The 1153433-nt window shown below is 46.1% G+C and overlaps 12 protein-coding genes, 2 long non-coding RNA genes, 8 other non-coding genes and 2 pseudogenes across 75 annotated transcripts in view; 13 read left to right on the plus strand and 11 right to left on the minus strand.

Annotated features, from left to right (window-relative positions):
- Window positions 1–43702: 43702 nt before the first annotated feature.
- On the plus strand, window positions 43703–441965 carry MEGF11 (multiple EGF like domains 11). 19 transcript variants are annotated; one of them, XM_074392772.1, is made up of 27 exons: window positions 43703–43848; window positions 172396–172695; window positions 181581–181686; window positions 186222–186323; window positions 190701–190801; window positions 233258–233350; window positions 350915–351161; window positions 352350–352470; window positions 361254–361390; window positions 367306–367518; window positions 375684–375858; window positions 403891–404011; window positions 404932–405095; window positions 406516–406618; window positions 412657–412803; window positions 413178–413312; window positions 417880–418008; window positions 418995–419123; window positions 419678–419806; window positions 420381–420509; window positions 422509–422745; window positions 424261–424379; window positions 426375–426441; window positions 427240–427341; window positions 430209–430265; window positions 437480–437686; window positions 438060–441965. In XM_074392772.1, exons 2-27 carry the CDS (start codon window positions 172509–172511, stop codon window positions 438218–438220), a joined length of 3618 nt encoding a protein of 1205 aa, XP_074248873.1. In that variant the 5' UTR covers window positions 43703–43848; window positions 172396–172508; the 3' UTR covers window positions 438221–441965. The 19 variants fall into 19 exon arrangements, 18 of the variants coding, with proteins under 18 accessions (XP_074248873.1, XP_039324574.1, XP_039324575.1 ...); XM_039468640.2 differs by lacking the exon at window positions 172396–172695; XM_039468641.2 differs by lacking the exons at window positions 172396–172695; window positions 438060–441965 and having other exon boundaries at window positions 430506–437558.
- A 4749-nt stretch (window positions 441966–446714) lies between these two features.
- On the minus strand, window positions 446715–468318 carry RAB11A (RAB11A, member RAS oncogene family). The gene is made up of 5 exons (XM_003940877.4): window positions 468142–468318; window positions 458777–458972; window positions 458371–458564; window positions 456792–456872; window positions 446715–448586 (listed from the first exon to the last, which is right to left on the minus strand). The coding sequence occupies exons 1-5, from the start codon at window positions 468179–468181 to the stop codon at window positions 448447–448449; spliced, it is 651 nt and encodes a 216-aa protein (XP_003940926.1). The 5' UTR covers window positions 468182–468318; the 3' UTR covers window positions 446715–448446.
- Window positions 468319–468632: 314 nt separating this feature from the next.
- Window positions 468633–468704, plus strand: TRNAQ-CUG (transfer RNA glutamine (anticodon CUG)). The gene has a single exon. It is a non-coding gene; the product is annotated as a tRNA-Gln (tRNA).
- Window positions 468705–469805: 1101 nt separating this feature from the next.
- On the minus strand, window positions 469806–543225 carry LOC120363894 (uncharacterized). Of its 5 annotated transcripts, none has more exons than XR_012516097.1 (4): window positions 542874–543225; window positions 512155–512235; window positions 485554–485647; window positions 469806–477392 (listed from the first exon to the last, which is right to left on the minus strand). It is a non-coding gene; the product is annotated as an uncharacterized LOC120363894 (long non-coding RNA). The 5 variants fall into 5 exon arrangements; XR_012516098.1 differs by lacking the exon at window positions 469806–477392 and adding an exon at window positions 478798–483011; XR_012516096.1 differs by lacking the exon at window positions 469806–477392 and adding an exon at window positions 520107–520204 and having other exon boundaries at window positions 478800–485647; window positions 542900–543225.
- Window positions 520304–521472, plus strand: LOC141583364 (heterogeneous nuclear ribonucleoprotein A1-like; annotated as a pseudogene).
- On the minus strand, window positions 525417–525557 carry LOC120364037 (U4 spliceosomal RNA). The gene has a single exon (XR_005579396.1). It is a non-coding gene; the product is annotated as a U4 spliceosomal RNA (small nuclear RNA).
- A 110-nt stretch (window positions 543226–543335) lies between the features above and the next one.
- Window positions 543336–681746, plus strand: DENND4A (DENN domain containing 4A). 8 transcript variants are annotated; one of them, XM_074392788.1, is made up of 34 exons: window positions 543425–543612; window positions 572824–572897; window positions 578502–578834; window positions 580486–580735; window positions 588221–588290; window positions 591337–591506; window positions 592318–592556; window positions 597006–597072; window positions 598236–598294; window positions 600862–601006; window positions 601272–601447; window positions 608444–608544; window positions 614111–614329; window positions 616772–616917; window positions 626609–626742; window positions 629942–630077; window positions 630424–630630; window positions 631036–631164; window positions 631728–631869; window positions 632257–632388; window positions 635526–635642; window positions 636380–636511; window positions 641093–642186; window positions 656324–656513; window positions 661233–661327; window positions 663247–663422; window positions 663509–663655; window positions 665596–665794; window positions 666029–666283; window positions 668264–668381; window positions 668546–668572; window positions 669048–669210; window positions 669376–669440; window positions 678910–681746. In XM_074392788.1, the coding sequence occupies exons 3-34, from the start codon at window positions 578524–578526 to the stop codon at window positions 679044–679046; spliced, it is 5748 nt and encodes a 1915-aa protein (XP_074248889.1). In that variant the 5' UTR covers window positions 543425–543612; window positions 572824–572897; window positions 578502–578523; the 3' UTR covers window positions 679047–681746. The 8 variants fall into 8 exon arrangements, with proteins under 8 accessions (XP_039325130.2, XP_039325131.2, XP_074248889.1 ...); XM_074392790.1 differs by having other exon boundaries at window positions 632260–632388; XM_074392789.1 differs by lacking the exon at window positions 572824–572897.
- On the plus strand, window positions 635942–636045 carry LOC120364190 (small nucleolar RNA U13). The gene has a single exon (XR_005579531.2). It is a non-coding gene; the product is annotated as a small nucleolar RNA U13 (small nucleolar RNA).
- A 2381-nt stretch (window positions 681747–684127) lies between the features above and the next one.
- SLC24A1 (solute carrier family 24 member 1) lies at window positions 684128–728842 on the minus strand. The gene is made up of 12 exons (XM_074392794.1): window positions 727920–728842; window positions 719086–719126; window positions 716457–718467; window positions 703294–703347; window positions 700734–700842; window positions 695694–695777; window positions 694514–694605; window positions 690007–690601; window positions 689702–689907; window positions 688883–688972; window positions 687839–688005; window positions 684128–686515 (listed from the first exon to the last, which is right to left on the minus strand). The coding sequence occupies exons 3-12, from the start codon at window positions 718338–718340 to the stop codon at window positions 686266–686268; spliced, it is 3531 nt and encodes a 1176-aa protein (XP_074248895.1). The 5' UTR covers window positions 718341–718467; window positions 719086–719126; window positions 727920–728842; the 3' UTR covers window positions 684128–686265.
- A 1023-nt stretch (window positions 728843–729865) lies between these two features.
- Window positions 729866–767773, plus strand: INTS14 (integrator complex subunit 14). Of its 10 annotated transcripts, none has more exons than XM_074392797.1 (13): window positions 729983–730602; window positions 731134–731391; window positions 733441–733724; window positions 735437–735544; window positions 742136–742291; window positions 743075–743193; window positions 743907–744049; window positions 746518–746610; window positions 749093–749237; window positions 750920–751053; window positions 761022–761140; window positions 763847–763912; window positions 766878–767773. In XM_074392797.1, the coding sequence occupies exons 3-13, from the start codon at window positions 733503–733505 to the stop codon at window positions 767127–767129; spliced, it is 1557 nt and encodes a 518-aa protein (XP_074248898.1). In that variant the 5' UTR covers window positions 729983–730602; window positions 731134–731391; window positions 733441–733502; the 3' UTR covers window positions 767130–767773. The 10 variants fall into 10 exon arrangements, with proteins under 10 accessions (XP_003940928.2, XP_003940929.2, XP_039325361.1 ...); XM_074392795.1 differs by having other exon boundaries at window positions 733458–733724; XM_039469423.2 differs by having other exon boundaries at window positions 731310–731391; window positions 733458–733724.
- Window positions 767774–768172: 399 nt separating this feature from the next.
- On the minus strand, window positions 768173–811070 carry HACD3 (3-hydroxyacyl-CoA dehydratase 3). Of its 2 annotated transcripts, XM_003940884.3 has the most exons (11): window positions 810788–811069; window positions 789343–789385; window positions 786947–787020; window positions 785098–785262; window positions 783588–783639; window positions 778504–778614; window positions 777343–777470; window positions 773460–773572; window positions 771682–771788; window positions 770970–771101; window positions 768173–770258 (listed from the first exon to the last, which is right to left on the minus strand). In XM_003940884.3, exons 1-11 carry the CDS (start codon window positions 810872–810874, stop codon window positions 770182–770184), a joined length of 1089 nt encoding a protein of 362 aa, XP_003940933.1. In that variant the 5' UTR covers window positions 810875–811069; the 3' UTR covers window positions 768173–770181. The 2 variants fall into 2 exon arrangements, with proteins under 2 accessions (XP_003940933.1, XP_010349925.1); XM_010351623.2 differs by lacking the exon at window positions 778504–778614 and having other exon boundaries at window positions 810788–811070.
- LOC120364198 (small nucleolar RNA U13) lies at window positions 772292–772392 on the plus strand. Its single transcript, XR_005579539.1, has one exon. It is a non-coding gene; the product is annotated as a small nucleolar RNA U13 (small nucleolar RNA).
- Window positions 811071–821089: 10019 nt separating the features above from the next.
- Window positions 821090–904330, plus strand: DPP8 (dipeptidyl peptidase 8). Of its 7 annotated transcripts, XM_039468969.2 has the most exons (21): window positions 821090–821299; window positions 823239–823374; window positions 825876–826145; window positions 833449–833561; window positions 839603–839776; window positions 842903–843071; window positions 852238–852348; window positions 854276–854404; window positions 858551–858612; window positions 860412–860512; window positions 861638–861815; window positions 862974–863133; window positions 869155–869234; window positions 875170–875322; window positions 875590–875725; window positions 878976–879121; window positions 889396–889542; window positions 891355–891507; window positions 894522–894664; window positions 895503–895614; window positions 899716–904330. In XM_039468969.2, the coding sequence occupies exons 2-21, from the start codon at window positions 823338–823340 to the stop codon at window positions 899836–899838; spliced, it is 2697 nt and encodes an 898-aa protein (XP_039324903.1). In that variant the 5' UTR covers window positions 821090–821299; window positions 823239–823337; the 3' UTR covers window positions 899839–904330. The 7 variants fall into 7 exon arrangements, 6 of the variants coding, with proteins under 6 accessions (XP_039324903.1, XP_039324905.1, XP_074248900.1 ...); XM_039468971.2 differs by lacking the exon at window positions 823239–823374; XM_074392799.1 differs by lacking the exons at window positions 821090–821299; window positions 891355–891507 and having other exon boundaries at window positions 821378–823374.
- LOC120363947 (large ribosomal subunit protein eL21-like) lies at window positions 847994–848502 on the minus strand. The gene has a single exon (XM_039468978.2). The coding sequence runs from the start codon at window positions 848497–848499 to the stop codon at window positions 848017–848019; it is 483 nt and encodes a 160-aa protein (XP_039324912.1). The 5' UTR covers window positions 848500–848502; the 3' UTR covers window positions 847994–848016.
- Window positions 904331–925121: 20791 nt separating the features above from the next.
- IGDCC4 (immunoglobulin superfamily DCC subclass member 4) lies at window positions 925122–974509 on the plus strand. Of its 2 annotated transcripts, none has more exons than XM_039469403.2 (18): window positions 925122–926785; window positions 939604–939954; window positions 940645–940786; window positions 950537–950673; window positions 952070–952210; window positions 957144–957299; window positions 957976–958389; window positions 958899–959063; window positions 959616–959753; window positions 961278–961427; window positions 965203–965386; window positions 966118–966248; window positions 966552–966722; window positions 966948–967085; window positions 969020–969125; window positions 969915–970143; window positions 970832–970993; window positions 971542–974509. In XM_039469403.2, the coding sequence occupies exons 1-18, from the start codon at window positions 926455–926457 to the stop codon at window positions 971938–971940; spliced, it is 3645 nt and encodes a 1214-aa protein (XP_039325337.2). In that variant the 5' UTR covers window positions 925122–926454; the 3' UTR covers window positions 971941–974509. The 2 variants fall into 2 exon arrangements, with proteins under 2 accessions (XP_039325337.2, XP_039325338.2); XM_039469404.2 differs by having other exon boundaries at window positions 966121–966248; window positions 971542–974508.
- Window positions 974510–977588: 3079 nt separating this feature from the next.
- Window positions 977589–1033924, plus strand: IGDCC3 (immunoglobulin superfamily DCC subclass member 3). 4 transcript variants are annotated; one of them, XM_039469436.2, is made up of 14 exons: window positions 977589–977944; window positions 980189–980494; window positions 1024800–1024944; window positions 1025324–1025454; window positions 1026016–1026153; window positions 1027470–1027628; window positions 1028729–1028894; window positions 1029175–1029422; window positions 1029603–1029767; window positions 1030366–1030557; window positions 1030709–1030813; window positions 1031251–1031389; window positions 1031502–1031709; window positions 1031985–1033924. In XM_039469436.2, the coding sequence occupies exons 1-14, from the start codon at window positions 977821–977823 to the stop codon at window positions 1032204–1032206; spliced, it is 2448 nt and encodes an 815-aa protein (XP_039325370.1). In that variant the 5' UTR covers window positions 977589–977820; the 3' UTR covers window positions 1032207–1033924. The 4 variants fall into 4 exon arrangements, with proteins under 4 accessions (XP_039325370.1, XP_074248903.1, XP_010349926.1 ...); XM_074392802.1 differs by lacking the exons at window positions 977589–977944; window positions 980189–980494 and adding exons at window positions 1001389–1003004; window positions 1024537–1024638; XM_010351624.3 differs by lacking the exons at window positions 977589–977944; window positions 980189–980494 and adding an exon at window positions 1001390–1003004.
- On the minus strand, window positions 1026473–1061046 carry LOC141583477 (uncharacterized). Its single transcript, XR_012516101.1, has 3 exons — window positions 1060899–1061046; window positions 1031241–1031369; window positions 1026473–1027329 (listed from the first exon to the last, which is right to left on the minus strand). It is a non-coding gene; the product is annotated as an uncharacterized LOC141583477 (long non-coding RNA).
- On the minus strand, window positions 1046792–1046907 carry LOC120364056 (U5 spliceosomal RNA). Its single transcript, XR_005579410.2, has one exon. It is a non-coding gene; the product is annotated as a U5 spliceosomal RNA (small nuclear RNA).
- Window positions 1057905–1058038, minus strand: LOC120364060 (U5 spliceosomal RNA; annotated as a pseudogene).
- Window positions 1058299–1058414, minus strand: LOC120364057 (U5 spliceosomal RNA). Its single transcript, XR_005579411.1, has one exon. It is a non-coding gene; the product is annotated as a U5 spliceosomal RNA (small nuclear RNA).
- PARP16 (poly(ADP-ribose) polymerase family member 16) lies at window positions 1060028–1090503 on the plus strand. 5 transcript variants are annotated; one of them, XM_074392803.1, is made up of 7 exons: window positions 1060028–1060755; window positions 1062705–1062800; window positions 1076278–1076415; window positions 1080254–1080460; window positions 1084866–1085037; window positions 1087588–1087729; window positions 1089095–1090503. In XM_074392803.1, the coding sequence occupies exons 1-7, from the start codon at window positions 1060582–1060584 to the stop codon at window positions 1089234–1089236; spliced, it is 1071 nt and encodes a 356-aa protein (XP_074248904.1). In that variant the 5' UTR covers window positions 1060028–1060581; the 3' UTR covers window positions 1089237–1090503. The 5 variants fall into 5 exon arrangements, with proteins under 5 accessions (XP_074248904.1, XP_074248906.1, XP_074248905.1 ...); XM_074392804.1 differs by having other exon boundaries at window positions 1060030–1060755; window positions 1089098–1090503; XM_074392805.1 differs by lacking the exon at window positions 1080254–1080460.
- Window positions 1061406–1061536, plus strand: LOC120364159 (small nucleolar RNA SNORA24). Its single transcript, XR_005579502.1, has one exon. It is a non-coding gene; the product is annotated as a small nucleolar RNA SNORA24 (small nucleolar RNA).
- A 34081-nt stretch (window positions 1090504–1124584) lies between the features above and the next one.
- Window positions 1124585–1124691, minus strand: LOC120364101 (U6 spliceosomal RNA). The gene has a single exon (XR_005579453.1). It is a non-coding gene; the product is annotated as a U6 spliceosomal RNA (small nuclear RNA).
- Window positions 1124692–1142263: 17572 nt separating this feature from the next.
- The window catches only part of CILP (cartilage intermediate layer protein), a 20928-nt gene continuing 9758 nt past the window's right edge, over window positions 1142264–1153433 (plus strand). Inside the window, exons 1-7 of the mRNA XM_003940888.4 lie at window positions 1142264–1142422; window positions 1144300–1144467; window positions 1147087–1147179; window positions 1147807–1148076; window positions 1149837–1150016; window positions 1151049–1151363; window positions 1152099–1152207. Of these exons, the coding sequence (XP_003940937.3) occupies window positions 1144407–1144467; window positions 1147087–1147179; window positions 1147807–1148076; window positions 1149837–1150016; window positions 1151049–1151363; window positions 1152099–1152207 (1028 nt within the window). The 5' untranslated portion in view covers window positions 1142264–1142422; window positions 1144300–1144406. The remainder of the gene's footprint in view (window positions 1142423–1144299; window positions 1144468–1147086; window positions 1147180–1147806; window positions 1148077–1149836; window positions 1150017–1151048; window positions 1151364–1152098; window positions 1152208–1153433) is intronic.

Genomic DNA, 1153433 nt, shown 5'->3' on the forward strand with positions numbered 1-1153433 from the left:
GTGCAGGAGGCTGGCCCTAATTCAGGGGATCAGTTCTAGAGACCAGAGGACAGGCATGTTGTCAGATTTGTCTGCTATGTAAATATGTTCCAGGCAGCTGCCCACAGTTCCCTCCAAAGCTCCTCCTTGTTCATTTTTCTTTTATTTCTGATGATACCAGGTTATGGAGGGGGGTGTTGATTAGATACTAATCTGCTCATAACATTGCTCTTTAGTACTTGGTAGCTTGAAACTTTCTTCAAATTGGGACAAATGATCTTCCAACGAAGAGTATGTCTGAGGTTCTATTGAAAGTTGGTTTTATTATTATTTTAAATAATTCAAGGTCTGTTAAGCACTTCCTTTGCTTGCATTTTGGCAATCATGTATAAACGATGTTTTAAAAAAAGCATGATTCCTTAGTTCTTGGAACTAATGAGCTAAAATGGACAAGAGTGCCTTTTTGTTGATTGGTTGGTTTCCCTCACAGGCCATCTGATGCCTCTTGGCTGAAAAAAAGGTGTCTATACCTGTAAGAATAAGCCAGTTTATGCTGCAGTAATATACAACTTTAAAAATGTCAGTGACTTGGCTGGGCACAGTGTCTCACGCCCGTAATCTCAGCACTTGGGAGGCGGAGGTGGAAAGATCACCTGAGATCGGGAGTTCGAGGCCAGCCTGACTAACACAGTGAAACCCTGTCTCTACTAAAAGTAGAAAAATTAGCTGGGCATAGTGGCACATGACTGTAATCCCAGCTACTCAGGAGGCTGAGGCAAGAGAATCACTTGAACTCGGGAGGCAGAGGTTGCAGTGAGCAGAGATTATGACATTGCACTCCAGCCTGAGTAACAAGAGCAAAACTCCGTTAAAAAAAAAAAAAGAAGAAAAGAAAAAAAGGCCAGGTGTGGTGGCTCATGCCTGTAATCTCGGCACTTTGGGAGGCCGAGGCTGGTGGATCACGAGGTCAGGAGTTTGAGATCAACCTGGTCAAGATGGTGAAACCCCATCTCTTAAAAAAAAAAAAAGAGCCGGGCGCGGTGGCTCAAGCCTGTAATCCCAGCACTTTGGGAGGCCGAGGCGGGTGGATCACGAGGTCGAGAGATCGAGACCATCCCAGTCAACATGGTGAAACCCCGTCTCTACTAAAAATACAAAAAATTAGCTGGGCATGGTGGCTCGTGCCTGTAATCCCAGCTACTCAGGAGGCTGAGGCAGGAGAATTGCCTGAACCCAGGAGGCGGAGGTTGTGGTGAGCCGAGATCGCGCCATTGCACTCCAGCCTGGGTAACAAGAGTGAAACTCCGTCTCAAAAAAAAAAGGAAAAAGAAAAAGAAAAAAAAAAAAATCTCAGTGACAAGATGTTGCCTAGGCACCAAGAGGCTCTGCTCTGTGCCCTTTTCCAGGACTCAGGCTGTTGGAGCAGGCCCTCTCTGGAACACAGACTGTGGTCATTGGCAAAGGAAAAAGGTTCCCCAGGGAGCCTCATCCCAGCAATTAAAAGCTCAGTCTGAAGTTAGGCATTTCACTTCCCACTTCCGCCTGTTGACCACAGAATAGGAGTGGGTGGGGCAGGAAGTGGTGCCGCCTCATGGCCTGAAGGCAGAGCAGTGAAGCCCTTTGGTGAGCAGCATCAGTGCCTGCCTGAGTGCCCCAGCGTAAATCCCTTATCCCTAAATGGTCAGTCTGCTCTGCCGGCACCTTAAGCTTTGTTGCTTGTGACTACTCCAGCTCAGCCTATGGTCTCATCTCTGCTTGGGCGTTCTACTGCTCACCTCTTTTCACATTTGACGGTCTTTCCCAACCTCTGTGGACTCATAGGCTAAGGATAGATACATCACCACATTATCTCTCATCTTTATTACAGTTCTTCAGTGTAAATATGTGATTTATTGTGGCAGAGACTGGTTCTGGCTGTCTGTTTGCCAAATCCATGCCCCCTTTTTCTCTGGGCACACAGATAAAACACATTTCCTAGCTTGCCTTGCAGATAAGTTCTAGCTGGCAGAATATAATGGCACCATTTCCAGGCCTGGCCCGTAAAAATCTCCCATGCATGCTCCTTTTCCTGTTCCACCAACTGGAGACCAATGCCCAAGGGATTTTGGAAGCCAGCATTAGAGATGGCAGACCCCTCACCAAGTTGGGTCCCTGAAGGACTGTTCACAGCTGAGCCCTGCTGCTGCCTTTGGCTCAGGAGCATCCACAGTGGACATTTTTTTGATAAAGTGTTCACTCTGTGGTCCAAGCTGGAGTGCAGTGGTGCAATCTCGTCTCACTGCAACCTCTGCCTCCTGGGTTCAGGCAATTATCTTGCCTCAGACTCCCTAGTTGCTGGGACTACAGGCATGTGCCACCATACCCAGCTTATTTTTCTGTTTTTGGTAGAGAGAGATTTTCATCATGTTCGCTAGGGTGGTCTGGAACTCCTGACCTCAGGTGATCCACCCGCCTCGGCCTCCCAAAGTGCTGGGATTACAGGCGTGAGCCACTGTGCCCAGCCCACAGTGGAGTCTGGTAAGGGAGAAATAAACTTTTGTTACATCAGCTATCATCACCCTAACTAATTACTCTCTTTATAGAGGAGATGAAGGAACTTGTCTGAGAATTGTAGAGCTATTTGTTCAAAAATTCCTCGCTAGATATTATATGTCCTAATGAAGCTGCTTAAGATTTCTTTTTTTTTTCTTTTTTGAGACAGAGTCTCACTCTGTCACCCAGGCTGGAGTGCAGTGGCGTGATCCCCGCTCACTTCAACCCTCGCCTCCCAGGTTCAAGCGATCCTCCTGCCTCAGCCTCTCAAGTAGCTGGGATTACAAGCTCCTGCCATCACACTCAGCTAGAAGCTGCTCAAGATTTCTAGAGCAGGTCTAAATCGCACAGTTCTCTAGGAGGTGGGAGAGCGTCAGTGGCCAGCCGTGTTCTGGTTTGGTCTGGGCTACAGTGCAACCCTGGGAAGGACGCCTAGGGGTTAGTTCTCCTTTCAGTTTTCCCTCTCCTTGTCAGTCCAAATGCACATGGACAGCCTGACATCTAGACAGAAGAATGCTGTGACAGCTTTCAATACTCTGTTGCCAACGGATATCTGGGATTGTGACTTGGTTTCTTTGGTGGGTGACTTCAGTTTTCAGGCTGAGCACCCGTGTGCTTACACTGCAGAGGAGTTTGTAGCATTGACATGCCTTCTTGCAGATGTGCTCTTGGAGTGCAGTCGTCAGCAACTACTGAATTGTGACCAAAATGTCTCATGGAAAAATTAGCCTGGGGGATGGGTGGGACATCTTTACAAAGGTCTAAGAGAACAGGGGGGTTAAATGTATAAAAGAAATTCCAGCAAGTGAACTCCAAGGGCCAGAGTGGATTACTGAAGCAAGCTTTGAAATATTCTGTATTTATGTATTTAAAATTACAGTAGTATAACATACATGTTGTAACACATTTAAACAGTACTGAAATATGCCAAATACAAATGTTGAAGTTCTGTTTCCATCCAAAGTCTGCTCCTCCCAAGTGGTTCACCATTGTTGATAGCATCCTGAGGTTAATAGAATCCAAAGTTTGCGATGTTTTGAAGAGTTTGTTCATCTATGCAGTATCAGCTAATTACCACTAAGGTTTCTCAGACTTTTACTAGGTGCCAGGCATAGCTCCAAACATTTACTGTGTTTTCTCATTTAATCCTCAAAACAATGTCTTGACTGTGTTACTGTTGCCATTACTTCTACTGAAGTAGAGAAAAACTGAAGTGATTCCACAGGCTACACACTCAATGTAAAGCAAAGCAAGGGTTTTTTGTTTTTTGGTTTTTTTTTTGAGACGGAGTTTCGCTCTTGTTACCCAGGCTGGAGTGCAATGGCGCGATCTCGGCTCACAGCAACCTCTGCCTCCTGGGTTCAGGCAATTCTCCTGCCTCAGCCTGCTGAGTAGCTGGGATTACAGGCACGCGCCACCATGCCCAGCTAATTCTTTGTATTTTTAGTAGCGACGGGGTTTTACCATGTTGACCAGGATGGTCTCGATCTCTTGACCTCATGATCCACCCGCCTCTGCCTCCCAAAGTGCTGGGATTACAGGCGTGAGCCACCGCACCCGGCCTTGTTTTTGTTTTTGTTTTTTAAGGTTTTAAGTTCTTTTGTAGAGACAGGGTCTTGCTATGTTGTCCAGGCTGATCACAAACTCCTGGCCTCAGGCATCCTCCTACCTCCTCCTCTCAAAGTGCTGAGATTACAGGAAACCCTGACTTTGAACCCAAGCAGTTTGGCTACAGAGTTCACACAGTAATGACTTAGCTGTATACCTTTTAGCTAGCAAACAAGGGGAGTTCTAGGATGGGGTACATTCTATGTGGTGGACCATGGATGAACCCAGTTAAAGGGTTACAGAACTGGACACAATGACATCCAAGTATTAACTCTACCACTTCCCTCATTTCCCTGAACATTAGTGATTACAACTGTAAAGGATGGCTGGTAGGTCTTATGTTGCTGAGTATTGATACTAATGAATCAATGATACTAAAGGGTCATATAAATACTGTACCTGAAATTACCCCGTATATCTACAAAGTCAGCTTACTTTCATTTGTACTTTATCTCAGTGAAAGAGTCATTGGAAGAAAATGGCTGTTGAGATTACTCTGCTACTTATATTAGGGATAATTTAATTTTCTACATGTTAAAGGCTGTTAATCCTTGATTTTCACTTTCCCCAGGCAATGCAATGATTCCCTTTTGGCTTTCTAAACACCCTGTGAATCCCCATAATCCACTTTGCAATGATTGCTCTAAAATGTTTTACTTAATTCTTTCTAATTTTTTAAAGATAAAATTGTTTTGCGCTTACCAATTGTGTATACCTCAGCAAAATCTTTACTGTACCGATAATTTTGTCCTTCTACCACTAAGGGGCGCTGCTTCATTGATTTTTTTTTTTTTTTTTTTTTTTTTTTTTGAGGGCCTTGGCTAAAGTCTCCTCTGTGTCTTGGAAACTTGGCATTAAAACGCATCCGATTAATTGAGTCAAACAAACAAACAAAACTTTAGAATTTTAACAATATCTTATTCAAGGAGCTGAAAGGCTCTGATGCTCTAAAATTAATTAGAAACTAAGCTTCAATGATTAATACAGAAAAGAAAAAGACAAGCCTTGTCTTGAAGCAGATTAGAAGAAAATTCAGTGATGTGAATAGTGATTTATATTTCCAAAATGGAAACACTACTATTATCATTTAAATTTTTGTATTAATGTTACTTGATGAAATTAAGTTTTCATCCATCTTACAGGATTTCTATTACCAGTCATGGAATATGATTATTTCATTGCATGAATGCATTACATAGTCTTTTGGCTTATTTTGCTATTTTGTCACTGTGTATGTTTGAACATGGGAAAGTGAATCCCATTTTACATATTATATTGATAAACTGAAATTCTAAAACCTTATAATTACAATAGGAAGATTATGAAAAATGATAGATAATAAGGAGTACTTAGTAATGAATCTAACCTTCTAGGTTTTAGATAAATCTGAAAGAGGTATTAAAATGTTCAATTTAACTTTTTTTGAGACAGAGTCTTGCTCTGTCACCCAGGCTGTAGTGCAGTGGTGTGATCTTGGTTCACTGCAAGCTCCACCTCCTGCATTCAAATAACTCTTTTTTTTTTTTAATTAATTTTTTTTTTTTTTTTCAATACGGAGTCTTGCTCTGTTGCCCAGGCTGGAGTGCAGTGGTGCATTCTCAGCTCACTGCAACATCCACCTTCTGTGTTCAATTGATTCTTTGCCTCAGCCTCCCGAGTAGCTGGGATTACAGGTGCATGCCACCATGCCTGGCTAATTTTTGTATTTTTAGTAGAGATGAGGTTTCACCATCTTGGCCAGGCTGGTCTTGAACTCCTGACCTCATGATCTGACCTTCTTGGCCTCCTCAAGTGCTACTACAGGCATGAGCCACTGTCCCTGGCCTCTCAAGTGACTCTCTGCCTCAGCCTCTCAAGTAGCTGGGACTATAGGCACGTGCTACCACACCTGGCTAATTTTTGTAATTTTAGTAGAAATGGGGTTTTGCCATATTGGCCAGGCTAGTCTTGAACTCCTGGCCTCAAGCAATTCACCAGCCTCTGCCTCCCAAAGTGTTGGGATTATAGGCATGAACCACTTCACCTGGCCCAATTTAAATTTTATTATTTAATAAATAAAGGAGAAGACATTCTATTATCTTATCTTTGGTTCTAAAGGAAGAAGAATGAGAGATAAAATTTAAAATTTCATTTGTACTTATCTTTCTTTCTTTTCTTTTTTTTTTTTTTTGAGACGGAGTTTAGCTCTTGTTACCCAGGCTGGAGTGCAATGGCGCGATCTCGGCTCTCCACAACCTCCGCCTCCTGGGTTCAGGCAATTCTCCTGCCTCAGCCTCCTGAGTAGCTGGGATTACAGGCACGCACCACCATGCCCAGCTAATTTTTTGTATTTTTAGTAGAGACGGGGTTTCACCATGTTGACTGGGATGGTCTCGATCTCTCGACCTCGTGATCCACCCGCCTCGGCCTCCCAAAGTGCTGGGATTACAGGCTTCAGCCACTGTACCCGGCTGTACTTATCTTTCTTTACATTTTAGGCCAGAGCAAATATACTATATCTGATTGTACTAGATTTCTGTTATTGCATGATTACCACAAATGTAGCAGCTTAAAACGTAATCATTTATTATATCACAGTTTCTTTTTTTTTTTTTTTTTTGAGACGGAGTTTTGCTCTTGTTACCCAGGCTGTAGTGCAATGGCGCGATCTCGGCTCACCGCAACCTCCGCCTCCTGGGTTCAGGCAATTCTCCTGCCTCAGCCTCCTGAGTAGCTGGGATTACAGGCACGCGCCACCATGACCAGCTAATTTTTTGTATTTTTAGTAGAGACGGGGTTTCACCACGTTGACCAGGATGGTCTCGATCTCTCGACCTCGTGATCCACCTGCCTCGGCCTCCCAAAGTGCTGGGATTACAGGCTTGAGCCACCGCGCCCGGCGCATCACAGTTTCTTTTCTTTTCTTTTTTTTTTTTCTTGAGACAGAGTCTGGCTCTGTTGCCCAGGCTAGAGTGCTCTGGCACCATCTCAGCTCACTGCAACCTCCTCTTCCTCAGCTCAAGCCGTCTCCCACCTTAGCCTCCCAAGTACCTGGGTCCAGAGGCACACACCAGCATGCCCAGCTAACGTTTGCTTGTTTTTTGGTAGAGATAGGGTTTTGTCATGTTGCCAGGCTGGTCTTGAACTCCTGGGATCAAGTGATCTGTCAGCCTCAGCCTTCTGAAGTGCTGAGATTATAGGCAGGAGCCACCATGCCTGGCCTATTGCACAGTTTCCGTAGATCAGAAGTCTGAGCGTGGCCGAGTTAGATTCTCTGCTCAGGGTTTCACAAGGCCAAAATCAAGGTGTTGATTAGGCTGCAATCATTTCTGGAGCTTGGGGTCTTCTTTCAAGTTCATGTGGTTGTTGGCAGAATTTAGTTCCTTGTGGTCCTAGGGCTGGGGCTGCAGTTCTCTCTCTTTTTTTTTTTTTTTTTGAGACAGAGTCTCGCCAGGTGCCAGGCTGGAGTGCAGTGGTGCAATCTTGGCTCACTGTAACCTCCGCCTCCTAGGTTCAAGCAATTCTCCTGCCTCAGCCTCCCAAGTAGCTGGGACTGCAGGTGCATGCCACCACACCCAGCTAATTTTTGTATTTTTAATAGAGACGGGGTTTCACCATGTTGGCCAGGATGGTCTCAATCTCTTGACCTCATGATCCGTCCGCCTCAGCCTCCCAAAGTGCTGGAATTACAGGTGTGAGCCACCGCGCCTGTCCAATTTTCTTGCTGGCTATTAGCCAGCAGTGCTGTAAGCTCCTGGAGGCAGCTGCAGTTCCTTGCCATGCCCTCTCACACTCCCAATGTCTTTCATCAGAGGAAGCCAGGCACTTTATGGCCTCACCTTATCGGATCAGGTCTACTGAGGATAATCTCCTACGTTAAGGGCAGCTGATTTGGGATTTTTTTTTTTTTAATCTATAAAATACCATCAATTTCATCTACAAAATCTCTTCAGAGTGGCACTTAGGATTAGCATTTAACTGAATAGGAAAAGTACACCAGGGCACAGGAAGCTTTGGAAGCCATCTCAGAATTCTGCCTGCCATGATTCATAATAATCATTTTAACTCAATAAATTATATTTAAAACAGTGGTATTTTTAAAGTTTTTGAGAGCACCATAAATAATGTTCTTAAAAAAGTCCCAGCATTTTGAGAGGCCGAGGTGGATGACTCACTTGAGCCCAGGAGTTCAAGACCAGCCTGGCCAACATGGCCAAATCTCATCTCTCTAAAAATACAAAAATTAGCTGGGTGTGGTGGCTTGCACCTATAATTCCAGCTACTCAGGAGGCTGAGACATGAGAGTCACTTGAATCCAGGAAGCAGAGATTGCAGTGAGCTGTGATCATGCCATTGCACTCCAGCCTGGATAACGGAGTAAGACTGTCTCAAAAAAGAAAAAAAAAAAAGAGAATAGGGGAACCAGGCTAGTAATCCAGAGGCTAGATAAAAGTAAATATGGCTAATGCTGCCTCAGTTAGTTCAAGCTGAGGGGCACAGAACTCTGCCAATATATATAGCCCACAGGCTGTTTATCTTCAGTAGCACTGATTTGCACTGGGCCCAGAATTCACTCAGGAATCCTTGTGTGGTGCCCAGCTGCTTTTGCTAACACAAGCTTAACTTGGGGAGAGGGCAGTGAACTGACTTTGATCCCCTTCCAGTCCTACAAACAAGACCCACTTGGAGAGGGCAGTGAGGCTGGGGGGTCTTGTGGGTGAGAATGCTCTTCTTTGTTCCACCCCTCGGTTCCTACCTGCGAGGAGTGAGGCTGTATTTTCCAGACTAGGATCCTTTCTTAAAGACTCGTCATACCAGGTGATGGCAAGCCTGGCATTTTGTGAAGATTCGAATTTTAAATAAAATGTCATCATCATCAGAGGCCTCCAATACTGTGCGTCTGGCTGCTGTGATCAGGCCTAGGAGAGTGGGAGCCGGTGGGTATTTGCTGCTCATCTTCTGCGTGGAATTGCAACTGGGTTTAAGAAACCTTCTCTGATTGCAGTGTTTGGGTGGGGGAAGCAGAGGGCTTTCCTTTTCACTTTTTTTTCCTATTAAATCTGACATTTTAAGAGATGTCATTAAAAAATATTCTTCCTCCCTGGAGAAAAAGGGCTTGGATCTTAGATATCTTTCACTGAGACCATAAGGCTCTTGTCGTGTTTACCATTTAAGGCTTCGGGGGCCTTATCTTTTCTGACTTGGAGAACGGAAGGCGTTTTGATCCCCTTCCAGTTCTACAAACAATATTCTTTAATCAGCTTGAGGCATCACTGTTGATCAGAGAACAGTACTTCCTCCTCTGTGCCGCTAACAGCACCTGCCAATCGAGCAAGAGAGAAGGGGTGTTCTTTGAGCACACAGAGCGTTGTTATTTCAAATATACATGAAACTGTAGAAAACAACCTGAAACCCATTGTTTTTTAATAGGCGCCAAGCATAGTGGCATTTACTAGACTTGGAAGCAATGCCATGAACCTGCGTATTCACCAAACACATTGATTTATGGCTAGTGTGATGTTTGTGATATTGAAAATGTGGTGTTTCATTTCCTTTGTCACTAAGTTCATCATCTTAATGAAAATGTAAAAAGCAAAAATGACTAAATAGGAAGTAAAATTGTACTGTTAGTAATATTGATGCTGGGTGCAGTGGCTTGCACCTGTAATCCCAGCACTCTGGGAGGCTGAGGTGGGTGCATTGCTTGAGCCCAGGAATTCCAGACCAGACTGGGCAACATGGTGAAACCCTGTCTCTACTAAAAAACCAGGAAAATTGGCCGGGTGTGGTGGCAGGCACCTGTAATCCCAGCTACTTGGGAGGCTGAGGCAGGAGAATCACTTGAACCTGGGAGACAGAATTTACATTGAGCTGAGACTGTGTCATTGCTCTCCAGCCTGGACAACAAGAGTGAAACTCCATCTCAAAAAAAAAGAAACCCACCGGTCGCGGGTGGCGCTTGCCTGTAGTCCCAGCTACTGGGAGGTTGAGGTGGGAGGGTCACTTGAGCCCAGGAGTTCCGGCTGTAGTGCGCTATGCCGATTGGGTGTCCACACTAAGTTCAGCATCAGCTGGAGCATGGGACTGCGAAGTTGCCAAAGGAGGGGTGAACTGGCCCAGGTCGGAAACAGAGCAGGTCAAAGCTCCCGTGCTGATCAGTAGTGGGTTCTCGCCTGTGAATAGCCACTGCACTCCAGCCTGAGCAACATAGCAAAACCCCGTCTCTTAAAATAAAAAAGAAAGAAAGAAACCCTGTCTCTACAAAATACAAAACAATTTGCTGGGCATGGTGGTGCATGCCTGCAGTCTTAGCTACTTGGGAGGTTGAGATGGGATAATTGTTGAGCCTGGGGTAGCCAAGGCTGCAGTGAGCCGTGACTACACCACTGTACTCCAGCCTGGGCGACAGAGTGAGGCCCTGTCTCGAAAACAAAACAAAAAACAAAGTAATATTGTTGATTAATACTGAGCAGTCTGTAATAAACCACACTTTTCTTTGTCAAGATACTTGTATTAAGCTTTCTTCAGTTTTATATCTATATATCTGTATCTATCTATCTATATATACATACGAAATCAGTTATATACTCCATTGTGATTGGTTGGGTTATAGTGCAGTAGCAAAAAGTCCTCAGTCTCTGTGGATTTGAACAACAAAGGTTTATTCCTCACTCACACAATATGTCTCTCTGCTCTGTCGAGCTCATCAGGAGACCTAGTCTGATGGTGAGCACCCTCTTAGTGCTTCTGCAATTGCTTGGCAGGGGAAAAAGAATGAGGCAACTGAGCATAAGCTTCCCATTGGAAATGACACAAGTCACCTGCTCACAGCACTAGCCAAAGCAAGTCACTTGGGCACACCCAATTCCAATGGCAGCAGGTGGAGAGCCAGAAATCCTTGTTTAACACACAGATATGTATTATAATGTGTGGATTGAAAAGGGGAGAAATAACTTCAACTGTAGCCAAGCAAGTCAACTTTGATTTATTATTGTAATGTTGTTATGTTCATTAAGTTTAGAATTAATGAAAACAATGACATAGGCTATGTTCATAGAATATACCGCAGTTAATGAGGAGGATAAGGCAGATCTTTCTGTTCAGACATGCAAATATCCCCAAGAAATACTGAATTTTAAAAAAGAGCAAGTAGCAAAATACTATGATCTCATTCATTTAAAAGCACCTAAAATATATATAAATCTGTGTGTGTGTGTGTGTGTGTGTGTGTGTGTGTGTTTGTGTGTGTGTGTAGTCCATAGTTTAGACCTTTTGGTCTAAAAACAGTTACTATTCATGGGGGAATACAGTGGGATTTGTGTAGCATGTAGGGGACTATCTCTCTTTTTACTTTGTGTAATCCTGTATTGTTTGAATTAATTACATTTCTGCATTCATCAAGTATTACTTGTTGTATTGGTTTCCTGGGCTGCCATAACAAATTACTACAACTTGGGAAAGCAGAAATTTAATTTTTTCACAATTTTGGGGGCTGGAAGTCCAAAATCTGGCAGGACTGTGAAGGCTCTGAAAGAGAACCTGCTCCTTGCCCCTCCCAGCTGCAGGGGCTGTCAGCACTCCTAGGCTTGCAGCCACATCACTCAAATCTCTACCTTCCTGGTAACATTGCTTCTTCCTCTTCTGTGTGTCTGTGTATCTCTCTTCTGTAAAGACACCCACCTGGAGAATCCGGTGGCTTTTTCATCTCAGCATCCTCAACTTTATTGTATCTGCAAAGGCCATTCTCCAAATAAAGTCACAGTCACAGATTCTAGAGATTAGGATGTGGACACAGGTGTTTAAAGCAGGGACATCATTTAACACACGACACTTGTATAATGTGAGAAACTTTTTAAAACGAGAGAGTGAAAAAATAAGTCATCAACAGTGATTACTTTTACAACTGGGTGTGGTGGCTCACACCTGTAGTCCTAGCACTTTGGGAGGCCCAGTTGGGTGGATTGCCTGAGCTCAGGAGTTTGAGACCCCTCTGGTTCACATGGTAAAATCCTGTCTCTACTAAAATACAACAAATTATCTGGGTGTAGTGTTGCACACCTGTAGTCTCAGTTATTTGGGAGGCTGAGGCAGGAGGATTACCTGAGCCCCGGAGGTGGAGGTTGTAGTGAGCTGAGATTGTACTCTACTCTAGCCTGGGTGACAGATTGAGACTCTGTCTATAAAAATGACAACAGCAGCAACAACAAAAACGAGCAATTACTTTTAGGAGGGAAAATTTTCCAAATGTTCTGTTAGGTAACGTATGTAACATTTATAATCAGAAGAAAACAGAGACAAAAGCAGTAGAGCAATGATAAATCCCTATTACCACCACAAAAACAGAACATAGGCGGGCCGTAATTTACACACACCCTGTGGACCCACGACCTTAACACGTGAGGAAGGAGTGGAGAGGTCACGTCCTCAAACTCAGTGAGGGGGCCTTGGGTTCTTGGAACCACAGAGACATTAGCCTTCTCTCACACATGGTAGTGCCTTACCTTGGGGATAGTGCCCAGGAAGAGCCAGAAGAGGGGAAAATGCTTTTCTGGTGTTGACTGGTAGAAATTAAAATGCATTTTCTCCACAGAAGCAACATTATTGAGCAGAGGTTGCAAGCCTGGGCCAATCTCAGCTTACCAATAGATCTTGTTTCATTTGCACTGTGCTGAAAATTTTTTCAAATTAGTTGCCAACTGTCTCATATAACAATTTGGTTTTTGGCTTCTCCCGACGTGCCGCATTGGGTCTGCATTCTCCCAGGGCAGCCATCTGATGCTGGAGCCTGGAGTGACTGGTGGCCCCTTTTAGGGGCAGCATGTGCAGGACAGTGTCTGCCATGCCCTGTGCTCCTGGTCTAACTCTCCTTGCTTATGTATTGTCCACCTGGCCACTTCAGGCATTCACATTTGCAAACCCCTCATGAATAGAATAAAAATCACGTTGTGGTATTATAATGCAGTACATTAAGGGTTAAATGGGTTCGTGCAGGTTGGCTGGAAAACCCAAGCACTCTTGCTTTCAGGGAGAAACACTTCTAAGTTCCAAGTAGCCAACCAACGAACTTGAAGCCTGTAACCTGTTCATCAATTGGTGACCTCTACAGTGATGTTTTATAGTCTGCCTAAACAAGTAATGGAAAATGCACATCCATGTATGCACTTGGATATCAGAAGTTCAATTCCACGGGCTATTTGGGAATGAAGTTTCAAAACTGTGCCATGGATAATGTTGTTGCCTCAGCCTAAGTCTGCGCACAGTGGCACGTGTGTGTACTTGTGGAGGGTAAGGATGCACTTTCGCAATGTGAGGGCAGCTGTCTTCCTAACCCCAGTTGTGGAGATTAATGAGTCATGAGCCAAAATTAACCTCCACCTTATTGGGTTAAAACCTGAGATCTTCATGAAATCTCTTTGCTGGCAGCTACTTTGACTCGTGGCAGGTATTCCTAGAAAAGCTCTTGAATTTTTCACTGGAGCTGAGCTGTAAAAGTCAGAGGAGGTGGGATGCTTACCCTGGGTCATGGGGAGTGTTGTCTCAATGGGGGCTAAAGCCTTTCAGAAGTCAGTGAAGAATGTTCATAAGGTCCCCTCCTCTTAAATTAATAAATACTTAGTGAGCACTTACTCTGTTCAGGGTGGTAGGATGGGGCACATAAAAAGTTAAACCCTGGATGGTGCTTGCAGGCCAAAAAAACTTCAACCTGATTGGGATGTGGATATGGAAAGAGGCAAAACGTTAAATAACAGCACAATGTTATGTAAAACAGATGAGCTGTCATAGGTAGTGAGAAGGATAGTAGAGACTCCAAGTGTATTGTGCATTCAGGGAAGAGAAATATTTCAGGCAGGGTGAGGCCAAGCAGTGGAGATGGTGAATAAACCGAGTCTAGGCAGAGCAGAAATTCTAACAGCAGCAGATATGTGGCAATGAGAAAATGCAAGGTGGCTCTGGCTGTGACAGAGGGTTAGGTTAGAAAGTTTAAGGCAGCAGGACTGGGGAGAGTCTTGAATGACAGGACTTGTCCTATAGACAATGGGGAATGCTGGAAAGTTTCTGAGCAGAGGAAGGGTATGATCCAAGCAGTGTATTAGAAGATCAATCTGGAATTGATGCCAGGGTGATCTGGAAGGATGAAGGAAACGAGAGAAGAAGGGGAAGCTTTTGCAGAGGAGAAATGACTTACACTTGAATAGGCCAGAAGGGCTTGAAAAGAAAGGATGGAGGGGAGAGAAGTCTTAAGGACTTGGTGGAAGACAGATTGCAGTAAGTGGCGGGGGAGCAGTGGCAGCAGCAGCAACAGCATATGGCACAGGGATGGCTCTAGGTTTGGAGCCAGAAACTAGGATGATGGTGGTGCCACTGGCTTAAGGAACCAAGTGTGGAGGGAGGTCCTCTGGGAGGGGGCAAGAAGAACAGACTGATTTGAGTCCTGCATAGAAGCCCTGATGGGGCCTCCAGATGGCAGTGATCCTGCTCAGGTCCTACTTTCAACCGCTGGCTGCGTGTTCATCTCTTTCCTCACGCCCTAAGGACTCAAAACCGTGCCTGATAAGATCTACTGAGGATGCTGAAACTCACTTGGTAGAGCTTCAAGCCCCCCATGCCTTTACAGGTGGTCAGTAGTCCCAGGTCCAACAGACCACCCACCAAGCATCCTTGCCCAGTTGAGTAAGTGTTCTGTACCTGGACATTCAAAAGGGAATGGGGAGCATAGAGGTTACTCTAGCCCAGGCATCCCCAAACTTTTTACACAGGAGGCCAGTTCACTGTCCCTCAGACCGTTGGAGGGCCGCCACATACTGTGCTCCTCTCACTGACCACCAATGAAAGAGGTGCCCCTTCCTCAAGTGCGGCGGGGGGGCCGGATAAATGGCCTCAGGGGGCCGCATGCGGCCCACGGGCCGTAGTTTGGGGATGCCTGCTCTAGCCTATATCTCCTCCTTTGGGCAGACCCACAGCTCTGGGATTCCGCCAGCTCTTCTGACTATGCCTCCTGTGTTCATCACTCCCCACTGTCAGGAAGTCCTTCCTTTTGCTCACTTTACATCACTCACATTGACATTTGACCTCCACCTGGAATTCCAATGTGCCCCCCTTTTGTGACTAGGACTAGGCCCCCTTGACATCTATGAGTTCATGTGTACATGGGTTAACTCCGATAAAGCCAGCATTATTATGCTTCTGTTGAATACTCATTAATTATTGCAGTGCCTTCACCAGTATGGAAGAAAGCAAAGAAATTTGTACCCTGACCATCTGGGATTGTTGCTAAACGCAAAGACAAAATCACCAAGTGAAGCCTGTGTTTAGGTACAATTGAGGTGGTATAGTTTAACAGGATTCCCAGTAAACCAGTCCTTATTGCCTTTTATTCTTCCTATTCCTTTGTCCTCTTCAGTTTCTCCCCATTGAGCATCAAGTCCCTTTTCTCTGCCCTTTGTGCTCTCTCCACTTCGATCCATGTCTTCCTTCTTTGCCCCACAACCTGTCTGTATTGATATTCATTCCAAAAGAATTACCCAGTCCATTCTGTGGTAGCAGGCCGAGACTGGCGACTGGTGCAGCTGCTGGAATATATAAACATGACTCTTTTTCAGGTAGCGTCTGGGATGCCAGTCTTAGCAGCCTCATTTAAAAAACTATTTATATACACAAAAGTCTATAATAGCATTTTTATTGTGTATGCCTGTGATTTGGGTGCATTTTTTCCCCCATGCCAGTTTCTTCTTATTGCTCAACACTGACTACAGCCTTAAATGATAATGAAAACAGAAGCACTCTTTCTAAAAGCGATGACTGCTTTCCCCGTCCTTTAGTATATATGTGCTTCCTGCCTGAAGGGGATGGTTTAGTGTTTAAACAGCCGTTCCCGACTGCCTCCGAAACCAAGTTCACATCCTTGCAGCATTGACTCAGTCTTTTGTTCTTTCTACAGAGAATAAATTGAATACCAGGCTATTTCGTGTGTGGGTGTCTTTCAGATAAGACCTTAAAACCCAAAACTCTCTGTGGCTACTGGAGATGCTGAACTTGTCCTGCTGTCCTTGCCCTGGGTTCTAAAACCTGGCCTGGCCCCACATATCACACACTCACTACACTCACTTCACATTTTTTTTTTCTTTTTTTTTTTTCTTTTTTTTTCTTGAGACGGAGTTTTTGCTCTTGTTACCCAGGCTGGAGTGCAATGGCGCGATCTCGGCTCACCACAACCTCCGCCTCCTGGGTTCAGGCAATTCTCCTGCCTCAGCCTCCCGAGTAGCTGGGATTACAGGCACGCGCCACCATGCCCAACTAATTTTTTTTGTATTTTTAGTAGAGACGGGGTTTCACCATGTTGACCAGGATGGTCTCGATCTCTTGACCTCGTGATCCACCCGCCTCGGCCTCCCAAAGTGCTGGGATTACAGGCTTGAGCCACCGCGCCCGGCCCTCACTTCACATTTTTTTATGTTTTGTTTTGAGACAGGGTCTCACTCTATTGCCCAGGCTGGAATGCAGTGGCGCCATCTTTGCCACTGCAGCCTCGACCTCCCAGGCTCAAAGGATACACCTCAGCCTGCAGAGTAGCTGGGACTACAGGTATGCACCACCATGCCCGGCTAAGTTTTGTATTATTTCTAGAGACAGGGTTTCACCATGTTACCTAGTCTGGTATCAAACTCCTGGGCTCAAGCAATCCACCTGCGTCAGCCTCCCAAAGTGCTGGGATTACAGGCGTGAGCCACTGTGCCCAGCCCACACACTCACTTTTGAAGAGAGATGTTTATTTGGGCTTTTATTCCCTTAGCTCCTGTGGTTTCTTTGCTTCTGTGATGTGACCTGGTACTTTTACCCGTTAGTTTTCCAGTGCATTAAAAAATCAAGCAAGCCGGGCGCGGTGGCTCAAGCCTGTAATCCCAGCACTTTGGGAGGCCGAGGCGGGTGGATCACGAGGTTAAGAGATCGAGACCATCCTGGTCAACATGGTGAAACCCTGTCTCTACTAAAAATACAAAAAACTAGCTGGGCATGGTGGTGCGTGCCTATAATCCCAGCTACTTAGGAGGCTGAGGCAGGAGAATTGCCTGAGCCCAGGAGGCGGAGGTTGCGGTGAGCCGAGATCGCGCCATTGCACTCCAGCCTGGGTAACAAGAGCGAAACTCCGTCTCAAAAAAGAAAAAAAAAAAAAGGCCGGGCGCGGTGGCTCAAGCCTGTAATCCCAGCACTTTGGGAGGCCGAGGCGGGTGGATCACGAGGTCGAGAGATCGAGACCATCCTGGTCAACATGGTGAAACCCCGTCTCTACTAAAAATACAAAACATTAGCTGGGCATGGTGGCACGTGCCTGTAATCCCAGCTACTCAGGAGGCTGAGGCAGGAGAATTGCTTGAACCCAGGAGGCGGAGGTTGCGGTGAGCCGAGATCGTGCCATTGCACTCCAGCCTGGGTAACAAGAGCGAAACTCCGTCTCAAAAAAAAAAAAAAAAAAAAAAAAAAAAAAAAAAAATCAAGCAACGAAACAATTTCCCTTAGAGTCAAAGTGCTACAAATATAAGCTTGTTATCTGTATTCCATTATGATGAATAACTCACTAGCCCTCATACCATGTGTATGATTGACTTGCAATTATGGGTTGTATTTTACAGCAGCTCTGAATGGTATTCTCCCCTTGGCTGTTCCGTACACCAAACCTGGAACCCCTGGGTCACATGAGAATGGGTGGATTTTATAGACTCCTGGATTTTATTTTCCCTTAGCCTAGATATTGCGTCTGTAATTAGTGATGCAATAATAAGACCTTTTTATTTGCCATTTTATGCCTTTTCAAAAATGTGTTTTATGTTTTTGTAAGTAACTTTCACGAAAATTTCTTTAGCATTGGCAGGACAGATATAACGGCCTGCCTGATTTTACAGCTAAGGGACAGTCAAGGCAAGGTTCGATGAATTGCCCAAGTTCCTTCAGCAAATCTGAGACAGACCTGGGACTGGAACTGGATTTCATGATTTCAAGGTGGAGGATTTTCTGTGGCCACTACATGTGCAACAAACTCAAGACAACTATTGTTATTTATAAGATTTCATCTGATCCTACGGTGACCTTACAGGATGGGGTACCAGGTAGCATCATCCTCATCTTTCAGATCAGGAAGTAGAAATCCAGTTACTAAGGTAATATGGGGGTAAACAAAAGAGGAAGGACTTGATTCCAAGGTTCCTTTAAGTTGGCTGCCCCTGGTGATGCTTTGCTTCCTGATGAATGACTGACACCACCACTCATTCAGTGGCTTTGGCCCAAAACCTAGACTCATCCTTAATTCCTTTTTTTTCCCTCTTACTTCATATCTGAGCCATCAGCAAATCTCACTGATTCTATCTTTAAAATACATTCCAAATCAACCATTTCTATCCTGCTCTAAGCCTTTGTTCTTTGTCACCTGGATGGCTGCAGTAGCCTCCTGTATGGCTCAACTGCAAAGATGGTCCTCAGTGAAGCAGTCCTCCTTTGAGGACTGCTTGTACAACAGTAACATCTCAGCTCACCTGCCACTCACTTTGGCCTGTAGAATGTGCAGGATGTGATGCTGTGCACTTCTGACCTAAGTATCAAGAAGGATTTTATATTTCTGAGACCTCTGAGCTACTTGTGTGAAGTGTAGGTACTAGTATCTCTGCAGGAGATACCAAGTGAAGAGACCACGTGAGGAGGAAGAGGCCCCAGACTGCATGGAGTGAGAGAGTCAGTGTTCCAGCTGAGCCTAACTTTTTACTGTCCCTACACTTTTTATTGTCCCCCAATGGAGCAGAAAAACCACCCAGCTGAGCCCTCCTGACCTGCAGAATAATAAGAAATAATAAAATGGTGGTTGTTTTAAGCCACTAAGTTTAGGGTTTTTTTTTTTTTTTTGAGGCAGAGTTTCGCTCTTGTTACCCAGGCTGGAGTGCAATGGCGTGATCTCGGCTCACTGCAACCTCTGCCTCCTGGGTTCAGGCAATTCTCCTGCCTTAGCCTCCTGAGTAGCTGGGATTACAGGCATGCACCGCCATGCCCAGCTAATTTTTTGTATTTTTAGTAGAGACGGGGTTTCACCATGTTGACCAGGATGGTCTCGATCTCTTGACCTCGTGATCCAGCCGCCTCGGCCTCCCAAAGTGCTGGGATTACAGGCTTGAGCCACCACGCCCGGCCTAGGGTTTGTTTTTTACATAGCAATAGATAACTAAAACATCTAAGGAGTCTCCCTAATTCCACATTTGTCACCATCTATTTTCCAGATTTGTAAAAATTGTGGTAAAATACTCATAAAATTCACCATCTTAACTTTTTTCTTCTCTCCCTCCCTCCCTCTCTCCCTCCCTTTCTTCCTTCCTTCCTTCCTCTTTCTTTTTTGTTTTTTGATGGAGTTTTACTCTTGTTGCCCAAGCTTGAGTGCAGTGGCGTGATCTCGGCTCACCGCAACCCCTGTCCCCCCAGGTTCAAGCAATTCTCCTGCCTCAGCCTCTTGAGTAGCTGAGACTACAGGCATACACCACCACGCCTGGCTAATTTTGTATTTTTAGTAGAGACGGGGTTTCTCCATGTTGGTCAGGCTGGGTCTCGAACTCCTGACCTCAGCTTATCCACCTGCCTTGGCCTCCCAAAATTGCTGGGATTACAGGTGTGAGCCACCATGCCCAGTGGCTTAATGGTCTTTTTTTGCTTTTCTTAGAGACAGGGTCTTACTATGTTGTCCAGGTTGGAGTGCAGTAGCTATCTACAAGTGCAGTTATAGCACATATATCCTCAGACTCCTGGGCTCAAGTGATTCTCCTTCCTCAGCCTCCCAAGTGGCTGGGACTAAAGGTGTGTACCACTGTGCCTGGCTTCACCTGAACCATTTTTTGGTTTTGGTTTTTTTTTTTTTTTTTTTTTTTTGAGACGGAGCTTCGCTCTTGTTAACCCAGGCTGGAGTGCAATGGCACGATCTCAGCTCACCGCAACCTCCGCCTCCTGGGTTCAGGCAATTCTCCTGCCTCAGCCTCCTGAGTAGCTGGGATTACAGGCACACGCCACCATGCCCAGCTAATTTTTTGTATTTTTAGTAGAGATGGGGTTTCACCATGTTGACCAGGCTGGTCTCGATCTCTTGACCTCGTGATCCACCCACCTCGGCCTCCCAAAGTGCTGGGATTACAGGCTTGAGCCACCGTGCCCGGCCTGGTTTTGGTTTTTATTTATTTATTTATTTCGAGACGGAGTCTTTCTCTGTGGTCCAGGCTGGAGTGCAGTGGTACAATATTGGGTCACTACAACCTTACCCTCCCAAGTAGCTGGATTACAGTCATGTGCCACCACACTTGGCTAATTTTGATATTTTTAGTAGTGACAGGGTTTTGCCATGTCTTCCAGGCTAGTTTCCTGACCTCAGGTGATCTACCCACCTCAGCCTCCCCAGGTGTTGGGATTACAGACATGAGCCACTGCGCCAGGCCCCCTTAACCATTTTTAAGTGGTTCAGTGTTGTTAAGTATATTCACATTATTGTGCAACCAATCTTCAGAATGCTTTTCATCTTGCAAATCTGAAACTCTGTATCCATTAAACAGTAACTCTCCATTTCCCCCTGTCTCCAGGTCAAGCAACCACCATTCTTTCTGTTTCTATGAATTTAACTCTTCTGAATTTCTCACATAAGTGGAATTATACAGTATTTGTCTTTTTGTGACTGGCTTATTTCATTTAGCATAGTGTCCTCAAGGTTCACCCATGCTATAGCGTATGTCAGAATGTTCTTCTTTTCTGTTTTTTGTTTTTGAGACAGAGTCTTGCCCTATCGTCCAGGCTAGAGTGCAGTGGCACGATATTGACTCACTGTAACCGCCGCCTCCCGGGTTCAAGTGATTCTCCTGCCTCAGCCTCCCAAGTACCTGGGACTACAGGTGCACACCACTACGCCCAGCTAATTTTTTGTGTTTTTAGTAGAGAAAGGGTTTTGCCATGTTGGCCAGGCGGGTCTTGAACTCTTGACCTCAAGTGCTCTGCCCACCTCTGCCTCACGAAGTGCTGGGATTATAGGCGCAAACCACCATGCCTGGCAATTTTCTTCCTTTCTAAGACTAAATGATATTCCATTGTATTGATAGGCCACATTTTGTTTATTCACGCATCTGTTGTTTGACACCTGGCTGGTTTCCACCTTTTGGCTGTTGTGAGTAATGCTGCTGACCACATGGGTATCCACATATCTCTTCGAGACTCAGCTTTGAATTTTTCTTGGGCATGTACCCAGAAGTAAAATTGCTGGATTATATTGTAATTCTATTTTCTTTCTTTCTTTTTTTTTTTTTTTTTTTTTGAGATGGAGTCTTGCTCTGTAGCCCAGGCTGGAGTGCAGCGGCGCCATCTCAGCTCACTGCAACCTCTGCCTCCGGGTCTCGGTTCAAGCAATTCTACCTCAGCCTCCCAAGTAGCTGGGAATTACAGGCACAAGCCACCATGCCCAGCTAATTTTTGTATTTTTTAGTAGAGACAGGGTTTTACCATGTTGGCCAGTCTGGTTTTAGAACTCCTGACCTCATGAATCCAAAGTTCTGAGATTACAGGCGTGAGCCACCACCTCCAGCCCTATTTTCCATTTTTTAAGAAACCACCATGTACAGAAGACTTTAAAACATACATTTTGTCACTCCCTTGCTCAAAACCCTCCACTGACTTCTCATTACTCTTAGAATGAGATCCCTACTATGGCCTGCAAGGCCTCCTGTAACCAGGCCCACAGCTACCTCATCAATTTCACTTCCTGCCATTCCTCCCCTCTCCCTCTGCTTTAGGTGTTTTTAGCATCTTGCTGTTTCTTGTCACTCCAAGCATGACCCTGCCTCAGGGATTTTGCATTTGTTATTCCCTTTGCCAAAAAATGCTTTTCTCTGGTTATTAACATGACTTATGCTCTCACTTCATTCAGGCCTCTGTTCAAATGTCCTCTCCTTCAGCAAGGCTGTCCCTAACACTTAATCTAAATAGCACCCCCTATCACCTCTATGTCCTTCTTTATTTTTAAATTTATTTAAATTTATTTGGAGACAGGGTTTTGCACTGTTGCCCTATGCTGGAGTGCAGTGGCACAATCATAGAGTATAGCCTCGACCTTCTGGCCTCGAGAAATCCTCCCACCTGAGCCTCCCAAGTAGTGCAACACCTGGCTGGTTTTTTTTTTTTTTTTTTTTTTTTAGGGATGGGTCTTCCTGTGTTATACAGGCTGGTCTCAAACTTCTGGGCTCAAAGGATCCTTCTACTTCAGTGTCCCAAAGTCCTGGGATAACAGGTGTGAGCCACTGCACCAGGCCCCTTTATTTTTAATTCATTCTCTTATCTCTATCTGATAAGTAGAGAATTTTATTAATCACTCACAATAGTACTAAGTATATGCCTGCTACTGTTCTAAACACTTTACGTGTATTGACATAACTATCTTAACAGCAGCTTTGTGGATTAGGTATTATTATTATTATCCCCATTTTACAGATGAGAAAAACAGAGACATGAAATAAATAAGTTAAATAAGTTCTCTAAAGTTCAACAGCTAGTAATTGACAAAGGTAGGGTTTGAACCGAGGCAGCTGGGATACAGAATCCACTGTATTATGCTCTTCTCATTATAAATGCATATTATGTGTAAGATATGCATATGTTATGTGTGCATTTGTTTATTGTCTGTCACCCACATTGGGTATAAGATCCACGAGGGCAAGAACTTTATTCTGTTTACTGCTCCCCAGGGCTTAGAACAATGTCTGACATATACTGTATCAGGTTTTCAGTAAACACTTGTTGAATGAATGAATGGGTTAGATTATTTGTATATTGCGGGGGGAGAGGCTCTTAGTTGTTTTTCCCCATGAATTTGCCTGTGTCTGAAAAGAGCAACTAGCTGAGTAAAGCCGTTACGTATACTAGATGCTCAATAATTATTCAGTGAATCATTTTTGAGCTCCTCAAGGATAGAGCACTATGTCTGTTTTCTTTCTATATTTCCCACAGCCCCTTGCCCTCTGCTGACTCTCAAACCTTTGTTGTTACTGTGGAAGAGAACAAAGGATATATTTGTTGAGAAAATTTAGCTTACTGTGTTGTGACAGTGAGTAGATGCACTTGTTTTTGCAGAAGTAGCTACAAGAAAACCAAATGTGCAAATTCCAGACCAAAAGCTGTGTGGAAGAGAAACCACTTTCAGAATCTTGAATATTTTATTTTTATCTTCTAAAATCTTGCACATCAAAAGCATCATTTTTCATGAGATTTAGTGTCAACTTGTGCAGTGTTTCAGAAAACACCTGTGAATTTCCTCATCATTCTTCTGCTCTTAAAGAACTTCCATAATGTAAAGCATGTTCACACCTCTCAAGCTTTTGGAAAAACTGAGACTTCAGAGGTCCACACAGTGCCTTGCACAGAGAAATCACTCCATAAGCTAATGCTGAATTATCTTCTTTTTATTATTATTAATTTAGAGTCTCGCTCTGTTGCGCAGGCTGGAGTACAGTGGGGTGATCTCAGCTCACTGCAGCCTCCCCCCTCCTGGGTTCAAGCAATTCATCTGACTCAGCCTCCAAAGTAGCTGGAACTATAGGCATGCACCACTATGCCCGACTAATGTTTGTATTTTTAGTGGAGATGGGGTTTCACCATGTTGGCCAGGCTGGTCTTGAACTCCTGACCTCAAACAATCTACCTACCTCGGCCTCCTAAAGTGCTAGGATTACAAGTGTGAGCCACGGTACATGGCTGATCTTAGTTTTTAAATCACAATTAACAGGTGAGGGCTGAATGAATGGTTTTGTTATGCCTTCTCTTTAGAAATAGCTGCCAGGAACTCGATCCCATGATTGGTTAGCTTTCTAATTCGGATCCAGCTGTGAATCAACATATTACTTTTTTTCTCTGATTTTATTTTATTGTGTTTTTTTTTTTTTTTTTTTTTTGAGACAGGGTCTTGCTGTGTTGCCCAGGCTGGAGTGCAGTGGAATGATCTTGGCTCACTGTAACCTCTGCTTCCCAGGTTCAAGCAATTCTCCTGCCTCAGACTCCCTATGGTGCCTGGCTAATTTTTTTAAAAGTAGATTTGCATTTTATTTTTCTCCAGAGAATAGTCTGTCTTCAGTCTTTAAGGACTGAGCCCCTCACATAGGTTTTGGTGGGGTCATGGGGCAGCACCCGCAGGTCTAAATCGGGGTGGGGGTGTTCAATCCTGCGGGCTTCGTGAGATCGATTCCTGACTACTTTGCTGTGAATTGCACAACTCACACAGTAATGTTTCACATACCGCTTGGGAAGCACATAGGCATTGAAGACGCTCGCTTCAGAAATGTCCCTGACTGCTGCAGCTTCCGTTATGTTTTGAATGACGAATTTCTTAACGGCCTTGTCCTTGGGCATGCACTGGGCACAGTTTGTGCAGTGAATAGGCTGCATGTGGCCGCGGCCCTTTTGGCATGACCGTTGTTGCTTCTTTTCTTTGTTATCTTAGAGGCATGAACTGGAGATGGCTAATTTTTGTATTTTTAGTAGAGATGAGGTTTCACCATGTTGGCCAGGCTGGTCTCAAACTCCTGGCTTCAAGTGATCCGACTGCCTCAGCCTCCAAAAGTGCTGGGTTTACAGGTGTGAGCCACTGCACCCCACCTCTAATTTTAAATAGTTAGGAGAGTCCTCCCAGCTACTTTTTCCACCAAATGTTGTCAAAATACAGGTCAAAAGAACACCAGTGTCTCTTGATGAGTGGCAGCAACACATTAAAAGCTACCCTGGTGGCCTTAAAGACTTAACGCAGCTTTTAAAAACTGCTAATTTGGCTGGGTGCGGTGGCTCACGCCTGTAATCCCAGCACTTTGGGAGGCCAAGGTGGCTGGATCACGAGGTCAAGAGATCGAGACCATCCTGGTCAACATGGTGAAACCCCGTCTCTACTAAAAATACAAAAAATTAGCTGGGCATGGTGGCGCGTGCCTGTAATCCCAGCTACTCAGGAGGCTGAGGCAGGAGAATTGCCTGAACCCAGGAGGCAGAGGTTGTGGTGAGCCAAGATCGCGCCATTGCACTTCAGCCTGGGTAACAAGAGCGAAACTCTGTCTCAAAAAAAAACCCAAAAAACTGCTAATTTATGCACTGGGCTTCTCCATATCACCCTGCACAGTGGTTCACATTAAACAGAAAAGTAGATGCAACCCACATATAATTGGCGATGGCTGGGCTGCGTTATGACCTTATTTTCACTGATAAAGACAAATCTCATAACTCACTGGTAGCAATGTCAGTCCTTTATCTTGCCTTGGACTCATGAGGATGCAAGTCACATCCACTGAGCCTGTTCCAAGTGTGACAAGGAAACTCGGGCAGCCAATCATCACAAAGGTGATTCATTCATTTGCATCGAGAAATCCTGTTGGTTAGAAAGCAATAAAAGTGTTTGAGCTTCTTTTTTTTTTTTTTTAACCCCCCCAACTCTATAAGTGGCTCACTCACTCTAGTTAAATATATGCCTTCACTCATCTCGCAGAGCTGCTGTAAAAAATAACATTTGGCAGTGGGAAGTGGGACTTTTGCTTGAGGAACTGATGTGTATATATAATATTTGTACATTTCTTAGATGGCCATGGACACTTGTCAATGCTTTTGTGTTCCAAAGACTTGTACAGATAAAATTTACTACGGTGTGGGTCTTGAGTTTTAAAGTATATGAGAGTATTCACAAAGTGTAAGGTTGCAGAATGAGGTGATAAGAAAAACAAGGGGACTAGAGCAGTGGAGTGGTGACATTAAGTGAAGCATTTATTTAGTTTGACTCACATGCCAGTCATCAGAAAGCGGGGTGCTGTCTTTCCCCAGGCGCCCTGCCTGCTCTCCATCTCAGAGTCCTGGTTGTCCCTGTCTGTTTCTGCTCTCTGCCTGGTTCTTTGAACCCTGATGTTGGCCGCAGAGGCCAGTTGAGAGCCATGCAACCCAGCCAGGGCCTTGGAACACTGAACAGATTCCAGGAGACCTGAAGTAGTAGCCCAAGGAAAATGGAGACATAGTGTTTGGGGGTGGAGGTGAAGGTGGGGCTGTGGAGTGTCCTTGAGTGCCTAAAGGCTGGTTCCTCTGCTGGGGCACAAATTGGTTGGGAGCCTAGATGTTTATTTTCTTTTTCTTTTCCTTTTTTAATTTTTGCGATGGAGTCTCGCTCTTGTTGCTCAGGCTAGAGTGCAATGGCTCACCGCAACCTCTGCCTCCCAGGTTCAAGCGATTCTCCTGCCTCAGCCTCCCAAGTAGCTGGGATTACAGGTGTGCATCACCACACCTGGCTAATTTTACATTTTTTTTTCTTTTCTTTTCTTTTTTTTTATTGAGACTGAGTTTCGCCCTTGTTACCCAGGCTGGAGTGCAACGGCGTGATCTCGGCTCACCGCAACCTCCGCCTCCTGGGTTCAGGCAATTCTCCTGCCTCAGCCTCCTGAGTAGCTGGGATTACAGGCACGAGCCACCATGCCCAGCTAATTTTTTGTATTTTTAGTAGAGACGGGGTTTCACCATGTTGACCAGGATGGTCTTGATCTCTCGACCTCGTGATCCACCTGCCTCGGCCTCCCAAAGTGCTGGGATTACAGGCTTGAGCCACCGCACCCGGCTAATTTTGCATTTTTAGACAGGGTTTCTCTATGTTAGTCAGGCTGGTCTCAAACTCCTGACCTCAGGTGATCCGCCCATTTTGGCCTCCCGAAGTGCTGGGATTGTAGGTAGATGTTTATTTTCAAAGCAGACGCTGTATCTTCCTTTACACTTTGTGCTGTGCTGAGTACAATGTTGGTACTGGATGAATGTTAATAATAGCAGCCATAACGATGATGACAATAGAAATGTAGTAATTTCACCCCCTGTATGCCAAGGAAGCTTCAGAGACTTAAGTGTTTCTTTTGATTGACATTAACGTGCCCAGGGGCAGGGTCCTTGTCCAGTAGACTCTGCCCCTCGGTATTTTTCCTGTTCTCCCAGTTGCTTGGAAAGGCTGTGGGAGGTAGGCAAGAGGTCCTAGAGGCCAGGACTTCCTGCATGTTCATCTTCAGAACAGTTACTCTGAGAACCCCACATGTCTTGTCTGTCAGTCAGACCCCTCTGTCCAATGAGACCTTTAAAGAAACAATAATGATACCTTCATTTTAATTATTCTCTCTCTTTTTTTGGATTTTTTTTTTTTTTTTGGTCTTACTTCAGGATTGCACCTTTTAAATAAGCTATACCAGAGTTTCTTCCTTCCCCTCTTGTGCATAATTAATGACAGTGGGAGGTATACTTTGGTCTTATTTTCTTATTTGATTATACTGATTTTGGTTTAAAACAGGACCCATTTACATACCGAAAAGATACATTTTCTGATTCAGTGAGGGTTTTTCCTTCTAATGTGTTGGAAGATGACATAGCTGTGAGATGGCCCGAGTCTGGGCACCAAACTAAGCTTGCCTTGCTCTGGATGAAGGATAAGGGGCCTCAGTGGGGACTCCAGCTGCTGCAGGAGAGAGCCCTATGTCTTCTAGAGGACTGGTGTTTTGCCATAAGTAGCAGCCATCATGGTGGGAAGTCAAAGTTGGGATGGCAGCTCCAGGAAATGTCCCAGGGGAATGCAGTGGTGGCTGTCTCTAAAGGTGAATGGTCTACTAGTTGCTCTTTCTTGGCCAGCATAGCACCTGGCCTGGCAGTTGTTATATTCCATTGCCCTTCCTCCTCCTCTTCCTTTTAGATTCTGGTCCAGCGTTGCCTTCCTGGGGTACTGCCACTTTCTTCTTCCTAGAGTCCATGTGATTCAATGGTAAAAAATATGAGCATTGGAGGCCAAGACCTTGGTTTGGGTCCCAGCTTGGCCACTTGCTGGTAATGCAGTCTTGGGCAAGTGGCTTACCCTTTGAACTCTGGGGCCCTCTTCTGTAAAAAAGGGACATGATGTCTCCTTGGCAGGGTGGTTGGGAAGGGTGTATATGGCAATGAATACTAAGTGCAAAATGCCTCCTGGCATGAGGCAGCTTCTCCATTAATGTTCGTTGACCCTTTCTGTTGTAGGATATATATGAGTGAGTACCTGGAAGGGTGGGCAGATATTTGAAGGCTGAATGATAAAGATAGTAATTCTTGACAACACACATACACGTGCGTTCGTGTGCACACACACACACACACACACACACACAACGTCTGTCCTATCCTCTGTGTCCCCACCCATCCTTCTCTCATGATCCTTTTCCACTGCCTCCAACTCCATAGGGTTTACCTTGATTTTTTGCAGCCTACATTGATCCTTCCCAATTCTTTGTACTCATTGCCTCCACCACACAACTGAACATTTCATTATGAGTCGTCATGGTTTGTATATGAAGATCTTTTCTCTCTAATAACGTAAGCTCCTTGGGAAGGGATTGAGCATGATTCCTTTCCTTGTGTCCTTTGCAGCATCCAGCACAGCACCGAGCATGCAGTAAATGTTTCATAATTGATTGTTAAGTGCAGTGCCATTACCAGGCCTACCTGACGGCAGAGAATGTATTTTATTTGTTTTTGTGTGTGTCTCCACAGCAGTTCACCCAGTGCTAAGCACGTAGGCACTCATAGGTCCTCAGTAAACATTTGTCAGATTAAAATTACCTTTTGCTCTTAGCCATTGACACGAAAAGTATACGAAAGACCTTGGTAGTAAAAGCTGAGTCTACAGAAGGTTCTGAAATGTCTGGGATTTGGGGAAGGCATATCTGCCTTTCTAGCAGTTTGTAAATTGTGTCACGGAAGGGCAGAAGGAGCATTGCAGAGGGAGCTTTTGGTCTGAACTGAACGCCTTATCCGATATTGCCTCCTAGACTCGGTCTGGAACCAGGCAGCCCTGTGGCTTCTGGTAGAAATCACGTCTCTTCTTGACTCAGAAGCCTTTTGGGAATTTTTCACCTGTCAGTGATTCTATTGACAGCTCTGTTTTTTTTTTTTCTTTTTTTTTTTTTCCTGATAGGTTTGATCTTGGCCCATAATCCTTGAATAGACAAAACTTCTAAGGAAACAGATTTCCATTGGACTGGAAGTCGATCATGCTGCCCCAAGAATATGAAATTAGGCTACAGGGGAGGTGGTTAATTTTCAATTATCCACAGGTTGGAGGCAGCAGGGGGCTGCTTATCATGAAGTCACCTTGAGAAGGGTGACTAGGAAACTCAGCTGGGTCCTCATCTCAGGGAAGCTTCTGCCCACTCCCCCAGCCTGCCCTGAGGCTCTTTGTCCTTCTGGATGTATGCACAGCTCTGGCTCCATGTCCTTTTGGGCCTCCAGCTGAGGGAAGCCCCGTGCCTGGGGGTCACCATGTTCTCTGACCTCGAGAACTCAGTTCTGTAGGTCTGTGTGCCTGTGTCCAGTTAACACAGTGAGTGCTACAGGAGCCATGAGATGCAGCCTTGTAGGCTGGGTTTAAGAAAAACAAAAGGCCGGGCACTGTGGCTCACTCCTGTAATCCTCACTTTTCGGGAGGCTGAGGTGGGAGCATTGCTTGAGGCCAGGAGTTTAAGGCCAGCCTGAGCAACAAAAAATAAAAAAAAATTAGGCTGGTATGATGACACACACCTGTAGTCCCAACTTCTTGCAAGGTTGAGGTCCGAGGATTGCTTGAGTCCAAGAGTTTGAGGTTTTGGTGAACCAAGAATGCCCCACTGCACTCCAGCCTGGGTGACAGAGCAAGACTCTGTCTCAAAACAAAACAAAACAAAATACCAGCAAAGGTATAACCCAAAGCTCCGACCCTGAGCTAGCTTCATGCAGTTCAGGGTCAACATACATGGGTGGTCAGGGGAAGTCCAGCTCTGCCATCGTTCCACATAGCCTGAGTTTTTTTATTTTTATTTTTTTGAGACAGGGTCTTGATTTGTCACCCAGGCTGGAGTGCAGTGGTATGATTACAACACACTGCAGTCTCCGCCTTCCAGGCTCAGGTGATCCTCCCACTTCAGCCTCCCAAGTGGGTGGGGCCACAGGCACTGCAGCATAATGCTGGGCTAATTTTCGTGTTTTTAGTAGAGACAGGGTTTCACCGTGTTGCCCAGGCTGGTCCTCAAGCGATTCTCCTGCATAGGCCTTGCAAAGAATTAGTATTACAGGTGTAAGCCACCCCACCAGGCCACACGGCCTGATTTCTTTCAGCCTCTGGTGGCACTGTCCTCACAGTGAAGAGCAAGGATCCCTCCCCGTCCAGCTCATGAGAATTCCAGGGCAGCGACGCAGCTGTCCGGGAGGGGGCTTTCTTCGTGTACGGTCTGCGGGCTTTCATTAATTCACAAAGCACTGTCTGTGAGGGAGCCAGGCAAGTGGCATTATTATTTCCATCAATCACCCAATACTGAAGAAACTGAGGCAGCTGAGGGTGAGGAAGCCTGCCGAGCTGGCTTATTCATTGGGAGGAGAAGGTGGAGGCTGGGAAGGCTCAGGCAGCCCAGGCCTGGCTCTCTCTGCCAGGGGCTCGGAGGTGAAGACCCAAGGAAGACAGTGTGGCTTGGCCTGCACCAGCCGCATTTTGAGGCACCCCACCGCCGCCGTTTTCTTTCTGGGTTCCCACATCAAATCCATTTTGATTCAGTTTGGGTGTTCTGGAGTAGTGGAAGGAAACGGGGTTTGAAAGAGGTCACCTCCATTACTCAGCATTATTAATGATGTTGTCAGCCATTAAAATCCCAAAAAACTAGGAAACTAATAAATTTTACATATTGAAAAATCACAGGTGGATCAGGCAAATGGATAAATTCTTAAAAGTATTTAATAGCTGTTAAGAGGACAGAATGATAAATTCAATATTGAAAACCAATATCAGATTCACAATTACAGGCCATTTATCATAACCAACTGCATGGACAGCATCTTATTGCAGGGAGCACCGTGTGATTCATACACAGAGACCCAGAACAAGTCCATATGAAACGAGAAATAAATCTGCTTTACGTATTGGAAACTTATTTCCACTTCCTATCTTTATTGCCAACAATAATGTTAGCTTTCAAGAACAAATTGTTACACATTAAACCTATGCATAATAAGCCCAATTGAGTCAAAAACTTCCCTAAAAAGAGCTTTAAATTATTCCAAATTGGGTTATTAGCTTAACTCTAATTCCTCTGAGAGAGCCCCAAAGTCAGTGAGTTCAGCACGGAACCAGACAGTTGGTTACCCAGATTGGGCCCCCAAGATCTGGATTTGTTCTTTCTCTTCCTTTCTTCCTCCTCCCCTGAAGAATTAACAGTCAGGCTAAGAACAAACATAACATTTAACACATGTGTTAATTTAACAAATTGCAAGAAAATTGCAATTTATATTTTCAATTTTAAAATGAATTTTTGCAACTTTTCAGTATAAAGAAAATAAAGTGAGATGAATTATTGTGCTTTCTTTGAATACATGAGTGACTATGAGTAAGTGAAATGATTTGAGTTTGGACCCTTAGGTGTCACTGACAGGGTGCCAGCTTTGTCAATATTTTATCTCCAGACATCTTAGGATCAAGGGACAGGGAGGTGATTTTGCTGTTTTGTTTCTCATCCTGCTGACAATTCCAGGCTGACCCAGCTGACACAGAATGGATTTTTTTTTAAACTGTATCTTTTCCTGATTTCAAGAATGAGGTGTTCAAGTGCAGAAATTTTGGAATGCATAGGGGAAAAAAAATCACCTGCAACTTTTCCCAGAGGCCACTGCCAGTTGCATTTTGAAATATTTCTTTTTCATTTTTTTTACTGTGCATTTTTTCTTTACAAATTGAGATTATATGATTCTATCCCATGCAATTATAATTTTAATGATTAAGTAATGCACCATTTTATAAGGGATCCTTTTCTAATGCTGGCTACTTAGGTTGCTTTCAACTTTTCCCGGTTATGCAATAATCATCTTTATACATGCATCTTTGGGTGAATTTCTGATTATTTCTGTAAGATTTGTTCTCAGAAATGTCATTACTGGGTTTAAGAGTGTAAACATTTTAAGGCTTTTGATATGTTCTTTTTTTATTTTCTTTTTTTTGAGACAGAATCTTGCTCTGTCACCCAGGCTGGAGTACAGTGGTGGGATCTCAGTTCACTGCAACCTCTGCCTCCTGGGTTCAAGTGACTGCCTCAGCCTTTTGAGCAGTTGGTATTATAGGAGCACACCACCACACCTGGCTAATTTTTGTATTTTTTAGTAGAGAAGGGGTTTCACCATATTGGCCAGGCTGGTCTCGAACTCCTGACCTCGTGATCTGCCCGTCTTGGTTGCCCACAGTGCTGGAATGACAGGCTTGAGCCATCACGCCTGGCCATCCCTTTGATATGTTCTAAGGCTAAAAAGAATGTTATGTAAACCTCTACTTTGTGAATCTGTTTATTGTTTGTACAAGCTGCAGCCACAGCCTAAAAGTTAAGATCGTGGACTTTGGAGTCAGACACGTTTGCATTTAAGTTCCAGGTCCGCTACAGACTAGCTGAGAAATTTAACTACTCTTAGCCTCCATTGCCTCATCTGTAAAATGGGATCATGACACTTACATCTCAGGGTTGTTGTGAAGATAAAATGCAACAATGCCTGTTGGATACTTAGCAAGGCACCTACCTGGTACAGGGTAGACATTTCATAAAAAATAGTGTATTAGTCTGGTTTCATGCTGTGGTTAAAGACATACCTGAGACTTGGCAATTTACAAAAAAAAAAAAAAAAAAAAAAAAAAAAAAGAGGTTTAATTGGACTTACAGATCCACATGGCTGGGAATGAGTCACAATTATGGCCAAAGTGGAGAAGGAGCAAGTCACGTCTTACATGGATGGTAGCAGGCAAAGAGAGAGAGTTTGTGCAAGGAAACTCTGCTTTATAAAGCGATTGGATCTCATAAGACTTATTCAATATCAGGAGAACAGCATCAGAAAGACCTGCCCCCCATGATTCAATTTCCTCCCACCCGGTCCCTCCCACAACATGTGAGAATTCAAGGTGTGATTTGGGCGGGGACACAGCCAAACCACATCAAATGGTATTGATGTTTATTCAGTTATGTGTATGTGACAGAGTATTAGAATGTATGTCTTTATATATAATAGATGCATAAAGGCATCATATAATTTTAAAAATTTTATGCTTTAGTAATATTCTCCATTATCTCCAGAGTAAAATTCTACCTTGTTATCATTCTATATCTTTCTCCATCAGAGCCCAGCTCACCTTTCCAACCTTTTCCTCTCTCTTTCCTGGCAGTTACATTTTGCTCTACCTGCCCATGGCATGTCTCCCTTGAGTGTGCCATGTGCCTCCTATCACTGTGCCACGTCACTACCCTCTCTCGTCTGTCATTTACCTTCTTTTCACTGTTTGCCAGATTCTACTCATCTATTTAGGCTTGGCTCAGGTGTCCCTACTTTTTTTTTTTTTTTTTTTTTTGAGACAGAGTTTTGCTCCTGTTGCCCAGGCTGTAGTGCAATGGCATGATCTTGGCTTACTGCAGCTTCCACCTCCTGGGTTCAAATGATTCTCCTGCCTCAGCCTTCTGAGTAGCTGGGATTACAGGTGCCATCACCATGTCTGGCTAATTTTTTTGTATTTTTAGTAGAGACAGTATTTCACTATGTTGGCCAGGCTGGTCTCGAACTTCTGACCTCAGGCAATCTACCTGCCTTGGCCTCCCAAAGTGTTGGGATTACAGGCATGACCACCACGCCTGGCCAAGGTGTCACCACTTTTATCAAACCTTCCCTAATACCTTTGCAGACAAAATGAATGTGTTGGTCCTCCATGCTCTCATAGCATCTTGTGTATACCTGGGTTGCAACATCTCTCAATCTCACTGGTTACAATGAGTCAGCTGTGTTTCAAGCTCCCCCACCAAACTTGGAGCTCTTTAAAGGTCAAGATCAGGCCGGGCGCAGTGGCTCAAGCCTGTAATCCCAGCACTTTGGGAGGCCAAGGCGGGTGGATCACGAGGTCAAGAGATCGAGACCACCCTGGTCAACATGGTGAAACCCCGTCTCTACTAAAAATACAAAAAATTAGCTGGGCATGGTGGCGTGTGCCTGTAATCCCAGCCACTCAGGAGGCTGAGGCAGGAGAATTGCTTGAACCCAGGAGGCGGAGGTTGCGGTGAGCCGAGATCGCGCCATTGCACTCCAGCCTGGGTAACAAGAGTGAAACTCCGTCTCAAAAAAAAAAAAAGGTCAAGATCATCTTATTAATCTTCGTTTTCTTTAGCGCCTACTACAATGCATGATACAATAAAAGGGGTCAATAAAAGTTTATTAAATGTAACATAGGTCGTGGGTATGATCAAAGAAATCAATACATGGCTTTTAAAGGCAAATTGAATTTCAACTGAATCGAAAGCTGATTGGACTTTAATTTTTTATTTATTATGAGATCTTAAATACAAAGGCATTTTGTGCAGTTGTGTTTTCTAAGCCTTGAAATACTTAATGCAATTTGTAAAGCGTTTCTAGGCAAATTGCTATGATTTTAAAGCTCAGGAAAGAGAGAGTATTGAGTTATTCGAACCCTGAATTTCCTGTCTAGGCTTAAATAATATTATAGCCAAAGCTGAAGTTTAAAACAGTCTTCATATTGACTCGACACAGCAATTAACTAGCCTGGTAAAATACCTGGGTTGTGTCTAATTGACAAGCACCCACTTTATCATTATTTTTGTGTATTTGGCTTAGCATTGGCTAAGAACAGTGCTTGGCACATCATAGGCACTCAATCAATATTTGCCAAATGACCACATGAATCAGCAGTCACATTTGGTGTGACCCAATCTGCATTTACTTGGGGTTGCCTAGTACAGCTTGACAAATCTTTATAGAGTGCTTTCTATGTTCCAGACACCTTGCCAAGGAGCTGAGAGTATGATGATGAATAGCATATGGTTCCTGTCTTCACGATGCTCAAAGTCTGGTATGGGGAACAGACACATAACAGATAAATGCAGTACGCTGTGGTTAGTGCAAAGAGAGGCCTTTGCACATGGTGCCAAGAAACCCAGAGGAAGGGTGTTTGGTTCAACCCAGGGGCTTCAGGGAGGATTATCTAGGAGAGAATATACCTGACTTAGTCTTGCTGGATGAGTAAGAGTTAGTGTGAAGAAAGAGGTCATTCCAAGCACAGAAGCATCACTAGCAAAGACAAAAATATGATATACCATTCATTAACTAATCCAGTAAATTTTCACTGATGGCCTATTATATCCAGGTGTTGTTCTAGATGCTGGATATATAATGGCAAAGAAAGCAAGGTCCCTTCCTCATGGAACTTGTGTTCTTGTGGGCACAGGGCCCACAAACCTCTTTCAGCATTGCTGGAGAACAAATGTGGAGAAGGGAGTGGTGGCAGAGGAAGCTAACGAAGAGGAGGATATTTTGCTTAATGTGTGAGAATTGATACCCTCCCTACTTCCACAAAGGATTTGAGGTGCTTATAAAAAGCTAAGAATTTGCCAAGTCAAGCTACCACTAGGCCAGAGTCCCAGACCCTCTCTCTCGAGGAGATTCTTCTGCTTCCCCGAAAGTCTGTTGGTTTCCACAAGGAACCTGCCAACAGTGCTGGAGAGAAAAGGTTGTTCCTGGACACTGCCTGCTCCTAGAAATCCACCTGGGTTGATTTAGTGGTTTGGATTGTGAGTCAAGGCAGCAAGCAGGGAGCCTGGCACATAGTAAGAACTTCATAAATGTTTGTTGAATGAAAACATGTGTTATTGAGCAACCAAGGGGGATGACTTTATCTGCAAAACAAAGGAGTAGCTAATCCCTTTGAGCTTTGACTTGAGTCTAAGAATGAATGGCATTATAAGCTTCCTGGAAAATAAGATGGCTCCTACTCCAATACCCTGCTCAACCCAAGTCAAAGGCTAAAGAGCCACAAGTATAATAAAACCCATATGTTTTTATTTCCAAGTCCATCCATCCATCCATCCACCCATCTATCATCCATCCATCCATCCATCCATCCACCCACCCACACACCCACTGTTAGACCAGGCAGTGTGCAAGACACTGGAGATACTGAAATGACTATGGTATTTACCATACAATGGTAACAGGTAGACCTGTAAACATATGATCAAACTACAGTGAGAAAAGTGCCAATCAGGGCAGGTAAACAGGTAGGGTAAAGGAACTAAGGAAGGCCTTAGTGATAAGCAGAGGTTTTTTTGTTTTGTTTTTTTTTGTTTTTGAGACGGAGTTTTGCTCCTGTTACCCAGGCTGGAGTGCAATGGGGCGATCTCGGCTCACCGCAACCTCCGCCTCCTGGGTTCAGGCAATTCTCCTGCCTCAGCCTCCTGAGTAGCTGGGATTACAGGCACGCGCCACCATGCCCAGGTAATTTTTTGTATTTTTAGTAGAGACGGGGTTTCACCATGTTGACCAGGATGGTCTCGATCTCTTGACCTCGTGATCCAGCCACCTCGGCCTCCCAAAGTGCTGGGATTACAGGCTTGAGCCACTGCGCCCGGCCGATAAGCAGAGTTTTAAAGGATAAGATGAGTTTGCCAAGTTTAAAAGAGAATGGGAAAGGCATTAAGGTTCTGAGAACAGCAGAAATAAGATGAGGAAGCACGGCCAGGTGCAGTGGCTCATACCTATAATCCCAGCACTTTGGGAGGCTGGGGTGGGTGGTGGGAGTTCAAGACCAGCCCAACCAATATGCAGAAACTCTAACCCTGGCTCTACTAAAAATCCAAAATTAGCCAGGTGTGAGTGCTGCATTCCTGTAATCCCAGCTACTCGGGAGGCTAAGCCAAGATTGCACCATTGCGCTCCAGCCTGGGCAACAAGAGTGAAACTCTGTCTCAAAAATAAAAAAAAAACATCAGGAAGCCCAGAACACTATGGGGGATTGAGAATGGGCAAATAAATTGGTGTGGTATCAGGTATAATTTAATTTAAAAGTTGACAGAGTATCGAAGGTGAGGAGACAAAAGAAAAATGTTTAGAGGTGCAAATTTTTCTAATTGTCTGTTGCAAATGAAATGAAAACAATGGCTGAGCTCAGTGACTTATGCCTTTAATCCTAGCACTTGGGAGGCTGAGGTGGGAGAACTGCTTGAGGCCAGGAGTTTGAGACCAGCCTGGGCAACAAAGTGAGACCCTGTCTGTACCAAAAAAAAAAACAAAAAATTAGCCAGGCTTGGTGGCCCATGCCTGTGATCTCAGCTACTCAGGAGGCTGAGGCAGGGACACCACTCGAGCCTAAGAGTTTGAGGCTGCACGGAGCCATGATCACACCTCTGCATTCCAGCCTGGGCAACAGAGTGAGACCCTGTATATATATACATATGAAATAGTATAGAAGAAGTATGATTACATTGATTTCAGTCAGAAGGCTACTCTCCACCTAATGGTGGTGTTATAATTATTTTTCTTGTGGTAGCATTTCTTTACATCTGCTTTGGACCCCAAATCAAAGCAAATCAGAATATGACGAGGGTATGTCCGTGATGACAGTTATTTGATGGAGAATGCATTAGCTCTCTTTTGTGAGTAAGCAGTTTATATCCTGCCAGGTAATATCCTGCTATGGCACAAGGACTATTTCCAGTGATTTAACTTTGACCCCTAACAAACCACATTTTATAATTACTTATTAGGCAGAGGACATCATTAATATATAACTGTACCTTATGTAAAATCCACACATGTGGAGAGTTAAATTTATTCATTCAGCTCTTGAATCTCAAATCTTCCAAGGACTTTCACGAATCTTCATGATGCCTCTGAAAATTGCGTTTTGCCTCCGATTCTTTTATTTCTGTTAAAAAAGTTTCAGAAATTCATGTTGCTGGTCCTCAGTCCACAAAGTAGAGTTTCTTCTTTTGAACAAATTGGTGTTGGACAAAGAACAACACAGAAATTGGTTCCAGATTATCTTGTGCCTGTGGGAGGATTGAGGGCTTAAGACAGCATGCATTTCACAGTGTCATATTTGGCCCCTTTTCCTAGTAAACATGGAGGAAGGCGACCAAGAGACCCCAATCCAGGTTTCCCTGGATGCAAGGAAATTCAGTATCTAAATGCCACATTTTCTGGTACTGCCTAGCAATGTTATAATAGTGGAGCCCCATAATAAATAATAGTGTAATAATGTCATCATGATAACCTATAATTTAAATAAATCCGTGAAAATGAAGAATGGAGAGATCTCCAGTACCAGCTTCTGAGAATGAGTCACAGACTCAATTCTCAATTCAAAGCAATTGGCACTTCTGATGTATATACACAAATAGATCTCCACCAATCTCATTAAATATTCAATCCATATTCAAAGTTATTAAATATTGAACATGATTTAATAAATACAACCAAGTTAATCAAGACTTCGATTGGTAGTTGTGGGTTCATAAAAAAGCTTGTGAAAAGAGTCATGCCACTTGAGTCTTATTTTGATGCTGTTTTTAAAAAAGTGCAGGAATTGTGTTATATTTGTGTGTGCAGGGGAACGTTTGGGTTGCTTTCGTGTGTGCGTAGGTGTGTTGGGTTGTCATCTCCCACTAATTTGTGTACTGGGCAGGATTGCGGTTATATTTGCAGATGTGTTTGGTGTAGATCAGTGTATGTTCTATCAGCAGATGTAATGCTGGTGAGTTACCTTAGACACTGGTTGTGCAATAGTTTCTTCTCTGTACCTCATTGATGGCTAGGACCACAGGGGTCCCACAGTTCTTTATAATTCTTCGGGGGTATTTTCTGAAGGTTACTTTCAGGGTTGCGTATGTGCATTTGGTCCCTGAGAGTGAATGTCTCCCTAGGTTGCCTTAGTCTCAGTCCCATAGTGCAAGACACTACAGCATTGAGAAAAGAGCTTTGAACAAGCTTGAGTCCAAATTCAGGTTCTGTCATTTCCTGGCTATGTGGCCTAGGGTAAATTACCTTCTTTGGCCCTCAGTCTTTCCTCTGTAAAAGGGAAATAAGAATGCCTACTATACAGAATTGTCATGAAGTTTAAATAATTTCATGTGTGTATCTTATTAATAAATTATAGTATTCTACTTACTCTTGTAACAAGGCAAGGCCCTAAGCTAGGCTTTGTATCAGATATGATGGTAAATAAGACATGGTATTGACCCCAAATATTTAGTGTGGTGGGGAGGGAGACATCCCTCCTTCAGGCACTCTGACATGTTATGTTCCACTTAAAGGTTTTTTTTTTTTTTTTGAGACGGAGTTTCGCACTTGTTACCCAGGCTGGAGTGCAATGGCGCGATCTCGGCTCACTGCAACCTCCGCCTCCTGGGCTCAGGCAATTCTCCTGCCTCAGCCTCCTGAGTAGCTGGGATTACAGGCATGTGCCACCATGCCCAGCTAATTTTTTTTGTATTTTTAGTAGAGACGGGGTTTCACCATGTTGACCAGGATGGTCTCGATCTCTTGACCTCATGATCCACCCGCCTCGGCCTCCCAAAGTGCTGGGATTACAGGCTTGAGCCACCGCGCCCGGCCCACTTAAAGGTTTAAAAGATCCCACAAATTCTGAAATCATTCAGTCACTCAACAAATTCCAGTCATCCCTGGGTCTGCTTTGTGGATATTCCTGCTTGGGGCTTTGAGTCAGAGTTCTGCAGGAAGATAGAGAGGGAAAGGCGATCTCTCATCAAGGAAAGGAGGGAGAGAGAAGGAAAACAAAGAGGATTCCCTGCCTGCACACTTAACTGAAGGGAAGACCACTGTGGCCTAAGCCTTGGACACTCTGTCTAGTGTTCTAGCCTTTGGATAATTTCTTTTTTTTTGTTTGTTTTTATTTTTATGTTTTTGGAGACTGAGTCTCACTCTGTTGCCCAGGCTGGAGTGCAGTGGTGTGATCTCGGGTCACTGCAACCTCTATCTCCCTGGTTCAAGCAATTCCCCCGCCTCAGCCTCCCGAGTAGCTGGGATTACAGGCATGCACCACCATGTACAGCTAAATTTTTTGTATTTTTGGTAGAGACAGGGTTTCACCGTGTTGGCCAGACTTGTCTTGAACTCCTGACTTCAGGCGATCTGCCCACCTTGGCTTCCCAAAGTGCTTGGATTACAGCATGAGCCACTCCGTCCGGCTGGGATAATTTATTTCTAAGAGAAGGACGTCCTCTTCCTTATTCACTGGAGATTTGGCCTCCTTACTCCTCACCCCTGTCCAGGCTGAAGTGTGCAGAGGGTGCAATTGCACGGGCTTATGGTCACATATGAACTCAGGCTTCAAATCCTTGGTTCTTCCAGGCCCCCTACTCTTTTTTTTTTTTTTCCCCTGTCTTCTGATCTTTGTGTGTAAGCTTTTTTTTTTTTTTTTTTTTTTTTTTTCTGGTAGGATCAACTAGGTATGTAAACTTTTTGATAGCAGGGCTATAGCATAGAACAGTGGATTTTTTTTTTTTTTTTTCAGGCGGAGTTTCACTCTTGTTACCCAGGCTGGAGTGCAATGGCGCGATCTCGGCTCACCGCAACCTCTGCCTCCTGGGTTCAGGCAATTCTCCTGCCTCAGCCTCCTGAGTAGCTGGGATTACAGGCACCCGCCACCACGCCCAGCTAATTTTTTGTATTTTTAGTAGAGACGGGGTTTCACCATGTTGACCAGGATGGTCTCCATCTCTTGACCTCGTGATCCACCCGCCTTGGCCTCCCAAAGTGCTGGGATTACAGGCGTGAGCCACCGCGCCCGGCCAGAACAGTGGATTTTTATCTCAAATATGCCCTTCAATGAGTAGCATGGTCTTAGATGGCATAGCTTCCCAAATGAACTTGTTGCAGCTGAGTTGAAGGTGGACATGGCAGTGGGCTGCTCGGAGTGGCACCTCCTGTAAGTAGGCACTCAGAGACTGACAAATGAATGATGTATCGTGGGCTCCACGTGACCCCGAGCCAACCTCAGAGATGTTTGCTAAACGTGTTTCTGGCTCTGTTGGGACATGTGTCCTTGGAGCCCTGCCATCTGGGTAGGGAAGGTGCAGCTTTATAGATCGATGTGGCTTTTTAGAGTGTGGCAGAAAACCAGGCAATCCCCAGCCCAGCGTGGAGGGAGCCAGCAATCCTCAGACGCACACTTCAAGCCTGGCAGGTGTGAGTGTGTAAGAGAAGGGGGAGGGAGTTGCTTCCTATTTATTGGTCATTGAGATGGAATGAGATGGTTATTCAGAAAGTCCTGTCTACCTTCCTAAACCTACCAGAATTGAAGTCCAAGACTTATAAGTGGATGGCTACCACAGAGAGGGAGAGTGGTGGCGCATGGGGGTAATTGCAACTCATAATGAAAATGGAAATGTGAAGATGAAGCAAAGATATGCAAAATCCTACCTTGTGCAGTATTTTTTTTTTTTTTTTTTTTTTTTTTTTTTTTTGAGGCGGAGTTTCGCTCTTGTTACCCAGGCTGGAGTGCAATGGCGTGACCTCGGCTCACCGCAACCTCCGCCTCCTGGGTTCAGGCAATTCTCCTACCTCAGCCTCCTGAGTAGCTGGGATTACAGGCACGCGCCACCACGCCCAGCTAATTTTTTGTATTTTTAGTAGAGACGGGGTTTCACCATGTTGACCAGGATGGTCTCGATCTCTCAACCTCGTGATCCACCCGCCTCGGCCTCCCAAAGTGCTGGGATTACAGGCTTGAGCCACCGTGCCTGGCCTCCTTGTGCAGTATTAATTGCTCACAGTAGTCAAGTGCTACTCTGTGCCAGGACCTGTGCTTCGGTGCATTATGTGGTTTCATTGGCACAGCTCACAGTATGGTCATCATTCCCATTTTACTGATAGGGAAACAGGTTAGTGACTGCCTGGTGTCACAGTAAGTGGTGGAGCAGGCATACACATTTGGCATCTATGATATCTACAAACTGTAGCACCTCAGAGCTGGAGAAAATCTTAGAGAACATCTAATTCAGCCTCTTTATAATCAGGTGGGGAAATGATGCCAGCCCTAAGATTTGCCCACAGTCAGGACTCAGGTGAGGCAGGGAGGCTCTGAAGGGGGAATTTAAAGTGGCACTCACCCTCTGTTGGGGACTCTGTGGGGCACTCCGCATGCCCCACCGAGTCCTAGCCTTCAGCAGATGTTTCTTCTGGTTTTGTGGTGTGAACCACAGAGGCCCAGGCCGGGCTTTATGGACTTGATTTGATATCCCAAAGTGAGGAACGAATAGAATATTGTGCGGAGTTTTGCCAGCACCCCAAAGTAGATTTTTACCCAGGGGCTGAGTGGAGGTACTACTTCTGATTGGTAGCACAGAAGGAGAGCAAACTCTGGCCCCAGAAATAAGGGGTGAAACTAGGAGAATCCTGGTCGTGTGGGGCCACAGGGTGGACTCCATGGGAACAGAGACTCCACGTCTCTCCTCCGGACGCCACTGGGCTGAAATGAGGAAGTGCCAGGAATAGCTTCTAGGGGAGGGACTTGCCCCATCAGACCCAGAAAGGCCTGGGAGGGTTAGGTGTGCAGACACACGGACAGACACACAGCTCCCAGTCTCAGGCATTAGGCCTGATTTATTTGCAAAAATTCCTCTCTCCACCTGTGTATGGCCACCTTTACAAGCCTGGGCCTTCCCGCTCCGGTTTTAGTTCAAGGACAAAAGAAGGCAACCCCCACGAACAAAGTACCATGCTATCATTCCTATCGCCTGTGATTGGGAGTCTGCTTTTCCTGGAGAGGGGTGGGAGGTAAGAGCCAGGTCTTTACCCCCGCCCGGCTCAGCCTCACTAGGAGTGTCCAGGAGCAGCCAGGTGGCCCCAGTTGCTGTCGCAGGGGGCAGGGGGAAGGCTTCCTCCCAGAGGCCCCAGGGACGTGAGCGCAGGAGCAAGCAAAGGGACGGGAACAAGCTGACCGGACTCTGGTGCCCTCGCACTCCCCGCATCAGTGCGGGAGCCCAGTCCCAGGCTGCAAGGAGCAGTGGGCGTCTCGACCTTGCCTGTAGTAGACCTTGGCAAGGCAAGTCTCTTGTCCTCTTCTCCTTGGGTCTCAGTTTACTCATCTCACCAGGCACGGCTCAGCCCGACTTGGGTCTTAACATTTTGAGGTCTTTGCTTTTCTTGCCATTTCCCTGGCCCAGACATTTCTCAAGCTCCTGTCTTGAGTCCCTATCTCCAGCCCTGCCCGTCCCTCTGAGTCCTCGGCCTGTTAGGAGCACCGCCTGGGGGTGCCCCTGGCTCCCTTTAACCCCCCGACCCCCACTCCCACGCCCGGGATCTCCCAACCATAGCACGAAGGAAAGGCGGAGTAGGGAAGAGAAGGGAGAGTAGACCCTCGAGAAGGTTAGAAGGAGGAGAAAATAGAAAATAGAGAAACAAGGGAGCAAGAGAAACGAGCAAAAGAACGAAAGTGGGGAGGAATGAGGTGAGATGCTGGAAAGGGTTGAATCGGAGGAAAAGGGGAATCCAAAGGCATGCTGAAGAGAGAGACTGAAGACAGGAAAAAGAACGAACGAGCGCGCGCAAAACAGCAGGGGCTGAAAGGACCAAAGAGAGAGAAAGAGGAAAAAAAAAGAGGGAGGGTGTGCGGGAGAGCGGAGGGAGGGAGCTGCGAGCCGGGAGGAGGGAGGCTGGGCGGGAAGGAGAGGGAGGGGCCGAGGGACTAAGCGAGTGGGGGCTGGCTCAGCAGCAGCCGCCGCGGCTCCAGCCGCCCGCCCGCTCGCTTGCTCAGTCGCTCAGTAGCTCCCGGTGCCCGCCGCCCGGCTGCTCGCAGCTCCAGCTCCTGCCCGGCGCTCTGGCCCGGCTCGGGCTCCTGGGTACAGGACCGCGCGACTGGCCGGCCGAGCCCCGGGCCGGCCGCGGGAGCAGGTAGGTGGCTGGGTGGGGACGGTGGGGACCGCGAGGATGCGGAGCCTCGGACTCCAAGGCGCACCAGGGGACATGGGAGTGGAGGTTCCGACCCCGGGGAGGGGACTTTGCAGCTCCGCGACTAACTTTTCACCAGCTCCGTGGATCCCCGGCCGCCCTGCTTGGGTCCCGGCTGCCGAAGCCAAGTTTGGCGCGGGAAGGAAGTGGATGCCGGGGCTTGCGGGAGCGCCAGGGGTTTCGAGCAGGACGTGGGGGCGCCTCGGTGTAGGCAGGCGCAGCCCTCCGGCCGCAGTCGGGATGCAGCGTCCGCGGCGCCTCCACGTGCGGGGGAAGACCAGAGAGCAGCCGCAAGGCGCGGGTGTTCCGGGGAGGGCGCCCACCCACCCCCTTGAGTCTGGGGACTCCGCTCTCAAGCTGCTCTGGGTACGCGGGCTGCGTGCACTGCACCGGCGCTTTCCCCGCTGGGGTCGGGACGCAGAGCCTGCGGGGACGCGGCAGGTTCCCCGCAGTGGCCAGCGGTGCTCCTCCTGGTCTCCAAGCCCCAGCAGGTGCCATGCACCCTTTTGCTTTTGGGAGAAGCGAAACAGAATATGTATCACCCTATTTCTTTTTCATCCCGTCCCCTTTACTCTATGCCGGGAAGTGCAGGACCCGGACGGCCATGTGGGTTGGCTTCCTGGACGGCCTTCCAGCCCTCGGCGGCGACCCTGGCTCCCAAAGTTAAAGGAGAAGCGAGTCACTCTCTGCGAGCGCCTGGAGCGTGGTCCCGAAGTTCCCAACTTCTCGCCCAGCCGTGGGCGGTAGTGTTGGAGGTGGGGAAATGGGTGGTGGTTGTGGCTCCTGGGACCTGCCGTGCGCAGCCGCCTTCCTCCTGGACTTGGTTTATTTTCCTAATTTGTTAGAAAAAAAATACTACTTAAAAATAGAATCGTTCCTCGCGGGCGTCAAGGCTCATTAGTGGGACGCAGCCATCACCTGTCCTGAGCCTGGGAGCGCCGAGCCTCGGCGTGGAGGTCCCCGGAGCCCCCGAACCCGGGCGGCTTCTCCTGGACCTGGACTCGCTGGCTCCATCCCGCGGCAGCCGCATCTCGGGATGCGTGCACCGCAGCCGGCGCTGCGAGGCCAGTGTGACTGTCTCCCGGGTGGTGATGCTCTCCGGAAAAATATTTCAAAGTGGGTCCTTTTCAGGATCGCCCACCCTCCATCCCTCCAAGAGCCGAGAGAACCGGGTCTTCAGCGGGTTGAAGGAGGCCTTTGGGATGGTTTGGGCTACCGGCCATCTCGGCTCGCTTGGGCAGGGGTCCTCGTGCCGGCTACCGGCGCTCCTCCGGCGCTCTGCCGGGGAAACAGGGGTTAAAGCCCGGGCTGCGGGGGTGGGGCGGCGCGCGGCGGCAGGCCGGGGCAATTGGAGCCTGTCCGGGGGCTCTGTCCCACAAGCTCCCGGAGTCGGAGGTGCAGGATTCGCCGACCTCTGCGGCTTCTCGGAGCCAGCGGAGACCCGGTCCAGCAGCTCTCTTTGTTGGGGTGCTGTCGGGAGATTCTCTTCAGAGGTTTAGGGGGTTTCGTGGGACCAAACTCGGGGCTTTGCGGAGAGGGTCTCTCTGCAGTCGCTCCCTGCAGATTGGGCGGGGTGCCCCGAGGGCATTGAACAGACGGTGAGCATCCTCTGCTCCTCTGGCGGATTTTCCTGGTACACACTATGCACCCGCTCTCTCCGTTGCTCACATTTTGTGTAAGCCGCTAGAAATTCCAGGTCTAGGACTGCAATTTTGCCGCTTCCTCCCACTCACAGATCAGCAAACTGAGGTCCTGAGAAGTGAAAAGCCCTGCTTAGAGCTGCTATACGGAGGAAGAGTAGGTAAACCAAGTCTCCTGACTTTTGAGTCAGGTCCTTTTCTAGTACTCCACGCGAACTTTACAGCTTTCTTCGCACAGGGCAGGTGCTCCCAGTCAGGCCACTGCACATCTTTGACAGGCTCCGGGCCTGGGTGTGTGTGAGGTTAGAGGCAAAGGATCCGTCTCTGGATTTTCAGGTTAGGTGCTGTGCTGGGAGCATCTCCCAGGATAAATCACTCTTGTGACAGTCTGTTGCATACCTGTTCTGTCCCTGCACCGGGCCCTGGGGGTAAATGGAGGCCACACAGAGGGCTCAGCCCCATCAGGTGCCATCTATAGGGAAAGAGGAGCCATTGATTTGTAGTCAAGGAAGTGAGTGCAAGTCGGCATTCTCAGGTGAAATCACTTCGGGAGGGGCTGGATTAGGGATGGTCCCTGGAGAAGGCAAGATTAGGAGCTGATCCTCAGTAGGTTTCCAGGTGGGGAAGGAGGGTTGTCAGGACACAGGGGGATGAGTCCCAAGAAGGAGGCGGGAAAGCTAGTTAAGTGGCTGGTCAAAGCACAGCACTGTAAGGGCCAATGAGCACTGGGCCTCTGAGTGAGAATCACTAGGGAAGCTACAAGAGCCAGTTGCTCAAAGAGTGCAAGCTTAGAACGCGGCCCCAGAAGTCTTCTCGGCCTAGACTTAGAGTGAGCAGTTGGCTGGCAAGTCAGTGCCCCAAGGCAGAGCCAAGGGTGTTGGAGTCAGATGGGCAATATTCTGGCTTTTGCTTCTTTTTTCCTTTCTCACGATTCCCAGGGGTTTCAATCATTCTCATTCTTTTGATCCGTCCCTTTTTTTCCCCCATTCCCTTTTTTTTTTTTTTTTGAGACAAGAGTCTCACTTTCTCACACAGGCTAGAATGCAGTGGCATGATCTTGGCTCACTGCAACCTCTGCCTTCTGGGTTCAAGTGATTTTCCAGCCTCAGCCTCCCAAGTAGCTGGGACTACAGGTGTGTGCCATCACACCCGGCTAATTTTTGTATTTTTAGTAGAAACGGGGTTTCACCATGTTGGCCAGGCTGGTCTCGAACTCCTGACCTCAAGCAGTCGTCCTGCTTCGGCCTCCCAAAGTGCTGGGATTACAGGCAGGAGCCACCTTTTGCCTCTTCTTTTGCCTCTTGCCCAGCCCTTTTGCCTCTTCCCAACCATAACTTTTAGCTACTTCAGTGTTCTGGGCTTATGAAAAGCAGGAACATGCAGTCAGCAAATAGTTCTTGAGCTCTTTCTTTGTGCTAGGCGCTGGTCTAGGCCCTTGGGATACAGTGATGAATCAGACAGGAAGTGTCCCATACCTTGTGATGCTGACATTCTTTTTTTTTTTTTTTTTTTTTTTTGAGACGGAGTTTCGCTCTTGTTACCCAGGCTGGAGTGCAATGGCGCGATCTCGGCTCACCGCAACCTCCGCCTCCTGGGTTCAGGCAATTCTCCTGCCTCAGCCTCTTGAGTAGCTGGGATTACAGGCACGCGCCACCATGCCCAGCTAATTTTTTGTATTTTTAGTAGAGACGGGGTTTCACCATGTTGACCAGGATGGTCTCGATCTCTTGACCTTGTGATCCACCCGCCTCAGCCTCCCAAAGTGCTGGGATTACAGACGTGAACCACTGCGCCTGGCAGTGATGCTGACATTCTAAGCTCTGTCCTCCATAGGCTTAAAGTCTAGTTATAGAACAGAGGCAAATATGTAAATGATGTCTGAAGAAGTCCTAAAATGGGACAATATAACAGAAATCTGAATCTCCCCTCTAGTGGCTCAAGGCTCCAAGGTGAAAGGTTTGAAGCTGTTGGCTGTGCAATTTACCCATGACCCCAGCTCCTGGTTGCCAGGAGTAACGCAGAGGCAGCTGCAGTGTGACCTTAGATGCAGCATCGAAGAACTGCTGCCAAGCAGGCTACAGTGGCAGGGAGCTGGTGAATGTTGGCAACTATGATCTTGCTAGGTATCCGTAGAGACTGGTGCCAGGTAACCATGTCCCTCTTAAATTTCAGCATCCTCAACTGGTGTGCTCTGGAGCTCCATTGTACAGATGGGTAAATGGAGGCCTGGATCTGCAGATTGGGAAGGCTGTGCAGTAAGAGGGGCCCAGCCCATATAGAATCCAGGTGTCCCTGATACCCGATTCAATTTAAAATGCTGATCATTTCTTCTTAGAAATGCATTTCTTCCTGGCACAGTAGTGATGCTCAGATTTCAGTGTGGAGGGCTTGTGAAAACACGTGTTACGAGGCCACACTCCCAACGTTCTGACTCAGTGGGTGTGGAATAGGTCCAGTAATTTGCATTTCTAAACAAGTTCCTAGGTGATGCTGATGCTCTAGTTCTGGAGACCACACTTTGAAAACCAATGTGGTAGAACGAGGGAAAGTGAATGATTTTATTTTTTGAGATTACAAAATTGGGGAGCCTGGAATGAAGGCTGTGATTTAGTTCTAGGAACTCATAGGACTTGCTATGTGCATCCCCTCCCCCTCACCCCCCAGGAGGCCATAGAATTAAAAGAATATTTTATCTTCATCAGCACACACACAGAGAGAATATATTGCAATGTAATTAGGGAATAAATAGGTGTCGTGTATTGGATGTAGACTCCATCCCTGGTGGCGCTGTGGGGGTTTATTATAGCACTGTTGTAATTGAAAAGGTGTCATCCACTCTGAGAGCCCCTCATGAAACTTTCATGGTCTGGGTGGTCATTGTCCAAAAAAAAATCTTTTCTTTATTTAAAAGACTGAAAATCAGAGAGATTGCTTCTCCTGCTAATGGGACCATCTATTTCATTTGACAGTAACTATGTAATGTATTCTTAAGGAAGCGGCAGGGGTTGGGGGGGGAGCAACTGAACAGTCAGTGTGAACAGAGAGGGGCTGAAGGAAGTCCACATCACAGGTTCACAGGTCTGTTTCTTGAGCATTTCAAAATGTTTTGAAACTCTGTCTGTCTGTCTTCCTGTCTTTCTGATATAAAACTGTATCTCAGCAGGAAGAGGAGAGTTTGCGTTTCCGCATAGCTGGTCGGGTAAATGTAACAGCACACTTTATCCCCAATGTGTTAATTAGACCCGAAAGAAAAGAATCATAAAAGAGTTGTTCTCCTAAACGCCGGCATTTTTCATCTGGATGCTATTTATTGATTATTTTATAGTTGAGAAGGAGCAAAAATCCATGTTTTTATAGCAAATAAAGCTGGCTGCAGTAATTATGCAGGCTCAACATGTCTGTTCTGGAGCAGGAAGTTGGAATTCAGCCTGGCTCTCAAACATTTGGGTGAGATCTAATTGAAAGACATTTCAAAGAACAAATATTTAGGAATGCTGAGTTTCGCCGATGGTCTCTCTGGGCCAAGTGTGAGTACCTTGCTTTCAGTTTGATCCTCAAAGGTGGGAGGAGACCATGGAGAAGGACCTTGTCAGTAACGTTGAGACCACAGTCAAAATGTGAGGCCGAAACTTAGAATCAGTGAGGCTTAGTAAAGGGAAGAAAGATGCCTTCAGGGAATATATCCCCTATATCTGGTGAGCATTGGGAAGATCAATTAATCAAATATAAATACTTATTGACTGTCTAACCTTGGGAAAGGCACAGTGAGAGCAGAAGCCAGGGCTTTTACTTGTTATATATCTTTTATAATGGTTAGCTCAGGTATCCATTGTGACAAAAGCCCTTGATTGGAGTGGGAATGAAGGCTGCAAGTGACAGAGAAGCTGAATTCAACTGGCTGAAACAATAAGGAATTTAGTATCTCCTATGACAAGAGGTCTGGGCCATGTCTTCCTTATAGTTGGTTCTTTCAGTGGTTCAACAGCATCATCAAAGATTTGGATGCTTTTCATCTTTCCTGTTCCCACGATCACAAGACGGTGGCAACAGTTCTAGGTGTTACAGCCTCACAATCATGAGCAGAGCCAGAAAAGGCAGGAGGGACTCTTACCCAGAACCCCTCAGGAGACTTTCCCTTTTGTCTTATTGGCCAGATCTGTGAATCATGTGTCATGCTTAAGCCAACCACAGGCAAGAGAAGGAAATCATTGTAATTGACCTAGAACAATCGTTTTTTTTTTTTTTTTTTTTTTTTTTTTTTTTTTTTTTAAAGGATCTCCCTCTGTTGCCCAGGCTGGAGTACAGTGCTGCTATCATAGCTCACTGTAGCCTGAAACTCTTGGGCTCAACGGGTTCTCCTGCTTCAGCCTCCTGAGTAGATGGGACCGCAGATGCACACCACAGCACCTGGCTTGACCTAGAACAATCTTGATTTGTGTGCTGGGCCTCAGAGAGGATCCAAATTAGGATTCTTTTGGAAGGGTGAAAGGAGCAACTAACTGCCATAGAGCTGAAGACATGGGTTTGAATGATCTTTCTACTCCTTTTAAGCCCTATTTTTCACCTCTTGTGCCTCAGTTTACTGAATGCAGGATGGGGATTTCTGGGAAGGTAAATCTGAATTGGCTCCATAATTATACTTGATTAGTACAAGAGAGTAGAAGATTATTTGTAGATTGATCTCTGAATCAAAGAATTTATACTCGTCTAATTGCAGGGAATATGTGAGGACTAGACCATCAAGACCATCAAATAGAGAACAGAACTAGAGAATAAATAATCATGATGTGCAGACCCACCACTATAGAAGGAGCATGACATCAATAGGAGCCCTCGTAGCTAGGGAGGGCTTCCCGGAGGAGGTGGTTCATGGTGCATGTTCTGAAACTTCAGCACTTAAGTATGAGTAGGTTATAAACTCCTTCTACCAAACTTGCTTCCTCTTGCTTTTTTTTTTTTTTCTCAGTGGTAAAATGGGACCATTCAATCTCTGTATCTCAAGCCACGTTTCAACTCCTAAAATATCATTATTTTTATTATTAGTTTTGAGCTAGAGTCTTACTCCTGTTGCCCAGGCTGGAGTGCAGTGTTGCAATCTTAGCTCACTGCAGCCTTGACCTTCTTGGGTCAAATGATCCTCCCACCTTAGCCTCCCAAGTGGTTGGCATTACAGGTGTTACCACCTCGCCCAGCTAATTTTTTGTATATATATGTATTTTTTTTTTTCGGTGGAGATGGGGTTTTGCCATATTGCCCAGGCTGGTCCTGAACTCCTGGGCTCAAGGAATCCACACACCTTAGCCTCCCACAGTGCTGAGATTATAGGTGTGAGCCACTGCCCTGAGCAGATATTATTATTAAAAGCAATATTTGGATGCCTGGCCGCCATCATGAAACCTATATGCCTAAACTGAAATCTAATGTTTTTTCACCTCTCGAGTCATCTCCCCTTCTGGATTCTTCACTTTTGTCACCTGCAACACCATCTTTCCCGATGCTTGGGCTCAAAACCTGAGCGTGTACCACCACCCCCATTCCACACACTCTGCTTGCAATACTCAAGCATCGACTTGCCTTTTTTTAAAAAATCATTTTTTTTTTGAGATGGAAGCTTGCTCTTGTCACTCAGGCTGGAGTGCAGTGGCGTGATCTCTGCATGAGATCTCTCATTGCAACTTCTGCCTCCCACGTTCAAGTGATTCTAGTGCCTCAGCCTTCTGAGTAGCTGAGATTACAGGCATGCACCACCACACCTGGCTAATTTTTGTATTTTTTATTAGAGACAGGGTCTCACCATGTTGGCCAGGCTGGTCTTGAACTCCTGGTCCCAAAGTGCTGGGATTACAGGCGTGAGCTACTGCGCCCAGTTGCCTTTTGTTTTTAGGATGTTTCCTGGATATGTTCTCTCCCTTCTGACGTGAGACATCCTCTTGCTCAGGCCCTCTCCATCTCATTCCAGGTGATGGCACTGCCTTCTACTCTGCCATCCTCAGAGCATAGTGCATGGGTGTATGTGGGGACATGTGTCTTTGGAAGTAGTCTGTGGGGGCTCTGTAAATAGGATAGTTTTTGCAAATTCTACTGCAGAGGTAGAGTCTCTGCAATGAGTCCAGAATCCATGGCTGCAAATCCCTTACGTGGCTCTGGGAGCCAGTTTCCAGCCCCCCATCTCTTTCCCTTCAAATCATACTGAAGCACTGTTTTTTGTTTGTTTGTTTTTGGAGACGGATCACACTCTTGCCCAGGCTGGTGTGCAGTAGTACGATCATAGCTCACTTCAGTCTTGAACTCCTGGGCTCAAGCTATCTTTCTGCCTTAGCCTCTAGGGCAGCTGAGACTATAGGCATATACCACCATGCCTGACGAATTTTTTTTTTCCTCTTTTTGTAGAGACCGGTCTCGTTATGTTACCCGGGCAGGTCTCAAACTCCTGGTTTCAGGTGATCCTTCCACCTTGCCCTCCCAAAGTGCTGGGATTACAGGAGTGAGCTGCTGTGCCTGGCCTAAAACATTGTTTTTATCAACTCATTATCTTACATTTTTTTCCCACAGTACTTACCGGATGAAGCCCAAATTCCTCAAATAGAGAGTTGAAAGTCTCAACAATCTGCCTGCATCCTGCCTCCCCTGTCCTTACCTGCTCCCTGCTAGGGCTCACCACTATGGCTGACTCAGCTTCAAGTCCTGTCTTTCCCTGTGTTTAATCCAAATCACCCTTTCCTTCCAGACTAGCGTTAGCCCTGCATCCTCAGGAGACCTCCCCTCACTACTGGAGCCCACAGTGATCTCGAAGCATCGATCTTTCCTTCCCCCAAACTTCTGTAGCAATTATTGCCCACACCACAAATTTGGTACTTAATGTACTGCTGGTATCATCGATACCATTTTGTTGGTATGTTTATTGTCTTCCCAACTGGATATAAGACCCCTGGGATCCAAAGTTGGGGGTGGGTTTATCTGTCTTTATATCCAGGGTCGTGTCCAGCAAGCACATAGGACTTCATTATTTATTGAATGAATAAATCATAGGAATAGATTATTTACCTGAGAAATCAGTTCATCTTCACCCTTTTTTCTTAACCTCAGTTGGAGGAAGGGACTAAATTTAATGAATTCCTGCTCAGTGCTGGGTCCTACTTTAGGTGATTTTTAGGAGAGATTTTACCTGAGCCTTGTAACCACCCTGTGAAGTTGGGATTCTTGGTGTCACCCTGCAGATGAGGAAAGCACAGCTCTGGTAGGTTGGGTGGCTTCCTAGACTTAGCCAGCATGAGAGAAGTGAGGGGCAGTGTCGCCTTCTTCCCTCTATGTTTTCTATTGCATACATCTTCCCGAGACCCATCTCTACAAAAAAAGAAAAAAAAAATTGCCAGGCGTGGTGGTATATGCCTGTAGTCTCAGCAATCCTGGAGGCTGAGGCGGGAAGATCACTTCTATTACGTCCATCTTCTGTTGCATACGTTCTCCTGACCTGTGGGTCCCTCTTCTCCCAGTCTTTTTTTCCTTGTGTTTCACTGTGTCCCAGTGTTTGGTGCATCTCCAGGACTTTGGGATAATTCAGGAACCTCTGGATTCGTTTTTTTTTTTGAGATGGAATTTCGCTCTTGTTACCCAGGCTGGAGTGCAATGGCACGATCTTGGCTCACTGCAACCTCCGCCTCCTGGGTTCAGGCAATTCTCCTGCCTCAGCCTCCTGAGTAGCTGGGATTATACGCACGCGCCACTATGCCCAGCTAATTTTTTATATTTTTAGTAGAGACGGGTTTCACCATGTTGACCAGGATGGTGTCGATCTCTTGACCTTGTGATCCACCCGCCCTGGCCTCGCCAAGTACTGGGATTACAGGCTTGAGCCACTGCGCCCGGCACACCTCTGGATTCTTGCAGTAGCCTCTGAGCTTTCTGGTGGAGCAGGTAAGATGTGTTACTTGGTTCAGAAAAGAAGGGTAGAGCCAGTGAAGAGAAGACTCACTAATGGGCCTCAGGTCCTCAGAAGAACTTGGATGACAGTGGGCAGGACATAGAGCCTTCTTTGAGGGTGTCTGGGAGGAGTAGGTGGTATTTACTCTGGGAGAGATGAAGTGTGAGACTAACAAGGACCCCTGTTGTTAGGATCTTGAGGTTTAGCAAGTAATTTTCAGGTGCATTTATTTTCTAGACTGTGTTTTTTTTTTTGAGACAGAGTCTCGCTCTGTCGCCAGGTTAGAGTGTAGTGGTGTAATCTCTGCTCACTGCAACCTCTGCCTCCCGGGTTCAAGCAATTCTACTTTCTCAGACTCCCAAGTAGCTGGGACTACAGGCGTGTGCCACCATGCCCAGCTATTTTTTGTATGTGAAGTAAAGACAGGGTTTCACCATGTTGGCCAGGATGGTCTTGATCTCTTGACCTCGTGATCCATCCGGCTTGGCCTCCCAAAGTGCTGGGATTACAGGTGTGAGCCACCGCGCCTGGCTAGACTGTGTTTTATGACTTTCTAGAACAGGTTATTTGTCCTCAGAATGGGATCTTAAGGAGTTCAAGTGGCTTGGCCCAAGTCACAGCCCGACTTGATGCCTGCCTCCTGATGGTTAGTAACCTTGAGTGACAACAGGCTTGGTTTTCTAGAGGCCGTGTGGGACCACGTAAGGCGGCCATGCTTCCTGAGGTAGGGGCTTCATGGTGTGACCTCGGAAGGACTGTTCTGGAATTGATTCTGCAGGTCAAGGTAGAGGTGACTTACCCCTGTGTACCTAGGGCCTATCTTTCCTCAGAGCAAAAATGATTTAAAACCCGCTCCTGGGCCGGGCACGGTGGCTCAAGCCTGTAATCCCAGCACTTTGGGAGGCCGAGGTGGGTGGATCACGAGGTTGAGAGTTCGAGACCATCCTGGTCGACATGGTGAAACCCCATCTCTACTAAAAATACAAAAAATCAGCTGGGCATGGTGGCGCGTGCCTGTAATCCCAGCTACTCAGGAGGCTGAGGCAGGAGAATTGCCTGAACCCAGGAGGCGGAGGTTGCGGTGAGCCGAGATCGCGCCATTGCACTCCAGCCTGGGTAACAAGAGCGAAACTCTGTCTCAAAAAAAAAAACAAAACCAAAAAACAACCCGCTCCTGTCCTTGGAACCTGTCCTTCCCCTGCCTGACCTGCCTGGTTTATCATCCAAGCTTAAAATAAATACAATAAATAAAAACACCCCAAAACTCGTTTTCCTCCTGCAGAGGATGAGCAGCAATCTACATATGCAAATAAATGGCATGCCAGTCCCTATGAATATTAATTTGGAAAGGGAGTCTGAGGCCCTAAAATACATTCAAAACCAACAATTTGGCGTCTCACAACTCTTCCAGCTCACTTCCAGTGATCATGGCCTTGTTGTATTTTAAGATTGCCCCTCCTTCCAGCTGGCCTCCCTTCTGCACCCCTGGATATTCAAGTTACCAAGTGGATGGAGTGTGTCTCAGGCTGCCAGGACGGAGATGGGTGAGTCCTCACTCCAGTGCTGGGGCTGACCTTGTCCTGCCTCCCTGGCTCAGGGCCCAGGCTTTTGCCCCTCTCTGATCCCAGCATTAGCAGGGAGTCCTCAACGCCAGGGGACAGTTCTGGGAAACACCATGGGCAACTGTCAGTCTGGGGCCCTTATACTGTCCGGGAGCATGCAGGGTGGGGCAGACAGCAGCCTCAGGAATCAGCTTCTCCTGCTCTCAGGGGCAAATGGGGAAACTGAGATCTGGAGGCTAGGCACCTTGCCCAGGGTGGCATTATTATTCATTCTTTGCTCTGAAAAGCACATTTCTTGTGTGTGTGTGTGTGTGTGTGTGTGTGTATGTAGAAGGGGGTGGGCAGGGTAGCACTTAGAATATGTATACTCTGGGGAAAGAGTCATTCTTCTATTATGTCTCTTCACCCAGAGACAAGCGGCAACTGAAAATTCAGCCTTGTGTCCCATTTCCATTGAAATAAATGATTTCCTTCCTCTCTGAGTAGATTTCTAAACTAGATTATACATAGGCCAGAATTAATGTGAGGTTGTCTTGCAGAGCACCCTCTGGCCAAAGGCATGATTGGGCAGGATAGAGAAGGGCTGAAGGACCCCCGAGGAAGCCAGGCGGGAGAGGACCTCGAGGTGGAAGAGGAAGGAGTTGACAGTAGCTTCTCTGTCCCACTTGTATGAGGAGGAGGGCAGCAGGGAGTGGTGCAGCATTGTGTCGTCATCGAGTTGGGTCTCTCACTTGCCTTTTCCTGCTGCTTAATGGGTAAGCATGAGCATATCAGCTCATCTTTGGGCCTCCTTTTCCTTGTCAGTAAATATAGGGATAATATTTAGATAATCAATCTTTTTTTTTTTTGAGACGGAGTTTTGCTCTTATTGCCCAGGCTGGAGTGCAATGGTGTGATCTTGGCTCACCACAACCTCCACCTCCTGGGTTCAAGCAATTTTCCTGCCTCAGCCTCCCAAGTAGCTGGGATTACAGGCATGTGCCACCAGGCCCAGCTAATTTTGTATTTTTAGTAGAGACAGAGTTTCTCCATGTTGATCAGGCTGGTCTCAAACTCCTGACCTCAGGTGATCTGCCTGCCTCAGCCTCCCAAAGTGCAGGGATTACATGTGTGAGCCACTGCACCTGGCCAATAATCAATCACTTCTTCTCTTTCCTCCCTCTCTCCTTCCCTCCCTCTTTCCTGCCTTTTAGACAGAGTCTCACTCTGTTGCTCAGGCTGGAGTGCAGTGGCACAGTTATGGCTCACTGCAACCTTGACCTCCCAGGCTCAAGCGATCCTTTGGCCTCAAGCTCCCAAGTAGCTGGAACCACAGGCGTGCACCAGCATGCCAGGCTAATGAAAAAAATTTTTTCTTTTTTAGAGATGGGGTCTCCCTGTGTTGCCCAGGCTGGTCTCGAATTCCTGGGCTCAGTGACCCTCCTGCCTTGGCCTCCCAAAGTGCTGAGATGGTAGGTGTAAGCCAGTATGTCTGGCCCACCCCCATGTGTTAATGCTGCTTTGTGAAGGCTAAATGAGGATTTAATGTCCTGCACCATGCCTGGCACAGACTAGGCATTCAGGATGTCTAAATTTCTTTTCTAGATAGCGTTATTTGACTGGCTGCAGTGGTCACTGTGGCTATGTGTGCATCTGTGTTGGCTGTGTTTGTGTTTCCGCTTGTGTCCGGGTTGGTGTGTTTCTGTGTGCTATCTGTGTATGTGCCTGCTGTTATCCTTGTGTGTATTTCTGTGTGGTAGTATAGATAGGGATGGCAGTGCGTGTGTGTATGTCTTTGTGCCTGGGTCTTTGTGTGTTGGGCCGAGTAGCGTGCTTTGTGCCTGTGAGCGGCTGTGTCTCTGTGTGTCAGTGTTTCCATGACTGCCTGAGTGCTCGTGTGTGTGTGTGTGTGTGTGTGTGTGTGTGTGTGTGTGTGTGTATTGCAGGGCCGGGATGCCCAGAGAACTGTGGGGGTTTGGAAAGCTTCACAGTGCACAGGAGCCCTGGACCTGGGTCCTCTCTAAGATCTCTATGGTATCCCCTCCCCCCCAAAAAAACCTCCTGCAGTTCCCAGAGCCCTTCCTAATTGCCCTCTGTCCGTTTTCCTCTGCCTCCCTCTGGAGGAACACAGGGCCTAAAAACGCTTCCACGGTGACAGGGTCCCTGGTCCATTTGCATTCGTGTTTGCATATCATTTGCATTGTCTATACAGACTGTGCTTTCAGTTCTGCGGTTTTCAAGGTAAAATGTAGTTACTCTTCTTGAAGGTCATTATATTAAGAATTTTTCTGCCTTTTATTCTTTCTGGTCCAGACCTCCCTCCCAGAACTGGGGGGCTAGGGCAGGATAGAAGCCCCAGAAGCCTCTGCTGCTCCGTCAGCCCCTCCTCCTGGTTCACCTCCCCTTCCTGGGCCTCCAGTGTCGGGGACACTCTGACAGTCTGCCAGGCAGAGCACCTAGTTCAGTGGGTAGAGACCCTGGGCCCTGGGAGGAGCAGCTGGGAGAGGAGACGATTTTCTTACTCACTGGTAGTTGGTTCGGCCCAGATCCCAAGAGGGCAGGTCACAGCCAGGGATAACACAGTCCAACTTGTGCCTTTTGCCTGTTTGCCAGGCCCCTATGACTTACCCCTGTTGGGGAAGGACCACCACGGATGTTTCAGCGTCTCTATACCCATCCCTAGCTGGGGAGGGGCCATGGGGCTGGGCTGGCCTTATGGGAAACAAAGGAGGCAAAGCTGTCTTTTCCTTTCAAACACATAATACATACTTAATAATATTTCTGACGCCACGGAAGACACCAATCCAAAAAGCTTCCCCAGGAGGTCTGTACCCAAAAAGTGTCTTCCTTATGGGTCATCACATGCAAGACATTACCTCTTTCAATGTGGATTTGAGTTCCCCCTCTGCCATGAACTAGCTACATAGTTTTTGACCAGCTACCTAACCTGTCTGAGTACCCTGCTTCTCATCTATAAAAGGGAGTGATAATAGTACTTCAGATTAATAAGGGCTGGGCTCAGTGGCTCACACCTGTAATCCCAGCACTTTGGGAGGTTGAGGCGGGTGGATCACAAGGTGAGGAGTTCAAGACCAGACCAGCCTTGCTAACAGAGTGAGACCCCATCTCTACTAAAAATACAAAAAATTAGCCGGGCACGGTGGCGGGTGCCTGTAATCTCAACTACTTGGGAAGGCTGAGGCAGCAGAGTCTCTTGAACCTGGGAGGCAGAGGCTCCAGTGAGTGGAGATCTCACCACTGTACTCCAGCCTGGCAACAGGGCGAGACTCCATCTCAAAAAAAAAAAAAAAAAAAAAAAAAAAAATTAATCATGCATAGGGTTGTGAAACTTGAATGAACAGGGCAGGTAAAAGGCTTAGCTCAGTGCCTGGAACGTAGAAAAGACGAAGACTTGGTGAAGGTCCGAATTACTAGTCCCCAAGGGCATATTAGAAAATAGAGGTTCCATGGTGTGGTCTTTATTGCTTCGTATAAATTGTTCACCAGAAGCACCTCAGACACGTGACAGGCGACAGGCGACAGGCCTGAGCCCCTTCGCCGCCTTTCTGTCAGGCCAGCTCTAGGGGAGCTTGGCTGCTTTTGCCTACCCACCAGGGGAAGCAGGTGCACCCTTGTCTGTGTCTCCAAAAATTCAGGTCCCCACTGTCACCTGGTTCCAGGGTTGGCACAATCTCATCTTCTCAAAGTCAAGTCATTCATCTTCTGTCGTGTGTCTTTCCTCTGAGCAAGGCCCTGCTGGACGCCCAGGCCCATCCACAGCTGGGCAGATTTTGGGTTCCCCAGAAAACAGAGCTTGAGGAAAGGCTTTGTGCTGGTGCTTTATTAGGGGGCTGGGGTGCAGCTCAGGGCAGGGAGAGGGGGAGGAGAAAGCAAAGTGAGTCAAAGGAGGAGGAAAAGCGAACGCCAGCCGCCACTTCGGGAGAAAACGGAGCTGGTTGCTGAGTCATGAGGGATGGCTCCTGTTAGGCCGAGTGGAGCCCCTGTGACTCAGAACAGTTTGTTGCAGGTACAAGGGCTGGAGTTTACCTGCTAGCTCTTTGGCATTTCATTGGTCCAGGTTTGCCCCATGGAGCATTAACTCCCTTGCACCTTCGGGTGCTATCACCCGACCCTGTTGGGAAGCCTCTGGAGAAGCCCAATCCCGTGCCCTGTGGCCCAGAAGTGGTGAGAGCATCCAGTGCTCCACATGGCCGGTGGGTAGACCCTGGCATGGGAGCTGCTGTGGCTTCTGAGGAGGGTGCAGTAGAGGCTGTGCCAGAGCCCGGCCCTCACCCTGGGGGAGGCTGGGACAGCCCGTGGTGTTAGATGAGACCGTGGGCAGTCGTGGCCTAGCTCTCCATCCAGAAGGTAGGTTTCGGTCTGGGAGGCAGATGGGGCCAAGCAGATCTGGGAAAGTGCCTATGTAGGGTCTGATTCAGCCATCGTTAATCAGTGAGTCAATTCACAACTGGGGCCAGGTGCTGGAGTCTCGGCCTTCCCCTGCAGGCAGTGGGGAGCCATCAGCCATTCTTGAGCAGCTGAGAGACTTCTCAGTGTTCAATAATGATAGGAGTTATTTGGAGAAGGTCCTTGCTCAGGTCTTCAGGTCTTTGTTCACAAAGAGTCAGATGGGAGCTATTGCCAGAGGACCTGGCATTCCTAACTCAGATCAGGGGAACAGAAAGGCTCCTAGCTCACCATTACCTATGGAGTTTTCATTCAGCAGTGAGGAGGCTGGGTCCCCCATGGCAGCCTTACAGGTCTTAATCAGAGAGGAGAGTGTCCTTCCTGAGTGAGGTGAGATCATTCTGAACACTGGGTCAGAGACCAGAGTGCCTGGGTTCGAATCCCAGCTCTGCCATTTAAAAGCAGGTGATCTCGGGCAACCTGACTCAACCTCTACTCATTCAATAGATGTTTAGTGAGCACCTGCTGTGTAGCAGACTCTGTTCTTGCTGTTGGGCATACAGCAGTGAACAACGCAAGACAGACACAAACCCCTGCCCTTGTGGAGCTGCCATTCTCATGGCGGAAGCCGGACTCTAAGCAGATAAGTTATAGATGGTTTATTTGAAGGTGACACGCGGTGTGGCCAAAAGGAGGAAAGGTGAAGAGGGAGTGATGGGTGGGGGTGGGGTTGCAGTTTTAAATGGAGTGTTAGGGAAGGTCTGCAATGAAAAGGTGGCCTTGAACTTATACCTGAAGAAGGGGAGGGTGTGAGACATGCTGATATCTAGGGGAGATGCCCTTGCCTCAGTTTCCTGACCTGTACAGTCAGGGTTATGATAGAACCTATCTCACGGGCTACTGTGAAGGTTAAATGAGTTAATCGTGCAGTGGCTTTAGACCTGGCCTGGCACACAGTGAAACACTATTGTCGCTGCTGCTCAGGTAGGGTTCCATCTCTACTGCCTCCAGGCAGTACTCCTGGGCTCCAGACTACAGGGATTTTGGTGGTCTTCATCTCCCCGAGAGTGTGTGTGTGGGTCTCCTCATTGAAAGGGGCGTACAACCTGCAGTTTGAGAAGCAACACATGCATTTTCTTTCTACATGAGCATCTGACTCCCGGAAGGAATCGCACAAAAGCCTTTAGCAAACTCCAGGTTTAGGAAGCAGCTTCCAGCCTTTCCCTGGGGCATCTGTGAACTGGGGTGGGCAGGTGTTTCTGGCCTACCTCAGCGCTGGGCTGGGGAGGGGGTTTCCCACCCAGAAAACTGGGCTCGCAGCAGTGGGGATGCGGGGCTGGCCCTACTCACGCCCTCCTGGCTGGGTGGTGGCCCAGCTCTCATCAGCAGGCGCTGAGAGTCCCTCCAGCAATTCAGATACTATTATTTACTATTGCAGAGATTTTTGTGGCTGTGATTTACCGCCACTGCGAAGCCCCAGGATCTGAATCCCAGTAGCCTCAGTATAGATACTGCATCGAATCAATCCTCTATTACCATGCGAATACATCCTATAGGATACTGATGTCTTTTCCTTTCAAATACTTAATACATAATTAATGACATTAAAATACATCTGATGCTGCAGAAGATACCAAACTCAAAAGCTTCTCATTCTAATTTATTCCTACCTAGATAAAAGATTGATTTATTGGCTCACTTATCATTCAGGAGGGGTCCTCTCCTGGGCACCCATAGGAAGGGGCGGTGGGGGCAGGAAGCGTCTGCTGTGTGGCAGACAGCCCTCCAGACAGCATTGGGCCCGGTGGGAGATGGCCACGGGCCAGTGTCTTCAAGGATTACTCATCCAGTTCTCCCAAACGACTCCAGGAAGCAGGTCCTCTTGTTATCCCACTCTACAGATGAGGAAACAGAGGCTGGAGAGTGGCCCCACTTGCCCAAGCTCACACCCTTTGGCTTCTCCGCAGGCCAGTGGACCTGGAAGGTGGGCTTGGCATTTCTTACCCCGTAAAATGGCAGCCGTAGTCACTGCTCTGCAGGAGGATTTGAGAATTGGAGGTAACAGCAGATGCTGGGCACCACCACGTGCTGCTAATGCCCTTACTTGGAGGTGAAACAGTGAGACCATCCATTTGAAGCGTATCGTTTCGGCAGCTAGGTGGTCTTTTATTGTGGGGAGTGAGTTGGGAGGAGACAAGCTGTGGGACCCCACTGTCATCAGGGACACACCTTCTCTGATAGATGGGGTGCCCTGAGAAGAAAACCCCGCTGCAGAGTCCACCTGGGAGTTCGTTCCTCCATGTTTTACCCAGGCCCTTCTGTGAATCTTGAGAGCACTGGACTTCGGAGCGAAGATAACGTCGTCCCTGGATGAGGCGCTGTGTCTGATGGAAATGGACACAGACAGTAGCTAGTGTGACAGGTGTCAGTCAGCACGCAGGCACCAGGATTCTGACAGCTGGGGGTGCCTGGATGGTGCTGCCAGTGGACCAGGGAAGGAGGTGGTGGGTGAGGGAGTGTCATGCCACCCATACTGGGCACATGGAGGGGCCTCAGAATGATTGAGGTGAATATCGAGATTGAGATGGTGGGGACAGGAGTCTCGTTCTTCCCGGGGTGTTCCAGCGAGCTGCCCATCTTGGCTCAGCTCCTCTGCCCCACTGTTCTTACGTGGAGGAAATGGACTCCGGACAGGCAGAGGAGCTGGGTGCTGAGCAGGGGCAGGAGGCAGGGACAGGAAGCTGCCATGAACAGCCAGTGCAGCTGGGGGGCGCGGAGGCTCACTGGGGACCCTTTGTGGGCCAGAGGACTGGGGTTCGAGCTGCTTTTCTTCCTTCCAGCACAGCCATTTCCACACCCCCATGGAACTCTCAGGACGTCCCCACATTCTTGCTTGTCTCATCCAGACTTTATCCATGGCATTGGTGGTATTGAATGGTATTGAGGGTGGACCCAGCCTGTGCCCCCAGACTGAAGAGCTGCTTCTTGCTCAGGGGTCCTCTGCCTTGGCTTGGGCCTCTTCTCCTTATTGCCTGTGATGCCGTTTTCTTCCCTGGTCCACATTCGCTGTGGCAGGCAGAGGATCTTTCTAAAGTGCAAACTGGACCATGTCCCTGCCTGTCGGAAACCCTTTAACGGTTTCCTGTTGCCCTCGGGATAAAGTCAAAACTCATTAGCACAGAGTCAAGGCCCAGCAGCCTTACCCCATCCTCTATAATCTACCTTGTACTTTATGCTTGGGTAGCACCAAGCCACTTCTGGTCCTCCTGCCTCCAGAACACACAGTGCTGTGTCACACCTCTGTGTCTTTACATATGTTGTTTTCCGACTGCAGCACCCTTCCTACCTTCCTTGTGTGGCTGACTCTTACTCATCCTCCACAATTCAACTCAGATAACATCTCTTCTAGGAAGCCTTCCCTGAACTCCCTTCCCTCTGGTGGGGTGAGGGACTTGTCTTTCTGTTTTCCTGACTCTCTGTACTTATTACAGTCTTATAACCTCAAAACTGTAGGGAGAGCCTCAGGAGGAGGGACTTGGTCAAACAGACCCAGTACCCAGTTCTGTCCCTGGCATGTAGTGGGGTTAAAGATTTGTTGTCACATTGAACTGCGATAGTCCTTGTCCTTGGTATGGAGACTTGATGTCTGCCTGTGGCTCTCCTTGACCTCTAGGAAAGAGGTGGGATTTGGCAGGCAATTTTGGGGTGGAGTGTAAGATGTAGGAGCCTGGGCAGTCTTGAGATGCTGCTAGGATCTTGTAGGAGGACCCAGGTTCTTCTGGAGTTTAGAGAACATCGCTGCTCTGAGTGCCTGGAGGGTTTGGGTGGGTATTGGGGTGTGGTGGTGTTGCTGAGGCTTGAGAAATGAGGATGATCTAAGAAGTTGAGACCCCTGGGTGGGTAGTCAGTTTCCATTCTCTCTCTTGGTCATGTCTCTGGATTTGTTACAGATTTTGACGTTTTGGGTTTTTTTTTTTCTTTTTCTTTTTGACAGAGTCTTACTTTGTTGCCCAAGCTGGAGTGCAGTGACGCCATCATGGCTCACTGCAGCCTCCACCTCCCAGGCTCAAGCAGCCCTCTCACCTCAGCCTCCCAAGTAGCTGGGAATAAAGGTGCATGCCACCACATCCAGCTAATTTTAAAATTTTTATAGAGATGAGTTCTCCCTCTGTTGCCCAGGGTGGTCTCGAACTTCTGGACTCAAGCAATTCTCCTCTCTCAGCCTCCCAAATTGCTGGAATTGCAGGCATAAGCCAGCTTGCCCTGCTGTCTTTTGACCTTTGAGTTGCTTTAATTAGCTTCCTAACTTTTGTCCCCAGCTTGATTCTCTGCACCTTCCCCACCCCACACCATATGTAGCACAAGGGATTTAAGAAAAGAAAATCTTCAAAAAATAGGAGACTCTGAAATGGGTTTTCAGGGAAAGGGTGGCGCCCCCTTTCCTGCTTTGTGCAAAGTAGGGGTGGAGGGTGTGGAAGCTTAGGAAAGAGCCCCTTGCTTCCCTTGGGATGAGGACAATGAAATGACATCACCAGATCCTGAGTCCCGAAGGTGGGAAGGGCAGAGAGGACCTGGTTCGGGGCCAGGGATTTTGCTCTGGGACTCCCCACTGGAGGCTCGGTGTCCTTCTGGGTAATTTTCATCTTTAATTTCTCTGCATTTTATGAACAGGGAGTAAATCAGGATCCTGCACCAACTGCTTCGTGTAAAGGATTAATAAACTGGAGATTTATGGGGCAGCAGCAGAGGAAGGCAGTGGAAATGGAGAATGAAATGAGACTTGGTTCCCAAGGGGCAGGGGCTGGCTACAGAATCTTCCCTCCATGGTAGGACGTCTGCATTCCATTGTAGGGACCTGGCTGGGATCCTTGTCCTTCAGGGATTGTATTCAGGGTTGGGTGGTGGGACTGGGCCTGGGCCCTGGCCTGTGTCTTCTATGTTAGGAGTAAACCAGGTGGGCCCAAGATCGAGGGGACGGAACCATGCCTGGGTCTGTCTAGGTTGATAGCCTGATACCCATTCTTCAGCGTAGCATTTAGATACATGCTCTGGGCTTGGACTCAAATGGTCTAGCCTTGAGTCTATAGCCAGAGGACTGAAGTTGACATTCTCTTTGGCTCTATCAGTTAAGCTGTAAGTAACAGAAAAGCATGACATCAGAAGCTTGAGTAATAAGAATCTAGCTCCTTTCCACCTCTCTGGCTGTTCCTCTCAGAGTGTTAGCACGTCCTTGCAATAGCGCCTCATGGTGGTGACATGGCTGCTGTAGTCCCAGTCATTACATTCAGAAATGACAATGTCTGGCAGTGCGGTAGCTCACGCCTGTAATCCCATCACTTTGGGAAGTTGAGGCGGGCGGATCACTTGAGGTCAGGAGTTCAAGACCAGCCTGGCCAACATGGCGAAACTCCATTTCTACTAAAAATATAAAAATTAGCCAGAGGCAGAGGCAGGAGAATCGCTTGAACCCAGGAGGCGGAGGTTGCAGTGAGCTGAGATTGCACCACTGCACTCCAGCCTGGGTGAGAGAGCAAAATCCATTTCACAAGAAAAAAAAAATAAAGAAAGAAATGACAATGTCCAGTGGAACAAAGGACTGCCTGTCTCTCTTAATGGACATCTCTTTTTAAGAGCAAGGAAACTCTCCCCAGAAGACCTTCTGCCGGCGTTCCTCATATCTTATTGGCCAGAATTGGGTCACATGCTCCTTCATAAACCAGTCACTAGCGTGATGAAACCAGTCACTAGCGTGGATCAGAGTAAGGAAGATTCACTGGGTCATGCTTCCCTGAGTCATGCCGGAGAGAGGTGGCACGTAGACAGAAGTGGGGCGCTCTGGGAATGGGGAAAGAGGCGTGGCTGCTGGACAGGCATTTGCTATAGTGACTTTGGGTAGTTTATTTTAGTGTGCTAAGCCTCAGTTTCCCCATCTGTAAAGTGAGAATAATAATAATAGTAATAATAACAGTACTTTCTGGCCAGGCGCTGCAGCTTATGCCTGTAATCCTAGCACTTTGGGAGGCTGAGGCAGGTGGATCACCTGAGGTCATGAGACCAGCCTGGCTAACATGGTGAAACCCCATCACTACTAAAAATACAAAAATTAGCAGCATGTGTTGGTGCATGCCTATAATCCCAGCTACTTGGGAGGCTGAGGCAGGAGGATCATTTGAACCTGGGAGGCAGAGGTTGCAGTGATCCGAGATCACGCTACCACACTCCAGCCTGGGTGACAAAGCTAGACTCTGTCTCAAACAAACAAAATAATAATAACAGTACTTTCTTTTTTTTTTTTTTTTTGAGATGGAGTTTCGCTCTTGTTACCCAGGCTGGAGTGCAATGGCGCGATCTCGGCTCACCGCAACCTCCGCCTCCTGGGTTCAGGCAATTCTCCTGCCTCAGCCTCCTGAGCAGCTGAGATTACAGGCATGCGCCACCATGCCCAGCTAATTTTTTGTATTTTTAGTAGAGACGGGGTTTCACCATGTTGACCAGGATGGTCTCGATCTCTCGACCTCGTGATCCACCCACCTCGGCCTCCCAAAGTGCTGGGATTACAGGCTTGAGCCACCGCGCCCGGCCAACAGTACTTTCTTATAGCGTTGTGAGAAAGAAATGTGACACGTATGCTATGTGCTTAGCAGAATAGCTGGCACATAGTATACACTATGCTAGGTGCTGGTTCTGTGAACATCCCAGTGATTTGAGCACAATGCTTAACCTGTTTGGGTAGCAGTGCTGTGTAAAATGGAGATGGTATTATGTCCTCTAGGGTCACACCTGCTTTTGTTAACACCAGGAAACTAAGGTGGTGGTGTTATTGTCATAACCCTATGGCATCCTCGTTGGTAACCTGGGCTTTCATATGGTCCTCCACTCACCTGGTGGTGTAACACTGGCGAGGCTAGTTAACCTCTCTGAGCCTGTTTCCTCTTCTGTAAAGTGGTGACACTTTTACTCACCTTGTACTGTTGTTGGGTGAGTTAAGTAAATAAGGCAGGTAAGTATGGCACTGGCTGGCACAGGGCTTGGCACACAGTAGGCCTGGATAAAACTCCTTGCCTTTCTGTTTCCCTCATGGGCACTCATTTCATTTGGTGCGTGACCCTAACCAGAGACTAGAGATATAAGGAGCAGGGTCTGTTCTCTTGGGGGTGGCATCATGAAGCAGAAAATGAAGGCCAGGGTTCAGTTCCCCAAGGTGCTGGAGCACCAGCTGGGAAACAAGACAGGAGCCTAGGATTTTAGAGGAAGCCAACAGCCCAGGGGCAAAGAGAAGGGCAGAGAATGCTGAGTGTCTCACAGCACAGCTGATTCTAGATCTAACTGTCTGCCTTGACCGGGGCTGGTCCAGCTGCAGGTAAAGGCCTCCCAGGGGCTGGTGGCCAGGACCGGGAGTGGGGAGTGGAGATAATGGGAAAGGGTTAATCTGTGGGTCTGGGAGTTTGCTGGGGTTGCCAGCGAAGTTCTCTACAGACTGTAGGTCTTGATGTGTTCAGGCTGGCTGCCTCAGGGCTATCTTTGACTATCTGAGACCTGCCTCTGGGGGATGTTCAGCTCGGCAGGCTCCTGGCCTAGGCTACCTGCTGAGGGCAGCTTGGTGGAGGGGTTCTGAGTCTGAACAGCGCCCGTGGACTTCTCTTGCCTGGGTTTAAACCTTAGCTCTACCACTCATCATCTTGATAATATGGGGAAATCTTTCAGCTTCTGTGTACCTCAGTTTGACCATCTGTAAAATGGGCTTGAAATAGAACCTAACTTGTGGGGCTCTGGGGATTGAGAGTGGGTGAACACAGCACAAGGCCTAGCACACAGAAGGGCTCGGTGAGGGTTAGCTGTTGTTGTTTGAGGATAATAAACACATGTATTCCCGGCTTCCAAAAAGCAAATTGTATTTTTCTCTTACTTGCTCTTCCGTGACCCAAGGCCTCACTGCAGAGGGGGAGAAGGGTGAAGAGGAAGATGGAAAAACTCATGCTTCATTAGTGATTAAGCATCACTATAGCTGCCCAAAGGGCCTGTGAAGCTGCCAGAGAAGCTGGTGTGAGCACAAAAGGGTCCAGGGGTGAGGATTAGCAAGGAAGGGAGGGGCGGGAGTTTGAATCAGCAGCTCAGTTCATGGCTCAGGAGAGGATTAGAGCATCTGTTCCTGTAGAGTGCTCAGGCGCAGCCTGTGTGGAAAAATAACTCCTCTCCTTCTCCAGAATGAAACTTTATGGGGCCCTGGTATAATTTGGGAGGCTGGATGGCGGGACCCAGGAAGGGTGTCACATGCCTTCGTAGTATCTTTGACAACTCCTGCTCTGATCCCACCACTATCTAGAGGCCGTATCACACCCTCTAATAGTCCCCTCTCCCCTGGTAGATTACGTGTCCTACTTCTGTCACCCACCGCGGGGCTCATCTGCGGCACATCCCTTCGTGCAGACTTCACTTGGCCAGGGTTCCGGTCTCTGGAAGGCCCTGCCCTGAGGGGTGGCAGGGGTTGGGGTACAGAGTAGGGCTCCTCTTTACCTGCAGGGCTGATGCAGCCTGCATTTCCCAGCCTGTGTTCTGAGGATCATTGGTTCTGCAGAATGTTCTATAGAGGCTCCAAAAAGCCCACGGGAAATGGACCGGATTGCTTTCTTTAGCCCAGCATTTCCTAAACTTATTTAACCATGGGATCTTACTCTCCGTCGGAGTCTTTTAACATCCTGAGGAAATGGTGCTGTGGGACCCGCTGGGTAAAGCTGCTGTAGGAAGGAGAGCACTTGGCCAGGAATGGGAACGCTGGGAACGCTGGGAACGCTGGGAACGCTGGGAACGCTGGGAACGCTGGGAACGCTGGTTCTGTGGGTCCACACAGACTGAGTAACTTGGACAGGGCAAGCCCCCTCTCTGGGTTTCAATTTCTTCAGCTTTAATAATGCCTCTTACAGCACTCACATACTAAAGTGGTTTGGTTTTTTTTCAAAATTATTTTGGGATGAAGTCCTGCTCTGTCACCAGGCTGGAGTGCAGTAGCACAATCTCGGCTCACTGCAACCTCCACCTCCTGGGTTCAAGCGATTCTTCTACCTCAGCCTCTTGAGTAGCTGGGATTACAGGTGCACGCCACCATGCCTGTATCTTTAGTTGAGACGGGGTTTCACCGTCTTGGCTAGACTGGTCTTGAACTCCTGACTTTGTGATCCACCCGCCTCTGTCTCCCAAAGTGCTGGGATTACAGGCATGAGTCACCATGCCCAGCCTAGAGTGGGTTTTAAAAAACTCTTTACAATGAAAAATTTTGGAGACCCCAGGTAGAGAGAAAAGTATAGTGCATTCCCACGTCTGCGTCACCTGCTTCAGCAATTATTTGCATTTTGCCTATCTTGTTTCATCTCCCCCTTTTATAAGAATGGTTTTGAAGACGATGTGAAATTAAGTCTATGAAAGTGCCTTGCAAACTTCAAAGTGCTATACAAATGTAAGACATCTATCATTATTATTATTAACTTTATTATTCTTATTCCTAAAGTTCAAAGTGCTGCACAGATGTAAGGCATCTGTCATCCTGATTAGGATGCTTATAATTTCTTATTACTGTCTCTAGTCACATCACCCAAAATGCCCAGTAATGTGGATATTATAGATCTCCATTTGTAAGAAGCTGGGCTGAGCCCTGAGGGGAAATACGTTTATAACCCAGCCCTGCTGCCAGAGGGCTTACAGTCTAGTGGAAGAGGTAAGACAGAAGGTCTGAAAAACAGCCTCACAGTTCCTGGTGGAGCGTGGGCAGCTGCCAGACAAGGGGGAGCAGGCAATTCTGGAGGAATTCAGGGAAGGAGAGAAGCAGAAGGCAGGGAGTATGTAGCTGGAGGCTTTCCTTCATTGGCGAGATTCCCCTCTGCCCGGCTAGTTTGAGAGCTTGCCTGGGCTCAGAGGCAGCTGGAGGGACGAGATGCCCTTTCCAGGACAGGACAAGGCTGCCTAAACCCTAATGATGCGGCTGTCTTGAGGAGGACAGATTCTGGGCTTTAGTGAATGACATGAACCTCCTTTACTTGTAGGAGGTAAAGTTGCTGCCAGCACCTCCCAACAAGACAGGAAGTTCTCACCCCTGCAACTTACAGACACAATTTGATGCAGCCTCAGGACAAACAGAGCCTGGGTTCAAACAAATAGATCCAGAATAACCGAAACCTTTCTGAGGCCAGTCCCGTTGTCCAATTGGGATCTCTCTTTTTAATCACCTAAATTCCAGTTTCCCATCTTGGCTAGCTCTGTGGCCTTGTCCTGGGGCCCTCCACCCAGCTGCTGCCCACTGCCCATCTCTCTCTATTGCCTGGGCTTTGCCAAGGGCCCTTGTTCCCTGTGGGACCCTTGCAATTCCTCTTCCTTCCCCAGAGCAGAGAGAGACTCAGAGATTCAGAGTGTGCAGCCTTGGAAGTGCCACCCAAACTGTCATCCTACTGAATTGTCTATGTAGGAGATGGAATTTCAGTCCCAGATTGTAACTTGTAGGGGAACAAACAGCTCTCTCTTGGCTACCGATAAGTTTGGCTTGAATTTTGCTTTGAAAACATGTGAGCCAAGAGAAGATTTTACATTAAAAAAATGTATTTGCAGTTTCCTGGAGAAGACCTGCAACTCCAGGCCCACATTTCTGCCTGACAGCAGTCAAGGGAGCTGAGTGGTGGCCTCCCTATTTGGCTGGGACATGTGCATGTCCAGGTCACCATGGCCCACTGGGAGCCTGGGGCTTGTGGACAGTCCTGGTCTGGCCCTAGTGGGCACTGGGGCTGGGGACCCTACCACAGAGAGCTTGGTTGTGCTCAGAGGCTGCAAGGCCATTTCCGCCCAAATTTGCTTCTGCTTAACTTTGTTGTTCCTGCTCACGATGGCTTTGTCGTCATTATTTGACTAAGAACATTTTTTCTTGAGTGATCGATCAGGATCCTGGCAGGTGACAAGTGGCAAACACAAGCTGGGCAATGTGATGAGGACTTAGTAAAGGGACTGTTTACAAAGGGGAGGGCAGAGTGCAGGAAAATCAACAAAGGGTAGCGCAGCACCCTGACGCTAGCACCTGTGGGGAGCAGTTACCACCCCCAGGTTTGCAGGGATTGGGGAGGGCGCTGTGTAGAGAGGGCTGTCTGTGATGGGAGTGAGGCCTTCTGGGCGGGATGGAGCCAAATCACAGTGACCCAGCCCAGTGTCCTCCAGCTCTGGAACGTATTGTAGGTTACCCCACTTGCCCAACCCAACTGGGAGCCAGAGATCAAGGGGGCCTCCTGTCATGAAGCCCATGCTTGTCAGCCTCCTGGGCCTGGAGCAGAGCAAAGTATGGAGGGAAACTCGAGAAACATGTGGAAACCATCCAGCACTGGCAATGGTGTGATAAGGGGACAAGTCTCGACCCCTCTGCTGGCTGTGGTAGGAGACGGCTCTGTCTGTGAGGGGGTGCTGGTCTGATAATGAGGAGTAGTCTTCTCTCTTGGGTAGGGGTTGTTATTTCCAGGACCCAGGAGCTCGCTCCTCCAGGCCTCTTGGCCTGGCTTTCTGTCCTTCCTGCTGGGTGTGGCTCCTCTGCAGTCTGTGTGTGTGTGTGTGTGTGTGTGTGTGTGTGAGAGAGAGAGAGAGAGAGAGAGAGAGAGTGCGAGTGCATGGGCACCCCCTCTCCCTGGCTACCTCTTTCTCTGGGGCTCCATAGCCTTCCACAAGTAGAAGCTTTCCTTCTAAAAGGAAACCTGGTGGAAGAGGAAGAGTAGGTCTGGCTGTCTGTGGAGGGCCGGCTCCGTGATTTCGGTGGTGGGGACAAGGCTTCCGTGAGCCCTCGGGCAGGGCTCTGTCTCTATTGACTCTCCTACTTCAATGCTCCCTCGCTGTGTATGGTGTTTTCTGAAGAGCCTTCCTGCTGTGATATGATTTACTCAGCTCTCCTGGTCTCCAAGGATCTTCCCCACCAGCCAGCCTTGGATGTTGAGATTCTCTGCAGCTTTCCAGCCTCGGAGAAGGTTAAAACTGAACGAACCTTTCCACCCCGGCATTTGGCAGAGAGCACCCCGAGGCCCAGGGAGAGAAAGTGACCTGCCCACGGTCACAGGGTGACTTAGGGCTAGGGCAGGAACAGGAGCCAGGACTAGCTCTTGAGCTTGGGAGTTCTGCAGCCCCCTGGCAAGTGTCATTAAGGTGGGGAGGCGGTGGAGTCTGATGGGAAGGCCAGAGCACCCAGAGGCTGCATGCCTGGGCCCAGCTAGTCTTAGAAGACAGTATCTGAAGCATAAAAGGATCTACTGCCTAAGTGGGCTGAGGTGGCCCTTTCCTGGGGACGATTGGCAGAATGGGGACAAAGAAATATAACAAGCTGGGCGCGGTGGCTCACACCCATAATCCCAGCACTTTGGCACGCCGAGGTGGGTGGATCACAAGGTCAAGAGATCGAGACCATCTTGGCCAACATGGAGAAACCCTGTCTCTACTAAAAATACAAAAATTAGCTGGGCGTGGTGGCGCGTGCCTGTAATCCCAGCTACTCAGGAGGCTGAGGCAGGAGAATCGCTTGTAGCTGGGAGGCGGAGGTTGCAGTGAGCTGAAATTGCTTCACTGCAGTCCAGCCTGGCAACAGAGTGAGACTCAGTCTCAAAACAAAAACAAAAACAAAAACAAAACAAAAACAAAGAAATATAAGATAACAGCCATTTCAGGGCACGTCCCAAACAGCAGAAGCCTGGCGTTTCCATGGCTTGAACGGGGGAAGAAAGAAGCTGTCCTTCTCTCTACTCCCTTCCTGCCCTCTCTGCAGGAGATGCTGAGAAGCTGGGAGAAGCTCAGCGTGGGGCCCCTTCCCAGCCGTCCCAGGAGGAGCGGGTAGGCGGGTGGATGGTGGGCACGGAGACGTGGAAGGAATTCCTAGCGTTAGAAGGAAGGCCCAAGTTCAGTTCTCCCACTGGGCCGTGTGATCTTAGATACAAATCACTGAAAGTGCTGGACTTCTGTTTTCATCTGTATGAAGTGGGGAAAATAATACTTCAGAAGATTGCTATAGGATTTATTACTATTAATATCCAATATTAATAATAATGCTGAGGATAAAAGCTATAATTTACTGGGGCTTTCTATGTGGCAGGCACTTGGCTTAGCAATTCCCATGTGTTATCCTGTTAAATCCTCACAGCAGCTCCAGGAGGAAACTGAGGCTCAGGAGAATCCTGCCAGTAGGCAGCACAGCAGGGACTTGGTGTGGTACTGGAGGAAGACGTTCTCCACGAACCGCAGAACCCCAGCGTATTTCCTATTGACCTAATAAAAGATATTCCCATGCTGTCAACATTACTACCTAGTCCTCCCCATGGGCTGTGGGGATCCTCGGAGACGTCTTCCAGAGTGAGGCTTTTCAGAGGCCTCTGCGGGCCTGCGTTTCCACGCTTCATGCCACCTTCCTGGGAATCCTGCCCGGGTTGTGATTTTCTGTAGGAGGAAACGGGCCTGGCACATGGGAAGACCGTCTTGTGACTTGACTGCTGGCCTCCTGCAACCTGTCCTCTCAGCAGGGCCTGGAGCCCAGGCAGGCTGGAGGGCTGCCTCTGGGTACGTGTGTGAGTGTGCATGTGCGATAGGATGGGTGTGAACACGTGTGCTTGTGTGCCCGTGTGAGGGTGTGAGTACACAGTAGCCACCCCTTATCCTCAGAGGACATGTTCCAAGCCCCTCAGTGGATGCCGTGGACTGCACCGAACCCAATATAGACGATGTTTTTTTCTACGCGTACATAACTATAATAAAGTTTAACTTGTAAATTAAGTATAGTAAAAGATTAACATTAACTGATAAAATAGACCAGTTATAACAATATGGCAGCATCACTACTGTTGTGCTTTGGGGCCATGATTAAGTAAAATAAGGGGTTGGGTGCAGTGGCTCATGCCTGTAATCCCAGCACTTTTGGAAGGCCGAGGTAGGCGGATCACTTGAGGTCATGGAGTTCGAGACCAGACCAGCCAATGTGGCGAAACCCCATCTCTACTAAAAATACAGAGATTAGCCAGGTGTGCTGGTGGGCACCTGTAATCCTAGCTACTTGGGAGGCTGAGGCAGGAGAATCGCTTGAACTCGGGAGGCGGAGGTTGCAGCGAGCTGAGATTGCGCCACTACACTCCAGCCTGGGTGACAGAGCGAGACTCCATCTCAAAAAAGAAAAAAAGGTTAAACGAGGGTTACTTGAACACAAGCACAAGCACTGAAATACCACCAAGAGTTGATTTGGTAGCCAAGATGGCCACTAACTGGCTAATGGGCAGAGGGCGTCCGCAGTGTGGATACACTGGATGAAGGCGCTATTCATGTCCCCGGCCGGAGGGAGTGAGAAGGCACAACATCCCATCACACCACTCAGAGCTGCATGCAAGTTAAAACTTACGAACTATTTATTTCCGGAATTTACCATTTAACATTTCTGGACTGTGGTTAACCACAGGTAACTGAAACTGCAGAAAGGAAAACAGTGGATAAGGGGGGCTGCTGTGTGTATGTGTGTTCGTGTGAGTGTGGTTGTGGACGTGACAGTGAGGGGGAGTGAATGTGTGCATGAGAGCGTGTTTGCATGTGCCTGTGTAGGTATGTAAGCTGTGTGCATGCTTCAGTGTGTGATCTTACGCAAGCGTGTGCTTGTAAACATATTCCTGCACGTGAGTATATATGTGTTCATGTAAGTGTGTGTGAGTGTGTGTGTGAGTGAGTGCATAGGGGTATGTGCTTGTGTCTATGATTGTATACGTATATAAGCTGTTTCATATGTGCGTGTATGTGTGCTCAAGTGTGCATGACCATATGTGAGCGTGTGCTTGTAAACTGAGTGCCGGTGTGTGAGTATGTCCACCAGATGTGACTAGATGGGTTAAGCCCCCTCGGTTCCTGCCTCCAAAGGGCATCATTAGGAAGCATTTTAATTTTCCAGATCTAGTTAAGGAGGCTGGTAAGCTACAGGGTGGCACCACCCACTGAGCGCTCATTTCTCCACTCCTCACTGGGGCTCATGAAAGCCACATTACCTACGGAGAACAGCATCCTCAGCCATTGCCTTTCTGGGCAGAGAGTTGGTTTTTATTGCCACTCAGGCGAAATGGAGTATGGATGGTGGGCAAGCGTGCTGAAGAGGCCTGTTTTTCGGGCAGGGCTGCTGCCTCTTCCCCATGATGGGAAATGGCTCCTGCAGGTTGAGCCTTGGCTCTGCTCCCTAATGGGCACTTGGTAGAGGTGCTGGGCCGTGACCAAGTGTGAATCCATGCCAGGCCACTCACCTTGGCTGGGAGAGCAGATGGCAGGGCCGGGCCCTTCTGGCTAGCTGCTCTGCTCAGCCCAGGCCTTGCTGCATACGGATTCCTGGTCTCAGGGTCTCGAGAATGGCCAGACCACACATACTGCGTTCTTTCCTGTGCCTGTATTCTCCAGCAAGACCCTGCCTCCCAGGAGGAGAGGGGCTGGTGTGCTTGGCTAAGGAGAGAGAAGGTGGGGGGAAGAACTGTGCAGTTCAAGGAGAAATGAGTGCTTGGGGCTGCTGATTGAGATGAATATGCATTTTGTAGGCCTTTCCCATCGCTAAACCAATTAATGAGATTCACTCCCCCATCTAGGGAAATATTACAGCTAATCCTTAGACAGCATTTATGCTATGACAGCTACTCTATATGTACTTTTTTTTTTTTTTTTGAGACAGTCTCACCCTGTTGCCCAGGCTGGAGTGCAGTGGCGCAATTTTGGCTCATTGCAACCTTCATCTCCCAGGTTCAAGTGATTCTCTTGCCTCAGCCTCCCAAGTAGCTGGGATTTCAGGCACATGCCATCATGCCTGGCTCGTTTTTGTTTTTGTTTTTGTTTTTTTATGTAGAAAAAAAAAAATATGGGGTTTTGCCATGTTGGCCAGGCTGGTCTTGAACTCCTGGCCTCAAGTGAATCTGCCCACCCCTGCCTCCCAAAGTGCTGGGATTACAGGCATGAGCCACCGTGCTTGGCCAGATACTTGGTATGCATTAATTCCTTTTATCCACACATCACTATGAGGTAGATAATGTTATTATCTTCTCACTTTACAGACGAGAAAACCAAGGCTCATAGAGGTGAAGAAACTTGTCCAAGGTCACAGAGCTGCTATTAGGCAGAGCTGGCATTGATGCTAAGTAGTGATTCTCCTGCCTCAGCCTCCCAGGTAGCTGGGATTACGGGCATGCGCCACCACGCCTGGATAATTTTTGTGTTTTTGGTAGAGATGGAATGGGGTTTTTTACCATGTTGGCCAGGTTGGTCTCAAACTCTTGGCCTCAAGTGATCTGCCCACCTTGCAGTTCACTATTTTAAAGTGTACAATTCAACAGTTTCTGGTATATGCACGGAGCTGTGCAACCATCACCACAATTTTGTGGTGTAATCACCACAATTACCCCAAAAAAGTAACCCCATATCCATTATCAGTCACTCCTCATTCTGCACCCACCCCCAGCCCCTGGCAAGCATTTATCTACTTTTGTCTCTATGGACTTACACGTTTTGGACATTTTATATAAATGGCGACCTCCCCAAAGTGTGCCTCTTGCCATTTGGAAAACTGGGATTCTTTTTTTTTTTTTTTGAGATGTAGTTTCGCTTTGCAATGGCACCATCTCGGCTCACCACAACCTCCGCCTCCTGGGTTCAGGCAATTCTCCTGCCTCAGCCTCCTGAGTAGTTGGGATTACAGGCACGCACCACCATGCCCAGCTAATTTTTTGTATTTTTAGTTAGAGACGGGGTTTCACCATGTTGACCAGGATGGTGTCTATCTCTTGACCTCGTGATCCACCCGCCTCAGCCTCCCAAAGTGCTGGGATTACAGGCGTGAGCCACTGTGCCCAGCCCAGAAAACTGGGATTCTTATACTTGCCCTGCTTCTAACCAGGGTCTTGTTGGGGCTCTAAGGAGGTATAACACATGTGTAAAAATTTCTTTGTAAGTGTTCTTTGCACTCATAAAGGAGTGACTCTTGCTTGCAAGACCTTTAGGAATGGTGCTCGAGAATGATGGCGGAAAGACGGGGGGAATGGTAAGTCGTACAATACAGTATGTGGTCGTGACTGATTTCTTTTGCTTAGCAGGTTTTCAAGGTTCATCCATGTTGTAGCATGAACTGAACTAGCTAGTACATCATTCCTTTTTATTGCCAAATAATATTTCACTTTGAGGATACAGCACGTTTTATTTATCCATTCATGGGTTGTTAGATATTTGGTTTGTTTCTGCTTCCTGGCTACTATGAATAATGCTGCTATGAATTGCAGGTACAAGTTTTTACATGGACACATATTTTTGTTTATGTTGGGTACATGCCTGGGAGTGGAATTGCTGGGTTATATGGTGACTCTATGTTTAACGTTCGAGAAACCGCACAACCATTTTTCAAAGTGGCAGCACCATTTTACATTCCCACCAGCCGTGTATGAGGGTTCCTGTTCCTCCCCATGTTCCTCAACATTTGTTATTACCCGACTTTTTGACTGTAGCTGTTCTAGTGGGTTTGAAGAGTTTATCTCAGAGTGGTTTTTATTTGCATTTCCCCAAAGATTAATGGTGTAGAGCATCTTTCTGTGTACATATTAGTCACTTATATACCTTCTTTGGAGAAGTGTCTATTCAGATCCTTTGCTCATTTTAAACTTGGGTTCTAAGAAGATGAATGAATGAGCCAGCCTACTACGTACTAGGCACTGGGGAAGCTAAGATGAATGAGACCCACTCCTTGCCCTTGGGGAGCTCATAGCTCCTTAATTGTGTGGGAGACAAACACAAGTGTGGAGGAGGCAAACTTGAGGAGTCAGAAATACAGTAAGTGCTTGAAAAGCAATAGGTGCAAAAGTCTGTGGGTGGCTGCTGGTGAGTAGATCTAACCAGGCATCAGGGAAGGAAGGCTTCCTGGAAGAGGGGCCATTTGAGCTGAGACTTCAAGGGAGATGAGAGAGAGTAGGTTTGGGGAAAGGCCTTTTGAGCAGAATTGGCCCTGGAGAAGGCCCAAGGAATAGTTGGGGAGCAGCTGGGAAATCAGGAGCAGGATGAAGGGCGAGGCAGGGCTTCTGCAGGTTGGTACTGGGTCCAAGGAGAGGGAGTCAGGAGATACACCTGCATGCTGAGGCTCACGGAGCTGGGGAAGCTCAGCTTGGGCTTCAATTTGCCGTCAAAACCCTGCTTGTCCTCGAGGCCTCCTAACAGAATTGCTGAAGCTGCTGCTGTGGTACCGGGTGGGTCCTTTTATGTTTTAGTAATTATCCTGTCACCCACCAAAAATAATTTCATCTTGGGAAGAAGGAAGGTTTGGTGGTACTGAAAACTGCTGCCACATAAGTGCAAGTGGCCTAATTGGGATTCATAAATCCACTTTTTAACAAGCACAATTAGGAATACTTAATGCCGGCCAGCTTGAGGAAATCAGGAAGGTGCTGTTAGCAGGGGCAGCTTTTATGTGGTTTTATTTAATGGGATTGAAGACTTGGTTTGATCCTGGCATCTCAATTAGTCACAAGGGGAGCAAGTCTCAAAAGTGGAATTTTACCCCAAAGTTTAATTCTCAGGGGGTTGTTAGGCAAAATTATAGTAGGAAGCGAGAGCTTGTGAGATTGTTCTTTAGGGAAATCGTTAAATCCTATAAAGTTTGGAAAAAAGATAAGGGAGTCCCCCACAAATGAGACAAAATATGGACAGAATTTGGAGTGACATATGCTCAAAGAAAGGTCTGTTCCCCCTCCCTCCCCACTTCTCTTGCTGCCATTTTTTTTTTTTTTTTTTTTTTTTTTTTTTTTTTTTTGAGACAGAGCTTCATTCTTATTGCCCAGGCTGGAGTGCAATGGTGAGATCTCGGCTCACTGCAATGTCCGCCTCCCGGGTTCAAGTGATTCTCTGCCTCAGCCTCCCGAGTAGCTGGGATTACAGGCACGCACTACCATGCCCAGCTAATTTTTTGTATTTTTAGTAGAGATGGGGTTTTACCATGTTGGTCAGGCTGGTTTTGAACTCCCAACCTTAGGTGATCTGCCCGCCTCAGTCTCCCAAAGTACTGGGATTACAGGTGTGAGCCACTGCGCCCGGCCCTCTCTGCCTTCTAAGTGCTCAGCTGTGCCAGGGCTGTGGGGAGGGTGGTATGGTCTGAGTCCTTAGGAGCCGGTGGTCTGACTGGAAAGGGTGAACGAGGTCCCTGATGGTTGCGGAATTACTTGAGTTCTGTAGATACCAAGGGCAATGGAGGGTAGAAGCAGCTGTCAGTGCAAGGAGGGACCCTTGCAGGCTAAAATAATCTGGAAAGCTTTCAAGGGAAAGAAAGAAGCAGGACTGAGCTGGGGCTGGAAGGATGGGCAGGATTCAGGGGAGGGAGGCAGACAGACATGCTGGAATGGCTGGGAGTGCGTGACCCAGGCAGCCCTCTCCGAAGGAGAATTGCAGAGAGGAAGACAGCAGTGTACTGAATGCAGTCGGGAGGCTTGGGGGCTGGTCCTGCTGGCTTCAGGCTTCAACCCCACCGTGGACTCAGGCCAGCACTTTCCCCTCTGTGGATCTTGGTGTCTGCTGGAGTGTTTTCTGAGGGCCCCTCCCCCTCCCCGCAGCCTGGACTCTGTGGGATATGGAACAGAATCTGGCTCTCTAGAGTTGGAGGAACTGTGGGAGGGACGGAGAGGGTGAGGTTGAGGGATGGCGGTGTTATTGGCCCGGGCAGGCAAAGGAGCTCCAGGGAATTCCATGTTTAGAGTGGAAATGTGACACAATATGAACGTGTTGCCTCCTTTGGCGAGGTAGAGTGAGGAACATCTGAAGATCCTCCTGTCTTTGGGGCCAGGGTACTCATGGGTGCAGACAATTCAGGAACACTCCACAAGGAAGGTAGGGTTTCCAGTTGCTCCTTGAGAATGAATGAATGAAAGCTTGATGGTCTTTGTGCTTGGTGTGAAGGAAGGTGCCCCGCCCTCCCTGGAGTCAGGGAAGCTTGGATCTTGGGATCCCCATTCTGCCCATGTTGGCTGGGTGTCCTTGGATGTGTTATGTGATCTTTCCAAACTAAGGCTTTTTTGTCTATAGAATGGAGATTTTTTTTTTTTTTTTTTTTTTTGAGACGGAGTTTCGCTCTTGTTACCCAGGCTGGAGTGCAATGGCGCAATCTTGGCTCACCGCAACCTCCGCCTCCTGGGTTCAGGCAATTCTCCTGCCTCAGCCTCCTGAGTAGCTGGGATTACAGGCACGCGCCACCATGCCCAGCTAATTTTTTGTATTTTTAGTAGAGACGGGGTTTCACCATGTTGACCAGGATGGTCTTGATCTCTCGACCTCGTGATCCACCCGCCTCGGCCTCCCAAAGTGCTGGGATTACAGGCTTGAGCCACCGCGCCCGGCCTAGAATGGAGATTTAATGATTGTTACATCACAATCTCGAAAGAATTAAATGAAGGAAAATAAAGTGCCTGGCCCACCGCAGCTGACTAATTGTGTTGATTTCCTTCTCTCCTTCTGTTCCTCACTCACCTCCCCCAAGTGTGCCTCTTGCCATTTGGAAAACTGGGATTCTTATACCTGCCCTGCTTCTTTTTTTTTTTTTTTTTTTTTTGAGACGGAGTTTCGCTCTCGTTACCCAGGCTGGAGTGCAATGGCACGATCTCGGCTCACCGCAACCTCCGCCTCCTGGGCTCAGGCAATTCTCCTGCCTCAGCCTCCTAAGTAGCTGGGATTACAGGCACGCACCACCATGCCCAGCTAACTTTTTGTATTTTTAGTAGAGACGGGGTTTCACCTTGTTGACCAGGATGGTCTCAATCTCTCGACCTCGTGATCCACCCGCCTCGGCCTCCCAAAGTGCTGGGATTACAGGCTTGAGCCACCGCGCCCGGCCCCTGCCCTGCTTCTAACCAGGGTCTTGTTGGGGCTCTAAGGAGGTATAACACATGCATAAAAATTTCTTTGTAAGTGTTCTTTGCACTCATAAAGGAGTGACTCTTGCTTGCAAGACCTTTTGGAATGGTGCTAGAGAACGATGGAGGAAAGACAGGAGGAATGGTAAGTGGGGTCTTAGAGCAGGGGAGAGTTATTAGCTGCACTCTATTAACTGAGGGCTGGATGGCCTTGCAGAGCCTGGTTGGGGACCCGTAGCAGGTGCTGTTTCCATGGACGTCTGAGCTTCAGGGGCAGCCCAGCCTTTATGTTGGACCAGAGGCAGAGACTAGGAAGGCCTGATTGCTGGAGGAACCTGGGTTCCCAGGAGAACCTTGTTTGACCTCAAAGAGTGGAACCAAATACGAGGCAGGTGAGTGAACAGAGAGGAGGCGTGGCATTGGTTGAGATAAATTTGGAAGCTAAGATTTACTTAGCACCATCCATGTTCTAGCCATTGCTTCAGGTGCCGTTGCATAGATGATCTCATAGGTAATATGTGCACCATGTGTCATTATGCCTGTGTGAGAATTTACATGCAAGGATGCCGAGGCTCAGAGAAGGGAAGTGATTTGCCCAAAGCTACAGAGTTAGTAGGTGATGAGGCTGAAATGCTAACTTGGGTCTGTCTGACTCCAGAGCTTGCTAGGAGCCACCTTTGAAAGGTAACACTTTTTTATTTACATTTATAAAACATGTTGAATCCTCCCTACACTTAATTTTTTTTTTTAATTTTGAAATAATTTTAGACTCACATAGAAGTTACAAAAATAGTAGGGAGATCTTGGGTACCCCTCACCCAGCTTTCGCCCTGATGATGACCAAAACCAGGAAATTGACATTAACACCATTTACTAAACCGCAGCCCTTACTTAGATTTCACCCGTTTTTACATCCACTCACTTTTGGGGGGAAGTGTACATTCCTATGAATTTTGTCATATACATTCATTTATGTAATCACTACCACAATCAGAACTACTGATTTAAAACTCCTAGAAACTCCTGTGGCCAGTCATGGTGGCTCACGCCTATAATCTCAGCAGTTTGGGGGGCCGAGGCGGGAGGATCACTTGAGCCCAAAAGTTTGAGACAAGCCTGGGCAACATAGTGAGACCCTGTCTCTTTAAAAATTAAAAATTAGCCAGGCATTGTGGCACATGCCTGTAGTCCCAGCTACTCAGGGGGCTGAGGTGTAAGGATGGCTTGAGCCTTGGAGGTCAAGGCTGCAGTCAGCCAAGATCACACTACTGCACTCCAGCCTGGGTGAGACTGTGAGACGCTGTCTCAAAACAAAGCAAAAAAAGCAACCAAAAAGCCTCCTTGCGCTACTCCTTAATAGTCATAACCTTCCTTTCCTCCTTCCCTGGCAGCCACAGATCTGTTCTCCATCATTCTAATTTTGACACTTTGAGAATGTCATATAAATGGGATCATTCAGTCTTCTTTTGAGATTGGGTTTTTTTTTTTCACTCAGTGTAATTCCTTAGATTGTTGTGCCATCAATTCATTAATTTTTATTGCTAAGTAGTATTTCATGGTGTATTCATTTTCTAGGGCTGCCATAACCAAGTACCACAAATGGGGGGTGGGTGGGGAGAGCTTAACACAACAGAAATTTGTTTTCCCACAGTTCTAGAGGTCGGAACTGTGAAATCAAGGTATTGGAGGCTCTAGGGAAAAATCCCTCCTTGCCTTTCGGCAGCTTCCCACAAGCCTTGGTGCATTGCTCCAGTCTCTGCCTCTGTTGGCACAGGGTCTTCACGTGGCCCTCAAGAACACCAGTCATTGGATTTAGGGCCCATCCTAATCCAGTATGACCTTATTTTAACTTCAATGATATCTGCAAAGACCTTATTTCCAAATAAAGTCACATTCTGAGGTTCCGGGTGAACATGAATTTTTGGGAAACACTATTTAACTGAATATACATGGTATGGATGTACTGCAGCTGGTTTAACCATTCACCATTGAAGGACATCTGGGCTGTTTCCAGGTTTGGGCTATTACAACTAAAGCTGCTATAAACATTCTCGTGTAGATTTTTATGTGAACATGAGATGATCTCTGGGATAAATGCTCAAGAGTGCAATTGCTGGGTTGTATGGTAGGCGCATGTTTTTTTGTTTTGTTTTTGTTCTGTTCTTTTCTTTTTGAGATGGAGTTTCGCTCTTTTCCCCAGGCTGGAGTGCAGTGGCGCCATCTCGGTTCACTGCAACCTCGGCCTCCCAGGTTCAAGCGATTCTCCTGCCTCAGCCTCTCGAGTAGCTGGGATTATAGGCATGCGTCGCTTGGCTAATTTTTTGCATTTTTAGTAGAGACGGGGGTTTCTCCATGTTGGTCAGGCTGGTTTCAGACTCCTGCCTCTGCCTCCCAGAGTGCTGCGATTACAGGTGCGAGCCACCGCACCCGGCCTGTTTTTGTTTTTTTCAAACATCAGTGCCGGGTGCCAAGCACATTTAATTTTTTAAGAAGCTGCCAAAATGTTTTCCAGAGTGCCTATACCATTTCACATTCCCATCAGTAACGTATGAGTGATCCCGTTTCTCCACAACCTTCCCAGCATTGGGTGTGGCGGCGTTTGTACTTTAGCTACGCGGATATGAGATTCTGCCTGAGATCTCACTGAGGCTTTCATTTGCGTTTCCCTAATGGCTGATGATGCGGAGCATTTTTTTTCATGCGCTTATTTGCCATCTGTATATCCTCTTTGGTGAAGTGTCAGTTCAAGTGTTTCACTCATTTTAAAAATTGACTTTTTGACTTCTTACTGTAGAGTTTAGAGAGAGCTTTTTTTTTTTTTTTTTTTTTTGAGACGGAGTTTCACTCTTGTTACCCAGGCTGGAGTGCAATGGCGCGATCTCGGCTCACCGCAACCTCCGCCTCCTGGGTTCAGGCAATTCTCCTACCTCAGCCTCCTGAGTAGCTGGGATTACAGGCATGCGCCACCATGCCCAGCTAATTTTTTTGTATTTTTAGTAGAGACGGGGTTTCACCATGTTGACCAGGATGGTCTCGATCTCTTGACCTGGTGATCCACCCGCCTCGGCCTCCCAAAGTGCTGGGACTACAGGCTTGAGCCACCGCGCCCGGCCGAGTTTAGAGAGATCTTTACCCAGCTGGATTTAAGTCCTTCGTTGGAGATGTGATGTGCGGATATTTTCTCCCACTCTGTAGAGTGTCTTTTCATTCTCTTAGCTGTGTCTTTTGCAGAGTACTTAATTGTCATGAGGTCTAATTTACTGATCCTTTCTTTTATGGATTGTGCGTTTGGTGTCATGTCTAAGAACTCTTTGCCCTAGGAGATATTCTCCTATGTTTTCTTCTAGAATGTTTTACATGTGACATTTAAGGCCATCCATTTTTTTTTTTTTTTTTTTTTTTTGAGACAGAGTCTCTTTCCGTTGCCAGGCGCCGGGCTGGAGTGCAGTGGCATGATCTCTGCTCACTGCAACCTCCACCTCCTGAGTTCAAGCAATTCTCCTGCCTCAGCCTCCCGAGTAGCTGTGACTACAAGTGCATGCCACCACACCCAGCTAATTTTGGTATTTTTAGTAGAGACAGGATTTGACCATGTTGGCCAGGATAGTCTCAATCTCTTGACCTCGTGATCCTCCCACCTCGGCCTCCCTAAGTGCTGGGATTACAGGCGTGAGCCACCGTGCCCGTCCCGTCCATTTTTATATAAATAAATATTACATCTCTCTCTACAGACACGTCTATGTCTCTATATATGTAGATAAGGTGCAGGCTAAGGTTCATTTGTTTTGCCTGTGGATATCTAGTTGTACTGATTCCATTTATTGAAAAGGCCATCTTTTCTCTCCCAACATTTGTTTTTTTGAGACAGATTTTTGCTCTGTCACCCAGGCTGGAGTGTAATGGCACAATCTCAGCTCACTGCAACCTCTGCCTCCCAGGTTCAAGTGATTCTCCAGTCTCCTGAGTAGCTGGAATTACAGGCAGGTGCTACCACATCCATCTAATTTTTGTATTTTTAGTAGAGACAGGGTTTCACCATGTTGGTCATGCTAGTTTGAACTCCTGACCTCATGATCCACCTGCCTCAGTCTCCCTTAGTGCTGGGCTTACAGGTGTGAGCCACCATGCCCGGCTGGTTCCAACATTTTAAATCTTCAGTGTGGTTGGGTAAACAGGCGCTTCAGGCTGATTTTACTGCTAAGGAATCTGACACCCAGGGAAGATGAGGGACTGGTTTGAGGTCACACTGCAAGCCATCAACAGATGGGGGCTCACATCCGGGTTTCCATGGTCCAAGTATGTTCTTATTTTAAAGATGAGAAGGCCGGGTGCCATGGCTCATGACTGTAATCCCAGCACTTTGGGAGGCCGAGGCGGGCGGATCATGTGGTCAGGAGATCAAGACTATCCTGGGCTAACAGTGAAACCCCGTCTCTACTAAAAAGACAAAAAATTAGCCAAGTGTGGTGGCACACACCTGTAGTCCCAGCTACTCGGGAGGCTGAGGCAGGAGAATCGCTTGAACTCAGAAGGCAGAGGTTGCAGTGAGCTGAGATAGCAACACTTACTCCAGCCTGGGCGACGGAGTGAGGCTCTGTCTCAAAAAAAAAAAAAAAAAAAGATGCGAAAACTGAAAACTGAGGCTGGTTAGTGGCAAAACAGGCCCTGGCTTCCCACTAGGGACCACCTTTTCTGTTTTCTTTTGTTTTTATCTGTTCCCAAGGGGCCACCTTTTATGAAGCAAGCAGACAGACAAGCAAACAACCAAAAACATTTTGGCAAACTTCACCTCGCTCAGTGCCTGCAGCTCCGAATGAGTCTCCTTGGAGCAGGGAGGGTTTGGTTGGCTGGGTGCCACAGGGGTCACACCTGGATCCGAGGAGCGGGTCCTCAATGGGAAAATCTGGTTCGGCGGCAGATTGCAGGGGTCTCTTCTTTGGCTTTTTGAGCATGATGATGCTTGCTGGGGAGCCCTGGCTGTGGGCCTGTGAGCCCTGCCTTGGCATGAGGGTGTGTTGGCAGCGTTCGGGGACCATCGCTGTGGCCCTGGGAGCAGGCTTTTAGCTTAATTGAACCGATTGTCTTAAAATGGCAACTCATCAGTTAGCTTTCATTTTGTTCCTGTCTCCAGTGTATCTCCGCCTAGGGATTAAACCACATCAATGTAAATGCTGGGTGATTTCCCCCCATTTTAAAATTTTGGGGACATATAGGTGATTGTTGACACCTATAGGTAACATGTAGATGTAGCAACCCAGCTGAAGCCAATAAAAGTATCCCTTGTCTTCTTTGAAAGAAAGAGGCTCCCAATAAATCTTGTAAAATAGCAGCACCCTCACCCTGTTCTGAGAAGGAGGCCGGGGAGCTGTGCCAAGAGCTGCCGAGAGATCACCCAGCAAGTTATTGGCTTCAGGGCACCGAATTTCCCACAAAATAACAGAGAAGCTGGGCGACTAGGGACAGGGACCTGACCCTTTTCCGTTACTCATCTGAGGCCCAAGTCTCTCTCTGGGGAGGGATGCTTGGAGACTCAGCTTTCTGGATGGTTCCTGGGAAAGTGTGGAGTCCAGAGGCCTGAGTTCTAGAGGCAGCTCTGCCAGGGACTGGCTGTGTGGACAGAGGCAAATCTCTTCCCTTCTCTGGGTCCCCTTGGGTCTGACATGAGAGATTAGAAGAGACAAGAGGTCTCATGTCACCTCAAATTCTGTGGTACCCATGACATCAGGGCCTGCCTCCTCCCTGGCCATGAAATCTCCCTTTCCTGGCTAGCAGTAATTCCCTGGCCAGGTGCTTCTGCCCTGGAAGATGTGAACGCACATTTGCATGTTAGCCGTGTCTACAAAGAAAGTCCCACACTTTAGTGGGGATACAGATGGTCTTTTTAACCTCAGATAACAAATTCTGTACCTGGGAGGCGTGGGGAGTCAGTTTTCATCACGAGCCTCAGCTGCATAGCTGTCCTTTAGTGAAGCAGATGCTGGTTAAACAGCACATCCAAAGGGCCCCATCTCCACACTCATCTTCCTGCTAAGCCTGGTCTGTGTGAGAGGGAGCTGGAGGCTGTCCCTGAGCAGGTGGACCCTCTCTCTTAGCCACTTTCCCTCTCTCGGCCTCAGGCTCCTTATCTGTGAAAGGACAGAGTTGGACCATCTGCTCTCGGGGGGCACCTTCTGTGGATAGCTCGTGATTGCCTGTCTTGTTCTAGACATGACTTAGGTTGGGTTCCCTGAGAAATAGACTCTGAGGTGGAGATTTCATGCAGCAAGATTTTTAGGGCGTGCCCTTGGTATCAACACCTGGAGGAAGTGAAGGAAACAAACGGGGCAGAAAGGGAAGCTGAGCCACAGTGCAGTCGCAGCAAAGGCCTCAGCTAGACCCAGGGGGTGCGCAGCAGATGGTCCTGCAGAATTGCTCTCCCTCGAGGCAAGAGCAAGGCCTTTGAAAGCACCTTCCTTTTAGCCAACTAATCAGGCATTGGAGGTGGCAGCCCTCAGGTGTGGGGTGTATCCTTGAGCCAAGCGGCTGTCTCTGGCTAAGGATAATTTTAGAGAGTGACTTGGGACTGAGTGCCTCTGTCCTGAAGGGGGACCCATCCTGTACCTGTACCCTTCAACACATCCCTCCTCCTCCTTTCTCTCTAAATACCCCAGCCTGAGATAGTACGTCTGTTTCTGGGTTAGAAAATCTAGCCCTGATTTCTGCACTTCTGACTGTCGGCTGTTTCCAGGCTGGACCGCGGTCTGAGCGGCACCAGGACTTGCCTCTCTGCTGCCTCCCTTTTTTGGTTTGCCTGGGACCCGTGCTATGCCAGAGAAGGAGAAGCTTGGGGTGAGTTGCTCGGCAGGAGCAACTGGAAGGCAGAAAGCATCTTATCTTCCACAGACATGGCTGAGTACCAGCTGTGTGCAGGGTACTGGGCACAGTACTACTATGAGAGGCCCAGGGCCCAGATTAGGAAGATCTCTGGGTACAGGGAAGTTGGGTGTGACCTGACTCTTCTGCAGTTCTGTGCCTCAGTGTCTCCTGCTTGGGGCAATGATAGGGTATACCTTAGAACTGCAGCCATTTCCCTGGGATATAGATCCTCCCACGTGATGGCTGTATTCCCCCAAGCTTGGACACTGTGTAATTTTAAGGGGTGTCTGGAATCTTTTCCCCAAAGACCCCTCCAGGCCAACGGCTGCCATTGAGCTACCACCTTTGCCTCAGCATCAATGGGAATTTCAATTTGAAGACTGTGGCTTTGGAGAGACTTTGTGACAGAAGCCATCAATCTCTGCATCTCAAATTTATCTTATTTTATTTTTCCAGCCTGAGCGCCTGCTCTGCTGTGAACTCTGTCTAATCACCTTGCAGGCAGTTGAAGGAGAGTGGGTGTCCCCTGGATCTGTGGGGCTTATGTGCATAATTCCCTTTAATTCATCTCAGATGGGTTGGAGAGCATTGGTTGAGAATGATTTTCAAAGTCTCTCGCTGAAATTCAAGATTTCTCCAGCCGGACCAGTAAACTAGAGGAGCAATTTGCCAAGAATTTCCAATGTGGAGCCATTCCTAGGTCCTCTCAGGGTGCAGCCCTCTCTCCCTCCTGCCGGTGCAGATGGAGGCTGTGGCCTGGTGTCTGGAGAGCATCTCCTCCCAATGTTCACTGAACTGTTTACCCCAAACCACTGGTCTTCCTGGCCCCCGACTCTGCTGACTCTCCTGTTCCAGTCTTGTCTCGAACCTGTACCGATGCCTCATTTTTGGGGTTGGGGAGGTCCAGGTCAGTTGTACACTCTGGTACAGACAGAAGCTTGATCCTCAGTGTGTGTCTTCACACTTTGTCTGTATGATAAATGCAATTTCTGCATCAAGACTATCAGTCATTTTCTGATGTGATCTATGCAGCTCTGCCTGAATTGAATCAGCTCCTGTATTATTGTGACAGTTTATTTGGCAAGAAAATGAAATAAGATGTGTAAATTAAAGTGGAGGTGTGCTCTGTGCAGTGTGGAGGTTCCCAGGGCTCAGGTGGTCCCTCTGGGGGCATTTCCATGCTCTGTGCTTTCTCCTCCTCTCTTCCCCACTCCTTGCTTTGGGCTCACAGCTCTAGTGCCCTCTAAGCTCAGGTCTACGAGACCAGCGCAAAGATACAAAGCCATAGCGGAGGGAAGGTAAAGATGCTGGGATACTGTCAGGAGCCCAGCAGATAAAAAGTGAAAACGTACTGAGACTAGAACTCAGGTTAAGCTTTGTGGTCTTAATGCAGAGGGCTGCCGAGAACATGTATGAGCGTGTGGGAGGAGGCGTTAGGCTCCAGATGACAGGTTCATGGCAAAGAGGACATCAGGACCCTTTTCCCTGTGAATTCCGTGTGCTTCTGCCTCCCTCCTGCTCCTCAGCCCTTGCCATGCAGGACCCTTGACGACCCAGGGTACCAATCCGTTTCTTTTTCCTTCTCCGCACCCCTCCCTTCCTCTGCTGTCCCCTCCTCTCCTCTTCCCTCGTCTTCTTTCCACACACACTCCTGTCTCCCCAGCTCTGAGGTGGGCCTTGGATTCGGTGTTACTGCAGCCTGTGCCCTGTGTGTGGCAAGAATGCCCACAGCATCCCGAGTTCCTTTGAGGAGAGACCGTTCTCGGGGTGAGATGGCAAATACACACACACGAGATGGTGCAGTGAGAAGGAGGGTGTGTGGGAGCTCCCAGGAGAGAGGAGGTGGCTCTGCCTAACAGTTCTTGGCAGTAATGGATCCTACCTGGCCGGCTCTACCTATAAGTAATCTCGATTAATCAAACCACCACTTCTCCCCTCCTGGAGACCTGCCCCTTTTTCTTCTGCTGTGTCATTCCAGCTGCTGCTGTACAGGCCTTGGCCAACACAGGAAAGCAACGGCTTGCCCCCTGCCCAAGACCTCCCAGAACACATTGCAAGAGTCATTTCCCCTGCAGCGGGAGGACCAGAACTGGGAGGGGTCAGGCTGGGAGCGAGAAGCCGCCTACAGCAAGGACAGGGATGGAGTTTGTCCTCAGAAGTGGCCGGCTCATTCTCAGTCTCCTTTGCTCCCCGGGCATATCTAACTGCTTCTGAGGTCTCAGGGAGAGGAGAAGGGTTGCAGCCATTTCCTCACCTTTATCGAAAGGGGTGTGTTTCTCTGGTTAGGGAGCCATCTTGGGGCCTCTGAAAGTTTGGTGGGGTAGTCACTTGGTATTGCTGCCCTGGGTGGAGGCGCTGGTCTGCTGAGCTCCTGGCAGGGTGGGGAGAGCTTGCTGAGCTGAATCCTCTGAAATGGCACAAACCTTGTAGCTACTGGCCCCATGTGGTTATTTAAATTAAAATTAATTAAAAAGAAATAAAAAAAATTCAAGGCTGGGTGTGGTGGCTTGCACCTGCAATCCCAGTGCTTTGGGGGGCCCAGGTGGGAGGATTGTTTGAAGCCAAGAGTTCAAGACCATCCTAGGCAACATGGTGAGATCCCCGTCTCTACCAAAAATAAAATAAAAATGCAGTTCCTGGATGGAAAAGGATTATCATGCGAACAGTAATCAGCATGAAGCAGGAGTGCCTATTTCGATATCCGATGAAAAGTTCTGTTGGAGATTGTCAACTCCACGAGGGCAGAAATTCTGTCTGTTGTTCACTGCTGTGCCCTTACCATCTGGAAGAATCCCTAGCACATAGTAGGTGCTCAGTATTTGGACACTTGAGGAGTGCCAGCCCTGGTGCTGCACCATCTTTCTGTGTGAACTTGGACACATTGCTTCCCCTCTCAGGGTCTCTTCATCCATAAATTGAAGGGTTGGTCTCATCCCTGGCATCCCTTTCAGCTTCAATGAGCTCTGATCTTAAGTATCTAGTTGGCCGATTTCATTTATTTTATTTACAAGGAGGGGTCGGAGAGAACAGGAGAGGATGAGGTGGCAGATTTGATTTTCGGTTTCAGTTCTCCGTTAGCTGGGTCTCCCCAGCATGGGGCTTTGCAGGCCTCACCTCCTGCGGCCTCTCCTTTCTGCCTGCCCCATGTCTACAATTACCTGATATCACCAAGCAGCTTCTTGGCCCTCCCTTGAAGATCTGCAGAACTAGAAGCCTGGGAGGGGTACAAGGGGCTCACCCCATTCACACAGCTTGGCTCTCCCTGCCTCCCCTGTCCACACCCCACGGCTCTTTCTCCCTTTGGATACCTTCTGTGGTCCATGGTGTAAAGTAAACTGCCGGAGCATTCAACCTGAGTCCCAACTGCGGGTGCTCCCATGTGGCTGGGAGGAGCCCCTGGCAGGAAGTCCTTGGCAGTGGGGCTCTGTGCTGGCTGCCACCTCAGGACATCTGCCAGCAAGCCTCTGGGGATAGGTCCTGACGTGGGGATGCCGTGTGTGCGGACCGAGGCCAGGCAAAGGGCTGGTGGTGGGGGTGGAAGGAAGCGCATTCTTATGTTACTGGGGGCTCTGTGCCAAGAGGAGGAAAATAAATGTAATTACCTTCACGACTGGACTCCTGGCAGACTGAGGGGCCAGCCCAGCCTGGCTCTAGGACTCTGCAGGGTGAGGGTTTGGTCACGCTAGGAGGAGAGGCCTCCTTTATCTTCTCTCTTTCCTAGAGGCCTAGGACGGGGCCAGGGAGGGGACCCTAGCTCCCCTTTTGCAGCCAGCAAACCCCCCCCCCCCACCTCCACACGCCACCCCAGGATGCACCTAGCCTGTGCTGATGGGGATGGGAGAATACAGTCCAGAGGGCAGAGAGATGGCAGGTGGGTGCTGAGTCCCACCTCTGTGTGCTGGGCCTTGGGTTTGGCCATGGTGTATAAGTGGCTGTGTGGGAGAGGGGCCCTCCATCCCTTTGGGTCTTTCTGATTGCCACTTGCTCCCTGACACCTGCCCTTTGTTGCCCTTCCTTTTGTTTTTTTTTGAGATGGAGTCTCACTCTGTCGCCCATACTGGAGTGCAGTGGCCTGAACTCTGCTCACCACAAGCTCTGCCTCCTGGGTTCAAGCGATTCTCCTGCCTCAGCCTCCCCAGAAGCTGGGACTACAAGTGTGCACCACCATGCCCGGCTAATTTTTGTATTTTTAGTAGAGACGGGGTTTTACTATGTTGACCAGGATGGTCTTGAACTGCTGACCTTGTGATCTGCCCGCCTCGGCCTCCCAAAGTGCTGGGATTATAGGTGTGAGTCACTGTGCCCAGCCTGTTGCCCTTCCTTGCCCTGCTCTGTGCCCTGGAGAGGCTCACTCTTGGGTGGGCTCCCTTGCTTTCTGCCTTTGGGTTGGGTTTGGCCAATGGGAGGCCCTGGGGGAGACTGGTGGGTGGGAGGAGAGGGAGGTTGGGGTGTCCCCCTGCCTGGGCTCTGGCAGTGGCTGTGTCCTCACAGTCCCCCTTGCTCTCAGCTCCGGTTCTCGCTGGGCTCCTGCGACCCTTCTGCTTCTCTCTTCTCTTTGCCCTTCAGGACTCGGCGTGGTGGTGTCTTCCCACCATTGCAGAGTCCTGAGTGTTTTCACATCACTTGTGGATTCCCACAGTCCCGCCCATGCCTTGGTAAACAGGCTCTTTCAGTCAACTCTGCTCAGCAATTCTCCTGCCTCAGCCTCCCAAGTAGCTGGGATTACAGGCACCCACCACCACACCTGGCTAATTTTTGTGTGGTTTTTTTTTTTTTTTTTTTTTTTTTTTGAGACAGAGTTTCGCTCTTGTTACCCAGGCTGGAGTGCAATGGCACGATCTCGGCTCACCGCAACCTCCGCCTCCTGAGTTCAAGCAATTCTCTTGCCTCAGCCTCCTGAGTAGCTGGGATTACAGGCACGTGCCACCATGCCCAGCTAATTTTTTTTGTATTTTTAGTAGAGACGGGGTTTCACCATGTTGACCAGGATGGTCTCGATCTCTCGACCTCGTGATCCACCCGCCTCGGCCTCCCAAAGTGCTGGGATTACAGGCTTGAGTCACCGCGCCCGGCCTTTTTGTGTTTTTGATAGAGACGAGGTTTCACCATATTGGCCAGGACTGGTCTTGAACTTCTGACCTCAGGTGATCAACTCGCCTCAGCCTCCCAAAGTGCTGGGATTGTAGGCGTGAGCTGCCACGTGGCTGGGACATGTTTTTAAATCCACCTTGCCAATCTCAACCTCTCCTGTCCCTCAGTTCTATTTTTTTAAAATATATCTTTTAATTGATGTATTTAGACCATTTACATTTGATGTAATTATTGGTATGTTTTCCATTTGCCATTTTATTTTTGTTTTGTGTTTTGTTATTTTGGTTTCTCTTTTTCCTATCTTCTTGGGGATTATTTAATATTTTAAAATTCCATTTTGGTTTATCTTTAGTTTTTGAGTATATCTTTGCATAGCCTTTTAAATGGTTGCCCTAGGTATTTCATTATATACTCAAAACTTTTCACAGTTTTCCTGGTGTTGTCATTTTTCAGTTGAATGAAATACAGAAACTTTCTCTCTCTTTATATCCCTTTAATCTTCCTCATGTGTAATATAATTTTCTTAAATATTTCCTCTACATAGATTTAATACAGCTTAATTTCAGTAGTATATACAAACTTTGTTCATATATAGTTCTAGTCTCTCCTTTTATTTATTTATTTTTTTTTTTGAGGCAGAGTCTAACTCTGTTGTCCAGGCTGGAGGGCAGTGGTATGATCTCAGCTCACTGCAACCTCTACTTCCTGGGTTCAAGTAATTCTTCTGCTTCAGCCTCCGCAGTAGCTGGGACTACAGGCATGAACTACCATGCCTGGCTAATTTTTGTATTTTTTAGTAGAGACGATGTTTCGCCATGTTGCCCAGGCTGGTCTCAAGCTCCTGACCTCAGGCGATCCCTCCTAGGCCTCCCAAAGTGCTGGGATTACAGGCATGAGCTACCACGCCTGGCCTCTCCTTCTTCTTTATGCCATTAATTGTCATACGAATTACATCGTACATTGTGTGCCCATCAACATGTATTTGTAATTATTGCTTTTGGAATTGTTTTTTAGATCATATAGGTGAAAAAAAGTTATAATTAAAATAGATTTATACAGTCTTTTATAATTACCTATGTAGTTACGTTTAGTGATGTTCTTTTTTATGTAGATTTAAGTTACTCATCTAGTGTTCTTTTACTTCAGCATGAAAGACTTCTTTTAGTATTTCTTGTAGGAAGATTTGCTAGTACAGGTATTGATCGACTTACGACCTATGCAACTTACGACCATTCGACTTTACGACCACAATCGCTAGCTACGACTGCTCCGCGTCTGGCAGTGCAAACGTTGCCCGGCTGGGCATAGGACAGTGCGGACCAGCTTCCGGCAGCACTACCATCTCCGCGTGCACCATTTCAACTGTACATATAGCTTACTCAACTTACGGCCAAATCGTGTTACGACCGGTCCGCGGTCCCGACCGTGGTCGTAAGTCGAGCACTGCCTGTAATGAGTTCTCTCAGTTTTTGTTTATCCAGAATGTCTTAGTTTATTTATTTTTGTATAATAGTGTTGCTGGGTGTAGAATTCTAGGTCGACTATCTTCTACTTTCAATATTTTGAGTACATACATTTTACTGCCTTCTGGCTTCCTTGGTTTTGATGAGAAAACAGCTGATAATCTCATTGGGTTTTATTGTATGGGATGAATTGCTTCTCTTTTGCTGCTTTCAAGAGTCTCAGTCTTTGTCTTTTAACAGTTTGATTATGATGTGTCTAGGTGTGGATCTCTTCGCGATTATCCTACTTGGAATTTGTTGAGCTTGTTGGATATGCAAATTAACGTTCTGCACTAAATTTGGGGAGTTTTCAGCTATATTTCTCTCTATATTTTTTCTGCCTTTACTCCCCTTTTGGGACTCCCATTATGTGTGTATTGACAGGCTTCATGGTATATTATGGATCTCTGAGGCTCTGTCATTTTTCTTCATTCTTTTTAATTTCTTTTCCATTCAGACTAGATAGTTTCATTTGAGCTATCCACAGGTTTACTGATTCTTTCTTCTGGCTGCTCAAATCTGCTGCTGAGCCCCACTAGTGAGTTTTTAAAATTTTAAAAAAAAATTTTGAGACAGAGCCTTGTTCTGTTGCCCAGGCTGGAGTGCAGTGGTGCGATCTTGGCTCACTGAGACCTCCATCTCCTGGGTTCAAGTGATACTCCTACCTCAGCCTCCCGAGTAGCTGGGACTACAGGTGTGCATCACCTTGCCTGGCTAGTTTTTTTTTTTTTTTTTTTTTTTGCATTTTTAGTAGAGACGGGGTTTCACTATGTTGTCCAGGTTTGTCTTGAGCTCCTGACCTTGTGATTCATCTGCCTTGACTTACCAAAGTGCTGGGATTACAGGCATGAACCACCGCTCCTGGCTTCTAGTAAGTTTTTTATTCTGGTTATTGTACATTTTGAACTCTGGAATTTCTGTTTAGTTCTTTTTAAAAAAATTCTGGCTGCTTTCGATTTTTTAAAATTTGGCTTTAGTTTTCAGAAGTGTAATTATCGTGTTTTAGAATGGATTTCCTTGAGTTTATCTTGTTTGCTTTTGAATCTGTGTGTGTCTCTTGCCAAATTGATGGGGTTTTCTGGCATTCTTTCTTTAAGTACTCTTTTAGCCCTGCTTTCTTTTTCTTCTTTACTGCTGCTTCTCTCCTTCTGATGACACAGATGTTATATCTTTGTTATAGTCCTATAAGCCCCTGAAGCTGCATTTTTTTTCAAGTCTGGTTTCTCTCTGTTATTCAGAATGGGTAATTTCTTTGCTTTGTTTTCCAGTTCACTGCTGCTTTTCTCTGCCCCCTCTATTCAGCTGCTGCGTCCATCCACTCAGCTTTTTATTTCAGTTATATTTTTCCATTCTAAAACAGCCCTGTTGTCCTTTATGCCTTCTCTTTTATTGATGAGGTTTTTTAAATTTTGTTTTGTTTTTTCATTTGTTTCAAGCATGTTTATAAGTACCCAAAGACACATTTTTATAATGGTTGCTTTGAAATCTTTGTCAGATAATTTTTAACATCTCTGTCATTTTGGAGTTGACATTTATTGATTGTTCTTTTTCATCCAGTTTGATAGTCTCCTGGCTTTTGGTGTGGTGAGTGATTTTGTATTGAAGCCTGGACATTTTCATGTTGTATTGTGAGACTCTGTATCTTAATTAAACCTCTGTGTCAGTTGACTTTGTCTGACAACTCTGGCAGGGGAAGGAGGTGGGGCTGCCTTGTTACTGGCGGGTAGATCTGGAAATCTAGATTCCCCACTTGTCCTCTGTTGACATCAAAGAGTGAGGGTCCCTACTGGTGCCAGCTGAGCAGGGGTAGGAGTTCCACCTCATCACATGGTCTCCACTGACACTGAAGGGGGCAGTTTGTTACCAGCTGGAGAAGGTAAAATCTCAGCTCCTTTCTCGGCCTTCTCTGATACCTCCAGTGAGTGTGCTGAAGTGCCTTATACAACCTTGAGAAGAAGAAGTCTGGGCTTCCCACTTGGCCTTTACTTGTGAGCCCACAGTTGATGTTTGGCTAGAGTTGAGTGGCTATTAACCCCTCAACTCCTACTCCTAAGACAGGATCTTGTTCTGTCTCCCAGGCTGGAGCGCAGTGGTGCAATTATAGCTCATTGTAACCTCAGACTCCTGGGCTCGTGTGACCCTCCCACTTCAGCCTTCCAAGCTAGCTTGGACTACAGGCACGTGCTACCATGTCTGGTTACATTTTAAAATTTTTTATAAACAGGGTCTTGCTGTATTGCCCAGGCTAATCTGAAACTCCTAGCCTCAGGTGATTCTCCTGCCTCAGCCTCCCAAAGTGCTGGAACTCCAGGCATAAGCCTCTGTGTCCATCTGAGTAGCTATTATCTAAAAGTTGTTTGTATTATTAAGCTGCCCCTTTCCTAGTCCTCTCGCAAGAGAGAGCAGGATTTTGTTGGTGCTTTTTGTGTATGTGCCTGTTGGCATTTTTGGGTTGCTAGTGTCTTCAGCTCCAAGTCTGGGATATATGAAGCCAAAAAAAAAAAAAAAAAAAAAAATCAAATAAAAACCAAAAAACAAACAACCATACACCACCGTGTTTTTCCTTGGGTTTTTTGTTGTTGTTGTTTGGTTGGTTTTTGTTTTTGTTTTTGAGATGGAGTCTTACTCTGTTGCCTAGGCTGGAGTGCAGTGGAACCATCTCGGCTCACTGTAACCTCAGCCTCCCCAGTTCAAGCAATTCTCCTACCTCAGCCTCCTGGGTAGCTGGGATTATAGGTGTGTGCCACCACACCTGGCTATTTTGTGTGTGTGTTTTTAGTAGAGATGGGGTTTCACCATGTTGGCCAGGCTGGTCTCGAACTCCTTACCTTGTGATCTGTCTGCCTTGGCCTCAACGTGCTGGGCTTACAGGCATGGGCCACTGCACCTCGTCTCCTTGGGTCTTAAGGTTCCTAGTTGCTTTGCCTTCTTCCCTTTATCTTTCACAGTGTTCTTACGTTTGTTTTACATGTAATGCCCAGGAGTTTTAGCTGTGCTTAGCAGGAGGAATAGGGAAAAGTATGCTTACTTTATCTTCTTGGAAGTGGAAATCCTTGCTTAAATTTTGAATCACATTGTCTCCTGCTAGACTGGTGGTCTTCCCAAATAGGGAAGATGCAGGAAAGTCCAAGAATGAATGTTGATGGAGGCCCCTGGGTGCTCTGTGCTTCTGCATGTGCAAGTTCACTGAGTTCTCATGACCTCGTGGGGATGGTTTATTACTCCCTCTTTACAGATACGAATAACCTGAGGCTGAGAGAGAGTAGGTTCAGGCAGGCAGGCAGGCAGGGCTGGACTGGCCTTGAACCCAGGCTTCCTGACTCCAGCACACATGCCTTTTCTACCACAGGTCACTCAGCAACTAAAATCTAGGTTTGCTATTAGTACCACGAGACCTGGAAACATTGTTTATAACTGCGGCTGCTTCTTTTTTTTTTGAGACAGGGTCTTGCTCCGTCATCCAGGCTGGAGTGCAGTGGCACAATCCTGGCCCACTGCAACCTCTGTCCCCACCCTGGGCTCAAGGAATCCTCCTACCTCAGCCTCCTGAGTAACTGGGACTACAGGTACCTGCCCCCACATGTGGCTAATTTTTGTGCTTTTTGTAGAGATGGGATTTTGCCATGTTGCCTAGGTTGGTTTCAAACTCTTGGGCTCAAGCAATCTGCCTGCCTCAGCCTCGCAAAGTGCTGGGATTACAGGTGTGAGCCACAGCACCTGACTGTTAACTTTTTGGCAGCACCTTTTCTGTTCCCCCTTAATAGAGATGGGATTTTACTATATTGCCCAGGCTGACCTCAAACTCCTGGGCTCAAGTGATCCTCCCACCTTGGCCTCTCAAAGTGCTGGGATTACAGGTGTGAACCACCATGCCTGGCCCACAAAAACATTTTAAAATAAATTATATCAAGATATTCACTCCTGTGTCAGCATACATCTCCCCAAATCCCCACATTTTCCTGTATAATCACAAGAATATTATTGCAACTGAAAAAGTTAATATTTTCTAATATCGAATCCATATTAACATTTTTTCTATTGTCCCCCAAATGTCTCTTTAGACATTCATTATTGCATTGGTTGCTTGGTCCCTTGGTCTGTTTAACCTGCGTTGGTTTCTGACCTTTGGAGAGTTTTGTTTTGGCTAATTTTGGTGGATAGGGTAGAAAGGAGCAGAGGTACTTGGGGTCAAAGCTGGGACTGCCTGACTCAGTTTCTCCCTGGGGCCCTCTGGTCAGAGTTCTCTATGGGATTCTATCTTTTTTTTTTTTGAAATGGAGTCTTGCTCTGTTGCCAGGCTGGAGTGCTGTGGTGCGATCTCAGGTCACGGCGACCTCCGCTTCCCGGGTTCAAGCAGTTCTCCTGCTTCAGCTTCCCAGGTAGCTGGGATTACAGGCACATGCCACCATGTCCAGCATATTTTTATTTTTTTATTTTTTTTTATTTTTAGTAGAGACAAGGTTTCACCATGTTGGCCAGGATGGTCTCAGTCTCCTGACCTCGTGATCCGCCCACCTCGGCCTCCCAAAGTGCAGGGATTACAGGTGTGAGCCACCACGCCCGGCCGGGATCCTGTCTTTCTCGTAAGCAGGCAAGCTGTGGCACAGGAGAGGGCCTGAGAAGTCATCCTCACATTCTCGGAGTTTAGATTTAGGACAATTTAGACCTTGCGTGCCAGCTCCTGCCCTGGCACCCCAGAGTCTGACAAGAAAACCCAAGTTGCCAGTTCCAAATGAAAGACCAAATATTGACCGTGCTGTTTCTTGAGAAGCCAGAGTGGTCGGTGCAAGTCAAAGTGACTTTTCCCTTCCACTGCAAAGGATTTATCATGCCTGTAAGTACCGCACGGTGGCCTGCTTGTGAGGTGGGCCCTCGGAATCAGTGGACCGATGCTGTCCGATCTCCACGAAGGTCTCAGCTCCTGCCCCACGGGGGGGGGGGTGGCTGAGTGTGCGGGCTCAGGCAGTTGGGATGGCAGAAGGTGCTTTGGGGGTTCTGGGGTGGGCACAGGGGCAAGGGCTGAGGTATGTGAGTACTGGGGCTGACATTTGTGAGTCCAGGCTCTGGAAGCCCCACTCTTCAGATGGTGAACTGAGGATGTGGTAGCTGTTCTGTGTGGGGCTTTCTGTAGCCAACAGAGGGTGTGGGCTGCAGGTGGAAGAATAGCACCTGTCTTATAGCTGGATGCCGCTGGCCAGTCCCTTCAGGCCCTGGAGGGTGAAAAGACCAGGTCAGCATGGCTGAAAGAAGTGGTGTCTTTCTCTAACATGGTTCAGATCTGCTTTCTGTATGCTGTCTCGGTGCCAAATGTGCCAGGCCATCCCCTCTCAGAGGTTACTTACCTGCCCGTGGGGGCCAGAGCTTCTGGAGAGGGGAGCAGAGTCCTGCCTGGCAGACCTGAAAGAAACTGACCAGTCAGGAAGGAAATCCAGCCACAGGCACGAAGGAAGTTTTCAGAAAGGGAAGGACTTCCTTGACGTTCTGTGTTGAGTGGGCCGTTGGGGATCAGGGTGTTGTTGCTCAGAGACACTGAGGGAAGTTGGGGGTGGGGGCAGAGGCAGGTATGCTGGGGCCAGGGCTGCCCCTGGGGGTGGTGGAGACTGCAGAGCAGACTGCCAGGCCAGCTGCAGTGGGCTCCTTCCCTCTGGAGGGGCTGGAGTGCTGCCCACTCCTCATTCTGCCTTAGTCACTGTTACGGAGGAGAACGGAGCCCAACCTTACTGTGGAGGGCCATCGTGCCCGCTCACCATGGATGTGATTGCGCTCCACTGCCACTAAATATTTCATTGTGAAAACACAGGGATCCAAATGGGCTGCCAAGCAGGCACTGGGCTTTGATGACTCTAATGGGTGGTGGCTGTGTGTGTGGTGTGTGTACGCATTTGGGGCTGTGTATGCACATATTTGTCTACATGCATAGTGGGTGTGCACATATAGGGTATTGGTGCATGCGTATGTGATGAGTATGTGTGTATCACTGTGTGTGCGTGTGTGTGTATGTACATTGGGGGTCTCAGCACTTACCATGGCCTCAGTCCCCATCTGCTATTCCTTCTTCCTGGAATTCTTCCCTGGGAGCCACCCCACCCCACCAGGATCAAGAGCTAGGTCTGGAGGCACGCTTTTTTGTTTTGTTTTGTTTTGTTTTTGAGATATAGTCTTGCTCTGTTGCCCAGGCTGGAGTGCAGTGGTGCAATCTTAGCTCACTGCAACTTCCACCTCCCAGGTCCAAGCAATTCTTCTGCCTCAGCCTCCCGAGTAGCTGAGATTACAGGCGTGCACCACCAAGCCCAGCTAATTTTTTTTTTTTTTTTTTTTTGTATTTTTAGTAGAAATGAGGCTTCACCATATTGTCCAGGCTGGTCTTGAACTCCTGACTTCATGATCCGCCTACCTCAGCCTTCCAGAGTGCTGCGATTACAGGCGTGAGCCACTGTGTCTGGCCTGGAGGCAGGTTTCTAACCGCAGGCCACACGTGAGGGTGTGGAGACATTAGATGGAAGAAGTGTTCCGCATCATTGCAGAGCCACAGTGCTTCTTTTGTTACGCTTTCCTTTCTAGCTGTGGTTTCGCAGCTCCTCCGTCACCCCCTCATTCTGTGAACCCCACCCTTGTCCAGCCCTGCTTGGCCTCAGCACCCCTGGGTGCCATGTGCCTCATCCTGCCCTTTTATCTCCCCGGTGTCTCCTACCCTGTGTCAATCCCTTCCTACCCCACAACCTTCTGAGAGCAACTGTGGGTGGGGGCTGCCTCTGTAACCTTGGAACAGCCTCTCCAGCCCCACATTCAGCGGGAGGAGGGAGTGGGAAAGGTAACAGTGGAGGAGGGGCTGTGCTCCTGAGGCTGAGGCCTGGAGGAAGAAGGGGGCGAGAAGGAGGGGGGAGCAGGGCTTGGGGTGGGATGATGGAGAAGTGTGGACCTCACTGGGGTCTGCAGAGTTGTGGGTACCTAATTACCCAAGTGGTGAGGGCCTCTGGTCGAGGCCTGTCGTCATACACCAGGGCTGGTCCTTTGGAGACCCTCTCCTTATGATCCTGAGTCACGTGGAGTTCATATGGTCTTGACTCAACCCCCCACCCCACCTTCTGGATGAGGTGTAGCTGCAGGGGCAGCCCAGCCATCTGGCCTTGGGCTTGTGTCTGAATACTTCTGTTTGGCAGTGGGGAGGGCTGAGAGGTACTTTGGATCTCATTGGCAGTGAGTGATCTCTAAGGATAGCCTGATCTCACCCAAGACTCCATGAAACATGCTGGGATTTTAGGGCTGGAAGGAGACTCAGAGGTGATTCACCAACCCCTACCTCAGCGTGGGCTTACTCTTACCCCACCCACTTCTGCACCCACCCCCAGAGTCAGGAATCACCCCACTTTGTGGTTTAACAGCCAGGCTGATAGGAAAGTTTTGCCTTAAGTCAAACTTCACTCCTTCATGTAGGAGTATAATCTCTTTTTACTCTTCCAGTGGAGATGGAGGTGTCTGCTGTTGTCACAGCCTTCGTGCTGGATAGGCTCTGTCATTCGTGTCACCTCCCTGGAACTAAGGCGTGGGGGGGGCGAAGGGTAACTGATGATGAGGTAAGACCCCTGAATTGCTAGGGAAAAATAACTACCTAGGAATAATATCATCATTTCTCTGGAAGAAACCCTACCTGATTATCCCCTAGAGATTTTTACAAGGAGTGAAAGAATGTAAGCATGCAGGAATCAATACATGCAATTCAGATTTCAAAACAGTCTTTGAGTTCACAGTACAAGCTCTCATAAGAAAACCACTGTTTGATTCCGTTTTATTTGTGTAAATGTAAAAATAAAACTTGTTCTTTTTTTTTTTTTTTAAGATGAAGTTTCGCTATGGTTGCCCTGGCTGGAGTGCAATGGCTCAATCTCAGCTCACCACAACCTCTGCCTCCTGGGTTCAGGCTATTCTCCTGCCTCAGGCTCCCAAGTAGCTGGGATTTCTGGCATGTGCCACCACACCCGGCTAATTTTTTGTATTTTTAGTAGAGACTGGGTTTCTCCACGTTGGTCAGGCTGTTCTCAAACTCCTCAGGTGATCTGCCCACCTCGGCCTCCCAAAGTGCTGGGATTACAGGCGTGAGCCACCGCACCCGGTCAAAACTTGTTCTTTGTAGGTAACTACAAAAACCCAGAAACATATAAAGTAGAAAACCAAAATCAGCTGTGATTCTGTAAAGCAGGGCCTAGGTCAGTGCCACACACAGAAGGAGCCTCACTGGAGGATTGTTGAACTGGTGAAGGAGGTGAAGAAAGCTCTGGCAACATTTTGGAATGTTTCTTTCCAGGCTTTTTTTCTGTGCATGTTAATGTATTCATAGTTGAGATTATACCGTATGTAGATTTGTGTATAGGTCTGCTTTTGCATTTCATCTTATAGCTTGAGAATTTCTTAATGTTATTAGAACATTGCAATTGGCTGCTGATAGATCAGCTTGGAGATATACCATACTTTTTTTTTTTTTTTTTTTTTGCTAGACCCCTACTGGTAGATATTTAGATTGTTTCTAGTTTAGACTGTATTTTATAATATTTCAAGGGACTTTTTTCACATTGTTAGTGTGTCCTTTTTGTTTTGTTTTTGTTTTTATTTTTATTTTTTTGAGACAAAGTCTCGCTCTGTTGCCCAGGCTGGAGTGCAGTGGTGCGATCTCGACTCACTGCAACCTCTGCCTCCCAGGTTCAAGCAATTCTCCTGCCTCAGTCTCCCAGGTAGCTGGGACTACAGTGCTCACCATCATGCCCAGCTAATTTTTTGTATTTTCAGTAGAGATGGGGTTTCACCATGTTAGCCAGGATGGTCTTGATTTCCTCACCTCGTGATCCGCCTGCCTTGGCCTCCCAAAGTGCTGAAATTACGGCGTGAGCCACCGTGCCTGGCCTTGTTTTTTCATTTTTAAGACGGGGTCTGATTCTGTTGCCCAGGCTGAAGTGCATCGGTGCAATCATAGCTCACTGCAGCCTCACCCTCTTGGGCCAAAACAATCCTCCTGCCTCAGCCTCCTGAGTAGCTGGGACCACAGGCATGCACCACTATGCCCAGTAAATTTTAAAATTTTTTTTTGGTAGTGTTGGTATATCTTAACTACACAACTACCCAGATAAGTAGAGATCTGGGGCTTAGGCCTTGACTCTGAGCCCAGGAACCAGTTCTGGCTGTGGGAGCCTCTGGACTGCCTTGGGGAGCAGGGTCCCGGCCCAACTGATGGCCAGTCAGTATACTGAGGCCTCTGAAACATCAAAGCAGGAGAGCAAGCCAGAGGTTGACAGCAAATAGCAGCAGAGTGGAGACTTGAGGGGCTTGGAGGCTAGAAAAACACCCAGGGCACTAGGACTGGGAGGGAGAAGATTTTCAGCAGCACCATCTACAATTTTTGGATTATCCATTGCTCTTTTTGACAGTACTTTTGAACTCCACTCCAATATATGTCAATGTATCCATGGAGTATGTATGTACTACTTATCAATGAATACTAAATATTTAATAAAATTATTTTTATCCATTTAGAGAAAATAATACACACAGGAGATTTGTTTTTTGCCCCTTGCAAGCCACAGATCCCTTTGCCCCTTCGGAGAACACCTGCTATCAAGGGTGGGGGCTGAACCAGGCTAGGTAGAGGCTGTGTGGCCCCAGTACAATTAGGAAGACCACCAGATGGAGAGAAAGGGGCTCTGGGTGAATTCAGAGTCACACCCAGTGGCTTACTCCAGAGATGATTATTTAACTTTTACATGTGATTTAAAAATCAGTATTCAGGCTGGGCGTGGTGGTGCACGCCTGTAATCCCAGCACTTTGGGAGGCCACGGCAGGCAGATGGCTTGAGCCCGGGAGTTTGAGAGCAGCCTGGGCCACAGAGTGAGGCACAGTCTCTAAAAACTAAAAAGAGGCCAGGCGTGATGGCTTATGCCAGTAATCCAGCACTCTGGGAGGTGAGGTGAGTGAATCATTTGAGGTCAGGAGTTTGAGACCAGCCTGGCCAGCATGATAAAACCCCATCCGTATTAAAAACACAAAAAAAAATTAGCCGGGTGTGGTGGTACATGCCCATAGTCCCAACTACTAGGGAGGCTGAGGCAGGAGAAACACCTGAACCCAGGAGATGGAGGTTACAGTGAGCTGAGATTGTGCCACTGTACTCCAGCCTGGGTGACAGAGTGAGACTCTGTCTCAAAAAAACAAACAAATAAACAAAAAGAAAGTGACTTGATGAATGAGCTTCAGGCTTGCTGATGATGTTGAGATCACATGGCGGTGACGTACCAAGGTGCGAACAAACCAGCTATGGGGGAAACTGAAGAGCTTTGTGCATGGTCAGAGAAATGGTAGATGAGGGTGAAGTGTCTGAGTATAAAGAAATAGATACACAGCAGTGGTTTCTGACCCAGGGTCACTTTAAGACATGTACGCAGAATTTCCAAAAGACTCTCCCTGCCACTATTGAATGTTTCTCTCTGTCAAGGGACCGGTTTTCTCTGCTTTTATTTTAGATTGTCAAGTTCACATGGTAGGTAGTCTTCACGCTGGTCAGAACTCTTGACTGATAGTTACGAATGACTTTGATTAAAGTTAGAGGAAGGATTTCAATTATTTATTTATGTGTTTATTTACTGAGATGGGGTCTTGTTGTATTGCCTGGGCTGGTCTTGAGCTCCTGGGCCCTAGTGATCCTCCCGCCTCAGCCTTCTAAGTAACTGGGATTACAGGCATGCACCACAATGCCTGGCTTTCAATTATTTCTTGATACATGCAACTTGTTCTGTGGACAAAATTTCTTGAAACCTGGAAGCCTTGTTAAGTGGGTGGCTCAGGAGAATTCGTTAAAGAGGTCCTTATTGGAAGAAATGTTGAGCTGCTGCTAGGATGTAAGCTACCCATCAGGGCACAGTGAAGGACAAAGAAATTTTGGAGGCTGTATAGATATAGTTGGAACTTCAAAACATCAGTTCCCTGATAACAGTAGCCCCAAAGTCAGGGAAAATTTGCATTTAATGAACTTGGAGCTGAGTGTGAATATACTGTCCTGCTGAGACATCACAAAGCCTTCGATTATCACATCAGACTCTCATGAAGCAGAGATCTTGCCCAGTATTAAGATTTACTAATAATTTCAAAGATATAGGTAATCAGGAAGTGCAAATGAAACAGACGGAGGTCTGGGACCACTACGTATCTCTGCAAGTCTTTTTTTCCTCACATCAGAACTTCCTCTGCCCAGATTTACATATGATGTATCTAAGTATATGGCTCCATTACTCACACAGAAGAGAGCTATTTTAGTTTTGAAAAATCTCAGCGTATACTCACAGAATTACATAGCTTATATGACAAAAGGGATCCATGCTCTGTAAAAGGGATCCATATTTATTTACCATAAGCAATCCTAGACACTCATATAAACGAGGTGCATCTGCGTAAAGCATTCCACATTTAAGGACGTACTGTTAGCAAACACCGTCGGTTTATTTTTAGAGTTCTGTCATCTGTCTTTAGCATGTTTACTAAGGGATTGTCATGTTTCTTTCCCAGGATCCCGCCACCTTCCCCCTTAATCATTTCCTTTTTAGGAAACCACTTTGAGCCCTGATACACCTACAGTTGCCACAGGCAGTAGTTTCTGGTCTTAGTCACCGTAATTCCTGGTTGAAAGTAGATGGAGTGAATGCCATGCTTTAGGGAAATCACGAAATAGCCATTGTTCCCACTCTAAACCTGTCTGCACCCAGATAGGTAGAGTGGCCTTTCTAACCAGGAATCTGCTACAGATCTCTTCCTACCCCTGCTTAAAACCTTTTGATAATTCCTGCCACACTTAGGATAATGTCCCAAATTCCTTCCCACCTCCCCCCCACCCCGCCCAAGATGAGTCTAGCTTTGTCACCCAGGCTGGAGTGCAATGGCGTGATCTTGGCTCACTGCAACCTCTACCTCCCAGGTTCAAGTGATTCTCCTGCCTCAGTCTCTCAGGGAGCTGGGACTGCAGGCACGTGCCACCATGCCCGGCTGATTTTTGTATTTTTAGTAGAGACAGGGTTTCTCCGTGTTGGCCAGGCTGGTCTCGAACTCTTAACCTCAGGTGATCCACTCACCTTGGCCTCCTGCAGTGCTGGGATTAGAGGTGTGAGCCACCACACCCGACTCCAAGTCTTTAACATGGACCTGCACATGTACCACCTGCCTGCCTTCCCAGTCTCATCTCCCAGCACTGGTTCTCCTCGCATTCCAGCCACACTGGACTTCTTCTGGTGCTCTGAGTGCTCCGTGTGCCCTCCGGCCTCAGGGCCTTTGCACACACCATTTCCTCAGCTTGGAAAGCTCTTCCCGCCACTGACCCCACTCTGGTGAACTCCTGTTCATCCTGCAGTGCACAGCTTACACAGACACGGCTTCAGCCTCACTCCACATCCTCTCCCCAGACGTCTTACTCCAGCCCCTGCTGTGGTAACCAGTTGTACTCACACAGGCTTTGACCAGCTTTGTATAGATGTCACCCGATAGGGCCCCACCGTGGCCCATTCCACATCCTCTTGCTTCCTGTCCCAGGGCTTTTCTGACACAGGCGAGAGACCTCTGAGGGAGCCCACAGACTAGTGTAGAAGTTCAGGGGTTAACACCAGCAGTGTGGCTGTCCAGAGCACTGATGGACAAATGCTTCCCCGTCTCATTTCTGGGATGACCTTCTGAAACCCTCCCTAGGAGCTCGAGTTGGATGGAGCCCAGTTGCCAACAGCGCTGGCCTCTAGCTGTGTTTGCTCTCCTTCTTTCTCTGTTTCTCTCCTCCTGAGCCTCTCTCTTGCCCTGTGGGATCACCTCCCAGATAAACAACCTGCACACCTGCCTTTGTGTTAGGTTTGCTTGTGGGGAACCCAGGCTAAGGCACAACCCAAATGTGACTTTCTTAGGGAGACCTTCAGTGACCGCCCCCTGCTGAGTCCGTGTTATCTGCTCTTACTGTTACACTTTCCTGAACTTTTATGTCGTAGAATATTGTTGTGGATGATGTTCCTCAAAAATTCAGATGTGGGCCGGGCGCGGTGGCTCAAGCCTATAATCCCAGCACTTTGGGAGGCCGAGGCTAGTGGATCACGAGGTCAAGAGATTGAGACCATCCTGGTCAACATGGTGAAACCCCGTCTCTACTAAACATACAAAAAATTAGCCGAGCACGGTGGTGCACGCCTGTAGTCCCAGCTACTCGGGAGGCTGAGGCAGGAGAATTGCTTGAACCCAGGAGGCGGAGGTTGCAGTGAGCCAAGATCGTGCCATTGCACTCCAGCCTGGGTAACAAGAGTGAAACTCCGTCTCAAAAAAAAAAAAAAAAAAAAAAAATTCAGATGTGGAAGTCCTAACCCCTGATTCCTCAGAATGTGACTATACTTGGAGATAGGCCTTTAAAAAGGTAAGCAGTGTAAAATTAGTTCAAATACATGGGCCCTACTCCAATCTGTCTGGGATTGTCATAAGAAGACTTTAAGAAGCAGATGTAGAGAGAAGATGGTGTCTACAAGCCAAGGACAGAGGCCTCAGAATGAAAGCAGTCCCACAGGCGCCCCGATCTTATACTTCTAACCTCCAGAACTGTGAGGAAATACATTTCTTTCTTTTTTGTTTCAAAAACAACGGGCGTGACTGGACCTTGTGCCACTTACCATCTGGCAAGCTAACCCAGGCTTAATAGGGTTGTCAAGAGGAGCAGGTGAGGACAAGTCCAAACACACAAGCATGGTTCAAAACTTGGCTTTGCCTGCCGGACGCGGTGGCACGTGCCTGTAGTCCCAGCTGCTTGGGAGGCTGAGGAGGGAGGATCGCTTGAGCCCAGGAGTTCTGGGCTGTAGTGCGCTATGCCGATCGGGTGTCCACACTAAGTTCAGCATCAATATGGTGACCTCCCAGGAGCAGGGGACCACCAGGTTGCCTAAGGAGGGGTGAACCAGCCCAGGGCAGAAACGGAGCAGGTCAGAACTCCCATGCTGATCAGTAGTGGGATCCCGCCTGTGAATAGCCACTGTACTCCAGCCTGGGCAATACATCGAGACCCCGTCCCTAAAAAAAACAAAAACAAAAAACTTGGCTTTGCATTATTTTATTTATTTTATAAACTACATTAATTTTTGTTTTAATCATTTTTAATTTCAGTAGTGTTTTTGGGGAACAAGTGGTACTTGGTTACATGAGGAAGTTATTTAGCAGTGATTTCTGAGATTTTGGTGCACCCGTCACCTGAGCAGTGTACACTATACCCAGTGTGTAATCTTTTATCCCTCACCCTCTCCCCTGAGTCCCAAAGTCCACTGAATTTTTCATTCTTTCTTTTTTTTTTTTTTTTTTTGAGGCAAAGTCTTGCTCTATCTCACCCAGGCTGGAGTGCAGTGGTGTGATCTTGGCTCACTGCAGCCTCCATCTCCCGGTTCAAGTGATTCTCCCATCTCAGCCTCCTGAGTAGCTGGGACTACAGATGTGTGCCACCACGCCCGACTAATTTTGTATTTTTAGTAGAGACAGGGTTTCACTATGTTGGCCAGGCTGGTCTCAAACTCCTGACCTCAGGTGATCCACCTGCCTCAGCCTCCCAAAGTGCTGAGATTACAGGCGTGAGCCACTGTGCCTGGCCCATTGTATCATCCTTACACCTCTGTGTCCTCATAGCTTAGCTCCCACTTATGAGTGAGAACATATGATATTGGGTTTTCTATTCTTGAGTTACTTCCCTTAGAATAATGGTCTCCAGCTCCATCCAGGTTGCTGCAAATGCCATTATTTCATTCCTTTTTATGGCTGAGTAGTATTCCACGGTATATATACCACATTTTCTTTATGCACTCATTGATGGATAGGCATTTGAGCTGGTTCCATACTTTTGCAATTGCAAATTTGTACTGCTGTAAACGTGTGTGCAAGTATTTTTTTTTTTTTTGTATAATGACTTCTTTTCCTCTGGATAGATACGTAGTAGTGGGCTCGGCAGCATGAGCAAACCAATATACAGCCTTCCCTTGGTGTATGTGGGACATATACTGTTCCAGACTCCTTCGTACACCAAATTCCACACATACTCAGGTTCTGCAGTTGAACCTGTGGAACCCATGTATACAAAGTTAGCCCTCCATGTCCTTGGTTTCCCATCCCACAAATGCTGTATTTTCGATCTATGTTTGATTGGGGGAAAAAAATCTCTGGGTAAGTGGACCCTTGAAGTTCATGAGTCAACTGTAAATGTACTATAGTTAGTATTTATATACTTCTATAATTATGCTATTATATTCCTCTCCTAGAGGACTGTCATCTCCATGAATTGGGGTCTGTACCTACTTTTCTTACCATTGTACCTTTCGTGCTTAGCCCAGTGTCTGGCACTTAGCAGGTGCTGAGCAGGTTTCTGTTGCATACATGAATGAATGAAGTGGAAAGCTTTTGAAAGGGTCCAGACAGTCACTGTGCAGCGGGATGAACACAGGTGAGGCTGCTTCAGTCTGGGCCCAGGCGTCTAGAGGGGGATGTGAGCCCAGCATGGAGATTCACAATGGGCTTAGGGTCAAGGAACAGGCCTTTTGCCGTAACTAGAAGGAGTCTTCATGAACTGTTAAAATAATATATTTAGCATGGGTTCTGCCTTTGTATACTGACAGTTTGTTAATACATGGTACTAATCTGAAAATAGAACTGGATTTAAGGACATATGGATCCAGGGATTGTCTGGTTCATTCCAGTGAATATTTCCAATTTAAGGAAGACTGGAGTGTTTGGGAATGTCCTTGGTAGTGCCTTCGTACTGACCCATGGGCAGTTCTCTGGCCGAAGGGAATTAGTGGGCTGTGGGGGAGGGATGTTTTGGATGGATTTATGCCCCTCCCTTTCCTTAAGGCCGGCACTGTTCCAAATGCTAATTTGGACTTTTTGTTGCAAATTTTACTTTCTCATATGTCACTGTCATTATCATCCCATTTTAAAGATGAAGCCGAGGCTTGGCAAGGTTAAGGGACTTACTTGCCTTATGTCATATACCTAGCAGGTTAAGAAGGAACTGTTTGAGTCTGAGTTTTCTGACTCGATATTTTCTTTCCATGGTGTCTTGGGGTGGGTTCCTGGGAAGCAGAGCTTCAGACTGGCATCTGTGAGCAGGTGTGGCACTGAGCGGGCTCTCGGGAGAAGGAGTATGAGCGAGGAGGTCTTGTCCAGCCTGATTGCAAGGCAGCTCCATGGTGGAAATCGCACCATGGTCTCTGTCTTGAAGGAAGGGAGCTGAGCTTTTGTGCCTGGTCCTTGTCAGTTGCTGGCCACACTGGGATGGGGTGGGGCGGGGATGGGCTCCAAAAGCCTCCACTAAAGGCAGCGTCCATCACCGGAGCATGGCTCCCGAGCAGACAGCAGCTGGGGAATGGGCGAATTAGATAGTAAAATGGTCTCCAGGAGATCTGGGAAGGAGGCACTTGTGATAAAGGGGTCAGGAAAAATGGTAGGCAGGGCACCAGCGAGGTCCTCGTGGGAGCACCGGGCTTTGGTTGATGTGAAATATGCAGAGTCCTTTGAGGCTCAAAGAGTGCCGCTCCGTGTGCTCCTCGCAGGCTCAGAACTGGGCTGGCACCTGCCACTCGCACGTCTCCCCACCCCTTGGACTTGCCAGGCATGTTTCTCAGCAGGGCTTCTGTGTGTGTGCATACCCGTGTGTGTGGAGTGAGCCTGCCCGCCTGGCAAAGGGGCACTGTTGTATTTTTCAGATGAACCCCACACTCGTCTACTCAAACAAATGCATGTTTCCCATGACCTGACGCGTCTAGTGGGACTCAAGGTCAAATGTGGGTTTGAGGACTAGAACAGGAGAGACACGGAAGGAGGTCAGGGCCTTGTCTCCCTCTGAAAAAGCCAACTTATGGTTTAGTGAGGGGTTTGCTCACTGGCCTCTTGGCCTCTTTTGTTCTCTATCTTCCTGCTTCTTTCTAAAACAATCAGAAAACACTCTCCTGTATTTCTGATTTAACTGACAGGTAGCAAGGATCCCCGGAGGGTACTGTCTTCTGGGATAGGGCCCTGGCTCAGACTGGGGACCCCTCTCGATGGTGACTCGGGGCTGAGGCTCCTCCATCAGGCTGGCAGCTCTCTCGGAGCAAGAACTGGGTCTTCCTGTCTGGCAGTGAGCTCCCCTCAGTAGGAGATGCATATCCTGCATCAGACTGGGAGCTGTCTGTGGTAGGGGTCAAGTGTTTCCCGTCAGACTAGTGGCTCTGGCAAGGAAAGGCTGAGTCTCTGCTGTCAGCTAAGGGAGAGACTAAAGGCAGAGAGTGTCTCTTCTTTCAGAATGGGAACTTCCTGGAACAAGGGCTATGTCTCTCTCACTGGACTGGCAGTGGAGGAGAGGCTATGTCTCCCCTGTCAGACTGGGAGTTCCCTGGGCCCAGGGGCTGCGTCTCTCCTATTGGACTGGCAGTTCCTTGGGCAGTAGGAGCTGTGTGTCCTCTGTCAGACTGGGAGCTCTCTGGGGACAGGGGCTGTGTCTCCCTCATTAGACTAGTGTCTCTGGCAAAACAAGGCTGTCTCCTCTGTGAAGTGGGGCCCAGGTGGTGGAGGTGGTGGTGAGTGATTGCCATTGTCCACTGTCCGTTCACCAGATATGAAAAGCGGGGTGCTCATTTCCTAAGCCAGCTCCTTTCCGAGTGAGGGAAGCTGTGGGCATGTCTTAACCTTTGGGTCTTTCTTTGGATCAGAAGGCCAAGGAGAAAAACAGAAGTTCTCAGTGTCCTTGGGTGGCCCAGGGCTAGGCACGGGCTGTGAAGGCCACCCAAAAGGTGCAGAGCCAGGTTCCGCGCTGCGGAAGTGCAAGGGGGATGTAGTTCTGCCCCTTCCTGCTCACAGGGGAGAGAGAGGAGGATCGTGGTCCCTCTGAGGAATGGAAATTGGCTTTCTGAAGATGGTCCCTGCCTGTGATGACGGGATCTGGGGATTGTCCACTGTGACAGCTAGAACTCTTCCTGTGAGCCTGGCAGGGTCGGGGAGGCCACATTCCAGCCTTTCCCCTGCCTTTCTCCTGGTTTAAACTTGTGTGTTCCAATCCTGTGGACTTAGGGCCCTGCTTCATACTTCACCAAAGCGCTTTCACACTTACCGTCCTCTGAGGTCAGTGGGTAGGAGGTGTTCTCCCATTTTGCAGTTGAAGAAACAGAGTCAGAGAGGCTCAGTAGCTTCTCCTGTGGTATACACAGCTGGGAAGTGACAGAGCCGGCATCAGAACACAGGTCTTTGTGAACCACAGCCCACACCCATTCCTCTCCATCGCACCACTGCCAGGTACCATTTTGCCAATGAATAGCTAGTACCAAATTATAGAACCGTTTGATGTTGGTGACATTTAAGGAGGCAAAATGGTATAGTGCAAAGGGCCCCACACCAGGAATCAGAAGATCCTACCTATTAGCTGATGATTTTAGGTGAATGAGATTCACAGAAATGCTGGCTCCTCATCTCCAATAATGTTTGTGGGATGGCTGAAAGGCCTGCCTGGTGTCGTGTATAGTGGTGGTTCAGAGGCAAATCCCAGCTCTGTTGCCTTCTAGTCCTGTGACCTTGGGCAAATTATGTAGCCTTTCTGAACCTGTTTTTCTCATCTGCAAATTGGGGTAATTATAAAACCTATGTCCTAGGTTTGTTATGAAGATTTTATTTTATTTCTTTTTGAGACGGAGTTTCGCTCTGTCGCCCAGGCTGGAGTGCAATGGCGCGATCTTGGCTCACTGCAACCTCCACCTCGCTGGTTCAAGTGATTCTTGTGCCTCAGCCTCCCAAGCTGGGATTACAGGTGTGCAACACCACACCTGGCCAATTTTTATTTTTAGTAGAGACCGGGTTTCACCATGTTGGCCAGGCTGGTCTCCAACTCCTGACAAGTGATCTGCCTGCCTTGGCCTCTCAAAGTACTGAGATTATAGGTGTGAGCCACCTCACCCGACCATGATGAAGATTTTAGCATAATGCCTTGTCCAGAGTAAGCCCTCGATATTTGTTGAACTACCATTTATGTAGTAGGTCTTTTTATTAAGATTGTAACCCAGGCCTCCACCGGGGTCCCCTTGAAATCTGGATAAGAAAGTGTTGTTCCCATGCCCTCCTCAAGGGGGCATCTGAACTGGGTCGATGGCTTGATCTGCGCTGCGGCCGTGAATACCGGGGACTCGCAGTGGTCACCCCTCATTGCTCCTGTGCCCCACCCCATCTTGCCTTCCTCTCCCCTCAGGAGGAAAGCGGATGAGAGCCCTGCCTTGGCACTGCCTCAGTGCTGCTCCTTCTGTGTTTGCCAGCCTTATCACCCCCCAGCCCCCACCCTCAGGGTCCAGGTCCCCCAGCCAGTATATCAAAGGCTTTCTTCCCCCAGAGACGTGCTGGTGCCAGCTGTTAAGATAATGGATTTTTCCACTCAACTATGTGCTGCAGAGCATCCCTTGAAACCCCTGTATAGAAGCTTAGAGTCAGGAGAGACCTTAAAAGTCAGCCGAATCCTTTGTGCTTTGGCCTTGAGAATGTGTCAATAATCAATTAAATGACCAGCCTGGAGAGCAGCTCTTCCTCCAGCGGGGGCTTAGACTTCACCATGGTCCCTGCGGCAGGATGGGACAGCAAAGCAGGGTTTTCGTTGTTTTATTTTATTGTTTTGGCTGGGGGAGGGATACAGTTAAAATAGTGAATCTACTCTGTTCCTTCTTCAGAGGCAGCCCTCCATCTTAAGTCTGGCCTGATGTGGGGGGAGAAACATGCTTTTCTTCCATCCCTGGAAGTCCAGCCGGGCTGTGTCCTCACCTGCAGCAGTTTCTCTCCAGGCTGCCGTGTTATAATAAAGTCTCCCCTGCGAACAACACTCCGTGAAGCCTGATGTTAGGTTGGAATACAATTGCAGCAGGAGGGACAATAAATAAGCCAATTAATTTTATCTCACCTGCTCGGAGTTGGGGTCTTTTTTGAATTGAAACAAGCAAATTTATGCAAATGTAATGCAAATTAGACCCTTCTGGGACTAATAAAAAGAAAATTGAAGCCCTGGGTAGTGCCCAGGGCCTGACACAGCATGGAGTGTATTGTGAATCTCAGTGTGCTGTCGGGTGGGTGGGGGGTGTGAATGGAGGCGCCAGGGAGGGCATGTGTATCCCGAGATTCACAGTGGGGTGAAGGCTGTCAGGTCACCTCTGGAGGTCTCAGATAGGCAAGGATCCCAGACAGGTGTGGCAATTTTGAGGAGTGCTATCTCTTGGTCACCCACAAACCCTCTTCCCCCACTCCTTTCCCTTTTTACCTACTAGGGACCTTGCTTGGTTTAGTCTCAAATGTGTCCGGGGAGGAGCTCTGGAAGGCCCGCTACCCCCTGCTCCTTTCTCTTTCCTTGGTCAGTTCTGCTCTTACCAATCCCTATAGACACTCTTCACCACACATCTTCCCTTGGACCCGGCTTCTAGAAACACTTATACCTGCAATCCCAGTGACTCAGAAGGCCGAAGTGGAAGGATCGCTTGAGGCCAGGGGTTTGAGACCAGCCTGGGCAACATAGTAAGACCCCCACCTCTACAAAATAAAAAAAGAGAAAAGCCCCATTTAGTGTCTACCCTAAATCCTTCCAGCTGCAGAATAATCCATGCCATTGTGTTATATCCTAATGGAGACGGATTAGCACAGAAGTCCTTAACTGTGGCTGCACACTGGAATCACCTGGAGAGCCTTAGACATGCTGAGATCCGGATTTGATTGCTCTGGGGGCCCATAGGAGCAGCAGGAGTTCTCGGAGTATCCTGAGGTTTCCAGTAGGCAGCCCATTTGAGAACTACTGGCTTAACAGGTCACTGGGCTTTATACAATTACTTTATTTTTATTTTAGCTTTTGGAGACAAGGTCTCACTCTACCACCCAGGCTGGAGTGCAGTGGCGCAATCATAGCTCACTGCAGCCTAGACTCCGGGGCTCAAGTGATCCTTCCGTTTCAGCCTCCTGAGAAGAATACAATTGCTTTCGAATAGGGATCTATCTATCTATCTATCTATCTATCTATCTATCTATCTATCTATCTATGTATCTATCTATCTATCTGAGATGAAGTCCTGCTCTGTCGCCCAGGCTGCAGTGCAATGGCACGATCTGGGCTCACTGCAACCTCCGCTTCCTGGGTTCAAGCAATTCTCCTGCCTCAGCCTCCCGAGTAGCTGAGATTACAGGCACATGCCACCAAGCCCAGCTAATTTTTTGTGTTTTTAGTAGAGACAGGGTTTTGCCACATCGGTCAGGGTGGTCTTGAACTCCTGACCTTGTGATTCACCCTCCTCAGCCTCCCAAAGTGTTGGGATTACAAGTGTGAGCCACCACACCCCGCCTCGAGTAGGGGGTTGATGTCCCTCATCTTTCCCCTGTTGCTCATTGGAACTCTCAAATAAGGTGCCCATTATTTGAGCACCTATTAAGTGCCAGGGGCTTTAGATATCTTGGCCCTGCAAGCCTCTAAACAGCCCTCCGGAAAGTACCATCTCCATCTTTTCCATGAGGAAACCGAGGCTCAGAGCGGTGAGGTTTCTTTCCCAAGGTCATGCAGCAGGGAAGCAGCAGAGGCAGGATGAGACTCCAGTGGCACCCTCTCCTGCACCTCCTCTCATTGTCCTTCCTGGGGATTAGCCCAGCAGAGCTGAGAGGGCTCCTGCAGGGCTAAGGGTCGCAGGGCTCTAGGCCTGGGTTTACTGCTTATCACCTGTGTGCCGTTGGGCCTAAACCCCAGCTTCCCCATGTGCACAGTGGGGATAGCAACGCAGGGCCCCTCCGGCAGTCAGGAGGATTAAAGAAAATGAGCAGGTGCTCTGTAAACCATGAAGTGCGATACCCACATTCATTATGTTTATGACACGTCCCCTTCCCACTGGCATCTGTCCCCCTCCCCTTAACCTCCACCCGACCCCAGCAGGCTGAGGGCTTCTGAAGCTTGGATTCCCTGGCCTCCCCTCCCTAGTGCCAGAGGATTCCGCTTAATCCTCCTCGCTCCACAGAACGCAAGTGACTGCCTCCCTGGGAGAATGGGGCAGTAATTAGGTTAAATAATTTAAAGTAACTTTTAATTTTTAAATAATCCTAATTTGCATTTGTGCAATTTACTTTTCTTTTCTCCCCATCCCTCCTCCCCCATGGCTTTCCTGGTATTATTTGTTCGTTTAAAGTTTTTTTCTTTTCCTTTTTCCTGGATAACCCATTTGCTTCAAATGACAACTAGCCGGCTCCACTCAGAATCATCACAGCTTGTAAGGCGAAGGTAGGAGGCAAAATCTGCTGACTGGGAAGCATCTGAAAGGCAGCTTTGTCCAGCCCGGCAACCCCCTTTAGGAAAGGAAGATAAGGAAAAAATTTGCGCGTCGGGTTAACTTCTGATCTTCTGCAACGGTGCCCACTCAGTGCTCGGTACCTGGTACTCGGTGGCGGCTAGGAAAAAGTCCAGAGGGTCTCTGTCCTCACTGGGTAGACAAAGGCCACTAGGTGGAGGGGAGGAGAGGGCCAGAGTCTGCGCACGGGGTTCAGGTACTGGCATCTACTGGTGCTCTCAGCTGCAGTGCCTCGGGCAAGGTGGACCCTCCCTCTGAGCCTTGGGCTCCCCATCTGCAGAGTGGTAAAACCAGAACCAAGCCAATGTGGGGTTTCCATGAGCACGTGTGTGGGAAGGCCTAGCGCGGTCTGACCTGAGGTTAAATGCCCTCCGCGGTGGGATCCCTGACCTGTGAGCAAAGGGAGTCAGGGCTTTGGGGCAGACAGAGAAAGGCTGTAGTCTGGCAAGGTTATTTTTTTTCTTTCTTTCTTTCTTCCTTTTCTTTTCAGGTCATAAGTGTTCATAAAATTTTATTTTTTTTAATAATTTTTATTTGGAAATTATTTCAGACTTACAGGAAAGTTACAGGAAAGACAAAAGCAGTACCGAGAATTTCTTTATATTCTTTACCCTCCTCTCTCTCTCTCTCTCTCTCATATATATCTCCCCAGTGGTTCTCAACAGGAAGCAATTTTGTCCCCCAGGAGACATTTGACAATCTCTGGAACAATTTTGTTGTTTCAGATGCCTGGGGTAAGGATGGGGCATGGGGGTGCTGCTGCCTTCCGTGCGTAGAGGCAGGGATGCTGCTCGATGCCTAACAGTGCACAGAACCGTCCTCCGGCTCCCCCCAGCACAGAATTATCCAGCCCAAAACGTCAGTAGTGCCGAGGTTGGAAATGTGTGTGCACACGTGAGTCTGAACAGCTTGTTAATTGCAGACAGGATGCCCCTTTACCCCTAAACGTTTCAATGTGTATTTCCTAAAAGCAAGGGCATTCTCTTACATAAGCACAGTTCAGTTATCAAAATCATGGAGTTCACGTTGATACAGGGAAGGCTTAGGTATGATGCCAGTGAGGGGATCCTCGGGAAGCACGTGGGACTCTTTTTTCAGGACGCTGGAATTGTACATGGAAACGGACTGAAGCTTAAGCTCTGGGCTGTTGAGATCAAGCCCCAGGACCCTGGCCAATCTCTTGTCATTTTTCTCTCTGTTCCATTTGCTCCTCCCCTTCGAGGGTTGTGGATGAGGGGAAATGAGTCCCAGGCGGGAGAGACGGTGCTTTGTATGTGAGTACACGAGACTGCTGTGATGCCACCCACTCCATCCAGAACCTTCCTGCTGGAACGAGAGGTCGGGGTGTAAAGGGCAGCCTCCATTCCAGTGGCCCCTAGTCTCGAAGCTCCAGCTGTGGCCAGTCTTGGGGATGTCAACAGGACTTCCGCCCTTAGAGGCAGCCCTGGGCTCAGCCACTGAGACTCAGAGAGCAGGTGGGTGCCAGCGGACAGAGCACCGGGGTTCCCTGTGTGTGGAAGGAGGTGACAGGTAGCTGGGAAGGCCTGCATTTTGTCTTTTCTCAGAGAGAGGGATGGGAACAAAGGAGCCGACATCGCTGAAGACAGACAGAAGACTGGAATCATGGCCAGATGTGTTCCTTGGCCAGACGCTTCCAGTTTCCCTCGAGAAATGCTTCCCTTTCCCCAGGAACATCCTTTGTAACCTCCATCTTGGAATTGTCCCAAGACAGTAGGTTTTAAGATTTGGAACCGGAGTGAAGAAACAAACATGAACTGCCTTCCCTGCACCACCGCTCTCATGTATTTCCTCTTAGCTCATCCTTCCTTGCATTTTGAGAGATAGATCGTAATGACCACATTTGTTAAGAGATGAAGCTGGGGTTCAGAGAGGTTACATAACGCACCTAAGGTCACACAGCTGGTAGGCAGCAGAGCGAAGACTGAATTGTAGGAAGGATTCCCTTCCAAGCCGGTGCTGCCTCTAGTAGAAGGCCTGGCTCAGCCGTCCACAGCTCTGTGACCCTGGGCAAGTTTACTGACCTGTCTGAGTCCTAGTTGCCTCTTTCGTAAATGAGGATCGTCGTGTCTGTCTTTGATGCCAAAAAGGACAGAGAGAAAGTGCCATAGAGACCGTCTCTCAGCTAGGTTTTGTTGTTAACACAAAGGGAATTTGCCTCTGCATTTGATTCACGGTCCGATGAGGAAGCGAGTGAGGCTCAGCAGGGGCGAGTGGCTTAGCTGGATCAGGGCCACTTGGTGATGGACACAGGGGGTGTGGCCGTAGCTAGACACTCGCCAGGTGCCTTTTCTTGAGGACGAGCTCCTAATATGTGTAGCTGGCCTCTTTCCTGTCCCACAGCCTCCTTTCTGGAAACTGTTTTGGGTGAGCTCTGAGCCCTGAGAATGATGCCAGCTCCTTCCTCACAGAGGCAAATTCCAATGGCTTGTGGCAGAGAAGGGATTCCTCTAAGGCAGGCGTCCCCAAACTTTTTACACAGGGGGCCAGTTCACTGTCCCTCAGACCGTTGGAGGGCCGCCACATACTGTGCTCCTCTCGCTGACCACCAATGAAAGAGGTGCCCCTTCCTGAGGTGCGGCGGGGGTGGGGGCCGGATAAATGGCCTCAGGGGGCCGCAGTTTGGGGACGCCTGCTCTAAGGCTTCAGGTCCCAGCCCCCGCCAGAGAGGGCCCAGAGGTTGCTGGCCCATCCCGGGGCAGAGCAGTCAGAAGCCACTGCTGGCTGCCCAGGGGTTGGCTGCTCTTCCTCTAAAAACTCTAGGCCCCTGGGCCACACTCCAGACCCCGGGGCAGGTCACCACGAGTCATTCTCTCTGCTTCCCGGAGGGTCTGTGCTGTTAAATTCCTCCCCTTCTCCAGTGACGTCTGACATGATAGAGAAGCCTGAGAATTATGGGGACTCGTCAGCCTGGCTCTGGGCTCACCCATTCCTTTCCACGCCTTCATCTGTCTAGGCGAAGCTGAACCCCATGAAGGAAGATCTGGGGGGCTGCCCGCACCCCTCCCCGGTAGCTGCTGCAGTGATCCTGATGCCCGAGTAGGATTCGGGCAGGGAAAGGGCGAGCATGTGCTGTGACACAGGGAAAGGCAGGGGTGGAGGCAGCCAGCAGCCCGGAGTTCCAGACCTTCCGAACTGTGTGCCTGGCTCTGTGCTTGACCTTTGAGCCCCTGCCTGGTCCTGCCTCTTTAATTCCTAGGACTGCCCAGGCCTCTGAGCCTCTGATGAGGACCAAGCCTGCTGCCAGGCTCTGCTTCTGGTGTTCTGTCTCCCTGGTGCCTGGCTGCTGGCTGGGCATCTGACCCACTGCCCCCGACCTTTGCCATCCTGGTGTCTCTGCTGCCTGACACCTCCCCTAACACCTCCCCACACTTTGGGGTGACCTCCTCCATCTCCTGAGTCTTTGACAGGGTCTGGGGAGCAAGTCCGAGGCTTGGTGGACTCACATCCTCAGGCCGGTGCGTGTGCCCCACCGGAGGGCATTTTTGTCTAACTCCAGATTGTCCTCTGACACTTCTCTTCCTACTCTTAAGGCACTGCCAGAGTTTGGGATACAAGCCCAGAAAGGAAGTGATTATATCAAAACACAGCAGTGTTGAAATTGTGGAAAGAAGAAAGGAAAAAAACCTACAAAAGCAAATGTGCTGTTTACTTTATGCAACGTGGCTTTGAGAGGAATGTTAAGGGTCGGGGTAGACGTGAGGGAGACGAGTTCCTGGTGGAACAGGGGCGGTGTGGGTCTTCTCTGCAGAACTTTGGGCCGCAGGGGCTGGCGGGGGCAGTGCAGGATCGGAGTAGGGTGCAGGGAGCAGGGGTGTAAGTGAGCTGCCATCCCCAAATCCTAGAGGTGTCACTGCTTAGGGATGACCAGTAGCCCCTTTGGAGGATTCGCTAAACATTCTTTCAACAAACGAGTATGTGCAGGGTACGTCCTGGGTGCCAGGCACTGTGGTGGGTGCAGAACAGATCCGGTGCCCTTCCTGGGAAGTACTGTGCAGTGCAAGAGACAGCAGGAATGAAACACTCACGTGGGGGGCTGCATGGGACAGATGCATGCAGATGGAGTGAGCGCTTGGAAGGAAAGGAACGTGGCTCTAGGAACATGGAAAGCAAGGGCGCCTGCCCTGGTTTGGGGTGAGCTGGGGAGCAGGTGGGGAGACTCCTGAGGGAAGGACAGCTGAGCTGGGATGGGAGATGTGTAGGAGTTCACCAGGGAAGAGCTAGGGGTTGGGGGTGGGAGTTATAGACAGAGATTCTGAGCAGATGGAAACATGGTGCTTTGGGAGAACTACTAGAAAGTCAGTGAGGCAGGGGTGGAGAGTGAGAAGAGAGGGGTGGGAGGAGGGGTTGAGGGGGAGTAGGTGGGAGGCACCCAGGGCAGGGTGTACCTTTTGGTCTTTATGCTAGTCTATCTTGAAGGATTTTAAGGCACGGGGTGGGCAGGTAGTGATGTGGGTGGCTTGCGGTTTGGGGGAAAAGGGGGAGGTGTGGGGTGGCAGCGTTGTGGTCAGGTCTGTCATTTAAAGAGATCACTCTGACTGCTTTGTGGAGAATGGATGGGGAGTGGAGGGTGAGGGTGAAATCGGGGCACGGATTCCTAGGGCAGCCTGGGCGAGATGGTGGGAGTTGTGGAAGAGGCAGGGGGATGGGTTCCAGCCCTGGAGACTCCGGGCTAGCTGAAAAGCGGCTCAGCTCAGCTTGAAGTGGAAACTGGCATCTTCAGTGTGGGATGCGTGGGGAGGAAGGCCACCTAGATTCTTTTTTTGTTTTCAGTTTTGTGGAGGTATAATTGATGCATATTAAACTGCACATATTTGAAGTGTTACAGTTTGACGAGTTTTGGCATAGGTGTACACCCAGGAAACCATCGTCATAATAAAGATAATGAATCTATCCATCACCCCCAAGAGTTTTATTTGTTAATTCATCTGTCCCCCAGCCTCATGTCCAGGCAACCACTGATCTGCCTTTCGTTTTTATGTATTAGTATGCATTTTCTAGAAGTTTATATAAACGGAAGCATAGTTTATGAATATGTACTTTTTTTTGCCTGTCTTCTTTCATGCAGCATAATTATTTTGAGATTCATCCGTATTGGACATGTAGAGCCTTATTTGGACTTTACTGCTCAATTTATATCTTGGTTGAGTCTCCTGAGCCCTTGCAGCGCAAGATGAGATCCATGGGGCTGCAGCACCTGGATTCACTGGGAGCTTGTTGGAAGTGCACACCCTCAGCCCCATCCCCACCCCCCAGCCTTCCTGACTCAGAATCTGCATTTTTACAGCATCCCCGAGCCCCCAGGTGTCTCAGAAGCCCTGTCCCAAGCTCTCGAGACCTCACATTCTTTCCCTGTCTATGGGCTTCAGGTGCAGGGAGGTGAGGCAGTTACATTTAGTTAATAACTCATTGTCATGGGAAGATTTTGCATGGCCTTTCTTTTGCTTCATGGCATCCCTTGTGTATCGTCTTCTTTTTCTTCTTTTTTTTTTGGCGGGGAGTGTCAGTGGGTTAATGGAATCTTGCTCTGTTGCCCAGGCTGGAGTGCAGTGGCCCAGTCTCAGCTCACTGTAACCTCCACCTCCTGGGTTTGAGTGATTCTCCTGCCTCAGCCTCCCGAATAGCTGGGACTACAGGCATGAGCCACCATGCCTGGCTAATTTTTGTATTTTTACTGGAGACAGGGTTTCACCATGTGGACCAGGTTGGTCTCCCAACTCCTCACCTCAGGTGATCCTTCCACCTCAGCCTCCCAAAGTGCTGGGATTACAGGCATGAGCCCCCATGCCCGACCACCTTATTTTCTCCTTCCCCTCTCCTCGCTCCCACACACACCCGCTCTGAAGTGTTTGGAGTATGTTCTGAAATATGCACGTAGTGTATCATTGTAAAATACGTGGTGTCATTTTGTGTGTGTGTTTTAAATTAACATACATTTTATTGCACTGCAAATCTTCCATTTCCGCCTTTCTCACTCAACGCAGGGTTATTGTGATCAGCCATATTGCTCTGCACACATCCAGTGTGCGGCTCTTTACTGGTGGTGCTTTCTCCAAAGTGCATTTCCCCGCCTGCCAATCCTCACGAGTGAGGGACATCTAAAGATGTCTCCAGCTTCTCTCCACCATAAATGGCTTCATCCCTGTGGGTGGAAGCTGAGTCTCTGTCTTTGTAAAAGGTGTCTTAGACTAAATGACCCACGTTGCCTGCAGCCCGAACTCCTATTGCTCATTTTGCAAGTGGAAAGACCATGGAGACGTGCAGACTTCCAAACTGTCAGGCAGAAGATCTGAATAGTTATGTTTTCCTTTGAGTTAAGTTTGTAGCTGACACCAGGGATGGCCTGAAATCCTTTGATAGTCAGAGTCCCTGAGACCTTCTCTTTTCCCTTGAGCTCCTGAAGTGCCTTAACTTCTGATTTTTTTTTTTTTTTTTTTTCTCCTTGTGAATAATACACCAGCTGCTCCGGGGAGCTGAGTGTTGCACCAGTTTGCAGGTCTGTTTAAAATCCCAATTCTGCAAACTCCTCAGAAGGAAGTGACAGTTCTTACTCCTGTGTAATCATTTATAGATCAGGTAATGATTTCCCTGTTGGCTTAATGACAGTTCTATTCTTGGAAGAGCTGGTCAGCTTGTCAAATACTGCTGATGTTCCCTCTGGTGTGGGCCCCGAGGATCAGACAGCCACACACCGTAGCTCTGTCTGCCATTCCTGCTTACCTGTGGCATCTACAACTGGCAGGACAAGTTACTTCCTTCAAAGGAATCTCAGGGCTTGTGAGAGGAGTGGGGGCAGGCCTGTGGAGGGGAATGAAGACTGGCAGGCTCTATTTGCTGTTGGTCCTGAGATCATCAAAAGGCAGGTCTAGGTTGGGTGCGGTGGCTCACACCTGAAATCCCAGCACTTTGGGAGGCCAAGATGGGTGGACCATGAAGTCAAGAGATCAAGACCATCCTGGCCAACACGGTAAAACCCCATCTCTATTAGTAATACAAAATTTAGCTGGGTGTGGTGGTGCATGCCTGTAATCCCAGCTACTTGGGAGGCTGAGGTACTTGGGAATCACTTGAACCCAGGAGACAGAAGTTGCAGTGAGCTGAGATTGAGCCACTCCAGCCTGGTGACAGAATGAGACTCCATCTCAAAAAAAAAAAAAAAAGCCAGGTCCACCTCCTTCCCAATTTCACCTCCTGGTTCCTTAGAAGGGGTTCCTGTAGGGGACGAGGCCGGAGAAATATGGGAGGAGTTCCACGGTGAGGGAGAGGGCTGCCTGATGACTTTTCAGTGGGATTCAGCAACTATTAATGGGACTCTACCAAATGCCAGGCTCTGTGCTGGTTTGGTGAGGCTTGGGCAGAAGGTCTGGCTGGTTGCCCAAGGGGACATTCCTCTTGAAGAACTTCAGTGGAACCTTCCTCATTCAGGAGCAAACAGATTAGCATTCATGGAACCCAAAGGGTGGGAGGTCAGTTCCTCCGGAGCACTGTGAAAAGAGCTTTGCTCTCAGTTACCGGGGCTGATAAGTGGCAGAGACACGGCGCCCCTCTCCCAGCATTGGCCCTAAATAAAAATTTAATTAAGAAAAATTAGTTTATGCCTGTGGTTCCCAAGGATGGTCTTCGGACTTGTGCTAGGCCGTAGCTCAGTTTCCACAGATGAGGTTAGGAAAGTGAGAATGGCATGATGAGTTCATGAAGCTAAACACATTCACCAATAAGGACTATTCTTTGTTCTAAGATTGGCATCCTACATTCCTGGCATTCAGAAAACGGGGAGGAGAGTAGAAGTTATGGTAGAAGAGAATAGAAAAAGGTGGCAAATTTCTGCCAGGCTAACCCATGTGTGAGAGTGTGTGCGTGTGCGCGCACGCATGCACTTGCGAATGTGCATAAATCTTCCTGTTCTGTGAACCTCTAAATTCTGAAAAACAAACAAACAAACAAAAACTGAGCCTGGGAGATTGAGGCTGCAGTGAGCCGTGATTGTGCCACTGCACTACAGCCCCTGGTCGACAGAGTGAGACCTGTCTCAACAACAGCAGCAACACAAATTCTGTGAACCTTCAAAGTCTGGTAACAACAGGCAACTCCAATCAGACATTGATTCCTAGCTTCTTCCCCAGATGAATAACACATTGTATCTAATTTGTGCCTAAGTAATGTTACTTTGTTTCTAATAATAACAGATTTTTGTTAAGATTTAAAAAATCTTCTCTTTGGAAACGGAGCAAATGCCTCAAATTAGGTTACTTTGGCAAACATTTACATTTTAATGAATACATTATGTTAAAAAAATCGCATAAGATGTAAATGAGCGCATCAGAGGAGCTGATGAGTGGTCAGCTGAGGGCGATTGAGATGCAAGAGGCTTTCTGTTGTGGGCACAGGGTCACAGCCAGGGTCGATTAGGAGGCCTGGACCAGGGGGCCCAGTTCCTCTGCTGTATTTAAATGGAGAGGCAGAGTGAGAATGTAATTAAATTGTGGCGGTAGAGCTAGACAACTTAACTAGAGCCCCCTCATGCTACATGCTCCAGAATTTAATTTTCCAAATAAACTCAGTGTGGCTTTGATGCCCAGGGAGGATCAATAGAATGGAAATTGCCTGCAGTTTCCCCTAAAGTGTTACAATGGATTACCGCTCTCACATTTCTCCTTCATGCTCCTTTTTCCTGCCAGAGAGAGCCTGGTATTCATTCTAGGCACATACTGTTTGAGGAAACAGCAGGAAAAAAAAAATAAATGAATAAAAAAGGAAACTACAGGCCACTCTCAGGAGAGGGATGAGACCGTGTCCTTCCGCCTCCTGAGGCGAGGGCTCCTGGGTCATTGTGAAGGAACATAGCATCCACATTCGACGCTCTGGGGCTGGCCCAGGATGGGGTTTGGGGAGGCGGTTGTGTGTGGCATTGAGGTGCCCTGAGAAGGGACATGGAGGGTCTTGGGTTTATTGGGTCACTTGCTCAAGAAGGCCACCCAGGAAGGTGACCAAACCTCGAGTCCTGGGGATGCAGCTGCCTGGAGTCTCACTGCTCTGGAGTCCTGTGAATGTTCTAGCTCCTTCACATTCTCTCAGAAGAGCGGGGTCAGGGCAGGGCCCTGGCTAGCAGTGGCTTGCTTGTTCCTCTGGGGCTCAGAGTGCAGAAGATGATTATCAGTCACGGGCTATTTGGAGTTGTGATTTGAATTTTTCAACTGTGGAGCTAACTTTCAGGGTCAGATCTCCGTCCTTTTTTGTTCCTGTGGGAGATACCAATGAGCTCATAGAGTTGGCAGGAAGAAGGACTCTTGGGAGCAAGGTTTCTGGACCGTACGTCCCCCAGCTAGTGAGGGCTTGGGAAACCCTTGGCTGGTTCTGATGGTGGGAATAGGCCAGGATCAGGAGAATAGGAGACAGCATCCGGCAGTCCTCTGTTAGGCACCATTTGTGTGTGAGAGGGTGTTAGGCACTGCGTGTTGGGGGGCAGGGGTAGGGGGTGCAGAGATGAGACAATCCTTGTCTTCAAGGAGTTCATAGGTAAGTATCCACATGGCTTTAATTCTGGGTGGGGTAATGTGGGTTTGGGAATCTGAGACTGGGTTGAGTACAGTCGCCTTATTTTGCTTTTGGGGAAACTGAGACAGGGAGGTAGGTTTTTCCTGGTTGCACTCTTTTATTTATTTATTTTTTTACTTTTATTTATTTTTTTTTTTTTAAAGATGGGATTTCTTCATGTTGGTCAGGCTGGTCTCAAACTCCCGACCTCAGGTGATCCACCCACCTCAGCCTCACAAAGTGCTGGGATTACAGGCATGAGCCACCGCGCCCAGCCCTGGTTGTTTTCTCTACATTCTTGCATGCTGTTTCTCTGTGTCCAAGCAGTCTCAGGGACAAGGTAGCACTTCAGGGTAAATGGAGATTCAGAGTGTCACAGGCGGGGAGCCTGTTTCTGAAGCTTTGCGAGTTGCTTTGGGCTCCTCTGCTCCCCTCCTCCCATGTGTGGGAGAGGTTCCAGAATCACCAACCTCTGGCCAGGCACAGTGGCTCATGCCTTTAAACCCAGCACTTTGAGGGGCCGAGGCAGGTGGATCTCCTGAGGTCGGGAGTTCAAGACCCACCTGGCCAACATGGTGAAACCCTGTCTCTACTAAAAATAAAACAACTAGCCAGGCATGGTAGTGCACGCCTGTAATCCCAACTACTCAGGAGGCCGAGAGGGGAGACTCGCTTGAACCTGGGAGGCAGAGGTTGCAGTGAGCTGAGATCATACCACTGCACTCCAGCCTGGGTGACAGAGGGAGACTCCATCTTAAAAACAGAAAACAAAACAAAATATAACAGAATCACCAACCTCCTAGAGCAGGCTGTGATGCTTCCTAGGGCTGACAGATTGACCGTGTTTTGAGATATCTGGAGAATGAAAGTTCTGGAAAATTAATTAGTGGCAGTAGACACTGGCTATCTGGAGGCTACAGGAACTTATGGGATTTTTGTTTCTTTTTTGTCATGGAATATGTTATCAGCATGTGTGTTGATTGATTTCCTGCTAAGTTCCTCTATTAAAAAAAAAAAAAACCCTCTCAGAGTTTGGAGTCTGAGAGTTTGGAACATTTTAATGAACGCTTTTCTCGAATCACTTGTTCTTCTTGATATTGGGTCAATCCCCCATCTCTCTCTTTTGCTTCTGACTTTCAGACAAGTAAGGGGTTAGTTCTTCTAAAGGGCTGGGACCCAGGACCGGGGTGAGGCAAGCTGTACACCTAGGGCTGCAACATTTAAGGAGGTGCTCACTCTCAGGGTCTGCAAATGCAGGGTCAGCACCTGAGAGTGAGGGCTTCCTTAAATGCTTTTGCCCAAGGCACCTGCTCGCCTTACCTAGGTCCTGGATTTGCTTTTCTGACTGCTGTGCATGCCACATTCAAGGCAAGAACCAAACAATATCTGGGGCGTTCAGGTGCTAAAGCCTCATGCACAGCAACAAAGAGAGCTGGCCCTAACCTAAACGGACCAGGGTGGACCCATTGCAAACAGGTATTAATAGGAAGAGCAAGTTTTCATTTAGAGGCCTCATGTCTTGTGTTAATAGGGATGGAGCTGGACAGCTGCCCAGCACTCCCTTCTCTGGACTGTTTGGTTGTGAGGCAGATCCTGTCCCCAGACCCTCTAAAAGGCAATGGGGAGCCAGGTGTGTTGGCTCATTCTTGTAATCACAGCAGTTTGAGGAGCTGAGGAGGGCACATTGCCTGAGCCCAGAAGTTCAAGACCAGCCAGGACAACATCATGAGACCCCTTCCTATACAAAAATTAAAAATTAGCAGAGCATGGTCAGCCTATAGTCCCAGCTATTTGGGAGACTGAGGTAGGATTGCTTGAGTGGAGTGGTGGTGGGGGGTAGAGGCTGCAGTGAGGTGTGATTGTGCTGCTGCGCTCCAGCCTGGGCAACAGAGTGAGACCCTGAATCAATCAATCAATCAATGAAAAAGAAGGTCCAGGCACAGCGGCTCATGCCTGTAATCCCAGCACTGTTGGAGGCCAAGGCAGGCAGATCGCCTAAGCTCAGGCATTCTAGACCAGCGTGGGCAACATGGTGAAACCCCATCTGTACTAAAAGTGCAAAAATTAGCTGAGCCTGGTGGTGCACATCTGTAGTCCCAGTTACAATGGGGGCTGAGGCAGGAAGGTTGCTTGAACCCAGGAGGTCAAGGGTGCAGTGAGCTGTGATTATGCCACTGCACCTCAACCTCAGTGACAAAGTGAGACCCTGTCTCAAAGAAAAAAAAATATAAACAGAGAAAAAGGCAATGGAATTGGGGACCGGAGCAGACAGGGTGCTGTGGTCCAAGTTGCTTTTTGGAGCTCACGATATTTACAGTGCTTTGGTAGAGGTAAAGTTAAAAAAAACAAAAAACAAAAAAACCACAGCTGTTACTAATTTAAAATGTGCCGTTCCCCTCACCCTACCCCCTGGAACCAGAGGAGAGGAATTATTGAATATGTGACATCGGAGGAGAAAGATTACTGTGCATATTAAGCAAGGAGAAGAGTGATTGCTGAATACGTGATGTAAAAGGAGAGAGTCACCACAAAATTAAACACAAAAAAATTCAGTGGAAAATAATTATTATCTATACATTATAGGTTTGACATATGATAAGTTTTCTACTTTTTAAAGCCTCTTGTAATTTCTGGATAACCCATTTAGCTGTCTGGTTCCCGCTACCCCTCCCCACCCCTGCCATGCATCTATGCTATCAGAGCAAAATTACTTTCTTGGCTTTTAACTCCTTGTGGGGGATTTTCCCAGCCATATATATGAATAATTTGGGGGAAGATGAGGACCCAAAAATAACCTCTGGGGTTTTCTGAGCTCCCTTTGGTCATGTCTGCAGAAATGTCTCAAATCCTGGAGCTCCTAAAGTGTTCTCTGGTTCATTCTCTTCTACTGCCCATCCAAGGTGTAGCATTCTTGAAAGGTGGGAGTTACCAGGGGTTAGATCACATGGTAAAGGAGGGAGTGGGCAGGCCTAGCCATGGCCTGTGAACTTTGTCATTGCTTGAAGCTTAAGATGTGTGGGAAACTTCTCTCAGATGCCAGACGATGGTTAGCTAGACTGCTCCTCTCAGGATCTGGTAGGTGGCCGAAGCATCCAAGGCCATCTCTCAGGTAGACAGAACACCTACCCTGTGCTCCTATGGCCTAGCTTCATCCTAAAACCATCTAGGACCCTCCCCAGAGCAGAGAGGACTGGAGTAAATGGGCTGACTCAGCAGCAGTAAGAAATTTGGGAATCAAGATGAAGCACTTTCCAAAAACAAAGGTTAGCTTCTAGACCAGAACTGTCCAAAGGGTTTTCTACAGTGATGGAAATGATTTCTGTCAACCCTGTCCATTGCAGTAGCCACTAGCCGGGTGTGTCCATTGAGTTCTTGAGACATGGCTGAGTCACTGGAGTGACTGAGGATCTGAGTTTTAAATTTTGTTAATTTTGATTAATGTAGGTATAAATAGCTACACGAGGCTACTGTATGAAAGAGGGTATGCCTGGCAGACATCTCCTCTACCCGCCTCGCACCCCAGCCTCCCCCACCTCCATATCTTGGCTATTGTGAACAGTGCTGCAGTAAACATGGGAGTGCAGGTATTTCTTCAACATACTAATTTCCTTTCCATTGGATAAATACCCAGCAGTGGGACTGGGGGATCATATGGTAGTTCTATTTTTGGTTTTTTGAGCAACCTTTATACTGTTCTCCATAATGGCTGTCATCATTCACATTCCCACCCACAGCTATGAGAGTTCCTTTTTCTCTGCATCCTCACCAGCATTTGTTATTTTTTGATAATAACCATTTTAACTGGGGTGAGATTCTATCTCATTGTGGCTTTGATTTGCATTTCCCCGGTGATTAGTGATGTTGGGCATTTTTATATATGCTTATTGGTCATTTGTGTATCTTCTTTAGAGAAATGTCTGTTCAGAAACTTTGCCCAGTTTTTAATGGGATTATGTGTGGTTTTCGTTCTTGTTGAGTGCCTTAGATATTGTGGCTATTAGTCCCTTGTCCCATGAATATTTTGCAAATATTTTCTTCAGTTCTATAGGTTGTGTCTTCACTCTGTTGATTCCACTGTTGTGCAGAACTTTTTAGTTTGATACATTCCCGTTCGTCTATTTTTGTTTTGTTGTCTGTGTTTTTGAAGTCTTACCCATAAAATCTTTGCCTAGACCAATATGCCAAAGTATTTCCCCTATGGTTTCTTCCAGTAGTTTTATAGTATTGGCTCTTACATGTAAGTCTTCAATAGATTTCGGGTTGATTTTTCTATGTGGTGAGAGATAGGGCTCTAGTTTCATTCTTCCGCAAATGGATATCCAGTTTTCCCAGTACCGTTTATTGAAGAGGATGTCCTTTCCTCAATGTATGTTCTTGGTCCCTTTGTTGAAAGTCAGTTGGCTGCAAATACATGGATTTATTTCTGGGTTCTCTGATCTGTTCCATTGGTTTATATGTCTGTTTTTATACCAATACCATGCTTTTTTGGTTACTGTAGCTTTATAGTCTATTTTGAAGTTAGGTAGTGTGGTGACCCCAGCTTTGTCTTTTTGCTCAGGATGGCTTTGGCTCTTCAGGGTCTTCTGTGGCTCCATATGCATTTTAGGATTGTTTTTCTATTTCTGTAAATACTGTCATTGGTATTTTGATAGAGATTGCACTGGCTCTCTAGAATGTTCCCACCATTCTTATTTAACATAGTACTAGAAATCCTAGCTGGAGCAATTAGGCAAAATAAAGGAATAAAGGGCATCCAAATTGGAAAAGGGGAAGTAAAATTGTCACTCTTTGTAGCCAATGTAATCTTATATATGGAAAAACCTAAAGACTCCACCAAAAATCTCTTAGACCTGACAAATTCAGTAACTTTGTGGAATACAAAATCAACACATGAAACTCAGTAGCATTTCTATCTACCAGTGAAAAACTAGCTGAAAAAGAAATCAAGAAAGCAATCTCATTTACAATAGCTACCAAAAAAAAAAATACTTAGGAGCAGATTTAATAATGAAATTAAAGTTGTCTACAATGAAATCTACAAAACACTGATGAAAGAAATTGAAGAGAACACACACACACACACACACACACACGCAAGACATCTCACTCTCATGGGTTGGAAGAATTAATTTTATTAAAATGACCATATTACCCAAAGGTATCTACAAATTCAGAAGGACTGGGGGCTTTGACTCCTTTTGGAAGGAACTGTGTCAGTTCTTCAGAGCAGCTCCTTCCAGCAGCTGAGATAGTCCCACAGGTAGGGCTGGGCTGGGCTTCCTTCCTATGGCTCTATTTCAGCAAGGGCATTATGGGGTTGGGATCATCCAGAATCCAGTACCAGGATTAAAGGCCACTGCTTCTCCTTCTCCCTGGAAAAATGCAGAGTCCTATCACTTATAGCACTAAAGCTCATCGGATCCAACCAACCCCACATTTTACAGGAGAGGCCAGGAGGCAAGAAGGGCTCAGTGGCAGGGTCGAGTGAGGATCCGGGTCTCCTGATCCCCAGCCCAGAGGTTTCCCCTACACCACACCTCAATTCACCAGGGTGAGTTTCTCTTGATTAAGTCTTGGGCACATGCTTAATTCCCCTCTTGGAAGGGGTGGGCTTAGGCCTATTCGCAGAGGTTTTTAATAGAATGGCCCCACCTCCATCTCTTGGCAACCCCTTTCTGATCTCTGGCCTCACCCTTCCATGTGGGGCGGCTTTATGGGTGATAGCCTATTCCATCTCAAGGTGACCATAGAAATAAGATTTGCTGATGACTTTTAGACCTGGGCCAGGTATATGTGGACCTGGCAGTTTTCTTGCATTCCCAATGGCTGTGAAATAATTGAGACCAAGCCAGAATGAAGTGTCAAGAGTAGACCACAAAGCCATGAGCAGACCACCCATCACAGGTGCCTTGAAGCACAGGGAGAGGATTCTGTCTAAGGAGAGAGAGGAAATAGGGAAGCATGTGTCTCAGGCTGTAGAGGAAGTTGGGGTCAGCCCCTCTGAGGACTGTTCTGGAGCAGAGGCACCCGACCATCCAAGAGAATATTGACTTGAGCTGCCAGTGGGCTGTTGGTTTGTGGCAAACTGTCCAAGGGTGGTCTCTGCAGGAAGCAGGTGGCAGGGCCTTTTCCCTGTAATGAATGGCTCCTGTGATGGGAGATGGTGGGTTGGGCCTGTCGTGCGTGAACAGCTTCGTTGTCCCTATGGACCTCACTGGTCTCTTTCCTGGGAAGGGAGGTGGTAATGGTGGAGGGGGCAGTTCACAGCTATGGGAGAAACTCCAGTAGAAGATCACTGACTCAACGATTGCCTTCTGTTGGCCAAGGCGAGTAGATTACCTGAGGTCAGGAGTTTGAGACCAGCCTAGCCAACATGGTAAAACCTCATCTCTACTAAAAATACAAAAAATGAGCAGGGCATGGTGGCACATATATGTAGTCCCAGCTACTCCGGAGGCTAAGGCAGGAGTCTCGCTTGAACCCGGGAGATGGAGGTAGCAGTAAGCCGAGATCACGCCACGGCACTCCAGCCTGGGCTGTAAGAGTGAGACTCTTATCTCAAATAATAATAACAATAATAAAAAAAAATCAACTTCTGTTATGAAGGACTTATTTTAAAAGGAGAGGCTTTGGGTGGAAACTTGGACCCCAAATCTATTGGCTTGGTTGGGGTTTGCTTGTGGTAGAGATGGTCTAGAGTTTGCCTGAGGGGACAAAGACAAAGACTGTAAGAAAAGGTGCTCCAGGCTGCAGAACCACGGAAAGGTGGATGCCCCAGAACCTGGAAGATGCTGCGGAGGGGCCACTGGAGGTGCGTTGACCCTGTTGTCTCTGAGCAGAGGCAGGTTCTTTGAGCCCTGACAGCACCTTGAACACGCCCCTCCCAGGGTAGCTCATATAAAAAGAGATGCGTGCTGCGGTCAGGAGAGACGGAAAAGGGATACAGAAAAGTCAGGCTGTGAAGTCTCATTAGACACAGAGTCAAAAGACCTGAGTTTGGGCGCCAGCCCTGCCGTGACTGCGTGGGAGCTGGGGAAAGCCCCCGTCCTCTCTCAGCCTCTTTCCTCATTGGTAAAATGAGAGGTATTGGTCAGTGTTGGAAATAGATGCTCGGTGCCGCCAAGAAAAATTAGCACTGAGACAAAGGGTCTTTCAGCAATGCAATTTGTACCTCCTAGACTGCAGGAAGGGTACCCTCGATAGCCATCGTGCCTGGTTCTCGTAGGGTTCCAGCAGGAGAGAGATGGCACGGTAAAGCTGGGTGATTTGATGGGAGTAGAATAAAGGGACTTTTACAAAGGCGTGGCAGTGTGGGGAAGCACAGGGTGGGGAAGTACGGGGTGGTGCAGCCCTAGAAGTGGGTGACAGTGGACTGCTGAGGTTTCAGACCTGAACGGTCGAGGGAAGGGCGTGTTAGGAGAGAGGGAGGATCACCTGATGGGAGCTGTGACCTTCAGGACACAGGCAGCCTGAGGCAGCCCTGCAGGGAAGGCCCAGTCCAGCAAACACCCAGCCTTACTCCCCTCCCTCCGATCTGCTGCTGCTCCCCATTGGCTGAATGCAAGTAGAAGCAGAGGGCAAGACTGCCCCTTGATGCTGTCCACACAGCTCTGCCTGCCAGGCCACGGAGCAGGCAGGGCCATGAATGGGAGCGGTGAATGGATAATACCCAGCCCACGAGGCAATGGACTAAGTGGCCTTCCAGCTCTTGGAGGGAGGCAGGCTGAGAGGAGGCAGTTTGTGATTCCTGCTGATGTCCTGGGTCTCCACTCTTGCAAGACAGTGCCTCCACTGCCTGCCCTGTTAAAGGTGGCGGTCATTCTCCCGCTGAGCAAACTTGCGACTCCAGCCTGGTCCCGGAGGAGGCGGAGGGCCATCTCCCTCACAGTGCCGTCCACCGCCACCATCCGTCACTTTGCCAGCCGCGTGAAGTAATGATAGATTAGTGCACATTAGGCCTCCCATCCTGCAGGCCTAAAAGCCGGGGCTTTACCAATCAGTGTGGGGCGAAGCGGTGTGAGGTGAGCCAGGCTCTGCACAGGGAGCTGGAGGCGCCGGGAATTAATAAGCACTTGGAGACGGCGGGGATATTGAACTCATTCCTTAAATCAATCCTTAACCAAGAAGGATGAGGGAATGAAATTTTGGACAATTAGTGGGTAATGACGACCTTGTGAAAAGAGCTATTGACGAAGGGGGAAGCTGGGAGAGGGTGGGTGATAGGGGTGGGGCGAGCGGGAGGAAGATGCATGCGGTGGTGAGTCTGAAGGGCTGGGCAGGAGGGAGCATTGTGTGGGGGTTCTCCCAGATCGGCTTTGGGGAGCAGTGGTATGGGGGGAGTCCCCGTGTGGTGTTAGAAAAAGAGACAAGGTTAGAAAGACACAGGGAAAAAGAGACAAGGTAGAGAGAGCGTCTGGAGACGTGCACAGGGTGACCCAGAGTGCAGGTGTCCCTCCTCCCCTACCTCTCCATTCCCTCTTCGGGGACCCTCACCCAAGTGCAATGCTCTTGGCAGTGGTTTGGGTCCCTACATCCAGGACTGTCCCCAGCCCCACGTGGGGTGAGGAGCCTGCAGTCCTCTCTGTCCTTGGAATCCGGAGTGCTTGCAGCAAGGGACCTTTTCAGCATTCACAGGAGCAGGACCAGCGTCCCAGAGGCGAGGGCCTTGCCCCCACCACTGGGAGCCCAGCTCTCCTCCCAGTCCCGGCTTCCCCGCTCCTCTGTGTTTTTCACCGCCCCTGTGGTTGAGGAGATACCTGCCCCAGCCTGCAGGTCCGGCAGAAACATCAGTGTCCTCCCTCCCCTGCCGGGACATGGCATCCTGTGCTGGTAGGTGGTCACCGTGACTGCAGCAAGAGCCACAGCGGCAGCAGTGGCCTTCACCACACAGGAGGCCTCTTCAGCAGCTTCTTCAAGCTGAGCTTGAGACAAGCCTCCAGGACCTGTGGCTTCCTGGGGTGCTTTTCAGAAAGAAACCTGAAAGGGAGGGATGGAGGCAGGGCGGGAAGAGGAAGGAGCTGGGTGAAGGCGTGGCCTCACGTCCATCAAGTCCAGCCTTGGCCGGTCCCACGGGGGAGGGTCTTGGAGCCTGAGCTGGACCTCCGTGTGGTGCCCTGGTGGGGAGCGGGCCAGCCTCTGCGTTGGGCAGTCACTGCCCGTGAGCTGTCAGGAACGGGAACTGACCACCTCCTGGACAGGGGCTGCAGTCAGCTGAGGGCTGTGCTTGCGGGGAGGGAAGGTGGGGATGGGGAGTGGGGGTCTTCAGCAGCCCACCTCACAGCAAATGGGGGAAGGGGCATTCTATAAGGGATGATGACAATAGTAAGAACCCCTTACATCCGTGTAGAACTTCACAAGCTACTGGTTGCTTTCAAAAAAAATTGTCTTACTCAACTCAACTTGGCAAGAAGGATTTGATCTCCCCCATTTCACAGACAGGACGCTGAAGCCCAGAGAGGTCAAATGGCATGTCCGGGTAGGCCAGGAGGCTAGGGCCTGAACCCATCACAGCCACTGAGTGGATTCAGCTGACTGTCCACCCTGTAAATTTCCCTGTTAGAGACTCTGCTGTCTTCATGGCAGAAAGAAATGGCCTCAAAGAGAGCATGCTATGAGCGTCTGACACACAGTTCCCCCACCCTACCCACCACCTGCTTAGCCAATCTCCTCTGAAAATGCAAAATGTCCAGAAGGGCTCGCCTCTCTGGAAACACCCCCGGCAGGCTCAGAGGTGTCAGGAAGGAGGCAGGCAGCACCCTGCCCTCCCAGGTGCTCTCCAGCTGCCCCATCTCTTTTAACACGCCCCCAGGTTCTGACTCAAGCCTTCTTCCCGCTGCTGTCATTATTGTGATGATAGGGAAGAGGCTACTCTGTCTTTAGTGCAAGCTTTTAGGTAGAAAGATGAACAAAAGGAGCCACACTGAATTTAAAATGACAAGTTAGGTTTCCTTCTGGATTTTTTTCGGGCAGACGGTCTCAGTAAATTACATCTGACAACCCAAAAGAAATTGTGCAGAAGGACACTTTATGCAGTTTCTGCGGGCTCGTGAAGCCCAGTTCCTGGGATGGCAGGGTGAAGGGGCCTTGGAGAAGGACCGGCCGGTTGTACAAACGGTGTGTGTGTGACCTACTGGGATGGTGTAGCTGCCATGGTGCTCCTGCTCCGCCTGTGGGTGGGAAGGAACCCGGCAGCCTTGGCCGTCTCACCCAAACCCCCGGGGTCCAGATGGAGCTGTCTTGGTCTGCGATGCCTTCTTCACAAGGATTAGCTGTAAAACAGAAAATGAAACAAAATGGGGTAGGGAAGCTTCAGATAAGGAACCAAGGACGTGGCATCTTTGAAAGTTTTCCCAAAGGAGATGTCAGCGCTCGCTGAGACGGCCAGAATTTACTTTAGCTATTACTATGGATGAATAATTATGGGCAAGCCAGCAAGTACTGCAGGTTCACGGCAGGTTAATTGGAATAATGGGTTTCATTCCAAACCATGAGAAATGATATTTCAGAGAGAGGGAGAGAAAGACAGAGAGGAGAGAGAGAGAGGGAGAAGCTGACTCTGTTCTCCCTCACTGAGTGTCAGGACCATCCTTTCCCTGTACATCCAGCTCCGCTGGTCCCGGCCAAGCCTCTCGAGTCTAGACATCTGGGCCTGGGTCTTTGTTAGGCAGAAGGTGGAGGAGAGGGGGCTGAGGGCTGAAGCCAGGGAGATCGGGTAGCTCATATGCATCATTTTCCCTCCTGAAATCAGGCTGGGCAGCCTAGCGTTTAATCCATCAGCGAATGTGTATTGAGCGCCTTCGACGGGCAGGACGCTGCGGTCTGTGCACCTCTGTGAGACCACATGGTGCTGAACAGAAGAGGCCTGGGGTGATGGAGCCAGCATTGACCAGATAGCGCAGTCTAACAGAAATACAATGCCAGCGGCACATGTGGGTACATGTGGAATTTCAAATCTTCTAGCAGCCTCTTTAAAAAAGTCAAAAGAAACAGGTGACTTTTATTTTATTTTATTATTTATTTATTTTTGAGATGAAGTCTTGCTCTGTTGCCTGGGCTGGAGTGCGGTGGCATGATCTCGCCTCACTGCAACCTCTACCTCCCAAGTTCTTGATTCTCCTGCCTCAGCCTCCTCAGTAGCTGGGATTATAGGTGTGTGGCACCTCGCCTGGCTGATTTTTGTATTTTTAGTAGAGATGGGGTTTCACCATGTTGGTTAGCCTGGTCTCGGACTCCTGACCTCATGATCCACCAGCCTCAGCCTCCCACAGTGCTGGGATTGCAGGTGTGAACCACCACGCCCAGCCTATTTTATTTTATTTTTGAGTCAGAGTCTCACTCTGTTGCCCAGACTGGAGTATAGTGGAGCAATCTCAGCTCACTGCAACCTCTGCTTCCTGGGTTCAAGTGATTCTCCTGCCTCAGCCTCCTGAATAGCTGATCCACAGGTGCATGCTACCATGCCTAGCTAATTTTGTATTTTTAGTAGAGATGGAATTTCACCATGTTGGCCAGGCTGGTCTCTAAATCCCAATCTTAGATGATCCACCCTCCTCACCCTCCCAAAGTGCTGAGATTACAGGTATGAGCCACTGTGCCGGGCCTCATTTTAATAATATATCTTCTTTAAGCCAGTATATCCAAAGTGGTAGTATATTATCACTTCAACATGTGGCCTACATATGAAATGAATGAGATATTTGAAACTAACAGCAATCTCAGTTTGGACTGGCTGCTTCCCTCCCCAGGTGTTCTCCATCTGCCCCATCTGCAAGTCACTGAGCTGTAACTTACATTTACATCAAGTGCTCAGTAACCACATGTGGCCAGTGGCCATCGTGCTGGATGGTACAGGAGCGGATCATCACTGATCTCACAACCAATCACAACTCCGGGTGTTCTGCAGAGGAGAGGGTCACACATCCAGCAGGCAGGCCTGATAGTTCAGGTGGGGCTTGAGGACGTCAGAGGAATAACCATTTGAGCCGAAGGAGAGGCATCGGTTACCAAGGCAAGGGAGTTAAGGGAAAAGCATTTCAGGCAGAGGGAGCTGCATGTGCAAAGGCCGTGTGGAGAGTTGAAGGCTGAGAAGGCCACAGTGGCTGGAATGCGGTGAGCGAGGGGAAGACCAGCTGGAGGTGAGTTTGCTCCATCAGGTAGGAGCTGGCAGGCCTGGAATGCACTGTGAGCATTTTGGTTTGATAGGTGGAAGAGAGCTATAAGCAAGGGTCGGTAGGATCAGATGTGATTTCTCTGAAACTCACTCTGTCTGCTGGGAGGAACCTGGCCTAGGGAAATGCAGGAGGCCAGTGTGAGGCTGCTGCAGCATGCTGCCTGCCTAGGGCAGGTTCAGGGGGAAAGGATGCATCTCCTGAGGCCAGGCGAGCAATGGCCTCATCAGAGCTGCTCCCCTTACCCTTGGCCTCACAAACAGGCTGAGAGGCACCAGCATGGGCAAAACCTACCCATGTTTTGAGCAGATCAGTGCAGTCTGACCTGCCTGGATGTTAGGGCTGTAGATGGAGATTTCAGCTCCAGTTCCCAGCTATGTCACCTTAGACAGATTTCACATTTCTTCTTTCTATCCATGGGTCTTCTTTCACTGGGTAAAAATGAAGCAGCAGATGGGCATGGGGACCAAGGATTTCTGAAACCTCAGGAGGGTAGGCTGGGGTACCCCTCTGGGTTGTCTTGGGGTACAACTTCTGCCCTGGCTGGCCCTGGGCTTGGGCAGTTTCTTTCCCCCCAGGGTGGGAGCCATGGTCCATCACCCTGGGGGTGCTTGTCTTTATCAAGGTGCCCAGCTCCATGGTGACTCTACCCTATGGGGCCCTGGGCATCAACTGTGACCACAGGGTCCGTGACCAAGCTGAACGTCTCCAGGAGAGGGAGGATAGGAGCAGGGAATGTAAAGTTCCTTTAACATCCTGAGGAGCAGTTTGGCCTGCTGTGTCAGGCCTGACCCTGCTAGAGGGCCTCACCCTCTAGCTGTAAGAGTCTAAACCTTCATTGACTTGTCCTTTTATTTAGAAGATATTTATTTATCCAAGTTTGCTGTAAGCCAGGTGGCATGCCAGGGCCTGGGAAGCCAAAGTGAGTGCAGACAGGGTCAGAGAGCATTTCAGAGATGATGACTTGAATGACAGGAGGAGCCAGCCAGAGGCAGATTTGGGAGGAGAGCTTTCCAGGCGGAAGGGAAGCACATCAGAGGCCGTGAGCTGGGAACGAGCTTGATGGAGGAACAGACAGGAGGCCCATCAGGCTGGAGCGAAGGAAACAGGGAGATGCAGCCAGGGAGGACACAACCCAGATCATGAAGGGCCTTTGGGCCTAGTGAGGAGTTTGGGTTTATTCCACTTGTGAATGGAAGACACTGGCGGTGTTCAGCAGTGGAGCAGTGTGATCTGATTTCGAGTTTTAAAGCTCTCCCTGGCTGCTGGGTAGAAGGTAGACTGGAAGAGAGGACGCAGGAGGCCATTCAAGGGCGGGGGGGACTCCTGGGGTGACAGATGCTGGTGCGTGCATTGGGGTCTGAGCAGTGACGGTATTCTGGACGCATGTTGGAGGCAAAGCCAGCAGGATTTGCTGATGGACTGGATGCAGGGATGTGGGAGAGTGAGGAATCAGTGTGACTCCAGCATCAGTACGAATGGTGGTGAGCTCCTCGCAGTGGCAAACCCTGGGCCGGGAGAGCAAGGGGGCACAGAGTTCCACTGTGTTCATGTTTAGTTTGAGAAGCCTCCCAGCCATCCCAGGGACGCTGTCAAGTAGGCGGCTGGTGATACAGATCTGGAGCTCGGGGCAAGGGCCCTGATGATAGAACTCTGGGCGACGTCAATGTACTCATCTCATTTAAAGCCCAGGGATGGATGAGATCACCCAGGGAATGGGAGCGATGTGTACAGGTGGAGGGGCTTTGTGACATCCTCCTCCTGCTCTGCAGAGCTCAACCACCCTGCCTGGCAGGGTTACCCAGCACCTAGAGCAGTTTTGCTGCAGGCACGGTCTATCCTGGTGCAGGAGTCCACCTCCATTCCTGAGCAGAGCCCAGCCTGGGCAAGGTGTCTGGCCTGGCAGGGTGGGGAGAGGGGAGGAGGGAGACCCTGCCTTTGGTCTTCACTTCCTTTCGTGTCATGGGGGCCTCCGAAAGGAGCTTGGAGCCGTTCTTCTGCCTTTTCCTTATAAGTCCCCCACCTACCTGGGAGGCAGGAGAAATCAGGGAGAGGAAAAAGATAGGAAATAGAGGAGAGAAGAAGAGACGGAGAGGGCAGAGGGAGGGGAAGCCCAAGAGGGGCTGCTCAGGGATCAGGAGGAGCCAGAAGGGAGCGGGTGAGAGCCGGGACAGGGCAGAGGTAATGAGAGAGGAAGGGGGAAAGAGAAGCATTGAGAGAGGTTTTTTTTTTGTTTGTTTTTGGTTTTGGTTTTTTGAGACAAGAGTCTCTCTCTGTCGTCCAGGCTGGAGTGCAATGGTGTGATCTCAGCTCACTGCAACCTCTGCCTCCTGGGTTCAAATGATTCTCCTGCCTCAGCTTCCTGAGTAGCTGGGATTACAGGGGCCCACCACCATGTCCAGTTAGTTTCTGTATTTTTACTAGGGATGGGGTTTCACCATGTTGGCCAGGCTGGTCTTGAACTCCTGACCTCATGATCTTCCTGCCTTGGTCTCCCAAACTGTTGGGATTACAGGCATGAACCACTATGCCCGGCCAAGAGTTTTTTTTTTTTTTTTTTTTTTTTAAAGATGTTCCTTTCTCTCTTCTGTGCTGCTGGTGCTGACTAGTTCCCTATGGCCCCTAATCTCCTGAATAAAATGGTCTGAAGTTTTTGACAAGGTCAGCCACCCTGTGGACACCTGCCGTATACCAGGGACTTCATGTGCACTCTTTCCACCCCATACCAACCCTGTGGGTCGGTGGCTTCACCTTCATTTCCCAGATGACAGACCAGATCCTTGGGGAGGTTTATAGTTTGCCCAGGGTCATGGGTTTTAGGGTAGTGGGAGCAGGATTCAAACCCGTGCCTGCCAGATGCCAAGTCCAGGCCCCTGTGCCACCGCACTTCACTTCTGGTTTCTCTCAGCAGCTAAGCCTGGATTCCTGAAAAATGGTGAACTTGTGAAAAATACAGTTTCTAACGTGGTGTGACGGGTAGGTCTTTGGGGTTGCCCTAGTTTGAGAGATGAGCCCAGCTTGCTCAGAGAGGGCAACCTCCTGTCCTGCTGTCTCCCAGCCAGTTGCAGACAGTCCGGCCACTGACGTTCGCCTGTGCTCAGTGGTACCTCCTGCCCCTGTGCCCACTCCCTGGTGGGGACAGCTGTTAGTAGCTGCAGTCACCTGCCTGGAACTGGCAAACAGATGGCCCTGGGTTTCTGGGACAGTTCCAGTTTCAAATGTTCTCTAGTTGTCAGACAAATGTACTGCTTTTTAGTTCAGAAATTATGGGGCACCTTATGCATGGCTATAAATCCTGTCAGCTCTTGTAGGTTCTGTCCCAGAAGGGAGTGTCTTTGGGAAAGGTAGCATGGTAATTTTTTTTTTTTTTTTTTTTTTTTTTTTTGAGACGGAGTTTCGCCCTTGTTACCCAGGCTGGAGTGCAATGGCGCGATCTCGGCTCACCGCAACCTCCGCCTCCTGGGCTCAGGCAATTCTCCTGCCTCAGCCTCCTGAGTAGCTGGGATTACAGGCACATGCCACCATGCCCAGCTAATTTTTTAGCATGGTAATTTTTAAAGGCTGGCTAAGAACTGGGATTGGGGTCTGAGTGGACCCTGGAGGCGCCATGTGTAGAAGAAGCTGTTCCTCTGTCCAAAACTCCACGAGGCCCCCAGGAGGCATGCCAGACCTGGTGAGAAAGGTCCAGTGGGACAGGATTATTGTCCCCATTTACAGGTGAGTAAAATAAGGCTCGGAGAAGTAATGCCCAGGGTCCATGGCAAATCAGGGATGAAGCTAGAACTTGACCCCAGGTCTCCTAACTCTTGGTTTAATATTCTCTCCACTGCCCTATTTCTTTTTTTTCGTTTGTTTGTTTTTTTTTTTTCTGACAGTCTTGCTCTGTCGCCCAGCCTGGAGTGCACTGGTACAATCTCGTCTCACTGCAACCTCTGCCTCTTGGGTTCAAGCAATTTTTCTGCCTCAGCCTCCTGAGTAGCTGGGTCGACAGGTACCTGCCACCACACCTGGCTAATTTTTTGTGTTTTTAGTAGAGACAGGGTTTCACCATGTTAGCCAGCATGGTCTCGATCTCCTGACCTCGTGATCCACCTGCCTCAGCCTCCCAAAGTGCTGGGATTACAGGTGTGAGCCACTGTGCCCGGCGAGTACCCTGTTCTCAAGAAGAAAGACCTGTGATGTAGATCCAGAAGGCCCCTCACCTGCAGCTCTCCAGGCTGTCTGCTGCACAACTCCATTCGCACAGTGATGATGTGAAAAGCCCCGAGCTGTGCAGTGTAACAATTCTGAGTCCAGGGCAGCCTGGCCCTTCTCTGTCCGTCCATTGAACTTCCGCCATCAGTCCTTCCTGCTACTAACAGAAGATGGAGGAAGGGCACACCCAGCCTCCAGAAATGGGTGTGATGGCTCCACCTCTGGTTTAGCTTTGTTCAGGTCCCACTGGACCCCACCCCACCCTGCCCCTGCAAATCCAGCCATCCTGCCCCCACGTTGACAACCTTTTCTCATCTGCCCACTCAACATCATTTGCTTAGGGACGGAACTGAAGGGAGGGAGGTTTGCGGGCTTGGGTGAGAGGTCAGTTCAGAGGAAGGCTACATTTAGGGGTGCTTCTTCCTCATTCTCTCTCGCCCTCCACCCACATCTCTGGAATTAAAACGATGTCACAAGCTCTTCTTGAATATGACGCATCTGCTCCTCCTGTGCCTGTGGGGAGGATTTATAGGTGAGGCCCAGTGGACTGATCTTCACTCCGCTCCGGTGGCCAGGCTGGCGCTGATTGATGCCCGGCACACTGCACAGCCAGGACGGATCCTTTTTATAGGCTCCGCCCGCCTTCCCATAACTCAGGAGGGAGGCTGTATATCCTCAGGGGTGGCAGAACAATCCTCTATTAGGACAGCCACCTGGAGTTTCTGGCAGGTTCCTCCAGCCAGCTCAACGTCTCATTGTCAAGGCAGCTGTGAGCTGAGGGGACATGCCCAGGATGGGGAGCCAGGACAGTTAGCCAGCTCAGAAGTTGCAGGCGGGAAAGGGCCTATGAAGGTCGCCTGGTGCGACAGATTTTCAGCCTGTGCCTTCCCTCTGCTGATGGAGAACTCGCTGTCTGCCCGCCCAGTCCATCACTGGAGAGCTCCTCCGCTTCAGTTCAAAAGTCCTTTCTTCTCCCAAACTGAGATCAGTCTTCCTAGTGTTTCCGTCTTATTTATTCTCCTTGGAGCAAAATAGAAGGAGCCTAAAGATAGAGTAATGGTGGCCGGGCGCGGTGGCTCAAGCCTGTAATCCCAGCACTTTGGGAGGCCGAGGCGGGTGGATCACAAGGTCAAGAGATCAAGACCATCCTGGTCAACATGGTGAAACCCCGTCTCTACTAAAAATACAAAAAATTAGCTGGGCATGGTGGCGCGTGCCTGTAATCCCAGCTACTCAGGAGGCTGAGGCAGGAGAATTGCCTGAACCCAGTAGGCGGAGGTTGCGGTGAGCCGAGATCGCGCCATTGCACTCCAGCCTGGGTAACAAGAGCGAAACTCCGTCTCAAATAAAAAAAAAAAAAAAAAAAAAAAAAAAAAAAAAAAAAAAAAAAAAAAAAGATAGAGTAATGGTTATGTGCAACTCCTCTGCTAGCTTCAGAACCCAGCTCATTTAATTCTCACAAATCAATTCCATAGAACAAAACATATTGTGGTGGCTGCATTTTTTTTTTTTTTTTTTTTTGAGACAGAGTCTTGCTCTGTTGCCAGGCGCCAGGCTGGAGTGCAGTGGCATGATCTTGGCTCACTGCAACCACTGCCTCCCGGGTTCAAGCAGTTCTCCTGCCTCAGCCTCCCGAGTAGTTGGGACCATAGGTGTGCACCACCACGCCCAGCTAATTTTTTTTTGTATTTTTTAGCAGAGATGGAGATCTCCTGACCTTGTGATCTGCCTGCCTCGACCTCCTAAAGTACTGGGATTACAGGCGTGAACCACTGCGCCCAGCCTATGGTGGCTGAATATTAAAGCAGGATGGAACGAGCCTGGAAGGGTGGACAGGAGCTCCAGATTTCTCCTCCGCCCTCTGCTCCCCAACATGAATATGGTGTAACTGCAGGCATTGGGGGTGGCAGGCCCCAGCATCTGGGCCTCCATATTCTCTTTGTTCTAGGCTTTGGTCGAATCTGGTGCTTTTCAGACTTCAGGGTATATAAGCAGTACCTTGCAGGGTTCAATATACCCATACATATGAATCTCCGGGGGTGATTTAGGAAATTTGCTAGAGCGATTTTGGTTCTATACAATATTTCCCTTTCAAGATGACTTTTGAACTTAACCTCCACCTGAGAAGTAATTCTATTGGGTTTCTTTTTTTATTGCTTCTCCTTTTCCTTGAAAAATATTTTCTTACTTTTCCTTTCCTGTTGGGTACAACTTATTAGCAGTAAAGTGCACAAGTCTTAAGTGTCCAGCTTGAGGAATCTTTACAGATTGATACCCCTGTGTGGCCCCCACCCAGACCAAGATATAGGACATTTTATCATGCCTTTCACATTAATATCCTCTTCCCTCCCAGAGGAAACTGTTGTTTCTGTTTCTATCACTGTAGGTTACTTTTGCCAGTTCTTGAACCTCCTACCAATGGAATCAAACAGTAAGCACTGTTTTGTCTCTAGCATCTTGTACTTGGCTAATGTTGTTTTTGTTGTGGGTAGTTTCTTATTTTACAGTGCTGCATAATGTTCCTAAAACAACTCAACACTACCCTATTTAAAGGCATTTAAATTGTGAGCCATTCTCTGTCTTTCTAAAAGTCAAAATAATGTTTATATTGTGGTAAAATATACGTAACATTTAACATTGGAGCCATTTCTTTTTTGAGACAGAGTCTTTCTCTGTCACCAGGCTGCAGTGCGATGGTGTGATCTCAGCTCACTGCAACCTCCGCCTCCTGGTTCAAGCGATTCTCCTGCATCAGCCTCCCGAGTAGCTGGGACTACAGGAGCATACCACCACGCCCAGCTAATTTTAATTTTTTTAGTAGAGACGGGGTTTCACCATGTTGGCCAGAAATGGTATTGCTCTCTTGACCTCGTGATCCGCCCGCCTTGGCCTCCCAAAGTGCTGGGATTATAGGCGTGAGCCAATACGCCTGGCCCATTGGAGCCATTTTTAAGCATACAGTTTGGTGGCAGTAAGCACATTTACGTTGTTTCATGACCATCACTGCCATCGGGCCATTCTCTTTTTAAAAGTTGCCTGGTTGTCCCCAGGTCCCTCTTCCGGGCTCAGCCCGATCCTTCTCAGGGTGGTTGTCCCTGATCCCGTCTTTGCTCCCTGGCACTTGTTTCTCGCATACGGTGGTACTTATCACACACGGTTCAGTGTTTTTGATGTCGCTGGCAGCAGGTGGGTCATAGGATCAATTCCGTGGGCCTCAACTCATCTCAGAAAAATAGAAAATGCGAGATTGTCTCCTAGTAGCAAAGATGAATAATGCGTTGTGGAGCATCTGTTTCAGTGCCACATGTATATGCACGCATGTAATGGTGTGTAGTGGGTCATGATACAAAGCATACTTTTCGTTGTGGATTGTTTTCAAAAACTTGAAGGCCAATGGTGGTGTAACTGCTGGCTTACTGCTCCATGAGGGCACTTCTGTTTTCCCAGAACCGTGATTGGCACATAGTAGGTGCTTACTGAGTGCCTAGAAGTATAAGAATGAGCGTGTGTCCCTCCAAGTGCCCATCCTCACTTAAGTCATGTTCATTAAGAAGTTGGTGGTGGGTGGGCACCGTGGCTTATGCCTGTAATCCCAGTGCTTTGGGAGGCCAAGGTGGGCAGATTGCCTGAGCGCAAGAGTTCGAGACCAACCTGGACCACAAACCCTGTCTCTACAAAAAATACAAAAAAAAAAAAAAAAAAAAAAAATTAGTCAGGCGTGGTGGTGCACGCCTGTAGTCCCAGTCACTTAGGCAGCTGAGGTGGGAGGAGCACTCAAACCTGGGAGGTTGAGGCTGCAGTAAGCTGAGATTGCACCACTGCACTCCAGCCTGGGTGACAGAGAGAGACCTGTGTCTCAAAAAAAAAAAAAAAAAAAAAAAAAAGTAGAGATGTGTGATCAGCTTCTCACATGAACACATCCTTCTGCTGGCGTCCTGCCGGAGCGCGCTCCTGAGCTTTCTTTCCCCGTGTGGCTGCCGTGTCTGCCCACACAGTGCTGTGCCGTTGATTTGTTGGATGGGAAGCGTAACCCCTTACATTTATTGCTGTTATGTTTCATCTCCTCCCGCTCGGTGCATCGCTCTGGCCTGTCAAGACCTTCAGAGATCCTCATCTGATCTCATCTGAATTCATGTATTCAAGGATCTGTGAGCCTGTACTTTAGGTGTTTGTCCCAGTCTTTGAGAAAAAGCTGAAGAACCTAGGGCTGAGGGCTAGGCCTGTGACCTCATGTCATGAGCCACAGGCCTGCCTCCAGGTGGCTTTGCTGTCCTCGTGGGCACACCGAGGCTGCTCTTCCTTGCACCTGGGCATGCCTCCCCTGATCCCTGCGTGGCTTCTCCCTCGCCGCCTTGGGCTCAGATTTCAGCTTCTCAGCAAGGTCCTCCAGGCCACTCTGTTTAAGCCACCATCCTACTTCTAGCTCTGGCCTTCCGGATTCCCTTCCTGCTTTATTTTTCATCATACACTTATCACCATATAACAGATACATCATTTACTTATGTATATTCTTAATCACCTCTTCCTCCCTAGTAGAATAGAGCAGGAGGGCAGGAATAGTGTGTGTGTGTGTATCCCCTTAGGGCCTAAAACAGTGCCTGGCATATAGTAGGCACTCAATAAATACTTGTTGAATGCGTGAATGAATGATGTTAGAAATTGTACTTCTGCCTTGCCCTCATGGATATGATATCAGTTAGCACAAAGTTCCGCTGCAGGTTAGGAAAAGTAAAACCCACCAACTAGAGTATTTTAAACCAATAGGGGTATTTATTTCTCACATGGCAAGATTTCTGGAGGTCAAGTGTCTGATGCTGGTGAAGTGGTTCCACAGCATCACTGAGAACTAGGCCTTTTATCTCCTTTGACTCTCCTGTCCTTTGCATGCTGGCTTGTTGCCTCGTGATCACAAGGTGGCTGCTGCACCTTCAGGTGTCACATCCATGCTCTAGGCAGAAAGTGGTGAGAGAGAGAGAGCTCACGCGCGTGCACGTGAGCGCTTTTCCTCAGAAGGCTTTGTCCTTTTGTTTGGGAAACAAAGCCCCTTCTAGCCGACTTCTCCTCCCAAACAGGAACATGTGCCCATCCTTACACCATGGCTACCCAAGGAAGATGAGCTCTCCAGTCTTAACAGCCTTTGGGGCTGGTGCTGGCTCCTGAGGTGAAACAGTCTCCGTCTATTACATGGACAAATTGGAGTTCCATTGGCAAAGAAAAATGTGGAGCGGGAATGACCACATCATAAGAGACATCATAGATCTTTCGGAAGATCTCTTATGCTGTTTCCTGCATTTTCCTAATCTAGGAGAATCACGGTTACTCCGACTCGCCTTGTCCACAAGGGAGCCCATGTGGGTCGTGGTGACCACTGCACCCTCTCCCAGGGCCTCACCGGCTTCCCTCAATAAACCCTTCGAGAATCCAGCCCAGATGTGAGATCCTGGCCATCCTTCCCACCAGGGCTGTCTACCAACTCCTCAGCATCCCCCTTCCCCAAAAGGTCCCCAGGAAGTACCACTGCACCAAGACCATGTCCCCAGGCCCCAGGTCTGTCCCCGTGGTCTGGAGTAAGTGCCATCGTGGCCCCTCTAGCACCAATGCTCATTCCTGAATCTTGCCCTTCCCATCAGCCCACATGCTGTGAGATCACTGAGTGTCCTTCTGTGGCTGGGGATGATAGTCTGGGCTGTGCAGAGGGTGTGTCTAGAGTGACCGCTATTGTAGGCCAGGTCAGGGTGCTGAAAAACCTGAAAGCATTTCTTCTTTAGTCTACAAAATGATGGATTGCAAGCATCTTAAAAAGGCCCAGACCCCAGGACTAGGAATGGGTCATTCATTTCTGGAGGTTCTTGGTCTTTCCCCGGACTCTGTGGCTCCTGGGTACAGATCTGATGTAGAGGATGGGAAGGAAAATATTTCAAGATGGGCACAGTGGGTGCTACCACAGCTGGACACTGGCCATCAAGTGGAGGACGAGACCCTGTGGGCATTGTGCGAGTCATTAATTCACCAGCCCTCAATGCCTCCATCCCTACCTCCTCAGAAGCTAATGCTGTCCTGAGCTCCCCGCCTATACAACATAGTTTCCCACTACCTGAGGATAGGAAGTGGTGAGCTCCACATCCCTAGTCATGTTTAAGCAGAGCTCTGCAGCTGCTGGGCTGGGGTATCGTAGGGCAGGTTCATGCATCAGGGGAGAAACGCTCCTTGCTGTGGAAGCTGCCCTGGGCCACTGGCCCCACAGCCTGAGTTCTACTCCATGGACTTCGAGCAAATCTCTTAAACTCTCTGAGCCTCGGTTTTCTCATCTAGAAAGTGGAGGCAGCAGCAACTGTGAGACGATTGAAATCAAATGAGATCATGGTTGTGAAAACATCTTGTCAACCTGACAGACTTAGACTCAGTATTACTCAAGCTAACTTCAGGCACGTGGAAGGTCTAGAGGAACATGAACTCTCAAAGCAAAAATCTGGACCTCATAGAGACCGAGGTGTAAACGGCAACTTAAAATGGTATCCCTTTAAGAGTAAGGACTCTTGAAAAGAGGTGCGATTTCAGCTTGTCTGGAGACGCAGAGTCCAGAAGCTACTGCATGGAGGACTTTGAGCTCTTACGTGGAGACTGGATGCTGGTCGTCTGGCTTGTTTTAAAATGTGGGTTCCTGTGGATGCTGTGGATACAGGCCTTGGAAGTGAGAGGTTTCAGGTACCCAAAGCTGAAGGAAATACTTGAGAGCCAATGATTTTTTTCTGCCTTTACCATGGCGGGGCTGCTGAGACCTGTGCTTCCCTAGCCTGGCTACTCATTAGGATTCTGGAGAAGCTTTCAAAAATCCTGCTTCCTGGGCCGCCCCGTGCTTGCAGATTCCTGTCAGTGGGTCTGAGTGGGGATCCAGGAACCCTGCATCCTCCATGCAACCCCAGATGATTTGATGTGCAGCGAGGTTTGGGACCCTCGGGGGTGCACAGGGCTGTCTGTGCCTAAAGCAAGCAGATGATTCCAGGACCTGGCGCCACCAGCACTGTTCCCAGCCCAACAGGCAGAGCGGACAGGCTCCAAGGAAGTTGTGCTGAGGCTGAGTTCACACGCTTCCATCTGATGGGAAGAGGGGGTTGTGATCTGGTGAAGCCTTCCTTTTCATTAGGAGAATTTTTAAATGGTTGACTCCTATTAAACCAAACTGCATTAGCTTTCCACACAAAGCTCCTGACCGTCCACTCTGCACATGGGAAGAGGAATTCCTGTGGGTGATGCCAACTGAGGACTTGCAGGGGTCCCCAGCAGTGCTTCTGCTTAGAGGGGTGAAAAGGATTTTAAATATTTAGTCCCTTTTCCAGCAATTTTTTTTTTAATCAAAAGTGAATCTGGGAATCTGCAGCCACACACATTTTCAGCCCATTTGCAAGTCTGAACGACAAATGGGAAGCGAACGTTTCATCTGACAAATGGAAAACGCTGTGTCTCACCCAGAGAACAAAACATTTCAAGGGGCAACAGCAGGAGGTGCATTCACGGATTAATTTAAAATAAAATCCTGTGCCTGTGTTCCTATTACCACCTCAGAAGTTGGCACCTATATACAACCTTACACCCCTCTTTCATTTAAAATTAAAAAAAAAAAAAATACTTCGTAGCAAAACTTTAACCTTCCCCTTAGAAATCGGCCCGAAAGGTCAGAGCTGTGCTCCTGTAGATTTCCTGGGCTCAGCTGGGAACTGATTAAAGCTGCTGGCCCTGGCTTGTCAGCTTTGTCATAGACAACTATATACGCTCTTTGTTATTCCCTTTGCTTCATATTATAAATATATTTATCTTCCTCTGTCAGGCATCTGCAGGACAGATGCTAGGGGGCTGGGAGTCTTGCTTAAATGCTTCTGACAATGTCCCCTCTTAATGACAGTAGTGCAGGAGACAGGGACAAAGATGGCAGGAGATTCTGGACCCAGGGCTGCTGTTGGGCTAAAGAGAATACCTGGCACAAAGCCTTGCACATAGTAGGTTCCCTTCTCTCCAGCCCCCGAGTTGATTCCTTTGTGATCAGCAGTGGTATTGTCGTGATCCAGGGTTGGGATCTTGTGGCTGCCATGACATGGGGCGTGTGGGATGATGGCACGTCAGGACCTTGCACTCCCTTGCTCACTTTGACTAATTAGAACAGAGCTGATTTTCTTATCAAAGGATTAATAACGTCCCACTAGCTGTGATCAGAACATGTGTGGGATGGCTCCCTCGGGAGTGAGGAGGGAGACTGGCTGTGTTTGCCTGTGGAGATGTTGCTAGATGTGGCCTAGGTACCGTCATCCATGTGGGGGTTGTCAATACCACGTACGTTCTGATCCAGGAGGTGTTAGCTGCGGGCACGTCTTTGTTCCTGTTTATTCTCCTCTAAAACCTGTGAGTAAGGTGTTGGTCCCATTTCCACAGCTGGAAAGGGTTTAGGAGGAGTGGGGGTCTGGTTGAGTCTGGGCTTCCCCCTAAAGCATGGTCAGTGAAGGACAGAGAGCTTTGGTGGGCAGCTGTTCATACTGGAAGCATCTGACTCATGGTTCCAAGGCCTGTAGGAGGGGACAGGTTGGGGTTTAGGGGGGTTCCGCCTGCCTCTGTGACCTGGGGTGGGTCATTTCCTCTTGCCGTGCTCTGTTCTCTCAGTACAGAGGGAATTGGACTGTGATGGTAAAGTCCTCTCAGCTTGGACACCGTCCAGAGGTGGTACAGATCTACCCAGAGATAGTGCAGCTGTGAGTTCACCGGACTAGGGAGGGCTTAAATTGCCTGCTTTCGTATCTAGCCCTGGTTAACGAAGGCAGAGGGAACTGGAAGGGGACATGGACAAGGCTCACAGCCATAGAGGAAAGAAGACCCCAAACAGAGGGGCTGGCAGGAGCCTTGACGCGGGGATCGGCATTTTCTCCCTCCTCTCGGGGGCTGGTCCCTGACACGGGTGGTGGATGAGCCCAAGGACCGCCACTGGATCCCCAGCTGTGGCTGCCTTTAAGAACAGGGCTGGGATGTAGGAGGTGGGGCTCCTGGAAGGGTCAAGTGGGACTGATGACCCACCAGGTGCTGGTGGCTTCAATTCTGCAATTTGGAGCTCTCTGTGGAGGCCATGCTGGTGAGAAGGGGAACTGATGTTTAATCATGAATGTTCCATGGAGTACAGTAGAGCCAACATGTGGAAAGGTGCTGGGAGCTATGAGAACCAGCCAGGGGTAAGGGAGATCCCAGCAGTGCAGGTGTCTGGGCTATGGCTGGAGGTTCTCTTCCAGGCTGCTGTGAGAGGACCCATGTGCTGGGCGGGAAGTTGGTTTAGGGGCCTTTGACCTCCCTGCCAACCTGGAAACTTTGGGACTCCAGGCCACATTGGCTGAGGGGATCAGTTATGTCCCCAAGTGCAGGTGTGGCCATCAAGACTCTGATGTATCCACACTTCCTTCCCTGAAGACTGACTCAGCAGCTTCCCCACAGGGTCCCAGGTGGGAAGCAGCAAGTCCCGGGCTGGTGGGTCGGTGAGTCTCTGCCACTTGAGGACCGTAACCCTCTCCCACCACATGCCTGGAAGAGCTGGGCTCGCTGTGAAAGTGAGCACAGACTCAGGGGCCAGGGTGGGAACAAGACCCACGAGAAGCAGTTGCAGTAATCCATGTGAGAGCCGAGGTGGCCGGGAGCGGGCTGCGAGCCGGGGAGGTGGGGGAAGAAGAACGCAGACTCGAGCTCTATCTTCAAAGTAGAGCTCACAGATTTTGCTGAGGGTTGGGATAAGGGAGGTGAGAGAAAGAAAAATCAAGGCTAAGTTTCTTGGCCCACATCACTGAAATTGGAGAGGCTGAAAGAGGGACAGGTGGCTGGGTGCGGTGGCTCAAGGCCAAGGTGGGCGGATCGTGAGGTCAGGAGATTGAGACCATCCCGGCTAACATGGTGAAACCGCATCTCTACTAATAATACAAAAAAATTAGCCGGGGATAGTGGATAGAGGCGTGTGCCTGTAATCCCTGCTACTCGAGAGGTTGAGGCAGGAGAATCACTTGAACCTGGGGGCAGATGTTGCAGTGAGCTGAGATCGCGCTATTGCACTCCAGCCTGGGCAACAGAGCGAGATTCTGTCTCCAAAAAAAAAAGGGGGGGACAGGGTTTTGGGGGGGATCAGGTTTGGGTCATGTTAAATCTGAGGTTTCTACTAGACGTCCACATGGAGAGATTGAGTAGGAAGCTGGAAAGCTGGGTCTGGAGCTCTGAATAAAGCCCAGCCTCAATGATAAGTTTGGGAGTGGTCCCGTATAATAGAAGCTATTTAGGGCCAGGAAACTGGAGGAAGTCAGCAAGGAAATACCCACCTGACCCTGACCCCTTCACCTCTGTTTGAGCCACTTCCTAAATTCGGAGCGTGTTTTTTTCCCAGGCACATAGAACCAGCGTCTTAGGGTCCACCCAGCCTCTTTCCTGCCCCACTCTCCCCACCCTCACTCAGCTGAGGGTTCTCTCTCCTGTCTTGCCTCTAAGCCCTTCCCCTGGAGTGGGGGTGGGGGGGATCACCTACCTCCCCACCCACTGGGATGACTGGACATCCACCACACAGGCGGTGACCTTGCAACACTGAGGCACAGAGCCAGGACAGCGAGGACTCACCAGGAAGTCAGGGGCCGGGGTCCCTTTCAGTCCCTGTTTCTAAGTCACATGGTGACCTTGAGCAGCCTCGGTTTCCACATTTGTCAGTTGAAGACTCGGCCAAGAGCATCTGAATATGATCCCTTCCAGCTCTGACATCCTGACTCTGTGATTCTAATTTGGCCCTCGGTTTCCCCTGAAGGGGATCTTGTCGGTTGTCAGAGAACTTGATGGTTCCTTGGGGAAAAACTTGCTAGAGAAGAAGCCAGGGGAGGAAGGTGCGTGTGTCAAGGCTGTGAAAATATTGAAACACTTGCATATTGGTTGGAACATAGCTGCTTCTCCACCACCTGGGCCCTTCCCTTCCCCACTGAGACCCCAGCAAGGGTCATCAGCTGGAAGGGTGACCTCCTGGATCAACAGGAGGGTGGCTTGTTGGTTCCTCTGCCCACCCAGTTGTTAAAGATTTTGACTGCCACCCCAGGTGTGCGTGCGTCTTTCTCTGGCAGGTCTCCAACAGACAGGCAGCGTTTTGGAAGTGCCTCTGTCTTATGCGTCCCTCCAGCACTTTGCCTTTCATTCCTGGAAAATAAATACAATCCCAGTAAATATAAGTTAATAGCTGCATCTTTATGATGGGGTGTTAGAGGCATCTAACGTTGGAATCACTGCTAAATCCCCGGGTTATTTATAACCCAGATGTTGACAGATGCTGGGTTGGGTATTTGAGCCCCTGGGTTTTTCCTTCCCTCTCTCCTCCGAAGAGCCCATGTGCTGATTAATTTCGCAGCCCCTCAGCTCTCGCGGGGCAAGTGCTATTTGCCGCAGATCCCGAAAGAGATGGCTGAGAGCTGGGCCGACTTCAGTGCAGCAGAGTGGAGAGTGGGCGAGCGAGTGAGGGATGATCGAGAGGGCGGGGGGAGGAAGGAGTGCAGCAACAGTTCAGGTGTTAAACTACTGATGTGGAAAATTGCTCTGACAGTTATGATGTTGTTGTTTCGGGTAGCAAGGGTTACACTATCATTTACTTCAGCCACGCCTGCTGGCACTGCTCGGCTGCCTGTCACGCAAAGCTGCTCATTGGCGGGTGTCAGGGAAGGGTTTTTTTTTTGCCTGTCTTTGGAGAAGCAGACCACTGAGGGGCTAGTGGCAGCCCAGCTGCAGGGGTGGCCATCCTCAGGGAGCTGTGCAGCAACCCCCTTTTCCCCACAGCTGTTGATACCTGTCACTGGGGCCTGGATTGGAACCCAGACCCAGCCAGTGGGAGGATGAGGGGAGCCGCATTTGGGGAGGGCCCACTGCTGGCCAGGTGCTTAATATGCACGAGCCCGTGTGACCCTGTCTGCTACCCTGTTGTGTGAGATGACCAAGTGTCTGAGAAGCAGCAGAGTGCCGAGGGAGCAGAGTCGGAAGACAGGCCCAGAGCTGGAGCCAGGATCCTGATGCTAAAGCCGCAGACCCTATCACTCGCCCTGCTCTGGGTGCCTCCTGCTGAGAAGTGGCTCTGTGCCTAGGCACACCTGGGTGTTAGGTATGAGGGCCAAAGGGAGCAGGAAGTGCTTTTTTGGATCACACCCTGAGTCAGAGCTGCTTTCTCTCTGGGCAATGGGTAAGCCAAGGAGAGATGACCTTGAGATGGGACCACCCCATCCACTAAAGAGCTTTGATTAATCACCTGTTTGGCTCCAAGTGAGCTGTTAGTGCTGTGGGGAGTGTGGGAGCCACAGAAAGCAGGACCCTTTTTTTTTTTTTTTTGAGACGGAGTTTCGCTCTTGTTACCCAGGCTGGAGTGCAATGGCGCGATCTCGGCTCACCACAACCTCCGCCTCCTGGGCTCAGGCAATTCTCCTGCCTCAGCCTCCTAAGTAGCTGGGATTACAGGCACGCGCCACCACACCCAGCTAGTTTTTTGTATTTTTAGTAGAGACGGGGTTTCACCATGTTGACCAGGATGGTCTCGATCTCTCTACCTCGTGATCCACCCACCTCGGCCTCCCAAAGTGCTGGGATTACAGGCTTGAGCCACCGCGCCCGGCGAAAGCAGGACCCTTTATGAGGAGTTTACACTCTGGGTGGGAAGCCAAAAGGACCAGGTGTGAACGGACTGTGTGTCCATTTGAGGCCCCCCGTTGGGGGACAGAAGGTAGGGGCTGGAGGTGTTTGAGCAGGGTCCTGGAGGAGAAGGGAAGGAGCAGAGGGCAGGGGAAAGGCCCTGGGGGTGGGGACCAGCATGGTGGTGTGCACAAGGCCAGGAGGACTGCGTGTGGCAGGCAGGGGCTTTGCTGGGGAGGGACGGCCTCCTCCAGCCTGAATACTCTCCCACACCCAGTCCTGGGGCCATGCCCTGGGCTCTGCGTTACCACTGCCAATTGGGCAGGCTGGCTCCAGGAAGTGTGCTGGCCACCCATTGCCATCTGGCATCCACAGGCCGCAGTGGGAGGACAGCGAGGGGAGGGTCTTATGGCAGAATGTGCCCCTCACTCTGCATTCTCCAGTCAGGGGAAGGGAGGTTTCAGACTTCTCCATGGAGACCTCATCCACAGGAATGGCCCAGAGAGAAGCATGGTCACACCCCCACTGGGCCAAGTGTTTAGAGGGACAAACCCTGTCCTGGCCACAGGGGACCCCTGGCAAGGCCCTTCAGGTGTCAGGGGTCAGATATCAAGGGTCATCCCATGCTTCTGGATAAGTGAGTTGCAGAATAATTCCTGTTTTCTTGGCCTAGAAGGTGATGTGAGAGGTGACTTACATGTCAAAGTCCTGAATCAGTGGGAGGAAGGGCGAGGAGGAGCGGGGAGTCTGGGATCCATGCCCAGTTCCTTCATGAGCTGCTCGCACTCCTTATCTTCAGTTCTGAAAACCAGGGACCCTCTTTCTTGCCCTTTCTACCCTCTGAGGGCACTAGGAATGCATTGAGGGAAAGGTGAGACTTGTATTCATAAGTGGGGATACAGAGACACTACCTGTCCAGCCCTGGTGATAGGCCTGTGTTTCCTGGAGAAGCTGGCCGTGCCCATGTGGGGCTGGAAGCTGGAGGAGCAGGTGGGCAAGGTGGTGCTGGAGCTGCTGGAACGGAAACCCAGGAAGTAGAAGAGACTGCCGAGGCTGGGGCCTTGGAACCCAGAGCTGGACAGGTGGGATGGGTGAGGGGCAGTGTGGCAGCATCTGCCTGCACACCCGCCCCCTGCCCCGTGGTGGGCCATTGTGCCACTCAATGCCCGTGATTGCTTTCAGGCTGGGAGCCAGGCACTGATGAAGAGCATCTGGGTAACAGCAGGGTACGGAGGCAGCCAGCCCTGCTCTCCTTCTTGTCCTACCCTCCCAGGGCCTGCGGTCTGTCCTGCTGTGAATGGAGCTGGGAGCTTGTTTCTGGCTCCCAGGAAGAAGGGGAAAATGGGCCTGGGGCTCCCGGAGCTGGGGATGACCCTCCCACAGCTACTGGCAACTCTTGTCTGCTGGAAACAGGAGTCAACCAGAGCTAAAGACCCGTTCTTCCTGGGAGAAGTCTTTGCTCTAGGAGGCAGGAAGGGAAGCTGAGGACCCCTTAGAAGATCAGGAGACGGGGATTTCTCCCATCATTTCAGAATCTAGGGATATAGCCCAGAAGGAGATGTAGGGGTTGTCTGGTATGGTGAGTTTCCTCAACAGATTAAGAAACCCAGGCCCAGAGAAGGGGAGGGATCTGTCCGTGACTGGTGGCAGAGTGGGACTTGCAGCCAGTGTCCCAACTCCACACTCAGCGTTCTCTCCCTCATCCCCACCTTCCCTTGGGTGCACAGCCTAAATTCCACCTCTGACCCTGAGGTGGCTCAGCCCCAAGCAGTGCGGGGAGCAGGCAGGGCAGGGATTGTCTGCGGGTGCTGAGGAGCTGGTGCGGGTCCTCGCTTTGCTCTGTCCTCCCTTCTGGCCTAGGGAGGAGCCTGAGGGGTAGGAGACCTTCCTGGGGACTTTGGTCAGGGCTTTGTGGCTTTCCAGCATGCAGCCTGTGTTTTGTTGGGGGTGGGGTGGGGAGGTGGGGGGCTGTCTCAGCTGATCAGGACACTCCTTTCCTGTAGGAGTGTCTCCAAGTAGGTCAAAGGTGGGAGGCAGGACACTCCTGAAATATTCTGAATGCATTTAGAGGAAAAACGGGACCGTCCGAGCGCCTGTTCCTTCACATTCTTTACTTACCCTTTGAATCTTTCTTACCTTCCATAGAAGAACTCAGCAGTGCGATCCTACCATGGTGGCAAGGGGATGGATGATTGTCTGAGACCTGAGTTTTCACCCTTAGTCACTGGCAAGGGGTGTGGCTTTGGAAAATTCCTTCCCCTCTCTCTCTCTCTCTTTTTAAAGACAGGACCTTGCTCTGTTACCCAGGCTGGAGTGCCATGGTGTGATCTTTCCTCTCTTTAGACCTCAGTTTCCCCATTTGAAAAAAGAGGTGGTTGGACTAGATAATGATTCAAAGACTGTTCTTGCCCTCATATGCTAAGATTCTAACAGATTCCCAGGTGAACCCATTCATTCATTCATTCATTCAGCTAATAAGTCATTCTAACATGCCTACTAGTGTAAGTCACCCTTTCCTTAAGGGATTGGCCTGCTTGCCCATGGACAAGGAGGGTGGGCTTACTGCAGTTAATGTCATCACAATTGTGGGAAAAAGGCCCTCTTGCAGGCTCTGTGACTCCTCAGAGAATATTAATTATTCTCCAAGGATATCTTCATTCTGAGTAGTTCCCTTTCTCTGGTAATTAATATTACACATCATTAACAGTCAGGGAACAATGTATGATCAAAGACAGCATAATTCGTAGCAAGATTCTGAGGAATAGCACAATATTTGTTAATTACGTTATTGATTCTTATGGTCTGGAATGCCCTAATTATTCCTGATCCCAACTGGACCCCACTGTGCCCGCCAGGCTGGCTTTGAACTACCATTCTCCCCTGGGTGGCCTGGCTCCCTGCTCCAGGGCTGGTGAGACCTCGGCTTTCAAAGGGATCAGAGAAGCGTTGTCTCCCCAGAGCCACATGAAAGGGGGAGCCGGCTGGGACGTGGGGGCTGCTTCTCCCAGGCTCCCGCCACATCTCCGACGGAGTCAAGGAGTGAGATGTAACATCTCGCTTTCATTAGTCAGATGCTGTTAATGGATGGCTTGAGGGATCCAGCAAGCACTGCTTCCAGGGAGCAGCAGGATGGGCGATCTTCTAGGCCCAAGGCCACTTGCTAATTTTGAAAAGCCCAGTGCTGGGTGATGCTCCGGTGAGGCCTGGTGGGGCCGGGAAGCCCTGGTATGGCCATCGTCAGGAGTGTCTCAGGCGAACCTCCCCACTGGGCTCCAAAGCTGCTAAGTGGATGGTGTATTTCTATCAGTGACATAATTACTAAGTGATGCTTGTTTCTTAATCGGCCGTATTTATGAATGGGCCAGGCTCCCTCCCTCGTGTTGTTGAATCCTGCAGTTAACCTTTGTAATTGCATGACAGTTGGCTTCTCACTCAGTACGTTTTGTCCGATCCCCTGTGCGTTGTATTCTGTGTGATGCTAATGGGATGGGGGAAGAGTGGGGGGGTCTGTCCAGCTCAGGAAGGTACCTGCTGGGGAGGTGGAGGGGGGTGTGAAAGTGGAAAGATAGGCTGAAGAGATCCAGGGACACCACCGCCAATAATCATTAGAAGCACCTCTTAGGCCGGGCGCGGTGGCTCACGCCTATAATCCCAGCACTTTGGGAGGCCGAGGAGGGTGGATCACAGGGTCAAGAGATCGAGACCATCCTGGTCAATATGTGAAACCCCGTGCCTACTAAAAAAAATACAAAAATTAGCTGGGCATGGTGGTGCATGCCCGTAGTCCTAGCTACTCGGGAGGCTGAGGCAGGAGAATTGTTTGAACCAGGAGGCAGAGGTTGCAGTGAGCTGAGATCACGCCATTGCACTCCAGCCTGGGTAACAAGAGTGAAACTCTGTCTCAAAAAAAAAAAAAAAAAAAAAAAAGAAGCACCTCTTCCCCAGGCTGCGCTGATTACATGCATTAATTCATTCAGTTCTCACAACAACCCCTTGAAGTGGGTTCTGTTAATATTCCCACTTTGTAGAGGGGAAACCAAGGGTTGGAGAGATCAAGTGATGGTCAAGGCCACAAGGGAGGGAGAATCAGAAACCACACCCATCTAGGCTGTCTGGAGTTATGACCCACCACGACACAGAGGACTTCCCTTCTGTGTAGCCTTGGAAACATTACTGGAGAGTTTATGATGCTGCCTGTAGAAGCTCCCGGCTAGTGGATCTCCAGGGTGCCTGGGCCTATGGCTGCGGTTGTGCAGGAAAGGAAGATGAGGGACTGGAAAGGATCGGTGAGTAGGAGCCAGGGACAAAGGGCGAGCAGGAGGCTGGAGGTGCTCCTGCCGGGCGCAGACCCTTGACTCCATCCCGTCCTGGATGTCTGCCCCGCCTCTTCTTATCTGGTCTTTTCAGTATCTCCCTTCAGCTCTGGAGACTGAGGACCCAAATGGTGAGGTGATGGGTTTCACCAAGGTCCTCCCACTACTCAGTGGCAGACCCGTGTCCAGGAATCAGCCATTTTGGTGGCCCTAGAAGAGGGAAGTGGTGGGAGAGATGGTTTCTGCCTTAAGCAGCCTCTGCTCCAACAGGAATGTCAGACCCCAGAACTCCAGTGGGGAGGGAAGGCGACCAGGGACCTGGCACCAGACCTACCCACTCCTGCTCCATCCCCAGCCCTGTGCTTGTCAACAGCTGGGCCAGGACAGATGGGGAGAGACTGCCCAGGCTGATAGAGAGGCGGGTCTGGGTGGGCAGGCGTGAGGTGGCCAAGGACACAGTGACCGAAGGGCATGTGCGGCCCAATTGCCACTCAGCCTCTGAGGTGGACGTGATGTTGGCTGGAGTGTTTGGACATTTGACCACAGAGGGACATGGCACCCCAGGCCCACTGTGGCAGCCTCCTGCGGTTCTTCCTGCCCCAGCCCTGCCTTGCCCTGTCTGATCCCTCTTTTCTCATCTCAGCCAGTGGGAGAGCGCTGACTTTTCTTTCTCCTAACTGCTTTTGATATTCTGGGGCTGGGAAAGGGCACTGGCCATTGGCCGGGGCAGGTAAGACCTGTTCAGGTCTCTACATAACTATCTCGCTTAAGTGGGATTGTATCAAACTCGTTTTTCAGTTCCGTCTTTTAAATGTTTTTTTGCTAGTTTGCCTCTCTCCTTTCTTTCCCCTACATCACGTCCTTACCCACTGCCAACATCCCGCCATGTATCCTTTGCATCGTGTAACTAACAACCGTCTACGGACAGGCACGCACACACACGTGCACACGTGTACACATCTATAGGCAACTGTTGGCTTCATAAAAACAGAAGTATACTAGATCACTTCGGCCTTTTCCCCCTCTCCAGTACCTCCTGGCAACCCCTCCAAGTCAGCCAATATTGCTCCCATGCATTCTTCTTAATGGCTGCCAAATCGTCCACAACGTGGATGTCCATCATTACAACATTATTCCCCTATTCATGAGTGTTCACTTTTTTTCCACTTAAAAATAGTTTTTAATCAGAAAAAGACCTTTGGAAAACAGCTCTGGCCAGATTGGTCCCCTGCTTAAAACCTTTGGATGGCTGCCCATTTATCCGAGAACAGTCCTGGCTCACAAGGTGTGTTGTGTTCTGGGGAGGAGCCCCCTCCAGCTCAGCAGGCACCACCTGCTTCCTCAAACTCTGCTCCGGCTAGAAAGAGCCACGGGTGCTGCCTCAGTGCACCCACTCTTTCTCACCTCCAGGCCTCGGCACCCACTCTGCCCGGAGCACTGTTGCCGTACCTGGCTAGCACGTCTGCCTCCTTCAGGTCTCAGCATGTGGGTCCCTTCCTCTGGCCAGCGTTCCCTCCCAGCAACCTTGGCAATGGCCGTGGAGTCTAAGTCTCCAAGGGGAGGAGCCCAAACCACAGGGGCTGTGGTTTCCTGGTAATGTTATTCTCCCTCCCGTTAGAATGTGACTTGACGTGTTACATGTGCAGGGCCTTGCCTGATGCCTGGTACTTAGTAGGTGCTTTTGTCTGGAGTGAATGACTGGATGAAGGGCATGGCTTTAGACTCTGGGAGGAGGTTGGCAAAGGTCCTGGGGCTGGGCCACCATGTAAGGTGCCACTTAAGGAGGGATCATGAGTCAGAATTTAGGAGCAGGGACCAGGGTGGGAGCCAGATGGATAAGCACTGGGCTCTGGGGGTGGGGGGGGGGGTGGGATGACAAAAGTTAGACTGAGGCTTTGGAGCATATGACATGCCTAAGGCTCACCGTTGGGTGTCAGGGGCAGCAGAAGAGACTCGGGACAATCCAGGGAGCTAGCAGCTACAGTCGGGCTACCATTTACTCCCAATCCTCCATGAGGAATGGTGTCCACATTATCCCTGCCTTGGAGAGAATGGCCTCCGGAGTGGGACTGAGTGTGCAAGTGGGGGCAGTATGGGAACCCGTTGGAAACAGTTAGAGAAAATAAAGGCAGAGGAGATGGGCAAAGAGCAGGCACAAGGGTGAGGCAATGAGATGCCCCCATGAGAAGGTGCCCACCTTCACAAACAAGGCAGACAATGCAGGACCCAGGCCAGGGACCCCGTCTTGTTCCTCTGCCCCCACTGCCTTCCGGCTACTCAGTGTGTGCCCTCCTAGACTGATGCCTGCCCACAGGCCACTGTCCACAGTGAGATCGGGACAGAATTGAGAGAGAGCCCCTAGATACTTCATGACAACTTGACACTGATCCAACGTCCAAACCTGTGCTCAGCAGGGTCCCCACATTGATCCAGGTAGAGACCCCTGTGGTAGGTGTTGGCGCGCGTGGGGAATCACATGTGGCAGAGCCCCAGGAAGGTGTTCACCAATCTGTGTCTTATTGGAAATGAAAAACACCCCTTTCCAGATGATGATGCCATCCCATCCAATTGGTGGCCTTTGGTTTGTCTCCATTCTCCTGGGAACTTCAGTTAGACATCTGTAAGAGTTAAAAGTTGTAGTTTGCTGACACTATTGTCTGAAAGAAATGTAGACTCTTCCTGTGAGGTCTCGAGAGAAAGAGTCCCTTGCAGCCGGAAGAGGGGAGGCAAACCACAGCATCTAGACCAGCCTTCCTGCTGGAGGTGAATGAGGATAATTCCCTGAACATGTATCATTTAGTATACATTTCAAAGCATTTTCACTTGTGTTATCTTTTTGATCTTTACAACCAGCCTAGAGGTAGATCAGAGCAGGAATTATCATCCTCACTTTGTAGAACCGGCAGTTAAGGATCAGAGAAGTTAAGTCAGTTTCCCAAAATCGCCCAGCAAATTAAAAACCAAACAAGGATATGACACAACACCCAGGGGCTTTTTTGTGTGGCTGTGAAGAGAGGTTTAAGGAAACTGAAGGAAGAGCAGTGTCAATAGTCGCTTCTGTTGACTGTGCGCCCAATGGTAATAGCAGCTACATTTGGTGAGTTTTTACAATGTTCCAGATACCATGTGTAATTACCTCATTTAATTTTCACAATGGATACAATTGCTGTCTCCATTTGCAAGTGAGGAAACGGAGCCCCTGCAAGAGTAAGTCATTTGTCTGGAGTTACTCAGCTAGTAATTAGCAGAGATGGTTTGTGGTTCAGAGCAGCTCTCATTCCAGAGCATGTTTCCTTAACCACGGCACCAGAGCCAGATGCCTCCCTGACGTGGTCCTGCCAGGGACCCAGCAAAGCACGTGTGCTCTTCCCCATCTCTGTTAGGAACCAAGGCTTGGTTACATCCCAGGGCCACGTGCCTGGTGAAGCCTCGCTGGCTTTTGAGCCTTGCCTTTCTGGCACATATTATAACCTCTCACAGACACAAGCTTCAGCCCAGCCCCCTACCCTTCTAGATGTGCAGGTGTGAGGCTGGGGATGGCACCCAGGCTCTAGTCTATGCACCTTCCCTCTCTCTCCCTGTACTAAGGACTCCAAAGCCAAATGCATCCAGTTCCGCACCTGGCTGCGGCTAATTACGAACGTCCGAGCTGCTGGCAGCTCCTCGTTATGTCACGTCTTGCAGAAGATTTATGGCCACTTCGAAAGTGGCTTTGAAATGAGACAAACCTCAATATTGAATTTTTTTTTTTTTTAACCTCCTTTTCCCTTTGGGTCTCAGGGCATATGATATCAGCTTCCTCCCCATTAGCATATTTCTAATGAGTGCTTATTAAGGTGAATTTCATTGCAGCTCACAGAGTTATCATTAGAAGAGGGAGCGGGAGGGAGGAGAGACACCGTCAGATGTGGGGCCCTCGGGGCTCTGAAACCCAGACCTGCTCTTGGCTCGGGCCTCTGCCACGTGAATTCTGCTCTTCTGTCCTTGCAGGGGGGTCCAGCTGCTTTTCACTGTGGGACTGGAGAGGAGGACCTGGGCAGGTATTCTACAGCGGGGCTGTCCATGGATTCTCACTTGGCCCCTGCTCTGCCGTCACTCTTCTTTGAGCCTCAGTCCCCTCATCTGTATAATGGGGCTTACAGTGGATGAGCTCTATGGGGAGAAACGGTGCCTACTTTGTTCACTGCTACGTCTGCAGTGCCTGGCATTTCAGAGGCGCTCAGCAGATAACGGCTGAGAAGATAGATGGGTAGAGAGACAGATGAACAGGTTTGCCTCTACAGATGGGATCTGCCATGGATGCTAGAGCACCTGCCTGCACAAGCACAGGTAAAGGTTTGTTCATCGGCAGTCTGTGGTTGCGCTCAGGTGGTGGTGGTTGGTGCCCAAGGCACTTGTACCAGCCCCGGAGTGGCTGGGGGAGCTACGAGCCTCCCTGCCCTGTGCCTGTTGCTGTATAGCTGCTAAGGGCAGGGATCAGTGAGCATTCCTGTTAAGTGATACTGCCTTCCCCTTTCACCTGGGCCTTGCTGGCCTTTTGGATGTGACAGGCAACTTCAATAATGACTTAGAGAACCCATATTTCTGCTACCCAGTGATACTTTGATGGGTCGGGAGACACTTGTGATTCCAGGGAAGAGCTAGGATATTGGCAGGAAGACGGTATCCATGCTGGGTACCTGTGCTGAGGGGTTGGAATGGAGAAAGAGACAAAGGAAGGGCAAGGCCATCCCCTTGGTGGGCTTTCCTCCTGATGCCCTTGCTCTCAGGGAGCTCCTGGTGGGTGGTTCTGTGCCTTGGCTGCTGGTTGGAATCACCTAGGGAGCTTTTTAAAAACACCGATGCCCAAGCCCCACCACACCTCGTTGACTTCTCCCACCTAGTTGGGTGGGAAAGAGGTCATAGCGTTGCGAGTTGAAAAATATTCCTCAGGCCATTCTAATGCGCAGCCTGGGTGGGCACACTGGCTTAGTGTCCGTATGTGCTGAGAGAGGGAGCCAGATGTTCTGTCTGTCCAGGAGACTCTCCCCGTTCCTATAGCCCCACCTGGAGCCTCTGCCCTGAGCTCTCTGATGGGGGAGCCTTGATTTCTGCCTTTGCAGCTCCTCCTGGATAGAGGAGGACCCAGAGGAAAGGCTTGCCCCCTCTGTCCCCTCCTGGTCCCCACTCTGCCACTAAAACTCCCTACCCGAGTCCCACCTTGGGGTCCTCATCTGTAACAGACTCTTCTGGAATCAAAGGACACGGTTGATGAGGGTGTGCTTTGTAAAAAGCTCACTAGAAGGTAAGGAATGGGCTGAGTGCAGTGGCTTATGCCTGTAATCCCAGCACTTTGGGAGGCCGAGGAGGGCGGATAACAAGATTAGAGGTTCGAGATCAGCCTGACTGACATGGTGAAACCCCATCTCTACTAAAAATAGAAAAATTAGCCGGATGTGGTGGTGTGCACCTGTAATCCCAGCTACTCAGGAGGCTGAGGCAGGAGAATCACTTAAATCCGGGAGGCGGAGGTTGCAGTGAGCTGAGATTGCGCCACTGCACTCCAGCCTGGGTGACAGAGTGAGACTCCATCTCCAAAAAAAAAAAAAAAAAAAAAGATAAGAAATTCTCTGCTGAAGTCCCCCGAGTCGTGGGGAGACAGGACTGGTGAAAACAGCTTTTGAGGGCCCAGGAAAGTAGGTAGAGAGAGCGAACAGGATCAAGCTGTGACTTCCCAGTAGAGGTCCCTGGGGAGAAGAAAGTCAACTTCCAGAAGCTTTCCTTCTGCATCCCACTCTGCCTCTGTCATTAGTTGCCTCCTCTGCGTACATCTTTGTAGGAGGAAAGTGAATACCTGCAAGAAAGCCTGAAGGAGGTGGCAGGGAGAGAGCCTGGCTAGCTACTGGGCAGCCAGCCTTCTCTCTGCACCCTGGAGGAGAAGCGCCCGTGGGCCAGGGGCGTGGTGAATGGGCTGAAGAGGCAGTAGACTGAGGCGCTGGTGGATTCTGGGGGCCTAATCCACCATGCTCCAGGGGGAATCTCCCCATCCCCTGTCCCCAGGCTGCCTCAGCCTGGCCTAGCGCCCCCAGAGGTGCTGCTCAGGGCCTCCCCTCCCTTTCTCAAGAGCATAGTGGAGTGGGCCAAGTGCTGTATTTGGCGTTAGCTCTGCTGTGATCAGCTGTGTGACCTTGGGCAAGTCTCTTCCCACCACCCCCATCTTAAGTTCTATTTTGCAAAAACAGGAACTTGTTCATTGATTCATTGATCCAATCACAGGTTAGCTATCAAATTGATATCCACACTGTGGCAGGTGCTGTGAGCACTAGGAGGCACCGCTCCCTGCTCATGTCCGCTTGCTCGGAATCACGTAGAACTTTCCAGAGCTGCAAGAGACCTGAGCCAGGATCCTGATTTGGCTCTCAAATTGCAGGACCGTCAGTCAACCACCTTTTATTTTTATTTTTTTGAGACGGAGTTTCGCTCTTGTTACCCAGGCTGGAGTGCAATGGCACGGTCTCGGCTCACCACAACCTCCGCCTCCTGGGTTCAGGCAATTCTCCTGCCTCGGCCTCCTGAGTAGCCGGGATTACAGGCACGCGCCACCATGCCCAGCTAGTATTTTTAGTAGAGACGGTGTTTCACCATGTTGACCAGGATGGTCTCGATCTCTTGACCTTGTGATCCACCCGCCTCGGCCTCCCAAAGTGCTGGGATTACAGGCGTGAGCCACCGCGCCCAGCAGTCAACCTCCTTTTATAAAGGGGGAAGCTAAGTCCCAGAGAAGCCGTTAAGGTTCTTCTGTTAGTCCCACGGCTGGTGGGGGCTGCTGGAAAACTCAGACTCAGGCCTTCAGGCCCATGTCCTCTTCTCAAGCGAGACCACCCGCTTGAGAAGTGATTCTAGATCTTCCTCATCAGAGAACAGCCCACAGAGGTGCAGCGACTCATTCAGGGTCACACCGCTGACTGTTGGCAGACTGGGGCAAGAGACCCAGTTCTGTGCTTTTCTGTTGCTGGCCTGTTTCTCCGGCCCTTGGCTGGGGGCTCAGCTCAGGCTGTCCTCGGGCCCAGACAGCCTCGTCAGCAGATACTGTCCCCTCGCAGGCCTCCCTGTAGCAGCTGCACCAGGCTGGCGGTTGTGCCGGCTCACTCACTCTTCCCACACTGACTCACCGAGACGTATATATGCACAGCCCTACCATTTGGCTTTAGCGATTGCTCCACAGTGGGTGAAATTGGCTTGAAATAAATGTCTCCTCTGCCTTCCTCCCTCGGGGTGATTTCATCCTCATCTCCACTTTGTGGAATGATCCAGAGTCTGGCGGGCGCCTGTTCTGTCTAGATACGTCCTTTCTGATGCAAAGATGTTGCCGCAGCTACTCGAGAGCTGTGCAGAGGTGGTGGCAGAATTCCACAACTTGCTGCCCCTTGCCGGTTCCCATCTCGGGGGCTCCATGAGCAAAGCCTAAAATTAAGGAGGTCTAGGAGTGCTCTTACTTTTTAAGCTGTTAGAGTATTTTCTGGCTGGAGCCCAGAATAGGATGGGGCATTGCTTATTCCTGGGGTACAGATCACTGTTCTGCCTTGCTGGGGAACTGGCCTGTTGTGTAATAAAATAAACTCCACATCCTCTGAGGTAAGGGAGGCGCACGGGGATCGAGTGCTTGATTCTTGATCCCCAAGCTCACCTTTCCTGTTCAGATGTCTTCCCAGTTATTGCTGCCCCACCCCGCCACTACTTGCCCTAAGGGTGGGGAGTGAGGAGTAGGGCTTATTCCCCTTGGAGCCCTATCTCTAGCTCCTCCCTCGATTCCTCAAAACGCAACTGAGGCACAATCGGCTCATTTAAAGATGATAGTTGGGCCAAGGGATGACATGAGGGATAGACACACAGGACATGGTGACCTAACATGGTTCAGGACGTCTGGCATCCTCGCCTGCAGCCCATCTCCTGAGGTCACAGCCAAGGGGACCTTAGAGGTCACCTCGTTCCTTCTCAGCCAGGTTCAGGAGAGAATCCTCCCCTCATGCCCTAAGGTGCCCACCGTGTGTAGCAGATTAACTTTTCTCTTGTGCATCTAGAATGGTACTGGTTATGAAGCATCCTTGGGAGAACTGAGAAAACAGTCCTGCAATCCCCTTCTGGGTGCTGTGGTTCAGGTGAGAAACCTGGCTCACGACAGAAGCCTCCTCTCAGCTAACAGAGAACAATGAAGCCCCAAAAAGGCGGCCTCCTACCCAAGGTCACACAGCCAGCCCACGCTTGTCTTCTGAGTTCCAAGCCAGTCCCTTTCTCACAGTAGCATGATGTCCTCCCCTCCTCTGCTCCAATCTTGTGTGCAAGCTCTGATCCAAAGAGATGAACCTATCGCTCTCTCTCTCTCTCTCTCTCTCTCTCTCACACACACACACACACACACACACACACACACACACACACACCTCTGAGTCTGCAGGACAGAGGCATCCTGGAAACATGTCATTAGACAAGGGGGTAGCCCTGAGTTTGTGTCTAGGCCATCCACATGAGCCTGCATTTCCTCACCTGCAAGTGGAGATCACAATGTCTACTTGACAGAGTTACTTACCATAGGGACTAAGACTGGCCGTGTGCCAAGGCCAGCACCTGGCACAGTGCAAGCTCTTGGGAACCATCCATTTTTTCTTTGCCCTGGTGCTCAGTAAGGTGCACAGTGGCTGCTGAGTGAATGGCACACTCAGTGTTCAACCGAGTCTACCTCTAGGTCCTAATCCAACAAGGGATATTCACAGAATATTCTTAGTAAGGGCTCTCAAGTCCCCGAACATGGCATTGGTACCCAATGCCCAGCTGAGCTCAGACTTCCAGTCCCATTTCCTGCCAGCTGTGCACACCCAGGTCCAAAGACGCCTGCTCTCCCAAGCCTGCCAGACTGGCCTCCCACCCGCCTCACTCTCCACCCCCATTCCTTTTTCTTTCTGCTCTTTCTCTCTTGGCACAGCCAAACATACCTGTGTCAGAGGCCTCCCGTGGCTTCGCAGGCATCTGGCCTGCCTCCCGTTCTTCCTACCCTATTGAGTCCCTGCATGTATTATGGCAAATTTAGAAATTTGTGGGCACACTACAGAATTAGAACACTGGGGAAGCATGGTTTGGACTTGGCACAAGCGTCCCGCCTTCTACATAGGGGCGATTCAACTTACCGAGGGTTAGTATCTCACAGGCCAGGCCTGCCTGGGTAGAGAGCAGAAAGCAACTGGGAGAAGCTGGAGTCAGGCTGGAAACCCGCCCCTGCCTCTGTTCTGCCTCCAGGAATAAGGAATGGGCGATTCACATTTCTGAAATTTGCTGCTGAGTTGGAAGGTATGCAGAAAAGATCTTTCTGTGGTTCCAGCACCTGTTACCAAAACGCTTTTGCAGTTGTGCCCTGTTCCTTCGCTGCCCGGCGAAATGGAATCTGATGAATCGGATCTAATCTCTCTGGATTTATCAGGACTTTGCATGACTTCAGGATCATTGTTTCTAAAGGCCTTGTCCTTGTTCAGGAATGTGGGTATGAAGGGAGAGAAATGAAGCCGAATATGTTATCAGAAGCTAGCCCTCGAAGCTGCTTTTCAGGAAAGGGAGAAAAAAAAACCCTCAGTGGCTTTGGTTGAAGTCTGCCGGCAACGATTGAGCTTGATCGGCACTGAGGAGCATGGCCGGCTGCTTTGGCCACCTTCCAGTTAACCGAAGGCTCCAGTTAATTGGGGTTTGGCTATGTTTTCTCTTGACATTGGTGCTCGGGGTGGCCTGTGCCCTGCTGGGCCTGACTCAGTGACGTGGCTCAAGTCCCCCTGACTTCCTCCTCATAACCTGTCTTATCTCCCTCAAGCCTAAATGCCTCGGTCGGCGTTCTTCCACGGAACCCTCAGAACCAGCTACGCTGACATGTTAAGCTTTTTAATCTAGCACACACAGTGCGTATATGCCCCCAGACAAAACAGAATTGATTTATAATTCTCTTAATGGAAGCACAGGCTTTAGTTGCTCCAGAAATAGATGGTTACCTTGGCCACCTTTTATAATTTTCTCTCTCCCATTTTTTTTTTTTTTTTTACCCCACTGTGGTCTAAAAATATGATGTTTCATTTCATCCTTCTCTCACAATCCACTAAATGCCAGGCATTTCTTTTTAGACTTTTAATTTATAGCATGTTTGTTCAGTTTCACTTCATTAATTAATGCTCTTCCCGGGCCCCCACGACAGAGTCTTTGTGTAATGCTCTCTTACGGTAAGCAGGTGCTTTTATCCTTAATGAACAATTTCCTGGAAAATACTGAAATAAACAATGAATAATCAGGCCAGGCACACAATGACTCTGGGACTTATGTGCCATTTTGCAAATTAAACCTGGGGAGATGACAGACAGATTTTGATAGGCCGCAGTACTGTTTCTTAGTGGGTCCTTCCTTTGGGAGGGTGTGTAGGGTGCTGAAGCTCTGGAAGGTGGGTGAGCTTCTTGCTCCTCCAGGAAATTAGAGTTCAGAGGAACTGTTTGATTGCAAATGCATGTGGCTGCGAAATGGTTGTCAGACACAGCCTAGGCCAGAAGTGCAGCCAAATTGGCCTCTGGTCCAGACTTGGAATCCTCACTAGCTTAGGCTGCAGGGTAGCAGGGCCTGGGCTGGGCCAAATTGCAAACTTACTGAAATGCGCCTTCCATTCCTTTCTTCCCTTCTGGCAGACTTGCCCTGCCCCAAGAAGGCAGTCCTAATCAGGCCCAGGACCCTAATGCAATCATTCACCCTGTGCACCTGGAGGTTTCTGAGTCCTAATTCCAGCTCTGTATCTGTATACAGTGTCTGTACTGCACCCACTATGCCCCATCAGAGAGAACAATGCCAAACCCAGCTGTGCTGATATTTTCCCCAGGGCTGTGCTGTTCACGGATCCTTCTCATAACCTGTGTCTCTTTGGCATCTCAACCGTGGGCGTCAGGTTTATTACTTATCCCACTTTGCAGATGAGGAAGCTGGGAGCCCTAGAGGTTAAATGAGCATCCTCAGGCCACACAGTTGGTAAGAGGCAGAGCTGGGATGAGGACCCAGAAACCCCCTGAGATCCCAGACGCCCTGTGCTTGCTGTTCCAGGGAGGGGCAGAGCCAGTGTGAGAGCAGAGGAGGGAGGTAAAGTGCTGGCCGTGACCCCACCGGGCTGCAAGCCAGAAGTTATCAGTGTCAAGGACAAAGGGCCTCAATAAATTGCTTTAAAAATCTGAATACCTGACTCATTTATTATTCTCAATAGAGCTGACAAAATCATGTATTATCCTTCTATTTTTCTGTGTCATGAGATCATTTTGGGTCTTTGAGATGGCATAATGTTTTTCATCACAGCATGAGTATACCATCACAGCGTGGACACATGCCACACCATCGTGATGGCAATCTCGCCCAGCCAGATGGTGTCAAGGGCTGCCTGGGAGGCTCCCCCAAGCAGCCTGTGTCCCTAGGGGAAGCAGGCTCGGGGCCCAAGCCCTCTGTGAACCCCTGCTCTTTGGGAAAATGTGCCCCAAGGAATAGTGGGGGAGAATCTGGGTCTAGAGGAGAGTAAGCTGTGGAGGAGTTGCCCATAGGGCTCTCCCTTTTTGGTTTTCAAAATGAAGGTGGCTTTATTGTGGTTAAAAAAACACCACCACCATGTTTAAGACAGGATTTTGCTCTCATGCAGGCTAGATCTCACCCAGTGGCACGACTATAGCTCACTGCAGCCTCCAACTCCGAGGCTTAAGAGATCCTCTTGCCTCAGCCTCTTGAGTAGCTGGGACTGAAGGCACACGCCACCATGCCTGGCTGGTTTTTGAAATCTTAAAATTGAGACCTGCTCATAATGAAAATGTATGGAGAAGAAAGTAAATTGGTTAGGCACAGTGGCTCACGCCTGTAATCCCAGCACTTTGGGAGGTTGAGGCTGGAGGCTTACTTGAGTCTAGGAGTTCCAGACCAGTCTGGGTAACAGTGAGACCTCATTCTACAAAAAAAAAAAAAGAAAAGAAAAAAAAATTAGCCAGGTGTGGTGCAGCATGCCTGTGGTCCCAGCTACTCAGAAGGCTGAGGTGGGAGGATCTCGTAAGTCCAGGGAGGTCAAAGCTACGGTGAGCTGTGACCATGCCGCCACATTCCAGCCTGGGTGACAGAGCAAGACCCTGTCTCAAAAAAAAAGAAAGTCACCTACAATATCATCATCCAGACATCTCTGTTAACATGTTTAAGATCCTCTGGACACCTTTCTGTCCTTGCTTACTCGCTGTCGGCACACACACACCGTATGCCCATGCACTTTATATAAATGTGATCATAATTTTCATGCTGTTTTGTAACCTGCATTTTTCACATAAGAAGACTTTAGGGTCATCTTCTCATGTCAGTGAACTTATACGTATGAATCTTAAAATATCTTTGCTTTTCTGACTGTAGTGTCATGATCATTGTAAGAAACACTAATGTGACAAAAATGTTTGACTTAGAAAGCACAGGTCTTGGCCGGGCACAGTGGCTCATGCCTGTAATCCCAGCACTTTGGGAAGCCGAGGTTGGGGGGGATCACTTGAGATGGGGAGCTTGAGACCAGCCTGACTGACATGGAGAAATTTTGTCTCTACTGAAAATACAAAATTAGCAGGGCTTAGTGGCGGGTGCCTGTAATCCCAGCTACCTGGGAGGCTGAGGCAGGAGAATTGCTTGAACCTGGGAGGTGGAGGTTGTGGTGAGCTGAGATTGCAACACTGCACTCCAGCCTGGGCAATAAGAGCGAAACTCCGTCTCAAAAAAAAAAAAAAGCACAAGTCTTCCATCCCCTCCTTGAAAGATGAGCAATATTATTAATGCCCTGGTGTGTGGGCTTCCATACTTTTCCATATCAACATTTTTAGTGATTGCATAATATTTAGTTATATAGACATGGTAGAATTTATTTAGCAAAGGCCCCATTCATGGGCATTTAGGTTGCTTCAGTGCTGCAGCAAACATCTCTTTTTTCCTTTTTTTTTTTTTTTTGAAACAGAATCTGGCTGAAATCCAGGCTGGAGTGCAGTGGGATGCTCAGGGGTCACTGCAGCCTCAACCTCCTGGGCTCAAGTAATCCTCCCACCTCAGCCTCCCTAGTAGCTGGGACTACATGCATAGACCACCATGTCTGGCTATTTTTTTTTTTTTTAATTGTTTGTAGAGATGGTATCTCACTATGTTGCCCAGGCTGGTCTTGAACTCCTGACCTCAAGTGATCTGCCTACCTCAGCCTCCCAAAGTGCTGGGATTACAGGCCTGAGCCACTGCACCCAGCTCAAATATCTCTTTATCAAAAGAGAATGCAACAAACATTCTTGAACCTGTCTTTGGTCCCGGCCAGTTTTTAAAAATGAAATTGCAGAAATGGAAGGCTAGGTTAAAGCTATACGTTAAAACATGTTTATCTCTACTGCCAACCTTCTTTTCAGAACATGTGTACAGCACTTCAAACTGAGATGATTGGGTCCTGACTTCGGAATCCCCTGGCCTGAGACTGTCGGGAAGGTGCTCTAAGGAAACCTGGAGAGGCTCCCCTCGTCCGATGCTGTGTCTGTGGGCTGACAGCCAGGCTCTTCTGTTTATCTCCACACTCAGGGGACCTGTTGACTGGGGAGAGGCAGCCCCTGAGTTGTGGTGGGAGAGAGCCTGTCCTGGTGTGAGCTCTTGGCTGGAATGGAGCACAGGACTAGAGGCCTGTCTTCAAAAGGTGCTGAGGATTGGACAGAGAGGTGGGCAACCACTGAGGGTCCCGACCATCACGACATTACTGATCTCCGAGTTACCCCACTGGGCTGCTGTGTGCAGGGCACCACCTGCATTATCTGTTTCATCCTCACAAGAAAATTGTTCTCGCATCCTTCCTATTTCTAAAAGAGGCAAAGGAGGCTCAGGGCAGTTAAATGAGTTTTCCAGGATCCAAGACTAGAATCCAATTCTGCTGCCTCCTCTGCGTTATCTCCTTGCAGCTGGGAGATGGAGCAAACCTGAAGAACAAGGGTTAAAAGGGAGAAAATAAGGAGGGGAAGGGCAGGGAAGGGAGGTATTTCGTAGGTGAGCTTACAGAGTTGGAAGGGCTCCAGAGATGACGTACTCCGGCTCCAGCCCTGCGCGCCAGCAGAATGAAGCTCAGAGAGGTTAAGCAGCCTTTTCTGGGCCATACAGCAAGGTAGTAACTTAGGAGGCAGAGGCGAACTGGTACTGACTTTGAACTCAGTAGGGAAGATCCAAGGGCAGGGGAAGCACGGCTCTCTGAGCCCTGACAGGATGGAGTTGGGAGGCTGGATGAGCTTGTGAAAGGTTCTCTGTCCCTTCAGAGGCAGCCCTGATCAAGAGTGGATCCAGAGGCATCTGGAATGGAGATGGGCCACACTCAATGCTCAGGGGACCTGCTGGGACATTAGCATCAATCCCTGCAAAGTCCTCTGATTTCCCATCACATGGGTCGAGCCGGAGGCTTCCTGCAGGGTGGGGGCTTCCCCCCACCCTCCAGCAAGCGCTCAGGGGCTTCGGGCCAGTCCCCGCCCGAGTCTTCTCTGTGTCACAGTGACTGGTGAGCATTCAATAAATGTTTGCTGAAGGGATGGTTGAAAGATGAGATCTGTCTTGATAATTATAGAGTTAAGACTGATCCAGGAGTCCTCTAAAACATACAGCCACACCTAGACTCTCCAGCAGAGGATTTTTCTGTCAATATCTTTTTTTTCTCCCAGTTCTTTAGAAACTCTAGAATTACAGAGTCTTTGAGGTGAAAGATGTGGATGGGAAGGAAACTGAGAGTTCACTGGGTACTGTCTGTGTGCCAGACCTTAGGCCAAGCGCGTTCCCGGCATTCTCATTTACTATCTTAACAGTCCAAGAAGTTGGTTTTCCCTAATGTGCAAGACGTGAAACGCTCAGCCCTGGAGCAGGTAAATGACTCTACTGGGTTATGCAGTGAGGAAGGCAAGGATTTGAACCCAGGTCAGGCAGACTCTACTATTCCCTTCACATGAAGACTGCAACCAAGTTACGTGTTCTTGAGCCAGCCACCTCCCTTTCAGGGAACAGCCTCCCCTTCTGGGGGATGAGGTGTTGAACCCGTAATGTTCCCAGGTTTGTCTCAGTGCCAGTTCTGACACCATGTGGCTTGCTGTCCAGCCCGTCATCCTCATAGTTCAGCTCCCGTTCACAGTTCAGCTTTCCAGGGATTCTCCAGGACTCCCTCCCTCAGCGCCCTCTTGCCTCTGAACTCCTGTGACTGCCCCTTGTCTAAGAAATGGTTTCTTGACCAGACGCGGTGGCTGACACCTGTAATCACAGCACTTTGGGAAGCTAAGGCCAGACCAGCCTGGCCAAGATGGTGAAACTCTGTCTCTATTAAAAATACAAAAAAATTAGCCGGGAATAGTGGGGGATGCCTGTAATTCCAGCTGCTTGGGAGGCTGAGGCAGAGGATTGCTTGAACCCTGGAGGTGGAGGTTGCAGTGAGCCAAGATCACGCTGTTGCACTCCAGCCTGGGCGATAGAGTGAGACTCTATCTCAAAAAAAAAAAAAAAAAAAAAGAAAAAGAAAAAAGAAAAAAAAAAAAGAAATGTTTTATTTAGGGTGGCAAAAATGGGAATAAGTACCCATGGAGCTGAATGGCCCTGGGAGGCTGACTTGTCTTCAGAAGTTTTATGGATGTCACCATGATATAATGCAAAGCATGAGGGACACCTACAGTTATGAGAACCCCACAGCCCTGGGAGGAGGTGGGAGAGGGTGGCTGAGAAGGCCAGGAGTGGGCAGATGGCCAGTGGGGAGGGGACAGGCAGGCGTCCGGGTTGGTCAGGCCAGCTGAATGTGTCCTGATTTGCAAAGAAATGGAAAGATGGAGATCATTGTTGTGTGAATTACGGAATGGCCTAAGAACATAGATAACTTTTCTCCCTTCATCTTCAGAGGGGCTGGAGGCTGGGGGTGGCTGCTTGGGAGTCCGGGTGGAGGGGAGGTGGTTTGGGAGCCCAGAATTCAGAGCCTGTGCCCGTTGGGGGAGGGAGGCCGGTGCTTTATGAGTTTGGTGGTTTCTACCGCTCTGCTCCAGGGAAGGCTGTGATTTCTCTCTGGGCCTGACTGATGTCAGGGCCACTTGCTCTCTGCCGTCTTGAGAGTGCAAGGGACGGGACAGTCATTTGACCCTGATTAATGATGGCTGCAAGCCTCGTGGTACCATTTTCAGGATTTGCAGCCCGAGGCTTCCCGGGCAAGGAGGAAGCAGAATTTATCAGGGTGGTGGAGCAGAGACGTGGAGGGGGACATTTAACTTGTCTCAGAAGGTGACTCCAATCCCCTCTGATTTATCCCAGGAGTAAGGCACCTGGCAGGGCCTCCACACTGGCGCTGAGAATTTTTGCTCTGCTCCTGCAGTCAGGGAATCACTCTTTTGGAGATTAAGAGCTGTGGATTTATTTTTCAAACTTTTTTTTTTAAGTACAGGAAGATTAGAAAGCATTCAACATAAACCGAACCCCTGGTGGGATTGCTGCAGGCCAGGAGGCTTCATCAAGGCAAAGGACGAAGCTTCTTAATTACGGGGGCTGATCCAGCGCCTCTTTTCATCTCCCGCTAATCAGGCCCTCGCAAGGCCAGTAACTGGAGAGGGCTGGGGACTGGGAGCCAGCTGAGAGCGCACTGCCAGAGGAAGGGGAAGGCCGCTAGACAGGGCGATAACCTTGGCGTTTGCCCCACTGTGTGCAAACTTGGCTTTTTGCTTTATTCAGAAAAAAAGAGAGAGGAGTGTGTGTGTATCTTCTATAAATAGAAGATAGGAAGTTCTGTCTCCACCCACATGCCGGGAGGAGTATGAGGCGTTTGCTTTATTGAAGCCAGTTTGGGGTTTGCTTCTGCCGCTTCCCAGACCTGAAAGCGCCTTTTCATGAGGCGTCTGGAACACCCAGTCCCCAACTGCAGCTCGAGCTATTGCCTGGGCTTCAATGCCTGCGTTGTGCTGGTGTGGGGAGAAGACGTGTGTCGGTGCTGACGGGGTGGTCCAGGCAGGAGTCTTTGAATTGCTCTCAGGATGTCCTGGGTGCCCGCTGTACAGTATCTGATGCCACCAGATTGGTGTCTCACACAACACGGAACGCCTCGAGCCATGGGAGCTGCCGTTGGGACGGGTCTTTTGTGTCCCCTCTCAGGCCAGACACAAGCAAAGTGGCTGATCCTGAGGCTCAGGATGGGTGAGAGGTTGGGGTGGAGGCTGGGTGTAGACTCAGTAATCAGTTGACAAAGATGCCTTGAGTCCCTGTATGTGGAGGCAATGATCTTGGGGCTGGGGACATAGCCATGAACACAACAGATGGAAACCCCTGCCCTCATGAAGTTTGCGTTCTAGTGGCATGGGACAAGGGGAAGGAGATGATCCTTAGGCCCTAGGGTCCAGAGGGAAGAGCCAAGGCCATACCTAAGTGGTAATATAGGAGGGGAGAAATTTCCAAAGTGGCAACACCTGTTCAGCAATACAGGCATGGCACACGGCACCTGTGTTGTCCCTCCCCCGAGCTCAAGACAGGCATTACTAATCAATCCTGGCATGCTTTCCCACTCAGCCCCGCTTTCTCAGCACAGCATTCTAAGCAGCCACTATAACAGATCCCCATTGTTGTGGGAGTGGGAACTTCCGTGGGCCCACAAAAGAGTGTCTGACTGCTGCCACTCCTGCCGCCAGTGCAAATATGTTGAGAAGAAAAGGATCACAGGAAGATGGACTGGATGCACCGAGAGCAGGTTGCAGGCACATGGGCCGGGTTCCAGGCCCAGCGTCCAAGATTTAGGCACAGCCAGGAGGACGAAGCCAGTGGTGGAAGTGAAGGAGGTGAGGCAGGATTTTTGCACAGATGGACCTTGAGGCTGTAACAGCTGATCCCAGGGCAGAGGCCATCTGTCTGTCTGCCCTCTGCCCCGGTTTATGCATCTTGGCTAATGTGAGCAACTAGTGTCTGACCAGGTGTGTGCTGCCAACGAGGAGAGAGCTCGGCCTCCACAGGTGCTGGTGCTGGTGATGGCGGGGTCCCAGCAGAGGCAGGGGCCTCTGGAGGATGCTGCCATCGTCAGATCTGCTCAGCCAGCAAAGCCAACCCAGGCCGAAGCAGAAGCCCTGGCCGGAAGGAGGGATCCTTTGCTATGATGCCAGTGTCCCTTAAGCTACCTGGTGGCAGTTCCCCTTAACACCAGGTGCCAGGCACAGGAGGCCCTTGGGTATGAGAATAAACAAGTGAATGCAGACTCTCAGAACACTGCTTGACATCCACCAGGCCTTTTATCAGGCTTAGCGTTGAAGAAGGGGAAGAGTTTCCTAAGCTGCTATCATCAGGAACGCCGCTCTCAGAGCTGTGTTACTAGAAAGGGTTCCATGGGAAATATTGGGTGAAACAAAGTTAAGTGGTCTCTTTATTTTGGGTCTTCTCAGAGTCTAAGCTGTGCAAAAATACTTAGACGCTGAATATTTAGGAGGGGGACATAGCGTGCAGCATTTCCTGAGCTTATTTACCCCTGGAGACCCTCGTCTGAGAGATTTCTATCCATGTCTCACGGGGCTAGTGTTCCGCAGAACCCAGCTGTAGAGCATGCCCTTCAGAGGTGCCCGCGCTGCCCACCACTGTGCTGCAGTGCAAACTCTCTGCTGTCTGGTCCCTCTAAAGTCTCTGCACATTACTGCCTCCACCCACTGCGTAGGCTGGACCTACCCCAGAAATGCCCTTTTTCTACTCTCTGCCTTCGCAAATGCCATCCAGCCCAAGTCCCACCCACTCCACAAAGGCTTTCACAGCTCCCCCAAAGGGACTTCATCACTTGCTGCTTCAAGCGTCCTGCACCGCAGCGGATGGCATCTTATTTCTTTGTGTTCTCCACAGCATGGCCCAGGCCCAGGCAGGTGGTGCTCCAAGAGAGCTCAGTTTGGGCCGTGGCCCGTGGATGGCCATGTGGGCTGACAACCCCCTGTCTGCAGGTGTGAGATGCACACTTCCTGGGCACGTTCTCTTCCCTTTATCCCCCCTGCCCGGCCCATCAGGGGCAAAACAGCCATGGTCCCCAAGAAGGAAAGGAAATTTCCACCTCTGCAACTTCGCTGCTCCTTAATATGTAGGGAGCTGGACCAGAGGGAAGGGAACCGGGGATCTATTTACATGGACTCTTCCCCTAAAGTGAAACCCGGGGCATTTTCTTATTTAACTATTAATGCCTTAAATCAGATGGTGCCCAATGTGTTAACCTCTGTCACTCCGAATGGAGTTGGCCTAATAACCACTGCAGCAGGATCGATTTTCCCTCAGTCAGCTCATAAGCATATGTCTTTGGGATCTGTCCTCAGAGAGATCCTGGGAAAGTCCCATTAAAGTTAATGGGGATGAGTTGCCCCCACGTGGTGATGGCGCCTTTCTTCACTATGCCTGAGTGAAGTGTGGGAAACAATCCTCCCTCCCTCCCTCTTCCTCCCTCCCTCTCTCCCCCCCCTCTTTTTCTTTTCTTTTTCCTTTCCTTTGCTTTGCTTTCTTTTCTTTCCAGCTGGGGTCTCACTCTCTTGCTCAGTCTGGAGTGCAGTGGTGCAGTCACGGCTCACCGCAGTCTTGAACTCCTGGGATCAAGTGATCCTTCCACCTTGGCCTCCCAAAGCAGTGAGATTACAGATGTGAGCCACTGAGCCCTGCCAGAAATACTTTTTCTAAAATCAGTTCCTGAAAGGGCAGCCTAGGACTCGACCTCACCTTTAGGGGGCCTCCAATCACATTGGAAAGATAAAATAAACATGCTGGAAAGATGTCAGTGCAAGATGCGAAGTGGTCTTGCTGGACTGCGTGGCCCTGGATATCAGTGACATGCATGTGGCATGCCTGGAACGCAGTAGGTGCCAAGGCCTGCATTGGGTGAGGGGGCTGGGGACCTGCCCTGCACCTTGAGTGGATGATATTTACATATGCACGGTTAAGGATGAAGGGCATTTGGGGGATGAGGAGCGGGGTGAGCGAGGCTGGGAGGGGACAATGAGCAGGAAAGAAGTCCAGCCTAACCCAGGGAAGGAGGGATGCAAGATAAGATTGCATATTTCAGATTGGGCCAGGTGTAGGGAAGAAAGCGGAGAGATTAGAGGAGTCCTGTCTTCCACTCTACAGGCTGGGCATCCTTCCTGCCCTGCCCATCGCCACAGAGGCAGACTTGGCCTCAGATAGGGATCTTTCTGTTCAGAGCTGGGGTGTGAATCCCGGGAAGCCCTCTGCTCTGCAAATTTGGCCATGCTCACTCTAAGGGAGTGAGGAGCGTGGAAGTCGGGTCTCAGACTATCAGTCTAAATTAGCCTAAATGCCAGCCAGATGGCTACTTTCTTGTGCTCCCCCAGTCCATCCATTTCCGCTTCCCGTTGCACATCAAAACCTCCAACACCCTCTCTGTGCCCTGGTTTCCATGTAAGTGGAAGTCAGGTAAACTGTCCTGTCTAGACCTGACTCAGAGAGAAAGAGGTTTTCATGAGGATTTTAAAATCTCACAGATTACAGCAACGATCCAAGTTACCTCTTTCTCCCATCACGGAGGTCAAAAGGGACCAGAGGAACAATCTTCTCCTGTCCAGGTGGACTCATCTTTTGATACTCTTGGTGCAGTAAGTTTGAAGATGCTGTCAGGAGGTTCACTCGGGAGAATGCTGGAGATTATAGGAGCTGCCCAAGTAATGAGTCCAGGCCACAGAGAGAACCCAGACAAGGCAAGACATTCTCTACAGCTGGCATCAACTCCATGCCTTCTAGAGCTCTGTGTTCCATTGTTTATTTCTTTATTTGATGCCCGATTAGCCCACACCCCACTTGGAAGAAGATGCTTTTTCCACTTTTGACTCTCCGCATAACTCAGTGCCATGTCTTGGGCAGGCTCTTTCTCTGCTCTAGGTTGAATCTCCCAGAGGAGAAGGGATTGAAGTCATGGCTGCGCTCCCCTGCATCGCTGGTGTTGCACAGACTCCAGTTTGTGTGGAGGCTTCTGAGGTGCCAACTGGGTCACTGGGGACGGGGGAGCGGACTGCGGGGAGTGGGTGGGGGAGCTCCGAGCGTCTGCGCTTTGCCTGCTCCTGGACTCCGCACATTGAGCAGAAACACCGGAATTGCTCCCCTTCTTCTGATTTTCATTTGAAATCTGGCTAAATCTGCATTTTAGTCGGCTGATTTCCAGATCTCAAACAGAAACACCTCATTAATCATTAATTTAGACCCCCCACGGTTGTACAGAATTTGTGACAATCTGTTTATCTTTGAAGGAGCTGCTGAGAAAGTTTAATAAGGAAATTATTGTGGAGGGGAGGAGAGTATTTAACCTTTCAGAAGAAAGGCACTCCATTTAGCTTCCCTGTGGGTACAAATGGGGGGGGGTGTGAAATACCTGCCGGCTTTTATCTGTTCTCCTAAGCAGGGAGATCTCTTCCTCATCTGCGAACTCAGGGCCAGTGGGATGGATCCCCAACCATTTCAAGCCTGTGACCCCTTTCCAATGTCAAAATATTTTCTGTAACACCCGCACCCCCAGTTATTAGAAGCTGCAATTTTTAGTGTTGCTGATTAAGAAGAAAAGCGACTCTGAATTCAGTAAAGCTTTTAAATAAATCACGATAGCATCTATGTACACATGAAAAATAGTTCTGTCTTTCTGAGTCACAGCATTCATTCAGTCTACAGATGATATTTGGGTGCATGTGAATTCCAGCTCCTCTGCGCCCCTCAAGGTCAGCGACCCACCAGGTTGCAAGCATTGGACTAGAAGTTCTCTGAGCAGGAGGACCACGGAGTCCTGGAGTGCCAGGACAGGAAGGAACCTCAGGAGGCATTTCAGCCACTCCCACCCGAAAGGTTGTCTGCCCTCTGTGCAGAACCCCTTGTCGGGGACCCCTAGTTTAGTGAAGCAAGGGAGTTGGCATCCCACGTAAACACATACCTGCCATAGGTTCTGACTTCAGGGGCCTGGATCAAAGCCTGCAAACTGATTCCTTAAGGTCCCTTACCAGGTGGTCTAAGACACATGATGACTACGTCACTCTGGGCAGAAGTAGCTGATATCCCATAGGAGACAGAAGAGGCAAGGTCCAATCTTGTGGGCCCAGAGCTCAGGGTTTTCTTGGCTCATTTGTCCCCAGGTCCACATAAGACATCTTTTTTCTCTTTCTTCTTGCCAGGAAGGAGTAGGGAAAGGAAGCAGATGGGCAAAGAATGTCAATGACGAGGGAAAAGGGAACAGGGAGGACATTCCCTTTAAAGCAGTTCAGATCTGGGGTCCTTGGGTCCAAGGATGGGCCTGGGGGCCTGAGCACACCCTGCAATTATAGCCAATTTTGCACCCGTGGGCATTTTTCTGGGGAGAGCATCTATACCTTTCACTGGATTCTCAGAGCAGTCCCTGAGCCAAAAACACATCCAGAGCCTCTGACCTGGAATCTGGACTTTTCCCTAACTCAGGCTTCCCACTCTCCTGTTACTCAGAACTGGTGAACTGTTAGGGTGTTAGTCAAAGCCTGCAACGTGAACTATCAGATGCTCGTTACCCACAAGATGGGAAACTAAGTAGACGCCAGGAACATGGTCTGATCACAGACATAGCCTCCTTTGTTCTCCCGTGCAGGGCCCAGGATGGCGCTCTCCCTGACGGGGCTCGTGGCCTTCTCCTTCCTGCAAGCCACCCTTGCCCTGAATCCTGAGGACCCCAACGTGTGCAGCCACTGGGAAAGGTAAGGCACGGGCCTCAGATGGCCAGGCACCCTCTAGGGGATTGCCCTGGGTATGGCACTAAGGGACACAGGCAGTCAGGAGATAGGGAGCTGGCCTCGAAGGGTCTGCAGCCTGGCTGGGGAGACAGCCCAGATGCTGAGAGACAGAACAGAGAGCAGTGTCGATTCTGGAAGGTCAGGGTGGAGGCAACTTACATTCACCGCAGCTACGGTGTGCCATCCTACCCCTCCCGGCACTGGCACTTCCCAGCCACTGCACAGATGAGAAAGTAGAGACCCAGAGGGGCTCACCCTGTCCACAGCCAGATGGGGTGCAGAAAGTGAGGGGGATACGGACCGTGGCCTCATGTGGCATGCTCTCTGAGGCTGTGATGCCTTTCCGGGTCTCCACTGGCAGCCACGTGGCAGCTTGGATGTATGGCCCCAGCAGCTTGCCCTGAGGAGGACAGGTGATGGGGTCCTACTATTTCTGGTCTGGTGGGGGTAGGGTATTGCCGGGGAAGGGAGGCCAAGGCTGCAGCAGAGGAGCACGCTGCATTCCAGCTGTGGCACTAAGTCCTGGGAGAACGGGCCAGGTCCCTGCAGACGGCCTGACTTTGAAGCACAAGGTTAAAGTATTGATTTTGGTGAGCAGAAAGACAGTGACCAGAGACCCAATCAGGAAAAACCGAATTAAACCCTGGAATTGATTGGCCATGCTGACCAGGATGACTCTGCCACTTAGATGTTAATAAATCAAATGAATAAAATTAAGATGAGGGCTCTAGGGGAGAAGGGAATGGTAGAGGAAGAAGGGCGGTGGGGTTTGGGGGGTGTCCATGCTTCATGCCCATGAGGGTGGACAGCCCAGCCCCGGGGCAGGGAAAGGCACCTCAGCCAGGCAGGATGTAGCTCTGGGGTAGTCTGGACACTTGTGGGTCAGGAGGGATTAGCTGGGGGACAGAGGGACAGTGTCTGCACTGGCGTGATCCCCGGGGACCAGACCCTGTATGTAGCGTCCCAACAAAGTTGAGGATGGAGCAAAAGGCAGTACTGTGGTGTGCCCCTTTTTGGTGAATTGAGAAGAAAATAAGATCCATGATGAGAAGACCTCAGTTCATTCATCTGGATTTTTCCACCTGCAAGCTGTGTGACTCTGGGGAAGTCTCCGAAAGGCTCTGAGCCTGCTTCCACCTCTGTAAAGTGGGGAGAATCATTACCCTTGCCTCACAGGCTCGACGGAGGATCAAGCGCAGCAGTCTCATGAAAGTGCTTTGAAGACCATGCTTGTCAGCTGCTGTCTTTTCTTGTTGACAACTCTGGCTTTTCAGAACTGGTTATTATGGACTTTAGTACATGGCAGACCCATGGGAGGTGCATATGAAAAAGTCTCCTGGGGCCTGTCTCCAGAGATGCTGCTGACTCAGTATTGCAGTTTTCATAAACTTTTGTTTCTTTTCTTTCTTTCTTTCTTTTTTTTTTTTTTTGAGGGAGAGTCTTGCTCTGTCACCCAGGCTGGAGTGCAATGGCACAATCTCAGCTCACTACAACCTCCACCTCCTTGGTTCAATGATTCTCCTGTCTCAGCCTTCCGAGTAGCTGGGATTACAGGCGCCTGCCACCACACCCAGCTAATTTTTGTATTTTTAGTAGAGTCAGGTTTCACTGTGTTGGTCAGGCTGGTCTCGGACCTTCTGATCCGCCTGCCCTGGCCTCCCAAAGTGCTGGAATTACAAGTGTGAGCCACTGTGCCCGGCATTTTTCATAAGCTTTCTACGTGATTCTGAGGTTACTCAGGCCGCTTGCCTGTTCTGGCTTTGGTGAATTTAAACCTTTATTTCCCAGTGGGTCAGAGAGGCATCCGGAAGAGCCCCACGTTATTCTGTGGGCTTGGACTGCAGCCTCAGGAGACCCCTTTCATCTGTCTGGTCCGGTTAAGACACAGCTGCTTCCTGCTACTGTCTGTGTGGCATCGCAGCCTCTAGAGTGCCTCCTTTCCAGCTGCCCACCTCTGCCTGCCCCGGTGGCTCTATCCGGAGCCCCTCTTCTCCAGGGAGCCTCCCCCACAGGCAGAGCCCCCTCTGCCTTCCCTCTTTCTCTGAGTCCCATTGGTACTCACTCATTTTCTATACCCGTCCAACATGGATACATTTGGAATGTGAAAATAGTCTGAAGTGAGCTGAACTGAGCTGGCATTCTAGGTTTCTTAGGCTATCAGCCAAGGTTACAGCCTGGAAGGGAAGACAAGGAGTGAAACCCTAAGGTCTGGGGACTCTCTGGGCCTCGCCGGCCCCAAGCAGGAAGTCTTGTGGGTGATGCCTGGTGTCACCAGGGTGCTTTCTGCTCCATCGTTTCAGCTGAGCTCCATTGTAAGTTGTATGTGGATGGAGCTAGTCTGTGTTGTTACAGAAACCCCCGCCCCTGGAGACCGCTTAGGGAGAATTTCCCAGCTGGCTTAGTGCTTCTGGCGGCTCCTCATTAATTATGCCCCTCCACCGTAAAACCCAGTGTAAAGACCTCTCCCGGCTGGTAAAGCCTGGCTCTCCAAAATTAATTTGGCCCCTCATTAGCATGTTGGCAAATGAGCAGTGTTAAACCACCGAGCCATGAAACCGGGGGCACACACTTCGGGTCAGAGAATTTGGAGCTGGTACAAGGCCTTGTTGTCAGACTCGTTCAGCCCAGGGCGTCTGCAGAGCCCGGCCCTTGCCCCGGGACTGCCCCTCTAGCATTCTGCTGGGCTTCTCTCTGGCCTCCCTGGTCCATGTCAGGACTGAAAAGGGAGGCTGGACCCCCAAGTGCTTAGCAAAGGTGGGGAGTCCATTCTGTGCACTGGTCTTGCTCCCTATCTCTCCCCAACCTTGGTCAGGGAGGAAAGATTCCTCAGCGCCTAGCACGGGAGGTGAACCATTGCCTGTCAGCATTTATTAAACACTTACTGTTTAAGCATGTTGCATGCATAGTTTGTTTTATTTTCCCACTGCCCTGAGAGAGAGAATATTACTGCCTTCCTTTAATCCTCACAATAACCACACAACCTGGTTAGATTTACAGGTGAGGAAACAGAGCCTTCTATGAGTCAAATAACAGGGCATGGCGCTGACAGGCAACAGGTTTCAAACTCGCCCTTCCCGCTGCCCCGTGTTTGGACTCCAGGCCCCATGCTCGCTTCCCATTCATCCTCTTGCTCTAAGTGAGGTATTCAGGAAATGTATTGGAGCAAAGAATCATATGATCCCAGAGTTGGAAGAGGACTTTGGGTGGCTGGGCTGAGTGTCAAGTTGCCTCAGTTTCCCCAAGCCTGGAGCTGAAACAGGGTTTGGGCTGTTTTTTCCTAGATGTGTGCCAGCTGGTAGGGGCACACCGAGAGCCCTCCTTAGATCCCCAGTGCTTCAGAGAAACAGAATTTCCCACTGCCCAGGCCTCTGAACATTACCGACTGCTTCTGGCCTCCTCCTTCTGGATTCCAGACCTTTGACCTTTCAGGCATCAGAGAGCCTGCTGCGGACCCACTTGGGGAGCTGGCCTGTCCAGACCCCTTGCAAGTTAACCAAGACAGTTTCCTCAGGCAAGGCAGACATACTTTTACAGCCTGGACCCGGCCATCTGGCCCAGGTCAGTGAGCCTTCTGGGGAAAACACTGAATAATACCAACCTACATAGAAATTAATTCCTTAGATCTCATGAGTCCTCACTTCAGCATCCTGGCTTGAATGTCATTTCATGCAACCCCTGCCAGGGGCCAGCAGGTAGAAAGGCTTATTTTGGTTAAGCTGAGATCTGTTTCCCTGTGGCTTCCACCTGCTGGTCCAGGTTTACAGCTAACAGGCAGGATGACAAGAAACCACTTCTGTCAGGGACATATCCTCAATGTACCCCCAGCTATACTAGAGGCAGAATAGGTTAGAACGTAACAGGGGAGCTTGTGGAAGCCACTTCTGCCCTCTGATGCTCCATTTCCTGATCTGTGAAGTGAGAACAATTCCACCTGCCTAAGATTTCACAGATTAAAATGGATTAAAAGGCTTGACATGGGGTGCTCAGTAAATGTTAGCAGTTATTGCTACGGCAGTGTGAGCTGGTAAGCCACTTCTCTCTGAGCCTTAGTTTCTTCCTCTGTACAATGGGGCCACTTACTTCATGGAGTTGCTGCAAAGACCAGTTTCCAAGCAGGTTCTTTGAAAATCATAAAGATAGGAAGAAACATATAAAGTATTTTTAAACTTGATGGCTCTGCCTTCCAGAGGCACACAGAACAAAACTACCCTCCCTGCTTTATTCGCTCTCTGTTAAATGAACAAATGAACTAAAATTTTAGAAAATGATCTGGGCCAAATGTCAGCAAGGGATGTTTCCTGGGGCCAACCTGGGGTCGGGGAGGCTAGAATGCGAGGGCATTCAGGACAGGAGGGGATAGTTGGGAGCAGGGAGGTTAGAACCTCCGGACGCTTGGCTGTGGAGCTTGGCCTCGGGGCTGTGGGCTCAGGTGCCCTGCGGAATATCAGCTCAGCTTCCCAAGTGCTAATCATAGCTCTCGTCTCCCGTCTGGTTCTCAGCTACGCTGTGACTGTCCAGGAATCGTATGCACACCCCTTCGATCAGATCTATTACACACGATGCACAGACATCCTCAACTGGTTCAAGTGCACCAGGCACCGGTGAGTACCTCTCTCAGATGACGGGGCTCTCAGGGCTTGCCTCTGTGCAAGTTAGAAAAAGGCCTCTGGAGCAGATGTGGTCATGCGCCTCCACTGAACACGCGAGATGCTTTGCCGATGGCTTCTTTCTGGCTGAAAGAGCTTGTGGGTAGGACAGGCCAGAAGTGCTGAAGTTAACGTTCTTGAGGGCATCCCTCTACAGGGATGGGGAGATGGGGAGTTGGTGGGTAACTACCCCAACTTCCTCATTCTTGGGGTGGTAGGAACATCTCTTAGTCATGGTCTACATGTATCCTGGAAGTCTCCAGGGATGGAACCCCAGTTGCCCATAGAAGTAATCTGCTCAGTAATATACCGTATATGGGCTGCCTTTACTTCTCTGTCTCACTTTTCCACCCACCTACCAATGCTTCCTAGGATTGCCTCCAAAATAAACTACTTATTCTTGAAGCCTCTCAGGGTTATATAAGCCTTTTCTCAGGGTCTGCCTTTAGGGGAAAACCAAACCTAAGACAGCCTCCTGAGCAAAGGTAGCCCCATATCAAGGCATCCAGCTTGAAGAACAGAATGCAGGCTAGAATCCAGCAACCTCTCAGCACCTTGGTCAGACTTCCCTTAGCAGTGGCTCACCATGGACAACTGCACATGGCAGTCCAACACCCTTGTCTGCAGCCCTCGTGCAGATCATGCCATGTTATCATGTCACTAAGGGAAAGGCAAGAGGAAGGAAGAAAGAACATGCTTTAAGGGGTGACCCTGGGAAAGACACTTTATTTTGGGATTCCCTAATAATCCTTATTCTACCTACCCTGCAGTGTCCAGGAAGTTCAGGAATGTGAAATTTACTTTGAAAAACGCAGGGGAAAGTGGAGGAAAGTGTGAGATATTAGCCACATGTGAAGTAACGGTATCTGAAGGGTAAGAGGCCAGCTGTTGAAAGGTGAATAATGGAATAAGGGAGAGACCCCATGGTGGGTCCTTTTCCTAGTTGCTGAATATCTGTTGACTCCATATTTTTTCCTTTGCTTTCTCCTATGAGCCCAGTTCCTCTTTGGGAATGATTCAGGGGTCATGCTGGGCAGCCACATGGATGAGAAAATTTGTTCGGTGCTGAGATGCCACAGTCCTGGTTTTCTTTGGGGTTTTACTGCTAACTGGCTGTGGGACCTTGAGAAGAGCTATACTTGCTACTTTAAAATCCTTGTCTGCTAATTACAACATCTGGGTTATCTCAGGGTTGGTCTTCATTGATTGCTTTTTCTTTTCTTTTTTTTTTTTTTTTTTTTGAGACAGCATCTTGCTCTGTTGCCCAGGCTGGAGTGCAGTGGCGTGATCTCGGCTCACTGCAACCTCTGACTCCGGGGTTCAAACAATTCTCCTACCTCAGCCTCCCAAGTAGCTGGGACTACAGACTCGTGCCACCACACCCAGCTGATTTTTTTTTTTTTGTATTTTTAGTGGAGGCGGGGTTTCACCATGTTGGTCAGGATGGTCTTGATCTCTTGACTTTGTGATCCATCTGCCTCAGCCTCCCAAAGTGCTAGGATTACAGGCGTAAGCCACCATGCCCAACCATTGGTTGCTTTTTCTCCTGTATGGGTAGTGTGTTTCTTTATATGCCCAGTAATTTTGGATTGTATTCTGAGCCTTATGAATGACATGTTGTAGAGACCGGATTCTGCTGTGTTCCTCCGGAGAATATTGATTTGTTGTTGTTTTGTTTGTCTTAGCGGCCTGGTTACCTGGCTAAACACAAATTCCAAACTCTGAAAGTTTAATATTTTGAGGCTTGACTAGGCTTCTTGGAATCTGCCCTCCATAAGCATAAATCAGTGGCCAGACACTTGGGCAGGGATTTTACAAAGATTGTGGGGTTCCCTCTTCATGGCTCTTGCCTTTCTAAAATTTCCTTTTTCACTTGCCGCCTGCTGGGTCCACCTTGGACTTGTCCTGTGGTTCTTCAAAGAAGCAAGGTTGTGTGTGGCTATCTGCATCTTAATTGCCCGGAGTACTGTTGCACTAACTTACCCAGCGCCATTCCCTTCTCTAAATGTCCACTTGCCTCCAATCTCTGCCTGCTTTTGTCCTCCCTCGAGGGCCTTCAGGTAGTTATTTTGTAAATTTCCCCTAGATTTTATAGTTGCTATTTGCAGAAAGGTGGTCCCACAGGAGCGACTCAGCCATTACTGCATCCCCTTCCTCTAGCATTTGGCTGTGGAATGGGGGTGGGACTAAATGCTCTCTCCCTCCCTCCACCGCTAATTTTGCCAGAGTTGGCTGCTTGTGGCCCTGGTCAAAGGCAGAGGCAGAGATAGTAGTGCTGTTCCTCCCAGAGTCCCGGCAAGCCGGGTATGAGAGCCAAGTTTGCTCTGAGGTGTGGCTCTTTTGGGTACTTGGAAGCTAGGCCTGCCATTCATCACCACTGGGGTGGTAGCTGCTTATTAAAACAGGCTGTAATCCTAGAACATGAATTATTTTGCTAAATTATTGAGTTGCCTTGCAGCTTTCCTGATGACCTAGAGTGTGTATGCTAACAGCTGCACCATCCGTCTGCTTTGGTATGGAATGGCATGTTCTAACTCAGCATCCTTCCCCTGAGAGCAGCCTGGCACCTGGCCTTGCTTCCCTCTCTTGCTTCCCAACCTGCACAGGAACAAACAGGGATGGGGGAGCCAGAAACGATGGGTGGCAACTCTCCCCTGAGGGGCTTCGATGATGCCTCGGCCACCCCCCACTGTGGGGCTTCCGGATAATCCCATTTGGTGGGGAGAACCGGCTGGATGACCTCTAAGTCGACTCTGAGTCATTCTTTACCTGAGAGGCTTATATAACCCCTGAAACTGCCGGGAGCTGCCTTCAGTGCTGGGGAAGTAGCTTTACTCTGAGGCTAGCTTTCCTTCCAGTACGGGTTTTTGACAAAGTTGAATGACCTTAGCTTACGACATTCCCAAATATCACCGGTTTCTCCAGAGTTCTGCACTGTCATTTGTCACGAAGTGAGGGCTTTAAGGCATGGGAGGGTTGTCCCAGCCTGTACTATAGGACTCTCTCCCCAAGCTGGGCTGGCCCTCCGTGGGACTCAGGCTGTAGGCATCTCTGATGACCAGACCCTGCTGCTGAGCTGCTGAGGAAGAGACAACAGGGCAAGCTCCCCTTGGGTGCTGATGGATAAGCGGAAGGAGGCCTGGCTTCAAGGCCCGGAGACTTGGGGTTGGGTCCAAGTGACAGTCCATGACCTTGGGCAGGTCTCGTCCTCTCTCTGATCTCTAGCGGCTGCTTCAAATCTCTCCCACTTTGATTCTCCATGTGAAGAAGGGGCTTTGCCTATGAATGCCCCATTTTGATTTCCTTCTAAGGACTCAGTATTTCTTGTTGCTTACTCCTTCACTGTGGCCATCTCTGAGGTCAGAAACTACACTGTGAAACCTGATAGAGGGCAGGTTTTGAAACTGGAGTGAGCTAGGCTTGAATCCTGGCTCTGCGGCTGTGCGGGTCATTAACTTCACTAACTTTAGTTTTCTTATCCATAAAACAAAGGGTGGAGAGTGGAAAGGAACATAAAATAAAATAAGAATAACAGCTCTAAAAGAGAAATAAATAAAATAAAGAGAGAGAGTCATGGTGCTGCCGCAGGGCACAGAGTGAGGCGTTGCTCATGGTCTCTCTGGCATGGGACCCAGTCCTAACACTTGTGTCAGCATAAGGTCTGGACGCCAAGCTCTGACTCCCAGTGCTCTGGCTCCACAGGCCTCAGCTCCTTCCTCTGCAGGGCGAGGGGTCAGTTCAGGGCATTCCCAGGGATGGCATGTGAGGCTCCTCTCCCAGAGGTGTTATTTTTGGTGAGGGGGAGGTTAATTTACTCTCCAGGACTGAGTTGGACTCGGAGGGTCCTTTTGCTGACTCTGCCTCAGTTCCCCAAGTGGGGGGGACCAATACTCAGGGTGCTGTGAGCAGCCTGGGTTGTTAGAGGGGTGGGAGGGGTGGGCACAGAAACCCTCAGGGCCTGACTCTTGTCCAGGTCACCCCGTGGGCTCCTCAAGCCCAGAATCTGGGTGTTTTCAGGAACTAAGGAGAAGTTCACGGTTGCCCTCCACAATGTCACTCCAGAAAGTATCTTCTGCAGTTGTTCTATTTAGAAGCAATCGGGGAAAAGTCAGCAGGTTTAGTAAGCGCCGTGTTAGTAATACATTCTGCATCACAACAGCCCGAATCCCACTATCGATTGATTTTTTATTGTGTTCCTTCGTATTTGAAGCCGCCATGCATTTTAAAGTAATTATTGAATGGCATCCCCGATATAGCTTAACACAAATATCATTCTAAAGGGGAGTGATTGATTTTCAATACTTTCAAGTGGCTTTCTCCCTTGTGCCTTAGGATCAGTTATAAGACGGCGTATCGGAGAGGCCTGCGAACCATGTACCGGCGGAGGTCCCAGTGCTGCCCGGGCTACTATGAGAACGGAGACTTCTGCATACGTACGTAGGGGCTGCTGCTGGCCTCCGCGTGGGGAAGGAAGGGGAGGGGACAGGACGGGGGGAGGTGAGGCTGATGTCCACGGCTCCCTAGGCAGCAGGCCTCAGCAAAGGGCTCCAGAAGTCCCTGCCTGCTGCCAGTGCTCAGAAGGAATAATGAGTTTGGTGCACATACAGTAGCAAGGGTTGGGTCGTCAGATCAACCTCCTTACAGGGTGGATGAAAGCCGGTCAGTTCAAGGCGTTGACGGGGCATAGGGGAGAAGTGGCTCCTTCTGGAGTGGGTGCTCTGAGGAGTGAGGGAGAAGCGCTGGGAGGCTGGCACGGTGTTAAGGTGTGCAGGTGCTCAACACGGCTTTGCTGGATGGAAGGAGAGATGGATGGGAACGTAGATGGACAGTTGGTTGGGTGGAAACGGGAAAGGGAGGAAGGAAGGCGGGGTTGTTGGATGTCAAGCCACAGTAAGAAAAGGATGGTAAATGTGAGATGGACTTTGAGGGACTGGTTCCAGGAGCTGGGAAGATTTCCGAAAAGGATTTGGAGGGCACTGGAGAAGAGGTGGGTGCATGAAAGACAAACATTGCCTCTTTTTCCGTTTGTCTAGAGCAGCTCAAAAACACAGGTATTAGCGTCCCCCAAGAAAGACAAGAGCTGAGTTGCTGGCAGCTGCAGGCTCTCTGGGAGGGGAGCAGTGTGGTGCATTGGAGGCGCCCTGGAGCAGGAGCCTGCAGATCTGGGCTTCCCAGCTATGGGGCTTCGGGCAAGTCACTTAACCTTTCTGGGAGAATGACTGCAGGGTCCCAGTCGAGTTCTAAGGGACTCTTTCTCCACTCACCTCTGACCCAGTGAAAGGGGGCCAGTGGACTTTCCAGCAGGCGGTGGAAGGTTTCCTCTGCAGCAGGGGAATGTCAGAGGAGCCGGGAGGCCCTGATTTAATGACTGCGAAGAGATTCCACCCCCAGAGCTTCTGTCTCTTCATTTGGAGAGTGATTTTCCTTGTTAGTATTCTCTCTGCCATTCGAGTGGGTAGAGAGAGTTCACACCAGAGGGAAAATTTGGGCAGAGTGGGTGTGTTGATGTTGGGACTATGATGACAATTTTCCCTACTGTTGTTACATCTCCCCCAGTGCTGGAGAAACTCAATTCTAATTGCATTACAAGAATGAATGAAAAATGTACCCTCCAATGGGTTCTGCAGTGATGGTTTTGTAGGAAAAATACAAAGCGGTTCACCTAAAAGGCCGTTTCTCAGGAGCGGGGCAGAGGACTGAGCTAGGGCAAGGCCTTGGTCCGCATCTCACCCAGGAGGGGTTAACCAAGGAGACCCAGGTGTAGATGCGAGATCAGGACTAAGGCTTTACAGCTGCTGCTCTGTCTGCATGGAGTAGAGAGCAATCAGGCCAGCGGCAGGACGTGGGACTCAAGCCTCAGGGACAGAGTAAGCAGCCTGCCCAAGCTCACGGCATAGTGATGGACTCAGGGAAATTATGAAGGGGGTTTGGACGTCAGCACAGAGCTCCAGGAATGGATGAGCGCATTTCCTTTCTAATTTCCATTGGTGAACGGTGGCAAAGCTCTTGGAAAATGACGAGCAGGGCAGAAGTGCTAAGTGGCCTGATTGCACGGGAGGCCAGGTCTTGCTGACTGGCAAGGGCAGTTTATACTTTCTGACCTGCTCCTTACATAACCACCGGGCACCACCTTCTGGGCAGATGACCGTGGGATGGTCCACCAGGAAACCAAGCTCAAAAAGCCACTTTCAGGATGGAAGGCTTCTCCTAGGAGGGCACAGGAGAGTTCTGGCAGGGAGATGGGATGTGTGGCACCCTGGGTGCTGGTAGTGACGACACAGAATCACAGGGGCCTGGGTTTGAACCTTCGCCACTGCCAGCTGCTTCTTCTTTATCTTCATCATCTTCCCAGCACCCACCATATGCCAAGACACCATTGTGATCATTTTACATACGCGATGCATCTACTGCTCCCAATAGCCCTAGGAGGTAAGTATCCTTATTTCTCTCATTTGACAGATAGGGAAACTGAGTCACAGCTTTTTTTTTTTTTTAATGTTACTGGCCCAAGATCACACACCTGGAAAGTGGCAGAACTTGGATTTGAATCCAGGCTGTCTGGCTCCAGAGTCTCTGCACTTGGATGGCTTGGGCAGGCCGCTTGTCTCTTCATGAACCCAGGCAAGGCTTCACCTCTCCGAACCTCAGTTTTCATTCATGTAAAATGGGAGTAGTAACACCTGTGCTCACCAGGCACAGAGTTGTTGAGTGTCAGTTTCCTCCTCCGTGGCACTGGTGCTCTATGTTGTTTCAGTCCTGGCTTTTATTTTAGTTGCTCAAAGAGGTCCATGGACCCTGTCCCTGGGAAAATGCATAGTACCTCTAGAAACATACCAACAACATAAAGTGCTTTGCGCACAAGGTCACTGGGTTCATGTATCCCGTGAAACCCTTACAGGCCCCTTACAGGATGCATGGTAAATAATTTCTGCCGCATGTTCACGTTACTGATGCAGCATGTACGTGTTACTTCCTACTACACAAGATGCCGGGGACCTAGGTACAGATGATGGATGGTTACTGCCCTCAAGGAGTTTGCAGCCTAATCAACAGAGGGGACTTCGGGTATACTACAGGGTATACTAGAAAGGTGTTGCAAGCCAGTATTTATTAAGCACCTACTATAGCCCACCCACATCACTGCGCTGTGAGATAGAAGAGTTAGAAATATTAATGGCCCCTGCCCTTGTGGAATGCACCTTCGTGATGGGAAGGCGGGACTAATACTCAGCAAGATCATTTCATGACAGCCCAGAGACTGGATGTGAAAAAGGCTAGACAGAGGCAGACGAGTGAGGTGGGAGAGAGTGCCGCCATCTGCTTCATGGGACTTTGAGCTCCATCTTGAGGGATGCAATGATGTCATCAGGGGTGGGTGGGAGAGGGAACCCCAACAGCAAAGGCATGGAGGTGGGCCATGAGGAGGCTGGCCAGACCCCAGAGGGCAGACCTGGGCTGTGGCGGGAGGTGTGGGTGGCTGGGTTAGGTGTATTGATTGCCTAGGGCAGCTGTTACACAGTGCCACAGGCTGGGCGGCTTGGCCAGCAGGGGCTTATCGTCTCACAGTTCTGGGGCTCAGAAGTCAGATCCAGGCGTCGGCAGGAATGCTTCCTTCTGGGGCTGAGGGAAGGGTCTGTCCCAGGCGGCCCTCCTTGCTTCTGGTGGTTTCTCGGCTGCAGCAGCAGGACTCTGATCTTCACATCAGGTGTCCTTCCCCTGTCTTCACATTCCCTTGTTATGAGCACACATGTCATAGTGGATAAGCACTCACGCTAATGACCTCATTTGAAATTGATTACCTTTTAAGACCCTATCTCCAAATAAGGGCATGCCTCAGGTGCCACGGCTTGAGACTTTACCATAGGAAATCTGGAGGGGCGGGCGTCAGCTGTTACCAGCATCCTCTTGTTCCCTCTTATATTGTGATGGGAGGAAAAGGAAGGGGCACCGACTGGCCCCATGTGGGCTTTGGACTTTGTCAGTTGCCCACGAGAGAATGGAGACCCCAGGGTGAGGGAGCTTGTGAGAGGGTGAAGAATGGCGCCAGGGCACTGGGGGCCAAGCGGGAGGCTCGTGAGCCTGGGAGCATTCAGGAGCTGGTGCCCTGCAGCCCTGTCCCCTCCCGCTTCTCCCTCCCCATCCCTCAGAGGCCTGAGAACCTCCGACTTCACCAGAACCTGCTGAGAACCCATCGAATACCAAGAGTTCTTTGAACCCTGCACAAGAATATCACCTGTGCCCGGGGCAGGAGCATGCCACCCTCCCTCCAGTCACCTTCTGGGAGCCTTGTTTCTTACAGGCTGACAGGGAGCAGGCCCAGGTGTCAAAGCCTTGCCTGACTCAGCCCCCAACTTGCTGCGCAGTCTTGGGCTGGTCCTTTGCCTCTCTGGACCAGCTGTGACATAGGACGGACCATCCCTGTGTGTGGAAGGAGGAAGAGATGAAACAGGGACCCAGAGTGTCCTAGAAAGCACAGAGCTCGATGTGGATGCAGGGCGGCCCTGTTTTTGTCCTCTCTGTACAATTTCCTCTGCCTTTGGACTGCCATTCTCATCTGGGAGCTCTCCTGAAACCATCCGTACCAGAGCTTCCCACCCACCCCAGCCCAACTCCTACCTCTTGCTGCTGCCATTATCTACAGCTACAGCCGAGTCCTGGCTCACTTTGGTCATCAGGTATGAGACATTTTCTAGAGATCACTGGGAAGAAATGCCTGCCTGCCTACCTGCCCTCCTCCCTCCCTCCAAGCTTGCCTTCCTTTCTCCTTCTTTCAGGACAGAGGCATTTTTGCCTCTGCAGATGGAGCTAGTTTTAGGTCTTGAAGAAGCAGACTGTTGCTTATGTGGTAGAGTTTGAGGCATTCTGGGAAGCTCTGTTCTTTGAAAATATTAGTCCCGTATCAAACCAGATGATGCAGGGCTGAGTTATGAGCACGCGGAGTTATACTGCAATAACAGACAACGTCCAAATCGTGGTGGTTTGAAACAGTGACGTTTACTTTCTTGTTCATATTACGTGTTCACTGTGGGTTAGCTAGGGCCTGCTCCTTGTCAGCCTTACCCCAGGACCTAGGCTGATGGAGCAGTGACTCTGGCATGTTGATGGTTGCTTTGGTAGACAGAAAAGGGCTCTAGCTAGTCTTGAAGGCAGAGGGCCGGAAACATTGAGTGAGCAGAATTAGTTTCTATCAAGTCCCATACAGATGGCGGAGGTGCTCACAAATCACAATGCATCCAGACGTCTTTGGTAAGCACTTAGTAAGAGACAGGTTTTGCATGCTCGGCTCCACGGGTTCTCACACGTGAGCTCCCAAATCAGAATCGCCTGGGGGACTTGTTATACCACAGACTGCTGGGCTCCAGTCCATGAGTCTCTGATTGAGAAGATTTGAGGTGGAACCTAAGAATTTGCATTTCTAACAAGTCCCCAGGTGATTCTGCTGGACTGGGAACTACACTCGAGAACCACTGGGATGGTTTCTTGACTGACTCGGTTTGTAACCAACTCGGTTACAAAGAGGCCCAGCAGGCTGCCCACAGGTGCATCTCCTAAGTACTTGGGGCATCTCCTGAGTACTTAGCAGGACAAAGGGAGAAATGCCTCACTGTATCGGGCAAGGAGTGGGGAGTCTCTCTGCCCAGTCCCCCTTCTCCTGCTTCCTCTTAATCGACATAGATTTCCCCCAAGGCGAAGGTGAAAGTTCCAGGTGGCATCTTCTGGCCCTCTCAAGTGGTGGCTTGGAATGCCAGAGGCCACCCTCTGCAGTGTGGTTTTCCTGAAATCCAGACGTGGAGGAATTCGCCAGAAACTCTAGGCACGTATGCAGCTGATGGGCCTGGCTGGCTTGGGGCTCATAGGTTGGCTCTAGGGAAGGGGACTGTGCTAACCCTAGGGGGTAGTCAGCACATGGTGGCCAAGGGAGCCAGCAGCTGAGGGTCTGGGAGATTGGCCTCATGGATGGCCTCTAGTTGAGGGGAGGGGATTTGGGGTAGGGGCTGGGCAGTGTAAGATTTAATTCCATGAATTTAGCTTATCAACTCTGTGCTGAATTAGGTACTCCCGTTTCATTATTGCTGTTGCTTTGCACAATTCGTGTTTCCATTTGAACTGAATTCCTCTGTTTCTTAGTTCCTTTGCTCATCATCTCTTCTTGCATCACCCTCCTAGGTTCAGTCGCTTTCTTCTGGAAAGATTCTGAGTTCTTTCAGGAAGGTCTACGAGTCCGGCGTTCCTGCGCTTTGTCTCATGCTTTGGTTTTGCCCTTGCTCTTGAACGATGGTTAAGCTGCCTGTGACATTCTAGGGTTTCAGTGATTTTCTTCCAGGAGTTTGAGAAGTGGCATTCCATTGTGTTCTGGACTTTGCCTTGCACTGCCCTGCAGTTTCACTAGGATATGTCTGGGTGTGGGGTTTTTTGTTTGTAGTGTACTGTTGACTTCTCGGAGGTATACGTCTTCTTCAAGCTAAGGATCCGTGTCCTTAATTCTGGAAAATTGTCAACCATACCTCTTCAAAAATTTCTTTTATTCTCTTAATTTCTCCTGCTGGAGCTCCGATATATTGGACCCTCTCATTCCATCCTCTGTCTCTAAGTTCTTATTTTCCGTCTCTTTATCTCTCCATGCTGCACCTTGGGCATTTTCCTTAGATGCGTTAATTAGATGCTATAGTTCTGCTAATTCACCTGTCTGCTGTGGTCTTAATTTCAGCTTCATGTTTCGTTTCTAGGAGTTCTATTGCTGCTTTTTCAGATAGGCGCGTGCTTTTTCTGTCGTATCCTATTCTTTCATTATGAATCCCATTCCTCCTTTTATTGCTTTAATTATTTTAAACATATTTCTTTTATATTCTCTTTCGGATAGTTTTATCTCAGGCTATTAGTTCTATTAGCTCAAGTTCCTAGAGTATCAGTTCTCCTGTCCGTGGTGCCTGCGGATTCTCATTATAGCAGATTGTTTCCTTGTAGAGGTTGTACTTTTTTTTTTTCTGCTATGAATTGAGCCCCCCTTTCCCTCCCTTAAGCCCCAGATTGTACAAGGACCCTACACATTAGTTTTGCATTTTCAGGTTTACCCTGGCTCAAGATCACTCTTTGGTAACCTGGTTTGGGATTTTGCGCTGTGTTTGGTAAAGGCTTAGGGTTTCTTTCCTCCCTTTCTTTCTTTCTTTCTTTGCTTCCCCTCCCTCCCTCCCTTCCTTCCCTCCTTCCCTCGGTTGCCCAGGCTGGAGTGCAATGGTGCAATCTTGGCTCATCGCAACTTCTGCCTCCCGGGTTCAAGCAATTCTCCTGCCTCAGCCTCCCAAGTAGCTGCAACTGGAGGTGCCTACCACCAAGCCCAGCTACTTTTTGTATTTTTAGTAGACACAGGGTTTCACTATGTTGGCCAGGCTGGTCTCGAACTCCTGACCTCATGATCTGCCCACCTTGGCCTCCCAAAGTGCTAGAATTATCAGCATGAACCACCACGACCAGATTTTTTCTTTTAATTGATGTGAATTTCACATACCATAAAATCATTTTAAAGTGCACAATTTAGTAGCGTTTAGTATATTCACGATGTACAAATATCACCTCTAATCACCCCTAAAGGAGACCCCATGCCCCTTCAGCAGTCACTGCCTGTCTCCCTCTCCTGGTTTTTTGGTTTATTGTGGGAGACTTTTTTTCTCCATCCGGAATACTTTGCTTTAGGTTGGTGGGCAGCATGTTCTAATCTCCCCTGCACGGAGCTGGCGCCTTCCAAGGCCAAGTCTGCCCTTGTGTGGGTGTTAAGTCCCTGGCTCCCAGCCTGCACTGGGGGTGGGGGTGGTGGCTGTAGCCACGTCTGATGTTCCCTGGGCAACCTTGGCTTCAGCACCTCACATTCTGCTCTCTTATAAACTCCCCCTTTCCCCTACACTTAGGAATTTACCTTGCTCCCCTTAGAGCTTAGCTATGCATTTTAAAACATTTTTATTATATTTGGGGGGCACTTTTGTAGCATGAGAGCTCCATTAGCACTTTCTGCATGTCATTGGAACTGACCCTGTTTTACAGAGAAGTGGGAGGGGGTTCATAACCAGCCTCTGTGATGTTTAATTCAGTGCCTTCTTGGACCGATTGCTAACTTTCAACCATAATAATGACAATGGTGTAATGTCTGGTGATTTAGCCGGCGCTTTCACATCCAGCATATCATCTGCTCAGTACAGACTGGAGAAGTGAGCATTATTATTACTGCCCTTTTACAGGGCAGAAAACTGAAGCTCAGAGAGGCTAAGTGACATGTCCACGTGGATAAGTGGCAGGCCCGGATTTCAGATAGGTGCGACTTCAAACCCTGTACTTTCCCCTCCTGTAGTGGGTTTTCTCTCAGTATGAGAAACCTGTGGGCAGAAGAGAGAGGTGGAGTCAGTCAAGAGGGCAGGTGAGGAGGCTTGGAGGGGGCGGGGAAGGGGGGACTGAGGCTATACTGATTGGAGCTCAAAGTTTGGCTAAGGTGGGTCTTGATAGGTGCCAGGATCAAGGTGGCAAGAGGGTGTAGGGGGTGGAGGAAAGGGTATACGTGTGAGCAGAGTGGTTAGGCCTGTCTGCAACTCAGCCTCTCCCTAGCTACTAGGTAAGAGAACGCCCTGCTGACCTCTAAGAGGCTCCCCAAGGAGTCTTGCCTGCTGCCATCACCAGAAGCAGTGCTGATGGCACTCCCTTGGGTCACCAGCACCTGGTGCTGAGCTTTGCTACCTAGAAGAACAACATCCATCCATCACCATTTATTATTAATTAGAGATCTATGCCTTGCAGGTACTACTAGGTCCTGGGGATGCAGAGATGAATAAGAAGCACATGGTCTAGTGAGAGAGATGCCATCACAGTAGGAAAAGCACAGTTTTAAATAGGGAGACGAGGAAGACATGGCTGCCCGGCCAGCCCCGACAGACCCCCACGGAGTGGTCAGGGTTAATGGAACCACCGTGGTCTGGTCCCCAGTCTGCGGGCTTAGAAGACTGATTTAGAATGCTCAGAGTAGCTGAGCTCCAGGTGATGATTCACACTGACCAAACTCATAAATACTGATGCTTAACCCTGATGCCAATTAATTCATTTGCAGTGAGAAACGAAACTACCACAGATTTGTCCTTGTCCACTTGTTAGTGCTTGTCAGGCCCTTAATAAATGACTGTTGAATGAGTGAATGCAGGGTCTGGGCACCCGCAATGCTTGGTGGTCTCTGGTTTCCCCTTTCTGTTAATGTCTTTTTTAGATTCCTCCTGTTCGACCCGGGAACTCCTCGTTTGGGGGCCACACGGTGGTTGGTCCAAGTACTCTTTACCCACCCACCATCCTGTCTCTCCCTTGCCCTGCCAGCCCTGGGCCCCTCTGCACCCTGGTCCTGCGGGTTGTGAAGCTGCTGTGCCTGTCCGTCTCTCCCACTCAGAAGTGAGTTCCTGAGGCAGGGGGATCGAGTCTCTCCGAGGCTTTCCCCAGGGCCAGGCACGGCGTCCAGCACTGAGTACTGACCCATCACTCAACTGAGTGAGTGAGTGAAATAGACTCATACCCCAAATACTGAGAGACCTCTTAGGGAGAAGCAACTAACTTCATCTAGAGATGGGAGGAAAGGGGGTCAAGGAAGACCCCTTCCGGGAGGTGAGTTTTGAGCTGAGTCTGAAAGATGAGTAGGAACTCACCGGGAGCACAAGAGACAGGCAATGGGTAAGACTGAGCTTCAGAGCTCAGCTGGCCTGGGCGTGAGGCCCACTCGCTTCCTCTGTTAGCTATGTGCCCTGAGGATGTTGTTTTGCTTCTCTGTACCTCGGCTTTCTCATCTGTAAAATAGCCTGTTGGATATCTACCTCTTTGGGCTGCTATGAGGATTCAGTGAGTTGCTACAAATAAAGCATTTAGTAGAGGGCGTGGCATGGGAGGAGCTTAGCAAAACTTAGCTGTTGTTCTTGGCTTACTTTTGTGAGGGAGGGCATTCTCCGGCAGAGGGGCAGCCTGAGCAAAGGCGAGAGGTGGGAGACAGACAGCAGGTGGGGTCAGGACACTGCCGGGACAATCTCATGAGGTCATCGAGGGGTTTACATAGCAAGTGATGGCGTGAGGTGGTGTCAGGGAGCAGTTGCTCTGGGGGCAGCAGTGTGGACCACCCGTGAAGGTGGAGAAAGACAGGTTATGGACAGCATGCGCGGAGGGGTGGGCCATGGGCAGCTGGGCTCAAGGACTTGGTCAAGGGGATGAAGACGTGGGGTCTGGCAGCTGGGTTTTGCTGGCCAGGCTCTAGATTTCCCTGGCAGGACTTTGCCCACCTGTAGCGAGTTCCAGCAGGGCCCCTCGTGCCGTCGCAGCCGTGGCAGCCGTGGGAGGATGGAGGCGCCGCTTCTTAATCACCAGCTGTGGCTGTAATTAAGCCTCTGCCATCCGCGCTGGGCAGCCTCTGAAGGGAAGCCTTTGGTTGTGTCAGAAGCAGTCGGGCATTTATGTAAGCTCTCTTTCTGGGTTTTCCTGGGCCAGCTGAAGCCCATGAAGTAGCCAGTCTCAGTGCCAGTTTCTTTGTGGGAACATGCCAATGGCCCCCTTTTCATCTTCTGAATTCATACCTTGGATGTCTGGTTCTTGCTGGGTGTTTGCTGCTGGATGCTGCAAGCCCTAGGAGGCCTGGCCCCAGCGGACTTTGTGACCCCCCTCCTCCCACTCCGTGCCTTCCACGCTGGCCTCCTGGCTCCTGCTGCACCCAGGAAGCCTTGGCAGTTCCCATTCCCTCTGCCCGGAATGCTCTTACCCCAGAGAGCCACGTGCCACCAGATGGCCCATCCCTCATTTCGCTCAAATACCGTGTTTCAGAGGCTTCCCTGAACGCTCCATCTGCAATGGCAGCCTCTTCCCTGACATTGTTCTCTACCCTCTTGGCCTTGGTTTTTTCTTTGCACTATCACTACCTGGCATAGAATACACATTTTTAAAATTTCTGTCTCCTCAACACAGATCACTGTAGAGTCTACAGTGGCCAGGCACATAGTAGGGGCACAGAAACCAGCCTTGGAAAATGGAGGCACCTCCAATCCATTCCACTTCCGCCTTGCCCCACTGCAGTGGTTTCTGACATTTTCTTCTTTCTCTCCGTCCAGGGCTGCCCACTTCAGCTCATTCCCCAGGGTCCTTCGCGTGATACTTGTTATTCTGTGTCTTGCTCCTCAAGGTTCCGGTACCTGACCGCCGAGCCTCTGTGCCTCACTTAGGTGCTTGGGTTCTCCGCGTTCTCTCATTCCCTGGGGCTTCACGGAGGCTGCAGTCGCTTCCTTGAACCCCCAGTCCTGCTCTGTCCGTTTCTGCCTAGCAGTCCTTGAAAACTCAGTGTGCAGCCTAACATTGTCCGGGAGCCCCACTCAACACCTCCCTCCCCCTCACTGCCCTGTCTCGATGGCAGTCCCTTTCACTCCAGATCCTGTGGTCAACGTGTTGATCATTTCTCTCACTGGGCCATGAGCTCCTGAGGGCCCAGAACGTGGGATCTCTTTGTATCCGTAGTGCCCAGCGCAGGAGCCTGCAGGCTGGTTGACTAGGAGGATGCATGGGCTGGCTTTTCCAGGGGACCCTCGAGGGACACTCAAAGGGGTAGTCTCTGGGCAGGATCCTGAGAGTCTGGAGTGGAGGGTGGCCTGCTTCAGACAGGGCCTTGGTCTGAGGACTGCTCAGAGCCCTCCCCCCTCCGCTACCCTCCCCTCTGAGACCTCAGATTTCCAAAGCCCCTGTCAGAGTTCTGGTATCTGTACTCATGTCACGTGTGGGTGAAGGGTCTGGGGACTCTGCTCTGGGGCTCTGTGGGGACTGAGCCTACTGTCTCAGAATCCGGGAGGCCACCTCTAGGTGAGAGCCGAGCTTCCAAGACTTAGGGCAGCAGTGACTAGAGGGATGTGGGAGGAAGGAGGCGGGTCCTCACGGAGCGCCTCCCGGTTTGCCTTGCACGTTCCTCCCTCCTGGCCGAGAATGGGCTTTTGGGGACAATGGGCAGGCCAGTCCCCAAATCTCCTCTCATGCTTGCTCTTCGGTGGGGGCTGCCGATGGCCTCAGTGAGGGTGAGATTGCCAGCTCAGAGCCTCCCGCTGCCTCCCAGTGGCCACTTCAATGTCTTTGGAGACCTATCTTTATTTATTTATTTATTTTTGAGACAGAGTTTCGCTCTTGTTGCCCAGGCTAGAGTGCAGTGGCACGATCTCGGCTCACTGCAATCTCTGTGTTCCAGGTTCAAGCAAGTCTCCTGCCTCAGACTTCCAAGTAGCTGGGATTACAGGTGCGGGCCACCATGCCCAGCTAATTATTATTATTATTTTTTTGTGTGTGTGTTTTTAGTAGAGATGGGGTTTCGCCATGTTGGCCAGGCTGGTGGAGACCTATTTTTCAAGAGCCTTGCTTAGCTGCCCATCAAGTAGGCAGTGTGGGGACTGGCTGGGGAGCTGCACACTCCTTACACCATGCTGACCCGACAGAGGCCAAACCCAGTGGAGAGCCTGAGAGGAGGGTCCCTTGTTGCAGGTACACATTCCACTGTCCCCTCCCTGTTTATACCTGGGGGGTAAGAATAGAAACATTGAACTCCAAGTTAGAATGGAGGATGTCCTGGAGGCCCCCTGTGTGGCTAGCTGTTAACCCTGTAGTTGCTGGATAGGAAGGTGGTGGACTTGGAAGAGTAAGCAACCATTTACCAATGGGAACAGGAACATTTTAATATTTTACCGTTCGGTATCTTTCACCCTAGTCTTAGTTGAACTGGAATCCCTTATTTGACCTTGCTGATGTGATGTGTCTGGACCGCTGACGAAGGGGCATATCTGCTCTGATGTCTGGCTGTGTGTTGTTGTGGTGCATATGGGATTGTGAGTGTGAATGTGCAGAGGCTGCTACCAACCCACATGAGGGAAGTCTCTGCAGGCACGTTATACTGGCTGATATCAAGGCTGAGAGCGTATACCCAGACTGCTGCCTGTGTGACTCTGGGCAAATTACTTAGCTTCTTTGTGCCTCAGTTTACTCACCTGTAAAAAAGGATAGCAATAGTACCTTACTTGTGGCATCACTGAGAAGATTAAGTGAAAGTATGTAAAGAGCTCAGAATGATGCCAGGCATGCGGAAGGTGCTATGGAAAGCATTGTTTTTATGTCTGCATACACACATGTATCTTAATGAGAGCTGGTGTTTTGCTGTGTGCAGAGCACTCCCCTTACGTGTACGTGCACATGTATGTTCTGCATGTATTGCTGAATGTGCATATTACGTGTCTGCCCCCAAACAGCCCCCCGTAACCTGTGTACCAAGTACACAACTTCACACTTAACATGTCCAAAGAGTCTGTGGCTTCCCTTCTCCCTGGATTCTCCTGAGAGTCACCTTCCCCATTGTCTTTTCTGACTCTCCTTTCTCCTTCCCCGTTTTAAGCAGCCCGTGGTGCTGAATTGTCACCAAGGGAGCCAGAATCGCTTATTTGCTCCTGGTGGGGTGGGGAAGGGGAGCCAAATGACACCATCAATCTCACCTCCACAATGGAGGCAGACCTGGAACCTTGCAAGGGCAGAAGCCTGGGAGGCTTCCTCCCTCCCCTGGCCAGAGAACTGCCCCTCTAACCCCTCTAGACCTTCTTCACCCTACACTGTCTGGAAAGAGGAAAACTCCCAAATCTGGAAGCCAGAGTGGCCACAACTTAAAGGCAGGCCCTAGCCCTTTGGGGTGGCCAGGTGCAGGGACTATAGCCTTGGCCTCTGTTTATCCAGAAGGTTCCAGCCACCGAATAAACTGCGGAGGCCTGATAGTAAATCAACAGCAAGTGTGATTTAGAAGACTGTTTGTTTGCTCAGCTAAGCTTTTGGCAAGGTAAATGCATAAGCTGCAGAAATTCTCTTTGAAACAGCCGCAGGGCTCAAACGTCCTTCAGTCCTCCATAAAGGATGCTCAAAATTATATGGACTAGATTAGTATCTCTATTACATAAAACCATTTCAGTGCCTGCTCAGGGCTTGGAGAATAAAGTCACTGGACAGGCCTTTCGTTGCCCAGCCCTGCCAGCACATGGTAATTGAAGATTTCCCTTTAAAAGTGTGTCAGGTACAAAGAGCTCCTAATTTACTAAGTGGAGGGGCCTTTGTTAGGGAGACGGATGCTTTGTTCTGCGTGTCGCTTTTAATCTTCTTGCCCAGTGGACTTACATAAAGCACTACAAGAGAATTAATGCTAGGGAGAGGACCATGGCAAGGCCGGGCCTTGCAGAAGGGAGGCCAGGCAGAGCTTCCTTCTCCCCCTTCTGCCTCTCTCTTCCTCTTCCTCTTGCTTTTTCCTTTCCTTTATTTGGGGCTCCTTCTATCTGGACCCGAGAATCAAGGAGCAGGTGCAAGTGCTGGGAGGAGCCCTGTGGCTTTGTAGGAGGGGCCGCCCTTGTTTTTCCTAATCAGAGCACATGCTTCTCCTTTGCTCCTCATTTTTTAATTGCATCTCTGCATGGAAACCCCACCCCGAGGCAAGATCCAGGTTTGGGGCTACATTTTCTGTGGGTTGCCAGATTTGAATCTATTGAGGTCTTCAGCCCCAAAGTCAAATGCCATCTGGTGCCTGATGGGACAGTTTTGGTTGGAGGGGCTTCTGCGGCACCCAGGCATTCAGCAGCATTTGTTACCTGAGATTCCGCCCCCATGCTGGCTTCTGGCTCTGAGGAGGAGCAGGAGGCCAGTGAACCCAGGTTGAAAGGACTCGCGTTTTGCCTCCAGCTGGGAGCCACCCCCTTCCAGCTTGAAACCCCCATGGTGCGGTTAGATGTGTACCCCGACCTGGCTTTCAGAGATGGAGTTCACCTGCCTGGTCATCATCTTGCTGTGTGAATGGATTCCACCTCCCTTGGGTCTTAGTTTCTTACATTACATGTAAGAAAACCTATCAGCTCTGAATTTCTATGAAATGAGTTCAAATTATGGGGACTGTAGAGGGTTTTCTCATTTTGAAGTCAATGGGCAAGGTTTATATGAGACCCAAGGCCGATGGAGAGGTTTAAAATGGAGAAATGCAATTCCCATCCTTAATTGGAAGAAGAACCAAAGAGAGGCAAAGTGATTAGAAAAGAATCATGAAACATCCTGGGAAATGCCATTTGGTTTGTTTCAAGATGGTGGATATATGTAGATTCATGTGCGTGAGAGGCTTCTCCAGGGCAGGGCCATTTCTTCCTAGACTGCATCCCCAAACAGGCTGTCACAGGCCTTCACAGTTTCTCCTGAAGACTTAACTAAAAAAAAAAAAAAAAAAAAAAAAAAGGACTTAACTGCTTGGCTGGGGTGGGCAGAGGGGAAAAGTGAGCTAACGGTGACCAGACTGTGAAACCTGTAGCTCAGCCCCATGTGGAGCACGTTCTAGACAGTGACCTTCCTCGAGGACACTTGCCTTCACAGAGGGAGGGAGGGAGGGAGGGAGAAAGGAGGGGCTCCCATTTTTGGTGTCAGGCCTTTACATATGTTACCTCATTTTTTTTCTCATTTTATTCTCACAGTGTCTTTCCAGTTTGTTGTTGTTGTTGATGATGTTGTTGTTTGAGATGGAGTTTTTGCTCTTGTTACCCAGGCTGGAGTCCAATGGCGTGATCTCGGCTCACCGCGACCTCCGCCTCCTGGGTTCAGGCAATTCTCCTGCCTCAGCCTCCTGAGTAGCTGGGATTACAGGCACGTGCCACCATGCCCAGCTAATTTTTTGTATTTTTAGTAGAGACGGGGTTTCACCATGTTGACCAGGATGGTCTCGATCTCTTGACCTCGTAATCCACCTACCTTGGCCTCCCAAAGTGCTGGGATTACAGGCTTGAGCCACCGCGCCCAGCCCCCCAGCCTTTTTAAAAAAAAAAAAAAAAAAAAAAAAAAGGCAGTTTTGCTCCTGTTGCCCAGGCTGGAGTACAATGATGTGATCTCGGCTCACTACAGCCTCCGCCTCCCAGGTTCAAGCGATTCTCCTGCCTCAGCCTCCCAAGTAGCCGGGATTACAGGCATGTGCCACCACGTCTGGCTAATTTTGTATTTTTTTTTTTTTTTAGTAGAGATGGGGTTTCTCCATGTTGGTCAAGCTGGTCTTGAACTCCCAACCTCAGGTGATCCGCCTGCCTCAGCTTCCCAAAGTGCTGGGATTACAGGCGTAAGCCACTGCACCCAGCCACGGTAATATATTTCTGTCTCTACATGTGACAGCGGAGACAGGAGTGAAATGATCTGCCCAAGGGCCCATAGCCAGGAAGCAGTGGAGCTGGGTTTCCATGGCACTGATGCAGAAAAAGCTGGGACTACCAGGACCTTAAGTTGAAAAGAATGGGCCCCTACGTGTGGCTGGAGGTCTATGCAGTGGAGCGTCCAGCTGTAGCTCGGGGAATCCTGGGTTGCAGCCATGCCTTGCACTTTAACCAGCTGAATGACTTCGATGTGTTCTCCTCTCTGAGTTTCTCTTTCCTCATCTACAAAATAGGAGTGGTAGCCCTATGCCACAAGAGAATATGATGGGGCTTTGTCCTCGCCAGCCCCCGACTGCTCCCACTTTGACCGGCTGGCAGTAGAAATAATAATATTCTTCTCTTCTTCTTCCTTCACTTTGTCTTCTACCATCGTCCTCTTATTCTTTCCCTCCTCCTCCTTCATTATCATCAACGTAGCTAACACTTATATAGCACAGACTATATGCTAGGCCTCATCACTAACTCATTTAGTCCTCACAAGCCTATGAAGTAGGTACTATTAACATTCGCAGTTCATAGATGAGAAAATGGAGGCACAGAGAGGTTGTGTAACTTGCCCAAGGTGACACAGGAATGAAGCACTAGAACCGGAAGTCAAACCCAGGTATCTGGCGTCATTTTTATGCTTATAATAACCATTCCGCTATGGCCAGTGGGCTGCAGACTTAGCTGCTCCACGGTGGTACTTGGAAGTTTCTGTGTCTGGCATCTCTGGAGGCGGAGGGTGGACAGGTTTTAGCTGATGGGATATGGCTGCGGCTGGTGGTCTGACCCCCGCCGTGTGGGGTCACCCATCCCCTATCCAGCCAGCTGTCCCGCTCAGTTCCTATTCTAGTTCTTATTTGCTGCTGGGATGGAACTTGGTCCGGGGAACCCTATTGTTTATTCCGTCTGTGCCTCAGTTTCCTCATTTGTGTAACGGGGATAATAGTGCTTTCCACTACTGGGAAGAGTAGGTGAATAAACTCATGTAAGATGCTTGGAAAGGTTATGGCACCCGGTAAGTGCTTTCTGAGTGTCAACACTTATTATCCAGTATGGCAGGATAATGCAGAGACAGCTAGACTGCTAGGCCAAGGGCAAACGGAATCGAATTTTCAGATCTGGGAAGGAACCCTGGGTGCATAAGCATAGGATTGGGGGTGAAGAGGACCCCTCCCTGACTACCTGGAGAAAATGTTGAGGCTGGGTGTGGTGGCTGAGGCCTGTAATTCTAGCATTCTGGAAGGCTGAGGTAGGAGAATTGCTTGAGGCCAGGAGTTTGAGGCCAGCTCAGGCAACTTGGGATCTGATATGAGCAAGACCCTATTTCTACCAAAAAAAAAAAAAAATTTAATTAGCTAATTGTGGTGGTACATACCTATATTTCCAGCTACTTGGGGGGCTGAGGCAGGAGGATTGCTGGAGCCCAGGAGTTGGAGGTTACAGTGAGCTGTGACGGTGCCATTGTTAAAGCCTGGGCAACAGAGTGAGACCCTGTCTCTAAAAAAAAGAAAGAAAATGTTTAAAACTGGTTAGAACAATAAATAAATATCACCGAGCTCATAGTCCGCATCACGGAAGTGCGGTGCAGGAGCTCAGCTTGGTAAATGGAGAAGCCTGCTCACGGCTCTGTTTGCTCTAGGACGTGCGCAGATCATGCCACTTCCACCTAGAGAACAAAGATAGAAATTTTAGGTCTGTATCATCAAAATGACACCTGGGCATCAGCCCATAGGTGTCCCAGAGAGAAACAATTATTCAGAACCGCAGAGAGGTGTCCAAGGGCCCAGCCTACCTGTGACAAGCAGGGTCTCTGGCAGCCAGTGCTCTTGATTTTCCGCTGAGGAGGTTAGTGTGGTCCTAAAGCCCAGGTTTTAGTGGTTAATAACTTTACAGCTCAAATGGTGAAATGTGCATGTAAGACTTATCTCTGTGTGTCTGGAACGAACCAAGCCTCTGTCAGAGGGTAAACAGCATAACCTCTCAGAGTCACTTCGAGCCCGGCATTCTGGGGCGTGTCTGAATGCAGTGAGGGCTAGCCCTGCCTTGAGCAGAGAAATGGCTAGCTGACTTTCTGGGCATCTTCCTGTGCTGAATCTGTGATGGCAGACGTTCCCCTGAGTAGGAAGCAAAGCCGGCATGCCTCACCCACGAGCTTCCTGTATTTACTTTAATGGAGTTTTAAAACACAGCTTCTGACATGTGTACAAACCATGCACGGTACAATGTGGACGCCTCGGCTGGAGGTCTTAATTACCTGCTAAGAACAAGAGACGGTTCTAAGATGTGTGCAGTTGCTCGTGGAAAGTGGTTTATTTCCCAGAGCAGAGCACAGAGCAAGGGGAGCCATATGGCCCAGCGGTGGAACAGCTGTCTCTCGAGAAGCAACAATTTGGGAACTTCCACCATCTGGGTGAATTACGAGACTTGCCATTTTCATGCATATGTTGCAGCAACTTACCAGCACAGCAGTCGAGTGGGTCGATGATAGATGCAATGTCCCCATGCTCTGAGCGCTGACCCACTGCATGGCTATCCACCCTGACTCGGCAGCCACCTCTTCAGCCTGTCTGCCCAGGCCAGGGCCTGTCTCTGAGGTCACCTGGGCAGATGCCCTGCCAGCTCCCGGGGGATCCCCACTGCCTCTGCCTGGCCCGTAGGCCTTCCACTTCCTCCGGAAAATACACATGTCATTCCTTTAGCTGCAGCCCCCGTTTGCCTCTGGCAGGGCTAAGAAAATCTAGTTGAAGAGTGCTTAGTGGTTTGGGGCTGTTATATTTTCTCTGCTCTATGATCCGTGTTAGGTTAAAGGGGCCAGAGCCGCTTTTCCTTCCCACAGAAGATAACTCAACCTGGACAGGCTTCCTTTGGGAGAATTAAAGGTGATGAGGGACTCCTGTTGGCTGGAACCGTTAATATCCTTTTCCCCAAATGGTCCTCTCCCTTCCCTGCCTCCCCAGCTGGCTGGAATGATGGGTGTATTCCAGTGTGTCTTCATCCCGGTGATAACGCTTGTCCTGTAGTTATTCGTGGGCTCCCAGAGCGAGCGCTGCATCGCCAGGGGTACAGGGAGCAGAGTCACGTGGTGGGGCTTGTGGTGTGCCAGGCCCCACAAAGCGTGCTCTTTCTCCATTCTATTTCTTCTTCTTTTTTTTTTTTTTTTTTTGAGACAGAGTCTTGCTCTGTCACCCAGGCTGGGGTGCAATGGCACCATTTTGGCTCACTGCAATCTCTGCCTCCCGGGTTCAAGTGATTCTGCTGCCTCAGCCTCCCCAGTAGCTGGGATTACAGGCACGTGTCTTCATGCCCAGCTAATTTATGTATTTTTAGTACAGACAGGGTTTCACCATATTGGGCAGGCTGATCTCGAACCCCAGACCTCAGGTGACTCATTAGCCTCAACCTCTCAAAGTGCTGGGATTACAAGTGTGAGCCACCACACACAGCCTTTCAGCCTCCATTCTTACAGAAGTACTTCACAGTGGGCCCTGTGTTTCCCATTTCCCAGAGGAGGAGGCAGAAGCATAGAGAGGTCATGTGAGTGGCCAGAGGTCACTGAGCTGGGAACCGGAAGAGAGAAGATTCAGGCTCAGGTCTGTCTGACTCCAAAGCCAAGTCTCTTTCCTAGAAACCGTGCCAGACCTGGAAGGAGGCAGATCTCTGAATGTGGTGTTAGCAGAGGGTATGCTTTTTAAATTGTTTATTTATTTATTTATTTATTTTTCTTGCAGAGGGTATGCTTTTTAAATTTTTTTTTTTTTCTTGCAGAGGGTGTGCTTTTGAGGAAAAAGGCATTGTATAAATTGCTGTCTCAGGACCTCTCAGTATCTCTCCCACTGACATGCCAGGGATTTTCCCATTAGGGAGATGCCACTGGGTGATTTTCTGATCTCCAGAAGGATACTGCTAAAATGTAGTTTTGTTTCCCAGGGAAGTGACATTTCTCTTCATGCTCCTTTGGATGGGTAGAGATTTACACAGTTGAAGGGTACTGGTGCCCTCCCACCTTTAAAACTTGATCTGGGCCGGGCGTGGTGGCTCATGCCTGTAATCCCAGCACTTTGGGAGGCCAAGGTGGGCAGATCACCTGAGGTCAGGAGTTCAAGACCAGCCTGGCCCACATGGTGAAACCCCCTCTCTACTAAAAAATACAAAATGTAGCTGGTGTGTGTGGTGGCAGGAGCCTGTATTCCCAGCTATTCCGGAGGCTGACACAGGAGAATCCCTTGAACCCAGGAGGTGGAGGTTGCAGTGAGCTGGGCAACAGAGACTATCTCAAAAACACAAAACAAAACTTGATCTGTCCGAAGCCAGCTCTGTCCCCCATCCTGATCACACCTTCTGTTACCAGGACATCCCAACTGGAGTCTCCACAATCCAGATATCACAGCCGCTCTGAGCAGGTTGGCCTTCGGTGGGTTGCCCAAGCCCAGCACCAGGGTGTCCCAGCAGGGAGGGGTGCAGCCTGTGGCTCCGGCCTTGCCCCTGGTTCCCTGGCTTGTGGGGATGGGGCGCAGCCTAAAGGCCACCATCTCCCTAGCCGGAAGAAACCGCTGTCTCTCCAGGAGCCCAGAGCGGACTCAGGGTGCCCCTGCTAGTCACCTGCTGGGCTCTGTGTAGCATTATGTTATTGTTACCTGTTCACCCCCGTGCCTCCTTGGTGGAGTTGTCCTGAAGGTCCCCAAGGCAGGATTTTTTTTTTTTTTTTTTTTTTTTTTTGAGACGGAGTTTCGCCCTTGTTACCCAGGCTGGAGTGCAATGGCGCGATCTCGGCTCACTGCAACCTCCGCCTCCTGGGGTCAGGCAGTTCTCCTGCCTCAACCTCCTGAGTAGCTGGGATTATAGGCACGTGCCACCATGCCCAGCTAATTTTTTGCACTTTTAGTAGAGACGGGGTTTCACCATGTTGACCAGGATGGTCTCGATCTCTCGACCTCGTGATCCACCCGCCTCGGCCTCCCAAAGTGCTGGGATTACAGGCTTGAGCCACCGCGCCCGGCCTCCAAGGCAGGATTTGAGTCTGAATGTCTCTATGTCCCTGTGGAGCTAACAAGAATTAACAGGGTTTATTAACCATTTCAGTGTCTACCAGGAAAGGGCTTTGAGGAAATCAAAGTAGCTCCCCCAAAAGTCAGGGAGCCTTTCTCATTAATCTCTGGCAGCAGAAAGGCTGATTCAGTCTTTGGATGTCACTTTCTTTTGGTTCCCGCTCCCTAGAAATGGCCCTGGGCACCAGCTAGCAGATCGAAGCCCATTGAGCCTTTTGTGCTGGTGTCCAGTGGCGATGGCCTCTGACCACGGAAGCCGAGCCGGCTGGAGATCAGAACCACTTTTCTGCCTGGCATTCCCTTGGCCACGCCTACTTTCTGCTGCTTCATGAATTTCACTTTTCTTTGGGTGGAGACCATTTGAGTCTTCTTATTGTACCTACTGAGAGGAGAGGCTGGGAAGCAGCTACCTCAGACCATCAGATCTTCAGAGGCAGCTGGGATTGGCACTCAATCCCCAGGCGGCCACCTCCCCCTTCTCCTTTGTCTCTGGGCCCAGCTGAGCCCCCTCTAGCTGCACTTTGTCCCCTCTGCACAAGGACCGCCATGTGCTAGGGAAGGTGGGGCCACCTGGCAGATGGCTCTCAGGGAGACAGCTGCCCCAGCACCACCAGGCTAGACTTGGGGGCGACTGGGTGAGATTGTGCCCCAGTGGAGGAGGAAAGGAAAGATGTATGAAGGGGACAGTGAGCATCAGGGTGGTTTTATGGGTGGAGGTTCAGTTTTCTGACCCCCAGCAAAGTCATGGGGAGAACAAAGGCTGGAAGTCAAATGGAACAGCTGAGGCTCAAAGCTGAGTCCTGAGACTTTCTGATCCCAAACCCCGGGGCTCATGTCCATGGGACTGGGCTGCAAATTGGGAGACGTGGGGGTGAATCCTAGTGCTTCTCTGCACCCAGATGAGAGAATCACACTTTCTCAGAGTTAGGTGGGACCCTGCAGCTCTCTGAACCTAGGCACAGCTCTTTGGATGCTAATTTCTACCCCAGCCTCTGGGCCGCCATTCCCGCTCTTGGTATGTAAACAGGTCTCACAGTGATGTGCCATGTGGAGGCCCTGCTGCTGTCATCGCCGCAGAGATGCTTGTCCAGGCTCAGTTTGATTACCTTGGTTTACAGGGAACTCACTATCTCTTATGGGAGCCCATGTGAGTCTGGACTGTTCTTAGTAAAAGAAAGCTGTTTATTTTGGTCCCAGAAATGATTTCCCTGTTTCACATAGCAGCTTCTCAGATGTTTAGAAACCTGTCTCCATTCTCCCTGCCCCCACCCCAACCTATATATTCTTTTCCAGGGCAGGCATCGTTTGTTGCTTTACCAGTGGGTTTTCAAGCACCTCTTATGTGCCAGGCTGTGGGCTAGGTGCTGACAAGACAGGTATTTATAAAACAGACATGACCCTTCACTCAGGGAGCTCACAGCTCAGCAAGTCACTATTCTCAGGCTCTCCCTCTTGAATGTCAAAGAGGCTGCAGGTCTGGCTTGATCAAGGCAGAAGGTGACAGCCCCACTTTGTTCTCCATGCTTCTGTTTATGTCTGTGTGAAGCTGGGCAAATCCCTTCCCTTCCCTGGGCATCATGCCAAGGATAACGGCACTTGCCTACCACCTAACAAAGTTAAGTGTGGCTCTAACAGGAGTCAGATTTTTACTTTGTTACATGAAGTACAAGGTATTATTTGCATTTAATCCCAAGGGGGCAGAGAGGCAGGGAAGTGTTTATTTTGGTGGTGTCCCTCTCACAGTAATTACTGCGTTCTTTCAGACAAGAGGGTTATCCATTGAACAAAGCCACGCAAATGACTAAACAACATCTTTTTTAAAAAAATCTGGGCAGTAAGTATTGAGTGCTTATTGTGCCCTGGGCTCAGTGTTGGGGCTGGGAGGTGGATGTTGGGAGTGAAGAAAAGAGATGAGGTGTCCGTCTCCATGATGCTGGCAGCCTGGTGAGAGAGGCTGTTAATAGCCACCCCCAAATAAATTGAGAAGGACATTTTCAATGGGTGGCATGGAGTGCTGAGAGCTAATGTACCAGGGAGACCTCCTTCAGATGGGAAGGTGGGATGGGGGTCAGGGAAGGGTTATGGAATCAGACCTGAAGGGTTCAGATGTAAAGCCTGGGGGTGGGAAGGGAGCTCCTGGGGTGGGGGGATGGCATGGATGAAAACCTTGAGATGGAAAGGAGTTTTGTGCTACTAAGCAACTAGATGATGCTTGTGGCCAGAGGGTAGAGGGCTGGAAGAGGAGGTGGTAGGGATGGAATGGAAGAAGTGGGTGCAGCCAGATCCCATGGGGTCTCCCACCAGAGTAAGAACCTGTGACCATGGCATCACCAGCTAGACCAGAGCCAAAGCAGGCAAGAGCCTGGAGCCAGGCGCTGAGGGATGTGCCGCCATCATTGTGGCTGCAGATAGCAACGTTAGGCCCTGGGACTGCAAGGCTGTGTCCTGGTGGCTGTTGCCCTTCGCGTTCACTCCCTTGGGGCTCACACCCTTGCCTCGTGGGAACAGGACTCATGCTTTGCGATGACGCTTCATCGACTCTGACTCCCTCTCTGGATGTGCCTTTTCCAGAGCTAAGATTGGGGCACATTTTGGTACCCACCGTGCCTTGCACGGTGCCTGGCCAAAGTGGGCTTTGCTGTACTGGCTTCTGGCTGTGACACTGCCTTTGTGTGACCCTGGGCAACTCACCTACATCCTCTGAGCTGCTTAGGGTTCTCATCTGTTCATGTCTGACAAATCATCCTGACTCTTCAACTGCAAGTGGGGAGGGGAGCAGAAAAGCGAGATCACGGGGAAAGAGGAGCCTTTGCGAAATGTGAAGTGCGGGGAAGGCGGAAGGCTGGTCTGGTGCCTGAGACCTCCCCTCTGGTTATCTTCCACCCTTTCTCCTCCCTTTGCCATGGCCAGAGTCACCTTTTCCCACGGTGCCTGTCAGCTACTTGTTCTCACACACGTGGGGAATTGTCTTATCCAGCAGTGAGTGAGTTGCCCTAGTAACTAGCTGGTTGCCTAGTTAAAAACGCTGGAGCTGGAATTTGAACACAGGAACCCCAGCTCTAGGGCCCACAGTCTAACCTCTCGGCTCTCCTACCACACTTTATATTCTCTGCAAAGCACTTGCATGCATACACATCATGCTGCCCGTGGCACAGGAAAGCCTCATCACCCTCATTTTCCAGATGAGAGAATGGGAGCTCTGAGAAGTGACATTCACTTGGGTCACAAAGTCACATCTTCCAACTCTGGGTTGGGTGATCTTGCCATCCCGGAGGCCCTAGCTCTGGCCCTGGAAGAAAGGGGGATGTCGGCATTGGGCTGTGTTTGCACGTGGGTGTGTAAAGAGCTGCGGGGAGCACACGGGCCGTGGCCCTGACTGCTGGCTTCCGAGGACTCGTCGGACTCCATGGCAACCCACACGTGCCACTCTGGGCCTGATAGTGTTTTGTTGCTTTGGTGAAATGTTTTGTGGAGTGTGTGGCATTCTTGCCCTCTGCAGGGGCTCTGGGCAGGGGTGGAAGAAGCAACATTAGTTAGGTGTTTAAAGGGTTGAATTCTTTGTCACGTTTCCTCTACTGTTCTGCCCCCAGGAAAAAATCAGCGTCCTGCCTTTTCAGGCTTTCTAGTTTTCAGACACGTGTGTTCCCAAGCACCAGACACGCCAGCAGCACTGTGGAGTCACTCACCTGGGGCAGGGTATGAAGCCCAGGCTCCCCGGTCCCCATCCCGGCATAGCTCTCTACGGCAGGGCCTGGCAGCAATTAAGGTTCTTAGTGACCAGTAAGGGTCCACTGGCCACTCTGCAACACCAGGCTGTGGGCTGCACCTGTGGACTGGGAGGGACAGCAGACAGGGGTCTCTGCCCTTCAGTGGCTGGTAGCCTAGGCCACTAGATGAGCCCCCAGCCTGCCAGGAGGCAATTAATCATGCCAGCTGCTCTAGGAGTCAGGCCCGGAGAACGCTACAGGTCATGAAAGAGGCTGTGCCAAGTGCCAGGGGCATCCCAGGAGCTCTGGGCTCTGGACCAGATCCAGCATGGATGACCTTGGTCAAGTCCTTCATGTCTTTGAACCTCACTGTTCCCATCTCTAAAGTGGAGGTAATAACAGACCTGTCTTGCCTACTTCTTAGGGGAGTTGGAAAAGCAAATGAAACGACAAACCTAAATGTGCCTTAGAAATGATGAAGCACTGGATGAATAGCAACTATTATATGCTCTGAAGACTCCCAGGCAGAAACCTGTTTGGTCTGTCATTCCTCCCTCCCTCCCTCCCTCCCTTCCTTCCTTCCTTCCTCTCCCTCTGTCCCTCCCTCCTTCCTTCCTTCCCTCCCTCCTTTTTCTTCTTCCTTTCTGCAAACACCTGCCAAATGTCTTCCTCATGTAACTGTGCTAGGTGACAGGTCAGCCTTGGGAGAAAGGGGCAGGGCCTAGTTAAAGAAGACCCGGTTCCCCGCTCTGAGGAATTTGAGACTAGTTAGGAGCCACATGTCACCAGAACTGTGATGCAGAGGAGGGTGGCAGCTGGGCCGCCAGCTGCAGTCCTGGGCAGGATGTGTTGAGGGCAGGGGCAGGGGCTGTGCCTGGAAGGAAGGTGGCTGGGAGCGGCGTGGAGATAGCCCGACATTCCGACAGGGAACGGGCTGCACCGTGAGTGGAGAGAGGAAAGGGGTTTGGGGACCCGGCGTGGTGTTGGCACCCTCCTCTCTGCTGGGCTGCAGTGGCCTCTCAAGGGTCTCATCAGCTTCCTTCCCTGCTTCGTTATGACTCTCGTCTCCCCTGGGGGGGCTCTCCCTGAGATGACAGGGCCAGCTGGCACAGCCAGCAGCCTCTGCCCTCCTCCTCCTCCCTCCCTTTTCCCCGACCCCCCAAAGGGCCAGAACGACTAGACTTGGATGAAGAACCATCAATGACATTGCAGAAAGGAAGGAGGGAAGAAGAGAGGAGAGGAGAAAAGGGGGAGGGAGGGAGGAAGGGCCAGCTTTGTGGCTTCTGTGCCTGGCCCTGCCCCAGGGAGAGGCTTAGAGCAGGGCTGTGAATTAAGAAGGAAGGGGAGAAAAGGAAGGTGAAGAGTCAGCACAGTGGAAGAGAAGTAAAAAAAAAAGTGGGAAAAGGAAGGGAGAAGGCATCTTGCAAGAGGAGGTTGATGAAAGTTGGATAAGGGAAAACCGGGGTCTTATTGGAAGAAATCGATTCTGCTCTGAGTGTGCTACAGGAGCAAACATCACCTGGGGGCGCTGGGCAATTATGCTTTACGGGGGCTCGAGGTGTTGTGCTGAGACCAGCAGCTGCTAGAACCTTGCTGCAGCTGCCACCGCCCCTGCTCTGCCGGCCTCAAGGGACCCGCTGTTGTGCTGCGCTGGGCTGGGCTGGGTGTGACAGAGACCAGGCCATTGCTGGGGAGGTGACGCCTCGGGCCCTAACTCAGCAGCAGAACTGACCTTCAGGCAGTGGCCAAGGTGTGGGCCCTTGACTGGCACAAACCTTCCTCAAAGCTCATCAGTCCCGACTCCGCTTCCCTCGGAGCTCTGCCTTAGTAAGTCACACTCACTTGAGATTGATAAGTTTATGGATGCTGCGCGTTTCTTCTACCAGAGGACCCTTTCTGTGTTAGCAGATGCCTTCAGGAAAATGGGCCTTTTTTTTTGGTAGTTTTAATGGTTATTTTCTGCACAGGTAACACATTCTCCTGGCTCAAACTTTAACAGTTATCAAAGGGTGCGCAGTATAAATTTTCTCCCAGACCCCCCTTCCTGGAGGAAATCAGTAGTACCAGTTTTGGGCATCTTTCTGGAGATACTTTATGCATATACAAGGAAATAGACACATGTATTCATCCCCTATGCTTTAACATTCCTACACAAATGTAGCATATTCTAAATTCTCTGTATTTTTTTTTTCACTTTAGCTCTAGGGTTGTGCACTTTTTCAGTATCTGAAGAGCTCTCTGATTCCTTTTTGTGACTGCATAGCATTCCACTGTGTGGCTGTACCATAGTTTACGAGTATGGAAAGTTAGGTTATTTCTAGGCTTTTGCTATTGCAAACAGCCCTGCAGTAAATGACCTTACACATTCGTCCAAGTTCAGATATATTGAGGGGGCGCTTTTCCCCAAAGACACAGAGTCAGACCCCTGGGTGAAATGCTCAGGAGAGAACAGAGTGCCTGCCCATCCTCACCTCAATGAATCCATAAAAGGATGGATTCCGTGGGACTGCAAGGGAAGTGAGGGGCCCCCAGGGGAAGCAAAGCTGTTTCTCTGTATAGCTGCAGGGCCGGATGAGGGAGAAAGCGTGGGAAGCGGGTGATGGGCAGGGGCATCCTGCAGGGTGAGCCAGGGTGGGACAGGATGGAATGTCTGCTTTCCTTACCCTAAGTCCCATGGGCCAAAAGGATGGCATGTCCTTTGCCCTGGGGACCCTAATTTGACCACCGGAGTTCAGAGGAGAGACCCGGTCAGGGTTCTGTTTCCACGACCTGGATCTGCTCGATGAGGTGCTTCATGTCACTGCACTGGAGGTCTCCTCCTCTGCTAGGAAGCCTTCCCTGCTCACCCAGCCCGTGGGCCAGCGTCCTTCTGTACCCAGCTGCCCTGCAGACTTGGGCTTGCTAGACAGGCTGCATGGGAGAGTTGGGGGAGTGTGGGCTTTGGGGCTGCCCAGCCTGGGGTTTGAATCCTGGCTTAGAAGCAGTGAGGTGGAAGCACCACTGATTTGGCACCAATACGTGGAAGTTCAAGGAGGCAGATTTCAGCTCAGTGAAGCGATAGAGCTTGTAGTAACCAGAGCTGCTCATAATTGAAAGGGGCTTCATTGATTTGCTCATTCTCACATTCAGCAAATGTTTATTAAGCCTCTGCTGTGTGCCACTGCCAAGCTGGGTGATTTTAAAAATAAAAAGTTATTTAGAAATAAGGTGCACGAATGAAATGTTCAAATAGAGCTATTGGACATGGAGGGACACTCTTTGGGCTTGACTCGGGCGGGGGGGGTAGTTAGGGATGGGGAGGATGGAAATGAGCTTCTCAAGCTCTGGTTAGGGGAAACTGGACATCCCCAGGTCACAGAATGTGAGCCTGCAAGGGCTCTGGGAGTCTGTCTCCTCCTGCTCGCTCCTGCACTGTTCTGGCCAAGAGAGTGATCCGTCCACCTGACAAGTTAACCACCGAGCTGGGACACGGACGGGTGGAGGCCTCTAGACTCTCAGGCCAGGGGTGTTAAAGAGGCTTTTCAAAGGAGTGGAAGTTCCTGAGAGGCAGGGAATTCGTAAACACAACTCAGCGAGAAGCAAATGAAACCGACATCGTGGAAAGGAGGTGGTTCTGATAAGGACCAATCCATAAAAGCGCAAACTCCCTGAGACTGCAAGGGACGTCAGGGGCCCGCAGGCTGGGCACAGGTCCTGGGAGGGAAAGCAGGGGCAGGATGGAGGGGTGACCAGGAGCGGCCTCTCACATCCGCCTTGTGTTACATTTATTAAAGTGCTAAATCGGTGGTGCTAAGTAGCTCCTGATTTAGCTTCTTACTAGAATAAGATTTATAACCAGCTGGACCACGGGCTGCTCACTGCTGGGGATGTGGCAGTGATAGCTTTCCTAAACCTTAGGATGGGCTTCATGGAGCGGGATGGGGCAGCAGCCTTGCTGCAGTCCCCAGGACAATAAGGCTAACTTTGAAGGAAGGACATCTCTCCACGGCTGAGCACTGTCCCCGCCACACCCCGCTCAGAAACCGTGAGTTCCTGTCACTCTAACTTCTATGAGATCCAAATAGAGAAAAATCCCCTGAAGGCTTGTCATGTGGGATCAAAATGAAATGTGTCTGGGGAGCCGGAAAGGGGAGACTTTGGCACTGATATGTGGAAGTTCAAGGAGGCGGATTTCAGCTCAGTGAAGCAAAGAGCTTGTAGTAATCAGAGCTGCTTATAATTGAAAGGGGCTTCATTGATTCGCTCATTCACACATTCAGCAAGTGTTTATTAAGCTTCCGCTGTGTGCCACTACTGAACTGGGTGCTGAGGAGATGGCAAGAGAAACAGCATCCCGTTTTCAGAGTTGAAGATAACCAAACAAAAGCAGTGACGTGGGACCCTACGATGGGGTAGGGCAGACCCTAGGGGAGCACATGTCAGAAACATCTAACCGATCGAGGGGAGCCAGGGACAGCTTCCTAAAGTAGGGAACATTTAAAGTGAGACCGGAGAGATGAGTTAGCCGGGTGAGGAGGTGGGAAGAGGGGTGGGTGGGGGATGGGGAGAACAGCACGTGTAAAGACCCTGGGGTTGGAGAGAGCCATTCTCACGTGAGGACTCCGATACAATGGGGTGAGGCTGGAACAGAGTGCCTGTGTTTGCTGCCAGCAGAAGCATCTGGGTAGAGGTTTGGCATGGGATGAGGGAGAGGGGCTGCCAGCACTGGAGTGGGTGTGGTGGAAGTGGCGACTGTTTTAATACTTAGCCCCTTCTGTCCCTAGACGCTTGGTTCTGAGTCTGCTGAAGTCCCTGAATTCAGCATGCTTGGGTCTCACAAATGTGCTCCCTTCTCCACAGCCCATGATGATAGGAAGCGTTGGGATTTCTGGGGTCCTTGCTGGGAACTCACTCTGCCAGGCACTTCACAGGTGTTATTTACCTCTCACAATCCTTTATCTGGATAATGCAATGAGTCCAACTTCACATACGGTGAACAGGTTCGTGATGTCAGGTAATTTTAACTGACTCAAGGCCACATAGCTAGCTTAGTAGAACGGGGACTCAAACCCAGGTCTGTCCAACCCAAAGCCCAGGTGCCTAACCACTTCTCTCTGCCTGGGGCCTCCCTGATGGAGGGCAGGCGGTGGGCACCATCCGTCCTCCTTTTCATCTTCCCAGCGCCGTCTCCTCGGGGACTCTGTCGTGTGTCTCCTTGAGGAGAGGCCAGCTCCTTTGGGGAACGCAAGTTGCAAGGCAGAAGCAAGGGGAAGGGTTTTTAAATCAGAGCATTAAAAAAAAAAAAAAAAGGCTTGACAAGCCTCATGTTTTGCTTTCCTCGTAGGTGGTAAGGATCAATTTCCTAAAGAAAAAAATCAATCACTTGGAATGTGTCTTTCTGGAGAAAGTCTGGCATCTATCAAATGGGGAAAAAAAAGACCCAGAAAAAGATTTTCCTGGGTGGTGTGTGGTGGGGCGGGGTGGGGTGGGGGGGTTGCTGACTCAGGCCGTATGCTCCAACATCATTAACAAGTGGAAAAGCTGTTGCTCCTTGCAGGGATATGGGATTGGTGGCTCGAACAGCTAAGCGGAGAAAATCCTTTACTCAGCAAGGAAGGCTGGGGTACCAGGAGCAGGCCACGGCCAGATCCAAGTCCGCGGCATCAATTCAGGGAATTGACTGCAAGGCGGGAGCTTCCATCAGGCCCAGTGGTTGGACGTGATCGCTTTATGTGGGATCCCAATAGGAACGTTCTGACAAGTTGACAATTTTAATTGAAAAACAATTATTAACTGTTAAGCCATGTTGAGGTGAGGCAGGCTGATATCTTGGGGTGATTAGTAGCATTACAAGAGAGGTCCTCAGGGGATTTTGTAATCTGACACTGGCATTTGATGACAGAGGGCCCCCAGGGCTTCATTACTGGGGAGGCCAGACTGTAGGCTTTGATGGAGAGTCACTGGAATTTTTCTTTTCTTTTTTTTAAATTGTACTTTAGGTTCTGGGGTACATGTGCAGCTCATACAGGGTTGTTGCATAGGTACTTAGATAACAAGGTGGTCTGCTGCCTCCATCCCCCTCATCCACATCCAGCATTTCTCCCTACGTTATCCCTTTCTACCCTGCCGCTGTCCCTCTAGCCCGCCCAACAACAGACCCCAGTGTGTGATGCTGCCCTCCCTGAGTCCACGTGTTCTCATTGTTCAACACCAGCCTATGAGTGAGAACATGAGGTGTTTGGTTTTCTGTTCTTGTGTCAGTTTGCTGAGAATGATGATTTCCAGCTTTATCCACATCCCTGCAAAGGATAGAAACTCATCGTTTTTTATGGCTGCACAGTATTCCATGGTGTGTATGTGCCACATTTTCCCTGTCCAGTCTATCATCGATGGGCATTTGGGTTGGTTCCAGGTCTTTGCTATTGTAGAGTGCCGTGATGAACATACGTGTGTATATGTCTTTGTAATAGAATGATTTATAATCCTTTGGCTATATACCCAGTAATGGGATTGCTGGGTAGAATGGAATTTCTATTTCTAGATCCTTGAGAAATCACCACACTGTCTTCCACAGTGGTTGCACTAATTTACACTCCCACCAACAGTATAAAAGTGTTCCTATTTCTCTACATCCTCTCCAGCATCTGTTGTCTCCAGATTTTTAAATGATTGCCATTCTAACTGGCATGAGATGGTATCTCAATGTGGTTTTGATTTGCATTTCTCTAATGACCAGTGATGATGAGCATTTTTTCATATGTTTGTTGGCCTCATATATGTCGTCTTTTGAGAAGTGTCTGGTCATAGAGTCACTGGAATTTTTCTAAAGAGCATTTTGCTGTCTAGGGATTTGGGACTCGGCATGGCCCTGGTCCCATAGCTTAATTATGTATTCACCTCCAACCTGATGGGCGTGGCCCACAGTAGTACAGTTAGGGCCCTGATGAGGGAGAGGGAGCCTCTGCAGATTCAGATGCTCGTTTGATCAGCATATATTAATATTTATTGAACACCCACCATGTGCTGGCGTCATGCTAGGTACTGGGACATAGTTCCTTCCTTGCCTTCATAGGGGTATGGAAGACAGACAAGTAGTAAAGAGAAGTCAGTGCTGTGGCCTATGGGGCAAACCAGATATGGTGGGAGCAGTGAGGGGCCCTTGTCCATCCTGGGGGGAGGGGGTGGGCAGTGCAATCAGGGGAAGCTTCCTGGAGGAAGTGGCATCCAAGTTTATGTGAAATGTAACACAAGTAAGTGGTGGGGAGCTGGAGATGCAGGTGGTGGATGGAGTTCCAGGCTCTGAAGGTCCAATGTGGGGAGGGCGGTAGCTCATTCACAACCTGAAGTTCCACTGCCCAAGATGAGAGGGCAGCAGGCAGGGAGTGCCAGGCTGGGGAAGTGAGCAGCGGCTGAAGGAAGTGAAGGAGTCATGCAGACATGTGTCACCTTCTCTGTGAAGCTCTTCCCGCATCTTCCCCTGTCCCCCAACATGTGAAAGAAGTGTCTACTCTCAGGGCCCCTCCTGCTCTCTGAACTGCCTGTGATTTCAGCACCAGTCATGTTTCAGTGCCCTTGCTCACCAGCTCACCTACCCACCTGCCTGCTCACCCGCTCACTCACTGGTTTATGTGCCTGCTCACCTACCTACCCACACACCCACCCACACGCTCGCTCATACGCTCGCCCATCCACTCGCCCACCCACCCACCCACTCACACACCCACCCAGCCACTCACTCATTCAGGTGCTGTCTCCCTTTCCTGCCATCAGGTTATTGGTGCCACGAAAAAAGAAACTGCCTGATTTGCTTATGGTATTCCCAGCACCTAGCACAGCATCTGGCACATAGTAGGTGCTTAATAAATGCTTTTTTCTTGAGTGAGTGCTCAGAGGAATGGATGACTTTGAAAAACAATAGTGAGGGTCCCATGTGCCAGGCATTGCTGTCAGCAGTTTACAGGTGTTAATGCTTTAGTCCTGCAATGGACTTAGGAGGTAAGGGACCATTGTCCATATGTCGAAGGTGAAAAGGACTGAAGGTGGTTAAATAACTTGCCTGAGTAACCCACTGCTTACAACTAGGACGCAGCTGAACCCAAACTTGAATCCAGACAGCCTGGCCCCCGTGTCTTCTCCGACCTTACATCCTGACCTCTGGGACCTGGAGTGCAGCCCTTGTCCCTCATCAGACAGCTCTGCATGGGGTGCCTGAGAGAATTCTCCCTGTGCCACTCCAGGCCCCTGCCTGTTAGGGGAAGGGTCAGGACTGGCAGGGGGTGGATTCACTGCCCAGAAGACCAGGAGGCAGGGCAAGGCCTGGCCCTCTGTGCACTTTGAACTCCTCTTTCTAACCCCTGCCCACAGAGCCCAGCCCACAGGAGGTGCCTGGGAAATGCAGTGGGGTGAATGCACACATGCTTGGGACTCACATGAGTGAGCAGAGGGTGTGCGGGGCCAGGGGGCCCCTGGGGTGCAAGCACACATTCCCCTCCAGAAGCACAACCACTGGGGCTCTGTGAGAGAAAGGGCCTGAAGATGGGACCGGGCCTTCTTTCTTTCCATGCTCCTCTTCTCCGAGGACCAGAAACGGAAAGGGCTGTGCCCAGGGCCGCCCTGGGTGGATGATCATTCCCCAGTGAGTTGACCCTGGACAGCGTCTCCTTCCCGGCTCCCAGCTCCAGCCCCTCTAGTTTGACCAGTGCTCCTCCCTCCCCACCCACTCCCTGCGTAACACAGGCCACACTGCCCTCCGAGCTGGAAGCGAGCCTCCACATGCTCAGGGGCCATGGTGCCCAGCTCCCCAGCCCAGTCCTCAGAAGAGGAATATTAATAACAGCAGCAGCAACATTTTAAAAAGAAAGCAACAGGTGTAACCTGTTGTTCTAGGTACTTTGCATCAGGTAACTCATACTCTGCAATAACCGAGTCAGCAGCCATTCTACAGAGGGGGAAACTGAGGACCAGAGAGGTGGCTCAAGGACATGCAGCTAATGGGTGGCAGAGCAGGGACCTTGACTTTTAATGCTATGCTGCCTTGGAATACAAATCAGCAAGGGCACTACCGAATTAAAGGGGAGTGGTGAGCCAGGCAGTGGCTCACATCTGTAATCCCAGCACTTTGGGAGGCTGAGGCGGGCAGATCACTTGAGGTCAGGAGTTTGAGACCAGCCTGACCAACATGGTGAAACCTCATCTCTACTAACAACATAAAAGTTAGCTGGGCGTGGTGGTGCACGCCTCTGTAATCCCAGCTACTTGGGAGGCTGAGGCAGGAGAATCACTTAAACCTGGGAGGCGGAGGTTGCAGTGAGTCAAGATTATACCAGAGTCAGACTCCATCTCAGCAAAAAAAAAAAAAAAAAAAAAAAAGGTAGTGAGGGAGTAGCTCTGGGCCAGCTCGGCAGTCTGGGTCGGGGTCAGGCCCTAGTCCCACAGCTCAGGAGAGTGTTTGACCTTTAATGTCCTTCCAGCTTATCAGCCTTGCTGGGGAAGTGCTGCTTGTTAAAAAAGAATTGCCTCTTCATATCTGGGAGACAGATGTGGCCACAGCAATTAGAAGCCAACTCTAGATGGACCGAGAGTAAGGACCAGCCATTTTGATTCTTCCTGGCCGTGGAGGGGACTGAGGGCTGGGAACGTACAGGAGTGAGTGGTACGCATCTGCTGAACTGTTTCCCCGAGCCCCGCTACAGACAGACACACTCTAATACGTGTACGTGGGCTGTGTGACCTTGGGCATGGCAGAATCACTCATGCTAAGCCTGCCACCTCAGAATTGGCACCTGGGTCCACTTGGCTGTAGGTCATTTTATTTCCAAGCGGAATCCAATGACAACCTGATCTGAGGCTCTTGCCAGGAATGCTAATGACGGACTGATCAATTTGCCTTGGAGCACTGAGGAGACTGGGTTTGGGGCGGCTCTGGAGGCGATAACCCAGGGGATTCTGGGAGGCGACCACCCTTTCCCTGCCCCACCTAGCTGTCTTTGGTCTTAGCTGAATGTCAGGCTAGTTGGCCAGGGGGAATATAAGTTGTCTTTATTTATCCTGACCTTTTCATGTACGTAATTTTTATAGTTCCATTAACTAGTAATACCATTTGCAAACTTCGAGACAAGATATATGACCACAGACACCTCAGGGACTTAGGGGTCATCTTGGGTGGAGGGCAGATAGAAGGGAGAATTGATTCAGAGGGCTTTCATGGGCTAGGGGTAGCAGATGGGGCCGCCTTTGGTCAGGGAAGGGCCAGTGTCGTCTGAACAGCTTGATTGCAGAGGAGACCCCAAGTCTGACGCACACACACCTTTGCTTGATGCCAAGATCGCTGTCCTGGGTCCTGGCCTGCTTATGTAAGCTCACCCGCTGCCCCAGGACTGATGCCCTGGCCTTCCATCTGCCCCTCCAAACATGTTTGTTCCCGGGCCAAGCTCTGTGTCTGCGTTTGTGGAACAAATTCCTCTCAGACTTAGCTTGAATCAGTCAGCCAAAAAAGTTGGCAGTTGCTCTCGTGGAACCCTTTACTCCCAGAGCTGGAGGGAGCATTTAGATCCTGTCATCCAACCCTTTCATTTCACAGACGGACAAACAGACCCCGAGGAGGGAGGGGCTCAGCTAAGTTCTCGCAGCAAGTCAGTGACAGAGCTGCTGCAGCTGCTGGAACTTACCCATCTCACCCTGCGAGAGCAGCCTTTTGGCATCACACGTGTGGGTGCAAACCTCGGCTTGGCTCCTGGACCAGTTAGGGTCCCATCCAAGAAACAGATGGCATGGTAAGGAGGATCAGTGAGGAGAGTTTAATAATAACATGATTTATAAAGGCAGGGGAGGGGTTAAGGGTTAAGGAAAACCAGTAAGAAATGGTGCAGCATTCAAGGCTAGCAGTAGAGGAGAGCCACAACCACCCCCGGACGGGAAGCAACCCCCGGAACCTTTAGCTGGAGGGGAGGATCACCACCGCTGCCACCCACGCCCCAGCCTCACCTCCTGCCCGCCTTCCCGCCGCCTGCTGCTATTTCCCAGGGACTGAACCCATCCAGAAGCCAGAGGGCGAGGAAGCCATCCATGTAGATCAGCTTCTCCGGGCACAGAGGAAGGCGGAGGAGATGGAGAACGGTGTGAGCAGGACAGACAGAGAATCTCTAGCATGTGCTTTGCCAGGGGCAGAAGTGAGTTCCGAAGCAGATTATATACAAGGCACAGATATCCAGTGTATCCGTTATTAGAATTTCATGAGAGGGAGTAATTAGGAAAAAAAATGTCTAAAAAGCCTTGAAAGGAAAAAAGGTGAAGACATTCTGATCTAGCACATTGAGTTGCTGGCTGCGTGAATTTGCACAAGTTACTTAGCCTTTCCTGTGGTTCAGTTTCCCAAGCATAAACGGAGCAGTGCTAACACCCACCTCCGGGACTCCGCGGGGGCTGTGTGTACTCAGTACCTGGCAAGTGCCAGGCCGAGAAAGGACTTCTCGTGTGGCCTTTCTTCCTCTTTGCACTCACCTCATGGTCCCTAGTGTCTACCAAATAAGACCATCGATTGCAACACAAATGTTTGCGAAGTCATCCAGATTCCCCAGGAGGAAAGAGGGGTGGAATGCAGTGCTCAGTCAGCTTGCACGGCCGCTGCACGGCTCTGCTTCCCAGCTTGACAGCCCTTGCTCCTTTGGGTAGCCCCGGAGTGCTGCTTTAGAAAGTAGGACTGGCATCATTTCATATTTTCTGAGCGCCTCTTTTTGGCCTTGTTTTGCCATCTGGTCATCCCAGGTAGTACGTACATGATGGAAGGAGGAAGGGGAGAAAGAAACCTTCTGTGTCCCGTAGTCCTGTCTCCCACCAGACCAGGAGCCCTCTAACCTCAGAATTACTTCATGGGGGCCGCCTCCCCCATGAAGCACCAGATAGTAAATATTTTAGACTTTGCAAAATGTCAGTGTTAGTGACAACCCACTCAACTCTGTCCTTGTAGTGCAGAAGCAGCCGTACACAGTCTGTAAGAGACTGGGCGTGGCTGCGTTCCAACAGAACTTCATTTACAAAAATAGGCAGCCAGCCGGATCCGCCACGATTGGCAGAGTACACCCGCCCTGCAGTGTGCGCACGTCAGTCCTCTGTCCCTGGCGTGATCATGGTGGGATGCTCCCTACCTGTACAACAGCCCTGTGAGATGCCGAACCCTTTCGAGTGTTTGAAAGCCTTGCCTTGGGTTAGGCTGATATCGGCTTCCTTGTCACTTGGTCCCTTGCGTTCCTTTTCTGTCTGGGATTGAATGGCTCCAGCATCTCTATCGGGCTTTCAGCCTGGTCAGCTGCCCATGAGCTGCCCCCATCTAGTACTTCCTTCTCCAGGCTGAATAGTTTCCTGTCCCCCACCCCATCTCACCCTCTGCCTCCTCATCCTCCTCCCTGGCTTGTCAGTATCACTGGGAGGAGTCAACCGACAGCCACATATGGAGTATCTGTATGCATGGCCCATGGGGAGATACAAGGATGTTTCAGACTCTGGGCTTACCCTCACAAAGCTCACAAGAAAGGCATGCTGCTTTTCCCCGAGCTCAGTCTCAGAACTTAGCCACAGAGAAAGTGTCAAATCTCTGGACCTGACTCTTGGCTCAGGCTATTTTCAGCCCTGCGGGACCAGAGTGGTCAGAGGTCTTGAGGATGGTGGTGTGGGGTTCTTTTGGTCCAGATCAATAATGGTCTGGACTAACACTGAAAGGAGAAATGGCAGGAGGTCACGTGTGCCCACCAAATGGGCAACCACCCTCCACTGAGTGCCATGGAGATCGAGAGAAAGAAGGGGTTGGTCATCGTTCCTGTGGATGGGGTAGAGGGGTTCTTGTGGAAAAATCTTTCACTCTCTATCATGTGCAAATAGGGTGGTAGAGGAACCTTACCCTTCCTGGCTTCGTGGTATGGCTGGATGACGGAGGCTGTGCCCGGCTTTGGTGGCCAGGGCTAGGGAGCTTTGACCCAGGGCTAGGGAGCTCGGTGGAAGTGTTTCAAGCTGCAGCTCTCTAAGGCAGGGTGTGCTGGAGTCACAGCATCCCTAAGTCAGAAGAGAAGCGTCAAGGGATGTCAGCCATGGAAGGCCCTTAAGGGTGATGTGCTCTAATGCCCTTGTTTTGTGGACAAGAGACCGAGGCCGAGAGTTGGCGGCTCTTCCAGTGCCATTTCCAAAGCAACAGAGGAAAGAAACCAGGAGTTCCTGTGATAGAAAGGGGCTGGGGCTTGGGGGCCAGGAAGGGGAACCAGAGCAATGGCAGCAATCCAGGTGTGTCCTGGAGTGTGTGGGCAGGAGGACAGATGGAGGGGATTCTTAGCTACATGGGACTTAAAACTTTATCTGGTTGAATCTTGATTTGTCAGTGAACTTGCAGGGCCCAGAGAGGACGGTGAGTTACTGACATCACCGAGAGAGATGCTTGTAGACACAAATCAGGGCCCCCTGACACCCAAGGCTGGATTTATTCTGCAGCCCCACACCACCATCCTCACAACCCCTGATCACCCTGGTCCCGCAGGGCCAGAAACAGCCTGAGCCAAGGGACAAGTCCACAGATTTGATGACTTCTCTGATTGAGCTCTGAGGCTGAGCTTGGGGAAAACGGGCATGCCTTTCTCACATGAGCTGTGTGGTATTCTTTGCTGGGGCGGACGAGTGTGGGGCTCACAAGCATTGAGTACCTACTGTGTACCAGAAACCATGAGGGTTTAAAAAGGATGAGTGGGAAGCAGTGTCTGTCCCCCAGGAGCTGGAGGTCCTCAAAGGAGAGGCAGTGCTGACATAGTTAGCTCCCTCAATGTGTGCTGGGATGGCCTTTGCCAGAGGCTGATGGAGTGTGTGTCAAGGCCCTAAGGCCTGGCACATAGCAGGTGCTCAGAAAATGGTAGTGCACAGGAAGCAGCAAAAATGGCAGCAGCTGGAAGCTGTGTTAGACATTGAGTCCACAATCCACAGCGTTTGTGTGTGTGTGTGTGTGTGTGTGTTTGTGTGTGTGTGTGTGTGTGTGTGAGAGAGAGAGAGAGAGAGAGAGAGAGAGAAGGGGGCAGAGGAGTGAGTGCAAGAGAGAAATGGCGATCGCATCACATGCTTATTGAGTACTTACTGTGTGCCTACGTGCCAGGCACTGGTGTAAGAACTTTACATGTTTTATTTCATTTTAATCTTTGCAGCAACCCGTAAAGTAGGCACTACTATTGTCCCCATTTTACAGAGTGAAAAGCTGAGGCATGAAAGGTTAATTGTTGATTATCCTGTAACTGTAATTGTAATTGGCAGATGTGGAATTTAAACTTAGGTCATCCCAACGTCTACCACCTTGTCCTCTCCTGCCAGGGCTGGAGATGGCACTGCCCTCCAGCAGCACTGCCCTAACCAGGGATCTGTCCGCAGGTCCCTGCAGACCACTCGTCATGTGTTCAGGACCTCAATGAAGGGCGGGAGGGAGTGGAGGATGAAGGAGGCTCGGGCCTCACAAGGAGCCTGTACTCGGGGCCCAGGAGACTCTGCTAACAACAGCAAGGTTCACATGGCATTTTCTATATGGCATTTCCAGTTGATCTGCTCTGGGCGCTTGATCAACTCATTCAGTCCTCACACAGCCTGTGAGGCCCATCCTGCCACTGTCTCCCAGCTGAACAGATGGGGCTGACACGGAGATGGGGGTAACTCATCCAAGGCGCATCTCTGGGCCAGAGCCGGCATTCTGGGTGCGGTCTACTCTCAACCCCTGTATGTCCTGCTGCTTGCCAAGAAGGCTTCTAGCACGCAGGGGGGTCAGAAGCAGGACTAAGGCAGGGTGGTGAGAGGGCAGTTCATATTTCTTGTTGGGGCCAGGAGTGGCTGGCCCCATCACACGGCTGGTGCTGTCAGAGCCCATCCAGTCCCCTTTCCATGACAGCAGGTAGATATGCAGCAGTGTGAAGAGGGACTTGACAAAACGCCCTGTAAGTTTCCAAGAAGGAGGCCAAGGTGGCAGCACCCTAACCCAGCCCCTCCCAGCCAGTCACTGCCGTGGGCTCTGTGATCTGAAAGAGCTTAGAGGACCCACATGCTCTAGGAGCAGCAGCGGAGTAACCCCAGGCCTCTGGAGAGAGGCTGGCAGCTGCTGGCATAGGAGTTGGCCACCCCAGCGCCAGGGATGGCCGCCTCCACCCTCCCTGGGAGACTCTCCCCGCAGCACCCCGGCCCCTCCGCACTGCATGTCCAAACATGCAGTGGCCCAATTGCCAAATGTGGCAGTCTGAGCCTCAGGTATTTGCTATCAATATTTCATGCTTCAAACGACACTGTCTAAACAACACCTATGAAATATTAATGGATTGAGGTTTTGACAAGCAAACAGTGCAGGCAAAATATCAGGATGATGAGGAAGGGAGGGAGATGCACCTGCATCCTGGGGTCAAGCTAAGGGATTGTGGGGAGACCGTCCTCCATGCATAGCATAGACGCTGACTGCGAAGCTGCTGCCTTAGCAGGGTCCTCACCAGGGTTCGGGGACCGGACACAGGGCTGAGCTGGGGGCTGTGTCTGCAGTGTGGGGGATGATGCTCCACAGACTGTCCTGCGGGTCTCTGGGGCTTCGGGAACAGACCAAGGGAAAAGGCAGTGCAGTGTGGAGCTTGCTTCGAGCACCAGAAAGGCCGTTCCCTCCCAGCTTGGAGAGGGCACAGGAGGTAGGCGGATGGGCTGGGTCTGTAGGGGTAGGGACGGGGGCGGGCAGGTCACTCAGTGGTCTGCCTTCTCAAATTGCCCGCCCTCCACCCTGTCCCTAACCTGCATGGCACTGAGCATGTTGAAGCAGCTCCTCTGTCCTCTGTCTCTGGTCACCACTGACCCTCTTGGGGGCCTGTCACAGCACCCCTCTGCTGTTCCCTCTGGAATTGCCCCACCGCCAGCCCCAGAGCCATGTGGGCAGGGGACGATGTCTAGCCTGAGCAAAATGTGAAGGCCCCGCAGCCTTGGGCTGTGTCCGTCTTCAGAGGCCTTCTGTCTCCAGGAGCCCCTCCAGCCCCAAGCTGCTTCCTCCCTGGCTGAGAGGCCACACACACCCATGGGGCTATGAACCTCATGCCTCAGCTTCTCCAGGTACAACACAAAGGGCCAGGGCATGATTGTCTCTGAGGTCTCTTCGAGCCCTGACGATCGGCAGGTTTGCAAGTCACTGCTTGATTTCACCACCCTTGGCAGAGATCCCAGGGATGGAGCTCCTGCTCTCTGCATTCAGCAAGCAGTTGGCGGAGTCATTGAGCTAATGTGACGAGCTGTAACACAGATGGGCCCAGCTGTAGAGCATGCGGAGATCTCAGCCTCGGGGTGGGGATGAGGGAGAGGGAGTAGCTGAGGCCAGGGCTGGGAGCTGGCTGGGCCAAGGGACTGGCATCCCATGGGGAGCCAGAGGATGGACATTGGGGTGTCCTGGGGGCATTGGCCCGTTTGAGCTTGTTTGGAAAGTCCAGTGGGAACAGGGGAAGCCTGGGCAGCAGGAGTGACGGTCTTGCTAGCTGCCACGTGAGCAGCACATTGTGGTTTTAAGGGGTGCTCGCCCCCCGAATCAAGGCCCAGTGGGTTCTCCAGCACTGGGATAGCCACTTCCAGCACTGGGGAAGTACTACAACCCTCCCTGAAGGCTCCTTGTACCAATCAGAAGGTCCCAGGTACTAGGGATCTCCAGACACACCACATCCCAGGCTTGCAATGGAAAGGCTGACTCCAGACCACTGACCAGTGGGGCATCTGAAATGGCTCTTCTGGGGTCTGTCTTACTGGGGGGCCTGGGCAAAGCTAAGGCAGCGGCTTCAGGGTTGGCTTCTGCGCTTAAGAAGGGCCAGAGGATCACACCCGCCATAAAATGAGCCTTGTTGTCTAACCCAACGTCTTCCCAGAGGGCATTTAGGCCAGGTAGTGGGTGTGAGGCCACCAAAGGGGGCCATCTGCTCCCCTAGTCCAGGCCAGTACTGGGCAGAGAGAAGTCTCTTGCTTTCAGGAAAAAAAAAAGAAAATATCTTCATCTAGATCTCGTCTAAGAAATTGACAGGATTGATGGGAGCTGCTGATTCCCTGAGCTTTCAGACTTGGTGAGGGTGGCACATGGGGGCTTTCTGTAATCTTTCGCTGATGGCTTAGATGGTGGGGCAGATCTTTCAGGAGCAAAAGATGACCTTGAGGAAACATGGATTCTGTCAAAGGAGGAGAAAAATAATTTCCCTTCCTCAAACTGCTGTCAATAAGCCTCGGCACGAGAGTGGTTGAGGGAAACTACCTGCCGCTGTAACCTCCCACCTCAGGAGGCTGCAGCATTCAACTGCGTGATAAGAAATTGCCAGCTACTTTCTAATTACAATTATCATCATCGTGGATGTCTTTCTTAATTACTTTTTTATAATTAGCTGTTGCTTTTCTTCCTCTGCATGGGTGTGCTTTGCAGATTTGCTGACATTTGAGAGCCCCAAAATAGGGACATTTGGGGAGGAGGGCAGAAAGGTGGGGGGAAAGTGAGAAGGGACCTTCTTTTCAGGCAGGCTGATATGTTTTGGGGCCTCTGCAGAAGGAAACTGGAGAAAGCACAAGATGCAAGGAACCGGTCATTTCCTGAGCAGATGGGGAAAGAGAGCAGGGGCGTGGATTTAGGAGCTGAGGTTTGTGGAGGTCTCTGCTGTTAAATGCTGGAGGAAATGTTCTCGAAAAGCCAGCGAAGTTACCGTTTCTCCAGCTTGGAGTTTCATTTTAGGAAATGAGGCTGGGATGAAATGTACTCTTATAGGATGCATTCTGGAGTTAATTAAATGACTCAGGTCAGGTGTAGCTTGATTTTCCCCCAAGCTGGTGATGCGTTCTGAGCGTCCCTGGGCACCAGGGATCTGTGACAAAATAGATTATACTCCTTGACCAGATGGTTGGTTTTCACTGTTTGTTCTGGTTCTTCCTCTCTCCCCGTGTCCCCTCAGCCCTGTGTACGGAGGAGTGTGTGCATGGCCGCTGCGTTTCCCCGGACACCTGCCACTGCGAGCCCGGCTGGGGAGGGCCCGACTGCTCCAGCGGTGAGTCTGGGGTTTGGGGGTCAGGAGGCCCCCTGGCTCTGACTTGGTAGGGGGGTGGGCTGTGGTGTGTGCCTGCTACATTTTTGTGTTGTGCTGGGGAGATTGGGATGGGCTGCCTGAGCCCGTGCGAACGTCAGGAGGGGGTACACCCGCAGTGAAAACATGGTGGCACTGGAGGGATGCTGATTTGTGGGGCTCTGGAGGGGGCATCGCGTGTTGTGTATATAGGGAATTGTTGGGTTGTCTGGACCACTCTGGCTTTTGATGGAACGTGTCTAGATACGGTCTTTGACAGTTGATGTGAAATTGACCCAGTGCCCAGGAGTACACACCCGGGAGGTCATCGTTGTCCAGCCCTGGTCCCCAGGTTCACTGGTCCAAGCACTTAGTTTTGTGAGCACCCACAGAAGCTCAGGGGAACTGATTTATGAGACTGGTGGGCCTTAGGATATCTCTGTGTCCCCAAAATTAGAACAGGACACTCGGGGGGCAGGGGCAGGTCCTTGTGTTCTTACATTTTTGTGGGTAGATGGTTCACCTTCTCCAGGGAAGCCTTCCTACTGAGCTTGGGGTGAGGTGATGTTCTCGGGGCCGGCCCAGTGACCCACAATGGCATGGTGCATCGTCTCTAGTGTGGAGTTGGCCACCGAGAGGGTGGGGCATACCTGGCCGCTATTCAGGGAATTCTCTGCCAAGAACCCAGATGAAGATGAATCCTCCTCCTCCTCTGGTTTATTGCCCCCAGATATTTTCAGGTGACCACCTATCCATTGGCACATTATGCGTTCAAGGGTTAGTTAGTATCATGCTCTTAATTGATTTTCAGAGAGGCCTTGACTGAGGTCAAAGCTCAAATTTCTTCCTGCTTTGAGTTGGAGTGGAGTCTTCTCATGGTGACCTGAGTAGATAACACAGCCAAGCGGCTCCACTAGGGATCTAAGCCCCGTTATTCACCCATCTTGGGGAGCCACCTCCATATTCCCCCTCGCATACCTGACTACCATGGTTATGAAAACTCAGGAGAGTGTTGGGTCCATGTTAGCCAGTGTGGTGCGTTGCCCTTTTCTGCTCTCTCTGCTGCCATGGAAACATGTAGTTATTTTTTCTTACCCCCAAAGGCTTTGACTGGAACCTCTCTGTCTATACCAGGTGTCCCCAAACTACGGCCGGTTGCGGCCCCCGAGGCCATTTTTCCGGCCCCCCGCCGCACTTCAGGAAGGGGCGTCTCTTTCATTGGTGGTCAGTGAGAGGAGCACAGTATGTGGTGGCCATCCAACGGTCTGAGGGACAGTGAACTGGCCCCCTGTGTAAAAAGTTTGGGGACGCCTGGTCTATACAGTGCATGAGAACATTCTGGCCAAAGCCAGTATGTGGTTTCGTTTTGAGCCTGGGTGATTATCTTGGCTCAGGAAGTCCGTGATCTGTCTGAGGTACCCGGGAAACCTCCCAGCGTATTGGGATGTCCAGTGACCACAGTGACCTCCTCCTTCCACTTGTCCTGTTTTGAATGAGCCATGACTGAGAAACAGGGCCACATGATGAAAGGTAAACTGAGGCATGGGTGAGCTAAATAAAGGGAGATGTCTAACCAGTCTTTCTGTGGACTTGAGCTGCAAAAATACGATGGGTGAAATGTCTGGGCTTTTCCTCGCTTATCTGAGTTTTGTTTTGGGTAACTTGGCTTACAAGAAATCTTTGAGGCGAGAACATCTGACCTGGATTAGGTCAGCCCTGCTGGGATGGGTCTGCCTGCTGCTGCTGGATTCTAATGCTGAGGGCAGCCTATTGGAGGTTGAAATACAGCCAGAGTCCCTGAGGCCCTGAGTGTATGGAAATCACCAATGAGGGCAAGTGTATTTAATACCCACTCTATGCTCAGAACTGTACTAGGCCATGGGGAGGGCCCTGGAGGGTTTTTTAGACATGGTCTGGGCCTTTTCAGGGTTTCCAGCCTAATGGAAGAGATGGAACAAAGGTGGCATTTGATGAAATGAACTAGGCAGTTTAGAGTATGACTTGTCCCCAGAGTGAATTTACCAGGGAAGCAGGGAAACAGACCTGTTACTTCACAGCACAGAACTAGACTGTGATTTAACACCCCCAGTTCAGTCACTAGACTTGGTGCTCAGCAACCTGAAAGCTCTTTCCTCTCAATTGAAACCACCCTCATGGGTTGAAGAGCCATCACTCTTGGGTCTATTCAAAGGCATGTGCTATTGAACCCATGGGAAGTTCTAAAAGGGATTCTAACCCTGTTTGAGGGACAGCAGCATTGAATTAAAGCAATTCATAGATTGTCACTTTCAATATCATTCAGAGCATTGACCATTTAGATGCTCTGCTAAGAGCTTTTCAACCTCTGCTTGAATACCTCCGCTGACAAGGAGCTCACTACCTCTTAGGGAAGTTTTTCCTTCTCTGCAGTGGGAATCTACCTTCTAGCTTCTATTGGTTGGTTCTTGCTCATAATAAAGTCCAGGTCAGGGTGATAGATGACCATGGTGCTTCTTGTCCACGGAATTTCTTCTAAGGAGTTCATTGGACAAGACCAAAGTCAGTCTGTGTGTATAGAAATGGTCATCTCAGAGCAGCTGATCATAGCCATTGAGGCTAGTCAGTGGTAAGTCTGGGACTATCACCCAAGCAAACACTCATGTCCTGAACCTGAACTCTTAATTGTTATATTCTCCCTCCTTCTGGATGCTCAGCCTCTGTTAATATGGCCCAAGGTTGAAATTGATCTGTCAGGTATTAGAAGATAGTGATCATTTTCCTCCTCAAGTGTTTCTCCTCCAAGCTCCCTGGTTTCTCACATGATGTCATCTGGACTGCTTTTCCCATCCGGTATCTCTCCCTTGGCTGTGGCCTTATTCCTCTTAAATGCTCACTCCTAGATCTGACCACACAACTGCAAACTTGGTGTGATCAGTATGGAAAATGGAAAGTGTATTGAATTTCACTATGCACTGAGTCCTTTTTTTTTTTTTTTTTTAACTTATCTACTTGTTTAATTTTCACAACCTACTTACAGCATGGGAATTGTTATTTAGCCCCATTTTACAAAGGAGCAAATTGAAGCACAGAGAGGTTAAAGAACTTCCAGTAAACACACAGCTAGTCAATGGTAAGTCTGAGGCTATCACTCAAGCCAACATCTATGTCCTGAACCTGAACTCTTAATTGGTACATTCTCGCTCCTTCTGAATGCTCAACCTCTGTTAATATAGCCCAAGGTTGAAATTGATCTGTCATGAGAAAACATGGTTGTTCACAGGGGAAGGTGAGCTCTGCTTAAAAGATGTGGCCCTGAGGTACTGTTGTGGAGACAGAGGAGTCCGCCGTGGGACACAAATTGTTAACAGCTTTGTGCCAAGCAACTGAGGCTGCTTGCTACATGCTGTTGGGGGTCTGTCTGCCAGTGTGCGCTCTGCAGTGCCCCTAGTATCTTGGTGGGCCTGAATCTGTGGAGACAGGTGTCTCAATCCCACTTCTGTGTGGTCTCTGAATGGGATCTGTACGTGTGACGCCCTTTCAGAGAAGCTTCGGTTTTGTTTAATTGAAAGCATCATTCTTGTTTGTATTTTTCCTTCTGGTTATTAGGTTATACCGGTTCATGTTAAAAAGAAAAACTGTAGCAGAAGTGTAGACAAAGAAGGTAAACTGTCCTCCCCGGAGGTCACCACTGCTGGCATCTGGGTGCTTATCCCTCCTGTTGGTCCTCTCTACATTTGCACATGAAGCCAGATCTGGATATGTCTTTTATTATTTAGATCAAATATGTATGCTAGTCTGTCTCTTGCTTTTTAAATTTCACTTTATACTACGCACTCATTTTCTTGTCAATAAATATGCATCTCCCTTAGGCTTTTAATGGCCTCACAGAATTTCATTCTGTGGATGACCGTGTGTATTTAACTAGTCACTTGTTGATGGACATTTAGGTTATCTCTGATTCTTCACTATCATAGGTGCACCATCCTTTATCCAAGATCCGTGGAGCCTGTTGGCTTCAGAATTGAGAATTTTTCAGAGTTTAGAAAGCATATGGTGAGTATGTTATGTGTGACCTATGACCCTGTGGGGTCTGGGCAGCACCATGGGTGAAACAGTGATGTTTCTGAAGTGACAGATGACTAATCACATCTAATGACACAAAGACAACATATAACCTCACATCAGTTTCATGTAGATGTTGCCTCTAAACGGATTTTGGTGCTGAATTTTTAAAAACACTTTTTGGACCTTTTAGGGATTTTTGGATTGTGTGTAAAAATGCTGCAGTGACTCTTCTTATGCATATATCATTATCCACTTGTCTCAATTTCTTCTTAGGATAAATTCCTGGAAGTGGCAGGGAAGATTATGAAAATCCATCATCTGACTGCCTGCCCCTACCCTGCCGTTTGTGGCTACCAAGGGATTTATGACCTGGACAGCAGTGAAGGGGATAAATCTAGTAATAGGTTGGGGTGGGGGTGGGGACTTCTCATTCTTTTACAGACTTATAACCCCCTAGCTGAATTTTTTTAAGGTCTGGACTAATTTCTCCTCCGTAAAGGAAGAGAGGTGGTACTGATTTGCCTGGTGGGCTGACATACCAACTGCGGGATAATCTGGGCTGCTGGACGTCCCACTATGGGGAAATGGGGTGGCTGCCTGCTTGGTCATAAACCTCCATCCCGTATAATAATGAAGAGTAAAAGGATGAAATGTCAGTTTATACTGAATCAAGACGACAGAGTGACTCTTATTAAATTGCACTAATCTTACAAGTGGAGATAAAAAGGAAAAAAGTTTTCCTATATTGAATATCTAGCTTTTTAAAGTAATTAGGAATATTAAAGTGCTGACAATGATTGAGATAGAAACATTATTCATAACTTTTATTTCCGCACTGGGCAACGATCCAGTATATTTCATTTATGAGATTTCAGCTGTAAAGAGAAGGACGTGAGCCAATTCCTAAATTAAATATGCCCTGTTAACTTTTATAAATGATGCCCAAGAATTAGCTTGGAAATTTAAGCTTTCATTGTATAATTACTTATTGTATTTCCTGGGTCCTGCTTCTGTGCCTGCCATCCCAGGGTGCTCTGCCCTTTGGGTTCCAGGCTATAGAATGGTATTTCGGTTTTAGTCTCGGAGGTCCCCTCCAGAAGGCTGGGGTAGAGATGAGGGAGAAGCCTGCTCCTCTGTTTCCTGCTACGTCCCACATTATCACGTATTCCACCGAACTGGTCTTATCTGTGCTCTTGGGACAAAGTCAGAGCGCATTGCACGCTGTCCTGCTGTCTTGTGGAATTGCTCCCTACTCCCCAGACACTGGGCAAAAGACAGGATGGCACAGCAGCCCTGAGTGATGAAGGCAGCCGGAACCAAGCTGGGCCACGATCAGCCATAGCTTCTGCCAAGTCCAGTGCATTCTTAATGTGAATGGTGTGTGGGACCCCAGGCCAGCTTGGCTGTAAGCTATCTGCAGATTAAAATAGAACGTTAACCAGCTCAAAATATGCCCATGTTCCTATGCTAGTCCAGGAGCCTTAAGGTCAGTGCTTCTCAAACTGTTTGCTAAAGATTCTTTTTTTAAAAAATTGATGATAAAAGATACATAACATAAAATTACTCATTTCAACATTTTTACATGCAGTTTGGTAACATGAGTCATGAGTACATTCATGTTGTTGTGTAACCATCACCACCATCCATCTCTAGAACTTTTTCACCTTCCCCAGCTGAAACTGTCCTCACTGAACACTCACTCTCCATTGCCCCCTCCCCTGGCCCTTGGCAATCAACAACCTGCTTTCTGTCTGTATGAATTTGACTACTCTGTGCTTCACGTAATTAGCATCATACAGCATTTGTCCATTCGTGACTGACTTATTTGACTTAGCATAATGTCCTCAAGTTTCATCTGTGCCATAGCATGTGTCATAATTTCCTCCTCCTTTTTTTGGGACAGAGTCTTGCTCTGTTGCGCAGGCTAGAGTGCAGTGGCACGATCTCAGCTCACTGCAACCTCCGCCTCCCAGGTTCAAGTGATTGTCCTGCCTCAGTCTCTAGAGCAGCTGGGATCACATGTGTATGCCCCCATGCCCAGTTAATTTTTGCATTATTATTAGAGATGGGATTTTGCTGGTCTTGATGTCCTGAACTGAAGTGATTCACTGGCCTCAGCCTCGCAAAGTGTTGGGATAATAGGCGTGAGCCACCACGCCCAGCCCCGGCATTTGGTTATGTGCTTTCCTGGTTTTGGTGTTAGGGTGATTCTGGCTTCATAGAATGAATTAGGGCGGGTTCCTTCTTTCTCTATATTGTGGAATAGTGTCAAAAGGATTGGAACCAATTCTTCTTTGAATGTTTGGTACAATTCTGCTGTGAATCTGTCTGGTCCTGGACTTTTTTTTGGTTGGTAATTTTTAAATTGCCATTTCAGCCTCACTACTTGTTACTGTTCTGTTCAGGGCATCTAATTCTTCCTGATTTAAGCTAGGAGGGTTGTGTTTTTCCAGGATTTATCTCTTCTAGGCTTTGTAGTTTATGTGCATAAAGGTGGGTTCGTACCAGCTTTGAATGATCTGTATTTCAGTGTGTCAGTTATAATATCTCCTGCTGCATTTCTTAGTGATTTTCTCTCTTCTTTTGTCAATCTTGCTAATGATCTGTGAATTTTATTTATCTTTTCAAAGAACCAGCTTTTTGCTTCATTTTCTTTTGTATTTTGTTGTTTCAGTTTCATTTAGTTGTGCTCTGATCTTGGCTATTTTCTTTCTTCTGCTGGGTTTGGGTTTGGTTTGTTCTCATTTCTCTAGTTCCTTGAGGTGTGATCTTAGACTGTCTGCACTCTTTCGGTCTTTTTGACGTAGGCGTGTAGGGCTAGGAATTGTCCTCTTACATGGCCTTTGCTGTATCCCAGAGGTTTTGATAGGTTGTGTCATTGTTGTCATTGGAAGAATTTTTAAATTTTCATCTTGATTTCATTTTTGACCCAAGGCTTATATAGGAGCAGGTTATTTAATTTCCATGTATTCGCATGGTTTTGAAGGTTCCTTTTAGAGTTGATTTCCAGATTTATTCCCCTGTGGTCTGAGAGAGTGCTTGATATAATTTGAGTTTTCTTCAGTTGAGGCTCGTTCTATGGCCTATCATGTGATCTGTCTTGGAGAAAGCTCCATGTGCTGTTGAACAGAACGTGTATTCCAAGGTTGCTGGATGAAATGTTCTGTATATATCTGTTAAGTCCATTTGTTTCAAGGTATAGTTTAAATCCACTGTTTCTTTGTTGACTTTCTGTCTTGATGACCTGTCTAGTGCTGTCAGTGGAGTACTGAAGTTCCCCACTATTACTGCGTTGCTATTCATCTCATTTCTTAGGTCTAATAGTAATTGTTTTATAAATTTGGGAGCTCCAGTGTTGGGTGCGTATATGTTTGGGATTGTGATATCTTCCTGTTGGACAAGGCCTTTTACCGTTGTATAATGCCCCTCTTTGTCTCTGTTAACTGCTGTTGCTTTAAAGTTTGTTTTGTCTGATAGAAGAATAGCTACCCCTGCTCACTTTTGGTGTCCAGTGGCATGAAATGCCTTTTTCCACCCCTTTATTGTAAGTTTCTGTGAGTCCTTATGTGTTAGGAGAGTCTCCTGAAGGCAGCAGATAGTTAGTTGGTGAGTTCTCATCCATTCTTCAGTTCTGTATCTTTTCAGTGGAGCATTGAGGCCATTTACACTCAGTGTTACAAAAAGCATTCATCATGCTCTTCGTTGCCTGTGTACTTTGACTTTGGTTTTGGTTTTGCTTTTTAACTTGTATTTTTGTTGTGTAGGTCCTGTGTGATTTTATACTTTAAAGAGGTTCTGTTTTGATGTGTTTCCGTGATTTGTTTCAAGAGTTAGAGCTCCTTTTAGCAGTTCTTATAGTGGTTGCTTAGTAATGGTGAATTCTCTCAGCATTTGTTTGTTTGAAAGTGACTGTGTCTTTCCTTCATATATGATGATTAATTTTGCTGAATACAAAATTCCTGGCTGATAATTGTTTTGTTTGAGGAAGCTGAAGATAGGTCCCCAATCCCTTCTAGCTTATAGGCTTTCTGCTGAGAAATCTGTTGATCCAATAGGTTTTCCATCATAGGTGACTTGGTGCTTCTGTCTCACAGCTCTTAAGATTCTTTCCTTTGTCTTAACTTTGGATAACCTGAGGACAGTGTGCCGAGGTGAAGATCTTTTTGCAATGAATTTTCCAGGTGTTCTTTGTGCTTCTTGTGTTTGGATGTCTAGGTCTCTCATAAGGCCAGGGAAGTTTTTCCCAATGATTTCCCCAGATCTATTTTCCAGGCTTTTAGAACACTGATTCTTAGGTTTGGTGGTTTAACATAATCCCAGACTTCTTGGAGGCTTTGTTCATATTTCTTATTCTTTTTTCTTTGTCTTTGTTGGATTGGGTTAATTCAAAGACCTTGTCTTTGAGCTCTGAATTTCTTTCTTCTACTTGTCCAATTCTACTGCTGAGACTTTCCAGAGCATTTCACATTTCTAAAAGTATGTTCAAAGTTTCCTGAATTTTTGATTATTTTTTTCTTTAAGCTATCTATTTCCTTGAATGTTTCTCCCTTTACTTCTTGTATCGTCGTTTGGATTTCCTTGCATTGGGCTTCACCTTTCTCTGGTCCCTCCCTGATTATTAAGTTAATAACCTCCTGAATTCTTTTTCAGCTAAATCAGGGATTTATTCTTGGTTTGGATCCACTGCTAGTGAACTGGTGTGATTTTGGGGGGGTATTGAAGAGCCTTGTTTTGTCATCTTACTAGGGTTGGTTTTCTGGTTCCTTCTCAATAGGGTAGGCTCTGTCACAGGGATGGTCCAGGGCTAAAGGCTGTTGTTCGGATTCTTTTGTCCCACAGGGTGTTCCCTTGATGTAGTACTCTCCCCCTTTCCCTATGGATGTGGCTTCCTGTGAGCTGACCTGCAGTGACTGTTGTCTGTCTTCTGGGTCTAGCCACTCAGTAAGTCTACCTGGCTCTGGCTTAGTAAAGGGGATTGTCTGCACAGAGTCCTGTGATAGAAACTGTCTCTGGGTCTCTCAGCCGTGGATACCAGTGCCTGTTCTGGTGGGGGTGGTGGAGGGTGCAACGGACTCCATGGAGGTCCTTAGCTTTCGTGGTTTAATGCTCTATTTTTGTGCTGGTTGGCCTCCTGCCAGGAGGTGGCGCTTTCCAGAAAGCATCAGCTATAGTAGTATGGAGAGGAACTGGCAGTGGGGTGGGGCCCTCGAACTCTCAAGGTGGTATGTCCTTTGTCTTCCACTTCCGGGATAGATAGTGAAGGACCATCAGGTGGAAGTGGGGCTGGGTGTGTCTGAGCTCAGAATCTCCTTGGGTGAGTCTCACTGCAGCGCTGTGCGGGATGAGTTGAGATTCCCAGGTCACTGGGAATACCTAGGAGGATTATGGCTGCCTCTGTTGAGTCATGCAGGTTGTCAGGGAAGTTGGGGAAAGGCAGCAGGCACAGGCCTCACCCAGCTCCCATGCAAACCACAAACCCAAAGGGCCGATCTCACTCCCACCATGCTCCCCACCAGCAGCCAGGAGTCTGTTTCTAGGCAGAGGGTGAGAGGGGCTTGAAAACTTGCCTGAGGCTGTCTGCCCCCCCAGCTGTGGAAGAAAAGGGCGTTAGTTCTTCCCCTGCTTGTGAAGTCTGCACGACCAATTCGCGACCTCCCGCAAGTTCCGGCCAGGAGGCTTCTCCTCCATTCAAGTTGTTAGAAATTCTGGCTAGATGGCCAGGCGCGGTGGCTCAAGCCTGTAATCCCAGCACTTTGGGAGGCCGAGGCGGGTGGATCACAAGGTCAAGAGATCGAGACCATCCTGGTCAACATGGTGAAACCCCGTCTCTACTAAAAATACAAAAAATTAGCTGGGCATGGTGGCGCGTGCCTGTAATCCCAGCTACTCAGGAGGCTGAGGCGGGAGAATTGCCTGAACCCAGGGGGCGGAGGTTGCGGTGAGCCGAGATTGCGCCATTGCACTCCAGCCTGGGTAACAAGAGCGAAACTCGGTCTCAAAAAAAAAAAAAAAAAGAAAGAAATTCTAGCTAGAGAATTCCTTCTCCCTGTGGAGTTTTATCCCCTGCTCCTCCGGCCACCCTCCTGATGGATCCCTGTGGTGCCAGACAGGAATGGGCTGCCTGGGGACCCCCATGCCTTTCTGCTGCTTCCCCTAGCCTTGTATTTTACTTAGCTCTCTAACTTGACTCAGCTCCAGGTAAAGTCAGAAACTTCCCCCACAAGCAGACTTCAGCCTCTCCAGTAGGGGTGTGTGTTGGGGAGAGGAGGGTCTCCCTTGCCCACTTCCACAATTGGGAAGTGTTCCCACTAACAGTATTTGGGGTGTCTCCCAGGTCCCGCATGAGCAGTCTGCTTCCTTCAGAGGGTCTATGGGTGGTTCTCAGGATTGCTGGCTTGTTCTTGCAGTTTACTTGGAGCTAAAATTCACAGTGCAAGCCTCCACGTTGTCCGGAGCTGCAATCCAGGCCTGTCTCCCATCTAACATCCTATCCCTTTGCCCGTTTTTTAATCAGATTGTTTTGTGTTAAGTTATAGGAATTATTTATATATGCTGGATATTAACCACTTGTTAGATACAGTCACACACCACATAATGACGTTTGGGTCAGTGACTGATCGCATGTACAATGGTTGTCAAACCTAGGTAATATAGCCTAAGTGTGTAGCAGGCTATACCAGCTAGGTTTGTGCATACACACTCTATGATGTGTGGACAGCAACAAAGTCACCGGCCAATGCATTTCCCAGAACATATCCACATGGTTAAGCAACACGTGACCACACGTGATTTGTAGATATTTTCTCCCATTCTCTGAGTTCCCTTTTCACTCTGTTGGTAGTGTCCTTTTAAATTTTTTTTTATTTTCCAGATACAGGAATTCACTTTGTCACTCAGTCTGGAGTGCAGTGACACAATCATAGCTCACTTCAGTCTTGATCTCCCAAGGTCAAGCAATCTTCTGGCTTCAGGCTCCTGAGTAGCCGGAATTACAGGCATGTGTCACCACGCCTTCCTGATTTTGAAATTTTTTTCTGTAGATACGAGGTCTCACTATGTTGCCCAAGCTGGTCTCAAACTCCTGGCCTCAAGCAATGTTCCTGCCTCAGCCTATTGATCGTGTCTTTTGATATATAAAAGGTTTTTTTTTTTTATTTTGATGAAGTCCAGTTTAACTGTTTTTTGTTGCGTATGCTTTTAGTGTAATATGCAAGAAATCACTGCCAAATTCAACGTCATGATGCTTTTCCCCTGTGGTTTCTTCTCAGTTTTATAGTTATGCTCTTGCATTTAGGTCTTTGATCCATTCTGAGTTAATTTTCAATTTCTTTTTTTTTTGCATGTGCATATCCAGTTTCCCCAATACTATTTATTAAAAAGACTTTTGCTAGAGACTCTTGAAGCTATAGGGTTTAAATTGTTTACCATGTAATGGCACATTAGTTACCTGATAGTTTAAACATTTCCTTATGTTAAAACAAATACAGATTTATTATAGAATGAAATGTATAATTGGAATTTATGGAAAAACCAAAAAGATGATCTCAGCCTTCATTCCTGAAATGACCCTGCTCCTGGGGAGGCCTGGTGGTATAGCCCCAATTCCTATGCCTGCGGGTCAGGCCAGGCACTGGGATTGGGGATTTCCGGGGATGTCCACCCTGCCAACTGCCTGACTTGGAAAGTACATTGGGGAATGTCTCTGTCTCAGGGGTCCCTGGACACACCCTCATGAAGATGGTAACACCACGGCCTGGTAGCACAGGACACGGGGCAGAGCAAAGGTATAGGATGTGGGCCTGGGTTCCTGCCCCTGGCCTGGGATGGGTGAGAGGTCCCAAGAAGAGATGGGCAGGGCCAGACGGGGGTGGAGGAGGGGCGTGCTGAAGGTGTCCCACCACATGGGTCAGCTGGGAAGGGCCATTGCCAAAACTTTAAGGCTCCTTCCCAGCAAGGGCGTAAGGAGAATGAATGTGAAGGGGGAGGGAGGAGGGAAGAAGGAAGCATGATGAGGGGCCACATTTCGGAGGAGGAAGGTGATGGGGCTTCATGCTCCCACTGTCCACTGTGTGCAAATGCTTCACGTAAACTCTCCCCCACCCTTTTCTTTTTTGAGACAGAATCTTGCTCTGTCACCCAGGCTGGAATGCAGTGGTGCAGTCTCGGCTCACTGCAACCTCCACCTCCTGGGTTCAAGTGATTCTCCTGCCTCAGCCTCCCTAGTAACTGGGACTACAGGTGCCCACCACCACACCCAGCTAATTTTTTTTTTTTAAGATGGAGTTTCCCTCTTGTTGCCCAGTCTGGAGTGTGATGGAACTATTTCAGTTCACCCAACCTTCACCTCCCAGGTTCAAGAGATTCTCCTGCCTCAGCCTTCCGAATAGCTGGGATTACAGGCATGTGCCACCACGACTGGCTAATTTTGTATTTTTAATAGAGATGGGGTTTCTCCATGTTGGCCAGGCTGGTCTCGAACTCCGACCTCAGGTAATCTGCCTGCCTCCGCCTCCCAAAGTGCTGGGATTATAGGCATGAGCCACCACGCCTGGCTCTGGCTAATTTATATATATACATTTTTTAGTAGAGATGGGGTTTTACCATGTTGGCCAGGCTGGTCTTGAACTCCTGACCTCAGGTGATCCACTCACCTTGGCCTTCCAAAGTGCTGGGATTGCAGGCGTGAGTCACCGCGCCCAGCCAACTGTCCCATTTCATCTGCCCAGCAGCCTGGAGAGGACATGTGTTATTCTATTCCACAAATGAAGAAATCAAAGCTCAGAGAAGTTGAGTCACTTCTGATATTCACCGAACGAACAAGCAGATCTGGGATCAGGACCCAGAACTTGTACTCTTCCCTCAGCTCCATGCTGCCCCTGAGGGATGGGAGTTGCCTTAGTTCAGGCTGCCATAACAAGAATGACATAGACTGGGTGGCTTCCGCAGAAATGTATTTCTCACATTTTTGGAGGCTCTAAGGTCCAAGACCAAGGCGCTGGCTGACTCCATTTCTGGTGAGGGACTGCCTTCTCATGGTGTCCTCAAGCATGGAGAAAAGGGATTGCGTCCCTCACATCTTTTCTTTAGCTCAGTGCCCTGTCTCTAAGGGGACTGATGACCTTCCACAAGTCCCACCTCCACACAGCACTACGTTGGGGATTAGGGTTTCGACATGAATTTAGCGGGGACTTAAACATTCAGCTCATAGCGGAAGTCCTGTGCCTTAACATACAGGAAAGCTGGCTTTGTTCCAGACCCTGGTCCTTTCCTCTCCGTGGGCCTCAGTTTTCTCATCTCTAAAGTGGGAAGGGCTGGGCATGGTGACTCACACCTGTAATCCCAGCACTTTGGGAGGCTGAGGCAGGCAGATCACTTGAGGTCGGGAGTTTGAGACTAGCCCGGCCAACATGGTGTAAACCCGTGCTGCCAAAAATACAGAAATTAGCCAGGGTGGTGGCCGGTGCTTGCAGTCCCAGGTACTTGGGAGGCTGAGGCAGGAGAAACACTTGAACCCGGGAGGTGGAGGTTGCAATGAGCTGAAATTGCACCACTGTGCTCCAGCCTGGATGACAGAGTGAGACTCTGTCTCAGAAAAAAAAGCGGGGGTGGTGAGGGGAAGGTGAGCATGGCTATTTCCACTGTGCCAGCTCGTGATGTTCTCTTTCTAAGGAGTCAAATCCAGGACTGGCTCACCTAATCAGAGGCCCTGGTGACCGCCTGCCCCGCTGCCCCCTGGTGGAGTACGTCTCCCCTCCCCACCCCTCACCTGGTCACCCTGATTCTCTCTTCATTCCAAGACCTGGAGAAGATGGGAGGTGGGGAGGTGGGGCATGAGGGGGATGGGGCAGCCTTGTGATCACATCCCGGCCCCCTCCAGGTGGGAGCTTCTCCTGAGCCGTCCGCCGTCCAGGTAGAGCTTGCATTTGCCGTGGGTGTACAGAGGGCACCGTGCCAACCAGGAGGTCGCAGCTCTCTCTTGAGTTGTTTTTTCACCGCATCGAGCTGGCTGTCAAGGTTAAAGCAACTTTAGATGAATCACCACAAAGCAATTACACCTGCTGTTCGTCACGTGCAGCTCTGCCCAGCCCGCGGCCCCTCGAAGCCCCACCTGGGCCGCCTTCTGCTGGCATCTGGTGTGCCTGTGGGCCTCCCTGGGACGGTGGGCTCTGTGTCAGCCCCGCACACTGGGGTGCAGTCACCGTGACAGGGACAGAAGGGAGCTGTGTATGTGGCAGCAAATGCTTTGTCAAGGTCTGTGAGTAACAGGACTTGATATTCACCCTGAAATTCTAATTCTGAACAAAAAAAGAATTCAGTAGCTGGGACTGTGGGCCTCATGGACTCAGTGTTCTCCATCCCTGACTTCCCCTTCATGCACATTTGCTGAGCACTTCTCAAAGGTCAATACAGCCCGGGGTTCAGGACTGAATAGGGGGGCACAGGGGTGAGGGGAGCATGGTCCCCTTCTTCCAAGAACTTTGAGCAGAAGCTAGAACCACCAGCACAGAGAGGAGGGAGGAGGACGAGGCAGGAGAGGGAGGGCTCTGTTTTTATGGGAGGGGGACCTAGATGGCCTGGAAAAGCCATCGTGGGAGGTGGTGGAAGGCAGGAGCCAGGTATATGCTGCGGTCCCCCTTTTAGAGGAGAATCTGAGGCACAGAGAGGTTAAGTGATGGCCTGAGGTCCCACATCTGGTGACTGTCAGGGCTGGGTCTGTCTGAGACTTTCCACGAGGCTGTGGGGTCAGAAATGTGAGGGCAGACAAAATTGTGGGGAGCCTGTGATTGAGCCTGAAAGAGACCATGAGACAGGTAAGAGACCACAGCCCAGCCCAACCCCTGATCCTGCGGGGCTGCGGGCTGCAGAGAAGGGACAGCAGGAACCTGGGTCTGCCTCCATGTCCATCGCTCCGCCATTGGCTGTCGCGTCCCCCACCCAGCCTCTGCCTCCGCCTCTTTGAGACATTCCAGCCGTGGTGACGCTCTGGAAGCCAGTAGAGAGGTGGGTCTCCTCTCTCCCATGCTCCTTTTCTTCCACAGTGCCTCCCAGGAGAAATGGGAAAGGAGAGGAAGCAGGTGCTGGGGAGCCCTGCCCCTGTGGGAGCCCAGACTTTTGTCAGGATGAGGATCAGCTTGGGTAGGGGCAGCCCACAGAGACCCCAGAACTCGGGCCCAAAAGCAGCTGGTCCTCCCCACGCCATCTCTACCTTCTGCCCACTCATGTTTCTGTGATGCTGGGGCCAGGTAAACACACCTGTTAGCAATCACCTAAGTGCACCCCGAGAATGGCCCTGTATGGCAGATGCGCCTGAATGTGTGTTCTGAGCTTAGGGAATCTGAGAGTGCCCAACCTGGAGATTAGTTCCTTGTCTATCAGGAATGTCTGAGCCATTGGCCTGTCTGGCGGAACACTGGCTGTACAGGGGGCTGTGCACTGAGCTTTGGGGGCAGGGGGGTAATCGGCGGGAGCGTGAAGGTTCCCGGGTGGAGGCTGTTAAGGTGCTAGGTGGAAATGCTGTACCAACTGCATGCCTTTTACAAGCAGCTGCAGTTCTGCCCGGCCCACCACTGCTGGGCTCTCTGCACGTACACCCCCAGTAAAACCCCGTGTCTCGTTTGCTCTTTCTGGGTCTCTTCTTTGCCCTCTTGAACCTCGTGCCATCCCCACTGGAGCTGATCGGGGTTCAGCACAAGGAAAGGAAGGGAGACCCGAGAGTCCCCCACTGTCCCGCCAAGAAAGTCCCAAGGCCCAGCTCCGTCCTCAGTCCCTGTCCTTCACAGGCAGGGAGGCAGGCAGGTCATGGGGCAGGGGGCAGTGTCGTGCCACTGCTCTCCTCTGTCCTTGAGAAAGGGCAGCCTCCCAGAGTTTCACCCCTTCCCTGCTGCCCCTGAGACCAGGAAAGATACGGGGCCAGTCACATCTGGGCAGGAGGTAGGGGTGAGGCAGGGCCTTGGCACGTGTAGCCTCTACTGAAAGGGAATTTTTGTATCCAAGAAAGCCAAAAACGGGATAGCCTGCGGTCTGTGAGTGAGCTGAGTTCTCTGGGGCGTTGGAGGTGGGGTGGGAGGTACATTCTGTCCAACTCAGTTCAGGCCATCTGCTCCCTGAGAACAAAATAAATAAATGACACGCAGGGAATCTCGAGAACTGGCAAGAGGGAGGGTGCTGGAAATCCCACCTCGAATGTGACAAAAGCAGAATAGAGTGGCGGGAGCCCAGCTGGCATCGTCGTGCATGCTGGCAGCTGGGAGGGTACCCTTCTCTGGCACCACACAGGCATGAAAAGGACCTGCCCTTCCATGGGCAGCGCGTGGGTGGGGCCTGCAGGGGAAGCTGACGAACTGCCCCACTCCTGCCAGCCTGCAGGATGTGCGTGGAACTCTGAGGGGAGGGAGAGGGAGAAGGTACTTCTCATCCTGGCCAGAGAGAGGCCTGGTGACGGGGGAGCCCTGCCCCCAAGAAGGTCAGCACCAGTCAGCCCTGGCCCCCCTCAGGCCACTGCAGACCTCCTTTCATTCTGACCCAGCCCCATAAGGTGTGGTTAGGGAGCCGAGGCCTGGGAAGTCGGTCGTCCTCCAAGGTCACGGCCGCTGCAAGTGTGAGCTCTCCACTCGGGCGCGTTTCTGCCTCCATGCACGGCGGTGGCGGAGGTGGCATTTGAGGCTCACAGGGTAGGAGACCTGGGCTTTGCTCCTCCTTAGGTTTCTCTGCTAACTCATTCAGCACTTAATCTACACACTGTCCTGTAGTAAGCAGTTCATTCTTCTCATCCCCATCTTTCAGAGGAGGAAATGGGCACTGAGAGGTTCAGTACCTGGCCTGAGAGTACTCAATAGCAGCAGCAGCAGGATTTGAACTCAGGTAGTCTGTCCCTGGAGACCACCCTTGAAACTCTGGTTAACGCCCTCTGCCTTCCCTCCCTAGCCCCTCCCGCACTTGGGAGGTGGGGAGGTGGGGAGGCTGCAGAAATGCCAGCTGGGCCACATCTGTGTCTCTGCCCCCTATCGCCTGCCGGGAAGTGCCCAGCTCCTTGGCCGGGACTTCATGGCCCCTCTGGATCTGGCACCTGCCTGGCTTTCAGCCTCATGGTCCCCCATCATTCCCACCCTTGCCCTCTTTCATCCACTGACCCATTGATCTTTTGCCGTCAAAGCCCAGCACAATTGCCCCTCTGTTGTGAAAGCTCCCTGATTCCCAGGGGCCTCACGTCTGCACATGGCCATGCGGTCCCTGCCACCCTGGATGGTTCTGGTTTGCACCCCTATGCCCTGAGACCTCTTTGTGTAGGACCCACGTCTGTGTTCTCTCTGTGACCCGGGGCCCCTCGTGCTGCCTGGCACATGGAAGGCCTGTGTTAGTAGAATCTACTAAGCTCAGTGTTAGGAGAATCTGGTGGACTTGCTTTCCCGTTTTATCATGTCTTTTGTTCTTTCTGGAGATAAAAGTGGGACTAGGGAAGATTATGGGGCTCTGGGTTGGATGCTTGAGAGAATTCAAAGCCACGTCACGTGATCTTCCAATGCTTCTTACCTACGGGGAGGAGGAGGCCAGACAAGAATTGCAATATGAGGCCAGGAGTCAAACTGGTCCTTCAGAGGAAGCAGCGATCGTATCCGGAGGAGAGATGGGAAAGATGCTAAAAAGATGGTGGAAGCAGAGCTCAGAGAAGGATGAGATGTGAGGTTTCAGTCATCAGATATGGAAAAAGAGCGCCCCAGGCAGGTCCACCCACATAGCAAAGGTGCCAGTGCCGAGCAGTTCAGTGTGGCTGAGGCGGAGGGAGCCAGAGGAGTGGGAGTTGGGCTGGACTGGAGGGCCAGGGCAGATGGCACAGTGCTCTCACACCAACAGCCTGAGGAGCTCTGACATGATTCTGTGGGCATGGGGAGCCCCCATGGCCTCTTGCATCCAGTCACTCTGCAGTGTTTCCTGGTGGGCAGCCCTCTCACTCTTTCTTCTAATAAGTAGCATGTGACTAGCTCTGGGCCTAGGTATGGAAAGAGAGGGAATGCCAAAGGCTCTGATCTGCCCCTCAAGCCCTGGCCAGTCCCTCTGGCCAGCTGGGCAATGTTCTACTTCCTCCATCCCTGACTGGAGGCCACTGAAGAACATACGGAGGGCTAGCTTGGCATTGGGAAGGAAGCAGATTGCATTGGGGGAGATCACTGTGATTAAGAGTCGGTGAATGGATCTGGGCAGAAAATGACCCAGAGGCCAGGTTGAACATGTCCTGGCCTGACCACCCTCTGCCTTTCCTGATGTGGCCAAGGAGATATCCTGGGACAGCCTTACTGCCCCCTGACATCTCTGACCCCATGCCTGCCTCTCAGGAGCAGCCATGCCCTCCACATCCAGTCCTCAGACCCCAGTGCTGCCCCCAAAGCAGACAGTCACTGTTCAACAGTGCCACAGCAATAGAGGCAGCGGCAGAACTGAGGAATCGGTCACCGTCTAATGAGGAAAGCCCATTCCGGCAGGCTGGGTAAATGGCCTCAAACTGAATAATTAATAAAGTTATAAAAATATGTCTACTATATGGCCAGAATAATTCAGCTCAATTAGAAGCAATTATTTCTCGTAGTTATGCCAGTTGTATTTTTTTTTTTTTTTTACAAAGATCTTTAGTAACATGACAGGATTCTCAGATTTGGCTGCCTACTTAAGAAGTTCTTTTGAGACCAATCCTTCTTCCAGATGAGTAACATTTATCCATCCATCCATCCATCCATCCATCCATCCTTCCTGCCTACCATTCCAACCATTCAGCCCCTTGTCCAACTATGTATCAATCCATCTATCTGTCCATCAGTCTGTCCATTCATCTATCCATCCCTTTACTTTTCCATCCATCTGTCCATCTATGCATACATCCATCTCTTCATTCATTCATTCAGCAGACATTTCTTTTGTTGTTGTTGAGACAGTCTCACTCTGTTGGCCAGGCTGGAGTGTGATGGTGCGATCTCAGCTCACTGCAACCTCCGCCTCCTGGGTTCAAGCGAGCGGTTCTCCTGCCTCAGCCTCCCAAGTAGCTGGGATTACAGGCATGTGCCACCATGCCCAGCTAATTTTTTTTGTATTTTTAGTAGAGACAGGGTTTCACCGTGCTAGCCAGGATGGTCTTAGTCTCCTGACTTCAGGTGATCCACCCACATCGGCTTCCCAAAGTGCTTGGATTACAGGCATGAGCCACTGAACCCAGCCTCAGCAGGTATTTCTTATGCCCCTTCCATGTGCCAGACACTGTGCTAGGTTCTGGGCATGTGGAGGTGAATAAGATCCTGCCCTTTCCCCTGCCCCAAGGAGCTCTCAGCCCAGGCAAGTGACCTTTGAGCCACAGAAGCTCTTGTTCCTATTCCTCTTCAGGGGGCCTGCCAAATATCATTGTTGCCCATCGCATTCCCTGTATTCCATGGATACACACATAGCTATTTGGACTTAAACCTACCCTTAAGCTAGATGATGGCGTCCTTCCCAGGGTGGCTTGACTCGTTCTCCTTTATTTGAGAGCTCAGGGATCAGTTTGCTTGGAAACACCCACTGTCCTGGGTCCCACCCTTTTCTCCTAGCCATCAGTGCCTGTGGAATCTGGCTTCACTCTGTCCCCTGCCTTCAACGTGATCTGGGGCAAGACAATTCGTTTTTTCTTGTCCCGTCTTTAAAATATGAAGGATCACTGTGCTGCTGTAAGCTCACAAGAATGGTGAGAGTCGAGAGGCTTAGGGCCACCTGTTGGAGATCCCAGTCTGCTTTCTGGAACACTGGATGTGAGTTGAATTCTGAGTTAAATCAGCTCATATTTCACAGGCATCCTGCAGGAAATCCTTCCATAAAGCCAGTGCTCTTTTTTTGCAATGAAAATATCCTGCTTCTGATTTCTCTGCTGGACATTGGGTCTTTTCTCATAGCACAGCAAAACCATATCATTAAGTCTCGACAGAGCCCTTGCTGCAAGCCCAGATCTGTGCTGGCCTAATCTGATAGAATTCTCTAGTGAGTATCTTACAGTCACCAAACGTTTATTAGGGGCCTGATATATTCAGAGGATGCAGAAAGACCTTGCCCCAGAAGGCCTCTCTCACATGGATTCCCTTTTGCTTCATTGTGAATCAGGATATCAGAGCTAGCAAAGGCCTTTTGACACCCTAAACAAAGTAAAATGGCAAGCTGTAGATTGGGAGAAGATATCTGCAATACCTACAATCTACAAGGGCTAATATCCAGCATATATTTTTTAGTTCTACAAATCAATATGATTAAACCCAATTCGAACACTGGTGAAGAACATAAACATGTACTTAGCACATTCTGATAGGCAATAAGTTTATGGAAAGATGTTCACCTCACTAGGAATCAAAGATACACAAATTAAAACTAAGATGCCACCCTATGACCCCCAACAGATTGAGGAAGATCAATTCCTGATAATACCATGTGTTAGGACACAGGAAGATGGATACTCTCAAATCATGCTGGTGAGAGTGTGAATTGGCAGTACCAGGTTAGGGATCAGTTTGGTAACTTTAAATAAACCTGGAGATAATACCAACCCGGGAACACCATGCATCTCAAATCTTTCTTCTACCACAACCTAGATTCATAAATTCATTTCATGTCATGTCCCAGCACATACGTTTTCACACACAGATATTTTTAAATCTCTGCTATTTAACTTTTAAAAGTGGTAGTCATGGCCCATTATATTGATTTCATGACTCTCCTCTGGATTACAACTGCGGTTTGCAAAACCCTGCTCCAGAGAGCCTCTCCAGCCGGGCACAAGCCTGCATTATTGTTCACAATGGTGGAAAGCTGCAGGTCCCTCAAGAGGGAAATGGATACATTGTAATACATTCATACAATGGAGTCTCCACAGCAGTTAAAATGAATGAAGTAGCCCTATACCTGTCTACTTGGATGAATCTCAAATCTATCATATTGAGTGAAAAAAGCAAGTTGCAGAGGGCTGCATACATAGCATATGGTATCATTTATATAAGTTTAAAAGTATGCAAAATAATATATTACTTATTGGTCCATTCGTATGTAATACAAATACAAATACGAACATAGAAAGGATCAACATCAAACCAGAGTCAGGCTTAAGTTACCTCTGTGGGGGGAAGAGGATGGGATAGGGAGGGATACACAAGGAATTTCAAATATGTAATATTTTTCATCTAAAAGAAAAACATGTAGCAAAAATGGAGGATAAGATCTGTGTGATGGATACACTACGATTGCTCTAATTTTATTCAAACTTTAAAGAATATCTGAAACATCTGTATGCCAAAGCAAAGGCCTTTGACACCTCTTTGTCCACCTGTCCAGCACCCAAGCTCATGTGGGGAAAAAAATGCATTGGCTCGTCCTAAACTCAGGTGTTCACTCAATGTAGTTCAACAAATATTTATTGAGCACTCACTATGGGTCTGACAATACCAGGTGTGAGGTGTGGGATGGGAGGGAAGGAAGGGGTGCATTACCAGTGAAAATCTGGAGCTCAGCAAGGGAATAGGCTGCCCACCCAACTCTGTCATAAAAAGCAGCTAAATATTCATGCCACAAAGAGGAGCCCAAGTTCACCCTGTGTCTCCCTGGGGAACCAGGGAAGGCTCCCTGGAGGAGGCGAGGACCATGATGGGCTTTGAAAAATGAATAGAGATTGATCCGTTAGACTCTGAAAAGGAGATGAGAAAGAAGAGACCGTGAAACAGCATAGGCCTGTATGCTGCAGCACTGTAGCTAAGATGGTTAAATGCTCCCTGGATGGCAGTGCCCAGGAGGAGATAAGATAAATGGAGTAAAGAGGTGGGTCTAACTCACAGGAGCTTAGAAGTGCTGGGTTCCTGGAAGCTGTGGAAGATTGGAGACAGCCTGCCCAGAAGGAAGGGCACAGCCTCTCAGGGACAGCCCCTTCCACTGCCGATCCTCAGCAAGGGCTCCAGCAGGAAAGAAGGGGGACATGATTCTGCTCATATCCCAGACTTCAGATTTATTTGACCAGCTCCCAATAAATTCCTCATGCCAGAGGCCTCGCCATTCATCTCAGGCTGGCGAGGCGGAGGTGGGGGTGCACTGCACAGGAAGTGTCTGTCTGAGATTGCTCAGGGACATGGCCACATGTCTTGCCGGGAGGCCAGCCCCTAAATCCTCCTCTGACTTGTTCCCTTCCTAGTAAATCTGAATAGTTTAAAATAACTCCTCCTGACCTTGAAGCTGGTGCCAACTATCTACCATCCATCAGCCCTGGCCGATTTCTTATTAAGGTTCTGCTGTTCCCTTGCAAAAGTTGCCACCTTAAATCAAAGGGCCCATAGGGCAAGGGAGAGACAGTGGGGCAACAGCAATTCAAGAAGATGAGGTTCTAGTGCTGCTGCTGGAGCAAGCCAGGCAACCTTCCGGGGTCCTGACCCTACAGCTTGCACGAGGGCCTGATGATAGTTACCCAGGCTCTGCAAAGTTAGAAAAGGCTGCCTGGGGAGGAGCTCGGAGGAGACCAGCTTCCCAAGGTTTTCCAGACACCAGCAGGGAGAAGGCTCAGGTAAAGCGGACTTGTAGCACTGATTACATTCATTCATTCACTCATTTATGAATACATGCCACTTATTTAGTAAATCTGTATCAGATGCCTACTGTGTACCTGTTCTAGATGCTGGAAGTTCAGCAGTCAACAGGACAGAGAAGGTGTACGCTTTCAGGGATATTACCTGTAACAGAAATGCAACTAACAATAATGTAAATAAGCATGGTAATTGGAATTGGTGATAAATGCTAAGAATAAAATAACAGAGTGATGCTTTAGAATGCGTGAGGTGGGGTGGTCAGGGAAGGCCCCGGTGGGGGCTGGTGGGAGGATTTGAGCCAAGACTTGAATGCGAGGAGCCACCTTGCCAAAAACTAGGGGAGTTGTGTGTTCGTCAACCTTCATTCTTGGTCTGTTTTTGATTCAGCAGAACAAAATTGGTTTTACACTCAGGGGACAACTGCCAGGCTCTGCAGAGGATTTACAAATGGATGAGCACATTCCTGCTCACACAATGCCTTCAATCTAGTGGTTGTGACCATGCGCTGTGCAAGGAACTGCAGGGCAGGGTAGCTGGGGATGAAGGTATCGTGCTGGAAGCTCAGAGAAGGTGCAGGCCCCTTCCTGCCTGGATGAGCAGGCAAGGGCTCCCAGAGAGCAGAGCACTGGAAGGGAGTCTCTGGCAGGAGTTGCGGGCTCTGAGCAGTGCCTGGGTCCCAGGGGTGCTCATTTATTCCATCAGATGCTGGTGCTGGGTGGGTGCGTGTGTCCTATTAATTACCAGAGTGAACGGAGTTGTTTCTCGGAGAGATGCAGATGACACATATTGCCTCATCAGCAAAAGAATTACCGGCAGGGAGGAGGAATTCGGAGTTGGAACCAGCTTTCTTTTAAAAATTGGCAGCAGATGAGTGGCATGGATTGTTTTTTTTTTCTTTGCTGTTGCCACTGCCAAAGGAAAACACTGAGGTTTCCCCTCTTCTGTGTACTGCATGTCTCCCAGCTCCGGGTCACAGCCCCGACTGGGAACCCGAGCCCTGGATGGTACAGATCATGAGAAATGACAGATCCCCGATGCAGCTACAGGGCCTCTCTGGGGAGAGCACACACCACACAGGCCGATCTGCCATTGAAATGAGCAATTCTCTTTCATAAGTCGATACATTTTGCTTAGCAAATAAAGATTAGCAGGGCCACCCACCTTCTCCGCGTTTGCTCTCGGCTCTAAACTTCTCTGGACACGGGTCACAGCCAGGGGTTGCAGAGAACAACCAAGAAAGGGAGCGGCTTTGCATGCACCTTGGAAGCTGATTGGCTGATGACCTGAGGCTGGCATTGCACCCCACTGTGGAGACTCTTGGCGGGCAGACTCCAGGCTAGGCACTGCAGAGACCATGTCAGCTCCTTCCCTCAAGGAACATAGAGTCTAGGGGAGAGAGACAGGCACAGTCAACAGGGCCTGAAGATGACGTAGGTGCTATCCCAGACCTGGGTAACAGGGCAGGAGGCCGGGGCGGGGAGGGAGAGGACAGTTCTGTAAGGTAGATCTTGGGTGCAGTTTTTACCTCCCTCTTTACGTCCATACAATGCTTTGCACAGAACAGGCACAGAATAGGATGAAGAAAATGGGATAGCACAGTCTCTGAGTCCCACCAAGATACGCCGTAGCTAAAGTGAGTCAGAGCCATTTCTATTTCTTGAGGGGTGGGGAGATTAAACTCATGCACACTTTTCTCTCAATTGCATGTTTTCCTTTTAAAATCTTCCTCTAACCTTTGGTTTCGAAAACCGCTTGACTACCCTAAAGTTTAGGGAAAGAGACGAATACTGTGAAGCACTTACTATGTGATGGGCTCTGGGCTGGGTGTTCACAGAGGCTGGCCTCCTTCAATCCCCTGACTTCCCTACAGCCTTGCAAATTATTCTCATTCCACAGATGAGGAAACTGAGATGGGATATAGCCAAGGCCCCCCAGCTGCTGCAGGGAGAGGTAGATTAATTTGAAAGAGCATGCCTGTGTAAGATGTTCACCTTAGCCCAGCAATATGACCTATCTAGCTCTGCAGATTCGGTAAATGGTGTTCTACAAAGATACCCCCTCCCCACCACCACCACCAGAGCCAGCCTCTTGTAGAATACACGGTTGCAGACCTCTCAGCCGACAATTGGTGAGCATCATTTTTGCTTGTTCATTGGTGATCCCGTAAAGCTCAATGCTTAATCCTTTCCTGCCAAACTGGTCCTGTTTTTCATGTGGACACTGGCCACCTAGCCAGGACGGGCTTGAGCAGTTGGCTTTTGGTTGGAGATGTGTAAAGTGGGGCAGGTAATGCCCAGGTCAGGTGTGCGGCAGAAATTTCCAGAGCCCACCTCTCTGGCTGCTCACTGTGAGCTCTGATTGAAGGGGCAGCTGAGCCTGACACAGTTTCCTTAGCTCCTAGACTCTGTTTCTAAACCTGACGTCTCTGAGGATTTTTACTCAAGCTGGGCTTCCCCAGTCCTCATTGCCTGTGGGGCAACCTCAGGGCCAATTCTGTGGGTGAGCAGACCATCACCCCAGAGTCCAGACGGAGTGACTTTCACTCTAATCTTTCCCTGGTTGTCCTCCCCAGACTGCTGGAGTCATTTCCCTTGGGATGGAGAAGAGGGAAAGAGGAGCCTAGGCCACTCTTCCTAATTAAACCGGTTCCCTTAGAACGGCAGTCAGTAAGCTATGGCCCATGGGCCAAGTCTATTCCACTACCTGCTTTTATAAAGTTTTATTGGAACACAGCCACGCCCATTCATTTCTGGATCGCCTGTGACTACTTTCTCACTGTAACAGCAAGGTTGAGTATTGGTGACAGGGACTGTCCTGCCCAAAAGACAGAGAATATTTATTTTCTGGCCCTTTGTAGAAAAACTTTGCCAATTTCTATTTTAGAACAGTAGCATTTTTCATCCCAACGTTTTTCTTTGAAAAATATTAAATGCCTTAAAGACAGGATCACCAAACCTTTCAGTCACCTGGGATAATACTGTAATAATAGAAGCAGTAGCAGTCTGGGCTAAATGCTGACCCTGTGGAAGTTAAGAGCACAGGTTCTGAAGGCAGGATGGTCCTTTTCCAGCATCACCATGGTCCCAACTGTGGGACCTTGGGCAAGGCATATGATCTTCTGTGCCTCCATCTCTCCTTCTAGAAAATGGAGATAACAGTACCTTCTTCACAGGGTTTCTGTCTGAGATAAAGTACGTAGACGGTGCCTTGCTAAAGTGTTCAGTCCATGCTGGTTTACTCATTTCGTCCTCCTGGCAAATCTCTATTCCTTACTTCATGGTGGGTACAGGAATCTGCCCATCCAAACCCTTGATATTCAAATTCACAAAGAGAAAAGCATTGTTTATGAAGTTTGGGATTAATCCCTCACTGTGACAACTTTCTTCTTTTTTTCTGAGCTCAGGACCTAATAGATTTGGATGGTGAGGGATATTTGCCCTTGTAGTCTTTAATTACTTTTTTGCAATACTTATAATGGCAAAACTACAATTACTTTTGTATCATCCTACTAGACACCATTATCATTCCCATTTTACAGATGCAGAAGCTGAGGCTGAGAGAGGGTAAGGAGCCATGAAGTGCAGGACTCAGTTCAGACTGTCTGACCCAGGAGCACCCAGTGACCAAGCACATTGCCGCTCCCTGATGTCTCACCACTGAGTCCCTGGCTCATAGTAGAGGCCCAGGTTTGATGAGTGAATTTGTGAGTGAGGGGCAACTGAGAGCAGGCAGACGCTGTTTTTCACCCATGCATTGTGCCTCATTACCATGGAGATTGTTGTGTTCAGGCATTGTCACCAGGGTAGGTGACTTTGCACAACTGGCTACCCAGTCTCCTCCACGACCAGCACCCTCATTTCAGGATTACCTCCCCGAATTCAGTCACCTGAAGAACAGAGCAGCAGTAACCAGACTCTTCCATTTTGGAGTCCATGGCCTGAAGGGAGAGGGTGGGCCATCGGCCCGTGAAAGACAAGGGCCAGGTGGAAGGAGCGCTGGCGTAGAACTGGGACACCTGGGGTTGAACCCAGCTCTGCTACTAACTTGCTTTGCGATTTCAGGCAAGTCACTTCCTCTCTTAGGGCCTCAACTTCCTCATTTTTCAAATAAGGGTATTAGATTTCATGAGATCAATGGTTTTTAATGGGAGGTAGGTGTCCCCCAGGGGCCATTTGGCAATGTCTGGAGACATTTTTGGTTGTCACAGTTGTGGAGGGAGGGCGCTACTGGAACGTGGTGGGTAGTAGCCAGGGTTGCTGCTAAACATCTGCAGGGTAGAGGGCAGCGCTTACAGCAGTCATCCACTTCAGACGGCAGGAGTGCCACTGTAGAGAAGCCCTGTGTCTATATCCAGCTCCAAATGCCCGTTCTTCATTTGCTCATAAAATATTTATCAGGTGCCTACTGTGTGCCAGGCAGTACGCAGGACAGGATCCATACCCCATTGGGGCTCACAGTTTCAAAGAATAATGATAATATTAAGAGTTGGCCAGGCTCAGTGGCTCATGTCTGTAATCCCGGCACTTTGGGAGACCACACTGGGCAGATCACAATGTCAGGAGTTCAAGACCAGCCTGGCCAACATGGTAAAACACTGTCTCTACTAAAAATATAAAAATTAGCTGGGCATGATAGGCAAGAGAATCGCTTGAACCCAGGAGGTGGAGGTTGTGGTGAGACAAGATCACACCACTGCCCTCCAGCCTGGGTGACAGAGAGAGACTCCATCTCAAAAAAAAAAAAAAAATAAAGTTAATATGGGTTGACTGCTAACTATATATTAATACCAGATTTTTTTTTTTCCATGAACTAGCTTACTTGATCCTCAACAACTCCTAAAAATTTGTATTACTCCCATTTTACTGATGAGAAAACTGAGGCTCAGCAAAGTAAAGGATTTGGCTTCCGACCACGTAGCTAGTCAGTGATGTATCGAATTTTTACTCCAGAACTGATGTTCCTAACCATACACGCCCTCAACGGCCCTGAAGCAAGGCGTTAATTCCTTGCCAGCCCCACCAGAGGAAAGGAGCTTGGGATGCTTAGCCCTGAGTTCTCTTTATCATGCAAACCGTTTAGCCAACTGGAAAAGGGCCTCCTGACTATAAACCAGCCAGTAATGACCTGACAGGCAAAGGGGGCTGGAGAAGTGTTAGGGCCACAGAGACATTAATCTGCCTCCAGCCACTGCTGCTAGCAAGGCATTTGTTAGCACGGTTATGGGAGCCATAAAAGGCTATTTGACGGCATTCCTCCCTACAGTGGGAGCCTCAGTGAGCAGAAAAGGAGCTTCTCGGGGCTCAGGTACTGTAGGCCTGTTTGGCCAAAGGTAGAGGGTCCCACCCGCCACAGGTAGGATGCTGCAGGGAAAGGTGAGGGGAGAAGGTGGGGAGGCTGCAGCAGGAGAACCGGATTCTTGTCCCTTTTTTGATCCCAAAACAGCTTTGAGGCCTCCAGCAAGTCCTATAATTGTGTGGGCCTCATTTTCTCCATCTGTAAAATGGAAACAGTAATGTTCGTTTTCCGGGGCTGTGCTGAGGCTCTAATAAGGTGACAGATGTAGACAGTGGATAGGAAGGAATGCATTTTACCAAGGTGTTAAGCATCGTTACTGTTGGTGGCCGGTGGGAGTGATAATAACTGTAGTAGCGACGTACAGGGATTTAGTCTAACATTAATCCCGAGACTGGCTGTGAGATGTCGTCAAACATTAGACTTGGGTGAAGCTTCATATATCCATCTAGTTCCTTGTGTAAGTAATAGCTTTCATTCATCCCACACTTTTGATGCACCTGACACTGTTCTAAGCACTTTATCTGTATTAACTCATTGAATCCTCACATCAAACCTGTGAGTTAGGGATGACCATGATCCCCATTTTACAGATGAGAAAACTGAAGTCTAGAGAGAGAGCAAGGTGGTGCAGCTGGGTGCCGGCGGACTGGCTCCACCCTCACACAGGGGAACTGGAGTTGATTGTGGGCAGCAGGCAGATGGTACCTCCCCTTTCTGGGGGCCTCTACTCTCTCTTGATTGCAGGGGCCACAGAGCATCATCTGACCCCACCCTCCCTGCAGAGAAATGGAAACACAGTGGTTAGTTTTTGTGGGGCTTGGTTTTGAGAATGACTCCAAGCCTCAGCCCGGTGGGCTGATCAGGAAGGTGCATTCAGGAGGTGGGGCTCAGACCTCTAGCTGGCATCCAGAGACCTCCCAGCCCCACTAGGGATGTGGCAAGGAGATGGCAGGGTCTCGCAGCTATGGAGCTTGGTGTGACGAGAGTGCAGCAGGTGCGTTTCAGACAGGCCTGTAGTGAGCAGGCTCTCCACCTGGACGCGGGGAGTCCAAATGCACAGTACAGTGGGGCCCCACCTCAGGTAGACACGGGCCGGCAGCCAGGGAGGACAGCTTGGTGCTCAGTTATCATGTTATCTTCCAGACCTTGTACAACGTGCTGATGTTTGTTGTTTTAAAAATTATCATTGAAACAGGCACATAAAAATTTAAAATTCTTATAGATTCCCCCTGGGCTTCCAGCAATCCTGGAGAAACACTGCCTTAGATGGATCTCAGCATGCGAGTCATGGGGGGATGGTGGGGAGGGAGGTCAGCAACAAATGGGGGGCTCTGTTGTTGGTGCTGGGACCCTAAGATCCATGCTCCCCTGTCCCTGAGCCCCCGGCATCGCTCAGCCTCCTCTCGCCTTCCCTGCCTCTGCCTTCAGGGAACTGTCCTGGGCGCCCTGCTCATGGTTCCTGAGCTGTCAGAAGCCTCACGTGTCATGCTTCATCTTCTGGCATTTGGGGAGTTCTCGGGGAAGCCAAACCCACAGGGCCATCCAGCGCCTTGCCTTCAAGTTTGCTGTCCGTTTGGGTCCCTGGTTCAGAGGCATCTGAACTGGGAGATGGATAAAATGGCTTTTTCAAGCCTCAAATCCTGTTAACTTGGGGTGCCTCTGCAAGAACACAAGGACAAACTGTCCTCCTGCGGCCAATGCCCCGGCCCCTCTGCAGCAGGAGACCTGGGTGGACACTGTCCAAGTGCCCTAGAAGGGGAGGGAAACCCCACTGCTCCCCCACCTCGCCGGGCCCTCCTTAAGTACCCTCCGCAGTGAGAAGTCAGGGGAGATCTTGATGTTTGCCAAGTGGAAAAGACGGGAAAATCAATAGGGGGAAAAAAAATCTCATTTTCAAGCAGGTATTGCGATCAATAATGCAAAGAGCCGGGGGAGGCCATTAAGCCAGTCTCGGCAGTGTCCCCTCGGACCCAGGAAACGTTTGCTGAGCAGTGGGACTTCAAGGGCGCCTCAGTACCCACCCCCACCTGCCCAAGGACCACGGCTGTGGGCTGTGTCTTTTAGGGGAGCTGGTCTGAGTCTCTACAGCGAAAACACCACTTGCAAATTAGTTAACCCATCCCCCAACCCGTGCGGACCCCAATGCAGTGGACGCTCAGATCCAGACGCACAGAGCAGCGTACACCAAAGTGCCATGGTATCCCGTCTGACTTGGCCACGGGACGTTTGCCAGGAGATAGCGCTTACCATTTTCCCCTTTGGTTTTTATTTTACTCCTGGAGATAAATTCGATCTTTTTTTTCACTATCACAGAATAAATAGACTCCTGGTTTATGTTCCATCATTTCCTAGCTTATTGTATATACTGCAGAGTTTCATTTTTCAATCCTGTTTCTGATAACTGCCAAAGTACATGAGGTGCTCTGGTTGGGGGCACGTGTGCTCTGACAATGGGCGCATTCCCCTCCTGCCACACCCATGGCATCATTTGCTTCCCCTCTTGCCTCTGAGCTGTGACTATGCTTTTGAAACCTGCTGTAGGGACACAAGGGCCAGTGAATCGGGGCTGAGAGGCATGGCAGTGCACAGACCAGGAGGAAGGAGTCTTAGAAGGAGGAGACCTGGTGCCCTCCAGAAGCTCCTAGGTTGGGGTGGCTGCTCCAGGCCCTGACTCACAGTGCTCTCAGTCTGATAGAAGAATCCAGACCTATCTATAAGATGATAGAATAAAAGCACTTTAAAAAACCATTTAAAAATCATCTCAAAAAACCCCACCCTTCCAAGAGATGCCCCTAAGTCATTAATTGTCCTGGAATTCAGTTGTATTACTTGGGGAAAATGTGTTATTTGATGAGATTCGAAGCTGTTTGATACAGTGTTTTCTTTCCTTTTTTCTTTTCTTTTTTTTTTTTTTCAAACAGTCTTGCTCTGTTGCCCAAGCTGGAGTGTGGTGGCGCAATCTTGAGTCACTGTAACCTCCACCTCCTGGGTTCAAGTGATTTTCCTGCCTCAGCCTACAGAGTAACTGGGATCACAGGAGTGTACCACCACGCCCAGGACATTTTCTATATGTTAAGTAGAGATAGGGTTTTGCCATGTTGGCCAGTCTGATCTCGAACTCCTGGCCTCAAGTGATCTGCCTGCCTTAGCCTCCCAGAGTGCTGGGATTACAGGTGCGAGCCACCGCTCCTGGCCAGTGTTTTGTTTTGTTGCTACAGCATTTCATCAAAATGCTAGGCGGCAGGTGTGGTGATAGGTTCTGAACATGGGCTTTGGAGTTAGACAGACTGGGTTCACATCCCACCTGCAGAGTTGACAGTTTCTGTACAACCCTGAACCTGTAACTTGACTTTTCTGAGATTGTTGCCTCCTTAGGAGAAACGTGAGGGCAGACATACCCAATCACAAGCTTCTCTTAAGAAATGCATGCTCCCAGCATTGCCTGACAGTGAGTGGGTTCTTAAGAAATATTTGTTTTCTTCCCTTTATCCCCCTTCCTCCATGGATTTTAATCTGACTGATGCTAATTTAATAGAGAACTCCCAAGTGTAGAGAGCTTGCAGGCTAAGAAATACTCCAAGTTTGGGGGGTTAATGGAGAAAGGCTCCCTGAAAATAGTTTGGTGTCTGTCTCTCCCAAGCCCCACCTGGGGCCCTTGTACCCAGGCAGAAAGACTTACAATGAAGAATTGTGGGGAGAGGCTGTGCACAGCTGAGTAGGTGCTCGTGCGGCATGGTTTGGGGCTGAAACCCTGGCCTGGAATTTCTGCTGCCCAAGAATGAGGGCCAGGCTGTATCATTTTCCCAGCCGTTGCAGGCCACCCCAGGGGCCCATCAGAGATGGAGCTAGGGCAGATTCATCAGGAGGGACCCCTGGCAAGTTCTCTATTTTTTTTTGCCCCCCGAGATGGAGTCTCACTCTGTCACCTAGGCTGGAGTGCAGTGACGTGATCTCGGCTGATCACAACCTCTGCCTCCCGGGTTCAAGTGATTCTCCTGCCTCAGCCTCCAGAGTAGCTGGGACTACAGGCACGTGCCCCCACACCCAGCTAACTTTTTTTTGTATTTTTAGTAGAGATCGGTTTCACCATGTTAGCCAGGGTGGTCTCAATCACCTGACTTCGAGATCCGCCTGCCTCAGCCTCCAAAGTGCTAGGATTACAGGCGTGAGCCACCACACCCGGCCAGCTAGTTCTCTTACTGCTCACCAAGACTAGTGTAACTGCCTCCCACCTGGCCTCCCTGCATCTGCCCTTGTCCCCTCCATCCCATTCACTACCCAGCAGCCAGTGTGAACTCGAAAATAGGAGTCCGATCACATCCCTCTTCTGCTCACAAGCCTCCAGGGGCCACTTAGAAATGATATTTAAAGCTTTAAGTCTGTCCTGGAGTGTTTCCAAAGAAAAGTATCAATTTGTCCAGGTGCAAAGCCATTTGTTTGAAATTATGTAACTTGTTAGCATTTGAATAAAAGAGAAATTTCACAGCAGTGAAAATATGCCTTTTTAACACTCTATGGTTCAGTGACATCTTAGTTGCTCAGAATACACATACCTGACTTAGTTGTTTTTGTAGATTGTATTTTTAAAACTCACATCTGAAAACACTCTTTTTCATAATTTAAAGGGATGGTTTCACAAAAATGTCTCACTCTCACAAACAAAAACAGCCCTCCATGTCAATCATGCCATTCAATCTCATCTGTAATCGCTCACTTGCACACCTGCTGCAGCTATGCTGACCTCCATAGGGTCCTTTTCCTGCCCCAGGGCCTTTGCACTGGCTGTGCCTTCTGCCTGCAATTATTGTCTTCCCCCAAATATCTATATAGCTCACTGTCTCACCTTATTAGCTTTCTAATGCCGTAGAAAGAATTCCCACATATTTAGTAGCATAAAACACCCACATTTAATTATCTCATAATTTCTGTGGGTCAGGAGTTTGGGCACAGCTTAACTGGGTTCTCTGCTCAGTGTCTCACGAGGTTACAACCAAGGTGTCAGTGGGCTGCAGTCTCATCAGAGAATCAACCGGGGAAGACCTGTTTCCAAGGTCCCTCTGGTTGTTGGCGGAATTTGTCTCTTTGTAGCCGTAAGACTGGGGCCCCGTCCTCCTGCAAGCTGTCAGTCAGGAGGCTGACAACTCCTTGAGGCTGCCCACGGTTCCCTGCCATGTGGCCCTCTCCACTGACCTGTTAACAACATGGCAACTTACTTTTAGCCAGCAAGGGAGAAAAGTCTTTCTAGTGCAGGCTAGCAAAATAGAGCCTTCCTCATATCCTGATATGGGACAGCCCACCATCTTTGCCATATTCTGCTAGTTAGAAGCAAGTTACAAGTTCAGCCCATACTCAAGATGGGAGGGGATGAACATGGGGGCCACCCTAGGATCTGCTCATCACCCTCACATTCCTTAGGCCTTTCCTCAAATGTCACATGCTTAGGAGGGCCTTTCCTGAAATTCTAATTGTAAAATTTCACTCTTACTCCTTCCCCACAGTATTTCTGATTCCCTTCTCTGCACAATTTTTTCATACTTTAATGCTCTTTATCATGATACACAATCTACTCATTTATTACACTTGTTCTCTGTCTCTTCCTACTAGAATATTACTAGCTCTGTGAGGATAGGGATTTGTGTCTGCTGGATTCCTCAGTGAGTCCACGGTGTCTTGAGCCGTGTGTGGCACACAGTAGGTGCTCAATCAGTGTTGCTTGGACAAATGAATTAGACAAATGAATGCTACAAATCCGCCAGTGCGGATTTTTCCTTAGAAAAAAATCCATTTTCATTTTCCTTAGAAAAAAATCCAAACTCCTGGTCAAGCTGACATGATCCATCACACCTGGCTCTGGGTCCCAAACCAGCCTGCCTTTTCTCCTCTCCTTTGAAGGCCAAGACTGTAAATTCATGAGTGGGTTTCAGCTGCCTCCTCCTGTCCCACAGCAAGCCTTTTCCAGACTGCGGGCTTTTATTTGCTACTCTCTGTGCCTCAAAGGAGCTTCCTCCTGCTCTTTGCAGAGGTGACATTTGATCACGCATGTATCAGATGTCACCTCTCCAGAGAGGCCTTCCTGGATCACCTGACCAAAAAGAGGCTGCAGGTCAGCAAAGTGGCTCACACCTGTAATCCCAGCACTTTTGGGAGACCGAGGCAGGAGCATTGCTTGAGCCTAGGATTTCAAGACTAGCCTGGGCAAGACTCTGACTCTACTAAAAAATTTAAAATTAGCCAAGCGTGGTGGTGTGCACCTACAATGCTAGCTACTAAGACTGAAGCAGGAGATCGCTTGAACCCAGGAGTTTGATTATTAGCCTGGGCCACATAGGGAGACCCCATTTCTACAAAACAATTAAACTAGCTGGGCATGCTGGTGCATGCCTGTAGTCTGAGCTACTTGGGAAGCCTAAGTGGGAGGATTTTTTTGAGCCCAGAAGTTTGAAGCCACAGTAAGCTGTGATCGTACCACTGCACTTCTAGCCTGGGTGACAGAGCAAGACCCGGTCTCAAAAAAAAAAAACAGAAACAAAAACAAAAAACCAAAGAGGCTCCAGGACCCCCTACCCCATGCACTGTGTCCCCACTCACCAGCCAGGCGCTGATGGCAGTCTGTGATCATCTTACTGAGTAGGTCATGCATTCGCCTCGTCTCTGCTGTAGCTATCACCTGGCTGTGCGGCCTCCTCTTGCCTTCCCCAGCATCTCCCCATGCCTGCAGCCATGCCCCACACTCAAGAGAAGTGGAAGTGAATGAGTAAAGGAGGCTGAGGCTGGCATGTGGGGGTCAAGTCTTTCCAGCCCCATGTTAGGAGATGGGGTCAGTGAGGTGGGAAAACTGCCCTGGCCAGAATGCCTGGGACTGCTCGCAGTGACTCCCTGCGCTCCCTGGGCCTTAGCTCCTGCTCTGTGATGTCAGGGTGGGGCAACTCCACTCTCCTTGGCCCTCTGATCAGAGTTGGGGCTTACCCCTTGGCCCAGGTCCAGAAGGTCCCCGGGTTTTGAGGTGGCAGGCTTTGGTCACCACGTTTCAGTGAGGCTCCTGGGAGTCACATTGATTTAGTCCTTCCTGAGGCCCCAGTCTCTGTCACCAGCTCCTCCTACTAACTGGGCTCCCCATCTTCACTGCTACCCTCGCCCTGGCTGGGGAAACCCTGCCCCTACAGTCCCGAGCCCAGCCCTAGGCTTCGTCAGGAGAGTTAGGAGCCAGTGGTACAGACCCTGGGCACAGCAGGTGGGTTTGCCCAGGCTGCTTCCAAACCACAGAGGCCAGGCCCCATGAGGGTCTCTGTTTCTGTCCCTTTAGACTGTCATATCCTCAAATTGGTTGTCAGTTTCCCGCACATAATTCCAAGGTCTCCGTCCACAGTCAGTTCAGCTGCATAGATCTTTCCTGCTCACTTAGTGCTGCCGGTGCAGGGAGGACACTGGGATGAAGGGACACTCTAGACTCTCTCCTCAGGAGCTCACAGTCTAGAGGGAGGGACGGACACACCGGGTTAACTGCAGCCATGGTGGGCCAGGTGCCTCAGGGGTTCCCAGTGGACAGAGGGTCATTTGCCTGGAGGCTCCACTTCACAGAGGATGTGGCCTTTGACATGGATAAAGGAGGAAGACAGTTCTAACAGGTCTTGCAGAGAGAGAAGGCTGCATCCCACGGAGGCTTCTGCGCAGGGAAAGGCTGGGACATGCGTCATTCAACGGTGGGCGGCCGCTTAGAGCAGCAGGAGCCGGGCACTGAGCTGGTTCTGCAAGGGGAGAGACCGTGTTTGGCTTGGGGGGGGGTCTCAACGGCATGGAAAGGAGTTTGGGATTTTATTGGATTTGTGTTTCCTGACCTTAGGCTTTGGTGCTTGCTCCATCTCTTCCGTCTGCCACCACTTCTGCGCGGCTTTTGCTGTGTCTCTGTCTCTCTGTCCTCTACCTCCTGCCTCTGCTTGCCCCCCATCCCCGTCCGTCTGACCCCTTAGCCCTCATCCCCAGTCCCCTTTGTCAGTGTCTCCTGTCCTGGGCCCCATCTCCCAGTTCCTCATCTCTCTGTTCCCTCATCCTTCATCTCCCTCCTGTCCATCCCTCTGTCTCTCTTGTCCCTCAGTGCCCCTGCCTGCCCCCCACCCACAATCCTCATGCTTCCCTCCCCTGACCTGTCCCTTCCGTTGCTGCCCAACCTTCCCAGGAACCCTGGGCAGGGAGGTGTGGTTGCTTTTCGAGCAAGACAGAAGATCTGCCTTAGTTTCCAGCTTGTTCGTTTTGCTATAATTAGGTAAATAAATCAGCACATTAGCTCCCTGCCTGGGAACCTGGCTGCTTCTAGAAGGAGGGGTTCTACTGTAGACAGAGTGAGCAGGGAAGTGCCTGAGGGTCTGGGATGTGCTGGTCCTCTCCTGGCCCTGACAAATGGGAATCACTAGATCTCTTCTCCTCCCCACCCTCTCCACTCCTGAGCCGGCACAGTTCATATTTCTCTGGCTTTAAGAACCTGGGGCAAGTGGTTGGCTAGCCCTGTGATCGGTGGGGTGGGGGTGAGGGGGTCTCTGGAACTGGGCAGGGGTGGGAGGGCCGGGAGTTTTGCTGAGTCAGAAGCACGTGGGTAATGAGGGCTGCAGGTGTTGCTCATTAAGCCACACACCCCGCTTTTCCTAACATCCCCACTTGGACTGTGGGGCAAATATGGCAGCCGATGAGCCTGTGTTCCTCTGCCTAGGACCATTAAAACCCAATTAGCAGAATGAGGACCTGCTGAGCAGGGCACCTTTCTTCCTCTGCAGGAATGCCAAGAGCTGGGAGAAGGGGCAGCGGGGCTCTAATGAGGCTGGCAGGACTGAGCCAGAGAAAGTGCAACAAAGACTTGGGTTAGAGCTAGTAGAGAACTTCCGAGTGGTGAGGATGGTGCAGGGGAGGGAACAGCTCTGGCCTAGGTTCACCGTGGCTGTGCCACCAAGCCATACCCTCTCGTTGGTCCTCCATGGGAATTAAGGGGCTTAGAGCAATGGCTTTTAAATGGGGCCAAATCTGGAGCCAGCTCCTCCAGGGTAACTGGGGTGGTGTTCCAAATCAACAGTCACTGGGATACGATGAGGGGGCACTGACCCACTCCATCCCAGGCCCCTAGCGGGGGCAGAATCAGCCCTTTAATTGCCGAGTGGTTGGGAGTCGTGGGGGGGGAGGTCCCAGGGAAGGAGCTGGGGTGGTGAGGGTAGCGGGGAGACTCAAGGCACTGCAGGGGTCAGGGTAGTGGGTCTTTATCAGCTAGTATGGAGATATTTCAGGATTTTCATGACTGGGACAGACATCTCAGTGTGCATCAGCTAAAAGCATTGCATGTCACGAAAGGAGGCGTCATCACCACCTCCTCGTCCTTCCTGGTAGGGAGCAGGGTACACCAGAATAGGGCCACCCCAGAGAGGGAGGATAGCTTGAAGCGACCCCTGATGCCTCCCTGCAGAGAGGAAATGTGACTGAGGCCCCCAGGGCCACTTTTATCCCTTCCTCAGAGCCTCTAGAGCTGTGGACGGGGAGTTTGGAGGAAGTACATAACTAGGATGCCCCAGCCCTGACACCTGTTCCCCAGATCTGTCTCTGCCCACCTGTGCTGCGGTGCTCCGGGGCCCATCCTACAGCTGCCTCTCAACCCCTTGGAGCAGGCGTCCCCAAACTTTTTACACAGGGGGCCAGTTCACTGTCCCTCAGACCGTTGGAGGGCCGCCACATACTGTGCTCCTCTCACCACCAATGAAAGAGGTGCCCCTTCCTGAAGTGCGGCGGGGGTGGGGGCCGGATAAATGGCCTCAGGGGGCCGCATGCGGCCCGCGGGCCATGATTTGGGGACGCCTGCCTTGGAGAAATGTTATCAACAGCTCCTGAAACTGCCTCCTCAGCTCCTGGCTTGTCTTAGCCTAAGTAGGCCTTTTGGATTTATTAGTTCTGGGGTGGAAAGAAAACAAGCTTCTCAAAGAAGTGTGTTTAGTGCCACATTTCAAACTTCCAGGCTTGATGGAAATGGTAGTTAAAACATTTTAAGGCTCTTAGGTAAAGTTGCATTTGCCTCCACACAGCCTATATTCTGATATTATCCATTTACTGCCGTTGCCCTGTTATATTGCTGGGAGGTGGTGCTTTATCAAGGGCTGTCAGCCCGTCTTGCAGGGACGTGGCCCCGGCTCCCATCTGCGAGCCCATCTCATTGAAGCCACCAAGAATAAAAAAACATCAGAGAACAGTTGTGCATTTTAATTAAGCCTCAATGTGCACCCTATCGTGGAGATGCTAATATTAAAGAATTCTTTCCACTTTGCAGGAAGCTGGAATATTTGTTCCCCATGTCAGTTCTGTATTCTTTTTGTGCAGCAATTAATAGTTAACTCCTGGGAAATAAAGCTACCACCTGATTTCGTCTTTATGGCCTGGCATTAAAATAACTGTTCCTGATAAACTATTGTCATAAAAGTATTGGGAAGACCCTGCTGAAAGGGGCTTTCGTTCAGGTGTTAATTCTATTTATGAGCTGGGCCCTGAGCAGGTCTTTTGAATCCTAGTTTGTTTCATTTTTTTATGATGAAATGTCAGTGAGCCTAAACATAATCATAGTAATGGAGAAGAGAATAAATGTGTATTTAAAGGGTAGGGGACCTGGTTCACCTTTCCACCCCTCCCATTAAAGGTATTTCCAGTTATTGTGATGACTCTAATTACTGTAACTCAGCCTGCATCTGCTTGCATCGCTTTTAGCCAGAGCATGTCCTTGACGTAATAGAAAAGGTGAAAGCGGCACATTTGTAGTCACTGTAGGAGCCCAGCTCTACCTGGTATCAACAATATTTAACTGGGAGACCTAATTTGAGTTTACAAGTGATTACAAGGTATCCTGTGGGACTCTGCTTACAGATGCATTCTCAAGGAAGTTGCAAAACAGTGACGAATTAACTTGTTATGCTGTCAAAATCAATTACTGCAAAAGACAGCTTAACTTCTTCAGCCCTGATCTTAGGGTCCCCAAGCCAGCACCACTGCCCTCTGCCCTTCAAGAGCTGCCCAAAGAGATCTTCCCAGCCCAAGCTGCCTGCCACCGGCCAACCTTCCCGACTCCCTACCCTCATTTTGTTTCACCAAAAGTCTCCAGTTTGAATTTTGGAAAGTGAATTCTCAAGAGCAGGGAGTTGGGGGAATGGGAGAGGAGAGTCAGCCTGCCACATCCTCCCCACCACCACCTGAAATGATGTTCTCTCCCATGAAGGCTGGGGGAGATTGATTCCTGCTGTGGTTTTAAGTAAGATAAACATCTGAAGGCCCCAAGATCTTTATTTGGCAGCATTGAATGGAAGGGGCAATTTATAAATTCTCCTTTAATATTTCTGAAACAGATTGGCCCGTAATTTATAGACTGCAACACTGAGGACTGAATTAATTTTCCCAGTGAGAAAAGTCCGCATGCAGCCTGGCGCAAGCTGCTCCCGGCATCCCCAAGCAGCATCAGAGAATGACAGGGTGCGAGAGGGGGGCCCTTGGAGTGATGAATCCCACCCTGTTCAGTTTCCCAAAGGGGAAAACTGAGGCCCAAGGTCACACAGCAAGTTCCTGGCTGAGTCGAGTCTGGAACTTCAACCTCCTAAGGCCGAGAGCAGTTCATCATTTTATCTCCTTCTCGGTAGGTAAGGTCTCATTGGTGAGCTTACCTTTCTATGTTATTTGCTTGTAGACTCATACCACTGAGGGGGTCCTGCATTCTTCTCTGGCTTTGTTTCCTTTCTTCTCAAGAGACGAAGATGCCTTTGCCTGAATTATGAGTTGTGGGACCTATGCTGAAGATCAGGACGGGCCAAGTTTCTGGCTTGCATAGCTGACCACATGTCAGTTCATGTGGGTAGGGAATCGATAGCGATTAGGTACCTACTGTATCAGGTACAGGGCTGGGCCCTATGTCTACAATATCTTCTTTATAATCATCACAGCAGGGCTGACTGGGGCTGGGATTTTGATCTCTCATTTTACAAGGGCAGAATGAGGCTCAGAAGGTTAAGTCCTTGTCCCTTTCACCACCCCACACCCTGCCCCCTGTACAGCCCCTCCCTCTCTCTCCAGGCCCAGAACAGAAAGAAATCAAATGGGTCAGGTGCTTCCAGAGATGGGAAGGATTGGGTAGAGCATTAACTAGACCAGCACTTCTCCCACTGGAATGCACCCACCAGTCACCTGGGAGTCTTTTATTAAAGTGCAGATTTCAAATAGTAGCTGGGGAAGGGGGTGAAATGTGGGGCCTGACACTCTGCATTTCTCACATGCTTACCTACGGTGCTGAAGCTGCAGGGTTACAGCCACATTTCATTTACTAAGGGCCTGGATCACCCTACCAGGGACATTTGCCTCTATGCTTTCCTGAAGCCTTCCCTCCAGTGCCATTCTAATGGTCAGAAAGCCCATTCTCCTGCCTCTGGAATTTGGGGCTTTTAAAAAATTTTTTATCTTGGCCAGTCTCCAGGAAAGAGATAGCAACCCCCTACCCGCCCCTGCAGAGCCTCCCAAATCATGTTGAGGCTGTTCTGTATGTAAAACCTAAGCAGTGTGGCCGTGTGAGGCTTCCCACCATTGTAATTTATGCCTCAATAGTAATTGAACAACAAGTCGGTCCCTTCCATTCACTTGGTTCTTGAATTACAGAGCTTGCGTCAGGCACAAGATCTTTACTGTGAAAACTGTGTTGAGTCCTGAATGTTACCAAACATTATAAATAGCAGCTGGTTTATTTTCCAAACGCTGTATGCTCTGAAATAAGAAAAGAAAGGCACAGAACCAAAGAGCCTGTTTCTGTCCCCACGACCGACTCTGACGCACCAGTGCAAACACACACTACCCAACGAGGCACCCTCGTGCAATTATGTTGTGGATCACGTCTGAGTATCTCCTTGTACATGACATTTACGAAGAAAAACACTTGCAAATTAAATGTTTGATTAACATTACATCTTTTACAGTTTAAAATAGGTGAGTATAATTGAAAGCTGCCTTAGCTAAAGAACATGAACTTTATATGAGCTTTATCCCGGACTGATGAATCTCGATAGTTTTATTGAACCCTTAGTGCCCATGGCTCAGAGTATTTATGCATCACATCTCATAAAATAATCCGAAGGTTCAGCAGTGCGCAGCCTTACCATAGCTAAACTGGTACAGTTTGACCGTGAATCTTGTCTAAGGGCAGTGAGCACTTTCTGTTGGAATTGTGGGTGTATTTTATCAAGAGCTAACTTGGTTAGTCTTTCTTGTATGGTTCACTACAGGAGAGATGGCTACCCAGTCACTCAGATTCTAAGTCTGTACTCACTTTTCCAGATTCTATGTCTACACCAGTAATGGCACCTGCATTTACTGCTGGTTTCTAGAGAATATCCTATTTTATAATCTTGAGATACAGACATATACCTTCAGTACTGTTCCCTTCTTCTCTTCTGTACTTCACCCTCTTTTCGCTTGGTTATCCCTCCCTCTCTTCTTTCCTTTCTTTCTCCCTTTAATCATCTCTTTACCACCCCCCTAATCCTGCCTGTTCCTCAAGTTTGAAGACCACATCAAATCTCCCAAAGTAGTTCCCTCTTTAAGGGCACCCCTCAATGACTGTGTGTTTAAAATGAAGAGTTTACGGCCGGGTGCAGTGGCTCACACCTGTAATCCCAGCACTTTAGGAGGCCGAGGTGGGCGGATCGCCTGAGGTTGGGAGTTCAAGACCAGCCTGACCTACCTGGAGAAACCCCAGTCTCTACTAAAAATACAGAATTAGCTGGATGTGGTGGCATATGCCTGTAATCCCAGCTACTCAGGAGGCCGAGGCAGGAGAACCACTTGAACCTGAGAGGCGGAGGTTGCAGTGAGCCGAGATCGCGCCATTGTACTCTAGCCTGGGCAGCCAAGAGTGAAACACCGTATCAAAATAAATAAATAATAAAATAAAATGAAGACTTTATGTAGTAGAGTGAGGCCCTAATTCCATTATCTACCCTTTCTTCAGATATTTTTAAAAGAACACCTCTGCAACCCAAGTGTTCAACATGTGTACTCACTCCATTTTCCTGGCTGCTCACTCTCCCCAGGCCAGTGGAGGAAATCTTCATCCAGACATCCCTGGAGGCGATTTTTAATAACTGAGCTGGAGTTTGCCAAGTGAAGAAGCCAGAGTGGGGAAGGGACATTCTAGGCAGTGGGAGCAGCACGTGCAAAGGCCAGGAGTTGGGAAAGGGCCCAGATGGTCTGGGAATGTTGGAGAGTCTGTGCAGCAGGTGGAGGCGAGGGGCTGGAGCTGACCCTGGAGGGACCTGCTAGGATCTGGCTGTGAGAGGCTCTCACGGAGGAGCCTGTGGAGAATTTTAAACCAAGAGGGGACCTGATCACTTTTGTGTTTCACATCATTGGCTAGAGTGCAGGGTGGACTGTCGTCCACTGGAGAGGAGCTGCTGATCAGTCCAATCAGGCAGGCACTTAGGAGACAGGGCCGGGCCAGGCAGCACTTCCAGGAAGGCTACAGGGAACTGAGTGGAGCTGGGAACTGAGGACCCAAGAGGGTAGGGATGCTGGCCTGGAGAGGAGAACTGGCAAGAGAAAGGCCAAGGCCTCCAGTGGAGATCAGATGGGTCAGGGAGGCAGGGCACGGTGGCTCACACCTATAATCCCAGCACTTTGGGAGGCAGAGCTGGGAAGATTGCTTGGGCTCAGGAGTTCAAGACCAGCCACCTGGGCAACTTCGCAAAGACCTGTCAATACAAAAATTAGCCAGGCATGATGGCGCTTACCTGTAGTCCCAGCTATTTGGGAGGCTAAGGTAGGAGGATCACTTGAGCCCAGGCAGGTTGAGGCTGCAGTGAACCATGATCACGCCACTGCACTCCAGCCTGGGCAACAGAGTGAGACCTTGTCTCAAAAAAAAAAAAAAAAAAAAAAAAAAAAAAAAAAAAAAAAGTGCCAGGCCACGGGAGAGGGAGCTGAGTCCTGACCCTGGCTGGGAATGGAGAGGATCAGTGTTAGGTTTCAAGGGTCCCCAAAGGGTCTGCGCCATGTCTCCAAGAGCAGAGGCCTGGGCCCTGAGGGTGGTAACTAAAACATCCCCAAAGGCAAGATGACTGCTGACTACCGGCAATGCAAGGGAGGTTGGGAAAGCTGCTGTTGAGTCAGGAAACTAAATAATGAAAATGATAATAACCATAGCCCCATTCCCCTATGTATACTACATTTCAGAATTAGCCGAGCCACTTGACCCTGCCATATTGCTACTAACAGCATGAAAAATCTAAGGCAGGTTAATGGAACTGAAGTCGCAATCAATGAAGACGTAGTATTTAAGCCTCCATCTCCTCATAGTGTAGGGTTTTTAGCGTGCGAGGATGTTAGCACTCCTTTGCACACTTATATCTGGCTGTATGCTAAGCATTGTGGAAAACACAAAGGATATGAAAAATCCTTGCCTTAAGGAAGCTCACAGTCTTAATGAGAAGAAAAGGTTAATCCACTGAAGGTAGCGAACATGTACAAGGAAGTATCCATTTATTAGCCACACATTCACTGGCCCACCCACCCCAACCCACCCATCCACCCTGCCACTCATGCATCCATCCATCCATCTGTCCATCCACGTACCTCCACCTGCCCGGTCATCTACCCATCAACCCATGCGTCCATACATTTGGCATTTACCGTAGTCATTATAAACTGGGTCATCAAGATCCTAAGTTGATTCTTCCCACTCTGGCTGCATGTCAGAATCACCTCAGCATTAAATATACTGATGCCCGGCCGGGCGCGGTGGCTCAAGCCTGTAATCCCAGCACTTTGGGAGGCCGAGGCGGGTGGATCACAAGGTCAAGAGATCGAGACCAACGTGGTCAACATGGTGAAACCCCGTCTCTACTAAAAATACAAAAAATTAGTTGGGCATGGTGGCGCGTGCCTGTAATCCCAGCTACTCAGGAGGCTGAGGCAGGAGAATTGCCTGAACCCAGGAGGCGGAGGTTGCGGTGAGCCGAGATCACGCCATTGCACTCCAGCCTGGGTAACAAGAGCGAAACTCCGTCTCAAAAAAAAAAAAAAAAAAAAAAAAAAAAAAAAAAAAATACTGATGCCCAATCCCCAGAGAGCCTACTTTATTTGGTCAAGGGTGGGGCTAAGCTTTGGTATTTTTTTTTAAAGCTTCCTGGGAATTTCAATACGTAACCAGAGTTGAGAACCTTCTAACATGGTTTAGTTGTTCAAAGATGGGAGTGTCTCGGAAGATTCTTAGATGTCCCCTACTGCAGCCTCACAGCCACTGAGGGGAGGCCTGCATGATGGTGGTTTAGGGATTGGGTCCCTTATCCTTTTTCTCTGGGCTCAGGGTAGCTTCTCCTAGCCCTCTCTGCCAGCATTTGGGGAAAGAGGCATGATGATTTGATGTGGTCTTTGAAGAACAGGCAGGCTTGGAATAGACAGGAGAAAAAGCACTTCAAGTTGAAATGGAGTCACAGCGCAGCCCAGGATGTGAATCAGGATTGAGGCTGGTGTATTTGGAGACGGGAACCTTTCTTTGCTTTCGAGAGCTCTTTCAAGTCACAAAGCAAACCTCTTCCCAAACACCCAGGTGTCCCTTCTGTGGAGTTCCTTGACTGTGGCCCACACCAGAGTAACAGGGAAAGTAACAAGGATGGCTGGGCTGTCATCTCACCATCGTCATTTACCATCCATCCTGCTGTTCTCTGAAAGCAAACTCTGCCCTCCTCCCCCGGCACAGCCCCACCTGGAGAGCAATGAGGAGTGATGAGCCCGTTACAGGGAGGAAGTTTAAACAATTACTTTGCTCTGATTAAGAAGGCTAATGCTTCTCTTTGAGGAGCAGCGTTAATGGGAAAGTGGGGATGATGGATGCTCACCCCCGCCCACATAAATCTCACCTGTGCGCCTCTGTTGCCTCCTCATGATGCATGTATGAGATAAATTCTCCAAATCTATTTTTGTGCCGTTGCCAGCAGCCTGCTGATGGAGTAAATAAGAGTTATGGCCACCATAATGGCATCACTTAGGAGGGGCTGAAAAAACAGCAAACATGTCTACACTGTTCTTATAAATCTATTATAAATGTGGGCTCAAGTTCCCAAGGAAGTTCCACGAGACCGCACAGCACTCGCTGTCTCTGAGTCTAAATGAGCACCTGAGCAAGCAGGTGCCAGAGATGCTGAAAATGACCAGTGAGCCCTTCCCGGTCATTCCCTTCCTCCCTCCCTCCCTCCTGCTGTGAGTTCTAAGCCCTAGTCAGCTGTGAGAGCAGAAGCCACACAAAGCCATGGAGCCACTGAGTTATGGCCCAGAGGCTCCAGCCCCTGCAGATGGGATGGCTGCCACCAGCACCTTCATGTAACAACTCTGGGGCGTGGCAAAGCCGAGGTGGCGGGGCAGGACTCTCATCTAGTGGGCTGGGCAGGGAGAAGCTTTTGAGAGAGAGAGTTGGCTTTGGATGAGCCATCTCTTGTCCTCCTCCTGTGCTTTTTTCTCCTGGATGGAGTTGAGACAGACTTCTCTGCGGGAAAAGACGGTGTTTGAGCTGGGATGGACCAGGTCTCAGAGTCTCCTTCCTGAAACTCTGGGCTTTTTTCCTGCTTCCCATCCCAGCCTCTTTAGTCTGAATGGGCTTGTCTGGCATGGAGAATGAAAAGCAATGAGACCCAGGACTCTCCGGGGTCCACCCTTCTTCCCACCCACACTCGACTTGACTCCCAGTCTTGACTCCCTGTACTTCCTCTCTGCTCCCCCAGCTGAAGCCTCCGTTTCTTCATCTGCAAAAAGGGAATAATACTGATAATAAAATAATAATACCTACCTTGTGGGTGGTTGTGAGACTCCCATGAAATAATGTAGGTGAAAGCACATTGTACGGTCAAGCGGTAGGAGGCATAGTGTTTATTGTAATGATTGTCCTTTGGGGCTTGTGTCTGTTGGGGAAAATGCCTGAACTCTGCTCCTCTGAACTGAAGGCCCTCCGTCATTCTCTTGGGAAGCACTCTCAGCAAATGCTGCCAGGTAAGGCTAATTATCTTTTAACTCAGGCATCTTCTTGCCCCCAAGATAGGCTTTAAACCTCCAGAGGGCAGTGCCAGCCTCTGAAGTGGCCCGACAATCCCGGGGTGAGTGCTCGGCTGACCCCTGGCACATAGGAGATCATGTGTGACCCTTTGATGGTGGTCAGGGTGGGTCCTGGCTGAGAAGATGTATGGACTTCCCAGGGGCTGTAATGACCTCCTGCCTAGATGACGTCCAGTGCCTCCTAACTGCTGTCCATCTATTCGCTGTAACCCCAATAGCTACTCTCCATGCAGCTGCCAGAGTGGGCCTTTTAAAACATCAGTCAGGTCACGCCAGGCCTCTGGTGGCTCCCATCACACTCAGGGTAAGAGCCAAAGCCCCATGTGGGTGTCTAAGGCCCCACGTGATCCTTGCCCACCTCTCTCACTCATAGCTAGCCCCTGACCTCCTTCCTGTCCCTTGTACATGGCAGGTCCCTCAGGAACCTCAGGGCCTTTGCACTGGCTGTTCCCTCCACCTCCACATGGCTTGCTGCTCGCTTGTGGTCTTCGCTCAAACGTCTCCTTGCTGAGGCTTTTCCTGACACTGTGTAAAAAGTGAAGGTCTCTATCCCAGCCCCCTCTTCCCCTTCCCGACCATATTGTTCCCCCACATTGTACAGTTGATATTCCACATATTGCACTTAGTTCTTTTCTCTTTTCCACTGGAATGTGGGTGCTCTAGTTGGGTGTGGTGGTGTGCACCTGTAGTTCCAGCTACTCGAGAGGCTGAGACAGAAGGATCGCTGGAGCCCTGGAGTACAAGGCTGCAGTGAGCTCTGATCACACCACTGTCATCTGGCCTGGATGACACGGTGAGAGCCTGTTTCAATTGTATTGAAAAACATTTTAACATGGAATGTAGGCTGCAGGAGGGCAGAGACTGGATTTGTGTAATTCTTGACTGCATCTTCAATACCTAGAACAGTGCTCAGCACCTGAGAAGCCCTTGATGAATATTAGTTGCTTGAATGAATAAATGAATGGATGAGTAGATTACAGAGGTGGAGAGGCCCTGGCTGGGCTAGACACCATGACCATTGAAAGGCACCGTCTGCTCTGGGAGGAGGCTGGGTTCTTGGCCAGAAGGCGGGCAGGGGAGAGGACCCTTTAGCCCCTTAGATCCTGAGGGAGTGAAGCTCTGGGCCCCATCCCAGATGCCGCTCTTTCTGCCTCCTGTCCCAGGGCAGAGAGAGGGTGTAAGGATGCAAAAACAGGTGTATCTGGAAACCACATGTATAATAATTCCCAAAATCACCGGCACTCACTTTTCCAGAAAGCCAGCAAACCTGCTAAAATGCAGCTCCACCTACACCCTGTAAAGTATGCAAATGGCATGGGGTGGGGAGAAGGCTTCCACAGACGCAAGTCCCCATTAAAAAAACATTGCCACCCTCACTGCGGCACTTGGCTTGCGGAGAGATTCTAAATGTCAATAGTTCCCCCAGTGAAGGCAGGCAGAAGGTTGAAAGGTGAGCCATTTTAGGAAGCTAATTGCTATCAGTAAATTAGAACTATGAACATACCAGTCTTCCTCCTTTGTCACCTCTCCCCCTACCCCGACCCTTTCCCTGGCCCAGGAGCCCCAGGAATAAGGCAATTTAAAACCTGGAGTTGGAACGTAGAATACAGGCTTTCTGTGATGAGGAAGATAATAGGGTATAGTTCCTACCCTCCTGTGGATGAACGGTTCCTCACCTGGTTTGCAGTCGGTCTAGGAAATAATAGCCCGTCTGGGAGCCAGCACGTAACCAGTTCCAAAGGCAGGGCTGAATCCAGCTAACGCTGTGACTTTGCAGGGCTGACGGATGCAATTTGGGCACTGTGGCTGCCTCCCCCAGGAGGCCCACTCTGCCCCCAGCTTGCTTCTGCAGCCCTTCCTCTCATTATAGGACAAACCCCTGGTGGTCTCTTCTGAGAGGAGAGTGAGCTGGGCTGAAGGTCATCCAACCTGTTTCCCCAACTGTAAAATGCAAATGCAGAAAGTGTGCCCCTTCCCAGGCTGTCTTGGGGTCTGAAGGGCAGAATGCCTGTGGAGTGCTCAGAAGAAGAAACTCCCAGAAGTTTCTAGAAGGGGTAGCATTAGGATTTTATCTGTCAGTTCTGCTCCTGCCTAGAACTTAACAATGTCACCTGTAGGGCACGTTAGCCCCCCTGTGGACTCCGTTTCCCATCTGGGACCCTCGGAAGGCCAGGCCTTTCCCTCCCTCTTTGCTACCCACCAGGCTGGTAGGGTGGGCAGGAGGTTCAGTGTACCTGCCAGCACAGGCCAGGCGCTGGGGGTCTGCAGACCAGCCCACAAGATGTCTGTGTGTGTGTGGTTTTCCTTGGTCATCAGAGTGAACTGTGGGGCAGGTGTTTTGTGGGTAGGGAGGCAGGGTGCCTGGCTTCAGAAGCAGACTTGCTCACACGGCTGCTGAGCCCACAGAGCCCCCAGGCTGCAGAAAGAAACCATCTGTCCCTTGCTGAAATCCATGCCAATGGCTATTTCTGCTTTTCTTTGAACCTCCCAGAAAATGACACTTCCTGGGTCACCCCTTTGGTGACATAGTGCAGGGTCAGGAGGCTTAGACACAGAGCTCTTCCTTGGGTCTTCTAAACCCTGATCCTGTGAGGCTTCTCTATGAGCAGCTGGAAAACAAACACTCAGAGCACGGTGGCTCATGCCTGTAATCCCAGCACTTTGGGAGGCTGAGGCAGGTGGATCACTTGAGGTCAGGAGTTTGAGATCAGCCTGGCCAACATGGTGAAACCCCGTCTCTACTAGAAATACAAAAATTGCCGGGCACGGTGGCTCAAGCCTGTAATCCCAGCACTTTGGGAGGCCGAGGCGGGTGGATCACGAGGTCGAGAGTTCGAGACCATCCTGGTCGACATGGTGAAACCCCGTCTCTACTAAAAATACAAAAAATCAGCTGGGCGTGGTGGCATGTGCCTGTAATCCCAGCTACTCAGGAGGCTGAGGCAGGAGAATTGCCTGAACCCAGGAGGCGGAGGTTGCGGTGAGCCGAGATCGCGCCATTGCACTCCAGCCTGGGTAACAAGAGCAAAAAACTCTGTCTCAAAAAAAAAAAAAAAAAAAAAAAAAAAAAAAAAGAAATACAAAAATTAGCTGGGTGTGGTGCTGTGTGCCTGTAATCCCAGCTACTGGGGAGGCTGAGGCAGGAGAATTGCTTGAACCTGGGAGGCAGAGGTTGCAGTGAGCTGAGATCATGCCATTGCCCTCCAACCTGGGCAGAGGCTCGGTCTCAAAAAAAAAAAAGAATCGCTCCAACCAGAGCCCATGGAAATAACAGTGTACCCTCAGGCCTCCCCTGTACCCCAGGCCCAGTGTGGCACCTTCAACTTCAGACCACATTTCTGCCCCACGGGAGGGCATGTAGGCCAAGGAGCCATCTTTCAGCCCCAGCCTTGGGGGACATCCCTGCAGAGCAGGCAGCCTGGCTGGCATCTTGCAAGAGCCGCTCAGCCCAGACTCCCCCAGGCCCACCGGGCCTCCTGCCTGCTGTCAGCCCCTTTTGTTCTCACCTTTTCAAACAGCTTCACTGGTGGTTTGGATGGAGTTTGTGGACCAGGGAGAAAGGAATTAAAAACAGGACATAAAAGAACCTGAGGAAGGTATCTATTCTAGACACCGGGTGTTATTCTTTATGGGATAGAACAGGCTGTTCATGGCCATAACAGAGACAGGGGAGTCTGTGTTTATTATTCCCAGTGTTGTAGGGGTGTGCTCATCTTTCATTTGATCCTTAATACAAGCTCATGAGGAGGGTAGAGTCAGTCTCATCTTGAAGATGAGGAAACCATGGCTCAGAGAAGATATAGATAACTTGCTTAGCTAGGAAGTGGTAGAAAAAACAAGTTTAAAGATGTTCAGTAACTGGCCCCAGGTCACACAGCTCGCAGAGGGCAGAGCTGGGATTCAACCCCACTTCTGTTTGTTCAGGGGGAAAAAAAGCTCTTTTTGCTATACCATGCTCTTGACAACTGCCCAGCAGCTTTTGAATGCCTCTTGTACACAGCAGGCGTTGCAGAGAACCTCACTGAATCCTTCCTCTGTGCGGAGGGTGTTTGCCTGCTAGGTCCCCCTTTAAAAGGCAGAGATCAGCACAACCCCCGATGTGGCTCGCTTTTGACCCAGCTTTTCATAATCTGCTGAGAGGTGAACGTCATGGGATGCACTGAAATCCACATGTCTTGATTTTGTGCATTCACTGACGACACCACTTCCCAAAAGAGCCGCGTGTCACCTGCAGGGGGAACCTGGGGACCTCCCTGCCCTCATCTTCATTCCTCACAGGGAGGCTGGAGAGTGGGGTCAGGAGGGGAACTGGCAGATTGTACACAGATGAGCCTCGATAGAGGGAAGGGAAAGGTATTTATGTCAAGGAACAGCTTAGGCAAAGATACGGAGGCCAGCAAAGCCTACTGCACCTGTTGGCAAAGTCAGGCTTGGCTGGGTGGTGAGGCTCAGCAGCTGTATCTCTCTTTGTTGCAGTTTTGGGCTCCCTCTTTGGAAGTGGGCGCAGTGTCTGCTACAAATGAGAAAGACCCTTAAGAACAAAGCAAACAAGGGTCTCGACACTCAGTCTAAGCCTGTGTGAGAAGCCTTAGCCAAGAGCTGAGGCCCTCTGCCCACAGCAGCTGCAGAGAATCTACAGGATGTTCAGTAGTGCCTATCGCCACAGTCTGACCATCCTCCCAGCTCTGCTGTCCCTTTAGTTTCAGCTGAGCTCTAGAGAAAGCCTGACCACTGTACCCCGTGAGGTGCCCACACTGCAGCCTGGGTGCCCACCCTTCTGGAAGTGGGCTTCCTGTGTGTGGGGTGGGTTTCCTCTGTTGGATTAGAAACTCTCAAAGGCTATGTGGAATATTTGGGAACTTTGGATAGTTGGCGATTTGCGATCCTGGGTGTATGTTAAGGGCTGCAGGGGGAGGTAGTAAGCTAGAAGAAAATAAGGCAAGAAAGAGTGGGGAGTCAGCTTCCTGCCACTTAGTTGCTATGTGACCTGGAGCCGGTCCCTTCACCTCTCTGAGCTTCAGTTGCCACAGCTGCAAAATAAGGATACAGTGGTCTTCTTTTTGAGACAAAGTCTCGCTCTGTTGCCCAGGCTAGAGTGCAGTGGTGTGATCTCAGCTCACTTGAACCTCCACCTCCGGGGTTCAAGCAATTCTCCTGCCTCAGCCTCTGGAGTAGCTGGGATTACAGGTGCATACCTCCACACTGGGCTAATTTTTGTATTTCTAGTAGAGACGGGGTTTCCCTATGTTGGCCAGGCTGGTCTCAAATTCCTGACCTTAAGTGATCCACCCACCTTAGCCTCCCAAAGTGCTGGGATTACAGGCGTGAGCCACCGTGCCTGGCCAGGATACAGTAATCTTTATTGCACAGGGTCGCGGGAAGGCTCAAATGTGATAAGGGTGAGGAAAGTGTCCTGCCAACTGCAAACCACCCTGCAGACTGAAAAGCACACTGCCCACATAAAGCACTGCCATTGTTAGAGACCAAGAGACTCAGGCTCTATGTCAGAATCACACCCACTCTTCTGTGTTCCATTTGGAGGTGACACCTGCTGGCCAAGACTAGTCTCCCAGACCTGCCTGGGTACAAGGGGAAATGGAGTACAGCACATGCGCTGCTGGGTGGGCACTGATATCAAGCTGAGATGCTGAGCCAAGGGCCCCTTCATCAGAGCAGCTGCTGCCCTGGGCAGTTCAGGGCATTAGATGGGCAGGTGAGCCCTCAGAAAGCACGTTAAGAGGACAGGCAGGCAGCAGCAGGCTTCCCCTCTCTCCTGCCAAGCCTGTAGCTCAGGACCCCTGGACAAAAGCCCTGCTGGGTTCTGCAGCCACAGGACTCGAGGCATGCACAGGAGAGCAGAGAGGTATGGGAGGCGCTCTCCTGCCACGGCAAACTGGAAGCCTCGGGTAGAGATAGGAGAGCCACGAAACGGAACTGCCTAGATTGCGGAATCCCTCATGGAGGCCAACTGCCCTGGGAAGCTGCCTGGACACACAGTAGATTTTATATGAGTGATAAATAAATTTTTATTAATTTAAGGATTTTAGATTTGGGGGATGTTTATTATAGCAGCAGGACCCAGACTATCCTGACTTAATATACTTTTTCATTTTGCACTGTTTGGGTTTCGTAATCCAGTGTGTTCCACTGCAGGGCACTGCTAAGACTCTTCCCCAGCTCCTCATTCTGTGGACACAAGCCTCATGGTTAGGACACCGCCACTCCATTCTCCTCATCTTCTAGTCTTCCAGTTCAATTCCTCCTCCTCCGCCGCCGCCGCCGCCGCCTCCGCCTCTGCCGCCTCCTCCGCCTCCTCCTCCGCCTCCGCCTCCCCCTCCCCATTCTCCACATCTTCTAGTCTTTCAGTTCAATTTCTCCTCCTCCTCCCCCTCCCCCCCTTTCTTTCTTTCTTTTTGAGATAGGGTCTCAGTGTCGCCCCAGCTAGAGTGCAGTGATGTGACCATAGCTTACTACAGTCTCCAACTCCTGGGCTCAAGCAATTCTCCTGTCTCAGCCTCCCAGGTAACTGGAACTACAGGCACATGACACCACACCTGGCTCGTGTGTGTGTGTGTGTGTGTGTGTGTGTGTGTGTGGAGAGATGAGGTCTTGCTACCTTGCCCAGGCTGGTCCAAACTCCTGGACTCAATCTTTAGATTACAAACATGAACCACCATGCCAGTTCAATTTCTTTTTTCTTTTCTTTTCTTTTCTTTTCTTTTTCTTTTTCTTTCTTTTTTTTTTTTTTTTTTTTTTTTTTTTGAGACAGAGTCTTGCTCTGTTGCCCAGGCTGGAGTGTAGTGGCACAATCTCAGCTCACTGCAACCCCTACCTCCTGGGTTCAAGTGATTCTTCTGCCTCAGCGTCCTGAGTAGCTGGGACTACAGGTGCACACCACCATGCCTGGCTAATTTTTGTATTTTTAATAGAGTTGGAGGTTTCACCATGTTGGTCAATGTGGTCTTGAACTCCTGATCTCATGGTCTGCCTACCTCAACCTCCCAAAGTGCTGAGATTACAGGTGTGAGCCACTGCGCCTGGCCCAGTTCAGTTTCTAAGAAAAGTGACCCCCTAAAGCAGAAGTAAGTGGCTATCCCATCACCTGGTTGCTCTTGAGAAGAGAATTATGGGCACTTCCTGGGGTGCTGCCGTCTGTGTGGCATGAGAGATAGAAAGATGTACGTTCTCTCTTTCTGCCTTGAAGGAGTTCACAGTGTAGACTGGAGCACAGAGAGGACATAGTGTGGTAATGAGCAGACGGTCGATGGATTAACGGGTAAAGGTATGGATAAAATGATCACGATTCAGTGCCTATTGTGTTGCCCGTTTTCATCCGTTACCTTCCTTAGCACCAATAACTACTCTATACGGTGTGTTTTTTTTTTTTTTTTTTTTTTTTTTTTTTGAGACAAAGTCTCACTCTGTTGCCCAGGCTAGAGTGCAGTGGCATGATCTCGGCTCACTGCAACCTCACCGCCCAGGTTCAAGTGATTCTCCTGCTTCAGCCTCCTGAGTAGCTAGGATTACAGGCACCTGCCACCGCGCCCAGCTAATTTTTTGTATTTTTAGTAAAGACCGGGTTTCACCATCTTGGTCAGGTTGGTCTTGAACTCCTGACCTCGTGATCCACCTGCCTTGGCCTCCCAAGGTGCTGGGATTACGGGCATGAGCCACCGTGCCTGGCTTATAAGGTATGTATTATTTTCCCTAATTTATGGATGGGATTTGAGCCCAGGTCTGGGTGATGCTAGCAGCTGTCTTCCTTCCACATCACCTTGCCGTCACAGAGATGTCCATTGCTTTGTACAGGCTCCCCAAGGGTAGACGTTTCCTCTCCTGTCTCAGATTAGACCCAGATCACTGCCTCCCGTGGGAAGCATTCTTGAAGCTTTCCTCCACCCACTCCCCGCTACACCAAGCACCCCTTGTATCTTTTCAGTTTTTGTTTCTTAAAAGACTTATTGAGGAATATTTCAAAGAATATTTCAAAGATACACAAAAGCAAAAGAAGAACCTAATGACTCTCTTGTCACCATTACCCTGCTCCCTTTCCCCCTGGCCCAGGCGTCACGCTAGTTGGTCTGTAAATATTTCAGTGTGTAGTTACTTATTTCTTGGCATCTTTCCCACTCTGGGGCTGATATTGGGTCTTTTTCATCTTCAAGTCCCCAGTGCTCATTTGACTAGAAACTGCATGTGTCTGTTGAGTAAATAAATGACAGAGTCCCGTGTGGGGCCATAAGTAGGTTCCTGGTGCATGTCGCTCCTGAAGAGTATGGTTTCTCAGCAGAACCAGCTCTTCTGGGTAAGACAGTCCTTAGATTGCAGTGTATGAAAAGCTTTCCGTTGCTGTCATCTGGTACTCTGGGTGCTGATAAGGCCTTCTCAAATATGGCTTCTTTTGTGTCAACATCCCAAGGGCATAATTACATTCGCTGTGCAAACACACAGGTGAAGGAAGGGCTGCTGGGCCACGCAGTGTGGTATTACCGTGGCCTTTGCCCAGACATCCCTCAAAAGTCCTGCCAGGACAGCAGATGGGGCCAGCTCAGTCTGCCAGGACACCCCCAGCATCCCAGTAGCCTGGCAAGGCCCAGTTCATTTGTGTCTGATTTCAGCCTAAGAGGACCCACACAGAGCTGGTTAGCCCTGTGACCCTACCACATTTCTGACAGTGGCATCGAGGGGCACTTTGACATGACCATTGGGTTGCCAACCACTGTTGAATACCTACTATGTGCTTGTACCTGCTGGAGCTGGAGGGAGTAAGACTCAGACCCGGTCTCTCTCTGGCTGGGTCCATGACTCGGAAGGGTTGAGACAGACCCTCAGAGTTTTGACGCATTCCCTGTTACAGATTGAATTATGTCCCCTCTAAAAAATATATATACTGAAGTCCTAACCCTCAGTACCTGAATGTGACCTTATTTGGAAGTAGGGTCATTGCAGATGTCATCAGTTAGATTAAGATGAAGTCATACTGGAGGAGGTTGGGCACCTAATCCAGCATGCCTTGCAGTCCTAGTCCGTGTAAAGACATGCAAACAGGGGACGCCGTAAGATGGTCAAGACAGAGCCTGCAGTTCTGCAGCGGCCAGCCAAGGGAGGCCAGGATGCCAGCGAGTGGGAAGCTAGGAGGGGCCAGGAATGGCTCCTCTAACGGGTTTCAGAGGGAGTACGTCCCTGCGAGCCCTTGGATTTCAGAACTACTTCCTCTAGAACTGTGAGTTGATACATTTCTGTTGTTTGAAGCCACCCAGTTTGTGGTGTATTTTTACAGCAGCGCTGGGAAACATATATTCTCCCCCAAGTGCGCTGAGCTCCCTGGAAAGAAATCTGTTCCCCAGAAGTTTATCTGAACCTTTCTTGGTCTCCATTCACAGCTCAGCCCTGACCACATCCCCTGGGTAATGAAATCTGTGCATTCTTGGCTGGACATGATGACTCATGCCTGTAATTTCAGCACTTTGGGAGGTCAAAGTAGGTGGATCACTTGAGGCCAGGAGTTTGAGACTGGCCTGGCCAAAATGGTGAAACCTGTCTCTACTTAAAATACAAAAATTAGCCAGGTGTGATGGTACACGTCAATAATCCCAACTACTAGGGAGGCTGAGACACAAGAATCGCTTTAACCTGGGAGGCAAAGGTTGCAGTGAGCCAAGATCGTGCCAGGGCACTCCAGCCTGGGTGACAGAGTAAGACTCTGTCTCAAAAAAAAAAAAAAAAAAAAAAAAACTCCTTCTAATTGGCTCTAAGTTGTTAACTTAGAGCCCTCCTTGTCCTTGGGGTCTAGGACCTTGTAAATGAACCTTTACGATCAAAAAAGCTGCTTAAGGAACAAGAGAGGCAGGATGATTTGATTTTTAAGAGCATGGACTCACACTGACCCTGGTTTAGATCCCAGCTCTGCCACTTCCCTGCTGTGTGACCTTGAGTAAGTAACTTAGCTACTCTGGGTCTCAGTTTTCTCATCTCTAAAATGGGGGTGATGATATTATAAACTCTAAACTCAGAGGGTAGTTAGAATGAGTTAATACAGGGATTAGCAAACTTTTTCTATAAAGGACCAGTTAGTAAATATTTTAGGTTTTGCAGGCTACATACAAGGTTTCTGTTACCACGATTCCACTGTGTTATTGGAGGGCAGAAGCAGACACATATAAAGATAGCATATGGAGGAATGGCCTCCTGTGATTCATAAAACTTTATTTACAAAAACAGATGGCAGGAAGGATCTGATCTACAGGCCACAGTTTGCCGACCTTTGAATATGACATCCGAGGCACTTAGGGCAAGGTACAGCGCAAGGTGACCCTCAGTGCATGGGAGCATTTTACTATGGAGCACAAAATGCTTTCTCATGCACAGTTCCATTCACTGTCATGGAAACCTTGTGGGCGAGGGGCTGTGGGTATCCCCACTCGATGGACAAGAAAGCTGGGGTCCAGTGAAGTTCTTCATCTTGTTCTGTAGGGAGCTTCGGGCAGAGAGCTTGCATTTTCTGCCCAGCAGTCTGTGGGCCTTAATAAACAAGGTTTATCTCTTGCCCAGTTGATAACTTACCAGAGATCTGTTCTGTGCTTAGCGCTGTGTCTAGCTTAGACAGGGAGAATTGTAAAATATGGAAATTGTCAAGAAAAGGACAAACCACAGTTCTTGCCCCGATTTTCAAAAGTCAGCTTCTTGTTTACCAAATGGGAATAACGAATCTGCGCATCTCAAAGAGTTTTTTGCCATGCAGTCATTGATGGATTCTTGCTTATTTTCATTCATGTATTGATGCACCAAACGTGTACAGAGAGACAGAGAGATAGCCAGGACCAAGCAGGCATGGTCTCAGGCAGGGGCACTGCCAGCCTAAGTGGCCTCTTTGTGAAAACTGCCAAAAAAAAAAAAAAAAGTCCTTCCTCTGAATGGATGCAACTCTATACTAGGGCAGCTGAGGACTGGATTTCAGCCCCATTTTCCCCTTGGCCAGGTACCTTGAGCAGTGCACAAACATGAACAAACATGCATGCTGTTCCTGTTCCCTGGAGCTTCAGTCTGATAGAGGTTTGAGGCATGGAGGTGAGTGACAGCGACAGCCGTGATGTGAGCGCTCTGAAAGCCAGATGAGCGACATGCCCTAGAATGCCCTCCACTCCCCTCTCATCCACTGGCGTCACCCTCCCCATTTAAAGCTGCCACCTCTGTGCCCACATAACCAGCTCTTGGCCTGAACCTTCCTCCTACTCCCACCAAAGACCACCTGCCTCACCTTGAAGGGCTTGAAGGGGGTCCTACCTGAAGGACTGAGAACATATCACTGTGAAATACACTTCCCGGTTACCTAATCTGCATTAGTGGGTGTCATTAAAAGACCATTATGTGAGAAAGAGGCCAGGGATGCATTAGTAAAACACCTGGAATTGTTTTAGTGCCCTGATGAAGAGCCAGTCTGAAGTGCCTCACTTCCTGCAGCCACCACCGCCACAGGTGCTGAATCTGAGTGCCAAAGATCTAAGCTGTAACCTGCCACCTCACCCAGGAAGCCCTCGGAAGCTTCTCCAGGTCACACTCAGCTCGTTTTCCCCTCTCTGAATGGCTAAACCACTCCCTTTGGTATCTAGCCACTTACTGTCTGCCATTGGTAACTGTTTTGGCTGGGTTACATTTGTCTTCCTAGTTGGACGGTAAGCCCTCTGATACCACATGTAGTATTTTCATCTCGTTCGTTTGTTTTGAGATGGAGTTTAGCTCTTGTTGCCCAGGCTGGAGTGCAATGGTGTGATCTTGGCTCATCGCAACCTCTGCCTCCCAGGTTCAAGCAATTCTGCCTCAGCCTCCCGAGTAGCTGGGATTACGGGCATGTACCACCACACTCAGCTCATTTTTTTATTTTTAGTAGAAACTGGGGTTTCTCCATGTTGGCCAGGCTAGTCTCGAACTCCCCACCTCAGGGGATCCACCCACCTCAGCCTCCTAAAGTGTTGGGATTACAAGCATGAGCCACCACACCCAGCTGCCATTTTCATCTCTTAAACCCCGGCACATATCATTGACAGACCAGCAGCTCTGACACTGTAACTGACACTTTCTTTGAGGTAGAGATGGGAGAAGGCTGTCACCCCATCTCCACCTGACCAGAATCAGAACCCTCAGCCAGATGGCTCACCTCTGCCCTCTCTGGAGGTACCAGGCTTTGAGACAGTCCTGGCTTCCCAGAGGATGTAGTCCAGTGGAGAGAGCAGGGGTGGGAGGGGTGAAATCTTGGAGACCTAGGTTGAAACTTATACCGTGGTGCAGCCACTTAACATAGCCTGAGTACACTTGGGCTCACTGGGTCTGTTTCTCTGTCTGTAAAGTAGGGGGAATGCCACCTACCTTTCACCTGTGAGAACCAAATGAAAGGATAACAATAAAAGGTCGAACTCAGTGCTCAGCACATTAGGGAGCAAATACAAAGGTCTACTCTCTTCCCTCTTCCTGTAGGCAGGAGACTGGCCCCTGAGCTGGAGTTAGGCGGAGACCAAGAAACACTGAACTCCCCCCTCCCCCTTTCCCCGACTTCCCACCCCCGCCACCCCCACCCCGCCCCCGCCGCCTCCTCCTTGGCTGTCAGTTCCTGCTCTGAGCAAAGCCTCTCTTGCCGCCTCTGGGAGTGGGTGGGGTCACCGCAGGTCCACTCCTGGGAGCATTTATCCTGGCTGGCATCTTCGCTGTGGAATGGAAGTTCCTCTGTCTCCTCACATCTGTTCAAGGGAGATGTTTCTCAGTGGAGTAATCCATCCCATCCCTGGCATCCCTAAAATTCTATCACATAGGTAATCACCTCATTACTCTGTATAAAATGGACCCATTTATCATTCGTTTCTCATTCAGTAGGGCTAAGGTGGAGCTCGAGACTGGGTTTCCAGCAAGCTCACAGGAGACAGCCCCGCTGGTGCTGCTGGTCTGGGGACCGTAGTTTAAGAATCATTCCCTAGACTGCACCGGCAGGAGTATGGGCCCTGAGTGAACTCTTGAGCCCTGCAGGTGCCCAGGGGTTAAACCAAGTTTTCCCTGGCATGCCCATTTCTTTCGTCCCCTCCTGCTTTGGATCCAGGTGCTGCTCAGCACAGGTACCAGTGAGACCCAGGTCACTGGATTTGTGACCTTGGCTCAATCTCCCGTCATCTGCCCTAGGAAATGGCATCATAAGGTGGGAGGTACGCTGGACTTAGAGGCAGAACCAAAGTTTAGCCTGGTGTCTGTTTCATCAGAGGTGTGACCTTGGGCTGCTAGTAATTGTAACTGAAGCAATGGGGACTTAGCTTGCCTGGGCCTCAGTTTTTTCATCTGTGAAATGGAGACGTTAAAGTTCTCCTGGTACACATCCCATGTTTTTATGGGATGTGCTTGAACATCCTGTTTAAACTGAAGTGCTACCAAAAAAACTATAATCTGATCATCCCTGGTGTGAAAGGATAATGTGTGTAAAATAGATTTCCATCACAAAGATGGAAAGCCTTAGCCACTGAAGGGAATTTGGGGCATCACTCCCTTAACCACCCCTCGATTTTATAGAGGAGGAAACTGAGACTCAGTGGCAGGGAAATGACATGCCCATGGTCAAATAGCAAAACCAGGAGAAGAATCCAGCTCTCCCCTGAGCCCTGCTGTTTCTGCCATACCAAAGTATCAGCGTCTCGCCAAACACAGGCTCAGAAGTTCCACTGCTCCCTGTCACCCCAACTTTGAAAAAAAGCCAGGTGTGCACCTTAATTTATCATTCCTGGTGCTCCTAGGAAGTTTCCATGATTAATCTTGTTAATTACTCCTCTCTTTGCTCTCCCTGGCTCTGGGCTTGTCTCCTTTTCTGCCTCTCTAAGTCAAGACTGAAACAATAAAGAAGTTTTATTACGTATAAAACCACTTTGGTAAGTGCTACCATTAGCTGCTAATAAAATTTTTTTGAGTGTTTCAAGCAGTTGTTTTTATATTTCCTGTTAATTATTCAAACCTCCAGGTATCATGTGGCCATGGGGATGTCAGAGTTGGGGATGCCTCCTGTCCTTGTTCCAATCACCTCTTTTCCAGGGAAGAACTGGCTCTAGGGAGGGTGCCTTGGGCTAGACACAGCGGGCAGCTGCCAGACTGGTGAGGGCGTTGTTCCTACTGCTGGAGAGCCTCTAATCTAAGTAGGAAGATGATTTTCCTCAGGAAAATCTAGTCTAATAAGGGAAACAAACTCCCTGCCAAGGGCTGCCAGGATGATAGGAGAGACCTCTTCTGATGGAAGAGAGCTGCCTGGGTTGAGTTTGAGAGCTTCTTGCATTTCTCTGCCCACTTGCCCTCACCCCACCCCATGACGGGGCCAGGAGAATTTCTAGGTTATAAGAGCTCACCCTCAAGGAGCGCTTACTACATGCCAGGTGCTGCTCTATGGACCTGCACATGATTACTGCTTTTGCCCTCACGACAACCCTTTGAAGCTGGGACCATTCTTGTCTACAGCTGAGGAAACTGAGGCATAGAAAGATTAAGTCACCTGCCTGAAGCCATCCACTAAGAAAGCGGCAGAGCTGAGAAACAAAAACTGCCAGGCTCATTTTGGTGGATATGGGTTTATTTATTTCAACTATAGTAGGTGTTTAGTAAATGCTTATTAGTTCATTGACTCGGGGTAAGTGTGAGACGGAAATGCTGAATCCTACAGGATTTGGTGCCTGGAGGAGGCAGGGATGCCTTTCCAGAGCAGGTGGGATGTCATGGGAGGGCTGGGTGCTGTGAGGACTGTTTCCCCGTCACCCTCCCAGCATCACCGAGGCCTGACCAGCAACCAGCACTTGAAGCCACCACTCGCAGGCCATCTGCATGCGGGGCAACAGGCCATGAAATGTCATTACCAGGATGTTGTTCGAAGAGACAGTGCAGGTTTTCGCTGGAAAGGATAGCAGCCCGGCCAGGGACAGGGCCTTTGCCTCTGCGCTTGCCTTTCTGAAGGAGTCCCTGAGGCCTGGGAGGATCCCCAGGGAAGCAGGGAAGAAGAAAAGAGAGAGAAGAGGAAAGGAGAAGCCCAAAATGCAGGGAGGAATTAGGGGAAGGGGAGGTCGATAGATGCCTGTTATCCCATTTAATGTGCCTGGTGCATATGTACTTCCTACGTGAATGAATGAGTGATCCTTTAAGAGTAGGTGGGGATGCCAAGCTGGGTACGAAACTGAATTCAGCATATGTTTAAGGCTCCCAGCTCTCTGCTCAATTTATCTGGTGAATTAATTTGCTTCCCCACCCCTTTCCTTCCTCTGCTTTCCAGGGCTTGCCTTTAGTTAGGCAGACATGACTCCAAAGATGAAATGGCAGTCAAGGCAGCTGTGACTTGGTGTCAAAAAGCCAATAGGAAATACTGAGGCTGTCAGAAAACCTGGACAGGAGAGCTCAGTGCAATGCTGCGTGTAATAGCAAAACACTGGCGGCAATGCAAATGGCCATCACCCAGAAAGGGGATACGTATTCAGTTCTGCGGGATGTTGCGTGGCGGTGCAAATGAATGAATGGACTAACGTGGAGCAACATGGGTAATTCTGCAGAGTAATGCAGGGAGCAAAAGCAACACTGCCTCAGCTTGAGTTCCCAAAGGCAGGACCACTGTGCAGGGAGCTTCTTTGGGAAGGAGAAAAGGAGGGAGCAGGAAGGCAGGATAGAGGAGGGGGAAAGCCAGTAAAGCGTGTGTGGCTGAGCAGGTCACTGCTGAGGGCAGCTGGAGTCCCTCTGAGGAATCATGCAGCATGGACTTGAGAAATGGCCTCAGAAGGACAGACCTGGGGTGGTTATCACTGACTCCTATCCCCCATTGGTTGAAGGTTGTCCTCAGGAATGCCAGCTCCTGGTCCCTCTGGCTGTGCCTGCACGAGCTGAGCAGCCTCCTGGAACTCAGGAGAAAGCCCAAGGCAGGAAAGGAGAGAAGCCCCTGGCGGGGTGCTCTGAGCTGTCCCCACAGCTATGCCAAAAGCAGGTGGGCTGAGGGGCTGTGGCTCAGAGGACACAAGACATCAGCCACAGATTCATACATCGACGTGAAGCTTAAAAACATGCAAAACTTCAATATATATTGATAGTGGATATGTACACGTGTGTGTTAAAAACAGAAGGATACTCACGGCGGTGATAAACATCATATCCCGGATTCTGGTTACCCTAGGAAGAAAAAGAAAAGCGCATTCAGGAAGTGAACACAGGAGGCTTAGTTTGTACTGACGATTTGTCTTCTCCTTTTTAATCTAAGTGCTGGGTTCATGGGTGTTCGATCACTTTTTGTGTCTTTAAAACATTTCATCGTCATAATAAACACCATAGAAATGCATACAGAAGGACCCTCACTTTTTGCATTTGGAGGGGGTGGTTCATGGTGGAAGCTAGAAAAAAAGCTTTGCCTTTGAAGGAGGAATAGCATTTGTCTAGGTAAAGGTGGAAGAAGGGCCTCCCAGGCCAGGGACCTCATGAACAAAGGCACGGAGTTGGGAATGTGTGTGAGGTATCAGTCAACGTCAAGCAAGATCGTGTTGGGGAAATAAAGGTTGAAGGTAGAAGGTGAGGTCACATTGTGCAGAGTGTTATTGCCACACTGAGAAGTTTAAACATAGCAGGACCATTAGAGTGGCAGTAGCAGTAGTAATAGTAGTGATTGCAGTAACAGTAATATTAGAAGAAATAATATACTGCTAATAGAACAACTACCGTACTTCTATTTACGAAGTTCTTATTCTATGTCAGGTACTTTGCTACACCCTCTATGTACCTAAGCTCATTTAACCTACACAACAACCCCGTGAGGTATTATCTTAGTCCATTTTCTGTTGCTGTAACAGAATGCCACAGACCAACTAATCAATAAAAAAAGGAGTTTATTTAACTCGTGGTTCCGGAGTCTGGGAAGTCCAAGAACGTGACACTGGGATCTGGTGAGGGCCGCCTTGCTGCATCATAACATGGCAAGGGCATCACATGGCAAGAGGGCAAGAGAGCCAGAGAGAGCTCATTTTTACAACAGAGCCACTCCTGCGATAATGAACCCATTCCTATAATAGTGACATGAATTCATTCATGAGGGCAGAGCCCTCATTAATCCATTAATTCATCATGAGGACAGAGCACTCATTAATCCATTCCTGAGGGCAGAGGGATTAAGTTTCCAACACATGAACTTATAGGGAACACATTCAAATCATAGCATTTGGCTGGACACAGTGACTCATGCCGGTAATCCCAGCACTTTGGGAGGCCGAGATGGGAGGATCACTTGAGTTCAGGAGTTCAAGACCAGCCTGGGTAACATGGTGAAACCCCATCTTTACAAAAAATACAAAAATTAGCCAGGCATGGTGGCATGTGGCTGTAGTCCTAGCTACTCAGGAAGCTGAGGTGGGAGGATCAATTGAAGCCTGGGAGATGGAGGTTCAGTGAGCCAAGATCGCACCACTGCATTCCAGCCTGGGTGACACAGTGAGACCCTGTCTCAAAAAAAAAAAAAAAAAAAAAAAAAAATTATAGCATTCCATCCTGATCCCCAAAATTCATGTGTTCTCACATGTAAAATATATTCATTCCATCCCAGTAGCCACAAAGTCTTAACTATTCCAACACCAACTTAAAAGTCCAAAGTCCAGAGTCTCATCTTTATCAGATATGGGTGAGACTCAAGGCACATTTCATCTTGAAGTAAATTGCCTCCAGCTGTGAGCTTATGAAATCAAGTCATCGACTTCCAAAATGCAATAGTGGGACAGGCATAGGACAGATACTTCCATTCCAAAAGGGAGAAATTGGCAAGAAGAAAGGAGTAACAAATCCAAAACCAACAGGCAAAACTACATTTAGTCTTAAAGCTGGGGAATAATTTCCTTTGACTCCATGTTTTGCAACCTGGATACACTGGTGTGGAGGTTGGGCCCCCAAGGCCTCAGGCAGCCCCACCCCCATAGCCTTGCTGGGATCAACCTGTCCCTGGCGGTCCAGGCCATCTGCTACGTCTTTCGAAATCTAGATGGAGGCCACCATGACCCCACAGTACACACACTCTGCATACCTGCAGAATTAGTACCACATGGACACCACCAAGGCTTACTGCCTGTTCCCTCTAGAGTGATGGCCTGCTTGAGCTGTGACTGGGTCAGCCAAGGAGCACTATGCTATGCTGGAATTCAGGGGGCAGAGACCCTAGATGGCTCTGGCCATGGAATCTATGGAGGGGGCCCTGGGGCCCTTCCCCTGAAACTATTCTGCCCTTCCAGAGCTCAGGGCCTGTGATGGGAGGGGCAGCCTCAGAAATCTCTGAGATGTTCTTCAGGGTCTTTCCCCCTATTGTCTTGGTGTCTTCTATGTATGGTAATCTCTTCAGTGAACAATCTCTTGGCCACACCTGGGTGCCATCTCCAAAACCCACCTTTCTCTCTTTACATGACCAGGCTGCAAATTTTCCAAATATTTCTTCTCCGCTTCCCTTTTAATCATAAACGCTGTCTTTAAATCATCTCTTTCCTCTCTTACTTTACTGTAATCAGTTCAAAGCAGCCAGGCATCAGGCTCCATGCTTTGCAGCTTAGGTATTTCTCCCACCAGATACCCAAGCTCATCACGCTTCAATTCTCTCTTCCATCATTTTCCCAAGCACAGGCATAGTTCAGCCAAGTTCTTTGCTACTTGATAACAAGGATGGCCTTCACTCCGGTTTCCAGTACCTCGTTTCTTCGTTCCATCTACGACTTTGTCAGAGTGGCCTTTGCCATGCGCGTTTCTATCTACCTTCTGGTCACAACCACTTAAGTCATCTCTAAAAAGTTGCAGACTTTCTCCAGCCTTCTCTTCCTGTGAGCTCTCAGCAGGATCACCCTTAATGCTCTGTTGACAATGATGCAGCCGTTTTCCAGCATTCATTTCAAAACTGCTCCTGCCTCTACCGATTACCCAGCCCCAAAATCCTTCCACATTTTCAGGTATCTGCTGTAGCAACCACCCTACTTTTCACTATCAGTTTTCTGTTGTCATCTGTTTTCTGTTGCTATAACTGAATACCACAGACTGGGTAATTTATTAAAAATAGAGGTTTATTTAGCTCATGGTTATGGAGGGTGGGAAGTTCAAGAGCATGGCCCAGGTGTGCGATAAACCAGGAGTCCTCAGCCTTTTAGGCTCCAGGGACTGGTTTCATGGAGGACAATTTTTCCATGGACTAGGACAGGCATCCCCAAAGTTTTTACACAGGGGGCCAGTTCACTGTCCCTCAGACCGTTGGAGGGCCGCCACATACTGTGCTCTTCTCACTGACCACCAATGAAAGAGGTGCCCCCTCCTGAAGTGCGGCGGGGGGAGCTGGATAAATGGCCTCAGGGGGCTGCATGCAGCCTGTGGGTCGTAGTTTGGGATGCCTGGACTAGGGGGTATGAAAGGGTTGGTTTCAGAATGAAACTGTTCAACGTCAGATCATCAGGCATTAGATTGTCATAAGGAGCATGCAACCTAAATCCCTCATGTGTGCAGTTCACAAAAGAGTTTGTACTCCTATGAGTATCTAATGCCGCTGCTGATCTGATAGGAGGCAGAGGCAGAGCTCAGGTGGTAATGCTTGTTCACCTGCTGCTCACCGCCTGCCGTATGGCCTGGTTCCTAACAGACCACGGCCAGGTTTTGGGGACCCCTGTGGTAAAGGCCTTCTTACTGCATCATAACATGGCAGAGGGCATCACATAGTGAGAGGGCATGAATGCCAGAGAGTTCACTTTCATAACAAAGCTCCTCCCAAGATAATGAACCATTCCTGTAATCACAGCATTATTCCGTTCATGTGGGCAGAGGGATTAAGTTTCCAGCACATGAACTTTTGGGAGATACATTCAAACCATAGCAGGAAGTACGGTCATAGCTTGATTTTACAAATTTGGAAACAGAGAAGACGAGTAGTTGCTCCAGGTCACACACTGAATTGGGAGTAGAATGTGGATTTAGGTTCAGGTTGGCTTTCTGCCCAGGCTCAGCCTGGCCACCACTCTTCCTCAGCGCCTTATGGATGTCATCACCCCTCCATGCCCCTGTGTAAATTCCTGAATGTGAGAACTGTACTTCACCTGGAATGGGAAATGGCTATCCTGTGCTCCACCTCTGATCTGGTGCTGGGTTGAGGTAGAACCCCAGGCTCCGTGGGAGAGAGTGTGGTGATCTCAAAGTAACATTTGCCAGAAAGACCTCAAGTTTACTAACCCTTCATCCAGGCCCTCCCCAACCAAGGCAGCATCCTTGCATATTCTAAGCTGTATCTCACAGAGGGAAACCAGCCTGGATATAGAAGGTCCTGACTGTGCCAATGAGCAAATCAGCCCAAACATCGAGGAACACACACTGGGGCATATCAAATGTTAATTAGTGAGAACCAAGGATGAGCTGTGCTTCGTGAAAAAAGTGCAGGGACGTTGACTTGGATAGAACGCAGACCCCATCAAAAGAGGCTTATAAGACATCCTAACTGTGAGAATTTGGTCCTGATGCTTCAGAAAGGTGGTCAGAAAGGAAACCCCACTTCTCTCCACCGGGACAAGGTTATTTACTTTTCTCCTATCAGACTGATAATCCCAGTGGTTTGGGATCTGGGGACAGAATGGGCAAGTGCAGGCAGGATCTAAATCCTGCTAAACAGCATATGAGCCCTTTTACATTTCCCTTTTATGTTTCCCTGAATGGAAATCAGGCCCCAGGTTGAATCCTCAGACCAAGCCTGGGAATTAATTAGGCATGTAATGCTCGTTAGCAGTAATGAATGTTCCTTGCTGAAATCCTTGTGCAGCTTGGTGGGGGACGTGGCCTCTGTGGTAGGAATTAAACATTTTTCCCTGAGCAGGATCCTGACGCTGCAGGAGCCTCAAAGCCTGTATAAAAGGCTGAGGGGTGCCTGGGTGAGGTGGCTCACACTTGTAATCCCAGCATTTTGGGAGGCCGAGATAGGTGGATCACCTGAGGTCAGGAGTTCGAGACCAGCCTGGTCAACATGGTGAAACCCCATCTCTACTAAAAATACGAAAATTAGCTGGGCATGGTGGTGCCTGCCTCCAGCTTCCCCGGAGGCTTAGGCAGGAGAATCGCTTGAACTCAGGAGGTGGAGGTTGCAGTGAGCCAAGATCAAGCCATTGCGCTCCAGCCTGGGCAACAGGGCAAGACTCCATCTCAAAAAAGAAAACAAGGTTGAGGGGTGTGTGTGAGTGACGTGTGTAATGGATGTGTGGTCTGAGGCATGTATATAATATGTATGGGATATGTCGTGTGTGTTGTATGTTATAGCTTGAGTCCATGGAGGGTGGACATTACCTGTGACACTTGGTATATGTGTACTGTGTGTGATGTGGAAATGTGGCGTGGGCTGGATGTGTTATGTGAATACCTGCCATTTTGCACGTGGCACGTACATAGCATGTGAGTTGCAGACGTGTGGCCTGTGTGCATGAGAAGTCGTGTCTGAACCTGTCTGTGTGTGCTCAGGTGTCTGAGCCTGAAGGACTTTATCACTGTCAGAAGCAAGATTGCTGAGAATTCCCATGACATTGGGCAGAATTATGATCCCGCTTAGCGCTGAGATAACATTGGTTGGAGAAAGGACGGATGAAAAATGTCCCCAGGAAGAGAGAAAGGAGTTGGACTGGCTCAGCAGAGGATGAGCTGGTGCTGGGGAGACAGGGACTTGTTTAAAACTGAAAATATCTGTTACCAGGAGGAAGCGGTCCAGAGGCGGGAAAGGGACAGCTCAGCCTAGAGGAGCGCAGGAGGGAAGAGTGACAGGCAGGGGAAGCAGGAAGTCCCAGGAGGGGTGTTGATACTGGATCTCTGTCTCCCCAAAAGTATCCAGAACCATTTTAGGACACCCCCCAAAACCAAGGCAACTCTGTTTGCCTGTTTGTACTTCTCTAAGGCTAAGCTCCATCCAGAATCCAACTGTTCATTTGAGCATCCCTCTCAAGATACCCTGGGATAGAGACAGGGATGGACTCAGAGCCCCCCAGACATCACCCTTCTCCCCTCCTCTCTCTCTCTCCCTGTATTCATTTGACAAACATTTAGTATTTGGCTACCTAACTTTTACATTGTGAAAATGGCATTATAACAAAATTACAGGAAATGTTTGAAAACAAAGAGGAAGGGCATGGAGGTCCACGCTCAGCCCCCAGGACAGAGATAACTCACGGAAGTCATGAGTGGGGGACAGATGGCCCAGGGCCCACCTAGAACAATTCTTGACATCTCTGGGTCTGGGCCCCCCGGGAGAAAGACCCCACTGTCACACCACCGTTCATCAGTTACAAAGCAGCTTTCCTCTCCTCTTTTCCTGCTGTAAAGAGGTTTGAGTAATGTGACCATGTCCCAAGTGGGACACTTTTGAGACTAAAGAGGGCTATTAATAATTATGCCACCCCAGCAGGTGAAAACTGGGACTGTCTCAGGCACACAGGATGTATAGTTTCCAAAGGCTTAGAGGTCAGGATAAGCAGTCTGAAGAGGAAGGTTTCTCATTCCTCACCCAGGCTCGGCCTCCCTCCTTCTCTGCTGCAATGCTCCAGCAGAGAAGACCTCGAAGGCCACCAGGCCCTTGAACGTGAACATCCTCTGGACACCTCCCTGGCTCAACCCCCATCAGAACACCACAGGGCAGCATGGGCTTCTGAGAAAATCCAACCTCTCCCCACAAGTACCCAGAGTCATTTGAGGGCACCCCCCAAAAAAAGGCAATTCTGTTTGCCTGGTGGCACTTCTCTAAGGCTAAGCTCCATCCAGAATCCAAGTGTTCATTTGAGCATCTCTTTCGAGAGACTCTGGGATAGAGACAGGGATGGATTCAGAGCCCCCCAAACTTCACCCTTCTCCCCTCTTCTCTCTCCCTCTCCTTGTATTCATTTGACACACATTTATTATTTGGCTACCTAAATTTTGCATTGTGAAAATGGCATTATAACAAAATTACAGGAAATGTTTAAAAACAAAAATAAATCGCCTCGAGTCCTGCCACCTTAACACAATCATTTCATTCTGCATGGTCCCTTCTGATCCTTGTCAGCATTTTTATTGCATAGTTATAATGCACATGTAATTTTACATTCTGTTTTTTTTTTCCACATTTTACCATAAGCATTTCTTCCATGTAACATAGTTTTCATAAATATTTTAAATGGCTACATAATAGTTCATTGGGTTTATATACCATCATTTACTTAACAATTCCCCTGTTGTTGACCATTCAGGTTGTTTTCCATTTGGGGGCATTGTCATGTTGCAGTGAATACCTTCATGCATATAAATATTTGTTGTTCTTTTGAATGATTTCCACTGGATACAGTATTATGAGTGGGATTACTTGGTCAAAGTGAATGAGCATTTTATGACCCTTGATGTATTGCCATATTGCTTCCCAGAATGATCATTCGATCATTCCTGTTTTCAACATTATCAGTAATGTGTGTACCAGTTTCAATACAACATTGTCAGTGGTGCATGTTATCATTTGTTTCCCTAAATTGCTAATCTAGGGAGTGTAAAATAGGACCTCCGTGTTGTGTTAATTTGCATTTATTGGGTTTCTAGCAAGGACAGACATTTTCTGTGTTATGAAAGACCTTTACTGGATACTTACTATGTGGCAGGGTGTGTGCTAAGGGCTGCAGGGGCTGCAGAGATGAGACGAGGTCTCTGTCCTCAAGCTCACAGTCCGATATAGACATGGACACAACTGACTGCCAGGAAGAGGAGACGGGGTACAGAGATATCTTACTGCACCCAGTAAGAGGCAGCTGAGGCAGGGACAGGAGCCTGGTGGGTATGCTGACATCACAGTTGTCAGAGACCCTCGCATCTGTGTAGTACGTCTATCTTGTCAGAGGTTTTTCCTCTGATGGGGAAATCCACGCTCTGTTGCCCAGGCTGGAGTACAGTGGCGTGATCTTGGCTTACTGCAGCCTCTGCCTCCTGTGTACAAGTGCTTCTCTACCTCAGCCTCCCAAGCAGCTGGTATTACAGGCACCCGCCACCATTCCTGGCTAATTTTTGTATTTTTAGTAGAAATGGGGTTTCACCATCTTGGCCAGGCTGGTCTTAAAGTACTGACCTCATGACCGCCTCGGCCCCCTCAAAGTGCTGGGATAACAGGTGTGAGCCACCGTACCCGGCCGATCTTTTTTACCCAGAATATTCCTCCAAGACAATGGTCTTCACGATCCTCATTTTGCAGGTGAGGAAGCTGAGGTCCAAGTCTGTTAAATGACTCACATTTGGTCACAACTTAAGGTGCAGAGCCAGAACGCAAGTCTGGGGCTTCTGATCCTAAGCCCAATCCTCTTGAGAAGACGTCAGGCCAGTGGGAGAGGAGGGCATAGAGGGCAGTGGCTCTCAGCCCTGGGCACGCATCAGAACCATTGGGAGCTGAAAAAGGGAAGGTAGAGTCTTGCCACCCCCTTCCAAGTTCTGCTAAATCTGAATCATCAAGGAAGGGGACCAGGATCTGAAGCTCCAGACTCCCCAGGAGGTTGAGGCACTGCCCGAGTCGCAGCCCAGAGATAGGGTGTGATAGAACAAGAAGCGGACCCGCAGTGCGGCAGAGGGGGATGCTGGGGCTTGACCATTGTGAACGGGAAGAATGCATGGCACCCGTTATCTCTCAGCAAATGGTATGGTGCACAGAGATGGAGCACAATGTGTTCCAGGTGGCCCTGCCTTATCATAGGGCCCTGTCTGCGTGGGATGGTTTCTGCCAGTGGGGTCAGCTTGACGCTGTCCCTGGTATGCAGGCACCACAGCCCAGCGCTGCCTCAGAAGAGGCTGGTTTGGAACCCTAGTGTGGACTCAGCCTGTGGCTGGAAGGGGCAGAGTCGGGATTTGAACCAGGGTCTTCTGAGTCTTTATGCGCTAGTCAATCAGGAAGTGTGTTTGTTTCTGAGTCAGCTTGGTGGGGAGGCCCAGGAGGGTCTCCACAGCTAGCATGTCCAGTGCCCACTGGATTTCTGGTGTATGAGGGCTGCCAGAGATAATCAGGCAGATCAGAGGCACCAAGACATCACTGCGGGAGGGATATGTGTCTTCCTAAAAGAAGAAAAAAGGGATATTTTCGATTTACATTTCACATAAATGACACCATTTTATTTTCCCACTGATTCTATAAGGCTCTTGAGGCAGTAAGAGCACGCCTGTTTTACAGATGCAGATCCTGAGGCCGCAGTTGATAAGTACCTTGCCTATATCCACAGAGCTAGAGCAATAATGCTAGGCTTCGAATACAGGTCATCAGGCTCCAGATCCTGCGCTGTCTCAATTACGGATGCATTCATTCCGCTAAGCGTTTCCTGAGAAGCCTCAGGGCTGGCAGTGAACAAAGATGATAAAGCTGTGGTCCCTTCATCAAGCAGTGCTACTCAAAGCGTGGTCCCCGGTCCCGCAGCATCAGCACCACTCTGAGCCGGTTATCAATACAGAGTGTCAGGCTTCTCACCAGACCCCCGAATCAGAATTTGCGTTTTAACCAGACCTCCCAGGTGGTTCTCATGCACATTAAAGTTCAGAAAGCCTTGTCTCTACACAGCTTCTGCATGCTGGCTGCACATTAGAATCACCTGGGGAGCTTTGGGGAAGGGGGCGGCACTGGGGTGTGCAGGATGGGGGAGGCGGGGCAGGGCGGGAATCCCCTATCAGGCTCCATCCCTGGAGATCTGAATCACATTCTGGATCAGGGCTTTGACATTGAGATTTTTTTTTTTTTCCCCAGTCTCAGGTAGTCTGTTATAGCAGGCATTGAGGTTTTCACCTTGATGGCCAGGCTGGTCTTGAACTCCTGACCTCAGGTGATTCACCCACCTCGGCCTTCCAAGTGCTAGGATTACAGGCGTAAGCCACCACACCTGGCTGGCATTGAGATTTTTAAAGTTCCCCAGGTGATTCTAATGTGTGGCCCAGGTGAGGAACCAGTAGTCCGGAATGTTCTCACCCATGCTGGTCAGGCCTTTCTCTCCTGACTCCCCTGCCCTTTTCTCCTGTTAAGTTTTCAATGCTGGACAGTTGGGAGGCCTTGTTAATTGTCATCTTCAGGAAATAGGGGGGCCAGGAATTACCCATCATTGTGGGGTTTAGAGATGCTGGGCCCCAGAGCTTGGGAAGCTTGGGATCTGGGTTAGAAGTTCACAAAAGTGTAAGTCTGCAAACCCAGACTCAGCCTCCGGGGAGCCTGAACAAACTAAGAGACAGGGGAATGTCCTGAGAGGCCTGCTGGAAAAGGAGGTACGGTCCGTTCCTAAGAACTCAAAGCACTGGATCTGGGTGGCAGGTTTCATCATCATTCCCATATTCTAGATTTAAAAATTGAGGCCTGGAGATCTTTAGGTTTTAGCTCAAGGTCACTTGGCTTTTAAGCACACATTGAATGAAGAGACCACTTAAACAGGCTTTGTGTGAGCAGCAAGGTGTTTTATTCATTTGGGTGCAAGCAGGCTGAGTCCAAAAAGAGCGTCAGCACAGGGTGGTGGGATAGGAGCTGGTTTTATAGGTTGGGCATAGGTAATGGAAATTACAGTTTAGGGTGTTTTTTTTTTTTTTTTTTTTTTTTTTCAGACTGGGGGTGTGGTGTCCCAGGGTCCAGTGTCACAAGTTTGACTGATCAGTTGAGGCAGGAACAGTGGTACAATGTCGCAAGGTCGGTTAATCAGGCCACAGGGTTCAGTGTCACAAGGTTGACTTATCAGTTGAGGCAGGAACAATGGTGGAATGTCACAAGGTCGGTTAATCAGGCACTGCAGGAGCAAGCTGTTAATCTCCTTTTGCCATTTTTCTGCTATCTTAGACTTTCTGGCTCCAGGAGACCATCTGTAGGTATACATGTAGGTCATAGGGGTCACCTTGGCTTGACTATGGTGTAGTCCATGGTGCAGTCAGTTCAAAGAACCTTGCACTAGGACTTGAACCCAGGTCTGACTCTACTGTGCTACCTTGTCCTCAGGGTAAAGCTAGGAGAGGTAGTGGACCTCCTTGCATCAAGTCCCTCCCATTTGAGCTTTCTCCAGCCCGTCCCCCTCCTTCCTTCCTCCCTCTACGCTGACAAGGGGCCCGGCATGAGTTTTAATAAGCCAAGCAAGAGTGGGCCACATGGAGGCCCCCACACAGGAATCAGCATGGGACCAGCCCCTCTCTTGGGTGGCTGCCAGCGGCAGGGGACTTCAGGGAGGGGGCAAGGAGAGGAGAATTCGTGTGTGTTTTCCCCTCTCCTGGGCACCAGCCCAGGTTTTGCATAGACTTGCTGGAAGAGAGAGTTCAATTTGGCCCTGATACAAACTTCACAGTCACTGCACTGTCGTCTTCATTTAGTTAACGTTCTTTCTGGGCAGACCTGGCCAGAATTCATCTTCATTATCCAGAGAGGGGCTCACTCCAGGCCAGCTTTGATCTCCTGCAGATGATTTCCTCTGAAGGCCATTAGCAAGGATGGGGGAGGCTCAAAGCGAGGGAGGGGCCTGCCACACTCCCCCAGCCAGCAGACACCACAGTCCCCACTCCACCCAAATAGGTGCCCCGTCTACCTTCAGCAGGACCCAGTTCGCCTCTGGCCTCTCTTAGCTGAACTGGGAGGGGCTGAGATCCTGCTTCCTCCTCTCCCTGTGCCTACAGTGCCCCTGCCCCTGCCCTACCCCTGATAATTAGCACCCACAAAGCACTTTACAGAGCCCCTTCACATTTGATTTTCACAAGCTCTGAAGCCAGAGCCACCAGGGTTTCAATCCTGGCTTGGCCACTTGTACAGTGACCTTGAATGAGTTATTTCACCTCTCAGAGCCACAGTTTACACATCTGCAAAATGGGGCAATACTACCAGCCTTACAGCATTTTGGAAATGACCCCACAACATAATGCATGTTAAAGCCCTAACACAGTGCCTGACATGTAGTAAATGTGTTATTACTACTCCTTTGAAGCAGATATTAGCACATCTGTTTCCTAGATGAGGAAACGGGGTCTTACGGAAGCGCCTCTGGCCAGCTATGGGACTTTGGGAAAGTCACTTCTTTCCAAACCTCAGTGTCCTCCCCCTGTGAGATCCCAAAGGTAACATCCCCACCTCCCAGGCTTGAGTGAAGGTCAGGTGAGAGAGAGAGAGTGTGAGGGCATCCCTGGGAGCCCCAAGGCTGACCACAGGTTCGGAATTCTGAAGCTGATGGGGCTGCCCCCATGGAGGGACTTGTTCTGGGCAGCTGTGTCCCACAAAGCACCTGAACTCTTAAGGGAGGCCTTCGTGGCTTTTTAAATTCTTCGAGCTTCTGTTTTGGGTACCAGGAGTACAGAGACTACTAGGTCAGCAAGATCTGGAGTCGGGCTCCTCTCTTGGCTCTGGGCTCCCCCAATAACAAGCCAGCCCCACCCTGAGCCTGCAGTTCTTTCCTGCTTCCCAGCTCACCCGCCTGGTTTCCGCTGGTGCCCTCATCCCCTCTGTCTCAACCGTCTCCTGCCCTGGTCCCAGCCGCAGCCACCTCCATCCTCAGCCTGCCACGGGCAGCCGGGTATGCTCCCTTCCCCCCGCAGCCTCCAGATCGACCCTCACCATCCCAGACCCCATTTCTTGGCTGCCAGCCTAGCCTCAAGTCTTTCTCCGCAGGGCCGTGCCCCAGCTGGTTTTAATCCCCTGTGATTGGCACTCTCCCACAGTGCGGGGGCGGGGGGAAGGACATTTGGTCTGAGCAACTGGTGCTTCACCGCAATTATCAGCCCACGGCAGCAGGGTCTGTAATCCAGCCCATTGATTCAGTGGCCTTTCTTCTGCACGCGCTCATGGCCACGCTGACCCCACTCAGGCCTGTGCAGACTCTGCAACGAGCAAAGACAGAGGAGCCTTTTTGCAACTGGGGCTGTGAGTCTTTGAGAAGTGTCTCCGTTCAAAAAGGCCAGCTAGGAGGGATTCATAAAGTGCCTTACAAAGCCACACAGATGCCTTGTGTTCCCTGGCAGGGCGCCTTGGCTGGCCTCCTCACACCTGACCACCCATTCATCTGCCTTTTCACTGGGTCTGCATGTGGCCGGGGCACATGGTTCCAGTCTCTAGCACCAGCTGGGCCTCCAACAGACTGGGTTACCCTGCAGGGCCATGTTTAGAGGCTGTCATGGATATAGCTGTGCTGCTTCCAGGGAGGCTCCAGCCCCAGGACCTGAGCTGATGGGCAGTTTACTGCACCCTGGAATTCAGAGCAAGAAGCAGCTGCCACTGGCCTCTATCCAGAGGATGGTGAAAGGGTAGAATCTCCATCTGGGCTTTTCTCTGAGCCCAAAGGGACCTAGAACTTCAAACAATTTTTTTTTTGAGATGGAGTCTCGCTTTGTTGCCCAGGCTGGAGTGCAGTGGGAGGATCTTGGCTCATTACAACCTCTGCCTTCCGGGTTTAAGCAATTCTACCTCAGCCTCCTGAGTAGCTGGGATTATAGGTGCCCACCAACATACCCGGCTAATTTTTATATTTTTAGTAAAGATGGGGTTTCACCATGTTGGTCAGGCTGGTCTCGAACTCCTGACCTCAAGCAATCCACCCGCCTTGGCCTCCAAAAGTGCTAGGATTACAGTCATGGGCCACTGCCCCGGCCAATTTTTTTTTTTTTTTTGAGGTAGGGTCTTGATTGCAGTGGTGGGAACAAAATTCACTGCAGGCTTGACCCCCCACTCCCCACCCCCAACACCAGGCTCAAGTGATCCTCCCACCTCAACTTCCTGAGTAGCTAGAACTATAGGTGTATATACCACCATACCTCAGCTGATTTAAAAAAATTATTTTTGTAGAGACAGGGTCTCACTATACTTCCCAGGCTGGTCCAAACTACTGACCTCAAGTGACTCATCCACCTCAGCATCCCAGAATGCTGGGATTATAGGCGTGAGCCACTATACTGGGCCCAAACAGAAATGCTTAGCCTGGAGTGCATGCACGGGGCCGCAGTATGACTGTGAACTCCTTGAAATGAGGTGCGAAATCACGTGTGTGCATGCCTGCGTGCACATTTGGTAGAGACAGTACACACTCATCAGATTCTTAAAAACGTCTGAGACCTAACAGTGTGGTCAACGCACAGCTGCCTGAGACCACTGGGCATGACCATCAGCACTGTAGATAGGCCCAGAGGTCACACTGGGCACCCTTCACAGGAAATGTACTGTACTACCTTACATGGAGCCAAGAGCACATCTGATAGAATCACCAGCAGACCCGAGGGTCCACACCTGTCCTGGCTGCCTGTCCAGGCTCTGCCTGCATGCAGGAAGGAGCCCTGAGCTCAGCCATCTATAACTCAGGGCCAGGGTGGCCCTCCATTCTCATTGCAGGGATCTTTATATCCTTATTCCTAGACCTGGTGGAGCCTCCAGACCCACCACCTGCCTGGCTAGACAGAGCCTCCTCATCACGCCCATCCCCTTAATCCCAGGGGACCCAAGAGCCCTCATGTGGCCTGTTCCACTGCCAGCCCTTCCCTGGACTGCCATGTCCCCCAGCTCCAGCCACAAGTCATCCTTGAATTCTGGAGAGACATTTTGTTCTCTTGCCAGAAACCACTTTGAAATTTGCAAACTCTTGCAAATGGAAGAAATGGTGAACAGAGAGCAGGAGGAATTCCCCACAAGTGCCATTGTTCCCCACACCCTCTCTGCTCCCTCCCGCTCCTGAGATGTCCAACTCACACCAGCCCACCTGGGTCTTAGTTCCACACTTTGCCAAACCAACATGGAAGGGCGGGGGCATCTGGGAAACTCCTCCAGACCCAGAATCTCCTGTAGAAAAGCATTTGGGCTTTAGCCCCGGGCACTGGCTGCTGAATTTCTGTCTCCCTTTTTCCTTCTCAGATTTTCAGAGCCAGGAAGGAACATGCACACCACCCTGGCGAATTCTCCTCTATTGCAGACTTCACCTTCAAGACCACATTATTGATTTTTTTTTTATTTTGTTTGTTTATATATGTATGTCTTCTTTTCCCAAAGAGATTGTAGGGTTAAGAGATTTCTTTTTATTCCAAGCGTCTAAAACAGAAAAAAGACTCATACGTATAAAAGATGATAGGGCTGGGTTTGAGTTCATCTTGTCCAACCCTCTCATCTCACTGACAGGGAAACTGAGGCTGAGAGAAACATCTGGCCTGCCCGTGGCTTCCTGATCTGAGTCCAATCTTCCTCTACACTTTTGTTGATTGATTGATGATTGACTTATGACAATATCAAGCAGCAGGAGCACTAGGCAAGGTAGGGGTGGGCTCCCCAAGCATTGTCCCTGCAGAGCCCTGCCCCACCTCCCCAAGAGAGGTTGAGAATGTCTCAGGACCAGTGTCCTCCTGGACGGTGTGGGGACCCAACATCATTGCCTCTGATGGCACTGGAATTCTTCTTCTTCTTCTTCTTCTTTTTTTTTTGAAATGGAGTCTCACTCTGTTGCCAGGCTGGAGTGCAGTGGCGTGATCTCAACTCACCACAACTTTCACCTCCTGGGTTCAGCGATTCTCCTGCCTCAGCCTCGCCAGTAGCTGGGACTACAGGCACCCACCACCACTCTTGGTTAATTTTTGTATTTTTAGTAGAGATGGGGTTTCACCATGTTGGTCAGGCTGCTCTCAAACTCCTGACCTCGTGATCCACCCACCTCAGCGTCCCAAAGTACTGGGATTACAGGCGTGAGCCACTGCACCTGGCCAGCTTTGGAATTCTTAAAGGTATCTCCAGGAGTGAGGGAACTGGGACCAGCCTGCAGGAAGTCCCATCATTTCTTCCATCCTAATGCCATTCTTTCCCCTGACATTTCCCTGGGGAGGAAGAAAGATTTCATTAGTGAATTGGAAAGACAGGCTTCCGATACCATTAAGTAGTACTCTTTGTTGCAAAAGACAGAAACCCAACCTAAAGTTTAGGCAGAAAAGGGGATTTATAGCCTCTTGTAACTGGAAAGAACACAGGTGGACGTTGCTTCAGGCCCAACCACGCCAGGGGCTCAGATGACGTCAGCAAGCTGTCTGCACCTTGCCTCTGTTTCCCTTTGTGTTGGCTTCATTCTGAAGTCTTCTCTTCCCAAGTAGTAGCTGAGACAGACACCAGCAGCTCCAGGGCCACAGTCTCCCAGCCTAACAGCCCAAGTGGAAGAGAATGCCCTACTTACCCAGTTCCTGTAAGAGTCCCGGGATTGAATCCCCTTGGCCAGATTCGTCACATGCCCATTCCAGAACCAATCATTGTGAGCAGGAAATTGCGAGAGCTAATCCCAGGGGCTGGGGCCACGTGCTTTCCAAGGGTAGACTCAGTCTCATGCCTTCTGCCTACAGGACCTGAGCTGGGGGAGAGACGGTGCCTTTATGCTGACAAAACAATGACTGCCCGTTATCCTTCCCCAGATTAGCTCCATCACAGCCCCACCTCCGTGTGCTTGCCGGAATGGCCATGAGCTGTCTTGGAATGGGCAGGTAAAGGATTGAAGGAAAGGGGTAGCCGTGGAAATAGCTGACGAGTCCAGAACCAGAAGCGGGTAGCTTGTTGGAGGGATAAAAGTTCCTGGATAACCCACACTCTGGCTCTGAGTCCCTGGGAAACATGATATAAGTGATGCAGATGAGATTTTTCACATTGTGTCATTATCAATCCTCCTAAGAATGTCGTAAGACCGGGAGAAGAAACAGACTCAGAGTGAGGGCGCATACCCAAGGTCACCCAGCAAGCAGTATTCCAACCCGGTTCTCCATCCCTGGCTCTCAGCGCCATTCCGGAAGCAGTGCCAAGCCCCCTGAGGGAGCGGGTCTGCTGCTGGCCGAGGGGCTGGAAGTCGCCTGCATTTCCCCAGCCTCCCTCACAGCTGCTGAGTTTCTGGAGCAGAGGCCTTCGCCACCCCCGGGGGAGGGAGGGCAAAATTGGCCTGAGAACCAGCACCGCCGTGGGAGGGGGCAGCCTCTTGCAAATGAAATATTCATGGGGGTTATTCAATCAAGTGTTATTGGAGTAAGAATACACTTGCTGAATACGTTTATTACCCCCAGTTCCTTTCAACCCCATTCCCTCCCTGAGTGATTTGCTTTGGGGGCCACAGAAGGTTTTTTCCCCCGGGTAAATTAGACTTCGTTCAGCCGAAGAAGGATGTCATGTCAGGATTGGTTTTTGGCAAGGAGAGTGCGGTCTGTGGCCTCTGGGAGGACTGCGGGTGGGGAAGGGAAGGGACAGGAAGGAGGTCAGGCTCATGGTTCCCACTCACTGGCCCTGTCACCAAAACCATCCACACGCGCTGCCCTCTCCCCTCTCCCTCGGCTTCCCTGCCCCTTGCCACTTACGAGGAACCAAGGCTAAATTTGGAGCCAGAGAGAGTCCCACAGGCCTGGAGTTGTGGTGATGGGTCCCACTGTCACATGGACCTTCCAAAGCCATCGGAGAGGTCCCCATCCAGGGAACAGTGCAGATGACTCTGACCTCTCGGCCACATCTCTCTTCTTTCTGCATCTCTCCTCCTCACCTCAGTGTCTTGGTTTCTATCTCTTCTCTCCCTCTCTACACATCTTTCTGGCTTCCTGGCCCCTGGCCTCCCTCCCCCTGTGGCCTCTCTCCCCTGTGGCCTCTCTCCGGGGCCCCTCTCTCCAAATGTTTCTTTTGGCCTCAGTATCTCTTTGGTTCCGTCTGTGAAGGAGGCCTCTTTTTCTTCCTAACCTCACACTGAGCACCATTCCGCAACTGTACACACACTCACACACGGTCTCACGCACAGGCGCACACTCACACACGTGGACACCCTCACCCACACATAGGCAGGCACCCGCTGTCACTTGGCACACGTACTCACCCTCTCCCACACAGGTCATGCACGATCTGTCCCCACTCCCTGCCCTGGAGTGGGCATCTGGGGTTCATTCTACTCTGTACCCACCGCACAGATACCACAGCAGGGCTGGGTCCAGGCGACCCTGGGTTGCGTGTAGGCACCCCCTCTTGTTTCACAAGGAGGAGCTGAGGGGAGAGCCTAGAGGAAGGAGCCCAGCCACAGGTGTCCCCTCTTCTGAAGAGCACAGCTGGGCAAGGTGGAAGGACTCTCTCAAATGGGCAGTGCCACCGCCTGGCTGGCCTGTGCCCTGCTTAGTGCCTGGAATGAGATGGGAGGGGCAGACTCTGAACTGTGCTGGGGGCTGCATAGACCCTGAGACAGTCAGGCACCCAAGGGAGGCTCTCCAGGTCTGTGGCCCAGCCAGCCTCATCCTGTGGGCTGCCCTGCTGCTTCCTGAGGCTGGGGGGACCCTCCAGGGTAGGCACTGCCCCGCCACACATGTTGATGCCCTGGTGCCCTTCCTCCCTGCTTCCTCTCACATTCATGACTTGACTGTTTCTGGCTTCGAGCCCACCTGGCTCCCTTGCTGAAGTGTGACAACCTGCCCCACAAGCCGCTCCTTCCCTGAAACTCTCAAGTCTTGTCCCTGAGGGCCTGCCTCTCATCTCTCTCTCTTCCTGGCAGCCACTGGGTCAGGCCCCCAGTCCTCCTGTGCTCTACAGGCCCCTGACAAGTCAGCTTCTGCCAGCACGCCTGCTCACACACTCTTAGGCCACAATGCTTCCTTTGGGAAACCTCTCTCTGGATGCAGCCATCAGGCCTTGGTCAGTCTGTGCCTGGAGCAAAGACATCAGCAAAGAGCCTCTGGGCTTCAGCTTCCCAGACCCCTCTAGCAAATACCCACTCGCTGTGGGTCCTGAGGAGAAAGGGGTGACCCTCAGACACCAGGCAGCAAGAGAGAACCTCGTGGGAGAGGCATCCTGGGAGGGGAGGAAGGACCGGTCGGACCAGCAGGGCCAGAGGATTCTGGGTACGGATGATAAGAAAAACCAGCTATGGGAGGGAACGTGGCAGCTAGACAGACCTGGCCCCATCCAGGTTCTTCACTTCACAAGCTGTGTGACCTTGAGTAAGTCATCTGGCGCTTGGTCAGTTTTCCCTTCTGAAAAGTGGGCACAGTCATACTCATTTAGATGCTAGAGGATAAAATGTGCTTGTCCCACAGAAGGTGCTCAGTTAACCGCAATCTCTATTGTCACCATCGTTAGTAGTCTCTTGAGGACCCAGGGATGCCAGCAGTTCCCTGAGGTGGCTCCCAGGCTGCGTGTCATCCTGACCATCTCTGCCAGGCCTGATATGCTGCTGTCTGTCTGCAGATGACAGCTCCATTACAGTAGTCGTGGCGCTGGCCTGTGTGGCATCCCCCTCCTCTGTTCCCTACTGCTTATGATAATTTAATCGATCGCACTCACCCGGGCTGTGCTTCTCCAGCAGCTCTTCCTGGCTTAACTTGGGAAGGAAAAAGAGAAAAAAAAAAAAAAAAACAACCCTGTCCAACATCCCTGTATTAGCAACTTGGGCTCTGCTCTGAATCAGATGACCATGGATGAACCAGAAAGAGCCTCGGAATCTCCCCTATGGAGGTGTCAGAGGGGAAGGGAAATCAGTCCCTGCCCAAGCTAGGCCACCTTTGGGACAACTTCCTGTCTCCATAGACATCCCTTTCCCCATTCACAGGGAGCAGACAAGTAAACCAGCATAGAGAAGATTCATTCATTGCTAATTCCCACAGCATTTGAATGAATTTACATTTATAATAAGTGAATAAAAGGAAACCTCGGATACTTGTATAGCACTATGTGCTAGATACTCTTCTAAGGTCTTTACAAATAATAACTCACTTAAACTTGTTGTTTTGAAGGTGATATTCAGCTGTCAGCTTGTATTTGTAGCTGGAAGCTTTGTAAAAGAAGGCAGTTTGGATCAGAGACAATTTGTCAGTGTTGCAGGTTGTCAAGGGCGTTGCTAAGAGGAGACACTGTGCTTAAATTTTAACTGCTTGATTCCAGAAAAAAAAAAAAAAGACCGAATGGATGGAAAGGAGAGTCTTTGTTTTTCTTTCAGAATAGAATGATAAATTATTTGTGGTCATTAGAAAACTCAGGGTTGTAATTCTGATCTCACGTAAAATTCTTTGAACCATGTAAATGAGGCACGCTACTGCTCTCTGGTGGCAATGTACAAGTATTGCAGGAAAAGTACTCAAGAGGAAGCTTATTTTGCAAACCTGGAGTAATGGGCTGGTCGCAAATAACTGATCCTCTTCTGTGAATGATCCTAATTGATCATTGAAAGAAAATAAACCACAGGATGGAGGAGGGCATGATACAGCTGAAACAAGATTGGCTGTATGGTGATGACTACTGAAGCTGAGTGGGGTTTTTGAAAATTAAATAGAAGGAAGAGATAGTTCTGTAAATAGCTAATTCTTTGCCTTCTCCCATTCTATGATTTGACATCTAGGAATGTGGAAGGGTCTGTCTCCTCTCGCAACGACATCCATCCCATCACCTACCCAGCCACCCCAAGTGGGCAGGCTTTGATGTATCTACCAGAGTCCCCCACCAATTCCCACCACCCCACCCCCACAGTAGCATAGGGAAAAGAAGATCAGTGGATGAGCAGAGATTCAGGGCAGGGGAAAGGTGGAATCTTCCCATCCTCCTCTCAGGCTGTAGCCTGGTGGCCACTTTGCAGTTCCCAGGGCTCCTCGCACAGCGCCTTCCCAGGACAGGTGTGTGCTGTCTATTGAATGAATAAATTAATCCAATTACACACCACAGGTTTGCTTTCCTAGATTCCCAGAAACATTTGCTGAGCCCCTACTCTGTTCTGGATGCTGTGCTTGGAGCTTGCTATGTGTGTTCTCATTCAACTCTTTACTCCCTTTGCATGATGTGGAAACTACACCTACCCCATGGTACCCTAACTTTTATGACTTTCTTCACTAGATTGTGAGTTTTCTGACCCAAGGGCTATTTCATCTTTCATCTTAGTTTCCCCATAACCCTATCACAGCAAATAGTCAAAAACTGTTGAATGAATGATTAGATGAGTGATTAACATTCAACAAGACGTTAGATGGCGTGTCTGGGTTATACAGTTAGCAAGTGGCAGAATCCGGATTTACATCTAGCCCAGAGCAACTTCTGCATCGCAGCTGCCCGGATAAACCTCACCCTCCTACAGTGGGCTTTGAAACCTCTAAGCTCCTACCAGTTGACTGATGACCCCTGGAGAGGTGACTAGTCCAAAAGAGCAGTGGCTGGTGAGGGGAGAGGGGACCTGAATGTGTCGACTCCTCCGCGTGGGTCCCTGGTCCACAGGTAGCCCTCTACAGTGCTGCTGTGGTGCTCGTGAGAGCCAAGTGTGCACATCTCTTTGCACCTCCGTGCTTTGTTACTTTATGTTGATAAGCTTGAAAGCAATCATGGTGGGACCATTTTCACCAAGGAAATTGGCAAATGCTACAAATCAGGCCTTTTTTTTTTTTTTTTTAAATGTCAAGTGCCAACAAGCACATCCCTGACTAGATTAGAGCTGGCAACAGGAAGCTTCCAAGGGAAGTGCAACTATGAAGCGTACATTGCTAGGTGGTTATTTTCTCTGGGGAGGGCTGTTTGACCTCATAGCTCATCCCCTGTCACTGGCTACAAGTTGCTAGAGGTGCAGTGACGATAACAGGAAGCCTATGATGAAGAAAGCAGAGAGTCTGCAGCTGTTTTAATTTTCTTGCGTTGCACAGAAATTGGCCTTTCCATGTTGGGGGATGGTGAGGTGGGGTGGGGTGGGGGGTGGGAGTAGGGTGCTCTCTGTCCCTGGAGATGCCTCCCTAGGACATTTGTTGAGTGGTGAGGACTCACCTCCTGGGGTGCCCTGGGAATCTCAAAGCAGTTTTTGGTGCCTATCACTCTCCCTCCTGGATTTGTTTTTACCAATGGTCTTTCTGAGGCTTTCTGGCTGGGAATTCTGGAGCAAACTCAATGCCTGGAAGAGGAACAATGGAAGCCAGGTCGCTGTTTTACATAACCAAATCTCATTTAGCCCTAGGAAGGAGCCACCCTAAGGACAGATATATTATCCTTTTGTATACTGGATCAAGTAGCCGTCTCCCAAAATTAGTGTCCACCTGGAGCTTGTGAATGTGACCTTATTTGGAAATAGGGTCTTTGCAGATCTAATCCAGTTAAAATTAGATCATACTGGATGACTGTGGGCCCTAATCCAATGACAGACACAGCAAAGTCTGGGAGTCCCCGCAGTCACTCTGTTGCAGGTGCTATCATCCCTACTCGGCTTTTCATGTTTCTCTCTTCACAGTCCCCATCACCAGTGCCTTGGCTCCAGGTTTCCTTGGCTTGTGCCTGGACCATTGCCTAATTTCTAACTGCCTCTTTGCTTCCCCTGGCCTCTCCCACTCAAACCCATTGTAGTCAGATCACAGTCCCAGATCCACCACCCAGAGGATAGCACGACTCCTCTGCTCAAAGCCTGGCCCCAGAGAGGAAGTTCAGATTCTCCTGTTTAAATTGATAAGACCTCTGAGATCTGACCCCTAACTACTCCTCCAGCCTCAGTCCGTCTTTGCCTTCACTTGCCCCAAGCCAGCCTGCGTCCAGCTGGAACTAACTTTATTCATTCCCCATACTTTCCCACTTTCACCAGGTGCAAAGTCTCACTCTTTACTGATGGGGTGTTCCCTCTGCATTGTCATGAGGCTGTATGCATCCTATGCAGTCCCCACTATTATACGGCCCTTGGGTGTCTTTCTTTTCTTTCTCCTTCAAAAGAATCATGATGGGTGTTGGAGTAAGACAGCGCAGCTTCAGATCTTGGCCCCCAATTCGCTGTGGGGATATGGCAAGTTGATTGATCTCTCTGAGCGTCAGATTCCTCCTACATCTGTTCTTCAGTGAGCTGTGGAGATGAGATTAGAGTGTGCATGTCAGGTGCCCAGCACAGAGAAGGGCATTCAGGAAATGGGGGTTCCCTCTGGATCTCCAAGGACTCAGAATTGCAGGTGTGCAATGTAAGTTGCCATGTTGATATCAAGAGCAGGTGTGGGGCCTGGAGACTTGGGGTGGGAGTAGGAGGCCTGAATTCTCGAGGCCCAGAGAAAGAATAACCAAAAAGCAAACACGGAACCCGAGTGGGAGGGTGAGGCTAAGAGCCGACAGGGCTGGCTCACCAAGGCCACCTGGGCACCGCCAGGCTTCCCTGACTCACAATGGAGACCAGAGAACAAGAGGAACACTGCCCCTGCCCTCCAGTCTCCCCAAGCTCAGCTTCCACGTGGGTGGGAAAGGGCATGAGAGGGCAAAGACTTGAGTTCCAGCCCCACCGGGGCAATGACTCACAAGCTCTCTCGGGCAAGACCCTGCTCCTCCATGGGCCTTGCTTTCCTTATCTGTAAAATGACAGGGCGAGAGAAGAGACTCTCCAAGGTTCTTACTACAAAAGGGACAATGAGATGGAAGTTAATCACCCACTGATACAGCAGCAGAGTTCCAAACTCAGCCCGGTCCAGCTGGCTCGCCCTTACTGCAGAACCCCGTGCGGGGACTGGCCCATCATCATCACCGTCCCTGCTTCCTAGAGAAACTTGTCAAGGTCGAGGATGACCTCCCCCGAGCTCCTAGGGGAAGCGCTGGTGGCCTTGATGGCTGTGGCTTTTGGCAGGGAGGGAGCGGAGGGCAGGTGCTTCAGGGCCCAGTTTAGGGCTCTGGGCAGCACAGAGATGACAGCTGCAGCTGCCCTCCTTGTGTTTTCTTACTTGTTCCCAACAGGAAATCAATAATGTCAGAAACCGTGGGATAACTCTGCAGGCCCAGTCAATAGACCCTGATTAATTCAGTCGTGGCTGTTGGGTAAATTTGCTGCATCATAATTAGAATTATTAATTAAAAATAGGAAATCGATTGACACAAATTAAGCAAAGGAGGAGTCAGTTGGGCCGCTTTGACATTGCATGGACAGGCGCTTGAAGACATCCCATCGGTTCTAGCTTTGGGGTGACTTCCCACATGAGTCCCAGACTCCCCCACACCACGAGAGCCTAGCTCCAGCACCTGCCACTCACTGGGGAGCAGAGAGAGCCCTGGGCCTCCAAATGCCCGAGCTGGAGACCCCCAACTAGCATTTCACCCAATACTTTTACTTTTTAACGAAAAACAGTAAGAATTTTAGGAGAAATATATATTTCTGCTCATTATTTTGCTTGCTTCTTTTTATATTTATAATTTTTGGGGGGAAAGATCAGGTTTCATGATGTTGCCCAATCTGGTCTCAAACTTCTGGGTTCAAGCAACCTTCCTTAGCCTCCCAAGTAGCTGGGACTATAGGTACATGCCACCATGCCTGGCTAATTTTTTTGTTGGTGTTTTTGGTTTCTTTGTTGTTTTTTGGTTTTTTGTTTTGTTTTGTTTTGTGACGGAGTTTCACTCTTGTTGCCCAGGCTGGGGTGTAGTGGCATAATCTTGGCTCACTGCAACCTCCGCCTCCCAGGTTCAAGCAATTCTGCTGCCTCAGCCTCCCAACACAGGCACCTGCCACCATGCCCAGCTAATTTTGTATTTTTAGTACAGATGAAGTTTCTCCGTTTAGTCAGGCTAGTCTTGAACTCCCAGCTGGAGGTGATTCACCCACGTTGGCCTCCCAAAGTGCTGAGATTACAAGTGTAGCCACAGCGCCTCGCGCCCCCCACCCTTTTTTTTTTTTTTTTTAAAGAGATGGAGCCTCACTATGTTGCCCAGGCTGGTTTCAAACTTCTGGACTCAAGTGATCCACCTTGGCCTCCCAAAGCACTGAGATTATAGCCACCTCACCCACCCAACCATATTTTACTTTCTTTCTTTTTTCTTTTTTTTAATTTGAGACAGTTTTGCTCTTGTTGCCCAGGCTGGAGTGCAATGGCGCGATCTCACTGCAACCTCTGCCTTTTGGGATTAAGCGATTCTCCTGCCTCCGTTTCCTGAGTAGCTGCGATTACAGACATATGCCACCATGCCCAGCTAATTTTGTATTTTTAGTAGAGACGGGGTTTCTCCATGTTGGTCAAGCTGGTCTAGAACTCCCGACCTCAGGTGATGCACCCACCTTGGCTATGCACATGCATACATCATCTTACCATAACGTATACATAAGTTATGTGCTGTTATGTTCTTTTTTCTCTCAACATCATGGCATAATTGTTCGTTACTTTGTGCAAAATTTTCTTTTTGAATGGCTGCATAGTATTCTGTGGATATACAGTAATCTGCCTAACCAGTTTCTCACTGTTGGCCATTTAAGTTGTTTAATAATAATCATAATTGCTAAATTCCTTGGGGCTCCATTCTCACTGCTTGCACTGTGGGCTCTGCATGCATCGTTTTCTGTAATCCTCATGACCATCCTCCAACGCAGGTGCTATTCTGATCCCCTTCAGATGGGGAGACGAACACATGGAGGAAGGACGTGACTTGCCAGAGTGACTTGTCCGGGGTCACATGTGCCTTGCTGGAGGTGGGGCGTGGGAAGATGAGGGCTCTCAAATCCGAGGTTGTTCTGCCTCTGACTTCTCTATGTTCATGAGTGGGTGGTCACACATGGCTTTCCACATGTCACATTTTCTTCTCCCGGTGTCATTTTTACAGACCAAGACACTAAGGTCTGAAGGAGGGAAGTGATTTAGTCCAAGTCCCGCAGCTGGACAACGGCTTACTCAGGAAGAGAGCCAGAGCAAGGCCTCACGGTTCCCTGACCAGGACTCCTTCTACCTGCCCCCACCCCCATGCCACCTTCCTTCTCCCCTCCCTCCTCACTGCTCCCTCAGAATCCTCTGAAATCTTACAGTGGCCACATGTGGGCACAGTGATCACTGAGGATATACGTTCTCAACTGAGTGTCGAGGCAGCTCCTGCCCCACCCGACATTTATTTACCAGCTTTGGAATGGTCAACACCTGTGACTGCTCCTTCCAGGCCCCCTTTACACACACCCCCGTATTATGCCAGTGAGTGTGGCTGCCATGGTCCCCAGTGCTCTGGCTGGGGAATTCCCTCCCAGCACCTATACCCCTCTCCTCACTGCCACACCCAGTGGCTTCCCACTTGACAAGAGTGAACTTTATACCATGCTTGAAAGTGGTTTTCTCAATCCTTATTCCACCAAGATGCGGTAGCACATACTGTCCACGTGGCTGGGGGTCAGTTAAGTTGGCTGTTGGTTATACGCAATCTCAGTGGCTCCTAGTGCTGGAACCTCATGCTTGCTTTCTCATTTAAGAAAATATCTAGACAGGCAAGTGAAAGAGAGGGAAGTTATCGTGCACATCCAACATTGACACTTTGTTATTTAGTATGAAAAATAAATTATTCACCAGCTTGGTACTACATTAGTAGCAAATCTCTTGTGACAAACCCTGCAGTCTATTCAATAGAGCTTGTCCCACCAGCGGTCCATGAGCTGCATGCAGCCCAGGATGGCTTTGAATGTGGCCCCACACAAATTCATAAACTTTCTTAAAGTATTATGAGATGTTTCTGGGCATGGTGAATCATGACTATAATCCCAGCACTTTCGGAGGTCAAGGTGAATGGATCACTTGAGGCCAGGAGTTCAAGACCAGCCTGGCCAACGTGTTGAAACCCCATCTCTACTAAAACTGCAAAAATTAGCTTGGCATGGTATTGCACACCTGTAATCCCAGCTACTCGGGAGGCTGAGGCACTTGAATCCAAGAGGCAGAGGTTGCAGTGAGCTGAGATCACATTACTATCCTCTAGCCTGGGTGACAGAGTGAGGCTGTCTCAGAAAAAAAAAAAAAAAAAAAAGACAGAAAAACACCATTATGAAATTTTTTTTGCCTTTTTTTTTTTTTTTTTTTAAAGCTCATCAGCTATTGTTAGTATACTTTATGTGTGGCCCAAGACAATTTTTCCACTGTGGCCCAGGGAAGCCAAAAGACTGGACATGCCTGGTCTGTTGAATTATGCTGGTTTTTCATACACAACACCACACTAACAGCACCTAGTCTAAAATATGAAGATGATTCTGCACTGGTACCAGAAAGTATTTTCTGAGATACCTACAGCTTTGGACAAAGTCATTCAAGGCTTCCTCCCCTATACTCACCTTTTCTATAGAAAACCATATGTGTGCTGGGCTCGGTGGCTCATGCCTGTAATCTCAGAACTTTGGGAGGCCAAGGCAGGCAGATCACGAGGTCAAGAGATCGAGGTCATCCTGGCCAACGTGGTGAAACCCCGTCTCTGCTAAAATACCAAAAATAGCTGGGTGTGGTGGCCAACGCCTATAATCCCAGCTATTCAACTCAGGAGGCTGAGGCACAGGAATAGTTTGAACCCGGGAGACGGAGGTTGAGTGAGCCCAGATTGGATTGCGCCACTGCACTCCAGCCTGGTGACAGGGTGAGACTCCGTCTCCAAAGAAAAAAAGGAAAAAAAAGAAGCATATGTGACTCATTGTTTTCTCTTTCTAGATTCTTCTCAGTGGCCCCAGCCTCTGCTTTTGAAATACCACTCACCCTAAGACACCTGTCCTCCCAGGAAGAGGTCACTGGGTCTTGGGGAAAATAAAGTCTTGAGTCATAGATGTGAGTCAGCCTGGCAGAGCCTCCCAGCCACTAGGAAGTGTCCCCAAGGACATTTCCTCTTCCCAGAATGATATATGTTCCCCCGCACCCTCCCCACCTCCGTGGCTCCCAAGAAGTACTGTTAAGGGACTGGTCTTTCTTCTACTGGTAACTTATAGCACTCACGTGCTGTTAAAAAAAAAAAAAAAAAAGTTGACATGTTCTCTAACCAACTTAATTACCACAAGCCTCCTCCTGAAGATCGTTCCAGCTAGTTGAATATTAATCTGCAATTCAAAGAGTCCCCAGGCGCAGATTGCAAGATCTTGTACATGCAAGTAATTAAGAACATAAGTAGACAGACTCCAGTGAACCAGGGATTTCCTCCTAGAATATAAGAATGAAAAGCTTTTATGAACTTCAGGTTACATTGCTGTCCTTTTCAGCAGCCTCCAGCTCACCTGGCAGGCAGGCTGGAACAGAAATTTAGGTTTTGCTGTTTAACCGGTCCTAGAAGAAGGGATGTTGTAAGATAGAGACAGAATGATATAGAACAAGGAGCACCAGACTGGGACTCCAGACACCTAGTTTATAGCCCCTTTTAAGTCTTTTATTTTTTTTTTTGAGACAGGGTCTTGCTCTGTTGCCCAGGCTGGAGTGCAGTGGCGTGATCATGGTTCACTTCAATCTTGAACTCCTGGGCTCAGGCAATCCTCCCACCTCAGCCTCCTGAGTAGCCAGGACCACAGGCACATGCCACCATGCCTGGCTAGTTTTTAAAATTTTTGTAGAGATAGGGCCTCACTGTATTGCCGAGGCTGATCTGGAACTCGGACTCAAGCAATCCTCCCACCTTTGCCTCCCAAAGTAATGAAATTATACACATGAACCACCATGCCCTATGACTCCTTTACTGTGGCAAGTCACTGTCCCTCCTGGGGGCAAGAGCATCCTCATCTTTAAAAGAAGGGAGTTAGACTAGGCTGTGACTGTGTGTGTGTGTCTCTTCTCCCCTCCCCTCTCTTCCTCTTTTGAGACAGGATCTGCGTCTATTGCACAGGCTGGAGTGCAGTGGCCCAATCTCAGCTCACTGCACCCTCTGCTTCCAGACTCAAGCCATCCTCCCACCTCAGCTTCTGGAGTAGTAGCTGGGATCACTGGCACACACCACCATGCTTGGCTAATTTTTGTATTTTTTGTAGAGACAAGGCTTTTCCATGTTGCCCAGGTTGATCTTGAACTCCTAGCCTCAAATGATCCATCCACCTCAGACTCCCAGAGTACTGGAACTACAGGCGTGAGCCACCACATCCGGCCTGTGCCACCATTTCTTTTGTTTGATGTGTACCCTAGTATGGACACCTGGAAATTATTCAACTTTTCCCCGAGAAGGAGAACCTAGCAGGGAATCAAAGTATTTGGATTGAGGTGAAGTCATTTTACTTGACTCTGGAATGCGCTATGTGGTATACGTGTGTGACTTTATTTTCCTGAGTTTGTCTCAAGTATGGGCTTGGCTGTTGCTTAAGGCTAAACTTCGCATAAGCCTCATGCCGCTAGTGATGCACGTCAATGCTTCCATCAACATAAGGAGGTAGCCAGGGCTAGCCAAAGTGCCTGGTGACTCACCTGTGTGGACCTAGGAGCCTTCCTAAGTTAGCACACTCAGTGCTGGCAGGGGGACCCTCAGCCGCAGGAGGTCAGCAGCGTGCAGCCACTGAGTCTGAACCTGAGTTAGCCTTGCTGTTAGCCACTGAGCCAAGAGAGGAAGAATTCGAACCACGCTAATAGAGAGAATGTGGTGAGGTGAGGCGTGGGGAGCGGGGGCTTGTGTTTGTTTGCAATATTGGATCCACAGGCTCCATTTTCTCTGCTTCCCGGGGAAAGCATGAAGGTCTCCCTTATTATGTGTCCACAGGTGCAGGCTCCCCTTTCTTGGAGACTGGAGGGGCTGCCAGTGGGGAGCTATCCTTGGCGCTCTCCCAGTCATACCACCTCTCCACGTTCGCTGCTCTGCTCTTTAGAAAGGGCTTTTATGTACATGTTATTTAATGTCACTCGGATCTCTTATTCCTGGGATATAGACTGGAACAAAAAGCAGAATGACAGCAGCAATTAATTTTCCTGTCGAGGATGCCAGCAGCAGAGAGAGAGCCAGGCCAGAGCAGGGAGCTCAACAAAATACCATGATTTGGAATTCACAGCCCTAGAGTCTGTCTGGAATCGCTGGGTCCACCCTGTATGAGTCATGCCCTCTGAGCTCAGCCACACATGGAGAAGTGGGGAACGGGAAAGTTTGTTTACTTTCCAGACCTTGATGCTTGGCCCTGCCAAGCAGAAATGAAATGAAAACAGAATGGTTTGGCTTTTTACCATCCTTCTTGGGGGCTCTAGGCCAGCACTGCTTTAGCTCTGTGAGTTCAGGGAACTCAGGGAGAAGCCTGGTACCTAGGTGCATAAAACATTAGAGCTGGCAGGGATCGAGTCCCATTCTTCATTCTAGAGGCCCTGTGTTAGAACAACAACCAGAGCTCCTGATTTCCATCTCTTCCCCAGTCAGTCCCAGCCTGCTTCTCTCTCCTCTTCTGTCACAGCAACAATAAATAGGATGTATGTGTGACTCGTCTCATCTTTATCCCACTTACCTCTCTATGAGGTCAGCAGGCCTTATTGTCTCCATTTTGCAGATGATGAATACTAAGGCTCAGAGAGATTAAATACCAGACATCATATACGCCTCTGGTTAGCAAGCCCTTGGTCCTCTGATTCCGTTTTACTCTTACAGTCATTTCGGTGGACAGATTTCAGTAAACTCACTTTCCACTACAGAAAACGGAGGGGTTGGAGAAGCGAAATGATTTTCCACAGCTAGTCAGTGGGTAGGCGGGACTCGAGCCCAGCTACTCTTCACTGCCTGTACACGTTGGTGGCTGAGCCAGGACTAGAGTGTGGGTTCTGACTCTCAGCTTTCTAGCCCTTTATACCACCCCTGCTGGACCCCATTTCCTGGACATGATGACACTCTCCCTCAGCTCAATGAGTACGAACACCGTGACATCATCCTTCCCACTTAGAGATGTGTCACTGCCCACCTCCACTCTGAAAGTCTGTGATGCTTGCAAATGTCACCAGCCACCATCTGAATAGGTTTTTGTTTACCCACAGGGAAGCCAGCTGGATCATTTTTCTTAAAACTTTCTCAAGAGTTCTTCCAGCTTAACTTAAGCCTCCATACGCACTGCCGCCTTTGTCTCCCACCTTGGGAGATCGTCTCACTGCGTACTGACTAGAGCACGAATCAGAACAGTATTGCCAATGTCTAATTATAGTATTACACTTAAGTGTTTTCACAAGCATGTTTTCAAGCATTCTATCACCTGGTAAAATGATCTCCACTTGGCAGACGAAGAATCAGAGGCTTGCTGTTGTGAGGGGATTTGCTCTGGGTCACAAAGGCTATCAGTGACTGAGCCTGAGCTCAGTCCTAAGCTTTCTGGCTCCCAGTTCTGTGCTTTTCAGTTTAAGGTCAGGAAAGGACTAGCACCCACAAGCAGAAGGTGGAGGTGGGAGAAGAAGTTTCAGGAGAACGAAAGCCAGAATCCCTTCCTGTCATTTAGATCACCAGGATGTCCTGGAAATTAAAACATTAATTTGTATCTTTTTTCTTTTGTAAGAGAGAAAGTCTCGCTATATTGCCTCAGATGGAGAGCAGAGGCTATTCACAGGCATGGTCATAGCACATTGCAACCTCGAACTCCTAGGCTCGAGCGATCCATCCGCTTCAGCCTCCCAAGTAGCTGGGGCTACAGGCATGTGCCACCATGCCTGGCTTAATTCGTATCTTATAGTAACAAGATTATTGTTCTAGTTTCCAAGGTCTGTGTTCAAAAAATTCATTGGTGGCCCCGGGCACGGTGGCTCATGCCTGTAATCTCAGCACTTTGGGAGGCCAAGGCAGGTGAATCACAAGGTCAGGAAATCGAGACCATCCTGGCCAACATGGTGAAACCCTTCTCTACTAAAATACAAAAAATTAGCCAGGCCTGGTGGCGAGCATCTGTAATCCAAGTTACTCGGGAGGCTGAGGCAGGGGAATCGTTTGAACTCGAGAGGCAGAGGTTGCAAAATTCAGCACCAAGGACAGCATCCCAGGTCCCGTTGCCTGCAGCAATATACTAGCCGTGAATGTTGAGAATGAGGCTTGAGAATTGGAAAGGTCCTCTCAGGTCAGAGTCCAACCTTCTCCTACTGTAGAATTCGCTCCCACAATATTTATTGCCTGTCTGTCCTCTGCTTGAGTACTTCCTGCAGCGGGGATCTTACCACCCTCAAATTCAGTCCTTTCTGTTGATGCATAGTTTGCACTTAGAGACAGTACCTCCTATTGGAAGTGCAGGAGGTCAGGGAATGGTGACTGTTGAGAAGCAGCTCGCCAGGTTCTTGTTAAAATTACTAAATATTTGTGACATACAGAAAAATAGAGAAAATAATGTGGAAAACCATGATCACCATTTAGACTGAACAAATATTAATATTCACTATTTTTGCCCCAGATCCTTTTTTTCTTTTTCATTTTCTTTTTTTTTTTTTTTTTTTTTTTTTTCAGTAATGGCTATAAGCAAGATCCTTTTTTAAAAAAAGAAAATTTTACAAAAATATGAGAAGCCCTCTCTGTACCCCTTCACGGTTGAATTATCCTCCCTCTCTTTCTCCCCAGGGGTCATTTGCATGGCTGTTAAGACCCTTCATCCAGAAAGTTATATCAGAGACAGGAGAGTTCCTAGAGACCTCCTTTTTCAATCCCTTCATTTAACAGTTGAGGAAAACAAGGCCTGGAGGGAGGACTTAAGAGCTCAGGGGTGGTCCTGAGCACTTCCACAGCCTTCTTTTTACTTTCATCCCAGCTTTCAGTGTGGGGCGGGACATGGATTGGTATGTTCGTTTTACAGGTGTTTAGGTTGTTTCTCTGCCTTTTTAGCTCTCCCCCTCAGCTCCAAGATACCGAGTCACCCTTTTGCAAGTAGAAATATCAGGGAAATCACCACTGGAACAGTTCCTCAGCCTACCCTGTTTTCCATATGAGAAATTTGAGTCAAGGCCAAGATAACTGAATAATAAGGGAAATCATACAGACTCACCTTTTGTGGGGTCTAGCATGGGATGGAGTGGAGCAGGACTGGGGGTGCTGGGGCAGGGGGAGTAGCTTTGGCAAAGTTTAAGGCACAGGAAGGCAGGGGCTGCCAGGAACCTGGGCGCGAAGGAGTGACTGGAGGGTCTGGGCAGTGGGGAGGCTGGGCCTGAGCACTGAGGGCTTTGGATGCCAGGCCACCGTGCACCTGGACTTGAACCTTGATTCACGAAGAAGCCACAGAAAGGCTCTTGGCAGGGCAGTGACCTCATCATGTTAGTCATTTGGAAAGACCACTCTGGGGTGGGTAGAGGTGGGATGAGGGAAGAGACTGGAAGTGGGGCGCTGATTTGGAAGCCTGTTACAACAGTCTGGCCACCACGGCTGCTCTTTCTCCTGGTGCTGTTGGGTTGCTTGGCAGATAAGGCAACTCTCAGGCCTCAGTGGCTTATCCTGGGCCAGCTTCTCCTCCCCACCCTCCATTCAGCCATCCCTAGGGATAGAAAATTTGCTTTCATGAGACCTGAGAAAAACATGACAAATAAGGAAAACCTCCATAACTCACTGGTGCATGGCAGGGAAAAGACAAGCACAGGGGCTCTCTAGGACTGTGGTTCAGCTCAGATGCTGTGATAGAAACAGCTCCGGGCCCAGCACGGTGACTCACAACTGTAATCCCAGAACTTTGGGAGGCCAAGGCAGGTGGATCACTTGATGTCAGGAGTTTGAGACCAGCCTGGCCAATATGGTGAAACCCTGTCTCCACTGAAAATACAAAAGCTAACCAAGTGTGGTGGTGCCCACCTATAATCCCAGCAAAACTCAGAAGGCTGAGGCAGGAGAATCGCTTGAACCCGGGAGGAGGAGATTGCAGTGAGCTGAGGTTGCACACTGCACTCCAGCCTGAGTAACAGAGCTAGACTCCATCTCAAATATATGTGTGTGTGTGTTTGTGTGTGTGTGTGTGTGTGAAAGATACAGCCCTGGACTTAAGAGAACTGTTCTAAGCCGGGCACGGTGGCTCAAGCCTGTAATCCCAGCACTTTGGGAGGCCGAGGCGGGTGGATCACGAGGTCGAGGGATCGAGACCATCCTGGTCAACATGGTGAAACCCCGTCTCTACTAAAGATACAAAAAATTAGCTGGGCATGGTGGCACGTGCCTGTAATCCCAGCTACTCAGGAGGCTGAGGCAGGAGAATTGCCTGAGCCCAGGAGGCGGAGGTTGCGGTGAGCCGAGATCGCGCCATTGCACTCCAGCCTGGGTAACAAGAGCGAAACTCCGTCTCAAAAAAAATAAAAATTAAAATTAAAAAAAATAAAAAAGAGAACTGTTCTAGGCTCAGCCCTTGTTCATCCTGTGACCTTGAAAAAATCATTTCCCCTTTCTAAGCCTCTGTTTCTTCACCCCAAAAAGGGAGAACTAGACTAGCTGATTCCTCAGGTGTCTACTTACATCCTGCCCACCCTCTCTGAGTCACCTATGGGACTCTTGACTCTGAGGTCTGCAAACAGACTGCTCAGCCCTGGTCCTTCATAATCATAATTGCTACAATTTATTGTGCATTTATCATGTGCTTGGCACTGTGCTAATCACTGTGTAATCATATTTAATTACTGCAGCTACCCTACCATGTCAGTGCTGTTATTATTTGCATTCTACAGATCGGAGAAACTGAGGCACAAAAAGTTTTAGTACCTTGCCCAGGGTCACCTGCAGAAGCAGGACTTGACCCAGGTCCGTTGGCCTCCACAGCTCGTGCTCTGAATTCCTATACCTTAATGCACAGACGCAGGCTCAGGCCCAGACTGGGTCCCCACAGGAGTGACTTCCAAGTTCTCCTTGGTCCACTTTCAACCATGTGGCAAAAACTTGTCTGAAGCTCTCCTTGGCTTTGTGAGTGACCAGACCCCACCCCTGTCCCCGCCTCAGAGAGCTCTGCCCAGGAGCCTGCCTGCTGTTTGCTCATTTTAATAAGATTGTTCTCTCTTCTGAGCCTGAGTGATGACGGGTAGCCAGCTAGAACTAACTCCAGCGTTAACTTTGCCTTGAAATCCTCTGTGAGCTCTGCAGCTGGAGACAGCTTGAACCATGAGCTCATTAAGCACCAGAAGCCTGTCTCCCCACTGCCAAGATGCAGGCAAGAAAACCTGTAATAAATCCACTTTTACACTGAGTCAAAAAGATCTATGCTCACCCAATCCCCAACAACCTGCTTGGGGTTGGTGTGTGAGGGGAGGGGATTCCATTTCCCACCCCCAGTATTCATATTAGCTGCCAATTAGGCATCGAAGGTCCCCCATCCCCCTGCCAGCCCTGACCCAGAAGAGGAGAGGACCGCAGAGCTCTCAGCCCAGGTTCAAAGGCCTTTTGATTGTGCGCCTGAGTGTATCCCACTCCTTTCACTCAGGGCCTGGCTTCCTTTGAAAGTGAAATGCTTTAAAAGGAAAAAAAAGAAAACCCCACACTTTGGGGAGGCCCACTGGGACCCCCTTTGGTTCAAACGTCCAGTTCAGACAGCCCCCCACGACTACCCCCCCACATCTCCCGGCATGTCAGTCTGGGACAGCCTCACCTAGTCCTCCCACCTCCACCTCTTGGGGACTCAGCTATTGACAGGAGGGAGATGAGAGAGAAAGATAAGTGGGGCAGAGTAAAGGAGGTGAAAATGAGAGTGAGCAGCAGAGATGGAAACAGAGGCAGGTAGAGAGAGGAGACATCAGGGAAGCTGCTACTCAGCCCCTGCCCCATCCTCCCAGAGTGGGGCTGAGCAGCAGAGTGACGACCCCCTTTGTAGTATTTCAGCTTCCAGGGAACCTGATGCTTGGCTGTGACAGCATCCTCTACCCGACTCTGGAGTGCAGAGGCCTGAGTCCTGAGGGGCTCCCAGTCCTTCCAGCGGGGGGAAATGTCTCTTTTTCCTCAGTTTCTGAGCACCTCTTATTCCTGTCTCCTCCCTTCCTTATACCAGCCAGGCAGAGCCACAAGGTACAGATGTTCAGGTCGTGCACTGCATAAAACAGAGAGAAACTTTCATGGGGGCACGTGGACGTTGGGGCACGGAGTGGGGGACTCCAGCCTTCCCAGCAGCAGCCCAGGGCAGCAGGGAGCCTCTCCAACATGCACTGACTGGCACACACTACTGGCTGCGGCGGCTCCCAATCCTAACTCTTTCTAGACATCCTCTGAGGTCAAATTTCTGTCCCCGCGTGTCAACTCTGAACCCGACAGGTTAGAGAACCTAGAGACTCTCCAACCAGAGTCTCCTGCCCAGGTGCTTCCCAGCACACCTGTGATGCCATTCCTGCCTGTGCTATTCTGCCAAGCCCCACCCCATCCTCTATCTTTTTTTTTTTTTTTTTTTTTTGAGACGGAGTTTCGCTCTTGTTACCCAGGCTGGAGTGCAATGGCACGATCTCGGCTCACCGCAACCTCCGCCTCCTGGGTTCAGGCAATTCTCCTGCCTCAGCCTCCTGAGTAGCTGGGATTACAGGCACGCACCACCATGCCCAGCTAATTTTTTGTATTTTTAGTAGAGACGGGGTTTCACCATGTTGACCAGGATGGTCTTGATCTCTTGACCTTGTGATCCACCCGCCTCAGCCTCCCAAAGTGCTGGGATTACAGACTTGAGCCACCGCGCCCGGCCCCATCCTCTATCTAAACCCACTCTCCCTTCCGGCCCCACCAAGTCCTATCTCCTCCTAAAGGCTTCCCAGCCCTGAGGCCGTCCTCCTCTTCCTACCTCAAGAGCCTTCTCATCCTGGGGGCATTCGCTTCTCGACTTTTAGTGTGACTGATCCGTTGTCTTTTTTCTTGTGGAATTGTGCTGCCAGCCTCTCCACTCTAGGTGGTGAGGACCTGACGACCCTGTCCTTTTGTTCTTCCTAGCTTCTCTAACCATTTCCCATATGGAGTTTGCCAATGAATTATTCATTGAATCAACAAATATTAATATCAATCCCTAATACATACCAGACAGCATGTTAAGTTAGGGATTGTGTATACAGTGGGGAACAAAACAGACGGGCCCTTCAGCCGGTGCTCTTGCTTTTTTCTTTTCTTTAAAGAGACAGTTCTCTCTCTGTTACCAGGCTGGAGTGCAGTGGTGCAATGATGGCTCACTGCAACCTGGAACTCCTGGACTGAAGCAATCCTTTGACATCAGCCTCCCAAGTAACTGGCACTCGAGGTGTGTACCACCATGTCCAGCTATTTTTAAAAATGTTTTGTAGGGACAGGGTCTCACTGTGTTGCCCAGGCTGGTCTTAAACTCTTGACCTTAAGCCTTCCTCCTGCCTCGGCCTCCTAAAGTGCTGAGACTACAGGTGTGAGCCACGTGCTCAGCCTCCACAGATGCTCTTGATTCCCTAGACTCCTTCCGTGCTCACTTTTACACACCAAAGGCTGCCCCCAACAAGCATCTGCCACTCCACCACAGAGGGGCACACAAAGCTAGCAAGGAGGACCCAACACCTGAGTTGCCCTTCTCCAAGGACAGGATAGAGAGGTTGGTGGATAAAGGGCCTGGCCTCCTTGCCCTTGACTGGGATAACTGAGGCTGTGGTCTTCATAGCTCCCGGAGGTCCAGTGGGTTAAGTACCACTTCCTTCATCTCTCTTCCCTTCCATTCCCTTCCCTGCGCACAGCCTCTTTCCCTTACTTGGCTTCCTGGAGCCACCTCAGGGTCTGCTTCTGGGGAAGCCCAAACCAAGTGCCTCCCGGAAGGAGTTTACAGCCAGCTGATGATGATAATGACCTACTGTCATCCTGACAGTAATTTGACTACCTAATTAGTTTATTTGCACATAGCATGATGCCTTGATCACTGACTTTATTCATTCCTTTATCTCCACATTTTCCTGAATGTTTTGTTGAAACATAGTACCAAGCACCTCCTTCTTGTCAGGTGTTGAATAAGATACTTTTGTACCGTATCCTGGTGACAACTCTATCAGGCACACAAGAGCCCCATTTTATGGGAGAGATGAGGAAGCTGAGGCCCAAGGAGTGAAAGCTTCCTCAGGTCATATGGGTGGTCAGAGGCAGTAGTGGGATTTGAACTCAGGTCTGTGTGATTCCAAAGCTCAGGGGCCTGATGGGTCAACATCCACCATAACCCAAGGCAAAAAGCAGCAGGCACATGAGACAGGAGAAGCAGGAAGGTTCCTGAAGCTTCTCTAAGTAGGAAGCATTAAGCTGAGCCTAATTAAAGATAAGGGGGCTTTTATGGGATGGAGAAGCCCCCCTCATATAGGGTCTGAGGGCCTTTAAGGAGGTGATACCACACAGGTGCAGTGGCTCACACCTATAATCCCAGCACTTTGGGAGGCCATGGCCAGAGGATGGCTTGAGCTCAGAAGTTTGAGACCAGCCTGGGCAATGTAGGGAGACCCCTATCTCTACAATTTAAAAAAGCTGGCTGGGTGCAGTGGCTCACGCCTGGAATCTGAACCCTCTGGGAGGCCAAGGCGGGCAAATCACCTCAGGTCAGGAGTTCAAGACCAGCCTGGCCAACATGGTAAAACCGCATCTCTACTAAAAATACAAAAAATTAGCCGGGCATGGTGGCATACACCTGTAGTCCCAGCTACTTGGGAGGCTGAGGCAGGAGAATCACTTGAACCCAGGAGGTGGAGGTTGCAGTGAGCCAAGATTGAGCCACTACACTTCAGCTTGGGCGACAGTGCGAGACTCCATCTCAAGAAAAAAGTTAGCTAGTCATGGTGGTATGTGCCTGTAGTCCCAGCTACTCAGGAGGATTGCTTGATCCCAGGAGGTCTAGGCTGCAGTGAGCTGTGACTGTGCCACTGTGTGTCAGCCTAGGCAACAGAGTGAAACCCTGTCTCCAAAAAAAAGAAGTGACACCCACATGGAGGACAAGCTTAGGTCCTTTGGAAGAGGCTGGGCCCCATTAGATGGAATGAGGGGGTGCTGAGGTCCAGGCCACTTCTAGTAAGTGAAGCTCATCAGATTCTCTCCAAAGTCCCAAGCTCCTAAGATCCCGGGTTCCAGCAGTGTAAAATGTGGATGTCCTGCTTGATGAAGCCTCCTGCTGTCGCAGGCCACGCCTTTGGTCGTGAGAAATCCCAAAAGTCATTAACCTCACCCCATTTGCTCAAGTGCTGATTGTGTTCCTTGCTGGGTGACTGATGGGGGTCATCAGCTCCCAGAATGGCCTTGGCCCTCCCCACACCCCCAAACCTCCTGCCACAGCTCTCAGCTGCACTCGGGGACCCACTGCCGCCATGACCTGCCCTCTTACATCTCCAACTTCTGGCAAACACAGCCCCCGCTTTCAGGGATGGGTAAGACAGACTTCAGGAGTCATCGCTTGGCACCCAGAGACATAAATAACAGTGAGGGGAGTTATATTTAGTGAGGCCTCTGCCACTCCTAAAGGGGGGCGCTGTAATTTAGGAAGTCTTGGTTTCTGTACAGCTGTCAGCATATTTCCTGAATCTCCTGGATGCCCCAAGCTGCCCCAGCTGCTTCTCCCACCCTCGCCTGGCCCCTCCCGTATCCCCTCCCTGGCTATGTCTTACCTGGCAAGGGAGTGCATCTCACTGGCACTGGGCGGTGTCACGAACAAATTGGAAAGACTCACATTCATTCATATTCATATATTCATTTTCTCTTTCTCTCTCTCTCTCTCTCTCTCTCTCTCTCTCTCTCTCTCTCTGTCTCTCTGTCTGTCTCTCTCTCTCTCTCTCTCTCTCTCATTCTAAGTCAGCAGGCACTGACCTAACCAGGGGTGATGATGAGCTGCAGAGAGGGACCGTCTCCCTCTTAGACCAGGGTTGCAAGTCCTGCCACAGGGAAGTCCTGCTTTCGTGCAGTCATGATGGCACACTTAAAGTGCTTCCCATTGCTCTTAAAATCTCAGCTCCCCACCACGACCACACATCACCAGCCCTCTCTACCTTATCTAGAGCCATCTTTCCTTGACAGTGTCCCCCACCCCTGCCCCTGCCTTCACTCTGCCAAGCCTTTCCCCACCCCGGGAAATTTGCCTGGCCCTTTCTTCTTCCTGGAAGGCACCTCTTACCTCCTGCTCTTCCCACGGTGGCCTCCTCATTCTTCAGTTCTCAGTGTCCAGGTCACCTCCTCAGGCTCCCTGGCCTCCCAATGGAAAGAAAGTCCCTCTCATTGTTTTCTATCAAGCTCTTGTTTATAGCTCCATAGCCTTACTGCAACTTACACACTTACTTGTTAATTATTCACTCATTCAGCAAATATGTATTCAGCATCTACTATATGCCAGACACTGTTCTAGGGATACAACAGTGAATAAAACAGAGACCTCTGCCCTCGTGGAGCTGGCATTCTAGTAAGACTTCCAGACGATAAATAAAAGGATGAAAATAATCAGGAGTGGTGGCTCACGCCTGTAATCCCAGCACTTTGGGAGGCCAAGGCGGTTGGATCACAGGTCAGGAGTTTGAGACCAGCCTGGCCAGCATGGTGAAATCCCATCTCTACTAAAAATACAAAAAAAAAATAGCTGGGCTTGGTGATGTGCACCTGTAATCCCAGCTACTTGGGAGGCTGAGTCAGGAGAATCACTTGAACCCAGGAGGCGGGGGTTGCAGTGAGCCGAGATCACGCCACTGCACTCCAGCCTAGGCAATAGAGTGAGACTCTGTCTCAAAAATGAAAGAAAGAAAATAGACAATACAGTGAAGTGACCACATCATATCAGATAGAATAAGTGCTTTAAAGAAAAAAAGAAAGCCATGGCATGGGGGAGAGCTTGGAAAGGGTAATCCAAGAAGACTCGAGGGACATAGTGTTTCAGCCGAGAAATAAAGGCTTTGTTTACTTACTGTCTCACTTTGCTGCCAGGCTGTGAGTTGCAGGACAGGACCATGGTGCTTTTATTCCCCACTCCACCCCCAGGGCCTGGCACATAGTGGGAAAGCAATCAAGTCTTGTCGAGTGGATGAACAAGTGACCGGCCAAGCAAACCTCCTACTGCCGCAGCAGGAGTGTCGTTCCTCGGCTTCATCCTGGCAGATCCCAGGAGCAGCCAGCCCATTCTTTGATAATAACTCTCCATAGACAGGACAGCCACTTGTCACTCGCTCTCAGGACTCCTCTTTCCAGGAAAACCAGAGGTCATTGTCCAGCAGTGAGGGATAGAGTGTCCTCTGACTGGCAGGCCCAGCTGAGAGCTGCTCTCAAGGTCCCTTCTCTGCTTGGGGACAAATGGACCATGACATGAATAACACAAATAGCAAGACAGAGTTGAGGAGGAGGTCCCCAATCCCAAAGCCATGTGGCTTCTTACCGATAGGTGGGGTGCATGTGACCTGACTCCACTGGGGAGGTGGCACCGTGGAGAATGGGGGACCTGTGGTCTCAACTCTCTGACTCACCTGACCAGTGGCCTCGGGCAAGCTGCTTCACTTCTCTGGGCCCCAGACTATCCATCAAGCAGTGGGAATGCCAGTGCCTGCTCTGGTCGTCTGTAAGCATAGAGGTGCTGTGGAAGCTCAAAAGTATGACAGACGGTGCCTCACGTCTGTAATCCTAGCACTCTGGGAGGCTGAGGTGGGCAGATCACTTGAGGTCAGGTGTTCAAGACCAGCCTGGCCAATATGGTGAAACCCTGTCTCTACTAAAAATACAAAAATTAGCCAGGTGTGGTGGCACATGCCTGTCATCCCAGCTGCTTGGGAAGCTAAGGCAGGAGAATCCGCTTGAACCCAGGAGGCGGAGGTTGCAATGAGTCAAGATCACACCATTGCACTCTATCCTGGGCAACAGAGTAAGACTCCATCTCAGGGGGTTGGGGGAGGCACAAGAGATAAGCAGGGTTATTCCAAATAGCAAGTTTCCTACAGCATTTAAAGGGTAAGTTCATTGCACAAGAACTTGGAAGAATGGCTGTGTATATATAGTGAGAGAAATGCTCGTTTGCTGTATGGTTTTGGACATTCTGTCTCTGCCCATCATTTGGTGGCAGTGTGAGCAGGTGAAGAGCACTCGTCCACGCCCACACTTTGCTTTCCCCCTTTGACATGCTCTTCTCATCCCTGCCCTACGGATTCCCCCAGGTGACTCTGGGAGATGGCATCTCAAGGAGCATCCTGTGCTAGTGCCTTTATTTTACAGCGGAAAAACTAAACCCCAAAGAGGGGACGTGTCTTCTCTAAGGCCACACAGAAAGCCAGCAGAGGGGCCTGGACTAGGACCCCAGTGTCCACAACTCCCTGACAGGGTGAGAGGCAGGAAGGGCAGAGGCTTCCCAGGGACTCTAGTAACATCTGGTTGCTCTCCTCAGGTCCTTACCTCTCTGTGCCTCAGTTTGCTCATCTATAAATGGAGATGAGGCTGGGCGCTGTGGCTCACGCCTGTAATCCTAGCACTTTGGGAGGCCGAGGTGGGTGGATCACCTGAGGTCAGGAGTTCAAGACCAGCCTGGCCATCATGGTGATGATGGGGTTGTTGGGAGGATGCAGTAAGATACTACTTGTAAAGTGCTCAGACAACGCTTCACATATAGTAGAGCTCACTGTGTGTCCACTGCCACTGCCCTGGACATCCTGGATACAGCCAGCAGGTGCCAAGCCACAAGGCAGCTGGTGGGCGCCCAGCTCTGCCAGAGAGGAAGCCATTGGAATATCCTTGGTTATATTTATCATCCCCAAGTGCCTGGTCCCTTAGGTGGCACAACAGCCTCTGGGAGTCCACAGGAAGGAGACAGAAAGAACAGGAATCTTGCCAAGCTGGAGTAAAACCACCTGCAAACCTGTCTTGATGGGCTGTTCGCCTCTCCTCCAACCTACGCCTAGCCCAGTGCTATTCACAGTGCATTCTCTAGACATGCAGTCCAGAGGCTGTTACTGGCCAATGAGGAGATAAGTAAGAAATTGAGAGTAGCTGGGCGCGGTGGCTCATGCCTGTTATCCTAGTACTTTGAGAGGCTGAGGTGGGTGGATCACGAGGTCAAGAGGTCGAGACCATCCTGGTCAACATGGTGAAACCCCGTCTCTACTTAAAATACAAAAAATTAGCTGGGCATGGTGGCACGTGCCTGTAATCCCAGCTACTCAGGAGGCTGAGACAGGAGAATTGCTTGAACCCAGGAGGCGGAGGTTGCAGTGAGCCGAGATCGCGCCATTGCACTCCAGCCTGGATAACAAGAGCGAAACTCCGTCTCAAAAAAAAAAAAAAAAGAAAAGAAAAGAAATTGAGAGTAAACATTTAGCAACCTTTATAGCAATTTTGACGTTGCTGTCACGGCCATGCACATGGTTGGTTGGAAGGCTCCTCTCACTGAGCAGGGTGTAGACAAACTTGGGTGTTGTCAGACGCTCACGATGAGTCCCAGGTGGTATGAACATCATCGCAGTCATGCTCAGGGAGGACCATGTGTGGGACTGGAAAACTAAACAAGACACTCGGTCTTTCCCCATGGAGAGTTTGGGAAGCAGTGATCTAGCCCTCGTTCCACCTACCCGGACTGCAAACCTGACTTTCCAGGCTGCCCTGCCGGCCCTGCTCGCCCCCTCCCTGTGCTCTTACTGGCCCCTCCACTCAGACAGTCTTCCTTTATGTTCCCACTCATCAGAATCCTGTTCCTCCTTCAAGATCCCAAATCAAACCCCATTTATTACACAAGGCCCTCCAGTGCACTTTCACCTCCAGCAAGCCCAGCCTTCAGCGTGTCATGTGATCTCTGGCTGCTGCCCTTAAGCCCCACCCAGTCTGGACCCTACATTCAATCAGTTCTTTTTTCTTTTCTTTTTTTTTTTTAAAAAAAAACTTATCTGTATTTCTTAGACCTTTAGGCAGATTGTGACTCAAGCGCTACATTTCCATCCGCACAAGACTGGCTCAGTTATTTTTGAACAGTTTATGATATACTTAGGTAGGCTTATACCTGTTCCTCCAAACAATACTTTTCTTTGGAAAACAAGGCCTGTAGAGTTCCTTCCATCAATTGCTTCAGTTTAACCTATTTCTAGAGGAGCAATACATGCAGAATGGGCAACTACAGGGGGTGGAAAGTTCAAAACGCACATCCGATCAGTGCTTAGCAGACCTAGGCCAAGACGACTCCAAGCACCAGGAGCACCGGTTGGCTCCTTCCTTTGTCAAAATAAAAGGTGGCTCAGCTGTGAATCTCTTGTGGAACCGTGGCGGTGTGAATGCTGCTGGATGATCAGCAGAGCCGGTGCACCTGCTGGTGGGAACAGCCTCCCGCCAGGCCTTTGGGGGACAGCATCGACTCTCAGGATAAGCAACCAAGAGGGAGGATCCCAGGTCCCTCCTGCCCTGTCCCAGGCCCGCGGCCCCTTCTGGCTGACTCTCAGTCCGGGCTGCCGAGGTCCAAATCACCCTGACTTGCTTCACCTCTCCCTAGTGCCTGTGAACCCCCAGATAAACTGCTGGAGCAGCTTCAGCACAACCTCTCTCCCCGCTCCTCCTTCCCCCCACCACCCCAGCGAGAAAGGCCCCCAGCTCCAGCAGGAGCAGGGCAACAGGTGAGGCAGGCCTTTGTTCAAAAATGCTCCGTGGACCCACCAGGGAGCCGGGCTGCACAGCCTCCCCTTCACTGCTCCTGTCTCTGCATCCTGATATCCTGTAGGGGCGTGGCCCACGGGCCAGGCAGAAAGTCCCTTAGGAACCGAGACCCTGCATACCACTCCTACTGCCTCCCCACCAGCATCCATCGCCACCGGGCCCTGACGTGGCCGCTCAGTGAGTGAGTCATAGAGAAGAAAGCACTTCCAGCAGGAACTTACTTCCTCAGTGAGACCTACGGAAGAACTTTCTGAGTGTAAAAGGAATGAAACACAGACATTTAAAGGCAGAGGTTAGGTTTTCACACACCCTCCCACTTTTAGCTGCTTAGGACTTTGTCCCTGTGTAAGAATCCAGCAGAAACACAGCAGCTCTGGAGCCCTGGAAATGGGAGTTCCAGGGTCCCTGTCACAGCCCAACCCTGCTCCCAGCACAGGACTCCTCCAAACTCCACGGGCACAGCTTGGCACACAGTCAGCTGGCCTGATCCCGTTTTTTGCCAAGGGGGACACTGAGGGTGGCACCTCGTCCACAGCCCATGACAGAGCCAGAGAGAGGCTCCCTCCTCCAGACCAGACCTCATGGTTTGAAGGAAGTCATGGGGAAGGGGAATGATGGAGAAATATTCATGTCAGGAGACAGTTCACGCCTCCCTCCCAGTGCCCTTGCCCACTCCTACTGTGAATTCATGTCCCTCAGAGCCTACGTGGCTGGGTAAGCGTCACCCAATTCCCCTTGATCCCTCCCCTCCCCCACACAGCCTGGGACTTACTCAGGAACCCCAAAAGGCAAGCAAAGGGGCCACATGGGGGAGGGTGCAGGGCCTCCTGTCTCTGCCAGCTGCCTTGAAAGGCTTTTCCAAAGTGTTAATTCCTTTGTGCGCAGACATGATTTATGAGGCTTTCTAGGCAAATTGTGAAGATAAATGGTCTTTGGGGCTGGGAAGCTTCAAAGGCAGTGATGTAAGCAGATCAGAAGGAGCTGGGCCGCTGGGAGCTGGTCCCTCATTAAAAGCCTGTGGGTGGAGGGGAGGGCTTTGAGCAGAGCTACGGACAGATGGCTTTCCGGGTCCCTGGGTCCCTTTGGGGCAACACACTGCAGCTTGCCTCTCACCCCGAGCCTCACAGACCTCGTTGCTGCAGGGTATGAGGAGAAAGTGCTGGGGTCACTGAGGTGCATTTATCCTCTGGGATAAATGCCACAGGGCAGAGGCTGGGGGTGGGGCATGAGTTCTGACTTGGACTCTAGAATGGCAGGGAGGGACAGTGCAGGGTAGGGAGCTCCTGCCGGGAGCTCAGGTAGGCAGCACCAGCCTCTGTGATCAGCACGGTCTGGAGACCTGGCAGGACTTCCGGGAGTCTTGCTCCTCTCCTGCCTCTCACGGGTGACCTGGATGGATCATCAGGCTCTCTGGGTGTCAAGACCTTCTTTTGAACTCCAGGCCAGGCGAGGTAGCTCACACCTGTAATCCCAGTGCTTTGGGAGGCCAAGGCAGGCATATCACGAGGTCAAGAGAGCGAGACCATCCCGGCCAGCAAGGTGAAACCCTGTCTCTAATAAAAATAAAAAAATTAGCTGGGCATGGTGTCATGTGCCTGTAGTCCCAGCTCCTTGGGAAGCTGAGGCAGGAGAATTGCTTGAACTCGGGAGGCGGAAGTTGCAGTGAGCTGAGATCGCGCTATTGCACTCCAGCCTGGCAACAGAGCAAGACTGTCTCACAAAAACAAAAAAAAAAACAATGCTCCAGCTCTGCAGTGCCTCTACAGCCCTAAGTGGCCCATCTCAGAACAGGCCAGAGATCACCCTCACTTCGAGGTTGTGGGCAAGCCACCTAACCACACCTGCCCTTGGCTTCTTCCTCTGTGAAGTGGGATAACTATAGCTACCCTGAGGAGTTGTGGCTTGCATTGAACAAGATCATACCTGTAAAGTCTCTCACACCTACTGTTCCTTCCCATTATCTGTCCACACAATATTGTGGCAATCTACATCTAGAGCAGATGCTGATTTAAAAAAAAAAAAAAAAAAAAAAAAGTCCCTCATAAAGTCCCTGAAGTTGATGAATTTCACTTTGTCATCTTCCCATCTCTCTCCTAAAACAGGTTAATAAACATAAACATACCCTGCAGAATCTGGCTTCCAGATCTGCTAATTGCCACTTGGATATTAACAGATAACTGAGATATTAATGGCTGATAGTGCCTCAGGGTGTGGCTAACTCCCCCACACACAGAGGCACAAGCTGGGGGTTGTTCGTATTTTAAGAGGGATTCCTGCAGCCCCTGAGGAGTGGGGTCCTAATGGCGCAATGCCAAGCAGACACAGTGATGTTTGAAGCAGGGGCCCAGTGTTGGTTTTGGTTCAGCCACCTGCAGAGGTTTGCCTGGCTCTGATAAAACTGTTCCTGAATCTCCCCACTCCCTCCTGAAGTGCTGAGGGTGAGGTGCCAGGCTGAAATGGTCCTGGCTGCCTGGGGCTGTGGCGGAGGCTACAGCAATGTAGATGAGGAAGGTAATGAGCTGGAGCAATTACCTTCGCTCAGGGCATTGAATGTACCCATGGCCTTTGTTCCTTCTCCTGCCCTGCAGCCCAACACACTGCTGGCTCCCAGGCCTCCTTGTGTCTAACCTGACCGCGGCCACAGCTTTAGCAGGCAGCTGGCCCAGAGCCCCTCGCATCGCCCCATGTTCTGACAGTTTCCCATTTGCTTGTCTGTTTCTCAAACTGACTGTAGGCTTCTGAGCCCCTCACATGGTAGGTGCTTGAAAGTTGTTTGACATTGAGCCTCTCATCTCGCAATAGCTGGTGTGATGGGATGCAAAGAGCCCTTGATGGACATAGCCAGCTAGTTTCAAATGCAGCTCTCCAGCTTGTTTGCTGTGTGGTCACAGGCAAGTCAGTCGGCCTCTCTGGCCCAGATTCCCGACCTGTAAAATATGGAGGGCACACAAGATAACTTCTAAAGCCTAGCAGTAAAGAAAGCCAATATATGACTCTCAACTTCGCCTTTCACAATCAGGTGATGTTACCCTCTGCCAGGGGATGTTAACGTGTGTGTGTGTGTCCGCGGATATTACTGGCATCTCGTGGGTAGAGGCCAGGGATGCCACTGAATGCCCTGCAGTGCACCGGATGGTTCCCCATAGCAAAGAAATTTTCTGGCCCAAAATATGCTGAGGTCGAGAAGCCCTTATTTCATTACTTAATGTCTCTGAACCTCGGTTTTCTCATTGGAAATGGAGTCATAATCACATCTCACATGGTTTTACTGAGATCCTCTTTGGAATGAGGCAGGGTATGAATAACTGGCACAGGATTAGCATGCAAATTAAAGGAAACAACCTGTGGGAGAATGCGGGGGGTCCCTGGTAAGCTCTCAGGGTTAGGGTTTTCCCCACATGCCTGTGCTCACTCCTCTATCCCTCCCACCCTAGGAGACAGGTGGGGCGTGGAGCCGCAGCCTCTGAATCCCAGCCTCACCTCAGAGGTTTAAGGGAGGTATAGATAGTGTGGTTAAGTAACACCAGGTAAGAAACAGCTGTAATAAATAGATCACTAAGAGCTCATGATGCATCATTATAATCCTGTGCTGTCAGTATCTTCTAGGCTTAGGGACTGTGTCAGGAGCTTTGGGTTTTACTCTACTTTGGTCTAGTAATATTTAATTCCAACAATCTAAGTGGCAGAAGGATAGGAAACCTCCCAGGCTCAAGCAGTTCTTCTACCTCAGTCTCCTGAGTAGTTGGGACTACAGGCACATGCCATCACACCCAGCTAATTTTTTAAATTTTTGTAGAGATGAAGTTTTGCCATGTTGCCCAGGCTGGTCTTGAACTTCTGGACTCAAGCTGTCCTCCTCCTTCAGCCTTTCAAAGTGTTGGGATTACGGATGTGAGCCACCACATCTGGCCCAGTATTTCTTAATGGGGACACCTTTGGCATTTTTTATTTTTATTTGATTTTACTTATTTTTAGAGAGAGAGTCTCACTCTGTTACACAGCTGGAGGGCGGTGGTGCAGTCATAGCTCACTGCAGCCTCGACCTCCTAGGCTCAAGCCTCCCCTCTGCCGTTTCCAGATGCCATCTTGGGGAGGGTGACCTACCCCAGGCAAGAACCACTGATCCAAACCTGTTATTTTACAGATGTAAAAACAGAGGCCCAGAGAGCAGAGCAGGCTGCCCAGGCATGCCCAGGCATGCCCAGCACTGGCTCTGACCCATCCTTCCGTGCTCCCTCAGAATTGCAGCTCAGGCCTGGAAAGAGTGGAGGGGCTCGGCCTTGGAGAACTTGACTGCGCTTTGACCGGGGCAAGTCTGTTGACAAATGGCCTCACTCACTGGGAAGTCACTTTATTTATCAGCTGCAATGGTTTCCGGCGGCTGCTGCTCTATCTCTGCCTCCCTGCCTGCTGCCTTGTAAACTCAGGAGCAATCCCATGACCTGTCAGCTCTCACTGCTGCTTCTGCAGGTGAGGTGGGAGAATGAGAGCCACAGACCTTGCTGGGAGGGGCCCTCACTGCATCAGGCCCTTCCGTTGCTGGGGAGGAGAGGGAGGTGGGGGCCTTGGCCCAGGCCTTAGTAAAAGCTGGGGCAACTCAGGAGCAGTGGCTTCCAGGTTCGTTTCCACCCTTGACCTTTGATTCAGAGGCCGACTCCTCCTTCTTGCTGGGCCTCAGGATTCCTGTCTATGGAATGGGAAGGACTAGCCTTCTCTCCACCCCACCTCCAGCCCAGCATCTTTCTGTATATCTCCCTGAGAGGACCAGTGAGAACAGAGACCATGGGAAGAAAGAGTTCTCACCTGGGGAGCTTTTCAAGGGACCTATGCTCCGGCCCCGTCACCCCAGGCCCATTAGCCATGGGTAAAGCCCAAGCAAGAGTGTTTCTTTTTCCTTTCTTTTCTTTTTTTTTTTTTTTTTGAGACAGCATCTTGCTCTGTTGCCCAGACTGGAATGTAGTGGCACAATCTCTGCTCACTGCAACCTCTACCTCCCGGGTTCAAGCAATTCTCCTACCTCAGCCTCCCAAGTAGCTGGGATTACAGGCGTGTGCCACCATGCCCGCCTAATTTTTTGTATTTTTAGTAGAGAATAAGGTTTCACTATGTTGGTCAGGCTGGTCTTGAACTCCGGACCTCGTGATCCACCCACCTCAGCCTCCCAAAGTGCTGGGATTACGGGCATGAGCCACCACGCCCAGCCAAGAGTGTTTCTTAAAACTGCCCCAGTGATGTTGATCTGCAGCCAGGCCGAGAACCACAGTCTGAGAAGGTGAATCCTATAAGCAGCTGGGAGCGGGCGCCTTGGTAGCTGGGAGAAGGGCTGGCTAGGCATCCTCATCAGCACTGCTGACAGGTCTTCTTGTGCCCCACTGAGCTGGCTGCGGGTGGGACCAGATGGTGGAATGGGGGGAAAGTAAAAGGCAATCACAAAACGAGGACACACCTTAGCTCCTCTCTTCCTCCAGCGCAGAGACTCCAGGGCTAATGGAACAGCCTGGACACAGGCACCTTCCTATACAGTATATACAGTAGTGAAGGCGGAAAAGCAATGTCAGTCACACTGTTGTTCCTAGTCCAGTCCATAAAGGCATCAAAGCATGTTTAGTTGGGTCCCTTTAATGAATTATCTTCAGGGACTCAAAAAAATACTTCTATCCCAGTGTTGACTATTGTAACAATAGCCAAAAGGTGGAACAACTCAGTGTCACCCACAGGTGACTGGATAAACAAAATGTGGTGGAATATTATTCAGTCATAAAAAGGAATGAAGTCCTGCCGGGCGCGGTGGCTCAAGCCTGTAATCCCAGCACTTTGGGAGGCCGAGGCAGGTGGATCACGAGGTCAAGAGATCGAGACCATCCTGGTCAACATGGTGAAACCCCGTCTCTACTAAAAATACAAAAAACTAGCTGGGCACGGTGGCACGTGCCTGTAATCCCAGCTAACTCAGGAGGCTGAGGCAGGAGAATTGCCTGAACCCGGGAGGCGGAGGTTGCGGTGAGCCGAGATCGTGCCATTGCACTCCAGCCTGGGTAACAAGAGTGAAACTCCGTCTCAAAAAAAAAAAAAAAAAAAAAAAAAGGAATGAAGTCCTGATACAGGCTACACCATGGATGAAACTTGAAAATATTATGCTAAGTGAAATGAGCCAGGTACAAAAGACTGACCCTGTATGATTCCATTTAGAATCTAGAAATATCTAAACAGGCAAATTCATAAAGACAGAAAGAGGGCGGGTGTGGTGGCTTATGTCTGCAATCCCAGCACTTTGGGAGGCCGAGGCGGGTGGATCAGTTGAGAACAGGATTTGATCAATATGGTGAAATATGGTGAAATGGGTGGTGAAATCCTGGTCAATATGGTGAAACCCCATCTCTACAAAAAAAATAGAAAAATTAACTGGGTGTTACTGTGCCTGCCTGTAGTCCCAGCTACTCAGGTGGTTGAGGCAGGAGAATCACTTGAACCTGAAACACAGGTTGCAGTGACCAGAGATTGTACCACTGCACTCCAGCCTGGGGGACCGTGTGAGACTCCATTTTAAAAAAAAGGATGAAAGGAAGGGAGGGAGGGAGGAATGGAGGAAAGGAAAAAGAAAAAAGAAAAGCTTAAAGGTTACCAGTGTAGTTGGAGGTGGAACTAGGGAGTTACTGCTTAATGGTTACCAAGTTTTTCTATTTGGGGTGATGGAAAAGTTTGGAAATAGTGGTGACAGTTGGTACAACACTGTGAATCTTAATTAATGCCACTGAATTGAACACTTAAAAATGATTAAAATGGAAACTTGTATGCTCTGTATCTTTTACCACAATAGAAAACATTCTGAATAAGCAATAGATAATCTTAGCTGAAGAGAGTAAAATTACCCGAAGAAGGGCCAGTCCTGGAAAACCTAGGACCTATGCCCACCATTCACACTGAAAGCAGTTCCTGAATAAGGCACTTGCGGAAAATGAGTCTCTGTTCGCATCTCTCTGTGGATTTTCAAGGGTGACTGTGTAAGCCTAGGCTGGCTGCCAGCGTTCCATGCCCACCTGCCGCAGGTGCTGTTATTATGGGTTGTTGTAAGAATTAAATGAGAAATTCACTTGGCACCTTTATCTCATGACGTGCCATTAGTAACTGTCCAATCAACTGGCGTTACAAATTTAAAAGCCTGTCTGTGATAAAGACAATGGTGAAGCCACTTCCTCTCATGGCGACCCAGGGGGACACTAACCCTGGACCCCAAAGTCTGAAGCGGTCAGAAGGGCCTAAGGAGGTGAGCTGCCCGGCCTCAACGACCAGAACAAGCCAGGCCACGCTTTTCCCAGTGCCCTTTAGCCCTCAGTAGCTGCCCAGAGAAGATCTAGCCGCTTAAAAAAATCAACCAGTAATTCTATCTACTCGGGAGGCTGAGGCACAGGAATCGCTTGAACCCAGGTGAGGGAGGTTGCAGTGAGCTGAGACGGCACCACTGCACTCCAGCCTGGGTGACAGAGTGAGACTCCGTCTCAAAAAAGAAAAAAAAAAAAATCAGCCAAAGTCCAATATAATTAGGAAGGAGAGTCTGGGCCAGAAAAAAGAAATGTGTGAGGGGTGACATTCCAAGGCCAAATTGGTAAGAGTTCGCAATTCTCTGTGAAAGAATGCAAAGTCCTCTTGTAATTATAATGACGGTAGTTTTCAGTCACCTTCAGCAGGGCTGATAATTGACTCGCTGCAGCTTGCCTCATTTCTCTGTCATTGCTGGGGAATGAGGTGTTTTAAGTGAATTTTCTAGATAACTGAAGCTTATCCCTGTGAACCCTAACATTGTTTTTTTCGTTTAATCACTCTGGGGAGGAATTTCTCTGAAATGAATTACACACTTCTCTGCTTCCTTAATCAGAATATTCTACATTAAATGTAACTTCTTCCTGTCAATTTGGATAGGAGAGGCTATTTGCCCCTGTATTAATGGTTCTAACTTACTTGGCTTTTTTGTGTGTGTCTACACGTTTCCTATTTCCATGGTTTCTTACTGTGACACAGAGCTCTTGCTCATATATTTTTAGGAGCCCCATAGAACATGCAGACTTTGGCCAGGCACGGTGGCTCATGCCTGTAATCACAGCACTTTGGGAGGCCGAGGCAGGCGGATTACCTGAGGTCGCGAGTTCGAGACCAGCCTGCCAATATAGTGAAACCCAGTCTCTACTAAAAATGCAAAAAATTATCCAGGTATTATGGCGGGCGCCTATGATCCCAGCTACTCAGGAGGCTGAGGCAGAAGAATCACTTGAACGCAGGAGACGAAGGTTGTGGTGAGCTGAGATCACATCACTGCACTCCAGCCTGGGCAACAGGAGCGAAACTCTATCTCAAAAAAAAAAAAAAAAAAAAATGCAGACACAAACATACACATGTGCCTATACATACACACTCACATGCCAGTCTATATTGTGAAGAAGCAGAGTGCCAGGTTTAATCGAATTGTGTTTACATCCTTCTATAATGCCCTGAGCCACCCTTACTAGAGGACTTTCGTAGTGTACCATGAACGCTGCTCCAGCATTTCTGCCCCTACTCGACTGTGCACCCCAACAGGGCAGAGCGCTTTCTGGCACTAGCAGCTCCTTGGTAAATGTTTTTGAGTGGACAAGCAGAAGAATGAAAACACCCGTGTTACCACGTGGACTTTATGACAACTTTCTAACTTCCTTATCAGAAGCCTAGTTTTGCTTCCTACTGGGTTTTTGCTGCGTCAGAAAGAACAGAGGTCGTTTGATAAGCAAAGCATAACTGTACGCCCTGGGATGCACCAAGAACAAACTGGCTTTAGGCTCCAACAGTTTCATACAGAGCCAAGGTTTCAGGGCAGTAACTGCAGCTCCAACAAATGAAGGGAATTCCTTGTGCTGGATCCTGAGATGATTCACAGTGATGAACAGAGAAGAAGTGGCCGGTCTCTGAGGCATACCTGACCTGTGCTTTGTGGCTGCCACCTTGTCCCCAAGGCCACCTCTACATTTCAGTCTTTGGACTCACCCTCTAGAAAGTGTCACATGACCTGCTGTGGAGAGAGCTAGAACCAGGAGACCTGGGCCTGCCCTTGCTGCAACCTCAGGCAGTCACTTAACTTCTCTGACCCTCTATTTCTCCATCTATGACATGGGAACCTAAGAAAGCCTAACTTACGCAGTTGTTGTGAGGATTACATTTTAGTCATGTATGCAGCACTTCTAGGATGGTGCCTGGCACACAGGGAGCTTTTAAAATGTGGTTGTCGTTATTATTATATTAGAGTCACACCTTACAGATGATAAACTGTGTGAATTCAACTACACGTTCTTGACAACTAAAAGAGAAACGGTACCACAGATAATTCTGCCAGTCCTTCTGCTCACTGGGTATGTGTCCCAGAGAGAGGATGAGGTGGAAGGTGCTGGACTGCTGGATACTCAGTCACCCTCCATCCCGTGGGCCTTTTGTTTTTGGAGACAAAGTCTTGCTCTGTCGCCCAGGCTGGAGTGCAGTGGCAAAATGTTGGTTCACTGCAACCTCTGCCTCCCGGGTTCAAGCAATTCTCCTGTCTCACCCTCCCGAGTAGCTGGGACTACAGGCGCACACTGCCACACCCAGATAATTTTTTGTATTTTAGTAGAGACGGGGTTTCACCATGTTGCCCAAGCTGGTCTCGAACTCCTGAGCTCAGGCAGTCCACCCGTCTCAGCTTCCCAGAGTGGTAGGATTACAGGCGTGAGCCACAGCGCCCAGCCATCTGTGAGCCTTTTTCAATGTGAGTGGAGGCTGTAGCTATGAATGGACTTAATGTTTGCCTTACTCACTGTTACACCAAGTGGAAAATATAGAGTGAGACTCATTTATAATTTGACAGCTCCGTTTGTGTGTGTGAATACTTGCGCCACAGAGGAAGAAGGGATGACCCAAGATAGGGTGATGGGCGTTCCAGGCCTCGGTGGTTCTGTCTGCTAAAGGATGACGGGCAGGCTCCATGACATTGACCACTTGACCCTGGCCAGTAGGTGGGAGGGACATGTGAGGGACTGGTAGGGCTGGTGGAGCGATCCTTCCACCAACCTTCAGCCCCCAAAGACCACATGCACTCAGTGGCCACACTGGAACCTTGTACCCTGTACACCCCCAACACTTGAATGCCACTGTGTCTTTGCATATATTGTGCCTACCCCAGTGACACCTTCCCAATCCCGCTCACCTGCCCCCTTTCCTCTCTGAGCCTCTAAACCCTAGAAACCTAGAGCACACAGAGCAACAGATAATCTTGGTGACTGGTCATTCCAGTTTGCCCAGGACTGAGGGATTTTCCGGAACGTGGAAGTTTCGGTGCTGAAAGCAAGATGGTCGCTCACCCTATTAGGCAAACAAGTGAGACATCCTTTACAGCCCACTCGAGATGGCTTCTGTTTTAGGAAGTCTGGCCTGATCTCCTTAGCTGGGAGCAATCACTCTTTCCGTTGAACTTCTCCCAGAATATAGCGTTACGTGTGCGTGTCCATGTCTGAATTCCACACCCCACTCCCACCCCAGAATCTGGGGGAATGAGGCTGTAGCTGAGGACATCGTGTTATTGTGTGTCCCATGCGCATCAGCGTGGGAGGTGGCAGCAGGCGGGGTGACCTATCTGGGGCTCTGCTAATCAGCCCCTTTCCATAGCCCTAGAGTGTGAATTTCTGCAAAACTGGCTCAGCTATCACTCTTTGAAACATTTAATTACATTTAAGATCTTGAAGGCTGTCTGTTAGCTCTCAGGGAAGCATTTCTTTTTCCTGCTCCTTCTGAAGCTGGCTGCTTGGAAAGTAATGAAATTGAACTGAAGCAACCAGGGGGCGTAGGCATTGCTGAAAGGAAGAAGCATGAGGAAGAGACGAAAAGGGCGGCGGGGAGGTAGAGCCAGGGAGGGGCAGGAAATATTCGCAGAGAGCGAGTGAGATGCATGAGGTGAGAAAACCAGCGCGCGTGGGGAAGAGGGAGAAAGGCGCAGGAGAGGTAGAGAAGTGGGAGCTGGCCTGGGTTAGGTCCGGCAGGTCCCAGGAAGAGGGGCAGAGTCACAGAGAAGACGTGGGGCAGATGGCAAAAGAAAGGGCCGGGCAGAAAGGAACGCAGAAAGGCAGCCGGCTAAGAGTTTAGCAGAGACGGAGGGAGGTCAACAGCTTGTGGCTCCAGGATTTCAGTACAGGAGAGGGGGCTTTGGCGCAGCCATTTGGTTGGAAGAGCATGGCCGGACCAGGAGATGGGTTCTGAAGCTGCCTTGAGGGAACAAGCTCTCTGCCCCCTTAGCCTGTGTGACAATTTGCGTGACTTGGTGGAAGAACTCGTGGAGCTTATGAGGCACCAAAGCTTCCACCCAGGCACCCCTTGCTGCCACCTGTCCAGCGAGGAGTGCTGCAAAGGTGGGAAGGCCGCATGGGCATCGGTTGCTGGCCTCTGCCCCAAGGACAGCCTTCGAGGCTCCTGATACCTGACTGTCCCCGTCTCTTGCAGGCTGTGACAGCGACCACTGGGGCCCCCACTGCAGCAACCGGTGCCAGTGCCAGAATGGCGCCCTCTGTAACCCCATCACAGGCGCCTGCGTGTGCGCCGCCGGCTTCCGTGGATGGCGCTGCGAGGAGCTCTGCGCGCCTGGCACCCACGGCAAGGGATGCCAGCTGCCGTGCCAGTGCCGCCACGGCGCCAGCTGTGACCCCCGCACCGGCGAGTGCCTCTGCGCGCCTGGCTATACCGGCGTCTAGTGAGTAATGCGATGGGCCTCGAGGGGTAGGCGGTCTGGAGGGGTGGGGGGCCTGGAGGGAGCTCGCCCCAGGCCTCCTTGTGGGTGGGCTGTGTGGTGGGACCAGGAGAGTCAGGGTAGTCTTGGCTGTGAAATCTCCTGTGAATCTAAATGCCCAGGATCACCCACGCAGGTCTCAGATTCCTGCCTTCCAGGCCCCTGTGGCTTGGTCCTTCCTGAGACTGTCGGAGTGAACACTCCCTAGAACCCTCCCAGGAGGCCCCTCCTGGCAGAAACAGCTCTTGGCTTAGAAGCCTCTTCTGACCTTACCCCATATGATGCTGCTCAGCTAGGGCCTTCCTTTCTAGGGCACTTGGGACAGAGAGCAGTCAGGGTCCTGGGCAGATATCATTTGCAGATTTGGGAGGGTTACTCCGCCTGTTCCTCACACCAATCAGCCCCCCACTCCAGTTCCCCAGAGAGCAGTATTGACAGGAGACTGAAGATCTCCTCCCAACCCTGTAGCAGGCTCTGTGGCCCCTCCAACAGCCTGGATCCTGAGGGGCGGCCAAGGACTCTAACCACAGAGACGTCGTTGATGGAGGGTATTCCCTGACCTGATGTCTAGCTGGCTCCCAAGTCCTAGTGAGCTAGAGGCCAGGGCCACTGGATGCAGGCCCAAGACTAAGACCCCATGCAAACCCTGCCCTGCACCTCCACAGCGCCCTGCACATGAGCCTGTCATGAGAGCTGGGAGCCTTCCCCAGCCTGGAATCTGGAAGGAACGTGCTCCAGATTCTTCCCCTCTATGCGTCTAGGCGGATTCTTGAAGACGGGATCCACGAGCACTTCCTTTTGCCTGGCATGCCTTGCCGTCCATTCTCCTGGTGAAATTAACTTCACCTTAAGGCCCAAGTAAAATGTCTTCCTCCCAGGGAAGCCTTCCTTGGCCTCCTCCCCAGGACACTCTTCTTTACACTAAGAACACCTCGGTCATCCCACAAGTATTGGCCCACGCACCCTCCATTCCAGTGTGTTCAGTCTGAGCCCTGCTTCCGCCTCCTGGCAGGGAGCAGGACTGCAGCTCAGCTGACGTGCCTAATACGGATCCTTTGACTGTGAGGGAATTCCCAGGGAGCCCTGGAGCACTGGGACCCTGCCACCTGACCTGAATTCTGCTGTGTCTAACACCTCTGCTTCTCCATGCAGCTGTGAGGAGCTGTGCCCTCCTGGGAGCCACGGAGCTCACTGTGAGCTGCGCTGCCCCTGCCAGAATGGGGGCACCTGCCACCACATCACTGGCGAGTGTGCCTGCCCCCCAGGCTGGACGGTAGGTGGCCCCACAGGATCTGGGTGGGGCATTGTAAGAGGCCTGAGAATTTGTCACTCACACACCTTAAAAGGCTAAATCGGCTGGGCATGCTGCTCATGACTGTAATTCTAGCACTTTGGGAGTTCAAGGCCTGCAGATCGCTTGAGGTCAGGAGTTCAAGACCAGCCTGGCCAAAATGGCGAAACCCCATCTCTACTAAAAATACAAAAATTAGCCAGGTGTTGTGGCACACACCTGTAATCCCAGCTACTCAGGAGGCTGAGGCACGAGAATCACTTGAACCCAGGAAGCGAAGGTTGCAGTGAGCCAAGATTGAGTTACTGTGCTCTAGCCTGGGCTCAAAAAAAAAAAAATGCTGAATTCTTCTCCCACTCTGAATACCCTCCCGCCTATTTATCACCTTAGGGCATCACTAAATGCTGCCAGGGATGCCATGGACACAGCTTTGAATCCCAGGTCTGCCATCTCTAAGTGCTGTGTGGCCTGAAGCAAGTTACTCACCTCTCTAAGCCTGTAGTCTCATGTGCAAAGAAATTGAATTCTTTTAAGTTTGGCTGTCTTTGTGTGTAAACACCACCCACATGAGCTGCCATGGGCCCTGGGCCAGAGGTGGCAGAAAAGGCTGGGAAAAGAAGAGAAACAGCAGGTATGGATGACCCGAATTTATCTAACGTCAGCCCCTGTACTCGCGCGCACACACATTCGGATTCTGTGGGCCCCAGCGTTTGTATTTTAGCAAGTGCTGCAGGTGATTCTGATGCAGCCTCAAGCAGCCCAGGTCTCCCCTCTGGGGACAACCATTGTAGGAAAGGGATTTGTAACCTCGTGGGTCTAAATTCAGGTCTCACATCCAATGTTAACCCTGAAAAGAGCCTCAATTACTCCGCTTCCCCAAGTACAGCACTGATGTACCACCCTGCCCTGCCTGGCCGCCATGGTTGGTGGCTGGCTCAGGTGAGGCTGTGCATGTCCAAAGTCCTTTGCAAACTCTGAAGCTCTCTATGATGGCTTGATTTCTATCCCTGGGTACCAGAGATCCTCTACAAGCCTCCTTTTAGCCAACACACCCTGCCTATCAGCGCCTCCCCTGCAGACCAAGTCCTTAGAGGCAGTGAGTCAGCTAGAGCTGACCTTCCTGGGCTGTGTCCCTGCCTCGGACTCTCCAGTAACACGCCCCATTTCAGGGGAAGCTCAGCGACACAGTCCTCCACCTCCCCTGGGGCTTGAGGCTTTGCAAAGCCAGAGAGGACAGGGCTGCTGAGCAGAAGCAGGATATTTGACGAGGCTGTGAATGCGGAGGTCAGAGGGACAGATGGGAGGACACGTGCAGGGCCCGTCGATGCAGGCACAGTCTTGTCAGAATGTTTTTAGGGCAGGAAAGGACCTTGAGGACCACTTGGTCCCACAGTATCCAAACCTGGCTGCACACCAGAGCGGACACGGGGCTGGCGGGGGATTCAAATGCAGATTCCCAGGTTCCATCTGCGACCTCCTGGGACCAGGGGATCTCTATTTTTAATAAGCTCCTCAGATGGTTCTGCGGCAGCCAGTCCTGACTGCAGGTCTGCATTGGGAAAAAATTGATCCAGACCATAGGATTTCCTTCTGTGTTTCACAGGACCCTAGGGTTTCTTGAGGGAGAATGGGGACAAGAGCTCAATCATTAGGACTCTGGGGCCCACGCCACCCCCACCTCTCCATTTGATCTATTTTCCATATTGAGGTGCTCTAGGTAAGATTCCACGTAAAAATCGGGTTTCCCAGCTTTAAGAGATCTGAACCCTCCTGGTCTGTCAATACCTTCCTTTCTCAGATGAGGACGCTGAGGCTCAGAGAGGGTACGAGACCTGTTCAAGGCCACACTGGTAGTTAGGAGTGAGGTGGACCTAGAATCCAGGTCTCCTGACTCCCAGCCCTGGGCATCTGTCTGTCCATCTGTCTGTTTTCTCTGAGGAAGAAAAAGGGACTGCTGCCACCTCTCCCATACCTGCCCATTTCTCCCACCCTAAACCAGTCTCTGGCAAGACCCTCTCATCTCCAACCAGCTTTCGGAAATTCACCCGGAGGCTGGGTCCTCAGAGGCCCAGCCGCAGCAGAGAGGATGGATCAGGATGTGGTCGGGAGAGCAAGGCCACAGCAGCCCCGTGCCTATAAAGGCCTCTCTGGAGACGCTGCTGAGGCTCTGGTGGTCAGAGGGGGAAGGTGGGAAGCTAACACGTGCAGGGATTGTATTTCTCCCCAGCACAGCGAGAGGTTTGTTCTTCCAGATGACAGAAAACTCTGTCATTAGAAGCCTTTGGATTTGAGGACTTGATGTTTTTAATTTTATTGTAGACAATTGCATTTCTATTTTCGACATAGCATTTAACTTGCAGATTTGTATGAATTATTAATACCCCTTGTGCATGCACAGTCACCGTATAATGAAGTCACACTCATGCCTGAGGCTCCTCCCAGGGAGAGCTGGAACCAAGGAATGGATACTGGGGAGAAGGCTCCCCACTTGAGCATCCCCTGGTGCCTGACTGTCCCACAGTCATACAGTGGGCCCTGTGTGACTTCGACCTCACATTTTCCAACTCAGAGATAAAAAGATTGGAGATTCGCACCATGCACCTCCCCAAAGGCCAGGCCATTGTGTGAACTGGAGAGAGGAGCTGCCAGGAACTCTGGCCCTCCAGGCCCCTCCCCAGAGATTCCTGGCCACCAGGCCCTGAGCATGCACACGGGATGGTCCAGCCCAACATGAAGCCTGATTCAGTAGCGGTCTTTGCAAAAGAGCCTGGGGAATCATTTCCCCTCTTTTTCTGAACTCTGAGACCTTGCAAAGCAGAGAAGCCAGGTGTGAGTAGTTTGATGTGAGTGGGCACTAGAGACAGACAGGGAGAAGGAAATAGGATTGACATTCCACACCCTTAGGAGTCCCCAGCCTGATGCTGGGGGCTGGATACAGTGTGTCTGTGCCCACATGCATACACACACACAGGAAAGAGACTGGAAGAGAGGAGACTCGGGGGCTGGGAAGTAGGACTACTTATCCTAGAGGGCCGAAGAGAGGTTTTGCATGGTGAAATCCTCTCTCTACTAAAAACACAAAAAATCAGCCAGGGGTAGTGATGGGCCCCTGTAATCCCAGCTATTCAAAGGCTGAGGCAGGAGAATCACTTGATCCCAGGAGGTGGAGGTTGCAGTGAGCCAAGATTGTGCCACTGCACTCCAGCCTGGGCGACAGAGGAAGACTCTATCTCAAAAAAAAAAAAAAAAAAAAAAAAGCAGAGGTTTTGGAGCCGAGGCTATAGCATCAGAGATGCTCAGGTTTGAGAAGGAAGATTCATGGAGCCCCACTTCCAGGCCCGTGGCCTAGATCACCTTCACAGCACCCACACCAACCACAGCTCCCAGTCCCTTGAGGGTGTCCATGCCACCCTGGAGCATCACTGGTTGTTAGAAATGCCTTCAGGTGCTTGGAGAGGCTGAGGTGCCTCCCTCCAGGAGAACCAGCATGGCCTTCTGTCCTTCCCCCGTCTTGGCCTCTTCTCTTCGTATGTTCCATTTAGCCAAGATCCTTTTGAAGTGTGACTGTTTTCCAGATTTTGACAAAGCCATGTGGTCTAACGAGTTCTGAGAGGAGCGGAAAGTGTCCCCGTACCCCATGTCTACTTGACACAGCAATCTAAGGTCCCACTGCCATTGGAGATACATACTCAGCTGACCACAGGGCAAACACACAAGTCCTCTGGGGCTGCCATAACAAGGCGCCACAGACTAGACAGCATGAACAACAGAAACTGATTCTCACAATGCTAGAGGCTGGAAGTTCAAGATCAAGGTGTCAGCAGGCTCCTTTTGAGCCACTTTCCTTGGCTTGTAGATGGCCATCTTCCCCCTGTGTCTCCACGTAGTCTATTTTCTGGGTCTGTCTGAATCACCTCTTCTTGTAAGGACATGAGTCATAGTGGATGATGGCCCACCCATATGACCTCATCTTAACCTGATTACCTATGCAAAGATTCTAGCTCCAAATGCAGTCACATTCTGAGGTACTGGATGTTAAAACTTGAACCTATGGATGTTGGCCGGGCACAGTGGCTCACACCCATAATTCCAGCACTTTGGGAGGCCGAGGAGGGGGTGGATCACCTGAGGTCAGGAGTTCGAGACCAGCCTGGCCAATGTGGTAAAACCCCATTTCTACTAAAACTACCAAAAATTAGCCAGGTGTAGTGGTGGACGCCTGTAATCCCAGCTACTCAGGAGGCTGAGATAGGAGAATCGCTTGAACCTGGGAGGCAGAGGTTGCAGTGAGCTGAGATCATGCCATTGCACTCCAGCCTGGGCAACAAGACCAAAACTCTGTCTCAAAAAAAAAGTTTTTTTCAAGAGTGTCCTTATCCAGCCCAGGACTGTAGAAGACTGAGTCAGACAGAAGCCAGAAGGACTTTCCTTCCCTCATGAATACCTAGAACTTATAATGTGCACTGAGAAAGACAGGCCCCTGCCATGCCTGGGGTACCCCCACCACCTCCAGGAGGAAGAGGGACCCCTATTCTGAGTGAGTTTTATTATTATTATTATTATTATTATTATTATTATTATTATTTGAGACAGAGTCTCGCTGTGTTGCCCAGGCTGGAGTGCAGTGGCACGATCTTGGCTCACTGCAACCTCCACCTCTCGGGTTCAAGCGATTGTCCTGCCTCAGCCTCCCAAGTAGCTGGGATTACAGGTGCCTGTCATCATGCTGGGCTAATTTTTGTATTTTTACCAAAAATCCCTCCCAAAGTGCTGGGATTACAGGCATGAGCCACTGCACCTGGCCTGAGTGACTTTTCTCTCCATTCTTCTCTCTCACTCTCTCTGTCTCTCTCTGTCTCTCTCTCTCTCTCTCTCTCTCTCACTGTCTCACCCTCCTCTCAGCTCCCCTACTTCTGACTTGTGTATGGAGAGTCTGAGTTTAACAGCCCCCTATTTAATTCATTACAAGTAAATTGAATGATCTTGAAAGATGACTCTGGTCTGGCAGAATTTTCCTAACTAAAGTAGCTTCTGCAGGGTTGGCAATTATTGGTGCTTAATAATTGTGTGTTGAACTAATTGATTAATTAATTAGAGGAACATCCTTGAACTCCAGAAGAGAAATGACTGTCGGGTGTGAGGGGGGCTGGAAGGGCAGCAGGAGTCAAGAGCAGGCTCAGATTTGTGAGTTAAAGACCTAAGACTTGTGTAATTTTAAGTGATATAATACCACAAGGCTAATACTGGGAGGAGGGGGAGTCCCCTACTCCATTTACAAATCCTACTCCCTAAAGGCAACTACTCTCAAATCTTTTAGGTATTTCTCCTGGAATTTCCCTCCATTTTTCTACATAACATGCTTTATAGCTGTTTCTTGACTTTTCCATTTTAGTCATTGAATCCGCTGACTTCCTGACATAGAATAAGATTCAGCTCTGCCATACACACACATACAAACACAAGCAACTCTTCTCCCACACTTCCCAATGGAGTTATATTACAATTTGTGGTTAAATTATTGAAAAAAATATTTAAGACACGGGATCTGGCTGTGTCACCCAGACTGGAGGGCAGTGGCTATTCACAAGCACGATCATAGCTCACTTTCAGCCTTGAACTCCTGCACTCAAGCTATCCTCCTTCCTCAGCCTCCTGAGTAGCTGAGACTACAGACAGGGGCCACCATGCCCAGCTTGGTTAAATTATATTTTAATATTTGTTAATATACACATGTATTGTTACTAATTTATCCTTAAAACTCTCTGACGGAGCTCTCAAACTCCTCTCAGTAAGGTCAGATGCATCAGAAGTCTCTCTGTTTGGCCTGGTGTGGTGGCTCATGCCTGTAATCCCAGCACTTTGGGAGGCCAAGGCCAGCAGATGACCTGATGTTGGGATTTCGAGACTAGCCTGACCAAAATGGAGAAAACACCATGTCTACTAAAAAATACAAAATTTGCCATGCATGGTGGCACATGCCTGTAATCCTAGCTATTCAGGAGGCTGAGGCAGAAGAATCGCTTGAACCCAGGAGGCAGAGGTTGCGGTGAGCCGAGATGGTGCCACTGCACTCCGGCCTAAGCAACAAGAGTGAAACTCTGTCTCAAAAAATTTTTAAAAAGCCGGACGTGGTGGCTCAAGCCTGTAATCCCAGCACTTTGGGAGGCTGAGGCGGGTGGATCACGAGGTCGAGAGATCGAGACCAGCCTGGTCAACATGGTGAAACCCTGTCTCTACTAAAAATACTAAAAATTAGCTGGGCATGGTGGCGCGTGCCTGTAATCCCAGCTACTCAGGAGGCTGAGGCAGGAGAATTGCCTGAACCCGGGAGGCGGAGGTTGCGGTGAGCCGAGATCGCGCCATTGCACTCCAGCCTGGGTAACAAGAGTGAAACTCCGTCTCAAAAAAAAAAAAAAAAATTTAAAAAATCTACCCATTTTTTGCTTTTGTTTTCGAGGCAAGTTTCGTAGAAGCCTGCGTCTTCTGTTCCAGTCTGAACTCTGCTCTCCAGGCCTGCAGCATAGCTGTCATGTGGGATTCCTTTCACCACCATCCTGGGATTCCTTTCACCCCCTCTTCTGTTAGAGTCCCTAGTTCCTAAAATTCATGACTTTCTTTCTCTTGGGTAATTCTTTCTGATGGGAAAAAAAAAAAAAAAATCCTCCAGTAGCTTTCTGAGAAAGTGTTTACGGAAGGTTAACTTTTTGAGGCTGTTCAAATCTGAAAATGTCTTTATTGAATCCCTCACTTGAGTGTTAGTTTAGTTGCGTGTAGAATTCTAAGTTGGAACTAATATTTTTCCTCTGGATTTGTAAGGCATTGCTCCATTGTCTTCTGGCTTCTAGTTAAGTCTAAAACCTTTAATTTCTGATTTTTGTATGTTGTTTTTCTCTGTTTTCATTTTGATTGGTTTCTGTAGAGATGAGATCTTGCTTTGTTGCCTAGACGTTGTTTGTTGCCTAGATGTTAGAGACCAGGGGCTGGTCTCCAACTCCTGGGCTCAAGAGATCCTCCCACCTTGGCCTCCCAAAGTGCTAGGATTACAGGCACGAGCCACCACACCTAGCCTGTTTTTCTCTTTCTAAAAACTGTGAACATCATTTCTCTATCCATAGAGATATAAAAGTTTACGATCACACGCCTTGATGCAGGTCTTGTTTCATTTTGTTGCTGGAGACTTTGTAGGCCTTTTCAGTTCAGAAACCCAGGCTCTCCATCCTTCCATTCGGGGAAATTTTCTTTTATTATATTTTTCATTAATTGACTTACCTCCATTTTCCCTGTTCTACTGCCTGGCACTCCTGTTAATTTGATGTCAGACTACCTGGATTGGTCCTCTGATTTCATTATATTTTCTCTGTTATTTTAAATCTCATCTGTCTGTCTCTCTCTCTCTCTCTCTGGTGTACTTTATAGGAGATTTCTTGTGCTTTATCTTTTGGCTCTTCTATTGCAACATTTTAACTTCTCCATATTATTTTTAATTTTCAAGACTTCTGTTCTGTGGATATCCTCTTTTATAGCACTCTTATTTATTCTTAGGTGCAATACTTTCTTACTTTTTTTAATTTTTTTTTTACTTTTTTCTGCTACTAGGTCAGTGCAAAAGTAAGGTGCAATACTTTCTTATAGCTACCTGAGCATGTTCATTTTAATTAAGATAGAGGCTTTTTTCCTTCTTCTTCTTTTTTTTTTTGGCTTTTCCTTGCTCCAGGCATGGTTCTTATTTCCTCTGTGTTCCTGTTGTCTATTTGTTTATTTCAGTGTTTCTCTTTCATGTGAGGGCCTATTTCAAATATCTGGTGAGCCTTGGCCATCTGTTCATGTTTCACAGCAAGCCTCAGAAAAGCTAATTGGACACCTGGGGGTGGAGGGAGATGTTGACTGATGGGACCCTCAACTATCAATATCTTTAGGTCATTTCTCTTGAGCTCCTCAGTGTCCCTAGAAAGGAATCCTCTAGCCTCCTGCCACAGGGAGTCCAGTCCCTCAGTCAGCCTTCTGGCAGCGCAGTGGGGAAGACAGCTGCAGGAGAGTCCCACCCCCACCTTCCTCTGTGCCTGTGTTCCTTGTCCACAGCCTGTGAGACCAACCTCTCTGAAAGATGCGGGCAATTCACCTGGCTTTTCAAGGTGGGGGCAGAGATTGGGGGTCCAATTCCCTATTTTATAAACTTTCAAACAGTCCTCTTTTCATCATACCTTCACCTTCACCTTCAGAGGGTCCCAGTGTCTCTGATTCCTGAGCTTTCTGAGGTACGAAGGACTTCATTGCCCAGCATTGGGACACTCCCTTTGCAGGCACTTAGCATTGCCCAGGAAGCAGAAAGCAAAGCAGTTAGCGCCGCTCCACCTGCTTTCCATCTTCCAGTGTGTGACATCTCCAGTCTCCTCTTCCTCTTTTCCTTGTAGGTTTATACCTTTACCCGTTTAATGTCATGTCAGCTGGGTTTGGGAAAGAAGTCGGGCAAAGTGCACGTCTCCACAGCAGCATGTTTACTCAGCCTCCTCAGTGCTTTACTGTGTACCCATGTGAGAGTACTTACTGCCTTGTACTTAGTCCCTAAATTGTGCTGAATAACTGGATGAGCAATTTGGCCTCAGTCTCCCACCTCTAAGAGGAGGGCTTTGGAGCTCTGGTGTCCAGCTGTCTGTACTTCTTCTGGGAAGTTGGGTGGTCCCTGGGGCCACAGCAGCTGTGCCATTCCCGGGAGAGTTTGGCATCTCTGGGGCACCACCATGCATGTCTTCCCATCTCTATTTCAGGGAGCAGTGTGTGCCCAGCCCTGCCCACCAGGGACATTTGGCCAGAACTGCAGCCAGGACTGTCCTTGCCACCATGGAGGACAGTGTGACCACGTGACTGGACAGTGCCACTGTACAGCTGGATACATGGGGGACAGGTAAGGATGGCGTTAACTGTTGTCTTTGCTGTCCATTTTGCTCATATTCACAGAAGGGTTGTAGAGAACAGCTCGTAGCCCTCTCTCTGTCAGCCTTCCAGCTCCTTTCTCAGAAAGCATTCTGAGCTCTCCTGCCAGGGAGAGCCAGCAACTGATGCCTCCTTGCCCTCAGCCTGCAGAGCAGACCAGCACACCCTCTTCTTTAGCCTAGTGGCCCACGCCCTGAATTTGCATGGGCTCAGTTGGGGGAAGGAGGTGAGCACCTGCCCCCACTCTCGACTCTTTGCGCTCGTGGAGGGAGGCAATGGCACAGACAATCCAAGCAAGCTGAGAGGACAAAATCACTTCACGTGTTTTGCATGATTTCTTCTGGAAGGGGATTTTTAGTCCTAATTTGCGTCTCCAACAAAAGGACACTGGCATCAGTTTGCATCCTCTGAAGGCCTGCAGCCTAACCGCAGACTGAAGGAGGGCACCAGTGTCCTGGAAGGAAACCAGCCTCGCAGAGTGGATAATCAAAACCCACAGAACTGGGTAATCACCGTACCTGCACATGTGCCCCAGTTGGAAGGAGGATCCCGTGTTGACAGGGCAGGCGCAAAGGAAAAGGGAGAAAGGACAACCAGTGTGTGTGAGGGTGAGGAGCCTGCGAGCTGGAAAAAGATACTTGAAATCCACAGAACCCGGGCCAAGTCTCCTTCCTCTCGCTCTTGACCACATGGGTCTCTTCAAACAGAGAGAAGGGCGGCACAGAGGTGGCCCCCACACCCATTGCCTGGTTCCGTGGGGATCCATGTTTCATTTCTGGCTCCTGGATTGTATACTTTTCTCAGACAAAATGAGGGAACATTTTTCATCCTTCCCTGCCTGAGTGACATCAGGGCTGAGTTAACCAGTGAGTCCCTCCACCTCTAATAGACAAAATCGGGGCTCCTCTGGCTCACCCTAGAATCAGCCCCAAATCCTTAGTGATGTCTAGAAAAGAGATTGTCCATTACCCTTGGGCTTATTTGCCTCCAGCTGGAAGTCTTTTAAGCCAGATCTGATCTCTTTGTGATCCCGTGTTCATCTACATGTGCTTCCCCAGCATAGAACATGGGGTGTAGCATCTGGGGACCCCTCCCTCCCTGAGCCGTGAGAGGGAGGACTGAAACACTAAGCACGTGTTCCCATCCTCACCATCTCCTCAAATCGGGAAATGCTCAGGATGAGCCAGCATGGACCGGAACCAGCACAGGATTCCTTTGTCAGACCACTTTCTCATGAGACTGCAAACTGCCCACTTGTTGGAAAGGGCTCCAGCCAGCTGGACTCCACACAAGTAGACCCTATCAGGCATCCCCAAACTTTTTACACAGGGGGCCAGTTCACTGTCCCTCAGACCATTGGAGGGCTGCCACATACTGTGCTCCTCTCACTGACCACCAATGAAAGAGGTGCCCCTTCCTGAAGTGTGGCAGGGGGGCCGAATAAATGGCCTCAGGGGGCCGCAGTTTGGGGATGCCTGATCTAGCTCATTGGTGCTCTCGATTTTCACTGTCAAGAAGTGCCAAGTAGAGAGAGAATCCACGGCCGGGTACGGTGGCTCACGCCTGTAATCCCAACACTTTGGAAGTCCAAGTCGGGCGGATCACAAGATCAAGAGATCGAGACCATCCTGGCCAACATGGTGAAACCCTGTCTCTACTAAAAATATAAAAATTAGCTGGGCGTGGTGACACGCACCTGTAGTCCCAGCTGCTCGGGAGGCTGAGGCAGGAGAATCACCTGAACCCGAGAGGTGGAGGTTGCAGTGAGGCAAGATTGCGCCACTGCACTCCAGCCTGGCAACAAACAAGACTCCATCTCAAAAAAAAAAAAAAAGAGAGAGAGAGAGAGAGAGAGAGAAAGAGAGGGAGAGAGAGAGATTCCAAAAATCTCTGCTTGTTGGAGCCTGGTGCGTAATCCTGGGCAGAGAGGAACCCTTAAAGCCAAAGGGCCTTCTAGAAAGCTTTGCCAATCAACCACATGAGAGTTCATGGGAGGCCATGTAGCATTTGGGCTTCTCACCTAAACGGGCTGCCTGGTGTTTAATATTTTGTAAAATTGCCTCCATTAATTTCGTAGGTGACAGCTGCATTAACCCACCCCAGATCATCACAAGCATATTAAAGTTGAGTGGGTGTAATAATGCAGGCCTCCTCGGATAGGCAGAAACCAGTGCAAATTAAACATGAAATGTAAGGAGGGCTTTGCAGCTCATTTTGTAATTTAATTGAGCAATGTATCTGGTTGTTAATGGCAATATCGGACACATTAGATTGATATGGTGCAAAGGAAGGATGTTTAAGTAGAAAACTAATTCCTGCTGTGATTACCCTTCTGTTCCACAGGCCCAGTTATTAGCATGCTTTGTGTAAAATTCATTAGCAGTCGTTGCTTGATCTCTAAATAAATAAGTTGTTTAAATTGTGAGTAGAAAAAAAAAAAAGAGGCTGATTATGTAAATGAATTAGGTCGTCAATATTTCATTTCCAGATTGTTTTTCTGGGGCTGTAGATCGTCACCCCCCAAAAAATAGTGGGCTAGGGAATTGCCCATCAGAGGAGCTTAGGGTTCGGGGCTCTGCTTGGTCCTGCTAGGCAGGAGGGAGCAGGAATGTTTGAAAATAAACAGGTATCAGGAGGTGTCTGGTTGGAGTTTTTTTCACCTGACATCTGAGGTATTTGAGGCCAACAAAGCACAGAGACTTCTGGAGAAATCTACTTGCAGGCTGAACAGGAGCTGGCAATTCAGATAGTGATTATTCCGGTCTTCAGCTGCCCTTTTTCCTCCCCTTCTGCCTCAGTTTCTCTCCTTTCCTTCCCCCATTCTACTTCTCCTCCTCCACCTTCCACTTTCCTTCTGCAGACATCGCCTTCTTTCTTGCCTCTTCTTCCCTCTCTTTTCTAGTCTCATTTCCTTCATGAGGCCTCAGATTGGCTGACCTGCAGTGAGATTTGCAGGAAGACAGTCTGGGGTCGTCTTAGCCACATGCAGGCTGCGTGAGCTCGGAAAAGTTGCCTCACTTGTCTGATGGCAGCCTCCTTAATGCCAAAGGGAGGGTGATGAGAATATCTGGTGCTTCAGGGGCTGGGGACAGGCTCTGGAGCCTGAGCAGCTGGAAGCCCCTCGCTCCACAGTGCCCAGGGGCGTTATCACCATGACCCCTGCTGCCCCTCTATGCTGCTGGGTCACTCCTTTGCCACAGTGGCTCTGAGAGGGAGAGCTGGGGCATCTTCTTGGGAAGGAAGCACTCAAGGCCAGACCCCAGTCACTCTTCTCCTTGTCATTGTGGGCACAGAGCAATGAAGGCAGAGGACAGAGACAAGGATACCCCAGTTGCCAAGGCTGGTGCCCCACACACGTGCTAGCTGGCCCTGCCATATCCACAGGGGTCTGGCCACTCACCCTCACCATAAACAACTGAGGTCACCCGGACACAGAATCTCCCTGCCCAGTCTGTGGAAGAATAATCCACCCCACTATCCTCCAAATTCGTAACAAAGAAGTTAGAGCTGCATTTTTTTTTTTTAATTGCTTTTCTCCTCTGATGACTGTAGAAGATATACAGAAAACCTGGAAAATGGAAACACATGATAATTAAAACATGAATTCATCAAATCCACTCTATCAGCATTTTAGAATTTTTCCCCTCGGGCTATTTCATGCCCGAATTTAAGGCCTGAAGGTCAGGTGGGCTCTGTTCTAAGAAGTGTTGAAAACAATATTAACATGAGTCCGAATGAAAACCACTAACTTTTCTAATCGAGCCCCAGTCATGCGCTGGGCACCTTTCTAAATGTTTACACACAGTATCCCATTTAATTATACAAGCCAGTGAGGTCTAGTGAGTATTGTCCCATTTTACGAAAAAAGAGGAAAAAAAGAAAAAGAAAAAGGAGAGGAAGTCAGAACTTTAGGTTAGTTCTCCATTATCCACACTGTTGAATCAGTGCTGGGACAAAGATACCCCAGAACCCTAGAGGCCAGCGGCCATTTCTACTTGTCCTTGGAATGCAGGTGGTCACCCGCCACCTCCTTTACCTCTTATTCCCCCTTATTCCCCCGGGGTTTATCCCTTGACTTGTCCGGATCTAGTCGCTGTGACAGTAAGTTTGCATCCCCTGGAAAAGAGCCCAGGACAGGGGTAAGGGGTGCTGAGGCACATTCGGGAAACCGGGCAGTCAGCAGTGGGGGTCACACTCACCTACGGAGGAGCCACATCCATGGCTGTGAGTTAAATGAAGTTGAATAATTATCCTGATGTTGGGAGCTCCAAGTTCCAGCCCAGACACACACACAACACAAAGGAGGTCCCAGGCTTCCTCCTTGGGGGCTCACAGGCTGATGGAAGAGACTCAGCCCCTGCCTTGAGGGAACCCTTTTCCGAGGAAGAGAAAATAGCCCATGTTACAGGGAATTCTAGTCCAATGAAGAAGGATGCTTTCTCTCCTCGAGGGAGATTCCACAGTCAGGGAGGAGATGCACCTCCCAATAGGATAAGAGAGACCGTACATCTGCCCAAAAAGCTCAAAAACCAGAGACGCTGTATAGAAACAAAATCGCCCCATTTCATCAAATCTAAGGTGCCACTGATTGTAAAATGCCTCATTATTTCATATGCTGGGAAGAATGAAAAACACTGGCAATTAAATTATGACATCATCAGTTATAAGACATCTAATTTCAGAGAGATAAAAACATATTTTAATAACAAGGTGTTTTTGGCTAGGTGTGGTGGTTCACGCCTGTAATCCCAGCACTTTGGGAGGCCGAGCCGGGCAAATCACAAGGTCAGGAGTTCAAGACCAGCCTGGCCAACATAGTGAAACCCTGTCTCTACTAAAAATACAAAAAATTAGCCAAGTATAGTGGCGGGTGCCTGTAATCCCAGCTGCTGGAGAGGCTGAGGCAGGAGAATCGCTTGAACTTGGGAGGTGGAGGTTGCAGTGAGCCAAGATTGCACCATTGCACTCCAGCTGGGCAACAGTGCAAGACTTCATCTCAAAAAAAAAAAAACAAACAAAGGGGGCGGAGGGTGTTTTTAAACCTACCTAGATGGTTTTTTGTTTAATGGGTGAGGAGTTTCACTTTGGGAAGATGGAAAACTTCCAGAGATGGGTGGTGATGTTGCATAACAGTGTGAATGTGGTTAATGCCACTGAACTGTACGTGGTTAAAATAGTAAATTCTATGCTGGGTACTGTCTTAGTCTGCTCATGCCGCTATAACAAAATACCAGAGACTGAGTAATTTATAAACAACAGACATTTATTCTCACAGTTTTGGAGGCTGAGAAGTTCAAGATTAAGGGGTCGGCAGGTTTGGTGTCTGATGAGGGCTCAGATCTCTGCTTCCAAAAATGGTGACTGTACCTTCAGAGGGTGAAAGGAATAGAAGATCCCCCCTCTGAAAAAAAAAAGGACCTCCCTGGCTCCCTCCAGCCCTTTTATAAGAGCACGAATCCATTCATGCCCTCATTGCCTCCCAAAGGCCACACTTCTTACTACCGTTGCATTGGGTGTTAAGTTTCAATGAGAGTTTTGAGAGAACTATTTAAACTATAACATGTATATTTCACCACAACTTTTTTAATTTTTAAAAAATATTAGGCTTGGAATCAATAAAATATGGTGGCAGGTGCCTATAATCCCAGCTACTAGGGTATGCTAGTAGAATGGTAGTACAAACTCATTGCTGGGGGGACTGAGGAGACCTAGGGTGAAAGGTGGAAATGACTGGGGCAAGCTAAACCTTGGAGTACTTCCTGGAGGAGGAGAGAGAAGAGGGGAGGAGGCTGTGAGCAAGGCAGAGTATACCAGACCTGGCCGGAAGGCAAAGAGAACAGCATCTTGGAGGATGCACTGCCTCAGCCCCGCTCTGCTATCCCATAGGTGCCAAGAGGAGTGCCCCTTCGGGACCTTCGGCTTCCAGTGCTCGCAGCGCTGCGACTGCCACAATGGGGGGCAGTGCTCACCCACCACGGGTGCCTGCGAGTGTGAGCCTGGCTACAAGGGTCCGCGCTGCCAGGAGCGGCTGTGCCCCGAGGGCCTGCATGGCCCAGGCTGCACCCTCCCCTGCCTCTGTGATGCTGACAACACCATCAGGTATGAACTGCGAACAGGCGAGCCCGGGACAAGGGCGGCGGGTGGGTGTGGGCTCAGGTAGAGAGAAGGCTTGCTAGGATGGGGCCCCCCACCTGCAGCACGAACATCCAGGAGGGTGGTGGGGAAAGAGCCAGGACCTCAGCACTCAGCCCTGAGAACCACTTTGATGAAAAGAAGAAGCCAAAGCCGCACACCTAGGTCACTCACCGCTGCCGACGGCACCTGGCTGCCTGCATTTCCAAATGTACCTGTCGAGACTCCACACAGGCAAGCAAGGCGGGAGCAAGGAGGCGGGGTGGAGCACAGCCGCATGGCCCCGGGGGCTGGGATGGCTGGGCTCCGGTGCCACAGGTTCTGAGCACATTGTCCTGGATGGTATTTCCCCTCCACTCGCTTGTTGTCCAACCAGAGACAGGGCCACTAGGGCAGAAGTAGGGGCTTGAGCTGCAGAAGGTCAGGACTGGAAGGGACCTCAAAAATCAGTGGGGCTTGCTGGGCACGGTGCCTCATGCCTGGAATCCCAGCACTTTAGGAGGCCAAGGCAGGTGGATTACCTGAGGTCAAGAGTTTGAGACCAGCCTGTCCGACATGATGAAACCCCCTTTACACTAAAAACACAAAAACGTGTCTGGGTGTGGTGGCGCATGCCTGTAATCCCAGCTACTCGGGAGGCTGAGGCAGGAGAATCACTTGAACCCAGGAGGTAGAGGTTACAGTGAGCTGAGAGTGCACCATTGCACTCCAGCCTGTCTCTGTCTCAGGGGAAAAAAAAAAAGAAAAAAATATATATGTATGTATGTATATCGGTATCGGTAGGGCCCATTGCAGGGCTTAGGGAGAGTTGTCCCAGCAGGCCCTGGCAAGGGCACAGGAGCAGGAACAACAGTGGCAGCCCTTTACCAGGGCCTGGACTTGGGGCCAGCCTCCCCCAGCACTCTGTCCTTTGTGGTTTGGGACATCTGGGCAGAGGCTGCGCCCCACCACACTTCCAAAGGAGTCTGAACCTGTGAAGCCAGAGGTGCTCCAGGCTACTACTCCCAGCTCCCTTCCCTGCCTGCTTCATGTACTGGCTGGCACTGCCCCCAGGTAATAATTGAGGCTGCCAGCCCTGGATAAATGCCCCCACAGCCCTTTATGGCGGCTGCCTCTTATCTGGGTGATGAAGGGTCGGGGGAGCATCCCTTCTCCCTCAGGCCTGCAGACAGCCCAGGGAAGACTGGCCACCTGGGGCATGGGTGCTGCTGCTGTTTGCAGGGCAGACAGAGAATCCTTCTGCTTTGCAGCCCTGCTGCCGGGACAGCCAGGACCTAGCCTCGGCTCCTCTTCATTTCCGGGCTTTGATCTTTCACAAATCACTCCCGAGCCTTGTTCACTGCAAGCAGAGGCATCTCAGCAAGTGTTATGAGTTAGACTGACAGGTCCTCCCTCCCTGGAGCGCAGCAGCTGGAGTGAGGCAAAGCTGGTGTGAGGCAAAGGTGGAGCGCCCGGGAAGGAGACTGTCCAGAGAGGGCGCTGGACCAGTGGAGCTGGCCTGTGCATGACCTGAGCATTCATTCACTTGGTCATTCATTCAACAAACACTGAGCGCCTGCAGGGCTGGGCTATGAAGGGGGAACACTGAGCACCTTCTACCATATTTCTTCAAATACAAAACAATACCAGTAGTGAGGCACAGCTTTATTTTGGTTACTACTAAACTAGGAAAATTCTATCAACTGAACCGTGACATACCATTGACTGTATAACATACCCAATATCAGAGATGTGAAAATGTAGAGTAGAAGTACCTCTTAGAATTGATGAAATATACGTGGCTGGCCCTGCTGGGTTCCAACATGTACCCAAGTAACTGTGATCCAGAACTATGTACTGCTGGTCAGGGAAGGCTTCCTGGAGGAGGTGGCATCTGGGCTGAGCCTGGAGAGCAGAGTGGCAGTTCCAAGCCGCTGATTACAGAAGTCCCACATGGCTGGTCAGGGGACTGGGTAGCTGGCTCAGACTGTTCTATGTGTCTAAATATTAATATTCCGGGATCCATCACTCCTGCTGGGAAGCTGAGGGGGGAGGACCTTCTCTGAGACAGGAAGCAAGGCTGATGCTGGGGTCCATTGCAGGGAGCCCCTGCCACGGAAATCCAACCAAGCCCCAAATTAAAGGGCTATTGTTTTCCTTCTGTGCCTGGGCAACCATGCCCTGTATAAGTCATCCTTCCTCCGAAGGAGTCCTCGATGCATTATTAATCTGGAAGGACTCCCTCTTCTCTCCGGCTAATCTCAGCCCATCCAATATTGATGATTATTTGCTTTACTGTCTTAAACGCACATCAGGTTTCAGGGACTGGGAGGGAGCAGTGGTTCTTCAGACTAGGGGCTCTGAGTGTGCCTGCCGGTCTCCTCCGAGTCTGAGGGGGCTTTGTCACAGCCTAGGCTCCCTGAGGGCACCAGCAGCCTGGCTTATCCATCCCCGTGGCCTCTAGCCTCAGTGCCGCACAGTGCCTGCACACAGTAGGCCTTCAGTAAGAAGAGTCCTCAACTCATCAAACAGCTTCTGCCCATTAGCTGAAGTCAGCCCTATTTTTGTAAAAAATACATATTTCCCCTTTTCTTTTGGCACACTGGCCCAGCGACGGAGCCCCTGGCACAAAGTTTTTGTTCACTTGAGGTTCGGATTTCTCGCCCTGGCCACCCATGAACGTGCGCTGGGTAAGACTTTGTTGTAGAGGGCTGTCCTGTGCTTTGTAGAATGTGGAGCAGCATCCCTGGCCTCTACCCACTAGATGCCAATAGCATCCCACTTCCCCTGCCCGTTCTGACAACCAAAAATATTGCCAGACATTGCCAGATGTCCCAGGGTGGGGTGGGGCAGGAAAAATCCCCTGAGGTTGAGAGCGTCTGGTCTAAATGAACTCTCTCATGCGGCTTTTGCCTTTGTTGTTATGATCACCAGAAAACAGCTCTCTTCTCTGTGTGGACAGAGGGCAGCCCCTCTTCCCGTGAGCCTTTTTTGGCCCATTATAGAGTCTTCTCTTGAGATGCAAGAAAAACAAAGGAATGACTCTGTGACTTCTAATCTTCACACAGTTAAAGTTCAGGTACTGGGTGGGGATTGGGACTTCTGAGTCCTGGCCTCCAACCTACCTCTGCCTAAGCAAGTGCCTGATACACGCCCTAATCCTCTCTATGGGTAAATTTCCCAATCTGTCCATCACCTTTCATTTACCCAGTAGTGGGGAGGCGGGGAGATGTTTTCCTGTGGGTTTTTCAAAGTGAAGCTTCCATCCAAATCCCTCAGAGAAGGAAGCTGGGATCCCTAGAAGCCTAGCCTCAAAGCTCCCTGCCTTCTGCAGAGCTTACAACAACCCCCGACCACAGCAGCGTGCAGTCTTGAGCATCTTTCCTAGGGCGACAAAGTAATGGCAGCCCCCAGCCAAAGAAAGCCCTTCCACCTAGCTCTGCCTCACTCTGGTCTGTGCCCTTCCGGCAAGGCTGCTGCACAGAGGTTGAGTCCATGCCCTGGGAAGGAAGAAGTGGCTGGTGAGATTCTCCAACCCTTTATCAACTCTTCATTCCCTTTATCAACTCTGTAGCACACACAAAGAAACCATCCTCTTTAATACAGGAATAACCTTGAGAAAGAAAGCACCTGTGTGTCAGTGCTCTTAAACGTCCCCTCCACAATTGGATTGTCATAGACTAATTCCAGCAGCCATGATTGTGTATTACCTTTGAAAGATTTGATTTAGCCAACAGATGGAGCATTGATAGAAATCTCATAGCAGCTGAAAGGCAGAAAAATCCACTCTGGAAGGAATCCTGTATTGTTCAGCTTTCGGCTTCTATTAACTTGTGATTAATCTATGTCTGGGGGAAATGGGAGAAAAGGGAAAAAAAAAAAAAAAAAAAGAAAAGAAAACAGAACGGAACCGGCCTGAACACCAGTGATTGTAACATCTGCCTGAGCCAGAAACAGCAGTCCCTGGCCTGCCATGTGACTCAAGAGAATGGGAACCACCACTGGGAAGAAGGGATGCCTGGGAGACGAGCTGTGAGAGTCCCTCTGCTGAGGGACAAAGGTTCCAGGCATAGCGATCACAGCTGTCCATCATGATCACTGTCAGCTGTCACTCTCCGTCCTCTTTTCAAAGGGACTTTTAGAGTTTCTGTAAGACCAGGAATCATATTAAGAAAATAGATATTCCACTTCTAGAAATAGGATTGTAGGGATATGAAAAAAAAGGAAAGGAATGATTTTAGATTGGGTGTTGAGCCTTCTGGTTCTCAGAGTAAAGAGTAAGATTAGCTCCTCACGTATCCCTGAGCAGTCAGAATGACAGCACCAGAGATCAAAAGCAGGAAATGCAGAGAGTACTTAGAAGTCAGCATTTGCCGAACCAGGCGTGGTGGTTCACGCCTGTAATCCCAGCACTTTGGGAGGCCGAGGTGGGTGGATCACAAGGTCAGGAGTTCGAGGCCAGCCTGGCCAACATAGTGAAACCCCGTCCCTACTAAAAATACAAACAGATTAGCTGGGAGTGGTGGCAGGCACTTGTAATCTCAGCTACTCGGGAGGTTGAGGCAGGAGAATCGCTTGAACCCAGGAGACAGAGGTTGCAGTGAACGGAGATTGCACCACTGCACTCCAGCCTAGGTGGCAGTGCAAGATTCAATCTCAAAAAAAAAAAAAAAAAAACAGGCCGGGCGCGGTGGCTCAAGCCTGTAATCCCAGCACTTTGGGAGGCCGAGGCGGGTGGATCACGAGGTCGAGAGATCGAGACCATCCTGGTCAACATGGTGAAACCCCGTCTCTACTAAAAATACAAAAAACTAGCTGGGCATGGTGGTGCGTGCCTGTAATCCCAGCTACTCAGGAGGCTGAGGCAGGAGAATTGCCTGAGCCCAGGAGGCGGAGGTTGCGGTGAGCCGAGATCGCGCCACTGCACTCCAGCCTGGGTAACAAGAGTGAAAACTCCGTCTCAAAAAAAAAAAAAAAAAAAAAAGTCAGCATTTGCTAGCTCGTTGTGTGTGGAGTGTGCTTTTCACAGGGTGGTACCCTCACCAAAGTAAAAGTGTGTAATGGGTGAACTCCAGCATGACCGTTTGCTAGGCAGAGACAGCAGAAGGATCTATTGATGGAAGAAGCAGAAAGGTGCCTGAGACCTTTTAGAATCTCCAGTGTTCGGCTGAGCTGATGGCTGCAGCCAAGACCTGTCGGGTCATTCCTAGGTTCAAACATGTCAGTCCCCACAACCGTGACTGAGCCAGTCTCTCTATGCTAACCCTAAACCTCAGAGGATGCTCTTGGAAAGATGCCACCTAGAAAGAACAGTGCCCCAAAACCATCTGGCAGAGCAGCAGGGCCACCAAGAGGCACACCTTGCCCATGACACCTGTGCAGGTCTCTGTCTCCCCGTCCAGTGCCGTGGGGCTCAGGGAGGAATTTTTCTCAAACTGTAAAGGTCAGAAAGTCTTCAAACATTCATCCCTTACACCCATTCTTCTTTGTTATAGATTTACAATTTTCCTTGCTTTACATCTGTTTACAAATACAATGGATGCTCAGTTTTGGTAAGTTAGGGAATACATAGAGATTTAAAGAAAAAACTTAGAATCAATTTCTCAATCCAGAGGTCAGCACAAAAGCCATTTTGTTGTCATTTGCTCGTTTGTCGATGTCTATATTGTTTTCATAGATTTGATATATTTTCGTATTTGGAAGATTTGATTCAGCCAACAGATGCAGCATCGGTAGAAATGGCTTCGTATACAGGGTGCTCATTTCACTTAATCTTATACCAGTCAACACTTTGAAAAGCAGTTGAATGCGTCTCTTAGCATTGCTTCATATGAATGCCGTAATTCATTTAACCAGTGCCCTGTGGGGAGAGGTGGCATGAGGCCGGGAATAAAATGTGACCAGACAAACCTGGGTTTGAATCCCAGCTCTGCCACTCACTGACTTAGCTATGTGACCTTGGGCAAGTCACATAACCTCTAAATGCCATCTGTGAAACAGAGGCTCAGATGCCTAATTCCCAGGCTTATGTGAAGATTTAGAAATATATATATAAAGTGCCTGGTGCCTCAATCGCCTGGTCACACATTATTTATTATTATTTAAATCGCTTCCATTTTCCACTGTTATAAATAGTGCTTCAGGGAACATCTCTGTGCATAAATCTTTCTCCACAACTGTGATTATTTCCTTAGGACAGAGTTTTAGAAATGGAATTACAAGACCAGAGTCTGAATAATTTTAAGTCTCTTGATACGTAACCTCAGATTGTTTTGAAGCCTTTACCAGCATTTTATCTTCGCTGTTTGGATGCAGGAAACCTAACCCTAATACATCTGTTTATCTTCGCTGTTTGGATACAGGAAAACTGGTGTCCAGTTGTTGTTTAGACTTGATGATTAATGAGACGAAATCCTTTTCTGAAATGATTATTAGCTACTTGCACGTATTATTCAGGAATTACCTGTTCCTGCCCACCCCCAACCCCCCATTTTCTGTGAGAAAACCAGGATCCCTAGAAGAGGAACAGCTTGGCTAGGCTTCACACAATTAGTTTGCTCATTAATTAATTTTCCAAATATATCTTAAGCACCTCCAGTGTGCCAGGGACTCTATTGGGCCCTGAGAAGGGAATAAGACAAAGGACTCTACCCCGTGGAGCTGCAACCTTGTGGAGAAGACAGATGACTAATCAGCAGATAAGAATAAAGAATCAATGGAAGATAATTACATTTAGGGGAAGCCATATTCATTTCCAAATATGCACCAGGGCAGTGAATATGAGCCAGGCATTGGAGACCCACCCAAGGCCCCGTGGAAGTTAGCAGAATCAAGACTGGCCCCAGGTTCCCCCTGCCAGCCCGGGGCATGCTTCTCTTGACCTTATCCTCTGAGCTGGGCTCCAGAGCAGGGAGGCAGTGCCACAGGGAATCAGAGAGGCTTGTCTCTACCACCCAGCACTTCTTTGGTGTGTTATTCTGAGCCCCTCCAAAAGCAGATGCCAAGGGCAAGTGGTTTACTAGGGGAAGCATCTGTGAGGGAACGTGGGAAGGAAGCTCAGGAGGCTGAGAACGCTGTCAGATCACAGAAAGGGAAAAAGGAAGGAAGGAAGGAGGGAAGGGGGAAGGGAGGGAGGAAGGGAGGAAGGAACGGAGAAGGGAAGGCAAGGGAAAAAAAGGGAGGGAGGGAGGGAGGGAGGAAGTGTCTTAACCCACAGCACAGTTCTAAGAAAGTCTGCCAGGATGGGACATCTTAAAGCCAAAGTACCCATCAGAGGAGTCCCAGATCCCAAGAGTGTGCCCACCTTAGTGTCCCTGCCATGCTCCAGCTGGGAGTGGCCCAGGGGAAATGTGGCCTTTGGATTTCAGACTCAGCGGCTGGGGCCATAAGTCAATTACACTCCTGCAGGAGTTCTGAGCAGCACGTGGTTACACCTCGCATCCCGCTGACCATGAATGGACATTGGCTGTTGGATCAGATGGCTGCTGGCTAGAGGTTGCCCCATTCTCTGGAGGTCATGCCAGGGAACTCTTGCCTCTGGCCCAAATGATCCTTTCTCTGGCCTAGACAGGAGATGGAGAACTTGCTCACTGTTAAAGAGCCTGGGAAAGCATAGGTTGGGGGTTGTTCTCTCCAGGGCAGGCATTGCCAGAGAGGGGAGGCCACATCTGGCCCTTGTTTTCAGTCTGCCAACATTCATTGAACACCTGCGATATGGAGAGCCACTGGGTATCACTGCTACCTTCTCATGCTGTTCCCACACCAGGCGTTTGCCTTGGGTAAGGGATGGAGGAAGACTTGGACCACATAGTCTGTAAGCCAAGGGACTAAAGAGGCCAACCTCTGTTTTGCTTTCCGTGTATTCGAATTATAAAGAAGATGTGTTTGGGAGTCAGGAGACCTGTGTTCTCCTCCTGATCTTGTCATCGCCTCACTGTGTGACATCTGGGCAGTTATACAATCACCATGAGCCTCAGCTTCTGGGTGCTAATAAGACCATGTTGCCTTGGCATCTTCTGATAAACAGACAAGGCACTGAGCAGTTTAATCCCAGAGGTCCTTTGATCCTGCTACCCTGGGCAAGCCAGGCTTGGGATGGGACAGGGCTGCTTCCCAGAACGAATTGTCTTCTCACCCTTCTCTCATCTGCACAGCTGCCACCCAGTAACCGGAGCTTGTACCTGCCAGCCAGGCTGGTCTGGTCGCCACTGCAGTGAACCGTGCCCTGCTGGCTACTATGGTGATGGCTGCCAGCTGCCTTGCACCTGTCAGAACGGCGCCGACTGCCACAGCATCACTGGGGGCTGCACTTGTGCCCCGGGCTTCATGGTAAGATGGGAGGGGCCTCTCGGCCTTCCTGACCCCCGACCCGGCCAGCTCTCCTCACCTCCTAGTTGCAATCAGGAATGTGGCCCTGCACCCAGGTGGCTCCTTGTGTCCCCCTCAGAGATAGATTCCATGACGGGAGGGCCCCGAAGCTGGTCTCAAAGGGCCAGGGTTTGTAATATTGCCAATAACAGGAGAAGGGGTCTTTCCGTCACCCCCAGCTCTGAAGGTTGCCTTCCTTTGTGCCCAGCTCCTCCTCGCCTATATCCTTATGCACACAATATTTTACATCAGAAAAAACACAATACACATAGACCGTTTTGCATTCTGCCTTCTTTCACCCACACTTCTATGTTGCTGCTTGGGCTTCTTAATTATCATTTTAAATGGCTGCATAACACTGTAGGAGCAGATGCACCCCCGGTTTCCTCAGCCATTCTCTTACTGCTGAATATTAAGCTGTTTCCAGTGTTCACAGTGAATGTTGCAGTGAGCATCTTCATACAAATAGCGTTCCCCCCTGCCTATTGAGTTATTTCCTTAGGGTGAATTCCCAGGGTCAGCGGGCATAATATATTGATGGCTCTTGATGGATGTAGCCATATTACTTTCCTCAAGGGTTCTATTAATCTACACCACCACCAATTGTGTATGAATGTACCTATTTCAGAATAACTTTGCTAACATGTTTTTAATTTTTGCTAATTACAGAGGTAGAAAAATGGCTTCTCAATGTTGTTCTAATTTGCATTTCTCTGATTACAAGGGAGAGTGAACATCTTCCCTATGTTTGTTTATTCTCTGTATTTTCTCATGAATTATGCGGGTCTTTATGAGGTTTGGTTCTGGGGAACTTGGCATTGGAAGTGGAATCCTGTTCAAAGGTAAGGCGTGCCCAGCAGGTTCAAGGAGTCAAACACTCAGGGGTTCTCTATGGCCATATGTTTCATTGTGCTATAGGAAGTGATACAATGGTGCGGTTGAAAGAGTGTGACCTTTGGAACCAGACCTGGGTGGCACCCTGGCTATCCTACTCACCAGTCATGTGATCTTGGACCAATGAGTCAGCGTCTCTTAGGTTCTGTTTCCTCACCTGTGAAAGGGAATGCCTGCCTTGTAAGGTTGCTGTCAGGTGTCGAGATGGGATATATAGCGTGCATTTTAGCAGGCTTTTCAGGCGGTAGTAAATTTTCTAAGCACCTGTGGCCCTTGTTCACTTGCAGATTCTGATTCACTGGGTCTGGGATGGGGCCTGATGGTCTGCCGGTCTAACGAGCTCCCAGGTGATACCAATAATGCTGGTCAGTGGTTCTCGCTTTGAGTAGGATGCTGATAGGTAGCCATGGGTCTCAACTTGGCCAGCACACTGAAGTCACCAGGAATGTTTCATAGACATCAATGCCGGGGCTCCATTCCCAGAGATTCTGATGTATTTGATCTAGGCATGGTCTGGCTGAGGCCAATGTGCTGCTAAGGTGGAGAGCCACTGATCTACAGGGAATTCTTGTAGATCAAGTGAGGGTTTGCTTGGTGACAACATCTTTTAAAGACAGGCTGCCTCTGGCCTGCAGAGCAAGGCCCAGGACAAAACACTGTTCAAAATAAAATGTGGCTAGTTCTGAATTGAGATGTGAAGTGGGAAATACACATTGGATTTCCAAGACTTAGTATGAAAAGGTGAATATAAAACATCTCAATAATTTTGTTATGTTGATTATATGTTGAACTGATACCTTATATATATATGCATTTATATACACTTAAGGTATCAGTTACATATTTAAAGCATTACATATATTTATATATTTTTATATATTTAAAGTATTATGTGTGTGTGTGTGTGTGTGTGTGTATATATATATATATATATGTATTTTTTTTTTTAAGAAAGAGTCTTGCTTTGTCACCCAGCTGAAGTGTAGTGGTGCAATCTCAGCTCACTGCGACCTCCATCTTCAGGGTTCAAGTAATTCTCATGCCTCAGCCTCCTGAGTATTTGGCACTGCAAGCATGTACCACCATGCCTAGCTCATTTTTGTAGTTTTAGTAGAGACAGGGTTTTGCCGTGTTGGACAAGCTGATCTCGAACTCCTGGCCTCAAGTGATCCACCTACCTTGGCTTCCCAAAGTGCTGAGATTATAGGCATGAGCCACCACCTAGTCTAAATACATTTGTTTAAATCAAAACATTTTACTAAGATTTTTTAAAAAACAGTTAAGCTTTCCCTTCCTCTTTTCCCAAGGCACATAAAACTTCCTTCTTCCCCAATGCAGATAAAACTTCCCCAATGCCGATGAAAATGAATTCTTTGGCATCTTTGAAACAGAAGGAAGCCTGGTTTCCTCTTTAATTTAGCTTTGTTGGTGTGAATTTTTGCTGTAATTTCCACAGCAAAATGGAGGTGCCCTGGGTTTTGAATTTGGGTAGCAGAGAATAATTGTTTGGGATTAAACATCTCACGTAGCCAAGTGGTCAGGTGACTGAAGCTGATTGCACCGGACTGCTCATGGCTGACCCCTGTCCCAGCTTGGCTTCTAGCATAGCTCTAGGACTTTGGGCATCTGTGGATGGGGAGCATACAGGGAGAGAGAAGAACCTATTAACTTCTAAGATGGTCTGCTCTATGGACTCTGTGGATCAAGTCTGGGGGAAAGGGGAAAAAGTAGGAGTAAGAAGATATGCGCACACATGCGTGTGGGAAGCTCACTGAGGGTTGTACCGTCTGGTCATATACATTGTCTATGCATCTACTGGGAGCCTTGCCTCCCTGTTCACACTTCTTTATCGCCAGCTGCCTGCCTACTCACCGCTCCTCAGAAAAGGAAAATCAGGGCTCTGGGAAGGCCTGGGAGGCTAGCATCTGTTTGCCCACTGCCCCTAGTGCTCCAACAGTCTGGTGGCCAGGCCACTGCCTCTCTTCCTTGCATCTGAGATGCAAATGACTTCCTGTCCTTGAACTTTGGGGCACACGGTGCATGCCAGTCTCACTATGGAGTCCCCCCTGCCTGGGGCTCAGGGCTAAGACAGATTGTGAGTCAAGCTGCCCTGGTGAGACCCAGTGAATTCCCATCCATCTCTTCCCGCCCAGCCTCATTATTCCTGGAAAGGCTCTTCTAGGGCTCTGCTGGACATTGGGCAGGGGCTGCAGGAGGTGATTACAGAACAGTTCATTGTTCTCAATCAGCATGACTCATTTCTGTGTGCACCGAGCCCTGAGGGGGAAGCCGTTACTCTCGCCCTTACTCCAGCTTCTGAATGAATGCAGCTTCCCACAATTAGCCAGCTAGTGGGGGCAGTCTGCAGAGCTGACTGGCCCCAAGATGTCCCACAGTCAGTAATAATTAGCAATGCCTTTGTTGGTGGGTTAGTTTGTGAATGTATGTATCCTGCTTTTATCCTTGAATGATTTTAGGATGGGTAGTCAGTTACAGACTGATTAAAGGATCCCTTTTCTGGGTGTTTGGAGACCTTCATTCTGGGCTCAGTAATCTTGGGCATGTCACTTCACCTTGCTGGACCTCCATTTCCCTGTCTGAACGATGGGAGAAGTAAATCAGTTTTGCCTGCTATTGGATATGAGTAGCCCCCATGGAGTGGATGTGAAACCACATCCTCAGCTCTCCCCTCTGACCCCAGCTATCCCTGCCCAGAGTCTTTAGGAATGATATTGGGACAGCTTTATGAAAGCAGATTCTGGGGGCTGAGAATGGTCTCGGGCTCAATATCAACATAAGGAGTGCTGATGAAGTAATGCGGAACCACATTTGTGAGCTCAGTGACATGCCTGCTCCAGCCACGTGGTCCCTACCCCCGAGTGCACAGGGACATGGGGCAGAAGCAGGCCCCTGTTTGGGGCTCTGGGCTGGCCTTCACACACTGCCTCTTCCCTCCCAGGACACTGGATATTTCCTCTGCTAGGACATAGGGGCCAGGCGGGGATGTGGAAAGACTAATCAGACTCCCAGCCATCCAGGAACCTGTGTTCCAGTAATAATCATATGCGCACTAGCAGCGAATACTCACTGAATCCTGGCTGCACGCTTCATCTGACTTATGCCTCACAAGGGCCCTAAGAATGTACACTTTTACTTTGTGCAATTTGCAAATGAGGAGTTGGAGTTTAAACAGGATAAGTGACTTGCCCGGGATCACAAAGCCAATGGTGGTGGGAGACACTGAACTCTCATGTTAGTTGATGAGCTTTGATTGAAGGATCATTGTGGAACCAGACAAATCTAAGTTCAAATCCTAGCTCTCCAATCCCCACACTGACTACTGGCAACTCAGTTACCCTGCCTAACACTGCACTTTCTCATCTGCTAAAACAAGACTTTGCTTGTGAGAATTAAGAATATTATATGGGAAGTCCAAAACCCAGTGCCTGAAATACAACAGACACTTGGTGAAATGGTAGCAATTACTGGTTAGATATGAGAGTAGTGGGGGCATGTTGCTTCCCCCATGCCCAGCATACCAGCAGGAGGCTGTTGGGATGAGCTGTACCCAGGGATACCCAAAGGATCAGAGGCATGAATGTACACAGCTGCTGTTCTAGCGAGGTCCACCCAAGCACCTGTGGGTCACCCTGAGTGGTGGGTCTCAGGAGGCACTGTGGGGGTGGACAAGCATCGCAACATTTGGGGAAATTGAGATAGAGATGGAGGTGGGAAGAGAACGTGGGCATTTTACATGTTCACTTAGCAGCAGTGATAGAATCACTTGGGGTATGCACTGATAAATTACACTGTGGCTGCCCAGTGCAGTTAAAGAGTCCTCGACCAGAAAACAAGAAATGAGTTTGTATCTTTAGCTCTACTACCTTTCTGGGCTTCTATTTCTCATCTATAAAATGGGAATGAAATTCTCTGCCTAACGGAAACAGTGGTATGAGAGCTAGTCATTCCAGTGGGAGTGCTGACAAATGGAAATGACATCGTTTCAGCACCTTGGACAGCGTCGTGCGCCACTGTTTCAAGGCCACTCTCCGCCTTCTGAGAACCCAGGGTCCTCGCCCAGACGCAGAACACCAGGGTGAACAGGGATGGGAGAAGGCAGAGTCAGGGGTCACATGACACAGTGGTCAGACCAGCAGAGTCCTGGAATACCTGTCTCTGTGAAGATGACCTGATCCAGAAAGTGAGGACGTTTCTTCCCACCCTCCTTAGCCAGCGGAGTAGCTGCATTGTGGATGAGGGGACTGAGTGGAGCTGTCCACCCACCCACTTGCAGGTTAGCATCACATCAGCCCTTTCTGTGGCTCCCCACTGCCCACCAAAGAAACCTCAAATCCCAGGTCTTTGTGACATGCCCTCAAAGTAGTCTACCCTAATCTCACCTCCCACTAAGTCCTGCCACAACTTGTGCAGCACACATAACTCATTTCCCCCAAACGCAGTACAGAAGTCCCCCTTATCCATGAGGGATACATTCCAAGATCTCAGTGGATGCCTGAAATTGTGGGTAGTCCTGAATTCTGTATATACTCTTTTTTCCTAAGCATACATACCTACAATAAAGTCTTAACTTATTAGGCATAGTAAGAGATTAACAGTAATAATTAATAATAGAACAATGATAATAATATGCTATAAAAGTTATGTGAATGTGCCCTCTCTCTCAAAATATCTTCAAAAAAGTTTTTTAGAGATAGGGTCTTGTTCCGTTGCCCAGGCTGTAGTGCAGTGTTACAGTCATAGCTCACTGCAACCTCAAACACCTGGACTCAAGTGATGTACCTGCATCAGACTCCTGAGCAGCTGAGAATACAGGAACATACCACCATGCCTGGCTATTTTTTTTTTTTTTTTTTTTAGCGGTGTTGGGGGAGACAGAGTCTTGCTCTGTCGCCAAGCTGGAGTGCAGTGGTCCGATCTTGGCTCACTACAACCTCTACCTTCCAGGTTCAAGCGATTCTCCTGCCTCAGCCTCCAGAGTAGCTGGGACTACAGGCACATGCTGCCATGCACAGCTGATTTTTGTATTTTTAGTAGAGATGGGGTTTCACCATGTTGGCCAGGATGGTCTCAATCTCCTGAAATCGTGATCCACCTGCCTTGGCCTCCCAAAGTGCTGGGATTACAGGTATAAGCCACCTTGCCCAGCCCATGCCCGGCTATTTTTTTAAAAATTTTGTAGAGATGGAGTCTCACTATATTGCCCAAGCTGGTCTAGAACTCCTGGCCTCAAGCACTCCTCTCACCTCAGCCTTAAAATATCTTACTGTATTGTATAAACCTACTTACTTTTTTTTTTTTTTAAGATGGAGTCTTGCTCTGTTGCCCAGGCTGGAGTGCAGTGGTGTGATCTCGGCTCACTGCAATCTCACCTCCCAGGTTCAAGCAATTCATCCGACTCAGCCTCCCAAGTTACTGGGATTACAGGCATGTTCCACCACACTCAGCTAATTTTTGTATTTTTAGTAGAGACAGGGTTTCACCATGTTGACCAGGCTGCTTTCAAACTCCTGACCTCAGATAATCTGCCCTACTTGGCCTCCCAAAGTGCTGGGATTACAGGCATGAGCCACCATGCCTGGCCACAAACCTACTTTAAAACCACAGTTAACCTCAGGTAACTGATACTATGGAAAGTGAAACCAAGGATAAGGGGCACTCCTATATGTTCTTTGGGGCCTCCATGCTTTTTCTCACACCTTTCTTTCTTCCTAGAATGCCCTTCCCATAGTCCCTATTGAACCTATGAAAATCCTTCTCAGCCTTTCAGGAAATCAAAGGCAGCCTCTTCCATGAAGCCTTCCCTGAATACTCCTCTATTCAGAATTAACCATTCCATTCCTTGTTTCCACTGTGTATGGCTCATGCTCAGGGCCTATCTCCCTAGAGACAACAACATGTCTCCCTCTATCCCTGGACCTCCTAACCAGCCTACCATGCCTACCACACAAATATCTTGCTCAGCAAACCCTCTGAAATGAATGAAATCCCTGGTAGAACCAATGCTGCTAAAGCAGGCTATAGTGCAGTGGCACAATCATAGCTCACTGTAACCTCAAACACCTGGGCTTAAGTGATGTTCCTGCTTCAGACTCCTGAGCAGCTGAGAATACAGGCATATACTACCATGCCTGGCTCCATGTGTGTGTGCATATATATATATATATGCACACACACACACACACACACACACACACATACATACATATTTTCTTTCTTTTTTTTTTTTTTTTTTGGCAGAGGAGGGACAGAGTCTCACTCTGTCACCAGGCTGGAGTTCAGTGGCCTGATCTTGGCTCACTGCAACCTCCACCTCCTGGGTTCAAGTGATTTTCCTGCCTCAGCCTCCCGAGTAGTTGGGACTACAGGCATGCACTGCCATGCCTGGCTGATTTTTGTATTTTTAGTAGAGACGGGGTTTTACCATGTGGGCCAGGATGGTCTCGATCTCTTTACCTTTACAGTAAGGAAATTCATGGCATGTCCCAAGGGGCTTTGCCAGTAGTGCTGGGACTTGACTCTACCTGTTGGCTTCTCTGAAATTTAGATGAACAGATAGCTGCAGCAGGACTGGAGCAGCTGATCCCTGACACCGTCTCCAGATTCTCTGAGCAATGGCATGAGCTTCCACCTTATGAAATTTTATGTAGTGGTTTGCAGACTCTGGAGCCAGATTCCCTGCCTTCAAATACCAGCTTTGCTGCATACTAGCTGTGTGACCTTGGGCAAGATACTGTACCTCTCTGTGCTCCTGCCCCTTGTTTCATTTATTTTTCTTTCTTTCTTTTTGAGACAAAGTTTCACTCTATTGCCCAGGGTGGAGTGCAGTGGTGCAGTCTTTGTTCACTCTGCAGCCTTGACCTCTCTGGGTTTAGGCGACCCTCCCACTGCAGCCTCCCGAGTAGCTGGGTCTAAGCTACACACCATCATGCCCAGGTAATTTTTTTGTAGAGATGGGTTTTGCCATCTTGCCCAGGCTGGTCTTGAATTCCTGGCCTCTCATGATCTGCCCATCTTGGCCTCCCAAAGTGTTGGGATTACAGGCACAAGCCAAGCCTGCCTCTAGTTTCTTATATGTGAAAAGGAATAATAACATAGCCTCATAGGATTATTGGGCTGACTAAATTAATTAGCACATATAAGGCGCTTAGAATGTCTAGCATATTACTAATCTTTTAACAAGCCTCAGCTATTATTGTTGATGATGCTGCTGCCATTGCTGCTACTGCTGTTGTTATTTACACCAAGGGGTCACTTACTCGAAGAGGCTGACTGGTCCTGGCCTGAGTGCCCTGTTTGGGGGTAGAGGTGGAAATGGGGTTGAGAGGAAGGAGGCAGTTAGTTGAATCTTTCCCCTGGCTGGAAATGGCAGGGTTGCCAAGGGCTCCTAGGTTCCCAAGAGCAGACGCAGAACCGAGAATAGACTTCCTCATCACGTGGCAGAAGAAGGCTGATTCCTCAGCTCCACCGTGTTCCTCTGCTGACCAGCCTTCCTTTCCTTAATTAAGGCTCACCTAGGCAGCCAGCCTGTTGGAGCCTCCTCCACTGCTATAGGACTAATTGCTGCCACCTTGGTGCCTGCAGTAACCGTCTGTGAGGTCACTGCCAGGGCTGCAAAGACGTGATTTCTCAGACCCCCTCCCGGCTGCCTCCTCCCTCATGGATGCCTGGATCCCGTGTGGCTGGGAGACAAGGGGCCCTCTGGCGATTCCTCAGCCCAGATGCTCCCTTTCAGCTGCACTGAGATGAGGACGGAAATGCGGGAAGCAGAGGAGAGGGGCCCCAGTGTCCCCTCCCATGGGATTCAGGGCCCATATTTCTCCCCAGGATGACAGCATTTCTATTACCTTATAGGGCTCATCTATTTATGCTGCAATTTTTTGAAGCCCTGTCTGCCATTATTGAACCCTGCACGCTGTCGAGGGGAGCGGGCACTCCATCACCCAAATGAACAAACTTGTTTCTGCATTTTTCTCCCCTTTCTCCATGCCATTGGTAGGTCATACAGAAACCTCAGCTGCTCTGACCAGGGGAGGCAGCAGAGGGGGGCAAGAGTTATGAGAATCCAGATCAGTGGAGCAGTGATTGAATTTCCCTCCAAGATTTCCAATGTCCTTTAAAGATGTCACCCTCCTCCAGCCTCCCCGAGCCGGGCAGAGTGCGTGTCTGCCTCTGGGGTGGCTCCTAAGCTGGAACTAGGGAGTGACAGAAGTGTAACTGGTGGAGAATGCAGACTGAAAATTATAGCCAGGTGACATGAATATAATGTGTGTGCATTTTCTCTTCTAATTGTTTCACTCTTCATCAAGCTGAGATCTAGACCATTAGCCCTAAGAACAGAAAACTAGCTTCTCATCCCTCAGCCCCCACTATTGACTAATTTCCCAATTATTGTAGTAAAAGATTTTCCTGAATGTGGCACCGGGAACGAGGCATTCACCCTCTAGCTGCCATGCCTGTGTGAGCAGAGGAGTACAAACACTGCAGAATAGCAGAAATGATCCAAAAATATTAATATGCGTGCGCACGCGCGCACACACACACACACACACACACACTTCAGCACCCAAATCCCAGCTCTGTTATCACCTGCTGTGTGGTCTTGTTGGAGTTACTTAAGCTTCTCAAGGCTTATTTTTTCATCAATATAACGGGATAATTAATGGCACTTTGCTGAGGATTGAATTAGATAAAATATGTAGAACAAAGCCTGGCACATAGCAAGTGTTCAATAAACATTTGTCGAGGTTTATTATGTGGTTGTGGAGAGAAGACTGCAAGCAAAAGGAGGTGGACTTTGGAATCAGACCGTCCTGGCTTGGAATCCCACAGCTGTCACTCAGTAGCTGTGTGACCTTAGGATATAGCCTCTTAGAGCCCGTTTCTCATCGGTGAGATGGATTAATAATGCCAGTCCCTCCGGGTCGGTGGGCCCACTGAGCGAGATGCAATGTGTAATGCCGTAGAACAGGAATTGGTCTTCATGATGGGGGAGGGGGAAGAACGCTCGGTGCTTCCATAGTGCACAGCAAAAGAAACCAAGGTCAGAAAGGGAAGGCGAACTTACCTCAGGTCACACACAGCATATCTTAACAGAGCTGGGATGGAATACATGCGACATGACTCCCAGCCCACTGTTCTTTCCACCTTCACCTCCATCTCATGAGCTTGCTGTACCCAGAGCAGCTACCTACTGATATTTCCCTGCACAGGGAGGGATGGTGGGCGTGGCAGGTCGGTGGGGGCATGAGGGGAGTCACCAGGGGGTTATATCATGTTGTCAATTAATTCACAGAGCAAAGTAGGAAAAACTGGTTTTAAGTCACTAAGATAAGTCCAGCCTTACCCCTCTGGGACCCCAACGGACAGCTTATTAGGGAAAACTGCTGACTCTTCTACTCTAAAAAATAAACATTGGCCACATCAGACCACCCTCTTGCTGTCATGTTCCTGATGTCCTTATTATCAGTGCCCTCATTACTGCGGCCTGGGCTGGGACTCTGTCTCAGACCTAGTGGCTGCAGCAATCTCTGTGCAGCAAAAGAAGCTGCTGGAGCAGATCTGAGGCATCTATGGTTTAAGTACACCCAGTTTTCTTTTTCTCCAAGTCTCTAGCATAGTTGGAGCTTCTGCGGGCTCCCAGTCCTAGCCAGCACCCAGGGCCTGGGTCTGACTTCACCAATTCTAGAGGGTGGGGAAAGGGCCACAAGTCAGAGAGGCCTCCCTGAAAGGTCTGGAGAAAGTAGACAACCAAATGGGGGTGATGATGGCTCAGATTTTGCAGTGGGCCCTAGGCCAGGCACTCTGTTCTATATACTTTGTGTTTAATCCTCACAACAACCCTGTAATGGGGAGCTGTAGGATCCCCACTTTGTACTCTGGGATTCTACCCATCCGTCCCAACACCTTGTTTCATTGGAGTTTTAACTAGCCCCAGGAGATGGGGTCAGAGTTGGTACCTTCATTGTGCCGAAGAGCCCACGGGCTCTATTGCCCCAACAGAATCTGTAGGTTTAGAACAAAGAAAGCTTCCGCTACCCCTGCGCTCAAGCTTCAGTGCCCCAGCCCCTCCCAGCCACCTCTCCCTTAGTCATTAGCACCGATAATCCCATCTGCAAGAGTAATTATCAACCCCAGGAGGGGAAGGGATTCCTGCCAGAAGATGTGATTCTGTCTGGAAAATGAAGGATATTGCAGAAAAAGGTCATGAATAAATTATTTCAAGGTGGGGCTAATAAGAAAACTAACAATGGGGGTAAATGCAAAAACAAAACAAAATCTATTTAAAAGTTATCTCCCAAAAACACTGAAAAATAAGTGTCCTCAGGTCTCCTAAAAGTTCTGAGGAAGGAGATTTAATTCCCTGAGACAGGCCCAGGGAAGCCAGGCAGAGGCTCCCTAGCCATGAGGCACAGCTGTCGAGGAAGGTACAGGGAAAGGAAGGTAAAGAGTGGGAGCAGGGCAGTCAGGTCCTGCATGCCAGGGTGGGGTCTCATCCTTAAGTCAGCAGGCCAGAGGGAGCCACTGCCATCTGGAGCAGGGGTGTGACAAAACAGTGCTGTATTTGACCTGTATTCTCTGTGTAGGGAGATGATGATGTCACAGAATAAGAACCAGCATGCAGGCCGGGTGCAGTGGTTCATGCCTGTAATCCCAGCACTTTGGGAAGCTGAGGTGGTTGGATCACCTGAGATCAGGAGTTCGAGACCAGCCTGGCCAACATGGTGAAACCCTGTCTTTACTAAAAATACAAGAATTAGCTGGGCATGGTGGCCAGCGTCGGTAATCCCAGCTATTTGGGAGGCTGAGGCAGGAGAACTGCTTGAACCAGGGAGGCAGAGATTGCAGTGAGCGGAGATCACACCACTGCACTCCAGACTAGGTGACAGAGCGAGATTCTGTCTCAAAACAAAAAAAAAACCAGCATGTAGTAGGTGCTCGATGGATGCTGGATCCCATCACTCCCCACATGTCTTCAGTGAAGGCTGCTTGGCAGAGTGTGGAGAGCATGGACTTTGAGTCAGGGAAACCTGAGTTTGCATCTCAGCCTTGCCATTCTCTTCCTGGGTGACTTAAGGCAGGTACCCCCTTTGCTCGCCTCGCATGTGGATTTTTTGGTAGGATGGTTTTGACATGAGACAGGGCAAGCGCTGCAAAAGCGTTTGGCGCGGAGCAGGTGAATCGTAGCTGCTGCTTGCACCTGCAGTGTGGCTAGGTCCTGGCGGGTCGTGTGTAATAATAAAAACACTGAAAGCATCTGTAGCACTTACTCTGGATCAGGCACTGTTCCAAGAACATTATGATTTTATTTCATCTTCACCAATATCTTTGGAAAAGGTACTATGGTAATTCCCATTTTGCACATAGGGAAACTAAGACACAGAGAGGTTAACACCTTGCACAAGGTCCAAAAAGCCGCAGGGCCAGGACCTGAACCCAGCAGTCAGGTTGCAGAGTCCATGGGCTTGGCACTTCTGCCTGCCCCTGCCTGTGAGCTGCGGGCAAACCCAGAGTGATCCTCATTGCCCCCAGCAGGATGAAACCTTAGCCGTGGCCTTGGGGGTGCTGCAGCCAGGAGGGCTGAACTTGGAAGTGGCTGACAAATGATGGAGAAATCAGGCATGTGTCAGGCAGCTCAGGGGAGGCGTCTGTTCCCCAGGTGGTGGTGGGGATGGAGTGCCAGTCACATGCTGTCCATCCGCATCCCTGTTTTCCAACACAAAACACTCAGAACCACCATCTCACGTACTCTCACTGCCCTCTGAGGGCTGTGATGTCACCACTGACATTTTACAAATAAGGAAACTGGCGTCGCAAGGTTACATAGTCTCTGGCACATCTCAGCACACCCCAGCCCAGGGCTGAGCCCCTTGCCAGGCCCTCACTGCTCCCCAGGGTATCCCTTCCCACCCCATCTCCCTCAGGGACCCTGCTCCCCTCTCCACCCTCAGGCTTGCAGCCCCACGCAGGGTCTGTCCTAGGCCTGAAGCCACTACCGTCTTTTCCTGCAGGGAGGTTTGACCTGAGCTCATATCAAACCTGCCCCTTCCCAGGTTTGGGTGCCTTCATGGGGGGCACACTGCACCGTGTTCTGTGTGGTGAGGCACTCTGTGAGAACTTGACCGAGAAACCTCTAGGGCCAGAAAAATCTAGAGGAAACTGGCTTTAAAGACCCAAAAGGCTGGCCATGGTGGCTCACACTTGCAATCCCAGCACTTTGGGAGGCCGAGGCGGGCAGACCACTTGAGGTCAGGCATTCGAGACTAGCCTAGCCAATGTGGTGCAGCCCCGTCTCTACTAAAAATACAAAAATTAGCCAGGCATGATATGGACCTGTAATCCCAGCTACTCGGGAGGCTGAGGCAGGAGAATCACTTGAACCCAGGAGATGGAGGTTGCAGTGAGCTGAGATCGCGCCACTGCACTCCAGCCTGGGCAACAGAGCAAGGCTTCATTTCAAACAAACGAAAGATCTGATAGTGTCCGGGAGTTGGGGATGGGGATGGGCCAGAGGACACTGTGGACCACACAGGCCGCCTTCCCCACCCCCACTCCTTTTTTGTTCTCTAGTAAAAGCCTCTCTGGTGTTAACTTCTGTGCTGTCTTTGTATTCAGTCTATAATTGTTTTTATAGTGATTCCACAATCAATAAGCAATTGAATCGGCCTGAGTCTGGACCCTCAGCCAGAGAGGAAGGGCCCAGACGCCTTTCTAAAACAGTCACTCGCCTGCTCTTGGGGGCCCTCCTTTATCTTTCCCAAGCAAAGTTGACACCTAGTGCTCAAGGCCATCCTGGCTGGGCCCACCCTGACCTTCAGGCTCCTGCTGCTGCCCCTCTTCACCCTCCCCAACCTCTGAGCTCCAGCAAATCCAAACTGCCTTACCCTACAGCTCCCCGCACTTGTGTGGCCCCACCACCACACCTTTGTTCAGTCTGCCCCTTCCCCCAAATGCCCTAGCTCTCCATCCCCCAGGCCAAATTCTGCCCGTGCACCCTCCAATCTCCATTCAGTTTCCACCGCCTTCTAAAGCCTTCTTGCTTTCTTCCCTATGGGACAGAGCCTTTCCACAGGACACGGACTTACCCAGTCTGGTGACACGCTATGGACATTTTTCTCCCCTCTACTAAACAGAAAGCTCTGGGGGTCTGTCCGGTGTATTCCTGTGTGTCTACTCTTTTCCCCACCCTGCCACCTCCTAACCCCCAGCCTGTCCAAGCCTGGCACAGTCCCCTGCACAGAGTGTCAGTAAATGTGAATGCATCGCATTTTACATGGACCCTAGTTTTCCTTATTAGCCTCTGTAGGACCCTCTGTCCCCCACATTCTGGATCCCACCTGGGACATGGTCACCGTCACTATTGTCAGACTCTGGCTCTGCAGGCCACGGCCCCAAGTCCACAGTACACATCCCTCACCCCCAAGGAGCTGGGCTCTTTTAGAGTATGAACGCATATACACCCTATAGATCCAACCCACCCCTCCCTGACTTTGAGCCATACCATGCTCAAAGCCACGATGATCGAATCACCCCTGGGGCTCTATGGCCAGGATCAGCCTGGATGTCTGACGTGCAGATGCTAAGCTTGCCCCTGGGCTGTCACACCACCAATACACATCACACACACACACCAAACTCACACACAATACTACATGCATCACACAGTGGGGAACCCTCTAAGCTACCATGCAAACCACGACACTGGGACAGCAGATCCAAATCCTATTCCTAACCTGCTGTCAGTCCATCAAAGCACATGTACATCTAGTACATATGACACACATAGGGCCCACATGTGTTAATCACGTGAAATACATCAGGAATATATACCACCGCTAGCATACATATACTCATAAGCTCACCGAAAACAGCCTGCAGAACATGCAAGTGGGGAAGTGGGCAGCCTGTGCCCCTCCCTGCCTCCATGGTTCACACACACACACTCCTCTAAATGCCCAGAAAGACCTCCCCCAACACCCAACATAGGTTTTCCCAGAAGTTTAGAGGCAATTTTTTTTGGCATTCAAAAATGCCAAGGTTTCGGCCAGCCCCAGGGAAGCCGAGAGAGATGAGGCTCATGCCTGTAATCCCAGCACTCTGGGAGGCCCAGGTGGGTGGATTACCTGAGGTCAAGAGTTTGAGACCAGCCTGGCCAACATGGTGAGACCCCACCTCTACTAAAATCACAAAAATTAGCCAGACGTGGTGGCGGGCGCCTGTAATCCCAGCTACTCGGCAGGCTGAGGCAGGAGAATCACTCGAACCCGGGGAGGGCAGAGGTTGCAGTGAGCTGAGATCGTACCACTTCACTCTAGCCTGGGTGAAAAAGTGAAACTCTTGTCAAAAAAAAAAAAAAAAAAAGACAAGTTTTTTTTAAGCACTGTGGAAATCATGAAACCTAACATAGATCGATTAGGGTCATATGCTATCAATGATCGCACAGAAACTTCTGAAGACTGAGGCCCTGGCTTTGCAGGGAAGCTTCATTCTGTTCCCAAAGGGAGCAGGTCCCAGCAGACCTGTAAGAGATGCCCTAAAACCCTGTCACCTTTACCATCCTCACCCCCAGCCCCTCAGGGACCACAAGAGCTCTGGACAGGGCTCAGCCCCAGGGAAGCAGGGAAAGATGAGGCCAGACACGGGGAATCAAAGCTGCAGCAGGAAGGCCCTTCCTTCTAAATAAGGGCAGAGGCCTGCCTGGATGTGGGATGCTGATCGTATCTGAGGTCATCAGCATTACCACCACCATCATCATCATCACTCTAACCAGCTTTATCTCATTCAGAAGACATATTTATTAAATATGAACTCACTCCCACTGCCTGTTATTCCATCATCTTAGCTTTACACCCTAAAGTCTTGAAACCTTTTGTACTTCAGGAGCTTCCTAACAACAGAAGACACAAATGCCCCCTAAGAGTTCCCACCATAGCCCCCATTAACCATTTCTGCCTTCGTTGTCAACATACATTTAACAACAAACAGGTAAGACAGGAGATGATGAAATGACACAGCACAGGCTCCTGGTAGCAAGCCTGGCACGTTGCAGGTGCTCAGGACATTTGAGTCCCCGTCACTTCCCACCTGTGTGGGAAGGTGGCCTGTTCTGGGGGAGAAAGCTTGAGCTTCGGAATCAGTTGCTCCTTCCTTTATCATGCTGTGATGTAGAGCAGATTGACCTCTTTGGCCTTGGTTTGGCCCCTCTCTAGGATAGTTCTCTGTCTAGGAAGGGGATTCTCTCCCTGCAGGGCTGTTACCGAGCAAAAAGAGATCAGAGAAAAAAAAAAAAAGTGCCAGGCGGGGCAAGGTGGCTCATGCCTGTAATCCCAGCACTTTGGGAGGCCAAGATGGGTGGATCACCAGGTTAGGAGTTCAACACCAGCCTGGCAAAAATAGTGAAGCCCCATCTCTACTAAAAATATAAAAATTAGCTGGACGCGGTGGCAGGTGCCTGTAATCCCAGCTACTCAGGAGGCTGAGGTAGAAGAATCCTTTAAACCCAGGAGGTGGAGGCTGCACTGAGCTGAGATTATGCCATTGCATTCCAGCCTGGATGACAGTGTGAGACTCCATCTCAAAAAAAAAAAAAAAAAAAAAAAAAATGCCTAGGACAAGCCTGTCACCAAGGAGCTGTGAAAAGTATAGTTTCCTTTGTCCTGTCATCGGCACTAGGGATGGGGGCGTCTGCCCTAAGGCACTGGGCCAGCCCTGTCTGGAGGGGTGAAGGGGTGTGGTCAGTGGTGAGGACCAGAGTCCTGCTCCCCGTTCCATCCAGGGCTGCCCATTATGCATGTACTATGCAAACGTCTCCAGAGATTTTAGATTCTGGGCCTCCTGATAAGGTACAAATACCTCTTATGAGTTTGCTCAATAAGCTCATATTAGCCAGTAACGCCTTCTCTAAACTCAGTTGAGAATCTCGGGAAAGAAGAATGGTTAGAAAAGAAGGGGCTGCAGGTAGCACAAGAGCATGAATACAGAGGAGAAAAGAAACTGCTCCACCAGAACTGCGGCTGAGTCCCCAGGAGCACCCGGATGACAGCCAGTAAGTGGCATGGCCTGAACTTGATCCAAAACATCTTTCCTTGGCCACATGGATTGCCTCTTGGGTCTCCCTGAAAATAAAAAAAAAATTTTTTTTTTTGAGATAGAGTCTCACTTTGTCACCCAAGCTGGAGTGCAGTGGGGCAATTTTGGCTTGCTGCAATCTCCACCTCCCGGGTTTAAGCTATTCTCATGCCTCAGCCTCCCAAGTAGCTGGGATTACAGGCACCTGCCACCACACCCAGCTAATTTTTATATTTTTAGTAAAAACGGGGTTTTGCCATGTTAGCCAGGCTGGTCTGGAACCCCTGACGTCAAGCAGTCCACCTGCCTTGGCCTCCCAAAGTTCTGGGATTAGAAGCTGACTCACTGCACCCAGCAAGGTCTCTGTGAAATGTATTGGTGTCTGTTTGGGAACTGTTGGAAGGCGTCTGTGCTCCTCCAAAGAGGTCTCTGGAGATATCAGAGCCATATTGCATATTTGTGCAAATTAGAATAAGTTACCCCTTTCTCAAGATATTCTACTGACATCTGCCAGAAAACTGATGTAATATATACACAAATCTATAATGACTGTCATTTGAATAAAACCTCTAGAGTTGTGCGGTGTACACCCTACACAACTGCACAGAGCAACCTCAGATCACTGGCAGCCTATTCATTTTTGACAAACATAGGTGAGAGTGAGTATTAAAGGGGCTTCCAGTGCTAACCTTTCTCCTCCTTCCCGCTGCGTGGGAGCCAGACAGAATAACGCAGCCCCACAGGCTGTGGGCATTTCTCCCTCAGCACAGGGAAGCAGGTTCAGGATGGATATGACAAGTAGCCTCTGTGTCTCTCTCTTTCTTATCCCTGTGGCTCTCTGTTCCTCATAGCTTATGCAGCATTTCTTTTCCCCAACATACACCTGCTGTCTGTCAGTTGCTGCTTTATCAGTGACGCACTAATTAGGTCCAGCGAGATTTGCTCTGCGCTGGAGAGGCTGCTGTGGCTGGCGGTTTGGACAAGCTATTCTCTCTTTGCCTTGTGGGTCACGTGTCACTCTTTCTCCATAGGAAATTACAAATGAGGCTTCCCACTTGGGAGTCCCACTGTCCTAGCGCTTAGAGCTGGGAGTGGGGTGCGACCGGCAAGGATGGGCGGGAGAGCACAGCAGCCCAGGGCTGGTATTCTGCTTAACAAGGAGCAGGCACGTGCCTGGCAAGGGGCATTGTAAATAGTCAAGCACGCAACTCTTGTGCGCTGCTAGCATGGATGTGGCATGGGACACCCCAAGCAGTCCCCATTAGTTGCTCTGGAACTCCAAGAATGGCTGGAGTGATGGAACAGAAGCAACCAGAGCCACTGCGGGCTTCCTGCAGAACTCCTGGGAGTAGGGCGGGACTAGCTTGTGCCCATCTCATGCCACAGCCTTGTTTTATGCCCCACCCTGTCTAGCCACTAGCCAGTACTGACAAGCTCTGTTCTGCTCCCTGTGTATCCCCTGACCTAGCACAGTGTCTGACACATACTGGCACTTAAGCATTTCCTGAATGTCTGAATAATTCAACCCATGTGTACTGAGCACGAATGACTCAATCCTTATCCTCATGGAACTTGCAATCTAGTCAATGAGAGCCGAATTTTTAAAAATGATTATTTCATTACAATTGTGGTGACACAAAGGAGCAGTAACCAGGAAACCTGCCCTGAAAGTGGGAGGGCTTGGGGAGCGTTAAAGAGTGAGGGCCAGGCATGGTGACTCACACCTATAATCCCAGCTCTTTGGGAGGCTGGGGTGGGTGGATCACGAGGTCAGGAGTTTGAGACCAGCCTGACCAGCATGCTGAAATCCCCATATCTACTAAATACAGAAATTAGCCAGGCAGGGTGACACACACCTGTAGTCCCAACTACTCAGGAAGCTGAGGCAGGAGAATCACTTGAACCTGGGAGGCGGAGGTTGCAGTGAGCCGAGATCTCGCCATTGCACCCCAGCCTGGGTGACAGAAAGAGACTGTGTCTCAGAAAAAAAAAAAAAATGTGGGAGCTGAAAGGGACCTGAGGTCTCATCTACTCCAGTGTAATGTTTAGAAAGACCCAAGGCCTGCCAGTGCCTTGCCTGTCATAGATGCTGAAGGAACACTTACAGATCGAATGAATAATGGATGAATGAGGAAGTCACCTTGGGCTAGTGCTTTTGCCTCACTTGAACGTTTGTACTCTGACCCCAGGTCCAGGGCCCATTCTTGCCTTGAGCTATCCTACCTACTCCTCCAACAAAAGGATAGGTAAGCCAGGGCAACTTCCTACGTTGCTGGTCCCAGAGTGGTGTCTGCTGAGCTCCCACAGGCTGGCAGGCTCGTGCCACCTTGGCCCGGATCTAGAGAACTCATTTCCACTCCGTGTACACTGCCTCCTAACTACAGAGCATATTTAAGGGGACTAGAAGACAACTTCGCACAATTGCCTCCCTCTTCTATGTAAGGGAGGGTCAACCACTTTCCATCCTCCTCCTGCTCCAAAAAATCCTCATTAACCTCCTGTCCGTTGCAAGGTAAATGGATGATCAACATGAGAAGCTTAGCTGTTGATTACTTTTCCCAAACAGGGCCAAACTACAAAGCAGCATATTGCAGGGGAGAAAAATCCAATAAACAATATTAGAAACAAATTTAATAGAACATACAACTCATTACCCACCAGGGTCTGGGCCTGTGCCACCATGTTACGCGTGAAGGCAGGTGGAAGGTGGAGGAGCGATTTACATCTTTGATGGGACCAGCTACGAGGGTTTGTTAGTAGTGTTTTCAAATCAAGTTCAAGATGTTAATAGCCAGTGCGGCATCTATAATTAACAGGCCTTTGGATGGAAGGAAGGATTCACATTCATTCTGCATTCACAGAAGGAAGATGCTGAACAGGACTGGCAGGTATCCCCAGCAGAAGCAGGGGGACCTGCCCTGTGGGTGGTGTGGACTGGGGGGATGGGGATAGGTGAAGACAGACACCCAAGCATCCAATTCCAGGTGCTAAGAAAGGGTCAGAGCATCTAGGCCTTGGTGGGTGGTGCTCCCTCAAGATCAGGGCCGTGTTCTCTGGATGTCTTGCTCTGCGCTTAGGTGGTAAGGGTGCTTTCCACGTGAATGGGGATGGCACCGGCCAACCCAGAATTCCCATACTTGGGCTGTTAGCATCCTGTGATCAAATGCAAGCCAGGAGATTTGAGCTCCAAATGAGTGTTCACCTTGCATTGGCTATGTGATCTTGGGCAAGTCACTTTCCCTTTGTTGGCCTCAGTTTCCTCACCTATAAAACAAGGCAGCTGAACCAGATGATTCCCAGTGTCCCTTTCAGCTCTAGCACTATGGGCTTTCTACCCACCAGTAGGACAGGCCATGCATTAGCAGAGCAGGTGGACCACAGCCGGTGTGATTCTTAGAGGCCCAAGAGGGCTCCCCATCTCTGCCCCTGCTTCCTACCATTCCTCGCCCCTTTGGGTTAAGAACCCCACTCCAGGCAAGAAGATACTTAGAGATAAAGGGCCCTTAGAGGTGACATAGCCAGTGGTTCTCAGTTAAACACTTGTTTTGGTTTTGAGACTGAGTCTTGCTTTGTCACCCAGGCCGGAGTGCAGTGGCGCGATCTTGGCTCACCACAACCTCTGCCTCCCAGGTTCAAGCGATTCTCCTGCCTCAGCCTCCCAAGTAGCTGGGACTACAGGTGCGCACCACCATGCCCAGCTAATTTTTGTATTTTTAGTAGAGACGGGGTTTCACCATGTTGGCAAGGCTGGTCTTGACTCTCTGACCTCGTGAGCTGCCCGCCTCGGCCTCCCAAAGAGCTGGGATTACAGGTGTGAGCCACCACGCCTGGCTCCAGCTAGACAGTTGTAAAGGCTGCAGCAGGTTGCCAAGAGCAGTTTGGAACATTTCACAAAACCTACAGGAAATCCTGTATTACCTGTGATGAGGCTAACTGAAACACTTTTGCTTTTAATTAGAATTAAATTAACTCTACGTGATACCCCAGGTTAGTGCGTGCTGTTCAGAAGCTCTGATTGGTCATAGGTGACATCATAGGAATATCTAGGTCATGGTTGGTGGACAAGAAGCTGCCACCGGCGTTACATGGCATGTGGTTACTAGCCAAATTGTACTTGGCCAATACGTGACTGGCCTTGGACACCAGCCCAGAGTGACGGCAGTGTCTTTCAAATGGAGAGGGCTTTTTAGGGGGAGCATACTAAAAAGGGTTCTTAGCGGTGAAAAGTTGGGGAGACTGGTTTCAATAGCCGCAGATGATTGGTAAAGAAACCAAGTCCTATATATTACCTTGCATCCACGTGAGTCTATCAGAAGAGAAATAGGCTACTTCCAGCAGAATTCTGGATGGTGATTTTGGGGGAACAATCTCAATTAAGGGCCTTAGGGAACAGGCCTGTTTTGGGGAGTGGGCGGAGTTGCTAGGCTAAGCAAAGCACATGACGTGCCAAATGCAAAGTCCCTAGCTCACAACCCTGGCTCTTATCCTGGCCTTTTCTCCAGCATGTGACAAGATCAACTCACATGAACTGGGCTGCTTTGGGTCAGGCACTAGGCTGGAGGGAGGCCGGTGCAGACAGTACAACCCTTGCAGCCAGGTCCCTGGGAGCACGGGCCTGCAAGTCCCAGCTCTGCCTTATGGGCCCACTTTGGCTCATGGTGGATTTGACCACCTCTAATGTCTGTTCAGCTCAGAAGGTCTTAACTCCCTGAGTGGATGCTCTAGGGTCCAACTGGATCATTTTTGCCTGTGCTGCTCACACTCTGGGAGGCGGAGTTGGGCAGGGGGTAATGGGGTGAGGCATGGAAACATAGACCGGGATCTCCTGGGTTTTCCTTCTCACAAGAGCCCCCTTGGAGGCTCAGAGTCAGTGTGTTAGCGTGGGGCTCATCCTCAGACTAGACAATATTCTGTTGCCTGTGTGTGCAGGGCCTCTACCAGGGCTCACGCCCTTCTGCCTTCAGATGCCAGTCACATTATTTACAAAATTCCTAAACTCTGTGTCAGGTACTGGGGAACCCAGACAGATAAAGTCCCTCGTCTCATGAAGCGTCTAGTCTCTCTGGGAGAGGCAGAGCATAAATAAGTGGACAAAGAAACATACCTGGGGCCAGGAGCAGTGGTTCACACCTGTAATCCCAGCACTCTGGGAGGCCAAGGTGGGCAGACTGCCTGAAGCCAGGAGTTCAAGACCAGCCTGGCCAACATAGTGAAACCCCATCTCTACTAAAAATACCAAAAAAAAATTAGCCAGGCATGGTGGCAGTCACCTGTAATCCCAGCTACTCGGGAGGCTGAGGCAGGAGAATTGCTTGAGCCCAAGAGGCGGAGGTTGCAGTGAGCTGAGATCGTGCCATTGCGCTCCAGCCTGGGCGACAAGAGCAAAACTTCGTCTCAAAAAAAAAGAAAAAAAGAAATATACCTGGATGTAGGCATGAATGTACCTGTGTGGGTACTGCCTGGGAGTTGCCCAAGGGCAAAGACTGGGTCCCAGTCTCTTCTGTGCCCTTGGAGCCTGCAGCATGGCTAGCTCGGAGTTGGCCCTCACTCAGCAAACATTTGCTGAATTGCCTGGCATACGAGAGAAAGCATATGGAAAGTGCCCAGTCCTTCTGGTTCTGTCCACAGTAGAAGCCAGCAAGTACACACAAACATCTCATTTCAATTAAACATTTATCGAGAATCCATTATGTACCAGCAGGGGCCCAAGCACCGAGAATCTAGACATGAATACAATCGGATCCATCCCCATGGAGCTCACAGCCTGAGGTGGAGGAAGGCACCGAGCCAACCACAACCTTCAGGTGCTAGGACAATGGTTGCTATGTATGCACCCAGTTCCCACCAGGGTAGGGCTGGTGGGCTGGGGAGGGGTGTCAGGGAAGACACCCGGAGAAAATCTACACAGACCTACCCAAGGCAAACACCCAAAGAAACACACAGGTGTCTACACCCACTGCCTAAGCACGTGCGGACATAAATGCTGACCCATGTAGAGCTGGGTCCTACGCAGACCATCATGATTAAGGCTTGCTTGTTAGTGGTACCCCAAATTAAAAATGTATCACAACATTTTTAATGTTGTGATAAAATGTCAGCTTGGGCCAGGGGATGCCCCGGCGTGGGCAGAGCTGACAGTCTAATCTGAGATAGGTTGGTGATTGGCTTGCTTTGAACATCAATCACCAGAGACTGGCCGGCCAGTCAATTACAGACCAGGCTTCACCCTCAGATTAGAGGCTAGAATTTAGGGAACCTGCCAAAAACTTTAACTGTTAGTGTAAAACTTGTGCTTGTTGAGTTGTTAGAATCCAGTAGGCATTGGTGCTGAGGCCAGGGGGCAAGGACAGTGAGGTGGAAGAGGAGAGTGCTTAAAGGTAGTTGGGCGAAGGTTACATTCCTACAGGGCAGAGCTGTGCACTTTAGAAACTGTCTGATTCTCCATTGGGACTTTTTGCTATTAGGAGCTGAATGCCAGAAAACACAAAGAGTTTCTTCTCTTCTACTCAACAATGACAGTCAACACAGAAGACTAGCGAACAGTCAGTTCTGCAGCAGACGTCAGCTGGGTGCCCTCCAATTCACTTCTGACACTGTCTACCTGGAGATAGTGTCAGATCCCCCAGGTGGAGGGTTCAGGCCCTCCTGCCTTCAGATGCCGTCACAAGTTCCAGGCTGTTTTGCCTGTGCTTCTGATGGGCTATAAATCGGAGTTCCTGCAACTCCTTTCTTGGGATCGATTAATTTGCTAGATAGGTTCACAGAATTCAGGGAAGCACATTACTAGTTTATAATAAAGGATATTGCAAAAGGTGCAGAGGGCAAGACATGTAGGAAGGGGTGTGTACACCTACCCTGGTGTCGGAAGGGGTGTGGAGCTTCCATGCCCTCTCCAGGTGCACAACCTTCCAGAAACCTCCATGTGTTCAGCTATCCAGAAGCTCTCTAAACCCTGTCCTTTAGAGTTTTAATGGAGAATCACTGATCACATCACTGGCCTTCGGTGATCAACTTAACCTTCAGCCCCTCTTCCTTATACCCTCCTCCTTTGGTGGGGGGTGGGGCTGCAAGTCCCAACCTTTCTAATCTGCCTTGGTCTTTCTGGTGACCAGCCCCCATCCTGAAGCAGCTATCAGTCAATCATTAGCACACGAGATGACCTCACTTTGGAAATCCTAAGGGTTCCAGGAGTTGCTTGGCAGGAAACTGGATGAAGACCTAATGTATATTTCACAATATCAGAGGAACTGACAAATGCAAGTGTTTGGAACAGTGGCCCTCAGGGAGTCATCAGTCTGTCCCCCAAGACCATACCCATAGTGTGTGGTGATAAAAGTTCCAACCTGTGTCACCTGAGGGGGAACAGGGAGCCAAGCCCAGAGAAGGTGATCAAAAGGTAAACAAGGGGCATGGAGTCAGGACTCTACCTGAACCCCCTGCCAGGGGAACCCACCCTGCCTCTTCCTCTCCTTCAGGGCTGGCTCTTTTTGATTGAGAAATGGATCTCTCCTCTAGAACTTCCTTTTTTTTTTTTTTTTTTTTTTTTTTTAATACAGGGTTTCACCATGTTGGTCAGGCTGGTCTTGAACTCCCGACCTCAGGTGATCCCCCCGCCTTGGCCTCCAAAGTGCTTGGATTACAGGCATGAGCCACCACACCTGGCCTTAGAACTTCCTTCTTTTTTTTTTTTTTTTTTTTTTTTGATATGGAGTTTCACTCTTGTTACCCAGGCTGGAGTGCCATGGCGCGATCTCGGCTCACTGCAACCTCTGCCTCCTGGGTTCAAGCAATTCTCCTGCCTCAGCCTCCCGAGTAGCTGGGACTACAGGCGTGCGCCACCATGCCCAGCTAATTTTTGTATTTTTAGTAGAGACGGGGTTTCACCATGTTGACCAGAATGGTCTTGATCTCTTGACCTTGTGATCCACCCACCTCGGCCTCCCAAAGTGCTGGGATTACAGGCGTGAGCCACCGCGCCCGGCTAGAACTTCATTCTTAAACCTAGGAGGATTTTGTGTATTCTTTCCCTAAGAGATACTGTATCTTTGTACTAGTATCTTGTATAGTGCTTTCTCCCTATCAGGCACTATTCTAACTGCTACACAAATAATAACTAATTTAATACTCTTAATAATTCTAGGAGAAGGGGACATTTTAATTCCCATTTAACAGATAGGGGAACTGAGGCTCAGGGGATTTAGTAAATTGCCTATGATCACACAGTGAATGAGCTGTGGAAGCAGGATGGTGCCAGAGTCCGCCCTCTGATTCCTCACCTCTGCTGCCTCTCAGGATGGAAGATCTGGTTCTTTCTCCTTCACCTTCACTGGCACTAACACACCAGGGGTCGTGGATAAGCCACTGCCCCTCTCTGGGTCTCCCTTTTCTTCTCTGGGAATCAGAAAGCCATCTCAGCCCGGTGGCCTTCCAGGAAACTGACGCAGCATTGTGGGGAGCAGATGTGTCAAGCTGGGCTCCCAGTATCCGGTTCCATGGATCAGGGCACTCAGCCCCATCAGCAAACCCACAACAGGGCTCACAGACAACCTGAGGCCTTGCAGGGTGATCAGGGTTGGGGACACTAATGAGGACGCTGGGAAAGAAACCCCTTCTCTCCGATAGCAGATTCATGCATGCAGGGAAAGGCATTGGCTGTGCCCACTGTCTGCACCCAGGCCAAGGCCCTCAGAGGTCAAATAGATTCTTAGGTGCTATTTATCGTCTTGGAGAAATTGGAATTTTCTGGGTAATGGGAAAGCTGACAGATTCCAGCTGGTCAGGCCTGCTGGGGACTCAGGGGAAAGAGCAGGAACTGTGAGTCCTTCAGGGAAGGACTCCACACTCCCTGACCCTGAGGATGGGACAGAAGCAGGAAAGGGCAGGATTAGAGCCTCTCCATGGCAAAGACCCACACCCTCTAGTCTCTCTGTGGCCCACGTGGGAGTAAAGCCAGAGGCCTAGACCCTTAGATTGAGAAGGGAGCTCCTTTGCGTCAAGCCTGTCATTTTAGAGATGCAGGACCTGAGACCCAGAAAGGGGCAGTACATATCCTGTGTCACACAGCTAGTGCGGCCCAGACAAGCTCTGGTCTCCCAGCCCAGACAGATTTTTTATCAGGATTCCCATGAAAAGCTTAGGTGTAAGACCTGAGACGCTGGCTGGAGACACTCCCAGGGGTGGGAGGTGGGAATTCACCATCCACTGCCCACTTGCTCCAGCGTAGACAGCCCCACTGTAGGTTCCTAGGTCGGGACCTCAGGGAAGAAAGCCCAAACTCCCTCCCCTGGCATTCTAGGTTCCCAGACCCCCTTTTACGTATCTCCCTCACTCCCCGCTTCAGCCACCCGTACAGCATTTCCGGCTTATACTCCCCCACACACTTGTCCACACCCCTCTTCCCACCTGGATGGCCTTTACCCCACTCTTCTCTGATTAACTGAATGCTCCCACCCCTCAAGGCCTCTGAGGCCTCCATTCCTGGTCCCTCTACTCTGTAACTTGCCTCTCTTCCAAATTCCTTACTTCATGAAGCTAGCACACCCACTTACCGGTAGATGGAGGCCCAGATTCTCCCCTCAGGACAGAAGCACATTCCTCCCCAGCTGCCAGAAAGTTAGTGGCTCCCGCCCGGGTGAGGGCCTCTGTAGAAATTGCCCTCCAAGTCAGCCGACTCATCTGAAGAGCCATGGTCCCTTCGCCCACCCCAGTGGATGGCCAGTGATTGACAGGGGCATAAAGGATCTCCCTCCCTTTCCCCCAAGTGGGACAACTCCAGCGGTCATCTCAGCTTCAGAGCTTCCTGCCAGACCAGTGTAGGTTACTGTAACTATGCCTCGGTTCAACTTTTCCTCAGCCCAGACCTCCTCCCTTATCCCTTATCGGGACTATTCTCAAGAGCTGGCTAATCTCCATCTCAGAATGCTTTGCAGGGTAGTCAGTGTAGGATCCCCGGTAATGTAACGGTTAAGCAGCCAGCCTGGCTTCCAAATGGGAGCAACTGGGTTTAGTTCTGTGACCTTGGCAGAGTTAAGTCGTTGTGTTACCTGTCAGGTGAGAATAATGCTGAGACAACAGCTTCTGTCTCCGGTGAGTGCTGTGACAATTAGATGAGATGGTAGGTGTGTGGTCCACATATTGAGAAAGCACTCAATATGCATTAGCTATCATTTACATTTAACTTCTCTGAGGCTCAGGCAAATGCGGATAGGATATTACTACTTGTATCATGGGGTTGTGGGTAACAAATAAGATTGGGAGGCAAAGGGTTCGATTTGGTGCTGCTTCAGCCTAATACAGACTTTGGGGTAAAGGTCCCCGGGGGCTCTGCCCACCCTAGAGTTGTGGTCTGGAGGCCTGACCCCTCCAATAACTGATAAGGGTTATAATATTAGTTTTCCATTGCTGTTGTAAAAAAATCACAATTTAGTGGCTTCAAACAGCACGAATTTATTATCTGATAGTCCTGAAGGTCAGAAGTCTGGTGTGGATTTCATGAGACTGAAGCCAAGGTGCCGCCGGCAGGCTGTGTTCCTTCCTGAAGCTTTAGGAGAGGGTCTGTTTCCCACTCACTCGTGTTGTTGGCAGAATTCAGTTCCTCTGGTCGCGGGGCTGAGGCCCTCATTTTCTTGCTAGCTGTAAAGGAGCTGTTGATCCCAGGTTCTAGAGGCCACTGCATTCCTCAGCTCGTGGCCCCTTCCTCCATCTTCAAAGTCAGCACAGGCGGGTGGAGGACTTCTCATGGTGTATCTCTCTGACCTACCTTCTTTGGTCATCTTTTACTCTTGAGGATTCATGGTTGTATTGGGCCCTCCCGGATAACCCCCGACATTCTCCCCATCTCCAGGGCCTTAATCACATCTGCAAAGTCCCTTTCTGCCATGTAAGGTAATGTATTCACAGATCCCAAGGATTAGGACGTGGATGTGTTGGGGGTGGTGGGGGTCATTATCCTGCCTACTACCTCCATCCAACATGGAGCAACCTTTGATCTAAAATTCCCCCCTCCCTTTCCAGGGAGAGGTCTGTGCCATTTCCTGTGCAGCAGGGACTTACGGCCCCAACTGCTCGTCCATCTGTAGCTGTCACAATGGTGGCACCTGCTCCCCAGTAGATGGCTCCTGTACCTGCAAGGAAGGTAATGGGCCCTCTCTCCCAAGCCCATCCCCCACATACAAGCACACTGCCCAGGTGGGTTGCCAGCCGAGGGGTTTCAGGTGGGGCTGCCCCAATCCGACCCACATGCAAGGTCAGGGAGCTTCTACTGGCTGGGTTCCAGGTAAGGAAACCCATGCCAGGAACTTCAGTAGCAGGAACGTAATAAGGGGATTCACTGCAATGTTGCTGGAAGAGCTGAACAGCACACAGGGAAGGTGTGCAACCCAGGCATTACACCTGCAGGGGAAGCCGCTATCACTCCTGGGGTCGGAGGGACAAGAGGAAGAGTTCCCAGAGCTTGGGAGCAAGGGCCACCTGGTGGGAGCTGGGACATGAAGAAAGGGGCTGTGCAGAGGAAGAGGGAGAGGACACACCTGTCTCTCCTGCTTCTGCCCTCCAGCCTGTGGGCAGGTCTCCCACGGGCAGCCGAGCTGGGAGCCAGCTGAGGGGGATCCTGGGATATGCAGCCTGCAGGGCAGGGGACAGCCCCCATCACAGAACAGGGAAGGAGAAAAATGGTATGGTAGACAAAGAGGCCAGTGAGCAGCCTAAGAACGGACAATCAGCCTGTCCCTCAAACAGAGGGCCCTGAGATAAGCTTCCAGACTCCACCCTGGGCAGAGACAGCACTCTCCACCTGAGCTGGTGCCTGTTCCAGGTGGGATCATCTGCCTGCAGCACAAACCATGAGCACCAGAGGAAGGAGACCTGGGTTCTCGCCCCAGCTCTCCCAACAGCTCTGTTGTATTTCTGAGCTGACTCTGTGTGGAATGTGTGTTCTCACCAGCCCTCAGGAAAGCAGTGGTTTGGGTAGGATGCTGTGTGCAGAGCTGGGGGAAGTGGGCAAAAGGACACACTGGACCTGGATGGAGAAGTGACAGTCCCTTTCCCTCCCCTCAGGGTGGCAGGGCCCGGACTGCACCCTGCCGTGTCCCAGTGGGACGTGGGGCCTGAACTGCAATGAGAGCTGCACCTGTGCCAATGGGGCAGCGTGCAGCCCCACAGATGGCTCTTGCTCCTGCACCCCTGGCTGGCTGGGAGACGCCTGTGAGCTGCCTTGCCCGGTGAGTGCCAAGGTGGGGAGGGACACATTGGGTTCAGGATCCCCTTACACCCGCCGTTTCCCTGGTATTAGTTTGTCCACAGGAGTGCACAGAGAAGAGCACTAAGCTAGGTGACAGGACACTCGGATTCAGGTCACAACCTAGTCCGAACCTCTCTGTGGCTGTTTTACTACTGTGGCCCTCATCCCTCTCATGTATAAAATGGCAAGTATTTGGCAGATATGGTGACATGGCATCACTTTTCCCTTGCTACTCTTGGTAAGCATTACTGACTCTGGCATTCGAGCTCAAATGCAGCTTCAGATTCCTTTGCAACACAGTGCTACAAGACAGCCCCTACTAATCCATGAGAGTTGCCATTCCTTGGTAATGTCTCAGCTTCCTATACTTTTATGATCAGAGTGTGTGGTGACGAACACAAGCACTGTTCAACAATAACCACCCAGACTGAATCACTGGATCCTACGGATCTGAGATACATATGGGCCGGGCATGGTGGCTCACACCTGTAATCCCAGCTCTTTGAGAGGCCAAGGCGGGTGGATCACTTGAGATCAGGAGTTTGAGACCAGCCTGACCAACATGGAAAAACTGCATCTCTACTAAAAATACAAAATTAGCTGGGTATGGTGGCACATGCCTGTAATCCCAGCTACTCAGGAGGCTGAAGCAGGAGAATTGCTTGAACCCAGGAGGTAGAGGTTGCAGTGAGCCAAGATCGCATGACTGCACTCCAGCCTGGCCTGGCAACATCTCAAAAAAAAAAAAAAAAAAGATACAAATAAGTTAAACCAACCGATGTTATTGTTGAATGAGCAATGCAGTCCTTAAAGAGCAATTTGGAGTCCTGCAATCCTGGGTTCAAATCTCGGCTTTGTTACATCCTTTGTTACCTTGAGCATGTTACTTCACCTCTCTAACTTTGTTTCTCATCTTTAAAGTGGGAATATAATGGAATCATATCATGGAACTGTTGGGAGGATTAAGAAAAATGAGGTATATGAAACTCCGGATACCTAATGAGCATATAAGAATTGGTGACCACCTTCTTTCCCAGCAACAAAGAATAAATCATAGTCTTTCCTCACATGTGATCAGCGTGTTACAATCTGCAAAGTGCATTTTCATTTCCAATTTTAGTTAATGATCATTACAGGCCCTGAGCTTGACCACCGAAAAGCAGAGTAGAAATATCACCTCCCTCCCTCCCAGCCTCATACTCCTGTGAGTGTTTTCATGACTGTGTTGATCTCCACTTACAAAACATGTCCCCGCTGTGGCTCAGTTTTGTCATCAAGATCCAGGAGATCCTACTGGACCCTCCAAAAGTAAAAATTTTTTAAAAGAAAGATCCGATAGAAGTACACAAACCTCTGGAAGTTTGGGTCTGATCATTTTTCTCTCCTGGTCTCCTCCACAGGATGGCACATTTGGGCTGAACTGCAGTGAACACTGTGACTGCAGCCATGCTGACGGGTGTGACCCAGTCACAGGCCACTGCTGCTGCCTGGCCGGATGGACAGGTAACCTTCCCTTGCTGTGCCAACACCCAGGTACTGTAAAACTGGGTTCTTGGTATTCTAATTATCTTGATCCTTCTTTCTCCTTCAATACCTTTCTTCTTGTTCCCTGAATATGCATCTTTCCCTATATCTGCTCTGGGTTCCAGTTCTCCATTCCATTCAATTCAAATAAGTACTTATTGAACATCTATTAGGTATAAGCTCTGTCCAAGGCACTAGAGTCACTCCAGTAGAAGGTCAAAAGCTGACACATGGTGGGTATAAGTGCTCAATCTAGAGAATATGATGGAGAAGGAGACAAGGGACTTTCTCCTTAGTCCAGTCTCAGAATCCTGGTCCTTCTATCTATCCTGTCAGCCTGCCTCCTAAACACAAGGTAAATCCATCTACTTCTCTTCATCCCACTGCCACCATGCGGTCTGCTGGGCACCATCCCACATCTGGCACTGCCTCAGCCTCCACTCTTGCCCAGCTGCATTCATTCTGCACCTGGTGTCCAGAGGAAACTTTAGAAACCCAGATCTGCCATGTCAGTCCCTGTTCAGAATGCCTCAATGGCTTCCCACGAGTCTTACATAAAATTTTAAATCCTTACCAGGGCCCAGGGCTCACAGGATCTGGCTCTGCCACCTCGCTCTGCTCACTTTGTTGCTCACTACATTCCAGCCACCAGGGCCATAGTCTACTTCTTTGGGAAGCCAACCACCTTCCTCACTCCTGGCCTTTGTACGTGCTATTGCCTCCTTGCCTGGATCACTCCTTCCCCTTCTTTTCACCTGATAATTCCTCATCTACTAGATTTCAGTGTAAACCTTTCCTCCTCTGGGAAGGCGCTCCCCCTGCTACGATACCCACCCACCACGTGGCCAAGACAAAAGCATCCCCTTTACTAATTCTTCTACCCTACTCTTTTCCTATTGTGGTACTTAAGTCAGAATTCAGTGACAGTTGTAGTAACTGTTTATTATCTGCCTCCCTCACATGGCCATCAGCTCTAAGGAGGCATCTGCCTTATTCACCATTGTATCCACTGCCTGCCACACACTGAGACATGGATAACACGGTAGTTAAAAAACCAGCTCTGGAGCCAGACTGCCTGGGTTTATGACCCTGAGCAAGTCTTTTAACTTCTCAGGGCCTGAACTCTCCATCCGTAAAATACAGGTAATTATTCTTGCAACTATAGGGTTGTTTTGAAGCTTAACTGAGTTAACTACCTATAAAGTGCTAACAGTGCCTGGCACATAGTAAGTGCTCAGTAAATGTAAGCCCTCAATACAGGAAGTGCTTAATAAGCATTTCAGGAGTGAACCTACTAGCCCGTCCCAAGGTGATGAACAGCAAAGAGAAAGAAATGCAGTCATTTCTGGCAGTATAGGTTCTCAGATAAATAATTAACACCAAGTTGCTCCACAGGCTGTGTTCACAACCAGAAAGTTTCTAAGCAGCCAAGAGCCAGGGACCCTGCTTCCTCTGCAGTATCTCTGGCCTAGCTTCCCCTGCCTTGCTGGCTCCTGTCCCTCAGTACAGAATGAGCCTCCACCCTGGTCACTGGCACCCTAGAATCTCAGCAGGAACCAAGTGGAAATCCACTTTAATTTTTCATTACCTTAATTTTGAGTGAGCCGATGAAGATTTTAATGACATCTAGTGCTTAAAAATTCTCTTTGGTTAACAACCTTTTGCAAGGCCTCTGCTGTTCTAAACCTAATTTCTCCAAATGTGGTCCTGAAGTCTTTTTTTTTTTTTTTTTTTTTCCAGATGGAGTTTTGCTCTTGTTACCCAGGCTAGAGTGCAATGGCGTGATTTCGGCTCACCGCAACCTCCACCTTCTGGGTTCAAGCAATTCTCCTGCCTCAGCCTCCCGAGTAGCTGGGACTAGGGGTGTGCGCCACCATGCCCAGCTAATTTTTTTTTTTTTTTTTTTTTTTTTTGTATTTTTAGTAGAGACGGGGTTTCACCATGTTGACCAGGATGGTCTTGATCTCTTGACCTCCTGATCCACCCGCCTCGGCCTCCCCAAGTGCTGGGATTATAGGCATGAGCCACTGCACGGTTCAAAGAAGCAACTGATGTCCTGAGGTTTGTCATGCAGAAGGTGGCCAATGAGAGACAAAGAAGGGCCTCCCACTCAGTGAGCTCTCCCCACTCACTTCTGCCTCAAGAAAAATCTATGCCTGGGACTGTGCATGGTGGCTTAAGCCTGTAATCCCAGCACTTTGGGAGGCTGAGGCGGGTGAATCACCTGAGGTCGGGAGTTTGAGACCAGCCTGACCAATGTGGAGAAACCCCGTCTCCACTAAAAATACAAAATACTGCCAGGTGTGATGGTGCATGCCTGTAATCCCAGCTCCTTGGGAGGCTGAGGCAGTAAAATCACATGGACCCAGAAGCCGAGGTTGTGGTGAGCCAAGATCACACAATTGCACTCCAGCCTGGGCAACAAGAGCGAAACTCCATGTAAAAAAATAATCCGTGCCTAACTTTGAAGTTCCTGGCACATTGTTCATACTTTGGCTTGGCGCAGGTTTGGGGCTTCCCTGAGCTGTGTATCTCTGTCTCCCCCTCGCCCTCGTAAGCCACAGACTTACTGACAACTGGCATTTTGTCTTATTCATCTCGCCCTACATATAATATATGCTTATTAAATGTTTACTGAAATAATTTGGAAGAAGTTGGACTATAACCATTCATGGCTTTTCTCCTTAATGTGGCTTTAAAGATGATCTCCTCCAACCTTCTCATGGCACAGATAAGGAAAAGGAGTTGTCTGGGGTATCAGGACATTAGTGCCAACAGGATGAGAGACTCAGAACTGTATCTTTAGGGGGAACTATTTATTCAATCAACTAGCATTTATTGATTCAAGCCAATTACCAAGTCTTTATTTGGCAGCTACCTTGTGCCTAGCACCATGCCAGACTCAGCAGTAAATGGTAAAAAGCAACAGTTTCTGAGTACCTAGTGTGTGCCAAACACTGTGTTAAGCACCAAAGATGCAACATTGACCAAGATGGTATCCTGTCCGTGAGGAGCACTTAGGTAAGCAAAGTCAGAAGTGCCAATAAGCTGTGTTCCCTGTCTTCAAACTGCTGGCAGAGGAGACAGGACTCGTGTGTATGAAGCTTTCAAGGAACAGGTAGAGACAAAGCTGTATGCTGCTGATTATCAAAGAGGTGCTTGTCTCCCTGGGCAGACATCCAAGAAGGCTTCCTGGAGAAGGAGGACCCTAAGCTTACCCTGAAGGATATGGGCTGCTGAGTGGCTACTGCGTTCATTGCATGAACTAGAGATCATAATGTATGGATTCCTAGCCTAGGTTTACCTGCCAGTATAGATGTGGGGGTCAGGGGGAGTCCTGGAAAATAAAGCAAGGAGATTCCCAAGAGTAAGAAAGGACCTCTGAGGGGGATTATTATCCCTATCCAACTGTGGGGAAAACCGGGGCCCGGGAAGGTAACTGAAACTGCTTCTTCAGAAGCTATAACTGGGAGCCTCCCACAAGGCCAAGGTCAGCCTCTTTGATCATACCAGTAAGTTGCTTCTGAAACTGGGCACTTCACATGGGGAAATCCTTGACCCTTCTTTCCACTTAGATCCCATGTCTTAAGCTCTAAGAAGTTCTTGGGACATTTAAGAACCACAAACAGGAGCCCCACTCCCATAGAAACAGGCCCAAAATATAATAACCGCCAAGTCCTAGAACCCAGTGGGACTTTGCAACCACCTTCAGTCTGAGAATAAATATGGTACACTCATGGCTCTCAATCTCCATAAAAGAGGACCCCTTTTTACATGGAAACACTAAGGATCCCACAATGAGAGTAGCTGTACTTTTAATAGTCACTGGCTGGGACAAACAAAATAGCAACCAGTTGCCGTGAATTCAGCGGTGCTTTCACATACACTGTGTTTTATGAATACAGCAATACCTATAGTTTTAGGAAAGAGTCGTGTCCACATGTGACATATGTGCCTTGGTCAGCTGGCAAAGAGTGCTCGGTGTGCAGTGGAACTGGGGGCCCTGTAGGCAGCAAAGCTCTACCTCAGTCCAAGGAACAGCTGTGTCCCTAGGCCTGTGGTCTGAACCCTGGGTTTCCAACAAGCACAGGCAAAAGTAGTCCTAGGCCGGCACAGTGGCTCACAACTGTAATCCCAGCACTTTGGGAGGCTGAGGCAGGCAGATCACCTGAGACCAGGAGTTTGAGAACCTCCTGGCCAACGTGGAGAAACCCCGTCTCTACTAAAAATACAAAAATTAGCCAGCTGTGGTGGCTCATGCCTATAATCCCAGCTATTTGTGAGGCTGAGGCAGGAGAATTGCTTGAACCCAGGATGTAGAGGTTGCCGTGAGCGGAGACTGCACCACTGCACTCCAGCCTGGGCAATAGAGACCCTGTCTTCAAAAAAGAAAAGCCTTATGTCAGGTCACAGCTTTTGTTATGCCCAGGAAGAGGAGACACTTGAAGATGAATCCAAAACTTTGAACAGTTTCATGGTTTCCACTTTCCCAAGCTCCCTTTAATCAATCTATGATGCCTGTCCAGGCTTCACTTCTTGGGTGCCTGAAACACCACTGGGAGAGACCCCAATCAATGGGTAAAATATGGCAAATATGGCTGCCAGATCCCATTCCCTGGGAAGGAAACCACTTGTACACCCCAGCCCCAACTACCCACCCACAACCATTTCCCAAAGAGTGGCATCTGAAGCCTCCAGCCTGCTGCAAAGTGGAGGAAGCACAGATGCTGGGCTAGACTGAGGAACAGGAGGATAGGTAAAGCCTGTTGCATCCCCTCCCTCGCCCCGCTCTGACGGTTCCACGCTCCCTCCCGTCTCCTTGCCAGCCCAGGTGGGCTTGTACAATTCCAGCCTGCCTCTAAATTGGTCCCACTGCTCTCTTGCTGCTGTTAAAGTGGGCTCTGTTCACCGAGCATGAGTGTCTTTCTCCTGTCTTTCCTCCTCTTTCCCACAATCCCTGTTCTAATAACAAGGCAGACATGATTTTTCAACTAATTCTGCCCCTCTCTGAGCCTCTGATATGCACCTTCCGAAGCCAAGCCAGTCTCCTGGGCTCACGTGTTCCATTTCCCTAATGCATGTCAGACTGGAAGCCTTTCTGCCTGGGAAGAAAATCTACCCCAGAGCTGGGGCATCCAGCCTCAGGCCTTTTAAAATTCCTTCTTCGCCTTCAGGCTGTAGAGAACCTAACACACATTTCCTCTGCCTCAGCCCAAAAAGACTATACAGACTTTGTTCCTTTTTCTTATTGAGAAATTCCATCCATTCCCCACTGGGCCACTGTCAAACTGAGGGTCATTAAATAAAATTGTTGGGTTACAACTAACATTTTAAAAAATGAAATCGAGTACATCACAGTACAGAGAAAACATCAGAGTCCACCATACATAGTGACAGTAAATGTAATTTTGCAAAGCACTGGTTTCTATTTTATGTGTGCACGAATGATACACACAGTTCGCTGAGGACTCTAGTCAAAAGAATCTGAAAAGACTCCACCTACTCTCTGAGCCCCTCCCTGGCTGGGTTGGCAGAGACCCAGCAGCACCAGTGGCTCCTGAGCTAACGTGGGTGGGCATGTGTGGCTTACTCCCAGCTGGCACTCACTTGCCCATAATTGGTTTCTCCTGGTCCTGTTCTTGGATGCCATACAGAGGAGGCCCTTGTGATCCGGTCCCTTCTTATTCCCACAGTCTCATCTCTTGCACTTTGTAGGTTCAGCCACACTCGCTATTTGTAATTTCTTTCAAGACATGATTCTTTCTCCCGCCTCCTGTTGTTTGCACATGTAGTGCCCTTTGCTTGGTCAGTTCCTCCTTGACTTTTAGAACTCTGGACATCATTTCTTCCTGAGAGTCCTCCATGATCAGCCAAGCCTCAGCCGGGTTTCTCCTCCACATTCCTGGATACACTAGGCTCGCCTCCACCTCCTCATACTACACTGTCCCCCTTCCCTCCATCCTTCCCTCCGCCCTCACCTCTCTTACCACTGACCTGAGTCTGCCTCTGGCCCACAGGTATCCACTGTGACAGCACGTGTCCACCTGGCCGCTGGGGCCCCAACTGCTCCGTTTCCTGCAGCTGTGAGAATGGAGGCTCCTGCTCGCCAGAGGATGGGAGCTGCGAGTGTGCCCCTGGCTTCCGAGGACCCTTATGCCAGAGAAGTAAGGCTGATCCCCTGACCTCGAAGGGCTCAGAGGGCTCATCCTCCCTTGCCCTCCCCAATTGGAACTAGACCTGGCCTGAGAGCTGCTGGGCTCTTGAATCAGCCCCCATCTCTTCCCTCCCTCTAGTCTCCCTACTCTCTGCACTGGCTGTTCTGTCCCCAAGTTTGGGACCCAGCTCAGCTACTCAATGGAAACACGGCCACACCACAGCTCTTCTCTACAGAAAGGGATGAGCCCTCCAAGATGTGGGAAGGATGCAGGTCTCCCCTTGTTTTTGAGAAGCGTGGAACAGGATGGGTGGCTAGGATGGGTACCTCGCTAGCTAGGCTGGTCCCTTGGGCTGCTGACCACCATCTCCCCTTCACCCTCAGTCTGCCCCCCTGGGTTCTATGGCCACAGCTGCGCCCAGCCTTGCCCCCTCTGCGTGCACAGCAGCGGGCCCTGCCACCATGTCAGCGGTATCTGTGAGTGCCTCCCAGGATTCTCCGGAGCCCTCTGCAACCAAGGTACTGTCTCCAGTGGGAAGGTACTGGGCAGGGAGGTGAGAGGTTCTGGGAGGAAAGTGGCAGGGGTGGAGGGATTTGGAGATTTTCATCACACTCTGGAGGCAAATCCTTCCCTCTTCAGGGATTGGGCTGCCTTTATGAGAACTGAGCCCCACATGGCATGAGACAAAGGCCCTAACACAGTCAAGAGGCTCAGAGAGGTGAGATGATTTGTCTGATTTCGCAGCTAACAAGTGGCAGAAACAAATTCTTATTCCAACATGCATGCCAAAGAGATGAAAAGTGACATAAGCATAGAGGAGATCTGCATTAGAAGTGGCACCATGTGGTCTGTGCCGAGTGCCATGGGTAAAGGCAGAGAATGCTGTGGGAGTGCAGAGGAACTGGCTCTGGCTTTGGCTGGAGATGGCAACTTCCAAGCTCTCCTCCCCATCATATTCAGGCCACCATCCCTAATCCCTCCCCATACACTTTACTGACTTGACCTCAGAATCCTTCACAACACCAACTCCAAGAACTGCTGCCACTCACCAGGAGTTGAAAAGAGAGAGAAAGCTTATTTACATTGGTGTTCTGCTAAACCCTGAATTGTATCATTTGCAGATTTTTAAAATAGAATATTCCTCCTATGGCTGATTTCAAGGTACCAATGTTTAACATCATTCACAAAATTCCCAAATATTGAACAACCAGTGGGAAGGCAGGAGCTGCCTCCACACATCATTGCCTATTGCCATCCCTGGCTTTCTTGAAACAAGACAGTGTGGATTTGGGGGAAGGCTCCATGGACCATGCAGGACTTCAGCTAGGCCTTAGCATGAAAGATGGAAAAGGACGGCTGGGCATGGTGGTTCATGCCTGTAATCCCAGCACTTTGGGAGGCCGAGGCGGGCAGATAACCTGAGGTCGGGAGGTCGAGACCAGCCTGACCAGCATGGAGAAACCCCGTCTCTACTAAAAATACAAAAATTAGCCAAGCATGGTAGCACATGCCTGTAATCCCAGCTACTCGAGAGGCAGAGGCAGGAGAATCGCTTGAACCCGGGAGGTGGAGGCTGCGGTGAAATGAGATCACACCATTGCACTCTAGCCTGGGCAACAGGAGCAAAACTCCATCTCAAAAAATAAGAAGAAATTTTTTAAAAAAAGAAAGGCGGAAAAGGAAGAAAAGCATTCTGTGTAGAGGAAGCAGCTTGGGCAAAGCACAGACACATGGGCATGCTACAGGGAATAGCTGATGGATGAATATGGTAGCTGGGGGTGGGAAAAGGAGATCAAAAGGTAGGCAGGGGCTTTCAGAGCAGGTTTGAACACAAGGTTACAGAACTTGCACTCTAACCTGAAAGGAGTCAAGAAATCTTAGAAAAGTTAAACTTAGGGCTAAAAGCAACTTCAAGGTCATCCATACAAGAAATCTCCTCTGGACTCTACTTAAATACTTCTGTTGACTGAGAGCTCACTACCTCCCAGGGGAACCCATTCTTTTGATGAATAATCACTGCTGAGCTGGGCTATTTTTGCAGTGTGTGGGCTGTTAATATGTATGAGTGAAAAGTTGACTACATGATGCTTCGAGGTCATGAGAAATTTGAGCCCCAGGGAAACATATGTGACAGTTTCATTTACCTGCAGCCCTCCTAGGACGGTTTAATCATAACTTGACATGTCGAGGTTTACTTATCAAAAACACAGGAGACCTGGCCATCAATACAGATAGTCTAGGTCTAAATTAGGACCCATGTAGCCTGAGGAGTAACTCAGAAGCTGCGTTGTCTGATTTATCGCCCACTGGCCTAATGAGTATTTCCCACATATAGATCTAACAGTTTGCTATTAATGGCAACTGCCCTGGTTAAGTCTCAAACCTTGTAAAAAATTGAACTGACACTTTCTAATGACTGGCTTTCCGGCGAGTTACAAATTACAGACACTGCTTATGCAGAATCATTAAACACAGATTAAATATAACCAAATGTTTTCTTTTCACCAGCCCTCATTCTGTCCGCCGCCCCTCTCTTTGTCTTACTCTTGATTCAGCTACGAAGTCAACCAATTAATGTATTGAATTGATCGTATTACCAGCTCTTTGGGTAAATTTGTTGGCCTCACGTATGTGAGAAAGGCTTCAAAGATAAGACCATCTTGTTAGAGAAGCTCAGAGTTCGTTTTGGGGGTGGGGTAGGGAAAGCAGCTCTGGCACCCTACTCCCCACAGAGGGATGAGTTCCCCAAATCAAGCACCTCCCAGCGGCAGGAAAGAAGAGGGTGGGCAGCCTGCTTTTCAAAAAGCTGGAGCCTGAGCTGCAGACAGGTGAGATGCATGTCACCCTCTTGGCAGTGGAATTTTTTGGAAGGGAGCTAAGGTTTCTGCCAGGGGAAGCACAGGGTCTCGAATCAGCCAGCCTGCCACAGCTACTAACCATGGCCCTAGGATGACTGGTGAGGGTTTCCATTCCCATCTCAAAGATGAGGAAACAGAGACCAAGACAGGTGTTGTGATTTCCTCAAAGGCACTTAGCCAGTGGTACAACTTCCTAGTTGCGTGGGACCTTGGGCAAATTACTTAACTTGCCTCAGTTTCTCATCTATAAAGTAGAGTTAATGATAAGGCATAATGAGACTATAATAATAAGAGTATTCCAAGATTAAGTGAACTAAATACAGGCATACCTTGTTTTACTGTGTTTCACAGAAACTGCATTTTGTTTGTTGTTTTTAACAAATTAAAGGTTTAACCAGGTGCAGTGGTTCAAGCCTATAATCACAGCACTTTGGAGGCCAAGGTGGGTGGATTGCTTGAGGTCAGGAGTTCAAGACCAGCCTAGCCAACATTGTGAAACCCTGTTTCTACTAAAAATACAAAAATTAGCCAGATGTGGTAGCACGCGCCTATAATCCCAGCTACTGGGGAGGCTGAGCCAGGAGAATCACTTGAACCTGAGAGGCAGAAGTTACAGTGAGCCGAGACTGTACCACTGTACTCCAGCCTGGGCAATGCAGTGAGACTCCATCTCAAAACAAAAAACAAAAAAAGCAAAGCTTTGTGGCAACCCTGCCTTAAGCAAGCCTGTCAGTGCCACATTCCAACACCACGTACACACTTCATGTCTTTGTCAGCATATTTTTGCAATAAAGTGTTTTTTAATCAAGGCATGTACATTGTTTTTTAGACATAAGGCTATTGCACACTTAATAGACTACGGTATAATGTAACCGTAATTTTTACATGCTCTGGGAAACCCAAAAATCTGTGCGACTTGCTTTACTACAATGTTCACTTGCAGTGGTCTGGAACAAAACCCACATCTCTAAGGTATGCCTGTATTTGTGAAGCACACTGAAGAGTGTCTGGTGCATTTAAGTGCCATGTTTATGTTTGTTGAATACATAAAGAAAACTTGGACCTAAATCCAAGGCTTTGGACTGGAGAGTCTGGTCCACCATGCTGCCTTTCTCATTTGTCTCAACTACTAATCATCTCCAGGAAAGGCACTGAGTAGATGCAGATCTCAGCCGCCAGCTGCCCACAGTCTGGCTGGGGAAGGACTACCAATATGAGGCAGTGTGGTGTAAAGCAGAGGGTTTCAGCCCAAAATGTGAGGGACCTGGGTCCTGGGGAAGTCACGTCTCTTCAAGAATCAACACCTTCCTGTGATCCTCTGTGCCGATCTTCAAGGACTGACTTTTTTTTGCAGCAATGGGGACCCACTGAGGCTGTCTGAGCAGGACACAGGAGTGCCATGAAGCAAGCTGTGCTTTAGAGAGCTCAAGCTATAGGAAGCAGGTGGGGGATGAACTGCAGGGAAACAAAAGGTTAAATGCTCCATGAATACTCAAACCTACTTCTAAAAGAGCTTTGCAGCCTGACTGAGGAAACCAGCTCTTACTCCAGGGACCAAGGAGTGACTCTCCTCCAGGAAGGTCTGTGACCAAAATCCTCCAAGTAACTCAAATTGGAAATACCAGTGGTGGAGAGAGCCTTGTGAACTCAGGAGGGCTTTCCTAAGGAGGATGTTAAGCTAGAGGCTTTAGCAACAGGTCGGAGGAAAGAGGCAGGCAGGGACATTAAGGGCTGGTTCTCTGACAGTCAAGCCACAGGCAGACCTGCCACACAGCATTTGACCCTCTCCTTCCAGCTGTACATATTCTCTACCCTCATGGTTGTGGAATCCGTGATGCTGGCGAAAGTGGTAACAGAAAGCAGAAGGCTGTGGAACAGTACAGGGAGCACTGGACTGCGAGTCCATAAGTATAGTGCTCAGCCTCCCAATTCTCATCTGTGAGACCTAAGTCAGGTGATTCTACCTCCATGGGCCTCAGGCTGTTCTTAATCAGAGGCAGTCATTATAGAGCCTCCTGAAGAATGCAGCCGTAGGCATGAGAGGGGCAACTCATTCATGTGCAAATGGAGAAGGGTGATCAGGGTGCCAGGGTGAGCAGTTTCTATCCAGATCCATGACCTCGGGGTGATCATGGCTTTGGCTTGGGAACATCTAGGGGTGAGCTGTGGGTGGAAGTCAGAGGAACACAGGTGGGAGGACGGGTGCCAGGCTGCCCTGTGCCCACAGTGTGTGCTGGAGGACACTTTGGGCAGGACTGTGCCCAGCTCTGTTCCTGTGCCAACAACGGGACCTGCAGCCCTATCGATGGCTCCTGCCAGTGCTTCCCTGGATGGATTGGCAAGGACTGCTCACAGGGTAAGCTGCTGCCATCTGGGAATGCCCCTACCTGGGGTCAGACCCCAAAATTCTCCCTTTGTTGCCCAAAACCTCTCTGCCCTGGTACCTCCACTTCCAGGGATAAAATCTCCTGCATGTAGGAATGAGCCCCATTTAGCTCTATAGCTAACATGATGGATTATCAGGATTGATCATTGGTATTATTGATATTAAAGGTATTGATATTGTTGATGATACCATTAATGCTATGAATTCTGAGACTTAACACTCCACTGACACCTGGGCAAGGACCAGCGTGCTTGAGTTTGGGAGTAGGGAAGCGAGATGGGGCCAGGGCAGACACCTCAGGAGGGTACAGTGCTCTCTGGATGGCCCATGTGAATGATGTCCTAGGGGCTGTTCATGTAAAGTGCACCAATCTGATGTGGAGGGAACAGCCCGTCTCCAGAAGCCCCTAAACTGAGGACAGAGACGCTGTGGAGCTCCTTGTCTGACAGATGAGACCTAGCCAGTACCCTTGGAGAGGTTCTAGTTAGATGACTGAGGGAATTTCTAGTATGATGGGGAGACATAGGCTCCATCCTTGGGAGCTCACCAGCTAAAAGATGAAAGCTCCTGCCCTAGCAAAGTCCCCATTCTCGTGGGGAAAGCACACACAGTACATACATGGTAAACCACAGTGTTTACCCACATGCTCCAAATCAGTCAGTCCCCTGAGAGGGGAGGCTCAGGGGCCCTCAGAGCCCTGCTGAGTCAATCATCAAAGTCTTGGAGAGTGTGCAGAGAGGCAGAGAACCCGGGCTTAATGGATGGAATCCTGGGTAACTGAGCCAAGAGGTAAGTGCAGGAATTCTGGGAACAGTGTGTGAAGCCCCTGAAAGCCAGGAAATGTCAGCCAGGTCCATTGTGGCATCTTGGCTCTGACGTGTACTCCCCCTTCTTCTCCCTCTCCGTCTGCCCCTCTCCGCCTTCCCCTCACCCTCTGCATTCCACCCACATCCTAGCTTGCCCACCCGGGTTCTGGGGCCCTGCCTGCTTCCACACATGCAGCTGCCACAACGGGGCAAGCTGCAGCGCCGAGGACGGGGCCTGCCACTGCACCCCTGGCTGGACTGGACTCTTCTGCACACAGCGTAAGCCCCACCTCCTGGCCTCCCTGCCACTTAGAATCCCATGCTGCGGCCTACTGGCCACGGCGGGCATTGTCCAAACCAGCAGGGAGGGAGGAAGGAAGCCGGCCCCAGGACTGGTACCCGACTCCTGCCCCGTGAGAATTGAGGAGCTCTGCAGGGGCAGCTCCAGACCTGATAGGGTTCAGGGGATGAACAAGCCCTAGCTCCTGAAAGGTCAGGGCTGCAAGGTACCCCGGCAATCACCAAGACCAGACCCTCCTTGGACAGTGGGGCCCAGAGTGGGGAGGAGCAGCCTGTGGCCACACAGGAAGGAGACCCTAGCCTGGCCTGTGGTTCCTAGGCCCCTCTGTCTTGGAAAGGCAAGGATCACCTCGCCCCTACCCCTTCAGCATGAAAAGCCTGAGCAGGGAGACAGCTTTGGTGCAGGAGCTCACTAGTCTTCATCCCACGCTCTGCAAAAAAAAAAAAGAGAAGACAGGTCTGGTCGCTGCTACACCTCTGCCCTTGTCCCCATCCAGCAGCAACTCATGTGACTGGAAATCTTGTTTCTCTAGGCTGCCCAGCAGCATTTTTTGGGAAGGACTGTGGGCGCGTATGCCAGTGTCAGAATGGCGCCAGCTGTGACCACATCAGTGGCAAGTGCACCTGCCGCACAGGCTTCACCGGGCAACACTGCGAGCAGAGTAAGCTGCCCTGACCCCTGATCCGGGGTGATGCTGTTGCATCACCTCCTGCAGAGGATGCCTCCTGCTTCAAGGGCCACTCACTCAGGGCTCTGTACCCCGTGGTCCCTTGACTTCGGGGGCTACTTCCAAGGAAGAATGCTGAGGAAGGTTGTGCCTACATTGTTGTTTGAAGAATGTCTCCCTTCAGTTGGGTGGAGATGGGGGGCATTTAGGGCAGGGAAAAGGCCGTAGCAGGTAATGAGAAAATAGTGGGAGGCAGGATCTTTTTTTATTAATCTTTGAAGTCCCTATGCACTCAGATTAGGGCCTAGCAGGTTGGAAGGTACTGCTTAAATGTGTTGCAGGAGGAGAATGTAGGGATGAGTGGGCCCTCCTCTCTCCTCGTATCCCCCACTCAGTGCTGTAAATGTTCTGTCCACCCCCAAGTATCTAGCCAAAGCACAACAGGAGCTAAGGGAATAGGCTTCACTCAGTGGGAGGCAGAACAGGCTTACTGCCAAGCTGTCTACACATGGAATGGGAGGGGTGGACAGTGAGTGGGTCCTCTACCCTAACTCTTTGTGCTACACAGGATGTGCCCCAGGAACCTTTGGTTACGGCTGTCAGCAGCTATGTGAGTGCATGAACAACTCCACCTGTGACCATGTCACCGGCACCTGTTACTGCAGCCCTGGCTTCAAAGGAATCAGGTGTGACCAAGGTAATACACAGGTTGCAGAGGCCCCTGGGCTCTATGGAAAGGGCCCCCTGGAGATTCTGGGGAGATTCCAACTGGAACAGCTGGATTTGATGACAATTCCCTTTATTCACATTTGTGAGGACAGCAGGAACAGGGTGGGCTGCAGAGGCGCCAAGTGCGGGAGAGACGTAAGGAGCAGGCAGTCCCTCAGTCACAGCTTCCCTGGGCTCACCCTTGGCAAGTTTCCCTTGAGCCAAGCAAGGGTAACCACAAGCTAGTACTGTGGAAAGGCCACCAGACCAAGTTAGAATATCTGCCAAGTTGGCCGGGCGCGATGGCTCACGCCTGTAATCCCAGCACTTTGGGAGGCCGAGGCGGGTGGATCACGAGGTCGAGAGATCGAGACCATCCTGGTCAACATGGTGAACACCCGTCTCTACTAAAAATACAAAAAATTAGCTGGGCATGGTGGCGCGTGCCTGTAATCCCAGCTGCTCAGGAGGCTGAGGCAGGAGAATTGCCTGAACCCAGGAGGCGGAGGTTGCGGTGAGCCGAGATCGCGCCATTGCACTCCAGCCTGGGTAACAAGAGCGAAACTCCGTCTCAAAAAAAAAAGAATATCTGCCAAGTTCTAGTTTGGCCATTACCCACTAGGTGTCGTCGAGTGAGTCATTTTGTTTTGCTAGGCCTGTTACTCCACATGCAAAGTGGGAAGAGTAGATTAATCATTCCCCCATGACGCACAATTACTCTGAAGGTCAAGGAGCCCATAGGGGCTCGACCTTGGTTGTTACACTACAGTCAGATGGCACCTCCTAGTGCCTAAAGGAGATGGAGTCCCAGGGTCCAGTTGTGAGGATCAAGTTGAGACAGTATAAGTAAAGGATTCAGCATGGTCCCTGACACCTAAGTGAACACTCCATAAATGCTGGCTTTGTTATATAAAAGCCCTTTATAACGTGCTGCAAACATGTTGGTTCTAGGAGATGGGGGATGAAAATGGGATCTCAATTATCCACATTACAGAAAAGGAGCCAAAAGACAGATTTCCCTTGCATTCTGAGGATGAATCACTGAGAACGATAATGCAGCACTTTTACCTCCCTAGGGATGTTGGCCAGCTCAGTTCAGCCAGCAGCCAACAGCCAAGGAGGAGTCTAGACACTGCGGGCCTGGCAGGACAGCCCTCTAGACTAAGCATCAGCACGGAGGGTGTGGGCAGCGTGCACGCGCACACACACGCAAATATGTATATGTGTATATATATGTGTATATATATATGTATGTATATGTGTGTATATATATGTGTATATATATATGTATATGTATAATATATATGTATATGTGTATATATGTATATATATATGTATATGTATAATGTGTGTGTATATATATATATGTATATGTATAATGTATATATATATATATATATATAAAACCAACAGGGGTCCTATGGGCAGTAATCCTGGAAATAATAGCACAGCACTTAGAGCTTTCCTTCCCAGTCTATCACTTGGTGCTCAAAACCACTGGGGTGGGTGAGATAATTGTTCCTATGCTACAAATGAGCAAACTAGGGACTCTGAGCCACACAACTGGTAAGCAGGGAGAAGGGGCTGTGTTCATTTTTTCCTGACTCCTGAGAAAACTGACTCTGCCAATTACAGGCTATGTAATCTTGGGCACATTCCTTTTGGGAACTTGGATTTTTCATCTGTGAAAGGAAAATACTAGTCCCTTCATAGGGCTGCTGGAGAGAATAAATGAGTTAATATCTGTAACTCATTTTTGGAACATGGTAAAATCAGTCACAGTCACATTCACTTCTTGTCATGACCCTGGGACTCCATTCCCTTTAGTGTTGAGGGCTGGGGGTAGTCACATAGGGACCGAGGAATTGGGCCAACGCCAGAACCAGGTCTCCTAATATTAGAGGGGTTATGGGCATCTGAGCCCAGCCCCAGGAGATCTGAAGTGCAAGCAGGCCAGCCCCAGGCTCAGGCCCTCCCTCTGCCCGCAGCTGCCCTCATGATGGAGGAGCTGAATCCCTACACCAAGATCAGCCCAGCCCTGGGTGCAGAGCAGCACTCGGTGGGTGCTGTCACAGGCATCATGCTGCTGTTATTCCTCATTGTGGTGCTGCTGGGCCTATTTGCCTGGCATCGGCGGCGGCAGAAAGAGAAGGTCCGAGAGCTAGCTCCCCGCGTCTCCTACACACCTGCTGTGAGGATGACCAGCACTGACTACTCCCTCTCAGGTAAGGCCCAAGCTCCTGGCCTCCCTCCTCTTCCCCTACACACACCCCCCCACCAGGAATGGTTGTGTCTGTCGGGTTGGCTGCTGGGGCTGGATGTGGAAGCTCAGTCTCCCCTAGAGTGACAGTGGGGGTGGGGAGCAGGAGCCCACCTAGGAAAGGTACCTAGAGTTTCAAGGGGATATTGTTTCTTAGGTCCCTAGCTCTGAGCAGCTACGGTTGGGAGCCTCTTCCCATCTTCCCAGAGCTTCCCTATCCTTACTAGGCTTCAGCCTCCGGAGCCCTCCCACTAAGCAGTCACTTCCCTACACTCTCCAGGGAACCATCTCCCCAACCTGATGTCAGTACCACCTCAGGAAGCTAGACCTTGGAGCCCACTGCCCAGAGCCTGTCCATTTCTGATTCCCTAAAGGCCTCAGGACAACCCTCCCTCCCAGTTCCCAGTTAGGAGGGCCCTATTAGTAGAGCGTAAGAGAACAGTACCGGATTTGGGGGAGGTCTGAAAGTCTGGACAATGTCACTCTGGCAAGTGTGCCAGAACCGAGTGCATCCTCCAATGTGGTGAACAGCTCCGGCAGGTATTTTATTTGGGAGTCTGAGTGGAGTGGAGGTGGGACTGCTGGGTGATATCCTTCCCTTCCCCTGAACCCTGGACTGCTGCCTTGGAAATAAGAAAGGTTTTTTGCTTCATATTTAAACAGTAGAGGCCAAAATGCTCTGAAATTGCTGTGTAACCCTGGGCCATACGAGGCCGAGCCTGTCAGGGTGAGCACAAGGTAACAGCTCTCTCCTACTGGCTCATGGCACCTGGCTCATCTGCAGCCTCCTGTGTCTTGTGCTTAGAAAACCCAGATCACTTCACCCATTCCTGCCAGGCACTACCTTCTGTGTGTCGAGCTTCATGCGAGGCACTGCAGACCAGGGCACACAACGCCTTCAAGGAGCTCCTGGTCTACGTGCCACACTGGCTTCAGCCAAAGCAGACATCTCCCACACAGGAGACTTGGGGATTTTCTTCTATGACTATCCTGAGAAAGTTGGCTATGGTTTCCTGTGCCATTCCTCTGGTATTCCCCAGCCCTGTGGAGAGGTTCTGGTTCCCTTAGGAGGGAAGGGCAGGGTCAAGAAGAGTGAGATTCTCTGTAGGATCTCATTACCAGGATGGAACCCTAGAAGGAAGCGGGAGAGGGTCCGCCCAGCCCTAAATAGGGACCCAGGGACATGTTAGTGAGGCTATCAAAGCCAACATGCCCCATCCAGGCTCCAGTTGGTGGTGCCCCCCTTGTCACTGGTGAGCCTAACCTGCATGCTGCAGGGAGGGCCAGCATACGGGAAAGAGCAAATCAGGCTCTCCAGATTTTAGTAGGGGTAGTGGATGCAGGAAGCGTAGGGGATGGGGTACTTGGCTATTTGTCTTTGCAGGGCTCTCTCAAGGCTCCCAGCCCAAGCATTAGTACTGGGGTATCTCATGCCAGGTGCAGGGGTATGATGGTATGTGGCACCTTGTTCTCTTCCCAGATTTGTCTCAAAGTAGCAGCCATGCCCACTGCTTTTCCAATTCCAGCTACCACGCACTGGCGTGTGGGGGGCCTGCCACCAGCCAGGCCAGCACTCTGGACAGGAACAGCCCCACCAAGGTACCGGGCCCCTGACTCCCCAGCCCCCACCCACTGCCCTCTCATTTAACCCTCACCTCTGCCCAGGAAGGAACTGCACCCCCACAGGGAGGGTACATGTAGAACTGACCATCAACACATTAAAAGCAACCCTGTGATCCATGGTACATGTAAACACTCTGAAGCATGTCATGGAGCCAGCATGTTACATGGAGCCCAGTGCTGTGTAAACAACCCATAGCATCACTCAGTCTAACATATACCCCTGCACCCTGTGCGTAACCCTGTGCATAACATATACCCCTGCACCCTGTGGTACCAAGTCATGGAATCATGTGTATCATGTAGACACTTTTGCCATATGTCAACATGGAATCCAAACACTAGACCACCTACCACAAATCACTGCAGTGTGCTACCAACACAGTTTGTCCAACTGGCATGTTATAGAATAACTACTATTATTCAGATAACCACCTAACAATGTTTCTTTTACCTGAACATACCCATGTCATCAGTACCCACTCCTCATCATTTGTTGAAATCTGAATCAACACAAGGGCTGTGGAACCCAAACTTCAGCCATAACCAGTGTTCCGTGGACAGTGAGTTCTGTAGATCTTCATGGCAGGTGTGCACGCTCCTGGACAGGACTTTCCCTGACAGCTTCCAGCATAACCCTGGCTGTTGGCAAGATGTCCTCCTTACAGTCACAGGCCCTTGAGCAGGGATGTCTCAGCACCTTTGTGTAGATAATTTAGAGAGCTCCCTTAATGTGCCCGGACCCATACCAGGCAGAGTGGGAAACAGAAAGTGAGGAAGAACAGCCCCAAGGACAGGTCTGAGAGGCTCATGCTGCATACCTCCAGACACCCACCTGTGCCTTAGATGCAGAACAGCGGCGAGCGGGGCCATGGTGGGAGTGGGAATCTCGGGATTCCTGGCTTCCCATAATATCCATTCCGGGCCAAAAGCATGGCTTTCACAGTCCAAAGCTATGCCCTAGACTTCTAGAAGTCCTTTCTTCCCTGTCTGTCTCGTGGAGACTGACCAGCAGTCCCATAGACCATGCCTTCTGCCACAGACCTGGTGCAGCAACAGTAACAGATACTATACAGCCTCAAGGGCAACCACTATCAAGCCAACACCCCAGGGCCACTCTCAGCCTCCACCCTCTTTTGGTAAGGGGCTAGAATTACTGCAGAGTAGCCAACTTGGTGACCCTCTGGGTCACCTCAGCCCAAGGACCCAGAGTGGCTCTCCATGGTTAAGGATCCCTCAGTCTAACAGGGCATCTGCAGCAGAGGCAGGCAGCTGTGATGACATGGAAAGGACATGGCACTGGGAGCTGAGACCTGAGCTCCAGGCACAGCTCTGTCACTGACTCCTTGTGTGTTCACGAGCAAGGCACACAAGTCAGGACTCAGGTCCCCATCTGTGAAATAAGGATAACCATCCTCGCCTCGTATGATGTGAAGGGCAGCTGTGAGAATGCAGAGAAAGAAAGGAATGCAGTATGAGCCTCAAGACACCCTGTTCTGAAGCTTTCCTTTGGTCACAGGAAAAGGAAAATCTCTCATTCAGCCCAAATCAGGGTCAGGTGGCAGAGGTGACAAGTGATATTGCAGGCAGCCTCAAGACTTCCTTCTGTGCTGGAGATGGCCTCATGTTGCAGCTGAGACATCACCAGAGGCCCCTCTCCTAAAGCTCAGTCCCACCCCCAGCTAATCTGCTTCCTCTGTTGGGGCCGGCTTTATTCAATCTACCCTAGAAGGCCTGGGAACCCTACAACTTCAGCCCAACAGCTTGGGTGGGGAATGTTCTGTTCCTACTGGCACTAACCACACCATGGTGGCCTGTCATGGAACACTTAGCTTCCCTTTTCTCTCAGTGGCCAAGGACCCAGGTGTATCAGGATTATCACAGGGTGGGGTGCACTGAAGCTAGTCATAGTGAAGACTGGGGAGGGGCACCTGGGGCACTAGATATTAACTGGCTCTCCTACTCTCCAAACAGCTCAGTAACAAGTCCCTTGACAGAGACACAGCAGGCTGGACCCCCTACAGCTATGTGAACGTGTTAGGTCAGTAGTGGTTTGAGTCTGGTCCCCACCATCATGTCCCACCCTATTCTTCTTCCTCCATATTGAGAGAGACCCAGCTCAAAGGGAAAGGGTTATGAGTCCTGAACATGGTTTCCCCCAGGGAGAAATTTTGGCTATCACAAGCAGATGATGCCCAAGACTCCCTTCCGTTACCGTATTAGGGGATAAGTCCCTGCTATGACCGAGGGACCACAAGGGAGAAAACCAGGGCCAGGAGCTAGGGCAGGCGTCCCCAAACTACGGCCCGCAGGCCGCATGCAGCCCCCTGAGACCATTTATCCGGCCCCCCGCTGCACTTCAGGAAGGGGCACCTCTTCCATTGGTGGTCAGTGAGAGGAGCACAGTATGTGGCGGCCCTCCAACGGTCTGAGGGACAGCGAACTGGTCCCCTGTGTAAAAAGTTTGGGGACGCCTGATCTAGGGATTCCAGATGGAAGCAAAAGACACACTTGCAATCTGGACAGGAATCTCTGCCTGACCCAGGCCCGACCAGGGTGCCCCTTTCAAGGGCTTCTTCCCTCTGCCTCTGCCTTGGTGGAGGAGCACTAATTCCTGTGGAGGGAGGGAGGGAGGGAGGAGGGAAACAAGGCAGATGACCTTGGCTCTAGAAGATCCCCCTGGCCCCGCTGGCCCTGGACCCTTTGGATGCTATACACAGAAGCCCTTGAGTCCTTCCAGCCTGCCTCACCCTGACCCACTTGTATACTTCCTATCCCCTTCCCCTGCCATACCAGGGCACTGGGAATAATGGCTCCTCCCTGTCATTCCTCTCACTAGACTCCCATTTCCAGATCAGTGCCCTGGAGGCCAGGTACCCACCCGAGGACTTCTACATTGAACTTAGACACCTCAGCCGCCCCGCTGAGCCACACTCACCAGGTCAGACCCCAGCCCTACCCTCCACCCTCTCATGCCAGACAGACCCAGCACCTGCCCTAATTCCCATCCCTGTACCTTTACCCCTGTCCCATGGTCCCCGAACTCTCCCTTTTAAGCCCTCTTCCCTCCTGACATGTCTACCAGCCCAATCCCCTATCTAAAGATGGAAACCTGTCTGGATCTTCCCCATTCTGTTCCCATAGCAGACAGTGGATGTGGACAAACAGGCTGCTTGGGGTGGAGAAGATACCAAAAAACTGCCCTCCCTACAGGCCACAAAATACCACCCAAATCCATTCGAAAATGACTTGGGGATGGTGACATCTTTGGGGTTCTCTGGGCCCTGTTGGAATGGGTAACAGGGAGTTAGCTCTCTGGCCACTAAGTCCAGTGTCTCCCAGAGACTCCAGAATCCCCAGTAACCCAAGCTAAGCTTTCTCAGATCACTAGGTAGGGTTGTCAAGCAGGGATCTGGAGAGGCTGAGGTACGATGTATCAACCAACATCATCTGTATTCATGGACTGAGTACAGCCTGGCCTGAAACTTGGTGGCCTGGGAGAGACACAGAAAAAGAGACTGGGAAGGTCAGCCCTGAGATGGGAACATGTGGGTAGGAGTTACAGAAGGTGTCATAGGAATAAGTGCAATGAATGAACAGAGAATGTGGCCTCCCTACAAACTGGCTCTCCTGGGGCACCCTGGGGCAGGGCCTTAGCATACCAGACAACTCAGGACCTGACGTCAGGCTCTAGCTGGTTTCTAGAACTCTAAGGAAACTGAGCTGCTCTACCAATCCCTGCAGGTCCTGGGCCCAGCAACACTAAGAAGAGTGAAGGTTCTGAATTCATCTGCCCACTGAGCAGCCATGGGCTGCATGGACCCTGGGCCTATACTCAGGAGGCTGTGTTCTTAGCTGTGGGTTCCCTGGACAGTATCCAAGGCATTTAGTAACCCCACCAACTGTAATCTCCCTCATTCTACCAACATATACACACATACAGCCCTACCACCACCACCCTTTATCTCTTTCCACAGGGGAGCGTCCTCTGATCTAAGCCAGATTTCTCCCAGCTTTACAGATCTCACTCTTTAACTAGTGTAGCCAGAGCACCATGCGCTGTTATTTTTTGTCTTACACCCAAGCAGGCTGGTGTCCAGTGGGAAAGAACAGCTGGAGGGATCGGGCCCTAGCTGCAACTCAACTTCTCACTTGCTAGTGTGGTTTTGGACAAGTCACTGTTGCTCTTTGGGCCTGTTCCCTGCTCTGTAAAAAGGAAGAAAAGTTAGCCTAGCCACCCTCCCTCAGGGAGGGCAAAAATGTCCTTCTATGGTATAAAGCGCTGAACTGATGTCCGTATATAGACAGTTGCGGTCATGATTCTGAAGGGCACAGGTTCCTATAAGCCTTTCAGAAAAATAACAATCTTGAGACCAGGCATGGTGGCTCACGCCTGTAGTCCCAACACTTTGGGAGGCTGAGGTGGGCAGATCACTTGAGGTCAAGAGTTCGAGACCAGCCTGGCCAACATGGTGAGACCCCCATCTCTACCTGAAGAGAAAAAAAAAAAAAAAAAAAGGCATGATGGCACATGCCTATAATCCCAGCTACTAGGGAGGCTGAGACAGGAGAATCACTTGAACCCGGGAGGTGGAGGTTGCAGTGAGCAGAAATTGCACCACTGCACTTCAGCCTAGGTGACAGAGCGAGACTCCATCTCAAAAAAAAAAAAGCAAATTTGAAAGAAAATCTTGGGCCTGGTTCTGCCATTTCTCTTGGTAATCCTGTGGAAGGTAGGCAGATGGGAGTAGACCCTTTCAAATTCAACATGACAACTCTATGTAGAGGAGCTATAGGAAGGAATCCAAAAAGCAACAGGTTGGTCTTCACTGTCAGAAACTGGGAAGAGTCAAGGAGAATCAAACTGTATTTTAGTAAGCACTTGCTGCAGGCCTTGCTTGGCACCGTGTCCTCAGTTACAAGCTGGAAGAAAAAATGGCTCTGACTTTGAGCCAGAGTCATTCCTGTCCCAACCTAGAAATGTCAAACAATTTCTTTTCTGGGATCACCAGCAGCAAAGAGCCCAAGCTTAGTCCCTGAAGCCTCTTGGCTGAGGCTGAGGGCCATCATGCGTTGTTGCAGCCTAGGAAAAAACTAACAGCCAAATGGTAGAAAAAAATCCTTAGGGCTAAAAACATTGGTAATACTTTTCAAAAACAACTCTACATTATGTATAAATGGACCACCCCAAAAAATGAGTAACTAAGAGAACTGGCTGTGGAAGGCAATGTCTTCTGCGTCCTATATAAAGATGACTAATCAAGAACCTCAGCCGCCTCTCCCCCTTTCTTTCTCTCTGGCTCCCCTCAGATGAGCCTTGGATCCCGGAGAGGACAGAGAGGACCAGAGCTGCAAGGTGATAAATACTGTCTTCAAACCCATTCCAAATTCCAGCAGAACTGTGATTTGGAATGTCATACAGCCTGCCCTCAAGCAAAGAACTGGTTCTGCTTCATTCCTTATCCTATACCCTTGGAGCCTGGAGTTTCATCTGCAGGGACTCCAGGTGGCATTAGAACAGCCTTTTATTACTTCCTGAAAGACATTCCCCTATGGTGAAGGTTAAAGGGAAGGAGTGCTGAATATGCCAGGGATCGCTGTAGCTCGCCTTAATGCTCATGAGCCTTTGAAGAATTCCTATAATCAAAACAATTTCAGGTAGCTTAAACCCAAAATCATTTTCTAGCAATAAACAACTATTTTCTGGGTAGGGGACAAAGGGGGGAAAAGCAAGAAAAAGGAAAACTCAATTAGTCTAAGTAAACCTCACCCCCATATTTTCTTTCCTTACATGATATTTTTATACAGGTGTTTGTGGAATGGATAGACGTCAGAACACATACATTATGGACAAAGGCTTCAAAGGTAGAGTATCCAATCCTGATGTCTTATTACAAAGGGCTTAGCAAGACAGAGTGCAGATCTGAAATGGCCAGAAATTCCATGCGAGAGAAACTGCGTGTGCCTGCTCCCACAAAAGGTTAAAAGACCACAGGGCCTAGGCTGCTGCGTAGCTGTGCCCAAGAGGAGCAATCATCATAATAATGCATCCATGTTTCGATTTCAGTTGCACCTGCTTAGCAAATGCTTGTGGGTTTTTTATAGATGCCAACTAAATGTCTTCGGAAGTGTAAAGCGTCATTATCCAACCAATTAGTACGAGCTAAATTGATTATAAAATCTGAAATAAAGTTGATCTACTTGCCCCAGAAGCCTCCTGTCGTTGCACTAGTGAGGAATGCCACCCTGCACCTGCTGGCTTTCTGGGGGCACAAGGAATGAAAATGATATGCAGTGTTAATACTGTACGGCACTCCAACCTCAAGAGATCTCTGCCTCCAAGAGCAGAGAAGCCAGGACAAATCTCTAACACATGGGAACTGCAAGCTGGATCATCCTTCTAAGAAGTCTACAGGTGAAGCCAAAGATGAAAGGTCAGGTCCTGCCCTAGGTTTAAATGCCAGAATGTGTGAAATAGGGGGCTTTGCAACTCCGTCACTTGCCACTCTGTTTATTAACTGCGGCTTTAGACTGTGAGCTCTCTAAGGCTCAGTTTCCTCATCTGCAAGGTTGGGATAATAATGCCTATCCTATTATCTAATACCTGTCCTATTGTCCAACAAAGTTATCATGAGTAACCAATAAAATCACAGATGGGAAGCGTTTTTGAATATTGTAAAGATTGTACTAATGTAATGGGGTTTTCCTTTCATCTCAGAGGTCTACTTAGAAGAGCCTAAGGTTGGGCGCAGTGGCTGATGTCTGTGATCTCAGCACTTCAAAAGGCAGGCAGATCACCTGAGGTCAGGAGTTCAAGACCAGTCTGGCCAACATGGCAAAACCCTGTCTCTACTAAACATACAAAAATTAGCCGGGCATGGTGGCACACACCTATAATCCCAGCTACTTGGGAGGCTGAGGCATGAGAATTGCCTGAACCCAGGAGGCAAAGGTTGCAGTGCACCAAGATTGCTCCACTGCACTCCAGCCTGGGTTACAGAGCAAGACTGTGTCTCAAAAATAAAAATTAAAAAAAAATTAGCAGGCATGGTGGCTCAGCACTTTGAGAGATAGGCAGATCACCTGAGGTCAGGAGTTCAAGACCAGCCTGGGCAACATGGTGAAACCCTGTCTCTACTAAAAGTACAAAATTAGCCAGGCCTGGTAGCACACACCTGTGATCCCAGCTACTCGGGAGGCTGAGGCACGGGAATCGCTTGAACCTGGGAGGTGGAAGTTGCAGTGAGCCGAGATCATGCCATTGCACTCCATCCAGCCTGGGCAATGAGAGAGAAACCGTCTCAAAAAAAAAAAAAAAAAAAAAGAGCTTAAGCTAAACAGAGATGACAGCAAAGGTCCCAGTGGATATCCTGTATCTAACAGTGCACCAGAATCACCTGGAAAGCTTATTAAAAATACAGATGTTCATACTCCATCTCCTCAAGACTCTGATGCAGTAGATCTAGAGTGGGGCCCTGGAATCTACATCTGTGAAGAGCACCCTCAGGGTATCCTTATGCAGCGTATTCCCCAACTACCATGTGGAAACCAGTGGTCTAAACTGACCCAGATATACCTGATTATTGTTCTAGTCTTTCAGACCTAGCCTTACATACACCAAGACACAACGATTCCTTAACCAAGAACAGCTAAGTCGACTGCAGTCCTTTTGGGGAGACCGTTATTAGATGTGGGGTGAGCTCAGGGTAGGGGTGGTGGTGAGTATTGTGTTCCGAACAAGAGAGCAGTAAGGCTGACTCACTATCGGCCTTTGTTAGGGTATGTGCAGCCCAAGAGAACTGTCTGAGGACAAAAGGTCATCCCCAGCCTCCCAGCCAGTCAACAGACAATACTTCCTTGGAAACATTTTGGCAATTTTCTGTGAGTTTTGACTTAAACCATCCAAATGAAGAGAAGCACCATTACAGTAGGTAAGGCTGAAAACAAAGAACAGCTCTACTATTTCATGACTATGACCTGGCACCTCAGTTTCTTTCTCAAAAAGGTATGGGGATTTGGCAGAAAGATCTCTAAGAGCCTTTCTAACTCGAGACCATGCATGACTCAAGCGTGAATAAGCTCGGACAGGCCCAAACACCTCAATAAATGAACACACAACTGTCCTATGCATTGTGTTGTCCTGTACACTGTGATTAGGTGGTCACTTTCAGATTCACAATCATAAATGTAAAACAAAGCTCAGGAAAACAGTGTCTCTGCCTCAGCATTCTCTTCACTCCTATTTTATGGAATCATATATCTGACCTCTGAGTGCAAGGGAGAGCTCAGCAGGCAGCCAGCCAGATTTTATTTTACCACTATGGCTACAATCATCCTTTAAAGAGTAAAAAAGAGCCACGTAAGCAAATGTACCACCAGGTGTTGGGGACCAATACATCAGAATAAGAGAACTGAAAAGGAAAAAATGTAATGTCACAGTTCAGAATTTTACAGAAATGGCTACCAAAACATGGAATAAATCCCACCAATTCGCTAATGCCCCCCAAATAAACATTTAATATACTAGTTTGTAGACAAATGAAACTAGTTCCTAAAACTATTGGCCCAAACCAAATCAGAACCACTAAGAATTATGAGTCTCAGTGTTCTCTGAACTCAATGGGAAAAAGTCCTAGCCTAGCAGTTAAGGAATTTGAGTTGTAGTTCTTCCTGTATGGTGCTGATTAGGTCACAGCACTGTTCTGAGTCTCAGCTTCTTCCACTATAAAACGATGGAGTTGTACTAGCAGCATCTCTAAGGCCCTTTCAAACTCTGACATTCTAAAAGCCATTAGTCAATGCCTGCCCTTTCCCCTGTTACTTACTGAAGAACTCCACTCACTGTCATCCTGGAGGTTAAGTGAGACCACTTACACTGCTGAACACCCTTCTATTTCCCCTTCTCACTCCAGCACAATGATCCTGGAACAAACTGCCTCGTGTTCAATTCCTTGTCAGGCATTTCAAAGTGCTAAAGAAGAAATCCTCCCGGCTATTCTCCATCGCCTTTATGATGCTGCAATCCTTGAGCCCATTATTGCTGCCGCTTTCCCCCGCTGTGTGCTCCTTGCCATCTAACTTCCAAGTCTCTCTCTGCATAAACTTGGGCTCTTCGGGTTAGGAGCCCAATGACATCTTGAAGATTAGTTCTTAAAGCCAGTGTTCTGGCTGGGTGCAGTGGCTCACACCTGTAATTCCAGCATTTTGAGAGGCTGAGGCAGGCAGATCACAAGGTCAAGAGACGGAGACCATCCTGGCCAACATGGTTAAACCCCGTCCCTACTAAAAATCCAAAAATTAGCCAGGCATGGTGGCAGGCACCTGTAGTCTCAGCTACTTGGGAGTCTGAGGCAGGAGAATCACTTGAACCTGGGAGGCAGAGGTTGCAGTGAGCCAAGATGATGCCACTGCACCCTGGTGACAGAGCAAGACTTGTCTCAAAAAAAAAAAAAAAAAAAAAAAAAAGCCAAAGTTCTGACCCTGAGACCTCCTCCTCCTCCTATCTGTTAATTGAGAGAAGGATGCTAATTTACGGCCCAGGAAGAGAAGAGGCAGTGTGGCCTTCTATTACTAGTAGCAAGCCAAGAAGCAAGAGGTGGATGCTCAGTGCCTGGGTTTATCCCTAACAATTAAGTTGGGCTTTAGTGGAGGTTAGCATGCTCCTAGAAGCCAAGGTGGGTTCAGATCCCACATACAAGGTGGCCCTAGAAAGTCACTGCCTCTCTCTGGATTTGATGCATCCTTTATAAAATGAAAATGTTTAGTTCATCTCAGAAGCCCCCTCTCTGATAGTGTATGACTAGGTGGGGAAATAGGAACCAGATAAGAGCAAATGCTAGGGTATTATAGGACCAAGCCGCCAACCCTAATGTGAATTACAAGCCTTGAAGGAGTGACTCCCAGAGCTTGGGTAGCCTGAGTTGATGCTTCCTCTTTGCAAAATGCCCTGAAGGGCTGGGACTAGCAACAGGGGTGGGGCTATAAAAGGATGAGGAAGTATCTAAGAGCAGCTGGTTATTCTTCCACTCAACCCTGCCCTCCCCTCTTGCAGGCAGGTGGATGACTCAGCCGGAGAAGAAAGTGGCTTCCTGAGGTGGAGTTTCCAACTTGCCTAGCCCTTCCCCATTCTCCAGTCCCACTAGATGGGGTACAGATTAGTCCATAATTCAACACCCTTTTCTCACCACCTAGCCAACACACACATGCATTTCTCCATCCTCTGCCCCTGCGTGGAGGATGCTTCTCCCTGAGCTTAATCTCCTCCCCACAAACGTCAACTTCTCTTTTATCCATTTAGGATCATCCCCTGCTCCAGAGCCAACAATTTATTTCCCAAAACCTGAAAGTAGCCCTGACTTTTCTGGTGAAAATGAGAAGAGAGGCACTATCAACTGGCTGAGGTTCTTTTACGCATTGAGCTTCAAGACTCTCCCACTGCTGTAACTCAAGTCAGTCATGGGATAACCACAAAAAGCTTAAGAGTTCAGCCTTCTCTCAGCTGGGCTTGGCCCCACAGATGAAGAACATTCCTTGTTAAGGGTAAGGCAGAGCTGCTGCAGACACAGTTTGCTTTTAGAGATAAGGACAGGAACACTGGATAACAAGACAGTGAGGGAAAACATCTTGATTGGTATCAATCAAGAGAAGATAGGGATTGAGTCCTGACTAAACTACTTACTAACATTAGGAATTATATTAGCAAATTTTCTGAGCTTCAGATTCCTCATTGTAAAGTAGTAATAATAGTTCTGTCCAGCCCTGCTCATGATGTAACAAGTTTCAAATGACCTAATTGGAATGAAGACTGTAAGTGCTACATAAAGTGAACTATCATTATTCCTCACATGTTAGAAAATATGCAGCTGAGACAGCTGCAACAGACTTTCTTTAAATACTACTAGTCTTCGGCTTCCAAAACGGAAGCTCTGTGTCTTACTGCTTGGCTTATGAGTTCAGAGAACCCAAAGTGGGATAGACGGGCCATGCTGGCTGGGGTTCTGGACTTACCACCGATCCCTTGTACTAAAAAACTAAGTACCCAGTAAGGCAAATTTATGTGGCTTGGGCAGGTCACAGTCAAGGACCCACAGCCACTTTTCCCGATGTGAGCCTCAACCAGCATCTGGGTCTATCTAGCCTCTGTTTAGGCCTTGCTGGTGATGGCTGAGACCATTCAGTGTCTAGCAAGGATGTTTTCTCCTCCTCTCTAGAGTCATATGCTAACAAGGCCACAATCCTAAGATGTCACTAAAGCCAACACCCCTCACTACTTCTGGGCTAAGTTGTGATGGAAAGTGCTCTGAGCCTGGTTCTACAGTGTTTGCTCTGTTACTGATAAGCAGTGTGATCCTGAGGAAGTCAATTCCCACTCTAAATCTCATAGGCAATGACTTCCTCATAAGCAATAAGAGGAGAGAGATAATTATTGCTCTACCTATACCACAGAGTGTTGTGAACACTTGAAAGAACTAATGAGTGAACACATTTTTGTACAAGACTGAGGAAATACTACCTGCTGAAACAACCTACTTTAACAGAAAAGTAAATCCTCTTCCAACCAGTTACCTTTCATGGGAGATAAAATAATACTTGTGGTGGCACACATCTAGCTACTTCAGCCATATGGAGTGCTCTGCTTTCAGGGTCCCAAGGTATATATATCTAAGTCATCCATTGAGTTACATTATCACTTTCACTTTTTACCATTTTCATTACTCTTAGAAGTTGGAGACAGCATAAATAAATAGCAGCCCAAAATGTAAACTGTGGTAGTTCTAGTGATAGATCATCCAAGAATTTCACCATCTGCTACCTTTCACAGAAATTTAGTGCTGAGATGCCTTTTAGATACACTTTCGACTATCAAGTCAAGCAACTCAGTGCTTGTGTCTGGATCCCTTGTCTAGCAGAGCCTCACAGATGAAGGTCAGAGCTGCCAGATTCGAGTTTACTGCTCTTTCCAGGCAAATCCTGCCTTGCTTGGGACTACTGCAGGAGGCAGTGATCTTCCCCAAAAGGAGAATGGTGTAGGGATGAAAGAGGGAATCCCCTTTCCTTCTGTGACTGCCAGTCACTAAAGAACCTTTCTTCCCACAGTGAAGCTACAGTTATTTGGAAACCAGTCTGCATCCTTTTGTACTCTGAAGTCTTGGAGATGGTATAACTATACAGCTGAGAGGTGGCAGGCGAGGAAGCATGAGCTCTAGTATCAGAAAGATACTACTGAAACGGATTTTAGTTAGCATTCACAAGAACGGGATAAGCACCCCAAGAACATGTTACAGGTTTGCTAGAAAACAGGAACTTTCCAAAGGCTAGCTTAAGACTGACATGCTTTTTACACCTCAAGTACACTTCAGTTTACCATATTCTGATCACAAGCTCCTGGAGAACAGGGATACTGTTAAGAGCCTGCCACTTACAGGCTGTCAAATTGCTGACATCTGTGCTAAAACACACGCCGCCGCCTTCTGAACCTAAGCCTCTCAGTCACTGAAAACAATTCAAGCCAGGTGTGGTGGCACGTACCTATTAATACCAGCTACTCAGGAGGCTGAGGCAGGATAATCACTTAAGCCCGAGTTTGAGACCAGCCTAGACAACAACTCAAAAAAGAATTCACAAGAATATCATCACAAAAAATGCACAGGCCAAGGAGTGCAAAGGCATGGATTCAAGTGTTGGCACTGCCACTTAACTTACTAGCTGTGTGATTTTAGCCGAGTCACTCGCATCTCTGAGCCTTCATCTCTAAAATGTAACTAACAGCAATCCTTCCAGGAATTTACAAAAATTAAACAATACATGTCAAAGCATATTAGTCATATCTTGAATACCTGATCACTAAAAATAAAAATGTTCCTATACTCCAAAAATGTAAGTTTCCTTGGAGAAAGAACTCTGCCTACCTGGGAGAGCATTTCTCAACACGTTTAATAATCCTGGCTTTTTTAATTATCCTGGCTTTTCCAGCCCTAGGATCCCGAAGGCACATAAACTCAACTGCAGTCTGCTTCTAGTATTAACATGAAGACTTGTAATGTTCTTGCCTGTCCTAAGAAATCTCTCTTGCCTTGCAGATTACATGAAAGAATCCGTGTGCAGTTCTAGTACTTGTTCCTTGAATAGCAGTGAAAATCCTTACGCCACAATCAAGGACCCACCCATCCTCACCTGCAAGCTTCCAGAAAGCAGCTATGTAGAAATGAAGTCGCCTGTACACATGGGGTCTCCGTACACAGATGGGCCATCCTTGTCGACATCTAATAAAAATATATATGAAGTTGGTAGGTGTCTCAAATAAGTAACTTAGTGAAATTAGGGCAACAGTGCAGCATCTGAAGTAAAAGCAACCCCTCTCCATTCACCCTGTCTTGACAACATATCATTCTTTTGTTGCTTTTAAAGGAAACTCTAAGGTAAACTGTCTTTCCTAGGCTGCCTTTCTTGCACACACACACACACACACACACACACCCCACCTCTCTCTCTCTTCAACTGTTGATACCCGAGCAAGCCTCAGTCCTCACCCTCATGTATTTATCATAGACTTATAAACCCCTAGCTCCTTTCCCCAAGTTAAGTAGAACTCTCTTCCTCTCCAACAAGGCAACCAAAGCTAATCTGTTCTCTGAACTCATTTTTCACTATATTTCTTAGAGCCCACAGTCAGTGTGGTCCAAGAAGGTTGCGGTCATAACTCCAGCTATATCCAGAATCCATACGACCTACCTAGGAACAGCCACATTCCTGGTCATTATGACCTCCTCCCAGTAAGACAGAGCCCTGCCAATGGGCCCTCCCAGGACACGCAATCTTAAGAGGGATAAGCTTCTCTCTGGCAGTGTGCTCCACTGAATATTCTGACTCTGAAAGAAGACAATCCCTTGAAGTAATGGTACAGACTGGCTCCAGCTGCATGTTAGTTATTACGTTCACCTGGAACTAAAGACGAGCGTCCAGGTGGGACTGGGATAACTGTTCAAGGAATTGTGTTCTCAAAGGCAAATCCTACCACCCACTCAGCCCCAAATGCCCTGGATTATATGATTTTTAAAAGATTTTAAGATACAGCTACTCATCAACATCAGCTAAATACAGCTGATACACATATATATACATATATTTATCTGAAACGTATTATTTAAAAAAACACGTAGGTTTAACAAACCTTCCTAGGACAAAAAGGTGACTGGGGAGGGAAGAGGATTACTTTAAAGCACCTGAAATGTATATATACTTTTGGTTGCTGTTAACCATCAACATCTGTTTTATTATCGAAGACAATTAATACACAGACACGAACTGTTCTAATATCAGTCTTAAAATACCTGTACATAAATGTCTGGTCCATCAAATTACAACAGCCAAGATTATAGAATTTAGTATATAGTCTAATGCTGACAACTTCCATTTTAAAAAACAAGACTTTACTTTCTTCTACCCCGTGATTACTTTCTTCTGCCCCGTGATAGGTACACACATACACACACACACACACACACACACACACACACAGACAGTACAGCAGTGTCTCTTTCAGTCTATAACAATGATTCCTAGGGCAACTTTATCAATTTTTGCCAATTCAAAGTTCAAGAAGATTGCAAGTCAGTCCTGGCTTTGTCATATCTACTTAGTCCATCTAACACCTGAATCATTCCATGAACAACAGAGCTCTAGGATGATCCTTTAAGTAAGCAGTCACAGAATGGTAGGGATTAAATATCCCTAAAGACGGCTACCTGGCCTCCTCATTTTATTTAGACAGCACCCCTTGACTCAAGAGTACTTGCTTTCAAGTAGTTCTTCATAAATCTTGAGACTGATGTATTATGAAACCTAAAAGTGTGCAGGAAATTGGACAAATGTGGATACGGCAGGTTTTCATTGCTTAAAGTACATTATGCTTTTTAATAGAACTAAATGAAATGATCAGAAAAAGAATGGACTATAATCAGTTGCTGTAACATGATGTAAAAATGTTACTGTAAACAGCATATGAGGATATGAAGGCCTTCCACCTTCTATCTTAAACTACTACTTACTAAGCTAGCTCAATATGCTTACAATAAATACTCCAGATCCCAGTATTCAGGTATGTCTATACCTCCCACTATGAACATAGATAAACTGAGGCTCAAATGAGTCAAAATTAAGTCAACTCCCAAGCCCTAAAGAGAACCTTCTCACAAGAATTAAAAACAAAAAGGGCAAAGAAAGGGAAAAAAAAAAAAAAAGCAAAAGCAAACAAAAAGGACAAACCTAGGAAGCTAATGGCAACTCCTATACCACTCTATTCACTGGTACAGTCCAGCCAGTTCCAAAACAATATACAAAAGGCGAACTAAATGACTGCAAAGCTGGAATATTGCTATAAGAATATAAGACTTCTGAAACCTTGATAGAAATTGGAAGCCTGTCATGGAACAAAATACTTTGGGCAGTTATCAGAAAAAGCAAGAAAATAAATAAATAATGAGTACATCTCCCCTTCCCACGTCACTCAAGGAATAAGCAAATTTTACTGTTAGAGGAAAATATACAATACTTACATGAATGCTGCATGTGTGCATGGGAGCAACTGATTAGCAATAGTAAATTTACTTTCCAAAGAAGCCTTATTAAAATATAAATACTAGGAAATTACTTTGTAAACCCAAGTAAATACTTCTCATACATATGTAGAAAGAAATATAGGTAAGAGGCTTACCTCAGTATTTCAGGGCAGCAAGTGTTTGTGAAGCAAGGATGAAGCATGAAGAAGTCAGATCAGCAAGGAGAACTTCACCTCAATCCCAGGTTTTCTCTTCTTCCCTTAACCTGCATGTATAATAGCTGCTGCCTGGCAAACTGCAAACAAGCAGCATCACTCTTCAAGTTTCGCCTCTTTTGCCAACTATCCTCTAGGCAAAGGTATTATTCAGCAAGAGGTGGAATGGCTAATGCACTTAATCAAGAGATTTCAATGTTACTCTGGTCAAATTAGTTGCCCTCTCTGGGCTCCTTTTTCTATGCATAAAAAAGGGGAGAAGCAGAGAGTAGAAAGACAGCTCTAATAACCCTTCAGCTCTAGCATTCCATGAGTTTTTAAGGAAATGTAATACAAGTCAAACCAGGCAATACAGAGCAGAAGGGAAAGGCAGAGGGTGTGATTAATCTATGGTGACAATACCTGCCTTCACCTAACGAAGAGTTACCGGTAAAAGACATTTCAGTCTTACAAAGCAACTGTTAGAAACTTCTAACACCATCACAAATAGGTTCACGGTCACCCCAGACATGTGCACTGTGCATTTTATGGGTGACTCTGAAAGATCTGTTCAGTTATTTTTCAGAAACTAAATTTTCAAATTCATATGTGTGCAATTAAAATGAAAGAAAAATCATTATTGTACAGTATTAATAAGACTATGAAATGGCAATACTTTTTTAAATTACAGATTTGTAATATATTTGTTCACTGTGCAGAGGGATTGTACCTTGTACAAAATAAAACACATTTCTCAAACTAATTTAACAAGAATGTCTACTGTTGTGTTGCAAATGGAAAACCTGTTTATAATCTACACCTAAGGCTTAAGGGTAGAACTAACCTACATCCTGCTTGGGTACTTCAAGCAGCAGGAAGAATGAAATTATTCTAATAAATGCTTGAAAATAAGTGAAAAACTTGTAACAAATTTTTAGCAGAAGAGTCTCTTTGTTTAAAGTAATAAATGTGAGCACCATATTTTTATTCATGTTCAAAACTTATTTTAAAGTCTCATATTAAAGTTCATATTAAAGTTTTTAAAAGAATAAATATAAAACACCAAAAAAAAAAAAAACTCATATACATCAGTAAGTAAAATTAGAGGGTTTCTCAGCTTTCACAAATATTTGGACTCAAAGCCAACTATTACAGTTTGTGCTCAGCTCCAGAGGCACAAAGGTATTTCTATAGAATGTATAGAATGTATAAGGGCCAGCATAAAGGCTACTTAATTTCCATAAATGCAATGAACAGCTTTCCACTAGTAGAAGTTATCATTCAGTATAGTTATTAGAGGTCCATCTGTTCTACGAACTTTAAAGACATAAACTTGTGATCGAACTGGTAAAGCAGCAAGAGGATTAATTTTGTAATAAAATACAGATGCTGAAATGTAGCTTACTGAGATCATTCAAGTAAGTTTTAAATTCCTCCTTCATACTTCCAAAAGTTTGTATATTATCCTCATACTTATATAACCCTCATATTCTGAAGACCCATTCAGAAGAGAGTACTAACAGGTAATTCTCAAGAGCTATGAGTTGACATCTCAGTGAAAGACAAAACATGATCAAGAGTTTAAAGACTAAAAAAAGGTATTTACTGACAGTAGTGTAAGATTATTGACTGCAAGTCTCAGAATATTACTCAATACGATGAGTAACTAATGGCCAATTGCTACAAGTTGTGGACTCAGGAATGACACATTAGCTATTCATCTAACCAGAGGGAAGAACCAAGAGGTCCATTTAATCAATATACAGCAATGGGAGATGGAAAATCTTTCCATGAAGGGTACATGGATGGATACATAGGGGGTTCACTGTACTTTTATACTTTTGTAGATTATACATATGTTTATATAATTGTAATACAATTCTGTATAATTTTTAATAAAAACTTTAAAATTTGAATAGTAATTCTCATAGCTCCCCAAGCTACACTAGAATGAACCCTAAGATTAGCTCTCTCACTCTTTTAGACAGCCCTCCCTAACTGTCCTGACATGGAATTGTCAAGGGGAGAGATAGACAGATACTATGAATATTAAATACAGGTTAAGTATCCCTATCCAAAATGCTTGGGACCAGAAGTGTTTCAAATTTGGGATTTTTTTCAAATTTTGGAATATTTGCATATACAGAATGAGCTATCTTTGGAATGGGACCCAAGTTTAAATTCATTTTGCATTTCATACATACCTTGTACACACAGCCTAAAAGTAATTTTATACAGTATTTTTAATAATTTTGTACATGAAACAAAAGTTTGTGTATACTGAACCATCAGAAAGCAAAGGTGTCACTGTCTCAGCCACCCATTTAGACAATCTGTGGAGGTTTGCAACACCATCATTCCTAACAGTGAATTTCTGTGCTACCAATAAACATTCATTTTCTTACACTTATTACACATCCACACTAGTATTTAATTTTTAAAAGGCATCCTGGCCGGGCACAGTGGCTCACACTTGTAATCCCAGCACTTTGGGAGGCAGAGGTGGGCAGATCATCTGAGGCCAGGAGTTCAAGACCAGCCTGACCAACATGGAGAAGGCTCATCTCTACTAAAAATACAGAATTAGCTGGCCATGGTGGCGCATGCCTGTAATCCCAGCTACTTGGGAGACTGGGGCAGGAGAATCGCTTGAATCCGGAAGGTAGAGGTTGTGGTGAGCTGAGATCACGCCACTGCACTCCAGCCTGGGTAATAAGAGTGAAACTCTGTATTTTAAAAAAAAAAAATGTCGGCCAGGCACGGTGGCTCAAGCTTGTAATCCCAGCACTTTGGGAGGCCGAGGCGGGTGGATCACAAGGTCGAGAGATCGAGACCATCCTGGTCAACATGGTGAAACCCTGTCTCTACTAAAAATACTAAAAATTAGCTGGGCATGGTGGCACGTGCCTGTAATCCCAGCTACTCAGAAGGCTGAGGCAGGAGAATTGCCTGAACCCAGGAGGCGGAGGCTGCGGTGAGCCGAGATCGCGCCATTGCACTCCAGCCTGGGTAACAAGAGCGAAACTCCGTCTCAAAAAAAAAAAAAAAAAAAAAAAAAAATCATTAATACAGTGGAAAAGAATGTGTTCAGGGTAACTAAGCAGCACAGTAGCATCACCAGAGTATCTGTACCAGTAGTTAAACCACCACCACACCACCAACAGCTGGCTTTCAGTCTCCACCTATGAAGCTGTTTTGATTAAAAGATTGCTGTACACCTCTGTGGGAACACTGAATAAACTGTGTGTTACATGCCCGTGTTTTGATTGTGACCTGTCACATGCAGTCAGGTGTGAAATTTTCCATTTGTGACATCATGTTAGTGCTCATGTTTCCAATTTAGAGCATTTTGAATTTTGAGATTAGGGATGCTCAACCTGTATGACAAAAGCATGTTCCCCGCCTTTGTGGATCTTACAACGTAGTGATTACAAAAGGGGAGAGATAAATGGAGAGCCCTGGTGATAAGTGGGGTGCTGATTATGTATTTTCTTCCCTGGGCTTGCAGAGTTAGAAAGACTAAACAATGCAAACCCACAGAAAGTGGAAGCTCTGGTCTTTAGCTTCAGTTGTCAGATTCCCTCCTCATTCCAGCTTATGCTTCCCAAGCCACTGTCCAGCCTAGCAGATGGCCCTCCAGATCCTTGGATAAGAGAAAGCATGGGGACTATACAAAGTATGGTCCTGTTATTTAGGCATCCACTCTAACGTAAACCAAAACTAGTAACTGAGGACCTAACTGCCTCCTCTAGAATTAGTTTCACATCAGAGGTACCCTATGGAAAGTGTTGCTTCTTAGGGCTTCTCAGACTGTCCTGTCTCAGACATGAACTTCTTCTGCAGTATTCTTCAGCCTATATGATGAAAGACTTTGGCACAGAGGCTAATACAATGCTCAGCAACTTCTTAAAAGATATGACAAGGAACGGTATCACTTCCCTAGAGATTCCTGAGAAAATGGTATGCTGAGAGATTAAGAGGTTATCTACAGGGGAATAGGTGCTAAAAATAGTACATTTACTCATTGGGATAGGAGTTAAAAAGACCAGAGTCTATGTGGTTTGGAGCAAGGTTAAGTTCCACCAACTCAATCATAGTAAAGGAATCCTGTTGGCTGCTAATTCTCACTACCATCCCTGGCACTGGTAACAGAGCAGTTAGCCAATACACATAACATTTTGTGCTCACACCTGTGTCAGGAACTATCAATCCTATAATTAATAAATGTCAAAGAATTGAATTCAAATAATGTTTAGACTATTAATAATTAGATCACTATATCAACAACCCAAAAATACCATGTATATCATGTACATGCACACATAAACCTACACACTTGGATTTAATCATTGGTTCTACTGGATAGCTAGCCTTGAGAATTGATCTACCTTCTTGTAGATTTCTATTAAAGAAATAATTTTTTAAAAATTAAACACAAGATGTTTTTAAAAGTTCTCTCCCAGACATGAGTATATTTTAAAGTACATATTAAAAGTCAGCAGGTTTTTTTTAACAGCAAAGCCATAAAACAAGCAGCCCATCAAGTGCTCCTCCCCATCAGCACATACAGTACTTTGATGCATATGGTTGATACTGACAGTCATTTTGCAAATAAATGTTCTGAAAGCTTTCATCTTATTTAATGGAGTAAACATGGAAATAAAGGTAGCATTTAAATCAAGTTATTGTGATAAGACCAAAAACATTCTACAAAGTGTATACTTCATTTTGACTTCTCTATTAAATTTAAACTTGAGTAACAAAAAAAAAGAAAAAAGAAAAAAAAAGTAAACTTGAGTTAGAATGTTAATAATTTGGCTTTAATAGAAGAGAGAGCGCTCATTCACAGAATTAGAGAGTTAGAGTTGGGATGAACCCCAGAATTTATCTATTTGGTACCCTCATTAGTTGGAAGAATGAGGCTCAGAAATGAAACGACCACAAGAGCCATGACTAGAAACTCTTCATTACTCAGTCCAGTGCTATATTATACCAGCTACTTTCACTCTTTTAACCCACACAGTTTACCATATTTTCTAATATATGCTAGTATATTACCTAGTATACAACATCCTTTTAAATATTCTTTATTCTCCAATTCACTTTTCAGGAGAATAGATACTCTCAATTATACTGATTCTCAGCCTAATCATCTCCCTTACATAACTTTTAATGACATTAGCCTTTTGTATCACTTTACGGTTACCATCAACCTCCTACAGTTTGGGGAAACCCAATCATTCTTTAAAACATTAGAATGACAACTCCAGTTTATTTGGCCTATTGTATAAGGTGAGCAGGAAACACCTGTCAAATCCCAGAGAGCAGTGTGGCACCAGCACCGCCCAACCAGGAGAAAAGTCTCTCTGGCGCTAATGTCATAGCTCTCTGACTCTTCCGCTAACCCATTAAATGATGTGGTGGAAGAGGATCCTTCCACAATCTTTGTTCATTTTTTTACACAGCAAATGGAAGCCATACATAACCTTTCCCTAAAAAATTCATTTTTTAACTTTTTTTCCAGGTTTATCTGTGAAACATCAGAAAATCAATTTATATTTTTTCCTGTTAAAACAAAGCCCCCAAAATTGAAACCTAACAGGTTAGAATAAATTGTTAATTATCCACCCAGCCTTTGAATTCTTTTACTTCTGGTATTGGCCAAAACTGTCTAAATAATACAGCTTCTTCTCTAAGGTAGACAGAAGCGATTACCACAATAGCTCAAACCACTGAAAGCATTTGTATTTTATAAATACAAGTCAGCAAAGACAAAAATTAAGATACTCATTTTCTCAATGATCAAAGACATGTGGCTAGCTCTGACGGGCAATCCAAACTCACGAAGTCTAACTTTCTGCAGAACCCTTCAGAACTTAAAAGATCACTGATGCAAGGTCACTAGCTGGCACCTCTTCTTATAATTACAATTTAGCATATTCAATGCAATGGCTAATAACTGACCCTTACATAATGACAACTACTATTAAAGAGAAATCACAGCATTTGAGAACAATGACTTAAGATTAAATCAAGGCACCATAGCTGACTTTTCAGAAGACTACATAAAAGGTTAAAAAAAATTCAAAGTTAAATAATTGAAAATCAAGGTTAAGTAGCAAAATACTTCTAAATTGCCTTAAGCCCTGAATTGTGATAATATTTTAAAATTTTTTGTTTCTTGCTTGAGACAGTTTGTCTCCTAAGATACTACTCAGAATAAAGATACTTGTTGAAATGCAATTGAAGTCATTTTCTAATACTTAGTATTTCTTGGAATTCTCCCAAGATCCAACCATACCCAAGGCAACATTTAAGTCTACACTGGGGTAAAAATTCTAAGTTATTTTATTCATTCTCAATTCACTATTTAGTTTTTCTTTTTTCTTTGTAAAAATATTTACCACCAACTTTCAATAAAATGGAGATGGATTATTTTCCTGGGCCTGGTGACACTGTTATATATGTAAGTACACACTACTTTCCTAATGTTTTGGAACATACTTTTTCCAAGAAAAGCATAATTGAACTGCAAGTCTAAAATCAAAGCTGAATTCACACACTGATGCTCTCAATTCAATGTTTACTCAGTAATGCAAGAACCTATGCTTTTACATCAGGATTCCACGCTGCATCCAAAGCACTCAAAGGAAAAATGTAATCTGACAACATTAGAAATAATCCCCCTATAACTGTTTATTAGAATGTGAATATATTCCAAATCAATTACTAAAAAAAAAAAAAAAATCAAATTACAGAGCATGCATAAAATACAAAGTAGCAATTTACAAATAGATATTATCTTCATAACCAACACACTAAAATAAAATGGCTATAGAAGAAAACCAAAATGACTGACTATAGCAATGCCTTCCGTGTGCCCCACACATCATGAGCACCGCAAAAGACAAAAGATTAACTATGAAATATAGTAATCTAAGCAAGCCCACACATACATATTTTTGGGGATTTCCCTTCCCACCATCCTGAATAGTATCACTGCAGTTGACACAACTTCCAGAAAACTGCAGAGTAAGTGCTTAATATTATCCACGAGAAAGCAAAACTAAATATTAGTGCGCACATTTCTGAATGAGAAACTAATTGCTTCATTGATTTCAACAATGTAGTGGAAGAAAACTATTTCAGGTCTCTACAATGCCTAAATGCATTCTATTTAAACTCAAGGTACTATTTCATTTTACACACTAAAAGAATACATGCCTTTAAGTGGTACCACTTGAGCAGAAATTAACCTCTCACTGTATTCTTTAGACATACTGAAACCAAAGATTTAACTGGACTATATTCCATAATATACTGCAAAACTCAAAATATTAGCATTGTTAAAGTAATTATCCATGCCTGCTGGTGGATATGGTGATAAAACTAGGTTGCAATTCACTTACTGGAAGGTTTTAAGACAAAATTAACACTTCAAATTTTGATACTACCAGCATTAAACCAGTTATTGCCTGAGCAATAAAATGCCACACAATCTACTGCTTGGAAATTATTATAGATCATTTAAATGTTCTGGGCTGCCTGATCATTGCAACAGAGGCACCTGAGATGGAATTCCACAAGCCTCTCCAGTTCACAGCCTGACAGGCAGCACTGTTTAACTTATGGCCCCATAACCATATTACTAATGAAACCATAACAATCTTGTGTTTATTAAGAGAATTCTTCTCCAGAAAAAGTGCCCCCTTCTCTAATCAGCTTTGATGCTTACAAAAATTTAAAACAAAATTTACTCAACTACATAAACCCATTAAGGCATTTTAGAAATTGACGTCCAGAATAATGGAAAATTGTCAAGCTCTCAAAATCCTGCTATGTTTATAGGGCAATTCTTAGATTTGTAGAAATATACACTGCACTGAGAGAAGAGTGTATTACCTATAAGCTGCTCTGTGGCAAAACGGTAGCTTATTTCTAAGGTCTTCTGAGTTTGATTTGATCAAGACCAATAGGTCTGAGCTTCAAGTGATCAAGTTCTATTATGTCCTACAATGACAGGCTTCCATGATGAAAAGTAAACAATAATTGAGGAATCCAAACATTCAGTTTATTAAACTAAGGCTAGTGAAGCCATAGCATGAAAAAAAAGCTGCAGTCATTCGGGACAAGTGGATGATTTTATAAAGCTAAAATCAAAAGACTTAAGACATGGAAAAATTCGTAAGTAGGGAGTAATAAAACACAAAAGGGACACAGGAATTACAAATATATTTAAATCTCAGACCTGGGAAATGGACTATACACAGCCTTCTAAGGGAGAAGAGAAATGCCTTAGATGTTCTGACAGCACTGCACCTTTGGCTTGTTTTCAGTGGTTGGTGGAACATGAATAGGAACGACATTGTTGCTTGGAGACATGTCATTTTCCCGTCTGTCTGACATTTGCTTCTGAGAAACAATGCGGTAAATCTCTGAAGGAGAAAAGAAAGGACAAGACTTAGTGTGAATAAACCTATCAATAGGGATAAAAAATATGTAGAGGTAGGAGATAAACTTGCATCAAAGACCATAAGGAAATTAAACAGAGAATACATAAAGTTTTATTTTCAAACAGCCACTGATTACAGTCAACCCCTTATTTTAACAATTGACCTTGGGGTAAGAAAAGATTTTTCCATTTCAGAGGGAAAGGTTCACCCAGTCAAATCTTTGTTTAAAGGAGTAAACCAGGCTGGGCTGTGGTAGCTCACACCTGTAATCCCAGCACTTTGGGAGGCCAAGGTGAGCAGAGGCCACCTCCTAGGTTCAAGGGATTCTCCTGCTTCAGCCTCCCGAGTAGCTGGGACTACAGGCCTGTGCCACTACACCCGGCTAATTTTTGTATTTTTAGTAGAGACGGGATTTCACCATGTTGGCCATGCTGATCCACCCACCTCTGCCTCCCAAACTACCACGCCCACTGAGAATACCTTGTTCTTAAGAGATAAAATGTTTAAGTATTTAGTAGCAAAGTGCCACATTGTCTACAATTTACTTTCAAAGACTGACTAAGGGGAGAAAAAGTATATACATACATAAAGATTAAAAAATGTGGCAAAATGTTAACAATTGATTCCAGAGGGAGATTCAATAGTGTCCACTGTATTGATTCTGTAATACTTGAAAATCTTTTAAAGTTATAGAGAAAAAAGAGAAAGATGCATATTTTCAAACTGCTCTGAGAACATATCAACCACCTGCAATAAATGAATATTATTTGGATGCTAATTTGAACTGGAAAAAAAATTGATACAGGAAATTTTAATACTGCTTAGATAATAGGATAAGGAATTACTGCCAATTTTTCTTTTTTTTATTTTTTTTTTTAGTTTTTATTGCCAATTTTTAAGTGGTTTTGTTATGAGTTTACATTCTAATATTTTAGATATACATCCTAAAATGTCTACAAATGAAATGAAGTAATAGCTGGGATTTGTTTCAAAGTAATGGATGAAGGAGGTAGAGGAAAGACTGGCTCATAAGCTGGTGGTTGTTGATGGCTACATGGGATTTCATGATACTATTCTGCTTTTGCGTTTTGGTTTTTTTTTTCTTTTTGAGACAGAGTCTTGCTCTGTCACCCAGGCTGGAATGCAGTGGTGTGATATTGGTTCACTGCAACGTCCGCCTCCCAGGTTCAAGTGATTCTCCTGCCTCCACTTCTCAAGTAGCTGGGATTACAGCTGCATGCCACCACGCCTGGCTAATTTGTGTATTTTTAGTAGAGATGGGGTTTCACCATGTTGGCCAGGCTGGTCTTGAACTCCCGACCTCAGGTGATCCACACACCTGGGCCTCCCAAAGTGCTGCAATTACGGGCACCCAGCCTAAATTCTTAATTGTGTAGTTGAAAGCTTTTTTGGTTTTTTTGCTTGTTTTTTGTTTTTTTTTTTTTGAGACAGAGTCTCTTAGAAAAGAATGGGACCACAAAGAAAAAATTTTTTAAAAAATGAAAGAGATAACAGTCTCACTTAGTTGCCAGGCTGGAGTGCAGTGGCACAATCTTGGGTCCCTGTAACCTCTGCTTCCCAGGTTCAAGTGATTCTTCTGCCTTAGCCTCCAGAGTACCTTGGGACTACAGGCCTGTGCTACCACACCCAGCTAATTTTTTGTTATTTTTAGTAAAGACAAGGTTTAACCATGTTGGCCAGGATGGTCTCTATCTCTTGACCTTGTGATCCACCTGCTTTGGCCTTGAGAGTGCTGGGATTACAGGCATAAGCCACAGCGCCCATTTATTTTACCTGACTTAGCATATATACTCTGTACAGTGGGGCTAAAGTTTTCAGGTATTAATTTTATTAGAGTAGTGAGAATCTTTTTTTTTTTTTTGAGACAGAGTTTCGCTCTTGTTACCCAGGCTGGAGTGCAATGGCGCGGTCTCGGCTCACCACAACCTCCGCCTCCTGGGTTCAGGCAATTCTCCTGCCTCAGCCTCCTGAGTAGCTGGGATTACAGGTACGTGCCACCATACCCAGCTAGTTTTTTGTATTTTAAGTAGAGATGGGGTTTCACCATGTTGACCAGGATGGTCTCAATCTCTTGACCTTGTGATCTACCCGCCTCGGCCTCCCAAAGTGCTGGGATTACAGGCTTGAGCCAACGCGCCCGGCGAGAATCTTTTAATTAGGTGTAGTTGTAGCTTTGTTCTTGGCAAGTGGCAATACTTTAGATACATATCAGTTTATTAAATGAGAGTATTTTTTTACCTTCAAGCAGCTTACATGGGTCAGGCTCAGGGGCTCACACCTATAATCCTACAGCACTTTGGGAGGCTGGTGCGGGAGAATTCCTTTGAGCCCAGGTGTTCGACACCAGCCTGGGTAACATGGCAAGACCCTGTGTCTATAAAAAGTTTAAAAATCAGCTGGACATGGTGGCACACCTATAGGCCCAGTTACTTGGGAGGCTAAGGTGGGATGATCACTTGAGCCCAGGAGGTGAGGCTGCAGTATGCTGTGATAGCACCACTATACTCGATCCTGGACAACAGAGGGAGACCCTGCCTCAATAAAAGAGAAACTTACATGGTGAACTGTGTTTCAAGAGATCTGACAAGTCCACCTTAGGCTGTAATGGAATATCTTAGGCCTCTGCTGATTTCACAATTTTTGGAGAGACTGCAAAATTTTCACTCTTGTTACCTAATTTGGAACAGTTGCATTTAACTGCCTTAGAATTACTTTGCAACTGGATCCACACTTCCATTACTGTAGAAACAGGCAAATGTCCTTTTCTTATTTTTATTTTGCTTATTTATTTTTGAGACCGGAGTTTCACTCATCACCCAGGCAGGAGTGCAATGGTACAATCTCCAGTCACTGCAACTTCCACCTCCTGGGTCAAGCGATTCGCTAGCCTCAGCGTCCCAAGTGGCTGCATTACAGGTGCCGGCCACCATGCCTAACTAATTTTTTTTTTTTTTTAGTAGAGACAGGATTTCCCATGTTGGCCAGGCTTGAACTCCTGACCTCAGGTGATCCGCCCGCCCTGGCCTCCCAAAGTGCTCAAATTACAAGCGTGAGCCACCATGCCAGCCTGTCCTTTTTATTTAGCTAAATAAAGCTAATAAAGCTTACCTCATTATATTTAAAGCCATCTGATATTACTATTTTACTTTAATTTAGATCTCCTACAAGAGAAATTAAATGATAAAAGATTGATAAAGCATGATTATTTTTCTTCCTTTTACCTATTCTTTGTACCTCTTAAAAGGCCAGGCGCCATAGCTCACATCTGTAATCCTTACACTTTGGGAGCCCAAGGTAGGAAGATTGCCTGAGCTCAAGGGTTTGAGACCAGCCTGGGCAACAAGGTGAAACCCCTTCTCTATTAAAATACAAAAAATTGCTGGATGTGGTGGCATGCGCCTGTAGTCCCAGCTACTTGGGAGGCTGAGGCAGGAGAACTGCTTGAACCTGGGAGGCAGAGGTTGCAGTGAGCTGAGATCACACCACTGCACTCCAGCCTGGGCAACAGAGAGAGACTCTCTCTCCCAAAAAAAGGTGGGGGTTCGGGGAGTGGAGGGGAGAACTGCATAGGAATTGTTATATTTATTTGGTTCTAAAGGAGAATATGCCTTTGAAAGAAGGAAATAGATCTAGTTTAGCAAGTTCCTACCCACCTCCCCCACAAAAGTCCCAATGAAATAACCTTCTCTAATCAGATAGCTAGAAGTTACCTGCTTCCTACTTTCTTATCGGTTTTTGGTTTTTTTGTTTTTTTGTTTTTTAATGACACTCCTAGCCACAAGGGACTCTGTAAGTAAATTACTTCAGGAACCTCTTAAAGCCAATCACTCTTTATTGCTTCAGAGGCATTTTTATTAGCAGACATCCTCCTTTTTGGTAACTGGAATAAATGCAGCAGTAATCCATTTCTGAAAAACAGTATGCTGTATTTGTAGACACCAACACTGCTCAAATTTCTTGATTTGTAATGAGATCTCTTTAATTATTTACTTCTCTATGTTCTTTGAGAAGTCTGCTTTTCCCTCTCTTCCAGTATTACCTATATTTGTTTTTTATGTAAGAACATTAATTTTGTTTTTGTTTTGGTTCCCCTAACTTAATTTTCAAAATAATTTATAAAAAAAGGTAAAACTTACAGTGGGTCACATATTTCATCTTAATCTACACACATAATTTACACTTGAAAAAGAAGAGCCTCCCGGTTTGAGATTAGAGAGGAAGCTTAAAGATAATTATCTGAGGCTGGGTGCGGTGGCTCAAGCCTGTAATCCCAGCACTTTGGGAGGCCAGGCGGGTGGATCACGAGGTCAAGAGATTGAGACCATCCTGGTCAACATGGTGAAACCCCGTCTCTACTAAAAATACAAAAAGTTAGCTGGGCATGGTGGCACGTGCCTGTAATCCCAGCTACTCAGGAGGCTGAGGCAGGAGAATTGCCTGAACCCAGGAGGCGGAGGCTGCGGTGAGCCGAGATCGCGCCATTGCACTCCAGCCTGGGTAACAAGAGTGAAACTCCATCTCAAAAAAAAAAAAAGAATTCAACCTCACAAAAAAAGATAATTATCTGGCAGGGCGAGGTTGGCTCATGCCTGTAATCCTAGCACTTTGGGAGGCCAAGGGGGGTGGATCACCTGAGGTCAAGAGTTCAAGACCAGCCTGACCATCATGGTGAAACCCCATCTTTAAAAAATAAAAAATAATAATAATTATCTTTATTCCTTAGCCACTCATCTGATTTAATGACTGAAGGGTAAATCCTTTTCTTTACCCTTGGCACACTCCCATCCCATCCTTTTCCACTGAAAGGAATCTAAATAAAGATTTCATATCCCTTTTTTAATTTTAGTAGCCTGTCTTATATTGTATTCTAGTTGTTTTTCCTTAATGTCTCTTCACATCTGAACCACTGTCAACCTTCTCAGACAAAAATTTTAGCCACTCCCCTCCTCCCCCAAAAGAGTATAAGAAACAGTTGCTGTTTGTTTTTGTTAGTTTACATATTCAGTTGACTAGAGTTTACTGTTTTTCAACCTCTGAAAAATTATTTCTTAATTTGGAAAAAAAAGTAGTGATTCAGTTAATACATGTCTTTTTATTTAACTTTTTGTCATGGAAAGTTTCTGACATACCAAAACTAGATAAGGACAGGCTCCGGGCTCTTGCCTGTAATCTCAGCACTTTGGGAGGCTGAGGCAGGCAGATCACGAGAGGTCAGGAGTTAAGAGACGAGCTTGGCCAACATGGTGAAAAGCCATCTCTACTTAAGATACAAAATTAGTAGGGCATTGTGGCTCAGGCCTATGCTCCCAGCTATTGGGGGGCTGAGACAGGAGAATTGCTTGAATCTGGGAGGTAGAGGTTGCAGTGAGCCAAGATCACACCACTGCACTCCTGCCTGGGTTGACAGAGCACGACTCAGGGATTAAAAAAAAGAATTTAGTCTTCACACTAAAAAGATATCCTGGACATATTAATTATGTGGAAAAACCTAGCAGATATTAACTTAATCAAGTAGTCAAAGTTAACATCACTAGTAATTAATAAGACGTCCCATTATCACAAACCTCCTATTACGGTGCCCTGAGAACACTTCTGTGGTTTCAGTGAAAAGTGTATCACCTGAGTTTAATCATAAAGAAACATAAGATAAACCTAAACTGAGGTACACAACAAAATAACTGGACTCTACCCTTCAAAAATGTCAAGGTCAATAAACAAAAGATTGAGGAACTATTCCAGATTAGAGGAGACTAAAGAGATATGACCCCTGAATGAAATGCAATGATCTGATCTTGAGCTTTCTTTGGCTAATAAGGGTATGATTGGAACAACTGGCAAAATCTGAATAAGGTCTGTAATTAAACACTGATGTGACACTATTATCTCTCTGATCTTGGTAATTATACAAGAGATTGTCCTTGTTTTTACAAAATATACACTGAAAAGTACTCAAAGATGAGAGGCATCATGTCTACCACTTATAAATAAATATATATATATATATATATATATATATATATTTAGAGAGAAGAGAGAGAAAAGGATAAAGCAGATGTGGTAAAATATTAACATTTGAGGAATATGGGTGAATCCAATTTGCGCATTCTTTATACTATTATTTCAACCTCTTTAAATTTGAAACTGTCAAAATGCAAAATTAAAAGAAAAAAAGTAAAAGGTATGCATTAAAAACACCCTTTAGTGAACTTAAGGAGAAAAGACAAAGCAGCAGTGAAATTCAGAGGCTGAGCAATCTACCAGTCTCACTCTCATACTAGTAAACTACCCCTAAAAAAAAAAATACCATCAGTGGCCAGGCATGGTGGCTCATGCCTGTAATACCAGCACTTTGGGAGGCCGAAGGTGGGTGGATCACCTGAGGTTAGTAGTTCAAGAGCAGCCATGGTCAACATGGTAAAATCCCATCTCCACGAAAAAATACAAAAAAATTAGCTGGACATGGTAGCAGGCGTCTGTAATCCCAGATACTCAGGAGGCCAAGGCAGGAGAATCGCCTCAGCCTGGGAGGCGGAGGTTGCAGTGAGCTAAGATCACACCAATGCACTCCAGCCAACAAGAGCAAAGCTTCATCTCAAAAAAAAAAAAAAAAAAAAAAAAAAAAAAAAAAAGCTGGGTGCGGTGGCTCAAGCCTGTAATCCCAGCACTTTGGGAGGCCGAGGCGGGTGGATCACGAGGTCAAGAGATTGAGACCATCCTGGTCAACATGGTGAAACCCCGTTTCTACTTAAAATACAAAAAATTAGCTGGGCATGGTGGCGCATGCCTGTAATCCCAGCTACTCAAGAGGCTGAGGCAGGAGAATTGCCTGAACCCAGGAGGCAGAGGCTGCCGTGAGCCGAGATCGTGCCATTGCACTCCAGCCTGGGTAACAAGAGCGAAACTCCGTCTTAAAAAAAAAAAAAAAAAAAAAAGAAGAAGATAGTATGTTAAAGTTAAAATCTGTTAATCTCTAATACAGGGGCTGCATACAAACAATAAATCAAAACTTGTTACATTATAATTGTAAACTCATTTAACCACATCTCCATATAGACTTTTTAGAACAAGGCCATGTAAAACTGTACTATATATTAAGACCACAATTTAAATCATGAGTTCTTAAAATAAACAATTTTAAAGTATTTAAAAACAACCCATCAAAGTACTCATTAGATTAAGACTAATCTTACTAATAATCTGGTTATTCTAATAGTGTCAGAATAAATATGAATGAACACTTCTTATCTCTGAGGCTGACCTAGTCGTTCACATTCCAAAACAGCATGAATTCTCTCTTTTTCCCACTACTTTTTTTAAACTTTTCTGTATGTAATAATCATTGGGGGCCGGGCGCAGTGGCTCAAGCCTGTAATCCCAGCACTTTGGGAGGCCGAGGCGGGTGGATCACGAGGTCAAGAGATTGAGACCATCCTGGTCAACATGGTGAAACCCCGTCTCTACTAAAAACACAAAAAATTAGCTGGGCATGGTGGCTCGTGCCTGTAATCCCAGCTACTCAGGAGGCTGAGGCAGGAGAACTGCCTGAACCCAAGAGGCGGAGGTTGCGGTGAGCCGAGATCGCGCCATTGCACTCCAGCCTGGGTAACAAGAGCGAAACTCTGTCTCAAAAAAAAATCATCATCATCATCATCATTATCATCATCATTGGCTGCTTTTATCTACCAATTATCTCCCATGATCCAATATAGAAGAGGCAAGTGATACCTTTCTTCTATAATATATCATGAGAGAATTTTGTCACTAAAATTTTTTACAATGTTTTTTCGCTAGCTTTTTCTTTACTGAATTTCAAGGGGCATTTATATCTTTCTATAGCTGAGATCTCAATATATACTTTATAAAAGTACATTTAAACATTACTTTATGTTTGTGACCACGAACAATGGAATACCTGGACTGAAGTAATAATGGAAGTGAATGAATTATGTTCAAAATATTTTTCCCACTATAAATCAGATGAATTAGGACAACTGAAGCTCAATGAGCAAGGGTTGTAATTTTGAACTCTAAACAGCTTTTGCTAGAGCAGCTCTCAAATGATCATCATTTTCAGCTAATATATAGTTCAGTTACTGATAAGTTTGTTTAAATTACCTTCCAAAAATTTCCAGTTCCTACTGGTGTAATCTGAAATACAAGTCTTACCTGTTAAAATTGTCTGAAAAGCAGCTTCTACATTTGTAGAGTCTAGAGCAGAAGTCTCAATGAATGATAAACCATTCTTTTCTGGGGAGACACAAAAAAAAATCAGTCTTAGACAAAAAAAAAAAATTCAGTCCTTCAAGTTTTAAAACAAGGAATAGGATATACGCAAATCCTCAAAAGGAAAAATAACAGAACTTTTTAAAATCTACTGTCTCGATTTCTGGGACAGTAAGGACACCATTCTATTTACACTTTATTTATTTTTTTACTTTTTTTTTTTTTTTTTTTTTTTTAAAGACAGGGTTTTGCCATGTTGGTCAGTCTGGTCTTGAACTCCCGACCTCAGGTGATCCGCCCACCTTGGCCTCCAAAGTGCTTGGATTACAGGTATGAGCCACCACGCCCGGCTCTTATTTACTTCTTTACTTAAACTATGTTGCCCAGCCTGGTCTTGAACTTCTTGCCTCAAGTGTTTCTCCTGCCTCAGTCTCCCAAAATGATGAAATTACAGGCATCAGTCATCATGCCTAACCCTACTTACACTTTAATATTTACACTTCAATAGATTAAAAATAACAGAGGTCTGGGCATGGTGGCTCACTCCTATAATCCCAGCACTTTGGCAGACCAAGGCAGGCAGACTGCTTGAGCCCAGGAGTTTGAGACCAGCTTGGGTAACAAGGCAAAAACCCATCTCTACAAAAAATACAAAACAGTTAGCTGAGTGTGGTGGCACACATCTGTAATCCCAGCTACTTGGCAGGCTGAGGTAGAAGATCACTTGAGCCCAGGAGATCAAGGCTGAAGTAAGCCTTGATTGTGCCACTGTATTCTAGCCTAGGTGACAGAATGAGATCTTGGCTCTCAAAAAAAAAAAAAAAAGAGTGAGAAACTGTCATTGGTGTCTTAATTAAATACTTTTTACATCTAAATACTACTGCTCACTAGCAATGAGTGACACCACCTAAAATGTGGTAAAAATTTATCACATACCCAGCTATTTCCACCTCTTGCTATCCTCTCCACCAACCACATTAGCTACAGTATTCAGTCAGAATGTTATAGCCATATTATTTACAATAAAGCTATTCTTGCATGGGAAATTTAAAAACTGTTATAGAAAGTTATTCACAGCATAAGTACTAGTGCAAAGGTAAGACTTTTTCACTAGGCACGAACACACAACGCTGTCTTCTGGCACACTGTCTCTACCAGAACAGGGGCAAAAGATGTGAATTCTTTATGAAGCCAAAAGTTATAGCTCCTAAGCAGCTGCATCCCTGTTGGTCCCTGACACTCCCTGAGCCGCTACCTTTCACTCCCACTTTGTAAACACAGGAACATAATAGAAAAACAGACAGGAAATATAACGTTTATATTCATTTTTTTGGCAGCAAAATATTTGTACTTAAATGACTCAAAGCAAAAAAGCTACAGTCATCACAAACTTTCAAAACAATTCTTGCTAAGCATTCATGCTTACCTTCCTGAAACTATTACAACCTATTACTCTCACCGGAAAGGTATCAAAACCACAAGACACAATGGTAAGAAATATCATGGAATTCCTAACACTAACCTGCAAAAGCTCTTGCTTCATCTGTAGGAACTGCCCTGAGGTGACGTAGATCACTCTTATTGCCCACAAGCATGATAACAATGTTACTATCAGCATGATCTCTCAGTTCTTTCAGCCATCGCTCTACATTTTCATATGTAAGATGTTTAGCAATGTCATAAACCAATAAGGCACCTACAGCTCCACGGTAATATCTGAAAGCAGAACATATTTAATATCAGAAAACCACAAGATGGAAACAAACACCAGGAAGAACTCGAATATGGATTATGAGTTTTAAAAACATACTCATAAATAAATTTCTAAGGATTACTAATACTAGAATTCTTAAAAGAAAAAAAACAACAGTCAACTAATTCATTTGATGGCAACCCATTTCACAAAACTTAAAAACTGGGAGACTTACGCTGATGTTATAGCTCGGTATCGCTCTTGCCCTGCTGTGTCCCATATCTGTGCCTTTATTGTTTTTCCATCAACCTGGATGCTTCTTGTTGCAAACTCTACTCCAATGGTGCTCTTGCTTTCCAGATTGAACTCATTTCGAGTAAATCGAGACAGGAGATTACTCTTTCCAACACCAGAATCTCCAATAAGGACAACTGGAAAGACAAAGAACTTAACGTCAGATGAATGAGGCAAACATATTCAGAATACCACTATGCTTTCGACAGAATGAAGTTTGGCTTCAGAGTAAATAAAGCAAGAAAAATAAGATACATGATTTTTAAGAAGGAATGGGGGCAGGGAGTTGAATAGCCCATGTTCGTGACCAGTTACCAATCAATAAAACTGACTTATTCTTTTCAGCCTGTTTCTACATGCATAATGACTTCTACACATCATCTGTTTAGCGTTGATACCGTACCCTGTCTTAAACATGTAGTTTTAATCACAGATGCACTTGGCACTAATGACAAGCATTAATTACCATCAATGCTATGCCAATCTTACTACTTTAGAAGATAACGTCAAGGATAAATCCTAAACTAAACGAAAATTTATGGTATTAAAATGTATCAGACATGAAAACAACAAAGGCTGTTAGTGGGTAGGTAAGGACAAAATGAATATACTTAAGTTCCATCAAAGACTGGACGTGACCTCAGGACTCTCAGCTAGGCAAAATGAAAAACATTTAATGAATGAGGCAAAGGGTTTGTAAACCTCACCACACAAATCACAGAAACTAAAATGACCTTAATAGTTGGATTTATCAGATTAAGACCCCCTCTGCCAAAAACTCCACCCCACTAAGGATAAACAGGGGTGCTAGGAAGCTAACTAATACTTCTGACATACTGCGAATCAAAACCAAAGCAAGTGCGAGGCATGGTGACTCACACCTGTAATACCAACACTTTGGGAGGCCAAGGTGGGCAGACTGCTCGAGGCCAAGATACAAGATCAGCCTGGCCAACATGGTGGCCATCTCCACTAAAAATACAAAACTTAGCCAAGGCATGGTGGGCGGGGGAGCCTGTAATACCAACCACTTGGGGGCCTGAGGCATGAGAATCACTTCAACCCAGGAAGCAGAGGTTGCAGTAAGCTGAGATTCTGCCACTGCACTCCAGCCTGGACCCCATACTGACACTCTGTCTCAAAAAAAAAAAAAAAGAAAAGAAAAAGAAAAAAGAAAAAAAACAAGGAGGGCATATACCTTAACTTATGACCCCATTATTTTTTAAAAAATAGGACTTGATTAGATGAATTTGCTTTCTGTGATTTCTAAAGGAGGCAGTTTATTTGCTAACTAAATACATGGAGATTCTTATTCACCAAAGGTGATATGACACTTAAGAATTTTAAATACAATGGACAAATAGGCAGTTAAGTTGTTTTAATGCATTTTCTACTTTCTATTTTGAATTTATAGTTCAAAATGAGTTCACAGGTTTCCAGAATCTGAGATAGTTTTTCCTTTGTAAAAATTTGTATCAGCATTTCAGGAAACATTATTATACTCATTCCTACTTTTGACTACTAAGACTTCTTATCTATCCAAACTAGCTAATTGATTTAGACACCAGGACTAGAAAATCAAGCATACAAAAATAAGGCCAAGGAATAAGACTATTCCTTACTAAAGGGAGCGGGATTTGGTGGCAAGAGTAGAAAGAAAGGAGAAAACTGAGACCTCACTGCACTCCGGACGAAGGGCAAAGAGAGCCCATTATACATTCCCTCTTTGCCACAAGAGCAGATATAAGCTGGCCTTTTGACAGTCTTGGACAGAGCACATTATCAAACGCGTATCTTTCTGGCTTCCTCAGTCAGCTGATTCAGCAAGAAATCATTCAGGAGGCAATGACTCCAATGCAGCACAAAGAGTGGTTATTTCTAACTAGAGAGTCAACTAGAGGGTGTCAATGGTGCTGTGGCAAACATATACATTATATGCCTTTATTTGATAGAAGAAAATGTCAGTTATTAAAGATATGTACAAAAGAATGCACTTCCAATTTAACAGGATGGTTAGTTGATATATTAGTTTCCAAGGTCCACCTTGGTTCAGCTATGAAGACAAATCTCAGTTTCAGTAATAGTCTACTATTTTGTTTAATAGTCTACTATTAACAAGATACACTGACTGTTGCTTCTTAGTACAAAAGCCTAGATGTTTGCTAAGGAAATGGCCTTTGAGTCACTTATAAAAAAAAAAAAATTAAATACACAAAAAATATATAAATAAATACAAACAAAAAAATTAGCTGGGCATGGTGGTACATGCCTCCAGTTCCAACTACTCAGGAGGCTGAGGTGGAAAATGGCTTGAGCCTGGGAGGCAGAGGTTTCAGTAAGCCTGGATGGTGCCACTGCACTCTAGCCTGGATAATAGAGCTAGAACTTGTCTCCAAAAATAAAAAAATAAAAAAATCTAGCACTTTCTTTTTTTTTGAGACGGTCTCACTGTCGCCCAGGATGGAGTGCACGCAGCAGCACAAGCAAGGCTCACTGCAGCCTAGACCACCCAGGCTCAGAAGATCCTCCCACCACAGCCTCCTTAGTAGCTAGAACTATAGGCACATGCCAACGTGCTCTGCTAATTTTTTGTATTTTCTGAGATAGGGTTTTGCCATGTTGCCCAGGCTGGTCTCAAACTCCTGGGCTCAAAAGATCCACCTGCCTTGGCCTCCCAAAGTCCTGGGACTACAGCCATGAGCTACCATGGCTGGCCAACACCAGCACTTTCAAGTTTTGGTTTCCTCCCTTTTGACCTCCACTCTTAACTAATGATTATTTTCACTATCTCACCAATCGCAACTCCTTATGCCATCATAAAGATAGATAGTAAGGAAACTTTTTTCTTTTTTTTTTTTTTCTGGGGTGTGTCTATGTGTGTGTCAGAGTCTCACTCTGTAGCCCAGGCTGGAGTGCAATGGTGAGATCTTGACTCACTGCAACCTCTACCTACCAGGTTCAAGCGATTCTCCTGCCTCAGCCTCCTGAGTAGCTAGGACTACAGGCGCACACCACCACGCCCAGCTAATTTTTGTATTTTTAGTAGAGATGGAGTTTCACCATGTTGATCATGCTGTTCTCAAACTCCTGACCTTGTGGTCAGCCTGCCTCAGCCTCTGAAAGTGCCAGGATTACAGGCCTTAGCCACCCCACCCGGCCAGCAACTTTTTTCTTAATGTAGCCACTTAATATTAACACTATAAAAAATAGCACTCAAATCTGAAAATAACTCAAAACTCATGAATGTTTTATACAGTATACAACAGTTATCTTGAGGGGTGGGGTCTAAAAAAAAAACAGTTAACTAGACATCTGCTGTATTTGAGTATCATCGCAAATACCTAATACTAAATACAAATACCTAAATATCAAGCTGCCAAATGAACAAAAGCAGAATATACATATTAATTATCCATTGTTTAATTAAAATTCTACCTCTTCAACCACATTGTTTGGTACTTTCTCTTGCAAACTAATTTACTGAACTAAAATTCAATTAATCAAAGACAGTACCTCAACCCTAAAAGTTATCACCTGAAAGAATAACTGGTAATATTCATTCTGGTTTTCATAAATTTGGACACATTTCTATTCCTTTTTTTTTTTTTTTTTTAAAGATGAGGTTTCACCATGTTGGTCAGGCTGGTCTTGAACTCCCGACCTCAGGTGATCCGCCCGCCTCAGCCTCCGAAGTGCTTGGATTACAGGCGTGAGCCACCACACCCAGCCCACATTTCTATTCTTTCAACTATATTCATAGTCCAACCTCCTCAAAAGTTTTTAATATACAATGCATTCAAGGCAGGGTGCAGTGGCTAATGCCTATAAACTCAGCATTCTGGGAGGCCAAGGTGGGAGGATCCCTTGAGCCCAGGAGTTTGAGAACACCCTGGGCAGTGTTGGGAGACCCCATCTCTACAGAAAACAAAACAAAACAAAACAAAAAAAGTTTAAACGTCTATAAGTAGAATAGTCTAAAAAAAAAACAAAAAAAAAAAATTAGCCAGGCATGGTGGAGCACATTTGTAGTCCCAGCTACCTGAGAGGCTGAGGCAGGCAGGAGGATTTCTTGAGCACAAGAATTTGAGGATGCAGTGGGTTATGACTGTGCCCTGGTACTCCAGCCTGGGCAACAGATGAAAAGCCTGTCTTAAAAAAACAAATACATATATATATATACACACACACACATATATATACACTGCATACAATAAGACTCTAGTCTAGACAATTTTTTCCAGATTCAGCAGAATCCAGAGTTGCTCAACCAAAACTTGTTAAAGAAAAACTACTACCAAGATACAAGACAGCAAAGTTCCTACCATAATTTCTACTGACAATCAGCTGATGGTTAATTACTACTGACCTCCAAGTGACTGAAAAGCAAATGTCTTTTTTTCTTTTTTTTTTTTTTGAGACGGAGTTTCACTCTTGTTGCCCAGGCTGGAGTACAATGGCGCCATCTCGGCTCACCACAACCTCCACCTCCCAGGTTCAAGCAATTCTCCTGCCTCAGCCTCCCTAGTAGCTGGGACTACAGGTGTGAGCCACCACGCCCAGCTAATTTTTGTATTTTTAGTAGAGAAGGAGTGTCACCATGTTGACCGGGATGGTCTCGATCTCCTGACCTTGTGATCAAACTGCCTTGGCCTCCCAAAGTGCTGGGATTACAGGCGTGAGCCACCGTGCCTGGCCAAGAAAATGTCTTAAGCAATAGACTATATAACAAGGTATTTTCAGAAAATGTAACTTTGGATTGGTGTCTGCCACACAATATTTATAAACAGAAATTATAACTGATGCTTACTTATGTCCCACAGGGCCTTAACCATATTGTTTGTAAATACTTACGAAATTAAAGTTTTAAAAACAAAAAGTCAAGTTTAAGTAAAATACAAGTAATTCCCTCCCACGAAAAATCTCACTATTGGGCTTAACTAAAGGTTAATATTCAAGAACAAATACATAATTTAGAAAACCATCCTGCTTCCCCCACATTACATTCCTATTTAAACCACTCTATCCCATGCTACTCAAAATATCCCTTTATTTTCAACTGGTTAGTTAGAAACGAACTCCAATTTCCTCAACTATTGCATTTGCTAGGTAAATCTTCTAAGTAGAGACAGCTGCAGTCTATCTCAGTGAATAAATCTCTTATACAAATCACTCTTGCTTCACTTTAAAGTAAGATACTTGCATAAATAAGAAATTGGCTAAATAATCGGCATTAAAGTTAAAAAAAAAAAAAAAGTGACTCATATCCTGTAAGAGCTTTAAAAAAGTAGAAATCCAGCCAGGCGTGGCTCATGCCTATAATTCCAGCACTTTGGAGGCTGAGGCGGGCAGGAGTTCGAGACCAGCCTGACCAACACAGAGAAATTCTGCCTCTACTAAAAATACAAAATTAGATGGGCGTGGTAGTACATGCCTATAATCCCAGCTACTTGCTTGAACCCAGGAAGCAGAGGTTGTGGTGAACCGAGATCTCAACACTGCACTCCAGCCTGGGCAACAAGAGTGAAAGACCATCTCAATTTAAAAAAAAAAAAAAAAAAAGTAGAACTCCTCCTCAGCAGAATTTTTAACACCCTATCTTAAACAGCAAAATGCACAATAAAATGAAACCATAACTCATGGAAACATAAAATGCATTAGAAGTTCCTGGTTTTATGTTTCTTTAATAATATTTAAATGCTCTTGTAGTTGAACCTACATTTAAGGTTCAAAAAACTGACAAAGGCCAGGCTGGCTCACGCCTGTAATCTCAGCACTCTGGGAGGCTGAGGCAGGTGGCTGCTTAAGTCCAGGAGTGTGAGACCAGCCTGGGCAACAAAGCAAATTCCTGTCTTTCCAAACAACAACAACAACAACAAACAACAACAAACATTAGCTGGGTGTGGTAGTGTAGTCTTGTAGTCTCAGCTACTCCTAGGAGCTAGGGAGTAGCTAGAGAGGCAGAGGTGAGAGAGTCACCTGAGCCTGGGGAGGTGGAGACTGGCAGTGAGCCTTGATTGCACCACTGCACTCCAGCCTGGGGGACAGAGGGAGATCCTGTTTGAAAATACATATACATACACACACACACACACACACACACACACACACAAAACCACAATAACTTCTCTCACATTACTATTACGGTTAAAAGTTTACAGTCTCATTTAATTCTCACAACAATCAAGAGGCAGGTACAGTATTTTCCTTTTTATAAATGAGATATCTGAGACTCAGAAAGGGAACTTTCCCAAGGTCAAAGTAAATTTAAGACCTAGGTCAATCTAAACCGAGGTCTACGTGATTCCAAAGCTCAGTGCTCTCAATCACTGTTAGAAGGATGGTCTAATCAAAAAGCTGATTAGAAAAAAAAGCTGAAAAACCTTAGGCCAATTCAGAATATTTAACTTTTTTTTTTTTTTTTTTTTTTTTTTGAGACGGAGTTTCGCTCTTGTTACCCAGGCTGGAGTGCAATGGCGCGATCTCGGCTCACCGCAACCTCCGCCTCCCGGGTTCAGGCAATTCTCCTGCCTCGGCCTCCTGAGTAGCTGGGATTACAGGCATGCACCACCATGCCCAGCTAATTTTTTGTATTTTTAGCAGAGACGAGGTTTCACCATGTTGACCAGGATGGTCTCGATCTCTCGACCTCGTGATCCACCCGCCTCGGCCTCCCAAAGTGCTGGGATTACAGGCTTGAGCCACCGCGCTCGGCCATAACATTCTTTGTTAAACAATAAAAAGACCAGCTGGGCGCGATGGCTCACGCCTGTAATCCCAGCAGTTGGGAGGCTGAGGTGGGAGGATCACGAGGTCAAGAGATCGAGACCATCCTAGCCAACATGGTGAAACCCTGTCTCTACAAAAAAAAAAAAAAAAAAAAAAAGGGCCCGGCGCGGTGGCTCAAGCCTGTAATCCCAGCACCACTTTGGGAGGCCGAGGCGGGTGGATCACGAGGTCGAGAGATCCAGACCATCCTGGTCAACATGGTGAAACCCCGTCTTTACTAAAAATACAAAACATTAGCTGGGCACGGTGGCGCGTGCCTGTAATCCCAGCTACTCGGGAGGTTGAGGCAGGAGAATTGCCTGAACCCAGGAGGAGGAGGTTGCGGTGAGCCGAGATCGCGCCATTGCACTCCAGCCTGGGTAACAAGAGCGAAACTCCGTCTCCAAAAAGAAAAAAAAAAAAAAAAAGCTGGGCGTGGTCCTGCGCACCTGTAGTCTCAGCTACTCCGGAGGCTGAGGTAGGAGAATTGCTTGAACCCGGGAGGCGGAGGTTGCAGTGAGCCGAGATCGCGCCACTGCACTCCAGCCTGGTGCCTGGCGACAGAGAGAGACTGTCTCAAATAAATAAATAAATAGACTTTCTATAACCAACAGTCAAGTTCAAACCAAACAAGAGAAATACCCTGACGGTCCATTTTGTTCTGAATTAATTACTTCAAAGGCAGTCAGTGGCACACTACCATCACACCATATTTTAAAACACAAACCTCCCTTTAACCCCAAAGTCTCAAGAGACTCAAATAATTTCGTATCATCTCAGATGCCTTCGGCAAAAGGTATGTTGTATTATACTTTTTGTAATCCAGGCCTCAGTTTTGTATTTGTAAAATGAATTAAGTACCCTCAAAGTACTTTCCAGTATGGGGGTGAGGGTGGATACTGAAAGTGTTCACCCTATACAATAGAATATTCTGGGTCAGAGGAGTAAGAGTTCGTAAGAGGACGTATGACAGCAGGCTAGTATAACAAGATTTGCAAAGTACTGGGAAAGCAATCTTTCCTCCCTGGTTTAGTCAATCATTCTTAGCACCCAATGGCAAAGTCAGAAACAGTCACCATGCTTAACACTCTTTAAACTCCACCCTCCACAGTAAAGCTTTAATAGCAATGGCTTCTTCCTCACTGCTAATGATCTTTGTTCGGCACACTACTGATGGCTACCTTCCCAATTCAGGAGCAGAGAAAGAGCATCAGAGTGAGAGCGCATTCACCGAACAAAAAAAGCATCTACTGTACTCTCTTCTCACTGAAAAATGTACCCTTTATCTTCGCTGATTTAAAAAAAAACTATCTGGATTCTTTCCGGACTCAACCAATAAGCAATTCTTTCTAACCACCCCCGACCCTCCAATATGTTTTATCCAAGGGCACTACATGTTTCCGTATCTTGTAACAAATATTTAATGTGACCAAGAGAGTACACAACTTCCTCCCACCCCCAACCTTTTGGGAAAGGTATGTGGCCAACTAGGGCTCTTCCCTTCCTGTTGGATCCTCCCAGTGTTGCAGCAGGAAGCAACCAGTCCAGAGAGATAAAGCAAGCTAGTATTTGTGCAGCGCACAACCTTTCCTGCTCAGGAACCGGGCCTTCAGGTCTGGCAAGGATAACAGCCACCACCCATCCGCAAACCCTTCTCGCGAACCGAGTCAAGAGTTACCCAGGGTTGGGTGCTACTGGATGGGGAAGGCAAGAGAATAAAAGGCTAGGTGGGAAGTAATGTCAGCCTGCCGGGTCACTGCGACAAGTGCGCGCGTGGGTGATGGGCGATCCCTCTTACCCTCCCTCCCACTCCCCGGGTCGCAATGGAGATATGGGAGCTCTAAACACAATTTGGGCAGGAAAGGTAGAGAAAGAGTTGTCAAATGGTGAGTGGGGGAGGGAGCGGTCAGAGAAGGTTAAGGACCGCGAGAACCGCCGGGCGAGGGGGGGGGAGGGGGAGGGTGGTAGTGGGGGCCCCTGGCCCGCTCAGATTTTACCGGGTCCTGGACCCGGGATGGGAGAAGCTAAGAGCGGGCGGTCGTCCGAAGGGAAGGGGGAAAGGGGGCAGACAAGAAAAAGACCTGTAGTGGGAGTCTGCGCCGAAGGAAAGGCGAGGAGGGAAGCCAAGAACCCGTCAGAGGGGCTTCGAGAGAGGACGCGAGCCGGGAAGGTTGTACACCGAGGGGGAGGGGGCGCTACACCCGAAAGGAGAGACGGTGGGAGGAGTGGCGGGGCCGTGGAACCCGGGGAAAGGAATTCGACGGTGTGGGAGTAGGCAGTTCACCGGGGGAAGGACACGCAGGGAGGGGCTCTGAGGCCAGCGAGGGCCTCCGGGGAGGTCGCTCAGAGAGCGGAAAGTGACGCGGACCCCTGTCTGAGCGGGGGAGAAGACGCTGAGCTGAGTAGGAGCCGGAACCGCACAGAAAGGAGGGGCTGAGGCAGGCCTGTATCAGTGCAGGGGTGGCCGGCAGGCGAGTCCGCCGGGAGCGTCCGAGGTCCCCCAGCCGGGACTGTGCAGAGTGCGAGAGCCCATGGCCTCACCTTTAAAGAGGTAGTCGTACTCGTCGTCGCGGGTGCCCATTGCGCGGCCGTGGAGCGAAAGGGCGGGAGCAGCTGTGGTATCTGTGGGACCAGGGGGCGTCGCTGCAGGGGTAACCCGAACGCCGAGCTTCAGCTGCCGGACTGGGTGAAGAGCCCCTCCCTGCCGCTGCGCCACTTCCGGCAGGCCCCAGCCTCTAAGAGGAAGTACTTCCGGGGGCAGCGCCCCGCCCCTGAGCCCAAGAAGGGCGGTGCGCGAGAGTCGCAGGGCGTGAGGATTTAAAGTTTCGCCGCTAAAAGAAGCTCAAAGGGGAAATCGAGTCCTGGAATTACTAGTTGACCATGGTCTTAGTGGCCTCTTGCTTATTTCTCGAGCTACCGTGCCTTGAAGCCGCTCGCTGGAACCGGCGGAACAGCCTTTGGGTTGTGGGTTTGTGGATGGGGGCGGGGTTCTCTAAGGATTAGAGAGACCAAGGCAGCTACGTGTGCGTGGCGGTTCCATGGTGTAATGGTTAGCACTCTGGACTCTGAATCCAGCGATCCGAGTTCAAATCTCGGTGGAACCTGCAGTGTTTTCTTTTTTTCTTGACAACATTTTTAATTCACTTTTTTGTTCACTAAGTAATTGAACACCTAGGATATATCTTCACTAGACTTAAGATGGAGATGTAAAATTTAACCCTTGCCTTTGAAGACCTTACAAATTTCCCACTGCATTTCAGGTAGTATCTGCTACCTGGCGGGGGTCTGAGCCTCTTCTCTTTGCCTATTTTTTAGTCTGGTCCCTCAGACCTTCGTTCAGAAGCTTCAGTGAAACGTGAACATTTCTTTTGCTGGAATTTTCTACCTCCAGCTTCATGCAAGGGTAGGCGCTTTTGTCACTCATTCCTCTCCGGAAATCTCTCAAACTACCTCGTTTTCATTTAGAGTACTTCGCCCACCCTCCTCATCAAGATTCATCAAGAACTTGAGTCCTATTTGTAGGCCTCTAATCTAAGTCCTTTTACATAAGTATTTGATTTAACATGCTGGGCTAAGGATGGCAATTTCCATTTTAGCGGAAATTTGGATACTAAGACCCAAGTGATTTGCCAGATATCATGTTGTGGGGCCTCCCTGTATTTGAAGAGAATTTTGTAATTCCAGAAAAGCCTTTTTCCAATTATTGTCACACCTCCTACCTCCTGTATGCAAACTCTCTATTTAGAATTGTGGGCAGGAGTGCCTATAACAGGCAGAATAATGACCCCTGCCAATGATGTCCATTTTCCAATTCCTGAAGAGTGAATAGGTTAGGTTACATGGCAAAGGGGAATAGAGGTTACAGATGGAATTAAGGTTGCCATATAACTGACATTAAATTAGGGATATATCCTGGATTATTTGGGTGGCCCCAGTGTTGTCATAAGTGTCCTTAAAAGAGGAAAATGAGGCCAAGTGTGGTGGCTCAAGCCTGTAATCCCAGCACTTTGGGAGGCCGAGGCGGGTGGATCACGAGGTTGAGAGATCGAGACCATCCTGGTCAACATGGTGAAACCCCGTCTCTACTAAAAATACAAAAAATTAGCTGGGCATGGTGGCACGTGCCTGTAATCCCAGCTACTCAGGAGGCTGAGGCAGGAGAATTGCCTGAACCCAGGAGGCAGAGGTTGCGGTGAGCCGAGATTGTGCCATTGCACTCCAGCCTGGGTAACAAGAGTGAAACTCCACCTCAAAAAAAAAAAAAAAAAAAAAAGGAAAATGGGCCAGGTGGGGTGGCTGACACCTGTAATCCCAGCACTTTGGGGGGCCGAGGTGGGCAGGTGGGCGGATCGTGAGGTCAGGAGGTCAATCGAGACCATTCTGGCCAACAAAAAAGTTAGACGGGTGTGGTAGTGTGCATCTGTAATCCCAGCTATTCAGGAGGCTGAGGCAAGAGATTCCCATGAACCCAGGAGGCAGAGGTTGTAGTGAGCTGAGATCGCAAAATTGCACTCCAGCCCAGGCGACAGTGTGACACTCCATCCTCCCCAAAAAAACCCTCAACCTGCCCTTCCTGGCTTTGAGGATGGAGAAAGGGGCCCAGGAGCCTAGGAATCCAGAGGGTTCTAGAAGCTGGGAAAGGCATGGTAACAGATTCTTTCATAAGGCCCCCAGACGGAACACAGCCCTGCTGACAACTTGATTTTAGCGCAGTGAGGCTCTTGTCAGACTTGTGACCTACAGTACTATAAATAATAAATTTGTGTTGTTTTAAGTCACCAAGTTTATGGTAATTTGTTATGGAAGCAATAGAAAATGAATACAGTGCCAATTTGAGTGCTTTCTCTGCCGCTATAAAGTGATAGTAAGGTCCTGTAATCCCAGCTACTTGGGAGGCTGTGGCAGGAGAATTGCTTTGAACCCAGGAGATGGGGGTTGCAGTGAGACAAGATCGTACCACTGCACGCCAGCCTAGGCCAAAGGTGGAGGAGGAAAAGGAGGTACTGGAGGAGACACTGAGGAGGAGGAGGAGGTACAGGAAGAGAAGGAGGATGAGGCACTGACCCCTGAAGTGGAGGAATTAGATTGTAAAAGCATATTCAGCAAGGCCATTCATGCTAGAAGAATTACCAATTTTTCTCCTTCAGTCGTTCACTCTTAATGTGTGCTCTGAAAAGGAGAAAGTATTCCTCAAAAGAAAAACTGAATCTTAAATTTAGCTAATAACCAAAAACAAAAAAAAGGCAGGAGGGGCTGCATGGTCAAGTAAGTACTACAGTAAGTTTTTCCTTAGGACACTCACACAGCGTTTCCAAAATTCACCAGACCACAGAATTTTTTTTTGCATGGAACACTATTCACATCCCTCTGAACTTTTAGGGGGAGTGAAAAAAAGATTTGTGGACAGAGGGGTGATTGAAGTAAACGTGGTTTTAGTAAAAGTAACATGGCTGTAGCCTACGAGACTGGCATAAAGAAGGACTAGAAGTATAAGTATCAGAAGTCTATTGCAGGCTGGGTGTGGAGGCTCATGGGTGTCATCCCTTTGGGAGGCTGAGCTGGCAGGACTGCTTCAGCCCAGGAGTACAAGACCAGCCTGGGAAACAGAGTCAGACCTCATCTCTTCAAAAAGTAAAAAAATAACCAGGCGTGGTGGCTCACACCTGTAATCCTAGCACTTTGGGAGGCCAAGGCAGGTGGATCATTAGGTCAGCAGTTCCACAGCAGCCTGACCAACATGGTGAAACACTATACTAAAAATACAAAAATTAGCCAGGCATGGTGACGGGCGCCTGTAATCCCAGCTACTCGGGAGGCTGAGGCAAGAGAATCACTTGAACCTGGGAGGTGGAGGTTGCAGTGAGCGGAGATTGTGCCACTGCACTCCAGCCTGGGTGATACAGTGAGATTCCATCTCAGAAAAAAAAAAAATTAGCCAGGCATGGTGGCACGTATCTGTGGTCGGAGAGCCACCACGCATTGTCAGGTTTAATATCTATTTAAAAGAATGATTAATAGAAAAAGGGAAGTGAGAATAAAAAACAGAGTAAGAGGCCAGGCAAGGTGACTCATGCCAGTAATCCCAGCACTTTAGGAGGACAAGGTGGGAGGATGGCTTGAGCTGAAGGAGATCAAGACCAGCCTGGGCAACATAGCGAGACCCTGACTCTACAAAAAACTACAAAATTAACCAGGTGTGTGATGGCACTTACCTATAGTCCTAGCTACTCTGGAGGATGGTAGATTGAGCCCAGGAGTGTGAATTGCAGTAAGCTGTGATCATGCCAGGCACTCCAGCCTGGGCAATAGAGTAGAGATGGTCTCTTAAAAAACAAACAAATGGCCGGGTGCGGTAGCTCAAGCCTGTAATCCCAGCACTTTGGGAGGCTGAGGCAGGTGGATCACGAGGTCAAGAGATTGAGACCATCCTGGTCAACATGGTGAAACCTCGTCTCTACTAAAAATACAAAAAATTAGCTGGGCATGGTGGTGCATGCCTGTAATCCCAGCTACTCAGGAGGCTGAGGCAGGAGAATTGCCTGAACCCAGGAGGCAGAGGTTGCGGTGAGCTGAGATCGCGCCATTGCACTCCAGCCTGGGTAACAATAGCGAAACTCCGTCTCAGAAAAAACAAACAAACAAATGGGCAGAGCGCAGTGGCTCATGCCTGTAATCCCAGCACTTTAAGAGTCTGAGGTGGGCAGATCACGAGGTCAGGAGTTCGAGACCAGCCTGGCTAACATGGTGAAACCCCATCTCTGCTAAAAATACAAAAATTAGCCAGGCTTGGTGGCATGTGCCGTAATCCCAGCTACTCAGGGGGCTGAGGCAGGAGAATTGGTTGAACCCAGAAGGCGGAGGTTGCAGTGAGCCTGTATTGTGCCACCGCACTCCAGCCTGGGCAACAGAGAGAGACTCCATCTCAAAAAACAAACAAGAAAAATCACAATGAGCTGGGTGTAGTGACTTATACCAACAGTCCCTGCACTTTGGGAGGCCGCGGAAGGCAGATCGCTGGAGGTCAGGGGTTTGAGACCAGCCTGGCCAACATTGCAAAACTCGTCTCTATTAAAAACACAAAAATTAGCATTTTAGCTAATTATTGTATTAGTTAAGCATTTTAATTTAGCTACTCAGGAGGCTGAGACCTGAGAATCACTTGAGCCTGGGAGGCAGAGGTTGCAGTAACCCGAGATTGTGCCACCGTACTCCAGCCTGGGCAACAGGGAGCCTCTGCCTAAAATAAAAAACAACAAAAACAAAAACAAAACAAAAACAAAAAACAGAAAAACAACAATAATGTTTAGTCTCAAGCATGACTAATATAAATGGTGTGATGATAGTAATACTGAGTGTCAACTTGATTGGATTGAAGGGTACAAAGTATTGATACTGGGTGTGTCTGTGAGGATGTTGCCAAAGGAGATTAACATTTGAGTCAGGGAGCTGGAAAAGGCAGACCCAGGCCCACCCTTAATCTGGATGGGCACCATCTAATCAGCTGCCAGCAAATATAAAGCATGTGGAAAAATGTGAAAAGGCTAAACTGGCTAGCCTCCCAGCCTACATCTTTCTCCCATGCTGGATGCATCAAACTTCAAGTTCTTCAGCTTTGAGACTCAGACTGGCCTCCTTGTCCCTCAGCTTGCAGATGGCCTATTGTGGGACCTTGTGATCATGTGAGTTAATACTATTTAATAAATTCCCCTTTATATATATGTCTATTCTATTAGTTCTCTTCCTCTAGAGTACCCTAATACAGTTGGTAAGAAAATCAAAAGGAACTCTCTAGTAAACAGTCTGGAATTACAAATTTAGAAATGCCGTAGCTTTAGACTATGTAGGAGAAGTAGGACCTGAAATATATCTCACCTTCCACATCTGGGGAGGAACAAGCTTACATGTTTACATATAGCTCACCTTCCACATCTGGGGAGGTACATGTTTACATGTTTGTTAAAAACAAAGTGATGACTGATAAGGCTGTGTTTAACCTTCAGCTCAGACATTAACTAAAGCTGTGTCAATTTCAATAATTTACCTAATCCTGCTGAATCCGTTTCTTATCTGCAAAATGGGGACAAACATGAAGAAGGACAAACATAAGTAACATATGTATAGCTCTTAACATCATGAATGGCATATAATAAATATTTATGAATGCATTGATTTTCTTTTTCTTTCTTTTTTTTTTTTTTTAATTTTAAGTCAGGGTCTCCAGTGTCACGCAGGCTCTGGAGTGCAGTAGTGCAATGTCAGCTTACTGCAACCTCTGTATCCTGGGCTCAAGCAATTTTCTCACCTCCACCTCCGGAGCAGCTGGGACTACAGGTGTGCACCATCACATCTGGCTAATTTTTGTATTCATTGTAGAGATGGGGTTTCACCATGTTGCCCAGGCTGGTCTTGAACTCCTGAGCTCAAGCAATCCTCCCACTTCAGCCTCCAAAAGTGCTGAGATTACAGGAATGAGCCACCTTGCCTAGCCAAATGCAATGATTTTCAACAGGGGTCAGTTTTGTCCCCAGAGACATTTGACAATATCTGGAGACATTTTTAGTGTCACTACTAGAGGTTGCTACTAGCATCTAGTGGGTAGAGACCAGGGATGCTGCTAAACATTCTACAACATGCAGGACAGCCTTTCCAACAAAAAGAATTATCTGGCCCAAAATGTCAATAGTACCAAGGTTAAGAATAATAAGTTATTATTGTAAGGATTAGCAAGATGGCAGGCCAGAGCCTATGATGGGAAAGTGACAGGGTGCCATGAGCCTCACCTCCCTGTCCTAGCTCATTTGAAGAAAGAGACTCTCACTCCCTAGGTCTCAGGAAGAATGCCCAGGGACAGACATTACTCCCTTCAGTACCCCATAAAGCAGAGCCTAGGGGTCCACAAGCCTGACATAAAATGTTCCCATAATGGTTTCCATTTGTTTAATAAACAGATCTCAGTGTTCTCTTTTTTTTTTTTTTTTTTTTTTTTCTGAGATGGAGTCTTGCTTTGTCACCCAGGCTGAAGTGCAGTGGCTCGATCTCAGTTCCCTGCAACCTCTGCCTTCCAGGTTCAAGTGATTCTCTTGCCTCAGCCTCCTGAATAGCTGGCATTACAGGCATGCACTACCACACCCAACTAATTTTTTTTTTTTTTTTTTTTTTTTTTTTGAGACGGAGTTTCGCTCTTGTTACCCAGGCTGGAGTGCAATGGCACGATCTCGGCTCACCGCAACCTCCGCCTCCTGGGTTCAGGCAATTCTCCTGCCTCAGCCTCCTGAGTAGCTGGGATTATAGGCACGCGCCACCATGCCCAGCTAATTTTTTGTATTTTTAGTAGAGACGGGGTTTCACCATGTTGACCAGGTTGGTCTCGATCTCTCGACCTTGTGATCCACCCGCCTCGGCCTCCCAAAGTGCTGGGATTACAGGCTTGAGCCACCGCGCCCGGCCACACCCAACTAATTTTTGTATTTTTAGTAGAGACGGAATTTCACCATGTTGGCCAGGCTGGTCTCGAACTCCTGACCTCAAGTGATCCACCCACCTCGGCCTCCCAAAGTGCTGAGATTATAGGCATGAACCACCATGCCCGGCTTCATTATCTTTACTGTGCTGATGGCTTCACAGGTGTATACATATCTCAAAACTTATTAAATTTCACATTTTAAACAGGTGTGCTATATTGTTTTTTGGAAAGAGAGAGCAAGATCAAGACAGAAAAAGGAGAGCACAAAAACAGAAACTCCTCCCTCATTTTTGATATTCTTGAATGCAAGGTTGGAATACTCAGATGCCAAAAATCTTTATCACTCCTCTCACACATACAAACCACTAAGTCACCCACATGGTTCCTTTCTTTTGCTTTTTTTTTTTTTAGTTGGAGTCTCGCTATGTCACCAGGCTAGAGTGCAATGGCACAATCTCAGCTCACTGCAACCTCCGCCTCCCAGTTTCAAGCTATTCTCCTGCCTCATCCTCCCAAGTAGCTGTGACTACAGATGCGTGCTACCACGCCCAGCTAATTTTGGTATTTTTAGTAGAGACAGGGTTTCAGCATGTTGGCCGGGATGGTCTCGATCTCTTAACCTCGTGATCTGCCCACCTCAGCCTCCCAAAGTGCTGGGATTACCAAAGTGCTGGGATAAGGCATGAACCACCTTGCCTGGCCTACATGGTTCCTTTCTTTACAATATCTGTTCGTATGTTTCTTTCTGTTCCCATAGCCACTGCTCTGGTCTGATTTTCTTCTCCACTGTTTGGTTACAAACTAAACCTACCCTCGGTTTTCTCCCACTTCAACATGCTAGTGGCTGCCAGAATAATCTTAACAAATGACACCTCCAACCACATGACTCCTATTATACAGAGCCATCATTGGACTATCTATAGGTCTGAAAACAAAAGGTTATAAAAATCAAATATTAGCAGTGGTTATTCCTGCAGAGTAGAATTAGGATGATTTTTATTCTTTTGTTTATCTGTTTCCTGTATTTTATAGGAGGTTTTTTGTTGTTGTAGTTGTTGTTTTTTTTAGATGGGGTCTCACTCTGTTGTCCAGGCTGGAGTGCAATGGCACAATCTGGGCTCACCACAACCTCCGACTCCCAGGTTCAAGCGATTCTCCTGCTTCAGCCTCCCGAGTAGCTGGGATTGCAGGCATGCGCCACCACACCTGGCTAATTTTGTATTTTTAGTAGAGATGGGGTTTCTCCATGTTGGTCAGGCTGGTCTCAAACTCCTGATCTCAGATGATCTGCCCATTTTGGCCTCCCAACGTGTGGGATTATAGCCATGAGCCACTGTGCCTGGCGTTATAGGAGTTTTTTTGTCTTTTTGTTTTTTTCCTTTTTGTGGAGAACGGGGTCTTGCTATATTGCCCAGGCAGGTCTCGAACTCCTGGGCTCAAGCTATCCTCCCGCCTCTGCCTCCCTAAGAGCTGGGATTACAGGTGTGAGCCACAGCGCCCGGCCTATAGGAGTTTTAAAAAAAAATCCTTACTGGCCTTGCTTGTTACAAAAGGAGTGAACAGTCATTGTAAAATATTCAAATAACACAGACAATGTGAAAGTACAGTAAACTTGGAAAGTGAAGTTTGTCTCCTCCTGGTCACCAACATTATGGTTTCCTCCTCAGCACCACCCCACCCCTTCCATCCAGAAAACAGCCAGGGGTGGGATTATCCCTACCCACAGCTCCAGGAGTAGCTTCTGGAATTATCTAACCCTGAGGCTCTCAATAGTAACATCCAAACCCTCATATTATAGCAAACATTTCATAACACTGTCTTTACCATCAGGACTTATCAATAGATCTTATGTTATGCATAACCTTCCTGCAAGCATAATTTTTTTTAAGTTGGGAGTCAAGCCTGCTGATATTTACTTTAGCATTTTGCTTTATTTTATATATGTGTATGTGTGTCCTTGTATGTCCATGCAGGCATGTGTATATCATACATCCTATTTTAGCTATTGAGTACATATTACACTTAGAAAAAGTTACATAGGAAAACAACAGAGCTAAAGAAAGATGTCAGCCATCATTTTAGAGAACCTTTTAAGTGCTGCATAGGTGAGTGCACACATACTTTAAAAATCAATATAATGCTGTAAGTATAAAGGATAACTAAGAAAATAGTGCATTATAAAGTGATAAGTGTTTCAATAAGGAAATGCTTGATGGCCAGGCATGGTGGCTCACGCCTGTAATCCCAACACTTTGGGAGGCTGAGGCAGGAGGATCACTTGAGCCCAGCACTTCAAAACCAGCCTGGGCTATGTAGTAAGGCCTCGTTTCTACAAAAAAAAATAAAATAAAATAAGTAAATTCTTGAGCATAACTATAATAGAAAACATAATGAAGTAATTAGATACTTGCACCTAACAGAATCACTATTTATGTAACAATGTTTATTAAGCACCTACTATGTGCTGGGCACTATTTACTAGGGATACAGACAGAAATCCTTGGCTTCGGCTGGACACAGTGGCTCATACCTATAATCCCAGCACTTTGGGGGCCCATGGTGTGTGGATCACTTGAACTCAGGAGTTCAAGACCAGCCTGGGCAACATGGCAAGACCGTCTCTATTAAAAATACTAAAAAAAAAAAAAAAAAAGCCAGGCATGGTGGTACATGCCTGTGGTTCCAGCTACTCAGGTGGCTGAGGTGGGAGGATCATCAGAGCCTTGGAGGCAAAGGTTGCAATAAGCAAGATCACACCACTGCACTCCAGCTGGGCCACAGAGTGAGACCATGAAGAAAGAAAGAGAGAGAGAGAGAGAGAGAGAGGCCGGTCATGGTGGCTCACACCTGTAATCCCAGCACTTTGGGAGGCCAAAGTGGGTGGATCACCTGAGGTCAGGAGTTCAAGACCAGCCTGACCAACATGGAGTCACCCTGTCTCTACTAAAAATACAAAATTAGCTGGATGTGGTGGCACCCGTCTGTAGTTTCAGCTACTCAGGAGGCTGAGGCAGGAGAATCACTTGGACCCAGGAGGCAGAAGTTGCAGTGAACTGAGATCACGCCACTGCACTCTAGCCTGGGTGACAGAGCAAGACTCCGTCTCAAAATAAATAAATAAATAAATAAATAAAAATAAAAAAAGAAAGAGGGGGAGGGTGGGGAGGAGAGGGGAGGGCAGGACAGAGCAGAGAGGAAGAGAGAGTAAGAAAGAAATTTCTACCTCATGGAGCAAACATCCTAGCAGGGTGGTATGGGATAGACCACAAACAATCAACATAATATGTAAGTTATATATTACATTAGAAGGTTAGGACTTTTTAAAAGTAGAAAAGGGAAAGGAATTAAGAGTTCAGAACAGTAGGGAGCTGAGTAGCAAGTTGCAGTTCAAAACAGAGTAGTAAAGGCAAGCCTCACTAGAAGGTACATTTGAGCAAAGATGATGATTGGGCACCATGGCTCATGCCTGTAATCCCAACACTTTGGGAGGCTGAGTGGGGAGGATCAGGAGGTCAGGATATCGAGACCATCCTGGCTAACACAGTGAAACTCCATCTCTACAAAATATATATATTACCAAAAAAAAAAAAAAAAGTAGCCAGGCATGGTAGCTTGCCTCTGTAGTCCCAGCTACTCAGGAGGCTAAGGCAGGAGAATCACCTGAACCTGGGAGGCAGAGGTTGCAGTGAGCCAAGATAGTGCCACTGCACTCCAGCCTGGGTGACAGAACAAGACTCCCTCTTTTTTTCTTTTCTTTTTTTTTTTTTTTTTTGAGACGGAGTTTCGCCCTTGTGACCCAGGCTGGAGTGCAATGGCGCGATCTCGGCTCACCGCAACCTCCGCCTCCTGGGCTCAGGCAATTCTCCTGCCTCAGCCTCCTGAGTAGCTGGGATTACAGGCACGTGCCACCATGCCCAGCTAATTTTTTGCACTTTTAGTAGAGACGGGGTTTCACCATGTTGACCAGGATGGTCTCGATCTCTCGACCTCGTGATCCACCCGCCTCGGCCTCCCAAAGTGCTGGGATTACAGGCTTGAGCCACCGCGCCCGGCTTCTTTTCTTTTTTATTTAAGACGGGGTTTCACCATGTTGGTCAGTCAGGCTGGTCTTGAACTACCGACCTCAGGTGATTCGCCCACCTTGGCCTCCAAAGTGTTTGGATTACAGGCGTGAGCCACTACACCTGGCCATTTTTCTTTCCCCTTTTCTTTTTGACTCCCTCTTAAAATAAATAAATAAAAGATTTAAAAGAGGTGAGGGAATGAATCACATAGATTATCTAGGGGGAAAGTATGCAGGCAGGTGGAATACCTAATGCAAAGACCCTAAGGCAGAATCTTGTCTAACAGGAGCGTGGTCTGTAAGCAGACGAGGGAGGTGGATTCGAGCAGGTACTGTAAATAAAAGCAGAAGCAGGAGATGGGTCAGAGAAGTTAAAAAGTCAGATCTTGAAGGGCCTCATGGGCCATTGTAAGGTTTGTACTCTGAGTAAATTGGTGAAACATGAGAAGGTTTTGAGTAGAGAAGTGACAGGATCTGACCTACATTTTAAAAGGAAAAATCCGCTGCTCTGTTGGAAACATGGTAGGAGGAGAAGGGTGGAAGCAGGGAGATCAGTTGGGAGGTTGTTATAAGAATCCAAGCAAGAAATCGGTCGGGCGCAGTGGCTCACGCCTGTAATCTCAGCACTTTTGGAGGCTGAGGCAGTCGGATCAGCTGAGGTCAGGAGTTCAAGACCAGCCTGGCCAACACGGTGAAACCCCGTCTTTAAAATAAATAAATAAATAATAAAATAAAATAATAATAATTTTAAAAAAGAGAAATCAACGCAACAGCTTCAAATACAGACTAATATCCACTAGTGTATTTCATAGACTCTAAGACGTCATTGATTGTAGGATATATCCTGATTTCAGAGATGTTAAAATATGCAGTGTGAATTGCATTATGCAGTGTGAATTGCAATATGCAAGGCTGAATCAGTGACTCAAATACCACAAGTATTGGTTGTTGAAGACAGGAATTTCTGAAACAGTGAACAACCTTTGGTAAAGTTCCAAATGCAGCTAAGTACTATTTTCTGTGAATTTACCCATTAGCCTCTTATTTAGACATTCCAATTATATTAAAACCATGCAAAAACAGTTCATATTTATGCACAAAATGGAATGACAGACTAGGTTCAAATTATTATACAGAAGTTTTTTTGTTTGTTTGTTTGTTTGTTTGTTTGTTTTTTGAGACGGAGTTTCGCTCTTGTTACCCAGGCTGGAGTGCAATGGCGCGATCTCGGCTCACTGCAACCTCCGCCTCCTGGGTTCAGGCAATTCTCCTGCCTCAGCCTCCTGAGTAGCTGGGATTATAGGCACGCGCCACCATGCCCAGCTAATTTTTTGTATTTTTAGTAGAGACGGGGTTTCACCATGTTGACCAGGTTGGTCTCGATCTCTCGACCTTGTGATCCACCGGCCTCGGCCTCCCAAAGTGCTGGGATTACAGGCTTGAGCCACCGCGCCCGGCCACAAGTTTTTTTTAAATCTACGTTAATGTTGAGCAGGGCACTAAAAGTTGTGTAAAATGTAGGAAAATTCTGTAATGTATTTGCCCATACATTATCAGAAATGTATCGCCCTGGCCCACATCCTCTAAATGACCAATCATTGTGACAGTCAGAATTTCTCCCTGTCGGAAATGGATTTATAACATGGGGAAGAATCAACACGGAGACAATGGATAACTCAGCAAGGCTAGTTTACTTCCTGCAGGAAGGGTGCACCTTGCCAGCTGTCTTGCCACAAGAGCACACTTGAACAAAAGAGACAGGGATATTTATGACTTTCATAACTTGATGCGATCGCCCTACTGCTGTGTCGCTTCCATTGGCTGGAACAGGACCTCACATTCTATGCTTGACCGTATTGGCTAAAAACTTGGAAATTTCCTTGATAAGCGGGAAAGAAGACGAGGAAGAAGACAAGGAATAAGAGGAAGCTACTCAGGAGACGGTCAGGAGGGTTTCCAAATTAGGAATGGCATGCACCAGGGTTTGGGGCTTACCCAGTCCTGTTCAGACATGCCAGAGCGAACCAAGGTAGCTGATTTAAGACAGAGATGATTTAGAGAATATATATACATGGGTATATGCCTATGCTAATAGTGGATAATGGCCATACAGCAAGAGATTGTAACTCCTTATAATGTAGTCTAAAATGTAAACTTTGAAGAAAAACTTTCCCATCTCTCACATCCCCAAGGCCGGGCGCAGTAACTCACGCTTAGAATTCCAGCACTTTGGAAGGCCAAGAAGGTCGGGAGTTGGAGACCAGCCTGGCCATCATGGTGAAATCTCGTTGCCACCAAAAATACAAAAATTAGCTGGGCGTGATGGCACGCACCTGTAATCCCAGCTACTCGGGAGGCCGAGGCAGTAGAATCACTTGAACCTGGGAGGCGGAGGTTGCGGTGAGCCCAAGATTGCGCCATTGCACTCCAGCCTGGGTGACGAGTGAAACTCCGTTTCAAAAAAAAAAAAAAAGAGATACTCCCCAAATTTCCAAAGAGGGGCCTAGAATGTAATGCCAGCAGAGTGCATGATCCAGAAACATACTATTATGCTCCAATCAGAGCGAAGCCTGGGTCGGCTGCATGATGGGTGAAGCGAGACACCCAGCACCTTAGCGAAGACACCTGTAGCCTCAATGTGCTGCAACTCTCCCACCACCAGGGGGAGCCAGCCTTGGGATGAGGATTTTGTACCTTTTTATGCAATATAATTTTTTCTTTTTTTATTATTATTTTTTAAATATTTTTTTGCTTTCGGATGGTCCAGGTGAATTTTTTTTTTCAGATGGAGTTTCACTCTTGTTGCCCAGGCTGGAGTGCAATGAATGGCACGATCTCAGCTCACTGCAACCTCTGCTACCCAAGTTAAAACGATTCTCCTGCCTCAGCCTCCCCAGTAGCTGGGATTACAGGTGTGTGCCACCACATCCAGCTGACATTTGTATTTTTAGTAGAGATGGGGTTTCACCATGTTGGCCAGGATGGTCTCAAACTCCTGACCTCAAGTGATCCACCTGCCTCAGCCTCCCAAATACTGGGGTTACCAGGCATGAGCCACCACACCCATCCTATCCCATTGTTTTGAAAAGCCATTTTTATATCTTCGGTTCCCACTCTAAGACTCCATAGTACGTGGATTCGCTTTTAGACTTTCTGTTTTGTTCTATTTTTTTTTCTACCCATGTGGCAGTGCTTCTCATAATTCTTTTCTTTCTTTCAAATTTTTCTAGGTTTATCTCACATGTGTGTTTTCAGATGAACTTTAGAAACAATTTGACAAATTTTTAAATATTTATTGGGATTTTGTTTGGAATTCCATTGCAATCTAATATTAATATGTGAGGAAGTGATTTATTTTTTAGTTGATTTATATATTGAGTTTTCCCTTCCGTAAATATATGTCTATTATTCAAGTTTTATTTTATGTATTTCAGCAAAATTTTTGTTTTTTCTGTAAAGGTCTTACACATTTTAGATTAAGTTTTATCAGAAGTATTTCAGAGCTATTGCTATCACTGTAAATCAAGTATTTTTCTAACTGGCATAAGGGGGGGTGTGTGTTTGTGTGTGTGTGTTTATAAACATATTGCTATGGTTTGAACATGTGTCTCCTCCAAAATTCATGTGGAAACTTAATCCCCATTCTGGTGGAATGAAAAGGTGAAGCTTTTGTGGAGGTGATTAAGTCACAAGGACTCCTCATGAATAGATTAATGTCCTTATAAAAGAGGCTTCAGAGAGAGTTTGCTCCTTTTCTGCCCTCTCATCTTCCACCATGTGAGGATACAGTATTTGTCCTCTTTGGAGGACACAGTAACAAGGTGCCATCTTAAAAGGAGAGACATCAGACCTGCCCCTTGATCTTGAACTTCCCAGGCTTCAGAACTGTGAGACAGAAATTTCTATTATTTATAAATTACCCAGTTCTCAATATTTTGTTATAGCAGCACAAAAAGACTAAGACATACACACATATATAAAGTATATATCCACAGCCACCCTACTGAACTAATATTATTTTCTTTCTTGACATTTTCTCAGTAGATAACCAAATAGTCTCCAAATAATGATTTTTTAAACTCTCTTTCAAAAGTTAGGTCCTACTGCATTAGCTAGGCCTTCCAGAATAACTTTTTTTTTTTAATTTAAAAATAGAACTAGTGGCTGACATCTTGACATCTTGTCTTGTTTCCTTCCATTTTTTCTTTTTGAGAGAGCCTCTCCTTCTGTCACCCAGGCTGGAGTGCAGTGACATGATTTTTCCTCACTGCAATCTCCACATCCTGGGCTCAAACAATCCTCCTGCCTCAGCCTCCCAAGCAGCTGGGATTACAGGCGTACACCACCACAACGGCCTAATTTTCAAATTTTTTTGTAGAGATGGGGGGGTCTCCCTATGTTGCCCAAATTGGTCTTGAACTCCTGGCCTCAACTGAGCTGCCTGCCTTGGCCTCCCAAAGTGCTGGGATTACAGGCATGAGCCCCTGTGCCCAACCTCCTTCCTTTTGCTAATAACAGTTTTCTTGAGATACAATTCACTTACCAAAAAAATCCTCCCACCTCAGCCTTCTGAGTAGCTGGGATTACAGGTATATGCCAATACACCTGGCATGACAATTCAGTGTCTTTTAGAAAGCTGAGATGGAGCCTAAAGTCACTAGCAGCTGGAGGCTATCAACCAACTACATTCCTTGTAGCTAAATGGCAAGTTTTCTTTTTTCCTTAATAGGGTCAGGGCAGGCTGGGTGAGGTGGCTCACACCTGTAATCCCAACACTTTGGAGAGCTGAGGTGGGAGGATGGATTGAGTCTAACAGTTCGAACCCAGCCTGGGCTACACAGTGAAACCCCATCTCTACAAAGTATACAAAAATGGGCCAGGTGTGATAGCACACCTGTAGTCCCACCTACTTGGGAGGATGAAGTGGGAAGATTGCTTCGGCCCAGGAGGTAAAGGCTGCAGTGACCTGAGATTGCACCACTGCACTCCAGCCTGGGTGACCCAGGAAGACACTATCTCAAATAAATAAAAAAAATATAGAGTCAGGGAGTCTCACTATGTTGCGCAGGATGGTCTGGAACTCCTGGCCTCAAGTAGTCCTCCTGCCTTGGCACCCGTATAACTGCCATATTTGTATTGCGATTTTTTTTTTTCTTTTTTGAGAGAGAGTCTTGCTCTGTTGCCCAGGCTGGATTGCAGTGGTGTGACCTCAGCTCACTCCAACCTCCGCCTCCCAGGTTCAAGTGATTCCCTGCCTCAGCCTCCTGAGTAGCTGCAATTACAAGCGTGCGCCACTGCACTCAGCTAATTTTTGTATTTTTAGTAGAGATGGGGTTTCTCCATGTTGGTCAGGCTGGTCTTGAACTCCTGACCTCATGATCCACCCGCCTTGGCCTCCCAAAATAACTCTTTGTATCCACCAAAATGCCTAGCACAAAATTCTTGCCCATGGTAGAACCTCATTAAATATGTGTAAAATAAATTAATAAGTACCTGCTCATTGATTTTGGGACCTTTAGATAATTTGAGGTAGAAAAGTATATAATACAGTCCTTACAATACAGCCCACATTGATAAATGTTTAACAACTGGCTTTTGGGAGTACTGATTTCTAGTATTTGCTGATTTACAGTTATAAATACTCCCACCATGGTCAATTTCAAGCTGCCCACATAACATTAGCAAGGATGCAAAAATTCCTGAAAATTTAACCATCAGTTCTCTCAAGCTGATACAAGCCAGCTCCAGCACCACTGGTCCTAACCTTCAAAGAGTTTTTGTGTGTGTTTTTCCTTTGGATTTTTATTTATTGAAAGATAAAATTAGAATAATATTAAAGTTTTAAAAGGTAATTCACCGGTAATTCAACTACTCTAAACCCACATAACTTTATTTTTTTTGTGTTCCCGTTCAGTCTTTGCTTCACACATGCATATTTTAAATAGTGTATTTATCCAATTTTTAAAAATATTGTGACCAATTTTAAACATATGCAAAGTAGACCGAATAAAATAATGAACCCCATGTACTAGTACATAGCACCTTAAAACATTAACCTAGGCCGGGCGCGGTGGCTCAAGCCTGTAATCCCAGCACTTTGGGAGGCCGAGGCGGGTGGATCACAAGGTCAAGAGATCGAGACCATCCTGGTCAACATGGTGAAACCCCGTCTCTACTAAAAATACAAAAAAAAGTAGCTGGGCAAGGTGGTGCGTGCCTGTAATCCCAGCTACTCAGGAGGCTGAGGCAGGAGAATTGCCTGAACCCAGGAGGCGGAGGTTGCAGTGAGCCGAGATCGCGCCATTGCATTCCAGCCTGGGTAACAAGAGCGAAACTCCGTCTCAAAAAAAAAAAAAAAAAAACATTAACCTGTTACCAGTCCTATCCCATCTACATCACCAGCTACTTGCCCCCCTCACATACTCACTGTTTGAAACGAATTCTAGACATCATATCCTTCCATCTGTAAATATTTCAGTAGTCACTCTTCCATTTTTCATTCAGCTTTTTCCACTTGTAGCCTAAGAAGACAAAGACATAAATAATTCAACTAAAACATTTTTAAGTATTCCAGTATTGGCAGTAAGAGTTGATTTGGGGGGCAAAGGAGGACTGTATAAAAGCTACAGCATCTGGAGAGCTTTATTATTGAGTCTTTTCATTTTATTCCCATCCTGCTTTGTGTGGCAGGAGAATCTCATTAAAATTCCATGTGTTATCAAATACACAACAATGTAACATGGACTGAACTAATCATCAAAACAAATTTTAGGTCAGGCATGGTGGCTCATGCCTGTAATCCCAGCATTTTGGAGGGCCAAGGCGGGCAGATTACAAGGTCAGGAGCTTAAGACCAGCCTGATCAATATAGTGAAACCCCATCTCTACTTAAAAAATACAAAAATTAGCCAGGTATGGTGGCACATGCCTTTAATCCCAGCTACTTGGGAGGCTGAGGCAGGAGAATCAGTTGAACCCAGGAAGCGGAGGTTGCAGTAAGCCGAGATCACACCACTGCACTCCAGCCTGGGCGACAGAGTGAGACTCCATCTCAAAAAAAAAAAAAAAAAGGTGGTAAAAACTATATAACATAACTTTTGTTTTTGTTTGTTTGTTTGTTTTGAGACAGGGTCTCGATCTTGCACAGGCTAGAGTACATGGGCACTATCACGGCTCACTGCAGCCTTGACTTCCCAGGCTTAAGTGATCCTCCCATCTCAGCCTCCTGAGTAGCGGGGACTAAAGGTGCACACAACCACACACAGCTAATTTTTTTTTTTTTTTTTTTTGAAAGACAGGGTTTTGCCATGTTGCCCAGGCTGGTTTCAAACTCCTGGACTCAAGCCATCTACCTGCCTTGGCATCCCAAAGTGCTGGAATTACAGGCATGAGCCACCGTGCCCAGTAATATAGAACATAACTTTACCATTTTAACCATGTTTAAGTGTACAGTTCAGTGGCATTAAGGACATTCACATTGCTTTGCAATCTCATTTGTGGCCTTTTATGATACCTTTCGAGTCACAGATCTACAGGGTCTGGAGAAGAGAGACATCGTTACATACTAAGGTATGCAAATCCAACTACTGGAAATTCACAAACACAAATTTAGGGAAATAAGAGAAAAATTGACAGGAGATAGGAGAGAGAAATAAACAGAGTAGGCAAGGCCCTCCTCTCTGGCACTCAGTGAATGTGCACCCCAAGTGAACAAGAAATGTAAGCCTCAGGCACCCACAGGAACCTTCTGCTTCTCATAGTTGGACATCTCTCCAGGCTGAGGGGGATTCTGAATTTAAGATTTGCGTTTTGCTATAATATTGCACCAAACACAAGCCAAGTACTTCTCTGATTAGTAATACTGTCTGGAAAAACAATAATCTGCCCTAATACTAGCAGAAAAACTGGGTGAGAGTTAATAAAAGATTGGGACAGCTTGAGGCCTTCTAAAAGACTTCCAAGGGCAATTTTTACTTTATTCAATGTCCATCTATATGCTGATCTTTGGACTTTACTCAGGTGAGATACTACCCCTGTGCATTTGCCTGGATTGTAGTAGTACAGCATTAACTTATACCAAAAATATACATTGTAAAAAAATTGGTGAATGGGAGTATAGGAAAACAATGACAGACAGAAGTTTTTAGTAGAGAATTTATGGGTTTCCTTGTTTGTAAGACACTCTATAGCAGCACTGTCCAATAGAAACATAAGGTAGGTCACATAAGTAATTCTAAATTTTCTAGTAGCCACTTTATAAAAAAATTACACCAGAGGTGCCAGTTAAAACCATATTTTTTTGTTTGTTTGTTTTTTGAGGCAGAGTCTCGCTCTGACACCAGGCTAGAGTACAGTGGCGCGATCTCAGCTCACTGCAACCTCCGCCTCCTGGGTTCAAGTGATTCTTCTGTCTCCAGCCTACCAAGTAGCTGGGGTTACAGGTGTGTACTGCCACAACCAGCTAATTTTGTATTTTTAGTACAGACAAGGTTTCTCCATGTTGGTCAGGCTGGTCTCAAACTCCTGACCTCAGGTGATCCGCCTGCCTCTGCCTCCCAAAGTGCTGGGATTACAGGCGTGAGCCACCACATCGGCCAATTTTTTGTATTTTTAATAAAGACAGGTTTCACCATGTTGGTCAGGCTGGTCTCGAACTCCTGACCTCAGGTGATCCACCCACCTTGGCCTCCCAAAGTGCAAGGATTACAGGTGTGAGCCACCGTACCCAGCCATATATCAAAAAATATCAACATGTAATCAGTATAACAATTATTAATGGCGTATTTTGCATCTTTTTATATTCAGTGTGTATTTTTTTGCACTTACAATGCATCTCAATTCCAACTGACCACATTTCAAGTGCATAAGGGAGACATGTGATTAGTGATGTCCTTATTGCACAGTGCATGTCTTGAACAAAGAAATCTGTCATTTTCTGGAAAGTTTAGTCTAATGGGCTAACATCTGAGGGAAAGATGTGGGAATATATGCAGTTCTGTATTAAAACGTCAGCTGCCAGAGCTAAGGAAGACTTCCTTGCATTCTGGATTTAAAAGTAGGCATATAGTCTGCCTGTTGGCAGAGAATGCGAACTCAAACTAAACCCTATAATGCACCCTTAGCAAAGAGAAGCACTATCTCCTGGGGCAGAACATAAATCAATAGTTTCCAATTCCCCAACAAGGGGTGAATCATTATGTTTTCATAAGGATATTTCACAGTGCATTCCAATCAAGTCTGTAAATTACAGACGAGAAGTCTATTCTTCAAGCCTCACTGCCTTCCATCCCGGAGGAGAAAATGGAAACAGCTAACAGAGAAAGCATGAAAAAAGTACCCAAGTATTGAACTGTCGATTTCGTTTAAAACAACAAATCCTGCTTTTTATGACATAAAGGAATGAAAGTATGTGCTCAATTTTTACTACTTTGAAACAAAGTGGAAAAATTGAGCTGAAAGAGCTTTGAGAAAAACGAGACATTTTAAAACTGTGAACTCCATTTTACTAATTCTGTGCCTACATAATGCAAAAGGAAATAAAAAACTAATTTATCCATGTCCTTAGGCAGGCACTGCATACTCACACATGCACATATGTACACACACACACACACTCAAAATTTTGTATCTGATGCAGAAATCTTGAACTCAAAATTTCACATAAAAATTCTTCCATATAGCTGGGCATGATGGCACATGCCTGTAGTCCCAGCCACTGGGGCCAGGGGGCTGAGACAGGAGAATCACTTGAACCTGGGAGAAAGAGGCTGCAGTGAGCTGAGATCGCACTACTGCACAACAGAGTAAGACTCTGTCTCTAAAAATATATATATATATCTTCCATGGTTAGTGACACTTGCAGGGCCTTGGAAATAGCAAATTGTCTAACTGACCTATTAGAAACATCTTCAGATGGCACACAGAACTCCTGTGGAAACAATCCTGCCACATAGATGCTCAAAGTGAAAAATTCCAAATCACATAAGGAGATGTCACCGAAAGAGACTATAAGAGGGTGAGGCAGAAACAACAAAAAGAAAATATACACCCCGAAAACTCAAAATAATAGAACAATCTACAGAGATTTTTAAAGAAGTTTCTCTAAAATCTTTAAGGAATGAATACCTTAGGGCATAAACAAGGCACTATATTTAAAAGTACCAATGTGGTAAAAGAACCCATTAGAAATTTAAAAAAAAAAAAAAATATATATATATATATATATATATATATATATATATATATATAAAATCATTGTGGGCCAGACGCAGTGGCTGGGATCTGTCATCCTAGCATTTTGGGAGGCTGAGGTGGGCAGATCACTTGAGATCAGGAGTTCAAGACCAGCCTGACCAACACAGTGAACCCTGTCTCTACTAAACATGCAAAATTTAGCCAGGCATGGTGGCAGGTCCCTGTAATCCTAGCTACTGAAAAGGCTGAGGCATGAGAATCTCTTGAACCCAGGAGGCGGAGGTTGCAGTGAGCTGAGATCACGCCACTGCACTCCAGCCTGGGCGACAGAGTGAGACTCCTCAAAAAATCATCATCATTGTCATCATGAAAAGCACTTAACAGATAAATTATATAGTATATTAGACACTGCTAAAGTGAAATTAATGAACTGGAAACTGGATTCAAAAAAATCATACAAAAAAATGCAGCAAAACAGATAACAAGATAAGGAAGCATTTTTTTTTTTTTTTTTTTTTTTTGAGACGGAGTTTCGCTCTTCTTACCCAGGCTGGAGTGCAATGGCGCGATCTCGGCTCACCGCAACCTGTCTCCCGGGTTCAGGCAATTCTCCTGCCTCAGCCTCCTGAGTAACTGGGATTATAGGCACGCGCCACCATGCCCAACTAATTTTTTGTATTTTTAGTGAAGACGGGGTTTCACCATGTTGACCAGGATGCTCTCGATCTCTTGACCTCGTGATCCACCCACCTCGGCCTCCCAAAGTGCTGGGATTACAGGTGTGAGCCACCGTACCCGGCAGGAAACTTTTAAAAAACCAGAGATGTGGCCGGGCGCGGTGGCTCAAGCCTGTAATCCCAGCACTTTGGGAGGCCGAGGCGGGTGGATCACGAGGTCAAGAGATCGAGACCATCCTGGTCATCATGGTGAAACCCCCGTCTTCACTAAAAATACAAAAATTAGCTGGGCATGGTGACATGTGCCTGGGATCCCAGCTACTCAGGAGGCTGAGGCAGGAGAACTGCCTGAACCCAGGAGGTGGAGGTTGTGGTGAGCCAAGATCGCGCCATTGCACTCCAGACTGGGTAACAAGAGCGAAATGCCGTCTGAAAAGAAAAACAGAGATGTGGAGAATAAAATGAGAAGACCCCACATATATCCATATAATAGAAGTTACAAATAAAGAAAATAAAAAAGAGGCAATAGTTAGAGAAATGAGTGAAATTTTAAATATTTAGTTTTTCAAATTGAAGAATTCTCCTGGCCAAACAGGAAAATAACAGCCCAAGTTTGCTTTTTACGGATTCTTGCTGAAAGAGCTGTTAAAGGATATGTTCAGAAAGAAAGAAATTGAATTGTGAAGAAAAAGTGGGAGCCAAATGCAATGGTTAGCAAAGGAACTAGTAGGAGTATTGGTAAATCTGCTAATAAAGAAAGTATCACTAGCTGATAATATCTTAGAAATTAAAAAAAGAGAGAGAAGAAAGTATTCTGACAGATGCATGCAGTTTTAAAATCATCATATGATGCAAAAAGTTACCTTAAGCAGTATTTCATAAATACAAATTCTTTCAACAGGGAGACAAGTGCTAGTGTCCAATTAAAAGTATATTCTGGGCCAGATGCAGTGGCTCATGTCTGTAATCCCAGCACTTTGGGAGGCTGAGGCAGGCAGATCACTTGAGGTCAGGAGTTTGAGACCAGACTGGCCAACGTGGTGAAACCCCATTTCTACTAAAAACACAAAAATTAGCTGGGTGTGGTGGTGCTGCACACCTGTAATCCCAGCTGCTCAGGAGGCTGAGGCAGGAGAATCACTTGAACCAGGGAGGCGGAGGTTGCAGTGAGCCAAGATCCTACCACTGCACTCCAGCCTGGATGACAGAGTAAGACTCCATCCCAAAAAAAAAAAAAAAGTATATTCTTTGGCAAAAGCCTGAAGACCTTTATTTGATGTTTTATATTGTCTTGGTTTTGACTGCTTTATCCTATTTTTAAAAATGTGGTCCAGATGCAGTGGCTTATACGTGTAATCCCAGCACTTTGGGAGGTTGAGGCATGAGGAATCCCTTCAGGCCAAGAGTTTGAGATCAGCCTGGGCAACATAGGGAGAACTGATCTTTACAAAAAAATTTAAAATTAGCCAGGTGTGGTAGTACACCCCTGTAGTCCCAGCTACTTAAGAAGCTGACATGGGAGGATCACTTGTGCCCAGGAGAGCAAGGCTGCAATGAACTGTGATTGCATCAGTGCACTCCAGCCTGGGCAACAAAGGAAACCCTATTTCAAATAAATAACTAAATAAACAAGTAGGCCAGGCATGGTGGCTTACGCCTGTAATCACCACACTTTGGGAGGCCGAGGCAGGTGGATCACCTGAGGTCAGGAGTTCAAGACTAGCCTGGCCAACATGGTGAAAACCCATCTCTACTAAAAAATACTAAAAAATTAGCCAGGGGTTGTTGGGGTTGGTACATGCCTGTAGTCCCAGCTACTTGGGAGGCTGAGGCAGGAGAATTGCTTGAACCCAGGAGGCGGAGGTTGTAGGAAGCCAAGACTATACCACTGTACTCCAGCCTGGGTGACAGAGTGAGACTCTTAAAAAAAAAAAAGAAAGAAAGAAAGGAAGGAAGGAAGGAATAGAGAGAGAGAGAGACAGAGGGAAGGAAGGAAGGAAAGAAAGAGAAAGAAGGAAAGAAAGAAAGAAAAAGAGAGAGAGAGAGAAAGAGGAGGAAAGAAGGAAAACAAGTAAATAAATAAAATGTGGTGATCAAAGGACAGTAGCTAAGAACACTTACCAGGTATTAAGCGCAAAGACAAATCTCACAAGCTATTTTTTTTTTTTTTTTTTTTTTGAGATGGAGTTTCGCTCTTGTTACCCAGGCTGGAGTGCAATGGCGCGATCTTGGCTCATCGCAACCTCCGCCTCCTGGGTTCAGGCAATTCTCCTGCCTCAGCCTCCTGAGTAGCTGGGATTACAGGCACGCGCCACCATGCCCAGCTAATGTTTTGTATTTTTAGTAGAGACGGGGTTTCACCATGTTGACCAGGATGGTCTCGATCTCTTGACCTCATGATCCACCCGCCTCGGCCTCCCAAAGTGCTGGGATTATAGGCATGAGCCACCGCGCCCAGCCTAACACAAGCTATTTTTTTAAACCTCAGCTTTCTTGTCACTAATGTGGGAAATTAAACACATTTTTACAGGATTGCCATGAGGACTGAATGAGATTACCCAAGTGAATGTGCAGTCTATGCCAGCATAGCCTGGACTGATTGAAAAACAGTGTCTTTGGGATGCCACTGATTATGGGGGTGGAAGTGAGGGAGGGACATTTTATAATTTTAAACAGAGACAATCATGTCTGCTCAGTAGCGCAAGGGAGAGCTACTTCAGCTCAGACCCAACCAGGGTATGACTTTTCTTTCCAAAGAGATTTTCCTTTCTTTTTCCTTTTTTATTTTTTTGAGACAGCGTCTTACTTTGTCACCCAGGCTGGAGTCCAGTGGCACTGTCTCGGCTCACTGTAGGCTCAACTTCCTGGGCTCCAGTGATCCTCTCACCTCAGCCTCTCAAGTAGCTGGGACCACAGGCACACTCCACTGTGCCCCCTAATTTTTTGTATATTTTGGTTTTTTTTGTTTGTTTGTTTTTTTTTTTTTGAGATGGAGTGTCGCTCTATCGCCCAGGCTGGAGTGCAGTGGTACAGTCTCAGGCCACTGCATTTTCTACTTCCCGGGTTCAAGAGATTCTCATGCCTGCCTCCTGAGTGCTGCCTCCCAAAGTGCTGCCTCCCAAAGTGCTGGGATTACAGGCACGAGCCATTATGCCCTGCAGAAAAAAAAAATCTTTATTTTTTGTAGAAATAACATCTTACTATTTTGCCCAGGCTGGACTCCAACTCCTGGGCTCAAGGATCCTCCCGTCTCATTCTCTCGCACTCAGCCAAAGACATTTTAGGAGTACACGAAGTACTCGGATTAGATGACCCAGGCTAGAGATAGGAGCGAGTTGGAGGAAGGAAGGAAAATACATTTTCATCCACTTCATAGGGTTATGATGAGGCACAGTAAACATACAGTTAATGTTAGCTATTATTATTACAGTGGAGTAAACATTGCATTGTTTGAGAAAAAACCAAGTATATATGAAAGGCATAAATGTCCACTTACAGAATTTTTTTTTTTTTTTTTGAGACGGAGTTTCACCTTTGTTGCCCAGGCTGGAGTGCAATGGCGCGATCTCGGCTCACCGCAACCTCCGCCTCCTGGGTTCAGGCAATTCTCCTGCCTCAGCCTCCTGAGTAGCTGGGATTACAGGCACACACCACCATGCCCAGCTAATTTTTTGTGTTTTTAGTAGAGACGGGGTTTCACCATGTTGACCAGGATGGTCTCGATCTCTTGACCTTGTGATCCACCCGCCTTGGCCTCCCTAAGTGCTGGGATTACAGGCTTGAGCCACCGCGCCCAGCTCACTTACAGAATTTTAAAAAAATTTTTTTTAATGTTTCGAGACACAGTCTCACCCTGTCACCCAAGATGGAGTGCAGTGGCACGATCTCGGCTCACTGCAACCTCTGCCTTCCAGGTTCAAGCTATTCTTCTGCCTTGGCATCCCAAGTAGCTGGTATTACAGGTACCCACTACCACACCCAATTAATTTTTTGTATTTTCAGTAGAGACGGGGTTTCACTGTGTTAGCCAGGCTGGTCTCAAACTCCTGACCTCATGATCTGCCTGCTTCAGCCTCCCAAAGTGCTGGGATTACAGGCATGAGACACTGCACCCAGCCAGAACATTTTTAAAGCAGGTAAAATCCTCTCAAAATTACCAGAAGAAAAAAAAATCTGAAGAATACATTTACTTTACTGAAAGACAGAAAACCAGATATGCCAAGCAAGCATAACAATAGAAAACAAAACAGAAAGAACTAAAGTCACATCTAACAATTAAAATTATGTGAATGAAATAAACCAAGTCATTGAAAGAAAAATAGTTAAATTGGTCCAAAAACAGAATCATACTACAAGACCCATACCTAAAACCTGAAATCAGTAAAACTCAATGTTGTTGCCGGGTGCGGTGGCTCAAGCCTGTAATCCCAGCACTTTGGGAGGCCGAGGCGGGTGGATCACAAGGTCAAGAGATTGAGAGCATCCTGGTTAACATGGTGAAACCCCGTCTCTACTAAAAATACAAAAAAATTAGCTGGGCATGGTGGCACGTTCCTGTAATCCCAGCTACTCAGGAGGCTGAGGCAGGAGAATTGCCTGAACCCAGGAGGTGGAGGTTGCGGTGAGCCGAGATCGCGCCATTGCACTCCAGCCTGGGTAATGAGCGAAACTCCATCTCAAAAAACAAAACAAAACAAAACAAAACTCAATGTTGTTGACACTGGGACAAACATGTCCTTATATCTAGTGTTGGTAAGAGTAAAAATTGGTATAAAATTTTCAGAAAACAGCTGGGTAACTGTATCATAAAATGGACACACCATTGTATGGAACTAGTCCACTTCTAGAAATTACTCTGAGGAGAAAACTGCACAAAAGCAGAACACAGGATGTTTTTCACTATGTAGTTTTTAGTATCAAACAATGCAAACAACCGAAATGGCTAACAATAGGAGAAAGGTTGTGTCAATCATGGTTTGTAAATATTACAAATAGCTGTTGATCATTAACAATCATGGTGTTAAGCCGGGCGCGGTGGCTCAAGCCTGTAATCCCAGCACTTTGGGAGGCCGAGGCGGGTGGATCACGAGGTCGAGAGATCGAGACCATCCTGGTCAACATGGTGAAACCCCGTCTCTACTAAAAATACAAAAAAAAAAAATTAGCTGGGCATGGTGGCACGTGCCTGTAATCCCAGCTACTCAGGAGGCTGAGGCAGGAGAATTGCCTGAACCCAGGAGGCGGAGGTTGCGGTGAGCCGAGATCGCGCCATTGCACTCCAGCCTGGGTAACAAGAGCGAAACTCCGCCTCAAAAAAAAAAAAAAAAAAAAACAATCATGGTGTTAGTCTACAGTTATTGACTTGGAAACCTATCCATTGCATAGTCTCAGTAAATGTAGTGACTACAGAATAACATATAAATTATCATCTCATGTATGGGAAACTATATTCTTATACCTCTAAGTATATATACCGCATAAAGCTGTCTACAAGACATTCGCTAAAATTGGTATGGCTATTATGAGTGACAGAATTTTGTAGGTGACTTTTATTTCCTTTTTATGTTGGGTAAAAAAAATTGGTCATGAGAAACCCATTTTTCTGTACATGTCTAAAAATGCATAAGCCTTTAAAATGACTTGGTCAGCCTCCCAAGACCCCATATGTCCGTGTGCTTCCCTCCTGTCATTCTCTTAAAGATAAGCTTCAAGGAGGGGAACACAACTGGTAGCTATCAGGAAAGCCATGCCCCAACTGGCTTCCTGCCCGAAGAGACCATCATGGGCTAGTTATGTAGATCCAGGACCATGGCATCTCTGGGGCAGGATTGAAAGCCACTCTTAGAACCAGAATTGAAAAATTACTGAATATAGGCCCTTCTCTGTTTGCTTATATATGTATGTACGTAATTGTTATATGTTAAACAAAAATAAATCTGCCAACCCTATTCCCAGAGGTCCTGGTTCAGGATGATGGCATTCACTATTTTGTTGTTTTGTTTTTGAGACAGAGTCTCCCTCTGCAGCCCAGGCTGCAGTGCAATGGCATATCTCGGCTCACTGCAACCTCCACCTCCCGGGTTCAACAATTCTCCTGTCCCAGCCTCCCAAGTAGCTGGGATTACAGGCAGGCACCCCCACATCCAGCCAATTTTTTAAATTTTTAGTAGAGACAATGTTTTAACATATTGGTCAGACTAGTCTCAAACTCCCGACCTCAGGTGATCCAGCCACCTCAGCCTCCCAAAGTGTTGGGATTACAGGAATGAGCCACTGCGCCTGGCCATGTATGTTTGTATGTATTTAAAATTTTTCTGGCCGGGCATAGTAACTCATGCCTGTAATCCCAGCACTTAGGGAGACTGAGGCAGGCAGATCACGAGGTCAGCAGTTTGAGACAAGCCTGATCAACATGGTGAAACCCCAATCTCTACTAAAAAATACAAAAATTAGCCAGGCATGGTGGCGCACACCTGTAATCCCAGCTACTCAGGAGGCTGAGGCAGGAGACTCACTGGAACCCTGGTGGTGGAGGTTACAGTGAGCCGAGATCATGCCACTGCACTCCAGCCAGGGCAACACAGCAAGATTCCATCCCAAAAGAAAAAAAATTGTCCATAGCTTCCATAATGTCTGTGATAGAGCAAGTATGGGAATTTCCCCACATTAGAAGTCTAGAGTGACTAATTTCTGGGATTTCCTGGGCTGCTCTGTGAATTGCGCAGCTACACGGAGTGGCTGTCTGGCCGCTGAGAGTTCTCGAAGTACTGGCCCTGTCTGCAGCAGTGACACACAGTGAGCCATGGGGAAGCCTCCTAATGCTTTTATTTATTGTTTGCTTTTTTTTTTTTTTTTTTTTTTAAAGCATCAACTGCTTTTGTAAAAAACAAAGCTATTTTTTAAAAGGACGGAGTGGTCATCAGTGTCTGAGTATGATAAGGACTGAATCGGGTCCATAGTGGACTTAGCAACAAGGAAGTAGTGAATGACCTAGTCAAGAATAGTATCTGTGTGGTAGCGGTGGCGGCGGGGGTGGCTTTAAGAGAGCCAGAGAAGTGAGGAAGTGGAGAGAGAGAGAATGAGTTTGGACAATTATTTCTGGAAGTTTGGCTGAGAAAAGACGGTATGAGATACAGCAAGGAGTGCCTAAAGGGAGGAAGGGGGAGGCAGGAAGAGGTACTAATTTTGTTTGTTTGTTTCATTTGTGTTTCTTTTTGCAGTTGAAAAGGAGCTAGTGTATAAGTGGATGATTCAACAGAGAGACTGCTCCCTAACAAGGAATCTCTAGAAAGGTGGAAGAGGACAAGAACCAGAGCACCACAGAAGTTGACCTTAAACAGAATGACAAGCCTTGTAACTGGAAGGAAGGAAGAAAGGCCACACACAGATCAAATGGAGGGCTCTCCTTCCAATGAGAATAAACAATGAAATAAAGAGGGCCCTTAGCCAGGTGTGGTGGCTCACACCAGTAACTATCCCAGCACTTTGGTAGGCTAAGGCGGGAAGATCATTTGAGCCTAGGAGTTTGAGACCAGCCTGGGCAACATAGGGAGACCTTATCTCTACAAAAAAATGTAAAAAGTCTGGGTGCAGTGGCTCACGCCTGTAAACCCAGCACTTTGGGAGGCTGAAATGGGCAAATCACAAGGTCAGGAGATCAAGACCATCCTGGTGAAACCCCCATCTCTACTAAAAATACAGAAAAAAAAAAACTTAGCCAGGTGTGGTGGCAGGCACCTGTAATCCCAGTTACTTGGGAGCCCGAGGCAGGAGAATTGCTTGAACCTGGGTGGCAGAGGTTGCAGTGAGCCCAGATTACGCCTTTGCACTCCAGCCTGGGTTGACAGAGCAAGACTCCATCTCAAAAAAAAAAAAATTAAATTAAATTAAATTAAATAAATACATAAATAAATAAGGGCTTGCAGAGGCTGGGGCTATTATTTTTAAAAGGAGGGTATAGCTTTTACCACATAGTATTGAACTAGGTGTGCTCATTCTGTTTGCCCTGAAATGGAAAAGGTGTCTGGGATAGAAACATTCATTATCTTGTCTGTGGTGGTTTCAAGAGCATATATGCATGTTAAAACTCACCAAATTGTACTTAAAGTAGGGCAATTTATTTTACATCAATTATACCTCAATAGAGCTGGTTGTTATTGTGGGGAGGATTGCTTTGTTTTATTTTGTTTGTTTCCTTACGCTTTTGTTTTGTGGTTGTTTTCAAGCTGGCATGCTTCAGTCGACAGGGGGCACTGTTGTGCATGCCAAGATGGGAAAGTGGTTTTCCTACCTGATTTTCAATTCTATGGTCCTTCTGCCCAGGCATGGTGGATCACACCTGTAATCCCAGCTATTTGAGAGGCTGAGGCAGGCAGATCACTTGAGGTCATCTAAAAATACAAAATTAGCCGGGCGTAGTGGTGCACGCCTGTAGTTCCAGCTACTCTGGAGGCTGAGGCAGGAGAATCGCTTGAACCCTGGTGGCAGAGTTTGCAGTGAGTCGAGTTCGTGCCATTGCACCCCAGCCTAGGCAACAAGAGCAAAACTCTGTCTCAAAAATATAAATAAAAAATTAAAATTTAGGCCGGGCGCGGTGGCTCAAGCCTGTAATCCCAGCACTTTGGGAGGCCGAGGCGGGTGGATCACGAGGTCAAGAGATCGAGACCATCCTGGTCAACATGGTGAAACCCCGTCTCTACTAAAAATACAAAAAATTAGCTGGGCATGGTGACGCGTGCCTGTAATCCCAGCTACTCAGGAGGCTGAGGCAGGAGAATTGCCTGAACCCAGGAGGCGGAGGTTGCGGTGAGCCGAGATCGTGCCATTGCACTCCAGCCTGGGTTAACAAGAGCGAAACTCCGTCTCAAAAAAAAAAAAAAAAAAAAAAAATTAAAATTTAAAAAACAAAATTTGGGCCAGGCGCGGTGGCTCACGCCTATAATCCCAGCACTTTGGGAGGCCGAGGCGAGCAGATCACAAGGTCAAGAGATCAAGACCATGCTGGCCAACACGGTAAAACACCATCTCTAAAAAAATAAATAAATAAAAATAAAATCAATTCTATGGTCCTGTTTCCTCAGGGCTTTTCTCAGATGACAGAGCTCTTATTTATAGGCACTTAAGGAAGATAATTAAATAATTATAGGCATGAAAATATAAGCAAATGGATGTGCAGAAGTCTGCTGAAATACTCTTAAAGTCTGAGTAGCAAGCACAGACTCAGTCAAAGGATGAGATTGCAGAACAAAAGCATTTCTTCACAGCCATGTGGAAGCCATGTATGGGATTCTGGTTTGTTGTTGTTGTTGTTGTTGTTTTTTGTTGTTGTTGTTGTTGTTGTTGTTTTTTAAGATGGGGTTTCACCATGATCGCCAGGCTGGTCTTGAACTCATGACCTCAGGTGATCCACCCACCTCGGCCTCCCAAAGTGCTAGGATTATAGGCATGAGCCACCACGCTCGGATGTTTGTTTTTTGTTTGTTTTTTTTTTTTTTTTTTTTTTTTTTTTTTTTGAGACGGAGTTTGGCTCTTGTTACCCAGGCTGGAGTGCAATGGCGCGATCTCGGCTCACCGCAACCTCCGCCTCCTGGGTTCAGGCAATTCTCCTGCCTCCCGAGTAGCTGGGATTACAGGCACGCGCCACCATGCCCAGCTAATTTTTTTGTATTTTTAGTAGAGACGGGGTTTCACCATGTTGACCAGGATGGTCTCGATCTCTCGACCTCGTGATCCACCCGCCTCGGCCTCCCAAAGTGCTGGGATTACAGGCTTGAGCCACCGCGCCCGGCTTTTGTTTGTTTTTGAGACAGGGGTCTCGCTATTGCTGTTGCCCAGGCTGGAGTGCAGGGGCTATTCACAGGCGCGATCCCACTACTGATCAGCACTGGAGTTTTGACCTGCTCCATTTCCAAGGTGGGCCAGTTCAATCCTCCTTAGGCAGCCTGGTGGTCCCCCACTCCCGGGGAGTCACCATATTGATGCTGAACTTAGTGCGGACACCCGATCAGCATAGCTCACTACAGCCCAGAACTCCTGGACTCAAGCGATCCTCCCACCTCAGCCTCCCGAGTAGCTGGGACTACAGGCACGCTGCCACTGCGACCGTCATGTATGGGATTCTCTGGTGGTAAATACTGCAGTTGCTGTCTTCCAGAGAGCAGAGTTTTGTTATGCACTTTTTTTTTTTCTGAGAAGGAGTCTTGCTCTGTCACCCAGGCCAGTATGCAGTGGCGCAATCTCACTGCAACCTCGGCCTCCCCGGTTCAAGCTATTCTCCTGTCTCAGCCTCCCAAGTAGCTGGGATTACACACATGCGCCACCACGCCTGACTAATTTTTCTATTTTTAGTAGAGACGGGGTTTTACCATGTTGCCCAGGCTGGTCTCAAACTCCTATCCTCAAGTGATCCACCTGGGCTTCCTAAAGTGCTGTTGTGACAGGCATGAGTAGCCTTTGCCTTAACAGTGTCAAATCAAGTTTAGTGTAAAGCTGCCTCCTTACATATCTTTTTTTTTTTTTTTTGAGACGGAGTTTCGCTCTTGTTACCCAGGCTGGAGTGCAATGGCGCGATCTCAGCTCACCATCCGCCTCCTGGGTTCAGGCAATTCTCCTGCCTCAGCCTCCCTAGTAGCTGGGACTACAGGCACGCGCCACCATGCCCAGCTAATTTTTGTATTTTTAGTAGAGACGGGGTTTCACCATGTTGACCAGGATGGTCTCGATCTCTTGACCTCGTGATCCACCCGCCTCGGCCTCCCAAAGTGCTGGGATTACAGGCGTGAGCCACCGCTCCCAGCCATCCTTACATATCTTAAGTTCAGCCTAAAGGTTTCTCTGTATATTATGAACTATTACCTAAATAGAGCTGTATACAGGCTGTAGTCTACTTTTGTGTAAATCACCGAGTTTTGGCCAATCAGGGGTGGCCAACTGTTCAAACCGTGTTCAAATAAGGCAAACACTGAATCAATCCAGCTGTTTCTGTTCATCACTTCGGTTTTGTCTGTCATTTTCCTTTTTCTGCCCAGAAATCTTCCACCATGTGGCTGCGCTGGAGTCTCTGAGCCTACTCTGGCTCTGGAGGCTGCCTGATTCGCAAATTGTTCTTTGCTCAATTAAACTCTTTTAAATTTAATTTGGCTACAGTTTTTCTTTCAACATCTGTTTCTCAGAATAAAAGTGTAAGATTCCAATGGAAACATTGAAAAAGTAAAAAGAGCTATGGATGTGACATGTAAATGCAATGGCAACAATTTGGCAACACAATTCTTAGTCCAGGGTTGCCTGGTTTGTGAAAAGTTACACATCCCCTGGGCCTCTGCCTCTTCTGTATACTTATGGCCAGTTTTGTTGATAGAGTACACTTGTCAGTGACTCCTTCCTCCCATTCAAGGCTCCATCCACCAGCCACCATACCTATCATAACAATACCATAAAGTAGCCGGGCTCGGTGGCTCAAGCCTGTAATCCCAGCACTTTGGGAGGCCGAGGAGGGTGGATCACGAGGTCGAGAGATCGAGACCATCTTGGTCAACATAGTGAAACCCCGTCTCTACTAAAAATACAAAAAACTAGCTGGGCGTGGTGGCGCGTGCCTGTAATCCCAGCTACTCAGGAGGCTGAGGCAGGAGAATTGCCTGAGCCCAGGAGGCAGAGGTTGCGGTGAGCCGAGATCGCGCCATTGCACTCCAGCCTGGGTAACGAGAGCGAAACTCCGTCTCAAAAAAAAAAAAAAAAAAAAAAACCAATACCATAAAGTAAACAATATTAGCTCCCTCTTACAATTGTATAAAAAATGATGCAGAGAAGTTAAGTGTCTTCTTTAGGTTACAAGCTAACAACAAATATATATAGAAGACCTGGGATCTGACCCCAGGACTCCAACATTAATGTCTGGTCTCCTGTGTTTCTCTGTTATCTTTTTTTTTTTTTTTTTTTTTTTGAGACGGAGTTTCGCTCTTGTTACCCAGGCTGGAGTGCAATGGCGCGATATCGGCTCACCGCAACCTCCGCCTCCTGGGTTCAGGCAATTCTCCTGCCTCAGCCTCCTGAGTAGCTGGGATTACAGGCACGCGCCACCATGCCCAGCTAATTTTTTGTATTTTTAGTAGAGACGGGGTTTCACCATGTTGACCAGGTTGGTCTCGATCTCTCGACCTTGTGATCCACCCGTCTCGGCCTCCCAAAGTGCTGGGATTACAGGCTTGAGCCACCGCGCCCAGCCCTTCTCTGTTATCTTTTAAAATACCAGTGTCTTGGCCAGGTGATGGGGCTCACACCTATAATCTCAGCACTTTGGGAGACCAAGGGGGGCAGATTGCCTGAGCCCAGGAGTGCAAGACCAGCTTGAGCAACACGGTGAAACCCCATCTGTACTAAAAATACAAAAATTAGCTGGACATGATGATATTCACCAGTAGTCCCAGCTACTCAGCAGGCTGAGGTGGGAGGATAGCTTGAGCCCTGGAGACGACAGAGGTTGCAGTGAGCCATGATCACACCACTGTACTCTATCCTGGGCAACACAGAGAGACCTTATTTCAAAACAACAAACAACAAAACATTAGTGTCCCTAATATAATAGTCGCCAGCCACAAATGACTATTTGCATTTAAATTAATTAAAATTAAATTGGGCTGGGTGCAGTGGCTCACACCTATAATCCCAGCACTTTGGGAGGCCAAGGTGAGCTGATCACTTGAGGTCAGAAGTTCAAGACCAGCCTGGCCAATATGGTAAAATCCCGTCTCTACTAAAAATACAAAAATTAGCCAGGTATGGTGGTGTGCACCTGTCATCCTAGCTACTGGGGAGGCTGAGGCACAAGAATTGCTTGAACCTGGGAAGCAGAGGTTGCAATGAGTTGAGGTTGCAGCACTGCACTCTAGCCTGAGCGACAGAGCAAGACTCCATCTCAAAAAAAAAAAAAAAATTAAATTAAACGGAATAAAAACACCCTCACGTTCCACATTTCAAGTGTTCAGTACCCATGTGTAGCTGCTGTATCAGACAGCATGGATATAGAATATTTCCATCATTGAAAAAGTTGAAATGAACAGCATTACTGGCATACTACTGTGTGCATCAGTAAGACACAGTCAGACATATAAAATATTCACTTTTACCTGATTCTGCCCCTCTTTTATCTTTATTGTCTAATTCTGAACGTTCTCTCTAGTCCTCCCTTCAGTCTTCTACCTAAATGCATGCCTAATGCTGGTCTACTGGCTCTGCAGGGCACCCAGCACACAGGGCAGACACTGGGATTTTGATGACAAAGATTGATGCTGGCATTTTGCCTGAGCCCAGGAGACAGCGGCTCTGAAGCAGTCTTCAGCAACAGCACCAGTGTGGGAAGTGAACACCCTGTATCTGCACATCTGCTGTTTGTTTACCAGTTCTGTCAGAAGTAGACAGAGGCAGAAAGGAAAAAGGAAAGAAGAAGTGAAGTGAGGAGACGAGAGGATTGGGGCTAAAGACACCAAAACTGGATGACTTAATTGTCTTCTGGTTCTTCCAGGCTCAAAAGCACAAAAACTTATCCTCTAAAACCATTAAGGAGATTTAATTTGCCATGCCTACAATGGGAGGAATTTAATAATCACTCACTCTCCTAAAGCACTCACCAAAAATGAATTTAAATGATCCAGAGCCTGGCCAGGCATGGTGGTGGCTCAAGCCTGTAGTCCCAGCACTTTGGGAGGCTGAGGTGGGCGGATCACTTGAGGTCAGGAGTTCAAGACCAGCCTGGCCTACATGGTGAAACCATCCTCGTCAATACGGTGAAACTCTGTCTCTACTAAAAATACAAAAATTAGCCAGGCATGATGGCAGGTGCCTGTAATCCCAGCTACTCAGGAGGCTGAGGCAGAAGAATTGCTCGAACCTGGGAGGCATAGGTTGCAGTGATCCGAGATGATGCCATTGCACTCCAGCCTGGGCAATAGACTCACTCTCAAAAAATAAATAGATAAATAATCCTGAGCCTAATGACTTGTTAAACGTCCACATCCTCCTGATGATGAAGACCCTAGTATACGTGTTGAAAAAAACAAGTGCTATCAAAAAAAAAAAAAAAAACAAAAAACCACCCATGATAAACTTTCTCCCTCACCTAGTCCTGTGAACATGTACTCCTTCTGCCCTCATGCTATCCTGAATATTTAGAAGCCCCTACTTTGATACTCACCCTCAAGGAGTCCTTGATGCCCAGGGAAGTTATATGAGGGCCCATGGAGGTTTTAGCACTCTTTCTGACATTTGAGCTACAAACTGTCCAACCCATCTAAATGTAACAACAGTTTTAGCCACATTGCTTTTCTGGCTAAGTTTCTCTAGCTCTTTGTGTAATTAGGAAGTAGCATCTTCAGAACATTATAAAACACTCCTTAAGTAATATCTAGGTGCTCTTTTGCAAGGCCCTGCCACACTTATGTGAGTATTATTTTAAAATACTGCCACTGGATTCCTGGTCTTTAGTTTGAAACTTTTTGTAGCTGCTTCAGCACTTCCTTCCCAGAGAGAGCTTGTGGCCTTGCTCCAAACACCACCACAGGACTTCCTCTAAGTATCTGGTTTTGCTTTGGTTTCCTACAACTGAGCTGTCACTCTCTGAGTTGCTGTTTACAGAGCCTTCTCCGAGGAAAACATGAATGGGCCCCCGAGGCACCATACACAGTGCCAAGGGGCTTGGAAACCACTTGGAGGAGCAGCTGGGTGAAAAGTGGGAGGCCGCCGTGGGACTCCTACTCTCAGCCTATGAGGACATAGATGACATCGGAAACCTATGCTTACAGTTTCTCAGGGACCTGGCACTTTGCTCTGTTGTCCCAGTGACTCACATGATAATTTTCCAGGCCTTCAAACTAGGTCAACAGCTTTGTTTGCCCAGAGAGCTCCCCTGGGAGGCCATTCTAAGGCAAGCAGGCTGAATGGGGATGTTTGGCCAGGTGATTCTTTTTGCTGGCTTTTAGCCTGAGGAAACATGACCAGTATTCAGGCCAGGAGTTTAGAGAATTAAAAGCTGTCAGCATCTGGGCTAAACCAACATCCATCAGTATTATTAGTTAAATGTTAACCACACTGCTAATCGCAGCCCTTTCCTGGAGAGAACTGAACAGATGATTTGGGAAGAGAGAACTGAGCAGATGATTTGGGAAGGCCCTGAAACAAGAAGTCCACTCCTTATAGATAAGAAAGACAGCCGAAAGCTTGTGCTACAAAGCTGGTCATAGAAGCTTCCATTGACTGTGCGTGGGACCTGATCAATGTCTTTCTTTATTAAGCCATGGAGTCTGGTTCAGTATTTCTTTGAGAAGTCACAGAGCCCCAAGAACATATCTAAAGACTTGCAGACTCCAATTTTTTTTTTTTTTTTTTTTTTTTTTTAGATAGAATCTGGCCCTGTTGCCCAGGCTGGAGTGCAATGGCATGATCTCAGCTCACTGCAACCTTCACCTCCTGGGTTCAGGTGATTCTCCTGCCTCAGCCTCCCCAGTAGCTGGGATTACAGGTGCGTGCCACCACGCCTGGCTAGTTTTTTTGTATCTTTTTTTTTTTTGAGATGGAGTTTCACTCTTGTTACCCAGGCTGGAGTGCAATGGCATGATCTCGGCTCACTGCAACCTCTGCCTCCTGGGTTCAAGCAATTCTCCTGCCTCGGCCTCCCGAGAGGCTGGGACTACAGGCATGCGCCACCATGTCCAGTTAATTTTTGTATTTTTTAGTAGAGACAGGGTTTCACCATGTTGACCAGGATGGTCTTGATCTCTTGTACTCGTGATCCACCCGCCTCGGCCTCCCAAAGTGCTGGGATTACAGGCGTGAGCCACCGCACCCAGCCAATTTTTTGTATCTTTAATAGAGACAGGGTTTCACCATGTTGGCCAGGCTGGTCTTGAACTCCTGACCTCATGATCCGCCTACCTCGGCCTCCCAAAGTGCTGGGATTACAGGCCTGAGCCACCGTGCCTGGGCTGAATTTTTGTTTTCTCACATAGAAAAAAATCAGAAACTATCCCACCTATTAGGGTAGTTCAGTCATTAAACTGCTACCAAGCCCCTATTCTTTATGTACTACACACTAGGTTTGTGCTGGGAGGAAACTGGTGTGGCCTCTTTTCTAAGGGAGCCCACAGTACTGTGGGGGAGACTATTGTATGTACTTAGTGTTAGGGAAAGGAACTTTGTGTTCAGAAACTTTGAAAACTACTGAGTGCTTTAAAATATATGACAAGAAATACATGTGTGTATGTGTATGTGCCTGTGTGTGTGTGTGTGTGTGTGTGTATGTTTTTTTCCCCACCAAATCCCCAAGAAATATATTTTAATTATCCAGTATGAGTCAATGGTTGGTCTGATTTCTGGATCTGGGTATTTCTCTAAGAAGATTAGGTTTTGCCCTGTCACCCAGACTGAAGTGCAGTGGTGTGATCTAGGCTCACTGCAGCTTGGACCGCCCCAGGCTCAGGTGATCCTCCCACCTCAGCCTCCCAGGTAGTTGGAAATACAGGCACACGCATGCATGTCACCACACCAAACTAATTTTTGTATTTTTTGTGGAGACAGGGTTTCATCATGTTGCCCAGGCTGGTTTCTAACTCCTGAGCTCGGGAAATCTGCCAGCCTAAGCCTCCCAAAATGCTAGGATAGCAGGCATGAGCCCCGACGCCTGGTCCAAACTACTTTTGTAGAATTAAACACTGGGCAGTTATTAAATATTACTTACCTGGGTATTGACTGAATCCACCATCTCCCATGATGGTATTTTCATGTTGTGCCCACTAGGTGTCTCATTATTTTGCAAGGAAATGGTAAAGCACAATGTTTACCTGTGTTACCAGTCAGCTTTAGTATAAACACGGGAATCACTTAGCTGAAATCTCAGCCCCATTCTAGCAATCATTGATTAAAATGCCAGCGGTTACCTCCTATTTGAGAAGAAGTATGGGAAGCTCTTTGTGGCTTCTTTGTCCTTCTTACAATTCATCTATCTAAAAGCTGTCTCTTAAAGTCAGGACTAGGAAGATGAAGTAGGAATTCTTCCACAACATGAGTAGTAAGACCTTAAGGGTAACAGCGCTGCATCCCCATTGGTTTCCTGGGTTCATGTTTAGCTGTGACCTTCATGTGAGCTGACATTCCCAAACCACACCACACTATTTGTGTGCCCAGCCAGAATGTGTTCTTCTCTATACATCAATCAAAAGAGTTGTTTTCACAACACAGTCCAGGGGCTCTTCTTGCACTTAGAATTTCAAGTTTGCAAATGATATACAATTGCTTACTTCAATATTTTCACCTGTGTTATGAATGACTTTTCTTTAGATAGCCTACACAGAACCTTCTGTCTATGAGTGATACCAGAGAGGATGGCACTAAATAACAAACAGGAAACTGAGTGCCTTCAAAAATCTATTGTAACCTCAAGATCCTATCTCATCAGGCTTTCATACTCTGCTAGAAGGAGTGTAAACTGATATGACCTTTCCGCAATATAATTTGGCAGTATCTATCAAGAATGTATTTTAAAATGTAATTTAAAAGTTTATGGCTCACACCTGTAATCCCAGCACTTTTGGAGTCCGAGGCAGGTGGATCACCTGAGGTCAGAAGTTTGAGACCAGCCTGGCCAACCTGGTGAAATCCCGTCTTTAAAAAAAAAAAAAAAAAAAAAAAAAAAAGTTTATACTCTTTTTTTTTTTTTTTTTTTTTTGAGATGGAGTTTCGCTCTTGTTACCCAGGCTGGAGTGCAATGGCGCGATCTCGGCTCACCGCAACCTCCGCCTCCTGGGTTCAGGCAATTCTCCTAAGTTTATACTCTTTAACCCTCTGTCTGTCAGGATCCCAAAAGAAAAAGGATTTCAGGCCAGGCGCAGTGGCTCACACCTATAATCCCAGCACTTTGGGAGGCCCAAGGCGGGCAGATCCCCTGAGGTCGGGAGTTCAAGATGAACCTGACCAACATGGTGAAACCGTGTCTCAATAAAAAAAGAAAAGAAAAAGGATTTCAGCTGGCAGCAGTGGCTCATGCCTATAATCCCAGCACTCTGGGAGGCCGAGATGAATAGATTGCTTGAGCCCAGGAGTCAGGACCAGCTTGTGCAATATGGTATATTAGTCCGTTTTCATATTGCTATAAAGAACTGCCCAAGACTGGGTACTTTATAAAGGAAAGAGGTTTAATTGATTCACACGTCAGCGTGACTGGGTATGCCTCAGGAAACTTACAATCATGGCAGAAGGCAAAAGGTACCTTCTTCAAATGGCAGTGGGAAGAAGTGCTGAGTGAGGGGGAAAGAGCCCCTATAAAAGCACCAGATCTTTCCAGGTGTGGTGGCTCATGCCTGTAATCTCAGCACTTTGGGAGGCCAAGGCGGGTGGATCACTTGAGGCAAGTAGTTCAAGACCAGTCTGGCCAACATGGTGAAAACCTGTGTCTACTTTAAAAAAAAACAAACAAAACGAAACAAAACAAAAAAAAACCCACCAGATCTTGTGAGAACTCACTCACTATTACAAGAACAGCATGTGGAAAACTGCCCCCATGATTCAATTAACCTCCACCTGGTCTCTCCCTTGACACATGGGGACTACGGGGATTACAATTCAAGGTGAGATTTGGGTAGGGACATGAAGCCTAACCATATGCATGGGAAACTCCATCTCTACTAAAAATACAAATATTAGCTGGGCAGGGTGACACACATGTGTAGTCTCAGCTGCTCAAGAGGCTGACGTGGAAGGATCACTTGAGCCCAGGATACAGAGGTTGCAGTGAGCCTGTCAAAAAATAAAAAAGAAAGAAAGAAAGAAAAGAAAAGAGAAGAAAAAGTAAAAAAGAGCTGGGCACAGTAGCTCACACTTGGGAGTAATCCTAGCACTTTGGGAGGCCAAGGTGGGTGGATTACCTGAGGTCAGGAGTTCAACACCAGCCTGGCCATCATGGTGACACCCCATCTTAAAAAAAAAAAAAAAGGGCCGGGCGCGGTGGCTCAAGCCTGTAATCCCAGCACTTTGGGAGGCCGAGGCGGGTGGATCACGAGGTCGAGAGATCGAGACCATCCTGGTCAACATGGTGAAACCCCGTCTCTACTAAAAAGTGCAAAAAATTAGCTGGGCACGGTGGCACGTGCCTGTAATCCCAGCTACTCAGTAGGCTGAGGCAGGTGAATTGCCTGAACCCAGTAGGCGGAGGTTGCGGTGAGCCGAGATCGCGCCATTGCACTCCAGCCTGGGTAACAAGGGCGAAACTCCGTCTCAAAAAAAAAAAAAAAAAAAAAAAAAAAAAAAAAAAAAAAAGTAGAAAAGAAAAGAAAGAAAAAGGGTTTGAGTCAGGATGGTTCCATTGGAGAGACTTTTTTTTTTTTCTTTTTGAGACAGTGTTTCACTCTGTTACCCAGGCTGGAATGCAGTGGCACAACCTAGGCTCACTGCAACCTCTGCCTCCTGAGTTCAAGTGATCCTCCTGCCTCAGTTTCCTGAGTAGCTGGGATTACAGGCACCCGCCACCATGCCAGGGATAATTTTTGTATTTTTAGCAGAGAGGGAGGTTTCACCATGTTGGTCAGGCTGGTCTCGAACTCCTGACCTCAAGGTATCTGCCTGCCTTGGTCTCCCAAAGTGCTGGGATTATAGGCATGAGCCACTGTGCCTGGCAATGAAGAGACTTTAATGAAAGAACTACTTACAGACAGGTAGGCTGGGCTAAGGGGTAAACAGGGATGTTCAGGCACCCAGAGGAAAGCAACAGTGGAAAGCAGTTACCATTCCTAGGGATAAAGGAACTGAGGGAGGAAATAATCTCACAGAATCCAGTAAGAGCAAGGAATGGTGGAGGAGGGACCCCCAAGAAAGGAGGCCAGGTTGGGGGTGGGGAGGGGTAAGCAGCTAGCTGGCTCAAAGCAGGAAGAGAGTAAGGAGGAAATACCCTGACTTCTCTCTCTTCTAGCATGTATGATCTCTGACTAGTGCCACCCCTGACTAAATCCCAAGCAAGTCAAGGGTCAAGGAATGCTGGAGATGCAATTCTTCGGAATGAAGAAAGGCAGAGAATGTGGTAGGGGTGGGGGCAGAAGTGAAAAATAACCTACACAATCCTATAGTTCCATTCCTTGGAATATATCCTAGGGGCATAATCAAAGATGGAAGCAAAGAATTATATACATGAATGTTCTTCACAGAGTTAAGTATAATAGTAAAAATAAAAGAAAGAAAGAAAATAAGCAAAATTTCCTATAATAAAGGAATAAATTATAGTATATCCATATTTTGGAATATCATCATGCCACAATAAACATTTTTAAAGAATCTATGATGATATGCAGAAATGCCTACAATAAAATGTCAATTGAAAAAGCAGACACAAGGCCGGGCGCGGTGGCTCAAGTCTGTAATCCCAGCACTTTGGGAGGCCGAGGCGGGTGGATCACGAGGTCGAGAGATCGAGACCATCCTGGTCAACATGGTGAAACCCCGTCTCTACTAAAAATACAAAAATTAGCTGGGCATGGTGGTGCGTGCCTGTAATCCCAGCTACTCGGGAGGCTGAGGCAGGAGAATTGCCTGAACCCAGGAGGCGGAGGTTGCGGTGAGCCAAGATCGCGCCATTACACTCCAGCCTGGGTAACAAGAGTGAAACTCCGTCTCAAAAAAAAAAAAGAAAAAGAAAAAGAAAAAACAGACACAAAACTCTACGCCCAGTATTAACCCAATTCCTTGAACACCTATATGCAAAAAGAAAAACATCTAAAAAATGTGAACAGTATTTACTTTAGATGATGGTATTGCTTTTGTTTCCCTTAGTAGCTTTCAATGGTTTTCCTTTTTTTCACATTAAGCAGGTAATAGTTTTGCGATCAAGGAAAAAAAGCCAGTGCCAAAAAGGAGAGCCTTTCTTATAGAAATGGACTCTGCTCAACTGAAAATTTTTTTTTTTTTTTTTTTTTTGAGACGGAGTTTCGCCCTTGTTACCCAGGCTGGAGTGCAATGGCGCGATCTCGGCTCACCGCAACCTCCGCCTCCTGGGGTCAGGCAATTCTCCTGCCTCAGCCTCCTGAGTAGCTGGGATTACAGGCACGCACCGCCATGCCCAGCTAATTTTTTTTTTGTATTTTTAGTAGAGACGGGGTTTCACCATGTTGACCAGGATGGTCTCAATCTCTTGACCTCGTGATCCACCCGCCTCGGCCTCCCAAAGTGCTGGGATTACAGGCTTGAGCCACCGCGCCCGGCTTCAACTGAAAATATTAATAAAAGACACAACAATTGTTTAAGTGAATTAAAACCAGTGACATGAAAGGTGAACTTCAATCTGTCTCCATTTGATATCTGGACAAAAAGTGAAAGAAAAATCAGTCAATTTCTACATGATATTAAATATCCAGATTTTTTAGCTTGGGCAACATGGCAAAATTCTGTCTCTACAAAAAATAGAAAAATTAGCCAGGCATGGTGGTACATGCCTATAGTCCCAGCTACCAGGGAGACTGAGGTGGGAGGATCACCTAAACCTGGGAAGGCTCAGGCGGTAGTGAGCTGAGATTGAGCCACTGCACTCCAGCCTGGGCAACAGCATGAGACCCTATCTTAAACACACACATACACACACACACATATACACTCACAGATATTTTAGATAATTTTGATTCTTGACTACATTTTTCCGTCTTCACTTCAGTGATAGTTATGAGATCAATTCAGCTGAACTCACTCATGTTACAACTCTGAAAAATCTAAGAAAAAAGTTTTTTTTCCCCCCACAACTGTGGCGTCAGGCATGGTGGCTCACACCTGTTATCCCAGCACTTTGGGAGGCCAACACGTGTGGATTGTTTGAGTCCAGGAGTTTGAAACCAGCAGTCTCTACTAAAAAACACAAAAATAAGCTGGGCATGGTGGCACACACTTGTAATTCCAGCTATTTGGGAGAGTGAGGCACGAGAATTGTTTGAACCTGGGAGGCCATGCAGTGAGCTGTTGACTGTAATGGGCCGAGATTGTGCAACTGCACTCCAGCCTGGCTGACACGCCCCTCAAAAATATTTTTTTTACTTGGTACTGTCCATTAGCCTTCCATAAAGCTTAATCAATTTACACTTCCAATAAAAGGATGAAAAGATGCTAAGCTTCACTTGTAGTCTGGAAAATGAACTACTTACAGACAGGTAGGCTGGGCTGAGGGGTAAACAGGAATGTTCAGGCACCCAGAGAAAAGCAGCAGTGGGAAGCAGTTACCATTCCTAGGGATAAAGGAATTAACCAAATTAAAATAACAATAGGACACCATGTTGATCCCATTTGGGTTCACAAATGTAAAAAGATTGATAATGCAAAATATGGAGGGAGATAGAGACATTTGTCCTTGTATAAAGCTTCTTTTTACAATGACCATCTACACATTAAAGAGTGTTCCTGAGAGACATTAAAAGTTATTATATTATGCTAGATTGTTGGGATAAATAAACAAAGGACATTTCTATTACAGGATCATTGGTTATTTTATGTGTGCTAATAGCAGCCCCGCTGTTTATCCATTGAGCATTTTTACCTCGCATCATTGTTTTCTTTTCTGCTTTCTTTTTTCATTTTTTATTAAAAAAAAATTTTTATATCATTGTTTTCTTTCTTTTTTTTTTTTTTGAGATGGAGTTTCGCTCTTGTTACCCAGGCTGGAGTGCAATGGCGCCATATCGGCTCACCGCAACCTCCGCCTCCTGGGTTCAGGCAATTCTCCTGCCTCAGCCTCCTGAGTAGCTGGGATTACAGGCACGCGCCACCACGCCCAGCTAATTTTTTTGTATTTTTGGTAGAGACGGGGTTTCACCATGTTGACCAGGATGGTCTCGAACTCTTGACCTCGTGATCCACCCGCCTCGGCCTCCCAAAGTGCTGGGATTATAGGCGTGAGCCACCGCGCCCGGCCATATCATTGTTTTCTAATCACTAATTCATTAATTCACTAAGTAAACACAAATTTCTCTATTTCATCTTCTATTATCTATTTTTAAAATAATAGAGACAGGGTCTTGGTATGCTGCCAAGGCTGGTCTGGAACTCCTGGGCTCCTCCTCCCACCTCAGCCTCCAAAGTGCTAGAATTACAGGCATGAGCAACTGCCCCTGGTCGAATTTCTCCATTTTAATAGCTATAGTTTAGTTTACCATTTACACAACACTTTCCATCAATTACTTCAATTTATCTCTACTTCAGTGACTGCGGGAGGTGCTATTTTCAGATGAGGAATTTGAGTCTCAGACAAGTTAAATGATTTTCCAAGGTCACAGTCACTAATAAGTGGAGGGGCTCAGGTCCTCTGACTCCCAGTTCCACCAGTTTACCATTTTCTCAATTGCTCTTCAAAGCACAGTGGAGGGCCATGGAGTTCAAGTCAATCCAAAAGGAACCAGAAGGGGCAGAATGGTTCAGTGGGGGATACAACCAGCTGGAAGCCCGAGAACTGTTTTTTTCTCCACTCTGTGCTTCTCCCAATTGTGTGACCATGGGCAAGTGATTTAGCCTTATGGAGCCTCACTGGCCTCTTTAGACAAATAGAGATAGAGATCAAGAGTTGACACTTGCTTACTAGTGTTGAAAGCAGAGATGCTGCCGTGTAATCCCAGCACTTTGGGAAGCCAACTCGGGTGGATCGCAAGGTCAGGAGTTCAAGACTAGCCTGACTATGATGGTGAAACCTGGTCTCTCCTAAAAATACAAAAAATAGCCAGGCATGGCGGCGTGTGCCTGTAATCCAGGCTATTCAGGAGGCTGAGGCAGAGGAACTGCTTGAACCCGGGAGGCAGAGATAGCAGTGAGCCAAGTCCATACCACTGCACCTCCAGCCTGGGAAACAGAGTAAGACTCGGTCTCAAAAAAAAAAAAAAAAAAAAAAATAAGCCGGGCGCGGTGGCTCAAGCCTGTAATCCCAGCACTTTGGGAGGCTGAGGCGGGTGGATCACGAGGTCGAGAGATCGAGACCATCCTGGTCAACATGGTGAAACCCCGTCTCTACTAAAGATACAAAAAATTAGCTGGGCATGGTGGCACGAGCCTGTAATCCCAGCTACTCAGGAGGCTGAGGCAGGAGAATTGCCTGAGCCCAGGAGGCGGAGGTTGCGGTGAGCCGAGATCGCGCCATTGCACTCCAGCCTGGGTAACAAGAGCGAAACTCCGTCTCAAAAAAAAAATAAATAAATAAAAATAAAAATAAAAATAAAAAAAATAGAGATGAAGCGATGACACTTGCTTACTAGTGTTGAAAGCAGAGATGATGCCATGCAGTTTCTCCTAGCTGTGAGATTTGTTGTTGTTGTTGTTAGACAGTCTCACTCTGTTGCTCAAGCTGGAGTATTGCTGTGCGACCTCGGCTCCAACCTCTGCCTCCTGGGTTCAAGTGATCCTCCCGCCTCAGCCCCCCAAGTAGCTGGGGGACTACAGAAGCATGCCACACCATACCTGGATAATTTTTATATTTTTAGAAGAGATGAGATTTGACCATGCTGGCCAGACTGATCTGGAACTCCTGGGCTCAAGTGATCTGCCCGCCTCGGCCTCCCAAAGTGCTGGGATTACAGGAGTGAGCCACCTCACTCAGCCACCTAGCTGTGAGATTGTGAGCCAAACTTAGACTAGTACTCCTTCTCTGCTCATATATATACATTTTTTTCTGCTCAGATATTTTATAAAATGCCACTTTCTGCATATTTAGTCTCTGCAAATGTGAACTCATAAGAGACAAACTCACCATATAATTAATGCTTTACTTGATTGGGGTCTAAAACTGTTCCCTTATCTTTTTTTAAAAGTATTATTAGGTAAACTCTCAGGTAGCTCACTGTATCTGAAAAGGTGTTTTCTGCCTGCATCTCTATTTGATGTGGCCACCTACATTTGTTGCCTATTACAGATTTTTACAGATTTTATTATGACAGGTTTTTTTTTTTTTTTTTTTTTTTTAGACAGGGTCTCTGTTGCCCATGCTGGAGTGCAGTGGCAGGATCTTGGCTCACTGCAGCCTCCTCCTCCCGGGTTCAAGCAATTCTCCTGCCTCAGCCTCCCATGTAGCTGGGATTACAGTGCATGCTACCACACCTGGCTAATTTTTGTATTTTTAGTAGAGATGGGGTTTCACCAGGTTGGCCAGGCTGGTCCTGAATTCCTGACCTCTGGTGATCCACCTGCCTCAGCCTCCCAAAGTGCTGGGATTACAGGCATGAGCCACTGTGCCTGGCTCATAATTGGTTCTTTACAGTTTCAATTTTCGTAAGCCAAAGATTTTACAAGCTAGAAAGAGCCTTAAGAGATCACTTGATCCTTTCCTCTATCTTTGAGCGGTAAAATATTTTTCCATTTAGCAGAGGAAGCAATCAATGCCCAGAAAGCCTGAAAGTTATTGAAGGTTTCACAGCCAGCAAGTATCCTCGTGCTGCAGGTCTTAAGCCATTCTTGCTGCATGACCATTTATTAGTAATCCTGACTCTTCCAGAAAATTGCAGTGACAGTCAAAAAAGAGTAAACTATGTGATCATTGGTTGTTTTCTTTTTATCACACATCATGAATTCTTCTAGTCCTAACCATATTTTGATGCATTATTTATGAGAGCCATCTGGTCACAGGTTCCCGGAGAAAACTCTGGAATTTTAAAAAGTCTGCTTTATTTTTCTAGGAAACACACTGCACAGCTCCAAATCTATTCTCTACCTGCTCATCAGGGATACACAAGGCAATCTGGATTCTTTTTAAAAATTGAAATATAACTTAGCTATAGTAAAGTGTACAACTTCTTTTATAAATTTTTAAAAATTTTATTTACATATTATTATTATACTTTAAGTTCTGAGATACATGTGCATAATGTGCAGGTTTGTTACATAGGTATACACCTGCCATGGTGGTTTGCTGCACCCATCAACCCATCATTAGGTATTTCTCCTATTGTTATCCCTCCCCCAGTGCCCCAAACCCTCAGCAACTTATTTTTGTTTTGTTTTGTTTTGTTTTTAAATCAATTTACACTTCCAATAAAAAGATGAAAAGATGAAAGCCCAGGCTGGAGTGCAGTGGCATGATCTTGGCTGACTGCAACCTCGGCCTCCCAGGCTCAAGTGATTCTCCTGCCTCAGCCTCCTGAGTAACCGGGATGACAGGCACCTGTCACCATGCCCAGCTAATTTTTGTATTTTTAGTAGAGATGGGGTTTTGCCATGTTGTTCAGGCTGGTCTCAAACTCCTGACCTCAGGTGATCTGCCCGCCTTGGCCTCACTAAGTACTGGGATTACAGGAGTGAGCCACCTCGCCCAGCCAAAGTGCACAACTTCCAAGTGGACAACATAATATTTTTGCATGTCTATGTACCATGTAACCACCACTCAGATCAACATGTGGTAGCATGCTAGACTGCTACTAGCACCTCTGAAGAATCTTTGTGTTCTATACTAGTCAGCACCCTCTAGGAATAACCACTGTTTTGACTTTTATCACTACAAGTTAGTTTTACCAATTTTTGAACTTCATTTTGATATAATCAGACAGTGTGTATTGGATTGTATTTGCTTTCTTTCACTCAACACTGTCTGTGAAATTATTAACCATATTCTAAAGATGCAATTCATCTTCTGGCTCAAGTCCTCAGGGAATCTGTCAAAACCAGGTACATACTATGCTAGCTGTACACAGGTATGCATAGTCTAAAAACAGGCGGTTGAGAAAGGAACTTTCTTAAATGACTAAAATAGAATAACCAATCTATGCTGCTCTTGTTGCTTTACTCTTGCTTCATCAATTTCACTTTTATCTCTACTTTGAAATGGGCTGTGATCCACCTAGTATTCTCTTTTCTTCTCCCATTAATGGATATACAACTTATGCAATTTTTCTTCTTTATATCCAGCATTCCCCATTGACCCTCCACAATAATTGGTCTAAAAGGTATAAATGGCCTCAAGCCATCATTTGATGCAGTCCTCTATTATCAGCAACAAAAGCATTATTGGGGCTGGGTATCATAGCTCATGCCTGTAATCCCAGCACTTTAGGAGGCCAAGGCAGGCAGATCACTTGAGGCTAGGAGTTTGAGACTAGCCTATCAACATGGTAAAACTCTTTCTCTATTAAAAATATAAAAATTAGCTGGGTGTGGTGGCAGGCGCATGTAATCCCAGCTATTGGGGAGGCTGAGGCAGGAGAATTACTTGAACCCAGGAGGTGGAGGTTGCAGTGAGCTGAGATCATGCCACTGCATTCCAGCCTGGCCAACAGAGTAAGATCCTGTCAAAAGGGAAGGGGAGGGGAGGGGAAAAGGGAGAAAGAAAAGCATTATTATGCTGTATATTCAGCAGATATTTACTGAGCACATATACTCTTTAATGCATTTTTCCAGGTGTTGTGGGGGACTACAAAAATATAGCAAGCCTGGGCTCTACCCTTATGAACATTCAGTCTAGCAGAGAAGTGGTATAGTACAGATATCTACATAAAAGATCATAATATAAGCTATAAAGTATTAAATGACACCACTTGAGTTAAAAGAAAAAATATGTTATTCACATAGCTCAGAGGGAAAGTTAACTTCTAGCCAGGGTGGTGTGAAGGCGGGGGAGTATTTATGCTGCAAGGATTAGGAGAAGTAGGATGCCATGACGAGATAGGTTTAGTCATACAGTGGATGGGGGAAGGGCATTTTAGATAACCATAGGACAAAGACCCTGAATTGGGAAATTATGCAGCATATACAGGGAGTGGCTGTGCAGTCTGACCCAAGAACAGGGCAAATAATGAAGAAACTGGGGCCCCAGGTGCCTATAGATTACCCAGAGCCACAGCACCAGAGAGCCATAGAATGGGCATTGAATCCCAGGCATTTTCCTTCTTCAGTGTTCCCATAATATGACTAAGTCAACATTTTAGTCACTGCTCTGCTTTATTTACAACAACCCATTATATATTGTCCATTAAGTAACTGACTCAACAAACATTTCTCAAATATCTAGTACACTCTAGGCATAATTGGATGGTATGGTCTGCAAGGCTGATTTGATATGTGTTATAAAACACTTTTTCCCAAGTGGGGAATAGGGCTAATATAACATTGGGCTAAAGCAGATTGTCTTTGTCTTTGCTAGAATTTTATTGAGTAATACTTCAGAACAAATACCAGAAATAACAAAGACAATTGAATAAACCACAAAAAAGGATCTCTGTATCATGTTTTTCTACATGACATCAATACACTGAGTCTTAGCAATGACTGCCCATGTGGTTTTTCCATAACTACGCTTACTTATGTTTTAGCAAGGACTTATACAGGAGGATATGAAACCCACCATCTTTGAGTGAAAGTTTAAAAGCATTCCTAATATTATATTACAGCAAGACTCACTTCCGTTTAGCTTATCAACCACCAAAAGTCATTTCCCCTTTGTACTTGTTATGTTTCAGCGTAACTATAGAGACACAGCACTTTCCATGCAAGTGACACACATGATTTTGGTTTAAAATGTTTTCTGAGAAACATTTTAAAATGTGGTCACTGTTTAAAAAATTGTGGTCACTATGAGATCTTTGAGCTACTTTGGTATTTCAACGTAAATCCAGAACATTTGTTAGTAATATTCATGAGGGAAGAGTTAAGCACCAGGGATTATGGGTTCTATCTAATTCCATCAAACGATTCCTACTTAAAGCTTAGGTGTGGGGGGGTAATTATTAATTAAACAAATTAGTCTATCAGATATTTTTATAAATTGTAGGGTATATCAAGTTGAGTTTTGAGAGTTCTGTTTCCAGGTATATGGTAGGCTAGGAATTCAGACTGCACCTCCCACTGGAAACAATTAAAAAGGCTGAATTTTGGCCGGGCGCGGTGGCTCAAGCCTGTAATCCCAGCACTTTGGGAGGCCGAGGCGGGTGGATCATGAGGTCGAGAGATCGAGACCATCCCGGTCAACATGGTGAAACCCCGTCTCTACTAAAAATACCAAAAATTAGCTGGGCGTGGTGGCACGTGCCTGTAATCCCAGCTACTCGGGAGGCTGAGGCAGGAGAATTGCCTGAACCCAGGAGGCGGAGGTTGCGGTGAGCCGAGATCGCGCCATTGCACTCCAGCCTGGGTAACAAGAGTGAAACTCTGTCTCAAAAAAAAAAAAAAAAAAAAAAAAAAAAAAAAAAAGGCTGAATTTTAAAAAATAGTAAAAAAATCCTAAGCCTGTTAGAAGCCTTGAAGCATGGGCAAGAAAGAAAGAAATTACTAGGTCAAAGAGAAGTGAAGAAGGAATCCAAACAGGTAAATATGGACAACACTGTCCAGGTGCACAACACCTGGAGGCACCATTTGGATTCTATTCACCTAAAGGATGCTGTTGAGGCTGTTTGATGCTATGGCCCTGAGATTACTTTGCCCTAAGGGCATTTGCTCAACCCGATTAACTGCAGCTTTGGCTTCACAGTGGCTTCAGAGACAGAAGGTAAAGCCTAGGGCTTGGCGAATACCATAGGAAACCATTATCTCAATAAAGCTTGGACCCTTTAGGTGGAGATGAAAACCAGCATACCCATTCATCCTCAGGGTACTGCTTCCTGTGGAGCTACGCATAACTCCGTACTAAAAAACAGTCACTGAAAGACTGACTTGTGATCATCTACAGCCAAAACGGGTCCATAAAAGCCTCAAGCTATTACTGTAAGTTGAGTAGGCAGGCCCCAGGTGCATGGAAGAAACAAATACAAATCCTCTCTGGAGGAATGTACCTCAATAACTCACAAATTATTTTCTAAGGAAATTGAGCAGCTCACAGGAACAAACATTAAGCACTCAAAGAAACGCTACTATATAAACGAAAGCCCAAAGAAACCACATACAAAAGAATTAAATGGAAAAAAACTGCAAATATTTGAGATATCTACATTATCAGACATGCAACGTGAAAAACCATTTTACTTCATTAAGAAAAGAAATACAGAAGGCCAGGCTCAGTGGCTCACGCCTGTAATCCCAGCACTTTGGGAGGCCGAGGAGGGCAGATCGTGAGGTCAAGTGATCGAGACCAGCCTGGCCAACGTGATGAAACCCCGTCTCTACTAATAATGCTAAATTAGCTGGGCACGGTGGCATGTACCTGTAGTCCCAGCTCCTCAAGAGGCTGAGGCACGAGAATCGCTTGAACCCAGGAGGCAGAGGTTGCAGTGAGCTGAGATCACGCCTCCACACTCCAACCTGGTAACAGAGCAAGACACCTTCTTAAAAAAAAAAAAAAAAAAGAAAGAAAGAAAGACAATACCTATTTAGACTGGTGAACGCCACCGAGGAAGCATCATGAAAGCCTCTTTTCCCCCTGCACTCAGGTCTAAGGCAGAGTCTCCTAAAGAGCCGGAACAGCTGAGGAATCTCTTTATTGGAGGGTTGAGCTTTGAAACAATCAATGAGAACCTGAGGAGCCATTTTAAGCAATGGGGAACTCTCACGGACTGTGTGGTTATGAGAGAGATCCAAGCACCAAGCGCTCCAGGGGCTTTGAGTTTGTCACCTTTGCCACGGTGGAGGAGATGGATGCAGCCATGAGTGCAAGGCCACACAAGGTGCATGGAAGAGTTGTGGAAACAAAGAAAGCTGTGTCAAGAGGAGATTCTCAAAAACCAGGTGCCCACTTAACTATGAAAAAGATATTTGTTGATGGCATTAAAGATGACATTGGCCTGGGCGTGGTGGCTCACGCTGTAATCCCAACACTTTGAGAGGCCAAGGCAGGCAGATCACCTGAGGTTGACAGTTCAAGACCAGCCTGACCAACATGGAGAAACCCTGTCTCTACAAAAAATACAAAATTAGCCAGGCGTGGTGGCAGGTGCCTGTAATCCCAGCTACTCAGGAGGCTGAGGCAGGAGAATCGCTTAAACCTGGGAGGCAGAGGTTGCGGTGAGCTGAGATCTTGCCATTGCACTCTAGCCTAGGCAACAAGAGCTAAACTGTGTCTCAAAAAAAAAAAAAAAAAAAATTTTTTTCAGAAAAAAATTCATTCAGAAATACCATACTGTGAATGGCCACAACTGTGAAACGAGGAAAGCCCTGTCAAAGCAAGAGCTGGCTAGTGCTTCATCCAGCCAAAGAGGTTGGAGTGGCTCTGGAAACTTTGGTGGTGGTCGTGGAGGTGGTTTCGGTGGGAACGACAACTTTAGTCATAGATGAAACTTCAGTGGTCGTGGTGGCTTTGATGGCAGCCATGGTGGTGGTGGATATGGTGGCAGTGCGGATGGCTATAATTGATTTGGTAATGATGGAAGCAATTTTGGAGGTGGTGGAAACTACGATAATTTTGGCAATTACATCAGTCTTCAAATTTCATACCCATCAAGGAAAGAAACTTTGGAGGCAGAAGTTCTGGCCCCTATAGTGGTGGAAGGCAATACTTTGCCAAACCTCGAAACCAAGGTGGCTATGGCAGTTCCAGTAGCAGCAGTAGCTACGGCAGTGGCAGGAGATTTTAATTAGGAAACAAAGTTTAGCAGGAGAGGAGAGCCAGAGAAGTGACCCAGGGGAGCTACAGATTACAGCAGATTTGTGAACTCAGCCAAGCACAGTAATGGCAGGGCCTAGCTGCTACAAAGAAGACATACTATGTCTGTTTTTTTTTTTTTTTAATGTGCTGTGTAAAGTTACTCTACTATGAAGCCATCTTGGTAAATTTCCCCAACAGTGTGAAGTTAGAATTCCTTCAGGGTGATATCAGGTTCTTGTTTTTTTGTTTTTGTTTTCGTTTTTGTTTTTGTTTGAGACAGAGTTTTGCTCTTGTTGCCCAGCCTAGAGTACTGGGGGTCAGAGTACAATGTTGTGATCTCGGCTCACCGCAACCTCCACTGCCTAGGTTAAAGCAATTCTTCTGCCCCAGCCTCCCGAGTAGCTGGGATTATAGGCACGTGCCAACACACCAGGCTAATTTTGTATTTTTAGGAGAGACAGGTTTCTCCATGTTGGTTAGGCTGGTCTCAAGCAGCCGACCTCAGGTGATCAACCTGTCTCAGCCTCCCAAAGTGCTGGGATTACAGGTGTGAGCCACCACACCCCGCCTGATGCCAGGTTCTAATTGGAATTTATGTACAACCTGCTTGGGTGGAAAAGCCATTGTCTTCAGAAACCTTGGTGTCGTTGTGCATCCCAGGTTCAAGCCATTCTCCTGCCTCAGGCTCCCGAGTAGCTAAGACTACAGGCGTGTGCCACCACACCTAGCTAATTTCTGATCGACCTGCCTTGGCCTCCCAAAGTGCTGGGATTACAGGCGTGAGCCATTGAGCCTGGCCAACTATCATTTCTATAACCAACAATTCCATGATTTTGCTGGGGTAATCTCTTTTAATGGTGAACTTCAGGTCACAACAGTAATTGCCACTGCCAGGTATTTACCATAGTGAAACAAAAATTGTTCACCTGAAACTCTAAACACAAATGTGTGTGGTAGCTTTATTTGTCATAACCAAAAACTGGAAATAGCCCAAATGTCCCTCAACTGGGGAATGGATAAACTGTAGCACATCCATACAATGAAATGCCAAGAGTAATAAAAAAAGGAATGAGGCCAGGCGCAGTGGCTCATGCTTGGAATCCCAACACTTTGGGAGGCCAAGGCAGGTGGGTCACTTGAGGTCAGGAGTTCGAGGCTAGCCTGGCCAGCATAGTGAAACCCCATTTCTACTAACAATACAAAAATTAGCTGGGTGTGGTGGTGCGCACCCGTAATCCCAGCTAATCAGGAGGCTGAGGCAGGAAAATTGCTTGAACCCAAGAGACGGAGGTTGCAGTGAGCCAAGAAATTGTCACTGCACTGCAGCCTAGGCATCAGAGTGAGATTCTGTCTCAATAAAATAAAATAGGCCAGAGGCCGGGCGCGGTGGCTCAAGCCTGTAATCCCAGCACTTTGGGAGGCCGAGGCGGGTGGATCACGAGGTCGAGAGATCGAGACCATCCTGGTCAACATGGTGAAACCCCGTCTCTACTAAAAATACAAAAAATTAGCTGGGCATGGTGGCGCGTGCCTGTAATCCCAGCTACTCAGGAGGCTGAGGCAGGAGAATTGCCTGAACCCAGGAGGCGGAGGTTGCGGTGAGCCGAGATCGCGCCATTGCACTCCAGCCTGGGTAACGAGAGCGAAACTCCGTCTCGAGAAAAAAAAAAAAAAAAAAAAAAAAAAAAAAATAGGCCAGGCACAGTGGCTCATGCTTGTAATCCCAGCACTTTGGGAGGCTGAGAAGGGTGCACTACAAGGTCAGAAATTCAAGACCAGCCTGACCAACATGGTGAAACCTTGTCTTTACTAAAAATACAAAAAATAGCTGGGTGTGGTTGCAAGTACCTGTAATTCCAGCTACTCAGGAGGTTGAGGCAGAAGAATCGCTTGAACCCTGGAGGCAGAGGTTGCAGTGAGCTCAGACTGCACCACTGCACGCCAGCCTGGACAAGAGTGAGACTCCTCAAAAAATAACAAATAAAAAAATACATAAAATAAAATAATAAAATAACTAAGGAATGAGTTCTTCAGCAGTCGGGTCCTGCCTGTGAAAAACCACTGCACTCCAGCCAGGGCAACATGGCAAGACCCCACCTCTTTTTAAATATAAATTTTATGCATATATATATATATGTATTGCGATAAGGGTCTTACTCTGTTGCCCAGGCTGGAGGGTGGTGGCTTGAACTTGGCTTACTGCAGCCTCTACCTCCTGGGCTCAAGCAATCCTTCCACTTTAGCCTCCCAGGTAACTGGGACCACAGGCATGTGCCACCATGCCCAACTGCTTTTTGTATTTTTTGTAGAGATGGGGTTTCGCCATGTAGCCCAGGCTGGTCTCAAACACCTGAGCTCGGGCCCACCCGCCACAGTACCCAGCTGTTATCTTTTTCGCAGAAACTTAAAATATATATATATATATATATATTTGGGCCAGGAATGGTGGCTTACGCTTGCAGACCCATCACTTTGGGAGGCCAAGGCGGGGAGATCACGAGGTCAGGAGTTTGGGAGCAGCCTGGCTGACATAGTGAAACCCTGTCTCTACTAAAAATACAAAAATTAGCTGGGTGTGGTGGAATGCACCTGTAGTCCCAGCTACTCAGGAGCCTGAGGCAAGAGAATTGCTTGAACTTGGGAGGCAGGGGTTGCAGTGAGCTGAGACTGCATCATTGCTCTCCAGCCTGAGAGACAGAGTGGGAGACTCCATCTCAAAAAAAAAAAAAAAAAAAAAAAAAAGAAAGAAAAAGATGCTCATCTGGCTTTTACTGCCTTGTAAATAATAATAATAATAATAAAGAAAAAGACAAAGATTGTCAGACTTCGTAAAAATACCGTAGGGTCTCTGACAGCATCTTTTGGCCAAAGGCAAACTTTGATTAAAAAAAAAAAGTGAGTTCAATTCTCATTCTTACAAGATTATGCACAAAACCTCATTATTTAAAAATGAAAAGTATTTCTATTTTTAGATTGCTAATATGTAGCAGGAAATAAAAATCCCATACATATCACACTCAAATACATATGTACCATAGTTTTGTGTATCTGATACAGCTGCAAAACATATGGAGATTAAGAATCAAAGAGGCAGTTGAATTTACATGTCTGAAATAGCAAAACGAGTCCCTAAATTTTTCCCTTTTCATCCAGCTGTTTTGCCATCATAGAGCTAATTTTAGAAGGGGTAATCTTCTTATAAAATACATGTAGTTAAGAAAAGTAGTGGGTTTCTTTTGTGACTTCTAATTCAGAGTTGTACAAGGTGATTGGTTTCTGAACTAAGCCAGCAGACCGAGAATAATCTGAATCATAAGTCTAAGGCTAAGACAAGAAACTTTTAGCTAAAGAATCATAATGAGACTTTATAAGAGTTGAACTCCAGATCCTTTTTATTAATGGGCTTTAAAATGCAGATAAACTTCCATATAAAGTTTTCCCTAAATCTGGGGGGGAAAAATAGAAAATCATAGTGTATGATAGATTATTTCCTGCAAGTTGAATGACTACGCTTGCTTTGTAATGCATGTAAGAGGAATATACTTGGTTACTTATCCTTGCTGGAGACTGCAATAGTTGCTTTCCTTTGCATTCTCTCTCTCTCCTTTTTTGAGACACAGTCTCCCTGTGTCACCAAGTGCCAGGCTGGAGTGCAGTGGGGTGATCTCGGCTCACTACAACCTCCGCCTCCCGAGTTCGAGCAATTCTCCTGCCTCAGCCTTCCAAGTAGCTGGGACTACAGGTGCACACCAACATGCCCAGCTAATTTTTGTATTTTTAGTAGAGACGGGATTTCACCATGTTAGCTAGGATGGTCTCGATCTCTTGACCTCGTGATCCACCCGCCTTGGCCTCCCAAAGTGCTGGGATTACAGACATGAGCACCGCACCTGGCCGAAGACTGAATTATTTAAAAAAAAAAAAAAAATTCAGTCTCCATAGAGACTGTCAAAAATTACCAATGCCGACTATATTTCAAGTCATCATGGTGGGGCATTGGGAAAAGTTTTCAATTAGCAATAATCGCACCTTGGATAAACCTCACTGGCTACAATACTGCCACTGTGCAAAGCTTCCTTTGCTTTGTTTTTCTGATGAGAATCAGCAACATGAACATATTGCCATAATTTTTTTGAGCAATAGTATTCTTTTTTTTTTTTTGAGATGGAGTTTCGCTCTTGCTACCTAGGCTAGAGTGCAATGGTGTGATCTCGGCTCACCGCAACCTCCGCCTCCTGGGTTCAGGCAATTCTCCTGCCTCAGCCTCCTGAGTAGCTGGGATTACAGGCACGTGCCACCATGCCCAGCTAATTTTTACTATTTTTAGTAGAGACGGGGTTTCACCATGTTGACCAGGATGGTCTCGATCTCTTGACCTCGTGATCCACCCGCCTTGGCCTCCCAAAGTGCTGGGATTACAGGCTTGAGCCACCGCGCCCGGCCTGAGCCACCGCGCCCGGCCTATTTTTCATTAACTATGAAACAAAATAGATTAAGTGAAGACAATTTTATGTAACTTCTCACAATCTGGCGTGGTGGCTCACGCCTGTAATCCTAGTACTTTAGGAGGCCAAGGTGGGTGGATCACCTGATGGCCAGGCTGGTCTTGAACAGACCAGCCTGGCCATCATGGAGTAACCCCATCTTTTAAAAAATACATAAAATAAAAATAAAAGTAACTTCTCACAGCTTCAAGTGCCATATAAGGAAGGATTTAAGAGTATTTATGGCAGCTTATCCAGTACATGAGTTTCCATTAAACTACTTAACACAAATCTTAATTTATAGAAAAATTTAACCAATGCCAAGATAAGCTAAAGTTAAGTTATTCCAATCAGTCAAAAACCCAAAAATCTTGCATAGGAAAAAAAAAAAAGAGCAAAGGAAACTAGTATTCTATATTGCCCTGGAATTGTGCCTGCTCTGAGGGTTCAGTTTCACCTAATTGTCCTAAAATAATGTACCCAGTCACACAATTAAAACTACATAACAGAGTATGAGACTGATGATTGGCTGGACGGACTATGTGTGGTTAGGAAATCCCTATTACTGAACTGTTGGCCCCCGGCGTGTGACGTTTATAAGAAGCTGGGCAATCTACCCACAATTTCTGATTTAAAAAAAAAAAAAGCTTTAGCCGGGCGCGGTGGCTCACGCCTGTAATCCCAGCACTTTGGGAGGCCGAGGTGGGTGGATCACGAGGTCAAGAGATCGAGACCATCCCGGTCAACATGGTGAAACCCCGTCTCTACTAAAAATACAAAACATTAGCTGGGCATGGTGGCGCGTGCCTGTAATCTCAGCTACTCAAGGAGGTTGAGGCAGGAGAATTGCCTGAACCCAGGAGGCGGAGGTTGCGGTGAGCTGAGATCGCGCCATTGCACTCCAGCCTGGGTAACAAGAGCAAAACTCTGTCTCAAAAAAAAAAAAAAAAAGCTTTAAAAATATTCTTCAAGTTTCCACATTAAAAATAACCTTATGGCCGGGCACGGTGGCTCAAGCTTGTAATCCCAGCACTTTGGGAGGCCAAGGCGGGTGGATCACGAGGTCAAGAGATCGAGACCATACTGGTCAACATGGTGAAACCCTGTCTCTACTAAAAATACAAAACATTAACTGGGCATGGTGACACGTGCCTGTAATCCCGGCTACTCAGGAGGCTGAGGCAGGAGAATTGCCTGAACCCAGGAGGCGGAGGTTGTGGTGAGCCAAGATCACGCCATTGCACTCCAGCCTGGGTAACAAGAGCGAAACTCCGTCTCGAAAATAAATAAATAAATAAATAAAATAACCTTATGTATGTAAGAATACAGAAAAATGTGGAAAAGTTACTCCCATTAGGCCGGCCTTGAGTGGATACACTGTGTTTACAAAATATTTTGAGATAGCCAGATAAGCAGTACTAATGACAGCATATGACACAGTTATCATGAACCATGTGTGGCCTAAGGAGAATTTTCAGTGTATCAGGGTGGCCCACATGTTGCTATTTATCATTTAAATTTCATGTCAGAATCAAAACTGAAGAAAAAGAAAACACTCTGAAACCCAAGCAAATCGTTTCAGGCCTGAGTAATGGGGCCTCTTGCGAAAAAAAAAAAAAAAAATGAGAAAGAGAGAGATTATCACATTTTTGAGAAACAGGTTTTGGTTTCAGAGCACTACTGCAGCTGTTTAATTCATGTGCTGATGGAGTTTAGGTATGTAGACATTTACAGTAAGTTTTTACCAATGATTTTTACCAAGTAGTTTCACACATAAATTTTCTGAAGCTGCATTTTAGTGATTAAAGTAACACTTTAGACAACTGGATTATGTCTTAGTTGCACTGCTACATCTGAATGTTACAGCTATTGAGAACTCTGATATAGAGAGGGTAAACTGTCACTTAAAGAGTAAACATTCTCAGCCAGGTGCAGTGGCTCATGTATGTAATCCCAGCATGTTGGGAGGCTGAGGCAGGCGGATCACGAGGTCAGGAGACGAAGACCATCCTGGCCAACTTGATGAAACCCCCTTTCTACTAAAAATACAAAACTTAGCCGGGTATGGTGGCACACACCTGTAATCCTAGCTACTTGGGAGGCTGAGGCAGAGAACTGCTTCAACCTGGGAGGTGGAGGTTGTGGTAAGCTGAGATGGTGCCATTACACTCCAGCATGGGCAACAAGAGCAAAACTCCGTCTCAAAACAAAACAAAACAAAAACAACAAAAAAGAGTAACATTCCCCTGAAAAGACAATAACTTTCCTTATAAGAAACAACACATAAAGTCTAGCAGGCATGATTTCATATATTCCATTTTGATTGCTTAAGTTTTCAACTGGGCAGTATTGTATTTCAAGGCCATTCTGTTGCAAAACCTTGTTCTGTGGTTGTAACATAGCTGCTGTGTCTGTTGTAAACCAGAGAAGACAGCATAGAGAGAGAGAGAGAGAGAGTAGGAGAAAAAAGTATTCTTTATATATATATTTATTTTTGAGACAGGGTCTCATTCTGTTGCCCAGGCTGTAGTGCAGTGGCGCTATTATAGCTCACTGAAGCCTCAACCTCCTAGGCTCAAGGGATCCTCCCACCTCAGCCTCATGAGTAGCTGGGACTGCAGGCATACACCATTATGCCCAGCTAACTTTTTTCATTTTTAGTAGAGATGGGGGTTCCACTATGTTGCCCAGGCTTATCCTGAACTTCTCAACTCAAGCAGTCCTCCCGCCTCAGCCTCTCAAAGTGCTGGGATTACAGGTGTGAGTCACCATGCCTGGCCCAGGACAAACGGTATTCTATGTAACTTTTACATGAAGGTCTTTTAGTAGATAACAAATTTGTTGTTGTTGTTGTTGTTGTTGTTGTTGGTTTGAGACAGGTCTCACTGTCTTGCCGAGGCTGGAGTGCAGTGGTACAATCATGGCTCACTATAGCCTCCACCTCTTGGGGCTCAGGGGCGATCCTCCACCTCAGCCTCCCAAGTAGCTGAGATCACAGGTATGGACCATCACATCTGGATAATTTTTTAAAGAAATATTTTGTAGAGACAGGATTTTATCATATTGCTCAGGTTGGTCTAGAACTCCTAGGCTCAAGTAATTCACCCACCAAAATGTTGAGATTATAGGTGTGGCCAGGCGTGGTGGTTCATGCCTGCACTCTAAGCAATTTGGGAGGCCGAGGTGGGTGGATCACCTGAGGTCAGGAGTTTGAGACCAGCCTGGCCTACATGGTGGAACCTCCAACTCTACTAAAAATACAAAAATATTAGCTGGGTGTGGTGGCACGCACCTATAATCCCAGCTACTCGGGAGGCTGAGGCAGGAGAATCACTTGAACCTAGGAGATGGAGGTTGCAATGAGCCAAGATTGTGCCCCTGCATTCTAGCCTGGGCAACAAGAGGGAAACTCCATCTCTGGGTGGGGGGGGAAAGATTACAGGTGTGAGCCACTGTGTCTGTAAAACAAAAAAAATTGTAAGTTTTCTGAGCTTCTGCTCTGAATGAGCCCTGTTTTTAATTAAAGATTAAGGTGGCTGGCTCCTGCAGTGACTCTACAGTTTAGGATAAAACAGGATTACAGACAAGTAATCATATAAATAAATGATTGTCATTTTTATAAGAAAATTGTGAAGACTAATGAAATAACAACAGTTAATCACCATTTATCGAGTACCAATAAGGTATATGGTCCCACGCAATTCCTTTTGGGGTTTCAGGGTCTGAGATGGAGTTTAGGAATAAAAATGGGAGACAAGAAATCTATCACATAAACTAACTGTCTTGGGTCAAGGTTATTATTGGCTGATCAAGGAAAGGGAATATGTCTGTGAAATTTCCTTTGTAAATGCCTACTTGTAAGGATATATATATATAAACATCTGAATGTTTTTGATAATAATGAATAATCATCCTGTTCAAATACATAGGTTGTTATAAACTAGGGGTACTTAAGAACTGGGATAACGGTTCACAAAATGAATGACAGGCAGTATAATAAAAGATGTGAGATGTCCTTCGAACAATTATAGGCTTGATTATAAGATACTCAAAAGGGGGGAATGATTAGTATATAGCTGGGATTGCTTTTGGAGTGGAAGGAAGGTAGTTAATTAAAAAGCAAGCAAACAAAAAATGGTCAGGGTTTCCTCCCCAGTATTTCTGAATATGGACTAGGATTTATTAATATCTTAATAATTTCTCAGTTGTGAAGAAAAAAAAAAACAAAAGAAACAACAACAACAAAAAACAACCCAGTTCTTCCATGAGCTACCTCGTGTCCAGGCCTTCTATTCAAGTCCTCATCCTAGGCAAAAGTTATCTTTCCTTGATTTAGAGATGTGGTTTAACCATGTTGCTCAGGCTGATCTTGAACTCCTGGGCTCAAGCATACCTCAGCCTCTTGAGTAGCTGTGACTATAGGAGCCTGCCACCATGCCTGGCTGGCTAAAAATAAAATTCCTTTTTCTATTCTCTCTGAAGTTATAGTTTTTTGTTTGTTTTTTTTTAATAGAGACAGGGTCCCACTCTGTCACCCAGATTGGAGTGCAATGGTGCAATCATGGCTTACTGCAGCCTTCAACTTCTGGGCTCATGCGATCCTCCTGCCTCAGCCTTCCCAGTAGGTAGGAATACAGGCATACACCACGATGCCCAGCTAAAGTTATATGTATGTAAAAGGACATTACAAAAGTTTCTCAGAGGCATCTGCACAATTCTTGAAAAAATTAGCATTGTAACTTCCCAATTCAAAAAATTTAGACCAAAAAGAAAAATATTGAGTAAGGTTTCTTAGGTCCCAGATACGAAGTTTCCCAGGAATGATAAGCTAATAATCATGGTCCAAGGCTTTCCACAGTCTCTTCACAAACAAAACATATATCACTAGTGTCTTTCTTGTTTTAGTCTTGGAAGATGACAAATTTTACTCAACAGCTGCTTAACATATGGAACAAAGTCTTGTCTCACAGGCGGTGCACTCATTTAAGCAACACATCTTTCTCTCTTAATTCGAAGTGGCAGTAGGGACAAGAGCTAAGTTTTTTGGAAGATATTTTCAGAGCCACTCTAGTTAGCAGCTTAGTTATATCCAGTCTAGATGGCATTCTTGTTTACCCATGTGAACTTCTGGTTCAGTTATTCAAATTCTTTGAATTCCTTGGTTCTGAGGACTAGGGTGGGCATTATCGATTCTTCCCAAAACTTTCATCTGTAACTATTTCCAATAGACTCTAATCCCCAAATGTGCTGGTTTCCACTTCCCTGTTGCTTTGGAAACCTCTGCATAACATTGATTAGAGTCTGTTTTGCATTTGGTAGTTCCTTATAAATAGATTCACTGTGTTCTCTAGGTATTGATATGAAAATTTGTTTTATTGATTGTTTTTAGACACAGGACTTGCTAACATTCTAAAATTCTTTTTCTAAAATATGTGTCTTAATTGAAGTAGTAATAAAGCTTCTGAATTAGATTTTATAGATCATAGTAAATTTACAAAGGCAATGTCTTAGACTTTGCATATGTTCTGTAGAAAAATAAAACCAAACCAGCCAGGCGTGGTGGCTCACGCCTGTAATCCTAGCACTTTGGAAGGCCAAGGTGGATGGATCATCTGAGGTCAGAAGTTTGAGACCAGCCTAGCCAACATGGTGAAATGCTGTCTCTACTAAAAATACAAAAATTAGCTGGGCATGGTGGCGCATGCCTGTAATCCCAACTACTCAGGAGGCTGAGAAAGGAGAATCGCTTCAACCTGGGAGGTGGATGTTGCAGTGAGCTGAGATCATGTCACTGCACTCCAGCCTGCATGAGGGAAGTGAGACTCCAACTCAAAAAAAAAAAAAAAATCCAAATCTAAGTAAGTAAAATAAAGGGTCAACTAAACAAACCAGCAGGGAACTCTAAGCTGCAACCACTTCTTACCCTAAATTATAGTTTCACTACTGGCCATATTTTCATTCTCTTTACTTTTTTTAGTTTCTTCCTTAGATCTATTCCTTACTTATATTTACAGATTATAACACTAACCTCTACCGACTTTCTCCTTCTAATGCAACTTGGCCAGTTTCACTGAACTCTTTTCTTTTTCTTTTTTGAGATGGAGGCTTACTCTGTCACCCAGGCTAGGGTACAGTGGCATGATCCTGGCTCACTGCAACCTTCGCTTCCTGAGTTCAATAGATTCTCCGGCCTCAGCCTCCCAGGCAACTGGGACTACGGGTGCCCACCACCATGCCTGGCTAATTAAAAAACAATAAATAGATCATTGCTATAACATAAAGTCTTCAGGCCACTGCCTTTTGTATGATATGGGGCACTCAGAGTTCAATGAGGTCAGATGCAGTGGCTCACACCCGTAATCCCAGCATTTAGGGAGGTCAAGGTGGGTGGATCACTTGAGGCCCAGGAGTTCAAGACCAGCCTGGCTAACATGGTAAAACCCCATCTCTACTAAAATACAAAAATTAGCCAGGTCCTGGTGGCAGGTGCCTGTAATCCCAGACACTCCAGAGTCTGAGGTAGGAGAACGGCTTGAACCTCCGAGGCAGAGGTTGCAGTGAGCCAAGATCATGCCACTGTACTCCAGCCTGGATGACAGAGTGAGACTATGTCTCAAAAACAAACAAACAAACAAAAAAACCCAAAAACAAAACAAAACAACAACAAAACCCCACAATATCATACCTACATAGTCAACTAAATACCCCTGCTTGGGTTTTTTTGTTTATTTGTATTTTTTAATACTCCTGTTTTGGCTTCAAAGAGTACAACAGTTTTAGAGTAGGGAAGTTCAGAAAATCCTTCCCGTATCATTTTCATAGTAGAAAACATGACTTAGTAATCATTCAATAGTTGCCATATTTTCTTGTTTAAAATTTAAGAGGCAGGGCACAGTGGCTTATGCCTGTAATACCAGCACTTTGGGAAGCTGAGCTGGGCAGATCACTTGAGCCCAGGAGATGGAGCCCAGCCTGGGCAACATGGCAAAATCCCCTCTCTACAAAAACAAACAATTCAAAAAATTAGCAGGGCATGGTAGCTCATGCCTCTATTTCCTGCACTTTGGGAGGCTGAGGCAGGTATATTGCTTGAGCCCAGCCTGGGCAACATGGCAAAACCTCATCTCCACAAAAATTTTAAAAAATTAGCCAGACATGGTGGTGCACACCTGTAGTCCCAGCCACTCAGGAGGCTGAGGTGGGAGGATCACCTGGACCCAAAGGTCAAGGCTGCTATGAGTTGTGATCCACCACTGCACTCCAGTCTTGGCTACAGAGTGAGAACCTGTCTCCAAAACAAAAACAAACAAAACAAAAAAACTTTATGAAAGCTTATTCAAGATAAGCAGTCATCAGGGCAATGTAAATTAAGACTACAGTTATATATCATTATATGCCAATTAAAATGGCAATTTTTTTCTTTTTTTGATACAAATTTCATCTTTTTTTTTCTTTTGAGACACAGTCTCTCTCTGTCACCCAAGTTGGAGTGCAGTGGTGCAATCTCGGCACACTGCAACCTCCACCTCCTGGGTTCAAGTGATCCTCCTGCCTCAGCCTCCAGAGTAGCTGGGATTACAGGAGCCCACCACCATGTGGGGCTAATTTTTGTATTTTTTTTTTTTTTTTTTTTTTTTTTTTGAGACGGAGTTTCACTCTTGTTACCCAGGCTGGAGTGCAATGGCGCGATCTCGGCTCACCGCAACCTCCGCCTCCTGGGCTCAGGCAATTCTCCTGCCTCAGCCTCCTAAGTAGCTGGGATTACAGGCATGCACCACCATGCCCAGCCAACTTTTTTTGTATTTTTAGTAGAGACGGGGTTTCACCTTGTTGACCAGGATGGTCTCGATCTCTCGACCTCGTGATCCACCCGCCTCGGCCTCCCAAAGTGCTGGGATTACAGGCTTGAGCCACCGCGCCCGGCCCTAATTTTTGTATTTTTAGCAGAGACAGGGTTTCACCACATTGGCCAGGCTGGTCTCAAACTCCTGACCTCAAATGATCTGCCCGCCTTGGCCTCCCAAAGTGCTGGGATTACAGGTGTGAGCCACTGCACCTGGTGAGATTATTGTACAGTTTTCCATTGCTGGACTATACCATGGCTCTTCTATCGACAGGTGTTTAGTTTTTGAACAATGAATCAATGAACATCCTAGTCATGTCTTCTGGTGCAGGGGATTTCAGTATTTTATGACCAGTATTCACAGTGAGAAATAATTTTACATTCAGACCCTGCATATGCATACATGCCTAGGAAATAGACTCTGAGACAGGGATTTGTACCCAGGACAGTTACTGGGGATTGTCTTGGGATCAGCACCTGTATAGAAGTGAAGGAAGCAGGATGAAGTAAAGGGAGAAGTTGAGCTTGCAGTGAAGTGGCAGCAAAGGCCTCAGCTGATTCCACACTAGTTGGGATGATCCCTGAGAGTTATTTCAAACTGGTACAGGGGATCAAGCCTTTATATACCTGCACTGACCAGTTACTGGATACAGCTGCACCCAGGAAGCTCTCTTGGAGAAAGTCCTAGAGAGGACTCAGTTAAAAGCTGTTGGCTGCCAACAGTCCTAGCAGCTGGAAGAATAGTTGCTTCAGTATTGAAGAGGGAGAATCTAGGTGGCACACTATGGCAGTTAATATATAGCTATATATATAGATAGATAGATAAAAAATTTCACAAAACAATTCTTACCATTATATTTTCTGTTCTATTTCTTTTTTTTTTTTTTTTTTTTTTTTTGAGACAGAGTTTCGCTCTTGTTACCCAGGCTGGAGTGCCATGGTGCGATCTCGGCTCACTGCAACCTCCGCCCCCTGGATTCAGGCAATTCTCCTGCCTCAGCCTCCTGAGTAGCTGGGATTACAGGCACACACCACCATGTCCAGCTAATTTTTTTGTATTTTGAGTAGAGACGGAGTTTCACCATGTTAACCAGGATGGTATAGATCTCTTGACCTCGTGATCCACCCGCCTTGGCCTCCCAAAGTGCTGGGATTACAGGCTTGAGCCACCGTGCCCGGCCTCTATTTCATTTTAATATAATTTTTGCTACAACCCTTAGATTGATTTCAAATTCAACAAACAAATAACACCCCTCACCAAAAAAAAAAAAAAAAAAGACAAAGAAAAAAATGACCTGTGTAATTATATCATCTCTTTAGCCTGACATCAAGGGTTCTGTCAATCTTTCTTCAACTCTACCATCCATTACCTTCCAGCGAGCACTACACAGGTAGGAGCAGTTTGCATTGCTTGATTGTACCATCTTTAAAAGCCTTTCTTTCAGCCAGGCATGGTGGCTCATGCTTGCAATCCCAGCACTTTAGGAGACTGGGGTGGGTGGATCACCTGAGGTCAAGGGTTCAAGACCAGCCTGAGCAGCACAGTGAAACCCCATCTTCACTAGAAATACAAAATTAGCTAGGCGTGGTGGCGCATACCTGTAATCCCAAATACTTGAGAGGCTGAGGCAAGAGAATTGCTTGAACCTGGGAGACAGAGGCTGCAGTGAGCTAAGAACGTGCCATTGCATTACAGCCTGTGTAACAATAGCAAAACACCATCTCAAAATAATAATAATAATAATTTAAAGAAAAAAAAAGCTTTCTTCCATTTCAGATCTAATACAGTCAAGTAAAAGATAGCCTCATCTCAACTTGACTTCCGTTTCTCTTTTAGCATAATTTCAAACTATGTAAGTTATTATTATGACATAATTCTATTACATCAATAAGATAACATTTATTAAAATTAAATATGCCATTAAGATAATTACAACCAAATATGAATACTTGCAGGGTTATGAAGGGGAAATGTAGAGGGAGCATATCCATTTCTAGGAGATAATAACATGATGCTGACACTAGAGAGCCTAAAATAGCTTTTGGGAATTATTTAATTAACAAGATAACCACCTTAAAGAGACTTTAGACATCATTTTTGTTTTAAATGTAAATGTTTATTATTAAAAGTCTATTATTGTCCAAATCTTGAATAAGCTAATTATTGTAGTTTCTCCTTTCTGGAGTAACTGTACTCTTTTTTTTTTTAAGATGGGGTTTCACCATATTGGTCAGGCTGGTCTCGAACTCCTGACCTCAGGTGATCTGCCCACCTCAGCCTCCCAAAGTGCTGGGATTACAGGCGTGTACTCTTGATTTAGTGAGCTTAATATAACTAACTGTTCAATTTATTTGTCTGTGTGCACATACGTAGGAAAGGAGAACAAGATCCTTTTAGGGGCAGCAGAAACTTAAATGCTTTCTCTCAATTAAAAGGCTTGTGTTGATAGTCTGAAAGTGTTCCATATGAGAGACTGTCTCCACCACACTAGAGAGGGTAGGGAACAGAGAGGCAAAGGCCTTAGCACCCTGCTCTTCTTAGGTAACATCAGGACTGGACATTGATGAACTTTCCACCAGGAACAGAAAGAAAGGAGAGTAGGAAGCCAGCAATCTCAAATGACGTCTGGAACAACTGATCATATTTCTTTAGAAAGATCAGCGTGGCAACACAGAGGTGGATGGATTGAAGAGAGAAAGACAAGAGATAGGAAATCCCGCTGGGTGTGGTGGCTCACACCTGTAATCCCAGCACTTTTGGAAGCTGAGGTGGGTGGATCACTTGAGGTCAGGAGTTCGAGACCAGCCTGGCCAACATGGTGGAACTTCGTCTCTACTAAAAATGCAAAAATTAGCTGGGCATGGCAGCACATGCCTGTAATCTCAGTTACTCAGGAGGCTGAGGCAGGAGAATAGCTTGAACCTGGAATGTGGAAGTTACAGTAAGCCAAAATTTCGCCACTGTACTGTAGCCTGGGCAACAGAGAAAGACACTGTCTCAAAAAAAAAAAAAAAAAGAAAAAGAAAAAAAAAAAAGAGAGAGAGAGAGATAGGAAATCCAGTTAAATGACTACTGTAAAATTTTGGACTAAAAAAAAAGATGTGGGGTTGAACTAGGTCAGTGGGAATGGGGATGGAGAAATGAGGGAGGATACTATTGATGTTAAGGAGATAACCATTCTTTTTCAAGATTGATCAGGTGTCAATGCATGAGGGAAAAAAGAGTTGATGACTCACGTTTTGACTTTTTTATTTTTTTTTCAATTGAGACGGAGTCTTGCTGTGTCCCCCAGGCTGGAGTGCAGTGCATCAGGGAAAAAGAAGTTGATGACTCAGGTTTTGACTTTTTTTTTTTGAGATGGAGTTTCGTTCTGCTGCCCCGGCTAGAGTGCAGTGGCTGGATCTTGGCTCACTGCAACCTCCGATACCTGGATTCTAGTGATTCTCCTGCCTCAGCCTCCAGAGTAGCTGGGACTACTGGTGCACGCCACCATGCCCAGCTAATTTTTGTATTTTCGGTGGAGAAAGGGTTTCACCACGTTGGCCAGGCTGGTCTTGAACTCCTAAAAAGTAATTTAAGTCTCCACAGGAGGCTTTAGCTTTTAGGTGCGTGGTGAGTTAAACTATATTCAGGAAATGAGAAATTATAGGAATAACGGATTTGTGGGAAAGGTAATGACTTCGCCTTCGAAATGCTGAGTTTCAGATATAGTTGAGTTTGACCTATCTGGAGGCAGCTGAATACACGCAATCCTGAAGTGCAGGAAAGAGGTATGGACAAGAGACGTGTGTGTCTCCTATTCTGAGTGATAATATAGACAGAAAACAAGAGGGTTTTTTTTTTTTTTAAAGATTATTCTCAATTGCAGGTGTTTCCCCTTGCTGGCAGAGTTCCTTTAAGTTTTGACAATAAAAAGGGCGTTCCTGCTGTCCACCCTTGGAGGATGCATGTCTGAGCCAATCAATAAAAAGAAAAGACTCGTGGTGTCTGATTTGTTCTGCTTCAAGTTTCACAAACAGCCAAGCTGTAACAACAGTGCTGAGTTCATGAGAAAAGCTGACTCATATTTCCTGCAAGTCAGCACAGATATCCATCCTTCCAAATAATTTGAACCTTTGGTCACTCCCAAAGAGAGTCAAAGTGTTGGAACAATTTATAAGCATCTCTCTCATATGTTACATCTATTATAGATGCAAAGTAAAATTTTTTTAAAAAGCTGACTGTTCCTTGTACAACCCTCTGCCCCATTCCTCAAACAACGATGTCCTCACCTTTCATAGAAAGTCCAGCTTCTCTCAGGGTTGGTTCAAATTCCATCTATTTTGTCTGTTTTGTCACCTTCAATTGTCACAATGAGAATCATTCAACTCACCTGGGCTCAACTCACCTCGGCTCCCGGAGCAACGAGTTTGTCCATCTAACATAGAATTTGTCATAGTTTGACTTTTATTAAAGTTATATGCCTAGGAACATACTTTTTGCCTCTAATGTGTGTTTATCTGTCATTGTTTTCCTTCTATGCCTAGTGCAGTGTTTCTGAAGTGAATTTATTGAAAGTTATAAAAATACTGTCTTACCGGGCCGGGCATGGTGGCTCACGCCTGTAATCCCAGCACTTTGGGAGGCCAAGGTGGGTGGATCACGAGGTCAAGAGATCGAGACCATCCTGGTCAACATGGTGAAACCCTGTCTCTACGAAAAATACCAAAAATTAACTGGGCATGGTGGTGCGTGCCTGTAATCCCAGCTACTCAGGAGGCTGAGGCAGGAGAATTGCCTGAATCCAGGAGGGGGAGGATGCAGTGAGCCGGGGTCGCACCATTGCACTCCAGCCTGGATAACAAGAGTGAAACTCCGTCTCAAAAAAAAAAAAAAAAGAAAATACCGTATTACCACTTCAAGAAAGTCAGGGGAGTATACTTGGTGATCAATGACAGTTAAAGATATCTTATTTTTAAAACAACTCTCCTGCAGATAATTTAAAAGGTAAAAATTCAGCTTACATGGAATTGCTGAAAGAGCTTAAAATTAACGAGGAAAATGTTGAGAAGTGATCATTTTCAAAAATGTGAAAAAGTGCTAATTCAAAGATATGACTCCTCAGTTGGCCACTAAAAGGGTAGAGACAGCAGTGTCTCAGGCTGCTGCAGCTCTCTAATACTTGGTCACTCTTTGGAAGCACCAGGTTCAGAATTTGTCTTTTTTTTTTTTTTGAGATAGGATCTTCCTCTTTCACCCAGGCCAGAATACAGGGGTGGGATCTTAGCTCACTGCAGTTTTGAACTCCGGGGTTCAAGCAGTCTTCCCAACTGGGCCTCCCAAGTAGCTAGGACTACAGGCATGTGCTACCATGTCTGTTCTTTTTGTAGAGATGGGGTCTTGCTATATTGCCCAGGCTGGTTTCAAACTCCTGAGCTCAAGTGATCCTCCCACCTCAGTCTCTCAAAGTGCTGGTATTGCAGGCATGAGCCACCATGCCCAGCCAGAATTTGTCACTTCTAACATGACATTTCTTAACTATTATCCTTGAAAATTATTCATAGAATTTCTTTCTTTTTTTGCAACCTCCACCTCCTGGGCTCAAGTGATCCTCCCACCTCAGCCTCCCAAGTAGCTGGGACTATAGGTGTATACCACCATGGTGGACTAATTTTTGTTTTGATAGAGATGGGGTTTTGCCATGTTGTCTAGGCTGGCAGATAATTTATTTCAAAAATAATTTCATCAGGTTTGTGTTTTTAAGAAACATATGGATAATTTGACCACACAGCTAATAAATTTTAGTTTTTGGATTAAATACATTGGAATATCACTCAAACACTGTTTCACAGTGAATACAATTCATCAATATGCATTCTGCTTTGGGATACATCTATATAGTTTCTAAAAGGCCATAGATCCCTGGTTGGTTTTCTCACCCATAAGGAAGCCCTGTAGCATAGCTATCAAGGATTGCTTTATGGGCCAGGCGCCATGGCTCATGCCTATAACTGCAACACTTTGGGAGACTGAGGAGGGTGGATCACCTGAGGTCAAGAATTCGAGACCAGCCTGGCCAACATAGTGAATGGTGAAACCCCATCTCTACTAAAATACAAAAATTAGGCAGATGTGGTGGTGGGTGTCTGTAATCCCAGCTACACGGGAGGCTAGATAATCGCTTGAACCTGGAAGGTGGAGGTTGCAGTGAACTGAGATCCCGACACTGCCCTCCAGCCTGGGCGACAAAGCAAGACTCTGTCTTTAAAAAAAAAAAAAAAAAAAAAAGGATTGCTTTATAGAGCCTCCAGATTTTCATTTAAAGAAGTGAGAAACTTCTGGTATAGCAATTAAGGTACATAGATTTAACAGGTGGAGAGGATTAGGCTGTACAACAGCTTGCACTTCCATTGCTTTAAATGGTTATTGGTTTCATAGTTTTCCTTCATGCATCATTCAAACCACAGCATTTTAAAATAACTTCTAAGAAATAGCCGGATAGAGTTCCACATATAAAATATGACAATTTCAGAAATGACATGGAGCCAAAATTTATTATCCAAAAAATTCTATTTGGCTCATGTCTACATTGTTAGAATCCCTTGCCTAAATCACATCTAGAGTTTAGGTTTGTTTAAATGTGACTATAGTCACATTTGCCTGGGGTGTTGAGAGAATTACCGATATGACTGTTAAGGGGGGCTCTGAGGTACGATACTTCCTGGGTACATAGGCAAATGCTGCATATTGGTTTTCTACTGTTTTTTAATATTGCTCTTTAAGAAGTTATTTTCTCTGGTTAAAAAAACCTTCACACCTTTTAAACTTTTGAAAGGTTTTAGAATCCCATCCTGTATGCTACTTGCAACTATATATCTATATTAATTGGTACTCTGTAGATGAAAATATTTGTGTGTATATATATGTGTGTGTATAAAAAAGCACTAAAGGCAGGGCACAGTGGCTCATGCCTGTGCCAGCACTTTAGAAGGCTGAGGCAGGCAGATCAACAGGTCAGGAGATTGAGATCATCCTGGCCAACACGGTGAAACCTCATCTCTTAAAAAATAAATAAATAGGCTGGGTGTGGTGGCTCAAGCCTGTAATCCCAGCACTTTGGGAGGCCGAGGCAGGTGGATCACGAAGTCGAGAGATCGAGACCATCCTGGTCAACATGGTAAAACCCCGTCTCTACTAAAAATACAAAAAATTAGCTGGGCGTGGTGGCACGTGCCTGTAATCCCAGCTACTCAGGAGGCTGAGGCAGGAGAATTGCCTGAACTCAGGAGGCAGAGCTTGCGGTGAGCCGAGATCGCGCCATTGCACTCCAGCCTGGGTAACAAGAGCGAAACTCCGCCTCAAAAAAATAAAAATAAAAAATAAATAAATAAAAATAAATAAATAAGCAGTAAAAGAGTGCTTTTGCTGCTAGTAGAATATTTTGATAAGCCACGCTACTCCTCAAAGAGGAACTGATCTGATACATCTAGCAACACTTAAAACTAATGAAAGGCTAAATCTGTGTCCAGTGGGTAAAAGATAGGGAGGGTTCCCACCTGGGCTTAAAAAAAGCTTTTTTTTTTTTTTTTTTTTTTTTTTTTGAGATGGAGTTTCGCTCTTGTTACCCAGGCTGGAGTGCAATGGCGCGATCTCGGCTCACCGCAACCTCGGCTTCCTGGGTTCAGGCAATTCTCCTGCCTCAGTCTCCTAAAAAAAAAAGCTTTTTAATCATGCCTGTAAACCCAGCACTTTGGGAGGATGAGGTGGGTGGATCCCTTGACTCCAGGAGTTCAAGACCGGCCTAGGCAACATAGTGAGACATAGTCTTCACAAAAAATATAAAAAGCGCCGGGCAGGGTGGCTCAAGCCTGTAATCCCAGCACTTTGGGAGGCTGAGGCGGGTGGATCATGAGGTCAAGAGATCGAAACCATCCTGGTCAACATAGTGAAACCCCGTCTCTACTAAAAATACAAAAAAAAAAAAAAAGTAGCCAGTTGTGGTGGTGGGCACCTGAGGCTGAGGTGGGAGGATTGATTGAGCCTGGGAGGGAGGCTGTAGTGAGCCGTGATCAGGTCACTGCACTCCAGCCTGGGCAACATAGCAAGATTTTCTGTCAACAAGTTTTTTTTTTTTTTTTTTTTTTTACAGCTTTATTAAGGTATAACTGACATACAGAGGACTACAAATATTTAAAGTAAGCAACTTCATAGTTGTGTGGTTTTTTTTTTTTCCCTCTCTTTTTTAAGCAAAGTCACCCAGGCTGGAATGTAGTGGCACGATCTTGGCTCACTGCAGCCTTGGGCTCCGGGGCTCAAGCGATCCTCCCTCAGCCTCTCAAGCAGCTGGGACCACAGGCGCACGCCTCCACGCCCGGCTAAGTTTTTGTACTTTTGGTGGAGACAGGGTTTTCGACATTTTGCCAGGCTAGTCTCGAACTTCTGAGCTCAAGCAATCGTCCCACCTCGGCCTCCCAAAGTGTTGGGATTACAGCATGAGCCAGAGCCTGGCCCCATTATTTTTATAACCTTTATAGCATGTTTCTCCTAAAAATGTTAAGTACTTTTAATTGTCCCTCTTCTTCCACTAGACAGCAGTTTCCTGAAAACGGACTTTTTCTGTTTCCCTCACCACTCTGTACCCTCTGCCTGATCACCTTCTGTATCGATAAATGTGACTGAATGAATGAATACAATGAAAGAACCGGAGGTAGGAAATAAAGTTGTAACTTGGTTAATAAAAGGCTATGCAATTTAGGAAAAGTTGACTTTAAAGCAGACACATTTTTAGGGTCCCGTTTCTTCCTCCAGTTGTCCATGGAATAATGTCTAACATTTATCTGGTACTCTCCGGCACTATGTTAAGTACTTCACAGGTACTATACAGTTTAACTCCCCAGCAACCCTGTGGGGGTAATCGAGCTTTATTATTCTCATTTGCTAACAGCCATCAACGGTGGAAAGCCACAGTCAGGTTTAAGTAGGCCGTATCCAATTAATCCCAAAGTAATCGACACCCCATCAGTCAACAATAGGTGTTTTATCAACGTACTTTTCGGAGAAACCCCCTAAATTCCCCGCTTTACCTTTCTCTCTTGTGACTGAAACCTACTTGTAGGTTGCTAACCCGTAAGGGAGTTTCCTGGAGAATCTGAGCACCTTTGGTGAAGGAGCAGCAGCTGCTCAGACCTACGAACGGAGCAGGGCAATCTCAGGACTTCCGGAGTGCCCGGGAGGAAGGAACGGGTCAGTTGGCGCGAACTGGATTCCTGTGCCTCCGGGCGGCGAAAGGTGAAGGGGTTGTACGCTTCGCCCACGCCCGCCTGGGGCTCGGGATCTCCCGACCCGAGGGGGAACCACGGTGCGTTTCCCCAACTACACCGAACGTCACGGGCGACGGCGACTCAGTCCCGCCCACCTTCTCCGCCTCTCGTCAGTTTGGCGCTAGGACCCCACGACCCTCAACCCGGCCCTCTCCGCCCTCTCGGGCCAGATGCAGCCCGATTGGTGCCCGCGGGCATGATTCCCGCCCTCGCCCCTTCCGTCACTGCCAAGATGGCGCCGGTCGCGGTGGCCGCGGCGGCTGGAGTCGGAGAAAGAGGCGGAGGCAGTGGCGGCCGCGAGGGGAGGGGAGTCCCGTCTGACTGAGACGGCTGGCCTGGGCGGGCGGGGGTGCAGCGGAGGGCGGAGCGCCGGGCTGGGGATGAGCTAAGCGGGCTCAGAGCGCCGCGGCATTCAGCCCCTCGTGTCCCGCTGCCGCGCGTGAGGGGATCCGGCGCCGCTCTCCACGCTCGATCCGCTGCTCGCGAGGGAGCCAGCTGAGAGGTGAGTGCGGGGGCGGCGGCGCGGGCTACGGTGGCAGGTGGAGCTGTCACGGCCCGGAGAGGTGACAGCCGGGGGGCGCGGGAGCGGGGCCGGCCGGCTCGGGGAGGCGGCACGGGTGGCCGCGACCTCCGCCCGAGAGCTCCCGAGAGCCGTGCGGTCCTCCGCGGCTCCGTCCGCCCCGGGATGGCGCGGCGCTGCTGAGAGTAGCACCCGCGCCTCTGCGTCGGACGCGTGGGGGGCTCCTGTGTTTTCATTCCAGATTTTCTATTCCAGGCTGGCCTGGGGCTGTTGTTATTTGGGAGTGGGGGCGGGGAGGGGGAGGTCCTGGATCTGGGATTTTGACAAGCCCGTTACGTAAGTCGGAGGTGGCTTCCCGGAATCCCACCTGCTCGGTATCTGAGGCAGGCGGCGGGGGGAGCCCGGGGCGCCTGGAGGCCCACTTTTCCTCCCAGGGTCTGCCCAGCCTTCCCCGGCCCGCGGGCACGGGTTCTGCGTGAGCCGGGCCAGCGTCCAAGTTGGCCAGTTTTTTTCTAGTCTTTTTTTTTTGAGTGGGGGGGGCATGTAGGGGGAAGGGAACGGTTGCTGGTTACCACCATTCCCTTTGAAGTTTATCACTTTCTGGAGAGGGTGCAGGAAAAACAGTAGAAAGCTTGTGACCTAAAATTGGGTCGCAGCGACAGCTTTTCATTATCGTGCTTTTAAATGACAGATGTGCTGGAAGATTTTTGCTGTTGTTTCAATGTGCTTTTAATTCAAACGTATGGTTACGCCTAGAACCTTAGAGAGAGGTTTTGTTTTATAGGACAGTTATTTCTTGTTTGTAACAACGGAACAGGCATCAGTCAACAGGCATGTATTTATTTCAGGAGAAAACGCGTGTCAGCCAGCTAGAGACCCGTGAGGGCAGAAATTGTATTACTCTGTGAATATGTTATTCTTTAAAATGTATTATACAGTAATGAAAAGAATAGCCCATGTGTAAAAGAAGCAGTCTTACAAGATGACAAGCTGGTATTTGGTGTGTATATAGTCTCATTCTTTTTTCTGCTTACCCTAGTCTCTACCTCTTCTCTCCTTGGGGGAGGTGGTGAAGACACCTGTAAACAGCATAGCCCAGTATACACTAATCTATTATAGTACATTTGGAATTGCTTTAAAAAGCATTCTGGGGGACCTAAGATTGGGTAATAAGTAAAGACTCTTGAGCAAGTTATTCAGTTTTATGTTTATAGCTGTACTGCGATTCGACTTCTGAAAACTTAAATATACAACATTTCTGAGCTGTTTGAACCCTGTTTGAACTTACAATAAAAGGTATTTGGCTTCTTTTCTGGAAACTTTGTTTTGAGCAGAATTAAATATATCGGGCAATTTTTACTTCATTTTCACAATTTCCCTTTGAACCACAGCTCTCAGTAAGAGTCCAGAATAGCATATGTTATCATCATCATTATATATAATATGTTACATAATTTTCTTTTTCTGAATGATTAAACATAGACCTACTTCACTGTGGAATTTAATTTTTGTTTTGTATTATTTTTTAAGCCCCTTCCGTTCTGGGATCACTGTGGAATTTTCTAACAATGTACTTGCTAAGAAAGTTAATTGATCTTGATACCAGTGGCAAATTTGGGATAAATATAAATAAATTTTGGCCCGAGTTTTAAACTTATATACACAAATTTACATTTTTTAAAATTGGTGAAGCAATATGAATTTTTTGTTTGTGCAAGAGAGCCAGGAAGCTGATGCTGATTTGTTCTGAACTTTTCCACATGAATTACTACTGGTTTAAAGAGTTATTGATTCTCAAGTTCCTGGAACTGTTGTCCTATTTCTGGTAGCTTGAATAATATTTAGTATAATTGGGAGACTAGAAGAAGTAAGAGACTACATGGCATTTATTAATTCATTAAAAAATTATGGTAGAATTGTAAAATGAAACTTTTTTTACTGAGTGGTATTAGTTACACTATATTTTGTTTACAGAATTTTTCGAACATTCTGTGTCCTGCAAAAACCTAGTTTAAGCACTGATGCAGATAGAGGTGTTTGGCATGTTATAAATCTTGTGCTATTCCTACTTAAATTGATGGTGCATTGTTCTAGGTGGAAAACAAAAGTTGCTCTAGCAGGAAAATTGACTTGTTACTCTTGCCATCTCCGATGTCAGAGCCTTATCTTTGTGGGACTTTTCCTTTTTTACAGGTAGAAGAGTGACTGAGAATAGTTGAATAGTTTTCTTCCTTTCTTATTTATTTATTTATCTAATACCCTAGATTGATTATTTAGTAGATTTTGTGAGGGGATGCTGGGGGTGGAGGGAGACAAGCACACCACACTTTATTATTGTTTATCATAGTTATCACTTAGAATTCTACAAGAGTAATGTAGAAATTTACATTTAAGAAGTGATTAGGCCCAATGAGGTGGCTCACACCTGTTATTCCAGCCCTTTGGGAGGCCATGGAAGGAGGATCCCTTGAGCCCAGGAGTTTGAGGCTGCAGAGAGCTATGATTGTGCCACTGCATTCCAACCTGGGCAACAGAGTAAGACCCTGTCTCAAATAACAAAAAATAGTTCATTTATATAGCATTTTATAAGAGTGGAACAATTTTAATAGTCAAAATGCATTATAATATGGGAATAGTGAAATTAATGATAACCCGTATGGTGGATACAGCTACCAAAAATCATTTTAAAAATGTACTGACATAAGAAAGTACAATATAATGTTGAGAGAAAAATTAGAATATAAAGAAACATATACAGTGTTATTATTTATAATGTGTAAATGGCAAAAAGAGTTGCAGGAGATACATAAAATAGTAAGAGATGTTATCCCTGGGTGATAGGATTATGGGTAATTTTTGTTTTAGTTTTTGTGCTTTTCTTTGTTCTTAATCTGAATAATTATTACTTTTTTTTTTTTTTTTTTTTTTTTTTGAGCTAAGGCCTGGGTCTATCACCCAGGCTGGAGTGCAGTGGCGCAATCTCAGTTCACTGCAACTTCTACCTCCTGGGCTCAAGCCATCCTCCCACCTTGGCCTCCCAAGTAGCTGGGACTACAGGTGTGCACCACCCATACTTGGGTAATTTTTGTATTTTTTGAGACAGGGTTTTGCCATGTTGCCCAGGCTGGTCTTGAACTCATGAGCCCAAGTAATCTGTCTGCCTTGGCCTCCCAAAGTGCTGAAATTACAGGTGTGAGCCACTGCCCCCAGTTATTACTCTTATAATTAAAAAAAGACATTGAAATATTTTCAAGGGTCATAGGAGAAAATACTGAAAATCTCAAAATAACTATTGCTCCAATAGGAAAACTATCTTAAGATTCATTGTTAGCAAAACTAACCCAAAATATCGTGCTTATTTGCATTACACAATAATAGACACAGCTGGTAATTTAGATGAAGGTATTCTCTTAATTACCAGCACTAACCTTGTAATAGTTTTACATATGTGGATTTTTGTGTCATTAAACATTGCTTCTCTCCAAGCTTTTTCTTTCCTCCACCAAAACTGTTCTGTGTTGACAGTGCCACCTATTGATGGATTCCTCTGCTTAGTCTTTTCTCCATTATTTCATCACTCAGTCTTTTCCCCATGACTTTGTCAGTAAGTAGGCAATGGTTTTTCGTTATGAGATGCCATTATATAATTTGCTAGTTACTGAGATTACAAAGGTAAATAAATGAGTAATTATTTCTGCCCTCAAACTCTGGGTCAGAATGCTTTTTTTTTTTTTCTTTCTGGACCATCGGTACATGTTGTGTACTCTGCTTGCCTTGTTTCTCAGCTAACAGCCTGGCACCTCAGGCAGTACCTTTTTCCTGGTGCTCATATCCTTTTGTAACTTTCTTCATGGGAAAATATGTTGTGAGTTCTAGACCACCAATTTACAAATAAATTTTTAAAACATTGCTTGATTATAGGTTTGGGAATCATACTTAGAAGGGCTGCATTATGTGTTTATCTATGGCTGTTATTATTTTTAAAATGTGTGACACTTTCTTAGTTCCTTCTTTGTGCTTCCTTCTGTTAAAAATCACAAACAAGGCTGGGTGTGGTGGCTCACACTTGTAATCCCAGTATTTTGGGAGGCTGAGGTGGACGGATCACCTGAGGTCGGGAGTTTGAGACTAGGGTGACCAACATGGAGAAAATCGATCTCTACTAAAAATACAAAATTAGCCGGATGTGGTGGCGCATGCCTGTAATCCCAGCTACTCAGGAGGCTGAGGCAGGAGAATTGCTTGTACCTGGGAGGCAGAGGTTGCAGTGAGCTGAGATCACGCCATTGCACTCCAGCCTGGGCAGCAAGAGCAGAACTCTGTCTAAAAAAAAAAAATTGCAAGTAGAAAGTGAGAGAAAGAAGAGACAAAAAAGAAAGAGGTAGAAAGATATCAAGGGAATTTTCCTACCAATGTTACACTTTATTTTCACTGAAAATACTCACTAAAATGTATAGTAAGAGATAATGTTTCTGATATGCTTTGTTAAAACCTGTCTCTCAGAGGTAGAAAGATACCAAGGGAATTTTCCTACTAGTGTTACACTTTATTTTCACTGAAAATAGTGAGTCATTAAAATATATAGTAAGAGATACTGTTTCTGATATGCTTTGTTAAAACCTGTCTCTTTATCTGTGTAAAAATGTGTTTTCCATATATGTGTTAAAGTGTATATACATACATAAACTCATACAGTTTAGCTGTTTTTATTTTCAAATGAAAGATGAAATATAAAGATCAGAACTTAAAATACTAAGTTTCTTATTTTTGTTGTAATATTGTTTTATAGATGAGAGATTTTTATTTTTGAAAAGTTTTAAAAATACATAGCAAAAATGTGTACACCCACATACCCACATATAAAATGTTAACATATTTCATTTTTGCTCCAGATATGTATTTAATTAAAAATATTTACATCATCGTTATCACATTGAATTCTAAAAGAGCAGTATAGAACTTTATACTTTTCCTAAATATTACTGATCATGTTAAAGTCCCTTTTGTTCACTCCAGTTTTATTCTCTCACCTTCATCTCCACTTTCAGAGGAAATTATTGTAATGAATTTGATTTGTATCCTTCTAGTTTATCTTTTAATAAACTATATATATGAACAGTGACATGGCATTGCTTTGGGCGCTTTTGAAGAACGTGTATCTTGGAGTACATTTCAAACCATACTCAGTTTGAATCTTGACTCTGATACTAAATTTTGTGATCTTAGGTAGGTTATTTAATCTTTACATGCTTCAGTGTCCTCATGTGTCACATAGAGATGATAGAGGTGTCCTCGTCATGTAATTGTCGTAAAAATTAAACGAGCTTATTTATTTATTTTACTTATTTTTATTATTACTATGTTTTTCTTTTTAGATACTGGGTTTCATCATGTTGCCCAGGCTGGTCTCAAACTCCTGGGCTCAAGCGATCCTACCACCTTGGCCTCCCAAAGTACTGGGATTACAGGCCTGAGCCACTGTGCCTGGTCTAAATGAGCTAATTTATATAAGGTGGTTAAAACTGAGCCTGGCACTTAAAAAAATGTATGTTTTAGTAAGTTTCAGCAGCTCTAAATATGATTGTGTCATGGTATATGGATTTGAAAGCTTGTTTTTTTCATTTTATTTTTTTCCCCCACTCAATCTTTGTTAATACTGTAAGTCTAGTTGATTCATTTACACAGCTGTATAGTGTTCCATTGAATGAATATCTACAGTTTATCATTTCCTCTACGATAAGCATTTAAATTGTTTTCTTTTTTTTTTTTTTTTTTTTTTTTTTTGAGACGGAGTTTCGCTCTTGTTACCCAGGCTGGAGTGCAATGGCGCGATCTCAGCTCACTGCAACCTCTGCCTCCTGGGTTCAGGCAATTCTCCTGCCTCAGCCTCCTGAGTAGCTGGGATTACAGGCACACGCCACCATACCCAGCTAATTTTTTATATTTTTAGTAGAGACGGGGTTTCACCATGTTGACCAGGATGGTCTCGATCTCTTGACCTCGTGATCCACCCGCCTTGGCCTCCCAAAAGTGCTGGGATTATAGGCTTGAGCCACCGCGCCCGGCCTGTTTTCATTTTTTTAATCTGTTACAAACATTGCCTTATGAATATTCCTGTAGCTTCTTTGCAACATGCCATAGTTTCTCCAGGTCATATACCTGTCAAATTGTTGGGTCCTAGGAAATAAATATTTTTTTTTTTAAAAGATATTTATAGGATATTGCAAACACTTTGTTTTTTCATATCCTTGCTAGCAGTTAAATGTTATCAAGTTCTTTGATTTCTTACTGATTTGTAAGTTTTTTTTGTTTGTTTTTAGGTATTTTCAGGATAGTTACAAATGTTAGGAAAACTTAGTTTTTGTTTTTTTTTTTTTTTTTTTGAGACGGAGTTTCGCCCTTGTTACCCAGGCTGGAGTGCAATGGCGCGATCTCGGCTCACCGCAACCTCCGCCTCCTGGGGTCAGGCAATTCTCCTGCCTCAGCCTCCTGAGTAGCTGGGATTACAGGCACGCACCACCATGCCCAGCTAATTTTTTGTATTTTTGGTAGAGACGGGGTTTCACCATGTTGACTAGGATGGTCTCGATCTCTCGACCTTGTGATCCACCCGCCTCGGCCTCCCAAAGTGCTGGGATTACAGGCTTGAGCCACCGCGCCCGGCAGGAAAACTTAGTTTTATCTGGCTTTTCAAGTTTCCAGATCTGTTGAACAATGACCAATATGGACCCAAGTTACTGTAATTTTGTCTCATAGTATATTGTTCATAGTGAACTCTCCAGTGTACTTTCTCTAAGTATATTTAGTTATGTTCCTCTTCTGAGACCATGAGGAAGTGTTTCAGTGTTTCAGAATTCAATGTGATAACTATGACATACATAGTTATTTTCTATTAAATATGTATCTGAAGCAAAAATGAAAAACGTTAATGCTTTATATGAGTATGTGAGTGTATACTACATTTTTTCAAAGTTTTTTTTTTTTTTTTTTTTTTTTTGGGATGGAGTTTCACTCTTGTTACCTTGTTACCCATGCTGGAGTGCAATGGCGTGATCTCGGCTCACTGCAACCTCCGCCTCCTGGGTTCAGGCAATTCTCCTGCCTCAGCCTCCTGAGTAGCTGGGATTACAGGCACGCGCCACCATGCCCAGCTAATTTTTTTGTATTTTTAGTAGAGACGGGGTTTCACCATGTTGACCAGGATGGTCTCGATCTCTTGACCTTGTGATCCACCCGCCTCGGCCTCCCAAAGTGCTGGGATTACAGGCTTGAGCCACTGCGCCCCGCCTGCTACCTGTATTTCTGTTGTCAAACCCACTATATATAACTTCAAGGACCAAAATCAGATTGGTTAAGGGAATAGCTTCTCCATATTTTTATTTAATTGAATAAATGTTTTCTTATAGAATATGTTTATATTTACAGAGAAGTTACAGGGAGTTAAGGTATACTTTGTACCCAGTTTTCCTTTTTTTTTTTTTTTTTGGTAAGAGATGGGGATCTCGTCATGTTGCCAATGTCTGACATTTCAGTGTTAAATTTGTTACCACTAAGGAACCAATATTGGTACATTACTATTAACTATAATTCATTTAATTTAGATTTTGTTAATTTTTACCTAAGGTCCTTTTTTGGTTTCATGCAGTACATTTAGTTGACATCTTTCCTTAGCCTGTCTGGGCTGTGATGGCATCTCAGACTTTCCTTGTTTTTGATGACTTTGATAATTTTGAGGAGTATTGGTCAGGGATTTTGTAGAATGTGCCTTGGTTTTGGTTTGTCTGATATTTTCCTGATAGTTAGATGGGGGTTATGGGTTTGAGGGATGACAATCACAGAGGTAAAGTGCCACCTCGTTGCATCATCTCAAGGGGAAATACTATCAGTATGTTACCACTAATATTGTCAACCTCAGTCACCAGGCTGAGTTAGTGTTGGCCAAGTTTCTCTGCTGTGAAGTTTTCCCATACTCTTCTTTTTGGAAACAGGTTACTAAATATATACCACACTCAGTGGATCTGTCTCTGTCTTCTTGAAGGGGAGCTGTCTATAAGATTATTTGGAATTCTTCTGCTATGGATAGTCTTTTCTTCCCCATTTATTTATTTATTCAATCATTTATTTATGTCTGTATGGACTCATAGATGTTTATTTTTTACTTTGGGTTATAATCCTATACTACTTTATTTATTTTGTTCAAATTGTTCTACCAACAGGACATACTCCATTGTTTTGTTTTTTGCAGTACTTCCTTACTTTCTGGCACTACGAGAAGTTCCATACTCATTTTGTCTATTTCCTGCCCCAGTCCTAGAATCAGCCATTTTTCCAAGGATCCCTGGTTCTATTTTTTGGTGAATCATTAGAAACCAAGATCTGGTTTTGTGCTCATTGCTGTTGGGATATCATGACTTCTAGGCCTTTTCTGTGTATAGACCTAGAAGATGCATGTATGCGTACTAATCCATGTATATACATATGTAATTATCTGTATCTGTAATGAGGTAAACATGAGTTCATACTAATGTCATTGACTCTCAGCACTATATAGTTCATTCTAGGTTTACTTCGTTATCTATTACCTCCCTCCCTAAAAGTGAGAAATCTGACTCCCACCATCTGATATCCATTAACTTATTTGTTCAGTCCCATCATCCATGTACAGCGTTTTAGAATTGTTAACCTGTATCTCCATAAGAAATGCCTTTACCCAAAAAGAACGGTGCTTATGTACAGTTTTTTTTGTTGTTAGAGTTTCCAGTTAAAAACTTCCTAGAGTTACTTAAGTCAAACCTTTTCTCCCTGACATCTATATTTTGATTTTATTTTTTTATAAATTGATCTAAATTACATAGTAATTCCATATAAAGCTTATAAAAAATTTCTCTTGCCCAACTAAAGATCTTTAGCTTCAGATGTTTGTTTTTTTTCCTCATGACTCTTGTGGCAAAAAAAAAAAAAAAAAAAAAAAAATTTCATCAATAGTATTTCTTGAGGTTTAGTCAGAGTAGCACGTCTTCATTTGGTTGTTCGTTGACATCTTTACACTTGGACTAAGACTTGTTATTACTTCAGATATTTTTAGTGGTACATACTGAGAAATGCTCTTTGATAGAGCATTAAGATTACTGCAACTAAACAAATGTGTAATAATATTTGAGAACTTAAAATGTACCTGTATTCTTGTAGAAACTTTGTTTTAGCTAATTTAACTCCCCAAGAAGTCTGAGGTAAATAATTATTTTGCAGGCCGGGCGCGGTGGCTCAAGCCTGTAATCCCAGCACTTTGGGAGGCCGAGGCGGGTGGATCACGAGGTCAAGAGATCAAGACCATCCTGATCAACATGGTGAAACCCCGTCTCTACTAAAAATACAAAAAATTAGCTGGGCATGGTGGCGCGTGCCTGTAATCCCAGCTACTCAGGAGGCTGAGGCAGGAGAATTGCCTGAATCCAGGAGGCAGAGGTTGCAGTGAGCCGAGATCGCGCCATTGCACTCCAGCCTGGGCAACAAGAGCGAAACTCTGTCTCAAAAAAAAAAAAAAAAAAAAAAAAAAAAAAAAAAAAAAATTATTTTGCCCATTTTTTTTATTTTTTGTTTTCTGTTTATGTGTGTGTGTGTGTGTGTGTGTGTGTGTGTGTGTTATTTTGCCCATTTTAAAGATGAAGAAGTTAAGACGCAGAGAGGTTAAACAAATTGTCCAAGGTCGCTTTGCTAGTAAATGATAAAGCTGCAGTTTGCAACCAGTCCGATTGTGGAGCCTGCACTCTTAATCACTTTGGCATTATCTTTAAATAAATAAGAAAAGTTCAAAGAGTAATAAGGGTTATGAAGGAAGTAAAACAGGGTGATCAGAGAGAATGAACAAAAGGGGTCCTTAGTGTACTTCTTAGGGAAGCCCCCTTTTGGGAGACTGACCCTTGGCAGGCAAGGAGCCAGCAATGTGAAGAGCTAAGTGAGGACACAGGAATATCAAGTGCAAAGCCTTGCAGTGCAAAGGGGCTTGGGATGTTTGAGAATAGAAAGGCACCTGGTATGGTTAGGTGTAGTGAGCAAGGGTGGAAACAGTCCATGAGGGCCTTTAATACTTATTATATACCAGGTCCCATACAGTACATTGTTAAGTATTCACAGTCACCTACTATCTCAGTTTTACAGATGAGAAAATTGATAGTCTATTGATTGAAATTACCTTTTTCTCTTATTTACTCTTCGTCTTACTACAGTCTACTTTCTACTTCATATCACTAAACTTGCTCTTATAAAGTAGCGAATGACAATAATATTTTCTCAAGAAACTCTGCCCCATGACTTCCACCATGCCATCCCCTTTCGTGTATTCTCTGCCTGTCCCATAAACAGTGGTTTTTCTGAGGCTCTTCTCAGCCTTCACATTGTTCTAAGTTACGGTTATCCCTGTAGTTTCAGTTACCATGTATCTACCCACTACTCCCCAGACCATTTGTTCCAGCATCAGTATCTTTCCAAAGCATCAGATAAGATTATTTTATTTATCATCTTCACTTCAAACTCTTCTTGTCGAAACTGGACTTATTCCTATCTATAGGCTTTCTTTCAGAGACATCATGGACTACTGTTGACTTAATCATCCAAGGAAGAAACTTTGAAATCATTCATGATTTCTTCCATCTCTCTCATTCCTTACATTCATTTATTTACTGAATTCTACTGGATTTATCTCCTAAATATTTTTTGAATCAGTCACTTCCCCAGCATTCTTGTTCTAACCTCAGCTTTATTAGGAACTATTTCCTTACCTTTTAGTTGGTGTTAACTATCTTCAGTTTTATCTCCTTGAGAGTCACCTTCTCAGAATTGCTAGAATAGCATGTTTGAAACACATACCTGAAAATTCTTTATTGACTTTCCATTGTCAATGCGATAAAGTTTTAACATGTCATTAAAACTCTGCATAACTTAACTTCTGACTGGTTCTCTAATCTTAACTCCAGTAATTTCTGCCTTCTATTTTCCACTCCAGCTATACGGAAACTGCTTTCTGAAGATTCTCTGAATATGCATGCTATTTCTGGATTGTTGACCATTGCTTATGTAGGCCTTCTGTCTGGAAGGCCTTTGTTTCCTCCTTCCCTTTTCTTTTTGCCTATCTAACTTCTTTACAACTTTTAGAACTCAGCTGGGCATTACTTTCTCTAGAACACCTTCTCAGATCCATACTCTTGTTGGAATAATTGGGCCCCTCCTGGGATAATCTGTTGGTAACTGTGTTATAGCGCAAGCACCCAGACCACAGATGGCACTCAGTAAGAATTTATGCAATGAACTGTAGTATTGGAGAGGCAGGATGAAGTAGTTGACTCCAGATCCAGACTGCTTAGGATTGAAACCTGACTTTGCAGGTTAACGATGCCTTCATAAGATGGTTGTGAAGCTTAAATTTGTGAGTGCAAGTAAAGTACTTAGAACAATGCCTATGACTAATAAATGTTCAGTAAGTAAGCTATAAAAACTACTGTTGCCCTTAAATATTTTAACTTGCGTATCTCCTCTACAGGCTATGAATTAGTGAAAGTACAAACCAAATTATCCCAGGTTTTAAAATAAAAGATACATCCCTGGCTTTGGAAAATGTCATGGCAAGTTGACCATTAGTCTTTCTAAGAGGGCCAACATTTGTGTCATGTCATAAATTTGAAATTGGCATTGACGAAGATTAGTATTTTTAAATTGTACCAATTAATTGATTATTTAAAATTCAGCATACTTTTCTTATTAATAGCCCTGTTTAAACTCTAGGAATTCCTTTTATTTACTTTTAATCTTCATTTGATCTGTACTGTTGCATTTAACTAGCCTTTCCTGTTTTGGATTAAGGTGTGAGGGAGGTGGATGTACTAAGATTGTGCTTTTTATTAGGGCATAAATGCAAGCATGTTATAGAGAAAGGTTGAACAAGAACATAGAATGGGCCTGGCGGGGTGGTGCATACCTGTAATCCCAGCACTTTGGAAGGCTGAGGTGGATGGATCACTTGAGCCTACACTATGTCATTAAAAATTATCAATACTTCTGCCTTTTTTCATTATTGTAGGCAGTTAAAATAAATCTTTACTTAAAAACTTTTTTTTTCCCTACTAGATATGGTGGCTCATGCCTGTAATCCCAGTGGTTTGGAAGGCCAAGGCAGGAGGATCACTTGAGCCCAGGAGTTTGAGACCAGCCTGGGCAATATAGCTAGACCCCATTTCTACAAAAATAAAAAAAAAAAAAATAGGGAAATAAAGGCCATTCATGGTAGCTCACACCTGTGATCCCAGCAGTTTGAGAGGCTAAGGAACATGGATCACATGAGGCCAGGAGTTTGAGCCCAGCCTGGCCAACATAATGAAATCCTATCTCTACTAGAAATACAAAAATTAGCTGGGCATGGTGGCATACACCTGCAATCCTAGCTATTTGGGAGACTAAGGCATAAGAATCACTTGAACCTAGGAGGCAGAGATTGCAGTGAGCTGATATCACGCTACTGCACTCTAGCCTGGGCAACAGAGTGAGACTCTTTCTCAGAAACAAAAAACACCAACTAGGCAGGCATGGTAGTGTTCCCCTGTAGTCCTAGCTACTTGGAAGGCTGAGGTGGGAGGATCACTTGAGCCCAGGAATATGAGGCAGCAGTGAGCTATGATTGTGCCATATACCCCAGCCTTGGCAGCAGAGTTTCTTGTCTTTAAAAAACAACTTTTTTTTTTCTTTTTTTTCTTTTTTTTTTTTGGCAGAGTCTTGCTGTGTCTCCCAGGCTGAAGTGCAGTGGCACAATCTTGGCTCACTGCAACCTCTGTCTCCTGGGTTCAAGTGATTCTCCTGCCTCAGCATCCCAAGTAGCTGGGATTACAGATGCCCACCACCACGCCCAGCTAACTTTTCTATTTTTAGTAGAGATGGGGTTTCAGCATGTTGGCCAGGGTGGTCTTGAACTCCTGACCCCAGATGATCTACCCACCTCGGCCCCCCAAAGTGCTGGGATTACAGGTGTAAGACGCCACGCCTGGCCTTTTTGCTTCTCTTGAATTTGTATCTGAGATTAACAAAGGTTTTTTTTTTTTCCCTTCTTCTTCTGCTAATTTTTATTTATTTATTTATTCTAGACATGGGATCTCACCATGTTCCCCACGTTGGCCTCAAATTCCTAGCCTCAAGCAGTCTTCCTGTCTGTACCTTCTCAGTAGCTGAAACTGTAGGCATGTACCACCTTGTGGGGCCCTAAAATTCTTTTTATGGCAGTCACTATTTAATTTTTCATAAACCTTTATTTTACTCTAAATTTAACATTTTTCATTTTTTCTAAATACTAGAACTATCTGTATAATCTTGGAAAATTTCGTAAAAGTACTATTTGCTTTGTTTTTATCTCCGGGCTCGCTGTTACACATGTAGATTTTCCCAGTCTTGCTAAGCTTTAATTATTTGGAACTGATCAGTTTCACATGTAAGTTCATCTTGTTTTAAACCTGGGAAGAGGCTGGGCGTGGTGACTCATGCCTGTAATCCCAGCACTCTGCTATAAGTTTTACTGTGGATAAAATGCTACCAAACAGTATCACATGCTACAGAGAAATCGTTCATGAAAGGAAGAGTCAGTCAGTATGGCAGATTTCATTGTCATTGTCTTTTAAGAAATTGCCACAGTCACCCGATCCTTTAGCCACCACGACACTGATAGTCAGCAGCCATCAGTATCTCTAGGCAAGACCCTCCATCGGCAGAAAGATTACCACTTTTCTGAAGTCTCCCATGATTGTTAGCATTTTTTACCATAGGTACTTTAAAATTAAGATATGTACTTTTTTTAGGTGTAATGCACACATATACTTTTATAAATATATAAAATAATATTTATATGGCATAAATATAATTTTTTTCTTTTAGTCGTCAAATGATCCTTTATTGAAATATATGTGTATATATATATATATATATATATATATATATATACACACATATATATATATATATATATATTTTTTTTTTTTTTTTTTGAGACAGCGTTTCGCTCTTGTTACCCAGGCTGGAGTGCAATGGCGCGATCTCGGCTCACCGCAACCTCCGCCTCCTGGGTTCAGGCAATTCTCCTGCCTCAGCCTCCTAAGTAGCTGGGATTACAGGCACACGCCACCACGCCCAGCTAATTTTTTTATTTTTAGTAGAGATGGGGTTTCACCATGTTGACCAGGATGGTCTCAATCTCTTGACCTCATGATCCACCCGCCCTGGCCTCCCAAAGTGCTGGGATTACAGGCTTGAGCCACCGTGCCTGGCCCCTTTATTGAAATATTTTTCGTTGTGCTTCTTAACTAGCTGGGCATTCCACCACACCACTGTTGATGTCGTGTTTGATGCTATGAGGATGGCAGCCATCAATATTGCAGCCCCCAGGATCTCTTTAATGTTCCGGAGAGTTCTCTGGCTAAAGATAGGTGCCACGTCTATCAAGCAATGTTGACAGTCTCATCAAAAGTGATGTTACCACTTTGTTTAATGTTTCTCTGTTTTTTGTTTTTGTTTTTGTTTTTCCATTTCTTGGTGCTTCTTTGAGGGCTTTGAGGATCAGTGCAGAGGCAGAAGGTACCACTTCAGTCTGGGCCTGTCTGTTCTGAACGATCAGTTTCACAGTTATCCTCAGACCCTTCCAGTTACCAGTTGCCTTGGCAATGTCATCACCAACTGTTTTTGGAGACAGACCCAGGGAGCTGATCTTTGGGGGCCAGCACAGATATGGCACTGAATTCACCCCGGTACACCTCAGGTATACAACTTTGATCTCGTTGAGGTTGAACTTTGGTGGCATGGTGGAGGCGGCTGGTGTCAGGTGAACCCAGATTTGGGACAACTGAAGGAAGTTGCACCTTGGCCTCCCCTGAGCTGAAAGCAACATAACTTTTTATATGCACTAGGAAACCAAAAACTTTGTGTGATTTTCTTTATTGTGATACTTGCTTTATTGCAGTGATCTGGTACCTAATGTATAGTATTTCTGAGGTATGCCTATGGTATTGGGGAACACTTTTTTTTTAAAAAGGTCACTATTTTAACACTGACTATTTTAGCTGAGAACTCTGAAATGTCATGTTTTTAAGAGAAATGGGTATAGATGGGTGGGGAAAACTATAGAATGTTATTTTGGCTTGTTAGATAAGGCCGTTATCACCAGAAAAGAAAAACCTCACCCTCTTTTTGGTCAAAATTGTAGTAACTGTTATTATTTTTCTTTAAAAAATAATTTTTTCAGAAAAGTCTAAGAAATTCCCTATTAATCTCTCATTTTTTCTGAACAGCAGAACTTTGTAATAAAATTTTATTCATACTAACTCATGACTACACTGAAGTTGGATTTATAGGATGTTTGAACCTGCTATGTTTAGTGAATATTTTTCATTTTATTGTGCTGAGGAATATCTGAAGATACCAGCTTAACAGCCTTTTTTTTTTTTTTTTTTTTTTTTCTTCTTGAGGCAGAGTCTCGCTCTGTTGCTCAGGCTAGAATGTAGTGGCCTGATCTTGGCTCACTGCAACCTCTGCCTTTGGGTTCAAGCAGATCTCCTGCCTCATCCTTCCAGTAGCTGGGACTACAGGTGTACACTACCATGCCTGGCTTTTCATGTTTTTAGTAGAGACCGGGTTTCACTGTGTTGGCCAGGCTAGTCTCAAGACTCCTGACATCACAATCTGCCCACCTTAGCTTCCCAAAGTCCTGGGAATACAGGCATGAGCCACCATGCCCAGCTTAACAGCGTTTTTTTTTTTTTTTTTTTTTTTTTTTTTTTTTAAATAAGAGAAATAAGAGATGGGGTTTCACCATATTGGCCAGGCTGTTCTCGAACTCATGGCCTCAAGTGATCCGCCCGCCTCAGCCTCCCAAAGTGCTGGAATTTTAGGCATGAGCAACCGTGCCCGGCCTACAGCCATTTTTTTTTAAACAAAACTTTTTTCTGTTCTATAATTAACTAAAATTTTAGTTTTCTTTTTTGATGTTTGTTTAATCAAATTTTTTTTTTGTGGCCAGGTGTAGTGGCTTACGCCTGTAATCCTAGCACTTTGGGAGGCTAAGATGGACAGGTCACTTGAGATCAGGAGTTGGAGACCAGCCTGGCCAACATGGAGAAACCCTGTCTCTACTAAAGATATAAAAAATAGCCCAGTCTGGTGGTGTGCACCCATAATCTCATCTTCTCTAGAGGCTGAGGCAGGAGAATTGCTTGCACCTAGGAGGTGGAGGTTCCAGTGAGCTGAGATCTCGCCACTGCACTCCAGCCTGGGCAACAGAGTGAGACTCTGTCTAAAAAAAAATTGTAAGTAAAAAACAAAACAAATTTAACCTGGCTTATTCAGAAAAGGGAAATTAATTCCCATTAGGCAAAGATGCTAGAGATTTCACAGTACCCATGATAGAAGTACAGCCAAGACTCATGAAGGGGAAGGGAAACCAGGAACTAGAAATTTATCAGTAACCCAGGCGGCTATTCTCTTTTCCTTTTTTTTTTTTTTTTTTTTTTTTTAAGACAGAGTCTCACTTTGTCACTGAGGCTGGAGTGCAATGGCGTAATCTCCACTCACTGCAACCTCCACTTCCTGGGTTCAAGCAATTCTTTTGCCTCAGCCTCCTGAGTAGCTGGGTTTACAGGCAACCGCCACCATGCTCAGCTCATTTTTGTGTTTTTAGTAGAGCTGGGGTTTCACCATATTGGCCAGCCTGGCCTTGAACTCCTGGCCTCAAGCGATTTGCCCCCCTCAGACTTCCAAAGTGCTGGGATTATAGGTATAAGACACCGAGGCTGTACCCAGGCAGCTATTTTCTTACCACCCTGGGGTAGCATGATTTCTCTGAATCTCCCTGCTTTCCCACTTCATTTTTCTTACTCTGTATGTTGTCTTTTACCACTGCAAACGGCTGTACGTGTCTTCTAACTCTTAAATTCATCTATTCGCTCATGGTTCTGTGATTTCATTCTGAACCTCTGAGAGAAAATTCAGTTTGAGGCACGTATCTATGCCTGGTCTAATCAGCTGTGGCCAGTGAAGTCAAAGGTCCATAGAACATGGCTTTCGGGCCTGATTTTTATTTTTATGGGAGGGGAGTAGATACAGGGCATACAGTTCTCAGAGGACAGGTTTGTAGGTAAATAGATGCTCTAAAAGGTGGTGTGAATACAAAGGAATACTAAATAATGATAATTATGATTTTTATGAAATAAGATACTGCTCAGTGGCTTTATATAGTAGGAAAGAACTTATTTCATCCCCAGTCTATACATGCTTATTGTGTGAAGACTAAAAATGTTTCCCCCCTTTTTTTTTTTTTTTTTTAAGATGGGGTTTCACCATGATGGCCAGGCTGGTCTTGAACTCCTGACCTTGGGTGATCCACCCACCTTGGCCTCCCAAAGTGCTAGGATTACAGGCGTGAGCCACTGTGCCTGGCCATGTTTCCCTTTTTTTTTTTTTTTTTTTTTTTTGAGATGGAGTTTCACTTTTGTTACCCAGGCTGGAGTGCAATGGCGCGATCTTGGCTCATTGCAACCTCTGCCTCCTGGGTTCAAGCGATTCTCCTGCCTCAGCCTCCTGAGTAGCTGGGATTACAGGCACGTGCCACCATGCCCAGCTACTTTTTTGTATTTTTTGTAGAGACGGGGTTTCACCGTGTTGACCAGGATGGTCTCAATCTCTTGACTTCGTGATCCACCTGCCTCGGCCTCCCAAAGTGCTGGGATTATAGGCTTGAGCCACTGCGCCCAGCCTCATGTTTCCCTTTTTTAAGTAAAAACCAATGGAGGTGATTAGCTTCTGCATACAGCATTTGAAGTTTGAGTCATATTATTGTATGAGCATATGTATGATAATATATACCTTCTTTAACCTAATATTAGTACCATTGATACATTTTTTATTTAGCAAACATTTATTGACTGCCCATTCTCTGCCAGGGAGTATACTGAAACACATGTTTACAGAGATGGGGGTATAACATTGTCTACTCTCTATGCATAATCTAGTTGAGAAGAACAGATGTTCAAAGAAATAATTGCGGCATTAATGTGATAATCATAGTAGAGATATACGCAAGATACTCTGGAAGCATAAGAAAAGAGAAAGACAGTGCCTCATGGTGAAAAGGGTAAGGAAGGCTTCAAAGAGCAGGTCTCCAGTATTACAGAGCAGTTGGCCATTGGAATAGAGATATTCTGATAGGAGGAACTGAATTTCCAAAGGTGGCATGGAGTTGTGTAAAGAGGGAGCTGTAAGTGGTTCAGTATGACTGAAGTGAATATCTCATTTATCTTAACAAAAGTTAAAACTTTTTCATAACTTGTCCTTCACATGGTAGTAATGATTGCCTTTTTCAAGAGACAATTGTACCTTGTAGAGTACTCAAATCACTTTTTGTTATATAATTTTGATGTCATTTTGGGAATGAGATGTCACTTACTATTTGCTTTCAGATTCCTTTATTGAATTTTTTTTTTTTTTTTCTTTTTGAGGCAGGATTTCTTTCTGTCCCCCAGGCCAGAGTCCAGTGATGTGATCATAGCTCACTATAGCCTTGACGTCCTGGGCTCAAGTAAACCTTCCACCTCAGCCTCCTGAGTAGCTGGGACCACAGGCGTGAGCCATCATGCCCAGCTAATTAAAAAAAATTTTTTGTAGAGATGGGATCTCAAATTTTTCTAATAGTGGTTGGTTTGTTAGTTTGCTTTTATGGTAGTTTCTGCTGTATAAGTGTGGACCTTCATACAGTGGATGACTGAAAATGGTAGAGCTTATAAAGTGCATAGTTATAATTAAAGTAAACATATAGATCGTGTGTGGTGGCTACTTGGGAGACTGAGGCAGGAGGATTGCTTGAGCCCAGGAGTTTGAGGTTAAGGTGAGCTATGATTGTGCCACTGCATTCCAGCCTGGGTAACAGGGGGAGACCTTGTCTCTAAAAAAAGTAAACAAAAATAAATAAACAAATAAATAAAAGTAAACATGTAAAACTATTAAGTATCCATAATTTAAAAAAAAAAAACAGCAAAAATGGGCCGGGCGTGGTGGCTGAAGCCTGTAATCCCAGCACTTTGGGAGGCCGAGGCGGGTGGATCACAAGGTCAAGAGATCGAGACCATCGTGGTCAACATGGTGAAACCCCGTCTCTACTAAAAATACAAAAGAATTAACTGGGCATGGCGGCGCGTGCCTGTAATCCTAGCTACTCAGGAGGCTGAGGCAGGAGAATTGCCTGAACCCAGGAGGCAGGGGTTGCGGTGAGCCGAGATCGCGCCATTGCACTCCAGCCTGGGTAACAAGAGCGAAACTCCGTCTCAAAAAAAATAAAAAAAAAACAAACAAAACAGCAAAAATGATACACTGTATAAGCCTAATGTAATTTTAAAACATAGTCTCTAAAATCAGTGTCATTCTGAAATTTTATAATTTTGGAGAAAATAGCATATGTCTGTTATTTTATAAAACATTTAATTGTTATTTTTATTTTATTTTTTGAGATAGGGTTTCGTTCTGTCGCCCAGGCTGGAGGGCAGTGGTGCGATCTCAGCTCACTGCAACCTCTGCCTCCCAGGTTCAAACGCCTCAGCTTCCTGAGTAGCTGGGATTACAGGCGAGTACCACCATGCCCGGCTAATTTTTTTATTTTTTGTTTCCATTTTTTTGAGATGGAGTCTCACTCTTGTTGCCCAGACTGGAGTGCAGTCACGCAATGTTGGCTCATCGCAACCTCTGTCTCCCAGGTTCAAGCGATTCTTCTGTCTCAGCCTCCCATGTAGCTGGAATTACAGGCATGCCCCACCACACCTGGCTAATTTTGTATTTTTGATAGAGACAGAGTTTCTCCATGTTGGTGAGTCTGGTCTTGAACTCCCAACCTCAGGTGATCAGCCTGCCTCAGCCTCCCAAAGTGCTGGGATTAAAGGTGTGGGCCACCTTACCTGGCCAATTTTTATATTTTTAGTAGGGACAGGGTTTCACCATGCTGGCCAAGCTGGTCTTGAACTCCTGACCTCAAGTGATCCACCCGCCTTGGCCTCCCAAAGTGCTGGGATTACAGGTGTGAGCCACCACGCCTGGCCAGTAAAACATTTTGTATCAGTATTTTTCTTCATAAAATGGTACCTACTGTTAAGCAAAACCAGTGTAGGCAGTTGGCAGAATGCTTTGTGCTTCACTACTCTGATTGGTTAACACTTTTACTTCTCTTTTCAATTCCTTTATCCGCTCATTCATGATTCCTCCTCCACCCCATTAAAAATAATCAACCAACCCAAACCAGAAAACCCCTAAAAAGCCCATGTTGACTGTTCTGAGAAGTGACTGAGTTTAGTAGGAGAGAAAGAAGTTTTGGCAAGATATGTGGAGGTGGCGGCAATGGTATTTGTATGTTTGAAGCTTGAGATTTTCGATAAAAGTGACAAAAGTGACCAGTCTTCCTTTTGCCACTTTCATCTTTCAGATATGTTTTTCTCTACCTTTATTGAGGTATATCCAAATATACTTTCTGATACTGTTTAGGAAGGAGATGATGAGTAGAGAAAAGAAAAGGTGATACACTTTGTGCTTGTTCCTCCTCATATAGAATGGCCTTCCATCTCTCCTCTATCACTCTACCCAGATTTCAGAATTTAGATGATGTCTTTCTTAGTAAGAAACCTCCAAAAGTTGCCAGTAAACCTCCGAAAGTTATGTGTAAAGTTTTATCCAAACATGTATATGTATTTTGGCTGGGTATGATGGCTCACACCTGTAGTCCCTGTTGGGAGGCTGAAGCAGGAGGGTCACTTAAGGCCAGGAGTTGGAGATCTTCCTGGGCAACAGAGTGAGACCAAGTCTCCAAAATAAAAGAGCATCTGTATATGTATTTTAAGGGAGCAAAGATCCATAGGAGTTAATGACCCAAAAAAGGTTAAGAGTCCACATAACCAAAGCCTGCGTATTCAGAAAAATTATTGTTAATTTAAGCACTTATTTTAGAAAGCTTGTTTTTACAGTGAGATAAATCCTTGTCTCTAAGGTTAGACTCTTTATGATTTGGATCCCATCCCTCACACGTGTCCTTTTATAATCATTCTCTTTCTGTCTTTCATCTTCACTTTCTCTCTCTACTGGATGATTGTCATTGGCAAATCTTTATTAATTTTTTTTGCTTTTCAGAAAATACTGTCTGCTCCTTCCATGTCTTCTGTCAGCCACCACTCTATTGCTCCTATTCACATCAGCACTCCTTGCTCCTATTCACATCAAAACTTCTCTAAAGGATCATGTATACTTGCTTACCTCCGTTGCCTCCTCAGTTCATGCCATTTGGGCTCTCCTTCATACTAACTACTTAAATAGCTTTTCTCATGGTCACACTGGTTTAAGTTTTGCTGAAACCAGGGGTTAAATATTTCTTTCTGGAAGGAAGTGGGGTAAGAGCACCTCAGATACGGATAACTGATTTCATCATATTTCTCATTTCATGGTACACTTTTGTGGTTAACCTGTATGAAGCCCTGCTTTATTTTATTCTCCTTTATCTCTCATCTTTACTCCCATTCCCTTTCCCTCAGCGTTATCTATTGAATATGTTTAATATATCATCCTGAGTATGTCTTTGAAAACAATAATACTAACTTTAATATATATTTTAAATTTATATAAATGCTATTTTGTGTAGGTTCCTTCCTGCTTCTATTTTTATTCAACACTAAATTTAAATAATGTATTTGTGTTTCTATGTTTACATCTATTTTTTTACTTCTTACCGTTCCATGGTAATCAATAATGGTATCAGCTGAGTTTTAAAATTATTCGTAGCTGGAATAATTTTTAAAGCCACCATGTGGTGGCTCATGCCTGTAATCCCAGCATTTTATGGGAGCCAAGGTAGGAGAATTGCTTGAGGCCAGGAATTTGAGGATGCATTGAGCTATGGTTATGCCACTGCACTCCAGCCTGGGTGACAGAATGAGACTTTGTCCCAAATAAATAACCATTCATTTAACAAATATTCGCCATATACTATTTGCCAGGTACTGTTCTAAGTGCTGGTTTTGCACCAGTTAATAAAACAGAAGAATCTGTACGTTCATGGAACTTACAGTCTTGTGGGAAGAGAGTGAATAAATAAAACAAATAAGTAAGATATGTAGTATGTTAGACAGGCAAGCTGGTTAATTTTTATGCCTCAGTTTGTTCAATTGTAAGGATATTTGAAACAAAATCTCCAGGGACCTTCCTAACTATAAAATCCTATGATTCTTTGGTGTTTTAACTTTACCATTTTTTTCTACTGTGCTGACCTCATTCATTTAATAAATATTTACACACCTACCATATGTTTATAACTGCTATGCATGTCAGAGAATCAAAAGAAGCAGAGCGCAAGGTCTCTGCCTTTGAATTGTTTATCATCAGTCTGGAAACAAGAGGTATCTGTATATTAACACTGTTATTTCCAGTCTGTTCTTATTCTGTCCAGAACAGATCCATATTCTCAAGGGAATAGCAGCTACTTCAGCTGCATCCTAATTTCTGGGCGACGGACAGGGTTGCCCCTGAACACAGTATAGGACTCCTTTTTTTATGTTCTTACATATATAGGAATCCGCACTGTAGTTCTGTAGCATTATTTTATGTTGTCCACTTATCTGCAGTCTGGAACTTAGCCAGGATAGGAAAATTTATCTCAGAATTAAGTGATTGGTCTTGGGATTTAATAGATAATCACTCTCTGCCCTCCTTTTTTTTGTGTGTGCCTAGATATGTCTGTGTATAGTATTCCTGACTATCTGCTGGGGATCAGTTCCGGGAGCACCTGTGGATTTCAAAATCCACATATAGTCAAGCCCTGCAGTTGCATGTTAAGAACTTGTGGATACAAAAAGTTGGCCTTCTATTTTTGCAGCTTTCATGTCCCACAAATACCATATTTTCGATCCAAGTTGGTTGCAGATGCAAAATTGCCCATACCAAGGGCTGACATATTTATTGCAAACAAACAAACAACAAAAAAACCCACACCCCTGTGTAAGTGGACCTGCACAGTTCAAACCAATGTTGTTCAAGAGTCAACTCTAATTATACGTTTGTTTAATCATGTTCAGGTATAATATTCTGGATGCCTGAATAAATATTACCAACAAGGCTTTCCATGCTAAGTATGCTTATACTTTGTGCTTTGGTTTGTTTCTTCACCTATTTTGTAAGAAAGCATTGCTTTTGGAAATATTACCTTTTCATTTCATAGGCTGTATGTACTTTGTGCTAAAAATATACTACTCCACAGGGATTACAGTTAATGAGGTGAAGTGGGGAGGGCAGTGTGTATGCTTATAAAAGGGCAACACCAGTGGCCCTTGTGATGGAACTGTCCTGCATCTTGACTTTGATAATGGACACATGGTTTTATGCACATGTGACAAAACTGTGTTTATAAAGGGCAATACCAGGGATCCTTGTAATGGAACTGTACTGTATCTTGATTTTGTTGATGGATATGTTGTGTTACACACGTGATAAAACTGTGTAGAACTAAACACACACACACACACACAGGAATACAAATCAAACTGGGGAAATCAGGTTAAGATAGTTGGTTTGTATCAATGTCAGTAATACAGCTGTGCCATGGTTTTGCAAGATGTTACCATTTGAAGAAAACTGGGTAAAAGGTATACCAGATCTCCATTATTTCTTTCAACTGATTGTGAACTTAGTTATCTCAAACTAAAAGTTTCAATTAAAAATAACAATTTAAAGAAGTCTGTGTTAAAAGATAATGGCTTAGCACATGTAGCTGCAGGAAGCACATTCATATATCACATTGTGGAGCATGACTTTCATTTATAATCAAAGGATGCTCTGCTAAATAGATTTTATAAATTTTCTATTCCAGGTTTTCTTGTGCATGTATGGAAAGTAAGGCAATAGCTGTGATGTGTTATCTTCATTATTGGAAGAACTTTGCAAACACTCAAGTGATGCCAGTTTTATATCAGTCTCATCTTTTGTGTCAAATAGAAAATGGGTTAATTCTTTTTTTTTTTTTTTTTTGAGGCGGAGTTTCACTCTTGTTACCCAGGCTGGAGTGCAATGGCGCGATCTCGGCTCACCGCAACCTCTGCCTCCTGGGTTCAGGCAATTCTCCTGCCTCAGCCTCCTGAGTAGCTGGGATTACAGGCACGAGCCACCATGCCCAGCTAATTTTTTTTTGTATTTTTAGTAGAGACGGGGTTTCACCATGTTGACCAGGATGGTCTCGATCTCTCGACCTCGTGATCCACCCGCCTCGGCCTCCCAAAGTGCTGGGATTACAGGCTTGAGCCACCGCGCCCGGCGAAAATGGGTTAATTCTAATAATGGTTCATTTTTCATATAATTGATGGAATAAAATTAAAGTTTTCGGAAGTTCATCACAATGGAAATATTTGATATTATTGTGAATGCTAATGTGAACATCAAAGAAAATGTTACCCCTTTTTTTTTTCTTTCTTTCTTTCAGGCCCATACTGGCTAAATACTGTTTTTTTTTGTTTTGGTTTTTTTTTTTTTTTAAAAGACAGGGTCTTACTTTGTCACCCTGGAGTGCAGTGGTGAAATCATGGTTCACTGCAGCCTTGACCTCCTGGGCTCAAGCAGTCTTCCCACCTCAGCCTCCAAATAGCTGGGACTACAGTGCAGTCCACCATGCCCAGCAAATTTTGAAAAATGTTTTGTACAGATAGGGTCTTACTGTGTTTCCCAGGCTTGTCTCAAACTCCTGGACTCAAGTGATCCTCCTGCCTTGTCTCCAAGAGCGCCGCGATTACAGGCATGAGCCACTGTGCCTGGCCACTTGCTTTTATTTATTTATTTATTTTTAAAACTAAATTTAATTATTATTATTTTTTTAAACACAGATCTTGCTCTGTTGCCCAGTCTGGAGTACAGTGGCATAATCTCAGCTCACTACAACCTCCGCCTCCCAGGTTCAAGTGATTCTCATGCCTCAGCCTCCCAAGTAGTTGGAATTACAGGCATGTACCTCCATGCCCAGCTAATATTTGTATTTTTGGTAGAGATGGGGTTTCGCCATGTTGGCCAGGCTGGTCTCAACGCCCTGGCCTCAAGTGATTCTCCTGCCTCTGCTCCCAACGTGCTGGGATTATAGACATGAGCCACCATGCCCAGCCAATTTTGTTTTTGCCAATTTTATTTTTTTGTCCAGACAAGGTCTTTTTTTGAGACAGAGTCTCACTTTGTCTCCAGGCACCAGGCTGGAGTGCAGTGGCACAATCTTGGCTCACTGCAACCTCTGCCTCCCGGGTTCAGGCAATTCTCTTGCCTCAGCCTCCCGCGTAGCTGGGACTACAGGCGCACGCCACCACGCCCAGCTAATTTTTGTATTTTTAGTAGAGACGGGGTTTCACCATGTTGGCCAGGATGGTCTCGATCTCTTGACCTTGTGATCCACTCGTCTCGGCCTCCCAAAGTGCTGGGATTACAGGCTTGAGCCACCGCGCCCAGCCCGGACAAGGTCTTGCTGTGTTGCCCAGGCTGGTCTTAAACTCCCGGCCTCAAGCCATCTTTCTGCCTTGGTTTCCCACAATGTTAGGATTATAGACATGAGCCATTGCACCTGGACTGTTTTTAGAATAATGATATAAACATTAAGTTTAATGGGGCAGAGTCATGGTCAAAACAACGTTCTTACTATATTAAGAGACTCAATGTAGCAGAAAATATATTTGAAATTGGTTGTAGCACATTCATAATTCATGATTATATCTATAAGTCTGGCATTTTTACCAATAAAATAACTAATTTTCAAAATTTACAAGTATATTTATATACATACAGTATTTTAACCAGAAAATTTTTGTGATAACTGATGTTGAATGTAAAAAATGTTTCAGCAAGTCAGTATTTACATTGTTTTATTGCTACCTGTCAGCAATAACATTTTAGAGATGTTTGAAAAATGTGTTTATTACCATTCCATATTTACTACCTGAAATTTTTTTCAGGGAACTTGAGATGGAGTGGTATCCTGGTTTTAAAAACACATGTCTAAGGCCTGGTGCGGTGGCTCACGCCTGTAATCCTAGCACTTTGGGAGGCCGAGGTGGGTGGATCACCTGAGGTCAGGAGGTCAAGACCAGCCTGGCCACCATGGTGAAACCCCATCTTTTAGAAAAACAAAACAAAAAAATCCCACATGTCTATCCTGACAATATTTAGCAGTTCAAAAGGTAATAAGGTTATGAATATATTATTTTGCATTCATTCTTTTCAGAAACCCTCCATTTCAAGACACTATTGAAATTTTTTTTTTTTTTTTTTTTTTTTTTTTTTTGAGACAAAGTCTTGCTTGATCATCTAGGCTGGCTGGAGTGCAGTGGTGTGAAAAAGGCTCACTGCAGCCTCAACCTCCTAGGCTCAAGCAATCCTCCCGTCTCAGCCCCACTGAGGAGCTGGGACTACAGGCCTGCACCACCACGCCTGACTACTTGTGGTATTTTTTGTAGAGACAGGATTTTGCCATGCCTCAAACTCCTGTGCTCGAGTGATCCTCATGCCTAGGCCTCCCAAAGTGCTGGGATTATAGACATGAGTCAGTGTGCCTGCGTTTTATCAAATTCTTGACTCAGTTTATACTCTTACCCTCTGCTCTTCCACTTCTTGTAGACACACACATGTCAAGGACCTAACCAAGTTAGATGAATCTTGTGTCTCTAGCTGCTCCTATTTCCTGGTCGTTAGTAGATATTCCATGTTGGCTAAGGCTGTGGTTTCTTCCTCTTGAGGTGCTTATGATTTCTGTGCTGCAGCTTGTTTCCCTGCAGAGGCTATTGACTCTTACTGAAACTCCTTTTGTGTGTACATGTGTCCAGTGTTAAAGCTAACATATAGTACTCAGTACAATATAGTTGGTCTGGCTCTATTAAGACTTTGTCAGTGGCATCATCTTTCCATCTAGTGTTTAAAATGACTTATTACTATATGTTACTAAATTGTGTAATTAAAAAAATATATGATATTGGCATATTGAATTCCGTAATATGACATTGCTTATTATCTTGTTCAGAAGACTTTGGTTCCTTGATGAGACTTGATATAAATGATTCTATTAAAGTACATTCGCCCCTTGGTAATCTCCAAGGATTAGTTCCCGGATACCCCCAACCTCCACCCTGTGGATGCCAAAATCCGCATGTACTCAAGCACCTTACATAAAATGGTGTAGTATTTGCATGTAATCTACACACATCCTCCTGTATACTTTAAGTCACCTCTAGATTATCTATAATATCTAATACAATTAAATGCTATGTAATAATACTGAATTATTAAATTTGTATTACATTTTTTGCTGTATCATTCATTCATTCATTCATTCGAGATAGAGTTTAATTCTATCACCCAGGCTGGAGTGTAGTGGTATGATCAGGGCTCACTGCAGCCTCAGCTTCCTGGGCTCAGGTGATTCTCATGCCTCAGTCTCCTAAATTGGGACTACAAACACACACCACCCTGCCTGGCTGGCTGGCTTTCTTTCTTTCTTTCTTTTTTTTTTTAGAGATGGGGTCTCACTATGTTGCCCATGCTGGCTTTGAACTCTTGGGCTCAAGCGATCCTCCTGCCTTAGCCTCCCAAAATGCTGGGATTACAGATGTGAGCCACTGAGCCCAGTCTGTTATTTTTATTGTTTTTTAAAAACATCTTTTCAGGCAGGGCTTGGTACCTCATGCCTGTAAACCTAGCACTTTGGGAGGCTAAAGGCAGGCAGATCATTTGAGGTTGAGAGTTTGAGACCATCCTGACCAACATGGTGAAACGCCGTCTCTACTAAAATGCAAAAAATTAGCTGGGCTTAGTGGTGCATGCCTGTAATTCCAGCTACTCAGGAGGCTGAGGCAGGAGGATCACTTAAACCTAGGAAGCGGAGGTTGTGGTGAGCTGAGATCTTGCCACTGCATTCCGGCCTGGGCAACAAGCGCGAAACTGTCTCAAAAAAAAAAAAAAATTTTTTTTTTTCAATCTATGGTGTGGATGTGGAACTCATGAATACAGAAGGCTGACTGTAGTATCTTTGAAATTTGTAATAAAGGGAAAGACTTCTTTGAAACTTTTTTTGATATGGAAGTTACTTGAGTCTATATTTGAATTACGTTAAATGTATACATTTTTCCTCTGTGAATGAGGCTTTGTGCAATAGGCATGTCATTCTTTCTCACACTGCTTGCCCTATATACATTTCCTCTTTTGTGCCCTTGTTCCTTTTGCTTTCCTTTCTCCCCCTTACCTGCTAGTTTTTTCTTTTCCTTTTTTTTCCCTTATTGCCTCTTCAGCATGTTTTGTTTTTAAAGTATGTATTTATTCTTTTTTTTTTTTTTTTTTTCCCCCGAGACGGAGTTTCGCCCTTGTTACCCAGGCTGGAGTGCAATGGTGCAATCTCAGCTCACCGCAACCTCTACCTCCTGAGTTCAGGCAATTCTCCTGCCTCAGCCTCCTGAGTAGCTGGGATTACAGGCACGCACCACCATGCCCAGCTAATTTTTTGCATTTTTAGTAGAGACGGGGTTTCACCATGTTGACCAGGATGGTCTCGATCTCTTGACCTCGTGATCTATACGCCTTGGCCTCCCAAAGTGCCGGGATTACAGGTGTGAGCCACCGCGCCCGGGCTGTATGTATTTATTCTTTACTGAAATGTGTTTCCTGAAGAGCTTGTGTTTAAAAATTGCTTTTTGACTTTTTTTTTTTTTTTTTGGGACAGAGTTTCGCTCTTGTTACCCAGGCTGGAGTGCAATGGCGCGGTCTCGGCTCACTGCAACCTCCTCCTCCTGGGTTCAGGCAATTCTCCTGCCTCAGCCTCCTGAGTAGCTGGGATTACAGGCACGCACCACCATGCCCAGCTACTTTTTTGTATTTTTTGTAGAGACAGGGTTTCACCATGTTGACCAGGATGGTCTCGATCTCTTGACCTCATGATCCACCCGCCTCGGCCTCCCAACGTGCTGGGATTACAGCAATGAGCCACTACGCCCAGCCCGCTTATTGACTCCTAACCATAAGAAAACAATAAATGCAATCGGTTTAATAATTATGACTGTTAACAGAACTTTAAGTATCCACAGGCATATTGGGGGAAATATTTGATTAGAACGAATTTAAGTCCAATTCTTACTCTTTTTAATACAGTTATTTCTCAAACTCTGAGGCTGCGGAGCTCACACATTGAGATCTGTCTGTCATCTTTTTCAGAGAGACTTTCGGTAATGTATAAGTAGTTTTTGGCTTTCATTTTGATTTGTTTCAGTTAGCTGTTTTCTGTATTAAACACAGTGAAACCTTAATTTTCCAGAACTCTTAAGAATTTCAAATATATTCACCACATAATAATTATGGGTAACATGTGATACAAAGTAATTCATTGAAAGATGTCTTAAGATGTGCATGGGATCGCTATTAATTTGACACCATTTATTAGAGACAAAATCTTCAATGTAAAGAATACAGTTCCCTTTTAGTAGTTATTTCCTGTATTCAATTGTGAATGAGATCAAATTATTAAACTTTGTGAACTAGGAAGATCTAATGAAAAGGAATTTTATAAATTATCTTAAATATTTACTTATAAAGGCTGATATAACTTTGACTTATTAGTCAATAAGTGTATTTCAATAAATGTATCCGGAAGAAATACTAAGAGAGTTGTATCCAGAGGTTTATCAAGATTATTCATTGTACCCATCAAAAAATATTAGCAAAGTAAGTAGAAGTAAGGATACCAAGGATAAGGTGGTAGTAGTTTGTAAAAAAAAGTATTAAATACATGTGTTCATGATAGTACTATATCTCTTTCCCGTCTTTTTTATTTTTTTTATTTTATTTTATTTTTTTTGAGACTTCTCTCTCTCTGTTGCCCAGGCTGGTATTCAGTGGCCTGATCTTCGCTCACTGCAGCCTCTGCCTCCCGGGTTCAGGTGATTTTTGTTCCTCAGCCTCTCAAGTTGCATACACCATCATACCTGGCTAATTTTCTACCAAAAATACCTGTATTTTTGGTAGAAATGGAGTTTCACCATGTTGGCCAGGCTGGTCTCAAACTCCTGACCTCAAGTGATCCACCCACCTTGGCCTCTCAAAGTGTTGGGATTACAGCCATGAGCCACTGTGCCTGACCTCTTACCCTTTTTTCTACATAGGAAGACATAAAACTTTTTTTTTTTTCTTTTTTCTTTTTGAGACAGTTTCGCACTTGTTGCCCAGGCTGGCACGCAATGGCACAATTTCAGCTCACCGCTAATTCCGCTTCCTGGGTTCAAACGATTCTCCTGCCTCAGCCTCTTGAGTAGCTGGGATTATAGGCATGCACCACCACACCCAGCTAATTTTGCGTTTTTTTTAGGAGAGGTGCGTTTCTCCATGTTGGTCAGGCTGGTTTCAAACTCCTGACCTCAGGTGATCCACGTGCCTCGGCCTCCCAAAGTGCTGAGATTACAGGCGTGAGCCACCGTGCCTGCCCATGCTTCAGTTTAAATAACATAAAGCTAGCGTCCAGGAAAAAAGAGGATGTTTTAGTTTCTTCATTATGATGGAATGAAAATACTCTACCAAAATAATTTTTAACATTACGTATATTTAGAGCTTATAATGTAAAATTAATGTACACCTGAAAGCACATAACCACTTATATAGGCTGATATAACCTTTGACCTAATAATTCTATTTCAATAAATGTATCCTGAAGAAATACTAAGAGTTGTATCCAGAGGCTTATCAGGATTATTCATTGTACCCTTCAAAAATTAACAAAATAAATAAAAGTAATAAATGATCAATAGTAAGCACAAAGGTCAATAAATGGTATATCCATAAAATGAAATACTGTGCAGCCCTTTAAAAATTGTTTTCAAAGACTAATGAATTGGAGAAAAAAATTAAACATAAAAGTGCTTTTGTTATTCTTCAACTTTCTTAAATGAATAGATGGTCAATTGGGTGAAACTGCTCTTTTTTTTGGAGCATTTGTTATATGCAATCAGTTTAGGGTGATGAATTAGCATTTAACAGCCTTCTCAGAAGAATAGTTTGTTAGCACTTTTTTTAAAGTGTCCATCTAGGAGGCATTTCTGAAAAGGTTAAACCCTTTATTATGTGTAGAAATCTTATCTGTAAGGAAATTGCTGCATAGGCACCATTGGTATCTAAATAAAACAAGTAGGAGCTTTTAATCCTTTAGTCTCATTTTTAAAGAAAAAGGTGGGAATGCTTAGTGGATATTTGAACGATGAATACAGATTCCAAGAAATGTGTCATGAAGGCCGGGCGCGGTGGCTGAAGCCTGTAATCCCAGCACTTTGGGAGGCGGGTGGATCACGAGGTCGAGGTCGAGATATCGAGAGACCATCCTGGTCAACATGGTGAAACCCTGTCTCTACTAAAAATACAAAAAAAAAAAAAAAAAAAAAAAAAAAAAAAAAACTAGCTGGGCATGGTGGCATGTGCCTGTAATCCCAGCTACTTAGGAGGCTGAGGCAGGAGAAATGCCTGAACCCAGGAGGCGGAGGTTGCAGTGAGCCGAGATCACGCCATTGCACTCCAGCCTGGGTAACAAGAGCGAAACGCCGTCTCAAAAAAAAAAAAAAAAATGAAATGTGTCATGAATTCTGAAAACTGATGACAGCAATATAGAAAATTAAGTGAGTTTTGGGATTTTTATGAAAATGTTAATAATTATAAACAAGTATGTACTACGTAAGAATATCTTTGCCCTGAGGTATTTTATAATCTACGAATCTACGAGGGAAGGTTGTTTACTTTAGGCTATCATTTTCTTTTTTTTTTTTTTTTTTTTTGAGACGGAGTTTCACTCTTGTTACCCAGGCTGGAGTGCAATGGCGCGATCTCGGCTCACCGCAACCTCCACCTCCTGGGTTCAGGCAATTCTCCTGCCTCAGCCTCCTGAGTAGCTGGGATTACAGGCACGCGTCACCATGCCCAGCTAATTTTTTGTATTTTTAGTAGAGACGGGGTTTCACCATGTTGACCAGGATGGTCTCGATCTCTTGACCTCGTGATCCACCCGCCTCGGCCTCCCAAAGTGCTGGGATTACAGGCTTGAGCCACCGCGCCCGGCTAAGCTATCATTTTCTAAGGATTGTTTCTAGTTGTTAAGTGGGAAAATATGGTTCCTTGTTCAAATAGACTTGGGAAATCCTAAGTGAAGCAAAGTTTATCAGCTACCTTTATCAAAAGACTGCTGAGGGTTTAGTATTTATATGTACATACAGTAAATATCCAAAGAGACCTGTAGTGTGTATACCTAATTTATTTGTCCATGGACTCTTTTCTTTGCACTTGTTGGAACTATGTCTAATATGAAACAAACCCTGGGAAATTGTTTTAGATTAAACATTTTTCCTGTAACAGTAGTATATAAATAATGACAGTACTGTGGAATGTATTTTCTAGCTAAAGAAAAAAATAGGTTGTGTATGGTGGCTCATGCCTATAAGGTAGAAGGATCTTTTGATTCCAGGAGTTTGAGATCAGCCTGGGCAACAAAGTGAGACTCTGTCTCTACAACAAAAACAAACTAGTCAGGAGTGGTGGTGCATACCTGTGGTCTCAGCTACTTGGAAGCCTGAAGTAGGATGATTGCTTGAGCCCAGGAAATCAAGGCTGCAGTGAGCCATGTTTGTGCCACTCCATTTCAGCCTGAGGGACGGAGTGAGACCCTGTCTCAAAATTAAATAAATGCATAAATAAAATTAAGTGATACCAGACAGCCAAAGGAGACTGCAAATATGTGATAGATTCTATTTTGTGTATTTTTGCTTTGAATTTGTTATAAACATGCGTTATACTCTCTTACCTACTTTTATTGTTTGAAATTCTTATCTTTGATATATCTGCTGAGACTCATTTCTGGTAGATTTGTGTGTATGTGTTTTTGTAGTTTTGGAATAGGAGCTTGTCTTCCCCTGGGCTTTGTTTGTGGAAAACCTGGGTTGAGGGTGTACCCTCTAGAACTGTTTTACTTTCCAAGGGGTATCACTAGCCTGGGAAAACTTTTTTTTCTTTTTGAGACGGAGTTTCACGCTCGTTACCCAGGCTGGAGTGCAATGGCGCGATCTCGGCTCACCGCAACCTCCGCCTCCTGTGTTCAAGCAATTCTCTTGCCTCAGCCTCCTGAGTAGCTGGGATTACAGGCATGTGCCACCATGCCCAGCTAATTTTTTTGTATTTTTAGTAGAGACGAGGTTTCATCATGTTGACCAGGATGGTCTCGATCTCTCGACCTCGTGATCCACCTGCCTTGGCCTCCCAAAGTGCTGGGATTACAGGCTTGAGCCACCGCGCCCGGCCCAACTTTTTTTTTTTTTTTTTTTTTTTGAGGCAGAGTTTCGCTCTTGTTGCTCAGGCTGGAGTGCAATGGCACGATCTCGGCTCACTGCAACCTCTACCTCCTGGGTTCTAGCGATTCTCCTGCCTCAGCCTCTCGAGTAGCAGGGATTATAGGCATGCACCACCATGCCCTGCTAATTTTTTATTTTTAGTAGAGGCAGGGTTTCCTTACGTTGGTCATGCTGGTCTCCAACTCCCCAACTCAGGTGATCTGCCCACCTCAGCCTCCCAAAGTGCTGGGATTACAGGCATGAGCCACCATGCCCAGCCAACCCGGGAATTATTATTAATTTCTTAGTTTGTAGCTTCCTGGAACCATGCAGATGACATAAGTTCAAACCCCAATTCCAAGGGTGAATAGGCCTATTGTTATGAATTCTCAGAGGAGACTCCCCTGCAACCCTCCCTACAACTTTATTATCCTCCTGTGTCAGTGGATAGGTCTTTTAAAACTACTCTTTGGCTGGGACTGTTGTTCTTGGAAACTTTCAGCTTTATACAGGTGGCTTAGTTCCATTTGTCTGTATTGTCTGAAGGTCTTATCTCACAGGCTTTTAATGCCTTCTGAAACACAAACCAGATTAGGTGCAGTGGCTTATGCCTATAATCCCAGCACTCTGATAGACTGAGATGAGAGGATCACTTGACCCTAGGAGTTCACGACCAGCCTGGGCAACAAAGTGAGACTCCATCTCAGAAGAAATAAAACAAAATAAACATAAAAACCTTTTGATTATTGAGGAGATCAGTAAATTTCCCCACTCAGTGGTAGTTTATAGACTGCATTCTGACTTTTGGTTCCTCAGGGAATTTCCCTTTCATTCTTACAAGCCCGTGTAAGATTTATATTTAAAAGTATTCGTTGAAAGACAATGCTTTGTTTGTTTGTTTCTTTACTTGAGACAGAGTATCACTCTTGCTGCCTAGACTGGAGTGCAATGATGTGATCTCAGTTCACTGCAACCTCCAGTTCCCAGGTTCCCAGGTTCAAGTGATTCTACTGCCCCAGCCTCCTGAGTAGCTGGGATCACAGGCACCTGCCACGATGCCGAGTTAATTTTTGGTATTTTTCATAGACAGGGTTTCACGATGTTGGCCAGGCTGGTCTCAAACTCCTGACCTCAGGTGATCCACTCACCTTGACCTCCCCAAGGGCTGGGATTGCAGGTGTGAGCCACCACACCCGCCAGACTATGCATTTAAAAAGATGTTTTTTTGTTGTCTACTTAGGTAATCTAGGTTTCTGTATTGCCAAAACTGGAAATTCATATATTACTTTTATAATAAATGCTAAAGTTGTTTTTATTGTTAAAAAAATTCTTTTTACATATAAGTTAAATATATAATGCTACTGTGTTTATCAGGGAGGTAGTGCCCTTTTTGTAGTTTGTTCTTATTTGCACATAAACTACTTATATTTATTTCACTTATTAGAGGGGGTTGCTAGTCTTTTACTTTCCTTTTAGATGTAACCGTCTGTAATGGAAGATGATTGAAGACAAGGGGCCTCGTGTTGCTGACTACTTTGTTGTAGCAGGATTAACTGATGTTTCAAAGCCTCTTGAAGAAGAAATTCACTTCAATGATGCCTGTCATAAAGTAGCTAAACCAAAAGAACCTATTACAGATGTTTCAGTTATTATCAAATCTCTTGGGGAGGAAGTCCCACGGGATTATATTTGTATTGATGTTACCCCAACTGGATTGTCAGCTGATCTCAATAATGGAAGTCTTGTAGGGCCACAGATTTACCTTTGCTATAGAAGAGGAAGAGATAAGCCTCCACTTACAGATCTGGGGTAAGTATTTTTTTTTTAATGACTTACTGTTATTGATCTAAATAATATGCCTTGTAGATTTTGAGATTAACTGTTCATTTTGTTCATTAATAGATGTATGGCAGATTTAGAAAAACAGACAAGTTTGTATTCCGAAACCTGTATTCTCTTCCTGTTTCCTTTTGTCTTTCATTATCCTACAGTTCGCAGCAGTCTCAGCTTACCTGGGTTTCTTTCTGTTAGAGGCAGGGGAGAGAATCTGAAAAACATTTTCAGGAAAGTACTAGAAAATTAATGTATTAACCTGATTGGAAATTTTTTTATTTATTTTTTAAGTATGAAAGTCTTTTAAGCATGTTAAAATGATCATTATAGATGGACTTTTTTTTTTTCCTTTTTTTTTTTTTTTTTTAAAAGAGACGGGGTCGATCTCAATCACCCAGGCTAGAGTGCAGTTGGCATGATCGTAGCTCACTACAGCCTCAAATTCTTGGCCTCAAGTGATTCTCCTGCCTCAGCTTCCTGAGTAGCTGGGACTATAGGTACACACCATCATGCTTGAGATCATGCCACTGCACTCCAGCCTGGGTGGCAGAGTGAGACTCCATCTGAAAACAAAAAAAAAACAATATGTAGCTTTTTTTTTTTTTAAACTAATGGCAAAGACTTGGCATTAAAGTACAAATCAATGAATTCAGTGAGGAAGTAAACTAATATTATTTAAGCACTCTGTTTTCCTAGTGTCCCTTGTCCCTAAGTGCTTAAGTATGGAAAACTTACTGAATGGATGCCAGATCCACCCTGTACTAAAAGGCTATAATTTTACCCGAACAAAGAAAAAATAAAGGCCTAGTGCCTCACTCAGACTTTTGATTAAGGATGGATTTGAAGTTACATTCTCTTAGAAAGCCAAAAACTGTCTCTTAAGGCTAAGGAAAGTACTGGATATAAAAGTGTACAAGCAGACCGTATATAGTTAGGCAAGTAACCTTTTGTAAAATTTTAGCTTTGGCCAAAATGCAAGTTGCTTTTTCTAAAGAAGATGCTTATTTTAGAGACAAAAAAATAAATTAATAGCCATATTAAGTAGTATGTCAAAACAGGTGCCTTCACATTTAATTGTTGCCTTTCTCTGGTATATATATATATTTTGAGACAGAGTCTGGCTTTGTCACCCAGCCTGGAGTGCAATGGCATAATCTTGTCTTACTGCAACTTCCGCCTCCTAGGTTCAAGCAATTCTTCTGCCTTAGCCTCCTGAATAGCTGGGATTACAGGTGCCCTCCACCATGCCTGGCTAATTGTTGTTATTTTTAGCAGAGATGGGGTTTTGCCATATTGACCAGGCTGGTCTCGAACTCCTAACCTCAAATGATCCACCTTCCTTAGCCTCCCAAAGTGCTAGGATTACAGGCGTGAGCCACTGTCCCCAGCCTCTGGTTTATATTAACAAACAGAATGGTTTATCAGAATTTTTCCTTATATTATTTAAGTTTTTTGTGGGGAAAAGAGTTATTCATTAAGACTGTGCAATTCAAAATTGCAGTAAGATTGGAATATTTTTACCATATTGCTATATTTAAGGATCAGTTGATGATGCCTGAGAATATTGCTTTTCATGTTTAAAGTGCTTTGTGTATTTGTATATTTATTTTTTAAATTTTATTTTTAGGGTTTTATATGACTGGAAAGAAAGATTGAAACAGGGTTGTGAAATTATTCAGAGTACTCCCTATGGGCGCCCCGCAAATATTAGTGGCAGTACCTCATCGCAAAGAATTTATATCACTTATCGAAGAGCCTCTGAAAACATGACTCAGAATACATTGGCTGTCACTGACATATGTATTATTATACCCAGTAAAGGAGAAAGCCCACCACACACGTTCTGCAAAGTTGACAAGAATCTCAATAACAGTATGGTAAGTGACTTGTTTGCACTGATAAAATTAACCACTGATGAAAAGAGCATAATTTTAAATAACTGTTTTTTTTAAAACAGCATAGTATAATTACAGAATTGAAAACTATGTTTTTAAAGATGTTAAATATTTTATTTTATTTTTTTTGAAAGTACTTTGGTTGTACTTTCAAAAGAAACTGTGCAAAGAATTTTTTTTTTAAATTAAAAATATAATTCCCCCCACCCTTTCTGCCCACTACAAAAGCAATGCACTAATCATGAATATCCTTCCATTTGTGGACTAGATCCCACACCACACATTTACCTATTTGAGGACATGACTTTAGCGGTCCTCCCTACTTTTTTGAAAATCACTGTTTTTTCCCTCCCTATTTTCTCCAACATGCAAAAATTTCTTATCTTTGCAAAGCTTCTTGATCTCACTCCTCTCCTTTCATTGATGCATTCCATTATCCTTTACAGTAAAAATTCTAGAAAGAGTTGAGAATATTCTGCCTCATTCCTCACTTTGCTCTTTCTAGTCAGCCTTTTGTCTCTATCACTCCATCAAGATTTCTCTTGTTGTCATATCCAGAAATCAATTCTTCGTCTTAATTTTTCAGCAGGTTTCTACATAAATGATTACTTCTACCTTCTTGAAACACTGCCATGAAGAAGAAATATACTTTCTTCTTAGGTACTGTCTTGCTATTTCCTTTTACCTCACTAGCCATTCCCTTTGTGCCTTTCGTAATTCCTTTTCATCTCCCCATCTCTACACAATGGATTGCCTCATGGTTCAGTCCTCAAACCATTTATATTCACCACCTAAACATGCTCCTTTGGTGATCTAATTATTTAAATACAGGCCATGTGCGGATGACCTCTAAATTTGTCTAATCTGGACTTCTCTAATTCATCATCCCTTCTTGAATATCTTATCTCAAATTTAGTATCTCCAAAACTGAACTCCTGGTGTTCCCCTCCAAACCTGCTAATCCCCATAGTCTTCCCTATCTAGCAAATGGTAATTCCATTATTCTGGTAACTCACACTGAAAAACCTTGGAGTAAACTTAACTTTTATCTTCTTCTCGTTCAGTTCTTCTGTAAACTCTGTTAATGAATTTCAGAATGTATCTCGAACCTGGCCACTTCTCAACCCCTCTATTGCCGTAACCCTGGTCTAAGCCATAATGGTCTCTTAAAGGGATTATTATTTCCTAATCAGGGGTCAGACAAATTTCTTCTTTAAAGAGCTAGATAATAAATTAGGTTTTATAGGTCATATGCAGTCTGTCCCATAGTCATCTTTTTTTTTTTTTTAACCCTTTAAAAAAGCAAAAACTGTTCTTAGATATATAAGAACAAACCTTGGGCCAAATGCAGGGCATAGTTTTCCATCTAACTGACCAATTCTTCCATTTCTGCTCTCTCTAGCCTATTCTTTGCATAGATAAGAGTGATCCTTTAAAAACATAAATCAGATAACATCACTACTCTGTTTAAAACCCCTAATGGTTTCTCATCTCACTCTTAATAAAAGCCAAAGTTCTTCCATACGTGATCTTTAACTGCCTTGTCTTTGTTCTTTTATTGCTGTTTTAAATTTTTTAAAAAAGGAATGTATATTCAAAGGAAACTGGAGGGCAGGGGGTATACAAATTGTAGATCTATGAAGTAGAAAATGAAAGTTCTTGTTCCTACTTCCATGTTTTGCCAGGGGTAACAATGAGCAATTTTGTGTCCTTCCAGACCCTTTTGTGTTCACGTACGTGGGGTATATACAATAAATTAATCCTTTATTTTTAAAAAAAATTTGATTTTTTGTATTTCTTTTTCCCTTTTTAAAATTGGGATATATGTGCAGGTTTGTTACAAAGGTATATAATGCATGATGCTGAGGTTTAGGATGTGATTGAACCCCACTCATATAGTGAGCACAGTACCCAACAGGCGGTTTATCAGCCCTTGCTTTCCTCCTTGTCTTCCCTTTCTGGTAGTTTAGTGTCTTTTGTTCCCAACTTTATGTCTAGGTATACCCAATGTTTAGCTATTACATATATGTGAAAAAAGCAGTATTTGGTTTTCTGTTTCTGCATTAGTTTGCTTAGGATAATGGCCTCTAGCTGCATCCATGTTGCTGCAATCTTTTTTTTTATGATTTGATAGTATTCAAAAAATGGAAATTTCTTGATACCTAATGTAAGCCTTTTTTCTATCTTTATCAGTTTATATAACTTTCTACTTAATTCTTTTAACAACTGCATATTATTCCAGAAAATACAAATTCAGAATGATGAATACAAGTTATTTTCAGTTTCTTACATTCCTTGTAATGCTGCTTTGATTAACCCTGTGCATTTTCTGTGAATGTTTGAGTGTCTCTGGAAGAATCAGTAACTGTAAGTGGAATTGATGGGTCCACGAGTATGCTGACCATTTTGAAAGTGTTAATATATTTTTCTGAAAACGCTGTGGCAGTTTGTACTCCCAGCAGCCATAGTTTATGAAAATGCTATTTCCTAGCCCATACCTCACCAACATTAGTTGTTATCAATTACTGACTTTTTAATTTTTTTAACTATTGAGTTTTAAATTATTGATTATATAACAAGCAAGAAATTGTTCTAATTTTAATTTGCATTTCTTGGCTTACTGTGGAGGTTGATAACATTTTAATGTATTAAATAGTAAATATACTTAATATTAGTGTATTACATATATTATTGAATGGCTGAATATTATTATATTACATGGATGTGCCACATTTATTACCTTTTTTGGTAAAGACCTTTTGATTCTGATTTTCTAAAATATTGCAAGCAAGCTGTTACAGACATATTTATAACTAAATCTTCTATAAAACAAGTTGCATTTATTTAGCTCTTCTGTGCTATACACTGTTCTAAGTAATTCACATTCAATAACTCAGTTAATCCACACAACCACCCTGAATAGGTATTTTCTCCCCATTTTACAAAGAAGAAAATTTGAGAGTTAAAGAGGTGGTTACTTTCCCATGATCATACCTTCAATAAGTGGTTAAAGCAAGAATCAAATTCATGCTGCAGAACTCCAGAACCAGACTCCTGAACACTGTACTGCATTACTTACTTCCTTATGGTTCATCCCGGAATTTCTGGATCAAAGCATATATTTACATTATGATTTTTATCCAGAGGGGCTGGGTGTGGTGGCTCATACCTGTAATCCCAGCACTTTGGGAGGCTGAGGCCAGTGGATCCTGAGGTCAGGAGATCAAGACCATCCTGGCTAATGGTGAAACCCCATCTCTACTAAAAAAAATTAGCCGGGCTAATTTTTACAGTGAAACCCCATCTCTACTAAAAAAAATTAGCCGGGCGTGGTGGCACGCACCTGTAGTCCCAGCTACTCGGGAGGCTGAGGCAGAAGAATCTCTTGAAGTCAGGAGTTGGAGGTTGCAGTGAGCCAAGATTGTGCACTCCAGCCTTGGTGACAGAGTGAGACTCTGTCTCAAAAACAAACAAACAAACAAACAAACAAACAAACAAACAAACAAACGGGGCTTGAGAGAACTCACTGGCTCCCCTTTCCCCTTAAAAAAAAAAAATTATCCAGAAGGGTTTAGCCCATTAAAATTCCTACCAATGAAATACAAGAGTATTGATTTTTTTTTCGTAACTTTGTTAACAATTGGGTCTCTTTTTTCTTTTTTTCTACTGCAGCTATTCTGAATAAACAATTGGGTTTTTCTTTTTGTTTTTTCAGAGATAGGGTCTTGTTCTGTTGCCCAGGCTGTAGTATAGTGTCACTCTTGGGCTCAAGTGATCCTCCCACATTAGCCTCTCGAGTAGCACCACTATATCCAGCTAATTTTTTAGCACCACCACATCTAACTAATTTTTAACATTTTTGTAGAGCTAGGGATTCTCTACATGAGGCTGCTCTTGAACTCCTGAGCTCCAGCAGTCCTCTTACGTCAGCCTCCTAAAGTGCTGGGATTATAGACGTGAGCCACTGTGCCTGGACAACAATTGGGTTTTTAATCACAAAATTTTAAATTTAATTTTTCTTTTTTTTCTTAGAGATAAGATCTTGTTCTGTCACCCAGACTGGAGTATAGCAGTGACATGATCATAGCTCACTATAGCCTGAAATTCCTGGGCTAAAGTGATTTTCCTACTTCAGCCTCCCAGATAACTGGGACTACAGGCATATACCACCATGCTCGATTAATTTTCAAAATTTTTTGTAGATATTGGTTCTTATTGTATTGCCCAAGCAGGTCTTGAACTCCTGGCCTCAAGCAGTCCTCTTGCCTTGGCCTCCAAAAGCAGTGGGATTACAGGCATGAGCTACTGTAAATTTGCTTAACTGTAAATTTAATTTAATTTAATATTTTATTTTTTCTCACCAAGTGAACCCCTTATCTGCACCTCAAAATCTGCTTTATCCACAGTTTTCTCCATCTCAATTGAGCTGCTTCCTTGCTGTTACTCAGGCATCGGCGTTGCATTGTCTTTGACTCTCTCATACTGTATATAATCAAATAAGATTTTTTTTTGGTGTCTATTTTCAGAATAGACCCAGAATCTGACCTATTTTCATCATTCCCACTGTTGCTACCCTTACTCAAACTCTCATAATTTTTGCCTGGATTACTAATCCAAAACAATTACGAGTACCTGCTTTATTCTTTGTGTCCTGTCCCCACTTCTCAATGTAGTACTCAGAGTGACCTTTTAAGTCAAATAATGCCTCTCTTCTGCTCCAAACCTTCCAAGGGCTTTCACTATCTTCAAGAGTAGTAAAAGCCAAAATCCTTCAAACAGCCTAATAGGACCCACATGATCTGCCTTCCTTATCTCATTTACTTACTCTTTTCTGCTGTCATTGCCTCTTCAGCTCTTAGGTCATGATAGGTGTACTTTCTTAGGGCCTTTCCTCTTGACATTTCCTCTACCTAGAAACCTCTGCTCCAAGATTAATTCATTCAGCAAATACTTTATGGAGCATCTATAATGTGCTAGGCACTGTTTTAGGTGTTAATGATAACATAGAATGTTGAACTTTTCAGAGTAGAGGAAAATAGATGATAGTAAATTTCAAACAAATAACTTTTAAAGTATAGTATGTTAGAAAGCCCTTAAGTGCTGTAGTAAAAAAGAAAACCTAGAGTAGCATAAAAGGGTATTGGAAGTAGTAGGGAATGGGTTGCAATTTTAAATTGAGTTGTCAGGGAAGCCCTTATTTGAAAGTAATATTTGAAGGCAGTAAGGAAGTTAATCATTCACATATCACAGCCAAAGAATGTTTGAAATATACAGAACAGTCTATGTGAAAGGCTTCAAGGAGGGAGCATTCCTGGCATGTTTTGGGAACAATAAGGAAAATGGTGTGTCTTAATATTTTATTTTTTTTGAGACAGAGTTTCGCTCTTGTTACCCAGGCTGGAGTGCAATGGTGCGGTCTCGGCTCGCCGCAACCTCCGCCTCCTGGGTTCAAGCAATTCTCCTGCCTCAGCCTCCCGAGGAGCTGGGATCACAGGCATGTGCCACCATGCCCAGCTAATTTTTGTATTTTTCGTAGAGATGGGGTTTCACCATGTTGACCAGGATGGTCTTGATCTCTTGACCTTGTGATCCACCTGTATTGGCCTCCCAAAGTGCTGGGATTACAGGCATGAGCCACCGCGCCCAGCCAATGGTGTGTCTTAAAGCAGAGTAAACTGTAGGGAGAATAAAGAGATTGAGCCGGGCGCGGTGGCTCAAGCCTGTAATCCCAGCACTTTGGGAGGCCGAGGCGGGTGGATCACGAGGTCAAGAGATCGAGACCATCCTGGTCAACATGGTGAAACCCCGTCTCTACTAAAAATACAAAAAATCAGCTGGGCATGGTGGCATATGCCTGTAATCCCAGCTACTCAGGAGGCTGAGGCAGGAGAATTGCCTGAACCCAGGAGGCGGAGGTTGCGGTGAGCCGAGATCGCGCCATTGCACTCCAGCCTGGGTAACAAGAGCGAAACTCCGTCTCAAAAAAAAAAGAGAGATTGAAATGGGGGGTAGATGATTAGGGCCTTTAGGTGATTGTAAGGACTTTGGCTTTTATTCTGAGTGAGACTGAGATTTTGAACAGAACAGTGACATGCTCTGACATTTGATTTAAGAGGATCACTTATCTGTATAGTGACATACTGTGGTGGGGAGCAAAGGTGAAAGAAGGAAGACCATTTGGGAGATGATTGCAATCTAGGAGAGTAGGGTTGGAGTTGTACAAATCACATTAATTGTGATTAATAAAAATTCTTATTATATACTCTGTTTAATTATCAATGACATTACACTTATTTACTTGAATGGATTGTTTAAGGAATGTGTATCATAAAACTATTTTACCCTTATTTCAGAATTTTAAATAAATTATTTATATATTTATTTTGTAATACTTACTGAACTATTGTCTGTGAGCCTTTGGGAATACAGTGGTGAAAAAAACAAAGTCCCTACCCTCATTGAGCATATATTCAAATAAGAAAGACAATGAACAAACAAATATAGCATGTAATGACAACCAGTCTAAAGAATAAAAATGGTGGCACAGTGGCTTACACCTGTAATTCCAACATGTTGGGATGCCGAGGCGGACGGATCACCTGAGGTCAGGAGTTGGAGACCAGCCTGGCCAACATAGTGAAGCCCCGTCTCTACTAAAAATATAAAAATTAGCTGGATGTGGTGGTGCGCGTGCCTGTAATCCCAGCTACTGCTGGAGGCTGAGGCAGGAAAATCGCTTGAACCTGGGAGGCGGTGGTTGCAGTGAGCTGAGATTTCGACTCCATCTAAAAAAAAAAAAAAAAAAAAAAAAAAAAATCAGCCAGTCATGGTGATGCATGCCTGTAATCCCAGCTACTTGGGAGGCTGAGGCACGAGAATCACTTAAACCCAGGAGGTGGAGGTTGCAGTGAGCCAGGATTGCACCACTGCACTCCAGCCTGGGTGACAGAGCGAGACTCTGTTTAAAAAAACAAAGATTTGGAAGTTAAGTTGTTCTTTTAAGCAGTGGAGATTAAAGCCTGATTTGGAAATGAATTTGAGAGAAAATAGGAAGTAGATTGAACAAATTATAACTCTTGAGTCATAAAGGATTATAGAAAAACCTGAATATCTGAAACAGATTGTGAAGTTGAAGGTATGCACTTGAGTAGGTATTTTTTAGTTTATCATTTATACCCACAGTTTGGACTTAGAATAAAATCTAAATGGTTGCGGCTTAGCTTTGTTTAAAAGAGTCAAGTTTTTCTCATGTTACTGCTGTTGAAAGGGAAAAAAGTTATAGTTTACTTCTGAAAGAAAAGTGGACAATGATTCCAATAAAATGTTGACAAAACAGCCAACTGAAAATAGCTAGCAGAGAGAAATTACTACATTTTATATAATATGTACTGGAGAGCTCGAGATTCCATTTTATCAAGTTCCTACCTTTTTAAAATTAAATCATGTTTCTTTTTTTTTTTAATCCAGTGGGGATCGGCAGTATACTTGTGTTATAAAAAATCGGTGGCAAAGACAAACACTGTATCTTACAAAGCTGGTAAGTGTTATTTTTCATGGAATACTTCATATGTAAATGTATTACAGGGCCTGGAAAGGTTAAAGAAAAGAAAAAAACTGCCTAGGATGTGTTATCAGGACTGGGACTACAGTTCATATCTTTTGATGATCATTTTTGTCCTCACTCATATGTTTATTGGATGCTTAATGGAAGACTAATTAGTTTTTTTTGAGATTGAGTTTTGCTCTTGTTGTCCGAGGTGGAGTGCAGTGGCACCATCACGGGTCACTGCAACCTCTGCCTCCTGGGTTCAGAGTTTTTAAATTAGCAGAAGTATGGGGAAATGTATTTATTTTCATTTAAAATTAATATTTCTTTAATACTTAGATTTAGTAAGAGCTGTAGCTCACATGAAATTGTTTCATAATAATGAAAAATATAATAAACCAAATTGGAGTTTTCTTTTTTATTTTATTTTATTATTTTTTTAAGACGGGGTTTCACCGTGTTGGTCAGGCTGATCTTGAACTCCCGACCTCACATGATCCACCCACCTTGGCCTCCAAAGTGCTTGGATTACAGGCGTGAGCTACCACGGCCAACCACCAATTTGGAGTTTTATAATGCATAGTCAAAATGTCCAATTTTCAGAGATCCCAAAATATCAAACATGGTGATTTTATTTACAAGAGAACAGATTCAGTCTTTTAAAAATTGCTTTTATGCAGGGCACAGTAGCCTGTAGTTCTAGCTTTTTGGGAGGCTGAGGCAGGAGGATTGCTTAAGACCAGGAGTCCAAGGCCAGCCTGGGCAATATAGACCCTGTCTTTAAAAGTGTATACATATGCATGTATATACATGTGTGTGTTTAGAGTTCTAGACTCAAGTTTCTCTTCTACCTTTTTTTTTGGAGACAGGGTCTCATTCAGTTGTTCAGGCTGGCGTACAGTGGCATGATTATAGCTCATTGCAACCTCAGATTCTTAGGCTCAGGGGATCCTCTTGCCTCAGTTTCCCTAGTACGTTGGTCTTCAGGCACATCCCAGTACGCCTGGCTTTTTTTTTTTCTTTTTGAGACGGAGTTTCGCTCTTGTTACCCAGGCTGGAGTGCAATGGCGCGATCTCGACTCACTGCAACCTCTGCCTCCTGGGTTCAGGCAATTCTCCTGCCTCAGCCTCCTGAGTAGCTGGGATTACAGGCAGGCGCCACCATGCCCAGCTAATTTTTTGTGTTTTTAGTAGAGACGGGGTTTCACCATGTTGACCAGGATGGTCTCGATCTCTTGACCTCGTGATCCACCCATCTCAGCCTCCCGGAGTGCTGGGATTACAGGCTTGAGCCACCGCGCCCGGCCTATGCCTGGCTGATTTTTAAAATTTTTGTAGAGACATTGTCTTGCTTATGTCGCCCAGGTTGGTCTCAAATTCCTGGGCTAAAGCACTCCTCACACCTCAGCCTCCCAAAATGATGGGATTACAGGTGTGAGCCACCATACCCGGCCTCTGTTTTTTTGGATCTCTAATTGATTACCTTTTTTTTTTTTTTTTGGAGACAAGGTCTTACACTGTTGCCTAGGCTAGAGTGCAGTGGCGTGATCATAGCTCACTGCAACCTTGAACTACTGGGCTTGAGCAGTCCTCACACATCAGCCTCCCAAGTAACAGACTACTGAGAGTACATGGCGGCATGTGCTGGCATGCCCAGCTAATTTTTTTTTTTTTTTTTTTTGAAGTAGAGATGGAATCTTGCTATATTGCCCAGGGTGCTCTTAAACTCCTTGGCTTAAGTGCTCCTTCCACTTCAGCCTCCCAAAGTGCTGAGATTGCAGGCATGAGACACTGTACTGGCCTTCATCACTATTTCTATACTTCCTTTATGACTTTATTATTACCTCATGACCTGAGAGTGTAGTACGGAGTTCACTACAGATCCTCATGGGACCTCTTTGCTGGCTAGTATGTAATTAAATAATTTTAGAACTGCCTTGGACTTTAGATTATCTACTTCATCTCATTTTGTAGATGAGAAAACCATCTCACCTATAGTCCTGTAGTATATCATTTGTCCAAAGTCACAGAGATATTAGTGGCAGAACCAACAACCACTTACATTCCCCCGGTTTATCTTTTTGTCTTTGTGGCTATGTCTAGTGATAGTTTCTACTTGACTTTAAGGGCTTTATGGCCAGGGAACCTATTTTCTGTATCTAGTCCCACAAAATGAGGTACAAGGTTCTTCCTGGAATGTATTCAATGGAAGATACATGGACCATTTTCCAGACTAGTTTATCTAATCTGAAATCATAGGCCACTTAAAACTCTTATCTTCTGCAACAGCTGGGGCTGCAAATAAATAAAATGAAATAAAACAAAACAACTCTATCTTTCATTGGGCGTGGTGGCTCACCCCTGTAATCCCAGCACTTTGAGGGGCCGAGGCAGGTAGATCATGAGGTCAGGAGATCACGACCATCCTGGATAACACAGTGAAGCCCCGTCTCTACTAAAAACAAAACAAAACAAAAACGCTATCTTCACATAATGTGGTGTTATTTAGAAACTGAGCTTGAGTTGATACTATTCCTAAGACATTGTAAATATGTGACTCTCCTATTTTTATGAGTAATTTTCCTGTATTTATGCTAGAAGTTAACATATACTCCTATGGGATATGAATTTTAACATGTAAAAGCCCCCTGAGAGAAAGTTACTGACAGCTGATGAAGTAGATAGATTAAAATAAACCATAAACTTAGTATGCTTTTTAAGGTAGTATGATAGTATGACCACAAACTGAATTTTTAGGAGTATGTACATTTCTATAAGATTGCCTTTTTCTTGTTAGCTTTAACATAGCCTTTGTGGATGAAGCTTGATAAATATTAAGTAGTTAGTTAATAGTTATAATGTTTAAGGATTAAAATTTCTATGAATCCTACTGAAGCATTCAGTGTTATTTGATGAACGTATGTGTGATGCTTTGGCATTCCAAATGTATGAAATAATAAAGCATTTTATTATCATTGAAATAATAAACACCTAAATTCAAGAGATGATTACCTAATATTTATTATTGTTTTTATAGGTCTAATTTGTAGATATCCTCAAGAAGATTATGAGTCATTCTCACTACCAGAATCCGTTCCTCTATTTTGTTTACCAATGGGTGCAACCATTGAATGTTGGCCATCAAATAGCAAATACCCTCTCCCAGTATTTTCTACATTTGTTTTAACTGGAGCCTCAGCTGAAAAGGTATTATATGGTTGACAAACTGTATCTGCAAATTTCTTGTATATTTTCCAGTTTTTTATAATGCAAGGAATTGTATGGGAAAAACTGATTAAATTTAATGCATTATGCATACTTTGCCACTTGCTTGAAATAACTGTATCTAGGGATGTAGGAAAAGAGAATTTTTATTCTGTCCCATACACGGAAATGCTTTATTGTGACTATGTTGAAAGACTTTTTTTCATCATCGAATGATGGTCCTTCATTGGTTCATTTTCTGTGATAAAGAAGGTTTGAAAGTAACATTATTAAATATGTAATACAATTTAGAATCATAGACATGATAGTTGGAAGGGACCTGGAAATTATCAAGTCTAACGTTCTCATTTTATGGATAGGGAAATTGAGGTCCTGAGAAATTCAGTGAATTGCTCAAAGTTGGAATTTGTATTTCCTTACCTAAATTTTCGTCTCACTTTCTACCAAGTAATTTTGTTTGTTTGTTTGTTTTTCTTATTGTTGTTTGTTTTATTTTGTTCTACCAAGTAATTATTTTCAGTCATTTTCTTATAGAGAATATTGGTACAATTGCTTCCACTCTTTATAAAACAATCAAAACACCTTTTCTTTCAATAGTAAGGAGACATAAGAATAGCCCTATATAGTTCTTAAATACGTCAAGAAAGCAGGAGGGGTGTCTCTTCATTACTGTGTTCCTAATACCTGGCATCTCACCTGGCTCATAGCAAGCATTTGTTAAATATTTAACTGATGATGTGATTTGGACACATGATACAAAGTGTATTTACTGGATATTTTACTTGTTTTGCAGATTTATGGTGCTGCTATTCAGTTTTATGAACCATACTCTGAGGAGAATCTCATAGAAAAACAGAGACTTCTTTTGGGTTTAACATCAGCAGATGGGAAGTCTGATAGTTCCAAAACAATTCATACTAGTAAATGCATCTGTCTTCTTTCTCACTGGCCTTTTTTTGATGCATTCAGAAAGTTTCTGACTTTTCTATATCGTTATTCCATCTCTGGACCTCACGTCCTTCCAATTGAGAAGTAAGTTAAAAGTGTTCTTGGTTCAACATTTGACAGATCTTTCCATTATGTGGCAAATTTATATTGGCAACTGGGTAAATTTTATGTGGATTGTAGATTTCTCAAGAGTTATTTGAAAAAAGTAGTTTATTTCAGTCAGGTAATATTTCTTTATTGTATGTTTATAGTCTTGTTATTTTAAATAATTTTATCTCCAATGAGATGAAATTAATGTTTCATTTGTTTAATGCTCTTATGAAGTTTAGAGAACCTAATCTAGACAAATATTGAACATTTTTTACTAATTTTTAAATTCTTACTTTACATATAATATTTCTTACTGGGCCTGGGTTCTATGGCTCACACCTATAATCTCAGCACTTCAGATAGCTGAGGCAGGCAAATCACTTGAATCCAGGAGTTCGAGACCAGCCTGCGCAACATGGCATAACAGCATGTCTAAAAAGTACAAAAATTAGTTGGACATGGCCCATGCCTGTAGTCCCAGCTGCTCTGGAGGCCAGGGCACGACAATCACTTGAACCTGGGAAGTGGAGGTCGCAGTGAGCTGTGATAACGCCACTGCCCTCCAGCCTGGGTGACAGAGGGAGACCCTGTCTCAAAAAAAAAAAAATTCCTTACTGTATTTACATATCATGAATGTGAAGGAGAAATTATTTTTTCTTTGATAATATACACAACAATGGAATTGCCCAATCTACTCATTTTAAAGATAAACCCATGACATGTTAATAAATGTCTTTTTTGAAAAATAACTTTTCCAAAACTAAAAAATCTTTAGTGAGAAGAATAGCATTGTTTTATATTTTTGCAAATATTTAAAATGTCTAGCTTAATTGAACATAGCTGGGCTCCAGTGTATGGTCCTGCATTTAATCTGTTGCCGTAGTTGTTTTGGTTGAAGTATATGGAGAAAGCCTGGCCTCCCACAGATAGGTAGGTTGAAAAGGGAGGGATTTTGGATAATATTTTTAGAAAGTTGTGGATATTCTTTTTTTGACACTGCACGAAGCTTGACAAGTGCTGGTTCTTACATTTGCAATGTGGAATCTGAAACTTTAGCAATGAACACATTAAAACTGTTGGTCTGGTTGGGTGTTCACACCTGTAATCCCAGCACTTTGGGAGGCTGAGGCAGGTGAATCACCTGAGGTCAGGAGTTCAAGACCAGCCTGGGCAACATGATGAAACCCCGTCTCCAAAAAAAAAAGGAAATACAAAAATTAGCCGGCGGTGGTTGCAGGCACCTGTAATCCCTCCTCTGGAGGCTGAAGCAGGGAGAATTGCTTGAACCCAGAAGTTGGAAGTTGCAGTGAGCCGAGATTGTACTACTACTCTCCAGCCTGGGTGACAAAGCAAGACTCTATGTCCAAAAAAAAAAGATCTATTGGTCTGCTTGACTCTGTGTGGAACTTTTATTTATGCATGATTTTGTAATATTGAGCATTAGTCATTTGAAAAATACTGATTTGCCAGATTAAGTGCATCTTCCAAATATAGACACATTTTATTATTAATATTAAAAAACCAAATTTGTTAATATCACCACCTATCTTAGAGAAGTTTTTGAGCATTAGGAAGCTGTCATGCTTATGGTGGCAGAATTCTAATTTCCACTTGAAAGTTTGTATTTAATTATTGGCAAATACTGCCAGTTTTTTTCTTTGAAGCAATAGGCTCACTTTGTTCATTTTCATATAGAAAATATCTGTTGAATAATACTCAACACTGGATAACCTTAGTTTGTCAGTCATCTTTCTTTTTTTTCCTTTCCTTTTTTTTTTTTTTTGAGGTGGAGTTTTGCACTTGTTGCCCAGGCTAGAGTGTGATGGTGCGATCTTGGCTCACTGTAACCCCTATCTCCTGGGTTCAAGTGATTCTCCTGCCTCAGCCTCCTGAATAGCTGGGATTACAGGTGCATGCCCTGCTTCAGTCTCCCTAAGTGCTGGGATTACAGGTGTGAACCACCGCACCCGGCCTGTCAGTCATCTTTCAAAGAAAAATATGCCCTGTGGGAAAAAACCAGCAAATTCACTCACAACTCAGTTGCGCAAGTGCGTTTCCAAAATGGACAACCATCGTATTTTTGTATACAACAGAAGTTCTTTATGTATACTTTCCTTTTAATCATACAGAATTTTTTAGATATACTATAGCCAAAACTTAATAAAATTATTAATATTTACTGCTAATGTTGACACTCTTTTACTGTGAGTGTATAATAGTAAAGAATATAGCAACTACTAGTACACTTTGGTGCCACTGCCTTGATTCATACTAAGTCACCAGCAGTTTTACCCTCAGTGCTCTTGTACTGTCAGTGCAAATGTCAATATCATGTGAAAAGCAAATGACATCATATGATTTTGTTGTTGTTGTTGTTGTTGTTTTTCTTTTTCTTTTTTTTTTTTTTAAATGGAGACGGGGTTTCACCATGTTGGCCAGGCTGGTCACGAACTCCTGCTCTCAGGTGATCCGCCCGCCTCGGTCTCTCAAAGTACTGGGATTATAGGTGTGAGCCCACCACACCCGGCCTTTGTTTTCTTTTTTGACACAGAATCTGATTCTGTTGCCCAGAGTGGAGTACAGTGGTGCGATCTCGACTCACTGCAACCTCTGCCTTTTGGGCTCAAGTGATTCTCATGCCTCAGCCTCCTGAGCAGCTGGGATTACAGGCGTGTGCCATGATCCTCAGCTGATTTTTGTATTTTTGGTAGAGACAGGGTTTTACCATTTTGGCCAGGCTGGTCTCAAACTCCTGACCTCAAGTGATCTGCCCAGATTGGCTTCCCAAAATGCCAAGATTACAGGTGTGAGCCACCGAGCCTTGCATGTTTTTGTTTTTGTTTTGTTTTTTTTCTTTTTGAGACAGAGTCTCGCAATGTTGTCGAGGCTGGAGTGCAGTGGCGCGATATCAACTCACTGCAACCTCTTCCTCCTGGGTTCAAGTAGTTCTCTGCCTCAGCCTCCTGAGTAGCTGGGACTACCAGTGCCTGCCACCACGCCCAACTAAATTTTGTGTTTTTAGTAGACACAAGGTTTCACTATCTTGGCCAGGTTGGTGTTGAACTCCTGACCTCATGATCCACCCGCCTCAGCCTCCCAAAGTGCTGGGATTACAGGCCTGAGCTCCCGCACCTGAACTGTTTTTGTTTTTGAAGCAGTGTCTTACTCTTGCCCAGGCTGGAGTGCAGTGGCATGATCATGGCTCACTGCAGGCTGGACCTTCTAGGCTCAAGCCATCCTCTCACCTCAGCCCCTCCAAGTAGCTGGGAGTACAGGCACATGCCATCATGCCCAGCTAATTTTTGTATTTTTTTGTAGAGACAGGTTTCACCATGTTGCCTAGGCTGGTCTTGAACTCTTGGTTGGGCTCAATCAATTCACCCGCCTCAGCCTCCCAAAGTGCTGGGATTACTGTACTTGGTTGACATATTATTATTATTATTATTATAAAAATAGTTTTGACCTTGCAGATCTTCCCTGAATGGATCTTGAAGATCTTTAGGGGTTTGTGAATCCTGCTTTGTTTTCTGCTGTTATAACTACTTTATAATTCAAGCAGATATATGTGCTGTGGTAGTCATCCCCTGCTTAACATTTGTTTAGATTATGAATACTTTAATGGTAGGCACTGGTGGCTTTATGCCTTTTTTACATTTCCTATCATGTCTTTTTACATAGTAAACAGTCAGAACATGTTTGTAAATTAATAAATTTCTAGTGTTGTATATCTAATTGGCATTTTCTCAGTTCTGAAACCAAGATGATTTTGAAATAATGTTTTAAAAATATAATACAAACATATTCAGACTGGAACAAAAATTTTTTTAAAAATCAGAAATAAAATAGCTTATTCCCCCCCACCCCATCGGAAAGATTTTTCACTCTGATTGCCTTTCTTCTCTTCCATAGTGTTCAAAACAAATCCCATAAATCTAGCTTTTTATCCATCTTATTCTGGGAGAAAACTTACAAAATCAGTAATAGAAATTTTAATGTATTATTAATAGAAGATACACTCTTCATCTTTTAGAAGCTATTAAACTGTTTCATTATTTCTGGAGCACCTTAAGTGTTTGTTGTATATAAAATATGAGCAATTGACTAAAAAGCATATTATAGGAATTTACTTTTTGGGTAATTTCCCAGTCACTGATACCTGGTATATTATCTACTTAGGCAGAGGTAAAAGTTAAAGAGACTTTTAAGATAGTGATAACAAATATTGTTGACTGTGAATACCTATTAATGTGAAAAGTCAACGGGTTTAGACAGAAGCAACTTTAATGGGATGAATGATTTTTGGTTGTTCACTTGTTTTCATAGTATTAGGGATTTCAAAATAATAGGTACTCAGGACTTTTGACTCAACTTGGACTTGTGGACCTTTACAGCATATGGTGTTCACTTTGGAATCACTTACACTTTTGTTTGTTTGTTTTCAAGGCATATTTCTCATTTTATGCATAAAGTTCCTTTTCCATCTCCTCAGAGACCACGGATTTTAGTTCAGGTAGGCTTTTTTGTTTTTGATTTGGGGACCTATGAGTTTTTATTGGCTCTGTCAAAATGTAACATAAGAATAACAGTTTTGATTGAGGAAAAAAACCTAATGAGATCTAGAGAGGACCAGATACTATACTCTGTTGCAGTTTGGGGCCTTTATATTTTATTAACTCCTCCTAGACATCTGTGTTTCTTAGAGAAAGGGGTTCAAGAATGAAAGAAGTAGGTTGAAGTAGACGTTTTGAATACACAGAAAGGAACTGTTTTCCTCTAAATTTGTTGTAGGTATTTGAAAGTTTGTGCCTTTGGCAATTATTTAATAAGTTAAATGTGTTAGAATAGATATAAGGAAAAGTTGTATAAGCATAAATTTGAAAATGTAGATAAGAGTAATTATATTATTATATTGATACAGATAAAATATCTAAAAAATATTATTTTGAGCTTTAAATTCAGTCTGAATATCCACGTCATTTCTGTCTTATTTCCTGGTATTGATAAGAAAATACGTAGCACAGTTTTATGTTTAGATACACACAAAATATTGTTTTACAGTGGAAGTTAGCAAAGTTTTTTGGTTATTGGTCCTGCACTAAGTATTTTAGTCTTTATAGGTCATCTGCTCTCTATCACAGCTATTCAGCTCGGCTGTTACAGCACAAGAGCAGCTAGGTAATTTGTAAAGAATGAGCATGCTATATTTCAGTAAAACTTTATTTATAAAAACAGGCAATCTATGGATTTGTCATGTACGCTATAGGTTTTTTGACCCTGGTATTATGATATTAAATGAATAATTTAGTCTTTCAATGTGAATTTGTTAAAATGGCATCGGGGAAACCATTGAGGACAGAAGAAAAGAGGATTCACAGTAAGAATTAGTTGGAAGGGGTCGGGACATGTTTTTCAAGAACTTTGTGACTGATATAAAAAATCAGAAATAAAATAGCTTATTCCCCCCCACCCCACCAGAAAGATTTTTCACTATGATTGCCTTTCTTCTATCCCGTAGTGTTCAAAACAAAACCCATAAATCTAGCTTTTTATCCAAAAAAGGTGGGGATATAGTGAAACTTCATGGGCATAATCATTATTCAATATATTTTTAACAAAGTATGTTTTAAAATTCATCTTTATGTTTCAAATTCTTTATTTTAAAACTTCTTCCAGTTATCACCACATGATAACCTGATTCTCAGTCAGCCTGTGTCTTCACCTCTTCCACTAAGGCAAGTAAAACCTCGTTTCTATTTATTTTTCTCTCAATCTAACGTAACATCGAAATATTTTCTTTTTCCTAGCTAAAATTTCAAATTTTGATGGAAATACTTCTCATTTAACTATTTCTTCTCTAAATTCCTTTTACTTAATATTTGGGTTGTAGTTATTGAAGAAAAAAAACTTTTATAATAGTATTTTACATTTTTTATATCTGTTATTACCAAGTACATACTATTGTGTGTGTGTATATATATCTTTTTTTTTTTTTTTTTGAGACGGAGTTTCGCTCTTGTTACCCAGGCTGGAGTGCAATGGCACGATCTCGGCTCACCGCAGCCTCCGCCTCCTGGGTTCAGGCAATTCTCCTGCCTCAGCCTCCTGAGTAGCTGGGATTACAGGCACGCACCACCATGCCCAGCTAAATTTTTTTTGTATTTTTAGTAGAGACGGGGTTTCACCATGTTGACCAGGATGGTCTCCATCTCTTGACCTTGTGATCCACCCGCCTCAGCCTCCCGAAGTGCTGGGATTACAGGCTTGAGCCACCGCGCCCGGAGTGTGTGTATATATATCTATATGTGTAGATTATGAGAACAATTGTTTTTAGCTTTAATTGACCTCTGAAGAATATTCAAATGTAATTAACTTTTTTCTTTTTAAGATGCAATTAATTTTAAACTTAACCCAAAAGAAAAAATAGTTCTAATTATTAAGCTGTAGGACAGTGTATTTTATAACCTTAAAAGTTCAGATAAATTATGAACTATGTTTTCTCTACAATATCCTTTCTTGAAATTTGATTAGGTGTGTAATCTTTTTCATTAGAGAAATGGTTACAATCTAATTAAGTTATATAGCAGATACCTAAGGGAAACCAGCTGCCATCTTTGACATTAATTTTGTAAGAATAGCAGATTATTTCATCACTAGCTCTCAGCCCAGAGTGACCAGTGTTTTCTTAACTTTGAGCTGAAAATAAACTAGAAACATTGACTGATACTATGTATGTCACTCTAAATTACATAAAGGACTTTTTTTTTAAGTAACAGCTTTATTGAGAGATGTTCACATATCATGTAATTCATCCAATTAAAGGGTATTATTTGATAGTTGTATTCACAGAGTTCTGCAGCTGTCACTGTAATAAATTTTAGAACATTTTTGTTACCCTAAAAAGAAACTCTTCACCCTTCAGCAGTTAACCTCCTTAATTCTCCCATCCCTAACACACACATACCCCTCTCCAGCCCTAGGCAACCACTAATATACATTCTGTCTTTGTAATCTGTCTTTACTGGACCTTTTTTTTTTTTTTTTTTGAGACGGAGTTTCACGCTCGTTACCCAGGCTGGAGTGCAATGGCGTGATCTCGGCTCACCGCAACCTCTGTCTCCTGGGTTCAGGCAATTCTCCTGCCTCAGCCTCCTGAGTAGCTGGGATTACAGGCACGCACCACCATGCCCAGCTAATTTTTTTGTGTTTTTAGTAGAGACGGGGTTTCACCATGTTGACCAGGATGGTCTCGATCTCTTGACCTTGTGATCCACCCGCCTCGACCTCCCAAAGTGCTGGGATTACAGGCTTGAGCCACCGCACCTGGCCTTTTACTGGACATTTTATATAAATGGAATCATACACTATGTAGTCTGGCTTCTTTGACTTAGATTAATGTTTCCAAAGTCTATTCATGTTACATCATGTATCAGTACTTTTTATTGCCAAATAATATTTTATTGTATGGATATACCTTGCATTTATCTGCTTATCAGTTGATAGACATTTGGGATAGTTCCACATTTTCGCTACTATGAACATCCCCAAATTTTTTTGTGGACATATGTTTTCATTTTACCAGGAGGCTTTTGTTATTAGTTTTGCTTTATTTAAAAAAAAAAATTAATCCAGTGAAAATAGCTGTTTAGCCTTATATAAACAAAATACCTGCTGGCTTACTGAACTATTTACTTTGTCAGTTCAGTATTTCGTTACTATGTAGAAGGCCTAAGTTTGTTGTTTTCATTATTAACTTGCTTTGTATGTGTATCTCATCATTTTATACCTCTTGATTTTCTATTACTATTATCATTACAATAGTAAAGATTATCTAGTCATAAATCTAAGTTTTAATGTGTATTTACCTTAAGGGAAGTGAGCCTGTAAGTCATACGGTTTTTCTGATAATCACAGTGAAAGATAAGCCATGTTCAAAAAACTTCCATTTAAGGATTTGCCTTTATACCATCCCTTTTATAAATTGCATTCTTTATTTGGACATTATCTACTTGACAGATCTTTTTATATGAAATGAAGCAGATGACTTTTCATTTTCCTTTTTGAATACAATGTGAAAGAATGATTTTGGAATCTCCTAAAACTGCATTGTTTTCATAGTGTGTTTGTGATTTAGTATTTTCCCTGCATCATAGTAGTAATCATGTTTAACAGTAAATGTATAATACCAATCATACCCGAATCAACATATATAATACAAATCAACTACTTTTGTCTATTGTTTTAGATAATGAAGTGTTTGGATCATTATTCTTTAATTATATGTTTTTGTTTGGATTGACAGTGGTGGCAAGTTTTCAACACTACTCCAGAATTTAGGCCCTGAAAATGCTGTGACACTGCTGGTGTTTGCAGTAACAGAACATAAAATTCTCATCCATTCCCTACGGCCATCCGTGCTTACTAGTGTGACAGAAGCCTTAGTATCTGTGAGTATCAGTTTCTTACTGGCAGTCAATTTAGTTTAGACTTAGTTTATATGATTTAAAGCTATTTTAATGCTTAAGTAAAATTCACAGAGTAATGAATTTGCATTTTCTGAAAGCAGTTTTGATTTCCTGACCATTAACTCTAGTTATAATTATTTAATTCATTATCAGGCATTAGGCTTTAGGTAATAATTTTTTGTGTGTGCTGACAAATTATGCTTCTGTGTCAAAAAGCTAAATACTCTCCTATCTTTGTTTATCCAAGATGATTTTCCCTTTCCACTGGCCATGCCCATATGTTCCTCTCTGCCCACTGGCTTTAGCAGATGTCTTGAGTGCACCATGTCCATTCATAGTAGGGATTGATTCAAGATACTTCGACCTCTATGATCCTCCACCAGATGTCAGTTGTGTTGATGTAGATACCAACACTATTTCTCAGTAAGTACATTTTAGTGATCCTACACCTATATTTTACAACTTTGTAGCATATGTAACTATACATTTTATGATAGGTGGGATTCTTGTAAGATATATTGTTTTCTTTGTAAGTGGGGTAATTACCATCTTTGAATCAGACCTTATTATGCTTCAATGGAATACATTTGGAGTATTAAAGAACGTTTTATTGGAAACACTATACCTTTTATACTCAGGCTTTCAATATTTAAGAAACATTTTCATGATATTTTTGCTTAGAAATGTAGCCAGGCCTTGGGAGGTGGCTTACGCCTGTAATCCCAGCACTTTGGGAGGCTGAGGTGGGCGGATCACAAGATCAGGAGTTCAAGGCCAGCCTGGACAACATGGTGAAACCCAAACTCTACTAAAAATAAAAAAAATTAGCCAGACATGGTGGGCGCCTGTAATCCCAGCTACTCCAGAGGCTGAGACAGGAGAATCTCTTGAACCTGGGAGGTGGAGGTTGCAGTGAGCTGAGATCACATCATTGCATTCCAGCCCAGGTGACAGTGTGACTCCATCTCAAAAAAAAAAAAAAAAAATTAGCCAAAGGGAAATTGAGATTATAAATAGAAAAAGTGTATTTCCCTTTAGTGATATGAGTATAGGCGAAATCACAAACTGAATTAAAGCACTATTGTTTGATTAATATTTCAATCCTATTTCCAGTCTTTTATAATACTATTAGAATACTTAAATATAAGCTGGGCATGGTAGGCAACACCTGTAATTGCAGCACTTTGGGAGGCCCAGGCGGGTGGATCACTTGAGGTAAGGAGTTCCAGACCAGCCTCGCCAACATGGTGAAATCCCATCTCTCCTAAAAATACAAAAATTAGCTGGATGTGACGATGGGCACCTGTAATCTTAGCTACTCGGGAGGGTGAGGCAGGAGAATCACTTGAACCCTAGAGGCAGAGGTTGCAGTGAGCTGAGATTGCACCGCTGCACTCCAGCCTGGGCGACAGAAGGAGATTCCATCTCAAAAAAAAAAAAAAAAAAAAAAAAAAGAATACTTAAACGTCATAGTAAAATAAATGCTTTAAAATTTTAAAATAACTTTTACATTATACATAATTTCATTATCTTTACACCCTAGGGATGCAAGGATTTTATGTTTTCATCTCTTTGCATTGAAATAATATGTAAGTTATAGCTATCAGAACTATTTTTAAAGTCTTTTTATAATTCTATATTGTTTTGTATCTCTTATTTTAAATTTAATCATAATTAATCTATTGAGGGAAAAGGAAATTGATGCACTGTCTACATTGCACCCACAGGACATGCTTATAATAACTATGATTTTGTCTAATAAAGCCCAAAAGCTGGTACAGCTTTTACACTAAAATATGTAAATGTGAAATAGGTTTTTCTCCTTTTTTTTTTTTTTTTTTTTCAAGAGACAGACTCACTCTGTCTCCCAGGCTGGAGTGCAGTAGCATGATCATACCTGATTGCCAGATTTCTGGGATCAAGCAATCCTGCCTTAGCCTCCCAAGTAGCTAGGACTACAGATGTGTACCACCATGCCTGGCTTATCTTTTCAAATTTTTTTGTAGAGAAGGGGTCTTGCAGTGTTGCCCTGGCTGGTCTGGAACTTCTGACCTCATTTGGTCCTCCTCCCTTGGCCTCTCAAAGCATTGGGATTACAGATGTGAGCCACCACACCCAGTTTTTCTCCATTTTTAAATAAAAGCTTTTTATGTTAAGCTTTTTGAAAAAAATTTTTTTTTTTTTTTTTTTTTTTTGAGACGGAGTTTCACCCTTGTTACCGAGGCTGGAGTGCAATGGCGCGATCTCGGCTCACCACAACCTCCACCTCCTGGGTTCAAGCAATTCTCCTGCCTCAGCCTCCCGAGCTGGGGTTACAGGCAGGCACCACCACACCCAGCTAATTTTTGTATTTTTAGTAGAGACGGGGTTTCACCATGTTGACCAGGATGGTCTCGATCTCTTGACCTCGTGATCCACCCGCCTCGGCCTCCCAAAGTGCTGGGATTACAGGCTTGAGCCACTGCGCCTGGCTGAAAAAATTTTTTTATTTTTTTGAGACGGAGTCTCATTCTGTTGCTCAGGCTGGAGTGTGCGGTGGCGCAGTCTCAGCTCACTATAACCTCTTCCTCCCAGGCTCAAGCGATTCTCCTGCCTCAGCTTCCCAAGTAGCTGAGACTATAGGCAAATACTACGACACCTGGCTATGTTTTGAATTTGAGTAGAGATGGGGTTTCACCATGTTGGCCAGGCTGGTCTTAAACTCCTGACCTCAGATGATCTGCCTGCCTTGGCCTCCCAAACTGCTGGGACTACAGGTGTGAGCCACTGCACCCAGCCTAAACTTTAGCTTTTTGATTTAATTATGAGATCTTAGATTAGTTGTCAGTCTTGTCATATGTCAAAACCTCAAGTGCCTAAACCATTAGAAAAGTTTAGCAGAAAATGAATAGTCTATTATAAAGCATACATACTGTCAAAAAGTTTTTATTCATGGAAAGGCTGACCAAGAAAATATGAAATATATTTTAGGCATAAAAACCATTTTACATCTGGCATCAATAGATTAAATGATTTTTTACCATCAATATTTCATTCTTTACCAGAACTGTTTAATACTTTTAAATATTTAAGTAATATAACTTTTTGTTGCCAATTTAATGTTAACATTGTGTAATATTTTTTAATTGAAATTAACAGTGGTAAAAGAGTGTATACTGTGTTTATTATGGTAATAAGTTGTATGTTCCCCTTTAAACCATCTCTTAATTTGTTAAAAGAATTTTCTTGGCTGGATGTGATGACTCATACCCGTAATTCCAACACTTTGGGAGGCTGAGGTAGGAGGATCACTTGAGGCCAGAAGAGACTCTGTTTATACAAAAAATTTAAAACTTAAAAAAAGAATTTTGTCTTCCTACTTATTTTCTTTTTCTTTCTTTCTTTTTTTTTTTTTGAAGTTGCCAAAATCTGAACTCTTTTCTTTCTGCTTTGATCACTAATGAGTTAAAGAATCAATGAAGGCCGGGCGCGGTGGCTCAAGCCTGTAATCCCAGCACTTTGGGAGGCCGAGGCGGGTGGATCACGAGGTCAAGAGATCGAGACCACCATCCTGGTCAGCATGGTGAAACCCCGTCTCTACTAAAAATACAAAAAAAATTAGCTGGGCATGGTGGCGCGTGCCTGTGGTCCCAGCTACTCAGGAGGCTGAGGCAGGAGAATTGCCTGAACCCAGGAGGCGGAGGTTGTGGTGAGCCGAGATCGTGCCATTACACTCTAGCCTGGGTAACAAGAGTGAAACTCCGTCTAAAAAAAAAAAAGAATCAAAGAAACATGAGTTGTTTGTGCTCATGAATTCTTGACATTATCACCCTCCCAAACCGGTGGACGACTAGGCTAGTGAACTGACAGCCTTCTAATTTCCTTAAGTTAGAATTTCTGAAGCCCCAGCCTGAAATTTGAAAGAAAAACAAATCCCAAGTATGGAATTTTTGGTTTCTTTTTCCGCTCCCTGTCTGTCTTAAATATATGTAATGCAGACTATGTTTTAAATACCAAGGAATTTCTGAAGAAAGGGAAAGAAATTAATACGTATGTACTAAGTGTAAGGCTACATGCATAGCCTAAGTTATCTTATGTTATTGTCCATACTTCGTGAGGTAGTTCTTATTAACCCCTCTGACAGATAAGGAAACCAAAGCTTAGATCTGTAAGCAGCTTATCAAAGGGCACATGGCTTATACTGTCAGAACTGGGTTTTAAAGCCATTACTGTTTGACTCCAAAACTAATGCTTTTACCACTAATTTTTGGGTAACTATGTAATATGTGTATGTCATAAAAAAATAGAGTAATCAGCCGGGCGCGGTGGCTCAAGCCTGTAATCCCAGCACTTTGGGAGGCTGAGGCGGGTGGATCACGAGGTCAAGAGATCGAGACCATCCCGGTCAACATAGTGAAACCCCGTCTCAACTAAAAATACAAAAAATTAGCTGGGCATGGTGGCACGTGCCTGTAATCCCAGCCACTCAGGAGGCTGAGGCAGGAGAATTGCCTGAACCCAGGAGGCGGAGGTTGCGGTGAGCCGAGATCGAGCCATTGCACTCCAGCCTGGGTAACAAGAGCAAAACTCTGTCTCAAAAAATAAATAAATAAATAATAATAATAATAATAATAATAATAATAGAGTAATCTTCTAAGTGAAAGTCATCATGTATGAGTAAATATGCATTTACTCATAAGATGATCTTTTTGTTTGTTTGTTTGTTTGAGAGGAAGTCTGGCTCTGTCACCAGGCTGGACTGCAGTGGGGCAATCTCAGCTCACCTACTTCCGGTTCAGGTGATTCTTCCGCCTTAGCCTGCCAAGTAGCTGGGACTGCAAGCATGCATCACCACGCCCAGCTAATTTTTTGTATTTTTAGTAGAGACAGGGTTTCACCATGTTGACCAGGCTGGTCTCGATGTTTTGACCTTGTGATCTGCCTGTCTCGGCCTCCCAAAGTGCTGGGATTACAGGCGTGAGCCACCACGCCCAGCTAAGATGATCTTTCTTATAAGAAGATGATCATAGACCAAAGTCAAGTACTTCATAAAATTCCTTTACCCAGCTAGGTTTTAGAGCCAAGATAACAAGGGGAAGAGGCAGAAATTATGGCAGTAAGTAACAGTAATTAGATGTGATCAGATGATACTAAGATGTTCTTCATTCATTTATGCCACAAACATATCCCAAGTGCCCTTCTTTGCTAGGCACTCGGAATAAAATGGCAAACCACATATTTTCCTTTCTCTTAAGACACTCATAATTAAGTCTAGCAAGATAGGCACTATGCAGTAAATGGTAAGACACAGTGGTAAAGCTGTGTTACAGAGTTTCATCAAGAAAATGATTTTAAAAGTGTTTCTACCTTGCTTTCTTACTATAATACAGGATTCCATGCTGTTGGTCATTGTAAATGTAATCACACCTTCACAGCAGGACATCTGCAATTTGATTCTGCCCTATCTATTTTTATTCTCATTTATAGAAAGATAGATGGAGGAAATTGCAAGATAGTCATTCTTTGTCACCTTAAGCTTTCTTATCCCACTGTTTTTTCTTTGTTTACTTTTAAAAGTGATATTTGCCCTTTTTTGTTCAGTGGAAAGTTTCAGAGAATATAAAAAGGTTCACCAAGTTCCACTATACACCTGTGCTGTGTTATTCTATAGTGGTTAGGATATGAGTGATACACTTTTCTTCTCTTTTTCTATACATTTTTCAAGTTTTCTAAAATGAATATTCATTGCTTTTGAAATTAAAAAAATGATTCAATAAATAAAAAGTAGAGTCAGCCGGGCACAGTGCCTCTCGCCTGTAATCCTAACAGTTTGACGGGAGAGAACAGGATGAATCCTTAAAATGTGGAGTTCAAGTCAAGCTTGGGCAACAAAGCAAGACCTCATCTCTACAAAATAAAAATTAGCAGCCTGTAGGGGTCTGCACCTGTAGTCTCAGCTGTTTGGGAGGGTGAGGTGGGAGTACCGCTTGAGCCTGGGAGTTAAGCCTGCAGTGAGCCATTATCATGCCACTGCACTCCACCCTGGGTGACAGAGTAAGATGTTGTCTCTTAAAAAAAAAATGTGGAGTCATCAAAGCTATCTTTAAATCCAACTGTATTGTAATAGCTATAATAAAGGAGATTATAGGAGCCTGTCCCAGAAACAAAGATACAATAGTTCCTCCCTTATCCACAGTTTGGCTTTCCATGGTTTCAGTTATCTGTGGCCAACTGCAGTCTGTAAGTAGGTGAGTACAGTACAATAAGTTATTTTGAGACGGAGAGCCCACATTCACACAATGTTTATTAAAGTATGTTGTTATGATTCTATTATATTATAAATTATTGTTTTTAACCCCTTACTGTGCCTAATTTATAAATTGAACTTTATCATAGGCATATATGGTTGGGAAAAAAACATCATAAATATGGGGTTCGAACTGTCTGTGATTTCAGGCATCCACTGGGAGTCTTGATATCTATCCCCTGCAGATAAGGGGGAAACTGCTTTGTCATTTTTTTTTTTTTTTTTTTTTGAGACGGAGTTTCGCCCTTGTTACCCAGGCTGGAGTGCAATGGCGCGATCTCGGCTCACCGCAACCTCCGCCTCCTGGGCTCAGGCAATTCTCCTGCCTCAGCCTCCTGAGTAGCTGGGATTACAGGCACGTGCCACCATGCCCAGCTAATTTTTTGCACTTTTATTAGAGACGGGGTTTCACCATGTTGACCAGGATGGTCTCGATCTTTCGACCTCGTGATCCACCCGCCTCGGCCTCCCAAAGTGCTGGGATTACAGGCTTGAGCCACCGCGCCCGGCTTGTCATTTTTTAATAGATACCCTCTTTAGTAGTTATATAAGTATTTCACAATGTTATACTTTATTCAAGTAATTTAATATTATATTTCTTTTTTGAAAGAAACAAAAATGATCCTTACTTATACTCTTAGGAAACCAAGAAACTTATTTAAATATACCAGAGTATTTTGATAAGTTCTGTGGATCATGAGTTTATTGAAAGTTTATCGAAAGTGTTTGTAGTGCTTTTTCTTATAGCATATAAGAAAAAACCTTAGTAGTAGGATTTTTCTAATATTTAGGTGTCTAAGCACACTTAAATGGGGATTAAGAGTAAAGATCACCATATTAAGCTTTGTGGTGGTTAGCAAGATTCCAAAGCAACTGGAATTTACTCAGTATTAATATAAATTTTTGAGCTATGTTTAATACAAGGTTCTACCCTCATACAAATTAATTTTTAAATATTTAGCATGCCAATTTACTCCTGTATGATTTTTCTCTTGTTAATTGGAATATTTTATGTGTTTTTCATTTTTCATTCAATGTTTTATCTTTTGCCATTTTTTATATATAACAGATACATACTTTCCTCCTCCAAAAGACCATGTAACAAATACATTTCTGTTGTTATTTAATCTTAGAACTGGTGACAAGAAAAATGTAGCCTGGAAGATACTTCCAAAGAAGCCATGTAAAAATCTGATGAACACACTGAATAATTTGCACCAGCAATTGGCAAAATGTAAGTGGATAACTTAATTAAAGGGTGTAATTTAATCTGAAAAAGGGACTCCAATTACTTTGCTTATAAAAGAATAATGTTGGGGCCAGGCGAGGTGCCTGTAATCCCAGCACTTTGGGAGGCCAAGGCGGGTAGATCACGAGGTCAAGAGATAGAGACCATCCTGGTCAACATGGTGAGACCCCGTCTCTACTAAAAAAAAAATACAAAAAATTAGCTGGGCATGGTGGCGCGTGCCTATAATCTCAGCTACTCAGGAGGCTGAGGCAGGAGAATTGCCTGAACTCAGGAGGCGGAGGTTGCGGTGAGCCGAGATCGTGCCATTGCACTCCAGCCTGGGTAACAAGAGTGAAACTCCGTCTCAAAAAAAAAAATAAAATAAAATAATGTTTTATAATTACTTATAAAAGAATAATGTTTATTTTATCTAGCAGAAAGTGGTTTTACAATTTTAAAGGCAGATGATTATTAAAGCAAAATTTGTTAGAAGTTGAATGAGAGATTTATAAAATACATATTTTATATATACCAAACTTTTATAGAACCATATTAGAATAATAAAGTACAAAAGGATGTTAAGGTAGTTGTTTAATTTTACCATTACTGAAATACCATGGAAAAAATGCAAGTTTCCACCTATATATTGTTTTTTTTTTTCTTTTGAGACAAGGTCTTGCTTTGTCACCCAGATTGTAATACAGTGGCACAAACATGGCCCACTACAGCCTTGACCTCTTGGGCTCAAGTAGTCTTGCCACTTCAGCCTCCTGAGTAGCTGGGACTGCAGACACAATGAGGCACGACACCTGGCTAATTTTTCAATTCGTTCTAGGGACCAGGTCTTGTTATGTTGTCCTGGGCTAAAGCAGTCCCTCTTCGATTTCTCAAAGTGCTGGGATTACAGGCGTGAGCCACCATGCCTGGCATATTTTCTTCATACATAGAATAGAAAATTAATTTTGAAAATCTAAGACAAATGGCATAAACTACATTAGAAAATGTTGATGATTTCAGTGGGGTAAAAGCCAAGTCACGTGTTTTTCACCTTCAGTGGATCTTAATGCTTTGTTTACTTTTTAAAATTTTTAATTTTGGGCAGTGCTTATCTTAAATAGTATGAAAATAGAAGTTTGCCAATAGCATTAAGAAAATAATCAAAATGGGCTGGGTGCAGTGGCTCAAGCCTGTAATCCCAGCACTTTGGGAGGCTGAGACGGGTGGATCACGAGGTCAAGAGATCGAGACCATCCTGGTCAACATGGTGAAACCCCGTTTCTACTAAAAATACAAAAAATTAGCTGGGCGTGGTGGCGCGTGCCTGTAATCCCAGCTACTCAGGAGGCTGAGGCAGGAGAATTGCCTCAACCCAGGAGGCGGAGGTTGCGGTGAGCTGAGATGGCGCCATTGCACTCCAGCCTGGGTAACGAGGGCGAAACTCTGTCTCAAAAAAAATAATAATTATAATAATCAAAATGAAAATTGATTAGGATATGGAATATTTCTATTTAAAAAGTTTATATAAGAATATATCTTGACTTACCCAGAATTACTGATAAGAATTAATCTTTCATTTCTTTGTCTAATCTTCTTGGTATTATACAGATGACCCATTCAGAATCTATAACTTAATACTTCCTATCTGAAGTATAGTCAATAGTATTTAGGGTTCACATTTATGTATCAGGTACAATATAAGCATAGGAGGTAGCCTACACCCTTGAGGATTCATCATAATGTACAGTGTAGTTGGGAATAGAGATGGATAAAAACAATATTTACAAAGTACACTTAATAACAAGCAGATAATTCCAAAGAAGCTCATAAGTACTGGGATATTATACAAATGACATCAAATGTAACAAGATTTTACCTTATGGAACAAATAAATCATGCATGTAATACTATTTGTTACCTAGTTAATTGCTTTCTAAAAGTGTTTGCACTTCTTTTGAATAGCTGAGAAGCCCAACAGCTATTGTAACAATACTTAAATATTATTAATATCAGCTGGGCAGGGTGGCTCAGGCCTGTAATCCCAGTACTTTGGGAAGCTGAGGCAGGCAGATCACTTGAGTCAAGCAGTTTGAGACCATCCTGGGCAACGTGACGAAACCTTGTTTCTTTTTTTTTTTTTTTTTTTGAGACGGAGTTTCGCTCGTTACCCAGGCTGGAGTGCAATGGCACGATCTCGGCTCACCGCAACCTCCGCCTCCTGGGTTCAGGCAATTCTCCTGCCTCAGCCTCCTGAGTAGCTGGGATTACAGGCACGTGCCACCATGCCCAGCTAAATTTTGTGTATTTTTAGTAGAGGCGGGGTTTCACCATGTTGACCAGGATGGTCTCGATCTCTTGACCTTGTGATCCACCCACCTCGGCCTCCCAAAGTGCTGGGATTACAGGCTTGAGCCACCGCGCCCAGCCATTTCTAAGAAAAGTACAAATATTAGCTAGGCATGGTGGCAACGCACCTACTTGGGTGGCTGAAGTGGGAGGATCACTTGAGTCCTGGAGGTCAAGGCTGTAGTGAGCCATGCTTGCACTACTGCATTCCAACCTGGGTGACAGAGCAAGACCCTAACTCAAATTAATTATTTATTAATAATGAAATAGCCCATTCAGCTTTTGTAAAAGGCAGAATCTCAAAGGTTAAAACTACAAACATTTAAATAATACTGATAATTAAGGATTGTAGAACACTTTATAGCTTCAGAGCACTTTCACATACATTCTTTTATGTTACAACTATGAGAATGAGTTTGAAGGAGGCATATAGTTATAGTAGCTTGTCCCAGATCATACAGTTAACAAAGATGAAGCTGGAATTAAAATCTAGGTTTTCTTAGCTGGGCGCAGTGGCTCACACATGTAATCCCAGCACTTTGGGAGGCTGAAGCAACCAGATCACTTGAGGTCAAGAGTTTGAGACCAGCCTGGCCAACGTAGTGAAATCTCATCTCTACTGAAAATACAAAAATTAGCCAGACACGGTGGCATGTGCTTGTTGTCCCAGCTACTTAGGAAGCCGAGGCTGGAGAATTGCTTGAATCTGGAAGGTGGAGGTTGCAGTGAGCCAGGATCATGCCACTGCACTCCAGCCTGGGCAACAGAGCAAGACTCCATCTAAAAAACAAACAAAAACCCCCGCCAAAAACCCTAGGCCTTCTGGTTCCAATGCTTACATTCTTCCAGTATTTTCACTTTTTCAGACAGTAAGTACTCCTCCAAAAACTCTCGAAGATGATTAATTGTTCCTTATATTTTAGAATTTTGAAGTAATAGACTTTTTTTCCTGACCCTTGGAGATTTGATGCTTCATGACATTTGAATAGAATGTAATGTATTTCCTACCAAGTACATTCTCTGACATCACTACAATGTAACCATGAAAATCAGGAAATTAACATTGAGCATTACAGCCATCCTAATCCTCAGGCCAACCACATTCAAGTTTTGCCAGTTATCATAATAATGTTCCTTATAACAAAATGATCCAGTTCCAAATCAGGTGTTGTATGTAGTTTCAAGTTCCTTTATTTGCTTTTACTCCTAAACAGTTCCCCAGATTTTCTGCCACCTTTGCAGATTATACCTACTGTTGTAGAATTGTTTATGGTGTGGGGTTTGTCTGAGTATTCTCACGATAAATGCAGGCCACCCATCTTTTTTTTTTTCTTCTTTTTTTTTTTTTTGAGACAGGGTCTCTCACTGTGTCACCCATGCTGGAGTGCAGTGGCACGATCACAGTTTATGGCAGCCACGAGCTCCCAGGCTCAAGTGATCTTCCCACACAGCCTCCTAAGAAGCTAGGACTACAGTCACAAGCCACCACACCCAGCTAATTAAAAAAAAAATTTATTTTGTAGAGATGGGATTTCACTGTAGTGCCAGGCTGGTCTTGAACTTCTGGGCTCAAGTGATCCTCCCACTTCAGCCTCCTAAAGTGCTAATATTACAGATGTGAGCCACTGCACCTGGCCCAGGTCACACGTCTTTGACAGGAATATCACAGAAGTGATGCGTGTCTCTCTCACTACATCCTTATATCAGTTTGTACACTGTTTTGCTTTGTCCCATTATTGATGAAGATACTCACTTTGATCACTTGATTAAGGTGGTGTCTACTAGACTTCTATAAAGTTACTCGTTTACTATCTAATGGTTTTAGCATTGAAGTATCCAGGAAGAATTGTTTTTTATATTTTAATCCTTGTGGGTTCTTCCAATAGGTACTTATATTTAAAAATAAAAAATAAAAAAAAGGAAAGAAGGACTGTTGCATTTGCCCTGTGCCCAGTTTGCACACGCTAAATAGTCCTTCCCTTTTTTTTTTTCAGTCTGTTTTCAATAACTAAGACACAGACATGAATAAATACAAGAGAGAATGTCACTGCTGCTTTGAAAAAGCCATGTAGATGTGTAATACATAAGATGCATATGTATAATATATAAGATACATATATATATTCATATGGAGAGTGAGAGCAAGTATATGCACGTAACATGCAAAGCGGCTGGGCATGGAGCCTCACGCCTATAATCCCAGCACTTTACAAGACCCAGGTGGGCAGATCACCTGAAGTCAGGAGTTGGAAACCAGCCACGCCAACATGGTAAAACCATGTTTCTACTAAAAACACAAAAATTAGGTGGGTGTAGTGATGGGTGGCTTTAATCCCAGCTACTTGGGCGGCTGAGGCAGGAGAATCTCTCAAGCCTGGGAGGCAGAGGCTGCAGTGAGCTGATATTGTGCCACTGCACTCCATCCAGTCTGGTTGATGGAGTGAGACTCTCTAAAAAACCAAACCAAAAAACCAAACAAACAAAACATGCAAAGCTTTTGAGGGAAAAGAGCAATTTTTGAAATATTTTCATATGTACTAGTTTATGTATAATCTTCAAGATGGTGAGAGAACAATGGAGATAATTCTGGATGAAGATTTGAAAAATCTGTTTATATAAGTTCATATTATTCTCTTTTCTGTGTCTTGTCGTTTCCCCTCTAAGGGCATGTGTGAAATGGTAGTGGTGTGGATGGTATAGATGACATGGCTGTTGATTCTTTCTAGTGCAAATATTCTGTGAGCCTATGAATGGTATGTATTCTGACACGTATTTATGTTGAACAGCTTTCTGATATTCTGTTGCTTTCTAGGTTGTAATCATTTATTATATATAGCTATTTTAGAACACGAACTTTAAAAAACATTTTTGTAGAGACAGAATCTCTCTATGTTGCCCAGGCTAGTCTTGAACTCCTAGCCTCAAGTGATCTTCCTGCCTTGGTCTGGGATTACAGGCATGAGCTACCATGGCCAGGCTGAACTTTTTTTTCCTGGTGGTAGTGAGATAAACAGGGGTAGTTTTGTAAATTTGGATAAAGTCTATTCAACGGAGCCTACAAAATGCTATGGCAAGTTTTGCTAAGATTTATATGTGATTAAGTTTTATAAACAAAGAGTTGAGGTAGCTTGGGTCCTTTTGAAAACACAACAGAATTACACTGATACCATCGTGAGTATTAGTTTTGTGATTTTGGAGAAAACACTAATACTGTATGTCTTCACAGTGCAGCAGAGACCAAGAGATGATGGACTAATGGATTTAGCAATGAATGACTATGATTTTAATTCTGGAAAGAGGTTGCACATGATAGATTTGGAAATCCAAGAGGCATTTTTGTTTTTCATGGCCTCTATTTTAAAAGGTTATAGATCATACTTAAGGCCAATAACACAAGCCCCATCTGAGACAGCCACAGATGCAGCCTCTCTTTTTGACTTAGAAGGTGAGTGACTGCATAGTTTTAAAGTTTTCATGTCATTGAGCTTAACTTTGTGATAATTCAATTGCTCTCTGTGCTAATAGCTCATATTTATGAGAATGCATACCTATTTTGAGGAGAATGTGAATACCAGCTTTGTTGGTTACCCATTTCCATAGGACTAGTTATTTTTCAGGCATATTAGATATAATACTATACCCAAGCGAGTTAGAAGGAAAGCACCACACTCTGAGATCTAATTGTGAGTCCTTTATTGCTGGCAACTGAGAGTCAGCTTATGCTCAAAATCTCTTGGCCGCAAAGAAGGGCTTAGATTTCCTTTTATATGTTGGTCAGGATAAGGGGGCAAAGCAGAATTTTGCAGAAGCAGAATAAGCAGGTTAGGGGAGGAGGCTGGTAACTAGGAGGCAGGAGGCTCCCATGATAGTTGATTAACTAAGGAGGGTATACACAAGCAGTTCGCATGATTGCTGGTTATCAAGGGGGGCATTTGGTACTTTACATACAATCAATCAAAGGGTATTCACAATAGCAAGTGGGCTTGTCAAGCAGGATATGGTTACAACAGTTACATGTTTCTATAGTTCTAAGAACACGTGGTCCAGCACAGTGTGACCCAGATATGTACTCAAGGGGGAAATGGCAGGGCAGGGAAGCCAAGATTGAGTCTGTCAGGCTCACTTCTAAGATGGAGTTAGTTTGGTTCACCTCAAAAATCTCATTAGCAAATATACAGAAGAAAAATATAGAGCCTCCCAACCATACACCAGCTGCACTTTGTTTTGTCACGTGTGTTGAGATACTGATACTTTCAGCTTTCAGAGCAGCAGGCAGGGTTGGGGATACAGAGGAACCTCTGGAATGGTCACCTCCGGGCTTGAATAACCTCATTTATTTTATTTCAGTATACTTCACAAATATTTTCAGATATTGTGTACTGTACAAATATTTCCTGTCTGTGCCATGAAGTAAAAAAAGTTGGGAAGTTCTGGAGTGCAACTGGTTTTATAATACATATTTACTTTTGAGGTGAACCAAACTAACTCCATCTTAGAAGTGAGCCTGACTGACTCCATCTTGGCTCCCCTCCTCCACCATTTCCCCTTGAGTGCATACCTGGGTCACACGGTGCTGGGTCACATGTTCTTAGAACTATAGAAACATAAAACTGTTGTAACCATATGCTGCTTGACAAGCCCACTTGCTATTGTGAATGCCCCCTTGATTGTATGTAAAGTACCAAATGCCCCCCTTGATAACCAGCAATCATGCGAACTGCTTGTGTATACCCTCCTTAGTTAATCAACAATCATGGGAGCCTCCTGCCTCCTAGTTACCAGCCTCTCCCCTAACCTGCTTATTCTGTTTCTGTAAAATTTCACTTTGCCTCCTTACCCTGAGCAACATAAAAAAGGAAATCCAACCCCTTCCTCAGGGCCGAGAGATTTTGAGCTTGAGCTGACTCTCGGTTGACAGTAATAAAAGACTCACAATTAGATCTCAGAGTGTGGTGCTTTCCTTCTAATTCGCTGGAGTATAACACTTTCTTTTGTAGTATTTAACATTTCAAAGAGAAATTCATTTAATAAGTATATGTTAAGTACCTCCAAATGCTGGGCATTGAGTATATAGTGTTATGCAGAAGAGACATGGCCAAAGAAAGAGAAAAAGATGAGAGACATGGTTATTTCTCTCAAGAGCTTAGAGTCAAGAGAATAGGCAATTAGAAATAATGAGTGAACAACTTCAGTTCACAGCCTTATATCACAGAAGGCTTTTCTGAAGAAGTAACATCTGATCCATTGTCTGAAAGATGAGTAGAAGTTATCCAAAAAAAGGCAAAGTAGGAGAGTGTTGTAGGCAGAAAGAACAGTTTACACAGTCCTTGAGACTGGAAGGAACTTGAATTCCTGGGCCTGAAAGAAGGCCCAAGTGCAGTGTAACTGAGCATAATTAGTAAGGTGAAATCAGGAAATAAACTTTTTATCTGTTTTCAATAAGTTAGACACAAACATGAATGAATAAAAGAGGGGATGTTACTGCTGCTTTGAAAAAGCTGTGTGTGCGTGTGTATGTGTGTGTGTGTGTGTGTGTGTGTGTGTGTTATATATTTATATGGAGAGAATGAGAGCAAATATGTGCACATAATATGCAAAGCTTTTGAGGGGAAAGAGAGCAGTTATCAAATGTACTAGTTTATCATCTTCAAGATGGTGAGAGAACAATGGAGACAATTCTGGATGAAGATTTGAGAGATCTGGGTTTATGTTCCTTTCTTGTTATTCTCCTATTTCTTTGTCAGGTCATTTCACCTCTCAGAGCATGTGCAGAATGGTAGTGGTGTGGAAGTTTAGATGACGTGGTTGTTGAGATTGTTTCTAGTGCAAATATTCTGTGAACCTATGAATATTACGTATTCTGACATTTTATATTTATGTTGAACAGCTTTCTTAAGAAGCCGGGATCGGTCACATCAAAAATTCTATGACATGATGACCAAAACACAAATGTTTATTCGCTTCATTGAAGAATGTTCTTTTGTTAGTGACAAAGATGCAAGCCTGGCATTTTTTGATGATTGTGTGGATAAAGTAAGTAACGGTACATCTACAATGCCCTAACTTATTTTGTGTGACTATTATAAATGTTATGAGTTGTTTCTATTTATAACTTTTAACAAAATCTAAATTTCATTTTCATCATTGACCACTTATAATGAGTTTTGGTAGCTTGCTATAGAATTCCCCTTTTAAAATTACCTTGACGGATTTTACTAAATCATAAGTTTTATTTTAGCAATCGGATCCCTAATCCTCCCTGCCTACTTACAAAACTAGGAATTTTTTTGCCTGCCTGTGCACTTCAACTTGAATGTCTGTAATTTTCACCTCTTCTTTTTGTCTGAGATGGGTAATCACATACTGAAAGTAGGTGTAAAAGTATAATAAATGTTTTACCTGAATATTTCTCCCATTGAGAATGAGTTTTGAGCTTAAATTAATTAGTTCTATAATTTTAAATTTATATATGAAACCTTTCTCTTCAGTCCTAGTATCATTAGGTAAGACAGAGCAAGTCAGGTATTCATGCTGGACAGAGAGGAGATAGTAGAATGGTAGTCCAGAGAGGAGTTTCAAAACCTGAATAGGGTGCAGAAAGAGGAAGAGCCTACCTGGAATATTGGATTCCAAGCCAGATAAGGGGAATATTCCAGGAGAAGCATGATCTAACATGGAGAAGTAGAGGACAGGCAATCTAAAGAGGGTGTCCATGTTCAGGATCAGACTGCTGCAAGGTGTCAAAACCTAAACAGGATGAGAAGAGCACTCATACAGAGATGACCACAACATGAAGTATCAGAGCCTGAGCAGAATGAGGAGAGTATCCTCATGGGGATAACAAGGAAAGCAAATGAGATATCAGAGTTTGATCTAGATGAAAGAGGTGCCAGCATGGTGGGGTGGGATTTGGTCTGGAGGGGGTTGTCAAAAGCAAATTAAGGGCTGGGCATGGTGGCTTACACCTGTAATCCCAGCACTTTGGGAGGCTGTGGCAGGCGGATCACAAGGTCAAGAGATTGAGACCATCCTGTCCAACATGGTGAAACCCTGTCAACTAAAAATACAAAAATTATCTGGGCATGGTGGTATGTTTCTGTAATCCCAGCTACTTGGGAGGCTGAGGCAGGAGAATTGCTTGAACCCGGGAGGCAGAGGTTGCAGTGAGATCGCGGCACTGCACTCCAACTTGGCAACAAAGTGAGACTCCATCTCAAAAAAAAAAACAAAGAACAAAAAACAAATTATGGTGAAGAAGTCATCTGCATGGGAGAGGTGTGATGGTGAAGATCGGAGAATGTTACATATGGGGGAGATTGATCAAATAATAAATTAAAGATAATAAAGTTTCTTATTGATAGAAGAGATTTACAAATATAGAAGTGAAGAAGACTAAGATGAACCCTGTAGTTTTGGAATAGAATTGGAGATTTGGTGTAGTCTCATTGGTTTTCAATGCTAGATACAGAAATAAGTGTAGATGTAAGCATATGTGTCTGTGTATGTGTATAGACACATATATTCCCTACCTCTGTACATTGAGAGGACTTGGAAGCAGCCACACCCCAACAGCAATGAGCACACCTAATGTATAGATTTGTCTTCTAAATACCATTCTCCACTAAATGAATCAGGACTCAGAAAAATGGTCAGCCCCAGATTGAGGGCAAGGACATTATGTGATAAGTCCTAAAGTATCTTGTTCTAGAAAACCAAGGATTGCTCCAAGAATGATGGAGACATGTTAAAACAAAACATACACAGAAGTCAATTTTAAGGGATTTCCAAAGGCAAATTAGGATAATTTGAACATTAAATATTAGTAATAGATTAGCCCATTGAGTACAGTGAGAAACCATGAATCATCACAGGTATCAGTCAATCAGTTGAAAGTCATCTGATGAGAAGCAGGATCTTACATAGTTATTAAGGACCTCCCCACAAAATGCATATTAATGACAAAGGGGAAAAGAGTAACTTTATAGTGGAAAAGCCTGGCAAATACCATTTTAATCAAGTTATCAAAGTGAACATCGTCTGTAATGGGACAAGTCAACATTGTGTGCGCCTGATTGGCTGCAATGAGAATACAACATCAATTCCGTAATATTCTTGCAAAAATATATGACCTATATAATCTCAAGGAAACACCGGACAAACACATATTAAATGATATTCTACAGAATACTTCTTCTACAAAGTATTAAGGTTAAGAAAATAAAGTAAAAATGAAGAAACTTGTCTAAAGTGAAATAAAGAGACTTGACAACCAAATGCAGTGCTTAGTTAAGAACTAGATCTCAACATTATTAGGTTAGATCTAGATTATTATTAGATTATTATATTAATATAACATTATTAGGTTATATCTAGATCATAACATTATTAGGTTAATTGACAAAACTTGAATGTGGCTTAAGGATTACATAGTAGTAATGTATAGTGTGTTGATTTCCAGTCATAATGTATGTTAATTCCCAGTTGATTGTATTTCTATAGGAGAATGTCTTCATTTATAGGGAATATAAAAGTATTCAGGGATGATGATGGGTCATCACCAGCTCAGCAGCTTACTCTCTATGATTAAGGGAAGAAGTTACTTGTACCAAAACTTTTCTGTAAATTTGTATTTAAATAGGTATATAGTATATATGATCTTATGCCCATGATAATAGAAAAAAGGAAGAAATCAAAGTTGTATTATGTATGATCACAACAGTTTATAACTTTGAGATTAAAGAAATTCATCACTTGCAAATTTATGTGATTGTGAAACAAAATTAGTGTTTTTTTTTTAAAAAAAAAACAGCCAAAATACAACTCATCCCTTGATATTCAGAAATTGGCACAATTCTGAGTTTAACGTAAAATTGGCCTTATTGATTGTTAAATAAGTAACAAATGTGTCTTATAAAAATGAGAAGTGATTCTCACTAGGAAATAGTATAATAGGAAAAACACTACATTGGAAATCAGAAGTACTTTAATCTTGACTATTAAACTCGTGACTTTAGTCATTTAGTCTTTCTGTGTTGCTTTCTTATGTATGTTTTTAAAATGTTTTGAGGAGAAATAATTACAGCTGGCTATCTCTTAGTGTTCAGAGTAGTGTTGTATAAACTAAAAAGTAGAAAAATGACTATTTTGCATTTAGCTGGGTTTTATTCTCATTAATAGATTAATGGTTCCTTTGATTTATCATTTCATAACAGAAATGTTCAATTTTTGAATGATTTGTGCATATGAACAGCAGGAACACATTCAGAACCTTGTAGGCATCTACCTTTCCTTCAGTTTAGAACACCTGAGGGATGGCTCTGATGCTGTTGGGGAATTAACAAATGAAAGTATCCAGAAATATCATCCCTAGTTCTTTCCTGAAAATGCTTTCGAATAGGAAAAAGGTAGATACACGTCATTACCTGCTTAAAACTCACAATTCTTTTTCCCATAGAAACACTGTTATAAATGGTGATTAGCTATACTTCAAATGGTAGCACAGTGTTTTGCTATAAATAAGTATTAAATTTTTCTAAGTTGGGCATGGTGGTGTGCACCTTTAATCCCAAGAGGGATTACTGCTAGCTACTCAAGAGGCTGAGGCAGGGAGCCCAGGAGTTGAGTCCAGCCTGGGCAACATAGTGAGACTTTGTCTCTAAAACCCAACAACAGTGAAGTGTTAATTTTGTATGTGTGGAATTATATACTAACCACTTTTTAGGACATTTTAAAAATCAGATTTAAGGAGCTATACAAACAATAAATATACCATTGATGTACAAAGTTTAGTGAGTTTTGACAAATACATATTTCCATGTAACCATGACTTCCAAATATTTTCATCACCCCAGAAAAGGCATTGTTTTCGGGGAAGATTTATTTTCTACAGTTTGAGTAACCTATTTACAAACAGGGTTCCCCTGCATTTTGTGTGTTGAGCTCTGGTCTGTAAAGCTTTGAAAACCTGTTGTTGTTTTTTAAATTATTTTTTATTTTTGAGATAGGGCCTTCCTCTGTCACCCAGGTTGGAGTGCTGTGGCATGATCTCAGCTTACTGTAGACTCGACTTCCTGTGCCCAAGTGATTTCCCACCTCAGTCTCTTGAGTAGCTGGGACCACATGTGTATGCCACTGTCCCTGACTAATTTTATTTTTATTTTTATTTATTCATTTATTTTTGAGACGGAGTCTTGCTCCGTCACCAGGTTGGAGGGCAGTGGCGCAATCTTGGCTCAGTGCAATCTGCGCCTCCCTGGTTCAAGCCGGTCTCCTGCGTGTCTCCCAAGTAGCTGGGACTACAGGTACTCAACACCACACCCAGCTAATTTTTTGTATTTTAGTAGAGACAGGGTTTCACCATGTTGCCCAGAATGGTCTCGATCTCCTGACCTCGTGATCCGCCTGCTGTGGGCTTCCACAGTGCTGAGATTACAGGCGTGAGCCACTGCACCTGGCCTTTTTTTATTTTTATTTTTTGTAGAGACAAGGTTTCTCTCTGGTTCCCAGGTGGGTTTTGAACACCTGGACTTAAGCGATCCTCCTGTAGTAGCCTCCTGAAGTGCTGGGTTTATAGGAGTGGCCACTGTGCGTGGTAAAAACATATTTCAGGGAGATAATGTCATAGCTCCTTGACAGTTTTGTCTTCATTAGAGCATTATACCAAGAACTTTTTTTTTCAGTGTTTCAATCAAAGTTTTATGTTTGTCTTATTTGGTACTTCTGTTAGGCCATTCTTGTGTTACTATAAAGAAATACCTGCCTCTGGGTAGTATAAAGAAAAGAGGTTTAATTTGCCCCCAGTTCTACCAGCTTTAAAGAAAGCAAGGTGCATGCAGCAACAGGGATCCAATATGTCACATGGCCAGAGCTGGAACAAGAGAGGGAGTAGTAGAAGGTGCCATATGCTTAAATAAAACATCTCATGAGAACTCGCTCACTACCACAAAGACAGAACCAAGCTATGAGGAATTTGCCCCATGACCCAAATGTCTCCCACCAGGCCCCACCTCCAACATTGAGGATTACTTTTTTTTTTTTTTTTTTTTTTTTGAGACAGAGTTTCACTCTTGTTGCCCAGGCTGGAGTGCAATGGTGTGATCTCGGCTCACCGCAACCTCCGCCTCCTGGGTTCAAGGCAATTCTCCTGCCTCAGCCTCCCGAATAGCTGGGATAACAGGTGCACACCACCACGCCCAGCTAATTTTTATTTATTTATTTATTTATTTATTTATTTATTTATTTATTGTAGAGACTGGGTTTCACCATGTTGACCAGACTGGTCTCAAACTCCTGACCTCAGGCAATCTGCCTGCCTTAAGTTTTTAAGTCTCACAAAGTGCTGGGATTACAGGTGTAAGCCACTACGCCCGGCCTACATTCTTTTTTTATAGGAACAATTGTGGGTTTTTTGGTATATAGAGATGATGTTTCTGTCTGGCATTATGAACTTTGAATGATTTTCTCACATGGTGCTGGGCTTCCATTGGTTGTACATATGTTCTCACTTAACTTCCCTTACGAACAGTGGCATCCATTTGTATAACTGTTGTTACTTGTGCAAACCTTACTGAATTGTAAGGGACCAAACTGGTAACCAAGGTTTTGCTAATAGCATGCTTTAGCCAATAAATTTATTAATCCACATGAGAGCACTGAATTAGTTGTCAGAATCTAAGTGACAGTGAAGAGAAATCTTATATTGTTCCCTTTTATTTTTGGCCTATTTTATGTATCCTATTCAGAAGTTTCTGTTTTAGCTAAGAACTCAGGATTCTTAGCTCTAAGTCACATGATTTAAATAAATATTAATGTCTAAGATTTACAAGATTTGTAATTTTGCTAATTAGGGTAGTGTGTCCTAAGGAGCATATCTTAGTGCTCATAATTAATACATCATATTATCTAGGATTTTCTGTAGGCCACCTATTGTTTATGTGATGATAGTCCATGCAGAAGATGACTGGAATCATTACTTAAAGATTATGAATTCTGAGAAGTCTTGAAAAAGAAAATTCTATTAAATATATAATCATTGTTTCTAGTAGACTATTTTCCTAAAATGTTGTTTATCTATTCAAAGTCTGAATCCAACAAAAGATCACTTACATATAATGGATTAACATTATACTTAAAGATTTTAATGATTACTCTGAAAATCAAAACTGAAAATTAATGCACTAAAACATAATTACTTGTATTTGCTTTATTATAATTCAAGAGACTCTTACTAGAGAAAATAAAGTGTCACAAAATTCAAAATATATCTTAATAAAGTTCATATGGGCCGGGCGCGGTGGCTCAAGCCTGTAATCCCAGCACTTTGGGAGGCCGAGGCGGGTGGATCACGAGGTCAAGAGATCGAGACCTTCCTGGTCAACATGGTGAAACCCCGTCTCTACTAAAAAAAAAAAAATACAAAAAATTAGCTGGGCATGGTGGCGCGTGCCTATAATTCCAGCTACTCAGGAGGCTGAGGCAGGAGAATTGCCTGAACTCAGGAGGCGGAGGTTGCAGTGAGCCGAGATCGTGCCATTGCACTCGAGCCTGGGTAACAAGAGTGAAACTCCATCTCAAAAAATAAATAAATAAATAAATAAAGTTCATATGTAGTTAGAGCAGAGGTTAATTTATCCCTGTGTTGTTATTAAGCAGAACTCTCTGAAATGTAAATGATTATACGAGGCTGTTACTACCTTTCATGTTTTGATACCACAGCGAATCGCAAAAAGTCTGTGCTTACTATTCATCTGCAAATGTTTTCTGAATATCAGTAACACTTTAAAAAGATAATTTATGTGGAGTTATTCTTTAGTAACTTTGAGCTTAAGTTTTTAAGTGAACAAATCTTCTTACCTCTGGCAGTTTAGCAATAGAAAATAAATAATATTAGATACACATTAACTGTCTCATGATTGATGACTAGTTTTGAACAAAAATTAGATGTGTGGTATTGTTATTCACTTACTCTCACATGGTATATTAACTCCTTTGATCTTAGCATATCTAAACAAAACACTTGACTGACTTTAAAAAGCTGGAGTGGGTAATACTGAATAGAGATAAGAAAAATATATGAGAATTATGTGAGTTTCATTTATGACTAATTTAAGAACCATGTGTTCTTGTTCTTCATGTAATTATATTTTAAATCTTTGCAATCTGTTCCTGTGGGATGGTGCTTAACTAAAGGCAGTTTTGTGTAACAAATAGTCTGGTAAGATTTTTTTCTTGGTTTCCCAAGAATCCCTTTCCAGTGTTTTCTGAGCATATTAATGTCTTATGGGAAAATATGAAGAGAATATGAAAATTATTTTAATTTTATCCTGCTGTGGGTGTTGGATTTCTTTTTCTCTCAGTAGAGACAGATGTCACCATGCTTTCCAAAAGATAGAGATGTCCAACTGATAAATGTAGGATTTATTGCATGCCTATTTTTATAATGTTAAAATGAGATTTTATTGATATATAAGTAAAAAAGTAATTTTACCAAGGTAATTTTAATATCTTTGTATACTTTACGGAAAATTAGAGCAGTTGTCCTGGACCCCACACTTTTTTATGAGATAATATGGCTAGAGAATGGAAAGTAGGCACCAATATGGAGAGGGAGAAGCTGTTAAAAAAGAGAACTATTAACCAAATTAACATTTCTGGGCATGGTGGCTCATTCCTGTAACCTCAACATTTTTGGGAAGCTAAGGCAGAAGGATTTCTTAGAGGCCAGGAGTTCCAGACCAGTCTGGGCAGCATAGCAAGACCCCTTCTCTACCAAAGAAAAGTAAAGAAAAGAAAAATTAGCTGGGTGTGGTGGCATGTGCCTATGGTCCCAGCTACTTGAGAGACTAAGGCAGGAGGATAACTTGAACCCAGTAGTTTGAGGTTGCAGCGAGGCGTGATTGAACCATGGCATTTTAGCCTGGGCTACAGAGCAAGACCCTGTCTCAAAAAAACATTAAGAATCATAATATACTGTCACCTAGGCTGGGTGCAGTGGCTCATGCCTGTAATCCCAGCACTTTGGAAGGCTAAGGAGGGCAGGTCACCTAAGGTCAGGAGTTCCTGACCACCCTGGCCAACATGATGAAACCCTGTCACTACCAAAAATATAAAAATTAATCAGGTGTGGCATGCACCTGTAATCCCAGCAACTTGGGAGGCTGAGGCATGAGAATCACTTGAACCCGGGAGCTGGTGGTTGTGGTGGGCCAAAATTGTGCCACTGCACTCCAGCCTAGGTGACAGTGCAAGACTCTGTCTCAAAAAAAACAAAAAGGAATCATAATATATATACGATTTTGTAGGCTGATTTTTTTCTCATTTATTGTTATTTTGTGAATGTTTTACTCATTGATTATAATTCTGAATCATGTCCTAATTTTTGTCTGGTTCACTGTGTGGATATACCATTAAAAAACATTTATTCCAGGCTGGGCACGGTGGCTCAAGCCTGTAATCCCAGCACTTTGGGAGGCCGAGGCGGGTGGATCACGAGGTCGAAAGATCGAGACCATCCTGGTCAACATGGTGAAACCCCATCTCTACTAAAAATACAAAAAAACTAGCTGGGCGTGGTGGCGCATGCCTGTAATCCCAGCTACTCAGGAGGCTGAGGCAGGAGAATTGCCTGAGCCCAGGAGGCGGAGGTTGCAGTGAGCCGAGATCGTGCCATTGCACTCCAGCCTGGGTAACAAGAACGAAACTCCGTCTAAAAAAAAAAAAAACAACAACATTTAGTCCAAGAGAGTATAGCATATAATGCTGTTAAATATAATCAATAATTTATATGAGAAGATTTTGAATGTATCAGTTCCTTAAAGTGTTAGAAAAATTTTAAAACTCATCTCTCTTCTTTTTTGGTATACTCTGCTCTAAATCCTTATCTTCAAGGTTTAACTTTTTAATAATTCTTGCTCTCCCACTTAATCCACGTGGTATATGATATTTCTAACCTAACAAAGTTCTGTGAAATGTATTTTGTCATATGTATAACATCCTTTTTTATTAATATCAATATTATGCTCTTTAGTTTATGAGCTCTTGTGAGGCAGTTTAGGTTCTATGAAGTTTTCATCTTTTCTGGATATTACTTTGCCATCAAGTGCCTAGTGGAAATAGTACTACTAAAGTGCTTTAGATATTGGTGTGACTAGAGTTTAACTCAAGTGTACTTCTACATATGCTGAAAGAGCTTAGGGAAATTTGTTACATTTAGTATAAATTTTAAAATTGTATAGAATTCACTGTTCTCATCACACAGACACACGTGTATGTGCATTTTTAAAGATTATTTCTTGATTACATTCTCATGATTCAAATGCAAAACATTTGAATATAAAAAGGTATATTCAAATATAAAAAGGTATACATTGAGACATCTGGGTCTTATTCCATCCTTGTCTACGCACGCTATTCTTTTACTCTTCCTCATATAGGTAATTACTTTTCTTAGTATACTTCTAGTATTTCTTTATGTAAATATGGGCAAAAATGTATATATATTCTTATTTTCCCCCTTTCTTACTCAAAAGGTAGTATACTATTTGCAGTTTGCACTTTGCTGTTTTCACTTAATTATTTTGGCGCTCATAGAGAACTTGCTAACTCTTGTTTTTTAATAGCTGTTTACTATCCCTTGTGCAGATGGTTTATTTAACCACTTCCTTATGTGTGAACAGTTGGCTAACCAATGTGGCTTTTTTAATATATGTTTTTAAAATTCCTTTAGGTGGATATGGACAAGAGTGGTGAAGTGCGACTTATAGAACTGGATGAATCTTTCAAAAGTGAACATACTGTTTTTGTAACACCACCTGAGATCCCCCACCTACCCAATGGTGAAGAACCCCCTTTACAGTACAGGTATTCAAGAGGCAGAATGTTTGAGATTGAAAGAGAGAAGGAATCCATCATCTGTGGCGTAGCTTTCTAAGGACTGTGGTATTTTCAAAAATCCAAACTTTACAGATCCCTAATTTTTAGGTGGTAAGCAAGCTTATCCCACATCCATTATTAAGCTTTGAGGTATTAAAAGAAAAAATATATAATTTTGCATAATATAGACTTGGGAAGCTCTCTAATGATGTCTGCATAAGTATCTGTCTTTGTAAATGTTGATTACATTCAGTTAGACTACCCACCTCAAATATAGCACTTCTATTATAGATTTTTGATTTTTTAAAATTAAAGCCGGTTTCCTCACTTTCAGTCCCTTTTTTCATCTCATACACACATTGACTAATAGAACCTTGTTTTAAAGAAGATGAAATCTAATATAGAGACAGTATTTGTGGCCTTGATTTGTACGATATAATTTTTTAGGTCACTAATTGTTTTCATAAGTTTTAAGTCATGGAAATTCAGAATTATTGAAATTAATCATTGATAATTTAGGAAATTTGGTTAGACACTGTACTAAGTGCTTAGTGTATAGACTTGAATGATACATCGTCTCTGCCTTCAAGTCTAGTGAAGAACAGAGAAAAGCCCTGAGCATAGTAAAATAAGGGCTATGATAGAGGTCAATGTATTATTTAATTTCTAATATATATTAATTTTCACTTGATATTGTAGTTTCTTTTAGAGTTTAAGTGGTTTTTTAATTCTCCAGTAATACTTTCTCATTTTGTTTAAAGATCCTAAAACCATTTCACATCTATCACCCATTGAATCACAATTTGTTATTTTCTTTGGAAGAGGATTTTTGAAGACATCCTCATTTATGACTTGGATTAAATTCTTCCTTTTACAGATGAAAAAGTGGTGTGATAGATGTTTATGAATGTTGTTTAATTAGAGGCCACTTGATTTCTTAAAGGCATATAAATAGTTTTAATTAGGAAGAAACCTAACTATAATAAAAGAGGGTAGACAGTATTTTTTATACCTTACTATAGTCAAATTCTACAGAATAAGAAAATATTAGTAAGTAATATCTTTTCATCCAGTGATGATGTTCATATCACTTTTTAAATGTCTTTTGTCAAGGATATTTAAAGTATTTCTCCTAATTTTTCTCTTCCTCTCTTTTTTTTTTCTAACAAGTTCTCATTTTTTAAAATCTCTTGTACTTTATTTGCCTTTTAGTATATGTCACTAACAGCGTTTTGTGTTTTTTTTCTGTGGTTTGGTTTTAACTTTGTAATTTAAATTTTACTTTTAGATTTAGTCCTTAACTTTAAGAAAATTTGGTCAGGCATGGTGGCTCATGCCTGTAACCCCAGCACTTTGGGAATCTGAGGTGGACAGATCATTTGAGGTCAGGCGTCCAGGACTAGCCTGGTCAACATGGTGAAATCCCTGTCTCTGCTAAAATACAAAAATTAGCCAGGCATGGGTGGCAGGCGCCTGTAATCCCGGCTACTCAGGAGGCTGAGGCAGGAGAATTGCTTGAACCTGTGAGGCAGAGGTTGCAGTGAGCTGAGATCGCACCACTGCACTCCAGCCTGGGTGGCAGAACGAGACTCTTTCTCAAAAAAACCCACATTATTCCTGCCTGGGCAACACAGCGAGACCTTGTCTCTACAAATAATTTTTAAAAGTAGCTGGGCATGGTGGTGCACACCTGTAGTCTCAGTTACTCAGGAGGCTGAGGCAGGCGGATCACTTGAGCCTGGGAGGTTGAGGCTGCAGTGAGCCATGATTGAGCTACTGCACTCCAGCCTAGGCAAAGAGTAGACACTATATCAAAAAATAAAAAGAAAATTATATAGCTTAAAAAGTTTCCACTTTTTTAGAGTCTTTTTTTTTCTTCTTCAGACTACCAATGTAATTTTGGTGTAATCACAACCATCATTGGGAAAACACTGTAAATGTCCTTAATGAGCACAGAGAGTCTGCCTCATAAGAGATTACTCATATACTTACATTGTCTATGTAAAATAGTGAGGCATTTGAAATAAGACACGCAAAATGGTCTTATTATCTCATCATATATATACAATGAATTTTTTAAGGAGCATGGTTTTCCTGGATTTCTTTGCTGTTTCCTACTCAACATTAAATCATTACTAATATTTTCTGATTCTGTGGAATTTGACTATAGTAATGTGTAAAAAATATTGTCTACCCTCTTTTATTATAGTTAGGTTTCTTCCTAATTAAAACTATTTATATGCCTTTAAGAAAATACTATGTAGTATTCTTAAACAGGTTAAGTTTATTGCTCAGGAGGCTGCTTTGGTTCCTTTCAGCAAATCTTTTTCCTAACTGCTGCCTTTCACTTACATACTTGCTTATTTATTAATGAAGTTTTGCTGTCTAGTCCAGGCTGGAGTACGGTGTCTGTTCACAGGCAGACTCAGAATGCACTACAGCTTTGAATGTTTGGGCTCAGGTGGTCCTCCTGCCTCAGTTTCCTGAGTAACTGGGATTATAGGCATACACTAACTGCATCCAGCCTAGCTGCTAGCTTTTAAATGCCCAGAACATCTTGCTCGCTAGTATCCTTATTAGGTGTACCTTCTAATAGAGCACCCGTTCTAACCTTTTCTTCCTCTTATTTAACCTTCTCAATTTTCTTTCTTATAAATGGTGCCCTGAACCCACTAGCTAACCTGACAAACCAATTCATGAGAATGAGAGCTAGGCCTGATGTGCTAATGTGTTGTTAATTGCATCTTTCTAAGAAAGGAGGTTCAACAGTAAATATGTTAATCCAAGGCAATGACGTTAATGATTGCCCTGTTTGAAAGAGTCCTAAATTGGTGGGCCTTTTTACCAACTATCTATTATCTAATTTGTTTGTTACGTATTTACAAGAGTACTAACTTTTAAAAGTTTGCCTAAGTTACTTTGGAGTTGGATGTCATATTCATTTATATGTTTTTCCCTTTTCCTCAAAAAATAACTTGAGTCTGAATTTGGCTGTTACATTTCTAATTATTATAGTAAGAAAAGCAATATTAGCATGAATATTTGTTGAGTATATATTGTAACCTGATGAAGAAAGATAGTTAAATTCTAAATGAAGAAGCCATTGGTCATAATCATATTAACCTGTAAACACTATGATCATCTATATGTGCTTGAGAACTTTTTTTTGTTTTCTTTTCTGAAACAGCTATAATGGATTTCCAGTTCTTAGGAACAATTTATTTGAGAGACCTGAAGGATTTCTACAAGTAAAGAACAACAAATTGCCTTCAAAATCAAGTAGTCCTAATAGCCCTTCACCCATGTTCAGAAGAACAAAACAGGTACTTTATCACATTCTTCATGTAATAAAATATTAGAACAAAAAATAACTTGAATAATTATCCTTTCTCACTTCGTATATAACTATTACTAGATGATTATGTTCCCCAAAGGACTCTGAAGATGGAGTAATCTGACTTCAAGAAATTAACTAGTTCTCTTGTCCTAGAACTTTATTTTATATGCTATTTAATACAGATTCAAGCAGAAACTTGAAAATACATTAATTACAGACATATTTTGTTATGGAAACATAAAAGCATGTGACTTGTATTCGTTTAGCATTCAGTTAAGTATAGATGCCTAACTGCATAAATTTATTAGTAAGATCCTTTTATTTTTTTCCAGGAAATTAAATCAGCCCATAAAATTGCAAAGAGGTACTCTTCCATCCCTCAGATGTGGTCTAGGTGTCTGCTGCGCCACTGTTATGGACTGTGGTTTATTTGTCTCCCAGCTTATGTGAAAGTCTGTCATTCAAAAGTCAGGGCTCTGAAAACAGCATATGATGTGCTTAAAAAAATGCAGTCAAAGAAGATGGATCCACCTGATGAGGTAACAATTATTACTATTGTTACTATTTTTGAGACAAGATCTCACTCTGTGACCCAGGCTAGAGGGCAGTGATGCAATCACGGCTCACTGCAGCCTTCACCTCTTGGGCTCAAGAGATGCAGTTCTCCCATTTTAGCCTCCCAGACAGCTGTGACTACAGTCATGTGCCACCACGCCTGGCTAATTTAATTTTTTTGTAGAGATAGGGTCTCACTTTGTGGTCTAGGTTGGTCTGAAGCTCCTGGGCTCAAGAGATTCACCTGCCTTAGCCTTCCAAAATGTTGAGATTACAGGCATGAGCCACTGTGCCCTGCCACAATTATTGTTTAAAATGCATTGTTTTATTCTAGATTTATATACATGGTTACATCTGTGTTTCTGTACAATTTTGAACTTATATTTCAGGTATGCTATCGCATTCTTATGCAACTCTGTGGACAGTATGATCAGCCAGTGCTTGCAGTTCGAGTGCTTTTTGAAATGCAGAAGGCTGGTATTGACCCCAATGCCATTACTTATGGTTATTATAATAAGGTAAATACATTGATTTAATGGATAAAGAGTATAACTTTTGTCATTATACAACCTTAAATTTAATGGCAGAAATAATTATGTAGGGGGTTATTTGGCATTTATTTTAGAGTATAAAAATATATTTTGTCAATCACAGAAGACTTTAGTTTTTTTTATGTTACACAATCTACTTTGATTTTTTTTTTTCTTTGAAATAGAGTGTCACTCTGTCAACCAGGCTAGAGCGCAGTGGCATGATCATGGCTCACTGCAGCCTTGACTTCCCAGGCTCAATTGATCTCCCCACCTGAGCTCCCTGAGTAGCTGGGACTACAGACAGGTACCACCATGCCTGGTTAATTCTCCTATTTTTTGTAGAGGTGGGTTTTCACCTTGTTGTCCAGACTGGTCTCGAATTTCTGGGCTCAAGTGATTCACCTGCCTTAGCTTCCCAAACTGCTGGGATTACAGGCGTGAGCCACCATGCCTGGCCTACTTTGATATTCTTTAGCTTGATTCTGAAACCAATGTATGTTCACTTATAAAATTATTTTACTAATTATTTTATTTTGTTGAATGAATAGGCTGTTTTGGAAAGTACCTGGCCTTCAAGAAGTCGTAGTGGCTATTTTCTTTGGACAAAAGTAAGAAATGTTGTTTTAGGAGTAGCACAGTTCAAAAGAGCTTTAAAGAAACATGCACACTTATCACAAACAACTCTCTCAGGTAAGGGATGTATGTGTTTTACTTGTTTTTCAAAATTAATTGACTAGCTACAGTTTACATTTTTAGAAATTTTAAATAGCTTTAAAATATTGAATATGTTTTAGTTTTTACTGTTGTTAAGCAAATTATAATATTACTTTTTCCATTTAAAAACCACCAGATTTTACTTGTTTCAAATGTTTCAACTTCTAACCACCTTTGTGTGTGTTGTTTTAGTGTTCATTAATAATTCACAATAGGTTTATTTGTTACAGTTGTGTTTTGCTAAGTATGCGGCACTTTTCATGTTCAGTATTACATTGGTGGGTTATTAGCTTGAGCAACAAATTAATATGTATTTTTCATACCTCCTTGAGTAGTAAAATGCTGTCAAATTGTGTTCTTAAGCAGATGGCAGTGACCTGGATGCTGTTAGTCATGGCAGCATGGATAGTGGTCATGGGACACACACTGTGGAGCAGGCACCTTTTAATACGGGTTTAATCAAAGTATATGCTACTGATGATAGATCTAGTACAGGTTTGTGTATGCTTATGTATACATTTATTATAGTACATTTTTAAAACTAGATTTGCTAGCCTATGTTTTTTTTTTTTTTACATTTTCATTTTCAGTGATGTGTTTAACTGTCACTTTTTCATTTTACATATTAGGTATTTGATTTGATATTAAATTTAATAACTATATGAAATTTTATTCATTTTTTAAAATTTGAATAGAAATAAAAGTTTTAAGAGAGGTTATAAGGCACTTTATTCAAGTATTTAGTCCATGATAATCCAGGTAAATCTGGGTTGCACATAGATCTCTTTACCCTATCATTTTCTTAGAATAAATTCTTTGAAATTGTGAAAATGATACTAGAGTTTTTTTAAAAAAAGAAACATAGTTCTGTTATCTAAGTTAATAGTATTGTACCAACATCAGTTTCCTGGTTTTGACAATGTACTATGGTTATGTAAGGTATTATTATTGGGGGAAGCTAGGTGAATCATATCAAGGAACTCTCTGTACTGTAATGTTTTTGCAACTTCTGAGTCTTAAGTGATTTAAAAAGTCATAAAAATTTTAAATATATAAAAATACAGCATTCTAAGGCTGGGTGCAGTGGCTCATGCCTGTAATCCCAGCACCTTGGGAAGCCAAGGTGGGTGGTTCATTTGAGCCCAGAAGTTTGAGACTGTTCTGGGCAACATAGTGAAACCCTGTCTCTACAAAAATACAAAAATTAGCTGGACATGGTGTCCCATGCCTGTGGTCCCAGCTACTAGGGAGGCTGAGGTGGAAGAATTGCTTGAACCTAGGAGGTTGAAGCTGCAGTGAGCAATGATCAAGCCACTGCACTCCAGCTTGGGTGACAGAATGAGACCCTGTCTCAAAAAAATTTTTAAATTTATATATATATAAAATAATAATATTACATATGTATCTGTAATAGTATTTGAATAATATGTGTTTTTATAATGCATATACACATATTATGTGATGTGTTTTTATAGTGCATATACACATACATATACACATATGTATGTGTATATAGAATTGTATATTTTATGTGTCTATTTATATATGTGTATATATAGAATTGTGTATTTCAGTGCTAGAATTGTGCTAAAGATGGCATTAATTTAATAGAAATATAAGATTTGTATGTCAGCTTTTCTTAAGTATTATTACAACTGACACACAAATATAAATTATTTACATAATTCTGTTTTTTTTATTATTACATTACAAAAATTACACATGACTTTTGAATATAGATAAGAGCAAGCCCTTCAAGGACAGCAACTTTAAAAATTGAAGCATTGCTAATAAAATTTGAAGGCTCCTGCCTCTGCAAATGTCAATATTATTTTGGTCTATCTCCTTTTATACCTACTTGTAAGATTAATAAATGTAAGCTAATTTTGTTGAAATGTAATATTCATAGTTATTCTTCCTTGAGTGGTTTTATTCCTTGATTATACAGTATGATTTCAATCAGTTGTAATAGTTATCCTTTGGCATTATCTTTTAAAAATGAAGAAATCTTACCTGTTCACTTTGGCTTTTAAAAAAGCTATCTTAGGTCTGGTGTGGTGGCTTGCACCTGTAATTCCAGCATTTTGGGAGGCTAAGGCAAGTGGGTCACTTGAGGCCAGGAGTTTGAGACCAGCCTGGCCAACATGGCAAAACCCCATCTCTACTAAAAATGCAAAAATTAGCTAGGCATGGTGGGGCATTCCTGTAATCCCAGCTACTTGGGAGGTAGAGGCACGAGAATTGCTTGAACCCAGGAGGTGGAAGTTGTAGTGAGCCAAGATCATGCCACTGTGCTCCAGTCTGGGCAACATAGTGAGACTCTGTCTCAAAAAAAAAAAAAAAAAAAAAAAAGAGGCTATCTTAAAATAATGCAAAACTTAATAAAAGCATGAATTTCATCAAGATTATTCTCAAATTTTTCTGTTTCTAGTTTCTTTAGAAATGAACCTGAAGTTTGATTAGAAAATATAAAATCTCAAAATCATAACAAAGTAAATACCTAGTGATACTTAATATAATTTCATTAGAGAGTGCTTTACAAGTTTATAAAACCATTTTTCATGTATAGTCTCATGTTATAATAACCTTGTGTTTTACAAATTTGGGAACTTGAAATTCAAACAAAAAGTTATATCATTATTTAAAATCACATGTCTCCTAAAATAGAGAACTAAGATTCAAAACCTTATCTTTTTGAGATTAATCTGGTGAAAACAGTTTTCTAAAAACAATGAAGAGCCTCTTTAGCAAAACAATGTAGTAGAAGTTTTTAAAAAAATATTGATAGACCTTTTTCCTTTCTTTGAGATGGGGTCTCACACTATTGCCCAGGCTGGAGTGCAGGGGTGCGATCATAGTTCACTGCAGCCTTGACCACCTGAGCTCAAATGATCCTCTCACGTCGGCCTCCCAAGTAGCTGGGACTATAGGTGTATGCCAACTTGCCTGGCTAATTTTTTTATTTTTTATTTTTGGTAGAGATGAGGTCTCACTGTGTTGTCTGGACTGGTCTCAAACTCCTGGGCTCAAGTGATATGCCTCCCTCAGCCACCCAAAAGTACTGGGATTAGAGGCGTGAACCACTGCACGTGGCCCCTTTTGCTTTTCTTAGCAATATATTTAACAGTAGATATTTATCGCATTCCCATGTATTTGTACATTAATTACCTGTCAATATATTTGAAGAAATCCAATTTTTTAGTAAAATCATTTAGACATTTAGCTCTAATGATCTATGTGTGAATGTTCTATTATAAATTCTCTACAGATTTCCCTTCTCTTGCTTAGTTGAAACTCAGACTTTCAACTAGAAAGGTCATGGACTTGTATAAAGAATGTCTGGTTTGTCTGTGTCTTTTGGAGCTCATATAGTAGTGTGAATGTACATAGTTACTTTTGACTACAGTGTAGAACCAAGAGAGTAAATTATTTCAAGATTGCCTCTTTCTTATATTAATAGAGATGATGGAAGGGGTAGCTAACAAAATAATACTTTAAATTGGAAGTTAGCCAGAAAAAAATTTACAAGAAAATTCAAACGTTAGTATGTTGCTCCTAATTCCAGTTGTACTTACTAAAGAAGTTTCTGAAAGAGTTTTGTTTCTTCTTTTTTTTTCCTTTTGTTTTACCAGGTGGCCAGTCTGATCTTGGATATAATTCATTATCTAAAGATGAAGTTAGAAGAGGGGATACATGTACTGAAGACATTCAAGAAGAAAAAGATAAAAAAGGGAGTGATTGTAGTTCCTGTAGGTATTAAGTCAATATTGTGTAAAATTGTGAACTTACATTCATAGAAAGTACAAGTGATTTTATAAAAGTACTGTTTTTACTTTCCGTTTTCCCATTATAACTATTTCTCCCATTACATGCCCTCTCAGCCACCACATACTGTCATACAAAAGCTTTATGTATGAAGTATATAGTCTCAGTGGCAAAGCACTCCCCAAATCAAATGCCTTTAGAATGAATGCTATGTAACTCCCAAAATACATGTATTTAGTAGAAGTATATATACATTTCTTGAAACAGTATTTTAAAGCTTGTGATCCTTTTGTAGTTCATGAGCATGATGATTGGGTGTTCATGCATGTTTGTGAGATGTACCACCCTTGAACCTTGTTATGACATCAGCACCTTACCCGTTAGACCCGAAAAAAAGAAAAAACTAAAGTTTGTTAAGGATTGTGATTATATTTACCTCCTTCCCCACTCCACCAAAAGCATTCCTTTACAGTCAAAAAGGAAATATAAAATTTGTGCATGGACCTTATGCATGGTTAGTATTCAGTAGTTTGATCTATACTTTGAGGCCTCAAATAAGTGAAATCACTTATTTGTGGTTGACAAACAGATATAGAGGTGTTCAACATTTTCTTATCACCTATTTTCAAACAAAAATATGTAGAACTGGAAATTTCTCTTGATACCTCCTACAATGTATATAGATTTTACTTTATTAGCATTTTCATTTTCATCTTTACAGTGTCAGAGAGTGAGAGTGCAAAAGGAAGTGCTGATTGCCTTCCTAAGCTCAGTTATCAAAGTTCTTCCAGTATCGTTCGTCTCACTGGTACAAGTAACAACAGTGCTGATAAAATATCAGGAGAAAGCATAGGTAAGTTGTTATGTGCAGAATAAATTGTATCTGCATGATTAATGAATGCTTATTTTTTAATAGTCTTAATTTTCCAAGGTTATTTTAAAAATTATTTTGGGCAGTCTCTCATGGTATAGCTTAGTAACTTGAGTTCTATATTTTATAACATGCTGTGTTCAAGCTTGTATTATAACAAGGCATAGGGGCAAACCTCCAGCTTTTATACTATCTTTTGAGTTTAGACTGTTGGGACTCTTTGGAAGGGGAAAGTGGAATCAGGAGAGGTGATGAATCTGAGGGTACCATACACCTAGCTAAGTTTCAGATGAAGTATATGGTTTATTAGTCTTCATATTATTCCTGTTTTTCCAGAGGCAAAAGGATAGTCCTTCAGATAGTTTAAGTAACAATACCCAATAATTTTTCTTTTCAAAGTCTTAATGTGAGAAAATGTATATATTATTTTATATTAGATATATTAATATAAAATATAGCAATGCTTCTATCAGAGGGGATATTAACACTATTTTAAAGATGAGAAAACTAAGGCATACTTCAGTGATTGGCAGGTCACATAAATGATCAATAGTTAATGGAAAAGTCAGATTAGAAGTAGAATAATATTTGGCCTCACAAGTTTTTTACCAGACCATTTTTAGGTGATTAAATAGACTTAAGATTCGGAGTTTTTAGTGTTAGTAGTGTGATTACCTTATAACATTTTTTTTCTATTAGCTTAATTTTGCCTGATGTTGTAATATAAAAAATACTGAAGAACATGTGCTGTCAAGGCTGAAATATCTCTGTTTTTAAATGGCCTTGGTGCAATTGTGTTTAGTTTTTTTGCAACACAGTTATATATGCCTCTAGTTCAGGAGTAGGCAAACTAAGGCGCAAGAACCAAATTTAGCCTGAAGCCTGTTATTGTACTAGCCCACAAGCTAACCAAGCACTAATGGTTTTTATAGTTTTAAGTTGTCAGAAAATAATCAAAGAAGACTAATACTGTGACACATGAAAATTTTATGAAATTCAAACTTCAGTTTTCATAAGTAAAGTTGTGGGAACAGACATGCTCATTTATTTACATATTGTCTGTGGCTGTTTTTGCATTATAACAGCAGAGTTGAGTAGTTGTGATAGAGACCACATGGCCTGCAAAGACTACAGTATTTACTTTTCAGCCCTTTCTAGAAAAAGTTTGTAGAACCCTACTCTTATCTATCAAGCAAATAAAAAAAAGATGACCTATAACTCTTATTTTGCATTTCTTTGTTAGATAATTGTTATAATGTAAACATTAAAAAAATTTTCATCAATATCATGGAGTTGTTTCACAACCATTTAGTCCTTTGTAATGAATTTTCTAATTATAGCTCTTAATAACTTGCCTTTGATCTTTATTTTATTCTTTCATTTCTGTCTGTTCATGCTTGTCCTCTTCTGAAGATCAGCATTTAATATTTTTATTTAAATATGAGTGTAAACCATCCTTTGATCTTGACATAAAAGTCTAGAGTAGATTTCTTTGGTGTGAAGTAAAGTTATTTACCCTTGATGCTTTTGGCTTGAAAACTCATCTCTTAAGTACTATGGGTTTATTAATGCTGCCAAAGACCATACATGGGATATATAGGACTACTTATTATATACTTGTATATACTATGATTTGAAGCATTTTTCAAGTTCATTTATGTTTTGCAGTACAATATATGAATATTTTATTTATATCATTGGACACCCTTGTATATGTATATATGTGTATATGTATGGGAGTAGAATAAAGATATGTTTTTATATTTGATTAGATTTTGAAATAAACTCATCAGTCTAACAGTCATCTTGATTTTTTTTTTTTTTTGAGACAGAGTCTTAGGCTGTTGCACAGGCTGGAGCGCAGCGGTGCAATCTTGGCTCACTGCAACCTCCGTCTCCCAGGTTCTCATGTCTCAGACTCCCTAGTAGCTGGGATTACAGGCGTGCACCAACACACCGGGCTAATTTTTGTATTTCTAGTAGAGACGGGGTTTCACCATGTAGGCCAAGCTTGTCTCAAATTCCCAACCTCAGGCAATCCACCTGCCCCCAGCCTCCCAAAGTGTTGGGATTATAGGTGTGAATATAACATATCATATTCCAGGTTGGTTTATTGGCTGCAGTTACTGCCTAATAGACAGTATTCATTCAGTAAATATTCTTTTAGATTCTACTATATGTCAGGTGCTACGGGAGATATAATAAGAAACAAAAAATAAACATGGATCCTGCCTTCATGGAGAAAGCAGGTAGAAAGGATGGGAGGATGTTAATCAAGTAAATGTGAAAGTGCTCTTAGACTAAGTACAGAAGGACCGTGAAGAAGGACAGTTAATTGCTGTGAGAACATAGATATGACGTAGGTTTGGGGTCTTTAGTCAGGGAAGACTTCCTTAAGCATTATCATTTCTGAGCTTAAATTTCAAATATGAGTGGAAAATAAATGAGAGTGGAGTCAGAAAGGAGGAATTGAGAGGGTGCAGTCCAAGCAGAGGGAAGCATGTCTAAAGGGCTGTTTGGTAGAAAGGAATCCTACAGCATGTTCAGACATCTGAGAAAAGGCTAGTATATCAGCTAGGCATGTGTTCAGCTTTAAGTCTCAGAATATATGATTAATAAGTACTGTGCTTAAAGAATTTGTGGTTTATTTTTCTCAAATAGGAAATTCAGAGGTAAGCAATTGCTCTAGATGTTGGTTCAAGGGCTTTGCCATCAGTTCTTTTGACCTAATCATGATTACAGTATGGCTACCAGTAACTCCACACATCACCTATCCAATCAAGGCAAAAAGAATGGGAAGGGAAACACCAGCCATATCTATTTCTTTTGTCAAGAAGATTTTTCCAAAAACCCTCACAAGCTATACCTTAATATCACTGGCCGGAATTATGACATAGAGCCATCTAGCCCAAGGAAGTTAAATAGTTTGCAGTCTTTGTGTTAGAGGCATGTAGCATCCAGCCTAGCTCATAGAATTTAGCATGTATGTAAACTTAGGATTAGGCAAACTTTTTTGTAAAAGGCTGGATAGTAAATATTTCAGGCCTTGTATGGCACATACAATCTCTCTTACCTGTTTTTCCGGGTGCATGATTTTTACAACCCTTTGCAAATGTAGAAACTGTATGAGACTACATAAACAGTCCTCAGGCTAGATTTGACTTGTGGGTATAGTTTGCAAACCTCTGGTAAAGTCTGATAACAAACTTTGTCTTCAGGTCATAGTATATCACTGACTTTGCAAAGGAACCATTGCACGTCTATTTAGATGCAATTTCAGAGTATAATCTTTAGGTTATAAGATTCCTCCAAGTCTTTAGTAATATTTAAACTATCAAGCAGAACATTTCCCAGAATGTCAGAAGAAAGTATGTTTTTTATTTCTCATGTCCTCAATCATAAGCTGATGCAAAAAAGAATAAACTGTGCCTCTCTGATATGTCATTTTTCTTGTTAATGGTATATACTATTAAGTAATAGTAGATGCCAGCTTTTATGACCTCTAGTATTCTGTCTTATCTCTTGCCCTGCCATTTGCGTGCATGCCCTGCCATTTGCAAGAAAAGGTACATTTTTAATACTTGTCTGGCTATAGTGAGCTAATTCTGTGGATAAAGCACGTAAGAAGAATAGTTGATGATACTATACCTAGACTAACGCTTTAGAGGACTCCCACATATAGTAAGAACAATTAAAGTGATCAGAAATCTAGATTTCTGCTTTTACTATTATCTAAGTAATTTGGTAGAAAGCAGTGAATAGTGTTTTCAAATAATGTGAAGTGGCTGTTACCATTTGACTGGTATGAACTTGCCGTTAGTATGTTAAGCAAAGGTAAAATTAGCCACATTTATAGTTATAAGGATTTGGAGGATAAAAAAAAAAACCTTTATTTATGGATAAAGTTAACATACTTCCATTTTGTTTCGTGTTTTGGATCTTTTTCTTTTTCATTTTAATAAGGAGAAGATTCACAATTTTGGCTGGGCATGGTGGCTCACGCCTATAATCCTAGCACTTTGGGAAGCCAAAGCAGAAGAATTTCTTGAGCCCAGCAGTTCAAGACCAACTTGGGCAACATGGTGAGACCCTGTGTCTACCAATTAAATTAAAAAAACAACAAAAAAAGACTTAGAATCTCAAGGTCATCTAGTACAACCATAATTGTAAAACCATTGTAATTTATTTAGTGGAATTAATGTAAATTCATTATTAAATATAAATCTTAATTGATAACATTTTTAAAAAGCAGTGCATTCTAATGTCTAGGAGCATACCCTTTATAATTGGACAAGTCTGAATTTGAATCCCAGTTCTGTCTCTTAAGGACTCTGAGCTAGATAATTAATCTCCTTGAATGTTTCTTTTTTCTCAACTCATAAGGATGTTAGAATGTTTACAGTAGGTAATATAAGTAAAGTGTCTAGTATAGTATCTGTCAAATAGCAGACACTCAGTGAGTCCTTGTTATTATCATTTTTATCACTAGAATTTTAAATATTTAAAATGACTTATATTTACTATTATATTTTCATGGCTAAAAGCACTTTGCTTGTTTTTCAGAAAGCACACCTGAACTGCTCTTAATATCATCTCTTGAGGATACAAATGAAACAGGAAACATTCAAAGTAGATGCTTCAGAAAAAGACATAAAAGTGACAATGAAACTAATTTGCAGCAGCAAGTGGTCTGGGGAAATAGAAACCGTAATCTTAGTGGAGGGATACTGATGGGATTTATGCTCAATAGAATTAACCAGGAAGCAACCCCTGGAGATATAGTTGAAAAATTGGGAGCCGATGCAAAAATTCTTTCAAATGTTATCTCAAAAAGGACAAGACCAAATACTCTTGATATTGGGAAGCCACCTTTAAGATCAAAAAGAGACAGTTTAGAAAAGGAATCTAGTGATGATGATACACCTTTTGATGGTTCTAACTATTTGGCAGACAAAATGGATTCACCTGTTATTTTTGACTTAGAAGACTTAGACAGTGAAACAGATGGCTCAAAAGCAGGATGTGTTGCTACACAAAATCCCAAGAGAATTCAGCGTATGAACAGCAGCTTTTCAGTAAAACCTTTTGAAAAAACTGATGTTGCAACGGGATTTGATCCCCTCTCTCTTTTGGTTGCTGAGACTGAACAGCAAAAAGAAGAAGAGGAGGAGGATGAAGACGATAGCAAAAGCATTTCAACACCGTCTGCTAGGCGTGATTTAGCTGAAGAAATTGTGATGTATATGAATAATATGAGCAGTCCTTTGACAAGTCGTACACCAAGCATTGATTTACAACGGGCATGTGATGATAAATTAAATAAGAAAAGTCCAACATTGGTCAAGGCATGCAGAAGATCTAGTCTGCCTCCTAATTCTCCTAAGCCAGTGAGACTTACCAAATCTAAAAGTTACACAAAAAGTGAGGAGAAACCAAGAGATAGACTTTGGTCTTCTCCAGCCTTTTCACCTACTTGCCCATTTAGGGAAGAATCTCGGGATACATTAACCCACTCATCACCTTCATTTAACTTAGATACACTACTAGTACCTAAACTAGATGTTCTAAGGAACAGTATGTTCACTGCTGGAAAAGGAGTGGCAGAGAAAGCAAGCAAATGGTATTCAAGATTCACCATGTATACCACATCATCTAAGGTAAGTTTGGTTAGTATTTGCTACTTTTACTGTCGCACACACACACACACACCCATCACCACGAAAAGCCCCTTGCTTGTTTTAACTATTCTTCCTAAACATAGCTTTATAAAAATGACTTATGGAGTGTGTAAGTTTTGTAAGTATCAGAATTTGAACTGGAATAATAACTTCAAAAGAAAAAAAAAATCTTACTAAGGTTGTATTTGTAGTTCAGTTTTGAAAGACAGTGATTTGTAGCTGGAGTAAGAATTAGTGTTATTTGAAAGTACTTACTGAATTTCAATATTTCCTTCAAGATGCAGATTTTTTTTTCCAGACAATGTGTCCAGTATGCCCTCAAAAATTACCAGTCAGGCATATGATTTGCCCTTCTGGTTAGGATGCAGTAACTTAGGATAGACTTACATACCTTCCCCTAAGAGCAAAAAGCTAGATGAAATAGAGGAAGTACCTGTTTAAAGTCATCAGCGAACTGCTAGAGCTACTAGAAAGCAGAGAGGCAGGATTCTAGAGAGGTGAACTAAAGTTCTAGAGCCACTTTCTTCCTGAGGGTATTTGCTAATTATGAGCATGAAGCACTAGGTTGTAAATCTAGGCCTTCCCTTATCAGAACTTTTGGGACTTTGTGGGTTAAAGAGACAAAATTGAAGACTTTAAGGGCCTCAAATACACTGAAGATTTTTTTTTCCCTCAAGACATTTTCCAGATACTTGATACTGCATGAGAAGGGTAAGTAGAACATTTCTGAGAAGTCAAGTTCTCAACAGTTTCATGGTGCTGGACTCATAAGAGCTAGAGTTCAGGAGCTGCCAGAGAGGGCCTCAGTCGGAATACTTATAGAGATAAGCCTTAGGAACGTTGGCAAACCAGATGTAGACTAGGCCTCACCAAAATTAACACCTAGACTTGACTCAGGTCATCATGATTTGGTTAAAATGATCAGCTTTTATTCTATCAGCAAGAAAAGATCGTACCTTTTCTGGAGGAGTAAAACATCATCTGGAATCCTTGCAGTTTTTAATACACAATGTCTCACTCAATTAAAAATAACTATGCCAAGAGACAGGAACAACTAAAAAACAGAAGAAAGCAGTTAATGGAAAGAGACCTTTGAGTGATCCGGATGTTTTAATTAACAAGGGACTTTGTAATAATAATAATATGTTCAAGAATATAAAGGAAAAGCTATTAAAAATAGCTGTAAAGATGGAAAGTTTCACCAGTTAATCAGAATGTATTAAAAATAATCATGTAAATTTTAGAACTGAAAATGAAATAAAAAGCAAAAATCTTGAGCCAAAGAAAAGAGATACATTATTTGCAAAGGAGCAGTGGCCTTCTGAAGAGAAACTATGATGTCAGAAGATACTGGAATGATATCTTTAAAGTGCTGAAAGAAAATTAACTGTCAACCTATTTTTCTATACCGAACAAAAATATTTTTCGGAAATTGAGTTGAGAATACTGGTTCCACTGTGGTAACATAAAGCCACCACAGCCAATCCTTCCCACTGATTACAGTTTAAAAACCAGACAAAATTAAAAAACAACTAAGGATTCTGAAAAATAAAAGCAGGCAGATTCTGGGGAGAGACCCACACAGAAATGAGTTTATCAATTTTCTTTTCTTAGGCATCTTTGCCCCAAGGATAGCCGCATCATGGCATAGCATCTCTGGCAGATAAAACTTCAAGAGAAACCCCTTATTTCCTGAACAGAGAAGCCTGAGAAAGAGGCCTCTTTGTGCAAAAGTTTGAGGGGAATCCCATACAAGTTTCAGCCTACCCCTTAACCAGCACAGTCTTGGGACAGATGTAAACTGGAATGGAAAAAGGCTTAAGTAACTGAACCAAAAGTTCACTGCTTAGAAAAAGCAAAACACAAATTACAATCAGAATATAACTCAATTGATTGCCTGCTGAAACAAAGGCATCAACAATCTCTGAAGTATTATGACAGTACCCAGTCTACATAACATAATATTCAGTGTCCAAGATAAAATCCCAAATTACTTGATATAAAGTACCAGGAAAATGTGACCAATTCTCAAGGAAAAGACAACTCCAAAATGACTCAGATGTTGGAAGTATCAGGGAGAAACTTTAAAGCAGCTACCATAACTAGTTCCTTTAGGTAAAGGAAAACACATTTGAAATAAATTAAAATAAATTCTAGCAAGAAATAGAAATTATCAAAACAATTTTTATAACTAGTCAGTGAAGAGTGATAGAAATTAATCAGAAGAGGCAGGGCATGGTGGCTCATGCCTGTAATTCCAGTGCTTTGGGAGGCTGAGGTGGGTGGATCATCTGAGGTTGGGAGTTCAAGACCAGCCTGACCAACATGGAGAAGCCCTGTCTCTACTAAAAATACAAAATCAGCCAGGCGTGGTGGCACATGGTTGTAGTTGCAGCTACTCAGGAGGCTGAGGAAGGAGAATCACTTGAACCTGGGAGTCAGAGGTTGCAGTGAGGCAAGATTGCGCCACTGCACTGCAGTCTGTTGGTGACAGAGCAAGGCTGCATCTCAAAAAAACTAAACTAAACTAAACATAGTCTTATATGTGATAATATCAAAAGAACAAATAAAATATGGATAATGAGTTCCAGAAGAATTGAAGAGGGAGATTTTGTTAGAAAAGATATTTGAGGCCAGGTGCAGTGGCTCATGCCTTTAATCCCAGCACTTGGAGAGGCTGAGGCAGGCAGATCACGGGGTCAGGAGATCATCCTGGCCAACATGGTGAAACCCCATCTCTACTAAAAAATATAAAAATTAGCTGGGCGTGGTGGTGCGCACCTGTAGCCCCAGCTACTTGGGAAGCTGAGGCAGGAGAATTGCTTGAACCTGGGAGGCGGAGGTTGCAGTGAGCTGAGATCGCACCACTGCACTCCAACCTGGCAACAGAGTGAAACTTTGTCTCAAAAAAAAAAAAAAAAAAAAAAAAGATATTTGAAGATTTGAAGAAATAATGCTGAAACCTCTAAAACTGGTAAAATATACAGATTTATAGATACAAGAGACTCAGCAAATTACAGACAGAATAAACTCAAAACCACACCTGCGCACACCAAAAGTAAACTGCTGAAAATCAGAGATATCCACCTGCTAACAAGAAAATGGCTGATAAAAAAAGTACATTGAAAGCTATTAACAAAAAAAGTATACATTACCTATGGAGGAATAAAGATTTGAATTTACCCATGCACTGTTCATTATAATCCTTGGAAGGAAGAATTTAGTGGAATGGTACCTTTAACGTGTAGAAAGAAAAGACCTGTCAACTCAGAATTCTGTATCCAGTGAAAATATTCTTCAGGGGTCAATGTGAAATAAAGGCATTTTCTGATAAAAGAAAGGAATTCATGAGCAGTGGAATTGCTCTGTAAGATATGCTGAAGGAAGTTATTTAGACTGAAGAAAAATGATACCAAAGAGAAACCTGGATCTTCAGGAATAAAAGAAGTGTAAAATAAATGGTTAATAGCTGGTTAATAGAAAGATTAATTTTGGCCTCCTAAACTACAAAAAAAAAAATCCTGTAATTGTCTAAACAAAAATAGTAACATTATCTCATGGAATTTTCAATATGTGTAGATGGTTGACAGTAGTGAACTTCAGTAGTAAAGGAACTTTCCCCACAGACCTTCATTATGGTTATATTGTTAAATATCAAATGATATAAAACTAAGTAGACTTTCAATGATTAGACATGTATATTGTAATCCCTGGAGTACTGGCTTCAAATATACAGTGAGATGCAGCCAAAGAGCCAATAAAAATATTCAGATAGTCTTAGGACAGGAAATCTTGAAGAAGCCAAGAAAAGGAGAACAGAGAAATAGAAGACTAGATCTAACCATATCAACAATTAAATGATAACAATCTAAACACCGCAGTTAAAAGGCAGACGTTAGGCATGGCACAGTGGCTCATGCTTGTAGTCCCAGCTCTTTGGAAGGCCAAGCAGAAGGATTACTTGAGCCAGGAGTTTGAGACCAGCCTGGCCAACATAGCAACACCTTGTTTGTACTTTTTTTTTTTTTTTTAAACTAGTGGCCATGGTGGTGCAAACTTGTAGGAGAGTTGCTTGAGCCGGAAGTTCAAGGCTGTAGTGAGCTGCGATTGTGCCACTGCACTCAAACCTGAGAAACAGACTGATTTCATAGTGATGAGGAGTTGGATGTGATGGTATGTGCCTGTAGTTCTAGCTACTTGGGAGGTTGGGGTGGGAGGACTGGATTGCTTGAGTCCAGGATTTCTTTTTTTTTTTTTTTTTGAGACGGAGTTTCGCTCTTGTTACCCAGGCTGGAGTGCAATGGCGCGATCTCGGCTCACCGCAACCTCCGCCCACCGCAACCTCCACCTCCTGGGCTCAGGCAATTCTCCTGCCTCAGCCTCCTGAGTAGCTGGGATTACAGGCACACGCCACCACGCCCAGCTAGTTTTTTGTATTTTTAGTAGAGACAGGGTTTCACCATGTTGACCAGGATGGTCTCGATCTCTCGACCTCGTGATCCACCCGCCTCAGCCTCCCAAAGTGCTGGGATTACAGGCCTGAGCCACCGCGCCCGGCTGAGTCCAGGATTTCTGAGCCAGCCAGGGCGGCATAACAAGACTCTGTCTCTGAAAAATAATGATGATAAGAAGCAGTTCATTAGGAAGACACCACAATTATCTGTATATATTCACTAAATCACAGAGCCTCAAAACAATGACATAATAGAATTAAGGGGTGTTCTAGATTTTAGTAGGAAATTTTAAAACTAATTAGATAGAAGAGCTAACAAAAATTGGTCAAGACAAATAACAACAGAATCAGCTACTTTTATATAATTGACATTTATAGACTATTCACTTAACAACTACAAAATACACTTTTTTTTTTTTTTGAGACAGAGTCTCACTCTGTTGCTCAGGCTGGAGTGCAGTGGCACCATCTCTGCTCACTGTAACCTCTGCCTCCTGAGTAGTGGGGACTACAGGCACATGCCACCACACCTGGCTAATTTTTGTGTTTTTTAGTGGAGATGGTGTTTCACCATGTTGGTCAGGCTGGTCTCGAACTCCTGACCTCGTGATTCACCTGCCCCGGCCTCCCAAAGTGCTAAGATTACAGGTGTGAGCCATCATGCCCAGCCAAAATACATATTATTTTCAAGTGTATACAGTACAGTCATCAAGATAAACTGTGTTTGGCTATTAAAATCTCAGTCAGTTGAAAAGGATTCAAATCAAAGTACATTTCAAGAGTTACAGACCATTACAGAGGGATTTTAAAGGAGATTTAAATAAATGGAGAGACATTCCATGTTCATGGAATTGAAGACTTGGTATTGTTAAGCTGTAACACTCCCCACATTTGTATCTAAATATATATCAAAATTGTCCCTATTAAAATTCCAGCAGGAATTTGTAGAAATTGACCAGCTGATTAATATGGAGGGGGAAAAGGGACCCAGAATAGCCAAAACAATTTGGAAAAAGAAAAAGTTGAAGGGCTCACACTTCCCAATTTCAGAATTTACTACAAAGCTACAGCCATCAAGACAGTATGCTGCTAGCATAAACAGATCAGTAGATAGTGAATAAAAGTTAGACTCCAGAAATAAACTCTTACATTGATGGTCATTTAAATTTCAACAAAGACGCCAAGGCAATTCAATTGGGAAATGATAATTTTTGTCAAAAAATGGTGCTGAGATAATTGGATATCTGCATGTAAATAACAGTGACCCTTCCGTATCTGCAAGTTCTGCATCCATGGATTCAACCAACCACAGATTGAAAATTCTAAGAATAGATAAATACAAATAAAACAATACAGTATAACTATTTACATAGATAACATTAACATTGTATTAGGTATTACAAGTAACCTAGAGATGATTTAATGTATACAGGAGGATGTGCATAGGTCATATGCAAATACCAACCCCCTATGGATACTGAGGGATGACTGTAGGTGAACTTAGACACTCAACTTACATACAAACATTAATACAAAATGGATAACGTCTAATGTAAGAGCTAACACACTATAAAAATTTTGGGTGCAGTGGCTCATGCCTGTAATCCCAGAACTTTGGGAGCTCAAGATGGGCAGATCACCTGAGGTCAGGACTTCAAGACCAGCCTGGCTAACATGGTGAAACCCTGTTTCTACTAAACATACAAAAAAATAGCCTGTAATCCCAGCTACTTGGGAGGCTGAGGTAGGAGAATTGTTTGAACCCAGGAGGCGGAGGTTGCAGTGAGCCAAGATTGTGCCATTGAACTTCAGCTTGGGCAACAAGAGTGAAACTCCATCTCAAAAAAAATAATAAATTTGGAAGAAAATCTTTAAGACTTTGAATTAAGCCAAATTCTTAGATATGATACCAGAAACATAGTCTATAAAAGGAAAAATTGATAAGCTAGGCATTATCAAAATTCAAGAATTTTGTGCTGCAAAAATGAAAATGTAAGAAAATGAAAAGCCACATACTGGAGAAAAGATATGCAAATTCTATATCTCGTAAAGGACTTGAATCCATAATACACAAGCAACCCACACAGCTCAATAGTAAGATAAACAACCCAAGTAAAAAGGACGTAGAAGATCTAAATAGATACTTCACCAAAGAAGAGATGCGAATAGCTGAAAAGCACATGAAACATGCTCAACATCATTAGTTACTAGGTCTTAATTGCATTTGAAGCCACAGTGACATACCATTTCACACCCACTAGAAGAATAGCTATAATTAAAAAGACGATGAGTGGAGAGGATGTGGAAAAATGGGAATTCTCATATTTTTTTGGTGGGAATGTAAAATGGTACAGCCACTTTGGAAAACAATTTGGCAGCTTCTTTAAAAGCTAAGCATTAATTTAACATATAACCCAACAGTTTCACTCTAATAATCTACCCAAGAGAAATGAAAACATAACCTACACAAAGATTTGTATGTGAAAATTCTAACATTTTTTATAACAGCTAAAAAGTGGAAACAACCCAAATTTCCATCAACTGGAAAATAGGTAAAATGTGTTCTACAGTGGAAAATTATTGAGCAATACAAAAGAATGAAATACTGCTATATGCCTTTAAAAATTGATTAATCTTAAATACATGTTTATTTTAAGTGGATTAAGCCAGATTTAAAAGACCAAAAAATAGTGTGTGAATCCATGGATATGAAATGTCCAGGAAAGGCAAATCTGTAGACACAGTATATTAGTGGTTGCCTGGTGCTAGGAAGGCAATGGACATTAACTGTAAATGGGTATAAGGTATCTTACTGGGGAGGTAAAAATGTTCTAAAATTAGAAATGTTCTAAAACTTGGTAAATTTACTATACAGATTATTGAATTGTAGACCTAGTTTGAGTGAATGTTATGACATGAAAATTTTACCCCAATAAGGTGTGTGTTTTTTTAAAATCAAGCATGTTTTCTGACCACAATAGAATTCACTAAGAATAAGTAAGGATCAAGAAAAACGTGAACACACTTCCAAATAATTTGAATCAAAGGTAAAATCATAAAGGAAATTAGAATAATGTTTGACTGGAATGAACAAAAATACATAAAAATTTGTGGGATATAACTAAGAGGTGCTTAGAGGTTAACTTATAGCTTTAAATGCTATATTAGAAGTGATTTAAAATTAATGATTTGCGGTTCTACCTTAAACTAGAAAAAAAGAACAAAGTAAGCTCAAATTAAGTAGGAAGAAGGAAGTAATAAAGATGGAGCAGAAATCAGTAAAACAGAAAAGATGGAAAGAATATCAATAAAACCAAAAGCTGATTCTTGAAAATTCAACAACAAAATTGACACACTGCTGGCTAGACTAATCTAGAAAAAGAGAACACAATCACTAATATCAGATCCCACCTAAAGATTAAAATAATATTTTTAAAGCCTAGCATAGGCATGACTCATTTTATTGCACTTTGCTTTACTGCACTACACAGATGTCATGCTTTTTACAAATTGAAGGTTTGAGGCAACCCTGTATTGAGCAAGTCAATTGGTATCACTTTCCAATAGCACATGCTTGCTTCATGTGTCTGTGTCACATTTTGGTAATTCTTGCAATATTTCAGACTTTTTCATTATTATATCTGTTACGGTAACTTACGATCAGTGATCCTTGATGTTGTTATTGTAATAGTTTTGAGACACCATGAACTGTTCCCATATAAGATAGTAAACTTAATCGATAAATGTGTGATTTCTGACTGTCCACCAAATGGCCACTCTCTTGACTCTCTCACTGTCCTGAGGCCTTCCTATTCCTTGAGAAACAACAATACTGAAATTAGGCCAATTAATAACCCTACAAGTGGCCTCTAAGTGTTCACATAAAAGGAAGAGTCACACGTTTTTCACTTTAAATCAAAAGTTAAAAATTATTGAGCTTAGTGAGGAAGGCATGCCAAAAGCCAGGAAAGGCTGAAAGTGAGGTCTCCTTCACCAAACAGCCAAGTTGTAAATGCAAAGGGAAAGTTCTTGAAGGACAATTAAAAGTGAACATGAGTAATAAGACAGCAAAACAGTGTTACTGCCAAAAAGGAAAAAGTTTGAGTAGTCTGGATAGATAAATCAGCCACAGTTTTCCCTTAAGCCAAAGCCTAATCCAGAGCAAGGCCCTAACTCTCTTCATTTCCATGAAGTCTGAAAAAGCTGAGGAAGCTGCAGAAGAAAAGTTTGAAGCTAGCAGAGGTTGGTTCATGAAGTTTAAATAAAGAAGCTGTCTCTGTAACTTGAAAGTGCAGGATGAAGCAGCAATGGCTAATATAGAAGACAGTAGCTAATTATCCACAAGATCTATGTAAGGTCACTGATGAAGGTGGCTACACTAAATAACACATTTTCAGTGAGGATAAAACAGCTCTGTATTAGAAGAAGATGGCCATCTAGGACTTTGATGGCGAGATAGGAAAAGTCAGTGCCTGGCTTCAGAGGACAGGCTTACTTTCTTGTTAGGGGCTAGGATACCTGATGATGTTAAATTAAGCCAATGCTCATTTGCCATTCTGAAAATCCTAGAATTTGTTAAATCTACCCTGCTCTGTAAATGGAACAACAAAGCCTGGATGACAGCACATCTGTTTACAGCATGGTTTACTGAATATTTTAAGCCCATTGTTGAGACTTACTGCTCAGAAAAAAAAAGTATTTATTTCAAAATATTAATGTTCATTGACTATGTACCTAGTCACCTAAGAGCTCCAAAAGAAAAGTCAAGCAGTCATCAGGCTCAGTGGCTTATGCCTATAATCCCAACACTTTGGAAGGCTGAGGCAGGCAGATCCCTTGAGCTCAGGAATTTGAGACCAGCCTGGGCAACATGGCAGAACTCTGTCTGTACAAAAAATTAGCCGGATGTGGTGGCACACACCTGTGGTTCCAGCTACTCAGGAAGTGGAAATGAGAGAATCACTTGAATCTGGGAGGCAGAGGTTGCATTGGTCCAAGATCACTCTACTCCAGCCTGGTTGACAACAGAATGAGACCCATCTCAAAAAAAAAAAAGAACAGAGTCAAGGAGTCAAGTTGAATGATGAAAAAAGAAGTGTCAAGGAGAGTCATTGTTTTTGTGCTAGTATTTACTCTGCAGCCCATTGATCAGGAGTAATTTTTACTTTTAGCTTACTATTTAAGAAATACATTTCATAAAGTTATAGCCGCCATAGGTAGTGATTGCTGTGATGGATCTGGGCAAAGTAAATTGAAGCCTTCTGGAAAGGATTCTCTATTCTAGATGCTGTTTACAGCATTCATAATTCATAGGAGGAGATCAAAATAGCAACATTGACTGGAGTTTGGAAGAAGTAAATTCCAGTCCTCAAGGATGATTTTAAGGGGTTCAAGACTTCAGTGGAGGAATTAACTGCAGGTATGGTGAAAATAGCCACACACACAAAAAAAACCCCAAACTAGAAGTGGAGCCTTGAAGATGTGATTTAATTGCTGCAATCACATAATAAAACTTGAAGGGATGAGGAATTGCTTCTTATGGATGAGTGAAGAAAGTTGTCAAAGAGCATCACATTCTACAGAGAAATCTTTCTTGAAAACAAGAGTCAATGAATGCATCAAACTCATTGTTGTCCTCTTTTAAGAAATTACCACAGCCACTCAGCCTTCAGCAGCCACCACCCTAGTCAGTCAGCAGCCATCAGCATCCAGGCAAAACCCTCTACCAGCAAAAAGTTACCACTTGCTGAGGGTTCACATGATTGTTAGCAATTTTTAGTAATAAGGTACATTAAAATTTATATACATTTTGTAGACATACTGTTGTACAGTAGACTTCAGTGTAGTGTAAACAACTTTTATATGCACTGGGAAATAAGTTTGTGTGATTTGCTTTATTGCAACATTTGCTTTGTTGGGGTGGTCTGGAACTGAACCTGCCATGCCTCCAAGGTATGTCTGTGTAGTGCCATCATTGAAGGCACTAAATAGATAGTTATTGTTGCTCTACTCAATGAAATTTAGTGTCATTAATTTTTCTGTGTTATAAAGAATTTAATATCTCCCAATGTAAAATCATTCTATCATCTTCTCAAACATGCATAATCTATATGTTCAAAAAACTCAACTATTCGACTTATTTTTTACACTAATTCTCTTACGTATAAATAGCAACAAGACCTCTGATTCAGGATGTTAAAATAGATATCTGTATTCCTGCCTCCTCAAAATCCCATTAAAGTGACAGGAAAATAGGAGAATATAATAAATCAATCAAAACAATGAAAAAAGAAAAGTATGCCATCAGGAGATGAGAGATTTTCATACCATTCTGAAAATGAGAAAGCAGATGAAACTGAATTGATGGAAATGTCTAAATACAGAAAGTGTGGCCTCCAAAGTAGTCATAAGAGAGATCAGCTACTAAGAGGAGGACTGTTCTTAGTGAATGAAGCCCAGGTGAGCAGGCAGACGTATAAAGTTAAACAGCCAGGTAATTAAATTAAAAGACTACTTAAGGAATAGTTAGGTAGGCATTGTTTTTTCTCTTACAGGAGTAGTTGTGAAAATGGAATACTCCAGCTCACAAAGCTGTGAAATTTGTAAGTACTAAGAGTAAAGGAGAGATACCAAGGACAGCCATTGAGATAAGAAAGTAGGATTAAAAGTAATTCCAAAATTGTATAATTAGCCCAGATTTTTTTTTTTTTTAGGAAGCCCCACTCTACTTGAAATATACTGAAGTACCCACCAACCAAAGTAAAACCTTCCTTTGTTTAGTTGCCGTGTACGTTCTCTTCCTATTCCCTGTCCAAGCACTCTAAAGGGGGGCCTGCTTGCAGACATGCTCACATTCAGCTCTTCCATTCAAGGGAGAATCTGAGTTTAAGACCAGCCTGGGTAACATAGCAAAACCCCATCTCTTTACAAAAAAAAAAAAAAAAAAAAAGCAAGCCAGGTGTGGTGGTGCATGCCTATGGTTCCAGCTACTTGGAAAGCTGAGGTGAGAAGATTGCTTGAGCTCTGGAGGTGGAAGTTGCAGTAAGCCATGATTGTGCCACTGTCCCCTATCCTGGGTGACAGAGCAAAACCATACCTCAAAAAAAGTTTTTAATATTATAAAAAATAAAAAAAGATAGAACACTTAATTAAGTTGATAGAGTATCAAAAAAACTATAGTAAACACCATCCCTAACAGTGAAATACTATATTTATTTCTTTTAAAGTCAGGATCAAGGCAAGGAAGCATGCTAAACACCTGTGCCTCCCAATAGCATTCTGGATTCCAGTGATACCAGAAGGCAAGGAAAAGAAATGAGAGATAAAGGCTAGGCATGGTGGCTCATGCCTGTAATCCCAGTACTTTGGGAGGTGAGGCGGGTATATCACTTGAGTTTAGGAGTTCAAGACCAGCTGGGCAACATGGTGAAACCCTGTCTGTACTGAGAATACAGAAAGTTAGCCAGGCATGGTGGTGTGCGCTTGTAGTTCCAGCTACTTGGAAGGCTGAGGTGGGAGGATCACCTGAGCTTGGGAAATTGAGGCTGCAGTGAGCTGTGATCACATCACTGCACTCCAGCCTCGATTACAAGTCAAACTGTCTCCAAAAAAAAAAAAATTAAAATGTTGTAAAATAATTTAATAAAACTTGATATTCTCATAAATGAAGTTACCTACCACCACTGAAAAAACTGAACTGTTAGGTGGCTAGAAACAACAAAAACATTTGTAAAACAGCTTTCCTGGACATAATAATAGCCAGTTAGAAAAGTAATGAAAAATATGAGCTAATTCACCAGAGCACAAACATAAAATGTCTAGAAGTAAACATATCATCAAGTATATAATACATGAATAAAACTATAGTACTTTACTGAGGGACATAATTTACTGATGGATTGAACCTTGTAAGGGTATCAGTTTTTACCAAATCAGGGTAGTCTAATTAAAATACAAGGCAAACCAAATACCCGGTGACTAAAAAATACAAATCATAATTAGCTGCTTTAAAATTAATAGAAAAAATGCATGAGAATAATCAAGAACATTCTGAAAAAAGTATGAGGCCAGGTGCAGTAGCTCATGCCTATAATCCCAGCGTTTTGGGGAGTCTGAGGCAGGCACATCACTGAAGGTCAGGAGTTCAAGACCAGCCTGGCCAACATGGTAAAACCCTGTCTTCACTACAAATACAAAAATTAGCCAGGCTTGGTGGCAGGTACCTGTAATTGCAACTATTTGGGAGGCTGAGGCATGAGAACTGCTTGAACCCAGGAGGCAGAGGTTGCAGTGAGTCGAGACCGTGCCACTGCACTCAAGCCTGGGCTTCGGACCAAAATTCTGTCTTTTAAAAAAAAAGATAAAAGCTGCTCTCTAAAATACTAAAACTAACAAAACTAGTGCTAAAACTATAAAATAGTTTGCTAATCAATGAAAAACAGATAAATGGACCAGTGGAATGAAGAAAAGTCCAGAAATAAAACTGTATATTTATATAGGAGTTTGGGATATGAAAAAATAGCATTTAAGATCGGTGGGTAATGAGGATATTAAATAAATGTGTTGGTACACTTAGCTATCCACTTGAAAAAATTCCTGCCCTTCACTGAACAACAACAACAGCAACAAGAAATCCTAGATGGATTAGATATTTAAGTGCAAATTTTAAAAAGATTTTTTTCTCATTTGGGAGTGGCAAAAGATTTCCTTAGCAAGATCAGACCTTGGAACCCCTAAAGGATGAAAGTACTTTGCTACAAAAAAATGTTAAAGCCCAGCCAGGGATGGTGGCTCATGCCTGTAATCCCAGCACTTTGGGAGGCCAAGGCAGGTAGATCACTTGAGGTCAGGAGTAAAGGCTAGCCTGGCCAGCATGGCAAAATCCTGTCTCTAATAAAAATACAAAAGTTAGCCAGGCCTGGTGGCATGCACCTGTAATCCCAGCTACTCTAGAGGCTGAGATGGGAGGATTGCTTGAGCCTGGGAGGCAGAAGCTGCAGTGAGCTGAGATTGCCCACTGTACTCCAGCCTAGACTACAAAGTGAGAACCTTTTTTAAATTTTTTTTGCCCTATGTGACTAAAAATAACAAAATACGCACACACATGACTAGTAACATAGGTTGTATTATCTGGGCAGTGGAATTATAGGTATTAAAATTTTTTTTGCATAAAAATCTACAGCTACCAAAATTTCTCATGTACTTTTAATATAACCAAAAAAAAAAATTTTAACTTCAGTGTTCTCAAAAATGAAAATTAGAAATATATAGATCTTTGAAACCTGGGTTATTTTGGAAAAGAATAAAACATAGTTCTAGAGGTTTCATATTTGGGTGATACCTTCTCAGAGAGGGAAATTATCAATAAATGGAGATTAAAAGTCAATAAGTTTACGTTACTAGTTAGTATATACTTCACTGTAACTAAAAAATGATTTCTTAAAAATCGAACCACAGCAAAAAAAAAAAAAAAAAATTGAACCACAGCACATTTGTCCAAATTAGCATGCCTTTGTAAAACTGGTTGTTTTTTTCCTCTAGATGTTGTAATATTAGTTCAGCTGATCACCTGGGTAGTTAGGTGTTTTTCTCTGCTTTAGAAGTGACTTTTTAATTAATTACCTTTAAATGTACAAGAAATTAAGCTTATAATTATGTCCTTAGGATCAAAGTTCTGATCGTACCAGTCTTTCTTCAGTGGGAGCCCAGGATTCTGAATCTACCTCTTTAACAGATGAAGATGTCTGCCATGAGTTGGAAGGAGCTGCTGCTTCTCAAGAGACCAGTGCTACTTCAGGGACTAAGGGAATTGATCTCAGCCAAATAAGCCTGGAAAGTTCCGCCTCCTTGGAAGGTTTGTCCAAACAGTTCTGTCATACTGCATTTGATCTGTAGTTTCGTTTGAATCCTGACACTTTCGCTATTTTCTTTATGATTTAATCTTGTTTTTTAATTTTTATAGTTCCAAAGTCAAAACAATAAAACCAAGGCACTTTCACAAAAGTGTAACTTTCATCCCCACTCCCTCATTCTGTTTTCTTCCTATCCCTAGAAGCAACCATTTTTATTCATTTTTGATTTATCCTTCCATTGTTGTTTTTTTAAGAATATAAATATAGGTATATACTTTTTTTTTTTGTTCTTACTTCCCTGTCTTCTTACTCAAAGGTAACATACTGTCAATACTTTCCTGCCCATTGCTTTTGTCACTTAATATACTCTGAAGACCATTCCATATCATCACATAGCAATGTTCCCCATTCATTTTTTTCAGCTACATAGTACAAAACTATAGTTATACGTCATGTGTGGATGTATAATAATTTATTTTAGCAACTTCCCTAACATTAAGTTTCCAGTTTTTCTAATGCCATAATGCATATATGTTATATTTTTACCAGTGTGTCTTTGGAAGATACTTCAGAATTCTTCCTTGAAGTGATATTGCCAAGTTCCCTTCCTCAGGCTATTTTGCATTCCCACTGCCAGTATATGAGAATACCTATTTCCCCACAGTCTTGTCAACAAAATATGTTGGCACACTTGGATTTTTACCATCTGATAGGTGAGGAATATATTTCAGTTTAGTTTTCATTTCTATTTCTCTTATAAATGAAGTTGAAAATCTGTTTAAGGACCATTTGCATTTCCTTTTCTATGGACTCTGCCTGCATTTTAATTGTTGGTCCTTTTTTTAAAAAAAAAATGTTTTTAGCAGCTTTTTTTTATATTGGGGAGTTAATCCTTTGTTACTTATATAAGTTGCAAGTAGTTTAAGTTTGTTTTTTGGGGGTGGTTTTTTTTTGGCATATGTAAGTTTTAAATTGTATATAATCAAATTTATCAGCCTTTCCCCTTACTGCTTCTGGATTGTGAGTTGCTAGAAAAGGTTTTTCTTTCCTTAAGGTATAAAATAATCCACTAGTAGTTTCTTTTGACACTTGTCTGGTTTCCTTTATAACATTTTCTGAGGTCAGCAGACTTTTTCTGTAAAGCATTATGTAGTAAATATTTTAGGTTTTGCAGGCCACATACACCTCTATCACATATATATTTTTTTAACAACTTTTTTAAATGTAAAAGACACTCGTAGCTCAGGGCAATACAAATAAAGATTTTACCTATGATTTAGATATTTGATCTATATGAAGTTATTCTGAAAAAAAATAAAATAAAAAAATAAATTTATTCTGGTTAATGGTATGAAGAATGGATTTAATAGAATATTGGTTTTTCAGTTGTATCTTTGGTCTTTTAAAGAGCTTTTATTATGGAAATTTTCAAACATACATAACAGTATAATGAACCCCTATGTATCCATCACCCAACTTCAATAACTATCAACAAATAACCAGTCTTACTTTATCTGTTCATCTTTATCCTCTGCTGCCAGTGTTTTCACCTTCCTCAATTAGTTATTTTAAGCAAATCTCAGACAATGTATAATTTTATTCATAAACACTTCAATATGTATCTCCAAAGTAAAAGACTTGTTATCTATTTTAAACTATTTATTAAAGTGTAACATATAATGTGTCCTTTTTTTTTTTTTTAAGATAGGGTCTCATGCTGTTGCTCAGGCTGGAGTGCAGTGGCACAGTCACAGCTCACTGCAACTGTGATCTCCCATGCTCTAGCCTCAGCATCCCAAGTAGATGGGACTACAGGTGTACACTAGCACACCCGGTTAATTTTTTTGTAGAGACAACATCTTACTATGTTGTACAGGCTGGTTCCAAACTCCTGAGCTCAAGTGATTCTCCCAAGTTAGCCTCCCAAAGTGCTGGGATTACAGGCATGAGCTACCACCACACCTAGCTGTACTTTTATGAATGTAAATGCATTTTACAAATTGAGCACACCTGTGTAACCAGAGTTCAGCTCAAGAAACAGCATTCATAGTATCTAGAACCCTCTCTCATGCCCATGTCTAGTCACTTCTTTCTTTACAGGTAAACATTATCTTAACTTCTGACACCATAGATTCACTTGGCCATTTTTGAATGTTTTATGGGCTCATATTGTATGTATCTTTTGTGAAGTACTTGTTTTTTAAAAACATAATCATAATCAAACTTTTAAGTGATATTTATCATATATATCAAATATTTAGTTTCAGATTTTCATGGTTATGAAGCTCATTTTGTAGGTGATTTATTCAAACTGGGATCCATACAGAGTCAGCATTTGCATTTGACTCTTACGTCTGTTAACTCTTTTTTGTTGTTATTCCCCTTCCTCTCCCTCTTTTTTCTTCTTGCTGTATATTTATGAAGAAATTAGGTGATTAACTCTACTTCCTTCTTTTCTAACATACAAGAACAGTTTGTTGTCTAAGCAAATAACACTAAACTTACAGCCTGATTCACGTTTATTAAAGTGAATATTTATTCTATACTGTAGATCAGTTAGATGCAAAAGGTAGGCTGCTCCAGTAAATGATTATCTTAGTCAAGGCTAACAGAAGGTATTGGGGGCCGGGCGCGGTGGCTCAAGCCTGTAATCCCAGCACTTTGGGAGGCCGAGGCAGGTGGATCAGGAGGTCAAGAGATCGAAACCATCCTGGTCAACAAGGTGAAACCCCGTCTCGACTAAAAATACAAAAAGTTAGCTGGGCATGGTGGTGCGTGCCTGTAATCCCAGCTACTCAGGAGGCTGAGATAGGAGAATTGCCTGAACCCAGGAGGCGGACGTTGCGGTGAGCCGAGATCGCGCCATTGCACTCCAGCCTGGGTAACGAGCGAAACTCCATCTCAAAAAAAAAAAGAAGATATTGGGAAGCAATTTTGAACTAGCTGTAGCAGAGGGATTACAGAAGGTTTTTGGGAAGAAGCAGCAAGGGAAGAACTGCATTTATACCAGTGCTAAGCATCTTAAAGGATGGTGTGAGATTTCAGCTCGTTCTCTGCCTCTCTAGGGTGTCTTTGCGTGGTAGGGACTAGAACTAGTGGTAGTTCTGGACTTTTTGTTTCCTCCTTGTTATTTATTTGCTGAAGCAATCGAGTCATTAGTCTGGATCATGCAGATTGCATCCCTGTGGTGTTGTTTAACATGTTTAACTTTCCCCTCTTACTTGTGGACGGGTAGTTTTTACACCATTAGTTTTTTTTGACCTTTGTTTATTATTATTTTGAGACGGTCTTGCTCTGTCATTCAGGCTGGAGTGCAGTGGCACAGTCACAGCTCACTGCAGCTTCTACCTCCTGGATTCAGATGATCCTCCCACTTCAGCTTCCCAGGTAGCTGCAACTACAGGCACACAGTACCATGCCTGGCTAATTTTTTTGTAGTTTTTGTAGACAGGGTGTTTCACCATGTTGCCCAGGCTGGTCTGAAACTCCCAGGCTCAAGTGATCCACTTGCTTCAGCCTCCCAAAGTGCTGGGATTATAGGGATGGGCCACCATGCCTGGCCTTTTGATCTTTTTTTAAAAAATTAATTAATTTTTAAAGATGGGGTTTCACCATGTTGGCCAGGCCGGTCTCAAACTCCTGATCTCAGGTGATCTGCCCACCTTGGCCTCCCAAAGTGCTAGGATTACAGGTGTGAGCCCCCATACCCAGCCTTGATCTTTATCTTTATAAAAATACCAGTACACATTCATAAAATTTAGTAATGACAGAGAAAAAAATGTGTTGGGGAGGTATAATACAGATCACCTCCAGTTTTACTGACAAGATACAGTCACTGTCAACTGATTTGACCACAAAACTTTCCTTACTTTTGCATTATTGTTTTAATATCTATACTAATATCCTATTGTTCTTAAGAATATAATTGGGAATTATTCTCTAGTATTTAAGAGCAAAGAGCAAGATTACTATACCCTTTTTTTTTTTTTTTTGGAGATAGGATCTCATTCTGCTGCCCACACTCTCATTGTAACCTCAAATTTCTGGACTCAAGCTGTCTTCCTACCTCAGTCTTCCAAGTAGCTGTGACTGTAAGCACAAACCACCACACCCAGCTAATTTTTATTTTTATTTTTTTGTAGAGACAAGGTCTCACTATGTTGCCGAGACTGGTCTCGAATTCCTGGCCTGAAGCAATCCTCCCACTTTAGCCTTCCAATGTGTTGGGATTACAGGCGTAAGCCACCACACCCAGCTATGCTAGTTCTTAAAAGACCCTTATAAAGAGAGAATTGCCACTAAATCTTTTCATGATTAGAAATAAAAATGAGCTATTTATTTCTTTTTAGACCTTGGAACTAAATACTTTCCTGTATTTTAAACATGAAAAAATAGAAACAACGCATTAGTAATTACTAATGACTAGAAGCTTTCTAATCTGTACACACAAAGTGCTTAATAAGTCAGTAATGAGAGAACACAGCTAAGATGTGGGGAATGTGGGGATAAGTAGAATTAGAGCACATTTCCTTAGGTTTGTGCTAAAAGTGCATGCACTGAAAAAATCTTGTTCGTTATTTATTTGTTTTTCCTAATTACTTTTAATATTTTGACTAGAATAGGTTAACATTTTATCCGAGTACTTATGGAAGTGAAAGATTCTTATATTCTTTCTCATTAATTTTAATGGTTTTTGTTCTTTGTTTTTCACTTCTGAACAGGATCCCTGTCGAAGTTTGCCTTACCTGGGAAATCAGAAGTGACATCTTCTTTCAACACGAGTAATACAAATATCTTCCAGAACTATGCAATGGAGGTACACTTTCGTGTCAAAGAGAATCTTCATATACTGTTTTGCAAAATTCACATTTCTTAAGTATTGCAGGTAGAGTAATAAAAGTTAAATACATAGGCCTGGCATGGTGACTCACATCTTTAATCCCAGCACTTTGGGAAGCCAACGCACGTGGATCACCTGAGGTCAGGAGTTTGAGGCCAGCCTAGTCAGTATGGTGAAACCACATCTGTACTAAAAATACAAAAATGACCCAGGCATGGTGGTGGGGGCCTGTAATCCCAGCTACTTAGGAGGTTGAGGCAGGAGAATCACTTAAACCTGGTGGGCAGAGATTTCATTGAGCCAAGATCACACCACTGTACTCCAACCTGGGAGACAGAGCACTCCATCTCGAAAAGAAAAAAAAGGAAGTTAAATATGTAGCACCTGAAATTTCAGAATGTGAATTGCATTTGAGTAAAGTTAAAATTTAGCTTTTGGATATCCAGTATTTCAGATTATTGAAGTCATACTAACATTTCTTTTAGGACAGTTACATGCTTACTTTGAGATTTATCAACCTACAAAAGCATTTTAATTTTCAGTATTAGTATTTGGGTATTTTTACCTGAATGTTCTATTTGAATGTTTATTTCACATAATAAACACAGTCAGTTTTGCTATGCAAGCATGCTTTTTTGGTGAATATACAGGAAGTAGTTTTGACATTATGTTATCAACTTCTTCCACCATGTTTTTCATTCTTTGTGTCAGTTTGATGTAGATCTCTGCTGGGTATCCGTTTATATCCCACATTCTTAAAATGAAAAAGTTAGACTTTTTCACTTTAAAACTTTTTTCTAATTTTTCTGTAAAAATTGCTTTCAAATACATTTGTGAATATGGTTGCTATTTTATGTTAATTTGCATAAATCTGGAAAATAAATTTGCATACAGCTGAAACATAGATGATGAACACTAACTTTACAAAGTGTCTAGTGGCTTCAAGAATTTCTATATTTTATTAATATATGACAGCATTTGTAGTTATCTATAGTGATACTTACTAAACTGTCTTTAGTAAAAGACCAGGGTTGTTTTTGTTTTGTTTGTTTAATTTCTAATCTGTCATAGCTCATGTTCTTAGAAAATACATTGATTACACACTTAGATGTTACTGCAGTATCACAGTACTTTAAAAAGTTTATAGGCTGGGCGCGGTGGCTCAAGCCTGTAATCCCAGCACTTTGGGAGGCCGAGGCGGGTGGATCACGAGGTCAAAAGACCGAGACCATCCTGATCAACATGGTGAAACCCCGTCTCTACTAAAAATACAAAAAATTAGCTGGGCATGGTGGCGCGTGCCTGTAATCCCAGCTACTCAGGAGGCTGAGGCAGGAGAATTGCCTGAACCCAGGAGGCGGAGGTTGCGGTGAGCCGAGATCGCGCCATTGCACTCCAGCCTGGGTAACAAGAGCGAAACTCTGTCTCAAAAAAAAAAAAAAAAAAAAAAAAAGTTTATAAATCCTCCTCTCAGTTTCTTATTTATCTCATCATAATCCAGTAAGTGTTAGTAGACCAGCACTGGTCTGGCAACCATGCTCTGAGTAGCACTGATTTGTAATATCTAATTGCAAATGCCTGTTTGGAGTATTAACAAATTAATGATTGAGTTTACTTTTCCATTAATAAAACTACAGCAAATTTTACTCTGTAATGAAAAAGAAACCTCACTTAAAAGCAGGCTTCCCTTTCAGGCAAAAATTATGGAATAGATTTAGCTGAATTAGTTAAAGATGATTGTAGTATATAATGCACTGATATAATCCAGTGGTTTTTTTATAGCATCTGAATCCTTCTGGGTTTTAATTTTCCAATGAATTTATGAATCTTAATTGTGTTTCATTTGTAATCTGAATTAACCAGGTTTCTTTATAAAGTGCCATCTTCTCCCATAGGTTCTCATCTCAAGTTGCTCTCGGTGTAGAACTTGTGATTGTCTTGTTCATGATGAGGAAATCATGGCTGGCTGGACAGCAGATGATTCCAATCTCAATACTACATGCCCATTCTGTGGCAATCTTTTCTTACCCTTTCTGAATATAGAAATAAGAGATTTAAGACGACCTGGAAGGTAATGATATTTTTTCCTTCGTGTTTAAGGACCATGTTTCCTACATTATCTATTTTCTCAAAAAGCTCCCTTGATTCACGTTACAGATACTTTCTGAAGTCAAGCCCATCAACAGAAAATATGCACTTTCCATCCTCCTTTTCGAGTCAGACGAGGCAGTCATGCATTTCAACATCAGCCTCTGGTCTTGACACATCTGCTGTCTCTGTTCAAGGGAATTTTGATCTAAATAGGTAATTATGATTATGTGGAACTACATTTTAACAACATATATTTACACATATTTTAGAAGTATGACAGAAAAATTAAGTTGACCATTTCCAGGTTGAAATTTCTATGAATAACAGCTTTAAAATCTTAAAATTCTTGCTCTAAAAACTGTATTAAAATTCTCTAGTAACATAAATGTTTAAATATGAAGTTATATGTTATCCTTATTAATCCCCAGAGTTTAAGCTGTATGTAAGTATGATAATTTTTTTTTTTTTTTTTTGAGACGGAGTTTCGCTCTTGTTACCCAGGCTGGAGTGCAATGGCGCGATCTCGGCTCACTGCAACCTCCGCCTCCCGGGCTCAGGCAATTCTCCTGCCTCAGCCTCCTGAGTAGCTGGGACTACAGGCACGCGCCACCATGCCCAGTTAATGTTTTGTATTTTTAGTAGAGACGGGGTTTCACCATATTGACCAGGATGGTCTCGATCTCTTGACCTCGTGATCCACCCGCCTCAGCCTCCCAAAGTGCTGGGATTACAGGCTTGAGCCACCGCGCCTGGCCTGATAATGTTTACTAGTATTTTAAAGGTAAAAAAAAAAATGTAGAACACTTGAAGTTTATAATGACCATCTTTTTCTTATCTCCATCTCTTCAGGAATTAAGTCAATACTACTGTTCAATATTTAATTTTCTACTTAGTAATATTTAATAATCTGAGAGAATATTTGTAGCTGATATAGGAACTGTGAAATTAAAATAAAATTTATATAATCAGCCTAATATAAGTAAATCTACACTTAAAACCAATGCAAAAATCAACTCCATTTTGCAGAAGTGCCAAATAAGCCATATATAGCTGGAGAGATGAAGCCATATTGGTAGCCGCATGTGCCAAAAAAATTCCTGCATAGTATTGGCAGGCTAATGTGACTTGTTTGATCTTGAATACTTAAGCAGAAAAACTGAAAGTCTATGTGTGCACCTTCTTTCATCATAGGTCTGTTGTAGCCTTGATCTTTGCCTCCTTCTGGATTGTGACTCCTGAAGGAATGTGTCTGTTTTCCCTACTTTATATCCCCATGGTCTAGTTTGCTTTTTGCTGTGTAGAAGTCTACTGGATGTTTTGAATAAATGAATAAATCTTGAATATTTAAAGTTTACTTGATAAAAAAGGAAATTGATCATGACTGTACTAAAAATATATCCTGTTTCCCAGCTGACACCTGAGTAGCATTTCCTTTCATTCATGTTGCTATATCTAGCTGATTCTTTTTTTTTTCTTTTTTTTTTTGGAGACAGAATCTCACTCTTGTCCAGGCTGGAGTGCAGTGAAGCAGTCTTGGCTCATTGCAACCCTCTGCCTCTCGGGTTCAAATGATTCTGCATCAGCCTCCCAAAGCTGGAATCCACCATACCTGGCTAACTTTTGTATTTTTAGTAGAGACAGAGTTTCACCATGTTGGCCAAGCTGCTCTTGAACTCTTGACCTCAGGTGATTTGCCCACCTCAGCATCCCAAAGTGCTGGCATTACAGACATGAGCCACTGCGCCCAGCCATCTAGCTCTGATTCTAAAGAAAAGAACATGGCCAGGTGTGGTGGCCCACACTTGTAATCCCAGCACTTTGGGAGGCCGAAGTGGGCAGATCACTTGAGCCCAGGAGTTCAAGACCAGCCTGGGCAACATGGCAAAACCCATCTCTACTAAAAATACAAAAGTTAGCCAGGCATGGTGGTGTGTGCCTGTAGTCCCAGCCACTCAGGAGGCTGACGTGGGAGAATCACTTGAGCCCAGGAGACAGAGCTGAGATCAGACTACTACAGTTCAGCCTGGGTGACAGAGTGAGACCCTGTCTTTAAAAAAAAAAAAAAAAGAGAGAGAGAACATGATCCTTGTTTGTCAATGAAGTAAAGTAAATCTAGACACTGATATATTTTTTTCTTTTTTTCAATACCCAAGCAAATCTAAACTGCAGGAAAATTTCTGCGCCCGAAGTATTCAGATCCCTGCTAATAGATCAAAAACAGCTATGTCAAAATGTCCAATATTTCCAATGGCCAGGAGTATTAGTACTTGTGGCCCCTTGGATAAGGAAGAAACTGGAAGACAGAAGCTCATTCCTACAGGCAGCCTGCCAGCTACTTTACAAGGAACTACAGTATGTATTTTGGTATATTTTTTATTTGGAAATTGATCACTTATGTATGATTTTGTTCCTCTTGTTCTAAGTAGTCTTACTAGCTAATAGTTATTATTGCCAAGAAGAGTCTCTTATCCCATGATACAATTATATTACTTTTCTACTCATATGGGAATCATTGACAGGAATTTTTTTAATGGCTTAGTATTAGCATTTTGCATTTGCCATTTATGATTTTTATTTATTCAACAGGACTCTTTAGGTTTAGAATGGCATCTTCCTAGTCCCGATCCTGTCACTGTGCCATATCTTAGTCCTTTAGTGGTATGGAAGGAACTTGAAAGCTTATTGGAAAATGAAGGTGATCATGCAATAACGGTGGCAGACTTTGTGGACCATCATCCAATTGTTTTTTGGAACCTAGTGTGGTATTTCAGACGTCTTGATTTGCCCAGTAACTTACCTGGATTGATTCTTTCTTCTGAGCACTGTAACAAGTATTCAAAGGTATGAGACTAAAAATTAACTTAAAGGCAATGAATGCCTCTGTCACAATTGTAATGTTTGTATATTCCTAATGATTAAAAAGCAAGGTTTGTTTTTATGCTAAATATTTTTTTTTTTGAGACAATCTTGTTCTGTCACCAGGCTGGAGTGCAGTTGCACAATTTTGGCTCACTGAAACCTCTACCTCCCAAGTTCAAGCAATTGTCCTGCCTCAGCCTCCTGAGTAGCTGGGACTACAGGTGCGTGTCACCACGCCCAGCTAATTTTTGTATTTTTAGTAGAGACGGGATTTCACCATGTTGGCCAGATGGTCTCCGTCTCTTGACCTCATGTTTCACCCACCTTGGCTTCCTAAAGTTGTGGGATTACAGGCGTAAGCCACCGCATCTGGCCTATGCTAAATATTTTTAATAGCTGACTGGATCATTAGATAAATAAAATTGTTTTAGTTCTATTTACAAATAATATTTTCTCCTTAGAGGCTAGCAATGAGTCATTTTTTAGCCTTCTTCTAAAATTTACATAAAACATAACCTGAATTTTTGTTATCGCTTCAGGAATAAACTGGAAATGACTTCAGGAGGCAGGTTTGTGAGTTAGACCCACTTATATTTTGTACTTCCTTCAGAACAAGCCTAGTGTTTTTTTTGTTTGTTTTTTTGACACAAGGTCTCGCCTCTCTCCCAGGCTGGAGTGCAGTGATATGATCATGGCTCACTGTGACTTCTAACCCCTAGGCTTAAGTGACCCTCCTGTCTCAGTCTCCCAAAGTGCTGGAGTTATAGGCAAGAGCCAATGTGGCCAGCCCAGGGGCTTTTTTAGGAGGATATCTGTACAGCAGTCCCCCCTTATTCACTGTTTTGCTTTCCAAGTTTTCAGTTACCCATGGTAACTGTGGTCTCAAAATATTAAATGGAGACATCCAGAAAGAAACATTTCATAAGTTTTAAATTGCATGCTGTTCTGAGTAGCATGATGAAATCTTGTGCTGTCCCATCTGAGATGTGAATCATCTCTTTGTTCAGTGTATCCACACTGTGTATGCCACCTGCCTGTTAATCATTTGGTAGCCATTTCTGTTATTAGATCAACTGTGATGGTATCACAGTGCTTGTGTTCATGTAACTCCTATTTTACTTAGTGGTCCCAAAGGAGAAAGCAGTGATGCTGGTATATTGTTTGAATTGTGCTATTTTATTATTAGTTATTGTTAATTTCTTATGCCTCATTTATAAATTAAATATTATAAGTATGTATGTATAGGAAAATACAGTATATATGGGTTCAGTACTATCCACAGTTATAGGTATCCATTGGGGGTCTTGGAATGTAGCCCCTTGAGGATAAAAGGGGACTATTGAAATTCATATTGCAGTTATGTGCTACCATTCTTGGCATTCCTTTGCTCTGAATTTTTGCTTAACATTTAGGCAATTTGTTTATTATATGTTCATTTGTATTTCTGTCATGTTGTTTTATAAAAGTGCCTTTACTTTTTCGTATACTGCCACTGCCACTGAATGGTGGTCTCTAAGTTCAGGAACGTTACCTTCTCCCTTCTTGTACTGCATGCCTGTGATTGTGCATGTGCTTTGGATTTTCAATACATCATACTTGAGTGACAAAGATATGTACTCACCGTTATCTGGGCCAGGGTGTTGGATGATGTAGAATGGGCCTCCTGGGTTTATGTTTCTGTGACTTTCAATCATGAGCAGGAGGAGCAAGATGAGTTCTTCTTAATACCCTTTCTCACTGATGTCAAGTACGTTGTTATATCTGATCTTTAGAGATCATTAGCTTTTCCACACAGCCCATCTTCCTGTAGTAGATACCAAATGTATGTAATTCAGTCTTTTTCTGTTATCTTTTCTCCATCATATATACATCATCCTAAAAAATATTTATAAGAATTTTATAAAATACTTATAAAAAAGTATCATGTAAGGTTCATTAATGAATGTTTATTGTATTACACAGATTCCCCGACACTGTATGTCTGAAGATAGCAAATATGTTTTAATACAAATGTTATGGGATAATATGAAGTTACATCAGGATCCAGGACAGCCCTTGTACATCCTCTGGAATGCACACAGTAAGTGCCATCTAGGATGCTGACTTTATTCATATGAGAGTAATCTCTACTTGCTTTAAATAGCCTAAACCTATGATAGAATTTATTTGCTGGGAAGAAAAAAAAATAGCCTAAACCAATGTATAACTGACTTTTATTTTACTGTACTACTTTTTGTCTTACAGGTCAAAATCGTACTCTTTTGTTTGAGAGTGAGTCATTTTTTTAGTGCTACCTTCTATGGAGGTCTAAGGGTTTTTTTGTTTTTTGGGTTTTTGTTTTTTGTTTTTTTTTTTTTGAGGGGTGCTGTGTATGTGCTGGAGGGGTTGGTTGTGTTTTGCAGAATTCAGCTTTCAGCACATTGCTCATCCCAATTTCCTCTTTTTACTTATTTTTTATTTGTTTCCATCCCAGGCTGCTGATTTAGAATTTTCTTCAGAGGCTGTATTAAGGGAAACAGTATTTTTAGTTACTGTCTATTTAAGATTACAGAAAGCTTTAGGCCTTTTTTTGTCATTATTTGTCTTATTTTTTTGCTTTCTTCATTCTTGGATTCCTATTTCTTTATCTATTGCCCTTGATTTATTTTTAGTGCTTTGTAACTTAGTATCTGTCAGTTGCTGCTTAATTTTTTTCTCCTTTCTACACGGAACATTTTCCTTTATCTGTTCTTTTGTTCTTTTACAGCCCAAAAATATCCCATGGTCCATTTATTGCAAAAAAGTGATAATTCATTTAACCAGGAACTGTTGAAAAGTATGGTAAAAAGCATTAAAATGAATGACGTCTATGGACCAATGAGTCAGATTTTAGAGACACTGAATAAGTGTCCACATTTTAAAAGACAGAGGTACGTCCTTCTCTTAGATGAATATATTATTCTCCTGGGCAGATTCATATTGTTTGCTTCATAATTTGTGAGAATATCTCATGCTTACATTAGCATAAAAATTTTTATAGGGAACATATAGGCTATATGGATACTAATATTTCCTCCATGACTTTTTCTCCCTAGGAGTTTATACAGAGAAATACTGTTTCTCTCACTTGTGGCACTGGGAAGAGAAAACATTGATATAGGTAATTTAGCCTTATATATAATAGGTAATATTTATATATCACAGAATAGTTTTCAAAGTATTTTTATATTAGTAATCTTACTTTATTAGTAATATTAAATCATTTTAATTTATTAGAGGATTATTTATTGATTTGTTTTTGTTCTAATGTAAAAGGTACTTTGATACTTTGGTTATGGCAATAATAATGATAAGTAATAAAATCTAACATTTTTTGAGGGTTTTTCCTGTTTGCCTCACAGTGTGGCAAGTGCTTTTCATGTATTACCTCATATAATTCTCCCAAAAGTCCTATGAGATAGGGACTATTACCATTTCCACATTTTTTTTTTTTTTTTTTTTTTTGAGACAGAGTTTCGCTCTTGTTACCTAGGCAGGCTGGAGTGCAATGGCGCGATCTCGGCTCACCGCAACCTCTGCCTCCTGGGTTCAAGCAATTCTCCTGCCTCAGCCTCCCAAGTAGCTGGGATTACAGGCACGCACCACCATGCCCAGCTAATTTTTTGTATTTTTAGTAGAGACGGGGTTTCACCATGTTGACCAGGATGGTCTCGATCTCTCAACCTCGTGATCCACCCGCCTCGGCCTCCCAAAGTGCTGGGATTACAGGCTTGAGCCACCGCGCCCGGCCATTTCCACATTATTATCGAGGATCCTGAGGAACTGTGAGGTTTAGTAACTTTATCTCAGAATTCACAGTAAATAATAGAGCCACACGTCAACCAAGTAGTCTTAATTTTTCCAATCTCATGCTTCTAACTTGTGTCATAGCATTGACATTAAGCTTATTCAGAAAGAATGCAAGGTAGTTAAATATATATTTTAGAAGTTTTCAAGCTTTATGGTTGATCATCTCCTCCCAGCTGTCATGTTTGACATCCCTTAAATTTCTACTTCAAACCCTAAGAAAGGACAGAAATGGCCCCTCATAGGCAAAAAGAAGAAAATTAGTGGCAGACTTAATTAATCAGTTAATTTTATTTATTTATTTTTTTTTAAAGACAGGGTTTCACCATTTTCGCCAGGCTGGTCTTGAACTCCTGACCTCAAGTGATCCACCCGCCTTGGCCTCCCAAAGTGCTGAGATTACAGGCATGAGCCACTGTGCCGGCCAGTTTAGATGACTATCAGGCATTGGGACATTCAAGCAGAGTTTTGGCATTCTGTTTTGAGACTTTATAATATTATGAATATGTTAATGAAAATGATAATTGATATATGTAATTCACCTGACTTGAGTGGGATATAATTTGGATGCCCTATTTAAGCCCTGTCATCAGTTAATGAGAGAATAAATAATAGATCATGCTTCTATTAGATTATTTTACACTGATTTTAAGAAAAACAAATCTAGTTATTTGGCATCAGTGCTTCAGTTGACTTCTAAAGGCCCACAGCCATTTATTAGTGGCATTAGTCAAATGATGATGATGTATAATAAGCATATGCACTATTACAAGAAGCAGTTAGACCAGATGGGGCATGAATAGAGAACAAGGGCTCCATGGTGCTCGCTTCCCAATAAGTTCACTGAGGGATGGGAGCAAGAGCAAGAGCTAGAGAGTGAAGTAGGGAGCTGAGAGAACCATCCCTAATTGGTATCTCAAGGAGTTATCAGGTGCCATCTGTCCAGAGGTGACCTGTGCCACTGGGAACTGTCAGCCTTGATGCCATGAGAAAGATTGTAGAATATGGAAGCAAAGGTATGTATAGGTGAAATAGCAAATGTCAGACAGAATGGAATTATTACATGAGTGTGGTATTTTAAATAAAACAAATATTTAAAGGACAAAGAGACTTTGTTAGAAAATGTATCTGCTCATATAGAAGATATAAACGGGAAATTTAGCTTTCGCTAAAATGGCCTTAAAAAGTTTAGCTATAAATCCAAGACAAATAGAGATCAGTGTCTAATATCTTTTTTTTTTTTTTTTGAGGCGGAGTTTCGCTCTTGTTACCCAGGCTGGAGTGCAATGGCGCGATCTCGGCTCACCGCAACCTCCGCCTCCTGGGTTCAGGCAATTCTCCTGCCTCAGCCTCCTGAGTAGCTGGGATTACAGGCACGCACCACCATGCCCAGCTAATTTTTTGTATTTTTAGTAGAGACGGGGTTTCACCATGTTGACCAGGATGGTCTCGATCTCTCGACCTCGTGATCCACCTGCCTCGGCCTCCCAAAGTGCTGGGATTACAGGCTTGAGCCACCACTCCCGGCTAATATCTTTGTTTTAAAAAAAGAAAGTACAACCCAGAGAACTATAATTAGGGAACACCGTACTTGGAAGTCACATTAAAATGATCACTGGCCAGGTGCAGTGGCTCACACCTCTAGTCCCAGCACCTTGGGAGGCTGACGTAGGCAGATCACTTGAGCCCAGGAGTTGAAGGCCAGCAAGGAAACTTGGCAAAACCCTGGCTACTATAAAACATACAAAAGTTAGCCATGGTTGATGGTGCATCCCTGTCGTCTCAGTTACTTGGGATGTTGAGAGTCGAGAATCACTTGAGACCCTGCGTGAGCCAAGATCATGCCATGCCACTCCTGCCTGGGTGACAGAGTGAAACTCTGTCTCAGTCAGTCAGTCAGTCAGTCAATAAGGGAAAATATGGAGAAGTTCCAGTAGAAGGGTAAAAATTATTTCGAGTTAAGGAATATTTGATGGAGAAGGCTGAAGGAAATATAGTCATGTTTAACCTATAATTTTGTTTGTAAACAAGTATCATATGAGTGTGTTGAGCTGTCTTTTCCATTAATATGGGTTTAAATTGCAATTGCACCTGGGCGTGGTTGCTCATGCCTGTAATCCCAGCACTTTGGGAGGCTGAGGTGGGAGGATTGCTTGAGCTCAAGAGTGCTAGACCAACCTGGGCAACATAGTGAGACGCCATCTCAAAAAACAACAACAACAACAACAAAAACTTCTAAGGGCAGTCCAGGCAGAAAAGAGAACAGCTGGGATTACAGGCAGTTTAGGATGGCTGAAATTGTGAACATCGTGGTTGAAAACATAGTGTCAGATCATGAAGGACTTTGTATGAAATATTAAGGCTGTGGACTTTATGCTGAAAGTGAGGAGGAGTCTCCAAATAATTAATCAGGAAAGTGTCAAGACTTAGCAAAAATACAAATTTGATGGCAGGTTTCACTAAGAAGCTAGAGTGGGTTGAAGGTGGAGAAAAGGCCAGTCAAAAGATGATTGAGAAATAAAAGCTTAACTAGGGATGGTAACAAATTTAAAACTTGTTATGAGGAAGAATTAAAACAGTATGATGATGCTATGTATGTGGACGATGACTCCCAAGTTACTATCTTGAATAGCTATCTATAAAATTCAGGAAATCTAAAAGATGAGAAGGCTAGAGAAGACGATGAGTTTAATTTTGGGTATTTTTCACCTGCTGAACTATTGAGACATCCAAGCCTAGATGGCCTAGAAGCATTTAATATATACTGTCCTGGAGCTCCAGAGAGAGAGATCAGGGTTGGAAACATAGATTTAGGAATCAATAGCATTCACGGTGATTGAAGCCTTGCCAGGAAATGACATCCCTTAAGGAAAGTGGTTAAGTGATACAGGAGGGTGTATAAAAAAGAAACTCTGGGGAACATCAGGGACAGAGAAAGTAGAGCCCATAAACACAAATGGGAAGAACAGGATCCATGAGAGGGGATGGAGAATGATAAGGAAAAAAAGAGTGGTAGAAATTGAGAAAAGAGCATGTTTCAAAGAGAAAGGCATTTTTGGTAGTTTTGAAATTAAAATTTTCAAGTAGCTATTGAGTAAACAAATTATCTGTAACAGAAGAGTATAATTATTTGTAAAAATTTTAATTAGAATTTTTATTTTAGAATTTCACATTAAATAATATTTAGTGATACACAGAAAGAAAAATATCACATGTTCTCACTCACACGTGAGAGCTAAAAACGTGGATCTCCTGGAGGTGGAGGATAGAACGATGTTTCCTGAGACCGAGAAGGGACACTGTGGGGGAACGAAGAAAAGCTGGCTAATGGCTACAAAATACAGTACAATAGAAGGAACAGCTCTAGTGTTTGATAGTACAGCAGATAAGTTATAGTTAAGAATAATTTATATACATATGTATGTTTCAAAACAGCTAGAAGAATAGAATTGTAATGTTCCCAACACAAAGAAAAGAATGAGTGTTTAAGATGATGGATATCCCAGTTGACCCAAGTTATATAATGTGTGATTTGATCATTGGGGTACATGTATCAAAATAGCACATGTACTCCAAAAATATGTACCATGATATAGTAATAAAAAATAACATGAAACAAAAAAAACTGCTGTTGCAACCAGGGAACTTTGAGCAGAATGTTTTGAGTAGTAGTTTTTTACTTTACTGGCTGTGAACATTAGAGACTATTAAAAATAAGGAATTTGACCAATGATCCTAATGTTCAGCTGGAAAAATAATCATGCATGAATAGTCAGAAATCAAAAATGCATAAAAAAAGAAACAATAAGGGAGGGTCTGGTATGGTGGCTCACACCTATAATCCCAGCACTTTGGGAGGGTGAGACAGAAGGACTGCTTGAGCCCAGGAGTTTGAGGCCAGCCTGAGCAACATAGCGAGACCCCATCTCTACAAATTAAGAAACAACAAGGGAATTTAAAGGGTATGCTAGAAAATAGCTAGTTAACACAAAAGAAAGAGTAATTGAGGAAGAAGAAAGACATAAAAAACAAAAAGCAAAATTGCAGATGTAAATTCTACCTTATTAGTAATGACATTAAATGTAACTGGATTAAACTCCACCTAAAAGGCAGATTAGAAGAATGGATTTTAAAAAGTAATCTATAGGCCCGGCGCAGTGGCTCAAGCCTGTAATCCCAGCACTTTGGGAGGCTGAGGCGGGTGGATCACGAGATCAAGAGATCGAGACCATCCTGGTCAACATGGTGAAACCCCGTCTCTACTAAAAATACAAAAAATTAGCTGGGCATGGTGGCACGTACTTGTAATCCCAGCTACTCAGGAGGCTGAGGCAGGAGAATTGCCTGAACCCAGGAGGCGGAGGTTGCAGTGAGCCGAGATCGTGCCACTGCACTCCAGCCTGGGTAACAAGAGTGAAACTCCGTCTCAAAAAAAAACAAAACAAACAAAAATAATAATAAAATAAAAAATAATCTATATACAAGAGACACACTTTAGATTCAAAGACACAAATGACTTGAAAGTAAAAGTACTGAAAAAGATATTCCATGCAAAGAGTACTCAAAAGAGGGCTGAAGTGATTATACTAAAATCAGACAAAATAGACTCTAAGACATAAGCTAGCCTGGGGAGCATGGTAAAACCCTGTCTGTATAAAAAACACAAAAATTAGCCAACCATAGTGGTGTACACCTGTATTCCCAGCTACTCAGGAGGCTGAGATTGAAGGATAGCTTGAGCCTGGGGAGGTAGAGGTGGCAGTGAGCTAAAACTGCACCATTGTATTCCAGCCTGGGTGACAGAGCAAGACCCTTCTCAAAAAAACAAAAGCTGTGACTGGAGACAAAAAAAAAAGGGGGATATTTTATAATGATAAAAGAGCAAATCCACCAAGAAAATATAATAAACATTTATAATATATATACACACACACATATGTTAGAAGAAAATTTAGGTGTAAATCTTCATTACTTTAAATGAAGCAGGTTAAGCAGTGGTGTCTTAAATAAGATACCAACAGCACAAGCAAGCAAAAAAATAGAAAATAGGTAAATTGGACGTCAAAATTAAATAAAACATTTATACCTCATAGGGCACTATTAAGAAAGCTAGGCTGGGCATGGTGGCTCATGCCTATAATCCCAGCACTTTGGGAGGCGAAGGTGGGTGGATCACAAAGTCAGGAGATCAAGACCATCCTGTCTAACATGGTGAAACCCCATCTCTACTAAAATACAAAAACTTAGTTGAGTGTGGTGGCACGCACCTGTAGTCCCAGCTACTCAGGAGGCTGAGGCGGGGGAATCTCTTGAACCTGGGAGGTAGAGGTAGCAGTGAGCTACCACATTCTAGCCTGGTGATAGAACAAGCCTCTGTCTCAAAAAAAAAAAAAAAAAAAAAAAAAGTGAAAAAACCCACAGATGAGAAAATATTTGCAAATCATAGTATCTGATAAAGCGTTGTTATTCATTATACATAAGGAACTTTTACACTTGACGATAAAATCATATAATCCAATTTAAAAACTGGCTACTTGCCAAGCACAGTGGCTTATGCCTGCAGTCCCAGCACTTCGGGAAGCTGAGGCAGTATGATTGCTTGAGGCCAGGAGTTTGAGACCAGTGTGGGCAACATAGTGAGACCCCATCTCTAAAATAATTTTTTTTTTTTTTTGAGACGGAGTTTTGCTCTTGTTACCCAGGCTGGAGTGCAATGGCACGATCTCGGCTCACCGCAACCTCCGCCTCCTGGGTTCAGGCAATTCTCCTGCCTCAGCCTCCTGAGTAGCTGGGATTACAGGCATGTGCCACCATGCCCAGCTAATTTTTTGTATCTTTAGTAGAGACAGGGTTTCACCATGTTGACCAGGATGGTCTCGATCTCTTGACCTCGTGATCCACCCGCCTCAGCCTCCCAAAGTGCTGGGATTACAGGCTTGAGCCACCGCGCCCGGCCTATAATTTTTAAATAAAATAAAAATTGGCAAAGGGTTTGAATAGACATCTGTCCAAAGATTTACAAATGACTAATAAGCACATGAAAAAACGCTCAACATCCTTAGTCATTAGTGAAATGAAAATCAAAACCACAATGATTTACTGCTTCACACCCACTAAGATGGCTATGATAAGAAAAATAGAAAATAACAAGTGTTGCCAAGGTGTGGAGAAATTGAAACCTTCATATGTTGCTGGTGGGAATATAAACTGGTGTATCCATCATGGAAACAGTTTTGCATTTCTTCAAAGTGTTAAAGTTACCATATGACCTAGCAATTCTGCTCTGAGGTATAAACCCAAGAGAACTGAAAACATATATTCTTGCAGAAACTTCTGCATGAATACTTACAGCAATATTATTTATAATAGCCAAAAAAGTGGAGAGAACCCAAACGTGTATCACCTGATGAATGAGTAAACAAAATGTGGCATACTTATACAGTGGAATGTCATGCAGTCATAAAAAGAATGAAATACTGATACGTGCTACAATATGGGTTTACCTTGAAAACATTATGCTTAGTGAAAGAAGCCAAACATTAAGCATATATGAAATGCCCAGAAGAGGAAAATCTATAATTATAGTTGATAGATTAGTTGTTGCTAAAGACCAAAAGGTAGGGTGAATAGGGAGTGATTGCTAACTGGTATAAGGTTTCTTTTTGGTGAGATGATCTGGAATTAGGCAGTGGTGATAGTTGTACGATCTTGTGAATAAACCCCAAAAAATTTATTAAGTTGGGCCGGGCGCGGTGGCTCACGCCTATAATCCCAGCACTTTGGGAGGCCGAGGAGGGTGGATCACAAGGTCAAGAGATCGAGACCATCCTGCTCAACAAGGTGAAACCCCGTCTCTACTAAAAATACAAAAATTAGCTGGGCATGGTGATGCGCGCCTGTAATCCCAGCTACTCGGGAGGCTGAGGCAGGAGAATTTCTTGAACCCAGGAGGCGGAGGTTGCGGTGAGCCGAGATCGTGCCATTGCACTCCAGCCTGGGTAACAAGAGCGAAACTCTGTCTCAAAAAAAAAAAAAAAAAAAAAAAAATGTGTTAAGTTAGTGAATTGTATGGTATATCAATTGTATCTCAATTTTTAAAAGTTAATCTGACAAGAAAAGGACAAATCAGGAAAAATTAACTAAAAAGGGGTCGGGTGTGGTGGCTTACGCCTGTAATCCCAGCACTTTGGGAGGCCAGGGTGGTAGATCACTTGAGTCTAGGAGTTCGAGAGCAGCCTGGGCAACATGGTGAAACCCTGTCTCTACAAAAAAATATGAAAGTTAGCCATAGGTAGTGGCACATGCCTGTAGTCCCAGTTACTTCAAAGACTGAGGTGAGAGTATCATGAAAGACTGAGGTGAGAGTCTCATGAAAGACTTCAGGTGAGAGTCTCATTTGAGTCTTCACCGTCAAGGCTGCGGTGAGCCATGACCATGCCACTGCACTCCAGCTTGGGCTATAGAGCAAGACCTTGTCTCATAAAGAAACAATCACCAGAAGGTTATTCTTTTCTAGAAGCTACTCTAATTACATCAGCTTAATGCTAGCACAGGCAGAGCTAGAAAAATCAGTAGTACAGAATAAGAAGTCTAGAAATACAAGTATCTATGGGTATATAATATGAAATCAGTTAGGAAAGGTAGACTATTAAATGGTATTGAGGCAAACATTCTAGCCACTTGAGGAAGATGCCAGAACTTACCAAAATCATGAATAGTGTTATTTGAGCTAGGCCTTTTAAATATAGTGAAACAGAGAGGCTACCAAAAAGGATTACTCAGATCCTTGTTGCCATCCCTTTATTCCCTACCTAATACAAGCTCAGATTCCAGTCAGATATTACTCTAGCCCTCTGCCAAAGGTGGGATTTCCTTCAATGTCTAAAAAATTCTGGACCTCCAAGCTAGGGAAGCTCGCTTGCTCATGCAGTTGACTCTCAACTCAAACAAGCCTTCATGGGTACCACTGTGATACTGTTTCAGAGAAGAAAGTTGTTCTTATGTCTGTTACCTCCCCAAAGCTGAAAAATAGGATCTTAGTGACATTGTTATAATTTATACCCCATTTGGCTCTCTAAGGGGCAAATTTTTCTCTAGTATGTGTTTAAAATAAGCAATAAGTTAGCATGATTTCTAGACTGAGAGAATTTTTTAGCAAAAACTTGTAAACCTCTGTTGTCTCTTTTTGTTACGTGTGGACTGTCTTTTGGGGAAAACGCACATAGACCTTGGTATGATGTCCTTAAAAATAAAAGTCACAGTCTGTTAGCTCCATCTGTTGCTGTGAGGTAAAAGGGGAAAAAAATCATGGCATGGTGATCTCAGAAGATCTTCAGATTATTTTCCCAGAGGCATTCCATAATATAGGAAGTTTAGGACACACAAACCAAAAAAATTCCAGTTGAAGCAAATTTAAATTTAAAAAATGAAACCATAAAAGGGCAAAGAAAATATGGGCAAAAAGCTTTTTGCTAATCCTGGTGGGAAAAGGCCATTATTTATTTTTACTGTTTTTATTGATTATAGAAAGCAAAGTATCAAAAAAGTGTGTGTGGTATTTGGTGGTTTTTAACATCTGTACCTGGGAAAATTAAAGATATCTTCAAACCTTTAATTTTCACTGGTCTGTGCAATCCAACTGTGGTCCTTCAGATAGCAGAAATGTCCTAGCAATTCCTTCTTGACCTTTAATGTTGTGTTTCTGTAGTATTATAGAAACTTGATAGTTTTCAACATCAGACCTAAACTTCTTTATGCTTTTATTTCTTTATGAATTTTTGCAGATGCTTTTGATAAAGAGTACAAGATGGCATATGATCGCCTCACACCTAGTCAAGTCAAGAGTACACACAATTGTGATAGACCACCAAGTACGGGGGTGATGGAATGTCGAAAAACCTTTGGAGAACCTTATCTTTAAGATGTATTTGTATGTGTAAACATTCAATGTATATTGTATAGTCAGTGTATAAAATAACACTTTTAGACCCTAAATATTTTTTCTTCAATTTTTGAAAATACAATTTGTAAATGGTTCAAAAGAGACAGCTTATGTACAGAATGTTTGAAGATGCAGATAGTGACAAGTGGGGAGAAAGCCACTTTGTTTCTCATTTCTTTTTTTTTCTTCTTCTTCTTCAACTCTCCTGTAATAGGTAATTAAGTATTTTTGTGATGAGGAAATCCCTAAACGAAATTAGTTGCCATAAAATATGACAACTGTTTTATGTTTTATCTTGGAAGAGACAAATTGAAAAATCATGAATGGAATCTAACAGAAATGTCAGATGAAAGTATTTCCTCTTTTAATAGACTGTTCAAATGCTTTGACCACGAAGTTGTATTATACATATTTTAAATTGTTTATAGTAAGTTGATATTTTTTTAATTTTTAAATTTAATATAGCAAACTTAAAATGAATTTAAACTTAAGAAGCAAGCAAGCGTGTATTTTCCTTGTCTGCTACTATTTGAAGTAATCAGTACAGCTGCAGATCTCTCTGTGTGTATATCTATCTATATATATATTTTTTATTACTTGGGAGAATGAATTTTAAAATGTCAGTGCTAGTGTCAGTGTTGTCCGAGGATTGCATGTTCCCCTAAGCCTGAGTGCAGGGAGTGAGTCATGGCAAGGGTAGCGTGCACTGCCCAGACTGACTCATGGAGCCTTGTGCAAGGACAGCCAGAGAGATTCACTATACTGTGACTCCAAAATTGTCTCTATTGCTAATAGATACATATAGTATACAGGGAAAATAGCTTATACATCCAAATATCAATTTAAATTTTAATATTCTATGTGAAAACTTACATTGGGAAATATGCAGACAAATGATTGTATTCCAAATTTTACCCTTATTTTAAAATCCAAAATATTGGATATGATGCAAATTATACTATAGAATATTTATCTGAAATGTGACTTGCTGGGTTATTCTGTTAATACTATATATAAATATCCAGAAGTAGAAAACTTCCCCTCTAAAAGTATAGCCAGATAGACTTTCATCCATATTGAGGAACTTAGCTTTTTCAACAAGCTTCAGAATCTGAAGTCTGTAGAATCTAAATGCAGAAATATCCAGAAATCAAACAATAAATTGAAAGTTTAAATATCATGAGTATTAAATAGGCTTTAAAAGTATTTTTTTAGTCACATTATTTCTGATGTCACTTTGGGTAATTTCTGGTAAAGAAAAACATCTTTTGGCTGCTAGAACTATTTATAGATTTTTAATATGTGTGTGTGTTTGCACACATTATCATTAGTAAATGAAACCTCTAGCTAATTTTAAGAAGGAAAAAATGGACACTCCCAAATTAGATGTGTAAAGCCAGTGGAGTCCACAACACTTGGACTGGAGATACCTTGGAGTCCTGAGACCTAGAATCAGTTCAGCTGCAGAAAACCCACCTTTTGAGTTCACACCGCTAGTGAATAGCACCAAGCTGAAACATTTCACAGCTTTCAACTCTGGAAAATAATGGAGAGAATTTAAAAATGTCAACTTCAGTTCAGTTAGTTTGGGGCTGAACTTGCTTACTTGAAAAATCTGGTGCTAGGCACATATATATGCCTCTCCTTTGTAAATACCACTCCAATCTTATTCTTTACTATTCAAATCCAAGCTTCACGTTCTACTTGTTCTTCATGTTCTTTAAATCATTTGAAAGTTGTCAACTGAGAGAAACATTTGAAGGGCTTTTGGCCTGGTGATAAATATCCCTCCAAACAGGATTCTGGGGTTCTCTTCTATTTGTGGTTGGTTGTTTTTAATCTTTTAAAAACAGCTTTCACTGTTGTTTACTTTTTGTGTAATACAAACAAAATGTAGGAATCAAAGTTTATTGATTTCAAATGGCTGACAAAAAAGAATGAGATAAAACCATTCTTTATGGCTTTATGATTCAGACTCATTTGGAAAACAGGATGTAATTTTTACATACTCCTTCCACCCCAAGTTTTGTTTCCGCTTTTGGAGAAGGTTATATTTCCCCTACTTTTAATCCCCAAGAAATATTATTGTAGAGATTTAGTCTTTTAAAATAAAACCTAAAACATGAATACAAGGTGGTAAACCTGTTCAAAAGAAAATTAAAATATGAATCATTCTTGGGCTGAGCATGGTAGCTCATGGAGGCCTGTAATCCCAGCACTTTGGGGGTCTGAGGCAGGGAGGACTCCTTGAGTCCAGGAGTTCGAGACCAGCCTCAGCAACACAGAGACTCTGTCTTTTTAAAAAAATTTTTTTAATTAGCTTGGCATGGCAGCTCATGCTTGGTAATCCCAGCTATGCTGGGAAGCCGAAGCAGGAGGATCACTTTGAGCCTGGGGGTCTGAGGCTGCAGTGAGTTGTGATCACGCTACTGCACTCGAGTCTGGATTACATAGCAAGACCCTGTCTCAAAAAAAGAAAACAGAAAATATAAATCATCCTTTAAAATAACTCTACATAAACTCTTCTTCAATTTTCCCTCTGTTAACCGTACATTTTGGAGAATAATGGCCAATCATGTTGGAGAGAAATACCCTTTTGCTACATTATCTTATTTTCTTACTCTTAGTTTTGTTTATATGTTCAAATTGTTGACAATAAACCATGTCCTGTGCTGATAATAGCTTGTTTACTACGTTCTACCATTATGTTCTGAATGGCACACATTTGTATTCCATATCGTATTTCAGATACTCTACTTTTTCCTCCTGCTGTTAGGTGGACAGATATGCAGCCATTCATCTTCTGATTTTTGTCTTCTTTTCCCTGACTTTCTTGGGGTTTTGATTTTTGTTTTGCTCTAAAACCCTAACACCACTAGCATATTTAAGTGTAAGGTTTTCAAGTATATCGCCCCATTTGTGTATTTAGAGAAACGGTCCCAGAAAACATTGGTTCAACATTTTAGGCAGTAAACACTTATTTTTACTTGATGCGATAATTACTATGATATTTAAGTGCAACCAGCAAGTATTAGCCAGCTCTATATAGAAGTTATGCTTTATTTCTAAATAGAGGCTGAGCTCCTGGAATCCAAATGTTCAAAAATCCAAAACTTATTGAATACTGACATGATGCTGAAAGGAAATGCTCCTTTAAGCCTTCTGGATTTCATATTTGGGATGTTCAACCAGTTTGTATTCTTCAAATATTCCAAATTTCAAAAAAATCTGAAATCCAAAACACTTCTGGTCCCAGATATTTCTGAGAAGGGATATTTAGCCTGTACTTTGTAAGCATGTGGTATGAAAATACCTATTTGTTTGGAAATGTGCAGTAGCCCAGCTTTATTTTTATTTCTCTCACTAGAACTTGAAAGCTGCTATTTGGCACTTTATCTCAGAGCAGGAAGAGAAAGAGCAGACTGTCTCTTTGAGAGAACCCTTGTCCTTTGTGATAATGTTAGCATGCACTGCCTCTTCCTGTCTGGATACAAGACTAAGCTTTATTTCAAAACTGAACTCCCTAGCAGCTGCATAGCAGTTTACCTTAATATCTTTAGTACTTGGTATCTTATCCTCATACTACCTTGCTCCTTTGGCCTCAGAGTAAACATATTTGGTAGCCTAATTATTTTTGTTTACAAAATTAGCAGTACACATCTTTAAGAATTTTAATCTTTGATTACAGAAGTCTGTGCATGTGCTTTTGTACTCAGATGGTAATAGCCTCTTCTGATAAAGTTACTGTTGCCTTTCTACAGTTCCCGTTCATTTGGATGGCTCTCTCCTTTTGTATTTAGAGATTTCTTTTCAAATGTAGTACTGTCATAAAACTATTGCCACAAATGGTAGGTTTTCTGCAAATGAAATTCTCCAGGTTTTGCTTACTCATACAGGGAAGGGCCTGAAGACCAGAAGTGTGCCTTTAGTTGTGCAGGCAGACTTGGGCCGGGATGTCCTGTAGGCTTTTGTGAACCCCCAATGATAGACAGCTCTGCTCATGAGCCCTCTCATTACACCTTTCACAGCATCCAGTCCCCTACACACAGCTGCACCTGCTGGGGGACCCTCCCACCAAAAAAGGGCCAGAACCAAAAGTATTCATTGGCACATAAGGACAACCAGTACTTTACCAGGCTGGTATTACATTCCAATTCCTACCTCCCTTTGGTACTCAGTCTTTAAATAAATAATATTGATATAGACAGCTATAAAAGACCATGCCTGTAATCTGGTAAAACCATTTTCATATCTATTGATGACAGTGCCATATAATGTTCAAAATGTATAGTAACCATTTTGGTTGGGTACAGTGGTTCACGCCTGTAATCTCAGCACTTTGACAGGCCAAGGCAGGTGGATTGCTTGAGCTCAGGAGTTCGAGACCAGCCTGGGCAACATGGCAAAACCCCATCTCTACAAGAAAATACAAAAATTAGCTGGGTGTGGTGGCACACTTCTGTAGTCCCAGGTACTTGGTGGGCTGAGGTGGGAGGATCCCTTGAGCCTGAAAGGTGAGGCTACAATGAGCCATGTTCATGCCACTGTACTCCAGCCTGGGTGACAGGGCAAGGCCCCGTATCTTTAAAAAAAAAAAAAAAAAAAAGTAAACCATTTAAATATGTAACAGTTTCAAAAACTTGGAATACGTCTCCTTTTTCTGATACTATATAGGATCTCTACCCCATTAAATTGGGAAGAATTTAGAAATCTGGCTCAAACATATTACCAGGGCCATCAAGAAAGTGCAGCATAAGGGGGTTGAAGAAGTCATCCATGTAACCACTGACTTCCAATTCAATTACCCATGTGGGACAGTTCAGACTTTCCAGGCTGAATGAATGACCTAGAATTTGTCACATGTAACTATATACAGAATACTCTGCCTATAAAATGAGAGGATCATCTCAATATTATCTTGACATTTTTAAATGGTACTTTACCTCTAAAACGCATGATTTTAATATTATAGTTTTGTAAATGTGTGAACAAAAAATTTAATTTCCAGGTAAAACCAGTTAGTCTTTTCAAAGTTACACAAGTTTTCCATCTCCCTGAAGTAATCTCTTTCTTTCCCCCAGTGAATTCCTACTCATCCATCAAGACTCAGCTTTCATACTTGTCCTTTTCTGTAACAGTGTGAAGTGATCAGAATTTCCTTTCTAGGCAAAGGGGGGGTGTGCCAGAAATTGAGCAAACTGGGAAAAGGATGTGAGATTATTAGAGTTGGTTTTAATCATTACATGGATATTCCAGCACTTTATCATTACACAGCATTTTGCAGTTCATCACTCCTTTCTCAGTCTGAGGAAGAGTGTCAGATCCCAGGCTGTGGGTGAGGAGGTCGACATCCCCGAAGCTAACTGGAACTGGTTGCAGACACCTGTTAGCACCCGGAATTTTGGGTTTGGGACCTCCCTCCCAAAGGTATTTCTCTTTCTCCTGTTCTTAGGCCATGGCTATGGAAACCCAGCAGTGTAGCAGCATCAGGATTAAGGATAATGATAATTAATTTAAGATGAAATTGGAAGATGATTCCATACTCCTCTCAGTTTTCTTGGGAGGATTCTGAAGAAGTGGCCTAAAGATAAGGATGAGCCCATCCATGTTGTAAAGTAAAATACCATTGGGATTCACAGTTTATTGAAATTTAATAAAAATTATTTCCAAAGAATGGGAATCCTGGAGTAGCGAGGCAATTAACCAGTTCATCTTAAAAGATGGAATACTTGGAACCCCTTAGCCATTGTTCAATACCAAAATATTTGGTTTTCTTTCACATCACATCTGTCCTATCTTTTCATCTTCAGTGACTCATTCCTCATGCTTGTAATTAAAGCCATATTTGCCATCATAATCTGCAGTCACCTGAGCTCATTTTGCTCTGAAGCCAGTGATAGTAAAATGTTTTATTTCTAATATGTCCCTTAACTTGATTCTAGTAAAAGCAGCAAGCAGTGGTATTTAATATACAAACTCATCAAATTCCACATAAAATATTTAACCACATTTTTAAAAATTCAAGTGTCCTTTACACTAGATACCTTGGAAGTAATAATACACTTTTTCTCACCATGTTGTCATTGTGTTATGCATTCTTGGAACTTCCCTTTTGTAATTATCTTAAAATCCATTCATAAACCACTGAAGAAATCAGTCTTGCTTTATAATCCTATCTAGGTTGACATACAAAAATAGCATTGCCCCACTGGATCTTTCACTTTATAAAGCAGATGTGGCTCTACTGACTTTGGACTCTTTAGAATGACTTCCCTTACCTCTCCACTCAAATGTCATTGTTGGGTGTGAGCATGCTGGTGGGGTGGAGCCAGGACAGCTTTGTTAGACATTCCTCATGGTGACCACTGATGGAGACAACATGAACTTGGATGTTCTAATAAATAATACTTTTAAATAGCCTCTAGAGTAGTTTTCTTCCCTAATCTCCACTCCTTCCAATTCAAGGTCGAATTATAAATGTTTTTATTTTTCAGGCTGCTTTGTTTAATTTCACTTTTCAGAAATGCAACAGTAAGAGTTAAAGTAGTCCTCCATTTAAGGTAGAAAATGCTGGTATAGATCCAGATGCAGTGGACTAGAAAACATGGAATGATCATTGATTCCTGTTATACTTCTTTTTTCCTGTAACCTTGGATCCTTAAACTCACCAGTAACTGAACCTATGGTGATTACAAACCTGATAGAACCTACATTTTGAACAGAAAGAGAGGAGACAGAAAATTGCAATGTGTGCTTGAGGCAGAGGCCAGGAAGGCTGAGATGTAGACCATGTCTCACATCTGCATCTTTTAGGCCAGCAGGCCTTCAGAAACGGTCAGAGAATGGTGAGCACAAGAGCTAGTCTTACAGCTGCTGTGCCTGCCCCAACCTTTGCCCCCAGTTATCATTCAGAAAACCCTCTGGCTCCAGGGATCCTTCTACTGCCTCCATGTAATAGATGTCTGCATGAGTCAGGTAGAAACTCCACCCCTCCAGAGGTGAAGTTCTTAATCCACAATGAGCCGCAGGTGTTTCCAAGGACAAACCTGAGTCTCAGATCACATTCACATCAGAGGTCCTTGGTCACTCAGTTCACTTTCCAGGATCATGTACGTTCTTTCATCAATGTCACAAGAGATAACAGTAACTTCTGGCATAGTCTTCTGATCTATGCCCATTGTAAGCAAGAGTGACTGACTCAGACAGATACAGGACAGGATATGATTCGATCTTCTAACATCACACTGATGATCAGGAATACAAAGTAAAGGAGGAACATTGTGAAGCCCAGGATCTTGTTCATTCTCCATTTACATGACGCAATTGAAGAGATCACAAACAGGAGCATGAGAAAAAGCAAAACAATTGCACAAAACAAGCCATTGCTGCTGACTGGCACTGGCTGTAATCCATTGATAAGAGAGAAAAGTAACCAAGGAACGGGCAAGCTGCAAGATTGAAGAAACAATGTGAATATTCTTAATGTTTATAATAATCTCATACACTTAAATAGTATTTTACAGTTTATGAAATATGTATTTTTCCACCAAGAAAAATTAAAACCTATGAAGTAGAGCAGAAATTATTAGCCCCATTTCACAGATAAGGAAACTAAGGTTCAAGGAAATTAAATTACTTGCCCAAGAACTCGCAGCTGATAACTAGAAGAGCTTAGATTAAAACTGAAGTGTTCTGAGTCTGAGCTTTTTTTAAATTTTCTGCATACCGGCCGGGCGCGGTGGCTCACGCTTATAATCCCAGTACTTTGGGAGGCCGAGACGGGTGGATCACGAGTTCAAAAGATCGAGACCATACTGGTCAACATGGTGAAACCCCGTCGCTACTAAAAATGAAAAAAATAGCTGGGCATGGTGGCGCACACCTGTAGTCCCAGCTACTCGGGAAGCTGAGGCAGGAGAATTGCTTGAACCCAGGGGACGGAGGTTGCGGTGAGCCGAGATCGCACCATTGCACTCCAGCCTGGGTAACAAGAGCGAAACTCCGTCCAAAAAAAAAAAGAATTTTCTGCATACTTCATGACTTCCGTATGACTCAGATCAGTTGATGTTTGCCTTTCTTTTTTTTTATGCTGGGATTACCAGCACAGATTACCACACCTGGCCCCAATGTGATATGAACTCTTAAATCTCTAAATTTTGATAAGGTCTACATTTCTTTTAATTCTTTAGTGATGACCGCTGCCTTTTTACCTGCCCCTCACCCCAAATACACATACACAAATTCAAATTTAAGGAAACAAATCTACCACCCAAATTCAGGACATGATTAGGGAAGTGGAAATGGCCCCTCTTTCTGACAAGGTAGGGAGAATGGGAAAGAGGATGGGTACAGGAGGATAAGGTATTTACTTGTTATGCAAAATGCTGTTTAGAGCCTCTGAGCAGGAGTTCATATACAAAAGAGGACCAAGAGGTGAAACTGAGTCATTGCTCCTTCCAACCCCACCTACACCGCCTTGAAAGTCAGTGAGCAGAGCATTTGACTGTATTTGGTAATAGAATGGATTGGACTTTGTTTTTCGATTTATCTGTAAATTCTGGCCAGTTTCATTTCAGGCAGCATTTTAGTTCTATTATCCCATCTGTCTGTGATGAATGAAGGGAAGATATTTTGTTCCTTTGCAGAAACTAACAATATAAATGCCCTTTTATTCTATGTATAATGAATAAAGCAGAAAACCAGTGAACAGAACTAATGCAGTGTTTTCCAGTCACACTTAACATGCTTTAGAAAGTAACATTGCCACTCACCCCACAGTGATATCAAATATGTTACTGCCCACAGAGCTTGACACAGCCATGTCTCCCAGGCCTTTTCGAGCAACAATCACACTGGTGATGAGGTCAGGAATTGATGTGCCTGCTGCAAGGATTGTCAGGCCCATAATCTCTTCAGAAATCCCTATTGTTTCACCAACCTGGTAAACAGTAATGAGAAACCATGGCAACAATAGGTGAAAAACCTGAGGCACATCAAAGCACTATCCACATCCTACTTTATGCAAACAGAATACCTTCTAAGGAGCTCAGCCACACCCCCTCAGCCTGAGTGAGGGAGGGTGATAGGAGGACCAACAGCTGAGATAGCCAGAGACAAGCAAGACTCCTGCTCCTGACCAAAGGGACCATGTTGCTTTTCTTTTCACAATTGGTCTAAAAGTTAACCTACAGCAGATCTGCTGCTCACTGTCATTCCCACTCTTAACACCTCTACTTCCCTGCAAGAACTGCCCTTCCAAAGATCTGTTCATGTCAGCATTTCTATTTCCAGGAATGTGGACACTTGCTGTGTCCCAGGAACTAAGAGGCTGGAGGTGGAAGTATGAGCAAGATGACATAGACCCTAATCTCCGCCTTTTAGAGAGGAAAGCTAGTAAACAAAGATTACAATGCAGTATTCCAGGCAGAACAGAAACACTGTGAGCACTCAGAGGAAGACTAATGAAATGCCAGAGAGCATTCCAAACAGCTGGTTCTCAGAGTGTGTAGGGTTTCACCAGGTGAGAGGGATAGGTAACTGGCGGAGAAAGCAGGAAATATGACTAATAAGCCATGGTCAGCTGGAATTAGACAGGATTCCAAGGCCTTCATGCTACAGGGTATGTCAGAAAAGCCAAAATTGAGAAGTACTACGTTTACTGGAATAAAAAGTCTACCTTTAAGCCTTTACAAACAACATAGAAACTGCACAGATTCACCTGATCCTCGAGATTCCCTGAGTACCGGAAATTCATCCTGAAGGAAAGTGTCCTTGGGACCTGCTGGTAGAGGATTTTGTTCCTGCTGTTCACTCACCTGGTGAGCCCACCACACCATGAGGTATGAGAACATGGCTATCCACATGATGGATCCCAGGAAGGTGAGAACAAAAAACTTCCTTGACTCCTGTTTGAAAGTTTGAAAAGGATGGGATGTAAGTTGTAGAGGCTAAAGGTCTTTGGCCCCTCTGTGCAAGCCCAAGAATCAGTGACAAAGTCTAATGGAAGCATGATGGAGAGGAACTGGAGACATTTGACCTGAGGGCTCTCTCCAGGGAGGACCTTGAGATGGATGGAAAAGGATAGGGGTGAGGGGTACACCTGTAGGGGAGTCCAGCCAGTACAGTGTGCAGCAGTCACCAGAGGGAAGAGAGCTGTTTCCTTGCCCTAGAACCAGGCCAATCTAGGCATTCGGTTTGGCTTTTGCAACCTCCTTGTACCATTTCTTTCTGGTCAGACCTTTCCTTGCAAATAAGAATGTTGGGTAGAAATAGCAGTGATTTCCCTGGGTTTGGAAAATACTCCTATGAAATATGGAGGAGGTTTAGTGACATCATTTCCAAATTAAAATCAAGAAACTGAGATAGGAGTCAAAGAGGAACTAGTGTACGCTGCTTATAGCTGTGGAAATAAGGCACATTTGAGGTCTAGGGCCTCCCAAGTCCCATTGGTGTGTTGCCTGGGCACACGATCCCCCTCCAAGGCTTCAGTCCCTTCCCAGATCTCAGTGGTGGACCCCTGCCAAGCTGGTTGTCCCTGGCCTCTTCCTCCCCATTAAGTGTGAGCCCTGGGTGCCTAAAGACCCCACAGCTTCCCTGGGGAAAAAAAATCCTGAGGTACAGATGGGCACACTTACCGGCCTTCGGACATCAGGGACTGTCAACCAGAGTGGGAATACGATGGGCAGAAGGAAGAGGTAAATGGCCTGCTTCTGCCTGGTTTCAGGCCAGTCCAGGGACAGCGGCTCTTCATTTTCCTCCTCCTCCTCCTCCTCCTGCTCCTCCTCCTCCTCCTCCTCCTCCTGCTCCTCCTCCTCCTCCTGCTCCTCCTCCTCCTCCTCCTGCTCCTCCTGCTCCTCCTCCTCCTCCTCCTCCTGCTCCTTCTTTTCCTCCTCCTCCTCTTCCTTCTTCTCCTTTTCTTCCTCCTCTTCCTCCTCCTTTTCCTCCTCTTCACTATCCCCTCCGTCACTTCCCCCTTCATCTTCTATATCTTTCTCATCATTTTTGGCTTCATCATGATTTTCACCACTGAGTTCCTGGCTTTCCGTTTTGCCTCCATTATCTTTCATTTCACCGTCTTCTTTGCGGATTTCACCCTCACCTTCACCTTCACTGTCTCCTTTTCCTTCTGCTTCATTTTCATCTCCATGTTCTGCTCCTTTTCCTTGTGTTTCAGTTTCACCTTCAGGTTCTGGTTGAGTTTCACCTCCGCTTTTCTCTTCTGTTTCACCTTCAGGTTCTGGTTGAGTTTCACCTCCACTTTTCTCTTCTGTTTCACCTTCACCCTCTGGTTGAGTTTCACCTCCGCTTTTCTCTTCAGTTTCACCTTCAGGTTCTGGTTGAGTTTCACCTCCACTTTTCTCTTCCGTTTCCCCTTCACCCTCTGGTTGAGTTTCACCTCCATTTTTCTCTTCGGTTTTACCTTCACCCTCTGGTTGAATTTCACCTCCACTTTTCTCTTCTGTTTCACCTTCACCAACAGTTTTGCCCTCTTCGCCTGTCATTTCAACTGTGCTCTCAGCTTCAGCCACATCTTCCTGCAATCCAAAACCAACAGATTAATGTTTGGTAACTGCTCTGCTTGTTTTCCTTTTGTTGCTCCCCCATTTTTTTGTTGGTGTGCTTCTCAGAATGTGTCTGAAAACTTAACTATGAGGAGAAAACTGGTGTGATAATTCAGCAGAATTCCTATGACTGTACTCCTACCTAGTGGCTATCCAGCTTTTATTTGATCATATCCAGGGGTGGAAAATTCACCACCTAAAGCAAAGCAGCTTCTGCCATCTTTGACACCTCTGATTCATCTAAAGTCCATATGTATATCAGAGTTCTACCTCCATGTATAGGTTTACTCTTTGATGCCTTACAAAACATCAATATTCCATGAGACCGCTCTCTTCCCTGGGTTAAAGATTCCCAGGTCCTTATATCATTTCTACATGCTATGGCCTAGAGCCTCCTCCCCATCCTTGTGAACTCATTTTAATTAACTTATATCCCAGGAGAGGGTATCTAAAACTGAACACAGAAAATTGCATGGAGTGAAATAGGACTATCACTCCCTTGTCTTAGATACGATGCTTCCATTAATGTTGCCTAATACGGCATGACATCCTTTGGTGGCCACAATGCATTGCTGAGTCTACTAAAACTCTAAAATTGTTTTATTACCTTGTATGTATAAAATAAGGATGATAATAGCTATTTATTGAGGGTTTTTATATGCCAGGCACCATGGGAAGTAGTTTAATAATAGCTAGCACTTACTATGTTTTATGAATCAATTAATTCATGATATAGATAGAAGTATGCCCATCTTATAGATGGAGAAACTAGAGCAAAAGGAATTAAGTAACTTGCCCATGGTCCACATAGTTTGTAAGTGATGAAGTTGGGATTTGAATATGGATGGTCCACCAAACTACCCTGCTTTACCAATACCAGGTAAAGGGCCAAATTAGATGTCTGGCTTCCAAACCTGGTAGCCTGAGGAGCCTATTAGAAATACGGATTTTTAGGCCAGGCATGGTGGCTCATGTCTGTAATCCCAGCACTTTGGGAGGCCGAGGGGGAGAGATAACGAGGTCAGGAGTTCAAGACCAGCCTGGCCAACATGGTGAAACCCTGTCTCTACTAAAAATACAAAAATTAGCTGGGCGCAGTGGTGGGCACCTGTAATCCTAGCTACTCAGGAGGCTGAGGCAGGATAATTGCTTGAACCCGGGAGGTGGAGGTTACAGTGAGCCAAGATTGTGCCACTGCACTCCAGCCTGGGTGATGGAGCAAGACTCCATCTTGAAAAAAGAAAAAAAAAAAGAAATACAGATTTTCTGACCCCACCTGGACCAACTGAATTAGAATCTCTAGGATTGGAAGCCAGGAATCTGTATTTTAAAATACTCACAGATGTTCCTAAAACATCCACCTTTAGACCAGTGTTTGGGAGCCACTGACTATCTCCATATACCCTAAAAGCCATTGATAGTGGGGTCTGGTCTCAGACATAGATGCCTATGTCTCAACTACTCAGGCAGCTGAGGCAGTAGAATCGATACAGCCCAGGAGTTCCAGGCCAGCCTGGGCAATAAAGTGAGACCCCATAACCCCATAAAAAATGTAAGAGATAAAATTAAAAGCCATTGATTTGGAGTGTCCTCAGATTAGGCACCCAGCTAACGTATAGCAACATGCTGGTCCATCCCTTGAGCAAGTGCCCTGGGCTGTGTGTTCATGGAGTAAATATGTTGTCTGTAACAAATGTCATATATTGGCAACCCCAAAGGATGTTGAGTGATTCTCAATTGTGATGCACATTAAGATCACCTGGAGGCCTTTTAAACCATTGATGCCCAAGGACACACCCAGATATTCTGATTTAACTGGTTGAGAGTGGGGCCTGGTCTTTTTTTTTTTTTTTTTTAACTTCCCCAAATTATTCTAATATGCAACCAGGGTTGAGAATTCCCCAATGAAAAAGTCAAATAGTAGCTGGTAAGGCCTGCAGTTTGAACTGGGAATGAGGATTCCTATCAGGTGGAGAATGCTTCCCAGAGGAGATGACAAGTCACTGAAATCCATAAGTGTGGGAGTGTCAGCCCATGTGCACCCTCTTCTCTGAAGACCATCACTCCTAATAGCCCCAGCTGAGCAGGTAGCTTCCCCTTCCTGCATTGGAGTCAAGTCAGCCAGCCATAGCCAGTTAGACGCAGTCTGGGTCCTTGACCAAGGAGCTGGGTTAAACTGATTCTCTCTCTCTCTCTTTTTTTTTTTTTTTTTTTGAGATGGAGTCTCGCTCTGTTGCCCAGGCTGGAGTGCAGTGGCACGATCTCGGCTCACTGCAACCTCCACCTCCTGGGTTCAAGCGGTTCTCCTGCCTAAGCCTCCCAAGTAGCTGGGACTACAGGTATGTGCCACCACACCTGGCTAATTTTTGTATTTTTAGTAGAGACAGTGTTTCACCATGTTGGCCAGGCTGGTCTCGAACTCCTGACCTCAAGTGATCTGTCTGCCTCCGCCTCCCAAAGTGCTGGGATTACAGGCGTGAGCCACCGTACCCAGCCTGATTGTCTCTCTTTTAATTCTGGAAACCAGTCACTGATTTCCCCTGTGGACTGCAGGACTGGGGTAGTGTTTTGGGGTTATATGTGCTCATAAGGAAACAAATGAAGGCAGCCTGACAAGAGAGGCCTGTGGTAGAGCCTGTACCCAGAGAAGGGATGTGAGGGAGAGCGGGACATGGAATGAGAAGCCACCAGGGTCACAGATGCCTTCTCAGGCCTAGGTCCAGCTCTTCATGAGATCAAGCTTCACTTCTTGCCCTGGCATTCCAAGGGACACCTCTGTATCCTCTTAATCCCATTTACTTGAGCTAGTGGTAATAGGCCTACTCATGTTACCATGACGCTTAGATTCTGAACCCAAAGTTGCTGGCTTAAGGATGAGATATAATCAAGTGCTTCTGGGTATTGAATGGAGAGGAAAAAAGAGATGGAACTTGCAAATGGAATGTTTTTTACTGTCAGTCACTCAACATATATTGAGCACAACTGTGCACCAGGTATTCTGCTTCCCTCTGTAGGGGAGACAGGGATGACTCAGACTTCAATCTTGCCTTCAGGAACCTCACAACCTAGTAGGCTCAGGATACAAGAAAGGCAGTTGGCAAAAGCCCTGAGATAGGTGCAGAGTGCCAGGGGCATTTAGATTTGGAGCAGATCAAGGCAGCTACATGACAAAGATGTTTATACTGACCAGAGGCCAGGGAGAAGGGTAGAAGCGCGTGACAAGATGAGGATATATGAAAATGGAGAGAAAAGGCATTCTAGGGAGAGGAGCCTCAGAAGGTTCAAAGGCCTTCACCCAGCAACCCTCCCACCTGCATTTCAAGCTTCCCATGTGAGCCAAAGCTGGGAGGTAGAAAAACATGGAGACAAGAAATCTAGTTTGGCCGGAACATGGTGGAAGAAGAGACCATGGAGCTGTAAAGACAGAGCAGTGTCAGGACTTAGAAAGCTCTGCAGACAAGGCTGGGGTGCCTGACCAGGTGCAGCAGGCAATGAGGAGCCTCAGAAGGTTCAAAGGCCTTCATTCACCCAGCAACCCTCCTACCTGCATTTCAAGCTTCCCAGTGCTCTTGAGCTACCTGGTCTCACTGTCACCTAGTTGCTGACAGAGACCCACTAACAATTATTCCTTATGTTCTTATAGCATGTGACAGTTCACAATACATTGTCAATACATGAGTTCACTGATACTAAGATGTTCCGGTGAGTTAATTGGCTCCATGAGATATTGGTATTTTTGAAATGATCTTCAGAGAAAGAGTAATATTTACCCCAGAGGACTGAACCTCAAATAGGATTTCAAACCTTCGGGGAGGATGTATTTTTGGTCAGCAACTCCTTCCCTGGATTTTTCCAATTTAATCTATACAAAGGGTGGGTGCTTACCTGACCACCTGTATTCTTCTTCTGATCTCCCTTGATGTCTGGAGCAGGGGCTGATGTGACCGTGACCGCAGGGAGCTTGGCTGGCTCCTCCTCTTTAAAGAATAAAATGGGTTACATCAGAAGAGTGGACAAGGCTCTGAGGGAAGCTGGTAGAGACACTGGCGTAAGTGGCTGCAAGGCTATTGGACTTCAGGGTTTCTGAAGGTTTATTTGGGGGAATTTCTTGCTGGTAGGAAAAGAAAGATGATGTGAACTATTGCCCTGACCTATCTGCAGATGAGCTATCTGTAGACGAGAAGACAGCTGGCAAGTTACCATTCTTGCTCCCCTGTAACTCACAGATATTTCCATCCTGGCTATTGTGGCCAAGGACACTGTCAACAGCTGGGCAGCCAGAACAGACAGAGGGCAGAGCTCCCAGCACTCGGAGTCTGACCCTTTGCCTGATTCCAAAGGCAGCAGCTTTTGAAGCCTTGGAACAGGATTGACAGGAAGGGAAACCTGGAAAGTATGGACAGCTAGGTTTAGGTAGGGTTCTTTCACTTCTTGGCTGTGTGGCCCAAGTGACTTGGGAAGTCACTTGACCTCTCTGAGCCTCTTGTGTATAGGATGGGAAGAATGACTGCTACTCCACCTCCCTCCAGGGTAGCTGGATGGATCAGGCAGTGTGCCATGTAGAGCCCACATGGCAGTGGCTGTCCCACTTTCTCAGTCCTAGCTGCCACACAGATAGGGACTTCTGTGACACCAGACCCCTGATAGCCTTCCCTCACTGGGGTTGCTGCTTTCAGACCCAGTAACTAGCAACACTGTCCTTGTACAGAAGAGACAGGAAGGAGAAATAAAATCCAATAGTCTCATTTAAGATGAGATTTAGCAAAAAGAAGTAGGAGTTCAACAATCCTCTAGTCTTCCCTTGCCTACCCCACCTGAGGAAAATGGAGAGAAAGCTGTATGGGGCCACTCTCAGACCAGCAGCCATGTCAGCAAGACAGCACCTGGGAAGGAGGAGTCTGGAGTGGAGCGGCATTCAGGGCAATATCCGACCCTCACTCTGACTGGCTCACAAAGACGTGTCTCAGCCCCTGGCCTGGCTGGCTACCGCCTCCAGGCCAAACTCACTACTGACAACAGGGAGAGTGGGGCAGGAGAAAACCCACTGGTCTGGCCATCTTCTCACCTTCTGGTTTGCTTTCTGCTTTGGCTTGGGGTTGGGCTCTGGCCTCTTGATTCAAGCTCTCCTCCTCCTCCTTGGCAAGGCGAACTGCAAATGAGAAAGGACACACATCTTACCTGGGATCGCAGGATCATCCCTGCCACACCCCTTCAGTTAGGACAGTCAGCAGAGCAGCCAGAGGGCAGCTGCAGAACGTGGGAAAAGGCTGCCCTGGGGGTTGTGATGTCTGGATTCTGATCCTACTAGGCCTATTTGTGATGCTTAATTCCCAAAGTTTTGTCTTAACATTCTCTGCATTGCCACTGACTGACTGTGACCAAAGGTAAGTCACTTCCCTTTTCACAGCCTATTTCCTCTCTGGTAAAATGACATGGTTGGACTCAGGACCAAGAAATAGGATTTATTTCCTTTACAAGTTCAAGTGATGACCTGCCTGGGTACTGAATCGAGAAGCACTCTGACCCAGGCTTTGTAGGAAAGTACCATGATTGATTGGCAATATCTGTGATGAACATGGAATGGAGAAATAATTGCAAGGAGATGTTTTTTGCCACCCTTGGACTATAGTATCTTTGTAACTTACTTTCTATGAATCTACAAGAAGCTCTGCTATAGCTCCAGGGAGACGACTGATGGCCATGTTCATAAATCTTCCATCTCCAGTAGAAAAGGGGAAATTACTCACCAACAAGCTCTCAGCCACACCCTTTTTGACCCCAGGCACAATAAGAGCCTGAGAAGGGCCTCCTTCAGATTCCTGTGCACGTGCTTTCCTAGAGGCCCACAGAGCAGCATGCACAGAATTGTGCTGCCCTGATTTCCAGGCTAGAAACACAAGGTAGGCAACTCTCTTTCACCGTGACTATGAGACTCTGTCTCATAAAGCATGCAAGAACTTTACATGTATAATTTCAAGGTGAGAGGGGAAGAAGGAACAAGGCTCAGATGAAGGAGCCCACAGCTGTGTGGCCTGGGAGGGTAAGGGCAGTGGCACAAGTGATAGAACAAAGTGGTGTTGGGCTGGGGGTGGTGGCTCATGCTTGTAATCCCAGCACTTTGGGAGGCTAAGCCGGGTGGATCACAAGGTCAGAGATCGAGGCCATCCTGGCCAATATGGTGAAACTTGTCTCTACTAAAAATACAAAAATTAGCTGGACGTGGTGGTGTGCATCTGTAGTCACAGCTACTTGGAAGGCTGAGGCAGGAGAATCACTTGAACCTGGGAGGTGGAGGTTGCAGTGAGCTGAGATCGTGCCACTGCACTCCAGCCTGGTGACAGAATAAGACTCCGTCTCAAAACCAAAACCAAAACCAAAGTGGTGTCATGGGATCTATGGGATCTATTCTGAAATTAGGCTGGCTCTGTCCCATAAGCACTGGGTGACTTTGGGAAGCCTGCACGCCCTCACTAAGCCTCACCATCCTCTCTCTAAAAAGGCAATCCCATAATATCCTCAGGGCACTGATGTGATGAGGGTTCATGAGACAAAATAAATGAAAACACCTTCATTGCTGCAAATGTTGGCCTCACTCATATTGTTACTTTAGCATGGATTCTGGAGCCTGATGACCTGAGTTTGAGTATTAGTTCTGCCACTTGCACTATAGCTGTGGACCTAATTGGGTGATTCCTTATGCCAGGCGTCCCCAAACTTTTTACACAGGGGGCCAGTTCACTGTCCCTCAGACCATTGGAGGGCCGCCATATACTGTGCTCCTCTCACTGACCACCAATGAAAGAGATGCCCCTTCCTGAAGTGTGGTGGGGGGCCGGATAAATGGCCTCAGGGGGCTGCATGCAGCCCGCGGGCCGTAGTTAGGGGATGCCTGCCTTATGCTCTCTGTACTTCAGATTCTTCATCTATAAAATCTTCCAGAGTTGGTGACAGAGCAAGTGAATTTATACATGAATATGCTCAAAACAGTGTCTGACATGTGGAAAGCACTATATAACTTTCAGCTGTAATGACACAACAATGATGAAAACAAATTGACTGGAGTAGTTGAGAGCAGCTGTCCTACCTGGGAAGCAACCCCACAGTGATGATGCCCAGCATTCCAGAGGGCCTAAGTTAGAAGGAACCCTGGAGATCATCTAGTTCGTAGTACAGATGAACCGAGAGAAAACAGAGAAGCTGAAAAGTGCAATCTGGGAAACTGGGTGGATCAAAGCCTCTGCCTGGCTCCAGGATAGGCAGAAAACAGATAAATGGGTTTGGAATTTCTTCCTCTCCACCTGTCTCCTAAACTCTCAGAAATAGTTCAGTTGCAGCTGGCTCTGGCAATAAGCTTCATGGGTAGAGCCACCATTATGACACGTGTGGTCCCTTGAAGTGGCCTGGTGGGCCTGGGTCCTCATCAGAACTGAGAGGTCAGGGGCCAACACACCATTGCCTCCTTCATCCAGACAACCCCAGTGCCCCCTTGGCACTAATCAAGCCTTGAAGCCTTCTGTTGAGCAACGTTTAGCTGCTGTCACAGGAGGGCTCCCTTGGTTCTAGTCTCGGCACTGAGTATCTGCTGACTGTTGGCTAGAAGGGCTAGCAAAAACGAGCTTCCACTTTTCCTTCTCATCCCTCTCACAGCCTAGCCTCTCACTAACCACGTTACTGAGGAAAGCAGGTCAGCTGCAGGGTCTCCCCCACCCCGTCTCACACATATTCAAGTGAAATCACCACAAGGGGCATAGGACCGTGGAGAGAAAAAGCCCCTTGGCAGAAAGGTGAGAGTTTAGACCCCAGGAAACGTCCTTTCCACGGATCAGCTCTGTGGAAAGAGCTGATCACCTGGAAAAAGTGGAAACATCTGGACGGCCATATGGAAACAGCATACGTAAATGCAAATATGCATCTAGAGTCTGGGGAATAAAGGCCCTCATCACAGCCCTGCACGGTCCCCGCTCCTCCTGCACATAGTCTCAGGGTGTAGAATCAGGCTGGGCTGTTGAGCACGACTGAATCCCAGAGGATATCTGCAGTCATGCACCGTGAGAGCCATTCCCTGCCCCAAAGACGCCCAGAGACAATGTTCCAGTATGCTCATCCTCCCTGGGATGATTGCTGCTGGTTCCTGGGCACTTGTTTCTTCACATGCTTCTCCCCTCTCAGGGTGGCTGGATCATCGCTTTAACATCAATCTCCTCTGACCTCAGCCTGGCCTGAACATCACGTAATCCTGTTAGGACAAGTAGGCCAGCTGGAGGCTGTTGGTTGTGGAAGTGGCCCAGCTGGGGGCCCTCTAGTCCCATCCAAGAGAAGGTCTTTATCGTCAGGACTTCGCTAGAGTCAGTGATTCCTCTGGGAGTGGCCACTCATGACCCAGAGATCCAGCTTTCCTCACGGGGCTGAAGCCAGAGCACCCCCCAGCACTCATCACCGGAGGCTGCCAGGGGCTGCAGCTTCCATCCCGCAAACCCCAGAGGTACGATCCTTCCGGGGCTGACATGCGTGGGAGGCCTCTCTCACAATGTCTGCTGAGGCTTACCTTCAGGAATTTCTTTTTATTTGTTCTTTTTTTTCCCCTCTCGTTTTTTCCTAACAGCTCCATTAACAGCTTAATTTTTTTCTCCCTTTCTCTCTCCCTCTGTTCTTACCTTGACGAATTCCTAAGGCAGGTTTCATCACTTGTCTTTGATGTAGCTTTTCACAGTATTTTTTTTTTTAATTAAAAAAAATTTTTTTGAGATGGAGTCTCACTCTGTCGCCTAGGCTGGAGTGCAGTGGCGTGATCTTGGCTCACTGCAACCTCCACCTCCTAGGTTCAAGTGATTCTCCTGTCTCAGCCTCCCAAGTAGCTGGGATTACAGGGACCTGCCGCTGTGCCTGGATAATTTTTTTGTATTTTAGTGGAGACAAGGTTTCACTGTGTTGCCCAGGCTGGTCTCGAACTCCTGAGCTCAAGACCACCTCAGCCTCCCAAAGTGCCAGGATTATAGGTGTGAGCTACTGTGACCAGCTGGTTGTTTTTTTTTTTTTTTGGTAAACAACTGACAACCCAAAATTGTCTCTGAAAAGGACTTCAGAGTCTAAAGAAAATTCTGAGCCCCCAAAATTTGTCCTTGAGCCAGAAAGGTCAGTCAGAGTGCTCCTTGGGACTCAATGGATCATTCTGTGGTATCATATTCAGCTTGGCCCTCAGCCCTCCTGCCCAACTGCAGTCCAAGCCCTTGGCTTTTGTCCAAAGGCAAGCCTTTCTTTGATGGGTCTCCTGGCTGGGCTCTGGTTCTGCACCAGAGCCCCAGAGACAGGGGGGCTCAAGGAGAGCAGGAAAGTAACTGAGTGTTGCCCTTTAGGGGTCTGAGATGCATCAGTCAACTATTTTGAGAAGAGAAGCAGAAGGCAGGATTTGGTAAGGTGGATAGTGAGAATCTCAGCCACTGCCACCATTTGTCAAATTGGACAACAGCCCCCCGCTGTACTTTGGGCCCTGCTCTTACCCTCATCACCCCTAGAAGACTCCTGGCAGTTTCCAGGGTGTCCTTCAGGATTCCTGACTGGAGGAGGAGTTAACAGGTTTCCTAGGACTCCAGAGTTGAATATAAAGCAAAAGGAAGTGCCACTAAGAACTTCTGGGCTTTGGGACCCTACAAGTGATGTCCCCATAATCAGCCCAGGCCAGTCAGCCTGGGCCAAGCTGCCTGGCTAGACACTCTCCGTGGAACACTGGGGCTGACTCCTGGGCAGTGGGCTTTGCAGAGCAGCCCCAACCCAACCCTGTGCAGAGCACATGGTACTCACAGCCTAACTGCAGGTTAACACCTTCATTTTATAGGGAGGGACAGAGGCATGGAAGTAGTGGGATGTGGATACTCAAGGACCTTTGCTTTCATGTTCCTTGTTGCCCTCTCTTGGTGAGACCCCTGTCTTGGTCTCTACCCTCTTTCCCAGACTGTCTGACTTTTACTACCCACTCTTTCCTCTGCTTATTCTCTCTTCCCACCCCCTCCTCGCCACCTCTCAGATTTTCAGGTCCCAGTTCTTCTCCAGCTACAGGAGGGAAGGAGTGGATGGGACGGATATGGGTGTCTGGAGAGGCCTTGCTTACCTTCCCTCAGGGGGTCCAGGCTGTGGAGCATGAGCTGGTAGATGGTGCTGCGGATGGTGCTGTTGTGCAGAGAGGTCGAGCTGCTCCCTCGGGTCAGCAAGGATGGGAGCTGAGCAAGAGGAAACCCTCAGTGGGCCCCTGTCCGAGACAGGGGAGGAACCACATGAGGGCATCACTAACCTTGCCTCTTTCCCATAAAGATCAGGGAGAAAGCACAGATACTTTATCCTGACCTCCCCTCTTCCTCCACCTCTAACCAGGAGAGTTATACTGCTTTCTTTCTCAGCCTCTCCTCAGCTCCTCCAGGACTATTTTGTTCTATGTACTGGATAATTTCCCCAGGTCTCCACAGGGAGCAGACCCGGAGTGTTAAGGATACCATATTACCAAGGGTTTGCACATCCCTGCAAATACACCCTCATGAACACTCCCTCAACCACGCACCACACAGACAGCACCACCGCACATGGCTACAGCCCTTTACAGTCCACAAAGAGCATTATCATGTTTTATCATTGCCCCACTCCCAGAGATAAGCAAAGCTGTGATCCCCATCTATGGAAAGGGACATGAAAACTCAAAGAAGCTAGGAGGCTTAGTCAAGGTCATGCGGGAAGTAAATGAAGCAGAGTAGTATCCAGGTCTTCTGATTCCCACATCAGTTTTTTGTTTTGTTTTTGTTTGTTTTTTCCCTATGTGCTTGGAGACCTTCACAGGTACACACATACACATACATCTATGTGTACAGACACAGATGTGACACTTATTCATAGTAGCACACATAGAAATATCATCTGATTTACAATAGAACATCCAAAGGCAACACTTCCACACTTGCTGAGTCCTCTCTCCCTCCCTCCCTCCTCTTCTTTCCCACTTCTTTCTTCCCCCTCATTCCTCTGGATCTGAAGTCTTCTGCCATCTAGTGGCTGTGGTGACACAGTACTTCACCACAAGTCTAGAGGTTTTCTTTGGATGGAGGAGGCTCTTCAGGTTAGGTTTGGAACTCTATAACAGTGCGCTATATAACAGTGAACACATTCTGTGACACTAAAATCAGCTGTGTGCTCAGGTAAGTGCTAGCATTTTGGGAAAACTATGGGGCAGCCAGCTGGGAAGTGGGACAGCCCTAGACAATCCAGGATGAAGAAGCATTAAGCCTGTAGCATTTACCATCTGAACCATTAGCTTGCCACTTTACACTCACAACCTTGTAAGGCAATTTGAACTTAAAAAAAAAAAAGCACCATTTAACGTTTCACTTGCATTAATCGTCTACCAGCTACATCTAGACTCTGCATGCTTTCTTTTTTTTGCCATGCAGTGAACTTACAGTCATCTCTGTTTCCCTTCCTTGTGGCACAGTGTTTACTGAGCACAGTAGGTGCTCAGTAAAGGTAAGCTGAATGAGTAGACACTCCAAGTGACCTTTAGTGCTTTTGTTTTATTATTACTATTTTTTTGTTGTTTTGAGACAGAGTATCACTCTGTCACCCAGGCTGAAGTGCAGTGGTGCAATCTTGGCTCACTGCAGCCTCCATCTACCAGGTTCAAGTGATTCTTCTGCCTCAGCATCCCAAGCAGCTGGGTTTACTGGTGTGTGCCACCATATCCAACAAATTATTATTATTATTTTTTTTTTTTTGAGACGGAGTTTCGCTCTTGTTACCCAGGCTGGAGTGCAATGGCACGATCTTGGCTCACTGCAACCTCTGCCTCCTGGGTTCAGGCAATTCTCCTGCCTCAGCCTCCTGAGTAGCTGGGATTACAGGCACGTGCCACCATGCCCAGCTAATTTTTTGTATTTTTAGTAGAGACGGGGTTTCACCATGTTGACCAGGATGGTCTCGATCTCTCGACCTCGTGATCCACCCGCCTCGGCCTCCCAAAGTGCTGGGATTACAAGCTTGAGCCACCGCGCCCGGCCAAATTTTGTATTTTTAATAGAGATGGGGTTTCACCACGTTGGACAGGCTGGTCTCAAACTCCTGACCTCAGCCTCCCAAAGTGCTGGGATTACAGGTGTGAGCCACTGCACTCAGCCTTATTATTTTTTGGAACTGCTTTCAAAGTTCCCCATAATTCTTTCCAGATACTTCATAGGCTATAAACAGCTAAGACCCTGAGACTCCTGCCCCCTCCAGTGACTCTGCTATCTTTCTGTTAGTTCTGGAGCATCTCAAAGCCAGAGGTAATTTGGCTTATATCAATCATACAATGTTGGGCTGTACACTACGACTTGAGTTCATCTAGTGCAAACAGTCATTTTACAGATGCAGAATCTGAAGCCCAAGGTCACACAGCAAGCTAATGGCAGAGTGGGCTGTAACATTCCAGACTTAGCTCCCAAACCAGCACCTCCTCAAAGGCCATCTGGAGGTGAGAGTTTCTCAGCAAAGGAGCCCCCTCCTTCCTTGCCTCACCCTGGCAGTGTTCCCAGGAGCTTCCTAGGCCTGAGCACAGCCAGGATCCCCAGCTCAGAGCCACAGTAACCTGGGCCGGTGACCATCTGCTGAGACCCTGCAGTGTCCCCACTGGGCAGACTCCATACAACACCCACCTTCAGTTTGTTGTTATCCTGTAGCTCATCCACCGCAATGGCCCCATCGCCTGGCTGCAAACAGGGAGAGGAGTCACAAGATGTTGTGGTGAGACCCTCACTCTCTCCCTACATCCCTCTCTCCAGGGAAGGCCTTGGGTTGAAATACAGAAACACACTCTGAGATAACCTGGTCTCAGAAAACGTTTCAACATGTCCCATCCCTCCAGTCTGATCTTCTATAATCTGGCTTCAGCCTGCAATGTGGTACCCCGATCAAATGTGTCCACTCACCACAGTCCAGTGGCCCTGTCTTTGGGTATCTGAAATGTGCCATTCTCTTCGCCCACCTCAAAACCTTCATTATAGGGTTACTCGCCCCCCGCCCCCTGTCCATAATACTCTTTCCCTCCTCAGGCTTCATGTCTCCAATTAATGTGTCATGTGTCACCTTCCTCTGGGAGGCTGAGTATCTAATTCTCTTTTATAGACCTCTGTTCTTTTCCTTCACAGCACTTTCCCCAATTTATTTGTGGAAGTAAGTTGACTGCCCCACTAGCATCTTGAAGGTAGACAATTTTATTTACCACTGTGTGGCCAGCATGAGAACACTGCCTAGAACTTAGCAAGGGCTCAGTCAATATTTATTAAATGAATGAATAAATGAAAATGAACTGTCCTCTAAATACACTTAATCTATTCTAATTCTTGTTCCCTTGTTCATGCCTTTTCCTTCTGCCTAAAATGCCCTCTCCATTCTTTCTGCCTACTCAAATCTTATCCATTTTTCAAAAAATTCAGAATGAATTCTTGTACGAAGCTTTCCCAAATGCCCCTTCCATGCCGCCTCCCACCCTCCTTTCAGCTCACTACAATACCTCTCTCCTAGAAAGCTGTGTAACAGTGAGCACATTCTGTGATACTAAAATCAGCTGTGTGCTCAGGTAAGTGCTAGCATTTTGGGAAAACTACAGGGGGGCAGCCAGCTGGGAAGTGGGACAGCCCTAGACAATCCAGGATGAAGAAGCATTAAGCCTGTAGCATTTACCATCTGAACCATTAGCTTGCCACTTTACACTCACGACCTTGTAAGGCAATTTGAACTTGAAAAAAAAAAGCACCGTTTAACGTTTCACTTGCATTAATTGTCTACCAGCTACATCTAGACTCTGCATGCTTTCTTTTTTTTCTTTTTTTTTTTTTTTTTTTTTTGCCATGCAGTGAACTTACAGTCATCTCTGTTTCCATTCCTTGTGGCACAGTGTTTACTGAGCACAGTAGGTGCTCAGTAAAGGTAAGCTGAATGAGTAGACATTCCAAGTGACCTTTAGTGCTTTTGTTTTATTATTACCATTTTTTTGTTGTTTTGAGACAGAGTATCACTCTGTCACCCAGGCTGGAGTGCAGTGGTGCAATCTTGGCTCACTGCAGCCTCCATCTACCAGGTTCAAGTGATTCTTCTGCCTCAGCGTCCCAAGCAGCTGGGTTTACTGGTGTGTGCCACCATATCCAGCAAATTTTGTATTTTTAATAGAGATGGGGTTTCACCACGTTGGCCAGGCTGGTCTCGAACTCCTGACCTCAATTGATCCACCCACCTCAGCCTCCCAAAGTGCTGGGATTACAGGTGTGAGCCACTGCACTCAGCCTTATTATTTTTTGAGACAGAGTCTTGCTCTGTTGTTCAGGCTAGAGTGGAGTAGCACAATTATGACTCATTGCGGCCTTGACCTCCAGTGCTCAAGCGATCTTCCCACCTCAGCCTCCCATTAGCTGGGCCTACAGGCATGTACCATCACACCCGGCTAATTTTTGTATTTTTTGTAGAACTGGAGTTTCACCGTGTTGCCCAAGTTGGTCTCCAACTCCTGTGCTCAAGTGACTCACCCACGTCTGCCTTCCAAAATGCTGGTATTACAAGTGTAAGTGACCAGCTAATTTTGTTTTTTGTTTTTATGTATAGACCAGGTTTCTCTATGTTGTCCAGGCTGGTCTTGAACTCCTGGGAGACCAGCAGACCTCCTCCTTCACCCCCACAAAGTGATGGGATCACAGGTGTCAGCCAGCACACCCAGCTTTTAGTGTTATCTTTAAGCAGCAGGATCACAAACGGCTGCCCTCAGCAATCGTATTTACCTTCTCAGAAAATACAGAAAACAGTGCTTGATCTAGGGCCATTCACCCATCCCTCCAACTCATTCATTCATTCATTCATTCATTTACTGAGAACCTGCTATACTATTTATTAGTGGTGCTATTCTGGTGGCTTTAGGGATACAAAGATGTTTAGGACATGGATTCTGTGTCCAGAAAGAAATTGAGACCAGTGATAACATAGATGCATGACAAAGAAGGTGGTTCCTGAAATAAAAGCCACAGATAGGTACTGTGCTAGGTCAAGGAAGCTTTCTGAAGTAGGTAGAATCTGAGTAAGCTTTGAAGGATTGCAGGAAGGTTTAATGCTTGAAAACACATTGCTAAATGGATGAATGAACATAAAAATGAATGAAACAGAGCATAAAAAATCTTCATATGAAGGGGCATACTGTGCATTTTAACAAAGCCCCCCAACTCTTTCATAACACATGACCCCATTGGCCCAGCCATCTCACTATTTCTCACATCCAACTCTCACCCAAAGAGTTCTATTTTTTTTTTTTTTTTTAAGATGGAGTCTCGCTCTGTCGCCCAGGCTGGAGTGCAGTGGTGTGATCTCGGCTCACTGCAACCTCTGAATCCTGGGTTCAACTGATTCTCCTGCCTCAGCCTCCCGAATAGCTGGGACTGCAGGTGTGCACCATCATCCCCAGCTAATTTTTGTATTTTTAGTAGAGACAAGGTTTCACCATCTTGGCCAGGATAGTCTCGATCTCCTGACCTCATGATCTGCCCACCTCAGGCTCCCAAAGTGCTGGGATTACAGGTGTGAGCTGCCTCTCCTGGCCAAGAGTTCTCTTTAGAGGCAAAGAACTGTAAGCGTTCAGTCTACACTCTGGGGTGGATCGTTCTGTACACCGAGAGGTAGGAGAGACTGATCTTTGCCCCATCTGACTGAACATGCTCCATGGTACACATCCCTAACGGTTTCTCTGCCATTCAGATTTATTAAAGCCAAAATACCTTTCTAAGGATTCATTGTTCATTGCTAATTTCAGTATGCACTTCTAGCTTTCTGAAGCCTTTCACTTCCATTTTATTATTCAATATGACCAACTCTTTGAAATAGACAACACTCATATTATTGTAGCTATTTTGATAGATGAGAAAACTGATATGCCGAATGTTTCCATCACTTACCCATACTCACAAAGATGATGACAGATCCCTGTCTTCTTTTTTCCTCTCTCCTTTTTTTTTTTTTTTTTGTTTACAACCCTGATCTTACCTCCATTCAGAGCTTTTTTTTTTTTTTTTTTTTTTTTTGGTGGGTGGGGTGCTTTTGATTTGGTTTTACTAAATCCCATTTATTTTTCCAAGCATAAAATAAGGAAATGTGTTCAAATCTATATTCCCTAGAGGCTCTATTTTCAAATTATTGACATTTCAGGCAAATGAGCATGAATGTTTGTCCACATTTGGGTGTAGCTGATGTGATTTATGAGTAACAGCACTGGCAAGTAGGTGCTTTCTGAACATGCCCTTTTCACAAATGCACTTGCCTCTCACATCACATCCCAGCTACTCTTTCTTCAGCCTAGTCACTCCCACCTACTTCTCCTTACAATTATCAAGAGGCTGAACAGAACAGGATGTCTTCATGCCTCTTGCTGTGGATGAGCAATGGGATCCTTTGCAGTTGTTTATAGGAACTTCAGGTGGCAAACTGTGGTGCCCCCTGGCAGGCTTGTCCTCCTGACCTCCATTTGCTATTTCCCACTGATACAGCAATTCCTCTTCTTGACCATCCATAACACATTTTCTGAACCACACATTAGTCTGTTATTTTTTTAAACATTCATTCAACAAATATTCACTGAATCCCGGGTCTCAGCCTTGCCTTCACCCAGCTTCTCTCAGATAGGGCACACTTCACTTTAGCCTTTCACTGAGTACAGTATTGCACCCCAATCCACTCCATTTGTCTATTATGGAAACCCAGAAGTCTACCCAAATTCCTCCCTCTTCCTCACAGCCCACACCCAATTATCTGTCAGACCTCATTGCTGAAAGTTCTTACATTTCGCCTTGTCTCTGCACTCTCCTGCCTACAGTCCTGCACAGACTCCCGACTTCTAATCTGTTCCTCTTCTGGTACATTCACCACTCCTCCACCAGAGTGAGTTTCTGAGCAAAGCACATCATGACCCTCCCTGACACACTGGAGCCCCACTGTCACCCAGTGAGAGTCCAAACTCCCTAACTTAGCACAGCTGCCTGCTTACTTGCAGTCCAGTATTGTCCAATAGAAATATAATGCAACCCATATATTTAATTTTAATTTTTTTAGTAGCTGTATTTTTTAATAGAGTGAAATTAGTTTGTTTTTTTTTTTTGGGTGGGGGGGAAACAGAGTCTCACTCTGTCGCCCAGTCTGGAGTGCAGTGGCACGATCTCGGCTCTCTGCAACCTCTGCCTCCCAGGTTCAAGCGATTCTCCTGCTTCAGTCTCCTGAGTAGCTGAGATTACAGGTGCATGCCACCATATCCGGCTAATTTTTGTATTTTTAGTAGAGATGGGGTTTCACCATGTTGGTCAGTCTGGTCTCGAACTCCTGATCTCAGGTGATCCACCCACCTCAGCCTCCCAAAAATGCTGGGATTACAGGAGTGAGCCACCACACCCAGCCATGAAATTAAGTTTAATAATACACTTTAACCCAATATGCCTGAAATATAATTTCAACATTTAATTAATATTACAAATATTGGGGTGTTTTACATCTTCAGACTAAACCTTTGAAACTGGTATATATGTTAAACTCACAGCACATCTCAAATTGGACTAGCCACATTTCCAGGGCTCAACAACTGTATGCAGCTGCTGGTTACAGTCTCTTCTCGCTCTCTCATTTCTCTGGTTTTTGCATATGTCTATGAGATGCCCTACCCCTTGTATAGTCAATGAATTCCTGCTTGTCCTTCAAGATTCAGCTAAGGATACCCTCCCCTAGAAAGCCTTCCCTGACCCTCTGGTCTGCTGAGATGTCTACTCTCTGCAGTACTAAATCCCTCAGCATTTACCTATACCATTACACATGATAGTGGAACTACTGCTTTACTTATCTGTCTTCCCCACTGAGAAGGATTTACCATGGAGATGATGAAGCTTAAGCTTCAGGGCTCATCACTCTCCTACACAAATCCCATCCAAGGCTTGCACCTAATTTTGTAGCAACAGTTTTATATTCTTTTTCTTAATGAGTATCAGGCTCCACAAAACCTAGATCAGCTCCACCTCCTCCATTAGGCTAAGCTCCTTGAGAGCTGAAAATGTGCTTTATTTATCACCAGATGCCAGGCCTATCACAGGCTTCATACAAAGATGTTCAATTAATGTTTGCTGAATGAATGTTGCTGTTCTTGAGGGATTACTCCCAAACTATCTATCTGTCTTTCAGAGTAGCATCAGCCAGTCCTTGATTTTAATTACCATATATTCATTGGTGAGTCACAATTTTCTGTTTCCAGCCCAGACTTTCTCTCTGGGCTTCACACTCATTTGTGCCACCGCCTCCCAGATATACTGTGATCTAAGCACCCAAACTCACTATTCCAAAGTGGGAACTCTTCAGTCTCCCTAAACCTATTCTTCTTTCTCAGTGGATGGCACTACTATCCATGCTGCTGCTCAATCCAAAAAGCTCAGCAGCATCCTTGACTTTCCTGATTCTCTCACCCTCCATATCCACTTCACACCAAGTCCAGATGATTCTGTCTTAAAACATTCACAAATACATACATATATATATATAAACAGCCCACAACAGCTCCTAACTGGATTCACTGCTCCAATCTTGCACACCTACAATTCATTCTCTACTCAGCGGCTACTCATTACTTCATTCGCCTGTTGAGCTTAAAATAAAATCCAAACTCTGTGTCTGATGCATAGGGCCCTGCATGGAGTATCAGGTTGGTGCACAAGTAATCACAGTTTTTGCCATTTAAAAGCAAAAGTAGCCTGACACAGTGGCTCATGCCTGTAATCCCAGACCTTTGGGAGCCTGAGATGGGTGGATCACCTGAAATCAGGAGTTTGAGACCAGCCTGGCCAACATGGTGAAACCCTGTCTCTACTCAAAATACAAAAAATTAACTGGGCGTGGTGGTGGGTACCTGTAATATCAGCTACTCAGCAGGCTGAGGCATGAGAATCGCTTGAACTGGGGAGGCAGAGGTTGCAGTGAGCTGAGATCATGCCATTGTACTCCAGCCTGGACAACAAGAGCAAAACTCTGTCTTGCCGGGCTCGGTGGCTCGTGCCTGTAATCCTAACACTTTGCGAGGCTGAAGCAGGTGAATCACTTGAGGTCAGGGGTTTGAGACCAGCCTGGCCAATGTGGAGAAACCCCATCTCTACTAAAAATACAAAAATTAGCTGGGTGTGGTGGAGGGTGCCTGTAATCACAGCTACTTGGGAGGCTGAGGCAGGAGAATCACTTGAACCCAGGAAGCAGAGGTTGCAGTGAGCTGAAATTGTGCCACTATACTTCAGCCTGAGCAACATACTAAGACTCTGTCTCAAAAAAAAAAATGGGCATTTAACCTTTTTAAATGAAAGTTGCCAGGTAATAAAAAAAAAAAAGAGCAAAACTCCGTCTTTAAAAAAAAAAAGGGCAAAAACTGTGATTATTTTTGTACCAACCTAACAGCTCCCTCTTCTCCAGTGGTATTCTGTACCCCTCTCCCTGTTACTCACTAACCACACTGGCCTCCATTCTTTCCTCTAATATGCCAAGCTCTCTTTCCCGCTCTGAGCTTTTGCAAATGCTGTTCCATCTTCCAGGAATTCTTGTCACGGACCATGGGGTGGTTTCCTTTCTCATTCTGAAGATGTCTACTTGAAATTCTCCTCCAAGAGACCTCCATTACTCTCCCTCACTAAAGGGGGCCCACTATTATTTACAATCACTCTCTATCACATGCCGTTTATTTCCTTTGCAGCACTCATCAAACTCTGAGATGAACATCTTAGTTTATTATACTTGTTTATCATCCATATGTTCACTCCCCAAAACTAAAAAAGAATTCTGTTGGTTGTATATTTCCAATTAATTCAGGTAGCAGAGCATTTAGAAATTTTGTTCTTTGTAGAACACCATTAATATCTAATTTCATATTGAATCCTGTCCTATGCACTAGAAGGAAATATTACTGGGTTGTATGAATGCAGGTAAAATCTCAACTACAAGCTTACACATATTCATGAAAACAACAAGCTGTTACCTAGATATGATCAGATGTTTGAGTTTTTCTGTTAATATTTGTTTTTTATGCATCCATTTTGTCATCCGTTAGCACCCACTAGCAGGTGAACGTTGAAAGCTTAAGTTTTCTTTTTTAAATTATTGTGGTTAGGTTTTTGTTTTGTTTTGAGACAGAGTCTTGCTTTGTTGCCCAGGCCGGAGTGCAGTGGTGTGATCTCTGCTCACTGCAACCTTTGCCTCCTGGGTTCAAGCAATTCTCCTACCTCTGCCTCCCAAGGAGATGCAATTACAGGTGCACACCACCAAGTCCAGCGATTTTTTTTATTTTTAGTAGAAATGGGGTTTCACCAACTGGGCACAGTGGCTCACGCCTGTAATCCCAGCACTTTGGGAGGCCCACGTGGGCAGATCACGAGGTCAGGAGTTCAAGACCAGTCTGGCCAACATTTAGTAGAGACTGGTGAAACCCTGTCTCTACTAAAAATACAAAAACTAGCCAGGTATTGTGGCACGCGCCTGTAATCCCAGCTACTCAGGAGGCTGAGACAGAAGAATTGTTGGAACCCAGGAGGGCGGAGGTTGCAATGAGATGAGGTTGTGCCACTGCACTCCAGCCTGGGCAACAGAGCAAGACTCCATCTGAAAAAAAAAAAAAAAAAAAGAAAGAAAAGAAATGGGGTTTCACCATGTTGGCCAGTCTGGTCTTGAACTCCTGGCCTCAAGTAATCCCCCACCTCAGCCTCCCAAAGTGCTGGGATTACAGGCGTGAGCCACTGTGACTGGCCAAAAGCTTAAGAAAATTTTATGAAGAGAAACGTTAAAATTGAGCATTCTACTCTTACCATATTTTCCTGACAATTAGAGGGAAGCTGATTATTATTCAAAGAGTTGAAGAAGGGAACACCTTAGCCCAGGCTAGGATGGGTCCTTTGGGAGCACAGTGAGTTCTCTAGAGTCTAGTGGGCAGGACCCACAGAGGCAGAAGGGGCCTCAGTGACTGTTTCCTGCACATAGCCCCTTGCTTCCAAAGCAGGCAGCTAGCTCTACAGGTCACTGATAGGAGCCCTTAGGCTAAATGCCAACCCTGACAAGAAAGGGGAGGACCAGACCCTAAAGAGGCACCAGGTTTGACTGAGGCCTTGTTGATTGGTTTAATTTAAAAAATCCTGCCAGGGACCAGGTGTGATGGTTCACACCTATAATCCCAACACTTTGGGAGGTCAAAGTGGAAGGATTGTTTGAGGCTAGGAGTTTGAGACCAGCCTGAGTAACATAGTAAGACACACTCTCAGCCTTCTCCCACCTCCCCTTACCTTCTCTACAAAAAGTTTTTAAAATTAGCTGGGTGTGTTGGCATGCATGTGTAGTCCTAGCTACTCAGGAGGCTGGGGAGGGCGACTACTTGAGTCTGGGAGGTCAAAGCTGTAGTAAATCATGCTTGCGCCACTGCACTCCAGCTCAGGCAACAAAGCAAGACCTTGTCTCAAAAATAAATCAATAAAAAAAGTCCCTCCAGGATGAAAATAGTCCCCAGTGCATTTAGGAGGGAATGGTGGACTTTTCCCCAGGAGTATTCTAGAGGGAAGAGTGTGGGTATGGAGCGTCCAAAGGAGCCCCAACTAGGCTCTTTCTCTGCTTTGCACCCTTTTTGGCCATTGGCTTTCCACAAGACTGGCTTGCTAATCATGCACCTTGTGCGATGGCTGCAGCTTCCTGGCTAATCTAGTCAAGTATAAAGAACAGCCCCTGCTGTCCTTCAAATACCAATAAGGCTTTTCAGCCAGCCTAGCACCTCCGCTTTGCTGTCTGTTGGCTTTCTGTGACTATGCATGGTCAAGGCAGGTCAGAGATCTTTCATTTTTGGCCAGAACAAATACATTAAGAGGTTTGAAACCAAGTATACTTGAAAACTAAGTTTCAGAGAGAGAGCTAAGTTAGACTGTGTTGATAACTATGCAAACATTTCCCACTTCCTTATTGGGGCCATAAAAGGCATCCTCGAACCAATATATGTCAGTCTGACAGTGTTGTCCAAAATAGTTTTTGTTGTGAATTTTTTTCAGCCAGTGTCAAAAGTAAGACTCTAAAATTACTATATGTCTATGTCCAATACTAAGTCCTTTATTTTTTTTCTGGGAATATTCTTAAGTAAATTCTGATTAGAATCACTACTAAAACACCTTTATCCTGATTCTAGGTACCGAAGGCAGAATAAAAAGTAAAGTGAAAAATCCTCCAGCTCAGAAACTCGACAGCTATCAGGTAGGTGAATATCTAGTAAGAAAATTGTTCTCTGTTGATTCTACATCTCCAAGCTGTTCAGGTAGGAGAACACCTGCAAGCATGTTGCTCTTAGTAAAATATCACGTGGCCATTCCAATTAGTTTATTTATTATCTGTAGCTGCTTTCATGCTACAAGGACAGAGTTCAGTAGCTGTGACAGAGACTATATGGCTCACAAATCCTAAAATATTTACTGTCTGGCCCTTTACAAAAAACTTTGCCAAATTCTGCATAGCTCATCCATTCACTTTACAGATGAGCAACCCAAGGCCTGTTTGAAAAGCAAAGTGACTTTGTAGCACTTTGCACAGGGTTCACTTCATTGCAGTTAATTTTCTCTAGGCTTGTCCCTACTGGATATAATCTTTTTATTTCCCACACAGCCTTCCATCTAACTTAATAATAATGGTTTGTTGTATTGCACTGTCTTGCCTGGGTTAACGGGAATAGTCGGCAGTGGAACTTGGCTTAAAACCCAGATACTGTGATTCATAATCAATAGTAAGGATCGCCAAGTAGCTGTGTAACTTTGGCTGAGTTAATTGTCCTTTCTGAGCCTCAGTGTTCTCATCTGCAAGATGAAGGTAATCTATTCTTTGTATGGTTTTATGAGAAATTGTTAAGACAAATTATGTGTGGAATAGGCTCTCCATAAGCGTGGATTCTCACCCCGACTCCTCTGTCTCACTAAACTGGAGTTCTGGAACTTTTAGGGTTCCCTGAGGAAACTGAACTAAATACTTAAGGAACTTCTTCTCAGAACAAGACACTGGGCTTGGCCCTTTAGGAGATACAAAAATTATTTCCCCATTTAGTGGCAGTGATAAGACTGATGTGACCAGACTTATGATCTGGTTAAAGGGAAATAAGGTGTCTTTGAAGGAGTAATGACATTTAAAAAACGCCAATGGGGGCTGGGCGCGGTGGCTCACGCCTGTAATCCCAGCACTTTGGGAGGCCGAGGCGGGCGGATCATGAGGTCAAGAGATTGAGACCATCCTGGTCAACATGGTGAAACCCCGTCTCTACTAAAAATACAAAAAATTAGCTGAGCATGGTAGTGCATGCTTGTAATCCCAGGTACTCAGGAGGCTGAGGCAGGAGAATTGCCTGAGGCGGAGGTTGCAGTGAGCTGAGATCGTGCCATTGCACTCCAGCCTGGTAACAAGAGCAAAACTCCGTCTCAAAAAAAAAAAAAAAAAAAAAAAAATGCCAATGGAGCCAGGTGTGGTGGTTCATGCCTTAACTTTAGCACTTTGGGAAGCTGAGGCAGGAGGATCACTTAAGACCAGGGGTTTGAGACCAGGCTGGGCAACATGGTGAGGCCCTCCTACAAAATATTAAAAATTAGCTGGGCGTGGTGGCACATGTCTATAGTCTCAGCTACCAGGGAGGCTGAGGTGGAGATTGCTTGAGCCCAGGAGTTTTAGGCTGCAGTGAGCTATGAGTGCACCAGTGCACTGCAGCCTGGACAATAGAACAAGACCCTGTCTCTCTTATTTTGTTTTGTTTTGTTTTGAGACTCTGTCTCTTAAAAAAAAAAAAACATACTCGATCTATTTCAACAAATAAGAACAGAGCATCAATGTGCTTACTGGTTGGCAAGAAACTGCTACTAAAGCCCTTGATTCTCTTTTGATTATGCTTCATTTGTCCAGCAAGCTTTGCTTTGATGATCTAGCTCAGATCAAATGGAAAGTTCAGAGTTTGTAGAGTCTAAATAAAAGCAGAATTACTATGAGGGACTGGGAAGCAAGTCAGAGGCACTTTGGAAACTGCTGGCCTGCTGTACACCAAAGTATTAGGCGCTTTCTTCAGAGGAGAATACCAGTACTTCATGGCCACCCCTGAGAACTTAGCAAGACGAGCCCTAAGAACTGCCTTAGGAGGGAGGTTCCTGTTTCCTTGTATTAAATTATGTAATGCTCTAAGCCTCTCGTTCTTTTTTAAGCCTTTGGCTTCATGGCGGATAGTCTGGTGGGAAATAGCACTGAATGAGGAGTTAGGAGACTGGGTTCCCATTCCAGTTCTAATATCTGCTGGCTTTATGACCCTGGGCAGGATATTTCTCCTTTTTGGACCATCTGCAAATGACACAATAGGAGCTCAGTTGACCAGATCAGACAAATAATCATTGTGCTGGGTCCTGAAAGAACTGAACTCACTTGGATGCAGGACATTATCATACAATGTTAGAGTTAGACAGGACCTTTCAGTAATTAGTTGGACTCTGCCATTTCTCCTAGAGAGGGCAAAGGACCTGTCTATGGTGACATAATTATAATTCATTAGAGGCAGAATCAGATTAGAACCCATGTTTCCTGGCTCTCTGTTCTATGCTTTGGCCAGAACAACATGTTATCTAAAAAATCTAAAGGAAATGCATTTAATCTCCCTTGCCTCATGTATCTCGCAGACACGTTGCTGAGTTTGGTCTCCATCCTGCTCACTCATCAAAATTGCTCTGGATTAAGTAGCTAAGTCCATCAACTGCATGCAAAATTCTGCTCACACCAGCAGCTTCTCTGAGACCTGCAATAGGCAGGCTGTGAGCCAACCCTTACCCAAACTCATGCTTTAGGAGGAGGAGAGAAGTGGAGTCTGTGCTCCCTATGGTATCCTCACTTTAGAGTCTCAAGGAACAAAAAAACTGGGAATGCTCCAACTGTGGTGGTATGTGCCTGTAGTCCCAGTCACTCCCAGCACAAAAAAAAACAAAAAAATTTTGGAATGAATTTTCAGAGATCACTTCTGCAGTTAATAATCTTCCAGGTTATTGAATCATCCAATTAGTTTAATAGGAAGGTCCCTCAAGCGGGCAGAGACGTTCTTGGAAAGGAACTTATGGGTCAGGAAAAAGCCCCAGGATTGGTGCTCCTGGTGTCCGGTCTCCAGTGAGCACCGAGAGGAGGCTCTGCCCCCAGGGCTAGCTTACCAGTGCATGAGTAGAGCTCCCATCTTCTCTAATATTTTTCAAAACAAAACAAAAATATAAAACCCTCCTTCTTCTCAGACCCCATCCAAGCCTTCAGCCCCTTCAAGTCTGGAATATGAACTAACAGGATTAAATGAAAATGAGGGTGCTAGCTAAACCCTGAACGCCATGCACATGGAAGAGATTATCATTTTTCCCTGCCTGGTTATCTTCTTGGACATTCTCCAAAGCCCAACTCAAATGTCATTTCCAAACACCTGATCACACCAACCTGAGTTCAAATCTTGGCTATACTGCCTATTTGCTGTGTGACCTTGAACATGTGGTTTAACTTCTTTAGGCTTCGGTTTCTTCTCCTGCAAATGGGGATCATAATATAACCAGTTTATAGGGTGATTAAGGTTGAGCCAATGTCATGCTTACAAAGGCCCTAGCACAGTGCCTGGCAGAGAATAGGTACTTTATAAATGTTGAATAAATAATAAGGGAACCAGAGCATTCATCTCTTGAGGTCTGATCCAACATCTCTTCAGTCCCTGGCTTCACCAAATCCTTTCATCTCAAAGGGGTTAGAGAAGCCTGAGCCAATTTGTCCTTACCTTGCTGAGGTTTCCTAAGGCCATGACCTTGGCCGCTGACCTCCTGCTGAGCTGTTCCTTCACCCAGACCTCAATTTGCTTGTTCCACTTCATAGTGAACACATAGAAGGCATAGGCCAGCAGCAGCAGCAGGCTCTCCCACCAGGCAATGAGGCTGTCCAGGAAGAAGAGGATGAGCATTATCAGGTCAAGGATGTAGAAGGAGACATCACGGAATAAGGGCCACCAGGTGAGGTGGAGGATCTCTCGGGAGAAGAGGGAACAAGTGCCAATGACAAAGAGAATGTTGAACACAGCAGAGCCCACAATGGTACCGATGCCCACATTGCTGTGGGAAATGAAGACACCGATGAGGGAAGTGAAGAGCTCGGGGGCGGAGCCTCCAGCAGCCATGAATGTGGCGCCTGCCACATCCTCGGAGATCTGCAGCTTGTCTGTGATGACACCCAGGGCTGGAACGAAGTACTCGTCACAAACAATGGCCAACGCCACAAACACATACATCATGCCGAAAATGTGCAGGACCACCCAGCCCTGCCGCCGCTCCTCCACACTGAACAAATCTGGGGGGTACTCTCCCTTGGGGTGGAGGTCTGGCAAGCTAGAAGGCAGCACTGAAGGACTGGGACTGAGCTCCTCTGGGAGCAGGGCCGTTGTGAGGCTTGGGGAGAGAGTGGTGGGCATGGCTGGGGTTGGCTTCACAACCACGCAGTGATGGACCTGCGTGGTCAACTTTGCCCTGACCATGGGGGTTGCTGAGGTGCTGGGTGCTGTGGAAGGTTTCTTTGCCAACCTCCAGATTGTGGCTGGGACTGTTTCGATGGCTGATACACTGGTCCTGGGTGACGGATTCCTAACACTTCGAGCAGCAGTGGAGGCTTTGGTTTCTGCTGGACTGCTGCCTGTCATGGTGCTTATTGTCACCTGCCCCTCAGAGGTGGCTGGGGTATGTGCCAGGACTGTTCCCTGAGTCATCAGGTTGTTCTTTCCCACTAACCCCCAGGGATGAGTTGAGCTGTTATTTTCCATTCTTCTGGGGGGAGTCAGGTTGTTTTTTTCCATGACGTTCCTTGGAGAAGTCAAAATGTTTGTTTCTACCTCATGTGTCAGATAAGGTGGGGTGCCATCAACCATTCCCTTGAGAGTGGTTGGGGTGGTTTCCTCCACTCTCTTAAGAGAGTTGGTTTCCAGTATTTTATAGGTTGCCATAATGTCACTGTCCTTCACTGTTGTCCTGGGGGTGATCACATGGCTTGTTTCCATTGTCATGAATGTGGATGGAGCATAAGTGCCTACTCTTCTACCATGTGGAGAAGGAGTGTACTTCACCTTTTCACTGACTTGAGTTGGGCTGTAGCTCTTCATTTCTCCCCTGGATGTCGGGGAATATTTTTTTACTATTTGTCTGCTTGAAGTTGGTGTGTAGTAAGTCAGTGTTCTACTGAATGTTGGGGTATTTTCCTTCCTTCCTTCTGTACCTGCTGCTGTTGGGCTGTAGTTATTCTTGGTTGTTGTTGAGATCATCTTGGCTGTTCTTTTAGGCATATTGGGGATATTCTCCACTGTTATGCTCAGTGTGGCTTCATCACTGCCCACTGAGGCTTGAGGTACCAGCATCTCACCCCCCATTTCAGAGCTAGGTTTTGAAGGGTTGCTGCTCACCATCATCATCTCTTCACTTGGGAGGTCCCGGCTGGCCAGTTTTACAGGCTGATGAGAAGAGACTGCTGCCCACAATGAGGAAAGGCCCCGGGGTCTCCTAAGGTGCTGATAGGTAGAACCGATGATCAACATTCCCAGCAAGAAGAGGAGGCGACTCCAATGAAGCCGCTTTGTCCGGAGTAACCGCCTCTCTTGAGGCCCCATCCTGATCAATTTCCTCATAGTGGCCAGTTATATCTGCTTACAGAAGGCCTCTCATTCCGTCCATGAAAAGATGGAGGCTACTCTGAGATTCAGGTTGGTGATTAAAGATTTCTCCATGAAGCCCAACTGGGGGGTATCCACAAACCTAGATGGGGGAAAAAAAGAGATTATTTACCACTAAGAGGAGATCTGAGATCCATAACACCCTCATATGAAAAAAAGTGATAACAGAAGCCCCAGGGATACAAAACTGTCATGTATTGGGTCTCTGCTAAATCAAACTACTCCTGCCCCCTGCTCCAGGGGAAAATACTTACTCTTAAGAGAAAGAGTACCTACGGGTCCTATGTACTATGTAGGCATGACAGCAGCCCAGGTTCCTGATCTGGGGATTGGGTGCTCTGTGGAGTCTACCAAGTCCTCCCTGAGCCCTTAGCAAAAGGTCTGCCAGTACTCTTCAAGTCCAAGCCCAAGATGCTGGGAGCTCAGTCATCCACAGTTGGTGCTAGGCCACAGCTCTCACCTTATCAAAGGCAGGAAGGAGATAGGGAGATACAGTTTTAAGCTATAGACAAAAAGATGCAGCAGTGGAGGGCACTGCCAGGGACATTAAGGCTCCATGTATTTTTTTGGACTGACTCAAAACAATTCCACCATCCAGAGTGGACAAAGCTTAAAAGTTAATGTTATAGAGCTTCCCAAAGAATGTGGCATGGTGGGAGGATCCTGGGGAATGGAGTAGACTCCCTGTTCTGCTGCTTACCAGCTGTGTCATCCTGGACAGTCTGAGCCTTGGTGCCTCATCTGTGAAATGGGCATAACATATATATTAGTTATGCAAAGGTAATCTCTGGAAGGACATCTAGGGAAGGGAAGCTGAGGATTAAAGGTCAGAATGTGACTTATTTTCACTGTATATTCTGTTAGTTTGATCTTTGTATCATGCGCATGTTATATATATATATATTTTTTTTTTGAGATGTAGTCTCACTCTGTAGCCCAGGCTGGAGTGCAGTGGTATGATCTCAGCTCACTGCAACCTCTGCCTCCTGGGTCCTGGTTCAAGCAATTCTCCTGCCTCAGCCTCCTGAGTAGCTAGTATTACAGGCACGCACCACCACGTCCAGCTAATTTTTTATATTTAGTAGAGATGGGGTTTCACCACATTGGCCACGCTTGTCTTGAACTCCTGACCTCATAATCTACCCACCTCAGCCTCCCAAAGTACTGGGATTACAGGCATGAGCCACTTCGCTCAGCCTGTAATATTTTAAATTAAATTAGAATGTTAATAATAACAGTGTCACAGGAATGTTGAGACAGTAAAAACATATGAAAAGCATTGAATAGGTCAGGCATGGTGGCTCAGTCCTGGAATCCAATCCCAGCACTTTGGGAGGCTGAGGTGGGCAGATCACTTGAGGTCAGGAGTTCAAGACCAGCCTGGCCAACATGGTGAAACCCCATCTCTGCTAAAAATACAAAAGTTAGCCAGGTGTGTTGGTGAATGCCTGTAATCCCAGCTACTCGGGAGGCTGAGACTGAATTGCATGCACCTGGCAGGCAGAGGTTGCAGTGAATCAAGATTGTGCCAGTGCACTCCAGCCTTAGTGACAGAGCAAGACTCTGTCTCAAAGAAAAAATAAAAAAGAAAAGCACTGAACAGAAAGGCTAGTTTTATACAAGAATGAAGGAGGGAAGAACATGAAAGGCCCTCAAAGAATCCTTTTATAAAGAAGGGCATTAAGACCCCACCCAAGTAAGTATTTATTAAATCTCTAATTAATGTTCACAAATTACTACAAAACAATAACTGGAAATTATTGGTTTTGCATATGATATATTAGCAGTGAGCTGAGTAACTCATGGAATCTATCTGGTACAACTCCTCTTCTGATATATGAACACACTGAGGTCCAGAGAGGAGATATGACTTGCTTAATATTATACAACCAGCGAGTAGCTGAGCAGATGCGCCTCCTAACACCCCTTTCTTTCTTGCATGCCACACTAACTGGAGATGCAAATATAATTGTCTTAAAAAGCAGGATAGGGACAAGCAAAAGGAGAAGTACAAATAAGTGAACCTCCTTCTCTGTCCCTGATTTCTATAATTTTCTTTCCACTATCTCCCTGCAGCCCCCTGATCCTTGCCATGAACTCAACACTTTGTAGCAAGTCCACTCCTATCCCTATCAGAAATTTCAGAGGGTCTCTCTCTTTCTGATCCTGTGTTACATAACAGAGCTGAGCAGGCACTCCAGCTGATCCCTCCTACCTAATTACATCATTTACCTTCAGACCTCGACATCTGGGTATCTTCTCAGCTCTGGAAATTTGTCAGAATCCAAGACCTCAAAGAGTGGGTCTGAAGCTGGACAGCAGGGAACACCCCATTCTGTGCCCCCAGCTCTCCTACAGAATCCTAATTCAAGGCAGGGTCGGGTGTGAAGGGCAGCTCAGGGGAAGAATATCCGATCGTGGCTAATACCACCTCCTCTAAGAAGCTTATCAGGGCATTGCACAAGTTCTGGGTCCCAGTGCGTCTGACCAAGCTTGAGAGAGTGGGCCTTCCACCAGGGACACAGATGGGCTTGCTCTGGGCCCGCAAAGTCAATAGAGGAACCTGGGAGATTTTTCAAACTTGTTTCTAAGCTATGAGAATGAGAGGTAGTCTAGGGTTTCCGTGCTTAAATGTTGAAAAGCTTTGGAAAGATTCTGAAGGCTCTCTGAGGAAACCAAGGGAAAGTGCCTGGGGCTTAAGAGATCAGAAGGCCTCAGTTAGCACTTGGCTCGACTTGCTACTGTGTGATTCTAATGTAATCTAAAAGTAAATGTGGGGATAATAATAACTGTCCTACCTATCTGTAAGGTGAATGTGAGAATCAAAATAAAAAACGAAGATTATAGAGAAAACACCAGGCAAACTTTAAAGCATTTCATACATGAAATCTATTTTATTAGGCCTAAAGGAAATCCTTGGTCTAGAGGGCACTAATGGATCTCTCCAGAGCAGGCTGGGACATCCCATGACACCTGAGGAGTTGGCACCCTGAGCTCCCTACGCCTCCAGCCCATGACTTGAAGCTGATCCAAGTAGGAGTGGGGTAAGGTAGTGGGGATCTCATGATCCTAACCATTCATGTGGAAGCCATTTCAATCGTTCAGCTAACTCAGCCTGATATTTACTGACTGCCCCTTTCTCTTTTCCCTGTTTCCACCAAGAGTATCTAGGTGCATGATGCTTTGGGTTACTTTCATCTGAAATAGCAGGTAATCCCTCACAGCCTCACCTCTGCCCTGGTTCACACTGAGTGGCCTGGAACAGTAAGATCACCAGCTCTCCTCTGCTGAAGCCCACAGGAGTGCCCACCCACTGTGGAAGAGCTGGCTTCATCTCTGGGTATATTGGGGTCACTCTGGATGTTGGAAGCCTGGGGCCAGGGCCTGAGGTCTGCAAGTTATAAGTTCTTGCCTTTATGCTGCTGTGGGCAGAACCAAATTTAGTTCCTTCTCTTTTCATGCCACTGTGTAGCACAGTCTCAATCTGGCCCAGAAGAATGAAAAAAGGAACATAAATTCACAAAGTAGAATTATAAGTGGATCTTTTTTTCTGAAATAACTCCTCTATTTTTACAATATTATTTACTCAATATAAAAAATTCAGGAGAGAAGGAAATCCTCAGAAAAGTGATTCCTTTCTCTCAGACGTTCATAAATGTTGCCAAGGAGTTCTTCCTGGTGTCTAACCTAAATCCTACCTGCTGGGGGTAAACCCAGTTTCTTCTGTCTTATTATCACGGAATTCTGGCACATTTTGAAATTCAGCAGGCTGTAGGAAATTTGGCTGCTCAACCAAGAAGGGAAGCATCCTCTGTACTAGCCATGTGAGTGTGGACAAGTTATTTAACTTCTCAGTGGCTATAAATCTCTCATCCTGTAAAATGAGGATGATAATGACATCACCTGCTTGATCGGGTTGTTGTGGGGATTAATTAATTTGTAAACATATTAACAGTGCTCGGTACTATTGTTGTTGTTCTGCTTTTAGATATTGCAGTCAGATTGTGATCGAGGGGTCAGCAGGTCTCCATACATTTCACTGTTAGAACACTCTACTGTGTATTTATTTGTGCAATCACCTGATTCATGTGTACAACTCTTACTAGGGGGTGAACTCCAAGAAGACAGGGAGCTTGCCTGTCTTATTCACCACTGAATCCCCAGAGCCCAGAACAGTGCCTGGCACACAATAAATGTGTTTAAGAAATAAATATATTTGTTGACAGGCTGAAAAAGTATAACCCAGTGAGGAAGATGCTCAGAGATGGGGTCTCTGAACTACACATGGATGGAGTGGGGAATGCCCACTCAAAAGACTCAAGACCTTTTGAGAGCAGATGGCTGGAGAATGGCCAGCACCACCGAGAAGGGGAAGCTGATCTGCTTTGCTCTACAGAACTGCCTCATTTTATACTCTCTCCTGGACCAGGATGGAAGAACAGATGGGGCAGATCTGGCTTTGACCCTCACAATAAAATAAAGGGGTGAGGAAGGCAGATATTAGAGGTTTGGCGAGACAGCAAGGAGGCCTCTCCTTGCCCTCCAGAGCTCTAGGCCTTTCCTACCTTTTATTAAAACAAAAAGAGGGAACGAGAGTTTTCATCTGACTTGGAGGGTTTGTGGCTAAGGCTGGCTTATTTCTGGGCCTACGTCAGGAGTTGAAACTGACTCTACAGTTGTACAGTGGAAAGTATACAAGATTTGAAAGGGTTCCAAATTTTCTTTCTTTCTTTTTTTTTTAATCTGGCAAACAGCAAGCATTGATGGGTTGCAAATTGTAATGCCTTTAGGTCCTGGGTAGATAAAAATAAGTTACATCAATGGTTTTCTAAGTAACTGGGGAGTGCTGGGAGCTATGTCTGGACAGAAAATAAATGACCCACCAATAGGCATTCCAATGTCAAACAATTAAAAATATTAAGGAGCAAACAAATGAGTCTAAGGGCTGAATTTGACCTATAGGTACTGCTTTGCAATCTCTAATAAAGTAACAAGCCTGACGAGGAGCAAGCCTGAGGTCTCTCTTCCTCAAGTTCCCATTTATGAAACCAGGGAAGACAAGCTTCCTCATGGAACTACTGTTAGAGTAACAGCTAAAGAATCTGTGGAAAAGTACTTTGTTCTGTCCAACCTGTACAATGTCACGGCCTAAGACCTTTTGTTTATATTGTTTTATTTGTGCATATTATATTGTTTATAGGATTAAAAGTGGCTGTACAGTTGTAACTGGTGGAAAACAGCAAAATAAGTCCCCAAACATCCTATTACACATCTTTCCAAGCCAGTGGCTAGAACCATATCTGAGACAGGGAGATGTGGTCTCAGATATGGTTCTAGCCATATCTTGTTTGTTTGTTACACTGAGTGCAGCTCAGAGACAGGATTTCATCCTTATAGTAAAGTGCCCTTCTGGAGGTGCCAGGGGCCTATAGAAAAGGTCAGAGAGGTTATTTCAGAGGACTTCAGTGCGATGAAGCAGGAAACCACACAGCCCCAGCACGATTCACAACTCCCCCACACTAAGTAAGAGAAACAGCCCACTAAGTAAAACTCCCTGTGTTAAATCTGACTTTACAAAGGAATGATGATTCAGGCACAGCAAGATACCTTTTTTTTTTCCCCATAAGCTGACAAAGAGTAAGAAATTTAAATAACACCCAGTGCCAAGGAAGATCCCAGTGAGGATGTAGAAATCGGGTAGAGCAGTCCAAGTGACCTTGTTAAACTGTAAATCAGATCATGTCCCTCCTATATGCCAGAATTTCCAGTGGCTTCCCACCTCGGTTAGAGAAAAAGCCCCTATATTAGTCTACCAGGCCCTTTTTAGCTTTGCTTGTAGTAGCAAAAACTGAAATCTAAATTTCAATAGAAAACTTATTACATAAATTATAATGGCACATCTTTACAACAGTCAATCATATACAATAGTTCAAAGGAATGAAGCTCATGCCCAAGATATATTAATAAATCAATACTAATAAAAGCAAGATGCAGAATAGTACATATAACATTGTTGCATTAGTAGATAGTATTCTATATGTTATATAATATGTATATACATACACATACATATATACATATGTACTGGCAATTTTGCAAAGCATATGTAAGAATGGCCATACTTCTGTCAATAACAGATATAGAATGAACAAAATCAAACAACAACTCTGATATTTCACTTCTCTAGCCCAGTGGCTAGAATCATACTTGAGGCAGGGAGATATGTATGGTTGCTTCTAGGAAAGCAAATGCTTATTTTTCACTTTATCTACTATTTCAAAACTCTGAATTTTGCCTGATGCAGTGGTGCACTCCTGTAATCCCAGCACTTTGGGAGGCTGAGAAGGGAGGATTGCTTGAGACCAGGAGTTCAAGACCATCCTGGGCAACATGGCAAGACCCTGTCTCTAGTAAAAATAAATAAGTAAATAAAAATAAATTAAAATAAACTTTGAATTTTTCTCCACAGACACAAATTACTTTTTTTTTTTTTTTTAAATTTGAGACAGGGTCTTGCTCTGTCACCCAGGCTGGAGTGCAGTGGCGCAGTCTCGGCTCACTGCAACCTCCACCTCCCGGGTTCAAGTGATTCTCATACCTCAGCCTCCTGAGCAGCTGGGCCTACAGGTGCCCACCACAACACCTGGCTAATTTTTGTATTTTTAGTAGAGGCGGGGTTTCACCATGTTGGTCAGGCTTGTCTCAAACTCTTGACCTCAAGTGATCCGCCCACCTCTGCCTCCCAAAGCACTGGGATTACAGGCGTGAGCCACCGTGCCTGGCCTCCTGGCCTCATAAATACTTTTATAATTTTTTAAAAACTAGTTTTATTTGGCTTTCTCTTCTTTTTCATTTAAAGATGCCACCAAGATTTTAAGAAGGTAAGTGGTTAGCCTGGCAAGATAAGTCAGCGCCCAGATCATGAGGGGCCTGTAAAAATTTAGACTTTATGCCATTTCATTTGTTTGTTTGTTTTTAGAGATAAGATCTTGCTCTGTTGCCCAGGTTGGAGTGCAGTGACACAATCATAGCTCACTGCAGCCTTGAACTCTTGGGCTCGAACAATCCTCCTGCCTCAGCCTCCTGAGTAGATAGGATTACAGGTGCACACCACCACACCTGGCTAATTTTAATTTTTGTAGAGTCAAGGTCTTGCTGTGTTGCCCAGGCTGGTCTCAAACACCTGGGCTCAAGCAATTATCTTGCCTCAGCCTCCTAAAGTGTTGGGAGCCACCATACTAGCACTTTTCAGAGGGAAGAGTGTATGGGATAAAGAAGTTTCTTCCTACTGTCTTAGAGAAATATAGTATCTACCAAGTTTTCTCTGCTTTCCCCTTTGACTTTTTTTCCAATAACCTCTCTTACTATCCTCCTGTCTTTTTTCCACAAATACATATCCACCATCACATGCCAGACCCTAGGGGATCCAGTGGTGGGTAAAGCTCACCCTATTTTCAGAGCAGAGGCAAAGTTAATTGGAATTGGAAATGTGTAAAAGCTTTCCTTTGTTCAGCGAGTCTTTCGTTATTTAAAATAGAGAGAAGCTTTGTGGGTTTTCTCAAATGCTCTGGAAAAAACCGAAAGAGGATTGAGAGCAATTTTAAAAACAGAGGGAACACAGTTTTCCAAATACATTGCAAGGGAAAAGAGACATGAGAGAGAAACCTATGGATTAAAAGAGACTTTCTGAGATATATCAACAGATTTCAATATCTGGATCTTACTTGGATCCTGATTCAAACAACCAAAGTGTAAAAAAGTAAAACTTATGATATTTATGACACAACTGAATATTTGAAAGCTGATTAGATATTTTATGATATTAGGGATTGTTAATGATGTTAAATTTGATAATGGTATTGTAATTATATATTTTTAAGTTCTCTTAAAGATACAGAGATATTCATGGATAAAATGTTATGCTATCTGGGATTTCCATCAAAAGAATATGTTGGGGAGAAGCTGGTAGGGGTATACATGAAATGAGATAAGGATTGCATTGAGAGCAGAAACTGGGCGAAGGGCACATGGGAATTTATTATCCTAATCCCCATATCTTTGTCTGTGTTTGAAAATTTCCATAATAAATTTTTTTTTCAGAAGAGGGAAGGGTCATATTTATGATATTTTTTTACTTCTACTTTGGTGAAAAATAGTGAAATAGGGAGGGGAAATGATGAGAGGAAGGGGCTGGAACTTGGAAGTATGATTTGGGAGTGAACAGTCTCCAGACTAGAGGGGTAGGAAGGGAAATGCAGGGCAAAGGCCATCCTGGGAGTATGAGAATGGAGGGAAGAATGGAAAAGAGAAGTAGGCCCACTGCTTTTCCTACCTCTCTTGGCCTTTTCTTCACTTACTCATTCCTTACCCCTTATCTTTGTAGATGAAAAATCATCATGATTTGGCACTTTGGGAGGCCAAAGAGGGAGGATCCCTTGAACTCAGGAGTTTGAGACCAGTCTGCGAACACAGAACCCCATCTCTACAAAAAACTTAAAAATTAGCCAGGCATGGTGGCACATGCCTGTAGTCCCAGCTACTCAGGAGGTTGATGTTGTGGGGGGGTATTGCTTAAACTCAGGAAGATGAGGCTGCAATAAGCCATGACAATGCCACTGCACTACAGCCTGGGGGGCAGAGACCTTGTCACCACCCTCCCCCCAAAAAAATCACCAACTTATCAACAAAGATTCTCAAGCACCAAGTCATGAAATTCTATTTCCATTTCACTTGGCAAGTCCTGGGAATCTGCATTTTCAACACGTGCTTTAGGAGATTTAGATATCTAGACTTCCCTTTGAGCCTCAGTACCTAGCCCCTGTGAGAGGCGTGGTTTTTCTGTCATTAACCTTCACTCCGTCAGACCAGGGACCCAACACTGCCTTTCAAAGCCTTTGTGACAGCAGTCCACTGTTTCAAGGCAGGAAAAAATAAAGAAGATGAGAGATTATGCAAAGCCAACTGTTTACTGGTTTCCTTTAATGTGTGTATGTAAACATGCAAATGCTGAGGGTCACTTGAGTTGGGAAAAGAAATTCATCAGCCAGCTATGGCTTGAAAGACATCCCCTTTAAGACCTTCTGACCTTGTGATGATGTTCTCTGATGTTATATTCACTGAACAGCCTTCTGATTTGTAATGGGATTCCACTACAATTTTTTTTAAGGAGGTTAAAAAAAAAAAAACAGCAGTTGCCCTAAGTAACACAGTCCTCCTGGTAGTTCTGCCTTTTATCATCAATTTAATATATTGATTTTTTGCTTTCCAAGTCTCCCGAAAGGCTGTTATTCAGAAGAATTAGGTCACCAAATTTGATCATCCATCAGCGAACTAATAAACTTTAGGGTTGGGTAAAGTAATGAATCAAACTGCAACTGAGCCAGAACTACTAGGAGGACAGTAACTCTATGGCTAAGTCATTGTCACATTAGGGGTTACTAGACACTTGCTTATCCACACATTCTTGGCCACATGCCTCCAAATAGGGAAAGATTATAAATTATGACCAAGATATCAGGCCACAGCCTTACTTACCTGGAGCCCAACGCCTGCTCAAGCATAACTAGGTTTTGACATGGTGAGGTCAGCCAGGTTGGGGAAAGAAGTTTTGAAGCAAATAGGGCAGTGTGCACGGCCCTAATGCTGGCAGAGATATTCCCAGGGACAGGAAAAAACAACAAGCAATTGGACCCACACTCCCCCACAGAACAAGCTGTGAGAAGTCAGATAGACATGTCTGTTCAGCTCAAAGTATCCAACTTCCCCGTCCCATCCTCTAATTTCACCTCATCCCACCAGCTAAAAGAAAAAGGCAGGCCGGGCGCGGTGGCTCCAGCCTGTAATCCCAGCACTTTGGGAGGCCGAGGCGGGTGGATCACGAGGTCAAGAGACCGAGACCATCCTGGTCAACATGGTGAAACCCCGTCTCTACTAAAAATACAAAAAAGTAGTTGGGCATGGTGGTGCGTGCCTGTAATCCCAGCTACTCAGGAGGCTGAGGCAGGAGAATTGCCTGAACCCAGGAGGCGAAGGTTGCGGTGAGCCGAGATCGCGCCATTGCACTCCAGCCTGGGTAACAAGAGCGAAACTCCGTCTCAAAAAAAAAAGAAAAGAAAAAAAAGAAAAAGGCAAATGCCTGCAGCCTTCTAGAGGCCTTTCTGTACCCACTTTGTAACCTGTGTGGTTTCACATTGTTCTTTGAACCGTAACTACGCAGGGGCCTGCTGGCATCCATCCAAGCCCATCTCTAGTTGGCATTCCCTGGCTCCCTACATGGTTAGAAAAATAGTCACCTCTAGCCGGGCGCGGTGGCTCAAGCCTGTAATCCCAGCACTTTGGGAGGCCGAGGCGGGTGGATCACGAGGTCAAGAGATCGAGACCATCCTGGTCAACATGGTGAAACCCCGTCTCTACTAAAAATACAAAAAATTAGCTGGGCATGGTGGCGCGTGCCTGTAATCCCAGCTACTCAGGAGGCTGAGGCAGGAGAATTGCCTGAACCCAGGAGGCGGAGGTTGCGGTGAGCCGAGATCACACCATTGCACTCCAGCCTGGGTAACAAGAGTGAAACTCCGTCTCAAAAAAAAAAAAAAAAAAAAAGAAAGAAAAATAGTCACCTCTTGCCCTCTTAAGGACCTCACTGAGGCACAGGCTACAATGGAGACAGCAGGTGGCCAGAGTGGCTGGCAAGAACCCATGTTGCCTTACAGCGAAATCTGAGCACACACGCCTTGTCCAAGGCCCTCTACTTCTTCAAAGAGGGGATGGAGGGAAAAAGTGACCATTTGGGCTGAGGAGACCAAGAAACTTGACGTGAATTGGGCTCAGGTCAGCTAAGAAAAATACACAAAGCACACCTCAGCCAGGAATTACAGTTTCGCGGTCTTTTTTCCCCCCGGAGAGTCTCGTGCCTCAGCTTCCCGAGTAGCTGGGATTACAGGCGCCCGCCATCATGCCCGACTAAGTTTTGCATTTTAGCAGTGAGCGGGGTTTCAGCACGTTGCCCAGGTCGGCCTCAAACTCCTGACCTGAAGGAATCCTCCCGCCTTGGCCTCCCAGAGTGCTGGAATTACAGGCATGGGCCACCGCGCCGGCCCGGAATTGTCGTTTAAAAAGAGGAGGAAGAGGATGCTGAAAACGGGTTCAGAGGGTATGAGAGAGGGGGCTGAAGAGTGACAGGCAGACAGCAGGAAGGGCTGGGCCGGTGCACCGACGGGGCCCAGGGGGGAGAGGGGACAAAAGCATGAAGGGGTTACAGAGCGGGCCCACGGGTCAGCGGGGAAGAGCCCGAGAATGCGGAGAGACAGGGCGGGGGGCCCAGAACCAGCCGAGACCCAGCGAAGTTGGGGACTGGTGGAAAGAGAGGCGTGGCCGCGGATTGGCCACCGCGAAGAGAGGCCGCGCCCCCTAGCGTCCCTCCGGGTCGAGCCAGAACCCGGCCTGTGCGACCCTGAGGCGCGCCAAGGACCGCCCCGCCCAGCGCAGAGGGCCGGCGCCGGGCTCCCTTCTGACGTGCGGCCCTGTAGTTCCGGCTGTTGGCGCACGGGCGGAAAGTTTATGCTGACGGACTGTGTCCGGCGATGGGCACGGGGTGAGTGGGGAGGCCGAGGGCCCGGGGCTGTTGTTCGTCGCCTGTTGGGGTTACAGGTGAAGGGGTTGGGGGGAAGAACAACCCAGGGCCAGCGCCTGGCCTTCCCGCCACCTTGGAGGCCGCCCCGCGCCGACTCCGAGGCACCAGTTCCTCGGCGCTGCTTCCGGCCTCCCCTCGCTCTGAGGCTCGGGGTCGCTAGCTCCACGTAAACTGCACCGTTTCGCCTTCTGCTAAGTCCCCCTCCGCCCCCTCTTTCCTTGAAAGACTTGCAGATCTCATCTATTTTCTTGACTGACTTTTAAGGTAAAAAATACATCTCCCAGTTGAGATTTCCAGTCTGGACTTGGAGCGATGACGTTGTTTCTGAGGACTGGGGAGGGACTCAGCGGGGCTGACAGGAAAACCAAGGAGTAGGTGGGGCCCTGAGCAATTCAGGCGGAATCCTGCTTTGAGAGCGAGACTGCCGAGAATCGGTTCTTTATCAATGACCTAATTATCGCCTTCAGCGAAGAGTTATGAACGTCTAGCTGATGGACACTTGGCATTCAGGCCAAATAGGTGACTAGGGCCTGTTTCTCAGACTGATCTGGAGCAAGGAGAGCCCTGCTCGTTCACACAGTACACATGGTAAGGGGTTGGGTGGGGGAGACTTGGGGGGTGGTCAGAATCTACCCAAGTGAAGAATTTTGTGTTCTCACAAAATCGCTAGACTGTGGTGGGCAGGGATTTTTATTTGTACTTTTTTTTTTTTTTTTTTGAGGCAGAGTCTCGCACTGTCACCTAGGCTGGAGTGTAGTGGTACAATCTCAGCTCACTGCAACATCCGCCTCCCAGGTTCAAGCAGTTCTGTCGCAGCCTCCCAAGTAGCTGGAACTACAGGCGCATGCCACCACCTCTGGCTAATTTTTGTATTTTTCGTAGAGACGGGGTTTCACCATACTGGTCAGGCTGGTCTCGAACTCTTAACTTCAGGTGATCCGCCCACCTTGGCCTCCCAAAGTGCTGGGAATACAGGCATGAGCCACCGTGCCCAGCCTTTTTTTTTTTTTTTTTAACCAAGCCTAGATTGCTTGAGTGAACCATCCAGGAACTTCGAGTTCCCTCTTTTACTCCAACCTGAGTACTAAACTGATTTCCTATGACTTTGTAACTGTTAAGGAAGTGCATTTGGGAGTAGACACAAAATGCATCAGTTGGGAGAAAGAGCCAGCTCCAGAGGTGTCTTCAGAGAAGGCAAGACTGCCGGCTGTCATCTCTGTCAGCAGCAGATTTCACGACTGAAAGTGCTTTTTCTTATTTGTCCTATGTAAACTATTTCCTCCCATTCTCCTAAGAGGCGAGGGCAGTGCTCCTCATGATCCTCATTGTAAAAAGGCCTCCATGCATGAATGGGACTACCACAGGAGCTGGGCAGAGGTGAGCGAGTCGCCCCTATTGCTGCTTGAATGAGAAGAGGAAATGTGTTTCTGGTGTCCAGAGTTAACATTTAAAATGTATTTTGCTAAATAATATATGGTATATCTAGTGATTTAGGAGTAGTTCATTAATTATTATCAAATTGTTAGGCACCTACTATGTGCCAGTTACTGTGGTAACTTTTGAGGAGATATCATGGGCAAAATCTGGCATGATTCCTGCCCTTAGAGAGCTTTTATGTCATGGTCTAATGTAGAGTAGTTGAACCAATATTGCGCAGGACGTTACTTTTTTTTTTTAAATCAGGCCTGTACTGCTTGAGTGAACCATCCTTTAGGAACTTTCAGTTTCTTCTTTTACTCCTATGCTTACAACCTGAGTTGTAAACATTATTTCCATGAACCAGTGTATTCTGAGTTCAAAACAGCCTACTTACAAATGGAATTTTAGAATATGACACATGTGCAGTTGGGCACTATCCTTAAACAAGCAGTCTGGCTACTATTAAATGTTTTGAAGTGAATCCCAAAAAAGAAAATGTGAACATTAAATTTCTAACCCCTCTATATCCACCTAATCTTCTCCAATTTTTTTTTTTTTTTTTTTTTTTTAAAGAATGTGTTTCACCATGTTGGTCAGGCTGGTCTTGAACTCCCAACCTCAGGTGATCCGCCTGCCTTGGCCTCCAAAGTGCTTGGATTACAGGTGTGAGCTACCACGCCCGGCCAATCTTCTCCAATTGTATATATGCGTTATGATTTTTATGAAGTTGTAAGCAGTGTACATACAGTTCTGGGGCCTGCTTTTCTCAGTTACTAATGCTTTCTATAAGTATTTCTGATATCTGTAGTACATATGTCATTTATTTATAGCTGTTGATATTTCATGTCAGTAGACTACAGTTTGCTTTATAATAGAATAGCAGCAAGCTATATCTCCATGAGCAGATCTGTGTATCTGTACACTTTTTTCTTTATTTTTGAGCACCAAAATGTTTTCTTTATACTAATTCTCAATCCATAATTTTGAATAACTCCATTTCTACATTTTGACTTTTCTATACAATTTCATGAGATAATTGCAGCTTTATATATATTCTTTTTTTTTTTTTTTATAGACAGAGTCTTGCTCTGTTACACAGGCTGGAGTGCAGTGGCACAATCTCGGCTCACTAAAACTTCCGCCTCCTGTGTTCAAGTGATTTTAACGCCTCAGCCTCCCAAGTAGCTAGGACTACAGGTGCCTGCTACCACACCTGGCTAATTTTTGTGTTTTTAGTTGAGATGGGGTTTCCCCATGTTGGCCAGGCTGGTCTTGACCTCAAGTGATCTGCCCACCTTGGCCTCCCAAAGTGCTGGTATTACTGGTGTGAACCACTGTGCCTGGCCTTACATATTTTTAAATTTTGTTCTTTTCCTTCACAGTTGAAGCACCATTGGCCAGTTTATGTACAATGAATACTACTGTGGCTAATAGTTTGTTACTTTTGTTACGGTTAATGATTTCCAATTTGTCTAATTTGGTTTATGACTTTACTAGCCCTTTCATTTTTATATTTAGCATTCATTATACTAAAACAAGAGCACCAAGCAACAAAATAATTAAACACATGCTCTAATACTGCAAAAAGATTGTGACGGTGCCAAAAAACAATGGTTGATTGTCAAATAGCACCACCATATGACAACTAGAAATGTTCTTCAGTAAGTTAAGTGTTAGAGAGGTGACGCAGGAATTTATTAAGTTGCATAAAAGTCAAATGCCTGAAAGTCAGGGGCTACCTGAATATATCGGGGTTTTTTTTTTGTTTTTTTCCAGTAGATTTATTTAGATGATCCTTGATTTATGGTCATTTAATGGGTGATTCTAAGAGTGGTCCTTACAATGAACTAAGCTGCCCACTTCCCTCTCACTGAGTTCTCTATATGTTTTTTCTCACCTCAACCTAAATGGTGTTTGCGTTTGCTAATTTCTGGGAAATTAGTTAAAGTTATGCTGAAAAATGTCTTTTCTCTCCATGACATGTAAGACCTTATTTATTTTCTACAGCGTTTCTCTGTTTATAGCTGTTTGTTTGCATTCTGATTGGGAACACTGGAATCATTTTCATCATGCCGACAGTGGTGGTAATGGATGTATCACTTTCCATGACCCGACCTGTGTCTATTGAGGGGTCCGAGGAATACCAGCGTAAGCACCTAGCAGCCCATGGTTTGACGATGCTGTTTGAACACATGGCCACAAATTACAAGCTTGAATTTACAGCACTTGTGGTTTTTTCATCACTTTGGGAGTTGATGGTCCCCTTCACGAGAGATTATAATACCCTACAGGTACAAAAAGTAGTAAATTATTATATGTACAGGGCCTAAATTTATTGGGAGGAACAGTATCATAATGCACTGAACATTTAGAACTTTGGCATTATTTAATAATAAGTTTATGAGTACTTAATATGTGTAGCTAAACCACAAGGGTTCACAAACAGTAGGTCTTATGCCTACTGTTTCTTTGGTACAGCTATGAGTTAGAGCTGTGAGTTGTTCCCTTATTTCTTCTCTTGGTTTTCTGGAATTCTCTGTGGAAAAGTGAGCATCTCAGGATGTAGTGCTCCATTTCCTAAAATTTAGTGTCTTTAGGGCTCAACATTTAATTTTTTTCTACTTACCCATAAAACTTGAGGAAATGAAAAAATAGCCCTATCTTATTCTAAAGTAATTCAAAATGATATTTCCTTTCCAACAAGTAGCTTTGATAACAATAAATTTTAATTTTTAAATCTCCATTGATAGGTATTATCTTTCAAAAGTGTTTTCTGTGTTATGTCAGAATTTGCTTTCTGACAACATCTCTAAATCATGATGTTTACAGCAGTGCCTAACACAGTGTCTTACTTGTAGTGAGCAGTCAAGAAGTGTTTGTGGGCCAGGTGTGGTGGCTCAAGCTTGTAATTCCAGCACTTTGGGAGGCCAAGTCGAGGGGATCACTTGAGCCCAGGAGTTTGAGATCACCCTGGGCAACATGAGACTTCCATCTCTATTTTTAATAAAAAGAAGGAAAAAAAAATAAGTGTTTATGGAATTAAACTGAACAGTTTAACAGTTGTTAGGCAGTTTAGAAATCCAGTATAAATGCAGTTTGAATTTTTTAATATAAGTAATATAATTTTGTTAAATAGTTCCTTTTATTATCTCAGATTTTTTAAGCGACTCAAAAGCTTTTTTAAAAGGCTGGGTGTGGTGGCTCACGCCTGTAATCCCAGCACTTTGGGAGGCTGAAGCAGGCAGATCACCTGAGGTCGGGAGTCTGAGAGCAGCCTGACTAACATGGTGAAACCCTGTCTCTTAAAAAAAAAAAAAATTTTAAAATTACACTAACTTAAAATTTTTAAAAAAAATTTTTCCTGTAAAAGGATATTAAACTTTCAGTGTATATGCTGACTTTCTTACAGATGAATAGGATTTCTGATGTTCTGCAGTTCTGAAATGTAGAGAATTGCTATATAAGCAGTAAGATGTAATGTTTTAGACCAGGAGCCCTGAAGTCAGACTACATACTTACAAATCCAGGTTCTGCCACCTTTAGTCATGGGACCTGGGAAAATTATTTAATCTTTCTATACCTTAATTCATTTAAAGATAGTGTTAATAATCTGTACCTTATAGTTTTATTGTGATAGCTAAATGCATAAAAATGCCTAGGATGGTATTTAGAACATAGTTAATATTCAATAGATTTTGTTATTATTTTTATGATGTGTTTAAAAGTTCCTTTTAATTTTTTCCTTCAAGGTCCACTTATAAAGATGTAAACTTGGTGGACTATTCACTCTTACCTGATAAGAGGATAGAATAAATGGAATTCTTTCAACTATTATAGTTGATAAAGTCTGTTCTAGCATTTTTCTTTAAGAAGCTGTGCTTTGGTGCTCTCAGATGCATCAGTGTCCCCTGTGTAACATTCATATTTTGAACAGTTTATGTTGTTTTCTAATCACTAATTAAAACTAAAGAATAACTAGCAATTTTATCTTTTATTCGATAAGGAAGCACTAAGTAATATGGATGATTATGACAAAACCTGCTTGGAGTCTGCATTAGTTGGCGTTTGCAATATCGTTCAGCAAGAATGGGGTGGTGCAATTCCTTGCCAGGTAAAAATCAATTCTTTTCATTTCCCTAAGTTAACAACATTAACCACTGAGGTGCTTCAGTTTTCTTCAGGCTCTGACATAGCATACATAGTAATTTCTACAAACTACATTTTACACTATTGGTATCTTCTTAAGAGAAGGTACTAAATCAACACTAAGTTGTTCAGAAAGCAGCAAAATTATGTCTTAAGGAAAGCATCCTCCTAGTAAATTGACATATTTCAAACTAGTACTGTTATATAAAACACAAAGGGCTCACAGTGGAATTTTAGAACTATACTCCCTGGAAGGGGTCATTATAATTTTGAGTGTTAAAATTGTAAACTTCAGTATAATATAGCCTGTCTTCATTATCTCTATGCAATTATTCAGCAGACTTTTGTTTTTGTTTTTGTTTTTGTTTTGTTTGTGGTTTTTTGTTTTTTTTGGAGATAGTTTCTTACTTTGTTGCCCAGGCTAGAGTGCAGTAGAGCTGTCATGGCTCACTACAGCTTCAACTACCCAGGCTCAGGTGATTCTCCCACTTCAGCCTCCTGAGTAGTAGAGAGTACAGGCAAATGCAATCACACTTGGCTAAATTTTTACATTTTTTTGTAGAGATGGAGTTTTGTCATGTTGCCATGGCTGGTCTCAAACTCCTGGGCTCAGGCGATCCGCCTGCCTCTTCTCCCAAAGTGCTGGGATTATAAGGGTGAGCCACTATGCCTAGCCTTATTCAGCAAACTTTTAACCATCTCATCTGAGTTGTCTAAAAAGTGAGGAGTATAAAACATAAAATCTGGCTGGGCGTGGTGGCTCACGCCTGTAATCTCAGCACTGTGGGAGGTTGACGCAGGAGGATCACAAGGTCAAGAGATCAAGACCATCCTGGCCAACATGGTGAAACCCTGTCTCTACTAAAAATACAAGAATTAGCTAGGCATGATGGTGTGCACCTGTAGTTCCAGCTACTCTGGAGGCTGAGCTGGGAGAATCACTTGAACCCAGGAAGCAGAGGTTGCAAGTGAGCTGTGATTGTGCCACTGCACTCCAGCCTGGTGACAGAGTGAGACTCTAGCAAAAAAAAAACAAAAACAAGAAAAAATAACAAACCATAAAATCTGTTGCTCTTTACTTAGACTCCACAGTAGGCCGCATTAGCATCAAATCAGAGCAGAATAGTAGCAGAAAAAGACAACTGGAAATTTGCTCTATACAGATATTTCTGAGAAGTAGTAGCATATTTTGAAGGACAAATGCAGAAACATTGTTGAAAGAAAAATCATAATAGTCTACAACAGGAGTCTGCAAGGTTTTTTTATATTTTAGGCTTTGTAGGTGTCTGTGGCAACTACTCAACTCTGCTGTTACAGCATGAAAACAGCCATAGCTGTTTAGTACGGTAAATGAATGGATAGGACTGTGTTTAAATAAAACTTTATTTACAAAAACAGGGCCAAATTTAGCCTGTGGGCCATGGTTTGCTGGACCCTGGTGTGTGACTTTTCCTTATGGAGTCAAACACAGGATTCCTCAGTTCAGTACTATCACTAGTATTTATTTATTTATTTATTTACCTTTTTGAGCTGGAGTTTCGCTCTTGTTACCCAGACTGGAGTGCAATGGCACGATCTCAGCTCACCGCAACCTCTGCCTCCTGAGTTCAAGCAATTCTCCTGCCTCAACCTCCTGAGTAGCTGGGATGACAGGCACGTGCCACCATGCCCAGCTAATTTTTGTACTTTTAGTAGAGATGGGGTTTCACCATGTGGACCAGGATGGTCTCCATCTTGACCTTGTGATCCACCTGCGTCGGCGTCCCAAAGTGCTGGGATTACAGGCGTGAGCCACCCCGTCCGGCCTAGTATTTATTTTTTAATAATTAAAAAAAAAAAGATTGTAGCCAGGCATGGTGGCTCACACCTATAATCCTACCACTTTTTGAGGCCAAGGCAGGTGGATCACTTGAGCCCAGGAGTTCAAGACCAGCCTGGACAACATAGTGAGGCCCTGTCTTTAAAAAAAAAAAAAAAGATTGTAGTTGCCTGGGAGTCAAGCAGGAGGGAATCTGGGACATGATGGAACTGTTCTTTATCTTGTTTTAGGGGTGGTTACACAACTGAATACAGCTGTCAGAACTCATAGAACTGTATACTAAAAAGGGTGAATTTACTGTGTGTAAATTGTATCTCAATAAACTCACCTTTAGAAAACAACTAAAACATTTTTTCTTATTGTGAAAACCACCCTGTTTTATAGAATCTAGTGGATACTTGCTAAAGAAGTCAATGAATGCCTTTTGATCAATTTCTTTTCAGAAATAAAAAAGCTTTTTATAGCATCTTCCCTTTTAGGCATTATCTATTTTGGTAAATCTGTGCATATAGAATGTCTTATTTCCTAACAATATAGTGAATAAATGAAGTTTTGTTGTCAGTATCTTCTGAACTGAAAGCTAGCAGGTAACAGTTTCATTTGCTGTTTTTTCTTTGGTTTTAGAGGAGAAACTCAAATTTTAAGAACCAGACCTTGTGCATCATGTAGACATTTGACTTTTATGATTTTCTTCTTTTTAATAAAGGAAAAATCTGAATTTGAGATATACTGTATGTAACCTGCGGGCAAGGGGCTGAGCTGAATCCATATCCACTAAAAATATAAAAATTAGCTGGGCACAGTGGCACATGCCTGTAATCCCAGCTACTTGGGAGGCTAAGGCAGGAGAATCACTTGAACCCAGGAGGCGGAGGTTGTGGTGAGCTGAGATCGTGCCATTGCACTCCAGCCTGGGCAACAAGAGTGAAACTCCATCTCAAAAAAAAACAAAACACAAAAAAATATTGTAGTAGAGGTGGTGGTTATTGGTTATTCATTTTTATAATCAGTTACTGTAAAACAAACTTGTTTAAATGTGAAATTTTTGGCCAGGCAGGATGGCTCACCCCTGTAATCCCAGCACTTTGGGAGGCTGAGGTGGATGGATCACCTGAGGTCAGCAGTTAGAGACCAGCCTGGCCAACATAGTGAAACCCTATCTGTACTAAAAATATAAAAATTAGCCAGGCATGGTGGCCTGCACCTGTAATCCTAGCTACTCAGGAGGCTAGATAGGAGAATCGCTTGACCTGGGAAGTGGAGTTCGTAGTGAGCTGAGAATGCACCATTGCACTCCAGCCTAGGCAACAAAGTGAGACTCTGTCTCAAAAAAAAAAAATGGAATTTTTTAAACCAAGGTTTTGTTTTTTAATTATTATTTTATTATTTTTTTGAAACAGTCTTGTCCTGTCGCCCAGGCTGGAATGCAGTGATGTGATCTTGGCTCACTGCAACCTGTGCCCTCCTGGGCTCTAGCAATTCTCATGCCTTAGTCACCTGAGTAGCTGGGACTACCATAGTGTGCCACTGTGCCCTACAGAAGTGCATTACCACGCCTGGCTAATTTTTGTATTTTCTGCAGACAGAGTTTTGCCATGTTTACCAGACTGGTCTTGAACTCCTGGTCTAAAGTGACCCACTGGCCTTGGCCTCCCAAAGTGCTGGGATTACAGCCAAGGTTTTAGACAGCTGTACTGTGTCCTTATTATTCAGTAAAGCCTGTTTCATTTTGACATTACATGAAATATTTCATTATCATATAGCATCTTTAAAAGCTGGTGGAGGTAAATCATTATATAGCAATTGTTGGTACCAGAAAAGGAAATTGCCTTGTAGTCAATTGACTATCATGTCAAAAGATGGCATCCTTCTAGGAAACCTCTCTTAAGCATTCTTGGGCTTTATCAGTAAGGGCCAATCTTGATATTTCACAAAGTGCCACCACTTAATACTGCTGTAAGGGCTGTGCATGGTGGCTTACACCTGTAATCCCAAAACTTTGGGAGGCCAGGGTGGGTTTATCACAAGGTCAGGAGTTTGAGACCAGCCTAGCCAATATGGTGAAACCCTGTTTCTACTAAAAATACAAAAATTAGCTGGGTGTGGTGGCACACACCTATAGTCCCAGCTGCTCAGGAGGCTGAGGCAGAATCGCTTAAACCTGATTAAAGGTAGAGGTTGCAGTGAGCTGAGATCACACCACTGCACTCCAGCCTGGGAGAGAGAGTGAGACTCCATCTCAAAAAAAAAAAAAAGAATATTGTCTCAATGGCCTTTCATTATCAAGTTACTGGACTAGGCTAGGAAGAGCAAAAATAATCTTCCCCTGGGATGCATGAGGTCTGTCTACCACAGGATCATTCTGAAGCAATGAAGGAAAGGAAAATGATTTTGCAATTACTATCCATTGTTGGTTTATTTTACTGTTTTTTTCAAATTACAGGTAGATTAAGAATGCATTTTAGGGCCGGGCGCGGTGGCTCAAGCCTGTAATCCCAGCACTTTGGGAGGCCGAGGCGGGTGGATCACGAGATCAAGAGATCGAGACCATCCTGGTCAACATGGTGAAACCCTGTCTCTACTAAAAATACGAAAAATTAGCTGGGCATGGTGGCATGTGCCTGTAATCCCAGCTACTCAGGAGGCTGAGGCAGGAGAATTGCCTGAACCCAGGAGGCGGAGATTGCGGTGAGCCGAGGTCGCGCCATTGCACTCCAGCCTGGGTAACAAGAGCGAAACTCCGTCTCAAAAAAAAAAAAAAAAAAAGAATGCATTTTAGGCTGAGTGCGGTGACTCAAATGCTTGTAATCACAGCACTTTGGGAGGCCAAGGCGGGTGGATCACAAGGTCAGGAGTTCAAGAGCAGCCTGACCAACATGGTGAAACCCCGTCTCTACTAAAAATACAAAAATTAGCCAGGCATGGTGGTGTGCACCTGTAATCCCAGCTACTTGGGAGGCTGAGGCAGGAGAATCGCTTGAACCCGGGAGGCGGAGGTTGTAGTGAGCCAAGATCACAACATTGCACTCCAGCCTGGGCAACAGAATGGGATTCCGCCTGAAAAAAAAAAAAAAGAATGCATTTTAAATATCTTGTTTATTTTTGGTTAAGCAGCCTTTATAAATACATATTTTAAGCAGGTGTCATTTTAGTTGACCAGGCATAGAGTTTATCATCTTTGAAAATAAAGTGGCAAAGTTCAGACTACTGTGCTGGTACTTCTTAGGGACATATGTGAAATGAATTCTCGTTCCATTTTTGACATTGGTATGTTAGGTACCAACTCCTTATCCAAGAGATGGGGCTAATTTTTTGTTTTTGTTTTTGTTTTTATGAGATGGAGTCTCACTCTGTCACCCAGGCTGGAGTGTAGTGGCACTATTTTGGCTCACTGCAACCTCCATCTCCTGGGTTCAAGCAATTCTCCTGCCTCAGCATCCCGAGTAGCTGGGATTACAGGCATGCAACAGCACATCCAGCTAATTTTTGTATTTATTTTTTTGTAGAGACAGGGTTTCACAATATAGGCCAGCTGGTCTCAAACTCCTGACCTTGTGATCTGCCTGCCTCGGCCTCCCAAAGTGCTGGGATTACAGGCATGAGTCACTGTGTCCAGCCTGCAGTTCTAGTTTTAATACAATCAAGTAAGAATTGGTTGTGAATATTTTTGTCCTTTTTTAAGTGTTCAGAGGCAAGCTTTTAAAAAATACTGTATTAGATGAAATAGAATAAAATGCACTGATTTTAAGTATACAGTTCACTGAGTTTTGACAAATGTATACACCTATATAACCACTACTACAATTAAGATATAGTGGTCTTGACCCTATAATGTAGAGTGGGGTTCTAGCACACCACAAAATTTTCTCATGCCCTTTTTTGGGATTTTTTTGGAGGGGTTGGGATTTGTTGTGTTTTTTGAAACAGAGTCTCACTCTGTCACCCAGGCTAGATTGCAATGACACACTCACTGCAGCCTTGACCTCCCAGGCTCAAGTGATCCTCCCACCTCAGCCTCCCAAGTAGCTGGGCCTGCAGGCATGCACCACCATGCCTAGTTAATTTTTGTATTTTTTTAAGACGGGGTTTCACCATGTTGGTCAGGCTGGTCTTGAACTCCTGACCTCAGGTGATCTGCCCGCCTTGGCCTCCAAAGTGCTTGGATTACAGGCATGAGCCACCACACCTGGCAATTTTTGTATTTTTTGTAGAGACAGGGTTTCACCATGTTGCCCAGGCTAGTCTTGAACTCCTGGCCTCAAGAGATCTCTTTGCCTTGGCCTCCCACAGTGCTAGGATTACACGCATGAGCCACCACATCAGGCCTGTTTTTTTGTTTTGTTTTGTTTTTTGTAAAAAAAAATGACAGAATCTGTCGCCTAGACTGGAGTGCAGTGATGTGACCATGGCTCACTGCAGCCTTGACCTCCCAGGCTCAAGTGATCCTCCCACCTCAGCCCCCCAACTTTCTGGGACCACAAGTGCATGCCACCACTCTTAACTAATTTTTAAAAAACTTTTTGTAGAGATGGGGTCTGCTTATATTGCCTGGGCTGGTCTTGAACTTCTGGAGTCAAGCAATCCTCCTGCCTTGGCCTCCCAAAGCACTGGGATTACAGGCTTGAGCCACCGTACCCCACCCTGGTGTCCCTTTCTAGCAGTGAAAACACTGCTAAATGGGACTGCTTTAAATATGTAATTTAATGTACAACCTCCTCTCTCTCTTTTTACAAACAGGTTGTCCTGGTAACAGATGGCTGTCTTGGCATTGGTAGAGGGTCATTACGACATTCCCTAGCTACTCAAAATCAACGAAGTGAAAGCAACAGATTTCCACTGCCTTTTCCTTTCCCATCTAAGTTATATATCATGTGCATGGCAAATTTGGAGGAGGTAATAACTTACTAAGTTCTTTTTAGTTTGATTAGGCATATTTTACAATTTAGTTTATTTTTTAGTAGATACCACTAGTACTATATTGTATATACTGTAGCACTGAACTCCACTGGTTTCATCTGAGCCTGGTCACTTTATCTGAAAAGATTCTGGGTCTAAAATGTTATTTGAAATTTCAGAGTGTTGCCCCATCTGGGGAACACAGCTGGAGTTGTTAACCATCCTCCTGATGGAGGCATAAAGGGTCAAGGTTTTCTTTTTGTTAGTCATTTCCCTTATTTAAGAATTCACATGTCTATTCCACCAGAAATGTTTACAGGAGTATGCTTTGACTATGACAGAAGAATAAAGTAACATTATTCTGACATACGTTTTATTAAACACTTCTTGCTTTTCCCATTCATTTGGCAATGTGATTTAACCTTTCTTCCCCTCAGTTTTTCTCTCTGTAAAATGTAGATAATGATGGTTCTCACCAAAAGATGTTAGAAACACTTTGGAGGGAAGATGCTGTGTAAATACTAACTGTGGTCACTGCTGAGAATCTTTGCAAAACTACTTCTGAATGGCATAGCTCTATGTGTGTCATTTTGTGTTAACATTCCTCTTTGGTAACCTTGAGTCAAAATTATTGTAGTTATTTTCTTCTCACATTGGCTGTTAAAAAAAATCATCTCAGTTATGTATTGCCTATGTTATAGTAATGGCCTTGACTTTGGTGTGCTGATGATAATCAGGCATTTTGTTACACTTTAAAGGGTCATCTGTTTTGCTTTACAGCTCCAAAGCACCGATTCCTTGGAATACCTTGAACGTCTCATAGATTTAAACAATGGTGAAGGGCAGATTTTTACTATTGATGGCCCCCTGTGCTTGAAGAATGTACAGTCTATGTTTGGGTGAGTATATGCTTAGAGCTCTTTTGCCTTCTTTACAATCCAGTATTATAATTTGACATCCAGAAAGACTATCTGTTTTACTGTTCCTAATTGTGTCATTTCATTTTCCCCAAGTTGTACATTTTTCAGATAAAATGATTGGTAGTAATGATTTTTTTTTTTTTTTTTTGGAGACAGAGTCTTGCTCCGTTTCCAGGTGCTAGGCTGGAGTGCAGTGGCATGATCTTGGCTCACTGCAACCTCAACCTCCTGGGTTCAAGCAATTCTCTTTCCTCAGCCTCCCAAGTAGCTGGGACTACAGGTGCATGCCACCGCGCCCTGCTAATTTTTGTATTTTTAGTAGAGACAGGGTTTCACCATGTTGGCCAGAATGGTCTCAATCTCTTGACTTCATGACCCGCCCGCCCCCCAAAGTGCTGGGATTGCAGGTGTGAGCGACTGTGCCCGGCCAGTAATGGTTTTTTAAAGTAAATCTATACTGCCTGTAGATACTGACCTCCTTATAATGGCTCAGCAATTTCAAAGGTTAGTTAACTTGCTCTTGGGCTTTTCAGAATTGCAGTTTCCTCACTCAAAATGTCAGATTTTGTTCTGTTTTACAGACGGTCAGATCTTTTGGAACCAACTTGAAAAGAAAACAACCCTTGTGTCTTGAAATATGAATTTTATATGTATCATATTACTCTTCCTGTAACTTACTTATCATATTCTAGAAAACTGATAGATCTGGCATATACACCTTTTCATGCTGTTCTCAAGTGTGGCCACCTAACTGCTGATGTACAAGTCTTCCCCAGGCCAGAACCTTTTGTTGTAGATGAAGAAATTGATCCTATCCCTAAAGTCATTAACACAGGTAACTTTTTAAAAAACTTCTCAGTTTCTCTGTTATCCTTACCTTTTCTGACTTGTGACTTTACTCTCTTCTCGGTCTAGGAATGTTGAAAAGAAATATATATTGTGATACATGTTGAGTATTCCTTATCCAAAATGCTTGGGACCAGAAGTGTTTCAGATTTCAGATATTTTCAGGTTTTGGGATATTTGCATTTTACTTAGTGATTCAGCATCCCTAATCTGAAAATCTAAAGTGCTCCAGTGAACATTTCCTTTGAGCTTCATGTCAGCTTCATGCATGTATAATAGTTGCGGATTGTGGAGCATTCTGGATTTCAGATTTTCAGATAGGGGATACCCAACCTGTACTAAGGGTGCTGTTGTCATCAGCACTTTGGATTGGAAGATTCATTATCTAAGGGGTGGCAGAATATTGGTCTTTTATGGTAAGGTCATCAGTTGATCTCCAATCCTAGTTAATTGAGTTGGAAATCATAGCCATATTCACTAACATTAAAATCTTTGAGATGATTCTTAATAGACATACTGAGATTAATTAGTATCATAATTAAGCCATATAAGAAGGGCTAGCTTATATACTTTGCAGTATGACTCTTGCTATGTGACCCTGGGAAGTCTTCCTCCAGTTATTATTGGATAGGTAGGGAGAATCAACCAGATGGTCTTGGAGTTCTTGGATCTGATATAGTGTACTCTTCTAGCCCTGCGACTTATATTATGACTGAATAAAAGTGGTGTTTCACAGCTTTTGCCTGGTTCATGTTGCTAGTACTATGCTTAATTGAGATTGGCAAAGTGAAGAGTCAAAAATAGCAAGGAGCAGTGAAGAGGAGACTTGCCTCCTATTGGTGAGTGTTAGGTGCATGTTAAACCTCTTAGGGATGGATATTATCAGTGTTTCAGTCACCATTACAGCCTTGATGTCGAGCACAGTGCCTGACACTTAGTAGGTGCCCAATAGGTAATTGTTCAGTCAATCAATGATTAGAATTAATGTGCAGTACCTGCACATTGTTTTGGGTATATGGATTTTTAAGGGGTTTTGGAGTAAGGGGCTGTGAACAGTCATTTTACTTTTTGTGGGCCTTTAGCTTCTGGCTATCTGGAAGCAAGGCATCCATCTCTTCTACTGTGACTAGACAGCAGTATATTAAGCTGTACCGAAAGTCTTGTTGCCTTCGTAACAGTTAGATTCCACTTCCTTTTCATCCTTTTTTGATAAGTAAATTTGAATAGGTCTTTTCTTTCCCATATAAACTCTTAGTGGAAGATCTTTCTTGCAGATAAACTACCTTAAAATATGTAGGCCTTTTTCTATTCAAATGAAAAATATCTAGTTGCTTATACTAATGCATTTACTATTCAGCTAAGGGAAGTAAGGATAGCAAATCTCCAGAAAAACACACTTGCTAATGTATTAGAAATATAAAGTACTCACCATGATTCTGATTTTTAAAAATTCTTTTGAAAATATGGGTATTGGCCGGGCGCGGTGGCTCAAGCCTGTAATCCCAGCACTTTGGGAGGCCGAGGCGGGTGGATCACGAGGTCGAGAGATCGAGACCATCCTGGTCAACATGGTGAAACCCCGTCTCTACTAAAAATACAAAAAATTAGCTGGGCATGGTGGTGCGTGCCTGTAATCCCAGCTACTCAGGAGGCTGAGGCTGGAGAATTGCCTGAACCCAGGAGGCGGAGGTTGCGGTGAGCCGAGATCACGCCATTGCACTCCAGCCTGGGTAACAAGAGCGAAACTCCGTCTCAAAAAAAAAGAAAAGAAAATATGGGTATTAACCTAGAAGAAAGACTGAAAAGCACATCAGTAAAATATTAAGATATTTCCTTTGATTATGAATGAGTGACTTTTTCTTCTTTATAATTTTTATTGTTTTTTAAGTCTATATTATTTATATTATCAAAATTTTTATGTTCTTTTGGTTACAACATTTATTTTAGGTTTTCAACAAATACTTTTGGTCTTTAATACAGCTTCTGTAAAGCAGAGAAATCATTGTCATATTTAGACTGCTTACCCTAGTTTTGTAAAGAATACAGTTTTTTCTCAGAGAGATGTTTTTAATACAAGAGCTTTATTTTTCAAAAGCTGATTATAGTTGCTGTGGAAGTGTTTGACTCTGATGCCACCTAGTGACCTGAACATCCCTGACTATACAAAGGGATTTGACCTTTCAGATTTTTGCCTTGACTGGGATCCCAGCGTTATAAAAATAAAGTTTAGCTGATTTTGTCATATAACTTACCTTCATTAAGTAAATGACAGTTATCATTATTTCCTGATCAACTTAAAATGCAAATTATTAGATGACTCCATAGACAAATCTAATAACTTTCCCAGTCATCATATTTGAAACCCCAACCTAAACAGTACATTTGTGAAATTTAGTACAGAAAATAATGTACTTTTCCATAGAATGATTTAATTCTATATTGATTCCTTCCTTTCAGATTTGGAAATAGTGGGATTTATTGATATAGCTGATATTTCAAGTCCCCCAGTTCTGTCCAGACATCTGGTCTTACCTATAGCACTTAACAAAGGTGAGTTCTCTTCCTATTCCAGTGATACATATGAAGCATCTTATTAACTAAAATTATTCTTAAACCTTAGATAGTAGGAGAGCCCATTTTGCAGAATTTAGGGGAAAGGAATAGTTGCAGAATTGGATTTCAGAAAATGGAATGTTGGCTAATATATCAAAAAAGTAATTCTACTGTGGCTGGGCATGGTGGCGCACGCGTGTAATCCCATCACTTTGGGAGGCTCAGGTGGGCAAATCACTTGAGGTCAGGAGATTGAGACCATCCTAGCCAACATGGTGAAACCCCGTATCTGCTAAAAATAAAAAAGTTAGCCAGGTGTGGTGGTGCACATATGTAGTCCCAGCTACTCGGGACACTGAAGCAGGAGAATTGCTTGAACTCCAGAGGCAGAGGTTGCAGTGAGCTGAGATTGCGCCACTGCACTCCAGCCTGGCTATAGAGCAAGACTCCATCTCAAAAGAGAAAAATAGTAATTCTACTGCTTTACATGGTAGAAAACATTTTGACACATATTTACTGTGTGTTGGTTTGTGAATTTACAGTGGAGGTCTTCTTTAGAGATGAAAATGCTTAGTCCCTCATCCAGGGCTCTGCCTTTCCTAGTAGAACATGCCAAGAAAGCCTAAGTAATTATCAGAAGGTTACTTGATAAATGTGCAAGTTAAATACAGCTTTATACAGGGAAGAAGTACATCTGTTCTTTGTTCTGCTAGTGCCCAGCACATAGTAGATACTCAGTAAATATTGTTGAATGAAAGAGTGAATCCAAGTCCTTGTGAATCCTCGTTACTACAGCATATATCTCCAGGAACTATAAAGTCAACTTCCCAAATTCAGCGTCTCTCTGGAGAATGCTAGTCTGTAGCTCTTTAAAATTCTCTTTTTCAAGGGAGGCACTGTGCCGTGGTGGGTGTAGAGCAGGAGCTCTGGTCCCTGATTGGCTACAGGTTCAAATCCCAGTTCTACTACCCAGTTCTAATTACCTTTTTCTCTGTTTTAGGCTGACCATCCACTTTATATTTATCAGCTTCTCTAAGAATTGTATATAGTCAGTCAGGTTTTCACATACTAAGCAATGACCACATTCCATTTATCCCCAGGTTATCTCAGTTGGAGTTTGGATATCGGATATTGCATAATCACTCAATCACACGTTCACAGACAGAATCTTGGTATATACACACAGATGGCTTTATAATCACTGTGTTGATAATTTATTATTCTTAGAGAACAGCCAGATTTCACTTATTTTTAAGGCCCTGGGGAATTCTGCATGCAGCATAGTTGCCAAGAAAGAAATTGAGCAGGCCAGGCATGGTGGCTTATGCCTGTAATCCCAGTACTTCGGGAGGCCAGGGCGGATGGATCACGAGGTCAGTAGTTCAATACCAGTCTGGCCAAGATCGCAAAACCCCGTCTCTAATAAAAATACCAAAATTAGTTGGGCATGGTGGCAGGTGCCTATAATCCCAGCTACTCAGGAGGCTGAGGCAGAGAATTGCTTGAACCCGGGAGGCAGAGGTTGCAGTGAGCCGAGATTGCACCACTGCACTTCAGCCTGTGCAACAGAGCAAGACTCTGTGTCAAAAAAAGAAAAAAGGAAAGAAAGAAATTGAGCAAAATAAAGCATTTATATAGGAGAATAGTGAAAAGAAAAATATGGGAAGGCAGAATGGGGCCATGTTATAAGGGCTGTTGAAATGTCTAGCTAAACTGGGCAAATTCTTCCGTTGAATTAGAAAGTCTTTGAACAAAACAGAGCAGACAGATATTTTCAGAGGGAAGTTAATTTTAGGAAGATTCACCTGTCAACAGAGTGTGAGAGAATCTGGAGAATCCAATCAAGAAGTTTATAGAGTAATCATTGTTTACCTTTGGGGACTCATGCATATGCTGCCCTAAGGCTGTTGGTTACAAATGCCTTTGACATCTTTGTATCTAATTCTCTTGAAATGGGTACCTGAAATTTCCAGATAGCATCTAACTAAACATCCTAGTGGAACTGTGGAAAATGAATTTTTGTGTATGTAGCAGCTTTACTGAGATAAAATTCACATACCATATACTTCACCCATTTAAAGTGGTTTTTAGTATATTTGCAGAGTTGAGCAACCATCACCACAATCAATTTGAGAACTTTTTTATAACCCCAAAAAGAAACCCTGCACCCTTTAACTATCAACTCCCAGACCCCTCCCCCATTTCCCCTACCTCAAATAACTACTAATATCCTTTCTCTATATATAGATTTGCCTAGTCTGGATATTTTATATAAATGGAATTCATATAATGTGTGGAAACAGACTTTTATGTAGACAGTAGAAAACTGGAATGAATTTTCTGGGTCATCATATTGTTAAAATATTTCCTTAGAACTCTGTATACTATCCCTTCAAGGCTAGAAACATCCAAGAGTATAAATTGGGGTTTGGGGTTTTTAGCTAATTTTACTCTAACCTGTTTTCTCTTTTTTTCACAGAAGGTGATGAGGTGGGTACTGGCATCACTGATGACAATGAAGATGAAAATTCAGCCAATCAGATTGCAGGCAAAATACCCAACTTCTGTGTCCTGCTCCATGGTAGCCTGAAAGTAGAAGGAATGGTAGCGATTGTTCAGTTAGGGTAGGAAACTTTGTTTACCTTTGGTTGAATGAAAGGGAAAATCATTTTATAAAGTGAAGTATATTGGAGACTTCTCTGAAAGAAATAGAAAGGTCCTTATCACCGTTTTCCTTTTCCTGACGCATTCTTCCCACCTGCTATTACATTCTTTTTTTCTTTTGAGACAAGGTCTTGCTCTGTCCCCCAGGCTGGGGCACAGTGGCGTGATCATGGCTCACTGCAGCTTCAACCTCCCAGGCTCAAGCAATCCTCCCATCTCAGGCTTCCAAGTAGCCAGCACCCAGGTGTGCACCACATGCCTGGCTAATTATTTATTTATTTATTTATAGAAGTGGGATCTCACTGTGTCGCACAGGCTGGTCTTGAACTCCTGGGCTCAAGGATCCTTCTACTTTGGCCTCCAGAAGTGCTAGGATTATGGGCGTTGAGCCACAGTGCCCGGCTGCTATTACCTTCTAAACTATTTTTTAAATCATCCCCTAGAATAAGTATGGAGTGAGCCATCTATTATGTTGCCTTTATATCCTTTCTCAATTTTCCTCTTTTTAAATCCTATCTAGGATACCTGGGTTCTGGTTATAGCAATGCTATGAACTTGCTTTAAAATCGTAGGCAGGATTCATAGGCTCCTGATCTATAAAATGAGGGGATAGAACTAAATGGAAAACAAAAAAGACGCTGATAACATTGAGCATTTTATTATGTGCCAGGCACTCCTCTAGGTACTTTACATATGTTAGCACATTTAATCCCTCATAACAACACTATATGGGAGGTACCAGCATTATCCCTGTTTTATAGATGAGGAGACTGGGGCTTAGAGAGGTCATGGAACTTCCTGAAGGTCACACAGCTAGTAATGAAAGAGCCATGGTTCTTACCCATGCATTCTGACTCCAGAGCCTACTCATAATTATTCTGCTGTGTTCCTTCCCTGTGAGGAAGTCCTGTATAGCTTTTACGTTTTCCAAAGTCACAAAATCTGCAAAACCATCTATTTCCCTTTCTGTAATACCTATTGTTAGAAAAGAGGAGGTCACTGATTATCTTCTGGCCGCTACCTGGGGTTGGCTGGTATAGATCAAGAGGTTAGGATTAATCAGAGGAAGCATGGCTCCATTTCTGCTACAGTTAAAATTAGCTGGTCCAAAAAGGAATGCAGTTCTTATTAGGTATTAGTCTGCTATATTTCTTGGCACCCAAACTACTTGTACTGGTTTGAATATGAGAATCATCTGGGGCCCTTTGAGAAGCTGGGACAGGGTCTCTCTTACAGCACAGGGTGATAGCCTTGTGCCTGCGGTAGAAGGGCTTCTCTTGGTGCTGCTGTGAGTGACACAGTGTGGAAGCTGACAGGACCTATAGGTCACAGCCTTTACCCCTCCTCATCACTTCTCCAGCTACTTGCTGCCCTTTGTGATTTGTTTTTTCTCTTTCTAGGCTGCCTTTGATTTTCATATCCACATAATTTTACCTGAATAATAATAAATGTCCCAGAAAAATGGAAATATTAGAGGGCAGCAGTACGCATTTTCAGGTTTAGGATTTGGCTTTGGTAAAAATAATATGCCTGATTTCCAAACTGAAGGCTGTGTCTCTCGAGAAAAATATAGGCTAGACTTATTTAACTTAACCGTCTCAGACTTGATGTTCTTCTGATCTTCCATCTTTTCTCCATCTAGTCCTGAATGGCATGGAATGCTCTACTCCCAAGCTGACAGCAAGAAGAAATCAAACCTCATGATGTCTCTCTTTGAGCCTGGCCCAGAACCTCTCCCATGGCTAGGGAAAATGGCACAGTTGGGTCCTATTTCAGGTATAATCCAGATCAGATTTTACTTACCTTGGTTTTGTTTTCATTCTGCTGTTCTCAATGTCTCTGACGGTGTAGTCAGAGAACTGACTGATCTCCCCTACTGGTACGCCTTGGTCTCGGATGGTGCTGGATAAGTACATGGAAAACTTGAAGAGAGTTTGATGTTGGAACTCCTAAATTTTACAGCTCAGGAGAAATCAACATTTAGATTGCTTTAAGTAAATACAAACTCTTTTAATGGCTTAGACTGAAAAACTAATCTCCATAATATTTTTTCTTGATATACTGTATTCAACTCAAGTAATTTTCTGTTATTCCTAGATAATGTAATCCTTCCTTCTTCTTGAAACTGTTTTTCTGTAGCTTTCCTGACATTGCTTCTGGTACCTATTTGACTTTATCTTTGGCAGACTTTTCTGTCTCCTTCATTTTGTCTTTTCTTCCTCTTGCCTCATGGTTTCCAAGATATTGTTCTTTGCCTTCTTCTCTTTGGTTATTCTTCTCCCTTGATTATTTCATCAGCTGCAATAGCTTCACACTTCCCAAATCTGTAACTCTAGTCTCACCTGATCTCTCCTTGAAATTTGCATATCATATTTTCAGTTCCTAGTTGGATCTCTCCACCTGGATATTCTGCCACATTCTCAAGGTCACCTGTTTGTTACAGACCTATTGTCCCACACTCCTTTCTCCTCAAACTATTTCTTCTTCTGATTTTCCTCCTTTTGATTACTGCATTTGTGCCAGTAGCTGCTGAGGTTCCAACTGTAGAGTTATCTTTGACTCATTTGGGCCCATTTCAATTTCAGGAACATCTGTCAAGCAACCTATTCTGTGCCAGGCCTAAGGGATAAAGGAGTTAGCTAGAGTTGCTCAAAGTCTAGTGGGAGGTGGAATAATAAGCACAGACTGGCACAAATCAGAGTTAGGCTGGAGGAGGTGATGATGAGCTCTGCCTGGAGGACTCTGGAGAATCTTCACAGAGGAGAGATATCCTAGTTGTGTTTTGAAGAAAAGGAGGAACTTGCTGAGCTAATGAAGGAAGAAAGGGCATCCTGGGCAAGCAGAACACCTACAGAAAGAAAAGGAACTGCAGCACAAAATGAGAGTGTGTATGGGAGGAGCAGATTGGAGATTGGTTGTAGCTAGAGTGGAGCAGGCCTTATCTGCAATGTGAAGAACCAGGAATTTATCTTGCAGATACTAGGAAGCCAAAGAGTAGTAATGTGATCAGATCCTTCTGGCTACAGTGAGAACAAGGGGATACCAGTAAGGAAACTATTTTAGGGTCTGATGCCTAGGGGCAGCACCTAAAATACAGTTTCTGTACTGATATCCCCTTGTTCTCACTGCCCTTAAAATACTTAGGGGCAGGGCCGGGCGTGGTGGCTCACGCCTATAATCCCAGCACTTTGGGAGGCCAAGGCGGGTGAATCACGAGGTCAAGAGATCGAGACCATCCTGGTCAACATGGTGAAACCCCGTCTCTACTAAAAATACAAAAATTAGCTGGGCACGTTGACGCGCGCCTGTAGTCCCCGCTACTCGGGAGGCTGAGGCAGGAGAATTGCTTGAACCCAGGAGGCGGAGGTTGCGGTGAACCGAGATCATGCTGTTGCACTCCAGCCTGGGTAACAAGAGTGAAACTCAGTCTCAAAAAAAAACAAAAAAAAAAAACTTAGGGGCAGTTGTACAATATGGCCATAATTCAATTCAGAAATAAGAAATTTGTATTTAGAAAGATATCTCTGTGGAGTGTGGATTTGAAAAGGCAAGGACCTGTGGCTAAAAGTTACTATGTTAGTCCTGGAAATATGAAGATGAGAGCCAGACCATGGCAATAGCTGCAGGTAAAAGATATTTAGGAGGTAGGATCAATAACGTTTGGATGTGAAAATAAAGGAGAGGGAAGTGTTAAGAATGATCCCAGGTTTCCGACCTGGGCTGCAGGGTGAAAGATAGTACTGTTAGTTGAAATAAATAATAGAGAAAGAAGAGTAAATTTGGGAAGAACACATTTTGTTTATGTTGAGTTGGTGCCTATGAGATATAGGTGGAGGTGCCTAGAGACAATTCCATAGGATTCTGAAGTTTAGGAGAGAGGGCAGAGTTGGAGAAAAAGTTTTTGGTTGTAAGTCTATCACAAATAGTTAAAATGGTGAGAATGAGGGAGATTGCTCAGGTCAGTGGTTCACAAATTTGAGTTTTTGTGTACAAAAGTAAACTTGGAATAAATACCACACATTCGCAACCATATATGGAAGCTAAAAAAAATTGAGTTCATGGAAGTAGAGAGCAGAATGTAGACTCATGGTCATTAGAGGCTGGGAAGGGTAATGAGGAGAGGAGAACAGGGAGGGAGAACAAAGTTACAGCTACAGTATTAGGGAGGAATAAATTCAGTGCTCTATAGCATTGTAGGGTGAATATTGCTCACAATAACTTAGTGTATATTTTCAAAAAGTTAGAAGAGGGGATTTTGAATATTCACAACACAAAGAAATGATAAATATTCAGCCAGGCATGGTGGCTCATTCCTGTAATCCCAGGAACTTTGAGAGGCCAAGGCAGGTGGATCACTTGAGTCCAGGAGTTTGAGAACAGCTCGGCCAACACGGTGAAACCCTATCTCTACCAAAAATACAAAAATTAGCCAGATATGGTGGGTGGTGTGCACCTGTGGTTCCAGCTACTCAGGGAGCTGAGGTGGAAGGATCGCTCAAACCTAGGAAGCAGAAGCTGCAGTGAGCCCTGATCACACTACTGCACTCCAACCTGGGCAACAGAGCAAGACCCGGTCTTAAAAAAAAAATAAATCACGCCTGTAATCCCAGCACTTTGGGAGGCCGAGGTGGGCAGATCACCTGAGGTCAGGAGTTCGAGACAGCCTGATCAACATGGAAAAACCCCGTCTCTACTAAAAATACAGAATTAGTCGGTGTGGTGGCCCACGCCTGTAATCCCCACTACTCGGGAGGCTGAGGCAGGGGAATTGCTTGAACCAGGGAGATGGAGATTGCAGTGAGCCGAGATCATGCCACTGTACTCCAGCCTGGGCAACAAGAGCCAAACTCCATCTCAAAAAAATAATAATTATTATTATTATATTATTCAAAGGTGATGGATATGCCAGTTACCTTGATTTTATCATTACACATTGTATACATATATGGAAATATCAATCCGTATCCCATAGATATGTATTAGTTACTATGTGTCCACTAAAAATAAAAGGAAAAATAAATATGGAAAACTTGTTTAGACAGTCCATTTCCTACGTCCGACCTACAGAGATCCTGTTCATCAGGTCTGGATTCAGGCCCAGGAACTTGCAGGGTTTTTTTTCTTTTTATTCAAAAAAAATTTTTTTTTCTTTCTGACTTTCTTTTAACAGCAAAACGAACATTATTTGTGCAAGTTTTGCGGGGGTTTTTTGTTTGTTTGTTTGTTTGTTTGTTTTTTGAGACAGAGTCTTGCTTCGTTGCCAGGTGCCAGGCTAGAGTGCAGTGGTGTGATCTCAGCTTACTGCAATATCCGCCTCCCCAGTTCAAGCAATTCTGCTGCCTCAGCCTCCTGAGTAGCTGGAACTACAGGTGCGTGCCACCATGCCCAGCTAATTTTTGCATTTTTTAGTAGAGAGGGGGTTTCACCATGTTGGCCAGGATGGTTTCGATCTCTTGACCTCGTGATCCACCCGCCTCGGCCTCCCAGAGTGCTGGGATTACAGGCATGAGCCACCGCGCCCGGCCATGACTACGTATATTAAGGAAAAAATATACAACCACCAAACCCCTGGAAAGCATCAACTACTGGGGGAGCAATGGGAAGGGTGCTGGTAAAGGAAAGTGAGAAGGAAGAGGCAGATGAAAGAGGAAAAGTAGAAGAGAGAGACATCACAGAAGCCAAGAGTGAAGATTCTGGAAGAAGTAGTACCCTACCATGTCTCATACACACATGCATGTCAGTTAATGCCTGAAGAATGCCCTTTGCCATTGAGACATTGATATTTTGTCTGAATACAGGCCTTAGGAGCTAGACCGAGGCTTGGCATGTTTTTTCAGTAAAGGGGCTGATAGTAAATGTTTGTGACTTAGCAAGCCATGTAGTCCCTCTGCTGTTGTAGCACAAAAGCAGCCATAGACAACATGCAAACAAATGGAAGTGACTGTGTTCCAGTAAATTTTATCTGTGGACACTGAAAATCGAATTTGATATAATATTCAGATGTCATGAGATATTATTATTTTGACATTTTTCCCTAACCATTAAAAAAATACTTTAAAAATTCTCAACTCAAAAACAAGCAGCAGGTCATATTTTGCCAATCCTTGAGCTAGGATTTAAAGCTCATACAGGGACAAGAGATTTAATGACTTTGGTTCAAAATAAGATAAAAAACTGAAATCTCTGAATAAATCTGAGAATGTGTAAGGTCTGTCCCTTCAGTGAGAGGATAACAGGAAAAACTCTACCTATTGTTTCTACCTGATTTTCTAGAGATCAAGAAATTTAAAAATTCCCTGTGAACAGTTAAAGCCCAAGTCCTGCACCATGCAAATTGACACTACCTGTTCTGATGTAGGGAGTACAAAACCAAAAAATGCAAAAACTGGTTTTGAGCCAGTAAGATCCATAGTGTGTCCTCCAGAAGCTATTGTAATATAATGGCTCTGCAGGAATACCTCTGCAGCCCAGGGCAAAAGGACTTCCACAGAAAAAGCAAATCCCCACTGAGGATGAATGCATGGTTTGTGAGGAAATTACTTCTTTTGAAGGAAGGCTAACAGGAGAAGTAGCAGTTCAGGAACTTAATGTGAAAGATACTACAGAATGACTGTTTTAAATGATTAAAAAGTTTTAAGAGGAATAGAAATCAAGAGGAAAGAAAGGGACACTATGAATCAAGAGCCATTTGAGGCCGGGCATGGTGACTCACGCCTATAATCCTCTGGGAGGCTGAGGCGGGCAGATCACTTGAGCTCAGGAGTTCAAGACCAGCCTGGCAACATGGTGAGACTCTGTCTGTATAAGAAATAAAAATAGTTTTAAAATAATTTTTAAAAGTTATTTGAGCTTGACACATTGGTGGCTTTCAGAGCAGCTTCAGTGTGGATGGTCAGCCAGGAGATTGGCCGAGGAATGAATTAGAGATAAGGAAATGAAGATGGTAAGTTTGGCCATGAAGAGGGAGAAATAGGGCAGTAAATGGAGGAGACAGGGCAGAGCAAGTTGTGCGTGCGTGTGTGGAGTAAAGATTCCTCACCTCCTTCATCTCTATAGCATTCCGACATTTATTCTGCCTTTCATTCGCATTGCTCTTGCCTTGTTTGGCTTCCTTTACCTTTCACATAGACCAGAAGTCAACTACAACCCACAGACTAAACTGGCTCATTGCCTGTTTTTGTAAATGTTTATTGGAACCTCATTCATTTACATTTTATCTATGGTCACTTTTCTGCTACAACAGCAGAGTTCAGTATGACAAAAACCGTATGACCCATGAAATATAAAACATTTGCTGTCTGGCCCTTGCAGAAAAAGTTTGCCAACCTCTGACTAGACTATTGTGATGGTTTTCACCAAAGATACCTATCTATAATCTAAGATAGTAGTAGCATTCAAACTCCTTTCTGATCTGGCTTCCAGTGTAGCAACACTTGGCTTGTTACCATTGTTCTTAATTCCAGCTGAACTGCTGTTCACTCTGCCTTCTGTTCATGTTGTTTTTTCCTCCCTCTGGGTCTGTTCCACTTTTCAATGTGGATAATAATAGCTAATATACTGAACTTTGTGCCAGGCACTGTGCTAGACATAATGAGTGTACCATCTCATTTAACTTTCACAGCAATCTTGGGATTGGAATTATGATAACAAATAATAGTTAATAATAAAACCTACCTCAGAGGGTTGTTAGGAGAATTTATTGAGGGAAGGTATATAAAATGCTGGGCACACAGTATATGTAAATACTGCTGTTTTTGTCTGTTTTTTTTTTTTTTTAAAGCAAAACATGCAAAATAGCACTATTATTTGTACCAATCCCTCCTCCTCCCAATTCTGTTCCTAGAGACAACCACTTTTTTTTTTTTTCCTTTCTTTTTCTTTTTGAGACTGGGTCTCACTCTGTTTCTCAGGCTGGAGTGCAGTGACACAATCTCTGCTCACTGCAACCTCTACCTCCCAGGTTCAAGCGATTCTCCTGCCTCAGCCTTTCTAGTAGCTGTGACTACAGGTGCAAGTTACCACACCTGGCTGATTTTTGTATTTTTAGTAGAGATGGGGTTTCACCATGTTGTTAGCCAGGCTGGTCTCAGACTCCTGACCTCAAGTAATCCTCCTGCCTCAGCCTCCCAAATTGCTGGGATTATAGGCATGAGCCACTGTGCCCCACCATATTTACATTTCTAAATAATAAAGGTGTGTCCTTATTTCTGTCAGGGGTTCCACCATTTTATTATTATTATTATTATTTTGAGACAGAGTCTCACTCTGTTGCCCAGACTGGAGTGCAGTGGCGTGATCTCAGCTCACAACAACCTCTGCCTCCCAGATTCAACTGATTCTCGTGTCTCAGCCTCCCCAGTAGTTGGAACTACAGGTGCCTACCACAGTGCTTGACTAATTTTTGTGTTTTGGGTAGAGACAGGGTTTCACCATGTTGGCCAGTCTGGTCTCAAACTCCTGACCTCAAGTGATCTTCCCACCTCGGCCTCCCAAAATGCTGGAATTACAGGTGTGAGCCACTGTGCCCAGCCTCCCATTTTATATTTATTTTTTAAGACAGGGTCTCACTGTACTCAGCTAGAGTGCAGTGCACAATCTCGGCTCACTGCAGCTTTGATCTCTCAAGAGGATGATGCTAAGATCCTCTTACCTCAGCCTCCCATGTGGCTGGGACCACAGGTGCATGCCACCATGTCTGGCTAATTTTTTTGATTTTTTTTATAGAGACAGGGTCTCACTATGTTGCTGAAGCCGGTCTCAAGCTCCTAGACTCAAGCAGTCCTCCACCTTAGCCTCCCAAACTGTTGGGAGCTAAGTGAGCCACCACAACCAGTTCTTTTCCCCCATTTTAGATGCCATTTTTTGACTTTTAAAGGATAAATGTTTAGCTCTCTTACCACCACCATCTCCTACCCACCTACACAAGAAGCACATTCTCCCTCCTTCTATCCTCCCAATATAGTTACAATGTTCTTTTTGGTTAAATCAGTATTCGGTCCTTGTTAGATGATGTAAATGTTATTTACAACTAAGCTATGTGGTATACCAATTTACATTTCCTTTGTTTTGCAACTTTTGGTCCCCTAGCTCAGTCCCAATTATTTTTTTTCTTTGCTTGTTTTCTATATAACTGACTAATTACTCCCTAAGTAAAATACATTCTTTAGGTATTTTATCAGTTTCCCCCTTTTTTTTTTTTTTTTTAGCATCATCTCCCATCCTCCTGCTTCATAAATGATATGGTTATTCCCCAGACCTGTTGCATAGGTGTCGTCCTGAGTCTTCCCTTTACATCTCTCCTATGGATCTCCTGTTCATAACCCCTCCTGAAAAAGGGGTACATGGGAAGTAAATCTTTTGAAATCTTGTATATTTGGAAATATATATATGTTTATTTCATTCTTTATACTTAATGATAGTTTGGTTAGGAATTGAGTTCTAAGTTGGAAATCATTTTCCCTCAGAGTTTTGAAGCATTACTCTGTTGTCTCTTCTGGAGTCCAGTGTTGCTATGGAAAGAGTGCCATGCTGACTCAAAGACCTTTGACCCTGAACTGTATTTTCTCCATATTCCTTGGTGATCTTCTTTGTATCTCTGGTATTCTGAATTTCAGAATGTTGGTCTCTTCGTTCATTTTGCTAGGCACTCAATGGACCCTTTCCATCTGACAGTTCATGTTTTTCAGTACTGGGAACATCAGTTATTTCCTTAATTTCCTCCTTCTGTATTCTCTATTCTCCTTTTCTGGAACATGTATTTGTGGTTTGTGTTTGTATAATTTTCTGTCTCTTTCTACCTATTTTCCCATTTTTAACATTTTTGTTCTACCTTCTGTATCTTCAGATTTATCTTATAACTTTTATTTTTTATTTATACTATCATATTTTTTTATTTCTTCTTTCATAAAGTAATATTTCCTGTCTCCTAAGCCAGTTAGTTACTGCATATAGGCTCCAGACAACTAATGACAGTACAAAATAGGCTCTGATTAGATGTTGAAATGTTTGGTACTATGCTGGGGATAGAAGGGTCTAAAAAAACCACTGTCTGCCAGAAAAACTTGGAACAATTTCATGGAAGAAGTAAGATAGGATCTGGACTTGGAATATAGGTAGGTAAGTTTGGATAGGTAAGGAATGGCAGTGTTGAATGGTGGAAAAAGTGTTGGCTTTGGAAGCAGGCCCAACTGAGTCACTGTGAAACCTTGTATAAGTCCAACCTCTCTGTGCCTTAGTTTCCTCATCTTTAATGCGACTGATAACATCTTCCCTCTAGAGTTGCTGTAAAGAAAGAAGTTGAATATGTAAAGTATCTGGCACATAGTTGGAATTTAATAAATATTCTTTATTTTTTAAATTCCTTGAGGCTGAAAGCATCTTCTCTAGACACAATGCCTGGCATAGTGCTTGCTACGCAGTGGAGTCTTATAGATAATGAATGAAAGTGAATGAGTAAATGAGTGAATGAGAAGGGAGAGCATTCTAGGCAGTGGGGAGTAATAGAATAGCAGCAGGGAAGTTGGAAACGAGCTGTTGTAGGGGAATGGACTTGTAAGACCTCAGCCTGACTCAGAAGATTTATGTATTGATAAATATTAATGGAAATATGTCTGGAAAGTCAGGCTAGTATTTTTTGGAGGAGTCAGGGCTGAGGAGGGTTGATGGAGGAAGTGTTGGGCCAGTATTAAGGTGTTTTAATTAATGACCAAATCAGGGGTGGAGAATGCCTGGCTCAAGTTAGACCAACTGATCTAATGCCATTTTTCAACATGAACATTTGGGCAAGGGATTTAAGTTCTCTGAACTTGTAGGAAAATGACTCCTGCTCTGTCTACAGCAGAAGGTAGTAATAATAAAGATCAAATACACCATTAGAAGTATGTGTGCTTTATAAGTTTGTGGCAGTTTCATAGACTCAGGAAGCAGGTACAGAGACAAACCCTATTTATGCATGTAGCTATAAAACCAACGTGACTTTAAGTTTTTGGAAGAAATAAACTAATAAGCCGTATTGTGGTATGCTTCAACAATAAAAGTATTTCTTATCTTGCCCTTTGCCTTAATTTGGCTATATATAGTTTTCCTTTTTACTTATTTTAATGCCTAGACCTATACTGTCTAATCTAGTAGCTACTAGCTACATTAAATTTAATTAAAATTAAATAAAATTTAAAATTTAGTTTCTCAGTTATGTTAGCCACAGGTCAAGTGCTCAGTAGTTAGTAGCTACCATATTAGACAGCACAGGTATAGAACATTTTCATCGTACAGAAAGTTCTGTTGGAAAGCACTGGGTTATTAGACTATATAGAATTGCAGTGTGTGTGTGCGTGTGTGTGTGCCCGCGTGCATTTAAAATATGTATTTGTTTTATGTTGGAAAGCACTGGGTTAGACTATATAGAATTGCAGTGTGTGTGTGTGTGTGTGTGTGTGTGTGTGTGTGTGTGTGTGTGCATTTAAAATATGTATTTGTTTTATCCTCTGACTTTAATTTTTAAACCAGATAAGTGAACCTTATTTCTTTAAAAATATTAAGCTGTTTTTCACTTAAGTGGGCCTCCTACATCAGTGGCTTTCTATTGAGAACAGGTTCTCCAACCTGACTGAAATTAATGGATATTCTTAATTAACAATGTGATAGGATATAAAAGATTGAATGATTCAAAGAGCTTCGAGTCTAATTGGAAATGTAACTGATTGTGTTTCGCCAGATGTCATTTCAAGATTGTCTTTTCTTTTAAGATGCTAAAGAAAACCCTTATGGCGAGGATGACAATAAGAGCCCATTCCCCCTGCAGCCCAAAAACAAGCGCAGTTATGCCCAGAATGTGACTGTCTGGATCAAACCCAGTGGCCTGCAGGTAACCTTACCATTTACGTTGCTTTCCACTGGGGGAGACAGGAGGCATTTGGGTAGGCGGGCAGGCAGACATTTTATTTGATTTTCCTTTCCTTTGATACTTAGTAATTCATTTACTTCTAATGTTTGTCATTATTTCCGAAAGGGATTTGAGATGCCCTACAGCAAAACATGCATATAGCAAAATCATTTTTTACAAAATGTAGAGCATTAAGAATCCTAGAGGAAGAAGGAAGACAATTGTGCCAGGAACCCAAGGCAAAGTGACAATTTTACATGAGCATTTTGGCCCTGAACTTCCTGCTACCAAAGTCAAAATAGAAACATGTTGGGTTATATAGTTGTTCTTGTCTGAGAAAAGGAAATTTGCCAGTTTGTCTAGAGAGACATATTTTTCTGGCACTGAATTTTAGTGTGAAATTTTTCATATGGTGAGACATTGAATAACATAATTGGTATTGTCTTTAACAGTTTTGGAAAAGATGTAAAGGTCTTCATATTGGTATTTTTTCCATCCCTTCAGTAGAACCCAAGCCAAAGCATTACATTTCACAAAAACACTTTCATAGGAAGCTATGATAACACTATTATCAAGGAATGATGCTTTCAGGCAAGGTATTCAGGAACACTTCTCCTTTCATCAACAAAAAGTCATTTATACCTGTTTTAAAAGTCATTTATTGAAACTTTTTTCTCCTTTGAGCACCTTTATTTACATTAGTTCCTCCAGTAAGTTCAGCCTAAGCCAAATGAGAAGAGACAGGCCACTTGGACAACAAAAGTAGCTTCTGTTGACTGCACAATCTCTGAGTCCCCTTTCCCTGGAGACTGAACCACACCCTGCCAAGGCACGTGTCAGGGGCCTCTTTGTTGGAGAATTAGGGTCTTCTACTTTCCTGATGTCCCTGACCCCAGCACTTCCTTGTCAGAGAGATATTAGAACCACTTTCACCACCAGTTACAGCTGAGTTTTTCTTAAATTATAAAAAGTTTTTTGTTTGAATCTTGACTACTGTAAAAAAATTTTTTTTTGTTCCTGGGTTTTTTCTTATTTTGGTAAAATATACATAACATAAAATGTACCTTCAGCCATTTCAAGGTACTCAATTCAGTTCCATTTAGTACATTCACAATGTACCATCACCCCTATCTAGTTACAGAACATTTTAATCACTCCAAAAGGAAACCCTGTACCCATTAGAAAAGTCACTCCACATTCCTCCCTTCTTCCAGGCCCTGGCAACTACTAATTTGCTGTCTGTCTCTATGGACTTACCTATTCTAGGTATTTCATGTAAACAGAATCATACAATTTGTGGCCTTTTGTGTTTGACTTCTTATACTTATTATAATGTTTTCAAGGTTAATTAACGTTGTAGTATGTATCAGTACTTTGTTCCTTTTTATGGGTACTATTTCATGTATGTATGTTGATGGACATAATGTTACCATTTGGCTATTGTGTGTAATGCTGTTATGAACATTCATATATAAGTTTTTGTCTGAATTTTTTTTTAATACTCTTGGGTGTATATATATTTAGTAATGGGAATGGGATTGCTGGGTCAGACAGTAATTCTGTTTAACTTATTGAAGAATTGACCCACTCTTTCATAGCAGCTGCACCATTTTGCATTCCTGCCAACAGTGTATAAGTGTTCTAGTTTCTCCATGTTCCTACCAATACTAGTTTTCCATTTATTATTACTATTATCATATAGCTATCATAGTGGGTGTGAAGTGGTATGTCTTAATGTTTTTTCATTTCTTTAATAACTAGTAATGTGTATCTCTTCCTGTGCTTATTGGCCATTTGTATATATTATTTGGAGAAGAATATACTCAAGTTCTTTGTCCATTTTTTAATTGGGTTTGTCTTTTTGTTGTTGAGGTTTTTTAAAATATATTCTGGATAGTAAGACCCTTAGCAGATACAAGATTTGCAAATATCTTCTCCCATTTTGTGAGTTATCATTTCAATCTCTTTATAGTGTCCTTTGATACACAGAGTTTTTTGTTTTGATGAAGTCACATTTTGTTTTTTGCTTTTGTTGTTTGTGCTTTTTGCTGTCTTAACTGAGAGATCATTGCCAAATCCAAAGTCATGAAGATTTATCCCGTATGTTTCCTTTTTCTTCTCCCCTGCCCCCGCACTTGAGAAAAGCATCTCACTATGTTGCTAAGATTGGTCTCAAACTTCTGGCCTCAAGCAATTCTGAGTAGCTGGGATTACTGGGGCACACCACTGCACCTGGTTCCTGTTTTCTTCTGAGTTTCATGGTTTTAGCTCTTACTTGTAGGTCTCTGATCCTTGTTAATTTTTTGTGTATGGTATGATGTAAGAGTCCAAATTTGTTCTTTTGCATGTGGATATCCAGTTGTCTCAGCACCAAATGTTGAAAAGACTGTTTTTCCCCATTGAATGGTCTTTGCAAAAAAGCCCCTGGCAATAGTTGTATGGTTTAGTAGGTACAGTTTTATGAGGCAAGTTCATTTCTGTGAGGGGATTTCTTTTATTGTCAAGCCTTTTGAAGGAGGGAGTGCTTTACTAATGTTGACCTGACAGTAACTCAGAAGGGATCCTCATCTTGACATTGTAGCTCTGCTCTCATTTTCATTTCTTTAAACATTTAGATGCTTTTTCAAATATTATTTGCCCTTTTTTTACCACAGAATTCTAATGTTGGATTTTTTTTACCTTTAATAGACAGATGTACAGAAGATTTTGAGAAATGCAAGGAAACTACCTGAAAAAACACAGACATTCTACAAGGTGAGACTGTCAGAATATAGTGGAAGTTGTGCCCAAAATACATAGTTGACGGTAGTAAAACTGCAGAATGGCAGCGTGAATATGGACAGGCATTAGAGATGTATGACTTGTGCCTCAGTTTGTTCAAATAAACTCAGTATGGCTGGGCACGGTGGCTCACACCTGTAATCCCAGCACTTTGGCAGGTCAAGGCGGGCAGATCACAAGGTCAGGAGATCCAGACCATCGTCGCCAACATGGTGAAAGCCCATCTCTACTAAAAAATACAAAAATTAGCTAGGTGTGATGGCACGTGCCTGTAGTCCCAGCTACTTAGGAGGCTGAGGCAGGAGAATTGCTTGAACCCAGGAGGCAGAGGTTGCAGTGAGCTGAGATTGCGCCACTGTACTCCAGCCTGGCGCCTGGCAACAGAGCAAGACCTTGTCTTAAAAAATAAATAAATAAATAAAAATAAACTCAGTATAAGTGATAGGTCTGTTCCTTCCCTAAAATCCAAGAATTGTAAGGGTTTAAATGGCTTCATTCTGTATAGGAGGACGGTTTTTCTGTTGGGACTACTGTGAATGAATGGCTGAAGGAAGCAGCTGAGAGGACCTGTGGGTCATAATCCTGAAGTTTCCTTATCACTCCTAAATGGGTTTCCAGGCCAACCCAGGCAACCAAGTATATGGCTTCCCGGATGGGAAATTGCTCAGAACATTTTTTTTTTCTTTTTTTTTTGAGATGGAATCTCGTTCTGTCGCCCAGGCTAGAGTGTTGTGGTGTGATCTTGGATCACTGTAACCTCCACCTCACGGGTTCAAGTGATTCACCTGCCTCAGCCTCCTGAGTAGCTGGTACTACAGGCACATGCCACCACACACAGCTAATTTTTGTATTTTTAGTAGAGATGGGGTTTCGCTATGTTGGCAAGGTTGGTCTCGAACTCCTGACCTCGGGTGATCCACCCACCTCAGCCTCCCAAAGTGCTGGAATTACAAGTGTGAGCCACCCTGCCTGGCCAGTCCAGAACATTCTTATTGCACCAGAGAATCTGCTTCTAGGAATGACGTCTAAAATTACACATTTATGAATTGCAGAGGAGATGGCCCTCCAGAATCATGCGTCGCTAATCCAGAACCATTGGTGAAAAAACTATTAAGTTACAGGGTAGAGTGGGGAACATTTAGGTTTGCTCCTTGATTCTCCCCTATTTTGGTGTTTGGCTGGAATTAAGTGCAGCATAAAGTATGTCATTTGTGTCCTAGCTTTGTAATTCTAAAATATGTCACAGCCATCCTCAGGCTAGCATCTTAACTGGAGAAGATACATGTGCGACTTTGTCTGGGTGTTACCTCATTACCTTTATGTCACTGTTGTCTTCAAACGTAATAAGCTGGTGAAATAAAACAGCTTTAATCAGAGTCCAACCGAAGAGCTTCTCAGCTAGCCAGGCCCCTCCCTAACTGAAGCCCGTAATCCACACAGTCCATCCTCCCTGCAGAGCTTTTGAGTCATCAGTTATTTACTCATGATGACACACTTGTTTGGCCTTCTTCTGAACTTTCCACTATTTTTAACAGATGATAGTATAAAGATGGTCAGAGAGCCCATTTCTCTTTTCTGATTTTATATTACTTCTACATATTAGAGCTGCAAAGGGCCCAGGGAAACTGACTGCTTCAGCCCCTGCAGTGGGCAAGGAAGGGGTTATTCTGATTTGATTTGATTTGATTTGATATATATATATATTTTTTTTTTTTTTACATGGAGTCTTGCTCTGTCGCCAGGCTGGAGTGCAGTGACGCAATCTCAGCTCTCTGCAGCCTCTGCCTCCCAGGTTCAAGCGATTCTCCTGCCTCAGCCTCGCAAGTAGCTGGGATTACAGGCATGTGCCACCACGCCTAGCTAATTTTTCTATTTTTTTTTTTTTTTTTTTTTTTTTGAGACGGAGTTTCGCTCTTGTTACCCAGGCTGGAGTGCAATGGCGCGATCTCAGCTCACCGCAACCTCCACCTCCTGGGTTCAGGCAATTCTCCCGCCTCAGCCTCCTGAGTAGCTGGGATTACAGGCACGTGCCACCATGCCCAGCTAATTTTTTGCACTTTTAGTAGAGACGGGGATTCACCATGTTGACCAGGATGGTCTTGATCTCTCGACCTCGTGATCCACCCGCCTCGGCCTCCCAAAGTGCTGGGATTACAGGCTTGAGCCACCGCGCCTGGCTAATTTTTCTATTTTTAGTAGCGATGGGATTTCATCATGTTGGCCAGGATGGTCTCGATCTCTTGATCTTGTGATCCACCCTACTCAGTCTCCAAAAGTGCTGGGATTACAGGTGTGAGCCACTGTGCCTGGCCCATTCTCATTTTATAAATGAATGAGGCCTTTGAGACCCAGAGAAGCTACACAACTTGCCCAGATCACTCCACTAAGGGGTTGTTGGGGCACTTCCTATTTCTCTGCTTCTATCACTAACCAACCTTCCATTTTGCCAGTCTTTCCACTGCCTCTGAGCCTGTTTATTGTCTTAGTCTGAGGCCCTGCCACAGTGACATCAGAGGGTTAAGAGACTTTTGAGATTGAGGGCAAGTCTTTTCCATACCTAAATAATTGGGGAAAAGTACTCCTCCATAAAGTTAGGAGTAATGAAATGATGGATACAAAGTGCTGACCACCACGTGTGGCATAAATGCTCATTAACTGTGATGATTACTTGTGTTTAGTCAGCTCACTGTCTTCCTTTGCCATCTTCTGGTCATCTGTAGAGGAACCACTTCCCAGTTATACCATCACATTCTTGTTACTGGCATCCCTGAATAAACGTGTTCTCATATAAAATTGCTCCCAAAACCAAAAACACAACAAAAAATAAAAGAAAAATTGTTCCCTAAAGTTCAGTCAAGGAGAACTTATTCTCAGCTGAGCACTTAGAAAGTATGTGTTGAGAACACATTTCAGGAGCATTGATGATTTTCTGTCTCAGGAGCTGAACCGTTTACGAAAGGCCGCTCTAGCCTTTGGTTTCCTGGACCTGCTGAAAGGGGTGGCTGACATGCTGGAAAGGGAATGCACACTGCTGCCCGAAACAGCCCATCCCGATGCTGCATTCCAGCTGACCCATGCTGCCCAGCAGCTCAAGCTGGCCAGTACCGGCACCTGTGAGTATGCCGCTTATGACCAGAACATCACACCTTTGCATACAGACTTCTCTGGGAGCAGCACTGAAAGAATGTGAAACTGACTTTTGGAGCTTTCCTTTTTTCATTTCAACTGAAAATGATTTAGAGTAAAAACCTTTCCAGTATGTTCACCTCTGGGATAGCCACCCAAAGACCTTCCTGAGGCTGCCTCAGAAGTACCACTTGCTGTTTTGAATGACTCCACTAGCAATGAGAAGGATGTGAAGGTGGTTGGCTGATTGGGCTTTAACTTCTTGGGACTCACAATTTTTAAGCTCAGAAGATAACTGCTGTTCCCATGATGGGCACATTTCCTGAGAAGCTTGAAGGGCTGATGAGCATAGAATACCCCTGTCTTCCTCAGGAAACCTGACCAGCAAGGGCTCTCTGGCTTTCTGAAAGCTTCACTTGTTCTCTCCAGTTTCTATCTCAACTGTTAAGGGCATATTCAAGCTTCTGTTCATGGAATGAGCAACTCAGACTGTCCGGAGGTTGCTGAGTACAAACACACCACCACTTTCAGAACTTTCCTCAGAACTTGGGCAAAATGTGGTGGTAATTCTTAAGATGCTTTTGGTATCTCTTGAGATTCTAACTTTTAAAGGGCAACCATTAATGTGTAAAATGAGTCCTGTTTCTTCAAGGATTTTTTTTTTTATGATAATATTTTATTTTCCATTAAAATGGTTTCACTGTGAAACTAAGGGTCCTTTTTCTTTTGGTCTGTCCTATTACTTGAATATAATTTCAACTTCCTAAGTGGCATAGATTCTTAAATAATGAGGTTTCCTTATTTCTGACACTGATTGATTCCTCATTGCCTAAGCAAGGTTCTGGTTAGATAATCCTGACAGATCACCAATTCCAAAGTTAGTTATGGTTCCAATTTATCAGCTAGCTTTATGACACTGGGCAACTACCTGAGGCTTTATCTGCATCATCACTGTTTTTCAGCTGCACCACCTTCCGTGTAAATCTCATGTTTCAACCAAAGCAACTGTTTTTGGTTTAACATGCTGATTGCTACATAATATTTTGCCTGAACACAGGACTTTATCACTAACAGAAAAGCATTAGACTAAATTATCTTTAAGCACAGTTATTAGAATTTGATTGTAAATGTTTTACTGGAAATACACAATTGTTCACTTTTTCAAACAGCAATAAAGGGGTTTGTAACAATAACTAAGAATACAGAATTTTGCCACAAGGATGCAGCATAATCTACTGCAAAGCTGATCTGCCCAATTACACATAGCTGCAAGAATACCAGAAATCGACACAAACAAGTATTGACAGGTGTTACAGACATGCAAAATATCCTTCAATGCAACAATTTTTTAAGAAATCAGCCAGCCTATGTTAACAGATGTTTTAGTTAAAGTTTCCATGTTGGGCTCAGTGACATAGTATTAACTCACTGAGACTCCTTTCCCCCAGGAATGTTGAGAATGGCAGAACTGAAAGAGTTATCACTCCTTAAATTCTTTCATGCAAGCGTTACTCCAACACTTATTTTACTTGGTTTACTTGGAATGTATGAGGGGGAAACTGATGTTTTTTACAGTGGCCAACCGTATGTCTAAATTTTCACTTCTCCTTTTTTCGAGTTTCCTGCCAGAAATCCTTGTTAAAGGATCAGCAGGTGTTCACCCCAAAGTTCTCGCTGTTTTCAGTGTCCTACTGCAGATGGGTTTAAAAAACCAACTGAACAGCAGCAGAATGAAAAGTGTTTTTGAGGTCTATTCAAAAATGTACAGTGCTACCACTCACTCGAACAGGTATACAAGTAAATGGACTCAGCCAGTGCGGGGAGATGGAAGGCTGCCATTTTGTATGTCTGTGAACAGCTTATGGACTCGGCCAGTGCGGGAGACGGAAGGCTGCCATTTTGTATGTCTGTGAACAGCTTAAGACAGTTTGGAGGTGTGTTTGGCCTACTCTAATGTTTCTAGTTTGTCAAAGGCTGTAAGCTGTGTTACTGCCACTTTGATCTAAATATTTGTGTTCCCTTTGCATCCCTGCTACCATTTGGACCTCGTGTTGTGTGTGTGTGTGGTTTGGTTTGGTTGAGATAGGGTCTTGTACTATCACCCCAGCTGCAGTGCAGTGGCACAATCTTGGCTCACTGCAGCCTTGACCTCCTGGGCTCAGGATCTTCCCATCTCAACCTCCTGAATAGCTGGGACTACAAGTATGTGCCACCACAGCCGGCTAATTTTTTAATTTTTTATAGAGATAGGGGTCTCACTATGTTGCCCAGGCTGGTCTTGAACTACTGGCTGCAACTGATGCTCCCACCTCGGTGTCCCAAAGTGCTGGGATTACAGGTGTGAGCCACATTCCTGGCTGAATTTGGAACTTGTAATTTCATTGTTTTATAAATAACAGTTCGTTTTTCTTCAGTGTTGAAAAAATAGTTGATTTACTTAAAAATGGCATGATCATGATGTTCCAAGATTCTGATTAGTTTCTTTCAAAGCGTTCTGTGCCTCTTCAATGCCCACACTGCTGAATACTATAGTAATAGATGTTAGGCCAAAGGATGTCAGATGTAAAACATGTTCTCTAGCCCCACTCTTAGAAATGTTTTATCAATGACTCAGTCTACTTCATTTTCAAAAAGTCAGTGCTATCCCACTAAACAAGGAACCCCTTAGGTACGAATAATTAAGTCCTGCCTGAGTCACTTTAACAGCCTTTTATAGAGTGATATAGTCTTGCTTTTTTTCACAAGCAATAGCTGAAAAGAACAAATCTCAACTATAAGAACTGTCAATACACTGTAGGGATAAAGCACTTTTTGAAAAAAATATCTGGCATGTATTACACAGACTGAACATGAGCTAGAGTTGGGGTGGGCTGAGCCTTTTGCTGTCATTAACTGAATACACAAGAATGAACCTCATCAGATATCAGGAATCCATGTCATGCAAGTACTACAATAAGATAACAATAAATTCAGGAATGCTACTGGGGAAAAGGAAGATAGCCTCACTGAGGATTTCATCATTTAACATTAAAAAAACTTTTACATTGGTACAACAAGGTAAAACTGTAAGAATCAGATTAGGCCCAAACTGGCAAGAAGCCACTAAATCTTTCTTTTTAGGTGACCTTTTTCTTTTTTTGTCCATAGCGCCGTCTGCGCTGTTTATAAAGGTGACGAAAATTTATGTATAAACCTGAAAAAGAGAAGAGGCGGATTAGAAATTAGAGTCTTTGTCTATTTATAACCAGAAGCTCTTGTGGGAGGGACAGTTATCTAGCTGTCATATCCTACAGCAAAAAGCTATTGCAGCAGCTCAGGAAGGAATACAACTTATAACCAATTAACAACGCAATACACGCAACCCAGCTTTTCCCCAATGGGTTTGTTTGTTTATTTATTTTTTTGTGACAGGGCCTCACTCCATCACCCAGGCTGGAGTGCAGGGGCACGATCTCAGCTCACTGCAACCTCTGCTTCCCAGGTTCAAGTGATCCTCCACCACCATGCCCAGCTAATTTTTTGTGTTTTTAGTAGAGATGGGGGTTTCACCATGTGGCCAGGCTAGTCTTGAACTCCTGACCTTGTGATCCACCAACCTTGGCCTCCCAAAGTGCTGGGATTGCAGGCATGAGCCACTGCACCCAGCCAAGAAATATCTTATGGTATATTCCCAATCACCAAGGGCACTTAAAGAGATTTAACTGCTGGAGATTTAGAAAAGAAATATTTCCTTACCATAGCATATTCCCCTAGTGGGTCTCTTTTTGCAAAGTAATCATTCTCTAATTCTATCCTACTCTTCTGGAAAAAAATAATTCTTATATGGACTTTTAATTTCTGAATGATTTAATTCTACTCTCTAAGAAGTGACAAGAAAAGTCTGTGCGACAGAGTCAATACTTACCTAAAAATATCATTATAAGATAAATCTGAAGAAAAAAGGAAAATCTAACTTTGATTTTCACTGGATATGGCAATGTGAAACTGAATCGTCCCGTCTCATTGAATATTGGAATGGACTGAATCACTGAGACAGCTGAAAACAGAAACAATAACTTGTTAGAAGCAAATTCAACAGTCACACCTAATGACAGGACCTTCCAGCCCCTAGTATTCTAAAGTTTCGGTTCTGGGTTTGCTGGAAAGGCTTCCTCCTCCCTTTGTACAGAAAGCTCATGCCTCTTCTTTTTCTCGCCTAGTTTTCTAAGAGATCAACCTCCAGCCTATCAACAGAGAGACAGATGAGGAAGTCATGGCAGTGGGCTTCTTCTATTCTATAAAATGGAGAGAAAAATCCCTAGCTGACTTATGAGATATTTGTCAGAATAAAATAAAGTGGTCAGTAAGAACTCCCTTTGGAATACTAAAAGTATCATATAAACGGGAAGCAGGCAGGACGTGACCACCTGGCTTACCAATGTTACAAAATGAGCTACTTTTCTGAAATAGAAAACAGGAGTATTATGGAAGGAAGCCCATAGAAAGAAATCCCTGAAAAGTTCAACACTTCCATTTATCAGACTAAGGCTGGTGGTGGGGGGAAGAAAGGACTGGTCTTTCAGCCTCTGGGCACCCCCTGGAGCTAAGCTATAAAAGCTAAGAGTCCCTGAGAGTACCTTCCGCCAAACATCCCAGTGGATATACGGGAATCCACACAGTGTAACGAAGCCATGTGACCACCTTCCAATCCATGTCAACGCACGTTAGCATGTAGAAGGGGTACCTATTGAAAATAAATGATTCAAAAAAAAAAAAAAAGAAATGAAATGAAATGATTCTAACGTGAAAACCCACTTCAGGTTCTGAACGCAACCTCAGAATGTCATTTAAATACAAGAATTATATTTCTCAGCCACATATGGCTTCTAAAGAACAAAACTGTAATGCTGGCTATCCACCCATAAACTCCCGTCATGCTACACCCTAAATTTTCAAAGGATGTGAACTCTCTTTAATGGCAGACTAAGTTTAGGTCTTAAAGGAACCTGCAGTATATGGACTGGATACTCAGATGTTTTTTGGCTTTATTCTGAATTTTCATCTATATTCCCACTGGGTAAGGATATTAGGTACTTTATTTCTGGATAAATGAGTTACTACCAAAATTAAAGTATACAAAAGACCTCTAATCTAGAATCAGACATACTCTATTTTAAAAGACATCCCATAAGAAAATAAATATTTCTTCTCAAACAGTAAACATTAACATTAAAGACCTATAATCTGATCCTTTTGTAGCTCCTAAGCATGGTAATTGGATTTTTACGCTCATGTGTCAGATGTGCTTCCCTCAAACCTTGTTACATTAGCACATTATTTGTCTGATTTTAAAAGCATAATCTGTTTTACCTTTGTATTAAGGTATTAGAGGGTACACTGGGTGCCATGGGACATAGACCATGGTTAAGACACAATTTAAGGCTGCTATGGCCTGTTCCCCCTCTCAACTAGCAACTTTGTCAAAATACCACCAAACCTGGAGCTAGGAGTTCCTTTGCAAAATCCTTGCTCCAGCTGACTGAAAGGGAAGAAATACAGAGTATGTGTGGTCTGGTAAAGAAGAATACATCTACTTTAACTGGATCCATTTCTAAAAAGATACTTATTCTACTAACAACTGAGAATGGGAAAATTAGGTCAGAGGCCATTTCAAACTTCATTAGTCTTGTAGTATAAAAGTCATTTCTATCACCCCTTGTAGAAAGTGAGTCTCAAACTAGATCTGTCCAACCTGGATTGCTACTTCAACCTCATGTTTCTTCAGCCCTTTCAAGAATTTTTCCCTGTGGATGGGTCCTCTCTTTCCAAGGCTGCAAGATCCTGAAGTCATGGTAAGATGAGTCTTCCCTTTCGCTGGTTCTCCCCTTCTGCTCCCTAGTATCCAATCTGGTATTATGATCCAACGATAGCTTTAAAAAAATCTGCTGGCTGGACATGGTGGCTCACGCATATAATCCCAGTACTCTGCGAGACCAAGGTAGGCAGATCACGAGGTCAGGAGTTTAAGACCAGCCTGGCCAACACGGTGAAACCCCACATCTACTAAAAACGCAAAAATTAGCTGGGCATGGTGGTGCACACCTATAATCCCCAGCTACTTGGGAGGCTGAGGCAGGGAGAACTGCTTGAACCCAAGAGGCAGAGGTTGCAGTGAGCTGAGATCACAACACTGCACTCCGGCCTGGGCAACAGATCAAGACTGTCTCAAAAAAAAAAAAAAAAAAAAAAAAGTGCCTCAACTTTGCAGAGCACATAGGTGCAACCAGAATTCTCCACATATGTAATTTTAGTCCCAAACCAAATGAGACTTCGGCTAAGACAGCAACTCCTTCAAGAACAGAGCTGCTGCAAAGAAGGAGATGCATTCAAGCACTGCCCTGGCACTTCTACCTACCTGAAAATTTCAACTATGCTCCACAGATAAAACACAAAGAAAACCACAGCTTTGTTTTGCATTTCTTCCATAGTGCCAATGACGATAAACAAAATAAAATTTCTTCCAAGAAGCTATTAGAAAGACCCAAAAGAGAGAAAAAAGTTAATAAAATATATGTAAAGGTATATAAATGTGCTATGTAAAATGTAACACCACTAAATGCAAGGAAAATAAAAAAGATTGAGCTCGACCAGTTTAATCCTACTCCAGTTTTGGAAGAAGTAAAGGGCCCAAACCAGTCTTTGTGACTAGACAGGTATGGTATTTTGTGTGTGTAAATATATTATAAATCATTTATTTAAAATACGCACACGTGTTCAAACACAGTCTAAAGAATACTGCCAAATAAACATTTGGGTTTACATAACCCATGTTAAGCAATAGAGCACTACTAGTGTGAGACCCCTGTAAGTAAAATCACTGCATATTTTTCTTTTCTTTTTTTGAGACAGAGTCTCACTCTCTCACCCAGGCTGTAATGCAGTGGCACAATCATGGTGCATTGCAGCCTTGAACTTCTGGGCTCAAGCAATCCTCCCAATTCAGCCTCTCAAGTAGATTGAATCCCAAAGTGCTGGGATCACAGGTATGTGCTACCACACTGGCTAATTTAATTTTTTTATAGAGACAGGGTCTCACTATGTTGGCCAGGCTGGTCGCAAACTCTTGGGCTCAAGTGATCCTCTCGCCTCAGCCTCCCAGAGTGCTGGGATTATAGGCATGAGCCACTGCACACAGCCCATGGCTTCTCTTTATAGGTTACTGCTTACGTATGTATTCCTGAACAGTAGATTGTTTCATTTTGCCTGTTTTAAAACTTTTGGAAATCATTCTATATGTATTATTCTGTGACTTGCTTCTTACTCAGGGTTATGGTCCAGAGACTCATTTATGTTGATGCACATGGCTATAGTCCACTCACTTTCACCGTGGCAAGACATTTCAATATACGATAGACATTCTATTCTTCATAGATATCTGGGTTGTCTGTTTCTGAGTTTTATTCTATTCCAGTGGTCTATGTGACTATCTTTGTACCATATAATGTGGTATTAGCTACTAAATCCTTATACTGTCTTGATTTCTCATAGGGTAAGTCCCTAACTTGAGCTCTTCTTTAGAGAATATTCCTGGCCCCCCTTTTTCCCCCCTATTTAAAAAACTGTGGTAAAATACACATTAACAGCCAGGCACAGTGGCTCACGCCTGTAATCCCAGCATTTTGGGAGGCCAAGGTGACCAGCCTGGCCAACATGGCAAAACTCCATTTCTGCTAAAAATACAAAAATTAGCTAGACATGGTGGCAGATGCCTGTAGTCCTACCTATTCAGGAGGCTGAGGCAGGAAAATCACTTGAATGCAGGAGGTGGAGGTTGCAGTGAACTGAGACTGCACCACTGCACTACAGCCTGAGTGACAGAGTGAAACTCTGTCTCCAAAAAAGAAAAAAAAAAATACACATAACATAAAATTTACCATCTTAATCATTTTTAACTGTTGAGCGGTATCAAATACATTCATAATGTTGCACAACCATAATCACCAGCCATCTCCACAACTCTTTTCATCTTGTAAAACAGAAACTATGACCCATTAAATAATAACTCCCTGTTTAGCCAGCCCCTGTGAAACACCATTCTACTTTCTGTCTCTGATTTTGACTATTTTAAGTACTTCATGTAAGCAGAATCATCCAGTATTTGACTTTCTGTGACTGGCTTATTTCACTTAGCATAGTTTCCTTAAGGCTTATCCATATTGTAGCATACATCAGAATTTCCTTCATTTTTAAGTCTACATAATATCCCACTGCATGTCCATTCATCTATAGAGGGACACTTGGGTTGCTTGCACACTTTAGCTATTGAAAATGATGCTCCTATCCTGGCTGGTCCTGTTTTTTCAAAAAAACTTCAGAATTTTCTCACATTCCAAAATGTTTTAGACTATTTAGATTAGAATTGTATTTAATCTACAGGTAAATATGAGAACTAACAATATTATAGTATTGAATCTTATAATTCAAGAAAATTATGTCTATATACTTACTTTTTGTGCTCTCAATTCCTTCCTGTATCTCAAACAGTTCACTAATTTTCTCTTTATCTAATCTACTGGCCGGGCGCGGTGGCTCAAGCCTGTAATCCCAGCACTTTGGGAGGCCAAGGCGGGTGGATCACGAGGTCGAGAGATCGAGACCATCCTGGTCAACATGGTGAAACCCCGTCTCTACTAAAAATACAAAAAATTAGCTGGGCATGGTGGCGTGTGCCTGTAATCCCAGCTACTCAGGAGGCTGAGGCAGGAGAATTGCCTGAACCCGGGAGGCGGAGGTTGCGGTGAGCCGAGATCGTGCCATTGCACTCCAGCCTGGGTAACAAGAGCGAAACTCCGTCTCAAAAAAAAAAAAAAAAAAAAAAAAGATATCTAATCTACTACACAAACTATCCATTAAATTTTTATTTATTTATTTTTAGAAACAGGGGTCTTGCCCTGTTGCCCAGGTTGGAGGGCAGTGACATGATCACAGCTCACTGCAACATCGAACTCCTGCACTCAAGGAATCCTTCTGTCTCAGCCTCCCAAGTAGTGGGAATACAGGTACACACCACCATGTCTGGCTTTGATTTTTATTTTTTTAAGGGTCTCACTATGCTGTCCAGGCTGGTCTCAAACTGCTGGCCTCAAGCAATCCTCCTGCCTCAGCTTCCCAAAGTGTGGGGATTACAGGCATGAGCAACCAAGCCTGGCTGTAAACTTTAAAGTTGAGTTACTGTACTTTTCATTAATAAAAGTTTTTAAGAAGTACTGCCTTCATCTACAAAAGGTGGGAGGAGACCAAGTACATTTCTTTTTTTTTTTTTGAGACGGAGTTTCGCTCTTGTTACCCAGGCTGGAATGCAACGGCAGGATCTTGGCTCAACGCAGCCTCCGCCTCCTGGGTTCAGGCAATTCTCCTGCCTCAGCCTCCTGAGTAGCTGGGATTACAGGCACGTGCCACCTTGCCCAGCTAATGTTTTGTATTTTTAGTAGAGACGGGGTTTCACCATGTTGACCAGGATGGTCTCGATCTCTCGACCTCGTGATCCACCTGCCTTGACCTCCCAAAGTGCTGGGATTACAGGCTTGAGCCACCGCGCCCGGCCTGACCAGGTACATTTTCTGACTAAGGAGACTGAAGGTAGATTTTTCTGCTCCTGCCCAAGAATCAAATTTCCCTAGTCTTAAAGCTCTTTATAACTTTGTAATTTCATGAGGATATTATAAAAAATGAAATACACTTGAAACAGTAAAAGTCTACTTTGGTAAATATCCCTGGGGTTCTAAGTGTTCTTTCTTGTTCAGGTAAAATAATGCTATTCCTGTACAAATAGGTGTTTTTACTAATTGAGTCTTCTTAGCAAAATGTAACATACAGATACGGTTTGGCTATGTTCCCATTCAAATCTCAACTTGAATTGTATCTCCCGGAATTCCCACATGTATGGGAGGGACCCGGGGGAAGTAACTGAATCATGAGGGCCAGTCTTTCCCATGCTATTCTCATGATAGTAAATAAGTCTCATGAGATCTGATGGGTTTATCAGGGGTTTCTGCTTTTGCTTCTACCTCATTCTCTCTTGCCACCACCATGTAAGAAGTGCCTTTCACCCCGCGCCATGGCTGTGAGACCTTCCCCAGCCACGTGGAACTGTAAATCCAATTAAACCTCTTTCTTTTGTAAATTGCCCAGTCTTGGGTATGTCTTTATGAGCAGCATGAAAACAGACTAATACATATACCTACTAGACAAATAATGGGACCTTCCATTACCCACTCTTCAGCTCAACTATTCAATACCTGGATCAGAGAAGGCAGTAGTGGTGACGAAGTAACTCCAATTGCTGCATTGATGGTTTCCACAACTGCCAGCATCTGGCAGAAATACATCATGTCAGCCACAGTATGGAATGTGTCATAAAAGGACTCTATGGGCACAAATACACATTAAGGGTGAATCAGATGGTAAATTCCAACAGAATTATTTCTCAAATTAGATCACTCCTTTCATGAAAATAACTGTAAGAAAGAAGTAACAAACATCCAGTCAGATTCGAGTTTCTTACTTAGCAGGAAAAGTTCAGGCCACTGGGGTCAGGAATAGTAAATTCTACCAGTTACCACAACATTCACATGTAAACCTTACATGCCTTTCTCATTTTTTTTAAGAGTCAAGGTCTTGCTCCATCACCCAGTCTGGGGTGCAGTGTCGTGACCATGGCTCACTGTGGCCTTAACCTCCTGGGCTCAAGAGATCCTCCCACTTCGGCCTCTTAAAGTGCTAGAATTACAGGCCTGAGCTACTACACCTGGTCCATACTTTCATTATCAGAAAAATCCTCTCCCATTACTCTTTCTTCTCCTAAGTTTTATTACCTATTTATTCATCAAATAAAATTTCAGAATATTTTAGATCAAATTCTCAAAAATTTCCCATTGGCATTTACCAATGGAATACCACTGGTCAGAGCCATAATTCTGTTAAACACATAAATTAATTGAAGAAGAACTAATATCTTTATGATATTATTTTAATTCTGTTTAAGAATAGTTCATTTTAGAACCTATTTAGCCTCCAAAAGGGTGAGAATTCTTTTGGCCTTGCATAACTTTGGCACTGGAAGTATCATATCAATTTATTTAGTGGTTACTGAACTATCAAGTAGTGAAAAAAACGAAAGGATTCTATCCCAAGATGTGGCTCTAGCTAGCTATGAATGTGAACCATTTTTGACCATCTCTAGGCCTGTTTTCTTACCTGTTAAATGGAAAGAATACCAGTCAGCTTATTTCACAAGGTCATGGGAAATAAGAGGTATGAAAGCACACCAAAAATCAGGGGGTGCTGCACAAAAGTGGCGGTTATTATTACCCTCAAAGGCAGAGAGTACTACTCCCTTTGGTGAGTACTGGGCCAAACTACTGAGAAAGGGAACATTAATCCTCAAATTTCTTACTTGCCTTTTCCCAAGATACAAAATCGCACAGTCAGGTTGACAAAGATCCAGGAGAATCCCAAGAATTGCACAAGATTATACATAAACAGGTATCCTTTCCTTAAGTTTGCAAGAGCTGTAAAGCAAAGCAAAGCAGTAAGCTATTAAAAGCAATAGTCCCAGCAGGAGAGAGGTATATGAGGCATATCTGGATGACTTCAACCCTTTTCCTTCCTGAGCGCTCCTAAGCTCCCATACAAATACCCGATCCAGGTCCTTACCAGCCTGGGCTCCCACTCCCATAGAGAAACATATGAGGAACATTGCTCTCCAGTGTGTATTTTCAGCAGTCCTTCTTTTCCCCAGCCTTGAAGGATAGGTATACAGACATAAGAAACCCATGAAAGAAATACTACTCCTGGTGTGATATTAGAGAGAGAGAGAGAGAGAGAGAGAGAGAGAGAGAGCGTGTGTGTGTGTGTGTGTGTCTGTGTCTGTGTGTTTTCACCCATGGTTTCTGACTCATAACTCCCACAGCCCTTGTTACATACAGTCTTTTGTTAATACTGTTGGGACAATTTAGGCCTTGTTACAGTCTTTTGTTATACTGTTGGGACAATTCTGTTTTCTGAGGCCTAAATTGTCCCAACAGTATAACAAAACAGAAAGCCACAGAATGCCTCTATGGCCTTCCCCTGCCTTCGTTTCAGATGCCCAAGGCAGGACTAATCTGATTGTGGGTCCTAAGACCCTCATTCCAGAGAGGATCCTGCCTCATACTCTGGAGGAGGGAATACTGCACAGAGAGGCTGAGAAGAATCTTAATAGACAGGCCTTGCTGGATTTAGATCAGACCCTTTTTGTCCAATCACATTTCAACACAGTTCAACATGGTTCAATCATGCCTATCCGATGAAGTTTCCATAAAAGGCCCAAGGGGACAAGGTTTAGTCAGTTCCAGATAGCTGAACACATGAAGGTTCCTGGTGGGTAGCACACCTGGGGAGGGCACAGAAGCTCCACACCACTTCCTCCATCCTTTGTCCTAATCTCTTCATCTGTAACCTTCATAATGTCCTTTATAATAAACCAGCAAATGCTTTCCCTGAGTTCTGTGGAGCCACGCTAGCAAATCAATCAAACCCCAGGAGCGGGTTATGGGAACTGTGATTTATAGCCTATCGGTCAGAAGTTCTGGAGGCCCAGACTCAGGACAGACATCTAAAGTTGGGGGCAGGGAGATATCTTGGGAACTCAGCCCTCCATCTGTGGGAATCTGATGCTATCTCTGCCTAGATAGTGTCAGAATTGAATCAGAGGGCACCCAGCTGGTGTCTGCTGCAGAACTGACTGCTTGTTTGGTGTGTGGGGGAAAAAACCCACACACACCCACACACTTGGTCACAGAAGTCTTCTGTGTTGATTGTTTTTGAGTGAGAAAGTAGAAAAAAGCAGATGAGTGTTTATTTTTTCCATAACACCTGGCAAAAAAAAATGAGTGGCCATCTGAAGAGGCATTACAAAAAGGAAATAAAGATTTCCTCAGCTCCTACTCCCGTCACTTTTTTTTTTTTTTGAGACGAAGTCTCACTCTGTCACCCAGGCTGGAATGCAGTAGCACGAGCTGGGCTCACTACAACCTCCACCTCCCAGGTTCACACAATTCTCCTGCCTCACCCTTCCAAGTACCTGGGATTACAGGTACCTGCCACCATGCCCAGCTAATTTCTATATTTTAGCAGAGATGGAGTTTCATCATGTTGGCCAGGCTGGTCTTGAACTCCTGACCTCAGGTCATCCACCCACCTCAGTCTCCCAAAGTGCTGGGGTTGCAGGCATGAGCTACCACACCTGGCCCTCCAGTCATCTTAATATAATCCATAGTTTCTTCTTTTCTGGAATTTTTTTTTTTTTTTTGAGATGGAGTTTCCCTCTTGTTGCCCAGGCTGGAGTGCAACAGCACAGTCTCAGCTCACTGCAACCTCTGCCTCCCAGGTTCAAGTGCTTCTGCCTCAGCCTCCCAAGTAGCTGGGATTACTGCATGTGCCACCATGCCTGGCTAATTTTGTATTTTTAGTAGAGGTGGGGTTTCACCATGTTAGTCAGGCTGGTCTTGAACTCCTGACCTTGGGTGATCCACCCACCTTGGCCTCCCAAAGTGCTGGGATTACAGGTGTGAGCTACCATGTCCGGCCTTTTCTGGAATTTCTTTAAGGTCACTGAGGTCAAACTAGCTCAAAGAGATATATACAGTAAATGAAAAAAACAATTCTGATATTTGGTTGTATATTCATTCAACCAAGCATTAACTGAATACCTACAATATGCAAGGTACTGTGAGGAGAACTACTGGGATAATGAAGGTAGTTCAAGGCTGCCCTCAGAGTTTACAATCTGAAATCTGTAATACCAGGTAGGGAGTGACCAGTAATGTCTTGTGAAACTTTCAAGGGGAAAAAATGACATTAGGCTGGAGAAGTGGGCATCGAGCTAGTCTACATGGATAAAGCTGGTATCTAATCTGGGCTTTATTTTTTATTTTTCTAAGACAGTGTCTCATTCTGTTGCCCAGGTTAGTATGCAGTGGTGGAACCATAGCTCTCTGCAGCCCTGACCTCCTGGGGTCAACCCATCTTCTCACCTCAGCCTCCCAAGTAGTTAGGTCTTCAGGTCTGTACCACCACACCCTGCTAATTTTATATTATTTTATATTTTGTAGAAACACAGTCTGGCTATGTTGCCCAGGCTGATCTTGAACTCCAGGCCTAAAAGATCCTCCCACCTCAGTCTCCCAAAGTGCTGGGATTATAGGCATGAGCCACCATACTTGGCCTGATCTAGGCTTTGAAAGATGGGCAGGCTGAGGGCATAACCACAGGAGGACAATTTCAAACCAACATGCAGAAAAATAATAGACATTAATTTTGTCTGCAGCCTAAGATTCATGCAGATATAGCCAATTACAGAGTAAAGGAAGAAACAAGGAGTTCTAACAGTCATGGTTGAATCAAAGGAGTAGGTTAAAAATAATTCTCAGGAGAAGATCTATGCTGTTCAGATTTTGTTGCTACATATTTATTCCTAGGCTAGAGATACTCTGCAGAGACATTTGGTTGGTCCTCAAAGAATCAAATTTAATAATGTCGTCAGTCAAAAGCAGCCTAAGCCAGGCACAGTGGCACATGCCTATAATCCCAACTACTTGGGAGGCTGAGGTAGAAGGATCACTTGAGTCCAGGAGCTCAACATCAGCCTGGACAGCATAGCAAGAACACATCTCAAACAAACAAAAAAAAGGTAGCCTTATCCTAAGACTCCAAAAAATGTCAGGTTTCTAGCAACATTTAGCTAATTAAAAGTTTCTTCTTCAAAACTAAAAAAATTATTATACTTTCCCACCATAAAGAACTTCCTTAATCAGAAAACTTTATGAATTTTGATAAAATAGTAAAAGCTTTACCTAACCAAAAAAATCCATATATTAGAATTTTTATCTATTTTTGAAGTTTATCCCTTTAAAACACCAAAAAAATTAATTTAAATCTCAAAGTGGCTGTTTTATGTTGTTATTTTTTGCCTCCACTGATCCTCTCCCCTCCTCAGCTTTTCTAAAAGAATATTCCCCTAAGGTAGTGGCTATTCAAATCTTTTTAAATCCCTTCTCAAAAAAAAACCTTATTCAGGACACCAACACATAAAACACAAAAGAATGCTGCTCTGACTGAGGTAGACCTGTTTGTGTGATCTACTCCTCCAAAGCATCTCTGAGAACCCCCTGGGGTACCATGGAAGACAGTTTGAAAACTGCTCCAAAACTTTCCCCTCCCTTATTTATGGCATGCTACATGAGTGCCATTAAAATATGAAAAAGTTCGCCGGGCGCGGTGGCTCAAGCCTGTAATCCCAGCACTTTGGGAGGCCGAGGCGGGTGGATCACGAGGTCAAGAGATCGAGACCATCCCGGTCAACATAGTGAAACCCCGTCTCTACTAAAAATACAAAAAATTAGCTGGGCATGGTGGCACGTGCCTGTAATCCCAGCTACTCAGGAGGCTGAGGCAGGAGAATTGCCTGAACCCAGGAGGCGGAGGTTGCGGTGAGCCGAGATCGCGCCATTGCACTCCAGCCTGGGTAACAAGAGCAAAACTCTGTCTCAAAAAAAAAAAAAAAAAAAAAAATGAAAAAGTTCAACTTAGAACAAATAAGGAGCACTTACTTCATTCTGCTTTTCAGAGGTAGTTTTACATAGACCTGCAGTCTTCCTACTAGAATGTAAGCCCTGTTTAGTACAGGTGCTACATGGATCCCTCTGGCTGTTCATTAAGGGCCCAGCATAATGCTTGCCATGCAACATGACTTTAACAGATAGCTGCTGAATAACTGTATCACCCAGAAGATAATACACTTACAGAGCTTCCTGCTTAAAGTGGTTAGATGGAAATAGAAATTGATTTGTTAAAGATTAATGAATAGCAGGACTACACAGAATACTCTCCATCTTTGAGGATGACAATCACACTCATGTATCATACAGCCTTTGAAATCTCAGCTGGGAGAAAAACACCAGGCTGAAGGAGTATAGCCCTGGACCCATGCAATCATTTCCACAGGTCTCTGCAGGATTTGGTTGCCATCTGCCATGAGGCCAGTCCTGGAGTTCTTTCATTCTGCTATACTAGCCTTGTTGTACTCATGATATAACACCCAAAACCAGGCGTCCCCAAACCTTTTACACAGGGGGCCAGTTTACTGTCCCTCAGACCGTTGGAGGGCCGCCACATACTGTGCTCCTCTCACTGACCACCAATGAAAGAGGTGCCCTTTCCTGAAGTGCGGCCAGGGGCCGGATAAATGGCCTCAGAGGGCCGCATGCGGCCCGCGGGCCGTAGTTTGGGGACGCCTGCCTAAAACAGAAAGGAAACATTAAAGGTAAGGCTTCTGATGTGGGTGTGCAGACCTTAAGCACTCAACCTAATGGGTTTCTCATAAACTCACCCACACAGCTCACCCGGATGAAATCACTAGCTCACCTGACATATCACAATTATCCATACTTCCAAACCGAGCACAAGCTAACTGGTAACTACTGTTGCAGCAGAGGCAACTTACTTTCAGGAGAGCCTTCGCTTTCCAGTCTGAGTTTATTCAGGCGCTCTTCTTCCTAGAATTTGGACAAAAGTTTTCCAAGAACACAAGTTAGAATTCCCAGATGTCTGTCCAAGTCCATATGCTGGTTGAGTAATCTGACTCCCTCAAAGCCACCTCCTCCAGCTGGGGTCAGTGCATCACTGGGAAAAATATCCTAGGTCATAGGACCAAATGCCTAAGTCCTCCTTACTAAGCAGCATCAGCATCACAGGATGCCTATCCGTTGTTCACAAAATTAACCCAATCAGCTGGCTTCCAAACTGACAAGTGACCTTAGAATCTTAAAGCTGGAAAGGACATCCAGAAGATCTGTCGCAATTGGAGAAATAAAACAGAAGTTTAAGGCAGGAAGCAGACTGCTATTTTATTTTTCTAGATTTTTAGTGTAAGTTTTCCAGAAGCTAAGATCATGTCTCCAACATCAGTGTGAACTCATGTTTAGCTTAAAAGAGATACAGATGGATCCATAAAGAAATATTTATGGGTGTATGTGTATGCATGGGAAATATATGCAAACATGTATTTCCTTGTTCTGTTAGTGAAGATAACCTAAAAGCAATGGAAACTTGTTAACAATGAGCATGCCTGGCACCCAGATCTTGGTTTCCAATACCATTCTACAATAAGAAGAACAGAGTTCTCTGAAGAAATAGCTGTTCTATGGCTGTAGCAGACATACATAGAAGATAAGCCTGGAGCAGCTTATAGCGCCAGAAGGGAAGGAAGTGCTAAAACAAACAAAACAAAACAGTCCCATCATAATGGAGCTTTCTCAAAAAGACACAAAAGCCAAAAGATGGGCAGGATGAGGACATAGCCAAAGGCCAGTTAGTGGCCAAAGCTGGAAGATTTGAGCAACAAAATAAATATTATTCGATTATAACTCAAAGTATAAAGTAAATATCCATGTACCCACATGATATAAATGATTGAATAAATAAGTGAATGGGAGACAACAGACATGCAGAATTATTCTCCTATGCAGAATTCCAAATAAATTATATAGATACTCCATCTGAAGGAGAGGAAGCATAACTCCCCATTCCTTAAATGTAGGCTACACATAGTGACTTCCTTTCAAGGAGTGATGAGGAAAATAATCTTACAGTGGAAAAACCTGACAAATATCACCTCAAGCCAGCTGGCCTGTGGTTAATATCAACAGTGATGTGTCATGTTGATAGCATGTACTCTTGATACAATGTGATAAGAATGGCCCTTTACCTCTGCAGTCTTCTCCTCAATATCTATCACCTTAGTCTATTTGTAAGAAAAACATCAGATTTCAACTGAGGGACAGTCTATAAAATACACAGCCAATACTTCTTGAAAATCATGTAACGAGGTCTTTAAATGAAGTTATAACTTTGTCACTATTCTTTCAGACCCTGAGAGGTTTCTCAAGTAGCCTGAATAACATGGATTCCCCATGATTTATCTTCAATGGCTAGATCCTAGCATCCTTACTAACCTTAGCTCTGAGCTCCATTTCCGCATCAGATTCATCCAGCCAACGATCAAAGTCAGGGGCCAAAAACAGTGGTCGTTTCTCCTGCTTGGTGAGTCTCTCCCACCACTGACTCACTTTCTTCTGTACCGTAATGTTTACCTGCCTTTGGGTCAGTTTGTAAATAGGCTACGAGAGAAAGTGAGAATGTGAGAATGCCCTCCTCCAGTCCCTGAAGCAGCACCATGCCAGGGGCACTGAAGCTGCAGAATATGCAGCTTCTAGTCCATGGCCTGTTAGGAACCAGGCCACACAGCAGGAGGTGAGCGGTGGGCAAGTGAGTGAAACTTCATCTGTATTTACACTTGCTCCCCATCATTTGCATTACCACCTGGGCCCTGCCTCCTGGCAGATCAGCGTTGGCATTGGATTCATATAGGAGCACAAACTCTATTGTGAACTCTGCATGCTAGGAATCTAGGTTGTGCTCTCCTCATGAGAATCTAATGCCCGATGATCTGTCACTGTCTTCCATTACCCCCAGATGGGACTGTCTAGTTGCAGGAAAACAAGCTCAGGGCTCCCACTGATTCTACATTATGGTGAGTTGTATAATTATTTCATTACTTATTACAATGTAATAGTAACAGAAATAAAGTGCACAATATATGTAATACATTTGAATCACCCTGAAACCATCCCCACCCCACCATCTGTGGAAGAAGTGCCTTCCATAAAACCAGTCCCTGGTACCAAAAAGGTTAGGGACTGCTGAGCTAGACCAAGGGCTGGCATTGAGAACTCTTAAGAACATAATGTGCTTCTCTGATTCCCACCAGTGAATGACACAGGAGGACATCAGGATAAGAAAGGCAGACAGTTCCTAGTTAGCCTGGAGAGAACTGGCATGAACCTCCTGCCATAGCCACATCATGCAAGGCACTATGTCTAATCACCCTCAGCTTATACATTTTCCTCCAATGAAAATGACTGTCCTGGCTCAACAGACCCTTGTTTTAGAAACACCTGCATCAAGGTCAGAATTGTATTGGATCAGTTACAACTTTTTTCACAAGGGTCATTATGGGGAGTCATCCCAGCTAAACTCACATTCTTATAGGCCATTCCAGCTCATTGTTTGCTACATGGCCTCTCCCTTGTCTCCAAAGGAAGCCCCATGACAGGTTCTCTGCCCACTATACCACTGCTTACTGTTAATGCTTTCTCAAAACAACTGAGCACCCGGGCAGGGAAATCCAGAAGCTCAGGCCCCCAGAGCTAAGTATAATTCCAGAAATGGAAACACCCCATCTATTGGATTCTCTCCCTGCTTTTGAGAAAAGCTTCCTCAGGCTCTGAGGGAAGGGAAGCTTCGATTATATCTGCAGCATTCCTTCTGAAAACCAGCTGCCTTTACCCTTTCTGATTTCTACTTTTCTCACCTGCACATGTGGCAAAGTCACATGAAAGTAAACCCCTGATGGAGGCTTCAACCACCCTAAGTAACTCTGCTCTCAACGGGTGCTATACTCCTCTGCCACCACTAAAACCAGGGAATATCAGAGCTGGAAGGAACTCTGGGGATCACTTAGTCCAGACCTTCATTTAACACATGAGAAAACTGGAACTCGAAGAAGTAAAGAGACTTGTTGAAGATCACACCACTAATAAATGGCAGGGCCCAGATTCAACTCGGGGTCTCTGACTTCCCCATTCCTCTGCAGCTAAAACCTGGGCTCTGTTGCAAATAAGAGAATTCTGTTATTCCCCTTTGATTTTTATCTTTTCTCCACAAATCCTGATCCCCATTTCACTAAACTACTGGTATTCATTTCCTAAAATGGGAAGGAAAGTGAGAAAAGAAAGAACAGACCTCTGGCTTCACAAGTTCTAAGAACTCCAGGTGAAATTCATAGACATTGTCTCCTTTGGCACCATGTCCTTGAGCTATACAGAAAGACAAACATGGGTTATTGCAAGCTAGAGCAGAGCAAAACCATCCAAAAACCAGCTTGGTGTAGTTCTTTCCTAAGTATGCAAATATTACACTTGAGTGTAGCCAAAAGGCTAAGAAGCAATGTGGTTTGCAAATGTCAATGGGTCCTGTTAAAATGTGTGGGGGCTTGTGAGCAGAGCTCCTCAACAGCCAGATAGGCCAAATCTTTGACAAAACTTTAACTCCATATGTTCTCTGATGCCAGTTTCGGAGTATTTACCCAATCTTTCAGCGTGAGCCCGACGATACCCCATACAAATAACAGGCAGGAAAAAGAATAGAGAAAGCAATGCCAAAGGGGCCACACAGATATAAATTTAACTTTCACAATTACTTTGGCTCAAAATCTAGAGCAGAGAAAAACTGGTGGGTGTATCATCTTGACTGTGGTTAAGGAAAGTTGCAGGGTACATGGAAATGCTGGATTGTCTCAGACAGCTCTGAATCTAAAACCTCCCAACCAGGGGGAAAGAATGAAGGGAGAAGCTGACTCCTCCTTTAGCACATCCCAAATGGAACAAGGAAAAAGAAATACAATCTTTGTCAGCTTATGAAGGACAGGTGGAACCAGGAGAGAAGTACAAGTTGGCCAGTGCCCCAACCCTATGCCTTGACATGGCTCCTTTCCCCAGTTCAAGCTGGTACCATGCCTAGGTGCCAGTGACTGCTGGACCTCCCTTCCACACTCCCCTCTGATTCACTTACCATATGGTTCCCTTCTGGGACTCTCTTCCCTTTTATGACCATATGTAGTCTAATAACCTGCCTAATATTCACTACAGGTAGCAATTATCCTCTCAATAAATTCCTTAAGGTAGGACAGTACGTAAGGTCTAAGTGGCAAGATATGCTTTTATCACTTTAAATTTCATGTAAATGTATGTAAGTCCCGAAAAACCGGAGCTGAGTAGTGACTACTCTCATCTTGAAAAGCAGATACAAAAGCCAGGCTGTACTTTCATGCAAGTATATTACAGTAGATAGAATTTCACATAAAGCAGAAACTCTTCATGGTCCAATAATCCCAGGAACTGGAACAGAGAGACAGCAGAGCGAATCCTACCCCACTGGGTGACAGTGAATGCAGACCCCACCCTCTCCAGTAAAGTAGTAAATCTGCTGATGGACTGCGGAGAAGGGAGATGGAGGCAGATTCACAGAATCAGAGACTATCAGAGCTTAAAAGGCCTAAGACATCGTCTAGAGTGTAGTGTTTCTCAAACTGGCCTGCAAGTCTAATATCAGGGAGCCACAAAGTCTCATCAAGAAAATTTCTTAGGAATGGTGAGAAGGGATGTAATAAATAATTATTATTTTTAAAAATGTTTTTAAAGAAAAATTAAAAAAAAAAAAAAAAAGGCTGGGCACAGTGGTTCATGCCTGTAATCCCAGCACTTTGAGAGGCCAAGACAGGTGGATCACTTGAGGTCAGGAATTCGAGACTAGTCTGGAAAACATGGTGAAACCCCGTCTCTACTAAAAATACAAAAATTTAGCCAGGCATGGTGGCAAGTGCCTGTAATTCCCACTACTCAAGAAGCTGAGGCACGAGGATCACTTGAACCCGGGAAGTGGAGATTGCAGTGAGCCGGGATCACGCCACTGTACTCCAGCCTGGGCAACAGAGCAAGACTCAATCTCAAAATAAATAAATAAAATTTCTATTTTTTTTTGTTTTCATAATAATCTTTAAAAAAAAAAAAGTAGCATATTCTGGATCATCTAGATGGCCACTTCATAATCAAGTACTGCCATGCATTCAGTGGCTGTATGTGTGTCTGTGTTGACAGCGGCAGTGGAGCCAAATATCACTTAATAGTGACCATATTTAATTTTTCACGGATCTATGAGCCCTTTAGAGTCCTGTGGAAACATTCTCAGGTGTCCACTGGTCCTCGAGTTTGAGAAACACAGATGAAAATCCAACATCTTCATTGTATAGGTCCACAGAGTCAATAACTCGTCCAAGAAGTGGCAGAATTAGAGCTAGAAGACAGGTCTCCTGATTTCTACCGAGGCCCAGGATTCCTTTTTTTTTTTTTTCTTCACCATATCTATGCCTCTCCATGGGAGAAACAGGATTTTAAACCAATGATTTGGCTTTTCTAATCATATATCTCAAAACAATTTAGCTTACCTCATGAGTATCAGAGGAATGAATATCAACAAAAAAAAAAATGAATGAAACAAATAGATTTTTTTCTTAAAAGGGAAACCACCACCACACCTCTTTAACTGTGTATAGAGATGGAAGCATTTGCTGGGATACTGACCTTTGAAATGCAGCACATTTTCAGTGATGCTGATGGCAGGGTTCTGTGAAAAGAGACCAAGAATGCAAGAAGGCATTTTAATGAAGAGGAAAAGAGATTAAACCAGGGGCTTCTTCCCCTCATCCATCTCCCATGAGGAGTCAACCTCCTACTCTGTGCCTCCCCCAGAAATATATTTAGTCATTTATTCACATCTGTGTAGGCTTCCTCTATGTCTGTCTGTACCTATCTAAGATTGCAGACTCCTGCAAGAAGGACCCTACCCTGCTCTAACTGTCCAAACAATCAACTGCTGAATCTGTCCATTCTGAAAATGGCCAATCATGCAAGGTGCTATGTGAGATATGACAGGGGAATACACAGATCTCCAGTGGGACAGATGAGGCACTTTTTGTGAGAAGATATCAAATAGTTATCAAAAAACGTATGGTCAAGATTGAAAGGGTGGTTAAAGGAAGTTAAGTGTTAGCAGAGTTAAGAGAGACAGCACAATGGGAATAGAGTGTTGGGGAAAAGCTCCACCAAAGGTGAGACCTGTCCTGCAACCTCAACGATAAATTAATTCCAACAGGTAGAGGGATGGGCAGAGGATTGCAGGTGGTGAATGAAAATGAAACACACAGCTGTGCCTGGGGTTCTAACTGAGCTCAGGCTCCAGACTCTCTTAATCCACAAAGGAAACAAGACTCAGAAGAGGTCAAAATTCTCCAACTGCTCATTGATTCCCAGAAGTTGCTACATACCTTCAATTTGGCAGCATAAAGTGAAACTACTTAACACTTTTTTCAGTGGATGAGAAAACAACCCACCTCCCACTTTCAGCTCACTGTTAATAAGCAAGAGGCAGCTCTTCTCAGTGTCACAGTGTTTGTTTTTCTTCTCCTGCAGGCTTAGCTTTCTGGGCTCCTCAACTATAGCAGTCATCTGACCACAACCTCATGAGATTCCAAGCCAGAACAACCTAACAGAGCCCCCTCCTGAAGTCCTAACCCACAGAAACTGTGAGAGATAATAAATGATTATTGTTGCTTGAAGCATTTGTTATGCTGCAACAGATAACAATATTATTAACTGCAATTACTTCTTTAAATGCTTGGTAGAACTTCCAGGTGAAGCCAGTAAGACTTACAAATTTCCCTGTGGGAAGATTTCTGACTATTTAATGGTGACTGGGCTATCCTTTTCTATCTCTTTTATAGAAACTATCTTTATTTCTTGAAATTTGTCCATTTTATCTGATATGAACTTGTTTAATTCTTCCTTTTTAAAAAAAAAAGTCATCCACGCTGGAGTGCAGTGGCTCAGTTTTGGTTCACTGCAACCTCCACCTTCCGGGTTCAAGCAATTCTCCTGATTCAGCCTCTCGAGTAGCTGGGATTACAGGCGTGCGCCACCATGCCTAGCTAATTTTTATATTTTTAGTAGACACAGGGTTTTGTCATGTTGGCCAGACTGGTCTCCAACTCCTTACCTCGGGTGATCCACCCACCTCAGCCTCCCAAATTGCTGTGATTACAGGCATGAGCCACCGTGCTGGGCCCCCAATTTCATTTCTATCTTGTTAACATTTCGATGTTTTTAAGGCATTTTTATTCGACACTTTTAGTTTTTTTTTTGTTTTTTTTTTTTTTTGAGATGGAGTTTCACTGTTGTTACCCAGGCTGGAGTGCAATGGCGCGATCTCGGCTCACCGCAACCTCCGCCTCCTGGGTTCAGGCAATTCTCCTGTCTCAGTCTCCTGAGTAGCTGGGATTACAGGCACACGCCACCATGCCCAGCTAATTTTTTGTATTTTTCGTAGAGACGGGGTTTCACCATGTTGACCAGGATGGTCTCGATCTCTTGACCTCGTGATCCACCTGCCTCGGCCTCCCAAAGTGCTGGGATTACAGGCTTGAGCCACCGCGCCCGGCCCACTTTTAGTTATTTTTAACAGAAAGCTCGATGTACACAACCTAGCCCATCTCTTACTAGAAAAGGAACTGTGCCTTTGCTTATGAAAAGAGGAGTGAATAGCCAGACATGGTGCCATGCACCTATAGTTCCAGCTACTCGGGAGGCTGAAGTGGAAGGATCACTTGAACCCAGGGGTTTGAATGCAGCTAGGGGAACATAGCGAGTAGCCAGACCCTGTCTCTAATTCTCTTAAAAAATAAAAAGAGAAAGAGAGTGGCTCGGCAAGGTGGCTCATTCCTATGATCCCAACACTTCAGGAAGCCTAAACAGGAAGATCGCTTGAGCCTAGGAGTTCAAGATCAGCCTCTGCAACATGGACCCCGTCCCTACGAAAATTTAAAAAAAAAAAAATTAGCCAGGTGTAGTGGTTCATGCCTGTGGTACCAACTACTTGGGAGGCTAAGCTGGGAGGATCACTTGGGCTCAGGAGGTCAAAGCTGCAGTGAGCTATTATTGCATCACTGCATTCCAGCCTGGGTGACAGAGTAAGTCCCTATCTCAAAAAAAGAAGTCAAAAAGGAAAAGAGAATAGGAAAACTTTCAAATCCATAGCAACTGTCATCTCTTTTTTTTTTTTTTTTTTGGAGATAGAATCTCCCTTGGTCACCCAGGCTGGAGTGCAGTGGTGCAATCTCAGCTCACTGCATCCTCTACCTCCCAGGCTCAAGGATTGTTCCACTTCACTCTCTCAAGTAGCTGGGACTATAGGTCCACATCACCATGCCTGGCTAATATAGTTTTTAAATTTTTTGTAGCGACAGTCTCCTTATGTTGCCCAGGCTGGTTCCGAACTCCTGGGCTCAAGCAATCCTCTATCTCAGCCTACGAAACTGCTGGGATTACTGGCATGAGCCACTGTGCCAAGCCATTATTTAAAAAATAACAATAAAAACACTTATATCACAGGTCTGTTATAAGGATTAAATTATCATAGCATACACAGAGCCTGGCAACTAGTAAGAATTCATATTTCAATTGCTTTTCTTCCTCTGACTAAAGTGTCCATCAAAATTTCCATGCCTGTTGAATACTACTTCTCCTTCAAAGTTCAGGTCAAATGTTAATTCCTCTTCCCTCCTTCTCACCCCTAACATCAGAATCAACAGCTTCCTTCCTACTTTGTATTCACCTTTACTATAATACTTAATCACACTGTTCCATAATCATTGGGATTGTTTAACTGCCCCTCTTGACCTGAGTTCTTTAAAGGCAGGGACTGGGTCTTATTCATCGCTATATACCTAATGCCTCAGTAACTATTTAGTGAACTAAAATCAATTCATCTCATCTTCAGAATCTCTGGGGAACTACAGAGAGTTCACAATAAACTATCTACTATCTAACCCTTTAGACAAGAGTTTCCTTTCTCATTCAAATCATTAGTATTTATCTTTGCATTTACGTCAGAATGTGTACAGAAGAGTTAATATAGCAGGCCTGAGGCTGCAGTCTTTAAAAGGACCTGCTTCCAAGATCAGCCTTTGGCTGGCATCTAGAAACTTGGCTTTCCTTCATCCCCTAATAAGGGTGGTTCAATGTACCTAAACTGTGCCTACAAACAATGTCATTTATGGTGAATATCAACTTTCCTTCTAGGAGTCTGGAATTTTGGTACATGCTAGGCAGAGGTTACCTAAATAACAAGTCCCCAGTAAAAATAATGGGTATTCAATCACTAATGGGCTTCCCTGGGCAGAAATGTTACACATAAGTCATTGCATTTTTCGTTGCTGGTGGAGCATGCTCAAGTATACCCCCTCACGGGAGGAACAGTGATAAAGAGGCTTATATGTGAATTTCTCCAGACTCCACTTGTGCTTTTTTAACACTGATCCTGTCCTGTATTCTTCAACTGTAACAAACCTTAGTCATAAGTACAATTATATACTAAGTCCCATGAATGAATCCTTCTAGCAAATCACTGAGCACACTGGTGGGTGCTGGGAACCCCCAAAACGGTGTGTATTTTTATGTGATCCTTTTTACCCCAATGTTTTATTTTGAAAACTTTTAAATCTACAAAAAAAAAATGGAAAAAGCCAGGTGCAGTGGCTCATGGCTATAATCCTAACACTATGGGAGGCCGACGCAGGCAGATCATAAGGTCAGGAGATTGAGACCATCCTGGCTAACACAGTGAAACACTGACTCTACTAAAAATACAAAAAATTAGCTGGGTGTAGTGGCACACGCCTGTAGTCTCAGTCCTGGGGAGGCTGAGGCAGAAGAATTGCTTGAACTCGGGAGGCGGAGGTTGCAGTGAGCGAAGATCACGCCACTGCATTCCAGACAGTGACAGAGCGAGACTCCATCTCAAAAAAAAAAAAAAATTTTTTTTTGAAAAAAAATGGGCCAGTCGTGGTGGCTCACACCTGCAATCCCAGCACTTTGGAAGGCCAAAGCAGGCAGATCACTTGACACCAGGAGTTTGGGGCCAGCCTGAACTCCAGCCTGGGCAACAGAGCAAGACCCTGTCTCAAGTAAAAAAGAAAAAAAAAATAGTATAATGAAAACGCACATGCCTTTTACCAACTGATTGCTAAATGTCATATTTGGTTTTTTTTAGGGTAGGGATAGCCTCCATTCTACAAAATACAATGAAAGCTCCCCAACATTTGCTTTTTATATGTACCCTTTTTTTGTGAATTATTTCAAAATGAGCTGCAGACATCATACTTCACCTCCAAATATTTCCTCTCCTAAGAAATTATATTATCTTGCATAATTACTGATGTTTTCTAATACCTAAGAACAATAACTCCATTTTCTCTAATAAGAAATCCACATAGGGCCGGGCACGGTGGCTCAAGCCTGTAATCCCAGCACTTTGGGAGGCCGAGGCGGGTGGATCACAAGGTCGAGAGATCGAGACCATCCTGGTCAACATGGTGAAACCCCGTCTCTACTAAAGATACAAAAAATTAGCTGGGCATGGTGGCACGTGCCTGTAATCCCAGCTACTCAGGAGGCTGAGGTAGGAGAATTGCTTGAACCCAGGAGGCGGAGGTTGCGGTGAGCCGAGATCGTGCCATTGCACTCCAGCCTGGGTAACAAGGGCGAAACTCCGTCTCAAAAAAAAAAAAAAAAAAAAAAAAAAAATCCACATAAACAATTGTCTTAAAGATGTTCAACTGTTTTCATTATTTATTATAATGCAAGAAACCACTCCAAAACTTGACTTAAAACAACTATTTTATTATCTTACATGATTCTACAAGTTGACTGGGCTCAGCCATATAATGCTATTCCATGTAATGTTGGCTAGGGTTATAGTTTATTGTGCTGGGACATTCAAGATGGGTCACTCACCTAGTTCATAACTGTTGTTGGTTGTCATTTGGGAATTCACCTAAAACTGCTGACCAGAATAACTATATGTGTCCACTCCATGTGGCCTGGGTCTCTCACAGCAGGGCTGCTCAGTTCTGAGGGAACATCTCAAGAGCAAGTGCTCCAAGAGAGAAGAGGAAGCTGGCAGTCCTCTTACAAAGAGTAAGCCTGGAACTGGTCACAGCACCATTCTCCAGCCTTCTATTCACTAAGCTGCCACAGGGCCTGCCCAGATTCAGGGAAAGAGGAAATAAACTGCGAGTTCTGATGGCGCTCTTGAAGCGGTTATCCTGAAGCCACTACATTTATACTTTTAAAAAAAATCCAGGATCCATTCCAGGTTCATATATTCCTCTTGATTGTCACGCCTATTTTTATTTAATACAGACTTTTATTTATTTATTAACCCATGCTAGTTGTCTTGTAAAATTTATCATATTCTGGATTTGTCTGGCCATTCCTTCATATTAACCATTTTTGACAAAAATATTTCATATTTATGGCATCATTATGTTAGATGACAATAAATTTGATCAATAAATTGAGAAGGTGACTGCCAGAACTTTCTACTGTAGCATTTCCTTTTGTAATCAGCAAGTTATCTAATAATGTAATTTGCCATTCCCTCACAACACTCTTTCATCCAATGGTACAGTCAACCATTGTTAATCCTTACCTGAGGTATTTTCACACTGGAGGTTACAAAATTATAATTTTCTTTCTTTCTTTCTTTCTTTTTTGAGATGGAGTTTTGCTCTTGTTGCCCAGGCCAGAGTGCAATGGCGTGGTCTCTGCTCACTGCAACCTCTGCCTTCCAGGTTTAAACAATTTTCCTGCCTCAGCCTCTCAAGTAGCTAGGATTACCAGAATGTGCCACCACGCCCAGCTAATTTAGTATTTTTAGTAGAGACGGGATTTATCCATGTTGGTCAGGTTGGTCTCGAACTCCCGATCTCAGGTGATCCACCTGCCTTGGCCTCCCAAAGTGCTGGGATTACAGGTATGAGCCACCCCACCTAGCTTATTTTAGGCATGGTGCGCCACCATGCCTAGCTAATTTTTATATTTTTAGTAGACACAGAGTTTTGTCATGTTGGCCAGACTGGTCTCCAACTCCTTACCCCACACTGTTGGTAGGAGTGTCAATTAGTTCAACCATTGTGGAAGACTGTGGCAATTCCTCAAGGACCTAGAAATAGAAATTCCATTTGACCCAGCAATCCCATTACTGGGTATATAGCCAAAGGATTATAAATCGTTCTACTATAAGGACACGTGCACATGAATGTTCATTGCAGCACTGTTTACAACAGCAAAGACCTGGAACCAACCCAAATGCCCATCGATGATAGACTGGACAGGGAAAATGTGGCACGTATACACCATGGAATATTATGCAGCCATCAAAAATGATGAGTTCGTGTCCTTTGTAGGGACATGGATGAACCTGGAAACCATCATTCTCAGCAAATTGACACAAGAGCAGAAAACCAAACACCACATGTTCTCACTCATAGGCGGGTATTGAACAATGAGAACACATGGACACAGGAAGGGGAGCATCATACACTGGGGTCTGTTAGGGGGAAACAGGGGAGGGACAGCGGGGAGTGGGGAGTTGGGGAGAGATAGCATGTGGAGAAATGCCAGATATGGGTGATGGGGAGAAAGGCAGCAAATCACACTGCCATGTGTGTACCTATGCAACAATCTTGCATGTTCTTCACATGTACCCCAAAACCTAAAATGCAATAAAATAAATAAATTAAAAAAAAAAAAAAGCTGGCCAGGCGCTGTGGCTCAAGCCTGTAATCCCAGCACTTTGGGAGGCCGAGGCAGGTGGATCACAAGGTCAAGAGATCAAGACCATCCTGGTCAACATGGTGAAACCCCGTCTCTACGAAAAATACAAAACATTAGCTGGGCATGGTGGCGCGTGCCTGTAATCCCAGCTACTCAGGAGGCTGAGGCAGGAGAATTGCTTGAACCCAGGAGGCGGAGGTTGCGGTGAGCCGAGATCGCGCCATTGCACTCCAGCCTAGGTAACAAGAGCGAAACTCTGTCTCAAAACAAACAAACAAACAAACAAAAAAATACGAAAAAGTAGCTGGGCATGGTGGCACATGCCTGTAATCCAAGCTACTCAGGAGGCTGAGGCAGGAGAATTGCCTGAACCCAGGAGGCAAAGGTTGCGGTGAGCCGAGATTGCGCCATTGCACTCCAGCCTGGGTAACAAGAGCGAAACTCCGTCTCAAAAAAAAAAAAAAAAAAAAAGCTATGCCCCCTCATGGACCCCGGAAAGAGAATACATTCCCTAAAAAAAAAAAAAAAAAGATTTGCTTTTTAATTCTTTTTTAGTACAATTTTATCTTTGAATATGTAAAACATTCCCATTGTTCAAAAGTCAAACTTTGTAAAATGATTTCCTCAAAAATCTTGCCCCCAAACCCATCCTCCTCTACCACATTCCTACTCCCTACCTACCGGTAATCATTTCATTCATTTCTGGTTTATCTATTCTCTATATATGTGTGTGTGAGTGTTGCAAAAATTAGCAAATATATTCAGATATTCTTATTTTCATCCAGGCACAGAGAGTTATGCCTGAAATCCCAGCGCTTTGGGAGACCAAGGCGGGTAGATCACTGGAGCTCAGAGGTTCGAAACCAACCTGGGCAACACAGTGAAACCCTGTCTCTACAAAAAATATAAAAATTAGCCTGGCATGGTGGCACGTGCCTGTAGTTCCAGCCACTTGGGAGACTAAGGTAAGAGGATCGCTTGGGCCCAGGAAGTCAAAGCTGTAGTGAGCCAGGGATCATGCCATTACACTTCAGCCTGGGTGACAGAGTGAGATCCTGTCTCAAACTAACATCTAAAACAGATATTCTTATTTTCCCTTCTTTCTATACAAAAAGTAGCATACAATATACATCCTTATACATCTTGCTTTTTTTTTCATCTAAATAAATCCTTATCAGTTCATAAAGATCTTACTCTTTCTTGTTATAGCTGTATAATATAATACTCAGTTGAGTGTTTTTATCAGTTTGTATTATCTACTAATTCCCCATTTTGGGGACATAATTTATTTCAAAGAATACCAACCAACTTCAGGTTACTAGGAGACCATGGTAAAATGAAACAAAACAAGATCATTGCATAAATTTGTCTAACGACAGGTCACTATGCCATCTACAAAATACCCAATCATAGAACTGTCCCTGCTTTCTGGCAACATCCAATCTATAGCAGACCCCAATTCCTTAGATACCCCCACCGTCACCCAACGAAAGCCCAAATCCTATAAAACAAGTTCTTTTTTGATACCCTCTTACTGAGATACCACGTTTCCCTATAGTGTGTGTTCTCCCTCACTGGAACAAGCAATCAACTCAACTTGTTTAACTACGAGGTGTGTTTTGGTGATCTTTGGCTGAGCAGCATTAACAGTTTAAATAAACTCTCAAAGAGGTCTTTCAATAAATAAAAACTCGAAGTAATAAGAAAGCTTGTATCATAGTATAATCATCAGCATTTTCCCCCTCATTATCATGATGGAAAAAAATAAAAATAAAATAGTGGTGCGTTTTGCAATCAAGTCTAAGATATCATAAAATTCTATTTCACCCAGACTACTGCCCTGAACTCTGTATTTGTATAGTTATATTACTACTTCACATTTTCACATGGAAATTGTTTAAAACAAGGCTCTCAAACTAGTATGTCCAAAAGGGGAATCTTGATTTTGGCCCCTAAACCTCTTCTCCAGTCTTAATCATTTCAGTAAACTGTACTGTCATCTACTCTGTGCTTAAGCTGAAATCTTAAGACTAGTCACTGGCCCGGCGTGGTGGCTCGTGCCTGTAATCCAAGCACTTTTGAGGCCAAGGAAGGCGGATCACCTGAGGTTGGGAGTTCAAGACCAGCTTGACCAACATGGTGAAACCCCATCTTATAAAAAATAAAATTAAATTTAAAAAAAGACTACTCATTAATTCTTTTCTCTTTCTCTCCAACAAGTCCATCAAGGCCTGAAGGTTCTTGCCAAATACATCTCAAACGTGTCCATGGCTCTCCACCTCCACATCCCTAGACTGAGCCGCCTCATCTCTCACCCATACTACTAAAACAGCCTCCCTAGATGGTTTTCTATATTTCACTTTTGCCCCTTTATAATTCATATAGCAGCCAGAATAATCTTTTTTGAAACACAAATCCTACAAAGTCACTTCTCCTCTTAAAACTCTTTAATAGTTTCCCATTACTCTTACAATAAAACCCAAGCTCCTTACCATGGCAACAAGGCTCTACATGACCTACATTTTGCAAACCCTTCTATCCCCATCTCCCTCTAACTTATTCCTCACTACACTCCAAGCACACTAATATCCTTTCTGCTCCTAGAACCCCACTAAGCCTTTGCTTGCCTGTAAGTCTGTGGACTTGTTAGAATGCTCTTTTCCCAGCTTTCTGCACAATTCGTTTTATCTTGCAAGTTTCACCTAGCTAGAATACCACCTCTTTGATGAAGCCTTCCCTGACCACTCTATTTAAAACGGCCTCTACTGCTTATTCTCTATTTCATTACTCTCTTTATTTCCCTCAGAGAACTTAACCTAGGTAATTATTTATTAACATATCTATTGTCTGTCTCCCTCAATCTGAAGGTAGTGCCTTTATATGTATTGCTCACTAATGAATACCTAGTACTTAGCACCGTGCCTGGACCATTGTGAGTGGTCAATAGTTACCAGATTATTTAACTTACTGCTTTATAAGTACTTTTGTGCTGTGGTAATAAATAGCTTAGACTTATTGATTTCTATTATGAAATATTTCAAGCAATCAAACAGAAAATAATAGCAAACACCACTATACCTAACATCCATTAGCATTTTCCTTTATTTGCCTCCATTTTTAAAAAAATAAATAAAACAGATAGATACAGATACATTATACAATTATTCGATCCCAAAGCCCTCTCTCCCTCAAACACACCCATCTTTGCAGGTAACCACTATTCTAGGATTGGAGTTTGTCATTTTCACTGTATTTCTTTATTCACTTACAACATGTTAGGCACTCACAACAATACACAGAATGATTTTACATGTCACATAAATAATTGCATATTGCCTATATCATTCTTCAACTTGCTTTTTATTTGATATTGTATTTCTAAGCTTTAATTCTAAAAAGATGATTCTGTTTCATTCACTGTAGCTGTTGTACAGTATGCCATTGTATAAATATACCACAATTTCTCCGCTTTCCAGCTGACAAAAATTGAGGCTGTTTTCAATTCTTTGCTGCAATGAACATTCTACCTCCACCTGCATATGTGTAAGAGCTTCTCTAAAAAGCAAACATTCCAAGTCACGAAGACATACGTCTTCAGCTTGACAAGACAGTACCAAACTGTTCTCCAAATCAGTTGTACCAATTAGAACTTCCACCAACTGCATGAAAATTGTCTGGTCAGGCACCATGGCTCACGCCTGTAATCCCAACACTTTGGGAGGCCAAGGCAGGCAAATTACTTGAAGTCAGGCATTTGAGACCAGCCTGGCCAACATGGTGAAGCCCCGTCTCTACTAAAAATACAAAAAGTAGCTGGGCGTGATGGCAGGTGCCTGTAGCCCCACCTATTTGGGAGGCTGAGGCAGGAGAATCACTTGAGCCTGGGAGGCAGAGGTTGCAGTGAGCTAAGATCACGCCACTGCACTCCAGTCTGGATGAAAGAGGGAGACTCCATCTCCCCGCCAAAAAAAGTCCTATCACTGAACATTCTCAAAAACAGTTGGTCATGTCAGACTTTCTCATTTTTCCCAATCTAATGTGAGAAACAGTATCCTATCACTGTAATGTACAGGCATACCTTGGAGCTACTGCAGGTTCTGTTCCAGACCACCACAATAAATACTACAGTAAAGTGAGTCACACAAATTTTTTCGTTTCCTAGTACATATAAATGTTATGTTTACATTATACTGTAGTCTACTGAGTATGCAATATTATTCTAAAAAACAGTATACATACCTTAACTTTAAAATATTTCATTGCTAAAAAATGCTAATGATCATGTGAGCTTTCAGAAAGATGGGATCCTTTTGCTGATGGCAGGTCCTGCCTCGATGTTGATGGCTGTGGATGGACTGAACCAGGTGGTGACTGCTGAAGGTTGGGGTGGCTGTGGCAATTTTTTTTTTTTTTTTTGAGATGGAGTCTCGCTCTGTCACCCAGGCTGGAGTGCAATGGTGCGATCTTGCAACCTCTGCCTCCCAGGTTCAAGCGATTCTCCTGCCTCAGCCTCCTGAGTAGCTGGAACTACAGGCATGTGCCACCATGCCTGGCTAATTTTATATATACATATATTATTTTATATATATACATAAAATATATATAATTATATATACATAAAATATATATAATTATACATATACATTATATATATACACACACACACATTAAAAAAATTTATTTATTTATTTATTTATTTATTTATTTTTGAGATGGAGTTTCGCTCTTGTTACCCAGGCTGGAGTGCAATGGCGCGATGTCGGCTCACCGCAACCTTCGCCTCCTGGGTTCAGGCAATTCTCCTGCCTCAGCCTCCTGAGTAGCTGGGATGACAGGCACGCGCCACCATGCCCAGCTAATTTTTTTGTATTTTTAGTAGAGACGGGGTTTCACCATGTTGACCAGGATGGTCTCGATCTCTCAACCTCGTGATCCACCCGCCTCGGCCTCCCAAAGTGCTGGGATTACAGGCTTGAGCCACCGCGCCCGGCCTTATTTTATTTTTTTTTAAAGTAGAGACAGGGTTTCACCGTGTTAGACAGGATAGTCTCGATCTCCTGACCTTGTGATCCACCCACCTCTGCCTCCCAAAGTGATGGGATTAAAGGCATAAGCTACCATACCCAGTCACAGTTTCTTAAAGGAGGACAATAATGAAGTGTGTCTCATTGATTTGAGTCTTCCTTTCATGAAAGATTTCTTCGCAGCATGCAATGCTGTTTGATACTGTTTTACCCAGAGCAGAACTTCCTCTAAAATCAGAGTATCCTCTCAACCCCTGCCACGCTTTATAACTGAGTTTATAAAGAAATAGTATAAATCCTTTATCATCAGTTCAACAGTGTTCATGGAATCTTTATCAGAAATACATTCCATCTCAGGAAACCACTTTCTTTGCTCATCCTAAGAAGCAATTCCCTTCAAGTTTGATCATGAGATTGCAGCAATTCAGTCACACCTTCAGGCTCCACTTCTAAGTCCAGTTCTCTTGCTATTTCCATCACACTTGCAGTTACTACCTCCACTGGTCTTGAATCCCTCAAAATCATCCTTGAGGGTTGGATTCCACTTCTTCCAAAATCCTGTTGATTTTTATATCTTGACCTCTTCCTATGAATTACAAATGTTCTTCTACATTTTTTTTTTTTTTTTTTTTTTTGAGACGGAGTTTCGCTCTTGTTACCCAGGCTGGAGTGCAGTGGCACGATCTCGGCTCACCGCAACCTCCGCCTCCTGGGTTCCGGCAATTCTCCTGCCTCAGCCTCCTGAGTAGCTGGGATTACAGGCACGCGCCACCATGCCCAGCTAACTTTTTTGTATTTTTAGTAGAGACGGGGTTTCACCATGTTGACCGGGATGGTCTCGATCTCCTGACCTCGTGATCCACCCGTCTCGGCCTCCCAAAGTGCTGGGATTACAGGCTTGAGCCACCGCGCCCAGCCGAGGAATTACAAATGTTCTTAATGATCTCTAGCATGGTGAATCCTTTCCAGAAGTTTTCAATTGACTTTGCCCAGGTTCATCACAAGAATCACTACCTAAGACAGTTTTACCCTTTCAAAAAGTATTTTCTAAATAAGACCTGAAAAATTACTCCTTGATCCATGAGATGCAGAAGGAATGTTACGTTAGCAGGCATGAAAACAACATTAATTTCCTCAATATTTCCATCAGCACTCTTGGGTGACTCCGTGCACTGTCAGTGAGCAGTAATATTTTGAAAGGAATATATATATTTTTCTGAGCAGTTGGTCTCAACAGTGGGCTTAAAATATTCAGTAAACCATTCTGTAAACAAATGTGCTGTCATCCAGGAGTCGTCATCCCCTTTACAGAGCACAGGCAAAGTAGATTTAGCATCTTTTTTTTTTTTTTTTGAGACAATCTTACTCTGTTGCCCAGGCTGGAGTGCAGTGGTGCAATCTCGGCTCACTACAACCTCTGCCTCCCAAATTCAAGCAATTCTTCTGCCTCAGCCTCCCAAGTAGGTGGGATTACAAGCACCCACCACCACACCCAGCTAATTTTTTATATTTTTTAGTAGAGATGAGGTTTTGCCAAGTTGGCCAGGCTGGTCTTGAACTGCTGACCTCAGGTAATCCACCTGCCTCAGCCTCCCAAAGTGCTGGGATTAGAGGCATGAGCCACCATGCCTGGCCGATTTAGCAGAATCCTTAAGGGCTCTAGGATTTTCAGAATGGTAAAAGAGCACTGGCTTCAACTTCAAGCCACCAGCTGCATTAGCCCCTAACAAGAGAGTCAGCCTACCCTTTGAAGCTTTGAGCTCGGGCACTGACATCTCTCTAACTATAAAAGTCCTACATGGCATCTTCTTTCAACAGAAAGCTGTTTTGCCTACACTGAAGATCTGTTGTTGAGTACAGCCTTCATCAAGGATCTTAGCTAGATCTTCTGGATACCTTGCTGCAGCTTCTACATCAGCACTTGTAGCTTTACTTTGCACTTTTTTTTTTTTTTTTTTTTTTTTTTTTTTTTGAGACGGAGTTTTACTCTTGTTACCCAGGCTGGAGTGCAATGGCGCGATCTCGACTCACCACAACCTCCGCCTCCCGGGTTCGGGCAATTCTCCTGCCTCAGCCTCCTGAGCAGAGCTGGGATTACAGGCACGCGCCACCATGCCCAGCTAATTTTTTGTATTTTTAGTAGAGACAGAGTTTCCCCATGTTGACCAGGATGGTCTCGATCTCTTGACCTCGTGATCCACCCGCCTTGGCCTCCCAAAGCGCTGGGATTACAGGCTTGAGCCACCGTGCCCGGCCACTTTGCACTTTTATCTCAGGGAGCCTTTTCTTAAGCCTCACGCATCAACTTCTGCTAGCTTCAAATTTCTCTTCTGCAGCTTCCTCACCTCTCAGCCTTCACAGAATTGAGTGGGGGCCTTGTTCTGGATTAGGCTTTGGCTTAAGATAATGTTGTGGCTGATTTATATTCTCTCCAGACCACTCAAATTTTCTCTGTATCAGCAATATGGCCATTTTGCTTTCTTATCATTTGTGTATTCACTGCAGTTGCACTTTTAATTTTCTTCAAGAACTTTTTCTTTGCATTCAAACTTGGCTGTTTGGTGCAAAGGCCTAGCTTTCAGCCGGTCTCAGTTTTGACATGCCTTCCTCACTAAGCTTAATGATTTCTATCTAGCTTTTGATTTAAAGTGAGACATGTGCAACTCTTCACTTTAATACTTAGAAGCCATTGTAGGGTTTTTTGTTTTGTTTTGTTTTTGAGACAGAGTCTTACTCCACCACCCAGGTTGGAGTGCAGTGGCCAATGTAAGCTCACTGCAACCTCAGCCTCCCAGGTTCAAGAAATTCTCTTGCCTCAGCCTCCTGAGTAGTTGGGATCACTGGCATCCGCCACCACATCTGACTAATTTGTGTGTTTTGTTTTTGTTTTTTTTTAAGTAGAGATGGAGTTTCACCATGTTGGCCAGGCTGGTCTCCTGACCTCAAGTGATCCACCCGCCTTGGCCTCCCAAAGTGCTGGAAATACAGGAGTGAGCCATCACCCCGACCCCACTGTAAGGTTATTAACTGGCCTAATTTCAATATTGTTGTGTCTTAGAGGATAGCGAGGCCCAAGAAGAGGAAGAGAGATGGAGGAATGGCCAGTGAGAGAGGTCAGAACATATACATATATCAATTAAGTTCACCATCTTATCTAGGTGCATTTCATTTTGCCACAAAACAATCACAATATTGGCAGGCACAGTGGCTCACGCCTATAATCTCAGCACTTTGGGAGGCCGAGGTGAGCAGATCACTTGAGTTTAGGAGCTCAAGACCAGCCTGGACAACACGGCAAAACCTCGTCTCTACAAAAAATACAAAAACTAGCTGGGCACAGTGGCACACGCCTGTAGTCCCCAACTACTCAGGAAGCTGAGGTGGAAGGACTACTTGAGACTGGAAGGTGGAGGTTGCAGTGGGCCAAGATCATAACACTGCACTCCAGCCTGAGTGACAGAGTGAGACCCTGTCTCAAAAATAAATAAATAAATAATAAAAAACAAACAATCACAATAGTAACATCAAGACTAGGCACAGTGGCTGAAACCTGTAATCTCAGGGATCTGGGAGGCCAAGCCAAAAGGATTGATTGAGCCCAGGAGTTCAAGACTAGCCTGGCCGACATAATGAGATCCCACCTCTAAAAAATTTTTTAAATTAAAAATTAGCTAGGCAGGTACCTGTAGTCCTACTGGGGAGGCTAAGGTAGAAGAATTGCTCAAGCCCAGGAGTTCAAGGCTACAGTGAGCTGTGATCACATTGCTGCACTCCAACCTGGGCAACAGAGCAAGACTCTTTCTCCAAAAAAAAAAAAAAAGTAACGTCAAAGGTCACTGATCACAGATCACCAAAACAGATATAATAATGAAAAAAATCTGAACTATTCCAAGAATTAACCAAAATATAACACAGAGACACAAAGTGAGCACATGCTGTTGGAAAAATGACGCCAACAGTCTTTATTGCCACAATCCTTCAATTTGTCAAAACTGCATTATCTGCAAAGCACAATAAAGCAAAGCACAATAAAGCAAAGCACAATAAAACAAGGTATGCCTGTACATGTCCTGGATCACAATTGAGGTTAAGCATCTTTTCAGACTTATTGGCCATTCTTGTTTCTTTTTACTCTTTAATGTTTATATCATCTGCCCCTTTTTCTATTGGGTAATAGGTCTTTTTCTTATTGGTCTGTAGGTGCTCTTTAAATATTCATGATATTAGTGATCTCTCAGTGATATGCACTGCAAATGTCTTCTTCAAGTTTGGCTTAAATGTGTGAATCTTTGTCTTTAGGGTTTGTGTTTTGTGCATCTTGCTTAAGACATTCTTCCCCTTTCCAATATTATAAAGATAGTCTCCTAGCCAGGCATGGTGGCTCATGCTTATAATCCCAGCACTTTGGGAGGCAGAGGTGGGCGGATCACAAGGTCAAGAGATCGAGACCACCCTGGCCAACATGGTGAAACCCCATTTCTACTAAAAATACAAAAATTAGACGGGTGTGGTGGCGCGTGCCTGTAATCCCAGCTACTCAGGAGACTGAGGCAGGAGAATCGCTTGAACTTGAGAGATGGAGATTGCAGTGAGCCAAGATTGCACCACTGCACTCCACCCTGGTGACAGAGCAAGACTCTGTCTCAAAAGAAAAAAAAGATAGTCTCCTGTATTTCTTTTTAGTAGTTTTGCTTTATGCATTTAGGTCATTAATCCACCTGAAATTGATTTTTGTATATGGCATAAAGCAGGATCTTATTTTCTTTTTGCCATTTGGATTACCAATTGTCTCAGTACACTTTCCTGAATGGGTCATTCTTTCCTCATTAATTTGTAAGATCACCTCTTGCCATACCATAATTTTTCATATATGAATAGGTCTGCTAATAAACTATTATTCCACTGCTCTGTGTTCATCCCTCTCATCTAAGGCTTAATATTGCAATCATCATAATCACTCAATTGAACTGCACACTAGAATCTGGAGAGCACTTTCAAATCCACTTTCCAATTCAGACCTCAAAATGGTCCTATGAGTTAGGTACTACTATTCATATCTGTCTGGATGAAGAGCCTGAGGTTCACAAAGGTTAAGGGAATCATGGTCACCAGAGAGTTAAATCTAAGAACACGGAACCAATCTCATGTGTTCAGTTAGCACTCATTCCACCAGACTCCGTTAGGTAAGGACAGAAACAGTATCTTTTAAACAGCTTTCAAATACAGCTACGCACTCTGTTTACAACACCCAAAACAAACATGCCCCTTGTAAATAAACCAGTGCTTTAACAACTACGTTTATTGGGACAAACATGTTCATTATACTCATTTGAAAGTAAATTCTATTTTTTTTTTTTTTTTTTTTTTTTGAGACGGAGTTTCGCTCTTGTTACCCAGGCTGGAGTGCAATGGCGCGATCTCGGCTCACTGCAACCTCCGCCTCCTGGGTTCAGGCAATTCTCCTGCCTCAGCCTCCTGAGTAGCTGGGATTACAGGCACACGCCACCATGCCCAGCTAATTTTTTGTATTTTTAGTAGAGACGGGGTTTCACCAAATTGACCAGGATGGTCTCGATCTCTCGACCTTGTGATCCACCCGCCTCGGCCTCCCAAAGTGCTGGGATTACAAGCTTGAGCCACCGCGCCCGGCCAGTAAATTCTATTTTAAAAGTAACCCTGCCTTAGCTGGCCTCTATGCTGCTCAGGCATAGGCAAGGCCACCACCATTTCTCCTCACATCAGCCATGTTCTCTCATAGTCACTAGCCCTGCAGCTCCAAAGACAGAATAGAGATGTGACAACTGGACAGTTCCCTGTGTCAGGAAGGAGGAAAACAGAGCCAGTGCCTCCAAACTGGAACTTAACACTTTAAAACTCACACATTAGTTGTGGGACATGCTACAGAAAGCAGGGAGTGTTAAAATGCTGTCCAAGAACCCCACACCTAGCTTAATGACAGACAAGAGTAGGTACTCCATAAATGATTTTTACTGAATAAATAAATGAAGTCCTTCATCGAGAGCCAGAACCACTGGTTTCTTTTTCTTTTTCTTTTTTAAATAACAAATCTGCACATGTATAACCACTGGTTTCAACAGGCCCTGCATAGACCAATCAGCTAAAATGAAAAAAGAAAAAAAAAAAAAAAAAAAAAGAAAGCAGCCACTGACATTCAGAAGCAAGCACAGCCCTCATAGCCAGGCCATGTTATTCTCCTATGGGACCTAAACAATCTTACAAAATACCAACCTCAGACAAGGTTACTCTGAAATCCTCATAAAATGAGACAAAGGCCATTTCAGTTTTGTTTTAAGCAGACAAACACATAGTGACTATGCCATCCACGAAATACCAAACACCCTTTGGCCAAATTGAGTGACTGCTACTCCTCTGGCAATTATAGGTTTGTTCTTCAACTAGTCTCCCTTCCATACAGATAAGATTTATTCAGATACTCAAACACAAAACTCCGGTATTTTCTTACAGGATCTTATCTGAAGTGAAACCCGACCTCCTTAACCCTCCCCTCCCCTAATCACCAACACCCAAATCCTATAATCAGTTCTAACACTCTCCTAATGAAACACCCCAGGGTTCCTCATGGACTGTGCTCTCTCTTGATGCAATGAGCAATAAACCCAACTTGTTTTACTACAGGTGTGTTCCTAGTGGTCTGTGGGCATTGACATGCCTTGAGTCAGAGATTACAAGTGTCTAAAAGTGTATGCCTTTATCTTTCCGGAATGTTCTCCCAGTTTTAGTTTGACAAAAATAATTCTCATTTCTGAAAGTCACCTCTATCTAAATGAAAGAAAGGTAACAAATTCGTTTAACACCAGGTACCTGGTTCAACATCCAACTCCAATTCTACCAATAAACATACTCTTAAACAAAACTTTTTGTGTATATGATATGCCTCCTCCTAGATAGCATGCCCTTGAAAAGCTGAGTCTGACTCATCTTTGTACATCTGTACTACCTGACATGTATTAGAGGATTTCTTTCATGAATGTTAGTAACATGTTACTTTTTTTTTTTGAAATGGAGTTTCGCTCTTGTTACCCAGGCTGGAGTGCAATGGCGCGATCTCGGCTCACTGCAACCTCCGCCTCCTAGGTTCAGGCAATTCTCCTGCCTCAGTCTCCTGAGTAGCTGGAATTACAGGCACGCACCACCATGCCCAGCTAATTTTTTGTATTTTTTCAGTAGAGACGGGGTTTCACCATGTTGACCAGGATGGTCTCGATCTCTTGACCTCGTGATCCACCCGCCTCGGCCTCCCAAAGTGCTGGGATTACAGGCTTGAGCCACCGTGCCCAGCCCCACATGTTACTTTTAAACTAATAATATTGAAATATGGGTGCCTCTAAACTACATGTGTGAAACCCCAGAACAAAAACAAAAAAAAACAAGGGTGAAAAAATGATTTATTTTTCCCCAAAATTTTTTAGATGGTTCCTTTTTTTTTTTTTAAGATGGACTCTTGCTCTGTCGCCCAGTCTGGAGTGCAACGGTTCAATCTCGGCTCACTGAAATCTCTGCCTCACAGGTTCAAGGGATTCTCCTGCCTCAGCCTCCTGACTAGCTGGAATTACAAGCATGCACTGCCATGCCCAGCTAATTTCTGTATTTTTAGTAAAGACGGGGTTTCTCCATGTTGGTCAGGCTGGTCTCGAACTCCCGACCTCAGATGATCCTCCTTTCTTGGCCTTCCAAGGTGCTGGGATTACAGGTGTGAGCCACCACTCCTGACCTGTTCTGTACTTTTTTATTGACTACTGGCAGAACCCTCTCTAGATGGGGACTTTGTTCCCCATCTACAAAACATTTTGTTTGTTTTTTCCTATTCTGTTAAAGCACCCCGGAGCAGGAAAAGGAAACAGCACAGAACATTCATTCATACTCTGACCCCAAATTATAATCTCAGTCTGGATGAACACCTTAAACGGCACACCATGCAATGTCACAGCCTATTTAAAGGCATTCTGGTCACTACTGTCTTCATCTTTCAACAGGAAACGGTTTATATTCCAGAAGCAAAGATTATATTAAATTCACCAAATTCATGTCGACACTCAGAAAGCACCTTTGACTGCTTCAGAAGCAGAGGAAGTTAAAAGGAGTGAAAAAGTTACGAAGTGCCACCGATGTCAAGGGGAAGTTTCCAATAAGGATGACTGTAGAAAGAACCTTCCAGAGGCTGGGCGCGGGGGCTCATACCTGTAATCCCAGAATTTTGGGAGGCTGAGGCGCGTGGATCACCTGAGGTCAGGTCGAATCCAGCCCGGCCAAAATGGTGAAACCTGTTTCTACTAAAAATACAAAAATTAGCTGGGTGTGGTGCTTTGCGCCTGTAATCCCAGCTACTCAGGAAGCTGAGGCAGAAGAATCGCTTGAACCCAGAAGAAGGTGGTTGCAGTGAGTTGAGATTACCCCATTGCAGTCCTGCCTGGGCGACAAGAGCAAAAGTCCACCTCAAAAAAAAAAAGAAAAGAAAAGAAAAAAAGAACATTCCAGACTTAAAACCAGTTTCTCAAAGACCAGAATCTTTAGTTTGGACAGAGACATCAGGATTCACAGGTCCTGGAGTCTCCACTACTAGTGGCCTCCAGCTTCCTTACATAGAGGGTCAAGGAGCTCAAATTATAAATGCTTCACGTAACTCAAGAAATTTTTAAGTTCTCCGTGCAACTCAGCAAACCTGAGCTCACAGCCTTCAGAACAGAGGGGGAAATCACTTCCTCGAGCTCTAGTGAATTTTAAAATCAAAAGTAATGAGAATAATTTCCACCACCGAGCGCTCGTGAGGTGGGTGTGGCCCCCACCCCCTCGCCCCTCCCCCACCCCCCGCAGCGCCCGGCCTCGGGAACGTCCGCGGGGCCCAGCTGGACCTCTCCGGCCAGTAGCAGACGTCCGGCCACGGTCCGGCAGACCGCTGTCACAACTGCACCCGTGACCCAACGAGCTCATCCCACATCTCGAAGGGCCTCAGCCAACTCGAACCCCGACGGCCAGGCAACCAGGGCCGGGCTTGGGCTCCACGAAGGCCGCAGACCGCGAACAAAGAAGAGGCCGGGAGTAGCCCGAGAGGCCCGGGCCGAGCTCTCTGAGCATCCGAAGGTACCTGCAGCCCTCGCGGGGTTGTGCTCCCCGCCCGGGATCTGCGGGTGAGCCTCGACAAGCGCCAGCACGCCGTGAACGCACCGCGTCGCGGATCTTGATGGCGCACTGCAGGCTCTCCGGCGCGCACACGGACAAAGGGGGCAGGGGTCCTGGCGGGTACCCGGAGCCGCCATCCCGCGCGCTTCCCGCCGCCCGGACCCGGCTTTTACCTGTACGTCACTCAGCTCCACGCGCAGATACAGCTCGCGGTGTCGCTGAGCCCAGTAGACATGCGGCGTCAACACCTGATTCTCCATGGCCACACTGCCCAGGGCGCGGGGCGGCTCGGCTTGCTCGGCTTGCTGCGCCACGGTGCCTCAGGTATGCTCGGCGGGCCCGAGCCGAAAGCAGGCCTCAAACCCCCGCGCTCCTGAGAGCCCGCAGCCCGGCGCCTCAAGACACCCGAAGCTCGCGGGCCGCACCTGCGCAGTGACGCGCCGGGATGGCGGCGGCGCCAGCCGGGGGCCTTGGCGCGAGGCGGGCGGGGGCGGGAAAGGGGCGGGCCCTGGCACTGTGTGACGCCGCAGCTCACCCCGGCCGCCAGGGGAATTGGAATCAGCGGGTGGTCAGCTCTCCCCACTCGTTTTCAGGGAGATGCTTTAAAATGGAAGAGGCTGGAGACCTTACAGAGGACCGATCAGCATGGGGAAGGGTTTGAGACTGGGGTTTCTGGAAGGTCCTTCCCATTCTGTGTACTGAGCGCCTACTGTGTGCGTGGGTTTCAAAGCTAAATACTGGAACAACAGAAGTGAGACACACCGTTCCTTCTGTCTTAGAACTCCCAGTCTATTAAGAGATGCAAGTAATTACAGACAAAATGACGATAATAATGGTGATAGGGGACACAGTGTATTACTGGCGTGGAAGAGTGTTCCAAGAAGGGAAAATAAAGACCAAAGCAGCGCTGCCCAATGAAACTTGGTGATGATGGAAATATTGCACACTGCGCTCTTGGTGATGATGGAAATGTTGCACATTGCGCTCTTTAATACGGTAGCCACTAGCCACATGAGGCTTTTGAGTACTTGAAATGTGGTTAGTGAGACTGAATAACTGAATTTTCAATTTAATTCACTTATCATTTAAATTTAAATAGTCATATTATTGGTGGCTATTCTATTGGACAGTGCAAGAGACTGTCTCAAAAAAATAGGACTCTCAAACTAGAGACAACACTCATTTATGTCTTACTTAAACTGGCTTGTCTGTATCCGCTTTCATCCTCAAGTTCTTCTACGGCGAAGAATTTAGTGGAAAGCAATGTTTGTATGAAAACTAGAACTCTGGGCCAAAAATGGAACTCATATTCAATCCTGTTAGCTTCCATTTATTTAGCAAAGTGTTTCTCTTAGCACCCATTTGTTTAGCAGAGGGATCTAACAATGGACAGAAAGTCTGCTAGCTCTCCAGAACCATTTGGCTCAAGAGTGGACAATATATATAAATTATAGAGAGTTTTCATATAATGAATGTGCTGAGCTCACAGTTTATGACGATGGGAACTGAGGGCCCCCTGGGAACCATCGTCAGACATTTGAGAGGCAATCCTTGAGAACGGGATGGTGAATTGTGAGTAGGAATTTGACCGAGGAAGAAGCGGGTACGCCGTGGAAGCACAGGACGCTTGCTTCGTTCAAGGGTGAAAAGATGTGGGCCGGGCGCGGTGGCTCACACGTGTAATCCCAGCACTTTGGGAGGACGAGGCAGGAGGATAGTTGGAGCCCAGGAGTTCGAGACCAGCCTGGGCAAAATGGCAATGCCCCATCTCTACAAAAAATACAAAAGTTAGCAGAGCGTGGTTGGCGCGCCGCTATGGTCCCCGCTACTCCGGAGGCAGAGGTGGAAGGATTGCTTGAGCCCAGGAGGCGAGATGCCACTGCACTCCAGCTTGGGCAGAGTGAGGCCCTGTCTTACAACTGAAAAGAGAGAGAGAGGGATGTAGGAGGCCCTGCTGCTAGGGATTAAAGGCATAGAGTATGAGAAAGGACGCCCTGGTGCATTAGCAAAGTCATTGTTTGCATTACTGAGGTGCCTGTACTGCAACCCACAGTCACGTGGGAGCCAAGGAAGTCTGTTAACATGGAGATTAAAATCAAATGTGCTCAGCAACAAAGACCTGTCAGAGAGTAGGAGGAGCAGGTAGTAGGCAAACCAGCTGGACCAATGCAATCTGCCAAGTATGAGATGATCAAAGCAGTAACCTTGACAGTCTTGAATTTTAAAAATAAAATGTTTTTCAAAAATAAAATATTTTTTAATGATGAAGATATTTTATTGCATTGTGTTTAGTACAATGCAGATTCAATATGGGGCACTTTTTTAAAAAATTGAGCCAGGCACGGTGGCTCATGCCTGTAATCCTAGCACTTTGGGAGGCTGAGGTGGGTGGATCACCTGAGGTCAGGAGTTCAAGACCAGCCTAGCCATCATAGTGAAACCCCATTAAAAAAAAAAAAAATCGAAATGTAGTTTACATACGGAACATAGGAAAATCTAAAATGTTCAGTTTCAGCTGAATTTTTACATATGTTTATATTCATGTAACTATCACCTAGATTAAGATCTGGAATATTTCCAGTATCCCAGAGGTTATTTCATATTAAAATATATTTGTCTCTCAATAATTACTATCCTGATATATCACCACAGAGTAGTTTTTGTCTGTTCTGTTCTTGAATTTCATATAAATGGAATCTACAGTGTCTGGTTTCTTTCATCAACATAATGTGTATGAGATTTATCCATGTTGCTGAGTAAATCAGTAATTCATTCTCTTTTTTTTTTTTTTTTTTTTTTTTTTTGAGACGGAGTTTTTGCTCTTGTTACCCAGGCTGGAGTGCAATGGCACGATCTCGGCTCACCGCAACCTCTGCCTCCTGGGTTCAGGCAATTCTCCTGCCTCAGCCTCCTGAGTAGCTGGGATTACAGGCACGCACCACCACGCCCAGCTAGTTTTTTGTGTTTTTAGTAGAGACGGGGTTTCACCATGTTGACCAGGATGGTCTCGATCTCTCCACCTCGTGATCCACCCGCCTCGGCCTCCCAAAGTGCTGGGATTACAGGCTTGAGCCACCGCGCCTGGCAGTAATTCATTCTCGTTTAGTTTTTGGTTTTGCTCTGTAGTAGTTTACTGTATGAATATACCACAAATTATTTATCCATTCTCCTATTGATGGATATTTGTGTTGTTTCTGGTTTTTTTGTTTGCTGTTTTTGTTTTTGAGATAGAGTTTCCCTTTTGTTGCCCAGGTTGGAATGCAATGGCACAATCTTACTGCAACCTCCACTTTTTGGGTTCAAGCACTTCTCCTGCCTCACGCTTCCAAGTTGCTGGGATTACAGGCATGTGCCAACACCCCCGGCGGCTATTTTTGTATTTTTAGTAGGGCATGGGTTTTTCCATGTTGGTCAGGCTGGTCTTGATCTGCCTGCCTCAGGCTCCCAACGTGCTGGGATTACAGGCGTGAGCCACTGTGCCCAGTCTGTTTCTAGTTTTTAGTTATTATAGATAAAGCTACTCTGAATATTTGGTCTTTCAGGGATATATGCTCTTAATTCTCTTGAAATAAATACCTATGAAGAGAATTGCCGTGTTACATAGATGTATGATTAGCTTTAGTAGGTACTGCTAAGCAATTTTACAAAGTGTTTTCATCAATTTACATTCCCACAACAATGTCTGAACACTCTAGTTGCTTTATATCCTTGGTATTTTCAGTCTTTGAAATTTAATTTTATGTATGTATTTACTTATTTTAGAGACAGAGTCTTGCTCTGTTGTCCTGGCTGGAGTGCGTTGGCGAAAAGTTGGCTCATTACAACCTCTGCCTCCCTCGTTCAAGTGATTCTCCTGCCTCAGCCTCCCAAGTAGCTGCGATTACAGGCGTGTGCCAACAGGCCTGGCTAATTTGTGTATTTTTTGTAGAGATGGGTTTTCGCAGTGTTGGTCAGGCTGGTCTCAAACTCCTAGGCTCAAGTGGTCTCAAACTCCTGACCTCAGGTGATCTACCCTCCTCAGCCTCACAAAGTGCTAGGATTACAGGCACGAGCCACTGTGCCTGGCCAATTTTTGTACTTTTTGTTGAGATAGGGTCTCACTACTTTTCTCAGGCTGGTCTCGAACTCATGGGTTCAAGCAATCATTCTGCCTCAGTCTCCCAAAGTGCTGGAACCACAGGAATGAGCCACTGTGCCTGGCTTCTTTTTTTGTTATTACAGGTTGGTTTGAACTACACCCTAAAAAGGGGGAAAGTATCAGGGGGAAGTGGAAAAACAAACCGTAGACCACCATATCCTCTAATCAATGGCTGTTAGTATATGTACTACATGCTTATGATTCTTTTCCTCACCTAGATTATAAACCTCCCTGGAGCACAGATCAGCTCCTTTTGGTATCCTGTAGTATCTAACACAATGTGCTTCAGAAAGTAGATGTTTAAAACATATTTGTTGATGATGATACCCAGTGCTAGATACCGATGGTTTTGCATTAACCCGGCCATGCTATCTCATTCACACCTCATGTGCTAGATAGCTTGTCTTTTCCTAATGGGTTCCTAGAGTGCAGGGCAGCAGAAAACCAGGTGGGGTTTGTCAAGCACACAAACGACTTAGCAAGACCACGGCCTCACTGATTCAGCCAGTAAAGATACAGTGACACTTTTAGATTCAGGTAGTTTATTACTTACATACAGTGCAAAAGGAAGAATGCACAAAGGTGATAGCTGCTTGTGATCCTTGTCTCATACATCAAAAATGACAATACAGTTGACTTTGTATCTGTGGGTTCCGCATCTGGGATTCAATCTACCTCGAGTCAAAAGTATTTAGAAAAAAACTGAAATAAAAAATAATAATAGGCCGGGTGCGGTGGCTCACACCTATCATCCCAGCACTTTGGGAGGCCGAGGCGGGCAGATCACGAGGTCAAGAAATCAAGACCAGGCCGGGCGCGGTGGCTCAAGCCTGTAATCCCAGCACTTTGGGAGGCCGAGTCGGGTGGATCACGAGGTCGAGAGATCGAGACCATCCTGGTCAACATGGTGAAACCCCGTCTCTACTAAAAATACAAAAAATTAGCTGAGCATGGTGGCATGTGCCTGTAATCCCAGCTACTCAGGAGGCTGAGGCAGGAGAATTGCCTGAACCCAGGAGGCGGAGGTTGCGGTGAGCCGAGATCGCGCCATTGCACTCCAGCCTGGGTAACGAGAGCAAAACTCTGTCTCAAAAAAAAAAAAAAAAAAAAGAAATCAAGACCATCCTGGCCAACTTGGTGAAACCCCATCTCTACTAAAAAAATACAAAAATTAGCTGGGCATGGTGGCACGCACCTGTAGTCCCAGCTACTCGGGAGGCTGAGGCGGGAGAATTGCTTGAACCCAGGAGACGGAGGTTGCCGTGAGCCGAGATTGTGCCAGTGCACTCCAGCCTGGCACCTGGTGACAGAGTAACACTGTCTCAAAAAATAATAATAATAAATAATAATACAGGCCTGGTGCAGTGGTTTATGCCTGTAATCCCAGTGCTTTGGGAGGCCAAGGCAGGAGGATTGCTTGAGCCCAGGAGTTCAAGGCTACAATGAGCTATGATTGCCCTATTGCACTCCAGCCTGGTGACAGAGCGAGACTCCATCTCAAAAAAAAAAAAAAAAAAAAAAAAGCTGGGCGCGGTGGCTCAAGCCTGTAATCCCCGCACTTTGGGAGGCCGAGGCGGGTGGATCACGAGGTCAAGAGATCGAGACCAGGCCGGGCGCGGTGGCTCAAGCCTGTAATCCCAGCACTTTGGGAGGCCGAGGCGGGTGGATCACAAGGTCGAGAGATCAAGACCATCCCGGTCAACATGGTGAAACCCCGTCTCTACTAAAAATACAAAAAGTTAGCTGGGCATGGTGGTGCGTGCCTGTAATCCCAGCTACTCAGGAGGCTGAGGCAGGAGAATTGCTTGAACCCAGGAGGCGGAGGTTGCGGTGAGCCGAGATTGCGCCATTGCACTCCAGCCTGGGTAACAAGAGCGAAACTCCGTCTCAAAAAAAAAAAAACAGAGATCGAGACCATCCTGGTCAACATGGTGAAACCCCGTCTCTACTAAAGGTGCAAAAAATTAGCTGGGCATGGTGGCACGTGCCTGTAATCCCAGCTACTCCGGAGACTGAGGCAGGAGAATTGCCTGAACCCAGGAGGCGGAGATTGCGGTGAGCCGAGATCGCGCCATTGCACTCCAGCCTGGGTAACAAGAGTGAAACTCCGTCTCAAAAAAAAAAAAAAAAAAAAAAAATTAGCTAGGCATGGTGGCGAGCACCTGTAGTTCCATCCAGCTACTTGGGAGGCTAAGGCACAAGAATCACTTGAACCCGGGAGGCAAAGGTTGCAGTGAGCCGAGATCATACCACTGCACTCCAGTTTGGTGACAGAGCAAGACTCTGTCTCGAAATAAAGTAAAATAAAATAAATAAAATAAAATAAAATATAAAATGGGCTGGTGTGGTGGCTCACTCCTGTAATCCCAGCACTTTGGGAGGCTGAGGTGGGCGGATCACAAGATCAGGAATTTGAGCCTGGACAACATGGTGAAACCCCATCTCTACTAAAGATACAAAAAATTAGCCAGGCATGGTGGCAGGTGCCTGTAATTCCAGCTACTTGGGAGGCTGAGGCAGGAGAATCGGTTGAACCTGGGAGGCGGAGGTTGCCGTGAGCCGAGATTGTGCCATTGCACTCCAGCCTGGGAGACAGGGTGAGACTCTGTCTCAAAAAAAATAATAATTAAAATAAATAAATAAATAGCCAGATGTGGTAACGGGTGCTTGAAGTGCCAGCTACTCAGGAGGCTGAGGCAGGAGAATCGGTTGAACCCAGGAGGTGGAGGTTGTAGTGAGCCGAGATCGTGCCATTGCACTCCAGCCTGGGTGACAAAGGGACACTTCATCTCAATAAAATAAAATTAAAAAGTCAGCCAGGCAGAGTGGCTCACGACTGTAAGTAATCCCAGCACTTTGGGAGGCTGAGGCAGGTAGATTGCTTGAGGTCAGGAGTTCGAGACTGGCCTGGCCAATGTGGTGAAACCCCACCTCTACTAAAAATACAAAAATTAGTTGGGCGTGGTGATGGGCGCCTGGAACCCCAGATACTTGGAAGGCTTAGGTGGGAGAATTGCTTCAACCCAGGAGGTAGAGGTTGCAGTGAGCTGAGATACTGCCACTGCACTCCAGAACCTGGGTGATAGAGTGAGACTGTCACACACACACACACAATTAATATCTGAGAGTAGGATGTGCATAGGTTACATGCAAATACTATGCCATTTGATATCAGGGACTTGAGTACCGCTGATTTTAATATCTGCCAGGAGTCCTGGAACCAATCCCCTGCAGATACCAAGGGACAACTGAACTGAAACAAAAGGGCCCAGATGACTGCAACGTGAGTTGCGAGATACCCCATTGAACAGGAGCCAATTCTAGGCTGCGGCCAAATGACTTTTGTATTCAGCAGTACTATTCTGAGGGAGTGGGAAGAAAGCCCCACACCTCATCAGAAACTATGAGGAGAGGAGAAGCTGTCGAGCTTCTTCTCCTAGGGGAGGCTGCCTCCAGGTCCCTATCAGCCTCCTATTCTCTCCTTTTCTAGGAACATCACACAGCATTCTGCTAAGACTCAGAGACACTTCGATTCAAGTCTGTGCCTGTGTAGCTTATGTGGATACATGCAAGGTTGCCAGCGTTTCATGGTGGAGCTGTTTCTCTACAGCTTTCTCAGGATTTGAAAATAGGAATGAAAATCGGCTGGGCGAGGTGGCTCACAATGCAATCCCAGCACTTTGGGAGGCCAAGGTAGGTGGATCACTAGGTCAGGAGATCAAGACCATCCTGGCCAACATGGTGAAACGTCGTCTCTACTAAAAATACAGAAATTAGCTGGGTATAGTGGTGTGTGCCTGTAATCCCAGCTACTCTCGAGGCTGAAGCACAAGAATCAGTTGAATCCAGGAGGCAGAGGTTGCAGTGAGCTGAGATCACGCCACTGCACTCCAGCCTGGTGACAGAGTGAGACTTTGTCTCAAAAAAAAAAAAAAAAAAAAAAAAAAATACAATGGGTGTAGCAGCACGGACCTGTAGTTTCAGCTACTCTGGAGGCTGAGGCAGAAGAATTGCTTGAACGTGGCAGGCAGAGAAGTTGCAGTGAGCTGAGATCGCACCACTGCATTCCAGGAAGAAGAAAGTAAGAATGAAAATCAAGAAATCTGAATTCCAATCTAGTCAAATCTATAATGTCATCTGATATAAACAAGTATTTAAGTATTATCTCTCCACGGCTCTTTTTTAAAATGGGAGAAATTACATATTTTTAATTGTTTACTTTTAGGGGGAGGGGGCTCTGTATCTCTTCTTATTAGGCTATAAACTGCATCAAAGCAGGGGCTTTATCTACTTTGTTCACTACTGAGGCCCCACTGCTTAGAACAGTGACAGGTATAAGGCAGAGATTCAGCAGACACTTGTTGGATTAATGAAATGAAGTGCAAGATATATTTCTCCATATTTTTTTGTTTGTGTGTATGTTTATGTGCATTTAAAGCCTTTAAAATCTGCTCTCAGGTCATTTGGAGAAAATTAATAGAAGAGACCCAAGTTGTTTTTTTTTTTTTTTTTTTTTTTTTTTTGAGACGGAGTTTCGCTCTTGTTACCCAGGCTGGAGTGCAATGGTGCGATCTCGGCTCACTGCAACCTCCGCCTCCTGGGTTCAGGCAATTCTCCTTCCTCAGCCTCCTGAGTAGCTGGGATTACAGGCACGCGCCACCATGCCCAGCTAATTTTTTGTATTTTTAGTAGAGACGGGGTTTCACCATGTTCATCAGGATGGTCTCGATCTTTTGACCTCGTGATCCACCTACCTCGGCCTCCCAAAGTGCTGGGATTACAGGCTTGAGCCACCGCACCCGGCCAGTTTTTTTTTTTTTTTTTTTTTTTTTTTTGAGATGGAGTTTGGCTCTTGTTACCCAGGCTGGAGTGCAATGGCACGATCTTGGCTCACCGCAACCTCCGTCTCCTGGGTTCAGGCAATTCTCCTGCCTCAGCCTCCTGAGTAGCTGGGATTACAGGCACACGCCACCATGCCCAGCTAAATTTTTTTGTATTTTTAGTAGAGACGGGGTTTCACCATGTTGACCAGGATGGTCTCAATCTCTTGACCTCGTGATCCACCTGCCTCGGCCTCCCAAAGTGCTGGGATTACAGGCTTGAGCCACCGCGCCTGGCCTTTTTTTTTTCTTTTAAAGAGAGCTCAACTTTAAAAAGCATGAGGGAAGGCTCATTTAATATAAAAGTGAATAATTATATACTGCGGAGTGGAACATAGTATCCAAATGGATTTTTTATTACTGCTATTATAATAAATCCGAATGACACACAACTCTGACACATGGTTCTTTGTAATAATAGAAAATAGGGGAGGCCCAGCTTTTGCACTGTTTTTTTGTACATCTGCTACTCTCCCGGACATCTTCCTGGGTTCCTTGTTTCTCAACCAATATACAGTGTAGATCAGGAAAGAAACTGCAGGTGAAGGGACGTGCCTCTGGCTCTGATTATGACAAGTCATTCGCTTCTTTCCCCTAGACCCCAGTTTCTTCATTTTATGTGTTAGAGTGCATTTGTTTTGTTTTTGAGACAGTCTCACTCTGTCACCCAGGTTGGGGTGCAGTGGGGCAGGGGGGTGATCTTGGCTCACTGCCACTTCCACCTCCTGAGTTCAAGCCATTCTCCTGCCTCAGCCTCCCGAATAGTAGCTGGGATTGCAGGCGCCCGTCACCATGACAGGCTAAATTTTGTATTTTTGGTAGCGATGAGGTTTTGCCATGTTGGCCAGGCTGGTCTCGAACTCCTTACCTCAAGTGATCCACCCGCCTCGGCCTCCCAAAGTTCTGAGATTACAGGCGTGAGCCTCCACACCCAGCCGGTTTTCTTTAATTGCAATTAAGTGAAATGTAGAGGTAAAGAAGTTATGGCTCAGATAGATTGAGTGACCTGCTGAAAGATCACTAGTTAATATTAGAGACAAGTTTGGGACTCCAGGTTCATATTTCTTTCCACCACAACAATGAGACGCTCAGATCTCCCAAGTCCCTAGTTTTTTCCTCTTAATATTGTCTCATTGAGAGGGCAGGGATTTACTCTGGTTTGCTCCCAGCGTTTAAATCTCTCTCTGCCTGGCACACCGACAGGAATTTTGTCTGTTTTGAGCAGGCACTCAATATATATTTACTGAGTACAGACGCGCCACAGTTTGCCCTGTGACTTTGAGTAAGTCGCTGTTCCTTCCCGGATTTCATCTCTAAGCTCTGCTCGGCCCAGTCCCTACCCCGCAACTCCTTCGCTCCTCCGGCCAAGAGACGGCGCTATGGTGTTGCACCCCACCAAGCAGACAGCGGCGCCCTTCTTGGCCCGGCTGCGCCTTCGCCAGTCCGAGCGCGAGGAACCGGAAGTGCTGAAACCTCAGAGGCCGAGGCCGCCGCCGCTGCAGCTGCGGCCGTCTCTGAGTGCCGCGTTAGTCGCCTGGGTTTCCCCCGGCGGTGCCGCCGAGGAAGCCACTGCAGCCGGGACCGGAGTGGAAGCTGCGCAGCATGAAGCGGCGCAGGCCCGCTCCGTAGCGCGCGTCAGGACGGTCCGGGCGGGGCCGGGGGGGAAGGTGCAGTATCCGCCCCCCTCTCCTTCCCCTGCGCCGGCGAGGCCTGGGCCACCGCTCCCCGGGCCTTCTCCGCCTCCGCGGGACTGCCCGGCGCGTTCTCCGGGTCAGCCCGCTTTGCGGTTTACCCGTTGCGCCGCCCTGCGCGGGGCAGAGCCAGTGGCGGGGCCCCACTTGCCGGAAGAGGAAGCTGAGGCTCAGATTCCGAGTCAACCCGTCGTTCACTGGGCGCCCCTTGAGCTCTGGGCGCTGGCCTTGGGACTTGACGTCCGTTATCTTAATTGAGCCTCGCTGGGGTTGGGAGGCCGGGTATTGTCAGCGCTTACAGCTGAGGAAACGGAAGCCCACAGAGGCGAAGGGATTTGCCTTCAGTCCAACTTGGCAGATGGGGTTCGGACTCAGATTTTTCTGGTTTCCCAGCTGGTGGTCTTTTTTTCTCTCCTCTCTCTTGCTAGGTTGATCCCCTCCCTACTCACCGTCCCCTCCCATTCCGTTCCATCCACTCGCAGTGGGACACTTTCCTTTCCTGCCACACCTCTCTTCTCACTTACTTGTAAGACTTGGCATCTCTCCCTCAGCATTCTCTGCTATGCCCCTCCTCTTCCTCGTTCGTAGCTCTTGACGATCTTGGCCCCTTCTGTGCTAGCAAACCTCTCAACTAGGTGCAAACCATAAGGAGTGAGATAACTTCAGGTGTTTAAGTGGACGACTGTTTGGCCCTCGAGTTAAAAATTAAGAAATTTCACTTGAGTGGTGCCAAACCCAAGAGACCTAAAGCTATTTTCTTTCTTTGTTTCTTTCTTTTTTTTTTTTTTTTTGAAACGGAGTTTTGCTCGTTACCCAGGCTGGAGTGCAATGGCGCGATCTCGGCTCACCACAACCTCCGCCTCCTTGCCTCAGCCTCCTGAGTAGCTGGGATTACAGGCACGCGCCACCATGCCCAGCTAATTTTTTGTATTTTTAGTAGAGACGGGGTTTCACCACGTTGACCAGGATGGTCTCGATCTTTTGACCTCGTGATCCACCCGCCTCGGCCTCCCAAAGTGCTGGGATTACAGGCGTGAGCCACCGCGCCCGGCCCTAAAGCTGTTTTCTGAGTCAACACGCTCTATTTCTGAGTAAAGGGCTTAGTGATATGAGAAGATGTCTTGACATCTTAGTTTATTGTTGCTGTGCTTCCATAACCTCGCTGTTTTTCCTACACTTGCCACTTAGCTTTTCCCATCCCATCCCTCCATCACCTACTTGGGTTATGGGGGCCCAAAATTAAAACTGATAAAGTAACATGTAATAGCAGACCTTCCTTCTTTTTTTAATCTAAGCCAGAACTTCAACAAGTTTAATGCTGCTTTTTCCAGAAAAGTTACTGTATCAGTTATTCTCAGAGTAATGCATCAAGGCAAAAGGCAAAAATGGAATGCACTTAAGATGAATAGAAAATTCTTTATCTCGTGAAAAATCTTAAATTATTAAATTCGGGTTAATTCCCTTTCTGCAAAAATGGCCTGTAATTCTTACTGGCTATCCTACTGAGTTAATTCTGTCTCCAACCAGCTTTATACGACATGATTGCATAAAAGGAACAGGAATAGGCACATAAAAATAAATATCTACCATTTTTGATGATTTGCAAGTCACTCAGAAACTTCACATCTGTATGCCTTTTATAACTTTTTGAAACTTTTTTTAATGTATGTCTAGACACCAAGATTTACCATCTGAGGATATTCTTTTGACTATATTGGGCTGCACATCGCTGAAATAAAATAATTATTGAATTTTGATAACATAAAATGCAGATACAAAATAATTTAGGTGTTACATATTGTCCCAAAAAGTGGTATTTCGGTGTCAGTTTTTACAGTTTTGGGGCTTCTGTTTTTGGCCACATATGGTCCATCTTAATGATCGAAATCTTCTATTTCATTATCATGGTGAGCAGGATTGGATGGTGAGAAAAGGAAAGATTCCTGTGAGAAGAGCAGGATGAGCAGAGGGATTCTATGCTTGAAGTTGAGTCACTTGAAAAAGATCTCTTTGAATGTGGAAGAGATCTGAGCAGATGAAAATAAAATCAGGTAGGCACCAGGGAAGCTACTTAAGTGACAAGGTAGGTGGGGCAGGGAAATACGTGCACTGTGCTGAAAAGGTACACTGACCCTGTTTTCCTCTTTTTGAACAAAATTCAGGTCACCTATTTTGAGAATGTATTTGTATTTAGTAAGAAATTAAGTCACCAAACATCTGCACAAATTACTATTATAATATTAGGTCTATCCTAGAAAATGCAGGATGTACATTTGCTGTGAACATACAGAATAGCAGAGTATCATTTGAACTGTACCATGTTTGTACGTGTACACATGTGTGCATGTGCATAGGGAGAGTGTCCAGGGGTTAGTACGATTCAGGACTACCAGGCAATTTAAATGTAAGCTAATGTACCTTTTACATAGGAAAAGATATGAAGTGATTGTATAACTAAAGAACCTGGGCATGGCCAGGTGAGGTGACACATGCCTATAATCCCAGCACTTTATGGGTGGGGCAGGAAGACTGCTGGAGGCCAGGAGTTCAAGACCAGCCTGGGCAACATAGTGAGACCTCCCCCCCCCCCGCCCCGTCTCTACAAAAAAGTTTTTAAAAAGTGGCTGGGTATGGTGATGCATTCTTGTGGTCCTAGCTACTTGGAAGGCTGAGGCATGAGGATCCCCTGACTCCAGGAGTTCAAGGCTGTACCACTACACTGCAACTTGGGCAACAGTGAGACTTGTCTAAAAACAATAAATAAACTGGACAGTAAGGCTTGGGAGGAGGTCTTTCTGTTGAGCTTCCCTGTTCTGTTCCTTAGCCATAATCTTGCAAGCATAGTTTGGAGATGAACTTCCAAACACAAAACTAAAGTAGTTAAGAAAAATGAGCCTAATTTGTATAGGTTCCTCTCTCATTTGTCCCTCAGTCTATTGTCTGTAAAACAGGGTCTGTTGACATTTGGTAGCAAGTAGACCTCCACTAGCTTTTAGTTGGGCAGATAAACATAACATGTTACAGTATATAACCCCAGAGTCTATACTGTCAGTAAATATCAGTATGCTGAATACTCGTTGAGCCAAATGACTTAATTCTCTCTGCCAAGCTGTTTTGGTTTTAGTCATTGAAAGTGAATGCTCACTTGTCATAATGTTAAAAGTATACCTGATTTAACTATCTAATAGGTTTTCTGGCCTCTTTGTTACTGTTATATTGAATAGGTAACTTTAGCATGAAAAAGGCAAAAGCTGCACACGCAGGTCATTCAGTTCTTTGGCATGCCAGTAACGTGTGCTTAATGGACTAAGTCATAATCCATACCTGATAACTTTTAGTTATGTTAACCTTCAAATTTGGGATTAAAAAAAGATACATTAAGTGAACAGCCATGTATCGATTATTATTATAGAAGTAGTTAATGATTATGTTAAATTTTGTTACATAAATGCAGTTTAGTTTATCTCCCAAGTCCACATGTCTTTGACATTTATTAGTTCAAAAACAGCAAATTGCCCAGAATTTTTATGTCCTCCTTTTTGGCAGTGTCATGAATAGTATATGTCAGAATTCACACTGGTTTATGATAACACTTTTTGTTATTTGATACTTTGCTCATGTTAAATGTTGGAAAAGATAAAGGAGAAATGCAACTTCTTCTGAATTTACGAAATGAGAAAAAACTAACAGATGAGATATTAAACACTGTTTAGGGGTTGAACCAGTAGACCTCAGTTTATACTTTTATCAAAATACTGTTGGTACAAATATTAAAGGCTTTCTGTATCAACTACTTCAGCTACTTAAAGCCACTTTAAGATAGTATCTTTTTTTTTTTTTGTCATTTAATCAGTTTATGTTGTATGATTGGTAAGAATAGTCACATAAGTTTCTTTAAAATAATATGGTCACTACAAGTGATCATGATAGTGATGTCTAGGCAAGAGCAGAAGACTCAAAAACCTACCAGCCAGATAAGTGCTTTGTTTGGCATTCCGTTTAAAAGGAAACAATATGTTATCTTGATAAGTACCCTAGGAAGGTTATTACATGCACGTTGTTTTTGACAATTTTATTACTGTTCTCATTTGCTGTGGTTATGTCTGTTAGCCGAAAAAATTCTACACTTACCAAATGTGTTACTTTTTAAAATGCAAAACACTTAGTTTCCTTGGCACAGTTAGCTTCGCTATTGACATGCTCTTGGGGTGGAGCATAGCAGCCAACTGGCAAATGGCCTGTTTCCTTCCAATGTGGGAAAGAAAAGGGAGTTTTGGCAAGAAATACCTAAGGAGAGCCATTTATAAAAGTTACCAAAGGGATTTATAGGCACTGTGAAGTAACATGACCTCAATTTTTTTTTTAATTTCATTTTTAAACTGAACACAGAGAAGGGAGAGCTATTGCTTTTCTTACTAGGTTTCATTGCAGCTGCGCTAAAAAGGATTTTTTTCTTGCCCTCCCCACCCCTCCTCATTCTTTGACCCTATCAGAGTTATTCTGATAATAAAAGACAGACCTGTGAACAGCTTCATGTGCCTTGTTTTTCTAGGAAAATGCAACATGGCAGCAGCAATGGAAACAGAACAGCTGGGTGTTGAGATATTTGAAACTGCAGACTGTGAGGAGAATATTGAATCACAGGATCGGCCTAAATTGGAGCCGTTTTATGTTGAGCGGTATTCCTGGAGTCAGCTTAAAAAGCTGCTTGCTGATACCAGAAAATATCATGGCTACATGATGGCTAAGGCACCACATGATTTCATGTTTGTGAAGAGGAATGATCCAGATGGGCCTCATTCAGACAGAATCTATTACCTTGGTGAGTACAACGTGATAGTTTCTGAGAGAAAATGCTCTTTTAAGTCAAACTTAAGAGTCTAGAGACAATTGGCACTCAAATTTTGATGAATAAATAAATGATTAGTGACTTTTGGTTCCATTAAAGAAAAAAACCTTAAAACTTAATTTGAAGAATTTGGTTTTGTTTTATGCCATTAACTTTATTAGGTAACAAATAATGAATTGACCGTGATCATTTCTCAGAGTCAAAGATTACAGAAATTGCTTTTTCCTAAAGCTAGCTTGAACTGCCCCCCCCCCTTTTTTTTGAGACAGAGTCTTGCTGTGTCGCCCAGGCTGGAGTGCAGTGGCGTGATCTCCGCTCACTGCAACCTCCGCCTCCTGGGTTCAAGCGATTCTCCTGCCTCAGTCTCCTGAGTAACTGAGATTACAGGTGTCTGCCACCATGCCCAGCTAATTTTTGTATTTTTAGTAGAGATGGGGTTTCTCCATGTTGGTCAGGCTGGTCTTGAACTCCTGACCTTGTGAACTGCCTGCCTTGGCCTCCCAAGTGCTGGGATTACAGGCTTGAACCACTGCGCTCTACCTGAAATGCCTTTCTTTAGATGATCTAATTAGGAAAACAAACAATAAAACTATGTTTGTTCCCACTCAACAGCTGCTGCTGTTTTTTTTTTAATCCAAGGCTGGTTTTGGTCTTGAGTCCATTCACTCCAGATTTAAGGTCAGCCTAAATTAAATATATTAACCTACTGATTTACTTTTCGTTTATTAAATTTTTAAAGGTAGGTTCCCTACCCTCCTCCAAAATTTTTCCAGTGTAAGTTTTATTTGTTTATATGAATGTGTGCATATATATATTTTATTTATTTGTATGTGTATGTGGTGTGTGTGTGTATATGTGTATAGAGATATTAAAGATACTAACCGGGCGCGGTGGCTCAAGCCTGTAATCCCAGCACTTTGGGAGGCTGAGGCAGGTGGATCACAAGGTCGAGAGATCGAGACCATCCTGGTCAACATGGTGAAACCCTGTCTCTACTAAAAATATAAAAAAAAAATTAGCTGGGCATGGTGGCACATGCCTGTAATCCCAGCTACTCAGGAGGCTGAGGCAGGAGAATTGCTTGATCCCAGGAGGCGGAGGTTGCGGTGAGCCGAGATCGTGCCATTTTACTCCAGCCTGGGTAACAAGAGCGAAACTCCCGTCTCAAAAAAAAAAATATATATATATACTGTCTGCATGAGTTCATGTCATAATCACAGATGTTTTTTTTTTTTTTTTTTTTTTTTTTGGAGACAGGGTCTCACTCACTCTGTCATCCAGGTTGGAGTGCAGTGGCGCACTAATGGCTCACTTCAGCCTTGACCTCTCAGGCTCAAACAATTTTCCCACCCTAGCCCCCCTAATAGCTAGGACTATAGGTATATGCCACCACTGCCAGCTAATTTTTTGTATTTTTTTTGTAGGGATGGAGTTTTGCCATGTTGCTCAGGCTGGGATTCATTTTTTTTTAAATAACTTCAGAATATTCCACTATGTAATTACTTGTGCCAAATTTTACTTAACCAGACCTCTGATAATGGTCAAAGGCTACCACAACCAACTAATTTTTTCAGTTTTTTTTTTCTAGAGACCGAGTTTTGCCATGTTGCTCAGGCTGGGATTCATTCTTTTTTTAACAACTGAGGATATTCCATTATCTAATTGTGCCTTTTTTTTTTAAGACGGAGTGTTGGCCCTGTTGCCCAGGCCGGAGTGCAGTAGTGCGATCTCAGCTCACTACAACCTCCGCCTCCCGGCTTCAAGCGATTCTCCTGCATCAGCCTCCTAAGTAGCTGGGACTATAGGGGCGTGCAACCACGCCTGGCTAATTTTTTTTTGTAGAGATGGGGTTTCACTGTGTTAGCCAGGATGGTCTCAATCTCCTGACCTCGTGATCTGCCCGCCTCAGCCTCCCAAAGGGTTAGGATTACAGGTGTGAGCCACTGCCCCAGCCAATTGTTCTGTATTTTACTTAACCAGACCTCTAGTAATGGTATTTAGGTTTTTCTTTTTCTTTCTTTCTTTTTTTTGAGACAGAGTATCTCTCTGTCACCAAGGCTGGGGGGTGCAGTGGCGTGATCTTGGCTCATTGCAAACCTTTGCCACCCAGGTTCAAGCAATTCTCCTGCCTCAGCCACCTGAGTAGCTGGGATTACAGGCACCCGCCACCACACCTGGCTAATTTTTTTTTTGTATTTTTGGTAGAGACGGGGTTTCACCATGTTGGCCAGGCTGGTTTTGAACTCCTGACTTCAAGTGATGCCCCCTCCTTGGCCTCCCAAAGTGCTGGGATTATAGGTGTGAGCCACTGTGCCTGGCTGCATTTAAATTTTTCTAATCTGCTGTTACAAAAGATGAGGAAGTGACTATCACTGTATTAGATCATTTTGCACATATGTAAATATACCTGTAGAACTAATTTCTAAGAGTGGAATTGCAGGGACAAAGGGTATATGTATTATGGATTTTGGTTGATACTACTAAACTCCCCTTTCAAAGATATTGCAGAGTTTATACTACCATCAGCATTATCTCAGATTGTCTGTTTCTCAATGCATACACCAATGGTGAGTAATTAAAGTTTTTGATCTTAGCCGGGCGCGGTGGCAGCACTTTGGGAGGCCGAGGTGGGTGGATCACGAGGTCGAGAGATCGAGACCATCCTGGTCAACATGGTGAAACCCGTCTCTACTAAAAATACAAAAAACTAGCTGGGCGTGGTGGCGCGTGCCTGTAATCCCAGCTACTCAGGAGGCTGAGGCAGGAGAATTGCCTGAACCCAGGAGGCGGAGGTTGCGGTGAGCCGAGATCGCACCATTGCACTCCAGCCTGGGTAACAAGAGCAAAACTCCGTCTCAAAAAAAAAAAAAAAAAAAAAAAAAAAAAGTTTTTGATCTTTTCTAGTGAACAGCAGTTTCTCATGTAGTTTTCATTTTATTTCTCATAAGAGTGAGGTTGAGCATCATTTCATATGCTTAAAAAGCCATTTGTGACTGGGTACGGTGGCTTACGCTTGTATTCCCAGCACTTTGGGAGGCTGAGGCTGGTGGATCACTTGAGGACAGGAGTTCAAGACCAGCCTTGCCAACATGGTGAAATTGCATTCTTACTAAAAATATAAAAATTAGCCAGGCATAGTGGCACACACTTGTAATCCCAGCCACTTGGGAGGCTGAGGCAGGAGTATTGCTTGAACCTGGGAGGTGGAGGTTGCAGTGAGCCGAGATGGCCCCACTGCACTCTACCGTAGATGACAGAGTGAGACTCAAGGGGAAAAAAAAGCCATTTGTATTTTTTTTCTGTGCAGTCACAGTCTATAATACTGGCTTTTTTAGATTCAGTTGGGTTACTTTTTTCTTTTTTTTAAAGTTCTTTTCCACCTAACCTCTGAAGAGAGTTTCTTTTTCTTAATGATTGGAAGCGTTTTATGTAATAAGTGAATTAATCCTTTGTGGGATTGTCCCGAATTTGTGTATTTTTTAATTAATTATTTTTTGAGGCAGGGTCTCGCTCTGTCATCTAGGCTAGTGTGCAGTGGCCTGATCTTGGCTCACGGCATCACTGACCTCCCAGGCTGACGTGATCCTCCTGTCTCAGTCCCCCAGGTAGCTGGGACTACAGGTGCATGCCACCGTGCCCAACAAATTTGTGTATTTTTTTTTGTAGAAACAGGTTTCACCATGTTGCCCAGGCTGATCTGAAACTCCTGAGCTCAAGCAATCCTCCTGCCTTAGCCAGGATTACAGGCATAAGCCACCGCACCCAGCCTTTATTATTTATTTATTTATTTATTTTTTAAATTTTTTGAGATGGGGTCTTACTTTGTTGGCCAGGCTGGAGTGCAGTGATTTGATCCTGGCTCACTGCAACCTCCACTTCCCAGTGTCAAGCCATCCTCCCGTCTCAGCCTCCTGAGTAGCTGGGACTAAAGGCACACACCACTATGCCCAGCTAATTTTTGTATTTTTGGTACAGATGGGGTTTCATCACGTTACTCAGCTGGTCTCAAACTCCAGACCTCAAGCTGTCTACCCACCTCAGTCTGCCAGAGTGCTGGGATTACAAGTGTGGGCCACTACACCTGGCCAGAAATGTTTTCTTTTATAGGAAATTACACATTTTGGAGAGCCCTTATTCCAAATGTGGCATACATAGAAGAAGCCCTGTTATTTAGTTACAAGCATTTTGTTACATTAGCATTTTACTTTTTTGCATGCTTAATTTCGCCTCTTGTTCTTTGTCAGGTTATCCTAAAGAGGAACAGGACTCATTGACAGTGTTGCCTGAAGACATGGGCAGCTATAGCTCTAAAGGCTCTAAATGGGCTTTTCTCATTCTTTCCTAATAAATACCATTAGGTATTTATTTCCTAATGATATTTATTAGGAAAGAATGAGAAAAGCCCATTTTTGTGCTTAGATCAGGATATAGATTGTATTAGGGAAATTTTTACTGGTCATGGATAAACCAAGGAAGACATTATGGAACTAGGAGCATATAGGGAGGGGCAACTGAAATAATCGTGGGGAATGCCTGTTACAGAGGAGAGAAGAAAAACAGTTTTGTGTTTTTCTTTTCTTTCTTTTTTTTTTTTTTTTGAGGCAGAGTCTCCCCTGTTGCTAGACTGGAGTACAGTGACGCGATCTGGCTCACTGTAGCTTCCGCCTCCTGGATTCAAGCGATTCTCCTGCCTCAGCCTCCCAAGTAGCTGGGACTACAGGCAAGCACCACCATGCCTAGCTATTTTTTGTATTTTTAATGGACACAGGTTTTCACCATGTTGGCCAGTCTGGTCTCGATCTCTTGACCTCGTGATCTACCTGCCACAACCTTCCAAAGGGCTGGGATTACAGGTGTGAGCCACCTCACCCGGCTGTGTTTTTCTTTTAATATTTGAAGACTAAAGGCTCCTAGAGAATGGTTTAAGGAGGATATGACCACATTTTATAAAATTGTGAATGTTATATATGGGTGACCACAATCATAAGAATTCTGTAACAAAGCAACTTTGTTTTAAATCTACAAAGTAGATTTTAGACAAAACTGAGTGCTGAAGTAAATGTCAGCCACTATCTTAACTTTTTACTCCAAAGGCAACATAAACCAAGGTTTAAAAAATAAGAAGATAAAAGGAGTTGTGGTTATTTGGGGGCTTATCCTCAACCTTTGCAAGGGTAAGCATGGGAGTAACATACTCTTCCCACAACTACCTTTTGCTGGCATTAATAATTCAGAAAGGCCAGGGGCGGTGGCTCAAGCCTGTAATCCCAGCACTTTGGGAGGCCGAGGCGGGTAGATCATGAGGTCAAGAGATCGAGACCATCCTGGTCAACATGATGAAACCCCGTCTCTACTAAAAATACAAAAAATTAGCTGGGCATGGTGGCGTGTGCCTGTAATCCCAGCTACTCAGGAGTCTGAGGCAGGAGAATTGCCTGAACCCAGGAGGCGGAGGTTGTGGTGAGCCAAGATCGTGCCATTGCACTCCAGCCTGGGTAACAAGAGTGAAACTCCATCTCAAAAAATAAATGAATAAATAAATAAATAAATAAAAATAATAATAATTCAGAAATACAGGTTGAGGATCTCTTTCACCCAGGAGATTTCTTGTTATTTCTGTGTGATTTGTTTTTTCCTTCCTTCACTCCTCCAGCTTTTTGGAAGCAATACCTTTGTTTTTGTCTTTTTTTTTTTTTTTTTTTTTTTTTTTTTTTTTTGTGACAGAGTTTTGCTCTTGTTGCTCAGGCTGGAGTGCAGTGGCATGATCCCAGCTCACTGCAACCTCCAGCTCCCAGGTTCAAGCTATTCTCCTGCCTCAGCCTCCCTGAGTAGCTAGGATTATAGGCATGTGCCACCATGTATCTACTAAAAATACAAAATTACACTCCACTAATTTTGTATTTTTAGTAGAGTTGAGGTTTCTCCATGTTGGTCAGACTGGTCTCAAACTCCCGGTCTCAGGTGATTCGCCTGCCTTGGCTTCCCAGAGTCCTGGTATTAGAAGTGTGAGTCACTGCGCCTGGCCATCAATAACTTTTTAGAGTAGAAGGGCTTCGTTTTACCCTGTTCACATTTTCTTTGTTTCACATCTTCATAACCATAGTGTGTTTCTGTCACTCTTATGTGTAACTCACTTTATACTGCTGTGACCTTCCCATTCAGTTATCACATGATTTCACAGAATAGATTTGGCTTCTACTTAACTTAGACCTTTTTCTTTTTCCCTTTCCCAATAAAGGACAAAGAGATTTTCAGCAGGTCAGATACCAGATTCTGTGTTGTTTTAATATAGGTATACTTTTATTGGAAACCCTAAAAGCCTTTTTAGTGATTACAGTTACAGAACTTTTTTTTTTTTTTTGAGATAGAGTCTTGCTCTGTTGCCTAGGCTGGGGTGCAGTGGTGTGGTCTTGGCTCACTGCAACCTCCTCCTCCTGGGTTAAAGCAGTTCTCCTACCTCAGCTTCCCAGGTAGCTGGGATTATAGGCACCTCCCACTATGCCCAGCTAATTTTTTTGTATTTTTAGTAGAGACAGGGTTTCACCATTTTGGCTAAGCTGGTCTTGAACTCCTGACCTCAAATGAACTGCCTGCCTCGGCCTCCCAAAGTACTGGGATTACAGGCATGTGCCACCAAGCCTGGCCTGCAGGACTTTTATAATGAATAAAAACTAGAATTCAGTTAGATGTATGTGTTTCGCAGTAAGCACTTTAAATGTTTCAGAAACAGAAGAAACAGTAATCTGAAGTTGTTACACTGGAATCTCATGAGTCTGTTGCCAACTTGTAAAGGACTAACAATTCTCAAAAAATTCTAAAAATGGTACTTGTCTTAACTTTACACAGCAACTTACATACTTTTATATTTATTTTGAGGGGGATTAAGGTCTAAAATGAAACCTGAGCATTTTTCTTTAAAGCCTTGGATTTCTTTTTGTTGATTTTTTGGGCTTTTTTTTTTTTTTTTTTTTAAGATAGGATCTTATTATGTTGCCTGGGCTGGTGATGAATTCCTGGGTTCAAGTGATCCTCCAGCCTTAGCCTCCCAAGTAGCTGGGATTATAGGCATGTGTATTGTGCCAGGCTAATATTTTTTTGGAAAGTGTTATGGAAAGTTTTTATGGCATATGGCATGGGCACATCGTACTTGTTGCCATTCATTGTAAGTCCCACAGAGTGCAGAATATTCCAACATATAGAAGGCATACTTGCAACTGTGACTGTTGTAAGAATGCTATTTGAAAAAATAATAATATATGATTGTTTTTTCTTATAGCCATGTCTGGTGAGAACAGAGAAAATACACTGTTTTATTCTGAAATTCCCAAAACTATCAATAGAGCAGCAGTCTTAATGCTCTCTTGGAAGCCTCTTTTGGATCTTTTTCAGGTAGGGTTAAATGTTGTTATTCTTGTGATTTGGTGTATGTATTCAGATACTGCATTATTTAGAGGTTGGGATTTTACATTTGCAATGGATGTAAATTAAAAATTAAAACATTTTTATGTGTTTGCATGTGTGACACTTAAATTCCATTTAATTCTTTTTTTTTTTTTTTTTGAGGCGGAGTTTCGCTCTTGTTACCCAGGCTGGAGTGCAGTGGTGTGATCTCGGCTCACCGCAACCTCTGCCTCCTGGGTTCAGGCAATTCTTCTGCCTGAGCCTCCTAGTAGCTGGGACTACAGGCGTGCACCACCATGCCCAGCTAATTTTTGTATTTTTAGTAGAGACGGGGTTTCACCATGTTGACCAGGATGGTCTCGATCTCTCGACCTCGTGATCCACCCGCCTCGGCCTCCCAAAGTGCTGGGATTACAGGCGTGAGCCACCACGCCTGGCTCCATTTAATTCTTGATATCTGAAACTAAGATATATTAAAATTCAATTTTTTAACTACCTTCTCCCTGTTTAACTGCATTCCCTTTCATAAACTTTGTACTTATGTAGTTCTCATATTTTTCCGAGTAGTTGTTCACAGAAAGAACTGATAAATATTTTAGATGCCCTATTAGATTGAGAAATTTCCTATTTATAATTTAGATGTTTTTATCATGAAAGAGTGCTGGGTTTTATATGGCTTTTCTGTGTCTGTTGAGATTATCATGTTTTTTCTTTATTGTATTAATATGGTGCATTACACGGATTACTTTTCATATGTTAAACCAAGTGTATATTCCTGAAATGGATCCTCCTTGGTCTTGGTATATAATTCTTCTAATATGCCGCCATATGTATTCACTTTGTTGGTGGTTTGTTGAGGATTTTTACATCCATGTTTATAAGAGACATTGGTCTGTAGGCTTACTTTCTTGTGATCTCTTTGTCTGGTTTTGGTATCAGGTCAATACTGATCTCATTGAATGTGTTAGGAAGCGTTCCACCTCTTTTTTTTGTTGTTGTTGTTGGAAGAGTTTACGGAAGACTGGTCTTAATTCTTCTTTAAGCATTTGGTTGAATTTATCAGTGAAGCTTTTCTTTGTGTGAAGTTTTTTTTTTTTTTTTTTTTTTTCTATCCAGCAGCCTCTCAAGCCAGAGTAGTCTCAGAGAGATTCTAAAGTTTTTTGATTACTAACTAACTCAGTCTCTTGTTGTAGCTTTATTCAGATTTTCTCTTTCTTCTTGAGTCAGTTTTGATAGTTTATTTTTCTAGAAATTTGTCTGTTTCATAAAGGTTAATCTGTTAGTGTACAGTTGTTCATACTCTCCTCTTAAAATTGTTTTTATTCCTACAAGCTTTTTAGTAATGACCCCTCTTTGATCCTGAAATTAATAATTTGAGAGTTCTGTGTTTTGTGCTCAGTTGTGTGTGCTCTCTCAGTCTCCCTCTCTCTCTCTGTCTCTCTGGGTCAATCTAGCTAAATTTGTTGATTTTCTTGATTTTTAAAAAGGACTAGTTTTTTGGTTTTTTTTGAGTTCTGTTTTCTTGTTCTCAATTTTGTTTATTTCCAATTTAATTTGTATTATTTCATTCCTTCTGCTTGCTTTGGGTTTAGTTTATTCTTTTTTCCCTGTGGTAAGGTTGGAGATTAGCTTATTGGTTTTTTTTTTGTTCGTTTTTTTTTTTTTTTTTGAGACGGAGTTTCGCTCTTGTTACCCAGGCTGGAGTGCAATGGCGCGATCTTGGCTCACTGCAACCTCCGCCTCCTGGGTTCAGGCAATTCTCCTGCCTCAGCCTCCTGAGTAGCTGGGATTACAGGCACTCACCACCGCGCCCAGCTAATTTTTTGTATTTTTAGTAGAGACGGGGTTTCACCATGTTGACCAGGATGGTCTCGATCTCTTGACCTCGTGATCCACCCGCCTCGGCCTCCCAAAGTGCTGGGATTACAGGCTTGAGCCACCACGCCCGGCTTGTTTTTTTTTTTTGAGACAGAGTCTCACTCTTGTTGCCGAGGCTGGAGTACAGTAGCACAGTCTTGGCTCGCTGTAACCTCTGCCTCCTCGGTTCAAGTGATTCTCCTGCCTCAGCCTCCTGAGTAGCTGAGATTACAGGCACCTGTCATTACACCCAGCTAATTTTTGTATATTTTTAGTAGAAATGGTTTTCACCACGTTGGTCAGGCTGGTCTTGAACTCCTGACCTCAAATGATGTGCCCACCTTGGCCTCCCAAAATGCTGGGATTACAGGTGTGAGCCACCATGCCCGGTACATTTATAGTTATTAATTGCCCTCTGAGCACTGCTTTCATTGCATCTCTGAAGTGTTGGTATATTTTATTTTTATTTTTTTTCATCTAGTTTTCTCATTTCTTTGATTTCTTTGACCCTTTGTCTTTCCTCTCCTTGTATCACCATGTAAAGACTCTCAAGGCAGTTAGCTAGAACATTTGTATAATTCAGCTCATTTGGTTCCCATTTTTAAAGGATCACTATTTTTTGTTGTCTGAAGTCCAGTGTCTTGAAGACATTATTTAATTCATTTTGGCAGTTTTCGTAGTTGTTAGAGGTGGAAGAATAAATCTGGTACTTAATATTGGCTGGAAGAAGAAGTTAGTTTCTTTTTCCCTTTTTCCTTTTCCTTTTTTTTTTTTTTAAAGAGATAGGGTCCTTTTCTGTCACCCAGGCTAGAGTGTCATGATCATGTCTCATTGTAGCCTTGCACTGCAAAACTCAAGCAATCCTCCTGCCTCTGCCTCCCGAACTGCTAGGACAGGTACATGCCACTATATCCTGCTATTTTCTTTTTTTTTGATAGGGACAGTTTTGATATGTTGCCCAGGCTGGTCTAGAACTCCTGGCCTCAAGTGATCTGCCATCCTCAGTCTCCCAGAGTGCTGGGATTACAGGCATAAATTACTGGTGCTGGCCAGAAGTCTGTTTCGTTTTAACATTTCAATTACTGATTCATTTGAAATATGTGAAAAGTGGATCCAATTTTATCTTTTCGTATATAGCTATACAGTAATTCCAACAGATTTAAAATTTAGATCGGTAGTCACAGGTTGTAAAAGACCTATCTTTTCCTTGTCATCTTTTTATTACTAATTTCCTTCTTTTTTTTGAAACAGAGTCTTGCAATGTTGCCCAGGCTGGAGTGCAGTGGTGCAGTCAGGCTCACTGCAGTCTCCGCCTCCCAAGTTCAAGCAGTTCTCCCACCTCAGCCTCCCAAGTAGCTGGGATTACAGGCACACATCATACCTGACTAATTTTTATATTTTCTGTAGAGATGGGATTTCACCATGTTGCCCAGGCTGGTCTCAAACGCCTGGGCTCACGCAATCTGCCCACCTTGGCCTCTCAAAGTGCTGGGATTACAGGGATGAGCCACTCAGCCTGGACTTTGTCTTACCGATTTCTATACTTGAGTGTTCTATTTTGGATTTTCTTTTTTTTAATTTTTTTAGAGAGATGAAGTCTCATTGCATTGCCCAGGATGGTCTCAAACTCCTGGGCTCAAGCAGTTCTCTCAACTCAGGAGTACAGTGGCACTATCTCTGTTCACTGTAGCCTCTGCCTCCCACGTTTAAGCAGTTCTTCTGTCTCAACCTCCTGAGTAGCTGGGATTACAGGCCCCTACACCTGGCTAGTTTTTTTTTTTTTTTGTATTTTTAATAGAGATGGGGTTTTTGCCGTGTTGACCAGGCTTGTCTTAAACTCTTGACTGCAAGTGATCCTCCCAACTTGGCCTCCCAAAGTGCTGGGATTACAGGCATGAGGCACCAGACCTGGCCACAAACTTTCTTTGAGAGACATTATAACAAATATGTTGTAAGTAGGAAAAGAAAACCACACAGTTTCTGCTCTGAAGTTTTTATTTTTCATCTAGTTAGTAAATATACTGAGAAAGTGAAAAACAAAACCATTGTTAAATAAGTAAGAGACTGTAACTCCTGTAAATAATATAGGAAGTAAATGAAATAAATCAATTATTTCATGAGGGCCAGGCTTGGTGGTTGACGCCTGTAATCCTAGTGGTTTGGGAGGCCGAGGTGAGCAGATCACTTGAGGCCAGGAGTTTGAGACCAGCCTGGCCAACATGGCGAAAGTCTGTTCCTACTAAAAATACAAAAAATTAGCTGGGCTTGGTGGCACATGCCTGTAATCCCACCTACTCAGGAGGCTGAGGCACAAGAACACTTGAATCCAGGGGGCAGAAATTGCACTGAGCTGAGATCATGCTGCAGCACTCCAGCTTGGGCAACAGAGGGAGAGTTTGTCTCAGAAAAAAGAAAGAGAGAAAAATTACTGTGAAATTGTGGATTGGACAACTTTGCTGGCTGAGGATTCAAGCAAGGTTTTGGGATATAAGTAAACTGGGTAAACTAGGTAGAAAGAGAAACAGTCTTCTAAGAGTCCAAGGGAGAGGGGTAGAACAGACAAAGGCCAGGAGACAGAAAACCACTCATTGATATTTAGATCTGTGATGTGACCAGCTTGACCTCTAAGATTTTATTAAGAAGAGTATTGCTAGTGTAGTAGAAAGGTTCTAATACCAGCTGACATATTTGAGAGCTTACTCTTTGTCAGTCATTGTGCTAAACACTGTACATATTTTTATCTAAATTTATCTTCACAAAGCTAATGTAGATGATCTATTACTATTTGAAAGTGAGGAAAATTACTTTTGAATAAATTAAGCTACTTTCTCAAGGTTAGACTTCGGGTGAAGGGTCAAAGCTTGGATTCAAACCACTTAGAAGTCTGTCCTGTTAACTGTGTGCAGCCTACTAAATTACAGTTAAGTTGTTGAAAGTCTCAACTGCCAACGTGATTAGATTTTATTCTTCTGTAATGTATACAATAATCATCTAAAGACCTTTACCAGGAAATCTTTTTTTTTTTTTTCTCTTTTTCTTTTGAGACGGAGTTTCGCTCTTGTTACCCAGGCTGGAGTGCAATGGCGCAATCTCGGCTCACTGCGATCTCGGCTCACTGCAACCTCCGCTTCCTGGGCTCAGGCAGTTCTCCTGCCTCAGCCTCCTGAGTAGCTGGGATTACAGGCACACGCCACCACGCCCAGCTAGTTTTTTGTATTTTTAGTAGAGACGGGGTTTCACCATGTTGACCAGGATGGTCTCGATCTCTCGACCTCGTGATCCACCCGCCTCGGCCTCCCAAAGTGCTGGGATTACAGGCTTGAGCCACCGCGCCCGGCCTTTTTTTTTTTTTTTTTTTTTTTTGAGACGGAGTTTCGCTCTTGTTGCCCAGGCTGGAGTGCAATGGCGCGATCTCGGCTCACCGCAACCTCCGCCTCCCGGGTTCAGGCAATTCTCCTGACTCAGCCTCCTGAGTACTGGGATTACAGGCACGCACCACCATGCCCAGCTAATTTTTTGTGTTTTTAGTAGAGATGGGGTTTCACCATGTTGACCAGGATGGTCTCGATCTCTTGACCTCATGATCCACCCGCCTCGGCCTCCCAAAGTGCTGGGATTACAGGCTTGAGCCACCGCGTCCGGCCTTTTTTTTTTTTTTTAAGACAGAGTCTCACTCTGTCCCCAGGCTGAAGTGCAGTGATGTTGATCTCTGCTCACTGCAACCTCTGCCTCCCAGGTTCAAGTGATTCTCCGACCTGAGCCTCTGAGTGGCTGGAACTACAGGCGTGTGCCACCATGCCCAGCTAATTTTTGTATTTTTAGTAGAGATGGGGTTTCACCTTATTGACCAGGATGGTCTCAATCTGTTGACTTCGTGATCTGCCCACCTTGGCCTCCCAAAGTGCTGGGATTACAGGCGTGAGCCACTGTGCTTGGCTGGAGCCAAGCCACTGTGCTTGGCGTGAGCCACTGTGCTTGGCAGATTTCCTAAAAATCTGCTTAAAGTTGCCGGCAAAGTTTGGGGTCATTGAACACTGAATTGTGCTCAGTGAATTAGAAGGCTGAAAAAAGAAAAGTAGAGTCAATAATGTTGGCAATTTTAGAATTTCAGTGCTAAAAGCAAAAGGCAGTTTTTCAGAAGACTGGAATAGGTGTCTTTCCTTTCACACTAGGCAACACTGGACTATGGAATGTATTCTCGAGAAGAAGAACTATTAAGAGAAAGAAAACGCATTGGAACAGTTGGAATTGCTTCTTATGATTATCACCAAGGAAGTGGAACATTTCTGTTTCAAGCTGGTAGTGGCATTTATCACGTAAAAGATGGAGGGCCACAAGGATTTACGGTAAGTTGGAGTTGCTAATGGTTAAATCTGGTTTAGGTCCAAAGGGTTATTTGCACCCAAATCAGAAAGGCAGTTACCAGAAACTTGTGTTTACCCACCAACAAAGAAATGTCATAGCAACGAAAACAAGAAACATGGAAATTAATTTCCAATTTTAAGAGCTAATTTTTTACCAGCTTGGGAAACATAGGGAGACCCTGTCTCTACAAAAATAAAATTAGCTGGTCATGGCAGTGCACACCTTTAATCCCAGCTACTCAGAAGTCTGAGGTGGGAGGATTGCTTGAGCCTGGAAGTCAAGCTACAGTGAGCTGTGATTGTGCCACTGCACTGCAGCCTAGGTTACAGACCAAGACTCTGTCTCAAAACAAAAGAGTTAATAATCTTTCTAGTTATATACCATTTTTAGGCCAGATGTGGTGGTTCATGCCTAAAATTGCAGCAGTTTGAGAGGCTGATGTGGGCAGATCATTTGAGTCCAGGAGTTCCAGACAGCCTGGGAAACATGACGAAATCCCATCTCTACAAAAAAAGGCAAAAATTAGCCAGGCACAGTGGTAATGCACCCGTAGTCCCAGCTACTCGGGAAGCTCGGGTGGGAGGATCACTTGAGCATGGGAGATAGAGGTTGTAGTGCGCCAAGATTGTGCCACTGCACTTCAGTGTGGATGACAGAGCGAGACCCTGTCTCAAAAAGAAAAAAAGCTACAAATTTTAAAGTGGTAATGATACTTGTTATATAGAAAAAAAGAGTAGGCCATGGGTGGTGGCTAATGCCCATAATCCCAGCACTTTGGGAGGCTGAGGCAGGTGGATCACTCAGGAGTTTGAGACCAGCCTGGCAAACATGTTGAAACCTTGTCTCTACTAAAAATACAAATATTAGCTGGATGCACCTCTTGTCCCAGCTACTGGGGAGGCTGAGGCACAAGAATTGCTTGAGTCAGGGAGTTGGAGGTTGCAATGAGCTGGGATTGTGCTACTGCCCTCCAGCCTGGGTGACAGAGAGAGAGCCTATCTCAAAAAAAAAAGAAACAAAGAAAAGAAAGATAGTGTAAAGGGCATCAATTCCCACTTTCTGTGTAAGCACTGACGGAGATTTTGGAAGATTGTTATTGCAAGACAATTTTTTGTTTCCCTTGAAAGCTAATTTACCTTAATAAATTATAAATATATGCTTTTTTTTTTTTCCTGAGACAGAGTCTCACTCTGCTGCCCAGGCTGGAGTGCAGTGGTGCAATCTTGGCTCACTGCAACCTCTGCCTCCTGAGTTCAAGCAATTCTCCTGTCTTAGCCTCCCAAGTAGCTGGGACTACAGACGCATGCCACCATGCCTGGCTAATTTTTTTGTATTTTTAGTAGAGATGGGGTTTCACTGTGTTATCCAGGATGGTCTGGATCTCTTAACCTCATGATCTGCCTGCCTCCCCCTCCCAAAGTGCTGAGATTACAGGTGTGAGCCACCGCACCCGGCCCTTTTTTCTTCTTTTTTTTTTTTTAATTTTTGTTTTTATTTATTTATTTATTTATTTTTAAGACGGGGTTTCACCATGTTGGTCAGGCTGGTCTTGAACTCCCGACCTCAGGTGATCCGCCCACCTTGGCCTCCAAAGTGCTTGGATTACAGGGTTTTTATCTTTTAAGACAAATTCTTGCTCTGTCACCCAGGCTGGAGTCCAGTGATGAGATCATGGCTCACTGCACCCTCAAACTCCTGGGCTCACGCAGTCCTCCCACCTCAGCCTCCTGAGTAGCTGGGACTACAGATATGTGCCACCACACCCAACTAATTTAAAAAAACTGGAGGGCCAATTGTGATGGCTCACGCCTGTAATCCCAGCACTTTGGAAGGCTGAGGCAGCTGGATCACAAGGTCAGGAGTTTGAGACTAGCCTGGCCAATATGGTGAAAACCTGTCTCTACTAACAATACAAAAAGTAGCTGAGCGGGCCGGGCACGGTGGCTCACACCTGTAATCCTAGCACTTTGGGAGGCCGAGGTGGCTGGATCACCAGAGGTCAGGAGTTCAAGACCAGCCTGGCCATCATGGTGAAACCCCATCTTTGAAAAAAAACCAAAAAACTAGCTGAGCATGGTGGCAGGCCCCTATAGTACCAGCTACTTGGGAGGCTGAGGCAGGATAATTGCTTGAACCTGGCAGGTGGAGGTTGCAGTGAGCCAAGATCATGCCACTGTGCTCCAGTCTGGGTGACAGAGCGAGACTCTTGTCTCAAAAAAAGAAAAAAAAATTTTTTTTTTTTGTTAGAGGTGAGGGTCTAAAAAAAACATTACTGCCCCAGCTTGTCTTGGACTCCTAGGCTCAAGTGATCCTCTTGCCTCAGCCTCCCAACTGGCTTATGTTTGTTTTTTTTCTAAGCAATGCATTATAAGCTTTAGGAACTCTTCTTTTGAGAGAATTGTGATGATCCTGGCTTCTATTACACTTTTATGGGAGCAAATTATTTTATATTGATAAAAGTAATTTAAAAATATTTAATAAAATATTCAGTAAATAAGTATTTAATAACATTTTCTTTTTTTGAGATGGGGTTTCGCTCTTGTTGCCCAGGCTAGAGTGCAATGGTGCAGTGTCGGCTCACTGCAACCTCTGCCTCACGGGTTCAAGCGATTCTCCTGACTCCGCCTCCTGAGTAGCTGGGATTACAGGCATGTGCCACCATGCCCAGCTAACTTTGTATTTTTGGTAGAGATGGAGTTTCTCCATGTTGGTCAGGCTAGTCTCGAACTGCTGACCTCAGCTGATCTGCCTGCCTTGGCCTCCCAAAGTGCTGGGATTAAAGGCATGAGCCATCTTGGCCAGCTTAACAATGTTTAATAAACAGTAATTACTCTTTTAAACAGGTTGCGACAAAATTTATGAAATACTGTTTTATTGTCTTTATGTTTTTTATGTCCTCTCCTATTACCCTTAGCTTTTTCATTTGAAATAAAAAAAAAAAAAGGAGTCCTTTCTTATAAATTAAGGCAATGGAAAGTATTTTTTTCTGGGAAGCAATTATCGTTGTTGACATTGTACCTAGAAATATTGTTCATCTTATAGGAAGGGTACCGGAATGTGTATGTATCAGCCTGATATTTACTTTAACATGTATTTTACTTTTCCAGCAACAACCTTTAAGGCCCAATTTGGTAGAAACTAGTTGTCCTAACATACGGATGGATCCAAAATTATGCCCTGCTGATCCAGACTGGATTGCTTTTATACATAGCAATGATATTTGGATATCTAACATCGTAACCAGAGAAGAAAGGAGACTCACTTACGTGCACAATGGTAGGACATAATTCTTCAAATTTGCTTTTCTGGACAGTGTTTTTAAAGTATAATTTGCTGCTTGCATTTTGAAATCAGATCACCAAGCTGGGTGATCTTTATATCTGAAATTCAAGTCTTTAAAATCTTAAAAAACAGAGAAAAGTACAGAGGATAACTGGTATGTACCACATGTATCATACTGCTATTTTTTTTCTTTTTTTTCATACTGCTATTATACCACATGTGTAAAACATGTATAATACTGTTTTAATGTTCGTCTTCAAACAGTGAAACAAAAGAATCTCTGACATCTTTTGGCCTAGTAAGACTGCCAGAATTTTCCCAAAACTGTTCTTATTAAAGTAAAATTTTAGGCTGGGCATGGTGGCTCATGCGTGTAATCCTAGCACGCTGGGAGGCTGAAGCAGGTAGATTGTTTGAGCCCAGAAGTTCAAGACCAGCCTGGACAACATGGTGAAACCCCGTTTTGACAAAAAATACAAAAAGTTAACTGAGCATAGTGGTGTATGTAGTCTCAACTACCTGGTGGACTAAGGTGGTAGGGTCACCTGAGTCCAGGAGGTCAAGGCTATTGTGAGCCATGATTGCAGCACTGCACTCCAGCTTGGTGACACGGTAAGACTGTCCCAAAATTAAATAAATAAATTTTTAAAAATTAGTTTTGTTTTTGAGAAACAGAAAAACCAATTACACACTCAAAGAAACTACTTGAGGCTGAGTGTGATGGCTCATACCTGTACTCCCAGCACTTTGGGAGGCCAAGGCAAGTGGATCACCTGAGGTCAGGAGTTCGAGACCAGCCTGGCCAACATGGTGAAACCCTGTCTCTACTAAAAATACAAAAATTAGCCTGGCATGCTGGTGCACGCCTGTAATCTCAGCTACTAGGGAGGCTGAGGTGGGAGAATCACTTGAACCTGGGAAGTGCAGGTTGCAGTGAGCTGAGATTGTGCCACTACACTCTTCAGCAACAGAGACCCTGTCTCAAAAAAAAAAAAAAAAAAATACTTGAGACTGAGGCAGGTAGATCACTTGAGCCTGGGCAATATAGTAAGAGCTTGGGCAATGTAGTAAGACCTTGTCTCTACCAAAAAAAAAAAAAAATTAGCTGCATGTGGTGGCACATGCCTGTAGTCCCAACTACTCGGGAGACTGAGGTAGGAGGATCACTTGAGTCTAGGAGGTTGAGGCTAAAGTGGGACATGATTGCACCAGTGCACTCCAGCTTGGGTGACAGAGCAAGACCCCATCTCAAAAAAAAAATTTATCTTTCAGTTTTAGAGTGTCTACTTAGTTATTGTCATCAAAGGAGAAATAGAACTTTGTAGAACTATATATATTGTGGGAATATTTAATTAGGTTTTATTGAAGTGGCTGTAATAATACTAAGCACTATTCAAAGCACAGAAAGATGTGGATGGTTTCCTCTAAAGGTTTCATACAAATGAAAGATGGGAAATAGTGAATTGCTTTTTCTTTGAACAAGTGAAACAGAGTTTAAGATCAAGCATCACAGGCCAGGTGGAGTAGCTGACACCTGTAATTCCAGCACTTTGGGAGGCCAAGGCGGGTGGATCACGAGGTCAAGAGATTGAGACCATCCTGGCCAACATGGTGAAACCCTGTCTGTACTAAAAAAAAAAAAATACAAAAATTAGCTGGGCATGGTGGCACGTACCTGTGGTCCCAGCTACTTGAGAGGCTGAGGCAGAAGAATCGCTTGAACCCTAGAGGCCGAGGTTGCAGTGAGCCAAGATTGCACCACTGCACTGCCTGGCAACAGAGCAAGACTCCATCTCAAAAAAAAAACAACAAAAAAAAGATTAAGCACTACAATGAAGATGATGACTGAAGATTCTTTTGTTGAATTTTTGTTTAATCTAATGTTCACAAAGCTGATTTACTGTCATCTTCCTTGATCATTATCCCCTCATCATCATCATTCAGTCATTAGTTAAAATTAATTACAGACATTATTTGAAAGTCACTGTTAACAGATATGTTACAGGTAGGAAAACAAAATGACCCAGATTCCACTCTCAAGTTTGTTTGTTTTTTGCAACAGTCTCGCCTTGTTGCCCAGGCTGGAGTGTAGTGGTTAGAGCTCAGCTCTCTGTAACCTCCACCTCCTGGGTTCAAGTGGTGATTCTCATCCCTCAGCATCCTGAGTAGCTGGGATTACAGGTTCGAGCCACAACATACGGTTAATTTTTTTTTTTTTTTTTTTTTTTTGAGTCTCACTGTTGCCTAGGCTAGATTGTAATGGCATGGTCTCGGCTCACTGCAGCCTCTGCCTCCTGGGTTCGAGCAACTCTCCTACCCCAGCCTCCCAAGTACCTGGGATTACAGGATCACACCACCACTCCTGGCTAATTTTTGTATTTTTAGTAGAGACAGGGTTTCACCATGTTGACCAGGCTGGTGTTAAACTCCTGACCTCAAGTGATCCGCCCACCTCAGCCTTTCAAAGTGCTGAGAACAGGCGTTAGCCATGGTGCCTAGCCAAACATAGGGGTTTATAAGAGCACCAATGTGGGACAGTGGTCAGGGAGGGATTCCCAGAAAAGATGACACCTAAACTGATGCTAAGTAATGTCTATATATTATCCAGTACACTTCTGACAAGGGGACTACATGAGAAAGGTCTGGATGCAAAAGACATCATGGTATATGTGAGGAGTTAGAAGTAGTGCGAATGTCCTGAAGCATAAGATCTGAGTCAAGAAGACAAAATACTGGCAGATGAGGGCCAGGACAAGGGTAGACTATATCTTCTGTAAATGAATGTGGACTTTATCATGATGTGAGGGTCCATCGAAAAGTTTTTTTCTTTTTTTTTGTTGTTGTTGAGACGAGTTTCGCTCTTGTTACCCAGGCTGGAGTGCAATGGCACGATCTCGGCTCACCACAACCTCTGCCTCCTGGGTTCAGGCAATTCTCCTGCCTCAGCCTCCTGAGTAGCTGGGATTACAGGCACGCGCCACCATGCCCAGCTAATTTTTTGTATTTTTAGTAGAGACAAGGTTTCACCATGTTGACCAGGATGGTCTTGATCTCTTGACCTTGGGATCCACCCGCCTCGGCCTCCCAAAGTGCTGGGATTACAGGCTTGAGCCACCGCGCCCGGCCCCATCGAAAAGTTTTAACAGTTGAGTGATGTGATCATAATCATCATATTGTTGATAAGTTGTTCTGGATACTTTGTGGAAGTTAAATTTGAGAAGCATGGTTAGAGACAGGGACACCAAAGATTGACTGTAGCAGTTATCCAAGTTATATGGCCTAAAACTAGAGCATAGGCTAGAGAAAACGGGATGGAGCAGGAAAAGTCTTCAGTTAAAAGTACAGGTTTTGGTGTTTAATGGGTCTCCCTTTGAAGTCAGGAAATCAGAACAGCTATTCTACTACCAATAGCAATATAAGGGTTAGGTTGGTAGTTAGTAAATCTATTTTGGAAATCCTAGCCATTTTTTCATGCTTTTTAAATTTTAATTAAAAAATTTTTTTTGAGACAGGGTCTCCTGTTGGCTCACTGCAGTCTTGACCTCCAGGGCTCCAGAAATCCTCCTACCTCAGCCCCACCAAGTAGCTGGGACTACAGGTGTGTGCCACCATGCCTGCCTAATTTTTAATTTTTTTGTAGAGACAGGATCTTATGCTGCCAAGGCTGGTCTTGAACTCCTGGGTTCAAGTGATTCTCCCACCTCGGGCTCCCAAAGTGCTGGGATTACAGGAATGAGCCACCACACCCAGCCCGTTTTTTCACGCTTTCAGCAAACATTGGACACTTGCTATGTACCAGTTATTGTACTGGAGGCTGAGACTGCAAAGCTCTGATATAACTGTCAGAGTAAAGGCATTTTTTTTAGTATTTTTTTCTTGTGTAAAATGGTTTTCCACACAGGATTTGAAAAAATTGGCAGAATTAAAAATGAAAAGTACTGGAATCCTGCAGGATGTTATACTAGTATTTTTATTCTTTATCATATATGTAGGTATGTGGTGTATTTTTGGGATTAGTAGAGTAGCTAAGAATACAGGTACACCCTGGAGAAGTGGATCATGTGTATAATCTCAGCACTTTGGGAGGCCAAGCTGGGAAGATTACTTGAACCCAGGAGTTTGAGACTGGCCTGGGCAACGTAGGGAGATCCTGTCTCTACAAGAAAATTAAAAATAATAAAAATGAGCCAGGCGTGGTGTCACATGCCTGTTTTTCAGCTACTCGGGGAGCTGAGGTGGGAGGATCACTTGAGCCTGGGAAGTCGAGTTCAATTGTACCACTGCACTCCAGCCTTGGTGGCAAATTAAAGCAAGAAACCCTGTCTCTAAAAAAAAAAGATAAAGAATATAGAACCGGTTTGAATTTCAGGTCTACCATTTATTAACTGTGTGGCATTGAACAGGTTATTAAACCCATCTCTTAGTTTCTGCATCTATAGAAACAGATGTTAATAGCATATCAACATACAGTTGTTATGAGGCTTTAATGAGTTAGTATCTATCTAGTATTTAGGATAGTGCCTGAAACATACAAGTGTTGTGTAAGTATGTGCTTAGATATAAAGTACGTAGGGAGTGAACGTCATCAGCTTACTCACAGTAGGTTTCTAAGGGAAAGTCCACTTTAGATGGGTTTGGTCAGTCAGTATGTACATGTGTTTATTCTTTGTCTGGTGACAGAGAAATGTAAAAGTAATAGAGGTTCTGCTCTCAAATGACTTACAGAGAGGATGAGATGATGCTATTTATTCATTTAATAAATAACTTAATAATGGAAGTCTGTAATAAAAACTAGGAAGATACAAATGAGAGTTATTTATCTTCATAGTCTTGGTTCTATCATTAATTCCAAAATTTAAAACACTTTGAAAACTAGCTTAGTTTTCTTTTTTTTTTAACACTCCAGAGGTCTTTTATTTATTTATTTTTTTAACACCTATTATGCCATGAATTCATAGGGAATAGGTTCCAGCAGCTCAGTCTCCTTCCCATTGGTTCTCACAAAGTGTGCTTCTCTGGGTGGAGCAGGCTGGCGCTTCAGTTGGACCCAGGTACCTTTCTCTTCGGCTTCTTTCTTTTTCTGATCATTTTCCTTCACGTGTTTTAGGAAGCTATCTCCACTCTTAGAGTGCTTGATGTGCTCAGTACGCACATTAATTCTCTTGGCAAGGATCTTGCCCTTAACTTGTTTGTTTACAACAATGCCAACAGCATGCTGGCTAACATTGTAGACCCTTCCAGTTTTGCCATGATAACATTTGTGGGGCATTCCTTTTTGAACAGTATCCATTCCCTTGATGTCTACAATATCACCTTTCTTATAGATTCGCATATACGTGGCCAAAGGAACAACTCCATGTTTTCTAAAAGGCCTAGAGAACATGTATCGAGTACCTCTCCTCTTTCCCTTTGTGTTCGTCATTTTGGCGAATTACTCTGCGACCACAAGGTAGCGGTTCAAGTCTGTGAAACGCTTAGCGCCCGGGAGCCACGCACAGGCCCTACCTGGAAGATCTGAAAACTAGCTTAGTTTTCATTAGGTTGTTACTCAAACTCATTTGGCAGTAACATCTGACCCGAAGTGACCTGAAGATATTTATAAACTTAATATGCTCACCTACTTAGTGTACCTGTTCATAAGTTTGCTGCAGGAATATTGGTGTATTTGATTACAAGGTATTTGGTAACCCTACTGGAGATACTACATAATGTATTATGGTGTCTGTGCAATATATGATAAATCTCCCAAATTCTGAATTCTAAATACTTCTAGACTCAAACTGTTTGGCTAAAAAAAAAAATCATTGATTTGTACTGTACATTATGTCAGACCATATAGAAAATATAGATAAGCAAAAATAATAAAACTTGTGTATAAAATTAAAATCAGGCCAGATGCTGGTTTATACCTGTAATCCTAGCACTTTGGGAGGCCAAAGTGAGAGGATTACTTGAGTCCAGGGGTTTGAGACCAGCCTGGGCAACATAATGAGACCGCATCTCTACAAAATTTTTTTTTAATTAGGTGGGCTTAGTGACACATACCTGTGTCCCAGCTACTCTGGAGACTGAGACAAGAGGATTGCTTGAGCCTAGCAGGTCAAGGCTGCAGTGACCCAAGGTCTCACCCTTGCAGTCTACCTTGGGTGACAGAGTGAGACCCTGTCTCAAAAATAAAATAAAAATTGGGGCCGGGCACGGTGGCTCAAGCCTGTAATCCCAGCACTTTGGGAGGCCGAGGCGGGTGGATCACGAGGTCGAGAGTTCGAGACCATCCTGGTCGACATGGTGAAACCCCGTCTCTACTAAAAATACAAAAAATCAGCTGGGCATGGTGGCGTGTGCCTGTAATCCCAGCTGCTCGGGAGGCTGAGGCAGGAGAATTGCCTGAACCCAGGAGGCGGAGGTTGCGGTGAGCCGAGATCGTGCCATTGCACTCCAGCCTGGGTAACAAGAGCGAAACTCCGTCTCAAAAAAAAATAAATAAATAAAATAAAATAAAATAAAATAAAATAAAAATTAGAGTTACTATGAGATATTATTACATGCCTACTAGACTGGCTAAAGTAAGAAATACTGAGAACACCAAATGTTGGAGAAGACCTTTATACCTTGCTAGTAAGAGTATAAAATAATAGAAATACTTTGGCACTTTCTTCTGAAGTTAAACATACAATTACTGCACTAACCAGCCATACCACTCATAGTTATTTACTTAAGAGAAACAAAAACACATGTCCACAAAAATTCCTTTTTTTTTTTTGAGACATGGTCTCACTCTGTCACCCAGGCTGGAAGTGTGGTGGCATGATCTCGGCTCACTGCATCCTCCTTGTGAACTCAAGTGATTCTCCTACCTCAGCTTCCTAAGTACTTGGGACCATAGGTGCCTGCCACCACACCTGGCCAATTTTCTATTTTTTGTAGAGATGGGGTTTTACTATGTTGCTGAGGCTGGTCTTGAACTCCTGAGCTCAAGCAACCCACCCTCCTTGGCCTCCCAAAGTGTTGGGATTACAGGTGTGAGCCACCATGCCTGGCCCACAAAAATTTGTCTACAATAATGTTCATAGCATCTTTATTCACAATAGCTAGAAACTGGATATAGGCAAGATATCCGTTAACAGATGTAAAAAAACTGTGATATACAATGGAATACAACTCAGCAGTAAACAGGAATTAATACTGACACATGTAACAATATTGATGAAACTCAAAAGAAGCCAAACACTGGTATATACATACTGTATGATTTCATTTACGTGAAATTATAAAATATGCAAACCTAACCTCAGGTGATAGAAATCAGATCATTGATTGTTTCTGGATTGGGACTCCTCCTTGACTCAGAAGGAGCATGAGAAAACATTCTTGAGTATTCTAAGTGTTGTAAGTTGTGATGGGGTCTGGTCATACAAGTGTATGTATTTTTCAGAAGTAAACAGTACACTTAAGAATTTGTAAATTGTAGGCTGGGCGTGGTGGCTCAAGCCTGTAATCCCAGCACTTTGGGAGGCCGAGGCAGGTGGATCACGAGGTCAAGAGATCGAGACCATCCTGGTCAACATGGTGAAACCCCATCTCTACTAAAAATACAAAAAATTAGCTGGGCATGGTGGCACATGCCTGTAATCCCAGCTACTTAGGAGGCTGAGGCAGGAGAATTGCCTGAACCCAGGAGGCGGAGGTTGCGGTGAGCCGAGATGGCGCCATTGCACTCCAGCCTGGGTAACAAGAGCAAAACTCCGTCTCCAAAAAAAAAAAAGAATTTGTAAATTATAAAGCAATTTTTAATAACCCTCAAAAATCTCACTGCTTGGACATAACCATATTTCAGTTTATATCAGCATTTTTTAAAATGTATTTATTTTTATAACATTTTTATAAATGGAATCACAGTGTGAATACTATTCAGCAATCTGATTTATTTTGTGCAAGTATATTGTAAACATTTCCTCATGACACAAAATCTTGTGTAATTATGGCTTTGTGGTTTTCTTTAAAACAAGAGTCTCCTTCAGACTATTTGCTGGAAACCTAAGTGTAAAATGGATGAAAGCTGAGCTGCTCCAACTGAATGAGATGAAAGAGGAATGGTTGAATTATATGAACTATAAGATTGATTCTAAATCCAAGGTGTACTTCTCTGTGTAGGAGAGTTACAAGTGTCCTCTATACTGTGCTCCTTTATATGTAATCTTTTTTTCCTTGATCCTAGCTAATTGAGAAAATACCTTTTTTTTGGAGATGGAGTTTCATTCTTGTTTCCTAGGCTGGAGTGCAATGGCGCAATCTTGGCTCACTGCAACCTCCACCTCTCAGGTTCAAGTGATTCTGCTGCCTCAGCATCCCGAGTGACTGGGATTACAGGCATGCACCACCACGCCTGGCTAATTTTGTATTTTTGGGAGAGACGGGGTTTATCCATGTTGATTTGGCTGGTCTTGAACTCCCGACCTCAGGTGATCTGCCCACTTGGCCCCTCAAAGTGCTAGGATTGCAGGCTTGAGCCACCATGCCCGGCATAATAACATTTATTTGAAGCATGTACTGTGGTCCCGGCTTTGTTCTAAGTGATTAATGTGAATTAATTAATTTAATCTTCATATCAGCCTCACATGGTAGCCTCTTATTCTCATTTACAAATGGGATACTGCAGTGGAATGAGATTGGATGATTTGCCCAAAGTCAGACAGTACGTAAATGATGGACCCAGATTTGAACTCAGTCTGTTTAGCTCCACAGTTGGCCACTGTACTCTAGTCACCTTTCCAAATAAACTGAATTCTTTTGCTTTGTACCTATGAAAAGATAGCTTTCAGGCCGGGCGCGGTGACTCAAGCCTGTAATCCCAGCCCTTTGGGAGGCCGAGGCGGGTGGATCACGAGGTCAAGAGATCGAGACCATCCTGGTCAACATGGTGAAACCCCGTCTCTACTAATGGTGCAAAAAATTAGCTGAGCATGGTGGCGCGTGCCTGTAATCCCAGCTACTCCGGAGGCTGAGGCAGGAGAATTGCCTGAACCCAGGAGGCGGAGGTTGCGGTGAGCCGAGATCGCGCCATTGCACTCCAGCCTGGGTAACAAGAGTGAAACTCCGTCTCAAAAAAAAAAAAAAAAGATAGCTTTCTGTGACAGTTTTGCCTTTTATGTTTGTCTAGAACTAGCCAACATGGAAGAAGATGCCAGATCAGCTGGAGTTGCTACCTTTGTTCTCCAAGAAGAATTTGATAGATATTCTGGCTATTGGTGGTGTCCAAAAACTGAGACAAGTAAGGAGGTTCAAAATAATGTATTATGGGTCAGTTAAAGTATTGTAAGATTCAGCTGTCAATCAGTTAAGTGCACAGATTCTAAATCTTGGATAATAGATTCCAAAGTGGATAATAGATTCCAAAGTAAATGACGATTGGTTCATGTCAGTAGTTATTTAGAATATGCAGATCATATTTCATCAGAATGTAGTAAAAACAATTGTATTGTGGTTTAATACCTCAGGCCCCTCAATTCTCTTTGTCAGTTTTTCTCTTAGAGGCTGATCTTGGTAGTGCTGACAGCATTGGTGGCAAAATGAAAAATACCACACCTAACATGTTGCTATAAAAATGTATGATTGACTAGAGAGTCTGGTAAACAGATGACCAAATCATCGTATGAATGGATAGGATAAAAGGGAACAAATTCCTTCTTTTTTGGGGGCTGAATTCACAAGTATCTCACTCTGAGAAACAGTTCACTAAAGCATAGCTTTCAAGCTTTTTTACCGTGATCCAGTTAGAAGTGTATTTATAATTGTGGCCTAATACATTGTACTTAAGCTGTATAGATAAAACTGAAAACAAATTTCAAGAAGCAATATTTATTATTAGGTGTAATGCACCCTGATAATGTTATATTACTATTATTTTTTGTTTTTGTTTTTGTTTTCTTTGTTGAGACTGGGTCTGTTGCCCAGGCTGAAGTGCAGTGGTGCAATCTCAGCCCACTGCAAATTCTGCCTGCTGGGCTCAAGCAATCCTCCTATCTCAGCCTCCCAAATAGCTGGGACTACAGGTGTGAGCCACACCCAGCTAATTTTTGTATTTTTTTGTAGAAATGGGGTATTGCCATGTTGCCCAGGGTGTGGTTTGTGTGTTACATTTTTTTAAATGCTGTTTATGACCCATTAATAGATTTTATGACCTACTCATGGTTTGGAGCTAGCAGTCCTGAATGCTTCTCTCAGAGACCATGAAAAATACTTATTTTTAAGCCATGTCTTGGATTTGGACATTTTATTATAAGATATGAAATGTTTTGTTGTGTTTGTTAGAACACGATTTGACACAAATAGAGAAACTATTCAAAACAACTGAACTGTATTTAAGTAGGATTTATGGTTGTTTTTGTTTTTTTTTTTTGAGACGGAGTTTCGCTCTTGTTACCCAGGCTGGAGTGCAATGGCATGATCTCGGCTCACCGCAACCTCCACCTCCTGGGTTCAGGCAATTCTCCTGCCTCAGCCTCCTGAGTAGCTGGGATTACAGGCACGTGCCACCATGCCCAGCTAATTTTTTGTATTTTTTTTTGTTTTTTTTTTTTGAGACGGAGTTTCGCTCTTGTTACCCAGGCTGGAGTGCAATGGCGCGATCTCGGCTCACCGCAACCTCCGCCTCCTGGGTTCAGGCAATTCTCCTGCCTCAGCCTCCTGAGTAGCTGGGATTACAGGCACGCACCACCACGCCCGCTAGTTTTTTGTATTTTTTTTAGTAGAGACGGGGTTTCACCATGTTGACCAGGATGGTCTTGATCTCTCGACCTCGTTATCCACCCGCCTCGGCCTCCCAAAATGCTGGGATTACAGGCTTGAGCCACCGTGCCCGGCGTGTGCATTTATGTTTTTAATAGGAAATACTGTAAATGTAATTAAATAATTCATTTTCAACAAAGAATGCATTTTATGGTATGCAAAAACCAAGTCCTTCAAAAATGTTTTTTCCTGTTTTAGAAGTACATATACATATCATCTCTAGTTTTTCTCCCTCCAAAAGAAGTGGCTTAGCAGTAACTCATCTTGCTACTACAAAGACTAATGATATTTTCCTCCAAAAAAGCAGCATATTTTATACATAAATTCTTCACTGTGAGAGGGAATGATTGGTTATGATTACTCTCTGGAAATAATTCTTCTAAATTTTCAATATCTAAATTTCTTTTAAGCTCCCAGTGGTGGTAAAATTCTTAGAATTCTATATGAAGAAAATGATGAATCTGAGGTGGAAATTATTCATGTTACATCCCCTATGTTGGAAACAAGGAGGGCAGATTCATTCCGTTATCCTAAAACAGGTACTGTACTCCACTGGCATTTATATTTGGTCATTTCCTTTTTCCAAATAATATTCTTTCTGGAATCATCCAAAGGTATAGTCAACAGCATTTGTCACTTCCAGCCTTATTTTTGGTGGGTTGTTCACCAGGTATCACAGAAATAGATTTTGAATTAAAGGGTGATCTTTTTTCATTCTTTGCAAAGGTAGGGATGTCCACACAATTGGTTTCTTTAAGGAATGAATTACAGGGTATCTTTGCACTGGGCATGGTAGCTTACGACTGTAATCCTAGCACTTTGGGAAGCCAATGTGGGTGGATCACCTGAGGTCAGGAGTTTGAAACCGGCCTGACCAACATGGTGAAATCCCATCTTTACTAAAAATACAAAATTAGCCAGGCGTGTTGGTGTGTGCCTGTAATCCCAGCTACTTGGGAGGCTGAGGCAGGAGAATTGCTTGCTTGAACCTGGGAGGTGGAGGTTGCATTGAGTTGAGATCATGCCATTCCACTCAGGCAACGAGAGCCAAACTCTGTGTCCAAAAAAAAAAAAAAAAAAAAAAAAACGGCCGGGCGCGGTGGCTCAAGCCTGTAATCCCAGCACTTTGGGAGGCTGAGGCGAGTGGATCACAAGGTCAAGAGATCGAGACCATCCTGGTCAACATGGTGAAACCCCGTCTCTACTAAAAATACAAAAAAAAAAAAATTAGCTGGGCATGGTGGCACGTGCCTGTAATCCCAGCTACTCAGGAGGCTGAGGCAGGAGAATTGCCTGAACCCAGGAGGCGGAGGTTGCGGTGAGCCGAGATCGCGCCATTGCACTCCAGCCTGGGTAACAAGAGCGAAACTCCGTCTCAAAAAAAAAGTGTCTTTGCTAGCAAATATTTTTAAGTGATATTGTTCATAATAAGTATTTTTTTTTTCATTTTTCCTCTTACAGCATTTCAGTTGTAAAAATAATATGTAATTCCACTTTATTTCATGCTGGCTTTTGTTTTTCAGCCCCCCTTTTTTTTCGTTTTTGTTTTTTTTTGAGATAGAGTTTAGCTGTTTTGCCCAGGCTGGAGTTCAGTGGCTCAATCTTGGCTTACTGCAACCTCCGCCTCCTGGATTTAAGCGATTTCTCCTTCCTCAGCCTCCCAAGTAGCTGGGATTACAGACATGCACCACCAGGCCCAGCTAATTTTGTATTTTTAGTAGAAACGGTATTTCTCCATGTTGGTCAGGCTAGTCTGGAACTCCCGACCTCAGGTGATCTGCCTGCCTTGGCTTCCTAAAGTGTTGCAATTACAGGCGTGAGCCACCGCGCCCAGCCTTTTCATTCTTTTAAAATTGTATTCCAATAGTGTTTGGGGAACAAATGGGTTTTGGTTACATGGATAAGTTCTTTAGTGGTGATTTCTGAGATTTCGGTGCACCCATCACCCAAGCAATGTACACTGTACCCAATGTGTAGTCTTTTATCCCTCACCCACTCCTACCCTTCCTCCAGAGTCCCCAAAGTCCATTATATCATTCTTATGCCTTTGCATCCTCACAGCTTAGCGCCCACTTATAAGTGAGAATATTAATATTTGGTTTTCCATTCTTCAGTTACTTCACTTAGAATAATGGTCCCCAACTCCCTCCAGGTTGCTGTGAATGACATTATTTTGTTCCTTTTTGTGGTTGAGTAGTATTCCATGCTGTATATATACTACATTTTTTAAATCCACTTGTTGGTTGATGGACAAGCCCTTTATTTTATTTTATTTTTTGAAACGGAATCTTGCTCTGTTGCCCAGGCTAGTGTGCAATGGCATGGTCTCAGATCACTGCACCCTCTGCCTCCAGGGTTAAACGATTCTCCTGCCTCAGTGTCCCGAGTAGCTGGGGATTACAGGAACCCACCACCATGCCCAGCTAATTTTTTTTTATTTTAGTGGGGAAAGGGTTTCACCATGTTCGCCAGAATGATCTCGATCTCTTGACCTCATGTTCTGCTCACTTTGGCCTCCCAAAATGCTGAGATTACAGGTGTAAGCCACTGTGCCTGGCCTTTTTATTTTCTTTTTTTTTTTAAGACAGTGTCTTAGGCCGGGCGCGGTGGCTCAAGCCTGTAATCCCAGCACTTTGGGAGGCCGAGGCGGGTGGATCACGAGGTCGAGAGATCAAGACCATCCTGGTCAACATGGTGAAACCCCGTCTCTACTAAAAATACAAAAAATTAGCTGGGCAGGGTGGCGCGTGCCTGTAATCCCAGCTACTCAGGAGGCTGAGGCAGGAGAATTGCCTGAACCCAGGAGGCGGAGGTTGCGTTGAGCCGAGATGGCGCCATTGCACTCCAGCCTGGGTAACAAGAGTGAAACTCCGTCTCAAAAAAAAAAAAAACAAAAAAACAAAAACAGTGTCTTGCTCTGTCTTCCCAGCTGGAGTGCAGTGGCGTGATCTCAGCTCACTGCAGCCTCCACCTCCTAGGCTCAAGTGATTCTCCTGCCTCAGCCTTCCAAGTAGCTGGGATTACAGGTGCCAACCACCATGCCCAGATAATTTTTATTTTTTATTTATTTATTTATTTATTTTTTTGAGACGACGTTTCGCTCTTGTTACCCAGGCTGGAGTGCAATGGCGCCATCTCGGCTCACCGCAACCTCCGCCTCCTGGGTTCAGGCAGTTCTCCTGTCTCAGCCTCCTGAGTAGCTGGGATTACAGGCATGTGCCACCATGCCCAGCTAATTTTTTTGTATTTTTAGTAGAGACCCAGGGTTTCACCATGTTGACCAGGTTGGTCTTGATCTCTTGACCTTGTGATCCACCTGCCTCAGCCTCCCAAAGTGCTGGGATTACAGGCTTGAGCCACCGCGCCCAACAATTTTTATATTTTTAATAGATACAGTGTTTTACCATGTTGGTCAGGCTGGTCTCGAACTCCTGATCTCAAGGGATCCACCCACCTTGGCCTCCCAAAGTGCTGAGATTACAGGCAGGAACCACTGCACCCAACTGAGCCCCACCCATCCTTTTTTTCTTTCTTTTTTTTTTTTTTGAGATGGAGTCTTGCCTGTCACCTGGGCTGGAGTGCAATGGCACAACCTCGACTCACTGCAGCCTCTGCCTCCTGGGTTCGAGTGATTCTCCTGCCTCAGCCTCCCGAGTAGCTGGGATTACAGGTCCCCGACACCAGGCCCAGCTAATTTTTTGTATTTTTAGTAGAGGCAGGGTTTCACTATGTTGGCCAGGGTGGTCTTGAACTCCTGACCTTGTGATCCACTCACCTCGGCCTCCCAAAGTGCTGAGATTACAGGTGTGAGTCACTGTGCCTGGCCGCTTTATTTTTTGATATTCAAAAAGTATAAATTTGAAATGGGGCTCTGAGATTCTTGTGCAGTAAAGCCCTGACCATCTACATTATTCTTCTATTTTTCTTGAGACAGAATCCCTCTCTGTTGTCAAGACTGGAATGCAGTGGTGTGATTTTGGCTCACTGTACCTATACCTTCTAGGCTCAGGCCATCCTCCCACCTCTGCCTCCTGAGTAGCTAGACCAGCCTGATGGAGTGTGTAGCACTGCACCTGGCTATATTTTGTATTTTTTTGTAGAGATGGGGTTTTACCATGTTGACCATGCTGATCTCGAATTCCTGAGCTCAAGTAATCTGCCTGCCTCGGCCTCCCAAAGTGCTGATATTAAAGGCATGAGGCACCATATTCTTAACTGAAGTGTAGAGAATTGATCTGGTAAAATTAATTTAAGTAATTTCAGATAAGTGTTGCTATTCATCTATGTCTCTTTTTTTCTTTTCTGTTTTGTTTTTTTTTTTTTGAGACAGTTTCGCTCTTGTTGCCCAGGCTGGAGTGCAATAGCACAGTCTCAGCTCACTGCAACCTCTGCCTCCCAGGTTCAAGTGATTTTCCTGCCTCAACCTCCCAAGTAGCTGGGATTACAGGCGTACACTACCGCGCCTGGCTGATTTTTGTATTATTAGTAGAGGTGGAGTTTCACCATGTTGGCCAGGGTGGTCTCAAACTCCTGACCTCAGATGATCCGCCCACCTCAACCTCCCAAAATGCTGGGATTATAGGCAGGAGCCACCACTTAAGTAAAATGTAAAGAGAATTGATCTGGCAAAATTAATTTGAGTAATTTTGGATAAACATTACTGTTATTTATGTCTCTTTCTAAAGGTACAGCAAATCCTAAGGTCACTTTTAAGATGTCAGAAATAATGATTGATGCTGAAGGAAGGGTGAGTATAAAACGTTGAGTTGACCTTCTGTGTCATTTGACTAATCTATTCAGTCCGGTTGGGTTCTTTGATATGCTTTCTTATTTTTGAACTTGTTGAACTTGCTGAGATATCTGTGGATCATGATTTTAGATTGACCTAATTTTTTACTTGGAAATCATCCTACTGGTTGGTTCATAAGATGGGAATATGGGATATGCATATTAACCACTCCTTTCCAAGTTTGCCTTTATTCTCCAGATTAAAAAAAAAAAAAAAAAAAAAAAAGGTAGTTATTGACTGGTGAGTTACCTTCTGTGTTGGGTAGATGTCTGTGGTACATTAAATATCCCACAGTTCACGTGTACTTGTACTATTGCTTTCCATTTTGACAGCCAAATGCTTATAAGCTACACGTACACAACTAGCTAAAAAGTAGTCTTCTCTTCTAGACTTTTTAAAAACAGCTTTACTTAGATATAACTGACATACAGTATGATTTATTTAAAGTTTAAAATTTAGTGGCCATTGGTATATTCAATTTGCAACCCTCACCACAGTCAGTTTTAGAATATTGTTCTTACCTCAAAAAGATACTCCATACCCCTGAGCCATCATCCCCCAACCTGCTCATATCCCCCAGCACTAGGCAACCTTTTTCTTTTTTAAGATGTGTTCTTGCACCGTTGCCATTAAGATGGCTTGATCTCAGCTCACTGTAACCGCCACCTCCCAAGTTCATGTGATTCTCTTGCCTCACGCTCCTGAGTAGCTGGGATTACAGGTGCTCAATACCATGCCCAGCTAATTTTTTTGTATTTTTAGTAGAGATGGGGTTTCACTATGTTGGCCAGACTGGTCTCGAACTCCTTACCTCATGATCTGCCCGCCTTGGCCTCCCAAAGTGCTGGGATTACAGGCATGAGCCACCATGTCTGGCCTAGGCAACCATTAATGTACTTTCTGTCTCTATAATTTGCTTGTGCTGGACATTTCAAATAAATGGAGTCATAAAATACATAGTTTGGTCTCCTTAGATTGTTTTCAAGGTCTATCCATATTGTACCATGTATCAGTACTTCATTTATTTTTATTAACGATAATACCTTTATATGGATATACCACATTTTATTTATCAGTTGATGAACATTTTGGTTGTTTCCATTTTATGCCTGTGATGAATAATACTGCCATGAAGATGTGTGTACAAGTTTTTGTGTGGGCTGTGGGCTTATGTCTTCATTTCCCTGAAGTATATACCCACAAGTAGGATTGTTGAGTCATTTGATGACTATTTTTAACATTTTGTAGACCTGCTAAAATGTTTTCCAAAGTGACTGCACTATTTTATTTTATTTTTTAAAGGTCTCCAGCCTGACTAATATGGTGAAACCCCGTCTCTACTAAAAATACAAAAATTAGCCAGGTGTGGTGACACATGCCTGTAGTCCCAGCTACTCAAGAGGCTGAGGCAGGAGAATCGATTCAAACCAGGAGTCGGAGGTTGCAGTGAGCTGAGATCATGCCACTGCACTCCAGCCTGGGCAACAGAGTAAGACTGTCTTAAAAAAAAAAAAAAAAAAAAAAGAAAGAAGTAGACTTTAAGTTGTGTTAAAAGTGCTTAGAACTGTTTAGACACAAAAAGTAAGTACCAGTATAAGTAACCCAGAATTTACTCCTGGTTTTACTGTATCCTTTGTGCTTTTTTAATACCTAAGTCTGAAAATATGTTCTGCTTTTTAAATAATTGTTGAATTAGACTAGTAAGCTAATTATTTATCTAAATCTTCTATAACTAGATTTTTTTTCTTTTTTAATAGATTATAGATGTCATAGATAAGGAACTAATTCAACCTTTTGAGATTCTGTTTGAAGGAGTTGAATATATTGCCAGAGCTGGATGGACTCCTGAGGGAAAATAGTGCGTATGTTAAATTGTTACTTCTTTACAACTAATTTAGGATCCAGAGCTTTGGAATATTTGTGCTATTAGGTTTGCTTTATAGTTGGAGATGCCTTCACATGTAAATTTGCAGTACAGTTATTACTGCACAAGGCATTTTTCTTGAACTAAGTGGATTTGTGCATTTGTAATCCTATAAGCTTAGGTACACCACAGTTTAATTCTGTCTTTATAGTCAGCCAGTTACGGTTCATGATGTTAGTTGGGATTAAATTGTATGACTTTAAGGCTTACATATAAATGTATATATTTTTTAATTATATAATTATAGAGCTTCATGTGAGGATGATTACGAATAAATAGTTTCTGTGTCTAATGTAGACAACAGGAATTTCACAAGACTGGCATTTGTTGACATTGATACTAAAGGGAGAAAACTTTGTTTTGAGTCAGGGTCTTGCTCTGTCACCCAGGCTGGATGTAGTGATGCAATCATGGCTCACTGCAGCCTCAACCTCTTGGCTAAAGCTATCCTCCCACTTCAGCCTCCTGAGTAGCTGGGACTACAGGGAAATGCCACCATGGCCAGCTAATTTTTAAATTTTTCTGTTGAGATGAAGTCCCACTGTGTTGCCAGGTTGATCTCAAACTCCTGGGCTCAAGTGATCCTCCTGTCTCGGCCTTCCAAAGTGTTGAGATTACAGGCATGAACCACTGCACCTGGCAAAACTTTTGTTTATATAGCCGGGGTCTCTCTCTGTGTCACCCAGGCTGTAGTGCAGTGGCATGATCAGAGCTTACTGTAACCTTAAAATCCTAGCCCCAAGCAACCCTCTCACCTCAGTCTCCTAAAGTGCTGGTATTATAGGCATGAGCCACCATGCCAGCCTACAGGGAGAAAACACTTTCGAAGGCTAACTATGCTTTTGAAAATTTCAGGAAAACCACTTTTTATAAATTATATTCAAGCTTAAAGTGTATTTTTAATTAACTCTTTGTAAGTGATAATTTAACATAGCTAAAGCAGTTCTTTCATTGTGATTACAGATATAATTGATAGGTGCCAAAGGGGATAAGAGAGGATAATTATTTTTCTGATAGTTTGCTTTGTTTCTGATTCTTCTCTTTTGTTTGTTTAAATAGTGCTTGGTCCATCCTACTAGATCGCTCCCAAACTCGCCTACAGATAGTGTTGATCTCACCTGAATTATTTATCCCAGTAGAAGATGATGTTATGGAAAGGCAGAGACTCATTGAGTCAGTGCCTGACTCTGTGACACCACTAATTATCTATGAAGAAACAACAGACATCTGGATAAATGTATGCATTTTTTCCTGTACTTGTTTACATACTTTTTCAGAATGCTAAAGCAGATGAAGTTATATAGCAAACTATCAAAATGCATTTTTCTAATTTAAAGGGACCATGAATGTTACTTCTTTAGTAGGAATATTTCAAGGAGTGATGGTTCCAGAATGGAATGGTTTGTATTTGATAGAAAGGAGATGCCATTGAAATGGCATCTCCTTGGCTTCATATTTGTTCCTGGTGATATCAGATATTAAATACACAGCCTCATCAGTTCTTCTGAAAGGACCTCATGAATCTGGTCTAGAAAAGACTTTTTTTTTTTTTTTTTTTTTTTTTGAGATGGAGTTTCGCTCTTGTTACCCAGGCTGGAGTGCAATGGCGCGATCTCCGCTCACCGCAACCTCCGCCTCCTGGGTTCAGGCAGTTCTCCTGCCTCAGCCTCCTGAGTAGCTGGGATTACAGGCACGCGCCACCACGCCCAGCTAATTTTTTTGTATTTTTAGTAGAGATGGGGTTTCACCATGTTGACCAGGATGGTCTCGATCTCTCGACCTCGTGATCCACCCGCCTCGGCCTCCCAAAGTGCTGGGATTACAGGCTTGAGCCACCGCACCCGGCTAGAAAAGACTTTTATGTTAGCAAACTGTACCAAAATAAACCAATTTTTAATTGAATTTTTAATTTTCAAATTTAGCAGAAAAATTTAAATAAGATACAAAATAAATGAAGCCAGCTCACTTCCTAGCTGAATGTAAGCTTCATATGATTCACCTATGAACATCTGTTTTCCCTTGAACTATTAGAAAAATTCTCTTTGGAAAACAAAAGTAAAAAAAAAATTACCTTCATCATTCTTTAACAAGATTTATATTATTAAACAACCTTGCTCCATTACAGAGATGTTGAGTAAGGAAAATCTTTTGGTCATATTTTTCTTTTTTACTCCATTTGAAAACATTTATTTCTCAGTGGATGAAGTCTTTGACTAAAGTAAAATAAATCTGAAAATCCCAGGCAAAATTCATTACTGTAAATACAGCATTCCTGTGGCATTGATGGTTATTTATATTTTAAAGTATATTTATCAAGTAATTTTTTCTATAGCCCAGTTGAATTATGTAGTATTTTCATTAATGTGTATAGTAAATTTAGCCATTCATTTTGCAGATCCATGACATCTTTCATGTTTTTCCCCAAAGTCATGAAGAAGAAATTGAGTTTATTTTTGCCTCCGAATGCAAAACAGGTTTCCGTCATTTATACAAAATCACGTCTATTTTAAAGGAAAGCAAATATAAACGATCCAGTGGTGGGCTGCCTGCTCCAAGTAAGAAATCCTATTTTATTAAGAAAAAAAAAAAGAAAGAAAGAAAAAAATGTTGGGGGCAGAAGGTGGGAGGGACAGGGAATTTTCTTTTGTATACTTTGTAAGCGTCAGTGCTAGCTTCATTAAACTTAATATTTAAGTTAAACTAAAATAATACATGCATGTGTAAAAACACAGGACAAAGTTCTTAATGGATGGACACGTCTTGTAAACTATTAATAGTGAATAATCTCTAAGTAGTGGAATTACTTCTTCTTTTAAAATTTTTATTTTTATTTATTTTTTTTTGAGACGGAGTTTCACTCTTGTTACCCAGGCTGGAGCTCAATGGCACAATCTTGGCTCACTGCAACCTCCACCTCTTGGGTTCAGGCAATTCTCCTGCCTCAGCCTCCTGAGTAGCTGGGATTACAGGCATGTGCCACCATACCCAGCAAATTTTTTGTATTTTTAGTAGAGACGGGGTTTCACCATGTTGACCAGGATGGTCTCGATCTCTTGACCTCGTGATCCACCCACCTCGGCCTCCCAAAGTGCTGGGATTACAGGCTTGAGCTACCGCGTCTGGCTTAAATTTTTATTTTTTGAGATGGGGTTTCACCATGTTGATCAGGCTGGTCTCGAACTCCTGACCTCAGGTGATCCACCCTCCCCAGCCTCCCAGAGTGCTGGGATTACAGGCATAAGTCACTGTGCCTGGCCAAGTAGTGGAATTACTGATTTTTGCTTTCTACTTTTGCCTTGACTGCAATTTTTAATTAGTATTTTAATTTATTTAAAGTAAGCCCATTTTAAATAGCTATTTTTGTCTAGGTGTAGTGGCTCACACCTGACCAACATGGTGAAACCCCGTCTCTACTAAAAATACAAAAATGAACCGGGCATGGTGGTATGCACCTGCAGTCCCAGCTTACTCAGGAGGCTGAAACTGGAGAATTGCTTGAACTCAGGAGTCAGAGTTTGCAGTGAGCCGAGATCACACCACTCACTGCACTCCAGCCTGGTGACAGAATCTCAAAACAAAGAAAAAAACCCACTATTTAAAAAATGTTATGTAGTTACTAGATTTTTTTTTTGTTATTAGATATTTTTCCACACTAAGTGTTTCTTATACTGTGTGCATCTACCTTAATTTATAGTTTATAGGTCTTGGATTGATATAATTATGTTGCCCAAAGTAAAATTAAATATTATATGAGCTGAAGTTAATTTTTCTTTAAAAAGTGGTTTTCCTTAAGTGGAGGTTTTCCTTCTGGGAAATATAATATGGAATGGATGTGTAAGCCTAGAAAAAGTGAATGGGAGGCCAGGCGTGGTGGCTCAAGCCTGTAATCCCAGCACTTTGGGAGGCCGAGGTGGGTGGATCACGAGGTCAGGAGATCGAGACCATCCTAGTCAACATGGTGAAACCCCGTCTCTACTAAAAATACAAAAAAAAATTAGCTGGGCATGGTGGCACATGCCTGTAATCCCAGCTACTCAGGAGGCTGAGGCAGGAGAATTGCTTGAACCCAGGAGGCAGAGGTTGCGGTGAGCCGAGATCGCTCCATTGCACTCCAGCCTGGGTAACAAGAGTGAAACTCTGTCTCAAAAAAAAAAAAAAAAAAAAAAAGGCCGGGCTCGGTGGCTCAAACCTGTAATCCCAGCACTTTGGGAGGCCGAGGCGGGTGGATCACGAGGTCAAGAGATCGAGACCATCCTGGTCAACATGGTGAAACCCCATCTCTACTAAAAATACAAAAAACTAGCTGGGCGTGGTGGCGCATGCCTGTAATCCCAGCTTCTAAGGAGGCTGAGGCAGGAGAATTGCCTGAGCTCAGGAAGCAGAGGTTGCGGTGAGCCGAGATCACGCCATTGCACTCCAGCCTGGGTAACGAGAGCGAAACTCCGTCTCAAAAAAAAAAAAAAAAAAAGTGAATGGGTACATGGAACACTTTTCCCAAGATTTCCTAAAACTGAGTTGCAGTTCTCAACTTTAATTTTGGTTTGTTTTAGAATATGAATCACTTTGTGATAAATTATTTTGTATGCTTAATTGCCATTTGTAACTTAACAGACTCAGCATGGCCTTTTAAAAAATTATGGAAAAATATACTTAAGATTTAGCATTGGCCAGGCGCGGTGGCTCAAGCCTGTAATTCAGCACTTTGGGAGGCTGAGGCGCGTGGATCACGAGGTCGAGAGATCGAGACCATCCTGGTCAACATGGTGAAACCCCGTCTCTACTAAAAATACAAAAAACTAGCTGGGCGTGGTGGCGTGTGCCTGTAATCCCAGCTACTTAGGAGGCTGAGGCAGGAGAATTGCCTGAGCCCAGGAGGCGGAAGTTGCGGTGAGCCGAGATCGCGCCATTGCACTCCAGCCTGGGTAACAAGAGCGAAACTCCGTCTCAAAAAAAAAAAAAAAGATTTAGCACTGTGACCATTTTTCCATTTTTAAGGGTACATACAGTTTAGTGACATTGAATATGTTTGTTTATATATATAGATATCTATATACATATATATAGATATACATATAGATAGATAAAATTTTTTTTTTTCTGAGACAGAGTCTCACTCTGTCACCCAGGGTGGAGTGCAGTGGTGTGATCTCAGCTCACTGCAACCTCCACCTCTTAGCTTCAAGATTCTCCTACCTCAGCCTTCCGAGTAGCTGGAATTATGGGCATGTGCCACCATACCCAGCTGATTTTTGTATTTTTAGTAGAGATGGGGTTTCACTATGTTGGCTGGGCTGGTTTTGCACTCCTGGCCTCATGTGATCCATGAGCCTTGGCCTCTCAGAATGCTGGGATTACAGGTGTGAGCCACTGCACCTGGCTGAGTATGTTCATATTGTTGTGCAGTCGTTACCACCATCTGTCTCCAGAATTTTTTACGTCTTCCAAAACTGAAACTACCCATTAAACAGTCACTTTCTATTGCCTTCTCCCTCCAGCCTCTGGCAGTTACTTTCTGTCTCTGTGAATGTGACGACTCTTGACTTATTTAAGTGGAGTCATACAATTTTTGTCCTTTTTTGACTGACTTATTTCACTTCGCGTAATGTCCTCAAGGTTCATCTGTGTCATAGTGCGTGCCAGGATTTCCTTTCTTTTTAGGGCTGAGTAAGGTTTTGTTGTATGTATATACCACATTTTGTTTATCTGTTCATCTGTTGATGGGCACTCTGGGGTTGTTTCCACCTTTTGGCTCTTGTGAATAATGCTGCTATGGATGTGGGTGTACAAGTATCTGTTTCTGTCCCTGATTTCAATTCTTTTGGATATATACTCAAAAGTGGAATTTCTGGATCATATGGTACTTCTATTTTCAATTTTTCAGTTCGATTTCAATTTTTTTCAATTAGGTAGCAGTAGCTACTACCATTGGTGTTCCAATGGTGTAGTTCCTATGGATAACAGTACAGTCCATACTGTTACGGATCCACCATATGGATCTATGGTAATTCTGTTTTCAATTCTATTTCAATTTTTTTTCAATTAGGTAGCAGTAGCTACTACCATTGGTGTTCCAATGGTGTAGCTCCTATGGAAAACAAGCTACACCATTGGAACACCAATGGTAGTAGCTACTGCTACCTAATTTTACATTACCACTGAAGTGCACAGGGTTTTTAATTTTTGTTTTTTTTTTGAGACAGAGTCTCACTGTGTCATAAGGTGCCAGGCTGGCGTGCAGTGGTGCAATTTCAGCTCACTGCAACCTCCGCCTCCCGGGTTCAAGCAATTCTCCTGCCTCAGAATTGCTAATTTTTTGTATTTTTTAGTAGAGACCGGGTTTCACCATGTTGGCCTGGATGGTGTCGATCTCTTGACCTTGTGATCTGCCCGCCTCAGCTTCCCAAAGTGCTGGGATTACAGGTGTGAGCCACTGCGCCCGGCCTGATTTTCATTTTTTAAGCTGTTCCTTAGGCCACTGAGAGAACCTCATCAAGACAGAAGCTTATAAAAACAGATGGGTGCTGGGTGTGGTGGCTCAAGCCTATAATCCCAACATTTTGGGAGGGTCAGACAGGCAGATCATTTGAGTCCAGGAGTTTGAGACTAGCCTAGGCAACATGGCAAAACCCCGTCTCTACAAAAAAAGACAAAAAAAAAATTAACCAGGTATGATGGCATGAGCCTGCAGACCCAGCTACTTGGGAGGCTGAGGTGGGAGGATCATCTGCGCCTAAGGAGGTTAAGGCTGCAGTGAGCTGTGATCACATGCCACTGCAGTTTAGCCTGGGCGACAGAGCAGAACAGGAAAAAAGCAAAAAACAAATGGGACATGTTGACATTTGCTGTAGTAAACACTTATCTGGTTATTTTTTGACAAATGGAGAATAATTGTATTAAACATTTTCTTTTGTGGGTTTTAAAGTAGTTTGTTGAATTTCTAAAAGAAATGCCTTGCTGAAATAGCTGATATGGCTACCTCAGAAGTGCCAGGGAATCGAGCCAGTCCTAACCCAGTGCCTGGGGATGGATTGCACCGGGCTGGTTTTAATGCCTTTACGGCAGGTCATGTGATGATCTGTGTGCGAGTGAGAGGGACCCCAGCCCTGCAGCTTTGGACCCTGGCTCTCTGAATGCCACAATAAGGTATCTTTGTGTGGCAAAGCTGTGCCCCTCACAGTGGCCAAGAGTCAATTCTCCTGTTCCTCCAAATCCCACAGTCAGAAGATAAAGCTGGCTTGGGGCAACTGCTGACCCAACTTCCACCTAGCACTGTGGTGGAACAGAAGTATTTGGGTTTCTCTAGCCTGTAAATGTCATACTCTCAACTACTACTGAGTTTAGGGGAGGGGGAGTGTCCTGGCAGAAATATCACTGCATTGCCCTGGACCTCTTCCTTTACCCCAGTGTCTGAGGTACAAAGATACAAGCAAGAAGGCTGACCAACACCTTTAACACTGACTTTATTTTTAAAGCTGAAAATGTGTTGGGAAAGTTTTACCGAAAAAAATCAGCAGAAACAAGTTATGAAAAAAAAAAAAAAAAAAAGAAATGCTTTGTCAATCTACTTCTTTGTCTAACCAAAGGTTCAAGAATACAGGTGCTTTTGAGTTTTCTTATGGCTTTGCAGAAAAATCTCTTTTGCTGTTTCACATTATCAAAATGGATCATTCCATTATTATTCCAGAGTATTGTAAGGACTCATAACTTGGATTTTTTTTTAATGGTAGCCTTTTTTATTGAAATGAAATTCATAAAGCATTAAATTAACCATTTAAAAATAAACAATTCAGGCCCAGTGTAGTAGCTTATGCCTGTAATCCCAGCACTTTGACAGGCAAAGGTGGGAGGGCTTTAGGCCAGCAGTTCAAGACCAGTGTGGGTAATATAGTGAGACCTCATTGCTACCAAAAATAATAATTTGCCGGGTTTGGTGGCATCTAGTCCTAGCTACTCAGGAGACTGGGGTGGGAAGAAAGCTTTAGCCTAAGAGGTCAAGGCTGCAGTGAGCCGTGATCATGCCACTGCACTCCAGCCTCAGCAACAGAGCAAGACCCTGTCTACAAAAATAAAATAAAATAGCCGGGCGCGGTGGCTCAAGCCTGTAATCCCAGCTTTTGGGAGGCCGAGGCGGGTGGATCACGAGGTCAAGAGATCGAGACCATCCTGGTCAACATGGTGAAACCCCGTCTCTACTAAAGATGCAAAAAATTAGCTGGGCATGGTGGCGCTTGCCTGTAATCCCAGCTACTCAGGAGGCTGAGGCAGGAGAATTGCCTGAACCCAGGAGGCGGGAGGTTGCGGTGAGCCGAGATCGCGCCATTGCACTCCAGCCTGGGTAACAAGAGCGAAACTCCGTCTCAAAAAAAATAATAATAAAAATAAAATAAATAATGCAGTGGCGTTTAGTACATTTACAATGCTGTGCAACCACCGCCTCTGTCTAGTTCCAAAACATTTTTATTATCCCAAACATAACTTTTTGGAAAAAAAGAGCTTAGAGTACTGTTCTTAATTGTTTCATTTGCTTATAGTCTGGTATAATGTACTGACTGAATTATAATTATCTTTATCTTCAGGTGATTTCAAGTGTCCTATCAAAGAGGAGATAGCAATTACCAGTGGTGAATGGGAAGTTCTTGGCCGGCATGGATCTAATGTATGTTATTTTATTCTACTGATTTGTTTGGTCAGTATTGCTGTGTGAATACAGTGCTAAAAATGAGTAATGCAATTTAATATGACCCCAGTATTTTTTTTTTCCTTGAGACGGAGTCTTGCTCTGTTGCCCAGAGCTGGAGTGCCGTGGCACGATCTTGGCTCACTGCAACCTCCGCTTCCCGGGTTCAAGCTTTTCTCCTGCCCAAGCCTCCTGAGTAGCTGGGATTACAGGTGTGTGTCACCACGTCTGGTAATTGTTTTTTGTATTTTTAGTAGAGATAGAGTTTCATCACGTTGGCCAGGCTGGTCTTGAACTCCTGACCTCGTGATCCACCCACCTCAGGCTCCCAAAGGGCTGGGATTACAGGCGTGAGCCACTGCGCCCAGCCAACCCCAGTATTTTTTAAATACTAAGTTAGGGCCTAAAATTACTCAAGTTGTTGAAATAATCTTGTTTAAATTATAAATCTCATTTATTTTATAGCCCTGGTGTTAGGTGTGTTCACATTACTAAAGGTCATCATTTTCTTTTCTTTTTTGTGAGACAGGATTTTGCTCTGTCTCCCAGGCTGTAGTGCAGGGCAAAATCATCCCTCACTGGAGTCAACCCCCCAGGCTTAGACGATTCTCCCACTTCAGCCTCTGGAGTAGCTGGGACTACAGGTGTATATCGCCACGACAAGCTAATTTTTAAATTTTTGGTAGAGACAGGGTCTCATATATATTGATTGGGCTTGTCTCAAACTCGTAGACTCAAGGGATCCTCCCACGTTTGCACCTCCCAGAGTGATGAGATTATAGGCGTGAGCCACCCCATCCTCTTTTTCCTTCCCTTCCCTTCCCCCTCTCTTCTCTTTTCTTTTTTGAAACAGGGTCTGGCTTTGTCGCCTAGGCTGGAGTGCAGTGGCGCAATCTTGGCTCACTACATTTCCACCTCCTGGGGTCAAGCCATCCTCCTACCTCAGCCTCCCAAGTAGCTGAGACTACAGGCATAGACCACCACACCCAGCTAATTTTTGTATTTTTTGTAGACGGGGTTCTGCCATGTTCCTTAGGCTGGCTTCAAACTCCTGAGCTCAAGCAGTCTACCTGCCTTGGCCTCCCAAAGTGCTGAGAATATAGCTGTGAACCACCATGCCTGGCCAAGTCCATGATTTTAAAATATATTATTGCTCCTTGATGAGGAAGGGGCATATTCATAGTTTTAGAGCCTAGCATAAGTTGTGACTTAGGATATGGTTTGAAAAGTAACTTAAAACGTATTATAGACTATTTGTATTGTGTCTACATTATAAATTGCATTTACTGCCTGGGCGCAGTGGCTCACACCTGTAATCCAGCCCTTTGGGAGATGAAGGCTGGTGGATTGCTTGAGGCCAAGAGTTCAGTAACAGTTTGGGCAACATATTAGATCCTGTCTCTGCCAAAAATAAAGAAAAATTAGCTGGGTATGGCGATGCACACCTGTAGTCCCAGCTAGTTTGGAGGCTGAGGCAGGATAATCACTTGAGTGCGGGAAGTCCAGGCTGCAGATGAATTATGATCACATCAGTGCACAACAGCCTGGCTGAAAGAGTGAGACTCTGTCTCAAAAAAAAATAAAATAAAAGAAATTGCATTTACTTCTTCTGAGGTAGTGACTGTCTTTCATTCATCTGTTTATCTTACCCTACAAATTTAAACTGTAATCCACCACCTGCAAAGAGTGATGGGCATTTATACAGAGCTTAGATTGATAGGGAAGAGGAAGGAAGTCTACCATCTGTTTTATTCTCAGTACAAATTCAGTGAATTCTTTAAAGAAAAAAAAATTGCCTTTTTGAAGTATCTTGCATTGTTTCCGCTGTCACTTGAATGATCATATTCATGAGATCCCTAGAAACTCCATCCTGTATGTGTGTGACATACAGCTGAGATATACTGCCAGGATTTAGTGAAGGTCTAACTAAATGTGGTTTCCTCAAACTGACAGGAAGATTTATTGAAGAATTATGTTTACTGTCTACTGTAAAAATCTCTGTAGTCTCTGTAGTGAATAAGAAGACATAAGATCCAGATCCTAAGTTTGTTTTTGTTAGTAAAAACTTAAGAGTATCAGCTGGTCATAGTAAAGTAAAAACTTTAGAGTATCAGCTTCATCTCCCAAAGGGATGGATTACAGGTGTGATACTTCAGAGTATCACACTTGTAGCCCTAACATTTTGGGAGGCTGATGTAGGAGGATCACTTGCTCCCAGGAATTTGATGCCAGCCTGGACAACATAGTGAGACCCTGTCTCTGCAAACAAATTTAAAACTTAGGGAGGCATGGTGGTGCATACCTGTAATTGCAGCACTTTGGGAGGCCAAGGCAAGAGGATTGCTTTAGCCCAGGAGTTTGATTGCTTTAGCCCAGGAGTTTATCAGCCAGGGTAACACAGGGAGACTCTATCTCTACAAAAAAAAAAAAAACAAAACAAAATTTAGCTGGGTGTGGTGGTGGTTGCCTGTAGTCCCAGTAACTAAGAAGGCTGAGGTGGGAGGATTGCTTTAGCCAGGGAAGTTGAGGCTACATTGAGCTGTGATCATAATACTGTACTATAGCCTGGGTGACAAGAGTGATACCCACCTCAAAACAACAACAAAAACCTTAGGGTATCAAGATTTACCGTTAAAGTCTACTTTCCACTGAGATTCTCATATGGCCTTCTTGTTACATATCCAAATGTTTTTATTGTTTGTTTTATTTTTGTTTCCAAATTTTTTTCTGTGGAAGGACCTTGGATGTTACTGTCACCTGAGAAAAAAATCTTATTGTGGAATTCTAGGTTCTAAATTACATTGATGTAAATTTCTTGCTGTGTGATGGTTGAAGGACAGGAGTCATTACATCATGCTGAGAGAAACCCAATAATTGTAACTGTATACATCTGATTCTTATTTGAGCCACCTAAACATCCACTTGCCACTATGTTTATCAGTTTTCTTTCATATTAGGTTTAGTCTGTCTTTGTCTCTTCCTCTCTTTTCCCTCTGTTCTTTTTTTTTTTTTTTTTTTTTTTGAGATGGAGTCTCACTCTGTTGCCCAAGCTGGAGTGCAGTGGCATCTTCATGGCTCACTGTAACCCCCATCTCCTGGGTTTAAGCAATTCTTCTGCCTCAGCCTCCTGAATAGCTGGGATTACAGACATGCGCCACCATGCCTGGCTAATTTTTATATTTTTAGTAGAGACAGGGTTTCGCCATGTTGGCCAGGATGGTCTCAAACTCCTAACGTCAGGTGATTCCCCTGCCTTGGCCTCCCAAAGTGCTAGGATTATAGACATGAGCTACTGCACGTGGCCTTTCCCTCTGGTCATGACTTGTTTTTGCCTTAAGTTACCTTTGTTTCTTCTCTACTTTTACAAGTGACTTTGTTCCCACCTAAAGATTATTATTATTATTATTATTATTTTGGAGACGAAGTCTTGTTCTGTTGCCCAGGCTGGAGTGCAATGGCGAGATCTCAGCTCACTGCAACCCATCTCCTAGTTTCAAATGATTGTCCTGCTTCAGTCTCCCAAGTCCCTGGGATTACAGGCGCCCACCATCCTGCCCAGCTAATTTTTACATTTTTAGCAAAGATGGGGTTTTTGTCATGTTGGCCAAGCTGGTCTTAAACTCCTGATCTCAGGCAATCCTCTTGCCTTGGCCTCCCAAAGTGCTGGGATTACAGCTGTGAGCCACTGTGCCTGGCCACCCACCCAGAGATTTCTAGTGGCAGTAATTTAGTAAAGCTTTAAGACTTTTAAGCCTATGAGCTTCTTTTTTTTTATTTTTTTGAGGTGGAGTCTTGCTCTGTTACCCAGGCTGAAGTGCAATGATGCTATCTTGGCCCACTGCAACCTCTGCCTCCCAGATTCAAGTGATTCTCGTGCCTCAGCCTCCTGGGTAGCTGGGATTACAGGTACCCGCCACCACACCCAGCTAATTTTTGTATTTTTAGTAGATGCAGGGTTTTACCATGTTAACTAGGCTGATCTCAAACTCTTGACCTCAAGTAATCTGCCTACCTCCACCTCCCAACTTGTTGTGGTTATAGGCATAAGCCACCATGACTAGCTGCCTACGAGCTTCTTATTGTTGAGGGTGGGTCTCAAAGTGCTGGACTAGCGTCAGCATCACCTGGGAACTTGTTAGAAATGCACATTCTTGGGCCCACCCCGGACATCCTGAATCATAAATTCTGGTGGTGGGGCTTAGTAATCTGTTGAACAAGACCCCCACGAGATTATGATATTGCCATTGGATGTTAAGTAGTTACAGGAAACAAGAGAACCATTGTAGATGGTGGTGAGAAATTGACTGGTTGTGTTTTTAGTTTTGAAAGGCCTGACTCCTATCTGCTAGGTCAAGAACAGAATCAGTCCTGATCTTTTGCAGAGGTTAACACATACTTGTGAAGTTTCATGAATATTTGTTTCCTGTCATTTGTATGCTTTCTGTATATGTCATATGGGCCTACTTAATCCCAACTGTGTTGATTTCTGTTTATGCATGCTAAAAAAAAAAATGTTTAGTTTTAGAGAAGCAGCTTCCTGGGGGAAAAAAGACATTTAAAAATAACTTACTTTTAGAAATACATCTATGTTTTCATTGTTATGTAAAAAAATTTGATTTTTTTTTTTTTTTTGAGAAAAGGGTCTTGCTCTATTGCCCAGGCTGGAGTGCATCGGCACAATCATGGTTTGATGCAGCTTCAAATTCTGGCCTCAAGTGATCCTTCCACTTCAGCTTTCCAAGTTGCTGGGACTACAGGGATGTGTCACCATGCCCAGCTAATTTTTTCATTTTGAGTAGAGATGGGGGTCTCTCTGTGTTACCCAGGCTGGTCTCAAACTCCTAAGCTCAAATGATCCTCTAACTTTGGCCTCCCAAAGTGCTGGGATTGCAGGTGTGAGCCGCCACATCTGGCCAAAAATTTTCTTAAACATTGTTTGAGTTGGCTGGTAGAAGATTTATAGGAACAATGAAAGAAAGCCGTTTATTTGAAATCTTACTGTAATTTGGGAAGAATATTATGTGAATTCAGCTATGAGTTTACTTGCAGTTTTTTCAGGTTCTGAATGAAGACTTAAAAGATCTTGTCCATGTTTATTTATAAACTATACCAGTATTGAAACTGTGATTTAGTTCAGTTATTCTACAACCCAATAGATAAAACATCTTTGCAAATTTGTACAAAAGACCAAAAAAGTACTGCCTAAGATAACACTAATAAATATATAAGATAATAAAATTAGTCTTTCAAGTATGTATGAATGATTGACCTAAGCTGCAATATAGCATAGTTTTTTTTCCCCCTGTAAAGAGTTGTTATTTTAAGGAAATAATTCTTGTATTTTAAGAAAAATATGCATTCTGACCAGATGGGAAACTATACAGTGTGTAACTCAGGTATCCTTTTTTCTTCAGGGCAGGACCTGTTCTTAGCTATAAGTCATAAACAGCTAGGCATGGTGGCTCATGTCTGTAATCCCAACACCTTGGGAGGCTGAGGTGGGAGGATTGCTTGAGGCCATGGATTTAAAACAAGCTTGGGCAACATAATGAGGCCCCATGTCTTTAAAAAAAATTTAGACACTTAGCTGGGCATGGTGGTGTGTGCTTGTAGCTACTCAGGAGGCTGGGGTGAGAGGATAGCTTCAGCCCAGGATTTTGAGGCTGCGATGAGCCATGATTGCATCATTGCATTCGAGCCTGGGTAGCAGAGGTGAGACCTCAAATAAATAAGCAACTCAACTCTTAAATAAACAAATAAGCAAGATTAACTCAGGTTTATTAATAGTGGCAGCAAAAAGAAAAGAAAAGAAGTCACAAGTCCAAGAGTGACTCAAGTGATTCTAAATAAAATTGGGGTTGGCTTTGCCAAGGTCATGTTAGCACTGATTTTGTTATTGTTATTATCTTGTCAGATCCAAGTTGATGAAGTCAGAAAGCTGGTATATTTTGAAGGCACCAAAGACTCCCCTTTAGAGCATCACCTGTATGTCGTCAGTTACGTAAATCCTGGAGAGGTGACAAGGCTGACTGACCGTGGCTATTCCCATTCTTGCTGCATCAGTCAGGTATTAAGTCTGTTTAAAAAGGGTTTTGTGTCATGTTAAAACTCTCTGCTTATATAATACTCCTTTTGAATGATGTGAAATTAACCTGCAGAAGCCTAATTCTCTAAGGAAAAGCTTTAAAAAGCTTAGCTTTAACTTTAACATTGTACATGTACATAAATAGTCTAACACTTATAGTACTCTTGCTATAGCATTAGTGCAGATGTAAGAGTAGATAACCTTTCCTACCTCCCTGAGGAAAAATATAATTGTTTCTCCTTTCTCTAGCATTGTGACTTCTTTATAAGTAAGTATAGTAACCAGAAGAATCCACACTGTGTGTCCCTTTACAAGCTATCAAGTCCTGAAGATGACCCAACTGGCAAAACAAAGGAATTTTGGGCCACCATTCTGGATTCAGCAGGTATTCTTTTTTCTCTTGATCCTGACGTTAAGTAGGATTAATATGATAGTATACTAAACTTGTGTCATATTTTCACATTTCCTGGACAAGTCTTTCCATCTCTCACCACTACCTGTCCCTGAGCTGCTGGGCTCCTGATTGATCCCACTTTTCCTGTTATATTAACTACTAAGATGGGTTACTTCTCACTCCAAGCTGAAGCAGCAAGTCTGGAAGGCCTTTTTGAAGTTAGGGCCAGGGACAGTGGCTCACGCCTAAAATCCCAACACTTTGGGAGACTGAGGCAGGTGGATTGATTAAAGTCAGGAGTTCGAGATCAGCCTGACCAACATGGCAAAACCCCGTCTCTACTAAAAATACTGAAATTAGCTGGGTGTAGTGTTATATGCCTGTTGTCCCAGCTACTTGAGAGACTGAATCACGAGAATCGCTTTAACTCAGGAATCAGAGGTTGCAGTAAGTTAAGATCATACCCCTGAACTGCAGCCTGCGTAACAGAGCAAGACCTTGTCTCAAAAAAAAAAAAAAAAACAAAAGAAGATTAAAATAGTAAAGTATCACCTAGGAAACAATTTGTTTACATATTTTGATGACTTCTCAGGTAAACAAATGAACTTGAAAGTAATGTATTCTGATCTAGTAAGACCCTTTGAGCTGGGAAGCTGCGGCTTTGGAGAATAACCAGCTGATATATTTATTTATTTGTTTATTTGTTTGAGTTGGAGTTTTGCTCTTCTTGCCCAGGCTGTAGTGCGGTGGGCTGATCTCGGCTCACTGCAACCTCTGCCTACCAGGTTCAAGCAATTCTCCAGCCTCAGCCTCCTGAGTAGCTGGGATTATAGGTATGTGCCACCACACCTGGCTAATTTTGTATTTTCAGTAGAGACAGGGTTCCTCCACATTGGTCAAGCTGGTCTCGAACTTTCAGTCTCAGGTGATCCGCCTGCCTCATCCTCCCAAAATGCTGGGATTACAGGCATGAGCCACTGCGCTCAGCTTTTTTTTTTTTTTAATTATTTAAGTTCTCTGGTACATGTGCAGAACTTACAGGTTTGCTTCATAGGTATACACGTGCCCTGGTGATTTGCTGCACCAATCAACCTGTCATCTACATTAGGTATTTCTCCTGGTGCTATACTTCCCCTAACCCCCTTCCTTGAGACAGGCCCCGATGTCTGATGTTCCCTTCCTGTCCATGTGTTCTCATTGTTCACCTCCCACTTATGAGTGAGAACATGCGGTGTTTGGTTTTCTGTTCTTGTGTTAGTTTGCTGAGAATGATGATATTTGGAAAACTGGCTAGCCATATGCAGAAAGCTGAAACTGGATCCCTTCCTTACACCTTATACAAAAATTAACTCAAGATGGATTAAAGACTTAAACAAGTAAGACCTAAAACCATAAAAACCCTAGAAGAAAACCTAGGAAATACCATTCAGAACATAGGCATGGGCAAAGACTTCATGACTAAAACACCAAAAGCAATAGCAACAAAAGCTGATAGCTTTCTTAAACTTTTGAAGCACTTATAATGGCCATCTTAATAAAAAAAACACTTGCTGTCTCTGAAATGAGAGAAACATTGTGAATTATCTGAGAATGGATTAGTTTTATGTATCTTGTTCACTTTAATCCCCAGTCTTTTTTTCCAGTATTTTCACTAATTAATTATTTCTGCTAAAGGATCATGAAATTAGGCCAGGCGTAGTGGCTTATGTCTGTAATCCCAGCACTTTGGTAGGCCGAGGTGGGTGGATCATTTGAAGTCAGGAGTTCAATACCAGTCTGGCCAAAACACGGTGAAACCCCACCTCTACTAACAAAAATTAGCTTGACGTGGTGGTGGGCACCTGTAGTCCCAGCTACTCGGGAGGTTGAGGCAGGAGAATCGCTTGAACCTGGGAGGCAGAGGTTTCGGTGAGCTGAGATTGCATTAATGTACTCCAGCCTGGGCAACAGAGAGAGACTCTGTCTCAAAAAAAAAAAAAAGAAAGAAAAATTAGTACAAAACCAAAGAATATAATGTGTTATAATGTCCACAAGCGGAATCAGAATTTGTAATATGGTGATGATCTCTGCTTAGGCTGTAAATTATCCACCGTACATAGACACTTAGGAGAGATCTGTATAGCTTTGGCGAACCAAAACTGAAGAAGACTTTTTTCTGAGTTCTGATTAGGCTTATTCTAATGATCAGAGGCAAATGTTATTCCTCACCTACCATGAAAAAATTAAATTGACTTATAATTTCCCTCACCTGCCACCCAGCTTTATTCAGTTATATACCTGTTTCTTTTTTTTTTTTTTGAGATGGAGTTTCGCTCTTGTTACCCAGGCTGGAGTGCAATGGCGTGATCTCGGCTCATCGCAACCTCCGCCTCCTGGGTTCAGGCAATTCTCCTGCCTCAGCCTCCTGAGTAGCTGGAATTACAGGCATGTGCCACCATGCCCAGCTAATTTTTTGTATTTTTAGTAGAGACGGGGTTTCACCATGTTGACCAGGATGGTCTCGATCTCTTGACTTCGTGATCCACCTGCCTCGGCCTCCCAAAGTGCTGGGATTACAGGCTTGAGCCACCGCACCTGGCCTATATACCTGTTTCTAACCAGATATATGATTTAATCATCAATAAGTTATATTGGGCATAAAGTATTTGTATAGTTCTGCACATAGATATTTCCTAGGCTCCAAGGATATTTTTCAGAACACTCTGTGTCTGCTTCTGAAATAATTTGTCATGTTTGTTTTGTTGTTTGTTTGTTTTGTGTGGATTTCTGTTGTTGTTGTCAAGACAGTGTCTCACTCCATTTCCCAGGCTGGAGTGCAGTGGCACAGTCACAGCTCACTGTAGCCTCAACCTCCTGGGCTCAATCAGTCCTCCTGCCTCAGCCTCCTTAGTAGCTGGGACTACAGGAGCACACCTCCATGCCTGAGTAATTTCTGTATTTTTTTTTTTTTTTGTAGAGACAGGATTTTGCCATGTCGCCCAGGCTGGTCACAAACTCTTGAGCTCAAGTAATCTACCCACCTCAGCCTCCCAAAGTGCTAGGACTGCAGATGTGAGCCACCATGCCTGGCCTAGTTTTGTTTTTAAAGATTAATACTCTTGTTTAATTTCTAGTTTATCATCTGAAAGAGGGGTGGTCAGTTTGTGTTGTAGGGTCTTTTAATATCTTCTTTCTTGTTCTCAGATTTTAGCACCCCCATAAGAACTCCTTTTGTAGACTCTAGTATGTTACCTATTCACAGGTCCTCTTCCTGACTATACCCCTCCAGAAATTTTCTCTTTTGAAAGTACTACTGGATTTACATTGTATGGAATGCTGTACAAGCCTCACGATCTACAGCCTGGAAAGAAATACCCAACTGTGTTGTTCATATATGGTGGTCCTCAGGTGGGCGCATATTTATTTACATGTATACATACACTTATATGCATATGTATTTTAGATTATTTGTTTTTTAAATGTCTAGTCAGTTGTTTAGATTAAAATTTGAGCACTGTTGGCCATTCACTCTTTTTGACTCTGGCTTGTATTCTAATTATGCAGTTTAGGGGGTCAGGAAACTGGTTTTTGTTAGATGGCTAATTTATAAATCACTAAGTCAATTCCTTTTTTTTTTTTCCTTCTTTTTTTTGAGATGGAGTTTTGCTCTTGTTGCCCAGGCTGGAGTGCAATGGTGCAATCTCAGCTCACTGCAACCTCTGCCTCCCAGGTTCAAGTGATTCTTCTGCCTCAGCCTCCCAAGTAGCTGAGATTACAGGCATGTGCCACCATGCCCAGCTAATTTTTCATTTTTATTTTTAGTAGAGATGGGATTTCACCATGTTAGTCAGGCTGGTCTCGAACTCCTGACTTCAAATGATCCACCCACCTCGGCCTCCCAAAGTGTTGGGATTACAGGCATCAGCCACTGCCCCCGGCCACTAAGTCAATTCCTTTATTTGCAGTGTGGACTATAACTCCATGAGGAGTGGGATATTCATTTTAGTAGGTAAATATGTTGCTTTCTATGTGGAGAAACTTGTTTGGGAAATAAAATGAAATCATTAAACATCTTGGTAGATAAAAAGTCTCTTTTTTTTTGAGATGGAGTTCTCTCTTGTTACCCAGGCTGGAATGCAGTGGCACGATCTCGGCTCACCACAACCTCCGCCTCCTGGGTTCAGGCAATTCTCCTGCCTCAACCTCCTGAGTAGCTGGGATTACAGGCATGCGCCACCATGCCCAGCTAATGTTTTGTATTTTTAGTAGAGACGGGTTTCACCATGTTGACCAGGATGGTCTCGATCTCTTGACCTGTGATCCACCCGCCTCGGCCTCCCAAAGTGCTGGGATTACAGGCTTGAGCCACCGCACCCGGCCAATAAAAAGAGTCTTAACAGGTATTTTCAGAAAGCCTTGGTAGCCCAGTGAATTTTCCATCTTTATTCTAAAGCTGTGTCTCTCAAGCAAATTAAAATATTTTTATTAGATAGTTAAGGCAACTGCTATACTCCTATTTAGCACTGTAAGAACTTTACACCTTGATTTTCCTTATTCTGGATTAAGTATTAGCTAGTGACTGTTAAGTAAAATGCTTTGACTACTGGAGTAAAATATGTTAGATGGGTGTATTGGTTAATTGCTAAATTTTACAGTTGTTTATTCTTGATTATATATCCTACATTGAGCCTTAGAAGAAATTAAAATGTAATTACATTGTTTTTATAATGCAATCCTTAGACTAGGTAATACCCTTTATAATTAATAATTATACCCACATATTTAGTACCTGGAAACATATCTACATACCAAATTGTACAAAAAAATAAGAGTAAAATGGCTAGGCATGGTGGCTCATGCCTGTAATTCCAGCACTTTGAAAGGCTGAGGCGGGTGGATCTCAAGGTCAGGAGATCAAGACCATCCTGACCAACATGGTGAAACCCCATCTCTACTAAAATACAAAAAAATAGCCAGGTATGGTGGTGCATGCCTGTAGTCCCAGCTACTTGGGAGACTGAGACAGGGGAATCTCTTGAACCTGGGAGACGGAGGTTGCAGTGAGCCAGGATTGTGCCACTGCACTCCAGCCTGGATAACAGAAAAAGACCCTGTCTCAAAAAAAGATTTAAAGGACTCCTTATATTAGTAATGAAGTTAATAGAGGCTTAGCCACATAAAAAGATCCTCAAGATGACTAATCATTGGGGAAATGCAAGTCAACGCTACAGTGAGATACCAGTTTACACCCCTTAGATTGGCTCTTATCAAACAGAGGAAAATATTAAGTGCTATGCAAGATGTAGACAAGTTGGAACCCTGCCTGGTTCATTGCTGTGAGAATGTAAAATGTTATAGCTGCTGTGGAAAAGAATATGGAAGTTCCTCAAAATGTCAAACATAGAATTACCATATGAGCCAGAAATTTCACTTTTGGATATATACCCAGAAGAATTGAAAATAGGGACAGGAACAGATACTTACACAACTATAGCCATAGCAGCATTATTCACAATTGCCAAAAGGTGGAAGCTACCCAAGTGTCCATCAACAGATAACTAGATAAACAAAATGTGGTCTGTCCTTAAAAAGGAAAGTCTGACACATACTATAACACTGATGAACCTTGAGGACATTATGCTAAGTGAAGTAATTATGCTGTACACAAAAGGACAAATATTATTCGACTTGTATGAGGTACCTATAATAGGCGAATTATAGGGATGGAAAATAGAATAAAAGTTGTCAGTTGAATGGAAGAAGGATGGGGAGTGTTTGAGTGTTTGTTTATTTGTTTTTGAGATAGTCTCACTCTGTCATCCAGGCTATAGTGCAGTGGGATGATCTCAGCTCACTGCAACCTCCACCTCCTGGCTTCCAGCAATTCTGGGTTCTAGCAAGGCTGAGGGCCTCCCGAGTAGCTGGAATTACAGGCATATACCACCAAGCCTATAATCCTAACACTTTAGGAGGCTGAGGTGAGTGGCTCGCCTGATTTTTTTAATTTTTAGTAGAGATGGAGTTTCACCAGGTTGGCCAGGCTGGTCTTGAACTCCTGGCTTTGGGTGATCCACCTGCCTCAGCCTCCCAGAGTTGTGGGATTATAGGTGTGAGCCACCTCACCCGGCCGGGAGTTATTAATGGGCACAGAATTTCTGTTCGAGTGATGAAAAAGTTCTGGAAATGGGTAATGGTGATGATTACACAACAGTATGAGTATATTTAGTGTCACTGAATTGTATGCTTAAAGTGGTTAAAATGGTAAATTTTATGTGTATTTTACCATAATTTAAAAAATCTTAGCCAATTCAATTAAAACAAATTTTCTTTTCTTTTTCTTTTTTTTGTTTTGAGACAGTCTCACCCTGTTGCCCAGGCTGGAGTGCAGTGACGTGATCTTGGCTTACTGCCACCTCTACCTCCCAGGTTCAAGCACTTCTCCTGCTTCAGTCTCCTGAGTAGCTGGGACTACAGTTGTGCACCACTACACCTGACTAATTTATATATATATATATATATATATATATATTTTTTTTTTTTTTTTTTTTTTTTTGAGACGGAATTTTGCTCTTGTTACCCAGGCTGGAGTGCAATGGCGCGATCTCGGCTCACCGCAACCTCCGCCTCCTGGGTTCAGGCAATTCTCCTGCCTCAGCCTCCTGAGTAGCTGGGATTACAGGCATGCGCCACCATGCCCAGCTGATTTTTTGTATTTTTAGTAGAGATGGGGTTCACCATGTTGACCAGGATGGTCTCGATCTCTTGACCTCGTGATCCACCTGCCTCGACCTCCCAAAATGCTGGGATTACAGGCTTGAGCCACCGTGCCCGGCTTAATTTTTATATTTTTAGTAGAGATAGGCTTTCACCATGTTGACCAGGATGGTCTTGAACTCCTGACCTCAGGTGATCCACCCACCTGTGCCTCCCAATGTGCTGGGATTACAGGCGTGAGTCACTGTGCCTGCCCTAAACATAATTAATTATTTAGAATACTTCATGAATGCAGCTATACTTTTTGCACTTACAGAACAATCGTATTTGAAAGGCTATGAGTGAATTTCACTATGTGGTTTTTGAAAAACTATGGATCTCACGCCTGTAATCCCAGCACTTTGGGAGGCCAGGGCAGGTGAATCACAGGGTCAGGAGTTCGAGACCAGCCTGGACAACATGGTGAAATCCTGTCTGTACTAGAAATACAAAAATTAGCTGGGCGTGGTGGTGTCTGCCTATAATTCCAGCTACTCCGGAGGCTGAGGCAGGAGAATCACTTGAACCTGGGTGGCAGAGGTTGCAGTGAGCTGAGATTGTGCCACTGTACTCTAGCCTGGGCATCACAGCCAGACTCCATCTCAAAAAAAAAAAAAAAAAAAAAAAAAAAGCTATAGGTGACTTAGGATGATTTCTTTCTTCCTTTCTCAAAAATGTTCTTTGGAAAAATTCAAATTTGGTGAGGCCAGAGAAGAATCTGGGCTGGGTGCATTGACATATGCCTATAATCCCAGCACTTTGGGAGGCTGAAACAGAAGGATCACTTTAGCCCAGGAGTTCAAGACCAGCATGGCGACATAGGGAGACCCCATCTCTACAAAAAATAAAAAAATAAGCTGCGCATGATGGTGGGCACCTGTGGTCCGTCACAGCTACTTGGGAGGCTGAGACAGGAGAATTGCTTGAGCCAGGGAGTTTGAAGCTGCAGTGAGCCATGATCACACCACTGCACTCCAGCCTGGACAAGAGAGTGAAACCTTGTGTCAAAAAAGAAAAAACAGAAGGATCTGGGTGGGTATGGTGGCTCATGTTTATAATCCCAGCCCTTTGGAAGGTCTAGATGGGAGGATTACTTGAGCTTAGGAGTTTGAGAACAGCCTGGGCAACATAGCAAGGCTCGAATCTTTTTTTTTTTTTTCTTTTTAAAGGTTAAAAAAATGCATCTGTTACTGAGTTTGCAGGGAGATTTTCCCATGAGGCTTCACATGATATAGTGCCTCTGTCCCTTCAGTCTCTTGAAAGATCATTCATCTTCTTGCTTGATGACTTCATTCGGGTTAATTATGAAGAGACTCCTTAATGTAGGACCAGGTCTTTTTAATAGCACACAATAACATTGTGAAATTTGTTTAAATCTTGTAAGAGTATGATGTTCGCGTGGTCCGAACTGTTCTTTCTTGGTGTGTATTCACATCTAAATGGAAATCTGTTGAAACAGCAGCAGTGTCACAATTCGTAATGTGAAGTGAATTAGTTTGTCACTGAAGACAGCAATTTCTATAGGTCAGAAAAGAGTGAAACACAAGAAAAGCAACAGATATTTCCCACTAAAGGTATCAAGGATCAGTACTGTAAACTCTCCATTATTAACAGCTATGTTTCTAAACGTTAGTATCTAACAAGGCTGGGTGAGGTGGCTCATGCCTATAACCCTAGCACTTTGGAAGGCTGAGGTGGGCAGATCACTTGAAGCCAGGATTTGAGACCAGCCTGACTAACATGGTGAAGCCCCGTCCCTACTAAAATTACAAAAATTAGATGGGCGTTGTGGTGCATACCTATAACCCCAGGTACTTGGGAGGCTGAGGCATGAGAATCACTTGAACCCAGGAGGCAGAGGCTGCAGTGAGCCAAGATCATGCCACTATACTTCAGCCTGGGTGACAGAACAAGACTACATCTCAAAAAAACATTCATTTAACAAATACTTGCCGGGCGCGGTGGCTCAAGCCTGTAATCCCAGCACTTTGGGAGGCCGAGGCGGGTGGATCACGAGGTCGAGAGATCGAGACCATCCTGGTCAACATGGTGAAACCCCGTCTCTACTAAAAATACAAAAAATTAGCCGGGCATGGTGGCACGTGCCTGTAATCCCAGCTACTCAGGAGGCTGAGGCAGGAGAATTGCCTGAACCCAGGAGGCAGAGGTTGCAGTGAGCCGAGATCGCACCATTGCACTCCAGCCTGGGTAACAAGAGCGAAACTGTCTCAAAAAAAAAAAAAAAAAAAAAAAGAATTGATACTGAAGGAGACTTTTGGATTCTTAATGCCAAAAGGCATTATATTTAAGTGTTCATATCAAGTAATTGAGACCATCTTCTACACATGGTAGCAAACAAAGAAGTGAGGTGGTTTCATTTAAGTGTTCCTATTTGTGTTCTTCTCTGCCTAGTACTTATTTCAGCACTCTTCCTTTAAAAACAAATTAGCCAAATGCTGTGGCACACATACGTAATCCCAGCTATTCAGAGGCCGAGGTCCAAGGATCACTTGAGCCCAGTTTGAGGCCGTAGTGAACTATGATTGTACCACTGCACTCCAGCCTGTGGTACAGAGTAAGACACCATCTCTTAAGTAAATAAAAAAATAAAAGTGCTTTTACTCACCAGACGCCCTTTTCCCAAGGTAAAATGTAAAAAACATGATTCTCTCATTTTTCTTTTTCATTCATTCATTTAGCAAATAGGTATTAAGTTCCTATGATGTGCTAGGTACTTTTCTAGGCCGTGAGGATGCACAGTGAGCATGTCAGACTAATGTTGCATTTTATGAACTATAAAGGAAGAAGAATAAGCAAACATAAAAAGATATGATGGTGGGACCCCATCTCTACCAAAAAAAAAAAAATTAAAAGCTAGGCATGGTGGTGTACACCTGTAGTCCCAGCTACTCGAAGGCTGAGGTAGGAGGATCACTTTTGCCCAAGAATTTGAGGCAACAGTGAGCTATGATTGTGCCACTGCACTCCAGCCTGGGAGACCCCATCTTTAAAAAAAAAAAAGTATGACTTTTTTTTTGTTTTTGAGACAGAGTCTAGCTCTGTTGCCCAGGCTACAGTGCAGTAGTGTGATCTTGGCTCACTACAACTTCTGCCTCCTGGGTTGAAGTGATTCTCATGCCTCCACCTCCCAAGTAGCTGGGACTACGACACACCTCACCATGCCCGGCTAATTTTTTGTATTTTTAGTAGAGACGGGGTTTCGCTATGTTGACCAGGCTAGCCTCCAACTTCTGACCTCAGATGATCCACCTGCCTCAGCCTTCCAGATTTCTGGGATTACAGGTGTGAGCCACCATGTGTGGCCTAAAAGTATGACTTTTTTTTTTTTTTTTAGACGGAGTTTCGCTCTTGTTACCCAGGCTGGAGTGCAATGGTGCGATCTCGGTTCACCGCAACCTCCGCCTCCGGGGTTCAGGCAATTCTCCTGCCTCAGCCTCCTGAGTAGCTGGGATTACAGGCACGCGCCACCATGCCCAGCTAATTTTTTGTATTTTTAGTAGAGACAGGGTTTCACCATGTTGACCAGGACGGTCTCGATCTCTTGACCTCGTGATCCACCCGCCTCGGCCTCCCAAAGTGCTGGGATTACAGGCATGAGCCACCGCGCCCGGCCTGAAGTATGACTTTTTATAATGGAAGTGCTATGAAGATTTGCTGGGAAAGGGGATGGCAAGACCTCACCTGAGGCTATAAACATTGAGAAGGAATGAGCCATGCAAAAGATATGAGGGAATAGCATTCCAGACATAGAGAACAATAAATGTCAAGGTCCTGGGGCTAGAACCAACTTGGTTAGAGTACAGTGCATATGGAGGGAAATGGTATGAGATGAGGTCAGATGTAGCCAAAGATCTCAAGGACTGGCCAGGCATGGTGGCTCATGCCTGTAATCCAAGCACTTTGGAGGCCAAGACGGGCAGATCACCTGAGGTCGGGAGTTCAAGACTAGCCTGACTAACATGGTGAAACCCCATCTAAAAAAAAAAAAAAAAAAAAAAATCTCAAGAGCCATGTAGACTTATTCTGAAGGGTAATGGTAACCAATGGAGGAAGCCAAGCAGCAGTCATGTCTGATGTACATTTTTTTGTTGTTTTTCTCTGAAATGAATGAATTGAACCAAATGATGTACATTTTTAAAACATCACTCTGTTACTGCATGAACAAACAGACCTTAGGAGGGCAAGAACAGACCAGGCGCAGTGGCTCACTCCTGTAATCCCAGCACTTTGGGAGGCCAAGGCGGGCAGATCATGAGGTCAGGAGATCAAGACCATCCTGGCCAACATGGTGAAACCCCATCTCTACTAAAAATACAAAAAAAAATTAGCTGGGTGTGGTGGTGTGTGCCAGCAATCCTAGCTATTCGGGAGGCTGAGGCAGGAGAATCACTTGAACCAGGGAGTCGAAGCTTGCAATGAGCCGACAATGGGCCACTGCAGTCCAGCCTGGACGACAGAGCGAGACTCCGTCTCAAAAAAAAAAAAGGAAGGCAAGAACAGAAGTAGGAAGACTAGTTTGGTAGTTGTTGCAGTAGTATTAAACATCCAAAAGTGCAAAATGGGAAGACTCTCCCTCCTCCTCATACAATCTAGCCTAGTAAGTGTTTAGTAGATATTTATTGGCTGGAGATGGTGTTAATTCTTATTCAACTCTTGGCTGACTTGTTTTTTCCATTGGTTGTAGCTGAGAAAACATCTTTCTCATTTTTATTAGAACCTCTTTTTGTTTAATATCTTAATGTCCACCAAACCTTGAATTTCTATAACTTTCTGTTTGCTAATTCTAGTCCTCTTTTCACTAGATACTGTAAAACACTAAAATGAATTTAACTTATCAGTCATTCTGAACTATAGTCTGTAGGGTGATAAAGTGACTTCAGGCTGGACACAGTGGCTCATGCCTCTAATCCCAACACTTTGGGAAGCTGAGGTGGGAGGATCACTTGAGCCCGGGAGTTCAAGACAAACCTGGGCAACATAGTGAGACCCTATCTCTAGAGAAATAATTTTTTAAATTATCCAGGCATGGAGGCAAGCGCCTATTGTCCCAGTTCCTTGGGAGGCCAAGGCAGGATTGCTTGAGCCCAGGAGGTCAAGGCTGCAGTGAGCCATGATTGTGCCACTGCATTTCAGCCCCAATGACAGAGTGAGACCCTGTCTTAAAAAAAAAAAAAAAAAAGTTATTTAAAAATTATCCTACCTTTACACTGATTTTGTCTGGACTAGTTAGAATATTCCATTAAAATACTGTTTCCCACTACTGGTCAGAGACAACTCCAGAAGTAGGAAGGAAAGGTTTTCTTAATTTGTCCTTGTAACTGTCATTTGAATAACAGTTCTTCAGGGTGGGAGTAATCAGTTTAGTAACTTTTTATATGGGGTGGGTTGATTTACTTATATGTAATTACTATCTAAGAATTTTATTTTTTATTTTACTTGTTTTTTTGAGACAGAGTTTTGCTTTTGTTGCCCAGGCTGGAGTGCAAAAATGTGATCTTGGCTCACTGCAACCTCCACCTCCTGGGTTCAGGCAGTTCTCCGGCCTCAGCCTCTCAAGTAGCTGGGATTACAGGCATGTACCATCACACCCAGCTAATTTTGTATTTTTAGTAGAGGTGGGGTTTGACCATGTTGGTCAGGCTGGTCTCGAACTCCTGACCTCAGGTGATCCGCCCACCTTGGCCTCCCAAAGTGCTGGGATTACAGTCATGAGCCACTGTGCTCAGCCCTAAGTTAGAATTTTTTTTTGGTTTTTTTGTTTGTTTGTTTGAGACGGAGTTTTGCTCTTGTTGCTCAGGCTGGAGCGCAATGGTGCGATCTCGGCTCACCACAACCTCTGCCTCCCGGTTTCAAGCGATTCTCCTGCCTCAGCCTCCTGAGTAGCTGGGATTACAGGTGCCTGCCACCATGCCCGGCTAATTTTGTATTTTTAGTAGAGATGGGGTTTCTCCATGTTTGTCAGATTGGTCTCAAACTCCTGACCTCAGGTGATCTGCCTGCCTGGGCCTTCCAAAGTGCTGGGATTACAGGCATGAGACACCGTGCCCAGCCCCTAAGTTAGAATTTTAAAGCCCACGATTGTTCAGTAATTGCGCCGAACTTTAGTGTCAAGTTAAACAAGAAGCAACATGAACATGAAAAGACTTAAATTAATTTAAAAATAAATGACTTAAAAAATTAAATTTTGGCCGGGCATGGTGGCTCATGCCTATAATCCCAGCACTTTGGGAGGCCGAGGCGGGTGGATCACGAGGTCAAGAGATCGAGACCATCCTCATCAACATGGTGAAACCCCGTCTCTACTAAAAAAATACAAAAATTAGCTGGGCGTGGTGGCACACACTTGTAGTCCCAGCTACTCAGGAGGCTGAGGCAGGAGAATTGCTTGAACCCAGGAGGCAGAGGTTGCGGTGAGCCGAGATCGCACCATTGCACTCCAGCCTGGATAACAAGAGCAAAACTCTATCTCAAAAAAAAAAAAAAAAAAAGCCCGGGCGCAGTGCCTCAAGCCTGTAATCCCAGCACTTTGGGAGGCCGAGGTGGGTGGATCACGAGGTCAAGAGATCGAGAACGTCCTGGCCAACATGGTGAAACCCCATCTCTACTAAAAATACAAAAAATTCGCTGGGCATGGTGGCACGTGCCTGTAATCCCAGCTACTCAGGAGGCTGAGGCAGGAGAATTGCCTGAACCCAGGAGGCGGAGGTTGCGGCGAGCCAAGATCGCGCCATTGCACTCCAGCCTGGGTAACAAGAGCGAAACTCCGTCTCAAAAAAAAAAAAACAAAACATTTTAAAGGTAAAATAATAGTGAAATTCAGCTTTTTATTTTTTTCAATGCCTTGCCGCTCTTGTGTTTTTATATGCTTCCATGTGATAAATTTCACTGAAGTTGTGTTTCTTCCTCAGGTGCAGTTGGTGAATAATCGGTTTAAAGGAGTCAAGTATTTTCGCTTGAATACCCTAGCCTCTCTAGGTTATGTGGTTGTAGTGATAGACAACAGGGGATCCTGCCACCGAGGGCTTAAATTTGAAGGCGCCTTTAAATATAAAATGGTGTGTGAGCTTAAAAACACTTTTCTTTTACAGACATTTAGATTTTCTGGTGCATTGTTTGGTGTGAAACCCTGGAAAGAGAGTTGGGGGAAGGGGCTATGAATGAGTGAGTGAAAGTGTGTATGTGTTTAGAGTTTAGGGGTGGGAGAGAAGATGCAACTTGATGTACACTAGGCTAGCTCACGTTTACCTATATGTAACTCTGGGGAATTGAGATAGAGCCACTTGTACATAGAAATACTCTCTCTTATTTTGTATGTCCACTTGGGTAGAAGTTAGTACCATTTACCTTTCAGCATCCTGTACACTGTTGAGGAATAATTGAGATTTGTTCTGTCCTCTGTGAAGAGGGAATCCAACTGGTTAGTGCCTTCCTTGTGACAAGCCTCTTTCTCTCTACAGGAAGCTTTAAATGCTACCTTTTAGAGATGCCCCATGTCCTTTCTGCTGCTTTGGGAAATGATGAGAATCCGATGTTCCTTTTGCACAGTAAGGCAGTTACTGTGTTTGCCAGTGTTATTGGACATGCTGAGTAAGACATGGGGATTTTCTCCCACAGCCAGTTCTTTGACCTTATGTTGTATTCTCATGTAAGTTTTTTTGTTTTTATTTTTGTTTTTGGCTCAGTGAAGTGAGATTGTGTGCACTGGCAGGCCTAGTAATATGGACAAGGTGGTGGTGTTAGGACTTAGGACTTTAAAGAAGTAGTATGTTCAGTTCCTAGAGGTAGTATGATAGGGAAATAGGAAGATAGAGCCTCAAGAGCAATTCCTTCTGCTTTACTGCTCTCAAAATTTAAAAGGAGAAGTAGGCCAGGTGCGGTGGCTCACGCCTGTAATCCCAGCACTTTGGGAGGCCAAGGCGGGAAGATCACTTGAGCCCAGGAGTTCAAGACCAGCCTGAGCAGCATAATGAGACCCCACCTCTACAAATAAGTTAAAAAATTAGCTGGGCATGGTGGTGCACACGTGTGGTCCTGGCCACTTGGGAGGCTGAAGTGGGAGGATCACTTGAGCCCAGGAGGTTGAGCTACAGTGAGCTGTGATCACACTACTGCACTCCAATCTGGACAGCACAGTGAGACCCTGTCTCCAAAAAATATAAGTAAAAAGTAAAATTAATCACTTAAGGGGCTAATTTTTGTCTTTGGGTATAGGAAGGCTTGTTACAAGGAAGATGCTGACCTCTTAGCAGACAACAGAACAAATGGAAATGGGAAATACCCAAATAGCAAGGGACAGTTTGAGTAGCAGTAGGAAGGTGCTTTATGACTAAGTGGTAACTGAACTCTAGGACAAGCTAGCAACGGAAGTTATAGGCCCCTGTCTCCAAATAGATTTTTAAAAATTTTGAGGTGGAGGGCAATAGAACCTCAGTTGGTAATAAACTCTAAAAATCCTACAGGGCCGGGTGTGGTGGCTCATGCCTGTAATCCCAGCACTTTGGGAGGCTGAGGTGGGCGGATCACTTCAGGTCAGGAGTTCAAGACCAGCCTGGCAATAGTGAAACTCTGTCTCTATTGAAAATAAGAAAAGCTGGGCATGATGGCACATGTCTGTAATCCCAGCTACTTGGGAGGCTGAGGCAGGAGAATTGCTTGAACCCAGGAGGTGGAGGTTGCAGTGAGCTGAGATTGTGCCAGCGCACTCCAGCCTGGGTGACAGAGTGAGACTCCCATCTCAATAAATAAATAAATAAAAATTAAAATCATAAAACCCACGGGTATTTTTTGTAAAAACATTTATCTCTAAAAGCACTCTTATGAGACTTTTATTCATCAGAATCAGTGAAATGCTCTCCCTTTTTTGACAGGGTCAAATAGAAATTGATGATCAGGTGGAAGGACTCCAATATCTAGCTTCTCGATATGATTTCATTGACTTAGATCGTGTGGGCATCCACGGCTGGTCCTATGGAGGATACCTCTCCCTGATGGCATTAATGCAGAGGTCAGATATTTTCAGGGTATGTGACTTCCTACTATACTCATTTTTGCAATAAGGGTAGATTTTTCTGTAAATTGAGGATATGTGGAAATATCTATTTCCTGAAGGTTTACAGGGTTGGTTTTTTTGTTTTTGTTTTTGTTTTTTATTTGAGACAAAGTGTTGCTGTTTTGCCCCAGCTGGAGTGTGGTGTTGTGATACTGGTTCACTACAACCTCTGTCCCCCAGATTCAAGCGATTCTCATGTCTCAGCCTCCTGAGTAGCTGGGATTATAAGTGCCTGACACCACGCCTGGCTTTTTTTTTTTTTTTTTTTTTTAAAGTAGAAATGGGGTTTCACAATGTTGGCCAGGCTGGTTTTTAACTCCTGACCTCAAGTGATCCGCCTGCCTTGGCCTCCCAAAGTGCTAGGATTACAGACATGAGCCACTATGCCTGGCACAGAATTGGCAATATTGTAGAATGTTAGGGTTTGTATGTTTAAGAGCCATGTGAAATATATATAAATACCAAGCTTTTTTTCTTTTTTGAGTTGGAATCTCGCTCTTCACCCAGGCTGGAGTGCAGTGGTGCGATCTTGGCTCACTGGAGCCTCCACCTCCTGGGTTCAGGTGATTTCCAGCTAATTTTTGTACTTTAGTAGAGGTGGGGTTTCACCATGTTGGCTAGGCTGGTTTTAAACTCCTGACCTCAAGTGATCCGCCCGCCTCAGCCTCCCAAAATGCTGGCATTACAGGCGTGAGCCACTGTGCTAGCCTTCAATTTTTATGTTTGTGTGTATGTTTTTTTCTTTTAAACATTCATCAGCTGGATAACCAGTTAGTTATTGGCTGTTTGTAGATACATGCCAAAAAGTATGGAAGATGGTTATGATTAGCAAAACCCACATGACATACCTGTTGGATTGTAATTACTTGTTTAATTGTTGGACTGCAAGCTATGAGGGCAGGGACCTGTTTGCTCTGTACACCACTGTATCCTCAGCAGTCAGGCACAATGCTGGGCATATAGTAGGCCCTCAGATGGGTTAAATGAATGAATTACTAAATGTATAAATGTGGCCAGCTGCAGTGGTGCACACCTGTTATCCCAACACTTTGAGAGGCCTAGGCGGGTAGATCATGAGGTTAAGAGATCGAGACCATTCTGCCTAACGTGGTGAAACCTCGTCTCTACAGAAAATACAAAAATGAGCTAGGCATGGTGGTGCGTGCCTGTAATGCCAGCTACTCAAAAGGCTAAGGCAGGAGAATCGCTTGAATCCAGGGGGTGGAGGCTGCAGTGAGCCAGGATCGTGCCACTGCACTCCAGCCTGGTGACAGAGCAAGATTCCATCTCAAAAAAAAAAAAAAAAAAAAAAAAAAATGTATAAATGCTTACAATTCTATTAACAAACTCTTGGAAAAATGTACTAGAAGAAAATACATAAGGATGATAAACGATTATTGAGAGTAGGAATTATGCATCGTGTTTTTTTTTTTTTATTTCAGTAATAATTTTACTTTACAGGGAAAAGTAATTTTTAAATTTTTATTTTATTTTATTTTTTAAATTTATTTCTTTGAGACGGAGTCTCGCCCTGCCGCCCAGGCTGGAGTGCAATGGCACTGTCTTGGCTCACTGCAACCTGCACCTCCTGGGTTCAAGTGATTCTCCTGCCTCAGCCTCCCAAGTAGCTGGGATTACAGGCGTGCGCCACCACGCCTGGCTAATTTTTTGTATCTTTAGTAGAGATGGGGTTTCACCATGTTGGCCAGGCTGGTCTTGAACTCCCAACCTCGTGATCCACCCACCTCAGCCTCTCAAAGTGCTGGGATTACAGGCATGAGCCACGGCACCTGGCCTATTTTTTATTTTTATTTTTTGAGACAGACTCTTGCTCTGTCACCCAGGCTGGAGTGCAGTGGCACGATCTTGGTTCACTACAACCTCCGCCTCTCCAGTTCAAGTGATTCTAGCAATTCTCCTGCCTCAGCCTCCCGAGTAGTTGGGATTACAGGCGCCTACCACTATACTTGGCCAATTTTTGTATTTTTAGTAGAGATGGGGTTTCACCATGTTGGCCAGGCTGGTCTCAAACTCCTGACTTCAGGTGATTTACCTGCCTCAGCCTCCTAAAGTGCTAGGATTACAGGCATTAGCCATTGGGCCAGACCCTTAATTTTTATTTTTAAGAACGAAAACAATAAGATTTTTATTCTTGCACATATATCCAGTTAAGCTTTATAATAACCATAAATAAATTCTAACCACTCCCATAATTTTTACAAGCTTATAGCCGTGAAAATAATTAGAATACTTAAATATTAAATTATAGGAGCCTTAAAATGAGGCACATTTTTAGTATATTTGATATATTATTTTAAATTCTGTACTGCCAACAGAGGTTTAAAAAAAGATGGCTCCTTTTTTACATAAAACTGACAGTTTTCTCGGACATTTTTTTTCCTCAGCAGGATGTAGTTCAGTTGTCTTTTTTTTTTTTTTTTTTTTTTTTTTTTTAAGATAGAGTCTTGCACTATCGCCCAGCAGTGGCACGATCTTGGCTCACTGCAATCTCCGCCTCCTGGGTTTAAGCAATTCTCCTGCCTCAGCCTCGTGAGTAGCCGGGACTACAGGCGTGTTTTGTGTAGAGATGGGGGTTTCACTATGTTGGCCAGGATGGTCTCGATCTCCTGACCTTGTGATCCGCCCATCTCAGTCTTGCACAGTGCTGGGATTATAAGACGTGAGCCACTGCACCCAGCCTAGTTCAGTCGTCTTTTAACAAAGGACCTGGCTTTGTATTTCAGCAAGCCCAGGTTAAAGGTTTGGTATGTAGAATGCCTGTGGAACATGAAACTGACTCACAAACTATTAAATTCTTGACGTTGGCACTTCACATCAGTTTTCTGAGTTGCCCAGGACATGTATGCCCCAGTAGTAAGGCTAAAGCTTAAGGATAATTCTAGCTGTAAATTTGCAGTTGTAAGATCCCACTGCTAGCCACTCTTTTTCCAGACCACCCTTGACTGTCAATGTCGTCTTATGCAGGTTGCTATTGCTGGGGCCCCAGTCACTCTGTGGATCTTCTATGATACAGGATACACGGAACGTTACATGGGTCATCCTGACCAGAATGAACAGGGCTATTACTTAGGATCTGTGGCCATGCAAGCAGAAAAGTTCCCCTCTGAGTAAGTGCAAGCTTTCTTTTTTTTTTTAATGAGACAAGGTCTCACTCTGTCACTAAGGCTGGAGTGCGGTGGTATGATCAGGGCTCCCTGCAGTGTCAAACTCCTGGGCTCAGGATCCTCCAGTCTCAGCCCCAAGTAGCTGGGACTACAGGCATGTGCCACCATGCCTACCTAGTTTTTTGTAGTTTTAGTAGAGGCAGGGTTTTACCATGTTGCCTATGGTGGTTTCGAACTCCTGGACTTAAGTGATCTGCTCACCTCAGACTCCCAAAGTGCTGGGATTGCAGGCATGGGCCACTGGGCACGTCATAGTTCAAGCTTAAGTGAAGATTATAAATTTTAAATTGTATTTTTAAAAATCGTCTTTAATCCTGATGAAAAATTCAAATACTGAAAAACCAAGATGAATATGTTATACTAGAACAGCCTGGCTGTTTCTTAAAACTGAATTACACGTCAGTTCTTATAATGCTTTTTTACAGGTTATAATTGAAGCAGTTGTTTTTGCTGAAAAAAGTTAAGTGCACAACTGTTTCAAGGTGGAAAACTTTTACGTCTGCCTGAATATATTTTACAAATAGTTCTAGGGACTTGCTATAATTATACATGTGCCCTAATACTTTATTTATAAAAAATTGAACACATGATCTTTTTTTAATCTTTCATTACATGTGGCATCTGGTTAGTATGTTACAAATTTAATACTGAAAATGTTAAATCCTTACTCTAACATCACAGTATAAGGAAGTTAATATGGTTAAGTATGATTAAATAAGTGAAATGGTTTTCCCAAATGCTCTACTATTTTGTCTAATCCTTTAATATTTCCATTTCTCAGACCAAACCGTTTACTGCTCTTACATGGGTTCCTGGATGAGAATGTCCATTTTGCACATACCAGTATATTACTGAGTTTTTTAGTGAGGGCTGGAAAGCCATATGACTTACAGGTGAGTTTTTTACATTTTCTAGTTAAATGTAGTCATGATTAGTGATTGATTACTTTGAAATCTGTTAACTGTGGGGTAAAGCCAGATTTTTAGAGTGTTCACCCTCTGCTTAAGAGAAGTAAAATAAGAGGCATAGTTAGTAGTGCCTGTAGTTGGATAAAAATTAAGATTCTGTTGCAGTCAGGCTGTCAAACCTGCCTATCAGATTACATGACTTTGTGTCTGTATCTGCTTTCAGTTTGGAAGCATGGAAAAGATGACAAGCAGTCCGTTCACTATTCTCCTTTGCTTTTCTTTATCCCCTTTGAAGAATGAGGAAATGCTACTTGATTTCATTGTTGCATAAGGATTTTTAGGACCTGTTTATATGGTCTTTTAATTTTCTTTTATTTTACATTGACATTGGAGCAGAAACCAGCAAGTTAGGCTCCTCCATTGCTCCATTATTCATTGCTCATTATTCCAGTTTTTCTTGAAATTGCGTTTTACTCCTTAAACAGATTATGTGCTCTTCAAAAATCAAAAAATTACTTTTTTCTTTTTTACATTTCAGGTGATATTTATGTTTAAACTATGAGATATTTATCTATAGCAGCAATTTTTAAGCCTTTTGGTTTTAGGACACCTTTACCTACCAAAGAACTTTGTTTATATCAATTATATCAATATTTTTCATAAAAGATATTAAAACTGAGAGAGAAATTTACATATTTTAAAATAATAAACTATTGGCTGGGCGCCATGGCTCATGTCTGTAATCCCAGCACTTTGGGAGGCCAAGGCAGGTGGATCACCTGAGGTTGGGAGTTCAAAACCAGCCTGACCAGCACGGAGATACCCACCCCCTCTCTACTAAAAATATAAAAATTAGCCAGGCATGGTGGCGGGCACCTCAGGAGGCCGAGGCACAGTTGCTTGAAACCAGAGGCAGAGGTTGCAGTGAGCCAGCATTGTGCCACTGCACTCCAGCTTGGGTAACAGAGTGGACTCTGTCTCAAAAAATAAAAGGCATATTTTAGCCTTTTCAGGTAATTGTAGGTATTCTTTGATACTGTACCAAAACTGGACAAGTGGTAGTTTCTTAAAGGTTATGAGATTTTGTTTCTTGTTATAAATATATAGATAACATATATTTTTAATATAGTCTCTATATAAATTTTTTTGTTTTTTGTTTGTTTGTTTGTTTTTTAGACAGAGACTTGCTTTGTCACCCAAGCTGGAATGATCTTGGCTCATTGCAACCTCTGCCTCCCCAGTTCGAGCAATTCTTGTGCCTCAGCCTCCTGAGTAGCAGAGACTACAGGCTCGTACCACCACACCCACCTAATTTTTTGGCACTTTTAGTAGAGATGGGGTTTCACCATGTTGGCTAGGGTGGCCTTGAACTGCTGACCTCAGGTGATTCCCAAAGTGCTGGGATTACAGGCGTGAGCCACTGCACTCAGCCTAAATATATTTTTTAAAATAAATAGAGTTGGGGTGTCACTAAGTTGCCCAGGCTGATCTCAAACTCCTGAGCTCAAGTTATCCTCCCACTTTGGCCTCCCAAAGTGCTGGGATTGCAGGGTGAGCTACCATGTCCAGCCAAGGAATTTTTTTGTTGTTTTTTATTTTTTATTTTTTTTTAAGCTAGAGTCTTAACTATGTTGCCTGCTATAGTTTTGAACTCCTGAGCTCAAGTAATCCTCCTACCTCAGACTTCTAAGTAATTGGGACTGCAGGGCATGGGCTACTACATCTGGCTTAAAGCTTGATTTTAATGTGGAATCTGAAGTGATATCTATAAACTTTATACTCTGTCACATTAAAGTGTGGATCTTGCCAGGCGCGGTGACTCAAGCCTGTAATCCCAGCACTTTGGGAGGCCGAGGCGGGTGGATAACGAGGTCAAGAGATCGAGACCATCCTGGTCAACATGGTGAAACCCTGTCTCTACTAAAAATACAAAAAAAATTAGCTGGGCATGGTGGCGCGTGCCTGTAATCCCAGCTACTCAGGAGGCTGAGGCAGGAGAATTGCCTGAACTCAGGAGGCGGAGGTTGCGGTGAGCCGAGATTGCGCCATTGCACTCCAGCCTGGGTAACAAGAGTGAAACTCTGTCTCAAAAAAATAAATAAATAAATAAAATAAAGTGTGGATCTTACACTTCAAATGGATCTTTTACACATGTATTGGCCATCTGGAAAATACTGGCTCACTGTGTTATGCCAGTCTTTCAAATGTTGACTCCTTTTATTGTACACTATTTTAAAAATCACATATTGCCGGGCGCGGTGGCTCAAGCCTGTAATCCCAGCACTTTGGGAGGCCGAGGCGGGTGGATCACAAGGTCGAGAGATCGAGACCATCCTGGTCAACATGGTGAAACCCCGTCTCTACTAAAAATACAAAAAAATTAGCTGGGCATGGTGGTGTGTGCCTGTAATCCCAGCTACTCAGGAGGCTGAGGCAGGAGAATTGCCTGAGCCCAGGAGGCGGAGGTTGCGGTGAGCCGAGATCGCGCCATTGCACTCCAGCCTGGGTAACAAGAGCGAAACTCCGTCTCAAAAAAAAAAAAAAAAAAATCACATATTGTAATACTACTGATCTCATAAGAAAAGTGTCTTTAAGTATTGGGAAGCTCATTAGTTTAATAGTAGTAGATGCAAGTTTTCCAAAATTATAACTCAAAAGCCAAGGTTTTATCATTGCAACAAATACTGTCAGTGTTGTCCTTGAAGTGACCAGTTCATTTCATTCACTTTTGAGAAAATATTTACCAGATACCCTAAATAACCATAGTTGTCAGTCATTCTTTGAAGTTAAAAATGGAGTTCCGGCCGGGTGCAGTGGCTCATGCCTGTAATCCCAGCACTTTGGGAGGCTGACACTGGCAGATCATGAAGTCAGGAGTTCAAGACCAGACTGCGTCAACATTGTGAAAACCCGTATCTACTAAAAAATACAAAAATTAGCTGGGCATGGTGGCTCATGCCTGTAATCCCAGCTACTTGGGAGACTGATGTAGGAGACTTGCTTGAACTGGTACCCAGGAGGCGGAGGTTACAGTGAGCCAAGATTGCACCACTGCACTCCAGCCTGGGCTACAGAGTGAGACTCCATCTCAAACAAAAAAGAAAATGGAGTTCCAGGCCCGGCATGGTGGCTCACACCTGTAATCCCAGCACGTTGGGAGGCTAAGGTGGGCAGATCACGAGGTCAAGAGATTGAGATCATCCTGGCCAACACCACAAAACCGTGTCTCTACTAAAAATACAAAAATTAGTTGGGCGTGGTGGCGTGCACCTGTAGTCCTGACTACTTTGGAAGCTAAGGCAGGAGAATCGCTTGAACCGGGGAGATGGAGGTTGCAGTGAGCCAAGATCGTGCCACTGCACTCCAGCCTGGTGACAGAGCAAGATTCTGTCTCAGGAAAAAAAAAAAAAAAAAAAAAAAAAAAAAAAAAAATGGAGTACCATTTAAAAAGCAGCAGTTCAGCTTGCAACTCACTCACACAAGTATTTCTCCTTGAGACATCCTGTACCACAGATGCTTTATGCATTCGCATTTCATAAACACAAAATATTAAAGAGACTTCTACTCAAGAATTGTAACTTAATATATTAATTCTAATTTTTACTGCTACTTAAGCGAAACTGGCATTTTTCTTTTTACTGGAAGTGTGTGGTGGTGAGGAATGCTGTGACATCTAGTGGAGTTTAAGAATAGTGCCTTGATTCATGCTAAGACACCGGCAGTTTTACTCATCTTTGCTTTTGCATCATCACTGTAAATGCTGACACAGTGAGTAAAGCAAATAATGTCTTTGTATTGTTCTAAAAGTAGTTTTGACGGTGTGTATCCCTTGAAAAGCTTTTAAAGACTTCTCAAAGTCTGTAGACCACACTTAGAGAATGAACCATTGGTCCACAGATAAATCCTTCATTAAGCCTAATGTTAAATAAGGGAATCAAGAGGAGTGTTTAGATAGGATTTATTCTACAATATTGCATGGTGGTTGTGCTTCATAGTATCAATCCTGTTAAAAATCTCTGGAAAGCTTTGGAAGAAGATGTATTACTAAATTTTTTTTTTGTATCTTTATTTTTTGTTGTTGGTAAGATCTATCCTCAGGAGAGACACAGCATAAGAGTTCCTGAGTCTGGAGAACATTATGAACTGCATCTTTTGCACTACCTTCAAGAAAACCTTGGATCACGTATTGCTGCTCTAAAAGTGATATAATTTTGGCCTGTGTAGAATTCTGGTATACACTGGCTATTTAACCAAAAGAGGAGGTTTAATCAATAGAAAACACAGAATTGATCATCACATTTTGGTACCTGCCACATAACATCTATTCCTGACAATAAATGTGGTGCCATGCAGGGGTCTATGGCTTGTGGTAGTAATCATATACCTTAACCCTATGTGCTCAGAATTGAATGATACATATTCCTGAGAGACCGAGCGACACCACAAGAATTACTAGGAAAAAAAAAAAACAAAAACATTAGCACCATGTATTCATACTAACCTATTTTTACTTTTAATAGCATTACAAACCTCATGAACTTAATTAGTGTATTTTTACAGTATACTTTTTGAGTTTGTTAAAATATGATGATATTAGTGATTGGTTTGGTTCAGTTTCAGAATCTCTGACTAATTACAGATTTGATAGCACTTAAATGTAATTGAATAGTTTATGCTTCATTGCTTGGGCATATGCAGCATGTTATGAACTAATAACTGTTAAACTTGACTTAACCAGTCATTCATTAATGATTTTTCAAAGATAACTTAGTGGCCTCCTAAAGACACTTGTTTTGGCTCTGACCAGTTTTTAGCCAATTTAATCTGTATCTAGTATAAATAATTCTCATTTTTCTTTAATGATATTGACAGAGTGGGCTTTTCCTTTTGCATAAAGGCTAGTAACTGTATATGTAGCATGGATTTAATTAGTCATTATATTGATAATTACAGGCAGAAAAATTTTAATCAAATGATTAGAGCTTAAATATTTGCAGGCAAGTTTTTTTTTTTTTCCTTTAAGAAAAGGAAAAAGTATACATTCTCTAGAATTCTTCAGAAAATTTAGTGGTGCCAGTTTCCATTTGGTATTTCCTTATTAAAATATTCTTGAATTTTAAGGAGATTGAAAGGAATCACAGTGGGGTGGGGAGATGGGTTTGGGGAATGACAGAGAGAAGAGGTGGTGAGGGCCTGATTAAGAACTAAGCAGAAGTAGTTTTGACAGAAATAGTCATGAAGATGTTTGGAAAGTGAAATTTAAACAACTAGAATATTAAGGAAACCGAAATCAAGAAATCACTGTCTTGCCAACACAGCTACAGAGTAACATGATTCAGGGGAGGAAAAGTAGTTCCTTAGAGTTACTTTTGTAATTCTAATTTTTTTTTTTATTCTTCCTCTTGATTTTAGAAATCTTACCAATTTAAACTTTATCTTATTAAAATTATTTGAACATAATTTAGATATTGTAAGCTTAAAATACAGAGGTTTACAGATAACCTCTTTACCGTAAACTAATCCCTGGCAAGCCATGGCTCGCTCGCTCTCGCTCGCTCTCGCTCTCTCTCTCTCTCTCTCTCTCTCTCTCTCTCTCTCTCTTTTTTTCCCTTCGTTTTTAAAGGCTATGAACAGTTTTCTTGAATGGTCATGAACTTTTCTTGGTTAGCCCTAGCATTTAGCTATGAAGAGAGCTCATAGACTTTCAGGTGCTAATTGAGATATGCCCTCGGGGTGCTAAGTTGGTCACATTAGCACCAGTGACAGGGAAGGCATCTATGAGTTTGATGCTTTTTATCACACACTTGAGTGTTTAGAAAGTTATTACCAATACTTTTAAACAACACTCTAAGAAAATTTGCTGTATTTCTTTCCCATCACTACAGAGAGAATAGATTTCCCTATAGAGAGCATTGCCTCCATTAGTAAGGTGGTTGACTGTTGGTAAGAGGTGGACTTTATAGGAGGTAGGGAAAGCCCAGAAATGGCAGGATGACCTGATGGTTCTGTCATTGGGAAGAAATGGCAGGATGACCTGATGGTTCTGTCATTGGGAACGGTATTGGGTTTTGCTGTTTGTATTTATACTGTATAATAGATAACCACGCTTTTTCTTACCGTCTTATATGTATTGCTTTTCATGTTTGATATTTTCCCATGCCAAGATATGTTTATATATTTTTTCAATGTTAAATTAAATTGATTTGGGTAACTTTCTTCCCCAAGAAAGTATTTTCCTACTTAAGTATATATTTCACTGTGGAGGTTGTTTTGTTTTGTTTTGTTTTGTTTTGTTTGGACTAACTGGTCTCAAGGGATCTATCATTATATGCAAAGTAGAAATGGTATACAGTAGCTTTTAAGCAGCTACTCCTTGGAAACCTCTTACCCATTAAGGCTGTTTCTTCAAAATGGCGTCTCTTATTTTACCAAAAAAAAAAACTTAGAAAACTTCGTATACTCTTGAATTCACAGGTGTTTCCCTTTTGCATCTACCCTTCTCCTTTCCTTCTATCACAAAGAATCCTTCTATTATAACTCCCAGTCACTTAAATGCCATTCTGCTTCTTTAGTGGGAAAAAATACCTGAATGAATTCACTTACAAAAAGACAATTTGACTGAATTTGCTTTTTACAACTAGTGTGGAAAATATCATAGTCAATTGAGGCAATCAGTAGAAATCTCACTAAAAGTTTGTACTCCCTGAGTGTGGGTAACAGCTTAAATGGCAAGAATCTATAAAAGTAGCAACAGTTTAGTGGGAGCCAAAAAGCACTAGTATAAATATCATACTGGGTTTTTACAGACTTGATAAATGTGTACACGTGAACAACCATCAAGAGGGATAGTTACTTGAGTGGTATAGAGTAGTGGAACTCAAAATCTAAGATTTATCTGGGGCACTTACTAAAAGAAATGTAGAGTTTTGAATCTCACTCTTAAAAATTTGTATTCCTAGGCTGGGCACAGTGGCTCCTGCCTGTAATCCTAGCACTTTGGGAGGCCAAGGCGGGTGGATCACTTGAGGTCAGGAGTTCAGACCAGTTTGGTCAATGTGGCGAAACCCTGTCTCTACTAAAAGTAGAAAACGTTAGCCAGGCATAATGTGTGTGCCTATAATCCCACCTACTCGGGAGGCTGAGGCAGGAGAATCATTTGAACCTGGGAGGCGGAAGTTGCCGTGAGCTGAGATCGCACCACTGTACTGCAGCCTGGGCGATAGAGTGAGACTCTGCCTCAAATAAATAAATAAAAATTTGTATTCCTTTGATTTGGATAGACATCAGGAATGTGCATTTCTAACAAGCTTTCCAGGCGATCCTACAGTAAGTAATCTATGGACAACTTTAAGAAACTCTTCTATAGAGAATGGAGTTGGATTAATAATAGGTGATTTTTACACTGGACTGATTGACAAGAACCTAAACAGTAGTCCATGAAGCTGCTCATCTGTGATAACTATTTGGCCCCTTCTCACTCTGAAAGCAGCAGAAGTTACTTACTTTGTTTCTTCCCCTTTGTCTGGAGATTCGTTTTGGAATGAAGGTTTTTCCCTCTATGCCATTCCTAGTTCTTTTCCAAAGCTTAATACAAGAGGATCAGGTCACAATGCATGCATTACCTTTTAAAAGAATGCAATATTGATGCTGATGCTTACTTTTTTTTTATTACTTGTTTTATTCCTTCCAGGAAGTATAGCTTACCTTTCTGTAGCATAGTTCTCTTCAGGTGGAATGTTTCCTATAAGATCTGTCATTGAATCATGTATTTTTCAAGATGGAATTAATCTTTGATTTAATGTAATCTAATATTCTTATTTGTTAGAAGAACAACCTACATGCTAGAGAGAGAGGAGGAAATACACCCATGACCACACAGCCAGTTAGTATCCAGTTGGTGCTGGACCCAGCCAGGTGTCCTGCCTCATGGTAGTTAAATGATATGTAGAAAAGGTAAATTTTTAAAGAAATATTTATTAATATATTCCTATAAAACATTTTAAAGGTAACCATATAAAAATGGTTAATTTTTCCATTCCAAAGTAAATGCTAAGCATGCTTATTAATGAAGCAGTACTTGTAATTAGTATATGACATTCTGAAGTTAATTAAAATCACTGCACTAAATGTGTCTTCCTTGGTATAGTGGGGGATTTGAGGATTGGAATATAGAGTAGAGTGCTTGCTTAAGCCTGGGAGCCCATCTTACAGCTCCTTGATGTAAGAAAAGAGACATGGCCATTTCTAAACTATATAAGGTGAGTGTCTATTCCCAGCAGATATAAAGGAAAAAGGAAACTTTCTTGACTTCCACCTTCCCAGTCTCACCCAGCCTCACCTATCCGTCTTCCAGCCTCACATATGGAGATGCTAGTGCAAGGTGCTGGGCTTTAGGTAATCATTTCTTAAGTCCTTTGCAGATAAAGAAAAAGTAGTGTTTGTATGTTTGTTTTTAAGTAACCCAAAAACAAATTTATATTGTATTCATCAGAATTGGAGTTCAGGAGTTTAATTTTAGAACATAAAGTGCCTGCTGTTTTAAGCATTAACTTGTATAAAAAGAATTGCATGTCTCACTCCAGTAAGCTTATGGGTTTTTTCATTTTTAGCTATATGGCTTTTAATCATGTAAAGTGAAACATTAGTTCTGTTGCATTTTATTACAGATTCTTTGTTGCAATAAAGATGCTGCTGAAATTAATTGATTTAAATGTTCCTTTTTCTCCCATTTCCTCATGGGAAATGTACAGCATTGCCTTAGTGACAACTGTGGAGTGATTAATACACATGACCAAGATCATGTGCTTGCAGTGGAGAAGGGAGACTGCAGTATGAAGGATTACTTGGGGGTCTTACGGGCACTAACCAAAACGTATTCAGGCCCGATGGGAGGTGTGCAGAGAACTGCTTTCTACCTGCAGGTGGTTCCCAGCAACCAGCGGTTGATACTACAAGGGCAAATGGTGCTTAGAGCCAGTGAGGAGCATATCTTCCTCACTCCACCCCCACGCAGCTAGGGGTTTGAGGGAATACCACCTAGAGTTGATTTTGAGGGAGTTTGATGTAGTATGTTTCTCAGAGGTTTTTTTTTTTTTTTGAGGTGGAGTCTTGCTGTTTCACCCAGGCTGGGGTGTAGTGGTTCAGTCTTGGTGCACTGCAACCTCCCCTGCCCAGGTTCAAGCAATTCTCCTGCCTCAGCCTCCCAAGTAGCTGGGATTACAAGTGCCTGCCACCACACTCAGCTGATTTTTATATTTTTAGTAGAGACGGGGTTTCACCACGTTGGCCAGGCTGTTCTGAACTCCATCATGACCTCAAGTGATCTGCCTGCTTTGGCCTCCCAAAGTGCTGCGATTACAGGTATGAGCCACCATGCCCGGTCTGACAATATTCTGGTTTTTTTGAAGTTTTATTAGAGAAAGGGCAGAGGGGAAGCAGATTCGGAAATAAGTAAATGTGGGTTTGTGTGATAATCCTTCCAGAACAGAGACTTAATCTGGATTCTGGAACCCTCAAGTTGTATGTGAAGTTGTATTGCATGAAAAATAGTAGTGCATTATTCTGGAGATAGGCTCTTTGGCTTTATCAGATACTCAAAGGGATAAATACTCCCCAAAAGTTAAGAACCACAGCTGTATTAGGGTCCTAAACTTACTTTTAGTTTGTATACAAAAATTATTAGGAATAAAGATGATTTTAACATAAGGGATGTTAGGTGGGGCGCAGTGGCTCCCACCTGTAATCCTAGCACTTTGGGAGGCTGTGACTGGTAGATCATTTGAAGTCCAAAATTCGAGACCAGCTTGGCCAGCATGGTGAAACCTGTCTCTACTGAAAATAAAATTAGCTGGGTGTGATAGTGGCATATGCCTATAATCCCAGCTACTTGGGAGGCTGAGGCAGGAGAATCTCTTGAGCCTGGCAGGCAGAGGTTGCAGTGAGCTGAGATCATGCCACTGCACTCCAGCCTGGGCATCAGAGTGAGACTTTGTCTCAAAACAATATGAAATAAGGGACTGCTGTAGATGAGTGCTTCCTAACCTTTTCATCTTGTGAAACAGACACTTGTATGACACAGGGATAAACAGGCACACCAGGATAAGCTGTTAAGGCTGCTTGTAACCAGAAGTGACTGGCCAGGCCCACCTCAGCTCTAAAGAAATTGGTGTGTCTTTATACATATGATCTATTTATGGCACCATGGTTGGGAAATTTTATAGACTACCTTAGTCTGTCAAATCAGCTTTGACCCAGCACAGTGGCTCATGCCTGCAATCCTAGCATTCTGGTAGACTGAGGCGGGCGGATTGCTTGTGCTCACAGGTTTGAGGCCAGACTGGGCAACATGGTGAAACCCTGTCTCTGCAAAAATACAAAATACTAGCCAGGTGTGGTGATGCATGCTTGTAGTTCCAGCTACTCAGGAGGCCGAGGTGAGAAGATTGCTTGAGCCTTGGCGGCAAAGGCTGCAGTGAGCTGAGATCGTACCACTGCACTCCAGCCTGGGCAATAATAGAGCCAGACCTCATCTCAAAAATCTTTTTTTTTTTTTTTAAAAAATTAGCTTTCAGGCTGGACATGGTAGCTCACACCTGTAATCCCAGCACTTTGAGAGGCCAAGGTGGGAGGATTGCTTGAGCTCAGGAGTTTGAAACCATCCTGGGCAACGTAGCAAGATACTGTCTCTACTAAAACTTTAAAAAATTAGCTGAGCATGGTGGTACACGCCTGTAGTCCCAGCTACTCAGGAGGCTGAGGCAGAGGATCACTTGAGCCCAGGAGGTCGAGGCTGCAGTGAGCTGTGATGACACCACTGCGGTTGGCAACAAGACCCTATTTCCAAAAAACAAAAGCTTTCAGTCTAGCCATGGCGTCCTGCATACTGTGATGGAAGGGTAGACTTCCAGCTGTAGAATCCCAGTGCCCCAGAGTCAAAGCAAGTGTTAGCCTTGAAGCCTTTGACTTCCCTTTGGTCCTATTAACCTCACCTACCCACTGGATATGAAGAGGCAGATATTGAAATCTTGGCGCTTTTGTGGGGAGCAGAGTGAAACAGTTGCAGTATGAGAATCTTATAACCAGAATATAATAGTATTTTGGGTTTGGTGTAGTTTGAGGATTTACTAGGATTTAAGGATTCATCTGCCTGGCTTTATCACCCTGGAAGAGTTTGAGCTCCCATTGTAATGAACTTGAGGGGTTTCAGCTCCAGAACAGACAGATTGTTCAGTTTGCTGTTTGTTCCTTACTCCTTACTAAAAAAGGCTCTCTCTAAATTGGCATCCAAACCAATGTTCTTAAAATAGAAGTCTGGGGAAGCAATTAGCCAGGATAGTTGTCCTTAGCCAGTTCCAGGATTCCCCCATCTTCACTGAAAAAACATCCTGTAGATGCGGCAGAGCTTAAGATTCAACTCACAGGTGACAGTTATTTGCAGGCAGGTCAGTCCTCTGGCCAGGATGGCTCTAGAAACCACACAGCTCCTCTGTGAAATGAACCTCTGTGTTGGCTTAATTACTGAGCACATACCTTGTCATTGTTGCATCCCTAAGCATGCATGTGGGTACCACTTTCTGCAGTTCAGTTGGGTACTTGATGTGTTGTCTTGCCAATTAACTGCTTTGAGCTGTCTCAACCATCTCAACCATCCATTCCTCTTCTTTCATATCATTGCTCCTGTCCCAGGGCTAGGTCTCACAGTCTCAGTGCTGGATAAATACAGCAGCTCTCTACCCACTCTGAGTTCAGGGTGAAGAATGGAATTCCAAGTGACTTCAAAGAAGCATTTCTCAACTTTCATTTAGCAAATATTTAGGAACAATCATGTGCCAGGTCTGTTTTAATCAGAAAACAGAGCTGAAGAAGACACCGTCCTTGCCCTCAACAGGCTCTCAGGACCAATTTCACTTTCCACCCAACTAGCATCTTGAAGAAGCCACTTCCTTTAAAGGAAGCTTTTTTTTTTTTTTTTTTTTTTTTTTTTTTTTAGACAGGGTCTCCCTCTGTTGCCCAGGTGGGTGGTGTGCAGTGGCATGAACATGCCCCCAACCTCTCAGGCTCAAGTGATCCTCCCACCTTACCTTCCCAACTAGCTGGGACTTCAGGCACACACCATCACTCCCAGCTAGTTTTTAAATTTTTTGTACAGATAGGGGTCTCACTTTGTTGCCCAGGCTGGTCTTGAACTCCTGGACTCAAGCAGTCCTCCTGCCTCAGCCCCCCAAAGTGCTGGAATTATAGGCATGAGCCATCATGCCCAGCCTGGCAAGCTAATTATTTCCTGCCCAACTTCAAGTGATGCTCTAGTCCCTAATCAAATGCAAGTCCTGTCTGACATTCAAGACCCTTTGGCCGGGCATGGTGGCTCATGCCTGTAATCCCAGCACTTTGGGAGGCCAAGGCAGGCAGATCACCTGAGGTCAGGAGTTCGAGACCAGCCTAGCCAACATGGTGAAACCCCATCTCTACTAAAAATACAAAAAGTAGTTGGGCGTGGTGGTGGGCACCTGTAATCCCAGCTACTCTGGAGGCTGAGACAGGAGAATCACTGAAACGTGGGAGGCAGAGGTTGCAGTGAACCGAGATTGCACCACTGTATTCCAGCCTGGGTGATAGAACAACATTATATTTCACACACAACCACAAAATGCAAAAATTTGCCGGGTATGATGGCATGTGCCTATAAATCCCAGCTACTCAGGGAAGCTGAGGCAGGAGAATTGCTTGAACCTGGGTGGCAGCGGTTGCAGTGAGTTGAGATCGCAGCACTGCTCCAGCCTGGGCAACAGAGTGAGACTGTCTCAAAAAAAGAGCATGGCCAACGGCCAACATGGTAAAACCCTGTCTCTACTAAAAATACAAAGATTAGCTGGGTATGGTGGCATGCACCTGTAATCCCAGCTACTCAGGAGGCTGAGGCAGGAGAATGCCTTCAACCCAGGAGGCGGAGGCTGCTGTGAGCCAAGATTGTGCCACTGCATTTTAGCTTGGGCAACAGAGCAAGACTGTCTCAAAACAAAACAAAACAAAAAATTAATGACCAGGCAAGGTGGCTCATGCCTGTAATCACAGCACTTTGAAAGGCTGAGGTGTGAGGATCACGAGGCCAGGGATTCAAGACCAGCTTGGCTAACATGGCAAAACCCCGTCTACTAAAAATACAAAAATTAGCCAGGTGTGGTGACGTACGCCTGTAATCCTAGCTACTTAGGAGGCTGAGGCATGAGAATCAGAATCGCTCGATCCTGTGGGGGTGGAGATCTCAACGAGCTGAGATTGCACCACTGCACTTCAGCCTGGGCAACAGCAGGAGACCCTGTCTCAAAAAAAACAAAAACAAAAACTCAATGGAGGATTAAATTAGTTAATATACATAAACATGGTTCCTGATATACAGTAACTCAATAAAGGTTATCTCGAATTTAGCATTTAATTAATTTATTTTTTGTTGTTGAGATGGAGTCTCCCTATCACTCAGGCTGGTGTAAAGTGGTGTGATCTCAGCTCACAGCAACATCCTCCTCCCAGGTTCAAGCAATTCTGCTTCAGCCTCCTGAGTAGCTGGGATTACAAGCACGCGCCACCACACCTGGCTAATTTTTGTATTTTTAGTAGAGACGGTGTTTTACCATGTTGGCCAGGCTGGTTTCAAACTCCTGACCTGAAGTGATTCGCCCACCTCAGCCTCCCAAAGTTCTGGGATTGCAGGCATGAGCCACCACACCCAGCCTAGCATTTAGTTTCTTACCATACTGTTTTTGCTATCGGTTTTGTTTCTCCAGTTGGATCACAGGCTCTCAAAGTAGTACCCTTACACTTGCTTAAGTCTCCCCATAATACCTACTGCAGGGTCAAATATGTATGAGACACTCAAATACCAAAAAAATGTTCAAATAAAATCTGACATCCCCCATTTAGGGTTGTCTGATTGATAGGTTATAGGTTGCTAAGCATCCATCTACCAATTTGTTTGTAAGCGCAAAAGAAACCAAATTCTTCCCAACTTTAAGCTTTTAGAACTCCTTTAAAATGTCCTTGTAGTTTGTATTATTCATCCCCCACTGAGGCTTCAGGTCAGGAGGTATTGTCTTTCTCACTCTGGTTGCTACTATAGTTGCCTGGGCAGCTTTTAAAAAACATTGATATGACATGAGTCCCTCCCAGGATCCATTACATCAAAATGGGGAGGGGAAGTCCTGCCATCTTTTAATTTGTTAAAAATAAGTTCTCTAGGTGATCCTAATGTATAACCAGAGTAAAGAGTCTCTGACCAGGCATGGTGGCTTAGGCCGGTAATCCCAGCACTTTTTGGGGCCGAAGTGGGCAGATCACCTGAGGTCAGGAGTTTGAGACCAGCCTGGCTAACATGGTGAAACCCCTTTTCTACTAAAAATACAACAAAGTAGCCGGGCATGGTGGCACATATCTGTAATCCCAGCTACTCGGAGGGCTGAGACAGGAGAATCCCTTGAACCTGGGAGGTGGAGGTTGCGGTGAGCCGAGATTGTGCCACTGCACTCCAGCTTGGGTGACAGAGTGAGACTCTGTTAAAAAAAAAAAAAAAAAAAAGCCGGGTGCGGTGGCTCAAGCCTGTAATCCCAGCACTTTGGGAGGCCGAGGCGGGTGGATCACGAGGTCAAGAGATCGAGACCATCCCGGTCAACATAGTGAAACCCTGTCTCAACTAAAAATACAAAAAATTAGCTGGGCATGGTGGCGTGTGCCTGTAATCCCAGCTACTCGGGAGGCTGAGGCAGGAGAATTGCCTGAACCCAGGAGGCGGAGGTTGCGGTGAGCCGAGATCGAGCCATTGCACTCCAGCCTGGGTAACAAGAGCAAAACTCCGTCTCAAAAAAAAAAAAAAAAAAAAAGGCCGGGCGCGGTGGCTCAAGCCTGTAATCCCAGCACTTTGGGAGGCCGAGGCGGGTGGATCACGAGGTCGAGAGATCGAGACCATCCTGGTCAACATGGTGAAACCCCGTCTCTACTAAAAGTGCAAAAAATTAGCTGGGCATGGTGGCGCGTGCCTGTAATCCCAGCTACTCAGGAGGCTGAGGCAGGAGAATTGCCTGAGCCCAGGAGGCGGAGGTTGCGGTGAGCCGAGATCGCGCCATTGCACTCCAGCCTGGGTAACAAGGGCGAAACTCCGTCTCAAAAAAAAAAAAAAAAAAAAAAAAAGTATCTGAGGTACAGCGATGGAAGATTTTATTCACAGAACGTTAGAGCCAGAACATATTCTTAGAAATTATTTAATTTACCACTTTACTTAACAGACGAGAAGCTGATGCCAAGCCAGGAAGTGATTCCTCCATGGCCATAACAGCTGCCTAGAGTCCATACTGAAGCTCAGGGATTCTAGCTGTGTCTCCACCTCTCAGAACAATGTTCTTCCAAGCAGGACCCAAGCAGAGGAATTCGCCAAAATGAGGGTGCCAAGGCTGTTGCTGGGGTGGCCTCCACAGAGGCACAGGGAATGGAGAAGGTCCCCACCCCTTGTTTCATCCACAGCAACTCAAGGAAAACACATGCCGCAGCGTAAAAGAAGAGGTAGAAAATCAGTGACCCCTCCCCTCACTTTCAGGTGGGGAAACTGAGGCCCAGAGAGGACTACAAAGCCATATAGCTGTTAAGTGGGAGAACTGGCATTGAGTTAGTTGAACTCAGGCTGACTAACTCCCTGAGGTACCAGGAGGTAAAGTGACTTCCCTGCAAAGGCACATACTAGTTAGTAGCTGAACACGGACACATGAATGCAGTATCTAGGACTCTCAGTGTGGAACTCCTACGAAAATTACTAAAATTTAAGATGTCACCATTTGTAAGACCCTGATATTAGAAACATCAAAGCGTGAATTGACTGTATCCTACAAGCCACGTGCAGCGGCTCATGCCTGTAATGCCAGCACTTTAGGAGGCCAAGATGGGAGAATTTCTTGAGCCCAGCAGTTTGAGACCAGCCTGGGCAACATAGGAAGACTCCATCTCTACAAAAAATATGAAAGCCACATATGGTGGTATGCACCTCTAGTGCTAGTTTTTGGGGAGGCTGAGGTGGAAGGATCACTTGAACCCAGGAGGTTGAGGCTTCAGTGAGCTGTGATTGCACCACTGCACTCCAGCCTAAGTGACAGAGCCAGACCCTGTCTCAAAAAAACAAAAACAAACCAAACACACACACACACACATACACACACACACACACACACGAATGTATCCTAGAAAATAAAAGAAATACAATATTTGCGTGAAGTCTGAGTTCCTTCGGGGACTGAGCTGATGTTAGCTCAAGAAGTGTGCTAGGTGGGTCTTGGATATGAATCTCCCTGAACTTGCCCAGAGAAAGGAGGGAGAGCATGAGAAAGAGAAGGGAATTTGGGATCTGATAGAATTGGGTTCAGTTCCAGCAGCTGTGATTTTGAGCAACACTTCTGCTTCTCTACCCTTGGTTTCCTGGACCCTAAAGTGGAGATTTAATACTTCAGAGTTGCTTGTGAGGCCAAATTGTCAAGTATAAACTGGCATGGGATGGGGGTTTGGAAGTGATTCATGACAGTGAAGTTAGCACTCCTGCTATTGATCCAACCCCACCCATCCACGCCTGCCAGAGAGTGCAGTTTGCTCTCAAGGACATGAGCTGTGAGGCTGGGGAGAAGATAGATGCTGGAAGGGGAGAGGAACATGACTCAGCCCCAGGGATCTTGGGAGGACAGTAGTTTCTGGGCCATGAACAGGGGTGGGTACAAAAGCCTCCTATGGGGGTGACAGCACTCAGCTCTGGCTTCAGATACCTCCTGCTTGCCTGACCCAAAGGCTGATCTTTTGGTATTGCACATTCCTTTCTTTCTTTTGAGATGGAGTCTCACCCTGTTGCTCAGGCTGGAGTGCAATGGCATGATCTTGTCTCACTGCAACCTCCACCGCCCAGGTTCAAGTGATTCTCCTGCCTCAGCCTCCTGAGTACCTGGGATTACAGTTGTGTGCCACCACACCCAGCTAAGTTTTGTATTCCCCCTACCCCCTCTGAACAGAGTCTTGCTCTGTCATCCAGGCTGGAGTGCAGTATGCAATCTTGGCTCACTGCAACCTCCGCCTCCCGGGTTCAAGCAATTCTTCTGCCTCAGCCTCCCGAGTAGCTGGGATTACAGGCACCTACCACCACATTTGGCTAATTTTTGTATTTTTAGTAGAGACAAGGTTTCACCATGTTGGCCAGGCTGGTCTTGAACTCCTGACCTCATGATCTGCCCTCCTCAGTCTCCCAAAGTGCTGGGATTACAGGTGTGAGCCACTATGCATGGCCCAGTTTCGTGTTTTTAGTAGAGACAGGGTTTCACCATGCTGGCCAGGCTGGTCTCCAACTCCTGACCTCAAGTGATCTGCCCACCTCAGCGTCCCAAAGTGCTGGGATTACAGGCATGAGCCACAGCGCCCGACCTGCACATTCCTTTAAATGAAGGCATCATTAACTGTAAGGCCATTGTTAGGGATACAATGTTTTACCTGTGAGCCAGGTGACACATTTCCCTCTGAATACCAACTGTTAACATTTGTATGGTGAGTGTCCCACCACTTACAGAGTACTTCCTTATGACATCATTATATTATATTTGAGTCTCACAGTAAAATTGGGGTGTCAGGCATATTCCACCTTTTTTTTTTTTTTTTTTTTTTTTTTGGTAAGGGAAAGAAATGAGAACTCGGAGAGGCTGTACGCCTTGCCCAGGGTCACAGTGCAGAAGAGGAATGCTGATCCTGGCTTCACCAACTAATCAGCGAGCAACATGAATTGAGCAGCTACGTGGAGCTAGTTGCGTATTCCATTTCATGGAGCTGCTGTGGGCTTTGATAATGAGAAAACACTTGCAAAGCTCCTAGTGCCTGGCACATAGCACTCAGACATGAGCTACTAGTTCTCTGGGCAGTGGAAAAGAGGGTGGTCAGGGAAGCCTGCACAAAGAAGGAGGCATTTGGATTGGGCACTAAAGAACAAGTTTCCTGGCTGGGCGTGGTGGCTCACGCCTGTAATCCCAGCACTTTGGGAGGCCAAGGAGGGCAGATCACAAGGTGAAGAGATCAAGACCATCCTGGTCAACATGGTGAAAACCCATCTCTACTAAAACTACAAAAAAAAGAAAAAGCCGGGTGCGGTGGCTCAAGCCTGTAATCCCAGCACTTTGGGAGGCCAAGGCGGGTGGATCACGAGGTCAAGAGATCGAGACCATCCTGGTCAACATGGTGAAACCCCGTCTCTACTAAAAATACAAAACATTAGCTGGGCATGGTGGCGCGTGCCTGTAATCCCAGCTACTCAGGAGGCTGAGGCAGGAGAATTGCCTGAGCCCAGGAGGCGGAGGTTGCGGTGAGCCGAGATCGCGCCATTGCACTCCAGCCTGGGTAACAAGAGCGAAACTCCGTCTCAAAAAAAAAAAAAAAAAAAAAAAAGGCTAGGTGTGGTGGCGTTAGCCTGTAGTTCCACTTACTCAGGAGAATCACTTGAACCCAGGAGGCAGAAGTTGCAGTGGGCCGAGATTGTGCCAATGCACTCCAGCCTGGTGACAGAGTGAGACCTCTGCCTCAAAATAAATAAATAAATAAATAAAATAAAGAAAAAGAACAAGTTTCCCCAGGTGGAAGGAAGTCATTCCAGGCAGGGAGAATAGGGATGAAGAGATAAGGGGCATGGGAGCTGGCAGACTGAGAGAGCTGATTGTGGGGGGAATGGTAGAAAAAGCTGGGGGTGCTAGGGAAAGAGTGTGAAGGGCCAGGCATGATGGAAGCTAAGGAGATTGTGCATCTGCCCCCAGGTCTGCTGCTTGCGTCACCTCAGCCAGCTTAGGTTGTCTGGAGACAGAGGATGGGGCAGGTCATGGGATAGTCGTGCTTTGTTGGGGACAGTGTCAGAGCAAAGGGCTGTTGGGTAGAAAGTCTCAGGGTGAGGATCCCACCCCCTAGAAGCTGTGGGAAGACAGTCTCCAGCAGGGTGAGCTTCTAAAGAGGGATGGACAATATGACGGTGTCACATGCCTTTCAGTACTCCCGTCCTGCCATGAGCAGTGTGTCCAGCCGCAGGCAGAGCATCCAGAGAGACTCCTGAGAGAGTGGTCTCAGCCCATTGTGCCAGATGTACATGGGCCTTATAGAAGGAGACTTAAAACGGAGTGATCTGAACCTCAGTCTTGCTGGGGCAGGTAGCCTTGCAGAGGTGAGTGTCCAGGAGCAGTGGTTCCAGGCGGGAAGTAGCCATTGATGGGATAGGCAGAGGGAACAGTGTCTGCCTGGAGAGCTGAGGAGGGAAGGAGGGTGTCCACCTGTACCACCTTTTTAATGAATTTTTTTTTTTTTTGACAAGAGTTTTGCTCTTATTGCCCAGGCTGGAGTGCAATCTTGGCTTAGTGCAACCTCTGTCTCCCAGGTTCAAGTGATTCTCCTGCCTCAGCCTCCTGAGTAGCTCAGATTACATGCATGCACCACCATGCCCAGCTAATTTTGTATTTTTAGCAGAGACAGGGTTTCACCATGTTAGTCAGGCTGGTTTCGAACTCCTGACCTCAGGTGATCCACTCACCTTGGCCTCCCAAAGTGCTGGGATTACAGGCATGAGCCATTACATCCAGCTTAACTATTTTTTTTTTTTAAGTTTTAAATGTATCAGTGTTACATAGGCACATAGTTTAGAGTCAAGTTCTGTAACAAGTCTCAAGTAATATGTTTGTATTGTTTTTCTTTTTTTCAGTTTTTATGTACAATCTAGTGACGTCCCACTATGAATGATTGGAATTTAGCTGTTTTCCGCCAGGTTCAGTGGCTCACACCTGTAATCCCCGCACTTTGGGAGACTGAGGTGGGCAGATCACCTGAGATCAGGAGTTTGAGACCAGCCTGGCTAAGATGGAGAAACCCCATCTCTACTAAAAATACAAAATTAGTAGAGTGTGGTGGTGCATGCCTGTAATCCCAGCTTCCCGGGAGGCTAAGGCAGGAGAATCTCTTGAACCTGGGAGGTGGAGGTTGTGTTGAGGCAAAATCACACCATTGCACTCCAGCCTGGGCAACAAGAGCAAAACTCCGTCTCAAAAAAAAAAAGAATTTAGCTGTTTTCCCTTCCATTTCTTTGTGTGTTGGGGTTTTTTTTTTTTTTTTTTAGACATAGTCTTGCTCTGTCACCAGGATAAAGTACAGTGGTGTGATCTCACCTCACTGCAACCTCTGCCTCCCAGGTTCAAGTGATTCCCGTGCCTCAGCCTCCCGAGTAGCTGGGATTATAGGCTCGCACCACCATGCCCAGCTAATTTTTTCTATTTTTTTTTTTTTTTTTTTTTTTTTTTGAGATGGAGTTTCGCTCTTGTTACCCAGGCTGGAGTGCAATGGCACGATCTCGGCTCACTGCAACCTCTGCCTCCTGGGCTCAGGCAATTCTCCTGCCTCAGCCTCCTGAGTAGCTGGGATTACAGGCACGTGCCACCATGCCCAGCTAATTTTTTTTTGTATTTTTTTTTTTTAGTAGAGACGGGGTTTCACCATGTTGACCAGGATGGTCTCGATCTCTCGACCTTGTGATCCACCCGCCTCGGCCTCCCAAAGTGCTGGGATTACAGGCTTGAGCCACCGCGCCCGGCCTAATTTTTTCTATTTTAGTAGAGACGGGGTTTCACCGTGTTGCCCAGGATGGTCTCAGTCTCCTGACCTCGTGATCTGCCCCTCTCAGCCTCCCAAACTGCTGGGATTACAGGTGTGTGAGCCACCGTGCCTGGCTTCCCTTCCATTTCTACCAAATAACCACATAGTTCCCATCCTCCTTATTCCTTCAGTATAGTTTTATTGGTTTTTTTTTGTTTTTGTTTTTGTTTTTGAGACGGAGTTTCACTCTTGTTACCCAGGCTGGAGTGCAATGGCACGATCTTGGCTCACCGCAACCTCCGCCTCCTGGGTTCAAGCAGTTCTCCTGCCTCAGCCTCCTGAGTAGCTGGGATTACAGGCACGTGCCACCATGCCCAGCTAATTTTTTGTATTTTTAGTAGAGACGGGGTTTCACCATGTTGACCAGGATGGTCTCGATCTCTTGACCTCGTGATCCACCCGCCTAGGCCTCCCAAAGTGCTGGGGTTACAGGCGTGAGCCACCGCGCCCGGCTTCAGTATAGTTTTATTGTAATTTTACTAGATGAAATTTAGTTTTTACTTCATTATGACTATGTAAATGTATTCAGAGATGAATCCATGGAATAAACTTCAAATTTTTTCTTTGAGACAGGGTCTCACTCTGTCACCCATGCTGGACTGCAATGGCACAATCTTGGCTCACTGCAACCTCCACATCTAGGGCTCAGATGATCCTCTCACCTCTGCCTCCAGAGTAGCTGGGACTACAGGCAAATGCCAGCACACTAGGACATTTTTTGTATTTTTAGTAGAGATGGGTTTTCACCGTGTTGGCCAGGCTAGTCTTGAACTCCTGACTTCAAGTGATCCACTTGCCTCAGCCTCCCAAAGTGCTGGGATTACAGGTGTGAACCACCACATCCAGCTAAACTTTGAATTTGTTTTCAGTCATGCAGAGCTTTTTGTTTTACCTAGTTAATAATTAGTTTTTTTAGTTTACATATTTATTGCTAATTAAATCCCAGACTCCTCCAACTTTCCATTGATTTATCTATTTAGCTTAATTGCTAGTATTTCCAATGTTTCCCTGAAATATATACAACATTTCAAATATTTAATGAGTTAAATTGGCTTTGATTGGCTAGTCTGAGATGAAGCTATCATTTGTTGTGCTAATTCTTTAGAGAAATGTGTTTTGATTTCCAGGCAATTGGTGTGTGAATGTACTGTAGGCCTGCCCATGTGAACAGTGCTAGCTTCTGTCCTCAAGGAACTTCCATCTGAGATATATAAACAGAAAGAAGTCACCATATGAGAAATGATCTAATACCTGTTGAGTGGCATATCAGATCAATGAGGACTCGAGTTATAAGGGAGTTTATGTTTTTTATTATGATAAAATATACATAAAATAAAATTTACCATTTTATTTATTTTTTTATTTTTTATTTTTTATTTTGAGATGGAGTTTCACTCTTATTGTCCAGGCTAGAGTGCAATGGCACAATCTCAGCTCACCACAACCTCTGCACCCCAGGTTCAAGCGATTCTCCTACCTCAGCCTCCTGAGTAGCTGGGATTACAGGCATGCACCACCACACCCAGCTAATTTTGTATTTTTTTTTTTTTTTTTTTTTTTTTGAGACGGAGTTTTGCTCTTGTTACCCAGGCTGGAGTGCAATGGCGCAATCTCGGCTCACCGCAACCTCCGCCTCCTGGGTTCAGGCAATTCTCCTGCCTCAGCCTCCTGAGTAGCTGGGATTACAGGCACGCGCCACCATGCCCAGCTAATTTTTTGTATTTTTAGTAGAGACGGGGTTTCACCATGTTGACCAGGATGGTCTTGATCTCTTGACCTCGTGATCCACCCGCCTCAGCCTCCCAAAGTGCTGGGATTACAGGCTTGAGCCACCGCGCCCGGCCAACTAATTTTGTATTTTTAATACAGACTGGGTTTTTCCACATTGTTCAGGCTGGTCTTGAACTCCTGACTTCAGGTGATCTGCCCAACTCGGCCTCCCAAAGTGCTGGGATTACAGGCGTGAGCCACTTCCCCCGGCCCTTATCTACTTTTTTTGTTGCTTTTTTTTTTTTTTTTTTTTTGAGACAGAGTCTTGCACTGTCACCCCAGCTGGAGTGCAGTGATGCAATCTCAGCTCACTGCAAGCTCTGCCTCCTAAGTTCAAGTGATTCTCCTGCCTCGGCCTTAGAAGTAGCTGGGATTACAGGCGCACGCCATTACGCCTAGCTAATTTTTTGTATTTTTAGTAGAGATGGGGTTTCACTATGTTGGCCAGGCTGGTCTCAAACTCCCGATCTCATGATCCATCCACCTCGGCCTCCTGAAGTGCTGGGATTACCAAGTATGAGCCACCGTGCCTGGCCTACTTTTTTTTTTTTTTTTTTTTTTTCTTTAAGACAGGGTCTTGCTCTGTTATCTAGGTTGGAGTGCAGTGGTGCGATCTTGGCTCACTGCAACCTCCACTTCCCAGGCTCAAGAGATCCTCCCAACTCAGCCTCCCAAGTACCTGGGACTACAGGCATGCACCACCAAGCCCAGCTGACTTTTGTATTTTTTGTAGAGATGGGTTTCTGTCATGTCACACAGGCTGGTCTCAAACTCCTGAGCTCAAGTGATCTGCCAGCCTCAGCCTCCCAACGTGCTGGATTTACAGGTATGAACCATCATGCCTGGCCCATTTTAGCCATTTTTAAGTGAACAGTTCAGTGACATAAGTACATTCACATCATTGTGTATCCATCACTATTATTTACCCCAGAAATCTTTTCATCATCCCAAACTGAAGATTATAGGTATTTTTTTCCTTTCTATGTTACATTTACTATTTCTCCTTGCAAAAATAAGTGTTCAGTGTGGATAGTTTGCAAAAAACATAGAAATGCACAAAGAAGAAAATAAATCCCGTAATTCCACAAATTTGTTAGAGGCATGATGAGAAAGGTATGGAAAGGCATCTCAGAGTGAAATGAGACTCACCCTGCTGGCTCAGAGTATTTAAGCAGGGGAGCAATGTGGGTGATCATTTTGAATATGACAGAAACATACCTACCTTTTGAATCTTCCTTAAAAAGGGATAAATGGGGTAGGCAGTGAGTGGTTCTAATAGTGAACCCAACCTAGTAAAGATTCCAGCAGCTGTACCGGTTATCAGGTTTGTTGCCATAGATCAAACCACCCCAGATAGCCATTTGTTATTACTATCTGTCACAGTCCTGGGGGTTGGCTGGGCTCAGGGTCTCCTATGTGGCTGCAGTCAGACAATGGGTAGGCTAGAACACTCAGGAAGGTTTTCTCGCTTACACATTCCTGGGCTGGAAGGAGTCAAACAAGAATAAAAAAATTGGCCGGGTGTGGTGGCTCATGCCTGTAATCCCAACACTTTGGGAGGCTGAGGCAGGTGGATCATTTGAGGTCAGGAGTTTGAGACCAGCCTGGCCAACATGGTGAAACCTTGTTTCTGCTAAAAATACAAAAATCATCTGGGCGTGGTGGCGTGTACCTGTAATACCAGCTACTCAGGAGGCTGAGGCAGGAGAATCGCTTGACCCGGGAGGTGGAGGTTGCAGTGAGCCAAGTATTTTACCACTGCACTCCAGCCTGGGTGGCAGAGCAAGATTCCATCTCAAAAAAAAAAAAAAAAAAAAAAATTAGGCATGGTGGCGGGCGCCTGTAGTCCCAGCTACTTGGGAGGGTGAAACACGAGCGAGAATCGCTTGAACCTGGGAGGAAGTAATTGCAGTGAGCCACTGTACTCCAGCCTGGGTGACAGAGCGAGACTCTGTCTCAAAAAAAAAAAAAAAAAAAAAAAAAAAAAGGAAGAGAAAAGAAACGAAAAAGAAACTGCATTTCCAGCACTTAAATGCTGTCACTTAGATACCATACAGGGTGCTCACACTCAACTTGTTTAAAAGGCCAATTCATTTCCCTCTCCTTGGTTCTCTCATCAAGCTAACCAAACCTACAGGAATTCCAGCCCTGTCCCATTCTCTTGCCACTACATTGACCTGTTCCCAAGATGTCACTTCTGCCCTAGTAGTATCTCAGGGAAGTTATTTTAAGCAAAAAATTAATTGTATAACAACATATTAATTCAAGGTAATTTTAATACATTTAAATTAAATTGATGATTTTTAAAACCCTGTTTCTCATAAATGATGCGTGCTGATTTTAAAGTAATTAGGGGCCAGGCACGGTGGTTCATGCTTGTAATCCCAGCACTTCGGGAGACCAAAGTGGGCAGATTGCTTGAACCCAGAAGTTTAAGACCAGCTTAGGCAACACAGTGAGACCTGTCACTACAAAAAATACAAAAGTTAGCTGGGTGGGGGCATGGGGTGCATGCCTGTGGTCCCAACTACTAGAGAGGCTGAGATGGGAGGATCACCTAAGCCTGGGAAGTTGAGGCTGCAGTGAACCAAGATCACGCCACTGCACTCCAGCCTGGATGACAGCAAGATCCTGTCTCAAAAAAAAAAAAAAAAAAAAGAAAGAAAGAAAGAAAGAAGAAAAATAAAGTCAGCAAATGAAACTACATATAAATGTTGTTTGAAGACCAAATATACAATGAAATATAATACTGTGAGCCAAGCGTGGTGGCTCACACCTGTAATCCCAGCACTTTGGGAGTCCCAGGTGGGCAAATCATGAGGTGAGGAGTTTGAGACCAGCCTGACCAACATGGATAAACCCCATCTCTACTAAAAATACAAAATTAGCTGGATGTGGTGATGCATGCCTGTAATCCCAGCTACTCTGGAGGCTGAGGCAGGAGAATCACTTGAACCTGGGAGGCAGAAGTTTCGGTGAGCTGAGATCACACCATTGCACTCCAGCCTGGGCAACAAGAGAGAAACTCCCTCTCAAAAAAAAAAAAGAAAAAAGAAATGTTCATCATACCCCAACCCTTTTGTCTCAGTGATGCAACTGAGACCCAGAGAGAGGATGGAATTTGCCCAAAGTCACACCGCAAGTCTGCAATCGAGGAAGGCCAAGAATCATGGCTCTTATTCCTTCTGCTGGGCTTGGTTGGCCTGAAACTGTAACTCCATCCCTCCTCCTCTCACACTTACTCCCCACCCAGAGCCCGTATGCTGAGATATGAATATTTATAAATTAATTGGATTTTTGTATGTGGCTGGTGGAGTTAGTCTCTATATGGCAACACCTTGTTCATTCATTCATTCAATTGACAGTTAAATCAGCTGCTTTGTAGATAACCTATGAGGCCTGCCCATCCAGCCCCGGCCTCCCTGTTCGGCTTCATGCCCTCTCCCTGCTCTCCTGCCCAGTGCACACCTCCTGCACTCTGCTTACACTGTCAGGAAAGAGACTTCTCTGCCTCCCCCAGGTCTGGCCCAAGTGCCCCTCCTCTCTGTACCCCATCGCAGCCTGCATCACACTTATCCATCGTTCTCAGTGGCCTAAGCACCATTCAGGCAAGACTCCTCTTGTTCACCACTTGCTGCCAGTGCCCAGAACAGGGCCAGACCCATGTCAAACATCCACAACAATCCATAGTTCTGTGAAGCCGTCTTTCTCAACCTCCATGTCTCCCCACCCCACACACAGTTAATCCCTCCTCCTTTTATTCCATCCTCTCTGCCACCCCATGCCACTTAGGACACTACTGTCCTTGTGGGCAGTGACTTGTATTTTTTATCCTGGTCCCCTGGCACCTACACAGTGTGAGATACTAGTTTAGCTGCTTAGCATTCAGCAGTGAACCTAGGAAAAAAAAAAAAAAAAAAAATCCCTGTCCTCAGGAAGCATACATTGTGATTACGGGAGGAGAGGAACAGATCGACAGATCGAAAATAAGTAAAATGTAGAGCATGTTAGAAAGTGCCGGGCGCGGTGGCTCAAGCCTGTAATCCCAGCACTTTGGGAGGCTGAGGCGGGTGGATCACGAGGTCAAGAGATCGAGACCATCCTGGTCAACATGGTGAAACCCCATCTCTACTAAAAATACGAAAAATTAGCTGGGCATGGTGGCGTGTGCCTATAATCCCAGCTACTCAGGAGGCTGAGGCAGGAGAATTGCCTGAACCCAGGAGGCGGAGGAGGCGTAGGTTGCGGTGAGCCGAGATCGCGCCATTGCACTCCAGGCCTGGATAACAAGAGTGAAACTCCGTCTCAAAAAAAAAAAAAAAAGAAAAAGAAAAAGAAAATGCCGGGCGTGGTGGCTCAAGCCTGTAATCCCAGCACTTTGGGAGGCCGAGGCGGGTGGATCACAAAGTCAAGAGATCAAGACCATCCTGGTCAACATGGTGAAACCCCGTCTCTACTAAAAATACAAAAAATTAGCTGGGCATGGTGGCACGTGCCTGTAATCCCAGCTCCTCAGGAGGCTGAGGCAGGAGAATTGCCTGAACCCAGGAGGCGGAGGTTTCGGTGAGCCAAGATCGCGCCATTGCACTCCAGCTTGGGTAACAAGAACGAAACTCCGTCTCAAAAAAGAAAAAAAAAAGAAAAGAAAAAAGAAAAAAAAAGAAAATGACAGGTGTAGGCTGGGCAAGATGGCTCACGCCTGTAATCCCAGCATTTTAGAAGGCTGAGGTGAGTCGGGTGGATCACCTGAGGTCAGGAGTTTAAGACCAGCCTGGCCAACATGGTAAAACCCCGTCTCTACTAAAAATACAAAAAGTTAGCCAGGTGTGGTGGCAGGCACCTGTAATCCCAGCTACTTGGGAGGCTGAGGCGGAGAATCGCTTGAACCTGGGAGTTGGAGGTTGTGGTGAGCTGAGATCAAGCCACTGCACTGGGTGACAGAGCGAGAATCTGCCTAAAAAAAAAAAAAAAAAAAGAAAGTGACAAGTATTGGCCAGGCATGGTGGCTCACGCCTGTAATCCCAGCACTTTGGGAGTCCAAGGCAGGTGGATCACTTGAGGTCAGGAGTTTGAGACCAGCCTGACCAACATGATGAAACCCTGTCTCTATTAATACAAAAACTTGGGCCAGGCGCAGTGGCTCACACCTGTAATACCAGCATGTTGGGAGGCTGAGGCGGGTGGATCGCCTGAGATCAGGAGTTCAAGACCAGCCTGACCAACATGGAGAAATCCCGTTTCTACTAAAAATACAAAATTAGCCAGGCATAGTGACACATGCCTGTAATCCCAGCTACTCAGGAGGCTGAGGCAGGAGACTTTTGAATCCGGGAGGTAGAGGTTTCGGTGAGCCAAGATCGTGCCATTGCACTCCAGCCTGGGCAGCAAGAGTGAAACTCTGTCTCAAACAAAACAAAACAAAACAAAACAAAACAAAAAAAGAGTACAAAAAATTGGCCTTCTTGCTGTGGATTTCCTCCACAGCAAGGAGGATGGTGGCTCATGCTTGTAGTCCCAGCACTTTGGGAGACCGAGGCAAGCAGATCATGAGGTCAGGAGTTTTAAGACCAGCCTGTCCAATATGGTGAAACCCTGTGTCTACTAAAAAATACAAAAATTAGCTGGGCATGGTGGCCCATGCCTGTAGTCCCTGCTACTTGGGAGGCTGAGGCAGGAGAATGGCTTGGACCTGGGAGGCAGAGGTTGCATGCAGTGAGCTGAGGTCGCACCACGGTACTCCAGCCTGGGCAACAGAGTAAGACTCCATTTGAAAAAAACATTAGCTGGGCATGGTGGTGAGGGCCTGTAGTCCCAGCTCCTCGGGAGGCTGAGGCACAAGAATTGCTTGAACCCACCGGGCAGAGGTGGCAATGAGCCACTGCCCTCCAGCCTGGGCGACGGAGTAAGACCCTGTCTCAAAAAAAAAAAAGGAAAAAGAAAGTGATAGTGTTGAAGATAAGAATAGAGAGCAGGGAAGGGGGATAGGAAGAGTGGGAGGTAGGGTTGTGGGAAAGCCTTTACAGTATCCAGTATGAGGGAACAGACCTCTAGACTTGCACTGGCGGACAAAGGTCTTGAGGCTGGAGGGGAGGAGCCTGCCTGCGATCAAGTTACAGCAAGGAGGATGGTGTGGCTGGAGAGGTGGTGAGCACAGGGGGTGGTGTTGAAGGCCAGGTCAGAGGTAAAACAAACCTACAGATCAGATAGGCCTGTGGGTCACAGTAAGGACTTTGACTTTTGCTCTGACATAGGAGCTGCTGGTGGGTTTCTAGCAGAGAAGTGGCGTGATCTCATTTTAACAGGATCAATCTGCCTGCTGTATGGAAGAAAACACTAAAGGAGGGCTAGGAGAGAAAGAGATCAGCGAGGAGGCTACTGCACCAATCCAGATAAGAGGTGACAGTGCTTGGACCAAGGCCATAGTGGGAAAGTGGAGGGTGAAAGTGCTGAGCATGAAGAGTAGGAGATGACTCTACATTTTTTTGTTGTTTTAAATAGAGATGGAGGGCTTGTTATGCTGGCCAGATTGGTCTTAAACTCCTGGCCTCAAGCCATCCTCCCACCTCAATCTGTCAAACTGCTGGGATTACAGGCATGAGCCACCATGCTCAGCCTCTACATTTTTGACCTGGGCAACAAGAAGGATGGAGCTGCTGCTAGGAACTGAGATGAGGAAGACGATGGGAGGAGAAAGATTGATAGGAAAGATCGGGATACATTTGTCTGCTAGACAGCTAATGGAACTGGAGCATAGGTGGCTGGATACACAAGTCCAGGGTTCAGGAAAGATGATCTCTAGGCTGAAAGTATACATATATGCATCATCAGTATAGTGATGCTTTTTTTTTTTTTTTTTTTTTTTTGAGGCGGAGTCTCGATGTGTCGCCAGGCTGGAGTGCAGTAGCGTCATCTCGGCTCACTGCAACCTCTGCCTCCCAGGTTCAAGCAATTCTCCTGCCTTAGCCTCCCTAGTAGCTGGGACTACAGGTGTGTGCCGCCACGTCCAGCTAATTTTTTGTATTTTAGTACAGGCGGGTTTCACCATGTTGGCCATTGTGACCCACCCGCCTCGGCCTCTCTTCCTCTTTAAAGCCTTAAGGACCAGATGAGATCACCAAAGGAAGCAAGTGTTTCAAGGAAGAGGGAGTGATCCACTAAGTCAAACGCTGCTGATAGGCCACGTGAAGATGGGGGGTGCAATGAATGAATAAACGCCAGGCCTGTGAGATCTGCAAAGTACCAGTGATTATTGAGGGTTAACTGACAACAGGTGCAGGGACAAGATGGCTCTAAGTCACAGGAGCACTTAGCAGGCGTCCCCAAACTTTTTACACAGGGGGCCAGTTCACTGTCCCTCAGACCGTTGGAGGGCCGCGACATACTGTGCTGCTCTCACTGACCACCAATGAAAGAGGTGCCCCTTCCTGAAGTGCGGCGGGGGCCGGATAAATGGCCTCAGGGGGCCGCATGCGGCCCGCGGGCCGTAGTTTGGGGACGCCTGACTTAGAGACACAGGGAAGGGAAGAACTATGGCATCCTGGAGTTGGCAGGGACCTTAACAAGGTCATTGAATCGGTACTCTTCTCCCCATCCTAGGCTGATAGTTGAACCCCCCTGCCTGTAGAACAAGAAATATTTGCGGGATACTGAGGCAGACAGTCTGGCTAGATAGGTTGAAAAAGGTACCGTTAAAGAATGAGAGAAAAAGTAGTTCAGTAAATGCTGGACAGCAGAGGCAGGGTATGAGGGTGGAGATGACCTTCCGAAGTCAAAAAACCAAGGTTCAGGCCCTGCATCTGCTGCCCGCTAGCCTCCTGTCCTTGGGCAAATCACTTCATCTCCCCCAGCCTCAGTTTCCCCATGCGGCGACGTCTAAATATGGTAGTGCTGAATATGGTAGACAGTAAGTTCCCTGCCTGGGTTGGTTACTCCAAGAGCAAGGGAAGGAGGCCAAGAGAAGCCCTTGGTTTGGGACAGCAGTGGAAATGGGAATGAGGAGCAACTATGATCTCCGCGGGTCGGCTGGCGCAGCATGTGGACAAGCGAACCAGGATCCAGGCCAGGACCTGGGCTGGAATGGACTGGGCTCGGGTGGCAAGGGGGCCATCCGCAAAGACCGTAGCCCTGAATCTGCCTCCCCTGAACCTGGAACGGAGATGGCGGTCACACAGAGGCAGCAACAGGGCAAAGAAATAGAGACGCCGAGGCAGAGAGACCAGGAGAGTCAGAGACAGGGAGGCTAAGACACAGACTCAGCAACAGGCGGCCTCACGGGGGCCCTGCGGCGACCCGGAGAGGGCGAGGCCCCGGGACACAGACCCCGGCCGAGCAGAGCCCCCGCGCGGCGCAGGGCCCTGGCGCGCGGGCGCAGGGTCCCCGATGGGGCCCGACTGGCCGCGCTCGCCTGGGCCCCGCTCGGGGCCGCTCGCTCAAGATGGCGTTGGAGGGGCGGGCGAGGCTGCAGCGGCCCCGGCCCCCGCGCGGGCCCCAACTCGGGCCCGGGCCCCCGAGGCCGCGCCCCCGCCCGCGGCGCCGCGCCTCCCCAGGCCACTGACGCCCGGCGCGCCCTCCTCCCCCGGCAGCAGCGGCCAAGGCGCGGGGAAGCGGCGGTGGCGGCGGCGGCGGCCCGAACCCAGCCCCATGGCGTGGGGGGACGCCGGCAGCGGCCCCGGGCTCCTCGCGCTGACCTTCTGCCTGCTAGCCGTGCGCGGTAAGGGCCGGCGCCGGGAGAGGCGGGAGCGGCTGCGGCGAGCGGGTGTGCCAGCGCCATGGACTGCGTTGGGCTGCGGGGCTGGCCGGAGCCCGGGTCCGGAGCTAGTGCGGGGACTCTGTGCACTCGGTGCCTACGCGGGGGTCTGCGATCTGCGGCGAGGCGGGAGGCGAGGGGGAGGTAGGGGGGCGCGTTTGCGGCGGGTGCTTGTCCGCAGCGGGTGTCTTTGGTTCGCAGAGTCTGAGTCGTATGTGAGGGATGTGTGTGTGTGTGTGTGTGTGTGTGTGTGTGTGTGTGTGTGTTTTGGGACTGCTCCTGCCGTGTCCGCAGTGCGTGCCACGGTCGCGGCGTGGCATCGGCGGGGTGGGTGGCTGCGGTGTCGGTGGCTTTTGCGGGGCTGGCTCAGCCTTGCCTGCGCGTGTCTCGGGTTAAGGGTGTGTGTGAAAGAGGATGGGACTGGGGTTCTGTGTCTGCACCTCCATTTGGGTCGGGTGCGTGTGCAATTGTGTTTATGGGGCTGAGCTAATATTTGGCCTTGGCATTTGGGAAGCGTCCTTGCCCGTAGTGGGGGACAGAGCGATAGATTCCGATTGACTTGTAGGGGGAGGTGATAAAACAACACTCAACTTTGCCCAGTGGGTGTGGTCCCTGGGGCCGGCAGGAGAGGGGTAGGGGAAGGTGTTGCTCCCCAAAACCTGTGGCCCGCCGTGGACTGGGGGAGGGGGCAGGAAACCATTTGCTTTCGTGGACATGTCCAGCGCTCGTTCTCAGGATGGGACGCGTGTCACCTCGGCCCCACCCCCAGGGGCCAACCAGGGAAGCGTGGACGAGGTCAGCAGGGCCTCATCGAGTCCCCAGCCGAGTGTGGAGTGGGTACCGGCTAAGTCAGAGTTGTCGAAGCTGGAGAAAGGGCTGAGGAGGGGATAACGGAGTCCCCAAGGATGTGTGTCTAGGGCTCCCTCTTCCACCCACAGCTCTGTCGCTTCCTGTCCGGTGTGCATTTTGGGGGCAGCCCAAGGGGAGTGTAGGTGGCAGGGCTGGGAGGGGGATGGGCTTGCCGCTTTGTTCGCCTAGTTCTCGCCTTCCCCGCGGAGGGGGGAGCTGAGGATGTGTCCGGGGAGAGTCGGGAGGGACTTGGAGGTGGGGGTGGGGAGGGGGATTTCGCTCCAGCTGCCGCGGCTTTCCAGAGACTCAGCCAGGCCACGTGGGAGGGAGGCGGGGGAAAGGAGCCTTCGCCTGGCCAGCCCCAGGCCCATCTCCAGGAAAACCAAACAGCGGGTGGGAAAGTGCCGGGAACTGCTCGGACCCCTTCTGTCCCTACAAAGACACGCCCCTTTCCAGCCCCAACCGCGGAGTAGGCTGGAGGCTGACTCGGGGCTGGGTCTCGGCTGCTGGGCAGTGGGAGCTGGGGGCCTTGGCTTGTCAGGTGAAAGGGGCGGGGAAGTGTCAGAGAAGCGTCCATCCTCCCGGAGCTCAGAGGATTAAGGAATAGTTCTCCTGCCCCACCTTCCGCTCTTCCTAGGGCTCCTGGAACGAGCTCGGGGTCACCCAGCAAAGCGGCTTCAGGGCTGGGAACCGCAGCGGCGCATTATCCAATAGCTTTGGGGCCTCCCGCGAGGGGCTCAGCTTCCCTGGCCTCTCCCTGCCCCGGAGCGCACAAAGTAGGCGAGGGCCCGAGTTGCTGCGTCTCTGGGCTCCAGTGTGAGTCGCTGTAACAGCTTGTCCTGGTCCTCCAAAGCTCGGCAGTCCTGGAGACACTCCAGTTGAATATCTAGCCACCCAGATCTGTACCGAGGTCATTCATTAATTCAACAAATATTTATGGAGCATCTTGTATAGGCTAGCTTGTGCCTGGTGCCTAGACTATAGTAAATAAGGAGGCAGACCTGGTCCCTGGCGCAAAGCTTTCAGTCCCATGGAGGGAGAAACTGACAAGTCCCCCTGCAGTGCCGGGGTAGACGCAGCGAGGAGGGGCTCCTACACCGGTCTGGGAAGGTCAGCAAAGGCTTCCTGAAGAAAATGATGAGTGGTAGAGCTCAACATGGAGTTAGCGGTGTAGAAGGATGATGATGGGGAAAGTTTTCCAGAGAAAAGCGTGTGCAGACGTTCAGAGGTGATTTCGTTTAGATCATTGGATTAAACTAAATCTAGCTGGAGTTTAGGGTACGAGGGGTGGGTGTGGGGCAGGTGGGGGAAAGATAGAAAGGGGTCAGGGAGTATCAAGAGAAGAGGCGGAAGAGAGGAACTAGATTTATCTCACAAAGGACTTTACAGGGCCCACCAAGATTTCTGGCCTGACAGCCCCCGTGAGCCCTTGACAGGATTTAAGATCCTCATTCCAGCCAGTGTGGAGGATGGATTGGGTGAGTCCTGAAGCAGGAAGCTCCAGCTCCTTGGAGGCTGTTGCAGCAATTCAGGAGAGGATGGTGGCAACCAGTGCTGTGGCAGTTGGGGTTGGGGTAGCTAGAGTGGCTGGATTCCAGAGATTTTCAGGAAATGGAATCAATAGGACATGAGGAGAGATTGAATTTGTAGGGGGTGACAGAGGAAAGTAAGAAATAGGTCAGTCTCGGTGGCTCATGCCTGTAATCCCAGAACTTTGGGAGGCCAAGGCAGGAGGATCACGTGAGGTCAGGAGTTCAACACCAGCCTGGCCAACATGGTAAAAGTCCATCTATACTAAAAATACAAAAATTAGCTCAGCATGGTGGCGCACGCCTGTGATCCCAACTACTGGGGAGTCTGAGACGCGAGAATTGTTTGAACCCGGGAGGTGGAGGTTGCAGTGAGCTGAGATCGTGCCACTGCACTACTCCAGCATGGGCAATAAAGTGAGACTCTGTTTAAAAAAAAAAAGAAGAAGGCCGGGTGCGGTGGCTCAAGCCTGTAATCCCAGCACTTTGGGAGGCAGAGGCAGGTGGATCACGAGGTCGAGAGATCGAGACCATCCTGGTCAACATGGTGAAACCCCGTCTCTACTAAAAATACAAAACATTAGCTGGGCATGGTGGCGCGTGCCTGTAATCCCAGCTACTCAAGAGGCTGAGGCAGGAGAATTGCCTGAACCCAGGAGGCGGAGGTTGCGGTGAGCCGAGATCGCGCCATTGCACTCCAGCCTGGGTAACAAGAGCGAAACTCCGTCTCAAAAAAAAAAAAAAGACAAGAAAAGAGAGAAAAAAGGAAGTCCTCAGTATCTCAACATGGGGCAGAATGAAGGGCTAGTATTAGGGTGAGTGTGATGCCAGAGCCTGCCCGTCTCCTCCCAGCAGTGCTCTTGAGTCAGGGACTGGGACCCCCATGTGAGGGAGTGGCGAGGAGCCAAGCTCTGTTCTTACCACAAGCACGAAGGTGGTGCTCTCGGCTCTGCGTTCTTCCCAAGCCAGAATTTGGAGGGTGGGGAACCTAGAGGTCAGTAATAGGAGGCCTCTAAGAACTTGAGAGCTTTCTCCTCACCCGGGAACTCCCCCTTCCCCTGCCCCCTTCTTAGCCCAGAGGCTCAGAGGCCAGTCTCAGTCATCTGGAGTGGGCCTCTCTCCTCATCTTGGAGGTTCGAGACCAGGTCAAACCTCGGGAGTTTCTTTTAATAATGAATCTTATCCAGAAGGTATCTAAACCTTCATTGATCCTCTATGTGCTTTCATGGCTCAATTAAACTCGCATTTACATGTAAATTAGCATTTATTTTCTCCTCAAGCTATCTCTATCAAGTTAAGCGATCTCACAATTAGCGCATCATTGAATGTCAGCACTGAAAGGAACTTAGAAATAATTCAGGCCAGGTGCTATGCGTGGCTCACACCTGTAATCTCAGTTTGTGTGGCTGAGGCAGGAGGATCACTTGAGCCAAGTTTGAGACCAGACTGGGCAACATATTGAGACCTCATCTCTATAAAAAAAAAAAAAAAAAAAAAAAAAGTGGGGCAGGCCGGGCGTGGTGGCTCACGCCTGTAATCCCAGCACTTTGGGAGGCTGGGGCGGGTGGATCACGAGGTCAAGAGATCGAGACCATCCTGGTCAACATGGTGAAACCCCATCTCTACTAAAAATACAAAAATGAGCTGGGCATGGTGGCACACGCCTGTAGTCCCAACTTCTCAGGAGGCTGAGGCAGGAGAATTGCTTGAACCCAGGAGACAGAGGTTGCGGTGAGCCAAGATCGCGCCATTGCACTCCAGCCTGGGTAACAAGAGCGAAACTCCGTCTCAGAAAAATAAATAAATAAATAAATAATAAAAATAAAAATAAAAAAATTAGCCAGGCATGATGGTGGGCGCCTGTAATCCCAGCTACTCGGGAGGCTGAGGCAGGATAATCGCTTGAACCCAGGAGGCAGAGGTTGCAATAAGCTGATTGTGCCACTGCACTCCAGCCTGGGCAACAGAGCAAGACTCTATCTCAAAAAAAAAATATAGCATGACAAGCATGGTGGTGTGCGCTGTTGTCCTTGCTGCTCGGGAGGCAGAAGTGGGACGACTGCTTGAGCCCAGGAGTTCAAGACTGTAGTAAGCTATGATTGCTCACACCACTGTTCTCTGCCCTGGGCAGCAGAGTGAGGCTCTGTCTCAAAAGAGGAAAGAGAAAGAAAGGAAGAAATAAGTTTAGCATGAGCCTGTTTTACAGGTGAGAAAATGGAGTGACTTCCCAAAGTTACATAATTAGGGACCAAAATGGGGCCACACTTTCCAGGGATTTGGTACCCAGATACCCAATTTCACTTTCTCTGTATTCCTCTCTACCATATGAGACATTATCAGCTTTGGAGTCTCCCCCTCAAGTAAGGCTCTCTGGGCTCTGGAATCCATCCTCCTCCACTTACCCCCTACCCACCTCTTTCTGTTCCCTCCCATGATACAGCAACCAGACTGTACAAAAAATTCCAGATGCAGAACAGATGTCATTCCCAGGCAGGCCTGGGGGCTCCCAGCTCCCAGAGTGGGAAGGGGAGGAGTAAGCTTGGCTCTGAGAGAGAGGATCCCAGCCTGGTCAGAGGTGGGTGACAGGAGCTAGGGGCCAGGGAAGGAACACTGGAGAGTATGTTCTGGGGCCTGACATGCAGAGAAATCAAATCCTTTTACCTGTGTCAACTGGGCTGCCAGCTACTACTGCCTCACTGCTGAGGCTGAGTGAAGTATCATCTGGATTTGGGGGGCCATGGGGTCGCTGGGTTTAGGGAAGCAGTGACCACTCAGCTGTCCCTCAGGTGCAAACCCAGACTCCTGGATGGTTATGTCAGGGGCTTTTTACCTTGTTAGATCGTTTGGAGGACAGAGCTCTGGCCAGTGAACAGAACATACCGGGAGATACAGGTGGGCACAAGAGAAATACATTTTTTAACCATATGAACCACACAGCAAGAGAACAGGCCAGGTAGTGATCTCTCCTGCCTGGTCATGTTTAAGTACAGAGTTTCTTTCAGTGTGGACTTGCTGTTCTGTCTCTGCTTTTCAAGCATGTCATGTCTAGTGGGTGTCACACAGTGTGCTAGGCAGCTTCCACATGTCTTCCTGACATCTTCTTGCACCCTGAAGGGAGTTACCATTGTTTTTCCAGATATTGGAAAAGCATAGGGGGCTCTGTGTCTTATCTTTTTGCGGATGTCTTCACGTGTTCACTCATCTATTCAATAAATGTTTATTGAGCAGCTACTGTGTGCTAGGCACTATTCCAGGTACAGAGGATTTAGAAAGCTGGCCAGGACATAATCCCAAGAGTTTGGTGCCTAGTTGAGGAGAAAGGCAAGTAAAAAACCTAGAGTGAAGGCTGGTCATGGTGGCTCACGCCTCTAATCTCAGCACTCTGGGAAGCCAAGGTGGGTGGATCAGGAGGTCAGGGGTTGAAGACCACCCTGACCAACACTGGTGAAACCCTGTCTCTACCAAAAAATATAAAAACTAGCCAGGTGTGGTAGCACACACCTGTAGTCCCAGCTGCTTAAGAGGCTGAAGCAGGAGAATCACTTGAACCTTGGTGACGGAGGTTGCAGTGAGCTGAGATCATGCCACTGCACTACACTCCAACCTGGGCGACAGAGTGAGACTCCATCTCAAAAAGAAAAAAAAAGCCAGGCATGGTGGCTCACACCTGTAATCCCAGCACTTTGGGAGGCCAAGGCAGGTGGATCATGAGGTCAGAAGATTGAGACTATCCTGGCTAACACGGTGAAACCCCATCTCTACTAAAAATACAAAAAATTAGTGGGGCACGGTGGTGGGCATCTGCAGTCCCAGCTACTCGGGAGGCTGAGGCAGGAGAATATCTTGAATCTGGAAGGTGGAGGTTGCAATGAGCCAAGATCGAAACACTGCACTCCAGCCTGGGCAACAGAGCAAGACTCTGTCTCAAAAAAAAAAAAAAAAAAATCTGGAGTGATAACTGTGATGATGGGGGTGCCAGCGTTCTACAGGGCAGAAAAAGGAGAGGTGTCTAAATCGGCCAGGATGTCACAGCTGTTCTAGGGAGTGGAAGCAGCACCAGCAATGCATGGAACGAGATGTGTTTTCAGAGAGCTGGCCTTGGTTCGCTGTGCGTGGTAGAGGGTCTCAGGGGAGTGGGAGGTAGGCAGGTCAAGCGAAGCTGGGCTTTGCTGTTGGATAGCCTGAGGCTGAGCCTCTCTCCTCGCCGAGGCCTCCTGTCCCAGGCAACTGTCCCAACTCTCCTTCCAGCTGTTGGGGGGAGGGGCTCAGCATGTGGTAAGGGAAGTGGCCAAGGTTGGGGGCGGGAAGGGAGGTTTCTGGAAGGAACTGACTTGTGTTCCCTGGGAAAGGAGAATGGTGATGGTGTCGTGGAGAATTTCTCCTGGACTGAAAACAAGTAGTAAGTCTGTTGGACCCTGAAATTCAGAAGCGAGGATGCACTGATGTGATGTTTGTGGCAAGTCCCTGGCTTAATGAAGGAGCCATCTTGGCCTCTTTGTTCCCCTCCCCCAGCTACACGCCCCTTCCCTAAGAATTCACTGAAAAATGGAACTCACGCCAGGCCTCCACTAATCCCACGAAACAGCACTGAGCGGGCGTCGGAGCGCAGCAGCGAATCTCCTTTCTGTCTGGGTTCTAATTGGCCTCATAAAATCCAATTTATCCTGTAAGTGGGTAAAATAATCTGTCAGAAAAAGGAGAGTGAGAGGTGGCCCTAGGTGGCCCAAATGCAGAAGCTCCGTGTCTCTGGCAGGGTCTCAGGGAGGAGACTGAGGAGAAGGATTATCGGCGGGGCGGCCCTCTCAAGTCAGAAAGCCGGTGGGCAGCAGGTGTCCGCTGGGCACCTGCGATGTGTCCGCTGGGCACCTGCGATGTGTCCGCGCCGGCCCTGAGAGGGAAGGCTAAACATGCTGGGGGTCAGCCATGACAGGGGCTGGTGGTGGCAGGAACTTGCTGGCCACGAAGCTCCTGGACAAACAAGGTCTCCTCGCCAGAGCATTGCTTTTATGAAAGGATTTGTTGGTATGGGACCCACATTTATATTAAAACAAATATTGCAGCTGGGTGCAGTGGCTCACACCTGTAATCCCAGCACTTTGGGAGGCAGAGGAGGGTGGATCACCTGAGGTCAGGAGTTCGAGACCAGCCTGGCCAACATGGTGAAACCCCATCTCTACTAAAAAAAAAAAAAATACAAACTTAGCCGGACATGGTGCCATATGCCTGTAGTCCCAGCTACTTGGGAGGCTGAGGCAGGATAATTGCTTAAACCTGAGAGGTGGAGGTTGCAGTGAGCCAGTATGGTGCTACTGCACTCCAGCCTGGGCAACAAGAGCGAAACTCCATCCAGACCAAAAAAAAAAAAACCACCACACAAAACAAATATTGCTGTGTTACGGGGCAGAATGCAAAATGTGCTAGAGGTTTAAATGTCAAAACATTTTAGGCAGTCAGTGAGCCTCGTAAATGTGTGCTCCTCTGCTGTTGGGAGAATTTGGGTGAAATGTTTGAGAAGTTTGGAGACTCCTCATTTTAAGATTGGGGAAACTGAGGCTGAAGGGACAAAAGTAGCTCACTGGAGGTTGTGCAACAAATGACGACCTAGAACCCAGGGCTCTGAGGCCAAGCTTGCCCCCCCCCACCCATTCCTTTGTCTAGGCAAGAGTAAGGGACCTCCAAGTGGCTTTCAGTGTAAGACTTAGGAAAAACTTTACCTGGGAAGGTAGGGGCAGCCTCACAGAGGGGCTGGCATCTGAGCCAAATCCTTAAGGATGAGCTTCCTGGGCACAGAAATCAGGTTGGGCACAGAGGCAGAAAGAACCTCTTTTTTGAGATGGAGTCTCACTCTGTTTCCAGGCTGGAGTGCAGTGGCATGATCTCACTGCAACCTCTGCCTCCCAAGTTCAAGTGATTCTCCTGCCTCAGCCTCCCGAGTAGCTGGGATTACAGACACATGCCACCACGCCTCGCTAATTTTTGTATTTTAGTAGAGACAGGGTTTCACCATGTTGGCCAGGATGGTCTTGATCTCCTGACCTCGTGATCTGCCCACCTTGGCCTCCTAAAGTGCTGGAATTACAGGTGTGAGCCACTGCGCCCACTCGAGAGAACCCTCTTATTCAGGAGCAGTTGTCTCCTCAATGTGGGGTTCCTTCCCAAAAAGTCAAAGAAGGGGCCGGGCGCAGTGGCTCAAGCCTGTAATCCCAGCACTTTGGGAGGCCGAGGCGGGTGGATCACGAGGTCGAGAGATCGAGACCATCCTGGTCAACATGGTGAAACCCCGTCTCTACTAAAAATACAAAAAATTAGCTGGGCATGGTGGCATGTGCCTGTAATCCCAGCTACTCAGGAGGCTGAGGCAGGAGAATTGCCTGAACCCAGGAGGCGGAGGTTGCGGTGAGCCGAGATCACGCCATTGCACTCCAGCCTGGGTAACAAGAACGAAACTCCGTCTCAAAAAAAAAAAAAAAAAAAAAAAAAGTCAAAGAAGGGCAGTTTTCCCAGACTGTCTCCCAGAGAGGTGAGACCCTTCCCCAGACCTCAGTTTCCCCATCTGTAGAATGAGGATTCTCAGGCTTCACAGACGTGTCCACTAAATGGACTGTCTTGGGCTCCTGGCACAGCACTGCTGCTCTCTGAGGGGGACTCCCTGTTTTCTCCGTGTCTGCGTCCCTGGTGCTTTCCCTTTCCCTTGCTGATCTCCTCAGAGATGGGGAAGCCAGACATCTGCTGATCCATGAATATTCAGGAAGGGAATCGGAGCCTCCTCTGGGCTCCCCAGCCAGCCGCCAGCCCCTCTGGCCACTGTCCTGCCTGCCAGAGCCCAGGCTGCTGACATACCCAGCAGCTGCTCAGGCCCAACTGTTCACATTGTTTGTTCAGCTCAGCAGGGGATTTTCCAAGCCCGGGACATGCTTTAGGGGGCGGAGAGGCTGCTGGAGGGCTCCGGGATTCGTGTCCTGTGGGGCTTTTCTCCCTTGAAACCCAAACCTACTGCTTAGTGGCTGGAATGGGCATTTGGAAGCCTCTGGGCTGAGAGCCCAGACTTGCCTTCCCCCTATCCTGTACTTGAATCATGGAATCTAGGGCCTTACAGATAGAAGGGCCTGGATGATAAGAACAACAAATAGCACTTGTACAGCCCTTTATACTTACAAAGTACCTTTAAAGAATAAGCTCCTGGCTGGGCACGGTGGCTCATGCCTGTAATTCCAGCACTTTGGGAGGCCGAGGCGGGCAGATCACTTGAGGTCAGGAGTTTGAGACCAGCCTGGCCAACATGGCCAAACCCTGTCTCTACTAAGAATACAAAAATTAGCCAGGTTTGGTGGCGGATGCCTGTAATCCCAGCTACTTGGGAGGCTGAGGCAGGAGAATAGCTTGAACCAGGGAAGTGGAGGTTGCAGTGAGTCGAGATTGCACCATTGCACTGCAGCCTGGGCGACAGAGCACAACTGTCTTAAAAATAAATAAACAGGCTGGGCGCGGTGGCTCAAGCCTGTAATCCCAGCACTTCGGGAGGCCGAGGCGGGTGGATCACAAGGTCAAGAGATCGAGACCCTCCTGGTCAACATGGTGAAACCCCGTCTCTACTAAAAAATCCAAAAAAAATTAGCTGGGCATGGTGGCGCGTGCCTGTAATCCCAGCTACTCAGGAGGCTGAGGCAGGAGAATTGCCTGAACCCAGGAGGCGGAGGTTGCGGTGAGCTGAGATCGCGCCATTGCACTCCAGCCTGGGTAACAAGCGAAACTCCGTCTCAAAAAATAAATAAATAAAATAAATAAATAAATAAACAGGCCGGGCGCAGTGGCTCAAGCCTGTAATCCCAGCACTTTGGGAGGCCAAGGCGGGTGGATCGCAAAGTCAAGAGATCGAGACCATCCTGGTCAACATGGTGAAACCCCGTCTCTACTAAAAAATACAAAAAATCAGCTGGGCATGGTGGCGCATGCCTGTAATCCCAGCTACTCAGGAGGCTGAGGCAGGAGAATTGCCTGAACCCAGGAGGCGGAGGTTGCGGTGAGCCAAGATTGCACCATTGCACTCCAGCCTGGGTAACAAGAGCGAAACTCCGTCTCAGAAAAACAAAACAAAACAAAACAAAAAAAACATAAATAAACAAAGAATAAGCTCCCATTCCTTGAGTGATGTCTGTTGGGCGCTGGGCTGTAGCCTTGACATACATTGTCTTGTTTAATTCCTTCAGGCTTAATGGTATCATCTTCATTTTATGCATGTGGAAACTGAGGCTCAGAAAGATTAAGTGACTTGTCATAGAGCTGGTAGGTGGAACAGCAAGATTGAAACCTTGATCTTCTTCCCCAAGGTCAAAAGCAGTAGTGTGAATGCCAGATTGTTTTCCCCAGTTAGAATGGAAACTTGGTGAGGGCAGGGGCGGCTTCTCCCTGCTGAGGCTGATTGTGCAGCCAGAGGTGTTCAGCAGGACCCATCTGATGAATTGAGAAAGGCCCAGGTCAGGTCCTGTCTGTCCGTCCACCCTTCACACTGCAACACCAGATCTCGGGCGTCTGTCCTGGCTTTATTTCACCAGTCATCACTGCTCTTCTCCTCGCCGTCTTCTTCCTCTTTGGGGGTGGTAGGAAGGGAGTCTGGAGACTCACAGGGGTTCTGAGTGTTGGCCCAAGTGTCCACGTGTTGATGAGTGTGGCAGAGGCTGAGGTGCCTGTGTTCAGGGGTGGAGAGCTACGTTTACTAATTTTTTTTTTTTTTTTTTTTTTTTTTTGAGACGGAGTTTCGCTCTTGTTACCCAGGCTGGAGTGCAATGGCGCGATCTCGGCTCACCGCAACCTCCGCCTCCTGGGTTCAAGCAATTCTCCTGCCTCAGCCTCTTGAGTAGCTGGGATTACAGGCATGTGCCACCATGCCCAGCTAATTTTTTGTATTTTTAGTAGAGACGGGGTTTCACCATGTTGACCAGGATGGTCTCGATCTCTCGACCTCGTGATCCACCCGCCTCGGCCTCCCAAAGTGCTGGGATTACAGGCTTGAGCCACCGCGCCTGGCCTACGTTTACCAATTTGCGTGTGGTCTCGATGGTGTTTTATGTTTGTTCAGGAATAGGTGTTTCCATGTCAGTGAATAATCATAGAATCATAGTTCATAGAATAATAATAATAATCATAGAGTCATAGTTCATAGAATAATAATTATTATAGAATCATGGCTCACTGCAGCCTCGAACTCAGGCTCAGATGATGCTCCTTGCCTCAGCCTCCTGAGTAGCTGGGACCACAGGTGCATGCCACCATGCACAGCTAGCTTTTTAAATTATCTGTAGAGATGAGGTCTCTGTGATACCCAGGCTGGCCTGCTTTTTAAATTTAGATATAATTAAAATACTACAAAATTCACCCTTTACAGTGTTTGACTCGGTGGAGTTTTTGTTTGTTTGTTTGTTTGAGAGGGAGTCTCACTCTGTCACCAGGCTGGAGTGCAGTGGTGCAACCTCGGCTCACTGCAATCCTCTGCCTCCCGGATTCAAACGATTCTCCTGCCTCAGACTCCTGAGTAGCTGTGACTGCAGGTGTGTGCCACCACGCCCAGCTCATTTTTGTGTATATATACAAAATTTTTGTGTGTGTATATATATATATATATACACACACACACACACACACACAAAATATATATATATATATATATATATATATATACACAAAAATATATATATATATATTTAGTAAAGACAGGGTTTCACCGTGTTGACCAAAATGGTCTCAATCTCTTGACCTCGTGATTCGACTGCCTCAGCCTCCCAAAGTGCGGGGATTACAGGCGTGAGCCACCGCGCCCGGCATGGTTTTTAGTATATTCATTCATATTCACAAGGTTGTGCAACCACAGCCACTAATTCTAGAACATTTTCTTCACCCCCCTCAAAGAAACCCTCTACTCTTTAGCAGTCACTCCCTGTCCTTCTCCCAGTCACTAACAATCATTAATCCACTTTCTGTCTTTATGGATTTGCCTCCTCTGGGCATTTCATAGAAATGAGATCATGCAAAATGTGGCATCTTATGACTGGCTCCCTTCACCTAGCGTCAAGTTTTCAGGGTTCATCCACCTTGTAGCATGTATCAGTGCTTCGTTCCTTTGGATGGCTGAGTAATATAGTTGTCTGTTCATCAGGGGATGGGCATTTGGGTTGTTTCCACCCTTTGGCTAGTATGAATAATGCTGCTATGAGGAAACTGAGCAACAGGGGAAGACAGGCACAGAGAAGTGCAGCAGTGTGTCCAAGGTCACAGGTAGTGAGGGGAGAGCCGGGATCCAGACACAGGTCTTTCTCCTTGATTTGCCCCAGCCCCTGGGTAGGTGACTCAGGAGCAGAGGCTGTGAGAGATGGGGGATACACACTGATGGCCCTGTGCTCCTCTGTGCAGGGGAGCTGCTGTTGCCCCAGGAGACGACTGTGGAGCTGAGCTGTGGCGTGGGGCCACTGCAAGTGATCCTGGGCCCAGAGCAGGCTACAGTGCTGAACTGTAGCCTGGCTGCTGCTGCCGCCGGACACCCCAATAGGGTGATCTGGATCAAGGATGGGGACACCCTGCTGGAGCACGATCACCTACGCCTGCTGCCCAATGGTTCCCTGTGGCTGTCCCAGCCACTAGCACCCAATGGCAGTGACGAGGCAGTCCCCAAGGCTGTGGGGGTCATCGAAGGCAGCTATTCGTGCTTCGTCCATGGCCCCCTCGGAGTGCTGGCCAGCCAGGCTACTGTCGTCAAGCTCGCCAGTAAGTGCGTGCGTTGGGGGCTGAGGCTGAGACCTAGACCTGGGGTTTGCAAAGTGGGATCTGCAGTTAGTCACTTGCACAAATGCCTCTTAAGCCCACTCCTCCTTTCCCTGCCTCCCACCTTGCTCAATAGGCCTCTTCCTGGTATTGTCTATCTTTGTTCTTTGGTATTCTGTAATCTTCCCACTTCTTCTCCACTCTCCTGTTCCTTCTCCTTTTCTTTCCCTCTGAGTCCTAGAGTCTGGACTTCTGTTCTCCTCCAGGGAGCCTGCCAGAGTGCCCCCTTCGTGTTAGAGGCACAAAGCTGCCTCCTAAGGGAGCTCCTGCCTGCACAGCAGGTGGAACGTGCGGAGTCATTCCCCACGCTCCAGCCTTACCCCTTAGGGGGCCCTCAGGAGACACAGATCACCATGAAATCACTTTCCGGCCAGAAGAAATGTGCATCTCACTGTATGGTTTGACCATCACGGTGATGTTGGGCAGGGGGGCTTTGGGATTCATTCTGCAGGCAGCATCTGACCACTAATCACCACTTCTTGTGTCTCCCTCGGTCTGAATTGGCTCTGCTGTGTGTTTCTGTGGCGGTGTTTCTGTGTCTCCGTGTGGCTGTGTTTCACTGTTTGTGCTTGCTGTGGCCTCCCTCTCCTGCCCTTCTCCCATCCCTGCCTGTGTCTCACTCACTGTCCCCAGCACTCGAAGACTTCTCTCTGCACCCGGAGTCTCAGACGGTGGAGGAGAATGGGACAGCTCGCTTCAAGTGCCACATTGAAGGGCTGCCGGCTCCCATCATTACTTGGGAGAAGAACCAGGTGACATTGCCTGAAGAGCCTCGGTGAGTGCCCTGTAGGGCAGCGGGTCCCAGTAGACAGGGCAGTGAGGGCCTTAGGATGTGCTCAGAGCTGAGATTCTTGGAGTCAAGGGAGCTGCATTTCCCTAAACTGACTTGAGAGTCAACCACCACCTGACTCCTGGCTCATGTCTGGTCCCAAAGAGAAATTGGACAAGAAGTTTTTCTCCCTGGGAGGAAAGCCACCCACTGAGCTGTGGAGCCTGGGTGGGGGTAGTGCTAGAGTCCTTCCCAGCACATCTGATCCAACCACATGCTTTACTGAGGAGACTGAGGGCCAGAGAGGAGCTGTGGTGTATCTCAAGCCATGCCGTGAGCCATTGGCAGAATGTTGGCTGTTTGTTGAGGGCTCCCTGAGGCTGCCAGGAAGGCTTTCTCTCTTCAGGTTCCTCCAGAGTTTCCATTCTAGAAGCATCACTTCTCTTCCTCTCTCAATCCCATCCAGTGGGGCGCAGCCCTCTGGGAAGTGGGTTGTAGAGGTCTTTCCTATTTCACTGTCCTCTTTCCCTGTAAAGGCAATGAATGGATGAGTAGAGCAATCCCAGGGAAGAGTTTCCAGGGCGGAAGGGAAGCAGAGGCTAGACCCAGAACTCCGTCCCTCTTGTGGATTCCTGGGTAGGTGTAGATGTGTCTGCAGCGTGACAAGAAACCACAAAGCTCCTTTGCATCTGTGGTCTCTGAGTTGGTCTCATGACTCAGTCATCACCCCCTAGATTTTTACCTGTCTTTGGAAATGTGGCTCCAAAGTCCTTTCCCAGCCACCCTGCAGTCCTCTCCCTGTATCTCAGGAGCTGTAGTTACCAGCTAGATCCTTCTCCCATCCTGGTGGAAGTGGGGTTCCTCAGGCTCTGAAACACTCCCCCTTCTCCCCTGGAACCAACCTTCCATTGCCTGTGTTGCGTCGTCCCAGCTCCTCTGACTTTTGCTCATTCGTAGGTAAGGATGCGGGGTGAAGGAGAAACTTCGGGGTAGAAAAGCCACAGGACAGTTGTGAGGGAGGAAGAGGGTGAGAGGTCCATACATAAGAGATCGTGGCCGGGCGTGGTGGCTCATGCCTGTAATCCCAACATTTTGGGAGGATGAAGCAGAAGGATCGCTTGAGCTCAGGAGTTCAAGACCAGCCTGTGCAAAATATTGAGACCCTGTCTCTATTAAAAAAAAATACAAAAATTGCCCAGCGTGGCAGTGTGGCGCCTGTGGTCCCTGCTACTTGGGAGGCTGAGAGAGATCACTTGAGCCCAGGCGATGGAGGCTGCCATGAGCTGTGATAGCGCCACTGCATTCCCGCCAGCCTGGGTGACACATTGAGACCCCATCTCAAAAAAAAAAGAAAAAAAAAAAAAAAAAAGAGAGTGATCTTGTTGACTCCGGTGATGGGTTAGCCCCACCGGTCCTCGGAGAGTCACTTCTCACCCAGCCTATTCTCCCCACCTGTGAAATGAAGGGGGAAGCAACCTATTCTCCCCACCTATAAAATGAAGGGGAAACAAACGGAAGTTGATTTAGATTGCGGTTTCCCAAAGCGTGGTCTCCATAGAACATTAGTCCCTTTAAATTCTTCTTGAATGAAGTATCCTATGATCAAATAAGAACAGGAAACTGCCTGTAAATCTCCCTCCTGCAGTTGGCAAGGCCCTGAGAAGTGCTGTACTGAGGATCCTGTTGACCTATGTAACCAAGCGCTTCCTAGGCTCAATTGCCCAGGAACCCCTTAACATCCCATGAATGAGCGTTCTAGAGAGTGAACCCTGGGAAATGCTGACCCAGCCTTTCTCACACTGACATTTTAAGTGCTGTGCCTTTCTAAATGTGGGGCCTCTCACCACTGTATGATCATGGGTGCCTCCTGGGAGTTCCATGAACCCAGAGCAGATGAGCTGGGGAAGTGAGAACCAAGCGAGAGCCTACTCCCGATGGCCCCCAGAGGGGTAGCAGAGGGCAGCAAAATACCCCCATGTTGAAAGTCACAACATGAGCCACTTAACGGAAGTGTACCTTGGGCCAGGCACTGTGCTGAGTCTTTACATATATTTTCTCACTTAATTCTTCCAATCATCCTTTAAGATAGGTATTTCTTATTTTCACATTTTTCTCTATTTCCTTTTTTGTTTGTTTGTTTGAGACGGAGTCTTGCTCTGTCGCCCAGGCTGGAGTGCAGTGGCACTATCTTGCCTCTCTGCAACCTCCACCTTCTGGGTTCAAGCAGTCCTCCCACCTCAGCCTCTTGAATTGCTGGGATTACAGGTGTATACTACCAAGCCCAGCTAATTTTTTTGGTATTTTTAGTAGTGTTGGGGTTTCACCGTGTTGGTCAGGCTAGTCTCAAACTCCTGATCTCATGATTCATCCTCCTCAGCCTTCCAAAGTGCTGGGATTACGGGCGTGAGCCACCACATCTGGCTTATTTACTTTTAATTTATATTCCTAGCAGATGCATTTTAAAAATTCATATTAATATGGCTGGGCACGGTGGTTCATACCTGTATCCCCAACACTTTGGGAGCCCAGGGCAGATGGATTGCTTGAGCTCAGGAGTTAGAAACCAACGTGGGCAATATGGCAAAATGTCATCTCTCAAAAATACAAAATTTAGGCCAGATGCAGTGGCTCATGCCTGTAATCCCAGCACTTTAGGGGGGGCTGAGGCAGATGGGTCACCTGAAGTCAGGAGTTCAAGGCCAGCCTGGCCAACATGATGAAACTCCGACTCTACTAAAAATACAAAAATTAGCCAGGCATGGTGGCAGGCACCTGTAATCCCAGCTACTTGGGAGGCTGAGCGGGGAGAACCCAGGAGGCAGACATTGCAATGAGCCGAGATAGTGCCATTCCACTCCAGCCTGGGTGACAAAGGAAGACTCCATCTCAAAAAAAAAAAAAAAAAATTAATTATATTGTTCATACTAGGTTTTCATTGAATCATCTTTTCTTTTTCAAAAACAAAAGTAGGATTATATTGCAACTTTGATTTTTTTTTTTCACTTACCACACAATGAACATGCTTCCAGGTCTGTACGTAGGAATATGGTGGGTATTTTTATCTGGATTGTTAAATGAGGGATTGGAGGACCAGAGGCAGAAAAGCTTGCCCCAGGTCACACAGCTTAGTACTCAGCACCAGACGTCAGTGCCCTGTGTGGAGGATACACAGGCCTCTCTGGTAGGTGTCATTTGGTGGTTAGGTGAGAAACTTGCGAGGTCTGAAGAAGTTTGTATCACATTATAACTTTAATTTTTTTAAAAATTAAAGATGAGTTTAGAAATCTGTAGTCCAACTGTGGCTGGGAGCAAAGAAGTTAATTCCCTAAAGTTTCTCAGCAAACCAGTAGGTTTCAGACCTCCCTCCCGAAACATCTGGCTCAGGGGTCATCCCATGAAGCCATAAACCTAACCCAGGAGGCCAGAGCTGCCAGTTTCTGGACTCTGGGAGTGTTTGCCCCCAAGTCTCTGAAAAGTGATCCTCATCTATAAATAAACTGGGCTCACATGTCCTGGTACATTGTGTGGGAGGGAATAAAGAAATGTCTAAAACAGCAACTTGATTATGCCCAAGCTATATATTTTTACACATGCCCAGATATAGTGCATGCACAAATATGCTATTCATAAACTCAGCCCAGTGGTTTGAAGGAGACCATATGCCCTGGTGTAGTGTGTGCACATGTGCAGCTAATAAACACACTGCATCAGGGTATATGTGCTTAGTTTGGAAGTGATGGTAACCGCTAGACCCCAAGGCAATTCCCTGGTGCTTATACTAGTTTCTAATAATAGGGGATAATCTAGGGGATAATTTTTCTTCCACGGGAACCACTAATCAATGAGAGCAATGTTTCCCAAATCCCAGGCATTCACAAACCACCTTCATAATTGTGACCATATTTATACCATTTATACAATCACTTAATAATTTTCTTTACGTCAACTCGCTCTTTTGTAAACTTTAACACATATTAAAAGGGAACATTATCTCACTACAATAAAATGGAAAACCAGCAACACTTGCCATAAATAGAAGATAGCCATAAAAATGAATAATATAACTTCTAGGATAAAAAGCCATGTATCTGGATCCACTTGAAATCATTCTGTTATCACCATTCACTCACTTTTTTTTTTTTTTTTTTTTTTGAGATGGAGTTTTGCTCTTGTCTCCCAGGCTGGAGTGCAATGGCTCCATCTCGGCTCACTGCAACTTCTGCCTCCTGGGTTCAAGCCATTCTCCTGCCTCAGCCTCACAAGTAGCTGGGATTACAGGTGTCCACCACCACACCCGGCTAATTTTTGTATTTTTAGTAGAAACAGAGTTTTGTCTTGTTGGCCAGGCTGGTCTTGAACTCCTGACCTCAGGTGAACCACCTACCTTGGCCTCCCAAAGTGCTGGGATTACAGACGTGAACCACCGTGTCTGGCCCACTCATATTTTAAGAAACATGGGGCCGGGCGCGGTGGCTCAAGCCTGTAATCCCAGCACTTTGGGAGGCCGAGGCGGGTGGATCACCAAGTCAAGAGATCGAGACCATCCTGGTCAACATGGTGAAACCCCGTCTCTACTAAAAATACAAAAAATTAGCTGGGCATGGTGGCTCGTGCCTGTAATCCCAGCTACTCAGGAGGCTGAGGCAGGAGAATTGCTTCAACCCAGGAGGCGGAGGTTGCGGTGAGCCGAGATCGTGCCATTGCACTCCAGCCTGAGTAACAAGAGCGAAACTCCGTCTCAAAAAAAAAAAAGGAAAAGAAAAGAAAAAAGAAACATGGAACTAAGGGACTTAAATAACGGGCTTCTGCCCTACCGTCTCCCAGTGGCTACCATTTCTGTCAATCTCATGTGACTCCCAGCCAGTATCCCCTCGCCCTGGATGGATCGCAAGGGCTTAGGGAGGGGGCTCTGTGGCCCTTGGGAAATTCAGAGCAGCTGCGTCATTTCTTCTGTGTTCTTTAATCCAGGGCCCAAGTGGCTTTTTGTGGGGAGAAGCAGCAGAGTTGGGTTTGAGGTTGGAAAAAGAATAATCCCTTCTTTTGAATTAAGATTGTTTTTCATTCTACAAGTAACTTTTATTTTATTTGAAATTTAAATTTCTTTTAAAATGGTAAAGTACACCAACTTTGCAGAAAGGGGTAAAAAGTCACCTACTGACTGAACACAGCTATTACCAATTTGAGCGCTTCCTTGCAGTCTTTTGAAATATGTATATGGGTTACACCGTTGTAAACATGTGCTTAGACCTTGCAATTCATAAATATGTTTCTGTCTATCATCTGATGTGAGCTCAGAACACATTAAGAGGGTCAGGGTTGTGAAGTAGGCAGGACAGGAATCATCTAACAAACTTTTCAGATGAGAAACTGTGGCTCAGGTATGGAATGTCCCTTGCTAAAATCACACACTGAAACCAGTTCTCTCCACCATGTCACAGTGTTTCTGTGTTAGAGCCCAAGTTACAAAACAAAGTGTACATGGGAACAGAGTTTAGCAATTTACATTTTACAAATTTTATATTTCCTCATATATATTTATTGAAAAAAAAAAAAGATACTTAAGGCCAGGCAAGGTGGCTCACTCCTGTAATCCCAGCAAGACCATCCTGGCCAACATGGTGAAATCCCATCTTTACTAAAAATATAAAAATTAGCCGTGCGTGGTCGCGCGCACCTGTAGTCCCAGCTACTTGGGAGGGTGAGGCAGGAGAATCACTTGAACCCAGGAAATGGAGGTAGTGGTGAGCTGAGATTGCGCCACTGCACTGCAGCCTGACAACAGAGCAAGACTCTGTCTCAAAAAAAAAAAAAAAAAAAAAAAAAAAAACTTAAAAAGCACAATAAATAAGAGTCCCTGGTAATCCCACTCCTACAGAAAACCCCCATAAACCACACAGGCTTTGTCACCTTTGACTTTTTCTGTGTATATCCATCCTAACATAACTTCTATTTTCTAAAAATAGAATTTTTTCATAAACACTGTTTTTTGACTTTTTCCCCCCACTAATAGATCTTGAACATCTTTCCAAGGACAGAGCTTCTAAAAACACATTTTAGCAAAGCAAAAGATTTTTTTTTGAGTCAGGGTCTCACTCTGCCGCCCAGGTTGGAGTGCAGTGGCACAGTCACTGCTCACTGCAGCCTCTACCTCCTGGGCTTAAGTGACTTTCCCACTTCAGCCTCCTATACAGCTGGAACTAAAGGTGTGCGCCACCATGCCTGGCAAATTTTTGTATTTTTTGTAGAGATTGGGTTTTGCCCATGTTGCCCAGGCTGGTCTCCAACTCCTGGGCTCAAGCAATCCGCCTGCCTACGCCTCCCAAAGTGCCCGGCCAGAAAAGATTTTAAATGAACACTGAAAGTGGTTCCGCCTTGCCTCTACTGGCTGCAGTAATAGCACCATATCTGGGGAAAGGAATTATTCATTTGTTCATTCATTCAACACACATAATTAAGGAAATGTTATTTTTTCAAAGGAGAGACTAGCTCTTGAGTACTCAGAGCACGTATTTCCCTGGGAAGACCTAGAAACACGGGTTAGGAAATGTAGGCAGTTCCCAGCAGCATAGTCAGCTCTCTAGACCAAGGGAGGAAAAGAGAAAGAAGAGTCTCGGAGGCAGAGCAATTGGATGGATGGGGTGGGGCTTGTTTCCTAGCTGGGTCCTGCTTGTCCTTCCCCAGTTTGCCCTTTCCCATCAGTTCTTCTCTGGCAGCAGACTGGGTCCTGGCCCAGGATTTCCCTCCAGCCACACTTGCCTCCTGTGCCTTTCACTGTGCCTCAGGACTTAGGTAGACAGCTATTGGAGCCGGGGGTGAGGGGCTGGGGGCAGAGCTGGGTTTGCCTGTGCAGTGCAGGAAAGAGTGGGGCAGCTTTACGTTTTTTCTCTAAATTCTGTAAGTCTCTGGGACACAGCAGGTTTGTAGGCCTCTGTTTAGAATGTTCTTCTTCCCCTCAGCCTTTGAGCTACTTCTCTTCTCCCATGTTTAGATATTTCCACACCCCACTTCCCCATGAGTGAAGGGATCTCCACCAGGTAGCTACTGCCCCCTTCCCTCTCCGACCCTGGCCCAGCCTACATCCCAGAGGCCAGCACCGTTTGCTCTGTTGAGAAACTAGGACTCTCAACCTGGAGTTGACCCTGCAGGGATCCCAGTTGGAGGATTCCAAAGGTCCCACTCACCCCCTGCTTAGATCAGAGCCCACTCTGGTCCCCCACCATCCCAACCCTCATGGAGACCTCCCTATCCCAGATTACATTGTTTCTTAAGGGATATCTCTGGACCTTTCTACCTCTGTAACCCAGAAGACAGGGAACGCCCTCATCTATCACACCCTTTTTTTTTTTTTTTTTTTTTTTGAGACGGAGTTTCACTCTTGTTACCCAGGCTGGAGTGCAATGGCGCGATCTCAGCTCATCACAACCTCCGCCTCCTGGGTTCAGGCAATTCTCCTGCCTCAGCCTCTTTAGAAGCTGGGATTACAGGCACATGCCACCATGCCCAGCTAATTTTTAAAATATTTTTAGTAGAGACGGGGTTTCACCATGTTGACCAGGATGGTCTCGATCTCTTGACCTCGTGATCCACCCACCTCAGCCTCCCAAAGTGCTGGGATTACAGGCTTGAGCCACTCCGCCCGGCCTCATCACACCCCTTCTAAGTAACATACGTGTCGACTGGGTCTGCTGTCAGACCACGTCCTCTCCAAGGGCATTCTCAGCCATCCAGTGGCTGCTGAGACAGGCAGGTGGGATGAACATAACATTGGCACCAAAAGACTCAGGTTCGAGTTTTCACTCTGCTCCATCTGTGAGACCTGAGGAAAACACCCTTCTCCCTCTGAGCCTATTTTTCACCAGTAAGATGGAGGTTGTGACCCCCTCTATGTCTTGGGCTTGTTTTGAGGGTCACATGAGATGGTGCGAATAAAAAGTATTTTATCAAGGGAGGGAGAAGGTAATATAGGCAAGGGGTAAAAAAAATTCAAACTGTGATGGGTGCGGTGGCTCATGCCTGTAATCCCAACACTTTGGGAGGCTGAGGCAGGTGGATCACCTGAAATCAGGAGTTAGAGACCACCCTGACCAACATGGAGAAACCCCGTCTCTGCTAAAAATACAAAATTAGCTGGGTGTGTTGGCATGCACCTGTAATCCCAGCTATGCAGGAGGCTGAGGCAGGAGAATCATTTGAACCTGGGAGGCAGAGGTTGCGGTGAGCCGAGATTGCGCCACCGCACTCCAGCCTGGGCAACAAGAACAAAACTCTGTCTCAAAAAAAAAAAAAACAAAACTGTATAGAAAGATATATAATAAAAAGTCAGTCCTTTCCACCTTTAGTCCCCTGGATCCCAGGTCCCCTTCCCAGAGAACACCACCATTACCAGGAACATTCAATGTATATGAAAGCATAGAAGCCTCCGTGCCCCGACACATACTGTTTTGTACTAGAACACGTTTGCAGATGGCCCTCTATCAGCACACACGGAGCTGCCTCCTTTTTAGCAGCTGCCTAGCATTCCATTGTGTGAATGTACCCAAGCCAATTTAGCCCGTTCCCGCCCTGCAGATGGACGCTTGGGTTGTCTCCAGCCATTTGCTATTCCAGATGGTGCTGGAGTGAGTATCATTGGACATGTGCTCTCGTGCACACATCTGAGAGTATCTGTGGGATAGAGCCCTAGAAGTTTTTTTTTTTTTTTTTTTTTTTTTGAGACGGAGTTTCGCTCTTGTTGCCCAGGCTGGAGTGCAATGGCATGATCTCGGCTCACCGCAACCTCCGCCTCCTGGGTTCAGGCAATTCTCCTGCCTCAGCCTCCTGAGTAGCTGGGATTACAGGCACACGCCACCATGCCCAGCTAATTTTTAGTATTTTTAGTAGAGACGGGGTTTCACCATGTTGACCAGGATGGTCTCGATCTCTTGATCTCGTGATCCACCCACCTCGGCCTCCCAAAGTGCTGGGATTACAGGCTTGAGCCACCGCGCCCGGCCGCCCTAGAAGTTTTGATGCTGAGATATCACCAACATGCCCTGGACAGATGGTGTATAAGCAGGGCCACGCTCAAGGCAGGAGTGCCTTCCCCCATTCCCTCGTCCACATGAAGTGTTATTTTTTTTTTCTTTTTTTTCTTCTTTTTTTTGAGATGGAGTCTCGCTCTGTCGCCCAGGCTGGTATGCAATGGTGCGGTCTCGATTCACTGCAACCTCTGCCTCCCGGGTTCAAGTGATTCTCCTGCCTCCGCCTCCAGAGTAGCTGAAACTACAGGCATGCGCTGCCATGCCCAGCAAATTTTAGTATTTTTAGTAGAGACGGGGTTTCACTCTGTTGGCCAGGCTGGTCTCAAAGTCCTGACCTCGTGATCCACCCACCTTAGCCTCCCAAAGTGCTGGGATTACAGGTGTGAGCCACTGCACCTGGCCCACATGGAGTGTTATTAAGCCTTCTGATTTTCACCAATCTAACAGGTGAAAATGGTATCTTCGAGTTTTAATTCGCATCTCTTTTACCATGAGCCACCCTCCCTGTGGACCAGGCGTTCCCAAACTTTTTACACAGGGGGCCAGTTCACTGTCCCTCAGACCGTTGGAGTGCTGCCACATACTGTGCTCCTCTCACTGACCACCACTGAAAGAGGTGCCCCTTCCTGAAGTGCAGCAGGGGGGCCGGATAAATGGCCTCAGGGGGCCATAGTTTGGGGACGCCTGCTGTGGACCCTTTGCCCACCTCACAGTTGCCCACTCTCCTCTTCCCAAGGCTCCTCACGCTTCCCAATGGCGTCCTTCAGATCCTGGATGTTCAGAAGGGTGATGCGGGCTCCTACCGCTGTGTGGCCACCAACTCAGCTCGCCAGCGCTTCAGCCAGGACGCCTTACTCAGTGTGGCCCACAGAGGTAAAGGCTGGCTGGGTGGGCAAACCTGAGCGTTTCTGGAGCCAGCCACTTCAGAGCCGGGAGGGACCTCAAGAGGTCCAGGCCTTGCCTTCCAGTAGGTGATGGGTGTTAGTCCCATTGACAAGTGAGGCGATGAAGCCCAGAGAGAGCACTGCCACCCAGCCACCCAGCAAAGTGGAGAACTGGGCTGGAACACAAGACCCGGGACTCCGGTGCGGGGCTCTTCTCTTCATACAGAGCCTGTGTGCCCTCGGGTGGATGGAGCATCGAAGGCTGGGGACAGAGGTGGGGAGGTGGGGCATCTGAGGGGGCTCAGCCTCTGGAAGCCCTGGTTCTTGCCCCTTTCTCTGCCAGCCTTCTGTAATCACTGCGGGGTTCAGGCACTGCGGGATTCGTCCCTCTGCTTTCTGTGCCCTGCAAATCTGGCTCCCTGTGGCCTCGCGCTCTTGTCCTTTACTCTGTTTCTTTGAAAGGCTCTTGCCCCAGTGTGATGGAGTAGGAAGGGCACAGGTTTTGGGGTTGGAAAAACACGGTTTGAATCTTGGCTTCTCTGCTTTCACCATCTGCGTGACCCTGGGCTCCTTATCAAATGTCCAGCTCAGAGAGGCTCGGAGAGTCGTTGAGATGAGTATGGAAAGTGCACCTGGCAGGTGCTCAACAGATGTCACTTCAGACCTCCCCCAGGGCCCTCCCTTGCTTCCCTTTGCCAGGCATCCCTCCCACCTCCCACTCCCCTCCCCGCACTCCACCCGTCCCCACCCTGTTCCTTCTGGGCTGAGCTGGTGGGCTGCTCCCAGTTGGGTGGCCTCTCCCTCCTGTTCTGGGGGCCTCTGCCTCCACCTGCTGGACAATCCAGATATTCACCACTCCACCCAGGGGGCCAGGGTCACATGGAGAACGGGCAGGAAATCAGGGTTTAGGGAGCCGCCACGCAGGCAGAAACTCAAGCCCACTGTCTGCCTTTTCCACCGGTGAATCCAGGGCCCTTTGGAGAAGGGATTTGCCTAAGGCCACCCAGTGCATTAATGGCAGTACTGGAACTAGAAACTATGACTGTTGACTCCAAGTCTGGTGCTTTGTCCATGACCCTGTGACAGTCCTCTGCCTAGAGGGTGGGCTGCATTTGGGAGGGAAGAATGGAGGTAGTCGTGGGTCTGTCTAATCATTTCTCTGGTGCTGAGCTGAAGCTCAGGCAATTCTTCTAGCTCCAAAAGAAAGAGCTTAGAGGTCTAGTCCCAGCCCTGCTGAATTTTATGACCACCTTCCCCCATCTGACAGATGGAACCATTGCTGCTGTCCCCGGTACCAACTCACCAGGTTACTGTGAGCCTCGGGCGAGGTATTGCATGGCAAATGTCCAATGGTAAGTCTGTCTGCTGATCCATCTTTTCTTCAGGGTCCCTGGCATCCACCACGGGGCAGAGCGTGGTCATCGTGGCAGCCCCAGAGAACACCACAGTGGTGTCTGGCCAGATTGCAGTGATGGAATGCGTGGTCTCAGGTGACCCCACCCCTCTTGTGTCCTGGGTCCGAAAAGGTGAGTGGAGGGAGTGGAAGGTGGAGGGCATGGAAAGGGAGGGATGTGGCATCTCATATGCCCCTAAGTCAGGGGGATTTATGGGTGACCCGTCAGTGGTCACCAACCTTCTGGTGTGGCAGGAACGCCTTTCCCAGGACTGGCTGTGGTGTACAGGGCTGGAAGTTGTGCTGCGAATCTAGACAGGCTTTATCATCACTCTGTGTAGCATGTACTTTACAAAAGCACCTCCGGGCTGCCACTTACAGAATGGTTATTGCAGCCCTCATCAGGGCAGGCGCTGGACTAGACTCTCCACCTTACCTATTTCTGTTCCTCACAATAGAGTTACAAGTGAGTACTTGAGAGCTAGGAAGGTGCCGCACAGCCACTGAATCGGGTGGAACCAGACCCTTCTGCTGGGCCGTGTAACTACAAGGCCAGCTCTGGGTCCACCCCAGCATGCTGTTGCCTTTGTGTGCCTGGCATCATGCTGGGCACAATGAACAAAATACGGAGAGGAGGGACCCTGCCCTCTGAACTCATTGTCTTGTGAAGGGGAGAAAATACATATCTGTGAAGAGAGGTGTGACAGTATCAGGCTACAAGTGAGAAGTGCCACTGAGTGACTGGAGATGCCAGCAGGGTAACAACAGCGTTGGGCCAAACATCGTGAGCAGTCTCCTGAGCACCTGCTCTCCTGTCAGAGCCTCCGAGAGCCCTTTGGGGAGAGTAGGGGCCAGAACTATTATTCCTAGTGGGCAGATGAGGAAACTGAGGCTCAGAGAGGCAGCTGGAAGAGCCAGGACCAAGCTTTTGAGTCTGTTCTCTTTCTGGTATGCCACTTCCTGTAATCCTGTAGTAAGAAAGCAAGGGTTATTTTTGTTTCCATTCGTTGTCAAAAAGTGACTTGGCAGAAGTAAGTTTCAAATCCAGTTTTCTTTACCCCTTTCCCCAACTCATTCTGTTACCCTATACATATTGTTTAAAAATAAGTTGATATATCATATATCATGGATAGATATAGTTTAAAGAAAATGAATTGAATAGCTATCAATATGTGTCCATCACTGAGCTGATGAAATAGAACAGCACTGGCATTTTGGCACCTATCTGACCTGCTCTGCCTCATTAGACCTGTGACTTGCCTACCTAGGGGGCCAGCAGGATCTTCATATTACTGGGATAAACTTGTGGTGTCACCTAGAAGTTCTAATGTCAATATTTCTTTTTTTTCTTTCTTTTTTTTTTTTTGAGACGGAGTTTCGCTCTTGTTACCCACGCTGGAGTGCAATGGCGCGATCTCGGCTCACCGCAACCTCCACCTCCTGGGCTCAGGCAATTCTCCTGCCTCAGCCTCCTGAGTAGCTGGGATTATAGGCACGCGCCACCATGCCCAGCTAATTTTTTTGTATTTTTAGTAGAGACGGGGTTTCACCATGTTGACCAGGATGATCTCTTGACCTCGTGATCCACCCGCCTTGGCCTCCCAAAGTGCTGGGATTACAGGCTTGAGCCACCGAGCCCGGCCCAATATTTCTTAATTCCTGACCGTGCATCAGGGTCGCCTAGAGGACTTGTTAAAACTGTAGACTCGCCGGGCGTGGTGGCTCAAGCCTGTAATCCCAGCACTTTGGGAGGCCGAGGCGGGTGGATCACGAGGTCGACAGATCGAGACCATCCTGGTCAACATGGTGAAACCCCGTCTCTACTAAAAATACAAAAAATTAGCTGGGCATGGTGGCGCGTGCCTGTAATCCGAGCTACTCAGGAGGCTGAGGCAGGAGAATTGCCTGAACCCAGGAGGCGGAGGTTGCGGTGAGCCGAGATCACACCATTGCACTCCAGCCTGGGTAACGAGAGCAAAAACTCCGTCTCAAAAAAACAAAAAAACTGTAGACTCCTGATCTCCATTCCTATCTGTAGGATTGCATGAAAAAAAATAACAAAACAAAACTGTAGACTCCTTTCTTCACCCTGGAGAGTCATCATCTTTTTTTTTTTTTTTTTTTTTTGAGCCTGTCACTCAGGCTGGAGTGCAGTGGTGCAGTCACAGCTCACTGTGGCCTTACCTTTTGCCAGCTCAGGTGATCCTTCTACCTCAGCCTCCTGAGTAGTTGGGACTACAGGCATGTGCCACTATGCCCATATTTTTTTTGTAGAGATAGGGTTTCTACTATTTTAGAAAAAAGGTGGAGGTTGTGGTGGGCTGAGATCACGCCATTGCACTCCAGCCTGGGCAACAAGAGCAAAACTCCGTTTCAAAAAAAAAAAAAAAAAAAAAAGAAAGAAAAGAAAGAAAGGAAAAGAAAAAAGAAAAGAGACGGGTTTCTATATGTTGTGCAGGCATGTCTCAAACTCCTGGGCTCAAGGTATCTGCCCATTTGGGCCTCCCAAAGTGCTGGGATCACAAGTGTGAATCACTGTGCCCAGTGCTCCATCTGAACGTATAGTTTTTGGTTCTACTACCCAGGACTATTTAGAAATGCAGAATCTGGGGTCCTGCCTCAGGCCTCTACATCTTAGCAACCTGCTAATCTGTGATTTGTGTGTACGGTAAGGATTTGAGAATTGCTGTTCCTGAAGATCCTGACACCCAGGAAGAGAAGGGCTGGAAAGGAGCTTCGTTCCTGACCCCAAGCACTGCTCTCTTTCCAGGAACTTACTCCACTAAGTCAGGGAAGGGGCAGGGCATGGGTTTTTTTGTTTTTGATTTCGTTTTTCTATTTTTTTTTTTTGAGCCAGAGTTTCATTCTGTCACCCAGGCTGGAGGGAAGTGTTGGGATGTCGGCTCACTGCAATCTCTTCCTGCTGGGTTCAAACGGTTCTCCTGCCTTAGCCTCTGGAGTAGCTGGGATTACAGGCGTGTGCCACCATGACTGGCTAATTTTTGTGTTTTTAGTATGGGGTTTTGCCATGTTAGCCAGGCTGGTTTTGAACTCATGACCTCAAGTAATCCACCTGCCTCGGCCTCCCAAAGTGCTGGGATTACAGGTGTGAGCCACCGCATCTGGCTGTTTTGTTTTCTGACTGCAAAGGTTGTACATGTTCACTGTAGAAAACTAAGAAAAAAATAGATGCAGAAAACACTCCGACACTCAGAGATAAAAATTGTTTATGCACCAGTATACCTTCTTTCAGTTTTTTTTTTTTTTTCCTGTGCCTATGGACAGTTTTCATCCTGAAATTGAGATCATGTGCTGTATTTACAGGTCCAGGTCCATTCAACAGTATATCATAAGCATTTCCCTGCCTTTAAAACTTTTTCAGGCCGGGCGCGGTGGCTCAAGCCTGTAATCCCAGCACTTTGGGAGGCCGAGGCGGGTGGATCACGAGGTCGAGAGATCGAGACCATCCTGGTCAACGTGGTAAAACCCCGTCTCTACTAAAAATACAAAAAATTAGCTGGGCATGGTGGCGCGTGCCTGTAGTCCCAGCTACTCAGGAGGCTGAGGCAGGAGAATTGCTTGAACCCAGGAGGCGGAGGTTGCGGTGAGCCGAGATCGCGCCATTGCACTCCAGCCTGCGTAACAAGAGTGACACTCTGTCTCCAAAAAAAAAAAAAAAAAAAAAAAAAAAAAACACCTTTTTCAAAATAACTTTAAGGACTAACATTCCATGCTTTGAATATAGCTATAATGTAATTCACCAGTTCCTCCTGTTGGATTTTTAAGTCCTGTCCAGTTATCCACTGTTATAGTTACACTGCAGTGATCTGCTCTGTTCACAAATACTTGCTTGTAATTCTGATCATCTTCCTAGGTCAGGTACGCATAAATCGAGTCCTTGGCTTCAAGCCCTGGGTGAAGCTCCTTTATGGCCCTTTGTCCAGTATTGCAATTTACTATTTTTTAAAAAGTTCTCAAGTTGAAGGGTGAAAACTAACATCTGTGTTTTAATATCTTTTTTTAGAGTTGACGGGTAAAAACTAACATCTGGTGGGTTTGTTTGTTTGTTTGTTTTTGAGTCTTGCTCTGTCACCAGGTTGGAGTGCAGTGGCATTATCTCACTGCAACCTTGCAACCTCCACCTCCCAGTTCAAGAGATTCCACTGCCTCAGCTTCCTGAGTAGCTGGGATTACAGGCTTGTACCACCATGCCCAGCTAATTTTTGTGTTTTTAGCAGAGACAGGGTTTCACCATGTTGTCCAGGATGGTCTCAATCTCCTGACATTGTTATCCACCTGCCTTGGCCTCCCAAAGTGCTGGGATTACAGGCGTGAGCCACTGTGCCTGGCACATCTTGCATTTTAATATCTTTTTTTTTTTTTTTTTTTAGTAGAGACCGAGTCTCTCTTTGTTGCCCAGCCTGGCCTTGAACTCCTGGCCTCAAGCTATCCTTCCACCTCAGCCTCCGTGGCTGAAGTACAGGCATGAGCCACCGTGCCCAGCCCACACCGTCCCCATCTGTTTTGAAGTGCATTTCTTTGATGACATGAAGTTGAACACTTTTGTGTTTCTTGTCTATTTGCATTGCTTCTCTAGATTTTCTGTTCATGTCTACAAGGCAAGGGCTTTTTAAGTGGTTTTCATTTCACAGTGAGATAAAAATCTGCACATTCAAATCATTGGCTTGGCCCCACCTACCAGCCCTAGCTTCATCATACTACTTGGGCTGGGACCCCAGGGAAGGAGCATGTCCTTCTTGAGATAAATGAATTTAGTAATAAAAACTATACTGAGCACCTATTATTAATATATTCCTGCACTGTGCCAGGGGTTCTCACATTCTTTCCACCCTCATGGAAACCCTTCCAGGTAAGGGCTAGCTCCCTTTACAGATGGAGACAGCAGGGCTCAGAGAGTCCCGGGGCTAGCAAGAGGAAGAAATGAGATTTGGACCAGGGACGGTTGTGCCCACTTTACCCAAGGCAAAGTGTTACTGAAGCCCAAAGGCTGGATGGAGGGACAGTCCCTGGCATCCCCTCCAGCGCGTCTCCCTCTCCTTCCCCAGACGGGAAGCCCATCTCCGCGGATGTCGTCGTCCTGGGCCGCACCAACCTCCTAATCGCCCACGCGCAGCCCCAACACTCTGGCATCTACATCTGCCGGGCGAACAAGCCTCTCAGGCGCGACTTCGCCACTGCCTCCGCCGAGCTCCGCGTGCTGGGTGAGGCGGGCCGAAGGGCGGAGGGAGCGGGTTGGAGCGGGTTAGCTGGGGCCAGGGTGAATAGGGCAGCGGGCGGTGGACAGGTGGGTGTGCTGGGGGGACTCAGGCGCACTCCTGGAGGACGAACTCGTGGGAGGAGTCCCTAGTGAGGCGGGGATGGGGCGAGGGATAGAGACCAGGTAACTGGAAGACGGAGTGGGGAGAGTTGCGCAGGGATGGAGGAAGAGGGGTGATTAGCGCCTGGCGCAGGTGATTGTGGGGGGAGGTGGGACTGGGGTTATTGGGGAGATAGTGATCTGGGTGGTACTAAGAAAATTGGGGGGGGGGCAAGGTAGATCTGGTAGGTGTGGGAGACCTCGGAGGGCAGGAGGAAGGAGATGGGTAAGTTAGGGGTGGGGTTAGATTCGGGAGGAGCGGTATTTAGGGGAGGCTGAGGAGGTCTGGGGACAGTTTTGGGAGAGGAAGAGAATGGTGGTTGTGGGGCTGGGGTAAATGGGGGGAAGAAGGGGTAGGTCTTTTCTAAGCGGGAGTAGTTTGGGGAGGGTGAATCAGGGAGAGGTCGGAGTGATTGAAAGGGGAGCGGGGGAGGGCGGTGAGGGGCAGGGTTGGGGTATGGGCGGGAGGAGCAGAGCCCTTGGCGGGAGCCCGCTCTCAGCGTCGCCCCTCGTGCCCCCAGCGGCTCCCGCCATCTCGCAGGCGCCCGAGGGGCTGTCGCGGACGCGGGCGAGCACAGCGCGCTTCGTGTGCCGCGCGTCGGGGGATCCGCGGCCGGCGCTACGCTGGCTGCACGACGGGGCGCCGCTGCGGCCCAACGGGCGCGTCAAGGTCCAGGGCGGCGGCGGCAGCCTGATCATCACACAGATCGGCCTGCAGGACGCCGGCTACTACCAGTGCGTGGCCGAGAACAGCGCGGGAACGGCGTGCGCTGCCGCGTCGCTGGTCGTGGTGGTGCGCGAGGGGCTGCCCAGCGCCCCCACGCGGGTCACGGTCACGCCACTGAGCAGCTCCGCTGTGTTGGTGGCCTGGGAGCGGCCCGAGCTGTACAGCGAGCAGATCATCGGCTTCTCTCTCCACTATCAGAAGGCTCGGGGTAAGTTGGCTGGGGGCTGGATGCACCAGCTCAGGCGCAGGTGGGGCTTATCGGGGAGGGGTTCAGGTCGGATGCTGAAAGGTTTGCCTGATGGGTACTTCTGCAGGGAGGATGGGCTGGGATAGGAGCCCATAGGAGAGACCCCCATAGGTATGGATTACCTACCATACGTGGTTTCCAGCTGGTGCTGGAAGGGCTGCTGCTTCCCTCAGCCACATTTGTTATGAGAGAGGAGGGAGAGGACGTTCCTGGAGCCACCTCCCACCCCAGTTAACTAACTGCGCGGGGTGGGGGTGGGGGGATCATTTCCAGAAAGCACCCTTAACCAGTGGAGGGATTCATAGAGTGAGACAGGAAGCTGAGGGAGTTTATACACTCCAGCTCAGATTATCTGGGATGATTTAGCTGTAAATAGACACCGGGACAATATGAAGGATTCCTAGACAGACTCCAGCTGGCCAGCACTGGGGGTGGCACTATCACAGTCCCCTTGTCCCCTGTGTCGCCAGGCATGCACAATGTGGAATACCAGTTTGCAGTGAACAACGACACCACGGAACTACAGGTTCGGGACCTGGAACCCAACACAGATTATGAGTTCTACGTGGTGGCCTACTCCCAGCTGGGGGCCAGCCGCACCTCCGCCCCAGCACTGGTGCACACGCTGGATGATGGTAGGGCCTCTGAACCAGCAATGGGCAGCTTGTGGGAAAGAGAATTCCCTGGGGATAATAGCTCGCCTTCTCTTTACTAATGTAAAGGCATTTTTACCTGCTCACATCATCTTTTGTGCCCTGTAAGAGAGTGGGCAGGGGTTCTTCTCCTCAGTTTACAGTTGGGAAAGCTGAGGCCCAGAAAATGAGAGTGACTTGCCCAAGGTCAGGAGTTCAGCTGGGACTTGAGCCCAGGTCTTGTGATGATTCTGTGTGTCATGCGGTTCTTCTCCCTGACACCTGTGTGTCATCCAGCTGGGGTAGGGGCCAGTGACATTAACCTGTTAGACGTGGAAGATTGTGCTCCAAGCCTTCTTCCAGCTTCAGGGTGGGGAAGATGTCCCCTCACCGTTCAGCTTAGGAGCTCCCCTGAGAAGTTCCCTTTCCTCCCTCAGATACTGGTCCCGGCCTGCTTCTGACTTGCTGTGTGACCCAGGCAAGTCTCTGACTGCTCCCGAGCCTCACCTTCCGTGTCGGTGGAGCAGAGCTCACGCTGATGTTATTCTGTCTCAGTCCCCAGTGCAGCACCCCAGCTCTCCCTGTCCAGCCCCAACCCCTCGGACATCACGGTGGCGTGGCTGCCCCTGCCCCCAAGCCTGAGCAATGGGCAGGTGGTGAAGTACAAGATAGAATATGGTTTGGGAAAGGAAGGTGAGTAGGGGTGGTGGGGGAGCCAGGCATGGCTAAGAATGATCAATGTGAAGAGTAGTCAGGGCTGCTGGAGACCTGAGCAGGGTAGGGGAGTCAGAAGAAAGGAAGCAGAGTAGGGGTTGGGGAAGGGTGAACCTCAAAAAGAGGGGTGTGGGCAGGAATGAAAAGGGAAGACAGAGGGGACTAGCTGAAGGCAGAGGGAGGCCTGGGCTCTCACCTCACCCCCTCTGCAGTGTGTAATCCTACTGAGTCCCTGCCTCAGTTTCCTTATCTGGGAAATGAGGCCAGTAACCTAGGTTATCTCTGGAGTCCCTTCCAGCTCAAAAAGCAGATGTGGGGTTGGGAGGTCGAAGATATGCTTGTGGGAATGGGAAAATGGGGCATAGGGGAGGATGTGTAAGGGCAGATATAGGTAATGTGGGGGAGACATAATGAAAGGGATAAAGGCTGGGCCCGGTGGCTGATGTCTGTAATTCCAGCACTTTGGGACATCAAGGCAGGAGAATGGCTTAAGTACAGGGGTTTGAGGCCAGCCTGGGCAATATAGTAAGACCCTCATATCTACAAGAAAAAAATATTAAAACTTAGCAGGGTGGCCGGGCGCGGTGGCTCAAGCCTGTAATCCCAGCACTTTGGGAGGCCGAGGCGGGTGGGTCACGAGGTCAAGAGATCAAGACCATCCTGGTCAACATGGTGAAACCCCGTCTCTACTTAAAATACAAAAAATTAGCTGGGCATGGTGGCACATGCCTGTAATCCCAGCTACTCGGGAGGCTGAGGCAGGAGAATTGTCTGAACCCAGGAGGCAGAGGTTGCAGTGAGCCGAGATCGCGCCATTGCACTCCAGCCTGGGTAACAAGAGGGAAACTCTGTCTCAAAAAAAAAAAAAAAACTTAGCAGGGTGTGGTAGCATGCACCTGTGGTCCCAGTTACTTTTGGGGCGGGTGGGGAGGGCTGAGGTGGGAGTATCACTTGAGCCCAGGAATTCAAGGCTGCAGGGAGCTGTGATTGTGCCGTTGTACTTCCATCTGGGCCACAGAGCAAAACTGTCTCAGAAAAAAAGAAAGAAAGAAAAAGATAAAAAGTTAGGAGAAGGAAAGTGGCTGAGGAACCAGGGGAAGGGTCAGGCAGGAGGGAAGGATGAGGACCATGGTGGCCCCCAGGGCTCTGGAAACCAGACAGTGCTTCCTGGCCTTCATGGCCAGGCCCTTGTGTCTGCATCCTGTGTGTGTGTATTGGCAGGGGGTGGTCACTGCCAGCTCCGGAGGAAGCGGGGAAAGCCTGCCATCATTCTCCCTGCAGCTGAGCCCAGACTGATGGCCTGCATCAGCCAAAGTTGGAGGCTCAAGCATCATCCCTGGAGCCATAGAGTCTGCCCAGACACTGAGGGGGTCAGTGCTGAGAACGCCTCAGGCTCCCACGGGCACGAGGAACCAGGACGGTGGGTGGAAGAGCGATGTAGGGGAGTTTAGGATCCTGGTCCTCAGGTGGCTACCCAGCAGCCCACCTTTTCTCTCCCTGCAGATCAGATTTTCTCCACCGAGGTGCCAGGAAATGAGACACAGCTTACGCTGAACTCACTTCAGCCAAACAAGGTGTATCGAGTACGGATTTCGGCTGGTACCGCGGCCGGCTTCGGGGCTGCCTCCCAGTGGCTGCAGCATAGGACGCCCAGTATGTACAACCAGAGTCACGGGATGGGGTCGGAGGAGAGACAGGACAGTGTGTGTGTGACCTTGGGACCCAGCACCCTGCCCGCCCTCCCTCCATCAGAGACCTTCTGCTTGGAGGGAGGCTGCCTCTGCTTGATGGGTGAACGAGGCTCCGGTGCAGAGGGGAAGGGCTGGGCTCTGATGTCCCTTCTATTTGCTGTGTGACCTTGGACGAACCATTCTTTGGCTACATTTACTGCCTGGGAATGGCATGAGGTTGAATAATGTGTTGTAACTAAAGTGCTTAGTACATAAAAAGGGATATACTATTCGTTGAATAGTAGCTGCTTCGAGGAGGAGGAGAAGGATGATGATTGTTTTTGTTGAAGGACCCAATAGAAGGGTGATTAAATGCTGACCAAACCAGGCTACGTGCTCTCTCTGTGACACCGGGCAAATTACTTAACTCTCTGAGCTTCCGTTTTCTTATCCATAAAGTGAAGTTTGTAGTATTTTCACTATTTTAGAGGGTTGTGAGAATGAAGTGATAGTATACATACGAAGCATGTAAGACAGTGTTTGACATATGGCTCCCCACTCTCATGTGGGTCTCCCTACTCTAATGGTGACATCTCTCCTTCCTGGCCTCAGCAACCACCCCCCCTGCACTGCCCCTGGCATTTAATCCTCCAGGAGACTTAACAGAGGCCGATTCTGTGCCAGGTGCTATCAGCCTGCTCCAGAGGTGCTCCTTGCTGACTCCTTTGCAAATGCCCAGCAGACACCCCCTGCATTCCCTGCACTCGGTGCTTGTAGAATAGTGAGTTCACCTCTAGACTGAGCCCAGGCCTGGCACTTAGGGTGGTGGCTGAGTGGTGACGCATCGGGAGAATGCTGGCAAGGCTCTCACTGAATGCCATCTTCCTGTCTCCTCATGCCTCTTCCTCGTCTCCCATCCCCGGCCTCCTTCTCATTCCCTGTTCTGTTCCTTAGTTTTCCTGTCCTGCTCCTCTGCCCCCAGTTCCTTTTGCCCCTGCAGAGTTGAAGGTGCAGGCAACGATGAAGTCCCTGGTCGTGTCATGGCAGCCACCCCCTCACCCCACCCAGATCTCTGGCTACAAACTATATTGGCGGGAGGTGGGGGCAGAGGAGGCAATGGTGATCGCCCGCCAGGGGCCCATGGAGACCAGGCTTGGGATGTGGGGTCCGTCCGGCTCAAGAAGAAAGTGAAGCAGTAAGAACTGACCCAGCTAGGTGAGGAGGGCTGGGGGGAGGGAGAGAGAGGGACATAGGTTCAGTGGGGACCAGACAAGCTGTGTGAAGGAGTTAGAGATGGGGTGCTCTCTGTGAATGGGGGAGTGACCCAGATGTCCCCCTAGCCGTGAAGCCCTATAACCTTCCCCAGTCCCTGGCCAGCTGTATGAGGTGAAACTCGTTGCATTCAACAAATATTAGGACAGCTATGCAGCAGTGTAGAAGGGCAAGACGGAGACGGCGCCCACACCAGGTGAGCGTGGCGGGGGAAGAAGGCGGAGCGGACTCAGGCCAGGGCTCTGCTAGCTGCTTCCCCTTCCTTTCCTTTGGGCCAGCCTGGTAAGCAGGCACTTCGGGAGCTTCAGCTCACTCCCAAACCCATTCTCCTAGGATCAGGGGTCCTCTTCTAGCTCCTGAGAGCCTCTGGCATGGAGAGAAAGTCGTTTGATCACTGTCTCTTAGGTCTGCTACCTTATTTTTATTAGCCGTGAATACTGCTGATTTGCAAACTTCGAACAGAGGGAAACCCCATGGTTGATCAGTAACTCCTGACCCCAAGTTTGACCTTAAAACAAGTTTTATCTTAAACACATTTGTCGCTGGGCGCGGTGGCTCAAGCCTGTAATCCCAGCACTTTGGGAGGCCGAGGCGGGTGGATCATGAGGTCAAGAGATCGAGACCATCCTGGTCAACATGGTGAAACCCTGTCTCTACTAAAAATACAAAAAATTAGCTGGGCATGGTGGCGCGTGCCATGTAATCCCAGCTACTCAGGAGGTTGAGGCAGGAGAATTGCCTGAACCCAGGAGGCGGAGGCTGCAGTGAGCCGAGATCGCGCCATTGCACTCCAGCCTGGGTAACGAGAGCGAAAACTCTGTCTCAAACACACACACACACACACACACAGATTTGTCTACATCACATGATCAGACTATCTCTCGACTCTAAGAAAAGTGAGTACCCCTATGTGGCCTAGGGAAACTGAGGCTCAGAGAAGAAAAGGAATTTGTCCAAGGTTGCTCAGAGCCTAGACTAGAACCAGGACTCCTGGTTTCCAGGCAAAACTCTTTCTACTGCACTACGCTGCCTTGTGGCCCTTATTGGACACCTCAGTTGCTATCATGACACTCCCTCACCCCTACCTTTCCAGCCATGTGGTTTAGCAGAGGGAGAACTCAACCAGAAGCCATGAAGCCTGGGTTTTTTGTTTGCTTGCTTTGTTGTGTTGTGTTTTGTTTTTTGAGACAGAGTCTCAGCCTGTCGCCCAGGTGGCTGAAGTGCAATGGTGCGATCTTGGCTCGCTGCAACCTCTGCCTCCCGGGTACAAGCGACTCTTGTGCCTCAGCCTCCTGAATAGCTGGGACTATAGGTGTACGCCACCATCCCCAGCTAATTTTTGTATTTTTAGTAGAGACAGGGTTTCACCAATGTTGGCCAGGCTAGTTTCGAACTCTCCACCTCAGGTGATCCACCCACCCTGGACTCCCAAAGGGCTGTGATTACAGGTGTGAGCCACCACACCCAGCTGAGTTCTAATTCCAGTTTGTTCATTTATTCATTCAGCAAATATTTCACTGTCTATTAAGTGTCTACTTTGGGAATTTAGTGGTGGACAACACAAATAAGGTTCCTGCTCTCATGGGGTTTATTTTTTGTTTCTATAATAAACTCTCATCACATAGTGTTTATTATATTTCAGCCAATTTCATATCTATTTTTAAAAACATGAAATAATTTAATCCTCATAACAATCCCATGAGGTAGGCACTATCATTAGAATAGCGAATGGAGACACAGAGATAGTAAGTAATTTCTCCAAGGTCACACAGCTAGTAAGTGTCAGAGCTGGAATTTGAACCAAGGCAGCCTGGTTCCAGAGTTTTGCTGCCTCTCTATTATGTTCTTACAGACTAATGTTCCACAGTCAAAAATCAAATTCTTGGAAGCCGCAGTTTCCTTATCTGTGAAGTAGGAATGATGCCACTCAACTCACAGGATCAAAGGAGAGGGTCAAAGAAAGAGCCTTGGGAACTGTAAACCACTATATATATTTAAGGATGAGTATTGACCAGGTGTGGTGGCTCACACCTGTAATCCCAGCACTTTGGGAGGTCGAGGCAGGCTGATCATGAGGTCAGGATTTCGAGATCAGCCTGGCCAACATGCGGAAACCCTGTTTCTACTAAAGATACAAAAAATTAGGACTGGGCACAGTGGTTCATGCTTGTAATCCCAGCACTTTGGGAGGCCAAGGCAGGCAGATCACCTGAGGTCAGGAGTTCGGGACCAGCCTGACCAATATGGAGAAACCTTGTTTCTACTAAAATTACAAAAGTTAGCCAGGCGTGGTGGCACATGCCCGTAATCCCAGCTACTCAGGAGGCTGAGGCAGGAGAATCGCTTGAACCCGGAAGGTGGAGGTTGCAGTGAGCCGAGATCATGCCATTGCACTCCAGCCTGGGTGACAGGGTGAGACTCCATCTCAAAAAAAATAAAAAGAGTATTCTCCCTCCCATCCTCACACTCTGGTTTTCACCTTTCAGACATGCCCATCCAAAGGGGGCCACCCTTGCCCCCAGCCCACGTCCATGCGGAATCAAACAGCTCCACATCCATCTGGCTTTGGTGGAAAAAGCCAGACTTCACCACAGTCAAGATTGTCAACTACACTGTGCGCTTCAGCCCCTGGGGGCTCAGGAATGCCTCCCTGGTCACCTATTACACCAGGTGGGGACTAATGCCTTTACTGAAAAGGGGGGAGGAAGAGCAGGTAGGAGGCAGGGGGAAGGCAGCAAATAGTGATAAGGGCAGGGCCCCAGGATTCAGGAGCATGTCAAGGCTCACCCGTTACACTGGGGCCACACAGGGGGGCTGCACAGGGTCCACATCCTTGCCTGGTGACCAGATGGGAGCAAGGAGCCCATCTGATCCTGTCCTCTCAAAACAGAGCCTTGTTCTCATACTCTGGAGAAAGTGACACAGACCTGTTTCTCCAACCTCAAAGGGCTCCCAATCTGATGGTGAAGAGAGCCCGGCCCTTGTCCTCAGAGCTGTTCTTTCCACGTGTTATCAGATGGGGAGACAGAGCCTAAGGAGCTGCTGGCTCGTAGGAGGAAATTCGCATAAAAAGCAACTGATACATGCCATTGCCATGAAGGCAAGATTAAGGCAAAGAAAAGATACATCAGAGATGATTCCTTAGGTAGAGAATAACTTGGTTTAATCCAGGAAGGCTTCCTGGAGGTGGGCAGGGGGAGGGGCCTGGTTTCGAACTTGGATTTGGAGCAGCATACTTCCAGACTTCTCTGTAGGTCCCTGGGTAGAGGTAGTGGCTTGCAGGCCAGGGAGCGTCTTCTCTTCCCAGGGTAAGCCTGGGGCTGGCTGCAGGGGAGTAGATTTGGAGGGGTCTGCCCTGCTGGGAAAATGCCTGAGAGCACTAGTCACGTTTCTTGCCTTAGCAGTTCTGGAGAAGACATCCTCATTGGTGGCTTGAAGCCATTCACCAAATACGAGTTTGCAGTGCAGTCTCACGGCGTGGACGTGGACGGGCCTTTCGGCTCTGTGATGGAGCTCTCCACCCTGCCTGACCGTGAGTGGCCCCCAGCCTCTGGCCACCAACCTATCTTTTACCCAACTGCTTCTTGCCCCGGCGGCAAGAAGCATCCCTCAGAACCCCAGGTTTGGGCAGAGCTGGGGGCAGAAGAGCTTCTGGGAGGGGAGGAATGTCAAGTCCCGCCACCCACACACACTGTCTTCTAGAATTCCCCAACTAGAAACAAGACCTCATCTTTACGTTGTGGCTTGTTCCGTGAAGGAGGAAGAAGGGAGGTCATGTCCTCATGCTGTGTCTCCACCTCTGACATCTCTCCCCGTCTCCTCTCCCGCACCCCAGGGCCCTCCACACCCCCATCCGACCTGCAACTGAGCCCCCTGACACCGTCCACTGTTCGGCTGCGCTGGTGCCCCCCCACAGAGCCCAACGGGGAGATCGTGGAGTATCTGATCCTGTACAGCAACAACCAGACGCGGCCTGATCACCAGTGGACCCTGCTCACCACAGAGGGTAAGGACTTTTGCCCCAGGACGTCTGAGCGAGAGCTTCCCAGCTTCTCCCACTTCCAGCAGTGAGAGCAGTGCTAGGGTTTGTTCCACGGGCTTCCGGGAGAAGCAGGCAGAAGCTGCTGCCTGAGTGGAGAGCAGGCTTTCCCAGTCCCGCTTCCCTGCCCACCTCTGCATCCACCGCCACCCCGTCCACCATCCCTGCTCTCCCTGCCTCCCTCACCCCCAGGAAACATCTTCAGTGCTGAGGTACATGGCCTGGAGAGCGACACTCGGTACTTCTTCAAGATGGGGGCGCGCACAGAGGTGGGGCCTGGGCCTTTCTCCCGCCTGCAGGATGTGATCACGCTCCAGGAGAAGCTGTCAGGTATGAGAGCAGGGCAGCCTAGGGTTCCCGGAGACCCCTGGAGTTGACTTCCGTGCCCCTGCCTGTGGACAGAAGTCTAATTTCATTGTTTTACACAGCTATCCTCGTTTGGTGGGGGCAGAGCAACTGTGAAGGGGAAATAGGCGTGGTTCAGTGATGAGTGATGACTTGGTTCAGAGGTCAGGTTCATGGGGGACTGGCTTTGTTTTTTTTCGAGACTGAGTCTTGCTTTGTTGCCCAGGCTAGAGTGCAGTGGTGCAATCTCGGCTCACTGCAACCTCTGCCTCCTGGGTTCAAGCGATTCTTCTGCCTCAGCCTCCCAAGTAGCTGGGATTACAGGTGCATGCCACCACGCCTGGCTAATTTTTGTGTTTTTAGTAGAGATGGGGTTTCATCATGTTGGCCAGGCTGGCCTTGAACTCCTGACCTCAGGTGATCCACTCGCCTTGGCCTCTCAAAGGGTTGGGATTATAGGCGTGAGCCACCTCGCCCAGCTGGGCTTTTTTTTTTTTTTTGGATGGAGTTTTGATCTTGTTGCCCAGGCAGGAGTGCAATAGTGCCATCTCGGCTCACTGCAAACTCTGCCTCCTGGGTTCAAGAGATTCTCCTGCCTCAGCCTCCCGAATAGCTGGGATTACAGACACATGCTACCACGCCCGGCTAATTTTTGTATTTTTTTTTCTTTTTGAGGCAGAGTCTTGCTCTGTTGCCCAGGCTGGAATGCTGTAGCATGATTGCAGCTTATTGCAACCTCTACCTCCCGAGTTCAAGCGATTTGCCTGCCTCAGCCTCCTGAGTAGCTGCGATTATAGGCGCACACCATCATTCTGGCTAATTTTTGTATTTTTAGTAGAGATGGGGTTTCACCATGTTGTCTAGGCTGATCTCAAACTCCTGACCTTGTGATCTGCCCTCTTCAGCCTCCCAAGGGAATTACAGATGTGAACCACTGCACTTGGTCAATTTGTGTATTTTTAGTAGAGACAGGGTTTCACTACATTGGCCACGCTGGTCTCGAACTCCTGACGTCAAGTGATCCACCTGCCTTGGCCTCCTGAAGTGCTGGGATTACAGGTGTGAGCCACTGTGCCAAGCCAGGACTAGATTTAAAGACCAGTTTCTTTGGGAAATTGCTTTGATTGGAGGATTAGCTTGGTGAGGTGATGAGCTTTATGGGGTGGAGGTGGACAGCAGGACTGGCTATATAATTTCCAGGACCCAGTGCAAAATGAAAAGGTTCGATCCCTTATTTTAAAAATTAGAGGTCAGGCATGGTGGCTCGTGCCTGTAATCTAAAGGCTCATGCACTTTGGAAGACTGAGATGGAAGGATCACTTGAGGCCAGGAGTTGGAGACCAGCCTGGACAACATGGTGAAATCCTGTCTCCACAAAAAATTTAAGAATTATCTGGGTGTGGCAGCTCATGCCTGTGGTCACAGCTGCTTGGGAGGCTGAGGTGGAGGATCACTTGAGCCAAGGAGGTTGAGGCTGCAGCGAGCCGTGTTCATGTCACTGCACTCCAGCCTGGGTGATAGAACAAGATCCTGTCTCGGAAAAAAAAAAAAAAAAAATTTTTTTAAGATGGTGACAGCGGAGCATTAACTCAAGTGTAGGGCCCATCCAAGCATAGGCTCTGCACACCTGGACCTGCACGTGTTGCACACCCATGCAACAGCCCTGGGGCAGGCAACTCGTGTTTCACCAAAAGGCCAATTTGAGGAGGAGAGACCACAACCTCTGGGTGTGTTTCAGGGAGGACAGTCAGAGGGAGAGGCAGTAGTAGTTTCTGTGAGACCACAGGGCCCTCTTGTCCTTGTATCAGAAGATTGTGAGTATCTGAAGGGTGAGGCTGCAGCTGATGTCTCCTGCGAAAGCCATGGATAGGCCTGATCTTCTGTCCTGACCTGCTCTGTGCCTCTCTCTCCCCCACCAGACTCGCTGGACATGCACTCAGTCACGGGCATCATCGTGGGTGTCTGCCTGGGCCTCCTCTGCCTCCTGGCCTGCATGTGTGCTGGCCTGCGCCGCAGCCCCCACAGGTGGGCAGGGGAGCCAGCCTGATTGCAGGGAAGGGAGATTTCCAGGAAGGGCTGCAGAATGGGCCATCAAGGAAAGTGGCTATGACTTGCCTTGGCATTCCTGGAGCCCCAATAAAGTTAGGACTCTGGGATGAAGGGATCAGGGACAATGTCCTCATAAGAATGAAGAGTGGACTTAGGGCAGCCCCAGCCTACCCCCTACAGCAAGGCCAACAGAAATGCCTTGCTCCCACTTCCTTGGTAGCTGCCAGCATCTTGGAAAGAGGGGCCCCAAATCTCCAGATGCCATCAGGCTGTTTTGAACCATAGCAGTTTTTTCTCTTTCTTTCTTTCTTTCTTTTTTTTTTTTTTTTTGAGGTGGAGACTTGCTCTGTCACCTAGGCTAGAGTGCAGTGGTGTAATCTCGGCTCACTGCAACCTCAGCCTCCTGGGTTCAAGTGATTCTCCTGCCTCAGCCTCCTAAATAGGTAGGATTACAGGCGCCTGCCACTGTGCCCAGTTAATTTCTGTATTTTTAGTAGAGATGAGGTTTCACCATCTTGGCCAGGCTGGTCTTGAACTCCTGACCTCGTGATTCACCCACCTCGGCCTCTCAAAGTGCTGGGATTTACAGGTGTGAGCCACTGCGCCCGGTGAACGATAGCAGTTTTTCTTACTCAGCACAGACCAGGAAAGCAAGTCTCAGAGATGAGCAGGAACCTGCCCAGAGACATAGGCTGGACCAGATCCCAGTCCCACCCCAACCCCTCACTCTGACCGCTATGCCTTGTTTTCCATCTTCCCTTCCAGGGAATCCCTCCCAGGCCTGTCCTCCACCACCACCACTGGGAACCCCACGTTGTACACCAGAGCTCGGCTTGGCCCCCCCAGTCCCCCAGGGGCCCATGAACTGGAGTCCCTTGTGCACCCCCATCTTCAGGACTGGTCCCCGCCACCCTCAGATGTGGAGGACAGGGCTGAAGTCCACAGCCTTATGGGTGGTGGTGTTTCTGACTGCCAGGATCACTCCAAGAGAAAGGTAGGTCTGCACCCCACATTGCAGCTCATTCCTAAATAAGACACCAGGGGGTGCTAGAGCATAACACGTGGCTCTGCCAGCACAGCCTACGTCCCCCTTGGAACCAGCTGGGGACGTGAGGGCCTCTCTGCCTCCTCCACGAAAGGGTTGGCTGGACAGGGAAGCACGTGGTCCTCCATCCCCTGGCAGATAGGTCAGTCTGGTTCTCACGAAGGAGAGGGCATCCCAGCAGGTGACTCAGGGTAGCCATCCCAAGAGTTGGGGAGGCCCCTAACACCCAGCCATCCCTGTATGGGGAGAAGAGGCCAGTCACCCTGGCTGTGGCCAAGTGGGACTGGGACCAGGGTAAGGTGAGGCCCCCACAGGGCTGGTCCCTTTCATGCTGGCAGGGGTGGCACATCCCACCCGGCTCCAACCCGTCCTCCCTCACTCGCCCCCCCTGGCTGGGACACCTCGGGCTTTGCAGAGTGTCTGGCGTTCTGCTCCCCTGCAGGAGGACTCATCCTCAGAGTCCATCTCTGACTCTCAGCCCTTTTGGTGTTCCTCCCCGAGACGTGGGGACGGAGAGAGCAGCGGGTGTGAGAGTCTGGACGCTGCTTCCCCGTGGTCCATCCACCTCCCTCCCCTGGGCTTCCCTCTCCCAGCCAGTCCTGCTTGTGCTCCTCAGTGTCCCCTTCTCCCTGTACAGATCTCTTGGGCTCCGCCAATCGGGCCGAGCTGGGCGGCTTCCTGGGCGGGCTGTGAGCTGCCCCAGGCAGGCCCCCGGCCAGCTCTGACCCGGGCTCTGCTGCCTCCTGCTGGAACTGGGCAGACGCTGCTGCTGCAGGCTCTGGTGTATGAAGCCATCAAGGTCAGCGTCCTGGGAGAAAGGGGCAGGAAAGGAGGGAAGGGTCTCTGTGCTTGTGAAGAGGAAGTAATGAGTTCTTTGGAGACCCCTGGGTGGTAACTTCCCTGGCGATAGAAGTCTAGCCAGGAAACCCCTGGAGCCTCCAAAGGTTGAGTATGTGGAGGGCAGGCCAGTTGGCAGGAAACTGTTTCAACCTGGGTTGAAAACAGTCCCTCCGCTACCCAGACCTAAGTGGGCCACAGCAGTTCTGTGGATCTGAGGGTGTGGCTGGCCTGAGTAATTCAGCCCTTCCTCCTCTCCCCAGAGGCCCCGACTGAGGCTGATACTCCTGAAACTCCTGGGCGAGGGCAAATGGGAAGTATTTCATCATCCCCTGCATGGATCTGTTGGCATGGGTTCCAACAGTTCCCGCGTATCCTTTCTTTACCAGCTCTCGTGTGATAGCTACTCTGATGGAGGGTCAGTCTCTTTGCCCCATGTCTGCTGGTCATTCTGATGATGATTTGTCTCAGTAATGGTCACTATGTCTCTGTGTTCTCTGCTCTGATCAGGGCAATGGGAGGAAGAAGTCACCCCCCACCTGCAAGAACCAGGTGGAGGCCGAAGTCATCGTCCACTCTGACTTTAGTGCATCTAAGGAGAACCCTGACCTCCATCTCCAAGACCTGGAGCCTGAGGACCCCCTGCGTCCGGAGGCTCCTGATCTCATCTCAGGTGTTGGGGATCCAGGGCAGGGGGCAGCCTGGCTGGATAGGGAGCTGGGAGGGTATGTGCTGGCAGCCCCCGGGCCAGACAGACTTACCTGCTTGCCAGAGGCTTCCTGCTCCTACCCAGACCTCCAGCCAGGCAAGGTGCTGGAGATCCCTGAAGACAGCTGCCAGCTCAAAGTCCCCTGCCCTCTAGGAGCCAGCCCAGGCCTGCCCGGATCCCCAGTTTCCTCCTCTGCCTAGCTCCTCTCAGAGGGTTGGTTTTGGGCAGGCAGGTATGGATCACACAGGATTCGACACCTGAGGCCATGCATATCCACATGGGTGCCTGTAGATACATCCTCAAGCCCTTTGGAGCTTCCTAAGGTGCTTTGGCTGGGAGGGGAGAGGAAGAAATGGATTATTTACTCTCCTCATACTCTTTGTGATACACATGTGACATGTGAGAGACATATGAGACACAGCTACATGTGATTTGCACATATGTGAAGCGCACGTGTGTGGACTGGTTGGTGAGCTGGGAAGCCATAGCCCAGGCAGTAGTCACTACAGCCTGATTGGTCCTCCAGGTCAGGATGGTGACCCAGACTGGTCACTCCCCAGCCCTGTGGGCCCCCACCTCCATCACCCAGCCCTTTATTACACACTCTGAGAGTGTCTCCAGTGCCTGTCTGACAAAGACAGTCCCAGCCCGTTTTCCTGTCTGGCTGGGTTGAGTGCAAGTAGGCTCTGACTACCCAGCATTTTAGTTGCATCACCTCCCAGCTCTTTATTACCCCAATTGAGAGGATGACCCTGGCTCCCCTCTGAGCAACTCCGCATTGAATTTTCTAATTTGGGAAGTGCCTGGTTTGGAAAATCGGCTTTCTGCCGCTCTGCCCCTCCTTCCTTGCCGCTGACTGCTCTAGCGGTCTGTCCCCAGTCACCTCGTTCTCCCACCGCCAGTGCCCTTCTGCTCCCGGATACTCTTCCCTTTTCTCTCTCCTGTTTTCCTTCCTCTGCCGTCTCTCGCGCCTCTTCCCAGACTGCATCATCTGGTTCTCCTGCCTGGGTTCAAACTGTGCATCCTTCTCTAACAACATGACTACCTCATGTCTGCTTTAGGCCCTCGCGCGGACGCGCGTGTCCACGCTGCGGGCCACTCCCCTGCCATCCTCCTGCCTCCTCTTCACTCAGTGCTTCTGCTTGCCCCACCCCAGGTAGCCCGCCCGCGCCCAGTGCGGGTGCGGAGAAGACCTCCCGGCTTCCCGCATCTTTCCCGCTCCTCTGCATGTTTCTCCTTGGGACTGGGATCCGAGGGTTCTCCTTGGATGGATCCAGTTCATAGAGGAGAATGTTTGAAACAGGGAAGGGGACTGTGACCCAGAGGCTCAGAATAAAAATATGCCCTCCCTTCTATGCAGGGGGGCAAGTTTACTGGATGGAGATGATTCAGGGCCTTTCTGCCAGCAGAAGCTAAAGGAGGAGAAGGAGTGAGAGTTCAGCGAGGCCCTTCCCACCCTGTGACTTGATCTGGGTTGGGGATGAGAGGAATCTCACCCTCTGGGGTGCTGGCAGGGAGGTCTTTGCACAGGAAAAGGGTTAGCTCATTTCTGTTTGTTTTTCTTTAAATTGAATCCTCAAATCATGTTCTGTTTACCGGCTGCAAAGGGACGAGCTTGACTTCTATTTTCTGTGTAGTGAAAACAATGTCATTTATTTTGTTTTTCACCTCAGCCCTCTCATAGGAGCATAGATGTCAAGGTCTTTACTCCCTAATGGTGTCGGATGGGTGCATCAAGAGTTAACTCTGGCTTCTGGGCCAAATTCGAAATAACCAGTCCATTTTTCCTTTTTTTTTTTTTTTTTAATGGTGAAATGTCTCTCAACACAGTTGTGGCTGCCTCAAACCCTGAAAGCATCTGTGTTTATTACACCCGGGTGTCACTCACTGTTGATGTCTGCACCTACATTTCCACCTCCTCCCCCTCCTTCAGCCAGCCTACGATAACACTAAAGATTATTAATGTCGGTTTTGTATCTCGTTAAAAACAGAATTGTCACTTGCACTATTTCTGTAGCGTTCAGCACCGCACTGCTGTGGCTAACACCACTGTGTATGTTTCATCATCGCTCTGAAGGTCAAAAGCCTCATTTTATTTTGCTGGTTTGATTTTTTTTTTTTAAAGGAGAAAAAAAAACTGCCCTGAATTAAATGGCTATTTTAACAGTAGGCTCTTAGCATTATACCACAGTCATTTTTCATGTTCTTGTTTAACAGGCACTGAGGTTCTGGTTTAAATTAAATAGCTGCAAATGAGACAATTTATAACCCATTAGGTTGGGTGGAAAATTGTTTCTCAAAAGCAAATAAGTAATAAATCTGGTATCTGCCTATAACTCACAGTTGATAAGAAAGTGGCCATTTCTCACTAGCATTATGTATGATTTGGGCTCTGGGTAATTTGGAAGTGTTAGGTTTGTGTCTTTGTAGCAATATTTTTATTAGAAAAGAATCTATTGGCCTTTTACAGGGTATTAATCCCTTTGTCACCTACCATTGATGCCTTAAGTTTTTTGAGTCTCAATTAAAAATCTTCCTTTTTTTGATGCATGACAAGTGTCATCAGTACCTGCTCATTTATTTGTCTGTATTTAGTTTATGCTGTACTATTCAGTTATCCTTCCAGCATTTTCTTTTTCTCTTTACAAATATGATATTCTTTAGTGTTAAGCTAAGGCATTTATTCATGTATCTGTCTTTATAATTAATTAATAAACTATTTTCCAGAAATGCGGAATTCTCTTTTGGAACCATTGACTATGACTAGAATTTCCTCAGCCTTTCTGCTCTAGGGAGTTTATTTCTTACTGGGATGGGAAAAGTTGTTGCTGTTGCTGAGACAGGATCTCTCTCTGTCGCCCAGCCTGGAGTGTGGTGGCACAATCATGGCTCACTGCAGATCAACCTCCTGGGCTCAAGCAGTCTTTTTACCACAGCCTCCCGAGTAGCTGGGACTACAGACACATGCCACCATGCCTAGCTAGTATTAAATTTTTTTTTTTTTTTTTTTTTCTGTAGAGATGTGCTCTTGCTATGTTGCCCAGACTGGTCTTGAATTCCTGGGCACGAGCCATCCTCCTGCCTCAGTTTCTGAAAGTGCTGGGATTACAGGCATGACCCACACCCCTTGGCCCAAAATAGTGTGTTTTTGTCTGTTTTTTTTTCAGACGAATCTCACTCTGATGCCCAGGCTGGAGTGCAGTGGCATGATCTCAGCTCACTGTAACTTTTGCCTCCCGGATTCAAGTGATTCTCCTGCCTCAGCCTCCCGAGTAGCTGGGATTACAGGTTCCTGCTGCCATGCCCAGCTAATTTTTGTATTTTTAGTACAGACGGGGTTTCACCATGTTAGGCAGACTGGTCTCGAACTCCTGACCTCAAGTGATCTTCCCGTCTTGGCCTCTCAAAGTGCTGGAATTACAGGCATGAACCCCTGTACCCGGCTAAAGAACTAAACCATCTTCCTCCTTCAACAGGCACTTAGGAAAAAGATGCCAACGTAGGAAAGATGGGTTCTTTGATGGCACTTCCTTAGACCCTCTGGGTATCTCTTTCCACCTGGGTACACATTTCTCTGAACTTTTTTTTGGGTGCAGGAAAGAGGGAACAACTCCAGAGATTTGGGGTCCACAACTATTCCGGTCACCAAAATTACTCATGACCACACAATCACACACATGTGCACTGTGTATACAAGCTCAGAGACCCACACATGCATACTTGCCTTCACAAACACCCTTGTGACCATTAAGGCAAATGTGCACACAGTCTTACACACAAAACTCCACACTCACACCCCACACACATCCTGGCATCACAGTTGGCAGCCGCTCTCTGCTAAGATCTTTATAGAGCCTGGAACGTTCTTTCTATTGGAAGGAATCAAGATCTAGAGGCTGCCTTGGTCAGGACCACCCCTAAAGGGGCGGGTGGGCCAGACCCAGAGTTAATTGACAGATCAGACAGAGAGATACTGCACATTTTGCACTCGGCAGAATAGCCATTATTTGCATATCACTCTCAGACCAAGGGTTGTGATAAAGAAGAATTAAACACTTGTCAAAATGAATTTTAAATGACAGCAATTCAAGACACCAACTTGGCCTCTTCTGAGTCCAGGACAAGCCAAGAAGGGGTTGTTGGGAATTCAAGCCCTGCAGGAGGGAGTTCCAGGATTTTAGGCCCAGGGAGGCCCTTCCCCTCCCTTTCCTATGGCTGGCAGACCACCGCTCCCACTCTTTCTCACAAGGAAATCCAATAGGGCTTTAGCACATTGGGGTCCTCGACCTAGAATTTTTCCATTGCTTCCCGCTGCTCACACGCCTCATGTCCTGCTTCTCAGGCTCATCCATTCCAGTAGCTACCACAGAGTGAACAGTCCTGGGCTATGCCAGCACCGTCATTAGTAAACCTGTCCATCTACAGCTGCTCTGATTGCTGGAGGCCTCTACTTCCTTGCTTATCTACACCAAAGTTAGTTTTGTATATGGTTAACACTCCTGGTCCGAAAGTTCCACAGTTGGTATCAAAAGAGAGACTTAGTTTTTCCTCTGCCATCCCAGTCCAGAGCCAAAGTAGCAAATGGTTGCATTAGGCCACCATTCATTTATTATTTATTATTTATTTATTTACTGAGACAGGGTCTCTGTTGCCCAGGCTGGAGTGCAGTGGGACTACAGGCATGCACCAGCATGTCCGGCTAATGTTTGTATTTTTTGTAGAGACAGGTTTTCACCATGTTGCCCAGGCTGGTCTTGACCTCCTGGGCTCAAGTGATCTGCCCACCTCGGCCTCCCAAAGTGCTGGGATTACACGTGTGAGCCACCAATCCTAGCCTGCCACCTTTAAATCTCTAGCTCCTAGAACTTAGTAGCTGATCATTAATTTTGATGGACTAGTCCATCACGCTGGACTCAACAGAAGACCATTTAATAGCGAGTGGCCAAGATTCAAGACCTCTGAGGGCTAGTATGAGTATGACTCTGCTGAGAGACATGCTTACCTTCTGTAACATTCTCACGTGGGACTTTATATGCTCTCTAACGTGAATGATTGAGGGCCTTCTTTGTGGCACAGAAACGTTACTGGGCGTTTTAACTTTCTATGTGCTTTTCCAGTTACCAGGTCATTTGTCAGGACCTCTGCGGTTCAAAGGTCTCTAGGGATGAACAGGAGAGAGAAGATTATCTTCGTGTTTCAGATGAGCTCAGTGAGAGTGACTGGGCGAGGCAGCAGGCAGAACCGAGGTCGGAAGCCAGGCCCCTTTGGAGCTCTCATTGTCCTGCTGGGTCTGTTCTCTCCAGGCAATCCACCCTAGTGGAGAGCCAGAACAGGGCTCCTCGGTCCAGAGAAGCCAATATTGCAGCTACATGATCTTTCCTTTGAATGGAAGGACCAGAAATCCACGTAAAACTCAATCTTTGACAACTTTATGCAGCTTTTTAGAGAATTATCTCTAAAATATGGACTTGGAGGAGGGTGTAGCAGAAAGAGTGGGTCAGAGCGAATCCCGCAGCTGTGAGTGTCTTTCCGCAGCCCGGACACCCTCCCCAGTCCGCTGGGTGTCCGCTTCCCCAGCCCCCCAGGTCCCGGGCTGGTCCGCGGGGAGGGGATACTCGGCCGCAGCCCGGGACGGCGCCGGACGCTCCAGCCACAGTTCAAAGCGCAGGGGGCGCGTCCGCCGCGCAGCCGGGAATGTCCTGCCGCTTAAAGCGCTCGCCGGCTCTTTTGTTCCCCAGACCGGGCCTCCGGGGAGAGGGGCTGGGGGAGGGGACCGGGAGCGGAGAGGAGGGGGGCGGCGGGCTGGGGAGGAGGGCGGGGCGGCCGCGAGCGGTGCGAGTGTGCAGAGCGCACCCCGGGAGAGGCTGACAGATCGCCCGGGCGGGTGCAAGATGGCGCAAGCGGCGCTCCCCCTGCGCCCCCCGCGCTCCTGAGCAGGCATGCGGCCCCAGCCCCCTGCCGCCCGGGCTCGGCCCCGGCCGGAGCCCCAGCCCCGGCCCCGGCGCCCGCCCCGCGGGACGCTGTGAGCCGCGAGAGGCCCGGGAGCCGCGCGTCGCCGAGCCGAGCGGACCGAGAGCCCCATGGCTGTGCCGCGCGCCGCGTCTCCGCGCCGCCCGCCTGCGCTGCGCTGGCCCGGGCTCCTGCTGCCGCGGTCGCCGCTGCTGCCGCTGCTGCTGCTGCTGCTGTTGCCGGCGCCGAGAGAGGGTGAGCGAAGCGCCTCGGACCGGGCGGCTGCGGAGGGAGCCCGGGGAAGTGCGAGCGGAGAGCGAGCGGGCGCGAGGGGCGGACCCGGCGAGAGCTGCGCGGACGTGCGGGCTGACCCCGCGTGGGAGGGAGCCAGCCGGACCCAGCAGAGCAGGACGGGGAGAGGGCACCAAGGCCGGACTGTCGGGGGGTCCTGGGGCGTGCTGAGGACCGAGCCCCCCGGAGGGAGACTGGGTCAGGACCGGGAGCCCAGACTGAGGGGCAAGGAGTGCAGCGAAGCGGGAGCAAGCGGGGCGGGTTGGCGTGGGGACAGAGGGAAACCAGCCCGGAGAGACCGCACGGCCAAGCGCCGACCCCGGCGGACGAGCTGGGGTGCTCGGTGCCTGGCAGTGGACGTAGCCCGAGGCGGCCGAGGCACGGGACAGCAGCCCGGGGAGCGGAGACCGGGATCCTGCCCGCTGCACTGGGCGGAGATGGCAGGTCCTGCATTTGGAGCTGAGATTGGGCCGGGGAGTGCGCGGGAGAGACCGGAGAAGAGGAGGAAGGAGATTCCTGGAGGGCAGCGCGTGGCTAGGGAGCGACCCGGGACACAGCCCCTGAGCCAAGAAGGAGAGAAGCCACCGAGAGCGAGAGCGAGCGAGCCGCGGGGATGCTCACGTGCCCCTGCCCTTCCCAGGAGTGTGCACACGCGGAGACCCTGACCCTGGCTCTTGCAGTCCGCCCGCTCGGCTGCCTGGAGCTCGGTCACCACCACCCTGTTCCTTTTAGTAGCTGCAACGGGCTCACTCCGGGGAGAGGAGTGAAAATCTAGTCCCTTTCCCTCCCACCTCAAGTTCCCCACAGACACTCAGCTGGGCCCTATTCTTTCTCCACTCCACTCCCAAGAAGTAGAAGATCGCGTCCGCGTCAAGGAGAAACTTTATCCCCCGACAGCTATACCGGGGTTGGATTGGGGGCTAAGGCGACTGAAACTCACGACCTGGGGAGGATGCGCTGGGGTTTGAACAAGTGCGATCCTCAGAAGTGTTAAAACATTACATCTCCCTGGGCGGGGGCGGGGGTGCGGGGGAGGGTGCCTGTAACCCCAAAGCCCCTCCTTTCTCCCCACCCACTTGCCCATCTTCCCCAGCCTGGGAGGGCCCAAGTCTGTTGGGGAGGGGCCATGTCCAGGATCGCTAGTTATCTAGAAATGTGAGGAGGGGTCTGTGGCTGCCCTTTCAGACCAGGTGAGTTCGTTCATTCCTTCTTGAGTGGAGTTTTAACTGGTCTGGGAAGTTGCTTGCTGGAGAAGTTGGCGACTTGGCATCATGCTTGGGACTGGAGTGCTTGTCCCTCCAGCCTGGCTTCTGATTCCCTCATCAGCCTTAACCCCCTCTCTTCTTTGGCCTCCTACTTTTCCTGCTCATTTCTCTCCTGCAGGAACAAAGAGGTTGGCTGGAAGTAAAGGTTCTAGGAGCCCCTCTTCCTGGGTTTTGGGAAACCATAGTTGGTGTTTGCTACTCTTCATCTCTCCCTGTGACAAAGGCAAAAGGACCAACACTCAGAGCGCCAGAGGGGAGGGGCAGTGGGGCCACAACCTAGCCTGTACCCTGCGTACTGGGACTACACACCCTGCTCCCTGCCAGGCATTGGACCAGGCCTCTGATGGGTTTTGGCAGCAAAAATAAGCATGATTTATTACTATCTCCCTCTGTACATCTTTAGATCTTTACATTTTTCATAGTGCCTTTGAGTCTGTTAATCATGCCGTACAACCCTATGACCCAAGCCCCAGTGTTCGTCCTTGATTTCAACAGATGAGGCATGGGAAGCCGGGACATGTGGAAGGCTCTACCTAAGGTCACATCCTGACGGTCTGTGAGGCTTCAGTGCTTATCCAGGGCGGCCACCAGAGTAGCAGCAGCTTACTGGAGTCAGTGTTGCTTTTGGGTCCCCGTTTTGCAGCTACTAACTGTGAGACCCTGGGCGAGTCACTTGACGTCTCTGGGCTTCAGTTTTCTTACCTGTGAAAGAGGGAATGGTACAAATAATATCCATCTCTGAGATGGCATGATGATTAAAGTACTGCCTAGGATAGCATTTTGGAACACATAAAGTTCTGTATATAATAGGAATTCCTATTAACATTACAGAACCGTGGGATGGAGTGCATAGACCCAAGGAACCGTGTGGGTGGAGTTCTTCCTGGATGCTCGTTTCACACTAACGTCCCTATTTCCTTTTCTCTCCGCTTCCCCCACGCAGGTTTTGGCCACTCTGCCGAACTGGCGTTTGCTATGGAGCCAAGTGATGATGTTGCAGTCCCCGGGCAGCCTGTGGTGCTGGACTGCAGGGTGGAGGGGACCCCTCCAGTGCAAATCACCTGGAGGAAGAATGGGGTAGAGCTGCCAGAGAGCACCCACTCCACCTTGCTGGCCAATGGGTCCTTGATGATCCGTCACTTCAGGCTGCAGCGGGGAGGCAGCGCTTCAGATGAGGGTGACTATGAGTGTGTGGCCCAGAACCGCTTCGGGCTGGTGGTCAGCCGGAAGGCTCGCATCCAGGCTGCAAGTAAGTGGACATCGCTTGTTTTCCCGTTGTGTAGGCCAGCTGGTGATCCAGGGTCAGCTTGGGGCACGAGGGCAATGGGAGTGGTCCCATCTTATGCAGCCTTCTGGAGGACTAATTTCTCAGCATGGGTCAGTTTTGAGGTGCACGCCAGTGATTTGTGGTGGTGGAATTGTATCATATGCTCGTTTAACTGACTGGAATGTGAATGGACAAGAATGTAGCCAAACACCCATAGGGGAGTGGGGGAGGAAGCTTTACCCAGTTCTTGGGTCAGCATGTCTTAGTTTCCATATGCCTGACATGCTTTGAGCATCCGGGTTCATTGAGTTTGAGTCTTGTATATAAAGATAAATAATGGGTGATTAAAGAGATTTTTTTTTTTTTTTTTTTTTTTGAGACGGAGTTTTGCTCTTGTTACCCAGGCTGGAGTGCAATGGCGCGATCTCGGCTCACCGCAACCTCTGCCTCCTGGGTTCAGGCAACTCTCCTGCCTCAGCCTCCTGAGTAGCTGGGATTACAGGCACACGCCACCATGCCCAGCTAATTTTTTGTATTTTTAGTAGAGACGGGGTTTTACCATGTTGACCAGGATGGTCTCGATCTCTTGACCTCGTGATCCACCCGCCTCGGCCTCCCAAAGTGCTGGGATTACAGGCTTGAGCCACCGCGCCCAGTCGATTGAAGAGATTTTTGAAAGGTAATTTTGGCTACATGCAATTTTTAATTATGTGCTTAAAATTAATTTAAACCTTTGGGTAGGATAAGACCTTCATATACCAGGAATGAAATTCTGGAGCTTGTCAACAGTTTGCGTTTAAAAAAATATGGTAGGATAATTTCAGAATTATCTCAGTGGTAACATCACTCCTACTCACTTTACTGCTAATGTGTGTTTTCAAATGGGAGAAAAAAAGGCGGGGCAAGATGTTTCAGCTCTAGAATTGTGCTTTGCTTGTGCTGCTTAATCATCAGTTGTGGTGATGAAATGATGACTGTGGTTTCACTGCCCCGAACTGCAAGAATTCTGTTATTGTTGAAGCTGTGCACGCTGGGAGTGTGTTACATAAACCAAAATTCTCCATGCATCCCGGGGAGGTGGCGGGCTGGGGGCAGTGGGGTCATGGTTGAGAAAAGGCAGAAGTTTTGGCAAGTGAAAAATGTTCTCCACCTCATATCTCTGGACCTCTGGAAAGGGGTGTCCCTTAATGAGGCTGCTTTGACTACTGGTGACAATTCCAGCTAACATTTTTTTCTTTTTTTTTTTGAGACCGAGTCTTGCTCTGTCGCCCAATCTGGAGTGCAGTGAAGCCATCTCAACTCACTGCAACCTCTGTCTCCCGGGTTCAAGCGATTCTTGTGCCTCAGCTTCCCGAGTAGCTGGGGTTATAGGTGCACACCATTACACCTAGCTAATTTTTTACTTTCTGGTAAAGATGGAGTTTCGCTGGGCTGGTCTCAAACTCTTGGTCTCAAGTGATCCTCCTGCCTCAGCCTCCCAAAGTGCTGTGATTACAGGCGTGAGCCACCATGCCTGGCCCTAGCTAACACTTTTTAAGTACTTGCTGCCTGCTGGGCACGCTGCCCAAGTACTTTACATGAATTATTTCATTTTGTCATCACAACAGCCCTGGGAGAATGGAAGCTAGGTCGTTATCATCCCCCTTTTACAGAAGAGAAAACTGAGCCTTATGGGGACTCAATGGCATTCTGGTAGCAGAAGAGCTGGCACTATAATCTGGGCAGCCTGAACCTACACCCTCCCACTTAGCTCCTGTGGCACACCGCCTCTTTCCTGTCTGATAGCTGACAAGTTTCTTCCTGGCTCTGAGGGCATTTGCACAGTTGCTCTGAACGGCTGGTGAGTGATGAATCAGTTTGAGGCAGGAGCCCTCTCGCTGGGTTTAAGATGCCCCTTTGTTCTGAGGAAGGCTGATCCAGGCCCCCATATGGAGCTCTCTGGGAGGCAGCCCCGGACTTTTAGACCAAATCACTTCTGGCTCAGCCACCCTCATCTCGAGGCCCTCCCGGCGGTGCGGGGGAAGGCTGGTGCAGCCTCTGAGCAGATGGCTGGGTGAGAGGAAGGGAAGCATGGACGGAGGGTGGGGACCCCGGGAAGATTTGCAGATCGGAGAGATGAGACTCCCCGGGGAGAAGCTCCCCATACCTTCCCTGGCCTGTGTCAACGCTGAGAGATAGATGGACCCCCCTGAGGCCTTTGCATTACCAGCCTAGAATGCTGGGAGATAAATCCCCAGGCGCTTACATATATAGCTAATCGTAAATATGCTTTTCTATAAATGGTAATACCTTCAAGATGTTTGGTTTCCTTAAACTCCTAACAATATAGTACAAGAAATTAAGCTGTGGGTGGGGTCAGCTTGGTTAATCCTCTGGGGTCCTGGAGACAGCTGGGGGGTTTGCCTCTAAGCTCTGGCAGTCTGACATGGCCCCTGTCTTCCCTGCAAGGCTGCGGTCCCATGGGGGAGCGCTCAGATGCCAAGCAACGGTGCGGCTGCATCCCCTCTTCTCACTTCACAGGCTGATGTCCCTAGAAACCTCCAAAGCTGATTAGCTGCCTGGGTTTCCTCCTTCGTAATAACTCCCTGCCCATGTTCCTGCCGGCACTGCAGATGTTGTGTGACACAGGAGGGTGCCTTGCTGAAAAGGTGTGGGGAGTCCTCTGGAGGCCCCTGCTTCTCCTGCCTGCTCCACAGGGGCTGGCGGGGAGAGGGTATGCTAAGCACCCCTCACAGACTCACAGTTCACCCAGCAGACTAACCCAGAGAGGCAGATCTATGAGTTCAGGTCTATGTGGGTGGGTCTGCTGGGCGTCTGAGCTCTGGGCCAGAGGCCAATGGCTAGGAATGCACCCCCTTCCATCCCAGGGGCTTCAGATGCTGTCCTTGAAAGACAGCCTGACCGTGGCTACACCACAGGCTGATTCCTTGGGGCTTCAGTTGCAAATATGTCCCCTTTAGAATGGAACAGCTCAAGGTCCTAAGAGTATTCATGCTCGGGAGCCCTGGACTCTGCCTTGCAGCTCCACCTGCTTGTAGTTTGGGGGATGAAAATGGAGACTTGTTAAGGATGAGATGCTGGACAAGTTAATGCTTCCTCATCCCAGTTTCCTTGCCTGTGAAACGTGCGTGTGATCCTGCCTGGTAGGGCAGCTACGAGGACTAGCACACCCCACGCTTTGCCTGGCACGCAGGAGGCTTTCAGTAACGGGAGCCAGCACTGCACTCCTCATTTAAAGGCGGTTTCACTGACGTGGCCTTTAAATGTAACCTTGGCTGCCCGTGGAGGTTAATCTCCAGCAAAAGCAAACTGCCCGACTCTGCTTCCGGCCCTGCTTCCTCCCTCGCTGGGATTCATTTAGGGAGTTCTCCAGGGAAATCTATCAGGGAGTGAGATTATTGGAGCCAGAGTGCATCTTGTTTTGTTTTAACCCTTTCCAGGAGTGTTCTCCCAAGCCTCAGGGTGTGGGCGGAAGCTGGCCTGGCCTTTGAGACCCTCTGCTATCCCTCTAAAGGGGCTGAGCCTGGGGAGTGCGTGCAGTGACTGGTACCTGAGGCCTGTGTGCCTGAATGACTCCAAAAAGGAATGGACTAGCCACAAGGAGGAGGATCGGAGGACCCACCCTCAATCCCTGCCCCTCATGTCCTAGCGTTAATTCTTGATCTCAGGCCTCTTGGGGAACTGGAGTGACCAGCTCTATGACCTAGTGCAGGACTTCCCAAACCTTACGGAGCCTGTGAATCACCTGGGAATCGATAAAATTCAGATTTTGAATTTATAAGTCTAGGCCAAGGTCTGACAAGAGCCCAGGTAATGCCAATACAGCTGGTCCACAGGCTGTACTCTGAGTAGCAAGGGGCTAACGGAGACCACGTCAGAACCTCCAGTGTGGGGGTCTTCGGGCAGCATAGTGAAGCCTTTGGAACAGCGGCTTCAGGGCCAGACTTCCATGGGTCTGAACCCCAGCTCTGCCACTCAATGGTCAGTGCCCTTCGCAGGAGTTACTTAGCCCTCTTGAGACTCTGTACCCAACTCTGAAAAAATGGGCACCATTCCATCAGTCTGTCAGGGCTGTTGGAGTAGTAAATGAGGTGATGGGTCTACAGCACCTGGCACACGGCTTGGCATCTCGGAAATGCTAAGCATTATTGTTAGTGCTCAGTATTGCCCACTAATTTAGGATGAGGGCCCAGGTGTCTCAATCCTGGCTGGGCGCTCCAAGAGCCAGGATTGCCCTCACTCCCAACCTGGGGCCATCTTGTCTGGGCAGGCCCAACAGTGGTTTAATGGTAGGTTGTGGTGGCAAACAGACCTGGGCTCTGTGGGCTTGGACCCCACCAACTGTTGGTTGTGAGATCTTGGGCAAGTCGCTTCACCTCTCTGAGCCTTGGTTGCCTCATCTTTAAAATGGGGGAATGTGATGGTTCGTGTCTATAATCCCAGTACTTTGAGAGGCTGAGGCAGGAGGATCACTTGAAGCCAGGAGTTTGAGACCAACCTGGGTAACAGAGCAAGACCCTGGCTCTACTGAATAAATAAATAAATAACATGGGAGGAAATAGTATAAAATAATAATAAATACCAAGGAGAACTGTTGTGAAGATTACCTGTGATAATGTGAAGGAAGAGCTTAGCACAGGGCACAAAGGCAGTGTTCCTTAACTATTATTAAGGTACATATATATATATATATATACACACACACACACACATACATATAGATACATTCATACATATATATGTGTGTATATATGTTAGTACCTTAGTAGTACCTTACTAATAGATATATATTAGTACCTTAATAATATGTATGTGTGTGTGTGTGTGTGTATATATATATATATATATATATATATATATATATGGAGACTAAGTCTCACTCTGTCACCCAGACTAGAGTGCAGTGGCGTGATCTCGGCTCACTACAACCTCCACCTCCTGGGTTCAAGCATTCTCCTGCCTCAGCCTCCTGAGTAGTGGAGATTACAGGTGCCCACCACCATGCCCAGCTAATTTTTGTATTTTTAGTAGAGACAGGGTTTCACCATGTTGGCCAGGCTGGTCTCGAGCTCCTGACCTCAAGTGATCCGCCCACCTCGGCCTCCCAAAGTGCTGGGATTACAGGCGTGAGCCACCATGTCCAGCCAGGTACTAATAATATTAACTATTGTGACTGGGCGCGGTGGCTCAAGCCTGTAATCCCAGCACTTTGGGAGGCCGAGGCGGGTGGATCACGAGGTCAAGAGATCGAGACCATCCTGGTCAACATGGTGAAACCCCGTCTCTACTAAAAATACAAAAAAATTAGCTGGGCATGGTGGCACGTGCCTGTAATCCCAGCTCCTCAGGAGGCTGAGGCAGGAGAATTGCTTGAACCCAGGAAGCAGAGGTTGCGGTGAGCCAAGATCGCGCCATTGCACTCCAGCTTGGGTAACAAGAGTGAAACTCCGTCTCAAAAAAAAAAATAAAAATAATAATAATAATAATAATAACTATTATTATTTTAAGGAGCTAACAGAGGTGAAAACATGTTAAGTTCTGAGCTCCCTTAGTTGTGGTGTGATTCCTGGAAAGGTCCCTGGTGACCCCAGACTCTTAGAAAGAGGCAGTGGGACATGTGGAGAGGAGAGACACTCCAATTCTAGTCCCCTGCTTTCTCTGCCTCAGTAGGTCACGTACCCTCGCGGGCCCTCAATTCCTACTTCTGAAGTCCGAATCATTCTAACTTGTCTGAGGGAAGACAGTTTCACCAGCTATTCTGGAATCCCTTTTTAGCAGCAAGACCCATGGTGTGTGGCTCTGGGGGCAGGGTCTGGGGGGAGGTCTGTGGAATCAGGTTTGAGTGGGGGTTAGAAGAACGGTGGGCAGGAGCTGCTGGGGAGTACAGCCTGGTATTTAGGGGACCCTATGTAGGCCGGTGGGTCCTGGAGGGCTGTGTAACCCTGGAGGCCTCTATCACCTGGAGGTTAGTTGCTCAGGACTGGTGTATGGAATGGAAATTCTTCTCTCCTTCTTGAAGGGCAGCTCAACTGAGGAAGGCCTGAGGAAGTCTCCCCCACAGCTCCTCAAACACACACTTCTGCCTACCCATTAGGGCAGGAAGCTGCTGTCCCCAGCAATGAGTGAGTGCCCATACCTAGACCTGCCCTCATGCCAGGGCCTCACCTGTACCCAGCCATAGCTCAGAGGTAGGTTCAAACGGGTAGGGTTCAGACACTTTATCCTGCCAGTCAGCACTGCACAAACTGACCCCTTCTGACACCCCTGAGAAGCTGTGTGGTAGAAAAGCCCTTGTCTGGACACCAGGGGTCCTGTGTGGCTGTGGACAAGTCAACCAGCCTCTCTGGACCTTGCTTTTCTCATTATAAGGTTGAGGATGTTGGACTGAGGCTCATATCTGCTCTGGGGCATGAAGGCTTCCTTTTTAGCTTTTTATTTATTTTGAGACAGAGTTTCACTCTTGTTGTCCAGGCTGGAGTGCAATGGTGTGATCTCGGCTCATCACAACGTCTACTCCTAGGTTCAAGGGCTTCTCCTGCCTCAGCCACCCAAGTAGCTGGGATTACAGGCATGCACCACCATGCCCGGCTAATTTTGTATTTTTAGTAGAGATGGGGTTTCACCATGTTGGTCAGGCTGGTCTTGAACTCCCGACCTCAGGTCATCCGCACACCTCAGCCTCCCAAAGTGCTGGGATTACAGGCGTGAGCCACCAAAGGCTTCTTTTCTGCCTCCCCTGGGCCTCCTCCAAGTCTATTTCTGCCTGGTTCTTCCCATAACTGATCCCTCCCCAAAGACCGTCCCGCTTACGGTCATATCTTCCTCCCCTTCCTAAGGCAGGGAACGTTTGTGGTCTGTGGCATTCAGGCTAAACCTTCCTCTCGGTGATGGCTGCTTGCATTGTTAAATAACTGTTTTGCAGCTGGATATTCCATCTGTCTCCTCAACTAGATTTTAAGCTCCTAAAGGGCTTCTTTCTTTTGTATTTCTAATGTCCCCTGCCTGCGGAGCCTGGTAAAAACTAAATGAACATGTGGCCTTCTGGGACAAAGCTGTCTCTCTGTCTCTCTTCTGTTTCTCTCTCTGCCTCTCTTTTGCTCCTCACCCCACCCCCCTTGTAATTGATAGCACAGCTCAAAGGAACAGAAGCTTGTGAACGGGAGGATGGGCAGGGGAGTATAATGCACGCGGGTTAGGATCCTGGGGTGCTGCTGCCGCGTGCTTATCTCTAGAGGAACTGAGACTCTCTCTTCCTCACCAGATGGGGTGTGAATCAGACTAAATGGCTCAGTACCTCCTCCATGCCGGGGTCTTGGGTCTCCTGCCTTGGGCTTCACTCTGTAGCTAGACGAAGCCTATGTCCCCAGGCTCATTGGCCCCAACTGTAGGGGGAGGCCCCCCTTAGTCTCTGTGTGCAGGGCCTCCCCTCACCCCCACCCGCAGGACTTGAGTGTGGAAGTCGAACGCTTCTGGTTCCCACACCTTGGCTCCACTGTCACAGGCAGCCAGCTGGCCCCTTAAACACAATGTGCAAATCTTCTCTGTTCCCGTTCCTGGCATTGTCAGCGGCCAGGCGCCTTGGCTGGGAATGTGGGCCGGTGAATAGGAGAGGCATTTGCAGCCTGCAAATGAAACAGGCCCCCAGCCCCCCTTAACCCTCTGTCCCCTCCCCACCCCCAGGGAGAAAGGACTTTTTCACTCCTGGCCTTCTTGTATTGCTTTTCCCTTTCCCCTCTTCTCTCCAGAGTGCCTGCAGGCTGGTGTGTGTGTGTGTGTGTGTGTGTGTGTGTGTGTGTGTGAGGGAGGAGGAGGGAGAGAGAGAGAGAGAGAGAGAGAGAGAGAGAGAGAGAGAGAGAGAGAGAGTTTTCCACAGTAGCTTGAAGGCTGTTCTCCATAGCCTTCAAAAAATGTAGAATGCAATGGAAGAGGACTCAGGATGATAAACCAAACAGCTCACTGCTGTCTTTGTTTCAGCTGGCCTGCGTGATTCCACAAAAGTGTCTGCCTGTGTAACTAACCTGTGAAACCTTTATTTTCTATGGCCATAGTCTGGTTGCAAACAAGGAATGTAGAGACCCGGAGTGAGTGAGTGAGTGAGTGTGTGTGTGTGTGTGTGTGTGTGTGTGTGTGTGTGTGTGTGTTGCCAGGTGAGTCTGAGCATACAGGTGTGTGCCTGAAGGATGTCATGGGGCTTAGGGTTGGGGTCCATCTCTTCTCAAAGGCTCTCCTGTGGAATCCCTCTTCTCCTGAGCAGGCTAGAAAGCTGGAGTGGACAGACCCAGCCTCAGACAAGATGAGGTGATAGGTAATTTTATTAGGTCCTGTAAGGGACTGACCCTTACCCAACCAGCTGAAGTGAGAGGAGGGGGCAAGCCCTGGGGCACTGGGTGGAGGGTGGGGCTTACATTTGGGGTATTTGAATGTGGCCATAGCACCTCCAGGAGTCTGGGCTTTTTTTTTTTTTTTTTTGAGACAGTCTCACTATGTTTCCCAGGCTGGAGTGCAGTGGCGTGATCTCAGCCTCCTGGGTTCAAGTGATTTTCCTGCTTCAGCCTCCCTAATAGCTGGGATTACAGGCGTGCACCACCAAGCCTGGCTAATTTTTTTGCATTTTTATTAGAAACAGGGTTTTGCCATGTTGGCCCGGCTGATCTCAAACTCTTGGCCTCAAGCGATCCACCCACCTTGGACTCCCAAAGTGCTGGGATTACAGGCGGGAGCCACTGTGCCCCGCCTGGGCCATAGTTTTCTTATTCACTGGGTGGCTGCCCAAAATCTAGTTGCACTCTTGCAAGCCTGATGACCTGTGCTGTCCCATCCCCAAGAAAGAACCTCTCCCTGATTTCTGAGCTTGCTCTCCCTGCCCCCAACTTTGTTCACCCTGTTCTAAGAAATGCCTCTGTAACTGCCCTCAGATGTAAGGAGAGCAGAAGAGAGGGCTTTCTACGAGGTCCCTGACGAGGGGCACGGGGACCCAGTGAAGGTAGGAAGCTGGGGGCTGAACAGAGAGGCCTGAAGAGTGGCAAGTGGTGGGAGCTGCTGGCAGACCCTAGATGGTAGGGAGATGCAGGGGTCAGGGTGGGCTTAATGCAGGCAAGCCCATGGGGGCCAGGACTGGCTCACCTGACTCAGGTGGGAAGAAAATGTGACGCAGAGGGCTGGTGTCCCAGGGGCTCCACCCGCCCTTCTCCCTCTCTCCTCTGGGTCTTGGTGTCCATGCTCCTTGGACTTTGACACTCCTCACCCCCACCCCCCACCTCTGCCTTCCTCTGAGGCTACATTTTGAATATTGGTCTTTCACATCCCTCTGTCCCAGTTTCTCCTGCCCTGTCCTCCCAACCGTCTTCAGCTTTCTTCCTTTCTCCAGCTCCTCCTCCCTCCTTCTTCTTTATTGTTGTATCCTTCTTCCTGCCTCTTTCTTTATCTTTTTTATTTTATTTTTTAAAGATGGGGTTTCACCATGATGGCCAGGCTGGTCTTGAACTCCTGACCTCAGGTGATCCACCCACCTCAGCCTCCCAAAGTGCTAGGATTACAGGCGTGAACCACTGTGCCCGGCCATCTTTGTTTGTTTGTTTGTTTGTTTTGAGACGGAGTTTCGCTCTTGTTACCCAGGCTGGAGTGCAATGGCACAATCTCGGCTCACCGCAACCTCCGCCTCCTGGGTTCAGGCAATTCTCCTGCCTCAGCCTCCTGAGTAGCTTGGATTACAGGCATGTGCCACCATGCCCAGCTACTTTTTTGTATTTTTAGTAGAGACGGGGTTTCACCATGTTGACCAGGATGGTCTCGATTTCTTGACCTTGTGATCCACCCGCCTCGGCCTCCCAAAGTGCTGGGATTACAGGCTTGAGCCACCACGCCCGGCCTTTTTTTTTTTTTTTTTAAGAGGCAGGATCTCACTCTGCTACCCAGGCTGGAGCATAGTGGAGTGATCTTGGCCTTGAATTCCTAGGCTCAGGAGATCCTCCCACCTCAGCCTGAGTAGCTGGGACTAATTTTTTAAATTTTTCTTTTTTTTTGAGATAGGGTCCCGCTTTGTTGCCCAGGCTGGAGTCCAGTGATGTGATCTTGGCTCACTGCAACCTCCACCTTCTGGGTTCAAGTGATTCTCCTGCCTCAGCCTCCTGAGTAGCTGGACTACAGGCACATGCCACCACTCGCAGCTCATTTTTGTATTTTTAGTAGAGAAGGGATTTCATCATGTTGGCCAGGCTGGTCTTGAACTCCGGACCTCGGGTGGTCCACCTGCCTCGGCCTCCCAAATTGCTGGGATTACAGGCATGAGCCACGGCGCCCAGCCAACTTTGAAAATTTTTTTGTAGAGATGGGGGTCTCACTATGTTGCCAAGGCTAGTCCAAATTCCTGGCCTCAAGCCATCCTTCAACTTTGGCTTCCCAAAGTGCTGGGATGACAGGTGTGAACCACTGTGCCATGGCTGCCTCTTTCTCCAGCTGTGAGAATTCCTGTGTTTACCACCTTCTGCTGTGTTTAGAGTGGGATTTCTGTTTCAGAAGCAGAAGTAGGTGAGCTCAGGCCTCTGCAGAGACTAAGGAGAGAGACTGGGAAGATGAGGTTCAAAGAGAACACCAAAGGATGGGGTTTGTAGCCTCCCAGCAAGTCACGGGCTCCCTGGGGAAAAAGACTTTTGCTGAGAGAGGAATCTGAGAACCCTGGTTAGGGCCTGTTTGTGAGCTTGGTCACTGACACTGACACTGACCACAGTGGGAGGTGGGGGCAGCCCTGGGCTGCTCTCTGGAATGCTGGTGTTAGGTTGCAGTGCAGATGCAGGCAGTGATAATGGGCAGGAACTGGACTTTCTGGTCTGGCTGCTGCCCCCAAGGCCATTGGAATGTGAGGGGGTGGGTACTATCAAGAGGCCTCAGGGACTTGGGGTGGGCAGATGGAGACCAGACCACCTAAATGGAGAGGAGGGGACAGACCACCATGAGAGAGACCCAAGCTCTAGCCCTTTCATTGAGCTGTAGGCTGCAGCCACAGAATCCTAAAATTCTCAGCCCCCTTAGATCCTTAGGGGTCTTCCCGGTCTCCTGGTAGGGTTAGAGCTTTGGGAAGAACCTGGGTGCTCTAGTCCAACCTTCTCATTTTACAGAGTTGGAAACTGAAGCCCCAAGGGAGTAACCTGCCCAAGGACATGGTTGGTCCTCCAGCCTGGGCAGGTAAAGGAGTCCCGGCTTTATCAGACTTCTGAACCCAGGCCTTCCCCAGTACCTCACTCTTCTCTGCCCTCTGGATCAGAAAGGGGGAGTCTTATATGCTCCTCCCTGAGGACACACTGGTGTGCATGTTTCTATTTTTTTTTCTTTTCTTTCCTTTTCTTTTTTGAGACAGGGTCTCACTCTGTTCCCCCAGGCTGCAGTTCAGTGGTACGATCTTGGCTCACTGCAGCCTCTACCTCCTGGGCTCAAGCAGTCCTCCCATCTCGGCCTCCCCAAAAAGCTGGGACTACAAGCACATGATACCACACTCGGGTAATTTTTGGATTTTTGGTAGAGACAGGGTTCTGCCATATTTTTCAGGCTGGCCTCAAATTCCTGGGCTCAAGCAATCTTCCCTTCTCAGCCTTCCAAATTGTTGGGATTACAGGTGTAAGCCATCACACCTGGCCCCTCTGTTTTTCTTTAGTCCTGCCCTGGTTTGTCTGTGGGTGTGGGCTTGTTAAGCCTTGGATGTGGGCTCCTGACCTCCATGGCAGATTGCAGAGGGTCTCTTGAGTTTCTGAAGCACTGTGGAGGCTGAGCTGAGCAGGTTTGAGGGCTACCTATGCGCTGGTTTTGGAGAGAACTAGCTAGTAACAATAAACGTAGTCAGAGTAATATGGGGCTGCACGGTTCTAGGCCCATTCTGTGCTCATTTATTTAATTCCCACAGTTCCATTAATAGGAATTCCTAGTCCTATTTTACAGATAAGTAAATGGGATCCCAGAATGATTAATTAACTTGGCCCAGGGTACATGGTAAGTGGGGAAGCTGGGATTTGAACCCGGTTCTGCCTGACCCAAAAAGTTCACTGGCCTGAATGTCTCTAGCAGGGGCTCAAACCCCTGGAGAACCTCTCAGTATTTATGCCTCAGAAACAAAAGCAGATACCCGGGGCCATGCAGGTGGAGTAGGGGAGTCTAGAGATCAGAGAACAGCTTAGAATCCTGGCCAAGGTGGGAGCCACTTCTGGGTGGGCCAGGCAGGGTTACATATTCCATGGCCTGGCCGCTGCTGGGACGTCCCAGATATGGGAGGCTCTGTGTAGAGAAGTCTTACTGTGCCTGTGAGGCGGATCAGAGCCGGCTGAGAACCGGGGACGCCGGGAGGTGGCTGGGACTGCTGGAGGTAGAGGTGGGAGCTGCTTCTTCCTGTGGAGGAAAGACAAATCCCCCCTCCTCTCCGCTCCCTTTCCCTTTCTTGTTTCCGCATAATGACGCTGATTGCTCCACATCTGTCATAATTACTCTTTGTTTGAAAATTCAGAACAAATCACAGGAGAGGAACTGGAATGGCTGGAGAAGGCTCCTTCTCTCCAGGGGTCCTGGCAGGAGGTGGGGGTGGAAGGGAAGAGCCATAATCATCCTGGAGGAACCGAGACAGCTGATTGTCCTTGTCCTGTCCCCTTGCCTGGGCAATAGCCACAGCCCCCAGGGAAGGTGGCCTACGCCCTCACGGAATTACATGCCCACCCCCCGCCCCCCCGGCCAACAGACCATGGTGGAGGGGGGGATTCTTCTTCCTCCCACATTATCCCACTCCTTGCCCACCAACTTGGAGGAGGGGTCTGCATTATGTCCCCTGCCCTTTTGGCGCCACTGAACAATGGATTGGACAGCAGGTTGAGGGGTAGGTGGTGCCTGCTGGAAAGGCGCCTGTCCCCAGCACAGTGCAAGGGCTCTTACTGGGGAGGGCTTTGGGGCAGTTGTGGCTGACAGACCCTGGGGCCAGGCTAGCATTGGGTCTCCGGAGTGAGAGCCAAGCATGGGGGACCACTGCTTCCGGGGAGCACCAAACCACACTCTCTTGGGGGTCCATCAGGAGGCCCTGGATGCTCAGTGCTGCACACTCGCTTCCCAGCCTGACTTCTGGTGAGGATCCTGGTTCCCATCCCTAGCCCGAAGGCCCTTGGTTTTGTCTCATCATTCCTGGAGTATGAGCCCAGGTTTGTGACCCTGTCTGCTATGAACATCCTTGTATGTTTCCCTCCCAACCTAGCCCCTTTCCATCAAAGACAACCTAGAATTTACCCCCAAACCAGCCAGGCATGGTGGCTCACACCTGTAATCCCAGCACTTTAGGAGGCCAAGGTCGGCGTATCACCTGAGTTCAGGAGTTCGAGACCAGCCTGGCCAATATGGTGAAATCCTGTTTCTAGTAAAAAAATTTTAGGCCGGGCGCGGTGGCTCAAGCCTGTAATCCCAGCACTTTGGGAGGCCGAGGTGGGTGGATCACGAGGTCAAGAGATCGAGACCATCGTGGTCAACATGGTGAAACCCTGTCTCTACTAAAAATACAAAAATTAGCTGGGCATGGTGGCACGTGCCTGTAATCCCAGCTACTCGGGAGGCTGAGGCAGGAGAATTGCCTGAACCCAGGAGGTGGAGGTTGCGGTGAGCCGAGATCGCGCCATCGCACTCCAGCCTGGGTAACAAGAGCAAAACTCCGTCTCAAAAAATTTTTTTTTTAATTAGCTGGATGTGGTGGCACATGCTTGTAATCCCAGCTACTCAGGAGGCTGAAGCAGGAGAATCACTGGAACCTGGGAGGTAGAGACTGCAGTGAGCCAAGATCATGCCATTGCACTCCAGCCTGGGTGACAGAGAGAGACTCGGTCTCAGAAAAAATTATCCCCAAACCTCACTGGTAATGAAACCCCACGTGCTGTCACCCTGCAGTGCACCCCAACAGGACCATTGGTGGGTGTGACACCTCATGGTGCTGGAGCCAGTGAGAGATGCAGATAGTCCTGCACTGACAACCGGCTCTAGATTCGAGCTCCCTCTCTGAACACTGTTGGGCCTGTTTGTCTTTGTGGAAAATGGAAGGGCGCACTGCCCTGCCATTAGTCATTCTGAAGGGGAGAGGATGAGTAAGGCCCAGGCATTTGTGAAGTGTAGAGTCCTGTGCACCCCCCCATCTCCCCACCAGTGGGGGCAACCTTTGTTCTGGCTTCGTATTAGCAGACCAGAGAAGCCAGGGGAGTCCTGGAGACAGGACGTGCCTGGCTTGGAAGGGGCACCTCCTCTGGCCCCACCATCATAGACTGAAGGTCACGAGAGATGCTTGGACCTGACCCCGACACCATAATGCTTACCTCTGCACCCTCCCTGGCTCCCACTTCCAGGAGAAGCTGCTTTTAACATGTAAAATTTCAACTCACCCTTGTGTGACTTTGGGCCCATCCGCTCACCTTCCTGGGCCTCTAATTTCCTCCTAGGCGGAAGGTGGAGTGGGGTGACAGGATTAAAAGATTCCTAAAATCTCTTCCCTGTTCTAAAAGTTCTTGGACATGGCCCCATTTTCACCCTGAACACGGCCCTCAACTTTTCCCTCTGCCTCCCTCCAGGCCCCCCAGCTCCCTCTGTGGAACACCCGGCCTAGCCTCCTCTTTTTTTTTTTTTTTTTTTTGAGATGGAGTCTTGCCTTGTTGTCCAGGCTGGAGTGCAGTGGCACCATCTTGGCTCACTGCAGTCTCTGCCTCCCAGGTTCAAGCTATTCTCCTGTCTTAGCCTCCCAAGTAGCTGGGATTACAGGCATGCGCCACCATGCCTGGCTAATTTTGTATTTTTAGTAGAGGCGGGGTTTCTCCATGTTGGTCAGGCTCGTCTTGAACTCCTGACCTCATGATCCGCCCGCCTCGGCCTCCCAAAGTGTTGGGATTACAGGCGTGAGCCACCGCGCCCGGCCTGGCCTACTCTTTTTTTTTTTTAAATGTCAGGATGAAAGTTTTGAGAATAGCGCCCTTGTCATTCTCCCTCTTTACCCCCCCTCTGTCGCCGCCCTCCTGGCTCCTGCCCGCGCGCGTGTCCAAAGCAGCCCAGGGCCCGGAGTTTCAGGACGCCGGCAGGTCCCTGGTCGCCGGGCGCCTGGCTCCGCCCTGGGCGGGGCGCAATGGGCAGAGAGCAGCGGCCGCCGGAGCGGCTCTGCAGCAGGCTCCGAAAACGATGCCTCGCCCTCGAGGCGGGAGGAGGGGCGCCACCCCCAGCATGGCGGCGGGATCCAGTGCAGTTAGCGCTGCCCTGCGCGGTTTCTCGGCTGTCAAGTCACCGAAGCACGTGGCCGACTGTGTCTGCGGGTGTGTCCTCGCTTCCGAGGCTCCCAGCATCCAGGATGTGGAGGCCCTTCGGCCACTACTCTTTTAGGCTGCTGTGGTTAGCATTTCCAGATATTTTCATCTGGAAACTTGGGAATTCACCCCTATCAAGCCTGGAATGGGTCTAAGAGAGGGAACAATGGAGAGTTGGGGTTAGGGGGGAGCTTGGGATTTGCCTGGGGGAATCTATGGGGGGAGGGTCTCAGTTCTCAGGTTCCAGCCATCCCCTCTTCCTCCCAACTGGCTTGGGGTGTAGGCCAGGGGTTTTTCTTTCTTTTCTCTTTTTTTCCTTTCTTTCTTTCTTTCTTTTTTTTTGAGACGGAGTTTCGCTCTTGTTACCCAGGCTGGAGTGCAGTGGCGCGATCTCGGCTCACCGCAACCTCAGCTTCCTGGGTTCAGGCAATTCTCCTGCCTCAGCCTCCGGAGTAGCTGGGATTACAGGCACGTGCCACCATGCCCAGCTAATTTTTTGCACCTTTAGTAGAGACGGGGTTTCACCATGTTGACCAGGATGGTCTCGATCTCTTGACCTCGTGATCCACCCGCCTCGGCCTCCCAAAGTGCTGGGATTACAGGCTTGAGCCACCGCGCCCGGCCTCCTTTCTTTCTTTTTTTGTTCTTTTGAGGCAGGGTTTTGCTCTGTCATCCTGGCTGGAGTGCAGCAGCACGATCATGGCTCACTGCAGCCTCAACCTCTGGGGCCCAAATGATCTTTCCACCTCAGCCTCCTGGGACTACAGGCCGGCACCACCACACCCAGCTAACGTATTTTTTATATTTTTGGTAGAGATAAGACCTTACTATGTTGGCCAAGCTGGTCTTGACTCCTGGCTCAGACAATCCAACTGCCTCGGTCAAAGTACTGGGATTACAGGCTTGAGCCACTGTGTCCATAGGCCAGGGATATCTGACAAGGAACAAGAGCTAGACAAAAGTTTATGGGCAAATCTTGAAATAGGCCAGGTTCGCTGGGCACCATGGCTCACGCCTGTAATCTTAGCACTTTGGGAGGCTGAGGCAGGTGGATCACTTGAGTCAGAAGTTCAAGACCAGCCTGGCCAACATAATGAAACTTCATCTTTACTAAAATTACAAAAAATTAGCCAGGTGTGGTGGTATGGCCTGTAATCCCAGCTACTGGGGAGGCTGGGACAGGAGAATCACTTGAGCCTCGGAGGCAGAGTTTGCAGTGAGCTGAGATTGTACCACTGCACTCCAGCCTGGGCAACAGAGCAAAACTCTGTCTCAGAAAAAAAAGAAAATGAAAAGGAAGAAAGGGTCCAGATGCTCTTGCTAGCGTGCTGATTGGTCAAATGGGATTTGGGCTCTAGCTTGAGCCAGAGTTGAATAGGACCTTAGAGAATTGAACCCCAGTATTTGACTTGCGACAAACGCCACTTCTCAGATCTTTTTCTTTCGTCTTCAGATTTGGTTTCTTTTTCCCTCCCCCAACTTGGTTTTTTTGGTTTGTTTGTTCGTTCGTTTGTTTGTTTGTTTTTGCCTCTTACATGGAATGTCCTTCTCTTTCTGCAACAATTCCCTTCATCCTAATTTTGAGGTCTCTTAAAATTGTATTCCAATTCTCTCGTACCTTAGAGAAGCCCTGTCTAATTTAGTCTCACTTGCAGATTGGATTAGAATATTCTTGACTCCATTATCTCAGATCACCCATAATGATATTACATAGAAAGATCCTCAGCCTTGAGGCTGTTTGATATTCATGCCCTCCTCTGTTTCTGATTTTCACTTCTTAAATCAGTCATTTTCCCATCAAACCATAACAAAATCAGGATCATTACAGGCAGGTTGGTATGAGGTTGGTAGGATCAAGGCTTTCCTGAGATAAAGTGATACTGTTTTATCACATCAATTTGAGAAGGATCCATTGGGCTGTATGTCCAGCTTTGCTTTTGGTGGGGGGAGGTGGAGGGAATCAGAACACAGGGTTCATGCTGGAATTGCAAATATATCTCATCCCTCCCACTCATTTGCAAACCTCGTGGGGAGGGGCTAGCTCCTTGGCATCCTCAGGGCTTGGCCTGGAGTTGGTATCTGATGAAGGTGAAAGAATGGGGAGCTGTGGGAATGATATGGGAGGATAGGAACACCTCCTACCTGCTGTGGGTCACTCACCCTCAGGAGCTCAGCAGCTGGGATTGGGGGAGGGCAGATGAAGCTGAATCAGATATTGCTCCTGAAAGGCCTATAGGAGCATTTCACCTAAGCCCTTCTCAGCAGGCTTCTGAGTCCCTACTGTCAGGAGCTGAGAGTGGCCCTGTCTGACTGCTCTTGGCTCAAAGATGAAAGGGTCTTATCCACTTCTCTGCATCTAACTATACCCTAAGTCCTCAATTTCAGTCTCTTCTGGTATTAAAGGGCACCCAAATATCTCCATTCTGTTATCTTCCCTGAAACACCCTTATTCCAAGACCTGGCCATTGGCCACTTGGGAGAAGATGGAGAATAGGCTAAGTCACAGGTGCCATTACTAAGTACTGAGTGAGAAGGGCTTGCTTGGCCTGGTGAGTTCAAACCTCAGTCTGCCACTCCAGAAGAGGTGGCTACTGGTAGTCACCTCAGGATGGAACACTCTCCCAGGAAAGGTGGAGAAACTTGCAGGATTCCAGACCACCGGCCTTACTCTCGGACGACCTCACAGGCCAGGCTCCATGCTAAAGAGCATGCCTCTTCCCTACAGCGCCCTGTGCATGCCCTGCAGAAGGCCTGTCCCTGCATGGGCATGCCTGCCTTTCTGTTATAATCAAAATGACAACCAAGCATTCTGTGAACCCATGTTGCTGTGGCAATGGAGAGGAAAAAAAAGACACATACTCTTATTATTATACTCATTATGTTCCTATCAGAATACTTACCCATGGAACATTATTTTTAAAGTTACTCATGTGGTTACTCAAGTAGTGAGTCTCTCATTTGGACCTGGAGGCTCTTCTTGCTTTTTTAATATATCATTTATCAAAGTATAATTTATCTGAGGATTGGCCACTTAGGCACCCTTGTTGAAATCGGGGCAACCCATAAAGGCATACATATAGAGATAAATAGTGCCAACTGTATTTGTAGTTACTGTTTGAATGACCATTTTAGTCTTGCAAAATGAAGCTGGTGGCCTGTATAGCATTAGAATGGTTTTGGGGCCCCGTGCAGTGGCTTGTGTCTCTAATCGCAGCACTTTGGGAGGCTGAGGTGGGCAGATCACTTGAGCCCAGGAATTAGAGGCCAGCCTGGGCAACATGGCAAAACTCAATCTCTACCAAAAATACAAAAAATTAGCCAGGTGTGGTGGTGGGTGCCTGTAGTCCCAGTTACGTGGGGGATTGGGGTGGGAGGATTGCTTGAGCCTGGGAGGCTGAGGCTGCAGTGAGCTGAAATCACTCCACTGTACTCCAGCCTGGGTGACAAAGTGAGACCCTATTTAGAGCCTTAGGTAGAAGAAATACAACTCTAAGATGAACATTTAGTAGAGTTATAAAGAAAAACATTTTGATCACACCTGTGATTATGACCCAGGTTAGATTAAACCTTGATTCAGGAAAACGATGAGTTATACTTAAATTTTTTTTTTTTTTTTAATTGCATTTTAGGTTTTGGGGTACATGTGATGAACATGCAAGATTGTTGCATAGGTACACACATGGCAGTGTGCTTTGCTTCCTTCCGTCCCCTCACCTGTATCTGTCATTTCTCCCCATGCTATCTCTTCCCACCTCCCCACCCCCCGCCCCTCCCCCATTTCCCCCCAACAGACCCCAGTGTGTAGTGCTCCCCTCCCTGTGTCCATGTGTTCTCATTGTTCAGCACCCGCCTATGAGCGAGAATATACGGTGTTTGATTTTCTGCTCTTGTGTCAGTTTGCTGAGAATGATGGTTTCCAGGTTCATCCATGTCCCTATAAAGGACGTGAACTCATCGTTTTTGATGGCTGCATAATATTCCATGGTGTATATGTACCACATTTTCCCTATCCAGTCTATCATCGTTGGGCATTTGGGTTGGTTCCAGGTCTTTGCTATTGTAAACAGTGCTGCAATGAACATTCGTGTGCACGTGTCCTTGTAGTAGAATGATTTATAATCCTTTGGATATATACCCAGTAATGGGATTGCTGGGTCAAATGGGATTTCTATTTTTAGGTCCTTGAGGAATCGCCACACTGTCTTCCACAAAGGTTGAATTAATTTACACTCCCACCAACAGTGTAAAAGTGTTCCTATTTCTCCACATCCTCTCCAGCATCTGTTGTTTCCCGATTTTTTAATGATCGCCATTCTAACTGGTGTGAGATGGTATCTCAATGTGGTTTTGATTTGCATTTCTCTGATGACCAGTGATGATGAGCATTTTTTCATATGTTTGTTGGCCTCCTGTATGTCTTCTTTTGTAAAGTATCTGTTCATATCCTTTGCCCATTTTTGAATGGGCTTGTTTGTTTTTTTCTTGTAGATCTGCTTTAGTTCTTTGTAAATTCTGGATATCAGCCCCTTGTCAGATGGGTAGACTGCAAAAATTTATACTTAAATTTTTAAAAGCTTTTCATGTATCACTGTCACTGCTAGTGCTTGGTAGTGTTAGATACCGTTAGTTGGTCAGAGCAAGAAACAATTTGGCTGCTGCTCATTTGGTCCCTCAATAAGTGTTGTCCAGGCCAGGCATGATGGCTCATGCCTATAATCCCAGCACTTTGGGAGGCCGAAGTGGGCGGATCACCTGAGGTTGGGAGTTCAAGACCAGCCGGACCAACATGGAGAAACCCCCGTCTCTACTAAAAATACAAAATTAGCTGGATGTGGTGGTGCGTGCCTGTAATCCCAGCTACTCGGGAGGCTGAGGCAGGAGAATCACTTGAACCCGGGACGCGGAGGTTGTGGTGAGCTGAGATCACTCCATTGCACTCCAGCCTGGGCAACAAGAGCGAAAATTCCCTCTCAAAAAAAAAAGAAAAGTGCCGTCCATTCTTTGATTTTATTCTGAAATAAATTGATGGATAGATGGATGCATCTGCGCAAGGATTCGGCTATGGGCTGCCTACAAAGTGCTTATAATTGAATTATGGTGATGTGGACATTAGAAAATGTTGCGGCCTCAGAAAGAGCTCTGTGATATGTGTCAAGTAAGTGGTGTAAACAAGGGCTATTGGTTTAGCCCAACAGCCTCCTGTTTATCTGTCCCACACTAATTATTTAACAGATAAATAATTTATTAATCATGTACTAAATCTGATCGAACCCTGGGACATAAGAATAGCATTCTTCCGCCGGGCACGGTGGCTCAAGCCTGTAATCCCAGCACTTTGGGAGGCCGAGGCGGGTGGATCACGAGGTCGAGAGATCGAGACCATCCTGGTCAACATGGTGAAACCCCGTCTCTACTAAAAGTGCAAAAAATTAGCTGGGCAGGGTGGCACGTGCCTGTAATCCCAGCTACTCAGGAGGCTGAGGCAGGAGAATTGCCTGAGCCCAGGAGGCGGAGGTTGCGGTGAGCCGAGATGGCGCCATTGCACTCCAGCCTGGGTAACAAGGGCGAAACTCCGTCTCAAAAAAAAAAAAAAGAATAGCATTCTTCCTTTAGATGGAATTAGTCAAAGAGCCCATCAGAAGAGGTTAGGAAGTCCATGTTTCCAGGAAAAGGATCTACATACAGAATTGAGGGGTATTAAAAGAGGTCCAGGACGGGTGCTGTGGCTCAGGCCTGTAATCCCAGCACTTTGGGAGGCTGAAATGGACGAATTGCCTAAGGTCAGCAGTTTGAGACCAGTCTGGCCAACATGGTGAAACCCCATCTCTACTAAAAATACAAAAAAATTAGCCGGGATGGTGGTACATGCCTGTAATCCCAGCTATTTAGGAGTCAGAGGCAAGGGAATTGCTGGAATCCGGGAGGCCAAAGTTGCAGTGAGCCAAGACTGGCGACTGCACTCCAGCGTAGTTGACAGAACAAGACTCCGTTCTGTCTCAAAAAAAGAAAAAAGAAAAGAAAAGAAAAAAATCAGGTCTATTCTCAAATCAGCAAATCTCCAAGAGTATCTATCCTGTACCTGCTTGCCTCCTCTGAGCCAAGTACTCCGAGGGACAGCACAGAAAGATAAGATGCTTCCTGACCTTGAAGGATGTAATCTTCCCCGTTCCTCCCGCCCCCCTACCTTTAAAAAAAAACCCAGCTTGTTTGGTGGTGATGGTGAAAAAGCAGCCTGATGTAGCACAAAGAATCTCTTGAATGTATAAATAGTGTGACCCTTGGCTTGTCCATCTGCACCGTGGTTTCCTTTAGCTCTGATTGATTTCTAAGTTGAGCCACCTCATATCCTCGCCTGTGAAAAAAGAAGTGCCTCAGCCCCCCTGGGCTTCTTGTGGTGCCATGGCGTCCAGGGGCATGTGATTGAAACTCTGCTGCTACCATCAGCCCCACCACTCTCCTCGGGACCCACATCGGATCAAAACAGTGGCTTCCCTGCTTGGACGTTAAATCCAAATTCTGAGGCGTCGCTTTGCAGACCTCCCCTTTCTGACCATTTCCCTCTTTCCGACCCTCTAAGCCCCTTCATCAGTCCAGGCTCCCCACAGTGCCCCCTCTTCCCTCCTGTTGCTTTCCCTCTCCTGCCTTCTCTACCAGCATCTCTCCCAGCCATTGCATAAACCTCTGCAGTCCTTTCAGGTTGGTGGCGCACAGCTGGGCACTAAGGTGTGTAAATTCCCCACTCGTTCTCCAAGTGTTTTGTGTGTATCCGGCGAAATGGGATTAGGTCTTTGAATGCAGGGCCGTGCCCGTTTTTCCTGAATTAAAGACAACTGGGTGCCCAGCTAGGGGCCCCCGAGAATCTGCAGGTGGAGAAGGCTCGGGGAGGGGCCCGGAGGGAGGGGCCAGGGCGAGTCCGGAGGCCGCGCGCGTCCGCCCAGCTTCCGCGGAAGGGGAAGGGCTTCTTTCCTTGGGGAGACAGGCACCGCTTCCTCAGTTTCCCTCCGCCGCCGTCGAGGGCGCCGGGGCCGGGCCCAGCTGGGGAATCCGAGGCGCTGGGGGAGGGGGTGGCGGGAAATGGTGCCCCGCTCGCCCCAGCGACATCAAACCCTCGTTTGGCGTGCGAGGACAATGGCTGTCTTATTTTCTCCATTCGCCGCGCACAATGCCGGATTCTCTCATTCACCCGCGGTGGTGCGAGCGAGGTAATTAGCCAGCGCCATTCAGCGCGGACACTATTGCTATGCGGGAGGGGGGCGGGACGCCCGCGTCGGCTGGGATTAGCCGCGGGCCGGGGCGCAGCTGCGGCCACTTCAAAGGCGGCGCGCGGCCCGGCCGGCTGTGGGAACCGGCCCCCGCCTCGGCCCCGGCCGCCGGGAAGGGGCCCGCCGCGTCCTCCCGGCCCGCGCCCTCGCCCGCCGCCCCTGCCGCGCCCTGGGCCGGGGAGCCTGGGGCGGCTCGGGCCGGGGCTCCGGTGGCTGTTGTCGCTCCCCATCACGCTCCCACTTTCATCAGGACCTCGAGTGCTTTTCTCCTTTGAGGCCCGGAGTCAAAGGGCAGAGCGGGGAAGGGGGGAGAAGAGCGGGGGGGATGGGAGCCTGACACAAAGCGCTGACCTACGAGGAGCGGAGCAGATGGTCCCACTTACTCCTGCCGCCCAGCCAGCGCAGCTCTGGGGGCCCCAGGCTCCGGCCTGACCCTGCCCGCCAGCTGAATGCCTGCACTGGGGCCCCTCGGGGGCCGGGCTTCCCCAAGCTCCCCGACCCGGCCCACTGCGCTGCCCACTCTGCCCTGCCTCCGGGCCTTGGAGTCAGGCTGCCCAGAGCAGCCAGCCGGGAGCAAGGCTTGGGGGGCCTGGCGGAGATTCTGCACTGGTCCCGATTCCCAAGAACCTGCCAGGCCAGGGCCTCCCAATCCCAGAGTCACCTCCAGAGCTTTAGGAGACACGAATTTCTGGGCACTACACCAGACCAATGACTCTGAAGCTCTGGCAGCAGGATCCAGAAATCTGCAAGGTTATTCCCACCTGCAGCCAAGTTTGAGAGCCAAGGGCGTCGCCTAATTCACCTTCTTCCTTTTCGTTGAAGAAGTTGAGACTCAAGTAGAGGAATTATAATAACTTGTTGGAGGAGAGCAATTGAATTGTGGCAGGTTGGGGACTTGAGTGGAAGACAAGATAATGGACAGTGATCCCCAAGACCACATGACCCTTTAAGTCAGCAATCAGGGAACAGTTTGTGAGGACTTAGTGTTTACCTAATATTTGTTCTACGTGCTGGAGGTAGAAAGATAAATGTGTCTGTTCCCTGCCCTTAAAGGACTCATAGGTCTTCCATGGGTAGGCAGATAGACGCATCAACAGCTAACTCTAATACAGTCTGAAAAGGGCTAGGAGAGGTGCAGGCAACATGTTAGAGTCAGGAATGAATTCTGCTTCCTTTGGTGAATGTGCAAGATGGAGGCGGTGGTTGGGGGCAGTGGAAGCAAGGAATGCAAGGGTGAATGTCTGCAAGGTGACAGCGTGAGAGGAGCATGTCCTTTTACGGATGTGTTACAGGACAGGGGTCCAAGATCCATACCCCAAGAAAGGGTTCTTGGATCTTATGCAAGAAAGAATTCAGCGCAAGTCTACAGTGCAAAGTGAAAGCAAGTTTACTAAGAAATTAAAGGATAAGGCCAAGTTCAGTGGCTCATGCCTGTAATCCCAGCACTTTGGGAGGCTCTGGTGGGTGGATGACCTCAGGTCAGGAGTTCGAGACAAGTCTGGCCAACATGGTGAAACCCCATTTCTATTCAACATACAAAAATCTGCTGGGCGTGGTCATACACCCCTGTAATCCCAGCTACTTGGGAGTCTGGGACAGGAGAATCACTTGAACCTGGGAGGCGGAGGTTGTAGTGAACTGAGATCACGCCACTGCACTCCAGCCTGGGTGACAAGAGTGAAACTCTGTCTCAAAACAAAGTAAAGGAATAAAAGAACGGCTACTCCATAAACAGAGTGGCCCTGAGGGCCACTGGTTGGTTGCCCATTTTTGTGGTTATTTCTTGATATGCTAAACAAAGGGTGGATTATTCATGCTTCCCCTTTTTAGGCTATATAGGGTAACTTCTTGACGTCACTACGGCATTTGTAAACTGTCATGGCACTGGTGGGAGTGTAGCAGTGAGGATGACCAGAGGTCACTAGTGGCCATTTTGGTTTTGGTGGGTTTGGGCCAGCTCCTTTACTGCAAGCTGTTTTAATCAGCAAGATCTTAATGACGTCGATTTTGTGCTGACCTTTTATCTCATCCTGTGACTTCGAATACCTTACCCATCTGGGAATGCAGCCCAGTAGGTTTCAGCCTCATTTTACCCAGTTCCTGTGTCAGATGGAGTTGTTCTGGTTCACAGGCCTCTGATGTTTCCTCCCTCCTTTTATAAGAGAACTCTTAATCCTAAGGTTTGTAGAGGGACGAAGAACCATCTTCTGTAACTTCTTCTGGCTGAATAGGGGTGATGATATTCCTTCCTAACTATGAGTGTCTCTTGCATTCAGGTAGGAAGGAGCTCAGTCAGAAAGCATCGGTATGGTAAGGACCATTTATAACTCGAGTTTTGACAGAAGGTGATATCTGGAAGATTAATACATGTATAATTTGAGAAAACGTTCAGTAAGCTTGTCTTGTATTCCTACAGAGAGTATAACAGCAATATATTCCACAAGAGTAAAGCAAAATAAGTAAAGTTATTCCAAGTAAACTAGATTAGAAGGCTATTAACTGGGCAACTGTTGGAACCAAGCTGATAGGGGATTGTTAGCTGGTTGTAATGTGCCCAAAATTGGAATACTGATCCAGATTTTTACATTACCCATCCCTCTTGTTTCTTATGAGCAGTGGTCGAGATTACTGGTTGGTTCACAGGAATAAGCAGAGTTAGCTTAAGACGCAGAAATTTAAAAACAACTGAGACTAGAATTTAATAACAAATGTAACATAGTTCTTGAAATATAATATTTCTCTCTCTAGTTTCCCATTTTTTACTGAAGACAAATCATGTTAGGACTGATTTGCCTTATTATACTTGGCCTGATTATTTGTATAAAGTGCAGCAAGAATAATTATTTTTCACATAGGCTCTTTTTAAATTGGCTTTGATGGAACTCTCTTCCATAGAAGGAAACTTAGATAAGACTTCTTTTTCTTTTTTGAGTCGGAGTTTCACTCTTGTTGCCCAGGCTGGAGTGCAATGGCACGACCTTGGCTCACTGCAACCTCCGTCTCCCAGATTCAAGCAATTCTCCTGCCTTAGCCTCCCAAGTAGCTGGGGTTATAGGCATGCGCCACCATGCCTGGCTAATTTTGTATTTTTAGTAGAGGCAGGGTTTCTCCATGTTGGTCAGGCTGGTCTTGAACTCCCAACCTCAGGTGATCTACCCACCTCAGCCTCCCAAAGTGCTGGTATTACAGGCATGAACCACCATGCCTGGCCTAGATAAGAGTTTTTTAAAGCTGAGCCCTGCCATGGGATCATACCATCAAATATCTATGAGTTGGGTAAATCCTTCTCCTTTTGAGGTCCCAAGATAACCTGGGGCTCCTGGACCTGTGAGGAAGTGAAGTTCTTTACTTGGCATAGGTCAGAAACCATGTACAGGGACTGTGTCGGCAAGGTATGAGACGAGTTCCCCAAAGGGCTTTTATTGGCTCTACAAGTCTGACTCCTTAAAGGAAAGTACACCATTCCAGTCAAAGCCTTGGTAAAATAACCAATTTCTCCAATTGTGTCCCGTTACAAAAGAAAATAGACTCTTATTGCACCTATGCAAATAACTGTATTGCCATAAGTTAAGAATACTCACAACTAGTTTCCAAATTCTGGAGAAATCAGGTAGAGAGAAACAAATATGTACCAAATTACTTAATTACTTACAAGCTGCAAGTAGCTGAAAGAAAAATTTCCTTGACTCTGAAAAGCAAAACAAAGGATCAGCAACATTTTAAGCAAAATTAAACAGATTACTTCAGTTTTCTGTTGGTTCAGTAAATTCAGTTGATTCCTGTTCTGCCTGATATTCATGAACATTCTAGCTCTTCGAGAGAGTTCTGAAAGTTCTTTCCTCTATTCTAATGTTACAATTTCTGAAGTTATTAGAAACCTGCACTTAAGAACTCCTGCTAGAGAGGAGAGATCCAAGATGGCTGACCACTAGCAGCTCGGGATTGTAGCTCCCAGTGAAAACGCAAAGAACGAGAGGACGCCACACCTTCACATGAATTCTTGTTGCTCACGCACCAGGAGATTCCCAGCGGAGGAGCCCCACGGGTCGCCAGTGCGACTCTTGTGACCGGCAAGGCGGTTTTGCCGGCGCCTCAGAGCGTCGGTTTTCGGTGCAGAGTCAGAAAAGCACCATCAATCTTAACGCCGCTGATTTAGTCGGTGCAATGGGTTGCTCAGATTTCGGCGCTGAGAATCAATAAGTTGGACGTCCACTCAGAAACCCAATTACAAAGACGGTAATTATAAAGACCACAGATGGATAAATCTACAACGAAGGGAAGAAAACAGTCAAAAAAGGCTGAGAATACCCAAGATCAGAACGCCTCTCCCTCAGCAGGGGATCCCAGTTCCTCATCAGCAACGAAACAAGGCTTGATGGAGAACGAGTGTGTTCCAATTACAGAAGCAGGCTTCAAAACGTGGATAATAAGAAACTTCTGTGAATTAAAAGAGCTTGTTCTAACACAATCTAAAGAAACTAAGAACTTTGAAAAAAGGTTTGACGAAATGTCAACAAGAATACAAAATTTAGAGAGGAAAATAAGTGAATTGATGGAGCTGAAAAACACAATATGAGAACTACGTGAAGTATGCACAAGTTTTAACAGCCGAATTGATCAAGCAGAAGAAAGGATATCAGAGGTCGAAGACCAACTTAACGAAATAAAACTAGAAGACAAGATTAGAGAAAAAAGAATAAACAGGAATGAGCAAAGTCTCCAAGAAATATGGGACTATGTGAAAAGACCTAATCTACGCTTGATAGGTGTACCTGAATGTGACGAAGAGAATGAATCCAAGCTGGAAAATATGCTTCAGGATATTATTCAGGAAAATTTTCCCAACCTAGTAAGGCAGGATAATATTCAACTCCAGGTAATACAGAGAACACCACAAAGATATTCCTCAAGAAGAGCAACTCCAAGGCACATAATCGTCAGATTCACCAGGGTTGAAATGAAGGAGAAAATACTAAGGGCAGCCAGAGAGAAAGGTCAGGTTACCCACAAAGGGAAGCCTATCAGACTCACAGCAGATCTCTCAGCAGAAACCCTACAAGCCAGAAGAGAGTGGGGACCAATATTCAACATCCTTAAAGAAAAGAACTTTCAACCAAGAATTTCACATCCAGCCAAACTAAGCTTCATAAGTGAAGGAAAAATAAAGTTTTTTGTGAACAGGCAAGCACTCAGAGAATTCATCACCACCAGGCCTGCTTTACAAGAGCTTCTGAAAGAACCACTACACATAGAAAGGAACAAACAGTATCAGCCTTTCTAAAAAATACCAAAAAGTAAATAACATCAATATAATGAAGAATTTACATCAACTAATGGGCAAATGGCAGTATTAAACTCACATATATCATTATTAATTCTAAATTTAAATTGACTAAATTCCCCAATTCAAAGACAGACAGCCAATTTGGACAAAAAACTAAAACTGTATGCTGCATCCAGACCCATCTCACATTCAAGGATACACAAAGACTCAAAACAAAGGATGGAGAGAGACTTAGAACTAACCAGAGAGCAAAAATAAATAAATAAAAAGCAGAAGTTACAATTTTTGCCCCTGATAAAATAGTATTTATAGCAACAAAGATCAAAAGAAGCAAAGAAGGACATTATATAATGATAAAAGAATCAATGCAACAACAAGAAGAGTTAAAGGTCCTAAATATATACGCACCCAATACAGGAATACCCAGACATACGAGACTTACAAAGAGACTTAGACTCCCACACAATAATAGTGGGAGACTTCAACATTAATATTAGACAGATCAATGAGACAGAAAATTAACAACGATATCCAGGACTTGAACTCAGATCTGGAACAAGTAAACGTAATTAACATTTATAGAACTCTCCACTTTACATAAAATATACACTCTTATCAGTACCACATCATATCAACTTAGAAGTTTAAACGAAATGTTGGTTGGCTCCTTGTTTGTTACTCTCTTCCCTCATTTTCTTTCATGTCTCCATTATTAAGGACAATCATAGGCATACCCATATTTAGACTGCATTCTAGCCCGGGCAATAAAGCAATACCCCCATTCTCTCTCCCTCTTCCTCTTTCTCTTTATTCCTCTTCTTTATTCTTTTTCTTATTATTCTTTTTCTCAAAAAAAAAAAAAAAAAAAAAAGAACTCCTGTTAGAGTTCTATAGTTGATTATAAACCACCTTCTAAAGGGCATTAAAACAAGATAACAATTGTCTGTGGATGATAAAAGTTTTAGGACTGCCACTGTTAAAGCCACAATTGATAAGGAAATTTGGTTACTTCTGCGGCACACAAAATTTTACATAACTATTATAATTGTTAATAACATACACTAAGTTATGTTAGAATTATAGCAGTTTCCTGTAACTTTGGAACATATACCAATAACATAGTTATGCAAATATAGTCCAAAGAAAGCAAAATACTCATATTTGACAGGGCTTCCTGTATGATTTTTATACCAAATAAGCCAAATTTCACCTTTACATTGATGTACTATTAATGTTAAACTCAATTTTTAATAAAACAGTATAGGACATATTTACCCAATGCTAATGTTCAAGGATAAAGTAAGATTCTTATAAACTTTTTATAACACTTTATATTTTTTTGTTAAAGAGCACATTGTGCTCTAAGAAAAAGCTGTTGTGCTTTAATCCAATGTTCAATTTATGGAAAAACTGAATAATACAGCTTTAACTTTAGCCAATGTGTTCACACACAGAATCTGTTACAATTTTTTTTTTTTTTTTTTTTTTGAGACGGAGTTTTGCTCTTGTTACCCAGGCTGGAGTGCAATGGCGCGATCTCGGCTCACCGCAACCTCCGCCTCCTGGATTCAGGCAATTCTCCTGCCTCAGCCTCCTGAGTACCTGGGATTACAGGCACGCGCCACCACGCCCAGCTAATTTTTTGTATTTTTAGTAGAGACGGGGTTTCACCATGTTGACCACGATGGTCTCAATCTCTTGACCTCATGATCCACCCGCCTCGGCCTCCCAAAGTGCTGGGATTACAGGCGTGAGCCACAGCGCCCGGCCTACAATTAATTTTTATAAACCTTTCACATCTTGTTTAAACTTTAGATGTTTTCTCTTTCTTAAACAATCCTTTAACACTTTAGGGAGCAAAACATTCATATTCCCATGACTTCTTATAATATTTTACCAAAAACACATTTTACTTCCTTTACACACCTTGCATGTAAAATTGTATCTTTAGTAGTTTCAATTACATGTTTTAATGTTAACTCTAAGCAACTTTTATTTTTGGTGAAAACCTTGATAAATCTGAGATTTTAATTATGCGCTAGTATGGAGCCTAGCCTAGGACACACCAGGCAGAAGTGCAGATAAGAGCTCACTCTCAGGCCAGGTGCAGTGGCTCATGCCTGTAATCCTAGCACTTTGGGAGGCCGAGGCAGGCCAAGGTCAGGAGTTCAAGACCAGCCTGGCCAACACGGTGAAACCCAGTCTCTACTAAAAATACAAAAATTAGCCAGCTGTGGTGGTGGGTGCCTGTAGTCCTAGCTACTCAGAAGGCTGAGGCAGGAGAATAGCTTGAACCTGGGAGGTGGAGGTTGCAGTGAGCCAAGACCAGCCACTGCAGTCCAGACTAGATGACAGAGCGAGACTTTGTCTCAAAAAATTTTTAAATAAATAAATAAATAATCCTTTCATATCTCTTATTACCCAACTTTAGCCATGCCAAGCAGCCAGTATATCTAGCTTCTAAACTTTACCAATGGTAACCTCCTAGGTGCTTAGAGAAAGGAAAATCTGGGGCCGGGCGCGGTGGCTCAAGCCTGTAATCCCAGCACTTTGGGAGGCCAAGGCGGGTGGATCACGAGGTCAAGAGATCAAGACCATCCTGGTCAACATGGTGAAACCCCGTCTCTACTAAAAATACAAAAAATTAGCTGGGCATGGTGGCGCGTGCCTGTAATCCCAGCTACTCAGGAGGCTGAGGCAGGAGAATTGCCTGAACCCAGGAGGCGGAGGTTGCAGTGAGCCGAGATCGCGCCATTGCACTCCAGCCTGGGTAACAAGAGCGAAACTCCGTCTCAAAAAAATAAATAAATAAATAAAAATAAAGAAAGGAAAATTTAAGACAGTCCACAGAGAAGAGAATAGACAAGGTTATGCAGATATTAAACCAGAAACAACTTACTTCCTAGGTGGGGAATTGAACTCTGACTGCCACTGTGAAACCTTTGCTACTAAGGATGGGCCCATCTCTATTTTCTTTCTCAGAAGAAGTCTAAAGGCTTTTAACTATTTAATACGATTTTTTTTTTTTTTTTTTTGCTAACTATGACATGAACCCTACACTTCCTGTTCCCTGAAGGCAGAGAACAAAAGAAAGTACTGCCACGTGGTTAAAAGGTGAAGCTCCCAAGGACATAAAACAAGGTGGAGACTGCATCCAGTTTTTGTTTGTTTTAGGGACCTGCAGCCAAGTTTGTTACTGACCAGCTTGCCTAAGGTCGTCTTGAAAAGAGGCCTTACAGATGCTCTAAACCCATGTTTTATCCTGAAGTACCTCCTCGACACAGAAGAACGAATTCATAGCACAGAATATACCAGCTTAAGACTAGCCTTAGAATCCTTTTTCACATTGATCAAAACTTTACTGAGGAGATACACAAGGATTTTTTTTCCATTCATTCAACCGTTTGCACAGAGAGAGGAGCCAAAAATCTGACTAGGAAGGAATTCTTACCCTTTTGTTGGCATGCCAGGCTTCTGGGTTCCCTCTCCCTGAGCGGCCCTAGTGATCAGGCTTCTGTCACCATCACCCTGGGGACCAAGCCGCATCATAAAGGAAAATTATTTTTTTTTTGTACTGGCCAGAGAAAAATACATGTGATAATAAAACGTAGACATTAGCTACTCTACTTAGCAGCCACTATAAAACTGGCAAGGCTTAAATTTGCCTCCCAAAATGCTGGGATTACAGGCATGAGCCACCACACCCAGCTGGTGGCTCATTTTTCTGGTTATTTCTTGATGCTATGCTAAAAAAGGGGTAGATTGTTCATGCCTCCCCCTTTTAGACCATACAGGGTAACTTCTGGATGTTGCTATGGCATTTGTAAACTGTCATGGCACTGGTGGGAGTGTAGCAGTAAGGATGACCAGAGGTCACTCTCGTGGCTATTTTGGTTTTGGTGGGCTTGGGCCGGCTCCTTTACTGGAACCTGTTTGTGTTATTGCTGTTGTTGTTTGAAATGAAGTTTCGCTCTTGTCGCCCAGGCTGGAGTGCAATGGCACAATCTCAGCTCACTGCAACCTCTGCCTGTCAGGTTCAAGCAATTCTCCTGCCTTCCCTCAGCCTCCCAAGTAGCTAGGATTACAGCCCTGTGGCACCATGCCCGGCTAATTTTTGTATTTTTAGTAGGGACAGGGTTTTGGCTTTTGGTCAGGTTAGTCTCAAACTCCTGACCTCCGGTGATCCACCTGCCTCAGCCTTCCAAAGTGCTGGGATTATAGGCGTGAGCCACCGTGCCCAGCCTGCCACCTGTTTTATCATCAAAGCCTTTATGACCTGTATTTTGTGCTGGCAAAATCTCCTCCTGTGACTTAGAATGCCTTACCCCTCTGGGAATGCAGCCCAGTAGATTTCAGCCTCATTTTACCCAGCTCCTGTTTAAGATGGAGTTGCTCTGGTTCACAGGCTCCCGACAGATGAAGAGGGGCCACTTTACCCAGTGTTATCCTAGAATCTTAATGTTAGTATGGACCTTAGAGATTATTTGTCTATCCTACCCCATTCTCACTTTACAGATGAGAAAATCAAGGTTGGAATCAAAAGGTCACACACGGAATCTGTGACAGCACCAGGAGCTGATCTCAGCCTACCTCTCTGTTACCTAAACCCCAACTATATTAGTTCCTACAAATCCTAATATCTGGCTCTGGAAATTTGGGGGAAGTGTCTGTTTTTGTTGAGTTGTCCTTGTGGTCATGTGAAAGCAATTTACTTAATAGCTGCAGCTTGGACCCCCTTAGCCAGATGCCCTTCCGGGAGGTGAGGGAGATCCGGTATCCTGACCAGAACAACGGAAGTTAGGGATATTGTGGGACTGGGCAGGTTTACATAAGGAAGATTGGTGACCCTGACACCGGCAGAGACATGCTGTCTGTGGAGAGGGCCTCTGCTGAGCCTGGACATTTTCAAGTCCAAGGCAGAGGGGAATTCCAAGTCATCTCCCTGCCCCTGCCCCTGCACTGTTGGCTGGTACTTGGAAGCAGATGTGCCTCAAAGGTTGCAGCTGGATGAGACTCAGTCATTGAATTGTCCAACATTTTACAGAGGAGGGAACAGAGGCTCAGAGAGGAGCTTTGCCTTTACCAAGACCACATATCCAGTTGTTAAAACAGCTGAGTCTCGTCCGGGCCTGATGACTCACGCCTGTAATCCCGGCACTTTGGGAGGCTGAGGTAGGCAGATCACCTGAGGTTAGGAGTTCAAGACCAGCCTGGCCAACATTGGGAAATGCCATCTCTACTAAAAATGCAAAAAAATTAGCCAGGCATGATGGTGGGCACCTGTAATCCCAGCTACTCAGGAGGCTGAGGCGGGAGAATCACTTGAACCTGGGAGGCAGAGGTTGCAGTGAGCTGAGATCACACCATTCATTGCACTCCAGCCTGGGTGACAGAGCAAGACTCCATCTCAAAAAAAAAAAAAAAAAAAAGAGCCGAGTCTCATGGCTATTCTTTTACTCCATGGAAGCCACTAGCATTTCGCAGTGCCTCCCCTCAAGGCCTCAAAACAGGAAAATAAATCACTCCTAATACAACCCAATGGGCTAGACTACAGGCATAGATCTGCAGCCCCACTGTTGGAAGGCTGCACAGCTCGGGTCTGCTGGAGGGCAAAGTTGAAAGTGCTGAAGGAAGAACCATCTTGGTTGTTTATTTGCCTGTATTAATAGAATTCAGGAGCCATGTGGGGGCACAGTGCCCATTAGTGGGGGTGATAATACCACCTGTCATGGTGCTTATTCGCATTAGTTACTCTCTATAAAACCTACCACCAAACCACTGGGGGAGTTAAAGCGAAGCCTGCTGTGTCATGGGTGACCCTGAGTGTGAGTAGGCAGGGTGGTTGTAATGGTCTAGGATGTTGTGTGCCTATTTGTTTTTCTGGGTGAGTGTAGGCCTCATCAGTCATGTTTAAGGGGCATTTGAATATGTATTTCTCCATTGAGGACAGCTTTGTGTTGAAGGCAGAGAGCCCTGGATTTGGAATCAGACTATTGTTAAGTCCAAATATTTGCCTTAACACCACTGACTGGCGGTGTGACCACAGGCAAGTTACCTAACATGTCTGAGCCTTAGAAGGGCTAGTAATCCCTACAGTATAAATCTGTATAACAGAGTTATACAGATGGAAGTAACATCTAACCTTTGCCCATTGATGGCCTTTGCAGGTCTGTTTTTCAGAGCCATATTACTGTGACAGTGACCTGGGATCCTGGCTCTGGTGCTTTCATCCTTCTGATGTTTCTTTCTTTTTCTTTTATTTCTTTCTTTTGTGTGTGTGCAGGAGTGTGTGCGTGGCATGGTCTCACTCTGTACCTTGGCTAGAGTGCAGTGGCACAGTCAAGGCCCACTGCAGCCTCAACCTACTGGGCTCAGGTGATTCTTCTGCCTCAGCCTCCTAAGTAGCTGGGACTACAGGCACACGCCACCATGCCCAGCTTATTTGTATATTTTTTGTAGAGACAGGGTTTCATCATGTTGCCCAAGCTGGTCTCAAACTCCCGGGCTCAAGTGATCTGCCCACCTTGGCCTCTCAAAGTGCTGGGATTACAGGTGTGAGCCACTGCACCTGGCCATCATCCTTCTGATGTTTCCTAGGAGCTTGGGTGTGTGCATCTAAGGACAGGACTTGTGGGATGGAGTTTGCTCCTGGGTTGCCAGAATGTCCTGACGCATTAGCATTCAGTATGTATCTATTGAATGAATGCTTACAGTTGACTCAGTGGGTCTGTGGCATAAATAGAACAGACGACTGTATTTCCTAAACCCAAAACCAGGACACCTCCTGACTCATTGCCTGATATGTAGGATGAAAACAGGGTAAAATACTTGAAATTGGGACTGCTTTTGAAAACCCAGCTGTGGGATTGATGGGATGGTCACGTGGGGCAGGAGATGCCTTTCTCCCTTTCCCTTTCCCTCCTCCCTGAATGTAAGAGGCTACCACGGAATGCAGGGCAGTGTACCCCCTAGTCTCTGCTGTCTAAGGAGGTGCCCTGCTTGTGTCCCACAGCACATTCCCCCAGGCACACTTCACACCCTCCACTGAAGGAGGAGGAGCTCCTAGCTTGATCTGGAGGAAGAACTGGAGCCTCCAAATTATGGGGCTGAGTAATTAAAAGCAGGGCTTTAAGTGGTTTTATTCCCTTTGGGTTGTAAAAGCCTGGCCTAGAGGCTGCTGTGAGCCCTGTGTGCCTGCCCTGCAGCCCCGCCTTTGGCCTTGTAGTCCGTTTCACCCGTCTGCCAGCCAGGGGAACAACAGCTAGATTCGGGGATGTTCCCAAGCGGAATCCAGCCTCCCACTGTCCCCATCCAGGCCCCTGTTTGTCAGAGGTGGCTGTGACAGGGGAGAGATGTGGATTTATGGCTGCTGACTTGAAAGACAAAGTTGCTTTTTGTGTTAGAATTGGCGGTGTGGGGGAGTGATGAGCTGGTGGTAGTGAGAGAGAGAAGAGGGAGGGGCTGGGGTTCAGGGGCCCAAGGCAGGAGGTGAGGGACTTGAGGAGGCCAAGAAGGCCGACAAAGGCATCCAGAGGCTTCTCAGAGCAGGGTCACCAGGCAAAGGCCCAGACGGGTGAGTCACCCCCATCGAAGCCACCACAGTCTCCTGAAGCTATTTGTAAATGCCAGACACCCATCTTTCCATATCCACTCCCACCCACTCTGACACCCAGATGCCACAGAGCCTTCCCCCTTCTCAAAACATACTCTTTGGGTTCAGAGCCTTCATTCAACTCTCAGACACTCCTTTGGAAGCCCAGGGAAGTAAGTCATACTTCCCCCACCCCAGATGATCACAGCCGGTCAGTGGGGGCCAAAGTCAGGGGCTAATTAGGGACCCGGATGATGGGTACGTGGCTCAGAGGGTTGGGAAGGATAAGCCTGGGCCAGAGAACCCTGATGTCAAGACCATTACCCCACCAGGGACCTTGAGCAAGTAGCCAGCCTCCCCCAGATTCAGGGTTCTCTCCACCACCTTTCTCCTCATAGACTTATAGAGATGGGATATTTGCAGGTACCTTGAGGAGTTTAAAGAGCATTTGACATGGGACTTGGCTGGCCTCCTTGCACTCCAGGGGCCATCCTGCCCCAGCCATGCACCACCAGCACTCTGCCTGGTGGCTCTGGTGGGTCTGGGTGGAGGCCAGAGTAGCCATCAGGCGCCTGAGTTCAGCAGGTGTTTTAACTATACCTCGGAGAGCCACATCCAACCCCCGGAATGAGCCTGGCCAATAAAGAGCTGGATTTATAGGCTTCATAAACATTTTACTAGAGAAATCAAGGCCTCAATTACCCAGTGGCCTCTTCCAACTGACAGCTTGTCTATTGGGGCCCCTGTGAAGTCCCCAGGCAGAAGTAAGGTAGAAGAGGCTCTGGTTTATACCCTGCTGCTCGCCGCCCCCCATGTCCTCCCCCTACACCATTCAGGCCTTACAAATTCAGTCTTTACTCCCTTCTCCAGACAGCTTGAGCTCTTCCACCCACTCCCTGAGCCTTGTCCCCTCGAGGGAAGAGGCTGCTCCTTGGAGAAGAGAGCTACCACTACTTTTTCCTAATCCCCTGCCCTGTTCTTCCACAACCTCTCAGTTCCCTTTTAACTCAAGATTATACTATCTCCCCTCAAGAATAGATAGCAAGTATTCACTCTGCCAAGGCCTGTGCTAAGCACTTTACGATCATAGCTCATTGAATCCTCCCCTATCGCAGTAGCTCCAGTGAGTGAGCTGTGATCATCTGGTTTTATAAGTGAGACAGTAGCGATTTTGAGAGATTGTATCACTTGCCCAAGATCTCACAGTCCATAATGGTGGTGCTGAGATTTGAACTCAGTTCTGTATGAGTCCAGAACCTTTACCATTCATCTTGTCCCTGTACCACTACCTCAAAAAGTTCTGAGCCAGAGAGGTCAAGGTGAGTCTGGGAGACAGAGCAAGACTCTGTCTCAAAAACAAACAAACAAACAAAAAAACACAGATACACACACAGGCCAGGTGTGGTGGCTCATGCCTATAATCCTAGCACTTTGGGAGGCCAGGGCGGGTGGATCATGAGTTCGGGAGTTCGAGACCAGCCTGACCAATATGGTGAAACCCCTTCTGTACTAAAAAAAATAAAATTAGCCGGACGTTGTGGTGTACACCTGTAGTCCCAGCTACTCAGGAGCCTGAGGCAGGAGAATCACTGGAACCCAGGAGGCAGAGGTTGCAGTGAGCTGAGATCGTGTCACTGCGCTCCAGCAGCCCTAGCATGGAATCAGATGTGGGCCTCACCGTCAGTCTCTGAGTACATGTGGCCAAGAGGTGGGGTGCAGGCAGGGACAAGGCCAGCCAGTGATGAGGATGGAGAGGAGGGTTGCTCTCTGGCAGGACAGCGGGAAAGCAGAAGAGAAGGTGGTGGGGGAGGTGCGGGAATCCACGGCCTTCCCTTGGGTCTGGACCAGTGCTGTCCAATAGACTTCTCTATAACGACAAGTTCTTCTATTGGTACAGCCAGTAACCACTTGTGGCTGCTGAGCACTTGAAATGTGGCTAGTGAGAAGAAGGAACTAAATTTTTTAATTGTATGTCATTCTAATTTAAATGGCCACATGTGAGGCCAGGCATGGTGGCTCATGCCTATTAATCCCAACATTTTGGGAGGCCCAAGTGGGAGGATCACTTGAGGCCAGGAGTTTGAGACCAGCCTGGCCGACAGAATGAAACCCCGTCTCTCCTAAAAATACAAAAAGCTATGCAGACATGGTGGCAGGTGCCTGTAATCCTAGCTACTAGGGAGGCTGAGGCATGAAAATCACTTGGCATAGGTTGTGCTGAGCCAGGATCATGCCACTGCACTCCAGCCTGGGTGACAGAGCACGACCCTGTCTCAAAAAAATAAATCAATGGCCACATGTGGCTTATAGCTACCACATTGGACAGCACAGATAGGGGATGGTTGATGATTGAAATTAATTCAAAGTCCTCTGGTGATGTAAAGCCCTGTGGGCTATGAATTTGACTGCTCTACATACCTCAAATAAGTAGAATTGTACAGTATCTTTTTGTGACTGGCTTATCTCACCTAGTATAGTGTCCTCCTCAGGGTTCATCCCTGTTGTTGCATGTGTCGGGATTTCCTTCTTTCTTTTTTAGATGTCTCACTGTGTCGCCCAGGCTGGAGTGCAGTGGCGGGATCTCAGCTCACTGCAACCTCCACCTCCCAGGTTCAAGGGATTACCCTGCCTCAGCCTCCCAAGTAGCTGGGACTACAGGCACATGCCACCACACCTGGCTAATTTTTTTGTATTTTTAGTAGAGATGGGGTTTCACCATGTTAGCCAGGATGGTCACCATCTCCTGACCTTGTGATCCGCCCGCCTCAGCCTCCCAAGGTGCCGGGGTTACAGGCGTGAGCTACCGTGCCCTGCTAGGATTTCCTCCTTTTTAAGGCTGAACAATATTCCACTCTATGGATATACCACATCTTGTTTATCCAGCTGTCAGTAGACACAAGTTTCTTTCACCTTTTAGCTATTGTGAATAATGCTGTTGTAGACATTATCAAATATCTCTTTGAGACTCTGCTTTCAGTTCTTTTGGGTATATACCCAGAAGTGGGATTGCTGGACCACTAAACAATTAAAAGTGCTAATTCTACTTTTAATTGTTTTAGAATTATACGATGTTGCACAGTGGCTGCACCATTTTGCATTCCCACCAACAGTGCACAGTGTTTTTGATTTCTCCACATCCTCATCAACAGTTGCTATTTTCTGTATTTTTGATAGTACACATTCCATTGTAGTTTTGATTTGCATTCCCCTAAGATTAGTGTCTTTTCTCTTTCTCTTTTTTTAATGCTGGGTCTTCAAAATCCAGTGTGTATTTGATACTTACAGCCCATCTCAATTTGGACTGGCCACATTTCAAGTGCTTAATACCTGGCCACTATATTGGAAAATGTGGGCCAGGCGTGGTGGCTCACAACTGTAATCACAGCACTTTGGGAGGCTGGGGCGGGTGGATCACTTGAGGTCAGGAGTTCAAGACCAGCCTGGCCAACATGTCAAAGCCCCATTTCTACTAAAATTACAAAAATTAGCCTGGCATGGTGGCGTGTGCTTGTAGTCCCAGCTACTTGGGAGGCTAAGACCGGAGAATTACTTGAACCCAGGAGGCAAAGGTTGCAGTAAGCTGAGATCGTGCCACTGCACTGGAGCCTGAGTGATAGATGGAGACTCTATCTCAAAAAAAAAAAAAAAAAGAAAACGTGGTTTTAAGGGAAAAGTTGGGGGCCGCAGGTAGAAGTGTATGGGATTCAGGCATGTGTCTGGAATAACCAAAAACATGATAATTGTCCCAGCTGCCCAAGGAGGGGCTGGACGTCCAGAAGGCTATGTGTCCCTGGTCTTTGTCAGGGATGGATACAAGGAGGGAGTGGGCCTTGGTGGCCTTCAGAAGAGTCTGTGGTTCACAACTGCCCCTCTTGAATGGCTGTATGAGGTGGGGGCAGCCGGCGCCTCAGACCCCCAGGGCCCCTCGCTTTTGCAAAGGTTATGTTTTGATCTCTCCATCCAAACATGCCCCCAGATCTTTTTACCATCACGCACCGGATGGGAGTCTGGCTGTGGCCAAAGGGTGGGGGGCCTGAGCTTCCTTCCCAGAACTCTACCTCGACCCTTTGCTGCCCTCACCTCCCCCTGGAGCCTGTCTAATCAGATCCAGGCCTGACCTTGTCAGAGGTCCTGGACCAGGAAGAAAGTCCCCCTCCACTCCCTGAGCGGCTGTAGAGCTGGCTCTCAGGAGACCCCTCCCCTCTGGTGATTTATAGGGGTGTCCAGGAACTGCTTCCTGCCTGTTTCTGTTCCCTTCCAACCCTGTGAATTGCTAAGCTCACTCTCTGCCCTCTGTCTCTCCCCACAGCCTGTTTGCACCTATGGTGGTGGCAGGGAGGGGCTGAGAGACTCCTTCCCAGATCACTGTGAACAAAGGTGCCTCTCCTTCCTTTCTCCCCACCTACTGCCAAGCAGGACTTTGTCCTCCCTGTCGCTTTCTCTGGCCCTCACACCTGGAGGACCATTGCCTATCACCCTCTCCCATCAGCCAGCTTGAATTGAGGGACCCAAAACTGTCTGCACCAGGCCAACAGATGTCCACAGGAGTGTAAAGAACCAAATCACAGCACCACTGTCACATGCACCAGCCACAGACACAGTACCACCAACACCAGACACAAACATCTGTGCTAACACACTAGCTTTTCTGCACTGTCATCAGCAACACAGTGGCCTGCAGGGTGACTCGTTCAGATCTCAGGGTGCCCTGAGGTCCGGCCCTCAGCTCCACTTCTTCATGCTTTTCCAGGGACCCTCTCCCTAGAGAGACATAATCAGGGATAGCCTACCCGACTCTGTGTCCTGCTGGCACAAGCCAGGGCATAAACATAGTCATAAATCAAACATGTTCTACCCTGAGAGACTAGGGGGGGGCCAAAGTGGCCCCAACATACCTTTTCCTCAAATTTCCAAAAGCAAAATGCTGTGCCAGCCCTGGAAACATAGGGAAACCCTGTCTCTATAAGAAATACAGAAATTGGCCGGGCACAGTGGCTCACCCCTGTAATCCCAGAACTTTGGGAGGCCAAGGTGGGTGGATCACGAGGTCAGGAGTTCAAAACCATCCTGACCAATATGGTGAAACCCTGTCTCTATTTTACAAATACAAAAATTAGCCGGGCATGGTGGCGTGCACCTGTAATTCCAACTACTTGGGAGGCTGAAGCAGGAGAATCACTTGAGCCTGGGAGGTAGAGGTTGCAGTGAGCCAAGATGGTGCCACTGCATTCCAGCCTGGGTGACAGAGCAAGACTACGTCTCAAAAAAAAAAAAAAAAGAAAGAAAGAAAGAAATTAAAAAATTAGTTGGGCATGTGCCTGTGTTGGGTGTGTGCCTGTGATCCCAGCTCCTTGGGAGGCTGAGGTGGGAGGATTGCCTGAGCCTGGGAAGTCAAGTCTGCAGTGAGCTTGCATCACACCACTGCACACCAGCCTGCGTGACAGCGTGAGATCCTGTCTCAAAAGGAAAAAAAAGGAAAAATACTATTTCTTATGAAACAGATGTGTGTGGAAGATTTTGGGAGACTCCAGCTAAGTTGAGTTTGCTGGTCCAGAGATTGTGGATCCTGTTCATGAAGACGGATGGTGAGGGAGGGCTGGAGGGGCCCTGAAGAGCGGCTTGTCCACGCCCTTCCTTTGTGGCTGAGAGAGTGCTGCCTGCCCAGGGTCTCACAGAGCTCTCAGGATGCCTAAGGAGTATGCAGGACTGACCAAAGAGTTGAGAGAGGGTTAAGGAAGGGAGAGAAGGAGGAGTCTCCGATGAAGAAGACCACGCCCTCCTCTTCCGCCTGTCCTTCCTGGACCACACCTGTGCAGCCAGCTTACCTTTCCTCTACACAGTGATAAGCTAGTCCAACATGCAGTCCACTCTGCAGTTAGATTGGCTTCAGATTTGTGGTTTACAATTGCTCTTTTTTTTTTTTTGAGAGAGAATCTTACTCTGTCGCCCAGGCTGGAGTTGACAATGATGCTATCTCAGCTGACCGCAACCTACACCTCCCAGGTTCAAGTGATTCTCCTGCCTCAGCATCCCGAGTAGCTGGGATTACAGGCATGTGCCACCACACTTAGCTAATTTTGTATTTTCTCTATGTTGGTCAGGCTGGTCTCGAACTCCCGATCTCAGGTGATCCGCCCGCCTTGGCCTCCCGAAGTGCCGGGATGACAGGTGTGAGCCACCTTGCCCAGGCTTCAGTTACTCTTAAAGGCAAAGCTACCCTTCAAATTAAATGTTTGACAGAACTGTAACCAAGTAAAGCTCAGAGAGAGGTACAGCAAGGTGTTGCACTGATGGAAGGGAAATGTGGGCAGGAGGTGGGCTCAGCTGCATCCAGGGGGCCCCAGGGGACCCTTAGGAGTTGCACTGTACACAGTGGAGGATATCAGACTGGCTCCATACCTGTGACCCTTCCAGGCCTAGCGCCATGTCCCACTGTGCTGTGGCTGCTCAGTGCTGTGGGGAGGAGGAGGAAGCCAGGCAGTGGCAGCCAGACTTTCTCCATCCCCAGCGCCCTGATAAGAAGCAGCCCTTTCCCTTGTATATTTCCTCAGGCCAGCTTCTAGCGCTGGGCGCCTCCAGGGAGCCCAGAATGGGGCTAGAAGCACAAAAGGATTCCTTCCTTAATGAGGAGGCATCTGTAGTCAGCAGAGCCATTAGTCCCCACCCCAGGTCCCTGAGGGACTTTGAGCTCCTCTCCAGCTGGAGTGAAGAGGCAGGCAGCTCCCCATCTTTGAAGGATGCAGATAGCTGACCCTGGAGCCTGGGTGCCTCTCTTCTCCCTGTGCTCATGGCATGCAGTTGCCATCCTGGAGGTTGGGGGCTAGAGGCAGTAGAGGGGCTCCAGCAGTACCTCAGCCCCCTCCCAGAGCCCCTGGGCTGACCTCCCTTGGCCAAATGCAGCCTTTGGCCTGAGACTGGGAAGGCTGACCTCCCAGTGCTCCCTGGGAATCCTCTCACCAAGCCTGATGGGGGCACAAGCTGGGACACTTGCCCCTACCTCCCACCCCCAGGGCACCAAGGTACTGTTTATAAGGACTGTACCTGTGCGTGATTGATTACCTGTACAGAACCAGAGGCAAACACCCACTGCAGCAGTGGACAGATTCCCATCCAGACGTGGACACTCAGACCACATACACGGAGACACAGCCTCGCACACATGTACAAAGAGGTGCACACACCCATCAGCCACACTCCCAGGAGGCCCTCAAAGAGGAGGAGGCAGGGCGGGGGATTTTTATGCATGTTTATATTTAATGAACCACATGCAAATGAGATGGAGAACACACCACAAAGGAGCCAGCCCCCAGGGACTCTGGGTGGAAGGGCACAAAGGCTCGCCTTTCGGGCCTCGCTGGAGGCCAGATCAGGCTGGTGGATTGAGGGGGCTTTAGATGGGGCATGGGGGCCACAGGGAGGGTGGTCTGCCCACACCAGGGAGCCGTGAACAGGAGCCAGGACCAGTTCCAGTGTCCCTGCTGCTGTGGGGGGAGGGCTTCCTGTGGGAGGGTAGCAACTGTCCCAGTTGATGGAGTGCCTGAGATGAGGGGCTGCCTGCCTGGACAGATGGTGTACCGCCTTCCCGCACTTGAAGCAAAGTGGATTTTAATGAAATCGCAGCCCTGGTGCTGAAGCTGGGAACCCAAGTGGGAGGGGCTCCTTCCCTAGGCATTATAGGGTAGGGTTTGGGCATGGGTGGAAACGGGGGTGGGCAGAAACACTTAACCAGCTTGTAACTGGGAGGGGAGGGTGTGCCACAGCCCCTCTGCACTGACGATCTCTGCAGACCAGAGTTCAAGCGGTTAGTTCAGATCCCCAAAAGGTGGGGAGGGGTCCCTGAATATTTATGACACATTGAAATGTAGATTGGTAGGTCTGACAGTCTTCTGAGAGGCTTGTCACCTTGGATGGATGCAATACCCTCTTGGGGTGCATAGAGAGACTGCAGATGAACTGGGGGTGGGAGGAGGAGGACAGGGGACCAAAAGAAAGCTAGCAGGCCTTGGCAAGCAGGGTCTGATGACCACTGTCCCTGGTGGACAACACTGCACTAATTGCTTCCCCTCTCTGAGCCTCAGCTTCCAGTTCTGTAAAATGTGAAGCACTGCTGGGCACAGTGGCTCACGCCTGTAATCCTAGCATTTTGGGAGGTCGAGGCAGGTGGGTTGCCTGAGCTCAGGAGTTCGAGACCAGCCTGGGAAACACCGTGAAACCTTGTCTCTACTAAAATACAAAAAAATTAGCCAGGCATGGCAATGAGCGCCTGTAGTCCCAGCTACTTGGGAGGCTGAGGCAGGAGAATTGCTTGAACCCGGGAAGCGGAGGTCGCAGTGAACTGAGATTGCGCCACTGCACTCCAGCCTGAGTGACAGAGCAACAGTTGTCTTCAAAAAAAAAAAAAAAAAGAAGAAAATGTGAAGAGGATCTGAGGCCTTGACTGCCTTAAGGAGAGTTTGTGAAAATGAATCTGAAAGCTACTGAAAAAGTGGAGTGTGGGGCTTGGGAGCAGGGCTTTGTCTGATTGGCCTTCATGGGTCATTTTGGGGGGAACCAAGGTCTCCAAGGGAAGTCCCAACAGCCTAGGATTTCTTTATTAGACATTTGTTATCCAGAAGTTTGTCCAGACTTTCTACAAAGTATTCCAGCCCAGCCTATACCACCTCTTAGGAGAGAATGTTTCCTAGCTGTTGGAGGCTGGGGTAAGTGCTGATGGGTCCCCCAAGTTATTGCCCTCGCAGGAGAATTCCTGCCCCTTGATGGATGGGCTCCAGGCCTCCGTGCCTGTGACTCCAGTGCAGCCCATTCTCCCGTCCCCTCTGCCCCCAGCAGCGTGCCGCACCCACACACTTCTCTTCCCCAGCCATGTCGGACTTCCACGTACATCCCCAGGCCGCTGTGGGTGAGGAGGGCGGTGTGGCCCGCTTCCAGTGCCAAATCCATGGACTTCCCAAACCCCTGATCACATGGGAGAAGAACAGAGTCCCCATTGACACGGACAATGAGAGGTGAGCCACGTGTGGGAAAGACAGGGAGGATGAAGAGGTGGCCAGTGACTCTGGCCTTAGAGAAGGACTGCCTGAGGCTCTGGGAGCTGTAGTTGGTGCACACAGGTGCCTGAGATGGGGGTGTTTCTGCAGTTGCAATTTAGATGGATATCCACACGACTTGCTGGACAGAGATTCTAGGTTTGTGGATGTGGCTGAGGTTTCTGTGCGATCGTTGTCAAGGCTGGAATTGAGAATACATCCACCTTCGAGAGTCCCAGTGTGTGATGATGTCGGGATGGGGCAGTGCTTGGGTCCTGGGCTGTGTCTTGGATGCCCTGTGTCTTTAGATCATGTCAGTGGCTGTGCCGGTGGCCAACTGTGTCCCTCCCCTCAACAGGTACACGTTGCTGCCCAAGGGGGTCCTGCAGATCACAGGGCTTCGGGCTGAGGACAGTGGCATCTTCCACTGTGTGGCCTCAAACATCGCCAGTATCCGGATCAGCCACGGGGCCAGGCTCACCGTGTCAGGTGAGGGTCCTTTAGTCCCCGCCCTGGGTCCCTGTGAACTTCGAGCTCCTCTCCAGCTGGAGTGAAGAGGAGGCAGGCAGCTCCCCATCTTTGAAGGGGCAGGGCCTGGAGGACGTAGACAGCTGTGCAACCAGCTGTGCAATCCCAAGCCCCTGAACCTCCCTTTCCCCCAACCTCCCCACCCGGCCTCCTCCTCCTCCCACCCTTAGATCAACCACCTTCAACTGGCCTCTGCAGGCTTCTCAGCCAAGTACCTGCAGAATGCCAGGCTCTGTGCTGCCTGGCAGGAGGGTGCAAAGGAATCTGAGGCCAGGTCTCTGGCTCATTTCCCCCTGGGACGCTGTCTGCTGAGCTCCAGGACTACTCCATCGCTGGTGGCCCTGCAGGATCTGCAGCAGAGAGACGGATGTCCCGAACACCCTGGTCCCTGATATCTCTCTGCCCACAGGACCTGGCTTCTGGGCTGGTGTTTGTTTCCCACCCGCCATGTCCTGGGTTGTGGGTGGGGTAAGGAAGCGGGAGAGTCCCCAGCTGAAGTGAGGAAACGTGGTATCCTCTCAGGCTCGGGCTCTGGGGCCTACAAGGAGCCAGCCATCCTCGTGGGTCCTGAGAACCTCACCCTGACGGTGCACCAGACTGCCGTGCTTGAGTGTGTCGCCACGGGCAACCCTCGCCCCATTGTGTCGTGGAGCCGCCTGGGTGAGCCTCATCCCCAAAGCCCCTGCCCCTCCCAGCCTGTCCCACCCCCTGGGAGGGCCGGTCTCAGACTCCTCACCCAGCTCCAGGGGCATCTGGAATCCTGCTTGTTCTCCGTGGGGGCCCGTTCTATCCCTGTGGCCTGGGAAGAGGGTAAGTTTCCCTTTCCTGGAAGGACCAGGGAGGCCCGCCTGCCCACCCCATTCTCCCTCCCCCTGCAGGGATGGCTTAGCTCCCTGGGTTACTTTAGCCAGTCCTGGCAGTCCTCTGCTCACCCTGGCCTGAGGGACCCCAGCACCCTTTAGCAGCCCTCAGCACCCCACTATCTGTCCCCTCCTGCTAACCCCTGCCTTCATTATCCTGGTCATGTTCCTCAGCTGTGCAATCCCAAGCCCCTCAAAATCCCAGCCAGTTGTCAGACCCTCACTCTGGGCCCCCCAGTCTCCAGCCTGGCCCCCTAAGTCCCCCAGCCTAAATCCCCAGGCAGCTGAAGGAGAGAAAGGAAAGGGTGCAGATGGGCCCACATTGTCTGAGCGGAAAGGTCACTCGGGAAGGAAACTCTGGAGGGGGTGGGGTGGGGCTGCATTCACAGGGAGACTGTGCCACATTGTAGCAGCTGAGTGATGGGGAGGAGGGGGCAGCAGGCGGGATAATGGAATAGATTTCACCACTTCAGGGCCTGAATGGGGAGCTGTCTCCTTGTATTCGGACTGTGCTAATCTGATCCTGGTGGGGGTAGGGGAACGGCCAGGTCCCTGGGAGAGGCTGGGCAGAGTGGCCTCACCATTAGGAGGAAACTCCAGGCACTCCAGGGACCATCTGGTCCAACATTTCCCAAAGCATGATCCGTCAAGCGGGAAGGACTGGCTTGCTGGTCTAACAAGTTAGGGAAACAAAGTTAACCAGGTCCCCGTACCCAGTCACGGGGGCACTGTGATGTGACTTACTGTCCAGGTGTAGGATGGATATTTGATCATGGAACTTTTTTTCCAGAAAGACAAACCAGGCTGGGAAATGTCAATCGAATCCAAACTGCTTACTTTCCAGATTGTGAAAGGGAAGGGAAGGGCCTTGCAGGCGGCCCGTGAGTCAGTGGTGATGCTAGGACAATGACAGGGTCTCCACTGCCAGGGGCCAGGATTCTGTGCTGCTCCCTCTGCCTCTTCCATGTTCAGGTGCCTGGGAGGGAAGAGGCAGAGTCAAAGACTGGGGCTCCCTGGAAGACGGGAGGAAGGAGAACCCTCTGGAAGTTTCCTTTCCTTTCTCTGTTGCACACCTGTATCCGACCCCCAGCCATCTCTCCTCCCCTTCCTCCGCAGATGGCCGCCCGATTGGGGTGGAAGGCATCCAGGTGCTGGGCACGGGAAACCTCATCATCTCAGACGTGACAGTCCAGCACTCCGGTGTCTATGTCTGTGCAGCCAACAGACCTGGCACCCGCGTGAGGAGAACGGCACAGGGCCGCTTGGTGGTACAAGGTAGGGATCAGCCCACCCTGGGGAGGAGGGCAGGGACCTCTGCCCGGCCCCTGCCGCCTGGCCCAGGTCCAACCCCAGGGCCCTGTCTCACCCCAGTCTCCTGGACTTGCCCTCGCCCTGCCCTTGCCCCTCACCGGCCCCCAGGCCAGGTCAAAGGCGGCACACTCTCCCCAAGGAATGCTCTTGGGCCGGCTCCCGCCTGCCCTCCGGGGCCACTGGCACCCCTACACCCCGGGAGTCATTTCTACTTTCTCATCTCAGCTGGTATCCCCACCTGTGTCACTCACACATGTCTCCCCATGTGCTGTTTTCATTCACACATGTGGCACGTCCATGCTCACACCTGCCTGCCTGTGCGCTCCCAGCCTGCTTGTCGTTTTCACGCTGTCGCCGGCAGCCTCACTGTGCAGGCAGAGCTGTGTCCCCTCCTGCGGGGTGGGGCCCTGCTGCTGACCAAGCCCTTCCTTCTGGCCCTGGGGCTCAACTGTCCCTGTGCATTGGACTTGGATGAACATTTTCAGTGTTTTCCTGTGGTGGTTCCTGCCGGAGAGCCGGGGAAAGGGTGGGAAGTGGGAGAATTAGGAACTTAAATGCCTGTTTGTTTAGCATTCCATGTGCCGTTAATCTGTCCACATGAAAGTGATGGAGCATTTCATTTCCCGGTGTTAATAGAGGCTGAGGCCTGGGATTGGAGGAGAGCGGAATTGAATGTGGGGGCGAGGGGGCTCCCGGTACTGAGGCTCATCCATCTCCCCCGTCATTACTGCTTTCTGGAGGTGCAGCCAAACCTATTAGCACATTTATTTATTTAACAATTTCCTGAACAGGGAGCTCAGCTTGATTGCTTTCGGATACAAATGTCAGTCTTTTAAATAGTCGTTAAAATAGAGTCCTCTTGGGTCTGCTGGGGTGGAGGGAAGTGGGAGGGAGCCATCTCCTGAGCTGGGCCCCACCTGGAGGAGTCTCCAGGGGGCCAGTGTGTGTTTGGAGCCCACCTCTTGCCCCACGTATCTCTGGTCCCATTCCCTGTGCCCTTCCTCATGCTGTCACTCACAGCTGTCTCTGTCCCCCACCCCCCACCTCCTCATCTCCACTCGCAGCCCCAGCTGAGTTCGTGCAGCACCCCCAGTCCATCTCCAGGCCAGCTGGGACCACAGCCATGTTCACCTGCCAAGCCCAGGGTGAGCCACCACCTCACGTCACGTGGCTGAAGAACGGACAGGTGCTAGGGCCAGGAGGCCACGTGAGACTCAAGAATAACAACAGGTACGTGTGTGATGTGTGCTGGGGTGAGGGCCCGGGAAGAGCAAGGGAAGGGGGGCCTGGAGTGAGTGGCCTGAGTAGACTGTGCACCTCCCGCAGGGGAAGAGCACAGAATCGGGAGGCTGGAGACGGGTTGGAGTCCCAGTTCACCACTAACTCGCTGGGAGACCTCAGACAAGTCCTTTGTCTCCTGGAAAGACTCAGTTTCTCCATCTCTCCAATGGGGAGATTTGGCCAACCTCCAGAGAGAAGGAGGAGACCTGAGGCTCTCTCTCCCCTGCAGCACACTGACCATTTCTGGAATCGGTCCTGAAGATGAGGCCATCTACCAGTGTGTGGCTGAGAACAGTGCGGGCTCATCACAGGCCAGTGCCAGGCTGACCGTACTGTGGGCTGAGGGGCTGCCGGGGCCTCCCCGCAATGTGCAGGCGGTCTCTGTGTCGTCCACTGAGGTGCGTGTGTCCTGGAGTGAGCCACTGGCCAACACCAAGGAGATCATCGGCTACGTCCTGCATATCAGGAAGGCTGCTGGTGCGTGCAGCTGCCCCTCCCTCTGATCGACTAATCCTCATCCCTTCCCATCCTGCACGCCCCGACCTGACGCCTCCCTTTGCTTCTTCCCCTTCTGCACCCTTGCTGCCCTAATTTCACCAATGCTGGCAGGACGCCCCCAGTCCTTCATACTCCCATGCCCACCCTGTGCCTCTCCAGACCCGCCAGAGCTGGAGTATCAGGAAGCAGTCAGCAAAAGCACCTTTCAGCACCTGGTCAGCGACCTGGAGCCCTCCACCGCCTACAGCTTCTACATCAAGGCCTACACGCCAAGGGGGGCCAGCTCAGCCTCTGTGCCCACCCTAGCTAGCACCCTGGGTGAAGGTGAGGCCTGGATGTGGAGCACAAAACCACAGGCCCTCAGGGTATCAGAGCAGAACCACCATGCACACTTGTTCAGGGGAACCCGGCCCTGAGGCTGTCGAGGCTGAGTCTACTTGGAGGAAAGGGCTTATTTTTCGGATTTCTCAGAAGGTGCTGCTTTCATAAGCCCCCTCGGTCAGATGCCAGGGGGCTGTTAGGGTGTTGGGGGTCAGGGTCACAGGTGGAAGGTAGAAAGGTAGAGCTTCCAGCTGGGCATGGTGGCTCATGCCTGTAATCCCAGCACTTTGGAGGCCGAGGTGGGCAAATCACATGGTCAGAAGTTCAAGACCACCCTGACCAACACGGCGAAACCCCATCTCTACTAAAAGTACAAAAAAGTAGCTGGGTGTGGTGGCACGCACCTGTAATCCCAGCTAATAGGGATGCTGAGACAGGAGAATTGCTTGAACTGGGGAGACGGAGGTTGCAGTGAGCCGACATCGTGCCATTGCACTCCTGCCTGGGTGACGGAGTAAGACTCCATCTCAAAAAAACAGAAAGAAAGACAGGTAGAGCTTCCACTGGGTCCTTACATCATGGCCTCCTTCTCTGCCTACAGCCCCTGCCCCGCCCCCGTTGTCAGTACGGGTCCTGGGCAGCTCCTCCCTGCAGCTGCTATGGGAGCCTTGGCCCCGGCTGGCTCAGCACGAGGGAGGCTTCAAGCTGTTTTACCGCCCAGCAAGCAAGACTGCCTTCACCGGCCCCATCCTGCTTCCTGGAACTGTCTCCTCCTACAACCTCAGCCAGCTGGGTGAGGCGGACACAGCCCTGGGCCTGGGGGGCTGGGCAGGGTGTAGTGCTGAGGGCCAGGAGGTGGAGTACAGGGGTCACCTCCTTTTCCTGGCCAGGACAGAGCACATGGTGGGGCAGGGGCAGTCACTCAGCCACCCTCCTTCCCCCAGACCCCACTGCAGTATATGAGGTAAAGCTGCTCGCCTACAACCAGCATGGGGATGGCAACGCCACAGTCCGCTTTGTGTCTTTGAGGGGAGCATCTGAGAGGACAGGTGAGGGCTGGGGATGGGGTGCAGGGCTGAGCGGGTGGGAGGCAGGAAACCTAACAGGGTAAGACGTTACGTGCAGCCCTCAAGAGCACAGGCTTAGAATGCAGTTTGAAACTTGGCCATGCCACGTGCTGGCCGTGTGACTTTGGTCAAGTTATTTAACCCGTGTGATCAGTTTTCTCTAAAGTACAGGGATAATAGTGCCTCCTTTACAGAGCTGTGGCAAGGATGAAATAGTCCATGCTATTCCTAGCATCTGGTTAAAAAAAAAAAAAAAAAAACCAAAAAGATTGGGCTGGAGTCCTGTAGGCAGTCAAAGGGTGTTCCCACTCCCACTTGGGGGTGGGAGCAGCTGAAGGAAGAAGAGCCCCCAGAGGCTGGGTGTTTGGGAGTGCTTCAGACCTGGGCAGCCAAAGCCCCCAACCCATACCTGTTGCCAGCCTTGAGCCCACCATGTGACTGCCGGAAGGACGAGACCACCAACCAGACGTCCACCACGGGCATCGTCATTGGCATCCACATCGGGGTCACCTGCATCATCTTCTGTGTCCTCTTCCTCCTGTTTGGCCAAAGGGGCAGGTGGGTCCTGGGCCAGGGAGAGAGGCTTGGCTGGTGTGGGAAGACTAGGTAAATGTGGGCTCACTGCCTGTCTCGTCTCTCTCCCTCCCCGCGATTCCTGACTCACCCCTAGGGTCCTCTTGTGTAAGGATGTGGAAAACCAGCTGTCCCCACCTCAGGGTCCCCGGAGCCAGAGGGACCCTGGCATTCTGGCCCTAAATGGGGTGAGATGGGGAGAACGGGGCCAGCTGGGCCGAGACGAGAAACATGTGGATATGAAGGAGCTGGAGCAGCTATTCCCCCCGGCTGGGGCAGCAGGGCAGCCAGACCCCAGACCCACAGTGAGTGCCAATGCCTTAAACACCCCACTCCTCAGGCTCTGACACCACCACCTTCGGATCCTGCCCCCTCTTCACCCTGGCCACGGGCCTCGATCATTGGCCATAGCCAAGCTGCAGGTCTTCTCTGGGCACAAAACTTAGGATTGTTGCTTCTCTCTGTGCCCCCGAGTCAGGCAGGGAGACCTGGAGACCCTAAGTCCCAAGTGGAGTTGAACTGGAGCCGGGCGCTCTGGCCCTCAAGTTGATGCCTGTGTGACGGGCTGTTTCCCCGGCAGGATGCTGCAGCCCCGGCCTCGTGTGAGGAGACCCAGCTCTCCATGCTGCCACTTCAGGGGTGCGGCCTGATGGAGGGGAGGACAACGGAGGCCACGGCCCCCTGCTCAGGCCTGGCAGCTGCCCCGCCACCCCCAGATGGAGGCCCCGGCCTCCTCAGTGAAGGCCAGGCTGCCAGGCCTGCGGCAGCCCCCATTACCCAGCCAGCTCGCTCGGGACACTAGCCAGTGTCTGGCAGGCTACAGCGGTGGTGGCAGGGGGCAGGGAGCCCATTCTCAGGTCAAAAACAAGATTTCTGCTGTCATGTGGGATTTGGATGGTCCTGGGGGCTCCCCAGCATTTCTGTCCTGACTGCCTCGGCAGGGACCCATCCCCCAACACTCCTCAGGAGCTGGAGCAGTTCCTGCAGAAGACCGTTCCCTCCCCGGGCTGATGCCCCCTCACATCTGCCTGGTACCCACATGACTTGGAACTGAACTAACATTTTCCTTTAAAAAGCAAAACTTAAAATCAAAAAAAAAAAAAAAAAAAGAGAGAGAGAGAGGAAGGCGAATTAGACTCCAAAAGATGACCCTGCTGTAGCTGGGCCCCGACACTGTCACCCTCACCGATCTTGTTTTCTCAGGATGGATTTTTGCTGTTTTGGCTCTCAGCACCTACCTCAGCCGGAATGAATGTCCTGGGGGCAGTGGGGCGGTGGCCTCAGCCCCCTTACCCCACAGAGCCCGAATGCACTCCTACCTCAAGCCCACTTGACGGGCACCCCCTCTCCCTTCCCACACTGTTGTCCAGAGTTTAAAAGAAAAAAAAAAAAAAAAAAAAAAGCACTTCCCCATTCCAGGTGTGAAAGAAAATGTCTACCTCAAGGCTCGCTGGCTCTGCGGGCTGTGTTATCACTGGACCTGCCTCCCCACCCCTCCTGCCCACGGCCCACCTGCCTCTCCTGCAGACGAGGGGGCCACCAAGGGGAACTCTTGGGGCCTACAGAAATAGAAATGGATTGGGCAGAGAGAAAATGTGAAAGAAGCCAAAAATGGGAGGAGATTTGTTCCTTGAAGTACAGTTGTCCAAACAAGCCACCTCTTGGCACCCTGCCTGTCCTCATCTGGTCTGTCCACTCCCAGTCTGACCAGCCCATCCTTGATGGGGATGCCCATGAGGAACCTGGGCTTGGGAGGGCGGCATGGTCCGGCTGCCTGCCTCCTGCCCTGCAGGCCCCTGGAATGTACCACCTGTGGGATGGCGTGTGGGAGGGCGAGGGCGTGTGGGTGATCCCCGAAGAGGCGCCCCAGCCTCAGGACACCCAGCCAGCCTGATCCGCCCCTCGACAGGCAGCAGCCGCTGTCAGCAGCCGCAGCCGGAAGCTATTTTTATACAATGTGTGTTAAGGGTTATATGTTCTTGTGAATTTGTTTTTCTTTTCTGTTGTGTTGTTCTTTGAACTACTTTAGTTAAAGAAGAAGAAAAGAAAACCAAGGAAACAAATACCTATTTTTGGTTACACTCAGAAACATTTTTTTAAATAGCAGAAGAAAAACGTTTTTTTAAAGAAAAAGATAAGTGTATTCCTTAAGAATGAGATTAGACCATACATATCCCTGACCCCCAACCCTCTAGGGACATCTCCACCCTGAACTTTAGTTAATTAGCTGAAGAAGATAGAAGTTGTGGTGTTTTCCTAGAAAAGAGCTGTGGACTCGTGGACTCGGGGAAGGGTGCTCCCTTCCCTTCTCCCAAACCATGTATGGATGCCCAGGGCGCCACAAAGCTCTGAGGCAGTGCCCCCTCTGTTTCCAAAGCAGCTTCTCTCGGGAGCACCCCCTCTTTCCCTTGGGAAGGGTGGGGCTGGGGCAGGAGGGGGCTGGGGGGCCACCTGGCCTGACTTGGGTTTTGTCACACTCTGCTCATTTTGACTGAATAAAAGTCCTGTTGCCAAAGTGAACCTGGAGTTTTTTGGTGGCTGTGTCGGGTCCTGGGGCAGGGGTTGGGGTACTGGGTGGGCCGGGGCCCTCACAGGCCTAAAGCCTGGGTTAATAACAGCAGACCCCGTACGCCATAGCTCTCCGCCACGAGGTGCGGTCCTCGGAGTCGTCACCTTCCCTGTGAGGAGCACATGCTACTGATGGTCATCTCCATTTTATTAGTTTTATTTATCTTTTTGAGATGGAGTTTTGTTTTGTTTTGAGACAGAGTCTCGCTCTGTCGCCCAGGATGGAGTGCAGTGGTGCTTGGCTTACTGCAACCTCCACCTTCCAGGTTCGAGTTATTCCCTTGCCTCAGCCTCCAGAGTAGCTGGGACTACAGGTGCAGTGCCACCATGCCCAGCTAATTATTATTATTTTTTTTTGTATTTTTAGTAGAGATGGGGTTTCATCCTATTGGCCAGGCTGGTCTCGAACTCTTGACCTTGTGATCGGCCCGCCTCGGCCTCCCAAAGTGCTGGGATTGCAGTCCTAAGCCACTGTGCCTGGCCCCTGTGGTCATTTTAAAACAGTCCATACATTCTTTGACCCTCCATTGAAAAGTAGATTTAATTCCCCTAGAAATCTCTGAACATGGCTTGCCTTAGTGACATGTTCTAAAGACCTGAATCTAGCAGAAGAGCTGCGGCGTCACTAGTGCCAGCGTTGAAATGCTGCAGTTTCCACCTGGCTCGCTCTCAGGACGCTTAAAAACTTGTCCTTGGAACCCAGCCACCATGCCGTGAGGAAGCCCAGGCCACACGAAGAGGCCACGTGGAGGTGCTGGGTTGACAGCCAGCATCAGCCATCAGACTCGGGAGGGAGGGAGCCTCTAGAGGATCCCAGCCCCTAGATTTCAAGCTGCCCCCACTGATGCAGAGTGGAGCAGAGACAGCTGCCCCTGAGCCCTGCCCAGACTGCAGATTTGTAAGCCAAATAAATGTGATGTGAAATCACTGAGGTTTGACTGCACTCCAGCTTGGGCAGCAGAGTAAGACTCTGTCTCTTGGCCGGGCGCGGTGGCTCAAGCCTGTAATCCCAGCACTTTGGGAGGCCGAGGCGGATGGATCACGAGGTCAAGAGATCGAGACCATCCTGGTCAACAAGGTGAAACCCCGTCTCTACTAAAAATACAAAAAATTAGCTGGGCATGGTGGCACGTGCCTGTGATCCCAGCTACTCAGGAGGCTGAGGCAGGAGAATTGCCTGAACCCGGGAGGCGGAGGTTGCAGTGAGCTGAGATGGTGCCATTGCACTCCAGCCTGGGTAACGAGCGAAACTCTGCCTCAAAAAAAAAAAAAAAAAAAAAAAAAAAAAGACTCTGTCTCTTAAAAAAAGTCAGGGAGAGGAACAGCTAAACCCATGGTCTTTCCTCGAAGAGTATTAGAGGGCTGGGCACAGTGGCTCATACCTGTAATCCCAGCACTTTGGGAGGCCAAATCAGGAGGACAGCTTGAGGCCAGGAATTCAAAACCAGCTGGACAACATGGCAAAATCGTCTCTACACAAGATGTAAAAATTAGCCAGGCATGGTGGCATGCACCTGCAATCTCAGCTACTCAGGAGGCTGAGGTATGAGAAAGCCTGAGCCCAGGAGGTTGAGGCTGTAGTGAGCCGAGATCATGCCACTGCACTCGTCTGGTGACGGAGGGAGAACTCTGTCTCAAAAATACATATATAGCCGGGCACGGTGGCTCAAGCCTGTAATCCCAGCACTTTGAGAGGCCGAGGCGGGTGGATCACGAGGTCGAGAGATCGAGACCATCCTGGTCAACATGGTGAAACCCCGTCTCTACTAAAAATACAAAAAATTAGCTGGGCATGGTGGCACGTGCCTGTAATTTCAGCTACTCAGGAGGCTGAGGCAGGAGAATTGCCTGAACCCAGGAGGCGGAGGTTGCGGTGAGCCGAGATCGCGCCATTGCACTCCAGTCTGGGTAACGAGCGAAACTCCGTCTCAAAAAAAAAAAAAAAAAAAAAAAAGCCGGGCGCGGTGGCTCATGCCTATAATCCCAGCATTTTGGGAGGCTGAGGCGGGTGGATCACAAGGTCAAGAGACCAAGACCCCATCTTGGTCAACAAGGTGAAAACCCGTCTGTACTAAAAATACAAAAATTAGCCGGGCGTGGTGGTGCATGCCTGTAAGTCCCAGCTACTCGGGAGGCTGAGGCAGGAGAATTGCTTGAACCCAGGAGGCAGAGGTTGCAGTGAGCTGAGATCGCGCCATTGCACTCCAGCCTGGGTAACAAGAGCGAAACTCCGTCTCAAAAAAAAAAAACGGTATCTGGAAATTAAAAAAAAAAAAAAAGAAGAAGCCTCTCACAAAGACCCACGATTCCATTTATAGAAAATGTCCGGAACTGGCAAGTTTACAGAAATGGAAAGCAGATTGATGGGGGGCAGGGGCTGGGAGAAAATAGGGAGTGTCTGCTAATAGGTACAGGGTTTCTTTTGGGAGTGATGAAAATGTCCTAAAATTGTTGTAACAGTTGCACAACCTGAATATACTAAAAACCATTGAATTTTTCACATAAATGGCGAATTGCATGGAACGTGAATTATACCTTGATAAAGCAGTTATTTAAAAAAATCATGCCTGTAATTTTAGCACTTTGGGAGGCCAAGGCAGGTGGATCACCTGAGTTCAAGACCATCATCGGGAGTTCAAGACCATCCTGACCAACATGGAAAAACCCCCGTCTATACTAAAAATACAAAATTTGCCAGGCATGGTTGAGAGGATTCACTGAGTTCATGTAAGTGAAGTGTACAGTTGAAGTGTTCAAATGATTCCACTGTAATAGGCAGAGAAACTGGAACAGGCAGGGCAAAGCGACCCTAAGTTGGGGGGAGGTGGGGAGAGGGATGCCCGGGAAAGGGGAGTGGGATAAAGAGGAAAGTGAGCTTGAAGGGTCTCCTGCAGCTGGCCTGGCCTCCTTGGAGCCCAGGGAGCCTCTGGCTCCAAGCTTTGCATCCTAGAAGCTGCGCGCCTGGGAGGGCTGTGACTGGGGGACTTTGCTGCCACCCAGTGGAATTGGCAAGGATTACAGCTACGGGGACTGAAGGCCTGATCCCTACCCATGACTAATTGAACCTAGCAATTAAGATGCGCTGGGGGCCGGGCGCGGGGGCTCACACCTGTAATCCCAGCACTTTGGGAGGCCGAGGTGGGCGGATCACAAGGTCGGGAGTTCGAGACCAGTCTGGCCAATATGGTGAAACCCCATCTCTATTAAAAATACAAAAAAAAAGGGCCGGGCGCGGTGGCTCAAGCCTGTAATCCCAGCACTTTGGGAGGCCGAGGCGGGTGGATCACGAGGTCAGGAGATCGAGACCATCCTGGTCAACATGGTGAAAACCCGTCTCTACTAAAAATACAAAAAATTAGCTGGGCATGGTGGCGCGTGCCTGTAATCCCAGCTACTCAGGAGGCTGAGGCAGGAGAATTGCCTGAACCCAGGAGGCAGAGGTTGCGGTGAGCCGAGATTGCGCCATTGCACTCCAGCCTGGGTAACAAGGGCGAAACTCTGTCTCAAAAAAAAAAAAAAAAAAAGGCCGGGCACAGTGGCTCAAGCCTGTAATCCCAGCACTTTGGGAGGCCGAGGCGGGTGGATCACGAGGTCAAGAGATCGAGACCATCCTGGTCAACATGGTGAAACCCCGTCTCTACTCAAAATACAAAAAATTAGCTGGGCATGGTGGCGCGTGCCTGTAATCCCAGCTACTCAGGAGGCTGAGGCAGGAGAATTGCCTGAACCCAGGAGGCGGAGGTTGCGGTGAGCCGAGATCGTGCCATTGCACTCCAGCCTGGGTAACAAGAGCAAAACTCCGTCTCAAAACAAAAACAAAAAACAAAACAAAAATACAAAAAAAAATTAGCAGGGCGTGGTAGTGGGTGCCTGTAGTCCCAGCTACTTGGGAGGCTGAGGCAGGAGAATCGCTTGAAAGCGGGAAGTGGAAGTAGCAGTGAGCCAAGATCACACCACCATACCCCAGCCTGGGCGACAGAGGGAGACTCTGTCTCAAAAAAAAAAAAAAAAAAAAAAAATGTGCTGGGCCCCATAGGAGAGAGATAGACCCTCAGTGAGCTGACAGTCTATGAGCTTGAATACAAATAACTGCAATCCATCCAAATACGTGGGTGAGTACAGGGCAGCACATTGTAGAAATGGAAGGCAATGTGATCCTGAAGTGCTGGATTATGGGAGGCTTTGAAATGAAGGGGCGGAAACCCGGAAAGGACAGCCGAGGCTGCAGGCACAGCATGAGCAAAGCTCAGGAGGTGTGCAATCACTGAGCGAGCCCAAGGCTGCTGTTTGCTGCATGGGACCTGGCACCTAACAGATAGTCAATACATTTATGAATGAATGACCACTAGATTTCTAGAGCACATGCTTTTTGTGTGGTTGATGTGTCTGCGGAAAGCCTTACATGGTTTCCAGGTGGACAGGAAGCCATAGAGAGGGTCAGATAGCCTAGAGTTTCCTCAGGGAAGGGAAGGAGCCTCTGTGGAATCCTCCCAAGGATAATGACGCTACTTCTGTCATTACTTTATTTATTTATTTTTTTTGATACAGTGTCTTACTCTATCACCCAGTTTGGAGTGCAGTGGTGTGATCTTGGCTCACCACAACCTCTGCCTCCCAGGTTCAAGCAATTCTTCTGCTTCAGCCTGCTGAGTAGCTGAGACTATAAGTGTGTGCCACCTCGCTTGGCTAATTTTGGTATTTTTTGGAAGAGATGGTATTTTTTCCCCGTGTTGGCCAGGCTGGTCTCAAACTCCTGGCCTCAAGTGATCTGCCTACCTTGGCCTCCCAAAGTTCTGGGATTGTAGGCATAAGCCACTGCGCCTGGCCATATTTTTTTGTAGTTTTTTTTTGTTTGTTTGTTTTTGTTTTTGTTTTTGTTTTTTTTTGAGACAGAGTTTCGCTCTTGTTACCCAGGCTGGAGTGCAATGGCACGAGCTCGGCTCACCGCAACCTCTGCCTCCTGGGTTCAGGCAATTCTCCTGCCTCAGCCTCCTGAGTAGCTGGGATTACAGGCACATGCCACCATGCCCAGCTAATTTTTTGTATTTTTAGTAGGGTCGCGGTTTCACTATGTTGACCGGGATGGTCTCGATCTCTTGACCTCGTGATCCACCCGCCTCGGCCTCCCAAAGTGCTGGGATTAGAGGCTTGAGCCACCGCGCCCGGCCTGTAGTTTTAAAAATATAGAGACAAGGTTTCCCCATGTTGCCCAGGCTGGTTTCAAACCACGGAGCTCAAGGTATCCAGCTGCCTCAGCTCCCAAAATGCTGGGATTACAGGTGCCAGCTATGGTGCCCAGTTAGTTATTGCATCTTACGGTGTTTTGTAGACACCTCCACATCACCTCATGTGCGTCTCTCATAGCTGTGCAGTGGGCAGAGCTGGGCTTGCTGTCATACTCCCATCTGAGATGAGGAAACCAAGGCCCGGAGAAGGGAGGTGGCACACCTCCAGGCTGGGTTCCTGGCTTCTCCCAGATCCACCATGCACAGCGCTGCCTCCAGGCCATTCTACAGGCTGTTCCTGCAGCCTGGACCACTCCTTCCCACCACCCCTTCTCTCCAGATCCCGGCAAACAGCGCTTCTCCTGATGGCTTCCTTGTCCCTCTCCAGCTGGAGCCACTTCAGGCTCTTAGTGCTACTCCACTCGGGCATTAATGGATCATAAAGAGATAAAGACACCACACCTGTCCTTAGAAAACGCCATCCTGGGCCCAGAGCACTGGCTCGCGCCTGTAATCCCGGCACTTTGGGAGGCTGAGGTGGGTGCATGTCTTGAAAACAGCCTGAGTGACTCCAGTGGGACTTCTCTTGGACAGAATTACTTCCTTCTGCAGCTCATTATCCACGGTATGTATGTCACTCTTCTCTGACAATCTAGGATTCTATTTTCTTATTTTTGAGACAGGGTATCCGTTGTCCAGGCTGGAGTGCAGTGGTGTGTTCACAGCTCACTGCAGCCTCAGCCTCCTGGGTTCAAACAGTTCTCCTGCCTCAGTCTCCCAAGTAGCTGAGATTATTAAGGTGCACCACCACACCATCATTTTTATATTTTTTGTAGAGACAACATTTCACCCTGTTGCCCAGGCTGGTTGGAAACTCCTGAGCTCAAGTGATCTTCCTGCCTCAGCCTCCCAAAGTGCTGGGATTACAGGTGTGAGCCACCAAACCCTGCCGAGAATTACATTTTCTAAAGACAGGTGTGGTGTTCTTTTGTCTTATGAACCACCAGTGCCACCGTGGAGTAGCACTCAATTCTCAATAAATATTTGTGGAAATAAAGCATGACATCGGGACAGGAAGGAAGAAGAGTGAAAGAAGGGAGGAGAAAGAAGATGAAGGGGAAGGACAGAAGGAGATGAAAGGTAAACTAGATAAAGCCAAAGGCCAGCTCCATTTATCTTCTTATAACTTCAGGGAAAGGTGAACTAGCTAAAAATCAGCCCAGCTCCTTCTTGCAACTTCAGGGAAGAGAACATGAAGACTGGGGACCTCTGGAAATATGCAGCTCTTCCGTGAGCCATGGCACTGAAACGGACTTTGAAAACCTCAGAGTTGCCAGGCACAGTGGCTCACCTGTAATCCCAGCATTTTGGAAGACTGAGGTGGGTGGATCATTTGAGGTCAGGAGTTTGGGACCAGCTTCGCTAATATGGTGAAACCCCATCTCTACTAAAAATACAAAAATTAGCTAGGCATGGTGGTGGTCACCTGTAATCCCAGCTACTTGGGAGACCAAAGCAGGAGAATCGCTTGAACCCAGGAGGCGGAGGTTGCAGTGAGCCCAGACGGCACCACTGCACTCTAGCCTAGGTAGCAGAGTGAGATTCCATCTCAAAACGAAAAAAAAAAAAAAAAGAAAACCTCAGAGTAGCTCTGGATATTCAGCCACTCTGAAGCTCAATGTCCTCATCAGTAATAGAGATAATAATGGTACTTATCTAACTGGGTTGTTATGAGGATCAAATGAGAAAAGAACTGGAAAATCCTTGGCACCTGGTACAAAGTAAGCACTCAATAAATGCTGTGCATTGCGATGGTGATGGTTGGGTGATTCTGAGAATTCCAGATGTGCAGTAAATAACCGCATACTGCTACCGGATGGAGGGGCTCCCCAGGCTTGAAGAGATGCCTGTTGTCCTGGAGCCCGGCCTGGCGGTCACTCAGAGGTCACAATGCTGTCGCCCGGCCTCCCCCGAATCCCCACAAGATACACAATGAAGACTCCTGATTGCCTGATTAAAGGAAGCAGATACACAATTAATTTCAATTTTAGAACTAAAGGCCCCTCCCACCTTTCAAAAAGCATTGCACACCCTATTTCAATTTACACACTGAGCCAACGTGGAATTTTCCAGCATGTTCTGTGGCCTTTGAAGTGACCAGACCGGACTATTGATTTATTTCCAACTAACCTCTTTCTTTGAACCCAGAAGGGTCAAGGTTAATTATATAATAAAACATACTGTGCCCAGCTGCCCCTCTAAGGGTGCAGGGAGCCCCCTGACCTTTCCGTGCCGGCGAGTGGTGGATCGTGTTTCTGATCCCTTCCCTGCATTCATTTCCTTCATCAGGGCCCATTAAGAAGGAGAAGAAGAAGAAAAAAAAAAAAAAAACAAAAAAAAAACCAGCCCCTCATTTCCTCCCTGAGAGATTAATTTCAATTTGCTGGAAACCAGCAAAGGTGATCTAAGCCATGTTTCCAGGCTGCCTACTTAGACTGGAAAATCTTCGGGAGCATCTACTCTGGAGCTGCTAGGAAATGGGGTAAAAGTGGGAGAGGGCGACAAAGGGGTGCAGACTCCTGGGTCTGCATCTCCCACAAAGGGGACGTCCCCAGAGTCCATGGCCGGGTCCCCACTAAGCCCTCCTTGCCTGCTGAGGTGACAGTTAACCACCCAGCCCAGACTTCTCAGCTGGGTTCTCTCCCAATCAGTCCTCAACAGCTCCCTGATGGGTACCAGCACAATCCCTGCTTTCCCTGATGATGAAACAGGCTCTGAGTGGCACCGAAACTGGTTCCAGATGTCTCGGGGAGGAGGTGGAAGTCCCACGGCCTTTTTCTGCTTTTTAAGATAATGGGTTTTCTTCTTTGCACTGTTAAAAAAAAAAAAAAAAAAAAAAGAGGGCCGGGCGCGGTGGCTCAAGCCTGTAATCCCAGCACTTTGGGAGGCCGAGGCGGGTGGATCACGAGGTGGAGAGATCGAGACCATCCTGGTCAACATGGTGAAACCCCGTCTCTACTAAAAATACAAAAAATTAGCTGGGCATGGTGGCACGTGCCTGTAATCCCAGCTACTCAGGAGGCTGAGGCAGGAGAATTGCCTGAGCCCAGGAGGCGGAGGTTGCGGTGAGCCAAGATCGCGCCATTGCACTCCAGCCTGGGTAACAAGAGCGAAACTCCGTCTCAAAAAAAACAAAAAACAAAAAAAAAAAAGAGAAAAATGGTTGGATGCAGTGGCTCACACCTGTAATCCCAGCACTTTGGGAGGCTGACGTGGAAGGATTGCTTGAGCCCAGAAGTTTGAGACCAGCCTGGACAACATAGTGAGACCTTCTTTCTTTCTTTCTTTCTTTTTTTTTTGAGACAGGGTCTCACTCTATCACTTGGGCTGGAATGCAGTAGTGCGATCGTGGCTCACTGCAGCCTGGACCTCCCAGGGCTCAGATGATCTCCCACCTCAGTCTCCTGAGTAGCTGGGACTACAGGGACACAGCATCATGTCTGGCGAATTTTTCTTTTTTCTTTTTGTAGAGACAAGGTTTCACCATGTAAGCTAGTCCTGAACTCCTGGGGTCAGCGATCTGTCCACCTTGGGCTCGTGTGTGGGATTATAGGCTGGGATTACAGGCGTCAGCCATTCCTATCTGATTTCTTTCTTTCTTTTCTTTTCTTTTCTTTTCTTTTCTCTTTTTTTTTTCTTTTCTTTTTTTTGAGACGGAGTTTCACTCTTGTTACCCAGGCTGGAGTGCAATGGCGTGATCTCGGCTCACCGCAACCTCCGCCTCCTGGGCTCAGGCAATTCTCCTGCCTCAGCCTCCTAAGTAGCTGGGATTACAGGCACGTGCCACCATGCCCAGCTAATTATATATATATATGTATATTTTGTTTTGTTTTGTTTTGTTTTTTTGAGACAGAGTTTTGCTCTTGTTACCCAGGCTGGAGTGCAATGGCGCGATCTCGGCTCACCGCAACCTCCGCCTCCTGGGTTCAGGCAATTCTCCTGCCTCAGCCTCCTGAGTAGCTGGGATTACAGGCACGCGCCACCATGCCCAGCTAATTTTTTGTATTTTAGTAGAGACGGAGTTTCACCATGTTGACCAGGATGGTCTCGATCTCTTGACCTCGTGATCCACCCGCCTTGGCCTCCCAAAGTGCTGGGATTACAGGCTTGAGCCACCGCGCCCGGCATCTTCTTTTTTTTTTTTTGAGATGGACTCTTGCTCTTTCGTCCAGGCTGGAGTGCAGTGGCACAATCTCAATTTACTGCAGCCTCCACCTCCTGTGCTCCAGTGATTCACGTGCCTAAGCCTCCTGAGTAACTGGGATTACAGGTACGTGTCACCATGCTCAGCTAATTTTTTATGTTTTTTGTAGAGGTGGGGTTTTACCAGGTTACCCAAGCTGGATCTTTAACTTCTGGCCTAGAGAAATCTTCCAGCCTCGCTCAGCCTTCCAAAGTCCTGGGGTTGTGGAAGCCCACCACTAACCCTAGCTAATTTTTGTATTTTTAGAAGACACAGGATTTCACCATGTTGGCCTCTGGCTGGGTGCCATGGCTCACACCTGTAATCCCAGCACTTTTGGAGGCCAAGACAGGTGGATTATTTGAGATCAGGAGTTTGAAACCAGTCTGGCCAACATGGCGAAAGCCCGTCTCTACTAAAATACAAAAATTAGCCAGGCATGGTGGCACATGCCTGTGATCCCAGCTACTTGGGAGGCTGAAACAGGAGAATCACTTGAACCCAGGCTGGCAGAGTTTGCAGTGAGCCTAGTGCACTCCAGCCTGGGTGACAGAATGAGATTCTGTCTCAAAAAAAAAAAAAAGAAGAAAATTCAATACTAGGATCTCATGTATAACCCATTATCATTTGTTCCCAGTTGTCCCAACAATGTCCTCCTCAGCTGTGTTTCCCTGATCCAAGACCCAGCCATGACTCACACACCTTGGCTGTCACTTCTCTTTGCTCCCCCTGTTCAGAGCAGCCCCAGCTGCTCTGGTTTCCCCATGGCGCTGACACTTCTGAAAGGGACAAGGCCAGTTGTCCTGCAGAGTGACGCATGCTGAGGATTTGTCTCATGTTTCCTCCTGACTACTTAGTCAGAGATGTTTGGTGTACAGCTCAGAGGCCACGCTGCATCCCTTTCAGTGCATTACAACTGGAGGTCCCTGATGCTGGCCTGTCGTGATTTAGGCGAGGGACCTGATGATGTTCAGCTGGAAGGTGGGTGCATGTTCTGACCTCCTGGAGGCACCCCCCACATGGAGGGAAGAAGGAAAGGAGTTGCACAGCTCCTCAATGAGTAAGTGTTAGCCACAGGAGGAGCACAGACTCTGGGACTCTTCGACTCCCACAGACAACAACCAAAAAGCTCAGAAGGAAGTCTGTCCATCACAGCCTGGGACGCACTCTCTCGGTGCCTCTCCCTGGAACATTTTTGACTGTGTCAAGGGCCCAGTCACCCCCATGAGGCTCCCTCCTCTCTCCTTCTGCAGCCCTTTGCCTCGCTTCATTTGCCTCCTTGTTGCAATATGTTAGAGTTCACCTTGGGGCTCAAACTGCCCCTGTATATCCAGGCCCAGCAGAGAAGCTTCTCCATAAATACTTGTCAAATAAATTGTAACCCAAATGAAACCACTATGCCTTGTAGTCAGTTTTACATTTATTTTATTTATTTGTAGACACAGTCTCACTCTGTTGCCCAGGCTAGAGTGTAGTGGCGCAATCTTGGCTCACTGCAACCTGTGACTCCCTGGTTCAAGTGCTTTTCCTGCCTCAGCCTCCCAAGTAGCTGGGATTAAAGGCACGTGCCACCATGCCCAGCTAATTTTTGTATTTTTAATAGAGAATAGGGTTTTATCACGTTGGCCAGGATGGTCTTGATCTCCTGACCTCGTGATCCACCCACCTCAGCTTCCCAAAGTGTTGGGATTACAGGAATGAGCCACCGCATGCCTGGCCTTTTTTCTTTCTTTCTTTCTCTCTTTTTTTTTTTTTTTTTTTTTTTTTTGAGACGGAGTTTCTCTGTTGTTGCCCAGGCTGGAATGCAATGGTACAATCTCAGCTCACTGCAGCCTCTGCTTCCTGGGTTCAAGCAATTCTCCTGTCTCAGCCTCCTGAGTAGGTAGGATTACAGGCACCCACCACCAGGCCTAGCAAACTTTTTGTATTTTTAGTAGAGAGAGGGTCTCTCCATGTTGGTCAAGGTGGAGTCAAACTCCCGACCTCAGACGATCTACCTGGCTCAGCCTCCCAAAATGCTAGGATTACAGGTGTGAGCCACGGCGCCCAGCAACTTCTGAGTATTTCAAGGCCAGTAAGGATGAGAAGCAATGGGAATACCATAGGCCATTTGTGGAAATGCAAATAAGTACATACTTTCGGGAAAAATTATTATGCAGTTATCTACCTGCCCTAAAACCCAGCCATTCCAATCCACACTTTAAGGAAATAAAATCTTGAACAGGTTCAAGGAGTTCCAATGGCCAAAATCCGGCAAAACCCCAAAACCTACATGAAGGGAGAATGGATCTATATGCTGTGCTCTCTGTTCAAACATACTAACACAGAGGTGAGCAGGCCAATAGTTGTTAGCCCCATGTGCCACGTGCACTGATCAAGAGCTTGAAACGCAGCTAGTCCTAACTGAAATGTGCTAAATGCAAAACATACACAGGCTTCAGAAGCCTAAGAAAACAGTGTAGAACCCTTTTTTTCTTTGTTTTTTTTTTTGTTTGTTTGTTTTTGTTTTTTTTTTTTTGAGACGGAGTTTCGCTCTTGTTACCCAGGCTGGAGTGCAATGGTGCCATCTCGGCTCACCGCAACCTCCGCCTCCTGGGTTCAGGCAATTCTCCTGCCTCAGCCTCCTGAGTAGCTGGGATTACAGGCATGATGTGCCACCATGCCCAGCTAATTTTTTGTATTTTTAGTAGAGACGGGGTTTCGCCATGTTGACCAGGATGGTCTCGATCTCTTGACCTCGTGATCCACCCACCTCGGCCTCCCAAAGTGCTGGGATTACAGGCTTGAGCCACTGTGCCCGGCCCTTTTTTTCTTTGTTTTTAAATGGGTGGAGTGGACACAATCTCCCTCACAGTGGCACAATCTAGGCCAGGCGTCCCCAAACTCTGTACACAGGATGGCCAGTTCACTGTCCCTCAGACCGTTGGAGGGCCGCCACATACTGTGCTCCTCTCACTGACCACCAATGAAAGAGGTGCCCCTTCCTAAAGTGCGGCGGGGTGCCGGATAAATGGCCTCGCGGGCTGTAGTTTGGGGACGCCTGATCTAAGATCACTGCAAACTCCACTCCCCAGGTTCAAGCAATTTTCTTGCCTCAGCCTCCCGACCAGCTGGGATTACTGGCACCTGCCACCATGCTTCGCGTTTTTAGTAGAGACAGGTCTTTTTGTCCCACAGGTGTGAGCCACCGCCCCACCCACAGAAAACTTTCCTATCAATCACATACAACAATTCCCTTGCACTTACAGGGTAGAGAAGCACTACCTTACCCGTAAGTATCGAATAACAAAACAACAAACACAAAAAGAACTCTGAAAAAGCAAGTATCTCTACTTTTAAACAGTTTTATGTAGCCTTGCCAAAACAAGGCCTCAAAAAATTGGTTTAAGACTCAGAGTTGTTCCTCTCCACGGAAATCTTTAGTAAAAGGCGAAAGATTTATACGATCTGAAGAGAAACCAGAGTATGAGGAACGACTGCCTAACTTCGCATCTCAGGTAACAGACAGTCCTAGTACGTTGATGGTGACTAGTTAATGCCAAGGTTCTGCACCTAGAAAAAAATTTCTCAGATTACTTTTTAAGCAAAAATCTAATTTTAACAAAATGTGCATAGAATGAAAATGTTTAATTTTGCCGTTTTAAATTTGGACTGTGAGCAGGGCATTATGGGTATGCAAATAATCGGATCAATCTTTTTGATTCCGGCTTGGAGGATTTCACAGAGTGCCTCTTGTCACCGTTAGGGGGCGAGGCCGAGGACTGGCTGGCTGGAAAAGAACGCTTTCCTGGTCGGAGACTCGGGTTTTACATGTTCTGTGTATTTCTAAGTCTGAGTTTGATTTCTTTTAAAGACTGCTACTAAATTGAAGGAGGAAAAATAATTCGCAAGTACGTAAATGATTGACACAGAATTCAAAGATAGTGGTTCCTCTCTTCGGTGGGGAGCGAGAGGTGTGACTGGGGAAGGGCACACAGGGATTAAGAGTTTGGCAGTTTTCCTTTTTCTAAACTGTGTGGTGGGCACGGGGGCGTTTGTTGTTATTTTTAACCGTGCAATTCGGGGATATGCTGAGTCTCGTATGCCATTTGAGAATTCCTGGCAATGTCTTGTTTAAAATTGGAGCTTGAGCTCTCCGTTTCAGGTTTTCTCCCCTACCGGACGCTGCTATTGGCTATTCCAGTTTCAGACCTCTGTCTCCCTGTCCTGTGCTTTAAAAATGTGCTGTCCAGCGCGGTGCGCTGACTCAACACCTGTTGATCGTTCGAGGCCCAGAGTTCGAGACCTGTCTCTACAAAAAAATAATAATTTTTTTTTTTTTTTTTTTTTTTTTGAGACGGAGTTTCGCTCTTGTTGCCCAGGCTGGAGTGCAATGGCGCCATCTCGGCTCACCGCAACCTCCGCCTCCTGGGTTCAGGCAATTCTCCTGCCTCAGCCTCCTGAGTAGCTGGGATTACAGGCACGTGCCACCATGCCCAGCTAATTTTTTGCATCTTTAGTAGAGACAGGGTTTCACCATGTTGACCAGGATGGTCTCGATCTCTTGACCTCGTGATCCACCCGCCTCAGCCTCCCAAAGTGCTGGGATTACAGGCTTGAGCCACCGCGCCCGGCCAAAAAAATAATAATTTAAAAAAATAGTGCTGTCCTCCCCTCGCAGCTACACTGTTGGCTCTGACCAGCCTACAGCGAACTCCTTCATAAGGAATGTGCTCACCGGACAGTCAGTGAAAGGAAAGCAGTGATCTAGCGCTGGTCTAGCGCTCCTGGCCACAAGCAATCCAACCCTCTGGGCCTCCCAAACAATTGGCATTACAGGCCTGAGCCACCATGCCCAGACAGCTCTACGATTTCTCCAGCCACTGGTGTAAACATTCTGTTTCCCAATTTTCACACCTTACGTGAATCAAAACCTTCTTTTCACTTTCCTGCTTTGCTAGCAAGTCAATCATATTTGACATGGATGTAATTTAAATTTGTCTAATACATTAAAAAACGTATTTGTTGGATATAATTTTAAAGCTACGAAATTCACCCATTCATAAAATTTGATGGTTTTTAGTATATTCACGGTTGTATAATCATTCCCGCAATATAATTTTAAATTTTTTTGTTTGTTTTGGGTCTCTTGTTTTTTCTTTTTTTGAGACGGGGTCTTGCTCTGCTCCCCAGGCTGGAGTGCAGTGGCACAATTTCGGCTCACTGCAACCTCCACCTCCAAGATTCGAGATTCTCCCACCTCAGCCTCCCAAGTAGCTGGTACTACAGACGCCTGCCACCATGCCCAGATAATTTTTTGTATTTTTAGTAGATACAGGGGTTCACCATGTTGACTCGGCTTGTCTTGAACTCCTGGTCACAGTGATCTCTCTGCCTTGGCCTCTCAAAGTGCTGGGATTATAGGTGTCAGCCACTGCACCCAGCCAGAATGTTTTTGTCACTCCAAAAAATGAAACAGTACCCATTAGAAGTTAATTCCCATCTGCTCATTCACTCAGCCTCTGCCAACCACTAATCTACTTTCTGTCTCTAACAGGCCCGTTCTAGACGTTTCATATAAAAGGAAGCATACAACATGTGGCCTTTTGTGCTGGCTTCTTTTGATGTGGCTCATTGGTAAGCAAACATCCATCTGGTTTTGTTTGTTTGCTTGCTTTCTCCCCCCCACAACAAGGAAAGTGTGATTTAATTCTACAAATTTACAAACCAAAATACAAAACCACAATGTGGAACACAAAATGAGTTCTGAGACTCCCGGCAGCTCAACAGCAGCTGCTGCCCCATGGTCCTGACTGAGTCCTTTCCATGACTTGGAGTTGGCTCTCACCTTCAGAACTTCAGGCTGAAGCCGGGCCTGCAACCAAGGTGCCCTGGTACAAGATGGTGGAGTGGAAGCCAGTCTCTTAGGTGGTCATCACCCAGTTGGCTGTAGCCCAGGCCTCCCTGGCAGGGGGTGGACAGTGGGGGGCTATGCCAGTTCCCCACTTCACACTCTTGGCAGGCCACGTGGGGAACATCCAGGGGTCCGTGGGGGAGGGGGAATCTCACAGAAATACTATTGCTTGAGGCCATCCTCCGTGCTGATCCTCCTCCAGGGGACATAAGTCAGGAAGTTATTCATAAGATCAAAGCCCTGTTCTGAGAGCAATGCCCCCAAGCCCTTGCGGAGGTTGCTATAGGGGTACTGGCTGACGGTCATCTTCTTGACTGCTGGAAGGTTATTGTAGCCAGGACTGTTTGTTTTTGTTTATGTTTCTTTGTTATTTATTTATTTATTTATTTATTTTAAAGATGGGGTTTCACCATGATGGCCAGGCTGGTCTTGAACTCCTGACCTCAGGTGATCCACCCACCGCGGCCTCCCAAAGTGCTAGGATTACAGGCCAGAGCCACTGCGCCCGGCCTTGTTTTTGTTTTGATACAGAGTCTGGTTCTGTCACCCCAGTTGGAGTGCAGTGCTGCAATCAGAGCTCACTGCAGCCTCAAACTGCTGGGCTTAAGCACCTCCTGCCTCAGCTCTAGCAATCCTCCTGGCTCAGTCACCTGAGTATCTGGGACTACAGTCTGTGAGCCACATTGGGCTATTTTTTTTTTTTTATTGTTTTGTAGAGATGGGGGTCTCCCCATGTTGGGAGACATGTTGCCCATGCTGGTCTGGAATTTGTGAGCTCAGGAGATCCTCCCACCTCTGCCTCTCAAAATGTTGAGATTAAAGGTGTAAGCCACAGCACCAAGCAACATACATCTGTTTTGATAGTCTTGCATTCATATTTCACAATGTAATGGGAAGTGAAAGAGTCCCATGCAGATGCAAAGTTCTCACCATATGATAATAGCTACACCTGATAGGGCTTAGCAAGGGGCTAAGGGGACAGGCTAAGGGGTGCGTCACTGAGCTCTCCCCGGATTGAGTCTTGGAAGACAGTATTTCCATATTCCTGGGTTTTAGGGGGCATTCATCTGCTGGTCTTTGCTCTGCTTCACTCTAGAAGGGTCCTGGACAGCTCTCACTGTTTAGAGAACCGAAAGGAAGGTTAACTTACTTTTTTTTATTTTTATTTTTTTTTTGAGACGGAGTTTCGCTCTTGTTACCCAGGCTGGAGTGCAACGGCGCCATCTCGGCTCACCGCAACCTCCGCCTCCTGGGTTCAGGCAATTCTCCTGCCTCAGCCTCCTGAGTAGCTGGGATTACAGGCATGCGTCACCATGCCTAGCTAATTTTTTTGTATTTTTAGTAGAGACGGAGTTTCACCATGTTGACCAGGATGGTCTTGATCTCTCGACCTCGTGATCCACCCGCCTCGGCCTCCCAAAGTGCTGGGATTACAGGCTTGAGCCACCGCGCCCGGCCGGTTAACTTATTTTTAGCCCTGCCAGTCTCCATAGAGGGTCACACTGTTTCTAGAACTTGTGACTCCAGAGCCTGGACTCACCCCTGATCCATTGTTTATGGTGTGGCTTTCACTTCCATTTCCAGCAATAATTCATGCTAATGTTTAATTAAAGAAATAACCAGGCAGGCGTAATGGCTCACACCTGTAATCCCAGCACTTTGGGTGTCTGAGGCTGGTGGATCACCTGAGGTCAGCTGAGATCGCACCACTGCACTCCAGGCTGGGTGACAGAGCAAGACCCTGTCTCAAAAAGAAAAGAAAAGAAATAACCTAGAGGCTGGGAGCAGTAGCTCATGCCAGTAATCTCAGCAGTTTGGGAGGCCAAGGCAGGATTGCTTGAGGCCAGAAGTTGGAGACCATCCTTGGCAATTCCTTGGCAACATAGCGAGACCCCATCTCTACCAATTAAAAAAAAAAAAAAAAAGGCCGGGCGCGGTGGCTCAAGCCTGTAATCCCAGCACTTTGGGAGGCCGAGGCGGGTGGATCACGAGGTCGATAGATCGAGACCATCCTGGTCAACATGGTGAAACCCCGTCTCTACTAAAATACAAAAAATTAGCTGGGCATGGTGGCGCTTGCCTGTAATCCCAGCTACTCAGGAGGCTGAGGCAGGAGAACTGCTTGAACCCAGGAGGCAGAGGTTGCGGTGATCCGAGATCGCGCCATTGCACTCCAGCCTGGGTAACAAGAGCGAAACTCCGTCTCAAAAAAAAAAAAAAAAAAAAGGCCGGGTGCGGTGGCTCAAGCCTGTAATCCCAGCACTTTGGGAGGCCGAGGCGGGTGGATCACGAGGTCGAGAGATCGAGACCATCCTGGTCAACATGGTGAAACCCCGTCTCTACTAAAAATACAAAAACTAGCTGGGTGTGGTGGCGCATGCCTGTAATCCCAGCTACTTAGGAGGCTGAGGCAGGAGAATTGCCTGAGCCCAGGAGGCGGAGGTTGCGGTGAGCCGAGACCGCGCCATTGCACTCCAGCCTGGGTAACAAGAGCGAAACTCCATCTCAAAAAAAAAAAAAAAAAAAACGCCAGGCATGGTGGCAGGCTCCTGTAGTCTCAGCTATTCTGGAGGCTGAGGCAGAAGGATCACCCAAGCCCAGGAGTTCAAGGTTGCAGTGAGCTATGATGGTACCACTGTACTCCAGCCTGGGTGACAAAAACAAAGTAAAACACCATCAAAGAAACAACCTAGAAACCAAAATATGCAGAATATAATATACCTTTGTTGGAATGTCTGATTGAAATTGATTTGAACTTACAGATTAAATTGGGAACAATTTCCCATCTTTATGACACCAAGTCTACCAGTCTGTAACCTTGATATATCTTTTCACTTATATCTTTTACTCATTTACTTTTTTTTTTTTTTGAGACGGAGTTTCGCTCTTGTTACCCAGGCTGGAGTGCAATGGCGCGATCTCGGCTCACCGCAACCTCCGCCTCCTGGGCTCAGGCAATTCTCCTGCCTCACCCTCCTAAGTAGCTGCCTCACCCTCCTAAGTAGCTGGGATTACAGGCACACGCCACCATGCCCAGCTAATTTTTTGCACCTTTAGTAGAGACGGGGTTTCACCATGTTGACCAGGATAGTCTCGATCTCTCGACCTCGTGATCCACCCGCCTCGGCCTCCCAAAGTGCTGGGATTACAGGCTTGGGCCACCGCGCCCGGCTTTTTTTTTCTTTTTTGAGACAGAGTCTTGCTCTGTCGTCCATGCTAAAGTGCAGTGGCGCCATCTTGGCTCACTGGAACCTTCACGTCCTGAGTTCAAACAATTCTCATGCCTCAGCCTCCTCCTGAGTAGCTGGTATTCCAGGCATATATGCCACCAAAGCCAGCTAATTTTCTATCTTTAGTAGAAATGAGGTTTCGCCATATTGGCCAGGCTGGTCTTGAACTCCTGATCTCAAGTGATCTGCCCACCTTGGCTTCCCAAAGTGCTGGAATTACAGCCACCATACCCTATTTACATCTTTCTATAAAGCCATATAATTGACTTCATAGAGACCTTTTAAAAATCTTTGTACTGGGCCGGGCGCGGTGGCTCAAGCCTGTAATCCCAGCACTTTGGGAGGCCGAGGCGGGTGGATCACGAGGTCGAGAGATCAAGACCATCCTGGTCAACATGGTGAAACCCCGCCTCCACTAAAAAATACAAAAGATTAGCTGGGCATGGTGGCGCTTGCCTGTAATCCCAGCTACTCAGGAAGCTGAGGCAGGAGAATTGCTTGAACCCAGGAGGCGGAGGTTGCGGTGAGCCGAGATCGTGCCATTGCACTCCAGCCTGGGTAACAAGAGTGAAACTCAGTCTCAAAAAAAAAAAAAAAAAAAATCTTTGTACCTAATATCTAAGGAGTATTTTCTGCTATTGTAAATGATAGATTAATGCTTTAATTGATTGTTATAATTCAAATAATTTACTATTTGCCTACATATGCAATTTAAATATAATGTGAGCCACATATGCCATTTTAAATTTCCTAGCTGGCTGGGTGCAGTGGCTCACTCTTGTAATCCCAGAACTCTGGGAGCCTGAGGCAGGTGGATCACTTGAGGTCAGGAGTTGGAGACCAGCCTGGCCAACATGGTGAAACCCCGTCTTTACTAAAGATACAAAAATTAGCCAGGTGTGGTGGCTCACACCTGTAGTCCCAGCTACTCAGGAAGCTGAGGTGGGAGAATCACTTGAACCTGGGAAGCAAAGGTTGCAATCAGCCAAGATCGTGCCACTGCACTCCAGGCTGGGTCACAGAGCCAGACAAAATCTTTAAAATCCAGTTGTTGGCCAGGTGTGGTGGCTCACGCCTGTAGTCCCAGCACTTTGGGAGGCCAAGGCAAGTGGATCACGAGGTCAGGAGATTGAGATCATCCTGGCTAACATGGTGAAACCCCGTCTCTACTAAAAATACAAAAAATTAGCCAGGCGTGGTGGCATGCACCTGTAATCCCAACTACTTGAGAGGCTAAGGCAGGAGAATTGCTTGAACCTAGGAGGCTGAGGTTAAGCTGAGATTGCGCCACTGCACTCTAGTGTAGGTGACAGAGCGAGACTCCGTCAAAAAAAAACCAAAAAAATAAAACACAGTGTGTATTTTTTTTTCTCCTTTTTTTTTTTTTTTTTTTTTTTGAGACGGAATTTCGCTCTTGTTACCCAGGCTGGAGTGCAATGGTGCGATCTCGGCTCACCGCAACCTCCGCCTCCTGGGTTCAAGCAATTCTCCTGCCTCAGCCTCCTGAGTAGCTGGGATTACAGGCGCGCGCCACCATGCCCAGCTAATTTTTTGTATTTTTAGTAGAGACGGGGTTTCACCATGTTGACCAGGATGGTCTCGATCTCTCGACCTCGTGATCCACCTGCCTCGGCCTCCCAAAGTGCTGGGATTACAGGCTTGAGCCACCGCGCCCGGCACACAGTGTGTATTTTACACTTACAGTACACCTCAGACTGGTCACATTTCAAATGCTCAATAGTGGCATGTGGCCAGTGGTTACCATATTGAACAGTATACTTCCAAATCCTTTTGGATCTTCTTTGAAGATGATCACATTGACTGAGAATAATACTAATTTGGTTTTTCTTTTTCTACTCTTTATACCAACCCTTCACCCCCCACCGACTTTTCTTGTTTTACTTTCCTGGTAAGGCCCTTAGTGCAAAACTGAATGGGAGCAGTGATACTGTCATTTTTGTCTTCTTTCAGATTCTAAAGGGAAAGTTTACAACACTTTCTGTTATGTGTGATGTTTTTGGTGGTTGGTCTCCATTAGGTTAATAACATGCCCATCTATTCCTATGTTAATAAGATTAAAACATAGCCAGGCTTGGTGGCTTATGCCTGTAATCCCAGCACTTTGGGAGGCCGAGGCAGCTGGATCACAAGGTCAAGAGATCGAGACCATCCTGGTCAACATGGTGAAACCCCGTCTCTACTAAAAATACAAAAAGTTAGCTGGGCATGGTGGCACGTGCCTGTAATCCCAGCTACTCAGGAGGCTGAGGCAGGAGAATTGCCTGAACGCAGGAGGCAGAGGTTGTGGTGAGCCAAGATCGCGCCATTGCACTCCAGCCTGGGTAACAAGAGCAAAACTCCGTCTCAAAAAAAAAAAGAAAGTACAAAAATTAACCAGGAGTGGTGGTGCGAACCTGAAGTCTCTACTACCTGGGAGGATGAGGTGGGCCGATTGCTTGAGCCTGGGAGGTGCAGGCTACAGTAAACCTAGACAGCACCACTGCACTCCAGCCTGGGTGACAGAGCCAGACTCTGTATCAAAAATAAAGTTAAATTATATAAATATATTAAATATAGATGTATATATTATATATAAAATGTATAGATGTTTAAATTTATCAAATGTTTATTCATTCATGGGACTGCCAAATGATTCTGCTCTAATCTCTTGTAGTGTTGATCGAGCTACACTAACAGATTAATGGGACTTTTGTTTATTTATTTATTTATTTATTTGAGACAGAGTTTCGCCCTGTCACCAGGCTGGAATGCAGTGGCACGATCTCAGCTCACTGCTACCTCCACCTGGGTTCATGCGATTCTCCTGTTTTTGTTGTTGTTGTTGTTATTTGTTTGTTTGTTTGTTTTTGTTATTTTAGATGTTGTCTCATTCTGTCACCCAGGCTGGAGTGCAGTGGTACAATCTCGGCTCACTGCAACCTCTGCCTCCTGGGTCCCGGTTCAAGCAATTCTCCTGTCTCAGCCTCCCAAGTAGCTGGGATTACTACAGGGGCACCCCACCACACCTGGCTAATTTTTGTAATTTTAGTAGGTTTCACCACGTTGGCCAGGCTGGTCTTGAACTCCTGACCTCAAGTAATCTTCCCACCTCGGCCTCCCAAAGTGCTGGGATTACAGGTGTGAGCCACTGTGCCCGGCCTACACTAAAAGATTAATGTTAAATCATTCTTGTAGATTTTTCTCTGTTTTCTGTTTGTTGTGAAATAGAAACAGATGCCAGGGCCCACAGTTACAAGACGCAGATTGTCTTGTAGAAGCAACATTCAGTCCTTTCAAATTTTGCAGTAGAGAGAGATTCTCCCTGTAGGGAAGGTAGTTGGGGTCCTTAGGTCTGAGCTCCTTTTACAGGGTTGCCTCCTTTCTGGAACTCCTCGCTAATTTCTGCTGCAGCCTCCAGGATGGCCACAAGAGGGTGCGACTTCCATTTAGTGTTCAGTTCTGACCACAGGCCCACCCACTGTGGTCACGGTGTCAAATATCTTCTTTCCTTAAATCCTAAAAGAATTTTGAAAATTTATGTTCCTCCTGCACATTTTAAAGATCATGTCTACAGTTTTCTTGAGATAACTTACAATATAAGTCTAAATAGACGCAAAGGATGAGTATTTTGTGCATTTTAATATTAACACTCAAAACTGTTCCATCACTAAAAATTTAGGCCAGGTGCAGTAGCTCCTGCCTGTAATCCCAGCACTTTGGAAAGCTAAGGCAGGCGGATCACTTGAGGCCAGGAGTTCAAGACCAGCCTGACCAGCATGGTGAACCTCCCCCCCCGCCCGCCCGCCCCGTCTCTACTAAAAATAAAAAAATTAGCTGGGGTATGGTGGCACACGCCAGTAGTCCTGCTACTCGGGAGGCTGCGGCAGGAGAATAACTTGAACCTGGGAGGCAGAGGTTGCAGTGAGCCCAGATCACTTCTCCACACCCCAGCGTGAGCAACAGAATGAGATTCTGTCTTAACAACAACAATAAAAAGGTGCTGGGCACGGTGGCTCACACTTATAATCTCAGCACTTTGGGAGTCCGAAGCAGACTTATCACAAGGTCAGGAGATTGAGAACATCCTGGCTAACAAGGTAAAACTTTGTCTCTACTAAAAATACAAAAAATTAGCCAGGTGCGGTGGCACACACCTGTAATCCCAGCTACTCAGGAGGCTGAGGCTGGAGAATTGCTTGAACTCAGGAGGTGGAGATTGCAGTGAGCCGAGATCATGCCACTGCACTCCAGCCTGGGCAACAGAGTGAGACTCCGTCTCAAAAAAAAAAAAAAAAAAAAAACATCCTGGTCAACATGGGGAAACCCCGTCTCTACTAAAAATACAAAAAATTAGCTGGGCATGGTGGCGCTTGCCTGTAATCCCAGCTACTCAGGAGGCTGAGGCAGGAGAATTGCCTGAACCCAGGAGGCGGAGGTTGCGGTGAGCCGAGATCGCGCCATTGCACTCCAGCCTGGGTAACAAGAGCGAAACCCCATCTCAAAAACAACAACAACAACAACAACAAAGTTACCCCAAAAGTCAAGTTAGTGTCTGGCTCTATGGGCTAGAGGAGAGATTGCAGCCAGGAAGGGGCAGGGGTGCATGTGCTGGCAATATCCTGGCGTTCAGTTACCTACACGTGTTTTGTAAGGGCACTGTATTTAAAACTTTCTCCAAAATAAGTAGCACAAAAAGCTGGAGATTCATACTAAAGCAAAGAAACTTCTGGAACGCAGCAGTGACTCCAACAAATAATGGCTTGCAGAAAGGAAAGAGCTGATAAGAAAGTGCATTAAGTCTCTTATTTATATAAGATTAGGCCAGGTGTAGTGGCTCTCACCTGTAATGGCAGTTCTTTGGGAGGCAGAGGCGGGCCGATCATCTGAGGTCAGGAGTTCGAGACCAGCCTGGCCAACATGGCAAAACCCTATTTCTACTAAAAATACAAAAAATTTGCCGGGCATGGTGGTAGGCACCTGTAATCCCAGCTACTCGGGAGGCTGAGGCAGGGAAATTGCCTGAACCTGGGAGGCAGAAGTTGCAGTGAGCTAAGATCGCCCCACTGCACTCCAGCCTGGGTGACAAGGGAAAAACTGTCTCAAAAAATAAAATAAAAAATAAATAAGATTAGCCCTACCTACCAAAGCAAGGACTGCAGTATGGGCAAAACATAACATAAAGCATCTCAATAATTATTATAATTATTACAAATGGAAATGATAGCATTTTGGATTACTGGATTTTTCCATTCTTTTACTTGTTTAATGTGGCTTTTAAAATTAAAAATTCCACCTACACCTTGAATTGTATTTGAACTAGACAGTGCTGCAAAGAAAATGAACCAAGTTGGATTAAGAACTTGGTTCTTAAGATTGGATTAAGACCCATAACTGTTCCTCTCCACAGAAATCTTTAGAAGAAGGCGAAAAGTTTATGCGATCTTGTATATTACAGTTAACAAAAAAGCAAAAAAAATTCATCTACCAAACAGCCTTGCCTAAAAGAAGACCCCAGAGGAGGTATCTACTCTGTGAATTGCCTGTTATATAAAGTTGAAAAGCATAAATATACATGATGCATTTCTTTACAAGGTAGGTGAACGAAGGCAAGAATAACTGAGAACTTAACTTCTCTTCCTAAGCAACATCTCAATACACAACAGACCATAAAGGTTGACATTAATATCAGCCCACAGCATTCAATATAGTAACTCTATTATTAAAACATCTCACGTAGCCTTGCCAAAACAAGGCCTCAAAAAATTAGACAAAAACTCAGAATTGTTCCTCTCCACGGAAATCTTTAGTAAAAGGCGAAAGATTTATGCGATCTGAAGAGAAACCAGAGTATACTTTGCCCCATGCTGTAACTCATTTCTCGGGTAACTGCAACTCCTAACACACTGATGGTATCTATTTATCCCAAGAGTTACTACCTGAGAAAGTTTACACAAAACAATTCTGCATGTAACATTCTCATACTTAGAAAGGTCAAGCAATACAGAAATTTGCTTTTTTTTTTTTTTCCGGAAAAACGATACTGTTTGCAGTGTATTCTGGGTATGTAAATGAGATCTGAATAATCGTCTTTAGACTCCGGAAATACCCTAGCAGTCACACGGTGCTCTTGGGGCAACCTTTAGGAGGCGAAGCGGAGGCTTTGCTGCCCAGGACTTTTTTTTTTTTTTTTTTTGAGACAGGGTCTCACTCTATTATCCAGGCTGGAGCACAGTGGTGCGATCTCGGCTCGCTGCAGCCTCCGTGTCTCGGGTTCAAGCGATTCTCCTGCCGCAGCCTCCTGAGCAGGTGGGATTACAGGAACACACCAACGCACCTGGCTGATTGCCCAGGACTTTAAAACCCGTCTCTAAAGTAAAAATAGGAACATCTTAAAGATTTTTAACTATATTTGGCAAATAATAGTCTATATGCATACATAATTCAAAGAAAAGTAATAAAACACTGATGTCTCCCATCCAGTTCAAAAAGTATATTGTCAACATCTTTGAATCCCTCATTGGCCCATTTCCCCATCACACCCCTCACTCGCTATATGGGTAGTCACTATCTTGAATTTGTATTAACCATTCCTTTGCCCTTAACTGCCCCTCTTACCCCCAACTATTAGAAAACTCCCTTCTAGCAATCGTCTCACCTGTCTCCCAATTAGCTGGGAACACAGGCACGCAAAACCACACCTGGCTAATTTTTTGTATCTTCACTTTCTCCAGCCTGGATGCAGAAGAAGTTTCTTCCTTAGAAAGCCCTGCGGAGTAGGAGTGTGTGCAGTGTGTCGATGTAAGCGCAGTGGTCTGTGCTTAGAGTTGCTTGTGACCACGAGGCCACATTCTGGGGTATTCTCTAATGAAGGTTCTGAGTAGGGAGAGGGGATGGGAGTCTACCTCCTTCCCTTCGGCAGAGTTAAGTCAACGTCCCTCTGCCCTCCCCCAAGCTCCCTGCCAGAGAGGCCTCCAAAGGAGGATCTTGGGGCATTTGAGGCCAGAGACTTAAGCAATTCAGAGAATTCTGGAGGCAAAGGCCTCGGTGTGAACCCCATATTCACCCGTCTGGCTGTGGTATCTTGGGCAAGCATTGCAGCACTCTTAAGTCTCAGTTTCCCTGGGTGTTAAATGGCTTCTGTGCAGTTTTGGAAGAAAACGATTCAAGAGACGGTAGGTAGCATGAATTCCCCAAGGAAGATTAGTAGGCTCAGCCCGCCGAGCTGGGACAAAGACAGGTATGGGGCGGGTCGAGAGGGTGTCCACATTAGTTTCTACCGGGGACTGCGGCGAGGGTGGCTGGCAGCGGCGCGGGAGAAGTTGCCCGGAACACCTTGGCGGCTGCACCTCTTGCGGCTACGGGTGATTCGGCTCTGGGCGTGGCGGGCACAACCCGTACCGCGGAGCGAGCGAGCGGGCGCGGGAAGGGGCGGGCCCTCGGCTGCGCGGGGCGGAGCGCGGCGGCCGGAGGGGAGGTAGGCCGGGCGCGGGAGCGCGTCCGGCGGGCCGGGCAAGGAAAGCGACTTGCGCTGCAGGCGGAAGGCAGGCGGCGCCGAGGGCAGTCGGGCGAGCGGCGGGGCTTCGGCGGCGCGGCGGGAGGCGGGGCAGGAAGGTGCGGGGGCCGAAGCCGCCTCGCGGGTCGCGGAGAGTGGGCTCTTCCCGCCCCAGGCCCCAGCGGAGGACACGTGTCAGCACGTTCGCGCCGTTGCCATTCCATTGTCATTGCCCCTCCCCCAGGCCGGGAACCCTTCCCCCCGACCACCAACCCGGGTCTCATTATCCCTGGGCCCAACCTCCGCGCGGACCCGCGGTGCTTTGCCGCGGCCCAGACCTCGGCCGAGGACCCTCGTCGGCATCCTCTCACCCCTGTCACCTCAGCTCCTTGCCTAGCTCCACCCCAGGCGTGGGAACCCCCGCCCCCGACGGCCCATTGTCCCCGGGCCCAGCCTCCGCGCTGAACGCACGCTCGCCCTCGGCCCTGACTGCCGCGTCTCCCCTGGCAACTCCCTGCGACCAGGGATGCAGCCCTCAGGCTGGGCGGCCTCCAGGGAGGCAGCGGGCCGCGACGTGCTGGCCGCCGACCTCCGGTGCAGCTTCTTCGCCTCGGCCCTGCAGAGCTACAAGCGCGACTCGGTGCTGCGGCCCTTCCCCGCGTCCTACGCGCGCGGCGACTGTAAGGACTTTGAAGCTCTGGTGAGTGTGCTTTGTCCTGGCACTGCCCACTGCGTCCTAGACCTAGTGCCCTGTGGAACCACAGGTAGAGGCAGTTCCATCGGCATTTGTAAACATGGCAGCCCCCAGACTTTCCATTCCCAGCCTGGTCTGGCCTGCCTTACCTTGGAGGTTTCCATGAGCTAAGAACACTCCTAATACGCTCGTGCCAACGCTCACTCCTATGGCACTTGGTGGCTGTTTCTCTCCTGTCAATGACAGATGACCGAAGTGAGGAATAGTTGCAGAGCCCTCCACAGATTTTCTAGCCTGGTCAGCAATACGGTTGTTGTGAATCAGCTGTTTTTCTTAGTCAAAAAGTTACCCATCCTTTTGCAAATAATTACACACCAAAAAGTCACCAAAGCCACCCAGACCTATGTCTTCAGGTGAGGTGATCTATGGACAGTACTTTTATAAACCGTAACATCCAGTACTTATGTGAGCTATTTCTCTGATTCACCAGGCCCTTTTTTTTTGCAGTTCACCTCTGGGCCAGCATTCAAGGTATCAGTTATCTTTATAATCCAAATGTTTGGAATTGCCTAGAAAAATATAACTTACCAAAATCGATTCAATAAAAAGCAGAAAATTGAAATAGCCAGTAGCTGATATTCATTAAAGACACTGAACTCCATGTATCTTTGGAACCTGTCAAGTGTGGTTGTCTCTCTTCCTAGCCATGGAAGAGCATATTCCTGTTTACCAGCAAAGCTGTCACCCTTTAACTGGTATCAGATTCTGACTTGCACAAGTAGCATTCTTTTTTTTTTTTTTTTTTTTTGAGACGGAGTTTCGCTCTCGTTACCCAGGCTGGAGTGCAATGGCGCGATCTCGGCTCACCGCAACCTCCGCCTCCTGGGTTCAGGCAATTCTCCTGCCTCAGCCTCCTGAGTAGCTGGGATTACAGGCAGGCGCCACCATGCCCAGCTAATTTTTTGTATTTTTAGTAGAGACGGGGTTTCACCATGTTCATCAGGATGGTCTCGATCTGTTGACCTCGTGATCCACCTACCTCGGCCTCCCAAAGTGCTGGGATTACAGGCTTGAGCCACCGCGCCCGGCCAGTTTTTTTTTTTTTTTTTTTTTTTTTTGAGATGGAGTTTGGCTCTCGTTACCCAGGCTGGAGTGCAATGGCGCGATCTCGGCTCACCGCAACCTCCGCCTCCTGGGTTCAGGCAATTCTCCTGCCTCAGCCTCCTGAGTAGCTGGGATTACAGGCACGCGCCACCACGCCCAGCTAGTTTTTTGTATTTTTAGTAGAGACGGGGTTTCACTATGTTGACCAGGATGGTCTCGATCTCTCGACCTCGTGATCCACCCGCCTCGGCCTCCCAAAGTGCTGGGATTACAGGCTGAGCCACCGCGCCCGGCCAAGTAGCATTCTTTACTGTTAAAAACCTGTTGTGTGGAGCAGGAAGGGATGAGGCCAGTCTGTGGAGCACGCAGGGCTACACATGTCCTGCTAAGATGTGGAGATTTTTATCCTTGGGCAGGGGAGGGTATTGGTGAGATCCAGAAAGACACCTGTGGTGCCAGGTTGAGAGAGGGACCTGTTTGGGGTTAGAGGGATCAAACTCATAATGCAGCTTGAAAAAAAAAAAATTGAGATAGCTTCTCCCCAAGGCTGGTGGTGGTTGTCCAGGCTGGTCTTGAACTCCTGGGCGAAAGCTATCCTCCCACCTCAGCCTTCCAAAGTGCTGGGATTACAGGCGTGAGCCACTGTACCTGGCCATAGGATAGCTCTCATTTTTACCAAGAAACATACCTCCAAGTGGACTAGAATGCTCAACTTATTTTCTTTCTGCTGGAAGGTCTTGGCAAACCGAATCAGGTTTGTTTGGTAAATACGGGATACATGCAGAGGGACCTTTGGAATTGTTTTGATCATGCTTTTTAAAATCTTTTTTTTTTTTTTTTTTTTTTTTGAGTCTTGCTCTGTCACCCAGGATGGAGTGCAGCGATGTGATCTTGGCTTACTGCAACCTTGGCCTCCTGGGTTCAAGCGATTCTCTTGCCTCAGCCTCGTGAGTAGCTGGGATTACAGATGTGCACCACCCCCCGTACCAGCTAAGTTTTGTATTTTTAGTAGAGACAGGGTTTCTCACCATTTTGGTCAGGCTGGTCTTCAACTCAACCTTGTGATCTGCCTTCCTCATCCTCTCAAAGTGCTGAGATTACAGGCTTGAGCCACCACGCCCCACCTTAAAATCTATTTTTAATTATGCAAGAATGTTTGGATATATTCTCGTTATTAAGAAGTTCAAATGATACCAGTAAAGTAAAAGTGCCCCTAATAGATCTCACTCTATCCCTCACTCCTCTGCAAAGGTATCAGTTGCTCTATTTGGGGAACATCCTCCCCCCACCCCCGCAACCCCCACTCCGCTTGTAATCCCTTAAGAGAGCATCAGCAACATAAGTTTCCCCAGAAAGCCACCTCCTCTGTAGAGACAGACTGCCCCTCCCATGGGGCTTATTTTATCAGTCCCAGACAGTTACCCTTTCTCTTGAGGGAGGCCGAGGCAGGTGGACTGTTTGAGCCCAGCCTGGGCAACTTGGTGAAACGCTGTCTTTACAAAAAAAAAAAAAAAAATTACAAAAAATTAGCCTGTGTGGTGGTGCATGCCTGTAGTCCCAGCTACTTGGGAGGCTGTGGCGGGAGGATCACCTGAGCCAGGAGGTCAAGGCTGTAGTGGGCCCTGATCGTGCCACTGCACTCCATTCTGGGTAACCAGGTGAGACCCTGTCTCAAAAAAGTCTCTCATTTGTTTAGCCGAAAGCACTAGGAAGTAATGTGAAAGTTTACCATTTTCAGCCATTTAAATCTGTCTCTACACTGTGAGGTGTTATTACACATCTTTAACACAAGGACACAGTTTCCAAAAATTAGAGCTGCGACTTAAATTACTTTATTGATTGGTGATTTCCTGAGAACTGCCCCCTGCTGAACTAAGCTCTTCGCTTTAGGTCTGATCTAGCCTTATCTTGCCACTGTCTCCAAAGTCCCAAATGATCTCTGAGCTGTCTTGTTTTGAGACTTGAGATAAAAGCTCTCAGATTTTACACTGGGAGCTCTTGGTGTTTCCAGTGCCTGGCCTGGGAAGTACTTTTCCAATATTTAAGAAGTCACACTGGGTGTAGGCCAAATGCCCAGGCTCAGGGTTTCTCACCTTGGTTTCTGGGACCGGGTTGGATGAGAGAACCTGTAGCATTCTTGGGATTCCCTGTACCCCTTGCCCATTGGCCCCCAAACTTCAGGTTTGTCACTTGACACAGTCACAGCTGTAAAGTTTTTTGTTTTTTCTCCTCAGATAACATGTTCTGGTTCTCCATTAGCCTGCAGACCTAGGGGTGGGAGGTGGGTGGGAATGGCTCCTTTGTGTTCAATCCAGGCCCTCAGTTAGTGTGGTTGAGGACCAGCAGCATGAGCCTCACCTGGTTGCTCATTAGAAAAACAGGCCCTGCCCCAGACCCATCCAGTCAGGATCTGCATTTTGACAAATCTGGGCAATTTGTACACAGTGAAGTGTGAAAAGCACTGCATTAAGCTTACCCTGTTCTCATCTGGAGTGCCAAACCACTCTAATTGGGTCTCCTGGTCCTGGAGGAGTAAGGAGTCTTTCTCTTTTTTAAATCCCCTTCTTTCTGGTTTCTGGTTTGCATTGTCTAGACACCATGACTCCCCAATGTCTGGGTTCAGACACATAGAAGCTCCTCTCTGTCCTGACCCCTTCTGATGCCATTCCCGTGTTTGTTGAAGCAAACTACCTCTCATCCTTTAAGATGCACCTTGAAACTTCCACCTTGTTCTTTGCCTTCACTCCTAGCAGTTAGGAGTCCTTCCTTTGGGTTTCTTCACAATTTTTTAAATTTGCTTTTATAAATAATACTTTGATAAACATCCTTCTACATTAATCATTATTTATATCTGTTGTCTTCTTGAGATACATTCTGAGAGGTGAAATTCCTGGATTATGGCTTTTTTTTTTTTTTTTTTTTTTTTTTTGAGATGGGGTCTTGCTCTGTTGCCCAGGCTGGAGTTCAGTGGCATGATCTCTGCTCACTAAGGCAGGAGTCTCGCTATGTTGCCTAGGCTAGTCCACAGACTCTTGGGCTCAAGCAGGAGTTGTGTCACTGAGCCCAGTTTGGAAGGATCATTCTTTACAAGGCACTCAATCTTGGCTGTCATTGAAATCACCTGGGAAACTAAGAAAAAAAAAAAAAAAGAAAAAACAATCCTGACATCCGAGCCCCATTTTCAGAGATTCCAGTTTGGTTGGTTTGAGGTGCAGCCTGGGCATGAGATTTTTTGGTTTGTTTGCTTGCAGATAATATGTAGCTTTTCTGTTTTTCTATTAACTGATTTGATCATTTTCATGAGCACCCATACCTGCTGGATAGGGAGGAAATGATAACAATTAGATTTGTTAATAAAAGTGCCTATTAGAGCCGGGCGCGGTGGCTCAAGCCTGTAATCCCAGCACTTTGGGAGGCCGAGGCGGGTGGATCACGAGGTCGAGAGATCGAGACCATCCTGGTCAACATGGTGAAACCCCGTCTCTACTAAAGATACAAAAAAATTAGCTGGGCATGGTGGCACATGCCTGTAATCCCAGCTACTCAGGAGGCTGAGGCAGGAGAATTGCTTGAACCCAGGAGGCGGAGGTTGCGGTGAGCCGAGATCGCGCCATTGCACTCCAGCCTGGGTAACAAGAGTGAAACTCTGTCTCAAAAAGAAAAAAAAAAAAAAGTGCCTATTAGGTCTGTACTTAGCATCTCAACATAAGATTCTCGGTCCCTCAGATTACCTTTTTATTTATCTCCTCATCTCAGAGATGGCATTTGAAGAGTGGAGAAAAAAAGTACACAGGTCTGAAAAGACACAGATACAGACGTAGATACATGTAATACGATGTGACTGTCAGTGGGTAGGTATGTGTCTAGAAAGATACTGGCCAATGGGTTGGTGATATGGAGGATGAAGGGGTGGGATCCAGCCCTCCAGGACTAGCCATCTCCTTCCTTCCCAACCATCCTAGAAGCACAGACCTTTCCTCAGCAGATGGGTGAGCAGCAGAGAGGGGGCATTTGATTGATGATAATAATATAGCAACCAACAGCTGTACTGCACTAATAGCGCTTACTGTTTGCCTGGCACTGTCCTGAGCTGTTTCTACATGTAGCTCATTTAATCCTTCTAACAACTCAGGCTTGTAGGTTTTATTGTTATCTTCATCACCGTCAGGTAATCACTGGATGTGGTGATGGCACACCACTCTTGCTCCCAGGCACTGGACTTTTAAAAGTTCTTGTAAGAACTACGGTTTTACAGGGTTCCCATGCTGACTCCTCTTGTGCAGAGTTCTTTTGTAGACTAATCTGTTTTGGTAAGTGTGGCCTTTCATACTGTAGGTTCATGCAAAGCAAGTTGTACCTGTGGTGTCCACCTCTTCAGCCTTTATCTCAGCAGCCTCCTAGCTCCATTCATTGCGCCTATCCCGCTGTTCTGGATGTCACTCTGATCCTGAAAGTGGTGACCTTGGCAGACATTTGGTTCATTTCCTTCTCAGCACCTCCACCCACATCTAGTAACTATGACCGCTGACACTTTCCTAGACAAGTATGTTTTTCAGATGTTTGTTCTTTCCCGCTGCCACACCTTTCTAGGACAACATTGTCTAAAATCTAAACCTGAGTATCTCTAGCTTTTCCTGATGATAAGAATCACTTGCACCCACATTGGGAAACACCTGGGCCACCTCCTCCCCAGGAGCTTGTGATCTAGGTGATTGCTCCTGTTCAAAGCAAGGAGGATGAGTTGCTTCCTTGTAGCTCATTGGTTCTCTCTTTTCTCTGTGAGGCCTGTTCACCCAAACCACCTCTTTGCTAAGAGGCTTCTCTTCTCAACCCCCTAAGGCTGTCAGCTCTGCTCACCTTTCAGACTCCGCCAACTATCTCTCCAGCTGTATCCTTCCCTGTTCCCCATAGCAGAGGCTGCAGATGACAGACAAAACCTATGAGCTGACAGGTTTTGTCCTCTAGCTTTTTAGAAATTGGGAAATTAAAAAGACAGCTTGTTGATTCCTTTTTCAAAGAGACATCTGAGGCCTTGCTGCCTTTGGTGGAAGTTGCCCAAGGGCAGGAAGCAGTCAGAGCTGGGGGTTGGTTGGCTCCAGCCAAGCCATGGAGGCTGGAGTCTTCAGTTCAACTGTCTTCACAACTCTTTCCTGGAGTCCACTATTACTCATTTTCTTTACCTCTCAGGCCTTGGGGGACATTTGAGCCCAGGATCACTTTTTGGGACACACACTGCTTACTTCTCTGCATATCTGCGGGCAGAGAAATGCCTGCCTTCCTCTCGAACAATTATTCTTCTGGATCCACTTGGCAAATGCCTTCCACTGTCATGTACTGTGGTTCAGAACGCTTGCCTAGATGCTGATTTCCCCTACATACCCCTGTACTATATATTACATACATCTTTCTCCCTACCTTTGGTTTAGGCATAGCCAGTAGCTGTCTCAGTTGTATAATTTTGGGGTTGGGGGCGGGATTTCCAATATCACACCTGACTAGCTTCCCAAAGCAGCCTCTTAAAGTTCTGCCGGAATTGTTCTTTTGGGCTAAAATATTCAGTCCATCACTAAATTTCTCCATTCATTTGGTAGGAGGGCATGGCAGGAGAATACACTCTAGAGTCAGGCCACCTGGCTTCATATCCCTGCCCTGCTGCTGAATAGCTGTGTGCCCCTGGGCAGGGTGCTTAGCATCTCCAAGCCTCAGTTTCCTCATCTTCAAAATAGGTTGTGAGAACAACACGAGACAGTGCACGAAAAGCATTTATTTTGGTGGCTGGCACCTGTAAGGGCTCAAATATAGTAGCTATTACTCTTTTGTTCTTAACTTCCTGCCAGGTTTCAGGCTGGCTGCTGAGGCTTCGGGGTAAGTAAGATGTGATTGGCCTCAGGGAGTGTTTGTTCCAACCAGATTGAGTTGACCCCAGAGGGTCAGGTACCAACATGGGACTCTACTTGTTGAACATAAAACACAACTGTTGAGTACAGAAGTTATGGGTGGTTAGGGAAGGCTTCACATGGTAGGTGACCGCAGGCCTTGAAGACTGTGGAATGCCATGCTAGGCAGCTGCAGAAGCACAGAGGAAGAAAGCCATAGGTCACTTGAGGAATAGCACTGGGGGTGGGGAGAGAGTTGGTGGCAGGTGGTACTGTTAGGCAAAGAGGCCAGACCGGATTCCTAAGGGCCTTAGTTTTTAATAAAAATATAGGCCACCTAGTTAACTTTGAATTTCAGATGAGCAACCAATAATTTTTTTTTTTTTTGGGGGGGAGGATGAAGTTTCACTTTGTTGCCCAGGCTGGAGTGCATTGGTGCAATCTTGGCTCATTGCAACATCCGCCTCCCGGGTTCAAGCGATTCTCCTGCCATAACCTCCGGAGTAGCTGGGATTAAAGACGACCGCCACCACATCCTGCTAATTTTTTATATATTTAGTAGAGATGGGTGTTTCACTGTGTTGGCCAGGATGTTCCTGAATGCCTGACCTTAGGTGATCACCTGCCTTGGCCTCCCAAAGTACTGGGATTACATGCCTGAGCCACCATGCCTGGCCATAATTTCTTTTAATACAAATATGTCCCAAATATCGCATGGGTTATTTATACTTAAAAAATGTTTGTTAGCCGAACACAGTGGCTCACCTCTGTAATCCCAGCATTTTGTGAGGCTGAGGTTAGTGGATTGCATAAGCCTGGGAGTTCGTGACCAGCTTGGGCAACATGGTGGAACCCTGTCTCTGCAGAAAATAGCTGGGCATGATGTCATATACCTATAGTCCCAGCTATTCTGGAGGCTGAGGTTGGAGGATTGCTTGAACCTGGAAGGTCGAGGCTGCTGTGAGCTGTGATCTTGCCACTGCACTCCCGCCTGGGTAGCAGAGGGAGATGCTGTCTGAAAAAAAAGGGGGTTTTGTTGTTGTTTATCTGAAATTCAAATTTAACTGGGCAGAGTGTATTTTAAATGGCAACTCTGCTTGTGTGCCTGGTTCCCAAAAGGCCCTGCTAAAATGCAGACAGGTTTCAGTCACAAAAGGAAGAATCCTATTAAATTGTTGAAGCAGATTTATATTTCAGAGTAACATGAAAAGTGAAATGAGACATAAAGAAGGTTAGTTGAGGGGTTAAAGAGTGTGGGGAGTAAGGAGGGCAGGATGCAGCAGGGGCCTGGTCTGGGCAGGTGCAGTGGGAGGGACTGGAAGAGGCCTGGGTCCAGCTTAGAGCTGGGAGCGGTCTCTCCCTTTTGCCCAGACTGTATCCCTGAAAGGGGCCTCGCTAGCTGGCTGTTCTTCTGTGGTGCTCTCTGGGCCCAGGTCTGGACTGTTGACAAGGACTGTGGCTCACAGGTGGGATTTGAGGACAGGAGTGATGGGAATAGTAGTAATCTTGGGAGAGAAGATGACTCAGTTCTGGTTCTGGGATAACAAGGAATAGAAAAAGAAGGAAGAGGGGTGAGTGCCCTTTGGACTGTGCAGGCAGCAGTCCTGTTTGGGTGGCTCCCTGAGGGGACACCGTTTGGGCTGTGTCTTCAGTGACTCTGTATAACCTACGGAACAAAGCTCGGGGTTCCCAGGTGGAGTACAAGGTCCTTTGCAGGATCGCTTGAGATGACCTCACTTGGGGTCACCTTCCCACTCCTCTTCCTCCTGGCAGCCACTTCCCCACACTCTAGGCTCCAGCCACACAGAATCACCTGTTGTTAATGATGACACTAGTGGCAGTCACACGAACATTAGAGTACTTAATACTTTCCTGTTGGTTTGAGCACTTGTTTAACTTGATTAATCTCCACCAGGACCCTGTGAATTGGCTACTAATATCCCAATTATGTATTTCAGAAAGCTGAGACACAGGAAGTCAAACTTCTCACTCAAGGTCACACAGCTAGTAGAGGAATAAGCCCTGGATGCCTGGGAAGAGAACCTGCACCATTAACCATGCCACGGTCTACTTCCCCAGCTACACACAATTAACCATGCCACCATCCACTTCCCCAGCGACACACCGCATTCTCATACTTCTATGGTTTGGTATAGCAAACCCAGATCACGCAGCACCTCCTCTGTGAAGCTGGTCCCAACCCCACCCCCAACTCCTTTTCCTTTAGCCCCTACCCAACAGAAGTCCCACCTTGTCCTCTTAGTAGTCGGTATCCATCTTTGTTATGACAATGAATACTTTTTTTTGGAGACAGATTCTTGCTCCGTTCCCCAGGCTGGAGTGCAGTGGTGGGATCTCGGCTCACTGCAACCTCTACCGCCCAGGTTCAAGGGATTCTCTTGCCTCAGCCTCTCGAGTAGCTGGGATTACAGGGGCTTGCCACTATGCCTGGCTAATTTTTGTATTTTTTTGTAGAGATGAGGTTTCACTATGTTGGCCAGGCTGGTCTTGAACTCCTGAGCTGAGGTGATCTGCCTGCCTTAGCCTCCCAAAGTGCTTTGATTATAGACATGAGCCACCATGCCTGGTGACAATGAATATGTGCGACCCGCAGAGACACTTCCCAAAGCAAATGAGAGCGAGGAGTTGTTAAGCCGAGTCCAGGTTTATTGGGGTTTGCGGGCAAATCGAGCGGGAGAGGGAAGAGCTGCACCGAATGGCTGAAGACATGGGTTTATATCGGGAAGGTGACGGAGTTTAGGCGGAGGTGTCAGCTGCTGGTTGGTGGAAGGGAGAGCAGAGGAGGGTTTTCTGCGTGCCAGAAGGGGATTGGTCACCTCTTGGCGGGCTTAGGTTTGAATTTTATTGGCTGTCTTGTTTCTAGGCAGACTACTGCAACTGCCAAGGGGTGGGGGATGGGGGTTGGCTTTAGGTTTGGCAGGTTAAGGCTGAGCAGTGATTGGCCGCCCTGCGCTACCAGGCAGCAGGCAGAATAGGGTCTGCAGGCGGACTCCAGGAAGTGAGGGACAAAATGGAGGACTGTGGGTTTTTCTACCAAACAGAATACTTTCTTTTTTTTTTTTTAAGACAGAGTCTCACACCATTGCCCAGGCTGGAGTGCAGTGGTGCGATCTTCGCTCACTGCAATCTCCGTCTCCTGGGTTCAAGCAATTCTCCTGCTTCAGCCTCCCGAGTAGCTGGGACTACAGGTGTGCACCACCACGCCCAGCCAAATTTTTTTGTATTTTTAGTAGAAACGGGGTTTCAGCGTGTTGGCCAGGATGGTCTTGATCTCTTGACCTCATGATCCACCCACCTCGGCCTCCCAAAGTGCTGGGATTACAGGCTTGAGCCACCGTGCCCGGCCTTATTTTTTATTTTTTATTTTATGTGAGGGTTTCACTCTGTCATCTAGGCTGGAGTGCGGTAGCACAATTATGACTCACCACATTCTCTACCTTCCAGGCTCTAGCTATCCTCCCACATAAGCCCGGGTAGGTGGGACTATAGGTGTATATCACCATTCCTGGCTTTTTTTTTTTTTTTTTTGGTATTTTTTGTGGAGATGAGATTTTTACCCTATTGCCTGTGCTGGTCTTGAGTTCCTGAGCTGAAGAGCTCTGCCCACCTCAGCTTCCCAAAGTGCTGGGGTGACCAGGCATGAGCTATCATGCTGGATTCATCCATTTTCAAAAAAAAATATTAGGCTGGGCTTGGTGGCTCATGCCTGTAATCCCAGCACTTTGGGAAGCTGAGGCAGGAGGGTCACTTGAGTTCATGAGTTTGAGGCCAGACTGGGCAGCATAGTGAGACCTTATCTTTCCTAAAAATAAAGAAAATTAGCTGGATATGGTGGCACGTGCCTGTAGTCCTAGCTGTGCAGGAGAATCACTTTGGGTTGGGGTAGGATGGATCCTGCAGTGAGCCATGTTTGTGCCACTGCACTCCAGCTTGGGTAACAGTATGACCCTGTATCCAAAAAAATTTTTTCTTTTTTTTTGTTTTTTTCTTTTTTCCCCCTATGATCAGTTGACAAAAATTTTTTTTCTTTTAATAAATATTAGATTTTCACTGATACTTAATGAGGCCTGTAGAGATAGTTTTATTACAGGTATATGAGGCTATTGATGGAATCTCTGGAAATAGAAATAAAGTGGCCTTGAGATGTTTTTAATTTTTATTTATTTATTTTTAGGCCTGGCGCAGTGGCTCAAGCCTGTAATCCCAGCACTTTGGGAGGCCGAGGCGGGTGGATCACGAGGTCGAGAGATCGGGACCATCCTGGTAAACATGGTGAAACCCCGTCTCTACTAAAAACACAAAAAATTAGCTGGGCATGGTGGCTCGTGCCTGTAATCCCAGCTACTCAGGAGGCTGAGACAGGAGAATTGCCTGAACCCAGGAGGCAGAGGTTGCGGTGAGCCGAGATCGCGCCATTGCACTCCAGCCTGGGTAACAAGAGCGAAACTCTGTCTCATAAATAAATAAATAAATAAATAAATAAATAAATAAATAAATAATTACAGGCTTGAGTCACCGCGCCCGGCCTATTTATTTATTTTTAGAGGCATCTCACTGTGTTTCCCTGGCTAGTCTCTAACTCCTGGCCTTGAGATTCAGCCCAGCCTCCTTAGTAGCTGGGATTATAGGCATGAACCCCCCGACAGCTGGCTCTGTTTCTAATTTTCAACTATAGAGCTAAGAAAAACCCCCAAAGTCAGTAACAGTCAATTTTCTAGAAAAAAATGGAAAAGAACCATAGGTGTTCTTGAAGTACAAACTACAGCCCTCCCAGAACAGAAGGAAAGGTTGCCAGGGTTTGGGAGGATGGTGTTGTCTGGGAGTAATATAAATGAAAAGAAAAGAAACGGACGTATATAGACCAAGCCTTGAGATTCTCTTACCTTCTTCAGTCCTCCTGACAACACCATGGGGAGGTAGTGAGGTTCCCATGTTGGAGAGGAGATAGAAGTTCAATAGAGATTTCCACTGAGATGTGATTTCAGAGCTCATGCTTTTTCCTCTGTATCCAGGAAAGAGGAGAATTGGAAAAACACAAGACAGTTCTTTTTTTTTTTTTTTTTTTTTTTTTTTGAGACGGAGTTTCGCTCTTGTTACCCAGGCTGGAGTGCAATGGCGCGATCTCGGCTCACCGCAACCTCCGCCTCCTGGGTTCAGGCAATTCTCCTGCCTCAGCCTCCTGAGTAGCTGGGATTACAGGCACGCGCCACCATGCCCAGCTAATTTTTTATATTTTTAGTAGAGACTGGGTTTCACCATGTTGACCAGGATGGTCTCGATCTCTTGACCTTGTGATCCACCCGCCTCGGCCTCCCAAAGTGCTGGGATTACAGGCGTGAGCCACCGCGCCCGGCCCTACAAGACAGTTCTTGACCTCAATGAGCTGGCCATACTGGGAAGGAAGTATTGGGGCAGTAGGCTTTTAAGGGCTAGAGGAGAGAGTGGTCTCTTGGGCCAGAAGTGCCCAGGTAGTAGAGGTAAGGGAAGGGGTATTCTTGGAACAGCACATGTTCCTGGACAGCGCCAGTCTGTGACAGAGGGGATGGTAAAGTATTGAGATTAGGCTAGAGGTGTCTTAAATGCCATGCTGGAGAGGTTTATCTTCTAGTCATTAATAACTTCTGAGCAAAAGCTACAGATACTTTGTTGTTAACTGTTAGTCCAGGTCCCCAGTCCCTTATCAGAAATCCTGGCACTGAATATGTTTCAGGATTCAGATTTTTCCTGATTTTAGAATGGTAAATAATGTGCCGCCATGACAACTAAGCTGAGCCCTGTCACAAGTCCCACAGGGCATCAGCCTAAATCCAAAGGCTCTAGGACTGATGACAGCTTTCTGCAGCATGGCATCAGGCATTCTGTTTCTGTGGAAGTCCTTGCAGTGGTCCTCATAGAGGTCCAAGAGCTAGTCTTTGCCCCAGAAGTGAAAACTTGGGAGTAAAGAGATGAGATCCACATGGGATGGGTGCAGGAACTGCTCTGGCCTAAGCGAATCATAGGTCACTTGAGGAATAGCACTGGGGGTGGGGAGAGAATCAGTTAACTTCTGTTAAGTTGTTCCCCTGGAGACTGGATAAAGGTAGTATGACAACTACATACGTAACCAGGCAACACTGCTTGGGGTAAAAAAGACCCAGCATGGGCCGGGCATGGTGGCTCATGCCTGTAATCCCAGCACTTTGGGAGGCCGAGGTGGGTGGATCATGAGGTTAAGAGATCAAGACCATCCTGGCCAACATGGGGAAACCCCATCTCTACTAAAAATAGAAAAAAATTAGCTGGATGTGGTGGTGCATGCCTGTAATCCCAGCTATGTGGAAGGCTAAGGCAGGAGAATAGCTTGAACCAGGGAGTCGGAAAGTCAGAGATTGCAGTGAGCCAAGATCGCGTCACTGCACTCCAGCCTGGCGACAAAGCAAGACTCTGCCTCAAAAAAAAAAAAATCCAGCATGGTACACTGCATCTGGCCTGGGAGGAACTGCAAATGGGGACTGCATTTGGGTTTCCCAGAGTGTGACAATGTTTTGTGGGAATGCTAGCAGCTTTGTTGACATTCTCACGAGCGAGACCAGCCTCTGAGGAAAATGGATCTCCTGGCCTTGCGTTCTGCCTGCCTTGGCCTCCCAAAGTGCTGGCATTATGGGTGTGAGCCACCACGCCCAGCCGACAGTGAATACTTTTAAGTTATAATTATTTACCTTTCTGCCTCCCCACTTGACTAGGGGCCCTTTTAAAATCTAATGCTCCCTCCTATAAGCACAGGGTCTGGCACCGAGTAGATGCTTAGTAAATACTCCCTGAATAATACAGAATCCGGTCTGGCCTCTTTGCCTAACAGTACCACCTGCCACCAACTCCATCTCAAAAAAATAAATAAATAAATAAAAATAAATAAAATAAAAAATAAAGGGACGTATGGAGTGTATGGAGTGTAAATCTTCCATGAGTACTGGTGCTATTTCTATGCCTTGCTTACTGTTCCACCCTGCCTGCTTCACCCCCAAGCTGCGAAGGCAGGCAGAGTCTTGCTTTGTCGCCAGGCTGGAGTGCAGTGACGCGATCTTGGCTCACTGCAATCTCTGACTTTCCGACTCCCTGGTTCAAGCTATTCTCCTGCCTTAGCCTTCCACATAGCTGGGATTACAGGCATGCACCACCACATCCAGCTAATTTTTTTCTATTTTTAGTAGAGATGGGGTTTCCCCATGTTGGCCAGGATGGTCTTGATCTCTTAACCTCATGATCCACCCACCTCGGCCTCCCAAAGTGCTGGGATTACAGGCATGAGCCACCATGCCCGGCCCATGCTGGGTCTTTTTTACCCCAAGCAGTGTTGCCTGGTTACGTATGTAGTTGTCATACTACCTTTATCCAGTCTCCAGGGGAACAACTTAACAGAAGTTAACTGATTCTCACACAGAAGAGAAAAGGCTTTGTAACGTAGTGCTTTACCCACATCTGCATATATCATCTATTCAGTAACACCTCCAGTGGGTGGCATGCCGCTGGGACTACAAGGACTACACATCTGGCTTCGCTTAGGCCAGAGCAGTTCCTGCACCCATCCCATGTGGATCCCATCTCTTTACTCCCAAGTTTTCACTTCTGGGGCAAAGACTAGCTCTTGGACCTCTATGAGGACCACTGCAAGGACTTCCACAGAAACAGAATGCCTGATGCCATGCTGCAGAAAGCTGTCATCAGTCCTAGAGCCTTTGGATTTAGGCTGATGCCCTGTGGGACTTGTGACAGGGCTCAGCTTAGTTGTCATGGCAGCACATTATTTACCATTCTAAAATCAGGAAGAATCTGAATCCTGAAACATATTCAGTGCCAGGATTTCTGATAAGGGACTGGGGACCTGGACTAACAGTTAACAACAAAGTATCTGTAGCTTTTGCTCAGGTGGCTCATGTTAGTATTCCTGTAGCAAAATGCATCAATAGTAACAAGAAGGGGATAGTTAAAGACTAAATCTCACATCAGCTCAGGTCAGTTTTGGTACCCAAAGAGTTGTTTAAAAACCACCAACGCTGGGCAGGGTGGTTCATGCCTGTCATTCCAGCACTTTGGGAGGCCAAGGCAGGTGGATCACTTAAGGTCAGGAGCTTGAGACCAGGCTGGCCGATATGGTGAAACCCTGTCTCTACCAAAAAATATGAAAATTAGCCAGGTGTGTAGTCCTTGTAGTCCCAGCTACTCGGGAGGCCTAGGTGGGTGAATTGCTTGAACCCAGGAGGCAGCAGTTGCAGTGATCCAAGATCATGCCACTGCTTTCCAGCCTGGATGGCAAAGTGACACCCTGTCTCAAAAACAAAACAAAACAAAAATCCACCAAAAAGCCTTTCAGAGTTTAGAGCCTGTAGAGTTAAATATTATTTGGAAAGAGGATTATAGACATGAATTTCATCTTAGGAGATCCCTGGAGATGTGGAAGGAGTGAACGTTGCCTGCCTTCCCACTAGAGGGCCCCTGATTATCACTGTGTCTGGGATCCTTGCTAATGGAGGTTCTTCCCTCTCTTCAGCTCGCAGATGCCAGCAAGTTACCTAACCTGAAAGAACTTCTCCAGTCCTCCGGAGACAACCACAAATGGGCCTGGGACCTGGTGAGCTGGATTTTATCCTCAAAGGTCCTGACAATCCACAGTGCAGGAAAGGCAGAGGTGAGACTTTGGTCCGTAGGATCACGGATTTTAGGGGCCCAAGGGCTGTAGGTAGGACAGCACTGTATCTAGTGGGTCTGAGACTTCTCTGTGTGTCAGTGACCTGGGCAGCTTGAGAATACAGATTCCTGGGCCTTGCCTTTAGACTTTCTAGTTCTGTGTCTGGAGTCCCACCCAGGAGCTTTTCCACTGGCTGTGCAAAGCTGAGTTCTGTCTCATCTCAGCTGTGTGACCTTGAGTAGGTAGGTACCAGGTGCATTTCAGTACCTCCCCTTCCTCATCTGTAAAATGGGGATGATAATAGTATACTTCCATCAGGGAACTGACTCTGAGAATTGAGTGAATTTCACATCTTGAATAATGCCTAAGGGCACATACTAAAGGCTCAGTATGTGTTGGGTATTACTTCTTTAACAAGCACTGCTGGTAATTCTGATAAGGGTGACCCTGACCATACCTTAAGAAACATTGCCCTAATTCAGTTGTCGGGAGATAGAGAGGCAGAGCTCAAAGGAGTGGAAAACCTCAAGTATTCCATTTTACAAGCTCCTGCCAAAGACACAAATCTTCCCTGTGTGGCATAGAATTTGGTAACCTTGGATTCTGGTGTCTTAAGGGATATTCTTCTGTGTCAGATGTTAAACTACCACAGAGAGCCCTACAGTAGGAGTCAGGAGGTCTGTATTCAGGTCCAGGCTGGGTGGCTAATTCCTAGTGTATCTCTGGGCTTCACTGTTGTCATCTGCTGAATTCAAATTTATTCAGTGATTTATTCTTACCTCACTCATATGGGCGTCAAGCACCTACTAGATGTTAGGTGCTAAAGTAAATAAGGCTCCTGGACTTTTGATAGTGGACCAGTTAAATTTCTATTAAAACGTGGGTTATTGGGACCCACGATTATCAACTTTTTGTTTTGCCCAAATAGGTTCATTAGCCTACCATGTGTCATCATTTTATAAAAGGGTAGTACTGAAAGGAGGATGGCCTTGACTTCAGAATAAAGAACAGTTCTTCCAAAGAAAGGTACATGGCAACCTTAGATCGATGTATCTGTTATATTGCTCTTATTTTGCTCATTCAGTCATAATCCAGAGAAAACTTCATAGACTGACTTTGGTCTATGACCTACTATTTGAAAACCACTGAAATGGGCCGGGCACAGTGGCTCACACCTATAATCCCAGCACTTTGGGAGGCCAAGTTGGGCGGATCACTTGAGGCCAGGAGTTCAAGACCAGCCTGGCCAACATGACGAAACCCCGTCTTTAATAAAAATAGAAAAACTCGTTAGGCTTCGTGGTGCATGCCTGTAATCCTAGCTACTCGGGGGGCTGAGGCAGAAGAATTGCTTGAACCTGGGAGGTGGAGGCTGCAGTGAGCCGAGATCATGCCACTGCACTCCACGCTGGGAGATAGAGCAAGACTCCATCTCAAAAAATAAAAAAGAAAACCACTGAAATGGACTGGGTGCAGTGGCTCATGCCTGTAATCCCAGTAATTTGGGAGGCCGAGGTGGGAAGATTGCTTGAGGCTGGAAGTTCAAGACCAGCGTGGGCAACATAGCAAGATGCTCTCTACGAAAAATTTAAGAATTAGGCGCACATAGTAGTTGCACCTATAGTCCCAGCTAGTCAAGAAACTGAGGCTGGATGATTGCTTGAACCTAGGAGTTCAAGGCTGTAATGAGCTATGATTGTACCACTGCACTCCAACCTGGGTGACAGAGACCCTGTCTCAATAAAAGAAAAAAACCCCACTGAAATGATGTAGTCTCTGCCCTGAAGACAGGGGAGAGACTACATCATTTCTTCCTTAAGTAAGAAGGTTACTCTGGCCGGGCGCGGTGGCTCAAGCCTGTAATCCCAGCACTTTGGGAGGCCGAGGCGGGTTGATCACGAGGTCAGGAGATCGAGACCATCCTGGTCAACATGGTGAAACCCCGTCTCTACTAAAAATTTAAAAAAATTAGCTGGGCATGGTGGCGTGTGCCTGTAATCCCAGCTACTCAGGAGGCTGAGGCAGGAGAATTGCCTGAACCCGGGAGACGGAGGTTGCGGTGAGCCGAGATCGCGCCATTGCACTCCAGCAGCCTGGGTAACGAGTGAAACTCCGTCTCAAAAAAAAAAAAAAAAAAAAAAAAGAAGAAGGTTACTCTGCTGTATAAATTTTTGTTGAATACTAAACCATACCAAAAATGTAGTGGCTTAAAACCACAAATGCTGGCTCGGCTTAGTGGCTCATACCTGTAATCGCAGCACTCTGGGAGGCTCAGGTGGGCGGATCACTTGAGCCCAGGAGCTCGAGACCAGCCTGGGCAACATGGCAAGACCCCGTATCTACAAAAAAATCAAAAATTAGCTGGGCATGGTGGCATGTGCCTGTAGTCCCAGCCACTAGGAAGGCTGAGGCAGAAGGATCACTTGAGCCCTGGAGGTAGAGGTTGCATTAAGCTGAAATCATGCCACTGCACTCCAACCTGGGTGGCAGAGCCAGATCGTGTCTCAAAAACAACAGCAGCAACAAATGCTGATTGCTTCTCATGATTTTGTGGGTTGGTTGAGTGGTTCTGGACTTGGCTGGATGAGCTAGGGTGGCCTCACTTAAATTTCTGGGGCTTCGGCTGGGATGGTCACCATGCTGGAGGCTCATACCCTCCCTATAGGAGATAAGCCAGGACAATTGTGTGGGGTTTTCAGCAGCAAACAAGGAAAGGCAAGCCCTTCTCAAGTCTCTGTTTGCCATATATATGTTTATCTCCCATTGGCCAAAGCAAGTCACATGACCAAGCACAGTTTCAAGGGTGGACAAGTAGGTTTCATCTCTTGATGGGATCTTGGTAGAATTCCACCTGCAAAATCACATGTACACGGACAAGGATGGGAGGGAATTTTTACACTAATCACAAGATTGTAAAAATGGAATGCAGGAAATAGATGTAAAAGTGTTAGAAGAATTAGAAGTGATCTACACCTAAAAGGAGCAGTTTACGCTTCTCAGCCTACTGTAGGGAAAAAATTTTATTTATTTATTTATTTTATTTTATTTTATTTTATTTTATTTTATTTTGAGACGGAGTTTCGCTCTTGTTACCCAGGCTGGAGTGCAATGGCGCGATCTCGGCTCACCGCAACCTCCGCCTTCTGGGTTCAGGCAATTCTGCCTCAGCCTCCTGAGTAGCTGGGATTACAGGCACGCACCACCATGCCCAGCTAATTTTTTGTATTTTTAGTAGAGACGGGGTTTCACCATGTTGACCAGGATGGTCTCGATCTCTTGACCTTGTGATCCACCCGCCTTGGCCTCCCAAAGTGCTGGGATTACAGGCTTGAGCCACCGCGCCCGGCCTATTTATTTATTTTTAGATGGAGTTTTGCTCTTATTGCCCAGGCTGGAGTGCAGTGCTGTGATCTTGGCTCACTGTAACCTCCACCTCCCAGGTTCAAGTGATTCTCCTGCCTCAGCCTCCTAAGTAACTGGGACTAAAGGCGTGCACCACCATACCCAGCTAATTTTGTGTTTTTAATAAAGACAGGGTTTCACCATGTTGGTTAGGCTGGTCTCGAACTCCTGACCTCAAATGATCCACCTGCCTGGGCCTTCCAAAGTGTTGGGATTACTAGTGTGAGCCACCGTGCCCGGCTGGGAAAAATATTATTGAAGGAAAGCAGTCTTGTGCTATAAGCTCTGAGTTTGCTTATGTCTGTATCCTCATGAAACCTGTTGTTCTCATGAGCAGAGTCCATGGGAGTTAAGCCTGAGGGTTTAGTAGAGTATTTTTTGCAGCACATTTTACCAGCTCCCCAAATAAAATTTTGACCCTCTTCATGTTTTCAAGTTTGAAAAGATCCAAAAGCTGACTGGGGCTCCTCACACACCTGTTCCCGCACCGGACTTCCTGTTTGAAATTGAGTACTTTGACCCAGCCAACGCCAAATTTTATGAGACCAAAGGAGAACGAGACCTAATCTATGCCTTTCATGGTAGCCGCCTAGAAAACTTCCATTCCATTATCCACAATGGCCTGCACTGCCATCTGAACAAGGTGGGGACTACGGGACACCCTACTGACATGGGGAAGCAGGGATGGAGGTGGGAGAGTGGGGAGGGGGAGATTCAGAACCCTAGGAGTTTGCAGGTGGGGTGTAGAGTGGGGGTGGGTAGGTTTACTAACGCCTTGTCGCTCAAAATGTGGTCTGGAGACCAGCAGTAGCAGCATCAGCTGGAAGCCCATGAAAATGCAAAATCTTGGGCACAGTCTAGACCAGGTGTCCCCAAACTACAGCCTGCGGGCCGCATGCGGCCCCCTGAGGCCATTTATCCGGCCTCCCGCCGCACTTCAGGAAGGGGCACCTCTTTCATTGGTGGTCAGTGAGAGGAGCACAGTATGTGGCGGCCCTCCAAGGTCTGAGGGACAGTGAACTGGCCCCCTGTGTAAAAAGTTTGGGGATGCCTAGTCTAGACCTTCTGAATCAGAACCTGCATCTTAACAAGATCTGTAGGTGATTCCTACACTGGTTATAGTTTGAGAAGCATCAATTTAAAGATAGTTCCCAACCTTGGCTGCATATTTAGAATCATTCGGGGAGCTTTTAAAAATCCCAGATGCCTGGCTACATCCCAGATCAATTAAATCAGAATCTCGGAGTGGAGCCCAGGCATCAGTTGCTTTAAAAGCTCTCCAGGTGGCCGGGCGCGGTGGCTCAAGCCTGTAATCCCAGCACTTTGGGAGGCCAAGGCGGGTGGATCACGAGGTCAAGAGATCGAGACCATCCTGGTCAACATGGTGAAACCCCATCTCTACTAAAAATATAAAAAATTAGGCCGGGCGCGGTGGCTCAAGCTTGTAATCCCAGCACTTTGGGAGGCCGAGGCGGGTGGATCACGAGGTCGAGAGATCTAGACCATCCTGGTCAACATGGTGAAACCCCGTCTCTACTAAAGATACAAAAAATTAGCTGGGCATGGTGGCGGGTGCCTGTAATCCCAGCTACTCAGGAGGCTGAGGCAGGAGAATTGCCTGAACCCAGGAGGCGGAGGTTGCGGTGAGCCGAGATCGCGCCATTGCACTCCAACCTGGGTAACAAGAGCAAAACTCCGTCTCAAAAAAACAAAACAAAACAAAACAAAATATACATATATATATATAATTAGCTGGGCATGGTGGCACGTGCCTGTAATCCCAGCTACTCAGGAGGCTGAGGCAGGAGAATTGCCTGAACCCAGGAGGCGGAGGTTGTGGTGAGCCGAGATCGCGCCATTGCACTCCAGCCTGGGTAACAAGAGTGAAACTCCGTCTCAAAAAAAAAAAAAAAAAAGCTCTCCAGGTGATCCCAATGTGTAGCCAATCCTGGCTCCTCTGTGTTTTCCCTGGACCAGCAGCGTCTGCATCACCTGGTAGCTCATTGGAAATGCAAATCTCAGGCCCAAACCACCTGAGCAGAATCCACACTTTAACTGAGTCCCCAGGTGATTCCTATGCACATTGCAGTTTGAGAAGCACTTTCCTTGGGGACCACACTCCTGGAAATCAGCCTTGAGAAACTAAGGGATATGCCAGGATGCACCGAGGAGAGGCCTTTTCCCTGCCCTCTTGAGTTTCTTTCCTCCCATTTTTATGAGTCAAAACAGTGTCACCTAGCCACTTCTCTGCAGGCAGTTATTTTACCCCTCAGTGAAGTATAGGAGGAGTATTACAGACAGACCCTGGAACTTCAGAGACTTATTTAGCAGCTCTGTGGCCCTGGGTAAATTAAACTCTGAGCTGCAGGTTCCTCATCTGTAAAAAAGGACACCATTACCCTCTTTGTCAGAGGATGGAAACCATTCGTGTATGCAAAGGGCTCTTTTTGTACTAAGTACTGAGGAAGAGGTAGCTGCTTTTATATGATAATGGAGGGGCGTCTAGGGTAGTTGGAGGAGCTGTAGGCCTTTTCCCCAGTCTTGGCAGTATCTGTCTGTGAGAGGTAACTCTGTGAGCCATGGGCTCAGCCGTGGCTGCTGCAGCCCTGAGGTTGGAGACATTTCCCTGCTGTATCTGATTAATGTCATTGGGTTTTGCTAAAGATGACAGGCTTGTTTACACCGGCTCTCAGTCCATCACTGGCTCTCAGCTTACCATTATATCCAGTCTACTGGAATACAGGGAGCTTCCCCTTTACATTGGTGCTGGCTTGGAGAAGTTGTCCGCAGATGACACGCCTTTACATTAAACCTTCATTTCAGTTCCTCAGGGAGTTTGCTGCTTAGAAGTATCTTATAAAAATCCTTTGGTAAGGCCCGGCGCTGTGGCTCACGCCTGTAATCCCAGCACTTTGGGAGGCTGAGGTGGGTGGAACACGAGGTCAGGAGATCAAGACCATCCTGGCTAACACGGTGAAACCCCATCTCTACTAAAAATACAAGTTAGCCAGGTATGGTGGCAGGCACCTGTAGTCCCAGCTACGTGGGAGGCTGAGGCAGAATTGCTTGAACCTGGGAGGTGGAGGTTGCAATGAGCTGAGATCACACCACTGCACCTCAGCCTGGGCAACAGAGCAATACTCCATCTCAAAAACTGTATGTATATGTATATCCTTTAGTAAATTGTATCAATCCTCTTAGGTCTCCTCTGCCTGCGTTTTCAATGAAGGGCTTGCTTGAGGGAGTCCATCTGCCAGTTGATACTGATACTGTTTTCATGGCAGAGATACACCGAGCTTCCCACTCTTGTGCACCACTGCTCCTGACAGCCTTGCGTGGGGTTCTCAAGTCTAAGGAAGGGTGAACACATGATGGCATAAGCAGAGAATGGATGTGGGGTCAGATCAGAGGGCGTCCAGGGTCATTGGAGAAGGTGTGTGTCAGCTTTTGAGAGATGGAGTCACTGCCTAACTTGGCAAAGAGCTTTCCAAAGGCCAAGCAAAGGTTTGTTTTATTTCTCCTGAGCTTCACTTAACAGATTTAGGATTTTGGAAGCCTGGTGCCCCTGAAAAAGGATATTTCTCAATTCCAGAGCATAAGATACTCTTCAGTGACCTCTTCAAGTCCACTTATCATCTCGAGATACTGATAGTGTGACCCAGGGATAGCAGTTGAGTTTCAATTTGAGTGTCAATGTCCATCCATTGGTAGCAGTTACCTGGAATATTAAGTTGAGGATTCTGGGCCATTAGGGATAAGTGCCATGATTGATATTGCTGTGTCGGCAATTGTGGTTGATTATTGGTTGTCTACCATGGGCAAAGAGTGTTCACTACCCCTGCTGTAGCCTTAACTTGCAGGTCCTTCACCTGGCATGCTTCCTTATGGAGGGCACCACCAGAGAGATGCCTCCTGGATTTTTAGACGTTTTCTTGGTCAACACCAATACAAAAAGTAGAACGTACCTTGCCCTGCATGTAGGTCTCCCTCATTTAGTTATAGTTTCTGGTCTGACAGACTCATTCTAATTTATTTATTATTTCTTAATTTTTTTTTTTTTTTTTTTTTTTTTTGAGACAGAGTTTCGCTCTTGTTACCCAGGCTGGAGTGCAATGGCGCGATCTCGGCTCACCGCAACCTCCGCCTCCTGGGTTCAGGCAATTCTCTTGCCTCAGCCTCCTGAGTAGCTGGGATTACAGGCACGTGCCACCGTGCCCAGTTAATTTTTTGTATCTTTAGTAGAGACGGGGTTTCACCATGTTGACCAGGATGGTCTTGATCTCTTGACCTCGTAATCCACCCGCCTCAGCCTCCCAAAGTGCTGGGATTACAGGCTTGAGCCACCGCGCCCGGCCTATTTCTTAATTTTTAATTTTTATTTTTTTTCTTTGTGAGAGACTCATTTATTTTCCAAGTAATGACTCAGATACTTCTTCTCAGGTGGGACCCTCTCCTGTACCTAAGGGTGTGACTTGCATTTCAGGCCCATCAGAGTAACCATGCCTAATGCATTCATGTAACAGGAATTACTGGAATTACTTTATATACCAAAACATAAGGCCCTGCAATGGAGTACTGGCCCCTCGTTTATTTACATGTGCCAGGTGTCCCACTCTTTTATGTAGATTGCCTCATTTAATCCTCACCAGCAACCTTGTAAAGGAGGTAGTAGTAACATTATTTTGTAGATCTAGAAACAGAGACAGTTTAGATAACTTGCCACTTCCTGGAGGATTCAAATTGAGGTCTGTTTGGATGCTTATACCTATGTTTTTCTCACTCATACTTGACCACAAGGAACTGTTAGTTTGCCAGGCCAGATGGCCAAATCCACAATCAGTTAAACTGCTGTCAGACAGGAATGTGTTTAGTAATAACCCTATGATGATATCACAGGATTATTTCATCATGTGTCTTGCTGGGGAAGAAAAGGGGGGTTGAAAATTTCATGTTTACAACTCTGTTGAAGAAAGACCTGTGTCATCTTGTTGTGCCAACTGTACATTCACCCATCTGTGTTTCTTTTCCATTGGCCTCTGCCATTGCAGACATCCTTATTTGGAGAGGGGACCTACCTCACCAGTGACTTGAGCCTGGCCCTCATATACAGCCCCCATGGCCACGGGTGGCAGCACAGCCTCCTTGGCCCCATCCTTAGCTGTGTGGCTGTGTGTGAGGTCATTGACCATCCAGACGTCAAGTGCCAAACCAAGAAGAAGGGTGAGTGAGCACTTGCTGCAAACCTGGACTACAGGCCTCTGTGGGGTGCCCAGCTGTTGGATACAGCACCCGTTGCATGCCCAAGGGTTGGGCTGGATCCAGGGCAATGCTGGATAGGGGCCTGCCCAAGGAGTGAGCAGTCTTCTTAGAGATTGAACACACAATGGAGATCATTTACTACAAGAGGGTAGGTAGGGGTGCCAGGTAAGGAGGCTGACGAGGTCCACAGAGGCAACTCAGAGGAAGTAGTAATCACGGTGGGTCCAAGCAGCCAAGGAAAGCTTTGGGGGAGAAGGAAAGATTTGATTTTTTTTTTTTTTTAAATGAGTGGTGACGCCAGCACATGGGCTTCTTAAAGGTAGGAATGAGGTCTCATTCATTCTTGGGTACCTGGTATCAGCAGAAAGCCTTGGTATGTCCTTGATATTCAATAAGCATTTGCTAAATGAAGCAAAAGATGCTGGGTCCAGACCCTCCATTCTACACCAGGGTATGCCAGAGCCCTCCAGGATGTGAAGGGCAGCCAAGGCGCTGGGGAGTCCTGGGTTCTCCCAAGAGTGATGACTAGGTGGTACCTCATCCCACTCCCCTAATGTTTTCTTGAGACTGCCCTGTCTCCCCTCACCACTATGTGGCTCTCCTTAAAGGCAGAAGAGTCACAGAACTGTCATTCTAGTCTCCAGAGCCGGCTTGTTGGGGCTGGGTGTGGTGGCTTATGCCTGTAATCCCAGCACTTTGGGAGGCCAAGGCAGGTGGATCGCTTGAGGTCAAAAGTTTGAGATCAACCTGGCCAGTGTGGTGAAACCCTGTCTCTACTAAAATACAAAAATTAGCCAGTTGTAGTGGCATGTGCCTGTAATCCCAGCTACTTGGGAGACTGAGGTGTGAGAATTGCTTGAACCCGGGAGGCAGAGGCTGCAATGAGCCAAGATGGCACCCCTGAACTCCAGTCTGGGCAGCAGAGTGAGACTCCATCAAAAGAAAAAAAAAAGGCCGGGCGCGGTGGCTCAAGCCTGTAATCCCAGCACTTTGGGAGGCCGAGGCGGGTGGATCACGAGGTCAAGAGATCGAGACCATCCTGGTCAACATGGTGAAACCCCGTCTCTACTAAAAATACAAAAAATTAGCTGGGCATGGCGGTGCGTGCCTGTAATCCCAGCTACTCAGGAGGCTGAGGCAGGAGAATTGCCTAAACCCAGGAGGCGGAGGTTGCGGTGAGCCGAGATCACGCCATTGCACTCCAGCCTGGGTAACAAGAGCGAAACTCCGTCTCAAAAAAAAAAAAAAAAAAAAAGAAAAAAGATCTGGCTTGTTGGTTCTACTGAGAAAGGAGAATTAAAATGGACTATTCTGGCCTCTAATGTAAAACAACTGGAATCTTGAGATGCAGGCCCAGATCTGACCCACCATCCTCCCAAACCAGACAGCATGGGATATTTGCATTTATAATTCTTAAGAAGTTTGCAAACTGTGACATTAAACATCAAAACAAAACCTTCTAACCTCTGCTGTCACGCAACTTTGGTCTTTGTTTTGTTTTGTTTTTGGTAGAGCTTTTTTGTGTTATTAAAAGAAAAGGGTTTTTTGTTTGTTTGTTTGTTTTAAAACAAATCTTGGCATGAAGGGTGGAAAATAAATGTTCTAAGAAGCTGAAATCCAACATGGTTCATTTAAAATGCCTGTTAAGGCCAGGCGCGATGGCTTATGCCTGTATTTCCAGCACTTTGGGAGGCTGAGGCAGGCCGATCACCTGAGCTATCAGGAATTCAAGACCAGCCTAGCCAACATGGCGAAACCCCATCTCTACTAAAAATACAAAAATTATCTGGGCGTGGTAGCAGGCACCTGTAATCCCAGCTACTTGGGAGGCTGAAGCAGAAAAATTGCTTGAACCTTAGTGAGCCAAGACTGTACCACTGCACTCCAGCCTGGACAACAAAAGCAAGACTCTGTCTCAAAAAAAAAAATACGTGTGTACATATGTATATATATACACACACACGCGCGCATGCATGCACGCACATAAATAATAAGCATGTATATATTTATATATATAAACCCACCTCTTAAGCATTTTATATATATGTGTATATATATATATGCATCTATATATACATATATATAGAATGCTTGTTATATATATAAAAATATATATATAATGCTTGTGTGTGTGTGTGTGTGAGATATATATAATAAAATGCTTGTTAAGAGGCAGATTCAAATCAAATCCTGTTCCTAGCTCCCAGTCCCAACATATTTCTTTGCTGTGGCCATCAGTTTGCGACTTCCTTGTGCTCTCCCGACTCAGTTTTGTTTTTTCTTCCTTGTATCCCTTATATTTTCCTACTCCTTTTTCCCTCCTCCCGTTTGCCTGCCTGCCAGATTCTCCAGTTCTTTCAGTGCTGCTTCATGCACACACAGGCCTGTTCGTCAGCTTGCCAGGCCGCCTTCCCCCTCAGCACCAGGAGGCTTGACTTGTTTCCATTTATAATATGCTTCCTTGGTAATATTTTCCTCCCAGTGAACGTGTGTTTTACTCTCCTTATTCAGATTCCAAGGAGGTAGATCGCAGACGAGCGAGAATCAAACACAGTGAAGGGGGAGACATCCCTCCCAAGTACTTTGTGGTCACCAATAACCAGCTCCTGCGAGTGAAGTTCCTCCTGGTGTATTCACAGAAGCCACCCAAGAGGTAAGGACGCTCCCTGTGTGAGGTCCAGGAGAAAAACTAGTGGCTACATCCAGAGTGCTGGCTTTCTTAGTTGTCGTAGGTATCAGCCTCCCCTCCCCTAACCTTAGACCTCTGCTAGGTATCAAGTATGTAAAGCACCATGGTGGACATGGTGAGGGATAAGATAAAGGAGCGGGAGAAGGTGTGATCTTAACCCTAAGAGAACTGTATTCCAGTGAGAAGAGAGAAAGATTGATAAACACAAATAGCATGAGGGACTGACTGAGTACAAATTGGCTGCTCCAAACAGTGTGGCCCCTTAGCCACTAGGCCCATGATTCTAGTCTGAGGCCCACCAATGAAGTTAAGCTGAGAGGCAGGGCCGTGACTGGACACTGGGTGGGATTGTGCACAGGCTGGCTCAGTAGCTTCCCACAGTGACTGCTGAACCACTGACTGCTCCTCTCTGGACCTGAGATACTTCATCTTTATCTCTAAAATGAGGGCGTTGAATTTAATAGCAGATGTGGGTCTTCAGACCTTACCAGCTTTGGTGGGTGCCTAGTCCCATCTCTGCAGTGTGGGAGTGGGAGTATGTGTGAGGCTTACCAGGGTTGGGGGCCACTCTTGAGATCTTGTTGCATTGCTGGAATCCACAACGGTGCTTCTTGCAGGGGCCAGCAGTAGGCAAGTAGTGTGACAGGAGAAGGGGTCACTTTAAATAGTCCCTAGTCCTGCTTGTATACATCAGTGATTTCCATGCTTCCAAACCTCATAAACCAGTGAAGTCTCCTCCCCACCCCTGCCCAAATTTGGGAAATCTCTATAGGGTGCCTGGGTCCAGCTGACATTATGCTTTGGTTTAAAATCATCTGATTTTCTCTTCATGAAAATTCCATTCCTTTTCCACTTCTCCCTGGAGTGTCTCTTCAGTGCACACTTGGATGGTTTAGATCATCTCCTAGTGGGCCAAAGAGGATTTCCCCAGCTTGAATTTGTATCTGCATGTGTCTAAAAGTGAAAAGACTAGCTAAATAATCTGCCACCTGCCACCATCTGGGGAGACACCCTGAGTTAGGTCATTGTTATAGATACCAAGATGGGGGGTTGTAAAAGGTAAAAGAGGAGCTACAGAAGGGAAGATCAGGATGAGCTCACTGCATAGCTGTCTCTGCACATTTATAAAATATGCTGTTGAAAGGCGTGTCAGTGCCCGGGCAAACAGCCCCAGATTTCTTGAGCAAGGAAGCACGAAGCTTCATTTCATGGCTCAGGCAGAGGATGAAATTCATCAGTTTGTCTTTTTTGAGCCAGACTTGTCGCACACACTTAAAAAAAAAAATGTTTTTCTCTTTTTGCCAACGCCACTCTTTTTTCCCTTTTAAGCAGGGCTTCTTCGAGCCAGCTCTCCTGGTTTTCCAGCCATTGGTTTACGGTCATGATATCCCTGTATCTGCTGCTGCTGCTCATAGTGAGTGTCATCAACTCCTCTGCTTTCCAACACTTCTGGAATCGTGTGAAAAGATAATCTTTTGGGGGCTACCTTGACTATGTGCCTTATGGTAACTTGTTCTGTACCTCCTATGCCTCGTGTCCAGCCGGACTGAGCCTAGGGGCTGACTGGGGGACCACAGGACAATTTTCATATGCCATAAATATATCAATTGCCTTTGATGATGTTCCCAGCCACACTCCAGTCAACAGGGACTACTAGTCCCTCATTCTTAGGATTTGGGGGAGCCCTTCCTTCTGCTCCTTCTTAAACAGTCCTAGGGAGTTGGCTTTTCAGCTAGGGCCAAAGGAAAAAGCCCTGCTGCATTTAAAAACAAAGTGTCCAAGCTGTCAGTGGTGTGTTTACAATCGCTCCTGGCAGAGGTTGGCCCTTTCTCTAATGCCTTCTGGAAGGTGGAAAATGTGGGAACTATAAATCACTAGGCGGTTGCCTTGTTTTGACTTGAGACACCCAAGAGGAACAGTCATGTTTCTCATAAAAATCAGTGGGATCATTTTTGAATTCCATCAGCCTTTGTATATGAATGCAAAACATTTTAACAGTTTCCTCAAATCAACAAACAGCCTTCTCCTGCAGCTGTGCTTCCCCCACCCCAACAAACCATGGATGAGAAAGAAAGGAATCAGGGGACTGATAAAAAATACAGACATAATGAGCAACTCAAATCATCTTTTTCTAAAAATTACCACCCACTGATTACAGCTGAAATGGAACCAAATGTTTGTTTTCTGATTTTTTTTTTTAATAGCTGTTTGACAAATTAGTCTTTGTGAGCTGAGTTAAAAGGGGAAATTTCTAAACCTAGTGTACTGATTGGCCAGTGTCCACGGCCTCCTTCCTGGCTGTTTCAGAGAAAGGAATTTGAGCTATAGGCTCGCCTCCTGTTCTCATTCTCACAAAGCTGCCTTGACTGTGGCCTGCCAGCCACCAGTACCATGCTTGAAGGCCTTCTGAGGCCTTCGAGACAGAGGCCTGCCTCAGTATGCCACAGATCCATGTGGATAGAGCCTCCTTCAGAGAGGTCATAGGTCTTCAGGACTCAGCCTGGGGTTTAATGGGTAGGAAAAGCCTTCTGGGCACCTAGAGAGCCAGAGCCCTGCTTGCTGTATTCTCTGCTGGGTTTCAGCCCTAATAGAGCCCTATACGATTTGGGAGTGAGATTTCTGTAAAGAAGGGGAGAAAATAATTTTTCTATGATTTGTAAAGTTGTGAAAGAGCCACGACCACAGTTTTTACATTGACTATTGGAACATTTCAAAATAAATAAAGATATTTTCTTAATGACTTAAGTCACCTTTATGAGTATTTTCGGCATCAACATGAGTCTGCCCTGTATGTCTTGTTGAAAACCTTATCTTCCATCATTCCTTGTTTGAACTTGCTGTTTGCTGAGAGCATATATCACCAGGATATCTAGGAGGTGTTGGATTTCTAGCCAATGACTTAATAAATGTGAGTACTGCATGCCAGGCACCAGGAATATGAGCAGGATCAAAGCCAGAAAGACCCTGCTTTCACGCAGCTGACAGCCTGGCAAGGTGGACAGATGGACAAATATTTCAAGAGTGAGGTTGGGAGTTCATGGTATTATAAAGTTTAGGGAAATACTTGGCAAGAAGCCCTAACATGGTCTAGGGTTAGAGAATACTCAGGTGACACGTGTAACATTGCAAGGCACCTAACTGTACTGATTATTCTTCACAGCAGGCCTTATCCACTTTTTAAAATTATTTATTTGTTTTTTTATTTTAATTTTTGAGACAGAGTCTCACTCTGTTGTCCAGGCTGGAGTGCAATGGCACAATCTCGGCTCACTGCAACCTCTGCCTCCTGGGTTCAAGTGATTCTCCTGCCTCAGCCTCCCTGTAGCTGGGATTACAGGCGCATGGCACCTAATTTTTGTGTTTTTAGTAGTTTCACTATGTTGGCCAAGCTGGTCACCAACTCCTGACCTCAAGTTGATTAGCCCACCTTGACCTTCCAAAGTACTGGAATTACAGGTGTGAGCCACTGCACCTGGCCATTTTTGTATTTTTAGTAGAGACAGGGTTTTGCCATGTTCGACAGGCTGGTTTCGAACTTCTGACCTCCAGTGATCTGTGGGGAACACCCCCGTGTGAGACCCCTAAAAGGCGTGAGTCTCACTATACGGTGAGTTTGATCCCAAACACAGTTTCCTACTGGAGGCAGTCGAGCTATCCGGAAATATAGGAACTGAAAGATGAATGATCAGTTTCAGAAGATTGAGGGTTCGAGTCCCTTTGTGGTCGCCAGATGTCGTGGACCGTCCGGACGGGTAGGCACGTCTGCCCGGGGGTCTCTCGACCTGCAAGAGGGTCCCAATACCTGGAAGAGGGAGTGCGCCTGGGAAAATAATAAAGACAGAGAGAAAAAGCGAGGCGTCTGGAGGGCTGATAGGCTGTGCCTAAACAGCAAATTTTATTTTTCAAAGGCCAGGAATAAATACACTTTCTTGGCTTTGGTTTACGTCATAGTAAGAGGAATGTAAATGTATGCCTCACATGGCCTATACAATAGAGAAGTCAGATATGCGATCAATGGTTGTAAAAAGTAACAAAATTTTCTACAATCACAAAGTTTGTTTATATCCAAACATCATTATATCCAAACATTGTTCACGAGACTTGTTTATATCCAAACATTATTCAGGAGACTTGTTTATATCCAAACATTGTTCACAGACTTGTTTATATCCAAACATTATTCATTATTCGGGAGACTTGTTTATATCCAAACATTGTTCAGGAATCTCTGAGTCAGGAATCCAAGCCATCCCTAATGGTGGCATTTTTCTTTGCAAATATCAACAGTTAAACCATTATCTAGGGTACAAGGCAGTTAGGTAAGTAAAGGTTAAAACTTATTCTTAAAGTCATAAAAAGGTCATAGCAGGAACCGGTTGCTGGTAGGGGGTTACTCGGTCTAGCAGCAACGCATAGTTTTAGGCCCAAACGATATTGTGGTTGATATTAGAAACTGATCATTCATCTTTCAGTTCCTATATTTCCGGATAGCTCGACTGCCTCCAGTAGGAAACTGTGTTTGGGATCAAACTCACTGTATAGTGAGACTCACGCCTTTTAGGGGTCTCACACGGGAGTGTTCCCCACAGTGATCCACCCTCCTGAGCCATACAAAATGCTGGGATTACAGGCGTGAGCCACCACGTCCAGCCAGTCCCAGAGAGTTTAATAGCTTGCCCATGGTTTTATTACTAGGATGTGGCAGAGCTGGGAGTTGAACCTAGCAGACTGATTTCAGCGTAAGTCATATAACCAACTTCCTTCCCCCAGAGGAATTGATTCTAGGTTAAGAGATAGAGGAAAAGTATTTCAGGCAGTAGGAACAGCACATACAAAGACCTGGAGTTCTTGTAGAAGCTAAAAGCAGGCAGGTTGTAAAGGAAGAGGCAGTGATGAGAAATTAGGCTGGAGAGGTAGGCAGGGACCAGATCTTGAAAGACTTTAAAAGCTGTGGGCAGAGTTAAAGCCATTAGAAGGGTCTGAGCAAGGAAATGATGAGATGCTTTTCAGAAAAATCAGTCTAGCTGGTGGTTGGAGAATGGATCTAGAATTACTTTGAGGATTAAAAGGATTGATGCTTATGGTAGTACCCAGTGTGGAGTAAATCCCTGATATGTGTCCGTTGCTGCTATTACTATTATTTGTTTTTAAGGGCCCAGCAGAGCAGATAGCCTGCAAAGGAGACAGCAGTGGTGACCAGAGAAACAAGAGACTGAGAGAGCAAAGTGACATGGAAGCCGAAGAGGAGGGCTAGATGAGCAGTGTTGAACCCTGCTGAGAAACCAGGGTTATACCTGAGAAGTGTCTGTCGGGTTTACTGGATTGGAGATATTGGCAAAGCCAGGAGGAACAGTTTCAGTGGAGTTCAGTGTAGGGGATGTGAACGATTAGACTGCATAGATGTGAAGTTTTTGCAGTTTCCAGAATTCTCAGTTCCCTGAGACCTGGCCATATGTCTCAAATTAAGAACCCCTGCTTTGGCCTTACTCAGCTGTGCCACATTAGCTCACTGCTAGAAAGCAGGGCTGAGGAGTGGGCCTCTCATTCCAGCAATATTTGTTTCAAACCTAGCTCTGTCTTTTTTTTTTTTTTTTTTTTTTTTTTAAGTTTTTCTGCTGCACCCCATACATCTCACCTCCAAACTACCCCGCCACACACAGAAAAAGAAATGTGGCCAGGCGCAGTGGCTCACGGCTATAATCGCAGCACTTTGAGAGGCCAAGGTGAGCAGATCACCCGAGGTTGGGAGTTGGCGACCAGCCTGACCAACATGGAGAAACCCTGTTTTCTACTAGAAATACAAAATTAGCCAGGTGCGGTGGTGCACACCTGTAATCTCAGCTTCTCGGGAGGCTGAGGCAGGAGAATCGCTTGCACCTGGGAGACGGAAGTTGCAGTGAGCCGAGATCACGCCGTTGCACTCCGGCCTGGGCAACAAGAGTGAAACTTCATCTCAAAAAGAAAAAAAGAAATGGTAACGCAATACCTGATATGGCTGTGGGCACAGAAGATACATAAAGAACGGTCTTGCCCTCCAGGAGCTCCAGTGTTGGTGGAGGGACATGAAATAGCAGGTACGTGTTGATATGGGGGAAGGAAAACTCTGGAGTCTGGAAGGTTCGAGTGGGCAGGAGAGAAGGCTAGAGCAGGGCCACATTATGACTTCTGTGGACCCTGGCCAATTTTGCCTTTCTGGGCCCCTTTTTTTCCATAAAAATATTTAAAATTTTATTAATGCATTGATGAATATATTAATATGTACTAACCTATGTTCTTCCACTTAAATTATTTTTTCTTCTAATTTTAAAGGAAAACATTTTTGCAATGTGAGCCTTAGGCCCTGTGCCTGCTATGTCTAATGGAACAGTTAGTGCTGGACTGGTGTACCAGGGACAGTGCAAGACCTCGGGGTACCTGGGAATGGAGAGGCAGGAAGGAGGCAAGCCCTACATGAGACCGGAACATTCTGTTTAGCACCCTCAATCTATATAGACCCTCAATCTTAGGCAGATCCCACAGGCCAAGCTGTGGGAGTTCAGTCAGGGTGGTGGGAAAGATTTTAGAGGAAAAGTTATAAAGTTATAGGAAATAGTTACAGACTTTTTTGGAGGGCGGGGGGTTTGCATAGCCTCAGTAAAAGGTTTGGCTGAAGGCAGCCTAAGCCTCTTTGCCTTGAGTTAATAGCAGAAAAGCAAATAACAAGGGGATGTGGGAGAGTTTCTCTAAATAACATGTTTACTTGTGGTCCTGAAAGTAACCTTTGATCATTTGCGGTCAGGATGGCTCTCTGGGAGGGAGGGCGACCAGGTCAATTACCCTCTAGTGGTGTTGGTTCAAATCCTTTGTCATTTAATGTATGTTGACTAAATGCTAGTGAGGCCAGCTAGTCAGCCCCGCCGACCCCCCCTCCGCCCCGCGCCCCCGTGCCCCGTGCCCCATGCCCCATGCCCCACGCCCCATGCCCCACGCCCCACGCCCCATGCCCCACCGTGGCTGCTACAGCTCTTTCGGTTAGCGGCCTGGCTCCCTGGTTTGCTCTTTGACTGAATATCCCTGTCTATCCCTGTCTGAGTACGTTATTCATTTATTCATCTGTCGTGCAGCTGGGGTCTGTGGGATGGACCCGGCACCAAGCAGCTCTGGGAAAGGTGAAAGTGGTTTAGGTGGAGCCACCTCATAGGGGCCCCCAGCTGCCTTAATCTCAGCTACTCTCTGTAGCTAATTTCAGCTACAATTTTTTGCCTTAGGTCTTGTGAAAAGCAACCCCGTCTGCCCTCTGTCACTAATGCCATTGTAAAGGGGGATTTCTCACAGGTGAGGTCCTTGCCTCTGAAAATACCCAGCATCCAATGAGCTGTCAGTTTCTACCAGAAAGGAAAGGAGTTCTATGGGGATAAGTACACGTGTGTATGAGAAAGAAGTAGAGTAGGGGAAGTGGTTCAGTGTCATTTCTGTTTAATTCATTTCATTAAACACTGATTGCCTACAAAACTGGTAGAGGAGTGGCGAGTTTGTGATTTAAACAGCCCGAATCAGATATTTTTCTTGAGAACATGGCCTCATCACATCTGAGCCCATTCCTGCTAAACCCAGGAGGTTTGTGTTGGCATGGAGTCAGCCAGCACTCTTCCCGTTGCCATGGTGATTCTTAGGCCCTCGGGCTGGATTTAGCTCACACAAAAATAGGACCACGCCCCTCTCTAGGCCCCTCCACAGCCCCCCTTCGTCTCTCTCCCCACTCCCCTCCTCTCCACTGTGCCCCACCTCAGGATTTTTCCATCTCTTGGCCTTTGTTTGTTTTTGCCTTTGTCAGTCTCCTGCCTCTGGATGGGTTTCTGTTTGTTTCCAGACTGTCTGGGGCTGTGCACCATGGAGACAGTGTCCTGGACTGCCTCTAGCCCTGATCTGGTTAGAATAAGCCCCTCTCCTTTGCATGCATCTCCAACCTGACATTTGGAGCATCCAAAACAAATCATGACATTCCCAAGTAAAGATAGAAAACACTGTCTCCACCCACTCTGACTGGTGCCCCTGTCCACCTGGAAAGGGTTTTTTGAAAATTTCCAGTGCTCTGCTGCAGTGTCCATATACTGCAACCCTGAAAAGGGGAAGCAGCATTTATTGAATACTTAGTTTATATCAGCCACTGGGCTAGACTTCGCTTGCGTTAAAAATCTGGAAATTAGGCCGGGCGCGGTGGCTCAAGCCTGTAATCCCAGCACTTTGGGAGGCCGAGGCGGGTGGATCACGAGGTCAAGAGATCAAGACCATCCTGGTCAACATGGTGAAACCCCGTCTCTACTAAAAATACAAAAAATTAGCTGGGCGTGGTGGCGTGTGCCTGTAATCCCAGCTACTCAGGAGGCTGAGGCAGGAGAATTGCCTGAACCCAGGAGACGGAGGTTGCAATGAGCCGAGATGGCGCCATTGCACTCCAGCCTGGGTAACGAGAGCGAAACTCTGCCTCAAAAAAAAAAAAATCTGGAAATTAGCCGGGTGCAGTGGCAGCACCTGTAAACCTTCCTACTTGGGATGCTGAGGCAGGAGAATTGCTTGAACCCAGGCAGCAGAGGTTGCAGTGAGCCGAGATCGTGCTACTGCATTCCAGCCTGGGCGACAGAGACTGTCTCAAAAAAGAAAAAAAATCTGGTTACCTGCATTAAAATTCAACTTCAAGCTCCTTAAGGACAGGGAGTAGGCAGCCTTTGATATGGTCAGTGCTGGAGGAGAGTTTGTTGAAGGAATAAAGGGGTGCAAGGATACAAGTAACTTCCCTATCACAGTAGAGGGTAATGGTTGAATGTCAGCAAAAATAATGAAATTAGACTTGAGAAAAAAAATGCATTGACAAGCCATTGTGAATGAGTGGGAGTTTCAAAGAAGGTTGTGGACATTTGTTGCTTGAATTCAAGGAGTCCCATTTGCTTTGTCACCAGAAGTACCTTTTGAGATTAGTTGGGTGGGGAGGGCAGTGCCTTGCATTGTTTTTTTTTTATTTGTTTCACTCTTGTCGTCCAGGCTGAGGTGCAGTGGCACGATCTCAGCTAACTGCTACCTCTGCCTCCCGGGTTTAAGTGATTCTCCTGCCTCAGCTTCCCAAGTAGCTGGGATTACAGGTGTGCAACACCACGTCCAGCTAATTTTTTTGTATTAGTAGTAGAGACTGTGTTTCACCATTTGGCCAGGCTAGTCTTGAACTCTGATCCGCCCACCTCAGCCTCCCAAAGTGCAGGGATTACAGGCGCAGGCCACCTATAATTGCTTTGCATTTTATTTAAAGTGCAGATGGTACCGAGAGAGGCTAAACTATTGACTTGAAGCTTATTCATACACCTGTGAAATGACTAAAAACAATACCTCCTTAAGAACAGGTTTTAATGAGTTAGGGAAGGGTGATGAAGGAGAGATCACTAGGGACTCAAGGGCAAGAGGAGCTTTGACCATGTCAAGGGGTGGGGCCACTGTAATCAAAATTTGCTGTAACCCCAGTTGGCCAAAGGAGGACCCCAGTGAAAATAGCATGTGGTGCTGCCAGGCTTTCCAGCCATCGCTAGTGACATTAGTTAGTTTAGTGGGTGGGTCAGGAATGCCAGTCTCAATTTATTGGAAGCACGGATTGCAGGCCGATTTAAAGATGCAGTTTTACTGTTGAGTAGTACAGGTACTTACTCCCAAATGAGCCTATAATATATTGCCTATCAGAGATCTGTAGGGATTTAAAACTAGCACATCAATTAGATTTTCAAAGGGCTAGAAAGTATTTGTCCTCTTAGTTCTTTGGCTATGAATAAGGCCATCTGTTGTTCTTGTCACCAAGGGTTCATTGACCCTTCTGGTACCATACTTCAGCTTCCTCTCTGGGAAGTGATTGCTTCAGACATGGGCATGTGACCCAACCAGTATTTCATCAGAATGAGCCAGGAGTTTTGAGATAATAGTATCTCATTTTGATATATCTCATATCTTTTGATGAGATAATAGTAGCTCATCAAAATGTACCACAAGTTTTGCTGGGGCTCCTGGGAAAGAGACTTGCATTTCCAATGGTCCTGAATGTGAGAGGCTGGGCTTTCTGCTGCAATCTTGCTGCCTTGCAAAGTCTCAGACTGACGCCAACACAGTGGAAAGCAGAGCTGCTGTCCTATTGATGTTGTTTGAGTACTAAATCCAGTTATGTGCTGGGAGCAGTGGCTCACGCCTGTAATCCCAGCACTTTCGGAGGCCAAGGTGGGTGGATCACAAGGTCAAGATATCGAGACCATCTTGGTCAACATGGTGCCTCCTGCATGATGTGCATATTAAAAGAATTCTCATTTGGCTGGGCGTGGTGGCTCACACTTGTAATCCCAGCACTTTGAGAGGCTGAGGCCGGTGAATCACCTGAGGTTGGGAGTTGGAGACCAGCCCGACCAACATGGAGAAACCCTGTCTTCACTAAAAATACAAAATTGGCAGGGTGTGGTGGTGCATGCCTGTAATCCCAGCTACTTGGGAGGCTGAGGCAGGAGAATTGCTTGAACTCAGGAGGTGAAGGTTGTGGTGAACCAAGACTGTGCCATTGCACTCCAGCCTCGGCAATAAGAGCGAAAACTGTCTCAAAAAGAAAGAGAATTGCCTCATTTAATCCTCACAATATCCCTGTAAGGCAGACACTATTCTGTTTATTTTACAGAAGAAGCAGGTTTGGAGGTGACTTGTGCAAGGTGAAAAGGCCAGAAAGAGGCAGAACCAGGGCTGACTAGAGCTGGAATAAAAGGCAGGCATGGCTGGGCACAGTGGCTCATGCCTATAATCACAGCAGTTTGGGAGGCCGAGGTGGGCAGATCACTTGAGGTCAGGAGTTCGAGACCAGCCTGGCCAACATGGCAAAACCCGGTCTCTACTAAAAATGCAATAATCAGCTGGACATGGTGGTGTGAGTCTGTAATCTCAGCTACTCGGGAGGCTGAGGCAGGAAAATCGCTTGAACCTGAGAGGTGGAGGTTGCAGGGAGCTGAGATCATACCACTAAAGTCCATCCTGGGCAACAGAAAGAGACTCCATCTCAAAAAAAAAAAAGAAAAGGCAGGCAGGTGCAAGGCTGCAGCTAGAGGGGCTGTCTGAGCAAAGAGGGCCGAGGCTGGTGGCATAGGAAGACGAGAGTGCCAACACCAGGCCCAGTGGATAGAAAATTGAGTTCCCTTTCCAGGCTGGGGTTGTGAGCTCTGCTGTGTTTTATGAGCATGAGGGACCTGCAATGTCAGAAGTGGATGCCATGGGAAGTCCCCCGACACCCACTCACTCAGAGCTCTGAGCTCATCTCCCATAACCTTCCCAGCCCCATCATTGCATACCCAGGAGGTGAGCCCAGAGGCACACATGACACTGAATGTGGGACAGGAAGGGGATAGCCCCTCCCTTCCACCCCCACTGCCTGCTCAAGCCATCAGCCTGCTCTGATTAAGTTGAAATTGTTGAGACCTTGCATCCAGGGGCTGCTGGCAGCCAAATCCCCCTGATTGCCTGAGATGTTCCCCACATCAGAGAATAAACAGTCTCCCTTGTCTGGCCAGCTGGGCTGAGCAGCATTCCTGTCTCTCAGCCTGCCTGGCTGGGTGGGGCTGCAGCCCTTCGTCCACCTCCAGCAGAGGCCTGGAGGACCTGGTGAGTGGATGTGAGGGAAAAGGAAGGTAGCTGGTCTGTCACCAGGTTGAATGGGACATTTCTCCTGAGTCCCCATTTTGCCCCAGCACCGGGCACCTCAGCCTCAAGCCACTCCAGGCACAAGTCCTGTGTTTATGACTGTCACTTAAGAGGAGGCCCCCGCTAGGCCACTGTCCCTGGGGTGGGAACCCTTTCACCCTTGCCCAGGGGCTGCCTAGGGAATTCGATGCCTACACCATTCCAGTTAGATCTGAAGTCATCACACTCAAATGGCTCATTTTACAAAAGTGGACACAGAGTCCACACAGTTGAGAGATGGAAGCAGTGTAGCAGGAGCGGCCACGGAAACGGATCTCTCGAACACCGACTAAAGGAGGGAGGAGTTTATTCTGCTGGGAGACCAGGCAGTAATTTGTCAAAAACCCAGCTCCCCTAACAAAGGAAGGTTCTGCCTTTATTTTTTTATTTTTTTAATTTTTTTTTGAGACGGAGTTTCACTCTTGTTACCCAGGCTGGAGTGCAATGGCGCAATCTCGGCTCACCGCAACCTCCGCCTCCTGGGTTCAGGCAATTCTGCCTCAGCCTCCTGAGTAGCTGGGATTACAGGCACGTGCCACCATGCCCAGCTAATTTTTTACACCTTTAGTAGAGACGGGGTTTCACCATGTTGACCAGGATGGTCTCGATCTCTTGACCTCGTGATCCACCCGCCTCGGCCTCCCAAAGTGCTGGGATTACAGGTTTGAGCCACCGCGCCCGGCCGGTTCTGCCTTTATATAGGCTTATACTTTAGATGTTACCCGTGGAAGAATCTTAGGTCCATAGTTTTAGGACTCACATGTGAAAAGGTTTCTGGTTTGATCTTGTTTGTTTTAAGTAAAAATAGTGCCTTCTGGAGAGTTTTCCCAAGGCCTAGCCTGTCACCTATAGGAAGGTAAAACCAGAGGCACCAGTAGGTCAACCGTTTCTTCTACTGAAATGCAGCATGACAGTCAAAGGGAAAGTTGATCTGAGAAACCTGGGTCTCCCTTTTCAGCAGGACTAGAACCCTGTCCTTTAATTCCTACAGCCTTGAGATGCTGTGGTTAGGATGACGTGAGGAGCTCTGAGCAAGAGGAGCTGCCCGTGTTTTTGCAGAGAAGCAGGAGTGTTTTCATCCTAGGCCTGTTTTGAAGATCAGGCTGGTGGCCAAGCTGTTTCCTGAGGAAGCAAGGCTTCTGGAAAAGCGCTGTTCACCAGGTGCTCCTAAATCATCGACTCGGGAGTAGAGCTGGGGCAGTGGAACCTGAGTGGGCTCTGCCACTGCCCAGAGTCCACTGTCCAGTGTCCAGCCTGACCTTAGCCAGGCTTTGGGAGGCAACCAGGGACCGAGGGCAGAGTCCTTGGGAAGGCGGAGCTCCCCCCAACATACAAGATCTGCTTCCCTGCCCTAGGACTCTGGCCTGGGTCTGTGGGGGAGGAGGAAGAGCTGGCTTTTTCAGCCAGTCTGCAAAAGGAATTCCTCTAAGAGCCCCCTCTGGCCGCAGACAGGAGGGGGAAGGAGGCAGTGTGGGAACCAGGGGTCTCTGTGGACAAGTGTCTCACTCCCTGTCTGTTTCAGTCCTACAGCTTTGCCTTTGTCTAGCTGAGCGGATCAGTGTGGGTTTGTGTGACTTCTGGGTTTGTGTGTGTAGGTGGCTGCATTTCTGGTTGGAGCTGGCTCCTTGGTAGAAAGTATGTACTTGTTTTGTTTCCCTGAGTGTAAGTATTCACATCTCTGGAAGCCCATGTATGTGAGTATCTTTGAGGGAAAGTGTGAGCCTCTATTTCTTTTTTTCTTTTTTTGAGATGGAGTCTTACTCTTTTGCCCAGGCCGGAGTGTAGTGGCGCGATCTTGGCTCACTGCAACCTCCACCTCCCAGGTTCAAGTGATTCACCTGCCTCAGCCTCCCAAGTAGCTGGGACTACAGACGTGTGCCACCATGCCGGGCTAATTTTTTGTTTTTAGTAGAGACAGAGTTTCACCATGTTAGCCAGCATGGTGTCGATCTCCTGACCCGAGATCCGCTCACCTTGGCCTTCCAAAGTGCTGGGATTACAGGTGTGAGCCGCTGCGCCCCACCCTCTATTTCTTGCATAGTTGAATTGGTCTACCACCTACCTACGTGTGTTTGTGAAAGTACTCATATGAGGTTATTTTGGTATAAATAATACGTCGGTGAGCCTCTGAAAGCATATATGCCCCTCAAAATGAGCAGCCACCCATGACTTTGTGGGCTCCTTGTCAGCTCAAGGCCAGGCTTTGCGGAGGAGAGGGGGGTGAGGCTTAGCTCAGAAAGAGAACTGAGCAGGAAACTGAGGCTCTTCTCTGCTCCCTGCCCTTCCCCTCCCACCAGGGTGAGACTCAGGTTGGCCCCTGAGTACTGTCTGTACTCACAAAGGCTGCTTTTCCTCTGGAGTCACTAATTTTACCTGATGCTATGAGAGAATTGTATTGAAGATGAAATGTCTAATATATAATGTATATTAAAAAAAAAGAAAGCATATATGCCTATTTGTGCAGAAGCATTCATATACTCATTCTTGTTTTATGATTTGCTGATTTATTCAACAAACATTTTTGAAGTGCTTGTTCTATGACTGTCCCCACGCCAGCACTGGGAATTTGAAGAGGTGTCTGTGGCCAGAGTAGATCCAGGGTGTGGACATCTAAAGGGTGGACCCAGGACATGGGCCTCATGGAAAGGAACTGTGGCAAGTAGAGAGATAAGCACAACACTTAGCAATGGTCTCGGTGCCTGTGTGTGTTATTGCGTGTATATAGGTTACTCTGTGTGTCTGCCTGTGGTAATATTCATGTGTGTGTTTCCTTGAAGGTGGAACTCACAGCTTTCCTGCCATCTATTCCTTTGCCTGGGTAGACAGGCTGGGTGGTGAGAGGGCACTGACCTAAGAGTCCAAGATACTGGTACTGTTCCCAGCTTAGACTCACTTTGTGATCTGGCCTTAGTTTCCTCATCTGTAGAATGAAAGGATTAGATTACCTCATCCTTAACTGTATAGGCCTTGTTTGGTGTACAGGAGAGTGATTGATTCCTGAGTTAATTTAATTACTTTTTAGAGGTCAAATCGGGAGATGCCTAATTGAAGAAGCTCTGGGTTCAGACAGAACTCGGTTTTAATCCCAGCCCTGCCATATGGGTTCTGTGTCCTTTGGTGTTACTTAACCTCATCAGGATTTTTGTGAGGATTAAATAAAATAAATGTGTGTTACCAGCAGAGGCTAAAATAAATAAATAAATACATACATAAATAAATAAATGTGTGTAAAGTATTGCGCATGGGCTAGGCATGGTGATTTATGCCTATAATCCCAGCATTTCGGGAGGCCAAGTCAGGAGGGTCACTTTAGGTGAGGAGTTCAAGACCAGCCTGGGCAACATAGCCAGACCCCTGTCTATACAACGGAATTTTTTTTTTTTTTTTTTTTTGAGACTGAGTTTCGCTCTTGTTACCCAGGCTGGAGTGCAATGGCGCCATCTCGGCTCACCGCAACCTCCGCCTCCTGGGCTCAGGCAATTCTCCTGCCTCAGCCTCCTGAGTAGCTGGGATTACAGGCACGCGCCACCACGCCCAGCTAGTTTTTTGTATTTTTAGTAGAGACGGGGTTTCACCATGTTGACCAGGATGGTCTTGATCTCTCGACCTCGTGATTCACCCGCCTCGGCCTCCCAAAGTGCTGGGATTACAGGCTTGAGCCACCGCGCCCGGCCATATACAACGGAATTTTTAAAAATTAGCCTGGCATGGTGGCCTGTGCTGGTAGTCCTGGCTACTCAGGAGGCTAAGGCTGGAGCATCACTTGAGCCCAGGAGGTTGAGGCTGCAGTGAGTTGTGATCACACCGCTGCACTCCAGCCTGGGCAACAGAGCAAGACCCTATCTTGGGGAAAAAAAAATTGTTGAGCATGATGCTAGACACATAGTAGATGTTCAATAAATATTAGTTTTGTTCTTATCTACAAGTTTTCCAGCTTTCATCTGTTACAAATGTTGGGTTCAGTAGACACGCTGACAAACTGAATTCATGTAAACTATATGTTTAGGGAATTCTGGCCCTATGGTGTTGTGGGTGGGGACAGTGGGGGGGAAAATCTGGCCTTTTCTTTGGTGCCTTCTAAGAAGTTGCCAGCTGAGATCTGTGTGAACTGCTCCCTCCACTCCATCCTCTGATGTGGGTCCTTGACGTCTTCTCAGTCTTACATACACATAATTCCTATGCGACGCAGGTTCAGCACCCTCTTCTGACCTGGTTCTGCCCTTGAACCCCTACCCAGTGAGGCAGGATGCTGAGCTAAATAGGATCAGGCCACAGGGCAGAGCTGGGTCAAGTAAGTCTTCAAGCTCCCTGACATGTCTGTGCCTGCCTGACCAGCCCCAGTATGGGCACATCCAGACAGGTGGAGGGCCTCCGCCTCCCATGATTGATATTCCTGGGAGGGCATCCCTCTGCTCCTGGCTCAGGTGGCTGAGAATCCTAGAGCACCTGAGAGACCAAGGAGGCCTCCATGACCCCTGTGCCCTCAAGGCCTCTGGAATGGCTGAGTTCCAGCAGGTACAAGGATAGTTGGGGCGGGTCTAGTGATAGTGCCTCTCAGCCAGGGTTGCTGGGGGTGACCATCTTGGGAATCCCCTAGAACCTGTTAAAACTGGCAGCTCTTGTCCTCTCCCAAAATATCCCTGACCCGGGGGGACTCAGGGAGGGGTTTAGGGTGCAGCCAGTGTTGCTGAGTTGGGAAATTCTCTGGAAGTGAGCACAGGGTGGCCAAGGCCCTGCGGGAAGCAGGGAGAGGGTCTGCCTGGAGGTCATGCTGGCCACCACAATGACCGTCCCCAACATGAAAATTGGTTTGATGGTCTCTCAGCTCTAGGAATGACCCTGAAGGTGGGAGTAACTTAAACTGCAATAGGCCCTCTGGGGGTCATTGTGACAGCCCCCCACCGTATCTGGCTGCTCTGTTTGGGGCCAGAACTGGGAATTTTCCTTTTGAAAAAAATTGAAAGCAAGGGAGCAAGCAGTGGGTTGTGGCCTAAGTAATGTGTTTAAGGAAATTTCTGCTTCATGCTGGCCAGGGCAGGGAATGTCTGGTCAAATAGCTGCTGACGGCCAGGGTCCCTGTAAGTAAACAGGCCGCCTCTGATGGCCGCCCTGAGCTCATTTCCCTCAGCAGTGTGCAAGAGGATGATGTCACCATGAGCAGGCCTCCTTGTCGTGGAGTTTGTCAGGGAGCAGGATGGAAGCTCGGTGATTGCTGGCAGCCTGGGTGCTGCGGCCCACTTACTGCAAGCAGCTGCTTCCATACAAGCAGCTCTGACACCCTCCTACACATACTCCATGGGACTCTAGCCACATCCGTGACCCCACAGCAGGGGTGTTCCTGGGGAGACCTGGGATTAACTGTCCCATATCCAGCTTCCATCCAAAGCCTCTCCCTCAGCCAGAAAGCTGGGCTTCCCCCGGTCTGTGATGGGCATGTAGGTTGGGTTCAGTTGTAAGGTGTGGCCCCTGGAGGTACAGGCTCATGTTCTGCCCCTATGGAGAGCAGATGGTAGGAACGTGCCCCACAGCCTGTCTCCTGGGGCCAAGCAGTCAGGTCCAGAGGGGGACTTTCCATGAGCAGAGAGCCCAGGTCAGGGGAGTTTAGGAGGTAGGGTGGGGAGGAAGTCACAAAGCCCTCTCTGTGCCTCCTCCACGGGCTCTTCCTGAGCCCTGCAGCCACGAGACGAGGTTCATGGGGTTTGAAAACTATGAAGCAGAATTACTGAGGAGCAGCTGCTGGTTTGGGACAGGCTCTACAGCCTCCTCACTCCCTCAGGCCATCTCCATGTCACCTCCTGGCCAGGGAATGGGGAGCAGTAAGACTCTTAAGCAGAGAAGTGGGCAAGGAGCTACTTGGGGGTAGGCTTGGGCCTTTTCCTTCTTGTAGCCCCCCAGCATCCTGGCCTGGCTTCACGGTTGGCTCATCAGTCACACAGACTAACCCCACAGAGTAACTGGCTCACACTCAGTGGCTGCCTGACCTACTCCAGGCTGACCAAATCCTCAGACGGACCGACAGGCTCACAGGAGACTCACTGCTTCCGTGATGTACAGCCTGATTGACCAATAGGCCATCTGTTAGTCTACTTATTCAACAAATAGTCATTGAACACCGAGTTTGTGCCAGATCTTGTGCTGGGTACAGGGGATACAGCCATAAACAAGACAGACAAGATCCCTGCTCTTAAGGCACTGAAAGTAAGTGATATGGCTTGGCTGTGTCCCCACCCAAATCTCATTTTGAATTGTAGTTCCCATAATTCCCACATGTCATGGGAGGCACCAGGTGGGAGGTAATTGAATCATGGAGGCGGGTCTTTCCCATGCTGTTCTCATGATAGTGAATAAGTCTCATGAAATCTGATGGTTTTATAAAGGGGAGTTCCCCTGCACATGTTCTCTTGCCTGCTGCCATGTAAGATGTCCCTTTGCTCTTCCTTTGTCTTCCGCCGTGATTGTGAGGCCTCTGAGCCATGCGGAACTGTGAGTCCATTAAACCTCTCTCCTTTATAAATTACCCAGTCTCAGGTATGTCTTTATTAGCAGCATGAGAACAGACTAATATAGTAAGTAAACAATGATGGAGTGTGATCTGTATATTACATACTATGAAAGAAGTGAATGAGATTCTATTGGAGACAGTATACAGCAGGCCATCTCCTGGATATAACAAAAGTCAGAGAAGAGCTTCCTGACACGTTGTCTGAGACCTGGGGATTAAGAATGAGAAACAGTCTGGCCGGGCGCGGTGGCTCAAGCCTGTAATCCCAGCACTTTGGGAGACCGAGGCGGGTGGATCACGAGGTCAAGAGATCGAGACCATCCTAGTCAACATGGTGAAACCCCGTCTCTACTAAAAATACAAAAAATTAGCTGGGCATGGTGGCTCATGCCTGTAATCCCAGCTACTCAGGAGGCTGAGGCAGGAGAATTGCCTGAACCCAGGAGGTGGAGGTTGCGGTGAGCCGAGATGGCGCCATTGCACTCCAGCCTGGGTAACAAGAGCGAAACTCCGTCTCAAAAAAAAAAAAAAAAAAAGAATGAGAAACAACCATGCAAGAGCCAGCAGAAATGCTTACCAGATGGAGAAGGGCAATGCCAAGGGCTTGAGGTGGGGAAGAGCTTGGCATAGTCTTGGAATAGCCAGAAGACCCATGTTACTGGAACACGGTGAGGGGAAGGCAGTTAAGACTCTAAGCAGAGAGGTGAGCAAGAAGCTTCTTGGGGGTTCTTGCCTAAGTGGAAGGCAGCATATGGGCTGCAGAGGAGAGCAGGAGCCTACCAGACAGACAAGACAGGGCCTTGGAAGCTGCAGTAAGGACTTAGGGAGTGAGGGGAGACCCTGAGGACTTATGCAAAAGTATGACACACATTCAAGAAGAAATACACAATGGAATTTATATAATAGTTAAACCCTGCCCCCGCCCCCCACCAAAACCCTCCAGGCCCAGATGCCTTCATTAGTGAACTCTACCAAACATTTAAGGAAGAAATAATACCAACTTTATATTAAATCTTCCAGAATATTGAAATGAAGGGAATCGTTCCCAACTCATTCTATGAGGCCAGCCTTACCGTGATACCAAAACCCGAGATATTCCAAGAAGGCACGGCTGCTAATACCTGTAATCCCAGCACTTTGGAAGGTTGAAGAGGTGGGTCACTTGAGCTCAGGATTTCAAGGCCAGCCTTGGCAACATGGTGAAATCTTGTCTCTACGAAAAAGACAAAAATGAGACAGGCGCGGTGGCACATACCTGTAGTCCCAGCTGCTCAGGAGGCTGAGGCGGGAGGATCACTTGAGCCTGGGGAGGTGGAGGTTGCAGAGCCAAGATCACGCCACTGCACTCCAGCCTGGGCAATAAATAGAGCCAGACCTACTCTCAAAAAACAACAACAAAATCATACTTAATGGTTAAAGGTTGAATGCTTTCACTCTAAGATTGGGAATGGGGCAAGAAATATCTGTTCTTACCACTTTTATTCAAGGTTATGCTGGGGGTCCTAGCCAATGCAATATAGGAAGAAAAATATAAAGCATATAGTTTGGAAAGAAAAAAGTAAAACTGTATTTATAAATGGCATGTGTATGGAAAATCTTAAGTAATCTAAGAAACCCCAAAAAAATAAGTGAGGGGCCAGGTGCAGTGGCTCACCACTGTAATCCCAACACTATGGGAGGCCGAGGTGGGCAGATCACCTGAGGTCAGGAGTTCGAGACCAGCCTGGCTAACATAGCAAAACCCCATCTGTACTAAAAATAGAAAAAATTGGCCGGGCGCAGTGGCTCATACCTGTAATTCCAGCACTTTGGGAGGCCGAGGCGGGTGGATCACGAGGTCAAGAGATCGAGACCATCCTGGTCAACATGGTGAAACCCTGTCTCTACTAAAAATACAAAAAATTAGCTGGGCATGGTGGTACATGCCTGTAATCCCAGCTACTCAGGAGGCTGAGGCAGGAGAATTGCCTGAACACAGGAGGGCGGAGGTTGTGGTGAGCCGAGATCGCGCCATTGCACTCCAGCCTGGGTAACAAGTGTGAAACTCCATCTCAAAAAGAAAAAAAAAAAAAAAATAGAAAAAAATTAGTCAGGCGTGATGGTGGTTGTCTATAATCCCAGTTACTTGGGAGGCTGAGGCACAAGAATCACTTGAACCCAGGAGGCGGAGGTTGCAGTGAGCCAAATTTGTGCCATTGCACTCCAGCCTGGCTGACAGAGCAAGACTCTTTCTCAAAAAAATAAAAAATAAAATGAGGCCGGGCGCCGTGGCTCAAGCCTGTAATCCCGGCACTTTGGGAGGCCGAGGCGGGTGGATCACGAGGTCAAGAGATCGAGACCATCCTGGTCAACATGGTGAAACCCCGTCTCTACTAAAAACACAAAAAATTAGCTGGGCATGGTGGCGCGTGCCTGTAATCCCAGCTACTCAGGAGGCTGAGGCAGGAGAATTGCTTGAATCCAGGAGACGGAGGTTGCGGTGAGCCGAGATCGTGCCATTGCACTCCAGCCTGGGCAACAAGAGTAAAACTCCGTCTCAAAAAAAATAAAAATAAAAATAAAAATAAAAAATAAAATAAAATAAAATGAATAAGTGAGGTTAGCAAATTTGCAGGATACAAGATTAATGTATGAAAAGTAATTGTATTTCTCTATATGAGCAACAAACAATTGGATTGACATTATAAAAACAATTGATAATACCATCAGAAGTCCAAAATATCTAAGGGTAAAACTGACAAAAGATGTACAGCACTTATACTAAAAACTAGAAAGCATTATTGAGAGCAATTAAAGAAGATTTAAATAATTGGTGAGAGATACTGTGTTCATGGATCAGAAGACCTGATGTTTTCAAGATTATCGTTTTCCACAATTGGCATATATATTCAAAATAATTCCTCTTAAAATTGCAGCAATCTTTTTTTGTAGTAAACAAGCTGATTCTAAATGTATGTGGAAATGCAAAGGACCTTCAATAGCCAAAACAATTTTTTAAAGAATTAATAGGCCGGGCGTGGTGGCTCAAGCCTGTAATCCCAGCACTTTGGGAGGCTGAGGCGGGTGAATCACGAGGTCAACAGATCGAGACCATCCTGGTCAACATGGTGAAACCCCGTCTCTACTAAAAATACAAAAAATCAGCTGGGCATATTGGCGCGTGCCTGTAATCCCAGCTACTCAGGAGGCTGAGGCAGGAGAATTGCCTGAACCCAGGAGGCGGAGGTTGCGGTGAGCCGAGATCGCGCCATTGCACTCCAGCCTGGGTAAGGAGCAAAACTCCGTCTCAAAAAAAAAAAAGAATTAATAAAATGAGAGTACTGATCCTAGTTGATTTCAAGACTACAGATAAAGCTACAATAATCAAGATGGTGTGGCACTGATATAAAGATAAACATATAGATCATTGAAAAAGAAATGACCATCCAGAAATAGACCTATACACACATTGTCAATTGATTTTTTTAGTGAAGGTGACAAGGTACCTTTGGGGAAAAGAGTCTTCAACAAATGGTGCTAAAACAACTGGATATCCCGTGGCAAAAAAAAGTGAACCACTATCCTTACTTCATACCATACATAAAAACTAATCCAAATGGATCATAAATCTAAATATAAGAGCAAAAACTATGCAATTTCTAGAAGAAGACATAGGAGAAAATCTTTATAATCTTGGGTTGGGCAAAATAATAATCAGTAAAAAGGTTTATATACTTCATTAAAATTTTTTTTTTTTTTTTGAGATGGAGTTTCGCTCTGGTTACCCAGGCTGGAGTGCAATGGCACGATCTCGGCTCACCGCAACCTCCGCCTCCTGGGTTCAGGCAATTCTCCTGTCTCAGCCTCCTGAGTAGCTGGGATTACAGGCATGTACCACCATGCACAGCTAACTTTTTGTATTTTTAGTAGAGACGGGGTTTCACCATGTTGGCCAGGATGGTCTCAATCTCCTGACCTCGTGATCCACCCACCTCGGCCTCCCAAAGTGCTGGGATTATAGGCTTGAGCCACCGCGCCCGGCCCAAACTTCATTAAAATTTAAAACTTTTGCTCTCTAATGATACCACTAGAAAAATGAAAAGACAGCTATCAGTGGGAAAAAATGTCTGTAAAACATATACCCAACAATGAATTTGTATCGGGGCCGGGCGCGGTGGCTCAAGCCTGTAATCCCAGCACTTTGGGAGGCCGAGGCGGGTGGATCACGAGGTCAAGAGATCGAGACCATCCTGGTCAACAAGGTGAAACCCCGTCTCTACTAAAAATACAAAAAATCAGCTGGGCATGGTGGCGTGTGCCTGTAATCCCAGCTACTCAGGAGGCTGAGGCAGGAGAATTGCCTGAACCCAGGAGGCAGAGGTTGTGGTGAGCCGAGATCGCGCCATTGCACTCCAGCCTGGGTAACAAGAGTGAACCTCTGTATCAAAGCAAAAACCAAAAAAAAAAAAAACAAAAAACTTTCTTATATACTTAGAATATATGAAGAATAAATGATTTGTATCTAGAATACATAAAAATATATACATTCTTTTTTGTTTAATTTTTAATTTTTTTTTTAAAGACAGGGTTTCACCATGTTGGCCAGGCTGGTCTTGAACTCCTGACCTCAGGTGATCCACCTGCCTTGGCCTCCCAAAGTGCTGAGATTACAGGCATGAGCCACCACACCTGGCCAAAATACATACATTCAATACAAAAAAACAAATGAAAAAAAATGAACAAAAATTTTCAACAGACACTTTGCTAAGGAAGATACACAATTGCAAATAAGCACACAAAAGGATCCTCCTTGGTTATGAGAAATGTAAACTAAAACACAATAGACACCACTGCAAACCCACTAAAAAAGCTGAAATTAAAAGACTGACTATATGAAGTGTTGGCAAGAATGTGAAACCACAGTTCCACACTAGTGGTGGGAATGTAAAATAGTATAAGCACTTCAGAAAACTGGCCAAGCACCATGGTTCACGCCTGTAATCCCAGCACTTTGGGAGGCTGAGGCAGGCAGATCACCCGAGGTCAGGAGTTTGAGACCAGCCTGGCCAACATGGTAAAACCCCGTCTCTACTAAAAATATAAAAATTAGCTGGACATGGCAGTGTGTGCCTGTAATCCCAGCTAGTCCAGAGGCTGAGGCAGGAGAATCTCTTGAACCTGGGAGGCCGAAGTTGCAGTGAGCCAGGATGGCATCAGTGCACTCCAGCCTGGGAGACAGAGTGAGACTGTCTCAAAACAAAAAGAGAAAAGAAAAAGAAAACTGCCTGGGTGTAATGGCTCATGCCTGTAATCCCAGCACTTTGGAGACTGAGGTGGGCGAACCACATGAGGTCAGAAGTTTGAGACCAGCCTGGCCAACATGGTGAAACCTCATCTCTGCTAAAAACACAAAAATGAGCTGGGCGTAGTAGCCCCCGCCTGTAATCCCAGCTACTCAAGAGACTGAGGCAGAAGAATCGCTTGAACCCAGGAGATGGAGGTTGCAGTGAGCCGAGATCGCAGCACTGTGCTTTAGCCTGGTTAAGAGAGTGCGACTCAGTCTCAAAAAACATATATGTATATTATTAGTACCTTAATAATAGTTAAGGAACGCTGCCTTTTCGCCCTGTTCTAAGCTCTTCCTGCATATTGTAGGTAATCTTCACAATATTTCTACTTGGTATTTTTTATTACCAGTGGAGGTTACAGTGAGCTGAGATCATGTCACTGCACACCAGCCTGGGCAACAGAGTGAGACTCCATCTGAAAAAACAAACAAACAAACAAAAAACAGCTTGGACAGGCATGATGACTCTCGCCTATAATCCCAACACTTTGGGAGGCTGAGGGGGGTTGATCCCTTGAGGTCAGGAGTTCGAGACCAGCCTGGCCAACATGGCAAAACCCCATCTCTACTAAAAAAAATACAAATAATTGTCCAGGCGTGGTGGTGTGCACCTGCAGTCCCAGCTACTCGAGAGGCTGAGGCATGAGAATTGCTTGAATCGAGGTTGCAGTGAGCTGAGAATGCACCACTGCACTTCAGCCTGGGTGACAGAACGAGACTGTCTCAAAATAAATAAATAAAAATAGAAACAGTTTGACAGTTTCTCAAAAAGTTAAACATGTACCGGCCGGGCGCGGTGGCTCAAGCTTGTAATCCCAGCACTTTGGGAGGCCGAGGCGGGTGGATCACGAGGTCGAGAGATCGAGACCATCCTGGTCAACATGGTGAAACCCCGTCTCTACTAAAAATACAAAAAGTTAGCTGGGCATGGTGGCACATGCCTGTAATCCCAGCTACTCAGGAGGCTGAGGCAGGAGAATTGCCTGAACCCAGGAGACGGAGGTTGCGGTGAGCCGAGATCGTGCCATTGCACTCCAGCCTGGGTAACAAGAGCGAAACTCCGTCTCAAAAAAAAAAAAAAAAAAAAAAAATGTACCTACCATGTGATCCAGTCACTCCTCTCCCAGGTATTTACCCAGAAAAATGATAGCAGAAGCTCATACAAAGACCTATACATGAATGATTATAGTAGCCTTGCATATTATAGTTAAAAATTGGACAACCCAAATGTCTATGATCAAGTGAATGGGTAAAAAATTGTGGTATATTCATACAATGGAATACTTATTACTCATCAATATAAAAAATATGGATACAATAACATGGATGAATCTCAAAACCATTAAGCCATATAAAAAAGAGTACATAGGCCAGGTGCAGTTGCTCATACCTGTACTCTCAGCACTTTCGGAGGCTGAGGTGGGCGATTGCTTGAGTTCAGGAGTTTAAGACCAGCCTGGGCAACATGGTGAAACCCCATCCCACAAAAAATACAAAAAAATTAGCCAGGCACGTGGTTGTGCCACGGTAGCATGCCTGTAGTCCCAGCTACTTAGGAGGTAGAGGTGGGAGGATTGCTTGAGCCCGGGAGGTCGAGGCTGCAGTGAGCTGTGATCACGCCATTGCACACACTAGCCTGGGTGACAGAGTAAAACTCTGTCTTTAAAAAAAACAAACAAAAAACAGGCCGAGTACGGTGGCTCATGCCTGTAATCCCAGCAGTTTGGGAGGCCAGGGCCGGTGGATCACAAGGTCAAGAGATTGAGACTATTCTTGACAACAGGGTGAAACACTGTCTCTACTGAAAAATACAAAAGTTAGCTGGGGTGTGGTGGCGCACGCCTGTAGTCCCAGCTACTAGGGAGGCTGAGGCAGTATAATTGCTTGAACCCTAGAGGTGGAGATTGCAGTGAGCCGAGATTGTGCCACTGCACTCCACCCTGGAGCCTGGAAACAGAGCAAGACTCTGTCTCAAAACAAACAAACAAAAAACCAGTACATACTATTTTCTATTACATAAAATTCAGAAGATGGAAACTAGTCTGTAATGAGAGAAAGCAAATCAGTGATTGCCTGGGGATGGGAGGTGGAGAAGGGAAGTTGTATTTCAAAGGAGCGTGAGAAAACTTTTAGAGGTAACAGATATAGTTCCTTTTTATTTTTTCTTTTCTTTCGTTTTTTCTTTTTTTTTTTTTTTTTTGAGACAGTCTCACTCTGTTGCCAGGCTGGAATGTGGTGGTGTGATCTCGGCTCACTGCAACCTCTGCCTCCCAGGTTCAAGTGATTCTCCTGCCTCACCCTCCTGTGTAGCTGGGACTACAGGCACGTGCCACCATGCCCAGCTAATTTTTGTATTTTTAGTAAAGATGGGATTTTGGCCGGGCGCGGTGGCTCAAGCCTGTAATCCCAGCACTTTGGGAGGCCAAGGCGGGTAGATCACGAAGTCAAGAGATCAAGACCATCCTGGTCAACATGGTGAAACCCCGTCTCTACTAAAAATACAAAAAATTAGCTGGGCATGGTGGTGCATGCCTGTAATCCCAGCTACTCAGGAGGCTGAGGCAGGAGAATTGCCTGAACCCAGGAGGCGGAGGCTGCGGTGAGCCAAGATCGCACCATTGCACTCCAGCCTGGGTAACAAGAGTGAAACTCTGTCTCAAAAAAAAAAAAAAAAAAGATGGGATTTCACCATATTGGCAAGGATGGTCTTAAATCTCTTGACCTCGTGATCTGTCTGCCTCAGCCTCCCAGAGTGCTGGGATTACAGGCATGAGCCCCAGTGCCTGGCCTTCATTCTTTATTTGAGTCAGGATCTCACTCTGTCACCCAGGCTCATTTACAGTAGTGCAATCACAGTTCACTGCAGCCTCAAACTCCCAGGCTCAGGGAATCCTCCTGCTTCACCCTCCCAAGTAGCTGGGACTACAGGCACATGCCACCATACCTGGCTAATTAGTTTTTATTTTTTTGTAGAAATAGGATCTTACTATGTTGCCTAGGCTGGTCTCAAATTCATGGCCTCAAGCAATTCTCCTGCCTCTGCCTCCTGAGTTGCTGGAATTACAGGTGTGAGCCACTGCACTGAACATAGGTATGGTTGTTATCTTCATTATACTAATGATTTCATGGGTATATGTCAAAACGTAGCAAATTGTACACTTTAAGTGTGCAATTAATTGTATGTCTACTATACCTCAATAAAGGTATTCAAAAAACTGCAACCCCATCTAATTTGTTTCTGAAAAAAATCACCCTGACTGCTGTGACAAGGGATAGAGAGGGATGAGAGTAGACATGGAATCACCAGGCCGCTGGTACAGTCACCTGAGTGAGAGATGCTGTGGCCACATGGAGTGATGGCAGTATGGAGGGGAGTGGACAGATTTGAGAGAGATTTTCAGACTTAAACAACAAGGCAAGATTTGCTAGCAGTTTGGATGCACTGCATGAAGGAAATGGAGAAACCCGAGATAGCTATATTTCCAACTGGAGCACGGAGTGACGGGGGCAGCCTGGGCTAGGAACAGATTTGAAGGTGAGCGTGGAACAAGAGTTATCTTTTCATCTATCTCTGGGGATTGTTGGACTCCAGGAGAAGGGTCTGGGTGGAGATAAAATTTGAGGATATTAGCAAATAAATGTTTTTTTTGTTGTTTGTTTGTTTTTTGTTTTTTTGAGACTCGCTCTTGTCACCCAGGCTGGAGTGCAGTAGCGAGATCTTGGCTCATTGCAACCTCTGCCTCCCAGGTTCAAGTGATTCTCCTTCCTCAGTCTCCGGAGTAGCTGTGATTACAGGTATTCGTCATCACACCTGGCTAATTTTTTTGTATTTTTAGTAGAGACGGGGTTTCTCCATGTTGGCAAGGCTGGTCTCAAACTCCTAACCTCAGGTGTTCCGCCTGCCTCAGCCTCCCAAAGTGCTGGGATTACAAGTGTGAGCTATAGTGGCTGGCCAATGAATGGCATTTTAAAGCCAAGTGAATGGATGAGATCACTTAGGGACAGAGAATAGAGAAAAAAGCAGTCTAAGAACTGAGCCTGGGGCACCCCAGCATTTAGAGGTCCCTGAAGGAGAGGGAGCCAGTACAGCTCATCAGGAAGGAACAGCTCAAGAAGTACCCAACAGCATTAATTTCCTGTGGCTGCTATAATAGATGACCACAGACTGGTTGGCTTAGAACAACCAGAGATTTATTCTCATACAGTTCTGGAGGTCAGAAGTTCAAGATCAGACTATTGGGCCAAAATCAAGGTGCTGGCAGGGCTGAGCTCTCTCTGGAGGCTCTCAGGGAGATGTTGTTCTTTGACTCTTCCAGCTCTGGCAGCTGTTGGCCTTCCTTGACTTATGGCCACATCACTCCATTCTCTCTCTCCATGGTCACACGCTTCCTCTGCTTCTGTTCTAATCAAACTTCCCTGTGCCTCCCTCCTTATAAGACCCTCAGGACACATAGAATTTAGGGTCCACCCAGATAATCACAGGATGTTCTTCTCTCCCAAAGATCCTTAATTAATTACATCCACAAAGACCCTTTTTCCAAATTTGTTCTGGGAATTAGGATGTAGACACATCTTTTGGGAACCACCTTTTAATCCATTACACCAAATGACTGACAACTAAGGGGTGACTCAACTCACCAAGTCATGCAAAATGGCAGGACTTCCTGTGTCTGGGAAGAGGGACTGAGTAGGTTAAGTGTAGGGTGCCCAGCCTGAAATCTCAGGCAAGGAGGTATAGGGCCAAGGCTGCAGCTGGCTTCAGCCTGTGGGAGAGTCTCATGGGGAGGGGAGGAACTGCAGATAGGAGGTTTCCAGCCCTCCCAGGCCTGACTCAGCATCTGGCTGGGGCCATCTACATGGCAGCCAAAGTGTTACTTTAAGTTGTAAATCTGTTCATAGAGCTGAGATAGCGCCATTGCACTACAACCTGGGCAACAAGAGCAAAACCCTTTCTCAAAAAAAAAAAAAAAAACCCAAAATCTGTTCAAATCACTCTCCAGTATGTGACTCTTCAACAGCTTCCCACAACTTTTATGCAGAAGACCAAATATCATTACCCAGCCTACAGTGCCCAGGGGTCTGGCCCTAGCCCACCTCTGCGGTCTGGTTTCATACTTCCTTTCCCTGCTAGCTGTCTCAAAACATACTAGCTGCCTCTCAGCTGCTGTCTCTTCTACCCTAGGGTCTTGTTCTGGTGTTCTCTCAGCCTGGAAGGCTCTTGTTCAACTCACTTTACTGAGTTAGTATCCAGTGGTGTTCCAGATCTCAATCCAAATGTCTCTTCCACAGAGAATTCTCCCTTGGTTCCCTGATTCAGGTCACAAAAATGTGTGATATAAATTCTCATGACTCCCTGAATTCATCTTCCATAGCACCATCAAAGTTCATAATTGTATACATATTTGTAATGTTATTAATGTTTAGCTCCACCACTAGACTCCTACAAGCCCCACAGGGCATGGTTTGTTGTATTCTAAGTGCCTTGTCCAGTGCTTGACAGAAAGGGGATATGGTGGTTTTAAAACATGTCTGCAGCCGGGCACGGTGGCTCAAGCCTGTAATCCCAGCACTTTGGGAGGCCGAGGCGGGTGGATCACGAGGTCAAGAGATCGAGACCATCCTGCTCAATGTGGTGAAACCCCGTCTCTACTAAAAATACAAAAAATTAGCTGGGCGTGGTGGCACGTGCCTGTAATCCCAGCTACTCAGGAGGCTGAGGCAGGAGAATTGCCTGAACCCAGGAGGCGGAGGTTGCGGTGAGCCGAGATCACGCCATTGCACTCCAGCCTGGGTAACAAGAGCGAAACTCCGTCTCACAAAAAAAAAAAAAAAAAAAAAGAAAAAAGACAGGGTCTCACTCTGTCACCCAGGCTGGAGTGTGGTAGCCCCATCACAGCTCACTGTAGCCTCAACTCCAAGTTCAGGTGATCCCCCCACCTCAGCTTCCCGAGTAGCTGGGTCTACAGGCACATACCACCACAGCTGGCTAATTTTTTAATTTTTTGTAGAGACAGGGTTTCACCGTGTTGCCCGGGCTGGTGTTGAACTCCTGGGCTCAGACAAACAACCCTCCTCATCTTCCCACAGGATTACAAAGTATTGGGATTACAGGCATGAGCCACCATGACTGGCCTGTGAATTTTTTGACATTCTTTCCATCAAGAGGTAGAATCAAATTGACCTTCCTTTGAATATGGGCTGGCCCAATGACTTGTATCTAATTAACAGAAACGCGTGTGACATCTGTGGCTAGGCTCTAAAAGATAACATGGCTTCCTCCTGGCTCACTGTCTTTTAAATTTTTTTTTTTTTTTTTCGAGACGGAGTTTCGCTCTTGTTACCCAGGCTGGAGTGCAATGGCGCGATCTCGGTTCACCGCAACCTCCGCCTCCTGGGTTCAGGCAATTCTCCTGCCTCAGCCTCCTGAGTAGCTGGGATTACAGGCACGTGCCACCATGCCCAGCTAATGTTTTGTATTTTTAGTAGAGACGGGGTTTCACCATGTTGACCAGGATGGTTGCGATCTCTTGACCTCGTGATCCGCCCGCCTAGGCCTCTCAAAGTGCTGGGATTACAGGCTTGAGCCACCACGCCCGGCCCTAAATTTTTTTTTTTTTAACTCTCTTTTTGGATGCTCCCTTTCAGAACCCAGCTTCTATGCTGTGAGGACAGTCAGGCCATATAGAGAGAGTAAGGCCACACACGTAGAGAGGCCACATGTAGATGTTCCAACCAAAAGCCCCACTGAAAACCAAGCCTGCAACCAGCATCAACTGCCAAACATGTACTGAAGAGGCTGAGATGATTCCAGCCTCAGCTGCCAACTGACTGCAACCACAAGAGTGACATGGAGTGAGAACCACCTAGCTGAGCCCAGTTACTCCCAGAAACATGAAAGAAATATGTAATTGATTGTTATTACTATATAAGCCGCTAAGTTTACATATGATATGTTATGCAGCAGTAGATAGCTAGAACAGCATCCAGTAAACACTGAATGAATACATGTGGATAGATGTGGTTGAAGGAACGTTGCATATATGTTTTAGCTCTGGGAAAAGTTTAATTGACAACTCTCAGCTTCCCCCTCAAGAGGTCTTGGAGATTCTGGAAGCCCCAGTTCAGAACCTCAGGCTCACCCAAGGGGAGACTCCCAGAAACTCTCAACTCAGGGCAGGAAACATGGTGAGGCTGTCAAAAGTTACCTCTCACCTGGATGCAATGGCTCACACTTATAGGTAATCTCAGTGCTTTGGAGGCAGACATGGGAGGATGTCTTAAGGCCAGGAGTTTAAAACCAACCTGGGCAACATTAAGAATTCTTACTCTTGGGCCCATGGATAGTTTCAGGGGAGCAAAAACATACAACGTTTTATCTGTGTGTATGTGCATTTTTCCCGAGGAGAAGTTATACAAGCTCTGTTACCAGATTCTTGAGCCTGTGTCCAAAAAGCTTTTAAAACTACTTATCTAGTCCAACTATCTCAACATCTACATTAAGATACTAAGATATTTTGTGGTACTAAGGTAGACTAGCTACCCTGAATAAACTTGTGAAAACAATTCTGGATAAAAGAAAAAAAAAATTTTTTTTTTTTTTTTTGAGACAGAATCTCGCTCTGTTGCCCAGGCCGGAGTGCATGGTGCAATCTCGCTCACTGCAGCCTATACCTTCTGAGTTCAAGTGATTCTCCTGCCTCAGCCTCTTGAGTAGCTGGGACTACAGGCACTCACCACCACGCCTGGCTAATTTTTGTATTTTTAGTAGAGACAGGATTTCACTGTGTTAGCCAGAATAGTCTCGATCTCCTGACCTCATGATCCGCCCACCTCTGCCTCCCAGTGCTGGGATTACAGGCATGAGCCACTGCATCCTGCCTATGAAAAGAAAAAAAAATTTAATACACTGCTAAGTTGGCCAGAAAGTAAGGAATACTCAGGCCAAAAAAGTCCTGAATTCAAAGATAAGTTGAGCAATAAAACTGACTTTTGCTTTTTGGATATTTTTATTTTTTGTTTGTTTTTTTGAGATGGAGTCTCGCTCTGTTGCCAGGCTGGAATGCAGTGGCATGATCTCAGCTCACTGCAACTTCCACCTCCTGCCTCCTCTTCTGCCTCAGCTTCCCAAGTAGCTGAAATTATAGGCATCTGCCACCACCACGCCCAGCTCATTTTTGTATTTTTAGTAGAGACGTGGTTTCACCATGTTGGCCAGGCTGGTCTCAATCTCCTGACTGCATGAGCCACCCACCTCAGCCTCCCAAAGTGCTAGGATTACAGGTGTGAGCCACTGTGCCCAGCTGGACACTTTCATTTTGTTTTTATTTTTAAATTTTTTATTGTCTAACCTATTAGCATTTTTTTTTTTTTTTTTTTTTTTTTTGAGATGGAGCCTCCCTCTGTTGCCCAGGCTGGAATGAGGTGGCGCAATCTCGGTTCACTGCAGTCTCTTCCTCCAGGGTTCAAGTGATTCTCCTGCCTCAGCCTCCCGAGTACCTGGGACTCACACGTGAGTCTAGTGAGGATAGAAGTTAGGACTAGGAGGTGAATGCTTACCTCAGTGAAGCAGGCCTGCTGCTTGGCTACCCAACAGCCATACCTACTTCCTCCTTTCTAACAGCCCCACCATGTCTGCTCTCCTCTGAGTGGCTGTACTTCAGAAAAATATTAGGTTGGTGCAAAAATAATTGCAGTTTTTTTTGTTTTGTTTTGTTTTTTTTTGAGACGGAGTTTCGCTCTTGTTACCCAGGCTGGAGTGCAATGGCGCGATCTCGGCTCACCGCAACCTCCGCCTCCTGGGCTCAGGCAATTCTCCTGCCTCAGCCTCCTGAGTAGCTGGGATTACAGGCATGCGCCACCACGCCCAGCTAGTGTTTTGTATTTTTAGTAGAGACGGGGTTTCACCGTGTTGACCAGGATGGTCTCGATCTCTCGACCTCGTGATCCACCCGCCTCGGCCTCCCAAAGTGCTGGGATTACAGGCTTGAGCCACCGCACCCGGCCATTATTGCAGTTTTTACCATTGCTTTTAATGGTAAAAACCGTAATTATTTTTGCATCAACCTAATAGTTCCAGGTCTGACCCCACAGGGAGGGTTACCATCAGTCTACTGACACCAAAGCAGGATAATTCTTCCTGCTAATGATTATTTGAAGCATGGATTCTTTTGTTGTTACTATCTCTCCTGTCCTTTTTCCATAGGCTGAAAAACTTGAAGCTCAGGTTCACTAGGTTCAAACAATATCTTTAAGGTAAAAGCTGATTTCATTGTTCAGTTTACTGTCTGGATTCTAGCTTTTCCTTCTTTTTGGCTGGAGTATTACTTACTTTAATGTCAGCTCATGAGTACTTTTTTTTTTTTTTTTTTTTGAGACCAAGTCTTGCTCTGTCGCCAGGCTAGAGTACAGTGGCTTGATCTCAGCTCACTGCAACCACCGACTCCTGGCTTCAAGCGATCCTTCTGTCTCAGCCTCCTGAGTAGCTGGGATTACTGGCACGTGCCACCACGGCCAGCTAATTTTTGTATTTTTAGTAGAATAGGAGGTTTCACCATGTTGGCCAGGATGGTCTCAATCTCTTGACCTCGTGATCCACCCACCTCGGCTTCCCAAAGTGTTGGGATTACAGGCATGAGCCATTCCACCTGGCCATCAGTGCATTTAAGATTTTTTATTTTATCTAGAATTTGTAGTTCCAGAAGGAAGGTTAGTCAGGATACCTGAACCACCATACTACGAGAAGTGTACCCAGTTTCTAAGTCTACAAAATGAGGTGAATTGGACTAGATCAGTGATTCCTGACTCTTTTGGAACCTGAACTATACTGGACACTTTGGTGCCCTGCGCAGATTTTCTCCTTGTATTCCTTTCATCAGTTTTTTGTTTTTTGTTTTTTGTTTTTTTTTTTTTTTTGAGACAGAGTTTCGCTCTTGTTACCCAGGCTGGAGTGCAATGGCGCGATCTCGGCTCACCGCAACCTCCGCCTCCTGGGTTCAGGCAATTCTCCTGCCTCAGCCTCCTGAGTAGCTGGGATTACAGGCACGTGCCACCATGCCCAGCTAATTTTTTGTATTTTTAGTAGAGACGGGGTTTCACCATGTTGACCAGGATGGTCTCGATCTCTCGACCTCGTGATCCACCCGCCTCGGCCTCCCAAAGTGCTGGGATTACAGGCTTGAGCCACCGTGCCCGGCCCGGTTTTTTTTTAAGACAGAGTCTTGTTCTGTTGCCCAGGCTAGAGTGCAGTGGCACGATCTTGGCTCACTGCAAACTTCCCCTCCCGAGTTCAAGTGATTCTTGTGTCTCAGCACCCCAACTAGCTGAGACTACAGTACAGGCCACTGTGACCAACTAAGTTTTTTTTTTCTTCTGTCACCCAGGCTGGATTGCAGTGGCGTGATCTCAGTTCACTGTAACCTCCGCCTCCTGGGTTTAAGAGATTCTCCTGCTGCAGCCTCCAGAGTAGCTAGGATTACAGGTGCCCCTATTACCACTATGCCCGGCTACTTTTTATATTTTTAGTAGAGATGGGATTTTGCCATATTGGCCAGCCTGGTCTCAATCTTCTGACCTCAGATGATCTGCCCTCTTCGGCCTCCCAAAGTGTTGGGATTACAGGCGTGAGCCACTGTGCTTGTTCTTTATAAACTGACATATGACTCTTCATCTCAGGGTTTGCTTCTGGGAGGACATGACCTACAACATGGATTCCTTTAAAAAATCTGATGGAGGGCCGGGCGCGGTGGCTCAAGCCTATAATCCCAGCACTTTGGGAGGCCGAGGCGGGTAGATCACAAGGTCAAGAGATCGAGACCTTCCTGGTCAACATGGTGAAATCCCATCTCTACTAAAAATACAAAAAATTAGCTGGGCATGGTGGCGCGTGCCTGTAATCCCAGCTACTCAGGAGGCTGAGGCAGGAGAATTGCCTGAACCCAGGAGGCGGAGGATACGGTGAGCCGAGATCGCGCCATTGCACTCCAGCCTGGGTAACAAGAGCGAAACTCTGTCTCAAAAAAAAAAAAAAAAAAAAAAAAATCTGATGAAAATTATAGACCTTGTCCCCAGAAAAACACACGTACACACATTCAAAATGTTGCATGCTGTTGCAAGCCTTCCTGTACTTAGGAGAACTGGAAGTGTCTATGAGTATTTATTCCCCATGCACCACTGCAGACTCCTGCCCCCTGGCCAATAGCCAGCTGCTATGGGAATACAAAATTCAGGCCGGCCATGGTAGAACGTGCCTGTAATCCCAGCACTTTGGGAGACTGAGGCGGGAGGCTCGTTCGAGTCCAGCAGTTTAGACCAACCCTGTCAACTTAGAGAGACCCTGTCTCTACAAAAAGTGTTTTTAAAAATTTTAATAATTATTGATAATATACATTTTTAAAATTATTTTTTTAAATTAGCTACTCAGGAGTCTAAGGTGGGAGGATCACTTGATCCTGGGATTTCGAGGCTGCAGTGAGCTGGGTCATGGTGCTGCACTTCAGCCTAGGCAACAGAGCAAGACTCTGTTCCCCCACAAAAAAAATCTAGCCGGGTGCGGTGACACATGCCTGTAGTCCCAGCTACTTGGGAGGCTGAGGTGGGAGGATCACCTGAGCCCAGGAGTTCTGGGCTGTAGTGCGCTATGCCGATCGGGTGTCCGCACTAAGTTCGGCATCAATATGGTGACCTCCCTGGAGCGGGGGACCACCAGGTTGCCTAAGGAGGGGTGAACCAGCCCAGGTCGGAAACAGAGCAGGTCAAAACTCCTGTGCTGATCAGTAGTGGGACTGCGCCTGTGAATAGCCACTGCACTCCAGCCTGGGCAACATAGCGAGACCCCGTCTCTTAAAAAAAAAAAAAACAGGGCCGGGCACGGTGGCTCAAGCCTGTAATCCCAGCACTTTGGGAGGCCGAGGCGGGTGGATCACAAGGTCGAGAGATCGAGACCATCCTGGTCAACATGGTGAAACCCCGTCTCTACTAAAGATACAAAAAATTAGCTGGGCATGGTGGCACGTGCCTGTAATCCCAGCTACTCAGGAGGCTGAGGCAGGAGAATTGCTTGAACCCAGGAGGCGGAGGTTGCGGTGAGCCGAGATCGTGCCATTGCACTCCAGCCTGGCTAACAAGGGTGAAACTCCGTCTCAAAAAAAAAAAAAAAAAAAAAAAAACTAGCTGCTTTATATTGAGCAGGGACAAACTCTGAGATGCCATTTATGCCCCTGAGCTAACCACAGGGTCAAACTTATGTAGTTTCACACAAAATTGCTTCCTTTCTTGACCTCTTCCTCTTCCCTATCCTGCTTCTCCTATTTCCTACTGGTTTCTCCTGGGACCATTTCTTTTTTTTTTTTTTTTTTTTTTTTTTTGAGACGGAGTTTCGCTGTTGTTACCCAGGCTGGAGTGCAATGGCACAATCTCGGCTCACCGCAACCTCCGCCTCCCAGGTTCAGGCAATTCTGCTGCCTCAGCCTCCTGAGTAGCTGGGATTACAGGCACGTGCCACCATGCCCAGCTAATTTTTTTGGATTTTTTAGTAGAGCCGGAGTTTCACCATGTTGACCAGGATGGTCTCGATCTCTTGACCTTGTGATCCACCCGTCTCGGCCTCTCAAAGTGCTGGGATTACAGGCTTGAGCCACCGCGCCCGGCCTTTTTTTTTTTTTTTTGAGACGGAGTTTCGCTCTTGTTACCCAGGCTGGAGTGCAATGGCACGATCTCGGCTCACCGCAACCTCTGCCTCCTGGGCTCAGGCAATTCCCCTGCCTCAGCCTCCTGAGTAGCTGGGATTACAGGCACGTGCCACCATGCCCAGCTAATTTTTTGTATTTTTAGTAGAGACGGGGTTTCACCATGTTGACCAGGATGGTCTCGATCTCTCGACCTCGTGATCCACCCGCCTCGGCCTCCCAAAGTGCTGGGATTACAGGCTTGAGCCACCGCGCCCGGCCGGGACCATTTCTTTTTTCTTTTTTTTTTTGTGAGACAGAGTTTCACTCTGTCACCCAGATTAGAATGCAGTGGCTGATTCTTGGCTCACTGCAACCTCTGCCCCCTGATTTCAAGCGATTCTCCTGCCTCAGCCTCCCAAGTAGCTGGGATTACAGGCGTGTGTCACCATACCTGGCTAATTTTGTGTATTTTCGGTAGAGATGGGGTTTTGCCATGTTGGCCAGGCTGGTCTCAAACTCCTGACCTCAAGTGATCTGCTTGCCTTGGTCTCCCAAAGTGCTGGGATTACAGGCGTGAGCCACCATGCCCAGCCTGTTTTTCTTATGAAAATATAGAACGCTTCACAAGTTTGCATATCATCCTTGTGCAGAGGCCATGCTAATCGTCTCTGTATTGTTCCAGTGTCAGCACATGCGCTGCCGCAGTGAACACTGCCATTCATTTTTTTAAACTCAAATGATTATACCTCCTCCAGGAAGCCTTCCCTGACAGCTACCCTCAGAATGCTGCCCCAGAAGGGGCCTAAAACAGGTACTCGGCACTAACCCAGGCATATTATTGTCCCTACATTTACCTTAGTGCTCTATAGTGACCATTCTATCTCCCCAGCGATGGGGTAAATTCCTCAAAGGTGGCTGGGATTACAGGCATATGCCACCCCCTCACCAAAGGGTGTGTCTCGAGCTCCTGACTATGTGTTCTGCTCGCCTCGGCCTCCCAAAATGCCGGGATTACAGGAGTGAGCCGCTGCGCCCAGCCTGCGAAAGCACTTTCTAAGGTGACCTGTACAGGTGCCAGCTGCTGCTGTAGAAGCCAGTAGGTGCTTCTGTAGCCCAGCCCAGGGGACCTGCGTTCCCCTGTGCCCATACTTTTTAGTTTACCCTCCTTTCAGTGTGCCCTCAGTTGGAAAAATGAGCCTGGGTGGCAACTACCCCAAGTGGTGGGTTGTGCGAGCCTCCTCTCCTGGACTCCCCTCATTTAGGGCTCAGTCTGGTGGCGCTGCTGACCGCCCCTCATCCCTGCTGCCTTGCAGTGCTCTGCACCGTGCTCCCCATCACTCCGTCCCTCTCCTTTCCACCTCTGGCCGGAAACCTGGGACACAGGGCTGTGAGAAACGGTGTCTCCAGAAAGCTCCTGTTTCTTACCCACAGTTTCCTGAGGAAAACAGCCGCTTCCTCCTGGGGCTGAAGTCTCCCATGGGGGTCTCTGGTCCCCAGGTTAAATAGCCGTAACGAAGAACCTTGGGCCTGGGACTCCAGGGGTTCTGGCCCTCTCCTGGGGGCCTGGATTTTGGGTGAAGCTCCCTGAGGCAGGGGCTGTGCCTCCCCCGGACAGTGGCTGTTCTTTCTTCTGTGCAATGACATGATAACTCTGGGATATGGCACCGGGGCGGGTGGACACACTGGTTATGTGAGAGACTGAGCATCTTTGGCCTATGGCGCTCTCTGCTGCCTTTTCCCAAGGGACCTGGCTGTCAGGCTGTTTTCCTCCCTCTGGGCTGTGGAACTGTCTGCAGATCCTTTCTCCTCAAGAGCAGGAAAGCAGACGTTGGCCCTTTCCACGAAGCACCCAAACACCCTCCTCCCCCAGCACAGACAACTGGCTCGCTCCACGTTTAATTCTTTTTTTTTTTTTTTTTTTTTTGAGGCGTAGTTTCGCTCTTGTTACCCAGGCTGGAGTGCAATGGCGCGATCTCGGCTCACCGCAACCTCTGCCTCCTGGGTTCAGGCAATTCTCCTGCCTCAGCCTCCTGAGTAGCTGGGATTACAGGCTCGTGCCACCATGCCCAGCTACTTTTTTTGTATTTTTAGTAGAGACAGGGTTTCACCATGTTGACCAGGATGGTTTCGATCTCTTGACCTCGTGATCCACCTGCCTCGGCCTCCCAAAGTGCTGGGATTACAGGCTTGAGCCACCGCGCCCGGCCATGGGTGTTTTTTAAAGCTCCCCAGATGACCTGGATGTGCAGCATGAGAGCCCCACAAGGGCCTTGAAAGATAGACACTGTCATTATCCCCACCGTTCAGATGGGATGTGGGGGCTCAGAGAGGTGAAAAGACTTGGCCAAGGTCAGAGGGCAAGTGGAGGGTTGGGGCTGAGTCTCAGATGGAAGCAGGCAGGTGGCCCCCTGCTTTGTCACTGAGGCTCTAGTCTTCCTGTGGGTCCAGGAGACCTCAGGCCAGCCTGGGAACTCACTTCACTGGCTGGGAAGACATTTCTGCTACCTCTTTCTCCAGGGCTAGGCTGTGGCTCCTCCAAGCCCCAGAGCGCGGGTGCGTCCAGACCTCCACATCCATGCTCCGGTTCCTCTCACTGGAAAGACACGCCCTTTGGTGAGGGGGAGGAAGCATTTTTGAGGTGAAATGTTGTATCCCAGCCAGGAATGGAAAATATTAAAAGCCCATTGGTGCCAACAAGGTTCGCGCCAGGGCCAGAAAGTACGGAAAAGAGGAGGTGTGTCCCTGCAGTGGAGGGTGCAGGGGGTCAGCCAGGGTGCTGCCCACACCCTGTATCCCAGGCTGCCTCCATCTTCAGGGTTAGAGCGAGCTTCCCCTGGCCAGGGGAAGGTCCTTAGGTGATGACCCCAAGAGAAAAGCTCCTTGGTATATGGGTTGGTTTACCCCACATTCCGGAGCGGGCAGTGGGCATAGGGGTGTGTAGCCATTGAGAGTATCTCACTGAGAGTGTGTGAAGCCAGGCCAGCCCAGTCCACACACAGATTGTGAATATTCTGGGTGCTGGGATGCTGAAAGGAAGTGAGCCATGGTCGCTGTCCTCTAGAAGTTTCACTATAGAGATGGGGCAGGCGAAAAAAACAGGCAATGTCAGTAGAATGTGACAAAAGCTCTGCTGGAGGGGCATACAGGGACTGTGCAAGACAGAGCAGGGACAGTTAGTTCAGCCCAAGGCTAGGAGGAAGGGTTTCCAGAGCGAGTGGTACCTGGGCCGAGTCTTACTACAAATAGATATTTTGAGAATTTGCACAAAGCTGGTGTTTGGGTACATGCTCTTGGGAGTTAACTCTGTATTTGGAAAAAAGAGACACAGAGACACAAACACATGGACTAATTTCCCCTATGGCGCTTCCTTTCCCACTGCCCCCGTCACGTACACAGCGAGGTACAAACATAAGTACAAGGTAGTGGATAATGTCTCGGAACTATTTTCCATCTACCCCTCTCCCACTGCCCATCACAAACACACTAGGTTACAGGCACACCTGTAGTCATAAACAACTACACACATACATCTATCACATATGTACAAAGTAGTGGAGAATGTGCCAGAATTCTCAGTGAGAGAGCTGTTCTTGTGAGCAAATGCTTTAATAAGAACTGGGGGTGGGGGAGTAGGGGGGCAGGCTCAGTGGCTCAAGCCTGTAATCCAAGCACTTTGGAAGGCCAAGGCAGGTGGATCATGAGGTCAAGAGATCAAGACCATCCTGGCCAACATGGTGAAACCCCGTTTCTACTAAAAAATACAAAAATTAGCTGGGCGTAGTGGCAGGCACCTGTAGTCCTAGCTATTTGGGAGACTGAGGCAGGAGAATTGCTTGAACCCAGGAGGTGGAGGTTGCAGTGAGCCAAGATCGTGCCATTGCACTCCAGCCTGGTGACAGAGCAAGACTCTGTCTCAAAAAAAAAAAAAGAATTGGGGGTTGAAGATGAGGTCCCTGGTGGTTGGGAATCTGCAGAAACAGGGCTTCAGAGGCTGGGAAAGCTGCTCTGCTTAAAAGAGGAAGAAGGGTCTGGAAAGAGGTACAAGGAGCAGTGGTCAGAGAGGAAGAGGAGGGAAGAAGCTGGTGTCCCCCAGTCAAGTCTACCAACCTCACAAAAGTTCAGTGAATGCCCATGACTGCTTATTATGGGAACTAAAGGGCATGAGCTTCATATTGAATTTGTGGAATGGAATAGAAAACCTGAGCCTGGAGGCCGGGCAAGGTGGCTCATACCTGCAATACCAGCACTTTGAGAGGCTGAGGTGGGTGAATCACTTGAGGTTGGGAGTTTGAGACCAGCCTGACCAACAGGGTGAAACCCCATCTCTACTAAAAATACAAAAAATTAGGGATGGTGGCACACACCTGTGTGTGGGGAACATTCCCGTGTGAGACCCCCAAAAGGCGTGAGTCTCACTATTCGGTGAGTTTGATCCCAAACACAGTTTCCTACTGGAGGCAGTCGAGCTATCCGGAAATATAGGATCTGAAAGATGAATGATCAGTTTCTAATATCAACCACAGTATCCTTTGGGCCTAAAACTATGCGTTGCTGCTAGACCGAGTGACCCCCTGCCGGCAACCGGTTCCTGCTTTTAACCTTTTTATGACTCTTTTTTTTTTTTTTTTTTTTGAGACAGAATGTCACTCTTGTTACCCAGGCTGGAGTACAATGGCACGATCTCGGCTCACCGCAACCTCCGCCTCCTGGGTTCAAGCAATTCTCCTGCCTCAGGCTCCTGAGTAGCTGGGACTACAGGCACACGCCACCATGCCTGGCTAATTTTTTGTATTTTTAGTAGAGACGGGGTTTCACCACGTTGACCAGGATGGTCTTGATCTCTTGACCTCGTGATTGACCAGGATGGTCAGGAGGAATAATGTTTGGATGTAAACAAGCTTTGTGATTACAGGAAATTCTGTTACTTTTTACAACCACTGATTACATATCTGACTTCTCTATTGTATAGGCCATGTGAGGCATACATTTGCATTTCCTCTTGCTATGACCAGAGCCAAGAAAGTGTATTTATTCCTGGCCTTTGAAAAATAAAATTTGCTGTTTAGGCACAGCCTATCAGCCCTCCGGACGCCTCGCTTTCTCTCTCTCTCTGTCTTTATTATTTTTCCAGGCGCACTCCCTCTTCCAGGTATTGGGACCCTCTTGCAGGTCGAGAGACCCCCGGCAGACGTGCCTACCCGTCCCGGACGGTCCACGACACCTGTGGTCCTAGCTACTTGGGAGGCTGAGGCAGGAGAATCTCTTGAAACCAGGAGGCAGAGGTTGCAGTGAGCCAATATCATGCCACTGCACTCCAGCCTAGGCAAGAGAGTGAGAGTCCATCTCAAAAAACAAAAGAAAAAAAAAGAAAACCTGAGCCTGAAGCAGAGGAGGCTTCCTGGGATTTAGACAATCTTTGAGGTCTTTGGTGTCCACTGGCCGTGGGACAGTCGGGTTCAAAGCAATTTCGCCTGAATTTCAAGGGGCAGAGAGGCTCCCAGTTGACATTATGCAGACCTTAGCATAGGCTTTACTGCCCACTGAATCTCCTCATTTTACTGTGGAGGAAACTGAAGTCCAGAGAGGGAATGTGAAATGCCTAAGGTCACACTGCATTTGGGGACCAGAACTGGGCATGGGCATATACGCGCTGTGACACACCCCGTCAGGCTTGCATGCTCTCGTGCAGCCACTCACAAACACATGCACTCAGAGTTCCGTACAACAATATCCATTTTCCTCAGGATGACCTGGGTGAGTCATCCTCTCTGTTCCCAGAGTGCGGACCCTCTGCATCTCCCTGGCACCTTGGAGGGAAGATTCAGGTCCACCAAATACAGAGAGCAATCAACTTTCCCTACAATCCTGTATGACAGGCCGCTGTGATAAAACAAAGATCAGAGGACTGGAAATCAGACCTGGCCTGGCTTTGAGCCTGACTCAAACTCCGAAGCATCTCCAGAAGCCAGGACTTGGCGGAATTCTGGTATACCTTGCACTGTGTGCTTTCCCACTGATTATGATCAGCCTCAGGCTGAAATGAAAATCAACAGCAGCTTTCGTTTTGTTTTAAATAGAGATGAGGTCTCACTGTGTTGCCCAGGCTGGTCTCAAACTCCTGGGCTTAAACGACACTCTCATGTTGGGCTCCCAAAGTGCTGGGATTCCAGGTGTGAGCCACTGCACCTGGCTTCAGCAGCAGCTTTGATGGGTGACGCAGCAGAAAGGTAAAGGCAGCTGATGCACTCCTGGGGCATTTCCCCTCTGTTTGATGGAGGCTGGTTAATTGAGTGCAGAGGATTTAAAATCTATTCTGCCCAGGCCCAGCACAGTGGCTTAATCCTATAATCCTAGCACTTTGGAAGGCGGATCACTTGAGGTCAGGAGTTCAAGACCAGCCTGGCCAACGTGGTGAAACCCCATATCTACTAAAAATACAAAGATTAGCCAGGCATGGTGGCACATGTCTATAATCCCAGCTACTCAGGAGTCTGAGGTAAGGGAATTGCTTGAACCCGGGAGGTGGAGGTTGCAGTCAGCTGAGATCACGCCACTGCACTGCAGACTGGACAACAGAGCAAGACTCTGTCTAAAAAAAAAAAAAAAACAAAAAAAAAACTATCTGGTTTAGGAGCCTTCTGGGAAACAGGAGAGTCATTAGAGGGGAGGGGCAGTTTTAGACACAGGCATGTCCTTGGCAATCATAGCAGTCTCCTGGTCCTATTCTCAGGACTCAGACATGAGTCCTGGGGAGAGCAGACGGGCTGTCAGTAAGAGCCCAAAGAGCTGTTCCACTGAACAGTCTGTGTCATATTTGAGCATAAGTAGTCCTGTTCTGAAATTAGATAAGAAAGGCATTTGTCCTCACTATTGACCTTTGTACACTGAGAAGGCTATCGGGTGCTGAGGTCAATGCCTTGAAAAGCCATTGTGGTTTTTTTTTTTTTTTCTTAAAGTGGGTGCTGGGTTCAGTGGCTCATGCCTGTAATCTCAGCACTTTGGGAGGCCAGCATGGGTGGATCATGAGGTCAGGAGTTCAAGACCAGCCTGATCAACATGGTGGAACCCCATCTCTACTAAAAAAAAATACAAAAAAATTAGCCGGGCATGGTGGCGCAAGCCTGTAATTCCAGCTACTCAGGAAGCTGAGGCAGGAGAATCACTTGAACCTGGGAGGCAGAGGTTGCAGTGAGCCAAGATTGTGCCATTGCACTCCATCCTGGACTATAGAGCAAGACTCCATCTCAAAAAATAAAAAAAGGAAAAAAATTTTTTTTTTTTTTTTTTTGAGACAGAGTTTCGCTCTTGTTACCCAGGCCGGAGTACAATGGCGCGATCTCGGCTCACCGCAACCTCCGCCTCCTGGGTTCAAGCAATTCTCCTGCCTCAGCCTCCTGAGTAGCTGGGATTACAGGCACGTGCCACCATGCCCAGCTAATTTTTTTGTATCTTTAGTAGAGACGGGGTTTCATCATGTTGACCAGGATGGTCTCGATCTCTTTTTTTTTTTTTTTTTTTGAGACAGAGTTTCACTCTTGTTACCCAGGCTGGAGTGCAATGGCGCGATCTCGGCTCACCGCAACCTCTGCCTCCTGGGTTCAGGCAATTCTCCTGCCTCAGCCTCCTGAGTAGCTGGGATTACAGGCACGCGCCACCATGCCCAGCTAATTTTTTTTGTATTTTTAGTAGAGACAGGGTTTCACCATGTTGACCAGGATGGTCTCGATCTCTTGACCTCGTGATCCACCCGCCTCGGCCTCCCAAAGTGCTGGGATTACAGGCTTGAGCCACCGCGCCCAGCGGTCTCGATCTCTTGACCTCGTGATCCACCCGCCTCAGCTTCCCAAAGTGCTGGGATTACAGGCTTGAGCCACCGCGCCCGGCGAAAAATTTTTTTAAAAAGGAGCTGGTCAATGGAGAAAGGACAGCCTTTTCAACAAGTTGTACTAGAACAACTGGAATTTCCCTATGTAAAAAATAAATAAGCCTTGACCCATACTTCCTTTTACATTTTTTATTTACTTACTGATTTGTTATATTTTTGAGACAGGATCTTGCTCTGTCGCCTAGGCAGGAGTGTCCTGGCGTGATCATGGCTTGCTGCAGCCTTGACCTCCCAGGCTCAAGTGATTTTCCCATCTGAGCCTCCTGTGATCCCAGCCCAGCTGATTTTTAAAAATTTTTTTTGTAAAGATGGGGTCTTGCTATGTTGCCCAGGCAACACATGGTCTTGAACTCATGAATTCAAGTGATCCTTCCAATACTTACCGTAGAGCCTACTTTTAGGTATTTACCCAAAAGAAATGAAAAACATGCTACACAAAAGCTGGCCCACCTGTATACAAGTATTTATAGCTAAAATGTACTTGCTAAAACCCAGATAACTGGGCGGGGCATGGTGGCTCACACCTGTAATCCCAGCACTTTGGGAGGCCAAGTCGGGTGGATCACCTGAGGTCAGGAATTCAAGATCAGCCTGGCTAACATGATGAAACCCCATCTCTACTAAAAAAAAAAAATACAAAAATTAGCCAGGTATGGTGGTACACGTAGTCCTAGCTATTCCAGAAGGCTGAGGCAGGATTTGAACTGGGAGGTGGAGGTTGCAGTGAGGTAAGATCGTGCCACTACACTCCAGCCTGGCTGACAGAGCAAGACTCTGTCTCAAAAAAATAAAAACAAAAAACTTTTTAAAATATGAAGAACTGGCTGGGTGCGGTGGCTCACACCTGTAATCCCAGCACTTTGGGAGGTCGAGGCAGGCAGATCACTTGAGGTCAGAAGTTCAAAACCAGCCTGGCCAACATAGTAAAACCCCATCTCTACTAAAATTAAAAAAAAAAAATTAGCCAGGCATGGTGGCGGGAAACTGTAATCCCAGCTACACAGGAGGCTGAGGCAAGAGAATCACTTAAACCCAGGAGGCGGAGATTGCAGTTAGCTGAGATTGTGCCACTGCACTCCAGCCTGGGCAACAGAGCTCTGTCTCAATAAATAAATAAATAACTGAAGAACTATAAACAACCTACATGTCCTTCAACTGGGAAATAGAGAAACAAACTGAGCTACATACATGGAATGACTACTACTCAGCAATAAAAAGAAATGAACTGTTGATAAAACACCATGGGCAATTATACTGAATGAAAGAAAGCAAATTCAAAAGGCTCCTACTATACGGCTCCATTTACATGACATTCTCAAAAAGGCCAAACCACAGTGAAAGAAAGAGCCGTGGTTGCCAGCAATTGGGGCTCAGGGGAAGGGTTGACTGCAAAGGAAATTTGAGAGGTTTTGGAAATATTTTTTATCTTGATTGTGATGGTGGTTATGTGAATGTATTTGTCAAAAATCACAGAATTATAGATCCAAAAGAGTGAATTTTTTTTTTTTTTTTTTTTTTTTTTTGAGACGGAGTTTCGCTCTTGTTACCCAGGCTGGAGTGCAATGGCGCGACCTCGGCTCACCGCAACCTCCGCCTCCTGGGCTCAGGCAATTCTCCTGCCTCAGCCTCCTGAGTAGCTGGGATTACAGGCACGTGCAACCATGCCCAGCTAATTTTTTTGCACTTTTAGTAGAGACGGGGTTTCACCATGTTGACCAGGATGGTCTCGATCTCTTGACCTCATGATCCACCCGCCTCGGCCTCCCAAAGTGCTGGGATTACAGGCTTGAGCCACCGCGCCCGGCCATGAGTGAATTTTACATTATAAAAATTTCAACTTTTAAAAATTGGGGATGGGATTCAAACTCCTTCTCCCTTTTGTTTGTCTTCCTTGTCACTGCCTAACATCCCACCCTTGAAGCTCTTGTTCTCCTAGAGAAAAAATTGCCCTGATTCGGCCACACTGCAGACTGCCTTGCTTCTGGGAGCAAAAGGCAAACCCACTAAGAATGGTCTCTGCAGGGCTACTTGTCTGTCTCTATCCCTCTGTCCCACCCCATCTGTCTAGGCCTGGTCACCAAGGGCACCCAGCCTTTCTGACCCCCATTTCACCTTCCCTGGGCTAGAGTCCTGGTGGTGACCTGGGCAGGGACCAAGCCCTTACCGCCCAGGTGCCGTGTAGGCGAAGATTTTGCTTGGAGAGAGGGTGGCTCCTCACACCCAGCTTCTCACAGCTGTGTTTTCTAACCCATAAAATACCCATGTGTCTGGAGAACATATAGCCAGAGAGGGCATCTACCTCGCATCCACCTCACTTCATCCCTTACCAAGGCCGCCCCCGTTACTGCTGCAGGCTCTTCTGGGCTGCCAGCATCTTGGCCAGAGCTGAAGGCACACCACACCCAGAGCCATCTGGGACCTCTTGAGGGAGACCCTGGGTCATGGGAAGGAGAGCAGCAGAGTCTGGTGGACGCCTGGGTGAGCGTATACCCTGGAACACCCGGGCACACTCATGGTGAGTGTGAATAGCCAGGGGAGGGTAAACACTCTTGAGATGACACCTGGGTGAGCGTGCATCCCCAATCCTATACAAAACCGTGAATGTGGATGTTCGTGGGAAATATAGGGGGCACTGTGCAAACACTGTGATGTCTACATATAGACTAGGAACTCAGCTGGTTCATGCAGTGAACACTAAAATGTCACTGGATGTGAGCAAACTATAAAAGTGTGATTTGGCTGTCCGGGCACGGTGGCTCAAGCCTGTCATCCCAGCACTGTGGGAGGCCGAGGCGGGCGGATCACGAGGTCGGGAGATCGAGACCATCCTGGCCAACATGGTGAAACCCCGTCTCTACTAAAAATACAAAAATTAGCTGGGCGTGGTGGCGTGCGCCTGTAGTCCCAGCTACTCGGGAGGCTGAGGCAGGAGAATTGCTTGAACCCGGGAGGCGGAGGTTGCAGTGAGCCGAGATTGTGCCACTGCACTCCAGCCTAGCACCTGGCGACAGTGTGAGACTCTGTCTCAAAAAAAAAAAAAAAAAAAAAAAAAAAGGGTGGTTTGAAGCCTCCAAGAAATATGGGATTATGTGAAAAGACCTAATTTTTAAAAAGTGTGGTTTGGAGGCTGGGCATGGTGGCTCACACCTGTAATCTCAGCACTTTGGGAGGCTGAAGCAGGCAGATCACTTGAGGTCAGGAGTTCAAGACCAGCCTGGCCAACATGGTGAAACCCTGTCTCTACTAAAACTACAAAAATTAGCCAGGCACGGCAGCATGTGCCTGTAATCCCAGCTACTCAAGAGGCTGAGGCCAGAGAATCGCTTGAACCCAGGAGGCAGAGGTTGCTGTGAGCCAAGACCACGCCACTGCACTCCAGCCTGGGCGACAGAGCGAGACTCAGTCTCAAAAAAATAAATACATAAAAAAAAAAGTGTGGTGAAGACACTATGGACTGTGCGCATACTATGGTAAGTTTGTTGAATGTCATGGTGACATAGCATGAATTCTGTAGTCAGTGGTGAAAACGCTGGGGCCTGTAGGGGGTGTGTGAGCACACTGATAAGCATGGTGGACGCTATAGATGCTATATGTGAACATAAGGCCCTGACTGGGGTGAATCCATCATAGGAACACTGAGGCAACCCTGCTTTAAGCTCGAGAAGCATTCTGAAGTGCCCACAGTGAGCATGTTATGCAGATAGCTGAGAGTGTTACTGAACACGTTTTGGAGTATCTGCTGTGTATCACACTGTGGCCCATTCTCCTGGAATCGTCTCCCCACCATGACCGCTGAGTAAGCACACGCTTGCAAGACCAGGTGCTGACCAGTGGGCTGCAGTATTTGCAGCAACCTGGGTGGCATGTGTGGGGCTGAAGGTTTCTTTTTCTTCTGTATCCGAAGTTGGAGTTGTTGTGGCTGTTCAGCTCAGCTGTTCTGGAGTGTGTTGCTGTGGTTACAAGAAGGCAAGGGTTACACAGCGGGGTTTGGAACAGACCAAATATTGGGTAAATTCTGAGGCTGACACCCAATAAAGTGGTTTCTTCATATCATGACTCTTGATTTTTTTTTTTTTTTTTTTTTTTTTGAGACGGAGGCTGGCTCTGTCACCCAGGTTGGAGGGCAGTGCAGAGTGCACTGCAACCTCTGCCTCCTGGGTTCAAGTGATTCTTCTGCTTCAGCCCCCCAAGTGGCTGGGTGGTGCCCGCCACCATGCCTGGCTAAGTAAGACTCTGTCTTAAAAAAAAAAAAAAAGAGGCCGGGCGCGGTGGCTCAAGCCTGTAATCCCAGCACTTTGGGAGGCCGAGGCGGGTGGATCACGAGGTCGAGAGATCGAGACCATCCTGGTCAACAAGGTGAAACCCCGTCTCTACTAAAAATACAAAAAAAAATTAGCTGGGCGTGGTGGCGCGTGCCTGTAATCCCAGCTACTTAGGAGGCTGAGGCAGGAGAATTGCCTGAAACCGGGAGGCGGAGGTTGCGGTGAGCCGAGATCGCGCCATTGCACTCCAGCCTGGGTAACAAGAGCGAAACTCCGTCTCAAAAAAAAAAAAAAAAAAAAAAAAAGAATACCTTATCCTATTAGTTACAAGCATGTCATGAGTCCAGCTTTGATTCAAAGGGAGGAAAATCAGATTCTGTCTCCTGATGGTGGACTAGTGTAGTTGCATTGTATGAGAACATAAGGAATGGGAAATACCATTGCAGCCATCTTTGGAAAATACAGATTGTTATAGCCTCCTTGAGAATAAAGCCATCCCAGAGGAAGCAATTGAGACATGGAAAGAAAACAATTTTAATGATGTTTTCTGAGTACCTAGATCCAACTTTACCCAAGACTTCCATCATCAGAACCATCAGATTCTTTTTCTGCTTAAACCATTTTGAGGCCTGGTGTGATGGCTCACACCTGTAATCCCAGCACTCTGGGAGGCCAAGGTGGGTGTATCACCTGAGGTCAAGAGTTTGAGACCAGCCTGGCCAACAGGGTGAAACCCCTGTACCTACTAAAAATACAGAAATTAGTCAGGGCTGGTCATGGATGCCTGTAGTCCCAGCTACTTGGGAGGCTGAGGCAGGAAACTCACTTGAACCCAGGAGGTGGAGGTTGCAGTGAGCTGAGATCACGCCACTGCACTCCAGCCTCGGCAACAGAGTGAAAGTCTGTCTCAAGAAAAAAAACAAACAAAAAAAACATTTTGAGTTGCACTTTTGTCACTTGCAACTGAAAGAGCTTTGACTCTTAGTGTATCAGTTATCGCTTGCAGTATAACAAACCACCTCAAAACTCTGTGGCTTAAAACAATGATTTATTGTTTCTCATGATTCTGTGGGTTGGCTGGACCAGAATCACGGTCCAGACCATTCCTGTGTTGGTCTCACCTGCGCTCTCTCAGGCAACTGCATGGGTGGAAAGTTCAAGATGGCCTCATTTATACGTCTGGCTATTGGCTCAGGGCCTCAGTTCTTATCCATGTGGTCTCCCGTCCCCCAGTAGGATAGACCGACTTCCTTACATGGTAGACAGCGTTCCAGGAGAGTGAGGGTGGAAACTGTAAGGTCTCTTGAGGCCTAAACTCCAGAACTTACACAACATCACTTCGGTTATTTTCCTTTATTCAAAGCAAGTCACAAAGTCAGACCAGAACAAAGGAATTAATAAATAGACTCCACGTCATAATGGGAGAGCTGCGAAAAATGTGTGACCATTTTGAATCCACCACAAAGTGGTAGATAGCTAGATTATGTTAGATGGGGACATCTTTGGAATTGGTGTATATATAGGAAGCAGGGTGTGTATGCCAGGCAGGTGAGACAGACTGTTCTAGGCATGTACCCACTGAGGAGCCTACAGTAGGGATGTGACTTCCATGGTGGCACCTCTGAGCTGAGGACCCTATGACAAGGTCTACATTAGACCACTGGTTCACAGAAGCAACTTTGAGCTGCAGACCTACCACAGCTGAGCGACCGCATGCCTCTTAGCTTCAGTTTATCCTCTGTAAAATGGGCATGATGATCCCTGTCTCACAGCCAATCTGTGAGGCTGAAATGAGATGATCACCACTAATATGCTTTGTAATTACAGAGTGCCATCTACATGTGACTGTGTATTATTATTATTATTATTTTTTCTTTTTTTTTTTTCTTTTGAGACGGAGTTTTGCTCGTTACCCAGGCTGGAGTGCAATGGCGCGATCTCGGCTCACCGCAACCTCCGCCTCCTGGGTTCAGGCAATTCTCCTGCCTCAGCCTCTTGAGTAGCTCGGATTACAGGCATGTGCCACCATGCCCAGCTAATTTTTTGTATTTTTAGTAGAGACGGGGTTTCACCATATTGACCAGGATGGTCTCGATCTCTTGACCTCGTGATCCACCCGCCTCGGCCTCCCAAAGTGCTGGGATTACAGGCTTGAGCCACCGCGCCCGGCTGACTGTGTATTATTATCTGAGATCTGAGGAAGAAATAATCAAGATGGGCTTGGGTAGTCACAGAGAGCCTAGGCAGGGCTTTGAAGGACAGGGACATTCACACTGGTGAGGAGGAAGGGCCGTATTTCGAAATGGGAAGCTAGAGAATAAAATCATAAAGGCACAGAGGTAGAACAGTGACAGACGGTCGCCAGGAGAGGGAGGAGAGCGACATGGTCAGAGGGTGAGCCCCCTACAACCCTGGACTCTGGGTTTCTGGCTGGCAGTGGGGCAGGAGCCACCAATGGTCACTCAGAACCACAACCAAGGCTTCCATTCTTCAAGGATCATCAGCTGCCTATCCCCACACAGGCCTGCAAGGCCTCCTCCAACCACAGGGAATTAGCGTATATATAGGACAACGGGAGGTGGCAGGCAGGAGGTCAGAGTGTCAGAGCTACAGCACCCTCCTCTGGAGCCACCAGGATCAGGTCAGAGCCCTCCTAGTGTTCCCAAGCTCCTGTGGGGACCCCTGGTAATAGGCTTGGGTTACAGGTAGCCTAGCTAAGCCGGGCTCCAAGCCCCTCCATCCCCTGGGCAGGGATGGGGGTGACTGATGGGTTTCCAGCATGTTCCAGGCAGAGGCTTGGAGCGGCTGCAGAGTAGCCTGGCTTGCAGAAGCCCCAGATGGCCACTCGTGGCTGAGACTGAGCCACCCAGGCCAGGCCTTGGAGAGTCTAGACCTATGGCCCCCTCCAAAGCCCTCTCTATTCTGGGGTGCTGGCTGAGGAGAGCAGTAGCTTCCCCCTCAAAGGAGTCCTGGGAAGAGAGAGTGAGGGCAGGCTCAGATGTCCCCATTCCAGCCCCGTGTCGCTCACACAGCTCACTCCTACTTGGGGACAGGAAAGGACTCTGATGGGAGTCTGGGAGGTGGCAAGATTTTAGATAGCGGGGCATAAATGGCAGGGCTGGAATTGGAATCCAGGGATTTCAGCATAGTCCCTCAGCTCTGTACTTACCATATTAACACCCACTGGTCACTTGGGGCTAGGTAAGTGCCGGCCTCAGTGTGAGTGCTGGGCTGAACGAGGAGACTCAGGCAGGAATCCTGGCCTAAAAGACTCCACTGTGCCCGATCCTCACCCATAGGCTACCCTGCTTCCCACTACAGAAAGAGAGGGAGGTAACTGGGAGGCTGGGAAGGGCTCTCTCATACACCCTAGGATTCCACAGAATGAAGGCCTTGGAGAGCAGCTGATTACCCTGACCTTGACCTGGGCCCTCTGGTTTACCTCCCACTACTTTCCTTTCCTGTCTATCTCTCTTGCTGTCCTTATCCAGCCTTGATGGTCATATTTGCTTCTCTGGCCTTCCTCCTGACCTCTAACTCCAGCCTGGCTCCTCTGACTTCTGCCAGACTCCTAGAAGCAGTCACTCCCTCCACACTCTCCTCTCAGCTATGTTTGCTGTCAGTACAGACGGTCCCAACTTAGGAAGTTACAATGTTCTGAATTTATGATGGTGCAAAAGTGACACAAATTTGGTAGAAACCATACTTTCCTGTACAACCATTGTGTTTTTCATTTTCAGTACAGTATTCAATATAGTACATGAAATATTCAATACTTTGTTGTAAAACAGGCTTTTTGTTAGATGATTTTGTTCAACTGTAGGATAATGTGAGCATTCTGAACATATTTAAGGTAGGCTAGGCTAAGTTCTGATGTTTAGTAGGTTAGGTACATTAAACACATTTTTTTTACTTAAGATATTTTCAACTTTCAATGGGTTTATTGGGACGTTACTGTAAGTCAAAGAGCATCTGTATATTCTCAAACCTTGCAATCTCAGAGCTGGCAGGGGCCTGCAAACTCACTCAGTCCAAACTCCTATTGCACAAATGGCAACCATGAGGTCAAGGTTACTTGGGTTCTTGCTAATTCATAGTCACATATCCGATTCAGAAACAGAGCTAGGGCCAGGTTTTTGACTTCCAAATTCCAATTTTTCTCCTATCCTTTGATCTGGCAATTGTGGCTCAGCCTCTGTCTGTCTGTCTGTCTGTTCCTTGGGCCATCAGATTTCATATGGGCTTCACTCAGTTCAGATGTCTGCAGTCAAAGCCATGGCCAAAGCTGCATCATGGCTTGGTTCTGATAAGTTGGACCAGACTGGGGCCAACTACGGGGCTTATGAAGCAAGGGCTGGGGGCCGAGAGGGAGACTGGGCTCCAGGAGATAAAGCAAATCAGATTTATGCCCCAGGTCTACTTGGGAACCAGGGAACCATTGCTGTTCAATGTCCTTTCTCCAAGTCTCCTTGGTCTCAAAAAAAAATTGTTGCCCAGGCTAGAGTGCAATGGTGCACTCTCAACTCACTGCAACCTCTGCCTCCTGGATTCAAGCCATTCTCCTGCCTCAGTCTCCTGAGCAGCTGGGATTACAGGCACATTCTACCACACCTGGCTAATCTTTCTATTTTTAGTAGAGACGAGTTTTGCCACGTTGGTCAGGCTGATCTTGAACTCCTGACCTCAAGTGATCTACCTGCCTTGGCCTCCCAAAGTGTGGGGATTACAGGCATGAGGTACCGTGCCTGGCCTCTCAGCAGATCTTGTCAGGGCAGTCCTCAGAGAAAACAGCTTTTACACACACACACACACACACACACACACACACACACGGGAAGACACATATACAGGAAAAGGCACAAACACACACACACAGAGCTCCTGGCATACGAGTATGCACTGTTGTACTATGGAATCATTTCCATGTGAGGCTCTTTCCTCTAAGTGCAAGGATACATCCTTTTTCTTGTGGCTTCCCAGTGCCCAGTCTAGAGCCTGGGAATAAGAGCTCAGTAAAGGTACGTGGAGAGAGTGAGTGGACCCTGGTGTGGATGGCCAGAGGGCCGGACCTCCATCTCCAGTTGCCGGCATGAGGCGGGACGCCCAGCCCAGGTTAGATGAGCCTGCTACATGGGGCAGTACTGGAAGCTCCCACTGTGGTCCCTAGTACGCTCTGTCTTCATCTTCTTCCTTCAGCTGGGGCTCTATCACTGTGACCAGTCAATCTCAAAATGTGGTCCATGAACCAGCAGCATCAATATCATCTGGGAGCTTGTTAGAAATGCAAACTCTCAGGACCCCACTGAATCAGAAACTCTGGGTGGGGGTCCCGAAATCTGCTTTAACCACCCTCCAGGGGATTCTAACACGTGTTAAAATTAGAGAACCACTATCTGTGCAAACGGATAACCTCATGTTGGGGCCAAGGGCCGGGAGTGGGGCTTCACGGCACGTGCAGCTGCCTACGCCCCCTACAGGTAAGACTGGCTGTTCACATGGTGGATGTCCATACCTGAAGTCAGACACGCACTAACACACAGGCATATACGTGAGCAACAAGGTCTCAGGAGAGTCCACATGCTGGCGCTCTGGGGTCTCAGTGGGTACCAGCAGGAACCCAGATGGAAGTGGGGAGGAGAGAGGAAGAACTGTTCTCGCCAGCTGACAACCTATGCCCCGCAGTTCTTTGGTCTCTCGTCCCTTCTGAGGTTCCCTGAGTGATCCCTCAGAAGCCAGAGAAGCTGAGTAGTTGCCCAACTCAGACCAGACACACCCAGCTGAGAAGCCAAGGTGGCCTGTGTGCCTAAGAGTGTTTGCAGTATGTGCTAAGACCAGCAAAGTCTTTTCTCTGTGTAGGTGGGCCAGGGCCGGGGGAATGTGGGACATCAGCAAGCAAGGCTTAGGCAAGAGCATACCATCCCCTGGGCCACGAAATGCTGCCCAGATGCAGAATTCCCCGCGGCCCCTTCCCAAGACTGTTTCTCGTGCCCAACCTGCCTCCTGACCCCTCTCTCTCTGCTCTGGACTGTGAAGCCCCAGGCCACTGCCCACCTGGCCCATCACCAGGTCCTGTGGCATCTCCGCCTCAGGATCTGGACATAAAATCCTGGCCTCTGCGAGCTGCAGGGGACGTGGGGAGGGGAGAGGGAGGCTCAGGCTCAGATCTGGTTTCGCTGCTGCTTCCCCTGGCTGGCTGCCACAGGCTGAGCCACCAGCTGTGCTATATAAGGCCGGCGCTGGACTGCGAGAGAGAGGAAGGCTTAGACCCCCAGCTGAGGAGTCCTGCTCAGAACACGGTGAGTTCCATTTCTGTTCTCCTCACCCCCCTGCTGGGCTCCACTGCTCTTGCCCTCCCCTGGCTACTCCATTCCCTTCTCCCCACCTCCCCCCACTTCTTGCTGCCTGACCCTTCGTCTTCCACAGAGAAGACCCCCTTTCTGCTTTGGGAATCTGCTTTCCCCCATTGGCCCAAAGTCCTTTCCCTCCCCTTCCTGAGGTCAGGAACCCCCAAAAGGTCCCCACTTAGGGTTTCGTTACCTCTGGGTGCCCTGCTTTTTCCCACGGCCAGCCAGTCTGCTTTATCCAAGTGTTCTGAGGAGCGTGGGATGGCGAGTCTAACCATCAGGGCATATGGTGAGCAGACGGCGGGGAGGCTGAGAAACCTCCGTGGGCTGCCAGATGGGAAATGGTTTTTCCACCAAGTGTCTCAGGCCACCTCGGCCTCCAGACATCCCTGGAGCAGGCTCAGGCTCAGGCTGAATGCGGTGCAGGCCTGCAGACTGCTCAGCTCCCTGCTGGGAGCCCAGAGTGAGACGCACAATGTGGAGGCCTTTGGGACGTCCTGGTGACTCTGCTCCCTCATCCGAGAAACAGGTAGCGGTGGGGCGAGCGGTTTTAGAGCGAGAGTCTGAAGCGTGGGGCTGGTTTGTTCCTCCCCTGGAATAGCCAAGTGTTTTCAGATATTTATTTATTTATTTTTTTAGAGACAAGGACTCTTCCCTTTCTTAACCACACCCTGGACTTAGGAGAGTGAAGGGAACCACTTTCGAATCTCCAGAAACCAGTCAGATTCTGGGCTGGCCGGAGCTCTGGGAAGAGATAAAAATGTTCCGCTCAGCTGCAGCCTGGACCACGCATGTCCCTTGTTCCTTGCCCTGTCCCAGACCTGCTTTCCTCTCCCGACTCTTGCAGTTCCTCATCCACGCTCAGCAGTTACTGGGGAGCCCTGGCCTCTCGCTGTGCCTCCCGTCTGCTTTCCCTTGGCTGGCTCCTGGCTGTGTAACCCTCAGTCAGGCCCCAAACAAAAAGGTCAGAAATGCGTTCCAGCTGCAGCCCGTGCACATCTGGGAATGTGTTCATGGAGGTGGTATGTCCGAGGCATGCACCCTCCAGCCTGCCTGCCTTAGGAGAGGCCACTGTGGTCGGAGCCAGGTCTTCCTGGCCTTAATATGTAGCCCCCTGTGCAAGAGTGTGAATTCTATCAAAGGATGGCAAAGCAAATGCCCCTCAAGCCTAGGTCTTAGAAGTGATTAATGAGTCACCAGGAGGCTGCTGGGAGTGAGCCCTGGACTGTCCTCGTTGGCAAGGAACCTCCTTGTCCCTGCTCTTCCTTGTACCCCATCTCCATGTGGGGCCCTGGAGCCTACACCCAGGGATAGAGCCTAGTCTGCCCCATTCGAACTCAGATTCTGAGCCTCTGCCCCTCCCAAGCTGCCTGGTGTCACAGTTCAGACTGATGTCACTCTCTTAAGACATCATTCTGTCCACTTTTCCCTCCTTGACAGGTCAAAAAGTATTTCTGCTTGAGCCATAAGAGGTGATTCAGAGGCCGGGCGCGGTGGCTCAAGCCTGTAATCCCAGCACTTTGGGAGGCCGAGGCGGGTGGATCACGAGGTCAAGAGATCGAGACCATCCTGGTCAACATGGTGAAACCCCGTCTCTACCAAAAATACAAAAAATTAGCTGGGCATGGTGGCACGTGCCTATAATCCCAGCTACTCAGGAGGCTGAGGCAGGAGAATTGCCTGAACCCAGGAGGCGGAGGTTGTGGTGAGCCGAGATCGCGCCATTGCACTCCAGCCTGGGTAACAAGAGCGAAACTCTGTCTCAAAAAAAAAAAAAAAAAAAAGGTGATTCAGAAATATGGAACCTGACAAGCTTTGTTTCTTTACAGGTCACTGGATCTGAGCAACTTCCCAGGGGACCACATTCCAGAGTCAGCAACTCTGTGAAGCACCCTCACCCACCTCTTGCCACGTTCCCACGGGGCTTAGGGGAAAGATGGTGGGGACCAAGGCCTGGGTGTTCTCCTTCCTGGTCCTGGAAGTCACATCTGTGTTGGGTATAGGCTAAGTATCTGCTGGCTCCTAAATCTTCCACTTGCCTCAGTGAAGTCATGTCTGGTCTGGGACTGAACTCTGCATCTGCCTTCAGACACAGCAAAGCCTTCAGACCTGAGGCCACTTTGTGGATTTATTCATAATTTATATCCTGTTTGTTCCCCCCCACCCACACACTTGAGATAGTTCCCAATATTAAAACTCACAAAACAGAACCTTTATATGAGGAGAGGGCGGAGCAGTCATTCAGAGGGAGGAAAAAAAAGATAAGAGGGTTATTTTTAGCCCTTGAGTAATAAATTTCGCTCTGAGCTTCCTGGCAGCCAAAGTAATAGGGAATCACAAGAAATCAATGAGTTCTCAGAAGCAGTTTTGGGTTTGGGATTTGGTCTGTTTTTAGGTTTTTTATTTTTATTTTTATTTTTTTTTAGATGGAATCTCACTCTGTTGCCAAGTTAGAATGCAGTGACGTGATCTCAGCTCACTGCAACCTCCACCTCCTGAGTTCAGGCGATTCTCCCACCTCAGCCTCCTGAGTAGCTGGGACTACAGGCGCATGCCACCATGCCCAGCTAATTTTTGTATTTTTAGTAGAGGCGAGGTTTCACCAAGTCAGCCAGGATGATCTCCATCTCTTGACCTCATGATCCACCCACCTTGATCTCCCAAAGTGCTGAGATTATAGGCGTGAGCCACCACACCCAGCCTGTTTTTAGTTTTATAAAAATTATTTTGGCCCAAAGCTCAATTTCATTTAGACCCTGCAGCCGAATTTCGCAGGCACACCGGAACCCCTTCCGGTCTCCTTGCCCTCTGACTGCATTCTCTGGTGATACTGAGGAACTGTAGAAAGATTTTGTCTGGTGGAATGGAAGACTTCCCAAGCCATCTAAGCATCAGAGCTCCCAGCCCTCCGCTGCACACTGTCTCCTACCTTTTCTCCTTCCTCTCCTGATTTCTAACCACATACTCAGGGAAAGAAAGGAAGAGAAAAAGAGAGAGAGGGGGAGGGAGGAAGGAAGGAAGGAAGGGAGGGAGGGAAGGGAAGGAATGTAAAAAAAAAACCCTCTTTTAAAGCCGTATGCCTTGCAGGATTTGTGGCCACAAATGCAGGAACAAAGGCTGTCTCAGCCTGGAGCCAACCCCAGTGTGTACCCGCCTCCTGCTTTGCTCTTTCCACCCTGACAGCTGCTGCTTGTGAAGATGATTAACATTCAACCGTCTGAGGGGAAATCAGATTAGGTTGATTAAAAGAGCTCCCATCACCTCAATTAAGTGGCATAGAGAATTCTGATTTGGCTCCTGGAGTGAGCGTTAATTGCCTATCAAAGCTTTTGCAGCCCTCTGCTCTGTGTTCTCCTTCCCATTCTGGAGACCCCAACCCCGCCTCAGGTTGGGTACAGCTGGAACTGCTTGTGGCCTGAGGACCCTGTACCCATCCTTAGGCAGTCCCTGCCAGCCTCGTGTAGAAAATTGAGGACCACTGCCCCAGTGAGGCCATATGAGTCTTTTATGAGAGTGGACTCCCAAGGGAAAGTAACTGGACATCTATCGTGCCAGGCGTTGAGCTAAAAGGAGTTGCTAGCACTTACTCAGCATGCATTATGTGCTAGGCGTTCTAAGTGGATTTTATGAATGAGCTTCTTTAATCCCCACAATCCTCTAAGGCAGGAACTATTATTATCTTTATTTTATGATGAGAGAACATGGGGTCAGATGGGTTAAGTAACTTGCCCAGGGTCATACAGTTAGAAAGCGGCAGAGGCTCAGGAGCCCACACTGTCAATCTACATATACATACTTCAGAGAGGTTTACATTCTATCTCATGGAATCCTCATGCCAATTGAGTCACCGTGCTAGGTGGGAATTAATACCTCCATTTTACAGATGAGGAAAACAAAGCTCCATTCTGCCAAGAAGGTTAGGTGCAGACACCAAAGCAGGAGTCCCAGGCCACTGGCTGCTCAGTAGCATCTGATGATCAGTGTCTAGAACAAGAGTGAACAGGGAGCTACCATTCATTGAGTATGTACTACATGCCCGGTCTCTTTACATTCATTATCGCCTGAGTAAGGCACCAGGACCCTAGGAAGCAGCAATTGTTAATGCATTCCTATTTTTTTTTTTTTTTTTTTGAGACGGAGTTTCACTCTTGTTGCCCAGGCTGGAGTGCAATGGCGCGATCTCGGCTCACCACAACCTCCGCCTCCTGGGTTCAGGCAATTCTCCTGCCTCAGCCTCCTGAGTAGCTGGGATTACAGGCACGAGCCACCATGCCCAGCTAATGTTTTGTATTTTTAGTAGAGACGGGGTTTCACCATGTTGACCAGGATGGTCTCGATCTCTCGACCTCGTGATCTACCCGCCTCGGCCTCCCAAAGTGCTGGGATTACAGGCTCGAGCCACCGCGCCCGGCCCAATGCATTCCTATTTTATGGAGAAACAGGCTCAGAGGAATAAAGCTTTTCTGAGATTGCACAGCGATAAGCAGCAGAGTGGGGTTTGAACCCGTGCCTGGGGCTCATGCTCCATCCACCGCCTCACACTGTTTCCCTGCATCTTGAGGAGGCCTGTAACTCCCAGCCCTGGCCTCTCACTTAGCTCTCTTTCCGGCCCGCAGGGAGACAGACGATGCTGACCCAGTCAGTAAGAAGAGTCCAGCCTGGAAAGAGGAACCTCCTCATCCCTGCCAAGCCTGCCAACACCCTGGAGAGTGAGTTGTGACTAGAGCAGGGAGGGGCTGGAGGGGGGAGTCTTTACGGAGCTTGCTAAGTAGATCTCTGAAGCCAGGGCATGATGTCAGGGTTCCATGGAAACCCACTTTTTAAGGCATTTGGCCTCCATCTCTGTTCAGGCAGAGGAACTTAGTGTATAAGACAGCTCCGAATCAGGAATCTGCCTGATATGTTTCAGGAATGCTGTGGAGCTTGGTGGGGCCGGACCACAGGCTGGTGGGAAGGGAGTGGGGAGATAAGTCTGGAGAGATGGCTGTGGCCAGCTCCTCAGCACCCTGAATGCCTAAGAGGATCTTAAAGCTGGGGTTGATGTGGCCCAAGGCACATGGAGAAAGCCCACCCTGATTGCAGGGTCAGGGGTGGGTGTGAATGATGTAGAGAAGGAGCCTTGATGTAGAGAGATCAGGCAGAAAGTTACTGACGTGGTTCAACCAGGCTGATGAGAGCTTGAACGGAGGCCTCAGCAGTGGCAGGTGTAGAGGGGATTGGAGAGAACCTGGTGAGACAAATGTGACCCTGAGACCAGCTGGGGGTGGGCGAGAGGGAAAGGAGAACTGGAGCTCACCAGGATCACCGCTCCTCCCCAATTTGGCTATGTCTCTCAGGCCCTGGTGAGTGGACGACGTGGTTCAACATCGACTATCCAGGAGGGCAGGGCGACTATGAGCGGCTGGATGCCATTCGCTTCTACTATGGGGACCGTGTATGTGCCCGTCCCCTGCAGCTAGAGGCCCGGACCACTGACTGGACACCTGCGGGCAGCACTGGCCAGGTGGTCCATGGTAGTCCTCGTGAGGGCTTCTGGTGCCTCAACAGGGAGCAGCGGCCGGGCCGGAACTGCTCTAATTACACTGTACGCTTCCTCTGCCCACCAGGTAAGCCAAACGCCTCCCACCCCTACCTGCTACTTCCCACTAGTCTCTACTCAGGGAGAGGGAGAACCTGCCTCTGGCCACCAGAACTCTCCACATCACACACATGCACATGCTTGGACTCTCTGTTGGAAATAGATGCTCGGTGCCGCAAAGAAAAATCAGCACTGAGATAAAGGATCTTTCAGCAACACAAATTTTACTTCCTGGACTGCAGGAAGGGTACTCTCACTAGTGATCATGCCACACGAGAGGACAATGAACAAAGGAACACTCACAAAATGTATCCCTTACACATATGGGGTCGTCTTTACTGCTGTGTCTGATCTCCATTGGCTGGAGCCAGACCTCACAATCTAAACTAAAACCTGATTGGCTAACAACTTAAAACTTTTCTAAATAGGTAAACGCAATGGCGAGCTGGTACATGTCTTGTGAGCATGCCCAGCAAACATATCTTGGTTCAAGTACAAGGACATGGAATGTACTATGTGCCTGTAAGCATGGCATGTCTAACAGCTACATAGAATAGGGCTTAACATAGTTATTAGCTCACTTATGATTTAACAAGAAAGGAAACTTTACAAAGGAACTTTTCTACTTCCCACACTCTCTAATAATAACCAAGTAGTGTCATTAGTGCCAGAACCTTCCCAATACTGTCCTGTGTTTATAGGTACTCTCTATTCAACCTTTTTTTACTGTGTTTGAGTGACACCATGGTGAAGACCGCAGGTTCTGAAGTGGGGATGCTTGGGTTTGAATCCTGAGCCTACCATGCAACGTGTCCCCTAGACAAATTTTCTGAAGTTCTCTTAGCCTCTGGTTTCTCCTACGTAACACATGGGTAATAGTAAGTCTTCATAGGGGTTTTTAATGAGGATTAAGTGATATGAATGCAGAGGCTTAACTCAGGTAAATGCTCACTGAGTGTTTCTATTCTTGTTCCTATGTGCCAGATACTGTGCTAGTTATTCACATTATTCAACCTTTACAACTGATCTTTGAGGGATCTCCATCTTGACAAGTTACACGAGGTTCAGAGAAGCTGGGTAACTTCTCACGATTCCATAGCTGATAAAGCAGACCTGGGGTTTGACCCACGTCTGTGTTAGCAGTCCATGCATTTATATCCCCTCCCACCATGGGTAATACAGATGATAGGGGGAACAGATCTGCTCCCTTCTTGGATGGGGATCCTCCCCCTTGGGGTTTCACAAGATCCCCCCGGCCCAGGCACCAGAGGTGGTCAGCTGGGGTGGGAGGTCAGGCTCATCTGGGCAAGGTGTGAAGACCCCATTCTTGTACACAGGCCTCAGGCCAGAGGTGAGGAAGGTGGGCAGAAAGGGGCTTCTTGTCCAAGTCATTGCAGGTTCTAGGCCCTGACTTCCCAGGGGCCCCTGACTTCCCAGGGAGTCCTTCCATAAGAGCATGAGCCTGTTTCCACGCTAGTGAAGAAGAAAGATAGTGCTATCCTTGCACATCCTAGGACAGCATATCAAAGTCCCAGTGCTTGGCCAACAAGCCCCTCTCAGGGCCACTACTAGCCCATAGGGTGCCTCTGTGCAAATTAGAGACATCACTTCCTCAAGACTTTGGACTTCTATCTGTTAGAAAAATCATTACAGTAAATATAAATATCAGTGACCTCTATGACATAAATGGACACCTTGTCTTTACCAAAGAAACAGCTTCAGGGTCAGATTTCCCAACAGAATCCCCTCAAGAGAGAAGTCAGACTGTCTGTTGATCCCACTTTGCAGGATCCCTGCGCCGGGACACAGAGCGCATCTGGAGCCCGTGGTCTCCCTGGAGCAAGTGCTCAGCCGCCTGTGGTCACACTGGGGTCCAGACTCGCACACGCACCTGCTTGGCAGAGACGATGTCACTGTGCAGTGAGGCCACTGAAGAGGGTCAGCACTGCATGGGACAGGACTGTAAAGGTACCACTCTCCCTCCTGGCACTAGGCAGGGTATGGTGGGTGAGGTTGAAGAATGAGAATTTAGATGGTCAGTCTGAGACTGATGGATTCCTTCATTTACTTACTCATCAAGTATTTTTTTTTTTTTTTTTTTTTGAGACGGAGTTTCGCTCTTGTTACCCAGGCTGGAGTGCAATGGCGCGATCTCGGCTCACCGCAACCTCCGCCTCCTGGGTTCAGGCAATTCTCCTGCCTCAGCCTCCTGAGTAGCTGGGATTACAGGCATGCGCCACCATGCCCAGCTAATTTTTTGTATTTTTAGTAGAGACGGGGTTTCACCATGTTGACCAGGTTGGTCTCGATCTCTCGACCTTGTGATCCACCCGCCTCGGCCTCCCAAAGTGCTGGGATTACAGGCTTGAGCCACCGCGCCCGGCTACTCATCAAGTATTAACTCAGGATCTATTACGTGCCCTAATGAGGGATATACAGTATAATATAGGAACACAGGTCAGGGTCAGTTATCATAGCCTGGGGGAATCTGGGAAAACTTCCTAGAGGAAGTGTTCTGAGCAAAGTTTTTTTGTTTGTTTATTTGTTTTGTTTTTTGAGTTAGAGTCTCCCTACGTTGCCCAGGCCGGAGTGCAATGGCACAATCTCAGCTTACTGCAGATTCCACCTCCCCGGTTCAAATGATTCTCCTGCCTCAGCCTCCCTAGTAGCTGGGATTACTTGTGCATGTCACCGCACCCAGCTAATTTTTGTATTTTTAGTAAAGACAGAGTTTCACCATGTTGGCCAGGCTGGTCTCGAACTCCTAACCTCAAGTGATTCACCCGCCTCGGCCTTCCAAAGTGCTAGGTGTGAGCCACCGTGCCTGGCCCTGGGATAAGTTTTAAAAGATGAGTAGGAGTTAGTCATGCAGGCTGATAAGGAAAGGTAGTAAAGGCCAAGGAGGAGGGGAAGCGACATGTGAGTGTATAGGTTGTGATGTTGACTGAAGGAATGCCAGAATCCATAGAATCCCTGCTGATGTGGCCCCTTGTCCCACAGACTGTGACCTGACCTGCCCAATGGGCCAGGTGAATGCTGACTGTGATGCCTGCATGTGTGAGGACTTCGTGCTTCATGGGGTTGTCTCCCTTCCCGGAGGTGCCCCAGCCTCGGGAGCCACCATCTACCTGCTGACCAAGACACCTAAGCTGCTGACCCAGACAGACAGTAATGGGAGATTCCGAATCCCTGGCTTGTGCCCTGATGGTAAAAGCATCCTGAAGATCACAAAGGTCAAGTTTGCTCCTATTGTACTCACAATGCCCAAGACTAGCCTGAAGACAGCTACCATCAATGCAGAGTTCGTGAGGGCAGGTAACTAAATTCTCTGGGGTAGGGCTGGTGAGAAGGTCCAGATTTTTAAATAAAAGGATCACAGTGCTAAAAGCTGGCTTCCCAGCTCACTCAGAGTAAAACCCTGAATCCTTACCATGGCCCAAATGGCCCTATACACCAAATCACTCTACTCCAACTGCAATGGGCTCCTATCTGTTCCTCAAACACGCAGGCACACCCCTGCCCAGGGCCTTTGCACTTGCTGCCTGTGTTCTGTTTAGAATGCTCTTCCTGTAGATATTGGCATGGCTTGCTCCCTCAAATGTATGAGGTCTTCCCTGGCCACCTTATCTAACAGTCAATACGGTACACTGAGATTTGGAGGTCACAGAGAGAAAGGCTTGGGAAGTTCAGAAATGGTGCAGGAAGGCCAGGAAATTCTGCCAGGGGCAACAGAAAGTGAATATTGCACTATTCAAAACAGCCAGTTCTGTCCTAATGGTAGTGCTTAGGAATCCTGGCTGACACGAGGGCCCCTTGTTTCTCCACTGACCCACCCAGATGCTGCTTGACAGGCCATGGAACAGGTCCCAGGATGGGGGGTGTGGAAGGGTAGACTCCACTCTGAACCAGTTCCCTTAGGACCAATGGATATGGGCTGGAGGTGAGGGTGAAGCCATACAATTTTCACACCACCAAAGACCCTGAGGTCACACACACACACGCACACACACAAACACACACTCAAAACGTGTTTCTCATCTTCTGTCCCAGAGACCCCGTACATGGTGATGAACCCTGAGACAAAAGCACGGAAAGCTGGGCAGAGCGTATCCCTGTGCTGTAAGGCCACCGGGAAGCCCGGTCCAGACAAGTATTTTTGGTGCGTATTCTGCCAGTTACCTTGCCCAGTTCTCTTGGAAACCAGAGCTTTCTTGCATTGGGTCTGGACTCATTAATAAGAACAATAACCAATAGAATAAAGTTACAAGTAAGGCACTGGTACAGAGCCCGGATGTTGGAACTTACAAGTGTGAGCCAGTGGGGTTGGGAGCCAGACAACCAGCAAGCTCTCTCATTGTACCCTCAAAGCTGGGAACCCTGTGGCGGGGCACAGTGGCTCACACCTGTAATCCCAGCACATCGGGAGGCTGTCACAAGTGGATTGCTTGAGCCCAGGAGCTCGAGACCAGCCTGGGCAACATAGCAAAGCCTTGTCTCTATAAAAAGCTTTAGGGGCTGGGCGCGGTGGCTCAAGCCTGTAATCCCAGCACTTTGGGAGGCCGAGGCGGGTGGATCAAGAGGTCGAAAGATCGAGACCATCCTGGTCAACATGGTGAAACCCCGTCTCTACTAAAAATACAAAAGAACTAGCTGGGCGTGGTGGCGTGTGCCTGTAATCCCAGCTACTTAGGAGGCTGAGGCAGGAGAATTGCCTGAGCCCAGGAGGCGGAGGTTGTGGTGAGCCGAGATCGCGCCATTGCAGTCCAGCCTGGGTAACAAGAGCGAAACTCCGTCTCAAAAAAAAAAAAAAAAAGCTTTAAAAATCAGCCAGGTGTGGAGGCTTCTAGTCCCAGCTACTTGGGAGAATGAGGTAGGAGAATCACTTGAGTTCAGGAGGCAGAGCTTGCAGTGAGCTGTGATCACACCACTGCACTCTGGCCTGGGTGACAGAGGGAGATCTTGTCTTAAAAAAATAAGCTGGGGTCCCCTAGAGCATCTCTGGTCTTGGGGATCGGACTTGTGTATCAGCAGGACACAGAACAAAGTTCCCAAGTCCTGCTTTTCCCAATAAAAGTAAACAAGGGAAGAATCCCTTATGGCTGTGAGTCCTTTATCGTTCACAAACATTTTATAGCTACTCTCTTGTTTGACATGCCCAACAATCCTGTGAAGTCAGCTAGAGGTCATTGCTGCCATTTTATTATTATTATTTTTTTTCTGAGATGGAGTTTCACCCTTGTTGTCCAGGCTGGAGTGCAATGGCACGATCTCGGCTCACTGCAGCCTCCACCTCCCAAGTTCAAGTGATTCTCCTGCCTCAGCCTCCTGAGTACCTGGGATTACAGGCGCATGCCCCCACACCCAACTAATTCCTTTTTTTTTTTT

The sequence above is a fragment of the Saimiri boliviensis genome, chromosome 2 (genome assembly GCF_048565385.1).
Source record: "Saimiri boliviensis isolate mSaiBol1 chromosome 2, mSaiBol1.pri, whole genome shotgun sequence".
NCBI classification, from domain to species: domain Eukaryota; kingdom Metazoa; phylum Chordata; class Mammalia; order Primates; family Cebidae; genus Saimiri; species Saimiri boliviensis.

Bases quoted from the DNA above. Each gene is read 5' to 3' on its own strand.
- INTS14 (XM_074392795.1), top strand. From the start codon at position 731,356: ATGCATGAATGGGACTACCACAGGAGCTGGGCAGAG. The intron at 735,545-742,135 runs GTAAAAATCAAT...TTTTACAAACAG, and splicing joins GTGGTGCAATTCCTTGCCAG to GTTGTCCTGGTAACAGATGG. The intron at 746,611-749,092 runs GTGAGTTCTCTT...TTTTTTTCACAG, and splicing joins ACCTATAGCACTTAACAAAG to AAGGTGATGAGGTGGGTACT.
- MEGF11 (XM_074392772.1), top strand. From the start codon at position 172,509: ATGCTGTGTCTGTGGGCTGACAGCCAGGCTCTTCTGTTTATCTCCACA. The intron at 412,804-413,177 runs GTAAGGCTGATC...CTTCACCCTCAG, and splicing joins AGGACCCTTATGCCAGAGAA to TCTGCCCCCCTGGGTTCTAT. The intron at 419,124-419,677 runs GTAAGCCCCACC...TTGTTTCTCTAG, and splicing joins TGGACTCTTCTGCACACAGC to GCTGCCCAGCAGCATTTTTT.
- DENND4A (XM_074392788.1), top strand. From the start codon at position 578,524: ATGATTGAAGACAAGGGGCCTCGTGTTGCTGACTACTTTGTTGTAGCA. The intron at 631,870-632,256 runs GTAAGGGATGTA...TGTGTTCTTAAG, and splicing joins ATCACAAACAACTCTCTCAG to CAGATGGCAGTGACCTGGAT. The intron at 669,211-669,375 runs GTACGTCCTTCT...TTTTCTCCCTAG, and splicing joins CCACATTTTAAAAGACAGAG to GAGTTTATACAGAGAAATAC.
- RAB11A (XM_003940877.4), bottom strand. From the start codon at position 468,181: ATGGGCACCCGCGACGACGAGTACGACTACCTCTTTAAAG. The intron at 458,973-468,141 runs GTGAGGCCATGG...TTGTCTTTCCAG, and splicing joins GTACGACTACCTCTTTAAAG to TTGTCCTTATTGGAGATTCT. The intron at 458,565-458,776 runs GTAAGTCTCCCA...TTCTGCTTTCAG, and splicing joins TACCGAGCTATAACATCAGC to ATATTACCGTGGAGCTGTAG.
- PARP16 (XM_074392803.1), top strand. From the start codon at position 1,060,582: ATGCAGCCCTCAGGCTGGGCGGCCTCCAGGGAGGCAGCGGGCCGCGAC. The intron at 1,085,038-1,087,587 runs GTGAGTGAGCAC...CTCCTTATTCAG, and splicing joins GTGCCAAACCAAGAAGAAGG to ATTCCAAGGAGGTAGATCGC. The intron at 1,087,730-1,089,094 runs GTAAGGACGCTC...TTCCCTTTTAAG, and splicing joins TCACAGAAGCCACCCAAGAG to CAGGGCTTCTTCGAGCCAGC.
- LOC120363947 (XM_039468978.2), bottom strand. From the start codon at position 848,499: ATGACGAACACAAAGGGAAAGAGGAGAGGTACTCGATACATGTTCTCT.
- SLC24A1 (XM_074392794.1), bottom strand. From the start codon at position 718,340: ATGAGGAAATTGATCAGGATGGGGCCTCAAGAGAGGCGGTTACTCCGG. The intron at 703,348-716,456 runs GTAAGGACAAAT...CCCTGTTTGCAG, and splicing joins CCTTAGGAAACCTCAGCAAG to CCAGGCGATGGGGCCATTGC. The intron at 686,516-687,838 runs GTGAGTGGCAAT...TCAATCTTGCAG, and splicing joins ATATTTGATATCACTGTGGG to CTTGCCCGTTCCTTGGTTAC.
- DPP8 (XM_039468969.2), top strand. From the start codon at position 823,338: ATGTGGAAGAGATCTGAGCAGATGAAAATAAAATCAG. The intron at 833,562-839,602 runs GTAGGGTTAAAT...CTTTCACACTAG, and splicing joins CTCTTTTGGATCTTTTTCAG to GCAACACTGGACTATGGAAT. The intron at 858,613-860,411 runs GTGAGTATAAAA...CTTTTTTAATAG, and splicing joins TGATTGATGCTGAAGGAAGG to ATTATAGATGTCATAGATAA.
- HACD3 (XM_003940884.3), bottom strand. From the start codon at position 810,874: ATGGAGAATCAGGTGTTGACGCCGCATGTCTACTGGGCTCAGCGACAC. The intron at 777,471-778,503 runs GCAAGTAAGAAA...TTGTGCCCATAG, and splicing joins ATTTTGTATCTTGGGAAAAG to AGTCCTTTTATGACACATTC. The intron at 771,102-771,681 runs GTACTCTCAGGG...TTCTGTTTTCAG, and splicing joins ACTGGGATGTTTGGCGGAAG to CTGTCTCAGTGATTCAGTCC.
- IGDCC3 (XM_039469436.2), top strand. From the start codon at position 977,821: ATGGCTGTGCCGCGCGCCGCGTCTCCGCGCCGCCCGCCTGCGCTGCGC. The intron at 1,028,895-1,029,174 runs GTACGTGTGTGA...TCTCCCCTGCAG, and splicing joins AGACTCAAGAATAACAACAG to CACACTGACCATTTCTGGAA. The intron at 1,030,558-1,030,708 runs GTGAGGCGGACA...TCCTTCCCCCAG, and splicing joins CTACAACCTCAGCCAGCTGG to ACCCCACTGCAGTATATGAG.
- IGDCC4 (XM_039469403.2), top strand. From the start codon at position 926,455: ATGGGGCCCGACTGGCCGCGCTCGCCTGGGCCCCGCTCGGGGCCGCTC. The intron at 926,786-939,603 runs GTAAGGGCCGGC...TCCTCTGTGCAG, and splicing joins CTGCCTGCTAGCCGTGCGCG to GGGAGCTGCTGTTGCCCCAG. The intron at 966,249-966,551 runs GTGAGTGGCCCC...CCCGCACCCCAG, and splicing joins GCTCTCCACCCTGCCTGACC to GGCCCTCCACACCCCCATCC.